The sequence below is a fragment of the Phyllostomus discolor genome, chromosome 6, assembly GCF_004126475.2.
Source record: "Phyllostomus discolor isolate MPI-MPIP mPhyDis1 chromosome 6, mPhyDis1.pri.v3, whole genome shotgun sequence".
Lineage (NCBI taxonomy): Eukaryota > Metazoa > Chordata > Mammalia > Chiroptera > Phyllostomidae > Phyllostomus > Phyllostomus discolor.
In genome coordinates this window covers 137,444,240-138,597,672 of record NC_040908.2, presented here as the reverse complement: position 1 = coordinate 138,597,672, position 1,153,433 = coordinate 137,444,240, and the positions used below count along the sequence as shown (strand labels likewise).

General features: G+C 41.4%; 3 protein-coding genes, 1 non-coding gene and 1 pseudogene across 7 annotated transcripts; 1 reads left to right on the top strand and 4 right to left on the bottom strand.

The window, feature by feature from the left end:
* Positions 1-208,260: 208,260 nt before the first annotated feature.
* Positions 208,261-937,946, bottom strand: NELL1 (neural EGFL like 1). Of its 2 annotated transcripts, XM_028515811.2 has the most exons (20): positions 937,311-937,946; positions 929,233-929,361; positions 866,904-867,054; positions 834,224-834,394; positions 799,890-799,986; positions 781,710-781,782; positions 780,710-780,792; positions 773,948-774,082; positions 772,376-772,478; positions 762,028-762,101; positions 755,473-755,572; positions 744,535-744,663; positions 592,553-592,678; positions 493,426-493,548; positions 388,934-389,029; positions 262,915-263,055; positions 239,186-239,379; positions 215,055-215,231; positions 212,647-212,871; positions 208,261-211,201 (listed from the first exon to the last, which is right to left on the bottom strand). In XM_028515811.2, the coding sequence occupies exons 1-20, from the start codon at positions 937,363-937,365 to the stop codon at positions 211,151-211,153; spliced, it is 2,433 nt and encodes an 810-aa protein (XP_028371612.1). In that variant the 5' UTR covers positions 937,366-937,946; the 3' UTR covers positions 208,261-211,150. The 2 variants fall into 2 exon arrangements, with proteins under 2 accessions (XP_028371612.1, XP_028371613.1); XM_028515812.2 differs by lacking the exon at positions 262,915-263,055 and having other exon boundaries at positions 937,311-937,942.
* On the top strand, positions 259,740-259,846 carry LOC114501080. Its single transcript, XR_003684854.1, has one exon. It is a non-coding gene; the product is annotated as a U6 spliceosomal RNA (small nuclear RNA).
* LOC114500974 lies at positions 450,229-451,541 on the bottom strand (annotated as a pseudogene).
* Positions 937,947-951,928: 13,982 nt separating the features above from the next.
* Positions 951,929-1,002,655, bottom strand: SLC6A5 (solute carrier family 6 member 5). Its single transcript, XM_036029999.1, has 19 exons — positions 1,002,592-1,002,655; positions 1,001,999-1,002,226; positions 1,001,062-1,001,233; positions 1,000,189-1,000,438; positions 997,816-998,349; positions 995,109-995,247; positions 992,354-992,485; positions 991,836-992,009; positions 984,625-984,766; positions 981,856-981,988; positions 976,357-976,491; positions 974,499-974,602; positions 971,196-971,320; positions 965,945-966,057; positions 965,075-965,206; positions 964,079-964,178; positions 961,839-961,939; positions 956,958-957,125; positions 951,929-954,669 (listed from the first exon to the last, which is right to left on the bottom strand). The coding sequence occupies exons 1-19, from the start codon at positions 1,002,653-1,002,655 to the stop codon at positions 954,514-954,516; spliced, it is 3,102 nt and encodes a 1,033-aa protein (XP_035885892.1). The 3' UTR covers positions 951,929-954,513.
* Positions 1,002,656-1,044,496: 41,841 nt separating this feature from the next.
* Positions 1,044,497-1,153,222, bottom strand: PRMT3 (protein arginine methyltransferase 3). 3 transcript variants are annotated; one of them, XM_028517211.2, is made up of 16 exons: positions 1,153,007-1,153,222; positions 1,152,596-1,152,731; positions 1,150,915-1,150,997; positions 1,149,275-1,149,324; positions 1,148,575-1,148,677; positions 1,147,451-1,147,610; positions 1,146,031-1,146,175; positions 1,141,675-1,141,740; positions 1,132,946-1,133,067; positions 1,120,586-1,120,685; positions 1,106,060-1,106,138; positions 1,089,793-1,089,980; positions 1,087,501-1,087,587; positions 1,063,429-1,063,479; positions 1,063,145-1,063,232; positions 1,044,497-1,049,180 (listed from the first exon to the last, which is right to left on the bottom strand). In XM_028517211.2, the coding sequence occupies exons 1-16, from the start codon at positions 1,153,032-1,153,034 to the stop codon at positions 1,049,071-1,049,073; spliced, it is 1,596 nt and encodes a 531-aa protein (XP_028373012.1). In that variant the 5' UTR covers positions 1,153,035-1,153,222; the 3' UTR covers positions 1,044,497-1,049,070. The 3 variants fall into 3 exon arrangements, with proteins under 3 accessions (XP_028373012.1, XP_035885036.1, XP_028373014.1); XM_036029143.1 differs by lacking the exon at positions 1,152,596-1,152,731 and having other exon boundaries at positions 1,048,601-1,049,180; positions 1,153,007-1,153,220; XM_028517213.2 differs by lacking the exons at positions 1,149,275-1,149,324; positions 1,152,596-1,152,731 and having other exon boundaries at positions 1,048,601-1,049,180.
* Positions 1,153,223-1,153,433: the final 211 nt, after the last annotated feature.

Sequence of the window (1,153,433 nt, the reverse complement as noted above, 5' to 3'; positions counted from 1 at the left end):
TCAAAGAAATAAATATAAGAAAAGAACAAAGAAAAGGAGGGAAGGAGAGGGGAAAAGAGGGAGAAAGAGAAGGAAGGAAGGAAGGAAGGAAGGAAGGAAGGAAGGAAGGAAGGAAGGAAGGAAGGAAGGAAGGGAGAAAGGAAGGAAGGGAGAAAGGAAGGGAGAAAGGGAGACAGGCTATTGCCTGATTAGGTTTTTGGGTGGCCAACCAAGAGACTGGCTGCATATATCCCTCTTTGTTCACGTAACAAGTCCCCATTTAAAATTCTACCCTGTTTTCCACTTTTATTTCTTTTTTTTATGGATCAACTTTTCAATATAGTCCTACAAAATTATTTCAAATACTCCATTCATCTGTATAGTTTCCTTCCTCTATACTTTTTTTTTTGCCCATGGTGAACCAAATAATTTTTTAAATAAATATTTAATTCAAATACCATGTGTTCTATGAAACCTAATCAGTCCTGAATCTAAAACTATCATAATATTTTATTTAAACCTTTCTTTACAATTTTTTTGAACCTTTCTTTTAAGAAATTACTTTCTGGTTAATGGATTAGAATCCTTCAGGCTTATATTTTATGTCTTCTATACTATGGGTTCCTAGGGCAGGAAAAATCTATAGCTAATTGTTTTTTTGTATTTTTTTAGGATACCTGATGTAGTACCTTAACCATAGTATGTTATCAATAACTTTTTTTTTACTTAATTCTCCATCCATGTGCTAACAAGGAAGTAAATGTTAAATAGCTCCCATTTTCAATGAATGTTTAGATTTTGGCTTTGAACAAGGTTTTTTATTTATTAGATGGAAAATTAACTGTTATTATTTTATAAGTGCCATCTTACACTGGTAACATAAAATATTACAGCAGGCAATTTCCATCCACTTATTTGCAGAGCATGGGATATACAGGTATTTAGTATTTACTCTGCACATAAACATTAAACATTAGGAAAATAAATTGCTGTTCTATTCTTACTTTTTTTCCTCCTCCTAAATGCCCATACTCTAACAATTCTGTCAAAACACAATGCTTAATTACGGCACCTCTGCATTGAGAGGTTATTAATGTAGGCAAAACTGTTGACACATTATAGCTAAGCTACAGCCAAGTGAAAAGTTTAATCAGCTGTAAAAATATCAATGAATTAGATTCTAACTATCATGGGCCATCACAGGAAAATGATTGTTGATGTAATTCTGAAAATAAAGTTTTGGGTGGGGAATCTTGCTGATTAAGAAAATGTGGGCTTTCCGCAGTCTGCCTAAAGGAGAAAGATTGGCTATAAAGAGAAGAGCTTAGTGCTCACTCTCTAATTGAAATCATTTGGTACCAGGCCATGAATGATAAGCTTGCAAAACACACAGTACAAACTAACATACGGTATTTCTTTGCCAGAAGTGGGTTCGTAGCTGGAACTTAGAGCTTGATGAATAATATCCCAAATTCATATATCCCTAGAGTGAGATCATTATCATCTTGGGCTTGTTCTTTATCACTTTGTAATAATACCAATAATGTGAGCTCAACACTTTTTCTTGCCTCCAGGTTTTTGCACTGTTGTTCCCTCCTTTTGGGCAACTATTTCTTTCGATTGTTGTATATATATGTATCCTTCTCATCCTTCAGGCCTCGGTTCAAATGTCACCTTCCTAGGAAGGGCTTCCATGATCACGGAGTCTTGTTGACCCTCCCCTCTCTAAATCACACTAGGACACATCGCCTTCTTTCTCTTGGTCAATATCTTTGTCAATATTTGAAATTGTTATTCTTCTGATTATGTGATTACCAGTTTTCTGTCCTACTAAAATATTAACTCAATACATATAGGATGCTTGTTTGTCTTATTCACTGTAATGCTTCCAGTGCTGAAATGCTATCTGGTGTAGAGTCGTAATTTCATCGATATTATAGAACCTCCCATATGGACCTCATCTGTTACATCAGCCTTCCCCAGCACTGGAGAACCAGTGTTCAGCCTATTAAGAGAGGTCAGTAACGCGCCAGCCATTTTCCTGCTGGGAAAATGATGTGGAAAGATTCTCTGTAAGTTGACGCACAATATTAACTGTGAAAATCTGCTGGACTTCTCATGTTTTATAAGGAAAAGGAAAACACTTAAGGAAGAAAGCAGAGGTCAAGAATTAATGCTTATTGAAGATCAACCATGTGCCAAATAATATGTTAGGTGCTTTTGGACATATTCCATACTTATTTACCATAATAATAATGGTAATAAAACTATTGAACACTTACTGTGTGCCCAGCACAACTCTGAAATCTTTCATTTTATTCCACTTTTTTTCATTAAATCCACACCATTAACTTATGGGGAAGGTCCTATGGTTATCTTCATTTATAGTGATGGAAATGACTTATTGGTGTGTATTATTTTCTCATTTAAGATTGGAAAACCAAGGACAGAAGTAATTTTTTAAGGCTACAAATATAGTAAATGACAGAATTTGGATTTGAAACTGGATGATCTATAATTTATGCTTTGCTCTTCTCATGACAAATTGATGTACATACAGATGTATATACACATGCATGTATGTAGTATATATGTATTTGTATGAGGTGTACCACATTCAAGCATTGCTATTCGTCCCTCAGAGGTGAGTGCTGAAAGATTCTTCAATTAGTAAAAAATCACTTTCTGAATGCCTACCTATGCTCTGAAATTGGATTTGTTTTTCTAAGAGTATACAAATAACATAAAGGACAGGATAAGTTGAGAAGTATTTATTATGAAATGCTAGGGTGTAATAAGAATGATTAAAGAAAAAGATTGACTTGATTATTAGGTAGGTATGTGAGCCCAGGACCAAAGTTAGGGAGGACATGCATGACACAGGTCATCAGAAGGGGCTCCATGGGTAGGTTGAGCTTGGGTTGCACCCTGAAGGATGGGCAAGGAGAAGGAGAACAGAGAACGCTGGAGAAGGGAGGGTGAAAAAGATAAATAATGTTAACAAAGGTACAGAGCGGAAAGCTGAGCATGCATCATGAAAGTATGAAGGAGTGGGAAGAGATTAACTAGACTGGAACTAAAGATGTGTGGCAAAAGTGGAAAGCAGCAGTTCACACAGGTGGGGCCAGACTGTGTTGCTAAATGTGCATCTTCTTTTCCCTCTCTCCTTTTGGGCTGGCATCTTCTTGGCATGGGTGCTGGAGGCAGTGTGTGTAAAGAAGCAGGGGTGAAGGGGAAGATGTCTCATCTTCCTAAGTTAATCTCCTAAGTGCAGGAGATTGACCACAGGAGTAGTAAGGAAATATATGCTAAGAGTATTCTGACAAAAATGAGAGCCTCCTAGAGATGCACATTACAGCAAAGGACGAAATGGGTTTCTACAGAGCACCAATTCATGATGTTTCTCACCAGTTTTCCACTTTTATGGTTAACTGCTCAAATACAGGCATCTGCTTTACTTATGAACCTAGAGACTTTTTATGTGGACAACGCGCTTTCATGGACTAAAGGATATAAAAAGTGTTATACCTCCTAAAATTAATTCTGGCAAGAAAAGTCAGTGTATCATGTAAGCTGTTTGGGAGGCATTCTATCAACAAGAAAATTTGCTGCTGCCAACGCTTTAGGAGTACAAAGATAAACTGATGTTTACAAGAAAATCATCTTGATACACAGAAATTCTGAAGTCCGAGCCTTTGCCAGGTACGCTTTATTTTGCACAGAATTTTAAAAAGGTAATTAGCCTATAATTTATTCAACTAATAGTCAATAATTAAATTTTTGAAGAACCACTATGTTTGCTGTACTTTCATATATATTATTTCATTTAAATGTAACACCTTTGTAATTTTACTAAAACAAAAGACAAACCAGAAAAACCTGTGAGTTGGCCTTTTGCCTAAGGTCACAGATAGTGAGTGGAAAAAAAATTGAAATTTAAGCCCATGGTCTCTTAGTCCTTGTCTCATGCTCTTTCCTCCTCTTCATAATATGTTTGTTTTCCAAAAGTATGCAATTTCCCTACTTTGTTGGATCATAATATCCCCAGCACCCTCCCTCCTTCCCTTCTTCTCACAGACGACTAATAAGATCTAAGTTCTTGGAATTAATCCAGGTATTGTCAAGACAAATAAAATAAGACATTGTCCCACACAGGAAGAGTTACTAATATACCAAGGGGGAACTAGATATTTAAATAATAAATGTAACGGAATGTTAATGATTGTGTGTTAAGTACTTGACACATTTTGCACAGGGAAGTCATAAAATGCTTCATAGCAGAAGTGATCATTGATCTGAGACTTAAAAATATAAGGTATTTTCAAGAACAACTAGACACTCAGGCCTGTGGCATCCTCAGCCCCAGGAATTCCATGTTAGGAGGCACAGAGGTTTAAGAGAAACCACTAGCAAAGGCCTCACCTCTGCAAGAGCATGTGAAGAGAATCTTTCCAGTCTTTCCTAAATCCTCTCTTGGGTAATTAGCTTTCTGGAATATTGCTAAGCAGCAGCAAATTTTTCTTTCTCAGCACACCAGGGAATAACTGAAATGCAGGACAAATATTCTTGCCTCCAAACAATGTGAACATGCTTCATTTTCACAAAACTCCATGTGACAACACCCATATTAAATGGCCATCATGTTGATTGTTTTCCATACCAGAATTTCAGGGCAATTTTATTCTGCATAATTTGTGAACCTCACCCCAAAATTTAATATTACACCCTATACTGAGAGAATACTCCAGGTTTAGGAATGCATTCACAGTGGTTTTTCTGAAGCATGGACGGAATAAAGAAATCCCCTTAATTCATTCTTCCTTAGTGCATCATAACACTACCTCTGCTTACGGTGGTGTTAATGCTCTTATTCTTCCTCGCTAGCATCTCAAGGAGAACCAGACCTTCTAGTTTTTATGTTTATTGTCTTGTCAATTATCTCCTAGGAGTAAGTCCAGATGTGGAAACAAGAGTTATAATGACCCAATACCATTGTGGGAGGAAGACCTTGGCCTTCAATTTGTTGGTCGTGACATTTTTCCCACTGACATTCTCTTCTTCAGCTAGTGTCACTGAATCATCCAGCATTCTCTGTTCTTCCCAATGTTACAACCTTTGTACAGACACTTTACGCACAAAACCTGCTGAGCTAGCACAGGTGTGTTCAGCAGGTGCCTTGGCCGTGCCACACCTGCTATCAGAAAGTCTTTTACAGACTAGCAGTGCAGCTTCAACACAGCGAGAAGCATGAGGGAAATCTTCTGCATGGGACTAGTCACTTCCAACTGCCTCATTAAGCTTGATGCCCACAGTGAAGAGATTCGCCTCAATTTAGACAGGATTAAGGCTTTTAAGCCATTTCTATTGAGCTTCTTTATTTGGCACCCTTTTTCAGAGTGCAATGTTACAGCAAAATTAGCTCCTCCCTTCTCAAAACATTATCCCTGGCTGAGATGGTTGGAACCAGCTTCGGAAGCCGCAGGCAACTGCAGGGGCTTGTGAGCTGGTCTGACTCTCCGTGAGTGGCTTGCCTGCCTGCTAAATCTGGCTGCAAATGAAAGAGCCATCACTCCTCACAAACCACAGTTCTAACTAAATACCAACATGCAGAGACAAGAATTTGAAAGATCATTTGAAAGATCAGAGTCTTGGGCGATGGAGGTTGATAGATCTAGATTCAAGTTCTTGTTCTAATCACTTACTAATTGGGACAAATTACAATTGGGAATATGGCAATGGAAGAATTGATGTCTGGCTTATTCAAATTGATTGCTTTACTTCATCCTAGGGAAAGAGGTAACTCTAGAAGGGAGGTGATAATTACATTTGAAAACCCGTTTCATGATCAGTATTTATTTAGTCATCACTAAATGACACAGCACTGAACTCTGTCCCAGGTGTTGGTCTACTTGCTTGGTATTTATTAAATCATTTAATTGTCATGGTGCACCTATGATGAAGACATTGTCATTATTCTTTTTTTATAGATGAGGAAAATGAGGCACAGGGAGATTAAGTGATAGAAGTTGTATTTGAGGCATAACAGAGCATTGTGCTCTCACCGGCTCCTCTCTCAGGTCCACCCCTGGGCGGCTGAAACTGTCTCCTGCCCTGCTCATTCCCGCTGACCAGAGAGGCTCTCGGAGTGCCTGGGCTCATGGGCCAGTGGACTTTGGAATGTGGAAGAGGAGACTGACTAGGGCCCGTGGCTTCCCCAAATTGCACTCTGGGCAGAGCCAGGCAGAGCTCAGTAAGGATATATTCTGAATATAATGAAAACTACTAAATATGGGATGTGTTTTTCAAGCCAGGAAACCAATAATTCAATTTTAAACCTCAGTATAGTGCAGTAAGATACATATTATGTTTCCATATTAAAGTTAAGAAAAAACTCTTATAAACACAAATAACAGTGTGGTGATTACCAGAGAGAAAAGGGGTGGGGGAGGTAGAAGAGGGTAAAGGGGAGGACAAATGGTGACGGAAGGAGACTTGACTTTCAGTACAAATATACAACACGATATGCAGATGATGCATTATAGAATTGTACACCTGAAACCTATATAATCTTATTAACAATGTCCCCTCGATGAATTCAATGAAACATTTTAAAAGTTCACAAAAATCATGTATGAATGATCTTATGGGAATGGACAGGTATATGCTCTCGGTACTTTGTAATGTGTATAAGAGGTTTTTGTCTCAGTTAAGGTTTTGGTTCTATTTATTGTGCCCTCAAAATCACATATGACGTCTCTGGTCTCTTATGGTCCATTCAAGGTGAATCTTAGCATGAGCACAAACACACACGTGCTCTTCAGTTTTTACAAATATGTACACACTTGACTGGAAAGTGATCGGTGTCCTGCCTAATTGGAAAGCTGTATTTAAGGAGCACTCAAAAGATTTGTTGTTGATTCCATGTTGTAAAGGTTAAAAATAAACAAACAAAAGCAAAAACCAGAAGGCAATAAAGACACAAGTGCTTTCCCAAATACATCATGATTTTTTTCTTCTCTCAACCATAAGTTAACTTTTCTAAGCTTGAATATCTCAAAGAACTTTGGATGGATTAGCTGTTTGTGTTTATTTATTTACTTATTTATTACTTATAATCCATTTATCAATCTGTGTTGGCAAAACATCACATCACATCACATCACAGACCCAGCATGCTGATGGTACAGAGCTACTTGGAAATAGCCTTTGAGCACACTGTACATGGGCTGGGGCCATCTGTCTATTTACAAAGAGTAACCCTTCACTCGGTGGGCAGAGACAATCATTGTCTAATGACTATGAAGGACAATCAATGTCTAATGATGACTTTCACTGGAGTTTCAGCTTGGTTCATGGCATCCATAAATTAGCAGATACTATAAAGGAGAGCTTGAGGCAGAGTAATAAAATGTTTGCTGACCACAAATTAAAAGCTGACTCTGGGAGGCCCGGGCCCTGCTCCATCTACTTCGCAGTCACACTGTCTCCATCTGTGCAGTGGTGACTGGGCACACCTGACTGTGTTGGGTCAAACATGACGTTGAGGTTTGGAGCTGAAATCAAACTATTTCTTCTTATTGCTGTCATTCCAGCCTGTCCCTTTATGTTGCCCAAGGGTCACCTCTCTCATGCTGTGTTTCTTCCCAACCACCACATTGAATGGTTATGGCTCTGTTTGTCTGATCTTTGTCACTGTTTACAACTTGTTCAGGCTGGTGACATTATATTTCATGCCAGGCTTAACTTGGTCAACCAAAGGGCCATAAAGTGAATGCCTAAAATCACAAAAAATCCAGAATAGTCCCATTGCTATAAAACTGCCAGCAGGTTTGAAGGCCCTATCCAAATAGTTTTCGCCTACTAATGCCAAGTAATACCTGAAAAACTTTGGCAAATAGATAAAATGTGTGATATATTAGAGCTGACCTGTTTAATAGCTTCTCTCTTAGTTACTAGAGCAGAAAGTGGGTTTTTATTTTCATGGTCAATATTTTTCTTCATCTGATTGATATGAACAGGATAGTAATCATTCTTTAGTTCATACAATTAAGTGCTAATTATATTTGTTTTATGCCATAATGCTGTATGACTGTATGAGAGGAGCGTGGGGAGGCAAGATAGAAATGGAAGTAGGGATTGTTTTGCATTTTACTCTTAAGATGCAGCCTTTTGGATTCTTTTTCAGTTCTTGCATTTAAGATTCTATCATTCTGTATTTTTGGTTTGGTGTCAGGGCCATGAATTAAGTTCCACAGAAGAGGCTGATGTTTCTTCAGTTCAGGAGAACAAGAAATTAAGGGTAGAGCTTTCAGACAAAGCAAAGAATACATGCAGATACTATAGGCCCAGAAAAGCAAGAGGATAAATCTAAAAAAAAAAAGAAAGGTCCTCAAACAAAAATAAATAAATAAATAAAATACAAAGAACCAAGGCTACTAAAATAAGGAACAGATACGGGACCTGGTAAAAGTTCTGAGTCATTAAAATTCAGAAACTAAACAGTTGCAATTTATGCATAGACTATTAACAGCCAAACCATTTATCTGTCATTCTCTTTGTTACTGCTAGAAGAACTCACCTGTCTTGTATCACGTTCCCAGAGACCTGATTCTATTTTCTAAGATGATAGCTGATTGGCCTAATTCTGTTTAGATGCTCCTAAAGAGATCAGTGGCTCTAGGCCCTGGGTGCACAGGACAATCACCTGGTAAGCTTTACAAACATCAAACTCAGTCCCTACCATGAGCCAATGAAATACAAATAACAAAGTGCTTGCTATGAAACCTGGGTCCCTAAGTTAGTAACGCCAGCATCACCTAGTAGTTGTGAGAAATGCAGACTCCCAGGTCCAACCCCAGATGCACTGAATAAGAATCTGCATCTTAAAAGACAGTCCCAGGTGATTTACATGCATACTGAAGTTTGAGAAATGCTGCTGTAGGGCCAGGGGTCAGAAAATATTTTTTTTGGAACACAGACAAATTTGGATCCCCCCTATAATTTATGAGACCAATTTACCAGTGAAGAAACTAAGGGTTAAGAGATTACATTTCTTACTTAAGAGAGAGTAGTAGAATGGGAACAGAATCCAGAGTCTGCCTTTATTCTTTCCATGATTATATTCTGCCTCTTTTTAACACATTATGTCCCTTGGGAATATGCATTACAACTGCACTTTAAAGAACGAAGAGCTAGTGCTGCATTAGCAATAATAGTTTCACTTATTTATTACCTACGATGCGCCAGAGCCTGGACTGAGCTTTCAACATATGTGAACTCACTTAATAATCTCCATGCCAGTGTTACATGAAGTTACTATCATTATCCCCATTTTGCATTTGAGGAATCTGAGGGTTTTGCCCAAGTGACATAACTAATAAGTGTTACAGCTAGGGCTGCTGAACTGCAAGGAAATGAACACCTAACACACTGCATTATCTTTACATTGTTGCGTAAGGAGCAAACATCCATGAGCACCATGCTTCTCAACCATGGGTGAATATCAAAATCACCTGTGGTGCTTTTTAAAATTTATTGATTGATTTTGGAGAAAGAGAGAAAAAGGAGGGTGAGAGAAAGAAACATCAATTTGTTGTTCCACTTACTTGTGCATTCATTTGTTGATTCCTGTGTGTATCCTGACCGGGGATGGAACACACAACCTTAGAATATTAGGATCACACTCTAACCAACAGAGCTACAAGGCCAGAGCATCTGTGGTGCTTCTAACAGACACAGACACTTGGGCACTACTTCTGGGGGGTTTGATTCAATAGGTCTGTATTAAGGCCTAGGCCTCTGTATTTTAATTGGACTTCATTGGTGCTTCTGGTGCCCAATAAAGTCTGACAAGCATTATATCAGCATGAGTCTTTGTTGTGTATTGGTTGAACATGATTTCAAACTCACTTGTTTATGACTGAGGTGAAGTTCTTTTAATCCACGTGTTTATGACAATGACAAAAAAGAGTTGCTTTCATATAAGTATGAAGTAAGTGGTTATGTCAGGATGTCATCATTCCAGATCCGTCATTGATGGATAAGCCTTTGAGTGGTCTAGCTGATGGTGTGCGCTGCTGGGGGCTTCTCAGTAACAACACTCAGAGGAGCAACTATGGCAAGGGGACATTTAGACCCTAAGTGTTGAGAGCTTCTATTTGAGAGTTTTGGTTTGGATGAGGTGACTTTTCACTAACTTAAAAACATTCCAAAGACCCTTGAGGCATTAACTCATATCTCGAAGAGGCAGCTCCTCAGACAGAGGTGAGAAACCTTGGAGAAACCCGGTGAAAAGGTCAGCCCCAACGTGCTCTAGCAACAACGGACTTCTGTTTTTGGCTCTGGCAGCTACATACGAGCTCTTGGTGGGTTGTGGTCTCGGGAGTGAAATTCTCGTATAAAAAGGTACACCTCTGTAATTTTGGACTTTATTCCTTCAACTCCCATTGCCTGTCATTTGTTTGGAGTATATCTCTTTATTTGACTTATTAGGAGATATTCTACTTTATGCTATTGACTTATGAATTTATTATCATTCCCTCAGTAAACCTGTGCTAACTAAATTGCTGGCAAAGACAGAATCAGCTTTTGGAGCATAATTTTGCTGCCTCCTCCAAACAAAGCAGACTTTGTCTTTATTTCAAGTGTTGAAAAAACAGAGTCTAAACCGGGGGCGTCAAACTCATTTTCACCAGGGGCCACATCAGCCTCGCAATTGCCTTCAAAGAGCTGAATGTAATTTTAGGACTGTACAAATGTAATTATTCTTTAACTAGGGGCAAGGAGCTCTGCACTGCCCCTGGGTAGAAACAAGGTGCCGGGCTGGATAAACCAAGGAGGAGGGCCGGATTCGTCCTATGGGCCTTGTGTTTGCCACCTGTGGTCTAAACTGTAATCCCAAAACACAAAGAGAAAGTCCCCCATGTTTCAAAACATTCGAAAGCATCTTTAAATTAATCTAGCTCTGCTGAAGCCTTGATACTCTGTCTAAACTTACCCCCTAGGAGGGATGGAAAGAAGGAACTAGATTCGGCTCCCCTGTCATCCACTGATGGGATACAGCCTTGCTATGGACAGGTTGTTTGCAACCATGAAGTTACCATCTGCTTGCCGAGGCCCCGGCATGTGCCTGGCTCATGGTGTGGCTCTGACCATGGCCCACCATCTGGACCATGGGGCACTGCACAGACTGGCCAGCTGCTCTCATAGCCTCTGAAGCGGGGTATTTTCTTCAGATCAAAAACCACAGAGTCCCATCTTCTATTCCTTTTCTAACAGCTCACAAACCTGACTTCTCTAAATAAACACTCTCTCTCACTACCAAGCAGTACCCTCATTTCTGTATTTCCAACAACTAGTCTGGTCTATTACAGCTTTGCAATCTAATTATTACTGCTCCAGCACCTTCCAAAGTTCTCTTCTGACCATTGGGAGTTATAGCAGCTAACTCTTCTGCAACCGGCTCTGAGCTAATGTTCTTGATTTCTCTTCATTATTGAATAGTCTTCTCTCAGATCTCTCACTGCCCTGAGGACATGAAGCTTCATTAAGCTTTACTCCCCTCCCCATGGCTTTTTCTTATTGCACGAAGCCTGCAAACCACTCGGCCTTCACTCCCCACTTACTGTTCCATAGTCCTGAACTGTGGGCTGGGAAATTTATAGAGCAGTTGGTTAAAAACTCTTCAATCAATCTGGCTGTTTAGAACTAGAGACTGCCTTTGGCAGCAGCATTCTTAAGCATCTTGCTTGGCTGGTACTTTTAATTAACACAGCTAAATGCCTTGTAGTATTATTAGTCCAGGCCAGCAGGACAAAATTAACAGAGAGACAAAAGCAGAGATGTTGACAGGGCTGAGAACCAACTTGAGAGAGCTAGGTCTTAATCTTATTGCAAAGTTATAATTAAGTTTCCTTAAATCCTTTAAAAGGAGTCTCCCTTTCAGCCCTTGAGATTGAAGTCACTCACCTTTGGCATCAGGGTTCACTAGAGTGGTCCAGGCTCTGAGGATTTTGAAAGTGAGGTACTAGAATTCATTCATGCCAGCCAAACACCTCACAATCTAAAATAAGCTATCTACATTCAACACCTACTCACTTAACTATAAATAATAGAACTTTAGCCTGGCAATGTATCATTCATGGGTAAACTTGTTTTACTCTCTAACCAAAACTGGAGATAAATATTATTACCCCCGTTTTTAGTTAGGGAAACTGAGACTCAAAAGCTTTCAGTGAACTCTTCAGGAGATCAAGATGTCAGAGTAAGTAAAGAGTAGGGTTTAACTCAGCCCTTCTAATTTCCAGTCACCTGTAATGACATCATGCTAACGTTGAATCCGATTTTTTTTAAAGATTTTATTTATTTATTTTTAGAGAGGGAAGGGAGGGAGAAAGAGAGAGAGAGAGAGAAACATCAGTGTGTGGTTGCTGGGGGTCATGGCCTGCAACCCAGGCATGCACCCTGACTGGGAATCGAACCTGCGACACTTTGGTTCGCAGCCCTTGCTCAATCCACTGAGCTATGCCAGCCTGGGCTGAATCCGATTTAGTGAAGATCCTAAGCAATGAGCAAATTGCCAGTTTGTATTTTGGGAAGTGCTTCCTATCTAACGGGAAGGAGACAACTCTCAGCATAGCCCACGTGATCAATTCACCCAAGACAGGACATGCAAGAGACATGTCATTGCCGGGGCCTAATTTCAGCTTACACTAACAGCGACATGGGAGCTGAAGCTCTTTTCACTCCTTCTGGGTGAGAATTAGCTTGGGCTGTGATTCAACTGGCCTAAGAGGGTGTGTTATTATTTTTCAAGTTACAAAATAGAAAAAGAAATAGAAAAAAAGAGACGAGGCTCCAGATTGGGGGTGGGAGAGTTCTCTGTAACTAGTGTTTGAGTTACAAATGCAGTACGCAGGCTGGTTCGCCTGTTTCTTCCCAGGCATGTAAGACATGCCTTACAGTCAGTGCTGATAAAGTGTTCTCATGTGATGTTATAATTAGAAAGTAGAACCTTAGTTAACTAGAGCTGAATTAACTAGATCATTTGTTTAGCTGATTATTATTTTATCTGAAGTATTCTCATCAAGAGAATGAGAGAAATCTCAAGATAACAAGCTGATAAGATAGTTAAAGACAAAAGAAAATGTTCCCAGTATCCGGCTTGTGTCCTGCAGTTGGCTCAGATGTAGCTCCACATCCTGCACCTGAGTCAACTGTGTGGTCATGGACACACACCCATTGACAGTGTGGAGTCCCCACTCCCATCTGGGGCTGGTCGAGGGAGGCAGCTGTGGGTGGGCCAGTGTCTAGGTACTGCCACCCAGATACTGTCACTCAGATACTGTCACGTAAACTCTTAGTGGTTCAGTTTGCTCATCTATAAAATGAGGATATAATCACTAATTTCAAAGGTGAATTTTATTTTTTAAAGATTTCATTTATTTATTTTTAGAGAGGGGAAAGGAAGGAGAGAAACATCAATGTGTGGTTGCCTCACATGCAGCCCATATGGCGGACCAGGCCTGCAACCCAGGCATGTGTCCTCACTGGCAACCAAACCGGTGACCTTTTGGTTCAAAGGCTGACACTCAGTCCACTGAGCTACACTAGTCAGGGCTCAAAGACTAGTTTTAAAGATTAATTATAATAACTTCAAAATTTTTGTAACCTTTGAAGTACTGTGCATTTAGTAATGATTGATATTGAGTACATACTATATACCAACCATACACATATTTAAGTATGCATATTTACATATTCTGAAATACATATTTATCTATATATAAATCACTTACACGTGTTAATTTTTGGCTATTAATTCATTTCATGTCCACAACAACAGCATGTAGTAGAGAAAATTATCCACTTTAAATATGAGGAAAAAAGCAAAGACTTTATATGCTCATAGGAATTATTATTATTATTCATTCAAAAATGTTTATTAAGCACATACTTTGAGTCAAGTATGTACTTCTCTCCTTTCATCTTTTTTTTAACTCTTCCTTTTCCTTCCCCCTCTTCCCACTACTCCTTCTTCTTCAGGCAATAGAGAGAGGATGCTAGATGCAGAGGCAAAAAATCTGTGCCAAATCCTGCTGTTATATAGTCTTGAGCAACCGACTTTGTCTCCCTCTGTCTCTTTTCTGCCAATTTCATAGGCTGGTTGAAACAATGAGAGATTACTTTGTAATTTAACAAGCTTATACAAAAGTAAGGCTAATGTCTTAGCCATTGCTACTACAACTAGTTCTAGACAACTTCTGAGATCCTCTCATTCCTGACTTCCTAGGAGTCCATGATTCTTTATCCTAAAATAGCACAGAACTGATGCATAGGTGATGGCTCAGGGGACCATCTCCAAAAATCAGGTCAGGTCAGCAGGTTGGAGTGCAGCCTTTAGGGAACCAGGAAATGAAAACTGCCAAGTCTTGCTTTCAACAATCTGGTACGTGTATGTTTTTATCCTGTATTGAATAAGTGCTAATCTGCCTGGGAACCTGACAGAGTAGGAAAGGGGGAATGTTACTGAAGTGAAAATGTATGTCAGAATTATGATAGCAATTTGTCACATCCTATCAACTGAATTATGTTATGTATACTCACCAGGAGAAGAAATTGAGACTGTCTGCTCTGAAAGGGCAGAGAATAAGTCCATTAAACTTGCCCTGTGAAGTATTCATCTGTTCATGTGGTTGCTGAGTAAATGCTTATTGATGATGAACATGAAGCAATTAGGAATTGGGAGATTAGTGATAAGCCTTGAAAACATTGGTCGGAAAATCTTTGGCCACAATTCTATCCAACTTAACAGATGTGAGGAAAGCTCTGGTGATTTTCATTTAATTTAGTCACTTAGTAACTTTTGATCTTGTGACAGGCACTGGGTTAAGCTCTGTTGCCATAGCAATGACTATGGTTCTCAAGAAGCTTTGTTATCTGCCATATGAGTTGCCCAGGTTGTAATTATATATGAGGGCTCTTATGGGAAAGATCAGAAATGCCCCAGCGATAGTGGGGATTTGGAAGTTCCTTGGCTGATAGAAGTTTACTGTGACAGAACAAGAAGAGAAGCCCAAAGTGAGTCTAGCAGACTTTCTGGGCTGGTGGTTCAGTGGAAGAATGCTCAGCAGAAGGGTTGTTAGCTGGCTACAGGTCTCTAACCATTTGAGCACTTGAGTCTTACCAGCTGGAGGAATGTGGGGAGCAGTCTTATTGACTCATGAAAATTCTCCATCTGTGTTTGTGTATATGAGGGTGGAGAGGGATTGAACTTTATTCCCAAACTAATATTCATTAAATACAATTATGAAGAATTTTTTTAAAGTTTTTTTTCTTTTTTTATTATATTTTAATCATTGTTCAAATACAGTTTTCTCCTTTTTAACCCCAATCCTTTCCCCCCTCCCACCCTCCCTACTTCCCTCCCATTACCACCCTCCCCTTAGTTTATGACCATGTGTCCTTTAAGTTTGTTCCTGTGAGCCCTTCCCACTGACCCCTTAAATTCCCTCTTCTCTCCCCTCCCGTCACTGTGAGCCTGTCCTCTATTTCAGTCTTTGGTTATATTTTGCTTGCTTCTTTGTTTTGTTATTTAGGTTCCTGTTAAAGGTGAGATCATATGGTATTTGTCTTTCACTGCCTGGCTTGTTTCGCTAAGCATAATGTTTTCCAGCTCCATCCACGCTGTTGCAAACGGTAGGAGCTCCTTCTTTCTTTCTGCTGCATAGAATTCCATTGTGTAAATGTACCATAGTTTTTTGATCCATTCATTTACTGATGGGCATCTTGGTTGCTTCCAGCATCTAGCTATTAAATTGTGCTGCTATGAACATTGGGATGCATAGGTTCTTTTGAATTGGTGTTTTAGTATTCTTAGGATAGAGTCCCAGCAGTGGAATTGCTGGTTCAAAAGGCAGATCTATTTTTATTTTCCTGAGGAAGTTCCATACTGCTTTCCATAGTGGTTGTACCAGTCTGCAGTCCCACCAGCAGTGCACTAGGGTCCCCTTTTCTCCACAACCTCTCCAACACTTGTTGTTTGTTGCTTTGTTTATGATGGCCATTCTGACTGGTGTGAAGTGGTATCTCATTGTGGTTTTAATTTGCATCTCTCTGATAGCTAGCGATATTGAACATCGTTTCATGTGTCTTTGGATTTTCTGTATGTCCTCCTTGGAGAAGTGTCTGTTCAAGTCCTTTGCCCACTTTTTAATTGGATTCCTTGTCTTCTTAGAATGCAGTCATGTAAGTTCTTTATATATTTTGGAGATTAAACCCTTGTCTGAGGTATCATTGGCAAATATGTTTTCCCATACAGTTGGTTCTCTTTTAATTTTGATGCTGTTTACTTTAGCTGTGCGGAAGCTTTTAATTTTGATGAGGTCCCATTTGTTTATTCTTTCCTTTATGTCCCTTGCTCTAGGGGACACGTCAGTAAAAAAGTTTCTTCGTGAAATATCTGAGATTTTCCTACCTACGTTCTCCTCTAGGACTTTAATGGTGTCACATTTTATATTTAAGTCTTTTATCCATCTTGAATTTATTTTTGTGTATGGTGTAAGTTGGTGCTCAAGTTTCATTTTTTTGCACGTGGCTGTCCAGTTCTCCTAACACCATTTGTTGAAGAGGCTATTTTTATCCCATTTAATGTTGCTGCCTCCTTTGTCAAATATTAATTGACCATAGAGACTTGGGGTTATTTCTGGGCTCTCTGTTCTGTTCCATTGGTCTATGTGCCTGTTTTTATGCCAGTACCAGGCTGTTTTGATTACAGTGGCCTTGTAGTATAGTTTAGTGTCGGGTATTGTGACCCCTCCTACTTTACTCTTCTTTCTCAAAATTTCAGCAGCTATTCGGGGTCATTTATAATTCCATATAAATTTTTGAAGTGTTTGTTCTATGTCTGTGAAATATGCCATTGGTACTTTAATAGGAATTGCATTGAATGTGTAAATTGCTTTGGGTAGTATGGACATTTTAATGATATTAATTCTTCCAATCCATGAACACGGTATATGTTTCCATTTGTTTGTGTCTTCCTTGATTTCTTTCTTCAGTGTTGTGAAGTTTTCTGAATACAGGTCTTTTACCTCTTTGGTTAGGTTTATTCCTAGATATTTTATTTTTCTTTTTGCTGTTTCGAATGGGATTTTTTCCTTGATCTCTGTTTCTGCTGTTTCATTGTTGGTGTACAGAAATGCCTTTGATTTCTGGATATTGACTTTGTACCCCGCTGTTTTGCCAAATTCATTTATTAGGTCAAGCAGTTTTTGGTAGAGTCTATAGGATTTTCTATGTATACTATCATGTCATCTGCAAACAGTGACAGTTTTGTTTCCTCCTTTCCGGTTTGAATGCCTTTTATTTCTTTTTCTTGTCTGATTGCTGTGGCTAAAACTTCCAGTACTATATTGAACAGAAGTGGTGAAAGTGGACAGCCTTGCCTTGTTCCTGATCTTAGTGAAAAGATTTTAATTTTTGCCCATTGAGTATGATGTTGGCTGTAGGTCTCTCATAAATGGCCTTCATTATGTTGAGAAATGCTCTCTCTATTCCCACTTTGCTGAGTGTTTTTATCATGAATGGGTGCTGTATCTTGTCAAATGCTTTTTCTGCATCAATTGATATGATCATGTGGTTTTTGTCTTTGCTTTTGTTTATGTGATGTATTACATTTACTGACTTGCGAATATTGAACCATCCTTGCATCCCTGGAATGAATCCCACTTGGTCATGGTGTATGATCTTTTTAATGTATTGTTGGATGCAGTTTGCCAGTATTTTGTTGAGGATTTTAGCGTCAATGTTCATCAGTGATATTGGCCTGAAGCTTTCTTTCTTTGTTGTGTCTTTATCTGGTTTTGGAATTAGGATGATGTTGGCCTCATAAAAAGAGTTTGGGAGACTCCCATCTTTTTGGATTTTTTGGAATAGTCTGTGAAGAATAGGGGTTAGCTCTTCCTTAAATGCTTTGTAGAATTCTCCTGTGAAACCATCTGGTCCCGGGCTTTTGTGTGTTGGGAGTTTTTTGATTACTGCTTCAATTTCTTTTGTTGTTATTGGTCTGTTCAGGCTTTCTGCTTCTTTTTCATTGAGTTTTGGAAGATTATATTTTTCTAGAAATTTGTCCATTTCATCTAGGTTTTCAAATTTCTTGGCATACAGTTCTTTGTAGTAATTTCTTACAATCCTTTGTATTTCTGTGGTATCTGTTGTAATCTCTCCTCTTTCATTTCTGATTGTGTTTATTTGGGTCTTCTCTCTTTTTTTCTTGATGAGTCTGCTTAAAGGCTTGTCAATTTTGTTTATCTTTTCAAAGAACCAGCTCTTGGATTCATTGATCCTTAGAATTGTGCTTTTAGTCTCTATGTCATTTAATTCTGCTCTGATCTTGGTTATTTCCTTCCTTCTGCTTGCTCTGGGCTGCCTTTGTTGTTGTTCCTCGAGTTCTTGTAGATGCAGGGTTAGGTTGTTTGTTTGGAATGTTTCTAACCTTTTTAGGTGGGCCTGTATCGCTATGAACTTCCCTCTCAGGACTGCCTTGGCTGTGTCCCATAAGTTTTGGGTTGTTGTGAGTTCGTTTTCATTTGTTTCCAGAAACCTTTTGATTTCTTCCCTAATATCATTCTTGACCCATTCATTGTTTAATAGCATGCTATTTAATCTCCATGATTTTGAGTGTTTTTGTTTTTTTTTCCTTGGGATTGGTTTCTAGCTTCAGTCCCTTGTGGTCTGAGAAAATGCTTGGTGTGATTTCAATTTTCTTGAAATTCTTGAGGCTTGTTTTGTGACCTATCATGTGGTCTATCTTTGAGAATGTTCCGTGTACATTTGAAAAGAATGTATATTTAGCTTCTTTTGGATGGAGGGCTCTGTATATATCAGTAAAGTCCATTTCATCAAGGGTATTGTTCAATGCCACAATATCTTTGTTGATATTCTGTTTAGAAGATCTGTCCATTTTTGATAGTGGGATATTAAAATCTCCCGCTATAATTGTGTTGCTGTCCATTTCTTTCTTGAAGTCCTCTAAGATTTTCTTTATGTATTTGGGTGCTCCTATGTTGGGTGCATATATATTTACAATATTTATGTCTTCTTGATGTATTCTTCCCTTGAGTATTATGAAGTGACCTTCTGGGTCTCTCTTTATGGACTTTTTTTGGAAATCTATTTTGTCTGATATGAGTATTGCTACCCCGGCTTTTTTTTCCTGTCCATTTGCTTGGAAGATTTGTTTCCAGCCCTTCACTTTCAGCCTGTGTAAGTCTTTTATCCTGAGGTGGGTCTCTTGTAGACAGCAGATATGTGGGTCATTTTTTCTTATCCAATCAGCTATTCTATGTCTTTTGATTGGCGCATTTAATCCATTTACGTTTATGGTTATTATTGATAGGTACTTATTCATTGTCTTTTATGTACGTGTGTTCCTCTCTCTCTCTCTCTCTCTCTCTCTTTCTCTCTCTCTCTTCCCTCCCTTCCTTAAAGCAGTCCTTTTAGAATCTCTTGCAGAGCTGGTTTGGTCGAGGTGTATTCTTTTAGACTTCTTTTGTCTGGGAAACTTCTTATTTGGCCTTCTATCTTGATCGAGAGCCTTGCTGGATATAGTAGCCTTGGTTGCAGCCCTCTGGTTCTCATTACCTGGAGTATTTCTTGCCATTCTCTTCTGGCTTGAAGTGTTTCCATTGAGAAGTCAGCTGTTAGCCTTATTGGGGCTCCCTTGTATGTTACTTCCTTTTTCTCCCTTGCTGCCTTTAAGATTCTCTCTTTGTCTTGCAATTTTGTCATTTTAATTATGATGTGCCTTGGGGTGGGTCTCTTTGGGTTCCTCTTGATTGGGACTCTCTGTGTTTCCTGGATTTGTATGACTTTTTCTCTCATCAAATTAGGGAAGTTCTCCTTCATTACTTGTTCAACTAGGTTTTCGATCCCTTGTTTTTCTTCTTCTCCTTCTGGTATCCCTATTATACGGATATTATTACATTTCATATTGTCTTGCATTTCTCTTAATCCCTCTTCAATCTTTCTGAGCCTCTTTTCCTTTTCTTGCTCTTTCTGGATGCTGTTTTCTACTTTGTCCTCCAGCTCGCTAATCCGATCTTCTGCTTCATCAAGCCTGCTTTTCACTCCTTCTACTGTGTTCTTCAATTCAGAAATTGTATTCTTCATTTCCTCTTGACCTTTGTTGAGAGTTTCTATTTCCTTTTTCATGTTTATATAGTTTCCAGTGAGACTGATGTAGTTTCCCTCTAATTTCTGAAAGCTCATTGTGAGTTCATTGAACTTCCTGGTAATCATTGTTTTGAACTCACTACCTGATAGTTGAGTTGCCTCTATTTCATTTAGCATTTTTCCTGAGGCTTCCTCCTTTCCCTTCAATTGGGGGTTGTTTCGTTGCTTCCTCATTGTTCGTGGGTTTCTTCTTTTTTCTTCTTGTTTGTTAATTTGATCTGTTCTAATTCCCTTTAATTATGGTGTGAACTTCTGTGGTAGAATATTTGTGAGATTCAGTGGTGCAATCTCCTTTGTGAATCCTGGTGCTCACAGCTTCCCCCTATTCTCTTCTGTGATCAGTTGGAGGAGTAAGGCAAAATGGTTTAAAACAGCAAGACAGTATACTATGATATTTACTTTAACAGCCAGTAGAGAAGAGATGGGTTATCCTATGGCTCCTTATAGTGTTAACCGTGTTCCTCCACCCCACTATCCACGTTTTAGAAAGGATGGAAAGAAGGTAAGACTCTTACTGGGGACGAGAGGATTGTTAGTTGGATCTAGAAAGCTGTGAGGCTGTGGGAGGTCAGATTCTACGGTAGGATTGGACTAAAGATTAGTACATATGAGTCGTGAGTAAAAGAATAGAGACAACCCCCACAATAGTATAGTTCAGAGAATTGCAAAGTGGGCTGAGATCAGGTAGGGGTATTGAGAAGCAATTACAATTGTATAGACTAGGTCTTACTAGTAGTAATAGTAAAGTGACAGTCTTGTGGCAGAATTGATGAGGTCTAGATAACAAGAATAAAGAGTATAGAACCTTGAGAGGTGTATTAAAGGAACACAGATGAAGGATAGTAACTTCTCAACACCATGTGACTGAGATACCAGGGGGAAACTATCAAATGACAGTATAACCAGCCAAGCAAAGAAGATTATATAGAAAGAAAAAGAATACCAAAATATTATTAAAATAAAAAATGTTGGAAGAGTGAGAAAAGGATAATACAAATTTACAGTAACTTGCCAGATTAAAAAAAAAGGAAAGAAAAGCAGGAGATGGAGTGCAGGATAGATAAATTTGGAGTGGAAAGAATAATATTAGGATGGATGGAGGAGAAACATAAGGGATTGCGAGATAAAAATAATAGAAATTGAAAAATAAAATGTCATGTAAAACACAAGATAAAATCAATCAACCAACACCAGCCAGAGAAACCTAACAAAGCCAAAAAAAAAAAAAAAAAAAAGAAAAAAAACAAACAAAAAAAAAAAAAAAAAAAAAAACAAAAAAAACTCTTGTTGGTTTCTAACTGGCCAGACCAGTTTTTCTGATCTTGCTGGCTTCAACTGGCTGAGGGACCTTTGAAATCCTTCTCTGTCTCCCAGCCAGACCTCAGCTGGTTTGTCAGGAAGCCTGGGCGCTGCTGCACACACCGGCTCTCTGGATCTCACTCCCACGTTCTTCCGGACTCCGAGGTCCTGCAGGTTTCCAGCTCTATGATCCCAGGAGGCACCCACAACGTTTTTGGATTCACTGCACCCTCCCTGGGGATCGTAAAAGGGCGCTCCCCTCCCCCAAACTTTTGAAATTGGGGTCTAGGATCGCCCTAAGCGCCTCGCCGCATCCCTTCTGGCATCAAAGTGCGCGAGAGTCAGTCATCCTGTTGGGTGCGCGCCAAGCCGTTTCCATCTCCGTGTTCCCCGCCGAACCGCACTGCGTCCGTCCGGGTGTGGGCACCTTTCCCTGCTCCCCGGTCGGGCTGGCTGGAAATCTCTGAGCCACCACTGTAGAAACGCACCAAGTGCCACGTCCCTCCCAGGATCGCAGCGCGAGATTCAGGCCTCCCTATGGGGCGCGAGTGGAGCGGAGAGCGGCCCGGAGCCCGGCGGGCTCTGTGCTCTCCACCAATTTGCACTTCCACCGGGCTAGGGTTACAGGCGCCCTTTCAGGCTGCCCCGGGTCCTGTCGGCTAGTGTCCCTCACTCCTCCCAGGCCTCTGGGCGGGTGTTCACCGTCCCTGGGCTCTTTTTTCCCAGCCCACTGTCCAATCTGTTCCTTTTAGCAACGTTCTCCCCTGGAGTTGCTCACCCCCAGTATTCCGGGGAGGGAGCAGTGACTTCTCTCTCCCGGGTGCCCTGGGGCAGACCCCGGAGCACCCTGGGCGGGCCTGGGGTCTGCACACCCCTAGACCCCGCGCTGATCCCTAGGCCCCCTCCATCCTGTAGTAGACTTCTTACCGTCTGGTTTTCCAGTGATTGCAATAATTTTTGATGTCCTGCTTTCAAAAGTGATTCGGTAACCAAGTCCACTTGCTCTGTTTCTCCACCAATCCGCGAGTTTCCCTCCTCTTCACAGAAGCCGAGAAAAACGCTGCCTATAGTAAAGCCTCCATCTTAGACCCCCTTTTTAAAAGTTTTTAAAAATTTTTGTTTAAATTGTTGTTGCAGTACAATTTTCTATCTTTTATTCCCATCCCAACCCACCCACCCAACCCTTCCCTCCTCCCTCCCATTTCCACCCGCCCCTAGTTTTTGTCCAAGTGTCCTTATACTTGTTCCTGTAAACCCTTCCCGTTTTCCCCTTCAATTCCCTCTCCTCTTCCCTCTGAACTCTGTCAGTCTGTTCTTTGTTTCAGTGTCTTTAGTTACATTTTGCTTCTTTGTTTTGTTGTTTAGGTTCCTGTCAAAGGTGAGATCATATGGTATTTGAAGAACGTTAATTAGTAAGTCAAACAGAAAGGTTTCAATGCGCAGATAATCTTGAAATATGTTGTCCAGGTATCACAGAGCTCCATGGAGACTGTAGTATGTCAGTGTGCCCTGCGAATCACTGATAATGATACAGGCCTGTTGCAATGGGTAGGGCCAGGGCTAGCTCAAGTAGATGCATGTTCCCACAATTCCCACAGGAAATATAAAGGCTGAGAGAATTCTGCAAGCATTTGAGGGAGTTATTTGCATATGTCTCTGTCATCTGGAAGACTGCAATAGATTGTCAACACTGCCTTAAGCCCTTCAAATTCCCAGACTAGGACTTTGTATCATAATTCCTCTTTTTGTATCATGAATTACACTTAGACAACTACACTCATAAAATTCCATTTAGTTGCCATGATGCGTTTGGTAGCCATCAGCAAGAGACTATTATGGGTTCAGTGTGCTCATACCTATGTGTGTATATTCTCTTTTCAGAAGACAGGTCAGTAGCACCGTTACCTGCTATTGTGTGAAAGGTAAATGCCACCTTGAAGTCACTTATAGTATCCCAAATTGTTGCTGACATCAGTAAATATGAAACTATGGCTACATGTGTTGTATCGGACAGACATATTCCTGCTATTAACTTTTGGGTAAGAGAAGCAGCTTATCTAATGAAAAATAATGACTTTAAAACAAAGAACTCCAAATAATTCAATTCCACAGAGAAGCCAATAACAGGAAATCAGGGCAGCCCCTCCAAGCTCCCACATTTCCTGCAGCACCTGTTCCGAAGACTTTGTTAGCTGCATCTCTGTCTCCGTAGCAGCATGAGGGACTTAACGATTAGTATGAATATCTCTTCCCCTGCACTCCTTAGGTCTCTGAGGACGCATTTGAAATGGCTGATTGTAGCATTCTATTGGATAAATTAACTTCCTAGTGTGTGATGCTTCAACTGAGAAATGTATCACAACATATGCAAATCTAATAAGCTAAAGAGGCTGAGGGTTTTTTTGTTTTGTTTTGTTTTTGTTTTTGCTTTTGGTGGAGAAGGAAGGATTTTTCCATTCTTCTCAGTTAGGAGATATAGGAAGCAATCACATTCTCAGCCCAACAGGAGGTTTTTTTTTTTATTTTGCATATTGCTATGCCACTTCTAAATGTGCAGTTGCAAAATGGCATCTTGGCTTATAAGGCATAGCAGTTTGATTGGGTGGGTTATAAAGTCCTTTATTTATGCACCCATTTGTACACAGTCTTCATCACTACAGCATCTGGGAGTCTGGCATTACTTAAAACACACAATTAAATTTGAATACCTCATACTGGAACCTTATTACAAACTTGTTATTTCCCTTTCCTTAATTTCATCCCATTACTCCTAATTATAGTTTTCTCTTTTTTTTAATATATTTTATTGATTATGCTATTACAGTTGTCCCATTTCCCCCCTTCTCTCCCCTCCACCCTGTACCCCCCTCCCACCCACATTTCCCCCTTTAGTTCATGTCCATGTGTCATACTTATGAGTTCTTTAGTTTCTACATTTCCCGTACTATTCTTGCCCTCCCCCTATCTATTTTCAACCTACATTCTATGCTACTTATTCTCTATACCTTTTCCCCCTCTCTCCTTCTCCCACCCCCCTGCTGCTAACCCTCCATGTGCCCTCCATTTCTGTGGTTCTGTTCCTGTTCTAATTGTTTACTTCATTTCTTTTGGTTTTGCTTTAGGTGTGGTTGTTGATATTTGTGAGTTTGCTGTCCTTTTACTATACATGTCTTTTCTTTATCTTCTTTCTTAGATAAGTCCCTTTAGCATTTCATAAAATAAGGGCTTGGTGATGATGAACGCCTTTAACTTGACCTTATCTGAGAAGCACTTTATCTGCCCTTCCATTCTAAATGAAAACTTTGCTGGATAGAGCAATCTGGGATGTAGGTCCTTGTCTTTCATGACTTGGAATATTTCTTTCCAGCCCCTTCTTGCCTGTAAGGTCTCTTTTGAGAAATCAGCTGACAGTCTGATGGGAACTCCTTTGTAGGTGACTGTCCCCTTACCTCTTGCTGCTTCTAGGATTCTCTCCTTCGTTTTTACCTTGGCTAATGTAATTATGATGTGCCTTGGTGTGTTTCTTCTTGGGTCCAACTTCTTTGGGGCTCTCTGAGCTTCTTGGATTTCTTGGAAGACTGTTCCCTTTGCCAGATTGGGGAAGTTCTCCTTTATTATTTGTTCAAATACGTGCTCAATCTGTTGCTTTTCCCCTTCCGGTTCTGGTACCCCTATAATTCGGATATTGGAACGTTTCAAGGTGTCTTGGATGCTCTTAATCTTTTCCTCAATTTTTTGAATTCTTATTTCATCATGCTTTCCTGCTTGGTTGATTCTATCTTCCTTCTGGTCCACTGTATTGTTTTGAGACTCATATTCCTTCCTTTCACTATTGGCTCTCCTCCGCGTATCTTCCTGCATCTGTTTTATGGTAATCTGCATTCTTTCATCTAAATTTCATCCAAAATCAACCAGTTCCGTAAGCTTTCTGATCACCAGTGTTTTGAACTGCGCATCTGATAGATTGGCTAATTCTTGGTCGCTCAAAAGGATGAGTCCTGGGGGACTGATCTGCTCTGTTGAAAACATGGGTTTTTTTTTCCCCCGTCTCTCCTTTTTTTTTTTTTTTTCGGTCTGGTTGCTCCTATTACGGTGGGGGGCGGAGCCTTAGGTGCTCACCGGGGCTGGGCACCCCGGTCACTAGATTGTGACGTTATATGTGGGGGCGGGGCGGGAGAAAACAATGGCAGTAGTTCCGTTCCCCTGGACTCGGACCCTTGTCTGGGCTTCCGGGCCGCGAGTTCTGCCCTGGTCCACAATCGCTGCCCCTCTGGGTCTGCCAGCCGCAGCTTGCGTACTCAGGGATCACCGCTGCCTTCTTATGCGCCCGATGGCTTTTGCGCCGATTTTGCGCCAAACCTTCCCCCGACCTCCGCGCGCCGCCGACCCGAGCCAGCCCCGCGCCCGCCCGGCTCGTCTTCTCCTACCAGTCCGGATGAACGCGTCTACTTCAACTTCTTGGCTGCCCGACTTCCATTCAGATAAATCCTCTGCCAGATCTGGGTGTTATTCTGATAGTAAATTATTGTTGTAAGTTATTGGTTTTCTACTCTTGGTTGTACGAGGAGGTACGGTGCGTCCACCTATTCCTCCATCTTGCCGGAAGTCATAGTTTTCTATCATAAGCACTTCTTCACTTATTTTTTCCCTTGGGGAATTTACAGCCAGAGATGAAACCTTTCTTTCTTCCTCCTACCCCTATTTTAGTCTCCTGAAGAGTGGCAGTGGGGGCCATGCAGCCCACACTTTTCATTTCTAGAACTTTCTGTGAGAAGGATTCCTCAAGAACAAGGGTCCTGCTCAGGTAAATGTAATTTGTCTGTAAGTAAATGCAGTATCAAAAACAAATGAGGCTGGCTGTCAGCTTGGCTTTTAATTCTTGCTAGGGTCCAAGGAACTTTGCTCATTTTCTTTAAGACTTTGTTTCCTTACTTGTAAAATACACATACAAATTTGTTCTACCTATTTCTCAGAAATATATTGAGCTAACAAACTCAGCAGAATGTTTTTAAACCATGGGGTCTTATTTAAATGTTAGGAAATAGTGCTACATAGCTAATGTTTACAGAGCTCTTCCAATGTGTCAAGCACTATGCCTAGGAGTTCATGTATATTCTTTTATTTTATCCTCCCAGCAACTCTTGAAATAACGTTTTTAAATTCTATTTACAGATGAGCAAAATGAAACACAGAGAGGAAAATAATCTACCAAAGGTAAAAATGAACAAGCAAACACTAGGAAGAGGCAGGATTGGAATTTAAATACGGGTGTTTCTGACTCCATAATCTGACTCACAGTAGCAGAATGGGGAAGCAGACTGAAGATATCCACCATCTGTATTTGTGAGACAGGGCATCCTGAGAGTCTCAATGGTGGTCAAGGTAGGAATATTATCCACACTTGGGTGAACAGAATTGTGATCTTAAACCCAAGCTTTAAGAGTGGTCTGGGTTTGGAGATATGGAATTGGTACTGTGATGGTTAATGTTCTGTATTAAGCTGAGTGGCCATGGTGCCATTGTTTAAAACATTGTTTCTGAGTATATCTGTGAGGGTGTCTCTGGACGAGATGAACATTTGAACTGGTAGACTCAGTAAATTGCCCCCTCCAGTGTGGTCGGGCATCACCTAATCTACAGAGAGTCTGGGTAGAACAAAAGTTTAGGAAAGGGTATTTTATCCCTTTTTTTCCCTGTCTCGCCAATTGCTTTGGGACAACCCCTCTTCTCCTGCCCTTCCACCAGAATTTATATCATAGGTGCCCCTGGTTCTCAGACCTTCAGATGCAGACTGAGTTTTATCACCAGTTTACCTGGGTCTCCAGCCTACAGATGGCAGATCATGGCACTTCTCAGCCTCCAAAATGGCATGAGCCAATTTCTCATTCTATCTATCTATTCTATTTATCTGTCTACCCATCCATCTATTCTATTGGCTCTGTTTCTCTGGAGAATCCTGACTAATACAAGTATAAATAAAATGAGCAAGGCCTCTACCATTGGGAGAAAGCAATGGCCTGTAAATGATTCAATTTTGCTAAAATGCAGGTTGTGCAAAGGGGTTTAATGGGGCAGTAAGGCAGGCTGGGCTTTATTACAGAGAACTATGAAAACAGGTTAGAGGTTCTGGATTTTGTTCACTAAAATATATCACAATCGATTTTGAATTAATTTTCTCAAAATTATATAAGAAAAAGAGGTGGTATAAAAGAGGAGTGGAAAGAAGAGGAAGAAGAAGAAAAGAAGACTAGGTGGAAGGTGAAGAAAAGGAAGGGGAAGAGGAAGGCGGTGGGGAGAAAGCAACAGCAACAAAAACAAAGCAAAACCCAGCACATACAAGGTCTGTTCTGATCGAGTTCCCATATTCTTCCACACCCACCCCTGCCCCCTACCTGGAACCTCACACTCTCACACACACAGATACAGGAAAACTCATGTCTATGCACCTAACCCTAAAGCCATGGCCTAGGTACCCAACTCCATGTTGCTGGTTGGTTTGTACTAAAGGTGGAGCCTCAGGTGAGATGGCACTTTAGATTGAGAGAAGTCATCACCTGGGCATGTTTATGAGGCAATGGCAGCTCCTGAACTTTTGTTTAGAAAAGTTAAATGGCCTTATCTAATGAAATACTAGGATGTTAAGTTTTCCTTCTCTGAACAAAGGAAACATAAGTCATGTTTTGAGGGTCACATCAGGCTTCAGCCACATGGTGAGAAGCAATGGCTTGTCACTACAGAGTGATAACAGGTTACTCAGTTTTAAGGTGTTTTCTGATTGCTTCCATAATTCTGCTTAGTTTCCCCACAGTCTTCCATTAAACCCTGTTTAAACGACTTATGTAACTAATATTGAGAAAATACAATCGGGGAGAAGGCAGTCTGCTTAAGTTTCAGAGCAAAGCAGACAAGAGAGAGTGTGGAGCAACTCTGATTCTGGCAGTTGGTCAGTCAGAGAGAAATCAGAACTGAGCTGCAAACTGGAACCAGCCTTGGGGCAGTAAACAAACTCCACCCTCCCCTACTCCTGACTTCTCAAAACACTTGGTGAGGCATTGAACTTCTCACATGTTATGAGACTGGGGGCTGGAGTTCTTTTATTTAGACTCTAAAGCAAGGTGGTTTCAAAATGGTGGAGGATTCAGGGATGCTTCAGCAATGCAAATAACACCTGTGAATATCTACAGTCTTTGCTGTATTACTTATTTACTTTTTAAAATATAATGGAGGGTTAATAGCTTCCTTTAGCATCATAGGTATCCTGACTGTTGACTCTTGACTATCAATGACCGCACTTTCTTTTTTCCAAATATCTCCAGCATCTCACTCTAAGCCAAAGAGGAGCTGAGGGTCTGGGTTACTGGCCAAAGGCAGGAGCCATTCCGTTTCTACTTACTATTGAAAAATGCTTTGACCTAAAACTATTTAATGTCTTTAATCTTTTGCTGATTTTCTTATGGTATTCAGGCAATTTTTATTGGAGATTTGGATAATCTATTGGATTATCCTTTGGATAATTCTATTACACTAATAATTGTGCCATTTTCATGAGCAGGAGACACATTTAGGATTCAGAAATATTACCAGGAAATCCTAGTTGGACAGCAGAGTGTGGGAGAAAACTTGTTCCTTTTCCCTGGCTTGTTTTCAGTAAAAAGCCCACATTAAAAGATGCCACACAGGAGATGCTTAGCGGAAACAGGACAATCTAATTACACACAAAATACAATATTTACTTGTTGATTTATTCCTTTTTAATGTCCTTTAGCTAGTCTTCACATCTTTGTAAAAAGCCTAATTATTTGGTAAGTGCAGGGCTTACATAGTCACTGAAATTCATAGCAATTAGAATTAATTTGCTTTTCAGGAGAGTTGTTTTCATCTTTATAGTTTTCTGAAGATTAATCATTTGCCCTTAGGCTCACAGCGAAGATAAGCCCAAGGGGAAGTGTGACTTGGAAATAGCAAATGCTGAGCCACGGGGGTTATTTGAGTTCAACACTGGAGACCTAAAAACACATTTATTAGGGGCTTGCTCAAAGTATTATAGTAGCAAACAGCTTTAGGAACCTTAAACTATTCACTCCCAGTGTTTGCACTATGACACTCTATCCCTGTGATAAGTCATTAGTGTCAACCAGGATGCCTGGGCAAAATGTGCCTAATTTTTCCTATATTAATGAAGATCAACAGCTGTCTCTCAAACCTCCCATGAAGGGGAAGGATTTTCTTTGCTTTGTCTTTCTCATATTAATCTACCACAGTAGTATTTTTGTGTTTTGAAGTTACTTTCTAGTACATCTTCTTTAAGTGGTCACTCAGTCTAGGAAGTAGTTTCCTAATCTCATTCTGCTATCCAGAGCTTTTTATAATGCAGTAAACTGGAAAGTCAAATGTTGTCTTTTATTTATAAAAATAGCAGCTTCCATTACATGGGAATTATTCAATACTAGACAATGTATATCTATTGTCTCATTTAACCCTATGAAATACATTAAGTCCTTACTTAATGTCATTACATTAATCAGTTCTATGATCTTAAGTGAAGTGACTAATAATGAAACCAATTTTACCAGAGGCTAATTGATATAAACAAGAGTTAAGTTTCTATGCGTCTCATTAATGTTACAATGAAACATATTGTTCAAGGACCTCCTGTAGGCAATATTGCTGTTGTCATCTTATAGATAATGTTGAAGTGCTAGAGAAGTTAAGTAACTGAACCAAGGTTACTTAGTAAGAATCAAGGGTACGATTAAAACTCAGGCTGTCAGATCAGTCCAAGGGCTTAACTTTTTTTTTTCTTCTGCAACTTGCTTTTATTTTTTTTGTAATTTTTTCATTCTTTTAATTTTTAATTTAATTTACTGGGCTGGCAGTGGTTAATAAAATGATATAGGTTTCAAGTGTACGATTCTATGATATGTCATCTGTATATTGCATTGTCGGCTGGCCACCCAAAGTCAAATCTTTTTCCATCATATGTTTGGTCCCCTTACCCTTTTGTACTCCCCATCCACTTTCCTTCTGCTAACCACTACACTGTTTTCTGTGTGTCTGTGAGTTGTTGTTAGTTTTTCTTGTTTGTTCACTTATTGCTTTCAGTTGTATATCTCACACGTGAGTGAAATCGTATGGTGCTTAACTTTTTCTGTCTGACTTATTTTGGTTAGCACAATATTCTCAAGATCCATCCATGTTGTTGGAAATGGCAGTATGTTATCTTTCCTATGGCCGAGTAGTGTTCCTTCTTGTCATTAGCCTGTCCCACCTCTTCAAATGGGTCAGGATCTGCACTTCCCTATCATATACTTTGTTTGTATCCACATTTAAGCCTCTGTTTGTTATCTACCACTCACCCAAATTGTCCCTATTGTCTATCCAAACCCTTCTCTCAAAGACTGTATTAGTTTCCTACTGCTGCTGTAATAAGTTACCACAAACTTCATGGCTTACATCAACACAAACTTACTAATTTATACTTCTAGAAGTTAGGAGTCTGATAATGTGTCTTAAAGGCTAAAATCCAGGTGTGAGCAGGATTGCACAGATTCTGGGAGCTTTGCGGGGAGGGGGAAATCTATTCTGTGCCTTTTCCACCTGCCTGCATTTCTTGGCCTCAGGCCTCTCGACCCTGTTTCCATCTTTACGCCTCCCCTGACTCTTACACTTGTGCCTCCCTCTCTCTCTTATGAGGACTCATGTTAATATATTGGGCCCACCCAGGTAATCCAGGATGATTTTCTTACTTCAAGATCCTGAATCACAATTGAAAAATCCATTTTGCCATGTGAGGTGATATAGTCACAGATCCCAGGGATTAAAGCATAGACACCTTTACCAGATCTTAAATCTGCCTGTCACAAAGACCAATTCCAATCTCATCTCCAGTCTCAAGGTTTCCCCAAAAGGTCCACTGGCAGGCAATTCCATGCTATATCTATTGCTCGTATCCTCTTAGCTTTGAAAAAATTGTCTTCCACTCAGTTGTATGATTTTGAAAATTAGGCTCTATTTGTTAGGAACTCCAGTGGTCTCAGCTGCAACCTTAGAGATTATCCAAGAGTAGCAAATAGGTTTCATCTCAAATATCACATCCACGCAGCTGGTACAAGAAGCTCAAGCTTGTCTGTTAGGAAGGATTTTGAGGCTCTTGTTTGAAAACAAAGAAGGCTGTGATCAATTAGAATGTTTACCATGAAGGCAGGAAGTGAAGATGCAGTTCAGAGGCTGCATCCTGACCACTTGTGTTCTCCTCCCTCATCTCTGCCATCTTCATCACAAGGAAAGGCTGTTGGAAAAGGCAACTGACTTTACGGAAGACCTACTATGTGTCTGGCACAGTTATGGTATGTTATCTAACTTAGCTTCTTTGACCCTCATAATGACCTTGTAAATACATGCTCAAAGTGGAAACTAGGGTTCCAAGAGTTTAAGAAACATGTTCAAATCTCAGGTGCAAGAATTTGGGACAAAAATCCCAGGTCTATCTAATTGCAAATCCAATTCTCTTCACTGTAAAAAACTCAAGATGTAAATGACTTACTCAAGGTCAAATGAAACTAGAAACAGAGTAGGGATTAAAATTATAGTAACTACATTTTGCCAAAAAACAAGGGCACAGAGATAAGCACAAGTCACAATGCTGAGACTTTTATAAGAAATCCAAGATGTATAGTTACTGTGACCCAGTATAGACACATAAGGCAGAGTTTTCTATGTTTGATGACATTCAGTGATCCCAGAATATTACTTATTTTCCCTGAATGAAAAATTGCCTGATTTTTTTGGCTTTAAGGACTGCCTTTCTTTGACTTACACCAGGGTATCTGCCTTTGGATTTCTTTAATATTTTCCTGTAAATCAGACCTTCCTATTTGTTACTTCTTTCCCTGCCTTTATTACCCTGAATTGATTGACGTGCTCTAGAAACTGGAGTTCTGATGCTGTCAGGAACCAGCTATACTCCAGGTCTCTACTCAAGGGCCCCTGTGCCGAAGAAGCCTTTCCCTTGAGCCAACAATTTCCAAGCAATGGGTCATGTCTTACTTAAATTCCTCCAATGCTCCCCATATCTTTCTAGGGAAAAGTCACATTCTTCTTGGCCACCAGGCCTTCATTGTCTTACAGGCTATTGCAGCACTAACCCCATCTCCCACTGCTCTCCCCTCCCTCAGCCCCGTCAGCCCCTTCAGCACCCCAGGCTCTCTCAGCCCTGCCTGCCAGCTTCTTGGCTGCTTTCTGTTTTCTTGTCTAGCACTCAGGTTTCTGTTATGTCCTAAATTCTACCCCCTAGGTTGGACCACCCTCCTGCCTTGCCCAACATAGCTGCTTCAGTGATTTTTGCAAGTGCAAATCTGATCATGTCATTTTCCTGCTCAAAATCCTTTAGTGGCTTCCTTTCAACCAAATCAGTGGTTTTAAGACCTGAGGATATCAAGGTTGTACAGATGTATCTCTGAGTCTCACCACCCATTTCATCCCTTAATCAAGGTTCTAATTCAGAAGGTGTGAGATGAGGCCAATAGTAATAATTTCCAAAGTTCAAGGTCATTCCAGTGATGAGCCAGGCCTACAGAATTAGCCCAAGTTCCTTATCAGCACACATGTGAGCCCGCTAGATTGGCCTCATTAGATTCACACTTCATCACAATCTACAGTAAACCTGATCCCCCACTGCTCCCCAGTCCCAACCCCAGTGTTAGATTTTGGCTACCCTGCCTTACTTGTGGTTCCTCGCACCTAACATGCTCTGTGCTATCTCCATGCTTTTAAACATGGCATCCTTTTCTCCCAATGAGGCCCAGGTTACCTCTGTGAGAGTGGTCTTCTAAATCTAGCTCAGATATTAAGTCCTTGATGGCTTCTCCATCCTCTCAGACTGAGTTGATCAACCCTCTTCCAAGTCACTTGATTACTGTACTTTATTTCATATGCAGTGCTTTACAAAGTAGACAACATGTTTGTTTTATGCATTAAAGAGTAGGCTTCTCATGTCACAGCAAAACTAGCATTGTGCTATAGATACAGCTCCTTTTTTATGTATATAACTGACAAAGTGTTTTTATTCTTACTGTACTATTGATGACCCTTATAACAGCTATATGAAGTGGATTGGTCAAATATCATCCTTTCTTTAGAGATCAGAGAAATGAGATTCACAGAAGCTGGCTTGCTCCATATCACAGAGAAAATGATGAGAATTCAGATTTCTCTTTCCAACAATATACAATGTGTGGAATATGGTACACTGTCTCACAATGTACAGATAACATCTCAAGGTATGCATATTATATGGTATGCCATATAACAGTTCAAATTACTAAAGTAGTCACATAAGTAAATCCAATATATAAGATATTAAATCTCTATTAGGCAATGTAATTAACTATACTGTAAGAAGGCATAATTATATTTTTATAAATAATTATATCCATTAAATAGAAAATACCAAACTAATCTGTTTTTAAAAACTAAAGAGAACAGGTTTTCAAATTTTCTAGTCTCCAACCATTGCCTCTTTTGCATTTTGATCCTGAGGATGACTGGAGTGTCCTAATTTGTATTTTGGTAAGTAGATTTTCAGCAGAGTTCCCCTGAGGCCAAGCAAATGCAGACAGGTATGAGAGAGGCTGTATCCAGGAGAGCATCAGACACCAAAGAACTGATCTAAATTCTCTTTTGCACAGCCATTCTTCAGTTTATTAAACAACTTTTTGGAGACATAATTTATTAATAAAATATCATGAATTTATTTTATTTCTTCTGACTGGTATTCAAAACCACAAACAAGTAGGATCAGGTATAATTCTTTGGGGTATACAATAAAGTTTACATTTTATAGCACTTCCTTAATTCAAATCTAAAGCTTCAGACTTTCATTTCAGAGGAATGCAGCTACTGATATCACAGGGAAAAGCTGCATGTGACCCCAGCACATAAAGCTATATTTTTTTAAATTGATATCACTTCATAAACAGAGAGAAAGAAACCCTACTCTTCCTACTAATGTTTTCCTATTAAAGCACCTTCAAGAAACCTTGGGCTTCATCAGGAAAGGATCCCTGGTAGGCAGAATAACTAACTGAAATCCTTAATATTATGTATTAATTAGGATTCTTCTATCCTCACCAAGAAAAATCCTCTTTCAAAATACACACACACACAAAAGAAAGACATGTATTGCCTCATATAATTGAAATACAGGAGATAGTGTGGACTCCAAAATGATGTTATCAGTGGATCAATAGAATCATTAAAACCCTAGGTTTTCCTATATTTTTATTCTCCCATCTTTGGGAGGTTTTCCCTCAATATGCACAGTACTTGTAGAGTTACATTCAGAGAGGATGACATCCAGGTGAAGGACTTGGGACAGTCTTTTTGTAGCTCTCTCTGGGAGACTTTCCCAGACTAACTCCCATTCCAGTGAGTTTTATTCATGCAGCTTCATTGGTCTCCAATGGATCAGATGTATATCCTCCTGCATGGCCAATTCCTGGCTAGGGTATAATGGGTGTTGGGGGTTAATCAAAAACGTATCCAATGCCACATTTCAGTTTCTTTCTCTACCAGAGTGGCACAATTTGTACTGAGAGCAAGATGGGGCAGTTAGAAAGGACCAAGTCTATCCTAGATCTGAAAGTAGCTAAGTAGGGTATCAGGGTACCTAGGGCCCTAAAAATCATGGTTAGAAACACAGTAATCTTGTGGTAGTCTCCAAAAGTAGGTCGAATCCAAATGGGTGAAACATAAATTCACCTTGTCGGTGGTCATTGGCTACCTGAAGAATGTGCCTTTGTTAGCAGCATAATGTAAGGCCATTTTGATATTCTAAAGTGTGAGAAGCTGTTAGTGCTTTACTTTCTTTGGGGTGAGGGATTCAGCACTTTCAAACCATTGAATCTTTGAAGAATAAGAAGCAGTATTAAAAGATCCTTTTGTTTGATTTCTCAACTCTTTGTTTTTTTGTATAAAGTCCTACTCATCTGGAGGAAACCCAGTATCCTTAGTTCAACTGTAGAACAAGATGGAGGGTCTTTAATCAGATTAATACAGACATAAACTCCATTCAGTACCAAGAGGAAGAGAAATTGAATAATTAGTCTCCCAAGACCACCTACCACAAATACACAATGAAAAAAACTGAAGCCACCCATGCTTTCTACTCAACTGATAGTGATGAATGGATACAGATGTGGAAAAAATATAATCAGGCAAAATGTTCAGGTTAAGAGGAGAGGCTGACACATAAACTAACTCTATGCATAATGCTGGCCACATAAATATAAAAAATAAATTCATGAGCCATGTGGATGCCTCATGAATTTACAAAATCACATCACAAAATCGTGTAAAACTAAATCATCTTATGACAAGTATTTTTTAATTCTTTGACAATTTACTTAGACCTACCCTGAAATTATCATCTCTAATCTGAATTTAACCTCAGGTTTGTCAAGCTGCATTGCTTTGAGGTAAACACTTCCTTTATTCTCAGTTTAAATACATCACATGATATGTAAGGGTCATTGTTATTTTAGGGCGTTTTTATCCTAAATGACATTTAAGAGAAATTTATTTAAGAAAAGTTAAGGTGAAAATATCTAGAAAATGAGATCATCTGTTTCAGAATGACAGACTGTGATGACTGTTGTGAATGTAATAGAATACACAAAATTCCACAATGTAGAATGTAATTCTACATTCTGATTGTTATTGCTATTAATATTTGACTATTAATATTTGACTAGAACAAGGCAGTAGCAAATTCTTCCCTCATATTATATTTCAGAATCTTCTCTTATATCTCCTCATTACTAAGCTCTTCTTTCCACTTACCAAGTACCTAGTTCAGTGGGAAAAGGTAATAAGGCAGAAATTCACCCTTGAATTGTTTAGCTTTATCATGATGAATAAAATTTGTACACAAATTCAGAATTACATGGGAATAAGGGCCCAATAATGTGGTGAAATCCATGTACATGACACTAAGGAGATGCTGATTACTTCTCAGATTCCAATAGATTTTCCTTTTTATACCAAAGCCTCATTTCGGGCCTTGGGACTTTGGTGAAAGTAGTCATACAGTTTTATTGCCTGAAAAGAATGATGTTGACTGTACAGCTCCAAAATATTCAGAACCCAAACAAATAACACTCACAGGGGTTTGCATCTAATAAAATATCACCAGGTATGCAAAGAAGAAGGAAATTATGGTCCATAATAAGAAGGAATATCTGTGGAAGTAGATCCAGAAATATTGCAGATGTTTCATTTAATAGACCGCAGTATTAAAACAAACAACTATATTGTATATGTACTGAAGTTAGAAAATACATGCCATGTTCAGAGACACAGAAGAGAAAATAAGAAAACAAACTTCTAGATATGAAAAGTATAATATCTGAGATTAAAGGTATATTAGATTGGATCAATGGCAAGTTAGATATTGTAGAAGAAAAGATTAGTGAATTTGAAGATTTGGCAACAAAAATTTTCCAAAAATAAAACCCACTGAGAAAGAACACTTAAAAAAATATATATGAATAAGTTGTGGGGCAACTTGAAGCAACCTAATATACCTTTAATTGAAGTCTCTGCAGGAGAAAAAGAGGGGACAGCATTAGAATACATATATTTGAAGGCAAAATGGCTGAAAATTCCCCAAATTTGAAGAAAGCCACAAACTATTAAGTCCAAAAAAGCTCAGTGAGTCCTGAACACAGGGGATAATGCAGATAACTATAACAGGGAATATTAGAATCCTATTTCTTAAAAATAAAGATAAAATCTTAAAAATAGCCACAGTTGGAAAAAGATGACATAAAAAGGAAAAAAAGATAAGGGACATAGCGTAATTTTTCATTGGAAACAAACAATGCAAGTGAAGGGATAGTTGACTAATTCATTTAAACCAAGGAACAAAAGGAGGAAGTCTGCTCTTACCATGTGCTAGAAGCTCTAGCCAGCATAGTCAGGTAAGAAAAAAAAATTTGAATAGGGAGAAAGATATAAAACTTTTTATTTGCAAACAACACAGTCATTTTCAGTGAAAGTTGTTTTAATCTGAGGAAAAAAACTTCTAGGGGAAGTAAATGAGTTTTAGCAAGGTTGTAGGACAACCCAATCATTATATAAATATATTTCTTTCTTTTTAAAACAATATTTTTTATTTATTTATTTTTAGAGAGAGGGGAAGGGAGGTAGAAAGAGAGAGGGAAAAACATTAATGTGTGGTTGTCCCCCACACCTCCTACTGGGGACCTGGCCTGCAACCCACAACTGTGCCCCGACTGGTAATCGAACCAGCAACCCTTTGGTTCACAGGCCAGCACTCAATCCATTCACCCACACCAATCAGGGCTAAAAATATTTATTTCTATATACTAGCAAAGAACATTTGGAAATTGAAATTTAAAAGTGTCATATAATATATATTTATATATTTGGTGCTAATAATTTATAATAGCACCAAAAATGTGAAACACTTAGGATAAATCTAACAAAAGATGTGCAGAACATGTACACTGGAAATTGCAAAATTTTGAAGGGAGAAATTAAATTACTTAAATAAAATAACATATTTATACATTGTTCTCAGATTCAATATTATTATAGATGCCAAATTTCCCCTAATCAATCTATAGATTCAATGTAATACCAATAAAAATCTGAGTAGATGCTTTTGTAGAAATTGATGAGCTGATTCTGAAGTTCAAATGAAAAATCAAACAATGCAAAACAGATGGCTTGGCAGGAGAAGAATAAAGTTAAAAAGCTTATTGTACTACCAGACTTCAAAGCTTTCTATAAAGTTATAGTAGAAAAGGTAGTATGATATTGGCATTAAGATCAATGAAAGAGAATGGAGTTCAGAAAAACACATATAAGGTCAGCTGTATTTTTTTTTAAGTTGCAAAGTTCATGCTGTGGGAAAAAAATAATGTTTCCAACAAATGGTACTAGAAAATTTGGATACCCATGTGCAAAAATTAACAAAAGACTAATAAAGAACCTAACACTAATACTTCTAGAAGGAAACACAGGAGAAAGTCTTTGTGATACTGGTCTAGGCAAAATTGTCTTATATGACACCAAGGGCATGATATATAACATACATTGTTTGTTACTAACTTTGTAATTTAGGCTCTAAAGCCTCTTTGAGGCTCTATCTAGGCTTATCTGTAAAGAGTGGAATGCTTGATTAGTGATACCTGTCAGGGAAACAGAAGGGACAATGGTAGCAACTATGTACCTATTTTTAGCACCAATATACCCTAACTCTCCCCTTATATAAATAAGAAAATGAACTTTCAGAGAAGTGAAGTGACCTGTTCCAGTGTGGCAGGATTAAACCAGAGCCCACACAGTTTTACTGTGTTTCTCATTATCTTCTCATCGAAGCCCAGCTGAAATCAGGGCTTCAGAAATCATTTGATCCTTGTCTTCCCAAATGGAATTCTTTTCTGCATTTTTTTATGGAAAAATAACCCTTAGGTCATATCCATATCATGACAGACATCTTAGGATCTTTTTCTAATACAAGGCAGTCTTCTTTGAAGGAAAGAGAAGTTACATGTGACATTGTCAGTGACTCCTAAACTTAAAATAATATTTCTCATAGAGATGTCTAAATGATTTTATTAAAAATTAACTTAGATTCAAGGATTTTAATCATGCTCTACCTTATAATGCATTAATTTTCACATCTTATCTCTATGTCTTTATAATCCCCACTCCTTTGCACTAACTGCTTTAATACACTGTAGTAGGATCTCACTAAATACAAAAGAATTCTTTAGTATTGTTCAGACTGTTATTTAAGAAGCAAAGGATTGACCTTTAATGTTAGAAAACTCATAGTAAAACATTTATAGGTACGGAACTTCTCAATGACACCAAACATGAAGTCACGCAGACAGCCACATCTTCCTGCCTTGGATCCCATTTTCAAGTGTATACTATGGGCCACAATTCTCACGACTCAATGGAAATTATATAATAATAATAATTATCACAAAATACCAATGATAAGTTATACATTTAAAGTTAAATTTAAAGTAAGGGAATCATACCTATTATAATAAGACTAGTTAAACTGTTTTTTACCATTGGCCCACATAATCAATTCTATTGATTTGTGAGGAAGAACCTTCTAATATAAACCAAAGGGTATGCAATCAGACATTCAAATTCCACATAGAGCCAACACTGAACATACAAAGGAGTGCACAAAAGAGACCCTAGTTTATCATGTAAATAGAAAGAATTCCCAAACCTGACCAAAGACCACATTTTGTTTGTAGGACAACAAATGCATGAGAAAATCCAATACCCGTTCAGACAAATGACAAAAGCATACTCCCACAGTACTCCTGAATAACAGTGGGAGATGAGCTGGTCTGTTGCAGGGTATCTATTCATTTGTTTTTCACCAAAGCTAAGAGCTACCTTTTGTCATTGCCTTCACAACACCCTCAGAGAAAATCTAGCTTAAGGGAGCCAGTGAAAGGAGTTATGGCATATAGATCATCACTTTATCAGTGTTTGCCACCTTCTTCCCTCTCCACTAAACTCCACTTGTGCAGTTTCACCACATAAAACACATGAAAATCAATTTTTCTGTAACTTAGTTTTGTAGAAGGAAGATTGGCTTTGTTAAGAACAAGCCTGGGGTCAATTCTTGGAACTCAGACATTTAAAATATATGACTCAGGCAAATTGCTTAACCTCTCTACTTTCCTGATTTGCCAAGTATGGATGATAATGTATGTTTTGTTTATATTATGAGATTTATAATAATACAGATCCCTAAAATTGGTGATTGTAAATAATAATAGTAGTGTATGTTTTTTGGCAACTAAAGAAATATTTTCATTTTTATTTTTTAATTTAATCTTTGTTGCATTGTTTTCCATTACCATTTACCCCCCCTTACACCCCCTACCCTGCAATCACCACACTGTTGTCCATGTCCATGAGTCCTTTTTCCTTTTTGCTCAATCCATGTGTACATGGGGACTAATGGAATGTTTTAAAAGATTACCTGGAGAATCAGTATTTCATTTTGATTGCTATTTTGCTCTCTTTTCCTAGCCCTGAAGTGGCATAGCATTTGCTGTTATTGGCCTTTGAATGGATGTGCAATATGTGGTGTTGACCTATTGCAATGTTGTGAGTTTTCAGTTGTAGAGTAAATTTACTCCTTTATAATGTAGGTGCCAATGCACAAGGTCAATGATCACATTACCGACTCCCCACGTGAAAGCTATTGAACTGTAATATCCATCACTAAGTACAGTTGGGAATGATTTGACCTTTTGTTGAATAGTATTTACTGGATCAAATCAGTTTTCAGCTTGAAAATAATTGAAGATCTCAGATGCCCATTTAAGCCACAGCCTTCTGAATTCATACCAGTGTTTCATGGTCCTGTTGCCACTGTAGGCAATCATCAGGAGCAGTGCATGAAATGTGCAAAAGCAGCATGCAGTAATGAAATGGCAGAAGGCTTTGGATTCAGATGACCTGAATTTAAACCCTGGTTACATTTGTGTGTTACTAATTGAATGGTGTCTGTCAAATTACTTCTTAATATCATAGCACCAATGTAAAGTTTAAATAAAATAGTATATTTTTAAGATACTGTTGTTCAGTTTTAGTTCCAATATGTAAATAATTTGCAAGTCATTACTTCAAGTCTTTGCAATAAGAAAAAGTTGAACAAACTGAACAAACTGAAAATTAATGACTTTTCTTGGATTCATCCAATAATCAAGGTTTCTAACAAACATTTACCACAAATTCTGGAGATAGAAGCACATCCAGAAAGACTCAGATGAGATCTGCTTGCCTGGAGCAGAATCCACTGGGACCATAAATGGGGCAGAAACACTAAAATGTTATTTTGATTGCTGGTGGTTGAGTATGGACTAGTTTGAGGGTGGGAATCTCCTGGTGGCTTCAGCCTTACAAAAGCCCCCATTTTCATTGGTTTTATCTCCATGAACCCATTAGGTTCACATAGGGAAGATCAAATATTTGAAGTAATAATGGATTAGAACTTTAGAAAATAATGATAGATACCAAACTACAGATTTAGGAAGTTCAGAGAACACCAACAAAGATAAATACCAACCCACATAACACAACACAACACAGACTTAGGCATATTTTATTCAAACTGCAGAACACCAAAGAAAATAAAAAAATTTAGAAAGAAATCAGGTGGGGAAAAATCTTACCTATAAAGAAAAAAATTATTTCTATCAGTCCAGAGCCAGTCATAATGATCTTAGGGTCATCAGTGTCAAATCCAAAAATTAGAGAAGAGCAAAATCTTAGAGGTGAGAATTATAGATCCATTTTGTAAGTGGGACTGAGGCAGGAAGGTAATAATTATTTTGACAACACTTTATATTATATGCTACAGTTGGTTTTATGTGGAACATCTGTTTAACATTGCATGCAAAATAAAACTTTCCCTCTGGAAAAAAGAAAAGAAAAGAAAAAAAGATAAAAATCACAGGAGACTTCTCATCAGAAACCATGAGAGCAAATAAAGGATGCAGTATAATATTTAAAGTATCTAAAGGAAAAAGAAATTCTACCCCAAACAGAATTCTATAGCCAGTGAAATTATCTTTCAAAAGTTAGAGTTTCACAGACAAAAACTAAGGAAATTCATTACAAACAGACCTGCCTTGTGAGACATTTAAAAGAATTTTTTGACCAATATTTCTCATGAACATGGATACAAAAATCCTCAACAAAATATTAGCAAATCAAATCCAATAAAGTATAAAATTAATTCTGCATTACAATTTAGTATACAATGCTGGCACCAAATTTGAAAGTCAATTAATGTCATTCATTAAATCAATAGGCTAAAAAAGAAAAATCATCTGATCATTACTGACCAAATCTGATCATCTGATTTTTGTCACCCATTAACAGATGACAAAAAAGCATTTGATAAACTTTGACATCCATTTGTGATTTAAAACTCAGCAAACCAGCCCTGGCTGGCATAGCTCAGTGGATTGAGCGCGGGCTGGGAACCAAAGTGTCCCAGGTTCGATTCCCAGCCAGGGTACATTCCTGGGTTGCAGGCAATAACCCCCAGCAACCGCACATTGATGTCTCCCTCCCTCCCTCCCTCTCTCTCTCTCTCTCTCTCTCTCTCTCTCTCTCTCTCTCTCTCTCTCTCTCTCTCTCTCCCCCTCCCTCATTTCCCTCTCTAAAAATAAATAAATAAAATCTTAAAAAAAAAAAAAAAACAACTCAGCAAACCAGAGAGGGGAACTTCTTCAACTTAAAAAAGAATCTCTACAAAAGTCCGCTAGCTCAGTGGTCCTGGACCTTTTGGGCACCAGGGATCAGTTCTGTGGAAAACAATTTTCCACAGATGGGGGTAGGAGTGTAGGGGGTGATGGGGATGATTTCAGGATGATTCAAGTGCACTACATTCAAGCTCACCTCCTGTTGTGTGGTTCAGTTCCTGACAATCCCCAACCAGTACCAGTCTATGGCCTAGAGATTGGGGACCTCTGCTCTAGCTAATATCATAGTTCATTAAGAGACACTTGAAGTTTGCCACCCCCTACCCCTGCCACCCATCTGCCCAGGGATCAGGAAAAAAACAAAGATGTTCTATCTCACCACTTCTATTCAACGTCATACTTGAAATTCTAATGCAATAATTCTAGGAAAGGAAATAAAAGGCGTACTAATTGGAAAGTATGAAATGTCTTTTTTTATTTTGGTTTTTTTTTTCAAGTGGCATGATTGTTTATGTATAAAATTCTAAAGAATCAACAAAAATTTCTGGAACTAATAAGTGATTATAACAAGATTGCAGGATACAGGGTTAATATATAAAATCTATTGTTTTCCTATATACCAGCAATGAATAATTAGATTTTTAAAATAAATTTTTATTTTTAATTGTATTTTTATTACCATTTTAAAAAACACATTATTCTTTACTTTGGCTCCCCCAATGAAAAATACTTAAATACAAATCTAACAAAATATGATCAAGGTATAAAGGGTCCAGCACAAATAACACCCCTTTTTATTACAAAATCTTTTATTACAAAATCATAAGCATGTAATTCTGTAACATAGCAATATCACACTCAACCATACCATATGGTATTTTGGGTGAAATGTTCAAATTAAAACTATAAATTATTACACTGATATTATTACCCTGCCAACCACACTCAAGCAGGCCTTACTTCTGCAGGACCTTCTATATGAGGAAAACTGAAAAACTCTGATTAAAAATTAAAGACGATCTAAATAAGTGGGAAGATATTCCATGTACATGGATAGAAAGACTCACTATTATTAAGATATCCATTCTCTGCAATTTCTTTTATAGATTCAATACAATCATGATCAAAATCCCATCAGGTCATCAGGTTATTTTGTGGACATTGACAAAATAATCTAAAGTAGCTGCATTCATAATTGCCTAGACTAAGAAGCAATCAAGCTGTTCTTCAACAGGTCAATGGATAAACTGTGGTATATGCATACAATAGAATATTATTCAGTGATGAAAAGAAATGGGCTGTAAACCAACCATTCAGAAAAAGCTACATACTGCATGAGTTCCTGTATATGATATTCTGGAAAAAGTAAAACTATAACAGACAATGAAGTGATCAGTGGTTACCAGGGGTTCCAAGGGAGTTAGGGAAGGAGGAAGAGGTGGAGCACAAGGAATTTTTAGGACAGTAAAACTATGTGTATAAGACTGTAAGAATGGGTGTATGACATTCTACATTTATCAGAATCCATAGAACTATACAACACGTGAACCCTAATGTGAACCATGGACTCTGTTTGTTAGTAATGTATAACTATCAGTTCATTAACTGTAACAAATGTCCTATGCTAGTATAAGAAGATAATAATAAGGGAAACTGGATATGAGATATATGGGAACTCTCTGTACTATAGTCACAAGTTTTCTGTAAATCCAAAACTATTCTAAATTACAATGTTTATTTAAAAGTACCCTGGTTTCACATATAATAGGCTTGCAAGAAGTATTAGTTCCCCTTTACCATCTAGGCTATATCACATAGCCTAAATTCAATTCAGTATTTATTCTGTTAGATGGGTTGATGTAAAAGGGAAGGAATTTCCTAATGAATTAAATATAAACCTTAATAAAGTATAATTACATAGTATAAAGAGATCAATTAAAGGTTTAATAATAGACAGTTGAATTTCTTTTGAACATAATTTAATGTTTCTGATGATTCAGATGGCACGTGGGAATTTTTGAAAGCTTCTAAGTCATCACTATCACATCAGTTATTTCTGTGACAAGCAGAATTTTACTAATAGAGACCTCTTATTGTGGAAATGCCAATTTTAATTGGTTTAGGAATATGGGTTTGTCAGGAGCATTCCTGATTTTAAAAATCATACACATGAAAAATCAATTAACATAAAAAAATAAAGGTCACCACTACACCAAGGTAGCTGTGTTAGCATTTCCCTATACTAGCTGCTTGAATTAAAAGAGCCAAACAAAGGATTTAAGAACTAGAGACAGTCAGAAATAAACAGGAAAGCCATTGTTGTCATGTTGCATAAACAAGGGCACATGGCTTGCAGATTTTACCGGAGTCTATGTTGAAACATGCTGAGTCAAGAAGATGTTCTTTGTATTGCAAAATGCATGCTGGATTACTCTGACGAGCTCAGTGGGTGGGGTGAGGAAGCTCTTTGAACTCTGTCTAGTTCCCCAGGGTGTCTTGCTACTACTGTGTGTGATAACCTGATGAGTGCTTATCCCTGCCGTACATATATTTTTTCTGGAAGAGGATTTTCTTTTCTTTTATTTACCCTATCTGAATCCTGCAGAGCACAAAAAAGACGATGAGACTCAAAATAAAGTGGACAAGGCAGAAGAATTAGTGCCATGTGAGAACAAAGATGAGTACTTGTGCTGCCATCTTGGAAGACCTTCAAAATCCAAAGAGGGTGTGTGTGTGTGGTTTGGAAGGACAATTTTAGTTGAGAGGAAAACTGTCATAGAATTCTGCAAGTCTGGGGGCAGCTAGATATTAATTCAAGAAAGGAAACTAATAATATCTGGGATTGTGCTGATTTAACACAATTATAAGAAACCTAATCCAGTTTACTGAACTCAGTGCGTTTGACCAAATACACTGATCCTATTGCCTGTATAAAATGATACTAGGCTTCTCTTATCTATACCAAAACAAAACAAAGAACTCCCCAGGATTCAATTAAATGAAAGTAGATTATCTCATATCTCCAAGTCAAATATTTTTAGTCCTTTCAGATGTCCACTTGAGTGTGAAGGGATTAGAGAAGGTAATGAGGGATTGAGTTTCTTTTAAAAACTCTAGTTATAGAAGGACAGCTGTATTTACTTCAGAAAAATAAAAACCCAGAAGATCATCTCTTCAACTAAGCAGAAAATCTAAAATAGTTAATATTCTGTTTTGCTCCAGACCACGCTTACCCTTATCCTTAGCCATCAGGAGCAAGAAAGTAACCTGCAGACATTCTGATGGGAGATCATTTCCTCATGAAATGTTATTTGGACACACAATTAAAAATGTAAAGTCTATTTAGCTCACAGGTAGATAAACCAGTAGCCATAAAACCAATGCTCTATGAACCCACAGACAAAAAAATAATTATATCCTGGTCACTATGCCAATATTTAAAACTAGTAATCGATCTTTCTTAGACTCCCTTGCCATTTTAGATAAGGTCTGTATCTTCATCCAATTAATGTTGCAAAAGCTAGTTAAATCAACAAATTACCAAGACCCTTTTTTTACGGCTCTTGTTAAGGGTTTCTCACTGTTTGTATTTTAAGCCTATTTGAATTAATGCAAAAAAAAAATCTTACCAGGCTTGTACAATCAGTTTTTGCTTATCTTTTTCCAGTTTTCTTGGATACCATCTTAAAAAGCTTCTGAAATTCAGCATTAGTAGGTATATTTGGCAGTCATTTTTTTTCCTGAATACTATATAAGAGGCCATATTATTTCAAGTTGTTTCAGGGCTTCTTCATTATGGAATAGCTATGCTAAAAGAATATGGTTTAGTGAAAAGATCAAATAATTTGGAATATGAGAAATTTGAGTTTTAATTCTAGCACCGTTACTCCTTATTTATAACACTTTGGAGAAGCATCTAACTAGAGTTTCCTCATCTATAAAATGATGCCAATACTCATTTCCTTAAGAGGGTAAATGCAAGGATAATCTGAGTTCATGTGTATATCACATCACAATAGCACAATGCCTGACATAGCATATGTACTCAGCACTTGGCATCCATTAACCCACTATTGGTCAGAATGATGTTCAAAACTTTCAATATCAATGACACAGGTACATCCAATCTGTACAAGTGCCAACCTTCAACAACTGAGACAGCTCTGCTAGGTTGTACTGGCTGAATAGCAGTCCCAAGTTTAGGAAACAGAAGGAAATAACATTGGAAAAGACCACTGGGAGAAATCTGATGAAGGAGTTATTGTTCTGGACCCTTTACCACAAGCCAAAGTGCACACACTGAATCCTGGAGAGCAGCCTCTGCCCCAATGCCACAAAGTTGGCAATTAGTTGTTTACAAGTTACCTCTCTGGATAGGAAGATGACCAATAAACATTCCTTGAGCAGAACCAAGTCTTCATGGCCTGAAGGGTTTTAGCACAATTTAAGAACTACCATGTAGCCCTAAAACCATTGCCAAGGGCAGTGCCTAGCACTGACTAGGAAATCTAGCTTACTAAGTCTTCACAAAAGTATTCTAGGAACATAGAGGTGTCAATAAAATGTTATGCTTTTAAACTAGATGTTCTTCTCTCAGGTACTCTTACAAAGCACTTACTGAGAACTAATGTAATTGTTAAGAAAACACAGCTCTTCCTCTGAATAACACAATTTTTGTGATACAGATCCTACAAAAAGTCAACCCCAGCTTTTGAAAGTAATGTGTATAATTTAAGCAATCAGTAGGACAGATAGTTCTCGAAAGTGGAGAATGGTATTGCTCATTACAATTCTAATAGCAATCCTGCCAAGTTTTGGCTTACAAAATGATCATTCCAATTATTGTGAATCTCACTCTTTTATGTTTAAACTAGATGTAGGAGACCATTCTGCGTAGCATGAGCCCAGCTCCCACTTGGAGATGCACAGGACTCACACCCATGAATAGGTTCTCCCATGGGCAATCAGGCCTGCAATGTGCCTAGGCCGCTTTAGGTCTTGCTCTTGCTAAAAATCTCCCTCACCCTGAATTGAGGACATTTACTGCAAAGTAACTTCCTTAAATCCATGCTCAACCTTCCAAGGATGAGTGTAACTGGTTCAACCACTTTGCCTTTCCATTTGCAAATATCCCTGTCCTGTGATGTAATTAGCAGCATTGGCTCCTTTGTTTCCTGTAAATGGTAACAACCTAAAGCCAGCCTGTGCATAGTAAATAAGGACCATCATGTAATGTGCCGAGAAACCCAATAAAGGCTGGTCATGGCAAGGGCCTAGGCTTTTGCTCCCCTTTAGAGAAAAGCCATGCTGTCCCTTTTCCTGCACCGGACTCAGAGGTGCGTGTGAACATCTCATTTCATCCATAATGACACAGACACTGCCAGCTGGTGTCTGCATCACTAGAAGTAGAGTTTTATATGACTATGACTCACAAGATACAGCCTTTCAAATGTTGGTAAGATTAATTTAGAAAATGAATAAATTAGGCAGCTGAATAATAACTTTCTTCTTTTCTCCTTTATCCTTCTTGCTTTTCTGTACAATATAAAATCTTGGGTATCCATATAACTTTTCTTACCCAGTCTACCTATTTGCCAGTTAAACTAAGTAGGAAATATGGGGTGGTTTTGTTTGTTTGATTTTTGTTGTGATGCTTATGGACACACAAAATGATAAGAATAAAACCAAAGGTGTGTTATGAAATCATCGAATGTCTAGGTTAACCCTGTCTCAATGTCAATTCATGAGGAAATGAATAAAAATAACTGTGGTGTAAAAGGTCATCCTAACATTAAATTTAGTACTGTTTTATTATTTTATATTTTGTGTCAGGATTTCACCAGATGCACATAGTAAATAGGAGGTACATATTAAATGATTTATTGCAAGACATTGGTTTGAGAAGTTATGGGGACAGTCTGAACTCTGCAGGGCAGGCTGTCAGGAAGTATAGGCTGGAACATTCTAGGATGAGCTGAAGTTGCTACCCAGAGGTGAAATCTCTTGGATCACTCAGGGCTACTCATCTTTGCTCTCAAGGCTTTTCCACTGATTGATTCAGGACCACCCAGATTATCTATGATAATCTCCCTTACTTAAAGTTAACTGATTATGGACCTTAATTTACCAAGTACCTTTATAGCAACACCTTAATTGAGTAACTTGGGACTATCACCTAGCCAAATGACACAAAGCCGACCATCACTTTATGTTACAACATCCTTTATTTTTCACAGTAAGTTTAATAGCAGAGTTATATACTTTCTTACTAAAATAAAAAATTGAAAATTATAAATTGGTATTCAAAACAATTTTCTGAAACTTTCACTGGTTCATAAAAGCCAAAAGTATAGAAGCCACTGCTAAAGCATATTATTCTTCCTCATATTCCCAATTTGCAGATAAGAGGATGCTTTTTAATAAATTATGGGTAATATATAGTCATTATATAATATATTGGCTCACCTTGTTACCTTTTAAATTAAACCAGATCATATTAGTTTTCTATTGCTGCAAAGTGAATTATTACAAAACTTATTAGTTTCTGTGGGTTGGAGTCTCAGGAAAGAATCTCAGCTTAAGATCTCATCAGACCAAAATCAAGATATTGCTTGGGGTTGTGATAGTACCTGGATTTGGGAATTCTCTTATAAATTCATTGTTGGCAGAATTTAGTTCCTGGTTGTTATGAGATTGAGGTCTTTGGCTTCTAGACCAGCCCACTACTTTCTGAAATCTTTACAACATGGAAGATTGCTTCTCCAAGGACAGCAGGAGTGTTTGGTGGTTGCAGTAGTTTTGACTTCTTCTATCTGTGACCTCTAAAACATCCTTTAAAGGCTTTACTAGATTAGTTGAGGGCAACCAAGTGAAACCTCTATTTGATTAATTTAATTTTGACAGTTTAGGGGCCTTCAATATCTACAAAATCACTTCACCATTGCCGCATAACCTAGCCTAGTCAGGTAGTAGTGTCCCATCATCCTGACAGGTCCTGCCTAGATTCAAGGAAAGGGGATTACCTATTGCCTGTGCATGGAAGGCAGGAATGTTGAGGGCCTTTAATAGAATTTTACCTACCAAAGAGAGTCAATTACTTTTTCAACACCATTTTATTCTTTATTTTAACTTGGGGCCAGGTGAAAATAAGACAAGAAATTTAATACATTTCATTCACTACATCTGGGAAGGCACTGAATAAAATAGGTTAAAATTAGGTTTCTAAAAGCGATAATAACCAAGCATTGTTATGTAATGGATTTTGTTCAACTAAATCAATATGTAATGGAATCTAGATAGGTTTAAACTGGAAAACATACAGAGAGTTTTACAAGCTCCAGAAATAATCATAAGCAAATGAGAAATAGATCATGGACTGACATTTCTGCATCATTTCAGACTATGAAAGCAGGTAGATACATTTGTTACAGGATATATTCTCCTCTCATTTAGCTTCCATTCAAATACACAATTGTTCATCATGAAGTTAAAAAAAAAAACAATGAGGCTGAATTGTGACAAGGGTAGACCAACACTCAGTTAGCCTCTGAGGGAACTGCACTGGTCTCCAGATTCAGAGGTCAGCAGTCCATGACTATTTCATATCTGCCCTGGCTTTCATTCTTCTCCCCAGCAATAGATTCACCACCAAGCTCAAGAAGCTTAAACATCAGGATCTCTCACTTGACTCTTCCAAGGCCCTAGAGGCCTCTGAGATATGTTTCCAAAGATCATTGATTTTCATAAAATTTTTAAAATAGGGCTCTCAGAGGGAAGCTGGTGACGGGGTAGGAGGGAGCAGATTCCACTTCTTCCTACACACAGGAGAAAAACCTAGCTGATCTTCAGAGGAACAGAGCAAACAGCCAACAGTACCCCAGCATATATGAAAATAAGAGACCAAAAATTTTAGCTGACACTGAAACACCAGACAGTAAGGAGAGTGCTTCAGGACATTAAGGTCCCAGGGACCAGCTTGGGAACCAGGGCGGCTGCAGCCCCCAGGCCCAGTGCACCCATCCCTGGGTCTGCCGCAGAGTCCTTGGGAGAGAACCGAGGCAACTGCTGCCTCCCTCCCTGGCCAATCAAGGTTTAAACAGCACTGGCAGAGACCTGGTTGCTTGAATTGGCAGAGAGGGGAGAAAGAACAAAGTAGCAAACACACAGGGGCCGTGATAACCCACAGAGTCTGTGAACACCGGCCTGGGAGAGTTGAGAGTCGTGCAGTGACGGGCACTGACCCCAATAATCACTGATCTGGTTGGAGAATTGGGCTGTATGGAGCGGCAGGCTTGAGTAGGAGGAATTTCTCAAAAAGAAAAACTGGGGAATACTCCAGCAACAGTCACTCGGCCTACTGCTCACCCAGCCAGACAGTGATCCCAAGGTGGCATGGAAGTTTGTGCAGAAGGCCCTGCACACACCCATAGCATTCAGAAGGGTGCACTCCCAAGCCCTCAGGACCGAGGCAGCCTGGCCAAGCAAGCGCGCTGCACACCAGCCCACAGTGGTAACCCCAGGGGAAGAAGCGCTGTCAAGAAGAACTGAATCCCACACCCAAGGCGCTGGGGAGAGGCGTCAGGCTAGCTCTGGAGAGAGTGGGTGCAAGACTGGCTGAGTGTAGATCGGGAAGGGAGAAAAGCCATACCAATCGCCCCTCAGCCTGCTGCAGCCAGCAAGACCAGAAAAAACAGTTTGGCCAGTTTGAAACCAACAAGAAGGTTTTTTTTCTTAAGTAATTTTTTACTTTTTAAATTTTTATTAATGTTTTATCTTTCAATACCTTTTCCCTCTCTTTCCTTCTTTCTTGTTTTATTCCTTCTTCCTTTCTTTCCAACTTTATCTCTTCTTCCTTCCTTCTTTGGCCCCTTTTTTTTTTAAATACCCACAAGTGACACAAGAAAAAAAAGCCTGACACTGTGAAAAGACCAGAGTTGGACAGAAAGAGGGGGCATCCCAACAGTTGAGACAGTGAGACAAAATTCACTTTGCTATTACAGAGAATCTGCAAGTTATTGCATATTTGTATTATTATTTTTTTCATTATTCTTACATCTTTTAAGAAAGCTTCTGTGATATATTTAGTGACCAAGATCCCAAATTATGGAAACTGAACAGTTTCTATCACTGAGCGACCATACTCTTTCCGTGATGGCAATGAGTGGGCACTCACAGCCTCATAATTAAAAAATGAGGGAAGAAAAAGGAAAGAATAAGGAGGAGACCCAGCAGAAACTAGATTCTAGTGAGGGTCAAGTAGAAAATCAGTATTCAGATCACCCTACCTGCTGCAGAGGGACTGTGTTCATCCTCAGGAAAGGCTCGGGCTGGGCCCAATGGAAGCACCATTTCTGTGAGTTATGCCAGGGTTAGGGAGGTTGCCACTAAATTGAAAGAAGATTCAAAACTAAGGGTTTTAAGGTGAATATGTGTTTGCACTGGCCTTTTACAGTGTGCACAGGAGAAGTGTGTAGTACATGCTAAATTGGCTTGAAGAGACATTGTGGTTCAGACAGCAACTAAGTATTTCTTTCAGGTTAATAGTTTGCTAAGATTTTTTTAAGTAACATAACTTTTTTGTTAAAATGATCAGAGGGAGAGTTCTAGGGGAGTAAAGTAACTGTGAGGTTCAAGATTTTGTAAACAAAGCTAAAAACATGGACTTTATTCTGTAGCTGCTAAGAATTTTAAGTGAAACAGCATAATTACGTCCTTGAATATTTTTTTTTGCTTGTGTGACATTTGAGAGAACAAAAGAATGGGTCTCTTGGCCTCTTCTAAAGGAAGGAAACTAGAATTTCAATTAAAAGGGAAAATGTCTCCTTGAAGCAGAGTTAGGTGTTTCATTGCACTAATTTTTTTTAATGAACGTGCAGAATGAGCTTAAAAATATGAGCTACATAACAAGTCCCGATGACATAATAATTGCCAGTAAAAGGCAAGTGAAGTGATGTCCCTAATGACAGTAACCAGAGAGGAGGGAAGAGAGGAGTAATGGGGGATAATAGAGAGGGCCATCAAGGCACATGTATGAAGGACACATGGACAAAGCCAAAGGGGGTAGGTTCAAGGGTGGGAGGTGGGGATGGGTGGGGTCGGGGGAGGATGGTGGGGTGAAAATGGAGACAATTGTACTTGAACAACAATAAAAATTAAAAAAGAAAAAGGAAAAGGATTTTCTGACTTAAAAGCAAGAAATGAGTGGGAGATTTTTTTTTCAAGGCTTGCCTATCCCAGTGTCCATGTCCAGTCAGTCAGGCCTTTTCTTCCAGGTTCACTGGCACGTCAAGTTCCAGCCCAAAGCTTGGGGTTTCTGATGGAAATGTAGACAAGGCCTGATTGGATACTCACCAACAGATTCTACAGTCTTCATAGCCTCAAATGGCAGCTATATTGTTTATAATGGAGAGGATCGTCCTCCCTGCCTGCCACTGCTCAAGAGAATCTCTAACCTTCCAGTGATTCCCCAATATTGACACACTGGACAGTCATCATCACATTAACTTTCAGTTATGCAATGTGTAATGAAAATGCAAATCAGTAAAATGTAATCGTGCTGGCTACAGTGACACTTTTAAAAACAGCTTAATGGCAGTTGAATGAAAAGAGCCATTTTCATCTTTACGTTTCATGCAATTGTGAGGGTTCTGTCCTAGAAAGACTATAACAATTTATACATTGAATTGAATTGTCTAATGAAAGGCTCATGCAATAATTACTTTTATGTAAAGGAAACTGAGTATGAAATAGTTCACAATGTTGAACTAACTTCTTCAGGAATTGTGGTGGCTTTTCATAGCAACCTGTGGCCTAAAAGTAGCTTAGGGCCTTTTCTAAGGCTGTTTCTTGAAGGGTCACTTGTTTTTTCTTCCCTGGACTATGGATTCCTGCATTTTTCAGGAGGTCAAGACTTCTGGAATTTATTAGATTAGCTACAACTGGCCTCTCTGCTTCTATTCTTGCTCCTCTTGTATTCTATTTGCTGTACTAGAACCAGAGTGATGTCATTGAAACATAAATGAGACCATGCTACTACCTTGCTTCAATATTCTCCATTGGCTTTCCATTGTATTTAGAATAACATTCCATGTACTTGAAAGAACCCATTCCAGTATGCTGGGGTTTTAAAAATTACAGGTGGGGTTGTGTTTGTCAAAAGATGTTTTAGCATCTGTGAACATTATGCAGTTTTTCTACTTAATTCTATTAATACAGTATATATCATATTAGTAAACTTCCCAATAGTGAACAAAAATTGCATTCTTATGATACATTTTACTTCGTCATAGGGTATTATTTTCTTCTTATGTTGGTGGGGTCTGTTAAAAATGTTTTTTCATATTTTTATGTAAGTCATATGGGCATGTAATTTTCTTTCTTTCCGAAGTCTTTATCAGGTTTAGGCATTCATGTTAAAAGGAATTTGGAAGCTTCCTTCATTTTAGTCACTGAAGAAATCTGTGTCCCCTGGGGTTTTCCAGTATTTGGAGATTTGGAGAAACCGTCCGTGTCTAATTGTTGTTCCCTCACGACATTGTGTTTCTTCAGGGGAAATTGCACCCGTGTTAGGATCTCAGTGATCTGCAGTCTCGTGATCTAAAACAATTTCTTCTGTTCTAATGGTTATGTTTCCCTAGTCATGTATTATTTTATATATTTGTACTTTCTTTTTCTCTCAACTAACAATTAATCTGTCTACCTTTATTAATCAAAAATGGGATTTTTATTGATTAAATTATATCTATTTTTCTATTAATTAAATCACTTGGTTTTTATGCTTTAAAATTTGTAGTTTTATTTATTCTAGGATTTTAGATGGGAACTTAATTTATTGTTTTCATTTTTTAGGATTCCTGAATTTGTTTATTTATTTATATTTGTTTTAATTTTCCTCTGATCATTTTTTAAATATGTCCCACTGATTCTGATATATTGTGTTTTCTTATTAAATGTTAGAAATTTTGTAATTTTGAATTTTATTTCCCCTTCTAGCCATAAGCTGTTTATTACATGTCTTTTCAATTTTTAAATTGAAGGGCCTTTTTTATATTGCTATTTCTAGTATTTTTATATTGTGATCAACATGCATTATCCCCACTTTAAAGAACTTACCAATGCTTTTCTGTGCCCTAATTGGACTAATTTTTGTTACTGTTTCAAGTGCTCTTGAGATAAAGTTGTGTTTTCTAATTGTCAAGATGTATAGTTCAATGTACAGCCATAAAATTATCCTTATGGACTATATTTTGTTTAGAACAGTATATTCTTATTTACTTTCTGGGCACTTGATCTGCATTTTACAGAGAATGGAGTCTAAAACTGTTCTATTATTAGTGTATTTTTCTCTCGGAAACCTTGTATCTCCTATAGTGTTTGCTTTATAAAGATAGTTGCTGTCATTTTTTGTGCAGATGTCTATAAGTATTACAAGTATTATATAATTATTCTGAATTATAACTTTTAACATTAATTAAGTGACCTAGATTGAATTTGATACTTTTAAATGTAAATTCTACTTGGAAATCATCAGAACAATGCCTATTTTTTTCTATTTGCCTAGTATGAATTTGTCCATCCTTTGGTTTCTTAGCCTTTCTGAATTAATTTTTAGGTTATTCTCTTGTATACAGATTAGAATTGGGTTTTTTATTTCCACCCAAATTGAAAATATCTTTTACTAGATGGCCTAAGCCCATTCACTTTATCTCTAAGACTGATATATTAACTCACATTACTTTAAAATCTTCAGGTTAGGAAACATGTTAATAATCATGTAGCTAACACACTTCCTAGAAGTTTTAGTCTGTTAAATTATTTCAGAGGCTGAATCAGACTTTCCTGTGGGCTACCCAAACCCTTAATTATAATAGTACTGTACTTTATACCTTGACCAGTAAGTAGTGTATGTGTGTATGATGTTTTCATGTCCATTTCTGAGCTGCTCTCCACTTCAATAATAGGAGCTACTTGAAAACAAGCATCGTTCTTGTACATTCTCGTCCCCACTATTCCTCATTCTGCTGCCACACTCATACAAACATCTCTAGAGGGTCAGGAACATGATAGGTAAATACTTGTTGATTTAATTAGGACATGAATAACTCAGAGGAAGGAGCCTCTAGGAAGTTAATTATATTTAAGGTATGTGAATTCATTGTACCATTTGTCTGTGGAGTAAAGTTTTAGACATATACAAGACATTTATCTTTCTGGTAGAGGTAGAAAATAGTCTAAATGGCTTAGTGCATCTTGTTTTCGTGCAATGGCTTCTGTCTGTAATAGTTGCCAAGGTCACGTTTGTTAAACTGCACTGCCTGTGCTTTTAACCTTATCACAAAAATCACATCTCGTTTGAAAAAACAATTGGAACTATTGCCCTGGATCCTCAACATATACATTCCCATCACACTTGGCACATGCTTCAGATCCCAGCCTCAACCTTATTATTTTGACTATCATAATTGCTCTTTTCAATGAACCCTGAGAATTTGAAATTATGTTGATTTATTGGCTACTTAAAAAGGTAACTCTGGCTTGATAGCGAGACCTCCCTGGCATGCTTTCTGCCAGCTTTTCCTGCTCTGATTTTGTTTCCAGAAAGAACTATGGAGATTTTAACTTTTATTTTGGATCATTAATTTCACTAAGTAATTTGAGCAGCAAGGTGCTTAAAGCTTCCTCAGCAATTTGAATGAAAGAAGATATTGAATGTGCCTCAGTTGAATGCCTCTTATTCTAAGCTGAAGAGTTTCATTAGGAATAGACTACACTGTCTGTGGAAGATTTATGAGTATGACTGAACCAGGAATGACAGATATGATAATATGTGAAGCTTTCACAGATCCATAGATAAAAAGACTATCATTTACAAAGTATCATGAGTGATAGTAAGAATTTAATTAAAATAAAAGCAAGCTATTGGAAGAATGTTTATAGTATTCAAATAGGGTGTTTCTACCAACCAGATGGAAGAATTAAAAGTTATAAGAAAACAAAGCAATGATTGACAATTACTTTACTAATCAGTTTTTTAAAACACAATTAAGATGGTTTTGCTATTAAAATGTGATTCACTGTTCAAATTACTTACAAAATACTAATTAGCAGAAGAGGAGAATAAAGTGAAGCTTCAACTGATGAGATTTTGGTATTACAACCTTGGAGAATTTTTTAATGAATATACACGCAGTGGTCCACACAGCTTGTTTTCCATGTGAGTTGCCACATCCCTATCTATACCAGGTTGGACATTCTCTATCTGATTGTCCAGCATTCATATACTCCTTCTGTATTTGAGAAATTCCTTATCTTTCAAGTCTTGAAACTTGGAACTTGGAAAAGCCAAACTTGCCTCTGATTGTTGGGCTAGAGGCACTTTGTCACTTTCCTAGACTCTCTGGCAGCAAGTTTGTAGGGAGGTAACTTAACCTCAGCTAGTCAGATGCACCCACTCAGCAGGGTTCATCTGCAGATACTGACAAGAGATCATTCCTTCTGGTGAAAACAGTGCAAGGAATAGTTCCAATTTCCACCCATTATCAGGGTGGCAAAGCAAACTAGGTCCAGTGTTGAGAACCTGTTTCATCAGGGGAGACAGCCATTCCCATGGGTGTGAAATGTTATCTCCTCATGGTACTGACTTGCATTTCCTAATGGCAAATGATGTTGGTTCTAATTCTTACTGGAATGACTAAGGTTGTCATGAACAACCTCCTTTTTTAGATCAATCTTTGAACACATTCTCTTTAAAATTAATTCCTAGGATTGAAATTGACAGGAGAAAACTTATGGATATTTTAACCCTTTTCATATGTATTTCTTTTTAAAATATTTTATTGATTGTGCTGCTACAGTTGTCTCAATTTTTCCCTCTTTCTGCTCCCCAAGACTCCCCTACTCCCCTCAGGCAATTCCTCCAAATTTGTTCATGTCCATGGGTCATGTGTATAAGTCCTTTGGGTACTCCAGTTCCTATACTGTACTTTACATCCCCACGGTTATTCTGTAACTACCTATTTGTATTTCTTAATCCCCTCACCTTTTTACCCATTACCCTAAGTCCCCCTCCCATCTCACAACCATCAAAATGCTCTCCATAGCCATGATTCTGATTCTGTTCTTCTTATTTGCTTGGTTTGTTTTCTAGATTCAGTTGTTGATAAGTATGTGTTTATTTCCATTCTATTATTCATAGTTTTGATCTTCTTTTTCTTAAATAAGTACCTTTAACATTTCATATAATAATGGTTTTGTGATGATGAACTTCTTTTTTCTTGTCTGGGAAGCTCTTTATCTGCTCTTCCATTCTAACTGATATCTTCACTAAGTAGAGCAATCTTGGCTATAGGTCCCTGCTTCTCATGACTTTGAATATTTCTCACCAATCCCTTCTAGCCTGAAATGTTTCTTTTGAGAAATCAGCTGACAGTCTTATGGGAATTCCCCTTGTAGGTAACTAGCTGCTTTTCTCTTGCTGCTTTTAAGACTCTCTCTTTATCTTTAATTTTCAGTACTTTAATTATGATGTGTCTTGGTATGAACCTGTTTGTGTCTGTCTTGTTTGGTACTCTCAGTGCTTCCTGGACTTATGTGTCTATTTCCTTCACCAAATCATAGAAATTTTCTTTCATTATTTTTTCAAATAGATTTCCAATTTCTTACTCTTACTCTTCTCCTTCTGGCACCCCCAAGATGTGAATGTTGGACCTCCTAAAATGTCTTAGAGGTTGTTTATACTATGCTCATTTTTTTTAATCTTTCTTCTTCTTGTTCTTCTGCTTGGTTGTTTTTTTCTTTCTTTATGTTCCATATCATTGATTTGATTCTCAGCTTCATCTACTCTACTGTTGATTCCCAGTAAATTGTTCATTTCCATTAGTATATCCTTCATTTCTGCCTGGCTCTTTTTATACTACTGAAGTACTCACTGAGTTCCTTGCACATGCTTGTAATCAGTGTTTTGAATTCTGCATCTGGTAGATTGCTCATCTCATTTTGTTTAGTTCTTTTTATGGAGTTTTGATCTGTTCTTTCACTTTGGCCATGTTTCTTTGTCTCCTCATTTTGGCAGCTTCTTTGTGTTTGTTTCTGTGTATTAAGTAGAACTCCTATGACTCCCTGTCTTGATAGCATGGCTTGTAGGGCTCAGTGGCACAGCCTTCTCTATCACCTATACTGGGTACTAGAGATGCACCCTCTGTGTGGGCTGAGTATACCCTCCCCTTGTAGTTGAGCCTTGATTGCTATTGGCAGGTCTATGGGAGGGATTTTCTCAGGCTAGTCAGCTTCAAGGACCAGCTGTGACCACTGACCACCGACCTCCACCCTACATGAAGGATCAGCTGTGCAGGGGCAGGGTAGTGGTTCTCTGACATGGCTTGACCTGTCCATTAGCTATGCAGGTGCTAGGGTTTCCTGGGTGGTGCAGATCAGGATCAGACATCCCCTATATTCTGTCTGAGGCTACCCAGCTTGAGCTACAAAGCAATCTGCAGATGACTGCTACTTGTGCTGGACTTGGAGGTTTCCAGGTGGAGCCAAATTGTGATCCAAAGCTGGCTGCTGCTAATGCCTGGCCTGGGGCCACTTAGAGGTAGTAGAGCTGGTCACAGGCCCATAAGTAGCATGGGGCAGAGCCTCAGGTAAACACCATGGCAGGGTAAACAGCATAAGCCAAGTTGATGAAGTCTCAGATATGGCTCCCGGCTGCCTGTTCTGTGGCTCTGTGGGAATAGGGCTCAGAAATGGCACATTGGCTTCTGTCAACCTTTCTGTCTATGAGACAGCTATCCACTAGTTCTCACCCTGATGCCAGATACTTCAGTTCCACCCTTCAAGCTGCTACCCTGGTGCTAGAGTGCAGAGGAAATGTGTTTGAATAAGTTCAGCACAGGCACTTTAAGAGGAACTGCCAGTGAGTCAAGTAGTTTTTTCACTGACTCAAATCCCCCTGGTTTTTACAGCCAGAAGTTATGTGGACTTCTCTTCCTGGTACTGGAACCCTGGGTTGGCAGGGGCTGGTATGGGGCTGGGACCCCTTGCTCCTGAGATATTCCTTCCAAATTTTTATCCATTACATATAGGTATGAGACCTACCTGTTCCATGTTTCTATGTCTCTGCATCTCCTATCTTCCTGGATTGATGTGTTTTTTTTTTACTTCCATACTTCTCAGCTTTCCATTCAACTCAATTTCTGATGGTTCTGGGTGATGGTTGGTCTGTAATTTTGATGTGGTTGTGCAAAGAGGTGAGCTGTGTTTACCTACGTGATTCTTATGTTTCTCTAAATGATCCTCTAGAATGGTTGCATCAGCTTTGTTGCCTACAACCTAGCTAACATGATAGATGAAAAATGATTTTTGTGTTTTTAGTCACATGCTGGTGCAAGCTGGCCATCACAATTAAACTTATTGACTTACATTCCTCTCCTGCTATGGATATGATGCATAAACTCCTTCAATTGTATGTCTTCACTTGCAACACTATTAAAAAGCTCAGCTTCAAGTGCAGAGGATCTCTTACTAATGGCAGCCAGCCACATCTATTCCAGGGCTCACCTGCTGTGGATGCATGCAGAGTAGAGTTTGGCCTCATCAGCTTTAGAATTTCCAGTGATACACTCCTTGAGGCAGCCATCTCTCTCAACCACACCACAGAATGCATGTGTTTGCAACTTGGCCAGACAGCCCTGGCTTTTGCCTGCTGCTGGAATACAAACATTTCTGCACCACCTCAGATCCTTCACTGTGACAAAAATCTTGTCAAATAACTGGTAGGCCAGATTGGGATATGGGCTACCTGCCTGAGTGATGTGTTCATATCAATGGGAAACGTTGGTAAGCCTCCAAAACTATTTTTTGGTCCAAAATGGAAAATCTTTTCCCTCATAATACTCATCTTGAAGAAGAATTTTAAGGAACCAAATTTAAAATCAATAGTTACTCATGTTTTGTAGTGACTTATAGTTTTTTCCTATGTGCAACTGCACACAAGATAAAACCTTTTTATGATATCACAACTTGCAGTTTCTGGACTTGAATATTTTTAGCTTGTGGGTTTTCCTTTTCAACATCTGAGTGTCTCAGATTATTGATGAGTTTTGAACAGAGAGACCTACTCTCCGTCTCCCATTTACTCATTTCTATTTCTTTTCCTTTCACTCTCACACTTCCAACAACTCTCTGGTGTTTGCAGGCTTTCCATCCCATGTACACTTGGAATCGCATAAATGATATTTTTTTGCAACTCAAAATGATAGATATATTTTATAATACATCAGTGGAATAGGCTGAACTGCAAAAAATACCAGGTAAAGATCCTTTGTCCTAAAACACAAAGAAAACATTCTGAACATCTGACATCTGACTTTACTTTTTGGAAGTAAAGCAGAGTATTTAAATTCCTATTGGTCAGGATTTAATGTAAAAAATTCCTATAAACATTCTGGATGAGAATTTCGAATTGTCTGTCTGTTCCATTTTCATTTCCAACCTGGTTTATAAATTGCTGGACGAAGCATGTTCATTTTGAAAGCTAAAGTGAAGTGAATTTCATTCTGTGTTTATTTGAGAGAACTTCATGGACTTTAATTAAATCGGCTGAAGAGGAGTAAAGACTTCAACACTTAACTATGTCAGTAGAGCATGGAGTTTGTGTGCACAGCCTCTCCCATCTGCCAAAAGCTACCCGCTATCTATCTTAAGTGCATTGCTTTATCTGTCTGAACCTCAGCTTCCTGATATCTCAAAAAAGAACTTGTTAATGCCAACCTTTTAATTATTATGAAGATTAACTGAGATAATCATTTAAAGATATTAAGTGCATTGTATCATCCCTGGCATATAGATGGTTCTTCAAAAAGGCCAGCTAACATCCTGGCACACAGTAGGTACTCAAAAAACACTTGCTAAATACCTTCCTTAAGAAACCCAATTTGAGGGTAAATTTTCAAATTTGCCTTTTCCTATTTTATAGAATGTGTGAGAAAAATATCTAGAGGACTTCTTTTTTTAAGAGAACTTCTTTCTCTCTCAGCATTCTTCCATTGCTGTAGTCTCATGCACTGAGCACGTACAAACCTCCAGGGAGCCCTTCAGTGACAGCATGGCTAACCTTCAGGGGTGTAGTGCTCACGGTAGATAGGACTCTGCAGTACCTTCTCTGAGATCAGCTGAGTCATGTAAAAACACGACTGCTGCCGCCTCGTGTTTTACTGGCTTTTATTTTCCATCTCTTCAAGGGAAATAGTATGAAACATTATTGAAATTTACAGTCATGTATTTTCTGTGAAATTTTCCAAGTAATTCAGTTGGCTTTGTCTCATGTAATCCTCATGATGGACTCGGAAAGTCTCCCATTCATGGGTGAACAAGCTGAGATGTCAAGAAGTTGAAACACACAGTTAAATGTCTACAGAGAATGGCAGAGCCTGTGCCTCCTAACTCCATTTTAGCACCCCCAAATCCTCACCCTTACCCCTAATGCAGAAATTACATCCATGGAGTGATTTCCTCGGGGTCTGCTTCTGCCCATATTTCAAATGTCCATTCAAAATTATTCCCTTTCATATAAAAGCTCCAATTAAAGGGAAGATCTCCCCGAGAGATTGTGAAGCGTCCTTGTGATGCTCCTGTGAAGGGTCTGAGAGCAGAGGTCCAGGTGTAACAAGCGCAGGAGCACTGGACAGCAGAGCTTGGGAGGCTCAGAAGTCAGCCCTTGCTTCCACCTCAGATGGGCCTAGATTTGTATTCCCCTATCCCCCTGCATATTTTCATAGCAGCCTCCTTAAGGAAAAAGGCAAAAAACAAGAACTGGTCTTTAATATTCGCCCATTTTGTGCCCAATTCTGTTTGTCTCTATTTTCCCTTTCATTTGATGTTCACATCACACTGCTAAAGTAGTATTAACTTTTTTTCAAAATTTGCAGAAGATAACTGAGGGACAGGGGTGTTACATAACTTGCCCAAAGTCACCTTTCTAGTATGCGTCTGAGTCAGGATATGAATCTAGATTGGTTGAAATGTGAAGTTCATAGTTAGTCTGATCTTAGATTGCTATGGTGTTCTTGATGAGTTTTCTCAGAATCAGAAAAAAATTATCAGTCACTATAAGAGCATTTTGTCATAAATCTGAGCAGTGTTGTTTGACAAATGTTAAGTCAAGCTGTGGCATGTCCCTTCCTTGGCTCCACGTTGACTAAATAATGCCCTTTGTCTGGTCCCTATAATACATGCAGAGACACCCACAGTCTCACTCTCCTGCTATCATTCTTTGCAGGTAATAATTTAACTCTTATTTTCCAATAAACGTTTACAGCATAAAGCTTGGTGCTCAAATGCAGATTTAAATAATCAGAGGAAATTGGAAGTAACAAAATTTTTCAGTTGGTGGTACATTATACTGTGTGACCACTTAAAAACTAAGATTTCCTAGCAAAAAAAATTGAAACAAACATTTCTCAAGGGTGAGGTATTTTATAATCTCGAAAGTCACCTCAATGCTGACAGGACAGAGTTCTGGTTCTTGGTTCTCTACTGTCACATAAATTCTCCTCCTTAGCTAATTTTTCATTCACTCCACTCCAAAATTTTTCTAAATATTTGTCCATTCTTTTTTTGTCGTTGTGTTTTTTTTCTTTCTTGCCTAAAATTTCTTCCATGTCAGGGACACTTTCTCTATAAAAATAAATCCTACTCACCTTTATGAGAACTAGGAGCACCTCTATCACATAGCTTAAGTATTAGGATAGAGAATGAAGAACACCTCTGTCAGTAAGATTCAACTCTTTATCTCAGGAAGGTTTTTAACCGATAAGTAACGTCACTGTTTGCTTCAAGACAGCCTTGCATATTATTTAATCTGAGCAAACAGTTTGTTCTTCTGGGGAAATAGTTCTCATGGGGCAATGGGTTGCTCAACTGGGCACATAGTTTTATGGTCCAACAGTTTACTTTTCAAGACTGGTTTTGAGCTGGTCATCATGCTGTGTCTACCAATCTTAAGCAATTATGTCATGTTTTCATCTTGATCTCAATTAGTTAAAACCTTAAAAAAACTTTATATAAACCCATTGGAGCTTATATCATAACCTTAGAAAGATCTTTGATCTCTCCTTGTCAGAGACTACTAAGGCTCCATCAAGGCGTTATCAATGGTTTTAAAAACAGTTTTGCTTATTTAAGGCTATTATGGGGGGTGTGTGTGTATATAACTCCATAATGTTATATTATGCAGAGTTTTTTTCAAAGACAGAAAATGGAACACTGCCTCAAATTCATTATTTTGGCTCCTATAACTGAAAGTCCAGAAGAAAATACCAGGATGTAATAGAGAGGGTGAAGCACTGTAACCAGAACTCAGCTCACGTCTCTCAGGTTTTACCCCCTGATGGCTTCTTCCCAGGTTAGCTTTCTCATGATTGGCTACATATCGTTTGCAGTTGGCTCCAGGCTCACATTCTAAGTTGTTTTCCCCTAAAAACAGACCTTAAGGAAAAGATTCAAGTTTAAGTGGTTTATCTGAGATGTGCAGGTTATGTCAGTAGGAAAGTGGGGGAAGCAGGGCAGGGAAGGTCAGGGGGTCAATAAGGGATGCATTATAAAATCAATTGCCACTTTGGGCTATGGGAACTTAAACCTGGTGGTAGACTTTGGGCAACAACGTCAAATATAGATCTCAAAGTTGTACCACCTAAATGGCCAGAAAGATGGGACACTTGTACACCAACTACTGTTGGTCATTGTTTAATGGGAGAATGTCCAAGCTGATGCGCCTGACATGGGAGCCAACTTAAATGGCTGTAGAGAAAGTCTTTCAGCTGCAATCATTTGCAAAAATCCACCACTAGAAGTTGGCAGGCATGCAGTGAAGTCAGAGGCCCTCCAGATATGGGCAGTGCACTCAAAATACCTTAGTTTTCCATGTATAATGCTCACTTTTTTCCCCATATTTTTGAGGGAAAAACAGGGATGCACAGTATACATGAGTAGTACTAATTCCGTACCTATAAAAATGTTTTTAATTCTTTCATTTATGCTTATGCACTGAAAGTGTAACTCTAGAAAGCAATAACAATACCCATATGCAAAATAATACCATGGAATATGATAATCAGTTTTGTTTCTAGATATAAATAAATAAATAATCGGTTTAGAAAATTAAAATGAAAGATTTTTTTCCCTAAAAATTTGGGCCAAAAACATGGGTGCACATTATACACAGCAAAATATGGTGATTACTACACTCAGACCCTAAACTCTCAGCATGTGCAAAAATGAAATTATTTGTCTCCAGGCAAGATTAAGTTACATACTTTGACAGAATCAGTCACTGCAAAACCTAAGGGGACAGTAATATCAGCTATAAATGGCAGAGTATAGACATCCAAAATCCTATCATGCATGAAGCTATGAGAACACTGGCAGAAATTGTGACAGTCAACTTTTTCAGGACTCTGGATATTAACTAAAACTTTTCAGCCACTTAGGGAGTGTTTATTCAAAAAAATCTCACTATTGGTAATAATAGTGAGAAGTACAGTATTTCAATGTGTACTCCCATTTTTCTCATCTGAGCTCCACGGCAAACTAGGAAACTAACACTCCACACTCATGTGGAAAACCAGCGGCCCAGAACCACTGGAGAGAAAGAATGAGATTGAAGCTCCTTTAAGAACTGTTCCCCTATGACACATAAACCCAGGGTTACTGTATGACCCAGTGATTTCACTCATAGCATATGATGAGGTCTGTCTGGAAAAAGTCCAGCCATTGTTAATGTAACAAGAATGGTTTATACTATATCAATGTAACCTGGCATACAAGAAGAGTGGACTGGAATGTGCATGTGTAAACAATGATTACTTCCCTGTACTAGTTCATGGGGGAGGGATGCGGTGTATGCTTTTGAGTGAGCATGTATACTGTGTGGCTGTCGCATTCAAAAAGACTGAGTGAGTAGAGCAATGAATCTGCATTAAATTTTGCATAGAGTTTGCACACTCCTCTGTGGAAACTATTTAGGTGATTCAGAAGGCTGCAGCTTTGGGCAACTGGTGACTGACAGCTCTATCAAGACAACATGCCCATTCATACATCATGTTTCATACAGAGTTGGTTTTTTTTTGAGAAAAATCAAATCATCCAGGTGAGTCAGCCCCTCAACAGCCCAGATTTGGCACCCTGAGCCTTCTGGCTTTTACCAAAACTAAAATCACCTTTGAAATGGAAGAAATTTCAGACCATTGATGAGATTCACAAAAATACAATGGGGCAGCTGATGGCGATTAGAAGAGCTGTGTGAAATCCCAAGGTACCTGCATTGAAGGGGACTGAAGTGTCATTGTCCTACATACAATGTTTCTTGCATCTTGTATCTTCTTCAGTAAATGTCTCTGTCTTTCACACTATGTGGGTGGATATGTTCCAGGCAGACTTCAAGGATCATTGAAGATCACTGATATCATTTAATCCCACAAAAATTTGTACACTACTGTTCATAGCAACATCAGTCCTAACAGCTAAACAGTAGAGTGTCCATGAACTGATAAACAGATGAACAAAATGTGGTCTAACCATACAATAGAATATTATTCAGGAATATTAATGGAATATTAATAATGATACAAATGTTATTATAAAAGGAATGAAATACTGATATATACTACATCATGAATAAACCTTGAAACATCATGCTGCATGAAAGACAAACATAAGTCTACATTCTGTATCTCATGTAGTTCCACTTATGTGAAATGTCCACACAGGAAAATCCAGAGACAGAAGGTATGTTAGTGGTTGCCAAGGGCTGATGGTGGATGGGAACGAGAAACAACTGCTGAAAGGTACAAGGATTTGGAGGGATGGCTAAATTGCCCTGAAATTAGATACTGGTGATGATTGAACGATTCAGTAAGTATGCTGGAGATCAATGAACTGGACACTTTCAAGGAGTGTCCTCCTTTGTCAGACCTGGGTTAAATCCCCACTCCTGCAGGACAAGGCAGCCTCCACATAGGCTGACCATGGGATGGTTATAGAGGACATTCAGGGTGCTATTTCTGGAAGAAGGCAGAATGGGTGCTGAGCTAGCAAAACAAAAACTATTGTTCTACTCTGGCTAGTTCATCAAAGGCTCACAAACCCCTTGATCAGAGCCATTTGTCAGTTCTGCCATAGTGTGCTTTAATTAAAATGACTGCTTTCCTGCTAAAAGCTGCCACCTGCTCTAATGTTTCTTTTCAGTCTTGCATCTATCAAAACCAGACTGCTTTCTTACTTCTCCCAGTTATCTGTACACGAAATCATCCTTTTTCCCTACAGTCCAAATAATGCAACACTGATAAAGAACCCAGAGTTCTTATCACTACAAATTTTCCAAACAACACAGGTTTCTCTTACAGTGTGTATGCAATCAATTAGTATTAATATTCTCTGGGTAAAGGGGAGAGTCACAGTAGACCCCAAGCCGATGTCCTTCTAAATGCTCAGCCGAGGCCACTCTGACTACAATAGCGCAGGTGAGAAAAGTAGTCACACCTCTTATTACGTATCTTTCAGTAGGAAGTCCTGTAACTAAGTATGTGACCATAGATGTTAAAAGAGAAAAAAATAGCTAGCCAAAAAATTAAACGTATTTCTTCACAATGTAAGCATAAAACGGACAGTCAGTGTATTAAGTCCATGGATTTCAGGACCCCCCCATCATTTCGTTCTCTTTCCTAGAAATAATTTTATTGCAAAACTCCCAGATTGTCAGAATTAAATTTCTTCCTGTTCTTCATTATGTTACTTATGCAAATATCATAAATATTTCAAAAACTAGCTTGAAAATCACTTCCAAAGAGATATCAACTACTGTTTTTGTTTTTGTGTTAGCTTGGAAAGGTGGTTTATCACAGGGTTATATAACCCAGTGTCTCCTTACTGGTGAGAAGGGTTGAGTAATCAGCATATGTTAGTTAAACTTGTGAGGGATTTTGCTTACTCCTGACTCCTCTGCAGCAGTAAGTTCTTAGGTTTTGGCTCTTCTTTTCTGACTGGCTCAGGTTAGCAAAGCTGAGGGACCATCCATGGATATACGAAGATTCTTTCTAAAAAATCTTCCCCAACACAGTGGGTTATATGAACTGAGACTTATCTCCATCCACTTTTTGCCAGAAATTCACAGAATTTGGAAAATGCCATTATCTTGTTCTGTCAACTTCTCTCTTCCACAAGTTGGAAAGTCTTCTCATTTAGCAAGGAAGGAATAGAGTTCCAGTTCAAGGATATTTCTGTTTAGTTTTTTTCTTTCTTTATCTCTTCCAAGACTGAATCATAAAACACATCTATTAAACTCTGCTTTTCAGGTCTCCTTTCGCCATATCAATTTCTTCTCTTATAATTATTTACCCAAGGAATTAAAGTTAGGAGTTACTTAAACTTTGAAAGAAAGCACCACAGCTCAACCTTCCTTTAACATTTTGGAAACAGGGCTTCATGAAAAATGAGTGAAAATCAGTGAAAGTTAAAAAAAGTTCTTAGAAGGAAATTGAAAGTTTTAGATCATTGGGACCACTGTGTCAAGCCTTAGATGCTGCCTCCGTTTCCCAGGGCTGGCCAGACTCCGAAGGAGCAAGAAGAGACTTATTTGAAGCTAGGTCAGGAGTTTTACTGTCAAAGTGGGATTAAGCGGGAAAATTTATGTTGGAATCTTCTGAAACAAGTTTAAATGTTGTTGGAAATGATGCAATTGATAAAAAACATAATACAGAAGCTAAAGCAATATCTTTGAGGAGAGAAAAGGGCAGAAATATTTAGAACAAGAGAGGAATTGGCCTTCGAGTGGGAAGTTAGGATACAGACACCGGGTGGCTTTCATAGGTATGGGCGAAGGTCGGCTGGTTCACAAGTGGTGGGAATACATGGAAATTGTCTTCTGACTGCCTCTATGTGTAAAGGAAATGTGTTGCAGTTATGCCAATTATGAGCAAAGAGAGGAAAGGAAGTGTTGAAGGTTTGAGGAGAAAATAACTCAGTGAAAAATTACTTATCTAGTGGAGTGAAGAGATGAATGGACTAGGGAAGCAAGGTTTCGAGAAGGAGAAAGAGTGAGATTGTTAGGTTGGGCAGCAGAATGAAAGCCGGATAAGAAAGGAAGTGAGAACATAAGGGTCCTGAGAGGGTGAAAAGGTGGAGGTTCAATGGATTGCATTTATATAGGGTTGAAAAATTGTTGTGTGTCTGGAGCAGAGGCAGTAGGCAAGAAAAATAGGCAGTGGTGGTGGAGGAGTGTGATGCTCGGAATTGCCTTTATGAAAGCAAAGAAGTCCGTGAATCAACTTCAGGGGATGGATTGCTGAGTAAAGTAGAGGATGAGAATATTGGGTAAGAGTAAGTTATTGAAACCATCAAGAAGTAAGATACTCATCTGTATGATGAAATCTTGAAGGAAGGAAAGATAGACAGGAGAACATGAGGTTATAAATGTGAAGCTCTTGAAGAAATTTTGTATCCAGTCATCAGAGGGTCAGGGTTATTCTGTTAGAGATTTCTGAACTCCACTGACAGGAAGAACCAAGAAGGCCCATTTGTAGTAGTGAGACAGATGAGCTATTAGCCTCCCTAACCTCCGTCATGTAACCTGGGGAAGGTCTCTCAACCTCTCTAATCCTCAGTTGTCTTACTATGAATTGGGTAGATTAGTGCCTATCTATAGGGTGGTGATAAGAATAAATTGAGACAACACATACAAAGCACTTACTACAATGCTTGACACCTAATAAGCATTCGAAAACACATTAGCCACTATCATTATGATTATCTCTCTGGCAAAATTGGACCCTCTTTGAGGAGAATCATCTTACTTCAATCACACTGCTATTTCCCTATGCAGCTAGCATAGTGCTAGGTATTACAAATGTTTGTTAAATTGAATCTGTATGTCTTACTCGTTTTATACTGCAATCAGTATTTTTGTTTTTGAAAATGGCAGTAAATGAGACATTTTTAAGATATACCTTAGCTCCTGTGACAGTCTTCAGTACCCAGCAGCAGGACATAAAATGCTTGGTTAGGTGCCTGAGAACACTAATCTCTGCCTATGCTTTAGAGTCTCTATAAAATGAGGATAACGATACAGTACATGTTTGCAAATGGCTTTTGAGACTGTAGATGAATGCAGTGCTGGAATTAAATTGTTGCCGATTTAAACTAGATTCTGTTTAATGCAAGATGCCTCATAAACTGTTGTTTTTCTACTTAAGCCCAAAGCAAACCTATAGTTTTAACCCTGGGATTGATATTTTAACCAAGGAATTTTATATTTGGGTTCAGAATTATGTCTTTTGCCATATAATTTTTGTCAGTGATTCACCATAATACATAATTTAAGGCTGTAAATGCAACTTGAAAAAAAATAACACTTTGCTTTCAACTGAATAAATTGCTTTGCTATATTTTACCAGTTTACTCACAACTTCTAATTTTCTTTTTGAAATATGAAGATTAATTTTGGCCAAAGTCTCAGTTTTCTGATGCTAAGATCAGACCTCTCTAAGTGATCACAAAGATGGATGGTACAGAGAAGAATGTGTCTATTTACACAATTTTTTAAACACAACTCTCACAGAAGCCCTAAGAGTGAGAGATGCCTTTATTGGTTTTATTATACAGATCAGAAAACTAAAGTAGAAGTTCTATCACCTGTGCAGAGTCACACAGCTAGTAAGTGGGCCAAGGTTCAAACCCAAGTAGTATGATCAGTGAGGCTACTTTTCAACCACAAGCTGAATGCTTTGTTTGACAGTAGCCACTACTGCCTCTTTGATGTAGAAATGACCTTCACCTTGGTTCTAGGTGACAATGGACCTATCTCTTAATATTTAGCATCTCTTATGTCTTTGTTTTAAGTGTAGTTGTGATGGGATTTCATTGAACATGGATAACACTTTGTCTTATGGAAATACATTGTGGTATCTGTTATGATATAAGTCATCTGAGAGGTGAAATGTGCACACTCAAAGTGAGCAGTTGTTCCAAGGAGACCCACAGCTTGAGATGACCTAATTCCAGGCTCACATGGGTCTCTATTTCAACAATTTCTTTGCATTTCAAAAATGTTTAAGGGGTGCGTATATCTTTGTGAATAAGTGTTTTTGAGTTTTTCAGGTAGATACCCAGAAGAAGGATTGCTGGGTCCTATGATAACTCTATTCTGAGTTTTATGAGGCAACACCATAGTGTTTTCAGCAGTGGCTGTGCCAGTTGACATTCCCACCATAGAAATGTGCACTTGAAACCTGTATGACCCTTTGACCAGTGTCACCCCCCACATTTTTTTTAAATGTTTAAAGAAAAATAAAAGTACTTGTTATAGAACTAGAAAAAACTACAGTTTCTGGATTCAATGAAATAAACACTGCATTGGAACCAACTTCAAATTTGTGCTTCGCTTTTAAGTAGCTGGTGTTCTTGGGGGAAAAAAATCTGTATCCTCTTCTAAAAAAAAGTGCTGATCTAGATGCTCCACGGTCCTTTCCAACACCTATTTTAGTATTTCTTTTTTCACTGATACTCAGTGTATAATAAGTGTATCTGTGGCTCTCCCTCTCTCTTTTTCATTTGAATCTCATGTCTGTGGACCTTTCCAAAGTAAATGAGAATTTCAGTTTCCAGATGGTTTCCTTTAATGGTTTCAAGGAACGTACATCTGGAAAGTAGGACTTAGCATTGGAAAGGAAGTGAACCGTGCACTAGTCAACCTTCCATATGCAGACCATCATTTGGCATAACTATTGAGTACATCATCCATGAGCTACCATACCTTTTATGCTGAAAACTTTATTGAGTTAATATTAAGTTATTGTTCTATGTCTAAATATGCACCTTTTAAAGAAGAAGAATTATGATATTTTTTAAAATAACTGCTTTTGGAACATATTTTATTATGGTATCATAAACCCATAAGCCATAACCAAACCTATTTAAACAAAAAAGTCTTGAAGGCTTCAAAAGATATTGTCAAAATTTATGTCCTGAACATTATTCTTCCAAATTATTTTTTCATAACTTTTTCTCATGATCAATCCAGGTTAGTTAGGATAACAGGACAACCACAGTAAATGCACGAGGCTTACAAGTATCCTGGTAACTTTTTTTCCAAGGTTCTTTCTGAAACGATCTAACTTCCCCACCCACAATTTGCTCCTAATAAAGTATCAGTGAAACTAAAATAGATATGAGGCTCATTTCTGAGCACTATGGCTGGCTGAACAATGTAAGTGGACCATTATTGATTAACTGTCTAAACTGACTGACATTAATTTTATTAAGCTGGAAACTTTCTCCCTAATTTCAGTCTGTTGTTCAAGAGTTCAAGACTTTATTCCTCCATTAGGTCTAATAGAATGACTTGCTGACTTTTTTAAAAGGCTTTTCATGGTCCGAGAAACAAATGCTTATGAAAGTCCAGAGGCTGAATTGTGATTTTATAAAGAAGATTTTGGTCTTTCAATGTCTGATTTTCTTTTTGACTGCTTTCCAGATAATTAAAATGTTCTACTTCCAAGCCTGGCATGTGAACTTAAAAACCTCTGAGTATTTTGCCTTATGTAATGTGGATCATTATTAGTTATGAGGTTGTGTTTACTGGTGTTGTGTAACAATAGCCAGCAAGTGAACAAATTACCTCAAAGCAAATGTAAAAGCTGTACTAGAAGATTGTAAGAATGTGGCTTGCACTTGTGATACCAGCTTGATGTGTATTTGCAAAATACATATGTTTAACAAATGCATATTTTAAAAGCCACACCTCTTCCTTATACACAACAATTTTTAAGTATATTTTATTGATTATGCTATTACAGTTGTCCCAAGAGGGATTTTTTCCTCTTGGCCCCCTTCCACCTGGTATCCTCTTCCCTCCAACAATCCTTTCCCTCTTAGTTCATGCCCATGGGTCATGGATAAAAGTTCTTTGGCTTCTTCATTTCCTATACTATTCTTAACATCCTCCTATTTTGTACCTACCAATTATGCTTCTTAATCCTTTCAAATTTCCCCCCATCTCTCCCCTTTCTCCTCCCAGCTGATAACCCTCCAAATAATCTCCAAATCTATGATTCTGTTCCTGTTCTGGTTGTTTGCCTAGTTTGTTGATAGTTATGAATTTGTTGTCATTTTAATGTTCATAGTTTTGTTCCTCTTTTTCTTAGATAAGTTCCTGTATCATTTCATGTAATAATGGTTTGGTGATGATGAACTTCTTTAGCTTTACCTTGTCTGGAAAGGGCTTTATCTGCCCTTCCACTGTAAATGATAGCTTTGCTGGATAAAGTAATCTTGGTTGTACATCCTTGCTTTTCATTACTTTGAATTTTTCTTGCCAATCCCTTCTTGTCTGCAAAGTTTCTTTTTTAGAAATCAGCTGATAGTCTGATGGGAACTCCTTTCTAGGGGACTCAGCTTTTCTCTTGCTGGTTTTAAAATTCTTTCTTTATCTTTAATCTTGGTATTTTAATGATGATGTGTCTTGGTGTGATCCTCTTTGGGTCCAACTTGTTTGGGGCTCTCTGTGCTTCCTGGACTTGTTTGTCTATTTCATTTGCCAAATTAAGGAAGTTTTATTTCATTATTTTTTCAAATAAGTTTTCAATTTCTTGCTCTTCCTCTTCTCCTTCTGGCATCCCTATGATTCAGATGCTGGCACTTTTGGAGATGTCCCAGAGTCTTCTTATACTATCCTCATTTTTTTTTTGAATTCTTGTTTCTTCTTTCTGTTCTGGTTGAATGTTTATTTTTTCCTTATGTTCCAAATCATTGGTTTGAATCCTGGCTACCTTTCCTGCACTGTTGGTTCCTGTGGATTTTTTTTTTTTAAATTTCACTTACTATAACCTTCATTTCTTCCATTATGTTGTTACTGTACTCAATGAGTTCTCTGAACATCCTGATCACCAATATTTTGAACTCTGCACCTGATAGGTTGGCTACCTCCATTTCATTTAGTTCTTTTTCTATGGTTTTGTTCTGTTCTTTCATTTGGGCCGTATTTATTTGTCTCCTCAATTTGTCAGCCTCCCTGTGTTTGTTTCTCCTTGTATATTAGGTAGATCTGCTTTTACTTCCTGTCTTAGTGCATCTGTTAAGTTGTATGGGGTTGGAGCCTTAAGTATTCACCAGGGCAGGGCAACCTGCTTCACTGCTTTATGGCTCTGTGTTGAGGGAAAGCTCAGAGAGGGGACAATGTCACTGTCTCGCTTCTGGTGGTTTACCCAGCACTCACCCCATTTCCAGTCACTTCACCCACTTCCTGTATGCAACTAGCACCCTTCCAGCTGTTGCCCTGGTGGTATATGCCAGAGTGGGTGGGTTTGAATGTGTTTTAAGTCTGTGTTGGCCCTATAAACAGACTCTCCTGAGAAATGGGGAGTGTCTTCCATTGCCCCAATCCCTACTTGTTTTTACAGCTAGAAATCCTGGGACTTTATCTGCCCTGTGCTGGAACTCCGGGCTGTGTAGTCTGGCCTGGGGCTGGGATCACTCACTCCCAAGGTATCCCTCCCGATTTTTACCCACCACACACAAATGTGGGATCTCCCATTCCATTGCTGCCACTGCCACCTCTCTACACCACACTGAGTCTCTTCTCCTCTCTACCCCGAGTCCAAGTCTCTGCCCCTCTACCTGTCTGGATGAATGTGGCTTCTTTAAATTCTTGGTTGCCAGACTTCCATATAGTTCAATTTTCTGGAAGTTCTGGTTATTATTTGATTTGAGGTTAATTGTAATTTTTCTTGTGATTGTATGAGGAGGCAAAGTGTATCTACCTACACCTCAATCTGGAGCAGAAGCACTCTATACACAATCATTTTTGAAAAGGTGTTTGTCAGCTAAAAAAGGGATGGTAAACGGGAAGTTCAAATAATAGACAGTGGTAAAAACAGTCAGTTTAATGACTATCTTACCACTGCCACCTCACCTTACTGCTTTAATCACTGGACCATGGACTAAAATTTGGATTGAGTGGTCTTATTGCATATTGTAGTATCAAAAATTAATATGCATTAGTTTGACTTTGAGGAAATAAATCTCTAAAGTGAAAGAATAAATAATTGGAAATGTGCCATGTTGGTTTCATCTCTATTCCTTCTGGGGATCCAGCATTTAAACTGAGATGATTACATTGCAATTTGTTCTCTTATAAACCCAACTAATTTGATTGTATTTTTTGCTTACTCCTGAAAGCATACCATGATTAGTAATGAGAATGTTCATTTTCATTTCATCTTTGCAAAAGAACATGTCTTTCCCTGTGCTTACACCTGCAACTGTGTTTTCTAATTTTTCATTTTTTTCTCTAATTACTCCTTGATTGTGGGTAAATTCTCCAAGCTGTAGAGGAAAGGAAATCATTGTCTTTTTATCACCTCCCTGGGGAATTCATTCAACTTGTTTACTGATGTGTATGGCTGGCTGAATAAAGTATCCCTAATTAGAATATATGAAATAATCATTGCTCTATCTGGAGTCATAATTAATGCATTAGGAAACATTTACTGAGTGTCAGAAGATAGGTATTAGTATAAATGAGCTTATTTCATCTGCTTTGAAACAGAGAGGATACCTTTTAGATACAGTGTATACTAAAACAGAGTAATAATAACATGGCAATTTACTAAAATCATTGGAGCACATCATTGGAAATATAGATTATTACATCTAAATTTTCTTTTATATAATGTACCATGGTGGGGCATGGGGTAGGCTGGTTTGATACCTTAGTAAATGTAACTTAGGGCTTAAAGAAAGAAAATTTTCATGTGTTTTCTTAGTGCTCCTTTAAAAAGTGCTTCTTGATAAAAGCTTTATTTAGCATTTTCTTGGGTTTGGGGTGCAGGACAAAAACCCTATTATGAGAATTTTATCTTTGCTTGGGAAGAAAATGAAATCTTTTGATTGCTTTAAGCATAGCTCTGAGTAGAAGATAGTAGAAGTTTGGAGCTAAGGACACAAAAGAGTCAAGGGCCTCAGGGAGAAATCTGGCTGGCTGCCAAGGGGTTCACAAGTTGTCCTTGGCTTGAAAAATTTACCACAGTCCACAGTCTGCCATTTAGCCTTGCCTGCTCAGATGTATAATTCTATTCGCATATTAAGAACCTATCTTTCTTTTTGAACTGAATTCCCACAAATCAAATTCAGGATGAGTGATGTAAAAGGCAATGGCTGTCATACTGCTTTGCCATGAAAAACATAACTGTCATACAGCTGAGTATCTTTGCATCAATGTGAATACTTCAGTTTCCCACAAAACATATCCTCACGGCAAGACAAATTGCCATTTGAGTCTGGTTGCTGAGCATGGAAATGGGTCAGGTCAGCAAGTGAGTTATATGGGTTCGTCTTAAGGAAACCATCTTCACAATGGAGATCATTTTGCCCCAAGGACTAAGATGTTGGTAGCTTGTGGACGGTGGAGGAGAGGTAGTGCTGATGCTTGCCTTCCCAGCTCTTCCTTTCCTCACTTCTTCAGGGGTGAGCTGTTTTCTGGTTGACTTCTTCAGGGGTGAGCTGTTTTCTGGTTAACCTCTATAAAGAAGTTAATCTCTTCAGTCAAGCCCTTTGAATCTGCTCATCTCTTTAGGATGCTTTTGCATGTTTGGATCACTGGCACTACACATAGATTCTATGTTTTAGCTCTCAGAGGTCATACTTTTTTTCAGTTCCTTGTAGGAGAATCTTACTACTGACCCCCTGTTAAATATCTTCATATAAAAATATATAAAGAAAAAGAAAGACAAATTCTCGTAAGACTCAGATTTTTAATTGTTGGAACTGAAAAATCTTAGATAACCTTACCAAGAAGCCATAGCCACAGCACGTACAGGCAGGCTCTGTTGGGGACTGTGTCATTGGTTTTCAATATACCCCCTACTCGGCTATTTCTGCATTCCTCTTTATGGCTCTTCTGCTGTTCTCTTTGACCCTCTTTCTCTGCCAACCCTTATCTCCACCCCAGCACTTATACACATACATACCACACCACAAATCTCAGGAGGAACGGGCTACACAGAGCGTCAGTGTGGTCTTGTGGAAAGCTCACTGCACGCGCTTCATGTTCTAACTGCCCCACCACCCAGCGATGCGCCCTTGTTCCAGGCACTTAACCTTCCCTGAACATCAGTCTCCTTATCTCTAGATGAGGGATTAGACTTGGTAAATTTTTATATGTAGTTCACACTTTAGTGTAAATTAATTCAGTAAGTTATTGAAAGTTAAAGAAGAGTCAGAATGAGCAATGAATTGTTGATGGATTTCAGGCCCTAGTTGAGTGCATTAGCGATTTCAAAGTTATATTCCTCTCTAATGATGGCTTTCTTTGAATGCTTATGGACATTGTATCTATTACAAAGTGATTGTATCTATTATATCTGTCTGCTCAGAGTTCCTTGTTTGTTCCTTCAGGACCATTCGTCCTGTGGAGAACCTAGTGCAGTATGTATTTCCTACACAGCTCATTTCTTTTTCCTATCTGAACTATGCATTCAAGTGTTATTTGGCTTCTTGTTACTTGTCCTTTACAATCAGCTTGCTTCCCAGCTTCATTTCCTACTCCTCTGCTATCCCCACCCTGGGGTTTCATCACATTGATTTTCTTGCTGTTCTCAACAGAACATTATGTCTTTTATTGTAAGACTGAATGTCCTCGGACATGCTGTTCCCTCTCTCTTCCTCCTCCACCTTTATAACTCTGACTCAGTTTCAAGAGTGTGCCCTCTGCATAGCCCTCCCTGACTTCCAACATACACAGGTAGAATTAGTCATTCCTTCCCTTTGCTCCCTTACTGCCCTATCCACTATCTAATATAACACATATCCTGCAGCAAAAGTATAATTACATTGTTAGTGTAATAAGCAAAGTGCCCATATGACCAAGCAAAATTTCATCTGGCTCCTTTCTCTTCTTCATTAGGTCTAAGCTTGTATCTAGACAGCTCCACATCAGAGGTCTATTTGAAATCTTGAGCCTTTAGGCTATCTAATTCTGCAATGTTTCACCTACCTGACAACTTTGATCTCCGGAAGTTATAATATACATATGTTAATAATGTAATTGTGTACTTACTATGCACAAGGCACTGTATAAAACAATTGTACACGTATTATCTCATTAATTTTTTCTCCATTTGAGAGGTAAGGAAACAGGCTTGGAGGATGCACCACTTCAAAAGGGACACACAGCTAGTGGCTCAGTGAAACTAGGATCCAAACCAAGGTGGATTAACACCAAAGCCTAGGCTTGTGACTACAGTACTGTCTCCTTCTTATCATTTATTTTCTTCTAAACTTCCATCCCAATATGCTTCTCTGTTTTTCCTCTTCTCTGGTTAATTTCCCACTCATCCTCTCCTTCCCATCCATTTCTACTATGCCCTCTGGAATCCTGTACAACAACGATCCCCAACCTTTTTGGCATCAAGGACAGGTTTTTCCTCTAATGGTGGGGAGGGAGGTGATCAGGAGGAGGAGCTCAACGGAGCTTCACCTGCTGCTCCCTGCTGCTCACCTTCTGCTGGAGACTTGGGGGTGATGGGGTGGAGGTAGGAGGCAGAGCTCAGGTGAGCTACCCTTCACTACTGGTTCCTAACAGGCCCAGGAGTTGAGGATCCCTGCTCTACAATGCAAGCAACACCGATGGTTCAATCTTTGATAGTAAGTCTGCTTTCCATTTTGATCTAACCAAAATCTGACTCCATCTCTGCAAGTCCTATTCCCCTTTACACCCATTTCAGAAGAAGCTGTTCATCTTCCCTCAGTTCACATACCTTCTGGTTCAGTCTGGCTTCCAGAGAAATACTCCTCTCTTTTGTAAAATTCTCTCTTCTTTTGAGCTGTACACTGCCATGCTCTCTATCCTTTACCCCTTCATATTGCTGTCTTCTGTTGATATATTTTGCTGCCTAAGAATTTTTCTACTGAGGTATGCCCATCTTTGGGGGAGAGGAGTAGCTTTAAAACTCTGTGTGGACAGCATGTGGATGCCCAGCTCACAGGTTCTTCTCTAGCACACCTCACTGAACATTGAAGGCTCCATCCTGATCCAACCAGATAAATCCTAAAATTTGTCATCCTTGGGCCATCTTCAACCTACAAAAGTCTTAAGAATTTATACTTGAAAATTTAACTATAACCCTCTGTCTTCCTAGGTCTCTCCAACTGAGGTATTCTTCCACTTTATATAGTCCTTTATTTTCTTTGTTCTTCTAATGGTTAATCATTCCATCTTTTCTCAGCTTGCTGCTTCCCACCTGGTCAGACTTTCCCCCCTCCGTGGCCTTGACTTCATAGTTGAGTGTTTGAGTCACTTTCTCACCAAAGCCATCAATTTCCACACTTTCATGTTCATGCTGCATCTTTCCAGTAAATGGCAGCATTAAATCATTGCTACATCTGTGCTTTCTGCTTCTGGGAGCATCAGGAGAATATTACACTAAAATTATTACAAATGCACATTCCAGGACCAGCCAGTGTCTTTCTGCTAAAATGCTCTGCATGTACTATCAGCATCTCTAAGGGATGAACAGCCTGCCCCAGGAAAGCCAATCCTCCCATATCCACATGTATATTTATTATCAAAAGCATTTAGAATTATATATAAAGAGGTGAGATAGAGTGGATCATTGGGAAAAATTCTAATGTTCTGCTATTAATTTTTATGTAGCTTTGAGAAAAATCTCTCCCTTCTCTGGGCCTTATACTAAAAGTTGAGATTAATTGGTGACTTCAAAATACATATTTCATGAGTTTCCATCCTACAAGTTCATGGGAACTCTGTTCCATGAAGCATTATACTTGAAGCAGAATATTATTCCATTAAGTTAATCTTTTTAAAAGATTTTATTTATTTATTTATTTTTAGAGTGAGGAGAAGGGAGGGAGAAAGAGAGGGAGAGAAACATTAACATATGGACGCCTCTCGTGTGCCCCTCACTGAGGACCTGGCCTGTGACCCAGACATGTGTCCTGACTGGGAATCAAACCAGTGACCCTTTGGTTCACAGGCCAGCACCCAATCCATTGAGCCAAACCAGCCAAAGCACATTAATCTTAAAATTGCCCCAATAATCTATTCAGGTGTATACCTCTAAAATGCGTGGGTTCATGTGTATTAGCATAGTGTTTTATGTTGATCTATCTGTATATATAGATATTACAGATATAATGGGAATCCTAAGGTTAATAAACTTTGCAAATCTTTAACTGCAGATTCTTGAACTGCAAGATAACTCAAGGCTTGCATTAAGCTGGAGTTCTAGTGGAAGGTATTTTCAAACTTTATTCAATAATGGAAACTTCTTTGTGAAAAATCAGTTCATAGGAATTTGTTTTCTGCAGAAAATACACTGGTAAATTTGATTGTAAGAAGTTTATTGCCTGGAGTGCATTATTAATCATCACTTTTGATCCAGTTAACAGAGAGACAAATTGACCTAGTTCTCAACCAATAGATAGACTGTTAGTTAATAAACATTAAGTGAATAAGTAATGTTATTCAAAGTAAACAAGAGACTAGGCAAACACATTGTGGTACATTCATACACTGGAATACCACCAAGCATTAAAAAGAAATAGACTTTTTGTTTTAATCCTCACCCTAGGACATCTTTTCATTGCTTTTAGAGAGAGAGAGAGACAGGGAGAGATCTGTGTAAGAGAGAAACATTGATTGGTTGCCTTCTCGTACACACCCTGACTGGGGATTGAACCTACAACCTGGGCATGTGCCCTGATTGGGAATCAACCCTGTCACCTTTCCATCTACAAGGCAACGCTCCAACCAACTGAGCCACACAGGCCAGCACAAGAAATAGACTTTTAAAACACAAAATCGTATTTGTGAATCTTCTAAATATTATTTTTTGAGAAAAAGAAACTAGAGTGAAACTTTTTAAAAGACTTTTCTTGTAATGTTGCTTAATGGTCTATCATACACACATTAAATCAAAAGAATGCACTTCAAGTGAGACATGGGAAAATTACTGCTCTAGCTCTGATCTCTCTTTCCCTTCTTTGTGACAATGAACATTTAATACACATTGTATCTACATACATTACAAAACCAAAATTATGTTATAATTATTATTTTACATAAATGTATATCTTTTAAAGAAGCTAAAGAAGAAAGGAGAACATGTATGTATTTACAAGTTGTTGTATTGATCTTCTCATTTACCATCTTGTTCTCTTCACTGTTGCTGTGGATTCCTGTGGCCATGTGGTGTCATTTCCATACTCCAGTACAGCTTGCCTCCATCTCTCTCTTTCTGTTTTATTGTCAAATACATTGCTTGTATATGTTATAGGTCCAACAATGTATATATTTTTTGGCAGTTGCTTTTTAAATAAGAGAAGAAAGAGGAGAAATAGCAATCATACTGTTTTGTATAATTACCCACAGAATTTCCTTTACCAGTGCTATTTGGATGCAAGTGAATGAGGTCACTTGCTTTCTAAAGAACTTCCTTACTGTTTCTCTAAGATGGGCCTGCTAGCAAAAAAATCTATCAGTTTTTGTTCACCTGGGAATGTCTTTAGAGTGTCTTTATTTTTGAAGGATAGTTTTGGTAAGATTAAGATTCTTGGTTACAAAGTCATTTTTTTTCTCCCAGAACTTTAAATATGTCCTCCCACTGTATTCTGGCCTATATTACTTCTGATGAAAGTTCTGAAATTTTTCTGATTGGAGTTTCCTTGAGCATGAAATACTAATTTCATTGCTGCTTCCAGGGTTTTTTGTCTTAGACTTTCAACACTTTTTACTGTGATGTCTCTGGGTGGTAATGTTATTGGATTTATACTACAGGAAGTTCATTGAGCTTCTTGAGTGTTGGTTAATATTTTTCATCAATTTTAGGAAGTATTCAGCCATTATTTTATAAAATATTATTTCTTCTCCTTTTTTATCCTTTCCTTTTTTTATGGCATTTCATTATGTGTGTGTGTGTGTGTGTGTGTGTGTGTATAGCATTCTGCTTAATGGTATCCTATATTGCTGAATGTGTTTATTTTCACGTATTTTTCTCTGATCTTCAGATTTCATAATCTCTATCAAATTTTCTTCAAGTATAGATGTATTATTTGGACTTGTTTTATGGCTAACATACAGTCTGCCCCTGAAAGTGTTCCATGCTCACTTGTGAAGAATAAATATCTTGCTGTTGTTGGATGGCTATGTAGTGTTTCCTTGTGCCATGTCAAGTTTACTGTGGAGCCCCTCTCATAATTTAAAAATCGTATTATTGTAATATCAACTCCAAACTTTTAATTGGTTCTTTTTTATAAATCTATCTCTTCATTGATATTCTCTATTTTGTAAGACCTTATCCTTGGAGCTTTCTTTACTTCCTTAAACATGGTTGCCTTTTGTACTTTGAACATCCTGGAAGAGGCCTTGTAGGCCTATCTCTGTGCAGTTGTGCTAGAGCCTCCCTGATAATATAGGCTGGGTGAAGGAAAGGAGTCTTTGACCTCTTGGCTGTAGGTGTCTGGAATTTATTTAACCTCATCACTAGGACACTGAGAAATACTGCTAGCCTCCCTTTCCTAAGGAAAAACTACAACTACATCTAACTCTGACCTGGGGTGCAAGAGAGCCTAGTGTTCTTGAGTCAGCCTGCCCAGAAGGGAGGTTCCATCATGCCAAACTGGGGGAGGGAGAGAGGAGGAAGTTGCTAGTGGCTCAAATAACATAGTCTCTCACTGTTTTTACCCTGGTTTGGTAGATACACTTGAATAAATCCTCCTTCATGTTCTGTCTGCTTTTAGGACTATTTCCAGAGATTTTTATTTTCAAAAAATATTTTTCACCAGTTGCTATCATTTTTCTGGGAAGCTCCTCACATCACCATTATGGAAGTCAACTCTAAGAGCAATTAATATTTGTTGGGAAATTGTTTCCAATCACTGAGATAAGTTTTTATCCATCTTTTATACTTACAATAATCCTAAAACATACATGATAATACAAGAGTATTTTCATCCATGCTGTCACAAAGGGTAGGAGCTCCTTCTTTCTTTCTCCTGTGTAGTATTCCATGTGTAAATGTACCATAGTTTTTTTGATTCACTCATTTACTGATGGGCACCTAGGTTGCTTCCAGCACTTGGCTATTGTAAATTGTACTGCTGTGAACATTGGGGTGCATAGGTTCTTTTGAATTGGTATTTCAGGATTCTTAGGGTATAATCCCAGCAGTAGAACTGTTGGGTAAAAAGACAGTTCCATTTTTGGTTTTCTGAAGAAATTACATATTGTCTTCCACAGTGGCTGCACCAGTCTGCATTCCCACCAACAATATAGTAGGGGTTCCCTTTTCTCCACAACCTTACCAGCATTTGTTATTTGTTGGTTTGTTTATGATGGCTCTTCTGATCCATGTGAGTGGTATTTCATTGTGGTTTTAATTTGCATATCTCTGATGGCTAGTGATGCTAAGCATCTTTTCATATGTCTCTGGGCCCTCTGTATGTCCTCCTTGGAGAAGTGTCTATTCAGGTCCTTTGACTATTTTTTAATTGGGTTGTTTGTCTTCCTGGAGTGGAGTCTTGTGAGTTCTTTATATATTTTGAAGATCAAACCTTTATCTGAGGTAACATTGGCAAATATGTTTTCCCATATAGCTGGTTCCCTCTTCATTTTGTTGATGTTTTCTTTAGCCATGCAGAAGCTTTTTATTTTGATGAAGTCCAATTTGTTTTCTCTTTCCATTATGTCCCTTGCTCTAGGGGACATATCAGTGAGAATATTCCTGCATGGAATATCTGAAATTTTTCTGCCTGTGTTCTCCTCTAGGACTTTTATGGTGTCACGACTTATATTTAAATCTTTTATCCATCTTGAGTTTATTTTTGTGTATGGTGTAAGTTGGTGGTTGAGTTTCATTTTTTGCATGGATGGAACTGGGGAGCATTATGCTAAGTGAAATAAGCCAGAGGGTGAAAGACAGATACCATATGATCTCACCTATAAGTAGAACCTACTCAATAAAACAAACAAGCAAGCAAAATATAATCAAAATATGTCCTTGAAATTAAGGACAAGCTGACAGTAACCAGAGGGGAAGGGTGAGGGAGATAATGGGGCAAAGTAGGGGAAGGATCATCAAGGAACATGTACAAAGCCAAAGAGGGGTAGGATTGAGGGAGGGAGGTGGGAGTGGGTGGGGTGGGGGAAAGTGGTGGTGAGAAAATAGGGACAACTGTACTTGAACAACAATTAAAAAAAAGAAGGTGTAGAACATTAAAAAAAAGAGCATTTTTCTAATTTTATAGAGGGTGAAGCTAGGCCCACAGATTTAAGTGCGCTCATTTGCCTGAGTTCTGTTAGGTGTCAGACCTCTGACTTCAACCTAGATTGGTAGACTCTAATACCGATGGCTTGGGCCACATCATCACTGCTGCCTCTCATGCTCTGATTAAGTATTAATCAACTGACATAAATTTTTAATGAATTAAGTGTATTAATACTCTGCAATGGGTTAATTCTGAAAGTAAGAAAGAAGGACAAAACTGATGAACATATTCAGTGCCAGAGATTTTCCATGAATGGGTTGTTCACAGTTAAGTCTGTGGACCTCACCTCTGCAGCAAGAATGAAACTGAGTGGCCGCTGGGGAAATTGAGCCAGCTGCTGGGCAACTGTGCTCTTGTTTAGAGAGTCAGGATCCTTTCTTATTCCTGCCAGCACTCTTTGGGATTTCTATATTCTGGTTTGATTCTGCACTCAATGAATAATTGCAATGCAGGATTGTAAATGCTATTTACAGTGTAATTCTAGAATAGTTTATACTCTTGCATAATTGAAATGGCTTGCTTCAAAGAGCTCTCCGCACCCACAGATGCCACTTAGCTGAGCAGGGGGATTTCCAAATCCATTCTATACAAAACATTACAGCAACTGTGTGAACTGCATCCTGCTGCTGGCCGAGTTTTTCTAAATTGTATTTATGTTAAAGTTTTTCACTTTAGGTGTCATTCCTTCCTATTCATTAGCGTCATAAATATAGGAGGGTCTATTTATGGTTTTATTAACAAAAACCATTCCTCAATGGAAAACAACTATGAAAATATGTCAAAAATTTAAACAACTTTCCATATACAAGGTTTTATTATCATTCCTCAAAGAAACACTAATAGTTGGTGTTATAAAATTAATTAGTTCTAATACAAAATTAATTCTATAATTTTTTTCAAAACACACCTTATAGAAATAAATGGTATAAATTTTCTGTAGTATTCTCTAGTTTTCTTTCTCTTCAGGATTAATTTCTATGATGTTTTAGCTTCTAAATTTTAATCAAATAAATATTTCTTGGTCACCTAAGATTTACATATCACCAAGCTAAACACTGGGAAAAATACTGAACAAGTATTTTGAAAATGTTTATGATGCTTAAATGGGAATATATGTAGAAGATAACACTATTTCAGACATACAGTAGAACTTACACATACTAGTGATGATGATGACAGTGAGTGTATATAACATGTATGTGTATTACAATCATCTTCCTTACTTTATATGCACCAAAAGGAAAAATGGATACATTTTCAATGACTATTTCATATTAAATGCCAATTTCAGTTTCTGAATATTTAGATACAGTTATGTATAAATACATTAATTAGAAGCTTAAATATTTTTAACTTAGCAAATAACTAAAACTGTTCACGAGTGAAAAGTCTGGTGGGTATAAATCAAAGCATCCAACTTCATTAAGTTAACCAGCTGCGAATCTGATTGCATTACTGAGTCTGAGGAATGCCTGTGGGAAAAGATGGAATAGATATCTCGACATTCAGTAAGGGGGAAATCATGGGAAAAGGTGGAGAATGGCACTAAAGCAAAAGTTTGGTTTCAGAGAGCCTCGGGCTTGAATTCAGACTCTAATTTCTAGCTGTGTGAATTACACAGATAATCAAAATTCTTTCTTCTTCGATTTCCTCTTCTTAAAAGAGGGTATAATTTACAAAATGCTTAATGCAGAACCTGGCAGAGAATAATTGCTTAAAATGTAATTATTGTTTTAGCTATTTTTTAATTTTTTAATTAAATTGAAATTTTTCTTGCATTTCTAACCATGAAGCATCAGTCAAAAGAAATTCCCAGGTCTAATGTTTTCAGGAGCTTACATCAGTGACAGACGAGTACAGAAAACTGGATTAGTTGCTAAAGAGAATGCTCTCATGACATAGACAGTGAAAGTGACACCATGCCAGGCTCCTGAGTCACAGAAACTGGGAGATAATTTTATGTGGTTTTAAGTCACTCAATTGATAGTAATTTTTATGTAACAATAGAAAATGAATACAAAGCTCAAGACAAAGAAAGGCAGATGCATGGCATATCTTGAACTTCATGTTTAAAGATCTAAATAGGTGTCAATGTACCATAACTGAGCATTTGTATGTGCATTGTACACTTTTAATTATAACATGATGGCTCTCTTATATAGCTAGTACGCCAAGTTCCCAAAAATGTGCATGCATGTGAAATAAGTTTGACTTCCACCCTCCAAGGAGCTAACAAGTTAGTGTGTGGGTGGGATAGACATGTCAATAAAATTAAAAACACAGCAGGTGAACAATAAAGGTGGGACCGAAAAAAGGTGCTGAATGTGTGCAAAAGATGGAGGATTCCACTTTCTCAGCTCCCAGGTGAGACATTGGCTCCATAGTATAGAAGAAACACTTTAAAATCTGCTCCAGAGATGTTGTAACCATTAGAGGTTCCTCTTCTGGCTTCACCCTGATTACAGCAGAAGCCACTTATACCACATTTCAAATTGTGATCAACAAAGCACCTCTTTGTTCCAATTTTTAAGATTTTATCCAATAATTTTATTATTAGCCTGAAATGTCAAGAGGAATAGATTGCTTCACAAACCCATCAAGAGCCCAAATGCAACAGAATGTGTTGTCACAGAAAAAATTATGTAAATAATGCTGAAAAAGCACTACCCATAGGAAAATAATATAAACAGCCATATGCAAAGGATGCTACTCTGATTTTTAAAATCCCCTTTTTATCTTCCTCATTTTCAGTAGAATCTAATTACGATGCCCTGAATAATAGGCACACTTGGAGAAGGGTAGAAAATGGCAATAAAAAGCCTCCACTGCACTAATGAATGCAATCTGTGTTTAACGCCCCCCACCAATGCCACCATTAATTTCCAAGTCCCAGAGTCACGGTAATTGATGGATTTTACTTTACAACTGAGCGCTGCCTCCTGTGCCTTAACACAGTGCCTGCTCCTTCTAACCTCACTCACCAGCATGAACACGATGAGAAGGCTAACCATCCGGCACCCGTGTCTGCATTTAATGAGGTTAAGTTGCCAATCTACTGGGGTTTCTACTTCGTGTAAAGACCTGAGGTTTTCATGTTAGGGACAAAAATTAGAACAAATTTCGTACTTTTAAATAGGTTATGATTTAGAAGAGGCAACAGTTAATTAACTTTTCAACTTCACAAAAGAAAAGGTCAAGTCAATTCTTTTATTCATTTGTGTGTCCATTCATTTATGCATACAACATCTGCTGGAGGCCAATTCTGCTGAATGTTGAGAATATAAAGATGGCTAAGATGTGTTTCCTCTCATAAGGAGCTCTCAGTTAAGAGGAGGGAATTAATATGCTCAAATCACATAAGACTACAGGGACATTACCTGTAAGGGACTTGAGGGCATAGGTGACATGTAGCTGCTTCAGGCTGGGAAGGGAGGGAGGGCTTCTTGAGCAAGAGAGTGCTTTTAGGAGAGCACTTCAAGAAACTCAAGTTGTGAGGAGAAAATAAGCAAATAATAGTCAAGTTGAAAACGTAGTTTCAGTCAGCCCTATCAGGGAAACCTGGAGCATGAACAGTACTTTCCTAGATATGAAGCTGGATCCAAAGAAGAGTGGATGAAAAACATATTGTGAGCTTCAGAGTGGAGCTAGCTAACGGTTAGCTAGTCTGGTGTACTGCTAATACATTTAGCATCACTCATCTTACGTCAGTTTTGGTAATTCACACTTTTCTATGAAATTACTACTGTGTCACAATTTTAATTTCATTGCAGTAAGTTGTACATATTATTCTTAGAAAGATGAAAAACTCCATTTCATGTGCAATTACATTTTCTTTTCATCCCTAATATTGTTAACTTCTACATTGACTCTTTATATGTTGATTGGTTTTGTCAATTTTATTACCATTTTTCTGAAGAACCAATATAATACTTGATTATATCATCTAAAATGTTTCTTTGATTTTTGTCTTGGTAAATTCTATTTTTTTATGTATTAGTTTCTTCCTTCTACATATTTGAGTTTAATGTTTTGGGTTTGTTTTTTTTTTTAATTTTCAAGCTTACTAGCATTCTTATTTTCTAATATATGAATTTAGGATTATATATTTTTCTTTTAAATATGGCTTTGATTACATCCCAGAGTTTTTCTATATAATGCATTCATTGTTTTAATTATCTAACACTTTTATAATTTTCATATGTTTTGAAGATTAAGAATTACTTAGAAGTGTATGTGATTTTTTTAACATGATGATTTTTTTATTCCTCTTTTTAAATTAATTTTACTTCAGTAGTATTTTTGTCATGGCGCCTGATCAATATGACATTGATTTTTTAGAATTCCTTCAGACTTCCTTATAGACTAACCATTAGGCTTTAATGTACGGTTTAAATTGTACAGATGTTTCATGTGTACTTGGAAAAATATCGGTGTGTGTGACAATGTTTATGAGAGTAGGGACTTTTGTTTGTTTTGTCCCCAGCGACAACATTGCCTCTCATGGAGGAGGCCCTTAAAACATACACGTCTAATAAATACTCACTATGTTATACTTACAGACTTCATTGATGTCTTTTTTCTCCTGCTCAGAAAATAGAAGCATCTGTGACTTTATTTTCAGTCTTCCATCTTTCACTTTATAGTTGCCTGGTATTTCAGTTTAATATTGTTTTTCCTTATATTTTTATTTACATGTATATTTAATCTCCCCTCCTACATTGAAGCTCAAGGCTGCAATTTTCATTTCATGCCTATTTGTTTCTCATCACGAAATTGTACACAAGCGCATACCAATGTATAACTGCAGGGTGAGATTTATTTTGTTTGCACTATATAGTTAGTGGGTTTATTTCATGAGTATATTAATAAATCAAGTTTATAAGGTGAATTTTATGGTCTTTTATTTTTATCTATTTTAAATCAACTGTTATTATTCTTAAAGTAATACATGCAGATGGCTTAAAAAGTTAAATAATACACAAAAGCTTATAACAAACATAGCTGTTCCCATCACTGCCCTACTCCTGCCTTGGGAATGCTCCTTCTCATTATTTCTTTGAACTGCCTCTTCTGCTGTTTACCTTTTCAAATGTAACCACATGCACAGAGACAGACACACACACACACTCACCCGTTAAATTATCACCTATATTGATTGGCACAGTATTATGGTATAAAAAGGTAAAACTATTTTACCTTATACTTTTCATTTCTTGTCTTCATCCACTCAATATAGTTGCATTATAATATTCAGTGTTTTCATCATTATAACTATTTTTCACTGATAAACCAATTTTCTTGAACATCTTTTGATTATTTCTTAGCTGATCATTTTTATTTTTATTATTATAGTCTTGACAAAAACCTTCATGCCTTCCAATAATTCTGTTAAAAACCTCCAAGGCAGTATTTGATGGAGTGAAATCTGTCAGATAATATCACCACTCATCCAGGGATAAACTCCTCATTTACTCCATCCCCTGATAGAAAAATGACTTTTTCTACCTTCATGCTTAATGGAGATTTGGTCTAGGTTTTTGGATTCTAGGTTGAAATTTTTTTCTCTCTACAAATTTTTAACATAGGGCTTTATTGTCTTTAGGTTCCTATCATTGCTGTTGAGTGAGCCTATAAAATGTTCTTCTGATAGAATAAATCTATTGCTTCTGAATCATAGTTGGGGTGAAGCTCATGAAGGGACTATAGAAAAGGTGGGCTGAGGCAGGAAGAGAAAAATTCCAAAAGATTTTAGAATTGACTAGAATATAAAATATAAGGTAAACAACACACGTAGAAAAATACATATCACCTTTATTGCTGATAACACTGAAGTAGGAGATTGTGACTCCAGTGTATGTGTGGCAAAAATTAGCTGCCTAACTTGAGACCTAGCAATTAAATATATTTACATACCCATTCGTGGGCTGTGCTGGAAAAACAATGTGCCCCCACACATCTCTGCTCTATGACTTAGACCATGGAAGAAGAGACCAAAAGACAGGGCTCCTGTGGCAGCTACTTTCCAAGGGAAAAGAGAAGAGGAAGAGAAGATGATGTGCATGCCTGGATAGTATTTTTAATATATGTTCACACTTTTATCTCTTCCCCAAGGAGTGAGAGAATGAGAAGGCAACAGAGAGAAGCCCACACAACAAATGATCACAAACCCGGTGGCCTGAAACAACAGAAATGTGTGCTCTCACAGTTCTGGAGACTGGAAGTCTTGCGTCAAGGTATTGGTAGAGCTGAACTTCTTCTGCGGGCTCTGTTGGGATAAAATCCCATTCCCTTAGTGAACAGGTGTAAGAACTCCTTGCAGAGAGAGGCCCATCTTTGTTAAGATGTTCTGTGTCTGCTTCCATGCGTGTAGAAGCTGAGACTCGCAGGTCTGCACGTGGACCTGTTGCTGCCTAGAGTTTAAAGAAGTCAGTCTCTGAGACTGGTGGCAGGATTTTTCTTAAGTCTAAGAGAGGGGAATAACCAGAAAAGCTTAGGTCTATGTGAAGAAGTAATGAGAGGAGAAAAGAGGTGGTGGTTGGGGTGCTGGAAAGAGACCTTGGAGCAGACAGAAATGACCAAGGAGATTTTGAAGGTGTTTCCTGTGGGGTTTGTGTTGTGAATTTGCTACCTCATATCTCTAAAAAAGTCTCGATAAAGTCTGCATTGACACTAATCTATCAGAGGATAAAAGTAATTCTACAAAACAGAAGGAGGTGGTAAGCCAGGATTTCAGATTGGCACAGGAAAGAATCAGACTATTCACTAGAAGTAGGAGCCAGGGGGCAGATAAATGTCAATTTGGGGGAACCAATAGCAACAAGATTGAAACTAAATTAACTGAAATATGTGAGATCATGGAAGTATCCTTGTAAAAAACAAAGTAGGAATTTTATGTAGTCTTTGAATCATCTACTTACCAACTGATAAAAAAAAGGTGAAAGATTAAGCAAAGAAAAAAACCCTCATAAACACAAACAACAGTATGGTGATTACCAGAGGGAAAAGGTGGGGGGAGGTAGAAGAGGGTAAAGGGGTAATGCACGGTGATAGAAGGAGACCTGACTCGGGGTAGTGAACACACAATACAATATACAGATGATGTGCTATGGAATTGTACAGCTGAAACCCATATAATTTGACAACCAATTTTACCCCAATAAATTCAATAAAAATTAAAAAGCTAAAAATAAAACTTATGCCTAATGAAAGGAAATGAAGATTTTCTATCACAGTTTTGAACAGCATAAAAAATTGTTATTAACCTTCTTACAATTTTGTACAGGGATTAAATAGCAATTGTTTGAATCACATTAGAGTCCAGAGCTCAGCTTTTTAGTAAGATTCTTGCCAGTAACTTAAAACCTCTCAAATTTCCATACAATTTTCCTCACCCCCCCATGAACCCAGCTGTGTTTAAACTGAGGTACCTGAGTGATGCTGGAAAAAAAAATTGTTTAATATCGCACCTATTAGCATTACATTACATTTTCATGATCACCAACAGCAAAAACTCCTTCAACATTCTCTGGCATTACCACTGAATTTTGCTGGTAAGTCTAGTTTTTTTTCTAATGACAATGACTTTTTCCAGTTCTCTCTTCTCAAGTTTCTGGCCTGCTTACCTTGTCACCCACCCTCTTCCCATATCTTTGCCTCCCCTGCTGGAAAATTAAAGGCATTAGATATGAGATCCTTCAGTTTCTTGCTATGACCAACTTAAATTTAACAACCCCCAAACCCATTATTTCCTAGGATTTTCCTATTGAAATAAGTTTATCTCTGCCTTCTCCTTTTCACCTTTATTGGGAGGCTGCTCCCTTCCACATTTTCTGGATATTTGCAGGATCAATTTTATCTAATTTCAGGATGCCCTGTTAATGTGTTACTTTCTGTTGGTATTTAAAAATGGTCACATCGATTATATCAAACAAACCTGTCCAACCCATTTCTTTTTTTCTCCCACTTTATTTCTCTCTTCTTCTTAAGAGACAAATGTCTGGAAAGTTATCTATGCTTGGTATCTCCAAAGTGTTCATTAAAATCATTTATGTCAACCCACTTAAAATGGTATCTGCTTTAATTATTAATTCCCAGGGAGGCTGTTCCCCAGACTCCTGATGAGCTGGAGTTTGTCAGCTGTCTCCTAATTTGTGCTCTTATTGCATCATGTAACTTTCATCCTGTTCATATCCCAGTTGCATATTATGTGCATATTTGATTTTTCTATTAAAGACTCTCTTCCCACACTAAACCTAAGTTTCATGTGAATGGGAACCTGTGGTGGCAATTGTAGGGGACCGATTTGTTTCAGTCTGGCAAATGTGACTCAGCTCTGTATGGGAAACCTACAGAAGCGAAGTGGTGGGCAGGAGCCAGACCTTCAAACCGAGTTTTCCCATGGGAATCAGGCCTAGAAAATGCACACAGACTGTTACAGCTTGCCGTTGCTAAAACTCCATCACCCTGGTCTAAAACAACAAATGTGTATTGGCAGTCATTAAGGTAATTTCCAAAGCCTGTGTGAATTTTCCCAAGGACAGAGCTAATCAGCTCACCACCATTCCCCTCTGCATGTTATTTTCATTTCCTGGATTGTACTTAAAATGTAGACAATAATATTCTATGTAATAGATGATAAATCTTTCTTTGATGTAAGGCCTGAGAAAAACAAAAGCCTGTCTAGGCAAAGATCAGGGCACTCTCCTCTTGAGAGAGTGGCTGTGCCGTTCCCTTTTTCTCCACAGGACTTCTGTCTCCTGTGCATTTATTCTCATCTTCAGTCACAACAGGCGGACTCTGCTGGCAGGAGTCCACCACAGGCGATTTGCTCACCATTATATCATCAATGACTAGACAGAGACTAACATAGAAAAACATGTTTAAAATTGTTCCTGTTGAGAAGTTATGACTAGTTGTAAGATCAACATTACCTTTATTTCTTGCCACAATTAAGAGGCATGATTTATTTAGTTTATAGTCTATTGACAATAGTGTCTGAGTGCCCAGCATGTACTGAAAGGAACTGGACTACAGGTATATAATGCAGGTTTCAAGGAAAACCTTACAACCTTACAACCTTTCCCTCATCCCATTCTTCAAATATTTTAATTGTATTGCTATCTCATTTTTATTCAGAACAATTCATTCATTCATTTGTATGAATATTATTTATTTAGCACTTAATAACTATAAAACACTTTGCCAGCCACTGAAATAAATTCACCCATGCTTTCCAGAGAGAATATCTCTGATCCTTTGCTTTTACAAAGAGATTCCACTGTCATCCTTGTTACACTGTTCATAGGGCCCGTCTTAAAATGTTACATTAAGTGCTCACTCCTGCTTGTCTCACAGAGGCCCAGATAAATGCTCAGAATGACAATGGTGTAATTAGCTTTGATTAGTGACTGAGTTTACTAATTAATTCTCCCTTTCCTTTATTTTATACAACAACAATGAAAGGAGAAGAAATAGTTATTGATTATTGGACGCTAATGTAGAGCATTCATAAATTTGTATAATTCCACTCATGAATATGCATAGTTATGCATATTGTTATTCTCAACAGCGCACTGAATAGAAGATACCTCAAGAAGTGTACACTTAGGATTAGAAAACAGGCAGGGATATTGGAAAGCAATTCTGGGGAAAATATTGGGCAGAAGCCAAGCACTATTGCTAGTGCTCCATGTGGAAGTGGTCCCCAGGCCTTTTGTCGTATAAAATGTGACTGCTGATTTAAGATCACAACAGAGGAGCTATAGTAAACTTTAGTGGTGGCTTGGCATAATGCTGATGGTAGGGCAAGGAAGCAATAATATTTAGAAGCAACATTAGTTCAGTGGAAAGGCTCTGGCTTCAGACAGCCCTGACTTCAAATTCTGCTTCTGTTGCTTTCTTAGCTGGGTTTCCTTAAGTAGATAATTAGCCTCTTTGAGTTTCAATATCCCCACTTAGAAAACTGTAGTGATCATGTCACCTCTCAGGATATTTATCCAAATAAAAAGAAAAAAATATATATAATGTTAAAATATTAGTACATAGACATTTAGGTAATGTTTTAGGGAAGGAAATCTCAACCAACCATATTGATGGCATTTTCTTTAAATCCATTTTATAAATTATTTAAAACATACATCATTTATTTAAATGTGCTTTGTTGAAACTATTGTATTCTCAGTCAACATAAGAACCAAACTGTGCTCTCTCACCTACTTTATCCTGCAAGCAATAGATTACTTCACATACATGTTAAGCTCACATCTCCCTTTCTGAGACTTTTCTACCACCCAATTAACTAGCTAAAATGCAGGCCCATCCTCTGTGCCATTTGCACCATCCCCATGTCTGCCACAGCTGATTAGACCAACAGAGAATACTTGAGACTTGGTTAAATTTGAATGTCAGATAAACAGTGTGTAATTTTTTAGTGTATGTCCCAAATGTTGCAGGGCACACACTTGTTTGATAAATCTGACAAGCCTAACCTGGCATGAAATGGGCCCAGTTTTCTTCCTTATGGATTTAGAATTGGGATATGAGTCTGGTTAGTCCACAATGTGTATTGGGACTATGCAATCCTGTAGACCCACCTTTGTACAATTAGAAATAAAGAAAGCTGGTATACAGAGACAAAAGGAAGAGTAGGCAGACTTCCAAAGTTCCAAGACAAGAAGCCACAGAAGAGGGATGGGAAGAGTTACTCCAGTTTGAGGCTTCCTGTTTCTTTGATCCTCTTCATTCTGAATCCAGACTATGTACTTTCTGTTCTTGCAGTTCTGGTTTCAGAAGCAGTTCTGAAACCACCCTGCCTGGTTTCAGAAGCTGTAATCCCCCATGGCTAAGGCTGAGTGGGTGACCTTCAGACCATAAGCCACTAAGGAGACAAAGCTTATCTCCCTGGCAGGGACACCGTTTCTGCTCCTTTTTCTTCACCCTACCTGGCCCCCAATGCTTGATCGGTTAGCCAATGATGGGTAAGATTCCCCATGGGGGGAACAATCCAAGACAGGCATGATCACGTGGAAGCCCTCGGGGAAGGACTTGGGGGGCTATGGAGAAAGGGGGTGAAAGGGGGTCAATCTGTCTGTGAAAAAATCTCCTAATCTCTTGGCTGCCTTACTTCCCTTGCCTGACTTAAGCCTGAAACAAGGGCAGAGGGCAGTGCAGCCCTGTGCTGAAAAGGGCAGGTTCCCTGGGTGATCAGGCCTACCTAAGAAAGAGTATGTAAAATCCTGTGAAACCCGCTTTGTTTAGAATGCTCTCAATTAAATGATAAGGGTCCAAGCAAGAAGTGAGTTTGTTCCTCAAAGTTTTACGGCTCTTTAACTATCTGACCCTGACTCAGAATAGGCCCTCAGAATTCTTTGTATGTTATCTACTATTTGATCCTTACTGCCTGACAATGATTTATGAGCTTTACCTGTATTCCTGTGCAAACGTACCCAATAAAAGCCCATTGAGGAAAAGGCTCTTGGCCCTTCTCCTTTGAGAGATCTGCCACCTTTCCTCCTCAAGGAGATCCATGTCTTGGTAGACTTATTCTCATCTGTGGCAGCCAGGGGGTCCTGCAGGTGGAGCCCCCCCAACATACCTTGTGTTATATTAAACTCTGGTTGTTTTCCCACCCCAAGATTTTGAGATTTCTAGTGGCCATATCAATATTAAAAATGTTTATAGTATAGAATGTTATATGTATATGTAATGTATTTTTATTTTGAATACAAGTAAAACCATTGGTTAAGTGCTGATAGACTGAATAATAATGAGGAAAGCTATAAAAGTAAATGTAAAATCAATGATATTATTTTTAAATTTTGTTCATTTGTTCACTTCATATACATCTTTGATTATCATTGTTTGCCAGGCAGCTACATTTTTATTAAATTTAAAAAAAAACAAGCAGAGAAAATAGCATTTTCAAATTCTTAGGGGCATTAGAGGATATAGAAGGGTTTGGAAACTAAAAACGGTTTAATATATCAGCAATATTCGTTGCTTTATTCATTCAACAATATATCTTAGGGGGAAAGTAGAGAAGGCTGGAGTGCTAAGCAACAAGACCACACATGCACTTTCTTTTTAACTTGTTCCTTCTATAGATGCCAGTCATTGTAAGACACCTCCTGTTCAAAACAAAAGCTGATATTAATGATTTGGGAGAAAGAATAATGAGTTTGTAAACCCCAAAGGCTATGAGAACCTCATGGACAACTCTTGGACATAACAATACAATCACCTTTCCTCCCGTTCCTCATGTTAAAAACCAGCATGTGCTCTGGCATAGGGCTGAGGAAAGGAGAGAGGAATACTGACTACCCACCAGGGCCTGCCCAGTTAGGACTTTATGGTCAGATCACCCCGTGAGGTTACTTTCTGTAACTCCGCCCCCCACCCCGTATTTATCCCCCCGCAGGAGGGAGGCATTGAAATTTAGGGCTTTGTGAATATAAGACTTCCCTTTTACCAGTATCTCTTGGGCCAGACCCTCCTTATTCATTTGAACTCTGAGGCTAGATCATGAGAGCAGTCAAAGGAATCACTGTGCCCAGCTGACATGAAACAACTTTTTTAAGGTAAATGTTCAAAATATTTAAAAGCTGCTAACTCTGGGTGAGTGGATAATAGAGACCTGAACTTAATTTTCCTTCCAGTCTCCCTGTCCAAGGCCCCAAGCTATTGTAGAAAAGGCCATATCACATTCAAAAGTGTCTTTCAACTACAAAGAAAAAAAAGTATCCTCGAGTACCTGTTCTTCTCGAAAACGTTTCTTCAGCCTATCTCTGGGGCTTTGTGAAATCAAACATAACTTTTGGCTAGTGCGTGCGCAAACAAGACTTTGAAATTCATACTCTCTTTTCCAGTGAGTTGGTTTTGGGGGAATTCATGGTTTTTCTCCTCTTGGGATAATCATAGCCCTGAAATGTTTCTATATTTTGGCGAAGAAGATAAGGAAACAAAAAGATAGTGAAAAGGATTGACATTTCATTAATGTCTTTATAGACAAAGCACTCTCGTGCTTTTACTCTTACATATATCATCTCATGAAATCTTTCTGCTCACACCCCCAGGTAGGTTGTACTAGCTGTAGTTTAAAATAGAGGAAGTTGAGTGTTCGAGAGATGAAGAGACTCATCCGAGGTCAATATTAGTGAGGGAACCAAAATTCAGAAGCAACTGTGAGTGTCTCTAAACACTCTGACTCCCTACATTCCTTTGCTGAATGGTTAATGAAACATTCCACCTGGACAAAACATATTTTCCAATATGTGTGTCTGTGAGATACAGAGCAAAGGCATTTGAAAAAATTACTGAAACTCTGAGGAAACCATGTGAAAAAAAATTCTTCAGATGTTTCTACTTAGTTGATGAGACAACATTTTTGCGGAAGATACGTGTTGGCAATGTAGCAAGGACTTGGTGGACTGCACAAAATACTGCTTTGTTATTTATCACCCACAGCTAATTTGCTTTAGGGGATTTGGAATGGTTTGGCATTAACTGCTTCAGCCCAGGAGCTTTATCTTTCTCTGTGTCCACCAACTAAACTTTTTCACTCCTGTGGGAAGCTAATAAATTTCACGAAGCTTCATAGTCACCGTGTGCTGGTAAAAGCTTATCAATGCACTCCATGGAGGAAAAAGAAAAAGAACTCTGCAATGCATAGCATTTACTGATTTCCATGGTCTCCATAGTCCCACCATGGCTAGTTGCAAGCTATCACCATAACATCGCTAAATATGAAGTTGGGAAGTGATGCTCCTTAGATCATCATTTCTTTGTAAATAATCAAAAGAATATAGGTAATGCATCCCTGACTGCTGTAGCTCAGTGGATTGAGCACAGGCCTGTGACCCAAAGCATCACCAGTTTGATTCCCAGTCAGAGCACATGCTTGGGTTGCAGGCCATATCCCCAGTATGGGGTATGCTAGAGGCAACCACACATTGATGTTTCACTCCCTCTCTTTCTCCCTCCCTTCCCCATCTCTCTAAAATAAATAAAATCTTTTTTTAAAAAAAAAGTACATAGGTAAGAGTAAAATTATTAGAAGGTGCTGAGCTCTGAGTACTTAACTTTGTTTTTAATGTGATTTATTTACATTATATACTTTAATTTTTAATCATGGCTTTGCTTCCAAACTGTCTTTTAAATCTCCTGAAAACTGAAGTTTGCTTCTATGAGCTGGCACGAGACAGCTCCAGTGCCCCACACTGATGCCTTCATTCTATGCCTGGTTTTTCTGGGCTCATCTCCCCACAGTCTATTCCAATCAGTGCTACACACTGTTGCCTGTGTATTCACTTTATCTCCCACAAAAACTGACCCACACTGTGTCCCACTTCTTTATTGCCTGGAGTGATAGCTATGTTTGAAAACTGTCTAATAGATTTATAGCCCCCCAAAGCATTTATAAATCTAACACAGATTTATTCATTTATTTTTTTATTTTTTTTATATATTTTATTTATTTATTTTTAGGGAGGGAAGGAAGGGAGTGGGGGGAGGGGGGAGAGAGAGAGAGAAGGGAGGGAGATAGAGAGACAGAGAGATATCAATGTGTGGTTGCTGGGGGTTATGGCCTGCAACCCAGGAATGTACCCTGGCTGGGGATCGAACCTGGGACACTTTGGTTCCCAGCCCGCGCTCAATCCACTGAAGATTTATTCATTTATTAAGAATAAATTTATTAATTGAAATGAATGGGCGACAAATGAATGATGAATGGTAGAAATTTCAGGGGTCATAACAGAACAGTGGGTGTTACAGGCTGGTGGAATTCTCAGTAAAATTATAAGCAACACCTAGTCATCTACAGTGCATAATGTAGTTCCTGAACCCAGACATCCAAATGTCTTTCACATGTAATAGCCCAGTCATCTAATTTTTCCTTTATTAACATAAATCTACATCAGGATTTATATGAAACCAAACTCAGTCATCCTGTTGATCTTTCTTGAATTTCTTGAGTAAAGTATCCTTTAAGTAGGTAGATTATTGCTCTGATTAAACTGGTATACTGCAAATGCCATCCAAGATTTAAACAAATAAAAGGCCTAGAACTACATAATCTTAGATTTAGGAGGAATGTTGTCAGGTGATTGAGGTGAGGTGAATTGAGACCTTTCTTTGAATCAGACGGCACTTTGTTCATCCCAGACATATGAGGGTATCATCCTTTAAAGCAGTCCAGAAGAAGATATTTAACAGCTACTCATATTCAAGTTCAGGGAGGAAACCTCTGCCTCTCCTATTGCACTTTAAATTTCATATTCTTCTCTCACTGACAAATTAAAAAGCAGTGGGCATTACTGTGTGTAGTCATAAAGCAAAGCCATTCCCTGAAGACTGTTATTCAGGCTGCTCGCCACTGTCCCCTTTCCATCTCTAAACAACCTCAAACTCTTTAACTTTTCCACAGGAATGTTATTTGAATGTTTTGTTTCCCTCTGTGCAAGCATTACAATCTCTCTGCAACTGACTGCATGGTGGGGCTTACCACCACCATCACTACCCTCTTTTCCGTATCCGTTCACTTTTCTAGCTGCCATAGCACTTGACTTTTGGAACTCCAAAAATGGCAGCAACCTGCAGCCACCAAGGAAACTGAGTCATCCCTAAACTGTCTCCTCTTTTCTGCCATGGCCAGCTGAAGAGGAAACCTGGATGACTGGTGCTAGGCTTCAGGAAGCCAATGACAAAGAGTTGACTGGCCATAACATTCAAAAGGATCTGCAGATCTCTACCAATAATACTGGCACCTGTAAAATGTTCCGATCCTGCAGTTATTATTAATAATGATGCTGTTTAATAAGGCAAGCACTGAACTGAGCTTAGTTACTTTTTAATGTGGTTAATGGAGTGAGCCTGTATTAGAGATCAGGAGATTTGGTTTAATCTTGGCTCTGTCTTGACTGATGACTTAAACAATTTAATTCCATAAACATTATTGCATCACTACATTATGTAGAGCACTAAGTGTAATGGTAAGAATAAAAAAGAAATATCTCTCCCTTTCAAAATAGTCATGTTGTAGTGGGTCCGATCAATTAATCTCATTTTCTAGATTGTAAAATAGGGGTTTGACATTAGATTAAATGATTCCTAACATCACTGTGAGCTTTACATTATCAGTATTCAAGTTGCATAATTTTGACTATTTCTTATAGTTTCTTCTCTTGTTTTAGAAATGCACAGTTTACTTTCACCAACAGTCTTGCAACTGATAAACCAGTGAGACCTTGAAAATTTGTTTAACACACTCAAGCCCCAAGCCTCTCAGCAGCAAATCAGAATACTAATAGCTACTTCTCAGTATGAAAGGAGCTAAGAAAATAATTTAGGCAAGCTCTGGCACATAGGAAGTACTTGATAAATTATAGCTACTATTATATTAGTTAATAGATTTTTAGAAGGATGAAATAAGATAATTTAGATAAATTACTTAGTACAGCATTGGGTACACAGAAAGCTGGCAAATACGGGAGCAAATATCATTGGATTATTACTGGGTTATTATTTTAAATCGTACTCATTACCTCATTTACATGCATTAATCTAATTACAAACTCATGAGGTGAATTTTTAGTTCATATTAAGAATTAGACTCATAAAAGATAAGCTACTTATTTAAGATCATATAGCTTCCCCCTAAAAATAAAACTAGAAGGAGAAAGAAAAACCTGAGTTTAGAAAAAACATGACATCCTAACAAGTATTCAAATGCGTGATTAGCTTGACTAATCAACCTCAGTCTCTGAAGAACCAGCGTTGTGTGTGTAGCCACAGGCGCTGAAGGCAGGGGAGCGTTCTTTCCTTCACTCCCTCAGCAGTTCCGGAACACTACCGAGGGCCAGTCACTCTGCTGGTGGTGAGGACACAGTGAGAACAAACATAGCCCCTGCTTCCAAGAAGCTGAGAGTCTAGCAAAGGAGAAGTTTAATAGCTAAATTATTACCCCCAAATTGCAACTGGGACCCCAAACAAGATGTATTTACAAGAGCAAGAGGGATTTGATCAACAGGTAAGGGATGTGATGACTGAAGAATTTGGGGCCTAAAGTGGGAGTTGTTTAAAGAAAGGGAGATGCTGAGTTGGGCACTCCAGTTCAACAGCAGCACGCAGTAGGAGGGAGCATTGTGCACCTCAGCAACAGGAAATCATGACTAGAGCAGGAAGGCAAAGGTCAGAGTGATGTGAAAAGAAAGGGAGAGAGCAAGGGTCTGGAGGAATAACAGTGTAAGATCTTGTGCCTTTCATTAAATATTTGCTGTTTACTATAAAAGCAATGAGAAACCACCAAAGGCTGAACTTTGGAATACAGTCAGATTTACACATTACCATCCCAAGTAGCTGTGATGTGTATAGTTGTGTAATTGTGCTGTTCAGGTGGATATCTTCAACTGTCCGTATATTTGACCAGGTAAGGGTAGGACTATAATACACAGATGACGACAATATCCATGTCAAAATTCCTCTCCCATTCTATGGCCTTTTAGGACACAATAATATAAAGAAAATAAAGACCATTATAGTCCACCAACCAACTCCTTTACTAACCAGATGCCTGGCAGGCCGTCCTCAGTGTGTTTCGCACGCCAGCACCACAGTGTCTGTGCCAGAGCCCTGTGCTTCCTTCCATCACCCTCATCTGTTCCTTCGTTCGCTTACCTATGTGCCAACATATGTGGAGAATCTATTATGTGCACAAGGCTCTAGGTATAAGAACTCATCAATAAATAAGAGACTACATATCTTCCTTCAGTGGGCTTACCTCTTCATGAGCATAAGGAAGTAGTAAACAACAAAAATAAAGTAAATTTCAGATTCTGTCTGTCATGCTGTGAAGAAACAGGGGAGCATGGAGAGGAGAGGGGCTGTAAGAGGAGGTGTCCCTGAAAAGATGATATTTAAGTAAAGGTCTGGAAGGGGATATCTTCAGGAGAGGGACTGCATTTGATAAGAAACAACATGTACAAAGTCTGTGGGTTGGGAAGGTGTTAAGGAAACATCAAAGAATCCAACGTTATAGGCAGATAATTAAGTGAGTGTACTGCCTTGACTCTAACTGAGAACTTGTGTCGAGAAGGAAGGCGTGATGGACTGTGTTAAAGTGATGGTCAGGGAAGATGAGGGCATAGAATTGGCCAACTGCATCCTGCAGAGAACAGCAGGAAGGAAGGCTTTGGAATCTGTACCTCAGAGGATGTTTCTTCTTGGAGTTTTGTGACTCCAGCCATTGCAGAATGGCCAGTACCCCTCACAAGAACAATGGTGCCCTCCTGTATATTCTCCCATCCCAACTACCAAACATCAGAAATGCTGGTGGTGGGACACAGGCATTATTATTTGTGTTTCTCTTTTTTATACCACTAATCCCAATGGCCTACAGCTGTCTTTAACAGAGATGGCAGACAGCCCAATCCTTGATTCTATCCTAGGGATGGATATAGTACACATGAACTTCCACAGAATGACCAGCAACTATGAGAAATATTATGTAGACAAATAGCCCGTGGCCTCCTCTGGCATCATTGGGAGATCTCTGGGAGGCTTGTCCTGGGCACAGTTGGCAGGCATGGTAAGAGAAGGAATTCACAGAGTGGCTGTTCCCATCATCCACACCACCGTCTCTTCTTAAAACCTCGAGACTGCCAAAATCAGTACTATTCGTGATTCTCGGCGTGTCTGGAGCCATTTAGTTCTCTATCATCTGTCTCAAGGAGTAGTGTCATGGATATCTTAATGCTTTTACTAGTCCAGTTCAGAAAAATTTCCTTACTAACCCGCAAGTCTTTCCAGTGAACTTTCCATACACTTTATTCTGGTTTCCAGCCCAAGGAACCCAGATCATATCCCACTAATCATAAAGATGATCAAATTATTAGCTATGTGGGTGGGCAAAAGGAGGTTTATAGTTGTGAGTACACAAAACAGTATATTATTATATTATTATTTATTAATTTTTGTGTTGTGTAATTGTATTGTCTTCTTGTTATTATTGTTATTATTTTGTATTCTTATTTATGACTTATTTTTTTAGGTAACGATGGTTGGTCATTTAACCTATGGTTGCCCACCCCTGAATAATCACTCAAATGAGCTCCTGCTTCTCATTTCATCCCCTGATGGCTGCAAGGACTGGCTGGAGGCTGACCTGAAACCACGAGAAACAATCAGTTGTGCTGCTAGAATCCTCGTCCTATCAACATAAAAATATATGCATTAGAAACATATGTGTGTGACCTAGTACATAGGCCTTCACATTAAAGATTTAGATAGATATAGATATAGAAAGAATTAAATAATGAGTTTTTTTAGGACTAGAGTAGATATAAAATAGAAACAGAAAGATAAGGAAAGAGAGCTAATACAGAATACCTATCACAGGCAAAATCAAAAGTCTGCAAGGCCTGTTATATATCATGTTCAATGCTCACAGTAATGCTGTGGAGTCAGAGGTCAAGAGCATGGTCACTGAAGCTGAACTGCTTAGGTTTGAATCCACCTCCAGTATTCACTAGTGCTAGGACTCAGATCCCATTCACTCACCTCATTGCATCTCAGTGATCTCCTCTGAAAAATGGGGATAACAATGCTACCTACCTCCTACTTCATAGATTATAGAATTCTTAGAGCACTGCCCAACTCATAATAAGCACTATGTGAGTATTAGCTATTGATTTTATTATACTGAACTTAGCCAGTGATTACACAGAAAGTGATGAGGAATCCTGATCTAATTCAAAAAAATAAAATCTATAATGAACATTACTCAAATTTAGTTAAAAATTCACGTCATTTTGTCTTACGTTATTCACTGACTATTCATCCAACAAGGATTAGTGAGCACCTACTATTTATCGTGTGTACCAGGCACTCAAAGTGCATCAGTGAACAAAAGGAGACAAACATCCCTGCCCTTTAAGGGGTAATGTCCTAGCTGGAGTGCTGGAAAAGGCAGGCAATAAACCTTAGTAATAATAAATAAGTGAAGTGACATCATATTGAAACAGAAATAATTTTTAGAGGGAAAAGAAGTAGAGCAAGGTGACAAAATCTGAGGGAGCAGATAAGGTGCAGGTAGAAATTTTTTTGTGTGGTTAAAATAAATAAACAGATGACACCATTTTTATTCAAGCTTTTGTGGGGCAAACACTAAATGCCCCCACTGGTAATTGTTAAGCTTAGCGAAACACTGAAGAAGCAAAGATATCTGCCTACCTGTTGCAGTACCTTGGAATTAAATAAGCCTGAAATTTGAATGCTGGCTTCAGAACTAAACTAGTATGTGGCCTTAGACAAAAAATGTTTTAACCTCAATTCTTTCATCTATAAAGGGAGATAAATGCTATCTCCCATGCAGGGTTGATAAGAGGGTTAAATAAGGTAAATCATGTGAAGTGACTTTTCCCAGCACTTGTTAAGTGCTTTCCAACTAGCCACAGTTAATGGCAGGCATGGTCCTTAGTATGCTCAAAACAGAGCATTCCTTTCAGGGACACTGGGTTCAATATTCAAAGCCCCAGAGTCTTGTGAGTGAGGATGTCATTTCTCCCTATACATTGGTGAAAAGAAATTATTTAGCAGTTTTGACTTCTGGGCAAAAGATCAGGGATTGGAAGCTAGGCGAATGCTCCTGCAGAAAGAGCACATTGTGACAAGTACCGTCAATCCGAAAGCCTGCAGCTCACAGCACAGACCCCAGGCTGGGAAGCCATGAGCTGAGCCCTGCTCGTAAGCCATGCCGTGGCCTGCCCTCTACATGTGTTTGCATTCCTGTATTTGAAAGCCTCGATTTCAAAACCACTCAGTTGGGGGATTTATCTGATCCTGGTTACCCTCTCCCCTAACCTGAGAGAAATGAATTTGCCCCAAATTTCCCTTTTGAAAATGTGCAACCCAATTTAGAGAAAAACAGAATAAATGAGTGTTGTTCCTATGAGATCTGAAATATATGCCCAGTGTGCTCATTTGATAGGGAGATCGGGCACTAATGGATTTTCTATTACAAATCCTCCAACAACAATATAAAGTCTCTCATCCACCTGGAGATGTAAACCACACTAATAAATGGAAATGGATTGGTTTGAGTGCTCTAGTCGGGATAAAGGAGAGGAGCACTTCAAATGGCTCTGCACTTGAATACTTCATTACTTACGCTGCATAGTAGATAACCCCCTATTGAAACTGAATATTTGTTGTATGGTGAGACATCCAGATGCTATTCCCTTGTTTCCATTTTGATTTAGATTATAATAGATTTCTTTAGGAGTGTCTATTTTACCATAGATATTTGAATCCAAGCACCCTTCTCTATTTATTTCTGACAGGTTTTCTGAGTCTCCTCACTACAAGACACAATTCTTGTAGATGGTCAAGAATAGCTAACATGATGTATCTGATAAACAGTGACTCTGGAAATCAAGCAGAATATAGCCATCATAAATCATATGTTAATCCTCAAGGCAAGAGAGGTGTTTATATTTTATATTGTCCTGTGTAATTAAAGGTCATGTATTGTAGGAGGGTGGTGGCTGGAGAAGGAGGCAAAATTGCTTTAAGCAGCCACTGTGTCCCAGGCATGCTGTTGGAACTTTATATATGTAAATCATTCAATCTTATGAAGTAATACTAGCCTAATGTCATCTTTGTAAGTGTCAATACCACATTAGAGAAGCTAACCATTTCTCAGAGCTCAAAATTGCTTATCCTGGGTTTTAACCTAGTTTCACCAGCTCCCAAACACTCTCCCTGCACTGCACCAGAATAAATCTGGTATTTTTAGATTTATGTATGTGTTCTTATTTTTAAAATCAAAATACTGAAATAAACGCAATGGATCCCACTTTTTCTCAGTTTGTGAAAGACATGAATGTGTGTAAGAGTTAGGTACATTACACAATAACCGTGTGCACACATACACGGGAGTGTGTTCTAGTGACCCAGGGGCACCGGCCTGCCCTCATGCCCTGTTAAGACAGACCCTTTGCTGTTTTAAATGCTCATAAATCATATGTCACACTACCAACACAATACACTTCTAAAATAATTTTTACTTCCTTTTTATTGTGGTAAAACATACATCATAAAATTTATTATCTTCACCACATATCATATACAATTCAGTGGCATTAAGTGCATGTCACAATATTATGCAACCATCACCACTATTTAGCTCCAGAACTTTTTTATTGCCTCAAAAGGAAACCTATTAAGCAGTCGCTTCCTCAGGCCCTGAAAACCTCTAATCTACTTTCTGTCTCTATGGATTAACCTATTCTGGATATTTCATATAAATGGAATTCTACAATATATGACCTTTTGTGACTAGCTTCTTTTACTCAGAACAATATTTTTAAAATTCACCTATATCGTAGCATGAAGCAACACTTCCTTCCTCATTGTGGCTAATACGCCACTGTGTGTATGTACCATTTATGTTTGCCCATTCATCAGTTGATGGACATTGAAAAGGGAGCAAAGCAGACACGATTCTATGTTAAGTGTATATATCCACTGAAAGATGCATCCACATCTTTAAAAGGTTAAAATATGGAAAAATGTACCTCTTAAAATTAAAGCATGATTATTTACTGAAAAGCAGTCTATTTTAGCTGTGTTCCTCTGTGTGTTATTTTAGAGGATAGAATCAGAGGCTGGATTTAGTAGCTGTTCTATGAGTTTTTATTGGTTAAACATCAGTGTTATTATGCAAACAAAAATTGGTGAAGAGCTAGCAAGTAAATGAGCCAGATTTCTGCTTATTTGTCACCTGTTACAGGGTTTCATAAATTCTAGGAAAGCTTTAAATGTTCGTTCCAGATGCCAGAAAATTGTTGATTTAGTTTGAGTTCCTGCTGTGCCATATAAAATGTGGGAAATTAAGCTGTACATCGTATTGTACATGAATGTTCAAAGCAGTATTATGTGTAATAGCCCAAAACCGGAAACAACACACACACTAACAGGTGGATGATTGAAAAAGTTGAGGTAAGTCAAAATAGTATACTACTCAGCAAAAAAAAAAAAAAGGCATCAAGCCATAGAGATGTGCAACAGCGCGGATGGGTGTGTCAAAGCAATTATGTGGAAAAAAGAAGTCTGATGACAAGTGCATATTGCATGATCTCATTTCAATGAAACGTTAGAAATTGCAAACCAACCTACAGTGACAAAAGGCAGGTCAGCAGGTGTTTGGTATGGGGAGGGGGAGAGGCAGGAGAGGGGTTGCGAAGGGGAAAAACTTTGGGGAATTATGATTGTTTATTCCCTTGACTGGGGTGATAGTTTCCCAGGAGTATCCTTATGTCAAAATTTATAAAATTGTAAACCTTAAATATGTGCATTTTATTATATCTCAGACCTCAATAAAGCTATTTAAAATATACAAGTGGCTACCTCTGGCTGGTGTGGCTCAGTGGATTGAGAACCCGCTTGTGAACCAAAGGGTTACTTGTTCAATTCCCAGTCAGGGCACATGCCTGGGTTGTGGTTCACGTCCCTACTTGGGGTTGTGCAAGAGGCAAACACATATTGATGTTTCTCTCTCTCTCTTTCTCCCTCCCTTCCCCTTTCTCTAAAAGTAAATAAAGAAAATATTTTTTTTAAATACAAGTAACTAAATAAATAAATAGATAGATAAATACAAGTCCCAAATTCATGGCTGCAAATGACCCTTTATCCAGAGAAAACATGAAACACATTATTACCATCTACAAACAAAGAGGGCTAGATGGCTAGTATTTCATATTTTTAATAGTAGGCACCTGGGCCCCTACTGTTGGCTATGCTGAAGGAACAGTTTCAGGTATACTCAGTTTGCTATTCGAGTCATCTTAGTGAGGAGGAGCCTACATTTAGGCCCTCATTTTTAAACTATAACCTTATCAAAAATATACATGTGCTTCATTCCCCTATGAGGATGTAAAAATAGAAAAAAGACAGAACAAATGAGTCAATGTTAATATAAGCAGTTCAAAGCTAGCAAGCACACCCTGGTGGGAAGCAGCCCTATTGTTATGTCACTCCTGAGCAGCCAAACATTTCACAGCCAGGGGTGAGTTCTGACGATTTAGTTAGTGCCAATTCTTGGTGGATGTCCTAAGTGGGTTGCAAATGCATAGTCCATTCATGTGCATAAGGACAGGGAAGTGTTCAATAAAACAAATTAATACTGCACATGAGCTAAAATGTTCTGGGTTTGTCCATTCTAATAGAGTCTCAAATATAATAGACAATGTATAGATTATATAGATAACTAGAGGGTTCCTCAGCATGGAACTTTGGGAAGTACCCAAAATCATTTATCGAGGGTGAAAACACTGTACTGAGAATTATGTTGATGGTATGGAGTCCTAGATAATAGCTGTAAGCCATATTCGATGTGTTTCTACTCGTATCTCCAGTTTCTCTTCACATAAAAAAGTGAAATAGGAAAAGATCACTTTAAAAACATGTTGCACCCACTTGCGTGGATACCCCATGACTGAGTTCCCCTTATTATGTCTATTCCATTAGGACCTCTAGTACGGTCATTGGTTCTTAGTCATTTCTTGTTAATCCCCAGAACGGTTGTGTGTCCTCACCTTAAGTATTTTAAACACATGCTGTCTTTGGCATCTAATTCTCTTTTATGATCATCATTAATTTCACATCCTGTGACCTGTCACCTCAGTCTCTTTCAACTCTCCTCTGTGCACAATATGTGCACACACACACACACACACGCACACCTTACTGGGAATATTTACTTTTTGCTTCAAGTCTTGCTGAAAATCCATTGCCTATCAGGCAGACACATGGCAACATCAATACCACAATACCTACTTGTGCAACTCCATTTACTGTTTTCCATGCAATAGGAGCTCAGGGAGTTACTGCTTAATCATATCATGCCTCACATTATGTGACTTTTGCAACCTGAATGGTAATCTCCATATGTAGTGGAGACCAGGATGCTGAGTGTGCCCACCTGCATCTCATACAGCATAATTTTCTCTCTGTGCTGCAGCCCAGTGTTCTAATTGTGTCTCGGTAATAAAAAAAATGTGCTTCATCCTTCAACATATTTCAAATGAAAATTTTAAAACCCACATCAGGCAAAAGGAATAAAAACAGAATATTATCTGGGATTTCTGATGCTGTTGCCTTTGATCTCCATTTGCTTTTGTAATTGGAAGGTAGAACAGATGGTGGCCATCTTATTGGGTATGGCATACCCATTAGAATGGCCCATTCTGCCAAGCAATTCTTTACAAGCAGAGGAGGCACTAGAAGGGACTGTGGCTTTCAAACACGGAAGATGATCTCTGCCGGATGGATAGTTATGCAGGGGGTAGAGCGGGTGGTTTATGGCCATAGACGTCGCTGCTTTGTGAAACTCATGACACCTGTTACAATCCGCAGGGACAGACAATGCAGACATAAAAGCAGGCAGCTGAATCAACTAATTATTAGCAGTACAACTCCATCAGAAAAACTTCCAGGCCGTTCCTCAATGAGGCTCACATCTCTTCAAACAGCCCCCTATTTCTTGTCATGCCTGAAGACCAAAAAAAAAAAAAAACCCAACTCCAAACTATGTATATTCCTCATCTTTGGAAAGGCCATAAGAAGCAAATTCAATCCCAAAAAGCATCGGTACAAAATATAAATGGAAGTGGCTTTGTTCTGATTCACTGGATCCTTTTTGGTTCTGCCTCACTGGATCACTTTCAAGATCAAGCAACAGGTAGGTGTTGAAATAATCTGGCATTCCACACCTACTTTCTCATTGCAAAAAATCCTCTCCAATCTTTGTAGCAAATGCAATAACAAAATGAAATTGCTATAATTCATAAAATGCCACAGGTGAATGTAAATCAAGCTGCTTGTACAAGAAATACTGTGTCCCTGTACATTGTCCCACTTGCTGGGAGCCTCATAGAACTTAATTAAACATTATTGGGTTTGACTTGGTAATATGACATTTGCTATCAATTTATAAGTTTGAATTTGCAGGACAAGCAAACAGAGGCTGGTTATTTCCTTCTGGGTGTTTTGCACATAATTAGAATGAGCAGAAAGAGAAGAGAGGTGCCGCTAGGTTCTGCTGGCATGTATAAAAGAAACAGTCCTTTCTCCTATGAAAGGAAATGATACCTACTATTAAAACAACAGCAAAATTTTCTCACCTCCTCATTAAATAACTGCTTAAAACGTATTGGTATTGCTTACACGTTCCCATTAAATGTAAGCTGTGGTTCTCAGCAGATTCTTCAGCCTGTTTTTTCTAAATGGAATCACATCTTTTTAGTTCTGTTATATACTCAAGCTTATCTAAAGTTTCCTTCTTAAATAGAAGCAAGCAGAGATTTAATATTTATTTATTTTTCTATTACAAAAATTGTAATTAAATAATTTTATGCTTACTAAATAAAATTAAGCCACCAAAAAAAGAAAACACAGGAAAATAAGAATTTACAGAAATCTGTGTTAACATTTTGATGTATTTTTCCAGTTTTTTTCTGTTCATAAGTTTTTCAAAAATATTTTTAAATCATTGTAGAAATACAATTCTGTATGCTTTACTTTGAATCTAATTAGAAAACTTTTTTTAAAAAGATTTTATTTATTTATTTTTAGAGAGGGAAGGGAGAGAGAAAGAGAGAGAGAGAAACATCAATGTGCGGTTGCTGGGGGCTGTGGCCAGCAATCCAGGCATGTGCCCTGACTGGGAATTGAACCTGCGACACTTCGGTTCGCAGCCCGCGCTCAATCCACTGAGCTACACCAGCCAGGGCAAGAAAACTTTTAAAAATTTAATTTTGATTAATATTTCATGGGTTAGATAATATCAATTATTTTTAAAACATTCATTGTATTTTTTGAACATTCAAGTTTTCTAAATGTTTTGATACTACAAATAATACTATGATAGAGAATTTTATGTATGACCTTTTATATTACAATTATTTATTTACCGAAAAACTTCATGTAGACTACATCTTCAAAAGTGGTGTCGTTGGCCCTGGCTGGCATAGCTCAGTGGATTGAGCACGGGCTGCAAACCAAAGCATCGCAGGTTTGATTCCCAGTCAGGGCACATGCCTGGGTTGCAGGCCACGGCCCGCAGCAACCACACATTGATGTTTCTCTCTCTCTCTCTTTCTCCTTCCCTTCCCTCTCTAAAAATAAATAAATAAAATATAAAAAAAATTAATTTAAAAAAAGTGGTGTCATTGTACATGCCAGTAGCAGTTAATGAAAGCTATAATGGATAGTACAAGGTTTTTAAAATATTCACTGGTTTGATAAACAAAAATGGCATCTCATTTTAATTTGCTTTTTTTTTATTACTAGTCAGGTGGAATATTTTTCCATTTGTTTTTCACCTAATTGTGTTTATTCCTTTATGAATTGTCCATGTCTTTTGCAGATTTATCTACCAGAGGCTGTCTACTCTCTGCCTTTGTGGGTGTCTCCAGAGTAGAAATGTGCTGCCACACTCGATGTATTTTTGTTTTCTAACTTGTTGCCTTCTTTTTAATTTTGGTTATTTCTTCAGGGAAAATTTTTAACTTACATGTACATGTCTGTTTTTCCTTTGTATTTATTCTGTGGCTTTTAGGCTTAAAATGTTCCCACTGACACCAGTATTCAAAAGCTCCATATTGAAGACAAAGATTATATGGCTTCTTTTAATGTATTTAATCCTTACTCTACCTAAAGTTTATATTCTTTATAAAATGTGGAAACCAAATGAATCAATTCTTCCTCAAGTGTTAATCAACATCCCCAATACCAATTACTGAATGATTTTTTTTCTCAGTTACTGACTGGTAATGCTTCCATAAAACACCACACACACACTACAATAAGAAAATTTATTGCTGTTCCTTTAACACACTGAGGTTTGCTCCAACATAAAGGATTACTGCCTTAAATTTAGATGTTACCAGAGCTGAGACTCTTATCAGAGCACTCTGTGCTGAGTCAGTCCTGCTCAGTGCCACCTACTGAATTATATCACAGTGTATCACTTCCCCAGAAACCCCATCCTTCGGAACTGGCAACTGCCCAGCCCCCTTGGATTAGCTCCCTAAAAACAGCCACCTGTCTCCTCTCAATTATCAATGGCGTTTGCCTCTGAAGTGGCAACATACTTTCCAAATGCTCCACCCTCCTCCACCAAACCAACACAAGCACTCAGCGACTTAGAAACACCCAGGACAGACTGCCTCCCAATTCTGGCCAAGAAGAAACACAAGACTAGTGATTCCACTCTTATCCCATCAACATTTGTGTCTATTTGCCATTCTCATAGGACAAGACTACACTCTCTAGTTGCTCAAGCAGCAGCAATCTACCATACAAAACTCCTGCAAGGCTGACACTAAATAATTTGTCAGAGGCTACCATGATACCTGACATACAAAGTCTGTCCCAAAAAAGTCCAGCCATTGTTCATACAATGAGAACAGTTTGATGTAACCTGGCAGCCAAGGAGAGTGGACTGGAATGCACATGTGTGAATAATGATGACTTCACTGTACTAGTCAGTGAGAGAGGGTAGATGCCATTGAGTGAGCATGTGTACTGTGTGGCTGTCATGTGCAAAATGACTGAGTGAGTAGAGCAACAAATCTATATCAAATTTTGCAGTAAGCTTGAACATTCCATGGAAACAATTTGGATCATTCAGAGGCCATAGCTGTGGGTGACTTCGTCACAATGCATCTGCTCATGCATCACATCTCATGCAGAGATTTTTGGTGAAACATCAAGTCAGCCACATGACTCAGCCTCCCCCCCCAAGCCTAGATGTGGTGCCCTGCAACATCTAGCTTTTCCCAAAACTAAAATCACCTTGGAAAGGGAAGAGATTTCAGACCACTGATGAAATTCAGGAAAATACAATGGGGCAGCTGATGACAATTGGGAAAACTGTATGAGGTCCCAAAGTGTCTACTTTGAAGGGGACTGAGGCATCACTGTCCTACACACAATATTTCTCCCATCTTCTTCAATAAATACCTCTATTTTTCATAGTACGTGGCTGGATACTTTCTGGACAGACCTTGTATTATCTCCTTATTGCTGCCATAATAAATTTCCATAAACTACAAACATAGTAACATAAAAAACAAAATAAATTTATTCTCTCACAGTTTTGGAAGTTAAAAATCTGAGCTGGGTTTTAATGGGTTAAGATGAAGGTGTCAAGAAAGACTGTTTTCCTTTTAGGCCCTAGGGAAGAATCCTTTTTCTTTCCTCTCCCAGGTCCCAGGAGCCACCTGCATTCCTTGGCTCATGGTCCCATACTCAGTTATAAAAGCCCACTGCCTGCTGTCTGCAAATCCCCCCCCCCCGATTGTCTTGCCTCCCTCTTTCATTTATAAGGATCTTTCTCATTACCTTGGTCCTAGCTTGATAATCTGGGATAATTTCCCCATCTCAGAATCCTCAGTAATATTACACAGTCCCTTTTGCCATGAAAAGTGACATATTTAGAGGTTACAGAGATTAGAAAATGGACATGTTTAGAGGTCATTATCCTGCCTATCACACTAAAGTTGAACTGAGTAAACATGATGTCATACAGGTAGCAATTTCAGGTCCAAAATAGGATCAGTATGTTAATAATTACATGTGTGTATATTGGGAGGGTATCTTTGCCCATTTTATGAACTTTTTGTTTGGTCTTTCAGGAGAAACAGAACAGAATAGTGCTTAACTGACTATTCACTGGGAACAGAATGTCCCATTTTAATCCTCTGCACTGACCTTACTGCCTGGCAGATTACTTAATAAACACTCTGTGCCTCGGTTTTCTCATCTACAAAATGGCAGAAATGGCCGTCTTTATCATAGAGTTGTTGTGTCCATTCAATAAATTCATTTTTATAGAGAGCTTAGAAGAATGCCTATTATACAATATACAGAAAATAATCAAAAAGGGTTAACTGTTGTCTTCCTCACCCTCATCTATTCATTTAATATTTTGAGGCTCAGGTACTAGGATTTGTACTAGGATTTAATGCATTTTCTTCCAAGGTGCTCAAAGCTGGGAGAAGGGATGGGCTCCTAAATAAATTACTGAGTGACAGATTGTACTTTGCTAAAGGTAAAACATTTATAGGAACACAGAACATTGAGCAACTGATTCTGAGGCTGTTGCGTGGTGTGTTTGTGTGCGGAGGGAGCGAGATACGGTAGGAGTAATAGGTAGGAGTGTAAAGGATGAAGAATTTAATGTGTGCTTAAGTCCTCTCCCTTAAGAACTAATCAGTGTGATACTACAGTGGCTTAAAGTGACTGTAGTTCCTGGCTGGGTGGCTTACATGATTGGAGCATTATCTGTAAACCATAATGTTGCAGGCTGGATCCCCAGTCAGCACTCATGCAGGAGGCAACTGTCTGATGTTTCTCTCTCTTCTTTCACTTTCCCTCAACCTCCCTCCCTTTCTCTCTCTTCTGCTCCAAAATTAGTTTTAAAAAATACCCTTGGGTGAGGATTTTTTAAAATCCCTATAATTTTTAGCCCCCATATTAATTTCTCAATGCAGCAGGAAAGAGGCAATATAAAATAGAATAGAGTTATTTTTACTAAGGACCAAAGGAGATGAAGTTTACATACCCAAAACAAAGGAGGCAGAGATGCCTGGATACTTTGGGACTAACGATAAGACTCAGAAAGCAGGAAGATGTAATTCTTGTACAATATTAAAAGAACCATAGTATACAGAGAAATCCTTTCATTCTGTGCATAAAGAGACTGAAATCTAGGTTTACCTAAAACCATAGCTATTAGATGGAAAACCAGAAAGCAAATCCTGGTCACATGACAGGATAAGGACCCCTCTGGGCAAAACAGCTGCCTCCAATTTGAGCTACAAACTTTAACAAGTTTTCTTCCACTCTCTCCACTTTTTAATGATATAATATACTCCCCTGCCACAGCCACACTGCTTTGGTGAAAAATAGTTATTTTTGTTATGATAAGATGGCATCTTTACCTTCAATAATTTTGTTTTATAATTTAGTAACTGGTAATAAATAAGATATTCAAGGCCTTTTTGCCTGTTGCTTTAAGGTGGGTGTGCAAGTTCAATGAACTCAAAATTTTCTTAATTCAGTTCTCACAAGAGACACTGTGTTCATGATTACCAGCATTTTATGTAAGAAAAATAGAGACTTAAAATGATTCAGCAATTTGCTCAAGTTTATGTAAGTAGTGAGTCGAAGAGCCAGGATCTAAACCTATTTCCACTTGTTGGAAGCACTTGTGACCTTACATCTTTAACGCAGTGGTTCGTGGGTTTATTTCCTAATTTAACATTCCTCAAAAGTGACTTGGTCACTGGAAATGAGAAAAACCACCAACTAAACTTTGCTGGTTCTCTGAAAAAGTGGCCACTTATGCCCTGTGGTGTCCTATGGAAGGACTCCAGGTAGACACAAATTAGGTCAAGTGAGAGACGGAGGAAACAGTGACTAATGTGCTCTCCATTGGCAGATGCAATCGGTATCCTCCTGTCACCGTGTTCCCTGGAGAGTGGAGAGATGCAGCGTGTTAGTTCCTGGCTGTCTAGTAAATGTCCACAGAAAATAAGGATCATTGTATCAGTATCACTTCCAATAGCTAATGTCTCAAAAGGACTCACCTTTCAGAATGAAGTAAAGTTTTACAAAAATAATCATGTAAATATCCTAACAGTTCTGAGACATAATTCTTGTTAAAGACATCAAATAGGATTTAAATCCACTTTCCTTGAAGACCTTTTCACTAGTACTTCCCGCAAAAGATCACAAACAGCAGTAATATTTCATATTATTATATTTTTTGTGTGTAGTTAATTCTGCTTTTCCCCAAGTCATTCTTTTTAATATTCTCTTATTGTTCTCAAAATTGTTGTTTAAGAATGGTGGTGAGCTCTGGATTTACCAGAACTTTTCTTCTTAGAGCAGAGGTATTATAGTATTACAGCTATGTGCAGTAGAATGTTGATTATTACAGTTAAGAAAAGAGAAGGAGGGTGTGGCGTGCCTTCTCACGTTTGAAGAGGAAATAGATATGCCATTCCTGGGACTTGTGCCAAATGGTGGAAAGAAAGAGCCTTGAGGGAAACTGGGCATCCAGAGCATGTTACAAGAAGGCAATTTGAGGTCAAAACAGGAAATACTTCCTATTCCACAGCAAAATAGACTTCTTTATGAGGTAATGAGCCTTTCATCTTGAGAAGCATGCAAGCAGAAAAGGAAAGATTGCCTATTGGAATAAAGGATTAAAACAAATGAGATTTAAGGCCTTTTCTAACTCTGACATTATAAATCTATGACATAAAATATGTTCAGTAAAAGATATCTATGTCTAAGATATGGGTAGCATACCCAAGATCTTTTAGTCAACAATTTTGTTGCCTATAGATGCTACATCAACTTGCTGAATTAAGGATTTTCTCATTAATAAATAATTGATTCATTAAATGATAGCTATATAAATATTCATTAAGTAATAGAATATAAAAGGGAACAATAATGTTGAGAAAGAAGACTTTATTTATTCTTCTTTTTGTAAAAAATACAGCAAGGCAATTTACTGAGGAACTTTTTTTAAAAATAATCTCTCTGTTCACTTTAATAAGCTCCCTTAGCAGAATAGTGAAAAGGAAGGAGACCAGACTGAGTAACAGCTACATTTTCCAATTTCTTTTTGTTGGTAACAGCAAGTTATTCCGACAAAAGCTTGAAAATTTGAGAGTTGTCCCCAGACCCCTCTCTCCCCACATTCCTAATACACAAGTTATTCTTCGATGCATAGCAAAACTTTGTGGCTTTGAACAGACTTTTGTTTAATTTACAACACAGTTTGAATTGGGTTTACCTAGGTGGTTCTTCGGCTAGTCTCCATCAGACTTCCTCTGCCAGTCAGCTGGATGTCTCTGCTTATGGAGGTTCGGTGTGAAGTTTTCATGGAGGTAAATGGGCCATGGTTTCCTCATTATTACCCAGCAGGCTAGTCCAAGTATGGTCACATGGTGGTGGTGGTGACAAGTTTCTAAAGCAGTAAGAGAGAAGCCCTGGCCAAGTAGTTCAGTTGGGTAGAGCATTATCCCAATATACCGAAGTTGTGGGTTTAATCCCCAGTCAGGACACAAACAAGAATCAACCAATGAATGCATCACTAAGTGAAACAACAAATTGATGTCTCTTTCTTTCCCCTCTCTCCCCTTCCCTCCCTATTCCCTACTCCCTTCCCTTTTTGCCTCCCTCCCTCTAAAAACCAAAATATTAAAAAATAAAATTTTTGAAAAAAGTAGTAACAGAGAGCAAACCCCAAAGAATAAGCACCTTTCATGAAAACTCTACTTCATCACGTTTGATACTAGTTCCTTGACAAAGCAAGTGTTATGGGTTTATCTGTAACCTCACAAAATCCATAGGTTGAGATCCTAAACCCGTACCTCAGAATGAGAACTTACTTGGGGTTGAGGTTTAAGCAGATATAATCAGTTAAGATGAGGTCATACTGAAGGACAGTGGATGCCTACTCGATGTGACCTTATAGATATGACCTAACCCAGTATTTCCCTATAAAAATGGAAAATTTTGAGACAGACACACACAGGAAAAATACCATGTGACATTTGGAATTGTATCACAAGCCAAGGAGCTACAAAAAGCTAAAAGAAAGGCTGGAACAGATCCTTTCCTAGTGTTTTCAAAAGGAATGTAGTCCTGCTGACATTTTGCTCTTCAACTTAAACCCCAGAATTGTGACACAGTGAGTGTCTGTTGTTTAGGCCACCCAGTTCATGGTGCTCTATCACAGCAGCCTGAGCAAGTGACTGAACAAGCTCAAGTCAGTATGGGAGTAGATAGCTAAGAGCATGGGTACAGGGAAGCATGAGCAAATTGGGGACTAATCTTGCAGTAATAGAGACTGTAAAAAGATAAATCACCAGGAGAGAATTCCTGGTATATTCAGCTAAGTATGTGCCTTCAAATTGCTGGGCTGTAACTATTTTCAGTAGTTTCTCGGCATTGCTATGCTATCAACGTGACCCACAGTTAGGTTCATTTGTTTGATTTTTCTTTCTTTTTTTTTAAAGATTTTATTTCTATTTATTTATTTTTAGAGAGAGAGGAAGAGAAGGAGAAAGAGACGAAGAGAAATATCAATGTGTGGTTGCCTCTCACGTGCTCCCTACTGGGGAACCGGCCCACAACCCAGGCATGTGCCCTGACTGGGAATCGAACCAGAGATCCTTTGGTTTGCAGGCTGTCATTCAATCCACTGAGCCACACCAGTCAGGATTGTTTCATTTTTCTTTTGACCTTAGGGATACATTTTAAAATTATTAATTTTGTGTCAAAATGATGTAAATTATTTACAGTGTCCCAGATGCAGATCTATAAGACAAGGTACATTCAAGGAATTTTAACTTTTACAGCTGCTCCTACCCTGGGGGCAGACCTGATCTGTAGATTGCATAGGAGAGTCCTTTTCTTCATACCTACCTTATTATCTCCCTTACCACATTGAATTTTAATTCTTGAACATTCTTATTTCTTTCCTAATCTTGTAAGCTCCTCGGTAACAGAAATCAAGTCTTCTTTTTCTGTCTGCGCTCAATTCCTAACTTAGTTATGTATTCACTTAATTATTTATAAGTTCAGAAAGTGTTTATTTAGGGCCCATTATATGCCACGACTTGGAGACATGATAACAAAGGAGACAGAGTTCCTGTATTTATAGAGCCTAAAGTCTAAAAAGCATAAGTATGATTAAGTGGGGTAAACATTACAGAAGAACTGCTCTAAAAATGCTTATTCAAATTAATGCTGTTTTGCTGCCAGAGCATTGCTTGGATAATTCTCATTATTTCCACCTCTATAAAGTTGAATGTGACTTGAAATAGGATTTGAACTTACTTGTCTAGCGGAATTTGTGGTGCACCATCTCCTGGTTTTTTTCCCCTATGAAACCGACAGTGACCAATCACGTAGCTGTCATGAGGAGCAAAGGTGGTTTTGGGGACACCACAGCTTTCCAACAACACTCTCTGCAGGGTCACTGCACAAGTCAATCACATAATGAGCCCCAGAAAGAGTGTCAGATTAGCTGGGGGAAAGGGCAAGAGTCATAAACATGGAAATTAACCAAAAACATTCAGCACCATTCAACAGATTAACTCTGTTTATTTTTAAAAGGAGAGCCCAGGCCCCTTCAGTCACAGAATTTAATGAGGAGCTGAAGCAAAGTAAGGCTCTTCAATTATTCACGGACACACCTCAGTAACAAGCAATTATTGCATTCGTTTTGGGGCTGCAGCTGGCATAGAACATGGACCAGATGTCTTTACAGGAGCCTGTACAACCTCCAGAAACAGATAACATCAACGTCTAAGAACCAGCCACTGCCTCTGATCTGCGTGTCTTGCCAATGTAATCCAACACTCCTCAATTCTAGCTGCACATTAAAATCGCCAAGGATACTAAGATAAAATTAAATAAATAAATACCTGTATCTAAATCTATCTATCTGTATCTCACAGACACCATCCTTCAAGGATTCTGATTAATTGGCCTGGAGTGGGGTGTGACCTGTTCTTTATAACCTCTCGATGAGATTTTCTAGCATACTGCCCATGTGAGGACAACTGGGGTGTCCATTTGAGATCATCTTCAGATAAAAACAATCAGGAGAATCCCATTAACATTTCTTTAACCTCTGCCATTTGCATTACAATGATAGTTAACAAAAATTCCCCCTGGGGGTCATAATCACGAATAAGGACATGACCTGTGTTGCTAACTCATTCACAATCTTGAGGAAGTCATTTTACCTCTGAGATACTCAGTTTTCTCATCTGTACACGGAGGCATGAGGCTGGCTCAGAGTTACCAGCACAAATGCCTGCAGCACGATGTAGAAGTCGAAAGTATGGACCCTGGAGTCAGGTGGCCTGGATTCAAGTACCTGTTATTAGTAACACTACCTGTATGAACTTGGCCAAGATGCTTAATGTCTTTCTGCCTAAGTTTCCATTTCTATAAAGTGCTAATAGTTATATTATCTAATAGTGTTGTGAACGTTAAATGAGTTAATATATGTTAATGATGAGTTAATGCATGTTAATTATATGTTAATATATGTTAATTGACATGAGTTAATATATGTTCTGTACTCACCAACAGTGTCCAACTAGTGCTGCTGCCATCATTTGCAAGGTAGTATAGTTCATAAGCGTGAGCTGTGGAAATAAACTTCTATTGCGCCTGAGCCAAGATAGATCTTTTATTTTTCCTGTTTGTTCCCTCAGCCTTAACTTACTCTGAGTAAAACACTCCTCACTGAGGGATGTGTGGGTTAAACAGCTAATGCAGGTAAAGCTCTTAGAACAGTGACAAGCAATTGAACTTAATAACACAACAAATGTCACCTATGATATTACCATTATGTGTAGGGCAAAGCAGATATTTGAAATGGCTGTAAGGTTCCCGTTCTGTTTAAAGGGAAAGCTAATACTAACCTGCAATTGATTTTTGCTCTGCCAGATGTTCTGATCTTTTCCAAAAAAAAAAAAATTTATCTGAACTACTTGAATTTATAATGCTGACAACTGAGTAATTGAAAATTAATTCCGTTAAACAAAGATGTCTGGTACCATCAGTTTACTGCTGGTCTAAGCTGTGCTGAAACCCTTTTAGCTGAAGGAACATTTAGCTGCAGTTCTTAAATTCTCCCCAAAGGCTATAGTTTCACAGTTGTTCTCAAAGTGCACCCGGGGGCCAAAAGTGCAGTCAGCATTTATTTGAGTTTGTTAGATATGCCAATTCTTGGGTCCCTCTCCAGACCTGCTGAATCGGAAACTCAGGGTAGATCCCATCAGTCTGTTTTAACAGGCTTGCCAAGAGATTTTCATGCTTGCTCCAACACTGAACCCTGGTTGAGTGGAAAGAGCAAGATCTTTGAAAAACATTCAAAGCCAGTTCCACAGTAGCTGTACAACCTTGTCACCCCTGGATGAGATCTCTGAAGCTGTGGTTAGGACAGCCAAGTGCATACTGCTCCTTTCAATTCGGGCCCTCCTTTCTGTTTCCACTAGAAAAGTTGCAATCTTTCTTCCTGTTCTTCCCTTACTTTTAGGATAATAATTCTGGCGATTAAAATGTTCAACTTTTGCATTCTAGGAGTCCAATACAACTATGGTCTGCAACCACATGGAAAAAAATCTCTCACAAAGAAAGAAACAAACAAACAAAAAACTGCCCTCTGATGTCTCCTAGAAAGCTCTCAAGACTCCAGGGCAAACAAAAGCCTCAAGCGCTGGCTTGTCTCATTTCAGGCTCTCATTTATGATGAAATTCCACCTGTGGCTATTAAACTCCTTATCTGTGGACTCACAAAGTACTTCCCCCCCTCCTCTAGTCTTACTTCTGGGACATGTCTGATGTTCTTTTATTTACTGCAAACACCAAAGTAGTAAAACAGTAAACTTATTTAGCTAGTAATTTAGAGCTTTATATTGGCTCATAAAGAAACATCGAAAGAAAGCACACTCTGTAATCTTAGGCCACATGGATGACACAAGAAAAATGGAAGAAATGACACTAATTTTTCCCTTCGGCCCCAGCCTCTCTCGGTCTCCTGCTTTGGAGAGGAGGCGCAGTGAGTAGAGGGCAGTGAGCGCCGGAACACAGGAGCTCAGGGCTGCAACACACTAGAGAGTCAGCTAGTCCTACCATTCCCTAGCATGCATAGACCATGAGAATTCATTGGAAAGAGGGCTAGTTTAAAAAACACAGATTCCTGAGGAGCACTCCAAATTTACTGAATCTTAGACTGTGTTAAGTGGCTGTTAACTTCTGGTGTAGGAAAAGGTTAGGAGTTGAATTTCCAGACTAGCTCCCAAGTCTTAAATTCTCACCTCAGGACAAGCACTGCTCTCGCCTCCAGGTGATCACTTTGCGGAAGGAAGTGACAGAGGAGAGGAGGAGGGGGGGCTGGGAACCACTGGTGCTGAGAGAGAAGATTAGGGGTGAGAGGGAAGAAAGGAGTGGCTGAGACAGAGTGAGGAGAGAGACAAGATAGTGACGGGGTGGAGAAAAGGGGGCAGAAGGGAGGATTTCATTCTGGAGAAATATTAGAAGGAAGACAAAGGGGAAGGGAAACGAGAGAGACAAATAGAGGGAGAGAGACTCAAATAGCATCCTATCCCTCACTGCTTGTATTAGGTTTAGACTGGTCAAATGAAGTTTTTAACTTCCCTTTATTCCCTACAAAGTTTGAAACCAATTGATGTCACTGAACAGGAAGCCGGGTCCTGCTGCCCGCCCCACCCTCCAGGCAAAATTCCAGAGACAAAGGTTTAGTGGATAAGGGAAAGGAGTCATTATTCAAAAGCTACACAATTGTGGAATAACAGCTTTCCATTCGTGTTAGCCACTTAAGCCTATCAATTAAGGCTAAATCTTTAACTCCTGAGTTCCCCTATGTTCCCCCCCCCCATTAGTTTTTAATTATCTTACTTCTAAGGATTAGTTTACAAACAAAAACAACATAAGATAAAAAAGCTACACCATTTAGGGAGAATGGCAGGCTTCTGCCTCAGCTTGGCCCCTCTAGAACACCGAAGAAGAATAGCCTGCTTCATTCAGTCAGGCCAGTCTGACCCTGGGCTGTGCCCTGAGATTGTTCTTCCATCCAAACTACTGTCCTTCGGGAAACATAGCTGCAGCACCACATCCAGGGATCCTCAAGGAAATGAGCCAGAGAGCCGTCTCTGCATCCTTTTCATTTTAAAATCTTCTGGCGGCATGATTCCATGTGGTCCAGAGGCATTCGGCTTCTCAGCCAGCCCCCTCCTAGGCTGTTTACCTAGGTTGTTTTAGGCAACCTTCTCTCTATGGCTCTCCCTGCTCCTCCCCAGTGATCTCATCATATCTCTCTAATCATTGAGAGAGTCACTGGAGACAGGCAGACAGAAATCAAAGTATCAACTTGATACTGGCTAAAGCTAAGTGACAAATCTGCATCCAACACAGTATTAAATTTTTCATCTGCCCGTGGGTGGTGTGGCTCAGTGGATTGAGTGCCATCCTGCAAACCAAAGGATCCCGGTTTGATTTCCAGTCAGGGTACATGCCTGAGTTGCGGGCCAGTCCCAGTAGGGGGTGCATGAGAGTCAACCACACATTGATGTTTCTCATCCCTCTCTCTCTATCCCCTTCCCCTCTGTTAAAAAGAAATCTAAAAATAATTTTTTTTCATCCCCCTGCAGGCAGGGCCAGATACTGTGGCAGCTGCCTACTTCTCTAACCCTGGGGCAGAACCTGTCTCTTGCTAAGCTACACAGTGCAGGGCTGCTCGCACACCTGTTCTCTAAAGCCTGGAAATTGAAGAGGGAAGCCCCAAAGACCTGCTCCTTTTCACAGACCTGCCAATCAGCCAAGCCACACTTGTTCCTCTGAGTGGAATGTCTGGAGCATGTACCTGATGACTCAGACAGGCCCATTTGGGTGAAATTTATGAGATCATCCTCTTAACAACTCTGTATTGAAATTGCCTGCTGTTTTATCTGTCTCCACACTTCAAGGACCCTAAAGTCCTGGGACTTTATTTGTTCATTTTAATCCCAAACATCTAACACCTGTTCTAGTACACAGGAAACAATAAATATGTCTTGGTTAAATGAATAACTGAACATACAATAGTGTGTATGTGGAGTTTTAATATTTATAGTCACGGAGGAAATTTATAAAATGCATTCATGGAGCTAGGGCTGAAGAGAGACTATTTGTCACCTAAAAGAATAACTGGTATAATAAAACATCTTACAGACAATCTCTAATTTGTCTCTGATAGTCAGTGAAAACAGCCAAGTTCACAGCCAAGGTCATTGCTTAAGCTGCAGGAAATATTTATCTTCTTACTGACAATATAGCGCACAACAAGATCTTCATAGATGCTGCTTGCCTCCTTTAGAAAAAGCTTTACTTTGACATCAGGACTGGAGTGCTGAGTCTCATTAAGTTAGTCAGGAATTATTCCTGGCAGTTCAGGACAACTGTGAGAATTGAAGCATCATGAGGATGGACCCCTGCTGAGCTCCCAGAAAGTGGAACCAACTCAGCTATTCCAAGAAAGACTACTGGAAAATGGGACGTGAAAGAGAACAGCAATCTGGCCTTTCAGAGTAAAAGTTCAAATAGGGTTGGAAGTCAAAGAAAGTCAAAGGAAGGATCTCATATAAAAATCTATACCCCTTGGGTGAAGCTTTTGTATCCATTCATCAGGCCCATACAACATTTATTAAACAGGTTCTTTCACCTCTAGCTATTTTTTAAAATACTGAATTAAAACTGCAGTAGGACAATAAAGGGTGGAATTAATTTAGGGCCCCTATTCTGGGAACAGTGTGTTGTGTAAAGTCAAGTGTTAATAAGAAAAGCGGGCCCCAAAAAGTCCTTCTTGTCACATGGGAGAGACTGTAGGGCACTTCAGGTTCAGAAAGCTCGTGTGCATGGAGATTATAGTCAGTAAATGATACAGCAGTCCATAACCCAGGGTGAGAAGGGGTCCTGAGTACAGATGAAGCTTCACATAATGATGAAATAGTGTCAATAAGCCTAAGTCTTGCTGCAGTGACAATTAGGGTCATTACTTTCAGGATAATTTTCCTGCCCATCTTGGATTAAGTAATGTGCTCTCGCTACGCACTGCCTTAGCAAACTGTAATTTTCCTATACCTCAGATGATTAATTTTAAAAAATTTCCCTCAGCTTCCTCTACTGGAAGGCATGGTATATTCTGATTACATATTCCTAGTGCTTAGCACAACTCTTTGCTGATAATAGTTACTCAGATAATTACTGAATAAAGAAAAAGCAGAAGGGAAGGGAGGAAGGGAGGAAGGAAGGGAGGAAGGATCCAGACTATATCTAGGTCTGAGTCAGCACTAGAAAGGTCCAGAAATCAGTGGGTTTTCAAGAGGCAAGAGGAGTAGTTGCATAGACAGAAAAGTAGCCAACAACATGGTTATTTGGGTACAAAAGCATAGCCATTGATTGAAACTAAGGAAGACTCTTTCCAGGGTCTGTCAAGAATAATGAGTGAGAGAGAGAGAGAGAGATTCACATCCTCAAGAAAGGAGAGAGTGGGTGAGTGGGCGAGATGATGCCCTGGTAGCTGACATCAGGAATAAGGTGGAAGGCCAACTATTTTAATAAGCACATGAAAACAGGACAAGAGTCAAGATAACTTAGGAGTTTTTACAATATTTTATTTCTTCATATTTTTAAATCAACTTTCCTCTTCTCTTTTGTTTATTAAGACACTAGTTACATACAATAAAGTCACTTATTAAGAACTTATACTCTTCAATGTATTCTCTTGAGAAAAATGATAAATTCGGCTAAGTCTAGGAGAAGGTATTTGAAAATCACTTATTTGATAAAAGACTGGTATTCAGAACACATAAAGAACCCCTGAAATTCAAGAATAAAAAATACCCCTATTTTGCCGTATATAATGTGCACTTTCGTTGCCAAATTTTTGAGAGAAAAATATGGATGTGCACTCTACATGAGTATGAGTACATACCAAGGGTGTAACATGGGTATAATAAGCCTGTGTATAATTGCACAAAAACGTGGATGCACATTATATGTGAGAGCCCAGTACACACAGCAAGATATGGTAAGTAACCCAACTAAAAATGGTCAAAATTTCATCAGACGTTTTTTTGAAGAAGATATATGGATAGCAAATAAGCACACAAAAAGGTGTTTAAAAAAAAAAAACAAAAAAAAAAACCCCACAAAACAATTGTTGACAAGGACGTGAGGTATTTGAACCCTTCTGCACTGTTAGTGGGAATGTAAAACTGTGCGATCACTCTGGGAAATAATTAAAATGATAAATTTAAACAAAATTTATAAATAGAATGAACAATAGGATTCAGCAATTCTACTTCTGGTTCTATACCCAAAAGAACTGAAAGCAGGATTTTGAAGAGATACTTGTCCACCTGTGTTCGTAACAGCATTGCTCCCAAGTGCTAAAATGTGAAAGCAACCCAAGTGTCCATTGATGGGTAAATGGATAAACAAAATGTGGTCTATACATACAATGGGATCTTATTCAGGTTTAAAAAAGAAATGACACACTGATATGTGTTACCACAAGATTAACCTTGAGGATATTGTGCTAAGAGACATAAGCCAGTCAAAAGGGACAAATACTGTATGATCCTATGTATATGAGGTACTTAGAGTATTACAGGCCAGAGAGACAGAGAGTCTAATGGTGGTCGTCAGTGGCTTGGGGGGGGTGGGGGCAGAGGAAATGGGAAGTTACTGTTTAATGTGTATAAAATTGCAGTTGTACAAGATGCAAAGAGTTCTGGAGAGGGACGATGATGATGGTAATACGTTGAAATGAGATAACACTACATACTTACTAGGTTGTATGATATGTTAAAAAGTGACTATACCAAGTATTAACAAGGATGTAAAGCAATTGGAATTCTCACACTGTGTTGATGGAAATATGGCATCTCATAAAAACTATGAAAACCTGGCCCTGGCCAGGTGGCCCATTTGGTTGGAGCATCATCCCATACACCAAAACATCGCAGATTCAATTTCCAGTTAGGGCACATACCTAGGTTGTGGGTTCTGTCCTTAGGGCATGTGTAAGAGGTAACCAATCGATGTCTCTCATTCTCTCCCCACCCCCGTTCTCCCTCTCCCTCCCTTTGTCTCCAAAATCAGTAAACATATCTTTGGGTGAAGATTTTTAAAAAATCTATGAAAAAATGGTAACTTTTAAAAGGTTAAACATGCACCTACCATGTGACACAGCCATTCCACTTGTAGATATTTACCTATAAGAAACAGAAGTATACATAAATATCCACAGCAGACTTATTGGTAATAGCCAAAAACTGATAAATACCCACTAACTGGTGAGTAAATAAATAAATTGTGACAAATTCATAAAATATAATATTACTCAGTGATAATAATCAATGACCTATTGATGTACATAACACAGATCTCAAAACAATTATGCTTAGTGACATGAGCTCAACAGAAAATAATACATACTGTGTTACTTCCTTTATGTAAAATCAGAAGATACAAAGTAATCTATAGTGACAGACAGAAGATCAGTGTTTGTTTGGGGACAGAGAAGGACAAAGAAAGGGTCAGAGGGTTGGGTTAAAAAGGGCATAAGGAAATTTTGGGTAGAGATGGACATGTTTGTTATCTTGACTGTGTTGGTGATTTTATAGGTATATGTATGTCAAAACATATGAAATTGTACACTTAAATTATGTGTAGTTTCTATTTTGTCAATTATACCTCAAAGAAGCTGTTACAAAATACATATAATAGGAAATAAATCAAAGAAAATGTGTATGTGAAGTAGCATGTATGATTTACCACTGCTTATTAGTGCTGTAACAGGGATTTCAGCTATTGCCTATGTGATATTCAAATCCTCCGCTTGCTCAACTAGCATGCTGTCTTATCAGGTACATAGTACCTCAGTGAATATTAGTGATTATTTCTATTGCTATTATAAACCTACAGCTGTTACAATTTCCTATTGACTGAAATGGGGGTGTTACACTTATTTTAAAGTTTTTACATTACTTGTAATCAGTTCATATTGATATCCCAGTGCAGATATGTTAAACTATCTTTGGTTATGGCCATACAGATGATTCTTTACAATGTGTTTGAGGAAAATGAAATCAGATTCATATATGGTAATAAGTATTGTGTTAATATCTTCTAGGTTGTAAAATATGTCCCAATTGACTTTCTTCTAATAGTGTATAACCTCATCTGTCTATAGTAATTAAGAGTAGTATAAAAGATTGTTCAGCTAATAACATTTAAACAGTAACTAATCAGAATCTTTAAAGAGTAGATGGCTGGCTGCTAATTCATTCTGATGAGTAGAAAATTTGTCAGAGTGACCAAATTTTGTAAGTAGGGAAATAGTAAAATAAAATTCCAATGGCAAGGATACTTTCATCCACACAAGGCTGTAAATCACAGCCCCGACTATCAAGGGCAGCACAGCTGGATCACTCTCCACTATCATGGTGCCCTCAGGAAGGTAGCAGCTCAGCTGCGGAGGAAGACGATTATTTTTTGCTGACTTCAGCATGTTCTCTTTTTTCTTCTTTTTAGCCCCATCCTAATGTCTATCCTATTGAGAAAAGTGCACATGTCTTTAATCCCATTCCTCCAAGGAAGAGAATAATGATGTTAAGAAAAACAAACAAAAAAGCTGTGGGAGCAGATGATCAGATCAGATGTACCACTGCCAGGCGTGAACTAGAGAGCACAGTGTGGGTCCACTGAATCTGTGGTGGTGAAGAATGCAGGCTTCAAAAGCACTGTCTAGATTTGAATCCTGATCCCAGCACATCTTAGCGGTGCAAGCTTAGGAAAGCTATTTCACTTTTTGAGCCTTAGTTTTCTCAGGCTCAAAAAGTGATTTTAATGATATGCCTATCTTATAGAGGTTTTATAAAATTAAATCATATCATCTATTACTTTATTTTAAAAATGTTCATAAAGTGCTGTCATGTACTAATGTTCTTTTTCCTCTACAAACGTGAACTCAATTAGTCACGATAGTGCATACAAAGAAGTTAGAATAGCATACAGCCCAATTTAGATGCTTGGTACACAGCATTATTCTTGTTTCCTGATTATGATTGCACAGATTTATTTAAGAAAAATTTAGAAAGTGCATTCAGTTATAAAGAAGGATAGAAAAAAACACATTGCTATAAATTCAGAAAAAAACACTTGAAATATTAAGGCATATTTCCCATATCTTTTCCCTTTATTATTAAAAATAAAGGTCATATATTTTATATGTTTTCTGCTTTGATACCCTTTGTGTCTTCTTTCATTTAAATTTTTAAAAATGATTTTATTTATTTATTTTCAGAGAGAGAGGAAGGGAGGAAGAAAGAGAGGGAGAAAAACATCAATCAGTTTGCCTTTCACACGCTCCCAACTGGGGGCCTGGTCTAAAGCCCAGGCATGTGCCCTGACCAGGAATAGAACCAACAATCTTTTGGTTTGCAGGCCAGTGCTCAATCCACTGAACCACACCAGCAAGGGCTTACTTCATTTAATTTTAATTAAACTTTTTGATATTAACTTAACTGTGGATTCACTTGCCCCTATAACATATAATGTATCTCACAATCACCCACATGGAAATATCTGACAAAACTGTAGTAAAACGTCACAACCAGGATAGTGACACTGATACAGTCAAGACGCAGAACAGCTACCCCCCACCCCCGACCAAGAGCCTCCCTTTACAGCTATAGCCCTGTCTTCCTGCCCACCACCCTCCACCTTCCCTCTTTATCCACTCTCCTCCCATCTGTAAGTCTTGGCCAGCACTAGTCTAGTCTTCATTTCTATAATGTTGCCATTTAACATGATATGTGGAATGATACAATATTTAACCTGTGGGGATTGGCTTCTTATACTCAGCATAATTTTTTGAAGATTCACCCAAGTTGTTGCTTGTGTAAATAGTTCATACCTTTTAAGGGCTGTAGTATCTGATGGTACAGACGGGCCAGAGTTCATTCACTTGTAAAGGATATTCGGATTGTTTCCAGTCTGAGGTTGTGATGAATAAGTCTTCTGTCAAATTCAAGTACGTACTTTGTGTAAACATAAGTTTACTTATCTCTGGAATAAATGCCCAGAAGTACAATCACTGGCTTCTATGATAGTTACATGCTTAGTTTTTAAAGAAATTGCTAGACTGTTTTTTCAAAGAGGTTATACTATGTTACATTCTGATAAAAATAAATCTATGAATCTATGAACCTGGAGAATTTTGAACATGAGAAATTTTTGGAGATTTTAAAAAATATTAATATAATTCCCTAAATAATTAAAGGTATAATTAGATAATTAGAAGTCTAATCCCTGTCTGAGAGACTAGACCAATACAATCGAACATTTATAGACAGTGAGAAGTAAAAGGCAAAGACAGGGAGAAAAAGACATTGGCCTTTCATGCAGAAGGAAATGTGTTCCTTCCATTTTCAGGACATTAGATATAAGTAGTATTATATTGCTTCTTATGCAATTATATTCTCTTTGTTTGCACATCATTATAGCATATGTATTTTTACATATTGATAAAGTTCTTTATGATGTACATATTGTAAAAATATATATTTATATATTGTAAAGTGCTTTACAATATAGCTTTAATAGGTATAGAATATTTTACTGAATAAATATATTAGTTTTATGCCCTCAATTAATGTACTTTGTTATACAATTTAAATATTATATATAGTCCTATAAAACATTTAATATAAATATATATGTTTTTCTCCAATTTTGGATTATTTGATGATAATTATCTTAAGTGGAATTAGTGGATCAAGAAATGTGAAACTAGTTGGGTTTTTCATAAATTTGCCAAACCACCTTTCATAAACTTTGTACCATTCTGTATTCTCTCAAATAGTATCTGAAAGCATGCTTGAAGTTGTACTATTTTTACCAAGAAGGAGTGTTAACTCATTTTTTAAAAATATTTTATTTATTTATTTTTAGAGAGAGGGGAAGGGAAGGAGAAAGAGGGAGAGAAACATCAATGTGTGGTTGCCTCTTGCACTCTCCCTATTGGGTACCTGGCCCTCAACCCAGGCATGTGCCCTGACTGGGAATCGAACTGGCAACTCTTTGATTCACAGGCCCACACTCAATCCACTGAGCTACACCAGCCAGGGCTTAACTCATTTTTTGTCACAAACTTTATGTCCTTTTGTGTTGTCTTCCAGTCCGTGGAGGAGGGGAACACCCTGCCAGTGCTCAGTCCTGTGAGAAGAGCCAGCACCTCTCATGCTGGCCTTAAACAATGGCATTTCTTTCAGATTTTCATCTACTGGTTGTTTTTTAAGCTGATTTCTTAATTAAAGGAAAAAACTGGATGATGGATGCTGTGGACATTTTTTGCATTCTAAAATAAAATCACTAAAAACTCAACAGAGCCTAGAAATACAGATTGTCAAGTTCAAATTGGTGCCCAATCAGGGCCATATAATTTATCTTCACTCTTGAGGGTTGAAAAGATTTTATTTATGTAGCAAAGAAATATTAATTTCTTAGACACATAGTTAGACTGACATAGTTCACAACAATGGCATATTGTAATAAAAAATCACCTTGCTACTTGACTAGTATTTCTAAGTGCTCCCCTAATTTAAACTCTAGTTGTAAAAATAAACTTTGGTATTTTTTTTCTAGTAATTAGTAAGTGCTTGTCCAGAACTAGAACAAGGATCCAATTTTCAGAACTGTATTTTCATTCAACATGGTTACCTGGAGAATATTTCTATTTTCAGGATAACTGAGGACCCCCCCCCAAAAAAAAGATTGCTCAAATTCTTTACTCAGAAACTGCTCACAAGGATTGTTGGGTAAGACTCACATTATTAGAGAACTTTAATCACAAATTTCCTAAAAATAAAAAAAGGAAAAACAAGCAATCTCTTCTCAGCTGTTTGGCATCCCTTAACTCCATATTAGATAAACTAGAATGATGAAAAGATCTTAGCCATCATGGAAGACAGAGCAGGCTTTTCAATCTGGGAAAATCTCTATTTTATGCTGTGAATGATGTTCAGAAAAAAATAGAAGAACTAGCCTTAAGTCAGAAGACTTAATTAAGTTTATAAGTATGCTATTTATGTACCTTGGAATAAGTTGCTTAAAATCTCTGAGTGTAGGTCTCTCATCTGATAAATGTGCAGAATAAGATTAGTTTTACTGAGACACTGGACCAAAAGCAATTGTGCTTGTGAAAGTACTACCTATCCTCCTGTATTTTTCTTCTCTCTGTGTACAGTTATTCCTACACTACTGGATCTTGAGAGGGAGGGAAAGGAAGAGGGAAGGAGGGAAAGTGAGAGAAGAGGAGAGGGGTGGTGCTGCCATTAATCTTTCTCTTGTCCCCCATTTATCACAGTCTAGTATCCATTACTAATTTGAATAGTCAATTTGATTGGACAGTAATTTAATCATCTGGTACACTAAGGCAGTTGGAACTTAAACTTGTAAAATTTTCAACTCTCTTCTGACTCTAATTTGCTATGATATTTTTAAATCCTCATCCAAGGACATGGTTATTGATTTTAGAGAGAGGGGAAGGGAGAGAAAAAGAGAGAGAGAGAAACATCAATGTGAGAAAGAAACATCAATTGATTGCCCTGAACAGGAACCAAGCCCACAACCTAGGCATGTGCTTGACCGGGAATCGAACCTATGAACTCTTGGTTTGGGGGACAACACTGAACCAACAGAGCCACACCAACCAGAGTGGTATGAGTTCTTGTATCCTGCACACTGTTCTAGGAAAAAAGCTTTTTGTCATACCATGTATCTTGAGTGTCACAACATACCAGTTTCAGCTGATAATTGCTTTTTGGTTTCTAGGCTGTTAGGAGTAAAACAATTTCACATATAGGTATTCCTTTTTCTGAAAAATAACAATAAGTATAATGATATCTAATATATGGGTATATTTCTGTATGTATACCTGTGTGTGTATATCCCATACATATACTCCATAAGTGTATGTGTATATACACACACACACCATAGTTTCCACATGGCAATTCATACAGCATTTTTACATATGTTTTAAAATTTTACTCATCATAACAACATACAATAGAGGTGCAGCGCAGTAAAGTGTATACCACCTTGCAGATAAACAAACTAAAGTTCAAAAAGGCCAGGTGATTTGCCCAAGACCTAGTACCATTAACATGACAGGGCTCTGTCTAGGATGGACGTCTTTTGTTTCCTCGCTTTGGAGTTCTTTCTATTCCACTAGAAGTATTTCTGTATATGTAACACTGCAGGACAGTAAACAAGACATGCCATGCCGGGTTCTACTGTACTCTCTATTGTCTTGCTGTGTTTCCTCAGAACTGAAAACTTAAAACCCAAGAAAACACCAAGTTTTGGGAGCTCAGCTTCTGTGTCACCAGCTAGAAGAAATTTAAGTCATGTGCTATCTGTGAGACCTTGATTTACTGGTCTTAGCCAGGGGTAAGTGTCCTTCAGTTTTCTCTGACAAATCAGGTATATGTATCTGACACATTATTCTTCTCTATCGGTTATTTCACAGCATGTGCTTCAGGAATCCAAATTGTTGCCATCCCTCCACAATGACTCAGCAGGACAAGCTTTGTTTTCAAGTCAGCAGCAATGTAGATGTTTTCAGAAAGGAGGGTAGGTGTGTTGTTACTGCTCAGAGGAAGAGACGACCCTTTGACCCATCTTCTATTATGCTAGCATTGAGTTCACACCTTTTTAAAGTGGTCTTGCATCCATTATCCCCATGCAGAAAAGGAGGAAACTGGGGCCTCAGAGTTAAATGCACAGTCAAAAGATCAGAAATGGTAGCGTCAGGACACATATTCATGTTTTCTGGAAGCTAATCAGATTGCAAACAGAACTGTGAATTGTCCATCCCACTTCAATCCTATGGTGAAGAGAATTTAGTTCTCTAACTTTGCTCTCTTCTGGGCTTAGAACAAAGACTTTCCAAGCAAAGACTTGGGGGACTCTACATCCAAAGGCAACCAAAAAAATGTGCCAAATCCAGAAACTTCAGGATTGGCTAGTGTTTCTGCATAAGCATAATTGACACTTTTATGCTTTCTTATCTTTCTTTTTTAAGCTTTTATTTGGGCAACCACTAAGTATTTGTACACAGGCTTCTTCTAAATGTTGACTGTTAAATACAATCAAGGAGAAGAAGGGTAGGTGTGAGTACAAAGGGGTGTATGAGGGAGACTTATGGTGATGAAACAGTTCTGTATCTTGACTGTGGTGAAGGTTACACAAACATGCACTCATGATGAAATTGTATAGAACAGCACTCACACTCACTCACAGGGCATTGTAAAACTGCTGAAACTGAACTAAGCTCTGTGAATTATAGCAATGTCCATTTTCTGCTTTGATATGGCACAATATTATACAAGGCAGTGCCACGGGGAGAAACTGGATGAAGAATACACAAGAATTCCTTGTATACTTTATACGACTTCCTGTGGATCTCTATTTATTCAAAACTTCAAAACTTTTAAAACACGGAGGATGAATTATAGCTTCAAGTGTAAAAGAAAAGGAAATAAGATTATCCTGTAAGACTGAATTTTGGCAGTGCATGCTGCTGAGAGTTAAACCATAGGATCTCAATGGTGTCTTCTTGTCATCAGGAGGATGGAGTTGACTAGGGGGGAGTGGAGTTTTCTGCTTGAAGCTTACCCCGAGCGTTTTTCAGGCTCTAATGGATGGTATAGAGGTGCAGAAACAAGCTGCCTGGGTTCAGATCCAGGCTCTGCTGCTTACTAGATATGCAACATCAGGGAATTTACTTTGCTTCTTTGCAGTTCAATTTCCCCATCCCTAAAATGGGGTTATGAATGTATCTTTCTAATAGAATTAATATATGGAGTAAATAAGTAATCATATTGCAATGTATAAGTGTGTCAAATCAACACAGTATACACCTTAAACTTACACTACAATTACTCACATATACGAAGTCACAGACATGGGAATGGCCATATATAAGAATATTCATAACAGACTGCAAAAGGATGGGAACAATCCAAGTTTCCATTAGCTGGCAAACAACTTGTGGCCTATTCATGTAATTGGATCATATAAAGTCATGAAGACAAATTATAGCTATAAGTATCAATATGTATAAATATAGCAAATATGCAGTAGAGGAAAATAAATAAATCAAAAATGTTCACACAGTATGATTTCATTTATACATGATTGAAAAACATTTAAAGAAAATAATACTTTGTTTAAACCTAGAATTGAGTACAGAACTGAATCTTGGAGGAACAGAGAGGAAATTTCAAAAGAAATTGATTATTTCCTTAAAATGGGCGGTAAAAATATGTTTCCTTTGTTGTTATTTCTTTTAACTTACATATATTTTAATAAATATTTTATATGCACTCAATAAATAGTAACAACTTTAAAAAATGTCTTTGCATTTTAATACCCTTGCATTTGAAAAGAAGCTTTTAAAGAATTCTATATTTATCTGCGGTGATAACAAAAAGAAAGCATTTGATTTTCTAATTGTTTCATATCTCCTTGGGCATCTTGAAACTGTGCCACTTGGCATTATAAACTACAAGTGACAGCCTTTTGAGAAAGGCAACAAATCAGAAATGCAAAATGCCACCACTGATTAATTTATGAAAAAGACGTTTTCCACCTCCAAGAACCAGGGGCAAAACAAAACCGTAACTCACCAGGGGCCCATGAGCCCTGAAATGTGGCGCTCGGCCATGTGTGACTATTTATCACTCCTGGTCTCAAGTCTGAACGCTATCAATCATGCTGTTCGCCCCGGCACCAGCTGAATGTAAATCGGCCTTCCTGGGCATCAATAGGCCTCGTTCTGCTAAATGATTTGATAGTTCTTTTATTTCAAAATGCTTAGGATGGATTATAGAACGAAAGCACACACTTTGGAGCCGTTTAAAAAAAAATCAATTCAAGCCACACTTAAGGACAAAGAAAAATCCTTCCGTTCTTTCTGGTGACATATTATACTCACTAGAATCATCCCACGGAGACGCATATACATGGACAAGGCCAATTTTGATGGCGATGTGGTTGTGAGCACATGCATCATGACAATGTTGGCACACTGAACCTCCACATTTATCCTGATGATGCTGCTAAGCACGCCCAAAAAGTTTTTGGAACTCCTTTTGGAAAACAGGTCCTCAAAACCTTGAATCAATGTTTCTAGTTTAGGGGTAGATTTCTTTGGTGTTTAGCAAGTGCCAGAAGTCTTTTGGAAACACAGTTGGGAGAATAAAGGGAGTTTTCAAGGGCAGGGTATTCTGGCTTGGCTCAATACACAAGAGGGAGCTTTCTGGGGACACGAGTCTTGTTTCTGCGAGTGGTTCATAAAGCGTCACTGAGGCCAACGCCCCATGACCGAGAAGGTGTGGCAGAAAGTTGAGATTCAGATTCAGGTCTCCTTAGGAACCCTGCCTGACACTTACGGGCTCTGGAGCAACTGGGGAGATACTGACCATGTCAAATTTCAGCTAAGTGCCATGAAATGAAGATAATCATGACTGTATTGAAGGGTTGTTATGACAATCTAAAAAACATAAACACGGCTTCTAACACACTCAATAAGTGCCAAATAAAAGCAAAACAGAAACAGAAGTAGTAAGTCTAATTCTAAGATTTTGAATGTGGACAATGTTGAATAGCAGTGAAGTACATGAGCTTTGGATCAGATTCACTGGAATTTAAATCACACATTCTCCATTTCCCAGGTAGGTAGTTTATATAATTTTAAGAAAATTATAACATCAGACAGACTCTGAAAATTAGGGTTGTAATAATAGTACCTGTTGATTTATCATAATAATTATATAGCTATTTAATATTAAAGTGGAATTGACAGTAATTCCAGTAAGGTAGAAATTGTAAACATTTAAGCCTTATCTCATGCATACTAAGATAAATGACTGAAAGCTGAATGATTTGGAAAGCCTGGGTGTAGAGATAGAGGCTTTCCTAAACCGTGCAGATTAGAAGTGCAAGTTTGAGCTCTGAATGTGGATGGTCTGGGATTGAATCTGGCTCCGCCAACTTTGCTAGCTACACAAATTTGGGCAGGATTTTTAAAGCTCTTTGTTTGGGTCTTCTCATACTCAAGGGTGCATCTCAGTGTTGGGGACTTAAGGCTTATACAATTTTGAAAGTGTCCTTTGTGAAAATAAATACAAAGTTACAAATACAAAATTATATGCTTGATTCTGAAATTTAAGCTACTAACTGTAGAGTAAATTTGCCCCTGAAATCTTACAGGGTTGTTGCGGGGTGGGGGACCAATGTGTTTGAATGTTTTCAAAAGTGCCTGGTGCATGATCTCTCCATGTGTTTGCTGTTATTTCTATCCCAATTCCACAAACATATCTCAGACCTGCCAGCCCATAGTAAAAAATCTTTTCAGTAGAAAAGAGAAATAAGTCTGTTTTTCCTTACCTATGTTGTACATTTCAGATTGTCACAGAGTACTAAAATGCCTAGCTATGCCCAGGACAGAACTGGTTATGGATGGAAGCTAAAGAGGTAAAGAAAAAAGAGCTCAAAGTAAGATGCCACCAAATGTGCCCGAGCAGCACTTCTCCACCTAGGGCATACCCTGGAAAGAAGGGGACAGAGGTTACTTCCCATCAGCCTACCTTAGCTTTTAGGAGCAGTTCTAGTGAATAAGCACAGAATCACCCTTCAATGGTGCATCCTGTGACAAATGACAACATTCCTCATTAATCTTCTCAAATTCTGCCTCAAAGCCACATCTAATGATGTAAGAGAAACAGAAATACAGGAAAATTTACAACTTGAGGGGCAACGTTCATCCAATGAGGTGGGAGTGGGAGAGCAGGGGCCAGAGAAGGGAATCTGAGAGTGTCTCCTTAAACTCTGCACCCTAAGCATCTTACTTACCCCTGCTCCCTTTCTTTCTCTGGGTCCTCATCTTTTCACACCTAGCAGCAATAAATGTGCTCCACTGTTACCAGTTTTAAGGTGTTACACTCTCTCATGTTTCTCTGACATTCTGCCCACACCCATGATTAAACTCTGTTGAGATTACTCAAATATATGCATACATAAAATAAAGATCTCACAAAGCTAAGATCTAAGAACTCTCCCCTCCACCCCATGCAAGAACCATTGATGAAGTTTTCCCCTTTTCCTACTGTGGTTATGGTGTTTGGTGGGAAGGCCAGGGAGAGTACTGTGCCTCACTCAGGCTTGCCTAGGCTAAACTCAGGAAAATGTTAGTTCACCTATTGCTTTCATCCACTTTCTCCCCTCATTTTCCAACTCATTCCCCACCTCCTTCTCCTCTTCCCCCACCATGGTTAACCTCCACACCTAAGGAGTAGATTCAACCAAATAAAGCTAGCTTGCTCCAGAAATGTTCTGAGTATCATTCATTTCATGTTCTCTTCTATTTGGTGTATTTTACCTACTGGAGACAGCAAGAGGTGATAATTAATACATAAAGAACTTACTGTGTATTTAACAGAACTATAGAAGAGAGCTAACTTCTGCCTGGAGGCTTGGCAAAGCCTGTAGAGTCATGTTTGATGACTTTTATTTGGCTACAGATATTTTTTATTGCCCTTGTCTGTTTATACATTTTGAAGCTATAAAGCAAGAACCATCCAATTTGCAACTATCAACTTTCAATTATAGCATATATAACTGAATGGATATATTCTTTTTAATGAAATTGTCCAGTTTTGTAAAAATATCTTATCTACTAAGAAATGACATTTTTTTACTAAACACAATTCCAAAGCATAGAACAGATACTGGACCAATTCCTGGAAGGTCTTTCTAAGCATCTTTTCCACATTAAAACTCAAGTCCATATTTCTGAATAGCAGGCTTGTCCTACCTAATTAAATACAGTTTGCTCTAAAATGTGACACTTAGGGCATGGGCATAATTATAAATTTAGTTTATCCAATCAGATATTGGTAAAAATAAAGACAGATTTTTTTTTTAGTTTATGCAAGTATACTCAGCTATATCAAGATTTAAAAATATGTCAAGATTAATGAAAATGGATTTTTCTTATTGCCCATTAAAAATATAATAATATAAAAATGCCAACAATATGTTAAAATGATATTGCAATTAGATTTTTTCATTAGTTTAATTCAGTTCTACAAAGTTGATGCTAATTTGAGAAGTTATACTAAAATAGTAAATTGATACCAAAACACCAGTGGAAGAAAAATAGTGTGCAGATGAGATGGGATAATTAGAGTTAAAGCGCTGTTAAATTTGTTTATTGTCTAAAAGTATAGAAAACACTGATAAATTTCATACTGTAAAATTGGGTACAGATAATAAAATTTCAAGGATAACTGCTTAAAAACCAGAGATAGAGAGTTAGAAGAGAAAGAAAAAACAGAAGCAAGGAACAGTATTATTAATCCAATAGAGAGCAGTAAAGAGGAGGGAAATGGTCTACAAAAGGCAAGGCAAAAAGATCAAAATAAAAACTATGAATTAGACATTAAAATGAGAAGGCTCAATGCAAATTCATTTGTAGTTAAGAGGAAAAAAATTAAAAATCCAGGTATTGCATAATGATAATACATATAATTGCCTGAAGTTTCTTTTACACTGCAGATTTGTAGAATAGTTCATGTCAGGAGATTTTACTGGACAGCTCTGTGTCTATTAAAAAATACGTGGCATTGTGTATTGAGGTGGACCTGAGAATGATCATAGCAAAACAGTCAAACATAAAAGCAAAAAACCTGAATATCCATCTACAAAAGAGGGGAACATACACTGTGGCTGATTCAAGCACTGTAGTATTAACCAAGAATAAAAATAAAATCAGCTACAACTATTAGCATGAGAGACTCTCATGATGATATGAAGTTTAAAGTACATTGCAAATAGTATATACAATATGGTACAATTTATGTAGAGCCAGGACACATACAAAACTATCCAGCACATTGTTCAGTCATGTACCAAGGGAATAAAAAAAGACAAAATTCAGGATACTTTTTATTCTTGGTAAGATCAAATGGGGATCTAAAAGGGAAATCAAGTCAGAGAGGAACCCACTTATATAATGTGATTTTTTATTGTTGTTCTTTTGCTGTATTGTGTGTACAAGTTACCTAACATGTATATTATGAATCATTTTCTATGTATAAAATGTTTTATTATAAATTAATGGTGCATGATTTGTCTTTTTTAGTGGCTAGGTCTTGAGTTTATCTCCTTCAACTTTGCTGTAATTATTTTCAGATAGATGTTATAATTAGAATATTTAGAGTAATTTTTATATTTCTGATTTATGTTAATCAGAATAAGAGTTGAAACTTATCAAATGATTTTTAATAATCACTTAGGATGTATATTTTTGACCTATTTACATGATTTAGGTTCCCAAATAATAAATCATACTTGCAATTCAGTGGTGAATCTTACTTTTTTGGGGGGTATACTATTCTCTTGATGCACTGTTGGGTTTGATTCACTAGCATTTTACTTTGAATAAATAAGATTCTTTGATCCACAGTTTCCTTTTATGTGCCATCTCTGTAGTGTTTTGAAATCAGCTATGCTTGCTTCATGAAGTAAATTGAGTGGCTTTACATCTTTTATGTTTGTGGAAAAATTTATTTTTATAGCATAGGAATTGGCTAACAGAGTTTGAAAGGCTCCACAATAAAAACATTTGACCTCAAAAGACTTTTAGAAATAATTCTTAAATAACATTTAAAATATTTGCATGTGTTCATATATAGTTTCAACATTATTTTTTTCATTAATTTATATGATTAGATTAACAGAGAAAACAACTTTGTTACACTTGTTCACATTTGTATGTTCACATTTGCATGTGCACACAATCTATAATTTTACATTACTTTTGCATGAATTATCCCCCCAGAAATTTCTTTGTATTTATGCTTTCTTACTTTTTTCTTTTTTAGCTTTGCCAGAATATATTTTAATATTTTTTCCAAAGATCTTTACTTTAAATATATTTAACAGTTGAGCTATTTTTGTGATCTGCTGTCTAATTTATTTTTTCCTCTTTTGTCTTTGTTTCCTTTCTCATGAATGTCAGCAATCTAGGCCAAAACAATGTAGATAAGGGGCCCAAGGAGACTTATGTCGAACTGGTTCCCAAGTACTGTGTCTTCTGTGTGTAATGGGTACATCAGCACTGACGTTTTATTTTCTACAACTGAATGAGTCTTCCTTGTGCTCAGCCTCCCCCGCCCCTCATAAGCATGCAGGGACTGCTGATTAGCAGTGAAAATATTTCAACTTTAAACTTACCTGTTATCTTTTTATCTTATAGATTAGTTCCTTTTTCAAAAATACCTTATTAATGAAAAAAGTCACCTCAAATGGACTCTCTCCCACATTTTCTCTTTTTGATCATCTTGACAGAAGTTCTTAGAAATTCTATTGCTTTTTGTTTTTCTAGCTTTTTAAAAAATTAAATATATTTATTTTAGAGAGAAAGCAGGGAAGAGAGAGAGAGAAAGAGAGAGAGAGAGAGAGAGAGAAAGAGAGAGAGAGAGAGAGAGAGAAACATGCATGTGAGAGAGAAACATCAATCATTTGCCCCCACATGCACCCTGACTGGGAATCGAACAGGCAACCATGAATGGGATGTTCATACTAACTGAGCCACACTAGCAAGGGCTCTTTTTCTACTTTTCCTGAAGGATAACTGACATATGTGATTGTATATATTTGAAGTTTATGACATGATGGTTAGCATACGTTTCGAAAAGTTTACCCAGACAGAGATAATTAATACATTCATCATTCATCACATCACCTCACCTACTTAACTCTTTTCTTTCTTTCTTTTGGTGGTGAGAATGCTTAGAGCACTTATGTTTCCCCCCCACAAAATGTTTTAATTTCTTTTAAAACCAGAAGGAAAAAAATTAACCTTTAAAATCAAAGATGGCATTTTTCTTTATACAAATGCAGTCATAAAATATAATTTCAACATGTTTTTACGGAAGATGGGGCCCACAAAGGCAAAAGCACCTGAAGGCCTACAAAAGTCATAATGTGGCCCTAAAACCATGTTACATTTTCTTTTCATAAACAGATGGCAGTGTGACCAAAAATAAATAAATAAAAATTCATTGTAAAAGGCACATGTGATTCTCACAATTCTCAAATGTAGCTTTGTTTCTTTCGTTTTGTTTTAGGTACCTTTAGTACCTCATTTTATAGATCACATCTTGGAAAGGGTCACATATCCAGTCAGCGGTGGAGCTAAAATTGGTTCCAGTTCCTGCCAACTCTAAAGTCCAAGTACATAAGCTTAGAGAAAATGGTCCTGTTCCTACTCTAAAAAGGTTCTGTCATGCCTGGGCTAAGCCTACTGACACTCAGGTGCATCCCTTTGAGCCTGGACATCCACACACAGCTGTGCCTGACCCTTGTCCAATGTCCCCATGGAAGACTTGAGTGAGTGGCTTTAGTGGTTCCTCCCACTGAATCTCCAGTCCCACCTCTTCCACTAATTTCTTCCTAACAGCTGCACTCTGTCTTTTAATGCTTCGAGTTCTGCTACCAGTTTGCTGTTCCTAATAAGTCATTCATCTCCACTATGTTATCAAATAATCTTTATTTGATCAACAGAATTATTTATTGTACTGTAGCAAAGAATTTTTTTCAAAATTTCCTAGGGCAAACAAAAAGACATTTTCAGTCCTTCAACTCATTCGTTGGAGAAAACCAAAGCTTAGAATGAAAAAAAAGTTTTTACAGTTAAGCAAACAAATGCACCTATTCCAAACTCTCTGTCATTTCTCATCTAAGCTTCCCATAGCTTTCCCTGCCAATACATTCACATCAAAAGCTTCTAAGGTTCAGGGTAACCCAAATTCAGAGAGACATGACAGATTTTATTAGCTTCTTTGCTTCCTCAGTTGAAGTCATGTAATGTGACAGACTAAACCAGTAACAAAGCAGTTTCCATAAGGATTTTTACAAGCATTAAAACTATAGTAAAAGTCCATATCAAATGTCTGCTGCTATATAGTCAGTGAACCAAAATTTAAAACTTAAAACAGTCAGTTCCACTAAGTATTTCTTGTGTGCCCAGGCTTTCATCTCACCTTGCTTATGCATCCGTGGCCAGGTGTGGGATGATGGGTGGGAGTTGGTTGGCCCAGAATATCCTCCGTCACACATCTGACAGTTGATTTCCTCCCTGCGATGTTGGGCGGGGGGGACTGGGACACATGTCACATGTCTCTCAACATCAAGCCACCTAACCTACGCTTGTCTGCATGGTGGCTTGGGGTGCTAGAGCAGCAAGAAAAGATAATATTACATGTGAAAACATTATGTCTCTGCTTGAATCATATTTGCTATTGTTCCCATTGGCCTAAGCAAGTCAGTATATTTGTAGATTCTTCAAGGGCATTGATACTAGCAGGCATAAACAAATTAGAGGTTGCTATAGTAATGGAGTATCATATATTCCAGACAATCTTGTCATTTTTCCTCCTGTCAACATAAGATAGTAACCATCCCTGGGACTAGACTAATGAGAACATTCTCAAAGGTGCCTAAATCTTCCCCTTTCATGTAACTGATAATTCTCCTTGGCTCCACACATAAAACCAGAAAAAATCTAAAATTCCAGAATCTAAAAATGGGAGATAAATATTCTTCATATTTTTTCACTCACCTTATTTCTGAGAACCTCTAATTGGGTTTTATTTTTGAACTCATGTTTGTTTTACAGAAATACTAAATCAGTGATGCCTAATGAGTATGTGCGAAGAATGCTTCAAGGTAAACACACTCTTCTCGGAATAAGTTTAGTGGTGGAAACTCACCATTGCATCTGGGGGCTGTGCACATGTGGCCCGTCTTGCTGACCTATCAGCCCCTTCCCTGGTGTGCGGAAGCCTGCAGCGCTAGCCCCTCTCAGCTCCCTATCAGGATGGACAGCCTAAGGCCAATGGGTCTCAAACTCTGGGTGTCTGGACCCTTTTCAACTCTTAAAAATGATTGAAAACTCTAAAAATATATTTAGGTGGATGCTATATGTCCATATTTACATACTAGCCATAATTAAAACATAAATTTATTAAAATATATCAATTCACTTAAAATAACAACCCCTTTCTTCATTGACATAAACAATATCATTTTTAAGTAAATATTGTGTTTTTCAAAAAAAAATCAGCAGAAGAAAAATCAATGGCATTGTTTTACATTTTTACAAATGCCTCTACTGTCTGACCTACTGGAAGACACCTGCATTCTCATATCTGCTTCTGCATCCAGTCTGTGGTGATATCGCATGTCAGGCAGCCTCTGGCAGATGCCACTGTGCGCTCGAGAGGATGACAGAAAGGTAAACAACATCTGGGTATAATTATTAAAATAATGGTGATGGTACACACCCCCTGAGTTTTAGGGTACCCAGAGATAGAAGACCACAATTTGGGACTGAGGCAGGTTTCCAAGGAGCTCTGCAGGATGCTAACTTCCATTCTGGTGGAAAGCCTACCTGGAATCAACTTTGGATAAGTTAATCCCACAACAAAAGAAAACATGAAAACAAGACAGAAAGGTAAAACAAGGAGAGCCATTATGCAGATGCACGGCTTTGGGGCTTTGCAGTGTGAATCACCCCGGGACAATACTGGTGGAGATGGAGATGAGGAAGATGTGGAAGATATGAAGGTTTTTAAAAAATGGTACATTTAAAAAACTACATAAATGATGATCTTCATATAGTTATTAAAATTATTCTTTGAAAGTAGAAACTTTCCCAGGATCCCATAGTCGGTCAGTGGCATAGCCCAAATGAGGACTGTGATTTTCCAGTTCACTAACCAGGCGCTCTTTTATTTATTTTAGTTTTACCTTCCTGTGAAGAGATTCAAGCCACAACAAACTCAGGAGTTTTGCAGGGGCCAGCCCTACTTATAAAAAATCAGGGTAACTGATACCCAAGCCGGCTATTCCTGGGTATAACACAGAGGAACACTTTGGAGACAGAATGGTACCGTTTATGAAATCTCCAGCAAGTCTCTCCACTGCTCTGAGTCTCAGCTTTCTCATAAGTACAATACAAATAATAACAGTAAGCACTTAAGACTGTTCAAGAAACTACTAAGCACAGTTGCATTCACTTGAACATGCTTGAGAAAGAAAAGAATTTCTCACAGATGGCCAGAGAAAGGAAGGACGGTACATGACCAGCCTACATGGTAGATGACACAGCATGAGTTCCCTACAATGCAGGCTTCCTACATGCCTGTGAGGTCTGAGGAATCCCCTCTGCTTGCTCTCCATTTTAACCTATGCTTATAGACCAGTATACTTTACACATTTTACTTATAATCATGTTATAATTCAGATGATTCAAATAGCTGGAAACGTTTGCTGGGGAAAAAAAGTTGAAGCAGGTGATAATAAAGAGAAGAAAACTAATGTTCTAGAACACCTACCTTCTGTTAGGCACTTAAAAATAAGAGCTATTCAACAAATTCCATTAAGAATTCTGCAAGGCAGACTTCATTGTTCTCATTTTACTGATGTGAAAGTAAAACTCAGAGATGTTAAAGTAATTTGCTCAAGGCCCGTGGCCTGTCTATCTCGATCAAATTCTTGTGCTTATTCCACCTCACCTCTTTGCTCCTGGGCGTGATAGATACTTGCAAATCAATGAAGAGTAGTCGTGATGAAAGGAGAACTTTGACTGATCTATTGGCCTTAAGGGATAAACACAGAAGCAGTTAGGTTTCAACTTATTGGAAATGCAAGTTCCGCTAAATATAAGAAGGAACTATTCTATGGAGCAGTCAAAAATAGCATGAGACTCTTTGGGAGGTGAACATGCACCACAAAATGGGCCACTGGTGACGGCACATGAATTTACATCTTCTGACAATGACTCAGAAGAGAATAAATGGGGAAAATGGTGCATTTTTTGAAATACTACCTAATCTGGAGAATTCATCTTTAAAAAGGGCTACTTTCTCCATAAAGCACTTGCTAATTCATCCCGCATGTAATGTCCTCTCTTTTGAGTTCTTTGAGCAAAAAACATAAATCACGCTTAATAAATGGAGATCGAGGTCTAGTTCCAGGCTGTGGGTCTGAGCACAAAAGGAGCTGAGGGATGAAGGAGTGGTATTATTTCTTAGAGACAATTGGTCTTAGAGGAGGGTAATACCAGCCAACAGTGATGAAACTCAGATGATTATTTGTCAAAGTGGTTAGACATACTATTTTCAAATAGCTCTATTGAGATATAATTCACATACCACACAATTTGCTCATCCAAAGGGTACAATGCAATGACTTTTCGTGTGTTCACGGAATTGTATATCCATCATTACAATCAATGTTACCATATTTTCATTGCCTCAGAAGAAAACTTGCAGCCCTCAGCCAACATCCACTAATCCCTTTATCCCCACAAGTCCTAAGCAACAACAGGTCTGCTTTCTCTAAAAATCTGCCAATTTTGAACACATCATAGAGATAGAATCATGAAATATGTAGTCTTTGTGGTTGGCTTCTTTCACTCACTAAATGTTTTCAAGGTGCATTCATGTCGTAGCATGGTTCGGCACTTCATTTCTTTTTTATTCCAGAATAACATTTCATGTCTCAGGATACTACATTTTATTTATTTATTCATCAGTTGACAGACATTTGGGTTATTTCTACTTTTGGGGTATTTTGAGTAATGCTGTCATAAATATCTATGCCCAAGTTTTTGGATAAACATGTACTTTCATTTATCTTGTGTGTACTTCTAAGAGTGAAATTGCTGACTCATATAGTAATTCTATGTTTAACCTCTTGAGGTGCTGTCAAAATGCGTTCCAAAGCAGGTACTCCATTTTGCTTTCTAATGTATGTGGGTTCCAATTTCTCCATAGCCTCGCCAACACTCATTACCTTCTTTTTAATCTATCTTTTATGTTACAGCCATCCTCGTGGGGGTGAAGCAGCATTTTGCTGTGGTTTGCATTACCCTCATGACTAATGATGCTGAGCATATTTTAATGCACATGTTAGGCATTTATATATTTTTTTCATAGAAATGTCCATTCAAACCCTTTGCTCATTTTAAACTGGTTTTATTTGTACTTTTATTATTGAGTTATAATTTTTTATATATTCTTGATATAAGTCATTTATGAGTTATATGATTTGAAATAATTTTTCCCATTTGTGGGTTGTATCTTTTCCCTTTGATGGTGTCCTTTGAAGCATAATAGTCTTTCATTGTAATGATGTACAGTTTATCTAATGCTTTTGTTGCTATTGTTTTTGTCATATCTAAGAAATCATTGTCTAAACCATACCTAGCTGGTGTAGTTCAGTTAGAGTATCATCCTGTGCATGCAAAGGTTGGGGTTTCCTGGTCAGGGCACATACCTAGGTTGTGGGTTTGATCTCCTGTCGGGATGCATGTGGGAGGCAACCAATCGATGTTTCTCTTTCACATTGATGTTTCTCTTTCTCTCTCTCTAAAAATAAACATTTTTTAATTAAAAAAAAGAAATATTGTCCAATCCAGAATCATTGCTATCACTGACTGAGTAACTTATAAACAACAGATACTTATTTCTCACAGTTCTGGAGTCTGGGAGTCTGAAATCAGGGTCCCAGCTGATTTCAGTTGGGTGAGGCCCCTCTTCTGTGTGGCAGATTTCTCATTGTATCCTCTTCACATGGCACAAAAGGCAAGAGAGCTCTCTCAGGCCTGCTTTCTAAGGGCATTGAGCTCATTCTTGCGGATGGAGTCTTCATGACCTAACTACTCCCAAAGGTTCTACTTCCTTATACCTCACATTGGTATTAGAATTTCAATATATGAATTTGGGGAGATGACAGACATTTAGACCACAAAAGATAGTTTTGCCAATTTCTTTCCAATATAGATGCCTTTTATTCCATTCTCTTGCCTAATTGGCCTGGCTACAACCTCCAGTATAGTGTTGAATGGAAATGTCAATGACAGACATCCTTGCCTTGCTCCTGATGTTAGTTCTGGTTTTATTTCGGATGCTTTTTACCAGGTTAAAGATATCTCCTTCTGTTCCCAGTTTGTTGAGCACTTTTATCATGAGTGAGTGCTGAGCTTTATCATGAAGTTTCCTATGTCTATGGAGAGGATCATGTGGTTTTGGTCCTGTATTCTATTAATGTGGTATGTTACATTAATTAATTTAGAAATATTAAACCAACCTGGCATTACTAAGATAAATCCACATGATCAGGGTATGTAATCCTTTTAAACTATATTGAGTTCAGTTTCCTAGTATTTCCTTGAGGGTTTTTGCATCTAGATTCATAAGAGTAGACTTACAATTAAACATTTTGTCACTGAAGAACATTCGAGGAAGGAAATCATGATGTTAATATCTTTGGCATGTGGTTTAAGATGATTCAGGTACAAATGGAATTCAAATTAGCACTTAAAGTAAATTTTTAAAAATGTTTCAGGAGGAGCTTTTCTCAAGGTGATGCTGTACAGAGCGCCCAGCTCCATCACCTGTGTTTTAGGTTTCATTAGAATGTGTAGTTACCTACAAAGAGCTATGGGCTCCAGTCATCTAGTGATGACAGAGGCCGAGAAGGATAATGACTAAGGGCAAAAACTCTCAAAATAAAACACTTAGATTTGAATCCTGGAGTTTATATCTGTTAGCTATATGCCACTGGGAATGTTTTTCAATCTTTAGTGTTCAGTGTCCTCACCTGTAATATAGGAGCAACAACAGAACTCAACTCATAATGGTGTTGAAAGGATTAAATAAAGTATTTAAATAGTGTTCTCCATACAGGGCCTGGCACAAATAATGCCCCCTTTTTATTACAAAATCATAAGCATGTAATTCTGTGACATAACAATATCACACTCAAGCACACCACATGATATTTTAGGTGAAATGTTCAAATTAAAACTGTAAATTATTATGCCCATATTATTACCCTACCAACCACACTCAAGCAGGCCTTTCTTCTGCATGACCCTGTATGCTGAGAACTTAATAAATATTAGTGCATATGATGACATAAGCCAGGGCACTTGGACCATTCGTGATCATTTTGAGTCCCAATGATCTTGTAAACATACACCACAGAAGAAAACATTGACCATATGGATAGCTAATTTAGTCCCATCATAGTAAACATGGGAAAACTGAAACTTACAAAGAGGAATGATATTCCTCAAATTTCCCAAATTTGTCATAGTGCTGGGATAAAAATTCACAAGTTATGACTTTGGGAATGCCCTGTTTATTAACATCTTTATGTTTGTGGACTCCAACCAGTTTTTTTTAGGTGAAACTAACCTACCCAATTTTAGTATACTCATTTACAAATTAAGACATCTCACAGTCACTCTGGCCATTATGGTTCCATTGGTTGGAGCGTCCGTCCCATAACCAAAGGGTTGCAAGTTTAATTCCCAATCAGGGCACATATGTAGGTTGTGGGTTCCATCCCCAGTCCTGGCACATATAGGAGGCAACCAACTGACGTTGCTCTCTTCCATTGATGTTTTTCTCTCTCTCTTCCTCTCTCTCTAAAAAGCAATGAAAAAATTTCCTTGGAGGAGAATTGAAGAAAAAAAAGGCATATTACAATCACCAAAATTGTGTTCACAGAAATCACTCAGGACTCTTCTGGTTTGACAAATTGTTTAAAATACTGAAGAACATGTGCTTTTGAATAAAATAAATCTGGGTAGAGAATCCCAGGTTTGCTATATAAGAGCTCATGACCTTTAGGCAATTTATTTAGCTTCTCTAATTTCTGATTTCCTCAACAATAAATTAGGCAATCCTAATACATGTGTGGCTCACTAACCTCCTCATTGAGTTATCATATTGCTAATATATGTAGTATTTAACATAATAACTGACATAAAAATTGCTTTTTATTTTTTAAATCTATTTCTGAATCTCTGTTTCTCTCTGTGTTTCATAGCTGTTTTGCAATCTCAACCTCACTTTTGCTTGCTATTGATATTCCCTCTCGACTTCCTTTAAAACTTTTGGGGCAATTTCAGCTCTTCTGCTGTCTTCATTCTGTTTCATCTTCCAAACTCCCTGAGACAATGCACTCCCTAAGATGAGCCATTCACTGTGCTTTGACTAAGCACTCCCAGCCACTTACATTAAAATGGCATCATGGAGAGAGTAAGTCACCACACACACAATCAAGCACTTTTTTCCTTATTAAGTTCATGAAAACAGAGATCATTGTCACACTGGGTGGTCTCTATTCATGTTATTAATAAAGTTCTTCTTCACAATGCTTCAGCTTCCATGGTCATCTTGTAAGATTAAATTAAATTTTACTCCTTTTCTCCAATCAGTGGTAGTGCAGATGGCCATTTAATGCCAATTACTTTTTTCCCCCCAGGGAGATACTTGGTTAGACCTCAGCTGTTTCCTGTATAATTAAAAGCACCTTTCCCTTTTTTTCATGCTTCCCTTCTGAATAACTGCCTGGATCATGATCAAGAATCACTCCTCCTAAGTGCATTTCTACCGGCACTGCATGAGATGAGATGGTGACGTGGTGTCATTTTCAGGTACGTAGACTTGATTGGTCAAGGCTTCCTTCTTAGCTGTGGTTGTTGGAGGTGGGGAGGGTGTGCTGGAAAATAAGCTTAATTTTTATATACCACTCAAAAATAAACTCAAGTAAAACAGTCTCTAATTCAGAACCAATGACTCTTATTCCTGAATAGATGAGGAGACTTCAAAGATCAGTTAGAATTTTAAAAATAAATAAAGAACTTCATTTTACCAGGTCAGTTTTCCCGCGAAATAACTCCCAGACATAAACTTGTGGAAGCAAAGAGAAACATTAATGAGCAAGCCTGAAGTCCATACGTCGCTTATTGGGGTGTTCCGTGTGGCAGGGGTTCCCTGCACTCCCACCCCACACATCCTGTTGGAAACTAGTCCACACAGCAGGAGGCGAGAGGCAGGCAAGCAAGCAAGTGAGGTTTCATCTGTATTTACAGCCGCTCCCCATTGCTCACATTACCACCTGAGCTCCGACTCCTCTCTGATCAGCGGTGGCATTAGATTATCATAGGGGCACAAACTCTACCGTGAACTGCGCATGTGAGGGCCCTAGGCTGTACGCTCCTTATGAGAATGTAATGCCTGATGATCTGAGGTGGAGCTGAGGCAGTGATGCCACTGGGGAGCGGCTACAAATACAGACTGTCATTAGCCAGAGAGGTTTGACTGCACAGAGACCATAATAAATCGATTGCTTGCAGACTCATATCAAAACCCCATCAGTGAGTGGCAAGTGACAATTAAGCTGCATGTGGTGGCAGGCTATAAAGCCATCCTCCATCCCCCGGCCCCAGTCATGGAAAAATTGTCTTCCACAAACTGGTCCCTGGTGTCAAAAAGGTTGGCGACTGCTGCCTTGTGATTTCAAACTTAACTGCACACACCTGTCTTGCTGCCAGATTCCACAAGCTTCCACAAATTAAATAAAGATGATGGTTTAGCTTAATCATAGATATTCAAGTAATTGAGGGAGGATCCTTGATGGTGTTGGAGGTAAAAATCACTGAGAAGCAGGAAAGGATTGAATAATAAGTGAATATTTTAAAAGAATCAAAACTTTAGGGAAATGTAAAGTTTGACTGAATACATGATTGACTTCTTTCACTAGAAAGAGAAAGAAATGTACCAACAAAGGGAGAATAAATGACAATTTCAAACATTAAGGCAAAATTAAGGATCTACCAACAAAAGAGAAGAAATGATCAACCATACATTAAAGCAAAGTTTAGGATATTTTATCATTGGGGATATTTTGTTTAAAGCAAGTATTTGGCTTAGAGTAAGCAGCAGTGCATGCTGGTATCATGTGACATACTAGAAAGCGAAAGAGCTTTGCTCTCTAGTTGTGTGGCTATAGACAAGTTGCTTGAAACCTCTGATACCAACTTGTCTTATCTTCTAACTTGGAATAAGCACTTCCCATTTCAAATGGTTATTCTGAAACCATGTACAAGTTAGATAGTAAGTCTTCAACACATGTCTGTTTTCTCCCTCTTCCCTCACCCACCTACTTCAAAAACAATCTTCCCCAAATGACATGTTTCTGTATAGCCACTTCTTCAAGTTAACTCAGTGTTCTCTCCTTCTTTCATGTCCAAAATATTAGTGGTTTGGCAAAAAAGTTTATTTTTTTTCTCTACGATGACTCTAACAGTGTGTAGTTGTCTTTAACTTCATTCTGAACAATTTTGTGACCATTGTCATATCAGTGTGCATTTAAGAAAAACTTATCAAAATTGGTGAATTTTTGTGTAGCCATTTTAATATTGAAGGTGGAAGAAAATACACAACATTTTTGGTGCATTATGCTTTCTTATTTCAAGAAAGGTAAAAACACAGCTGAAATGCAGAAAACAACTTGTGCAGTATATGGAGAAGGTGCTATGACTGATTGAATGTGTTCAAAGTGATTTGCAAAGTTTCTGGTACTATTGATATTTTGGCCAAATAATTCTTTTCTGTGTGGCTGTCTCATACATTGGAAGCTGTTTAGAAGCACCCCTGGCCTCTACCCACTAGAAGCCAATAGCAGGCAATAACTGACATACTCAAAATATCCAAATCAATACAGGTATTGGTGAAAATGAAAAATGTGTCTTTATTTGACAGAAAAATGAAATGGACTTTTTGGCCATCCCAATATTAAGGGTTTACTAAGAGCCAGGTGCTCAGTGCTAATGATTAAAATAGAGTATTCCATATTTTTAGAAACCCACATGATAATAGAAAGGCATATGACTGTACAGACAGGTTACCAAATTTTAGTTAATTTATTATTTATTTATTAAGTATTTATAGAGAACCTGCTAAGTATCAGCCACTTTTCTAAGCATTGAAAATAGAACCATGAGCAAGCAGCCCCAAAACTCATCTTCATGGAGTTTATATTCTGGTAAAGAGACAGAAAACCATATATCCTATACTGCAGGTGGAATGTGCTCGGGAGATAAATAAAGCAGGGAAGGAGAATACAGATGCAAGGATAGAAGGGTTGTAATTTTAAGTCACCATGGAAGTGTCCTTGATGTGCTGACATAAGAGAAAGCTTAAAGGAGGCAAAGGGCTATATTGTGTAGTGCTAATATCTGAGGAAAGGCATTCAGGAGGCAGAAGAATTGGCCGTTGCAAGGACCTTGAATAGAAATATGCCTGAAGTGCCTTAGGAACGGCAAGAGTCTAGTGTGGCTGGAACAGAACAAACAGGGCTGGAGGGGAGAAATAAGAGAAGCCACCAGGAGGTGAGCAGAAGCCAGATCATGTACAGCCAAAGATCGCTGCTGGGAGTTTGGCTCTTTCTCTAAATAAATGAGGAAACCACTGTTTTTAAGCAGAAAAGTGACTGACATAGATATTTACAGGTGTATTCTAGCCAGTAGGCAGCCAACAGGTAGTCAACGCCAGAATAAATGCAGGGGCATCAGTTAGGAGGCTGGCACAATAATTCAGGTGGTGGCTGAAAGAGTCACTGAGATGGTGAGGTGTTGTCAGATTCTGGATACTTTTTACAGGTCAACCAGGAGGACTTACAGATGGAATGAATATGGAGAAGAAGAGAGTAGTCAGGGAAAAATTGAAATGATAGGGTCTAAGCAACTTTAAACATGAGGTCATCGTTAAATGGGGAATACTGAAAGAAAATAGGTATAAAGGGGGGGCTCTCAGAAGTTCAGTTTTGGAAATGTTAACTAATTAATGTTAATAAAATTACAGTAGTACAGAATGTATGAGGGTCTGAAGCAGAAATGCTTTTTTCTTAGAAAAAGCAAACTTAAGCTGGTAATCATCTTAACATGCCATCCTAAACTAACTCGCCCTAAGTTTTTATAATCCATCAAACCCTCTTGTTTTTACTGTGCTGCAACCTAGCCTAGCTGACTTCCACATTTCTTGCAAGGCCTTTGCATAAAGCCACCCTCTATCATCTCTTTTTCTAACTTCTTACAGAACCACCCTTCACTAGGCCACTCTTAGAACACAATGCCAAACTCAATTCAAATCTTCTTTGCTGATATGAGTTTTCTTAGACCCCTCTCTGGTGGCTCCCTGTACCCTACGCTGGCTTCCGACCTAAGACTCCTTCAGAGCTGGAGCACATACCCAATGTTTTTTCTATCTTCCCAGGGCCTCCTTGCAGACTTCTTGCATTGTTTTTTGCTTTACATGAGGCATCTGGCATGTGTCACAAATGCAGAGTCAAAGAAAGACACAGCTTCCTCAGATTCTGTTGCTCTGACTCGTGCTTACCCCTCCCCTGCCTTGGCTGTCTCCTGGCCACTTCTGTGCGTCAGTAGTGGGGTTGCATACTGGCCCCTCTTCTAGTCAGTCACTAAAGGGAAACCAGCTGCAGATCAGTCTTCAGTTGCCCCTGCCATGGCCACACCACAGTATGTGGGACATGGCTGCTGTTTACCATCTAGCTCAGGGGTGTCAAATTCATTTTCACCGTGGACCACATCAGCCTTGCAGTCACCTTCAAAGGGCTGAATGTAATTTTAGGACTGTAGAAATGTAACTACTCCTTAACTAGGGGCAAGGAGCTCTACATTTGTAAAAATGAGTTTTACACCCCTGATCTAGCTGGATGATCCAGCCCTAAAATGCAGGCCAACGACTCCCTGAAAGGGGAATTTTAACCAGCGAGAGACAGGAGATGGGAAGAATCCAGAGAGATAAATTCTCTGTTCGTTCCTCCCTCTCACAGACTGTTTAGTTAGTTTTCTCAGCACAATGCTCCTGAAATCATTCCAACTAACCTGATGAATGTACTGGCCAAGAGACCAGCTGATTTTTTTTTAAGAATACTAAACTATAATATGTGTCAATACATTACAGGCTCTGAGGAGTTTGCCATTACAAAACCTATTTACCTCATATATCCTAGAAATCTCCACGTTTATAGGGCCACTGGACTGTGGAAAGCATTATTTGTCTCATGACATCCAATAAATATCATCCCGGAGCACACACTTCGGGAAATTGTGCTTTAAATTACAAGAGTCGGTCTAGCCATGTGAGAGGAGCAGCCTGGAGCTGCCATCACACTCCCAGGCTCCCAGCTGTGGCTCCCCTGGTTCCAGCCTCCCTGACTGCAGCTCTGCAGTCACACGAGAGGTGAGCAGCGGAAGCATGGGCTGTGAGTCTCCACTGAGCAAAGTCTCCACTGAAGCAAAGTGCTGTCAGGCAACATTGCCTGGAAGAACGAGAATGGATTCTGAGACCCAATTTACATGCTGCTGACAGATAGCTGCGGGGTTTACAGGTGCCATTCAGGGAGGAGTTATACAATTTCTGGGTAAAAATGAAAAAGATTCTGCCTGTTCATGGGAAGAGTTCAATACTTCTACTCCAACTGCTCTACACAGATAAAGGAGGAAGGATGTGGTGAAAAACAAAGAATTATGGTGCCTTTGACCTTTTTCTGTGCAACATACTATGTGGGTCATTTTTTACATCAATACCTACTCTGGTTGACAGAAGCATGAATATAGGAGAGCTTCTGCCACCAAGAACATAGGAACCCCCTTTCTACTGGCCCATGGACTAGTCCATGACAACTGGTGTCTTCCACAAGGGCCATGATTTGTGGAAGAGCCATTCAACTTAGAGAAAGCGTTTCTGAGTTACTCTAGGTCACCCACTTTTTCTCACCTTTATGCAATTTCTCCACTGAGCACTCGCTTCCTGACTGGGAGTAAATATGTACTTTTATGTACCTCTGGATATGAAAGCATTAAATTGTCTTCTCTAGTTCTCCATCAGGCAGGTATGCTAAACCATGAGTGGCTTTGAAGGACATTTTAAATCTGACCACAGCCTGAGAAAGTGTGTGTGCCTCGTAGCCTAGTACAGAGAGAATATTATAACAGGTTATACCAGGGACTGTTCTCAGGTAATTAAATAAGTAAAGCATTAACTGAGAACAACAGAAATGTTCTTAAGGTTCTGTATATGAGAAATAGAAATCTGTGGAAATCATCCTATATGCTTAGCTTATTTCATAACATTATTACAGTAGTAACAGCATCAGTGGTAATAATATGTACTTTGACCGTACTCTGTGCCAGGCACTGACTTAAAAGCTATACAAGTATTTTCCTATGTATTCTCTAAAGCAACAATAATTAATATTTATTTGGTACTTGCTTACTGGCACTGTCTGGAGTACTATACACAGGGGAACTCACGAGATGCCATAATTATCCCTATTTTCCAGAGTAGGAAGCTAAGCCACTGAGACATCAGTGTCATACCAGGAATTGGCAGAGTGAGGATTCAAACCCAAGTGGTGTGCCCTGGGTGTGTATCCTTACCCCCATGCCAGACAACCTCCTAGGTAGCTGCAAATGGCTTCTTACAACATAAAACACACTCAATATTCAACAACTCAGTCTTATGAGGTTGGGCATATGTACTATTTCCTCCATTTACCTAGGAAGATCCAAGTGTATTTAAATGACTAATTTCAAATTGCATAAGTATAGTAAGTGCCTAAAGCCAAACTCTGGTCTTCTTTTGTAAAATCTCATTCACTTCCTGGCATGTCATTCAGCCTCTTTTTTCCCTCTCACCTTTCAAGTTCTTAAATTCTTGTCAGATAGAGGGTGAAGGTTATCATGGACACAATACCCAGAAGCCTTTTCTTGGGCCACAGACATTCTTTAATGAACAGGCAGGAAAGATGACTAGAAGCCTGCCTCATCCTGGAGGAAGACATTGAAGGTAGATACCACCTCAACTATATCCTTGTATGAAATAAGAAATTTTAGTGCTAGTAGCAGCATTTACATACTAGTGAACTAAATGCTAGAAACATTTTCTAGGGAAAACAATATGCTACAGAATTTTTAAAAAGACAAGGTTCTTGTGAGCAGAGCCGACCAGGAATGAATTCACGTGGGAGGCAGAGACTGGTACGTCAAGTTCACACTGGATGACAAGAAAGGGTGGAAAGGAGAAGTGTTCCACCTGAGAGCTCACGTTTGCCATTCTAGAGGTGTCCAGGCTGAGGTAGCTGATCCAGGTATCCTCCCATAATTCTACTGGCCCATTCACTATGGTTCAAATGGCACTCAAACCCCCCAGTCCTTAGTAGCTGATAGGCCCCCTTTTCCCCTCGTCTTCCCCCATCCTCTTCTCCTCTAGCAACCACCACATTGTACCCATGACATATTATAGAATCGTACACCCAAAACCTGTGTATTGTTACTAACGGTATCCCAATGCATTTAACTAAAAGAAAAAAATAGTTGGTTGGCACAGCTCTGAACATAGCTAAAAATGTGACAACTGCAGACCAAACCAATACTGACACTCTGTGTGAGGCCAAGGCTGCCTGCCTGGGCCACAGGCCACAGCCTTCACGACGGCACAGTAATTAGCCTCTCGGCATTTCATTTATATAGTCCCTTCCCCTTTGCGTGTTAAGCATTATTCCATATTCTATTATCGGTGTCTGTTCACATCTGGTGCAGTTGTTTCATTATTAATGTGCAGGGACGATTCAGAATTTTATGATTAATTTTAATGCAGATCTTCCTTCTGTAAATAATTGATGAGATATATGATCACAGTCATACCAAAGCAGGAGTTGCTATCCTTTCCGTCAACTCTTATCTTGTCAGCTGCACGCCTTTTCAAGTCCCCGCTGAGAACCTTCACCTGGCTGCAGATGCCCTGTATGCTCTGACTTCTCATCACTTAGTCCTTTGGTGATATGCCTGCAAACCCCTCTGATCACTTCATGAGGAAAATAAAACACTATCTCCCCCCCGTTTCTCTCCAACTATTTATAGGAAGAAAACCTGAGGCAGCAGAAATAATGTTATTTCTATCCTCCTGGGGTGCTGACGCCAGCGGCAAATGAGTTAGGAGAAATCGGAGAACGGAAGAACAACTTACATCTCTATAGCCCATTACACAGTGCTTTCGAAATTAAAAACCGAGGTGCTGAGGCTCATAGCTCAGTAAATTGGAAGTTATTTCTTTCACTCTTCCTCTCTTCGCGGCCTGTTCCCCCTTCCCTGCTGAATCCCTGGCACGTGCTCTTTGCCTGTGATGCGGTCCAGGCGCTGCTGTGGGGAGAAAACAAGAACACACCACCCTCTCAGTGCTACTGGGTGCAGCATCCTTCACAAGTGTCTTATTTTCTGTTAAAGACAGAAATGGCTAAGAAGTCTGAAACTATCCTCCTTAGGAGCCAATGAGAGGAGTGACCTGAGAAGCACATAAAGGACAACTTCAGTACCCTCTTCTGGGCTGCCTGGTGCACCTGTTCGTCCCGTGTACCGTTGGAGCAGGTCTCGGCCTCCTTGGGGCTTCCTGGTTCTCACATTTGGATAGCAGCTCCACTTGGCTAGCTATCTCTCCCTGTCCCAATCACAGTGAAGCAGAAATGCAAAGAGAAAAATTAGATTTATGGAAATTATACATCGAAGTTGGTGCAGTACAGGGAAAATGAGTTCTAGAGCAGGACTGAGGCCTCTTTTGTCCCAGATCTGTATGCAATAATGATCTTTCTCCCTCCTCCACCCTCATCTCTTCATTCACCTGGGCCTACACATGTGATCTGTGAGGAGCCCAGCCTCAGGCCAAAACCCTGTGTGTGATCCCTCAGGCCTGACCACAGACGATTACAAGGCCTTGTCTGGCTGGCGTCATGGGGGCAGCTGCCTTCCTCATGCACTTGGTGCACAGCTTTTTGGAAGGAGTTACAGAGGATGACTCAGCCCTCCAACCCCCAGACTAGCATCATTCATATGAATTGAATATATGCCTTCCTAACTCAGACACCCCCATTAGGAGACTCTGTAGTGGAGGCCATGGCTGAGGCACTTTCCAGCTACCTCCACCAAGACCTCCTTATCAAGGGCCTTGACCTCTGACTCAGTACTTTCCCACTCCTAGACCTTTGCTCTACTAACTCCTGTCCCCCCCCCCCGCCCCCCGCTTCCTAAGAAGGCTGAGGCCTTGTGTGTGGTGTGCCTTAGCAGTGGGCCATGAGATGATCCCCATCCACCCTGCGTGATACCTGACCCTTGCTCAGTGCTGTTTTACGGAGAAAAATGCAACACTGAGGAGCATGGTCACGCTAATGGGGGAAATATTAGATTATTACTTGCAGCTGGCTCATTGTCCTCATTGACAAATCAGTGGAGGAAGGAGGGTGGTCAGTTGAGCACTGTGCAACTCTGGAAGGGAAAAAAGCTGGAGGGTTCCTTGGAGCACTTCACCAGTGGGTCTCGGAGAGTGCTGGTGGATTGTTTGCAAACAACTTTCAGGGCACCAGGGCACCACAGGTCCTCCTTTTTCATCCATAACAGCCTGGCTGAGTTCACCCAGTGGATTGAGTTAGAAATCCAACACAGGGCCTCTGAGAAAAGCGGGGAGCAGTGCCCTCACCCTCGCTCATGGTTCTCTGACAATAAGACCAGGAATCATCAGAGGTTCTGAGCTGCTGAGTGTCTGATAAACTGCAGATGGTTCTCTGGTGCTGATAATACCCGGTGGGAGAGAAAGTTGTTGAGACTCATGTGTCTCAGGATTATGTAGCTCAGTGGCCCAGCATATCATAGACATTTGGTTAGGTTGCCTATGTGATAAAGGAGGGAACCTGGTGAAACATCGTAAGGAAGTGTAGCACCTTACAAGTGGTGATGCTGCAGATCTCCCGCTTCAGACGATGCCAAGAGCAGCCAGCCCCCACTCAGATGGCTGAGCTCCAGCACCAGCAGCCAGAGCAGCAGCTCCATGTTGTCCAGCAGCTGTACAGGCTGATGCTGTGCCTGTTCAGGCTCTGTGGTGCCAGAGAGGAAGCTCTTCGCCAGCCTCCCAGAGCCTTTAGCTTCAAAGGTGGATCAGCAGGGAAAGGGCAGTGTAAGGATAGCAATTCGACTCCCCCCAACTGAAGCCATGCAGAGCGGTCATTGGCAGGGCATATGTGCCATCCTGCCATAGGCTTCTGAGTGCCACCATCCCCACCGTGGAAGCCAGGACAATGCCCAAACCTGCACCACCTGCCTGGCTGCCTGCCCTGAGCCTGCTGGTCCACCTGATTCTCAGCTCCCACCCTCCCCCAGGTAATTCATGGCCAGAAACCAGCCCATCCAGATAGCTGTTGAAAGCCTCTGTGATTGACACAAGTACTCTCCCCTCTGCTCCACCCAATGAGACTGGGGATGAGTCATGGAGGCCCTGCCAGCCTTTGCAGCACCCTCTTAGCCTTCTTAAATAAACAAGACGAGGGGCTAGGTTGAGGACCCTCTGTCTTGAGGGTGGTGCAAAGGCCCTATGCCAAGGTCAGAGTTCAATGGGGAGGGTGAGAAGAATTGTACTTCTTGGGTCTCAGGTGACAGTTATCCCCACATCCCTGGCACCAGAATGAGGGGGACAAAGATAATTCTCTCTAGTTTTAGATCTGGGGGAGTCACCACTGAAACCCTTGCCCAGGGCCAGCTCTGAGTGGGTTCCCTCAGGTCCTGACAGCCTCCATTGTTATGGCTCCTAGTACTGAATATCATATTGCTGTAGATATGTACACTCTTGCTCACCTTCATCCCTAAAGCCTGCTGGAAAAATGCTGCAGTTAGGGTCATTGTCGTGAAGCATGTGGAAGCACATGGTCCTACCTACTTTACTCTGTGCCCCATGGACTGGTCATTTGGTCAGGCTATACAAACAGTTATTGGCATATAAAACAAGCTCCAGGTGGGGGCAAGACATTTGGGTAAAAACCAGCTCAACTACTTGTAGGTTTTTTGTTATCCCTGTGATTGCCTATCAGAAAAGCCCCTACGCTGACCCAACAGGGTGCTCACATCAGCTAAACCTGGGGACTGATTTGTTTTCCAGGTCACAGCAAGCAGATGCACAGCCATCTGCCTCCTGGGTCCATGAGAGGAAGACCCCTGGAAATCAGGCACCATCGTGGACTGGGCTGCATTCATGGACCCCCACAGTCATCAGAATGTGCCAAAACAGATAAAAAAGCTGTCCCATGTGCCAGACCCTGGTCTAGGGTAAAAATCCTGTCCCAGAGACAGATCCTTTGAGCCAACAAACCAGTGCCCTCAGTGTTCAATGCATTGAGGTCTATGAGGAGGGTGGCCCGCTGTCTCACTTGAGCCTTCCCTGAAGTACCAAGCTGTGGAGTGGAGAGTCTGTCTTGAAGCCAGAATCCTAAGCATGGTCCTTTAGGCCTGGCCATAGGTTCCACAAGTCTTTAGCTAACGGACCTCCTGGAAGCAAACTGTCCTCCTCACACCAGACATTGCGTGTAGCCCAGTCATCACTGATCTCTGAAGGGACTTGTGGTCAAGGACACACGTACCCCAACCAGCTGTGCTCATGTGCTTGTCTGCATTCCCAGTCACCTCCATCAGAGACCCGCTCATCAGGGACCTTGGCTGAGGCACTTTTCTCCCACTCAGGTTCAGTATACTTTTCTACTCCTAGCTCTTCCCCTTCTTCCTTCTCCTAACCCCCAGTCCATAAAATGTCAGGGGACTTGTTAGAGGCTTTTCAGCAATAAGATATATGCCCCCATACTCTATCGCACCCCACCCACCAGCAGTGCTACATGCCATCTGCTTCTCCCTGGTGCTGTTCTGGGAGGGGGGGAATCAAACGCTGAGTATTCAGTGCTGTTTTCTTTTGCCTCTTGCCTGCACTGCTGCTGTGCCTGATCAAAAGTGTGATCGTTACTTTCCCTTGTCCTCATTAACCATCTCCACATCTGATTGCCTGACAGTTTGTTCCCGGCTACGGCCCCCGTGAGTCAAGATAAGATCAAAATTTAGTTGAAGGGATGAATATAATAATAAACTTTAAATCAACATGCATTTATTGAGCAACTGTTATGCTCCAGACACTGAAAAATACTGGGAGTTTATCAGGGACAAATTACCAGACTACTACAGAAAAGGAAAGAGAGCCAATTATAACCAGAAACAAGTATAATAGCATATAGCAAGAGAGATACAGGGGCCCTGCAATGGGATATATATGTGGGCTGGGAACTAAAAATGTTTTCAAGAAGGGAGTATCTGATGAGAGTGGCCCAGTGAGAAGGTGGGGGTCAGAAGGATGTTCTGGGCAGATAGAAAAGTGGGTGTGAAAAATGAGACATGGAAGAGAACGTGACATTTTATCAAACTAAAATATATCTGTCATATATTTGCTGATAGACACATGCTGCAAACTGTCAGGTTCTGTGTGTATGCTGTACCATGTGTACATGGCTGGAACATAGCTTGGAAGAGACAAAGTGGTGAGGGGAGAATATGAAGTGACAGGTGAGTCCACATCAGGAAACACTCTACTGTGACCATGTGTTCAGTGGGACATTTCAATCTGTACTGTCACAGGAAAAAAAACCTCAAAATTTTAAGTATTAAATGATTTAAAATATAGTATTACATTTGATCCTCACAACCTCCCTTAAGGACAATAGCAGAGGGAACAGGGTAACATTCTTACAGAGGAGGAAAAATGAAATATCCAAGGGAATGTGGGACTTGCAGGACACACCCACAGTCACACAGCTGGGGAACGTTAGGGCTGGGGAGCCAGCCCGAACCCCCTATCCCAAAGCCAGCGTTTATGTCTTGTCTCACTGCATTGCTTTCCCTGCGTCTGGTACTGGTGTGGAGAGATCCCTCTGACTTCCCCAGCAGAGAAAAGGGTAGTTTTTCTGTTTCCTTAGATGTCACTAATTCCCAGAAAGCAACTATGATAATTCTATTATTAAAGCTAGGGATTCTGTTCTGATGAGAATGGGGAAGACAGACGCAAACTCCAAGGCTCTGTCATCCCATCTCATTTCCATTACCACTTTAGGTTACATTCTCTGGGGGTCTCCTTTTATCCCAATAGTTCTCACTGGACTAGCAGAAATGAGGCCACACCAATTAACCCTGTTACCTGAGCACTGCTTCCGTCTCCTCCTCTCCAATAGTAATGAGTACTTACTATGGGCCAGGCACCATTCTAAGTGCCTTACACACACATTGATTCCTCTCCTTTTCTCTGTAATCTTATGGGGCAGTCACTATTATTAACTCTAATTTACAGTAAGGAACCTGAGGCATGCAGAGGCAAAGTAAGTTACACAAGGTCTCGCAGTTGGGGAATGGCAGATCCCGGACTGAAACTCAAGTCATTTGGCCAGAGGGTCTGTGCTCTCAGCCATTAAATGATGTTGCTACACACACACACACACACATCTACACACCACATGTGCTTTCTGGCACACTACTTATATTACTAAGTGCGATGCACTGGGATGTTTGCTAATTTTACATTTTCTAATGCAAGTGGAGATTAATCAAGTTAATTTCATAGCCCCCCAATTCTTCTGTGTGATGCACAGGAGTGGACAGTGCCCCTTGGAACTGCATAGTGTGGTGCAGGGACCCAGACACAAATGGGTTGGCACCTGAAACTTGTAAAACCCCAGCCCAGTGTGTAAGAGCTTTGGCTTTGGAATCAGACAGATCTTACCTACACTACCAATTAGACTATGTCTTAACTCTATGACCTTAAGAAAGCCAACTTCAGGGTGCAACTTTTGTGAGTATCTATCCCATCCGTTTATTAAGATAAGTAAATAAATAATGCAATTGGAAAACCTAGCAGAAAATCCCAGTTATATTCATTTTCAAAACTAGACTGGATGTTATTTTGTGTATCCTTGTTGACGTGGTCTTGATTTGATCACACTAACGGGGGACTCTGACACTAAACAAGGCTAAAGACCTAAGGGGCTGCCTGAGATCCTGCGCTGACAGGGGTTGAAGCCCAGACTTCAGCCACATGGCAAGGCCTCTTTGGTGGGAATTAAAGCATTAGATGAGGGTGGATTTAGACCAGAGACTCTGAGGTTACCAGCATGTCGGTGATGCGCTGTAACTAGCCTCATGTCCGCCTGATGTCCATCAGCATCCTCAGCCATTAGAGAGACTCAGTGCAAACCCTGCGGTCTCCTGATGTACAACACCTTGCCCCACCAAACATCAGACAGCTCCACTAGCGAGTGAATGAATGACCTTGACTCATGAGACATGCTAAGAGATGTGAGCTCTTCTTAGACTGGGTCTTGTGATATAAGTGCAAGCTCAGACACTATTTAGCTGGCAATCCTGAGAAACTCTCTTACCAAATCTTAGACTCAGTTTTCTCACCTGTGAAATAAGATATGTCTAAACTCACAGGGCTTCTGTGGAAAGTCACAAATAATAATTATTGCAATAAGGAAACTGAGATGGTAAGAGGTTAATTAGTTTTCTAAGCACAAAGGGTTAGGAAGACTGCAGTTCTGTGGTTTGGAAGTATTTACCTGTTATGTGTCAGGAACAGTATTTTTAAAGGATCTAGCATAATGCCTGCCAAACACTAGTTCCTTAATAAAGTTTCTTCTCTTTCCCTTCGTTGCCACAGCCCTCTCAGGTGCAGCAGGGAGGAGGTCTTTAAGTGCCCAATGGTTTAAGGGCCCGGTGTGATGGGTGGTGAGTACGGTAAGGGGCAGATTTCTCAACCTCGTGCTCCGGGCTGGAGAAGCTTTCTCCATAGTCATCATCCCATTCAGCACACAGGCGCGGGGGACACAATGTGAATTTCACAGAAAATAACCCTGCAGCACGTTCCTAAAACAGCCATCAGAATTGTTGTATCGAGGTAGAGGGCAAAATGTCCTAACTTAAGAAGCTCATTCTCAAGGTTATCTTTCCCCTTTTTAGAAACTATTTCTCTAAACAGAAGGATCAAGCTTATAAAGATTAAACCTTTTACAAAATTTTATGCAAAAAAATCCTCACCACATTAGCATTTATATAGAAAATGCTGGGATAACTAGAGATTAATTAAATAATTAGATGTGTTATTATGTTTACATTTAATATGGTACATTTTATATGGTTAATTGAGTAAGTACATAAATATTTGAGAACATAGAAAATATATTCTTTAGATCTGAATTTTTAAAGTAAAACGGAATTATCTGAAATTGGAATTTGTTGCTCTGGCTGAGTGGCTCAGTTGGTTGGGGTGTTGTCCCATACACCAAAATGTTGTGGGGTCAAACCTTGGTCAGGACATATGTGTAAGTTGTGGGTTTGATCCCCGGCATGCATGGGAGGCAGCCTATCAATGTTTCACTCTCAAATTGATGTCTCTCTCTTTCCTCTCCCTTCCTCTCTGTTAAAAACAATAGACGTGTTGTCTCTTTACTCATCTTGTGATGTAATTAGATGTACTTCTGGTCCTTTTCATAGAGTGAAATTTCAGACCCACCATGGGTCACTTTCTAAAATATGGCTACAAATCACTGTTTATGGCCCTGCTGTTCATTACTTCTTCTCAAACATTGCTGGAAAGACATTAGGCTCATCCAAGAAAAATTTGAAAAAATACCTTTTGTGGGATTCACCTATAGAGGTTATGCTTTAACTTATCTGGAATGACGTGTGCTCACAGCATATTTCTGGCATGTAGTCAGGGCAAGAAGCACTGATCTACATTACATGTTCTCTACTTCTGTTCTGAGCGAGGTCCTCAGGATCTCATCTGGTGCTGCATCATACCACTCAACCTCATATTCTCTCTGGAAAATGGAAAGTGGTTTAATGTGTTTATAATTAGAATGATGGCGACTAGCCCACACTGAGAGGCATTAGCTGAAACAGGTATATGAAACTTACTCTACACTTAGAATAAAGACTGTTCATTCTGTTACAGGGTATTGTTTCTTTAGAAATACATGGGAGGAAGTGTGTTCTTTTGATAATATGCAGAAGTCAATTTTCTAAAGTCACTGGTTCATTTTCCATCTTTTGGCCACTCTGAACCATGCAGACGGCAATGTTTCTCTGTACTGATTCACTGCTAGAAAGCTTAAAGGCAACTTTGCTCTCCACCCAATGCAAGCTGAGAAGCAACCACCACTGTATCAAACTGGGTTTTGTTCTCACCTTATTTCTTTACCCTCCATTTCCTTCTGTTTCAGTTTTCTTCTCTAGTTAAAAGTCCCTGAATCTACTAAGATGTATACATTGCTTTAACTATCTTAAATCTTTTTGAGAACAGGCTGGGCTATTTTCAAATCTACTGACAAAACCCACTAAGAAATAATCAAAACAAAAGGTTCTGTTGTTTGGGTCGTGAGCTAAAATATCTGATTTGACACTCTTCATATAAATAAGATGATTCGTCCTCCACTTTTGCAAAGAAGTTTGGGAGGCTTTCTTGTCTTTAATTCTACAGTCTCCAGTCACTTTGAAGACACTTGTACACCAGCTCCACAGACCGAAGAGAAAATGTGTGACTCAGAGATTATCTAGTAGAGACCACCAGCCTCTTTCTTATTCTCGTCTTTCCTCTGGCCTTTCTCGTGGAAGTTTTCTCCTTTGAAAATGCATTTTATATGTTGAATAGGACTGAATATTATAAGCAAGAAATAAGCTTAATAGAGACATAAATCTCCATTAGTTCATAAATGGTGTGTTTTCTATTTTTTTTGTGTGTGGGGCTGGGTTCTCTCAGGAGTAAATTTTTAAATCCAATCTTAATCTACTTCAGTCCAACTCTCTAGAAGGAAGGCCTTGGCCTACATCTGCTCCATCTGGGCACGGAGAAAGAACTGGCTTGTCAGCAGGTTTCCGAGCAAGGTGGACAGCATGGAGGACATCAAGTTCTTTTCAGATAACTTTATTATAAAGCAGGGCAAATGTGTATGTGCTTTGTGCAGGTGGTGGGAGTGGCTGGTGGATGGCCAGGCTGGCACTTTCGGCGCCTCGTTGTTTTACTACGTCATTGAAATGCCTGCACTCCCTGTGTAAACAAACAACACGGCAGTTAGGAAAGTTCCACATCTCTATTTCTGGAACATGTCTCTGAGGTCTGCTGAGCAGAATCTTAGGATTTGTAGGAAAAGCCCACCACAGCTTTCGTGCCCTACGAATCTCCTGGGATTGAGGAGAAACATATTTCTCGCCCTGAATTCTGTTCTGGCTTTTTGGCAGAGTAGGAGGCTGCCTGGCTGAGCAGCTGAGCTTAGTGACTGAACAGGGGATCTCTTTCCAAGGACCATCTAACTAACACCTGCCAAGAAATCCATGTTTTCCCCTTCTAATTACCAACCTTTCTTGTTTATTTCTGGTTTTAACACTCCCAGCTTTCCCCAGCCGTCTCAACTGCAGACTTTCCAGTTCTTTCAAGCACTGGGATATCACCTAGGTGTGTGATGAACATCTGCAAGGGCTGCCAGGGACCTCTGGGGGGCGCTGCGGGCTCCCAGAGGGCATCCGGAGCTGCAGGGACCAGGACACAAGGAGTCATCCTAACTCAAAGTTCCATAACCTCTCTTGTTAATTCTAATCCAATAGTGCCCAAGTTCCTTCTCATATTAATATTAAAGGGACATCCCCAAATTCATCTATTTTTCATATCTGTCCTGTTATAAAATGGGTAGCTAACTCTAAGTGCTTTTGGGTCACAATTTACCATTTTAAAGTCTCCTTTTAATTTGGCCTAATTTTTCCGTTCTGCCTTATGTGTTATTTATTGCTTCTAAATTTTCACCTTACTTTTGAAATTGCATGAATCTTATAGAAATTTAACCCATGCTAAGTCTATACATTTATATGTGCAACAAGCATTCCTATTGGTACAATTCCACTTTGGAAGAATGACCAGGGCAAAGTTTTATAGACATTTTAAGTTGATAAAGATCTAATGAGCATTGTTGAGTTCATAACTGCTATTTATGGGTCACCTGCTCCCCCAAAGTAGGCTTCTTGTTGTAAAGAAAGAGAAACACAAAGTAAAAGAACAGTTTTCTGAAAATAAGTAGCTGAGTTTCAATTATTTCAACAATGATATACAATTATATGTTCCCTTGACTGTAATCCATTTGAAATATGATTATTATTTTTACATTTTTCTCAGTTAATTTGAGTGATATGCAAGTATTGAGACTCTGGCTACCTTTCCAAGATAGGCACAGTAGCTGCCTGGTTAGGGTAGGACTTCCCGGTAAAGTGGTGTTAGAGCTAGATGCTGTATAATGAAGCCTGCCATGCAAAGGTCTAGGTCAAGTTCTTTCCAGCTGGAGGGAGCACTAGGCCCTAAGGTGGGGTCAAGTTTCCTCCCACAAGGATTGGGAGTAGGACTGGAGGTTTGTAAGCAAGGGGAAGATGTACAGAAGACCGTGTTGGAAAGGGAACAGCCAGTGACCAAAGTTTGGATTTTATCCTGAGAGCCAAGGTAGGTCATAGGCAGGTAAAATACTCTATTTAAGAGACCCAGAAGGTAGAGTATACTACTCAGGGCCCCCTCAGGAGGCAGGAATATTCAGTAGGCATGTCATCATGTGTAGTGTAGGTAATGGTCTGATTTACTGTGATTCCACTGCATGCCACACGTAACTAGCATCTCACCTCCCACCGGCAAGGGGCTCAGCTCCACATTCAAAAGCAAAGACATTTCCAAACCAACTCACAACTTTGTCTTGGATGGTCTATTTTTTGGTAACAATATCTTTAGATGTGAGAGGAGATAGAAATCACACCAGCAATTTTAATGGACAAATACTTACTATAATCAATGGTTAACAGTATATACAGCTCACTAGGTAAGTGAAGGGGGGAAATGAGAATCCTAGGGTAATGATTGCAAGAAGCAGCTAATCTGATAGGACTGGGGAACAAAGGCAAGCACTCAGACTAAAAAGCCTGAAGGGGGCGCTCCGTCTAGCTGAAATTCAGAACGCTGGAGGACAAGTACTGCTCGGCCTGTGTGGGATGCCAGACCTCTGAGGATGGAAGGCTAGGTCGCTGCAGTGGCTGTCTGTAAGAGTGCTCGATGAGGCTGCTTCTGTGAGTTGGGAAGACTGCAGACTGGATTCAGCTGTTCCTACGCGGTGACGGTGAAGAAACATTGATGAGGTGATCATCACAAGAACAGGAAACAGACAGAGAGGGGCAAGTCTATTCTTCTCACGCCTGCAAAAATGTGGTTCGCATGCTCAAAGTCTCCCCATCATAAAGCAGAGCGAAGAAGGTGCTGAAAGATAGAAATTTTTATTAACTCCCAAGGACTGTAATACAAGAAAAATCAATGTGAGAGGTAGTCAGCATGGTCCTTCACTCCCTAGGCTGAGCGCCTACACATCGCAGTAATCTTAATAGATTACTCTCCATGCGCCGGGGTGTCCAACCCACGGCCACAGGCCGCCCAGGATGGCTATGAATGCGGCCCAACACAAAATCATAAATTTACTTAAAACCTTATTTTTTTTGTTCCTTAGTGTTTGTTACTGTGTGTGTATTTAATGTGTGGTCCCAGACAACTCTTCTTCCACCAGCGTGGCCCAGAGACACTGAAAGGTTGGACACCCCTGATTTGAAGCTTCCCCCAAAGGCTTCAGAGTTCCCGATGGACCAGTGCCTACAGTACATGTGATTCTAAAAGGCAGGTGTGCCTGTGCTGACCGTTCTCCCTGTGCCTGGGAAGCCAGGGCATCCAGACAGAGGGCTTCAGTGGTGGCAGGCCTCAGGATGGCCCTAGGACCAACCAAGGAAGGGCCTTTCTCCCTCTCACAGATTTTCTTCTCCCTGATCAACAATTTAACAGATTAGACCTATAGCACTGATTGCTAATTAGAAAACACTTGACTGAGTCTCAGGTGGTCTTTTTAGGTAACTAATACCTGACTCCTCTTTATCTTTGGAAAGGGTTTGGTAATCTACTTCTTTCAGGAGGCCTGGAAGCTGCTGGAAATTTCAGCCCCGACCAAGCTAATTTTCATGCTCATGGGTGTATATATTGTAATTAGCACACCCTGCTCTGTCTTTGGTCTGCATTTAATATCACCACACATGGATATGACTCCAGGAGTCCTTGCTATTCGGAGCCTAATTTGACTTTATCTTGAGGGGTCCAGAGATTCAAGTACAAAAGCATCTTAAGAAGCTGCTCAGAAGTTCCTGGGGTGTTATAAAGCACAGGTCACTTATGAGTTCAGATGTAGACAGAGCTACTTCCCCTAGGAGGGAAGCAGGAAAAGGAGGAAGCAAAGAGAGATTCAGTCCTTACTCTTTATCAGAATATAAACCAATTTTTAAAAATGAAACTCTGAGGTAAGCAATGGTTTCTAAAAGAAAAGCAAAAGTTAGGTTATTCCTAAAATTATGCAGACAAGAAGTGTAGATCCAGAAATTCCAGTCTAACTGGCCAAAAACACTGGCATGCTTTCCACCACATCATGCCACCTTTTTGTTTTAAACAAAAAGCAAAAAAACAAAATATATTTTTTTTATTTGTCCTTCCCAGGACAAAAATCCTGGGAAGTAGTCAAAGAAGAGAGTATTATCGTCATTCAGAGATTTAAAGAAAGTAAAATGCACAGGTTATGAGCAGAACAGAGATTAACTGGCAAAACTAAACTTTTATCTAGAAACCCTGTTGCATGCTTTTTTCTTTATTAAGCTGCTAAAGGTGAAGAGCATTCATCACCATCAAAGATAGTGTTACATCAATAGTTACCATGTACCAAGAGCTCACAGGCAAAGTGTTATTAAATACACTTTCCCTTGAGCCTCATTCAATCTTCACTACCGCCCCATATAAGGTTGCTTGGTTACAAGGTACATAAACCCCTCAAGAAAACTGGTTGAATGTGACAGTGTAGAACTGGAACAGAAAGCCCTTGAAGTAGATCATGTTATCCTTGGAGTAGATAACCATATAAAATAGTAGTAAGGAGCAGAGTCTGGCGCAGATGCAGCTGAGTTTGGATTGCAGTTCGGGCACTTACTAAGTACATAACAACCCGGGGGCAAAATTGTTTCACCAGCCTGAACTTTCTTTTCCTTGTTTTTAAAGTGAGGACATTATAAAACATTAGAGCTTTGTGGCCCTGGCTGGCGTAGCTCGGTGGATTGAGCGCGGGCTGGGAACCAAAGTGTCCCAGGTTCGATTCCCAGCCAGGGTACATTCCTGGGTTGCAGGCCATAACCCCCAGCAACCGCACATTGATGTTCCTCTCTCTCTCTCTCTCTCTCTCTCTCTCTCTCTCTCTCTCCCCCTCCCTCCCTCCCTTCCCTCTCTAAAAATAAATAAATAAAAAATCTTTAAAAAAAAACATTAGAGCTTTGTTTTGATAGACACATGGCTAAAGCTAAGATTGTTTCCTGAGATCTTCTTCACTATATGGCTCCAGGTTAAAACTGCCAAAAGACGAACTTGCTTGGGATTAGGAAGGTGGAGGGAAACAGAAGCCAAACTTTTCAGAAGGTCACCACAATCAGACCTGGTGATGGGTGAGTGTGGAAATCCCTGGCAGTTTCAGCTCGCTCTCTCTGTCCTTCATTCCACATCCAACTGATTTTACTAGCTGCTAGCCCTGAAGACCGGCATGCGTATCTTTATAAAAAATTGCCCAGCTGATTACCAAAGATGTTGGATAATTTTATTTTATGCTCATGCTAATTACATATGAATGTTCCAGTTGTTCCCATCATTGCCAGTATCTGTCATTATTTGTCTTTAGCCATTCTGCTTGGTGCCTAATGGTATTTTATTTTGTTCTTAACTTTTGCTTCCCTGATGACTAATGATGAGCACATTTTTATTTTCTCAATGGCTTTTTATACATCTTCCTTTGTAAAATAATTGTTTAAGAATTCTGACCATTTTATTGTGTTGTTTGTCTTTATTACAGAATTATAGGAGTTTATATATTCTGAATACATGTAATTTGTTAGACATATGTATTGTGACTATTTTCTCCCAGTCAGTGGCTCATTTATTCATTTTGTTAATATATTTTAATGAGCATACAATTTTCTATTATGATAAAATGAATTTTATCAACTTTTTCTTTTATGAGGGGGTCCTGTTTATATACATATATTTGGGTCCTGTTTAAAAATCTTTGCTTATCGCCCTGGCTGGTGTAGCTCAGTGGGTTGAGTGTGGGCTGTGAACCAAAGTGTCGCAGGTTCGATTCCCAGTCCGGGTACATGCCTGGGTTGCAGGCCATGACCCCCAGAAACCGCACACTGATGTTTCTCTCTCTCTCTTTCTCCTTCCCTTCCCTCTCTAAAAATAAATAAATAAAATCTTTAAAAAAAATCTTTGTTTATCCCCAAAGTCACAAAAATTTTCTCCTATGTTTTCTGGGTATGAGGAGTTGAGTTTTCCTTCTTTGAAAACATAGCCAATTGTCCCAGCACCATTTTCTGGGGGGAAAAATACTTTACTTTCCCTCCTGGTGTACTTTGTGGCCTTGGTCAAAAAACGATGGTCTCCTTCTGGTCAGAGTTGTGGGACTACTTTGGGGCCCTCTGTTCTGCTGCAGTGCTCTGTCTGTATGCAACCACCATGCCGTCTTACGTAGCTATCTTAACTATTCTGTCTGGAAACAATATAAGTGCTTCAACTTTTGATCATTTTGTTTAAGATTATTTTGACTCTACTAGGATCTTTGCATTTTCACATACATTTTGGCATAAGTTTGTAAACTTTTACAATAAGTAAAACCTGCAGAGAATTTTATTGGAATTATGCTGAATCATAGATTAATTTGGGGTAATTTATGGTCACTTAAAAAAAGTTCAAAAATCCCTACAAAGTGTTTTTATTGTTGTTGTTATACGTTGCAAACCTTTTTAATTGTTTTTCTATTACAATTGTCCCCGTTTTCCCCCTTTGCCCTCCTCCATCCAGCCCGCTCCCTGCCCCCACGGTCCATCTCCACACCGTTGTCCATGTCCATGGGTCATTCATGCATGTTCTTTGACTAGTCCCTTCCCTTTCCTTCCACAAGTTTTAATCTCGGCCTCCACACTTATATTTTGCTTATTATTTCTAACGTATTTATTTTTTGTGCATGCCCATTAATGTACTGTTGTACCTAATTACACAGTCTTCCTGCTTTTGCCATTCCCCTTATGCACTGGCTTTCTGGTTGGTTGATGCACTGTTTTTACTAAGCGCTTTACTTTTAGCACATTTTTTCTTTCCTATATTTTTTAACTCATATTTTTATCTCTTCCACTTAAAAAAGTCCCTTTAACATTTCTTTTAATACTGATTTGGTGGTAACAAACACCCTTACCTTCTTGTCTGGGAAGTTCTTTGTCTCTTTGGTTCTAAATGATGGCATTGCTGGATAGGATACTAGTAATCTCGGTTTTAGGTCCTTGCTTTACATCACTTGGAATATTTCTTGCCAGTCCCTTCTGGCCTGCAAAGTTTCTGTGGAGAAATCAGCTGACAGTCTTATCTGAGCTCACTAGTATGTCACTATCTGCTTTTCTTTTGCCATTTTTAAAAATCTCTCTTTGTCTTTGAACTTTGGAATTTTAATTATGATGTGTCTTAGTGTGGGCCTCTTTGGGTTCATCTTGTTTGGGACTCTGCATTTTCTGGTCTAATACATCTATCTCCTTTGCCATTTAGGGAAGTTTTCAGTCATTATTTCTTCAAACAGGTCTTCAATCCCTTGCTCACTGTCTTCTTCTGCTACCCCTATGATGAGGATATTGGTGTGCTTGACGTTGTCCCTGAGGTCCCTTGCACTGTTCTTATTTACTAAAATGTTTTTTCAATTACGGTTGACATACAATATTATATTTGGTTTCAGGTGTACAATGGAGTGCTTAGACATTTGTATAACTTACAAAATAATCATCCCAATAAAATGAATACCTATTTTATAAATTCTTTTTTCTATTAATATTTGCTGTTCTAGTTGGGTGTTTTCCATTGCCTTTTCTTCCAGATTGTCAATTCAGTTCTCTGCTCCATATAATCTGCTGTTGACTTCCTCTAATGAATTATTCCATTTAACTACTGTATTCTCATTTCTAATTGTTATTTTTATGGTTTCTTTGTCTTTGTTGAGATTCTCATGGAGTTCGTCTATTCTTCCCTAAGTTAATTGAGCATCCTTCTAACCATTGTTTTGATTAGAACAATCAAAACTCCATCTCTGGTAGCTTGCTTATCTCCATTTCATTTAGTTCTTTTTTTCTGGAGTTTTGCTCTATTCTTTCATTTGGGCTATGCTTCTTTTTCTTCTCATTTTTGATTGACTCCCTGTGTTTGTGTCTATGCATTACATAGGTCTACACCTCCCAGTCTTGGCAGAGTGGCCTTGTGCAGTCGGTGTCCTGTGGGACCCAGTGGTACCATCTTCCTGTTCATCCAAGTCAGTTGCTCCAGGGGTGTCCCTTGTATAGGTTGTGTGTGCCCTCTTACAATAGTTTAGCCTTGAGTGCTGTTGGCATGTCAGTATGTAGGACTGACCCTTAGGGCTGACTGGCTGAGAGGGCTGGCAGTGACTACTGCAGACAAGCTATCATGCAGAGACTCACCCCATAGAGGAAGAGTCACTTTAGCAGGGCTCCAGTAACAACCTCTTCTGCCCTTCATGTATGGCATTGGAAGAGATGGTTGGGTGGTGCTCCAGTGTAATCTGAAGCCAGCCACTGGTTGTATTGGTTTTGAAGGCTCTTACCAGGGGTTCTGGTACAGGTCAAGGTTAGCCACTACTTGGGCACAGCTTGGGGTCACCTGATGGAAGATACAACATGATTACAATTGGCTGCTGCTTAGGCTGGACTTGGAGGTGCTTTGGAGAGGATATGCCATGAACCAAGGCTGGCTGCCACTGGTGACTGTTTTGGGACATTTTTGTGGGTATCACAGTGTGAGCTGAGGCCAGCCTCTCCTTGTGCTGGGCTTGTGGTCTTTCAGTTGAAGCATTGTTTCAAGCCAACACTGAGTTCACATATCCTTATGTCAGGTTTGGGGGTCACCTGATGGAAGATACAATGCGAGTTGAGACCAGTCTCCTCTTGTGCCAGGTTTGGCACCACTTAGCAAGAGGTACAGGGCATGCCAAAGCCAACCACTGCTTGTTTGGAGTTTTGAACTTTTGAGAGATGTTAGGAAAGTCTGAAGCATGAGCTGAGACAGGCCTCTTGTGTGGAAAAGACTCTGGAAGTGGCTTGGGCTGGGCACATGAATTGGGTGGGGAGGTGTCTGGGAATCACCATGGCAGGGTAACTGGTGTTAGCCACAGTAATGAAGAACAAAGAGTTAATCCCCAACTGTCCCTGCTGGCTGGGAGGGCAAAGGGCTCAAAAAAGGGAACAGTGGCAGCTGCCACAGCTTTGATCCCCAGAGAGAGCTGCACTGTATCCCTCACTCTGAAGCTAGTCAATTCAGTTCTATCCCGTATGTCCCTGATGCTTACTGAACTGCTGCCCCAGGGCTGGGGCCCAGAGCAAGTGAATCTGTGAGCGACGGAGTCCATGTGTAGGCCCCTCAAGAAGAACACCTGAGATTCCAGAAGCCCTCTGTCCCACTGAAACATAATCCCTGCTTGTTCTCACAGCCAGATATTATGGGGACTCCTCTTCCCATTACTGGTGCCCCTGGCTGGGGGGCCCAGTACAGGGCTGGGACCTTGCTCTTCAGCGGGACCCTCTGCATCCATGACATCCCCCTGATTCTTAATCACCACCATGGGTAGGGGCTTGCCTGTTCTACATCTCCATCCTGTCCTACCAGTCTCAACTTCATTTCCTCTTTATATCCTTAGCTGTAGAACTTCTGTTCAGTTAGTCTTCAGGTGGTTCTCAGTGGTGGCTATTCTATAATTTAGTTGTAATTTTCATGTAGTCATGGGAGAGTCAAGCACAGCATTTATCTACTCTGCCATCTTAACTGGAAGTCCTCTTAATTTTATTTTCAAAGTTTATTCTGCATTTGCAGAGATGACCGTATGCTTGTTTTCCCATTTTTCTTTTAAAATAGTAAATTCCACTGAGTGTTTTTCAAATGTGAAATTAATCTTGCATTCTTGGAATAAAACTACTTAGTCATGATGTATTTGCTTTTTTTAATATCCTGGGATTTCATATGTAATTTTTTTTAGAATTTTTGTGTCTGTTTTAACTTTTTGAGACGAATATATACTGATTTTTTATTTGTTCTTCTCTTCTAATATAGGCACTTAAAGCTTAAATTTCCCAGTAGGTTCTGTTTTATACTAAAATACCACATTTTCATTATTTTATAACTTTTTCTAAATACTGAATAATTTTCTCTTTTATTGCATTTTTCATTTTGGTAACTTAGAAGTATTTTTCTTTACATTTTAAACATTTAAACATTTTTCTTTTTACCTTACTATTATTGATTCCTAGTATAATTCCTCTGTGGTCAGGGCATATAGTCTATGATTTCATCCTTAAAATTTTTTGAGCCATCATTTGTCATAACATTCAGTCTACCTTTATAATTATTAGTGAATAAGATGATTAATACCTTAAGTTTGTAATGATAAATTTCAACAGTGATTTAGACCTCATTTCAGAATACTGTGCTATTTATTAGGTTATTTAGTAGAAGACCAGTAAAAATGTTTACAGCTATGGCTTACAAGATGAGTGTTCATATTATGAGCTGGAGCAGGTCTCTTAATCTCAAATAGCTCTTTGTGGTGGGTGGCTGTCCTATGCCTTTGGCAGTGTGCTTGGCTTCTGACCATTAGCTGCTGGTAGCCGTCCCTTTGTCTTCAGTATGACAGCCAGAAGTGTCTCCAACACTGCCCAATGTCCTCCAAGCAGAATCACCTCCAGTTAAGAACCACTGAGACAGACAAAGAGACATGCTTTTATAAAACCAATGCACCGGTGTCGATCTCTGTATCTGTTATTATAAAGTAGACTTGGTTTCATTGCAAAGGCGTGGCTGCATGTTCAACAATAGTTACTGTTTCTGACTGAGGACATGGGCAATAGTAATTGCCTAACAGGGAAAAGCAATACACAAATCAAAATAAATTCTAAATAAAAACATTTTTCTGTGATACAAAAGCCCTAGAATTCAAGATAATATAAGAATTCAAGGGGGACAGGCATTGACATTTAAATGAAAATAAATTATATAAAATGAATCCCCAGAGAAACAGAGAGTGGACATCAGGCAAAATGAACATTAGAATAAACCTAAACATGAAGTACTTTTCTTTACTTCAAATTTGCCTGAAGGATTTAGCATTCTCTAAACAAACCATTCATGGTGAGTTTATGAACACACAAAAAGCTTAATTGCACTCGCATACTTTAGTTACAAGGTCTGTAGCAAGATTATAATTATCCTTGGTACTATCCTTGGTACCAATTATCTTGGTACTATGTCCTAAGCCCTCCTTCTGAAGGTCTTGCATTAGAAAAGAGAAAATGTAATTTGTACTCCAAATGTTGATCAGATGATATACAGCATTTAAAAATGCTCCAACAGCTATGAAACTTCAGACAAATGCAGGGGATTCTTACATGTTATGGGTGGGAACCACAAGATGCATTCTATTCTATTTTCTATGCTCAGGCAGACATCACAATTCAGTGTGACCCTGCTTTGCCACTGAGCCTAATGTGTCCCCAGAATCCTTTTCAACAGAAGAACCCTGATGTTACCACTAATAGATAAGACTGAGAAACTCTTTGTCATATCTGCACCTCTACGTATGGTTTTTGTTTTTACATTATTATTATTATTGTTATTATTATTATATTTTAGAGAGGGGGGAATGGAGTGAGAAAGAAAGGCAGAGAAACATCAATGTGAGAGAGAAACACCAATAGGCTGCTTTCTGTATGTGCTCCTACTGGGTCCGAACCTGCAACCCAGCCATGTGCCCTGACCAGGAATTGAACCAGTGACCTTTAGGTTTGTGTGATGATGCTCAACCAACTGAGCCAGGCAGCTGGGGACCTGTGGTTTTTGGATTGTTGTCTACATATTCTACTTCCACTCATTTATTCAATGATATTCATGAGGAATAGGGGGTAGAGGGCTTCTATTTCCCTGATTGAAGCCTCGTGGACCACCAGGTTTGCACGACAGGGTTTAGGAACCCTGTTCTGAATAGTGATACAGCGACTGCAGCTGGGAAATCAGTTAGTTTCTGAATACAAACCCACTCTTTTAGTCAGAGGCTGATGTATTTTCCCACATTCAAAAATAATACTCCTATTAATGTGAGTTGAGAATATCCAATTGTGGAAACACCTGTCTGTCTTGGCACAAGTAGACTGTGTAGTCCAGTAACACTCAAAATCCTCCTGCTTGCACATAGAGTCAGTAGTGAAACGTATGCAGACTCAGAGCACCTCAAGCAGGCAGAGAGAAGGTGTTGGAGTGACTCAGAGGTGAGTGTATCTAGGTCACTTCCCCTGACGGAATGCCAAGTGTGTGAGAGGGAGGAGTGGGAGGAGAGCCATGATTAAAGAAGGGAGAGTAAGAACCCAAGGTTTGCTCCAGATCAGCACAAACTCTTTATTCAACAATTATTCAAAAACTGCATTCCTGTATCTTGATATACAGTTCTATGATTTTGCTATGGATACTTTCCTTTTCTCCGAGAAATGCAAGCCCAGAAAATAACTTGCATTTTGTCATGAAAATGACAAATTGATAAGAGCCCCAGAGTACTTCTTTAGGGTTGTGGGGTGAAAAGCAATTATATATTATTCCAAAATAACTCCAGCAGCTAAGAGTTGAGGAAGTAATACCTAAATGGCCATGGAAAATGAATGAGAAGAATTGTGAACTTTTTAATGGGGAGTTTTCAGCCTGAGCTCAAGTTATAAATATCAGCAAATGTTCCACGGTGCTTCATTGCATTTCTCCAGTGCAATTTGTTTAGTGCTTCAAGATACCAGACAGCCATATATTTTACTCTCACGGCTAGTAGCCAATTTGCAAGAAAGCAAGTAATATAAAAATGGCTATTTACTCTGTTACAAGTGGTACAGTCCATTATCACTCTCCACTGATGCTGTTACAAGGATAGCAAATCAATAATCAGTTTTCATTCCCTAACTCAGTAAACCATCTGTTTTCATTATTGTAAACCATGCTCAGTTTGGATGCAACCTTTACTGCTATGCTAGAAGCTGATTCATTTGCGAAGACCACAGACATTACCATGGGAAAATTATTTCTTAATTACCTTTCTCCAAAATTTAAACAGTTAAGGGCTAGAGAATTTCTTTGCAATAGGAGAAACCAAAATTACAAGACATTATAAATGTATCTGCCAAGAGAAGGGGTTTGTCTGATAGTCAGATTACATAGTCTGTCTTGCACAGCCTTTTCTGAGTTGAGATTGCTTAAGTAAATACTGCCTCTGCATGGGGAGCATCTCCTAGACTTTTCATCCCAGCCCATAGGGCGCTGCTTCCAGAGCAGCCATTGAGATCAAGAGTACATCATCCTGAAAACTGAGATGGAAATTGATGGGTACACTGCAGGTAAAAAACATAATGGTCCCAAGCCCAAGTGTAGGAAATAATTCATTTTATGTAACTCAGTTTAATTAATGATGTCAAGCCTCCATTCTGCCTGATCCAGAAAATGTCAACCAGTAACTGGCAAGCAGATTCACTAAAATTCTGTTTTCTTAGTCCATTCACAATTTAAGTCCTGTCATTCCTCTTCCCAAAGCCAATCTTCTCCATCCGTCCTCTTGCCAGAGTTCAATGCTAAATTCTGAAGAAGCTAACACAAATGTTAAGGGAGGGTCTCCACTCCAATCTTATCTATTCTCTTTATGCTAGCATCTTTTAGGGGTGCCACTTGCCCCATCTTGTCTCAGGTATGTATCCTGTCAGGCAGGCATGAACAAGGGTGGAGACACAGTGGCCCAGAGATGGGTCAACCATTGTGATTTCTTGTCAAGCTCCATGTTCTGTGTCCAGTTCTCCTCTGGTCTGCAGGCTCCCTCTGTCAGCTAACTTCAGTCCCCTTTCCTCAGGCAGGGGAAGAATCGGCTACTGTTTTGTGTCACTTTGGAACCAGAGCAGAGCGGACATTCATGCTGCCATTACCATCCATTGCAGCCATCTCTGTTCTAGTGTTTTCACATTGGTGTGGCACCCAGCGCATTGGTGAGGCTTCTGGATTCATGTTCCAGATAGGACTAGGGAGGCACAGGTCTTTGCACTGAGATTCACAAGGTTTCAGTACCTTGGAATATTTATTCTGTTACCGACACTAACAATCTTTATGCAATTATTAACCTCCTATTGGGTTGGACAAAAAGTCTATTTAGTTTCTTCCATAAAACAAAAGACACATTTTTGACTTTCACCAATAACTTTATTGATTTGGATATTTTGAGTATGTTGGCTATCTCCCACAATAGGTTTCTAGTGGGTAGAGTCCAGGGATGCTGCTAAACATCTTCCAATGCATAGACAGCCCCACAGCAAAGAATTACTTGGTCAAAATATCAACAGTACCAAGAAACTTCACAAACCACTTTTGATACATCCGACCAGTCACTTTCTCCATACACTGCACAAATCTTTTTTTTTGCACTTCAGTTGCTTTTTTACCTTTCTTAAAATAAGCAAGAATAACATATAAAAAATGTTGCATGTCTTCTTCCATCTTCAATATTAAAATGGCTGCATAGAAATTCACCAATTTTGATAAGCTTTTTAAAAAAATGCAGGCTGATATGACAGTTGTCACAATATGATCTAATACAATTGTTTCAGATGAAGTTAAAGACAACTAAGCACTATGAGAGCCATTGTGCAGAATAAACTAAATGAACTTTTTGGCCAACCCAATATTGATTTGCATGAAAGGGTAGGAGAGACACCTATTAAGTGTGAGAACAAGCTATTTAATACTTAGACTCCTGCCATGACAGAGTTCAGTTTTTTTTTTAATTTTATTTAAATTGTTGTTGCAGTACAATTTTCTATCTTTTACTCCTATCCCAATCCACCCACCAAACCCTCCCCTCTTCCCTCCCATTTCTACCCACTCCTAGTTTTTATCTATGTGTCCTTATACTCGTTCCTGTAAACCCTTCCCCTTTTCCCCTGAAATTCCCCTGAAATTCCCCTGAAATTCCCTCTCCTCTCCCCTCTGAACTCTGTCAGTCTGTTCTTTGTTTCAGTGTGTTTGGTTATATTTTGCTTGTTTCTTTGTTTTGTTGTTTAGGTTCCTGTCAAAGGTGAGACCATATGGTATTTGTCTTTCACTGCCTGGCTTATTTCGCTTAGCATAATGCTTTCCAGTTGCATCCACGCTGTTGCAAAGGGTAGGAGCTCCTTCTTTTTCTCTGCTGCATAGAATTCCATTGTGTAAATGTACCATAGTTTTTTGATCCATTCATTTACCGACGGGCATCTAGGTTGCTTCCAACACTTGGCTATTGTAAATTGTGCTGCTATGAACATTGGGGTGCATAGGTTCTTTTGGATTGGTGCTTTAGGGTTCTTAGAATATAATCCTAGTAGTGGAATTGCTGGGTCAAAAGGCAGATCCATTTTTAGTTTTCTGAGAAAATTCCATACTGTTTTCCATAGTGGTTGTACCAGTCTGCAATCCCACCAACAGTGTACTAGGGTCCCCTTTTCACCACAACCTCTCCAACACTTGTTGTTTGTTGCTTTGTTTATGATGGCCATTCTGACTGGTGTACAGTGGTATCTCATTGTGGTTTTAATTTGCATCTCTCTGATAGCTAGCGCTATTGAGCATCTTTTCATGTGTTTCTGGATCCTCTGTATGTCCTCCTTGGAGAAGTGTCTGTTCAAGTCCTTTGTCCATTTTTAAATTGGGTTGCTTGTCTTCTTAGAGTGCAGTCGTGTAAGTTCTTTATATATTTTGGAGATTAAACCCTTGTCTGAGGTATCATTGGCAAATATGTTTTCCCATAGAGTTGGTTGTCTTTTTATTTTGATACTATTTTCTTTAGCTGTGCAGAAGCTTTTTATTTTGTTGAGATCCCACTTGTTTATTCTTTCCTTTATGTCCCTTGCTCTGAGGGACATATCAGTAAAAATGTTGCTGCATGAAATATCTGTGATTTTCCTGCCTATGTTTTCCTCTAGGACTTTAATGGTGACATGGTTTATATTTAAGTCTTTTATCCACCTTGAATTTATTTTTGTGTATGGTGTAAGTTGGTGCTCAAGAGTTCAGTTTTAACTGGTCACTTCTATGTGACATCTCTGAACAAGGGGTAGTCCTGTCTTATAGCCTTTATTATACTCAACCAGCACCAAGTAATTGTTCTTTCAGCTTTGTCCCATATCAGATGGTAGCCATTTTAAAGGTAAGGCTGAATGTTTTTTCTTTTAAGATTTTATTTATTTATTTTTAGAAGGAGGGGAAGAGAGGGAGAGAAACCCTGATGTGAGAGAGAAGCATTGATTGGTTGCCTCTTGCACATGTCCTGATTGGGTACCAAACCTGCAACCCAGGCGTGTACCCTAACCTTTTGATCTGCAGAATGATGCCCAACCAATTTGAGCCATACCAGTCAGGGTGCAAGGCTGCGTCTTTTCCTTTATTTATTTTTCAGAGGGATGAGATGCAATTTTTATTTTAAAATAAAACTTATATGCTGAAAAAATCATATATAAATATATAGTTTAGTGAATGACTGTAGAATTAATACCTATAAAACCACTACCAGTGAAGGTTAGAATGAAGGAAGCACCATTTTACACACTGCATTCATTCATTTTTGTTGATGTATAGAGTTTCGCTGTATGCAAACATACCACGTTGTTTTTATCCACACTAGTGTTTGGTACACCATCAATGCACTTCTAGTTGGAGGGTGCTCTGAGCAATGTGCTATGTATATTCTTATATAGGCGTCCTGGTCCACATAAGCACAAGCTTTTCTAGGGTGCATGTCTAACACTGAAATTCCTGACTCATATATACTATACAGATCATTAACCCTAGAAGATAATGCCAAATAAAATTGTAAATGTTCAGACTTCCAACAATAGTGCACGATTTTCCCATAACCCTAAACATCTCTTTTCAAACCCTTGTCAGATTTTTAAATTTTTGTCAATCTGGTATAGTTGTAGTTATCAGTCTGTGTCTTTCACTTGCAATTTCCTGACAGCTAATGAGGCTGAGCTCCCTTTTGCATGCTCTTGGCCTGCCTTACCTTAGTCCTTGGTGAATCCCCATTCAAGTTAATTGCTCATTTTTCTTTTGGATTTCTGTCTTTTTCTAAATGGATTGTAAAATGTCTTCGTAAATTTTGAATATAGACTATTTTATGGATTACTCTTATTGCAAATATCTCCTATCTCACTTGCCTTGTCACAATGTTATAGTGTCTTATGATGAAGAAAAATTTCAATGTTAATATGGCCAAGTGTACTCATTTTCTTCTCTATGCTTAGTACATTTACAGCTTGTCCTCAAGATTATGAATATACTCTCATGTGCTCACATTTGGATCTTTGATCTATCTGGAATTTGTTTTTCTTTATGATGTAAAGTAGTGAATCAACTTTATGTTTTTCCATATGGACACCCAAGCCCTTCATCATTATTTATTGAACGGTCTGTCTCTTCCCTATTGTCAGCAATGCCACCTTGGTGAAAATTTGAATCCATCTATTTCTGGGCTTGCTATTTTCTCCTATTGGTTTGCTTATCAATATCACACTGTCTTAATTACCATTGCTTTATAATAAATAATGACATCTGGTAGAACTAGTCTTTTACCTTGTTATTTTTCTTCAGGTATGTCTGGACTATTATTGCTTATTAAGTAGCTATAAAAATGTTAGCATTATCTTGCCAATATACTTAAACCTTTGTTGGGGTTTTAATTGGGATAATACTGATTCTTTATACCAATCTGAGCATAACCTAAACATATTGACTCTATATTTCTGAACATAGTATGTCTCTTATTTTGTGTTTAATTTTTTTCAGTAAAATTTTATTATTTTCACTGATTTATGAATTTCACAACTTTTGTTAGACATAGTACTAGATATTTCATACATTTTGATGGTGTTGCCCCTTGCATTTGGTAATTTTTTTTACCTGTCTGTGGCTAGAAAGTAATGTTAAAATTTATTTTTTGCCCTGGCCATGTGGTTCATTTGGTTGGAGCATCTGCAAAAAGATTTCAGGTTCAAGTCCTGGTCGGGGCACATGTCTAGATGGTGGGTTCCATCTCCAGTCAGGGCATGACTGGGAGGCAAGCAATGAATGTTTCTCACATCAATGTATCTCTCTCTCTCTCTCCCCTCTCTCATCCCCTCCCCTCCCCTTGCCCTCCCCTTCCCTCTCCCTCCTTCTCTCTTTCTAAAAATCAATAAACATATCCTCTGGTGAGGATTTAAAAATGTATTTTTCTACCTTGATTTCAAAACCAACAACTTTGTAAAACTTTCTTATTTAATAATTTAAACTATTTTTAAGAATTTATCTGAATAACTTATAGTAATTTCTCTAATTTTTTGCTTCTTTTAACAATTCATCTATGGACTTTTTGAATTTTCCATGAATACAATTATACTGATTAAAATTATGATATTAATTTGATATATGTTCTTTTCCAACTTATTTTAAGTAACATTTTCTTCCTAGTTTAAGGCTAAGACCTCAAATATAAAGCTAAATAGAAGTGGTAACATTGTACCCTGGCTGGTATAGCTCAGTGCATTGAGTGCGGGCCTGCAAACCAAAGGGTTGCTTGTTCGGTTCCCAGTCAGGGCACATGCCTGGGTTGCAGACCAGGTCCCCAGTTCGGGGCACTTGAGAGGCAACCACACATTGATGTTTCTCTCCCTCTCTTTCTCCTTTCCTTCCCCTCTCTCTAAAATATAAATAAATAAAATCTCTTTAAAAAGTGGTAAGGTTGTGTATCATTGTCATGTTGCAGGTCCCAAAGGGAAAATTGTTAATGTTTCCCTGTTTAAAAGTACTTCATTTGTACAAATGCTTTGTCAGATCAATGAAATTCCCTTTTATTCTTCATTTGGTACTTTCTATTAATAAGAATGGATCTTGAATATTATCAAGAAATTTTCTGTCTCTATTGAGATGTCCTTTTTCTACTTTAATCTGTAAATATGATGAATTATGCCAAGTTTTTGCTGTATTTAAATCAGTTTTCATTCTTAAGATATCTTGGATAGCATGTATTATTGCTTTCTGGACTGGTATTCTCATATTGTGTTTAATATTTTTTTCAAAATGACAAAATATAAATCAGCTTTACAGTGAATAGTATTGCCTTTAGGGAGCTTCCTTTAGAAGTTATTAGGGGAAAATACATAAAGAAGTTAATTACACAATACATCACACTGTGGCATTGAGAGTGAGACCCAACTTCCTTAGGTCATCAAATTCCAACAAAGGTACCATTTCCTTATCTCTTTCTAACTTGCATCAAGGCCATATCTAGTGGGCTGCCATCCAAAGGAAAGGTGATTCTGTTTCTCTCCAGAATGCACATATCTTAGAAGACAGATGCTTGACTTGTACCATTTATGGACACGCAATATCTTTGGTGTGATTGACAAAATGGGCTCCTCAGGCAAAATGCCCTCCTGTCATTTACTGATTTGTCCTTGCATCCCTCTCCAGTCCTTCCCCTGTTCTATTACATTGTCCAGTCTTCCCCTTCCCTTTGACTTAAGATAGAAAGGAACAACCAGTAGAGGAACAGAAGGCAGGAGGAAGGGAGAAGCCAGGGTGTTTCTCTCATTCCTCTGCCCTGAGCAATGTCCTCCATCCACAGAGCCTGTGCCTTTCCCGTGTGTCCCACTGTCCCCAGGCAAGCTTGCTCCTTGTGGCCCCTACCCACCAGGGCAGCCCTCACCTTGCTTCTAGCTTTCCTGGTTAGGCCTGGTTTATGGCCACCAGGACCTTACTTGGAATGTCAATATTGAAACATTTTCCCCCATTTTTAACTTCCAAATTAGATTATCAAGTCATTTTCTTCCCTGCTCACTGTATATTTGTCCCGTACATTGACATATGAGACTCTCCAGAACTTGGCTCCTGCTTCCCTCTTCAAACGTCATTATCCTTTCATCCCACATCCCATTTCACAATCATATTCTTGCATGTGGAATGAACTACAGTTGCCACCATATCACTGTTTGCCAAAATAGTTTCTGGTGCTTGAGTGGACCAATCCCATCTTCAGAAGTAAATTGCTCTCAATGAATGGCAATTCATATAGAGGGTGGTGAGGCCCATCACCTGGATGGGATATTTTTACCTAGATCAGTAGGCCCGTCTAGTTGTTTACTGCTTTGGAGTGCACAGCTCTTCATAAGCACATGCCACTTGGCTTGTTCTGCTGCAGCCTAAGACTCTTCTTCTGTCTGTAGTTTTCTGAACAAACTCTCTGTTTGATTTGGAGGTGTCAGCCCCCTTCCTTTGTATTTTGGCCCATCCTCCGTTGGAGGGCAGTTCCAGTACATCTCAGGAAATTTTTCCAATGATCACTCCTCCATAAATTTTCTAATGTTATTCTCATCTCTTATAATACTATTCACTGCAGTCTTCCCCTGAATATTTCCAACTCAGTTCAGTTCTCTCGGGACCTGCTCTGACAACTTTTCCCCCAAAAGGATGGGTTCGATGTTCCTCTTTCAAATTCCTTAATGTCTTATGTTCACCTCAGTCAGAACCCTTAGCACAGTGCTTTTCAATTCATAGTCTCTAACCACTTATGTGTTTTAAGCTCCTCAAGGACCAGGGCCAGCATCATTTCATTCTCTTCCTTCCTGGGCTGACACACAGTGTGTAACAAACAGTGTTGGCTGAACACCAGGTCCAAACATGTGTTCCAAAGATTTTAGCCTCGGGGTTTCAATGTACAGTTTTTCCCTATAATCTAGATAACTTAAGCAATTGTTTTTTATTGTCTTTTCCTTAAATTCTCTAATTGTATCTGAAAAGAATAAGTGCAACATTTCATGCCTGCTTTTTGAATATTATGTGAGTTGCTTCCTTTCTTTAAAAACGTTATGAGAATGTCTACACTTTATCTAATTCCATTCCTGGAAGAAACAGTCATTTGCCAATTCTTTCTGTGTCTTATGACGAGGAGTATCCGAATCCGGGTGGGAGAGGGAATGGCTCACCTGGCTCAGTCATTCACTGGGAACTTGTTTATTTTCTAAGAAATTTTAAAAGATTTTATTTTATTTTTATTTTTATTTTTTTATTTTTAGAGAGAGGGGAATGGAGGGAGAAAGAGAGGGAGAGAAACATCAATGTGTGGTTGCCTCTCCCGCACCCCCTACTGGGGAGCTGGCCCACAACCCAGGCACCTTTCCATTTGCATGCTGGCACTCAATCCACTGAGCCACACCAGTCAGGGCTCATTGGGACCTCTTGTAAAAAGCAAGGCTTCATTCTGAACACCTGGGTTTTGTTTTTAACGATCCCCATGCACTACAGCTAGGTCTTGTGCACTCAGTAAATAGTGGCGGATCTGGCGTGATTGGGCAAGTCCAACAGAGAGTACTTCACAGCACTCACGATCGTGAACACATTGTAGAAACTGGGAGTGGATTTGCTGAAGCTGCCAAAATAGGGGGAATTTGAGTCAGTCTACTCAAAGTCTTCTCTGCAGTTTCAAAAGCTCTTTTTCCCCTTTTATTATTTGCAAAGTGTCGCCAAGTGTATTGTTTCTTCCAAAAAATTCCCTCCACTTCTTAACTCTGCAGAGGAATGGGGTACTCTGCATGTAGCTTTAAAGGTAAAATGTTTCTCCCCAGCAGGTTTTCCAAGGAAACAATACCCAGCTCTTTCAGCACCATAATATTCATCGGATCAAATAACTTCAAATTACCCCCCTGCTCTTTGCTGTGGGATTTTTGGTCCTCCGGCCAGTGGGTAATCATTTCCAATCATTACCTCCTTGCTTGCAACCACTTATCTATAATACTCTCCTTTATCATCATGCCACTTCCCACACAGCCTGACAGCAGAATTCAAGTGCTGAGCAGCGGCAGGATTTACCTGGCTTGTTAGCAGTTTGTCATCCTTGTAGAATAGTTTTCCCCCTGAAAGCAACTTGAGATGTCGAAGTTACTCATTCATATCCTCGGAGGGGAAGAAAACAAATTGGATACGCTGTGTATTTTTTGGTGGCTCATCAATATAGCTCAGATGTTTTGAACTCTGAAGAAGAGCATGACCCCATCCCTGACCAGTTATTTATACAGTAGCGTGAGAGAATGAGGCCAGGGGGCATCAGAAGGGGTCAGCATGAGAAAAAGCCTCAAAGACAAGTCCCCTAATAGTAACTATTACTCAGTGAAAATCTGTAAACTTTATGAACTTCATAAAGTATCTCTTAATCTAATAAAAAAAAACCCCTCAAGTTATGCAGTAGTAATGTCTTTTAGAAAGACAAACAAGGATGCTGCTGTTTAGGCAAAATAGTAACTTGTTCACAGTCAACTCAGTAGTGACCCTGGGATTCAAACCCAGGTCTGTCTGGCTCCAAGACATGTGCTCTTTCCAATTTATCATGTGTCCTCTAGGTACACTTTGTTTTCATTCTTCTTCTGCTGGCGACTTTGTTTTCCAATGTCTACGGTGCAGGTAGCTTCAGTCAAATGTCTCACTATGGTGTTGAAATCATGTTTTCTGACCTCATCTTCATGCTTACAATTAGACACCTCTAAATAAACTGAATAAGACATCTGGCCAAATGTCGAAAAATAGTCAGATCTCCAGTGCTGACACCCACCCCGCTACAAATGGGCCAACTGCCCTGTGCTTATGCTTCTGCATCTTCGGGAATGCTAGTCTGGTTCCAACCGTACTCTGACCCCCCAACCAGCCACAGCTCACTCCCTGCTTCTTAGAGCTCCTTCAAAATAGCTCACGTGCTTTTTGTTCGAAACCTTAGCAGATGAATGCCCAGCCCTCAGAGGCATTTTATGTGGAGTATTTTCTTTCTCCACATAACATTGTGTCATTGTATCCTTTTATCTATAAGTGACAGCACTTTTCTCTGAATGTCAGTAACCTTTTTTCTGTACCTTGCTGTATTCATTTCTGTTTTCCCAGATAATACTGGGCAAATTATATGTTCAATAAAGTAGGTATTCAACACCTAGCATAAATACAAGTTCATAAATGGTTGAAAGAATAAGCATAAACCACAGGCAGTTGGTTTCTTACAATGAAGAGAGCTCTTTGAACCAAGATGTGTGCCTGGGCTTGGGGGGTTGGGCATTCTCCAAACAGCCACCACAGTTCCCACTGTCTTTTTGTTTTGGGCTCCAAAGCTCAAGCCAAATGCAGGGACTTGCTATATTGGCTTTTTAAGCTGCCGCATACTACCTGTTAAACACACTTCTGCAATTGTGCATTTTGTGGGCTGTTCACAAAAAGGTCAGTTGAATCTTCTTTTCATGGTGTAAGAGTTCCTCAGCTTCGCTCTTAAATTTTGTCTTTCTGACAATATGTTTTTTGTGTGTGTTTTTTCAAACAGTGGGTATCTTTAGTAGTTTTGCCCATTGTGAAGTGAGAATGATTTCTGATATTTTTCTAAGATTGCTATGTAAATGACTAGAAAGATAAATCTCCTTACCAAAAAGCAGGGTGATTGAACCATCTGGATCCAGAGCAAAGAGGCAGGTGATGAAAAAGCGGCTGCCAGGACAGGACAGCAGGATGCATGTCACAGCTCACGGTGCCATCCTGCTCATAATAAGAACAAGTGAAGTCTTGGGTGCAGCAAAGCAGCAGTGGGGCAGGCGCAGACAGCTGAATGGAATACCCACCTCACCCAGAATGAGAAAGTGAACATTAACAGCTATTGACTCTCAACTTGCACATGCTAGGCACATACTCTTTTATTTATTTATTTATTTATTTATTTATATCAGATGCAGTGTAGCAAAGTCCTGCTGGGAATTACAGTAAAAATGGCTGTGCTGTAAGAAACAGAGTGCATCTCAGATCCTGTGAAACCCTGTCGAAACCACTCAGCCTGCCATAAAAGATGCGCTCTAATCTTTACTCCTGAGACCTTATCCTCAGTGCCCACTCTTCTCTGCCTATTTATTTCATTTCCCTGTCTTTATTCTGGGAACGGCGTCCTGTTCTAATCCTTTAAGACGACTACATGGTTTCCTCTTTAAATCTTTCTTGGTTACTCTACATTGTTGTTTTAGCTGTAGAATCACAGAACCTCTACTCACAGCTGTGTGTTATAAGTCAAAGTCATGACCTCATTTCCTCCTCAGCAAAATGTGGATTGTTATCCCCAGCTTTCAGGAGAAGTTTAGGTATAAAATGAGGCAACATTTGTATAATGCTTAGTATAGTCTTTGTCAGGTAGTAAACTAATTCTGTATTGGTCCTCTTGTCTCATCTCCAGATATATAAAACTTGGGTGAGTTGCCCATTAAACACTGATTTGACAATTAACTGAAGTAGATTTGTTAGCTCAGTGTACTTCCTGAGCACAAATGCCCACATTTCTTCAAAATGCCCAGTGATGGGTTCTTTCAAACTGGCTTTGAATGAAATGAAAAGAGGAATTTGTGATAAACTATTTTGATTGTAATAAACTTCATTGAATAATCAAGAGATATGATACAGTGCCATCAGGTGGTCTAGAGAGATTTCTTTTTGCCCTGATGGGCAACGGCAGATATTTGCAATACATACTCATACACAAGGCTTAAAGAGCAGTCGTCCCAAGCTTCATCTGGAATACTGTCAAGTATAAGGGGGTAAACTTAAAACTGACTTTCACAAGAGAATTAATGAAGCTATTAGTGTCCCTGAGGAGGCTGGGAGCCATCCACATGGTGCCTTAGTGAGACTCAACAATAAATGCTGGAAGGAGCAGGTCTTTATTTACAACATTCCAACCTGGAGAGCTTAGAGCACCTCAGCTCAGAGCCTGCTTTCCCACGAGACAGCACTTCCCATGCTCTCCACTGGACTATGAGTCAAACACATCTCCAAAGTTTCCCTTATCTGTGCAGGATCTGGAATATGTTGCCATCAGCCTCTGTGCGATAGTCTAGAAAAGAATGTGCCATGTTACCCTGGATCATGGTAAAATTCAGGAAAGGCATGGGTCTTAAAAGCCCAGGTAAAATCGAGGTGCAGCAGCACGGGATATTGTAAGGATGTCCTTTGCAGCTGCGGAGTCAGCCAGCGCTGGCATGATCACAGCAGCAGCATCTCCTTTCTTATTAGTCCAGGCCACACAGCCTCCTTCCATACTATGAACTACATAGCTGCTTGTTTACTTCTCCCGCCTCACTGCTTGCCCTCAAAGTGCACAGCAAGAATCTCTAATTACAGACAGCATGTCTCTTCCCTCACTACTACTCCCCTGCATGGCGAAGAGCAAGAGCGGCTGCCACTCCTGATTTAAATCCCTGTGCCTCCTCTGTAACCCCATTTCTAACTCCTCCCACAATGGGCTGCTTCTGCCTGCCCTCTGTATCCTGTATCTTCTGCCTTTCTCTGGCTGGCTGCCATTGTTAGCCTGGGCAGGCATGGCCCTGGGCAAGTGGGGAACTGCCTCTAAGCTCTCCCACAGGTGCAGCTAGAAAGTCACGCCCATCTCCCTCACCCTGGGCATGGCAGGCTCAGCTATTTAATCTAACGAAGAAGCTAGTCCGGTTGCCAAAGACGTGCAAAATCTCTCAATCCCTCAAGCCAAGGCGGTGGAGGCTTCTTTTCCTCCGTTGTTTTGGGGGCCTCTAGCTCAGCACCCCATTTCATTAGGATCAGCTTGAAATTCTGGATAAGTATCTAAGGGACTATTTTTGTCGTTGTATGGTCAGAAGTCTTATTTAAAAAGAAAAAAAAAAACATTTAGCTCAACTTTCTATATCTGAATTTTTGCCATGTTGGTGATGAACTGGGAACGGATACCAAGTACTGTTGACTAAAGTGTCTGATGTGAAAATGAAGCAGCAAGGACCTCATTACCTCCTTTTTAATTTTTATAATTGCCCCCGTACTCCACCCAGGGTTTTAACTCTTCAAGATACTAAATGTAAGATTCTCTAGAAAATAGTTCTGGAATATGGATGTTCTAGTCTGTGGGTCTTTTAAACAGTTTTGATGGAGGGCATCTTCTCTGTATTGGAGTGAGAATTACACAGGCATGTATCCACGTTAGTGCATAAAAAAAGAGGAATATTGCAATTCAATACATAAAGGGGTTAAATCAAGATTATTTTTAGCTTTCCTAAAAAAATCAGTGTGTAGTAAAGCAAATCACCATTTACTCTAATCAATACCCTAGAATAGTCCTGGAATCTGTGATTGTTATCTGATTTGGTAAAAGTGTCTTGGAGAGTGTGATTAAGTTAATGATCTTGCAATGAGGTTATCCTGAATTATTGGGTGAATGCTAAATCCTAAAACAATGACAAGTGTCCCCATAAGTGACACACAAAATGGAGACACACAAATAAAAGGCAAAGGCAATGTAACCACAGTGGCAGTGATTGGAGTGTTATGGCCACAAAACCGAAGACCAAGTAGAGCCATCAGAAGCTGGAGAGGCAAGGAAGACATCTCGCCTAGAGCCTGTGGAGGGAGGATGGCCCTGCATATGCAATACCTTGCATCAGACTTTTGGCCTCAAGAACCGCCAGGAAACAAATTGCTGTGATTTTAAGCTACCAGGTCTGTGATCATTTGTTATAGCAGCCACAGGAGACGAATGCATAAGGCTACTTTTACTTCTGATACTCTTCAATAAAATATGCAGCCCCTTTTTATTCCCTTCAATTACAAAAATTTTCAAGTCTGCTTTATTTTTATTTATCCTCTGCATTTTTCTTCTCTGCTGAATAACAAAGGAATAATAAGCATTCCTTTCTCAGATGCACTGCAGCTGCCAAGACCCTCTGCCATGTTAATGAGAAGATACTGTGTTTCCCGTTTATGCATCTCTGCAGCTGCCACTCCAAGCTCCTCCTAGCAGGTCTCCAGCTTTCTGTTGCCATATCTTACCTGGCCTTCGCTGGTCTGCTACATTTTATCTGGTTGTGAATCAGGGTGAGGTTGGAACAGAAGAGGTCCTGGGTCTGGCTTTCTCATTCTCCCACCAGTCTGCCACATCACATTTAATCATCATTAGTACACTCGTGTGACTTAATCCATATCTGTTGCCTGGGCAATGAGCAGTTTTGATAAAGAGTAAGACATTACTTTCTTAAGCCTTCTGAGTGAGTACTTCCTATGAACACATCATTTGTTTCAGAAATGGAAATATTTACAGTGACTGATGATACCTTCTAAAAGTTAGATAGGATGCTGATGTTTCTCTCACTCACCTACCAAGCAAGGGTTCCAATTCCAGAAGAATCAAACTAATCAGTAGGGGTATCAACATACACAAGTTGCAGAAACAGACACAGAATATCCTGAGGAAAGTCTGGGGTTTAGGCACCAATACATTTCATTAGATTAAAGTGAATGATAAAAGGCAGAAAGAGGTTAGGGTCTGAAGAAAAGTGACTGATTTACCAATCTGTAAACTTCCAGGGAGTATTAGGTAAGTCTACGAATTCCGGTGGCTCTAGACCAGAGGCCTGTGACAAACTGACTGTGAGGGCCAAGCCAGTTTACAGCCGTGTTTAGTACACCCTGAATGTATTTGTTTAAACTCGGAATCAGAGTGTAAGACTCATAGTATCACACATTAAAATCCAAATGTGAGCCCTGGCTGGTGTGGCTTTCAGTGGATCGCATGCCGGCCTGCAAGCTGAAAGGTTGCTGGTTCGCTTTCTGGTCAGGGCACATGCCTGGGTTGCAGTCCCAGGTTGGGAGCCTGTGAGAGGCGACAGATTGTTTCTCTCACACATCAATGGTTCTCTCCCTCTCTTTCTCCTTCCCTTTTCCAATTTCTAAAAATAAATAAATAAAATCTTTAAAACATTTAAAAATCCAAATTTGTGATTCTCCTGTGAAATGGAAAAGTCTGAGCATACCAGTCCACATTTTCAGCTGGCAGCAGCTGTAGGTCAGCAATCCACCAGGACATATGAGATGTGCACTGCTGACGTCACTGCATCCTCATGCCCCACCCCACCCCCGCCACTCTGTGGGCTGCTCTAACTGACATTGTCCTTTATGACACTTGATATTTTAAAATCTGTTTAAAACTTCTGTAAGTCTGCTTTCTAGTTTAATGACTCATTCCTTTAATGTCATTTTCAAATTTTGTATGTGAAATTATCTAAGAAAATTTCTTCTCTGCAGTGCTTGGTCCACCTCTGCTCTGTTCCACACCTGTGACTGAAGGCAATACTTCACTATTTTTAAACATCACAGCATGTAGTAAACCCCCAAATTTTCTGTTTTCTTTACAATGTCTTCAAGTTCCCCAAGTTAAGTTAGTGTTTGATATTTTTGATCAAAAGAATATATATTTCATTTTGCATTTAAAAGAAGCTTTCCTTCTTCCCACCTTTACCTGCATTTGGTTCTTTACATTTTTTGTGTTTTTTTAAATTAATGTATTTCTGGTATGCAATATTATATTAGCTTCAGGTAAATGGCATACTAATTCAACATTTACATAGCTTACCATGTGATCACCACACTAAGTCTAGTAACAATCTGCCACTGTGCAAAGTCATCCCACTATCATTGATTGGATTCCCCTGTACCTTTTTCATCCACTCCTCCACCCCCACCCCACTGGCAACCATCGGTTGGTTCTTTGTTTCTCTGAGTCTGTTTTTGTTTTGTTTGTTCTGACTTTTTAAAATTCTACATATAAGTAAAATCATGTGGCATTTGTCTTTGACTTATTGCGCTTAGTATAATATACTCTAGGTCCATCCATGCTGTTGCAAATGGCAGGATTTCCTTCTTTTTTGTATTGCTGAGTAATATTTAATTGTATGTGTAAGTATGCATGTATACACACATGCAATTAAATATACATATCACATTTTTTGTTTTAAAGTCTCTTTTGTCTGATATGAATATTGCTATCCCAGCACTCTTGTTCCAATTGCATGAAATATCTTTTTCCATCTCTTCCCTTTCAGACTCTGCATGTACATGCATGTCTTTCTATCTAAATCTCTGTAGGGAACGTTCGGATGGGTCTTTATTAAGCCACTTTGTGTCTTCTGATTGGAGCATTTAATCCATTTACATTTAAAAAATTATCTATAGGTATAAGCTTATTGCTATTTTGTTCATTGTTTTTTGGCTATTTTTGTAGTCTTCTTTTGTTCCTTTTCTTGTCTCTTGACCTTTGTCCTTTCGATTTGCTGGTGTTCTTAAGCTTTTGTTTGGGTTCTTTTGTCTTCATTTTCTGTGTATTTTTTGTTTGTTTCTTTGAATTCTTTATTAGGCAATTTACCTACTTCCATTTCATTGGAGTTTTTCTCCAGGGATTTTCTTGTTCCTTCACTTGGGATATCTTCTACTTCCCCATTTTGTTTGACTTTTTGTGTTTGTCCTTATGAGTTAGATGAAACAGCTGTCTCTCCCAATCTTAAAAATAATTGGTCTTGTTTACAAGTGGGCTCCGTGTAGATGGTGTCACGAGTGGTTTCAGCAGGCAGGCTGGAGTCAAGGCAGGCGTGTGTGGTGCCATGTGTGCTGCCTGCCAGGAGGACTGGGTGCTGGGCGGGGCTTCCTGGTGTGCGTGCGTGCGTGTGTAATAGCTCACTGCTGTTCTGGCTGTGCACAGTCAGAATGGGGTGGGGTGTGGGGACCTAATGTCTGGCGGCTTCCTTCCCTTCTGATCAGGTGGGGCAGCCCTATGTGCCTGCGCACTGCACTCTGGCGCCCCCTTCCTGTTCCTGCTGGAGCTAGTTCTGCAGATGCTACAGAAGCCCTGCAGGTTGGCCAGAGCACCTGGATAGAGCTCACACCCCTGTCCATGTGCAGGGGTAAAGTAAACAATCGCACTCAGTGGTCCCCTCGGTTCCTGAGTGCTTTCACTGTGCCCCAAACCTTCTCTGTGTGTTCTTTTTGTTTTGTTGTTGTTGTTGTTGTTGTTGTGCTCTAAATTAGGTGTGTATTTGATGTGTTCTTTGGAAGGAGCAACCTCAGCGTGCTCTGTCACGATCTTGGAACTGCCTCTGGCTCTTTGTTTTGTTGAACCAGTAGTGTTAAAATACTAAATTGTGTAAGCATCCCTTTTAGAATTGAAAAGTTTTGCCCTGGCCAGGTGGCTCAGATGATTGTCATCCCATACACCAAATGTTGTGGGTTCGATCCCATTAGAGTGCATGAGAAAAGCAATAGATCAACGTTTCCTTCTTACATCAATGTCTCTCTCTCTTTCCCCTCCTTTCCCTCTAAAAAAAAATCAATAAACATATCCTCGGTTGAGGTCTTAAAAAATAAAGTTGATAATTTTTTATCATGTGAGATTCACATACCAGCTGCCAACAATGGGTACAAGTGCTGCTACAACTCCAATAACTCTGCATTTCTGTCTTTAAATATTTCTTTTGGCTTCTCATTTACTGAAGTATTGACTTCTCTCCTCAATAATAAATTCTTTTTATTTTTTAAAATTTTAACAACTTCATATATGGAAAAGTTGCTGCAAATTAGGGTAACATCATTTTTGAGTAATCTAAATAATTTCTTCTCACATAGTTGCGTGACATAGTGGGCATCATCTTGGAGAGCTGACTGCATTTCTATTTTGTTGTTGTAATGGCACTGGCTGTTATGTTCTCAGGTTAATGAGATTCTCTGCTTCCTCAGTGTTCCCTTGTCCCTGATTGAAGCTATCACACAGGATGACATCACAGCTAAGAACCACAAACCTGATTATGATTCCAATGTACACAAAGCAAGAAATCAAATGAGGTCACAGTGCAGGGAGTCAACTGACTTAAAGACCCAATTTTTGATAAATGTTCCTGGAATCTATTTCTGGGCATGCCATGAATCTCCATTTTATTACTTTCTCATAACCTGACCTAAATCTGAAGCTTTTAATGGAAAAATAATGTTGTCATCTTTTATATCTTTCCTGGATACATAAAAGTATTTTATAATGTTTGTTAACTAGTAATTAAATGTGGATTAACTGATAACTACAAAATAACTGATTGCATAAATATGTGAGTGAATGAAGAAGTGGACAAGCACATCAAACTACCTAATCCCTAAATGACTTCCCATTGGTCTCAGAATGAAAATGTGACTCTGGCCTTCACATGACGGTGGCCTGCAGGTCTCACTCCAGCCTACCTGTCCAATCTCATCTCATCTCATTCTCCCCTTCACTTATTGACATCTGGCTCCACTTGTGACCTTTAATGCCCACACCTTTTTATGCCCTGAGGCCCTGTGCGCTGAACCCTTACTTTACTCCCGTCACTCTTTTCTGGAAAGATATTTCCTCAGCACTGTGCAAGTGAGGCTCCTCATTCTCCAGGCCTCAGCCTACATGCCACCCCCTTACAGAGGTCATCCTTGATCACCTCAGCCTGTCTAAAGTGAGCTTCCTCAGTGCCCCTTCAGTTTATCATTTCACATAATGTTCTTCTTGGCACTAAGATAGTCTGTAGTTATATTGCTGATTTAACTATCTTGCTGTTTATTGTTCACATTTTTCATAGGAGTCTACTAAGGCCATGAAAATAGAGACCAATGTTGTCTACTCATTTCAATGGAGCCCAACAAATTAATGTTGATTAAGTGAAAGATAAAAGAGCAAATAAATAATGATATTAGAAAATAGACTACATGCAGGATTGCCTTTCAATACCAGAGTTCACTGTAATCTGAGGGGTGTGTATTTTTTAACCTTAAGAAAGGGAATCATTGGATTTTTTATCATCCTGCAGTTATTTTCTATAAAGCATGAGATTGGGTGGTTGGGGAAATGGTTTGTTGCTGTTGTGGGTTTAGATATGCTGTCTGGGCTGTTAATCTGAACACTTCTCAGTTTCTTAATATCATAATTTTCATAAAGCAACATCACAATCAGGAGAGATATGTTCACAGAGATCAACAACAGACATTACAGCTATCCATGATTGTCTTTTACTGTCATTCATCAGTAAGAAGTACGAGAAGCTCACTTGAAATTCAAATGTGGAAAAATATTTGGAATCATTACAAGAATAGCAAAGGGGAAACCTGTGGATTAAGTGGCAGTTCTAGGTCTATGACTAACTAGTTATGAACTTTGGGCAAGTCACTTAATCTCTCTGAGTGTTGGTTTCATTTGTAGACGTGAAGGTGAGCCTTCAGGTCGATGACTTTCGGGCTGTGTTCTGTTATAAAGGAGCTCCAGTTCTCCCTCCTGTCCAAGGAGAGAGACGCCACTGTACTCTAATTTTTATATTAGAGCACTGAATAAATCTTGATTTTAAAACAGGTATTATTACTTTATTATTGAAAGCCACTAAAGTTTATTGTTTCCACTCTCCCATAACTCTTGATACTATAAAAGATAATGAATTCAATTTTTAAAAGAATTAATTGAAAACCCACTCTAGGCAAGGCACTATGCTGGATGCTAGAAGAATTAGGACATAGCCTAGCCTATAGCCTCTTGTAACCTTAACACAAGGAAAATGTATATTGCAAGTCCATAGCAGTGGCATAAGCACCGAACCAAAAAGCTCAGAGGAGGCTAATCTCTGGGGTATATTAACATGTATTAACATAATTTGTATGCATTATGGATTGTACAGGGGAGGGCAAAAGTAGATTTATTGTGCCACTGTGACATTCTTCTGAGTTAATAAACCTATTGTAATAATTATAACCTGCATGTTTTTTCATATGAACAACTGTAAGCCTATTTTTGCCCCTCCTGTATACATTATATATTGATATACCTAATAGCATATATTACACATAATATATGCATTTGTATATTTCTTATGTAACAAAGAAGGAAAGAGTAAGACAAGATTTTTATTTAATAGGTGTATCTAGTTAACATATAGGACTTCTATCTCTCCTCATATTCTACTCTCCTGAATCACAATGCTTTCAGACTATAGATAATTGGAAGAAGGTAGCTACATAATTGTTTATCTATTCATCATTGTTTCTTACCAATGCATATATTAGCATCTTTCTATGTGTGATGGTGCAGACAATGGTTATGATCTATAGGAGGCAGATTTGTCAAATACTGCTATGGTTCATTAAATTGACATCCATTTTTACACTGCAAATTATAGCGCAAGAGTTCAGCAGATTCCATCAGGAGATTTATCACATTATTTATAAAGTAACTTTATTTTCAACTTCTGGATAAGAAGGCATTTCAGGCATTGTAAATGTACTTTATTTCAATAAGACCTCCTAATAGATTCAAAGATTGTCACACCTACTAAAGGCCCACACAATGGTGATCTTAAAAGTAATATGATTTCACTCATATGTGGAATCTAATGAACAAACTGAACTAACAAGGAAAATGGGGACATGGGGACAGAGTCACAGATGGAGAGCAGGATGACAGCTCGGTGGGGGGTTAGGGGATGAAGGAAACGAGCAAAAAGGAAAAAGGACTCATGAACATGGACAACAGTGTGGTGACTGCTGAGGGGAGGGGGTGTAAGGGGACTAAATGGTAATGGGAAAAAATATGATGAGGATTAAATGAAAAGAAATAGTAAAGACTATGTTGTTCATCTTATTCCCCCAGCAGAGGTTAGTGAAGTACCTCATGCATAGAGTACTCAATAATTTTTAATAAGAAAATGTCATTGATTATTTTATAGGGAGTAAACCCCTTATTGGTAGTGGCAGGCAGTAACTTAAACTGTGCTGCCAAATATCAATTACGTTTTGCCATTAAGTTAGTACAGATTAAATTTATCCCATAAGGACTAATGAAAAGCAGGAAATACTGAAGCTTATGACTGTCAGTGTAAAATGCCAGCATGGCTCTGAGATAGCATGCAAACACGTACAGCGCAGGCCAAACAGAGCTTTACCATTGTGAGTACATGAAGCACATTGTTTATTCTTGTGTTATTACTGATTATGTATTATATTTTTTCCATACAAACAACTGTAAACTTCCTTTTGCCCTACTCTGGATATACAAATTCAAAGAAAACTGTAACATTTTGAGAGGTCCTTGGAAAAAATGCCCATTCTTACACAGGTAGTTTTCAGCATCATCTATACCAGAGGTTGGCAAATGTCTTCTGTTGAGGGCAAGATGGTAATATTTTTGGTTTTATGAGCTACATGGCCTGTTGGAACTGCACAGTTCTACAATTCTACTTCTTCTGCAGGACAGGGTATGCAAATAGATGGGCACCATGTTCCATGAAACAGGCAGAAGGCCCGGTTACATGAAAAGAACTATAGTTTGCCAACTGCTGACCTATATAATCACCAATTATACTGGTAAATATCTTTGTTTTTCCAATAAATATTGAAAGGCATTTTGTTTTTAGTGGAGGTATCATAAATATTTCTTCAGTTCTTAAATTTGTGTTTAGTGTGTTTAATGTGTAAAACTTTCAACAAGATTACATTTAAAGAATTAAAATAAAATGGAGATGTGTTCCAATTTTCCAAGTTAAACTGCTGTTATCAAATGTAATATTTAAGATGCTTTGATCATAATTTAACACAGGAAATGGATTTCATGTAGTGAACTCTGTCTTCACAAAAAATATTGAGTATTACCTTTATTGGCCAAATATCAATGAATAATGGTGATCTGAGTTTGTAATTTTGTATTAATAATTCTAATATTTGGGATTTAAAATATTACTTTTAGCATAACTGACAAGTAGTTCTTTCTTGATATTAGGAGAGAAAACAAAATTTCATGAACCAATTTGACTCAGAATAATGTCAAATTCAGGACTCTTAGGCATTCCAAACCACTAAGGTGTATTCACTTGAAACTACAACCTAAGTTTGAATTCTCAGCTCAGATAAAAAGTCATTTGCACATTTTATTCATTTTGTGTAACCCAATAACTGCCTATTTTAAAAATATGATAATGGCTCAACTTAAAACATTCATTGTTATAAAATAACTACTGAGCATGTAAGTAACTTTCTTTTTAAAATTAAATTTATTGGGGAAGCACTGGTTAATAACATAAATTTCAGGTGTACAGCCTTGTAATACAAAATCTGTGTGCTCCGTTGTGTCCTCGCCACCCACAGGGTAGACTCTTCCTGTCACCAGGTATTTGACCCCCTTTAACCTCTTTGTCCTCCCCACATCCCATTTCTATGGTAACTATCATTCTATTGTCTGCATCTGTAAATTTCTTTGCTCATTTGTTAACATTTTATATCCCACACAACTGAAATCATATGGTTTTTGTCCATTTACATCTAACTTATTTCACTTAATATAATACTCTCAAGATCCATCCATATTGTTGCAAATGACAGAATTTCATTTTTTTTATGGCTGAGTAGAATTTCATTGTATATATGTACCACTTTTGCTTTATTCATTGTTCTGTTAAAGGACACTTAGGTTGTTTCCATCTTGGCTATTGTGAATAATGCTGCAATTAGCATAGGGATTCATATGTCTTTACAAGTAAGAGTTTTCAAAATTTGGGGATAAACACCCAGAAGAGGGATTGTTGGGTCATATGGTAACTCTAGGCTTAATTTTTCGAGGAAACTCTGTACTGTTTTCCATAGTGGCTACACAAATTTACATTCCCATCAACAGTGTGCAAGGGTTCTTTTATCTCCACATCCTCTCCAACACTTATTATTTTTTGTCTTATTGATAATAGCCATTCTGACAGGTGAGAGGTAATATCTCATTGTGATTTTGATTTGCATTCACCTTATAACTAGTGATTTTGAGCATCTTTTCATATATATATTGGCATGTGTATGTCTTCTTGGGAGAAGTCTCTGTTCAGGTCTTCTGCCCATTTTTTAATCAGATTGCTTTTGTGGTTGAGTTGTATCAATTCTTTATATACAGGGTGTGGCAAAAGTAGATTTACAGCAGATTGTATGGAAAAAGAGTACAATAATTAATAAGTAATAAAAGAATAAACTCTCTGTTTTGTGTACGCACAAATATAAACCTACTTTTGCCCTATCCTGTATGTTGAATATTAGCCCCTTATTGAAAGTATTGTGTACAAATATCTTTCCCTATTTGGCTAGTTGCCTTGTTATTTTTGTCAATGGTTTCTTTTGCTGTGCAGAAACTTTTTAGTTTGATGGGGCCCCATTTATTAATTTTTAACCTTTTTCCCCTTGCCTTTGGGGGTCTAGTTCACAAAACAAAACAAAACAAAACAAAATAAAAAACCCTCTGAGACCACAGTCCATAAGTTTAGTGCCTGTTTTCTCCTATGTATTTTATTGTCCCAGGTTTTATATTCAAGTGTTCAATCCATTTTATGTTATTTTTGTGGATGGCTTTGAACGGCAGTCTACTTTCATTCTTTTGTATGTAGTGTTACAGTTTTCTAAATACCATTTATTAAATAGACTTTACTTTTTCCATGGTATATTTTTGGCTCCTTTGTCAAAAATTAGTTGCCCATATATGTGTGGGTTTATTTCTGGGCTCTCAGTTCCATTCTGTTGGCCTGTGTCTGGTTTTCTTCCAATGCTCTGTTTTGAATATTGCAGCTTTGTAATATAGTTTGAAATCAGGTGATATGACACCTCTGGCTTTGTTCTTTTTTCTCAGGATTGCTTAGTCTCTTCAAGATTTGTGGTTGCACACATTTTGAGGATTTTTTTATTTCTGTGAAAAATGCCATTAGGAATTTGATGGGGATTACGTTAAATCTGTATATTGCATTAGGTAATAGCCATTTTAATGTTAATTCTTCCAGTCCATGAACACAGACTACTTTTCCATTTCTTTGCATCTTCAATTTCTTTCAACTATGTCTTGTAGTTTTCATTGTGCAGGTCCATTATGTCCTTTGTTAATTTTATTCCTAGATATCTTATCCTTTTTTGTTGAAAATGGGGTTGTTTTCTTTGTTTACCTTTTGTTATTTTATATAATAACACAACAGACTTTTGTAAACTGATTTTGTATCCTGCAACTTCACTGTATTTGTCTAGGGCTTCTCATAGTTTTTTTGGTAGAGTCTTTAATAGTTTCTCTATACAGAATTACATAGCCTTAAAAAATGACAGTTTTACTTTTCCATTCCCATTTGGAATGCCATTTCTTTCTTTCTCTGGCCTGATTCCAGTACTCTCATAAATAACAGTGGCGAGAGTGAGCATCCTGTTCTAGCCAGGTGGTTCCGTTGGTTGGAGTGTCGTGTTTACACCACAGAGATTGTGGGTTTGACTCACAGTCAGGGCACACACAGGAGGCAACTGATTGATGTTTCTCTCTCTCCCTCCCCCTTCCTCTCTCTCTAAAATCAATAAACATATCCTCAGATGAGGATAAAAAAAGAGTGGGTATCCCTGTCTTGTTCCTGATCTAAGAGGAAAAGTTTTCCATTTTTCACCATTGAGTATGATAGTAGGTGAGGGTTTGTCATATATGGTCTTTACAGGTTGTAGTACTTGTCTTCTGTAACCATTTCATTGTTTTAATATAAATGGATGTTGTATCTCATCAAATACTTATTTTTGCATGTATTGATACGATCATAGAGTTTTTACTTTTATTTTGTTGATGTGATGTATCACATTGATTTGTGGATATTGAACTGTCCTTGCATCCCTGGAATGAACTTCAGTTGATCATGGTGCATGATCCATTTAACACATTGTTTATTTGATTTGTGAGTATTTTGTTCAGGGTTTTTGTATCTCTATTCATCAGAGATACTCACCTGTAATTAATTGTGTGTGTGTGTGTGTGTGTGTGTTGTCCTTGATGGCTTTGGTATTGACATAATGTTGGCCTCCTAAAATGAGTTCTGAAGTGTTCCCTGCACTTCAGTCATTTGGAAGAATTTGAGAAAGTATTACTGTTCCATGCAAGTTTGGTAAAATTTGCCAGTAAAGCCATCTGAGCCTGGACTTTTGTTTCAATTTCCTTATTAGTAACAGGTCTAGTTAGGTTTCCAGTTAACTCTTCATGGTTCAGTCTAGGAAGGTTATGTATTTCTAAGAATTTATTCATTTCTTCTAAGTTACTGTATTTGGCAGCATATAGGCTTTCAGAGTATTCTCGTATAATCCTTTGTATTTCTGGAGTGTTATTTTAACTTTTGTTTTTAGTTTTATTTTTTTCAGTTTTTTTCTTTTTTTTTCAGTAAGTCTGGCTAGAGTTTCGTCAATTTTATTTTTTCAAAGAAATAGTTCTCTGCTTCATTAACTTTCTATACCTTTTTGTACTCTATTTCATTTTTTTCCACTCTGATTTTATTTACTTCCTTCTACTGACTTTGGGCTTTATCTCTTCTTATTTGTTGTTGTTCTTTGTGGGGTAATGTTAGGTTGTTTGAGATTTTTCTTGTTTCTTGTAGTAGGCTTTTCTGTTTTTTTAAATGGGGTGAATTTAATTACTTGCACATGGTTGGATGATAGGAATTCTCCCAAGATGCTGGATAATTTTATGACTATTTTTTTGTAAAAAAGAAAAAAATGTTTTAATATATTTTATTGATTATGCCATTATAGTTTTCCCATTTCCCCCCTTCACTCCCCTCCTCCCTGCACAACCCCTCCCATCTATGGTTCCCCCCCCCCCTTTAGTTCATGTCCATGGGTTATACATATAAATTCTTTGGCTTTTACATTTCCCATACTATTCTTACCCTCCCCCTTTCTATTTTCTACCTACCATCTATGCTACTTATTCTCTGTACCTTTCCCCCTCTCCCCCCTCCCACTTCGCTGTTGATAACCCTCCATGTGATCTCCATTTCTGTGGTTCTGTTCCTGTTCTAGTTGTTTGCTTAGTTTGCTTTTGTTTTTGTTTTAGGTGTGGTTATTAATGATTATGAGTTTGCTGTCATTTTACTGTTCATATTTTTATTTTCTCTTTGTTAGACAAATCCCTTTAACATTTCATATAATAAGGGCTTGGTGATGATGAACTCCTTTAACTTGACCTTATCTGAGAAGTACTTTATCTATCCTTCCATTCTAAATGAAAGCTTTGCTAGATAGAGCAATCTGGGATGTGGGTCCTTGCCTTTCATGACTTGGAATACTTCTTTCCAGCCCCTTCTTGCCTGTAAGATCTCTTTTGAGAAATCAGCTGACAGTCTGATGGGAACTCCTTTGTAGGTAACTGTCTCCTTTTCTCTTGCTGCTTCTAGGATTCTCGCCTTCATTTTAATCTTGGCTAATGTAATTATGATGTGCCTTGGTGTGTTCCTCCTTGAGTCCAACTTCTTTGGGACTCTCTGAGCTTTCTGGGCTTCCTGGAAGTCTATTTCCTTTGCCAGATTGGGGAAGTTATTCTTTATTATTTGTTCAATAACTTTTCTGCTTGTTGCTCTTCCTCTTCTCCTTCTGATATCCCTATAATTTGGATGTTGGAACATTTAAAGATGTCCTGGAGGTTCCTAAGCCTTTCCTCATTTTTTGAATTTTTTTTTTTTAGTTTTTTTCTTTTTCTTTTTTAAAGATTTTATTTATTTATTTTTAGAGAGGGAAGGGAGCGAGATAGAAAGAGAGAGAGAACCATCAATGTGAGGTTGCTGGGGTTATGGCCCGCAACCCAGGAATGTACCCTGGCTGGCAATCGAACCTGCGACACTTTGGTTCGCAGCCCACCCTCAATCCACTGAGCTATGCCAGCCAGGATTTTTTTGAATTCTTGTTTCTTCATTCTGTTCTGGTTGAATATTTCTTTCTTCCCTCTGCTCCAAACTGTTGTTTTGAGTCCCAGTTTCCTTCCCATCACTATTGGTTTCCAGTACATTTTCCTTTATTTCACTTAGTATAGCCTTATTTTTTTCATCTAATTTGTGACCAAATTCAGCCAATTCTGTGAGCATCCTGATTACCATCTGATAGATTGTGAACTGTGCATCTGATAGATTGGCTATCTTTTCATTGCTTAGTTATATTTTTTTCTGGAGCTTTGATCTGTTCTTTCATTTGGGCCATTTTCTTTTTTGTCTTGATGCACCTGTTACGTAGTGAGAGGCAGAACCTTAGGTGTTCACCAGGCTGGGGCAACCCACGTCAGCTGGGTTGTGATGCTGTTTGTGGGGCAGGGGTCCAAGAGGGAACAGTGGCACTTGCTCCACTCTCTGCTGGATTTCAGTCACTTCCCCTGCTTCCTACAAGCAAATTGGGCCCTTCTGGTGCTGATTCCTGGGTGGGTGGGTTTGTGTATGTTCTAGGACCCTGTGGGTCTTTCCAACGAACTCCCTATGAGGCTGGGAGTTTCTTCCACTGCTGCCTCAACCTCCACAGGTGTTTTCAATTGGTGGTTTGAGGCTTTATTTCCCCTTGCTGGAGCTCTGAGCCATGCAGTCTGTCTTGCTCCCTAGTTGTTTCTCCTGGGTTATCTGTGCACAAATGTGGGACCACCAAGTCTGCAATCCACAGCCTCGCTGGGTCCACCAGTTGCCGCCTTGCCACGAGTCCTCTCTGCCTGGCTGCCTGACTCCACCCCTCCTACCGGTCTGGATGAATGTGTCTTCTTTAACTCCTTGGTTGTCAGACTTCCATACAGTTCGATTTTCTGTCAGTTCTGATTGTCTTTTGTTTTTAAATGGTTGTTGTCCTTCTTTTGGTTGCGCGAGGAAAAGCAGTGTGTCTACCTATGCCTCCATCTTGGCCAGAAGTCCTTGATTATTTTTTTAAGAGCAGCTTTAGGATCACAACAAAATTGAGAGGAAGGTATAGAGACTTCTCATATATCACCTTTCCCTACACATGCACAGCTTCCCCCGTTATCCACATTCCCCACCAGTATGCGAAATTTGTTATAATTGATGAACCTGAACTGACACATCATAATCATTCAAAGTCCATAGTTTTTATTACAATTCACTCTTGGCATTGTTTTTGCTATGAGTTTGGAGACATGTTTAATGACATGTACCCATCAGTATAATATCACATAAAGTATTTTTGAAGCCCCAAAATTATTCTGTTCTCCATCTGATTATGCCCATTGCCAACCTTTGATCTTTAAGAACTTTTTAAAATTATATATATTGGTATGACATTGGTTAATGACACTATATAATTTTTAAGTGTATACTTGATTGTCTGTATGTGGTATTGTGTGTTCACTATCCAAAGTCTAGTCTCTATCCATCTCCACATATTTGCCTCTTTTTCTGTCTTCACCCTCCTTCCACCCCTCTTCCCCTCTGGCGATCCCCCTTCTGTCGTCTGTGTCTATGAGTCTGTTTGTTTTGTTTGTTGCTTTCTGTTTTATATCCCACATATGAGTAAAACCATATGGTTCTTGTCCTTTCATTTGACTTATTTCACTTAGTACAATACTCTCAATCCATGTTGTTGCAAATGGCAGTATTTCAGTCTGTCTTATGGTTGAGTGGCATCCCATTGTATATATGGAGGTAGGCTTTTAATGCTGTACACTTCTTAGTAGCACCTTTGCAGCATCCCCAAAATATTGGTATGTCATATGTCCATTGTCATTTGTCTCTGTGTATTTTTAGATCTCTTCTATTTCTTCTTCAACCCAATGGTTGTTCAGTGGCATATCGTTTCATCTCCATGTTTGTGGTTTTCCCAGCATTATTCTTATAGCTAATTTTCAGTGTTATACAATTGTGATCAGAACATATACTTGGTATGACTTCAGTCTTCTTTAATTTATTAAGACTAGTTTTGTGTCCTTGCCAATGGTCTATCCTTGAGAATGTCCCATAAGCACTTAAAAGAATGTGTATTCTGTCATTTTGATGGAAATTCTAAAAATAGCAACTAAGTCCATTTCATCTATGATCTATCCATTGTTGTGAATGAGGTATTCAGGCCCCTACTGTTGTTTCATTTTTGTCAGTTTCTCTGTTTAGACCTGTTACCAATTGCTTTATATATTGACATGTTCCCAAGTTGGGTGCATATATATGATGTGTTACGTCTTCTTGATGATTTGTCCCCATTATCTCTATAAAATCTCCCATTTTGCACCATATTACCTTTCTTATCTTGAAATCTATTTTGTCTGCTGTAAGTACTGCTACACCTGCTTTTCTTTGCAGGCACTTATCTGAAGTATCATCTTCAAGCAAATGTTTGCCTTGGAGCTGAGATGAGTTTCCTCCAGGCAACACATAGCTGGGCCTTGTTTTTCAATCCACCCCGCTACTCTCTGCCTTTTGACTGGTGAGTTCAGTCCTCTTACATTTAGGATGATGATTGACATACAAGGACTTACTAAAGCCATTTTATCTTTTGTCTTGTGGTTGCTGTGTATCTCCACTGTTTTTCCTCCTTGTGATTCTGTCTGCTATTTTAGCTTGGCAGTTTTCTGCGATTTTTTTCTTCTTTTCTTCTCATCATATTTTTCATCTAAGCTCAGTTTTGTTTTGTTGTTAATATTAGATTTGAGTAAAATGTCTCACACATACTATAGTCATTTCCTTCTGATTGCCTCTTATCTTCATTCACATATACCTATTTGGCCTTTTCCACATCTTTTTTTTTTTTTTTGAAGTGATTTTTGTCACAGAATATCCTTTCTTATTTTGTGTATTCCTTAGCAAATTACAATAGTTATAGTTATTCATAATTCCCCCTTTCTCCCCTTCAAACTTTATAACAAAGTGTTTAATAACCTATGCTGAAGTAGCTGTGCAGTTTCCTGCTTCTGTCTTCTCTTAACTTACCCAAAGTTTTGTATAATTTTTTCTTTCTGTTTCTGGTAAAAGAGCTCCTTTCAACATTTCCTGTAATGGAAGTGTCACAGTAGCAAATTCTTTCTGCTTAGTTTGTCCAGGAAAGTATTTATTTCTCTTTCATATTCAAAGGATGACTTTGCTGGATACATATTATTCTTGGCTTATGGTTCCTCTCTGAATATTTTGTATATTTCATTCCATTCTTTCCTGTCTTGTAAACTTTCTCCTGGGAAAGCTAATGACAATCTAATGTAGTTTCTGTGGTAGGTTACAGTCTTTTTTTTCCCCAATTGCCACCCTGAGAATTTTTTGCCATTCATTTTTGAGTTTGAATAACATGTCAATAGAGGTCTTTTTGCATTGATATCATTAGGTGTTCTGTTAGATTCCTTTATTCTTGAGTTTGATGCTTCCCCTAGGCTTGGGAAGTTCTCATCAATTTTCCCTTGAGCATGCTCCCCATTCTCTTATCCCCGTCTTTTCCTTCTCATTTACCTACTATCTGTAGGTTGCTCTTTTTAATGTACTTCCTGTGGAGTCCTTTAACTTTTTTTTTTTAACTCTTAGTTCACTCTCCTTCTCCTCATGGTTCATTTCTAGGTTTCTATCTGAGTTCACTAATTCTCTTTTTCATCTGGACTGCTCCATTGCCAGTGCATTCCTCCTCTCATTTATTGAATTCTACAATGCCAGAGTCTGTTTCTTTTTTTATGTTTCAGTCTTTTGGATAATGCACTCCTTTTGTTCCTGAGCTCATTGACCTGGCTCTCTATGGTTCTTGTATATCACTGAGTTTCTTCATAACTGCAATCTTGAATGCTGCCACTGAAATCACGGTTTTCCATGACTTTCAATTTGGTTTCTCAAAACGTTTCATTTTCTTTCTGTACTCCCAAGTTATTTTGGTTGTTCCTGGTATTATTTGATGGATGTTTCTCTGTCAGCACATTTGAGGTAGTGCTCTCTTTTCTTGTTTAACTCTTACTCTCAATAATTCAGCAGGGTGATAGGTAAGGTATTTCCTTTTGTTTCCCAATAGGTGCTGTAACAGTACAAGTTTTTGTTTTCTCCTACCTGCATCACAGCAAATGCTGTACCCACTGGTGCAGCGTGTACTGCTACTGAGACCAGCCTGCCTCCTTTGTGGGTCACCATCACTGTGGTGGGACAATGTGGCGGGTGTTGGAGAACTAGTTTTGGGAGCTCTCAAAGCTCCTTTCTTTTCCTGCTGTTTTTGGGTGTACAGGTCTCTGCAAGGGCATTTGGGGGACTAGAAGGGAAATTTGTGATATCTTGGCTCCATCCCTTCCATTTATGGCTTTCAGCTCTTCCACTTTGTTTACAGCTTTCTAGCCACTGCTGCCATGGTGGAGATGTGAGAAGCCAGATACCTTTTCTGAGATAGAACCTGCTTTTCCCCCTCTGCCCTCCAGGTTGTAGTGTGAGGGCTGCAGCCCGACTCCTCTCCTGCACTCGCTGGAGCCACAGAGGCTGCTCCACAGCATCTGCAGCACCTTCTCTGTCCATCACTTTGTCCTGCCTCCCTAACTGTTCCAATATGCCTCCTGCCAATGTCTTCATGCAGAGATCTTCCAGGTGTGTTGTGTGTTAAGTAGGGGACCCTTATTGAATTATATTCCAACTTATAAATTTAAGAGGAAAAACAATAGTCTTCTCACTCTGTCATGATTCTTATGTCAGCTTCCTAAGTAGCTTTTCTTAAAAGTGTCATTTACCATCTACCACATAGAGGTTGTGTGATTTAGTGTAAAATAGCACTGGGTAGGCATTAGGCAACATGAGGTTACCAGTCCCAAGGTGCTAACAATCAACTAGATCTGAACAAATTGGCTGACCAGGACATATTAATTTACTCTTTTATAATGTAGGAATAGTACCATTCTCCTGAGCTATAATGATAACTTGTATTAATAGGTATGAAAGCCCCTTGGAATTTGTCAAATATTATATAAAACTCATGCAAAGATACTTTCTCTTTCAATGCCAGGAAAGATGTAAGCATTGCTGTTCTTAGATGGTGACTTAAGATTTTGTTTTACTTTGCCTGGTAGAGAGCATAGGAAATTCTTTTTAAAATAGTTATGTAATCACTTAATTATGGTTGTGGTGCTTCTCCTCTCTTTATCTAATTACTTTCAGCTGATTTTGGCTGAATGGGCATCTAAGTATGCTGAATAGTTTGTAATATTAGTATCATACACTTAGACTCCACATACCTATGTTCACCAATACCTTTCACAGGGGTTTCAATACTAAGTATGCAGTGGATGGGACAAGATCACAACAGGCAACTTTATTTGGTGAATTTGATCCAAAGATTAAGGAAAAATAAATAAATGGAGCTGAGTCTCTGTTATGTTAGTACACAAAATCAACCAAAAAAATACATCAACCTTTACCATGAGATCATTTAAATGTATTTGCAAATGATGTGATTAGGGAAACATGATTTACAACACGGGGAAACTGCTTTTAACAACCATAGACTCGAATGCACTGCACTGTAGGTCACCTAGACTAGTTAGCAAGAATGAGCAAAGTGGTAGGTCCAAAAGGCAACCCCCAAACCCCGTCCTTAGATGGAGACTTTGGTAATTGTCTGTGGTAAATAAAAAAAGAAAAAATAACTCCCATTCTTCATCACATTGGATGGTCATTTTGTCCATTCTTCTCCCACGATGATGAGTCCATTTTAAATACTTCAGTTATTATGAAGACACTCCAAGTCCACAGAACAGCAGATGCTTCCATTCTGTGCATCAAGACACAAGTGTTAGCCAATCAGGACATGGGTATAAATATGTTAGCAGTGTCTACTTTTATATTCAAAATGAGCATCTACCACTTGAGACAAACCCCATGAATGCCCTAGTAAAATTACTAAAGAAAGAGTAGGAGGGGAAAAGAGCATATGAGACCCTCCAGGGTCCCTCCTGCTGGGTTCTGCTGGCAGCACATTTCATACCCCTGTCTGAGCTCCAACTTTGGGACTTTTCCTTGGATTTCCGAGTTGTTCACGCCACTTAGCCACTACACTTATTCCAAAAGAGATTCTTTTAAATAATTTCCTGAAAGATAATTTGCCAGTAATAAAGCTAACCAAAAGTACCACAAGACCGTGAAGGATACTCCAAAATGGGTTCCAGAAAGGTTGACATGTTAGGAATAAATATAGTCTCTTCTGGTGACTATGAAGGGAACAGGACATATTAGGAGTATAAATGGTCAGAAATTCATGAAAATCAATTACATGTGTTAATGTAAATATACCATTACCCTCCCCCCAACAAAATCTCAAACCCTATTATGTAGAAATAATACATCTCCTGTCATTGTGTGTGCTGGGCTGCAGGTACACATGGAACCACGGCTCTTTTGCTATACGAAGTTTGATACCCTTTTTCTACTGGGGCTGCATCTTAAGATGATACTTTCCAGGAAAGAGAAAAAAAATCCACATTTATAAGAGCATAAAAAGACAAGTCAGGAACCTTCCACTGATGCCTGAAGCTGAGGCAGAATTTGATAAAACCAAATAGGCTAGCACCTTTAATATGCTTAATCTTGGGGATCTTAAACAGACGTTTTGGCTGAGACTAGGCACTGCCTCGCCCTTGCTTCATGTCAGCTACAGTGGTAACTCTTCATGAGCTTTGAAGGGAGGAAGGAATCACTGTTTAATTTTAAAGACATGAAGATGCCTCATGGGGATGCCTCCAAAAAGAGAGAAAGCCAATCACAATGAAATCCTGCAGCAAGAGTGTCAGGCCCTTGCATTGAGCGCCGTGACTACTAAACAAAGCAAATGGCTTCAGAGAGTACTTTTTCCTTGTGACAATTTCATAAAAGAGCTTGTAACACTTTCCAGGATGAAAAGTCTTTTTTCTTCCTGTCTTTCTAATGCATAGGACAAAATAGCTTAAATGAGCCATAATTGAGTCTTGTGTCAATTGTTAAAATTTTGTAATTGAAAGGCAAGAGAGAAGACTATTCTATTCCATGTTCTCTTGGAATTTGTCTTTAGACACAGTGCCGCTCTGAGCCACTCAGGCATACTACCTCTTGTGAGAAGTAAATGCCGCTTATTTCCACCATGGCCCCTGGCTCTTGTTCATTCAGAAACCTCAGGAGTCGGCCTCCTGCAAGTGTTCCCTGGCATCTGTTCAAGGCATGGCTATCCTCAGGACATTCAATTACCTTGCATTTGCAGGTTGTGCAGGGAGATCCAGCCATTGTCCACACTGAGCCGCTAAGCCTTGAGACACCATAGCTGTCCAGGCAGGTTTTCCTGATGTCGAAGGTGATGTTATCAGCCAGGCAGGGGTCACTGACACAGCGGGGACAACACTCCCCTTCCAAGAGGGCTGTGTACTCACAGCTCAAATTGGGGCATGTGAGGGGCCAGCAATCTACCTCTCCTTCCTGTAGAGAGAAAGTCAAATGCCTTGCCATTGTTCATATGCACAGTGCTGTTGCTAAAGGCCCAGAGGGAGAAAGCGGCACAATAATTCTCATCACTGCCCTCACTGAATGCTCCTACTTTGGCACCATTATGGGTATCACCTTCTCCAAGGTACTTTTGATGGCCATTTCTACTGTAGCCCCAGGAAGAGTTAGGTCCCGTAGCTGTGTCAATGGCAGCCTATAATTATCTTTTAATCATAATTAACATAATTATCCATACAATTACACATTAAGTTTTGAGCTTTCAGGCATGGGGCTTATTTCTTTCATTCCCTGATGCTTAGCATAGTTTCGGTCAATAAATGCTAATGAAATGATGGTAGGGTACTACCTAGAGTATAAAGAGAAATGCATTTTTTTCAGGGTCAAAGGGAAACCTGCAGCTCTGAAATATTTCAACAATGTCCTACATGGAGTTGCTAGCATCCAATTTAAAGTCAAGGTTGGGCAAATTCAGGAGAACCATTTCCTAATGATTTTGAATGTGCCATGTAGCTAGTGGACTTCCTATATTCCAGTTTGAATTGGGTGTCCACGTATCTCAGAATCTGGCCACTGTGTCTCCGTTGAGCTGCCCAGAAAAGAACTGCTTCTCTATGTAGCTGCTGCTTCTGTTATCATGACACTCATCACATAATTTATGTAAACGCATGTCTAATGAGTTGATCAGCTTCGTGGCAGACCATGTTTATTGTATTCACCACCATATCATCTGCCCAGAGTCTGGTACAGGCAAACTCTCAATGGAAATTTCTCAAATATGACCCATATTATTTTCCACTAATTATTTGTTCAATTGCTTTAATTTTCTGAAGAAAGAGTAGACTTACAGGCTGGGGATGGAAGAGGATACATTTTTGAAATTCTATAGAAAGTTCATGTCTAAAATTAATACGAATTCTTCTGAAGGCCTGGTGATTGGCTTCTTGAAAAGGAGATAAAATTTTCCAGACTGATTTAGATGCCAATTCTATAGTTGTGTTGGGTTTTCCTTGGATGGAAGTTTAAAATAATGGCTGTAGTTTGGATTATCTGAGTTATGTTCTTCCCTATTAGGAATGATCAAGAAGGATGCATTCTATTACCTGCATGTTCAATAGGAGATTTTAGAAAATCCAATAGAAGTTTAAAGTATAATTTCTCTGAACACTTGTTTTCATACAGTCTCCAGAGACTGCATTTAACTATAGAACACAGCCAATAGTTTCCACTACAAGTTGACTGAGTTATGGCTTGGCTCCAGTAGTTACATATGACTTTTCACAGGAGAAACATCATTATTTACTCTGATAATGTGTCCTAACAGTCTTTACAGCCTTAGAAATCTTTATTTGTGGTATAATTTAAAAGAGAAAGGTCTAGAAATTAAGCTTCCTTTTTCCTCTGGACTATCTCAAATCTGATTATACTATTATTATCTCTATGTTAAAATCTAAAATAACATTCTTTTTTTCTATATGAAGGTTTAGCATCTGAAACACATTTTCTTCAATCTAGGAAACATTAACAATAGTAAATATTGTCAGTAATACCTTATATGTACCAAGTATTACATTTGCTCTTCACATATATCTAATACTCATAACACCCTATAAAATAGGTACTGCTAATACATTTGTGTACATTGAAGTTTGAAAAAACTGATTGGTGAAATGCTAAAACGTGCTCAAGTGAATCACACAGAGCTAGCACATGGGACAACCAGGACTGGAGTCTAGGTTTTATGACTCAACCCTGACATTTCTATTATAGTATGTCACATTTTCTCCCACATTGCATCCTTTCATGCTTATGTCCCAAGAAATGAAAGAGTTGGCTCTATAACAACTACAAGTCCTGGTCAAGGTTTTGAAGCTTCCTGTCATGCAGGGATTTTCCTTGATATGGATTTGCTAAAAAAGTAGCAGTTGAAAGCTAACATAACTTGAGTCAAATATGTCCCATGAATATGTTCTTTTTGTCTTGCACAGTGGTTTAAATAGTAGAATCTGAGTGTCTTCAGACAGAGCATGTGCTCCTGAGTGAGGGGCAGAACCCCCTGCCTAGAATTACAAAGAGCAGGGAACTAAAATCCACAGGCAGCTGAGTTTGCAACCCCTGCAAAGGAAAAGGCCACCACCCTCTACAGGAAGTTGACTTACCAGACACCGGCACTGCTGGCAGCTGTGAGTCCAGTTGTCTCCACTTCGATAGAGCTTATGTCCATTTTGATCTAAACACTGACTTGTGACCCTGGTGTCACACTCTGGGCAACAGAAAAGGTCAGCACTCGGATTCTGGCAATCACAGGCTGTCCGTCGGCAGAATATCTTCCCATCCTGTGTGGAAATGAGGTTAAGGAGTTTTCATCATGAGGGAGACAATGAGAGAGCCACACCTCACACTAGATCCATGAGACCCACACCTCACACTAGAGAGCACGTAGGAAATATTTCGTAGATTCAGTGTGGCCCTGGCCACTTCCTGCCTTTTCCAAACAGATGCGCATGTGCTCTCTCCCATACACATAGCCTGTCTTTGTCTGGCCCTGCCTGCCAAGCATCCCAGGGAGAAATAGAGATATTTCTAAGTATAAAAAAGTCAATATATTCTTTGACACTTTTTTTTTCTAAATGTTCCTTAGAAATCCTATTTCTAAGTAAAGTTATAACTAAACTGAACAGATCAAAATGCATATATGATCAAGGACTCATCTTAGTGAAAAACCATGCTACTGTATGTACTTTTCCCAGTTCATAATGGTATGAACATCAAATGCATTCTCTGCCTCAGTGCTGGGGGGAAGTCTGACCATACCCTTCTACAGAAGAATCAGCCGAGGCCCAGAGAGGCTAAGTGACTTATTCAGTATCACAGAGGTAGCAATTCTCTAAGCAGCACCACCAGCTCTTTCTGATTTCAGAACTATTTTCTTCTACAAGACAGTCTTTAGGTTCGTTATGAGGGGCTATAATCAGGCGCCACCTTCCACCTTGAGACAGTTTCCCAGATTATAAGCACAGTAAAATTTCTGCAGTAGCATCTCTGAAATTATAAAGGTACTTTATAATAATACTTAGGAAGAGCTGAAGGTCAACAGCAGTCAAATATTAAGACTGAACATTTTGCAGCATATCTCACTTGTGTCTGCTGTTCACAGAAACTTTCCACCTCAGACAATGTAGAAGCTGAAAATGTAAGGAGAGACCTGTGGTCAGCATTTATACTGTAACTGCTTTGCTGGGTATATACAAAACCAAAGAATCCCTGGGTCAATAGTACCTTAAAGGCCACACAACCAAACCTCTTGAGCTACACTTTAATCCTCTCTAGAGCAACCATATCCAAACGTTACCGAGCCTGTACTTGAACCTGTCCACTCCTGAGGAACTCACTGTCGTGAAAGTCATTCAGAGCATACACCTCTGTGCATGTCTAAATGATAAAAATCAGACTTCTTGTTGCCTCTAACTATTGATCCTTGGGAGAACAAGGTTTGGCAACCTTAGGACTCCCAAACCCAGCTGTCACATTTCAACTCTTCTGTTCTTAGAAGGCATTCATGTCTTCACTGAATCATCTCCTCTCTGGATTAAATACCTCCAATGTTTTGACCAATCCCCATAGTTCTGAGTCCTGTTAGTTGCCTTCTTCTTCAACAGTTTTGAGTATTTCCAATACTAATAATCTACCATAATTTCAACACTTATTTTGTGCCATATGTTCTGTTATTTCTATGAATTATCATGCTTAATCCTAAGAATTATGTGGAGTAGAACTTTACATCTTTATTTCTCAAAAAAAGCAGTTCAGTTAGAGAACTAAATGTAATTCTTCAGTAATGGTGAGACCAACACAGAATGAAATGAGACTCACAGCCACCTTGTTTCAGTACAGTTCTTTCTTAGTGCAGCCTGATTTCAATATTTACTTTCTTATTTACTTCAGTTACATCATCGTGTTGACTTATTTGAGCTTAATGAAGATTAAAACTCCATTAAGCCCTAATCCATCTTGTGCAGTTTGTTGTTTGGGGGTAGAAAGTGTAAATCTTGGTATTTTACTTTGTTAGAGCCATTTCATCTCTCCTGCATGTCACAATGATCTCTAAATGCTATTTCTGTCATCCATCTACCTTATTTTGCCCTTCATAGCTTAGTGACATCTGCGAACTTGATGGACCTTCCCTTAGGGTTATCATCTACTTCAGGAATAACAATGTTGAATAAGACAGGACCTGCTAATATAAGCTTACTGTCAAGTAAAGAGGAAATTTTTAAATGCTTTACATTTTTTTGAAGAATGAAAAGGAAATATACTAGCTACATACACAGGGTCCAGCAGAAGTAATGCCTGCTTGAGTGTGGTTGGTAGGGTAAATGGGTGCAATAAAAGGTTTTAATTTGAACATTTCAACTAAAATGTCATATAGTGTGCTTGAGTGTGATATTGTTATGTTATAGAATTACATGCTTATTGTTTTATAATAAAAGAAGGGCATTATTTGTGCCAGACCCTGTATGTTGACAGGTGAAAAACACTTTCCCTCAGATTGTTTGCACTGGTTTTGTTACTATAAGAAATGAGAAGAAATAGGGATTGAGATCAGCATCATGGTAGAGTGAAAGAATCCATTTTTTCTCCCCTTAAATTTATAATTTGGACAACTTAACTGCACAAAGGATTCCCTGCTCAAATCACAAACACACTGGAAAGATTCATGCATCAGGGCATCTGAAGGTAGGTATATTAGAATGGGTGGGGGGAGGACAGGGACAGTGGCCACCACTGGGTGCCCACCAGAGTGCCAGTGAGTACAGTAGCAAGAATGGTATCAGGGCTGCATCCCTTACACTATGGCCTAGAGTGTAACAGAGGCAAAATCAGTTTCCATCCCAGAAAAGGCAACTCCCTTCCCCTTCCCACCATGACAGAACAGAGTAGAGGTGGCCAGGAAGCTTTAAACAGAAACGGTAGAGCCAAAAGCCAAAACTCAAATACAATAGAGCCACTAGATCATGAACCTTCTTCCCCAAAGGCCTTGGCAGAGCCTGGTAAAGCCAAAAACATAGCTGAACAAGGAGACAGCTCTGGGAGCTAGCAAAACCAGTTCTCCATCACCTGCCAATTCTCCATCCACAATGGTGGTGCTCCATAACCAAGGTGAGCTGGTCACATACAGCTCACCAACCATAAAGGTGAAGATGAAGCACGTTTCTGAATTAGAACAATGCAGCTACACTGAAATCCAAGAAGCACAAATAGTGCAGGTAAGAGAAAACAAAAATTTGTGCTATAATACCATCTACTGAAAAACAAATAAACCACCCTACGCACCAAACTGCTGAATCGTTGAGCAAACTAGTATCTACGCAAGAAAAGAGTACTGCCTCAGATGCACTGACAGTGAAACAAATACCATCCATCAAATACCATGAACAACCAAGATTATGTGAGAACACAGGAACAGAATTCAGAGTCATGTACTACTATGATTAAAATAACAGAACTCAAGATTGCAGACACAAAGAAATTCAGTTATATACAAGAAAACTTAGGAAGTTTACTAACTCAGGAATAAAATTAATGACCCAAAGGAGTACTTTTCCAAGGAGGAGTACTTTTCCAAGGAGATTATGATTATAAGAAACAAACAAATATTGGAGCTGAAGAACTCAATAAATGACATGGGAGATGCATTAGAAAGCATTATGAATAAGCAGATCAGATTTAAGAAAGAATTAGCGAACTTAAAGACAGAAAACTAGAAATGACCCAGGAGGAAAAAGAGAGTGAACTAAGAGTTTAAAAATATGAAAAAACTCTATGAGAACTGTGTGACTATATTACAAGAGCAATCTAAGGATAATAGGTATACCAGAGAGAAGAGATGGAGAAGGGAGCAGAGAGCCTACTCCAACAGATAATCTATGAGAAATTCCCAAGCCTAAGGAAATAGCTGGGCTACAGAATGGAGGAAGCCAACAGAACACCTGATTATATCACTTCAAAGAGACCTTCTCCAAGACACATGTTACCAAAATGATAAAAAATTAATTGCAAAGAATTCTTAAGGCAGCCAGTGAAAAAAGACTTTAATGTACAAAAGAAACCCCATTAATTACATTCATATTTCTCAATAGAAAAATTATAAGACAGGAGAGAGTGAAAGGAAATATTCAAAATATTGAAAGAGAAGAATCATCCACCAAGAATAATATATCTAGCAAAGTTATCCTTTAAATATGAAGGAGAAATAAGGGTTTCCCAGACAAACAAAAGGTGAAAGAACTTGTGACCACAAGGACTCCATTACAAGATGCTTTGAAAGCAGCTCTCTTACCAGGAACCAAAAGACAAAACTATAGAAAATATCCAGTAAGATGATTAACAAACACACAAAAGCAGAAAACTGCAAATCCACTTCAAAATAAATTATTAAACACTTAATGGTAACATAAAGGTTAAAGGGAAAAAAGTATTAAATATACCATAATATAGCAATTTGGTAATGAATACATAACATAAAAAGGGGTAATTTGTGACAAAATTATAAAAGGGACAGAAGGACTGAACCAGGACAGGTAAATACAGATAGTAATTAGAAGAGAAAAGACTATTGTATGTGTGAGACATTCTACACAAACATAATGGTAACCACAATGCAAAATCCAGAACTAAGACACAAAACATAAAAAGAAAATGGAGGAAAAAGATGAAATAAAAACCACCAAAGTGCCACAGAACACAGAATCACGTGAGAAAAAATGGAGATACAGGCCCACCAGAAAACAAAAGATAAAATGGCTGTAGTAATTCCTCATACATCAACAATCATCCTAACTGTAAATCAACTAAACTCATCAATCAAAAGACTCAGAGTAGTGAGATGGATTGAAAAACAAGACCCAACTACATGTTGCCGACAAGAAACTCATCTCAGTCCCAAAGACAAACATAGGTTCAACAAAGTAAAGGGGTAGAAGATGGTACTTCAAGCAAATGGCTTCCAGAGAAAAGTGGATGTAGCAGAACTTAGACAAAATAGATTTCAAAATATGAAAGTAACAGGAGACAAAAATGGACAGCTTATAATCATAAAGGTGACAATTTATCAAGAAGACATCCAACTTGGGAGCACAATATATAAAGGGAGAAAGTGACGAAAATGGTGTATTAGATGACCTGAATGTCACATTGACAGCAATGGATAAATCACCCAATAGATAGTCATTAAGGAAATATTGATCTTAAATGACACATTAGACCAAATTGACTTAATTGATACTTTTGGAACTTTCCAACCAAAACAAGAGAATACACACACATTCTTCTTAAGTACACCCTGAACGTTATTGAGGACACACCATATATATTGGTGCACAAAACTAATTTCAATAAATTTAAGATGGCTAAAATTATACAGAGCATATTTTCTGACCACAACAGTACGAAGCAGGAAATTAACTTCAAGAAGAGAGTGAGAAAACCCACAAATGTGTGGATACACTCTAAGGAAAGAGGAGAAAAGACTAAACAAAGAAAATCAGCCATCAAAGGGGGTAAGTTACAATGGACGCTACAGAAATACAAAGGATTACACAAGAATACCATGAAAGCTGAACAACACCAAGTTCAATAGCTTAGAAGAAATGGACAAATTTTTAGAAATATATAATCTCCCTAGTCTGAACCATTAGGTATTGGAAAACCTGAATAGACCAATCACTAGTAAGGAAATTGAAACAGTAATCAATCCCCCTCCCAAAAAACCCCCCCAAAAGTCCAGGGCCTGATGTCATTGGTGAATTCTGCCAAATATTTGAAGAACAATTAATAGCTATCTTTCTTAAATTCTTCTAAAACATGGAAGAGCAGGAAATACTTCCTAATTTATTGCATGAAGCCAACATTACCTTGGTACCAAAACCAGGCAGGGACCACATCAAAAAAGAAAATTATAGGCCAATATCTCTGATGAACAGAGATGCACAGATGCCCACTCTCACCACTGTTACTCAGGATAGCACAGGAAGTCCTGGCCACAGCAACTGGCATTCAAACTGGGAATCAAGATAGAAAACTGTCACTTTTTGCAGAATATATGATTCTATATATAAAACTCCAAAGACTACACACACAAAAAAACTATGAGAACCCATAAACACAGTAATGTTGCAGAATACAAATCAATCTACAAACATCTGTTGTGTTGTTGTATAAAAACATGAAATATCAGAAATAGAAATAAAAAAACCCAACCCATTTACAATTATAACAAAGTATAAAATACCTAGAAATAAACTTAACATAGGAGGTTATGAGCCTGTACACTGAAAACTACATGGCATTATTGAAAGAAATTGATGAAGACACAAAGTAATGGAAAGGTATTCTATATTCATAGATTGGAAGAAATAATATTGGTAAAATGGCCATGTCACATAAAGCAATACACCAGGGGTGTCAAAGTCATTTTCACTGGGGGCCACATCAGCCTCACGGTTGCCTTCAAAGGACCGAATGTAATTTTAGGACTGTATAAATGTAACTACTGCTCAACTAAGGGCAAGGAGCTCAGTGCTTCCGCTGGGTAGAAACAAGGTGCAGGGCTGGGTAAAACAAGGTGGAGGGCTGCATTTGGCCTGCGGGCCTTGTTTTTGCAACCGTGCAACACACAGATTCAATGCAATCCTCATCAAAACCCCAATGACAATTTTCACAGAAACAGAACAAAAAATCCTCTAATTTATGTGGAACCTCAAAGGACCCCAAAGAGCCAGAGCAATGCTGAGAAAAAAAGAACAAACCTGGAGGTATCACATTCCCTGACTGCAAGCCATACTATAAAGCTCTAAACAGATCCATGTAACAGAATGGAGAGCCTAGAAATAAAACCAACATATATGGACAAATACTTTTAGATGAAGGAGCCAAAAACATACAATGGAGTAAGTCTCTTCAATAAATGGTGTTTAAAAAACTGGAAAACCACATTTAAAAGAATGAAAATAGACTGCTGTCTGACACCATACACAAAAATTAACAAAATGGATTAAAGACCTGGACATAAGACCTGAAATGATAAAATATCAGCACATAGAAAAAAAGATAACACTCAATTTATAGACCCTGGTCTCAGAGGGGTTTTTGTTAACTAGACCCCAAAAGCAAAGGAAATAAAATAAAAAGTTAATGAATGAGACTCCATCAAACTAAAAAGCTTTTGCACAGCAAGAGAAACAATTGATAAAACAAAAAAAGCATCCAGCCAAATGAGAGACGACACTTGCACACAATAATTTGGGTAAATAGCTAATATGCAAAATAGATAAAGAACTCATACACCTCAACTACAGAATAAAACAATCCAGTTAAGTGGATTGTTTTAGTTTATTGTTGTACATGAGTTCTTTATGTATTTTTATTAACCAATGTCACCTCAATAAATTTAATTTAAAAAATAAAAAATGGACAGAGGTCCTGAATAGACAATTTTCCAAGGAGGACATACGGATAGCAACATATATATGAAAAGATGCTCAGCCTCACTAATTATAAGGTAAATGCAAGTCAAAAGCACACTGAAATGATAGCACCTCAGAAAAGCTATTACCAATAGAACAAGATATAACGTTTGGAGAGGATGTGGAGTACAGGGAGCCCTGGCACTGCTGGTGGGAATGTAAACTGGTGCAGCCACTGTGCAAAACAGTATAGCGGTTCCTCCCCAAACTAGGAAAACTGCTACCATGTGACCCAGCAGTCCCTCTTTTCAGTATCTACACAAAAGATTCAAAAACATTTATTTGTAGCCCTGGCTGGCGTAGCTCAGTGGATTGAGCGCGGGATGGGAACCAAAGTGTCCCAGGTTCGATTCCCAGCCAAGGTACATTCCTGGGTTGCAGGCCAGAACCCCCAGCAACCACACATTGATGTTTCTCTCTCTCTCTCTCTTTCTCTATCTCCCTCCCTTCCCTCCCTAAAAATGAATAAATAAAATCTTAAAAAACAACAACATTTATTTGTTGCCTATATACCCCTATGTTCAGTGACACATCAGTAACAGTGGCCATAATATGGGAACAACCTAAGTGTCCTTTGTCAGGTAAATGAATAAAAAACATGTGGTACATATACACAATGGAATCCTACTCGGCCATGAGGGAGATGAAATATTGCCATTTGCAACAACATGGAGGGATCGGAGTATCGTGCTAAGTGAAATAAGTCATATGGAAAAGAACAAGAACCATTTAATTCCAGTGATATATGGGATATAAAACAAAAAGAAACAAACCAACTTCATAGGCACAGACAACAGAATGGTGGTTATCAGAGGGGTGGGTGGGGAGAGGACACAGAGGGTAAGGGGGTGTAATACAGGGTGAGAGCAGGGGACTAGACTTCATTTGATGAGCATCTAATATTGCTTACAGACATCTTGTCATAAAGTTTTACATCTGAAATTTATGTAATGTTCTCAGTCAATGTCACTGCAATAAAGTTAATGAAAATATAATTAATGACAAGAAATCACAGTGTTCCAAAATATCCAGGGATGAAAGATTTGTGCACATGTGCAGAGAAGGCCATTCTGTGATGTGACTGCTGCCTGAGCAACACCAGCTCTGCCACCTAGATCGGGGGCAGAGTATAGATCCCTTCCCCTGGAGGCCCCAGAGACTGCCTCACTCCCCACCCCCACCTCCCGCACAGTGTGCTGCTCTTTGCTGGTGCCTGCTACAGCTTCTTGCCTCACCTTGGGCAAGCATGCAAGGTGTTTCCTCTTCATCTGGGGTGGGTCACGTCCCAGTACCCTATCCCTCCTACCCTGTACTATGTAACGCCTTCACACCTACTGTAGTGTGCTGATATCCTACGGTGTAGCCGATACCCATGTCATCTTGTCATCAAACAGAATGAACTTTGTATGTATGTGCCCTTAGTAAACTCATAATGTGATGCTAGAGTTGACAGTCTCATTTTTGGTCTCGGAAAACTTTACGTAACAACATATATACATATGCATAAAAACGCACATATGCATATATTCCTATATGTACATGTATGTGTACATGTGTTTGGGGATAGAGAGCAAAAGACTCTAGTTAAGCAATGAATCAGTCAGAATTCAGCTGGTCTGGACAAAGAAGTGCCTAGCTCCTAGGAATCTTCCAATAGGTCTTTGGCTCACAACTCATATACCATTATTTTTAACTCACTAGTACATTTTGCTCATGTACCCATTGCCTAAAATGACTCCCTAAAGGTTTACGTTAACCAACAGAAGCTAAGAAAAGTAATAATAACTATGGATGACTCCATTTGGTCAGCTCAGCTACAGCGGGCGCAGTTTTACTCCCCAGAGTACAGCAGGACCGGGCTTCAGGAACCCATGTGGCTAGGTCGATGAGCAAGATCGAATGCAGAAGTAGACTCTTCTAGATGTGGCTGCCGCACCACAAGCAATGCGACCCAATCAGAATGCCAGGCTTCTCCCAACGTGTGGATTAAAAGGATGAATAAGAATAAGGGAATAGCCTCCAGGTTAGTGTAAAATAAAGCAATATCGCATCTCATCAATTATGAGAAAATGCCAAATGGGCCCCTCGTCGTCTCTAACGTGTTCAGAGCAACGGCTCTGTTCACTTTGGCTTTGAATTACAGGGTAACTGTCAGGGAAATCATTTTTAATAATGAAAATGTCACAGGTGGCTTCATTAATTCAATGAGAATGCCATTATAAAACCTCAGCTCGTAGAGCACAACTGCACTAGAATCTAAATTGGGCAAGAAAATGGAGCCAACTGATGGTAAGTGATCCTTCTTGCCATCGATCTCTGGGTCATTCCCAGGACTTGACCTTTATCCCAGATGGAGTGGTCAGAACAATCCCCACTTAAATGCCAAAGATGTATTCTCCCACCCTTCCACCACAGAAGCGAAGTGCTTTTATGCAGTTTTATGATGAAAGTGCAGCTATAAACAACTAATAAGTATTGTAATATTTAAACTGCTCCTGAATTTTAAAGAGCAGGAATATACACTCTCCTAGCATATAAAAAGCTAATGTATTTTTCCTATGTCTTGGAAAATTATAGGTTTTATTATATAAATTATACATTGTATTACTGAATAGTCAATACATTGATACATTTACTCCAGATGGCATAATTTTACTATTTTTCTTTCTGCTACAGTTTCAGAACTTTTAAATCAAAAAGGTGGACTTAGGTAGAATTATTCATGTAACTTGAAAAATATTTTAAACCAGCATTTGGCAAACTGATATCCAGAGACCAAATTTGGATGTCACCCATTTCTGTGACTAAATTGTCCCTGGAATACGGTCTCTTTCATTCATTTACGTATTGTCTATAGCTGCCTTTGCACTACAATGTCGTGGTTGAGTATTTGATTCAGAGACTTTATAGTATGCAAAGCCTGTCAGACCCTTCACAGAAAAAATTTTCTGATCCATGACATAAAGGATAAAATTAGGAATGGTACTATAGACCCATCTGTTCTACCTCCTCATATACCAATTTATTGGGCTCTGATATCCAATTGCTTTACAAAATATTAATTATGCCTTCAGGTTACTCCCCACAAACCTAGTCTGTTAGCTTTCTTTAATTAGCTTGTAGGGTTGAAAACCTTTAGCGGTCACTTCCTTCAACCATCTTATTTTAATGAAGAGGAAACTGGGTCCAGAAAGAGGAAATGACTATTCCTTTTAGTAACAAAACAGAAACTAGATCCCAATCTGGAATTTTATAACAATGACTTAGAATCATGAGGAGGCTAGAGTAGGAAAAAAAAATGATCGCAGATGAACTGAGATTGGAAGGACTTTTGGGGCGATGGTTTTCAAAGTCCCATGACCAGCACTGCTGGAGTCTCCCAGGAACTAGTCAGCAATGCAAGTCATTGTGCCCCGCCCCCACCCAGACCTGCTGAGCCACAGAGCCTGAGGGTGAGCCAGTGACCAAAGGCTCACAAGCCCTCCAGATGACTCTGGAGCAAGGAAACGGTTGAGAACTGCTGCGGGAAAACAAAGCACCCAGTCCATTAGGGAACTAGCATGGCAGCCCCCTCAAGCTCCTGCAGTGAGCAGGCAGGGTCTGGAACAGCACAGTGGGAAGGTGAAGTGGGGGATATGGACATTAGGACGCTGTTTCTTCACGAGAGTTTTGAGGGCTGAACTAAACCACAGTATCTTCATCTCTCAAAGAAAAGGAAACATTATCTTAGCGCGTCTACCACCAGCTCCCGCCATCAAGAACACCCTGGGCAGGAAGGTATTGACAATGCTCCATGTTAGGTTTAGAAAACAAAGAAAAGCTTTTTTTCCTTTCTTTTTTTTTAAATGAGTAGATTGTACAATTCCTGAAAACTAACCTCTACCCTGGCCTTGGGCACAGTCTGTCTTATCCCTGTTTGTTGTGAGTGAGCGTGGAGAATGGCAGAGCTCTATGATCGCCAGTCAACTCCTAGCAGACAGGGTTATTCTCTCCTTGCCTGAAAGACATGAAGGAACCCTACCGTCACCATCTTCTTCTGTTTCCGGACAAAGACTTATATGAGGCCAGGTGGGATGGAGCATTCCCAGCAGCCTTGGGGCAGAGGGCTTCCTCACTTTGCCCCACTCCTCTGTTGCCATGGCAATTTGGCCCTGACTTTATCATGACAGGATGGGTGATTGGTTATTTATAGTGTGCATTTTCCTACCCATCCCTGCAATCCCAGAAAAACTCAAGACCTGGTATTGCCAAGTCTTCAGTGTGATATTTTGTTTTAGGATGAATGCCATTTACTTTTCTTTTTAATTAAACAAACACTGCATGAAGCAAGGATATGAAATCTGCCCTTCATATCTTGTTTTCTTTCTCTCACTGGATTTCCCAGTTACTGATGATAGTGGTGGGTAAAGATGCAGGCATGGGAGTAAATGTAGGTGTTGTAATAACTAACACTTATCGAGTGCACAGAAGCCTAAAGGGCAAACCCTGGCTCCATCTCTTGTCTGAGGCACCTGAACTCTTTCTACCCAGGGTAAGGGGCAGCTAAGTTTCAGATATCTCACTCTGATGCTTCTTTTTTACCCACAGAATGAAGGCACATATTGTGATAGAGGCTGAGTGTCTGATATCATCATTCACCAAGACCCATCACTTCATTTCTGTGTTATCTTCCATGTGGTCTTACTCTCTATCCATCTTTCAGGTTCCCTTCTTTACTCTCCTGAACCTTTGCTTCAGCCTAAGTGATATCTCCCTGTTTGGCTTTGATCTTCTCAGTCCCTCATGCTGTCAATCAGACTTTGATTGGGCCATGACAATTCTAAATGAAAAATCTCTCATGCTCTTCTCCTGCCCACAGGATAAAGTCTAAATTCCATGGCCTGACTCTGTCCCCAGCCTTTATCTCCAGGCTCATCACCAGCTATATCGTTCCCATACTTGACTTGCTCCTGATAGTCTAATCTCATCATTCACTTCATAGTTCCCTTAGCACAACATATATGGTTGTGCTATGTAACTTTCTTCTTGCTGTTTTCTCTGTTTGGGATTCACCTTCCTTACATGTCTACTTGGATGAATTTTTCATCCCTTAGGGTCTTACTCAAAGATCACCCACTCAGTGAAGTCATTCCCTATTCCTTTCTGCAATCTCCCAGAATACAGCATACTTCCCCTTCCTATGTTCCCATAACAAACTTCATGACTGCCATGGCACGACAGCTGGTTAATTGTTTGTGCATCCATTTCACTATTCATCTCTGTGATCTCCAATATAAAAATGCTGCACTTACTGGAATCTAATAAACGTGCAATCACTCCATCTCCCCATGTGAAAAATAAAGAAGTCTTCCCAAGGCCATGGACAAATTTATGAATGAAAGAGCCACAGATGGGTATCTATAAACAGAAGCTGGGCAGTAACTAAGATTTAGGGATCAAGCCCAGAGAAAGGACCATTTTTCACTCTGGGTTTCTGTGGTCTGGATAATGCTGGAGAAACATGGGTTCTAAACAGTTCAGCAATCCTCCTGTGACTAATCCATTATGTGGTCAAAAGGTGCACAAAATCATTGTCACTGCCAAGGAAGCCTGCAGCATCTAATAAAAGCCCAAATCTACCTGTGCTAGCCTAGCTTTATCTTTGAACTCCATTCAGCTGTGAACATATTTCTAGGCCTTTTTTTTCAATTGGCATGAAACACTAGTAATTAACCTGGTATATTGACTCTCAAGGGGAAAGTGACCTTTTGAAAGAATTTCAACCCTGCATCTTTTAAAAGTGAGCCTCAACCCTTTGTTGGTTTATGGGATTTGGTTTTATTATTTGAATCATCAAGAATATGATCAAAAAGCAGTACTTTATATCCCAACCTTGATTTGATTCTTAGCCTTCAAGATAATGTCATTGTAATAGTCAATTTAGATGATTAAGTACCAGGGATTTTTTTCTTATCAAATTACAACAGAAGAACTTCTATGACTCCTGGCAGAGTAGGTAACTGCTGTGCTTGCTGACTCCCACGACTATAGCCAAATTATAACTGCATTATAGAATAATCATCAATGAGCTCTACCTGAAGACTAGCTGAACAGAAGGCTTATAACTAAAAATACAAAGCAGAAGCCACAACAAGATGGGTAGGTACAAAGGGAACATGGAATGGGAAGGTCTCACAACCATGGTGAGGCAATTAAGAATTAGTAGGGACATCTCAACTGCAGAGGTCCCTTCTGAGGGAAGCAGGGGGCTCCCTATTGGGCTCCCCAGCCCAGAGCACCAGTGCCAGGAAGAGGTGTCCCCATAACATCTGACTATGAGGACCAGTAGGATTGCATTCAAGTGAGATGAAGGGCTGCTGAAGAATAATGTGTCCTATTGAGGGGCCTGTGCATGGACCCGCTCCCTCACAGGCTCATTTATTCTGGGCTCCAGGGCAGAGGCATGAGCTCAAAAAGAGCCAGGGCCATATGGAGAGGAACTAAATTACATAGTTTTAGGGCAAGAGCTGGAGAGGTGTGGGTCATGGCACCTCATTCCAGGGATGGAAGTGCTAGCAAGCACCAATGTTCTTTTGTTGAGCAGTCCTCCCACCCAGCCAGCTCAGTGAGTGTGAGCACCAAATCTGTCCTCTCCATTAACCTGGCTAACACCATCCTCCCTGACCTAGTGATTCCCAGAGACCCTGCCCCCTCAACTCATATGACATGCGAAGCTCCTTCCAGGGGCTATTTCACACAAGCAGCCTCCCTTGGCTTGCACTATAGACTTCCCTAAAATCTCTCAAAGGGCCACAAACCCCCAAACAAGCAGTGGCTGGCCTCAGTGTGCCCTGTTTCTCTTGCTAAGTACCCCAAGCCTGTCACAAGTAGTGGTTGGCCTCAGCTCACATGATGGTCCCAAGCCTGACACTAGTGGCTCCCTGCCTTGGTTCATAGCAACAGACTCTCCCAAGTGCCAGCAACATCAGTACAAGTGGCAAACAATTGCAGATCACTCTGTAGCTCCCACCAGGCTGTGCCAGGCTAGGCACAAGTGGTGACTGACCTTGGCCTACACAGGAGGCCCTTCCAAGAGGCCCCAGAACCAGACATGTGGTGGCTGGATTCAGACCACATCAGAGCACTACCTAACCAGCTCTACGAGTGACAAGCCTGAATGGTGAATTTGGCTGACATGAGTCCTGTTAAAGTGACTCCCACTACATGGGGTCAGCCCTGCAAATCAGCATCTGCTTTAGTCAAGGTAGGCTCTCATAGCCATTCAGAACTGAGGGTCAGTCCCACTCACTGATGTGCCAATAACAATTAAGGTTCAACTACAACAGGAAGGCATGCACAACCCCTACAAGAGACATGCCTGGAGCACCTGGCTCAGGTGAACAGGGAGACTGTGCCACTGGGCCCTACAGGACACCTACTACATAAGGCCACTTTACTAAGACTGGGAAATATAGGAGATATTGCTTCACACATAGAAGCAAACAGAGTAAGCAAATATGAGGAGACAAAAATATACCAAAGGATAGAATCTAAAAAACTTCAGAAAAGGAACTAGAGGAAATAGAGATAAGCAATCTACCAGGTACAGAGTTCAAAACACAGTTTATTAGGATGCTCAATAAACTTAGGGGAAGACTAGATGAGCCCAGTAAGAGTTGCAAAAAAGAGACAGAACCCATAAAAAAGAACCAGTCAGAAATGAAGAATGAAATAACTACAATGAAGAATACACTATGGGGCATCAATAGCAGACTAGATAAAGGAGTGCATCAAACCAGTAATCTGTAAGACATAGTAGTAAAAAAACACCCAAATGCAACAGCAAAAAGAGAAAAGAATTTTAAAAAATACGAATAGTTTAAGGGACCTCTGGAAAACTTCAAGCATATCAATATCTGCATCATCGGGACACCAGAAGAAGGAAAAGAATTAGAGCAAGAGATTGAAAACCTGTTTAAGAAATGATTGGAAACTTCCCTTACCTGGTGAAGAAAACAGACATAAAAGTTCAGGAACTACAGAGAGTCCCTAACAAGACAAGCCCAAAGAGGCTCACATCAACAAACATCATAATTAAAATGCTGAAGGTTGAAGACAAGGAGAGAATCTTAAAAGTAGAAAGAGAAAAGCAGCTAGTGAAGTACAGGGGAGCTCAGATAAAACTCACAGCTGACTTTTCAACAGAAATTTTGCAGGCCAGTAGGGAGTAGCCCAAGATATTCAAAATGATGAAAAGCAAGTAATTAACAGCCAAGATTACTCTACCCAGCAAGATTATCATTGAGAATCAGAAAAGCGATAGTTCCCCAGAGAAGAAAAAACTAAAGTTCATCACCACTAATCCAGTATTACAAGAAATATTAAAGAAGATTCTTTAGGTAGAAAAGAAAATATAAATATTAATAAGAAAACTGAGGTTAGAAAAAAATCTCATTGACAAAGGCAAATCAATGGTAAAACCAGTGGATCAACCAACTATAAAGCTAATACAGATGTTAAAAGGCAAAGGTAGGAAGATCATGTGTAATTAAAATAATAAATTAAGATATACACACACACAAAATAAAAAATATAGGCAAAAGCATAAACAGAAAGGGAATGATTTAAAAATGTACTGATTAAAGAATGTATTTTAAGTGACATCAACTTAAGATAGACTGCTATAAACATAGCTTGGTATACATGAATTACAAAACAAAAATCTAAAAGAGATTTATAAGAAATAAAGAGAAAGGAATCCAAACACAACACTTTAGAAAGTCAACAGCATCTAAGAGAAGAGAGCAAGAGAATAAAACAAGAACAGAGAAGGACTACAAAAATAATCAGAAAAACAGTAAATAAAATGGCTATAACTATATACCTATCAACAATCAATCTAAATGTCAAGTGAACTAAATGCCCTAATCAAAAGATATAGGTGGATGAATGGATAAAAACCGAAGACCTGTACTTATACTGCCTACAAGAGGTCCATTTAAGATCAAATGAAACACAGAAATTTAAAGTAAAAGGATGGAAAAGATGATCTATGCAAATGGAAATGGAAAAAAAAAAGCTGGGACAACAATATTTGTGAGACAAAATAGACTTTAAAAGAGGGCTGTAACACGAGACAAAGAAGGGCATGTCATCATGATAAAGGGGTCAATCCAAGAAGTAGATATAACTCTCATAAACATCTATACACTCACTGTAGGAGCTCCTAGATATATAAAGCAACTATTGACAGACATAAAGGGAGAGACAGGCGGTAATAAAAAGTCACAGTGGGAGACTTTAACACACCATTGATATTAATGGATAGATGATCCAGACAGAAAATCAGCAAGGAAACAAGGCCTTATTGACAAAGTAGAACAAATGCACATCATTGACATTTTTATGACACTTCACCCAAAAGCAATAGGATATACATTCTTTTCAAGTGCACAGAGAAGATTTTCCAGGTAAGACCACATATATTAGGCCATAAAACAAGCCTCAATAAATTTAAGACTGAAATCATATCAGGCATCAGACCATGATAGTAGGAAACTAGATATCAATCACAAGAAGAAAGCTGAGAAACACACAGACAAATGAGGCTAAATAACATGCTGCTAAACAATGAATGGGTGAACAATGAGAGCAAGGGAATCAAATAAAAATGAAAACACAATGACTCCAAATCTATGGGACACGTTGGAAGAAATCATTATTTTTTTTAATATATTTTATTGATTATGCTATTACAGTTGTCCCATTTCCCCCTTCACTCCCCTCCACCCTGTACCCCCTCTCCCACCCACGTTCCTCCCCTTTAGTTCATGTCCATGTGTCATACTTTTGAGTTCTTTAGCTTCTACATTTCCCGTACTATTCTTGCCCTCCCCCTATCTATTTTAACCTACATTCTATGCTACTTATTCTCTATACCTTTTCCCCCTCTCTCTTCCTCCCACCCCCCTACTGCTAGCCCTCCATGTGCCCTCCATTTCTGTGGTTCTGTTCCTGTTCTAGTTGTTTACTTAGTTTCTTTTGGTTTTGCTTTAGGTGTGGTTGTTAATAATTGTGGGTTTGCTGTCCTTTTACTATACATGTCTTTTCTTTATCTTCTTTTCTTAGATAAGTCCCTTTAGCATTTCATAAAATAAGGGCTTGGTGATGATGAACTCCTTTAATTTGACCTTATCTGAAAAGCACTTTATCTTCCCTTCCATTCTAAATGAGAGCTTTGCTGGATAGAGTAATCTGGGATGTAGGTCCTTGTCTTTCATGACTTGGAATATTTCTTTCCAGCTCCTTCTTGCCTGTAAGGTCTCTTTGGAGAAATCAGCTGACAGTCTGATGGGAACTCCTTTGCAGGTGACTGTCCCCTTATCCCTTGCTGCTTCTAGGATTCTCTCCTTCGTTTTTACCTTGGCTAATGTAATGATGATGTGCCTTGGTGTGTTTCTTCTTGGGTCCAACTTCTTTGGGGCTCTCTGAGCTTCTTGGATTTCTTGGAAGACTGTTCCCTTTGCCAGATTGGGGAAGTTCTCCTTTATTATTTGTTCAAATAAGTTTTCCACTTGTTGCTCCTCCCCTTCTGGTACCCCTATAATTCGGATGTTGGAACGTTTAAAGGTGTCCTCGATGGTCTTAAGCTTTTCCTCGATTTTTTGAATTCTTATTTCATCATGCTTTCTTGCTTGGTTGATTCTATCTTCCTTCTGGTCCACTGTATTGTTTTGAGACTCAGATTCCTTCCTTTCACTATTGGCTCTCCTCCGCGTATCTTCCTGCATCTGTTTTATGGTAATCTGCATCCTTTCATCTAAATTGCGCCCAAAGTCAACCAATTCCGTGAGCTTTCTGATCACCAGTGTTTTGAATTGCGCATCTGATAGATTGGCTATTTCTTGGTCGTTCAAAAGGATGAGTCCTGGGGGACTGATCTGTTCTTCTGGAAACATGTCTTATGTCTTTCCCTGTCTCTCCTATTATTGTTATTTTTTTTCTTTTCCAGTCTGGTCGCTCTTGTTACGGTGGGGGGGGGGGGGGGGGGCGGAGCCTTAGGTGTTCACCGGGGCCGGAAGAAATTATAAAAGAAGAATTTATAGCATTACAGGCCTATCTCAAGAAATAAGAGAAATCTCAAATATACACTTAAAGAACTACAAAAAAGAAGAATAAACAAAGCCCAAAGTGAGTAGGCAGAAGGAAATAATAAAGATCAGAAAAAATAAACAAAACAGAGTCTAAAAAAATAAGTAAAAATAATCAATGAAACCAAGAGCTGGCTCTTTGAAAAGGTAAACAAAATCGATAAATATTTAACCAGACTCATCAAAAAAGAAAAAGGACTCAAGTACATAAAATCATAAATGAATGAGAGGTATTGATGGGCACCACAGAAATATATAAAAATAATGCCCTGGCTGGTGTGGCTCAGTGGATTGAGTGTCGGCCTTTGAACCAAAGGGTCACTAGTTCATTCCAAGTCAGGGCATATGACTGGGTTGTGGGCCAGGTCCCCAGTTAGAGACACACAAGAGACAACCACATAATGATGGTTCTCTCTCTCTCTTTCTCCCTCCCTTCCCCTTACTCTAAAAATAAATAAATAAAATCTTTAAAAAAAAAAGAAGTACAAAAAATATGAGGAAAGGCTATAAACAATTGTATGCCAACAAGTTGGAAAACCTGGAAAATGGATTAATTTCTAGAAACATACCATCTTTTCAAGTTGAATCAGGACAAAAAAAATCTGAAGAGACTGATAACTCTTAACAAAATCAAATAAGTAATTAAAAAAGAAAACTCCCAACAAACAAAAGCCCTGGACCAAATGGCTTCACAGGTGAATTTTACCAAACATTCAAAGATAAATCAATACCTATTCTTCTCAAACTGTTCCAAAAAATTGAAGTAGTAGGTAGGCTCCCAAGCTTAATACAAGACTAGCATCACATGGATTGAAAGAGACAAAAACACTACAAAAAAATTTTATGCCAACATCCCTGATGAACATAGATGCACACATGCTCAACAAAATATTAGCAAATCAAACTTGGCAATACATAAAAAAAGTCACATACCATCATCAAATGAGATTTATTCCTGGAATGCAAGACTGAGTCAATACCCACAAATAAATTAACATGATACAGCAAACAAAATGAAGGACAAATGTCATATGATCACATCAACAGATGCAGAAAAACATTTGAGAAAATCTAACACCTATTTATGATGAAAAAAAGACACTTCTCAGCCTAGTTGGGATAGGCAGAATATGCCTCAATAAAATGGAGGTCATATATGGCAAACCCACAGCTAACATCCTACTCATCAGTGGAAAGCTAAAAGTGTTTCCTTTAAAATTAGGAACAAGAAGAGAATATCCTCTTTCACCACTTTTATTCAACAAGGTATTGGAAGACCTAGCCACAGCAATCAGATGAAAAAATAAATAAACAAAAGGCAGTTGAAATGGCAAAGAAAAAGTAAAACTGTCATTATTTGCAGATGACATGGTACTATATATAGAGAACCCTAAAGAATCCACCAAAAAACTATAATAAGTGAATAAGTTAAGTAGAAGAATACAAAGTTAATATTTGGAAATCAGTTGAATTTTTATATGCCAATAATAAACTATCACATGAAGAAATTAAGAAAACAATCCCACTTATAACGGCATCAAAAAGAATAAAATACCTATGAATAAATTTAACCAAGGAGGTGAAAGACCATATTTGGAAAACTATAAGATTGAAGAAGGAGACTGAAAAAGAATCATATAAGTGGAAGGCTTTAAAGTGCTCATGGATAGGAATAATTAACATCATTTAAATGTCTATACTACCCAAACAATATAGATTCAATGAAATCCCTGTCAAAATACCAATGGTATTTTTTATAGAACTAGAACAAATAATTCCTAAAAATTATATGGAACCAGAAAAGGCCCCAAATACCCAAGGCAATTTTGGGAGAAAAGAACAAAGTTGGAGGTGTCACACCACTGGGTATCAAACTACTGTATATCTACAGTAATCAAAACAACACAGTACTGGCATAAAAAGCAGGCCCAGAGATCCATGTAACAGAATAGAGAAACCACAAAGTAAATTCACACTTATATGGTCAACAAATGTATGAAAAAAGGAAGTAAAAATATATTAATACAATGGGGAAAATCAGTATCTTCAATAAAGGATGCTGGGAAAACTGAACACACACATGCAAGAGGATAAAACTGGATCACTCTTTAAAAAAATCGTTGTTCTATTACAGTTTGGACTAAAGATTTAAAATGTAAGACCCCAAGCCATAAAAATCCTAAAAGACAACACTGGCAGTAAACTCTGACATTGCTGTCAGCAATATTTTTGTGGATATGTCTCCTTGGGCAAGGGAAACAAAAGGAAAAATAAACAAATGGGACTACATGAAACTAAAAGGTTTTGTACAATAAAGGAAACCATCAACAAGACCAAGAAAACAACTTACTGAATGGAAGAAGATATTTGCCAACAATATATCTAGTAAGGGGTTTATATCTAAAATATATAAGGAACACATATAACTTAGTGTCAAAAAAAAAAAAAAGAAAAGCAACAACAAAAATCCAATTAAAAAATCAGCAGAGGACCTGAATAGACTTTTCCCAAAAGAGGCCACACAGATGGCCAAGAGAAATTAAAAAGATTCTCAGTGTTGCTAATCTTCAGGGAAATAAATGCAAATTAAAACCACAATGAGATACTACCTCAAACATGTCAGAATGGCTATCATCAATACATAAAGAAACAACAAGTGTTGGTGAGGATGTGGAGAAAAGGGAACCCTCATGCATTGCTGGTGGGAATGGAGACTGATGCAGCCACTGTGGAAAGCAGTATGGAGGTTCTTCAAATAATTAAAAATAGAACCACCATATGACCTAGCAATTCCACTTCTGAGTATTTGTCTGAAGAAATTCAAAACACTCATTCAAAAAGATATGTCCACCCCTATAGTCTTTGCAGTATTATTTATAATAGCCAAGATATGGAAGCAGCCCAAGTGCCCATCAATAGATGATTGGATAAAAAAAAAGATGTAGTACATACACACAATGGAATATTACTTGGCCATAAAAAAGAATGAGATCTTGCCATTTGTGAAAACATGGATAGACCTAGAGGTTATTACTCCAAGTGAAATAAATCAATCAGAGAAAGACAAAGCACATATAATTCTACTGGAATCTAAAAAAACAATGTAAACAAGAAAACAAAACAGATGGTTTCCAGATGGGAGAGTTGTTGGGAGATGAGTGAAAAAGGGGAAGGAATTAAGAAATATAAATTGCCAATTATGAAAATAATCACAGGGATTTAAAGTACAGCACAGGGAATACAGCCCATAATACTATAATAGCTATGTATAGTGTCAGATGTGTTCTAGACTTACCAGCATGACCAACTCATAAGTTATATAAATGTCTAAATAATAACTATGCTATACATTTGAATCTAATACAGTGTCATATGTCAACTATAATAAAAATATAATAAAAATTTTAAAAATCAGAATGCAATACTTTCAACTACAAATAATGGAATCAAACAAGGAGGGTCACATACATTCTTTCTGAGGGTTATTTACTGAATTTAATTCAGGGGTCTTTATTCAGCTCCTAAGATAAGACAGACCTTCTTCATCCTCTACCACCTCTTGGGAGATATGCTCTTAATGCCTAATAAATACAATTGGAAGAAAAGTATGTCTGTAAAGAAATCTGCTTAGTACTTTATTCATAAAGGGGTGCAGTGGTGGTGGAGGTGCATTACAGGAACCAACCAGGATGAAAAGTACCGTATACATCCTGTGGCAACTTCAGTCTAATTCTCTGAAGACTTCAAAGAAACTTAATGAGTGAGAACAGAGTGAGTCAACTTGGGCTGCTTGAATTGTTAGCATCATTAACTAATAAAGCTTTGGGACATTCTAATGATTGGAAAGTTCCATGCCTTATCATGGGCTTAAATACAACAAAACTGAAAAAAAAAAGAAATTTTGGTTTTACCTTAGTCAAGACTCAACTAAAATTTTTTCCTATTCCAGGGCCTGGGGATTCAGAAAGCCCAAAATCAATATGGGGTCACGTTGTGATCATCCTCCAAAGTTTAGAAAAAGAGTATTTTCAAGAAAAGAACTAGTGAAGAAAATTCTCCACATTTTGCTTGCTGAATGGAAGGAAACTTAACTGCGAACCTCTTCAATAAGTCCTTCCCAACTATTCTAACACTCAATGAGTTTTCCTTCTTTCACAAGCTTCTCCCCTTTGAGTTGGTGCCATGTGGCTAAATAACGTATGGAAGAACTGGAAGACTTCCTGGGGGAATGTCCCACACAGTCATTGACACGGTGCTGCTGCACTGAGAGTGTGAGCTCAGTCAAGTTGGATCGACTGATTGCTTAACTGGTTTCTCATAAACCAACTGCATCAACAGATGCCACCTGTAGGGTGTTAAGAATATATGGCAAGATGAGAAAACTATGAAATTTGGGGCAAGAAAGTAGAATTCAAGTCCCAGCTTAAATATTGGTATCTTAAGATCTTAGGACACATTACTTGCCCTAAAACTTAGAAAGTTGGTTTCTTCATTTTTCAAAGTTGAACTATATTAAATGTGATGCTGTTTTTAAATTACAGGGTGCTTGGAATGTGGGAGGAGCTCTGAAAATGGTAAGAGACAGAAGTTTGGATACATTGAACTAGGTTTATGTACTAGGAAAAAGATGGTCATCATGGGGTCATGACCTAAAGACTGGCTCCTTAAGAGAGCATGACCTTAAGTTCTCTTAATTGGTGCCCCCAGGTCTGTTGGAGGTGTAACAGACTAGAAGGCAGGTAAATGAATTGGAGCTTTTCAGGGTTCATTTGAACTGTTTCTAGGAGGCACTCCGAATTTCTCAGGAGACCAGCTCTCTAAGAGGCTACTAAACAAGTAATTTCTTATGCTTCCTAAGCCCATAAAGCCCAAGATTAAACAGTCTCATTGAAAAGACATAAGAATACAATGCAAGAGCTACAGCAAAGCACTATCAAAGGAAAATGAAGAGGCAAGATCAACAAAAGATGAAATAAAGCACAAGGGAATTAAACACTTTGATAGGCTCACTTTGCAAAGCATAAAGCAAAACCAGTCGAAGACAGAATTTTATTTCCATAAGCATTAAACTCACTTCTGAATATCTTAATGTGAGGAATAGCCTGGCACTGAAAACAACAAAGAAGAAATCATTTACCAGAAGGCCTCAGTATTATCATTACCATTTGTTCAGTATGGAGGTCGGCCTGTCTCTGACCACTGGAGGCAAGGCTCTGAGCCTTGCTTTTCTGATGGTGTTGCCACCAAAGTGAGTAAGTTTCTACAGGTGATCATTTCAGGCAAAGAGTAGTTTTAATTAGCAAGTTTGTATAAGTGTGGGATGAGGGATCATTAAAGCTTTCACCCAAACCCCCTTAAGGGCACTGCAGGCTCTTACTGGGAGGACTAACTCTGCCCTGCAACCCCTGTGCTCTGCAGTCACTTCCCAAACCCACACCTCACTTCTCACTAGGAGCAGGGATACCTGCCACTCAGAGCCATCATTAGCTGCAGCATGGATGAGAACAGGAGAAGCCTTTTCAGGAACTATAGGACATCCGTGAGTTAACAAGCTGGGGGGAAAAGGTGGCGAGGAAGAGAAAAGAGGGAGGAAGAGAAAGTATGGTTACCATTTCTGCAGCACTACATCAGTCTTACCTTGCAGGAACAGACAGAACACCTGTCTTCTTTCAGGGTCCACACCTGCCCATTGCGCTTCAGTCCTCCTTCATGGGGGCAGTCCCCAGAGCAGGAGGGCCCAGCGGGACAGAGGCAGTCAAAGCCCCCTGCCAAGTTGATACAGGCAGAATCGTTCCAGCAGGTATGTGTTCGTAAGGCACATTCATCGATGTCTGCAATAAAGAAAGCACAGAGCTTTTCAATCTAGCCAATGATTAGAAAGTAACATTTACAATAGCATTAATTAAATTATTGAGCATTTCCCTTGTGCCAGGTACAAGGCATTACCTAATTTACTCCACAAGGCAGCTCTGTGTTGGAGGATCTGTTCTTATCGCTAGTTTGCAACTGACAGAGCTGAGGCTCACAGAATTGTTTATAATCGTGCTCAGTCACACAGCTAGTAAGTGGCAGGTCTGAGATTCAGACTTCCACCTGTTGCATTGCAGTTGCTAAATTATCTAGTAGCAGCTCTAAATTAACTCTAGAATATTCTCAAGGACTTTACTATCCAGAGACAATAAACATTGCTAATCCATTAACAGTGTAGATATACCTGATGGAGATCTGGGTCTTTTAGACAAGGTAGGACTAGATTAGCCACTGAGTAGGAACAAGTGGGTAACTACAGCAACCTCGGGCCAGGTAAACTGCCTGAAGCTCCTGGGGCTAAGGATGAAAAAACAGGGAATTCTTGGGAAATGCTTTCCTAATCGAGTCTCACCCTCCTAGTGGCCAGCAGCACTTTTACCACATAAGAAAACATCTCAGAGCTACAGTAGGGTATGGCATGGATGTTGATGAAAGACAGAGATATTTTGTCGTTTTTCATTGATATCCAACTATGGGGGAAAAAAAACCCATAAATCAAAACAGCCCTCCTGGACATTCAAAGCTCAAGTGACCTTAAATAACAATCCAAACACAGCTGTGCAGTCCCAGAGGACAATCTATTACCTCACAAGGCAGCCAATTCCATCACTGGATTACTCTTTTAGAAATGTCTTCTTTGAATTGAAATGAAACATATTAACTGGTAGCTTCTACTTGGCACTAGTTCTAAGACCACTCAAGAGCGGTTTACTTGGTTTTTCTTATTTAAGACAATCTCATGCTATTTGAGGACATTGGTCATTTGTCTATCAGAGTTTTCTACCCCACTGATGAAGCTACTGTCATGCCCTTCAAATATCCTTCAGGTGACAACATTGATTCCGATCAATTTTTAACAGAAGCTCACTATGCACAACGTTCTTTGCACATTAGGTGCTCTAAATGTTCCATAACCTGTAAGACATTGTCCTTGTGAAGGCAATAAGGATACACAGTAATGCATGCATTTGACTACTGGTAAGTCAGAATAAGAACAGTGTAAATTAGTGTATTCTACATTCTGAATTCCATGTGAAATATGTATAAGGTTGCACACACTTGGTTAAGGATTATGGACTAAATTAGGGAGAATATAATTGTCATTGGCATTTCCCCCTAAAGTGCTCAAAGCACTAAAATGCTCAAAAGCATAATTTTACGGTTACTAGTTTATAGTTAGTTATTGTTTCAAAATTTTCCAAGGTTCTTTCTCATGAATTATGACATAGAATTGCAAGACAAAAATAATTATTCTCAATTTACAAAAGAAACTAATGTACAGAGACAGCTAAGTGGTCACACCGCTAGTACATATTAAAGCAAGAATTGGGCCCTGAGCCTCCTGACGGATGCGCCGGAGTCCTCCCAGTGTCCTGGGCCACCTCCAGGTCGAAAGGTCTGTGCCATCTTTCAGTATGTTCTATGGTTTTATCTATGTTCAACTATTCACCTTCTAGACACTGCAACACATTTTTAAGGATAAGATCTTATGTGAATCCTCTTTAGTACTTTTGGTTAAAATTTTGAGAATGGTATAATTAGTCAACGTTTGCTAGAACTTTGAAACTCCTGTGACTTAAAAATCTTGAGAGATAAATGACCCTTCCTTCCTGTCTGAATGCATGCACTGTACTGGTATAAAACTTAGCTTCACAGCAGTGGTACAAAGTAGAAGATGTTAAGGAATTCCAATAATATTTCTAGAAGCTAATTCATTCCAAGATTTTTTGTCTTTTTTCCACCAGTTGTAGCCTCAGTCAAGACACTTAGGTAACAGTGATTCCTCCTATGAAAACTGGAAATAATCCCAAATTAGGATGCTTACGTTCCAGGTCAACAATCGGGCCTCAATTACTTCCTCATTGTCCCTGGTCATGCCCATGTCATCCCCAACCCATTTTACCGTAAGATGCTCCTGTCTCAAACCTCTCTCATGCCCTCAGTCCTCTTCCTCTACACTCTGAATCTTCCTGACTGTATATAAGTAGCATTGAATGTGGGAGTCAGGGGGCCATATTAGAAAGTGAACCTGACCATGTAATCGAGTGCCTACTCTGCACAGGCCATGTTACCTATCACACTTTATGTCCTGGATCACAGCATTGAGCCTCTCTGACCCCTGTTTCTCTCCTGTGTAAAACCACACCCACTTAATCCGTGGCTGTTTAAAAATAAAAACGTAGATAACGTAATAAGGACTCAGTCGATGTTTGTTTCTTGATTTAATCAATGTAAATATTTAAGACCAAGTTCAAGCCTCACCTCCTCAGCTAAGTACCTCCCAGCAGGATGCCAATTCATCGCCACCATTCACCTCTTCTGAACTCCCACTGCAGCGGCAGTAGGGGGTGCCCGGAATTCTATTCAGGTGACAATACGGAAGTGACACTCTGCATTATTCTCACTCCCCAGTTTTCGCTGAAGTAACAATTACTATACTCAACCTTACACTTCTCTCATCACATTTATAACTGAGTTCCTGTCTAGGAGACAGAAAGAGTAAACTGATAGCTGGACCTGTAGTTCATCCTATTACATGCTCATACAAAATAAAATTCAGATTTCTTCGGATTCTGTGTTAGCTCAGATCTTCACACTTATCACCGGGACTACTGCATTAGCCTCCTTTCTCATCTCCCTGACTGTAGCCACTTCTCACTCTAATTCAGTGAATTCTAATTGTGGATCCAATAAAGAACATTGGGGGAACCATTACAAAGTACTGATGGCCAGGCCACCACCACTAGAGAATGACTTAATTGGTGAAAAGTAGGATCCAGACATCTGGGCTCCATTTGGCCAGCTGAGAATCATTACTCTAAATGCCTTCCACAGGGGAGTGCTGTTCCAAAAGCAAATCTGTGCATGTCACCCTGCGGCTCACCACCTCTCAGTGGTCCTCTGGTGCTTATAATAAAAGGTTCGAACTCCTAGCAGATCACATAAGCCCCAGTCTCACACTTCAATTGTTACTTTCTGTCTTTGCCCCTTTCCATTGAAAGGCAATAGGTGACACACAGAGCATGCTGTTTCCTGTCTGTGACATCGCCCATGCCTTTTCTTAGTATGTGAGTACTCTCCCCTACCTCTACTTCTTCTCAGCATATGTGAAATGGGCTAGGGTATAGGTTACTTCATTGAAAAGGTGATCAATTCCCTTCCTGTGCTATCTTTGCTCCCATGCATGCATCAAAATTGGGATCGAATGCCACCACCCCTCTGTCTGCAAGACAGCCACTACTAACATTTTGCTTTCTCTGTATCTCACACACACTGCCCTCCTTGCATCATCTCTTAGGAGTTACCTGGTTTTTTTAAAAAAAATTTAATCCTTACCCAAGTCTATGTTTATTAATTTTTTTTGAGAGGGAGAGAGGAAGAGAATGAGAGAGAAGCGGGGGGAGAGAGAGAGAGAGAGAGAGAGAGAGAGAGAGAGAGAGGTTGACGTGAAAGAGAAACATAGATCTGTTGCATCCCACACATGCCCTGACCAGGGAACCAACCTGCAACCTAGGCATGTGCCCTGACCAGGAATCGAACCTACAAACTTTTGGCATGATGCTCCAACCAACTGAGCCACTGGTGGCCAGGGCAGGAGTTACATGTATAATATTTCCATCTCCATAGATAACTAGTGAGCTTATTAAATGCAGAAACTAAATATTCTCATTTTTCTCTTCTCAGTGCCAACTACAGCACAGTAAATACACTGTGGACATTCAATGTAGTCAAACTACTTAAATTCAGAACATTTGCAGACTGATACTATTATAGAGCCTACTTTGCTAAAAATTATTATCTGTATTGTTCAATAATCTTAAGACATAAACACAATGCTCTCTTTCAGGGAGTACATTTAATTGTTAAGTTTTCATCTGGAAAAGTCCTTGGGTCTGATTCAAAGTGATAAATACAGCAAAACAGGCGCCACATTGAAATAGCAAGGCAGCCTCCCCCTCGCACTCCCCTCCCCAGTCTCTTGTCAAACATTTGAAGAAAAGGGCAGAGGAAGGCCTATTAACAAATCACCAAACAAATTGTCTGGAAGAGTAATTTCAACAGATCCATGGTGTCTACAAAAGAATAGTTAATTTATGGTCTCTAAAATGTCTAAACAGACAATTAATGCCCAAGTAGAATATGCTTTGTCAACATTTGGTTATTTGCACCACAAACTTGCAAACATACTGGCAGTGTTTCCCTCTTATAAATTAAGAAACCTGAGCATAAAGATGAACACACCTCGTGTGTGCACGAAAAACAAGGTGCAAACTCGAATTTGCTTTTGTCGCTCCAGAAGGAAAGGATTTCACACTTTAATCTAGGACCATATTGCCTACAGAGTTCCATGTAATTGCTTTACTTATGACACAGAAATCTAATTCTGCTTCCGTGCAATTTAACAGATTTATGGAAAGCCAGATGTTAGCAATTATGGAAACCGACATTATTCATATTCTTGGTAATACAGACCTGTTTGCTCTGCACAAAACCAACGTAATCTATTACACATATCCCAAGGCATCCAAATCCAAAGGGAGGCGGCACCCTATTTACATAGAGCAACTGTTGTTCTCTGCTGAGCAAACAAAGACATTCACCCAGGATACTTACCCACATCATCAGACCACCAACGACAGACAGGCAATGAAACAAAAACCAGGCAAAGTATTCCACACTTAGATCTATAATCATTAAAGTGTACTCATTTTTTTCTTCTTATTTTAAGTAATGTCTCTCTCTGATTTCCTTGTGTTACTCTTTGTAAATTCATTATTTAAATGCTTCATGCCCAGATGAAATTTTTTCCCAATAAAATTCCATGTCTAAGCTTACATTAGAACTCATTCTCTTGCATTGATATTTTCACAATTTCTGAAAGCTATTATCGTACTCAATTTTGCTTTAAAAAATGTCTGATTGTGCTTTAGTCAATCTGCTTTGTTCTTTAATTTGAGGTTCTTAAGTCACTTGAGTATGTAAGAAAATACAATTCAGGGATATTTGTATCAGCAACAAGCAAACCAATCCCAACCTAGCCCCAAACAATTTTCCTACTCTCCAAGAAAAATGGCTTTGCGGAAGTTTTAATAGCATAGCAGCTGTAATGGTATCTGCCTCGGGAGCTGGGACATCTTCTACAGGTTGATTTCAGAGATCAAGGGAAACATTTTTTCCCCAGTGGTTTGGTAGCAGTTAGGTTAAAGGAGAGAACTTTTTTTTACCCCCCTTTCCTTTTTCTTGAGTCATTTTTCACAACACATCTAATTTTACTTTCAAACTCAAAACAGGTGATGTGTCAGAAACAAAATTTAACCTGGGGTTTGACTCTCCAGCTGTGAGTGCTCTGACTGGGAAACCATTACCAGATATTAGTGGCTTGAAGATGAGAACAGAGCCTGGGGGTTTATTAATGATAAACAAGACCGAGCACAGATGCCTCTCCCATAGCAAAGCAGCATCACTTCCTTCACGGTGGCACAGAAAATTACAGACAGAAGTATACACATCAGCAAAGTAGGTGAAAGAAACAAGTAGAAACACCTGAGGCCTGAGGGGGCTTGCAAAATGCAAGGATAATGAAATTTCAAACTGCATGGTATGTTTCAGGTCAGAACAGAAGAGACAACAGCCACGCTCTGGCATGTGCTAACCATACCACACTTGGATATAGCACGTGCCATTTAGAGTATAGACTGTTGAGAGTGGGTTCACATACTTAGGATGCATCAGAGGAGATGTGTCAGCACAGCAAGGGATTCAATTCATCTTGCTCCGGTGACATATGATGGGTTCGTTCTGAAAAGGTACAGACTGAAAGATGGGTGAACTATGGCTTCATCTATTTGAGATGCTATCATGTATCTCTTAGGAAGAAGTTCCCAGGCCTGCCCCATGCTAACTCCTCAGTCCTGTTACTCCTCCAGTCCTTCTGGGGTCAGGAAGAAACCCTAGCCTATGGTGTCCCTCTTCGAGCTCAGTGTGCACTTTCGTTACTCTCCAGTGAGTCTTCCTCTTTTCTTTTAAATGCGAAGACTCTCTCTTGAGCAAAGGATAAAGAAAACACCTTGCTTAGGGTCACTCTTACCTTATCTACTTCCTGGATTCAGGTCTTACTTCCTAGTGTCTACAATGAGCAGCTACCTCATTTAATGGTTGTACCTCTCCTAAATGGTTGTAAGCTTCCACGTGACCCTCCGCAAAGCCAAAGTCCTGAAGGTTCACGTGACCATTAGTTTTCAAAATAAGCAATCTTCATTTAACAAATATTGTTATTATTTCAGCGTATGGCTCTTTGCTTGACCCTTCCAGGATATAATATTGCCCTGTTCATGCTCTTCTTTCTCCATTCATCAATTACTTGATTCACTAGTAACCATCCATCAGCCAATTCACTCCTTATACATATAGTTATTGAGCATCTACTCTGTCCTACACACAGTACTATGGACTGTGGATAAAATGGATGAAGAATACAGACATGATCTTTAAATATGGACCTTGTAGTCTTCTCCCATTTTTTAAGTTATTAACCTTTCCTGAGGTCTCCACTCTGCTTTTTGGTCCATCTCCCCTCAGTGGAAGCAGTATAACGTACCTATCAAAAGCATAAGGTTTGGAGCCCAGGAGTTATAGGTGCCAGTGAGTGTGGCCTGTAGTTCCAGTTCGCCTGGGACCAAGGGGTCCCTGAGATAGATGAGGTTCACAGTTGAAATCAGGAACATTCCAGGCAAAGGGGACAAATGAGTCAAAGTCATCACAGTCCTGTCCCTACAACTTATTGTTTGTATGACTCCAGAAAATTTGTTAAATGTCTCTGGATATTGGTCCTATCATTTGAAAAATGTTGATAAAAATATCCCCTGGGATATTTATGAGTAAGTATGTGCTTATCATGTAGTTCTTGTTCAAACATAATGAGCTGCTGCTGTTATTATTATTACTTCTGTTTGCATTGTCTGTATATTTCTTCTCTTGCAGAAATTAACTTGTCTCATGAATCCAACAGTCCTAACTCTTCAGGATGTATGACAATCTGCACCACTAGCCCTGAGTTCTAATTATACAGCCACTGGCCCCCCTGCCCACCCCATCTATTTACTAAGGATTTTCACTTGAATTCTGAATTCTCACACAGCTTTTCATGGATTTGATCAGTGCATTGGACAGCCAACCCCAGGAATGGTACCACTCCAAGCTCTCTCATGAGCCTTACTCAGTATACCTGGTGCTCATATTTAGTGACTAATATTGAAAGAATAGAGTTTGCTGGCACTCTATGAACGTGCCTTGATCATTGCCTACATTTTATTTATAGGCTGCACACATTTAGGTGTTTTACTGCAGGTAGATTAAACGGTTTCTTCTAGGTAGGGAAACAAGAATAAAATAAAAGCATAGCAGCCTTTGAAATTAACCAAGTTGGTTTATTTTCGGCTATAAACAAGTCATGCTTAAGTAGTGATAAAAAATTGTTTAAAATCAATTCAATTCTGACCAGTGGAGAGAATAAATTTAAAAAATCTATACATATTAAAATACTTGCTATCCAAGGAGAATTTTACTGCACAGAGGCTACAGTGTTGATGCCAATGACCTTAGATTTATACGTTTTTATATCTGCTTATAGGTCAGATGGTGACTTGTGTTATAGCTGCGTGGGCATCACAGAGAAGTAGAACAGATATGTTTTTACAAATTACTCAGTGCCTAAAGCTAGGCCATACACATTCTACTGTTATATTTGTTTTACTGTTTAATCTCTTTAACAAAATGCCGCCCTCAACTGAAAAGAATTACCCCTCCTGTGCTTCCATTTTGTTACTGTATCTCTTTATGTTGCCTTGTTTGCTTAGTTGTGAACCTTTCTATTTTTCTTATTCATTCAAAAGCAATGCTCTGGGTTTTCTTTGTGCCTCCCACTGCATTTTACGGTGTGTATCACCTACTAAGAAATGTAAAACCATGACTTAAAATTGAATCTGGTTGAGCTGTGATTTAAGAAAGAACCTTGTCCTTTGGGTCCTCATTTTTTCTTTGGTAAAATACAAGAGTCATATAAAATATTTTCTAAGATCTTATCCACTTTCAACTTTGTGTGAGTACCTTTCACCTTTCTAGGATGGAGCTGGCATACGAATGGCAGCAGATGAAGAACAGGATAGAGGTGAATGGAAGAACCCCACTTCAGGATAACTGAGAGATTTCTTAGAATTAAACGATCTCCTTGGACATTCCCTAGCTATTGAAACATCTCTAGTGTCTCTTACTGAGTATTTGCAAGCAGGTGCCCAAGAAAGAAGGTCGCACAGGGAGCAGTGTGGTTTCCTTAGTGACAGACGTGCATGAGGAATGTGGCCCTGGCGAAACCAAAACTAACTCTGTTTTGACAAATCATTCTCTCAAGCACGTTATCAGATGAGAAATAGTTTCTTCCCTCTCCCATGACAAGGAAAGGTTTGAGGCACAGAGAGGTCACACAGTAATTTCATGTACTCCCAGAAATACCCTGCAACCTACTAAGAAATCAAAGGCGGGAAAACACTGTCAAAGGTACAATTCTAAAATCGTGTCTCCACCTAAGTAACAAGAGGGTCAAATTACAACCCCCAAGAATTCAGAGACCTTCCACGACTATTATTTACTGTTTCCTTTCAGCACTGTGTGCATTTTGGTCTCTAACTTCCAAGAAGTGGTCAAACCTCCTCCAGAAATTGTCCCAGTACAAGGAGAGTCAGGGTGTTGATGAAGGACGAGAGTTTGGACCACCACTGCCAGGAAGGGCAGAATCTGCTGAGACCAACAAACTATAGCTGAATCCTACTGTGACCTCATGGTGTCTTTTGTAGATATTTTCTTCTCTAGGATTTTCTTCCTCTCTTCATATTTCTTCTCATAATCAACTGTTCAGTAAAAACTGATATTAGGCTGTCTCCAGTTTTGAAGGAATATTCTCTGGAAAGATCTAGAGAGCTTTTGGTGAAGCAAGGAGTAAGAGTCTTGAGCCCTCTTGGCTCTAGACCTTTGAACAATCTTTCACCCTAAAGGAGGTTAAAACTCTAAGGAGCAAAACTAAGTTGGTTTCCAAAGAGAAGCAAAGATTCTCTCTGTAAGCAAACTCTAGTCAAGCTCTGTGGAGCCTTCTCAACAAGGCCTCACCTTTGGCCCATCAGAGGTGCAGACTCTAAGTACAAACAATTTTGTCCACTCCCCTCCGTACGTTAAAAAGCCCCACCATGGTTTTATGAACAAACACTAGCATTGTTTCTGACAGCTCAAGGCTGCATCTCGAGGACCGCAGCCCTCTTAAGTTCCTGAGTGGGAAAGCCCAACACTGCCAAAGAAACTTCTGCCCATTCCAGCCAACACCTGAAGATGGGACCCGCCTCCCAGTCTCTGTGGAAGAACAGAAGCCTAACTCTGGGGAGGCCAGTTACCAAACTGAGACCGGAAGGATTCACATGGACCAAAGTCCCCTTCCTGCTTTTTTGTGAATTTCCACTTCCCTGACTTGACTCAGACCCCCCAACCCCTGCTTTCCTCCCCCCGTATTACTCATTCTCCTCTGAAAATGCCCAGTTACCTCTGCACAAATCAAAGTTGAGTTCATTTCACAGTGGATCCTCTTCCCTATTGCAATAGTTTATCACTGATTAAAATCGGTCCTTACTGCTTTAGTGCCCGGCTTTGTTTATATTTGACACCACCCAGGCTGCTGGAGCATAAACAATAGGAGTTCTTGATGCAGTTCATCTGCGGTCCAGCTCACCTCCTCAGAGTAAGAAGCATTTAGGGGCCAATGTTCTTATTAGTAATAGAAACAATTACTCTGAGTCCCTTTATTAATTCCACAAATATTTACTGAGCACGTATGATATGCCAGGCACCGGGGATACCACAGCAAATCACGAGGCAAAATTCCTGCTCCTGGGAAGGTTGGATTTTAACAGGATGATGCAAACAATAAGTAATTCCTTTCATGTATCCTCCTAAGGAACCTGCAGAGATGCCTTGCTATCCTGGCGATCCCCACGTACTTTCACTGAGTCTCCATGAACGCATCCTCAGGAAACAGAGATTTCTATCTTTTCATTATGTATAACAACAATAATTTACTACACTCTTTGTATGTTACATTCTTCAGATTTTTCAAAATCCTTTCAAATTCATGACCTACTTTATCCTTCCAGGAAATTTAGAATGTTGGCTTTATCATCATCTCCACTTAAAAGACACCCAAAATGAGGGACGAGTGGCCATTGCTTCTCAAGCGTTTCTGCCAAGTTTGTCTCCCCGGCAGGAAAGACTGAACTCATTTCTTGGAATCCAGGGCATATATAAAGGGGAAACCACGAGTCTGATATTTATCTGAGGTTTAATGTTTTCTATTTTAAAAATTATTTTTGCCTTCTAGTCTATAATTTAATCACGATTTTTGGATAGATCACTCTTTTTCCCCTCAAACCCCTGAGTATGATTTCTCTCCCAGGTGTGCGCACCTATGCGTGCAGAGGCCTGTTCCAGCGTACTTGCACCCCGGTATGGGAAGTACAGGAACAGGTGCTGCAGGGTTGAGGACCATGCCCAAGGCCACACAACTAGTGAGGTTCTGAGTCAGGATGAAGCACAGGCATCTTGCCTACATTGTGTCCCACCTCAGCACACAATGGCAGGCTCCTGATTCTACAGAAATGAAATATAGCAACATCTGGCAAAGACCAAATGGTCAATCTCCAAGACACCAGCCAATGTGCACGCTCTCTAAATATTAACCAATGCTCACTATATGTAAAAGGTAATAATAGAAAAATGAAGGCAAGGTCCCTCTCTAAAAACATTACAGTTAACTGAAGCAGACAGAATCCTTACCATCTGTCACATAACACAGCTTATTCCTTCCTGTCTGTTTCTGTGCTGGGACCATCACAACCGCATCTTCCTGTTTTCCCTGCCTAGGCCTCTTCGAAGACAAGCTAGACTAATGGTCTGATCCTGCTGTAATCTCATTATCTCAAAGATTTTTTCCAGGGAAATGACCCAGTTTGAGTTGCCATGACAAGATCATATATCTAGGAATTGGCAGGAACTTGTATTTGAATCCATATTTTACTTATATGTGTCCCCACTAATGGCTTCAGTAAGTCATTTCACAATTTCTGTGCTGAGAAATTCTTACCGTGTGGCAAAGAAAAATTCATAACAAACCTGAAAGGTTGTTATGACAAATGTAGGACAAAATGTTAGCATGCACCAGTTTCTTGATATTGATCATGCTCAACAGCTGGTTAATTCTAATGCCCTTACTTTCTTTCAGAGGAAAAGCATTCCAAGCAAAAGAAATAAGAGAACAAAACTGTACATGTTGCAGAAAATGGCATCGATGCAAATACAGGATTTGAAATTTTGGCAGAAATACTACTATATTTATATAGTTATTGGGTTGACCAAAAAGTCTGTGTAGTTTTTTTCCATAAAATGAAAGACATATATTTCATTTTCACCAATAACTTTATTGTTTTGGATATTTTGAGAATGTTGGCTATCTCCTGCTATTGGTTTCTAGTGGGTAGAGGCCAGGGGTGCTGCTTTTAATGCATAAGACAGCCCTGCGGCAAAGAATTATTTGGCTAAAATGTGAATAGTACCAAGAAACTTCACGGATCAATCAGAAACTTTGACACATTCGATCAGTCACAGCACCTTCTCCATACACTGCAAAATCTTTTTTTTTTTGCAATTCAGTTGTGTTTTTACCTTTCCTGAAATAATATAGCTTAATATGCTGAAAATGTTGCATATTTTCTTCCATCTTCAATATTAAAATGGCTGCACAAAAATTCACCAATTTTGTTAAGTTTTTTTAAAATGCACACTGATATGACAGCTGTCACAATACAATCTAATAAAACTGTTTTAAACGAAGTTGAAGACAACTGAGCACTACTAGAGCCATCGTACAGAAAAAAACTAAAACATTTTGGCCAATCCAATATATTTTATATTCAACTATAAATTATACATTTTATATTAGAATGGTTGCATCTTCGAAAGTATCGGAGTGTTTTCACGGCAAAATTAAGGTTACAACCACATTGAGAGGCACTGATACTAAGAAATAGGGCTGACAACTTCTAACTCCTTATCCTGGAACATAAGACTCCTCATACTCTGGTCCCCACGTCTACTCTCAGGGCTCCTTTTTTGTCACTCTTCATCTACAACAGACCTGTATCTGTATCTGTATCTGTATCTGTATCTATATCTATATCTACCATCTATATCTATCATCTCTCTCTCTCTCTCTCTCTCTCTCTCTCTCTCTCTCTCTCTCTCTATATATATATATATATATATATATATATATATATATATATATATAGTACTTCTTCCATACCAGACACCACCAGAAGTCTCTCGCCATCCCTGGGGCACATAGTGATTTTCTTCATGACTGCCTAATCAGAGTGATGTTCCAGCCTGAAATACTTACCTTCAACCCTGTTTTGCCTTCTCATCCTACAGATCCCATGAAAATATATTTTCTGTGACAGATTCCCACATACATTGCTATCCCCCCAGGCCCCAACCCCAAGAAGAGTTAGTCACTTTTTTTCTCAAGTCTCTGATTTTTATTTCTTTATGTATTTGGTTGCTCTATAACTCAAGCTCCCCTAATTCATGCCCACCTCCTCTCTTCCCATTCCAGACTGGAAGGGCATCCTCTCTGGGTGTGTAAGATTCCATCATGGACTAGCATAGACGAAAGGCCCTCAGTAAGTGCTTGCTGAACAAGTGAGTGGTGAGGTTATGCTCACAGTACTTTATTTGGTCAGAGTACAGCAGGTTAGATTTCCCTGCTCATAAACCCACAAGTAAATATTCCAGAGCAACATGAGTGACCTCGGACTGAAATGAACAACTCAATATTCACTACAAAGCACTGTAGATGCCGATCTCTGAGTCACCGCACAGGCAGGGTCTTTGGCCCTAAGACATTCAGGCCTGAAGCCTCTGGAATGAAGCATTTGCTGGCACTGTGCTTTAGGAGGCAGGAAGCTGATAAATACATGAAAGTCAATACCAAGGATGCTCAGAAACAGAAAAGGAAGGCAGGGGACCCTTCCCTGAGACGGAACTGTAGATCTCCAGGTGGAGAACACTGAGAAATTAGATGAGAGTGGTGACTGGGAACACCGAGTCTGGCTCCTGATACTTCAACAGTGCTTTCTACATTGTTGGGGTTAGGGTCGTTCTGAGACCCCAGGAAAACTGCTTCTGCTTCCTCCCAAAGACATGTGTGCACCCATCCACGCACACTTGCGTGTCATCTCAGGACATTCGCAGACACCTCCAAAGGCTTTCAAATACCCCCCAAGCAAGTGGTTTTCAAATCTGAGTGGACATTAGAATCAGCTCATGGGGGCTTGTGAAAAACCAGATCTCCAGGCCTTGATGCCCGGGTTTGCTGATTCAGCCAGTCTGCAGTGGGGTAGAGAATCTTCATTTCTAACAACTTCCCATGGGATGCTGATGCTGCAGGTCTGAGGATCTCACTTCTAGAATCACTGCCCTAAGCTCCATGGAACACTGAGCTCATAGGCACTAATGTTCAGGCACCTATTTTTAGGAATGCCCTACTCATTCTGTTGTCACTCGGTTAGAACTGCCAACTCTTCAGGAAGAAAGTGAAAAAAGAAAAGTGAAAACCTATAAAGAAGATTTTGCAGGGTAGAAGCTTCAGAATTCTGTGCAGGAAAAAAAAAAAAATCAAAGTGCCTCTACTGTTGCTTGATCTTGCCCCAAAAGCCAAGTTCATAGTGAAAAGGAGGCCTTAAAGAAAACCGTAACCACATCACGGAGCTCCTTTTAGGGAACACTGTCGGTCGTTTCCTGGGCACCAGCCAGCGTTATTCCTCCTGTACCAGTTAGTGTGCACTCCACGCTCCCCAGACGGCCTTCCGCACAGTGCCCGTCTCCACTTGCTTCCTTTTCTCAGAACTCCCACGGGGCCTGTTCACGCAATACAAAGTTGTCACAGAGCGCCTCTGGAGACCAGCCTGCCTCCTCTTTCCATCCTTTCCATGGCCAGAATCTAAATAAGCAACTGGCTTCTAATCACTGCTTTTGAGCTCTGTGGCCTGAGACTCACGTTACCAAATCTTCATTTACTCCAGTGAAAAGGAGAGCAATTGTCAAGATATTATTTAAACATTAGAGGGTAGGCTGACAAGATGAAAAGGAGACAAAATATCTATTCAAAGGAAAACTACCTCTGTCAGAAGCCTAAGGAGTGACACCATTTAGCTTAGAGACAAAACAGCTATTCATACCTAAAAAGCCTTTAGAAAACAATCACTCAATACAATATGGTAGTGTTGAGTGATTTTCATTTTATAACGATTACAACAAAAAAAGAAAGTAATAGACAAAAAGCCATACGTGAATGATTTCCTTACACCAAAATTAAATAATCGTATAAAAATTGCTGGTCTGTAAAGGACAAGCAGTGTGCTTAATACATTTTTGTTGCAGAACCGAAATGAAACCTCTTTTGAACAGCTCCATTATTCAATCATACTGAATAAAGAAAGTTTTCTAGACATTTTTGGAGTAGGCTATACTCATTCTTAAGTTTCTAAGTCAGTATATACTGTAGAGTCCCAAATCCGCAAGATGCCTGGGAGGAAAAAGGATTTGAAAGCCAGGTAGGTACATTTGGGGCACTAACGATGCATAGTAAAGGCTCTGAAAAGCCCTGCAGTTAATAAACCAGTGAAGTTCCAGTAATTTAGAATTTCCCAAATATATTTCCTAACAGGACCCATTGGTGAAAAACACCCCAGCATTAGTCTGGGGTGTCTGATAAATGCTCTGTTGGAGTCATCGTTCCAGTTGGGTTTTAAACATTGAGGCCAACTGTAGGGAAAAGGAAAGGATTCGATTGGTCAAAATCACTTTGTTGTTGCATTTCTTTATGCCAAGCGGAAAGCAGACTCCAGGCAAAACTACGTGGCCTGCAGAGCAGAGCCGTGCTTCTCAGTTCAGTGTGGCCGGGGACAGGGGACAGTCAGCCACTCGGGCCTCAGCTGTGAGCAGAGGCGAGCCGGCTTCCTCACCTGCTTGTCAGGTGTGCCTATCTTTTCCACTCACTGGCTTTTGATCCTCATGGTGTTGACTGGACATCATCACGTAGTAATAGTAGAAGTTCCCCCATCACTTGGAGGCCACCTTTCAGCATGGAGCATGGTGATGCACTCAGGGGACCTCCTAGACGGCCGCTGTCCTGGATGCCCACCTTCTGTTCAGTTACGGGTGGCCCCCAGAATACACTGGCATGGAGCAAAGCTTTAATTCCTCCATTCACACGTGGGAAGGACATTAAACTAAAAAAGCATGCATTGTATACCAGGGTGTATCTACAAGAACACGATGAGGTAGAAAATGAGGCAACTCGCTGAATAATCGTCACTATTCACACCTTAACTTAATCCTTGCATAAGTTATCTCCAATTAATAAACAAGTGACTGAAGCAATTGTGGGAACAGAAAAACACGGGCGCTTTCACACATCGCCGTGCGGCTTGATGTGCTTCCCCTCATTAGCTGCCTGTCTCACAAGGAGTTTTTGAAGGTTAAGTGGCACACAATTGGCATTTAATAAACAAAAATGTGGCTATTATATTAACACTTGTACAGCAAGTTCTTAGCAGGCAATAAGGAAGGCGATATTTTTGTCATTTAATATTTCAAAAATCTTAAACATGGATACAGTTCTTAGAAAGGAATGACATTTTCTGGAAGAAGAAACTGACTAGGCAATGACTGTATGACCACGCACAATATATTAAATGTCTTCATGCCTCAGCTTTTTTTTTCTTTTTTCTTTTGTCCATTAAGCAGGGATTATAACAATTTCCATCTGGTGGACTTGTTCTGAGGATAAAATGAGTTAAGAAGTGTAAAGCTCTTAGAAGAGTGCTTAGCATATGAAGTAATTTGTTAATCTTAGCTATTATTATTATTTATTTTTATACCTATAATATGCCTAAACCAGCCCATCCTTAGGTCTAATCACCCCCATGTAGTCTTGTACAATTACGGAATCTCTCTGATCACACTCTTCCCTAATCACCTACGTATTTTACAATGTTGACGGTTTCACAGTTAATTACAATGGATCAGAATGCTATTGGTTGGTTCACATATGTTGATTTTGTCCCCAATTTGGTGTTTTAAACTCTCTAAAGAATAAATTGTTTGCATACTCTGTACCATCTAGATTAGTGCTAAGACCATAGCAGATTTATTTTTACGGATAAAATACATATAACAACACCACGATACTTATGCAGAGTTTTGTTCTAACAGCACTCTAATTTTCCTCCTCCTCTCTGTCACCCATGCTCTCTTCACCTGGACTAGAACTGCAGTCCGCAGGCTCTGCGTACACTGAGCAGTGCTTCAATGTCCGAAGTTGTTTCCCGTGCTCCACAACTGATCACGCCTACCATCAGGAAGGTGTTGGAACAATAGGGAAATTGCCATTGAACATTTCCTAAACAAGGCCAAGGGTGGCTTACGGGATAGACTTTATAATTAGTTGGGCGTGCTGTTAGAATAATTCCCTAGAATGTCTGGTTTTAGTCCCACAGTCTGAGTGGAAGACAGCACATAGCCCTGTTCTGCGTCAGCCCAGAGAGCCTGAGGGCGAGCAAAGAGCCGTGAGTTCACACCTGAGTCTTATTCAATGAACTTGGTTCCAACAGCATTTTGTGAAGTGTCTATCACTGAACCCGAGGAGGAGCATTTACCTTCCCTTAGATGTCCCAGAACGTCCCCAGTCGTCCCACATGCTGATCACCTTCAGGCTTATGTACATAAGGCTGGACTTGAAGGGGAGCAGAAAGCTTCCCGTGGGTCTGAGGGGACTCAGTTCTTCCCTGATTTAACATCTGCAACTGCATGGTCATGACCACTGGCCTTTTTCTACTCTGGATTCTTATCACCAGAAGTGCAGAGAAGGTGATGACCAGTGAATAGGTGGGTGACACCACTGTCAAAGCTAAGGTGATATCAGATCAACTGTCGAGAACCTGCCACTTGGACATCCTGCCCCAGCCCCACAACACTGGCCCTGCAATCAGGGGGTAACATAAATCCCTGATGCTCTTGGTCCACACAAAACCCCACGGCACCTCTCCATGCAGGCCACACTCATCTTCTCTCATTCTCTCCTTGCCTTGCCTCGCTGACCTCAGCTGCTCCGTGGAGCACCTTCTCTCCCCACAGGCTCATCACTGACCTTACTGCCATCTGGAAAGCATCACGGTGTTAACATACTAAAAGCAGAAATTCTGAGGGCCAACACCCCTGGATTATGACCTCTGTGTGCCATTTATGGGCTGTGGAATTTGGGACAAGTTATCTTCATCTTTGGGACATTTCCTCATCTTCACAATGGTGATGGCAGGGGTTTCCGTCCTATGCAAGCTGTGGGAACTCAAGCAGACGTCGCATGGCATTCCCTGGCACAGTACCAGGCACGTGGCAAAGGTGCTCAGTTAGTGATGCTGGCTAACTCAGCTGAACACTCAGAACACAAGTGCTGAATCGGCTTTATCTATGTTATTTTATTTAACGCTCACAATTACTCCGTAGCGACTTAGGAGGCTGGTGCTTTTGTAAATTGCTTAGAGCAGCGCCTGGCACAAAGTAAACTCTCAATGTCAGCTCTTATTAGCATTACTGTTTCTGTCTTCATTTGACAGGTGAGGGATTTGAGGTGAAGGGAGGTTAAATATTGACTAGCAGGACCTACTACTTGCCAGGATACTTGCATAAAGAATACTTATATTAGGGAAAAAATCCACCAGCATGTATTATTTTAATCATTGTATGCTAAGGACACAAAGACTTAGAGAGGCTAAATATCTTGCCAAATGCTGCTCAGTTAGAAAGTGGCTGAGTTGGGATTTGTATCTAGGCCTATGTGGACTTAGCACCTGCCTTGCCACTACATCACAGTGTTACCTGCTCAGGCTTCCTCACCCCAACCCCCCAGGGAGGCTTTGCACAGGGAGTACCTCCAGAATCCAGCCATTTTCACTCCCACTCCTATGAGAACCAGGCATTAGGAAGGGACAGTAGAATCAAATCATTCTCAGGCCATTTCAATCAGCCCCAGTACATCGACCAGTTAAAACTGAAATCTTCTTCCCAAGAGACTCCAAAGCAACCTTTCCCAGTTGTCCTGTGTGGCTTTGCATGTTGATGGCAGTGGCAGCAGCATGCTCTGACAAGAAAATCTCCCCTGGGCCAGTTCCAGTGGCCAGAGAGCAGGCTCCAGAGTCTGGAAACCAAGTCCTGTGGAGGAGGCGGTGCTGGGAGGCCAAAAGGTGCCGCGTTCTCTGAGAATAGCTTTTGATCAATAAAACGGAGTTTATTGGGATTTGAAAATCTTGTTTGCTACAAAAAATGTATGAGCAATATAGTTTAATTCAATACAAATATATAAAGGATAGCAAAAGACCTCAACTGTCCCCTAGGCTGCAACAAACTGATGAAAAGGACAAGCCTGACCTGGTAAGTTCCATAAAAGTGGGACAAATGTATAACTGTGGGGACGTATAAGGGGGAGGCATATTTTATCATTAGAGAAAAATCTGTGACAGTGATTATGTTAGCTGAATACTCTTTCTAATCATTTGGAGACTTAAAAAAATGACCTCAATAAGTCCCACAATAGATCAACTGAATCCAAATCTCTGGGGTGTGATGTCTCCTTATTGGTGTTTTTGAAAAGCTACTCAGGTGCATCCACTGTAAAGCATATTTGAGAATCACTGGCTTAGGGAGAAGGGCCTCATCAGGATGTTGACAAGTGGAAGTGGGGATAGAGGGATGGTCAGGAAAAAGCATACTAGCAAAGGAGTGGAGAAAAGAGAGTACCGGGTTTGGAAAGAGGGAAAGAGGTATGTGAGTAGGCTTGGTGGTCCATGCAGAGTCTGAGAGGGAGCAGAGGAGAAACATTCACATGCACAAGCAAGTTGGATCATGGCGACAGACCGGCATCCGCATCCAAGGGAGTTCCAATCTTATTTTAAAATATGTAAAATCCTGCTTGTAATACATGCCACTGTTAATTACATATCAGTTTTCATTTCTGAATGACCCAGATAATTATGCCAAGATAAAAAAGCAATTGCTCACAACTTCTGTTAAAATCAGAATCACTGGGATTAAGAAGGCAAACAAATGAAAAACGTTCCTCACAGACACAGACAACAGAATGGGCATTACCAGTGGGAAATGGGGGTAGGGCAGGTAGATTGGGGTGCAGGGGAGATGCATGGTGACAGAGGGAGACTTGACTTGGGGTGGAGAACACACACCACAATATACAGATGATGTATCACAGAACTGCACACTTGAAATCTATATAATTTTATTAACCAATGTCACCCTAATAAATAAAAAATAAAAAAGGTATAAAAATAATAAGAATCATCGATTCCCACCACTCTATGCAAACATAGAGTGCACTGTAGCCTACGGGAAGAACAGATTGCTGTCATCCTCTTCTGCCATGCCACTTGGCTAATTTCTGTTTGATCCCCTTTCCTGGAATTATAAAGATACACTAAAAATTGAGAGAGAGAGAGACATGCACAGAGAGAGAGAGAGAGAGAGAGAGAGAGAGAGAGGTGTGTTCTGCTAAACTCCTCAAGAATGGTGTTCTGTCAGCTTCAATAATAGCTAAGACTAGTCATTTGTTCAATAATATGATCTTAACAGGCAAATCTTAAAAAATTTTGGTGATGAAGTGGTAGATCGTGCACAAGAGCTGTTCTTTAGGATGTCAGTAACACTGGAAGTTTACAATAACTGAAGCCAACACGGCAGGTGGGACTGTCTGCATCTGACAAAACACGACACAGAGCGTGCCGTGTGGCTGTTCTCCTGAACGCCTCCAGCGGCCACATTCCGGCTGCAAACACACGCCATCTCTACTATTACCTGGGGAAAACGCATAGCTGAGGACATGTGGCTAAAACACTTGAAAAATACTTTTGAAGATTGTCTTAGATGCTGTTTTTTTAATGTAAGCATTAGAGCTTATTCTGATGGGATAATTTTCAGTGTCATTAAGATGTGTTCTTATGTGCTTGCTTCAGCAGCGCATATACTAAAATTGGAATGATACAGAGAAGATCAGCATGGCCCCTGTGTGAGGATGACACACAAATTTGTGCAGTGTTCCATATTTTTAGCCAAAGGGGGTAGGTTTGAGGGTGGGAGGCGGGGATGGATGGGGCATGGGGGGTACAATGGGGTGAAAATGGAGACAATTGTACTTGAACAACAATAAAAAAGAAAAAAAAAGAAGTGTTCTTATGATGCAAACATTCCTGGTCATAAATCACTCAAGAATGGGCTCCTACCCCCTTCACACCCATATTGCCATAAGGCTTGATTAACACTGTGCTGATGTGAGGGTTATTCTCAATAAATAATCTTTCTGAATTAAGACTCACATGATTTTGTGATATTTAATACCTTGTGTATGCACCACACTCGACAGAGTGAGTTATGTCAAACTAAATAGAAAATGAACCTGGCCTCATATGGTTTTGATGGTCTATTCCTTCAATCATTTGCTCGTCAAGTGCCTACTATGTGCCTACATTGTTCCAGGGCTGGAGGTGGAGTGGTGAAAAACAGACACGGTCTGTGCTTCAGGGAGTTTGTGTGTTTATGGCAGAAGACATTTACACACATGTGAATGCATGGTGAACTTGAAAATAGCAAATGCTATAAAAGATGTAGAAGAGAGTGAGTGATGTGAATATAATGAAGTGACTGGGGAAGGACTACTTTAGACTGAATGGCCAGGGAGGATCTTCTTGAAAAAGTGGCTCTGCTGCTGAGAATTACATAAAAAAGAACAAAGTCATACAACATTAGACAGGAGTCAAGTGTTCCGCACATGGAGCACAGCAAAGGCCCTGAAACTGGGTGAGTTCACTGTCATGTTCAAGATATAAAAAAGTCAAAAAAGCTATATATATAGGGCATGAGTCCAAGAGTTAGCCTTGAAGTCCACGTGAAGAAGTTAGAAATTTGTCTTACATTCAATGGGAAGGCAATCCAAGGTTGAAACTGAAAAGTGACACAAGCTGATTTATACGTCTCTTTCACTGAGAAATAATTCCGAGCCAAGAGACTACCCCGAACTACCAGAGATTAAATGATGCTCATATGTCTGTTCTTATTGCGAACCACTTACAAAGATATTTCTACAAGTATGGGAATAAAAGGGAATTCAGATTAACAATTACCCAAGTTAAAAACTCTGTTCCCCCCCCAAGGAATCCAGTTTGCTGAGGTGTTCTTGTGCAGACGGCCATCAGTTCACTGATGGACAAAGTGCCTCCCCAGGAAGTGAAAGAGCTTAATCCGTACCCACCCCACCAGGCCCACCACTCAGCACAACACAGAGAAATCAGCCGGTGAGGGGACCATGACATCTCTCATCCTATCACAGACATTTATGAGAGTGACAGGGCACTAATTGATACAATTGATAATTATATCAGAATGACAGGTATAAACTGAGGCTGTCCCTGGGTGTATAGAGTGACCCTTGACCCAGACTTGAGTCTCCACTTGTAGGAAAACAGCTAGGTGGTCCGGTGTCATCTCTTCTGTGACTGTGTTGAACAGCAGCCACCAAAGGGTACCACTGGAGAGAAAGAGAATAAAGCCTATTTCGTGCTCACAGTCTAGTCAGAGAGCCCATCAACTGTATTGGCGGTACAGTAAGTAGAGCCACAGAAACATACACCAGAAAAAGCTCCCGACTTAGCAGACGACAGGAGTGATGACTCCCACGGAGACAACAAAGCCTGCTTCCCGGGGACCTGGTGACACAGGAGCTGTTTGATCTAGTCCTACTCACACAGCATCTATTTACACTGAGCTGCACACACACGGGAGTTCTGAACTGTATGTAAAGCAAGCATATCCTGAAGACCCAGGATAAATGCAACCTTCTCACTGAGGTTGCATTAATGATTAAAAACACGTGTATAAAGTAGGGGGCAGAGTGTTGAATATGCAGGAACACTTAATATCGTAATAACTGACATTTGTTGAACATTTAACAGATACACTTAATTCTCACAACACTCATACGAACTAGCTCTGAACATTTCCATCTTACAGATGAGATAACAGAGGTAAGACTAGATAATCCTTGGCCCAAGGTAACTTCAGAAATGGCAGAGCTGGAACTTGCCTGAAGGCAATCTGGCTCAAAGGCCCATGCCTTTAACAACTACACTGTGGGCTTCTCAACAGTAACGTCAGAACTGTGGTGGATAATTCATGCTGTTGCCCATGGGTCCCTCATTCATCTTTGCTTTAAGGTAATCTCAGGGGAGAAGTTAGAAAAACCACTAAATGGATCTCTGTAGCAACCTCTAAAAAAAGAGATGCAGTGAGCAAAGACAACGAATTCTCATGCAGCAGTCTGAGCTCTAGGGACCCGCGGTCAGAATGCATGCCCTCTGGGTCTGTCTAAGTCAGTGCTAAGAATTCAGCTGAGTCCACGTGACCTGAAATAACTTGACTGGCCAAGGTGCTCATAGGAACAATTACACTTTTGATCAGCTGTTTGGATTTCATGAAAGTTCTAAGGTCTCAAAGGTGAAGAACTCCATCTGTTAACTTCCATTCAGCATTTCATAGAAACACACGCAGATCAGTGATTAAAGGGGACCTTGCAAGGATGGCAGTGGTAAGAGCAACAATAATAAGGTCAATGCCACTCTACATTTGTGCATCATTTCAAAGCTTACCATCTTTTGCCACAGGTCATCCCATTTACTCTAACGATGCATGTGTATTATTATCCACATCTTTAGGTATTTACAAGTGAAGGCTCAGAGAGGTCCAGTGAGCTTTGTAGTACAAAGGCCGTGATTTAAACTAAACTTTCAAAGTCCAGCAACATTTCCTTCTCTCTCACAGCTGTGTCTCAAAAAGTTAAAGATTACACCAAGCCACCATGATGTCCTTTAAGGGAACTCAATGCCTTAGCATACAGACCCAGCTTTGTCCTCTGACTGCCCTATTCATGTATAAAAATTCTAAAACCCCACACTCCATAATCCCTGGCCTCATCCTTGAGTGGTGGAGGGAGGTAATTTGACAAGTGATGAGTTTAACCAGGGAGGGGTCATAGTTGAACACCAGGAGCTGAACAGAGTACCAAAGCCAGCTTCCCCTCCTGCAAGGAGCCTGATGGATGGAGGGCATGGCTGAAAGCTGCTTACCAATACAGGACTCCCCGGACAGTGAATAGGTCCCATCGTCATGGAAACCGCTTCTGCACTCACAGTGGTACCACCCTGGCAGGTTAACGCAGCGGGAGTGGTGGTGGCACTCAATGATTCCCTCTGTACATTCATCAATATCTGCCTCAGAGAAAAACACAAGCCCACCAGCACATTAATTTCTTTCGACACTAACCTTTCAGCAAACACCTAAAACATGCTCGTGTCAATATATCAATTAAAACTGGTTAGTCACCTCAAATGAAAGTTACAGGAAGAACCAAGTCCCATTTTTTGCAGAATCTAAATTGCAAGCTTTACTGTTGGATATGTCCCCATATATTGAACAGTGAATGAAAGCTGATGGTCTCGAAGACATTCCCAACTCCAAGTGTTATGTAGGCTCCTGAGTCACCAAAAACTAAATCGAGGATGTTTAGCACAGTTTCCTTATTGAGTGCATATGCCTTTTCTCTGGTTCAATAATTCCAAAATAGTCATTTCAGATATTATTTGATATTCTTTGGTCATATCCATGAACAAATAGGTTTGGGGAACTCTGGATTAAATAGTGTTAAAATGATTTTTTTGTAGTGCAGTCTCAGAGACTTATCACATTTATCTGCCCAGAAGAGCTCAGAGAGGAGACTAACAATATGCACTGTCGCCCACATATATTTGACTGGGGAGTACTGGTGTTCTGGGGAGCACAGCTTGAGGGTACTGTTCTAATTCTTCTAACCGCTGATTTACTCGAGGGCTTGATTTCCGGCCATCAGAGATCCTCATTCTTCAGCCACTCCTGATGAAAGACAGTGTCCTGGGCTTCGTTCGCTCTAGGATGTGGCCTTTTAGGATCAGCCAATCCCTGAATCATGCCTAGATTCTCCAGCCCAAAGGCCTGCCACTGAGCTGAAGCAGACGACACCTTTGCAGAAAAATGAGCTGTCAATCGTGACACCAAGGTCAGCTCATTCTCTCCATGTAATTATTTCTTGGAAGATGGCCATTGCTGGCTGGGAATCAGCCCCTCACTCTCCTGGAAACACTGAACCTTGGCAGTCTTATATAAATAGAAATCTAATTAATATAGGGATAGGACACATAATGATTAAAACCCTCTTTGGAGTCTTTTCCAACAGCTCCCTGATATAGGCATTTGCTCAGGGCAATCAGCTCCCATTGGTTCTATCACCTGGGCAAGTTGTGCATGGAGCTGCCCATGTAGTTTGAAACCTGTCACTCTCATCTCATGGCCTTCCAGACAAGTAGAGAGAGAAAAGGTGTCCCTTTACTCTGGGCAATTCCAGCTTTAGCTTTGCCTTTTTCTGCCAACTGCCATCTTCTTCCTTTATGGCTTATATGACTGGGTCCACATAGTCCTTGGACATACAGCCTCCTTTAGGTGTCTAAAAGCTGTCAGGACCCAGTGCTTCTATGGCACCTTCTGCTATTGCAATCGGGCTGTGTGTCCATTTATTGTAAATCCCCAGAAAATGAATTTACGACAACTACGTTGTCATTTTTTAAATTTTACAGCAGTGTGGTTCTGTGGGACATGCCTTGAACCACTAAAAATGTCAATCACTGGAATAGAGAAGTGACTGGAGGCTACGTTTCAGAGGGGGAGGGCTGACTCTGGGTGATGGGTCAGCTCCGTATGTTCTGAGTACGGGTTACCCAGGGGCACATGCATAACTAGAAGGCTGAGTTTCACAGGTAACTTCTCTACGTGCAGCTGAAAGAACTCTCTGCAGTGCAGCAGCAACAAATTGGTGCTCAGGCATTTATTTCCAGAGCTCCTAGAAAGACTGCCATGATCCCCACAGACCCTGCCACTTCTGGACTACCGATACTATCTAGGAACAGCCATCTAGCTACAGTGCTACAGTTAGTGTTGTGGGAAACCAGGAAATGCAAAAGCAAAAGCTTTTCACTAAATAAAATAATTGTATGTCCCAACTGGCTGGAGATGGGCTGGTTTACATCTGTTGCCCCTTTCATTCTCAAAACCACCCCTGTTTGGAGGATAAATTATTTGAACACGTTACAAATAATTCCTCCAGCCTTCAATTTCATGGGCAATTTCTAGGAAGAGGAGTGGTGGTGAATGAGGTGCAAATATTTTTTCAATTCACGATAGTTTTATTCCCAAAATGAGAGGATAAGAAAGAGCAGTAAAAGCTTCCGTGATCCAGCAGGCCCGAAGTTACCTGTGTAGGGCTCTCACGGGGAGTAAAGACAGTGGGACAGGTATCCATCTATGACTGCCCCAGGGACCAGGAACCCCTGGCTTGCATTGAAAAAGAGAAAAGCACTGGGGATATCGCATCTCTGGGAGCTGCATTACCAGGGGCTTGCTGGGAATAACCAGAGCTCATCATACACTGTTACCTGGTAACAAGGCTACACATTTCTGTTCTGGGTGCAGTAATTACACCTGAAGCCAAAAATGTCATTTTCTATGCAACCAGACTACTTGAGAGGTACTTCCAAAACTGGCTGCTTCTTCTGCACAGTCACGGCAGTGTTAAAAGCAACCACCATAGACCCAAATCCGGAACACACTTGGAGGCTCTTCGGTGACATTTTGGGGGCTTTAAACATTATAAATGGGCTGTGGCTGCCTTTGTCCACAGAGATCTGCTTCTCCCAGTCAGCACTTGCCACAGGCAAACAAATGAGACAGGTGCTCTGGAAATGGGGTCTTGGTCCGACCCCATCTCTGTCTCTTAAGGATTTCTGATAAATCACAGTGCGCCTGTCTGCATCACACAGGTTGTCAGCCATCCCAAAGGAAACGAACAAAAATCATCATTTTTCCCTTTACAATGACTCCTAGGATTGTGTTTAAATTTCAGTTTAATTGAGCACAGCCCTGAAAAGGGGGCAGAGGAAACAAGAGATGCTGGAGGGTCAAGAGTGGAGCCCATGGTATTCATCTCTGTGGCCTCCGTGCCAAGTGCTGGCGATGTAATAACTCACATCCCAGCCCAGGCCACACAGCTAACAAATGGTGACACCAGCTTCAGAGCTAGCTAGAATCCACATTTGTCACTAGTTTATCATGCCATCTTCTTGATAAATCAAGAACAGAAGTTTTTTATGCAACAATAATATTTATTCGGTACTTTAGATATGTGTTGAGCTGGAAATATGTGCCATGGATGAATTGTGTGCTGTGATGGCTGGAAAAACACAGGACTGCTGAAACCCAAGAGCTCATGTTCCAGGGGAGGACATACACACTCATCCTTCAGATCCCACCAGCGTCACTTTCTCCTGCTCCTCCAGCTGCACAGTCCCCCTCCCCTAGGGGCTCCCCCACAAACACACTTCCACTCAAGCACACATCTTATTCTATATCACAGCCATTTCCCTTTTGTGTCCATCACTCAAGAGCAAATTTCTCAAAAACAGAGACCTCTTAGGTTTACATTTCTTGTGACAGTATCAAGAAATACGAAGGTGCCCTCCAAATGCTTGTGGGAATGAATGAATGAAAAAATTAATGATAATGGACTAAATGAAAGGAACAATGAAAAAGAGCCAAATAGAGATCCAAAGGACCATCACATTTCCTGCTGTTTGTAAATCACAAGGATGCTGAGTCAACTCACAAAACTAAATGTAATGGGGTTAGTTTAATCTTTACATGTTATTTGCCTTTAAAAGACACCATGCAGTTTCTATTTAATACTTTGCCTCCATGTCTAATCTTTAGAGAGTTTTAAGGTGGCACAATAGACAACAAAAAGACACAGTTATAACGGCCTTCAGTGAAGGATCTTAGCTATATCTTGAGTTTTTTATCAACAATGAAAAACAGATGACAATCCAAGGTTTCCTTCCAAGGATGTGCCCTAAGCAACACATCTAATCCTATTTGGAATGTGCAGTGAATTTGCTACCGAAAGCCATTTGCACACAAATCCTTTGATTCTAGTAAAATTCTTAGTCTCTTGAATCGGATAAATGTCTTCCTTCATCTGATAACCTCCGTCTCAGATTTGCTGCTTGAAAATTTACAAAAGCAGTCAAGTTTTTCATAAAGCTTACTTCCAAGGAGATAGTTTTGTATTTCATATTAATTGGTTGACGTTCAGAGTCAAGTACAGGCTTAACTTGCACTTGGATTCCATCTTTTCTCAGCATTTGTATGGTGAATAGGATGAGTCATAAGAAACACTTTTGAGACTTTCATTCATTCAACAAAAGCTTAATAAAGTACACGTGTGATGCAGAGATGAAAAGGAAAGGTTCCTGTGCTTCACACACTTAGAGTCTATCATCACACTGAAATGTAAGAAAATAACTGTGGTTAAGAACGTGGGCTTTGGAGACAACCATGCTTCAGATTCCTGCTTGCCACCACACTAATATATTGTTCAGGTTTTTCCAAGTCTTTGTTTTCTCATCTGTAGATTGAAACGAATAAAAATGAACTTGACTGGACTGATGAACAGAAAAGACTCAAGAAAAATCTATGTTTCATCTGTCATATAGGATATTACCTTTGGACTCTATATTGCCACTTACAACCAGAAAAGAGGGGGAAAATCTAATATTAACTTGTAATCAGGAAACTGGTTGGGACTGCCGATGACTTCTGCATCTTTAAAGATACTCATTTGTATTTTGAGATAATTGTAATTTTGTAAAGCACTCAGGAATAGAATCTATGAATCTATAGTATATACCTCATTAAAATATGGATTCTCTCCTCCCACCAAAACTGCCTTATAAATTTAAGTGCAATCAGTAACTTACAGGCTCATGAACATAAACCTAATTATTGTATAATATTTGCAGAATGCCAGGACTGTATTCAACAGGGCATGCATGCATCAGAATGTTTGAAGGAAACTAAAAGGACCAGTAAATGAAGCAGAGACTCCGTGGTAGAAAGGCCAACATTCCCATCTCCTCTTCCCTGGTTCTCAGGGATGTGTCTACAGCACACACACACTTCCTTTGCAGACAGTTGAGGCCATCGGAATAAGCTAGAAATAAGGCAAGTCCAACATGGCTTTCAAAAACCTCTGGCATGAACCTCCATGGCATAGCCACCTGCCCATGGGGCAATGGGAGGGGTCTAGGGTACAAGGAAACCTTGGAAGCCCCCTGGTTTTGTCTTTGTCTGCCTGGCTTCCGGCATGAAGAGCAGAACTTTCCACAAGCCAGAAACTGTCATGGACTATTTATATGAACAAGAGAGCCATTTCTATCTCACTGAGCCATTGCCAGTGTGGAGTGCCTTCCAGCTACACCCAGCATTTTCTGTTTTGAGATACCCCTTTCCACAGCGAGGGAAAAGACTGTGCTCCAGTCAGAACTCATGCAGACACAATCTCTGCAAACAAAAACAAGCCAACAAGAATAAAGCCTCAGCACTGGCCACTGATTACATAGGCAGCTAAAGGAGTAGGAGTTCTCTGCTTCAAGTCGAGTCAAGATAACAACAACATGCAAACAAGACAAAGCTTTGTTGTCAGGTCTCTGTTACTTTCTAGCTGTGTGATTCTGAGCAAGTGATTTTATCTTTCTGTAGCTTCAGTTTCCTTGGCTCTTAAAAGAGGATGATAGTACCCAGCTCATAATGTTGTTTTAAGGATTGAATAAGATCAATGTAAAGCCATTCTACAAAGTTTGACAGGCAACCATTAGGCCTGCAAAGATGAACATTCTCTAGTTTTTAATTCCCACACAGCCACAGAGAAACTGTCCATGCCGAAACAGTGCACATGTCAAAATCTTAATTTTCCACACACGCACAATGAAAGGATCGTGCTGTAGCATCCTTCCGTCCTCTTCCAGCTTGAACACCCTAGGTGATGGGAGATCTGGGCTCTGGACTTATGCCTTCAGCTGCTACTAACCAGCTAAATGGCTGCTGTAAGGTTTAAGTGACCTCTTTGTACCTCATTTTCTTCTCTAGCCAACCGTAATTTTTAAACAAACGCATGTTCTGTCTGCCTCACAGACGAAACTCTGCCAAGGTATGAACAAGCACTGGAAGTTAATTAACTGCTACACAAAATATATGGTGGTATCATTATTACTGTTTCTTCCTTGTAAGTCCTGACTAGCCACTCACTGGGGTCCATTCAACTGAAAGGTGCCCATTAGGAATCATGGTGTCGGTGGCACTGGGTCTGTGGCTGTCTTCCTCGTGCGCATCTTCTTCTGTACTGACTCGGCACAAGAGAATCGGCCTCTTTCTGGTTTTACATTTTCTGATGTTATCTCCAAAGTTTTTCTTTTTGTCTGTCCATTCTCTAAGCGAATCATCCCCAAATCCTTCCGTAAAGAACCGATCTATTTGCACTTCAACCCTCCTCTCTAGTCTGGAGGCTCCCGATAAACATCTCTAAACTGACAGCTAAGACAAGTTCATGTACAAACTTTCACTACCTAAGGATTAGCTACTCTCAGAGGTATCTGCCTTTCAAACTCATTGTGTCCCAAGTATCACAGAACACACCAAGTTGGCAAAGGTTGATTTGCAGTTGTGAGTATGTGTATTATTAATTATTCTTGTATTATTAATTATTCCATTATTATCTATATGAACAATGGTAAACCTACTTTTGCCCCACCCTGTATTTATATCAGAAAAAATAGGTTTAAAACTAGCAAAGATAAAAAAGACATTTCATAAAGTATCAATTCATCAGGAAACTACAACTATCTTAAATAGTGAAAGTTTTTAATAAAGCTTCAAAATCCATAAAACAAAACTGAAGAACTCAAGGGAGAATACAGAAATCCAGCGACTCTAATATCCTCACCTCAGTAATTGACAGAGTAAGTAGACAGAAAAAAAAAACAGTAATATAGAAGACATGAACAACACTTAACATTACACCCAGTCGCTGCAGCATACATATTTTTGCAAGTGCACATGGTATTTTGAACAAGATATGACAAATAAAATCATCTAAAAATATTCAAGAGACTGAAACGTGACTGTGTTCTCTGACCACACAGAATTAAATTAGAAATAGGGTAACACTAAGATATCTAGAAAAGGTACAAATATCTGGAGAGTACATCATTTCCAAAAGCCTGTGTATTTAAACAAGATCACAAGAAAAATAGAAAATATCTTGGACTAAACGATAATAAAAATACAGGATGTAAAGTCAGTGGGTACCAACCAAAGTGATGCCTTGAAACAGATATGTGGTCATTATGCTCACATTTGAGTAAAGGAGTTTAAAACCAAAGGTCTAACTTTCCTCTGTAGGAAACTATTAAACGATAAACGATAGTCTGATAGACTTCTACAGAATATCTGGTCGTGCCCAAAAGGCTGGGGTAGATAAGGTAGGGTCAGTGACTACATGGGAACGTTTCAAAGACTCTATTAAACTAGAAGGGATACTTCTTATCATAACCTGAGACAGAATAGCCAAATGCAAGTTTTCAATACTAAGAATCAGAGGGAACACAAAAAATATGATCCTGCACATCAAAACCAAAGGAAGAGTCAAGAACAAAGGTTGGAGGGGTAATTGTGAAATACAGATCCGGGAGAATGGGGAGAAGGTAAGCGTGGCGAGAAGCCCAGAATGAGTTCCTGAATAAATAAGTGGGTGCTGATGCACCCTTGATGTTGGGCCATCGGTTGCAACTTACACTTGAACTTTGCTTCACAGCCCTCCCTCTCTAAACATAAACAGATTGGCTCACATAATTGAAAAGTCCAGGGACTCTGCAGTCTGGGACACAGGTAATCAAACAGTCTCATCAGGACTTGGGCGCCCCTGCCTCTCCACTCTGCTCTTCATCATAAGCAGAAGCCTCTCCATTTAGTGGCCCCCTGCTGTTCTAGGCCAGCTTCACTCCAAATCCATCAAAAAGAGAGATTCTTAACAAAAGTATTGATAAGAATATCTAAGATTTGAGCCTCACTGGTCTGAATTCTGGTCCCTTGCCGAGTCAGGAAGTAACGGCCATGGCCATGCCTGGATGACCAGTCCATTCCTGGAGCTGGAAGTAAAATCAGCTCCATTTGGGGAGTATAAGGGGACTCAAGGGTAACGAAAAAATATAATAAAGATTAAACTAAAAAATAAAGTATCTTGAGGTGAAAATGGAGAAGGGGTGGTTCCCTAAGAAAAGCTGGGAAGCCATGACTAGAACGGGTGGTGTATTTGGGGAGGTAAACCCGACAGATTCCCACTCGCCCTCTTTTTATGTTGCAGCGCACTGTGAGGGGGATACGCTGGCTCCCGGCACCATGCGCTTTGGGCTGCAGTAACGTTTCCTTCGGACGCTTCTCAGTCCTTCACATCTCTCTTCTCCTCTTAGCATCAGGCCAGAGTTCTTGATACATGCATCCCTTGTTGCCAAGAAGGTAAATAGAGATATCAACGTCAGTCTGCAAACTAAGTGTAAAAGATTCTTATTTGAGGCTTTGGGAAAGAATACAGAATAAACTTCACACTATTAAGGGTCACATGATGTGTTCTGGCACTCCTTTGGGGGGAGAATTCATTTCGCCATTGGTGTTGCCATCACCATCATCACCATTTACCATTTTTGGGACCTTGTTTTGTAATGGTGGTAATTACTCTAAATATGTGTTTAAACTCTCCTGTCAACTTACATATAACATAAATCTTACATATAAGATTTTAGCTACAGGTCATATATAACAAATATGTTTTTAAACTCTTCCGTCAACTTACATATAACATAAATCTTACATATAAGATTTTCCCAGCCCCCTGGTCTGTCCATCATCCATCTGTTTGATGCAGATGTAGTAGTACCTGCCTTTCCTCTGTTGAACCCTAAGAGGTGTATTTCTCAGACTCTTTTGCCAGCTGGCTTTCAGCCAGGTGTGGCAGGCTGGAGGCACTGGTGAGACTTAGGAGGAAGAGGAAGAGAAGCAGGACATTTCTTTCCACAGCCTCTCCCTTTGATGGCGCCTCTGACGGTGGCCAAGCCTCTGCAGCCCACGCAGTGGCAGTGGCTGTGGCTCCCTGCGGTGCTGACCTCCAGGGTGCTCCCGCTTCCCCCAGCTGCTCAGTAAACTCTCCTAGCACCTCTGCAAACAATTTTCCCTCTTAAATTATCCCCACTGAATTACTGTAGAGGCTTTTGTTTTCCTGTTAGATTATGACTGACGCATCACCTTCCATTCCTTTCTGGGAGAACTTGACTTGTTTTCATAAAGAGTAGTGATTCGTTAAAAAAAGAAGAAAAAAGTAGGAGCATATCCCAGCCCCAGGGGTTCAATCACTCTTCATTTAAGTCAGTCGTTCTCAAAGAGTGGTCACCTAACTAGCGGCATTAACACCAGCAGGAAATAAAATAGAAATGAAAATTATCAGCTTCTACCCTGACATATAGAATCAGAAATGCTGGAGGTGGGCCCCAGCAATTAGTACTTTAGCAAGCTTGTCAGAGTCATCCAGAGCTCCACACTTTGAGGACCACAGGCCTACAATAACCATGTCATCCCTGTCCTTTTTCCCAGCGACTCATCTAGACTTGGGTATGAGGTCCAAGTTCTGGCTAATGAGAAATAAGGGGGAGTTTGTGGGGAAAGAAAGTGGAAGTGGGCTTGATTTCAAGATGAAATGACAGAATTCCTGACACGGTCATTCTTTTAGCAAGCTGGATGGAGGAATTGATGGCTGAAAGAGCAACCTACTTGGTACCATGAAGGGGAAACCCAATAAAATCACAGACACACCAAACTGGCCTTCTGATATCACTGAGCTGCTGAACCAACCCTGTAGATACTATGGCCAGGATTTTTTTTTTTATCTTGAGATATAATTAAGGGTCTTATGATTAAGTCACAATTACTTGAGTCTTCTGTTACTTGCAAGCAGAAGCAATTCTAACCAGTAGTATATTCTTATTCCTATTTTTCAGATAAGAAAACCAAGCCCAAAAGACAACTACTAATTTCCATCAGGCAATATATCTAACTCATGATACAGTATAATTCAAACGTGTTTTTCTCTGATTCCAAAGGCTTCAGTAGGTTATTCTAGATTTCAATAGGTCACACCATCCCTCTCTACAAACTTGACCCCTATGACCTGATGTGCTCAGGATACTGATATGGCCATGTGTTACTTTTCCCCTTATGCCATTATATCAAATCCTGAGTATCTTTATGGACTTAAAAATCTTGATTAAGACAACAGAGGACCTGTCTCAAACAACACTGTATTTTCCTGCTCAAATGGAAGAATGCAAATTTCTTTTTAACTTATTCTTGCAAGATGTTAAACCTATCCCTTTAAGGACAGGTCCACTTTTTTTTTTTTACTTTGAGTGTTCCTATAGCCTGCATTATTCATAGTGGAGGTATTTATGCAGGCATGATAAATAAGATAGTTTACCTTCAAACAAAACAGAGAGGCTTCAGGCCCCAGTGAGAAGTGGAGAATTAAAGTAAGTCCTTTAGAAAGCTTTACCATATTTTTGTCACCATTTGATTACACCTAGAAAAAAATTATTTTGTATTGTGTAATGGCAGACATTATAATGGCAACCATCTGAATGAAAAAGGTATTTTGGGAAAAAATAAAAGCTTTTATTTGTCAAATTCACCAAGTTCTGTGATTTGTGTTTTTGAAAGGGAGAAAATTGCCTTTTATTTTCTCTCTTCTGTGAGTTGGGAAAAAAAATCAAAAGATAGAATTCAAGTGCACTCTCAGACAGAAGCATCTGGGTTTAAGAGTCCCCAGGAGCACTTAGGCTGGTTTGTCTGGTGGTAGCTCCACAGCATCTGGATGCATCAGGTTTGAAAATGTCCTTTGTAGGAGTGATGCTGCTCACAAGGGGTCCAGAGACAGAACTAGCTCCTGGAGTCAACCTCAGAATCTTGGAAACCTGGAAAGCTCACAGCCAGGGTCAAGTTACAAGAGGAAACAAAGAGTACAGATCATTTCTCTGAATAAACAACCACTCAATTTGAGAAACACTTAGGTATCTGGAGAAGATGGACTCCTGAGAGTTTAGGTTACATGGGATGAGAATCACTCAGAAATGAATTAGAGGATGATATTGTTGCCTAAGGTTATGTGCCCTATGTCCTTTTTCAGTGCCTTTCAGTTATGTGATTTAGCCATTATAATATCGGTGATAACTAAGAATGTCTGAATTCTACATGATTAGAAATCATTGAGCCCTGGCTGGTGTGGCTCTGTGGATTGAGTGCCAGCCTGCAAACCAAAGGGTCACTGGTTCAATTCCTAGTCAGTGCACATGCCTGAGTTGTAGGCCATCCCCAGCAGGGGGCATGCAAGAGGCAATCACATATTGATGTTTCTCTCCCTCTCTTTCTCCTTCCCTTCCTCCCTCTCTAAAAATAAATAAATAAAACATTTGAAAAAATAGAAATCATTGAATGATAGAGGGTCAGAGGAATGGAATTTTTATATGCTACCATATTCAAGGTCATGCACTCCAAGGATTAGAAGCTCCAAGCAGGCAATATAAGTGGATGCTATAGTCCAGGCCCAAGCAAACTGGATGGAGAACATGCCCTGTCCATGGGAGCTAGTACTTAGCACAGCAAATGTCCCCATGCCATGCCATGTAGGAATCCCAGCAAAGAACACTCCTTCATACAGTTCAATGTTCACTGGCTAAAGTGAACTGGCTAAGTCTGGCTATAAGGTCGATAGTATTATTATTACTATTATTATTACTATTATTATTATAAACACCAGTTAGGCCAACATTGGGCAGGACACACGAAACATGTTTTTACTAAACTTGAGCTCTCAGTTTGCAAACTTTGAATCCAATTACCATCCTTTTACACATGGGAAATTTGAGGCTCATTGCCAGAGGTGATTTACCTAAGGCCTCCTAGCTGGTTGGACAGATACCTAATAACTTACATCATGAATCAGTTCAATGACTATTAAGAGTAGTGATGCCAAGCAGCTAGACATCCTTGAAAGACACAAGCACAGAAATTTATCACCTAACATGTGCCCAGACAGAAATTTTTCTAGATAATGAAATATTTTTTTAAAAGAAGGAAAAGAAAAGAAAGAAAGAAAAAAAAGCCCTCACTGGTGTGGCTCATTGGACTGAGTATCAACCTGTGAACCAAAGGGTCACCAGGTTCAATTCCCAGTCAGGGCTCATGCCTGGGTTGCCAGCTAGGTCCCCAGTTGAGGGGGCGGGGGGTGTGAGAGGCAACCACACATTGATGTTTCTCTCCCTCTTTTTCTCCCTCCCTGTCCCTTGCTCTAAAAATAAATAAATAAATCTTTTTTTTTTTAAAGAAAAAGGAACATTAAGTGCCCAGGCACTAGGGTTTAGTCTCCATGGCAGCCCTGAGAAGTAGGGCTTACTATCCCCATTTTACAGGTAAGAACACCAAGAGGCTATGTCACGCTCCCAAGGCCACAGGATAGTACCTGATAGAGCTTGGATCTAAGTGCATGGCTACTAACGTCAAAGATTCTGTTTCTCCTACTATGCAATGTTGTCCCTCCGTGGCACCTTCTGAGAAATCAAGCAAGCATACACAGCCTCTTCCTTTGAGGACCTCCCAGTCTGTTGAGGGAGACAGACTCAGAAACCAACATCTCTCTTGGGGGAAGCTCTACCCTGAGAAGCTTCAGAATTTGGGGGGGACACACCCAGAGCCAGGTCTGCAGGAAGCTACTCCCTCAGCTCAGTAGAGCTTCACTTGCTCCTCTCTCTGCAACCTGCGGTGAACCCAAGTGGAGGTGCCAACCTATTCCCTGCAATCTCCAGAGAATGTTCTGGCTTCAAAATCAAACTCAGACCAGGCAGCTCCTAAGAAAGCCTTTTGGAGCCCTGGCTGGTGTAGCTCAGTGGACTGAGTACTGTCCCGTGAACCAAAGGGCCACTAGTTTGACTCCCAGTCACAGCACATGCCTAGGTTATGGGCCAGGTCCCCATTGGGGGGTGCAAGGGAGTCAACCACACAGTGATGTTTCTCTCCCTCTCTTTCTCCCTCCCTTCCCCCTCTGTCTAAAAATAAATAAATAAATAAAATCTTAAAAAAAAAAAAGGAAGTCTTTTTTATGTGAAATGCTGTGGACTTGGCAATGAGAAAGATCCCTTAGGCAGGCACAGCGTGGCTTCATGTGTAACGTGCTATCGTGTTGTACCTCATCTTGTTTGATCCTCACACTCCCACAGTGAGTCGGGCACTTCAGAGTTCACATTCCCCCTTCAAACATGACGAACTGAGGCTCAGAGAGAAACTGCTCAAGGTGGAGAACAGCCCTGCTGAGAAGTTCTGGCTCCTGGCTCAATGTTCTCTGCAGCCTTATATGCTAACTATTCAGGCATTTGGGGATAGAAAGGAAAGCATATTAGAGGCAGGCAACAAATGGGAAGATTCCCCCAGAGAGAATTAGTTAACATGTTGCCATGGAATTTGATTGCTGTTGGTGATATTTCTATAGTTTTCATCTTCATCTCCTGAGATTTCCCTTTTGCAGTGTTTTTCTGTTTCAGTAGATTTCCATAAACTGCTTGCATCTGTCCCCTCCCATCCTTTCCCCAGACTGCCCCAAAGACTGAGCTTTTCAGAAAGAAGTACAAACACAACAGCCATGGAAGAGCCCTGATTGTTTATATCAAGGACTACTGAATGTCAGTACTGTAAAAGCAATGCAAATGTCTAAAACCAAACAGGAAAGAACAAGTAAATAATTTAAGTATCCGCTCATGATTGCCAAAGAAAAGTCACCCTTCAGAGAATTTCCCTGTTTTTTATTGCTGTTGTTGAATTACCCTCAGTCCTACCCCATCTTCAAGCTACAGGAAAACTTTCTTCTAAGAAGGATTGTATCATCCGTCACCATCACCACGACCATCTGCATCACCTCATCTCCTAACTCCCGGCTTCTCAAGAATGCCATTGGCAAAGGAACAAACACATTAAAAATTGCTCCTGAGCAGAACGGGAAGCTGCACAAAGAGGAGTCCCTGGATTCCTAAGGTGGGGTGTTCGGCCACAGAGACCACAACTACACGGCCATCTATGCCGGATCTATTGTGCGGCCTTAGGACAGGCAACCCCAACAGCAGCCCTGGGAACAGAAGCAGCCCACACATATTGCATGGTTTTGCCTGGCACAGAGACAGTTTTAACAACTGACTCAGGTGCCAACAGTAAGAATTGGAAGTTGCACAGACAAATTTTGGATTCTTGACATCTCTGAAAAAAAAAAAAAGCTGATGTAGTGGCCCTGGACCCATGCGGCCACATGGCAGCAACTGGTAGATGAGCAGCGGCTGTGCCTTTAAAGGGGGCAGAGGCTCTCCACTGCGGAGCAGCCCACTCGGGGCTCACTTCACTCACGCTTGACAGGTGTGGACATCTGAATTGATGACACCTGCCAGAGAGGCTGCCCTCATGCTGACTATGGCAGCAAAATTTCTAAACTTTTTATATGGTGCACATCTGATATTATAAATATACTTAGTAGACAACCCTATGCAAGCATTTTGATATACCAAATATAAACAAATGTCAACTAATTTCATAAGGTGAATATTTTAATTAATGTAAATTAGCAATGTTAATTATCTATTACTTTCACAAAAATGCTTGCTCTTTCTAAAGTGTTATTTTTCACATGTGCAGAATAAGGAAATACGTGTAGCTGATTCTGAAGACCTTGCAGAGCAATCCTATACCTCTTTATATACTAACCATATAATGTTGCCTGGCCAATTATTTGCAATTAAATAATGTACAATTAAAAACTAGTAAAGTCTTATACCTTATTTTTGGTAAGATAATAACCAATGTAGAGAGAAATTTGAATGTTTTGATACTAACTGAGTGCCAGGCCCAGTCCTGGGACACACACCTGGCACCACGGGAGGGGTGCATGTCCCATCGCCACCCCTGCTCACCAGGGATGGTGAAACCAGGGCAGCTCACACTCGCACCCAGAAGCAAGCTCAGACTTGGGCTCTGCTCCTTACTGGTCACAGAGCCAGGTGTTATGTGCATTAGTCCGTGGGACTAAATGGCGGACATGACAACTGTTACTTATTGTGATATTTAAATGAGATCATGCCTGCAAAGTGGTTGCTGATCTCAGATTTCAGAGCCCATGTTCCATAGCCAGTAACTTTTACCTTTTAAAATCTTATTATTTCACTCTGTTTTAGCTTATTTAATGACATGATTATCTCTGACGGACTAGAGTCTTAGGCATCTCTTTATGAAAGTCTAACACTTGTTTTCCCTCCTTTTCATATCCTCCACAATCTGTTTAATATATATAGAAAAAGATGCCTTTCTATCAAAGGAATAATAAATAACTGAATCATCATAATCTTGCAACAGTATTTTCCCCAGATATCTAGCCAGCAATGCTCTGCAACCCCCACCCCGCAACACACACACACACACATTCACTAAGGAATGGCTTCTTTGCAAAAGCAAAAGATCAACCTCACATAATTTTTGGAAAAAAGATCATACCCTTTTAATTAATAAGTGCAAACCATCTGCATTTGGCTTCTCTTCCTGTTACTCAAGTATTATTTCACAGCCATCAGCTTTTCCTGTGGTGTTGGCTACAACTCACTGAGTAAACTGGTGATGGCAGGAAGAGAATGACAAGTCAGAATCTAACTGACCAGCAGGGATAGACTGAGTGGTGTCGGCAAATGCCCTTTCGGTGGCAGCTTCAGTGGGGTTGCCTGGGGTCCCAGACTGCAGCTGAGTGTGTCCTCACTGCTTGAGAATAAATGTGGTGTCCAGTCACCTTGAATGATTGCTTCAATTAGGCAAATAGATGCCACCCCACTTTCTTCCTCCAGCATGACCAGCTAGTTTTCATTTACAACCCACTAACCATCTACTGAGCATTAGTTCTGTACCAGCAATGTGCTCAGGAGTTCAAGTCAGTGGGTCTGGGGAGGTGGAATGTAAATGGGCTTTGCTGGTTTATTTCTGTTGCAAATATTTACTTTCATGGTCGCATGGCTTATATTTACAGATGGTTTGGGGTTGAATTCATACATCTCTCCTTTCCTCACTGTGTGGTTTTGGATTCTTTGTCTTCATCTTGAAAATAAAGATAATAATTCTTGCTTTGAGATTTTTGTGACTATTCACTGAGAGGTCACCATTTGTAGTAGGTGAGTAAACACATTGGTTTCCTTTCATCCTACCCCTTTGTTACCAGTGTTACAGAGTGGCATACAACCTGCTCCTGCCTTTCAGGAGTTCATATTCCTTGAAGGAGACAAGTACATATGTAATAAAAATATAAGACAATAATATCATATATTTATAAATCAAATGCAGTAAGGACCAAAGCTACAATGTCATTCTCTCTAGCAGTAATATCTTGAGAAGGCATACACCCTGATAACATGAATTCAAATATAATGGGATTTCTGAGTGGAAATTAGCTGTCTTTCTCTGCTTAGCCCTCATTCTCAAGTAGAGGTGAAATCAAGAGCTTATCTTTTGGGGAGATAGAAGGAAAAGAGAAAACAAGGCCAGCAGTAAACAGGAGGTGGCCCTGTTTCAGGAAGGAGAATGGGTCCCATGTGCCCAATATTCTTGTAGCTCCATCTTCTGGGATCATTTCAACCAAGTGGGTACCAGCTCACAGGACATTTCCAGAAGAGCTGTGAGTTCCAGCCTGGAGGAGGACTAGAAGCATCCTCAATGTCACACTGAAGTCTGAGGACAATCACCACCAGGGGGCACCGAATAGCAGCAAGGCTTGGATAAATGCAGATCCTGGAGCTGGCTCACCTGGACAGGCTCATTCCGGCCATTTCTTCAGCTTTGTTCATTAGTACCCTTGCATTTCACACAATAAAGTACTTTAGGCTCACTTCCTCTAATGAATGGATTTTCACTGTATTTGGATTTTAATAAGCTGCAAACTCTATTATAATTCCCTGTAAGATCTGGACCTTCCTTATCCCCTCACTCATCCCATACCACTCTTTCCTTAGCTCACAACACTCTGGGTGCTATGGTTTTTTCAAATTCATCATCTATCCCACAGTTTACACTAGCTGTTTCCTCCTCCTATGTTCTTAATACACACAACCAGCTCATCTATTATTAGGTCTCAGCTCAAAGGCCACCATCTCAAACAATCCTTCCCTGACCCCCATTCTGAAGTACCTTCACCTCTCTACTGGTTCCCTTGTCCATCATCCTGTTTCTGTTCTTCATGGCATCTGATGTGACCTGGTGTATACATTTGTATATTGTCTCCTTTCCTCCACCGGAATACAAGCCCATGAGTGGAGGAATGTTTCTATCTGGCTTACCACCATGTCCCCACAGCACTCCAGGCAGTTGCTGTGAGGATGCAAGCCCATGGAAGGCTTCTTTGGGTTCCTGTATGGGCCCTACAAGGGCAAACAGAGTAAGCCACATAGTAATTCTTGGCTTACTTAATTTAAATAGGGAAGCTGCAGGAAACTAGGCTGGGTTGGAGGAAGGAAGAGATCATTCCAGTGAGTACGTTTGCTGAAATGTATAGGAGATAACATCTTAATAATGACAGTAATAACAACAACTTGCCAATGCTGAGGGCTTACTCTGACACGTGCTCTTCTAAGTACTTCACAAGTACTAGCTCATTTAATCCTCTCAACAACCTGATGGTGTATGAGGCCTGTCCAGAAGGTATCTAGCCATGCAATATGAAAAATAGAGATGCTTATTGAAGAAGACACAAGAACATTGTACATAGGACAATGATGCCTCAGTCTCCTTCAAAGTAGGCACCTCGGGACCTCACATAGTTCTTCCAATCACAGTCAGCTGTCCCAATGTGTGTTCCTGAATCTCATCCACAGTCTGAAATCTCTTCCCTTTCAAAGGTAATTTTAGTTTTGGGAAAAGCCAGAGGCACAGGGTGCCAAATATTTGCTGTAGGGGGACTGAGTTGCCTGAGTGATTTGGTGTTTTGCCAAAAAACTATGCATGAGACGTGATGTATGAACAGGCACATTGTCGTGATGAAGCTGCCAATCACCAGTTGCCCACAGCTGTGGCCTTCTGAATCATCTGGTTTGTGCAGAAGAACATTCAAGCTTCACACTAAATTTGATGAAGATTTGTGCTCTACTCACTCAGTCGTTGTGAATGTGACAGCCACACACTACATATGCTCACTCAACAGCATCTACCACCCCCACTGACTAGTACAGTGAAGTTCTCATTGTTCACACATGCTCATTTCAGGCCAACCTCCTTGGCCACCAGATTATATTGATGTTGTGCAAACCATTCTTGTTATATTAACAATGGTTGGGCTTTTTCCAGACAAATCTCACAGATACTATTATTATCCCTACTTTACAGGTGAGGACACAGAAACTCAGAGAAGTTATGTCACTTGTCCAAGATCATAGAGAAAATGGAGATGTGATACATACCATGACAATCTATTTCCATTCTCTTCACTAAAACTACTATTTAAAAGCAAATCAGGAAAACAGCAAGCACCTATAAAAGTTCTTCTTACCAGAAAGGGAAAGAATAGCCAAGGAGGTCTTAGCTAGAAGTGATAGGAACAAGAGTCTAGTCCACACAGAAGCAGGTCACATAATAAAGAGAGAGACCACAGGCAGGTGGTCAAAGGACAGTAAATCAAGGGCAAGAGGGGCTGGGGGATGATTAAGAAACTCCTGAGGGGGCTCACAAGGTCAGTTTGGAAAAAAAAAAGAACTGTTCACACCCCACACCCCAGGTTTATCTTTTCAGGCGCCATCTTTTCAGTCATACCGTCATTCAGACACATTGTGCCAGGCTGGATTATGACATCTTGGCAGATTTGGGTAAGAACAAATGCCTTGCAATTTGTCCTCTCAAGTTATAGCTAGATTTAGCCCTCAGCATATGCCGTTATTTTATACTTTCTACATATACCAGCCAGAGAATGTGAAAAGGGAAAGACTGATACCAAGAAGAAAAAAAGACTAGATTGAACTTTCCTTCACGTTCCTACAACAATTCAATTACAGGGCAGAAATGGGAACTTACCCAGTTCTGCTTTAAGAAAATGCTTTACAAATTCCATAGAGCATATCTAAATTGCATTTGGCTTTTGTGTTCCACTCTGGCATGGTTATTTATGGTGTTTATTGAATACAGCCACTATTCTCTGCCTCTCTGCACATTTATAAATACAACTTCTAAAAGGCATCCATTAAGGCTTATGATCTATAATTGCAAACAAGATGTGATCAGTCATGCATTCCCCAACATTACAGAATCGTGTAAAGTCATCCTGGCCTGCTCCTGCAGGGCTGGAGAAGTCTTATCATTCAACACAAGCGCCCGAGATGTTAATTAGACCTCAGTCCCTGGACTTTTCAATGAGACTTCCAGTTTCTGGGTTATCACTACGTACATGCATCACTGACTCTCCTGATAGATCAAGGAACGAGGATTAACGATATCTCTGTAGTAGTAATCCTCAGCAGTTTTGGAATTAATTTTAATCACCATGAAGGCTTGGAGAATACTAATAGTCTCTATTGCTCACCTGTCATTTTTATGAAATGGGAAAGTAATTTTAAAAATTATAAAAGATAATACAATAAATGTATCAATATCCACCACTGAGTTAAAAAGATAAATTACTACTAATATAGTTGCTGGCTCCACTGTCTGACTGCCTGGTCACATTTTCCTAGATTTAACCAGCATTCCAATCAGTTTTATCATTCCCCCATGTTCGCCATGTGTGAATCCCTGCACAATGTAGGGCATTCTTCTGCAATTTAAAAATGACATAAATGGCATCAGGCCACACACATATTTTGGTAACTTGCTTTTTTCAATCGACATTTACTCACACTGACAGGCATAACCCTAATTTGTTCATGTTCCATGCTACGATCCTCTCCTTGATGAGAAGTTAGTTCTCAGGCTTTTGCATCATAGTCAGTGAAGCTACGAGCACTCCTGCTGGTGTGTTCTGGTGCACCTAAGCGAGCATCTTCCTGTAAGTGCGACTGTTAGGACGGAGAGTGCGTATAAAGTTATATAAATATATGCTCCAGCTAAAAGTGTGTCATTTTTCCTGTTGCTTCACTTCTTCCTCAACACCTGGGAGTATCAGAAGTTTTGTCACCACAGTGGCTGTGAAATAGTATCTCACTGTTCTGTTTAGATTCCCCTGATTACTAGTGAAGTACAACATCTTTTCATATGCGTATTGATTTTCCTTGCTTCTGTAAATTATTTGTTTATATTTTTGTCCACATTGTTTGCCTTGTTTGTATGGATTTTTCGAATTATTTAAATAATACCTCTGTTGGTTTGTATCTGCTGCAAATATAATACCTGGTCTCCGGGCACCTAGCTTATATTTTTACTTATTTGACATGGTGGTTTCTTTCAAAAACTGAAGTTAATTTCTGCTCATATGAAATGGTTTTCAATCTTTCACTCCATTGTGTTTTTTAAGGGGTAGTTTCTATTGATTCGCTGTTACATTAGAGGCTTGATACAGGTTTCAGTACAGAGCCCATATTTCACTTGCTAAGATTTTCTTTCTGTAGCACAGTGAATAAATTTTATTGAAAGCTTTTTCTATTTGAAATGATTCAATATACCTCTCTCCTTGTATCATTTAATGTAATGAATCATATCGGTACATTAGGTACTGTTAAACCGATCTGGAATTTGTAAGATAAAAGCAACCCGTTAATGATATTTTTAAAACACAATCTTTTTTAAGTTGTTTTCCTTACATTTGTTCTAAAAAGAATTTTTTACATGATATGGAACTGTGATTTTCCTTTATTAAGTTGATTAATACATGTGTACTATGTATATTACGTAAAATTGCAAAGTATTTCCCCCTTTTTGTGATCTGAAGTATTTTGTAAACATGAGTACTATAAGTTTCCTGAATGTTCAATCAGTTTTGCTGTATAACATCTGTGCTCCGGCTCTGATATCTATGGGAGTGGTGGAGTGAGTAGTGACACCTAGGTGCATGGTGGGGAGAGTAGAGATTTGTTACTAATTGAAACATTCTTATGTTTCTGCTTCACTCAGTTTTGGTAAATTACGTTATTCTAATAATATGTGTATTTTATCAAAGTTTCCAAATTTTACCATAAAACATCTTTATTTTAAGGAATAAGTTGTATCTGCACTTAAGTCTCCCCTTTCACTTCTAATAATAACTGTTTGTGCCTTGTCTCTTCTCCCTGATTAGTGCCCGAGGCTTTGTTAGTATAATGGATCTTTTCTAAGAAATAACTTTAGCTTTTCATTATCTTCCATTTTTCATTCCTTACTGTCCTTATTTTTGTTAGCTTTTTTTCCCTTTGATTTACTCTTTGTTTTAGCCTGTTTTTTTTTATTTTGATAACTTGTTGGGGACCACCCTGCCTGGTCTCAGGAAGCTGTAACCCCTCGTGACTTAAGCTGAGTGAAAGACCTCCCAACCAGAAGCCACTAAGGAGACAAAACTTATTTCCCTGGCATGAACACTGCCTGTTCTAATGCCTGGCTCCCCTTTTGCATGATTGGCAGTCAATGATGGGTAACAATTCTCTAAGAAAGAGAATGAATCTAAGACAGACTCGATCACGTGGGAATGCTCTAAGGGAAGAGATTCGGGGCTGTGGATATGAAGGGGTGATGGACATCAACTCCTGCCCCCTCAGCTTTGTCAAAGCCTGAGTCCTTGTGAGAAATCCAAGTCTCCTGGCTGCCTTTGTCTTCTCTGTTAACTCAGGCCTGCAGGGGCAGCCCAGACCAGAAACGGCGGATCCCCGGGGTAATCGGGCCTAGGACATAGAATATGCAAGATCCTGTGAGACCTGTTTGCTGGAGGATGTTATTAACTTGGAATTTAAAGGCACAGACAGGAAACCTTTGGAACCTGTAGTCCTTTCATATGTTAAAAACTCCAAACTTTGCCCGGAATCACAGCAGGAGTTCTGTCTGCACCTTTGTGAGTCACCTACTTCTTTTGATCTTTTCTGCCAGACTGTGAATCCACAAACTAAGTCTGTTTTCTCAATAAAAATCTGCTTGGGAATGGAGTTGAGGTGCTCTCCCCACTAGAGAGAGGGTGGCCATTCCGTTTTTACTTCCCCACAGAAACTGCCTGTCTCTGTGTATGTCTTTCTCATGTTTCGACGAGCCATCCACAGTGTTCAGCGCTCACTGCAGGCAGGTGAGCACGTGTCACTAACTTCATAAATTGTATACTTCCTCATTAATTTTAGCCTTTCTTCTATTCTCACAAAAGATCCGAAGTACCTTAAAAAACCATTTAAGCTGCATTCAACAAATTTAATCCTCTACTTTAATGCCTGAAATATCTATGGGGTTCCAACAGTTCTATTTTCTGAAACCCCTGAATATGTTATTCTGCTTATTATTTTTCTGACTCCCTTTCATATTATTTAGAGATATTGAATGGAAGATTGTGTTCAATGCAGCTATGTCTGTGGGAACCTTGTAAACCTGATTCGGGGTGAGTTCCTCCAGAAAGGATGAGCCTTAGGTTCTGCCAGATGTCCCAAGAAGATAAATATTAAAATAAAAAACTTTAATTTTTCAGATTCAGGTTCTCCTCACCCACAAAAGTAATATAAATCCAAACATTTTTCCTGGAATATATTTTTATATATGAAGAGAAGTTATTCGATGAAGAAGAACAAAACTTATGTTATAAAATGTTATAAAGATACATTTTGATCAGGATGTCCCAGGCATTGTGACTCAATGGGAAGAAATAGAGGTCCTGAGTCTGAATCCTGACTTTGCTTCTTCTGAAATATGACCTTGAACAAGTCTTTTAGACTTGTGAGAGTGTGGTTCTCATTCTTTGTGTCTAAAGTATGGGGAAAACGTTACATGAATACAGTGAAGATTACATACACATAGTAGAAGCCCACCTAGCAGAGTGCCTAGAAAATAATTCCCCTATTCTATTGTCTGCCTGGCCATAATCCTAAAACCACGGCATCTATTCAACAAATACTCATTGACTTCCTCCATGCTGGTTAGTGAAGGCTAGGGTCACATGGTAAGAAACATTAGAGAGGATAAAACATCTATCTCTAGAGCTTGGGATTTTAATGGACTCAGGTTGCTAGATATTTTGAGATAATCACTATTTTGCATGCTTTGAATATATTATCCTCTTTAATCCCTCTATCAACTGCATAAAGTGTTCGCCCCATTCCTGATGAAGAAGCAGAAGTCCCAAATCACACAGCGAGAACACATCCAAGCTGCAGTAAAGCCCAGACAATTTTACTCCAGATTCTACTTCAACAGTCTTAAATAGTGGCTCCTACTGAGAGTATAAGTCATTCTACGTATTATTTTCTTAAGTGGCTTAGGACCAATTCGGCCAGAAAATCCTAACCCTGTCATCCCAACCACGACTGAGCACCATGACCTGGGCCGAGTGTGGACCTGTGAATTGCTGGGGGCGCCGAGGCATTGCTTTGCTGAACAACAGCTGCACTGTGGCTCTGCAGTCCAGCATCGCTGGTATCCGGCTGCTTCCTGTTCCGAGAATGTCAGAATAAACTCGTCAATTAGCAGATGGCAGCCGAATGGGCAACTCTGTAAAGTATAATGATCCAACCCACGTTGGGTGCTGACCTTCCTTTAAAAAAATCATTATTTTAAGACAGCACATTGCATTTACAGAATGTGTTTTTAACACATGCATCAGCATAATTTTTTTAAAATTAGTTTTCAACCTGTCTTGTTATATTAGGCTATTTGTATTATGAGACTCCGGCATGCCAGTGGACCTGAACTAACCAGACAGTTTTGAGATTTTGACGTATGCGCCTGGGGGAAAACTCAGAATTCCAATCATCATTCAGTAGTCAATCACTTACTAAAATGAGAAAGAACAAAGCACAAATCAGTAAGAAGATACACAGAGGAGAGACCTGCCCCACACCTGAGATTTCATAGTCTAGTGGAGAAGAAATAGACAAATAATTATACATATTCTCAGTGTCAAAGTTGAAGGGATGATGCTAGTTGTTTTAAAAGAGAAGAAGGGGGGCTAGTGGTGGGGTTAGAGATAAGAATTAGAGAAAGTTCACAGATGAGATATCTAAGCAGGGCCTTAAAAGGCAGATAGAATTTCAACTGATAGAGATAAAAGAGCGTTACAAGGCCCAGGAAATACCATATATAAAAAAACCTGGATGCAGGATACCATGCAGAGTGTTTGGGAAACATTGAGGTGTTCCGGTGGCTGGACCCCAGGACTAATGGAGGAGTGAGGTGGGGAAGAGCTGCATTTATGAGGTGCAGTGGAATTCCTCTGTGAAAGGCCTTGACTTAAATCCTACTTGAACTTAGTCACCATCACATCGACAGGGGGAAATCAACCAAAGGATTTTCAGTAGGAACACGTCATGATCACACTTCTGTTTTGGAAAGCTCACTTTGGAGACATGGGTTAGCAAAGACTGGAGGAAGACTGGAAACAGGAAGATTCATAAACAGGAAAATCATTTAGGGGTCTCAGAACAGGGGCACTCCTACAAGGTGATGGTCCAAAGCCAGTATGTCAAGGAGGTTTACCTCACTCCTTAAGAAAACTTACGGATAATTTTAATAAAAACTCTTTATTATGAAAAATGTTCTTAACTCTGAAGCTCACCATATTGAAATAATCAAAGCAAGAGATACCAAGCACGAGAGCCACGGAGTCTGCAGAGAGAGCGAGAGAAAGGTGGAATCCGTGGTGCCCAGTGCCAGCCTGGGGATGAAACGAAAGTGAGAAGCTGAGATGACTCTGGAAGTTCTGCTATGAGCTCATGAGTGGGTAAGATTAAAATGGATAAAAACTCACTGAAATTAAAATTAGAGTAGTGTATATCCTCTCTAGAAGCCAAACGAAGAGCAGAAAACTTATCAAACTTGTAAGAATAGAAAAAAGATAGAAATAAAGAGAGTAAGAAATTTTGAAAATCAAGTTGCCCAAAGCCCAAGAGAGGTACATCATAAGCACCATGTTAATAAAGAATTTTAAAGGGCTCTGCAAGTTCATTCAATTATGCACAGAAACTGGAGTCAGAAGGTGGAAGAAGCTATGTAAGTAGAAGAAAGTACTAAACAGGCCTTGTGCTCAAAAGACATGAGCTCCAACTCCTGCCCCCCATTTATTCACCTCTCTGAGCTTCTGCCCCTCCATCCAAGAACACGATCTAATAATCCCAGCGTAGAGCTCAAGTGAGGGTCAAGTGAGAGAGTGGATGTGAATGCACTTGCAGACTACAAAGCCCTCGACAAACATGAGCTATTATTATGATGGTGTTATCACAAGGAATGTGAGAAGCACTTGGGAAAAAGCATCTTAGTTTTCCAGTTATTTTGTCAAAATATTTAGTGGACACGCATGTGCCAGTCTGCTGCTCTAAGCCCTGGAGGACGAACGTGGTGTCTGCTCTCAGAAAGCTCTCATGGAACCAGCATGCTCACAATAAGAGAAAAAAGTCAGAAGTTATTCACTAATTCAGTGTGGCTTTTGCAAGAAAAGGATTCAACTGAGTACCTCATGGACCCAACACTAGGCAGGGGACGCAAGCCATGTCTCTCAGTGATGTCACAGTGTTTGTTACATTAAAGTTGGGATCCAAGAAAAAACTGGAGGTGAGGAAGGTTCAAAGAGCGATTGCTGGTTGTTAGACAATAGGAAAAGAAGAGCCTAGTGTCACACACATAAAAGAAAATCCAAAACTTGGTAAGTGAAGAGTAAATGAAGACTCAGAGAAACTGAGGCATTTGACTTAGACATTATTTCCAGGGTCTACCTCGCTGAGAATAACTTTGACAGGGCCAGATTTACACTCAGCTACTCAAGTTGAGAAGCAATGTAAATGTTATCTGCCACCCAAGGGCCCCTAAGAAAGGAGCTGGGCACAGAAAGACACTAACGCCAGTCTCATCATGCATGCACCATGGTCTGTCTGGCCAGACCTCTCCTCAAACTCCCCCGACACCTGTGGAGCTGTCCTCGGGCTGCAAATGTCAACCTTGGTGCCGAGGCAGCTGGAACCCTGTGCTGTCCAGTAGAAATACAAAGAACATTAGCTGTGCATAAAATTCCCAATTTTCTAGAAGCCACATGAAAAAAGTACAATAAAATGAGTTCTAATAATTTCAACAATGTACTTTAACTCAAATATCTAAACTATTATCATCTTAACATGTACTCAATATAAAACATTTATTAATGAGATCCTGAGAAAGATGATAAGTCAACAGTCACACTACAAAACTGACAATATCTTAACATGATGCAATGGTTAATGTGAAGTATAGTCCTACTGCAACAAAGTTAAGCCAAAAAAGTATTTTTCTTTGCTTCAGTTTAAAAATTTTAATTAAAAATTGAATTAATTAAAATAAACAATTAGTAGTTCATTTGCACTAGCCATATATCAAATGGTCAACTAGTGGCTACCATTTTGGACAGCACAGATGGAGAGTTTAGAAAGAGTATTAAGCACTTCAAGGAAATTTAAAGATCATCAGATTGAGTCGCTCGTTTATGTATGTTTATGATGAGGGAAGAAGGAAACTGTCAAGTACTGTGTTCTGTACTGGCACATGTAACATATATCATTGTACTTAAAGTAACACTAGGGCCCCAGATGGTGTGGTTCAGTGGATTGAGTGCCAGCCTGCAAACCAAAGGGTCACCAGTTCGATTCCCAGTCAGGGCACATGCCTGTGTTGCTGGCCAGGTCCCCAGTAGGGGGTGTACAAGAGGCAACCACACATTGATATTTCTCTCCCTCTCTTTCCTCCTCCCTTTCCCTCTCTAAAAATAAATAAATAAAATCTTTTTAAAATACTAGGAAAATTATTACCATTTCACAGATGAGAAAATTCAGGCTAATATCAATAGGAGGGTTTACCCAAGACACATAGTAACAGTCTGACACAATAGGACTCAAATTCAGAATTCCTGATTCCTCCTGTTACTGAGAAACACACTTGTTTATTTGATTTTGGTCTTAATATTGGTATATTCAAGTCTCTTGATCCTACATCTATATCTTGACTGGTATGTGGTTTATATGGGGAGTTTCAATGTAATCTTTGAAAAAAAAAATGGTGTGAATCTGAGCCTCTATTCATACTCATTCCTGTTTCTTTCAATTCCCTACTTATCATTCAAGATATGCTGTACATTCTCTCTTCAAGAACAAAACACAGAGAATGAATTATTCTATACACATTATAAATAGCAGCCAGCTTTCCAAGGACCTGCTCGAGGAAGAAAACCATGAACATTTGCTATGTCTGTTTTATTCCTTCCTGTGTAGTCATAATGTGGGTGCATAAGCAGAAAGGGCCACTGTTATTTATCTGCCTGCCAAAAAATTACTAAAGCTCAAAACTATCTGAAAGGCAAGAAACCATAATGAAGACTGTGAAAAACAAGATACTAGCAGGCAGCAGATATGTATTTTGACATAGCTTCTTTTAAAATCACATTGAAAACGATTCTGATGAATCAGGCTGCAGAAACCCCAGGAGTGCGTAACTTCCCCAGGGCCATGTGGTAAATGTTGATGAAAACAGAGCTGCCTGAGTCAAGCAGAGAAAGTCCCAAACAATCAGGGTGGGGATAGGTTCAATAACCAGCTTTTAAAGAAAACCTGCACCTCCTGCGGTACTTTGCAATCATAAGATTATGGGTTTTGCAGCCAGAAGCTTTTACTTGAATCCTACCACTTCCTTGTCATGTCACATCTCTATTCCTCAGTTTTCCCATTTTATCCAGAGTTGGAAAGTCAATAGTAGTTCCTCACTAAAGACTTATTAGTTATTTATCCAGGGTCGCATCCTCCTACCTTATACTGATGATAATTGTTATTCACTTCTCCATGCTTTGTGAATTTTCATTTCACCATCCTCTATCTCTATGAATGATAATATTATCAATAAGAAATCAATTCTGTGACACCTGTAAGAAATTTGTCAATTGTAAATCACCACCTGCCTTTCAAGCCTTCAGCAAGTTCTTTCCTGGGAGAGAGTTGACAACATGCATCAGTAAGGACAGAATTTCAAAACTATGGTCTCCGTTTGTCAAAGACCAAAGGCAAGAGTGTTAATGGACTTTGTCCAGGGCTGGTGCTAGAACAGATTAAACTTTTGGGACTTGGGAGAAAAGCACAAAATATTGGAGAAGAGGGAAGTGCAGTAAGAAGTGCTATAAACAATGTAAACACATTGGCTCCCAAACACTCTTTGTATATGAAGCTTATTCTAGTTACCCCACTTTACCCCACCACAATAGACCATCAGTCATATGAATAGTGAGCTGAGGCCACGCAGAAGAGAACCTGACCTACTCTGTTACATCACTGGCTGGAAAAATAAGCTCTGAATAATGTTTTTGTCATTTACAACAGATTTGTAGTAGTCAGAGGATATGGAATAAATCAGTTTAAATCCCAGTAATGCACCCATTATTACCCATAAGTGATAACATATTCTTTTGTTCAGTTCTTTGTTAATGACTCAAATAATGGGTTTCCTGCTGCTTTGCATACAGCATACTCAGATGAGATATGCAGATGAGATTAAATAGCAGTTGTCACAATGTTCTCCATGTTAACAAATACTAAGAAACAGCAAGCCCTACAATGTGCCATTGCTAATGTGAGATTTTAAATACAGTATCCAAGAAGTGTAAGCCAAACTCTGGATAACATCTGGTAACATGTGAGACAACTGTCACAGCAATTTCCCAGTACAAAATCACACATCTTCAGTTGTGCCAACTGAATTAGAATAAAAATGATATAGAAACAGAACGAGTCTCTGTTGAATTACCAAACTCAGAGACACAAAATTTTTCTATTCCATGGAAGTTTGGGAGATACCTTTAGCAGTAAAAAATAATTACTAACAGAGATACACACGCATTTAAAGACTTGCAGTTCACATATGCTGTCAGTCATACTTTCTGAGACTACTGATATTAAATTATTATTCCATGATAACAGTCATAAACAGTAAACAGTATAAAATATGTCTTCTCCAACCATCAGGAGCATCAAGGGCAAAATTAACCCCCTACAAAATACTTATGGTTAAAATACTTAAAGGTGCTGGGTGTGAGAATATGACGCAGGGGCAAAGTTCTAAATAAAAGTCAGAACATATGTTTTAGTCCTGTTTATATCTAACAATTTTAAGTATGATATTAGACCTCAGTTTCCTCTTATAAATGGAGAAAATAATGCCTTCTTTGCACGATACTAATCAAGTACAAAAGAGATTACACACTGAAAAGCACATGGTCAGCAAACCTTGCATCGTTTGTAAACGTAACTAAGCCTGTCAACACCACTGGAAGAGGCAGAGGATTGTGTCACTGTTAATGAGAATAAACAGCAACAGGTATAACCGGGATGACCCACGGTAGGAACAGAGAAGTGGTTGTAGGTGCTGGAGATAAAAATGGATGCAGCTTTTTTATGACCTCCTTTTTTCCTAATAAAATTATATTAAAAAGTTTCAGCCATGTTGTTGGAAATCTCTGTCGTTCATTTCTTTGTAATAATGTATAATATTATGTTATGTGAATATACTACAATCTGTTCATCTGTTCTTCTGTTATTGAACATATAGATTCTTTCCAGATAATTGCCATTATAAAAAAAGGCTGATGATATACACCTTAGACACATCTTCTGTACACATATCCATGAATGTCTCCTTGGTGTATATCTAAGAGGGGATTATGAGGTTGTAGGATGTGGACACATTTATTTACCAAAATATATAGTATGATGCCATTTTTATAAAGCTCAAAAAACAGCAAAAATACACAAAATTTGTTTAAGTGTGTGTTGTGTGTGTTGAAACTAAATACATTAAAATGCAAGGGAATAATGAATATGTAATTCTAGAAAGGTTTGCCCTTAAGAATAAGGACAAAATGGACAAAACGTTGAACAACGGTAATATAAATTCAAATTATGAGTAATACTTCTTATTTTTAAATGATTTTATTCATGAGTTTTCCCTGTATATGCCTCCTAACATGTTTATGAATTACAAATGCTATTTTGTAAGAGTAATATTCTAAAACAATAGATGCTTAAGGCATCTGATAAGTTTTAGTAACTATTCCAAATAAAAACTCTATATAAACTAGAAATATTAGATGATTACTGAATTATCTAAAGTCTATCAAAAAGCAGCAGCACCAATCTTGATGGATAAACCCTAAATTTAAGAAAAAGGCAGACATGACCACTATATTATTATATTATTATTATTACTAGGATTTTTTTTTATTTTTAGCCTAAAACAAGACAAAATTAGAGGTTTTGCAAATATCAGAAAATATTATTAAACTTATGTCTTTGTTAATAGTATATGCAAATGATTCTAGTAAAAATCTATATCCTAACAAAAATATCTCCTTCAGAGATAAGAGCTTTGCTATTCAGAACCTATGTACAATGGTGATCACTGAGGCACTGCCAGCACGGAGGGTGACAAAGTAAATGCCTGTCAGTCAGGGGACAGCTGACTGAACTGGGGTTTCTCCACACTGTCGGACATCATTCAACAGTTTTTAAGCCAATGAGTCTATCAGCTTTAAATTGACATTGTGTATGTCAAAGGCAGTTGAATATTGGCTATTCGTATCATTATTATGACTTTACATATATTCATGCATGTCTATATATGTACAGATAAAATACATTTACATGTATACATGAACATATATAACTGCTACACACATGTATGCATGCATACACATGAATATGAACATATGCAAATGCAAACTTACATGTATAAATTCTTGAAGTATGTATTTGTAAATTTGTACATTAGATGGTTACTTAGAGAGTAAGTCAAAGTACAGGAAGAAGTGGAAGAAAGGAAAAGAGATATAAGGAGCAAAAGTCTAAATGAAAAAAGTTGCCTATCATAAATTATTATAAACGCCTTTTAAAAACTGTAAGAACGTCTCAACACATACTGCAGAATTGCTGTACCAGGAGTTCTACACACAGTAGTGAAACCACTAGGTCATTACTGCCTAAAGTAGAACCTCTGCCTCAGACACAACATTAAGTCATTGTATTTGTGAGATTCACACCTCCATTTAGGTGGGTAACCTTCAATAACCGCGTCAGATGATTCATTCAGCTTGTTGAAGACGCACTTTGCAGGAATCACACAGTGGGCATGCACTTCAAAGGAGACGTTTCTGTTTCCTTTCTTCAGGGTCCTGGGATGTATGCAGGAAGCACTGGCTTTCCTGGGTGCAGCTCTCCCAGCCACACTTACACTAAAGCGATTGGGCCTCTAAGTGATTAAACAAGTGGGTTCTTCAACATTAAAAAAGGACGATTTGATCTATTTTCAGGCACTTGAATCTGGCTTTCAGTTGGGCCATCAGTATGGAACAGCAATACCTACAGGTAACTGTTAGAATTACTGAGCACACTTAATATTAAAAAGGTAGTGCTGGATGTGCTTTTTCTATAAAGCTTACAGATGACTAGCAGTAATCCTAAGAGTCAATAACCCTTTATCAAATGGGGTCTATAAATCCAGAGGAATCCTCAAATCCTTTCCTACTATTTAGAAATTCTACAAGTTTGTTTTCATTTTAATGATAATTTTTTTAATGCCATGTTCCACAGGTAAAAAGATAGCACATTGTCTAAATTTCAGCTGAGCAGTATCTTTCCTGGAAGCCATGTTGATTCTTAAGTGGGAAACTTGGCCATATTCTAAGGAAATCAAAGAAGCAAGAGGGAGAGGAAAGAACAAACACCTTTCATTGATAATTTCCCTTTCACTGCCAGGATTCTGATAATTACTTTAAGAAAGGATGCTCTAAAGGTCACAGTTACATGCAGACTCCTCCTTCCCTTTTTATGTTATTCTAGCTAATTATTTTGAATATCCAATATGGGATCCTTTATTTGTCAAATGCTCACTCAACCTTTTAGATTCTCCAGATACTCATCACCCATACATATATCATCATGGCCTATAAACCTTTGTGGCCCAAGGAGAAATTCAGTTACTTCTGTGGCATGTAAATTTAGATAATGTGAAAACTTCTATATGAGATGCTGGCCCTGACTCTAGAAAAATAAAATGTTCACATTTTTTTTGTTGGGGTTGTTTGGTGTAAAAGTCACAAAGAATATGAAACTCTGCAAAAGATGGACATCAAAAGCCTTCCTTCCGTCTGCATATTTGAAAGAATCAGTTCCTATCATTCATACGAGGGACAAGTAAAAATATTAGGGAGTGTAAAACATTTAGACAACAGCTTGAATCTTGTGTCTGTTTTCCAAGGAGGTTCAGTGTTAAAAGGATAAAAAAATCCAATGTATTCTAAATAAATTATATTCTTATTCTTTTCAAGATGATTTGGGAAGTTTCAAGAACTCACAATTGTTGGGATAAGGATCACAATACATACTACCTACCTGCCCTCTTTCTCCTAGTTCCAGTCTTGCACTCAGCCAGGATACTGATTCGCAAACCTGACTGGCCTTATGTACGATGGCAGTGCCCAGGCACCATACCCAGACATTTGAATGCAAATAGTCTGGTTTGAGTCCCTGGTATCAGTGTTCTTTTCAAAGCTCCTTTGGAATTCTACTGTGCAGCCATCACTGAGAGCCATTAACATCAAACATTGTGAGTAAGCAATCCACCCCCAAAGAGTTCACAACCTAGTGGAAGACAGGTATCCAGAGGCTCCTGTACAATTTCTCTTATTACTGCACCACGACCACAGTTTTTATTATGAAAACTAGCATTTGTCATGTTAGGATATGTCACATGCATCAACCAAAGGGGTAGAATATTACCTCCGTTTTTCAAGATAAAGGTCCTTGAGCAGGCACTGTGGCAGAGGCACTAGGAGTCTGGTGCTCTGTGGAGCACTGTGGGTAAACCTCAGGTTAAGAGGCCAGACCGCCATCTGTTGGCAGGTCTCAGGAGACTGCCTGCAGTCCAGGAGGCAGAGCATTTTCAAAAATGTCCACAGCCCTCCAGATCCTGCCTCAGCCAAGTCCACAGTCAGGGGGTTTCTCCTCAATTCCAGCATCAGGGTCCACTGTTGTTAGCAATAGGAATCTACTCCATCTGCTTGTGCTCCTAGGAAATATCTAGCAGGTCTAGGGAGGATGATAAGGATGTGTTTCTACTTTAATGCAACCTTCCCATTACTCTTTCCGTTACTGACATCAATCATACTTGAAGACCATTATTAAGTCATGCTGCAATCTTCACCTGCCCAGATTAAAGAGCCCATCTCCTCTGACCTTTTCCTCAGAGGAGTGACCTCATGAACCTTTTAGTATATTCACTGCTCTTTTCTGAGCTCTGTTCAGTAGTCATTAAATCTTATCTAAATAGAAATCATGTGGGCTTGCTCCAAAGGCTCTGGGAATCTGGATAGACTTTACCTGTGGGGCATTCACATTAAAGACACATGATCTAATATTTCATGCTGTCTAATTCTGATTTAGACACCATTTATTGAGCCCATATGTACTAGGCATTATCCTAGGGGACTTCCCGTGTCATCTCACTGATATCTACAACGGCCTTTGAGGAAGGTACTATAAATTCCCATTTTATTGAGGAAGAAACTGAGGCTCCAAGAGGTTAAGTGACTGGTGATCTGTCCAAAATCGTATAACCAAGAGCCAGAACAGAAGCTGGGAAGAGGAGGTAAAAGGCAGCAGGCTACAATAGTTAAAGTCAGTTCAAGGGATGGACCCCCACCCATTCTGCCCAGGTGGTCTAGGAGGACCTAGGAGGGAAACCTTAAAGAAAAAAAATTAAAACAGTCTTTTGAGAGGAACAGAACACCATAACATTATAATTGGCTGAACTACTTCTCTCCCCTCCCGAGTGCTATTGGTTAGGCACATGTATATGCTAATGAGCACTTGGAGGAGGTGAGCAGAGCTGTCTCCTTCCCATTACACATACAGAGGAGCTTTAATCAGGTATTCATTGCAGAGCAGTCCAGATACTCTCCCAGTAGACAGAGGCCTGAAAGCTACTTTAACTCAAAGAAGGAATTACCGTGCAGGATTTCCTGTCAGAGAAGTGAGACAATTTAGCAGGCCTGTGCAGACCTTGTCAAGCCAAATGGACAGTCTAACAGCTTCACTTACAAAAGGGTCTGCCAGGTTGTGTGACAGCAGGTGCTTCCCAGACAGTGAACTGTCTGTCCTTCCCCCGTGTGTGACTGGGTCCTGCTGCCACACACAAGCTTACACCTGACTGATTTGCATTTCTTCTTGAATGGGAAGCCAAGCAGCCCCAATCCCTTCTTAGTAACTGAATGGTTAAACCAAACGTAGCCCCTGGGCTTAGGGTGGCTTAAAGATTTTGCTGATTCCAAAACCAATAGTAAAAGCTTCAGGAAAACTTCACTTTATACTTCAGAAAGGGAAGGGTTTTTGCAGTTAGACCAAAGAGAGTGAGTGGATCACTAGTCATTTGCTGTTTTCCATAGTCTCCTACTGTGTACTGATTAAATTTGGGAGACAGAAAAAAAATGGTGAATTTTACATAAGTAGTTTTCCAACATGAGTTCTACTCACTCCTGCACCACCATGAGGGGGCTTGACGAGCAGGAGTGCAGCCAGGGCAGGAAGATGAGGAAGAGGCACAGGAGTGAGAGCAAACAAGAAAACATTGATTGACTCAGAGATGTGTATGGGGGTGGTGGTGATTAAGACTGTGGGGAGATGTGATGGTAGAAAAGTGGAAGGATAGCTGGAATTTTATCAGCCTTTCAACAAACTCAATACCCATGGTAGCAATATATTATCATAAAAGAAGTTGTTTAAAAAATCCGCTCCTAAAAACTGTGCCTGGAGAGAAGCACTGCTCTCTTTGCTCCACCCAGTGTAACTTCCGCTATCTCCCTGAGGGTCCGCAAAAGGGCCGGGTGCGGGCTGAACTAACCTGAATCACCCTTTATTGATTTCTCCTTCTGTCTTCCTGGTAACAAGGAGGAGGGCTCAATCCTCTGAGACTTCCTAATACTTTTCGTTAATGAAGAGAGAGAAAGACCCGTAACTGTAGGAACAGAGCAGAGCTGGAATTTTTAAAATGTTTAGTTTCTATAGTATGTATTTTTATGATATGATCTTCTGTTTTAAGCAAGCAATTTAAACATTTCTAGCAATGATAACACAAATCCTTGTTAAGTCAATTTATTTAAGAGTTTAAATAAAGAGGAATTATATGTAATTAATTGTACAGGTGCAACTCGTATGATGTCATGGAGGTAGCGATATCTTTAAAATATTAGTTAAGTAAGATAAGTTCCTAAAATGCTGAAGTAGTTGACGAGATAGCTCCTTGCGAGTACAGATTTTCAAGCAGTGGCCTGATGGCTGGCTGTTAGGACATTCTAAAGTCTGATGTAGGACTCACTGACCTCTGATGTATCTTCAACCTTGAGATTTTATAATTCTTTCCTTTTCTTTCTTTGAACCTCTATTACTCAGCTTGTGCTATAGCTAACAAACAAACACAACATTTCTCAATGAGTTACAACAAAAACAATAAAACATTTGCTTCTTGCACGTATTACATAAGGCTGCAAGTCAGCTCAAGCTCTCTTCTGGGTCTACTAGGAATTTGCTCCACTGATTGTGGATATCGGAGTGAGAGAGCTGCCCCTTAGCACAACAAGCTTCTTCCTGTAGTAGGGAGCATCTGCTTGGAAGCACCCTAGAGCCTATTCACTCTCATGCTCATGGCCAAAGCAAGTCCAACGGCCAGTTTTGCCAAAGGTGCCTACAGGGAACTGGGTAAGTGATGTGACAATGGAGGCAGATGTATATTCCCCTTATATGGGTGGGAAGTAACAGATAGCTATGAATGACATCACAATTTAGCACAAAGCCATTCACCATTCAGGCGGGGGACGTGTGGATCATAATTAAAATTTTCCCAGCAGGGCGCAACTTCAGACATCAATATTTTCTATTAAAATGACACTGAGATATGGCCTGTCATGTCTCCACATAATTAAAAAAGCATAGATAAAATAAATAGAAGAGCTTTCAAGGAGGCTGGGTTATAACAAATGTTAACATGAGGCAAAGGAAACATTTAGGACATTAAGATAGATTTTACTTTTAGCTTTTTTTCCCCCTTTTGTTTTCCTCACATGCAGGTTGAGAGGCTGCTGGCCACATCAGAAAGAATGTGGGGACCACTAGCAGCGGTGTCCAACCTTCTGGCATCTCTGGGCCACACTGGAAAAAGAAGAGTTGTCTTGGGCCACACATTAAATACATTATGACATGTAATCACAAAAAAATCTCATAATGTTTTAAGTAAATTTATGATTTTGTACTGGGCTGCATTCACAGCCATCCTGGGCTGCATGTGGCCCGCGGGCCACAGGTTGGACGCCCCTGAGACTACAGGGACATACAATACATGACACGGAAAGAATCCCTTTCCACTCTGGTTCTCTAAGATGGCATCCAGCTCTAATATTCTTGAATTGAGATAAGAGATGTGAAATAAGGTTTGTCGAATAATAGGAGGGAGGGAGGTGGGGGACTTGGAGGAATGAATCATCTTTAGTATTAGTTGAATTAGCTAAAGTTAAAGTTAGTAATTAATACTTTGTGCATTAATTAATGATTACTATATGTAGTAGCTCCCCATAGTCATTCTACAGAAGATGATAACTCAGATTAGATTTTATTGAAATGGGAAGTAAAAAAAAAAACAAATACCCAATTATAACAGAGGGATTGTGGAAGGAAGGAAAGCACTTACGTCAAACTCCACAATACAAGGGAGGAATTCACTACAGCATGAACTTTCAAGTTATTCTGGAGTAAAGGGTTAGGAGTTTTACACTTTAACTCCCAGCTGCTGCATAACTATCCAACAATCTTGAGTAAATTTCCAATCTCTATTGACTACAATATGCTTCTATAAATTAGGGACAGCAAAACTTAATGCAAATTTAATGAATTTTGATTAAATGCCCATGATGTGCTGGGTATTGTCCTAGGTTTTGGAAATTGGGCAGTAAGCAATGCAGAAGTCCACATTCTCTTCACATTTGCACTGTAGAGAGGAGCACAGATGATAAATCTATTACTATATACCATAATGTTAGGTGGTATTAACTGGGGTGGAGACAGCTAACTGGATGTAAAGCAGCCCAGATCAGTGGTGGGAGAAGATCTATATTAAACCAGGAAGTCAGGGCAGGTCTGCCTGAGCAGAGACCAGAATGAAGAATGAGTGGGAACCACAGACCCTCTGGAGTGATGGCCACTCCAGGCAAAAGATACAGAAAGTGTAACACCTCAAAGAAGAAATGAAGTTATTAGAGTCAATGAAGAAGAGTCAACATGACTGAAAGCAATTTAATGGTGATAGTGACAGGAGACGAGAAGAAAGAGGTAATGGGAGGCCATTTCACAGGTCCAGGTTGAGATTATGATTTAATATGAGTGGGATGATATTCCAGGAGACAGTTTTGAAAAGGAGAAATACCTTAAAAACAGTACATGGTATACAACGTTATTTAGGAAATACTCTATTTCCCTTCCCTATCCCTCACACAGTAAAGCACAACATTCCACAGGCTTGAACCACAGGCTCTTGGAACAGAGATATGTGCAAATGTAAGGAATATTCTGTTCTTGTTAATACAGTTAGTAGAAAGAGTTGAACTCTAAGCCTGGTTTGACTGTGGTATACTACAGGGTGCCCACGTAAACCTCATAATTTCCCTCCAACTCATTTGTCTGCCCCCTCCCAAAAATAGAACTGGTTATGCGCAAATTATCTTGCCCACAAAATCTAGATCCTTCTCCATGTTTCCTTGTGCCCAATAACATTTGACAAAGAGAATGCCCAGTTAGCTAGGATGACAGTAATTTCTCAATCTGGAGAAAATTGAAAGTATTCCTTCCTGTCATAAAAAAAAAAAACAAAAAAATGAAAACCTGATAATCTAATACTGTATGAGTAGAATTAAGATCACCTCTCAGAAACCCCTTCTTCAAATATGAACAGATAACCTCAAATGAATAATATAGTAGACCAACGATATTTTCATGTGGACAAATCAATAGGTTAGCCAGTTGGTCACCTAGAAGACCCTGAATATCCATCGAATGCAAGCAAATGAATGTGATCAGGCAAAATAAAAGGAAAAGGGTCAGAAGACATTAAGGGCTCAAGGACTGCTGGCCTAGAGCCCCACAGACATGGGACAGGAACGAGGCAACTAATGGAAACATGAGATTTCTCATCTATTATTCTACATTCTTCCACCTGGAATGTTGTCCCCATCCCCACACTCATCTCTTTTTTGAAGAGGCCAGTTCAAAGGCTGCCACAGTCACAAAGATTCCCTGATTCCCCCATAGGAAGAATCTCCCATCTGAGCTTTTATAAGTGTACCCGTGCCTCCTGATGGCACTAAGTACTTTCTACACCTTGGATGTTAGTTTCCTTTTCTCCTACATGTTTTGCCTCCCCTAATATTGTATATTAAAAAAAAAAAAAAACCTTGAGGGTAAGACTAAATTTGATTAATCTTTGTATTTCCACTCTCTAAATCTGGGAGCTTTGCACAGTGCTTCATACAAAGTGAGAACTCAATAACTCACAATAACATAGATGGCTTAAATGGAAGGAGGGAAGGAAGGAAAGAAGAAAGGAAGGAAGGGAGGAAGGAAGGGAGGAAGGAAGGAAGGAAGGAAGGAAGGAAGGAAGGAAGGAAGAAAGGAAGGGGCATCTAGCAACATTTCCTATTTAATGGTTTCCTCTTGGACATTCCTGTCATCCCAACAGACATCAACAACACGGATTTTACAGATTGTCCAAGAAAAGCAGAGCTTTTTCATTATTTTTCTAGGTACCATCCCTAATTGTTCACCAACGCACCTGATTCGATTCAAATATTACACTGATCCTTCTCCTTCTCTCAGTATAATGAGATAACAAGATATGTAATAAGTTGTGGAAATTTTTATTTTCCAAGAGGCATTTCAGAATGATCCGAGTAACTAACAGCAAACCTGGCAGTGGCAAAAGGCCAGGAGGTGATTTATGACTCAATAATAATCAAAAGAGTTAACCTGCTTAGAGGCAGGAGTTAAAATAATGTTGCAATGTTCCAAATTTTTAAAGTTCAACAATTTGCAGTAAGGGAAAAACAGGTTACACTCGATAAGCAGTATCTCTAATATCCAGAAGCACAATCAAACTAATGATGAACTAAGCTGGAGACAGGAAGGGGGTTTGATAATTAGGGAAATTAGCGAATTACATTTTCCAGTGACTAGAGGTGTTAACTGAACAGCCAGCCCCAGCTGGGCGGAGAAGTTTCTATAAAAAAAAAAGAAAAAAAAAATACAGTGAACATTGTATATTCCTTCTGAGAACCTAGACAATTCAAAGGTTACCCGGAAAAAAAATCAGTCTTGCCCTATTGACTCTGAGGCTAAAGTCATTCCCAAAGTTGAATGACGTTGAATTCTGTGGTGTCCAGGAACAGGCCAAAATAAATATTTTTAAACTTGTTTCTTTTTTATTTGTTAACAAGAGTCAACATGGACTTTTAATGTGGAGCAAAAAAAAAATTATATTCCACTTGCAGCTTTATATACTCAGGAGTCTACATCTACTGCTTTCACACACATGTGAGTACATGCATAGGAACATGTGTGTGTGTGTGTGTGTGTGTTTGTTCAGTGAACTGATGAAGAGCATGAACTTGGCAGTCACATAGAATTGGTTGAGTGTCTCATTATTGATAGACCTAGGTAGGCCTAGGAGGAATGGAAAATCACCAGGTGGGAAAACTACACCATGGGAAAGTATAGCCAGGAAAATGCCTGCCTGGGAAACTGCCTGCCGACCCTATCCAGGACAAACAGATGCCCGGCTAAGACTGGGGTCTGGGGTCTGCCCATCTGGCATCACAGGATGCAGCTTTAAGTTGAGCCTGACAAGATGTATCAAGAACAATGGTCAGCAGAAATGGCACCCAGCAACCAGCTCTAGCCAATCAGACTCTGACACCGCAACCAGTTACCCTTTGTGGGGTTTGCACTTAAAAACCCTAAGAACAACCAAATGAGCCCAAACCTCCCTTGGTTGGTTCCACTTTCCCTCTTATTTTCTTCTAATAAATCCTGCTCCTTAGCTTGCTGCGTCCATCTGGTTTCTTGAGAAACTACAACCTAATAATTACAGCTTTTGATCTTGTACAAATCCTAAGATGTCCAAGCCTCAGTTCCTTTATTTCTATAATGACAGTAACGATGGCAACTTCCTCACTGACCTGTTGTGATTACTGGATGTAATGAGAAATGGAAAACGCTCATCACAGTAGGCAACCATGTATGGCCATTATTGTATTGTTATATCACATTCACATAATGTTTGAAATTACTTTCAGTTCTTTAACGTCTATATCATTTAAGGGGAATATCGTGCTTCTTCCATATATTTACCAACATTTCCAGCTCACCAGCTAGGAAACATGACTCTGTGGATCAGAAAGTCCTGAAAATAAATCAGAAAAAAAAACACAAACTGAAATAGTTTTATTAAAGTGTGTTCTAGGGGGCAAGATTGAAAAAGTGGCAGGCCTGATAATTTTATCTTGGGCTCAATTTTATTCATATTCCCCAGGCTACTCTCCCTTAACCTTCTGAATTCATTTCCAAGCATATAATCTTTTCTCAAACACAGAGAGAGAGACCATTGAAAAGAGGTAGAAAATGAGTGATAGACAACACGATCCGTGCACAGGGCCATTTTCCTGTCGTTTTCTGGCTATAAGGATTGACAAATGCTAGCAAACGGCAAGCAAGTGAACCTGGGAAAAATTTCTCTGAAGGTTTTGTAGCCTTAAATAGATGTGATTTGTCTTGGGGTTTGAGTACCATCTTTTGTAAATATAACAATGAGAATCGATGGCCGTGAACATTTGTGACAATTATGTGTGAAACGACTTGCTATGCATTTTACATTCATCATTAAGTTTAACTTTTACAACAACTATGGTGAAGATAGCTCTATTCTTATCATTTTATACGTGAGAAAGTTGAGGCTCAAAGAGTTTGTGAAATCGTTTGTCCAGGTGACACAGCAGTAATTGGGAAGGCAAGGTCTGAGCGCAGGAGTCGGAGCTGCAGACTGCTGCCCAGTACGGCCTCTGCTACAACCTCTGGATGAGGGCTGCTCAGCCAGCAAGCTCTGAGCATCCACTCTGCACTGCTGTGCCAGATGCTGGCAGTATCAGAATGAGGGAGGCATGACATCTGCCCTTGAGGAGTTTACCGACTGGTAGATGAATGTCAACGTACTGTGGTCATTTCTGGTTGGAAAGATGCACAGACTGCCAGGGACATACAGAGGACAGGCACCACTGGTTGCCTACAGCATGCAGGAAATGTCCTAGAAGGGGTGGCATTAGAGCTAAGTCTTCAAAGAGTAGGTAAATAAAAAGTATGAATCAGATCATTTTAAATGATGAAGACAAAAATAAGAGAAGAGGTCATTGGGAAGCCTATATATTTGGCTGAAATATACAATTAAAGGCAAGAGAAGGCAAGAGATGAAACTGGTGATGGGACCCGATCATAGAGAATCTAGGATATCACAAAGGGCACTGGATGTGACCCTCTTGATTCTAGGCACAGGGAGCCACCGAGGCTTTTAGTCGGGAGACTGATGTGATTATATTTGAATTTTAGATGCATGATCAATTTAGATGAATTTTAGGTTTCCCTGGTTTAGAGTAAACCCTCACTATTGGTTAAAGTGTTACTTACTTTTCATGGATGAGGGTTAGAAAGCCTTAACCAAGTTCTATTCTTCATTACACTCTTTAGGTGACGAGCCCAAAGGAGGGGTGATGAATGGCACAGGGGGTGACACCACATTCAGAGAGGCCTGTTGTGTATCCCAATCTATTTTCTAAAGGGGATAAGTCTGGAAGTCTGGAAATGCACAAAGATACACCTCAGCTTTTTCTAAGCAGCACAGTGGTGCTTATGCTTTTACAACGCCTTTGGACTCAAGCTGCTGCGAACCCACACCCTGCATTCCCATAGCACACCTTCCTTCTCTCAGACACGGTGCTGACTCCACGGCATCATCACGGGTTTCCTTTGTCCAGACCAGGAAAACACTGGACTTTGAGCAGCTTGAAATCAGGTTCTCTATCTTCGCAACCATAAACAAAATAAATAGACAAACCCTCAAAACCCTACCTATATGCATAATCTTGAAAAATTAACATAAACTATAAATTTAAGATAAAAAAGTATTCATAATAAAATAATACATACCCAATATGTAAAAGGCTGGGCATGGCTACCCTAGAAAACATAATAAGGCAGTTGGATGCTTACTTGAGACAAGTTAATACGTAAGTGAAGTAGGACAATAGTCAATGATTTATTTTTAACACTTTTTCTTACAGTTCATACTTTTAAGAAGACATAAATGTGCATACCCATACACATATCATAATCATCAGGAATACAGCTGGCTCTGCAGAACAGCATAGATGTAGTTGTATTAGAGCCACAGACAACCTCCATTGCATTGCCATAGTGATGCGATTTCCCAAGATAAAGTCACAGCACTTATTTTGTGCCAGGAATTGCTCTGAGTACATTACCTTATAGGCTATTTAATTCTCACTACATTTTGAGTAGACACTGTTACTCTCTCCAATTTATAGCTAATGAAATGGCCACAGAATGGTTAAGTACCTTGGCCAAAGTCACACCTACAGCTCATAAGTGTAGCATCCGAGATTACAAGCCAGGCAGGCTAGCTCCCAAATCCTTAACCTTAGTCATTCTGTTACATCTCTTGGTGAGCAACTCCCAGTGAGACGCCTAAGAAAACAAAGAAAGCACACTCTTCCCCCAAGTACTCTCTTTGTAGCATTTCTGGAAAGTACAGTGTATATTAAAGCTGTGTGATAAATACTACTTGCCATGTGTTAAGCAGTATTGGGTTCTAGGCTCAGATTGCTACAAATCATTTTTTCGCCTACATGAACCTCTGGGGAGATACATCAATCGTGGAGGATATAGGACCAGTCTTCAAGGTCAAGAACTGTCCTTCACACTGCAAGACCCCTGACATCCTTGGCTACTGCCCACTAAATAACAGTGGTACTCTCTCTGATCACTATGAGAACCAAGTGTACCACCAGCTATTTCCAAAGTTCCTTCTGGTGACAAAAGTCCCCCTTGATCATTAGCATCCAAACTCAGTTGCCGGGAGCTGAGAGGACAGACATCTTATTCTCTCCCCAAATTCAATCAGAGCAGCTCTGCTTTTACCCATTTTATGCACTGGAGTTCCAGGTAAGATTCTGTCTATAAATAAATAAATAAATAAATAAATAAATAAATAAATAAAAGCCTTAGGCTAAAGTCTTCAAACTACTGCCTCAGACTCATACTCATTACTCATCTCCTTTCACTGGGCATAACAGAAACACCTGTCTGTGGGCCCTACCATCTGTGCCCACCTTCTTTTTTTCCAGTGAGCACGTTGCTAATGCCCCAATCACCTGTCATAACAAAGAGTCGCAGTGACAGACTGCTGGCCCAGCTGGAGAACTCAGCCCCTGATGCTGCTAGCTATGTCTCTCTCCTCACTGATCTGCATGACCCTCCAGGCCTGTATGCCCCTCCTGACTTCAGCTAGCTGGGTGTCATATCTGGTTCACAGGAGAGCAGCGGTCTTCTGTGGTACTGGGAGTCTGAGCCAGCCCCCCAGGCTACAGCTGGAGGGCACTGCATTGGGCTGGAAACAAAAATAAACCTGCTGTTGTTAATAGCCCTGGACCAGGGATCAGGAGACCCAGTTCTCATCCACTAATTAGCTTTGTGGCCTTGAACAAATGACTCCCTCTCTCCAGGTTTCGGGCTCTCCGTGGGTAAAATAAGACTGGATTTCAAGATCCCAGAGCCCTTTTCATCTCTGACCCACTCCACTTTTCAGACACTCACAACTGACTGCAGGTAGGAAGGCAAGTAGCATGTACAGCTCCAAGTCAAGGTCAGCTGCACCGCCAGCTAAAAAACTTCTTTGGGACAATGGCTTGCGTTGTTTTACATGCATGCAAGCTACCAGGCTTGCTCTGACCTCTTTAAAGGATCAGTAGGAGATGTCAGCTCAAGGAAATGGATAGAATGGGATGAACAATAGTGGTGATAATAATGCTTAAAGGAAAATATGTTTTAAAATAAGCTTTTGCCTGAATTTTATTGCCTACTTGTTTGATGTAACCCCCTTGCTACTTTCTTCTTTATACCAGAAAATAATGTGTCTATAAGGCTGTCCAAGGAAGTAAAAAGTGAATGAATGAGGCTCAGAGGAGAAGAGGAAAAAGCTGGGGCAGGAGGGAAGTCTTTGAGGTGATTATAACAAACATCAAGTGTGGCTTCTCAGAAAGAAAATGAAAATGCTGCAAATGAGTTCTAGACGGATGTCAAACACGACTGTCGGGAGATGGACATAGAGCTTCCCCGCACCTGGCCTGGGAGGCCAAGTTCCCAGGGAATCACTAGCATGTTGCATGTTAGAAACAGGCCCAGCCTTGCAGTGGGAACCTTCCAGTTGGAGAGCGGGCTAAATCTCTAATTGGGTGACTTTGGGCAAATTACATAATTATTTGGGGTTTCAGTTTCCTCACTGATAAACATTAATATTGCCAAAATTTTCTATTATTAGCTGCTGATATTTGGTGTCAGTAAAACTCCTTTCAAAACTTAAATCTTAAGTAGAAGTCCTAATATTTGAACCAAACAAAAGAGGAGCTGCTCTTGGGGGCCCTGCTACTTCCTGCCCACTTATCCTGAAGGTGGCCCCAGATCACCTCTTCATGAACCTTGGGAATGTTTTTAAACCATCAGGTGACATGCTCCCAAAACTCTCTTCTACCCTAAAGCATTCTTTCGTGTGTTCACCAAACATTTACTGTGAGCCTCACCCACAACAGACAATGCTAGGCACTGAGTATATAAGATAATCATGACATCGCATCTGCCTTCCAGAGTTTGGGCCAATACTTATCAAATAGCTTTTTAATTTTTACTTGCTTTGTCATGCAGAATGCTTCCAGGGGAAGCTGGTGAAAGGAAGCACCCCTAGCTAGTACAGCTGTCCATATAAATTAGTAAACTGTTATCTCATTTAGACATGGTCTCCTGCAACTAGCTTCACGTGATTGCACCACTAAGAGCATATACTAACCAACACTGAATTTCAGATTTTGCAAGTTGGTGAAGAAGACAGAGCTTGGATCATAGTGAATCCACTAAGTTAAGGGATTAAGTGGATTCCCCTCTGCAAGATCCTATAGCAGCCAGACTCAACACCCATGTTTCATATTTCTCTTTTATGATGTGGCCCAGTGGTCCCAACATTTCATGGCGAACCTTTTCAGAGGCAGCAGCAAAGCCCCAGTTGAATCTGGAGACGGCTAAACACATCCCATGAAGCCCAGTGATCACAACAGATGACGAAGCTCGGGAATGTCCTTTGGCATCCAAACAGAAGAACGACTGTAAATGGATGATGCTGGTGTTCTCCTCAGCCTCCCAAACTGGCCCTGAGCTGTCACTTCGAGATATGTTTTGATCCATGGAAACATCCCCAGAATATGTGTCTAGGTCCTAAGCAAATTGTGCTAAAGAAGACGTATCTGTTTGCGATCTGTGGAAAAGGGACTCTCATTACTTTGTGTTGCTAGTGACCAAATGTGGCTGTTTTAAAACATAGCCAGACTTTCTTCGCTACTTTCCTATAAGAGGTGGGAGGGAGTGTGCCATTACCTACTCTTGACACTGGGCAGGTTATGACAACTTCCACTTTTGGAATATGAGCAGAAATGAGTATATGTGATACTGAAATCTAGGTCACAAAGACCATGCAGTTTCTTCCTCGTTTACTGAAACACATGAATTTGGATCCCTTCACATCATGGAAGAGATCTTACTACCCAGAAGCCACCATGCTGTGACAAAGCCCAGGTCCCATGAAGATGCCATGTGTAGTTGTCCTGGTAGCTAATCTCAACTGGGCCTCGCCTTTAAGTCTTCCCAGGCCAGGATCCAGAGATGTAGGTAATGAAACCTTCAGATGATTCCAGACCCAGCCATTCAAGTCACATCTGTCTTCAGAGTCTTTCCTGGTAAGGCCCTAAACACCATGGAATAGACAAGGCCCTTGACACCATGGAATAGACAAGCAACCCCTGCTTGGCTTCATCTGCAGTACTGATTCAAGGAGCCACAAGCTTAATTAAAGCGTTACTGTTTTATGCCACTAAGTGGTGGGGTGGTTTGTTATTCAGCGATGGATAACAAGAACAACAGAGGAGGTCTGAATTAGGTATCCTCTCAGTGGCAGATGTAGTTCTTACCCTTCAGCTTAGGAATGCAGGAGAGAAATCTTTCCTGGCCAGGTAGACTCTGCCAAACCAGAGAGAGATGACAGGTCTGTCCTGGAAATAAGAAACCTTCACAAAACTGCCCATGACTGAAGTACTCAGCCCTGAAGACTGAGAAGGATAACTTTTGGTTTAAATAAGGAGTCCAGGGCTATAAAAACATAGAAGAGGGGGTCCCACACTCATCCACACCATTCTGCGATCCTCACTAATGAGGCAGGCTGGTGTGAAACTCTAGTTCAACATAGTTAAACACTAGTTTACTACAAATCAATTCACTAAAAATCCAACCACCAAATGAGTAAGTCTCAGGACACCATCAAATACCTTATACTAGATCTTGGACAGCTTACTAGTCTCATTTCACTGCAGAGCAGGAAGTAGGAGGCAACCATCACCCAAATCATAGAAAAGGGTTTTCCTCTTTGGGCACATTCTTAATTCATTGTCTCTGCTGGACAGGGATCCACCGCCCATGCCTTGGAAAGGCAGGCAGAGGAGAGGTTCCTAAACCTGATCTCTAGTGCAACTGAGATCATTTTGGATAGGTTTTAGAGAATTACTTCTTAGTGAATTAGTTCAAGGAACCTATTTTGAATCTGTGATGTAGTCCTAGCCACGCTCTTTCTGCAGCAGTCCCTTTGCCTCATCCAGTCCATCCTAAAGGGTCTCCAAACAGTGCTTCCATTCAGGGACAGGTGCTTGGTTGCAACTTTGGAGAGTTTTTTTTTTCCTTTGGCAACTCCACAGAGTTTTTCTGTGTAGATAGGGAAGGAGGAGAAGCACCAATCTCTCAAAATTGTGTTGTGTTTGGGCCACAGGAAATATGTACAGTTTGCATTAGTTAGGCAGATGAAGACAGCTTCTTGGAGGGGTATGAGCACAAGGTGGGCCCTTAACTCTGAGAAGTCTCCACCTTTAACTGAGAACTCAGCTCATGACAGTGTGTGCAGGATGACCAAGGGGTCAAGAAGAAACCAGTTTAAAGCAAGCACACCAGCCCTGGAGTGGGATGGAGTAAGGGATTGATTCCACAGCAGCTTATCTTCCTGTCCAAATGTCCTTCTCCAAACCATATGACACCGTCTATGGTGAATCAAATAGACACCCCATTGTTTTACCCATTATATGGTTCCCATCTCCCAACAGGGGAGCCTTCTGAACCCCAGAGAGAATGCCAGGTCTTCAAAAACAAATCCATTTTAATCATTCTCCTGCAAATCACAAAGCCATAAGCCCTGCTAAAATAGGATATTGAACTTAGCTGTGTGGGCTAAACTAAGGAACAAGCCCTGCTTATCCATCACGATCAGTAAGCAGATTCCTTCACATGAAAGAATTTTTAGACTCCAAATGGAATGTAGCTATGTCTGCTGCCTTTCTAAATATATGTATTTGACCCAGTACGCTTCACTTCTATTTAATTCAAATTGCATGACTCTACACATTAAATAGAGTCTCATGGCCTGATTTAATGAAATTCTCCCATTTGAACCAACATGTCCATCCTATTACTGGCCTTTTAAACTCAGGAGGCTTACCCACACAAGACCATGAGTGACACGTAAAAGCAAGCCACAGATGGCATGCAGCAGTTGAGAAAAACACCCCACTCTTCTCTCCATTTATTCTCAGCTCACTGCTCCTGTTTCTGGCTCTGCTTCTCTGGCTTCCTAATGCTTTGCCCCAGCTCCGCATTTTCTTTGACCCTTAGGAACACGTCATTCCATGGGGCTCTCTTTTTAGTTTCTTGGTCTTCCATTTCCCCTTGGCATCCACTACACCATACTAGCGGATTGAATCCCAGACTAGCATTGCGGTGACAGAAACTGTCTCTCTGCAAATCACCTTCCACTGCTTCTCAGTTTTGCCACCTCAGATCTTTCTCTCTGTCTCATCAGTTAGAAGACGGTGGTGGTAACAGTACTGACCCCCAAAGGATACTATAAGAATTAAGAGAGTCTTTATAGTTAAAAACCCATAAGACAGAAGCTACCTTATAGTCATCCCTTAATAAATGTAAATTTGCTGCTGCCATTAATGACAACCCATGAACAGGTGGAGGGGGACTGAAACCTTACATCAGGGTTTAATAAAGTGTCCTAAAGAACTTTGATTCCTTAAGAGTTTAATAGGTTTTACAGGGAAGAAAGGTCTGGCCTTAAATATATTGGGAAATGCTAGGTTAAATACATTAAACTGATTTCTGAAATTCAGGACTATTCTGAGAAGCTTGATTAAAAAGTAGGTTGTCCTTGATCTTCAAAGCAGAAATGTAAGAGTTGAAAGAAAAGCTGAGTTATCATGAGAGCTGAACACTGAGTGGATATTGGGCACTGGTAAACGCTCAGGGCTGTTATGAATTACACACGTGAACCTTGAATGAATCACCAAGGACTTGCTTGGTGCCAGGCATTGTGCAGTATTCATTGAAATAAATCTTCTCATTTACATTTCACGCCAACCCTCTAAAGGTAAGAATTACTTTTTTCATATAGATGAGAAAACAAAGGCTTAGAGAAGATATTATAAACCATCTCCGTGCTAGTAAATGGTGCGTCTGAGTTCAAACCCAAGGCCTCTCCCTCCGACTCAGTCTTCATTCACTGGACGATGCAGTTTCCTGTGCCGCTGAGCCTTCCGATGATGTGGAGTGCTTTGTTCTCTGCAATAATCAGTGAGCGATGAGTTGTTTCTGTGTTTCAAAAGTGATTGTTATCAATTATGGAATTATTACAATGCCTCCCATCTGCCTCCAGTTTCCAGCTAAGAATGTTAATTAAAACACAAATCCATCCATGAAGTTGGGAAATTTATGACTAAAGATGTTTACCAATGATTCTTGTAAAAACGCCCAGCATGTGTTCAGTAAATAATACAGATATTGATTTCACAATTCACTAGATGTCGATAATTCTTCCTTTACCAAATTATAGTGCCTCAGGGATGCTGTGAGGGAGCAGTGGGTGTTCCTCTCTCCCCAAGTGGTTCATCTAGTTCACCAACTTGCCTCAGAACTAATACATATTATCATATTTTATATGCATCCTAGTGACATGTAAGCTACAGTAAAGAGGTTTTATTACCTCAGGGGCTCTCACCAAATTCTCAAACAGAGAAATGGGACCAGGCCAGTGACAGAACTTGAGGCTTTAGGCTTTAAGCAACCAGAAGTCTACATCTACACCCTTACCAAGGGCTAAGGCATTTACCAAAATCATCAGATTCATCCCCAGCCACATAGAAAGAGCTCTACCTAAGGGCAGGTTCATTCAAGCTGCTCTGTGATACCTAATTCTTGCCAGAAAAAAACCCACTGTTCCACAGCTACTTCAAGGCACAGCAATTCCTCTGGTAATGGAGAACTTCAAAGGCCAGCTACTCATTTGCAATTGGTAAGAGAATTATTTTTAAAAATCATCATAGAAGTTTGTCCATATCTTGCCAAGTAAATACTGAGCAAAGACTGCAGGCTTCTAACATTGTTGGCTTCTCAGACTACTCAGGCCCAGATGTGCCAATTTTAAGAACCTCAGCATCGTCAGTGAAAGGCACATCTTGCATGCCAGCTCTCTGTAGTCACAAGCCAGAACATCTTCTAACTAACAAACCTCCATATCAGGGGTCTCCAACCCCAGTCCTGGCCTGTTAGGAACTGGATGGGAGGGAAGCTCGCCTGAGCTTTGCCTCCTCTCTCTGCACCACCCCCCATTCTGCTCCATCCTGGTCCACAGCAGGAGCTGAGAGGCAGTGGGCAAGTAAGGCTTGTCTGAGCTCTGCCTCCTGACTCCTCGCCCCACTCCTACCCAGTTTGAGCTCGGCCTTCTGTCTCTGCCCTCCTTCCCCAGATTGCCTGAGATGCCAAAAAGGTTGGGGGCCACTGCTCTATATGACCTGCATCGGTCTATCATTCTGTGCATTCCCCCATCATGTTCTTTCATCCATTTCTAGTTTTCTTTTCAAGTCTTTCCATTATGATCTCTAGAACCCCTGTTCCAACCTAAACCACCCCCATCCTATGACATCCTCAACTCCTCCCAGGACCCCTCCATCTCCTGGTATAGACTCATTAATTTTATATTCATTCATTTGTCTATATAATGAGAATGAGTTAGCATTCAGCATTAATTGGCATTGACCAACATACTAAGCATGAGGCTAGAACCTTCTCCAACACAAAAATCCCCCTCCTTACACCACAATGCTATAAAGTCCAGGATCATTCTTGCACTGCCCTTTGCTGATCCTGGAGCTTTATTTTATTGATCCTCACGTACACCCCTTTCATCTTTTGAGGCTCATGTCACCCCACTTCCCTGTCTTTGCTGTACCTCACATTTCTATCATCAAGACTCTAGCGAGGTTCTGGTCATGCCATTTAATCTTCTAAGCATTTTGAAACATGTGTCAGTCATTACCTCCACCCCTGATTTCTACCATCACAGCGAAGATGCAATCACAGAAGTTGGGCAACTCATCTAACCTATCTAACTTCCAAGTGTTCAACTTTCTTGATGCCAAAAACTGTGTCGACTTTCTGCTTCAGCCCTTCTCACTTTACCCCTGACCCACCTCAAGTACTGTGGTCCCTCCCTCCCTCCCTCCTGTCATCCTTTCCCTCACCTCCTTATAAAGTCCCTGTAGATCCCATTCAGTTTCATTTATTGCTAACACATCTCTTTTCATCAAAAATTCCTACTCAACCATAATTTTCAATTAATCCAACTCTCTCTTTTTCCCTCTCCTACATCAAGGCATATAACTGCTTGTGGAGAAAATAAATATAATTTTGTCAACTGGTGACACAACACATAGGTGATCTCAAGAAGACCTTCAGACCATTCAGCCCTGTCTCTGTCTTGTTGTCTCTGGTCAGATCCCTTTGACTTCCCCACAGTGACGATTATGTGAGTTTAAGTTTCTCCTTATCAAGGTTGCCCCACTACCCCTCTCAGAAGGCTTTGAACTAGACTGTGGAGACTACAGAACTGGGTATGAATCTCGACTTCACCATTTCTTAGTGTACGTAACCTCTTATCCTTTCTATGCCTTGGTTTACTCACCTTAATAGTAGCTACTGTGAATATTGAAAATATATAATATTGTACAAAATATGATACGAAATCAGTCCTTTATAAGTTACTGATATTGTGGGGTTGTGATGATGAAGAAGAAGGATTTGCCTCTCATTTAATGGGAACAACTTTAGTTTTTTCCCCCACATCTACAAATATCCTCCTATTTTTCCCATTTAGGTAGAAGGGTCTCTCTACCTAAAGCTAACCCTTAGGTCACTGTTGTGATCCAACTGTAACTCTGTGCTGAACTAACTATGTTAGTTAGTTTAGTTAGTTAGTTTAACTATGCTAAACTAACACTCCTCAGTTTTCTAGTTTTTCCCATTCATTTTTCCATTTTAAATTCCATGTTTCCATTTTCAACATATGTGATTACACTCCAATCATCTTTTAAAATTTTGTTTTCCAGTTTTCATTCAACAGTGTATTGCAAGTGCATTCTCCCCCAATAATTTAAAAGTCCTTGAAAATAAAATTTCAATGTTGTATAATATTCTCAGAACACACTATAATTTATATAACTATGCCTGCTTTGTTAGGCACCAAGATTGTTTCCATTTTTCATTACTAAAATGATGATGTAATTATTACCCTTGCACACAAACCTTCCTCTGCATCTCTGATCCTGTCCACAGGGTAGAATTTCGAGTGGGCTTACATGGTCAAAAGCTATATTTGTAAGTCTCTTTACACACATTATCAAATTGCTTTTCAGAAAGATTATACCAATTTATACACCCACCAGCTGTGTATGAAAGAGATGGTCTCACCATACCCACTCTGTCTTTAAGAATATTTCCTGCTAAATTTTCAACCTCTCCCTCTCTAATGGTTCTTACAATAATGGCTAAACTATATTGAAGTGTTTTACCTTTTAAAAATAATAATTTTCCACCCAGTGCCACTCTTTGACACCGTGTTATTCTCCTTCCTTTCACAGCCAGGTTTCCGGGACGGCGATTAATCTTCAGCCTTAGTCTCCATCACCTGATCTTCCTGCTGTCATCTTAATTGGGCCGTCCCCTCTCCGCTAGCAAAGATTACCGCTGACCTCCTAACTGCTCAGTCCAGCAGTCTGTCCTCGCCATTTACATACATTAAATTTAAGCATACGACACAGCTAGCTTTTTTTCCCCCCTAGAAATTCTTGATTCCCTTCCCTTCACTTCTGGGACACAATTTTCTTTTGCTTTTCCTCATCTGTCCTTAACTGCTTTCCCCCACCAGGGCTAATTACTTTGTAGCTCAGCTTCTATTTCTCTTCACTTTTCCTCTAGACTAGTTCATCTATGCTAATGTCGTTGGCAACAACCTATTGCTGATAAATCCCAAACTTTACCTTTGTCCAACTTCTTCCATAAACTATAATAAGAACGTTTTGTTTAAAGGAGCGCTGGATTTCTTTAAGTATATATCCTTGGGAACTTAAAGCCTAAAGTCTGAAATTAAATTCATTTTCCCCAAGACTTCCTGCTCTTTTATTGACTACATTGGTAAAGGGAACCACTAGTCATGCTTATCTGTAAGAAGAGCACCTGGAAGTAATGATTTTCTCTCACTGTTCTTAACCAATAACAGTCAATACAATTTTACAAAATAATGTTCAACCCTACACAACTGACCATTTCAGTCTCTTCTCTAACAACACTCCCCTCCATCACATTCTGAGTTCTTGCACTTCAAATTCCTTCTAGATTATAGAGCACTGCAACAATCTGACTCCTGTCACTAAGACTTTTCCATTTTTCCCCGTAGCATTCCACCCACACAACACATTATGCCAACCTACACAGCAAAGAACTATTCAGTTTTTGAAATCAGCATCAGAAATAATTCCTTCATCGAGACTTCCTGCTTATTCAGCTAGACTTGGCCTTTTCTTCCCCTGTACTTGAAATTCAACACATATCTTTTCCTTCTCATTCCAGAACACTTCCTTAAATTTACTTATTTATACATTTTTCCTCTGCTAAGTTGCCAGCCCCTTAAGGCATGCACCCTTTCTGTTTGTATTGCTACTTTGGGGTATTTATCAAGGGATCACAGAAATGAACCTAGCATTCTGAAGTCAATGTATCAAGTTAAAGAAATTATATCTTAAAACCCACCTTCTTAGCCCTGGCTGGCGTAGCTCAGTGGATTGAGCGCGGGCTGGGAACCAAAGTGTCCCAGGTTCAATTCCCAGCCAGGGTACATTCCTGGGTTGCAGGCCATTACCCCCAGCAACCGCACATTGATGTTTCTCTCTCTCTCTCTTCTTCTCCCTCCCTCCCTCTCCCTCCCTCCCTCCCTCCCTTCCCTCTCTAAAAATAAATAAATAAAATCTTTTAAAAAATTGTTTAAAAAAAAAGCACCTTCTTTAAAAATATTTTCTGGTCTCAGTATCTCATATAAAAGAAGTGTGTACCTTCCTCTGCACCACATACATATTTCTGATGAGACCCCCACTATGATTCTTCCACAAACCCTGTCTCATTTTATAGCATTTTTGTTTATGTAGTTATCTTGCTCTTTAAGGGCAAATCCAGACTCTTATTCACCTTTTTGTTTCTATAGAGCCTCTGAATAGATTCCCAATAAATATCTGTTTATACAGGCGAATATCAAAAATGACAACATAAGATCAATATAAAGAAAATATCAAAATCTGTTGAGGGAATAATTTCACTCTGCCCCCCAAAGAAATACACTCCTGCATTAAAAAAAACTAGAAAACTAAAAAAATTACAAAATTAGTCTTTCAGAACTTAGCAAATACACAGTACAGGGCAGTGATTCCCTGGCACGCTGCCAGTATCTAGGCCCCTGTGCAGAAAGAGAGAGAGAGAGGACCCCAAATAACAGATTAGACTTTGCAGATGCTATCAGTAAAGCTGAAGACAACAGAATATATGCACAATGAGGCAAACAGAGAAAAAGTGAGCAGTGCAAATGACCTGTAGGAGCATCTCAGCCAGTCTAACACAAATAACTGGGGGGAGGAAATGGGCAAATGTGTATCCGAAAATAGCTTATTTTAAGAAGTAAGGGCTCCAACTGGAATAGCATAAAAATATTTTTTTAGAAAAAGGAGTTCTAAAAAGCTGTACAAAAATAAATAGAAAAAAAAAAAAGAAAGAAAGAAGGGCTAAACTTATGGCTATCATTTTTCCAAAGCTGATGAAAAACCATAACATTACATATCCAAAAAAAACACCTTAACAAAATCTAAGAGAAAAACATAAAGAAAACCTCACCAGGGCACATATTAATCAAATGGCTAAACACCAGGAATAACAGAATCTAAGAAAACAACCAGACTAAAAAATACGTTATATAAAAGGGATTAATGATAAGCATGATCACACATTTCTCTTCAAAAGACATTTAAACCAGAGAGAGAAGACAATTTTTTCAAGTATGGTAAGGAAAAACTGTCAACTTGTAATTCAACATCCAGTGAAAATATATTTAAATAATGAGCGTATAAAAAGGCATTTTTAGGCAAACAAAAGCTGCGAGAATCAATCACCAACCAACTTACAGTATACTGAATATTAGAAAATTCTTCACATGAAGGAAATTTAAATTAAAAAAAAAACACTAAAGAGCTCCAGAAATAGTAAGCATGTGGAAAAAACTAAAGTACAGTTTTTCTCATTTTTACATTTGAAAAGATAAGTTGGCTTTAAAACCTAATATTAAAACCTAATATTTATCTATTTTTGAGTTTATGTAGACATAAAATGTATGACTAAAATAGCACAAAGAATCAGAAGGAGGAAATAAATGTTATACAAAGTATAAAAGAGATGTAATAAGGTGTTTGCTCTACATGTGAAACAATTTAATATTATTTGAAGGTAGAGTATAATAAGTGAAATATATATATATTACTCTGGAGCAATATCTAAAAAAAAAAAAGAAAACAAAAAACAAGACAGAGTTATAGCTAACAAGCCAATAGTGAAGATAAAATGGAATAATAAAAAGCAATAAAAAATAAGGTAGGAAAAGAGAAGGGGAAGGGAAGGAAGAAAGATGGTATAAATAAAACACAAATAGCAATATGGTAGATTAAGAGCCAACCGTAAAAGATACAAATAGCTTGACTATTCCAATTAAAAGTCAGAGGTTGTGAGATTGGATTTAAAAAACACAAAATCCAATTACATGCTATCAAAGTAAGTCACTGAAATATAAAGACATAGACATTGAAAGATATATCATGTAAACAGCAATTAAAAGAAATCTAGAGTAACTAGATAGGAATATCAAAGTAAACTTCAGAACAAGTGGTAGGGAGAGATATTATATAATGGTCAAAAGGTCAATTAACCAGTAAGACAGAATGACCCTAAATGCATATGCACATACTAACAGAGATTCAAAGTACATGAAGAAATACTAATAGACTTAAAGGCAAAAATAGACAAATCTACAATTATGATTGGCTATATCAAGGCTAGTCTCTCAATAATTGATAGAACAATTAGATAACAAATTAGTAATGATGTAAAAGACATGAACAACACTATCATAAACTTGACCTAATTAACACTTGTCAAATCTTCACCAAAAATTCCTTTGAAGAGCACATGAGACCTCCTCCCAGCATCAAACTGGATTTACAACTAAATTATAGAACAATCAATCTGAATAACCAACTGAAGACTAGCTGAAGTCTTACAACCAAGAATTTAGAGGAGAAGCCACATTGACACTGGTAGGGAGGGCGGAGAGGCAAAACAGGGGAAGCTCCACTCCCACGAATGGCAACTGAGATTTTAGAGGGGTATTTCAGCTGTAGGAGTTCCCACTGAGAAGCATGGGGTCTCAAACCCAAGGTGGGATCTCAAGCCCTGAGCACCAAAGTAGGGAAGAGGCACCCACATAACATCTGGCTGTGAGAAATCAGCAGGGATTCTGTCCACCAGGAAAGGGCAGGAGTCTGCTACAGACACAGAAGACCTTTGAAAGGGCCAATGTACAAAATCTTGTTCACAGCTAGTCACAATGGGCTCTGGCAGAGCAAGGGCAGAGCAGACTAGAGTTGTGTGACAAGAAACTGGGGTTTGTGGCTCTGGGGAGATTGCTAAAGGGGCAGCTTACAAGAGCCCTGAGCTGAGTTCTCCCATATGGCAGATGTCATCTTTCTTAGGTGGAGCACTCCCCTCCTCACAGCATCAGCCTCAGTGAATGTAACAGCCCACCAAAGGACTCCCAGCCACTCCAAACAGTGGAACTTGTGTCCTGCTTGAGTTAGCTGTCTGGACTGGGATGGAGGGTCAGGGCAGACTTAGGAGGTGTCAGTGACTGAATTGTGTGGCTTTGGGGCAGGGGTAATTCTGCTCATTTTCCTTGGAACCTGACTCGTACCTGGGAGATCTGCTAGTCCCACTCTCTGGGCTCCCAGGATCCCAACCTTCCAACTCCTGGTGACTCTGCCCTGCTGATGGCTAGGCAGAATCTAGGACACTTAGTTGTGTGGTTCTGGAGTGGGACCCACTTCCCTCCATCTTTCCCCAAGACTGACTGGCACCATCCCCTCACAGGTTATCCATTAACCCCATCCTTCCAATTCCCAGTGGACCTGCACTGCTGAGATCATGATTTTGGCAGAATCTGAGACAAACTGAGTTGTGTGGCTCTAGAACAGGGAATATTTTCCTCTTACACACCTGACTGTTATAGAGCCCCCCTTCACATGGCCAAATCTTGGTCTGCTTGGGCCTAATAAATCCTGCTAGACTTACCAGGACAACTTCCTGAGACCCAGCCCCACCACAAAGGTGTATGAATACCCAGCAGGTGGTAGCTAGGCTTGGTATACCCTGGGACCTTTGCTGAGGGGCCTCAGACCATGATTGAACCTGTATCAACCCAGTGAACACCACTTGCCACTACCTGGTGACTCATTGAGAACCTACCTTATCTGCAACTTGAATACAGCCAAAGGCTCTTACAGTGACTGAGTCTAACACAGCTGGCAGGTGGAGGAAGGAGGAAATGGATATTGGGGTGCCTTGGAACTTTTGCTGAATTTCCCCCAGCTTGGTGCTAGTAAAATCCAGCCTCAATGCACAACTTGGTCCTTTCTGCACACAGCATATCCCAGCAGAGGCAGCCACAAACTGTGGATCACTTTGTAGTTCCAGAAAGGTTGCCCAAGACCAGTCACAGGTGGCGTGTGACACGGACCTGCATCAGAGTCCCTCCCAACATTCCCAGGGGACAGCTTCAGACAACATCAGAACAGGATACAATAAGCTTCACATGGGGCATATTCAAAGGGAGATCTTGGAAGGTACAGAACCTGCTGAGGTGACTTCTGCTTTGTGTGGTCACCACTTGCATGGCAGCTCATACACTGTGGTCAAGGCTGATCCTTACAGTCAGCCAGCCAGAGGATCGACTCCATGCAACCAATAGCAGTCAAGACTCAATTACAACAGAAGGGCCCACATAACATACAAAAGGGACATTCTCAGAGCACCCATCTCATATAATTAAGGAGAGTGTGCCACTGAGCTTTATAGGCCACCTACAAGAGCTTAATAAAATGGAGACAAGCAATTTATCAGATACAGAGTTCAAAAAATGGTTATAAGGGAGCTCAAGGAACTTCATGAGAACTACAAGGAACTTAGTGAGAACTACAATGGCATTAAAAAGGAAATAGAAACCATAAAAGAGAAGCAGACAGAAATGAAGGATACACTAAATGAAATGAGGGATACACTGGAAAGAATAAACAGTAGGCTGAATGAAGCACAGGATCAAATCAGCAATTTGAATGACAAGGTAAAAGAAAACACCCAATCAGAGCAGCAAAAATAAAAAATAATTTTCAAAAAAAGGATGTTTTAATGAACCTTTCAGAAAAGATGAAGCACAACAACATCCACATCATAAGGGTACCAGAAGAAGAGAGAGAGCAAGGAATTGAGAACCTACTTGAAAAAGTAATGAAAAATAAATTCCCTAACCTGGTGAAGGAAAAAGACACACAAGTCTAGGAAGCCCAGAGTCCCACACAAGATGAACCTAGAGAGGCTCCCTCCAAGACACATAACACATAAAATGGCAAAGGTTGAAGACAAAGAGAAAATCTTAAAAGCAGCAAGAGAAAGAGAGTTAGTTACCTACAAGGGAGCTCCCATAAGACTGTCAGCTGATTTCTCAACAGAAACATTTCAGGCCAGAAGGGATTGACATGAAATATTCAAAGTGATGGAAAGCAAGGAATGCCAATGAAGACTAGTTTACCCAGCAAGGCTATCATTTAAAATTGAAGGACAAATGAAGAGCTTCCCACACAAGGAAAATCTAAAGGAGTTTGTTACCACCAAAACAGCATCACAAGAAATGTTAAAGAGCCTGTTTTAAGAAGAAAAAAAATACAGAGAAATATGGTTAAAAGGATAAAATGCAAATAAATACATACCTGTCAATAATCGCTTTAAGGTAAATGGCTTAAATGCTCCAATCAAGAGATATAAGCTAGCTGAATGGATAAGAAAACAAGACCCATATATACACTATCTACAAAAGGCCCACCTCAAAGCAAACAATACACACAGACTGAAAGTAAAGAAATTGAAAAAGATATTTCATGCAAATAGAAAGGGAAAAAAAGCTTGGGTAGTAATACTTATATCTGATAAAATAGACTTAAAACAAGGGATATAGTAAGAGACACAGAAGGACACTACATAATGATAAGGGAACAATCCAATAAGAGAATATAACCCTAGTAAACAATTTTGCACCCAACATTGGGGCACATAAATATATAAAGGAAATCTTGATGAATATAAAGTGAGAGATCAACAGAAATATAGTCATAGTAGGGGATTTTAACACCCCATTGAATTCAATGGATAGATCTTCCAGACAGACAATGAGCAAGGAGGTGATGGCCTTAAACAAACACCCTGGATCACATTGATTTAATTGATATCATCAGAGTATTTCATCCCAAAGCAGCAGAATATACATTCTTTTCAAGTGTACATGGAATGTTTTCTAGAATAAACCACTTCTTAGGACACAAAACAAGTCTCAATAAATTTTTCCAAAAACTGAAATCATATCAAGCATCTTCTCAGACCATAATGCTATGAAACTAGAAATCATCACAAGAAGAAAACTAAAAAAAAAAACATACAAAGACATGTAAGCCAAATAACACATTAGTAAACAATGAATGGGTTAACAATGAAATCAAGAAAGAAATGAAAATATACCTTAAAACAAATGAAAATGAGAATACAACAATCCAAAAATCTGTGGGACACAGGGAAAGTAGTCCTAAAAGGGAAGTTCATAGCATTACAAGCCTATCTCAAAACAAAAAAAAGGTCAAATAAACAATCTAACTCTACACTTAATGAAACTTGAAAAAGGACAACAAACAAAGCCCAGTGAGTAGAAGAAAGGAAATAATAAAGATCAGAGCAGAAATAAATAGAATAGACTCTAAAAAACAACACAATATATCAATGAATCCAGACATTCATTGGATTATCAATGAACTTGGTTCATTGAAAAGATGAAGCAAGGATGGTTCCAAAGAACCTCTGGATGGTTCTTTGAAAAGATAAACAGGACTAACAAACCTTTAAGCAGACTCATTCAAGAAAAAAAAAAACACAGGACTCAAATAAATAGAATCAGAAATGAAAGAGGAGAAATAACAATGGACACCAGAAAAATACAAAGGACTGTAAGAAACTATTATGAACAACTATATGCCAACAAATTGGCCAATCTGGACAAAATGGATCAACTCCTAGAAATATACAATCTTCCAAAACGAAATCAAGAAGAATCAGAGAATCTGAAGAGATAGATTACAACCAGTAAAATTGAAACAGTAATCAAAAAACTTCCCAACAAACAAATGCCCTGGGCCAGATGGCTTCACAGGTGAATTTTACCAAACATACAGAGAATATCTAACATCTGTCCTCAAACAATTTAAACAACTTCAAGAGGGAGGAAGACTCCCGAACTTATTTTATGAGGCCAGCATTATCCTAATTCAAAAACCAGATAAAGGCACTATAAAGAAAGAAAATTATAGGCCAATATCCCTGATGAACACAAACACTAAACTCCTCAACAAAATATTAGCAAACCACATATAGCAATACATCGAACAAATCATACATCATGATCAAATGGAACTTATTCCAGGGATGCAAGTTTGGTACAATATCAGCAAATCAATAAATGTGATTCACCATATGAACAAAATGAAGGATAAAAACCACAAGATCATATCAATAGATGCATAAAAAGCATTTGATAAAGTCCAGCAAAACTGTCAAGAAAATGGGAATAGTGGACGCATACCTCAATATAGTAAAGGCCATTTATGACAAACCCACAGCCAACATCATATGCAATGGGCCAAGACTACAAGCCTTCCCGTTAGAATCAGGAACAAGACTGGAAACTGTCCACTTTCACCACTCTTACTCAACATAGTACTGGGAGTCCTAGCTGCAGTGATCAGACAAGAAGAAAAGTAAAAGACATTCAGATTGGGAAGGAAGAAGTAAAACTGTCTTATTTGTAGATGACATGGTACTGTATGCAGAGAACCCCAAAGATTTCACCAAGAAACTACTAGGACTGATACATGAATTCAGCAAAGTAGCAGTATGCAAAATTAATATCTAGAAATCAGTTGTATTTTTATACGCCAATAATGAACAGAAAGGGAAATTAAGAAAACAATCCCATTCACAATTGCTTCAAAAGGAATAAACTACCCAGGAATAAATCTAACCATAAATGTAAAAGACCTGTACCCAGAAAATTATAAGAGACAGAGGAAAGAAACTGAAGAAGATACAAATAAGTGGAAGTATATACCATGTTCATGGAAAAGAAGAATAAATAATATTAAGATTTCGATATTACCCCAAGCAATCTACAGATTCAGTGCAATTCCTGTCAAGATAACAATGGTGTATTTCACAGAACTAGGATAGATGTTTCAAAATTTATATGGAACAACAAAGGAACCCAAGGAACAGCAATCTTAAGGATTACAAAGTTGGAAGAATCATGCTACCTAATATCAAACTATACTACAAGGCCATAGTAATCAAAATAGCATGCACTGGCATTAAAACAGATATACAGATCAAGGAACAGAACAGAGAGCCATGAAGTAAACCCACACCTTCATAGTCAATTAATATTTGATATAGGAGCTAAATATTTGGCAATGTGCTAAAGATAGTTTATTCAATAAATGGTGCTAGGAAAATTGAACAGATAAATGCAAAATAATGAAACTAGACTATCTTCTTATACCACATACAAGAATAAACTCAAAATGGACTAAAGACTTTCGTGTTAGATCCAAAATCATAAAAAGCCTAGAAGAAAACATAGGCAGTAAAATCTCAGACATTTCTTTTAGCATTATTTATTTATTTATTTATTTATTTATTTATTTATTTATTTATCTTCTCGGCAAGGGAAACCAAAGAGAAAAAATAAGCAAATGGGACTATATCAAACTAAAATAAATTTGCAAAGCAAAGGAAATCATCAACAAAATGAAAAGATACCTGACAGAATGGGAGAACATTTTCACTGATACATCTGATGAAGACTTAAATCCAAAATTTATAAATAACTTTCAAAACTCAATACCAGAAATGCAAATAATCCCATCAAAAAATGGCCAAAAGACCTGAATATACACTCCTCCAAAGAGGACATATAGATAGCCAATAGGTATATGAAAAGATGCTCAACATCACTATTCATCAGAGAAATCCAAATTAAAACCATAATGAAACACATGTCACACCTGTCAGAATGCCTATCATCAACAAATCAACAAACAACAAGTGCTGGCAAGGATGTAGAGAGAAAGGAACCCTTGTGTACTGTTGGTAGGAATGCAGACTGGTTCAGCCACTGTGGAAAACAGGATGGACTTACCTCAAAAAATTAAAAATGGAACTGCCTTATGACCCAGTGATTCTACTTCTAGGAATTTAGGTGAAGAAACCCAAAACACTAATTTGAAAGAACATAAGCACCCCTATATTCATTGCAGCAGCATTTACAGCCACCAAGATACAGAAACAGCCCCAGCCCCCATTGGTAGATTACAGATGAGTGGCTGAAACAACTGTGAGACAGTTACAGAATGAAATACTCTTCAACTGTAATAAATGTGAAAATTTTACCATTTGCAACAGTATGGATGGACCTAGAGAACATTATGTTAACTGAAATAAGCCAGTCAGAGAAAGACAAATACCATATGATTTCACTCCTATGTGGAATCTACTGAACAAACTGGACTAACAAGCAAAATAGAGACAGACTCATAGATAGAGAGCAGACTGACAGCTCTGATGGGGGGATGAATAGGGAAAGTGAAAGGATTGTGCAAAAAAGAAAAAAAGGAAAACTCATGGACAAGGACAACAGTGTGGTGATTGTGTGGGAGGGTGTGAGTGGAGGTGGATATAGAGTTATATGGGGGGATACATGGTAATGGAAAAATACAATAAAAATAAAATCGAATAAAAGGACAAAACACACATCATATCCTTTTAGTCCACTAAGTACCATTTAATGTGAACTCCTGATCCTATTTTCCCAGAATATTTTACTTTTCTTTTCGGGGACTCTATACAGATGGAATTACCAACTCAGCAGTCTGAACACAGCCTCTGAAAAATAGCCTCTTTGTTATCTGGATCACAGTTATTTTATAATAGTCAATATATTTGGATAATTGTCTGAGGAAGAACGTAGTCTTTGAAATCATAAAATCCTGAGGCTAAATTCCAGTTTCTGACACTTAACTAGTTTTCTGAGTTCTTGAACAAATCTCAGCCTTAATTTCATAATCACTGAAATGACATATCAGCCTTATGTTGTTCAAAGAATTAAACTGGAAGTTACTAATGAAATATCTAGCGCAGTGTATGGCACAAAACCTCTCTTCTATTCATCCCCTACCTTTTGTTTCTAAATATATATTTGTAATTATGTAATAAAATACATGAATTTCAGTAACCAATCCATTCTAAATAAAACATCAGGGACTACCATGTAACAGGAATGCCAAGAAAGTGTTATTCAAAATATTTTATAAGCAATAATAGATGTAGAAGCGAGCCACACTGGGTACAATTCCACCCTCCCTTTCCTGTGTGTACAAGTTTTGCTTTCTTCCAGATAAGTGAGTCAACACACAGCCTTTTCTCCAAGCTCACCGTGGGGACTTGAAATGGACACGATGGTGTTTCAGGAGGGAATTTGGGTCTCCAGTGGCTTTGTATAAAAGTACATTTTCCAACTGTACTTTCCAAGTCGTTAGGATTTCTATAACATGACTCTCACTTACATGCAGATTATAGTTAGTATCACCATATGACATATCAATTACACCAGCCCATCCCTCAGTGTCATAAATCATACTTATTCTACAGCTATAAATATGAATGTTCAAACTGTGAAGTGTTTTTGAAGTCCAGCACCACAGACTGAGCCTGGAAGTCTTTTCCTTTTAAATTAACAGTGTTGTTTTATTGTTTGTTTTCCCCGTCTTTAAGGCTTTGCAGAACGTTCATTGGATATCCCTCGGATTTACCCCTCAGGGTGATAACAGTGAAATTATAAGAAAAAAGAGAAGGGCACAGATGGCACACTTTTTTTTTAGTTATACTATCGGATCAAAAGAGCCTTTATATTTTTTGAATGAGTGCCTTATTTTTTAAAAATCAAGTGAACAATAATAGAATGACAATAAATTTCTCCTTTTATCCGACCTTCCAGAAGTAAGCTACAGATGCATTGTAACAGTTCATTTTCATTGGTGTTAACAGGTCACCATCAAAGCAACGTGAAAATGTGTTTTGATAGCTTTAAATATGATGAAACAATTTTGAAAAGAAGAAAAAAGATGAAGGGTTAAATCTACCTTATTCCAGGACTTATTATCAAGCTACAGTGATAAATTCATGTGGTGCTGGTTTGAAGATAGACGAATAGATCAATGGAAAAGAATAGGATCTAGAAATAGACTCAAAGGCAATTCAGTGGAGAAAAGGTAAGTCCTTTCAACAAATGATGATGGAACAATAGATATCCATATGCAAAAGAAAAAGCTTTGATCCATACTTTTCCTCTTGAAAAAAAATTAACTCATAGTGTACCACAGACCCAAATACAAAACCCAAAACATCAACGTTTCTAGGGAAAATGTTGGAGAAAATCTTTGTGGCAATATTTGGGGTGGCCAGATATTTCTTAGATGCAACCAAGAGCACAATCCATAGAAGAACAGACAGGATTTCATCAAAATTACAAACTTTTCCTGTTAAAAGAAAGAGAATGTTAAGGGAATGAAAAGATTATCTTCACTGGGAGGAAGAATTTGCAAAATGTATGTCAGATGGAGGAATTTTATTCAACTATAGAAGGAGCTACCAAAACTCAATAAAAACAAAACAAACACCCCAAGTTTTAAGTGGGTGGAAAAGCTGAACAGAAATTTCACAGTAAGAGACATCTGAGTGGCAAAGAAACACGTGGAAGGGTGCCAGACATTACCGGTCAGTAGGGAGATGCAACTACAACCACACACACACACACACACACACACACGATACCACATCAAAGAATTATTCTGAGTGAAAAACATGAGACAAGGAGCACATACTGCATGGCTCCATCGATTAGAATATCTACAAAAAAGCAAATGAACATATAGTGAGTGAAAGCAGGCAAGTAGTTTTGGTTGCAGGGGAGGCAGAGAAGAGAGGAAAAACAAATTACAAAGACCAATGCGGAAACTTTAAGATTGATTAATATTTTCCCCACAGTGATTGTGATGATGATGGTTTTGTACCTATTTAAGGTATGTACCAGGCATGTACCTATATAAAAATGTGTCACACTCTAAACTTGAAATAGGTGTTATTTTCTATGTCAGACCTCAGTAAAGTGTTAAAAAGAATATATGCAAGTGTGCCTATGTGTGTGTAAACACAGGGCAGGACCAAAGTAGGTGTACAGTTGTACGTGAAACAGTTTGTTCTTGTATTACTTATTAATTATTCTATTATTCTCCATGCAAACAGCTGTAAACCTAATTTGCCCCACCCTGTATTCAAGTGAACTTTGTACATTATTTGGTCAATATTATGCAATACTCCAATAATTAAAAATAAGTTATAATGGCATGGGGCATTCCTAAGATATGATTTAAGAAAGATTACGAGGTTAAAAAGTTGGAAATATTGTATAGATTTACAGGATAGAATAAAATGTGAGCAAAATGCAAGAAAATATAAGGAACTGTAATCAACAGTAGTACCAAATTTTCCAAGATCAATAAGACAGATTATTTTATAATCAGAAAAAATATTTTAAATCTAATTTCAAATGTAACATTAGCACAGAATCAAAATAATGATAATATCCAATGCCGGTGGGGTAATACAATGGCATTCTCTTCCCCAGCTGGTGGGGGGGGGGGGGGTAGTAATGAGTAGGACTCCTATGGAAAACAATTTGTATAATAGGATCCTAAAGCTCGTGCAGACAAGGGAACAATTTCACTTCCAGAAATTTTATCTGAGGACTGATGGGCACAAGTGTGCAAAGATGAAGGACACAGATAGTCAGAGCTGTTCTTACTAGTGAATGACCAGATTTTCCATTGCTGTTCACATTAAGAAGCTGCTTAGGGTGATGCAAATGCAGGTCTGTTATCTAAAAATACATTCATGATATTTGGGAAAGGGAAAACTTATATTCTTTATAGCATGATCTCATTTTATGTTGTAAAATGGGCTGTCAGTTTATATGCATTGGGAAGGTGCTGTTGGGAGGAGTGTATATGTGTATATAGAGAGAGAATGTGTGTGCAATTATACATAAAATATTAATGTGGGCTATGGCTGGTCAGAGGAAAAACAGTGATTATTATGTTTTCCTTTTATGACTCATCTGCATGTTCTACAATGAAACTGCAGCATTTTTAAAATCAGGAAAAAAAATTCCATTTTAAATGAAATAAGAACAAAACCCCCTCTTTTATTTCCATTTTCAATGGAAAAAAAGGACAAATGATCCTTCAATTTCATGATTATTATGTTTTGCTTCTCACCAGGAGGTCTTTATCTAAACAACTGCACTCACTCAATAATGCGAACAGTGAAAATCATTCATTAAGCATTAGCCATCCCTCTAGTTCACAATAAATGCACAATAAGAAGGACAGAATGAAAACAAATGAACAAAAAAGCAGAAGACAAACACTTCTACTTACAAGGAACAGTGTGGCTAATGGTGGCCAGTTTCCCCTTCACAATGTGAATGAAAGAGGGGTCACATACTAAACCTGACAAATTGAGGGGAGGCTTGTATGGCAGGTCTTACAAACACAGGACCTAAAAGTAAGCACATAATATTGTCATAACGTAAAACTTCCTTGGTGAAAGCGAGTCATGATGGGCAGTCTCATCCTAGGCCTGCAGCTTCCTTGACAAAGGTGGATCTTTACCTTACCTGTCTATTGTCTTTTTGCATCTAAGATAACATACCCTTGCAATGTCAGAACAATCTCCCTTTCCAGACCCCTCCAGGCACAATCTACCACCAGAGCAGGACAGCCTGGAACCCTTCATTATTATTTTGTTCCCTAAAAACCATCTGTAAGTGCTATAAGGATGTTAATGAACTATCCTGTACCCACTAATGTAAAAGAAGTATTTGTCTCTCCATTGAACTCTTTACCCAGTCTCAGAGATTCCCCCCTCTTTTCCTCTAGCCTCCCCAATCTCTCTCAGTGAATTTCATGTAACTCTCCCTTACATCTCCTCCTTTGATTCTAATGTATAAAATAAGCTGCAAAACTGCAATTCTCTGCAGCATTTTCTCAATCCATTGAGATTTTGTTTCCTGGCAACTGTCATCAGCTTGGCTCAAATAAACTCATAAAAATTCTCTACAGATTTGGATGTTTTTTAAGACCCTTCAACAAGGGTCTTAAATTATTAGTGTCCTCATCCATTTTTTTTTTACATCGTTGGCCTTGCCTCTCACTTAGGTAAGCCTCTAAATATACATGGTGCTGAGGTGTCAATGTCAAGTAGTGACTCAGCTCCAGTGCTCTGTTAAAGACCAGCTTCTTTCAGTCTGGTGTGGAGTGCATATTTGTATTATGCAGTAAGGTCTGTCTGGAAAAAATCCAGCCATTGTTAATATAATTAGAGTGGTTTGTGTGACATTATTGTAACCTGGCAGCCAAGGAGAGTGAACTGGAATGTGCATGTGTGAACAATGATGACTTCACTGTACTAGCCAGTGGGGGTGGCAGATGCCATTTAGCAAGCATGTATAGGCTATCACATTCAAAATGACTGAGCAATGGGGTACATAGGTTCTTTTGAATTGGTGTTTCAGGGTTCTTAGGGTATAATCCTGGCAATGGAATCATTTGGTCAAAAGAAAGTTCCATGTTTAGTTTTCTGAGGAAATTCCATACTGCTTTCCACAGTGGCTGCACCAGTCCGCAATCCCACCAACAGTGCACTATGGTTCCCTTTTCTCTGCATCCTCTCCAAATGATCTCACTGATAAGTGGAACCAATCAACAAAACAAACAAGCAAGCAAAAAATAACCAGAGACACTGAAATTAAGAACAAACTAACAGTAACCACAGGGGAGTGGGGAGAGGGATAATGGGGGAAAAGGGGGGAGGGTTATCAGGAACATGTATAAAGGACACACAGACAAAGCCAAAGGGAGGTAGGATCAAGGGTGGGAAGTGGGGGTGTCTGGGGTGGGAAGAAAATGGAGACAACTGTACTTGAACAACAATAAAAAACCTACAAATGAAAAAAAATGACTGAGCAAGTAGAACAATGCATCTGCATCAAGTTTTTCATGAAGCTTGAACATTCCTCCACAGAAACTATTCAGGTGATTCAGAAGGCCACAGCTATGGGCAGCTAGTGATTGGCAGCTTCATCACGACAACACTTCTGCTTATGCACCACTTCTTATGCAGAGTTTTTGGCAAAACATCAAATCACCCAGGTGATTCAGCCCCCCTACAGCCCAAATTTGACACCCTGTGACTTTCAGCTTTTCCCAGAACTAAGGTCACCTTTGAAAGGGAAGAGATTCAAACTGTCAATGAGATTCAGGAAAATATGATGGGGTGGCTGATGGCAATTGGAAGAACTGTGTGAGGTCCCAAGGTGCCTGCTTTGAAGGGGACTGAGGCATTGTCCTATGTACAATGTGTTTTGTATCTGGTATCTTCTTCAGTAAATGTCTCTATTTTTCATAGTACATGGCTGGATACTTTCTGGACAGACCTCATATGTCTCTGAGGACAAGATATGACTCCACTGAATCTATTTGAGTTCTATGCACATCATACATAATCAATATATGTGAAATAACTCAATATGTTCAATATTGAGGGACTACATCTAAATGTCCCAGCCCATGTTTAATTGGAGTACTTGACACAAGTTGACCACCCTGAATAATTTAATTTCACATTCAATTAAAATTAATGTAGTCCAGTTTCCTTTCTGTTGCCCTATCATGCACTCTCTTCAACAACTGCTTACTGAGTGGTTCCCCCTGAGGGGGCTGCAGTGTGGTGATTATCATGATGGAGATGAACAGAAACCACGTGGTTGTGAGTCTCATTCTCCAGTGTTGGATACGACATATTGGGACGTATTGATCCAGGGCTAATACAGGGTTGATTTGTAGGATTCCAGAAGCAGGGCACTCAATCACAGCCCTAGGCAATCAGAAAAGGCTTCTTATCACATATTTAACTTAATTGATACTTGAAAAATAAGTAGGGACTAACCACATAAGCAGGGTGACTGGGTTAAACTGTAAATGGTTAAAAAAGTCAGTCTACTTTCTTTTCTATTTTAATAAGTAAAACAAAATCAATCTTTTCTGATAACTCAGGATCAGAATATTGAGCCTGAAGGTGAACTTACATTATAGGAACCTGAACATACTCTGTTAGTTGTTTTTAATTAAATCATTTCTGAGCATTATTAAAATAACTATCCAAGGGGTGATAAAAGTAGTGAAGTAAAGTTACTGTATTCCAGTAAGTCAGGCTCTTTTTAATCAAGTTTTCACTGTGTTACCAATGAAAAAAAAAACAAGGTCAAAATAAATTTAACACCAGGCCATCAGTTGAACCACGGCATTAATGTGACATCTTGTTTAAGGTGCACTTCCTCCTGGTGCCAGATCTTATCAGTCAAACAACTGACAGAGAAAGACAATCAACATTTATAAAGAAATTAAAATGTCAAACCCTTATCATACATTATTTAAATTTTCATAGCTGCTCTGTGAGGAAGGTATCTTTATCCCAATTTTAGAGCTGGAAAACTCTGGCCTGAGGGTTGTGATTTCAATCCAGATCTATCTAAAGCAAGAGCTACAACATCGTACAGACTTTACCGGTTGTGCGTATGATATTAGTACAGAATATTATGAAAACGCTGAGTACAAGGCATAATACTGACTCCAGAGAGTTATGCAATATAGCTGGGAGGATAAAATGTATCCAAACACAAATCAGAACGTGACAAAGTATGCCAGGTGACAAATGAGTGGTACACCCTCCCCCCACAAGAACGAGAGAGAATTTGGTGGTTCAGGGCTTTCCTGAAAATCATTATAAATAGGAGGGATTTCAAAGATAGGCAATTTTCTGAAAGGCAGAACAGGGAGAATGTTTGAGAAAGAAGAAACAATAGGAGCTAAAGTTTGGTTCGGGAGAACAATGTGTTCTGGAGAATAGAAGCTGTTCAATGTTGGTTTGGATATAACGCTAGTAGGCAAGATGTGGGCGGCAAGAAGAAAGAGCCTGAACAATAAAGGAGTTTCAAACATTTGCAAAAACACAGCAGGCACTGTAGAACTGTGAACTTAATATAGATAACTCCTATAATCCTGCTTCTCATGTTTTACAGAGTCCAACATTCACTCAGGTTCATGTGACTGCCAGAGGGAAAGCCTTCACCGTAATTCTGGCCTGCAAGTAACACACGAGAGTTGCAGACCTTGTAGGAAGGCAAATAGTCACGGGACCTCAATGCTCTGCCGAGACTGCTCTCTTCAGGGCACCAATGTCATTGATCTTCCCAAATCCCAGGACTGTTATTTTGTCTTAACCTCCTTTACTGTGCAGCTCTGGATGCTGCCTGTCAGCGCAGCTGCCAAGACACAATTCCTCAGCTTCAAAGATACTGCACCAGTGAATCAATAAACATTTTCACACCCACTATGTTCCAAGCACTAATAGTGTTTTTTCCTGCTCTCTAGTATCCTTTATTCTTGTCATGCCTCCCTTTGGAAAAATGAAAGCTCCTGAAAGGAAAACATATATCATTTTTTCTTTCCCAAGAATACCCAGTTTTGTGTTTTAAATATCACATTATTCACCAGGGTGCAAGGCAGCCAATCAGTGTGATATAAGAAGAGATTGAGCCCTGACTGGTGTGGCTCAGTGGGTTGGGCGTGATCCTGCAATGGAAAAGGTCACCAGTTTGATTTCTGGTCAAGACACATGCCTGGTTGCGGACCAGGTTCCCAATGAGAGTGTGTAAGTCAACCAACTGATGTTTCTCTCTCTGTCTCTCCCCCACCCCTTCCTCTTTCTATCAATAAAACATGAGGATTAAAAAAATAGGAGGATAAAGTATTTTCTACTTTCAGAAGGCTTTAATTTAAACATTTTCCTTTCATTTTTTTCTTTGTAAATAAATAAAAATACCGAGAATAGGGCAAAATCAATAAATTGGACTGCAAATGCAAATATGTACATATTTTTTTAGTTTAGTAAATATGTACCTTCTTAAGGCTCTAACTGGTGACCACAAGTGCAAAGTTCTCAAAGAAAACAATACACATTTTCACTTATTACTATTATTGAGGTTTATCTTTGCCTAATTTCTACAGATTGCTGGATAAAATTTATTAAGATAGCCCAATAATGCAATTATCCCTTCCTCATTAAAGTACTCAATCCAGACAGACCCTTCCTTCCTTAAAACCTTCCCAAATCAACTACTGCAAAACCACATCATAAAATAGCCACACTCCAGCACTTTCTTGTTGAGAAAACTGCTATTCCCATTAATATCCAATAGCCCCTGTTGCAGCAGGTAACAAACACAACTTGAAGGACACTGTCCTGATGTCCCTTAGCTGGTGGGCACTGACAGTCCTTAGGGTTTCTGCTGAGTGATGTAAGGTTTAGTTAGAGCAGAAAATCGGTAAGCAAATAGCTCTCAGAACCAGCAATAACAAGTATTTTCACCCTAGGTTCTTCAAAGAAATGTCACTAGACTAAGAATGAGTATCATTAGTATGTGAAATTCACTTTGTTCTGTATTTTCATAGGTACCTTTAGGGACAACATGAGAGCATCTTCCTACGCAGCAGTTAAAACCAACTAAACAGGGCACTGAAAGGTGAATGAATTATTCTGAAAATAGGCATAATGTTTGCTCTTACGTTCTATAAGGCACACAGAAAAATGTGTGAGGGAAAGATGGTCTTTACACTCAAGAAATTTATAGTACACTTAAACCAAAACTAAAGTAGACTTAATTTTATCCTTCAGTTTCAGTCTTGAGAGTTTACTGTATGCTAGACACTATTAGAGCAGCTACACAGAAGATCTTATTCATCCGTAACACTGCCCTATGAAGAAGATGCAGGGATTATCCCTATTTTGTAGATGAGAACATGGAGGCACAGAGCAGTATGGGAAACAGCCCAGAGTTGAACATCCAGTGAGTAAAGATGGATTCTAGGAAAAAACACAAGCAGTTTGAATGCAGTCACAAACCCTTAACTTCACTCATGTCGATAGAGAGATAGCAGCTCAAGACATAACATGGTTAAGTATGAAATAGTGTCAAATAGGTTGAGCCATGTGCAGAGGGAGAAGGGGCAGGACAACAGTGGTGGCCCTGAAAGCACGGGTGTCGCACTGGTGCTAACACGGAGGGAATCCCTCTCAACCAGGGCAGGCCTTCAGCAGATCAGAATTAGAATACTTGGATAAACTGCTTTTCTGGTCCTTAGACCTCTTACTTTTTCAACCTTATTACGAAAAAGCTATATAAAATGTCTACATCCCAATTTCTGCCTTAGGAACATGGTATAAAGATCAAAGCTGACTCCCAGTTTGTTGCTTAAATATCTTATATTCAGATCTTTAACAAGTAGTTAGTGAATTCCTACTGTGGCTAGACATCATTCGAGGCACTCGGGATATATCAGTGAACGAAACACATCGACAGATCCAGCCTAGTGGAACTTGCATACTCCCAGCCAGAGAAAGATGGTAAATGGTAATTACAATAAATAATTCAATGGTGTAAGATTTTGGAAAAAGAAAATAGAGAACAGGTAAAGGGCATTGGGAGTGCCAGGACTGAGGCAGGAGAACATGCTGCAGTATTAAATAGGTGGTGAGGACAGGGCTCTTTGAAAAGGTAAGGAAGGCACATAAATTTGAAGGAAGTAGAGGAAGTTAGCCAAGCAGATATTGGCAAAAAAGCAGGTATCTCAAACATGCTTCTGAATCACTAGATCATTAAATTATAATACAGTTTGGTCCATAAATTGAAAGAATTAGATTAAAGGTATTTTGAATTGGAAAATCACCCAAGTATGTTTTTAAATATATATATTATTCACCCCCTAATCATTTGCTTCTTGTTTTAAAATACATATTGAAGACCTACTATACTCCAGACCATAGTTATGAAGGATATACTGATGAACAGGACTTGATGACTACCTTTCAAGTGGCTGTCTGGTAGGGGAGAAATAATCATAATAGCACAGTGTGATAAGCAAGGAAATACAAATATCAAAAATGCTGTGGGAGACAGTGGAACAAACACACTCCTCCTGAAGTTGGGCAGCATTCCCGTTGGCCTATGCTACAGGCTGAAGTGTTTTCCATTTTGCCACTTCTTGTTAAATGAAGTTCATGGGGCCTGAATGCTGAGGCTGTCTCACCCCAGAAATCACACTGTGTCATCTAAGGATGCACTGCGCTGCGTTTCAGGAGCCCCAGGTTCTTTTTAAGGGGATCAAACACATATCTGAGGTAGTAACAGAGCACTTCATAAAAAAAAATTCCTCTAAAACCTGTTTTTTTTTAATGCTTAAACCAGTTTCAAAAATTAAAATTAAGCCCTGATTGGCGGGGCTTCGTTGGTTGAGCATCGTCCTACAAAGTGAAAGGTCGCTGGTTCTGTTCGCAGTGGGGTGCGTGCCTGAGCTGCGGGCCTGGTCCCCGGATCATGCACACGCGAGAGGCATGGATGTTTCTCTGCCCCTGCCACACATGTGGATGTTGCTTTCCCTCTCTTTTTCTCTCCCTTCCCCTCTCTCTAAAAATAAACAAAATCTTTAAAAACAGTAAAATTATACTAACAAATTACACTTAAGATTGCTTGTAGAGATTTTTAGACAAAATGGCTAAGACTTCTCAGTTTTCCAGTTTGCATAAAGTAGAAAAAGAGGTTCACCAGAGTTCAAAACATTTTCATTATTCATAAAATGCTACAGAGTTTATATATATTATTAAAATCAAGTAAGAAATATCTTTAGTCAAAACAAATACAATCCTTAAATATACCCCAAAATGTCAAACTACAGTGTTATAACCAAAGAAATGCAAGAATGGTTTAAAAAGCTGGATTTCAAGTAAGCTCTTACTTGGAAAGGTTGGTCAGAGAGAGTCAATAGGTTGTTTTAACAGGCAGCGTACCTGTGCAGGTGTTATGTTTAGTTGTGATACTAATAGCATAACATCTTTGTCTTACATGTGTTTCATGGATTTATGTTATCTGCCAGAAACCAGTAAGGAAGCCTAATACCTGTGGAAATGGATGGAAGAACATGTAACAAGTGTCTAAGATGTTCTAAGCACTGCATAGAATTTTGCCTATTTTATTTAATTTGCACCACAACTGTTTAAGGTAGACAGATGTAACTCTTATCATTTCACAAATCAACAAATCAAGGGGTCAAGGTAGGTAAGTCCTAGGATCCTTCCTGCTTCTAATGAGGTGGTACCTGAGGTTTCATGGTTCCTGGCCAAGACATTCTCTGAAATCTTTCGAACCCACATCCCAAGCTGACCAAGCTGGTCAGTTTATCTTACAGATACTGCCCCTTCTAACCGGTAAGTATGCAAAGGCTTTGTCATCAACCCATCTGACAAGGGAAAATGCATCATAATATGCTGTCCTCCTCAAAAGTGACTTCCAATTTATCTGACATTTGAATTTCAAAGACAGCGCAGCTCAGGATGTGTGGATTTGGAATAATAAACTTGCTTGGAATAGCAAGCCACACTTTGGCTGTGGACTGCATTAAAGTCAGGACGTTTAATAGTAAAGACAGGATCGAACCCCCTTGCGTGACCTGGCTTCCATGCCTACACGAAAGCAGCTTCTACATTCATATGCCAGTCTTAATAAAGTCAAAAATTCCCCCTTTATCACTTTAAAAACTAAAATAAGAAACCCAGATTCAAGCATCAGTTTGAAAATCAGTTAAGACATATGAATCATCTTTCATTCCTTCTAACTTGTCAATGTTACTTTAGTATTTAAGCCCATGAGCTTTATATAATTGCCTTAAAGATGTTTTAAAACATTTTTGACTTTTCAGTTTAATATTAAATGCTTTAAGAGCACTGTTTCAGTGAACAAAGCAATCAAATCATTAAAGCAATTTCTTTTTTGCATGAGCAAATTAAAAACACTACTTGTGAATGTAAAAGTGGAATTCACATCAGTGCTTTAAAAATTCAATGTCCTTAGAAATAGCAGGACCAGAGAATCAAAATGAACTGGTCTGGGGTCTAAAACCTCAAATATTGGCTATGAACCAGACACTGCAGTACGAAGGCTGATAATGAAAATGGCCATGAGGCTATTATTGCCCATATACAAAATGCCAGTAGCATTGCTAAGCAGGTCTAGAGATGTGATGTTGATCATCCATTGATTTTTTTTTATAGATTATCACAGCCCAGCAAGTCACTCGATGTTGCTACATTTCACGCCTGCCAGAACTCCTAGATCAAGGGCATGTGCTTTAACAACCTTTGGGTCGTATTTTGTCATTTGTGAAGTAGGCACATTTTTCTCCTCTTTCTTCCTTCCTTCCTCAGCACTTTCCCACAGAGATCACTAAGTCTTTCCCCAACACTGGCAGGTCAGCTAGGAAGGGTGGTCATTATAGTTCCTTTAACAAAGCAAATAGCTCCTAAGTCATAAATCTTGCAAAAATAAATGCATTGCTGAAGTTTTCCTTTCAGGTAAGGCAGGACAGTTATTGCTTTTCTGCCTGAAACATTCCATCAGTCAAAAATAATTAAGAAAGTTGGAGAGAAGTAAAAAAAAGATTAGTATTCCTAAAATGTTCATCAGTCAGTAACTGAATCCAAAATCCTTGGCTTAGATTAAGTATAACTTAATCAGAAATTCCCAAAATAAATTCATGAGTTCATAGGATTTAAATTGGCTAAGAATGGCACCAAAAACACTTCTGTTTCACTCCTTTGCCAGATAATCATTTGCATTAATGATTATTCTTCATAAAAGACCATAGCCCTGGCTTTACTAAGGACTCTTGGACAACGCAAGACAAAAGATGTTAGTCCTGCATTCTCCCTCTCAACCTCAGAATATAATACTGACCCTCTATTAACCCTTCCTTCTCTCTCAAGTAAGTTTAAACTAGAAAGTTTTTACAAAGCCAATTGCTTGAAGTTCACTATGTGTTCACTGAAAATCTATATCATTTTATCTTCAAGTCAAGAGTTTCTGCCTTTAATCATGGGTACCTGTATACCAGGCCTTTCTTCCTAGCTTCAGGACCAGCTTAAATGCCCAAACCAGGTCAGATTCATCAGCATAACCTCCCCACCCCCACCCGCTTCTTCTTCTGATTCCCCTCCACCCCTTTACCACACCTTAATTGACCAGCTCTTTCCACGTGGGTGTAAGATCGATTTGCTATGGTAAAACACTTATTGCCATAATACGTATAATAGCTCATTTATCTCATTAAATCCTGACTGATACAAACCCCCATTGATGTTGGACTTGACCACGTGCTTTGCCCAATAAAAGCTTAGAGACTGAATTAAACACAAGCAAAGGATTTAAATGTTCTTGCATAAACTGGCTTAGCTCCTGTGGTTCCACCAATCACCATGGGAAGAGCACGTCCAATAGCTGAAAGTTCAAAGAGAATGAACAGTCTCTGGAATATAACTAAACCCAATCACTGCCTGAAGTCAGTCCAGCCAGATCTTTGATGAACCCATCAGAGGCCTAGCCATCCTGGGAGTCAGAAAAATAAATGTTTGCTATTGTAAGCCACTGCATTTTGGAATTAGTACATGGGATTATTGCAACAATAATTGACAAATACACTCACAGACATTAATTAAGATTTATAAAGATGGGATTTGCATCTAGGTTTTCATATTCAAGTCCAGAATGCTTTTTCGTTCTGCCTCAGCAGCCAATGATTTGGTAATCCTAATTACTGGGGGAGGGGAGACATAGAAATTGTTTTAAAAGTATTATATAGCCCTGGCTGGTGTAGCTCAGTGGACTGAGCATGGGCTGTGAACCAAAAGGTCACTGGTTCGATTCCCAGTCAGGGCATATGCCTGGGTTGGGGGCCAGGTCCCCACTGGGGGCCACGTGAGAGGCAACCACACACTGATGTTTCTCTCTCTCTTTCTCCCTCCCTTCCCTTCTCTCTAAAAATAAGTAAAACCTTTAAAAATGAATAAACAAATAAATGTATTACATAATTCTCTAATAGACTGAAATAACTGTAATCATCATAGAGAGTTTCACATCACTGCCACTTGGCAATTGTTGTGAAGAATGTATCACAACTGAATACAGGAAATCAATTCCAGATGCTAGCGGTATGGTGCATTTTGTGTTCAGCGACTGAGGTGACCACAGTGATTCAGCTGTACAATCAACCTACTCAGAATAGTACTAAGGGACCTTGTTAAAGGTGCCCATAATTACATAATGAACATGAAAGTTCTGAAGGTGAACAATGTTTGCACCAGTATAGATACATGTGTGCACATCTCCTCAAGAACATTTCAAACACTTTTCATGAGAAATCTTTAAAAGTATCTTCTTTCTTATATTAATCTGTGATTTATGACGCTCACAAAATCATAATAATGATTATGCATTCATTTGTGTTCCAGGTAAAATTTCATTTATTCAACCTCTATGTAGTGTGTGTCAGGCATGTTCCTAGATCCTGGGATAAAATGATGAATGTGACTAGAACTCAGCCCAGGTAGATTATGTGCCACCTGCTGCCATGTGCTGGCTCTGTGACAGCAGAGTTCAGGGACTGGTGCAGGGAACAGGCCCATAAATAGACATTTGTCATGATGCTGTGAGATCTCCAGTGGAAAGCTCAATTTCAATGAAGAGTAGAATTACTAAAACAAAAAAAGAAGAAGAAGAAGAAATGGCCTCCATCAGTGAACAACAGTTTTCTATTTCCCTATCTCATCTCACTGTATTTTTTGTACGTATTTCAAGGCCTGTATAATATATAAACAGGGCTTAAAAGTGTCAAATCCTCCCTATGCTAATTTCCAGCCCAAAAGTCAAGCATATTCTTCTCTTTTATCTTCTCTATTATCTTCTATTTACCCCCACATTTATAGGCAGCTTGCTGCTAAAGCTCATTTCTTGATTTTTCTAATATTTAACTGTTTAAAATTGACTTTTCCGTTTGGAAGGTGAAGATACCCTTGTGCCCTCTGCTGTACACATGTCCCGACACAGTTGTCACAAATTTTGTTTGCCAGTGTTTAGTGCTTACATTGTTATGGCTTTATAAACATTGTTGATGTTGGCCCAAGTTGATTTTATAAGTATGTATATCACCCTTTCAAATTTCTCAACTGCCTGTGGATGTTGCCTTTGCCAAATTCCAGGTATTCATGGTGTCCAGCCTCATTTTGGAGAAGCCCATCTCCAGCAGCTTCCTAAGAGAGCAAGCACGGAAGTACTTTGGGAACTGTCTTCAAATGCTAGCATTGTCTTTATCTTCATGAGTGATTTAACAGGGAGCTGCAGAACTGTAGATTCTAAATAACTACCCTCAAATGTGTCTTTATCTTTCTGTAGTTTCCAGTCGCTTCTATAGCAAATTACCACACACTAAAACAATACAAGTTTATCTCCTTACAGTGTGGGAGATGAGAAATCTAAAGTATGTGAGGGACTGTGTTCCTGCCAGAAGCTCTAGGGGAGAATCCATTTCCTTGCCTTTTTCCGGCTTCTAAAGGCTGCCTGCATTCCTTGGTTCACTGCCTCCTTCTGGCAGAGATATCATTCAAGCCTTTTTTTCCTTCTCCTTATCTGATGCTGATCTCCTTATCTGATGCTGATCATTCTAAAGGGGATGGGGGTGGGGAATGGGCGACATTTCTAATATTGTCAACAATAAAATTTTTTAAAATGAGTGCTGTGATTATATTAGGCCCACCTTGATAATCCAAGACAATCTTATCTCAAGATCTTTAGTTTAGTAACATCTGTAAAATCCCTTTTGCTATGGAAGGTAGCCCATTTATAGGTTCAGGGAATTAGGACAGGGACATCTTTGGGGAACATTAGTGTGTCTACAGCAGTCTTCCTAACTTACTGATATTAAGTTAGGTATAAAATTATGAACTTGAACTCCCATAAGATTTTGAACACCTTCTTCTCTTGTGCTGAGTTCCCAATACTTGTGGTAGAAGTCCACGCCAATCAGGTTCTATATCCTTGATGTACAACCTGTTTTCCTTTCTCTTCTGGAAGCATTTATATCCCTGCCTTTCCCTCTGCTGTTTAAAATTTTATAATGATGTGATTTTTAGAAATTGTACCTAGATATTTAGTGAGTTCTTCATGTATGGCAATGCATGTCCTTGAGTTCTGGGAAATTATATTCATTAAATCTTTGATAATGGTTTTCTAATTTTTTTTTTTGCTTTCTTTCTGAAACTTCTATTGTCCAGAATTAACCTACTGAATGTGTTCTCTAATTTTCATATTTGTCTTCCTTTACTTTCTTTTTTGTCGGGAGGCATTTTTTTTCTCTTTTCTGCAGATATCCTCAACTTGACCTTCTAACTAGTCTAATAAACTTTTGTATTTCTGCCACACTTTTCTGACTTCCAAAACTTTTTTATTCTTTAAACGTTTCATTTTATAGCACCATGCTATTTTTTCATAAATGCAATGTCTGTTCCTCTTTCTGCAAATATTATAGACTTCCCTTGGCATTTTCTCCTCCTCATGTCTTCTCATTCTCTGTGGGTCTCTATTATTCAATTTGGTTGTTTTGTCTCTTTCATCTTTTAGGCTTTCCTGGGTACTCTGTTGTAAGACATTCAAGTTCTAGTATACCTAAGAGTCTTTTTTTCTAGTATAGTTCCATACACCAGAAGACTGAGGGTTTCATCCCTTGGGAGGGCACATACCAAGGTTGTGAGTTTGGTCCCCATTTGGAGCATGTATGGGAGGCAACTGATCTCTTTCTCTCTTTCTCCCCTACCCCTTCTCCTCTCTCTAAAATAAATAAACATATCCTTGGGTGAGGATTAAAATGAATAGATAGATGATAGATAGATGATAGATAGATAGATAGATAGATAGACAACAGCAAAGTAGATATGATTAACTCAACAAGTAAAGTAGGAGTATATCAAACCATTAAGAAGCAGCCAGAATTACTACTAATAGTCATAGCATGTGCAAGGTCAAAACAATGAGAAAGAGCTTCATATAAGCATTAGGAATAAAGGACATTTTTTTATTGTGATGTGATCTGTATGTGATGAAAGCAGAATTTCTCCTAGACTAAATGAATGATTTTCTGAAACTGTGTATTTGCTATCACCAATGTGTGCTCTTGCTTATATAGTTGAGGCTTTCTTTCATTAAGTGTCAACCTTGGTGTTTTTCCCCAAGGGACTGGCTTCATATTATAAATATGTACAACATATTAATTGCTTCACTGAAAACCATTCTTCCTTGGAACCAGCAACAGAGAATATTCAGAGAAGAGGATCAGTACATTGATGACAATGGTAGCTAAAATGACATAAGAAAAACTGAATTCATGACTGATCGGGACTCTATTTCTGTGACGCATCAAAGGCTCTTCTTCTGCAACATAGCAGCCTCTCTCTACCAACACCTAGATTAACATTTCATTGTCTCAGCATTATTTTAAAAAACAAAACCTGATGGTTTCCATAACAACAGATAGGAAAACTTGGCTGGTAAAATTTTTTATTTTATTTTATGTGACAATTTCAGGACTCTCAAAATTGCCTTTGCACGATTATAAAAGATCATTTTGGGCTTTGTCTTCATAAAGACCCCTTTGTCTCAATAGCTTTTACCTTCAGGATCTGCTGCCTCTATTTTATAAATTTGGGTAGTATGACCAGCTCTCCAAGTACAAGGGCCTTGGTCAAAGGTATTACATTAAGTGTGATGTAACCAAAGGAGCACAGCATCCAGCTCTGCCCCAATCCTCTTCTTCACTTATCCAGACTTTCTGTAACAGGCAAATGTGAGCAGGGATCATTAAGAGGAAGACTGGGTAGGGATATTCTCTCTCTGCTTTTGGGAACTCTATCAGTTATTTTAGCCTAGACATGCCACAGTAATAAACAACCCTAATACCTCTGCTTCTACAGCAGGGGTTTAATTCCCACTCACTTTACATGTTTGTGCAGGCAGGCAGCTCTTCACTCTGGAATCCAGACAGAATGAACATTGTGCATTTTAAACATGCCATCCTCATGGCAGAGACAAAAAAAGAGAGAGAGCTGAACCATCCAATGGCTTTTAAAGCTTCTGATCAGAAGGGACACAAGTTCCTTCCACTTATATTCCATTGGCCAAATCAAGTCATATGGCCAAGCTTGATGCCCTCAGGATGGGAAGTATACTTCTTCCAGGGACAGGAACCTTATAAGGAACAGTCTAGTAACCTAGAAGAAAAGGACCCAGAAAAAAAGAGAAGACAATAATTTGGAATAAATAATGTAATCTACTTCAGGGAAGAAACACTGTTTTTCAGGTCACAGCCCTGGGTCCTCAGTGATTTCCTGGCTCAGAAGAGTCCTTATTCTGATGCAAAGACTCTCCCTTTCCATCAACAAGGCAATGAGACTTGTGTCTCTGATCTCAGCTATAGGATTTAACAAATATAGTCTGAATGTTGCCGACTTAACCACTGGTGCCCTTGTCCCAGACTAAATTCCTTGTATCTATGGTATCAAACTCAATGCATGCTGCAAATCAATATTTAGTCCAATATTTATTGGACTAAACTGAATTGAACTGAATTACATGGCACTACCAGAGAAGTCATAAATTCTAGTACATCTTTATTCATTAAATTATTGATGTAAACATCATTTATTTAAAAACCACAGAATACCTACTATGTATAAATAAAAGAGACAGCATGTGCCTTTATGGACCATACAGGCTAGGAGAATCAAACTTATATTATTTTCTCTAAAACACATCAAAAATTTCATGGTGTTTGTGAACAGATATACTGCTCACCTTTATCAGGGAAAGATGGCCTTACGATAAGGGCCGACAGGTAAACTTCAATCGTTGTCTGAATTAAGTACAAAACACATATCAAGGCAACACTCTTTTATAAAGTAATAAAGGAAAGCTAGTTGTTTACACATTTATTTCCTCCTGTTAGACTAAGAGGTAAGGGTAGGGACTGGGTTTTCTTTTTTTTTTTAATAACTATTTTTTAAAGATTTTATTTATTTATTTTTAGGGAGGGAAGGGAGGGAGAGAGAGAGAGAGAGAGAGAAACATCAATGTGCAGTAGCTGGGGGTTATGGCCTGCAACCCAGGAATGTACCCTGGCTGGTAATCGAACCTGAGACACTTTGGTTCCCAGCCCGCGCTCAATCCACTGAGCTACGCCAGCCAGGGGGACTGGGTTTTCTTCATCTATGTGTCACCGGCACTGCACTGACAGATGTTCAACACAGGTGTGCAGTGGAACAACTGATACTCTGCCCCCCAATTCCATTCACACACTGAGTTCCAGTTTATTCTTTTCTATTAGTTCCTCAATTGTTGTAGAGAACACAGTGTAACACTAGCTGTAATTTAATAACTGGGCCAAAATCAGACATTTAGCACTACGATCTGAAACTGGCTACCTGGTTTGAAAGGCTGTTCTTCCATAGCTCCCTATAGTGTCCACCCACTTCACTGACCAAAGTGTTAATAACATTCATTTGCATGATCGTTTCATGTCCTTCACCACCTTCCCCAGGAGCAGAAACCCTGACTTCTTTGTTCACTGTTGCATATCTAGTATACCACCTGACAGAGCTGAACATAAGTAGATGCTCAATGTCTGTTGAATATATGAAAAGCCAACCAACTGATTAGAGCTAAGAAAGACATCAGTTAGCTCCTCATTGGTATGCAAATCATACTGCTGAATAGCTCATACAACTATTGTGAGGATTACCTGAGGCAATGCATGTGAGGAATGAGCACAGTGTTAGAGAGACGGCGGGCCTCTAAATGCACAGTGATTAGGAAGAAGAAAACTCCTAGGAGCAGGTGTGGTTGAACTGGGTAGGGTTTGGAGAGGACAGACATATGTTGTTTCTGAGAAAATGACACAGGTATTGGATGAGAGGAGGGACAAACAGGGAGTGGAGAGGGCATTTAGGAATTGGGTCTGACTCTGGTTTTGAATCAGGTGGAGGAATCCAGAAAAAAAAAAAGAAGAAAAAAGACTCATGGATATGGACAACAGTGTGGTGATTGCAGTGGGGAGAGATATAAGGGGCATGATGGTAATGGAAAAAATACAATAATTTTTTTTTAAAAAAAGGAATTGAATGGAAGAAGTAGCACAGGGTCAGAAGAAGTTGCACCTGATAATCATCTAATCCCGGAGAAAACCAATCAAGCTTTCCTAATCCATCAACTCCTTTGTTCCACTTTAAAAACTGGAACATAGGAACATCCTGTGGTAAAACCAGTCTGAATTATAACAACCCTAATAGGTGCATCATAGACAATTTATTACCTGTGAGTCATGTTTGGGAGATGAGCAAATTATTCTCTTTTTTTGTTTTGGAAGCTCCTTAAACAAGGATTCTGAGTTCTGTAAAAATCATGAATAATGTTGATGTAAAAATCACCAAATGCATAAGAAATATATGAAACTTTGAAAAATGAATGGGAACTTCTTAGTTATTTCTCAGTAAATGTCACAAAGAAGTTACTAAATGCAGCAACAATGGTATCTGGCATACAACATTGATAAAATAAATATAGTGATAATTATTATAAAGGGAAGAAGCAGACGGAGGAGAAGAAGAAAAAGGGTAAGGAGTAGGAGAAGGAGGAGGAAAAGGCGAGGGAGGAGAGGTGGAAGAGGAGGAGGAAGAGGAGGGGCAAGAATAAAAGACCAAGAACATGCAGAAACCACAAATATTCAAGCACACATACTACATTCTAGGGTCTGTTCTAAATCCTTTACACATAGTAACTCATTCAACCATAAGAGGCAGTATGTTATATGTTAAGGTACATGAACTTGGAGCTATGCTCTCTGGGTTTGTGTTCCCACTCTGCCACTTACCAGCTGTGGCTCTTTAGAAATTATATAACTTCATACTGCCTTATTCTCCTGATCCATAAAAAGGTATAAGTTCATAATTTTGTGGGGATTATATGGATTAAATAAACCACCAACATGAAGTATGAAATATATGTATGTACTTTATATAAGTATGTATATAAAGTATAAAAAATATACTTTAACTCAAATGCACTTTACACAATTATTTTCCCGAATCAACTAAACATTGAAAGAACCTTCAAAGAATTCTGCCCTTATTACGTAAAATTTTAAAAAGATATTTATAATCAAGAGTCCATTTCATTCCTTTTCTTTCTCATTTTCCTTTGCAAATGACCAATTAATGCAGGGAGTATAGGCAGAGAGGCTGAGGGACTTTTGAAGGGGAAATGAACACCCACAGAGGCCACCAGTTATGAAACCAGCCATCTCACTAATTACTAGGGAGGTGGCCCCGCCCCCAAGTTGAAAGCACTAAATTGTCCTACCAAGGCAGTACTCATTTTAGCATATTACCCTGCAATGAGTACCCATTTTTTAAGCTCTGACTTTTCTGAACTTACTTGCAGGCCTGAAAGAGATAGATCAACTGTAATCAAAGGATGGGCAGAAAATAGTCAATAATCTTTCTCCTCAGTAGAGAATCAGCATGCACTTGGAGACATCTTGCATGGAGTTTTATTTTCTCTCTGAAGGAAGATGTTTGCTTCCTAGAGTGTGGTAGCAGCAGGGGCTCTAGGAGACCAAAACATGCATAGCTCAGCTGTTGCAAGAGGCATCATTTCTTTGCAAGCACGAAGTATGAGAAGTTGGCTTACCAAAAAGCTTCCCTCCATCCATCCCTACCCCTCCTGACTTTGGAGAGCACGCTGAATTTTAAGGACTGTGGAAACATCAGTTCCTGTGAATGGAACCTGACTAATGACAACTAAAATGTCACCTGGTATGGGTCTCCAAGTCCCCAAAACATAGGTTCTAACTTTGTTTTCAAGAGTTTGTGCCAGAGAACAATAAAATAGAAACCCCTCCCTTCCAACTCCTGTCCTTAACTTTTTTTTTTTGTAAAGCAACTGAAAGAGAAAGACATCCTTGTTTTCGCAAAGTCCCAGCTCGGTGCTTGATGTCCCTCAAAAGGAGGGAAATCATAGTAACACAGTTCCTACCCTGGACCATTGCTATAAAATCTAGAAAAGATTTTTAAGGGAGAAATGAAAAACTAAAAGAAGGAACCAAAAAACAGGGATCAATAAATCTAGTATCATCATTACATTTTTAATCTGGATGTGCACAGATTCAACAAAAAAAGAGACTTGTCAATCAAGCTGCTAAAAAACAAAACAAAACCACCAAGATGGCCTGGTGGTATCAACTTCATACTGAGAAATCCAATCCTTTTTAAATCTGAGAAAGAGGCGCCTACCCCACCCTACCTAAATCGACAACTGGCTTCAAGGCAGCCACAGACCGTACACCTCCGAATACGGCTGGCCAAAGCAAAGGCACATTTACCCGTCTTTTTCTAATGGCTCTGGCCTTGCCTTCCATAAAATTGCTGACAGCAAGGGCAAGGGAAAGTGGGAGAAACAATACTCTAATTGTGCTTTCAGGGATAAGAGTTTTTCTTAGACAAGTTTGGCTTCCTCAGTCAACGCTCAAACTCAGTCTAGTGTGAGGGAGTTCTCACAGCCCTGAAGGAGTGAAAAGCATTTCCTAGCATGGTTAACTGAGTCATTCAGGGGGTGCTTTAAAGATTATTTTAGCCCTCTGGCTTTCTTGATTTCCTGCTGATGTCTTTCTCTTGGGCATTTATTCTTTAGTGCCTCATTCTCAGGTTGAACAAGGGGAAGGTGGAAATTGCTGCAAGAAACGTGGATGTCTGTGGAAAACTCAAGAGGGGAGGGGGCACCTTTGCATTGACACAGGTTGCCACTATTCCAGAATTATCTGTGAGTCCATTTACCCAAAGTATACCATATTAAGAGACTTGATAACCACAATTCCATTGCCAAATAGCCCCCATTCCTGTTCCATAAAATGCCCTTTAAAATCCAAGAGAGGTGGTGAAAAATGATTATATATAGGAAGAAAGGAGCAGTATGTTTTAAAAAGGTCTGGAGATTTCTCATTAAAGCAGAAGAGTGTGGGAGAAGAGAAAGGTTTATCAGACACAATATAAACTAACTCACTCCTAGGTTTGTCTTGTGCTGCACCAGTGATTCTTAAGCTGTGGTCCACAGATGCTATGAGCCAATGGATAGACTCCTAGCTGGTCACAGAAACCTTTTTCTCCTCCTCAAACACATTCAGGGAATATATGGAAATATTTCTAGAGAGATTCTGCATAGCTTCCACCAGCTTCCCAAAGCTGTGCACGTGCGTGTGCACACATGTGGGTTGAATCAAAATGTTTAAAAAAAAAACAAACCTAAACACCCTGCATACTCTATGATCACTGGTTCTTTCTTCCTTGACTGTTCACCCCTCCTTCATAAAAATATTCAAATTAACTTGGTTTCCAGAGACGCTTTACCAGGCCCAGTGGCACAGATTTCCCGTGCATCTTCCACCTGCTTCAAGCTCATTAAACACATTAATTAATCTCTCTGGATGATAACCACAGTTGCTCAAGTTCATGAATTTCTTTCTCTTTCATCTCTAATTCTGTGTAGGTTTGTGCTGTAAGGCTTCAGGAAAACCAGCCTGCCATTAAACGAAGGGCTGTAAAGACTTTACTGCCATCATGTGCAACACAGGCAGTGCTCGTGCCCTTACTGCCTCTACAGGAGGAATATAAACCAAAATGCCTTTTACATGCCCCCACCAAGGCCCCCTACCTCCTGACAGCTGATGAAATGTATCCTGCATTTTACTTCGAGAGGGATTGATTCAAATTTTGACAGCTCATAAGAGGAAATAAATGTTGACACCTTGCCATGACCTCCAAAAATAGTTTTCTACATCAAAGCAATTACTATTCCCCACAGATAACAAACAACTAAGATTTGAGGAAGATGGGTGACAAAATGGTTGAGATGCCTTGGAACAGGTAGGAGACCAACCTGAAGCCAGATGTCAGAAAACTCAGGTTTCGAATTTCAGTCAAGATGGAGGCCCAAGTAGACATGCTTCACCTCCTCACACAACCAGAAGCAGAATCACAACTAACCTCAAAACAAAAACCACCCAGAACTGCCAGAAAATCAAACTGCATGGAAGTCCCACAGCCAAGGACTTAAAGAAACCATATTCATTCAGTGGGGTAGGAGGGGTGGAAGCGACAGGGAGTCGGACTGGAGAGCATGCAGTGTGGTGTGGAGAGGTGGCAGCTGCGGCAGCAGAACGGATGGTCCCATGTTCATGTGTGGTGGGAAAAAGTTGGGAGGGATACCTTGGGCGACAGCGATCCCAGCCTGAGGTCCAACTGTGCAGCCCAGGGATCCCGTGCTGGGAAGATAAGGCCTCATAACTTATGGCTGTAAAAACCAGTGGGAGTTGTGGTGGTGGAAGAAACTGCTGGTTTCTCAGGAGAGTTCACTTAAAGGACCTGCACAGACTTAGAACATATGCAAACTCACCCACTTTGAGAATCACCACCAGGACAACATCTAGAAGGGTGTCAGTCACAGACGGGAAGTGGGGGAAGTGACTGGAAACGGGGTGAATACCAGGCAAGCCTCAAAAAGCCAGGCAGCAGCATTGTCCCATCTCTAACCACCCCCGACCAGAGCCACAATGTGGTGAAGAGGGTTGCCCTGCCCTGGCAATACCTAAGGCTCTACCCTGTATAGCTTAACAGATGCACTAAGACAGGGGGTCAAAGCAGCTCTACCTAATACACAGAAACAAACACAGGGAGGCTGCCAAATTCAGGAGACAAAGAAATAAGGCCTAAATGAAAGAACAGAGCGAAACCCCAGGAAAAGAGCTAAACAAAATAAAGACAGCCAACCTATCAGATGCAGAGTTCAAAACACTGGTGGTCAGGATGCTCAGAGAACTCACTGAGCAAGGCAACAATGTAAATGAAGAAATGAAGGGTACACTAAGTGAAATAAAGAAAAATCCACGGTGAACCAATAGTGAAGGGAAGGAAGCCAGGATTCAAATCAATGACTTGGAATATGAGGAAGACATAAACATTCAACCAGAACAGAATAAAGAAACAAGAATTCAAAATAAATAAATGAGGAGAGTGTAAGAAGATTCTGGGATATCTCCAAAAGTACCAACATCTGAATCATAGGGATGTCTGAAGGAGAACAGGAAGAGCAAGAAATTGAAAACTTGTTTGAAAAAATAATGAAAGAAACTTCCCTAATTTGGCAAAGGAAATAGACACACAATTCCCAGAAGCACAGAGAGTTCCAAACAGGTTGGACCCAAAGAGGTCCACACCAAGACACATCATAATTAAAATGCCAAAGGTTAAAGATAAAGAGAGAATCTTAAAAGCAGCAAGAGAAAAGGAGACAGTTACCTACAAAGGAGTTCCCATAAGACTGTCAACTGATTTCTCAAAAGAAACCTTACAGGCAAGAAGGTGTTGGGAACTTCCCTGCCTGGTATCAGAAGCTGTAACTCCCTCCAAGGCTAAGGCTGGGGGAGTGGCCTTGGACTGTAAGCCAGCAAGGAGACAAAAGCTTATCTCCCTAGCAGGAACGCTGCTTCTGCTGCTTCATTCATAACTGAACCCCAATGCTTGGTCAGTTAGCCAATAACGGGTAAGATTCCCCAAGGGGGGAATGACTTAAGACAGGCACGATCACGTGGGAGGCCCCCAAGAAAGGACTTTGGGGGCTACAGCAAAAGGGGGTGATGGACCCTCGTTCTTCGGTTTTGATATAGCCGACTCCTCATCGTCTGGGAGAAAATCTCCTTATCTCTTGGTTGCCTTAGTTCCCTTGCTCCACCTAAGCCTGAAACAATGACAGGGTGGTGCAGCTCTGTGCTGAAAAGGACCAGTTCCCCGGGTGATCAGGCCTAAGAAAGAATATGTAAGATCCTGTGAAACCTGCTTTGTTTAGAATGCTCTCAGTTGAATGATAAGGGCCCAAGGAAGAAGTAACTTTGTTCTTTAAAGTTTTACAGCTCTTTGATCCTGACTCAAAGTAGGCCCTCAGACTTCCTTACTATCTATTGTTTGATCCTTACTTCCCAGCAATGTTTAATGAGCTTTACCTGAATTCCTATGCAAATGAAACCAATAAAAAGCCTCTCTGCAGGGGGAATGGGGGCTCTCCCCACCAGAGAGAGGGTGGCCAAGGTGCTCCCCATATGAGGAGTGACCCTGCTGTTCCTATTCCCCCACAGGAGCTGGTTGTCTCAGTGTATGTTTTTAGCATGTTTCGATGAGTATCCGCAGCCAAGATGGATACTGCAGGCCAGTATCATCCACAAGAAGGGACTAGTAAGAGGTATTCAAAGTGATGAAAAGCAAGGACCTACATCCAAGATTACTCTATCTGGCAAAGCTATAATTTAGAATGGGAAGGCAGATAAAATGATTCTCAGACAAGGTAAAACTAAAGGAATTCATCATTGCCAAGGTATTAATTACATGAAATGTTAAAGGGACTTATTTAAGAAGGTCAAAGCTATGAACATTAAAATAACAACAAACTCACTACTATCAAGTGAACCTAAAAAACAAAAACAAAAACAAACTAAGCAATCAACTAGAACAGGAACAGAATCATAGGTATGGAGATTATTTGGAGGATTATCAGTGGGGAGGAGGGAGGGGGAGAATGGAAAAAAGGTACAGTGTTTAGAAGCATAATTGGTAGGTACAAAATAGACAGTTAAGAATAGTACAGGAAATGGAGAAGCCAAAGAACTCATATGTACAGCCAGTGGATATGAACTAAGGTGGGGGGAGGACTGCTGGAAGGAAGGGGGATTACTGGGCAGAGGGAGGCAAAGGGGGGAAAATTAGGACAAATGTAATAGCATAATCAATAAAATATACTTTAAAAAAAGAAGATTCAGGTTGCTATTTTAGCTTAGTTACTAACCCAGTGTGAGGCCCCAGGCAAGATGCCTAACCTCTCTGGGACTCAGATTTCATAAAAGTGAGTTGAGGAAATAGGGTTTGATTAAAGATTTCTTTAAGCTCGTCTTTCTAAGAAGTCAATTTTTTTCTTCAAATCTAATCTTAGATAGGAGCCTAATATGTGAAACCACACAAGTAAAGCATCCCTGACTGACCTTGAGATAGCTGCAGAAGGCCCATTTACTACACCCATCCAACCCCCAGCCAGCCTGAGTGTCACCGTGTGTCACGGTGTATCTCCGGTCCCATCTCTGGGAATTACAGATGACTCAGCAATCCTGAACGGCTGTCAAATCATGACTGATCCTTAAAACAGGGACAGGGAGCCACTGCAAGAGTCTCGAGTGCCCTCGGAATTGGAAATCAGAATTTTATTGCATCTCATAAAGTTTCTCATGTGTTTTGTTACTGCCCACTTCTTCACCAGCCAAAGTACTGGATTATCCAGAATACTACATACATATGGGAGAGGAATGAGAGGGAGTGTACCATGACCAGGAGCCAGGACCACTGCCCAGAATGTCTGCAGATCTACTTCCAACAGCCTGTAATACCTCCTGGTTGGCTAAGGGTTGCAAAGTGACCCAGGAGCAATAGCCAGGCTGTGCAGGTAGGGCAGGTGAGACTCGGAGAAGCCCTGAGGCAGAACCAGACCCACCTTAGCGTGAGGCCTCTGGTTTGGCCTGCCCTGGCCTTCCTCCCACCATATCCCACACCCTCTCATCAAGAGCCATGCCGAAGCAGGTCATATTCCATCCACTGCATTTCTATAGGAGGTTACTTTTGGAAGCTTTTCAAAAGGAGGTAAACATTTCTGAGGTTGATACCATTTTTCTTCCTGATACTTCATTTCCTGTGAATTCATTTGCCTCTAAACAAAAGCACAGATGCTCAAGACTCAACTTTTTCCTTATTTACTAGACATGAACATCAGAATTAGAAGGACCAGGGTTCAAATCCTACCCCTGTCACTAACTGACTGGGTCATCTTGAACTCACCTTCTCTGGACTTTGTTTTCTTGTATGTGACCTGTACATGACCTGTCTTGGAGAGCTTATCTGCATATTAAAGCAGATAAAGTAGAAAAGCACTTGGTTCATTGCTTGGTACAGTGTAGGCACTCAGAAACTATAGCTGCTATTATTTAATAATAAAAATTAATTTCTATTTATCTATACATTTACAGAATACAACCCATACAAAATTAATAAGTTTCTAATACCTAGACTAGGTTCAGAAGAGGAAAACTTCTCTCTCTCAAACACAATTTTTGGTAACTATAAACTCACAGAAAATAACTAAATGGAAAAGACACTATTCTATCACTTTTCCATCAAACTGTTTAAAAAATATAAACTAATATTTTCCTTGAGTCTGACAATGCCTAAACACTTGAAACTAAACCGCAGATTTGCCAAGACTGTACTTTAAAATTAGGCATCATCAATTTCCCTCTCCCATTATGGCCTCTGATTAAGGCTCCTCAAACGAGAAAATCTACAAGGCCGCATACTCCTATTAGTGACAAACAATGAGATGAAAAAGATCATCAGTGTGAGCCTCACATTATATTGATGGTCAGAGTCACCAGGTAAGGTTTGTCAAAGTATTTCTCCAAAATCTCCCAGCCGTGTGGGTCCACACGTCCAGTCCCGGCAAAACACTAACTAGCTCACGGCTTCCTTCTGTCACTGACCTTCATACCATCATTTTCCGACCCACCTCACTCACTGCACCTGAATCCCACCTCTGTTAGGTCCTCTCTTTATTGAAAACTTGGTATTTTGTTCGCAGTAGATTTTTATACTAATTTTGATTTTTTAAAAATACTGCATTAGAATATTATTTCCTTGATTACTGAGATTTTTTAAAAACTTTGTTTCTCAAGTGGAGTGCCTCCCTCACCTCACCCCAGTTTCGGCAATGCTATGGAATCCAAATAATTTTAAAAATTAAATATTTATTTGAGGGGGGAGGGCAGGAGAGGGGAGGGAAATGTTGATGTGAGACAGAAATAGTGATTGGTTGCCTCCCATACATGCTCTGACCAGAGATCGAACCCACAACCCAGTATTTTCCCTGACCAGGAATCGAACCCCCAAACTTTTGGTGTAGGGAATGATGCTCCAACTAACTGAGCCACCCGGCCAGGGGTGGAACCCAAATAATTTTTAACACAAACCTCCATTAGGTATTTTTACTCTCCTTTACCCCAACTAAGTTCCACTGTTATTTATTGTTATTGGTGGACACATCTTCATGTACAGGTGTGAACATTAAAGCCATTTCATGGAAATAAACATTTCTCAAAGTTGTGTGTGGACAAAAAAAAAAAAAGGAATTCCCGAGAACTGAACAACGAAGTCAAGCCCACAAACAGGTTTACAGAACCTCGGCGAAACCACGAAGTGCCTTTGTGTGCTTGTTACCTCTCCCCACCCCCACCCTCTCTCTCCATGGACAGCGGAATGCTAACGCTTTCTTCTTCCTGAATGCCTGCTCTGTGACAGACTTTATGCACCGGCATTTCACAAGGATAGCATTTAGTTCTCTCAACCTTGTCAATTAGATACTATTTTCTTTACTTCCAGAGGAACAAAATGGGAAGCAAACAGTTCTATACCTCCCTTGAGGTTATGACACTATTTCCTGAGGGAACCAGTGTTTGAACTTGGGAAATCTGACTCCCCAGTTGGTGCTATCTCTATCACACCTGGTATATTAAAAGAAAAACAAACCTGGCCAGGTTATAATCTCTTCAGAAAATATCACCATATATGCCATCTGTGGGGTTGGGGAGAGGTCAGGGGTGGGGGAAGATGATGTTCTGGGTTTCTATGGATTTCTATGAAACTGAATTGCAGTAGATCAGCCTCCAGCCATCACTTCTCTAATCCCACAGACACGGGTGCTCACCATACACTCCAGGGCAGGGCGCAGAGCGCGCCAGGCACGCTGCACCAAGGGGACTGTGAGGGAGGGCAGACTTGCATCAAATATTTTCTCCACTGATAGAGGGAAGAAGCAAATCACTTTTGTGATCAAACAGCATGAAGCTTTTAAATCGGTAGAGATTACATATTATATCTTACTGCTGAAAATCTCAATAAAGATACCATAAACAGAAATCCATACACATAACAAATCACACTTAACTGGGACTGGTATCTGATTTATGTCAGGTGACAAGTTATCGAATCATGTGAATATACCGCTGGAATGGAGCCCAGAACAGGAAATGTAAAAAAGAATGAGAAGAAGTGGAGGATAAAAAAACCTCTCTTCTCTCCTCTCCCTACCCCCCTACCTCTCTTAGTTTTAAAGCAAAACCCAGTGGGACCTGAAATTTACTCAGAATGTATTTCCCCAGTTGGCAATGCAATTTGCAAAATAACTAAGATTTCCCAGTTTACTGTAGAATAGAAATGAAATGAGTGATAGAGGCAGGTAATGCTTGCTGCACTGTAGACAATTAATCACCTTGTTCTTTCAAACGGGTTGTTTTTTTGCATCTACAGGGTGGAACAATGGAAAAAGAAAAAGCAATTGACATTTCCATTGTACCAGAAGAAAAAAAAAGTCCCACATAAGAAAGACGGGAGAAAACACTGCAATGTAGAAAGTAGTTAAGAACAGTGATCAAGGAAGCTCTTTTCTAAAAAAAAAAAGAAGAAAGAAAGAAATATTCATCTGAAATATATAATTATTCAAATTACTTTCAACACAAATGAAATAGCAATGAAATGATTATGTCTGAAATTAAAAAATTAAAAGCCCACCATCTATATCTGTATAAATGGAGCTACTGGGAAAGCTCCAGCCAAACAACTCGAAGCCTTGGAGCATGTGGCCACATTTCCTTGTCAGCCTAAAACAGTGTCCTGACTTAATAAAATGGGGAATAAGGAGACAAACAGTCCGCAGCAAAGGCTCTGGAACTCTGCAGCTGTGCTGACTTCAGTGTCTAGTACCAGGTAGAAAGAGTAGCAAGAGTTATTATAATCAGGATGCCAGTCAAGTCTCATTTTGCAGGACGACTCCAATCATTTGACAGTGGCCTCCTTGAGTGTTATATTAGAAAGGATTATGAGGTAAGTAGTACCCGGGATCCCAGAAGCGAGAGCCATAGTGACCTCGTGCTGCCCACCACGGGCACAGGAATCGTATGCATGCCAAGTACTCACCACCCCACATGTGCAATTAATAACTCTGTATCACAAGAAAAAGAAGGGAAGTTACCTTGGAAGCATATAAGAATCATATTCTGAGGGTTCAAGGACACAGAGATGATATCCAACTTGAAGGATCAGAAAATGCTTTGTGGAAGAGAGGGCATCTGGAAAGGACCATCGGAAGTTGATAGGATTTCAAAGGGTAAGGAAGAGGAAAGGTCTTTCAGGGTCAAGGGAACTAGAAACAAAGGCACTGAAGCAGTGACGTTTGAGTCTTTGGGGGAATGAGCACTGGTATTCAGTAGGAGGGCAAGACGAATGCATGAGAGGAATGAGACATGAGGTAGGAAAGTTAATTTGAGGAGAGGCTCGATGGGGTGCCAAATGCACATGGCAAGCAAGAGAGTCACGCAATTAAAGGCGGGCTTTGGAATGATGAGTTGCACACAACGCACAGAAAGAAACGAGACGGAGGCCCTCACAGAAGACAGAGACCTGCCGCGGCCACACTGCGAGCCGTGAGTGCTGAGGCCCAGGCTAGAGCTCTCTCAGTGCAAGAGAGAATTTGAAGAATTGATTTGATGTCAATGATGCAAAATAAGGAATTTTTTAAAAATATTCAACTTTATAGAATGAGTGATAAAAGTAGCCTTAACAGAAATACGGAAACACTTTAGTGAGATGGCTAATTCCCTAATTTTAAAGTCAGACATAATTTAGAGTGACCTTGGACAAGATACTTGATTTCTTTAAGCCTCATTCCCTCGTCTGTACAAGGAGTATAATCCTTATTATATAAGGGTGGTTTGAAATTGGGAAGTTAATTAAGGTTAAGTACTAAGTAATATCATAACTAGAAAAAAGTACTGCATTTTCTGGACCATAAGATGCACCTAGGTTTTAGAGGAGGAAAATAGGGGAAACATTTTTGAAGCAAAAAAGTGGTAAAATATTTAATAACATAAATAACATAATATTTCACCAATGTAAATGTAAACAGAACTCAACAGCAGCATTAACAACCATTATTCCTCCCAAATTTAGGGGTGGGGGTGTGTTTTATAATCCAAAAACTATGATAATCACTCAATAATTTTCTTGCAATAAGTATAATTATTAGAAAATTCAGGAAAATAAATGCCCCAATTGGGAATAATATGGTTGCCAGAGATTAAAACCTCACTTGAATTCAAGGTAAAATGTGATTATTTAAAAACATGTAGAGAACTTCTAACAAACCCAATGACAGCAAGTGGTGCTAATCTTGCCAGCAACTGGGTAATCATCAAAAGTTTACTTTTAGGTCACTCTCATTGGCTTCTCTCTTCTCCTGCTGAAGGCTGGCTTCCATTTCAAAGCTTTTATTTCTGAGGCAGGAGACAGCATCCGAAGAACTCTGAGCCTGCACTACTGTTACTGGCCAGCGTCTAGCATCCTGGTTGCCAGGAAACGTCTTTTATCACTTAGAATGAATAGCAAACCAAGTCAGGGAGGAGGAGGGAGACAAGTCTCACCCACTAACCCTGCAGTCCCGAGCTTGGTCTGATAATATTGCCAGGTGTTCCAACATCACAAGAAACACTATGTTAGCAAGGAAAAAGGGAAGTCCTTAAAACTCTATGTAGTGTTTCCACTATCTGGGAAAGAAAGCCTTGAAACTGTGCTTTCATCTGGAGCCTGGAATGTGGGAGAGGGTCCACAGTGCCCGAAGAAGCAGCCCCAAAATAACTTTGGGTAACTGCCCCAACTTTAATTAACTACCTCCTGATACATATCTTACAATGAGATAAACAAAGGGAATCTAGAACAAGATAAGGATTAGGGCTAACAGACACCACCAACTGCATAAGTCCTCAGAACAAAGGACTCATTCTGTTGGCTCTCTGGCCACCCAGCCTAAGGACACCTAGCCTCTGGCCACCTGGGGGCTTGCTACCCCAGCCTTTAGCCACTCTTACTTTTGCCACCCTGCTTTGTCCTGAACCTATGCTTTTCATCCCTGCCCCCCACCACCCTAGCTAAGTCCATTCTCTTCTGTCGAAATGGATCTCTAATAAATTCTGTTTGCATGCTAATAGGTTTGCCAATCTGTAATTCTTTACATGAGTCAGTTAGAAGAACCATATCTCCCCCATCAACATTACTGCTTCCTTATAAATTTATCTTCCTCGCACTGACTCTGCTCCTAACTGCATTCGCTCAGTCACTGCATCCTGTTTTGAAAGCCCTGGAAGACAGAATCCAGTTGGTTCAGCATGAGTTCTGGGTCCATTCTGGCCCAGGAAGCATCTTTCTAGGTGTCAGGACTTAATTTGGTTTTAGGTTCCTCATTCCTGGCCGTGGCTGGGGCAGACTCGCAACAAAGGTGGGCAGGGGGTGGGGGGTAGGGAGTAGGAAGGAAAGTAATGGAAATTTCCAGCAGAAAGAATCACTTGAGGACAAGAAAAGAAACTATGACCAGGTCAAGGGTTCATCACATTGAGAAATCAATTTCAAAGCAGCGTGTGGGTCTAGATCTGGAAAGGATTAGGCCCCGGCATACAGACTGGTGAGGCCTCTGCGTAGAGGGTGATAATGGATGCTGCAGAGGAGTGAATGAAACTCCTAAGCAAGTAAACAGTACATGGGGAGAACAGTTTGCTTTGGCCAACTGTCTTATGGCCCAGTGTCTACTTTCTTGTATTATCTTCACTGGAAACATTTCTACTGACCTCAATTACCTCAGGCCACAGGCCTTCGTGTTATGTTAGTTCAGAACACAATGACAGGTCTGAAAAGATACAGCACACACAAATTAGAGTCCCCTGTCTTTTAACAACAGTAAAAAATGAAACTAAAAAAGAAACCATACAACTAACCAAAGCCAAGATATTCTTATATTCATGGACACAGACAACAGTGTGGTGACTTGGGGGGTTGGGAGGGGGTACAAGGGGAGAAATGGCAATGGGGGAAAATACAATTAAAATAAAAACTAACCAAAGCCGAGATATTCTTATATTCTTTACAAAATGAGGTCAGGGCCATCGACTTTAGTTATTGTCAGGATACTAAACAAGTCATCGTGAAAATGAGGGATGGCATAGCCAAGAGTCAGCCAAGAGGCAGTGGGGCCAGGGCAACCAGGTGGTGTGTGTGATTGAGGAAGAGCCTGGCAGGCCCACAGGGTCTTGGGGTAGGTAGGACTGCACAGACAACAGAAGGCCTTAGAGACCCAGAGACTAGGCTCTCCCCTGATCTTTCTGCAATGCCTTTCTTCAAAGGCAAGCTCGCTTGCCATGCCCTTGTCTAAGAGATGAAAAGGCCCAGCCACTCTGGCTGCAGTGGGAGTGGAGGGCTTAGCGTGGGCTGTTTGGCTCCTAGCTCATCCCAAGTGAGTAGCAAGGTGACTGCTGAAACCCTGAAGCTCTGCCAAGAAGCAGAATTTGAAAAACACTGACAGAGACTAGAATCCTCCAGGCCACTGAGGAAAGTCCCCTGGACAGAGATTTAGGAGACCCAGACAGAGATCTGAGTGGTGATGCTCTTTTTAGATAATGAACTGTGGATTAAAAACAAAATTAAGTTTTTAATCCCAATTCTCAGGCATACCAGCTACATGTTGAGTGCCTAAGATTTCGAATCCTCATCATCATTATTTCCATTTCACAGGAGGCTACTGTGCTGATCCAGTGGTAAAAAGTGTCCTTCTCTCAGGCCAGTGCCTGGCCTCACAGCACACTCCAAGGAGAGGGCAGTTGTAAGTCTTCCAGCTTCTAGAACAAGTCACAGGAAGTTTTACTGTGAAATGATAGTCAGGACAAGAATTTCTAGGGGTCTGTGAATCAGAACAGAACAAGAAATTGTAACCTTTAAATGAGAAAATCTGATCTTACTTTAATTGTTCTAGCATAGGTCACATACTCCAACGTTCTTAGTAAAGCCTTTGAACTGCACTACTCTGCCCACTGAATTCTATATGGAAAAAAAAACTAATTGAAAAACAATGGGAATTAAGTCAATCAGCTAGTCCATTCTGAGTGTGTGACCCTACTTGGGATCAAGTAAAAGAAAACAGCATAAAGCAAAAGTAGTAGGAAAATGTATCGAGATATTATTTGCAGTCAGTCTCTTTCTCGTATTTTTTCCTTCAGTCCTTCCAGGAGTAGCCAGGCTCTTGCTATATTTCAGGCTTGAGAAACAAAGTTTCTTGCAGGTCACATGCCTTTTGTGAAAACTGAAGTTGGACAAAATGATAAAATGAGATAAAACAAACAGGTCTTTAGAGGGAGAAGCAGAGGTAGAGCAGGAGGGAGAGAGATCTTTTCTGCAACACAGAGAAAGGGATGGATGAAGGAGGGTGCATCCTGCAGGTGGTGGAAGCCTGTCTCCTCTTTCTGACCACCCCACAAAAAACCCAGAGCAAGGCCCAACAGAGATAGTGAATGGTATACCTAGAAAGACGGGAGCCTAAAACCTGCACTCCCCATTTTGAAGGACTCCCGTTTCCTGCCCCCAGGTAGACACTGGTTGGTTTTTCATATTCAACATCTATTCCCCATCCTTTCAATGAGATTCTTGACTTTCCATTAGGGGCTTCTCCCTCCCTCAGTCCCTGTGACTCATGCAGAACAATCTACCAGTACCACTTAATCCAAATAGTGCAATGAGTCCCAACAAAGGATGTGCCCGTTGAAAGAGCACATTTGTTTATCTGCGAGGATAACCAGCATGTGAGGATGGGTGCCTGGAATGGCCAACATTTCACCGTGGGGCAAGAGCCTGCTGATCATGAAACTGGCCCAGATGAAGACACAGATGAGAGACAGACTCACAACATTGTTTAAGCACCTTTATCTAGTTGTGCCCTGAGACCGGAATCTTCCCCTGGACTTTTCAATAATATGAAAAACATTCCCCATTTTTGGTTAAGGTAAGGTGGGTTGGATTTGTGTCACTTGTAAAGTCTCCAAACTTAAATTTTGGTCTACGAGCATCCTAGCACTGACTGGCGTTAGACCCTCTCATGTGCTCAAATGTTTTGTGCTTCCTGAGACCCTAGGATCTTCATAGGACCCTAGGAAGGAGTGCTCTTCAATATGATAAATACTGAATTCCCACCAGTCTAGGAAATGGGGGCTCAGAGAGGGGTTATAACTTAAGGTAATAAAAATACAGTGTGTGGCTTTTCCCATGCACCTGAATCTGTCTAGAACACTTGACACCCATTTTGGCAGCTAGAGTGTCAATGACTCCCCTGCAGATATTGACAACGGAGTCCCTGCTCCAGTCTTCAGACGTTAGCCAATACCAGCAGGGCCAGAGGACTCTCAGCTGCTCTCACCTCTGCATCATTATGCAATTAAAACGAAGAGTTGCAATGCTCAGCTCTATTTCAGGGTGACTTTAGAAGTAAATGCGAGGAGTTCAGAAACTTTAACGGGCTCAGCATGCTGCTGATGGGAGATGAAGGAACACCTTTCCTCAGATGCCCTCTTACACTATGGAATTAAACTGCCCCTCACATCATGGGAGATAAAGCTTATTTTTCCTCTTTAGTAGAGTGGTACCAACAACATACATCTTCTAGATTAAAAGATGAAAATTAGCAAAATAAGAACAATTTTAAAAAAGGAATGGAGATTTCTTTTTTTAAAATAGAGTTTATTTATTTATTTCTAGAGAGAGGAGAAAGGAGGGAGAGAGGGAGAAAAACTTTGATGTGAGAGAAAAACATGGATTGGTTGCCTCTAGTATGTGCCCCGACTGGGGACCAAGCCCACAACCCAGGCTTGTGCCCTGGCCACAGATTGAACCAGCGACCTTCCACGCTGTGGGACAATGTCTGAACAACTTGAGCCACGCCAGTCAGGGCAGGAACAGAGATTTCCAACAAGCAGTAGATTAGAGTACTCTGTAGTTCCGGTTTTTCTTCTCGGTTCCTCCTTTCTCCCCAGATGAGCACACTTGGCAGCCTGATGATGGAGCAAACAGGCTACATCATAGGCACACCACCAGGTCACAGCCGACACAGCATAAATTTGGGACATTGCCTGAGATTATACCACGGGAACACTGGCACTTCATGCAAAAATTGTAATCACTAGTCAAACGCAAATACTGTGGATGGATCTCTTGCCTAAAGTCTTCAGTACTTTCCTGCAGATGATAACAGAAGATCATTCTCTTGCCCAATTTGGAAAAGGATGAGGAAAGGAGGGTGCTGGAAGTGTGGGACGTGACCAGACAAGAACTGTTCTAGAGTGTAGTTGTCAAACTCATGTGCACAAAAATTTTAGCATGGTTGACACCAAGAAAGTTCAATGAGAAACCGAGCATAACAATGGCCAATTCTTGACAACCGGAAGGCAAACTGAGTAATATAAGCCTGCATCTCTTCTTTGAGACTCTAGGTATGAACACGTAAAGCTGATGGCAGATTTGAACATCTTTTCTAACATTTAAATGGCAACCTCTTACCCTGTTAAAAAGATTCAAATCAGAAAGGAGGAACAGAGACTATATTTAAAAATATGCTATGTCCAAGCGCCTACAGTGTTGGCACTTATTAATCACAACACATTTGTGAAGTAGAGGTTATTGTCCCATTTTACACTTTAAGTTCAAAGAGATCACATGGCTCGGCAAACACCACCAAGTTATTGGCAGGTAGAGACAGCTATACACCCAGGATGCCTAACTTGAAACTCATACTCCTTGTGTTCTGGTTTATGGCCTGCTGTAAGATCGAACACATTTCCTGTCCTTAAATCAGGAATGCTAAGGGGTCTGCCTTGCTTGCTCTGACCATTCAAAGCTGCTTCGACCCCTTTCCTTAGGTTGCAGCGATTGCATGTTTCCCTGCCAGCTTATATTCTAACAAATCCACGGGGCAATTCTGAGGTCATGGATGGAGTACGCCTACAGCAGGAACCCAGAGTAATTTTGCAGGTCCCTTTGCGCCGTACGGGTCACCTCACCACAGGGAACGTAATGTAACTTGCCTAAACTGCGGACTTGAGGAGGATGCAGGACAAATCCACAATGACTGAGTGTGACACTCCTTCACAGTCCTCACGTGGGCCCTAATTTGCGAGGTAAGCATTTTGCATTTCGGAGTTTAGGAAAAAAAGATGCTGTTTTTTTATTGGTGAAAGTAACAAAGTCTTCTCAAATGCCCCTCTTAATTACCTATTTCTTATTCTGTATCCTGGACAGCTGACAGTTTGCAGGTAATGTATGTGGCCTAAAATATATATATATTTTTCCCAAGCAGCTCTGGCTAAAGATTTATATCATTACTATGAAAGAAAATGTTTATGGTTTCACTGAAAAGATACTTTGTATATTCTATTAAGACTGCTTTACAGCAAGTGGTACATACTTAGCGTTAACAGCTGATGTTACAGAAAGGGTTGTACAATTTAAAGAAGAAAAAAAGGAAGAGACTGATTGTGGTGCTTTTCTTTGCCATATCCTGTCTATAGTTCTGTGACATTCAAAGACACACTGTGAAAGTTGTCATTGTGGCCATCACTGGTGTCTGAAACGTGTTATTTTCTGTTTAACTGACACAGGACCTTTGTAGTCAGCCCCCTCCCCTCCCCTCCCCTCCCCTCGCCTCCTCTTCTTGTCTCTATCTCTTTCTCATCTCTCATCTCTCTTCTTACGTTTCAGCCCTCCTATGACTTCTGTGCCTAGTGTTTTACTCTGATGGGGAGAAGTGGACAGGAATCATTAACTATGAAACAAGTGGACAGCCAATAGAGAAGAGCTGAAATCAGTACAATCATAAGGGAAGACAGCTGCTAAAAGACGACATGCTAAAACAACTGAAAGTCTAATTTTTTCCTTGGTTTATGGCACAGACAAATCATTAGTACATGATGATTTTGCTTTCTCATGTGGTTGATTCGGCAGAGCAGACATAAAAGTTTCCCGCAACTCAAGAAATGGAGAGAGACGCATAGGTTGTTGTGTGTTTACCAAGTTTAGAACACATGGCATGGCAGAATTATGACCCAAAAATGAACCTGGCAGCCTGGAGTTGTGGCCAAATCCAAAAGGGGAAGGTAATGAGAATAAACTACAGATTTGCTGCTGAGCTACTAGGAAGCTGTTACATGGAAGGAGTTAGTTTCCTAGTTAGTTCCAAGATGGAAAAGTAGGACCGACAGCTGACTTATATGAAGAAAGATTTTTATATGAAAATAGGAATGACTACAAAAATTTGATAAAATGTGCTGCCTCAGCCAGAGTGAGTTCCTGTTACAGAAAACAGCAAACGAAAACAGCCACACGAACAGATCAGAGGAGCAATCTTCAACCCTCTCCATCTCACTGCACACATAAACAAATTACCAAAATGCAGTGCCACACCAAAAAGCATTTTTTGCTCATCTGACAAAAATAGGTATAACTTTGAGTCATTCACACCAGATGGCTATTGCTGTGGTGGCTGCTGTCATTTTTCTATTTGACAGTCTAAGGGAAAAGAGGTCAGTGCCCCCTGACTAAACAGCCAGGTATAGCATGTTTTAAAAATGCTTCCGGCACACTGGCTGAAAATCACTGAACTAGACTGAGCTCATAAGAAAAAAAGCTTTGGATGGGGGTGGGGAAGGGGTAGGAATTGAACAAGAGGAAATCTGCCCTGGCTGGCGTAGCTCAGTGGATTGAGTGCAGGCTGCGGACCAAAGCATCGCAGGTTTGATTCCCAGTCAGGGTACATGCCTGGGCTGCAGGCCATGGACCCCAGCAACCACACACTGATGTTTCTCTCTCTCTTTCTCCCTCCCTTCCCTCTCTAAAAAAATAAATAAATAAATAAAATCTAAAAAAATAATAAAAGAGGAAATCTGATGCTCATCTTCAGTCTTGAGATACTGGTAAGAATTCTGTAACCCAAACTAGGGTTTTATTAAAGTTACAGAAGTGTGAGAATTGGGGGGGAAAGAGAAACATGGAGTTAGACATTATTTTAAAGTAGTATGCGATCATGAAGTAGTCTACCAGTAATATGTGCAGAAATAATCTCCTGTGTTTGCATAGATGTTCCATCCATGAAATTCGAAACCAGCTGGCAGCGCTCCACTGAAACAGCCAAGAGAAGGAAGCTGACTTGCCCAGCTGGAAAGTGCTGGTAATGTTCTTTCCTTGAGTTAACACCACCATCTCTGTCAGCCTCCAATGTCAGCATCACCGTTATCTTCCATCAGCAGCATCCCCGTCATTTCCCACCATCAACATCACGGTGTTCACAGAGGGGACATTACCGCACAGTAACAGACGCAGATTGCAGTGTCGATGAGCCAGGGAGATTCTCACATAGGTCCACATGGGGACAGTGACGGGGCTGTTATAGTAGCAATGGCCATAGTAAAAAGGAACTGTGGCTGTCTGGGTTTATGTCAGAGGGAAAATGTGCAAGAAAAACATGGTGGAAGTACACCTAGGATACTGTGCCACGCAGCCTCGCCAGTCCGAGTAAGAGGACTTTAACTAAGCATAGCCATCAATCTAAATTTCATGTCTAAATAAAGATGCTAATTGCTCTCCTGCCCTGAGTCCAGCAGGAGAGTCCTGTCGGTCCCTGCTCTCTCCCCTCCACCTTCTGACTGACAACTAACTGGAAGCAGAGCTGAAGCATAATTGTATCTGCCATTGTTATCCGTACAGCATTTGAAATGAACTGCTCTTGATTAGTAATAAAAGGGAAGTTTCCTAATCCCCTCTAAAAGCTACAACTATAAACTAAACTACTGTTTTACTTAGTAAATAAATATGCTAAGTTTTAGAAAGAGAAGTATCACAGTAAAATATATAGCCTTATATCATTTAAGTAAGCTGAAAATCAAAATGCAACCCCTCCCCCCAGAAATTCACATTTAAAGGAACACATAAGTAAAGAAACATATTAAGGAGTTGTCTGCGTGGTGGAATGAGGCATGAGAGCGGTGAGCAGTGAGCGAAGAGATTAAATAAACGAGAGACAGAGGGGACAATGACAGCACGACGGTGTAAAACCACTGAGAGATATCACTACCTCATCCTTCGGCATCTGAGCTAAATACCGAAGTATCACCCCAGACTCCCTTGCAAACCAGATGGCTTGGCGTTCCTGAGGTGTCTCTGCAGTTTCACACTGCCAGATTTTGTACACGCCTTTCTCTCTCACCTGGAATGCTGCTTCTCCTCTGAGTTGGAGGTATCTGAGTCACTGTTTAAGGTTCTATCCAAATGGCAATCATTCATGACAATTTTCTTGGTCCTTCCTCCTTTCTGCCCGAACAGAAGTAATATCGCTCCTCTAGAAACTTACCAAAGCTTTCTATGACTCTCCCACAGAGTTGATCATTTGAAAATCAGGTATTAGTAACTACTAGGTGTCTCTCATCTCCCCGAGTAGTACATGATTTGGACTTATTTTAAATCCCTTCTGTGCATAGCAGGCAGTTAGGTGGCAGCCAGTCGTGGGCTGAGTGAAAACGAATGAATCCTGCAATTCACCTGAGGTCCAGAGGCCCTAGATGCCAGGTCACCTCCTTTAGAAACCCTCCAGCTCACTGGGTTCAACTTTCCTTCTGCTCTGGCATCTAGCATTCTGACAACAATTTTTATTTTCTAGATAAATTACAGATTTTATAGTTTTTTATACATGAAGGAGTTAAGTAATTCTGTAAATGAAGTGATTTCCTTGGCAGACATTGGAAAATTGCTTTAGAAAACACTTGCACTCAACACTTCCCTCGGAAAGCTTAAGTTCCCTCTAGATTTTTCTCCCCAGGAAAACGATAACACTGCAGGTGATGAGCTGATTCACAGGGCATGGCCTACGCCATTACGGATGCTTTGATGACAAGCATTGGGGCAAAAAAAGTCATTTACGGGATGAAGGAAGTTTCATCACCAGGCATGTGCAAGTGAACCCTGCTTCTGCCAAAACTTGCCACTGCCTGCCCCCGGGATTGCAGAAGGCAGCAAACAGACAAGCGAAGCCCGTAGGAGTGGACCTGGTCGCTGCAGGTCGGCTGTCCTCTAAGCTAGTGTTCTCCCCTCTGCCCCCGAATCAATAAATTCTTATACTTGGTTGATTCTGAGGATGGATGTTTCTTTTTTTATTATTTTTTTCAGGCTGCTTCATTTTCTGAGACTTCAATCCAGGTGTTATTTTCAGAGAGGCCAATGTAATTTCTACAGATGTCAAAAGTAGAATTGTGCTCTTAATATTTCATGCTCTTCAAGGTTCTGCATGGTAACATGACCCGTGATACTTCCCATAGAGTGTTAAATGAAGGAGGAATTACCATTGCTGTAATAATTGAAGGGATTCCACTCTATCATGAAGACATTTTTCTGCAACCACCAATGACATTTTAGTGGGAAAAGTGAAACCCACAAACTGAGTCATTTGGGTAACAGTTAGGAAGAAATATATCTTAGGTCTCTTATCCCAGCAACCAAAAATGGGATTTTCCTCCCATATGATTTATTTGGCCACAGACAGATTTAAAAGTTACCAGTTCATGGAAATCATTTCATAATCTGCTTGATGTCTCCCAGAAGGGATACTTGACTTTCCTAAATGCGACTAACTTTCAATTCAGACCACCTCGCTTTTATTATAAATACAGAAACCCGAGGAATTCTGATTCGTTTCAAAGAGAGAGCAAATAGAGTATAAAGCTCTAGACATCTCTTCTCCCTGCTGATCTCTGGGATCTCCCCTTCTATCTTGCTCATGCTCCAGGAAAGCTGCCTATATCTTACCCTTCCATTTTCCCATTTCTTAGTGGTTTTCAGTACACTTTTCATGAGAAATTTTCCCATTCTAGTTGCTTCCAAACAAAATTATAAAGAGTATCTTAATTCTTTGCAATCTATTCAACTCCTCTTATGTTCCACAGGCACCCTCATCACCTCTAAACAAACCCACACCATCCAGGTACAGCCACTATGGAAAACAGAATGGGGGTTCCACAAAAAATTTAAAAATAGAGCTACCATATGCTCCAGCAATTTCACTTCTGGATATTTATCCAAAGAAAATGGAAACACTAGGAGATAATTTGAAAAGATACATGCACCCCATGTTCATTGCAACATTACTATGAATATCTAAGATATGGAAGCAACCTAGATGTCCATCAGCAGATCAACAGATAAATATGTGGTACACATATATACACAATGGAATATTATTTAGCAATAAATAAGAATGAAATCTCGCCATTTGCCAACAACATGGGTGGACACAGAGGGTATTATGCTAGGTGAAGTAAGTCAGACAGAGAGAAACACTGCATGATTTCCCTTATACATTAAATTTAAAAACACACAAAATGAATGAATAAACTAAACAAGGCAGAAATAGACCCACAGATACAGAAGATAAGCTGATGGTTGTCAAAGGGGAGAGGGTGGGGAGATGAGGATAAAAGGAATCACTAAATAATAATAGTAATACTAATAATATAATGAAAAAATAAAATAAAGTTGGTGTCCTATAAGCTACACACAACAAGTGGGTAATTCTTCCTTCTGTGCAGGGAAACTTGGTGCTGGGGAACCGACAGGCTTTTAGTGGATCTCCTTAACTACACTTGTAGACTCTTTGACTATTCCAACAAATACAAGCATTATCTCTTAAAAATATTAATACTTAAATGTTAAAACATGGGGACTCAGGAGTCTATACAGGTGGCAATAGTAGGGAATGGCATTGATTATGCAATTTCTGCTACATGTTAATTAGTTAATGTGTCTTCCCTCCCAAGGCACATAATCAATTAATGTAGACACAGAACATTCTTCCTTTAAAATGATTTTAGGTTGGAAATTACACAGAGCGAATTCTGCTCACACATTTCATATACAGGAACAGCTCTGTCAATGAGAGTCCCAGAATAAAGCACCTAAAACTCTGAAGACCGGAGAAGATATATACACACATGAGTTCTGCATATATTATTTATGTTAATATTCTATGAGAGATGGTGTAACACAGTTGAAAAGAGAACTATATATAGATCTTAGAAGCAGGAAGCCCTTGGTTTGAATTCCAATTTCCCTGTACTTATTAGTACTTAACCTTAGGTGATTTTCTTACAGTTTTCAGGCTTCAGGTTTCTTGATTGCAAAGTGGGAATGAGGATAATGTCTAAGTCTGTAGGACGAGTGTGAGAGTTAAAGGTGTTAATTTATGTAAAGTGCTTGGAACACTCTTGACACGGGTGAGGGACTCAGTAAATGGCTGACATCCTTTCCACACGTGTCTCCGCATAGAGATGATTTCCATCCTAACGGTTATCACTGCAGGTTAGCTCAGGTTGCTCTCCCATCCCCAGGTCTTGGTGGGATTCCATTCTGTTCACCTTGCCATTGAAATCAGACAAGCTATTCCAACGCCCAGGTCTGAGAGGACTCCCTACACCACGGATGGCACTACTGGGGCAGCATATAAAATTGCCCACCAGTCTTCTCAATGCCCCATCACATTAACACCAATCGTCCATATTTAAAAGTTAAAATCAGCTACTTCACGGTGAATCCATTCTCAGTGGTTCCTCCCACATCATACCATCCTCTCCATCATTTCCTGATCTTAACCTCATTAATCCATTTTGTATATTTAAGAGATTCTAATCCATCTACCTTACTAGAATATAAGTATATCTAAGGGCTAGAGTAATTGTTATTGTGTTTGCAAAGCCAGCCATCTCCTGGTAACTAAGTGCTTTGTGAATATTAGGCACACAATTATACTTAAAAGTGTATCGACTTTTTTAAATCAATGTATTTCTAGAGCCACAAAGCTCTGCTACTATTTAAGTAACTCGCCCGACATAAAATTTATTTAGCTTTACTGTTTTCTATTCAGCATTAAAGGTTTACTGTTTAACTTCCATTTTTTTTTTCATTGAGCAAAGTGTACTCAATTGTAATTATCCTTACCAAATTTAATTTTGCTCTTCTGTGCTCAGAGCTATCAAAGCTCTTGACCTCCAGGTCTTTCTATATTATTTCTCAGTTCTCACTGGTGTTTGTAACTTCCACTAAGGACCGTCTGTAGGCTTAATTAACTTGTTGAATCCTCCTTCTTTCAGATCATTAATGAAGGTGTTAAATAAGACTGAGCCCAGAGCTCGTGTCTGTGGCATCGAGATGGCCCTTCCACCCCCACTACGGACCACATTTCCCTCCGCCAGCTCTTCTTCCTTCTATTCCCTCGGTCATTTCCCAAGCCATGCAAAGACTCACTTTCAAATCATCTGAAGTAATATTTTAAATTAAATTTTGTGTAAAATTGCTCTTGATTTAAAAAAAAACCCCGACAACTATTCCCAGGAGAATGACAATTTATAGTCCCAGTTTCTCATAATATCCTGAGAATGTAAAGGAATAATTCAGACATTTAACATCTAAATAATGCTCTATTGGGCTTTGAAACTTGAAAGATACTCTACTTGCAAGGAATATATTTTTCAAAAAAAAATCTCCTCTAATAATTTTTATAAAGAGTAATTGTCATGGGAGAATAATAAAATAAAATTGTATCCCTACTCTGAATCTTCTTTCTTAAAAATAAATATATTTTACATACTCTGACTAATGTACAGTCACTTATATTACTATTATTGAATATGCATTTTCATGTTGTCCAGGGATCCTTGTAACTTTTTCACTTATGGGTCAGAAAAAAATTTTGAACCAAGGGGCTAACTTCCAATTAAAGACACTGGACTAAATACTCACATTTGCTTCCACTTCCTTCACTAAGTGCTAATAGAATATTGTTAAAGAAAATTATAAAGGTCTTAAACCCTCACAGAAAAAGCACATTAGAGAGGAGACAAGGGCAACATAATTTTGGAAACTTAAAATGAGATGGATGAGTGTTAACTCACTCAGAAGACATGAGAAAAAAATGACTCATTGCCAGTAGTGAAAAAGACAAGAAGCGATGTGATTTACACCACAGAACACAGTAACTGGTGGCTTCAGTTGTCACTGGAACTGTGGCAAGCAGTGAGGCTAAAGGAACAAAACTAATTGGAAATTAGATAAAGAGGCAGTTAAGATTCCTCAGAGCTACTGTCTCAGCCCAGAGAGCCATCTGCCCTCTCCTGCCTCTGCAAAGGCTTGAGGTTCACTCTCAGCAGAGGGAACCATTAAAAACCAAAAGACAGTTGAAGGTCTAGATACCATACTCAACGCAAGAAATTAGGTGAAATTTACATACTGAATTGTGAAACCTCTTGCCTTATCCTCCCCACCTAACTCTCAGAATGCTAGCAAACAAGTTTAATTCTTACATAGAAATTTAATTAATGCCTTCCATTAGACTCTTCTAAGATCCTTCCAAGAATTTTCTCTCCAAGAACTGAACAGCTCAAAAGAATAAACCTGAAATCACTTACATCAACATCCCACATTGGTAAACTAGATTTTTTATCAAACTTTGATGCCTTACTCATTAATGTGAACAGATAGCCAAAGCTACTGGCATGTTAGACAAAAGGCAAAAACAAAAACAAAGTAGCAGAAAACATCAACTTATACAAATCAAACTCTATTAAGCCATAAGACTACTTAAAAATGTTCTTGCTATTGTACATGCAGAAACATCAAAGAAGATATACCATCTACAAGAACTGCAAACCATAAAAACATAGCATTCAGAAAACAACAATAAAATGGAATATCAGAAATGAAGAACAAATCTTAGGAAGATAAAAGTTGATAAAATATCTCTTCTAAATACCTCCAAATAGAACAAAAAATAAAAAGATAAAAATTGAGGCAGATCTAATCAAACAATTAAGAGACCAATCTAAAAATCAGTCAACAAAATAATAAAAAATAAAGAACAAAAAATGCAGGGTAGTAAATTATCCAATGATTTTATTTAAACCCCAAAAATGAAACCAGGAATTTCCAAATTCAAAGGCTCTTCAATGTGCCCAGAACATTGGTTTAATACACAGACCCTCACAAAGGTACTTCATCAACAACTCTTATAACACAAAAATTTAAAAAGGAGACACAATTTTCCAGAAAGCATAAAGTAGGTATCTTACAAATGATCAAGAATAAAATGGAACTACATTTCTCAAAATTTACATTGAAAAAAATGACAATAGTTATTCCTACAATATTGTGATGAATAATCCTGCTTATTATACAATTTTATAACCATCCAAATTATCAAGTAAATACAAAAGGTGTGTAAAAATGTCTTCAGACATGCAATATTTGAACAATGGATCATCTACACACTCTTTCTGAAGAAACTAATTGAATATCTATGCTGTAAAAAGAAGGGTATAATCCAAAAAAGGAGAAATAAATAATATTCAGAAAACAGGGAGATTGAACAAAAAAATAAAATAAGCAACAATAACAAAATGAGAAAATTGTTAAATCCAGGGACAGCAAGTTTTGTGTAACAGAAGTAATAATAGCTAATCCCATAGCTCACTTAGAGAAGTTAAACATATATACTGGCTATGCTACAGAGACAAGTGGTAGGAAGAAAGGGGATAAAAAACAGGTATGCAACTAAATGTGACACATTGTATTGTATGAAAGAGAAAACCAGGGTGATATGGAACACAGGGGAGGGCACTTATCCTTATTAAAGAGTCTGAAAGTATTCCTGAGGAAAAACCTAAGATCCATGTGCGGAGACGAGGGAAGGCGGGGTAGCAGGGGTGATGTGCAAAGGAAAGTAGGTAACGGGAAGCCAAAGCGTTCCCTGCAGAGGGAATATCCCAGGCAGAGGCCAGGGCAGGACAACTGCCACTCTGAGAGAACCTGACCAAGTTCAGTGCGGGAGGAGCGCTGATTGCAACTGTAAAATGTTCATCATTTTGGGGGACAGGTCATCAATAACTGTTTCAGCTGGAGTTTATTCCAAGGGCACGGGAAACCATTAAGGTTTTTCAGCAAGAAAATAATTTGATTTTTAGGTATTATATTGGCTGCAATACAGGATGGACATTTTTTGTGAGGGAGAAACAGGACTTGCAGTCTGGAGACTCGCCTTCTGTTGCCATTCCAGACGAAAAACAATGGACAGCAGTGTAGACGAGGCAGCAGAATGCAGAAAATAGACAGACTGTGGGGATTGATTAGATGGGAAAGTGAGGGAGAAGGAAAAATCAAGGGTAACTGTGACTACATATGATCCAAAAATGCCAGAGATGAAGTGTGAGATTGACAGCAATAATCGACCGTGCTTCCCAAGACACATCATCATGACAGTATCGTGGCTTTGGAACTAACACAAAAACTAAAAGAGATTCCCATTAAGTCTATTTATTCAACTTCTGGGCACCCTCCCTCAACCCTGGAGCTGCAGTGGCAATAATAACACAAAGTCACCTTGCCCTCAGGGAGTTTACATTATGGGTAGGCAGTCAGACCACACACACACACACACACACACACACACACACAAGCATCATTGCCTTCAGAGAAGGGTAACTGCTCTGAAGACAATGCAGCAGTTTCAAGGAGGAGGAGGAGACATGTTTAGTTAAGGGTGAGGCTCTCTCTGAGGAGGTAACACTTGAACAGGAACGTAAAGGATAGGAGGGAGCTGACCTTGAAAATCCCAAGCAAACCCAGCAGTGAGTGAAACAAGGCTGGCGAGTTCTAGGAAAAACCATGGAGACGGGAAGGAATGTCTACAGGACAGGCAGCACAGGAATGCCTGTGTCAGAGAAGTAACGGGGAAGGGGGCCCAGAGAATGTAGAGTTTTGCAGGCCATTGCAATGGCTTTAACTTTTACTGAGTGACAATAGGGAGCACAGAGAATCTGAAGCAGAAGAGTAGCTGGGTCTGACTTCTTTTTGTAAACAATGTCCCTTTGATTACTGTGCTGAAAGAAACTTTAGTTATACAGCAGTGGGGGAGAGATGAGTCAGGAGGCTTTCACATCAATCTGGATCACAGATGAGGATGTCATGTGCAAGAGTGGTAGGGGTAGAGATCACACAAAGTGTGGATTCTAGGTATATATAAAATATATATTTTATTCTCACCCAAGGACATGCCTATTGATTTTAGAGAGAGGGAGAAAGGGAAAGAGGGAGAGAGAAAGAGAGAAAAACAGAGAGGGACAGAGAGACACAGAGACAGACAGACAGAGAGACAAGATATGAGAGAGAAACATCAATTGGTACCCACCCAGACTGGGCACTGAACCCATAACCCACGAATGTGCCCTGACTTGGAAATGAACCTGTGACCTTTCAGTTTATGGGATAACACTCCAACCAACTGAGCCACACCAGCCAAGGCTAGATATATTTTGAAGGCCCAGCAAGGATTTGGATGTACAGTGCAAAAGAAAGGAGAAGTCAAGGATGATTTCAAGACCCTGACCCAGAAAATGTGAAAGGCAGATTTTGTTGCCAACTGGAATGAGGAAGACCATAGGAGGAGCAATTTGAGAGAAAGAAGATCAAGAGCATTCTAGTTTATTGGAGACCTTCAATCACCAATCTCTTCTATTATTTTAAATACCACATATTTGTAACCACCATATAAGTCTGTTATGCATGTTTGAGGCAGAGAGAACATTACAAACGAAAACTCAGAGATTTGAAAAATTAAGGTGAATTACACTGAACAGAAGTAGTTTAGAATGGGTGGGAATTTTAGATGTGTGTGAAGGAAAAGTAGGAGATAAAGCTTGAGACGCAGGCAGAAACCAATCACAGGATTGGTCTCATATATATTGTTCTCCATGGGATTTGGACTTTATCTTATAAGCACTGCAAAAATACTGGAAGGTTTTCTTAGTGAAATATTTTTATTAAAATCATTTTCCAGAATTTCCCTTCATGGACCAAATCTACTAAGTTTAAATTCCAGTCACCCATAGATAACTTAAAGGTCCCCTTAAATTAGAGAATTTTCTAAAACCACAGTGGCCCACCAAGCCACGGCCAAAGTGAATGCACAGATCTTGGTGTTTGATTCATCATATTTTGGACCCAAGTGAGCGTTTTCAGGCCACTACCTTTTCTAATCAGTGAATCCTATTAGGAGAGAATGATGCAAATCCTAAGAGTTATAGTCCTTCTCCTTCAGTCTACCGGCTTCAATTAGTCTCTTTCCACATGGTTAACGGTGCAGTGCCTATTCTTGGATACAAAGAACTCATGGATACCAGTTACCAGGGAAAACTTTGTCATTTCTGGGCTCCAACTGTTTGTATTTTCACAGAAATGTGGATTTCCTTTCTGTTTAGCCATCATGCTTCCAATTAGAGTGATGTCTGCACTCCCCAGGGCATAAAATTAAAAATGAGTGTATGAACCAAACTCCTGATTTGCACAGTCCAATGGAATGAGCTTGCCTGATGGGAAGTGAGAACTTCTTGTCATCTAAATAGTGAGAAATTATTTTCTGCTTTACTAACTAGGCAAGGTAATCCCTAATAGCTTTCATTTGTTTGATGGGAATGCCAACGTATTATAAAGATTGGCTCCCTTTGCTTTGCTTCTAGAAAGGCCTACTGACAAACCCACTAAAAATACACAACATTTCTCTATTATTCTTATTAATGGCATTTTTTGCCTCTAGTCTCAATATGATATACTTTAACTTAGGTGCCTTTTAAATAAGATTTAAATTGGAGTTATTATAGCTTGTGATCTATACAATGAAAAGAGTAGACCATGTGAAATTCAAGGTCCCTATCTGTACTCATTCATTTATTCATTTATCATATATTTATTGATAATATCCTATTACCAAATGGAATAGGATATTAGAGGTGGACTGTCCCCATGTCCGAGTTCTGGTAGATAACAATATATTAAGGACTCCCATATTCCAAAGCCGGGTGCTAGACTACCTTTACAACACTCTATATTCAGTTGTGCTTACATGAACCACTAGCCATTAACCACCTTCCAGATCTGTAAATAAAGCCCTAGAAATTCAGTAAGAGACGTTGATGAAGCCAAAAGTGATGACTTCATTAAAGAAAGCTGTTTGGCATGCTGCCAACTCCAGGTCACGTTTTATTAGAAAAGAGAGGGAAGAATTTCCTCTGTAAACACAATCCAAGGTCATAAACATCAGGCACACCTAGAAATGTCCCCTGGACAGTGTGGGACACAGCAACTAGTATCTGACTCAGCCCTTTGCAGTGTGAAGGTCAGTGCATAGGTCCTGGGCTGCCTCAGTCACACAGCAGAGCAAAAATAAAAAGACCATATAAAGAGAAGCCTGTATTTGGGTGGATTGTGGTGGGGGGGGCGGGGTCCAATAAAAGAGCAGCTCCCTAATCATGTGTGAATCTTCCAGGACAAATGAGCCACAACAGAGAAGTAGACCTGCACAGGCTCAGAGCTACAGAAGGATAAAAGCTTTGTCCACGTCAAGACCTGGGGGGATCAAAGACCCTCAACAAAGCAACTCCCAAAGGAAGAGGCAGCAACGGGCACACCTTCCACCCAGAGGGCCTCCATGCTAGAAGGTCAGTCACATGGTACCTTATTCTCTTCCCATAAAAGCCTCTCATCCTGGGTAAGATCATGACACCTGTGAATTTTAAAATATGATACTGAAAGAAAAAACAAAGGAAAACTATCCACGAATCCTGCTTACTGTAGATGTTTCAGACTGTGGCAGGCTAATGAGTGGGGAGGCAAAAGTTTTTATGTACCGTATTTTGTGGTACATAATGCACACTTTTTTGCCATATTTTTGAGGGAAAAAATAAGGATGTGCATTATACATGAGTAGTACTAATTCTGTACCTATACAAACGCTTTCAATTCTGTTATTTATGAGTATGCGTTAAAAGTGTAACTCTAGGAAGCAATAATGATAGCCATATGTGAAATACCCTGTAATACGATAATCGGTTTTGTTTCTAAATATAAATAAATAAATAATTGAATTAAAAATTAAAACAAAAGCTTTTTTTCCTGAAAGTTTGGCCAAAAATAGTAGCTTTCATACAATATCGAATTAATAACTGAAATGATACTATATTTTGTCATGAAACGTCTCAAGCCACACTAGGACCTGGTAAGTCAGAGTGAGGGCAAAACCCTCCCAGTTCCCCTTCCTGTGCGCAGTGCGTGTGCGTCTGTGCGGGTAAGCTAGGATCATATCACATGTGCCGGTTCTACTCAGGGATGTGCAGTGCTTGTAGAGTACTCACCAGGCACCAGGAAATATTTAAAAATTTTCTAATGAGGCAGTATTGTTTTTGTTCTAATTTTGTTCTAATTTTTTATTTTTATTTATTTTGTTTATTTATTTAACCTTTATTGTCTTTTTTCTCCACTACTATTTAGTCCTCTTATACTTCCCTTCCCCCAGCAATCACCACACTGCTGTCCATGTCCATGAGTCCTTTTTCCTTTTTGCCCAATCCCTCCACCCCCTCACCTCCAACCCCCACTAGCTGTCATCCTGCTCTCCACCTGTAAGTCTGTCCCCATTTTCCTTGTTAGATCAGTCTGTTCATTAGATTCCACATAGGAGTAAAATCATAGGGTATTCGTCTTTCTCTGACTGGCTTATTTCACTTAATGTAATGTTCTCCTGGTCCATCCATACTGTCACAAATGGCAGAATTTTCTCCTTCTTTACGTCTGAGTAGTATTCCATTGTGTAAATGTCCCATAGTTGTTTTATCCACTCATCTACTGATGGACACTTGTGCTGCTTCCATATCATGGCAATTGTAAACAATGCTGCAATGAATATAGGGGTGCTTATGTTTTTTTGAATTTGTGTTTTATGTATCTTTGGATATATTCTTAGAAGTAGGACTGCTGGGTCAAAAAGCAAATACTTTTATAATTTTTTGAGTCACTGCTGTACTGCTTTCCACAGTAGCTGCACCACTCTGCATGCTCACCAACAGTGCAAAAGGGTTCCCCTTTCTCCACATCCTTGTCAGCATTTGTTTGTTGATTTATTGATAATAGCCATTCTGACAGGTGTGAGATGGTATCTCAGTGTGGTTTTAATGTTCATCTCTCTGATAATTAGTGATGTTGAGCATCTTTTCATATCCCTGTTGGCCATCCATGTGTCCTCCTTGGAGAAGTGTCTATTCAAGTCCTTTCTCCATTTTTTAATTGGGTTGTTTGGATTTTGGTGTTGAGTTTTGTTAAGTTCTTTATAAATTTTGGATACAAACCCCTTATGAGATGTATCAGCAAATACGTTCTCCCATTCTGTTGGTTGTTTTTTTATTTTGTTGCTGTTTTCCTTTGCTGTGCAAAAGCTTTTCAGTTTGATGTAGTCCCTTTTGTTTATGTTTTTCTTTTGTTCCCCTTCCTGGGGAGATATATCTGATAAAATTTTGCTATGAGCAATGTCCAAGATTTTGCTGCCTATGTTTTCTTCTACAATTTTTCTGGCTTCAGGCCTAACATTTAAGTCTTTGATCTATTTTGAATGTATTTTTGTGTGGTATAAGAAGGTGGTCTAGTTTCATGTTTCTGCACGTATCTGTCCAATTTTCCCAACACAATTTATTGTAAACGATCTTTAGCCCATTGCATGTACTTGCTCCCTCTGTTGAATATTAATGGACTGTAATAGTGTTGGTTTATTTCTGAGCTCTCTATTCTGTTCCTTTGATCTTTGTGTCTGTTTTTTTATGACAGTACCATGCTGTTTTGTTTACTATGGCCCAGAGAACATTATGCTAAGTGAACTAAGCCACTCAGAGAAAGACAAATACCACATGATTTCACTCCTATGTGGAATCTCATGAACAAACTGAACTAACAAGCAAAATAGAGACAGACTCATAGACAGAGAGCAAGCTGACAGCACTGCTCTCAGTGCTGGAGGGGAGGGGGCGCGGGGTTGAGCAAAAAGCAAAAAGGACTCATGAACATGATGGACAACAGGTGGGGATTGAGGAGGAGAGGGGAGCATAAGGGGACCAGCCGGTAATGAAAAAATACAATAAAAATATATTAAATAACAGTAAAAAAAACACCCCAGAATATCTGTGTTAAGTGAATTTGAGCAATCGACAAAGAGACAAGAAAACACCTGCAGAAGAACGAGCAGGGTGGCCTTGGCAGTGAGGCCTCAGGTCTGCCTGTGGACAAAGCTGCCTCTGCTCTCAGTAAGACAGAGAGAACTCGGTGTTAAATCTTCACTTTCAACTCTAAGAAACAGGAAATAAACAATAGCCAAAATAAAAATCCCTCCCAAGGGCGATACCTAAGTTATACATGCCACCATTACAGGTGCTGAATTAACTCACTTTCCCTAGAGCAAAAGTCTGGTGCATAAACAAAGATGGATTATTAGCTTGACAGGAAATTACATAAATGCTTACGGGAACAGAGAGAATATTAATTAGTAAAGAAGTCATGAATAAAAACAGTTGACATTGGAGCGGTGTAGTGAGAGGCCATAAGAGCTGGTAGAAAGAACAGAGAGGCTTCAGCAGTAGAAAAGGGATGCAGGGCATGGCTCCGCCGTTCACCTGAGGGGTGTCTTTGGGAACCACTGTTTGAGTCTCAATTTTATCACCCAGTAAATTGAGAATAGATTCAACAATAGAAGTCATGTCTAAACACCTAATGTTTGCTACGCACTCTACCAGGTGATTTAAGAAAAAAAAATTTTTTTAATTTATTAGTGGGGAAGAAAGAGGCAGATAGGGAGGGTGTATCATCAGTTTGTTGTTCCATTCATTTATACATCCATTGGTTTATTTCTGTATGTGCCCTGATGGGTGATCAAACCCACAACCTTGGGGTATCAGGACAATGCTCTGACTAACTGAGCTACTTGGTCAGGACTCTACCAAGTGATTTAAAGAGGCTATCATTTAATTTCACTACAATATTATGAGGTAGGTAATACTGATAGCCTCTTTTTAGTGGCTAACTGAAGCCTACAGCCATTACATATATCTGACCCACCATCATAGATTCTAGCAAATAGTGGAACCCCAACTTAGTCTGAGCTAGCATGGCTTCAGGGATTGTGCTCTTAGCCCCTACTCTTTTTTCTCTCTTCCTGCCTTAGGCACAATAAAGATGATGAGAGGAAGATGTAAAACAATGTACATAATCAAGTAGAAAATTATGGCTCATTACTCACAGGAAAGCATAATTTATTTGGCTTCCCACGTAATCCATTAGGTCTAATTTGCCCTGTACACAGATAATGTAATCAAGAGGCATGGGGTACTGGAAGGTGCATGAAATATGGATTCAGTCATACATGGGTTAGAACCCCAATCCCACTAATGACTGGCTAATAACACTTACACATGTCCTCATACGTTTGATGGTTGCCAGATGAAGGGGGGTTGGGGGGATAGGTGAAAAAGATAAAGGGATTAAAAAGTACAAATTGCCAGTTATAAAAATAGCCATGGGGAGGTAAAGAACAGCACAGAGAATTTAGATAATAATATTGTAAAAACTGAGTGGTGTCAGATGTGTACTCAACTACTGAGGTGATCACTTTCTAAGTTATATAAGTGCCTAATCACTATGTTGCACATCTGAAACTAATACAATATTGTATATCAACTGTAACTGAGACATTTAAAAATATTTTTTTAAAAAGAAACAGGGTTTTTAAGGAGTTCCAAGTAGCTCTGAGAGCCAAGTGGCAAATCCAATCCAGAGCCATAGGCAAGTGTATTGGATTTTCAGGTCAATTTCTCCATCACAGCTTAACGAAGAAAGTGGAGGGGGTAGAACTGAGGAGAGGAAGGGGTTCCTGAGCAAGGTACTCTAGGTTTGGCAGCTAAACTGAAGGTGAGCTCCTCTCATGCTCTAGTACAATGCCCCTCCGCTGCCATTCTGTACTTCTGCAAAGATCCAGTGTGGGAAGCAGCTCCTCAAACAAATCCACACTCCAATAACATTAATGAAAATGTAAAAGAGCATCTCTGTGCATCCCTTTTTGGTGGCTTCATATGGATGAACAACTCAGACCTCAAATCCTCATATTTTCCTTTGTAAATGATGCCACCAAAGCACTGCTCACTCTTTTCTGGGCATCTGTTAACTGCACCACAACAACACAATGTTAAAAATGGAAGCTGCCACCTCCATGTGCCAGACAACCAGAAAGTTCATGTCGAGAGAAGGTAAATAAATCTCCAGACTGCTAAGATGCCGAAGACACACATTTATACTCCTTCCCTTTCTAGATGCCTTCTCCTACAGTGCAGTGCTACAAGAGCTGGGGAGGAAACAGAAGAAATATTCGCTTTTCCAGTAACAGGATGGAGTTATTATCTACCTCCTTAAATGCTCTTAAAAATTTTTCCCGAAACAGGGATGGACAGAGCAACTGAAGTCAGATGAACACCAGTAGAAATCCCTCAAAATGAGGGCAAGATTTAAAATGTGGAAGAATATAGAAGTCTTTGTTTCTGACCATTCTTTGCACCTGGTGGATGCATAATAGGCTCAGGACAAACTACTACCTTCTGTCTACATATCTGCAAGTCCATGGAGGCACAAAGGAAAAAAAAACATAAAAAAATATTTAGCAAAATGTCATTTTCCTTTAAGAAAGGTTGTAAGATCCTCAGGAACTTGGAAAAAGGAAGTCCTTTTCATGACTTCTATGCTCTCTTAATTTTAAACTTTAAAAAATCGCTTTTTATTACAAACAATTTATTGTAGAAAGTTGAAAAAACTCACATCATCAAAATAGACAAAATAACTACTGGAGATTACATTGTAAATGAGTAATGCTGCTAAACTTTGTTGTTATTGATTTCCAGAATATTCTTGATCAGATATTTAATATACTTCAGAAAGGCTTGGAGACTCAAGTTTATTGAATGATATTTACAATAAATGAACCCATTTCAAATGTGGGAAATGAACCCATTTCAAATGTGGGAAAAGTCAAGGTCTGTTATTTTTATGATACCAGCTTGCACTTCACTAATTGTTTCACACTACACTATGGTCTAGCCAATAGCTCGACTAGTTTTGTCCAGCTCTCCCACTATCATCCACAAGGCACTGGTTATGGGTCCCTCATGTCTACACAACTGCCTTTACACAGTTTAAAATTCACGTACAAGTAGACAATGTAGTAAAATTTGCTGTCTTGTCTACACCCTCACAAACAGCCACCTTGATTATTTGCAGTGGACACTCCTACTAAAAGTGGCTAATTGAGAAGTCTTGTCATGAATAAAAGCAGTTTATTTATTTTTATTGTTGTTCAAATACAGTTGTCTCCATTTTCACCCCACCACAGCACCCCACACGACCCATCCCCACCTCCCACCCTCGAACCTATACCCCTTTGGCTTTGTCCATGTGTCTTGTATGCATGTTCCTTGATGGACCTTCCCCTATTTTCCCCCATTATTCCTCCCCATCCTCCCCTCTGGTTACTGTCACTTTGTCCTTTATTTCAATGTTTCTGGTTATATTTTGCCTGCTTGTTTGTTTGTTGATTAGGTTCCACTTATAGGTGACATCACATGATATCTGTCTTTTTGCCAATGATACCTTGGACAAGGGTTTGGTTTCTAAAATATATAAAGAACTCACATGATTCTAGTTCAGGAAGACAAACAATCCAATTAAAAAATGGTCAAAGGACCTGAACAGACACTTCTCCAAGGAAGACATACAGAAGGCCCAGAGACATATGAAAGGATGCTCAGCATCACTAGCCATCAGAGAGATGCAAATGAAAAGAAAAGCACTTTAGAGCAAATAAGATTATCATCTTACTACATACATTGAAAACTTTCCTCTAAAAAAAAGGACAAAGGATTTTTTCTTCCTTCAGGAGAATACAAGGGTTAGAGTCACATGGTCCTTGGGTAGGTTCAGAACATCCACAGGTTCACTACATGAACAGGAGACAGTAGACATAGAACAGGCCCAGCTTCATCAGCCTGGTCCCTGGGACCATAAGATGTGCCCTATATAGCATGTGATGGATAGCAGCCAGTTCCTAGCTCATGAATGGCCAAGAATTTTTTAAATACAACAATAACCCTAAGCACTTCTAAAAATGTCAGAGATGCATTGAAAATGCTTTTTGTCTACCAAAACTGGTTTGTCATCAAATAATACTGACAGTTACTGAACATATATATGTCTGTACACACACACATACACACACATTTTAAGACTTTAAAATGCTACATCTAGGCCTGGCATTGTCAATACAGTGATTTTGCCTCTCAGAAGGTATTTGACAATGTCAGGAGATAGTTTCGGTTGTCATGACTGGGGGTCAGAGTACTAATGGTATTTAGTGGGTACAGTCCAGTGATGCTGCTAAGCATCCCACAGTATATGGGACAGCTCTCCACAACAAAGAATTTTCTCTTCTGAAATGTCAAAAGTGTCAAGGTTCAGAAACCCCTAACTAGACATAGTTTAATACTTTGTATTTACTTTTAAATGACTTTATTTTAAAATATTTCATTTATCTATTTTTAGAGAGAGGGGAAGGGAAGGAGAAACAGATGGAAAGAAACATCAATATTCAGTTGCCTCTCGCACGCCCTCTACTGGGGATCTGACCTGCAACCCAGACATGTGCCCTGACTGGGAATCGAACCAGTGACCCTTTGGCTCGCAGGTCCATACTCAATCCACTGAGCCACACCAGCCAGCGTACTGGTGTGGCTTTATATTTAATCTTAACTTCTTGTCACTTGCAAATTTGCTTACTGCCAAGTGGAAAACAGTGTGACTTGCTTCTCAGAGGATGACGGTCTGCTGTTTTATGGTAGGTAACATATTTCTGGATGTAGCGTAGCTCCTTGATTTTACATTTGAAAAGTCTCTAGAAAGACTCGGAGTTACCCTTGGCTACATTATGTCAGCACAGCATAATATCCTTTCTGTTCCCTCAGGTTAAGAAGAATACATTTAGCAACAGCCTTTTTCTATCCTAAGAGTAGAAAAACTACCTTTCTTACTGATTTCTTACTCATCTCTCTCTTTATGCATCTTGATGTTAAATGTGAAACCATATATCAGAGCCAAGGGCACAGAGGAAGAACCAAGGGTAAGAAGAACCAACACAATATATTGTTCAGAAACCAAGAGTTAAAAAATGTTTGCTTATCTTGAGTGGGGTTATAAGAAGTTTACTAAAACTTATCAATATAAAATAAATGCAATGTAGTTCCAATCTTTGTGTTACATCCCAAACACAAGTGGGACTTCTAACTCCAGACAGGCTGCTTCTTTAACAAGTGATTTCAATAATTTAAGTAATGGCACTGGAAATCTGAAAGGCTAAGCGTCACAAGCAGTGGATAAAACCAGTAACCAGGAGGACCAAGGGAAACACTGGGAGGACTAAATATAAGCAGAATCTATGTAGCTCAAAGGGGACCATTTATTTAGCCCTGAAAGTAAAACAAAGCAAATCAGAGATTTAGTGTGATCACCACAGACAATTACAAGACAGTTGTGTTCTTCCTTTGCACCTTCATCCTCAAGGCATTGAGCATCACTATTCGATGGCAATTAAAATAACTTTGTGTTTGTTGCTAATTATCAACATGACAAAGTAATTCAGACAAGATGTGGACAAGCTTGTCAATATTTCTCCTACAATTCTTCTCGATCCTTTCACACAATGAACTGGAAAATGTGGACTTTATCCTATCCACAAAAAATTCCATAGGATTAGAATACTGGCCAATATTCAATGGAATGGTTTTGCTACTTATGGGAGATAGCATCATATACAAAGAAAACTTGTTGTCTTTTATTTAATTTTTACTGTATAACAACTGTGCAAGAATTCAAGAATATGCTATACTCAATCTTAACTTTAACTTTTATATAGGAACCCATGTCCTGCCTATCCCTATTTTAATTTTCCCTCTGGTCTTGATTTTTTCCTTCATCTCTACTTTTCTTGTTCCAGATTATGGACCAGAACGTAAGCACTAATTCAAACAAGCACTTGCTGAGAAGAGAAAAAGATGTAAGTCAAATCAACAAGCCATAAAAAACCATAATTAATTTTTCCTTGGCCTAGTTCTAAAGTCAATATTCTACTATAATTCTTTATAATGTAAAAGGAATAAGAACATTAGAGTAGAGGGTCTGGTTAAATATCACAATAATATAATAATAACCAGCGTATAGCAAGCCATCTGAGATGCTTGGTGAAAGTGTGGATTCATGGACCTTCCACCAAATATTCTGATTTACCAGGTCTGGGGTGATCTCCCAGGAATCTGGATTTCAACAGGAAGTCCATGCAGTACCTTGAGAAACTTGCAAGGCTTTACCATGCAGACTTTGTGGGTGTAACTTGAATTTTATTCTCAGTTCTAATGTTGACCATAGCACTGCAGAAGTTACTGAACTTAGCTAAGCTTTATTTTGCCATCTATAAAGTAGAAGTAATAGTATTTATCTTTTGAACATAGTCTCTTTTTTGTTTTGCTTTTTTTTAGTATTTTTTAATTTATTTACTTTTAGAGGGAGGGGATGGGGATAAGAAAGAGAGGGAGAAAAACAGCAATATGTGAGAGATACACTATCAGTTGCCTCTCGCACACCCCCAACTGGGGACCCGGCCTGCAATCCAGGCATGTGCCCTGACCTGGAGTCAAACTGAGGACCCTTCAGCTCTCAGGCCGGCATCCAATCCACTGAGCCACATCCGTCAGGGTTTTAATTTATTCTTAATATTAAAATGCGCATTTAAAAGACCTGACACATAATTAGTACATAATAAATGGTTTAACATGACTGGTAGTATCAGTTATCATCAACATTATTATCCTCACCATTCCGTCCCCATTAATTCCCGTATATTCATTTTAGGGAAGCATAGCAGGGCTAGAGGAAATAATAAGAAACCTTTAGGTGTATTTTTTTTTTTACTTTAGAAAACCTAATTAAAATCAAATGTACTGCAGTACTAAGTCACCATTAAGTTTGTTTGCTTTTGGCAAAAATCCTCCAGCTCCATGTGGCAACTCTCATGCTTCTCAGAGGCAGTACTTGGCTCTTTCACACGTCCTTTTTGAGGACAAACTGATTAATTTTATTTAATAAATGTAATTTGATTAATTAATGATATCACAAAATATGGAAACAGTGCACATGTTGCTTGTTGATTTCCTTGTTGAATAATTTACATAGTTAAATGCTGACATGTTTTTGAAAGGATTGGGTGCCTTATAAATAAATACCCAGGCAGTGCGATGTAATATGTAGAACAAATTGGGGTACAATAAATAGGACCATTTAAAAACACGTATTATCTAAATTCAGAAGCCTTTCAACATGAAGGAAACCAGAGTTTTGCTTAGATATTTGGCATTAAAGACTTCCTCTCCCTTTCTCACTAAATAATAGGAATAATGACTAAATCATCATGTATCCATAATTTTATGTTGTACTATGAGCAGTATCAAGTGTGATACCCCAGACTCAGAAAAACACAATGCATAATAATACTTAATTTTACACAGCAAAAACCCCTTGATTACTGGGATATATGTACACTTTGGCACACTGGCACTAAAGGCCAATTTAATTTGCACACAGGTAGAGGGCTCCCCCAATTAATAAAAGCACTGATTTCCCCAACTAGCACCAAGTGTAAACACTACATTTACTGCAAATAGAAAGATGCACATAATGGAATCTTACAAATACTAATTGACTTATATTATCTGGACCAGGAATGATAATGTTCTTAATAAACCGATATTAGAACAACTCCCAAGCACACCAATAAACCTGCTGCTGGAGTTATTTAATGCGCTTTTAAGCAAGGAGCATGTGGTTCTAATTTAGATTCTGTTGACACAGCAGATTGTTATAACTCTAATAGTCGTACACGATGCTACCCCCAATAGCTGATAATTGGGGAGGTCAGTTCGCCAAGCTTTATCTCCAATTAGCATTAAAAAGGCACATTTCAAACTATAGGGGAGAAAGGCACAAACTTGCTATATTAGAAGTGTTGACAAGAGGCCAAATGAAGCTCTGTTTTCAGAGGGAGAATGCCAATTATGCAGTAATCCAAAAATACCCACTCTGGGGAGCTACATCCCCCAGTGAAACGTAATGAAACAAGTCAGCCCACAATGCTAGATATCTTCCTAGAGCAGCAATTTTCAACCATTTTCATCTCATGGCACACAGAAGCTAATTGCTAAAATTCTGTGGCATGCCAAAATCTATTTCTTGATGTGACCCCCCCCCCCCAAAAAAGGGTACAATTTAGATTCACTCACATCAGAGGGCTCTTGTTGTGTTGGCACTTGTCATTTTTTTTAAACTTGACAATCTAAAGGAAAAGAGGGCAGTGCCCCTGACTAAATAGTCAGGTATTAGGCATGTTTTAAAAATTGCTGCGGCCCACCATTGGAAGTCTCTGTCCTAAAGAAGGAGCTTTGGTTCTCTCTGAAACTCTTTCTCCCCATCCCCACCCCCTCAAAAGGGCTAAGGTTACCTTTCTCGCAGTGGCTTCCTGTGAATCCCGAAGGACAGACACATTTGTTAGGCGCCACGCACGTTCCACCGTATCTGCAGCCCTCTTCACAGAACGCTGTTGCAAGAGAAGGAGAGACTGCTATTAGACAACATGGGAATAAGAAACTCACATTCAACAGCACTTGCATTGTGACAATTCTTTCTTTGTTGCACAGGGAATACCTAGCTGTGTTGACATATTTAAAAGTTTGGTACACAAAAAGAGATAAGTAATACTTCACATGAGATCAGTTGAAATAGTGGAGGTAATTAGCCCCGAGCTGAAATGTGCTGAACGGTAACTACTATGAACAACTATTACTGTTACTATTGTTATTTTTATTGACATATTTGAAATCAAATAGGATAAACTGAGTAACCACAAAGGATAGGATTGGGACAAGGCAAAGGCATTTTAAATGCTATTTTGTAACCACTTTTTTCTGTAAACATCTGTATTACAATAAAAACATTTTTACATTATTTTTTAAAGATTTGAGCGGATACAATGTTTGATAACAACACATTTAACTAACCACTAATTTTTGAATATTTAAGATGTTTCCAATATTTCTGTAATAAAATCAATGCCTTGTCAGTATAGCTACAATGTTTACACCCCAAATTATTCTTTTACGGAGAATGCTTCAGTGTGAAAATAGAGTTTTAGAGAGTGTGGAGCATGTTAAGTCTTTTTTTTTTAAGATTGTTTTGTTTATTTATTTATTTTTTTAGAGAGGGAAGGGAGGGAGAAAGAGAGAGAGAGAAACATCAATGTGCGGTTGCTGGGGATCATGGCCTGCAACCCAGGCATGTACCCTGACTGGGAATCGAACCTGTGACACTTTGGTTCACAGCCCACACTCAATCCACTGAGCTACGCCAGCCAGGGCTATGTTAAGTCTTTTGATAAGCATTGCAAAATTATCCCAACCCCACCCCAGTGCAGCCCTGCTAGCAGCCTTCCCAGATTGGGTTTGTTCCCCTCGTTACACTCCCATATAAGCTCTGCGCACCTCTTTTTTACAGTATTAAGTATAATTGTTTACGTATTTATAATTGCTTGTCATTTCCTGTCTCACCTGTTGGAATTACAAGGCTCGTAAAGACAAGTACCCTGTTTCTTTGAGCTCTGCATTGTACCACAGCCTTAATATCTGAGTGCAGAGTAGATGCTCAAAAAATATTCGCCGAATTATCTTACATTCTGCAGGTTGTTCTGACAGAAGAACTCTTCCTCTAACAATGCTGCCACACTTTCATTCAGAATGATTTACTACGCAACCTTGTTGGATAACCAATAATTCCGTGTACTAATGCTGCAACATTTCTCACTAATGAAGATGATTGCAATTTGTTAATCCAGAGTTCCTTTTATTCACAAGAGAGCTAAGTGAGAAAATTATTTTATTTGTAATTGCAGTTAGAAAATGTCAACCTGGAAAAATGGTATGATTGTATTTTGCCATTATCACATAAATAATATGGGTCTAACTTCAACAAGTCACCAAACATCTTTAGGTAGTTGAATGCTAGTTCAAGTGCACAGAAATTCTCACAATATTATCATTTTCCACATCACTGAATATCCACTGTATGATTTAACATCTTGCAGCTTAGCAATTAATTGTGAGTTCCTTTTGCTCCTGCCAGTGGTATTTGAATACCATTTTCTCTTTCCAACATTTAACTACCTTGAACATATATATATATACATATATACATATGTGTATATATATATGTTCAATACACACAGATATGCACATATATAAACACACACACGTGGTCAAGGTATGTTTAACATAAAAACCTAAATATATATATGAAATCTCTTATCCCCAAAATCACACCTTGTTGGCTCTGGTGATTGACATTTCAAAGTTAACAAGAAAACAGAAAACAGTAAAGTGTTTCTGCACATGAAAAATGACAGATGGAAAGCTTTAAGGAAAGTTTCAAGTGGCAACTGAAGAAGACAGGGTCTGGGAGCAGGAAGTCCAGCTTGGGCGTTTTAGTAGTCTAGTCAAAACACACTTGATCCAGACCTCTGTGTGCGCACACATGCACAACACACACAGCGGTCTGTAGACCTGGGAGGAGACTCAGACCTGTTTCCTAACACACATGTGCTCTCGAAGTACTCAGCCCTGGAACACAAATGATAGTACCAGGTTTCTGAAGAGAGCATGAGATGCTTGTGATATCCTAAGAAAAGAACGATGCCCATGATGTTTGTGATGCTCTAAGAATGTACCTACTAAATGGGGTGCTATAAAGATAAAAGGAGTTTGCAATTGTCAGGGACTTAAATAGTGTGGTGCAGTGTTATAGACGTATTATGTTCAATAAAACTGATTATAATGATAGCAATACCATTATGACTGTGCATCATGGACCAGAAACAAACTGTCAACCTGATACCCAGACAAAACCCATCCCATACGATGTCCAGTTTCACCAAGATGGGTTTGCTATGACCTTGTGATCGATTTATGCTGACTTAGTTTCCAGTAAGAGTAGTAATAGCCCTTGTCATGGAACTACCACACAGGTGCTATTGTTTCCATTACAAAAATGCTGAAACTGGGATTCAGAAATCGAGTGGCCAATTTAAGGTTACATGGGTAGTAAGTTACAGAGTCCAGATTCAAAGCCTTACTTAGTCTTTATACATTACCGTGCAGTTTTATCTGCAATGTGACATTCCCAGAGGCAGGTTTCTCCCATTTTTGAATAGTTCCTTAGGGCTATGGGAGCTGACTAGAAGTTTAAAGAAAAAAATGTCCAAATTGTGCAAATAGCATTAAAGAAGGCAGGTAGGGACCTATTCAAGCTCATGCACTTAAAATCTAATCTCCACAATTGTCTGAGTCTAGTCACATTTTACCCGATCTAAGCATATATTATTTCAAATGGAACTGATCTAGTATAAAGCAGAAATTCATTTCCTACATGAACCTTACATAAAATGACACAGTAACTTCAAAAAAAACACAAAAACAAAGAAGCAGTGTGTCATTCAAAACTTAAGCTACTATGGAGAAATCAAGTTGCCTTTAAATACCTCATGAAACATCAAAGTATATTGTTGTATCCTAGCCTAAAGATTGTAGATAGATTATGTATATCTGGATAGGCTCTTCTTGATCAACTATGAACCCAGCACTTCAAAAGAGGACTCTGGTACTCTGAGGACCTGTAATTTGCACAGCATTACTTGGCTGATGGCATAACCACACCAAGGCACCAAGTCTCTACTACATTTCTCTCTAGCTTATGAGAAGATGGGTGGTAGAAGCCACATGGTCCAAATCCTGTCTCTATATTTATTAGCTGTGTGACCTGCAGCAAATTATGTCACCCCTCCAGATCTAAGTTTTTTCAAGACCAAAACAGTAATGATAATAATTAAAACACTCAGGCTGGGCAGGTTAAATTCAATGACCAACATACCAGCACCGGGCACTGCCAGTGGAATGTGCCGCAAGACTACCCGTGATTGTCATTATTTATCACCAGGACTCTGCTTTTCAGAATAACAAAACTGCCGTGCACCGGTTTCTGTTTCTAGAGTCTGGAGGTGCAGCGGTGAATTCCACAGCCAAGAGCCCTGCGCTATGGAGTGCATTCTATAGTGGGGGCTCATTCTCACTCCTTCCTGGACTTGATGATCTCGGTAGTATCGATGAGGTTTGCAATGAAACTTGGCATCACAACACCTTTTCAGACTCAGAACAACTCAGGCGTCACCAGTATGTTGCTCCTTTGTCCACCACTTTGCTTTCCAGATTACAAAGAATGGCCTGAACAGATTACAGATATAAAATGACATCACCAGCCTGAATCTGTCTCTAGAGTGCCATATGGGTTGGGTCAACTCAAAATGGTACAATTTCTATTTTCGAAAGGGCTCTTTCCATTGTGTAAGAAAATAAAACTACAAAGCCCAAAATTTAGGGAGGGTTAATTCACAGAAATAATACTTTTTTTGAGTCAAAATGTCTCAGCATGTGAAACGAGGCTTGGAAGTGAAGGGGAACTAAATGAGAAGGTGGGTTGGCACATGCCCGGTGTGTGGATGCCCAGTATCACCATCATCTGTCCAACCTGACAAAAAGTACTTTTACACTAAAAAGAAGTAATAGCCCTTCAAGTTCTAAACACTTTGCAAGACCCTCTCGAAGTTTCACTGGCGTGCTTTCAGTTCCAAGAGACACCCTGTATCCCGATAAAATAAGGAAACACAAGTTTCAGCACGATGTGTTAGAAGGAAATCCTTTTCTTCCATACTATTTTCCTTGAGGACACATTTTCCTTAAGATCATTTCTGATCTTTCTTCCCTAGCTTTGTTCACTTTGCCCCTGGGGAGGTAGAAGAAATTTTTCTATTGATAACTTGGGAAAAATAGGCATCAGTTTGATGTGTCTTGGGGCAGTGTGGGGGAAGCAGGAGAATAGGCAGGAAAGAGCCATCTAATTAGAAATAGGTAATGGTAACATTTCCTGTTTGGATGCTGAGCTATCAGGCATAAACTACATTGTCAAAATAACTATGAAGGTATCTAAATAAATAAAAGCTCATCGTTGTGGATGGTTACAGGGTGTCACGAACCAAAAGTTATAATTCATTTAACTATGTGCACCGAAAATTCGAAAGGGGGAGAGAAAATTTAAAATTTGGTCATGGTTAGCGAAACGCCATGCTTACCTCATTTCTTTCTTGTGAGTGAGCTGCCTTCGGATGTATCCATTTTCCCTGTCTCCCTGGTGACACGTTCCTTCCTGGACCTGGTGCTTATTCTGTGTTCATTCTTAGCAGACTCCCTTGGCTTACAGATGTCAACTTACATTTTCCAACCCAGCTCTGTTGATAATAACAGTGACATCATCGCCTCCATGTTTGCTTTTTGTTTTATCCCTCACCTTGTTCAGAACATATTTACTGAAGGCTGTCTCAAATATCTCAGTTGTTACAAGAAGGCGTGTGGGGTCAGGGTGTTACTGGCATTTGGTGGCCAGAGCACAGGCACGTTGCTGGACATCCTACAATGCAGGGATGGCCCTGAATAACAAAGAATTATCTGGCTCAAATGTCAACAATGTCAAGGTTGAGACTTACACAATGAAGTCTACTGGATACATCCAGGAACAGAACAATGTTATTTTAATCCCTTTTTTCCATACCTACCTCTCTCAAGCTTTCCCCTCAAAAACGAGTTTAAAATATAGAGAAACAGGGGGAGAGTGAAAAGCATCCAGATGGTTAGTCTGGTATAGAAAACCTAACATCCAGATGTCTGCAACTGTCACTTTTCACGTCATTATTCTGGTCTTAAACTCCGAGTATACTACATAGTTTAATATTTAATCATTGGCCTCCAAATCACCTTCGACCCCTATCACTTACTATAACTGGAGGTATCCATGGCTCTGATAGCCACTTCTGCTCTCCTTTTAACAACAGCAATGATAACAAATAACAGTACAATGGTAATTCCGCTTATCAAAGACAATATTCCATCTCATCTTTACAGTAACTGGGCATTCATCATGTTGTCCCCATTGGCAGAAGAGAAAGCTGGCTTAGAGGAATTAAATAAGATATCTAAGGTCACTCCACTAAGTGGCATCCTGGGTTGCAAACTCAGAGCCTCGACCACATCACTAAGTCATCCCCATTTAGGGCTTGGCCACCTACTATGTGTAGATAACATGCTAGTTGCTCAGAAGTCTACAACTAGGCAAAAAATGGGCCCCATCCCTAAGAAGCTCACAGCTGAGTAGCAGAGGGTGGCATGTACAAAACCAAGCATAATAAAATGTGATCACTACTATTGTAGCAGTACGAACGAAGTGCCAAGAATACATGGAGGACATGATTAACTGTGTCTGGTGGGCAGAGGCAAAGCATTGCACCAATGCTGGCATTTGAGTTAGGCCTGGAAGAACAGATAGGATTTCAGAGAAGCACAGGAGAAGGGAGAGTTCAGGTCAAGGTTTTGTCCTGTGGAATGGCACTGGATACAGGAAGAAAATGACAGGTATTTAAAACTCACATCAAGGCTACGGACTGACTGTTTAGAAGAGAGTGCAGTGAACCTGAAGCAGGGAAGCAGAAGTCCAGAATCTGTCAACCACCATCTCTATCTTCCCATCTCCATCCACTTCCCGGACTTGTTTTTTACCTTAAGACACAATAGCGCAATGCCTAGATATCAGTGTATAGACTCTTCTTTTGTCCTGTCCATTATTCTAGTTAGTTGAAGACAGTGCTTTGCTGATCCTTTTTACTGCACTGAATAATAAGAAATAAGTTTTAAATCAGAAAACCCTCACACACACACATAGACATCCAGAAATATAATATTTACTCTCAGTATGTGTGATGCATTCCGATATTTTCCATTGTATTGACTTCTATTGTGTTGTACTGCATTCTACTGAATATCATTTGTAGAATGAAACTGTGATCCAATGACTTGCTTTCCCAGCCCACTAAATCTGCAGTTTAAACTGTGACCTTGTTTCACACATTCTTGGTAATTGCCATGTTCTTCTAGTCCATACCATTCCGTGATAGGATGGGGTCAGAGTCACTGCGAATGAGTCTTGACATTTTCAAACTGAAATGTTGTTATTAGCTCAAAAAGGCTGACAAGAAAAGCTCTGAAAGGGCCATTTTCTATGGGTGTAGTTGCAACAGAAATCATGCAGCTTGAATAGTTGGAATACTGACAATCTACATAGGCCTGTAGAGACAGTCTCCATTATGGAGAATGAACTCGATGGGAGTGGCACGGGCATTTTTGGCCTGGACATGGGCCAATCTCTGTGAGATTTTCAAGGACCAGGGTTAAGGTTTTTTTGCAAACTCTCCATTGCTCTACATCATCTTATATGGTGGTGGTATTAAACTCATATTTGTTGACAAAGTAAATTAATCATATGGAGAAAACAAAAAGCTTGATAAGACAGCCCTGTCTATAAAACTACATCACTAAATCTGAGAAAATATCTGACATGAAGTTATCAAGTTAGATCAATCAGCTTAAAAAATTTATTAAGCATCTACTATGTACTAGACATTACATACTCTAATAAGATACAATCCCTGCTCTCCTTGATCTGAGAGACTAAAAGTGTGGTTCTCCTTAAAGATGATTCTTCCTCAGGGAACACTGGGCAATGCCTGGGTCATTTGTAGTTGTCATGGCCATGAGAGTGCTGCTGCTGGTGGCTCTCCTGGTGAGTGGAGACCAAGGGCACTAATAAACATTCCACATGCATGGGACAGCCCCACAGCAGAGAACCGTCCAGACTGAAACTCCAACAATGCCAAAGCTGAGAAGACAGTCCTTCATGCAGTCATTCAGCAAACAGCTACTGAGCAGCCTCTGTAACCAGGATTACTGTGAGAGCCAGCACTCACGTAGAACAGCTAAAAATATTCTATGGGGAAGATATGAAATAACAAAATCGAGCTTTGTGATAAAGAATAGAGCAGAGCAGGATGACAGGGCCCGTGCCAGGGGGAAAGGTGGTAGTTAGACAGGGTGATCACGAACGGCCTCACAGGGAAGGTGGCATCTGAGTAAAGAGTGAATGAGAAGAATGAGCAAGTCACTCAGGCATCACAGCAAAGCCTGTTCCAGGCAGAGGTTACAGCGAGTGCCAACCCAGGCCCAGAGAAGTGGCATGTGCAGATCACTTACTACCTTTCAGATCCTAGCAATACTGCTGGTGCAAGGTCAAGAGAAGGTAGCGAGAAGGAAAGGACTGTTGCTGCCTGGAAGGTCAAGAACAGCTCCCCAGAAAGACCAAGACCTGAGCTGAATCAAAACATAATAACCAGGCAGGTTGGGGCCAAGGATGTTGGAGCCATGGGGCAGGAACCGCGTGTGTGACATGCAGAGGCATGGGGCACTCCCGGGTGGAGGGGAGGTGGCCTCGGCTCTCCGGAAGACAAGCTGGGAGGAGGGGGCTGCAGTCACGGTCACTGGTGCTTCATAAACCCAGGCCTTGGGCCATTTCACAGAAGAGCCATTCCACTCTGCCTTTCTCACCGCGCACCCGCTGGCCTTACGAAGGACTTAGGACTCCCAGTACTGTCTTATTTTTCCACGATTTCAGTATCATCCAGAATAGGAGTGGGGGCTTTTTCCGAGAAAGTCAGAGTTGAAATCTTCCCCATAGAATATTTTTAGCTGTTCTACATGAGTGCTGGCTCTCAGGGTAATCCTGGTTACAGAGGCTGCTCAATGTTTAACCTCAAATGTTTATGAGGTTAAAAGCTCTGTAGTTTATAAATGGAAGAATCATATAAAAGAAAGAGCAATTCAATAGGAAATTGCTAGCAGCTTGGAAGTGAGGAATATCCAGCCTTGACATTGTGTACCTAGGGGGTGATAAATCACCGATACATTATCCAAATAAACTAGCACCTAGATCATTCTTCTCCACAGCACTATGGGAAGCAGTTAAGAGCATGATTCTGATCATGGAGACCTAGGTTCCAGCCATGGTTTTAGCCCTTAGTAGCTGGATGATTTTTCCCAGCTTTATTCAGATAGAATTGACACATAATATTGTGTAAGCTTAAGGTGTACAGCATGTTGACTTACTACATTTATATATTGCCAAATGACTACCACAATGAGTAAACTTGGAAATTGGCTTCATCTCCTTGAGTACTAAATTCCCTGTCTGTGTAATCAGGTCAACAGGAGAATCTTTGCCATACAGGTATTAGCAAGATTAAATAGGATAGTACATGCAAAGTACTAGGCCTGATGCTCAGCCTAGTGTATTCCCAGTAAGGTTAGTTCTTCTTGAATCTGTCAGCCTCTTTCTCTCTAGCTTAATTCACAGAGTGCAGCATTTTCTTCTCAAATATCAAACTTCTTCGCAGTCTGCCTTCCCTAACTGGTGCACCAATCAATGGCAGAGTTTGAGAGCTTGTTGAGCACTGGGATCGATTGCAAAGAAAATGACGAGGGATTAAGACAAAAACCAAAGAAGAAGAACAGGCAGAGAGATGGTGCTCCAACTTCAAAAAGCAAAACTCAGGAATTCAGGTCAGGAGTCCCTATGACGTAGATGCTAAGGCAACGGTCAAATGATATCCTTGCCACAGAATCTCTGAAAGCAACTCAAACTGGTGTTCAGCAATTACAGGAGCATTAGGGAGGGAAGCCTGGAAGTGCTGTCTGTGCAGAGCAGTTGAGGAGAGAGCCCGGGGGCAGCCGGTCAGAGGTTCCCTGCTGCACTGCCACATTGGAACCGACATATACATTACCCGTGAAAGTCACAGTCTAGAGACTTTTAAGAAATAAATTTCAGCAAATCCCCCCAGGGAAAAGCATTCCACCATTTTATATAACCACATGGAATTAGATGCTAAATCTTGAGTGAGTTATGCCTGCAAGCCTCAGGGATGGTAGCTGGGTAACACTGAGTGGACCAGAGCTCTGGGGAGGGCTTCTCCGTGTCCCACCTCCGTCTTGAAATGTGAGCAATTTTTCAGACTGTAATGCATGTTGTGCTTTTGTTTAAAAAATGCTTCCCAAGAATATTTAAAGGTCATCTGTAATATACCTTCATTTTTTAATGAATAAGGGCACCGCAGGAGGGATGTTAGGTGACGTGCCCAAGAGAAAAGAAGTACATACAGAACAGAGACTGAAAATTCCAGGCTCTGAGATTCTGACATAGCATCAGGCACCCGATAAACAAGGTCAACTTTACCCAAGGGGAGAAAACTGGGAATTTTTAAAAAGTGAGAAAGAGAGGAGAGCAGGTAGAAATAAGGGGTGAGCAAGAGACGAAAGGAGAAAGAGAATAGAGGGAGAAAAGAATGACCTTACCAGCCAACACTGCCCCCCCCACCCCATTTCAATACCTGAAGCAGACCGACACCAGACTGCCAGATGACAGACCCTGGCACATGGGCAACCTGGGCGCAAACCTCAGACTTGCCTTTTTCTAACTGTGTAACCTGGAGCTGATCTGGAAACATCTGGAAACCTTACTTTTCCCATGACAGAATAGGAAGTAAAAACACCACCTTCTTTATATGGTTTTAATGAGAAATTCAGGTTACTGTAGGCTGAGCACCAGATCCAGGTGCGCTCAAAAGATATTAAGTATTATTGACACTATTTATTATTATTATTATTATTATTATTATTATTATTATTATTTGTTATATACTTACATTATCCACATGGTGGGGGAACCCATTTGGGGAAAAATACACTGATGTGCAGAACTAAAGGTAAAAAAACCCTCACTTATGGGATTATCAGGCTGTCATTTGTATTTTTGTGAAGATGTATTATTTTTTAATGCCATGCTTGAAGGTGTGAGCCAAGGAATTCAGAATTAGAATCATTAATTTTCATGTTGTAGAATACAAAGAATTCCAAAGAGCCCTGCTTGCTAGAGGAGTCAAAAACATATATTTGACCTTTCTTTGGCTGCCTTCAAAGTCAGAACTCAGGGTCCTCGTAAGCAAGCATGTCTGATTAAGGGCTGCTCTCACGCTGCCTATACCCACTGGGCCTTGATCCTTCACCACGGCCCAGTTACCCGTCCTTCCGAATATTTAGCTCTATCTCATCTATCACATGAGCTGCCCTCATTCTTGAGCTAATGTTATTTTTGAAATATCTAGGCTCGAGTCCCTCAAAACGTACTTCTAATGTACAGGCAGCATGGTAGAGGTAAAAGAGCACAGCCCCTGGCATCAGAGAAACCTGGATTAAATCACTGGCTGTGTGATGTTCAGAAGTTACTCACCTTTTCTGAGCCTCAGTTTGCCCACTGGTAAAGTAAAGACCTGAAGAGTTCTTCTTCAAGTTGCAATGGAGGTTAAATAATAGGACAAATATGAAAGCAAAAAGCACAGAGCCTGATATATTGCCTCCCTCCCCAGAACTATCCCTTGCCACTTTTCACCAGCAGCCTTATCCCATCAGGCACAGTTCTCCAAACATCTATTGGTTGCTCTTCTATCCATCCTTTTAGCCCACATGAAACTGGCCATGATGGGATTAAGCAAGATGGCCTGGCTGGCCACTTCCTGAGGGTGCTATTAAGGAGACTTCCTGATGTCCACCTTTCCTCCCAGCTGGGGAACTGTTCCCAACTCAGACTCTCGGCTGGCAGGGAATCTTCTCATGGAGAGAACTTTAAAATATGTTCCCCATATATACAGTATGCAGAGAATGCTGGATCTCATCAGAGGAGTATGGTTCAAACAAGAAAATAAAGCTTAAGAGTATCCAGGATAAAGGGACAGAAAGACATGGCATTTCACAGTCCCAGCCAGGGTTTTCAGAGTACATATGAGAGGAGCAAAGCCACCCATAGAGCCCTGTCTGGTGTGGCTCAGTGGATTGAGTGCCAGCCTGCGAACCAAAGGGTCGCTGGTTCGATTCCCAGTCAGGGCACATGCCTGGGTTATAGGCCAGGTCCCCAGTAGGGGGCACGTGAGAGGCAACCACACATTGATGTTTCTCTCCCTCTCTTTCTCCCTCCCTTCCCCTCTCTCTAAAAATAAGTAAAATCTTTTTTTAAAAAGCCTCCTGTAGAAATCATTTAATAACATTTGGCCTTAAGGACTCTATTCTTTCCTTGTATAAGAGTAAGAAGAAGAAAACTCAAGTAAAAAAAAAATACTTTGCAATAAAAACTATACTATGAGGAAGTAGAACATCACTGAACAGAATCCAAAATGGATCAAATCTACTATTAAAGACACATTGATTAAGGGCCATCTTCAATTTTTTGTTTGCTCATTTGTTTATTATTTTAGTGAGAAGCACTGTGGGGTTAATATCAAATCCACTACAAGCCTTAGAAGTCTAGGTTCTAAAATACTACACTGAAAATTTATTTAGTATTATAATAAAGCATGGGTGCAGCAATCCTCATCAAATGTTTTCATTTCTTTTATAAAGTTCTCAGTTAATAAAAATCTAAGAATTGCTCATCCATTGAACTATCAACTGAAATTCTAGTGTGTACCAAGTACTCTCCTAGGCAGTTAACATATCAAAAACTATCAAATGAAATTCTGCAATGCATCGTGTACTCTGCTAGGCAGTTAACATAGAACAATTATCAGAACATATCATGTCCTTGATCTTATGAAGCTTATCTTTTAGTGGATGGAAAACAAACAAAAAAGTACAGAAAATTCAGATAACAGTAAGTGCTGTGGGGAAAACTAAAGCAGGGTAAGGAGATAAGAAGGGTTTGAAGAGCAGTTACTACTTCCTTAGGGTAGTCCTTGGAAGGACTAAAAAACTGACATTTGAACAGAAACAAAAATCATGACAGACAGCAGACCAGACAGACAGTGGGGTGATGAGTGAGTGCTCTGGGCAAAGAGAACAGGGGACCATTCCTGGTGTATCCAGGAACTGCAAGGAGGTCAGGTGAGAAGCTGAGACATGGCCAATGGCAACAGAAAGCTTGTGGAGGCTCAGTTCTCCCAGCGTCTTGAGGACCTTTTGTTTCTTTCTCTGAAAGAAATTAAGAACCACTGGAATCTTTTGTGCCAAAGAGTGATATAAAATCCCTTAGCTTTTAACCAGACCTTTCTGGCTGCCAAGGGTAGCAGAAAATACAGCATGAGATGGGACAGGCAGTCATAAAAGCAGACCAGTTAGAAAGCTATTACAAGAATTCTTTTTTTTTTAAAGATTCTATTTTATTTATTTTTTTAGAGAGGGAAGGGGGGGAGAGAGAGAGAGAGAGAGAGAGAGAGAGAAAGGGAGAGGGAGAGAGAGAGAGACATCAATGTGTGGTTGCTGGGGGTTATGGCCTGCAACCCAGGAATGTACTGTGGCTGGTAATCGAACCTGGGACACTTTGGTTCCCAGTCTGCGCTCAATCCACTGAGCTACGCCAGCCAGGGCTGACAAGAATTCTAATGAGAACGACCCCTCAGCCAATGCTCTAGAAGTGGAGAGGGGACGCATGTCAAAGGCTCTATGGACCAGAAACACTGCAGGGCAGAGGTGAGATCTTTGGCAGGAGGAAACGTACTGGGTAAGCAGCATGTCACTTGCCTTCTGCAGAATTAGGAACTAAGGAGGCTTTTAAACTTCTGCTGGCAATAAGATGGGCTACATCTACAAGTGTGTTCTCCGCCTGTCATTCTTTTCCCCGTTGGTAAATTGGGTAACTTCTCCTAGGCCCCCAGACCTCAGCTGAAATGTCTCCTGAACTGGGAAGCCTTTTATGATGCATGACCCTGTCCCACCCCAGGCCTCAGGTCTACATTAAAGGCCTGTCTTGATTTCCGATGGCTGCCACAGCAAATTACCACAGATTTGGTGACTTAAAACAGACAAAACTATTCTCTCATGGTCTGAAATTGAGTTGTTGGCAGGGCTGGCTCCTCCCAGAGGCTCTGAGGGAGAAGCATTCCATGCCCCCCAGCCCCGCCCTGGGCTTCAGGTGGCCGCCCACAACACTTGTGCTTCTGAGGCCGGCAGCTCCCTAAATCCAGTCTCTGCTGTCACCCTTCTAATCACTTTCCCTGTGTGCCTCTGGGTCAAATCTCCCTGTCATTTCTTTCTTAATGACACCATTGGATTTAGGTCCCTTGGTAAATCCAGGTTGATATCACTGCAATATCCTTGACTAGGCCCTCTAAGACCCTACTCCAAATAAGGTCACATTCACAGGTACTGGGCATTAGGACTTGGATATATCTTGTAGGGGACCACTACAGTTCCTGTATTTTATTCCTCCTGTGGGTGCAAAAGGGGTAGCGTAAAAAATCATAAATTTCTAACTTGGAAGGTCCTAGTGGGGAATCACACCCCAGGCCTATAACTTTTTTAATGAAACATTTTAAAGCAAGCTTTGTCCATTGTTCTTGTGCTGTAGGTTAATACATGTTTGAATCCAGAAATAATGCATTTCGACGGCATAACTTCCCTCGAGAGCACCAAATCTTAATCATCCTGTAATCCAATCCCTGCCTTCATTTCTCTCGCCATCATTCCAAATGCATAAAAGAAACTGCAAAACTGTTATTCTTGAAAACATTTGAGATCTCAATTCCCAGCAACTGTCATCAGTTTTGGCTCAAAGAAATTGATAAAAATCCTCTGTGGGTGTTGACGTCTCTTGGGTCTACACTCCTTTGGCACATTTCAACCTAGTGCTTACGCCGCACTGTCCTCTAACTGCCTTCTTGCTGATCTGTTTGACCTAATGGATTCGAGCTTCTCAAGCACACAGGCCGCATCTTTCTGCAGTCTGCTCTCAGTTCCATACACAGCCCCCGGCACCTAGTTCACAATCAATAACTCCCTATTGAATAAATTAATTATAGACCATAAAGTACACTTGTTAAACCAGCAAAAGATTTAACTAACTCTCACCAGGTAGTTTAAGATTTCTTTTATCATGAGAAAAGACACTCAGGTGTTTGCATCAAACATTGGCCTTTTACAGATGCTTTAGTTTCTGTTTTGTTCTCCAACACAACAGAAAATAGAGTATAAGTGAAATTATATATGCATTGGGCAATGGGAAGAAGAATTCTTAACCATAACAACAGAGGCTTTTGTTCAACATTAGTGGTTTTAAGCTTTTACATAAAGTCTATTTCAATAGTCACATTATTTCCTTCTTTTTTCATTAGCTATTCATGGAGCTACCATTTCCTATTTGCGGTTTTCAAGAGTGGAATCAGGAACCTCTAACATCCAGAATGGTGCCGGCCCCAGTGATACCACAGCCAAGAACTCGCTGGTGCACAGGATCAGTGTCCAAGCCGTGAGCGCAGGAGGAAACACCTTGGTTGCCAGAATAAGGCAATGGAATTATTATCCAAAATGTGCTTTGACTGTGTTAGGAAATTAGGAATAAAGGGATTTGATGACCACTTGATACAAAAGCTGAGAACTCGAGAAGAGTAGACAGGAAAGAAGGGAAGTAAGAGGCAGAGGTCAACCTACAGCAGCAGAAGCCTGGGCAAAGGTCAGAAGCAGGGAGATGAGGATGAATGATAGTTCTTAGCATGAAGATGAGGAGAGCGCATGACGAGAGGGGAGAATGTAGGGTATGATCTCTCAGACTAGAGGACACCTGAGCTCAGAGTAGTGACCTCCTGGGCATGACTGCAGAACTGGACCCCCATCTACCAGATTCATAAAACCTGCTGGCTGTGACATGACAGCTGGGGAAAGGACTAAGTCTTTACTTATTTCCAGAGCTGCATAGTGAATGGTAATGATTATAACCCAGCAGAATGTGAAATATATAGTGAGAGGCTAAATCAATCCATGTTCATTTTCTTCATGTCACTGGGATTACTAATGGTCAGAACCATCCTGACAATACATTGACCAACTTAGGATCTCAAACTGATGTTCATTACAATAGAACATCATGTTAAACTAATGTAATAATACACTGAAACCTACACTGTTTCATTACACAAGTAGCAACCACAAAAAGGTACCTCTATCACCAAAGACAATCCTACATATACATTTTGAAACTTAAATGGTCAAAATCAATATGTACGTTTGGTTCACTGCTAAATAAAAAGAGTAACGTTTTACTAAGCAAATGCAATAGACTGAGTTCTGTGGGGGTCCCCCACCCCCAAGAAAGGTATTTCAGAGTAAGACAAGGCATTGAAGACATAAAAACAACCACAATGAAAAAATAAACAGAACACTCTGAAACTCTAAAACCACTTGCTGGGGTTTTAGTAAAATCTTTTCTTAATGCAGTGCATTTCCTAAACAGCTTTTCATGCTGATAAAACTAAGGTAGATGCTTCCTGCACTTGCCAAATAGACTCAGGCAGGTGCTGGTGAATTACATTTCCCAACAACTATACCTGCCATGAACAGGTTGACTATTCTCAGGCATGTTAATGCTGCCAGCTCCTATGAAATAGCATCACTGACGAGGGGTAAATTTCATCTCATAGAGTCATCTAAACCACCACATGTACACCTCCTGCTTTCAGAGCAAAAATAATTCATTGTGTTCTCTCAATATTCACCTAAGAGTTGTGCGTTTAATACAGAATCCTCCTCCATAATTCCACACTCACACACAATCACCAAAAGTCATTTTGTCCTCTCTTCTCCAACTCATTGCTACTTGTACAGGCACTTATCATTTCCAGACACCTTACTCCTTTGCCTGAAGTCCTGCAAAGGTGCTTCATTCCCATCTACAGAAGTCTTCCTTGGTATGCCACAAAAAGTCACAAAGACTTTCTATAAATTTCTCTCAATGTTTCTCAACATGGTTTACCTAATTCGACCATAAATATCTCCCCTAGAACACTTCATAGTATTTCACAAAATTCTCCACCCTGTAATGCTCTTCTTTACTTATCAATTTATCCTTCAAGACCTAGTTCAAATGCCATCCTTTCTATAGGGATTTTCCCAGGCCCAGGGAAAATAAGATATTTCTTCCTTATTACCACAAACCTTTGCTGTAATCACAGGCTTTAGAAAAATCACTGTATATTTACTATGTCCAGATAGTGCAGCAAGCAATGAACACCATTACTTTCTTTTAATCCTACCCCAAAATAGATTGATTCCATTATTCCATTGTAAGATAGGTTCCATTATTATTTCAACTTTATAAATAAGGATGCAGAGGCTTCAAGAGGACAAATACCTTCTTAAATTTACATAGCTCTCAAATGGTGGAGTGCCTGGTCACATGTTGTTGAAATTACTAGGTTACATATAATTTACTGCTAATCAAGCCTACAAATGAGCAAGAGCCCTGCAATCCTCATCTCCGTATTTCTCCCAGTACCCGGAACAGGGCCTGGTCCACGTTAGGCAAATGGATGGCATGTGTTTAATGACTGTATAGAAGGGATGCAAATAACAAAGAACATTTGTCGCTCCAACATGTTCTGTCCTATTTTGTAATTCACCTCATGTTCAACGTTTCATCGTAATGAAGAAATAGAGACAAGCTTTGGGAAATAGTTTGATCACGTTCCCCCGCCCCCCAATGTTGTCTAAATGATCCCATCTAAGAAAAAAGACCTAATTCTACACAGGAAAAAATACACATTCCAGAAGACGTCTCAACCCATGTCGCATAGCAATACTTTGCCCGCTTCTGCATTCCCAGTCCTACGGGGTCACTCTGACACTCCTTGCTCAGCCACATCGCTGTTGGCTCCACCTGGCTGGGCTAAAGACCTTTTCCTCCACTCTCAAGTTCTTAAGAGACAGTTATCTCAAGTCAAACAAGGGCACTCCTTCCAGACACGTCTTGTCCTAGACGTTCCTTGTGCCATGGTCAGGGTGAGCACCCAGTAAGTACTCTGGCTCCCAGAGCTCTGCCAGGAAAATCTGGGCTTGGCTCAGCTATAAACATTTGAGAAGGGAAATGAAGTGAATAGAATTTCTTGCTCATGACAATGACTCAGTGCTTAATGTTATGCGTGTCTATAATTCTGCTAAATGTTAAAATTGAGTATCTTCAGCAGAATGGCATCTGTGATTCACATCTTCTTATGACGCAATTTCTTAAACACACCAATTCTCTCCCACTTTAGGACTTTTCCATTTGTTGTTCCCTTTGCCTAGAATGTTCTTCTTCAAGTTGTTCATGTGGCTCACAGCATGCCATGGCTCACAGCATCCCTTCCTTTTGACCCCCACTCAGAAATCTCTTCCGCACCCGATGACTTCCCAAATGGCACTAGGGCTGCTCTCCACTCTCCGGGCCTCTGTCCTGCTTGGTGGTCCTTCACAGCACTTGTCTCTCCCAGATACTGTAGTGTCAGCAGCAGCAGCAGCAGCATGGGTGACATTCATGGAGCAATTCATTCTCTCCAAAGGCTGTGCTGAGCACTTGGCACAAATCGGGCGGATAACCTCCACAACTAGCTTAACGTTTGATCATTGCTATTCCATCCCATGCTGCTGAGAAGGAAAGGGACATACAGAGGTTAAGTTACTCCCAAATCATCCACATAAATGGCTGGTGAGTAGGGTTTCAGAGTATAAACAGGAGTTTTTCAAGTGAATAAAATGAAGCAAGGCATTTTGGAAGAGTAAATGTGGAAATAGGCATTTTAGTGTGTGTAGTGAATATTTCTGTTTTTGCCTGCTCCACATCCATTCCCCATTAACAGTTACACTAGTTAGTTTAGTTTAGTTAGTTAGTTAGTTAGTTAGTTAAAGGAATCCCTCTTGTTCCTGTCACTTCCTGTGGCTTGGGTTGAGTTCATTGTACATCCCAATTCTCTGAATGGACATATGCAACTAACAAAGGGAATGCTTTCTTGACACTATTGTGGGATTGGGGTGGTAGTAAGTCCTCTCGTTCCAATGGCATTTTTTGGCTAATCTAAGTCCAGCACTGCCAATTGTCATCTGCCTGAGAAAGAAATCTAACACAGAACATTCAGACTGAAGGAATGGGAAGACAGAGATGTTTTCCTCATAGTCATTAGGAAACCTTGAATATAGCAACAGGGTCTGTCCTCTATTGTTAGTTTCAGGAGCTGATAACTTCCCTCAAACTGCTTATACTGGTTTAAGTTGGATTAACAGAACTTCCAACTGAAATATTTTCTACTAATAGAGTAAAACACAGATTTCCGTGTATTAGGAGCCTCAACTAATTCAGCATCTACAGAGCCTGAAATGACAGAAGATGAGGCTGGAGGCAGAAGCCGACTGAGTACAAGAGGGTAAAACAGACATGCTTTGAAGGTGCCTGTGTTGCTGCTGCTAGGGCTACAGGCTTCAGAGAGAAGGGGTTAGGTGCTGCGGACAATTCTGAGTGTACCAGCAGCCACACTGACGAAAGGGCCCTGGAACATGAAGAACTCATTGGGAAAAGACATCTTTTGTAGGAAGATAATTAGAGCACTCAGCAAAGGCACACTGCCCCCAACGTCATGCAGCAGCGGTATTGGGTCTGTGGTGGGCAAGGCACAGTTTAGACATGAAACATGATGGTGTGGAATGGAACTGGGACCTGTGAGCAGAACATGTGTGTCCATGTCCCAGCCATCTCTCTACCACCTCTTCCCAACCATGCACCAACTGGGTGACCTTAGAAAAGTCACAACACTTTTGAAACAGAGGGACTGGCTCCCACACCCTATCAATGTCACAGGGTTTCAGAGACGTTCAAATAAGATAGACAAACAAAGGGTTTGGAAACTGTAAAACTCTATGCAAGTGTCCATCATTGCTAATGCCATCAGCAGATCAAGGGTTGCGTGTAAGCTTTGGCACTCATTTTTTGTGTAGTCATGAGCAAATCATTACACGTTTGGGCTCTTGTTTCCTTTTATTCAAAGAGATTGAACTCGATGGTGTTGAATGTTCCTTCCAACTATAACATTATTTCAGTAATTCTCCAAGTCTGCACTTTGCCTTGGTGGGAGAGAGGCCTAAGTTAAAGTTGCCAATTGGAATTCTCCAGAAAGCAAAAGCCAAGCTACTTAGGAAGCCAGAGCCCAATTACAGGTAAGTTCCGCAGCCAACAGCACCGACAACTACAATGCCGATAACTGACATGATTCCCATGTTAACTGAGCAACACATGGCTTAAATTTGCATCAGCCATTTGCTTAATAAAGCCGTTAGTTCACTGTGTGATCTTTGAGAAATGCTTTCTAAAAAATATTAAAATTAAACTTCTAGCACTTAACAAATTAAATTACAAGGGAAATTCACTTAGGGTTGACACATTATTCCCTGGAGAAGCAGAATAATTGAGGCATTCCAAATACAACAACTATTGTCACATGGCATTTACACAGCCAAAATGTTGCTTGAAATTCACTGAAAGCCCGCGATGAGGCGGTCAGGCACAATCCTCATTGTAAAGATAGAAAAGCTCATGGTCTCGGTGCAACCTCACTCACATCCCAAACACGGTAGGTGGAACAGGTGACATTTGAATTTTGGATCTTTTGACTTCCAAGTCTCCTTTAGGCTATCTTCTCTCCTGGAATCAACTGTCCCAGGATTACTAAGAACAGACTGTTACTGTTAAGATTTTGAATGGGGGAAAACAGAACACTGTTACGAGAGACCTAGAGCAGCTGTCACTCAGCAGATCTGAGGTGAGTTTGCCATCCGAGTTTACACAAGCAAATATACATCATGCAATAGTATTGCTTCTATGACAAATTTCAGGCCCAGTGCCCATGTGTGTGATTGATGGAACTCAATTAATACTTCTCTCTGCTGCGTGATTTGTTAGTGACACCCAGTTATCTCAGCAGGGTACCGCTGCCCTGGAATCTCTTCACTGGCTCCTGCTACAATTGGGTATTGATTGAAAAATTCTATTACTGTACTTAGTTACACAGCTTTCAATAAACAGGTCACAGACAGCGCCATGGCTGGTTTCAAGGAGAACGAAAAGACCTGAGGGCAATGGGATTCCTGGGAAAATTAGCAAGAAGCCTTAAAAGCTCAGGCAGAATGCATGGATCTCCTCATTAGAGTGTGACCTGACAAATTAGTAAGTACTGACTCACTTCTGGTTCTCAAATGAGGCACGCCTGCTGGATACAAAACTGAAAATGTTTAACAGCCACCTGATTGTACTTCGAATACAAATAAGAATCAGCACTTGCCATGTGCCTTTTTGGAAAGGCTAACATACTCCCAGTTCAATTAACATTTACTGAGCAACCCCTTTCTGTCCCAGGCCCCAAGCTAGGTGCTGGAGATACTAAGAAACATAAGACAGGGTTTTCATTATCAAGAGTTGACAAATTATAACCCACAGGCCAAGTCTGGCCAGGTGCCTATCTTTGAAAATGAAGTTTTATTGGAACATAGTCAAGTCCATTAATGTATGTGTTGTCTCTGGCTGCTTTTGTGCTCGGCAGGGTTGAATAAGTGACAGAGGCTATGTGACCCCTATTTACCACTTGGCTCTCCATAGAAAAAGTTTATTGACCTGCGGGCGAGACTACTGTACGGGGAGAGAGCAACATGTTCTAATGGATGGTTTAAATATGATATCCTAAATTCCTGATGATCAGTACACAGAGTGGTAAGGAACCACTAAGAAAAAGTATCTATGCTTTCCCTAGGCTGCCAGAAGGAAGTGAAGCATGAACTTTTTATGAAAGAATGAACAGAGTTGGCTAGATGAAGACAGATAAGGAAAAGAGAGAAGGTATAAAACAGAAGGACCCGCACAAGCAAAAGTACAGTCATAGAACCACAAGGTCATGACCACGCCCCTGTGTGGACATTTGACCTCCACAGCAGGAGCTGAACTTTACTGCTCTCAAGAGGAAGGTAGGGGTCTGGTCATGAGGAGTCTCGTATGTCATGCTGGGGTTCAAGGCTTTAGCTGTAGGAAATCCCAGGTGATTAAAGGGATTAAACAAGAGAATATATAGCCCAATTTGTATTTTAGAGAGATCTCTCTTGAAGAATAGAGGAGTATGAATTGCAAGAGACAAACTTAAAAGCTGTTAGACCTGGGAGGAAAAGTCTATAGTCCCAATGACAGGCATTAGGGCTCTCGGCTGTGGTGGTGAAATCTCCATTCCACAATGTTCAAAGGAGGAGACTGATGAAGAGGAAGATGGACCTCACTGAAGAACTGCCTTAAAAATAATGCTGACCAAAAACATAGCCAACATTTCTGGCAAGTGTTTATGCACCCAATCTAAATAGGGACAGAAAATCACAGCATGGCATTTCTGGTGGGTTATAAATATAATAGAAAGGTAAAATAGCTAGATAGAAGAAGAGAAAGATAACTAAAAAAGTCCTCTGCACCAGACAGTGCCAACTTCTTCATATACATACTATTATTTGATACTTTCTACTGCCTAAAATGAATGAACAAATGCTAGAATACCCATGTAAAAGTCCACAGTAAAGAGTCTGAGGCATGACAGGTGCTCAACAAAGTTTTGATGCCTTTCCTTATGAGATTGTCCTGAGAAATTATCCTTACTGAATCTTACCAGGAGTGAGGGTTTTCTCATTCAAGTGATTTTATATACCTCTTCTCACCCTAGCTTTCTGCAGGTACTCAGGATCCAATGAGACAGGTCAGACTTGGCCTTGGCATCAAAGAAGTTCTAGTCCACGGTATGTCTGTACACATCTCCCTTAAGGCAATGAAAAGTATAGTTTGGAAGCAGATATCAGAGAGTTGAGTCAATTCCACATTTTGATCATTTATATGCATAAACAAGCTCACATGGTCCCCTAACTAGGGAGCTATTTGGAAAATCTAAACAAGGAAAATGAGATTTCATCTCAAAAAAAGTTGTTATTAAATATGCAAGTTTCTTTATTTGAAGCTCTTAAGTCCATGTGAAGTTTGCTAGCTCTTTCCTCCACACCTGCACAGACTACACACGTCAGGTGTTACACTAAGTAAACAAGGAAGCCATCAGACCGAGGTGATTCTCATGCATCAGCAGCCTGCAGAAGCAAACAAAAACCTAAGACAGAGTCAATTCCTGTAAATGCCTCAAGGTCAAGAAATTGAAACTTAAGAACAAACACAAACAATCAACCAACTAGGCTTCCCCGAGTAAAGCAAGCGCCTGCGTTGTAGCCAATCAAATAACTTCCTTGCTTTGCTTCCAAGACTGCTCTGAAAACGCCTTTCCCCCAGCTCCTACTGTTAGAGTGGGACTGGACTCCAAGAGATGTTTGCCCAGGTAAATTCTTGTAAATTTTAATGTGCCTCAGTTTATCTTTTAACACGAGACGGCGGGTTCTAGGAGCTGGTTGGCTCTGCATTTAGCAGAATGTGATATGTGAATAAGCATTTCATAAATTACTATCTTTGAGGCTAATGGCTTGGTCTGGGGAATAGTTCCAGCTACTGGCCATGTGTACTTAGCTGGAGAAATTATCTTTCCTTACCCTCCAGTATCAATTCATGCCCGATTAATACAATTCATCACACACACCCCAGATTCCCACAGTCATAAACACTAATTACTTTCCCTGAATTGCCAACATGGGGCCTTGTTTACAAATGCCTGAGTCTCCCACTTGAAATAAGATTCCCCTATGCCCTCCACAAACCCATTTGTGAGAATTCAAAATTACGTACAGAATATACTAAATATGTATTTGTGCTATTTGGCAATGCTAAGTAACCACAGAAAAAAAGCTGGAGTTGCCCATAGTCAATAGTTTATTTTGTAATTCTAGAAGTTTACAGCATGACTCCCCTTTACTGAACTCTATCCCAATATATATGTATTAACATGCAACATTACTCCTCAGCTGATTCCTATGGTTATACAAAGTAGACTAGTCTTGCCAAAAATCATGAGTTTTTCCAAGAAAATGATATATATCTCTTCTCTATCAATCAGTACCCAACCCAGGGATAACCACACATGTATTTAAAATCAAAACAGGAGTAGAAGTTATATATTAGCTTAAGTTTATGGAAAAACACAGTCTGGGACAAGTTTGACTGTTTATGGGGGTGGTACGACTCAGTGAAAGCAAGATGAGAGAATTGCAAATGAGAGAAAATGAGAAGTGAGACAGAGACGCAGTTGTATTTGTTTGATGGCACTGTTCACAGTGGTTGCCACATACATTTTGTTTTTTCCAATTGTGATTGTCTTTTCATGCAAGAAGATTACATTCACTTCCTTAACACATGGTCAATCAAAGTGCTCTGATTGGCATTTAGCAAATGCTGCTGAGTACAGAAGAGAATTGAATCAAGTCCCACAGTGAATTACCTGTGGAAAGTGTGTGATACATGCATATTTTATTACTGCATTGTCTGTACATCACATCTCTCTCACAGGACTATAAGCAATGAGAGGTTGGAATCCTGTTTGATTCTTGCGTATTCATCAACTTAGAAGCCACGTGGCACAGAGTAGCTGGGCGGGGGCAAGACAAGCATCTATGGCACACAAATTAGATGTCACTCACTCTTAGGATCATGAAGTACCTTGTACAACAGATACACAATTTATTAAACAGTAGCAGAATAAAAGGGAATCAAGAAACAATAAAGGAAGATCAGCCCTGGAAGAAAGGGCAAGAAGAATGAAAAGTGAGAGGGGAAAGAGCAGGGTGGCAAAAGGAGGGAGGGAAAAAATCATAGATAACAGGTCAGAGACATCATTGACCAAATAACCATGTGCCCATCCACATTTCTCAGCCTCCCTCACAATTGCCAGGAGTCATGTGACTTGTTTCAGCCAAATGGCTGTGAGCAGAAATGACATGTGCCATGTCTGCATCTATCCTTTCTTTCTGTTGCTGCAGTGATCTTAAATGCATGTGGGATACATGGCATAATTGTGAGATGGAGTGGGGCAACCAGCACTCATCAGACTTACTGTGAGCAAAAAAACACGTGGTGTAAGCTGCTGAGATTGTGGGGGTTGCTGGTGTCATGACACAGTCCTTCCATCCTGATTAATACAATGACACATCAAATATGATGGAGGCACACAGATTTGTTGTTATTTTTATCATAGGGAAAAACAGAAAGAGGGAAACCTTGACTTTAGTATGACACAAAAGATATATATTGACAAGTACTTCCCAGCCCCTCCATTTCGGGTCTATTTTTAGGAAACGTTGTACTCAGGGTCCCAAGCCAAGGACCCTGAAAACTGCCATTTCACTGAGAAGACCCAAGCCACCTGCCTCGTCTCAGCTCACATGACGAACTTTTTGCATTAGAAGAAGTTGCAGGAGAATTCCTTCCCAGAACATCATCTATTCTTAACGATCACATACTGTTTAACTGAGCATAATATTTGCTGAGATGTCACATGCAAAATGGGCCTCAAATTGAAACCCAGTTATCTCTTTATGTAAGTGTTACCCTCTCTTCATCTCAATCAGTTCTTCAGAGGGAATACTTTTTGAAGTTTGGAATCTTGTTCTTCCTATAATCCTTGAATGCAACAACTTAAGTAATTAGAAGTTTTAAAGGGCCGTTTGAGTATAGCAATGAAAAACACATAATACAACTAAAATAGTTTAAGTGAAAAGAACTTTATTTTCACATTTGTTAATACATGTGCATGTTGTGTAAACATGCATGTATGAGACACGGCATGTATAGTGCCCAAAGCAAGATCAGAAGAAACAAGATCTGAACTCTAGGGCTGCCTCTGCTTGTTACTAACTTTGTGGTCCTGGGCAAATCGCTTAAACTATTTTTTTGTTGGGTTTGAAAAATTTTGAGAGAACTAAGCAAGACTGAAAAGCAAGGTGGAGCCCTGAGACGAGGCTGGTGTAGCTCAGTGGATTGAGCATGGGCCTGTGAAGCAAAGCATCACTGGTTCGATTCCCAGTCAGGGCACATGCCTGGGTTGCAGGCCAGGTCCCCTCTGGGGGGCATGTAGGAGGCAACCACACATTGATGCTAAAAAAAAAAAAAAAAAGCAAGGTGGAAAGAGCCTGAATTCTGAATAGAACAGTCCTGGCAATGAGACCTAGCCTTCCTATTGACTCAGGCTTGGGAAAGCCACTGGCTGCTATAAACCTCAAATGGCTCAGCTGTATGAAAGGGGATAAACTCACTCTATACAGTCACTGTGAGATTCAATAAGAAAACATGTAAATAGGCACAACATGGAGCCTGGCTTATATAAAACACCCAATAAATACATGAGTATGTGTGTATGTATATACACACACACACATATAGAGTATATATACAACACATAAAGATCTTCAGTCAATTATTGCTCTAACCTATTAAAATGCACTTTGCTTCATATAGAAAACATAACAGATCGACCATACTTTCGCTAACTGGATGTTATGTAGAAATGGACACAAGTTTTTAGGGAAGAAAGGACCCAGCAATGTCATCGGTCTCACTTGGCTGTCTTCAGGCAGGCAGCTTCCCAGCTGTGCTGACAGTAGGGACCCATCCGTTTCTGAAAGATCTCCTGGGAAGGAGACATTTTAATCTCCATTGGCAGATAACAAATAACTGGCGATGGAAATTTCATACCCAGATGAAGGACGATGCTTAATCCTGAGTGATTTATAGCTTGAGTCACATGGTTATTATTGACAATTCCTTGATTAGATCTTTGGCGTTCTCTCCAGTCATAGCTTTTTTCTCAGTTTAAATAAAATGTGATTAGGAAAAGTCAAGACACTGAGATGCTCAGAAGAATGTGAGAAGAGACCAAGAAGAAAAGAATAAAGAAAATATCTAATAAGGTCATATTGAATGCACTTGGACTTTTTCCTTTTCTATTTTTTGGTGTAACTGCAAAAAAAATATTTAGAGATATCTATAGGAATGTTTGAATTAAAACATTAGGATAGGCTTATAATAGAATAAATAAAATTCAGAATATTTTAAGTGTTTCAGGCATTTTAAGTATTTTTTTTAAAAAAAACTTTGCTTTTGTGTTCTGCAATATCATTGCTATTATAAGTTTTAAAAGGTGATAATATTTTTTTCTAATTGAATCTGATTCCTTTTTGGAGGGCTCTCCAAATAAATTGGTGTGTTCATTGAGGATATTATGCCTTTGATTCTATTGAGTACAAATAAATTTTTTTAACCTGTGAATCAATAGTCAAAATGAACATGTTTATTAATTCAACTCTGGGACAGCTCACTATTTTAGTTGTTTGAACTTCCTCTTTCCCTATCTGCTCCCTCAGTTCCCTGCCACAATCTCCCTCTGTAGCAGCCTCCCCACATACGGTGCACCACACTGATGGATTCACCAGCTGCTGTCACAGAACCCAGGCAACTGCAGTAACTTAGCACTATAGGGGCCAGCACAGTGCACGAAAATCAACTAAATGATGAAATCTGCTCTCGGAAAAGGCACAAAGGCAGCCAAATTAGAATATTACAAGAGTATTGGTAAGCAGGCATGCCATTTACATTTTAAGTCTACAAGGATATGATAAAAAAGATAGAAATTGTATTTTCACATCTACGAAGATATGATGAAAAAAGACGGAAAGAGATGGAGATAAATTGAGATAGGTGAAAACAGAGACAGGGAGCCATCACTCACGCAAATCCTTTGAAAGAACTATGAGCACGAACGCTGCCTGGAGAGAGCTGTCATACCCAGCAGACCGTATCATGTGTTGTACGGTAGGTGTCATTAGGGCAAAGCAGGCTACAGCTACCACCTGTATTTGTAAGGACCATGTGACCTAAGTGTGGTTTTTATTTCTAAATGTGAAATGTGAAAAAGATTACTGGCTTTTAAAAACAGTTGCTCCATTTGCACCCTGGCCCACCAAGCCCAAAATATTGACTGTCTGTCCTACTACGGAAAGCGCTTGCCAATCCCTGGCCTACACTGTTTACCACCCATGACACCCTGCAAGTCTCCTTTGTAGCACTCACCACCCATATTTGTTTAATCCTGTCCATCTCCCTAAACAACAAGTTCCTTGAGAGCAAGGACAAGAACAAGCTCTGTGTCCCCAGCACAGAACGTAGCAGCTAACACATAGAAATCACTCAGTAAGGATTTGGTTAAAAAGTAGTAAATGAATGAACTCTAACACACATGCAGGACTTTCTCTGGCCCTTTAGTGATAGGTCTTAACAGCAAAATAGCAACAAAAGAGTGGAAGGAACCTGCCCCAAATCACACAACTGAACAGTGGAGAAAAGGGGATTTCAATCCAGTAATCCTTACTCCTGTTACAGAGTATTTTTTCTGTGAGCCTCCTTCAAGCAAAAGAGGGAAGAGCCAGTTTTGTCTGGTCTGGTTTACACACGTATCTATGGAGAACAGACAAACTGGACCGAGTGCGGACTCCCTGCTATAAGGAAAGTGGTGCAGCCACTGCCAGCCTCTGTGTTCTCTCTGCCCATCATCCCTTCCCCCAGCCAATGCTTCAGTGCTCAATGAATCTGTACAAAAATCAGGAACTGAATGAGGTTTACAGTTGTAATACAGATGAGTCACACACTAGTTAATAAATAATGATATAATAATAAACTCCATTTTGCATACTCACAACTACTTTTACCCACCCCTGCATGGTAACTCAAACAACAAGCAGAAAGACATGGCTGTCAGGGCACCCCATCACAATGCTACCTACCAACACACACATGAAATTGAGCTCACACGCACATCATTCACACTACCCTACCAGCTTTACTATGGAGAAACCAAGGCCAGACCACACTCCCTCATCCTTGCCCACTCAGGCCACTCAAATTACATCACCGTTTATTTATCTTTCTGATCTTCATCACTTTAATTACAGTCATAACAGTGGTCATGGTGCTGATGTGGCAGGAACTCCTTTACCGACGCTGTCTGATTTCACCTTAACCATAACCCAGGAAGTGGAGTTCAAGTTCACAAAAGTAGTAAGTGATAGCTCTGGAATTAAAATGTAGATATTTGACTGCAAGTCTGGTCATTTTAACCAGTGTCTTAAATCAGAACCACCCACCTTGGCTGCCCCTCTGCCCCCTACTGCTTGTCCCGGTCTACATGTCCTCATTTCCATTTTTATTGATTTTAAGCATATTCTATCTTTTAAAAAATGCACAAAGTATGATTTGTGGTAATTTAACATTACCCAAGAATGACCTTAAATCCATGACACAAGATTAATGTGCATTAATTCTAAAAGAATTGATAACATCTAACAACTTTGCAGAGATATATATTTAATGTATTTATTTATACATTTTTCTACAAATCACTTGAAGAAAATTAGAATAAAAGATATAAAACCACCTTTAACAGGAACCTAAACAACAAAACAAAGAAACAAGCAAAATATAACCAAAGACACTGAAATAGAGGACAGGCTGACAGTGACCAGAGGGCAGAGAAGAGGGAATTTCAGGGGAGAATGGGAAGGGTTTACAGGAACAATTTTAAAGGACACATGGCAAAAACTTGGGGGGGGGTGGTGGTAATGGGAGGGAAGTGGGGATGGATAGGTGGGTGCACTGGAATGGGGGTGGAGGGCAGAAAACTGTACTTGAACAATGATTAAAATAAAATTTTTTAAAAAAGACATAAAACCATCTTATAACATACACCAAAACTAATCTCAGTAGAATCATAAATAAATAGAAAAAAAATGAAGCCTGCTCCAACCCCTGAAATCCATGAAACTTAGATAAATGTTTGCTCTTCAATGGGAAGGAATTTTTAAAAAATAATAATGGGTTTGGTTATGTAAGAATTAAAATGTAAAGACCAAAAAGCAGCAGAAAACAAAGACAAATGATATTTTTAAAATGACAGCTAATATAACAGACAAAGTTCAAATTGTTAGATTTTTTTTAAAGATTTTTATTTTATTTATTTTTAGAGAGGGAAGGGAGGGAGAAAGAGAGAGAGAAACATCAATGTAGGGTTGCTGGGGGTCATGGCCTGCAACCCAGGCATGTACCCTGACTGGAAATTGAACCTGTGACAGTTTGGTTCGCAGCCTGCGCTCAATCCATTGAGCTATGCCAGCCAGGGCAAATTGTTAGATTTTTGAGGTACTCAAATAAACAAGCCAAAAAAAAACACAAAGTTAAAATAAATGGGCAGGACTTGCACTTCTTGAGCTGACAGTCTCGATGACATAAGACGATTACTTCTAGACATACCTGTATAGCTATACCTGTAGAAAATATAGAAAACAACTGTTTTCAGACATCAGACAGTGGGAAGCACAGGAGATGATACCTCACAGAGGGAAAGCAAATAAGGCAATCCCTAGAATTGCTTCAGCTTTCTGCCCAGAGATACTTTTAAGACATTATGAGGGAACCCAGGCAGAGTACTGTTGCTGAGTTTAGAGAACAAAGATTAGAGTTGGAGGAGGCAGTGGTGACTGGAATTGGAGGGCAGAGAGGCAGAAAGAAAAGAGAGAAAGTTTGGAAAGTCTGCATAGGGTTCCCCTTGAATCTTTAAACAGAAAGCTGTGCATCCTAATTAATACTCAAAGAAGCAAGCCAAAGAACAACCAATGGGGCACTGTCACCTGAAGAACTTATTGGAACTTACCAGGGTTGGAAGACACTGACATTCTAACCACTGAGAGAGCTCACTGAATACCCAGGGCATTCACTACAAAAAGGCCAGAAAGGCCACATTGAGAAATAGGGTCAGTTGGCCCTAGGGTAGGAGGTCATGTTAGCATCAGTCAAACTAAACTTAAGAACAAGTCTCAGAATGCTCCAAGCTTTGCCCAAAGGACTAATTTTATTAAGAAAAAAATATGGAGAAGTTCAAGTTTTAGAGCACTCTCAAGAAAAAAAATTAGATTTTAATAACGAGCAATTAAGAGGCTGATACTGTTGAAGAATCAACAAGCCAACCCACAGGATGACAGTTTTACCAGAGAGAACCAAAGGAAGAGGCAGCTAAGAAGAGACCTCCTGTGGTCAGCACATACTTCAAAGATGGGCCTCAAAAAAATCTCCTGCAAAGGGCCTGAATTTAATTAGATCAGACAAAGTTTATGTTCATGGTATGGCCAAAACCAACAGAACAATCAACCAGAAATCAGTGGAGCCTAAGAGCTATTTGCGTTTCCAACAGAGGGAGGCGGCTCACTGGAGAGATCAGAGGCAGAGTCAGAGAGCCCAGGGAAACCACTGTCTCCAAGGTGACTGACTACAAGCAGACTGGAGGTCGCCCGCTGAGAAGTGACATCAGAGATGTCACACTCCAGGGAATGCTGGCTTCAAAGAAATTGTCCAATGGTGGCACGACACACATAAACAAACGAAAAAGCCTTGGAAGTAGGGATCAACATCCAGGGTTGTTACAATATGTTATCTATGTAATAAAATGTTTCCTTTTTCATACACAGAAAAATTATGAGACACTTTGAAAAATAGGAACAGCCCTGGCTGGCGTAGCTCAGTGGATTGAGTGAGGGCTGCGAACCAAAGTGCCGCAGGTTCAATTCCCAGTAAAGGCACATGCCTGGGTTGCAGGCCAGGGCCCCCAGCAACCGCACATTGATGTTTCTCTCTCTCTCTCTTTCCCCCTCCCTTCCCTCTCTAAAAATAAATAAACAAAATCTTTTTTAAAAAATAGGAAACTATGACCCATACACAGAAAGTTTTGAAAAGTGGACCACAGAAATTGCCTGTGAGAAGACCCATATATTGAACATAACAAAGATTTCACAGCAGCTACCATATACTTTCAAAGAACTAAAGGAAGCAATACATCAAGGAGTAAAGGAACGTATGATGCAATTAAATGCTTTCGGCCATACGATGGAATAAACTGTTGATATACCCAACCATGTGGGTGAACATGAGCTTTTTGCTTGTTACAAAAGGGTTACCCATTGTGTGGTTCCATTTTTACTCAGTTCTAGGAGAGGAAAAATTACTGTGAAACATCGGAACAGTGATTGCCTCTGGGTGGGAAGGGCACAAGGGAACTTTCTGGGTTGATGAGAATGATTATAGCTTGAAAGGGATGGAATTAAACCAGTATAGGCATTTGTCATAGCTTGTTGAAGAGTACACTTATGAACTCTGTATTTAATGATATGCAAATGATACCTCAATTTAAAAACCTTTTAAAATAGGCAAAAATGTTTAACTTAAGAAAACATGCAAAAGACCGACACACAAGTGGGGAAAAAATCAACCTTATTAGTAATCAAACGTACACTTTAAAACAATGGAATATTAATTTTTTTCTCCAAAATTGTCAACAAATTGGGAGCTAATACTCAGTGCTGGCAAAGGGTGACAAGACAAGCATTCTTATGCAATACTGGTGAGAAACTAAACTGGTTTATTAGCCTTTGTGGAAGGCCTTGATCTAATTATTCTACTTCCAAGAATCTATTCAGGGGATATAAATCAGAGATAAAGACAAAGATTAATGTAAAAAGATATCCTCTGAAGCATGATTTATAACTGGGTAACATTGGAAATGACCGAAATGCTTAATAAATTCTAAGAGGAACATGTCAGGAAACAGAACCATGTATTCATTATGACAAAACACGACAAAACAAAAAAAAGGTAGTCAGACTGGAAAGGAATTAACAATAGCATCTTCTCCGAATGATGAAATTATAGTTGTATTTGTACTTCTTTGTATTTTTCAAGTTTTCTCAAAGACTTTTATTTCTCTAACAGGGAAAAGAAACTTATTTAAAAAGATACACAGAAACACTAATAATGAGAAAGTGTCAATTGACAAAGATAAAACACAAACATGTTTAAAACAAAGAAAAGTAAATATGATTTGGAAATTTTTAACAGAGAAGGGAGTTGTAACACATTATTCTCTTTAACAAAGAGGAGAAAGAAAATGCATTTCTCAGTAGAGACTAAATGTTTCCCAGACCTTACTGCATGACAATATGTCTTCCTCCTCTCCCCTCCCAATCTCACCCCTGCTGTTTCGCGCTTGCTTACCAATGTTGCCCTTTTTGTTACTTATGCAATTTAGATGGAACAGCCATTGCCTTTTGAGTAACATGTTTGCTCTAGCACTTTGGCAAAGAGGTCCACCAACTGACAGATCACCCAGATCTTTTTAAAGGTTTTATTTATTTTCAGAGAGAGGGGAGGGGGGAAGAAAGAGAGGGACAGAAACATCTATGTGCTATCAGTTGCCTCTTGCATGCCCCCTACAGGGGACCTGGCCTGCAACCCAGGCAGGCGCCCTGACTGGGAATCAAACCAGTACCCTTCAGTTCACAGGCCAGTGCTCAATTCACTGAGCCACACCAGCCAGGGCCCAGATTTCTTAGAACATTCAATTAACCAAATATCTCCACCAGACCATACTTTGCTTCAGAGAAGACTCCATATTTGCTTAATCTTTTTTCATAAAATTCATACCACACTGTCTGGAGCCCATAGGCACTGTAAACATTAATGTTGACTGAAAAACTTCAATCTGTTTCAGGAAGTCGCTACTAGGATTTCCCTGGTAAGCAGGCACTTCCACCACTAGCACCACAGTTACCTGAAGAATATGCGGAAAAAACAGAAGAAGGAAATGTAAGACCCCTTGCAGGAATCAACAGAACTACCCTTGAGAATCAAGATTGAAGCTACGGTACTTGACTTTAAAATTTCATTCATTGATTTTGAAACACTTAAGATAACTCTCCATGCGGAGCCCAGAGGAATATAAGAATGAGAAAAGAAATAGAAGCCAATGCTCTTTTGTGTAAACACCAACTCCGCCATTTACCGGTTAAATGAATTGGACAGATCTCTCAAGCCAGAGCTGTCCAACTTTTTGGTGTCTCTGGGCCACACTGGAAGAAGAAGAGTTGTCTTGGGCCTCACATTAAATACACAAACATTAATGAAAACTGATGAGCAAAAAAGAAAGTTTTAAATAAATTTACAGTGTTGGGCCACACTCATAGCCATCCTGGGCCATGTTCAGCCTGCTGGCTTCGGGCTGGACTTCTTCATCTGCAAAGTGGGGCAATGATAACTATCTCATAGGGTTGTGGTGAGCTTTTGCATAGGGAGATAATAAATATTAACTTCCTAAATAAAAGGTTTCTCTTTGGAGCTTATCTAGCAGATGCGAACATGTGCATTAGGAATGACCAGCCAAGACAGAAAGCAGTACAAGAGCAGGTTCTTTGAGAACTAGAAAAAGCAGAGACTATTTTTAGTTTAGAGTTAGGGGGTGGACAGCAAACATCTAATATGATTCCCGATATTTTTACTGATTCTCCAATCTATTAGGCAATGTTCTGACTCTGGGTTACCACGGGGAACAGATACAATCCTTCCCTTCAGATAGTAAATAAAAATACAAATAAATAAAAATGCTGTAAAATAAGAGAGAGTCATAGGGCAGAGCGGCAGGGAGTTAGCCAACCAAAATGGTTGGAAATGTCTTTTTTGAGGTGGCACGTTAGCTGAGAGCTAGCTGAGGAAGAGTCTTCTTGGAACCATGTCAGAGGTGAACTGAGAGGCCCGAGCAGAAATAAATTCCTCTGGCTACAGCAGAATGCCCAGCACAGCTAAATGTCTCACTGACTTGAAAGGTGTTTTCTAGGTCACTAAGAATTGGGGTAAAAACAAAAAATGGCACCCATGGTGAACAGAAATGGGGGAGAAAGCCAGAAATTAAGTATTATTTTAGATTTGGTTAAATGACCACTTCCTTCCCCGCTAACCTTGGAATAGCTTCACCAGCCACAAAACAGAGGTCCCGTGCGCAAGGACTTCATGGTGAGAACAGCCAGTGAGCGTAAGCGTTGTTCTGTCTCACGATGCAACAGAGTCGCTGTCTGAGACCCCTAGCCTTTGGGCTCTCAGCCTCAGTTTACAAAACTGTTAAGGGCCACAACAATTTTTCCATCAGGCAAAAGGGAGAGCAACCTGCTAATAATAAAGCCCTTTCCCCAGCTGCAAGTGCTTTATTGCATTGTTGTATGCTGACAAAACATTGGTGATTATTTTTTCTCTCCAGTTAAGCTCCATGCATTGGAGAATTTTAAAGAGCTCTTTGGTGACTGAGTGAAGCAGTATCATTTCAAGCTGAATTGGCTGATCACTTCTTCACACAACAATGCCTTGCGCTTCTATCCTAAGGGGGCACTCTCAATTCACTTAAACGATAGCAGAGAGTCTAATGCATCATAAAGCCATACAGAAAATTGGGAGAGATTGCCTCAAAGAGGGAGGAATGACCATCCCAGGGGGCAATGCAGCAATTTCTCAGCAGTATGAAGTTACATATATATAATTTGTTTTTAATTTTCCAAAGTAAGCAGAAGGCAGACGTGGTTGACCTTGAAAAACCCTTCTTGGCGGTCTGATTTGAAACCAGGCACAGCTAGTGGATTATAAAATCAATATGAAATCCACTTATTAGATCATGGTCAACACTACAAAACGCTACAAAAATGAAACAATAAATGGACTAGAATATAACGAAATACAATGGATTATTGAAGAGTATATTATATAAGTAATGGTACTTTTATGAAGTTTTTTCTGGATAAGTGTGTCTCTGTATGTATGTTTGTATATTTAGCCATAATTTAAAATGTATTTCGTATTGTTGGTAATAGTCGAAAAATTTAAAAGCCACCACTGTATGGGGACATCCCATTCAGAACAGGGCATGTACCTACATATACCTACGACACTCACAGACTCAGAATCAGAGCATCTGAGCTAGGAGGAAGCAAGAATACCCTCCACACATGTGATTTTGCAAGCAGGGAAATAGCTAAAGAAGTGAAATTGTTTTCCCAAGATGACACATGGTTCAAGACAAGAACCAAGTTCTCTGCAGCGACGCTGACACGACACTACAGTGAAAGCCACAGGGTAACACTGAAGAGGAGTTGTTCTGAGAACCAGAGCTGTGCATGGATTGAACCTTGCTGGTACAAGAGGGCAGCTGACTTACACTCTAGCAGCACACGGTGTCCCCCAGAGAGTGAGCGCAGTCTGCCTCATCTGTCACACGTCTGTGTTTTCAGTCACTCTTACCTTCCCTCATCTCAAGGTGAGACCTCAGGGTTTGGGGTTTAAAAACAATATAGCATAAGAGTTTGAGCCCAAGTGCCATAGTCACAGGGTTCAAGGTCTGTGGAACATGAAGCCCCAGAGGGTGGAGTCATACCCTTCTTGTGTGCTGCTGCTGTAACTTCAGCACCTTGCAGCCCACATGGGATGGGGCTGCTGCCCAGGGAAGCCTTGTGAAAAGAAGCGAGAGAAAGGACCAGAGCTCTAGGTCTGCCACTTGGTGACGCAGACAAATGACTTCCTATCACTGAGCCTCAGCCTTTTCATCTATCAAACGAAAATACTGGTGATATTGCTTAGAGGATCGACTAACAGAATACGGATCCAGAACGTAACCTATTCCCCAACATACAGCGAACATCAGCAAGTGTCTGTTGTCATTACTGCCTCTCTGTGAGTCTTGACCAGTGTTTGACTTTTAACCAAGTAGAACTCCCTTTTTAAACAGAAAACCTATATATAAAAGATAAAATGCAAACCTAATCTCTAGTGCTGTTGGTAGGCCTCCTTCTCGCCCTCAGCAATGACCCCCAAATCACCTCTGAGGATCCCGGGGTTGATCAGAATTCTGCATGAAAATCACTCCCTTCCGGGTCATGACCTTTCCCTCCCTCTGGCGGGATCGCTGCAGAGGCTGACACGGATTGCTGAGGCCCGGTGGGAAATGAAGCCCTGCAAGGAGCACCTGTCAGAGCCACATAATCACAAATCGCCTGGGAGACGGCGTCCCAATGCTCATGCGCTGCACCTAGGATACATCCTCAGAGTCAGGGAATTTCTGAGTTGCAGAAAACACATGTCCTGGAAAGGAAGACTGCAGAGGAAAGGAGAGCTCGGAAATAAAACCTACAACCTGCAGAAAGCAGTGTCAGAGTCATGTGCAATGGCGCTGGATTTCTGGAGCTTATTGATTGCCTCCCATCTCGAACAGTTTCCTCCAGGCACACATTTGCATATGGAAATGTGCAATGCTTTTTATTCATTCTCATTTCTTTCTTAATGTTAAATTAACTGGGCCAATAAACCGCAGGAAGTATTACTTGAAATCTGACTTCCATCACTATTAATATAAAATATTTAAGTGTGTATGGAAAGCATATTTCAGGGGGCTTGGCCTGGAGAACAACAAGTAGAAAGGAAAATCAGAATTTCGGGGCATGTAGGGGAAGGCGTGAATGCTGCTCTCAGGCTGCACATGGGACCAACGGGGAGCAAACATGGGAGCCTCCCCCTTGGCTGCGAGTCAGAAACACTGAGAGTCACTGGAAAGCCTGGCTGTGCTGGGATGAACTGTGCAGCTTGAGCCTGTTGCTTTGGTGCAGCCTCTCCATCTGTCAAATGGGAACCATACCACCTACTTTTCAGGGACGCTGTGAGAACAAGATAATGAATAAGAAAGTGCACTGAGTTCCTTGCCAGTACAGCATCGTACTCACATCAAGCATTTTCAGTCTATAATCTGATACTTCGCCACACTCTCGGTTCATCTGCCAGTGCATCTCAGACTATCAGGGTGATGTAATTGCAAAATGCGAGGTTTTTAAGTGTGTTAATGAAGGGTGAGGCTTTGCCCCTCTCCCCATGCTCTCTGGAGCAGTTTGCAGAAGAGTTTTGCATTTGATTTTCAGAGGATAAATAAAATAATTAGGATAAGTAATCCAATGACAGAGGCTCATTTTCAAATATACTGTATTTTTCTGACTATAAGATGCATCCCCTCCCCCTTTGGGAGGAATAATGGTTGTTAATGCTGCTGTTGAGTTCTGTTTACATTTACATTGTTGAAATGTTATGTTATTTATGTTATGAAATATTTTACCACACTTTTTGTTTCAAATTTTTCCTATTTTCCTCCTCTAAAACCTAGGTGCATCTTATGGTCTGAAAAATATGGTATTTGCTTTAAATAGAAATCAAACCAGTGCTGTGGTCAGAAACAGGACTGTTGTGAGCAGTAGGCGAGGAAGAAGAGAATCCCACCCTGCTGAGGCTTGGAAGTGAGGCTCTGGCGGGAGCAGAGGGAGCTGCAATGGTTTAGGACAAATGACATACAGTGATTTGCTAGGCAGCAACTTCTAGGGAGACTTGCGGTGTATCCCAAGAGCCTTTGCCTCTCCCTCCCATTAGACCTCTTCTGGGTTTGACTCTCTCTGCTTCCTCTAAACCTCATAAACTAGCTCAAATAAGAACTAGTCCAAAGTGCCTTGGTGGTAAGGACTACCTACCACCAAGGTGGATTTACCTATCTGTCAGTCTTCAGCATAATCTTTGGCAAATGCCATTCAGGCAACCAGTATACGCCACACATTTTGTTAGTTGATAAGTATACAAGAGAAGTAAGACAATGAAAACAAACTCAGCTCTCCTGGGGTTTGCAGTCTAAAGCGGTTCATATGGCTGACAAGTGTAACAGTTACTAGTGCTTTGAAGTGCTGAACTTTCTAAATTTCTATGTCAATTATGTTTGGTAAATATTGCTGAGACCTCACTATTAGTCGAGAATTAAGATTCAAAGTTGAATGAGGGTCTACTTTAAAGAAACCTCAAAGTTAACAAATCATCTTAACATGCATACAGATAATGATGGTAAAAAGCAAGTAACACAACATTCTAAGTTCATTGCAAGTATTATCCCATTTAATCCAAACAACTGCCTTGTAAAGTAACCCCACTTTAGAGATGAATTAACTGAGACACAGAGAAATGTGTTCTCTTTGCCATGGTCAGTCACGCAGCTCTTAAGAGGTACAGTTAGGACTTGAACCCCGACATTCTGACTCTAGGGCAGGTGTTCTCCACTATTATGTTTCAATGCTATCAGAAACAGTATAGTAGGAACAATAAGAGAAGAATAATTCTTAGTGGGAAAATGACTCCACCACTTCTTGTATCCATTTAACAAACATTTATTGACTACCTACTACATTTTGGATGTTGGGAATAATGCAAAGATACACTGAATGCATTCTGCACTGGGATTTGCACACTGGTGAGAGAGAGGAACACGTAAAGAACAAGAAGATGGTATTAAAAGGAGAGTTATCACAGGATGACTTCCTCCTGCGAAGAGGGAGCACTTCCTTTGGAGGGCCCTCGCAGGGATAAGACATGCACGGTGTGCTGGGGCCACGGGGGCCTTGTCCCAGATACATTACAAAAGTAGTAACTTCTGGAAGATGGATGAGCCCCTGGAAAGTATTTCCAGGAAAAGAGGAGCCATTGTGTGCCTTTCAAATACAAACTTCTAGGGGAGCGGACTGTGACCACCGTCCTAGAGTACTGCCTCCTTGGCCCCAAAGAGCAGATGGTGCCTCCTGGATTAAGAACAGGGATTTCATACCACCCCGTCTCTGTGTGCCCACATCAGGCTCGACTTGACCTATGTTTTCCCCTAGTGTTATCAGCAACCCTCTGCAGTACAGGAGAAAAAACACACTGTGCTATGGAGTCCAGTCAAGGTCAGGGAAACAAATGAATACCCTCATAGGCTGTAGAGAGAACAAGAACTTTGGAGTTTTAGGTTGTTCACAATTGACCTATCTCCCCATGAATATTCCAGGATTATTAGTTACCTTCTGAAATAACAGCTTTCGTCTGAAAGCATATTAGGGCCTGTACCTCCTAACCCACCATAAATTCTTATTTTTAGAATTCAAGAAACATACTGAATTTGTTTTGAGATATGGAGAATTTTTATTTTATTTAACTTGCGTGATTACAGAACAAGTAATACTAAAATCTTCAGAAGCAGCCCTGACTTGTGGTATCATCCCACCAGTGGCAGGTTTAACTCCAGGTCAGGGCACAGGCCTGGGATGCTGGCCAGGTTCCTGCCTGGGGGCATGTGAGAGGCAGCTGATTGATGTTTCTTCCCCTGTCTTTATCCCTCCCCTCCCCACTCTCTAAAAATAAATAAACCATAAAAAAGTAAAATAACATTTTAAGAGGTTTATAGCCAAGTAGTCGAATCTCTTGTACCTTTAGCCTATTAAGGGAACACCCAGAGAGTTCATGTGACTTGCCCTGGGTCCAGTCCCCTTACCTGAGTCACCCAACCCACCAACATTTAGTCAAACTAAACCCGTGTTCAAAACAAAATTGGCTTTGCCTTTCAACATGTTTGTGCTAATGCTTCCTTTGCCTGCAGTTCATTCTCTCCCCTCAACATCTTACTTCCCATGGCCAAGATTACTTATAGAATACCAAATGCCCCAGGGAAAAGTCTCACTCCCTGGGGGAAATATCTCCCTGAAAGCCAACCCAGCACCTTCCGCCTGGTAGGCTTGCTGTAGGTGCTGCAAAGAGAGAGACAAAACAAAGCAGAAACTTCTACAAATTCTTTGACTGCAGCATGAATTCAATTACACCACTCTTGGGGGAGAAAAGGCATTTTGGCATGCAAAAGCCACAGGCTTGTTTATAAACTTTGAGTCAAAAATCCCACTCTGATGAATATATCTTAAAGAAAAAAAATCTAAAGCAATGAATAATAACAAAGCTATATGTAGCAAGATGATCACAACAGCATTATTTATAACTGGAAAAACATAAATGTAACGATAGTTCTTCAGTAAGAGAACAGTTAAGTAAATTTCAATTTATACAATGAATGCCATTTTCTGCAGCGACTACAGCTGGGCTCCCAGGGAGCTCTGACGAGAGCGTTCAGTGGCTCAGAGCACGAGTTCCGGGTCCAGGCTCAGCTCTCCTGTGCCCCGTAGTGTGGTGTTAGACAAGTTTCCAGAAACACTATCTAAGTGTAAATTATTATCATTATCATCATCAGTATCGTTATATATGCTAACCTGAGAAAATGAGATGTTTGTACGGCATGAAATAAATTAATAGGAGTAAAGCACTATATAGGCAAATAATGATATCTTATCATCACAATCAGAACCTCACAAAATAAGGAATCATCATATCAAGATAACGAATTGTGTCCCCACCCCAGCCTTTGCGCTTGTGAAGTATTTTCATTACAGCTGAGGGCTCAGCCCTTTCCTGGCCCCTCCCCCAGCTCTTTCTGCAGAAGGAAACCGCGCCATAACCAGAGACTCCGCAGTACAAGTGGACACTCAGGCATTTCTCTCTTTGCTGTCCAGTGACGACCAGCTGCCTGCACTCTTCCTGCACGTGGTCCATCAGGAATGCCACTCACCAGTAGCCTGAGACTTGCACCAGTTCATATCTTACTCACTTGTTATGGGAATAACTCCCCACTCCGTAACCTAGGACACTCTTTAGTGCTCAGGTTAGAGAACACCTGGGCACCTTGGCAGTACAACAGGAGTGGGGACCCCTGACCCTGGGGAGACCAGATGAAATCAGCTTGAGGTGTCTCACCAAGGCAGGACCTCGCCGAAGTGGATCATGCCACCCCTGTGACTGTCCCTCCACCATAGTTGTGACCCGAAAGATAGAATAACAGATTGGAAGGAAATGTATCAACACGTAAATGGTGGTATTCTCTGAACAGTAACATCATGCAACGAGTGATCGTTTTCTCCTTCCTTTCATTCACTCTCCAGCATTTTTCAATAACTGTTGAACTGACCACATTTTAATCTTTATAATGGGGAAAAATAAGCTCTTTAAATGTGTAAAAAAAACTGAGTCTTCCTCAAATGTTTGAAAGACATTTAGATGACATGATGTCAAATAAAAGTCATTAACTTGACATTTTTTTCATGGTAGAACTTTTCCAAAAGAAGTCTCCTGGGTACCAGCAGGTTTAAGTATCAGGGATTTAGTTGTGGGGGCAGAGAAGATCAGAGCTTGGAATGGCACACAGGGAAGAGGAAGCTAGCGTCCTGAGGATATTACTAAAACACAACATATTTTTGACAAACTCATATTCAGGAAGTATCTTAAATATGTACCAAGAAACACTAGACCCTTTAGAATAAGAACCAAACATATCTATATGGTAAAAGTATAGTAGTTGATAAATCATTGTATTTGTACCTTAATATTGCCTTTTAAACCTCTCCACAGGAAAATATAATATCCTCAAGAAATTCTTTTAACTGGCTCACTGGTGAAAATTTTTAAAGCTCTGCAATATGTTGAAAGGGGAAAAAATCTTACCACCAAATATTTGGGAGGAAAATGCTATTTATTGTATTCAACTTGAAGAGTGACTAATTGTGGAGAAACAATTATGGGGTTCTCAATATTCTCCCAAAACGTGGCAACCATGTAGAGGGCATGTCCCAAGACCTTTGCAAATCTCCAAGATTTAGAAATAGTTTTTAAAAAACATAATTAAGATCACCCAATGCAGTGACATCTGAGAAATTTCAGTGACTTCCACAGACCCTTGACGAGCGACTCAGTTGAGGTGCAGAGAGGAGAACCTGGCTTGTCTGGTACATCCAGTCCACCACCAAGTTCCATCCACCCCTCAGCAGAACCATGCCTCGGGTCCCTGCATGCTCTCCGTCATCAATGCCTCGGCCCTGGGCCAGCAACCTGGGTCTTGCCTGGATCGCTGCTCTGAGAAGCATCACGTGGATGAGAGTGTGGATTCCATCCTCAGCTTCACTACGTACTAGTTGTGTGACTTTGAGGAGCTTATATTTTAACAAACTATCAAATGTTTCTCTTATCCATTCCCGGCTTTTACACCTGGCAATGTTTACACAGCACGCACACAGGTTTACCACTGAGGCTATCACACGTGCAGGGCCCTCCTGCTGCACCGCTGTGCCCTTCTTCCAAAACCCTCCACCGCCAGCCAGTAAACTTTCCAAATGGAAACAGAAAATGCCACCTCTCTTTCTTAACCATTTTATGGCATTGCACTGCATTAAGGATTAAGATTAAATGTTACACTTACAAGCTTCCTATCCCTGTCTCCAGTTTCATCTACCACCACTTCCCTGCTTCTGTACTGCAATCACGCTGTCTTCTCGCAGCTCCTCAAACACTGGCTTCATGAGAGTGGAGGCCCCCTCTGGGCTTGCTCACCCTTCTGTGCCAGCACCCGGTGGAGCACCTGGAAGATGATGCTCTCAGCAACAACAGCTAACATTTATCAAGCCCTGACTGTGCCTCAGATACTGTGCTAAAATGCTTTATATTATCTCACCATAACTCTATGGCACCAATGCTGTTACAATCCATGTTTCACAGATCAGGAGAGAGGGCTGACAAAGCCAGGAGGCTTGCTCAATGTTGCTGAGTTAGTAAGTGACAATGGGGATGGGGATCCAGGAACAAGGGCTCTGGGGTGTGTGCTCTCGGTTACTACGTAAGATGCTCCATAAACCTTTGTTGAATAATTAATCGAGTAACTGTCTGTTTGCAGAGTGCCTAATGACTTGAAACTGAAATGTAAAAGATACAGATCAGTGTATTGGCAAAACTGAGAATTATCTCCTGTTAATGGCCTTTGGAGTTGCTTGGAAATATTCAAGAGGTTATAACCATGAAAACAAGACTCTTATTATAGTAGATCTAAGGTCATCTTCCTGAGAGAAGATTCAGCAGGTCGCATTTACTCTGGGTTCTTCTACCTCTTTCACTGAATTTGATGCTTCTTGGAAGAGACCACTCCCAGCTCACTGTCCTGAGTTCTGAGGGTCAGTGCATTGGGCTGGTTCAATGGTAAGTGCGCAGGGCAGGTAGACGGATTGTCAGGCTTTGCTACCATGGTGGATTTTGAGAAGCTGAACTTTAAAAAGGAAACTAAAGAAATCAGCAAGGTCTTTGGAGTCAGCTGACAAATAACCCAACAGGGAAAAAAATCTAATGGGTTCAGGGGCATGAATGACTTCACGAGGATCTATCATGTAGAAGGGGAGGCTGGGGAAGGAGACTTTTAACATGAAGGGCTACTTACAAGAAGGAAAGATACTGTGATCCTCATCTGCCCTGAAAGGTACGGAAGAGGAGGTGGCTTAATTAAATGCAGTGATATTTGGGTTTTAAAAAAAACTGCAGTGCCAGGCCTCATGTTTTGATATACTATAAAATATGCCTCTTCTCCATCCCTGGCTTTTAGACCTATCCGTATCTGCATTGCATGCAAACCATGTAGAGCTGAGATAATTTCGCCGACTAAGTTAAGAGCATAGATGTGCATATTGCTCAGACATATACTGCATTCTTATTCTTTCCATTAAATTTTTTTAATTACATTCATTGGGGTGACATTGGTTAATAAGATTATATAGGTTTCAAGGTACACTTCTATCACACATGATCTGTGTATTGCACTGTATGCCACCACCCACAGCCACAGCATCTTCCGTCCCCATGTATTTGGTCCCCTTTACAGTTTCCACCCCCTCCCCCCTCTCCCCTTTGGTAACCACTATACTGCTGTCTGTGACTGAGTTTCTGCTGTTCTGGCTTGTTCATTTGCTGCTTTCAATGTTATATCCCACAAAGGAGTGAGATCACAAGGTTCTGTCTGGCTTATTTCACTTAGCGTGATATTCTCAAGGTCCATCCCTGTTGTGACTACGTTTTTACTTTTGCCGCTCCAAGGACAGTCTACTTCAGTCCTTTAGGCCTCTGTGTCTAATCTTTGAGGAGGGAATACTTATACCATCCTCAGAGCATTGAGAATAAAATGAGAAAATGCAAAGCACCAAGCCGGGTGTCTGGTATATATCATGGTTTGATCAATAATAGCTGCCATCACTCCCACCATCAGTGCTATCATTCAATTACTTCCCTGGGGGAGTTAGTTTATTCGAGGAGCTATGTGTTAACATCAAGCTATACAGAGTAGTCATTCTAAAAAGAGAGACACAAAAACAACCCTTACCGTATGAAAAGAAACATCCTTTCTAAAAGAGCCCCCCTCCACCACGGGAATAGTTCACTATCAGACGCTAAGTACATGGAATCTCTAGTCAGACTGCCTGGGTTCATATCCAAACTCTAACTCTTGCTAGCTGTATACACAGAGCAAGTCACTTAAACTTTCCACACCTTACTTTATTTGTCTATATAATTATTATGGCAATGGCCTCTTAGTTTGTGAGGATTAAATGAGGCAATAGGTAGAGTGCCTAGCATATAGTAACTTCTCAGTAAATGCTAGCTGTTATTTCCTTAGGTATTAGAAGACATTATTCAACATCCTTTTAAGCAAAATCCTAAGATTATACATTATAGAGTATATGTTCAGAATGCCTTGTGGATAGCTCCAATTTTTGCATTGAATGTTAACCTAGGCACTTATGACTGTGATCTATTTTAGAGGTTCTTAAGACAGAATCCTAGGTACAGACAGACATGTTATTAATATTTGTGCAAAAAAGATAAACAGTATGTATTTGGAATATGTATATATTATGCCAATATATCAGCAAGTAGTACCTAAAATGCACACAGCTTCAAAGCCCTGATCAGACACCACGAGCAAAGCTCAAGGACAGCATGGGCAAAAGAACGCACATCTTTTCCCAAGCATGGAAAATACACACTTCTGTAAAACGGTAATCAAAGCCTGCCTATCAATACAAGCTAACAAAATTAACTTCTTGAAGAAATACATTCCCCATGGATTTATGCTGCCTCTTTTGCTCCAATATAATTTTATAACACTTAGCTTACAAAAATTGACTAAAGAGATATTTAGTGTATTGCTTTGCAATGCAACATTTAATTTTATAGCATGGATAATGCATTTCTTTTTACAAATGTATCGGTTTCCTGATAGCATCAATAAGCTTCTTCAGAGTCATTAAACTCTATGTGAGAAACCAGTAAAGCTACAGATTTTGTTACTGAAACACATGGATTAATTTTCAGCTCATAAAGCTACTGCATTGGTTACTTTCCCAGTGTCTTACAGCCCAAACACTGAAGTTCGGAAGGAAAGCTCAGTCAATTTGAATGAGAGATTGTATACGAGTTAGACCTTTCAAATGGATGCTACTCAGACACTGATGAAAATGATTAACATGCACCCAGGGCTCTGCAGGATCCAGCCCTGTTACCTCATCAGCCTCCCCCTCTTCCACTCCAACACACGAAGTCCTTCCTGCCTTTGAACCTGCACACTGGCTGTTAACACCATTCTCTGCCTGACTGCCATGCTTCCAAACCACCAACCTGTGTTGAATTACTATAGTCTGACATCAACCCTGTGCAATGATAAAAAGGAACAAGTTTGACACACAATGCCTAAGCAGTTCAAGGAGGAAATTAAAACATTTCCTGTGTGTATAATTAGAAGTAATTTCGGTGCTTTGTGATGCTATGACAAGGTAATGTCATAAAAATTTGATTCCCCACTTTGAGGTGGAGATAAACTTCAAAGTAAAATTGAAGAATTGGTAGCGAATTGGAGAAAAGAGAGAACACAGGAATAGAAGTTTAGAGGAATGTAAGAAAAAATATCTTGGTGGTCCCTTTAAAAACAGCTTTCTTCCTAGAAGACATAGTCATCTTGAAAATGGAACCCCAAACTCTAAGGTAAGCAAACAACACTCAATTATTCCTTATAGAGACAGTCTGTACTGTTCCCATCAAATTTCCATACCGACATACTCATTACACATGTTTCTTCCAACTCTAAAAAGGAAACGCTGGTCTTCCAGGCCGGTCTTCTAGGTCTTTGGTCTCCCCGAGGACCTGCTATCAGCCCAGCCCGCTCACAGGGAGGGTTTAGGGGAGGCTACACTTGCCCTCACTCTCAGCGGGTTGCTTTCTGGGTGTCTTTACTCAGAAATGAGATTTTCAAATCTGGTTGGCTTCCTTTAATGCAGGTGCTATATCCACTAATGTTATCTTTAATAACTCCCCACCATGATACACTCACTATACCCTCCTCTGCATGCAATATCTCCTTTAAGCTCTGCAACAACCTCGAGAGGTGTTTACTGTTGTGTCCCTATCCTATGGATGAAGATACCGAGACTCTGAACATTTGAGTAACTTGCTCAAAGTTGCTCGGTGGTAAGTGCCAAAGCCAAGGTTCCAGTCTAGAGCTGTCTGATCCTCCTCAGCTCAGGCTGTTTCTTACAGGTGCCTAATAATGCTTAGCTTCTGATTTCACAAGAACTTCTTGTTTAGCCTGGCTCTGATCGGTGACAAATAGCCCTCAATTCTCCCAAGGGGGAATAAGAATAGAGAACCATACTCCCTTAGTAATTTTTTTTAATTTATCCTGAATCAAGGTTTCCTTGTGTCATCATTTACCAAATGAAATTTTATCTTGGGCTCTTGACCTGCCTGGCTGTTGAACTGTGTTTCCATTTGCTCATTTAAAGCAGAGGTTCAGCTAGACCTCTCCTTTGAAAGAATATAAAAGGCTTTCAGTTTTTAGCTTTCATCTGAGAATTAACACTAGGGAGCTGGGTCAGCACACTCCACCATAGCATGGACACACAACTGCTGTTCCTGCCCTGGCCTGGACTTCTAGGGATGTGGCTAGACCTCTGCCCCATAGCTACAGCTGGACGTGCAAAACAGGGAACCAAGAAGGGACCGGTGCCTGGCTGAGTCAAAAACAATTATACATTTATCATTAGCCATTGCCCTTTTGGGGGAGATGTTTTCCTGTCTGTGTATCTGTAAATATGTGTGTGTGTGTCTGAGAATGGGTGTTAAATAACTTTTTAAAAGGAGAAAGAAATTGTCCATTTTCCTGTTATCTTCATTTACTTTCATGAAAAAGCACACACGTGTGTATACACACACACAGGGGTAAGCAAAAGCAGGCTTATAGTTGATACAAATAAAGATACAATAATTAATAAATAAAACTCTGTGTGTTGCATGTTTAAAACTACAGACCTACTTTTGCCCACCCCTGTATATATGTATTTGGGGCTAGCGGCAACTGGCTTAAATGACTGGAATACTTTCATCTATAACAAATCAGGTATAATCCTACTAATGCCACATGGATACTGGCATCTGTTAAATTTTAATTAGCCCAAGGGCTGTTGATGTTGGCAGCAAATGACACCTGCCAGCACAAAATAGTGTCCCCTGGTGCAGGACCACCAAGACTCATTCCGCCAAAACAATAATACAGCGATAATGCAGTTAGAGTGTCTATTTTTAGAGCACATATCCAAAGAAAAATGTACACAAATTGCATGCCTGAACAGATTCCCATTTGTGGCATGGGATAAGCGTCAATTCCCATTCGTGGCATGGGATAAGATTAAAAGCACTTGGACCATTTTTATGCCTGCTGACCATGGTTCCTACTGCCCCTAAATGCTATTACATCTCAGGAAGATTATCACTGCTTATAAAATTAAAATTAAAATAAAAAAAACTTCCACAGAGTAAGGTAGAAAAAAATTCCCTCTTTCACCTTGCACTCATAATTTCAAATAGATTCCCATCATCTCCTTATCTCTGGATGTGGCATGAATCCAAATGCAGAGTACAACCCATGATAAATGAGGGACGAGCCTCCTCATTTATTAAATGAAGTCGATGAGAATTTCATCTGGCGAAGGGTCACTGAAAGGAGAGAACTGAGACTGTTCATTTCCAGGGGACGATTACTCTCAACACGTCCGACTAGAAAGAAGATAAAAACACAGACATACTGCAGTTAGAGCAGAGGCTCCTAGTGTACACGGAGAAGCAGGTGTTTCCTGAATGTTTTTTGTCCTTACTGTGATACTTTGAGAAGAAACAGAAAGGGGTGTGTGTGAACTCATGAGCAAGACACGAACTCGACTGTGCAGCAGCTAATTTGATTTTCAGCCTCACTTTCTAACATGATTTATTGCATGCACCTTTACTCCAGCAGATGTTTCACTAAATTGATCCACTCATAGGGATGAAATGACCCATCACATCGGTAGATTGACCAACTGTTCCAATGCATTGATTAATTGTTTCAGTGTATTGACGATTTGGCCTGACTGCGAGACTTGGCCTCTGCATAGACAGAATTCTGCGGTGATATCCACATGAAAAACACGAGGCTCCTGTAGATAAAACGTCCAAGTGCACAAACAGGTATTTTAGAGAAGAGAACCAACCAGCTAATAAATAGAATCTCAATTGCACTAACAATAATAAAAGAAGCATTAACAAGTGCCAATTTCCACTCACCAAATTAGCAGACAGAATTAAGGCAAAAATAATTCAGATACATTGACCTAGTAATTCCACTGTGAGTATGGTCTCTTTAGAAAATAACCCTTAATACGGAAAAGAAGTGCGAGCAGATGTTCACTGCAATGTTAGTTATGATTTTGAAAACTTGGAAACTGAAATGTCCAAAGGTGTACAAAAGGCTAAGCAGATGGTCACAAATGCTCAACATCGAATAATATGCAGCTATTTTCTTAAAATGCTTGATGAAATGTGTACAGTAAATGTAATACACATTGTCAGTATCATGCAGTGTCTAGATCTGGGGACCTGCTGTTTGCCATGGGGCGTTGTGGCCTGAGTCTCTGCCCTGCTATTTATCAGAGTCTTTCATGTCTTTTGGAAACATCTTTTTGATAAACACATTGCTGCACTTTACTTGCTGGGATGGCAATTATGATTCATTTGGATGTGTTTATGCTTGTCACCCATCAGGGATCAGATGATATTCTAAGTGCCCCTAGAACCAAGGTGTTTCTCCAGTCTGTTACAGTGTAACGATCCTTTAAATAGCAGATTTTTCCTGCTAAATTCAATTTAAAATTCAATTACTGTAAATCAGGAATAACACATCTGCATCTGCACATTTTTTTCACTGAGCTCAGAGTAAAACATCATTTCTGATTTCCTCGATCACTCTTGTCATTTCCCAGGCAGGATGGGCCATACAATTGAGCAGAAAGTGAAATGTCACTTCCACATACAATTTAGTCTCAAGGGTTATTCCTAGAAACCACCATTGCCCCCCTAGGATTTTGCTATCCTAACGAGTTTGGTGATCAGACTGACTTTCGTCATCCAACCAATAAACTCTGGACTCTTGTGTGTGGCAATGAAGACGCTGTGCATCCTCCCTACAGTCTTGTCTTCATCCCTCATTGCTCCCCACACACCTCCTTATCCCTTCTCACACTGCATTCCTTGTCCTTAAATGCCCCTTCCTATCTTCCACCCCATGCCCCTTAAAAAAAGTACTCTAGGTATTTACTGGGGGCCTCCCTTGTGCTGGGAAGCACTCGACAAACAGACAGCAATCCCTGCCCTCCCTGGAGCTTGTATTCTAGAAAAGGCATGATGGAAAACAACCAAGAAACAATAACTAAGTAGGTGATACAGAATATTAGGTGATAAGTACTAAGAAAAAAAAAAAGAAAGAAAAGGAGAGCAGGGTAAGGGAGATTAGGAATGGGGCGGATACCACATAAACTGTGAAGGAAAGAAACGCAGGTTCTAATTTAGCACAGAAATAGGTGCCACAAATGACTCTGCTTCAGAAAACAGAGTTAATTTTTTTCAAGTGAGAGGAGTTGATTTGTCTAAGATCATAGAGCTCATTAGTTCAGCCCTTAGGACTAGAACTCAGGTTTCCCGAAGCCGTTCCAACATTCTCACTCTTGCTGCTTCTGTGTTACATAGAGATGAAGTGAATGGGCTTGTGAATCAAAAAAACCGGAGTTCAAGCCCTGGCTCTGTGTCTTGGGCAAGTTCATTCTTTGACCTAAAACTTTCTTATATAATAAATAGAGATAATTAAAGTATCTACATCACAGACATGTACAAAGGCAAAATGAAATAATAAACAGAAGGCATTTACACAGTGTCTGAAATATTTTAAGCATGTTAAATGGTATTGCAGCTTTTTGTTTGTTTTTAAATCTCATTAGAATATCAAACACCTGTATTATGACAATGAACAGCAGGCCCTAGCTCATTCAAATTAAATTAGCATCTATTTACATGTAAAATTCTATATTGCTCAGAGATCTGTTATACACAGGATGAGGAGATTGGAATTTTTCATGCCAGTGACTTTTGTGTGTGCGTGTGTGTGTGTGTGTGTGTGTGTGTTTTAACAGGAAGCTGACCCCAGGAAGGTTTCAATGAAAAAAACTCAATACTGCTTAGTGACCTAAACCAGAGATTCAACAAAGCTGGAGGTTGCAGTAGAATATAAAATTCTCCTTCTTCAAAGTTTATCTTTGAGAAAAATAGATTTTTTCACAGAGCCCTCTAATTTTCTGGAAAAACAAATGCTTCTATTTCTTTCATGATGTAGAAAATCATAGCCAACAGGAGAAAGGTATAAAATTTATAAGAAGAACATCTTTCTTAAATTTATCCAGCAATTTGTAATATATCTTAAGGCATGTATTCTATCCACTGAACTGTATTTGTATATTAGGTACTCATCTGGTAGCACAATATTTTCTTCTAGATGCTAAGCACCTCAGGGGAAGGACTCATATCTCATTCAGTTCTTCTTCACAAGTGCTTCACACAGAGTAGGAGCCCAATCAATGTCTGGTCAACACATGAATGAACACACATCTGGTGCGTTAGCTTATCCATAGTTGCTGAGAAGAGGCCTGATGTATAACAGAAGAGGAAACAGTTCCCATACATTTCTGCGTAATGGCAGAAGCTATGAGAACAACATCATACAAACTGGGAGATCCGGACGAAACCACCTCCCACATGGAGTCTCTTTCCCCTTTAATTTTGGACTTGGCTATAGGACTTGCTCTAAAGTAATGACATCATCAAGGGCAATGTTACTACAAACAGAGCTTGATAAGCCCTTGCGCTGTGGGGCTTGTCTTTCTGGAATGCTCCCTCTTGGAGCACATCCACCACATAGGAAGAAAGCCTGTCTAGCCTACTGATGGCTGAGATGTCACAGGCAGAACAGAGACACTCCAGCCAACTGGCACCAGCTGCCAGCCATGGGAGTGGGGTCATCTTGGCTATTCCAGGCCCTGATGAGCTCCCATCTGTTTACAGCCTCCTGCTACGATCACAGTCAACAACACAGAGAGCAAAGGACCAGTCACTGAGCCCAGCCAACCTCCACATTGTGAGAAATAATAAATCACGGCTGTTTCAAGCCATGCCATTTTGGCATGCAGTAACGGATAACTGAAATGTGAGAAAACCCCATGCTTAAGAGCCAGAGAGGCATAGGTCCTGGACTCCGCCTTCCACCTACCAGTTTGGAGACTGCTAGCCCATTGAAGCACCTGTTGTCATCTTAGTTTCTTTATCTATAAAGTAGATAAAGACACTTACAAAATTGCTGTGAGGACTGAATGAAGCAATATCACACCTAGTAAGTACCCCACAAAGAGCTGTCACTGTGAGCATTACTGAGGTTACATAATATGCACTTTAATTTCTTGGCAGTGTTATTGATGGAAATCTCATTTGGTAGTCTGACTGGAGCTGAATGTTATATCTCTACTTCTCACCTTCTCCTGAGCCCCTACCAGATGTACATGTTAAGAAACATGTTAGGAGAGTCATAGAGTGGCCTCTATTTTGGTTTAGTGCCCTGGCTGCCCTCCTGGCCTCCACTCTTCTTCCCCACCACAGTTCCTCATCCACACAGCAGCCAAAGTGATCTATCCGTAGGCCTGAACCATTTCCCATCACCTCCCAGCTTTAAACCTACCAACAGCCTAGCACTGAAACATGAATAAATCCCAAAGTCCTTCCTCTGGTCCAGAGTCCTACCTGGCCAATCACTGCATTCCTTTTTCACTGGGTGGCCCTCCCTCTTCCTTCCCTTCACAATGACCTCTCCAGCCAGACCCATCCCTCTTGCTTCTTCGAACACCAGAGCCTCCTGACTCAAGGATTTGCTTTTACTCTTCCTTCTACTTGGACCAGACATCCTCATGTCTCCCCAGCATCCTTTGGAGATCAACTCAGGTGCCACTTTGAAGAAGCCTTCCTGGATCACGTAAAACCTCCCTCATCCTTCTACCACCAGTTGCCCTTAGTCACCCTACCGATGTTTTACTCGATTTTTCTTTTTTCTTCTTTCTTCCTAGCCCTTAGAACTTGACACAACATTCATTATCTGTACGTTTTCATGCTCACTGCCCCTTTTCCCTCCTGGAAAATGAAGTCACATGAAATCAAAGCTTCTGTCTCATTCATTACTTCCTTCCCTTTGCAGAGAGTGAGGGTTCGTATATTATGGTCCACAGGCTTGTTTTTTGTAGGGCACACGAGCAAAGAATGGCTTTTCTATTTTTTTAATGGTTGAAAACAAACATGAGAAAACAGCATTACATGGCATGTGAAAATTATGTGAAATTTAAGTTATAGTGCCCATAAAGTTTTATTAGAACACAGCTACATTTATTGCGTATGGCTCCCATTGTTTTAAAATGGCAGAGCTGTATGGCTGCAACAGACTCCATATAGCCCACAACAGATAAAGTATTTACTCTCTGATTCTTATCTTCCCCCACGCAGGCAAATTGCTAACCTGGTCTGGAGCAGTGTCTGACTTAATACAGGTGGCCAATCTGTATGGGTCCAAGGAACTTTTTATTTATTTTTTATTTATTTTTTTAAAGATTGACAATTTCTCCTTTTTTAAAAAGATTTTATTTATTTATTTTTAGAGAGGGAAGGGAGGGAGAAAGAGAGAGAGAAACATCAATGTGTGGTTGCTGGGGGCTGTGGCCTGCAACCCAGGCACGTGCCCTGACTGGGAATCAAACCTGCAATGCTTTGGTTCCCAAGGAATTTTTTGAAAGGGAAAAAATATCCAACAGAGAAAATTTCCTCAGACTGAGGCACAGACAACATCTGACCAAGAATACACTTCTTCGCGAAGAGGCAGTTAAGTTCAAGTTCATGGAAAGGCCCTTGGAAGTCTTCCAGGTTCTCTGCTCTTCTTCAAATGCATCGTGCTTCTCTGAGGAGCACGAGGCACAGTCTGCACTCTCATTGAGGGTTCTAATTGAGCCACACACAGAGAAAAGCGAAATGAACAGGACTGGAGACGTCTGGAAAAATTAAACACGGGTTTCTTAATAAAGCTGAAAATAGCTTAATAAAGCTGAAAATAGGCTCCTGGCATTCCAAGGCGTGTTTATTTGTGTTTAAATAGATGGCTTCCCATAGACTGTTATCAGCTCGGTGGGGATCCCGTGAGGGAAGTACTTCCTCCTCCTGTGCATTTTAAGCTCTTTCCCCATGCAGTTCAGCCAGAGACTGCAACAAGCATCTGTCGGTCTAGATAAAAACAATAACCATGGTCAAGTAATGCTCATACCTTCAGCTGCCCATTTCTGGAGGGCTGTACACAGATCTCAAACAACCCTAGAGGAGAGGATCGAGAGAATGACCACCTTTTTTGTAGAAAGGCTGCTTCTTGGAAAAAGATGATGAATGTATCAGGTAGAAGTAAATAGGGCCATTCTCATTGGAACGTTGCCACTGAGGTCAGTTTATTTAGCTACATGCAGAGGTGGTGAATGTTTTGCCCATGGGGAAGTCTGGATGGCACACTCCCTGCCCCCAACACACAGAAGTGGTGACTAGAAGTATGACAGACCCAGGCAGAGACTGGCTGGCCTAGGGTCAGCTTCTCTGGACCATCAGGGAGCAGAATCAGGGAAGGCAGGGGAGGGGAATCCATAAGATTTCAGATGAACTCCAAGGCCTTTTCCAGGAGTAAGACATCAAAGTGGTATCAGGGCAGGGAGTTCACTCAGCAAGAAGGAAAGTGATCTCTGTCTGGAAATCTCTCTCTCCATCAAGAAGGAGTTTGAGAAGACACGGGGAAAACAAGAAGTGAGCTGGAGAGAACAAAACGAGGAACCTGCTTGCTGGTGGAAAGACTGACAGAGAGAAACGTGAAAGAGGATAGAAAGGCTTTGAAGAGGCAGCGACTAGGCTGTGGGCAGTAGCTTAAGAAAAACAATACGTCTCCTAATCACAAGAATCAGAGCCAACTATGAAGAGGTGTCTGATCGGGTTAATTAATCAAAACAGAGATCTCATCATTCCATCCCCCCCAAAAATCACTTCGTAGAAGATTCAGATGTTCACCTTAAATCCTGAAAATCTCATCTTACAGAGAAACATAATCAGGGCAAGATTCTATAGGTAAAATGGGCTCAGCAATAATTATAGGCAAGAAAAGAAATGATGGGGGAGCAGTAAAAACTTTGAATATCTGGTCACCGGCAGATGGTGGCTGGTGATGGCAGCTCCCCCCAGCTGTCAGTGTCTTCGCTCAGCCCTTCTCCCTCCTCCTCTTACTTCTCCTGCCCCACCTCACCCCCCTTCCATTCACTCCCTTCTACAGACACGACTTCTTTTGGGGAGCTTTCCAGTTCCCCCTCTTGTGGGCTCTCACAGCAACTGCTTACATGGCTGTTACAATACTTATCACACTGCACTATAATTACCCAATGACTGTTGATTCCCACAAGCCCAGGAGATCCTAGAGAGAAAGGGCACAGATTCCTAGAGCAGCAACCTCAGTGGCTTGCACGGCGTCAGCACCAGCACCAGGGCCGGCTAAAAGAAAGTACTCAATGGAAGAAGACAAGCAACATAGTGGAACATGTAAGTGAATGAAGGAGTAGATGAAGTTACTGTGTAAACAAGTATCTTGCCGCTGGCAAAAATAAAATTGGGATCAAAAAAACCTCATTCCGTCACAACATGAACACCTTGGAAAGGATCAATCCCAGAGACTTTTCTTACCCCGGAGAAAATAAGTTATTTATATATCAGGCCTCCCAACATCTTTTTTGATGGCCTGAAGTAAAGTTGATTTTTGACACCATATCTTTTCCCAGAAATAACATCTTTTATCAATTTGAAAGATAAAGTATCTTCGGTGTGCTGTAGCCACAGCCTTAAATAAACACAATTTCATTTGCATTTCTTTCCACAGTACTGCTTATATATCCAGATATCTCCACTTCTCCCTTTGCTATTATATGTTAATGCATAATAACTTCAAAATCTCTTTTCTTTTCCCACAAAATGTGCTATTTAGAATATAATGTAAATGCCTAAATAAGCAATCTCACAAATGTGGAGGATGATTTCCTATTTATTAATGACAAGGTCTAGAAAAAAGGAAGGAAAAAATATATTCTGGGCAAAATTGAATGACTTTGAGGGGCAATTAAATAGATAACTCTGGATAATGTTTGATTTATGGATTCATTTATTATGCACAAGTTATTAAGTACATTATTTAATAGATTATATTAAATAATGGATTAATTTAGAAATATTACTTTTCTTTTACCATGATATCATGGAATAATGTCATTTAATCTCTTCTCATGAATCTTGACTTCAAGGCCTTACCCAACCCAGAGCTATTTTTCAACTTCTCTAAAGTTTTCCAAACCTATCATCATCCCATCTGTCTAATTTGCTGAAATAAAGCAATTTTTAACTCTATGTTTGATATTTTCATTGAAAATGTCAAGTGAAGTTACAAGAATCCAGCTGCAAATATTAGGGCTTCTTGTTTCCCCATTTGTCTAAATGTGACCAAAACCTAAGCTGTCTCATTAAGTGATTTTTAAAAGGCATGTATATAGTGATATTTAATACTTGCAAGTCTGTGAACACTCTCCCAGGAGTGACTAATTCTTCATTAAGGGATTTTTAAAAATTTACTCTCCAGATAGTTTCTATTAAAAAAATCCCCAAATGGCATTGCTAATGTCATTTTCCCCCCTCCAAATAGTTTCTCCTCATTCAAAATCAAAGAATGAAAAGAACACCTGATACTATGGGAACATGTATAAGGACTTGAATCTAAGACAATTCCTTTTCTCTGAGGGATACAAAGGGAGGGGGATTCACCTTGTATTTGGATATATATTTTTTCTCTCTCTTTGTAGCGACATTCATTCATTTATATCTGTTTTACACAAACCAAATCTGGCATTCACTGTAGCAATGCTGATCAGAGCCAGAGTCTTCCTCAGTAGACACTGCTTTTACTCAGGCTGTTCATTTTTAATCATGTGCAAAATTGGTAGCAAGGCATTCCGATTTTTTTAATTGCTTTTGTGAAGTTGAGCCATTTTTTCCCTATTTAAAATATGTCTCCTTTCTCTTTTACTTGTGTTTCTTGGAGCAATCACAAATGTAATACATGTAGCTTTCCACGACAGCATAAGCAAATCCGTTTTGGTGTGAAGAACACTTTACTGTATAGAAGTCCCGTGTTGTGCAAGCTGTCGGGGAAACTCCAAGAACCAGTGCCTCCCTTCAAAAACTGTCTAGCTCTCTTATCAGCTTCCAGCAGGCATTTTGCATATTCCCAGCAGAGCCTTTATTCATACTATCGGTGTTCAGTGATCTCTGTAATGACCCAGAACCGGATCAATTTCTTCAGAAGTCTCCTTCTACTTTCAAAAGCCAGCATGGCTTTCTTTCCACTTCATACCATCATTTTAGTTATTCTCTTGCTTCAATAATACATCGTTTCTCTTCTAAGTCTTGTCTCTTTTTGTCTGCCATTACTACAAAAAAAATTTGACTATTTGATTTTCCATTTTTTGAAATGTCATCCCTCTCTAATCTCTGATGCTTGGTTGAGGCACCATATAGTCACATTTATCTGCATATTCTGCTTTTCTCATCCTGGACTATAGAAGTCGCCTAAAATTCTGAGAAGCAGCTATGTTGAAAGTGGGCTGGAATGAAGAAAAAGAATGTGAATGTGAAGAACCCAGTTTTTCCTTTTGTGTTTAACTTAAGTGGCTCATAGTAAAACAGAATATAAGAAAATGGAATTACTTAAACAACAATTAAAATTAAAAAATTAAAAAAAGAAAATGGAATAAACCAAAATAAATTAAAATTGAGTAATAATATAGAAAAAAAGGAGACAATTTCATAGAGGAAAAAATGTTCCAGGCTTTTATCTGCATTTCCTAGTAGCCAAGACAATGTGGGACATGATCGATGGATTATAGCCCTCCCGTTATCTAGTAGGAGTAGGGCATAAATTCATGGTGGAAAACAGGTTTCCAGGTCCTCAGTTCTGGCAGGGGTCATCCCCACTGGCCTTTGAAACAGATGCATGTTCTCCCCAAAACTGAGAGCTGCCCCCAACAGGAGTTTGCATCCCAGCCCTGGAGGAAAGCTGAAGATGGTGGTGAGTAGAGATATTCAAAAACTGATACTGTCTAGCTGTCCAACTTTGTATTGGTCTTTACTGACGTCAGCACTTGAGGTCAGTTAGATACCCCCTTTAACAGTCCTTGAGAAAGTACACTGCTCCAACGTGTGCCATCTGGCCTTGACAACAATTGCTTATTTTAAGCCACTAAGCTTTGAAGTGGTTTCTTATGCAGCCACAGACTACTAAAGCAACCTTATTTAATTTTCACAATTAAATTGAAGGTAAGTGCTTACCTTTATTTTACAGATGAACACACTTTATGCCATTTATAAAATGGTATAAAGAGAGGTTAACAATTTATCCATGTCACAGAGTTCCTACATAGAAGAGCTGGGACAAATTTCAGCCATGCAACCTAAGTGAGTGTGTGATGGTGAGGCTGTGAAATAAGACAGAGCCACAATGAGGAGGTAATTCAGAGAAAAATTAGGTGGTTTATAACATCAGGACTTTAACCAAAGCAGAGTAAACTGATAATGCCCAAAATAGAATTGTCTAATAAAGGTAGTACAGAAATCTTCTCAGGAGAGGGTGGGGGGATGCGGAGGAGGGTATAGGGGGACAAGTGGTGATGGAAGGAGATGTGACTTGGGGTGGTGAGTACACAATACAGTGTACAGATGATATGTTGTGTATGTGTACACTTGAAACCTATATAATTTCATTAACCAGTGTCATCCCAATAAATTCAATAAAAAGGAAAAAAAAGAAAAAATCTCAGGAAACAAAGGCAGCCTGCCAACTACCTGTTTTGCCGCCTTGAGGGCTTTAGAGTTGTTTAAGAGGAGCGAGCTTGTAAGGAAAGGTTCACTGCCTGAAGCCTGACAGGAGTGTGTTGCAGTAGATTAGTTCTTCCAGTTCCCCACTCCTAGCTGTGAACACAGGCCATTCTTCCTCCCTTGTCACCTTCCTCCCTATCTCCCTTCCATACATATTCAGAGTGAGCTTGAACTCAGAGCTCGTCCCTGTCCTAGGTGCTGACGCTTTAGGGCTGACTCAGTCACTCCTATGGCCCAGGAATGCCCTATGCTGTGAGGTTAAGAAGGAAAGCTTGTGACAGCCAGCGAGATAAACCCTAGGCAGGATATACAGAGGTCTCTGGGAAAACTGGGAGAGTGACTCCCCTTAATCCCAGCAGGGAACGGGAAGAGAGCTGGACAAGGAAGGCTTCCCAAAGCTGGGGATGATTAAGTTTAGCCCTCTAGGATGAGACCCTCTTCTGAAGGGGAGAGAAACTAAGGCTGTGTGCAAAGGCCTGAACTACAAAGAGTAGAGAACTCTTACCAATGAACTCAGCCCTCTCTGGAGCACCCCACTGGGCTGGTATTGGGGTGGGGAGAAGGGATAGAAATGGTGAACCTGGAGAAGGAAGCAGAGGTTAGAACACAGGATGCCTTTCATGCTGTGCTCAGCTGGCTTTCTCTCACAGCCAAAGGAATGCCACTGAATAAGAGGCTTTAAGTGAGGAAGCTACATGACCCTATTTTTCCTTTCAGAAAGTTCACACTGAATGCATTGTAGAAAAATAGACTTAAGGAGACTAAATTATAGGCAGAACACAAGTTAGAATAACAGAATTTTGGAAGTGACCCGTGATGAGAAAGGCAAATGAGAAAGGAGTTGTCTGTGAGGAAGGAGAGAGGTGGCTGGATTCAAGGAACCAAAAGGAGATAAAGGGACTTGATGAATCAGCAAATACGATTCGCGCCCCCCTAGTTAAGTCAGTTACAAACCCATGATATAATAGGAAAGGAAGCAACTAACTTATCCACTAACTTCCAAAGACAGTAGTGAATTTAATATAATTCAGAATTTGATTTTAGAATGACATACAATGGATAATAATTAACATAATAATTTCTAAAATGCACCATGCACTTAACTACGTGACAGGCATGGTGCTATCAGCTTCAGGTACATTTTTTCACTCAGTCGTCCCAAGGGCCTTATGAGGTAGGTAAACTTATTATCTCACTTTACATATACCAGTCATTATCTTAGGGGCTATAGTGGACTAGAAAAAGAATATGTGGTATTGGCCTTAGAGATGCTCATAGTTAAGTGAGAAAAATTTAACACTGATATGTAGAAAATTCCACTATGGTATAATAGGTTTCATCACAGCTGTCTGGTCCAAGCACTGTGGGGAGATTCTGGAGACAGCCATCTTTAACGGAGAGGGGAACTTCAGCTCAAATGCACCTACCTGCATAGCTCCCATTGTCAGGCAGAAGCCAGGAGCTGGGCTCTGTTTGCAGTTGGGCTGGCTGTGCCATGAATAAATTCTGCTAGCCATACATAAAAAAACAAAGGGTACAGAGTAGGTGCTGTAGATTAAGGTAGCATGGGTTCATGCAGCATTGGAGTGGGGGGACTTGAAGCCAAACCGCACCCCTTGCTCCCTTAATCAAACCAAGGCTCTGGTGCAGGTCTAGGTCTACCCAGAAGAAGGCTCTACAGGGGCCAGTAGCAGCTCTGGCAAAGGACGCCATGTGTAGTGTCCAATAAAGAGAACACAGTGATTAGTTTATAATGGACTAATCCCTGCTTGCCATTTTCTACAAGAAAGACTCTAGATAGGTTTGAAGTAGTCGTTTCCTCCTCAAAGTAAATCCTCAAGTATTAGCTTTCAGTTTTATAAACCTTGGCCCTGAGGATACATAATGAGGACAGGTGAGATCAAGGTAATAGGATAAGCCAGAGTCTTTTGGAAACCATGAGGAACTGTGGTCTAAGTTCAATGTCTAACTTGTGGGCCATGCACCATGGCAGCGTCCAAAGACCATAGCTGAGATACAGAGGTTTCCAAAATATTAAGGATTCAGTTTTTCTCAACCTCACTTTTGTCTGCAGGTCATTTCCTGCTGATAAAACTCCGGTAAGTTTTTATAATCCTTGTTTTTACTTCCTACTTGAGTAATAACAATTTCCAAGTGCTAATAATATATCATTTTTGTGTTTCTCAACTATGACCTTAAAAATACAGTAAATAAAATATAGTAAGATGACAGTAAACATGTAAATTAGCTCAGTGTGTTTCATTTTTCTTATGTACAGTCTTCCTCTGAAAGACAGAGGTTAGAACACAGATTTAAAAAAGAATAAACCATAAAATACTGTGAAGCATTAAGCAGGGAGTTTACAGTCCATGATTCTATTTGCACATCAAAAAATCATGGGCTCAGTAGCTGCTAACAAGGGATTTGACCTGTAGACTCTCAAGCCCACCTGGAAAAAAATTAAGAATCCACTTCCGGGACAGCTGCCCTACCCAGGGATTCCATTCGTGAGAAATTACACAAGCAAAAATACTTTCCTAACATAAACCAGACCATGGGACACAAAATGGGATCTCTAGGGGGTAGTGGAATCACTCTGCACTAGTTCAGCTCTGTAATACCTTATTTATTATTGAAGTTACCATGTATATTTTGTAGGCAAATTTTATTGCGCTAATTAGCTCATTAACAGCCTCTAGAGAGAAGCCAGACTTCACTGTAGGCTGGTTTCCTGAATTTTAATAACACAAATAAAGAGAAAATATATATGCTGAGTTTTGGGAAAGCCCCAAGATTCTCCAAACATCTCTGATTTATTTAAGGTATCAAATCATAGAAAAGTATGAATGGTGGATTAAAATAGAGAAGAATTTCTCAATAAATATGCAATGCAATAGGTTGGAAAATTTAAACAAGCAATGGCATTTATGGCATTTTAATTTAATAGAAAAAATCAGACTTATTCACTGAGATGAAGCAGAAGCTCGTTTGTTCCAGAGCCCATACTTGCCAAGCTGGCGGGGGTTTCTGATTGGGTAGAGTGAGGTAAAAGTGGATCAGAAAAGTCTTGGATAGCTCAGCCTCCAAGACGCTGTCCCTTTAAGTGACCTCCCTGATGTGGTTGATGATATGATTAATGACATACAGTGTGGTACCCTGGCCTCCAATGTCTGAAGTACAGACACCTTTGTTCTCCATAGGCGTCAGGATTGCAGAGCAAATGGGGGTGGCACAGGAGAGGAGCTGGAGGTAATCCAGCATGATACAGCCCACCAGCAGCACGGCAATAGGGCTGGACACATTCTCACTGGCTATGCTCTTGCCTGACTGTGACACAGCTCTTTCAAACACTGCATGTATGGTGCCATAGTTGGCACCAGGCACAAGGCCTGCACCCCCCAACCAACCCTGTGCAGATATTGTTGACAATGTTGCCATAAAGATTGGGCATCACCATGACCCAGCTAGGGTCATGACCCAGCTAGGGCTGGGATGCCAGCTGCATGGTGGTGTTATCCACAAGCATGGCTTTGGAGGTGATCTGAGGATAGTGGGATGCCAAGTCCCCACAGACTGGAAGTAGAGACCATCTCCCAGTTTCATGATGCTGGCCTTGTGCACAGTAGTCACTTTCTTGTGCCCCTTCTCCTAGGCCAGATGGAAGGCATATTTGGCAATGAGCGAAGACTTGGCCTCTGTAACAATCTTTAGGCCCTCTATCACTTCCTTCACACTCTTCTACTTCAGGTCACTATATTTGCCCTCCATGTTTTCCCAGACAACGAAGATGTCTACGTACTTGTACCGGGTCTCCACGCCTGGCAGACTCTTAAAATGGGTGACATTAGCATAGAGACTGAGGGTGGTGTGAAACATGTTGTTGCGGGACTTGTGACATGGTGGAGGCTGCGGTCAGTTTCAATGTTGCCCTTCAAGGCCACACAGTTTTGATGGGCTGCCAAGACAGCATTGTGAACATCCTCTTCACAGGAAGTGGAATGAATGGCCACCTCCTCCAAGTCCACAGGCACACATACCTGAACACAGTTGACATGCAGCATAAGTTCAGGCCCAATGCCATCCCCAGGGGTCATGGTCACAGTATGGTGCCCACCATACTTGCCTGATGGAGGAATATTATACTGAAATGAGAAGCTCTTCTGTGAGGTCTCATGGCCAAGTAAAATCTCCCAAGAATGGCCCAGAGCTGGATGTTGGAACATGGCCTGCATAAAGCACCTGGCAGCTGGCAGCATCTTCACTGCCATGATCATTAACCAGAGATTAATTTAATTTGTGCTCTTGCTCTTGTTTTGAATTGGCTTCTTTTGGTGAAATCCTAAATCCATTAATTCTTGCTTAGGTCACAATTGTGTCTCTTTCCTTGTGTTCTGTTTTGGAAAGACATTCTATTGCGGTGAGAGAGACAGAGAGCTAGTTAAGAGATGTGATGTGTTACACAGTAGAAGATATATTTTGGAATTGAAAAATAATTCATTAGGTACATTCAATGTGCTAAGCTCTGTATGATACACTTTTAAAAAGTGACTTTATGCTCATATTTTAGAGCAGTTTTAGGTCCACACCAAAATTGAATGGCGGGTACAGGGAGTTCCTATACAGCCCCTGTCCTGACAAAGGCACAGCCTCCTTCATTGTCAAAATTCCCCACCAGAGTGGCACAGTTGTTCCAACTGAAGAGCCTATATGGACATATCATTACCACTGAAAGTCCATAGTTTACATTGGGGTTCATTCTTGGCATTGAACGTTGAATTTGGACAAATTCTAATGACATGTATCTGTCATTATAGTATCGTACAGCATAGTTTAACAGACTAAAAATCCTCTTAGCTTTACCTATTCACCCCCCCTCTCTCTCCCATAACTCCTGGTAACTACTGATCATTTTAGTGTCCCCATAGTTTTGCATTTCCCAGAATTTCATATAATTGGAATCATATACTATTGTAGCCTTTTCAGATTGGCTTCTTTGATTTGGTAACAGGCAGTTTGGTTTCTTCCATGTCTTTTCAGGGTTTGATAGCTCATTTCTTTTTAGCATTGAATGTCTGGATATACCGCTGTTTCTCCACTCACCCAATAAAGGACATCTTGCTTGTTCCCAACTTTTACAATTATGAATAAAGCTGCTATCAACGCCCATGCGCAGGTTTTGCATGGACACACGTTTTCAACTCCTCTGGGTAAATGACAGATCAACTGCTGGGTCCTATGGCAAAGTAATGACTGAGTTTTATCGAAATTGCTACAATGTCTTCCCAAGTGGCTGTGCCATTTTGCATTCCCACCAGAAATGAATGACAGTTCCTGTTGTTGCACATCCCCTCTAGCTTTGGTGTTGTCAGTGTTCCAGAGTTGGGTCATTTACTAGGCATGTAGTGGTATCTAGCTGTTGTTTTAATTGACATTTCCCTGATGACAAATGATGTGAAGCGTCTTTGCATGTACTTGTCATCTGTATATTCTTTGATGAGGTATCTGTTAAGGTTTTTGGCCTCTTTTTAATCAGAATGCTTTCTTCTGGTTGAGTGTTAAGAGTCTTTGTACATTTTGGATAACAGTCCTTAATCAGATGTGTCTTTTACAAATAGTGTCTCTCAGCTCTGGCTTGCCTTCTCATTGTCACGCTACTGTATTCTTGCAAAGTTGTTTTTCATTGTAATGCAGTCTAGCCTCTTAATTATTTCTTTCATGGATCCTGCCTTTACGGTTGTACCTAAAAAGTCATTGCCATACCCAGAGTCTTCTAGATTTTCTTCTATGTTTTCTTCTAGAAGTTCGATGGTTCTGCATCTTACATGCTAAGTCTATAATCCATTTTGAGTTAATTTTTGTGGAAGATTTAAAGTCTGCAATTTTTTTTTACATGTGGATGTCCAGTTGTTCCAGCTCCATTTGTTGAAAAGTCTGTCTCTGCTCCATTGTGGTACCTTTGCCACAATGTGACTATTTATGTGGGTCTGTCTCTGGGCTCTCTTTCTTACATTGCTTTAGTCATCTGTTTTTCTGCCCATACCACTGTCCTGGTTACTATAGCTGTATAGTGAGTCTTGAGATCAAGCATGTCAGTCCCTCAGCTTTGTTCTTCTTCAATATTGTTTTGGCTATTCTAAATCTTTTGCCTTTCCATATGAACTCTGGAATCAGTTTGTCAATATCCACAAGGTAACTTTGCTGGGATTTTGATAAGTTTACATTGAACCTATAGATCAAATTAGGAAGAATTGCTAGCTTGACTATATGAAGTCTTCCTATCCATAAAGATGGAAGATCTCTCAACTTATTCAGTTCTTCCTTGAATTAGTTCATCAGAGTTTTGTACTTTTCCTTATGTAGATCTCATACATATTGTTTGATTTATACCTCAGTATTTCGCTTTGGGGGATGCTAATGTAACTGATAGTGTGCCTTTCATTTCAAATTCCATTTGTTCATTGCTGATATACAGGAAAGTCATTGACTTCTATATATTAACCTTGTACCCTGAAATTTTACTATAATCACTTATTAGTTCCAGGAGCTTTTTTTTTAATCAATTCTTTCAGATTTTCTACATAGACCATCTTATCATCTGCAAAGACATTTTATATCTTTCTCCTCAACCTGTATACCTTTTATTTCCTTCTCTTGTCTTATTGTATGAGTTTGAAATTCCAGTATAATAATGAAAGAAAGTGGTAAGAGGGGGCATCCTTAACCTGCACCTGATTTTAGCAGGAAAGCTCTGTGTTTCTCATTATGAATTACGATGTTAGCTGTAGGTCATGAGGGTATTTTTTAATCAATTCGATGAAGTTACCCTTTATTTTTTGGCAGAATTGTATGGTTCTATTAACACAAATACGATGTGTGCACAAGCTGTCTATTCATTGTCTTCACTGTGCAGCCTGGCATCGGGATTGGTGGCCAGCTGGGCTGCTCTGTCCACCATGGCTTTTTGGTTCTTTAAGGAGACATTGTGAGCAATCTCAGCACAGCAAGGTTTGTTGCACATCAGCAGCACATCAAACCCCTTGACTTTGTGGACCAGGAACTTCCGAAAGCCACCGGGCAGCATGTGCTTTGTTTCCTTGTTGCTCCCATAACCAATGTGGGCATCAAGGTCTGGCCCTTGAATCTCTGTGCACCCTGTTGTCAGTGCCTCTGGGTTTCTGCCAGTTCCGCTTAATCTTGACACATCAGTCTGACTGGTGCCAGATGAGCTTCTTGGTCTTCTTTTATTCTTTTTTTAATTATAAGTATTTTTAATTACCCCACATTTTTGCCTCATGTGATGTGATACCAGATGACATTATGACAGGTAGAGAAGTAGAAAGCTGGATTAGCATGAAGTATCCTCAGCCATCCTTAAAAAGTCATTATATAAATTTTTGTTAGTTTTTGTTTGTTTGCTTGTTTTCAGTCTCCAGGCTTCAGCCTAAGATCCTGGATATTTCTTTTTAGAAACAATTAGATATGTGACCACCTGGCTTGGTCCTCTTTCTGGCAATCGTGGCTTTCACGAGGGGTCTGAGGGCAGCCATGGTGCCGGGTAGGAGACGGTGCAAGTTACCATCTATTTCGGACAGCTTTTGTCATGAAGGGGTGTTGGGTTCTGTCAGATGCTTTCCTGCATTTATTTATACAATCAGGCAATCTTTCTTTTTCAGCCTGTTGAAGTGATGAATTACATGACTTGATTTTTTTACTTTTCAATTATAGTTTACATTCAATATTATTTTGTATAAATTTATTTTCAAATGTTGAACCAGCCTTGCATATCTGGGATAAATCTCACTTGACTATGATGTACAATTATTTTTATACATTGTTGGATTCAATTTGCTAATGTTTTGTTAGGGATTTTCACATCTGTGCTCATGAGAAATATTGGCCTATACTTTCCATTTCTTATAATATCTTCATCTGCTTTTGCTACCAGGGTAATGCTGGTCTCATAGCATGAGTTACAAAGTATTCCCTCTGCTTCTATCATCTGAAATATGTCATAGAGAACTCATATAGTTTTTAATTTTATTTATTAATTTTAGAGAGAGAGAGAAATATCAATTTGTTGTTCTACGTATTCATGCATTCGTCGGTTGCTTCTTACATGTGCCCTGACCAGAGATCTAAACCCCAACGTTGGCATATAGGACACTCTAGCTGAGCTACCTGGCCGGGGCATGGTGTAATGTTTTCCTTATATGTTTGGTAGAATTCACCAGTGAACCTACCTGGGCCTGGTAATTTGTTTTGAAAGGCTATTAAGTACTGATCCAAGTTTTAAAATATGGAGTGGGGCAAAAGTAGTTTTACAGTTGCAATTAATCAAAACACAGGGCTTATTCTTATTTACTAATTATTGTATCATTTTCCATACGAACAACTGTACCCCTACTTTCTCCACCCTATATGTGCAGGGTGGATATTGTGGGTTTGATTCCAGGCCACCACAGTGAAGCATGTGTCACAATGAGGTGAGTCACCACCAGGACCTTGGTTGAGGGTCCTGCCTTCAATTTGTAAAACTCACAACATCTATGAAATGCAATAAAGCAAAGCACAAGGAAACAAGGTAAGCTTGTATTGCCTATTCAGATGGCCTGTTTCTTCTTATGTGAGTTTTGGCAAATTGTGTCTTTTAAGGAATTGGTCCATTTTGTCTATGTGATCAAATTTGTGTGCATAAAATTGTTCACGGTCTTCCTTTATTGTCCTTTTAACATCCATAGGATCTATAGTGAGGTCCCCTCTTTCATTTCTGATATGAGTAATTCGTGTCCTTTTTCTATTTTTCTTAGTTAGCCTAACTAGAGCCTTATCAAAGACAGTGTTTGGTTTTGATTTTCTCTAATGATTTTCTCTTTTCATTAACTTCTTCTTGAATCCTTCATATCCCTTTTCTTTGGCTAATTTTGGATTTAACTTACTCTCCTTCTTCTAGTTTCCTGAGGTGGAAGCTTAGATTATTGATTTGAGATCTTTCCTCCCTTCCACTATATTCATTCATCACTATATATTTCCCTCTGAGCACTGCTTCCCACAAACTATGTGAAGTTGTATTTTCATTTTGTTCAAAAATTTTTAAATTTCTCATGAGATCTCTTGACTCATATGCTATGTAGAAGCATGTTGTTTAATCTCCACATTTATTTTGGGGCTTTTCAGCTATGTTTCTATTATTTATTCCTAGTTTAATTCTACTGTGGCCTGAGAACAGACATTGTATGATTTCAAGTCTTTTGAATACAGTAAGGTGCATTTTATGGCCCAGAAGGTGGTCTACCTTGGTAAATGTTCTCTGTGAGCTGGAGAAGAATGTATATTCTGCTGTTGATGGATGAAGTAATCTATAGATGTCGAATATATTCAGCTGATTGATGGTGTTGAGTTCCTATGTCCTTAGAGAGTTTCTACCTGCTGGAGTTTTTACCTTTTGATTATTGTTAACTTTTTTAAAAAACGCTATTTCAAGATGGCTGTGCCATTTTTTATCCCATCAACAATGTAAGAGAATTAAAGCTTTTCACGATCTCACCAACACTTGATATTGTTGTATTTTTATATTTAGCTACTTGAATGGATTGTGTTCATATTTTACTGTGTTTTTGATTTGCATTTTTTTCACTATGAGGTAGAGTGTCTTTTAAAATAATGCCACAAGCATTAATGTCTGATATTTCTAGAAATCAACTCATCAACCATGGAAAGAAGGCAAATTCTATGCTTCACAAAACCATCCTAGCTATGCCATTTTATTGAAAATGAAGCATATCTTTAATAACAAACCTGCCACAGTCCCACTCCCACTTAATTTTCTATCTCCAATGCCCTGATGCAGGTCAATGGCTGTTGGAGGAGGTAGGTGATTTATTTATGAAGACTTCCAAAGGGCTGTTAAAATCCAAATGATGAACACACAGGCTTAGTAAGGTCTACAGCGATGCACCACTCCCCCTGTCTAAGGTGCTATGCTGGGTATTTTACACACATCGTCATAATCCACCAAGGCAGGCATGACAGTCCCCACTTTACAGATGAAGCAACTGGCTTATCACAGAACGTACAAACTTATATTATTGTGAATGAACAGAGAATGGAATAGATAAGGAGAGTAATTCTCAGGGTTGCCAGAGGCCTAGTCCAGTGCTTCTGAAACCTGATCAACCTGGGTACCCACTGACATGCACATTCTCATTCAGACGTTCTCTTAAGGAAGGGGTGCAGAGGAGGAGCTGCCTAGTGTTACAGATTCTACTGGTTCCCTTACCATACTTGGAATATCAAGGGCCTGTCTTTACCCCCTCATGAGGTCCAGAGAGGTCAGACCCAGCATCGGATGTGCTTGCAGACAGCCTGCTGGGAGCCAACAAGGAAGCAGTACTCTTTGTCTTCCTAAAAATTGATATAAAATGGCTGTTGAGTAGGAGCCAGCTGGGTACCCGTTGGTCACTTAATATGTCAAATAAGATAGATAACAGCTGCCCACCATCAGTGCCAGAGGCTAGAGGAAATCGTAATCCCAGGAGAGCGTGCTGGCAGAAAAATGACCCAGTCTCAGCTACACAGTTTTGTTTCTGCCTATGGGCCACCCTTACATAAGCACACACTCCAGTCCTCTTCCTAGCACTGGAAAAGAGAAGACATCTTTTAACGAGAAGAGAAGACTTCTTTGAATAAAGAAGAAAGAAAGCCCTTTCTGTCAGGACGACGGTAGAGATTTTAATAGACAGAATGACCTACAAACATCCCTGAGTCATAGAAAAAGCCCTTAACCTCAATGGGACAAAAATAAGATACATGTTACGCAGGTCTGGAATGACGAAAGTGCCACGGCTTTACATATGTGAGCAGAAAAGTTCAACCACGCCTATCACCTGTGTGATGTTGAAATAGTAAAAAAGTTTAAGCAAGAGAGACATATAATCCAACTTGTATTTTCAAAATGATCCTTTGAGAGGACAATCTGGAGGAAAAACAGTAAGGTGGCTTGCCTGGGGGTAGGTGGGCCATTTAAGAGGCTGTCACTATGGTTCTCTGAAAGGGATCCCCAGAGCAGCAGCAAGATCCCTGGGAACTGGTTAAAAATGCCATTTCTTGGACCTCTCTTAGACTTACTGAATCAGAGAGTCTGGAGTTGAGTCTGGGGTTGGGACCTAACCATCTGCGTTTTAATGACTCGGATGCATGCTGGTATTTGAGAACCATGAAATGGGTCCGACAGAAAATGACAAACAGTTGTGCTAAGGTGAAGGCAGTGAGAATGAAGGGAAGTACTTTCAGAGACAACATTTAAGAGGCAAATAAACTTGGCTGCTCACCTGGGAGACATTGAACATTATTCTGATTTTTGTGAACAGACTGGGTGAATGATGATGCAATCAATAAAAACGTACAACACTGAAAGAACAGTTTGGCTGGGGGAATAGGTTAGAAGTGAGTTCAGTTTTGGCTACGATATGTTTTGGGAGCCTGTTTGAAGATCCACATAAAAATGCCCAGTGGGTAGCGGATGACTTAATATATGTCTGCAGGTCCAGAGAAAGAATTGTGGGTGATGATATAGAGTCAGAAGCCATCCACATATGGGAGAGAGTTAACCACACAGGAGTATATAAAATAGCCTCAAGCCGAGGTTTTCAACTTTTCTTCTGCTGTGACAGATGATGAATAGCTTTCATATGAGACACACTCCCTGGAGTATACTCAGATTGTAATGAAAACCAAACACACACATGCACACATGAACAAAAGTTGTTGGTCAAATGAAGCAGAGTTCCCACGCTGCTTTTATAGGTCATATTTATGAAAGTATTTTACTGACAAATGATGAGTAAAATCATTTATATAATAATTGTAAAATGTCATTTTTTGAGGATAAACAGATATGATTAATGTAATATAAAAATGGTGTAAATCAATATTTTAAAGATCAAATTCAGGCCTATATAGGTAATATAAACAAAGTAAGCATGTGCTAATACAGGTAAAAAACTCATATTTTATGGTTAAAAAGCATAGCACGTCATAGTTCCATGTAGTCATGATGTCAATAGAAATAATTTCATTGCACGTGTCATTTGGACGACCACATTGCCCTTGATTTGGAAACTGTAACTACAGCCTCATTCTCATTTCTAGGCCACGCACATGTAGATGCATACGCATATTTTCTTCATCTCTCTTCCTCAGTGAAAATGTATCCATGAAGCAATGTATCCAATTGTATCCAAAATGTATCCCATCAAAGAAGCAAACTCAACTTAAATCCACAGTTTACAAATTACAATACTTCAGACTTGCTGTAACTATCAACGACAGGTCAGTAACCATAGTTCATGGATATTTTCAGCCAGCATATAATAGGCTATGAATTGTGAGCAATTCACTTCCAGCTCACTCTAATTCCACCTTTTCTCACATGCAAGCACACACTATTAAAATGCAAATGAGTGACTGTGACATCCTTATAATGGTAATTTTCAGAAGAGTCTAATTATTTTAAAAAGTCAATCATTCACAAGTGCTTGTAACTTACTGTTTATGAGTGAGTGAGTGGTTTTGACATATGTTCATGACGACGGGAACACTGCAAGGTATTGTGCCTGTAAGGTCACAAAGTACTAAGCTGGTTAGATGGTCGTAGAGAAAGCACAGAAAAATGATGATAAAACTGGGATATCATCCATTATCAATACTAAAATTATTAAAGGAAGATGACTAGAAAAGAAACAATCTGGGTAGCAGGTGGGGAGTGGAGACAAAATGTCACAGAAGCCAAAAGAAGTGAAACACTCAAGCAGTGAGTAGTCTCAGTGTCCATATCTTGTTGAGAGGTTAAATAAAACTAGACAGGGCAATGACAGGGTCGCTGACCATCTCCATGGGGCTTCGTAGGTCAGTGATTGACAGCACAAGTGCCACAGCCAACCGTTCTACCATGAATGCCTTCTATGATGTTGGCAAATTTCACGACATCTTCTGGAACTTATATTCCAGTGGGAGTAGGCAGCAGAAAATACTAGATAGATAGAAAGATAGATAGATTGATAGATAGATAGATACATAGATAGATAGATAGATGATAGATAGATAGGCAGACAAGTAGCATATAAGTGAATCTACTAATTTCAGAAAGAGAAAATTCCATGAAACACACGTAAAACCTGCAGCCTTCAAGGAGCTTACATTCTTGGCGGAGTTAACCTAAACATATCTAGGTGGAATGTGAGTTGCCAGTGGCTGCTAAATGGATCCCCAGTGACTTAGCCGAGACGTGAGAAGTTCGGAGGATGCACTGACTGTGCACCTGGGCTACGATGATTGGGAAGGGGCTTCTGCCAAACCTTACAGAAGGGCCAGTGGCAGATCAGTGCAGAGGAAAGAAGATTTCTGAGATGGAGGCAAAATTGAAAGGCCTGCAGGGGACACTAAGCACTCCTGCTCAGCTGAAAGGAAGGGTTTAAGCAGGAAAACGGTGGCAGATAAATGGGAAAAGTAAATTGGGGTCAGAGGACAGACACACTGGAATGTCAAACTAAGAAAATTTATGATGCCCTGAAGGCAGGAGGGAAACATTTAAGGTTTTGAAAGAAAAATACAAGGTTTTGAAAGGCACTGCTTGAAAAAGGGAAACGTGCACTCTACAAAAGAGAAACAATAAATTTTCAGTGACTAAGACTACTTTCTACTAATGCCTTACCTTAATAAAAGCAAAATTTTAAAAACATTCTCCCTCTCAGAAAGTTCCTGAAATTCACTTCACATTCTACAGAATCAACTGATTATGAACACTATTTCATCAATGGCTTTCCTAAAACGATCGATGCAGAGAGACTTAATGTGCTGCAGTTCCTCTAGTGCCCAATTAACTACTTTCCCCATCATTCCATCACTGTGCACTACCCACAGAAGCGCGGACAGAGACACGCAGCTCTCCGAGGAAGCTGTGGAGAGCCAGACTTAAAGTAACCCACGAGTGTGCCCCTCGCTTTCCAAAAGACAAGACACATTGTCCAATACCAAATCCACTGAAAAGGGCCATGTTGGAGGAAGAGTTACACTTATTTCTACACTAAGCAGAGTTTTCTGGATATAGTTTACACTTAGGAAAGGAACACCACCCCTCCCCTACACACACTCCGGCTCAAAGGTTGTGAAGATGGGGTTGGCAGTTTCACATTATTCATGATTTATCTTATTTATTTATTCATTCATTCATTCATTCATTCATTCATTTAATTTTTGTCAGGAACAGTGGAGTTCATGGTCTAGTCACAAATCGATGCTTAAGCAGAAACATCAGCCTTTCCTGGAAAGAAGCCAGGTGAAGACTCAAGGTCACAGGTCAATTAAAGGCAGCTTACTTTTGATCTGTCCTTGCAGATATATTTTACAGCTACATGAATGACTCTATTAAGCACCATTTCTATTACTACCTAGGCCTTGCCTACGCCACCCTAGATTCTCTCTCCATGTCTAGGAGGGCTGTGATCTTCCAAGAACTATTCATTCACAAGTGTGATCATAATATCTTTCCTCACTTTTTACACTTTAGAGGCTTTCCTCTGACCAGGATATAGCCAGAGAATCTCTTCTTGCCATAATGACCGGATGCAGGAGTCAAGTCGTTTCTGCTAAGCCAATCTCAGTTTTCAGCTCAAAACATACACACACACACACACACACGCACGCACACACTCCCCACAACTGCTGACACGGGCTCAGGCAACCATACACTGTGGGTTTTCCCAAATGTTTCCATTTTCAATTTTCCCAAAATCATAGTCCCCAGAACACTCCATACTGGTTAAGCCAGTGTGAACCAATTTTTATAATAAGGTTATTGTAGTAACTACAGAATCTGGAAATTAGAGACAGCGTTCTGAAGCCAGCTATGTTTGGCAGCAGTCCTGGAATGGGTTCCCTGCAGCCTCCACAGCCCCGCCTGCCAGTGCTCACCCTCCCTTCGAGATGGAAGATGGGCTCTGCTGGGAGCACACCAAGGCTATGTTAGGTAACACCTTGCCTCCATTCCAAAAGGCAGCCATGAGGTAATTCTCACGGATTAGTAAATAAGGAAAGTGATATTCATAGTGGATTAATAGCTCCTGCTAAATTAGCAGAAGATTCAAACTCTGGCCTCTTCCCCCTAAGCTTGTGCTGTTTCTGTTTCTATCCTCACCGGAGGACATGCTTATTGATTTTAGAGAGAAGGGATTTTAGAGATGAGGACATGTTTATTGATTCTAAGGGAGAGAGAAGGGGAGGGAGAGAAACATTGATGTGAGAGAGAAACCTCAACCGATTCCCTCTTGTCTGCACCCTGACAGGGGACTGAACCCATAACCCAGGCATGTGCTTTGACCAGGTATCAAACTGGTGACCTTTCCATTTATGGGACAAACTTCAATCAACTGAGCCACACCAACCAGGGTCTAAGCTTGCGCTTCTTTCCTACACCCTGCTGTCTCTTCTTCTGTTCTTTTATATGTCTCCATGTGCTACCTCGGCTGCCACTCCTATCCTTGGGAACAAAAGGAAGGGTCTCACACAAAACCAAATAACCATGGTAGGCTATGAGGCATCGAACAGACAAACTGTAATTTTACAAAATTAAAGCTATCCACAAATTTCCAAGTAAAGATGCTTGGTTAAATGCATGCATTTGCATGTGCTCCTTCTTGAAATCCCATTAAATTAGACTTAAGTTTTTTGGATTTTTTTAAAGATTGTAAACCTATAAGAACAAGGAGAATGACACAGGAGACAATAAAAGTGGAGGCTAGGAAGCAGATGAGGGAGTGATGACTGAGTTTTGGGATTTGAAAAAGGTTAACCACGAAGAAAAGTTAAGACACGATGTGTTTTGCACAAAAAGGCTCAGGAATGAGCAAACCAGATACTTTCTGAGAGTGGCAGGTAAAGGTGGATTGAAGTTCTCTTAAGAAGTAACACCAAGGCCCTAGCCAGGTGGCTTAGTTGGTTGGAGCATTGTCCTATGCACCAAGAGTTTGCAGGTTCAATTCTGGGTCAGGGCACATGCCTAGGTTGTGAGTTTGACCCTCAGTCGGGATGCTTAGAAGGCAGCTGCTCAATGTGTCTCTCTCACATTGATAATTGTCTGCCTGTCTCTCTTTTCCCCTTTCCTCCCTCCCTCCCTTTCTCTCCCTCTCTCTAGAATCAACAAATGTATCCTCTGGTGAGAATTAAAAAACAAAAAGTAACACCAGATCCCCTGCTCAGTTATATGACTGCCCCTCCACCAACCGAGGGAAAACTGGGGCATGTGCAGGGTACACGAGGGAATACCATGAACGATTTAGTGAAAGTTCAACATTGAATTCAGGGGAAGTAAGTTTCCATAGAAAACACAATGTTGAAAAATGAGACCAGATTCCCTGGTGTTCAGAACTATATTTTCTAAGGAAACCAACAAACTAAAAATAAAATATTTACAGGTATTGATGATCAAGAATTCCCCAGAGAATTACCCAGATCACCCTACACTGGATTCCACTGTCAATCATCACACGCCCATTTGTACAGAACTTCTGCTGAGTGCTTTATAGTTCAGGTCTCACGTATGAGCAAAGAGCCAGGTTCAAACATTTAAGGGAAAATTCTAATATAAAATTCAGAAGCCCAAACAAATAAATAAATTAACAGACAGAAACAATAAGGAGGACACAGGGACCCCATTAAGAGAAGAGCATTTCAAATAAGCCATCATTAATATCCTAAGAGAAAAACTACATCATGTTTATGAAATACAAACACTATGCCATGAGAAAACACAGAAAAAAAGAAGTGATCTTAAAGTATAAAAGAAGATAGCAACAATGAAAATGATCAGTGACAAGGTTGGAAGTTAAAGTGGAAGAAATTCCCAGATATTACGTGAACATAATAAATACATGGCAGTAGAAAAAAATAAGAAAATTGAAAAACCAAATCCCATATTGCAAACCTAGAAGACAATGGAACAATGCCTCCCATGTTCTTTAAAAAATGATTTATAATATAACATAAGATACAATGCTTTTTTAAATTATCAAAGATGAAGGTAAAATTATTTACTAGGCACTTATCTTTTGCTTGCTATGTGCCAGATCATTTTCTAAGCAATTTTCAAAGAACTCCTTTAATAAAAGCAAGACAGACTTCAGAGAAGCAAGTTCCCAAACTTTGTTTCTCCTATCTATGCTTTGTCATGTAACCAATGCCAAGTGTGCTCCAGCCATCCAGAGCAGAAAGCCAAGAGAGAGTGTGCATGATGTACAGGATCAGTGGCTACCACCCCAGGGAGAGGCCAAGGGGGATCCCCAGATTCGTGCTGAAGAGAGGTTCCTAGGAAGTGGGCTATAGTGAGCCTAGAAATCAACCAACCTTCAGGGAAGATGTATTTTTTTAAGATTTTATTTATTTATTTTTAGAGAGAGGGGAAGGGAAGCAGAAAGAGAGGTAGAGAAACATCAGTGTGTGGCTGCTCTCACGTGCCCCCAACTGGACCAGGCTCACAACCCAGGCATGTGCCCTGACTGGGTATCGAACTGGCAACCCTTTGGTTTACAGGCCCGCACTCAATCCACTGAGCTACACCAGCCAGGGTCTTTGGGGGAAATTTATTAGAAAACATGAAAGGGTTAATGTCTTTGAGGGTATTTATACAACTGGTGAATGTTTGGGGATAAATGATGGTAGATCCATAGTGAGCAATAAGATGATGAACCAGATGGTTACTCATGACAGGGGACAAAGTGCTGTGCAGGAAAGGAAATCAAATGCACTCTACCGAGCTCACTCGAATGCATTCATTCATCGAGCACACACACAGAAATGGCAACACAAATACAGAGCACTGACCCGACAAAAGGATGTGTGGAGAAGCATGTGAGAGACGGCCAAATCCCCGTCTTTTGTGGTGGTTAAGTCAATAAAAAATACCAAAATTGGGAATATGAAGAAGTCGCAAAGAAACATGCTATTTAGATATGGCAAAAAAAATACCAAATGAATCTGTTAAAGGCATGGAAGTGGTGGCCTGTAGGGATAGGAAATGAGAAAATTTTCCCAGGGGATTAATCTTTTTTTAAGTACATTTTATTGATTATGCTATTGCAGTTTCCCCAATTTTCCCCTTTTTATTCCCCTCTTCCCTGCCCCCCACAACCCTCCAGCATCCCCACCCTCAGCTTAGTTCATGTCCATGGGTTGTACATGTAAGTTCTTTTGAGTCCTCTGTTTCCTATACTGGATTAATCTTCACAAAGCCTTCTTATTTACCTCTTTAAACCACATGCCTATATAAATTTGATCAAAATACAAATTAATTTTTTTAATGTTCAAAACTGATTTTTCCTTTGAGCAGCAAAATATGAGTTAACAGTCAGCAGACTGCTTGTGTTCTAATTCTGACTCTCTCATTTATAACTATTTGACTTTGGGGAAATTGCTTCAAATATCTCAGTTTCCTCTTGTGTAATAACATGAGGGTAATAATCTGCTTCAAAGAGTTTTATGAGCGCGATATGCATACCTGCCATTTGGAGAGTGCTAGATCGATGGATTTTTATGATCATCATTATTAGTGCAAATGCAATATTTGAGGGTATTTTATATCAGTCCAAGAATAATAAAGGAAATAAAACTAAAACAGTATGTCATTTCATTTTATCTCAACTCCAAATAAGATAGCTTGCCCTAAAATTATAATTAAAAATTTTTAAGAACCAACAGACTAACATTCTAAAAAGTAACAATTTATTAAGCAAACATTTGATAACTGCATAGAGTTGTTTCCTCTGATCACTTGAATGTCTATTCAATAAGATGCAGAATATTCTTTAATACCATATCCACTTAAAGAATATTTATAGTCCTTAATATTTTAACTTTCCTCTGCTTAACACTTTGAGAAATTAATGTAAAGTATTAATGTGTCTTCTAGGGAAAAATGGATTAACCTTCATTCATAATTATCTCCTTACCAAAAAGAAATTATTTCTAAATCTATCTTCATATTTCAAATGTGCCACCTGATTTTTTTAAATATTTTAGGAACAATATGAGTATGAGTTTAAATGCATCCATCTAGAATATGCTGAGTAAAGAGAGAAGCTCCTTCATAATCCTCAAGACAGAAGATCATTTTCCTTCATGTAGATGAGGACTTTATTTGATGCATATTCATTCGTCTGCTCAGTTACCAGCTAGAAGACAGACAGATGATTAGTCTGCTCACTTACCAGCTGGAAGACAGCAACTTAAAGCACTTTTCTTCACTGAGCTCCTCTTTGGAATGGAATGCTGAGGGATCAGAACGTGCATGCCTAAGTGGTCAACTGAAAATGAATGCTCTGTATGTCTTTCATCCCAAACTGCCAGGGACAGTGTTCAAAATGAAATACATCAGGAGGCACTAAGCTACTAATGAGCCATGTTGGAATATCCATGGTGCCAGCCACATCATCCTGGGTTCCTCCAGCTGTACAAAGAGACTTCTAATGAAGACATTCTCATGAAACTAACACAGCCTCTTGCACAGTAACTTCTGTTTCCTGAGGCATCCTGCAATGGTGCTTGTTAAATCTAATTACCAACAGAAGCACAGAAACCTATCACTTGTCTCGTACCTTGTTAACACATCCCCAATGAGCCAATATAAAACGAATGTGACAGTAGTGTAGTCCACTGGAAAAAAGCCGGAAAACATTGTGTGTGGCACTCTCAAGGTCTGGGTGTCAGAAAGAATATTATGTGATAAAGCTGAACAATAATTTTCTGATAAATAGATATGGTGCCAAGTTTGCTGAAATTAAATTCAGTCACAGGTGATAGTGTTCATGTTTTTCTGTATATGAGTGATCTACTTTACTTGGGTATTGCTTGATAAAATTGTTTTGGAAGGTTGTAGGTCTGTTCTGAATTTACATATAAAATGTATGGATGTAAGTGAAGTGTCAGTTTTTACATCTGAAAATTAAAAACAGCATTTTACTTTCATTTCATCTTTTCTGGAGCAATGACAGTGCCTCATTTGTAACATCTGACTCAACCATGGCAGTTAGTATAGGGTGTTAGGGGGAAAAGTTCAGCTCGCAGTGGAGTAATAGTTGTACATTTAATGTTCTGTGAGTAGCAAGGGGAGTGGATAAGGATCGAGGTGGGGGGAGGTAAGGGGAGAGGAGGGAAGGAGGTAGAGCAGGAGGGAGGAACAATTGGAAAAACATTGTAGTCTGTTGGTGATTCTTTCTGCCATTTCACCTCACTGCAATATGTGTTTGCTATAAAATGAGAGAGTATGGTATGGAGGATGGGAATCTGTGGTTATCTAAATCAATATCCATGATTCCTTCATGCCTCTAGTAGCATTGATGTTTTACTGAATGTAGTTTTAATGTTTAAAGACACAGTACTTATTTTTGGTTGCATTCAACATGGCTCTAGAATACAGCAATGCATTCATGTGGTGCCTGACTACAGGAACCTCGACATTTCCAACTTTGCGGGAAAAACTGGTTGTGTTGGACTCACCGAGATCATCAGCTGCTCTTCTTTCCATCTTGTCCTCCTCAATAAAAACCTTTTTTTTTTTTTTTTTTGGCTCTCACCAAAAGCCTTGGAATCATCAACCTTGATACCTTACTCTCTCTTACACTCACACCCAATCCATCAACAAATCCTTTGGTTCTAAATTTAAACTTCCGTCCAAATCCAACCACGTTCAAGTCCTCCAGTGCTACAACTGGCATCTGTCATCATCATTTCTCATGTGAATTACTGCTTCCATTGTTGCCTCCTTTTGATCTAACCTCCCCACAGCAGCCAGGGAATCCTTTAAAAAAGACAAATCTAATCATGTTACTATCCTCAGAAAACCTCTAATAACTTCCCTTGAGACACAGAATAAAATCTGAAGCATCTACCCGACCCAGACTTGCAAGACCCTGGTGATGTGTTCCTGGATCCTCTGAGGGTGGCTGCCACCATTCTTCTTGATCCCTTGCTCCAGCCACGTGGGTCTACTTGCAGCTCCTGCAGCATTTTCAGCCCCAGGGCTTTCACATTAGCTGTTCCCCCTGCCTGGAAAGTCTTCTCGAATGCAGCTTCCCTCCTCCCTCATTCAAGTCTCCCTCTCAGGTATCATCACCCCATCGGAAGGACTGTTTATACCAAAGAACAGCCTCCCTCTATCCTTCACTCTATCGTTTCTTACCTCCCTTTATTTTTCTTCTTGGTACATATCACTAATTGAAAATGTATGTATATACTTATTTGCTTATTTGTACAATTTAATTGCCCAGCTGCACAGACTTCATCTGTTCGGTTCCCTGTTATCCTCACTGTCTCTAGAACAAATCTTGGCACTCAATAAGTATCTGCTGTAAATGAACTGAGAAACTATGCTGAGCTGTAGTTTATAGGAAGAATAAAGGGTGTGATGGCAACTTTTAATTGTATATGAATTACATTTCAGAATTTATTGCCCACATATGATCCCACTCTAAGCATATGACAAGGACAACTCTTAAAATTTAGCTTAAATACAAATCTGCTAAGCAGAGTAAATGGCTTCATGGATATAGGCTGGGTTACCAACAGCTAGGCAAGCAAAATCCTGGAAATCAGAAAAACAATGGTCTTTTAACCACAGTGGTCTAGAGAAAGTCATCTAGTATTTTCCACCTTCTTTTCTCTATAAAATGCCAGTGTGATCATCTCACTCTTTGGTCCCATAGGGACTGAAGTCCAAACTCCTGAATAGATCATTCAAGACTTCCTGAATACTGGCCTGGCCAATCCCCTGGATACTTCCTGAAACTCTTTTCATCTTCTGGTTTTCACTAACCCAGTGACCCAGCACCATCACATTATACTCTGTTCCCCAGAAAGATCGTGAGCAATGGTACCTCCATCACTTTGCTCATGCTGTTCCTCTGCCCAAAATGTCTAGCCCTCCCATCCATTTAGCAAACTCCTACTTGTCCCTGGAAATTCAGATAAAATGTGTCCACTTTTGTAAAGCCTTCTCTGACCCCTGATTACAGCAAGTCCCGCCCACTCTCCTTTATAGTGATAACCACTTTAAAGTACAATAGAATTGTAATTGCTCATCATACATTATAACATCCTCTCGGGCAGGCATGACATCTTATTCATCTTATTCATCTTGAATCTATAAATAGTGGTGCAGTATTTGGTTTATACTAGATGCTCAATAAATATTTAATCGATCACTTTCTCCCTGTTTCCTACATATTTCTAATGATGGCTTTAAGGTAGTTGTGCCTTTCTGAGGCCAAAGTGAAGAGTTACATTGCCTTTGAAAGAAAAAAAAAATGCCAATATTAGTAGATACAACAGCAGATCTGCCTTCTAGATATTCATCATCACCACTAAGGGCAACTCAGTGGGGTTTCCCTTCTACGCAGCTTCAGATCATCAGTTCTTCACCTCTGACTGTTAGTTAACTGCAGGGCTTAGAAATAAATCCATTCCACATAGCACTATGTGTTCAAGTCCCACCAATCTGTACATCTATCTTAGGTTTTCAGCAAGAGATAATATATAATTATACAGAGATTATTCCATGGAGGTAAAAATTATACAACATATAGATATGAAGTGAAGGAACCTTGGAAAAATAAATGCCATAAACGTGAATGGGTTGTACTGAACATCCATTCATTGAGTGTTCTTTATGGACCAGACACTATGCTAAATTATGACGATAAGAAAGATATTAGTTCTACCTTTAAGGGAATCATGGCCTGACAGAGGAGAGTGCTACAAAGAAAGAAGATATAATAAACATGCTAAGTGTTGACAAGGAAGTAAGGATCACTTGCAGTGGGAGCAGAGAAGGAGTATGTTTGAATGCTGAGGAAACTGGGAAAGTCCTCGGTGAGAAGGTAAGGCTTGAGTTGATTCTTTAAAAAGGAGAGACATTTTCCCCAACAGTTAAAACCTAATGAAAATGCAAGCAGAAATATCAGCAAGCACAAAAGCATGGAAGCACAGAGCGCACAGGGCGATCCCCACTGGGAGGGTCAATGATGGATCTGTACAGACAGGCACAAGCAAGCAAGACTTTTAAAATGAACCTGAATATGTTCCAAACTTTATTTTGCTAGCTTTTTTTTGGCAAGCAAATATAAAAAAAAGAAAGGATATAATGTGCAATCAGGAAATGCAATAATCGAATTGTTTTAGAAAGCAGGAAGGGAGAGGAAATACAGATTGATTACTATATAACTGTATGAGAAGAAACTGCTATATAGCATGTCTTCATTTCTACTTTCCCAGATACTGAAGTGGTTTCCTCGCCGCACAACCTGCCTCTGATGTTTGCCTGCATGCCATCTTGTCGACTGTATTCTCATCCCCCCTCCAAATCTAGTTCATAAAAGCTGTTTTGCTACCAAAGTGCAGTTGTTAGCTCTGCAGTAGATGATCCAAGCAGAAAAGCCTATTTGCCTTGCAATATATCCTGAGGGTTTCATAAGGACAGCTCCTCTGTTTTCTAATCACTAAACAAGCACGGCAATTACTTTCCTGGGAAACAGAAAGTTTGAAGAGCACTGATGATCAACAAACGTAAGAAAGCTGAGGTGTCAGATTTAGAAGTTCAGCTACTGTGGCCAGGCAAGAAAAATGTAAAACCCTGCTAACTACGCTGGGGGAAACGCTGGCATGCCAACCAACCTTACAAGTCCCATCTGCCCACCGCCAGGGATATTCTGACTACGCTTTCTTAGAGGCCTCACAATAGTCCATCAGGCTCTTAGTCTCTTGGCTCTTAACTTATAGACAACATTTCCTCTGCAGATTAGCGCGTCCCTGTGCCGCCTGTCTGTCATTTCAGATTGTGACCATTCCCTCTGCTCCTCTCCATGTCAGAGAAAGGCGAAGGAATGTGCTTCTGGAAAGTAACTCAATGAGTGTGTCAAGGTTGCAGGGCTTGCTCAGCCTCTCAGATGTCCCAGAGCTGCAAGCAATCACTTGGAATCCCCCCTAGTGGCTATCTCAGCACAGCTGGGCTCTATCAGAAATGGCTGCGAAGTGTACTGTGAAAAGAATAGATGGTCAAATGCCACTTAACTGCAAAGAGGAAGCTCACCCAAGCAGACAGCACAGTTCGCTTTCTCGGTCTTCTTATCAATAGTCACCAGCGTGTCTGCCAACTCTATAACCATGCGGTTAGCGACAAAGACAGGCCTGGTCCGAGCCTGTGGAAAATGGCTGGTGAGCAAAGATGAATATCCAGGCAGTTCCCAGAGACTTCAGCTCCCTTGGACATGTGTATGTTCTCCTGCTGCCCAATTTTAAAGCTCCCCTTTCATCCACCTGCTTCCCTCATGCCAAGTCCTTCTCCTTTAAACTGAGCCAATGTAATGTTAATATTAACCTTACTCAAGATATGGAATGTATGCATTTGTTTGCCGGGCAGTGACTTTTTTTAAGCTGTCTATTATTCTGATGGTGGAATTTCCATAATGCAATTTCTTGGGTAGCAAGGAAATGGCTTTTCTTCCATCGTTACATTTTCTTCAGGTACCGTTAGGAGTGTTTCATTTAGTCTTGCAATTAATCTTGTATTTAACATATGCTGACTTCACAGAGACACATTTATTATTTTCATTGCCTAATGCTATGAAGAGAAATTCTTGGCATACACCAGTGGCCTGCAATTGACGGGCAATTTTGGTAGTTGGTAGAGGGGAAGCGGTGTCATATACTTCCTCTGCCCTTTCTTGCTCCTGGTCCACACGGCTCTTCTGACGTGGATGCTTTTCTCTTTTCCACCCACACTGCACTGCTGTGCAAACCTCTGATCCTGTGTGTCTCAGCAATGTCTACTCACCCTCCCCTGTCAGCTTGACCTCAGCTTGTTCAAACCTTCCCGCACCTCTCTCCCAAACGAAGACCAGGCTTTTGTTTTGAACAGAACATCCCTCATTTTACACATCTGATATGTGCTTGCTCGACTACATATTCTACCCAAGTTTGTCCAATATGGTCCTGTTTTATGCCCCTTGTAGCAATGACATCATTAATAGCTCACTCTTTCACTTTTGAGAATGTCACCAGCTGGATATTACAGTACCTGGCTGCCTTTATGACCAGTACCATGGAAGAAGAGTATATTCTGTACTCAAAAGAAACTGCATTGGACTCTGAGCACTAGTATGTCTTTGTTACATGGCCTTGAGCAAGTTTCTCCTCCTCTTTGAACTCAGTTTCATCATCTGTGGAGCAGGGTGGAAGATAATATCTCTATCAAGGATTATCTGGGAAATAACAGAGTGAAAATTACTTTGATAACAGGTAAATTGCTACGTAAATCATAGTTACTACTCTATCACTATAGCTGTAGGATATAATCTATAGTAGTAAATAGAAATAGCTTTGAAACAAACAACTCCAAGAGGATATCATGGATAATGAAAAGATTTCCAGGAATTAGAAACCTGGGTTCTCTATCTCATTTTGTCATTAAGAGGTTACAGCCATGTCCCTTTCCGAGTATCCTAACCTGTAAATAAGGGAAGTGACTCTTAAGGGAGCTTCTAGCTCTAAAATGCCTTGGTTGCCCACCAGTGCAGTGTCTCTTACTATTTCTAGATTAATCCTTATCCGCAGACATTTGACTTACCTAAAGCGATATAATTTTCATAAATAGGCTCAAATGTGATACTTTTGAATGATGCTTTACCTGTTATTAGTTGTATATTCCAAGGTCAGGAATAACTCATTGGTGAAATTATTGATTAAGAGGTAGGTTCTGAGAGGACATAGAATGAATAGAATTGATATCAGCTGCCCCATCTTATTATTATCCTGAATCTCAGAAAGTCTGAAATCTTTTCCCTTTCAAAAGTGATTTTAGTTTTGGGAAAAGCCAGAAGTCACAGGGCACCAAATCAGGGCTGTAGGGGGGATGCGTCATCTGGGTGATTTGATATTTCACCAAAAACTTCATGAGATATGATGCATAAGTGAACATGTTGTTGTGATGAAGCTGCCAATTACCAGCTGCCCACAGCTATGGCCTTCTGAATCATCCCAGTAGTTTTTACAGAAGAATGTTCAAGTTTAATGAAAAATCTGATGCATATTATTTGCTCTACCTGCTCAGTCATTTTGAATGTGATGGCCACACAGTACACATGCTCACTCAATGGCATCTACCCCTCCCACTGACTAGTACAGTGAAGTCATCATTGTTCACGAATATACTTTCAGTCTACTCTCCTTGGCTGCCAGGTTACATCGATGTCAGGCAAACCATTCTTGTTACAGTAACAATGGCTGGACTTTTTCCAGACAGACCTCATACACCTCGGCTCAATTTGAGGTTCAATCTACCACCCTAAAAATATAATACTCCATAAAATTTTCAGATGGAAATAGGTACCTTCAGTTGCATCAGATTTCAAAGAAACGTGGTGCGTGGTTAAAGGAGGTGTCAGGGACAACACAGTAGCAAGCCTCTGAGTGGCCCTTGGGTCCCAAATCTAGCTTCACCTTTCACTCCATGGATCAACCCTGATCTAAGCAGAAGGCACACATGTCCCCCAGACCAGCATTAGGACAGTAAAGCTAAATGGATTCCACAAATCATAGTAAGTGTTTCTTCCTTGGTCTCTGTCCCCATGGTTCTGATTACATAACCTCTCTTACTCACCACTGAAAAGAAAATGGACTTTTAAGTCAAAGACCTGGGTTCAAATCCTAGCTCTGCCATTTGCGAACAGTCTGATTACAGACTGTCATGAATGTTGTATGTCTCTGTTATAAATGCTGCATGTCTCTGGGGGACTTGATAAGGATTAAATGGAACAACATGTGTAAACATCTGGCACAGAGTGTTACACTTACATGTGCCATACATGGTCATTAATTTCTGTGTGTGTCTGTGTGCCTTCACTAACTACAGCCCCCTCATAAATCCTATTCTGGTCCTTGCTCCTCTGATAGAATGAAACTTTATCCTTGAATTTGTTCCCGAACTTCATCCCAATGTCTGGAGCCCAGACACCCAGAGACAGACCATCTTGACAGTTTGTTCATTAATTTTCACTTCAGTGTCCTCCTTGTGACCCATTCCATCACCACGAACCTTTCTGTCTTAGTACATTCACGCTGCTAAAACAAAATACTATAGACTGGGTGGTTTACACACAACAGAAATTTCTTTCTTATAGTTTCAGAGGCTGATAAGTACTAGATCAAGGCTCCAGCATGGTTGTACATTTACCTGGCTCATGGTCGGTGTGTCCTCACTCAGTGGAAGGAAACAGGGAACTCTCTGGAGCCTCTTTTGTAAAGGCACGTATCCCATTTATGACTGAAGCACCTCAACTTGTTTGTGTATGATGTTCTATGTAAACACATGCTGAGGATCTTGGGAGAAACTTCTTTTGTATTTGGGGAATAAATGACCTCAACTCTTCGTTTCAGTTCAGAAGTTCTTTAAATGTGCTCTTGGTACTTAACCCAAACCTTGGGTGGCACAATAGATTGGCATTTCTCTTTCTCTCCTTCTCTCTCTCTCTCTGAAGTCAATATTTTTAAAAATGCAGAACTGAGGACCAAAAAGGAAATAAGAATGCCCCAAGAATATAGTGGGGTTTAGTGACTGAATTAGGTCCCAAATCCAGAGCATGTGGTTTGCAAATCCAGTAGCTTCCCAATCAGAGCGCCAGGAATGGGGTAAAGTGTACCGAGCTACTGGCCCCCTCAGCCAAGCCAGAAGACCTTCAGCATGAGCAGCCTTATCTTCTTACTCCTTGTAAGGATAGTATCATGTCTATGCGTATCATGATGTAAAAGATGAAAAGATTGGGAGGTACGGTTTTCACTCCTTAGCCCCAGGATTTATAGTCTGCAATGTGCAAGAATAGAGTGTTTTGCTCAACATAATACAACTTATAGAAGGATATAAATGAGAGTTATTGGTTTAATCTTACCTAAAGGGAAACTCTTTTCAGTTTATTTTGTTCCAATTCCTATCAGCCAGAAGCAAAATAGGACAACTTTCCCCTACCAGTCTGGGTGATTAGGCTGTAGTCTTTCAAATCCAAGTGGCCACTGATAAGGAATCAAAACAGTACCATTCTAAAGAAGAGGAAAATTATATTTTAATTCCAACAGCCAAGAGCAAGGAAGCACCCTATAGGTTTTGAGGATTATAGGAATGGTGCAAAGTAGTGGTTGTTTTATTGAGCAAAACTGAAAAGCTCCAGAATAAAGCAGAGAGGAGTTAGGTGGATGCATTCATACAATAAGTAACTTCTTTAGTACCTAAAACCTTCATTCAAGAATATTGAAATTGGCAATAATTTGGCCATACCTGAGAGGTACAATGTACAAGTTTGCAGTCAACTCTGCTAATTATCCTTCCATTTAAACACTACCTTCCCTTTGGCTCATTAAGAACCATCTTGAACAACCTGATTCTTATATTTACTCCAAATATGTCTTACTCTCATAGAAATACAAAGATCTTTCCATTGCAATGGTAAACATTCTTACTGTTTTCCTTCATAAAGAAGCTGAGTTACCACACAAGTAGTTAGTGCCCTGTTAGAAAATGACAGAAAACCATCTAACCCAGATTAAGCAAAACTAGTGGTGGTCCAACGTCAGGCATGGCTGGATAAAGAAGCTTGAACAATATTAGCAGGATCTGGTCCACCTCCCTGTCTCCATGCTTGCTTCGCTCTCAGACAGCTTCTCCCTCAGGCAGCTTCTCCCTTTCGGTTCCCAAATGGCCACCAGTGCTCCTAGTCATATCTTTGCAAGTTCCTTCCCTTGCACAGTAAAGAAGTGAGACTCTAACATAACCAGGATAAAACAAGCAAACTGAATCTGCTGGAGTAGCATGTGAAACTCTGACTGATGTTTGTGGCCAGGGAAACGCACTGCTCGAGTCATCTTAGAGAAGGCTATGGGTCCCAGCGCTAGGGCCGCATGAACTGAGACTGAGCTGAGGTGACTCCTGGCGGGGAAACCCAGGAATGGTTCCCAGCAGGGCACAAGAATGCTGGGTGGCCAGAACAACGGGTATCTTTTTCTACTCTCACTGGCTTCATTTTCTCTCCTCAGTGGTCTGTAATCCAGTTTCTGCAGAGATCATTCCTCTGACTCTATCTCACAAACCACCTTAGGAATGTTACGATGAACTAACCAGGCCCTATACGCCTCCATTACCCCAAATGCAATCCTGCCCTGGATCCGTCTCAGTTCAAACTCAATATCAGATCAGCTGCTTCCTCTCTCCCTCCTGCTGCTCCTTTTTCTCCCAAAGATGGGGGCTATGACTTCTAAAACTTCACCTGATGGGAAATGAAATTTCCCCAAATCCTCATCTTCCTCAGAGAACATGTCTTGCACCACACAGCAATAATTAGGTTCTTGTTCATACCCCAAAAAATCTGCTTTCTCGTAACTCTCTCAAGAGAAGTGTTTTTATCCCCTCACGACCTATGTTCCATGGAAAATAGTTTTGGCATCCTTCAAGCGTGTATCCATATGACAATTTGGTATCCAAATACATTACAACTCCAATATTACGGAAACCCTTTCTCCTTATCTAACCTCATCCCTGGTCTATGCTACATGGCTAATTGACTCAATCATCCTTTCTAAGCCTCAGTTTTCTCATATATATAGTATTATATATATATATATATATATATATATATATATATATATAATGGGGACAATAATTCTGCCTTCTTCCTAGAGAACTGGTGTGACTTAAATGAGGTACTTGTAAAGCTCTTGGCACAGTGCCTAGCTTACAGTTTTCTATATGTTAGCTGTTACTTTCATCACAGGAGTGGGCTTCTGGGTAAAGGGCCACACTTTCTGTAGAGTTTTATATTCATGTCACTTCAACAATCTTTGAACAAGAAGGAAACACACATTGTATTAAATGGAACAACTGAAATCTGCTGCACCAAACCATCTCAGTCACTCCTCGGGTGAGCAAGTCCCATCCTGTGGAGAGACCAAATGCGGAATACTTGTGCTTTGAGCGCAAACTTTATTTACTGGCTGTGTTAAGCTTCTTAGTAATGTGCAAAGCCCTTCCCCACATGATATAGATACCTAAAAGTGAATCATAAAGGAAAATAAATATTTCCTGAGTTTCTACTATGTGCCAAAGAGTAGACCTGAGTTATATCACTTAACCCTCATGACTACATTATTACTTGTTTTCCTCAACAAACATTTATTAAACAACCCCTACGTGTTAAGCTTTAAGGACACGAAGGTGACTGGAACATGCTGTCTGCCTCCCCAGGCCAGTGAGGGGGATAGGTTAAGCAAATCTGCAATTAGAGCATGGTGTGGTAAATGCCAAGAAGGAGTGATATCAGAGAACACAGAACAGGGGAGAAGGGAGATTGCTTGAAAGAGGCAAAACTGGAACTGGACTTTGAAGAGTCTGCAAAAATCCAAAGAAAAAAATTGAGGGGGGAATACATTTCATTCAAAGGGAAGACATTGCAGCTGAAAACATAATAGATACAAGGACATTATTTAACCTTCAAGTCAGAGAAGTTTAAGAAACTTCCAAGGTCATGAAATTGCCAAGTGCTGGAGACCACTTTTGACTCCGGCAGACTGACACCAAAATCCACGCACTTCACCACTGAGCTAGGAAGACTTGGAACACAGTAAGTCGTTTGACTGAAGTGGGGAAAAGTGGCAGAAAATAAAGCTCGAGAGGTAGGTGGGAACTGTAGCCCAGAAGGCCAGTGTACCAGGCTAGGCACCGCCAATTCCATCCTGAAAGTCAGGAGGATGCATGGGAGGGCTTTCAGCGGAGAGTCACAGAGTAGACAGATACATAAAACCCACTCAGTGTGCCAGATAGCACCTTAAGCACCCTGTTTAACTGCCAAAACAACCTGTGGAGGTAGATACAATTATTTTTCCCAGTTGTAAAAGTGAGGCATGGATTGGTTGAGTGATGGCACAGTTAGCTAAGAAGAGCCAGGCTTCCAAGCAAGCAGTCTGGCTCACCCCGCCCCCCACCGCCCCCCGAAGCCACGCCATTCACCATTCTGTCATGCTGCCTGCAGGAATGCCACAGAGAATCTGTAATCCTGGGTGTGTGCTGAATGGATTGGAAACTAGAAAATTACAAACTAGAAAAGATGGGTGGTGATGCACATTATAAAGTTTGTGCTGTTTCCTTCCTAGACCTTAGGCAAGCAAGCTAACTTGGTGAAGTTAAGAGAATTTGCTCGAGATCACACAGTCTGTGTCAGAGATGAAATTTAATTTCAAGAGTATCAGATTCTGAAGCCCTTGTATTTACAGCGTTTGAGGCTGCCTCCTGCTATATTAATTTCAAAAAAAATATTACAAATTCCAAATTATCTGGATCTAAAATAATGAGGTTTTATTATTTGTAAATTCAGGCTTCAAATATGATTGCACTAAGTGTTTAAGCATATCAGATAATTATCCACAAATTGCCATGCTTCCCTATCTTTGGGAACGCATGGCTCTCCTTTGGCTAATTGCTACGACAAGAGACCGTAGGACATGTACCTACTGAAAGTTGATAAGCATCTTGCACTGAACAGGTTATTATGAAAAGCATTATTTCTGCTCTCTTATAAATTGTAATATGAAATTTATCTTGAAATGCAACCATAGTAAATGCTACGGACGATGTTTTTTTCTTTCTTTCTTTCCATTCTCTTTTATCTGAATATAATTTGGGTTTTGATGAACGCTCCTTACTTCTAACTCAATATCTGATTTTATGATGAAATCCCATCCCTGGACAGGAAATGTTATGCTGTAGAAGGAAATAGATATTCTCAGACCCAGCATGTGCATTCCAGCCATCTACTTAATGAAACCAACAGTTTTGCATTCAACTGAAAGCCAGACCAGGGCTGCCCAATAGAGCAAAGAAACTCAAGAAAAGCCCCAAGGTTCCTTGCTACCCCTCCAGGAATCTCCTCTGTGTGCTTAGGAGTGCAGGTGAAAGTGTGTGCCATACTTATTTCTTCTTAATGCAAACCTATCCTGAAGGATTTAGAGCTGCTGGGGCAGCTAGCCACTAGCCACAGGTGGCTGCTGAGCACTTGAAATGTCTGAACCCACAGGTGTTGAGCGTATTTCTTCTTATTTCTGCCAGGGCAGCTTCTTGAAGCTCTAAAATAATATATGTGCTTGACATTATATATCAACTGGACAATGCTATTCTAGAGCCTATACATCTTCTGATGTCAGGGCATATACAGGTGTATGTGCCTGTGTGCTTTGCTTTGTTAAACATAAAGCAAGTCCTCTTCTGAGAAATTTGCCATACTTTGCTTTTCCGCTACCTAATATAAACTTCAAAGTTTATATTAGCCATATAAGTGAGATACCATAAGTGAGTATACCAAGGCTCGACACCCTTACCCATGTAAGGGGTTCTGCAAAACAAAAGTGTGTTCCATCTAGATGCCAAAGATCGTTTCCTAGTTTTAAATCATCTTGGAGGCTGAATCAAAACCATTTTCCAATCTCATCTAGTCACACCTCTGAACACTATGTTTTAGAGGAATATGTAGAATTCCTCCCTCATCTATAAAGCTATTTATACAACAACATATCCAGTTTATGAAATTATAATATTCTACCTACAAAAAGTATCTTAAATTAGCTCATTATTCCTAAATAAAATTAAAAGTATAGCTAAACTAGATTTAAATAAATACTTGAATGTTTGCCTTATCCTTGCCCAATGTCTTTTAGAATGCCACAATTTAAAAAAAATGGTATGATGTCCAAATGTGTAAGGTGATACAAGAACACAGGGCAAGGGACCCAATATATGATTTCTCTGTTTCAAGTTTAAAAATGGAAAATTCAGCTCTGGCTGGTGCAGCTCTGTGGATTGAGCACTGGTCTGTGGACCAAAGCGTCGCTGGTTCAATTCCCAACCAGGGCACATGCCCGGGTTGCAGGCCAGGTCCCCAGTAGGGTGTGCGAGAGGCAACCACACATTGATGTTTCTCTCCCTCTCTTTCTCCCTCCCCTCCTCTCTCTCTAAAAACAAATAAATAAAATCTTTTACAAAATAACATAAAAATAAATATGGGAAATTTACCAACTAGGGAAGGAACCCGCAGTGACTACGGAAAGAGAATTGTCACATTAACAAGTAGGATTCCATTACTGAATAGAATTGTTAAAGGCCCAGGGCGCAGGTGGAGAGTTACTTTACCTGTCACTGGCAGTTCTCAAGGGGAAGTTAATGATTCTGAGTGGTTTGCACTACTTTGGAGTGACTCATAAAGCAGTTTCTCAATTTTTCTAAAAACCACCAGGATCCGCAGTTCAGATAAGCTCCTGAAGGAATGAATTCCCTCCATGTTTAAGCCCCAAATACTCCCAGGCTATGTTAGTTGGGAGGGCAAAAGTGATCTTCACAGTGAATCAGCTAGAATTCACTTCAGGACTGCACACAGAGGGCTATGTTCTACAAAGAACAACGCAACCACTTCATTCACTCAGAGTTTTATTCACAGCAGCAATATCACAGAGAGTAATAGAGCCCACACACAGCGGTGTCTTCGCCTCCTTCCCAAGCAGGCTGTTACACAGCCACTCTGCTCTATTTAAGGTGTAGCTCTGGACTGAGTTCTGCCCAAGGCCATGTGAGCCAAAGCATAGGTGCCACTTTTAGGTCTGGCCAACAACAGCCTCCCACCATGCATGACCTAACTTTCCTTCCCCATCTGCAGACAGAGTGGCAAGGATTCTGAGAACCAAGAAGAGGTCACAGCACAAGAAGAAAGGTGAGTGGGTTCCTGAATCACCATGTGGAGCTCAACCCCCACTCGTGATGTGAGTACTGCATAAGAATGTACTGTTTTGGACCCACTGAAAGTGGGGAGCGTCCCTGTTGCAGCACCTATTGGTGTTTCCTTACCTTACACGAGCAGCTTTCAGTGTCTTACCCATGTCACCCTACCATTTTCCCTTTTAGGAGCTGAGAGTGAGAAGAAATTTGAAAATGTCATTATGTCTATTAGCAGATGAGGAAAGGAGTAACAAGAAGAGGCCACTTGACTGGCCTCATTATCACAGGACAAGGTGTAACCCAGATGACATGGCAGATAAACACGTACTTATAAGCCCAGCCAAAGCAATGGAAACAGACACGAAATTACTTATGGTTGTGATAGCAGACAGCTGTATTTTATGAACTAAGCTTTGAGCAACTGTCGACAGAGCAGAGGCACTCTGCCATGAGCATATCTAACTTCATTCCATAAACAGAGGAACACGCGTGACGAAACACATCATGGTGTAGGGGACAGGATGGGGTGGGAAGGTGAAAGCAGGCAGGTGCTAACCACAGCACATTCTGCTAGTCACTGCTAACTAAGCGTTCCACCAATATCCCATAAAGGAAGGGTGGCAGTTAGCACTACTCCCAAATTATGTGGACATCTGAACGTTATTTGTAAATGTTCTTTTCTATGTATCCTTTGTTTCCTCAATAAAGATCAGAGTCAAGCAACACATCTAAGTATTAGGAAGTATCTGGGCCAGGCAGACCCAGCAGCAGTGCTTGACCCAGGCTCTTGACTTCTGGGCTCTCACAGCACTATAGTCATTAAGAGGAACCAGAGCTGGTGAAGCCACCAGCACCTTAAAATATGGCAGTCGACCAGTACTGTAGTTTTTGTTGTTGTTCTGCATAAGGTAAAAATATGCTTTGCGCATAGTCTGAGCTGCTGTGGGTATGTCCAGTAGAGCTGGCACCATTCTAGAATAGTTCTAGTGGTTAAGGACTTTAAATATTTTGTATTATTGCTCCCAAAACATATCAGAATCCAGCAGATAGCCTAGAAGTTCACTACGACATCTTTCAATAATGTTGCCTAAAGAAAGTCTCCTGGTCCATTGAGAATTGTTACTTAGGAAAGAAACACAGTCTTATATTGATTGCTCAACAGAAAGTCGATGTTCAGTAGCCTGTTTTCAAATAAAATTGACTGATATATATTTATGTGGCTCTGCTAATCTCATGAGTCATTTCAGATGTGACAATTATGGGTAACAAACATCTATGTAACTCGCCAAAATGCAACCCCAAAATGCACTCAAAACAAGCAGCACTTGTCAGATCTCCACACCCTCTGAGTCACAAACTGGTTTCACACATTTCCTTTAAGCCCCTAAGGATGTAGTTAGTGTCCACTGGGCTGCAAACTTTAAAAGGTAAACACTGACTTTGGTAAGTGATGGAAAGTGCTTTAAGTGCATCCAAGAGACTCTTTTCTTTCTCCCCAGTAGAAATCCACTTCAAGGGAAAGAGTATTAATGGCCGGTACAAGACTATATCAAGATCAGCCTTGTTAAGCCAAAATAACACAACCAACGTATTGTATCTTGTGTCATACAAGTCCCGTACCCTTGCCCCAGTCTTGTTAGGCACCATTGTCGATTTCAAGGCTGTAACAGAGCTTCTGTGTCTGCCTGAAGTTCTTTGGCAAGCTCATGAAAATAGTATCTCTTGATAACTCAGTCACATTTTTCAAAGAAAGCATCATTAAACTTTAAACATAATAATGGGCTTAGAGACTTCCTTCTCTTAAAATTAAATCATCATTATAAAGTGCTCCCCCAGCTTTTTAGGAGTATAACAAATACATCCATGTTTAAATTTAGGTACAGAATTGTTGGTAAGCATTTACATTACAGTGAGTTTGCAAGGTTTGAAGTTATGTAAATACTGCTGAACACTGGAATCAATACACAAATGTTCATGCTAACATTACCACCAAACTACATTTACTATTACTATTAAAAGTGCATCTAAAATAGGTAAGCATTGCCCTGGTAGGGTGGCTCAGTTAGTTGGAGCATTGTCCTATACACCGAAAGGTTGCAAGTTCGATCCCTGGTTGGGGCGCCTACAGGAAAGCAATGGATCAATGATTCTCTTCTCTCTCTCTTTCTCAAATCATTAAAAATATTATCAGGTGAAGATTAAAAATAAAAAATAAAATAAAAACCAATAAAACAGGCAAGCATTTCTGGAGCTGGAGTAGTAGGGGTATGAGAGTCTTTATCATGCTATCGTTTCCAGCCCTCAGGAGAATATGATAGTGGAATGACTGTTTTAGGTTTCTTTGTTTCTGTGCCCACATCATAGCTTTTCCCTTAAAGAGGAGGGCTGTCTGATCGGCAGATTGGGTGAAGATTGGCTCAAGTGTGTCAGAGACCATGGCTCCAGAGTGATACGAGCCATCTTTTCTCTCAGACCCCCTGCACTCACGCATAGTGAGGTCCCCAGATTTTCTTGTCTCTGTGCCAACACCGGACCAAAGATCTGACCAGATCTCTGCACCCATTCTTCCAGCTTCACCCCTGTGACTGAGAGGATGAGAGGCAAGCCCTAAAGTGGGGTCTGATGTTCCCAGAAAGACCACGATAAGGGCAATGCTGTGATTTCCACAGTGACCCACAACTATTTTCTCCTGATTCCAGCCTATGGGAGTGGAGAGGAAAACGGTAGCACTCCAAACCTCCCACAGGCAGTGGCGGGACAACGTTGCAATTTTGTGAAACAAAGAGATCCTGAATTTACCTATGGCTGAAAATTTAAGGACCAACAGAGAAATGGATTTCATGCTGTTTTGAGTCGCATAAAGGAACACTGAGCTGAGTCTCATAAATGCTTCCCACTGGTCACAGTGGAGCCAGGACACAGCATGGAAACCAGTGTCCCACTCAACGGCACATGCTGCAACGGGGTGGGGGGGGGGGGCGGTGTCTACGGAAGTCTCCAGAACATGGAAGGCAGACTTAGGTCTTTAGTAACATGTGTTTCTCTTGTTACTTGGACTAGCCAGCATGTTAAGTGCCTTCTAGTTCTAGACATAGCCTATGTTAAGATTGCTGAGTAACTAAATGAATAAGAATAAAAAAGGGCCAAAGATTTTGAAAGAAATGCAAATAGATGCAAAAAGGAAGCCACACTTGGGCTGCTTTATCTCTCAAATTAGGCTAAAGGATTTGATAAATTCTGATATAATTGTTTGATATCCATAGGATATTCAGTACCCATGGGGCACATTCAGAAATCTATAGAAATGAAACATAAAATAGAATTATACCTGATAAATTGTCTATGTACACTAGATAATGTCTTTGAACTTACACAGAAGGTCCATTGATGATTTTCTAAAACATTAAAGTAGATACCATACAAGCATCTACTTTGCAATTTTAATTTTTCTTTGACTTTGTGAGTGATGGTGAGATTCAGTAGTAATTTATACATCACAGCCATAACAGTAGAGTTGAGTTGTGTCAGATGAACTGGCCAATTCTCCTTTTGCATCAATATATATAACCAGGCACTCAGGAAGCACAAGGTCTTATGTCAGTGGAAAAAGCAAACAGCAAAGTTTAGCAAGGCATAATACACTGAATACCATAATCAGACCTAGAGGAGGAAATGTATCCTTACTGAGAAAATCAAGGGAAAATGGGATTTGAACTGGACTAAGAAGGATGAATAGGACTTCAATCAGAAGAAGAGCATGGAAAAGTTTGCTCCAGTATATTAAATGATCCCCCTAAAAGGGGAGGGGCTTGAGATGGTCCAGGCTGGCCCGTTAGGAGAATGGTTAGCTGACTCTCCAGTGTGACTGGTGAGTTAACGGGGGCAGATAATACTGTTAGAGAGGCGGCTGGAAATATTTGGATGGGGCTGAGTTGTTTCAGTGTCTTGAATGCTCAAGAGTTTAGACTTTATTCAGTAGGAAGCAGGGTTGTTTTTTTTTTAGTAGAAAATTGTACCTTTTTCTGTAGTCCCCTCCTTGGGTCCAAATATATTTAAGCATGGCATTACTGTTCTACATATACCTGAAAACCTATTTTTTACCAGCATATGTCAAAATTTGTATCCCTGTGTTAAGATCACTTTCCGACAACTGCTTGAACTTAACTAAATAGTATTTTGTCACCCACACCTACATGTCTTTGTTTATTTTTGTATGGTTAAATCATCTAATAGTCATGAAAGTTTTTTGAAAGTCACATTTCTTATAGTCATCTGACCTGGTCCAATTATTTCAATATGATCCTGGAAAAAAATCTTAAACACTACCAGAGGGACACCCTTCCACATCATCTTCTACAGGTGGGCAATTTTCAGTGGGTCTAATGGCTAGAAGTGTCATGCATATTTGGTGCAAAATTTTTCCTATTGACCGAGTCTAACGCTGGGCTACCTCTAATCTGTCAGCTTTCTAACTTTATAAATGAATTGGGTATAAGGTAGTATTTCAAATCCTTCCTCAAAGTGTTGTGAAATTGCTCTGTAACCAGAAGCGTACTCCTAGAAACGTACTCACAGTGCTTACCTATTTATCAATGTGAATGTGTTTTTACAAAGGACCTGACTCAAAATGGGTCAAGCCATCTTACAATGTCAGTCAACCTTGCCTCTCGCACTCCTCGCTAACATTTTGCTTGTATACCTAATGGCAGAATTGTAGATGGAACCTTCCTGAGTTCTTCCTCATTACATTAACCATGTTTGACATCTGTGTCTAGAGCACTGTAAGTACTTTTGCCCAAGGCTTTCCATATTCCCCTTACTATTTGCTTTAAAATCCTTAAATACCATCGTCATAGACTGATTCATAGCCCAGCAGTCTATCAAATTATTGTCAGCGCTATCTTACTAAAACAACTTACCTTTCTCTTCTCCCTCTCTTCCTCCCATATGGCCCTGGAGTCTCTGAAAGCATCTTTGTGCATGCGAGAGTTGTATATTACTGATTTAATTCAGGACTTCATTTACAACTTTAGCATAAGTTTGTCACATTAATCTTTCTGTTTATATCAAACCTCCTCTTGCCTCCTGTTCCTGACTTCCTGTATCTTTCTTGAACAATGTACCCAGCATCCCATCAAACAGAAACGAGGAAGCCACATGTCTGCATATGCATCTCAATGCCAACACGCTGGCAATGAATAACTTCAGAGCGCTGCAAGATTCTCAAGTGCCTCGGAATAAACATTCACTGTGTTCCAAGAAATTAGACAGTGAATTGAATTTTATTGTAATGATTTCCTTTGAGAGCCAGTAACCTATTAGCAATGCAGACTGTACATTAAAGTCAGTTTGCATATCTACCTTTGGGAGCCGTGGTTTCCACAGGCTTGGGAGGAGGCTTGATTGACCTAAGTACCTCTGTGTCCCGGGCAGAATTGCTTTGATGTAAAGTCTTCTAGACACACAGTGCGTGTTCTCTGAGAAAGGAATCTTGATATGTTCACTCATCAGAAAACTACTGAGCACTACAATGTCCTTCATTTTGTGCTAAATGTTGGTTAAAGAGACACACTTAGCCACAGCCTGCAGGAAACAGACAAGAAAACAGTCAGCTACAACTTGGGATTACAGGAACTGGAGTAGGGTTTGGAGGGTGTCCTTGAAGGGCTGCTTACCCAGTCTGAGATCAGGGAGGGCTCCCAGGAGTTGAAAGGGAAGGGAAAACGAAACTACACTAACATAAACTGTAAAATCATTAAAGACCCTTCTCGCAGGGTGTGAAACTACACATCGGGCAAGGGAAGATGAATTAATCTGCTTCTCGAGGACACAGAAGGACACTGAGGAGACACTAGGTGGGTGGTGTCACCTGTAAATGTCTCCTTCAATGCACACGCACGTTGAGCAAGGGCGTCGCCTAGCTTTACAGTGTCTCTGGGACGACTCTTCCCTCCGTGGGGGGTTGCAGCAGGCAAGATGCATGAGCCCAGAAACCCCTGGCGAACTGCTTGGCTCTGATTTCTCACTTAAATAATTCTGAATTTTTTTTTGAAAAGGGGACTTTCATTTAAGAAAATAAGATGAAACTATAGACACAAACATTTTGCCACTTCTAACCAGAAGTTGTTGGCAGAGTTGGGGTGGGGGGTGCTTCTTTTCCACTTATCTGATTTCCCTAAGGGCAATCTCGCCCCTTGGCCTCCTGGTCTACCTTCTCATTCTTCTCTGAGCATGAGCTGGGGAGAGGAACTGAGCACGTGCAGCCCAGTTCTTCCCTTACTTGTGTCCAAGGGACCAGGAGACCCATTCTGGGCCCTTCCCCCTGCTCTAAAGTGTACAGAGGAAGCCCTTTGTGGAGAGGCTCCTTCGGTTGCCTTGGACCACTCATGATTGGCTGCATGAGCCTAATTTGGCGGTTCAGTATCACAAATACCTACTGTCATGTACATAAGCAACATTCCCTGGCATTATCTTTATCAGCATTCACATTGACATTTTGGTCTCTGCTGGCTTGATTTCTTTATTTCTCTCTCTCCACTGGTTCTTAATGCAGGTAGGGAAAACAAGGGCATCATTTGGAAACACTCCTCAAAACATGATAGTTACCATAATAAATTAATACAGGGTCTGGCACAAATAACGCCCTGCTGGCAATCCACACCAAATCTTTTATTAGAAAATCATAAGCCTATAATTCTGTAACCTAACAATATCCCACCTAAGCACACCATGTGACATTTTAGGTGAAATGTTGAAATTGCTGTCCATCTTCTGTGAGACATTCACGTACCCTACCAACTACACTCAATGGCGTTACTTCTGCTGGATGCTGTTTATTGGTCCCTGAGAGGTTGATCGTCTCAGGTACCTGAATAAGGACAAGTTTCTGAAACTACAGAACAGAGGGTCTGATCTTTAAGCACACAGCTGAATAAGCATAAAGCCTGCCTGTAATAAGAGAGAAATACAAAGCCAACCCACAGAGAAGCAGAAAGGAGACTCCAGCTCCCGCAGCCATCTGTCCCTAAATCCCAGTCGCTTTTTGTATTTAGGTTCTGTGACATACCTGGAAAGCTTATCAACGCTAGTAGACACAGCCAACTTCACAAGCATGCAACCAGTGCCCAACATACAGGGACTAATGTACAGGGCGAAGCATATGGGGTTTTCTGTTCTGAGGTCACCATCTTGAAGTTCCCAGTAATTTTATCTTTCAGTTTGTGTTTTGCAAGTGAGGTCCCATGGGCCATTGGAGCATGAGGTGGCAGTTTGGAGCCTTAGCTCATGTGTAGCCCCACCTCCCAATGCCCCCCTGTCTCTCTAGGATTGGTTCTTGGCTCACCATTCCCCTGACCCCTGGGCCCCTCTGATTGCTCACAGCCCCTCCTCCCCACCCAGCAGGGTCCTGTGCACAGACACAGGGAGTCTGGGTTTGGGCATGCGTGCTCTGGGTGTTTCCAGGTGGAACATGGCTGTTTCATTCCTACCCCTCACTGGCAGCACTTGGGTGCATTCTGTGGGTGATGAGAGAACTGGTGGGGAGACTGCAGTCCCCCACCAGCTCCCCTTTGGGTTCCCTGGGGTGGAAGGAAGACGACCTGACTTACCTTCCCTGCCCTGGCCAGCTCAGAGCACAGTGGTCAGGGAAGAGAGGGCCCTGTAGCCCTAGGGCCATGTGCATGTGCCCACTGCGGGGACTGGCATGAAGCCCCCCACAGCCAGGGGAGACATTAAATAGCAAATAAAACATGACAGGTTGAGAAAGAGACCACAGAAGAATGGGGAAAGCATTATATTTTACTAGCTTTAAAGGGCAGAGTTTTCCTAGTTTTTGAACAAGGATCCCACTTTTGTTTCACCCCAGGCTCTGCAAATCACACAGCCACTCCTGCCAGTAGATTTCTCTTACTCAAAACCAAAGAGGTCCTAGCTGACACCTAATATGCCTTGCACGTGGCTCTACATGAGAACTAATTCTATATAATCCTCTTCCCATGAGATAATATCACTCTGTAATATGTTTTATTGGGTTGAAAGCATTTTTTCAAGCCCCCTTTTTCACACTAAATGGTGAAATTTCCAGCAGCCCTATTTTAGTTGCCTTTTGCTTTTTCAGTGACTAAAACTAGGCTCCAGACACAGAACTCACACTCAGGGTACGTTTATGAATAGATATCAATATTACCAGTCATTCAGACAAAAACATCCTCAAGGGTCATCACATCCAGCTCCAATGACAGGCAAGAGCGACGAGGGCTTAGTCTATCAGCTACTTATTGACAACGGACTAGGTAAAGCCCACCTCCAGTTCCATGTGATCACAGGACTGGGCCGGCAGGTGAACACCATTCCACAGACAGCCCCGACCCTCAGAGCAGGCTGTTCAAGTCCAATTTCAAAGAGTCTGCATGTGTCTTCCCCACCTAACCCCCAATGCCAAAATACTTAGCAACAGCTATTGCCTATTTTCAAAGGTACTTTAGTGTGTTTTACAAAACTCTCAGCAAAAAAACTGTTTAATTTTAGATCGTTATTGTACTATCTCTTCCCTTCACAGTCCCTAGTTAGAATATCAAAAAAAGAGAGAGTGTGTGTGCATGTTAAATGATGAACAAATGAATAGCCAGGGAAGAAGAAGGGAAAGCAGAAATGGAAAAGAAACGGGGTAGGAAACAGGAAAAAAAGATAAAAGAAAAGGAAAGGAGGGCGAGGAGGGAAGAAACCAAAAACAGTTGCACTAACTGGGTTAAATCAGATTTAACTATGTCTTATTCCAATTTTACTTGTGACATAGAATAATGCTGTCGACTTCCCAAGGCTATGGTGGGAACTAAATGAGATGCGGGAGTGCTCCCGGCAAGGTGTCTTGGCCATATGTACTTGTGACTGAAGTTGAAGCTGAACCAGTATTCCCATCCACATGAGAAAATCAAAAAAGTCCTACATGGGCATCAGCCACTAGGAAAGCCCATTTAAGAGAATTCACACCAATTAGTATTGTTGGAGAAACTGCTGTGTTGGAGTTTGCTTGTTAACAGAAATGTGAACAGTGTTTAATTCTATCAAGATGTAGTCAATTCAATTAACAAGACCGTGTCTAGAGAACCTCTTACACATGAAGGAGGAGGAGGAGGGGAATTAGCTCAAGCTGTCTGATGATCCTTGTCCACCACCCTCCGTAAATGTTTCAGTCATAGGTGGAAACAGCAACTATGAAATGCATGCCCTGAAACAGACACAAACTGGGGTACTGGCAAACCTCAGAGACAGTGCAGATTGGGTTCCAGACCATTGTAATAAAATGAGTATTGCCCCAAAGCAAGTATCTCAATGAAGTATCTCAATCATTTTTCAGGTGGAGGTTGTTTTTTTTTTTTTTTTTTCCAGTTTCTTAAAAATGCAACACCTATGAAGCTCGATAAGGTGCAGGGCAATAAAACCAGGTCTGACTGCACTTCAGTCAGAAAGCTGAGCCTCAAGCAAATCGTGAACTGCCTGCTCTTTCTTCATCCTTGTACCACTGACAAACCATCTTCACTTTTTATAGCATCTGATAGTTTAAAACACATCGGTACATATTCCTTTAATAATCCTTTCCAATAACAGTGTAGGATAGACACAGAAGGTGGTATTCAGCCAACTTCACTATGTAAAAATACCGAAGTGACAACTCACCAGTGATAAAATCAGGTCTGAACCTCGGCTCTCCGGCCTGTGCCTCCAGCTCTCCAACCACCTGGCACCACCTCCCCAAGCAGCACGTATAAAACATGGGATTCCCCCCGCCTTCCTGAGGTCAACGTAATTGACCATGAGAATCCCTGTAGGAAAATGATTTTCCCTAATTCCTAACTTCCCAGCAAAGATGTATTTTCAAAGTCAGTGGACACTGGGAATACGATGTGAACTCATATTTTTTCCACAGTTGGTCTTTCAAATTCCGCGAAGGCGAAGCGGCCACTTATCACACTGGCATGAGAGAGCGTAGCAAACACAAACTCCCTGAACTACTGCAATTAATATTATTTGACAAGGCAACATAATTCTGAGAAAAATGCATTAAAACCAAATCCCTGTGTTGCTCCTCAGATTTACAGCATGCAGGCACCAGCAATGGCTTTGGTCATCCAGGGAGCTCTATGGATGTGTGTGTTTTCTTTTGTTTTGCTTTGCCATCTTTTAAAAAAGCTAAGCACTCAGCCATCTTTTAAAAAAGCTAAGCACTAGTTACTTTATTTGTCTCATGAGACTTAAAAAACACACACATATTACATGTATAAATTCCCATTACAAGAGGGGCAAACAATGTTGATTTCATAGCAATAAGTGAACACTGTGTTACATACATACACACACACCCAAGAGGAATATGACAAATGCATTTCTGATTTCTATGCATCTACATAAATGTGTGCATAGACATTTCAAAATAATGAAATAGATATGTGAGGGTGCTATCTGTATTGTCCTGTGACTTGACTTTATTTATTTTTTTTCCTTTTTCTCAAACATCTGTCTTGGCGGCCCCCAACATGCATGTGTATGAATGCATGCCACGTGTGCACGTACACTTGGAGTTTCAAAGCACTCCTCTCTATTCCATGAAAGGACAGGCCAAATACATCAAATCACTCCATTAGTGATGAACATTCAAGCAGTTTCTGGTTTTTGACGAACGCAAACAATGCTGCAAAACCATCACTGTATGGGCACATCCCAGGATGCGCTTTTCCAGAGCACGTTTCAAGAGGTAAAATCTGCGGAATCAAGAGAATTCGACACAACTCTTCAGATTTATCAATGTGGGTTGATTTTGTCCAATTGCCATTAGGAAGTTTCACCAAATTACACTCAGTCATGTGGGAGGCTGTGTACCCCAAGATCACCAGTAGAATAAAATCAACCTTTTAAAATCATCCCTCAACCAAGAGCATAAATATGGCAACTTCCTTGTTGTACCTTATTTGTCCCTTGTCATCAGCATGTCGTCTCTGTAGAGCAGCAATCTTCGACCTTTTTTGTCTCATGTCACACATGAATTACTAAAATTCTGCAGCTCACCAAAAAAATATATCTCTTTTGCCAATCTCACAAAAATTAATTTTGATTCATTCATACTGGACACATTGTTATGTTGGCGGTTGTCATTTTTTTTTATTGGACAGTCTAAGGGAGAAGAGGTCAGTGCCCCTGACTAAATAGTCAGGTGCTGCATGTTGTAGAACTTTGATGGCAGCCCAGTGTGCCACAGCCCAACAGTTGAAAACCACTGGGACAGAGGACAATGTGCTGTATGTCCTTGGGCAAGGTATTCAACCTTCCCGTGTCTCAGTTTTGTCACCTCTAATATGATGGTGATAATAATACCAAACTCAAAGAGTTACTTTCTGGGATGTTTTGGTACATTTGCATCTTTTCCCATGTGATTGTGTCTCCTTCCTCTTTGGTTGATTCAGTCAGTTAACCCGTATTTCATGACGGCCCACAGTATGTCAGGCACCACTCTAGTTGCTGGGGACAGAGCATGGGGACAAGACCAAATGATAGCTCTCATGGGGCTTCCGCCTCAATGGGGAGGACACTATAGAAACACATAAATGTATGAAGTTCTATCAGGTTGTATTAGCAAAGAAAAACAAAGTAGGTCACAGAGCTAAGAGGTAATGGGGGTGTTATTTTAAACAGAACGGTCAAAGAAAGTTTCTGTATGACAGGACACTGAAAAAAATGAGTACTGAGGCCAAGGGGACAACAAGCACCAAGTCCTGAGACAGGAATGCAGTCCAAGGAATAATGCCAAATGTGATGGGAAAGGAGGGGGAGAGAAAAGAGAGAGGCCAGCTGAGAGGAGCCAGGGACCCAAAGATGAACTAAAAGGAAGAATCTGAATTTTATACTAAATGCTAAACTGCTACAAACACAGAGAATAGCTGAAACTCCAGGCTGCCTCCCCTGGCAGATCCCTCAGGTCTGACCGCGAGCAGGGCCCACTTGCCCTCGGAGCAAAGCCTCACCAGGATGGAGGCAATCAGTGCGGCCTTCACGAACTCAGGCCAAGAGTCCAAGCTGAACAGACTCATCGAGTTGTACAGCCATGGCCCTGACCCCCCACGTACACCTTCTTCATTTGACCCAAAAGCTACACTCAAAGCATTTTTCTTCTTCTCTGATGCACGGTGCTCTTGCTGATGGACAGACCAGGGACAGAAACCCTGACCATGCTCAACCACCAGAAGGGTGAGAGCAGCCTGCCACAGGAGAACACAGAGCCCAGGCAGGGTGGAAGCTCACGGCGCACCCGGGGGCAGCGAGCCTACCTCTGCAGATGGTCCCGTTCCCCACGTAGCCCGGTTTGCAGGTGCAGCTGTGCCCACGGACAGTGTTGGTGCAGATGGCATTCTCATCACAGTTGTGCTGCCCACCACCACACTCGTCGTGCTCTGTTTACAGGGTGAAAGAGAGAGACACCTTTTCTTAAGTTGGAATAATTGCTGTGGAAAAAACTGAGCTGGAACTCCCCAAATAGGAATGACCATGACCAGCGTGTATCAGGGCCTTATGGCAAGCCTGGCAGTTCCTACGCCTGATGGGTTGAAATCTCAACAGCTCTAAAGGATGGCTGTTATTATCCCCACTTTGCAGATAAAGTAAGTGCATGTCAGAGAAGTCAGGTGACCTATGCAAGTCACAGTTCTGATATGTGCTTCTCATTGGACATTACTTCTTCCACATTCTGCGAAGGTTTCTGCAGAGGCAGCGGTTCTCAACAGGGGGCAATTTGGGGTCCTCTCCGCCCCCTGAAACATTTGAGTGTCTGACAATACTTTTGATTATCGTGATTTGTGATAGAGGAGGCCACTAAAATCTAGTGGACAAAGCCCAGGGACACAGTTAAGCATCTTACAGTGCACAGGACAGCCCAGCACAAGAATTCATTAGCGCACAATGCCAATGGTGCTGAGGTTGGGAAATCCTTCCTTTAAGGTCAGAAAAAGCAAGAGACACACCTACATGAGAGATTCTATGGCTTCTTTTGGAAAAAGAGAGTGACACTGAAAAAGGAAGATAGTTACATAGCCTGGCAAAGGAGTACCGGCTGACAATCATTTCCAAAAAACTGGTACTGGGCACGGGGCAGGTCAGCCAGTGCAGGGCTGTGCTCTGAGCAGAGAAGTGGTTTATTCACATGACACTCTAAGGGCTTTCAGCAGTTTAACACTAATTTTCCTGAGATCCTGTTTACATAGGGCTCAGAATTTCAACTCTGGGTTGAATGTGTAGTAACGCCATTATATAGAGAGGGGGCAAAAGTAGGTTTAGAGTTGTTCCTATAGAAAATACAATAATTAATAAGGAACACTACAAGAATAAACTCTTTTGAATACTCATAACTGTAAACCTACTTTTGTCCCACCTCGTATATTCAAATAGTGGTGGCATCCTTGGTCCCCAAGGTGTGGAGGACAACAATCCAACACTACAAAAGGGACTGAAAGTTTCCAAGTTTCTCAAGATTTCACAGATAACTATGCTTTCCACTCATAATGAGGACGTTTAAAGTCATCTAAGTAAATAAACACTATGAGAAACTTTGTCCTTTAATCCCTTTAACATCTGCTAGTATAACTTTTCAGAAATTTTAAGAAGAAAAGTCAAGTGGGGTTATTCAATCATAAATTATAGAGCAAGAATTGAAACCCCAGCTAAAAAAACCCAAAGAAATAACACTAATTGAACGCAACCAACAATTCAATACAGTTTGTTAACAATTGTGTCCTATTAGACCAATGTAGCAACCAGTTGAAATACCATCTGTCTTCATTAATTTTTATTGTAAATTCCCTAAAGGAGGCCCAGAATGAGAAAAGTTAAATTCTACAAAGTAGAGCTGTTTTAGTCACCCACGTGCACACACAGGACTATTACAGATCTCTCCCATTTTCATCCCTTTACCAGCCCCTACCCAGCCCCCACCCCCACCTTCACCGTATTGTCTGTGCCCACAGGCTATGCATATATGCATGTATGTTCTTTGGCTAATCTCTTCCAGTCACCCCCACCCCCGCCCTCTGAGATCCGTCTGTCTGTTCCAAGTATCCATGCCTATGGTTCTCTTTTGTTCCCTAGCTGATTTTGTTCATTGGGTTCCACATATAAGTGAGACACACATGACTCTTGATTTAACACCTTGGATTTTTTTCACAGAAAATTCTTCTTTAGGCCTTAAGACCAACCCAGATTGTCAGTGAGAAATATGCACAGATTGGTTCGCAGTGAGCGGGGAGAGAAGATTCATTATGACACATGTCTAGTCTGTGCTACAGTCATCTCTAGCAAACTCAAAAAATAGTGTAACCCTGTGGGTGTCTCGTCAAATGTACACACCTATCAAGCACCTGGTGTGGGCAGTGTGATACCAATGATTTTAGGGATGAAAGAAATCTAAGAATATAGATTTTGACTCCAAAAGCTTTCCCACCTCCTTTTTAAAAGTCACTTAATATATACAAAAATAAGTAGGTAAGATCTCAGCTCAAATGAACATTTTAATAGGGGCCACCAGACGGCAATGTGTAACACAGGGAGGAGGGATAAGAATTATAAGTAGGTGACCTTATACTCTATCATACAAACAAAACACACTTTACAGTGAAAGGGGGTGTTCTGCTAATAATTATGCTGGGATGACAGGCATAACTCAGAGTGACCTACGTAAGCCTGCAAGTGTGGTTGTGCCAGATGAGAAGAACAAAGACCAACTAAGAGTTCATTGCAGGAAAGAAACTTCTGCTAATCAGGAGAGAAGCTTTCTTGTAAAACACACTCTTGAACTAGTCTTTAAAAAATGGTCATAATTTTTTAGCCAAAATTGTCAATGAAGTTAACAGTTCAGGAAACAGAAAAGAAAAAAACCAGTGTGAAGCAAGGTATTGTTTTATGCAACTTTCCAAAAGTTTAGGCCATCCTTACCTACCTGATCTTCTTTCTACAGCTTTGCTGAGGCATGATTGACAAATAAAATTCTAAGGTACTTAAAATGTACAGTGTGATAATTTGATATATGCATACCTTGTGAAAGGATTCTCCCTACTGAGTTAATTAACACATGCACTTGACCTTATCTCCTAATATTATTAAAGCAAACCCTCTTCTCCAGTGAGGGGGCCTCATCGCTGCCCGACAAATGCATGAGTTCATTCCTATTTTGTCCCGCTGTTTCCCCAACTCAAACCAGGCTCTCCCAATGCAGCTGGAATACCTGTGCCCCTGCCCAGCTTCACACGCCACTCCACACCCACTCTCTTACCGAGAGCTTTCTTCACCTGCCCTTCAAACCACACGAATTCCACCTATCTTGAAACTTATATTAAATGTAATGTCTTTACCTCTTTGTAGGCAATCACATCACAACATGTCATGATATTTATGAGTTTCATCATCAATGTCTTATTAACTAATTAATTTTGAAGAGAGGAATTATAGTGTACTTTTCTACAACCCTGATGTTGCCTAATGTTTTCTACAACCATCACTTCCTCCTGTAGTGGTACTGAGCCTAGAGAGTGCCAAGCATCACACTAAACTTTGTGCATATTTCACTTAATTATCCCAAGAGTCACATGAAGTTAACTTTGCTCATTTTAGAATGAAGTAACTAAGACCAAAAAAAAAAAAAAGGGCATTAAACAACCTGCATAGGATTACAAAGCTAGTAAGTGGAGGAGCTCGGATTTGTGACTCTCGACATTGGGGCGACCACAGCATCCCTTGGCAGTTGGAAGCAATTTGGCTGTGGCTGTAGCTAATTAAGCCAAGACACATGGGAGGAGTTCCATAGTGCCACAAATGAAGACTAGGTTTTTTCCTATACTGGCCACAGATTCCCATTTAAGAACTGACCTGTCCACAAAGGGAACTTGCTAGCTACGTGAACTTGAGTCACTCAGCCAGTCTATGTCTTAGTTTCTGAATAAGTACAGTATGGATAATAATAGAGTCTAGGGTGGTTGTGAGGATTAAATTAACTACTACAGGTCAAATATGTACCACAGCACATTGCAGCTAGTAAGTGCTCCATTAGTATAATCTGTTTATTGTCATCGTTACTATTGCTCCTACTACCACGAGTAGTACTACTTCTACTGCTACTAGTACTACTATTACCTTTACTACTGCAATTACTTGTGAGCACACACAATTGTTGGTTTGTGGTAAAAATGAATTTAGAAAACTTTCTCTTTCCATTATAGGCTGGTAGTTCAGGCAGGAAGACTATGAATAGAAAGACTTTTGAAGATGAATTAGAATACCTCTCTAAAGATCCAAAGGAAGTATTTGCTTAGATTCACTATGGATACCAAGAAAGAAGACTATGGGTTGGAAAGATGACAGATGTATGCTTAAGATTGCTGATGTATGATCTGAGTTTGATTATAGTACATTTGGAGTGTCAAACCTCTCAGGACAGAGGGTAATGATGATGGTAATTATCATCACGCTGGCTAATATTTATTGGGCACTCATGAGCACTGTCATTGTCACATAATGCCTTCTCCTTCCTCTTTTCTCTTTTACAGAATAGCTCTGAAGGACTCTAACTAATCTACCTCTGTAACACTGTAAGCAATTTTAATCAATAGCCATTGCCAGTGAACACATTGTTGTTCTTAGAAAACTAATCAGGACCCAAACAAGCTACTGAAACAGTCAATTCAGCTGTGGCTGCAAAGGCCTCGTGTTCAGGGTCTTGCTGGCTTGTGGCTTCACTCCATTCAGAGAAATCTCTTATATTTTACAAAATTGTTACAATAACCTCCCCGGGATGTGCCAAGCAGGTCTTATCAGTCATATTTTACAGGTGAAGAAATTGGGGTTTGGAGTGCATCAAAGAGGCTTTTCCTGTAAGTTCATAGATAGTAAGTTTTGCCTCTGGATCTCAAACTCCCACATCCTCATTCCTTCTCCTGCATTCTTTCCAAAACCCCACCTTATTTTGTGACAAAAAGATTTCCACAATGTTGACCACTGTGTAGGTAGTATTTACTTAAAAAAATAATTACCCACTTGAAGTTGCAAAAGCAGAAGAGTCCATGGTGCTCTTCCCACAGCTTCCCTCAATACCATGTCACATAGCTGCAGTCCAACATCAAAACCAGAAAACTGACATTGGTACATTACTGTGGACTGGTCCACAGACCGAATTCAGTGTACACCATTTTTTAAACTTCATTCACTGTGCGTGTGTGTATTTATATGTACAGTTGTAAGCGATGTTACAACATGCAAATGTATGTAACACCAACACGATCATGCTATACCTTTGTGTTTGCACCTCCTCACCATCCCCCTACACCCATCACCCCCAATCTCTGCCACTGTCAACTAAAAATATGCTCTGTATAATTTTGAAAATGTTACATAAGTGGAATTACACAGTAAGTGAATTTTGAGGCTATTTTCACTGAGCATAAGGTCCCCGATTCCATCCAGATTGCTGTATGTGTCCACAATTTATCCTTTTTCATGCTGAGTAGTATTCCATTACTCAGATGTATCACTTTGTTCAACCATTCACACATTGAAGGATACTGGGATTGCTTCCTGTATTTTGCTGTTATGAATAAAGTTGCTGCGAACATTTAGCTATGTACAGGTTTTTGCGTGAACATATATTTTCATTACTCTGGAAAGAATGTCCAAGCTGTGACTGTAAGGTCATCTGATAAGTATATGTTTTGTTTTGTAAGAAACTGCCAAAGGATTTTTCAGAATGGCCATACTACTTTTCATTCCCAGCAGTATTGTATGAGTTTCTCCACATCATTGCCAGCAATTGGTATCATCACTTTTTAAATTTTAGTCATGAGTGTTTGTGTGTCATGATACTGTCCTATGATCTTAATTTGCATTTTGCTAATAGCTAATAATGTTGACCATCTTTCCACATGTTCATTTGCTATCTATATCTTCTCTGTGGTGAGGTATCTGTTTATGTCTTTTGCTTATTTTATGATTTCTTTTTTCTGTTGAGTTTTAAGAACTCTCCATATACTCCAAATATAAGGCTTTGTTGGATATGCTGTTTGTACTTATTTTCTTACAACCTAAGTTTGTATTTTTATCCCCTTAGCTGTTTTTCATGAGCAAAATGTTTTACTTTTGATTAAATCCAATTTATCTACTTTTAATTTTATGGAAGGTGCTTTTAATGTCATATCTAAGAACTGAGTATAAATCTAGGTCTCAAAGATTTTTCTCCTATTTTCCCTAACACCTCTGTTGAAAAGGCAATTTTCCTCCATTGCATTGCTTTTGTATCTTTGTCAACAGCCAGTTGGTTATATTTGAGTTGCTCTGTTTCTGAATCCTCTCCTCTTCCACTGGTCTGTGTCTGTCCCTTTGTCAACAACACTGTCTCGATCACTTTAGGCATAGAGAAAGCCTTCATATCACATCATCTTCTTTTTAAAAATTGTTTTAGTTCTAGTTCCTCTGCATTTTTACATAAATTTTAGATTAAGCTTGTCCATTTCTATAAAAAGTCTTATAGGGATTTTAACAGGAATTGTGTTAAACATATAGATCAATTTGTGGAGAACTGGAATCTTCATTATAGTGAGTCTCCCAATCCATGAACACTATTTACTCATTCTTTGATTTTTTCATCAGTGTTTTACAATTTTCAGCATACAAATCCTGAACATATTTTATTAGATTTATAACTGGGCATTTCATTTTACTTTGGAGCAACTGTAGATTATGTTTTAAATTTTGGTTTCTATACATCATTTGCTAGTATATAATAACAAAATTGATTTTTGTGTGTTTATTTTATACCTTGAGACCTTGTTGTACTTATTCCGTATTGTTTTATAGATGCCTCAGAATGGTCTACATAGACAAACTATACCACCTGTAAAAAGGACTAGGTTTGTTTCTTCCTTTCCAATTTGTATGCTTTATTTCCTTCCATCGGCTTGCTGCACAGGGTAAGATATCCAGTGCTAGGTTGTATAAGAGTGCTGAGAGCTGATAAGATTGGTTGGTTATCAATCTTAGGATAAAGCATTCAGTCTTTCACCATTCAGTGCAATGTTAGCTCCATCTCATACTGCCTGCCAATGCTGGGTGGAGGTGGAGGTTCAGCTCCCTGCTGGGACCCACTGACTCTTGGGGGAGAGTGGAGTGCCAGTTAGCTTTGCATTGCACGGCCTGTTCCTTCTCCATGTGGCTGGGTGCAGTGGAGGCAGAGCTTCATGCTGGCCCCTCTGACGTTTGTACAGAGATGGAACCAGAGTACTGTCTGCCTCTGCCAAGCAGGTACTCCACTGACATACGGCTAAAGTAGGACAGGTCTTTCCAAAAAGGCTTTCTGCTGCCTTAGTCCCCCCTTTTCCTAGTTCTCCCCCTAGGAAGAGTGGAGCTGGAGTCTCCCGGAGATTTTTTTCTCCATGCCTGTTGATGGTTTTAGGCTGCAGACTTCCTAAGCTCCTCATGGAGATATATGAGAGATGAAAAGAAAAAGGGGGGGCGCATGCTTTCTTGTTCCTCAAGGCCAAAGTTCCTCAGTAGTTCGCCTTCTTCTTTTCACCTTTCAGAGTGTTCCTGGGTTATTTGTTGTGTTATATCTAAGAGATTTTTATCTGCAAGAGGAAAGGCCTGGGAGGAATGGAGCTAGTCCATCTTGACCAGACCCGAAAGTTGTTAGTGTCTTTAATTGTATTTTTTAAAAGATGTTATTTGTTACTTTTAGAGAGAAGGGAAGGGAGGCAGAAAGAAAGTGAGACAAACATCAGCATAAGAGAGAAACGTCAATCAGTTGCTTCCCACGTGCCCCTAACCGGGGACCAAACCCACAACCCAGGCACCTGCTCTGATCGGAAATCAAACCGGCGACCTTTTGGTTTGCAGAATAATGCCCAACCCACTAAGTCACACCAGTCAGAACTTCAGTGTATTTAATTTTAAAGCAACTAGTCACTTTCCTTCTCTACTTTTCTTAATAGCACTAATAATTAGGATTTTTTCATAAACATACATACTATGAACACATTTATTAATTTAGAACATCTATTGAGCAAATATTATGAGCTAGATGCTGTTGTAACTGTTTATATCATTTATATGGGTTAAATATTATTATCATTCATATTTTTAAGTGAGGAAATAGCCACAGAGTTTGTAAGTGACCCAATGTTATAGTGTGGTAGGTTTAAACCAAGGTAGTCAAACCATGCTGAAGAATTAGAGCCAAGTGGTTTTAGTCATTCTTGAAATTGCGTAATCTCTTACAATCCATCCATCACCAAGTCTTGTTGATTTTTCTTCCTCAGTATCTTTCAAATTCGTTCCTATGTCTCCATTTCCACCACCCATATCCAAGCCACCACCCTCATCCATGCTACCATCATCTCCCCCACATCTAAGCTACCATCACTCTGGTGGCTTCCATAGCTTCTCAGTGGATCCACTCATGCTCATTACTCCCCCTTCAATTTACTCTTCACACTGCCCTTAAAGTGATTTTTCAGGAATTCACATGTGGTCATCTTACCATTCTTTCTAAAACTCTTTAGTTATTTCCCATTGGTCTCAGAATGTGGATATACATTTTCAATATGACCTCCAGGGTCCATCACAGTCTAACCCCCACCTAACAACCATAGTCCACGTTCACTTTTGCTGGCTCTGTTCTCTCCACACCATCTCAATCTTCTTCAGTAACAGGACCTTGTTCTCTTGGCTCACAGGCACTTTTACATGTTCTCCCCTCTCGGCCCAATTAACAGCCCAGTTAACACTTGCTTATCTTTGGTAACTGGACGTATCTCCTCAGACAAAGAACGAATCTCCTTGACTGGGAAGCTTAGCCTGTGGTATACCCATGTAACACCCAGCACCTCTCCTTCAAAGGGCTAATTAGTTACAATTTTATGTTTATTAGTGTGTTTTATTAATGTTTGTCTGCTATACTGGAGCACAAATGAAGACAGAAAATACTATACCTTTCATTTCTTTATTCCTAGGCTCTAGCAAAGCTTATGGAACCTAGCAAGTGCCTAATGCAAATACCCGTTTTATAAAAGGAAGGAACGTAGGTAGGAAGGGAGGGAGGAGGGAAGAGAGCAACAGAAAAAGAGGGACAGCAGAACAAAGACAGTAAAAGAGAGTGTTACTGTCTTTGGCACTAAAAGCTGCAGAGAGGTCAAGGAGAATTAAGACCAAAAAATGGTAATTGAATCAGGCAGCTACAGGAAGCAGGAGAAAAGAGCTTATAAGTGAGACATAATTAAGTGATGCTAAATTGATATATTTATTTATCACAGTGACTTTGTAAGAGGAGGAGAACGGGATATGTCGGGGACCCACTTTGAGGCAGGCCATGTGTCTCACAAAGAATTGCCGGACACACTCCCTGGACTCGGAGAAAAAGACTTGCAAATCACATATCTTATTAGTGACTTGAATCCAGAATATATAAAGAACCTTTAAAACCCAGTCACAAAAAGATGACTCAATCAGAAAATAGAAGCAGCATTTACATAGACATTTCTCCAGAGAAGACACACACACGAGGCTAACACGCACACGAACAGGCGCCCAGCATCTTCAGGAACCAGGGGGCCCCAGCGAAACCACTTCCACCCACTGGAATGGCTATAACCAAAACGACAGGCTGTAAGTGTTTACGATAATGTGGCGGAACTGAATCCCTTGTGCATTGTTAGCGGGGATGTAAAATGTTTGGGAATTAATTTGGCAGGTCTGCAAACTATTAAACACAGGGTTACCGCATCTTTCAGCAATTCTACTCCTCGGTATATACCCAAGAGAAATGGAAACACATGTCCACACAAAGACTTGAATACAAATGTTCATATCAGCATTATTCACAACAGCCAAACTGTGGTAAAACCCAAATGTGAATCAGCTGGTGAATGCATCAAGAAAATGTGGTATTGCCATATAATATAATATTATTCAGTAAAAAAATCCAGAATGAAATACTGCTATGTACTACATATAACATGTATCATGGATTAACCTCAAAAACATTTTACTAAATGAATGAAGTTCATTTGTACTTTGTTGACCACAAAATACCACATGTTATATGATCCTGCTTACATAAAATGTCTAGAATAGGTAAATCTAAAGAGAGTGAGTACCTAGGGCTAAGCTGGGGGGAATGGGGTAGGATTGTTAATGGGTACCAGTTTTGTCCCTGGGGTGATGAAAATGTTCTAAAATTAGATTATCAAAATGGGTATACAACTCTGAAAATATATTTAAGACCACTAAATTATATATTTTAAGTAGGTGAACTTTATGCGACCTAAGTTATATCTCAATAATGCTCTTAAAATTATTAAGGAGAAAGTTCTCAAATAAGTCAAGACATTTATCTCTGTGCCCATGTTCTAAGACAGGCATGTTCAAGCTCATCAGAAGTCATTCTTGGATGAAATGATTTTCTGCAAATGCGGATTAGAAATGTTATTTTGCTAATATGCAAGAAATATGCCATACTTTGTTAATTAAAAAGCAGCATTTATTTAATAGTAATATTTTGGCAAAAGCAATTATGTATAAAATGTATGCATCAATTACAAAGTGATCCCCAATTTCTTAAATGGGAAATCTGAAAATCTATATCGTATACTCAACAAGAACATAAGCTATTTGTAACATAACACAGTGCTTGAATTAAAGAAACACCTTTCTAAGTCAAAATGAATACAACTCTAAGCCCCCTATTTGCCAGAAGGAACAGCCCAATCTCATGCCTTACTGGGCTCCTTTCCAGCCCACTCTGTCCTCTGCAGGAACCCACTACGGCCCTGCAGGTCTTAGACACAAGATTGTGAGAGACCTATTTGATTTTTACACTGATTACTGCCATTCTCCGTACAAATGAGCCTGAAGCCTTGTTAATTCCCTGCTAAACTCAGGTGCTACGATTTTTGCCAAGAACAGGCCCCCTAGTATCAGGGCCCTGAATTGTTGAGTGTACCACAAATCCACTCCCCCTACCCTGGAGGACACGACTTTAGGAACCTACAGATCTCCATCTTCCCTCTCCTGGGTCTAAACTACTTTACTTTAGGCCACTTTCACCTTCCCAAACACCAAACCAAAAACCCCAGCATCTCCTGGGCAACTGCTTCCCAATGAAAGTGGACTCACTCTTTCCATGGGCAAAGAGGCTTTGGGTCTCCAGCTCTGGAAGCTGTCCTTGACTCAGAGCCTGGAGGAGGAGAGTTTGGGGCAGAATGGGCATGGCAGTAGGGTTGCAGAGAAGATGGGGATGAGAAGAGCAAGGAAACTAGCTAGTTCCCCTCCCTCCTTTGTGTGCGTGTGATTTGCATAAAATAGTCCTTTATTTCTAGTATTGCATTTTGTATACATCTTTTCTAATTTCCCCACAGGACTAAGAAACAATACACAAAGTAGTTAGCCAATCAAGTGCTTTTCTATTTGGATATATAGTGTTATGTATTAACTATGACAGGTTATACATAATACATATTAATCACTTATATATGATGTTTGTACATAAATAGGAAGTCTACAAGACATATGTTAAACTATTAACAATGATTTGTAAAGGAGGGGAGTGAACAGAGGATAAATGGGAGGCACTTATGCTGTTTATTCACTGTGTACTTTTAAAGTTTTTACAATCAACATGATCATTTATTACTAAACAACAGAAAGTTTGGGGGGTTGTTTTGCTTACTTTTAGGTTTGTTTGGGGGTTTTTTAGAAGAAATAAAACGGTTTCCACATATACCCAGGTTTGCATGGAAGAGCAAAGCTGCAGCAGCTGACAGATTGGGAGACAAGTCCCGCGAGATGTGTCAAACTGCTGCACTCGCTCTGGCTTCCGTGTGTGTGAAATGTGGGCGAGAACGCTGTGGCTGCTGAGCAGAGAACTTGGTTTTGTCTCTACACCCTCAGATCTGTACAGATTCTATGACAGTGGAGATGTTCAAGAAGCATTTCTATAATGAATGTTTATGAAAAGAAATTTGTTAAGCACCTGTACCAATTGGGGCACATACTAGGTCCTCCGAAAAATGCAGAGGCCCTCACGACCACCACCACCACCACTACCATCATCACAGTGTGGTGTTGGCCTATGTCTTCCATGAACCCTTCCTCAACAACTCCAAGAAGATTTTTCCAGGAGCTTTGTCACCCTCCTTTATATCCCCAAGGCTCTGAGTCCAAATCCAGTGTTGTCACTTGCTTACTTTGTGATCTAAGCAAGAATACCTAATGTCTTTGAGCCCCAGGGTTGCCACCTGAAAATGGAAGCAGTGAGGCCCACCCCACAGAGCTGCTGGGAAGATAAACTGGGAATGCGGGACAAGTGTCGAGCAGCGTGCCAGCTAAGTAATGTGGATTCAGTGAGTGCTAGTTCTGCTCCACGGGGATAGTTAGAAATGCATCATCAAACTGCAAAATTAGGGAAAAGCTGAACTGTGGACAATGTTTCTGGATTTCTTTTAAAACACCCAGTCCAATAGGAATATCCAAAATGAGAATACAAGAAAGAAGTGAAATCGTTGTTTGACTTTGTTTTTCTGTAATGGTCACAAAAGCATCCCCCCAAAAAGTGACCCTTTTTCCGCAGTCCTTTATCTCACTACTGTGAAGAAGCTGGTTGGTGTTTCTTCTGGTTCCATGACTACCCAGAGGGACCTGGAAGAAAACTGCCTAATTATGAAACATGGCGAGAAGAATAGTACTGCACTGATAGTTTTCTTTGCCACAGAAGTTTGTCATCTCCATTAGGGTTTCCCGGTGTGAAGCAAGGTGGTGCTGCAGAAAAACAAAAGGAACCCGAAGAAAGACTGGCAAAGGGGAGAAGTGTCTTTTCCTCCTTCTCTTCATCGGTGACTGTAACTCTCTATGCAAGTGCACTGCGGGTCAGGGGGAAATGCAATGGAATGAAAGGGAAACACACCCTGGAAAATGCACTAGTCCTATGACCCTGCTTTCCAATATAAACAGCCTTCATTCCTGTGGAAGTCTTCCTCCATGCCCTATTGTAGTAGATTGAATAGTGCCCCCTGTCCCTCAAATTCATGTCCACCGGAACCTCAGAATGTGACCGTATCTGTAAACAGGACCTTGGCAGATGTAGCTAGTTAAGATGAGGCCCTACTGCATTAAGGCAGGTAAGGCATTATATCCAGTGATGGCTGCCTTCACGAGAAGATGAGGAGACGCACAGAGCTCCACCAAGGCAGAAGACCATGTGGAGACAGAGGCAGAGATGGAATTCAGCTGTCACTGTAAAGGCAAATCAGGAGCCACCAGAAGCTGGAAGAGGCAGGGGAGAATTCTCTCCCAGAGCCTCTGCAGGGAGCATGGCCCCGCTGACTCCTGGACTTTGGATTCTGACCTCCAAAATGTGAGAGGAAAGATTTCTGTTGTCTTAAGGCACCCTGTGGGTGGCAATTTGTTACAGCAATGCTAGAAAGCCAGCACACCAACCTTAGGTGTAATCTCACACCATAAAGTGCTGAGACAACAGTGGGAGACCGAGTCCTGTTGCCCTTCGGTTTCCCAAAAGGAGACTACGGAGGGTGGAGGGGAAGGCGGTGGGGATACAAGGCCGTAACGAAATCACCAACTGTGCTGTGGAGAAAGGGGAATAAGAAGGGTAATAGAGACAGACAGACAGACTGGGTTTGAACCACAGCCCCACAGGAAGCAGATCTAAAATATCAGTCAATCTGTTAACCCTTCTGGGACTCACATTCCCCATCTTTAAAGCACAGAGAATACTACTTATCTTGCTGCGGAGTTGTAAGTGCTAATGAAGGTATTTGAAAGTTTGGACAGTGCCTAATGTATAGTGTTAGTTTTCCTTTTTTTTTTTTTTAATTAGGTGGGCTTGGACTATGAACCCTAGAAAACTAGAAAAGAAATGCCAGGCCTGCTAATGAAAAAATTGCCAACCTAGAATTATTGAAGGACATACCTAATTGGGATTAAGAGAGGCTAAGCATCTGCCCCTGCTACCTCCTCTCACTGATGAAGGAAACCGCACAATTATCCTGGGGAACAGCATTCTAGGCAGAGAGAATGCCAAGAAGAAGGCTTGAAGGGGGAAAAAGAATCATCAGGAGGCCCGGATTGGGAATCTGTGTCAACAAGAAAATCTCGGGAGCACAGGAAGACCCTAAGCTTTCTCAGCCTCATGGCCTGGGGAGTACACTATCTTGTTTGACCACCCATCACAGGTTGTCTTCTTTCTTCTCTGTTGCTGGCTCGGTCCAGCCAGCACAGAGGGTGCAATGCCAGATTCGCTTCAGTGGGCATGAGGTAAGTATGTCGGGAGGTTTTGGTGACCGATTTCCTTCATGGATGAAGAAGAAGAAGGAAAGGGAGGAAGAAAGGGAGGACAAAAACAAACATCTTGAGAACTCTGTGGTCCTCTCTCTGCCTTCAGTTGCCTTTTCTCCTTCCACATCAGACATGTAAAAAGAATAGTTTACAAAAGCAACTTTCTTCAATAGGAGGTAATTATTCAGTCCCTATTAAGTGCTAGTAACTGCTAGGCACAGGGGATACAAGGACAAGAACAGATATTGGTCCTGCCCTCATAAAGCCTATTGTCTGGGGACAAAAAAAAAAAAAAAAAAACAACCCACACAAAAAAAGCAGGCCCTTCTAATCCAAGATGATAGCACACAGCAGGGGAACAGAGTACAGGCTAGGGGTCAGGAGGGACTTCCTGGAGGAAGTGACACATAATGACAAGACTGACTAGGAGTTACCCAGGCAAAATGAGAAGGGGGGTCAAATCTGAAAGTGACCAATTAGATAGAGATAGATACACAGTCAGATAAACTCAGTCTAAGCTCCAAAGCAACACCAGAACTCTGTACCCAGTGTGTCGTTACAGCAAGGTGACAGATCTATAAAAATTTCCCCAACGAGTACTGAGGTGGAAACACAAGACAGAGAAAATGACCCGGTTTTCACACATACTGTACACGCTGTGGGCCGGGATTGCTTTCCGACAGGAACCAAAGCGTCCTGGAATAAGTCTGATATGGCTGCCTCCCCACCGAGGCTGACTCCTGGTGTTCACAGGTAGTAACGAGTGTTTTGTTCTCTGTGGAGTGGGCAGCAGATTTTCTAAACATGGCCACAACAGTGCCCCATCTCAGTTGCTATTCCGCAGTGTGACTTTGCCCCTCCCCATCAAGCAGGCCAGTCTAATCACCCCCTACCCCCACCCCACCTTAGAATCTGGGCTGCCTTAGAAACGTGTTTGTAACCAAGGGAATGTGACAAAGTATGTTCCATGGCTTCCACGGCAAGGTCAGAAGACATCTGGCAGCTTCCAGAAAGCTCGTCCTCTAGTGCCCCATCTCAGGAGGTTACTTCTGCGAACCCAGCTGCCCGGCTGTGAAAAGCTGAGGACACACCACCAGGCACAAGCCCAGGCACAAGCCCACGCTCCAGTCAGAGGTCCCAGCTGAGCTCAGCCTTGCCAGATGATCATCCCAGGCACTGTTTGTCAGCTGTCTGAATCTCCCTAACCCTGAAATCTTCCTAGCCAAGGCCTAGATATCAAGGAGACACAAACCATCCTTACTGGACCCTGCCTGGATTATTCACCCACAGAAATGAGCAGAGCAGACTGGTGCTTGTTTTATACCACTAGTCTGAGGCCATTCCACAGCAATAGAAAACAGGACGGTATCCCTGGCTCAGAGCCCTGGGCCTGGTGTGAATTGAGAGCTCTTTGAGGCCTTGCAAAACCAGGCTGAAATGCAAGCAAAGACTCTTTTCCTCTGAGACAGCCTTCCATCTTCAAAGGGAGGCATATTAAAAGGTGACTCACTGTCAGTTGTTTCTGTCTTTACGATGCAAAGTCTTCAGTTATCACCTAACATGGGTGAACTCTGAAAGGAACCCAAAGAGGGGCAATTTGACAGCAATCAAAATATATTTTCCCCTGGCTGGCGTAGCTCTGGATTGAGTGTGGGCTGCAAACCAAAGTGTCGCAGGTTCGATTCCCCGTCAGGGTACATGCCTGGGTTGCAGGCCATGACCCCCAGCAACCGCACATTGATGTTTCTCTCTCTATCTCTCTATCTCCCTCCCTTCCCTCTCTAAAAATAAATAAATAAAATCTTTAAATATATATATATATATATTTTTCATTACCATCAATTAATGATTGCCCTGAGAACTTCAATGCACATGTCAATGGCACTATCAAAATCTGTCACCAAATTCTACATCCAGTCCCTCTGGTTGATGCTGTCTAACAATGTACTCACAGGGGAGGAAGTAGAAAATCAGACCAACAAAGCCAAAGGCTTTTCTAGAGAGTTTACACAGGGCCAGAAGCTCGGACAGAGGTCAGAGACAAGCTCTGTCCTGCCTAGAGGACGGGAGTGCAGTGAGGAAAAATCTGGGCTCTGGACACACCCAGGCTTAGGTTAAAGTCTCATGTCTGCTCCTAGGTGACTGTGTGCGCTTACACTTGTGATTGGTTATTCGTCGCACTGTTCCTCCTGGAGTAACAAGGGCTGGATAAAGATTGAGTCAGATAATATGCATGCACTGTTATTCTTTTTAAAAAAAGGTTTTATTTTTATTTCATTGTAGAGAAAGGAGAAGAAAGGGAGACAAACATTGATGTGCAAGAGAGGCACTGATTTGGCCCCAACCAAGTACCTGGCCCATAACCCAGGCTTGTGCCCTAATCAGGAATTGAACCCACGACCTTTCAGTTTGCAGAATGATGCCTAACCCATTGAGCCATACTCACTGGTCAGGGCTGTATGCAATGTTATTCAAATATTCATCATATACCTGCTGTGTGTTTGCACCATTCTAAGCTTGGAGGAAAAAATGATGAGCAAAGATAATTGCCTTGCCATATTGGAGATCACACTCTAGTGGAGGAAGACAACTAACAAATAAATATGTAACATAATTTGGGGTAGTGATAATTAATGTGGGGGGAAGGAAGAATGAGGGGTTGGGAGTGCTAAAGGCACTAAATTAGGTGGAGAAATCTGGGAAGTCTTCTCTGACAACATTTTAACACATACTTGCATGAAATGAAAAAGGAAACCACACAATTATCCTGGGGAACAGCATTATAGGCAGAGAGAACACCAAGAAGAAGGATTGAAGGGGGAAAAAGAATCATCAGGAGGCCCAGGTTGCAGAAGTCAAGGGGGGAAATGGGATGACGGCAGAACATCCAGTCTTCCGTGTGGCCAGGGGTCAAATCACGTGGGTCGTTGGAAGCAATCAGGATTGTCCTCCAAGTGTGGTGGGAAGCCCTTGGTGGGCTCCCATCACCATCTACATTAATTGCTGAGCATGGCACATGGCATGTTATATACAGCACAAGCTGGAGAAGCAGTTGGGTTGTCACCTTATTACGAACTAATGTCAAAGCAGGACAGCAGAAACACACTCCCCATCAGTAGCGCTATGTTAGCCCTGCATTCAAAGCAAGCTGAAAGAGTCAGAGAATAGAGGACCTGCAGGCTCCAAGTGGGGCTGCAGTTTCAGATACGTAAGAGATAGAAACAATAGCCCTGGCTGGCATAGCTCAGTGGATTGAGCGTGGGCTGCGAACCAAAGTGGCGCAGGTTTGATTCCCAGTCAGGGTACATGCCTGGGTTGCAGGCCATAACCCCCAGCAACCGCACACTGATGTTTCTCTCTCTCTCCCTTTCTCCCTCCCTTCCCTCTCTAAAAATAAATAAATAAAATCTTTAAAAAATATATATAAAAAAAGAGGTAGAAACAAAAAAATAAAAAACAAAGCCTAAAAAAAAAATGCCCGGCATGTTGTTCTCACACAGACTACATTACTCTGTTCTTCACGAAAATCCAAACTGGGAAGTGACAACTGTTTGTGCAAGAAAATAGGGTTATTTGCTTGTGACTAAGTCAGTAAATTCATGCTAAGCTTGTTGAGGATATGACTAGGCCTCGTTTCTGCCCTTGACTTAAAGACCTAATGCTTCACCGTCTAATGGGGAAGCGATTAGTCACATGTGGCTTTGAGCTCTTAAACTACAGCTGGTCTGGACTGAGGTGTCCTCTAAATGTAAAATACACACTGGGTTTCAGGACTTACTTGCACAAATAAGAATGTGGAACATCTCAGTAGTTTTTTATACTGATTACATATCGAAATAATATACTGAATAGACTGCACTAAATACATTTGTTAAATTTTACAATATTTAATTTGTTTCATTTAATCATCTTAATTTGGCTACCAGAACATTCTAAATTATGCACGTAGCTAGAATTATATATCTATTGGACACTGGTGTATCAGGTGCTTCTCAAATGTGGCAAAAAAATAAATAGAGAAACAGAATTTTTTTTCCATTCCTAAGCAGAGTGACAATTAGGTTTATCTTGAAAGCCAGGTCTGTCTGATTATAGCTTGCTGGGATGTTATAATAGAAAGCATACAAGGCCCTGTTCCTAGGAACATTGCTGGGGTTAATTTATAATATTTCCCATGGACACAAAAGGAATTTGAGACAGTCATACACAGTATAATGAGTGTTTTTATATGGGAACAATAATATCAATAATTTCTTGAGAACACATTTTGCAGTGGGCATGTGGTAGACATTTACTCATGCTAGATACATTCCATTTACGATCTTATTCTATTTTTCGTGACGACCTTGGAAAGGAGTGATTACTATCCCTATTTTAACTATGTGAAAAAACCAAAAGCACAGAGGTTAGTTTCCTAAGCTAATTAGAACCCAAGTTCAGGACTTGAACCTAGGGCAGCATCTCCCCAAAGCTCATACTCTAATCACGTCTCCCTGGACCGAATATGACCTCCTAACAGCAGCCCCCCTGGAATGCCAAAAGCTCTGTCCCAGACAGCATGGATCCCTGTGTTCTGCTCTCTCCCACAGGCGGTATCTTCCTTATCCCTTGGCTGGGATCTATGCTGACCCACCTTTTGGTATCATACAATGGTACCGGTGGCATGCACGCTCAAGCCTTTCCCCACTTTAGAAAGTCAGTGTAGATCAGACGTCCTCAAACTTTAGCCTCCTTAAGAACATGGAGAGCTTATTAAAACAGATTGCTGAGTCCTACCCCTAAAGAGAATCTGATGCAGTCGGTCCTGGATAGGGCCAGAGGACTTCAATTTCTAATATGATCCTAAGTGATGCTGATACTGCTGGTCTGGGAACCACATACCGAGAATCCTAAGTATGGATCCAACTCCCACACATTCTTGGCCACACATTAAATCATCCAGGGAATTTCTGACATGAAACAGTGTCCAGCCATAGATGAGATCAAGTGAATCAGAATAATCTCAGTGGTGGGGTATAGGCATTTTTAAAATCTCCCAGAATAGATGTGAGTGTTGAAAACTCCTGAGCCACCTGTTCCTTCTGTTTTATCCTCCTTTCTACCTGTTCCAGAAGATAAATCTATAAAACAAATAACCAAGCCCAATTCAATGAAGGGGCCCAGCCTTACATGTCTCACTGTGGACAAACACAACCTCAGGACCAAGCTCCTGCCTGAGTACAGATGGGTGGGTGCAGGGTGGAGGCTGGGGGCCACAGGACACTTACTGCCGCAGGAGACAGAGCCCCTACAAATGCCACTCAACAACTGACAGTAGTCTGCCCTATAGAGATAGTTTAATAGTAATTAAAGTTCAATATGTGTTCAGTCTCTGCCCTTTGCTTCATGGCTGGAGAAGTTTCCAATGCGAAGGACACTGGCATTATAACTATCAACTGGCTCCATAGGAATGGAATTTGATGGAATGGAAATGATCTGCATCGGCGAGGCCCCCCAAAGAGAAGACCCAGTGCAGCCAGCTCCTAATCCTGCAAAACCTACAAAGCTGAGAGTTTCAAGTATAAACATCATGAGATTTTTTTTTCTTCATAAAAGCAGACCAAATCCTAGGAATCTAAAAATCTGATATAGATGTCTCCCTTTGCAGTGTCAGAAGTGAAAGTAGCAGACAGTCTCTAAAGCCTTCCCTTTATCCCTGTCACTCCAAAAAAAAAAAAAAAGATCATCATATAAAATGACTTCTTATCTGTGAAATGTACCTGTGTTTAGTAACTTTAAAGAAGCATGACTTGAAACTAACCAGAATCTCCTAGGCATAAAGTCCTGAAACATTTCCATTTTGGATTTACTTACAGAAGGATATTTCTCTCTATATAAAGACATTTTCCCCTATTTTTACATGCTTCTTTGTTGCCCTGTGCTTATGCCAAAGATGCTGACCAAATATTTATTGATTCGATTTCTCAGGCTTCTGAAATGGAATGCCTTTTATTTACACAGTTCCTTCTACAGGGTTTGTGCATTCAGACCCCATACTTATCTAGTCCTTGAAAAATGATTCAATTCCCACCCATTTGCTACACAATACAAACAGACACGTCCCTTCTTTATTTCTGATTGACTTGAGATTATCAAATTTCAAATTTAAGTTTTCCTGTCCCCAACCTCTTTAAAAAGGCATCCTATTCTTGTGAAAGGCAACTCAACTATGTGCAACATTAAAAATTACTCCGTTAACTATCCAATCTTGACTTTTGAATCTTCACATATTAGTACTCAGATAACCAGATTTTCCTCCATGTACTTCATGTTAGAAAAGAGAAACAACAAGAAATAAACTGTCTGAGTATGCCTTAGGGTCATATTCCTTTTAATTGTTTAAATGTTACAAACAGCTATCACTCATTAGAGCTAATGGGTTTAAAAGCATTGATTGAAAAAGACTTGCAAAAACCTCAGTCATTAAAGACTATAAGATATTCAACTTGTTTTTCTTTGGACTGAAAATTGGGTGAGTACATTTTATGTTAAGTTTGCCCTAAGACGGAGTAGAAATAGCTCAAACGCTAGACCTGATGTAACTGCTACTGATTGGATTATTTATTTATCCAGAAAAGTGTGGCCACGCCCCCTTCTCTGGCATTCAGTTTTAAGTTTCTGATAGTCTTCTAGTATTACCATATTTTTCACTATAAGACGTACCCCCCTCCGCACCCCAAATTTGGGAGGAATAATGGTCGTTAATGCTGCTGTTGAGTTCTGTTTACAATTACATTGGTGAAATATTATGCTATTTATGTTATTAAATATTTTATAATCTTCGACTGAAGACTAAGAGCAGGCAGACACTCTATCTGCAGCAGCACGTACTGCCACATGCTTTTGAAAATGGAAACAGTGATACCCAGTTATAACAGCTTTGTGCTGACCTTTCATTACACACAGAATCATGCACCTGACATGCTACTGACCTCTATGAAGGAATACTTCAAAGAGCCAACAAGACAAACAAGTCTGGACTTTATCTGCCACATTTACTCTTCAATTGTATATTCAATCAAAATTCACCACAAATATTTGTGTAATGTCTAATCAGCAAACAGCACAGTGCGAACTGAGAACACTGCTTCCCATTCAGTGAAAATCAATACGCCTTCCTAAAACGTTCAAAGTTTGCATTAGGGGAGGTGTGCTCATTACATCCTAGACAACCACGTGGTTCTTCCAGTTTATCTGCGAATGAAGCAAACATCATTGTGCTTACATTTAGACACTAGAAGCAAAGGCTATTAAAAAAATACACATCTCTAAGATTTGGATTAAAAAAAAAACATAATTATGAGCCCATAATAAAAAAAGAAAATGCTATAAACAATAAAATGTCTAAAACAAAAAATGTAATTCAGTACCAGTCATTGGCATAAATACCAATGTATTTGGATCACTTTCCTGTAATCAAATTATTTGTATTGGATCACTTTCCTGTAATCAAATGGGAGGTTGTATGTAATATTTTGCCTTTTTTCATATATCTTTGCCAATCTAAAAAGTCCAGTGGAAATGTATAAGTTAAATGATAAAAAGTTACATCCGAATAATACTTCAATTAAAAAACAAAATTAAAATAGAATTCCATTTGCTTCTCACATCAGTTCTGGAGGAAAAGGAGCAGATTATCATTGTCCTCCTTTTGCCTGGGACCGTAACCAAGTACAAAGACTGATCTTACCCGGAATAAGCAGAGTGACCTGCACAAGCACCTACACCTTACAGCCAGCACACGGGGGACGTGCTATTATCACCATCATTTTACAAAATGAGGAACTAAAGCACAGAGAGGCAAAGGGCATTGTTCTAGTTTCCTACTGCTATGGTTGCAAATTATCAAAACAAAGTGTTTTAAAATAATACAAAGTTAACAGCGTTCAGTTCTGGAAGTCCAAAAACAGTCTAAATTCAAAGTGTTGGCAGGGCTGTGTTCTTTCTGGGAGGCACTAAAGTGGATTCTGTGTCCTCACCTTTTCCCACTCCTAGAGCTGCCTGCATTTTTGCTTCAAAGTCAGATTCATGCACTTTTAAAACCAGCCACGTCCAGCTAAGTCCTTCTCATGCTACCATCTACCTGGTTCTCTCTTCTCCTGCCCTTTTCCACTTACAGGGACCCTTGTGATTACACTGGGCCCACTCAAATAATCCAGGATAATGTAGCCATCTCAAAGTCAATTGATTAGCAACCTGAATTCCACCTACATTCTTAATTCTCCTTTGCTTTATAACCTAATATTGATAGCTACCAGGGATTAGAATGTGGATGCCTTCACGGGGACCATTCTGCAGCCTACCACAGTGACACAGAGCTAGGAAGTGGTACAGTCAGGACCTGAACGTGGATTTGCTTGACTTCAAAGCCCACCCATGCTCTCAAACCACCCTATTGTATGGCTCCCTTAGAATATACCCAACATGAAATGCAAAGTCTTCCCTGCCAGGGAGGCCGACAGTACCATCTCTCCACTGTGTTCTCTCCTCCACTGTCTGCCTGAAGTGCTGAGGCTGAGAAAACTCAGGGCAGCATAACAAATAAGAATTAATGACTAGGCTACAAGCTCTCCCTCCAGCCACTGGAAATGCTTGAGAAATGTTTGACCCCTGGTCTTTTTGCAATATTAGTTGAGGAAATATGTAATCTTTAGAGGTTAGTGAAGATGTGGTTCTGTTTGCCATGTACTGACTATTGATCCAAGGCTATCCCTAAGCATGCTGTATCTACTTGTCAGAACATGTAGTTATTTATGCCTGCAGTTGCCCTTCGGAATGGGAGCTGGGCATACGTCTCTCCATGTATTATACTAGGGGACTCGTGGGGTTTTAAGTTGAAGGACTATAGACCCTGCAGCTTCCCTCTTCCCATGTGACCCAGGCGAGGATCAGCTCTGGTACCTTGGAAGCTATGCCAACCCAATGGCATACGATGACTGGACACCAGCAGCTGTGTCAGGAGGCCGAGGCCTCTGTGGCACTGTGGGTTGTGCATGCAGCAGCACCCCTGTTCTGTGTTCTCTTCTTGAAGCTAAGTGAACTTGCTGTAGGGGAGCACTATTATGTGCCGTGAACTTGATGGATAACACAAACCGGAAATGAGACTTCTTGACTTGTTCAACGAGTGAGTGAACAGTTTCCCACATTTCACACAGGAGCCATGCTGGGGACTCCAGTGTCAGCACCGCTACCTACGACGAGCAAACATCTGTATTAAACTCAGGCAACACCAGAAAGCCTTCACTGTTTCTCTTGGGATAGTTATAACATTCTGTGCAGCTAAACAAGATAGCCAAAGAACCCTGACTATCCAAGGCAAACTTACCAAAAATTAAAATTGGTCTGTGTCGCAACTAGTCTTTAATTCATCTAGTGCCAGAAGCACTCCAAGTAAAAAGAAAATGAAAAATGATAGCATATCAAAAGATTTTTAAGGTAATTGGCTTCCACTAAACTTAAGAAAGATGGTACAAGTGAATTACTGGAGCCCAATGGACTGAGCAGACGTTCTTACGTGATAATAATCCTACGCACATATGGCTTGTCTACAATAGAGGATTCACCACCAACCAGGTTATCCTATCTTTCTGATTTTTATAGTTAGTGCAATACATAGCCAAAGCTGTATAGTAAATAAACAAACACAATAAACTTAGACTTCTTAATAATTAAGTTGCTGGAGCTACCAAGTAGTACTTATAAAACGAACCTAGAAATAGGCAAATGGAACTATAGTATTCCAATCTTTAGAAGCAATTTGACAATTTCCAGGCAAGTTAAAGATGTGCAAAATTGAATTAAACCAGTGTATTAATTCCTCTATTATTTGCCATTGTAAAAACTAATCAACAGTAAAAAGGGTAAGTAAATTATGGACTACTCACGCAATGGATTACTAGATAGCAATTAAAGTAAATAAACTAGAGCTGCATATGTGAACATGGATAAATCTCAAAAACATTATGTTGAGTGACAAAAGCAAATGGCAATTGAATCTATGCAGTATTATATTTTTATAAAGTTAAAAACATGTCAAACAGCACTACATATTATCTATAGATATATGGATAGACAGTAATAATATAAAATATGCATGGCAATTAAAGAGAGAAGAAGAGGAGTGAAGTCCAAAAGAAGTAAACGGACATAGTAAAGTTGGTTGTAACTTTTCTTAAAGAAGGGACAAGATATATGGCATGGTAGCAACATGTTAAAATTGGGTAGGATTCAATAGTAGGGAGATTGTCCGTTACATTATACGTTAAATGTTTCTATATATTTGTAGTAGTTTGTGAAAATGTTACTAAAAGAATATCCTTATGGTGTCACAAAAAATTTATGCTGTAATGGACCCTGGGGATATTCCAGGTCAGATGGCCAAGGCCACTCAGCCAGGGGGCTCAGAGCAGCGAAGTGGACACTCGAACCCTAAATCCAGTTTCTCTAATTTGCATATCTGTTCTCTACCCATTCTGCCTTATAGTCTGTTAGGCTTTGCTCCATTTCCGGTCTTCTTAGTTAAGATAACTTTTCAAAAAAAATGTAATTAGAGAAAAAAAATCCTGGTTCCATGGTTCCTCCAGTTTTGGATAATAGTCTTTGTAGCTTTACGGGCTATAAATTTCAAGACCATGATCATAAGCAAAGGTGAGGAAGAAAGGCCACAGGGCCATCTGAAAGTCCTCCCATGTCTGAGCTGGAAGAATCATTTCCCCAAAATTACCCGCACATACACTTTCTTGAGAGCTGGACGCATTTGCAGAGCAGAGAGTAAACGGCTGGGATGCAGTCACTCTTCAGGGAGATACCCGCCACCTGCCTCGCCCTCAAATGTCAGCCCGAATTTCTGCCAGAACCATGAGAATTGTCCCCTCCCCAGACACAGTGACTAAGGAAGACATGCTGTTCACCTCCTTCCCCAAAATGATACTCAGTCTGGAAAAAGAACTGAAGCAAAAAAGTGTTCATGTACCCTTTGATTCCCTCTGTGGCTTTACTCTTTCCCTTGGTGCCCCTCTCCTAAGGGATGACACACACTTTCTTTAAATTCCAGAACATGAATCAGTTCCAAAAGGACAGGGGAAGGGACTGACATCTACTGAGCTCTTCTGCTAGGGGTTCTCTTATTTCAGCCTTGCAGCCATCCTTGAGACAACTGTTGTCACCCCCACTATACAGAGGAAAAAACAGGTTCCAAAGATAGCATCCGAGTTCATCCATTTAGTACAATGGAAGAAATGGACCAAAAATCTATGGTGTTCCTATGACACAATGCTTCCCAAAGTCCAAAATCTTTGGCACTTCGCGTCCTCTTGCAGACCCTCAGTTTTCCCATCTGAGAATCGAGTGGAAAGGAGCAGCCTGTGGTAAGTACATGACTCAGAATCAAGCAACTCTGGGGCAGAGACAGAGTTACAGTTCACGTGGACAATTTGGAGAGAAGTCAGAGCAGAGCCTGTGACAGGCCACAGGGTCAGCACTCTCTGTCAGAGACACCACACGAGACTTAATGACAAATAGGCAGAAATTTGAAAGGAACGTATGCATTGCTTAATAGGCTAGTCAATCTCCCTTCTGAGATAAGCCACGTCTTCATGGAAGGAATTTATCACTCGAAGTGTTACTTTGATTTTATGCCTCCTGGGCACAGGCGCCTCCCAAATCAACCCTCGTCTCCTTAGCAGGCATCTCACATCCACCCTCTGTCCTTCCCTAACCGGCTCCTCTGATCTTCCTGACTGCCAGCTTCTGGATATGTTGATTCCTTCCGCTCATGTTCTCAAGCCTTCTTTTCATGAACTCATGTCGTTTCCTTCCCTCGAAGAGCGGATCCGAGTTCACCTCTTCTGTAAAGTCTCCCCTTGACGGACCCCAGTAGGATCCAATGATTTTAACTATTTCAGATTCTCTTGTATCTTCGATTCAAGGGGAAGAGAAAATGGGACTTTTGAATTCTATTTCAACTATATAAGCCTTAATGAACATAATCACATAAAATCACACTTTATCTTGTTAAGCTAGGTATTTAATATTCATATTTTACTGATGGTAAAACTGAAATTTGGCAACATTAAAGTGACTTATTTAAGGTCACAAATTTGGAAAATGAGAATTAACAACCACATCAACCTGGATCTAAACCCCAAACCAAAGGGCTTCTGCACTCACAGAACAGATGGGCTGTGTACAAATGTGGCTCTTTATTTTGTCCCTTCTCGCAAAGACTATCTAACACAATTGTTTGCCCATATTCCTCCATTTCTAAGATACTAGGTCTCCCAGAGCCAACAAGGTTTGCATTGCCAGATGCCAGGGTGATACAAAAATGAAACTTACTACCCTCCGACAAATAGCATTAATGCTGACCAAGGATGTTGGACATACAACCAAACACAGCATCCTCTCCATGCATACTACATGATCACATGAAACACTGGGCAGCTCTGGTTGCCACAGTCTTGTCTCCAACAAGACTTGGAGAAGGTCAAGGATGAGCAATTAAAGCATCCCAGGAGATGGAAAAGGCTTCTTAAGAGAACAAACTAAAATCAGTCATAACCCTAAGTTTACAAAATGAAAACTGAGAATTGATGGACTCAGAGTCTATAAAGAGATGTTGGAATGTATGCATATGCCCACTGTCGTTGACATTGGCTTTTTTTGGCATGCAACATCCATTTCCCCTTCCCACTGCTGTCTGGGGTTCCTATGGGGAGCTTCAAGTCCTTTGCCACTGGTATGCGCATTGTAGTAGAAGGGTGATTCCAGGAACTTCCCTCCTGCTACAGGATCTAAGAGAATGTGACCTTCCTTTTAACATGCCCCATAAAGCCAAGGAGAAGTCATGTGACCTAAGGTTAGCCAATCAGACTACCTTTTTCCTTCAACTTTGATTTTTCAGATCTAGATAAGAGGAAAGAAGTGGTTGTTAAGTTTATCAATTCATCCTTTCTTACTGTAAGACTATTCCTTACATCCTGAACCCGGGCCATTAAGGAACCTCCTTAATTCCAATCTCTCAGGTAAACATAAGGTTCTCCTCCAGACCCAGCAAGTCTATAAGCTCCCAAAGGCCTCACAATAAGTCTCTTTGTTTAAGTTAGAAACAGTTTCAGTTTCTTGTAAGAAACAGGTACACTCATCAGAGTCCAGATATGGTGCTCCAGGGCAACCCTTTCTTCATGAACAACAATAATTCAAGAAGCAAGTTCAAAACTAGAGGGGAAGGAATTGTTGCGTGCCAGACACTGCGGTCAGACCTTTATACCTACTGTTGCTTTTTTTTTTTTTTAAAGATTTTATTTATTTATTGTTAGAGAGGGAAGGGAAGGAGGGAGAGAGAGAGAGAGAGAGAGACATCAATGTGCGGTTGCTGGGGGTTATGGCCTGCAACCCAGGCATGTACCCTGGCTGGGAATCGAACCTGGGACACTTTGGTTCCCAGCCCGCGCTCAATCCACTGAGCTACACCAGCCAGGGCCCCTACTGTTGCTTTTAAGTCTCACCACAATCCAGGGAGGTGGGAAGTTGGATCTTAATTTCGTGGCCTGAAACTGAGGTTCGGGGAGGTTGAATACCTTGCCTGGGATAAGTAGTAAGAAATGAAAGAATCTGAAATCAAACAGAAGTATGTCCTTAGTCAAATTATAAAGAATGACAAATTGAAACAAGTGATATTTGAACTTCTTATAATTTTAAGGAGTGGTGACCTGTAAGCATGCTTTTACAACACCTCTGGGTGTTCTTGTCAGAAGCAAAAGCTCAGGCTGGATGTATTGCACAAACGAATGGAGACGATTCTTACGTGATTAGCTGTTAAAGCACAAATCACAATTGTGCTGATATGAAAATAATACAAAATGCTGGATCTGAGGTTTCCCTTTAGAAATGTCGCATATCTATTTCATATTGCATGTGGATTTTTTCAGTATTATATTTAGAAGAGTGAAGAAATTTACAAGTCCCTATACTCCTAAAGTGCTTCAAACTTTCCATCTCAACAATCAGAACCAAAGACAAAATCTACATCACTTAACACATGATTTCACTTTAATCAAAACCCACTTTTCAATATAACTGGTGACCTTCACTTTAGTAGAACAGATCATAAATTAAATCATTTTGTAGAAAAGTTGGTAGTCTTTGGGGAATGTTATGTCCTTTTTCTCAGAGACATTGATGTACATCTTGAAAAAGTGAGGGTCTCTTTGCAACTGACTTATCTGAAGCAACACATATTCGAGTGCTGCACGGAAAAGGAGACAAGGGAAGAGGCTGTGGGAATGGGATGCGGGGGAGGGAGAATGTGGGATGTGATGACGACCCACCTCCTCATTTTACAAAGAGAAAAATCAAGGCCATTGAAGCCAAGTAACTTATCCACATCCTGCACCCACCCCTGGCCTACTCGGGGCTCACACCCCAGCACCCCGGTTCAGGATGGCACTACTGCTTCGCTACCACATGGGGCCCACCCTCAACCTCAGAGACACACTGCAGGCTGACATGTAAGGAAACACAGAAAATGATCCTTTCCATCTAACTCTAGAGAAAGAAACTGAGTAATTGTAAGGCAGCTGTTTTAATTTATTCATTTCCAACTAATGGAGTTAATTCTTTTTATTGTCCCTCATACCTATTTTTTGTTTTTGTTCGGCGACGTCACTGAATTCCTAATCCTGCCGACTTGGCCCCACAAACCTGATTCCAATCACATTATTAAAATGAAACAGTAGCTATTGGGTCAGCGGTGCTCCCACTAGAGACATCCATTATCCTGTGACAGGTGGTGTGGGGGATCGGAGCGCTGCCATCCAGCTGGGCAACATCCTTGAAATACAAATGAACATCGCAAGCTGAGTTTTCAGAGGCTGTGGCTCGGCCGATGGAATGCCATCAAACAGATCGATGCCTCTATTTCCTTAATTAATGGTCATCTCACCAGGGGAGAGAGAGTGGATATTATTTCAATATTTGCAAACTGTTCCTCAAACACTGGAGCTCTCTCGGACATTCACAGGGAGGTAACAAGCCCTTATCCCAAGAATAATACACTCATTCTCAAGCTTTATTTGTCCAGTGGACCCTATGAACAGATATTCTAAAACCTATAGAAGTGATTTTTAAGAGAGAAATCTATATTCATGTCTTCCTGACATCACTTGAGCAATCTAGTTTGTTATACACCTACTATGTGCATTGTACCAGGCTGACCCTTGAATGGCACAATTTGTAATTTAAAGAAAAAGGCTCACCATATTCACAAAAAGTGTAAGATTTCACTGTCCTTAGATAGCCAAATAAAATGTGCCAATAGCACACTTCCCCCCCCCAAATCTTGAACAGCTTTCTCAATTTGAAAATTGTGCTTTGAGTCAAACCCCACTCTGCTTGTGGAGCTGGGACAGGGACTCTGAAAACCTCACCTCTATCCTGCCAGCTGCCCATAAGGGTGCTGGAAAAGAGCTGCAGGGTTTCAGAATGAAGAAGCGACTCCATCCCTCTCGTCTGCTGTCTTTGGCCTCCCTCCTGTCAGTGGGTATCCTAGCAATGATTCCTCAGTCCAACAGCAGCAATTTTCTGCCAGTGGCAGCTTGTGGTTCCAGTCTAAGCTTTTCCAACACATGAAGAGCTGCTGTTGTAGCATCCCCAGATACCAACACCAGCTGGCAGGCACCGCCTCCTTAGGTGCCAATGGGCCAGTCCTGTTGCAGAGACACAAGCACATGCTAAACAATGCCCCCTTTTCAGAAATCTGAGTTCCAGCTCCATGAAGCCCCTTCTTCAAGCTTCTGAATGCTACTAATTCCAACCTCATGCTTTTGTTCTTCCAGCTGAAGATGGTAGCTGCTGCCTGAAGCCGCTTCATCAGTGACTCCTTAATGTTCCCTTTTTGCACTTTTTAGTTCTTTAATATATAGTTACAACTCATTGTATTAAGTCTCCCTTAAAATAACTGGTATGGCGTCTGTCTTCTGTGTGGACCCTAACTGCAAATTTTCGTGGAGCCTCTTTCCTTGACTACCAGGTCTGAATCTATCTCCTTTGTTTCATAGTTGTATAAAGTTTTTTGAGAAGTTAGCTCACTTCTCTATATCTCTGTGTTCTCATGTGTTACCTTGGGATAATGGTATTACCTACGCCGTAAGATTATTATGACAATTAAATGACTCAATAAACATAAGATATTAGAATAATTCCTAATGCACAGAAGCAGTATTAAAAATGTAGCTACTATTCTCAGAGGGTGAACCATACACTCGGAAACCAGCCTCTCACCTTTGGTGCACGGGAAGGGAAGAAATAATGAGAATAATGTAAAGTGTTGCCTTTTCCCTCCTTTAAATAAAGAGATGAGGTTTCTGGAATTCTGTTGTCACCTAGTCAGAAAGTGAGAACACTTAGTTTGCTGCAATCAAGAAAAAACAAAGGAGCAAATGTCAATAAAACTAAGCAGAGACATTTTTTATCTCTAATATTATAAAAATTCAAACTTCTTACTAAGTGATAGTAAGCAGTTCAGAGATAGTAAAAGAATAGGTGTAATTCCCCAGCTGTGTCCTTAAATCAGAACAGACTGCTGATGCCACACTTATAGGAGACCATCTTGTGTGGTGTGGGCCCAGCTGCCACTAGGAGATGCACAGGATCCACGCCCACGGATAGGTTCTCCTGTGGGGAATCAGGCCTGCATTGTACCTAGACTGCTATGAAACTTGCTTTTGCTAAAACTCCCTCGCCCTGAATTGAGGCAGCAAATGTTTACTGCATTTCTTTAAAGTAACTTCCTAAAATGTATGCTAAACCTTCCAAGGATGAGTGCAACCAGTTCAACCACTTTTCCCTTTGCATTTGCAAATATCCTTCTTCTGTGATGTGATTAGTGGCATCCTCTCCTTTGTTTTCTGTAAAAAGTAACCACCTAAAGTGAACCTCTGTACAGTAAATGAGGACCATCATGTAATGTGCCCAGAAAAGTGATAAAAGTTTGTCAAGGCAAGGGCCGAGGATTTTTTTTTTTCATTTTGAGAGAGAAGCCATGCCATCCCTTTTCTTCCACAGGACTCGGTAGTCCATGTGAATTTGTCTCATATGTCATCCACAATGTTGTAGACCCCATGAGCCGTGGTCTGCATCAACACTGTGGTGCAGAGAAAGAGAATGAGCTTTGGAGTTGGAACTGGGTTCCATTTCCAGCTCTGCCATTTCCCACCTCTGAGAATGACAAGTTACTAACTCCCCAGCCTCAGATTCCTCAGAGCCACACAGCCCTAGCACTTAGGAGGCAATGAATCACAGCTACTTTTCTCCTTTCAATAAATATTCCCTGGATAAATTCACTTGCCTGGTTTCACCATGTACTATTTCTTCTGCTTTTCCCGTAAATATAATATGAAAGTCTTGCTCATTCCCATATATCAAATGAAAACCAGCGGAATCTCAGTGATGATTAATAAATTAGACTTAAAAGGTCTAACATTGGTCCAGCTTCTGCAATGTTATCTTGGAGAGAGTATTCAGCTCACCAAAGACTTGTGGGTAGAGAGTATTCAACTCACCAAAGACTTCTGGGTAGTGCAGGTGCCTGAGGTTCACCCTCACTGTCAGAGAAGCTTCTCTGCCATGCTGGCTGCTGACTTTGCCTGCTCCATCAATGGCCATCAAGAAGGATGCAATATACAGGTGATGTATTACAGAATTGTACCTTTGAAACCTATATAATTTTATTAACCACTGTCATCCCAATAAATGTAATAATTTTTTATAAAACTCCATTAAGGCATATGTATTTTACTAAAACTACATTATTTAAAAAAAAAGAATTAGATTGGATTCAGGATTTACCTACAGAGTGCAGTAGGTAAAATCTCTGCAGTTTTTCCAAATAAGGTATTCAACATTTACATGAAACCATAGATAAGGCTTTCTTTAAAAGAGCTAAATATTTAGACAAAGGATTTGTAGATGGAAAACAGGGGTTCTCTGGAAAAGGTAATCTGATGATAAATTCCTAGCTGGGCAGGTAGGTCACGGTGGGCAGTCACACTCCAGGCCTATAACTTCTTTATGGAAAGGTTTTAAGCAAGCTCTGCTTATTGTTTGGGGGCATCCAGGTTAGCACACCTTTGAAATGTCAGAAGTAATACCCTGGAAGATGTCAGCACCTGGTGAGCACATAATCGCATAACTACCATGTAATCTAATCCCCACCTTGCTTTCTCCCATCGTTGTGTAATCTTTTTTAAATTCCCTCCTCAGTACCAAATGCATAAAAGAAACTGCAAAACTGTTACTCTCAGGAGCATTTGAGATACTGCTTCCCAACAACTGGCTCAAATAAAATATTATAAAATTTCCTTACAGGTTTGGATGTTTTTACGATGACAGGTTTGCAATGGGCCTTCTGGATGACCTAAGCAAGGCAGGGATGCCTACGCTTTGGCCTGCTTCTGAGACCACATTTACAGAGGACTAGACTGATGTCTTGGCTGCTCAGCCAAAGGAGGAACAAAAATCTCCCTCTTAAACGAATCCTAAACAGCTCCCAGCTGTAAATAAATAGATATGGACAATTTTATCTCCACATTATTTGCCGACTCATTTCTCTTCCATGAAAAAATAAAATTGCCTGCTCTTGGTTTTTTTTTTAATTTTTTGCATTTATTTATTTGGTTTTTAGAGAGAAAAGGGGAGAGACAGAAAGCGGGAAGGAGAAAGAAGGAGAGGAAGAGACAGAGACAGAGACATTGATTTGTTGCCCCACTCATTCATTTATTCATTCATTGGTTGATTCTTGTATGTGCCCTAACCTGGGATGGGACTCGAACCTAGGTGGATGAGACAATGCTATAACCAACTGAGCTACCCAGTCAGGGCCTCTATCCTTGATCTTGAAGTATTTTCTGCTTGCTTAGAAATCATGTCAGGGGCCAAAAGAGATTCTCTACATAAATGTTTTGATAGGAAATAAAAGCAGCAGCCTGGCAAACAGAATCAGGCACAAATCAGTAGTGCCAAATCAGAACACACTGCAGTCATCTGAAACTTTGTTTTCCAAATAACATTCACTGATTTTCACAACAAAAAGCATCTACTATAAACTCAGTGTTGGAGACAACCACAGATTGTTTTTCTTCCAGACGGGCAAAATATGGCCCTCATGCTAAATCTGGCCCGTCCCACTAGTCAGCTACCTCTTTTTGTGAGTAAAGCTCTATGGGAACAAAGCTACAATGCCAAACTTGACTAGTCACTACCAAGACTGTATGGCCTACAATGTCTAAAATATTTACTACCAGGCACTTTGCAGAAAAAGCTTGCTCACTCCTGTCGTTAACTGTTGCACAAACACTTTCTTATATTTCAGCTGCAAAGGGAGATCAGATAAGACCGCTCCTAACCAAACTACATGTAAAATGTGGTTTCTGGAAGGAAATAAAGGCTACTCACTGAGTGATCCCTTTAAGTCAAGTATAGTGTAGTCACATCTGTCTACGAAATTAGAAAATGAAGACAATGAGAAACAAGTGTAGTCTTTAAATTTGTGCCCCTTTTTAAGGAGATGTTGGTCAAACAAATGGCTTGTTATTGATCTTTAGATCTAAGGAACGCTTAATAGTTATGTTTATCTTAAATTTTGACAGGTAAACAATTACCCAAATTGTTTTCTTGCATCCTTCTGCAAACAACAAACAGCAGGAAAATAACAATGCATTGATGAAAACTGAGCATCCTTTCAAGAAAAGTTACATTCTCCTCCATGAAATATGGACAGATAATATAAGGAAACTAGTCTATAAGATGCCCACAGAGTATAGATTTATTTAGAAAAATATGAATATTTATTAAATGTGTCAAAAAGAAAACCTTCACCAGAATATACACAAGATGTTGATGAAGATGAAGAGTATAATCTGAATTATCAAAAAGTCAAAATATAGCCCTGGCTGGCATAGCTCAGTGGATTGAGTGTGGGCTGGGAACCAAATTGTCGCAGGTTCGATTCCCAGTCAGGCCACATACCTGGGTTGCAGGCCATGGCCCCCAGCAACTGCACATTGATGTTTCTCTCTCTCTCTCTCTTTCTCCCTCCCTTCCCTCTCTAAAAATAAATAAATAAAATCGTTAAAAAAAGAAACTTTCAATTGCCATTTGATTCTATTTAAAAAAGTCAAAATATAAAGCTATCAAGAAAGTCTTGAAATCAGCTAGATTTGGGGCTCAAGCCCCAACAGGTCCATTCTGGTTCTATCTTTGCTTCTAACTGTTGATGGAGAAACATGAAAGGAGCAGAAAGTGCCTGGCTACAGGCTAGAGAGATGAGAATTCAGGAAATTTTCCTCAACAACTGAGCTGAAGGAAAAAGTAAGCCAGGGAAGAAAAAAAAAAAAGCAAAGTTGAAAATGATGAATGACAAAACAGAGCTGTAGGATATTATAAAAACATGCATTTATAGAGGATACATCCTGTACTTAGTGACAATACATTTGCAAATATGTGGGTACAGAAACTAATAAATAAATTTAAGAACTACAGGGGCTTAAGGATCCACGGTAGAACACAGCAGAATTAGCTGTATAGGAGGAGCTCAGAGAGTGTGAAGGGTAAGAATGAGGAGCTGGGATGTCGCAATAGAATTGAGCCATTCATGAGATGGGTTGGGCATCAAATTCGACCTTTGAAAATACTCTTTGCTTTCTTTGCTTTATACCACTCTCTGGTCAAGAAACTACATTGAAAACCACTGTTAATCTGTTAAATCTAAGATCACTGACTTCGAATTCTTTTGTTAGTATATATTCATGTACAATTATCAAATACCAGTTGGCTATAGAGTATTTACTATTTATTTATTGTTAGGCATAATAGATATTCACCATCATTCTAATTTTATATCCCATTACAACTACATGTTTAAGTCTACCATGGATTACATTGTTGGTCTCCATTTTTCATGACTCTTGGAATCCACACCTTTTGTCAGGTAACATTTTTGTTCTTCCTGCTAAAGAGAGAGTGCATTTCCTTGACCTTTTATTTTGTTCTCAGCCATGTGAATTGCTCTGGCCGGTGGATGTTAACAGATATAGTAAAAGCACAGGCTTAAAATGTGTGTGGAAGTACATTTGGCTTGTCTTCCACTTTCCTTTGCCATAAAACACATGATTCAGTTCATCTGCTGTCCCAGACAAAACACAAGTCCTTGAGAATAAATGATTTTTTAAGTCATGTTGACTTGTGAGATGTATTGTGATGTATCACTATTATGGCAATAGCCAGCTAGTATATAATCAAACAACTCTTTCTCATTGTGCTTCAGAACTCTCCATATACATTATTTACTCTAAGCCTACATTTCTGCTAGCCTCCTGCTTGAAATATTCTCTTTTTACCATTTTTATTTTCAAACTATTTTATATTTTCAGGACCTAGCTCCTGGCCAACTTTTCTAGAGATAAAATTTCAGCTGCTGCCCTGACCAGGTGGCTGAGTTGGTTGGAATGTCATCCTGTACACCAAAAGGTTGGGTGTTCAATTCCTGGTCAAGGCACATACAAGTTACCTAGGCTGTGGGTCCAATCCCCAGCCGGGGGGCATAGGGGTGGCAGCTGATCTCTCTCTCTCCTCCCCCTTTCCTCTTTCTCTCCCTCTCAAGTCAATAAGCATTTCCTTGAGTGAGGATTAAAAAATAATTCGAAGCCCTGGCTGGCGTAGCTCAGTGGATTGAGCGTGGGCTGTGAACCAAAGCATCGCAGGTTCGATTCCCAGCCAACCCAACATTCCTGGGTTGCTGGCCATAACCCCCAGCAACCACACATTGATGTCTCTCTCTCTCTCTCTATCTCCCTCCCTCCCTTCTCTCCCTAAAAATAAGTAAATAAAATCTTTAAAAAAATAATAATTCGGCTGTTGATTTGATAATAAGCCAGACTAGCACGGAACTCCTATGCTGCTTGAAGGCTGGAACCCGGACAATAATTAATTGCTCTGCAAATCAGTGATTCTCAATCTGGAAGATGCTGGGTAGTTTGAAAAATCTGCTCAGACACCTATGACATTTTGCGTTTTTCCTCCACCTTGTCCAGTCACAACACAACTCCGCAGCATCTCACAAGCCCCAACCATTCAGAATATCTTAGTCATTCTTTCCCATCTCCAAGAGCTATCAGAGGCCACCTTCCAATGTTGGCCTCACAACAATAAAAACCTCTACTATCATTTACTTAATATTTTCCTTTAAATTGATTTTTTAAACTTACCTAAATGTCCTAATAGGGAAATTTTGGAACTGAAAAAGACGTGAATTTCTCCTTATGTTATTCATGGTAATATATTACTTAATACCCTAGCAAAGCACCTTTCAAATGTTCTGGGGTACCCCTCTTCCTTCACAGTGGGGAGGAGGATGGGAAGTGCTCTGGGTGACCCCACAGTCATTTTCATCTGCTCAACCAGACAGCAATCCCCTTGACGATGAGGATCAAGTCTCGCCAAATACATGGAAACTGGTGGCCTCAGACAAGGCCAACAAAACAGAGAAACATCATAGGAAAAAAGGACCTACTCAAATCCTTATTTGAGAATTGGACCATAAAAAACTACCCTTACTAGTTCATTGACCAATTTTAGGCAACCCTTAGTAGTGTCTAGGAAATCAACTTCACCAGATAATGTCACTCTGTAACCTGGACTCCATTCATGCCCCTGGAGCCCATTAACAAGGCTTTAGGTGAATAAGGGTCAGGATGGAGGAAGAGAGCAATAAATACTGATATGTTATACATTATTTGTAATGGAAGGGCTGAATGGAGGATTTGGATCTGAATCCCAATTCTGTAATTCATTATTTGAGTGAAATTCAAGACCACTATGAATTTGTTTTTGGATCTGTCAAGCAGTACCTGTTTCATAGTTCTGTAGCAAACATTAAATGAATTAAACAAAACAGATACATAATTATAATACAGAGTCAGACCCACACTATAAATTCTATAGTGTGGGTCTATATAAATATCTATAGTCCCCCTCCACCTCTATTTTTTAAAAGGCATAGCATGAAGGGATTTGGGGGACACAGAAGTTCTCAGACAAGACGGAGGAGGTATCAGATGTCCTGTGGTTTGTAACAGTCAGTGAGAAATTTAAGGGGGTCAACAAGAGAGGCAGAAACTTTTGTGCTTCCCACATTGCTGGCATCAAAACTGCCACACAGTTCATTTTCAAAGTGCAGAAAATGTTATCAAGATACTTGGAGATCTTTAAAATGCAGATTCCTGGGTCTCATCCACTGTATACTAACTCTAAATCTCTGGGTAGGTGCTCCAGAATTAGCATTTGCCACAAGTTCTCCAGGTACGATTTTGCAAACTGAAGTCTGTGCATCACTGACACAGTGACCTATTAATATAACCCTCGAGAAGCCCGGGTTCTTTGGTGAAGCACATGGACTACAGGCAATGCTCTTGGTTTTGGGAAAAAGGCAATGTCAGGCCAGCCTGCCACCTCCAAGGGTCTCTTATTGTACTTGAAGTCACTAGTCCACCAGGGGAAAAACACACATTTACAAAATTGGGACCAGGAAAACTGAGCCTTGGTGCTATTGTTATACTAGTTTAATGGTATAACTTCACACAAATTACACTTTATTCTCACCTAGGAGCTCATTATGCCTGTACTTACTATTAGACTTCTCAGTCGGGGAATTCCTCATTCCTTCTACCAATCCTGTTGGTAACACAGGAGCTTGTTAACACAGACAGAAACACAAGAGACGCTCCAGTCAGGATTCACATCAGGAATTCACAAGTGCACTGCCAACAAAACTTTTGATTGATGGCAACCTAAGAGTAGAGAGGACCCGTGTTTGCTCTATATCTATTGGATGTGACACAAATGTAGGCAAACCACATGAGGACCTAGGCTCACCTCCTTCTCTTCTGTAAAGAATCCTTCATTGTTGCTCCATATAATGAGGTAATTTCAGTGGAATCAAATTTTAAGGCCTAAAAATGCTATAATGACGATACCAAGTTAACAGCAATTACTAACGGGTTTAAGCCTTGTAGGATGACACTTGGCAGGAAGCTGTCACCTGTTAACACTGTATGCTCAAAGCTTCAGGTGGACCAGGTCTGGCTCACAGGCAGCTTTTTATAGGCCCCCACTTCACCCCCGTGATTTACAAATGGAACCATTTACAGTATGGAATTTCCTCAAAAACCTAAAAATGAAACTGCCTTTGATCCAGCCATTCCACTGCTGGACTATACCCTAAGAATCTCGAAACATCAACTCAAAAGAATCTAGGCACCCCAATGTTCATAGCAGCACAATTTACAATAGCCAAGTGCTTGAAGCAACCTAAGTTCCCATCAGTAAATGAGTGGATCAAAAATATATGGTACATTTACTCGATGGAATAGTACACAGCAGAAAGAAAGAAAGAAGGGCTCCTGCCCTTCATGACAGCATGGATGGAAGTGGAGAGCATGATGCTAAGTGAAATAAGCCAGGAGGTGAAAGACAAATACCATATGATCTCACCTTTTAGTGGAACCTAATCAACAAAACAAACGAATGAGCAAAACAGAACCAGAGACATGGAAATAAAGAACAAGCTGACAGGGACCAGAGGGCAGGGAGGGTAGGGATAAAGGGGATAACTGGGGCAAAAGGGGGAAGGGCCAAGGAACACAAATAGAGGACTCACAGTCATGGGCAATGGCGGATGGGATTGACTGTGAGAGTTGGGGTGGATGGGGCAGGGATGAGTAATGGAGAAAAAGGTGGGACAACTGTAAGTGAACAACAATTTGAAAATATTTTTAAAAGATGGAACTGTTATCATTTTTCCAGCAGCCCAAAAAGGGACTTTTGAGACAAGCATCTCCTCAGTTACCACAACCCCACAACCTTGGGAACAAGCTCACCTCTCCTTGTGGGAGAAACAAATTTTACTTCAATGAAACAACCAAGGGAGAATTCCAGACAAAGCAAAGCTGCTAGAATTCCGAGTTGGATGGCACAGACTGTCCATATAGACACACACACACACACACACACACACACACAAATTCATGACATCTCTTCTTAAGTAGTACTTACGCTGTTCCAGGCACTACACAAAGCTTATTTAATCCTCACAGCAACCCATGATGAAGACAAAGAAACCTTCATCACCACCAACCATTCCCTTTCAAGGCAAATATGGAGGCCTAGACTTAGCAAGAAGAAGTAATAGGGTATTATAATAGTTGGGGTGGGGAGAGGGCGAACTTCAAGGCAAAGACTTCAGAAGCTGGAGTGAACAGGGCAGATGAGGGAAAGGTTATGGAATGGAACGGAATCCACACTCCAGGAAAACATGCGAGTTCAGGTTAGATAAGCACAGAGGTTTGGGCAACTGAAGTTCTTCAAGGTCAATGTTGTAAGTCAGACTCGGTCTGCACACAGCCTGAATTTCTCCACTGGCTGCAATAGCAGTCACCCCAAAACTCTGTTCCAATATTCAAATACGTCCAAAGGCAAAACACTCCTGTTTAAAAAAAAATAAGTGACAAGCCCATTGTTGCGATGATTGGAAGCATCTACTTCATGGGGGACCAACAAGTATTTAACCATTGTCTGTGGACAAGCTAAATGGAGAAAGGTTAAGCTCTAGCTTAGCATCCCATATTTTCACCTCAAAGAAATGCATACATTTTGAACCAGCACTGTCACACATTATTCCCATGGATTACTTCTGAATTCTAAATTGGACCAATTAAGGGCATTTTCCACCTGATTAAAATTCATCATGAATCTGAATAACGACAGAAAATATTTACAGTGATTAAGTATTCTCTGCCAAAAACCCTTTCTGTATCTCTTTGTATCAGGGTATAACATGTGTGCACTCACAATAAAATCGAGTTCTAACACGGACTCCTGAGTGAGAGGAGGAGAGGGAGAGAGAATAAACATGAAATTGAACATGGTGAGAAATAAAAATCCAGCCATGCAGAAAGGCCCAAAATCTGAACAAAGGAGATGTCATTTCCAGGTGCTAATGGGCTACCCAGAATCGATAGGCAACAGCTAAGTAAATCGGGTACTCCTTTTGGTCATGAGAGAGGGCAGTCATACTGCTTCCAGTTTTTAAATAGCAAGTCAGTAAATTCAAACTTCTTCAAGATATTTTATTTGTAGCCTGAAGCAGGATTTTCACAGATACTGCCAAGACACATTTTCTCTGGCATGGCCTATTTGGATAGAGATGAGGAGCAAGTGATTTGCAAGCACTCATCATTAAGGTACAGAAATGTGGAATGATTCACTTCTTGAATGTCGATAAGAATGGCTTCAAGTTGATCCTAATTACACGTTCCCTCTCATCCACTTGCACGGAGAGGCAGGGAAAGAAGTGGAGTCAGATTACAGGGATTAATTACATGCAACCTGCTGCCTTTCTCATCTGTTCTGCAACCCACACTGAGCAATCACAAGCGATGTGGCGTTATGACTAATCTGAGCACACCCAGGGACTTTACTCATCACAGAAACTGAAACACAAAACAGACTAAGAAGGGAAGGTCTAAGCAGTCTCCCAACTTGAAGGGATGGGATGAATGATCACTGCTCCTTCTCCTTCCCCCTTCCAAGCCCCCCCCCCCCCCCGCCACATGTTTTGCCATAATTCTAGCGCCTTTCCCCCTTCCCTCCATTCCCTTTGTCTGCCATTCACCTCTATTTTGAGATAGAGAATACATTTAACCAAATATCTCATAATTTGAGAAGGCAAACACTGGTCTGGGCCATCTGATTGCTTCTACATGGCAGCAAGGTCAGTAGCTGTCTTTCAGTGGTCCCCTGTACGCTCCACTCATCACTCACAGGGGCTGAGATGCTGTGGAGGATGGGGAAGAATGAATGAGAAATCAGTTTGTCTCAGAGAGTCCGTTTCTCTCTACCATCCTGCCTTAGTTATTTAATAGCACCCTCTTTCACACTCAAGAATGACTCAGTTTGAATGGAAAACTTACCCTATGAAGTAAAAAGGGTGCTATCTCTTGGACTCAAGTCTTAGCTACAGATCTCTTTAGCCAGATGACGCTGTACAAGCTTCTAGTCACTGTAAACATCAGTTTTTTTTATCTCTATAGTAGGGATAACAATAGTGCTTGCTTCATTGGAATCATTGTGTGTATCGAATAAACAAACATATGTAAAGCATTTAGAAGAGTACCTGGCATGTGGGAATAGATATAATTATTTTCATCATTTAAGACACAGATCATATAGCTCTGGCTGGGTGGCTCAGTTGGTTGGAAGGTCATCCCATACTCCAAAAAGCTGGGGGTTTGATCCCCTGCCAGGACAATTAAGGGAGGCAACCTCTCTCTCTCTCTCTCTCTCTCTCTCTCTCCACACACACACAAACACACTCCTTTCTCTAAAAATCAATAAGCATATCCTCAGGTGATGATTTAAAAAGCCACAACTTTAAAAGAAGAAACAGTTTATTACTATAAGAATCTTCCATGAATCTGCTCCCAACCCAAAATGCACTTCCAGACTTGGTCAGATTCTCTTCTACTGAATTGCTATGGACACATACACACACCCCCTCTAGATACCAAGGCACTAATCAAGTCAATAAACATGTATTGAATGTCTTCCACCGTATATCAGACACAGTACCAAGCACTATTTTTACACTTGCCTCTTCTTTAAGACAAAGAACGTGCCTTTTTCATCTTATTATCCATCTTGCCTACTACGTAATTTACCCTCAAATATCTGTTGAGATGAACGGAAAGGAAGAGAAGAGGGGGATACCCCTGTCTTCCCTTGGAGTAATGAAAACAAATTACACAAGGAAGTGAAAATTATGCCAGGTACTAAAATGTGGAAAGGTTTTCATAGTTAGGGGAGGAAGAAAGTATCTCCTCCATATGAGAAAGTACACAGCTGCTAAACTAGAAAAAAATGTAAAAGTGCTTTATAAATTTGTACACACCTAATGAGAAGCAAAACAGAGAACTCCAGGTTGGATTGGTATGTTGAGAAAAATCTGCCAGAGTATAATTTACCGTTCCCTATATTGATCCCTGCAGTGAAGTTGGAAATCCACCCAATTTGCCTCTTCCTGTCAAACAGCTCACTGAAACAAAGACACCTGAACAGTGTGTACCTCATACCCCAGACTTGTTCTGCCCATATCTTTCTGAGAAGTTGTGGGTAAATCCAATTTTTGCAGTTGAATCCAATCTGAAACTCATGGGGGGAGCTAGCTATTTAGAGATATCCCATAGTGACTTCTATTGTAAGGTAAATTTAATATACTAATAGACAGAATCATATCCTGTAATTCTTATTCTTTCTAAACCTCTACTTGTTTTCAGAAAGGGTGTTCTATGAAATCAAGGTAGAGGAGCATCACACACACGCACACCTGTCAAAGGGTCAAGCCTTACAAGCCCCATGAACTATCAACATTAAAAAAAAACACATTTTCCCCACCATTTTTACCCAGAAATATCTAGGTTAAGCTGAAAACTCCCTTTGAAAAGAAACTAAGTAAGAGTTACTATGTGTCTGAAAATGTGCATAAATAGCCTCAGCCTTAAACATGCGCACAGAGCATTCGGCACAGGGTGTGACATATGCCAAATATCCCAGAAAGTGTGGCCTCGGCAGTGCTGTCATTATTTAATAAAGAGAACAGAGAAAGGGGATTAACAAATAGACCCTGAGACTAATCCCTCAGGAAAGTAACTGTGCACACCCAGGAGGTGTGCAAACAAAAATATTGGGGGGACAATACCTGAAATCAAGGCTGTTTTCTCAAAGCCAGGAGAGGAGAAGAAAGAGTGTATTTGGACTTGGAATCAACCATAGAATCATGGAGAAGGAGCACGTGATTCACTAAAAAGAAGCAACAGAAAGTCAGCCTTCTGTCATTGTACCCTGGGCCTGGCTGGTTGAAATGTGCCTTTGTCCACACCAGTCCACATGTGACACAGGAAACCAGGAACCACAGAAAAACTACTGTGAACCAACAGGCTTAGGCAATCCCTTGGTCTATGCAGATCTGGAACTCTCTGGGGAATTGCTACTGGTTAAAATCTAATAACACAAAGTCCAGAATTTTAAGATTTGGAAGGAGCTGAGGAGAAAGATAGACTAGATGAGACATTAGTGAGCCTATAGGTAGGTCTAATAAATAGCCCTTGGGGAATACTTTCCAAAGGCCCTTGTTGGACTTTCATTCACAGTAGGGATGATTGAAAGCAAATTTGAAATTGTTGTTTGGGCCTTCGAAAACCAGATCATCATAAAATACATTTACCAGGTTCAAAGGAAGTTCAGACACATGCACATGTGATTTCAATTGCCAAAGTCATAAGAAAAATACTTTATTTTCATTGTAATAAAAATATCTTTCTATAAATAGATCAGTGCAAATGCAATAACAAAGCATTACGGGAGACTGATTTAATTTACAGAATAATTAGGAGAGGAGACTAAGGAAGGAACATCAAAAATCCAACTTCAGGCCCGCAGCCCCAGAAGAGCAGTGTAGTACTGAATTTAATATAGGGAACTTCCACTGTAGACCCCAAGAAGAACCTTGCAGTAATGAGGTAGGTTTCTTGAGGGAAAAGTCACAGCAGTATATATATCCTGATTCAGAAATGCAAAACCTCAGTGGCTTTAGGCTACAAGACAAGAGTTAAGAGTAAGAAAACTCTTTGTCTATATATTACAAGAAGCTTATGTAAATACCCCAAAACAGAGACAATCCATATGGCATTAACGATGCTAATAATGTAGGGAAGTACTCAATTTTGCTGAGTGAAAAAAGCAGTTCATTAAAGGTTCTATCATGGATTTTTTTAAAAAAAAGGTATGTTTACTTTGTGTATAGAAAGCAATAAAAGTATACATACCAAACAATTAAGTTATCTCTGGGATAAGTTAAAATTATCTCTGTATACATATAAATATACACACCGAAAGTGACTGCATAGGTAAGTACCATAAATAAATGTATACTACAAAGAACTTAACAGTTATCTCTGGGTAGGACTATAAATGAATTTTGCTTTCTTCTTTCTATATATACATCACACACAAATTCCACAGTAAGCATGTCCTTTTTAGGATCATAAATACACATCTAAAACAGGAGGACTACAAACAGTACCATTTTGTTAGGACCCCATACCAAAATGTAATGAGATCTGTTAGTAGATCCTATTAACAAAATAAGGAACTATAGAAAAGATGATGTTTCAGAATATCAGCAAAACTTTTAGAGAACAGCCAGAAGGTCAAGGCTGGATCTGTTTCTATTTGCTACTGAAAAAATGACCTAATCCGAATCCTGAACAGTGAATGGGCTGCTCCCACCTGCAGAGTGGCCTCTGAAAAACAAGTCTGTGCCCAGATCTGCTGTGTTTATCATTTTGGCCAATGATTACATGGACATCTCTGTTATGTTGACCAGATATACAGATGATGCAACATGTTCGTAAGGAGAAAAAGTATTAGAAAATAGAATTTAAATCCAAACTGATCATAGCAGACCAAGAAGACAGAGATGAGTGTCACAAAATGCACTTTCATATGAGTGTGATTTTTTATTTGTCTTTAAAAAACAATTGCATACATTTACACACACACATTCAACAATATATTTAAGAAAGCTTACAAAAATGCATATTGCAAATTAAAAAGATAATTTTATATATTAGGTAAATGTGACAAAACAAATTTATTTGTTTGGGGGAAAAATAGGAACATATTGATGCATGGAACTCTTACATGAGTGGATGGATCTGCCTAAAGTCCTACTGGATTTCAAATTATGTCTTCAAAGCGTTTGTTGTCTTATTTCCATCTCCACCACTCTATCTCATTTCCGTTTGCCTCTGTTTCTATATTTGCACATCAGCCCATTCTCTTATCAGATCATCACAGACAGGCAACATGGGAAAGGACCATGCAGAAGGAAATATGGCCACCAGTGGCTAGAAACCCACACCTTTGCAATTATGAAACAAAAGGAAAAGAGGTTTTCTCAACATCTCCTACTGAGACGACTTGGGCTTATTATAAATAACTGGCCTGTCTTGAATCAAATACCCAGCCATGTGTTCAAGAATTCAGACTAGTCACATGACCACCTCTACGCCAAAAAATGATCAAGGAATTATGATTGACTGCCCCATTAGACCAAGACAAAGTAAGGGCAGGCTTCCCTAAAGATAACAGAAAAGCAGAAATGCAAAGGGGTATGCACAGAATAAAATTTCAATTAGCATCACTCTTCACATAACAGCAAATTAAATGCCAGATCTTATACCTTAATGTTAGAAGAAATATGGGTACGAGAATAGTCACATCAACAGTAATACTAGCCACAGAACTGCATACCCTTTCGTCCCACATAGTTACCACATGTGAGCCAAATGCAGCTGTAAGTTCCTAGCAGCCACTTTAAAGGGAGGAACCTAGACAGTTAGCAGATACACTGTATCATAAATGGGAACAAGCCATTGTTTCAAGAGAGCTTCAGCTTTTCTTCATTTTGATACTGAAACAGAAAAAAATTCTCCTAGATCTCCATAGTAAAAAAGGAGAATGCTCTATGTGGCACTCCAAAAGACATCCATAACAACATCCCGACAACAGGAACAACAACAAATTTCACTTGGACGTTCCCTGTCACATTGCTTACAAACCCAAACACCGCGTGACAACAGCAGTTTTGCGGGGGCGGGGGGAGTAAGCGCCAAGGTCCCAACAGGCTTTGCTCCAATGATCTGGCAAGATTAAAAGTTGTAATTTAGAGCATTTGGAAAGATGGATAGACTGAATATCCTTCAGGCAATCCTGAGTTTTTGATAAGGATTTTCTAATAGTGGTGTCAAGGTTTTATCTTGCATGAGGATGCAGAGAGCAGCTATACTGCATCGCTGATGCAGAATTGAATCATATGCTCCGACAAATACCTGGAAGGAAGGTGGCAATAAAGTCCCCTGGCAGGACCCAGGAGTTTATGGAAATACCTGACCTCCTCATGAAACCTTCCAAAGAAAACTATTCTCCACCTGTTTCAACAAAAAGGAAAGACAAGTCATTAAAAACATGCACAATTTTATAAGCCGATGGCCAGGAGGTTTGACAGCAGCACGTAAGGAAAACTACTTAGACGCATTAACTGACCATAGGTTCCAGGAGCCTGAGCTCCAGTCAGGAGCTCAGAGATTTGGGGACAATTGAAGGGAACTTCCATATCTAAAACAAGGCAGGAAAACATCGTCTTGTCTCAATGGACGATTAATAATATTGTATCACTGAGCAGAGTTGAATGTACACAAACTGCAGCAGGATAATGGATGAGTTACTGCAATGCTAAGGAAAGTCAAAACTTGGTTAGATAAGAAATGAATGGAAACATTAGAGAAATCTAAATTTAAAGAAAACAAGACACAGAGAGGAAGGGGGATGTGACAGCTGTCTTCAGCGACTAAAAAGGATACCTCAGGCAAACTGGACACCCAGGAACAGAACCAGCGTCAGCATGTCTGGGTCACCATGAGATGCTGTTACTTAGTTCAATAGAAGGAGGAGGAACATTCTAGTGGTCAGAGATGTCCAAAGATGAAATGGAATGCCTGGAGAGATAGTAAATTCCATGTCACCAGGGTTCTTCAGGCAGAGATTGGATGGCCATTTGTCAGAGATGACCTTTAATTTCCTTCTAACACAGAGACTTTTACGTCTTTAGGAATCCATTCATTTATTACTTTATGAATACTTATTAAACACCAATTGTGTTCTCAGATATTTTTCTATACATTAAGCATCTGGTATGGAATAAGATTGATACAATTTTTTCTCCATAGATTTTAAAATATAATAAGGAAATAGATAATAAATATTAAGCAAGTGAGTTAGACTATTATAGATTCTGATGAATACTATAAAGGTAAGTAATAGGATAAAGTAACATAACATAACTAAGGTGGAATGAGCAGGTGGGTAGAAGGTACCTTTTGGTTTATTCTACGTAAGCAGTTAAAAGAAGGGTATTTTAAGCTGGTGATTTTAAATTGAAATCCAAAGAATGAGAAAGAACAGCCCATGCAAATTTCTGGGGGAAGAGACTCCTAGGCAGAGGGAATAGCTGGTGGAAATGCCCTAAGGCAAGAAAGAGTTCATGTCTGAGGAATAAAGAGATCAACACAACTGAGGAATGCTGAGTACGGGAGAAGAGTTGCACTCCAGAAGGTCAGAGGCAAGAAGGAACACATAGCATCTTCGAGGGCATCTGTAATGAGTATTTGTCAATTGCCTACCTCATAACTGAGCCTTCCCTCCTTTCTAACGATATCCTGAATTCTGCATTCTTGCTGTTTGGGACGAGTCTACTCTAGGAATAGCCTTGACTGACTTAAAACAACCACAATGCACCATCCCATTCGCTACAGTTATCATAGAAAAGCAACACAAATTTATGACAGCACTTTTGTTTGAATTGTTCCCAGAGTCTATTCTCTTTCTTCTTAGGGCTTAAAACTAAAAAGCATGTCACTGCTCACAGGCATTCTCAGACTACAAAGGGAGTTTTTGCCCGAGATTTCAGCAATATTGTATGATTAAAGCCAAGAAATAAAGAAAAAGAAAACTGGTCGTGATAACTTCATTGATTCACTGGATCAACCCCCTATCAAAAATCAGTCTTACACCTGTAAGCAATACTTCCTTTGTTGCTTAAGTCAGTTTGAGCTGTTTCCTATTACTCATTATATAAAGATTTCTAATTAATATGCAATGTAAGGTATTCCAATTTTATCCTATGAACAAAGGAAGCTGTTGAAAAATTTAATCTTGGGTCAGAAATGGTTTTATTAATATTTTGTGTTTTTTAAACTATTCTGAAAGCCTTTGTCTTTTAATAAGAGAATTCTATGTTTTTACATTCATTGGCCAACTGATACATTTCACTTCCTCCATCTGTATATTTATTATTTGTTTTCGATTGCCACATCCCTTTTCCTTTCATGCGATCAAAACTCTTAGCTCAAGCTCCTCAATGGATTATGGTGTTTCCATAGATACAGGAAAGACTGGAGAAGAAACAGGTTTGCAGAAAATTCACGAGGTTATTTACATACAAGATAAGTCTGAAATGCATATCTGATATTCAGGCAGACTGTCAATTTGGCTCTTGGACTTAGAAGATTAGATCCCAAGGGAGAGTTCAAGACTACAGATGTACATTTTGAAGTCATCAGCATATAAGAAGTATTTAAAGTTACTGGACTACCACCATCTTTTAGAGATCACCAGGACAAAAAAATTCCCAGTATTGATTTAAGAAATGGGCATCCGCCCTGGCTGGCGTAGCTCAGTGGATCGAGCGTCGGTTCGAACCAAAGCGTCGCAGGTTCGATTCCCAGTCAGGGCACATGCCTGGGTTGCAGGCCATGACCCCCAGCAACTACACATTGATGTTTCTCTCTCTCTCTCTCTTTCTCCCTCCCTTCCCTCTCTAAAAATAAATAAATAAAATATTAAAAAAAGAAAAAAGAAGTGGACATATCCCAGGCCATTGACCTCAGCGGTTTAGAATGAAAACAGAAAGCACAGGGGAAGGCTCTGCCTCTGGTAATGGCACCACGAGGCCATCAGCTGGAAAAGACTGTAATGTTTTCTAAAGCCAACCTTTGAAAATTAGCAACAACAGCACAAATAGTTAGACTTGCTTAATGATATGCTATGAGTTAAAAGAACTTTTATGGTAAATTACTTGAAACAGATAATCAAGCCTATATGAGAAGTCAGTGAGAAAATAATTGAATGGAAATAAGAAAATAAAAGAGCCCTGACCTGTGTGGCTCAGTTGGTGGGGCGTCGTCCTGCAAAGCAAAAGGTCTCTGATTTGAGGTCTGATACTCGGTCAGGGCACGTGCCTGGGTTGCAGGATCGGTCTCCAATTGGGGATCGATCGATGTTTTTCCCTCACATTGATGTTTGTCTCTATTTCTCCCTCCCTTCCCCCTCTCTAAAAACAAATAAATAAAAAGTTCCCAGCGAGTAATGCTTGCTAACAATTAAGTCATCCAGAGAAGCACCACATAATAAGATATAGGCAAAATTTCACATCTGTGAGTCCACTTGTATTCCAGGCTAAAATGCTTTACAATGAAGCACAAACTAGAGGATTTTTTCACCTTCCATCCTTTTGAGAAGAATGCAAATCAACAGCAAATTCTGAATGCTTGGCAGAAAAACTGAGCGGTCTTTGAACAATACTCTATTTTTAAAGGCCAAAATCATTAATGCATTTTTATAGCAGCATAGTTTCTTTTAGAAGTGGGGTCCACGGGGCACCTTGGATGAGACAAACAGTGTGATATCTAGTGTATGCAGAGTAACAGGTGCAAACCGGACTCGGCCAGTGCAGCGACCTGGGCTAATCAGGTTGATGATGAGACAAACACTTACACGGTGACCTACGTACCTGAGGTGGGCACACAAACTCTCTTTATAGCTTGTGGGGGCTGAGCAGAAATATCATGTGTAAAACTCTAAGACTCACGCGATTGTCCTAGTATTCAGTTAACTCTTATACTTTAGCCCTTTTAGCCGCTTAAATTCCACAAAGGATCCAAGCAACCTTGTTTCTCAGGCCTCTTATGAAGTATAGAGAAAATAATGAAAAAAAAAAACATAAATAAAAATTATTTAGAATTAACATCTGCTTAAAATTGGCCACTACACTAGTGTGCTAGGGATGCCAATAACAACATTCCACAGGTGGGTTGTTTAAATGATGAAAATTTATTTTCTCCAAGTTCAAGGTGCTTGCAGGTTTACTTTCTCAGGAAACTTCTCTCTGACTTGTGAATGGTCACCTTCCCTGTGTCCTCACATGGCCTTTTATCTGTGAGCATGCACTTCTGTGTGTCTTCCTTTTCTTATAAGGACAGTAGCCCTATCAGGCTAGGGCTCCACTCTTATTATGGCTTCATTTAGCCTTAATTACCTCCCTAAAGGCTCTGTCTCCCAATATGGTCTCATGGAGCATTAGGGCTTCGACTTAGGAATTTGAGGGGGGGGGAGGGGGGACGCAATTCAGTCCATAACAGTCACCAAGCTCTAAATGTCCTTTAAATAGCAGCTCACAAACCCTTCTTCACTGCCACTGACTTACTTCTGGCCATCATTGTCCTTTGTCCAGACTATCTCAAAGGATTCAAAATAATCTGCCTTCAGATAGTTTTCCCTCCTTCCATCCTCAAAAGACTGCTAAGGCATTGTGTTTTAAACTAAATTCCACAGGATGAGGTTTCAGCCTCTAGCAAGAGGGGTAAGGCCCTGTATGGCCTGAGGGCTCCCGCCTTCCCACCTTCTGGGCCAGCTGCTCCCTTCCCACCTGCATACTCCTCTCATACCAGCTTATGTGAGATTTCCCTCACATTTCTGCCCTGGCTCCTCTGCTTGGACTACCTTTCCCATGTATCAAGTACCTGGTCTTCTTGTCAAAAGTAGGCACTGGTAACATGAACTCAGTAAAGTCTTACTGTCCCCTAGACAGAGTTCATCCTTTCTGTCTAAGTACAATCTCATCAAATTAGACCCATTTCTATCAGTATATTTTAGCACTACTACAGGTCTCCTTGTTATACTGCTGAACAGCAGCTGCGATTTATATCTTTCTGTACATTCATCTCTTGATGAAATTGTTGAAAGAAGTATTTAAAACATGCAAGTTATAAAGACAGAAAGCACATAGCGCACAAATCCCTAAACGAGGGCCTGTTTTCCACAGCACTCAAAAGGCAGCAGACACAGAAACTGTCTTCGGCTCTGCTTAGTCTGCCTGAAATCGCCCCCTGGGCCCCAGCCACGCCTCTGCAATGTCTAAGAGGCTCAAGACCTTCAAGGTCAGATTCTACCAATTTTACTGAAAAGCAAATCCTAAGCCAAATGCATTCTTGGGGATATAGCTTTGACGCAGACCCTGGTTCGTGGGGTCCGCTACATTGTGGGTGAGACATGAGAAATTCACACGGACTACTGAGTTCTGTGGAGGAAAAGGGACAACACAGCTCCTCTCTCAAGAAGAGGAAAAGCCTCAGAGTGCCTCGGCCACCCTCTCAAGAGGAGAGCACCCCAACCCTTGCCTTTATAAGTTTTTATTGGGTTCAATTTGCTCATCAATCATTGTCAGGCAGAACTGATTAAACAATAGAGAACATTCAAAGAACCCTGAGGGCTTATTCTGAGTCAGGGTCAGATAGTTAAAGGGCCATGAAACTTTGGGGAAACAAACTTATTTCAGGCTTGGACCCTTATTATTTAAATTGAGGGTATTAGCAAAGTAGGTTTCACAGGATTTTATGCATCCTTTCTTAGGCCTGATCGCCCTGGGGAACCTGCCCTTTCCCGCACAGGGCTGCACTGCCCTCTGTCATTGTTTCAGATTTAAGTCAGGCAGGAAGGTAAGGCAGCTAAGAGATTAGGAGACTTCTTGCAGACAGAATGAGGACTCAGGCTATGTCAAAGCCGAGGGGAAAGGGTCCATCATCCCCTTTTGCTATAGACCCCCAAGTCCTTCCTTGGGGCCTCCACATGATCATGCCTGTCTTAGATCGTTCTCCCCTTGGGGAATCTTACATATCATTGGCTAACTGACCAAGCATTGGGGACCAGGCAGGGTGAAGTAAAAGCAGCAAACTTGGTGTTCCTGCCAAGGAGATAGATAAGCTTTGTCTCCTTAGTGGCTTATGGTCCCAAGGTCTCTCACTCAACCTTAGCCATGGGGGGTGGGGGTCATTTATAGCTCCTGAAACCAGGCAGAGCAGTTCCCAACATAGCTTCATACTTTTCTCATGGTATAGGAACTATCCAGAATCTTAAAACTTTGTTATATCTAGAAGAAATGTACCAACACTTTATACTCTCTATGTGACAAACCTGCCAACCAGGAAGATCTGTTTGGAAGGGCTATATCTTCAAGTGTATTCATCTAGTCATCCCCAGTGGACTCCCTGCCCCCTCATCACCCTCACTGGTACAGGTCTTCATCTCATTCCCACTCTCCCCAGCCCCTCCTTCCTTCTACTCAATTCACACTGAAGCAGAAACACAAAGCCAAGAGAGCAAAAATTCTGAGTTGGGTGTGAGGTAGAGACTCCCTCCTCAGAGGCAAGCGGAGAGAGGGAGATTTGACTTCTTGAAGCAGCACTGTCCAGCACATGGACCAATGGGACACTTCCAAACCGAGATGTGCTGCAAGTGTAAAACATGTACTGGAATCCAAAGATTTAGTACAAAACGGAAAATATCTTGGGAATCATTCGACATTACTTACATGTTGAAATTAAAATATGTTGAATATAGTAGATTGAGTAAAAAGCATTAAAATTATACTTTACTTTTAAAAATTTGACTAAGAAAAATTTGTAATTACATGTCACTCTCATTATGTTTGAGAAGTGCTATCCTGTGGACCCTGGGAGAGAGGAGAGGAGAGGTGGTGACAGTTATGAAGGTGAAAGGGAGGAAGACAAGGAGGAATGAATAATAACCCCGAGGGAGAGAAGCAGTCCCTCTTACAATGGATGTAACATCACAGACACTCCATTGCTTTAACATGGCCCTTTCTCCTTTCTGTCTGTCCATTCACTTCCTTAAGCATTGAGTCCTGAGGACATCAGATTCCAGTCAGCATCAAACTGTCTTAAGATCAAAGCCTCGGGTCTGTTGACCTCAGAAACAGAGTTTGAGTCAAGCTACAGCATCTAGACCTCAGTAGTGTTTCAGCCCCAGGCCCACAAAGCTGGCAGAACAGCGCCATGGTTGACATCAGGACCCACAATGTCCAACTACTCCCTGTCCTGGTCCCAACCAATCAGTAGCGCCCACCACCCCGACTCCTTTAGCCCCCATGATTGATAGTTTTTCCCTCGATATAACACATCCCCTGGAAACCATTGAGGAGCCAGGTCTTTGAGGCTTAACTCACCTGTGATTCCACGCTGGGTACTATTTCCTCAACTAATAAATAAACCCTTATTTCCTTGGCTGCAAACTCCTGTTTGCATTTATTTGACTGGGCTTTGATGTGTGCAGGCAAACAGGCCCTCTAAGTGTGGTAACGAGGGCCAGGCAGAGTGAAAGGGTGTCTAAGGTAACTTTTTCATACTATTATTCCTTAAACATTTTAGTTTATCTAAAATACATGCAAATAATTTTTAAATAAAAATGCTACTAATAAATATGTGTGTGAATGGTAGCAAAAGTCTAAAATCAGTTAAAATAGCAAATCCAGGAAGACTATGCATCTTTAAGTTGAATAAGTTATTGTGCAAGAATACACACAGGACAAAGATCACATTTCCATCTGCAGCAGAGCTAAAAGAGAACATGAATCGGGTAACAAATATTATAGAAATAGTAATGGATGTGTCCTTTGTTCCCATGAAAACACTGTATTAGTCTAGTTTCTCTTGCCTTGAAATAAAGTACCCATTGCTCAAAACTTGCTAAAATATTCATATATAAATTCCTTTCACTGAACGCTCCATTTGTTTCCTTTAAACAAAAGAATAAGGAGCTTTCAAATGTTAGGATTACACACAGACATAGAAGCACCAGTTGCAGACTGTCAGGAAAACATAAATTGCTAATGGAGTTCAGACTCTAGTGCTGCCAGGAGGGTCCTGTGCCCTCATTCCCATTCAGGAACAAAAGGGCACACGATAAAATTAAAACACTCCACGCACTGAAAAGTGATTTGAAATAAAAACTCCTTTGCATTCTAAATAATTAATTGAAAGAACATCATGTCAGATGATATTTACAAATAGCAGACATGCTGAACAATAGCCAGGCTTTGTGACAGGATCTAAACTAGAAATATTAGCTGTGAAAAATGCCCTCAAAGCAAGAAGAGAAAACGGTCCCCAGCTGAGGACTCTCAGTGTTTCCCAGGTGGTGCAATACAGCAATTTTTGCTACTTTAAATTATCCCCTGAAGTTTTCACCTGTCCTCATTTTGAAAAGGGAGAGGCAGGCTCACATGCACATTCTTTGTCTTCTTTGAAGTGATAAATTTGCTTGTACTTAAAAAAAATCCAAGTGCAATTTTCCTTGGGGTAAAAAAGACAGCATCTCATTGTTCTTTGAGTTACATGCATATTAGCTAGCAGGGCAAGAGATGCCTGGGGAAACTGCTAAGGCCTTTAGGAATACCTGGGTTCTGATTGTTAGGTCTTGAGACATCCTCCAGTCTTGAGAGATGTCCACAGTTGGATAGAGCAGATGAAAAGGGCCTGAGTCCTAAAACTAGACACAGTGTGTGGCTCAGGTAGAAGGGATAGGAATGCTCTTCCAGCCAATGAGAGAATGAATTGTTCGTGTTATGCTGAACTATCATGTTTAACTGTCCAGCAGCTAAGCATCTTTACATTTTGGCAATTATGTCAAGAATGGTCATAGGCAGAGCCCCACCTAGCACTACAAATACTAAAGGGCAGGTGTTTCCCCTGCCCTCACTCCCACTCAGGTGGGAGAGCCAGAGCATGGATGTATGCTCTGCAGAACCGACAGCATGCGCTCCCGGGAACTTTATCTCTTAGCAAGTGAGGCAAAGGCATTGGCCAGTTAGACTTACCCACTGCAGCTGAAATTTAGGTTGGGATTTCAGTGACATGATTTTGAGTGGCCAGGCTTGGCAAAACCAGATACTCAGTTGTAAATATTCAAGTACCATAGTACCATCCACGGCATCATCATCAGGCCATTCCTAAAACTAAATCTTGGATGTGCATTTACTCCCTTGATTCACATCTCCTGTCTACCTATTCCCATGTCCTTCCAATGCATGTCTTTGCTGCTTAAATTAAGCAGTCAGGTCTATTAAGTTAAGTCTGTTGGAGAACTGAGAAGGACATACACGTGGAGATCTAAGAAGGCAGCTTCAGCCCTGGCTGGTGTGGCTCAGTGGATTGAGCGCTGGCCTGAGAACAAAAGGGTCTCCAGTTCAGGGTCCATGCCTGGGTTGCAGGCCAGGTCCCCAGTTGAGGGCACAAGAGGCAACCACACATTGATGTTTCTCTCCTACTCTTTCTCCCTCCCTTCCCCTCTCTCTAAAAATAAATAAAAACTCTTTTAAAAAGGGCAGCTTCAGGGAAGTTGGTCACAGGCAAAAGAAATCAAAGCCTATGAACTTAGAGTAACTGGTAAGAATAAGGCAGAGGCTCAGCTCCAAAGGGTGCAGAGTAATAGGTAATTATCAAGGTGGAGACTCTGGCAGAGAAACCAGGACCCAGCTCCAAGAGCTCTGAGAGCCAGGGCTTTGGTCTCAAGAATAACAGAAGCATTAGGACCAAGGTATGAGATCAAAACCAAACCAGCAGGATTCTGCATAATAAGTACAAAAAAAAAAAAACAACCCATACTGATCATTATGTGACCCTGGACAAGTCAAGCAGCCTCCCAATTCTATTCCTCCATTTCTTTCTCAGTCTGTCAGTAATGTTACTACCACATGCCCTAATTCAGATAACAAAGGACATCATACACATGAAAACACACAGCTCCCTGAGAGAACAAAAGCACATCTTCACAGAAAGGTAAGGTTGTATTACTATTTAATTCATAAATATGAATTTAATAAAGGCATCTAAACCAAAAACCGCTCACCCAGTCAGCCCCATCATACAAACAGGAAGCTTAAAAGAAGTGTTAGATATGATATGATGATTGAAAAAATATTTTCTAAATACCAAAAAGAACTATGCCATGGTAGGATTTGTTCACTTACTGTGAAGATATGTTCATTTGCTAGGGACACTGTGAAACACCACATGAGGAAACTAAGAACCAAGCTAAAACTATGAAATGTCTAAGATGCAGAACACACCTAGCATCCGAGTGGTTATGCACTGACATAAAGTATAATTGGAAAATAATAATAGGTAATGCTTGTGTGGGATGGCCAGGTACTGTTTTTAGTACTAATTTAATTCTTATAACTCATTTACTCTTCACAAGTATACTATGTGGTGGAACTATTATTGCACCATTTTAAAAACATGAAAAATGAGTCACAGAGGTTAAACTAATTGTCCGAGGCCATAAAGCTAAAGAGGGGTCACGGGTAGAATTTGTATCGCAGCAATCTCTGGCTCCGAAGTTGATATTCTAAATTAGTACCGTGTATTGCTTCCCAAAGAACAAAAAAATGTTATTGAAGAGCAAGGATGTCAGAAACATGAATTCAGAATTCAACAACCAACATATATAATCAATTTAAGATTGCGGTTTTTATTTGAGGCAGAGACAATTTGCTTTCTCGTGTCTCAGCAAGAACTATTATGCTAAGAGGTATGAAGATAAGTGCGTGTACCCTGTCAGTCTCCAGTGTGTGATTCTTGAAAAGGCACCAAAGTTGATGATAAACATTTTAATCATTCAACAAATATCAAATACTTGCTTTCTTATACAATGCTTGCTATAATATGCTTGCATAATTTTTCATTACAAATAAATATATCTAACACTACATGTTCTATTTATGCGAGGATGAAATGAAATCCTGTAGAGATATTTAGATTGAATGAGTCAGCAAGGACAAGCATAATACCAAAGACAAATATTTAAAGAGAGGCTGGGAATTTTTATTTAATTCAGTGTATATCAATAACTACCACCAAAGATTTTTACCCCAACTTCTCAGCATTATCCTAAATGGTTTCAATGTCCCTGTGGATGACCCACTAACCATTGTAATTTCCAAGTTTCTGTTCTCTTCCGATCGACTCATCTTCACCCCCTTTCTGGGTCACTGTCTTCATATAATCACCTCCCGGGCACAGCCATGGCCTTGAAGTGATTCGTATCAGGAGTCTTAAACTCCAATGCCCTGGCTCCTGACCACAAACTCCCTCCTCCCAGATCCCCTACTTCCCCTCTCCTACTACACACACTCTCTTCAAACTGTGGACCCTGGTCCCTTCCCTTTTGTTGACCATTTAGCCTAGAAAAGCTCCACAGCCTGTCACTTAAACTCCTGTCTCTCCACAAGCCATACTTCCATGGCCCCGGGCAAGTCTTAGTCCTACATTCGGCCTTCCCTACCTTGACAAAAGCAACTGAACATTGGTGGAGAAAGATCACTTCCCAAGAAAAACTATCTTTGCTGGAAATTTACACTTTTCAATTCCATCAGGATCTCCAACCCTTCAAATTAAACTACTTTTTGATCATTCCTTCCGGGAAGCTCCCTTTCCCGTATCTTCAGCCACATTCTCACTCACCTCAAATCTTCACCCTCCTTTATTCTCAGCAGATGTCCTCAGTTCCAATGGGCCCCATTCATAAGCGGCCAGTAGCAGTGAGCTCCCGCAGTCTCCCGTCCTCTGTTCAACTACGAACTTCCATCTCTTTGACATACCCATAATTCCTCCCTCCATATTGATTCTCAGTGTAAAGAAGCCCCGTTTGACTGGAGACTGCATTTTCTATGTGGACTGATACATTGTTGTGCTATTCAAACCTGGCCTCCAGATTGTTACTGACACCTTGTCTTCAACTATGGCCTGCCCGAGTCTCTCCCTGTCTGCTCAGTCTCAGCCTCTCCCACCCTTCCTCTACACGGCTCTCTTGCTACCATTCATTCTCTTGTTTCCTTCCACTCAAGCTCTTTGAAAAATCCATTTACCTTTGTTGTCTTCACTTGCTAATCACCCATCCACCCTTTGACATATAGTCCTCTGACTACTGCCTCCTGCCCCAGCACTTCCCTCTCAAGGGTCACGATTCACACCCAAATGCTAACCCAAGGGACAGTTTACAACTAGGTTACCTGGCCTTCCAGTTCCCTGTTCCCTCCTCCTTGAAACACGAGTCTCCTTTAATTCAAGGACAACACTTCCCTGGTGTTTTCCCCGCCTCTCACCTACTTCTCAGTGTCTTTGGCTATATTCTCCTCCTCTGTAAATTCCTGAAGTGTTGACTGTCCTGGGTTCTGTTCTGTGTTCTTTACAAAGTTAAGTTTGTATATTTCCCCATTTTTAAATGTGGCTCTTATTTTGACAAAATCCAAACACTTCTCCATGCCCAGTGCTTTAGAGTTCCGGACACCACCATTTACCCAACCCCTAGTCACTTCCACAAGTTTCTAAAACTACCCTTACCCAACTTGTCCCAATTCAACAAAAGATCTCCATCAATCCCATTATCAAACATTCCTTTTTCTAGATACCTGTCTGAATTTGTAGCACCACCATCCACCCAGCACTGGGTCAGAACCAAATGTCACTCTCTGCTGACTTTTTGCTCATACGTTCCCAAATCCCAAGAATTTCTAGGAACTGCAACCTCTACCTTGGGAAAAATCCATACTATCTTTCCTCGTGGCCTTAATTCAGGCCACTGTCTTTTACCTGAAAGGCAAGAGCCTTTCCTGCACGTGTCGTGCCCCTAACCTCACCCACAAAACTCCAACAGCCCAGTTGCTTACAACCCAGTCCTGTAAGTACCACACCAAGCAACACAAGCTTATGACATGGCCCGTGTTAACTTTCATCAGCAATTCCCCTAACTTCCCTCTTTCACATTTTATGCACTAACAACAGAGAAGTCCACTCTCTCCGCATACCTATTTCTGAAAAGCCTCCATTTCAAATTCTGTCTCCGCTGCTTAGATTACTGTCCTACCTGTCCCAAGACTGCCTGGTCCATCTCATGTCATCCTACAGAACTCTCCCTCCGGGAAGGTTATATACTGTCCTCCCCTCAGGAAGCCTTTCCTCAGTCCCTTCTCTCTCCCTACATCAATCTCTCCTCTCTTCCTGACTACTTAAGAAACTTGCACATTTTTATGTGTTTTCCCTGACCACCCTGACAAAGAATCTACATTTTTACTCATATGCCTTACTCGCTGGACATGTGTTCCTTAAGGGAAGAAACTGTGGCTTATCCACCTCTGGCTCCTCAGACCTTAGCACAGCCTCGTAGGTAGTAATCACTCGATAAATGTTTGATGGGTTGCACGGAACTGGATTTCACAGTGCAGTTTTGCTTTTCCGAGACGGCTGCAATGATACATTTCTCTTGCTATTATCAGGTCCTGGACCAATCATCTTTCAACCCATGTTCAATGTCACCGTCCCCAGGGTGACAAAATATTCCCTCAGATGCATGCATTTGGTTTTGAACATCAAAGATTTCAGCAGATCTAGAAATAGCATCTTGAAAATCATCCATTTCCCATCTCCCCCAGTAAATAAGGGTAGAAGTTCATTAAACAATCTTTTAAAAAGATTAACATTTTACCCACAACGGGTCTCAGCTCCATGAAAACCTTTCAGTGGAGAGCCGTATGGTTTATTATTCGGGCAATCTAATCCCATTTTCACAGCCCTTTCCATCTTGTCCAGAAGACAAGAAAGATTTCTGTCTTCTGCTGGGAAGACAGAAAGCACCACGAGGGGTGTCACACATGAACTCTCACCTGCTGCCCGTAGCATGGTTCTCCATCCTAGCAAAAAGCCTTTATAAATCAGTGGCTGCTTCCAGGCATTGCAAGCAGGATTTCTACGGGGTAAGAACTCTTTCTCAGTTGCTAAAGAGACCTAGCACAGTGTGTAGGGAGAGTACAAGCTTTGGAGTCATATCCTTCTAGATCCGCCGCTTATTAGTGGTATCACCCTGGGAAACTGACAGTAATCGCTGAGCCCCAATTTGTCCCACTGGTAAAATGTAAGGTAAAATAATCTAAATTATCAGTTTGTAATATTTATATATAGCTAGGATAAAGTGGTACGGTATATTACATTGTCTAGCAGTACCAGGTACATGCTGGGCACCAAATAAGTGGTATTTCCTTTCTTTTCCCTCACTTCTATCCCCCAAAAGCCCTATTGACAAGGAACTACACAAGGGCAGACAGACAGTGCCTGCCTCATTCACTGCTGTACCCACTGCCTAGGAGAGTATTGGGTATGTAGCAAGTGCTCAGTAACTATTTATTTAATGAAATGGATTTTCCGACAAGTCTCTTCTACCCAGTTCCACCAAAGCACGTATCTTAGGTTATCCCCAGCCACACTGATGTGCACTCTCCCTTTCTGCCCCCCAATAACGTACACGTGTACCCACACATGTGCATGTGCACCCGTATTAACTCCTACATAAAACTCCAAACCCAGCTCCTGATTTGTGAGAGCCAGTCTGTTGACCTCAGATGGACTTAATAAATGGCCCATCTGGTGAAATCAAAAGCATCTATTTAACACACGATCAACTTCATGATTTATAAAACACCTGATAAAAACACAATTGTATTTTAAATGCCTGGACTAAAATCCATCTTCTCTAAGGAGGTGAAGGGGAACATAAAAATTCCCAACCATCTAGGTGCCATCTGCATCACCAGGAAAAAGGCAGCTCATGAATTTCAAACAAAAAATAATTTCGAAAGGTCAGCCCAGGTTGCCAAGTGGGGCCACCAATGGAGATTACAGAAAACACTTCTCAACGGAGGCCACACTTTTCCATGAGAAAGTCCATGTAAATGCAGAAAGGCGGGAAGGCGGTTGAGGCCAAACCACTGAAATCACTCAGGGTATAATTCAGTAAAAGCTCATGGGAATAGACAGCTTAAAAAAAAGAGTACAAAGATATAAATTACCTTGTGCCTGAAATATTTCATTCTCATGCACTCTCGAAAGGGAAAAAAATCTCTCTGATTTCTTCTTTGCATATTTGTGTTTAATTGTAAAGAAACTCATCTGAGAGAATTCTACTTTTAAGGCCCATCTTCACAATTGTCAAATGCACAGAGGAACGCTGAGTGGGAGACTCTGGGAGGTGACGCTGCTAATAACTTGACAGCTCAGAGTCTGAAGTGTCATCACGGCTCATCAAGGTCATGATTATTATTACTACAGGCCCCAGTTTCGTCCTTTCCTTCCTCCAACTCCCACCATGCTCAGGACCTTCCTGACAAGAAAACAAGTGCAGACAGAACTTTTCAAAATTGTGTTTTGAAACGATGTCTCTCGGCCCAAACCGCGGCCATCCTTGCTGGCTGCACATTTAGTACGCTCTTCATTTTGAGCAGTGGAGTCGGGACTTTAATCAATGTCAAGCAAAAACATACCACCTGTCAAATGGCTACACTGGGAAAAGCGGGCAGAGATGAGGGGAGGCGAGGGGCGAACTGGGATCAGGAAACAGATTAAAAGTATAAATTCTCTCAGTCACGCTGATGCTACCACTGCTGGACAACATGTGTTTTGGGCAGACAAAAAGCTACCACCCATGCCCACCCCTGCCTTCGTTTGCTGGAAAACATATAAAATTGTGACAAGAAACAATTGGTATTAGAAAAAGATTTGCCCAGGTCCTTCAGGAGTGGACTAAACACTCTGATATTCCAAGCCCAGGAAATCAAGCACCTCCCCTTCAGGGGGCATTGGTGTCCGCAGCCACTTCAACACTGTCAGCCACTGGGACAGGCAAGATCGGGGAGAGGCAATGGTCCTCTGTTTATCTGGAAGAAACAAGCCAGGCCTAGTGGATGGAGGAAGATGCTTCAAAAGGCTGACGCTAAGAGACATACAGGCCTCCCTTGTGTACTACTCTAACTTGGCATGGATATCTGAGGACACTAACTCGTTTGATTTTTGCCAAAACGCTGTTAGTATTAGCTGTTCCCATTTAATTGATACAGAAAGTAGGATTCACAAGGTTAAGTAAACTCATCAAGATTTTGTTACTATCATAAAACTTTTTTTGAGGGCTTACTCTGTGCCAGGCACTGTGCTAAAAAAATTTTTATGTACCACTTCATTTAATCCTTGAAGCAAGCATATGAGGCGGAGATATTATTGACATTTCAAATGTTAGAAGTGGAAATCAGGTTGAGAGAGGTATGGAAATATAACCAAGGTCATTAAACATGATGATGGCTGAAGTCCTCTGCAAGATCCACTTGAAATTCACACACCCGACGCACCATCAACACAACATGCACACAGAAACACACACGTCATTCACACCACACATACAAACCACACATGAGACACACGCCACATGCACCACAGAAGAACTCTGAATCCCACCCATACCAAATACATACACACATCTCCACACCATACAAGGGGGGACGCAGAAAACCCAGATTTATCTTCTGGAGGGCAGGCCACTTGTAGTACAGGCTTCCCCCACTAGGCGGGTGCTGTTCTAGGAACCCATCGGTATCAGTCAGTGTACCAGCTGGCTTTGTGAGAGGTTATGTTCAGCTTCAGTGAATTTTTTCTGAACACTCATTCAACGTGTTTGCCCATTTTATGATGGGTGATTAACAAGTACCTCTGCCCATGCCGTGCTGAGTGCTCAGCAGGTTTTGACCAAAAGAGGATGAGCTCTGTGTCCCACACTGCCTCTTCACCCGATCTCACCCCAAGTGACTTTTTCTTACTTCCCTGGATGGAAAAAACGTCCTCAAAGGGAAACAATTTGCTGATGTGGAAGAGGTGAAACAAAAAAAAAGGCAGAAGCACTAAAAGGCATCAAAATCGATGAGTTCAAAAACCACTTTGAGCAGTGGAAAAAAAGTCTCACTAGGTGTACTGCATCGAATGGAGAGCACTTTGAAGGTGAATGAAGTTTAAACATGTAAGAATAAATACACAATTTGTTCTAAATAAATTCTGGTTTTTTTCAGACCCCCGCCATGCATTCATTGCACACATTTTACACATATCAACACATATCACATATATACCAGGTACACCACGCACATCACATGATGGTACACATGCTCCATCAACACAAACCATACACACACCCTCCACAATGCACACACCCCTACATTCCACACAGAGCATACAAAATGCATCAGATGTACACATATGCGTATATCACATACATACTGCCACAGCACACATACCTTATATATGCACTACATGGGCATCCTCACAGTATACATACATATGCCATATACATGTGTATGCATGCACACATATCACACACACACACCATATACACACATCACATGCCTATTTGCGAGTTGCTACCAGAAGCCCCTGGGATGCTACCTCCACTCTACTCTCTGAGGAGCAGGTCTTTGTAACTTGCTGAAGGACCACAGTTCTCAAGTCCAAGACAGGGCAAACTATCTTAGAGAAAAGAAACAAAGTAACAATGTATGTCCCTTTAGATAGGTGGTACACAGCCTGGCTGCGTGGCCTGACCACCGGGGATCCCACCTGGGTGCTTTGGGAAAAATACCGAAGTCTAGGTCTCACTCTAGATTGATTAAATCTGACACCTTTGGGTGGGGGGGGGGGGGGTGGAGTCCTTGGTCTCATCTTAAAAAGCGCCCATCCTGATGCTTCAAATTTACAGCCAAGGTTGGGAACAAGGCTTCTGCTCTTTCAGGTCCATTTGGATCTGTGTCCCACTGTCCAGGCCAGAAGTGAGGCCCATCACCCATCTGTATGGCAAAGGCAACAGCCAGAGCTTACACACCCCTGCTGCCATCATGCCACTAGTCCCTCACACCCTCTGCTGGCTCCTCAGCAAGTGGAGATCACTGAGAATGCGTCCAGGGGATAGTCTGAGTGGCCACGTTCCAGCTCGCCCACAGCCCTAAAACTGAACCACACCAGGTTATGGTTGCAGTCACCAGGTCAGGGCCTGAGGTCCCTCTGCCGCTACCCCAGTCTAGGAAACCCTGCCTTGGCTGCATTTCTGATCAGTGATGCTTGACAACTGTGCAGCCATGGCCAGATATGAGCAAAGGCAAGGTCAGTTTCTAACAGTGGGTGGACCCACCTCTGCTGACACCGACTTTCCCGCTCTAGTTGAAAGGGGCTTCTAAAGCATCTGTCCAGCCTGAGCATCCACCCCGGGGTCTCACCATGCTCCAGTGAAAAGCACCCCACTGCCACAGAACCTTTGCAACTGCTCTTCTGTCTTCCTGAAATATTCTCCTCCCAGGTCTCTATATGGCTGCTTCCTTCTTCAGCTCAAAACCACCTCCTGAGAGAAGCCTTCCCTGCCCACCCAATCTCATACGGCCCTGCCCTCAAGCCTAGTCACTTGCTAGCTGTAGCCCATTTTGTTTTCTTCAGAGCATGTATCACGGGCTGGTATTTTTGAACTAGTCACCATCATTATTCCCACCCGAAACTGTCATTTGTGCAGGAAGTAAGGAAACCTGTTTACATGTCTCCTCTCCTGGAACACAAGCTACGCAGGAACAGGAATTCTGTGCATTGTGTCCACATCTGTGTGCCCACAGACAGCACCTGCCACATAGTAGGTACTCAATAAATATTTGACTAAATGGAAAAAAAAGAGTGAGTAAATGAAGAGCAGGGCTTTAGGTTTTAAACTTACATGCTATCACAGGAAGCAATGCCTCTAAAACTAAGCTGTCGACTTAAAATCGCTCATTAGCCAGGCCACAGACCACACAGAGTCAAACTCAGGCCAGTGCAACCACAAAGCCAGTGCTCTCAACCACTGTCACGTACAGTCCTCCTTCCTAAGGAGAACCTAAGTCACAGAGCAAAATTGCCACAAAAGTCTCATGATTTTCCCTGATGCTCTTTTCTGTATGCTGTGACCCCTGCTAGAAAGTGGGGGCGTGAAAAAGAACTAGCAAAACCCAACAGATAAACCCAATATCACTAAGTCTTCATTTCTCTACATGCTAGATTTATGTGTGAGGATAGCAATGTGGTCCCTCCGCTAATGTAATATAATGAGTTATGGCATCACAGGGTTTTATCGGACACACACATTTTAAAATGGAAAACTCTCTGTTCACATTCAGAGACTCACAAGGCTTCTCTTTTGGCCATTTCTCTGCAGAGAGAAAATACCTCCAGTGAAACTCACTCTGGTCCCCAGTCCAATTTGCTGGCTCCTTACAGATGAATCCGTGTGGAAGGTGTGCAGGGGGTTGTTTCCTCCAATTAACTTCCAGCAGGTGAAAAGTACCCTAACAGCCCACAGAGAGACCGTGAGCCCACACTGTTCATCAGCAACGTAAGGAACGGATTGAAGTAAGGCTCGTAAACCTTCTTAAGTGAAATCCATCAAGAGCACAGTCGGTCTGCCTTCTGAGGTAAAGCAGTCAGAGCCTGACCCCTTCCTTCCGAAAACCTATCACCTGAAGGAAAATGTGCTTTACCTGCTAAAACCCCGTGATTCCCATTTTTGCAGCTTCTCCTGCCTGAAATGTCATTCTCTCTCAATCTCTCTCTCTCTTTATTAAAATCTTACCTTCTGTGAGCCCCAGGTGAGGCTGTGCAACCTTTGAGAAGCTGTCTTTATCTACACCATGCACGACCACGAGCAATTATTGAATGGCCCTTGGTTCTACAGTGGGTTTTGATCAAGGGTGATGTGGAATGCTTTTCTGAGTGGTTTATGTGTTCATATCCCTTTATGACAATATTTTGAGTTCCCTGGTGATGGATGGTGGCAAGCCCATTCTGTATTTTCCAGTGTCATAAAAACTTAAGACACTTCTCCAATGGTACCAGGAATGTGGGCACAGCCGGCATGCCTGAGGAGGCCCCACCAGGGACAAACCGAATAAATCTTTGTCGGCACAGGCCTCAGCTTGAAGACCCCTACTCGTACAGCTTAACTCTCCCCTAGGATTCACCCTCTAATGTCAAACTCATGCAAGACAGCCATCTTTCTAAGGGATCAGAGACATAGGAAGGGTAGCTGACACAAAGGCATTTGCCACCAATGCTGATGCACGTGTGGCCACTGAGGGTTCTGACTCAGGAGGGCTGGGCCCCAGCTTGCCCCTGAGCAGCAGAGGTAAGGTGGTCTCAGATGTTCCCTACCCTGGAACTCCCAGACCAGAGTATGTTCCAAGGACCGTTATCCGTAAAATGCTCCAAGGAAACAGGTTTGGGGAATGCTACACAGCTCCCACAGAGAGATTCAACATGCCCCTTAGGTAGCGAAGGCTCCGAGAAATCTTTCAGTAAATAAGTCTATTTCATTTTATTCAACTCAGCATTTCCCACATTCATTTAAGCATGGAAAACATTTTTTTTCAAGGATCAGTTACTAAAGTCCCACAGAACTGCAGTGGCTCTAACTAAAAATATTCCAAGTGAATCCCTTTGGTACCACTTTTAGAAGCATTGGGAACTATAATGCTTCCATGAAGCAGGAAATGATGCTTTTCTAGATGATTACAAGAGTGCTGTATTTTCTTCCTTATCATCTTTCTTTACTATCTGGTGTGGGTACTAGAGAGTGTTTATTTCCACCCCCCCACCTGTGCACATCCTTCTCTGGCCTGTACCAGGTCACCCTGGATGTTCTCTGCTGGCTGGCTGTCAGCTGGAGAAAAGGAGAGGGAGACAGGGAAATTCTTCCCAGTTCCTCCCCTCACTGGTGCCACTTCCTCTGTCTGCATCCTCATGCCTGCCTCCCGGACAACAGCTCCTCAGGGGCAGCCCCAGCTCCACCATTCTGGCTGACTCCTCCTGCCTCTGGCACCATCGTTCCCTCCCCTCATCCCTCAGACCTAGGGACAGCAAGGGCTGCTCACACTGAGCATTTCACCTTGCTCTTTTATACCCTTAACCCCACCCATGCCTCCGTACAACCCCATTTGGGGAGGGCTTCCTTTGTTTCTTCTGTCAGCCCCTGACTGATAGAGCAGGGAAGGGAACTGACGTGTATTTAGTACCTTCTATGTATCAGACGCCACGCAAGAGAATTTAATCCATACTGGGTAATTTAATCCTTATGACCTTTGATGATAGGCATTATTACCCCACTTTACAAATGAGGAGGATGAAACTGAAAGGCAATGCAATAGTTTGTATTAGCTCCTGCAGCCCAAGAGTGGCAGAAGCAGACTGGGGCGGGGAGCACGCAGGCTGTCAATACTTTCTGGGAACTGACTTCTTTCCAGGCCCTGGGCTAATCCCCCAAGATGGAGCGGGGAGAGCACAAACAGAGTCCGACCCCAGATCTTGTAAAAGGAACTTTCCTTGGCCTTGGAATCAATGCTGGGAAATTAAAACTAACTCACATCAAACTCCTGGTATACCTGGCCCACCATCCTGACCCTGACATGGGTCGTATAGAACAGGTTGTAGAGGATCAGGTCCACCACCAAGGTCAAGGAGGGATGCTGAGAGCCATCTTTTTACTGGATCTGCCCTACTCAAACTTATCCAAATCACCTGGACAAGACCAAGTTTATTTGACTATTGAATAGTATCTCTTATATGTCAATAATTGGATAGTTAAGGGATAGAAGCACCATTAATCGGTGTACCCAAACATTAATTTTGACATTTCTCTTCTACATCTGACACCTGATTAGTATTGTTACCAACCCACACCCTTCTATCTCAGTTGTATGGATTAACTATTTCACGTTACCCCACACTCATTCCACTCATTTTTTTCTTTTATTTTTTGGAATCATTTTCTTTATAGTTGCGCAATTACAGCTGTCCCCATTTTCCCCACATTACTTTCTTCCACCCCGCCCAACTCAATCCTCCCCACCCCATTGTCTTTGGCCATGGGTCCTTTATACATGTCAAATGAGCACAGTAGCAACTACTATTTCCTGAGCCATTTGTATGTGTTAGGTATCTAACCACTTTATGTAGTTTAGCATTGGGACTCTAGATTTGGCTTGTCTGGGTTTAAAATCCAATTCCTCCAGTTACTACTTGAACAAATTATTTAAGTTCTTTAAGTCTTAGTTTCTCCATTTGCAAAATAGTGATAATAAAAATACCTATTCTTAGAAGTCTGAAAATTAAATTAGAAATTCCACACTGTCCTTTGTGCCTAGTACATAAAAAATAATAATCACATATAACTATATAGTATATCTATGTACCTGGCATTTTTCCAAGTGCTTTGCATGTATTAACTCATTTAACCATCAAAAACACCCTATGTGTAGGTGGTATTATTATTATTATTATCAAACTTTTGTGACTGAGGAGACAGAATGAAATGATTTGCCCAAAGCTGCATGCCTGTGTGTGGTGGGGCAGGCGTTCCTAGCGGGTCTGCCTGACCCCAGAGCTGGAGGTGAGGAGCCCTGAGGAGGAGCATTTTAAAGACATCTCTGCCATGGGAAGCCTGACCTCACCTCTGGGTTTCAGGGCCACCAGCCTATCTCTCCCTTGCTCTCTAACGACAGCAGGTTCTGCCACTGAAACCACAGTTCACACTCAGCATTCTGTTCAGGCCCATTCTTCAGTGACTCTGACTCTGACTCTCTCTCTCTCTCTCTCTCTCTCTCTCTCTCTCCCCCTCAGCCTTTGAATAAAGTTCAGTTCTCAAAATGGACATGAGGGCCTTCCACCTGCTGTGGCTGCTACCTTCACTTCCCATCACGCCCCTGAGCCGGTCACACTAAGAGCAGCAGACTTCTGGGGTGCAAATACCCACAACTCCTTGTGTCCAAGAGCCCTCCCCTGGGAATGAGGCCCCAGTGACAGAGTAGGAAGGAAAATCACAGCATAAGACATAGGACAGTCCTGCCAGCAATAAAACCTGTATTGATCCTATGTTAATTTTCTAGATAGACAGACAAATTCAAAAGCTAAAGCTTCACATGTGTTGTTTTGTCAGAGCTTATTCTCTCAGTTGTTTCTCTAATACAAAAACAGATACGGGGATGTGAGCATAAATGCCTATTTCATACATCACAGATCATTTGACTCGATCACAATGCAATGCTCTTTACCTCAAACATGCAAGAAAAACAGTGGTTTGCCTCTAATTTCCATGTCACAGAAGCTTGTCCAAGGTGTTTCCTTCATCTTCCAGAGCATCACTCCCTCAGCCCATCACCTGGCCCACCTGGGGTTTCCTGCCAGTACTGCTCTGCATGTCGCAGCACTTTGATTACAGACGCCCCCATTCCCTCCACTCACGCATGCTCCCCTGAGTGCTCCCACATGCCCCGCTGCCCTTCCCTTCCTCACCTGCTCTGAGAGGCCACTTTTGGATGTGATGTGTACTCTTCCTTTCAATGCAGACTTCACACTTTCCCTTCTCCTGATTTTTGGGTCTACTCCTTATTTACCTTCTTACTCCCATTGTCTGTTGTTGGTGGCCCCGCAGTCCAGCTCCTTGCTCTCTGTCCTTACACTGGTCTCAACACAAACTTCCTTCACCCAGTCACTACAGCATTTCTTTTACCTCTCCAAATTTCACCCTCTGCTCGATTGTCAAATACTGACAGATACTTAAGTCTCTTTGAGACTTTATAATAGAGGACCTGTCTACACACAGAGAGCTCCTTACAAAGAAAGCTAACCTAACTGTCAGCTTGAGATTCCCTTCCCTGCTATACGGCACAAAGGTACAAGTCCAAAACCCTATGTTAGATTTACATAAATTCCAACAAGTGTGGGCTGAGACACATCCTTTGAAAGCATTTATTAAGCCTATGAATAATTTCACTGTTTGAGGTATGCTGTTTTTGTGTCCCATGAAATAAATTTAGATATGAAACTCAGCCCTTCCCTTAATTTCTGAGAGAATAAAATAAAAAAGAAAAGGAAAACACCCTCTAACATGTTTTTTTTTATGAGTAGATTATTTACTTTTGAAGAGGAGGGCCTTACATCCCCTCTCTACAAACTTGACATAATGAACATACAATATCCTTGTTCTTAGAAGTCCTTGGGCCAGCTCCACTGTTGAGGACTTTTGCCCACTATTTCCCGAACCTCACATCATGTCCTCGGCTATTCTCTCCTCTCCCTTCTCCTCCTCCTCTATCAGCTTCCAATTCCTGTTTATTTCTGTGGCTGAGCATTCTAACTCTCCTTTCCATTCCCTCAACTGCAACCACTGAGTTTGTCAAATTATTTTCCTAAGCAAAGATTCCTAAGAGAAATTCTCTCATCAGCTATTAGGATAATAAAAATTTTGCTCTGCTACCCAAAGTTTATCCAAACTTGTCCTTGAATTCTACTGAAGTAGGGCAAAGGAACCTTTGATTCTTATGCTGAATGGCTGAACATAGACTCAAGAAGGCAACTGATAACGGCACCGGGAGGGAGTCTGGCCCGGAGATGCATGCACACAGCCATTCCAAAAATCCTGACACAGACCCCCATCTTCTCCCACTTAGGCTGCCCTTTTGAGAACATCCGTTCAGGGGTATATATTTCAGCCTCATTTCACTTACATGTAAGTCAGGACCCAGAAGGAGCCACGTTCAGCTCCCAGGTGCCCAGGAACAGTTTTTAGTTCATGATGTACTGCGCTGCTTTTTTCCACGGGGCCTTAGAATCAGGGTTAGCAACAGGAAAAGAGTGGCTTAACTATCAGGGGTTAATTACTGATGTTTATTTCTCTCTCCGAGAAAACAATCCAGAAGGCAGGCCGTCTAAGTATGATGTGTTGGCTCCACGGTCAGCAGGGTCCCAGACACTTCACCCTACACTACAGCAGGTGAGAAGGAGGAGGCAAGAAGGAAAGGCTGAGGAAACTGACTCCAGGCTGAACTTCCAGGAACAAGTCCTCAAACCACATCCCAGAGTTGAGAAGCCAAGGGGGACGCTGTCCCTGACACACTCAGGAGGCTGCCACCACTCCAGAACCACCCCAAGTCTGCCCTGATCAGGGACCTGTCAAATCAGAAAGGCTCCAGAAAAAGCAGGAGGCTGACTCTAAACCTCTGCTACGATTTACACCAGCAGAATGGAAGCCTCCACCACTCCCTTTCTTCCCACATACCTCAGTTCCTGATCCAAGCTGCCAGGAATCCATCTACTTGGCAGACCCTGCATCATAAGTGATCAAACCTGGGACCCAGAGAGCAAGGGGATTTGGAATGTAGATTCCAACATTCAGGCCTTCACGGAATCAGAAGGCATGCGTGCAGGGGTCGGGACGGGTGCTGAGTGAGACGATCCACTATTCCCCAACCCAGGACAATGTGCTGTATATTCCATTACCACTCGGTGCATTTTTCTTGAGAGAAAAAGAAAGGCTCATCCTAACAGGAGATCTGCTGACCTGCAGGTACACTTGGCTGACAGCATCTGGCAGGAATGGAAAAGAAAGACAAGCCTGGAATGTGGTTTCAGAGGATCTGACCTTTGAGTCATGGCTGTATTCGGGGGTGGCCGGAGAGACATAGAAAGGAGAAGGAGACAGAAGAAGGCAAGAAATGGTATGCCTGCCATTGCATTCTGCTTTGTTGGGTGCTTGGAGTTGCTCCCTGCTGAAGCTACTGTTCTGTTTCCTTAATCATTTCTCTTATCATTCCTCCATGGATTTTACAAGGCTGACACACGACTACCCATTTATCTTCAAAGATTTCTTATTCAAAATTCACTGAAGCATTATTTATCTTTATATATCTCTATGTGGTAGGGAGGGACTGGTTTTTATTATCCCAGACACAGAGAGGTTAACTGGCTCAGCCAAGGTCGCACAATGAGGCAGAAGGATTAAACACCTCTGGCAAAGTCAACTTGATGGCATGTCCTTCCCAAAGAAGCCCTCCAGCTCTAAATGCTTAAGGGAAACCACAGAGCTGGGACATGGGACGGGAGTCGGACGGGGACAGCTAGCTTCACATGATGTCCGGAAGGAACAGTTAACTAAATGTCAAGGATTAAAAGTTTTCCAATGAGATCCTTTAAAAAAATTTTTATTTCAGTTGAGCTTTGAGATATCAACTTCGATTCTCAAGATCAGTTAGTTTAATAAAGCAAGATTTTTCTCTGCAAATACATTTTGTGTGTATCCAGTGAGTACGTGGGGGGGCACAGGTGGAAAAACACTGAGTCCCCAATTTCTTAAAATGATAAAATCGACCATTTTTCCTCTTTGAAAACTACGTTTTCTAAAACACTTAGGTTCTTGCTCTCTTGGGTCACAGGAGCTACTCAGTGGGGCCTATAGAAATACCTGGTCATGTACTTTCTCCAAGGTCAACAACAAGGAACATTCTGACACAGAACCTAGAACCACCTCAACTAGAACCTAATGCTCTGCATTCCAACCACTTCTGTACGAATCACCTGTGTGACCTGGGAATGAACTAAATTCTTTGGGCCTCAGCTTTTCATTCATAAAATGGGGACGATAGCTTTACGGCCACTCACCTTCCTTGTCACGTAAGCATCTCCAGTTCACTACCTACAGAACTACAGGGAGCAGGTCTCACTGGAGAGGTGGCATGAATTATAAACGTGAATCTAAACAACTGAAATTCTCCTTTCTCTTTTTTTATAATATGATCTAAACAAGAAATAAATAAATGGTTAAAGTTTACCGTGCAAGGGCTTTATGAGCTAAAGCAAATGCCTCAGGGTTAACTAACCAGACTTTCAGTGGCTAAATGCCGGCCCGAGGCTGGCGATGGTGAGAAGCGGTGACCATCGTAACACCCTCCCAAGGTTTCTGTGCATTGACTTAACAATAGCAAAAGCCATTTTCACAGCGGTTATGACACTCCAATGTGCCCAAGAGTTCCTGTGTTTCACAAATGTGACCTCATTATACCCGCACATCCACGTTACCATTTCACAGCACAAAGCACATGAGCCCCATATTCCATACTTAACTCCTTCAGAAGACCTTAGGCTTTGTGAAACAAGTGATCCTGTCTGTTTTAGAGGGCTTTGCAGTTCTCTCTTCATGATCCATTTGTTTTCCTTTCTATAATTACCTTGACCTTCACCACCCCATGTAGATGAACACCCATGAAATTCTGGCACTTCGGGAGATGTCAAGTCCAACCCAGGCTCCTGAGATGGATGGAGCAGGTGACAAGCTGATCTCCACAATCACACAGGTCACGGTGTTTGGTTAGGGGGTGGTCATGTGAGCCAGGGGCTTTGGAGAAAGAAGCTTTCTAGCACTTATGACAGGGTTTCCCGGAGGCCATCCTCCCTGCACCCCCAGAAGGGAAAGAGAATGTTGCTCTTGGAACCCACTAGAGTCTCAGGGAGTCTTAGCATGAAGGTGAAACCATGGAAGTCAGAGCAGAGAGATGAGAAAGTGGGAAAAAAATCAAGTCCCAGTGACATCCCTGTGTTTCTGTGTCAAACCATTCCTCAAAACTGCTTAACAACTGAGTGTACGTGTGCGTGAGCCAATAATCCCCCTTATTGTTCGTCTACTTACAGTCGGATTTTGTTATTTCCAGCAATTGCACCTACCGTAGCACCTACTAGAGAGCACGCAGGACACAGAACACTTATTGATCACCTACAACGTGGACAAGTATTTGTTAAGTACCTGCTCTCCACATACGCTAGCCTATGGCACCGAAGGAAAATGACAAAAATCCCTGCCCTCCTGGGGGTTATATTCTAGAGGGGGAACCAGACCAAAAAGAAGGTAAATGGGTGAAATGTATGACATGGGCGATAGTGACACGTTCCAAGGAGGTAAAGTAAAACAGAGAAGGAGGAAAGGAAGTGTCAGCAGGGACTGGAATTTTAGAAAGGGGGCAGGGAAGCCTCACTGACATGGAGACTGACATGAGAGGCCTGACGTAAGCGGGGAGCAAGCCAGACACTGGTCAGGGAAGCGCATTCCAGGCAGAGGGAGCGGCCAGTGCAACGGCCCCCCAGGCAGGGTAGGCACGGGATTAGTGGTGCCATTTGTGGTCTCGCTGGTCATGACGGCTCCCCTAGGAAACAGCGACTGCGAGGATGTGTGAGAAAGGATCAGACTCTCGCTTTAGGAACAAGGCCCTGTCCCCTACTTTAAGACAGTATTTTAGGAATGGAGGCAGGAGGAACTTGTTTTGTTCTGATTCTATTTATGCCACCCTGCATTACCTAGAGCAGGGGTGTCAAACTCATTTTCCCCGGGGGCCACATCAGCCTTGAGGTTGCCTTCAAAGGGCCAAATGTAATTTTAGGACTGTATAAATGTAACCACTCCTCAATAGTTAAGCGAGAGCTCAGCGCTGCTGCTGGGTAGAAACAAGACGCCAGGCCAGATAAAACAAGGTGGAGGGCCGGATTCGGCCCACAGGCCTTGTGTTTGCCACCTGTGGCCTAGAGGATATCACTCACTGAGCTTCCATTAGAAGCACAAGCCCTGCCCTGCTCAGGTGGCTCAGTTTGCTGGAGCACTGTCCTGTACACCAAAAGGTTGTGGGTTCAATCCCTTGTCAGGGCACGTACAGGAGACAGCCCATCAGTGTCTGTCTGTCTCTCCCTTCCTCTCTCAAATCAACAAACATATCCTCAAGTAAGGATTACAAAAAAAGCTCTCAGTATTCCCTCTTCTGATATTCTTACAAAAGCACTGCAAGGAGGATATTGCATGACAAACTGCATCATTGTTAGCTGACTTAACAGAAATGGAGTCCAATATTTCCTTGACCGCAAGGAGCTGCATGCCAGAATCCCCAGTTATCCAAGTGCCCTGACACAAGGCCACACAAAGGGGAGCTCGCACAGGCGCCCTGCAAAGGAGGAGGGCCCCTCCATCCAACAGAACCTGTCACACCTCCCTAATTGCAATTCGTAACATTCTTGACTTTACTGCCCTTTCAACGTGAGTTTTAAAGTTGCTAGGCACTCTGATAAATCATGCCTAGTCACAACTGGATTTCAAGTTTCATGGTTTGACATCTCAAACCCAGCAAGTCCCAGGGAGCATTCGCGTCTCATTTTATTTTAAATAGTTTTCCAGGAAGGTAGGGAGCAGTTTTCAAGAGAAAATTTTACAACAGGCTGTACACCCAAAACAAGATTTAGGTCACAGCAAAACCGTGTATTTAATTTTCGTTTTTGCGCCGACGTGTCTCTGGGTGATAGATGGCCTCTGCATGTGCCCTAGCGGAGCAGGCAGCATCTCTTTGCAAATGCGCAGGCCATTGCCATGAAATGAGCGTGAGGTAATAAATACATCATTATGAATGCCATCATATCTAGTAGGTGGGTAATGACAGCACTTTGCATTTAGAATCTTTTCAGTGATTTATAAAACATTAACTGAGTGATGCCCCTAAGGCCCCAGGGAGGAGAAGGGTGGTTTTATACCAGTTTCACAGATGGGGAGACTGAGAAAGCAATTATGCGATTTCCCCAAGAGCACTGAAGGAATATGAATTAAATGTCATTCATGCAGAGCTTTCAGGCCCAGATTTAGTTGCCGAACAACACCATCAGGTCCTCTCCATCCTCAGATAGCGAAACACCTTCGCAAGACAGAGTGCTGAGAATGTGACAGAGCAGTTAAGTGTGGGCTGTATTTCAAAGGTCCCTCCAGGGGAGACCTAACATTTCGATTTACATAAAATGAACTGATGTTCATGGTTTGTGAAAGACAAAGGAAGGAAAACATGTTGCAGAACACAGTGAGTGAAGGGATGGAGTTAGTGCACTGCCTTGCCTCTATCCTCCAGCCCTTCCTTCCAGCCTTAGAATAAAAGGTTTCCATCCTCCTCCACAAGGCCAGCCCTTCCATCTGCACCCTGCCTGCGCACAACGATGCAATGCCTTCCTCTTAGGCATCTTCAACTCCTTTCTCCCATGTAGCTTGCAAATATTCTTTTTTCAACTGTGACTTTTAATATTTATTTTTTCCTTTTTATTGAACTTACTGGGGTGACACTGGTTAACAAAATTATACAAGTTTCCGGTGCACGGTTCTATAATACATCACCTGTATGCTGTAGTGTGTTCATAAGCCCAGGTCAAGTCTCCCTCCATCACCATTTATTCCCCCTCTACCCTCCTCCACCCCTCTCCACCCCTCTCCACCCACCCCCTCCGCCTGTAATCACCACACTGTTGTTTAACATGTTTGTTCATTTTTTCTCTGCCATTCCTTGTAGTGTTCCAAACATAATCATTTACTAAAGTTGGGACTGAAATGAGAAAAATATAATTTAGATGTTATTTCTAGACAAGACAGACTTTTAAAGTACGTTGTTTTCAGTGTTTTTATGGCACTTGTCTGATAGCAATATTAGTAATATCATGTTCATCTTCATTAAAATCCCCAGTTTCTTTCATTTCTCCAGTAGAAACACCCTATTGCTTTTTCGGTTCCTCTTCCTGATTATAGGAGTAGCAGACTCGTGAGTACAGCCTGATGCCAGTCTAATGACCTGTTTAATCACACAAATATCTAAAAATCAAATTTGTGATCAACATTTAAAAACCATGAGCTTTCAAATAAATTTTTAATTTTTGTTGATTCTTTTAAAAAATCAGAAGATCTGGCCATGCTGGGAATTTATCTGTTTTGTTTTTTGATGGGGAGGGAAGATTTTATTTTTATTGAATTTATTGGGGTGACATTGGTTGATAAAATTACCTAGATTTCAGGTGTACAATTTTACAACACATCATCTGTGTATTGTACTGTGTGGTCACCACCCAAAATCAAGTCTCCTTCCATCACCATTTATTCCTCCTTTACCTTGTTCTACCTCCCTCTACCACCCTTCCCTCTTAGAAGTCAGCCTGAGGTGGTCAAATATCTTTCATTTGACTTTGTTGTCCCTTTCAGGTTTCTCAACGATTATTTCTAAGCACTTGAATGCCAAAATCGTCCAAATTCTGACCATTGTGCAACTCTCTATCAAAACATGTCTTTTTAAATCCTTTATTGGAGAGCGCAATGATCCCATTCTTGAGATATTGCCATTGACTCTCTCCTGACTCATCCGGCTCTGGGAGCCTCATCTGACCTCTACGTTTCCTCATGACTTTGCAGGCATTCTTTATAAGCTGCTACAAACCACAGGGGCTCCTCCTTCTTTTACTACCATTTTTACTTAGATATAGTACTACAGTACACAGCATTGCCTCCAAATTATTCCCCATGTAACAGAGTTCTGTGCCCAGTTCTACATTAAGTTCCTTATAGACAGAGGCATTTCTGAGCTCGCCAACACCCACCAGCCCTGTGCCACCCCCAACACGGCTGGAAATACAGAATGTGCTACATAAATGTGTACTGACTGACCAACAGAGTATAACCACTGTTGTGCTCAAGAATGGCCATCCTACCATTGTTATCGATAGATAAACTTTTGATGGTTTCCCATAACATTTAGAATTAAATCTATCCCTGGCTGGAATGCTTGCCTAAAAACTGAAAGGTCTCCAGTTCGATTCCCAGGCTAGGCATATGCCTGGGTTTTGTGCAAGGTCCCCAGTTGGGGGTGCGTGAGAGTCAACCTATCAATGATGTATCTACCACGCATCGATATTTCCCTCCCTCTCTTTCTCCCTTCCTTCCTGTCTCTAAAAACAAATAAATAAACTCTTTTTTTAAAGAATGAAATCTAAAATCATTACTGTGGTCTATATGGCCCTGTCTGGCCTGATCTCTTTTTACTGTTCTAACCTTTACCACCTACCTCTCACACAGGGCAGGACAGTCTTCTCACTGTTCCTCAGACACTAAGCTCAACCCCCCTTTTTAGGAACTTAGTCCTCAGTGCTCCCCCTGACTAGAGTGTCCTCACAGAACTCCGTCACTTTTACTCTCCCCTTACTCAGATTTTGGCTCAAATAGCCCAGTACCTCCCTAAGGCTTTTCCCTGTCCCTTATGAAACAGCCCTCTTGGTCACACCAATCATTTCCTAATCCTTTGCCTGTTTTGTTTTGCTTCCAAGCACTTACACTGAAATAACAAGTTGTATTTTTTTTTAATCAACTGTCCCCCTGTCTGGAACATAAATACCATCACAGCAGGTGTCTGTTCTGCCTGGTGCCCTGCTGTACATCCCACACCGAGACAACAGATGCTTGAGTGTTTGTTGAACAAACCGTTGATATACAGATTAGAAAGATGTCTTGTGACACCTTAAATTCATCAAGCTGACAGCAATGCACCACTGTCTTTGTTTAAAGTCATGGGGTAAAAGCCCACTTCTGTTCTAGCCAGGGCAGTGGGAAGGGGCTCACCTTTTAGAACTTAAAAACAGTTTGCAAGGATTCAGGCATGACAATGAAACACCAAGTGCAGGGACCAGAAACTGAGAAATATTCTCAAAAGGTGAAAGTCAGTGTTTTACATATTTTACTTCCAACTTCCATAACTTTAATTTCCAATTAAAGCATATAAAGTAAATGAGGGGAAAGAGGAGTCTACTATTTACTGAGCGACTACTATGTTGCAGGTATTGTGAGATACATAGTTATCTGTTTTATTTGCTGAATATGTGTGTCCCACTTCCACTGCAGATTTTACACGTGTTAGCTCCCTCAAATATTATGGCAGAATAAAAAGTATTGCTATTGTTATCATTCCGATTTTGCAAGTAAGGCAACAGGTTCAGATGCGTTAAAGTCCTTGCTGCAGGTCACATGAGTTGTGGAGCTAAGATATAAATTCAGGTCTTTCTGGCTCCAAGGCCAGGGCTCAACTCGGCACCATACATCCTCTGCCCTCGTGGTACATCTGCTCATAGCAACAATGCTTCCTGAATTGTCTTCATCTGACTTCTGAGAATCTGGACTGACAATTATACACTCCTCTGGTTTCCTTCATGAGTTACCACTCATAGGACCTGTCTACACATTCCCAAGAAGTACAGGGTGCAGTTAAAGTAGGGTTTCAGTAGTTCAGATGGAAAATAACACAACCATTAATAAATAACAACACAAGGATAAACTGTGTGTTTCATGCACTCATAACTGTAACCTAGTTTTGCCCCACCCTGTACAATCACTATCATACCTGAGAAAAGATAAATAACTTTCTTTCCTTCATATCACTCAAGAAGTCTACAAAGAGATGCTGAAAAACACTACAAACAGATTGCTTATTTAATCTACATTTTCCCACCCAGCAAGGACTGGCTGTTGAATGAGTGATTATCAGAACTGTCAAAACCAGGGGTTCTTTGTCAAAAGCAAAGAACACCTTTGGCTAAGGATGCTCCCCCTTTCAAGAGCTCACATGGCCAGGGAGGGTCCCACACCAGCCATACCTTGACCCCTCCTAGGCCTTCCACTGGGGAAGTCCCTACTCACAGTACCAGTAATGAAAGCTAGAGTTCAAAGATATTTTCTATGGCCATCCCAGTCTGGAGTACCGCCTGCCCTCTGCCCTTCCTGGTCCCTCCCAACACTTAGAATCACAGATTTTCAGAGACATTGAAACAGAGGCCTCCACCCTCATTTTGCCAAAGTAGAAAGTGGACAGTTAGGTAAAGCATTTTGTCCGGAGTCATAAAACTAACAATAGTCAAAGCTGAGACCTGAATGCAGGCATTCTGATGTGCAGCTTCCACTCTTTTCATGACCCTCCATCACCTCTTCTCGCCTCCTCTGCCCACCCCGGCCCGGCCCACTCCCTGAGGAATGGCACCCATTTTCCTTACACCACAAGCAGTCGTGTTGCCACTTTGGCTCCGTGGGCACCAGCCTAGACAAAGAGCAGAGTGAATACCAGAGGGGTGACATTTGACAACAAGTGTTAGAAAGCATTGACAGAACTCGGCATGGAAGAGCTTCAAAGGGGAGACCAGCGGTCCATCCTGAGCCCGTGTCTCCAGCTCTCCTTCACAGAAATCTCCTGAGGTAGAAAGGAAGGATCTTTGATCACTTGTTCGATAATTCTAAGTCATAAGTCAATAGCGGTTAATAAAACATCATATGGCCTAAGTCCATATGCAGCAGTTGTATGAAATATTCAGTGAAACAAACACGAGCAAAGGAGTGTGTCGGTGTGACATCCACTCCTCTTAAAGCGTCTGCTAGAAAGCTTTAAATATAAAACTAAAAGGTGCCTTTAAAATAAAATTTTACAAATCAAACAAAATTGCATTTGCAATGTTACACGTGATTGCAGAGGTGCATGTAGGCAAAACAACAACAACAACAACAACAACAACAACAACAAAAACTGGTGCCTATCTTGGCAGATGCTGTGGCTAAAGAGAGAAAAGGCCATGATTCTTAGCTTCAGAGGGGTAGAAGTTTAATGGGCTCTCTAAAAGGCTGTTTATAACCTAGTATTCTCCTGTTACAGGTGATGAAACTGAGGCCCAAGAAAGTCAAATGACTTACCCAAGGGCGTGTAGTCTGTTAGTCTAGATTAAAATGTTTCTTTAGTAACACACATCAAATTCTTTCCTCTCAACTCAATTCCATTTGGCAAACTAATCACGAGCATTCATTGTGAATGTTGACCCAAATTATTTGCTTAATATGTGGACGGCATCATTGTTTCTCCACATGAATCATCCAAACGATTATACCCATAGAAGCCAGCTTCAGACTTTATTTCATATTAGAGATGACTTTCAGAAGTGAATGAACAGGTACCAGAGTTGGGTGAGCAGGCACATCCTAGCTGCAGGAGGAAAATTCCAACATGAGACCTCTTGACATCCCTGCTCCCCTGCAAGTGTGCACTGGTGCCCTGGTGCTCAGGGTGGTGCTATAGCCCATCTCTGCCTGGGTTTCCAGACCATCACTGATGTCAGCAGGTGTCCTCAAATAACCCTTTCTCTGAGCACCTGCAGAGTCCACCCATGCCCCCCAGTCTCCCTATTACCTGTTGCTGAGCAGGCTACTTAGGGACCATGACAATATGACAGCATTAGTTCTGTGCATTTTGTACACCTAGTCCTCACCTCTCTTCCAGCCACAGAATAAAGCCAGTGAATTACAAAGCCCCAAAGGACATGCTGCCAACCAAATGCAAAACACTGACCTTCTTGCAAAAAGCCCGTTGGTGTTTGGGGACCATTCACGTAATGCATTTGTCCTCTGCATTAAAAAGTCAGGGCTGTAACATTCTTTTCTTTTCTGAATTATTTATCAACAGCAGGAAAAATGGAAAACCACAGACATAAAAATAAAGAAAAAAGCAAGCCTCTTTTAGCTCCCTGGTTACTTAGAGATATTTTCTGGCCCTGACTCTACAGTTGCCACATTTACCCTGTAGAATGAAAGTAGAGGCCTTGTTAACCATACTGGGCCATGGGAACTTAATTCTCTACATGCTGTGTACACTGTACCCTTTCCTGAACTCTATTCTTCTTCTGAAAGGGGTGCTGTCCTAGTCAGAGCTGGGACCATTAAAGCTGTGCTTTCCATTTAGAGGAAAATATAATAACATACCAGTTATCCAATGGCTTGACTCCTATCATCTTGGACTCTTAGGGAGACAGCCATGACCCAGACTGTGGGGAAGAAGTCTCTGAGGCATATAATGGCCATGAAACCCATATATTTTATTCCACCAGAGAATACCAGAGATGTATGTAAGCCAGAGAAGGAATGACAGAAGTTCACTGATTTAGCAAGCTCTTTCTCTAATCCCGGGTCATTCATTAGATGGCTGGTCTGTCCATCTCCTTTTCCTACAGCCTGCAACCCTGTTTGTTATTCCAGAACTGGCACAGCTTGCTCCTTCACTTCACTCACATCTTTACTTATCTGCGCCTCATCAGTGAGACTCTTGCAGACCACCCCATATAAAATTTCAGCCCTGATGCCCCGGCATGCTCATCTCCCTCCCCTCCCCTTATTTCTCTCCATAGTCCTTATCTTCCCACACACTGTATTTTTACATTTTTACAGTTGACTCCCCTCAACTAAAACATATGCTCCACTGATAGCAAAGCTTGGTCTGTTTTATTCACTGATATATTCCTGACATCTGCAATAACACCTGGTGCTTAGCTTTCTCAGTCTATCTTTGTTTAACAGATGAAAAATAAACAATGAAGAAATAATCACTCCCGGAGCTATAGCATAAGTTGATGCCCAGTATGTGTTAGGAAGCAGCAAAAACTATGTAAATGTTATTTCTGAGGTTGACTTAGTAACAGGAAGAGATCTTTCCCTGATTTTTTTTCCATTTTTTTTTATTGTGGTAAAATACACATAACATAAAATATATCATCTTAACTGTTTTTCAGTTCAGTGCCATTCATATTAATGTGAAACCATCACCAGAACTCTTCTTCTTGTAAAACCGAAGCAATAACTGAAAAACTAACAATAACTCTGCTCTACACAGATGTGGCAACTACTGTTCTACTTTTTGCCTCTAACAGTTTGACTATTCCAGGTATCACACAGACGCAGATCCCACAGTATTTGTCTTTTTATGACTGGCTTTTGTCTCTTAGTATAATGTTCTCTGTGGTTCATCCATGTGGTGGCATTTGTCGGAATTTCCTTCCTTTTCAAGGCTGAATGATATTCTACTGTATGTATATGCCACATTTATCTGTCAAGGGACATTTCAATGCTTCCACATTTTAGCTATTATAAAATAATGCCATTATCAACATGGGTATACAAACACCTCTTCAAGACCCTGCTTTAAATTATTATGAACATACTAAGTCTGTCCAGAAAAAGTCCAGCCATTGTTAACATAACAAGAACAACTTGTGTGACATTGATGTAACCTGGCAGCCAAGGAGAGTGGACTGCAATGCATATGTGTCAACAATGACAACTTGGCTGTACTAGTCAGTGGGGGTGGTAGACACTGTTGAGTGAGTATGTGTACTATGTGGCCATTGCATTCAAAATGACTGAGCAAGTAGAGCAATGAATCTGCAACAAATTTTGCATTAAGCTTAAACATTCCTCTATGTAAGCTATTCAAATGATTCAGAAGGCCCCAGCTATGGTCAACTGGTGATTGGCAGCTTTATCACAACATTACGCCTACTCAGGTACCACATCTCATGCAGAGTCTTTTGGTGAAACATCAAATCACCCAGGTGACTCAGGCCCCCTACAGCTGAGGTTTTGTGTCCTGTGACTTCTGGCTTTTCCCAAAACTAAAATCAGCTTTGAAAGGGGAGAGATTTTAGACCGTCAATGAGATTCAGGAAAATGCAACGGGGGCTGATGGCAATTGGGAGAACTGTGTGAGATCCCCTTGCACCTACCTTGAAGGGGACTGAGGCATTATTTTCCTAGGTACAATGTTTCTTATATCTTGTATCTTCTTCAAGAAATATCTCTATTTTTCATATCACATGGCTGGATACCTTCTGGACAGACTGCATATATCCAGAAGTAAAATTGCTGGATCATATGACTTTTAACCTATTTTTAACTTTTTGAGGAAATGCCAAACTGTTTTGCACACCAGCTGCACCATTGTACATCCCCACCAACAGTTCCAAGGGTTCCAATTCCTCCACATCCCTGCTAACACCTGCTGTTTCCTGTTTTATGGCATTTTTGACCCTGAATCTCTCATTGAACTCATTACTTGTCAGTTTGGTCATCAGTAATAATGCACACACTTAATATAAAAGGTAGAGAAAATAAGATTCCAGGAGAAAAGCTAGATTAACAAACCCAACAGCAGAGTAAAGAGGAAATAAGAGATAGGAGAAGAGATGAAATAAAATAAACTGTGTTCAGATACTAGTGGAGTCAATTCAAAACTTCAGTAGCATTGAGAGATCAGCAAGACAATGTATTTGTGCTATTCTATGACGGGTCAGTTTCATAAAACCTAAAAATATACAGAGGGCACTGCTCTCTGGGTTCCCTCATGGGCTTGGTTTGAAAGCTGTGAACTACTCCAACCAGTCCTAAAATAAATGAATAAATACATAAATAAATAAATATTTTGCTTGAGGCCAAGAAAAGCATCACAGTGTATATATTCATCAGTGTATATGCTTCCCTCCCCTGCACTGTAAGCCACTAACCTGGGTTACTGTGACAGTACAGTCTTTTAGTGTTGCACACTCTGGCTGAGACAGGAACCGTCCCCTCACCACTCTTCCACACTGGTAGGCGGGGATGGTGTCTGCCTCCTCTGATCAATGCCACAATTTTAATGGGCCACTGGCTTGGGTTAAAGAAATATATATATGTATATTTGATATGCGTATGTACATATATATGTATACATGCATATGTATATATTATATATGCACATATAATATATACATATATTATGTGTATACATATATGTATTATATACATATATTATATGTGTATCTTTGTATGTAATATATTGTGTATATAATATGCATTATATTCAACATATACATACATAATGGCAATATATAAGTATATATATATATATATATATATATATATATATATATATATATATATAACACGTGTGTGTGTGTGTATCCTCTTAATGAGAAAACACCCTAAGGCTTTAGATAATCCACAGGCAAGATCTCTCTGGGCTCATTTCTTCAACAGTTCATCAAAATTCAGATCAAATGACCATTATTTCAAAGTGTTTTCTGATGCCTGATAGGTCTCTAGCATCCAAACTATTTGAAAATCCTGATACTGTAACTGCTTTCCCTACATTCAATCAATGAACCAGATTGGCAAAATGAAGGCCACGAGGCGGGGAAATGCTAGCTGATCTAGGTAATAGTCTTTGAATTTTAAAGGACAAAGAATTCAATAAGGAAATACAACTATGGGAAACACAGCCACAAGGCGATGGCCCAGTAAAGGGTATCTGTCTGGTAACAGAGTGTCATATAAAAAACTATGTGGGGTCCTTACACCACCAGGAGCTGTGTTAAGATGGCACAGTTCTTTAGTGTCCTACTTTTCCCTAAAATGCCCCCTAGTGAACAACACCTGACACACTGACTGCTCCCGACTCAGGAACCCCTAAGCATAGCATGCGTATCTCCCCCTTTGGGCTGGCCCAAGTTTGTTCTCTGACTCGCTCTTGATCCAAAGTGAGGCAAAATAATGATCACCATCGACCATAATAGAGGAAGAATAAAACACATGCATATAAGAAAGCCAGTGAAGACAGAGAGGCAACTAAATGCTAATACTTCTCCAATATGGGAAAAGCCATAATGATGCATCCAAAGAAGAGAATAATTTGCAGGCAAGAGCAGTTATTTTTTGAAGTAATGTAATGGGGTGCTAAGGCAAAAAGTCCTCAAAACCTCCATCCACATGCTTGGGGCTGGGGGAATGGAAGACTGCAATTGAGAGCTACTCTGCATATCTATGGCAACCTGGCTAGTTTAATAGTTATGGTAATAGCTGTGCTTGTGCCTGAGGCCAGGGAGCTGGGCAAGACTTTCTGAATGCATCTTGGGAGTTTACAGCACCTGCAAGAGAGGCAGGAAGGCAGTTTGCCCTGCTTCACCACCACCTGGCCTAGACTGCCTGAACTGATCACAACTGAGAGAACGTGAATTGTATGGAGAACTGGCAAATGTAATCCATTGTGGGAGGAGTCAGAAATGGGGTCATGCCAGAAACTCTGGTTTTAAACTAGGCGCAGCAGCCAGGAGGGGGATTGTGCCATGCAGTTTGAAAGGGTATAAGAGGGTCCCCACCAGCCAGCCATGAGGCTGGTGTGAAAGGAGGTGCCACACAGTTTTGGATTAAGAGCTGGAAAACATGGCGACACAGGTGATGGAATCTCGGGGAACCTGTGCAACCACGCAGGGATTAAAGCGAGATGCCTGAATGCTGAACTGTGACTAGGATTGCTAGCTGCATACTTCTGGTTTTTTCTAAGAGATGGTACCTCTGACTGCCATATTCTGAGACTGGCCTGGTTTGACAAAGGGAGGCCAGGCTGTGTGTTTGTGGGTGTTTTAAAGGGAGTGGGACTTAGCGGCAGAATCCTGCCACTATTCTACATCTGTGTGACTTTTAAATAAACAGCTCCTTCCCTTTTCACCAAACTCTGGCATTGGGAGTCACACTCCTTGGTGGTGGGCAACTGGACCCCCCAAGTATTTCAGAACAGCATGGGCTGAGTTTCTATAATAGTAACTCATGAAATAAGTAGAAAAAAATTAAAAATTAAAATATTAACTGGTAGAAGCAGTGTGATGTCCACAGTGCAGAATACAGATATAGGCATGGAAAACTGACTAGGAAGAAATACTCCAAAATGTTATTAGAAGTTGCTTTAATGGGGTTGAATTATAGAAGGTTTCTCTTTTCTTTTTATTCTTCTCTACTTCTCAATGTTACTGTAATATGCATGTATTACTATTATAATTAGAAAGAGTCTCTTATACAATTTTCTCAAACTGCTATTTTCTTTGCATGCCTCTCTGCTATAAACCTCTCCAAGGACATTTCCCAGCTGCCAAGGACCTCATCCTGGAGTCAGACCTATAGCAAGCTTCTGACATTCCATCCTTCTCCTGAAAGCAATTTGTCCTGTGGCTACTCCCAAAACCTAACCAGATGCCAGTCAGCAGAGCTGATAAATGCCAAAGGAGTTTGCAGGTGGATGGGTTTCCCTTCTCAGGAAAAAAACTTAAAAGATAAAAGGGAGCTTCTAGAACACATTCCAAAGCTCAGTACCCGTCAGGGCACACACCGACTGATGTTTCTCTCTCTCTCTTTCCCTCTCCCTTCCTCACTCTGTAAAATCAATAAAAATATCCTCAGGTGAGGACTTAAAAATAAAAAAGGAAGACTATGTTTCCTCCATTGTTAAAAAAAAGAAAAAAGAAACACATTCCTTGCTCGTCACAAACCACTGTGAAATCCATTTCTTACTCGTCTCCTTCTTAATCCATCAGTCCAAGGCACCTGACTGCAGGGCCCTGTTTCCAAAACACCTGAACACTCTCTACAGAAACTGAGGTGCCCAAAGCAAGTGGCCCTCAAATGTATTTCAAGGTGCCTTGGCATCCCCTGAAGCGCTTCAAACGCTACTCGGTGAGAAGGGGATGGTTGGGAGGGGGAATTTGGTAAAGAGATTTCAGGGTTTCAATACTGAGTGCCATCCTCAATTCAGTCACTGGGTTGGGCTCTTTCATGGGTTGAAACCTTTAACTCCAACCTTCTCTCATGGTGTTCTAAACTGAGGCATGGCACATTTCAGGAACCACAAGATTCCCAAAGCTTGTAAATGGAGCAGCTGTGGATTCAATAGGATTCTCTTGGCCAAAGTCTCAGTTTTTCTGTCATTCTAATAATGGCTATTGTTTACTGAGCATCTGCAGACAAGATGGCATTCGCATTAGAAAAGTGAACCTCTTGCACTGTTGGTGTGAATGCAGGTTGGTGCAGCCACTGTGCAAAACAGTATGGAGTTTCCTCAAAAAATTAAAAATGGAACTGAACTGCCTTATGATCCAGCAATTCCACTTCTGTGAATATATCCAAAGAAACCTGAAATAGCAATTGAAAAAATATAATGCACCCCTATGTTCACTGCAGCATTATTTACAACAGCCAAGATTTGGAAGCAGCCCAACAGCCCATCAGTAGTTGGGTAGGTAATACAGATGTGGTACATTTACACAATGAAATACTGCTGGACAGTAAAAGGAAGGGAATCTTACCTTTTGCAACAGCTTGGATGGACCTAGAGAGCATTATGCTAAGTGAAATAAAATGAACAAAATAAATTAACAAACATAATTGAAGTGGATTCATAGATACAGAGAACAGACCAACAACTGTCAGAGGGGAGAGGCATTGGGGGACTGGGTGAAATAGGTGAAAAGATCAAGCAAAACACCCCCCAAACCCTCCTAGACAGTGTGGTGACTACCAGGGGGACAGGGAGGTGGGGGCAGGCAGAAGGGAGTAAGAGAGTGAAGGGCGATAAACGGTGACTAAAGGAGCCTTAACTTTGGGAGGTGAACACGCAACACAATATACAAGATGTGTTATAAAGCTATACGCATGAAACATACATAAGTGTAGTAATCGATGTCAAGTCAACAAATTCAGTAATTTTTTAAATGATAAAGGCATCTTCAAAAGAGCCTGAGGTTGCACTGGAGTCTCTGGAGCTAGGCGGCTGCACTCCTGTTCCGCTGCACGCCTTTCCAGACTGCGGCTCTGGACAATTCCTTAACCTCCCTGCATCTCGCGTTAGATTCCTCGGCTATAAAATACAACAAAGGGCTAAGGTTTATTGAGGGTGTTCTCTGTGCTGAGTCCTCATCCAAGCATGTCATAAATACTTCCCCATGAACTTCTCCTAGATTCTGAAAGGTGTGTCCATTTCCCAGCACTTGATGCTACTAATAAAAGCCGGGAGGTGGGGCAGAAACGCAGGCTTGTCTGACCCAGAGCCTTCCGCTTTCCCCCACTCCCACACAGGTCCCCTCTGGGTCACGCTTCAGATCAACAAGAACACTGATCTATTTCTAAAGCACCAGTCACCCCATTACTTCTCAATTCTTCTACGCCGGGTCTCCCATTCGACATCAAAATTGAACTGCTTCAGAACCTCCTGTGGAAAACACTTGATCTCTTCCATACACTAATTAATGTCCTCCTTTCTCCCACAGCCGAGTTCTTTCCCACAGCACTTATTGCCCATACCTCACAGTCTGGCACTCAGTTATACATGCTATAAAATCACTCTTCTTAAATGTAAATTTTATGTCCCCCAAAGAGGCCATTTCCTCCTGGAGGTCAGGAACCGTATCTTACAGAATCAAGGAACTGGACAAGTTATTATATTCTTTTGCAAAGTTATTTTTTTAAAGAAGCTGTACTTCGTTCAAAAGACACCTTACCTGAAATCTCAGCTCCTCTGCCTGAGCCCAGAAGAGAGTGCTGATGAGCCGGTGGCCGAGGCAGAGCAAGGCTCTCCATTGCCTGAGTCTCACCTAGTGGTTGCTTTGCTATGGAAACCCCAGTCTTCTCTGCCTCCCCTCTGTGTCTCTCTCTGTCATGGCCATAGTCCAACAATAACTGGACCAAGTGCCTTGAACCTGGAAACCTTACCAGCAGGGCCTCTGAGAGATAGGGCAGGTAGGGCCTGGTTATCGAATCACCTTCCAGGATCCACAAAGAAGGAAAAAGGCCCAGTAAATTAAAGTGCCCTCAGCCGTCATGTTGGCCCATCAAATTCTGCAGGACTGTGGTGAAACAACGCCACCCCTCTTCATCACTTCGGCTCAGACCCACCGTCTCTTGCGTGTCAGTGAGGAGGAGAAGCATCAGTACTGCTGAGCCATAAACGTTAAAAAAATTTCAATCCAGTGGGATGACAGCAGGCTTTAGAGAAATACCTCCGTGTCATCTTTGTTTAGCATTTTCTGTTCTCTAATATTTCATAACAATTTTTGATAATAAAACATAATGCAGATTCATTATGTTGTATTTCGTTCCACAGAAAATCTGGGAAATATATATAATGTAAAGAAATAACATCATGTATAAACATCATGCACAGATTCTTTATTAATTATTTATTTGGGGGAATAGCCCTCCATGTGTTTCCGTGTCTGTGTATACATGTGTGTGTGACTGCATATATGTCCACACATCATTTTTGTTTTTATTATTGTAATTGGAAAGCAGTATACATACTGGTTCAAATCTCACCATGCTGTATGGTGAGAATTTTCCACTGACACTGAATAGACATTATTTTAAATCAAAACATCAAAACATTATTTTAATATTCATCATATTCTAACATATGGATGTATTATAATTTATTTACTCAAACTTCCATTAATGCTTACTTAGACTGCTTCTGGTTTTTGTTACAAGTTAACAAATGGAAAAAAATGGCCGCAATAAAAATCTTCCCACATAAGTAATTTTAACTAAGTGTTTCCTTGGAATAAGTGTCTATAAATAAATATTTCTAGGCCTTCTGATATATACTGTCAAAGCATCCTCAAGAAATTTTTTGTCAGTTTACATTCCTGTCAGCAACGTAGGAAGGTGCTTATTTCCTGAACCGTCTCCAGCAGTGGGTGATTGACACATATGTAAATATATATCTCTATAGCTACACACTGATAGTCAAATGCATCAATTTAGTATAATCAGTATCTAACTGCACTTATTCTAATTACTCCCGAGCTTGAAAGAATGTTTTCAACACTGGGAATATAATAGGTGCTGTTGATTACCTACACGATTGTGGATCTACACACACACACACACATGCACACACATACAACTTCTCTTGACTAGAACTCAAATTTTGTTTAGCTGTAAAGTCAGCAAAGTACTGTAAAGAAAGACGGGGACTACCCCAGCCACAGAGATAAATGTGGATTCAAGGTAATGCCACTTGCCTCTCAAGGTATATTTTATTAATAGGTATGTTAAACAATTTTGTCCAGTGAGATGTGAAAATAAATATGCTGGGATGGACTCCTGCTAAAGTTATCCTTGGTCTCAACAAAGGACTTTAGGAAGGAAATCTTTTTTTCCTCAGGCTCGGGGAAATGGTCAAGTCAAGCTGTCATGCTGGCAGTTGCTTCAGCCATGCTGAGCCCAAGAAGGGAGCTAGGTTGTTTCACACCACTGTGCCAAAAGTAACCAGGTAAAAAGCTGGAAACAGCCTGTGTTATGGTGTCAGGAAGCAGCTGAATGAACTAATTCTGGAAACGCTGTCTCTAGGCTTTTTTGTCATCAGGGGATACATTTATCATTTCAGCCAGTTGAGTCAAGTGGGTTTTTTTTCTTTCAGACAAAATCATCTGAACTGATGCACCTACATTGTCTGGCCTCGACTTTCATCAGCTCTGTGAGGATGTATAGAGGATAGCGCTGAAGAACCTAAATGGCTTCCAATTCACAACATAAATCAATGGCAGAGCCAAAGTCAATAGCATTTCCATACTAGATATTAACCAAGAATTTAGAGTTTTCATTCTGTCCCAAGAATAAGTCATGTACTTTCTCAATTATTTTGAGAAAAGAAACCAAATTCAAAGACACCTTTCTATACTTAGGAAAGTATCAAAACAGATAGGCATTTATGAAGTCTTTGAAATGGAAACGAGCCATGTAAGATGGCTCACTGGGTGACTGAGGAGAAATGTGCACGCAGTGTGTTGAGGGAGTGTGGGTGTCAGCGGGCCTGCAAGAAGGGCCGAACACGCTGCAAGTGCTGAAGCATCCAGATCAAACTCCTTCTTTATGTGAAAGCCTAATTGTGATTCTGAGCAAACAACTCCAACAACAGAGTATTCAGAACTATTAACAAGCGTTTTATGATGAATTGGGTCAAGGGCAACACAGTACTTAATAGGTTTGTGCACAAACACCCTGGAGGCAAGCTCCATCATTCATCCTAGTTGCTGCGCAGCAGCCAATTTGGTTTGGATCTTTTATAGTTAGATACAAGCCGGAATAAAAGTGAACTCCCACTGAAACCCAACAAAGACTCCGAACACTGGACCAATGCTTGAGACTCATTTTCATCCTGAAGTCTCCAGAGAAGTCCCTTTGATAGCCTCCCTAAGACATATTTGCTGGCTCTACTACAACTTAGTATTATTTTAATGCTGCTATTATCAGTTCAATAAATATTTGGTCTTCGGCTTTCCAGGCTACATACATACAGAAAAGAGAAATTGCCCTGGAAAACCAAACATCCCATGAATTTCTACCTCGCAATCTCCATTTAAAGCAGCCTCTTATTTTTTTCCTGTTTTCTCCTTTTGTTATCTTGCTTCTTTCACATCTGATGGGTAGAGGAGCCCAGTCACAAGGTATACACGCACGTAATGAAGTTTCTTTAATACCTTCACTTCAACTTAATAAATGCTGCTAAACACCTACTCTTTTCCAGCTAGTGGAAACGTAGCCTCTGTCATTTTGAGGGCTCCTTGCTTCCATCAGGATGTGTCTGTCACAGCTCTAGAGGATTCCAAATGACGGAGACATTGGCAGAGAGAGCCGTCTGGTTCTTGGCCCATGAAACACACAGGTCACCATGGAGATGTCCCAATTACCTTCAGGGCTCTGCGAGGCTTCACAGCAGTCACATCCCAGTGGAAGGTTCAGGCCCTCCCTGCGAGGCCGCATGGGCACAGGCATCACATAGGCTTTCTCTCTCCAGGGTCTCACACACCCCGGAGTCTGGACTGGGAGGCAGGGCCCTTCCTCCAGGCGCCATCCAGGTCTCTGCTCTCAGGACCTCCTGAGCCACATATGCCACCAACAGTGCCAGTGCATCCTTTTCTGGTCTGCAGTGTAGAGGGTGACGCGTCTTTCTCCTGACTGCCCTCTGATATTCTCTCCAGCCTCCAGCCCTCTCTGTTTTACTAAAGCCATGGCTCTCAGCTGTGAGAATCACCTGGACCTTTCAACAAAGACACTGAAGCCAGGTCACAACACCAGACCAAGTACAAGTCCAGATCTCGAGGCACAGGTCCCAGGTGTGCACTTTTTGGGGGTGGTGGTGTGTATTTGTGTCCTGAGTGAATGTAGCCTAAGTGGAAGGTTGAAAACCTCTGTCCTAAAGAATTAGGATTTTGGAATCCTGCTTGTGATGCTGTCACATCCCTCCTCTGCAGGGGAAGGAGGATAACGGAGTCAGCTCTTTAAAACAAGGAACAAAATGAAAGGATGTGCCGGCCAGCCAAAGAAATCAAAACAAAAGGCAAATGTCCCCTAGCCATTGTCAGAGTTTAGACTTGGGTTTTGAAATATCCAACAGTACATGTCTTATTTTGACTTTTCTAATTCAACAATCAATACATGTTGTCTGGTATCTTTAATAAAAAGTATTTTTGCATTCTAAAGCATCTGATACAGTCTTTTTCACTAAAGTAAAAGTAGTCTACATGCTGTATGCTTGGGAAAATGAGGATAATCAGTAGTTGATTCACCAATACACTCTACCAAGGTACAGAATGTTCTGTTTTAGCTCCCTCTGCTCAGTGAGAAAGCATCGGGTATCTCATATTTGAAAGAGGTCTGTATTTCATCAGCCTCAGGAGGAAAGCATTTTCCAGAGAACTCATCTGAAATTTCTAACAGCTAATTTTTACTCCTAAGTCTTTATGCTGTTGCCTAACCTCTTTTCATTACAACTATTTAATTTAAACCATTAAATTAATAGACAATTATATCTAACTCTTTAACTAAGCCTGCTTAGAGTACTTCAAACATATACTTCAAGCTTTTACCCATGTCAATATCAAGAAAATAAAAATCCTTTCAGCAAGGTAATAAAAATCACAGGGGATATTTGTTATCTCACTCGTTCCCTTTATTTCTTACCTTCATGGCAAGTTTTTGGCATAAAAATGAATGCTTACCCATTACTGTCAAGTACCTGTCTTACTACTGCATGCTTCCCTCGTAAATCACAAGCACCGTCCTTTAAAACTGCCTGAATATCTAACGATAACATCTTATCAGACAGCCTAAACAAGGGAATTTACAGGGAGATAAATGCAAGTCACAGACCACTAAATCAAGTAGCTTGACCATTCCAAAAATGAAAGGGTGCCGAGAAAAGAACCCCCCACCCCATCTCCATTTCAAGCACTCCTCGGTTTCAAAATTCACAGAAGAACAAGAGCAACTCAAGGATCCCTTATCGGAGAGAACACACACACCAACTCCAAGGCCACAGACTCGCCCAGAGTCAAAGGACTGTTTTGGATTTCACCCTTTCAAAGGCCAAGGAAAACTTCTCTATGAGAAACTATGAGTTTCCTCTATAACAAGTGGTTGTGACAAGGAATCCCCAGGTCCCAGGTGTCAAATAATTACCTTAGAGCACATTGTTTAAGTTCCAGATAATTATCGTCCATGTTGATCTCTCAGAAATTTATTATCCCTGAGATACAATTTTTTTCTACTTTTTAACTAGGAAAATGCTAAAGCTTCTTTTCTGTTTGATACATTGCCTTCCCCCACTAGGATGATACTCCACATTTACTGTCTCACATGTGGATTTTCTGAAAGGACCGCTGTCAGCGCATAGAATTGGAAAAGGCTGTTTTGGAATTTCTGGATTTTGTCAAGGACCCGCAAGTACAGGGAGTTAAACACCTAATAGTGGTCTCCTAAGACTTTGAAGTGAGGTTAATTTGGTGAACACCAGCCCATTTCTGATGGTGACCAAACATTTGAGTTTTCTCCCTTGAAGTTCTGTCACGAACACTGGATTCCCTGAATCTCGGTGGCATATTGCATTTATAATTGCATATTGGACACAAAAATAAAATGATGGATGAATAAATGAGTGAATGAGTGCATGAATCTGTTATTCAGTAAATCAATGTATCACCGAACCTGATGTACCTCTAGGCTCACTGATTTTTAAACAAACAGAATTTTCCAATATGACTACTGACTTTGAAAAAAAATGAGTGTCAGGCTAAATGGCATACCGAAAAACAGGGGTTGGGGATGACCTTGATGTACTTGGAAAATCAAATAAACAGCAGCAGCAGATGCTGCGATCACTGGGAGAAAGGAACGTCGATGATAAGAAATGCTGTGTCAGGGACTCGGGGCAGACAAAGGGTGCCTTTGGGCCTGTCAGTTTCTCCCAGGAAACCGTCTTCTGGAAATGAAATACTGAAAAGACGCAGCCGCAGACATCTATTATACACCTCATTTATTACTCTGGCAAATAACCACTTAGGGGAAGAAGTGTTCTTTGCCAATAAAGAAATGACAGCGATTAGAGGTGGGGAGTGACTCTATCATAGAAAATAAAGAGCACATTTGGCCAAACGAGTTTATTTTCAGGGCAGAGTTCTAGCCTCCCATGAAAGTGTCCAGTGGAGATCCTTGAATCTGGTCCAGAGGAGAAATTACCACCAGGGAAAATGCTTGTCTCTTTGGTCTCTGTATTCCCATCGGCACTTTCCACTATGAAATTCTAATGTCATTCGGGCAGTGCATGCTACCGTGCCTTGGTCAACTCCAATAGCTCCTCTTGGCTTGTAAAACACATTCCAAACACTCCATCTGGCAAAAGCACCTTTTTCTTATTGCATTTTGCTTGTACTGCCATCATAGCCCTTAATACAATGTGCCTAATACCATAATTATTTGTTGAGATTAACTTCCCCATCATGTTGTGAACTGATGTTTAAAAAAAAAAGGTTATTTTCATCAACAACTCCACATGTCAAAGGGAACAAAATTTGTTGAGAAAGTAGTGTCAGTCACTATAGTATTCATTAGCTCCATTCCCCAAATGTTTCTGGTTCTTTACCCTTCTAGGCACAAGGCAGGACTGCATTTACTTGCCCCCTTGTAGTTGGTAGGGCACCTGTGACTAGTCTAGCCAATGAGTTACGGGCAGAAGGCAAATCCAAGCGTATCATCCCCTGGTGAGAACATTAAGGCAGATGCAGCCCATCCAGGCCCTCGCCTCCCTGTCCTGGCGGCAGCATGTTCACAATAGTGAACATTTCATCACCTGTACCCCAAATTAATTCTGGCAAGTCTCAGCATCCCTCGTATTGACCACTGATAGGCACGAGCAAGAAATAAATTCTCGTTATTTTACATCAGTCATATTTTGGGTTATTGTCACTACAGAATACCCTATCCTGACTGATTTAAGCACCATGGTAAATATTTTCACACATATCATTTTGTTTTTACAAAACCCATAGATATAGTATATATAAACAGTATTTTAGAAATAAAATTTAGAGAGATAAATAATGAACCTGAGGTCAAATGGATTAATTCATTCCTTCATTTAACAAATATTTATTGATCACTGCCCTTTGCCTGGTTCCATCCTAAGTAGCCAAGATGGAGTAGTGAATAAAAGGGGAAAAAGTTTCTGTTCTCAGAGATGACATTCTCAAAGAAAGAAAAAAAATTAATGGATCACATTTAAAAATAATAAAACTTCAGACAGTGATAAGTAACATCCAGAGAATTGAAATCAGGTGATAAGACAGAAAAATGGGCAGCTAATTCATGTTAATCAGAAAAAGCCTCTCCAAGCAGATGATTTTTATGCTGATATCTGCATGGCAAGAAAGAGCCAGTCAGGCAGATATCGAGAGGAAAACAGTGCTAAGAAGGAGCAACAGTGCATGCAAAGGTCCTGGGGCAGGACAAGTTTGTTGCACGGAATAAAAAAAGTCAAAAGTCAGGACAGCTGCCCATAATGGCAAGGGTGGAAACATACAAGGTCAAGCAAGAGAGGCAGAAAGAAGAAATGCCTTGCAGGTTTTAATATCAAAAGAAGGAGAATGAGGTTGATTTTTCTGTGCCATGGAACACCACCTGAGAGTTTTAAGTGGATTTGTATAATTTCTGCTTTAAAAAGTTTGCTCTAGCTGCTATGACAGGAGAGAGTTCTAGTGGCAGAAAACTGGGGCAGAAAGTGCAGTGTGGGGGCCACTGTGGCAGCGGCCCAGCAGTGTGGTGGCACCGGGCGTGGGCAGAGGAGGACAGACTCAGGGCAGGGGATGGAGAAGAAAAGGAACCAAATATAACACCCAGATTTTTTGCTCAAAAAACTGGGTAGATGTTGCTTTTATTCGCTGAGATAGAGAAAACTGGGAGAGGAGGTTTGCAGAGATGGGAAAAACATCAAGAGTTTTGTCTTATACATGTTGAACATAAAATGCCCCTGAAATATCTATGCAGAGGGGTCAAGTTGACTGTATGTTTCAGAGGCTCAGCAAAAAGATTACAACTGGATAGATATGTAAGTGTTATTGACAAAAGTGCTGTTAAAAGTCCTAGGATGGAACAAACGCATCTAAAAAGACTTTGGAGGGGAACACGAGAATGGGGACAGGGCAGAGCTTTATGACCCTCTAACCTAAACTGCTAGGAGGATGGGCAGGTGTGGCCACTGAGATAGATGGGAAATCGAGAGAGATGATGTCTCAAAAGTCAAGAAAAGGACGTGTTTAAAAGGGGAAGACGTGGTCACCTCTGCTAAATGCTGCCAAGAGATCATGGAAGGTAAGGACATTCCACTTAGCAACGTGGCGCTCATGGCGACCGTGACAGGTACAGTCTCTGTGGCACAGTGAGCCCGGAAGCCTTGCGGGACAGAGTTGCAGAGGGTAGAAGGGGAGTAAGTGTCAAGGAGGACAATAACTCCATGCAAATTAAGAAGTTGTGCTGTGAATAGAAGCAGAAGAATGGGGCAGTAAGTAGGAAGTGATCTGGGATCAAAGGAAGATTTCTTTAAAGAAAAAGATCTGACTCCCAATTCTATGACCTATGAAGTTCAAAGCCCTCATCAAGATTTCTGAAATCCCTGGGAGGAGGCTGTGGTGAAAGTGATGCGTGTGGGTAGGAGTATATCCTGGGAGGTAGGGCAGAGAAAGGGACAGGAGCAGTTACTTTACGATGGTTACCTCCACCTCTGAGGCCTCAATATCCTGTTCACACATGTACCACTTCTGTTGTCCATCGTGTGAACCGATACTCCACTGCAGGGGAGACTACCTAGTGCTCAGGGCAGGTGACTTTGCTGGAGGTTTGAAAGTCACAAGGAAGACTAGCATTGCATACGGAGTAGCAAACACAAGGAACAGACCTCACATTAAATATTCCTACCCTTGCAAGTCCGTTCAGTTTTCCCTCCTCTGGGCCACCTTCACTGGCCCTCTGTCCTCCATAGCACCCAGGCTTCTGCTCTGACTGGTTCTTCCCTCCCTCCTCTTATTTTTCTCTCTTGTGTTCTAACTTTTCTGTTCCCTCTCAGGCAAAATATACACACATAAATAAAACAAAACGTGTGTGTGTGCCTATGTGTGTACAGGTATTTTCTTGCAGAGCTGCATGGTCTTTTTGGAGGAGGGGAAAGGAGCGCTTTGGTGCCCACTTCTATCCACAACCCTGCCTTGTACTCCAAGTAATGCAGTTTCCTTTCTAAAAGTAATTCTGGAGCTAGTTCTTAAAATAACTCATGTTGCATCTGGTCCAATACACACACCACCAGACAGAGCACCTGTCCTTATTCGTCAGGGGTTCAACGAGTACCAGCGCCTGCACGCCAGCCTGCCTTCCTCAGTGAAAAAGTAAACGTGGGGGTGGCATTCTGATATAATTTCAACCAGGCCTTTCCACACAGCAGGGCTTTAATTAAGGTTTATTGAGTTGCATGACGCCGTGCTGCTAATGTTGGGAGGGCATTCACTGGTTCCTTCCAGTCTTACGGTTAAAATAAGCCAAGACATTGATTTACTATTAAGAACAGAGAAATAGTCATCTATAACATCACAGACTTTTAGACTGTGCTTGTGTAGAGGTCCAAAAGATTTCTGTCCCCTTAAAATGTTGAGATCTCAGCATGCTATATTTATATAGTCTCTTTTTTTTCCTCCAGGAACTTTAGTTATATTGTATAAAAGACAGATAAATGAGATTTGGCCTCTGTGGCTATCAGAAACTGCCATCAATCTGAGATCACCAGCCCCTCAGTTACAGAACAGTAACTTATAAATATACAACAACCCATGGCAAAGGTATTGGACATGCAAACGTTGCTTCCCTAACTCTTGCAACTCTTTGCTCTTTTCAGAAGGTCACTCATAAAAAAATACATTAAGAAAAGAGTGGTGTTTTCTTCTGAGTGAAGAATTCAGCTCTTACATGCCAATGGTCTCAGGATAAAGAGAAAGATGCAGGAGTCAGGAAAAGGTACAACGTGACTAAAAGCTTAGAGGTTTCAGGTTGCTCATTTAAAGAGTCTGACCAAGAGAAGGAATACTCGGAATCTTCTGCCAGCCTTAACCAACCTACTGTTCATGACCCCACATATGTGATTGGAAGTAGAACGGAAGGTAAACCAAATGCCCCACAAAGCCAGCATTGCCCACACAAAGGCACCAACCACAGGCCCTGGAGTCCCGGTCTAGTACTGACAGCCCAGTGATACAGGGAGAAGAGGCAGCAAACTGACTGTTAGCATATCAATGAAATGTCTTGACTAGCTCCCATGTGTCCAATCCCTGCCCACCTAGTATTCCTGCTTCCCCTTTAAGTTTAATCCTTGTCTTTCTCAATGAGGGAACAAACTACACTTTCTTATATACAAAAAAACATTTCATTATGATGAAAGGAAATAGTTCGATACAATTTAGAACTGATGGCTCTAAGTCCCTCAATGTTACTACAGGCAGCTGGGACTTCAATTTCCAACCACACACCCATGCACACATGATCTCACACACAGGCCGAAATGCTGGGAGTGGAAGTAAATTATGCAGGTGAAATTTCTTTATTGCTTTTTTTCTCAAAGGGCGAGGGTAAAATAATGTAAGAGAAGGACTATTCTGGCCAAAACAGTACTTAGTGCCCTTGCAGGTCAGTGGAACAACACAGCTATGATGCAGAGAAGGGTTGAATCAGCCCCCTGACACTCACCTGTACAAGAGAAGTCATCCACACGAATGTGTCCTGGGACGCAGTCACAGCGATACGAGCCCGGCAGGTTGACACACACAGTGTTGGCATGGCAGTAATGCATCTTAGCTGCGCACTCATCGATATCTGGAAGGGGGGAAAAAGCAACATCATGGTTAGTCAGATGATGAAACCAGAGCGTAATCATCTTCCAATGACATTAGAGAATGTGAACGCCCATGGAAACCAAGGGAGAAAGCAAGATGCATCATACACAAAAGCTTAAGCGCAAGTTCGGCTGGTGCATTAGATCCAATCCTGAGCAAACAGTATTTCAAGAAAGACCCATGGTGTGATGCAACACTTAGGGGCCCACAGAACATAAAGGCTAAATGTATTATTACTAATCTCTCACCATGGAGGGAGCTTGATTTAATGTCCAAAATCAAACCATTCTATGGCCAGTGAGTTGACACTAATTAATATTTATTAGGTAGCCGTTGTACATGGTATAGCTGCTATCAGCAAGATCAAGGGAACCCATCCCCTCTCTGCTTGTGTGAGTTACTAGGCAGGCTTTAATCCATCTGTTACAAAATGATGGTGCAGCCAGTTTCTTCCACGTTGCACTGTGAATACAGACAGCGGCTGCTGTCTAATGCAAATGAGTGCCTTTCATCTCTTGACCTGGAGATCCATCCCATGTGATAGAATAGTGGGCTGATTCAACAGAAACATCCTTTGCTCTTTAGAAGGGAGGTCAGAACATCACCTGCCTTCTCATAAAAGGTCACGATAAAATGACTTCATGTTCAGTTTACTTGGACTGCTTTTGTGTGACAGCTAGAGAACGGGCAGGACAGAAACTCGGCATGGGAATCCAAGACACAAAATGTGAATTCCAGCTCTGGTTCTGCCACTCACTAGCCTGTGACTTGCAGTGAACCACTCTGAGTCCCAGAACCCTCATCAGCTTGTCATGAGGGTCAGTTAGGAACCTACTGCTTTGTATCTTTATAGGCATTATCTAATTTAATCCACACACAGTTCCATTAGTGAGATACAGCACTACCCTCGTTTTACAGCCTAGAAAACTGAGGCTTAGGGAAGTTAAACATTTGTTACTAAGTCATTCGGTTAGAACATGCTATAACCAACATTTGACCATTTGAACTCTGAAGTAAATCTTTTACTAGGACTTTGCTTCATGAAAGCACCTGTAAAATGAAAATCAGTCAAAGAGAGTGTTACTATTAATACTATCATTGAAACACTGATACCCTTACTCCATGTACAGAAACTGAGAAAACAGCTATCTTGAGTCACTAAAAGCCTCACTTATCGAATTATTTTAAGAGGATGAGTAGATATTCTTTTTAGTGCTAAAGATGTGTCAGCCTGTAAATAAAAGTTACTGTGGGGTAATCAAGTTCTTGGAGACCCAGCAAGACTTCCATAACTCACTCTCATTAGAAACCAAACAGCAGGAATTAGTGAAGTCACTCATGCAGTCAAAAAGGGTTCTCCCTGCACAACACCACACCCTTCCAAAAGTGATCCAAGACAATGCATAATAAAAAACAAATGCACCACAGGAATGGAAACACTGTATAAGATTACATCAAGAAAGAGTGTGGGTGGAACTCTCCTGGAAACTTGAGATGGGGCAGCAACTGCACAGGAGCACGAGATGGAACGCAGATCTTTCTGGCAGTCGCGGCATTAGAATTCTGTAACAAGTTGGCTCCCGGCACTCCTTAAACACTTCACTTTACAGAAAAGTGGATATGAAAGTCAAGACGAAAAGTGCTTCAGGGAAGGAGCAATGATCAATTTTGTTACCTGCTGCCGTGAAGTTGCAAAACATAAAGGCAGAGCTAACCACTGGATGTGGCAAGAAGTTCGCTGCTGTCCTTGACCTAGAAAGCACAGTTTTGGGAAAGGAAGGGGGAAAAGCTTGACTGGAGCCCATTAAAGGAAGAACAGAATATGAGGCGGTAGAGACAGAAAAAGCAAGGCAAACCTTTTGAGATATTTCCCCCTAATGAAAAATGGGTAGTAGCTGTAGGGAGGCTGGGTGATGAGAGAGACTTGTTCAAAGATGGAAAACATCACAGCAAGCCTGTATGCTGTTTGAAATGATTCAGTGCCAGTGAAGAAAAATGGTGATGGAGAAGAGAGAACAGATCGCTGAAGGAGCACAGTCCCGCATAACGCCAAGAGAGGTTGGTCTCCGGTGCACAAATGGAGCGAGAGGAAGCCAAGCAGTGAGGGGAGAAGTGGAGACAGGTGGGCATGTTTGGGGGTGCGAAGTGAAGTAGTGCTCCTTTGCTTGTTTTTATTTTCTCAGTGAAACGAGAAGGGAGGGTAACATCTAAGAAGTTGGAGAGGGAGGAGGCATTGGGCATTTAGAAGGGAGAAGGTATAAAAGAGTAACTCTGGGAAGAGGAAAGGAGAATGTCCCAGGGCGTGTAGCAGCAGCCCTTTGGGATCTGCAGTCATAAACGTCACAGAAGAGCAGGCAGCACGGTCATGTGTTTTTCTCCAGCCTCATTCAGATATTTGGGGCAAGTGCATGGTCATTGAAAAGTTATAACCAGAGATGAGTTTTAGGCAAATATAATAGGTAAAAAATGACACAAGGGAATTGAGTATGCAAGACAACAGGACATAAGGAAGTAGGCACCTGAAACGGACTAGACGTGAGGCTGGACACAGTGCTGCACTGCCCATGTATCTCTTCAGAACTAAAGAACTTAGTCTCCCAGCCAATGGGAGTTTTGCTGCTAATGACCTTCAGCTGTTAGCCTTCTAGAACACTCACGCTGGCTTAAAGTGTGTGGCCAAAAAAAGGGGCCACATACTAACCTGACAAGCTCAGGGGAAGGCTGCGTGGCAGCCTTACAAACTCAGAGACCTAAAGGAACCACACAGGATGGTCTGCAATGAAAACTTACTAACCAACAGCAGTTTATGGCAGATAGTCATGTCCTAGGACAGTATCTTCCCTGACATGAGTCAATGTGGAATTGTCTGTCTATTGTCTTTTAGCATCTATGTAATGTCAAAGTTAATCTCCTTTTGCTGGTCCCCTCCAAGCACAGATACTGCATCAGAGCACCGAAGCAGAGACCACAAATCCCCTCATTGCTATTGTTATCATGTTAACTGTTGAGTGTCAACTGTCCCTTGCCCAGCTGTGTAAAAGAAGTGTGTGTCTATCATTTTACCTTTTATCCAATCCCAAAGGTTTCCCCACTTTGCTTTCCCCCACCTCTCTGACCCATCACCAATGAGTTCATGTAAACCCCTCTCTTTTGATTGTAATGTATAAAGCAGGGCGCAGAACTGCAATTCTCTAGAACATTTTCTCAATCTGCTGAGGCTGTGCTTCCCAGCAGCAGCCATCAGTTTGGTTCAAATAAACTCACAAAACATCCTCTACAGCAGGGGCATCAGACTCATTTTCACCAGGGGCTACATCAACCCCGCAGTCACCTTCAAAAGGCCGAATGTAATTTTAAGGCTTTATAAGTGTAACTACTCCTTAACTAGGGGCAAGGAGCTCGGTGCTGCCACCAGGCAGAAACCAGGTGCCAGGCGGGATCAAACAAGGTGGGGGGCTGGATTCGGCCCGCCACCTGTGTTCTGCAGGTTTGAATGTTTCTTACGTGGACAAGAGAGATGGCTTACCCTCAGTCACCCTCCCTTCTGAGGGCAGCCTATAATGAAGACAGTTCTCCTTTATCTCACCTCAGGATACTTCTAAAGGACTTTCCCAGACTCAGAGTACTCAGTGGGATAGCGCTCACTCACCCCTTTACCCACCCTGTCTCCTCCCCTCCCCCCACAGGTGTCCATCCCTGTGGTGCCGTTGATAAACTTCTTTATACGTCTCCCTCCATCTCAGACGGTGCTTGCTGAGGAACCCAAATTTCAGCAGGAATCCTGATGGAGGGAGGCAAGGAATCATTACAGTGAAGGCACTAGAGCACATGAGCTGGAAAACTAGGAAGTGGAGCCAAAGACTGGTCTGCTCGATATCAAGATTTTGGAGGAGATTTCATTGCTGTTGATTACAAGGTTTTTCAAGGGACTGCAGGAGAGTGAAAGACCACGTCACTGTGGGGGCTGGGGAACACCGAGAGAAGCCAGGTATTGGAGGCAACTATTGGCATCAGTGTTATTTGTCAAACACCCGTTTTCCTCCTTCTGGGCGCATAATAAGACAGTGCCAGCCCCTCCTTTTCAAAGTGAAGCCTGGCTATAAGGGTGAGTGTCAACATTGACCAGCCCTCTACTGAGCCCCAAGGGAGAGGGATGAAGAAAATCCCATCAGGGACCTCACAGCCCGACAAACCATTGAGCAAGTCTAAGTTCATTGAACTCGCCAAGTTCTATCTGGAACGTAAGACCTTTCAACAGGCAGCGGGAAGCTACTCTTCTTAGAGGGTCAGAGGAGGGCTCTCTAGGAAAGTGAAACAGGCAGAGGGGAGAGGAACAACATACCAGACAGAGAAGACTGTTTGAGAAGAATTAGTTAGAGGAACAGAGTTCCGCCTGTTTAAAAAGAAATGAAAGAGAAGCTCGAGCCCGACCCTGCCGGGCCCAGGAGGCCCTGTGAAGGAGTCTGGACTCTCATCCAACTTCTGCCTCTAAAATACCCCTCGGCTGCAGTCGAGAGCGTGGATGGGAGCAGGGCGGGCTGCGGGCTGAATCGAGTTGGTATTTTACTCACAGCGATACAGCCACACTAACTCGGTCTCATTGTGCTGGGGTGCCCAGCCATTCTTTAAGATGAGAGACTAGGCAGGACTTGCTTTGAGTGGGGCTGTCCAACCTTTTGGCATCTCTGCACCACACTGGAAAAAGAACAGTTGTCTTGGGCCACACATTAAATACACTGCAACATGTAATCACAAAAAAAAAATCTCATAATGTTTCAAGTAAATTTATGATTTTGTGTTGGGCTGCATTCACAGCCATCCTGGGCTGCAAGCCGCCCGCTGGCCTCAGGTTGGACACCCCTGCCTTAGAGGCAATTCAGTCTCCAGTCCATGGGCCTCAGCTGCCAACTGCAATGAATGCTTCCCAGTCACGGACCCCTGTCCACTCCTCCCAGAAGGAAACCGTGGCTCAGTTCCCTGAGGCCACTAGATCACTGCTGAGAGGAGTCTGCCCCATCTAGATCCAAAGGATTCACTTGGCTATAACAAGCTTATTTTAATTTCAATAGCCTTTCCTCTTCAATTCTGAGAATTTCCTTGTTTCACAGGATTCTAAGGCTTTGAATAAAAATATTTTCAGAAACTGGACAAGAGGATGGTTAGAAAAACCCTGGTGAGAACTTCTCACATAGATTTATCCAATTCCTGCTCTCCACCGGTAACCCTGGCCATCCCCTCCCCTGCTGCCATCCCCCCCACACACCGCTGACCATACATCCCTGCTGCCCCGCTAATGGGTCTGTGAGTAGGTCTGTCTTCAGTTCACACCACTGATAATTGCAGCCCTTGCATATCTGATCATTTCCTGGTGGCAGTCAGAATAAGGAAGCACCAAAATAAAGCAGAGAAGTTGACAAATGTGCCAGAAAATTAAGCTGTCACAGTGTTATCTTTGTTGCTTTATTCTCCCATCATGCAACCACCAGATATCAAAACTCCTTCCTGGTATAAAGGAAGAAGAGAAGGAGAGAAAGAAAGTGTTTGGAGCCACGCAGCCAGCCCCTGGAGACGAGATGGTGGGAGAGAGGAAGAAATTGGCAACTTCCCAGCTCTGGGTGGGGTGGGCACGGAGCAGCAACATTTGCCAAAAGAAAGATCCATCCTCAAAAGGCACATCCCTGCAGACAGTTTCAACAGGACTCAAGAGTGCTTCGAAAGCAAAACTGATTACAGAGAGAATCAAAACACAATTAACATCTTCAGAGAGCTGGGATATCCTGAGAAAACAATCTTGAGAAATAGCAAGCAACTGAGATTTTAAAAAGGAGCCTAGGCCAAATGCTGCTTTTTGTTTACAGACAAGAGATTCTGAAAGGTAATGAATAATTACAAAACAAAAACAAAACATTAGAAGTCCCTAATGAAAGAATAAACCAATGTTCAGAGAGAAAGTGAGTTGGCCCAAAGCAATGAGGATTTTATAAGCACATTCCTCAGAAGCCACCTGACCTTTGTCCAGATGGTGATGGTACTCTGCCTGTGGGCGATCTCTCCCTTTCTCTCTCCCTCTCCCTCTCCCTCTCCCTCTCCCTCTCCCTCTCTCAGACAATGGTCTCTGCCAGTGTGATATTCACCCACAAGCCAGGAGGCAGGAAGAGACCAAGCCCATGGCTGAACATCAAGGTGGAAATAGAGCACACTCAAGTCCAGACTCAAGATAAAAGTCTGAATCAGTGGAGGAGGCTTTTCTAAGAAGAACTACAACTTATATGACATCTACTGGAAGGATGAATAGATTTTTAAAAACCCACATTGTTAGGCACAGAGTGATACCGAGATGAATAAGAGGCTAATAGTACATATCCTCACAGGGTACAACCAGGAAGAGCCCCTGGTACCTGGTTAATACTCAGTAAATAGCTGCAACTTCCATATACCAGGCACGATGGTAGGTGCTCTACAGGTAGTATCTCCTCCCTCCCTTTATTCTTCTTGACTACTGTAGCAGGTGGACACCCCCACGTCATGATGAGCAAACCAAGGCTCACAGATTATTCAGTCACTTGCCCAAGGTTTAAAGTCAGCAACCATAATAGCTGAGATTTGAATCAGCACCGCCTGTCCTTAAAGCTGGCATTGTTTTCACTGTGCCACTTCTGCCCTCCATAATGTTTCAATCCTAGGACCTTTTAAATACATCTGATGCTGCTACCAAGTGTATCTCCAAATTCTATGTCCCTGTGCAATGCTGTTCATGACATTTGTGCTGGTATAACACTCTCCCGTGCACCTCAGCTTCTCTGGCTCCTTTAAATCAGCCCTCATGCTTTCACACTTCTGGCTCCAGAGAGCAGCTTCCCCAAACAGGTAGCAGCCGTCTGCTCCCAGGTGGAACCCACAGCTTGATGCAGTCTCTACCACGGTTGCTTAATACTATCCAGCACCTAATGGAGGATTAGAAACCAGAGACGAAAAGGCCTGGGATTTTTTTTTTTAAATTAAATTGTGTTAGAGAAACTCCTATAAACCCCACTGCAGCGCATGTCAGCTCAAGCATAGTGGGGCTCAAACTGCAATCCATTCGTACAGATTGCTTGTCAGCTTTGAAATATTAGAGCTCATCTTCTGGTGGTCTTTTGAGGTAATAAAAATACAAGATTTATGTCCCTCCCCAGGATGGGGAAGAAGTTTGTTTTGTTTTAAAAAGGTGTATTTATGAACTTTAAAATGAAACTTGATGTGGCATAATGATTCTTCACATACAGCCAGCCTCCATCTGCATCTGAGAATTCATAGCATGCACAGACCTGAATTTGGCCTCATCGCCATTAAATTAGAGAGCAGGGTCTGGCTGCAAAGAGAGAAGTGAATGCAAAGAAGCCTCTTAATAAAATGGTGTTATTAACTTGAGCTTATTCATAAGAACTGCCTAGAAAAAGGTAACCCAGGGAGGATAGGACCAGGAAGGGATGTGGGGAGAAGGCGTGCACATTTCAAAAAGGACGAAGTAGGGAAAGAAAACCAACGTTTATTGAGACCGTGCTGTGTGCCGAGCACTGTGTGCATCTCCTCTCCTCATTCCCAACCATCCCGTGGCCCGGCACCGGAAACCACAAGCAGAGCACCTAGATCTCCAACCCCGGCCTATGTGACCCCAAGCACACCTGTTCCACTCTGGCTGTTGGAGTGGGGGCACCGGATGATGGTCAAGAAGCAAGTTTTATCCTGCTATTTCAATCAGCTGACTATAGCACTAAGCAATCACCTCTCGTCTCAAGACATCGGTTTTCCCATTTGTAAAACTAGGGAGTTAAACCAGATAGCATCTAAATAACCTCCAGGTTCTGAAGTTCCTGACACATTTAAGTTCTTCTGTCCACTCATCATAAAACCTGCCTCTGGCCCTGGCTGGCATAGCTCAGTGGATTGAGCGTGGGCTGCAAACCAAAGCATCACAGGTTCAATTCCCAGTCAGGGCACATGCCTGGGTTGCAGGCCATGGACCCCAGCAACCACACATTGATGATTCTCTCTATTTCTCTTTCTCCCTCCCTTCCCTCTTTAAAAATAAATAAATAAAATCTTAAAAAAAAAAAAAAAAACCTGCCTCTGAAGTGGTTTCTCTTCAATCACACCCTCTGCTTTTGTTTTAAGGAGCTTGAAGATAATCCAAATGTATTTCCCAAGACCCAAATCCTGGAAAATACTATCAAAATAATCTGCATCTTCACACTGTTTCTTGATACCTGTGTCAGTTGAGTTAGTATCTACCCTGAAAATGAAGAGCACCTATGACTAGCAAACAGACACTCACACAAAGCCAAGGGCAAGTTCTCCATGAAGTAGTAAGATAGCCAGAAGAGCAATTATATCAGACTTCAATCTCCTGACTGCAGAAATCAAGAATTAAAAAACGTGGTGGCTTGGACAGTAGTTTGTCACATTAGAACAATCAATATTTTCCATCTGTGCCATGTAGAAAAGTTTTTAATGTCAGGGTCCATATGACCTCTGATTTGCACTTACAAAAATCCAGTGAAACAGACGAGATGTAGATTACAATGCCTCTTTTAAGGTGAGAAAATAGAAGCCAGAGAAGATAGAAAAAGAGGCCCCAAAACCCCTGTGCACAGAAAACCCCTGAGCTAGTATCAGAATCACGGTCTTCTAGCTCTGGAATCCGTGCTTCATCCAATGTTGCATGTTTCTCTGCACCTATGGCCTCCTCCCTAGAGCAAGGAGACAAAAAACGGATGCCTAGAGAATCTAGAAATATAAACCAAGTGCCTACAGAAGCTAGGTACAAGACACTCATGCAAAATATGTGCCTTCCACAAATAGGGTGTTTCTATTTTTCTTAAAACATACCCCTCTCCCTCTTCCTCTCCCTTTCTCTCTCCCTAACCTCCCCCCCCCCAACTTCTAAAAACAAAGAAATGATTTTCTCTTATAAAGGAGAAAACCCAGTACAAGGCCAATGATACATTGAAAGTGACAAAAACCTCAGTGTCAGAAATAGAAGGAGTTTGGATTGTAGAAAACTAGAGCTCCAGTTTAACAATGACACAAAGGAGCAATAAGAGATTTCACTTACTATATAGCACTAGAGTAATTCATTTAACACTCATAAGAACTCTGTGAGGTTCATATGACTTAAAATCAACTGAAATTCACAGGTGAGAAACTAGAGACTTAAAAATGGACAGTAAATTGCCTAAGGCCACATAGTTGGCAGGTGCCCCTGCACTGCTAGGACGTGAATTCAGACAGCATGGCTCCAGACTCTGTCCGCCTCACCCTGGACTATTTCCTCCCAGGGATTGTGAGCTACCTCTTTGATCTTTCCAGAGATGTTGCATTGAAGCCAACTTTAAAAATATTGGCTCCATTTTTGTCACACATTTCAAATCAAGCAAAACCTATCTGCCTATCAGATTCAACCTGTGGATGTCTGTGCCTTAAAGCATGTCATCGCAACGAGCTTGACTGGGCAGAGAGAGAGAGAGAATGGGAAGGGGAGGGGAGGGAATGAAGGGGAAGGGCAGGAGAAAGGGAGGGGAAGGAAGGCAAGAGAATGGAAAGGATGGAAGGGAAGAGAATGAAAAGTGAAGTGAAGCAAAAAGATGACAACAAAATAAAAGAAAGGAGGGGAAATGATAATAAGACAACCTAGGGAGGAACCTACAAAGTTTCTATGGACTGAACTGTGTGCTTCTCACCCCAGATTCCTATAATAAAGCCCTAACCTCCAATGTGATGCTATTTGGAGATGGGTCCTTAGATGGCATCATGAGAGTGGTGCCCTCGTGATGTGACTTCTGCTCTTATGAGAAGAGACACCACGGAGCTTGCTCTTGCCTTTTCTCTGCCATGTAAGGATGCAAAGGAGAAGGCACCAATCTGTAGCCAGGTCTGGAGAGCTTTCTCCAGACCCCGACTACACTGGCAACCCCGGTCTCAGACTCCCAGTCTCCAGAATTGGGAATAAATAAAATTCCACTGTTCAAGCCAAGCAGTCTGTGATATTTTGTTATGGCATCCCAAGCTGACTAATACAGGGTGTGGCAAATATAGATGTACAGTTGCTGGTATGGAAAATAATACAATGATTAGTAAATAATAATACAGGAATAAACTGTGTGTTTCATGTACTGGCAACTGCTTTTGCCTCCACCTGGTATAATAACCCTTTAAATAATAAGTAATAAATAATACTATATGAATAAACTGTGTATTTAATGTACTAGCAACTACTTTGGCCCTCACCAGCTATAATAACCCTTTAAATTTCCCAGTTGCCTGGTAAAATGAATATTTACAGCATCTTCTAGGATTTGTGTCAAGCAAACATGTTGCCTGCCAGATCAAATATTTGTGGATTGAGAATTCAAATAACCTTTTGGCCATGCCATGCATAGTAAAGAAGTCTTTTAATACAAGGTTAAAGACACCATAAAGTCGAAGTTAGACCGTTGGATTTCTGACATTTTAAAAATATTTTCCATATATAACCAGGTCATATGTTTGGAAGTTCATGCTAAGATGTTTTTCCCCCGTGGGGCTCAGTTTCAGAGTCAAATAGTACTGTCATTAAGTCACACATCTCTTTGTGCCATTGAGAATCCGGCACACCAATTTCTACCTGACATTAAATAGGCACCATAAGATACCACCCCGCAACTTTCTTCCCAGCCAGGCCTTTCTGACCTTGGAGAGTGTCCACAACCTGATCCTGAGTGCCCACGAGGAAAGAAGTATGCTGAGTGAAAGGTGGTTAAAGCACCTTTGGCCTCACACTGTGCCCCCACCTCTCTGAATCTGCCAGTGTCTGAACCTGACTTCAGCCAATAGTACCAACAAAACCACTGAGTGCCCACGTAACAGTCCAAGTTTTCCTCATGAGTCGTCAGTCAGTCAGACTAATCAAAGACTAACCAACACACTGGAAGCGTAGAAGCCACCATGGTCTCTTGTCTTCCCTACAACCGTAAGAGGAGAATCAGAAACTATTGAGAGACTGCTGGGTTCCACAGGCAGCAAAGATTCCAAGGTTAGTGGGGCTGGTCCCCATCTCCAGACTTTCATGTAAGTGAAAAAAGCCAGACCATGCGGAACCTGTACTGATCCAGCAGAGACGCAATCACATGAACATGAAACTCGTTAGCACGGTTCAAGTTCTACTGAGATTTTAGCAGCTAATTTACACAAAGGGGATTAGAGAAAGATTCATGCAGAAGACTTAAGTTTTGAGTCTTGAAAAGGCAAGAAAGACACGCTCATAAAAAGTTCATGGCCTTTGCTTATTACTTTGACTGAAATGGAGAGCTATTCTTCCCCCTTGCAGATTTCTTAAGATATAATTGACATATAATACTGCATAGTTTAAAATGTACAGTTTGTTGGTTTTCATATAATTATACAAGGGGTCACCCAAAGCACAGAACTTATTTATAAAAAAGTATGTACTTATTCTTAAATGTTTAAATTTCAGCCACTTTCAAAGTACTGTCTATTTGATGCAATATACCTATCGAAACACTTTTTCCACTGCTCAAAACAGTTTTTTTACAGGGTTGTATTTATTTTTAGACAGAGGGCAAGGGAAGGAGAAAGAGAGGGAGAGAAACATCAATGTGTGGTTGCATTTTGCACGCCCCCTACTGGGGACCTGGCTCACAACCCGGGCATGTGCCCTGATTGGGAATCAAACCCACAACACTTTGATTCTCAGGCCTGCACTCAATCCACTGAGCCACACCAACCAGGGATCAAAACAGTTTTTACACTTGTCAATTTTGATGCTTTTTAGTGCTTCTGCCACTTTGTGTTTCACCTCTTTCATACTGGCAAAATTTCCCTTTAAGAACTTTTTTCACCCAGGGAAGCAAAAGAAAAGTTGCTTGGGGCAAAATCAGGTGAATAGTAAAGATGGGAGCGCAGTGCTTATGCCATTGTTGGTCAAAAACTGCTAAACACTCAGTGAGGTGTGAGCAGGTGCGCTTGTAATCATCCATCATGAAACAGGCAAACACGTTGAAAGAGTCTTCAAAAAAAATTCACTGAAACTGAACGCAGCCTCTTACAATGCCAGCTGGCACACCGATACAGATGGGTTCCTAGAACACTCACCTAGCGGGGAAAGACTACACTCCACAGGGCCTGCCCTCCAGAAGATAATTCCAGTTTTGGGGGGTGTCCCCCATCATATATTGTAAAATGATTTCCACAATATCCTTACCTAACACTTCTACCACATTATAGAACTACCATTCCTTTTTTGTGGTGATAAGATTTATTAGGTACTCTTTTAGCCACTTTCAAATATATAGTACAGTGGTATTAACTAGAATCACCATGCTGCACATCATCAGATCCCCAGAAATTATTCATCGGATAACTAAAAGTTGGTACTGTTTGACCATCAATCGATGAATGGAGAGATGTGGGGGTATGCATATGTGTGGTGTGTGTGTATATACAATGGAATATATTTCAACCCTAAGAAAGAAAGAACTCCCGACATTTGAGACAATATGATGGACCCAATGGCATTATGCAAAGTGAAATAAGCCAGGCGTGGAAAAACAAACACCACAGGATACCACTTACATGTGGAATCTAAAAAACAAACACACAGGTTGGTGGACCGGGGAGTGGGGGAAATGGGGAGATGCTGGGCATCTATTCTTTTGCTTTACAAAGATAAAGGAAAGCCAGCTGGGGGCGAATGAGACAGGAGAATGCAAGGCTCCCAACAAAGCCATCTACATTCTCTATCAGTTGCAAATATTAACCATAATCATAGGTAGCATTTACTGACCATGACTACGTGCCAAGTTTTAAGCACTTCGCCTGTATTAATTCATTATATCCTCATACAAGTAAGAATATATGAACATTTTAATTTAATGGATCCGCAAGAGGTTAACCAGCTGGAAGGTGACCTCAGGGAATATGAATGTGGTATCTGGTCTATTCTGTCTCTCTGCAAGGCCTCTTAGCTCCCCCTTCTCAATAAGATTATCCACATTCTTTGGTTAATTAAATAGCAATTTCCTGTAGTCGTGTGGTCAAATTATTCATTCACCACTTTCTCCACACAGTCAAAATAATGTGGATAGGCTTTAGTCTTTTAAAAATAAATGATTTATTGCTGGAAGCTTAGATCTGATTCACTACAGCATCAAATTAACCAGTAATTAAATACCGGACCCCAAAGTACACAAACAGGGGTCGGAGGCCCTCTGAGCAGGTTTTACCTGAACACACCCCAGGTTCAGTAAAACCCGGCCCTGCCGTCCAGCGCCTGTATGATGAATGATGATCAGCCACATGTACCCAGGAAATGAGCTCCTCTGTTGTGCCCCACCCCTGATTCTTTTTTAGATAAGACAATAATCTTGAATTGAGACTAACATTATTCCCAATTCCAGAATCTTATACATCTGACTGAATCCATGTACACTAATATCAAAACCAAAACCATAAAGTGTTCAAGTTGGTCCTTAAAATTCACCAAGTCCAGATTCCTATGCATTGTGATTGTTGAGAAAACACACCAAAAAAATGATGGATAGGGAGAAAAGTGGGGAAAAGAATAAACGCAGAATAATGAGTAACCCGTTTTCCTCTGAAAACACAGTCTAATGATGCAACGCGAGGCACCATTCAAAAGGTGAGAGATGGAGGAGAATCTGGTTCCAGACAACCCACTGGGTTTTTTAACTGTTTTTAAACAAAGAACCCTTTAAAACATAAGAATAGCTAACATTTGGGTGGCACTTACTAAAGACCAGGTACTGCCCTACATATATTGCCATTTAATCCTCAAAAAACACTTTGAAGTGGGTACTATTTTTTAGCACCATTGCAAGTCTCCAAATAAGGAAATCAGGGCATGGGGACTAAACACCTTGCCCCAGGTGTCTCTCATTCTCTCTCTCTTTCTCTCTCTCTCTCTCTCTCTCTCTCTCTCTCTCTCTCTCTCTCACACACACACACACACACACACACACACACGTACATGCGCACCGAGGGGTGGAGCTAGAACTCAACTCCAGGCAAACCCGCTGCAGAGTTTATGGTGTTAGAATTTCATGGGAGAGCAATAAGAGAAAAATGTCTGAAAGGTATCTGGGGGCAGGGGGTGGGGGTGGGTAATGAAACACTGCTCTATACTGAGCTGCCTGTGCTTGGAGTGGCATCTACCTTCGAAGCCCAGCACATATAACAGAATTACGCAGTGGCTATAGTAAAGCAGAGGTTTGGGTGTGTGGTTGAAAGAAAGTAGAAAAAGAACAATCCACATTTAGCTACTGTGAATAATGCTATAATGAACACTGGCAGATGTACAAGTACCTGTTCAAGCCCCCACTTTCAGTTTCTTTAGGTATATATCTAAGATTGGGATTGCAAGCCACCTGATAATTCTATGCTTAGATTCTTTTTTTCCTTAATCCTCACTTAAGCACATGCCTATTGATTTTTGAGAGTGGGGACGACAGGCAGAGAGAGAGGGAGAAAAACATCAATATGAGAAACATCACCTGGTTGCCTGTCACATGTGCCCCAGCTGAGGACCAAACTGCAACCTAGGCGTTGAAGAATTGAACCCGTAACCTTTTGGTGCATGGAACAACACTCCAACCAACTGAGCCACGCTGGCCAGGGCCATGCCTAGACTTTTGAGGAAACACTAAACTGTTTTCTAATGCTGCGGCACCACAGATTGGAGGTTCCCAGGGGCTGGGAAGAGGGAGGAATGGGCAGCTGACACCTCATGGTTGCAGGGTTTCTGTGGGGTGATGAAAGAGTTCTGGGAATAGTGATGATGGCCTCTCTACATCATGAATGTAATTAATGCCACTGAGTTGTATACTTACAAATAGCTACAATGGCAAATCTTACATTATAGATGTTCTACTAATAATTATAAAATAATGTAATATATCAAAAATCATTGATTTGTACACTTTAAATCAGTGAATTGTATGATACATGAATTATATCTCAATTCAAATGTTTTTAAAAAACAAAAACAAAAATGAGGGCAGGGAGAGATAATCCCAAGCTTGCATTCTCTTTTCTGAGGGGAAAAGAAACCAGGAAGCTGAGTGCCACATAACTAGGAAAAAAATGTGACAGATGTGAGCCCAAATCCCAGCTTTGTTACTGATTATGTTACTCTGGGGAAGTCACCTGATGCATCTGAACTTGAACTTGGGTTTCTATGTCTGAGGAACCAGGGTTGCGGGACTCTAAAATGTCAGTGTGCATCATACACGTGCACCTCGCAGTGTCTCAGGCCTCAATAAACACCTTGATAGGTTTCTTCTCACAGTTTTTGTTCAAAGGCAGCCATATTTTTAGGTTTATTTATTTATTTTTAGAGAGAGGGGAAGGGAGGGAGGTGAAGGAGAGAAACATCAATGTGTGGTTGTCTCTCACATGCCCCCTACTGGGACCTGGCCTGCAACCCAGGCATGTGCCCTGACTGGGAATTGAACCAGTAACCCTTTGGTTCACAGGCTAGCATTCAATCCACTGAGCCACGCCAGCCAGGGCCAAAGGCAGTCATTCTTAACAGACCTTACTCACCTCTCTACCTGGCCTTGAGAACCCCTGACTTGTTCCTTCACAAAATGAGAAGAGGAAGTTACTCTCTCCCTTCCTGCCCACTGTGGCAGCAGGGCTGCCATCACCTGCTCAGCACACAGGCTTCCTTCTCCACTGCCTGAGACCAGCTGTGATTCCTTGGCCTCTATGATGGCATGACAGCTGGGGAGTGGGGAGGGGATGCGTGTGTGTGTGTGTGTGTGTGTGTGTGTGTGTGTGTGTTCTGTAATATCTCTGTGCAAGGCATTGTAAAAGAAATCAAAACACCTAAATTTCACAACCCAGAATATATTCCTTTTGAGTGGAAGCCTTCTTTGAGGAGTGGCAAAATAAAAGAGTCTTGAATAAATAAGAAGCTAAAAACAAAGATGAAATGAACTGGTCTTCCTACTTTAGGTAAATGAAACTAATCTTGGAAATATAAATTTAAAATGCCCATGATATCATCATCATCATCATCATCATCATCATCATCATCATCATCACTACCACCACCACCACCACATTACCTACAGCACAGGTGGCAAACACAAGGCCGGCAGGCTGAATCCAGCCCTCCACCTTGTTTTATCCGGTCCGGCACCTTGTTTCTACCCAGTGGCAGCCCCAAACCCCTTGCCCCTAGTTAAGGAGCAGTTATATTTGTACAGTCCTAAAATTACATTTGGCTCTTTGAAGGCAACCGCGAGGCTGATGTGGCCCCTGGTGAACATGAGTTTGACACCCCTGACCTAGAGGTTGAAAAAATGCTAAAATCCTTTCTTTTAGATACACATTTAGGTCTAATTCAGAGACATAACTAGGAGGGGCAAACAAATTTTAAAAATTCTAAATATACATCCTCAGGGGAACAGGGTGCAGAGGATGCAGAGGGTAAAGGGGCTCGGATATATGGAGATGGAAGGAGACTTGACCTCGGGTGGTGAGAACAAAATGTGATATACTGATGATATATTATAGAATTATACACTTGACACTTAACCATTACCTCCAATAAATTTAATTTAAACATAAATAAAATAAAATACAACCCCTCCACAGAACAGAGAGAGAGAAACAGAGAAAAGGGAGGTGGAGATGGAATTGGGAGGTACTGTGTTTTGCTGTGTACAATGCACACCCACGTTGTTGGCCCAAACTTTCAGGAAAAAAATTTTATGTTTTAATTTTTAAATTCAATTATTTATTTATATTTAGATACTTGTTTTGTATTATAAAGGAATTTTAGCATTTACTTATGAACATGCTGAGGTACAAGAAATTTTATGTGACAAATAATTACAAAACACAAGAACAGATACAAGGTACAAGAAAATTGATGTACCGGTACTGAATTTATGATGTTTACACATCATAGAAGGCCAAGAACTCTTCGTCACTGTCATTGTCAGAAGAATCATCATCAATTTCTACATTACTGGTGTCCTCTAAAGGGTCACTTTCCTCATCTCAGTAAATTTCAGCATCCTCAGTTCCATTCATAGCGTTGCTGATGCCGCATTTTTTCAACTATTTCACGACCACTTCCTTCTTGACAGGGTTCTATGATCTTAGGATCCAATCACAAACCTGGGTGATGGATGCTGCCTTGATCCTGCCTGTAGGTGTTAAATCATTACCAGCTGACTGCATCCACAACATCCACTCTTTCTTCATCAGGGACTTAAAGTGCTTCTTTATTGACACATTGAGAGGTTGTTGCAGTTGGCTGCTTGGCCTACTGGGTACGACAGCAAACTGGGTTTCCAAGTCTGCTGTGACTGCTTTTACACTCTCTGTACATGGGCTGTGGAGTGATCAAAAACAAGCAAAGCTGGTTTAAGTAATTCCTCCAGGCCTTCATGACCAGACGTTGTTAAGCCAGATTTTCAGGCCTTCTTCTTTCATCCATGTGGGCAACAACTCCACTTGGAATCTTTTCTTTTAGAAATGTTTTTCTTTTGAAGATGATCATAGGTGGTAGCTTTGTCCCATCTGTACAACAAGCTAGAACAACAGTGAAATGTGTTTTCTCACAACCACTAGTTCTAACAGCCATGGTCTTTGGTCCTTCGACGCCCACAGTTCTGTTGGATGGCACATCAAATGTGAGTGGGACCTCGTCCATATTGACAATTTGGGACAGCTCAAAGTTGTCAGTCTTTCGAAGGTTAATAACATAAGAATGAAATTCCAAAACTTGATTCTCATAGGCTGCTGGAAGTTTTGGGGCAAGTTTCATTCATGTTCTTATGCTCAAACCTTCTCTCTTCATAAAGTTAAAGCACCATTTAGGTGTCTCTGAGAAATCATCAGTGTTTTTTTCTTGTGCAGTCCTTTTACCTCCTTCTTGTATCATCTTGGTCACAACAGAGATCCCAGTATGACACTGCTCCAGAATCCAGGTCCTCACCAGGTCCTGCTCCACCAACGGCCACTTTGGAGGTTTCCTTTGCACTGTCTTCTTCTGTCTTGGCATCCGAAAAAGCTTTTTGCCCTGTGTTGCCTCCACAGTCTGGTAGTACTCTCTGTGGGAGGAGGTCTGAAGCATCTTTCAGCACCGCTGTGGCCATGCTTTTTAGCATATTTAATAAATTTGGCTTAAAGTTTAGTGTCCAAAAACTGGACATTTTCAAGGGATTTTCCTATAATTTATCCCACCTAAAATGGACACAGAGAAATGTTGCACTATTTACCCTGCAGTGATCAAGTTGGCATCACCTATCAAGTGGCAACAATCAGCATCATCTATCTAACTCTGTGCATAGCTATACGTCATTCTTCATTTCATGTCATTAAATCACCTGCCAAAATTGCTTTTGTTGCAAGTTCGTCATAAATTCAACACAACTGATTATTGTATTTCAAGGTATTATTTTGCATACAGCTAGCGTTATTGCTTTCTAGAGTTATACTTTAACGTGGAAGCATAACTAAAAGAATTAAAAACATTTATATAGATATGGAATTAGTACTACCATGTATAATGTGCATCCTTATTTTTCCCTAAAAAATTTGGGCAAAAATTTACAGATGGAAAAATATGGTATTATCAAAGCTTATCTAAAAATTTACTAAGGAAAAAAGCTGAAGAAAAGCTGAAGAAGAGGGCTAGAGCTGAATCAATGACAGCCTCCTCCCCAGAGCCTTCAAATCAATGTCCCTGGAGCAGCTAATTCGAAGTAAAGATTCTTTTACCAAATGGTACCATCGGGGCTCTCTAAAAAGCCCCATTAGAAATTACCACCAGTTTTGGGGGGACTGCTCCACTGTTTGGGGAAAGGCAAGGACAGGGCCAGGTGGGTGTTTTCCCTGCGAGCTCTGTAGCGGAGAGAGCTTACCTGGCCGAGGCCTGGCCCCTGCAAGCTGAGTCCGCTCTCGGGAGCTCAGGTGGCCACGGACTTGCCAGGTGACTGGGTCGCGGAGATGAGGCCAGCTTGGTCATGACATCCACAGTGAATCAGAAGCCAGAGGCATAAACAAAGAGGGACATTGAAGGTGAAGGAAGGAACTATGCATGGAAGAGTCACGGGGGGTAATGAGCAATTGTGTCTAGCAAAGGGCATGATATGAGCTATCATAAGCGATGAGGAAATGTTCACAAAACATTGACTGAAGAGGGAGAAGGCACAGAATGGGAAGAAAGCGAGTCCCTGGGAAAAGAAAAGACCCAGGGCAGGAAGTAGACACATCTGTGGATGGGACTTCACATAGCTGAAAGATGGTGTGAGGAACCAGACAAAACTCAGGACGGCACCAGGAAGGTGAGCACTGGTCAGATCAAGCCAGCCCTGAATACCCAATAGGGAGCATGCACTTCATCTGTGAGGTCCACGAGCTCGCTGCTGAAAGATGCTACTGAGAAATGGGAGTTCATGGTTTTAGGGCATATACGCACTTCATGAAAATACAACCTGCTTGAAGATAGCAATCTGGGGGCAGGGGAAGAATTTTTAAATACTTTTATTTCATCCTTAAAACAGTGATGAAAAGTGTGTGCCTGTTGAGAGCCACAGCTTCTGACTACTTAGTTCATTGTTATAGATCTGTAAATGAGTAAATTCACATGGAATTATTTAAGTGTATTAAATCATGGCATGATCACAGATGTATTTTTAAAAGATCACTCTGGAAGCATGTGTCAGGTGGGTCTGACAGGAGAGCCCTGGCGACCACATTAAGAATAGCACGAGCAGAATGAGGGTAGGGGTCTGGCCGCAGTGGGTCGACCAGCGGAGTGAGAGTTCACAAGCTTGCAGCTAGGGGGTGCAACCTAGACATGGGAGTTTATGATGATAGGGGTGGAGCCCTTTAGTGATGGCAAGACAAGAGCATAAGGAAGTGATATGGGAGTGAAGGTGATTGGAGCCCCAAAGATATTAAAAATAAACAAAACAAAACCTTCACGATTGGACTTTTGCCCAGAATGACAGCACAGCTTAGAAAGGAGGAAGAGCCTGAGCTGCTAGGCATGGACGGATGCGGTGAGTGAGGGGGTCGGGGAGGGGGCTGGCCAGCAGATTTGTCACTGACAGCCACTAGAAAGGATAACAGGTGTTATGAGCAGATGGCTGGGACTTTTAAAAAAGCTTTTTTTTTTTTTTAATGAGGAAGGAAGAAATTACTCTAGGTGCAGCAAAGCTGCCTTTGGAGAAGCTGATGCTGTCTCTTGGGAAGAAAATGCAGCCTCCACTCAGAGAGCTTCAGGAGTGCTGTATTCCCAGAGGAATGCAAGGAGGCTATGAGAGGGGGGCATTCTGGGAAGAGTTTGTGGGTGAAGGGGCATTAGTTTATAAGGCAACACGGTTCTGAAGAACATAGTGCAGTGGGAGGGGAAAGAATAGGCAGGAAGACATCTGCTCAAAGACACAAAACAGGATTGGAAGCAGGGCCTATGAAAAGGCAGGTGGGAAGAAGTCTGGGCGGTTTGAGCAGTGTGACTCCAGCAAGTCCAGGGGATGGTGTTAGTCTGATCAAGGTGTTCTCTGACAAGCAGAGCCTCACTGAGGAACCAAACTGAAAGCTGGAGTGGTCTTTTTGGCCAAGAAAGAGGCCGAACTCCTGGTACCTAAATAAACCTCCAAGAGGACTCTGCCCAGGTGGTGAAAGGTAGAATCTGTGGGTTACGAGGATAAGCACTCCAGTTTGGCATCTGAAGTCTCAAGCTGGGACCCTAATCTTCAGTGGTATGCTGCAGCTGGCTTGAATGGGTTCATGAAAGTCCACTGTGCTCCTGTCTCCCCAAATCCACAGTCAATGACTTAACAGTGATCACTTGACGAGAGTTAATTAGACCAAGGAATTCAACAAACTTCACAAATCATGCCTCCTGCTCCCCTGGTCCTGAATCAGTATTAAACGCTTCTACTACACCTCTGCCTGCCTCGCCCTGTTCCTGTACCTCCTAGGAAGCAAGCTTTAGGCCTCAGATAGCCTTGCAGCCTGCCTCTTTAACGCTCTGATCCCACCAGACTCCTATGAGGAGCCCTGCCTTCCCACCCAGGCTGCACTGGGTCTGCTCTAGCTCCTCCTCCATTTGGGGGTACTCTCACCCTAGACCTACCCCTGGGACCCCCAGGTGCCCAACCCTCCCACTGCCTGCCCAGTGCCATGTTCTCCAGCCACTGGCTCTGTGCATGATAAGTATTCATATCTATTATGATGATTCTTCTTCTGTACCTTGCTATGTAAGTGACCTTGGGCATATTCGCTATCCATTTCCTCTGCTACAAAACCACTAGCTTGTAAAAATACCCTCACTGGATTATGTTTGAGAATTGACCAATTTTTGTCATTTTCCCTAGGAGGCAGATGATGGTAGTAGCATACAGTGCCAGACACTGTTCTGAGCACTTCATGAGCATGTACTCATTTAATTCTCACTGAAACCTTCTATGATAGCACCTTTATTCACACTATTCTGTAGATGAGGAGAACAAAGGCACAGAATAGTTCAGCAACTTGCCTAAGGTTGCATAGCTAATACTAACGCCAGGGTCCAAAGCCAGGCACTCAGCTTCAGAGAGCTCACGCTTAACCACTGATCTACCTCCCCAGGGGTTCCTACACCCTACTCTCCCCCCTCCAGCTCCAGATGAATCTCTAGTCTTCCTGACTTGCCAATTCAATCCAAGCCTCTACTGGCCAAAATCCTGAACTACTAAGTCCTAGTAACAGACCTGAACCAAGAAAATGCTAAAGTTATATTATGTTTAAATAAACAAAACCAGAGACAAATCATATTGCCTTGGAATACACAGCACCTGGGGAGCTTTATTCACTATTTACTTTTAGCAAATATATTCTCATCATTCAGAGCCCATTTTAAGTTTCAGTCCACAAAAAAGCCTTGCCTTCCCATCCTCCTTCCTTCCACTGGGTCTTCCATAGTCCCTAGTCACACTCCTGACGTAAGACCTACCCTGAAGAAGGAACACCGAACCTCTTCAACATCTATAAAGCCCACTTCTGTCAAGTTGACTTATGTCAGCATTGTGTGTACATCTCTCTACCCCCAGACTGGCCTGATTTTTCTCAAACACAGGGGCTGCCTTACGTTTCTGTGTCCTTATGAACCAGCATACATAGCAGCTAGTATCAAACATGGGCCAACAACATTTGAAAATAAGTCATTGAGGATAAATAGCTGGACAAATAGATAGCAGGATGGATAAATAATATACACCACAATAGATAAGACCCATGATGAATATCTTAGATATGAAAAATTAAATTCAGAATTAGAAGCACAGTCAGATAAGAACTGGTTCTGTAATGATCACTTTTGCTGCTGCTAGTTTCTTGGCTGAAAACTCATAAAGGTTTTAAAAAAGATACTTGCCTTCTAAAATTGCAGAAGAACTTGCATAAATTATCACCCAAGCTCCCGCACATTTACTATCAGCTTTAGAAATAACCTCACTTATTCATTAGGTCCTCATTCTCACATAACTGGATTATTTAAACCACAAATATATAAGGTCAGTTTCCAGTGAGCTGGAAATTCCTTTAGGTATATTTTATAATGTTAAGAAAATATTCTGAGATCTTTGTCTAAGCACTTTAAATAGCAAGGTAAAACCTATTGAGTAATAGGATATATTTTCCAGTTCCAGAAGAGGTCTTCAGAGGCGATGTTTATCAGTGAGAAGATATTTACCAACAAATGAACCACTGAGATACTATATAATCACATCAAAACAGCTACAGTTTATTAAATACCTATTATGTGGCAGCAAACGTACATGCATTAGCTTTAGTCTACATGATTCTACAAGGCATTCATTTTCCACTTTACAGAAAAAAAATTAAGGTTTGAAAAAGTTAAGTTTCCTAAGATCATGAGATTAGCAGAAAGCAAAGCCAGGGTTAAAATCTGACTCTGGTTTATTTTAAAGCTCCAGCTCTTTCAAAATATGTTTATAAAGAGATTGTACCTAATAATAGGTCAGTTGTTAGGAGAAAACCTAGTGTATCAGTGTTCTTTGCGCCAGACCCAATAGACCCTCTATCTGGGTGAAACTCTGCCATGCGTCTCCCAAAGACTTGGAGGTCTCCTCGCACACCAGAATCCTGACCAACAGAAGAGATCCCTCTTCGGACACACTCATAAAGATATTTACTAAGGCCCACGTGAAAACAAATCTTTTGCAAGTAAGCAGGCCAAGAAAGGCAAAGTTTCAGCAGAACTGTCTGCACTATAACACCGATCTCAGCTCTCCTGGTTTCTCCTGCTCAAGATACGAGGCCTTCCCAGGAGCTCAAGGTCACACAGCTAAAATGCAACAGGGCTGAGCCCAAATCTCAGACAACCTGACCCCAAGGTTCACTGCCGCCTGTCAGAACTATGCCTCCACACACACCATCAACCTACTTACCCATCTGACCTGGAGAGACAGACACTGAACAAGCAAACAGGGAAAACTCCAATGCCTTTTCCTGATATTTAGGATCCATAGCACCACCGAGGTTGCTTAGCCTTTGAGAGGGGGTGTTAACCACAGTTCCGTGGCTAACACCCATGCCTTCAACCAGGACAAACGATGCAGTCGAATACTAGGAGGATGAACTAGCCTTTATAAACCCAGCTGAGAACAAATGCTTCTGAACCATTGAATACCCATTCTTGGGCCATTGCTCTTCTTTGTGGACTCTCTTTTCTCTGTATCACTGTACATCTCAAACTACAGAAAGTGGCAGGATGGAACCTGAGCTCAAATAAGAGATAAAGACTGCTGTCTCAGGAATACTCCAGGTTCTATGAGAAGCCCTGCCTCCCTCCCCCACCACAGTCAGAGAAAAAGGAGCATCAAGAAACTCCCTGCTATGGCAGCACCCCACCATATCAAACAAGAACCATACGACAATCTGACACCCTAAAGCAACTCTTCAACCCACATTTGTTCCAGAAAATGGTCAACCACAGAATGTTTCTGTCCCTAACACTGAACATTCCTCCCTCATCTGAAATACCCTTCAACTGCTCTCTTCCTCCCCTACCAATCAATCTTCTGGAACAGCAATTAAAAAGCCCCTGCCACTTCCCAAAATCCTATCTTAATAGAATTCTTGCCAATCAGAGACCATGTTAGCCTTTCCTTTTTTTTACTCAGTAAAACTCACTGTCCTTGGAGATAGCTTCAACCCTGCAAAACTGTAGTAATAGCAATGGATTCCTTTGCCACAAGTTTATGAATAAACAGCTTTGTTAACTTTGTCTTGAGCTTGGCTTTGTTTCCAACAGAATTTATACAGTTAGTCATACCAACATGCATCCTAAATGAGGGGCCTGTCCACAGAAGAAGCCATTAAAAGAGGAATGACATGGTCCAAAGGTAAGAAGAGATTCATCCACAATTATTTTTCATTCTAATCTCAGTGACACTTTTATTTAATATTATTCAAAATTTTAGATGAATTTCAAGGGGTCACTACTTTGGTTATTTTTATACATGCCTTTCATCCACCTTAAAGATGAGAATAAGAAGTGAGATATTAACAAAATTAAACCGATTTCCATATGTGTTCAATACAAATCTTACCTTTGCAATCCATTAGACCTGATTCTGCCATTGGTCCAGGATGAAGACTGGATTATTGTACTCGAAAATGAATAATACTTGACTTAGCACTGCTTAACTCTGAACAGTTACATTAAAACAAGTGTCACTCTCAGCATTTTTACCTCCTCCCCATCCCCCATCCATTTGGCAGGGCTTCTTTCTCTCTCCTCTGTCTAACACTATTGCACTGGCTGAGTCCTGGCTCTGTGCTGTGATATCGACTAGCTTCCCTTTAACTTCACATAGATGCTATCTTCAAATGATAAATCGTAGCGGGCTGCCCATACGATTGATCTCGTATCCCCCGTGCCCCTAACAACTGTTCACTGTGGCATTTTGAAGGACTTTGCACCTCTTTGAAAAATTAAATTCTGATGAGAACTCAGAAGGGAGTATGTCCCTCTCTACCTAAAAAAAAAAAAAAAAAAAGTCGCAGATCTCCTCAGAAGTGTAACACTGACCTCTAGAACCACTTTGAAGATATACTTTTAAAAAATTAGACGTGAGCTATGAATAGCAGTCTACGGTAAGAGACCAATATTCCCTCACTTTACAGCTGGATAAGATTGCATTTACTTGACCTATGAAGTTAAGGAAAAACGACTTGTTGCTGTCAGTACAAATGTGTTGAATGTGCCTGGCTCGAGTCTATTACTTACCCAGGAAGAGGCAATGAGGAGGTGGTAGAAAGGACATATCCGGACTTTGGGGTCAAATTCAGGTTTCAGTCTGGACTGACTCACTAGATTTGTTGCTTTATGCAAATAACTTCTTTGAACCCATTTCCTTATATGATAACCTAACTCTACCTTGCAGGGTAATTGTTAAAATTAATGAGACAAAAAGGTACAACAGACATACAGAAGCACTCTGCTAATACCATTTAAATCCGTCAAGGTTATCATTTTGCTCAGACCACTGCTATGTATCTTTTGAAGCACATACTCTGAGTCACGTCCCCTGAGGCATGGCTACGGCCATCTATAAACCTACAGCAAGGAGTATAAAAATCTAGGACAGTACACTTTATTGGAGCTACAAAAATCATTCAGAAGAACACACATATAGTCACTGGGGCTCACAGAAAACAAGTTGTCAGCCTAGATGATTGAGGACAAGTTGCTTTTTGGCTTACATTGGATTAAGACTACATGTTAAAAGAAGTTTTAGGTTCATAGAAAGATTGAAGGGAAAGTGCAGAGATTTCCCATATCCTTCCTTCCTCCACACATGCAAGCGTCCCCCATTATCAGCAACCCCCTCCAGAGGGGTGCCTGTGTTGCAGCTGATGAACCTACACTGGCACACCATAATCACCCTGAGTCCATAGTTCATGTTATGGTTCGATCTTGGTGTTGTATGTTCTATGGGTTTGAACAAATGCATAATGGCATGTACCCATCATTGTGGTAGTATACAGCACCTTCTCCACTTCACCTAGTCATCACCGTCCCATCCCCAACCACTGGCACCCACTGATTTTTTTACTGTCCCCATAGTTCTGCCATTTCCAGAATGTCATATCGTTGCAGTCATACAGTAGGTAGCCTTCTCAGGTTGGCTTCTTTCACTTAGTAACAACATACCTTTAAGGTTCCTTCATATCTTTTCATGGCTTGATAGTTCATTTCTCTTTTACTGCTGGATAATATTCCACTGTCTGGATATACCACAGTTTCTTTATCCACTTATCTACTGAAGGACATCTTGGTTGCTTCCATGTTTCAGTAATTATGAATAAAGCTGTTACAAATACTCATGTACGGGTTTTTACACAGATACATTTCCCACTCATTTGGGTAAATATCAAGACTGCCAATTTGCTTTTGGAATTAAACTTGCATCTAAATCAGGGGTTGGTGAACTTTTTCCATAAAGGGCGAGATAGCACATAACCTTTGTGAGCCACATTTCTGTCACAAATACCCAACTCTGCCACTGCAGCATGAAAACAGTTATATACAACGTATAAACAAACAAGTGTGGCTGTGTTTAAATAAAACTTTATTTATAAAAACAAACAGTGGGCCAGATTTGGCACAAAGACCAAATTCTGCTGTCTCCTGATCCAAAGGAAAGCAGGGCATCTGAAGTCAGTATCTTTTGTATTCCTTCCTTCTGTGGTCCAGCTCAGCCTGGCATCTACAGCACTTTCACACACGATCTGTCTCATGGAACATCGAGTCTGGAACACTCATAAATAACACTAGAGAAAGACAGACTGTTCTTATTGGTTTTAACAGACTCATTTCTCACTCACATATAATGATAAGATTTTGCCGTATGAATTTCTCCTTCAATGAATTTTGGCAATCTGTTTTCATTTATAACACTAGTAACTAAAAGATTATTTTCATTCTTTACTTTTTCTTTCTTTTCAGATCCCATAGGTACTAAATACCTAGGGTTATTCAAACAGAAAAATATTTTTTAAGGAAAGGTCACAGGGTATGAACATAAAATTTTCTCACCCTTCTTTGTTCTGTACTTGAAGTTTAGTGAAAATTTTGATTTTAAGTATTTTACTCCTGACTACGAAATAAAACTGGCATTTTCCCTTCAGCTTCCAGTGTCAAAGGCAAGAGTTCTCTTTAGTTAAAAAACATTCAATTAAGGCTCAATAGTCTGGAATGAGCACATTCCTTTTCTTCTCCTATTCAAGACATTTTCTATCTACCTTTAAAAGTGGTACTTATTTTTTTAATTTAATCTTGATTATATTTTTTCTGTTACTACTTAGTCCTCTTATACCCCTTCCCCCCAGAAATCACCACACTGTTGTCCATGTCCATGAGTCCTTTTTTGCTCAATCCCTCCACCCCTTAATGACCCCCCACCACCACTAATTGTCAGCCTGCTCTCCATCTAGGAGTCTGTCCCCATTCTGCTTGTTAGTTTGGTTTGTTCATTAGCTTCCACATATGAATGAAATCATTTGGTATTTGTCTTTCTCTCATGGGCTTATTTCACTTAGCATAATGTTCTCCAGGTCCATCCATACTGTTGCAGGGGTAAGTTTTTTCATTTTTATGGCCCAGAAATATTCCATTGTGTAAATGTCCCATAGTTGTTTTATCTACTCTTCTGTTGATGGACACTTGGGCTGCTTCCATTTCTTGATGATTGTAAATAACACTGCAATGAACATAGAAGTGCTTACTTTATTTCAAATTAGTGTTTTGAGTTCCTTAGGATATAGTCCCAGACATGGGATTGCTGGGTCAAAGGGAGACTCATTTTTAATTTTTTGAGGTATCTCCATATTGCTCTCTACAGTGGCTGCACCAGTCTGCATTCCCACCAACAGAGCAAAAGGGTTCCCCTCTTTCCACATCCTCCTTGTCAGCACTTGTTGTCTGTTGATTTATTGATGATAGCATTCGGACAGTATTTAACTGGTTTTTAATTGCATTTCTCTGATGATTAGTGACATCAAGCTTCTTTTCACATGTTTACTGGCCATCTGTATATCATCTTTGGAGAAGGGTCTATTCAGGTCCTTTGCCTATTTTTCAATTGGGTTATTTGTTTTTCAGTGTTGAGTTTTGTAAGTGCTTTATAAATTTTTTATATTAACCCCTTATCAGATATATCAGCAAATATGTTCTCCCATCCTGTGAGTTGTCTTTTTATTTTCTTGATGATTTCCTTTGCCGTGCAAAAACTTTGTGGTTTGATGAAGTCCTATTTGTTTACTTTTTCTTTTGTTTCCCTTGCCTGGGGAGATATATCCGATAAAAAATTGCTATGAGCAATGCACGAGATTTTGCTACCGATATTTTCTTCTAGGACTTTTATGGCTTCAGGTCTAACATTTAAGTCTTTGATCTATTTTGAATTTGTTCTAGTGTATGGTATAAGAAGGCAGTCTAGTTTTCATTTTTCTGCACATATCTGTCCAATTTTTCCAACACCATTTACTAAATAAACTATCTTTTGCCCATTGTATGTCTTTGCTTCCTCTGTCGAGTATTAATTGACTATAAAGTTATGGGTTTATTTCTGGGCTCTCTATTCTGTTCCATTCATCTATGTGTCTGTTTTTATGCCAGTACTAGGCTGTTTTGATTATTATGGCCTTATAGCATAGTTTCATATTAGGTAGTGTGATTCCTTCAACTTTGTTCTTCTTTCTCAGGATCACTGTTGCTATGCATGGCCTTCTGTGGTTCTATACATTTTTGAAATATGTGTTCTGGTTCTATGAAATATGTCATTGGAATCTTGATAGGAATTGAATTGGATGTATAGATTGCTTTGGGTAGCATGGACATTTTTCACTTGAAAGACATGCTGAGTTTTATCTGGATTTAGAACCTATCTTAGGGTAAATGTTGGTAAAAGATTAATGCATTATTATGAAAGGGAATGAAAGCGTCTAGGATTGATGATGATGAAATAAGAATCTCCCAGCTGTAGTAAAGAACAACATGCCCTCAGTTTATCTAAATGACAGAAGTCAATGGGTAGTAGCTGTCTACTGTGAGTGAAAATTACATGCTCAGACTCAGCTCAAATTTCATCTGTTAGTTGCAGCAATAATAGCTCAAGAATTTTCTCAATTCCCCCTACTCCATAATTAAAACATTTAGTTAAATAAAAAGCTAGTGATTTTAGCAGACCTCAAAAATAAAACTCTTCTTATTCTAAAATAAGCCGTATGTCCAAATAGGAAGCATAACTTTTTAATGTTACAAATTTCACTGCTCAAAAATCTAGATGCTGAGGACAGGATAGAGAGCTCTCTTTCCCTTCTTTTTCAATCTGTTGCCATTCTTGCGACCTTGGGAATGACTAGTTATTCTATTTCCATTACTAAGTATACAACAACTGGGTTTGGTCAGAGGCTAGCATATGATACAACCCCTGCCTACGAGCCCGTGGGAGATGAGCTGCTTCCCATACATAGTACTTACAGAGGTTCCTGGTTCATTCTATTTATTCCTTCTTCCAACAAATGTTTAACTAGGTGGTGCATTTCAAACAGAGGACAGAAAGATGAAGCAACTGCCCTTCAGGAGCTCATGAGTATCAAAAAACCTACAACAGCTTCATGGTATTCCCACATCAACTTTTGTCCTTCAAAGTTCACTCTTCCTATGGCATCCTGAGCTTTCTTTTTTTAATATAACTCAAATCAAATCCCTCTCTTGATCAAAACTCTACTTTGCTTTCCCTTTAAATTTATAAAAAGTACAACTGTTTTCCTATGTCTTTGTGTGACCTGACTCCTGCCTACCTTTCTTACCATCTGCCCTGTTCCCAATTCTGCTCTAACAATGCCAAATTTCTGTCTTTGAACACAAACTCATTTCTGCATTGGGAAATTTCTTGTTCTTGCTGAATGAAATAATCCATCTAGAATAATCTTTGCCCAAAGCGAGTCCCTTTTCATCTTTCATGTCTTGACTAAAAAATCACCTCCTCAGACATGGCCTCTCTAGGGAGAGGAGACCTAGATAAACTAGCATCCCTCCCAGTCACTTGCCATCCTTTCTATTGCCCTGGAACATGGGGTTCATTTATTTGTTTTCTTGTTTTTTGTCTGTCTCCTCCAATAGCATGTACAGTCCACAAGAGTAGGGGTCTTGTCTGTCTCACTTACCACTGTGCCCCTCATAGTTAGAATAATATCTAACATATGACAGGCACTAAATAAATGTTTTCATGGACACCTGAATCTATAAACATGACTAAGAATAATAGCTAACATTAATTTTGTGTTAGACACTGTTATAAGCCTATTATATGAACAATCTCCTTTAACCTCCATACCATAGGAGATAAGTACTTCTTTTTTTTTAATCCTCACACAAGGATATGTTCATTGAGTTTTAGAAAGAGAGAAGGTGGGGGTAGAAATATCAATGTGAGAGAGAAACGTTGATCAGTTGCCTCCCATACACATACATGCCTCCACTGGGGATTGAACCCACAACCGAGGTATGTGTCCTGACTGGGAATAGAACCCACAACCTTTTGGTGTACAGGACAAAGCTCCAACTAATTGATCCACCTGGCCATTCTTACCTATTGTACAGATGAGGAAACTGAAGTACTGCATCATTAAGTTCCAGTCCAAGTTCACACAGCTAATAAAAGGCAAAGTGAGAACTCCGTATGAGATAGTCTAACTCTGGAGATTCTGCTCACAGGCACGCTGAGAAAGCAATCCTGGATGGTTTGTTGTTAAGCTGCCTGGGTCTATGCATATATAGCCATCAAGTCTCACAACTACCGTATTATGAGAAAAACTAGAGACGTGAGAAACAATCGCCTTGTGCTTATGCCATCAGGACAAAAGGGAACAAAATACAGCAGGATGATGGGCAATTTCTTGTATTTACAAACCAACAGATAACAGCAACCATCTGGAAATGACCATGGCACCTGTTCCCTCTTGACATTCCTGCAGAGCTGGGTCAGCAAGCTACCCTTCTACCATGGGCTACAGAAGATCCTAATATGGAAAGCCAGACCCTCCCTCATCCCTGGACGACTCAGTCCACAGTCAATTTCATTTATCAATAAATCAAGCAATCAATACAACAACTAAATCCATTCAGCCAAAGGCTATATTTAGAATGTATCCATTACCTTGTTTTATTTTCCCAACCATCATACACAGTAGGTACTATTCTAATCACTCCATCATTAAATTAAATTGTTGGTTGAATGGCACATTGGTCTGTTTTACACCAGTGAACAAGCCAGAAGGACTTGGAAATCGAGGTGATGGATAAACAGCCATGCTTGACTCTAACCTTGACAGTCACATACCAAGGACCAAAGAGCTCAAGAGAAGCTCAGGGCATAGTCCAGTTGCGAGATGCAACTGCAGCCTTGAACTCCAAAGGGAGACTAAGGCACCCATTCTCAAGACACTTCAATGCCCTTCCCTAGAAGTCACCTTAGTAACAATACAAATCTACAGTGACATGAGGAGAGCAGCACTCCCTGGCGTGGAGCAAAGTGCAGCCTGCACTGCCGTGAGTGATGTTCCTGTGCAGCCATTTTTATTTGTAGGGCTCCTTGTGTATTTTTTAAAACTAAAATTCCAAAACTGGATAATCGAAACTGTAACAATGTTTACCTAATACAAAACAACACCTTTCACATGTATTTTCATCATATGTTTGACAATTGTATTAAAAAAATTGATGTATACTACTCACAGTGAGGCCTGCTGGTAAGACCCCACCCAAGATGAAAGTGTTATGATAGAGGCATAATGCCCACACTGTCAGGACGTCCGTCCCTGCAGGTAAAACCTCGCAGCAGGAGAGGTCTACAGTCTACATCGGAGGTTCTGTAGGAAAGCACCGTTCACTCTGTGTGTGAGTGGCCCTGAATGATCTCACAATTTGTAAGGTAACTGCCAACAAAGGGTGTTCTGGGGGCCATGTATGCCCTGGTGAAACTAGCACCATGAGGAATACAAGTAGCAGTGTGACCTGAAGCGATATATTATTTTCTCCAAGCCACTTCTTCGAGAAGCTTCTTCTAAAGGAAATTGAGCAGCCAAGGCTGGGGAGAGTGATCCCCGCCTGGGTAAGTCCCTCCGTGTAGCTTCTGACCTGAGGCCATCTGCTGCCTCCCACAGTGACACTCCCCAAGCAATCTGCTTGCTGTCTGCTGCCATTTGTTCACTACACTCATAACCATTTTCTTCGGTCATGTCCGTGGTCCTCACCTCTGATACGTCTGACCTTCCAAATGGCCCCATAAAAAAAGGTACTGACTTAATTCTCATCTATAAATCTGCTCCCTTCTGTCTACTACACAGGAGCCAGATGCCACTCTTTCTGTCAGTTTGGTGATTCAGCAACCCCTCCCCACCTGAATATCTGCTCTCCAAACCTGAGGGTCTAGCTGCCCGAGACAGCCCGGTCCCTGCTCTCCATAATCCCATTAACCCAGTCTGTGGCAAGGACTCCTCAACTCTCCAGCCATGCCTTGCTCTCCACTTTTCTCCTACTAAAACCCATGCTATAAGGAAATCAAATAAAGAGTAGCAAATAGTGACACTAATTTAACATCTACCAAACACTATGCCATATGCTTTCACACCTTACAGGAAGATTTTTAAATGCAGCCAATGGGGAGTACAATGCATCTTAGATTAAAGAAGCTAAGAGAACAAAGAAACAGTAAGAAATTAGGACTTTGTGTAAGAAAAAGCAATTAGTTCATTGTTGACAGCATAACATCCATTAAATAAGAAAGGCAGAGATAAGTCTGTGGGAAAACAGCCCTGGAGCCAGATTCCAGAGGGTCTTTGGCAGCATAGGGAGGGTAGATTAGAGACAAAGAACTAAAGGTGCTTGTTTTCGAGCAAACATTCATGGGGAAATTGCCATATAAGGACAGCATGCTGTCTCTGCCTCTTTGATTACTATGATTAACTGATCCGAGACCAGTGGGTACTCGGCAGCTGCAGAGAATGTGTATGTAAATATGTTATTTCTACAGAATCACCTTGGTGCTTTCCTAAATGAATCTGTACTTTCAGAGGAAATAAAGTGCTTTTGCCACACTGAGTCCACATCAGCAGCCTCATGAAATACTGTGTGTAAAACTTCCATTCATCTGACCGGGGCCCTCTTGTTCAGGATAGAGCCCGGATAAGCTTGGCCCGATTCAGCTGTCTAAAACAAAACTCCCCTTTGACGCCGAGTGCCAGAAAAGTAAATGATCACCATTGTGAAGAATTCAGCTGTAATTTTCAAGTCCCCAGAGGTGATACAGGTGAAGTATTAAGCCACAAGAGTTCAAGTTGCTGTTAGGAGGAAGATGGTGCCTTTTTATGAAAGAGCACTGCCTGGTGACTCAGGCGTGGCTCTAGCATCAGCCACCCTGGGTTTCAATCTGTGTGACCTGGAGCAAGTTACTCAGCCTGTTGAAGAACAATAGCAGGACCTGCCTTACAAGACTATTTGAGAATAAACAAGACAATCCATGTAAATTACTTAAACATATAGTAGGTGCTCATATGATTTAATTTATATTTCACCAAGATCGCCTTGACTGCTAGGTATAGATAAGACGAGATGGATGAGATGAGGAGAAGAGGGAGAAGTCAAAGGCAGAAAGGGGGCTATTTTCCTCAAAAAGAGCATGGCAGCTTCCTCATGGGGAAAGGTAGATGGACTTGATTACGTTTTATGGGTAAACTGGGTAAAACTTACAGATGGACACTTATTTAATGAAATCAAGAATAGCTGTCATGCTCCTGACATCAGAATTGGATAGGCCATGGTATAATGAACATAGTAACACAGTAAAGACAGCCAGGGACATATTTCTAGTAGAAAGTAAGGAGTGCAACTGAGGACACATAAGTTAAAATAGTAGCTGAGCAATTGGATACAAACTCAGAGCTCAGATAAGATGTGGGCTTCAGATATTAATTTGGTATCACCTATTCCGAATTTATAGGGGTATCCAAAGAGGCCAGGTCTCTTGGAAAACATGAAAGGTTTGAGTTTGAAGAAGAGGAGTCCACAGAGATAACCAAGAAAAAGTGATCAGAGGGATTGGAGAAGGAAATAGGTGTTATAACAGAAGGACGGAGAAGAAAGTGTCCCAACAAGGTGTTTGGTGGCGAATCTGAGTCAGATGCTGCGGAGAGATCAAGTGAGGAGGTAACAGGAAGCTGTCCCCTGATCTGACAGCATGTAAATCAGAGCAGAGAGGTCGGGCTGCAAATGGGATGGAAGCAGGTTACAGAGTGGGAGTGAGAAAGGAATGGGAAACAACCTAGGGAGACAACTGTGAGAAAAAAAACCTTGAAAGGGCATATGGACAGGAGCAGGGTTGTTACGGGATGTGGACAAAGAAAGACGTTTGTAGGTTGAAATGTTATGATAGTATACTAAAGGAAATATGCTCAACAGAAAGGGTGAAATTGATGGTGCAGAACAGAGTGAGGCCCCTGGAAAGTGAAGGGGTGGATGCAGAGCTCAAAGAAGGACTGGCTTTTGATCGGTGGAGGAACATTTGTTACAGCAGGAAAGAGGGGCATCTGGGTGCTAACATGGGTGGATCAGGGCTGGATGATAAAATCTCTTCTCCACATGTCTGCTTTCCTCGGTGACGTATGAAGTAAGGTCACAGACTAAGACTGGGAATGACAGCAGAAGGAGGAGGAGAGGTCGAAAACTCCTAACCAGTAAAACATTAGACAACTGCTGAATAATGGTAAATTTCTAAGTGAAATTTTGCGATGCTAAATATGAAATGCAATCAGCTCACCTGGTTGCATCATTTCCTCTGGTGATGGTCAGCAACCTGCAAATGATGTGGACAAGCTGGACAATTGGGCTCATGTAAATACGACGTGGAAGAGAAGGACAAGGGCACTGGGGAACATTTTCAAGAAAGTGATTATAAAAATGGGACATGGAATTTAACCTGTACCAGCATGGAAAGCTGTGAAAGGACCTAAAAATCTTGAAAAGGTAGAAGCTATAGATTAAACATTTTAATGAGGTAAGATAAATTTTTTTGCTATGGGAGTCATAGGACAAGGAAGATGGAGAGAGAGAATCTTCTGCCTAAAGAATGGAATGATTTAAGATTTCAGAAGTGTTGCCCATTTTGACAGTTTTTTAGGAATGACCATGGAAACCATCGGCATAAAAATATCGTTGAGGCCATGAGGAGGGGCAGATGGATGGCTACAGTCAAATGAGATAAACTCACGAAACTGAGAAATCAACATGCTGCATAGGTTCATCCCAGTCGATGATGAGGCAGTAGCTCAGCTGTTCGAAGCATCATCCATCCCAATACACCAAGACTGCAGATTGGATCCCCGGTCACGGCACGTACAAGAATCATCCAATGAATGCATAAATAAGTGGAACAACAAATCAATGTTTCTCTCTCTTCTACCTCTCTCTCTAAAAATCAATAAATGTAAACAAAGAACAATGGCAGGAATTGGCATGAAGAAAAGACAGTGAATCAGAAGGTATGTGGGTAAGAGGAATTTGCATCAGAGAGAGCAGCAAGAGCAGGGAGAGGCTGGTGCAGTCAGAGCTGTGGATCCCTGGGATGAGAGAGATTTTTATTATAAACTCTTTAGAAGGCAAGTTGGCAATATCTAGCAATATTTGAAATGCACATACCTTTGATATAATCTGCCTGTAAGATTTTTTTCTACAGATGAACACAAGCATGTACCATATGCACAAGGAGATAAGTTCAAAGAGGTTCATTAAAACACTGTTTGTAAAAGCAAACCTGGAAACAGCTGAAAAATTCACCATGTGGTCTAGTTAAAGCACGCCAAAGCTGCACCGAGAAATATGATATAGCCCACAAGAGAATAAGATAATTCCGTATGTCTGCCAACGTGGGACTATCTCCAATGCATATAGGAAAGAGGAAAAGAGGCTCTGGACAATATGTGTAATATGCTTCCATTTGTATAAGTAAAAAGGGATATATGCAGAAATGTTTATATATTTTTTCCTAAATATGCATACCACATCACTGGAAGGATACCCAAGAGACAGGGAAAGTGGTTATTTCTAAGGAGGCCCTTTGAGATCTAAGAGAGGCAAGAGGGAGATGTACATTTCATTCAATATTTTCTTAGGATGAATTTTTAATGCGGTACCATATTGCTCTTTAAAAAAATAAAAGCATTAATTACATTTTATTTAAAAAAGAAAAAATAAGATCAAGACAATTACCCACTTATAGTTATGGGAGTATGATGAGGATCAATTGAGGTAATATTTGTAAATCACTTAGCACCAAGCTCCTAACAAAAATATTTTTGCTGCTATGATCTTGTTATATTGCAGTAATGAATCAAGGCCATTGTCGTCTGCTCCAGCCATCTCTTTCTCCACTCGTCCAGGAATCCCTTTCACAAGGATCCACGCTCCCCACTATTACAGAACTTGAACATCTCCCTTCTCTAACCAGCTCTTTAGCAACTGACAGCTGACCGCTCAATTTTCCTCATCCTCACCCACTATCGCACAGCTCTTGCTCTAATCAGTCCTATATGCTCTCTCTCCTAGAATAACAAAAGCATATATAACTATGACTTTACATCAAAATACAGGTTGCTCACACAGCATCAGTCTGGCATGCCGTGCTGGGTTTGTTTTCCATACTCTAGTAATGCTAAATAATCTGTTGCTTGTATCTTAATTCTTCTTTGAGAAAAGTTCTTTGAGATTATTTTTAATATACTTTCCTGAGTAGTTGACATTTTTAGGTTTTTGAAACTATCGTCATTCTTTCAGAGCTTTACTGTGCCAGATATCAAGAAGTATTGTAGCCTGACAAATTTCTGGCTTAGGGACTTTATCTGTGTTTTTCTATTATAATCAATGTTAATGTTCCGTGAATATTTGAAAAATACGTATCTTCTCCATAGGCTGCACATTTTTAGATAATATCTATTAATTTACCTTTATTAGTTGTTTAAACCTTATGCTCAATTTTTTGTTTCATTTACCTCAGACTGAGTCGTACATCAAAATCTGCCACTGTAATTATCTTTCTGTCAATTACTCCTTGCTTTGTCTGATAGATTTTGCTTTATGTGTTTTGATGTTTTATTTAGCAAACACAGATTCATGTCTACGATGTCTTTATTATGGATTTCACCCTTCATCAATATCAAGTGACTATTCTCATTTCTCTTAATGCTTTTTGCCTCACATTTTGATTAATATCAATATTACCTCCATTGATTCTTTCTGTTCAGATTTGCTTGATATATACCTTGGCCTAATTATAGAATTCTATTTTTTTAGTTATAGCTCTTATAACCTGAACATTGTTGGTTTTTGAGACACAAGTGCGGAATTTTTACCTTAACCATTTATATTTAACTTATACCACACACTTAATCTTTTGTTATCATACGTTTGACTTTCTCTTGCCATTTCTGTCTGTTTATTTATTCATTTTATTAAGATGATTATAGCTAGTTTGCTTGTACCTTCTGTGGCGGTTGGAAGACTGACCCTCTATGTTTAATTCCACTAGTACTTACCTCTACGATTTTCAAAACCAGAGTCATATCCTTCTCCCCCTCACATATGTGGATGTAGTGTATGTGGACAAAGGGGGTGGGAGGTGGGAGGGAGGGAGGAGGGAGATAGAAGGGAGGGGGAGGGAGGGGAGAATGGAGGATGGAAGGAGAAGGGGAGTGGAGGGGAAGGATGTACCTCTTTAGAGTCACATGTGAAATATGAAATTTAGTATGCTTTCACTTCCATTTTTATTGAACATTCTTCTCTTTAGGTTTATATCTTTTAACTATGCATTTCCTCAGCAATTATTATATATAAAAATGAACTGTTTTCTTCTAAGCACAATCAGCTTTGATATTGATTTCTGGTGGGGTTTTGTTTTTTTTTTAAATAACTGATTACTCCATCCTCAAGCTCTTTATTTTAAATCACTTCCTGGCTCTGTGGAGCACCCCTTGCAAGGCAGGAATTTTGAGCTTGGATGTTCTGTGTCATCTTATATAAAGGACAATTTGACTAGAGAGGTATTTCTTGAATCACGTAATTTTTTCCATCAAAACCCAACATAATTTTCTTTTATCTTTTGATAGCTAGTGTTGCAGAGGAGAAGTCTGGGGCCCATCAGATTTTTGTTTCTTTGAGGCTATACTTGTATTCTGGTTTTTATTTTGTCCTCTGTGAGATTTTATAGAATTTTAAAAGTCTTTGTCTTTCAGGGGAAAAATCATCAAAATATATTTAAGTGTATAAGTCTTTCTGTTATTGTTATCTGGAATCTTTTGTTCTATGAATGAATGTATGTTTTAGTTTTATAAATTTTATTCTATAATATAATTTACTAATCTATGCTGTTTTCAATTTTCCTTTTGAGATGCACAATTATGGGTACATCCTATTCTGATCCATTTTTTCTTTCTTTTTTCTTTCTTTTTTGTTCTTTCCCCCTGTTTCCTAAGGTAACTTCTCAAGCTTGAAATATCTGTCATTGCTATTTTCTACAGTATGTGAATTTTAATTCTGTTACAGTACAGGAATTTTAATTCTACTCTTAAGTTTTTGTATTCTTGCAGCGATCTGCCCTCTCAACTAATAGTTCTATCATTTAGGGTTGCACTTCAGCTTAGTGACTTTTTATAGCATCTGGCATCTCCTTGTGATTATACACTTTTATTTTCCACCTTAGAGAGATAGCATCTGAAATTGCCTTTTATTTTCTGTGGCACATCCTTCACAGGGATGTGCATTTCTTCTACATCTTTAGAATAATACTGGCTTATCCTCTGCTAGTAAATTTTTAAATAAGCTCTTTCCCTTTTCTACATCTTTAAGTGAACAGAGAACAAGTCGGAACTAGTGATTACTGGGTATAAATGCCCGTTTCCATCAATGCTTTTGTTCTTTGGGGTACTTGTTTTTTGTCATTCCATATATAAAATTGGAAGGCTGGTTGATATGGGCTCAATGTAGTCCAGCTTCTACTAACACTCACAAAAAGAGTTCTGCTAGCCCGAGACAGTGTCTTCTCTTATCACTCATGCCTGGCTCTGTAATCCTGAAAAAAAAAAATTATCCCAAGAAGATGGTTTGTTGTCTTTCTTTAACTAATTTAGCACAAAAAAACCATAATTCCTAGCACATTCACTATTTTCGGGTCATTTTCTGCACCAGCCCCCCTCCTGCTGCAGCATGTGTGAATAACCACAGATGCCAACAGTCTTTCATACCTTACTTACAGGGATTGTTAGCGTCTCCAGTGGAGCAAAGTGAGAAGCCAATAAGGAAGCTAAAGAAAAAACTCAGCTCTGCCCAGCTCGGAACACAATGTCCCACCACACGGGGTCAGCCCCTTTTCTGGTTAATGGAGACCCCACACCCATGCTTGACACTAGTGGTGAGGATGAGCTGAGGTTGCTTCCAACCTTCCTCCTGTTGGCTGTGCTGATCACATACAGAGAGTGAAGGCCTGTTTCCACAAACCAAACCCACGAGCATTAGGAGTGAATAAAATTTACTCTAGACCCTGGAAAACTGTTTAGTCATCTTTAGTTAACAGTTGAAGAGTTCAGTTGTTTATGTGTTCATAAAACTTCATCCACAATCAATAAGAACCCAAGAGGGAAATAATCTCGATTCTAATAGATTCTAACTTGTTCTAGGACCAGGCTTCTCTCAATAACCATGTTTCTTCTGAACTCTGTGACCATTACAGAAAATGAGGAAGATAAGGAGAACACTTCAGGGAGTTTAGATTGTTATGGGTTTAAAAGTGAAGTGAGCGGAAAACGCTGTAGAGCTGAGATCCTAGCAAAGACTCATCTGAGTAGGTACCTCTCATGGTTACTTCAAGAAACAAGCTCCCTCCTCTTGCTCACGACTTCATAATAAAAGCAGGCACGTGTAAATGAGCATTCACACTGGAACAACACAGGTGCTAGACATCTTAACTCACCTTTGGAAAAGTACAGGGAGGTACTTGGAAGGGTTTGTACAACAAACAATGGAGAGATCAAAAAGATTATCTTTAATTGCAGATTTAAAGGCACTGAGCTCACGTGCTCAGGAATTTCTTCACTAGGGCATGGCTGTTGTTGCTCTTGCTGAATGTAGTCATACTGCAGATCACCCATCAGGTCGGCTCCCTAATTTCTGTATGAAAAGTAACCCCATACAGAAAAGAGGTAAGGGAGTCACTACCAGCCTAGTCATCAAATAAAACTGACATAATCCTGGACACCTGAATTACTTCTTCACCTGGTGCAAAATTAATCATTAAATCCTGTTACTTCAGCCTCAGAGAATTCTCTGAATTCTTCCCTACACCATTGCCTCACATGCCCACATACACCTTCACTCACTGAGTCTGCCCAAATTCACATTCTCCCCGGTCTTCCATCTAGAAAATGTAATAGCCTCCAGCTAGCCTTCCTCCAGGGGTTCTCAAGCTTGGCTGAATACTAGAATCATCTGGGAACCTTTTTAAAATACTCATGTATTGATGAGCTTTGTGGTACGTGAATTATATCTGATTAAGGCTGTTCGAGAAATATTCATGTATAAACTTCAAGCCAGATCAATTAGTATCTCTGGGTCTGGCCCTAGCATTGAGACTTCTTCTTAAAATACCATAAGGGATTCTAGTGAACTGTTGTGGTTATGAATTATTGCTGTGGTCTCGCAACCATCAGCAGCATCCAAACATAGATTACGAGGATGTCTGAGGGAGTTTTTCAAAACGCAGAGACTGTACACCATCTCTACAACCTCCCTGCCCCACCCCCTGGCTTCCAACTTCTGATTCATCAGATCTGAGTTACTGCTTTAGAAAATATATATTACCCAGGTGATTCTGATCCTGATGATTGTCTGTTGGGTGCCAGCACATTGCAACAGGCTGCCCACCTGAGAATGCTGCTGCCTGGAACAGCAGTGCTTCTAAAATGTTGAAGCGCCAACAAGTGACGTAGGAGTCTTGTTAATCAGCAGTCTGATTCAGTAGTTCTGGGAGGGCCTAACTAAGTTTCTGCATTTCTAATAAAATCCCCGATGATGCTGATCCTACCGGTCCTGGACCATACTTTGAGTAGCAAGGTTCTAATCTCTGAGAAATGCCAAAACCCACACAAATTCATCCTCAGCTAATCAGGCTCAAGGGCTGGCTTTCCCAGCCTTGTTCTCATTCCCTAAGATAGGGTTCCAAAGATTTGCTATTGAAATCCCTGAGAGCTCTAAATCCAACAGCTATTGGAAGGAGGTAGTTCTGCACCCTCCCTCCTTTATTGTGTGTTGCCTAAAAGAAGCCTCCTTAAAATTACCTCCACTCTCTTTTTACATTTTTCAAAAAATAACAGAAAAGATTTACTTATTCTCTATTCAATAGCAGCTGGATTAGTTGGCTAAATCTAGCTAGAGAAATGGCTTTTTTAGAAATATATTACTAAAATGTGAAATAATAGAACTGAAACATTTTTACTGTTTTCACTTTACTTCCTTCAAATGTCAGGTTAAATGCTATCTCCTCCAGGAAGCCTTCCTTGACTGTGCTTACTCATAATAACTTTCCTTCTGTGTGCTGTTGTATTACCTTCAGCCCCCACCAAGTAGCCCTTGATAGTACACAGCTGTGATACCATGCCTCGAGGTCTCACCCCATGCACTAAAACTTGAGATCTGAAGGGTTGGCATCTTCTTTGGCTCAACACTGAACAATTACACGAGGACTCAACTTGAAAATCATCAGTTCCCTCATTAGATAAATTGTACTAACTGACATTCATGTATATCCAACCACAGATTCCCAACATTGTTGACACAATGGGCCAAAATTGGTTTGTATCTGCACTTTTCTCTCTTCCATTCAAGAAACAGACCCAAGCCATCCTGAAAATTATACCTTCTGATTCCCTCTTTAAAATTATCAGGCATTGAGACTCCAGATCAATTTTAAGTAACCTATTCAAAGATTCTCATGATTACCAAAAATTATGTGCAAAGTGCTAGAGCTGATTAAAGTTTGTTATGTGCCTCCAAGGTGATGAGACCAGACATGGATGTAACAGAACCTCCAGGTGCTGAGAAGCTCCCAGTCTACCAAATCAGCAATGAGCAGCCTACATGTCAACCATGGAGAAATAGAGAGGCAGATTGCCTCGGGGGAGAGGGTTCAGAAAGCTGGGGTGCAATAAATGATGTGGAAAAGGAGAAAGAGAGAGCAAGCCTGCTTCCATGGTCAGGGGCATATTTTGGGGTGTTGTGTATTTGAGCAGAAAGTAAAATACATATTAATGAAATGTGGGCTTCAGCCATATTGCTGACTAAAAATGTACACATATGGCTGATGGTTCATATTCTAAATAATCAACAGAAAAAGAAATGTTTTGCTTCTGAAACAACAAAATTGGGCTGTGATATTCCTTCCCGATGCTGCCTGAGGCAGCCAAGTCTCATTACAGCTTTGAAGCATACATTCTTCCTTCCTTCTCCAGTTCCTCTTTACTGATTTCTCTGGCGTAAACAGTAGTTCTGTTCCTCTGTATAAATCTTTGCCACGCTTTATGTGCTGGGTTTTGTTACAACTTAACCACCTGTCTTTAGTCTGTCATTTTTTATATCTCCCATCCATATAAAGAATTGTTACTGTGCTATATTCCTCATAGAAAACGTGAAGGATGTTCAGGCCAAAAAATGCTCTTATGCAATCAACTATTGATCTTTAAAAAGGAAATGGGATACAAATCCAAGTTCTGAAGCTTGGGGGGAAGGGCGCTATTTAGAGAAGAATTATAAATAAAATCCAGAGATTTTATACTGGACAATAACAGTGAGAGAACTGTGATGTATAAAGTTCAGTGTTTCAGCATTTAGTGTTCTTTCCTTCAAATAACAATGGAGTAATTTACAAGCATCCAGAGTTTCCCTTCCAGGCCATTACGCTTGTGTTTAATAATTCCCACATTTATTGACTCGATTATTGGATGCCATTTGGCTATTAGCTGCATCAGCTCTCCAGAAGTTCATCTGCCATGGCAGAAACTCTAATGGCTTCTGGTACAAAGCTAAACAGGTTAATAGACCAAGCCCTGATAAAGATACCTTGGTTGCCAGTTTAAATTCATTCTCTTCTGTATATATTGGTGACAAGGCAATCCTATTATCCTGATAACGAGGAGGCTATAACTTCCCATTTCCTTTGCTTCTCACGGGCTTCTGTGGTCCCATAGGGAAAGGCGATGAAGACGTGCTCACAGCAGTGAGACAGACTGAGCCGTCAGAGGTGCAAGGAGCCCTACACAGACATCGAAGGTGCAAGTGCCGAAAGAGGGCTGAAGAGTTTCATTCACACATACTCAAAGATAAGGAAGAAAACAGAAAAGCTTTCCAGAGTGATCATCTCATTAAGACACCTATTGAGCTAAAGGACTGGAACAGCTTTCCATCTTCTCCCCTCTTACGATCAACTTTGAATCCCAATGTCTGAGTTCATGAGCTACCTGCTGCTCCCGAGAGCCATTCTCCACAGTCTGGAAGCACAAAGCTAAAGAGATATTAGAAGTCAGGTACAGTAAAATGACAGCAAACTCACAATTATTAACAACCACGCCTAAAACAAAAACTAACTAAGCAAATGACTAGAACAGGAAGAGAACCACAGAAATGGAGATCACATGGAGGGTTAGCAACAGGGGAGTGGGAAGAGGAGGAGAGAGAGGGAAAAGGTACAGAGAATAAGTAGCATAGATGGTAGGTAGAAAATAGACAGGGGAGGGCAAGAATAGTATGGGAAATGTAGAAGCGAAAGAACTTATGACACATGGACATGGATTAAAGGGAGGAATGTGGGTGGAAGAGGGTGTGCAGGGCAGAGGGGAATAAAGGAGGGGGAAATGGGACAACTGTAATAGCATAATCAATTAAATATATATATTTTTTAAAAAGTCAGGTCATCCTCAAGCTCCTGCCTGATAAAATAACAGCTGGCCAGAGACCTATCCACAGCCACATCAATGACAGAAAAGGGCTCTGAATGACAGAAGGGTGCTTTGGGAGATGCCATTCTAAAGGTATGCAGTCCTCCTTGCAGCTATAAAATCACTGTAGTTTTATGTGGACATATGCAGTCATTTAATGCTAATAATACAACAACTATTATTACCACCACCTTTACCATTTATTAAAAGACAAACACAGGCCAGATACATTGCTAAATGCTTAACGTGTTATCCATTAATTCCCTTAAGTAATATTTATCGAGTATCTGCTATGGGCACTGAGATTATAGCAATGTTCAAAGCAAATGTGACCCTTTACCCAGAGGGATCACACATCCTGATTTATTAATTATTTATATTTTTGCAAATGATGAAACTGAGGCTCAAAACCTGCCCAGGACTGCACAGGATTGAATAAGCGACAGGACAGGGTTTAAAACCAAGGCGCTGTAATTCTGAAACCGTGCTCTGAGCCTTTTCACTATGTTGATGCTCCAAGATCTGAAGCAAACCTGGACTATATAACATGGGAGGGCTGAAAGCAAGGTTCGGTCTTCCAGCACTTGGTGTCTTTACGATGGGAGATGTGTGTGTCCGTTTTTAAGCAAGCAGAATAAACAGGGCTTCCGGCTGTCAGAGTGAGCAAGGGGAAAACTTTGCCTGATATTACCCGTCTAGCAAACGGGAGAGTTTACTTGGCTAAGAGTCTCTCTCACTTGCAGATGCTGCTCAAGGCATCTTCAGGCTCAGATGTTGGACAATGGTTCTCAAATTTCTTCAGATGCAAATCTTAATGTCATGGGGCTCCTAGCAACTCACCACAAACTACTGAGACATTGTACTTGAATCACACAGTGCTAAATACCAGGCTCTATGTGAGGTGAGAAGTAGCAAGTGCCAAAGTTAAGAAGAAGCATGGAGGTGGATCTTCCAAATAAGCACATACTGTGTATGAATGCACTTTTATGCAAATTAGGAAGAGATCAATATTGATCAGTTTCAGTAGCAGAACCCTTATGGGGCCCCTAGAGCAGCAATAATAGACTCACTGCTCATGGACCAGCCCCACCGCATGGCTTTCTAATTCTTCTGCTTCTGGCTGAAGCCTCTGAGAACCCAGTCTCATAACTCCATTTGGAGAGAGGAAAGAACTCTAGTTTAAAGTTCATGCGACATCCTCAAACACCAAGTCTACCAATTCTCAACCCTCCCTGTGTTTGCAAGGGCTTCTTAAACTCCTGAAATTTTGTATCTCTAAAAGCCCTGGAGGAAAGAACATTTGTATAAATATACATGTATAGCCAGCTTCCTTTCCATTTTGTTTTTTTTAATTTAATTTAGCACAATGGTGTACATTGGAAGAATAATTTGGCACCAGGCTACTTCAACAAAACAACCTGGAAGTAATCAGGTTACTTGGGGTGTGAGATGAACATGTCATTTGGGGCAGAAAAATAATTTTGTCCCTTCAGTTTAACTGACCACGTGGTCGCTGACAACACCAGCACCATCTCTAAGCACCCGCATGTCTGAGAAAACGGAAGATGATGATTCCGGAGCGAGCACCTGCTCCGTGTTAGGCATTGTGCCCGCACACTTCATCTTTTGAAAATGTACAATGACCTGAAAGAAGCTCAGAAAGGTTAAACCATTTCCCAAAGAGGGTCACATGGGCTGTAAGTAGCAAAGCTGAGATAAAAGCCTGATTTTCTGTCTCCAAAGTCCATATTGCCCAGTATATTCTCTGGCCCTTTATTGGTAATTCCAGCCTACAGTAGCACCATCATTTCAAGAAAGTGTCAAACATCGTCCAGATAATACTGCAAAATGAAAATCAATCTGATTTCAAAGCCTTCAGTAATAAATGTATGCCACACAGCCCTTTGTGCGAAAGAGCCAGCCTTAATTAAATGCAGTCAGGTTACATAACTTCATGAAAGGCTGGGACTTCCTAGACTAAATATACAGATTTTACTCCCTAGGTTGCTTCCCCTCCAGCCCCGCCCCTCCCCCCAGAGTAATGCCACTAAGTGATGTGCAGACAATAATGCTCCACAGGGTACACTTCCTGAGACCCTTAAATAGTGCTGCCAGCCTCTAGAAGCCCTCACCACAAATAAAGGTACAGTGGCTAATAACTTTCCATGCGACAAACCATTCAAAGGGCATAAAAAACAAACACATCTGTTTCCACGATCCAAGGCCTTCTGTTCTTGCCAAGTGGACAGAGATTTTCACTGTGTTCAACCCCAGACTGTTAGAGACGAATGGAGTGTTTCCACAGGAAAATAAATTCTAGATGAAAGGCAGTGTCTGGCTCCGTTCCACAGGATTTAGGCCCCTTAGGACTCCGAAGGAAAGCACACAAAATACCTGCATACACACGTTCACAACCAACCCGTTCCCTCTGCCACTGCTTTAGTTCAGCAGCTCACCGGGACTTGAAGCTTTATTTATTTAACACACACCAAGCACTTCAAGAGATGTGGAGATGTTCCCTCGGGCAAACACAAGGTCCCCCAAGGGCAGTCCTGTGCTTTTCATTCCCAAGACCCACTTGTTCATTCACCGCCAGCCAGGCTGCACAGCTGTGGCCGGCAGAAGGCTCCTGAATCTGTGGGTCGGTAGCAGATAGTCTGTAGTACCAGCAGGTGAGCCTCATCTTTTTCCTTCTTTCCACTCTTCAAAGCTGAGAGACTGATTGTACTCCCAGCAGATCCAGTCACTGGCTGTACCCATTTATCTTCAGCTGATGAGTAATCAAAACCAGAAAACACACGTGTTTGAATGAGAAGAAAATAAGAGTAAGCCCCATACAGATTTTCTACATTCATTTGAGGCCAATTAAGGTATTCTCATTCTAATAGAATTATCCACTGTTTATCTCACGAAGCGAAAAACAGTAGACTCTGGACTCAGACTGTCCTGCTTTAAATCTTGGCTCTACTTATTTATTCAATAGTCTTGTGAAAATTAGTTAACCTCTCTATGTCTATGTCTAAAACAGGGAACGTATTTATTGTGAGGATTAAATGAGGTAATAAATGTAAAAGGCACACAACAGAAAATACCAAATGGTTAGTTCTCCAGAAATGTTAGCCATTGTTCACACTATTACTCTGTTCTGCAGGGCCCTTCCTACACAGGAACTTGCATTCATCCTGGTGAAGGGTCTAGAATACACCCAAAGTCCACTAGACACCAGAAGGAACACAATACCCTCTAAGAAAAAGACATTCATAGACAAGAAAAGTGGCAGATCTGGGAGAAACAAAATATAGATAACAGAGTTTTAAAAATGTATCTTATTTAAAGCATATGAGGTCTGTCCAGAAAAAGTCCACCCATTGTTAATATAACAGTTTGCACGACATCAGTGTAACCTGGCAGTCAAGGAGAGTAGACAGGTATGCACATGTGTAAACTATGACGACTTCACTGTACTGGTCAGTGGGGGTGGCAGGCACCAGTGAGTGAGCATGTGTGCCGTGTGGCCGTCACATTCAAAATGAATGAGTGAGTAGAGCAATGGATCTGCATCAATTTTTGCATTAGACTTAAACATTCCTCCACACAAACATTTTGGATGATTCAGAAGGCCTCAGCTATGGGCAACTGGTGATTGGCGGCCTCATCAAAACTACATGCCAGCTCATGCATCATGCCTCCTGAAGAATATTTTGACAAAATATCAGATCACTCAGGTGACTCAACCCCCCTACAGCCCAGGTTTGGTGCCCTGTGACTTCTGGCTTTTCCCATAACTAAAATCACCTCTGAAAGGGAAGAGATTTCAGACCATTGATGAGAGTCAGGAAAATACGACGGGGCAGCTGATGGCATTTGGGAGAACTGTGTCAGGTCCTGAGGTGCCTACTTTGAAGGGGACTGAGGCATCATTGTCCTTTGTACAATGTTTCTGGTATCTTGTATCTTCTTCAAGAAATGTGTCTAGTTTTCATACTATGTGGCTGGATACTTTCTGGACAGACCAGATCAGTGAAGCGGTTTGCATTTGCCTCCAGTTCATTCCCAGACCCCTTGTGAATGCACTTTCCCTCCACGCAGAGCCTCCTCTCGGTACAACTTCTCTGTCACTTTTTCCCTTAGTCAATGACATACCTGAAGATGTCCCTCTGAGCAATGTGAACCGTCTTCCTCCTGATCTATGGAAGGTCTCCCCAGAGCAAGCCTTACTCCAATTAGAGACGGAGTGTTTCATCCCAGCCCGTGCCAGGGAGATTGAACGCTACTTCAAAACACGAGGCTTTCAGAAAACATCATGTCCGCAAATGCAGCAGGTTTCAACTCTCTCGCAAGCAGCCCGAATCTAGGACATCTGATTTAATGTGCTATCCAGAAATCTCCTTGATCATTTGCTCTCCTTGTACTTGTTATAAACTTTCATGTTTTAAAAAGCTATGACTTCACCACAAATGCCCCTTCGGGATTTGAAAACAAACCAACAAAAAAAGAAACAATGAAAGAATTAAAAACACACTTTCACTGGGCTAGTCCCTTTCTGCGAAGGGAGGGAAGGTCGAGGGAGCAGCGTTGCATTTAGGGACTGTTCTGTACCAGACAGCGTCCTGCCCTGTCTCCCTGAGGACAGTATAAGGGGGCCCCGAGACGGCAGGGGGTCTTTTATTCAGTATTATACGCCCAGTGCCTAGAACACTACCGGGCCCAGAGTTCTCAATAAATACACACTGAATGACTGAATAATGACAGCCTGTCACTTTCCACACTAGTAAGCCGATGAGCACAAAGAGGAACAAATTAACTTGCCCAAAGTACCCAGAGGGGGGAAAGGTGACAGACTGAAAATTCTAAACCCGCAGCCCATATTTTACCCACTATCCCTTGTTGTACATTTTTTATGGTGTATTAAGAACCAAAGCAAAAGCAAATGAAAACATCCTGTTACCAACTCCACTTACAGAGTAAGTGGAGAAAGTAAAACACTTGATATGGACAACTGCCAAAGCAAAATGTGCGATAATCAGACGATGAATGCAATTCCGGGGCTGATTATTAAGCTATAAAAGTGGTGCACCAGAAGAGCTGGGAGACATAATGTCTTTATGAAGAGGTTGGCAGCTGGAAGTAAAGTAAAGGAGAAAAAGGTGTCATCGTTTGTCATTCAGATATCCAGCCTGAAAAGCCTTTTGTTTCATTAAAAGCAACGACTCCAGAGCAAATGAGAACAAGAGAACAATCAAATTTGAAGAACTGTATTCATTTAAAAGTGGAAGTAGGGATCCCACTCAGGAAAAGGCTACAAATCAGATAAATTGAAATATTCAAAATTGTAAGTGAATTAAGGACACCTAGGGCAGGCATGGATGAGTTTCCCACAAAGGAATTAAGCGTTTATAAATGGTCCTAGCCAGAGAACCATAACAATAATGGGAAAATATTTGATCTTCAGAGATTGCTAGCTCGATTTTTTTAACTGATATTTTCTTTCTTCAGTCACACATCGAAAATCAGAACATTTCATCACAGAGGCATTTATTCAGATGAATGGGGAAAGGCATTTCTTCCCAGATTCATTGTTAAACCTTTTGCCCTGTTTTTACAATAACTGAAAGTGATTTCAAAGTTAAAATGAGCGGTGTCCCCTTAGAATCACTTACTCCCCAGTTAACACCTGGCCCCGTATAACACAGCTGGGACCAGAGATCTCTTTGAATTCAATACCTGCAATACAACTAACACCAGGTTACCAGGAAAATAAAAAGGGAATCCATTATCAGGGGTGGTAAAAATAAAATCAATGCCTTGTATCTTTTGAAAACTGTTAATAATTCTGTAGACACCCTCACTGAGTCCAGGTGGGAAACAGCTCCACAGTGTCATGAACCGACCCTATTATAGCAAATTGAGTCAAGGAGCAGACTCATCAACTCGTTCTAGCAAATCTAACATCAGTGTGTCCAAGAGACACAAGGTGACTTTTGTTTTTTAAAAAAAATATAGAAATTATATGACAAAATCTAGGACACTGTCTACACTTGGAGTTCCCTAAAATCCTGCTTTCATGAAGCCAGTGGGAACCAGATCCTTTTAAAAGGTCCCCCTTAGACGATACGGCTTTCCATTCATTACCCTGGCATCCAGGGTCATTTAATCCATTAGGTTTATGAGCCTGTAAACTTTTTAGGAGCCTATAAAAATCTTTAAGACCTATAAGGAAAAAAAAGTATGTGCTCAAAAATGCAAAAAGAGAACTATATAATCAATATTATGTGTTGATTTATCTATAAAAGGTACCATTATATCAATTTCATAAAGTATTAAAATGTACATCTGCAGAGGTAGTTTTGCATTCTTAGATTGCTCTCACCTGTCTTGAGTATGCATAATGATTGCTGAGAAATCAAAGTCATTGGTGAATTAAATGTGTAACCCCGGCCAAACTATTTCAAAAGTAAAAAATTAATAAAACTCCTTTAACAGTAAAAGTTGCTATTTAATAGAGCTGGTGGGGGTGTTCCAATTTGTTCAACGTAAAGTGGGTTGGGTCCCCCAAGGTAGCACTTAACAGCTACAAGGAGTTTAAATGGCAACCCCACCCTCAGCACCCTCCACTCTTTCCCCCTCCCCCTTCCTTCCTCCACAGGCCCTCCGGACTGATGTCTGCACAACACTAGAGCACCCTGGGAATGCCTCTGTTTACACTCTTGACTGGCTTCACACTGCACTCAGGATAAAATCCAGATTCCTTTCCACAGCCTAGAAGACATCCAGCACCCAGTCTCCACTCAACAACTCAGCCTCTCACTCTCCACGTTTTGAGAGAATCCTATTAATCCTACATTCAAAACATATCTAGAATCTGGCCACTGTTACCACCTCTTCTTCAGTCCAATACCCTGTTCCGAGTAACCATCATCTCCTGCCTGGATAATGACGATCACCTCAAAACAAGTCCCCTTTCTTCTGTCCTTGCTGCCTATGGTCAGTTTTTACCATACTGGCCTGAGTGAATCTATTTCAAAAGAAATCAGTTCATGTTACTCCTCTACTGAAAATTCTCCAGCGGAAGAGTTCACTGAGCATAAAATCCAGAGGCCACACAAGGTCTGCTAGACCCTACCTCCGTGATCTGGTTGGCTCCTGCTACCTCTACTTTTCTCCTCTCCTATATCTTGATTGTTCTTGCTACTCTGTTCACACTGGCCTTTTGGCTGTTCCCTGACCATCCCAGGAACACTTCTGCTTCCAGGCCTTTGCACTGGCTTGCTTGGTCAGGAACACTCTCCCTCAACACTTCTGCAGGGCTAACACCCCCACTTTCTTCATATCTTTGATTCAACGCCTCTCTCTTACAAGGCTGTCTCTGACCACCGTGCTACTATATATTACAATTTATCATGGCCACTGCCACCACACCAGCCTGGTAATCCCTGCTTTATTTTTGCTTTCTCCCATTGCACCACCTTCTAATATCTTCTCTATTTGACTTATTTATTAGAATGTTTGTTTGTTTATTGTTTGTCTTTGCCCTACTGGAATATAAGTTGCAAGAGAGCAAGGATGTTTGGTGTTCATAATATATTTCAAGTTTCTACAACAATTCCTGGAAGCTCGATAAATACAGGTTGAATGTTGAAGCAGTCTCTTTCCTCTTTGAACACTGGACTTTTCAGTCTGTTGTATAACAAACAACATGCCTGGTGTGTGAGCTGGGCTCCTGACACACAGCTTTTAAACTCTTAGAATTTCCAAGGCAGCTTTACTTATATAACAAAGGCATCTTTATTAACTCATACTCAAAGACATGAATAATAATGATGCTTTTGTTATTTATGAGCCCCTGCATCACAACTGAGTTTATGCTAATGAGGGTCCCTAGATAACTTCAGGGTGGGGCTTAGTCACAAGGTCAACCATGTGATTAGAGGGCTGGAGCTGTAAGCCAACCTGACCTGCAGGTAAAGGTGGGCTGGAGTTTGAGTTCACTCACATAGCCAGCGATTCAGTCATTCACAGCTACAGAATGGAATCCCAACAAAAACTCTGGCCACCAAAGTGCAGGGGGTTGGTGAACACACTGATGTGGCAGGAGGGTGACACGCCCTGACTCCACAAGAAGAGAACATGGAAGCTTTAGGTTTGGGACTCTCTCAAACGCCCCCCAAATACGCACACCATTGTGTCTTCCCTTGCCTGTTTGTGACTTGTATCCTTCATAATAAAACTGTATCTTAATGATAAAACTTTCCTGAGTTCTGTTACTTTTCCAGTGAATCATTAAACCTGAGGCAGGTCATAAAAACCCCCAGGTGTGTAGCCAGCTGGTCTGAAGTGAGGACATTGTGAACTGTGCCCTTGAACTTGTGGGGTCTGTGCTAATTCCAGGTGGTCGGTGCCAGAACTGAGTTGCAGTCCATCATCAAGTGATGGCAGTGCACAGTCCCTCAAACATACTGGAGAGAAGCAGCCTGGAGTTCACTCCTCCTACATTTTGAATTGTTTTAACCAGCCTAGAAAACAAAGAGGAGCATTACCCACAAGAAATCAAATTAATAAATTCATCAACAACTGGACTGAAGACTATGACTTTGAACTAGGGTAAATGGAATCCCCTAGTCTCCTCATACTTCAGAACCAGCACTCCAAAGGACCCATGGACAAAGCCGAAGGAGGGAAGGAGAGCGGGTGGGGCAGGAAAAGTGGTGGTGGGAAAACAGAGACAACTGTACTTGAACAGTAAAAAAAGAAATAAAAAAAGAAATGAAGCCTTGAATCTGAGCCACTGATGTAATATTCATTTTTTAGTAACCAGTGTTTAAAAAGTAAAGAAAGGGTGAAATAAATTTTAATTATGTATTTTACATCACTTATTATGTCTAAAATATCCTAAAATGTAATATAAAAATTATTAATGAGACATTTTCACACTACTTCATCAAAATCTGATGTGTATTTCATGTTTATGGTACATCTCAAAGTAGACTAATCATGTTTAAGTGCCATCAATAGCCGCATGAATAGCTTCCACATTGGACAGCTTAGTTCTAGACATCAGAAACTGCCTTGAGCTCTCGCCAGGTAGCTCAGTCGGTTAGAGCATCATCCCAATATACCAAGGTTGCGGCTTCAATCCCCAGTCAGGGCACATACAAGAATCAGCCAAGGAATGCATAAATAAGTGAAAAGACAACAAAAAAAGTGATCTCTCTCTCTCTCCACCCCCCAACTTCCAAACCTTTCTTCTGTCTCTAAAATCAATTAGTAAATTTTTTTAATATTAAAAACAAACGGACTTGAAAAGAATAAACCACCCAGTTACAAACAGAAAAACTGGACAATGGCTTGGCCTGAGGGGCATGTCCCGCTGGGCAGAAACAAGGTGACTTCCATCGAAGAAGAACCTGGGGCCCGAACTGGGGTGAAGGGGTGTTGGCAAATTTGAAAAAGCAAAGGCCATCCCTGAAGAACAGAGAGCAGATGTAGATGCTTCTAATGAAACATGGTCCAGCGAATGTCTGGAAATCCCACCAGTCAAATTGGAGGGTTGGGTGGAGAAGCACCATAAATCCCAAGACCTCAGTTTCTCCAGAGGGAGGTAAAAGGGAAGTTCGCTTCTCTATGGCCCACAGCAAAACCAAGAATGTGGAGGACTATCTCCCTTTCTCTCCCTGTAAAGCCTTTGCAAATGTTAATGACAGCTAATGTTTCTTGAGCAAGGCACCATATCTAGAATTGAAGAAATATATTTCACTTAATCTTTACAACAAATCTCTTTTTCAGATAAGTAGACTTAGGCATAGTGGGGTTAAATAACTTGCCCAAGGCCAGCTAGTAACAGGTGGATTTGGATTTCGATAACAAATCTTGAACTCCAAAGCCTAACTTCCTAACAGAAAGTCTACAGTGCAAGTGCTCTCCCTCTGTTTTCGCCCGGCCAACCCCGTGCACCCTTCAAATCACAGATGGAACATCAGTTCCTCCTTGAGCAGATCCTACTCCCACTCCAGCCCAATCGTTTCTCTCTCATGACTTGGGTTGATTTTGTTAGTGTCTTATCAAGGTTTTAACATGCATTGTATAACTTAATTTAATCCTCAAAAAACTCCTATGAAGTAAATAATACCATTTCCACTATACAGAAGGTGTATTAGTCAGGGTTCTCAAAAAAAAAAAAACAAAAACAAAAACAGAACCAGTAAAACAAATAGACATTTAGATAGGTATTTAGATTCATTATAGCAGGGTGTCAAGCTCATTTTCACCAGGGGCCACATCAGCCTCGAGGTTGCCTTCAAAGGGCAGAATGTAATTTTAGGACAGTATAAATGTAACTACTCCTTAACTAGGGCAAGGAGCTTGGCACTGCTGCTGGGCAGAAACAAAGTGCTGGGCCAGATAAAATAAGGTGGAAGCCTGGACTTGGCCCATGGGCCTTATGTTGGCCACCTGTGCATTATAGGAATTAGCCCACACCATTACAGCAGCTGAGAAGTCCCACAAACCTACTACTGATAAGCTAGAGAAAGAGGAAAGCCAGTGGTGTCATTGAGTCTGGGCCCTGAAGGCCAGCAACCTGAGGGTGGTGGGTGTTACGTCCTAGAGTCCAAAGGCCTGAGAACCAGCAGCTCCAACATCCCACAGCAGGACAAGACAGACTTGGCAGCTCAATAAGAGGCAGAGACTTCAGCCTTCCTCCACTTTTGTTCTGTTCCAAGCCTCCAGGACCAGTGATAACCGCCCCCCCCCCCACCCTGGTGAGGGGGGGCTATCATCTTTACTCAGTCTGCTGATTCAAACACCCTCACAGACACACCCAGAAATGTTTTACCTGCTCTCTGGGTACCCCTTAGCCCAGTCAGGTCATCACATAAATTAGCTAAAACAGAAGGGGAAACTGAGACTCAGACAGGTTAGTGGTGACTTGCTTAAGGCCTAAAGCTAGTAAGAAGCAGAATCAAGATTCAAATCGGAGGCTCTGGAGTCCAGAGACACAGTGGGGCTAAATGAGGCTGGAGCTCTGGGAAAGACACCAGGAACGGAATGGTGACCACATGGCTTCCACAGGAGAAACAGAATCAGAGAGGGCACTAAGGTCCTGTTCGCCTCGGTAATGTGCCTAAGCCCGTGCGGTTAGTTCATTCACATAAAACATTCTTTACTTCAGTTGGACCCTTGAAGATGTCATAAAGGAATGAATTTTTTACATTTAAGAATACAGATGCAACCTCTCATCCAGCAACAGCCTGGCCCACTTAGTTCACCTTAGGGCCTCCTTACGAGCCCCTCTCCGGCAGCCGTGGAAGGAGCTCTAGTAGAAAGCAGACCTACTGACTCATCCTCATGCCCTGTCATTCCCTGGGTCGCGTAGAGGACACCTATCCTTGAGATATGGAAAGCCAGATACATCACATTAACTATTCAGACCTCAGTGTATATCAGAAAGCAAGAAGCTCTTCATTTCTCTGAGTTGTTAACATATCAATTCTTTTTCCTCCTAAAATAAAACTTTCCATCCAAGTCATTAAAAATTGCTTCTTCTTCCTATGACATCTGGGGGATCACCTTGCTTTACTAGTACTGGATAAACACAAAGGTCACCACCGTTAGGGTGTCAGCAATTAGAGGCCTAAGTGTCACCTGGAGAGCAGGGTAAAACGCTGAGAAGTCTCTCTCCTGCCACCTCCAAAACAAACCCCAATGCACAGTGCAGTGAAACAAGAAATGACACGGAGAGTGCTTGCTAATAAAAGCAACATGAAACAACAATTTAATTTAAACAGGCTGATCCAAACACTGGTTTCACGTAAAGCTTGGAAAATGCCATTTCATTACAACATGTTTTCATTTCGGAAGATGACTGTCAGACCCAAACTGCTTTATTACAATAGAAGATAGGAACATGTAAAGATAATATACTTTTAGATTAAGTGAATCAAAATGTGAGTTGTTTTTAAAAAAATTTTATAAGGACTTCATGAGTTTCTAAGCCTAGACCAGAGACAGCCTTGTACAAATTTGCTTCATGTAACACCCCTGGACCTACACCCATACAACTGCCCAGGAGTCCTTCAATAACAGCTTATAGGAGCCACACCCACGGGTGATAAAACCTCCTCGGCCAGAGGACTTGACCTTGTACACAGTAATACTGCTTATACTCCGGGATCTTCTATATCCTAGATTTTCTAACTCAAACTCAATCTCTTTTGCTAGAAAATGGCAAAGTGACATAGAAGGTTTTAATCAACAATCTCTCTGCATGTAAGAGAAGGTACAAGGAAAAATAGTAACAGTTTCTTTAAACCATTTATATGTCCTTGGAAATAATTCAAGTAACCTTTTCCTGGTTATAAAAATAATATGTGGTAAAAAACATTAAGCTTTAGAGAATTATAGTACACAGAATGTATAATACAAAAAGTCATGTAAACTTATGGTCTTGAATATTTAGGGTTGAAGAATATATTATTAAATGGAAAAGTATTTTACCACATAGTAAGTACAATATACTACTTTTATAAAAATGAAAGTATTCACATTAAAGAGAGAAAGAATAAAATTGAAAAAGAAAGAAAAAAGAGGCAGAAACTAGAAAAGCCCATCTCAAAATGTTAAATGTGGTTTATCACTAGGTAACAGGATTATGGATGGTTTTATTTTGTCTTTTGAGATCTTTCTATATTTCAACTTCCCTGCAATGAAAGTGTACAATAGCCCTCTGTATCCTTGGGTTCCGCATCCATGGATTCAACCCATCACAGATCAAAAATATCTTTTTTAAAATGCTACCTGGTTGCTAACATGTACTATGTAGTTAGGCCTGGATGGCTGAGTCTGTACTAAACATGTAGAGACTTTTGTTTCTTATCATTCTGCCCTAGACAATGAAGTACAACTATTCACAAAGCAATTACATTATTTGGTTTTATAGATAACCTAGAGATGATTTAAATTAAACAGGGGTCTTTGTATAGGTTAAATGCAAATAGGATGGCATTTTGTATGAGGGACTTGAGCGTCTGTGTATTTGGGTGTGGCTGGAGGTTCTGGACCCCAGTCCCTTGTGGACACCAAGGACAATGTATATGTTGAAATCAGGGGGGAAAATCATATTCTGAAGGATACACAGGAAGAACCTACAAAATAGATCATGAAAAAAGCCACATCCAGATTGTTGTTACTGTTGGTATTCCCGTTGATTAGATGTCCTACAAGCACAAACTGACTTTGACCAAGAATTTGGTTTATTGGAGACACACATTTGCTCAAATAAGGCACCCTATAGCCTGCAGGAGATCTATTATGAACACAGACACTTCCACAAAGAAAAGCAATTTTACCAAACAACTGTGTTGTAGGGAAAGCTTCCAGGGACTGACAATTTCTCCAATGGCCACCGCGCCAATGGCCTCTAGTAAAATGCAACCACTGGATTTTATGGGGCACGGAGTCCAGAAGTGAAAGATGCTCCTCCTCGATCAAGACTCTTGTCACCAGGATCCACTTTCACTAACAGGACCTAGACCTCAGCAGCCGTGACAAGTTTGGAGAACAAGCAGGAAGGTGGAGAATTTTTAGGAGTTGTGCCCTGAATGCTAAGTCTACAGAGGCCTAGCCACTTGGCTGTCTAGACCTTAGGCTCACAGAATGTCAAAACCACATGGAATCTTTGCGTCCCAGAGTCCCACCCCCTCACTTAACAGATGAGAAAGTTGAGTCCCATTAAAGTTAACAGATGCTGAGGTCACCCTGATAGTTCCTAATCCCAATTATGGGAAAGGACAAACAGTAAAGCACAAAACTTTTAGAAAATCACTTATGTCAGAAAGGGGCTCTTGCTGACCCTGACCCACGCCTGGTAAGCTGGCCCCGGGTGCAGGTCTGCATGTGTATGTGTCACAGCAGATTTAGAAATGAGTCCTCTCGTCTGAACGAGACCACACCGCACAGTTTCATTCCAGCAGACTCTTCAGAGCCTGTTAATGCACGTGACACCTTGTTAAATCAACTTCTGGGGGGGAAAGGGCCAATTTAAAATAGACTGTCTCAAAAATTACATCTATATAATTTATGAGTTCTAAGTAATCTCCATTCAGATCGTCACTTCCAAGAGTCTAATTAAAATTCTTAGCTCACAGAAGAAAGACTGAAGCAAGCTGTAAAAGAATAAAAGAAAACTTTGCAGGTCTTTTGATTTTCCCCACCTACCCCTGATACTGAAAGGCTAAATAACACCACACATACCATCCTCTGATGGGAGGCGGTGGGGTAGGCCAAGTTAGTAACACTACAGACAAAGGCAGACGATGACACCTTATTTTTATTCATTGGCTTTGAAAATGTTTAAAATGCAGCACAGCCACTGCCAGTGACTGACATCTACATCCGTGTGTGTTTGTGGCATCAGTTGTCAAACTAACACTTTAATATAAAATGTGTATATTTATATTATTTTCCACTTAACTTTTAAAGTATTGCACGTGGGCCTGCAATGAAGAGCTGCTGTGAACCTCGGAGCCGTGTGAGCCTTTAAAAGATTTAGCTTTTAGGCAGCAGCACCAAGCTGAGATCTTTGCTGGGATGGATCTGCGTGTTCAGAGACCCACCACACTGTGGGGGAGCCTTAGAAGCCATGCCAGTGAGTGGATATCCAGCCTTAAACAGTTTCCCTCTACCGATGCCTTCGCAGGAAAACACTTAGGATGTGTTGTATTTATAGTTATGGCCTAAAAAATGCAGCTCAGAAAGCTTAAACACAGCTCCCCTCAGTGTGGAAAATGGGAATGTGAAACAAGGGGGCAGGAGGAAAACCGCAGCATAGATCTACCACATGGCCTGGCCTGCCCACACCACATAGCAGCAGACAGCGCTGTGCACACAGTACCCCAATGTCCCAGGTGAACAGGCTCTCCAGAGTTAGGCAAAGACCCTTCCCTTCCTCCCAGTCAACCTCCCATGCCCTTCCCCACTTTCTATCTACTCTCGGTATCAAGATACTGACATTTTAAAACGTGGGGAATGCACCCAAAGGGCAAGACCAAGGACATTGCTCTTTACTATAAAAAAAAAGAAAAGAAAAAGAAAAACAAGTACTGCTATCTATCAGTAATTTCCTTCATTCACTCATTCCCTTCATCCCATTATTAATTCCGCAGTCACTGACAGCTTACATGTGGCTACGCACTGGAGAATCAGAGAATCAAGTTGAGTCAGAGTTCTGCATCACCAAGAACCATATCTAATGTGCAGAATCACCTCAGACACCACAGAGGATGAGGATGGACTGCTAGGTTTCCTGTTGGCATAAGGAAAAAATAGGGAGGGGGCTCAGGGCCTTGCAAGTTGGCTCTGGAACACTGTGACTCCAGATTCTTGAACAAAGATGAGAGAGGGCTGTCCTGTCCTCTGAGGATGGTACCTGTGGTAGACTATTGACAGAAATGCCCCTAACAACTCTCCTCCATATAACCAGGCCTTTGGGTAGTCCCAAGCACATGAACTCTAACCCTGGCCATTCCACTTGCTTTGCCTAATAGGACCATAGCAACCATCACAAAAACAGAAACATAACAAGTGCCTGTGCATCAGGGCTTGCTTTTCTTGCTGGTCTTGGGAACTCAGAAAGCACTGCCATGTGACCAAGCCCAAGCTAAGGCACTGGGCAACCGCAGATATGCAGCTCATTCGCCCCACTGCCCCACCTGACTTTAAGCTGATTTCCAGTCTTGTGGGATATTCCTAGGCTATGCACTGGCCAACCTAATGAAACTAAGAAATTATACACATTTTTGCTATATGACAGTAAGTTTCTAGTGATTTGTTATTTAGCAAAAACTATTGAGTCAGCACTTGACTCTATAGCAGTAGACACTCCAAAGACAGATCCTAAAACAGTGGCCCTGGTTACCAAAGAATGTGTTTATGTGCAATCCTAGACATTTTCATCAAATGCTACCCAGTTCAGACCTTCAGGAAATTTACTTTATGTTTCTCAAATCAGAAACATCTCCAGTCACTATAGTTTTTGGCATCACCTAGAAGCCAAATCAATTCAAGTTAGTTGAAAGTGATGCAGTTTGAAGAGGGGAGGCTAAAATTTGAAAACACCTGCATCAGGGATGGTTGGTCAGGAGGTTTCAGTGTTGCCCTGACCCATGTGGCTCAGATGGTTGAGGGTCATCCCACAAAGCAAAAGGTCGCTAGTTCAATTCCTGGTCAGAGTACATGTCTGGGTTGTGGCCCAGTCCCCGGTTAGGGAGTGTGCAAGAGGCAGGGAGTGTGCAAAGAGTCGATGTTTCTCTAACACATGGATGTTTCTCTCCCTCTACTTCTCCTTCCCTTCCCCTCTCTCTAAATATAAATAAATAAAATCTTTTTTTAAAAAAGCAAGTGTTGTGCCCTGGCTGGCGTAGCTCAGTGGGTTGAGTGCAGGCTGCGAACCAAAGTGTCACAGGTTTGATTCCCAGCCAGGGCACATGCCTGGGTTGCAGGCCATGACCCCCAGCAACCGCACATTGATGTTTCTCTCTCTCTTTCTCCCTCCCTTCCCTCTCTAAAAATAAATGAATAAAACCTTAAAAAAAGCAAGTGTTGGAAAGGTGACAGTGGGGCTTCCTATAATGGCTATAGGAGCTATGCCATCCAACTCCCTTTCCAGGACTAAAGCACTTACTCCTCAGACTCTGGGAGTGTTAGCAGTTGACTCTCTCTCTAGGAACCTCTCTCAGCTAAGGAGAGCTCCCTTTCCCAAGGTCATGGCCCCTTCCTCACATTGCCCAAGGTCACATCCAATGACTATGCCCTACCGTCAGGTTGATATATTCCTTTTATTCCAATGCAGGACAATTCTGCTAAGGCATCCTATGGAATTGGCTGAGGCTTGTCTTGTCACTGCGTAGCAGTTAAACTTCTTCCTTTCCCCAGTCCCACTTCCTTCATTTCTTCACAGGTATTGATCCTGAGAGCACTCACCAATAAAGTTCCTGTATACTCATCTCCATGCTTTTGGGAGAACTAGATTAAAGACACTCCCAGGACCACTGACTTGCCAGACAGGAATAATAAAGGGCAGTGGTTAGAGAGGGAAGCCATCACCCAACAGGATAATGGCAACAGAGGTGAACGACAAGGAGCCATCAGAAGCCATGACGTTCCATGTGTTCATAAAAGGGGAGGAACCCCGAAAGAAGTAGTAGTTGGTCATCCCACGGTCTGAACAGCCCTGAGAAAGCAAAAATCACGTCTGTCCACAACACTGACAGGTCAACCCGAAGTCACAGAAGCTAGAAAATTAAAGGAGCCATGTAAGTGGAAAACTCTCTCCCAGAAGAGAGAGGATCAGAAGCAGGAAAATGCGGCCATGTTATCCGAGAGTGAAATGGAGAGAGAAGAGGTCAGCAAGCTGAAGGAGTTACAGAGCTTCACAGTTAGGAATGCGAATGACAATCTAAAGACCTGAAGGGATGGAAATTATCTGGGAATTCTCAGGTGCTCTCTATGTAAGTTTACTGGTGGAACTTTCTAACGTTTGAAAAAACGATAGCGGGAATCCTGTTTTTGTTTTTTTGTTGATAATTTTAATGGAAATTCTGTGTTACAAATATTCAAGAATATTTAGGATGTTTTGACTTTTTGTTAATGAATACAAAAATTGTAAAAAATGGGTCACTTTCTAAGAAACACATGATCACAGTGTAACTCAGAAATATAAAAACAACTAGGTAAAAAGGCGTATAAAAATGTAAAGAAATCCCATAATTATTTTCAGAAAAGCTTACAGACCTACTTTCACCAGAAAGTTGTCTCAGACTTCAAAGTTATCAGTAACCCCTATGCCATGTAATATTGCAAGTTGATAGTGGAGAAAATGAATGTTCCCTGATGAGCCCTAGGGCTTGTGGAAAGTGAGAAACAGAACACAGGAGGTCCTACGTATGACAGAGCAAGTCATCTATGGGAGACAGAAAACTAGAGAGGTGTTGGGGAGCTGTATCCATTCACCCACATCCTTGTTGTTGTGTGACCTTTAGACTGCGTGCTAAACGGTCTAGTAGGCAAACCGAGTAACAGCAACCTTGAACTGAGTGTGAGTGAGCACTCTTCGACCTAAATCAGCCCTAAGGAGTCTGGGGAAACTCTCTTCCTAAAGCTTTTTATGAGCAAACCTTGATTTGCTCATAAAATTACCAAAAAGTAATACAACAACCAGAAAAAACCGTTCTAAGATAAAAGCCAAATTTATTAAGGTATGAAGTTGTAAAATACTAGAAAAGAGTATTTTAGAAAGTTAGAAATTCTAGAAATTTTAAACTTGTAATGTTAAATAATATACCACTACTAAGATGGTATGCATTAATAATGCAAGGATGGCTTAATATTAGAGAATCTATTAATATGCTATATGACATCATGAATTCATCTATTAATAACCAAAAGGATTAACTAATCAATGTCTAAAATGAGTATGATATAATTTGACAATAGATTATTGTGAACACTAAGGGAATCCCCATTAAAATCAAACAAATTTAAAAAACAGAATGTCTACTATCATTTTTTTAAACATTAGTTACCATCAGAAAAGTACCATCTGCCAGTAAATTCACAAAGAGCAACTGAAAAGGAAAAGATAAAACTGGTAACATTTTGCATAAAATACACAGGGCGCTCTCTTTCGTTTTCCTATATTTCCCAAGAGCAAGGTTTCTCATACTTGGGCTCATGGAACCCTGGGGGTTCCGGGGTGCATCCTCAGGATACTCCAGTTCTCAACAGTGATGCCATGCTGATAGTTTTATCTCTGATCATCTGAAATACTAATATAAGCTTTTCAAAATATCTGCACTTGATGAATGGGCAAAGTTGGATTTGGCCTGCAGCATACAGATGATTATAGCCACATGATTTGGTCACAATTGTCCCCAAGTACGTCTGTTTTAATTTTTGAGTCCTGATATCAAAAAAGAAAGTCGGACGTAACATATGAGTTTTGCCTTTTTATCAAGTGATGACAGGAACTCAGGCTTTGCAATGATGGGAAAAATGAACCCCAGAGTTAGAGCAGAGCTCGCATGGAATGCATGGTATTCGGGCTGCCAAACCCCGGGAACCCAGGCTAACGCAGTCAGGACACTGCCATCTCTCAGGTGCTGCTCTGAAGTCAGCAAAATGGTATATTAGTATATTAGTATATTAGCCTACAATGAGTACAGTTCACTTGACATGTATTAGTTTGGGGGATTAAAATTAAGAGCTCCCAGAATAGTAAAGTTCAATGTTTACTTAAAAATTTTTATATTTTAGAACTGTTTATTCTAATTATGCTCCAAAATTATTTAAATCACCACAAGTTGTTTAAAATATTTTTTTTTCTTTAAAACATGGTTAACACCTGCACTCACTGGTGTGGCTCAGTGGGTTGGTTGGGTGTCATCCCACAGACCAAAAGGTCACTGGTTCAATTTCCAGTCAGGGTACGTGCCTGGGTTGCGGGGTTCGATCCCAGGTCAAGGCACGTAAGGGAGGCAATTAATGGATGTTTCTCTTGCACATCGATGTTTCTCTTCCTTTCTTCCTGCCTTTCCCTCTCTCTAAAAATAAATAAAATATTTGGAAATAAATAAATAAATAAAATTAAAACTGCCCCACACCTTACTGGAACTTAAGAAACTTAAGGCAAATTGATTGCCTTAGACAATCAATCAAAATGCCATGAATGCTAATAAAAAATTCAGTGATAAAGACAGATACAAAGTAAATATATAAAGATCAGTGGCATCCTTAAACACCAGCGATAAAAATGGTAGAAATATGATGGAAAAAGATCATCAAACTTTACCTGGAGAGTCAAGAATACCTGTATAAATGGAAAGGTGTTTGGGATAAAATTAAATAATACTTTTAAAAGGCAATTATTCTGAAATTTAATTATATGTTTAACCCAATTTCAATTAAAGTCCACAGGATTATTACTGAAGTGCAACTATGTAGGTGTAGAAGAATAAAATTGGAGAAGGGTCAAGGAAGTTTAGCAAAATGTAAGAAATAAGGATGTGGTCGGAAAATGACAGTTACAAAATAGAATTAGAATTCATTTAATCAAACAAATACCATTCTATCAGAAATATGATGTGTGTGGGGAAGAGGCATTATGGAAAGGCATAGAGTATTTACCAGGTGTATTTAAACAAAAAGCACCTCTCCAGGAAATAGTCCCTATATATCTCCTGTCCACCTCAGGACGTAGTTTGAGAAATGCTCAAAACACTGCAAATGAAAGAGTCTCAGGGACTCTCAGTTTCACAACCTCTTTGCCTCCAACACCTTTTCCTCAATCCTTTGGAGCCATTCACACCATTACTCACCCCTGGACCTCGTCATCACGGAAATTGCACTACCTCCAACAATCTCGTTTCAAGCCCCTTGCATTCAAACTGCTGTCCTTTTGCCTTCGGCTCACTAGCATTGCTTTACTTCTGCCATAACTCTTCCGCCTCGTGGGAGCTGCCAACCCATTAATCTACCATTCACTGTCTCACGGTTCATCAGCCTCTCCCCTCTCTTTACTTGCCCTGCGGAGTTTTGATTCTATGTCTTTCTTTTATTGTTAAATTAAATTTATTGGAGTGACATTGGTTGAATTATATAGGCTTCAAGTGTACAATTCTATGATACATCATCATCTATATATTGTCTTGTGTGTCCACCACCCAAAGTCTAATCTTCCTCTGTCACCATGCATTTGACCCCATTTACCCTTTAGTACCTCCCACCCCCTCCCTCTGGTAACCACCATATTGCTGTCTGTGTCTATGAGTTTTTGTTTGTTTTTCTGGTTTGTTCATTTGCTGCTTTCAGTTTTATAACTCACATATGAGTGAAATCATATGGTTCTTGACTCTTTCTGACTAATTTCAATTAGCATGATATTCTCAAGATCCAGCCACGTTGTCACAAATGGTAATATTTCATCTTTTCTTATGGCTGAGTAGTTTCAATGGAATACTACTCAACCATGTCTATCTTTTCAATCACTCCCTTAATCTCACCCCTGTTGTTCATCTGCTTCTGTGTATACTTGTCTAGACAAAGCCCTAAAACTTATAAAACCAACACTCCACTTTTCTTTGCTTTCATACAATCAACTGAAAGTTTAAAAAAAAATTTGAATTCCCACAACCAGTTTCATGGAGCATCAAATGGACACTCCCACACATTCCTTTTAACCTCTCTTCCTCGCCTCTGAGGAGACTAATCAAACCTCCTCTTCCACACTCAACTTACATATACTCAGCAGTTTGCATCTGATAATTCCAGCTCACCTTCCATAGACAAACTGCCTCCTGTAGAAACACTCTCATCTTTCCACCATCAAATCCACATTCCACCTCACGTCCATTTTTCTCTTCATGTTATGAAAAACATGAAGGTCTATCCCCTGCCAATGGGCAGGTTTTCTAATTGTCTTCAAGATACCATACCACTCGCCCCCTACATGATCCCATCTCTTGGACCTCACTAATCTCTCTGCTATTGGGTCCTTCCTGTCCACATTTGTACATACTCTTGATACCTCTCATCTCACCACAACCAAACAGCAATGAAAACAAACTTCACCTTGTCCCCTGACCTGTCCTCTGCCACTGGTCCATGTTTTTGTTACCCTTCAAAACTTCTCAGAAGAGTCCCCTTTACATGCTTCTCCACAATCTGACTTTTAATCCCTTCCTCAACCTGCTCCTCTCTGGCAGCCTGCTGCCCCAGACATTCCCGTGGAAACTGCTCTAGGACAAAATCCCCAACAGCCGACCTCCTGTCAAATCAAATAGGTATCTTTCTGATCTCCTAATGCTTCTCAGCAGTATTTGACAGAAATAAGTTCTCTTTCAAGCCCTTTCCGAGGACTCTGCCTCCTCATCAAAGGCACCATCAGTCCTCTCTGCTGGCTCCTCCATGCCCACCCAAACTCAAACCTTCACTAGTCCTCAGGGTCTGGCCAAAGCCCTTAGCATTCTCTCTTGATGATCATGACCATTTTTATTATTTCAAATATCACTTATATCTTGATGACTCTCACATTTATATCTCTGGTGAAGGCTTCTCCTTTGTAACTTTAGATTCATGTGTCCAACCTCCTACTACTCATCTTCACTTAAGTATGTCACAGGTATCTCAAGCAGAATTCTTGAATCCCCCCTCTCAAAGTGACACCACCATCTACACAAGTACTAAAGCCAGAAGCATTGTAGTCATCCTTGATTCCTCCTTCTCTGCTGCTCCACTGCATTCCATCTGTCTCTAAACACTATCTATTCAAATTCAGCTCACTCTTCTCCATTGTCACTGCCCCCAGCCAATCCCCATCTTCCCTGGAGAGGTTCTCTGGAGTGCTTGCCCCACTGCGGCCTCCTCTGATGCATTCTTCACAAAATTCTGCAGCCATTGGGTCATACAAAAATCTAAGTCACATGTTCTGCCTCTGCTTAGAATCCTTAGTAGTAAATCCTTATGCTTATTAGAAACTACTTAACATAGCCCATAGGCCCTTCAAAATATGGCCTCTGACAGCCTCCTCAGTGTCACCATGTGCCTCTTTCCCCCTATTTCTCTGAGCAAAAGCCACATTCCCATTTTATTTATTTATTTGCTCACTTAATATCCACCTGCCATACCAGAATGCAACTTCCACAAGTTCAGAGCCAGGCCACGTCAGTCTCTTTACTGTAGTATCCCCTGCAATGGGCAGAAATGCTTGGCTGTGGCAGGTTCATAGGAAATATTCTTTTTTATTTCATTGAGGTGGCATTCATTAATAAAATTATACAGGTTTCCAGTGTACAATTCTCTAATACATCATCTGTATATCGCATTGTGTGGTTATCACCCAAAGTCACATATTTTTAAGTTAGTGAATGAATATAAGTACTATTTTTGCCTACACTTTTTTCACCCCAAATAGTGCTACCAATTTTTTCTTGCAACCATCTTTAGCTCTTCAGAAAAGGTAAATTTTTTCATAGTCATGTCCCATTTCCACCTTGGTGAGCTATTAATGGCCCCATAAGCAACTCTCACTGTGCTTATGACCATTTCGAAAGCTGCTGTGATGTACTTGGTCCATAATTACTATTCATTCTGGGTCCTCAGTTTCCTAAAAGACATGTTCCTTCACTAAAATGGTGGCAGAAGGGCATTTTAATGAAATAAAATCTCACAAAGCTTGCTCTGTATCATACATGCTACTGCCAAGGTGAGAAGCCAAACACTGTAAAATTCATTTCCAACAGTGCTGGAACGCGTGGGTTGGAATGGGTTCAGAAACAGTGCCCTGCCCTCCCTCTCAGTCACCTCTCATCGGATGCTTTTGAGCATCACCACCTGCACATCCCCCGGGCCAGCCAGCAGCACTCTGGTGCTCACTGACAAGAGAGGAAAAGAAAGGCGGCTGCAGTGAGGAAGTACCTGGTACAGAGCCTTCTGACCTCTCTGTGTCCAGACTAAGCTTCCAGTTGGCATAGGTTTAAACTATATGGACTGAGACCACAGTTGATTCTCTCATGGATACTGCTCCACAGCATTACTAAGTTCAGCAATGCCTGTAAATATTTATTTTCCTGGTCCCGTCCCATTGCCTCCAAGACCCTGCCTTCCGTGTGAGCTGAAGAGCAGACCACTACAGCCCAGTCTCCTAAAAACGGGGCCATGGGGTATTAGGAATACGTACATGTGTTCAAGGATCCAAGACCTATACAATGCAATATGTTTTGACGATAATCCTACCATCCAAGTGTAAATATGTTTGGGATTATTTAGACGAATGCTTACTGAGTACTACCATTCAATGTTTGTGTCCACCACCACCCCTTTTTTTTTTACAATGGACCGTGCTATCTGTGAGGTTTCTTGGAAGGACTGCTAGCAAATGAGAAAAGAGGTGGACATCACTGATAAAGGATGGATGTTTTTAACCCAAATGAAGGCCAAATGATATTCAGAACATGCTTTTCAAAAGGCAACTTAACAATGGTTCAAATAGTGAAAGTGAAGACAAATGTGTCATCACACCACAGACAGTACGTACGAGAGCCCGGGCCTGAGAATTCACACGGCCGAAACACCGCCAGTGCTGATTTAATTCCACCCAAACGCCCTCCTTGGCCTCGTTGAATCAATGTCAGTAATTTGCGCTTTATTGGTCTGTGGTTTTGTTTTTACTTAACTAGTAAATTGGTTTGCCTTGGTAGTTGTTTAAGAGCTATAATTATCAGGAATACATGTCTGATTTTATGTTTGCCTATATTTAAAAACTATTAGCATAAACATATTTAAATTAAGGTCTATGGTTTTGTTTGCTTTTTTCCTATTAAAAACTTGTGAATGTTTATACAGTATTAAAAACAAGATCAAGCCCTGGCTGGTGTAGCTCAGTGGACTGAGCGTGGTCTGCAAACCAAAGTGTCGCAGCTTCGATTCCCAGTCAGGGTACATGCCTGGGTTGCAGGCCATGACCTCCAGCAACCGCACATTGGTGTTTCTCTCACTCTCTCTATCTCCCTCCCTTCCCTCTCTAAAAATAAATAAATAAAATCTTTAAAAAAAAAAAAAAAACAAGATCAAAGCTCAAATCTCAGCTTTGCCAGCAACTAATGATATGGTCTTATACAGCAACTTACACTTTCTCTTTGAACGGTAGTTTCTCCAGAGTGGCCACAGGCATTATGAAAGGTGGCATGTGCTAACCACCCAGCCTACAGATGGTGAGAACTGAAGTTCAATTTCCTATTACTTGACTCCCTGACTTTCTGCTTACTTAAAAATGTATTTATTGTTTTAAAGATTTTATTTACTTATATTTAGAGAGAGGGGAAGGAGAGAGAAAGAGAGGAACAGACACATGGATGTGAGAGAGAAACATTAATCAGCTATCTCTTATATGTGCCCCTACTGGGGACAGGGCCAGCAAACCCAGGCATGTGACCTGACCAGGGAGTGAACCAGCAACCTTTCACTTTGCCGAACGATGCCCAACCAAATGAGCTACACTGATCAGGGCTGCTTACTTATAAATTTAAATATCCATTGAGTGTTCTTCCCATTAACATTAGGATGTTATATCAGTTATAACCCTTAATTTTTTAATAACACTTAACTGTTAAGTGTTAACTCCTAACAACTATGAAAGATAAGTAATTAAGGAGTTATTGGCTTGATCTTGTTGATGTGGAAAATGAATTCTAAATCAGTGAAGGGACTTACTGATGGACATGTATTGCTACATGGTCAGTGGTACAGCTCCTTCAAGACTTAAAGTGCCGCCCCAGCTGATATAGCTCAGTGTATTGAGCGCAGGCCTGAGAACCAAAAGATCACTAGTTCAAATCTCAGTTTAGGCACATGCCTGGGTTGTGAGCCAGGCTCCCAGTGGGGGTACAAGAGGCAACCACACATTGATATTTCTTTCCCTCTCTTTCTCCCTCCCTTCCCCTCTGATTATAAAAATAAATAAAATCTTTTAAAAAAAAGGCTTAAAGTGACACTATTCTCTTCATTAGACTATGTCCAGATTACAGTCAAAGGAGTTCTTTTCTAAATTCTTCAATGGAACATACATTGTGGTTTGCCAATAGGCACAAGGGGGTCTGGCTATTTCATAAAGAATGCACATTAGCTACTATATTTTGCCATGTATAATGTGAACTTTTTTGCCCAAATTTTTGAGGGAAAAATTGGGAGGTGCATTAAACATGGGTATAATGATCACATGCCATAGGTATGATAATCCTGGGTATAATGTGCACAAAAACGTGCATGCGCATTATACACAGCAAAATATGGTATTTATAAAACAACAAACAGAAAGTCGAAAAGGAAAGCAGAACAGCCATGACAGGGAACGCTGATCTTAAAAGCAAGGACACTGGCCATCCCCCTCTTCCCCCTCTCCTTTAATTATGCTGCTCACAAGTGCATCCTTTTAGATTTTAAGGTCTATTACCAACTCACACTGCAAAGAGGTTGTATAATGGCTTTAGAAATTACATTAGGTCAGAGAAGAGCTTTTTTTTTTTCCTAATTACCCAAGATAATATAAGTGATGAGTACTTGAAGATTTCACCATGAAAATATAGGTGCAGTCGAATTTCCACTGAAATTACAGGAACCACTCACTCTTGTCCTTTTATTCAAGATTAGCTATGAAGGTCGAGGAAGTCAAAGACCCGCTACCACCACCGACAGAGAAATCCCCGTGTCCGAGCAGACACGGAAATGCCTTCATAAGAGAACACCAGATCCTTCTCTGCGCTCACATGGGAAAGGGTTCCAGCCAGCTCTACCAACAAATCCATCACTGCGAGAACACAAACATGACAGAAGCGAGAACACTGTGGCAGTATGAAGATTAGAGAGGTACAGGCTTTCACATATGATGCCACGTTTGCACACACTTAGTTAACATTATTCAGTTCCTTCCAAATGTATACCAAGATGAGTCAGGAGATGTTTACGTTTGAAAGAGAAAATAATCAAAGCAACATGTCCAAACAGTAATTATATAATTTATCCTTATGATAAGATATTGTGCAGTCATTAAATTGATGTTTACATAAAATTCTAAAGACATAGAGAAGTGCTTTTGACATATGCCCAGATTTACAAAAGGTATAAATATTCATAGTATGATCTCAACTGTGTTAAAAAAAAAAGAAAAAAAATGGATATCCAAGCACAGAAAAAAAGCTGAAAGGAAACTTTTGAAAATATTAGTGATAAGTTTAAGGTGATGAGATTAGGAGAAAAAAATCTTTTTAGTTCATATGTTATGTATATGTTCCAACATGTGTGAAATAATTGTGTTACTTAAGTATCAGTAAAAATATTAAAGATCGATTTCTACAAGGCTATTAATATTTCTTGAATCATTTGCAACAGGGAGGAGTTCCCCTCAAAAAAGACTTTGCAGCACTAAAAGACCAAAAGGAAAAAAAGAAAACACACAGGTGTGTGTCTGTAGACCAAAAACCCTGGAGATCTATGTGAGCCCAGAAATGACCTCAGACTTTGAGGATTCCTCGTCTCCAATTTCATGCATTTTAGAGAATGATTTTCCTCCCTGCTGGCCCCTGCATGGGTACTCAATAAAGCCAGACCTGCTATATCATTGCACCTTTTAGTTCTGCACATGAAAAACTGAACCAGCTGGCAACAATGATGATGGAGATTTTTAACATATATCTTCCCCCAAACACTGAATTTTTCCACATCCAGAAAATCTTTCAGCATTGGTAACTTTTCCTTTACAGATCTTATATAAAATTTTTCTCTAGAGGCAGAGTAAATGTGTGCTTTAAAAAGAAAAACTCCTGGGGGCTCTCTCCCCTAGAACTTCCCCCTTTCTCTTGCACATACCACCTCCCGTCACCTTTGACCTGCCGTCTACCTCCCACCTGGTCTTACTCCAACTCCTCCTCACCCTCTAACCCAGTGCTACTCAAAACAGTTACCTGAGTGTGTTTTGTTACAGGCAACAAGTTAAGGAGTTCATAGCAGAGCGTAAATCAGCACACTACTTCCTTCATATACAAAGTCTTGCTTCAAAAAAGAGATACAGAGAAAGCAACAAAAGTGTCATCTGAAATAGCAGCATACTTGCTGACTGCCTTGGTTTATGTGCCCTTTCTCGTCACGGATGATTGACAAACATTTTTGAAAGAACGTCAGCCCATACACTGCACCTGGAGCTGCGCTGCTCTCTGCCTGCCCACTCTTTCCGAAACTTGAACTTGGTGTGTTCAGACAGTGATGGGTACGTTAGATACATGAAACTAGGCAACAGACCAGAGAGAGGAATGAAGAGACTAGGACGGTCACAAAAGAATTCTGTTAGAAAGGGACATTTGAGTTAATAAAGAAAAAGCTAACCAAGCAAAGATCTGGAGAAAGAATTTCCAGGTATAGGAAACAGCCGATGCAAAGGTCCTGAGGTGGGATATAAAAGTTAAGTAAAAATATGATACAATTATTAGAGGCTAATAGATTTTAGAAATCACCTGGACTAGAGCAGAACACAAGCTTCACAGGATGTCAAATGATTATTTTACTTTAAAAATGTTCCCTGGTCAAGAGAGTTCATAAAAAGTTGAATTAATGAAGTTTAAAAATTTTTTAAAAATCAGTTGCTAATGTGCATTGGGAATCTCCAAGTGTTCCTTGAAGCCCAGGCCAAGATGCGCTGTCCAACACCTTAATTTTACCAATGAGGACACTAAGGTTCAACGATATTTGGTGACTTGACCCAACAGTGCACTGATACACATTAAATAAACGTTTCTCCACCAGACCCACCACCACCAAATGCACACATATTGTGATAGGCGTGCTCCAAAGTGACCCTCACGATCCCCATCTCTTAATGTTCACCCTGTATGTGTGCCTTCCCCCTAGAGTGTGGGTGCGGACACCTGTGAGTGCGCAGCGGATGGGATGTCACTTCCGTGATGCACACACATTGCATGAGAGTTCATCTTTGTAGTGGACTCTCACTAGAGGTTCTCGTTCTCCCAAACTGGCTTTTAAGAAGTGAGCTTTCGTGTGAGAGGCCTGGGAGGCAAGGAGCTGAGGGCAGCCTTCAGCTGACATCCAGAAAGAAGTTAAGGCCCTCAGTCGTAACACTGTAGTACAATGAATTCTGCCAAAAATCTGGGAGAGCTAGAGACAGACTCTTCCCAGGTAAGTCTCCAGACAACAACACGGCCCAGCTAACCCCTTCACTGCAGCCTTGGCAAACCCTGCGCAGAGCGCCCAGCTACTCTGTGCTAGACTCCCGACCCACAGAAACTGACAAATGATAAATGTATGCAGTTTTAAGCGAACGAGTTTGTAGAAATTAATTCTGTAACAAGCCCATCACTAACATACACACATATGTGCATACATTTAGTATCGCTTTACTGCTCTAAAGGATGTGTATTACAAATAATGAAATATGCAACTGTCTTTACTATAAATTCTATACAGCCAGTTGGTGCTCACAAAATGCCTTTGTTGATTTTTGCTGAATCATTGCATCCATGAAAACTATGGTTGCAACTGACAAAAAAGTGCAGTTTCAACATGAACATTGCTGGATATTTTTACTCACACTAATGAGCAGGATGAAAGTGAAACAGCAAACACATAGTTCAAACTTTCATTCACTCGCCAGTGCTGAGAGACCTCTTTGCTGAACTGCAAAACAGTTTTTGAATCCTCAAACACTGTTTCTTCAATTCTCGGTACTACTCACAGTATAATCACTACAGACAGGAAAAGCTTTTAAGTTCATTCCATATTACTAACACTTCCTCCATCACTGTGCTGAGAATGGGCCCGGCTGCAAGAAACATGTTCACTAAGAACCACACAGTAAATACTTTAGGTTTCGCAGACCATACACGCCCATGTCATATATTCTTTTGTGTGTGTGTTTTTTTCTTGTTTGTTTGCTGTTACAACCTTTAAAAAATATAAAAAGCATGCCTAACTCTCTGAATATACAAAAGTAGTCCTGGGCTGGATTTGTTTCATAGACCAAAATTTTTCAAACACTGGTCTAGACAATCAACAAAACAATAAATCAAAAAACGCTGATTTGTAATATCTTACTTCTGCGATGTAAATACTGCCACCATGGCCAATTTTCAAACTATTGACATGATGTCACTAAATGTGGAGTGCGGAAGAAATGCACGAAAGCACACCATTTGTCTTAGTCCGCTCTGGCTGCCGTAACAATACACCATGGACAGAGTGGCTTAAACAGCATGAATGTGTTTTCCCACAGTCTTGGAGGCTGAGAAGTCTAGGATTGAGGTGTTGGCTTCTTTGGTTTCTGGTGAAGGTTTTCCTTCTGGCTTGCAGACAGCCCCTTCCTTCTGTGACCTCACAGAGCAGAGGGTGGGGGGAAGGGAAGGAAGGGGGGCGGGGGGGGGTGGCGGCAGGGGGGTGGGGAGCCAACACCCACACCTGGGCAAGCAAGCCTGGCCTCTAATGTCTCTTTTTATAAGGGCAACTAATCTTACCGTATCGGGACCCCACCCTGATTATTTCATTTAACCTTGATTACCTCCCTAACTATCCCCAAATTCACATTAGGAATTAGGGTTTCAACATAGGGGAAAAGTCAGTCCATAGAACCATTATGCAACTTTTCCACCATACAGATAATAGAAACTAATAGCAAAAGTTAGAGAAATCATTAGGAAGTGATAAGTTTTCCGTACTTATTACCTTTGTTCTTAACATAATTTACCTATTTGTAAGTGTATATAATTTATTTTTAAATACGGACTGTGTTAAAGAACTAGCTCTCAATGTTCCTGAAAATCTCCTAAGTGCCCGGTGTGAGCCAGGGCCAGCGCAGCCTGCCAGGACAAGTTCGTACCAGAGCTGGCAGCAGAGCAGAGCCCTTGTTTTCAAAGGAAGTCTTCTTTCTTCTTGATCCGTTAGCAAACTGCCAAGGCAACACTGTTAGTCTGCTGCCTACTGTCAAAAGGAAATGCAACCAGACTCTAGCTTTTGTGACAACTGATTTCTTTTTCCCCAGCTTTTAAAAGGCATGAAGACTGAGCGAGTTTTATCCTATGGTCTAAATAGCTGGCTTGCTCATTAAATACATAATTCCTATACTCATTTACTATTTGCTTTCTTGCTAGTCCCGAATTTTCTCAGCTAAAGTCTGATGAAGTACCATGAAAGAAATGTTATAAAGCAGTGGTTTCCCAAACATCTATGCACTGGAATCAACAGAGGACACTCTATGCGACCGACACCACACAAACTCAGTCCTACATCCCGCTTTGGAAGGAACGGACCCCAGGAATCTCTGTTTTTAACAAGTGTTGATGGTGACTCCACCGTAACTAGGGCACCGTCTGCTGTCAGATAAACATTTGAGAAGTATTAGCACAAATGACAAAATTAGCCTAAAGAACGAGCCATTTAGCAAGCCCAGTAGGTCTTATTCTTTCATTCACCTGTCCTGGGGTCTTTTCAACCTTATCTGTACCTGTCTTTATGGTAACGCTTTGTTTCAGTCCTGCAGAAAATATGTCATTTCAGTAGCTCTCTTACAAAAGTTAATAAGGCAAAATTGTGAGCATATGATGTTTCTCTGAAATGTTTCCAACCTTTCTGTTTCCTTTTCATTTCCCTGAATTCTCTATCCTCTATCAAATTTGCTCTAAGGAATTAGACATGCTTAATCTCACTAACATGTAAGTGATTAATGTGGGATCATCCCCAATTTCACTCTTCCTCACTCTACACCACTCACCAACAAATGCTATCAGCTTCCTGCTGCATCTGCCCAGAAACCCACCACTTGCCACCGCCTTTCCCACTGGAACTCTCATAACAAGACCATCCTCTTGTGTGGTGTTATTAAAATAGCATCACAATGGAGTTTTCCTGTGTCTACCTTTGCCTCCCATCAATCTAGTCTGAATACACAGTCCGAATTATAACTTTAAGGTATCAATGAAATGTCATCCTTCTTCTGCCGGAAACTCTTCAATGACTTCCTATCTCAGAATGAAACCCCGTGTCCTTATTTACCATGACCTATAAAGAGCCTCATGGTCACCTCACCACGCACCTCCTGCCCCTGTCCGGTCTTTCATCACGCTCCGTCTCCACGGCCACGTCTTCCCTGATCACCGCACGTAAAACAGCACACACCCCCTGCAAGCCCCCATCATCATTTCTACCTACCCTCCTACATGTCCTTTTCAAGGCACTATTCTCACCACTTGGCATAGCATGTGTTATCGTCTGTCACCGCCCCCACCACTAAAAAGTTGGCTTCATAAAAACAGGGATTTGCTGGTTTTGTTCACTATAGTTTCCCAGTACCTGGCCCAGGGTCTGGCATGTGTAGCAGCCATTCAATTAATATTCATTGAATATTAATTATTGAATAAAAGGTAATTATTGTCACCTTCCCACAGTTACGTCTCTTTTCACAAATGACCTGCTTCTTTGCCATCTACTCTTGCTTGTGACCCTTAAGCATATTATATTCCTCTCATTCTGGACTGGCTGCCTAAGTTGTGAGACTCAGTGCAAAATGAAAACTTGGGCCCCTTGTTCAAAAATTAGTATTGAATTTTCAGATGGCCACAGCAGAGCACTAAACCAAGGGTGAGGCCTTTCTAAGTTCAGAGCTCTGTGCAACAGCACAGGTCGCTTGCCCAAGAAGCTGGCCTTGCTTCGGTTCTCTGAACACACCGCACTCGCCCTTGTGCTGACCCTACCACCTTCCACTTATCCCTTCCTACAGGTCCCAGCTCACCCTCAGTGAGGAATTTCCAAACTCCCTGGGCTAAATTGGATCATCTTGCATTCCCACTGTGTATTACCTCTTTCATAAAGCCATCAGACTTCTGATAACTGTTGATTCTGGCCTTGTCCGCTACACCATACTATAAAAAGTAATGCATTATGTAAGTGTATTCCCACCACCACACCTGGCACCTAGTTAGTACCCAGTAATTCTTTGTTAAATTAGCTAAAATGTGGAATAAACTATCAGTTGTGGAATTTTAGATATCAGAAAATAGAATGAAAAGATATTTGGATAGTCGGGGCACTCCCGGGCCATGTTCAAATTGGCTACTTTTTGGAGAGACTAGGACCTAAGCAGTCCATTGGGCATCTCTGCCCAGAGCGCGGGAGTGTGTGGACACAGGAGAGCTTCGGCAGTAAAAGCTGACAGCTCAGGAAGCCTTGGCAGTGAAGCCTGTGACAGGAGGAAGCATTCAATATGAAAGTCAGGAAAGAGCAAGCTTGAGAGGAGGGCAAATAAAACAGGCAGTAATCCCAATCACGTTGAACCTGCAACTGCCCTGTTGGCATCTCAATTTAATACATAAGTGGGAGCCATGACAACCAGCCAGGCAGCAGGCGTTGGCAGTGATGGTGTCGTGATTCAATGAATAGCAACCAGGGAAAAGACCCTTGTAAATCTAATCCAGATGTCCTAACCTCAGCCCAGCATTGCTGGGGTGCCAAGAAGGGTCTCAAGCAGCGTCAATAAATCAAGGCTGGACAGCAGCCATAGGAATTAGAGAAACCCTTTGGCATTTAGGGAATAACGAGTACACTCAGCAAATAGGTAGAAACTAGGGTCTCAGAGCCAGGCATTCCAGAAGCCGGAGGTTCAGATTAATTTCAGATCTCAGTCATAAACGGGTACAAACAGGCTTGGCTCTGGGGTCAGGGTGGGCTTGGGGCTGGGTCTGCACATGAAAGTCCTCAAGGCCTCCACCAATATAAGTATGAAAAAGGCAGACTTAGCCCTGGCTGGCGTAGCTCAGTGGATTGAGCACAGGCTGGGAACCAAAGTGTCCCAGGTTTGATTCCCAGCCAGGGTACATTCCTGGGTTGCAGGCCATAACCCCCAGCAACCGCACATTGATGTCTCTCTCTCTCTCTCTCTCTCTCTCTTTCTCTCTTTCTCTCTCTCTCTCTCTCTCTCTCTCTCTCTCTCTCTCTCTCTCTCTCTTTCCCTCCCTTCCCTCTCTAAAAATAAAGAAATAAAATCTTTAAAAAAAGAAAAGAAAAAGGCAGACTTGGCAGACTTGATTCAAGTAGGACTTCCTGGCCCCCACTATGTCACCTTCTCATCCAGGTGAGTCCCAGAAAATTCATCTCACCAAATACATTCCAATCTAAGTTTTCAGCACACCACTGTAGCAGAAAACTGTTATTCAACTATCTCAATACCCATTCCCAACTACTTCCTTGCCTACCTTCTACTATGGAGTCTGAGAAATGTGAGACACCCAATGTCCCCATATGCTTTGCAGCCAAGATGGCCATGTGACACAATACCATCCAGTGAGACAGAAAACTTTGTGCCTGTGGAAGCTTCACAAGAGACTGTTCTGTCCTGATTCAAGAGATAGATATAGCTGCCACTACTTTCCCCTTCTTCCTACCTTGAATAAGAATGTGCTGTCTGAAGTACAGAAGCCATCTTGGTTCTGAGAGGTGACATTGAGCATGAAAACAAACATGCTACAGAAGGGAGGAAGAAAAAGAAAAGAGCCTGCACCCTTGAACACATCACTGAACCTACATCCAGACATCTTGCTATGCAAGAGAAAGAAAAAACCTGATTATTGCAGAAAGCACACCTAAAATGTTTACTTCCACCATTGATTCTGTAACCACGCAAGTTAAAATGTGCAACACTAGAGAGCATTTCTCAAATGATGTTCAATAGTTATGAGTCAGCCATTAGACTCTGGGTTCAAATCCCAGCCTTATTGCTTACTGGCTATATGAACTTGAGCAAGTTTCTTAGTTTCTCTGTGCTTTTGTCCTCAACTGAAAATGGAAATGATAATGGAATCTACATTACAGAGTTGTTGGAGGGTTTAAAAAATAAGCTTTTAGAACAGTGACAGGAATGTGGTAAGTGTTCGGTGAATGCTGATGATTACTATGATGGTACTTATAGAACAAAAGGAAAAGCTTCAGAAAATGAGCCAGCACTGCTAGTCCTTTTATGTTTATTAGCCAAACTACGGTCCTGCACTTCTCTTTCCAGTACAAATTACCCCGGCCTTCTCTTTTCATATTATATAGTTGCTTTTCCTGTGTTACCCTCTAATTCATGTAGCCATTTTAAATGGAGAGGAGTAGAAAATATACTGCCTACTTATTATCACCAAAAGACTCATCAAACCAGTATCATCTCTGCAAAAAACAACCAAAGACAAATAAAACAAAAGCATTTACAAACTACTGCCTCTCTGACTGAACCTATTATCTCCCCATTCTCGTACAGTTGCTATAAGATAATTTGACCTTCATGGACTCATGCTCACATATAAATAACCCCATATGCCTCGGTGCAGCTGGGAGAACACGATGCTTGCAGCTTGCTCATAAACCAAGTATGTTAAATCCTGCCTATAAACAAGTAAACAGTATTCAGCTGACAATAGCAAGTATCATGTTTCATCTATTTTATTCATGAACTTAATAGACCATTAAAAAGACGTATTTACATTCCTATCCTATTATTTAACTACCAACTAATACTTCTCTTAATGCACAGCAAGAAAGGCTCCCAATATACCTGTCTTCTACAAAGAAAATTAGTTAGAAAAAAAAAAGAGACACTTTTATTTTCAGCAATAAGGTAGAATAAGTGGATTCATAAGTGCCTATTTTATAAGAATGAGTAATGTTTGATAAAAATATAACAAAGTCTTTAACTGACTGAGCTCACAAGCATGCAGGAGATATTTGCAGGTGCCAAAAAAGAAGAGGAAGCTAAAAAAAAAAAAAGAAGAAGAAGATGTAAGCGACTGCTGACCAAATGATGGCCAGGTTTCAATGTTTGGGAAAAGAGAAAAGGTCAGACCATCCCAAGACTGGAAACAAACCCCTTAAATAAAGCTGGGATTCCTAAAGAAGCATCCGTGCATTAGGGAAAGTGTGTGCTAAAACTCCATCCACTCACCGGGAAGGGGAGATGGGGAGGAATACGCCTCTCTTGTACATGTGATAATAACTTCCCAGTGAATCTGTACAGTTGCCAGCCAATACTGATGGTTTCAGGATCAAATCTATCTGAGTAGTGTGGGGTACCTGTGGCCAAAAAATTATCAAAAAGTGGCCCCAAATCAGTAGTTCCCAAGTGCACCTGGAAGAAGAAAAAATCAAATACTCTCTAGCCCCGTGCTGTCTGATGAATTGGTCATTAACCATATGAGACTCAATTAAATTTATGAGAGTTAAAATTAAATTTAATTTAAAATTCAGTTCCTCACATTCGCCACATTTCAAGCACCTTCCTAAAGCCATGCGACTAAGAAATAGCAGAACTTGTCGTCAGTCTAAAGCCTCTAACCTCTAATCCAGTCTCTTCCCAGAACACAGTGCTACCTTGAATGTGTCTACAAATTTAAAGTATAACTTATGGAACTGGCAAGCCCCACAGACATGGCATTCTACTGGAAAAACTGCTGCATATTAACATAAGAATGTTTTAATCATTAAAAACATTTAAATATTTTGTGAATTTTATTTTGAAATGTTTTGCTTATATTTTAATTTGATATTAATAAAGTGTTTAAATATTAAAACATTGATGTTCCCTCAAAGGGAATCATCAGGGATTTAAACAAGATTTATCCACAAGGATGTTCGCTGAAGCATTATTTATAAAACTGAAAGCTGAAAATGACCTCAATATCTAATCATTGGTAAGCACAGAGAATGTCTGTACAATGCGTGTCACACAGCCATCATAAATCATTTTCTAAATGACTACACCTCTAGGAAAATGCTAATGATATAGTACTGGGGGGAAACATGGCATTAGAAGTATGATATCCAGTTTATCCAAATATAGCCATTGCTGTAACACTTGATGGTGATGGGCACGAGCATACGGAAAGCCTGGAAGTAAATGGGTCAAAACATAAATAGTAATTACATCTGGGCTGGAGGGTTGAAATCACTGATGACATTATCTTCATTCTCTAAAATGAACACATATTGCTGCTGTAATCTGAACAAAACAAAATTCACAAATAAGTCTTAGAAGTCCTCTTTTGCAAAAGCACCAGCAACTTTAAATTTTAATCTTACTCCTCTGCTGAATTCAACAGGTGAAAGTTAACATGCTACAAGAAAATAAAATTCAAGGAAAATAAACCGAAGAGGGAGATAAAATGTCTCCGAGACTGAACTATGTGAGACTGTATCCTGGTTCCTATTATCACTGAGTCCTAACTGAGCAGGTTAACGACTCGGACATGTAACAGAAGGACCCTAATTCCCCAGGCTTTTCTGGTTTAACCAAAGCCTTAGCAGAGAGGCTAGAGGGCTGACCAGAACACGACCCCAGCCAAGACATTTCATCCATAACCGCTGTCTGTGCTACTGAAAGGTCAGACCATGCCTCAGCAAAGCGCAAACCATCCAACCACAGAGATGGGTCGTGTCTTCCCTTCAGGTGAAGGCCTTTGCCCGAACCCGAACAAATTAAGGACACTCCTAACCGCCCAACAGTTCCTAAGCCCAGACATGCAAGGGGAGTAACAGTTTTCTTACAGAACACACCCATTCCACCAAGGCTCCTCTGCTGACCCCTAAAGAAACATCTAATGCAATCGTAATGTTCAGTTCACAAGCTAACATCCAATACCACAGGCTGTCGCTTCCCCGAACTGGGGCATACCTATCACCGACCAATCAGGGTGAGCCTCCGATCGCTTCATTCAGTTCTGCATGGGCAATCTCTCAAGTACCTATTCAGCAGGTTACTAGAGATCTTGCTGAGGAGGAAGAAATTTTAAGAACTTCTATCTTGTTTTCAGGTATAATACACCTGCCTGCCATCAGAATAAAAGCAGTTAACGGTTTTTCCATTTCTTTTCCGCCAGAGAACTGGATGAATGCAGAGGGGACTGAAAGCTGGAAGCTAAGCCTCGAGGTGATTCTCCCCTTCATTTAAGTCAAATGTGCTTCTGTGCCCTCTATTCAACCCCTCTCCTGCCCCCTTCTGCCTCTCAAGCTTCCCCTGGGGACTGGGAGCCTGAATCCCAGACACAAGGCAGCAAGCAGAGCAGGACAAAGTAAGTTTGCAGCTCAGAAAATCCGATTAGTCTCGCTAATGTCATTAAAATGGAGCTTCCACTGACAACCCTGGTAAGTGAGGCTCCTGCACGGACACACTCAACCCGCAGTTAGGTTCTCCTAGTGCTTTTGGGGGTCACCGTGAGGATGGTGGTGGTGATGAGTGAGGACAGTGAGGACAGTGAGGGAGAGGAGGCAGATGTGGAGGAAGAGATGATCTAAGGTGGGAAACTTAGCAAGTACAAACCTACGGAACAAAACAAGTGTGTTCTACAAGCACCGCACTGACCAAAAAAAAAAACAGTAAGTGAAAAGGAGACAGTACAGACCTAATTATGATGGGAATTTTAAATTAAGCCTAACTTCACCATTTATTAAAAACAAAACCTACTTCTTCTGCCTTCAGCGAACGTCACTAAGGCCCAGCAGAACAAGTACACCCCCCATGTCCAAACAGGCGGTACACGGGGAAGCAAACAGTCCCGGAGCCCACTTAATCCCTTTGTTTCCAAAGACAAGTCAAAACCTGTGTCCTTCTCTGCTTGGTTTCTGAAACACTGAACAGTAGCAAACCCACAACTCAAACGACGAGAAAGCAGTAGTGGTAGCTGGCTCAGGTGCTTCTAATTTAATGTGTATTGCATTAACCTGGAAAAGAAATCTATTTCTACTAGATTCCAACATCTCATAAAAGGGGCTAAGCAGAGCTTGGGGGTGTGAACTTTTCAGGGCAACGTACAAATAAAAAATTTACAAGAGCTTTTTAAATTAAAAGAAATATAAACTGTCCAATGAATTGGCTTTCAGAATAAATCATTGGAGACATATGCAATTCCTCAATAAACACTGCAGATGAGACAAAATGTACCTCATCTTGTACTCTGGCCAAATACAGAGAAAAGAACAGTTGTAGGGAGATGGGAAAATATAAATCAAAGAAGAAAATGAAGAAAGAGAGAGACTGTGAACACAAAGAGAGAGAAGCGGGTGCAGAGAGGAGGAAAGATGACTGGAATAAAGTCAGGCTAGCAGACTGTTGATTCTCAGGGAAATACATTAATGAATTTAACTGGTTTTGTTAATTCCAGCTTTTCATTTCATCAGTTATCTCTGACCTTAAATATACAGATTTAGTCTTCAGCATAGCATCATTAATGTAAAGCCCTTGTGTTTCCTAAATGCTTTTTATCTACTTTTTATTTAAGCTCTCAATGGGTCATATTTTTTCTGGCCAAAGCATACCATTAAGTGCATAGGAGGAAATGATTCTCTTAGCACCAAGACCAGAGATGGCTTCACGCACCGGTTCTCAACCCTGGCTGCAAAGTAGAATCACAAGGAGAGTTTTAAATAAAATACCAATGGCCCTGACTGGGTGGCTCAGGTGGCTGGAGTGTTGTCCCGTACACCAAAAGGCTGCAGGTTTGATTCATGGTCAGGGTACCCAGCTAGGCTGTGGGATCTATCTCTGGTTGGGGCGTGTGTGGAAGGCAACAATCGATATTTCTCTCTCAGATTGATGTTTCTTTCTCTCTCTCTACCTTCCTCTCTCTCTAAAAATCAATAAAAACATACCCTTGGGTAAGGATTTTTTTTTAAAAAAGAAAGAGAAAATATTGATGTTCCAATAAAACACAGGTGCCCTACCCACCCTGGATGAGTTAAATCAGCATCGCCCCAGGACAGCCCCAAAGCAGAAAATCTGCACTGGGTGAAAAGTGTTTTTACAACCCTCAGAAATATGGAACATCTTCTCGGGTGCAGGTACATCAGATTTTTACATAGCTACATTTTGCTTTTTTGCCCATTTTCAGCTGGATTCTGCAGGGAAGAAATGAGTTTCTAAGAACCAAGTTTGGAGACATGTTCTCCCTGCAGACTTGAATAAGCCTGACTTTTTGTTATGTGTGCAAACAGGCCAGGCTGCTGGGACAGATAAGTGGCAGCAGGCATTCTGCCACAAAGGACAGCTTAGCCCACTCTCCCAGCTCTGCCACCAGACACGCCTCCCCGCAGTACAACTCCCTGCTCTGCAGCCTGTTAACTGCTCATTTTGTGTCCCCCAAAATGAGCTGGTCCAGAGAGAGCATTAAGGTTTCAGGGAAACTAAACTGCCTCTTGCTAAAAATGAAAACAACACAGAAAAAAAAATAAAAGGTATTCTAGGAATAGTAAGCAGTAAGAAAATTCTCTTTAAAACTGACCCTCTGCCCTCTGGTCCCATTTGAAAATCCCAGACCTGAGAGGTGGTTATTGCTGAGACAGCCCAAGTCGGGAGGACCAAAGCATTACTTGCACATCATCCCACAGACATCAAGGAGAGTTAACAGCACAGTGGTGGAAGAAACAGGCACAGATATCAGTATCAATTCAAGGCCTGGTGTGAAGATTCTCAAAGAGAATGTGTAGGAATGGACCTCATGCAGTCATGTTATTCCTTTACTCTGCAAGCCTGGAATTTAGTTTTGTTTATTTTTGTTGCTTCTGGTGCTTCACTTGCTCCTCATAGCAGACATGGTCCCTGCCCTGCAGGACTCTGAAAATGAGGCAGAAAAAGCAGAAATACAGATGACACAGCTAAGTTGGGCTTTCTCCTAAGTAACCAAGGAAGACACCAATGTGTCTCCAATGCCCTGTGGGACTAGCTGGCACTCTCAGATATGGTGGGTTATCGCCTCGCAAGAACTACATGTTTCCTACCAATGTCATTTAAAATAATCTTTCCCTAAACCTTCCCCACACCCATTCCCTTGTGCTCAGTGAAAGAAAAATAATCACTAGTGTTGACATCCCTCCTTTCCCTGAAAAGATGCTTGTTATCCTTCACAGGACAGTGAGTAGGGAATATCCCAAGAGGGCTAAAAATGGCATGAGTTTCTAGGAAATTGGGGGTCAGGGTCCAGGCTGGATGTCAAAACCCAGCAGAATGTAACTGTTTGAAGAAAGGGTTACACAGACCCTTGCCTCAAGTTAGCTGTGTGACCTTGAGCAAGATAATCTAATCTCGACTTCCGGGAAGATGGAGGTATAGGTGGATACACCATACCTCCACGCACAACCAAGATTAGAACAACAATTTAGAGCCAGAATAACACCCAGAACTGACAGAGAATTTATCTGAATGGAAGTCAGACAGCCAAGAAGTTGAAGTAGACCTGTTCATCCAGACCGGTAGGAGGAGCGGAGCCGGGCGGGCACAGGTCGGCAGCAGCTCGCAGTGATCGGGGAGAAGGTGGCACGAACTCGGCGCATAAGCCATCGGGGTGCGCAAGATCACAGCAGTGGACCCTGTATATGCCAGCAGCGGCTGGTGGACCCAGTGAAGCAGCGATTGTGGACCAGGGCAGAGCTCGCAACCCAGGATCCCAGAGAAGGGACTGTGATCCCAAGAGAACGGAGCTACCACCATTGTTCCCTCCCGTCCCTGCACCCGTCCCCCATACAACATCACAATCTAGCAACTGGGGTGCCCAGCCCAGGTAAACACCTAAGGCTCTGCCCCTCACCGTAACAAGAGCGACCAGACACGGCGGGGGGAGGGGGTAGAGACAGAGAGAGATATGTCTCCAACAGAAGAACAGATCAGTCCCCCAGGACTCATCCTTTTGAGCAACCAAGAAATAGCCAATCTATCAGATGCACATTTCAAAACACTGGTTATCAGGAAGCTCACAGAATTGATTGATTTTGGGTGCAAATTAGATGAAAAAATGCAGGTTACCATAAAAGAGATGAAGGAAGATGCATGGAGAGCCAATAGGGAAGGGAAGGAAACTGGGTCTCAAAACAATAGAGTGGACCAGAAGGAAGCAAAAAACAACCAAGCAGGAAAACATGAAGAAATAAGAATTCAAAAAAACGAGGAGAAGCTTAGGAGCCTCTAGGACATTTTTAAACATTCCAACATCCGAATTATAGGGGTACCAGAAGGGGAAGAGGAAAAGCAACAAGTGGAAAAGTTATTTGAGCAAATAATAAAGGAGAACTTCCCCAATCTTGCAAAGGGAATAGACTTCAAAGAAATCCAGGAAGCTCAGAGAGCCCCAAAGAAGTTGGACCCAAGAAGAAACACACCAAGGCACATCATAATTACATTAGCCAAGGTAAAAATGAAGGAGAGAATCCTAGAAGCAGCAGGAGATAAGGGGACAGTAACCTACAAAGGAGTTCCCATTAGACTGTCAGCTGATTTCTCAAAAGAGACCTTACAGGCAAGAAGGGGCTGGAAAGAAATATTTCAAGTCATGAAAGACAAGGACCTACATCCCAGATTACTCTATCCAGTAAAGCTTTCATTTAGAATGGAAGGGCAGATAAAGTGCTTCTCAGATAAGGTCAAGTTAAAGGAGTTCATCACCACCAAGCCCTTATTTTATGAAATGTTAAAGGGACTTATCTAAGAAAAGAAGATAAAGAAAAAACATGTATAGTAAAAGGACAGCAAACTCACAATTATGAACAACCACACCTAAAGCAAAACCAAAAGAAACTAAGCAAACAAGTAGAACAGGAACAGAACCACAGAAATGGAGATCACATGGAGGGTTAGCAACAGGGGATTGGGAGGAGGAGAGAGGGGTAAAAGGTACAGAGAATAAGTAGCATAGAATGTAGGTTGAAAATAGATAGGGAGAGGGTAAGAATAGTATGGAAAATGTAGAAGCTAAAGAACTCATAAGTATAACACATGGACATGAACTAAAGGGGGGAATATGGGTGGGAGAGGGTGTACAGGGTGGAGGGGAGTGAAGGGGGGAAAATGGGACAACTGTAATAGCATAATCAATAAAATATATTTTTTAAAAAAGGATAATCTAATCTCTCCAAACTCAAGTTTCTCATTTGCAGAGTATTTGCAATAAGACTGTTTCATTCAAAGGATCACGGTAAAGATATTTTACAGTTTAATAATGAAGGCAAACTGCACAGCACAGTGTTGGGCACAAGAAAAATGTACAATTTATTCATTCACTCAGGAACTATGTAATGCCTGAGTGAAACATGCCAGGCAATGTTCCAGGGCAGAGACTTTCAACCCTTTCACTTTGTGGCACACATAAACTAAATACTAAAATTCTGCAGCACACCAAAATATATATATATATTTAGTCAATATGACAAAAAATAGGTATAATTTTGATTCGTTCACACCAGACAACTATCGTGTTGGCTGTTGTTATTTTCTTTATTTGACAGTCTAAGGGAAAAGAGGTCAGTGCCCCCTGACTAAATAGTCAGGTATTGCATGTTTTAAAAATTCTTGTGGCACACCACAAGAATTTGGTGAAAATCACTATTCTAAGGGCTGGAACAACAGACACAATCGACAAAACCCCCTGCCTTATGCTGTTTACCATCTACTGTTGATGAAATTGCATGGAGTTTTAGAGGGTGGCGATTGCTACAGAGAATATCAGGGTGGGCAAAGTAGGTTTGCAGTTGCCCTGTGACGTCATTTCAAATTAACAAAGCTATTGCACTAATCATAACCTGCATGTCTTTTTCCATACCAGCAACTGTAAACCAACTTTTGCCAACCCCTGTACCAAAGTGGCTACGTGGACAAGGAACTGGGCTGATATGTAATTTTAAATAGACTTTTCTGATTTGGTAACTTGTGAGTGAAAAACTGAAAAGATGAGGGAATGGCCATGTGGAGGAAAGTCAGTGCAAAGGCCCAGAGGGAGAAGCTTGTGTGGTGTGTTTGCAGAGCAGCAAGGAGGGCAGTGTGGCAGGAAGAGGCAAAGCACGGGGAACATTAGGAGGAGATGAGATCTGGGAGGTAAGGGCACAGAAGACTACGTAGGGCTTTGACACTTGGCTTTTACGCTGGGTGAATTAGGAAGCTGCTGAAGAGGTCTGGGAAGATGGGTGGTATTATCCGATTGACACTTCACCTTGATCACATTAGCAGCAGTGCGCAGAAGGGATGGAGGGGTGTGCAGGAGCAGAAACAGAGAGAGGAGCTAAGAGACTAGTACAACGATAGAGGTGAGAGTCCATGGTGACGTAAACCAAATAACTGCAATAAAGATGGTGAGATGTGGTCAGACAGACTATGGATATATTTTGAAGACTGAGTTGACAGGAATTGCTGGTAAGTTAAATGTGCAATGTGAGCAGCTAGAATGAATGAAGGAGAAGTAGGCTGGGCAGGATAGGACATGGGGAATATAAGTTTACGAGCTTTCTGCACATCAAGTGAAGATAAAACGTACGAGGTCTGTCCAGAAGAAGTCCAGCATTCATTAATATAACAAGAACAGTTTGCATGGCATCGATGTAACCAGGCAGCCAAGGACAGTGGATGGAAATGCACATGTATGAATAATGACAACTTCACTCTCCTAGTCAGTGCGGGCAGTAGATGCCCCTGAGTGAGCATGGGTACTATGTGGCTGTCACATTCAAAATGACTGAGTGAGTAGAGCAACAAATATGCATCAAATTTTACATGAAACTTGAACAGTCCTCCATGGAATCTATTTCAAGGATTCAGAAGGCTGCACCTGTGGGCAACTGGTGATTGTCAGCTTCATCATCACAACATGCCCACTCATGCGTCATGTCTCATACAGAGATTTTTGGTGAAACATCAAATCACCCAGGTGACTCAGCCTCCCTACAGCCCAGATTTGGCATCCTGCAATGTCTGGCTTTTCCCAAAACTAAAATCAACTTTGCAAGGAAAGAGATTTCAGACCTTCGATGAGATTCAGGAAAATACAATGGGGCAGCGTATGGTGATTCAGGGAATTGTGTGAGGTCCCAAGGTGCCTACTTTGAAGGGGACTGAGGCATCATTGTCCTGTGTACAAAGTTTCTTGTATCTTGTATCTTCTCTAATAAATGTCTCTATTTTTTTATACTGTGTGGCTGGTTTCTTTCTGGACAGGACTCATAGGCAGTGAAATAGCTGAATCTAGGATAGAAAGGTCAGGTCTGGACTTACATGTAAACATGGGCAATCCCAAGTCCATCGAAGCTGTTTAAAACTATGGGACTAGATGATATCACCAAGGGAGAGAAAATAGAGAGAAAAGTCCATGAAGAAAGTCCTGGCCTACTTCAGGAGGTAGAACTCAGGAAGGTGGGGAGGAACCAGCAAAGGAGACAGAGAAGCAGCAGCCAATGAGAAAAATCAGGGGCTACAAACGTGACCTAGATTTCCTTTAGGTGAAATTCATTCATCTAACTATGCATGCACCCATGCATCTATCTATCCACATAATCTAGTAAAACAGTTCAGAACATGGACTTTAGAATCACATAAACCTGGGACATGTGGTCAATAAATCTAGTTCAAATCCAGATTCTACCACTAACCATGTCTGTGGCCCTGTGAAGCTATTTAACCTTGTGGAGTCTCTGCATCCTTGACTATAAAATGAGAATACCAGTGGTACAGGGTTGTAAGGGTCAAATGAGACTATATGTATAAAACACAGAGCTCAGTACACCAAGTACTCAATAAAGAATGGCTATAGGTTCTATAATTATTATTCATCAAGTACCTAAATGGATGTAAAAAACATGTCGGAGGCTGAGAATAAAATTAAATCCCACAGAGAATAAAAGATGATACAGAGAAATTTCAAACACACTACATAGCCCATAGCCCATGGTCCGCAAGACAAGCTCTTTGAGAGCAGTGACCTTTCCTGTCCAGTTCATATAGTGTCCTTAGCAAGTGACACAAGCATGGCACTTCAGAGTGTCGTGACTCAATGAATGAGAGACTGCCATGAAGAAAGACTGGGAATTTGTGGCGGAGAGAGATCACTGGGAGATGAAATAGGCAGAGAGCACGTCATTGGTGAGATGGGAAGAAAAGCTTTAGGTGAATTTTTTCCATTGAATGACCCACAATTTACATAAACAAGCAAGATAGAATGGGAAAAGTCTGAGTTATTAAAAAACGTTGACATTTGGGGTCATTGACTAAGCCCTGGAACCTAAGTGGGGATGGGGGGAGGGGGGTGAGAAGACTGTTGCCTTGATAAATCTTGTTTTAGGGAAGTCTGATTCCCATTTGTCACCCATAGAGTATCTTTCATGAGGGATAATAAAAATAAAAGTGAACAGTCAAGAAAATCGAATTTGTTCCAGGCACTCTTGTAAAAAATTTTATATGTAGTTACTTTTCAAAACAATCCTACAACATAGATCCTATTATTACTTCAGCACGACCCATGAGGAAGGGGGACGATGTAGTTTTAACTAATACCACTGAGAGCCAGAGCAGGAGCTTGCAGCTCTGACCCCAGAACTGCACCTGAACTATTACGGTGCATCCTGTAGAGGCCGTACGAGCCAGGGGGCAAAACACGGACAGTTCCCAAAGAACCTGTTAGGTAAAAAAGGCACAAAACAGAGAATTCAGTCAAATCAATGATAAATATGATCAATATCACTCCCCTGACATTTGACTTTACGTCAGCCCCGTTTTCTAAGTTGATGTCATCGTTCGAATATTGGTGAGTGATGAACAAGCATGTACATGCACCGACACATCCCTCGAGTTTCCGAGTCTGAGTAAGGCTGAGTATGTCTGCTCACACACTCCAGAACATCTCTGGGTCTTTCTTCTTCCCTCTAATGGATGGGAATTTGTATTTCTTTTAACTAAATAGCTACATTCATCTGTATGAAAGATTTCAAAAACATTTGTGCTTGTTTTGGTAAAACAGCTTCTATGCAATGCTGCATCACCTTAGAGAAATGCTTAGTGACTATATACACAAAATGAAAAAATGAAATGATGTGCACTAAAACCCACTGCAGCAACCGAGCCAAACACCATGCACATCTGTGATCCCCTCAAGGGATGCACCAGAGGAAAGACACCACTCCCCCCACCTGTGTGCATGACGCTAGCTGGGGACGCAAGTGGGCCAACGTCATGCATCGTTTTCATTAGCGTGGTCCATGGTCCGTTACCTCTACAATACAGTCCACGGACCCAGCAGGGTTGCACACCGCCTTCACTCTAAGTCTTAAGACTCATAGGAAGTTTTTTATTTTCTAGGTAGAAAGTATTTTCCCCACTAGCTTATTAAATTTGTAGATTTGTAGATTTTTAAAAATGAATTAGCAGAATTAAATGTTTTCTGATTTGAAAAGTAGTACATGTGTATGATAGAATATTTGGAAAACACAAATAAACACACACAAAAAAATTAAAGTCCCCTGTACTGCCACTGCATGGGAGTAGACCCTTATGTTCACAGAATTTTAAGATCAAAGTACACGCTGAATTGGTCCCAGTGAGTTGAGGGGATGACAGGGCTGTGGCTGAATCTACAGTTTTAGTGTTCTTTTAACATGGCTCTAACCTCATGTTGTGAGTCATTTTTTAATGGAAAGGAAGATATTACATCTTAGTCCCAATGCCTTTTACAGTGAGAAAACTAAGGCTCCAAGGAGGGGAATGTCTCGCAATCACACAGCTGCTTGTCTGCACAGAGCAAGTGGGCTGGGTTGCTGACACCAGGCTCAGCCCTCTCTATACTAAACCATTCAAGGTGAAACCGCATGATGCAAAACTTTGAGTGTTTATAGTGTATTGCTTTTCCAAATTTCTCTATAAATCTGAAATATCAAAAAAAGGTGGAGCTTAAGCTTTGGGTAACAAAATGTCTTTCCACAGATGCAGGCCCCTCAAGGGAGCCAGGGAGCTTGGCCAGAACCTTTCCTGGCAAGTAAGCCTTCAGCTCAGAACCCTGCTTGCTAATCACAGCCCTAGGATTCTGCCTGCTTTCCTTTATAACTCAATATCAATCAACATTTTACTGAGTGTTTCACACATGCCAGGTGTCATACTGTGCATACTTTACCTAATGTAATCCTTATGGTAACCTTGTGTTCAGGGCATTATCTCTATGTCATAGAGGCAGACACAGAGGAGACACTCCCAAGGCCACAGAAAAGTAAATGCTCAAACTCAGACTTGAAATCTAGGACTGTCTAGTTCTAAAGTGTCTTCTCCCTTCTGGATACTGAGAAGGATGAACTCTTCTCGCACCTTGCTATCACGGCTGCTCTTAAAACTCTTTTAATGCTAAGTGTCACTATAGCTCATTACAGGGAAACCAGAAAGAAAAACCAAAACCACCAATAGGACTTTAGATTGAATAGTCCCGATTTCAAGGTTTGGCAACCCAATTTAGTAGCTGAATATCATGACCTTTGGCAAATCACTTTAATTTCTGAGCCTAATTTCTTTTCCTACAATTGTGAAAATTTTAATTAGCTTCCTCAAAACTAGAATGTATATAAAAGTAATCATTTAAACCTGGACACTTTGAAAGGGAAAGGGGATGGTATTAATAAATATGGTGGGTCCAGAGGGATAAAACAGGACTTGTGGGGGGAAATCAGTAAATCATGGGCTCCTCTATAGATAACCTTGTCAAAGAACCTTATGCATTGCCCAGCATAATAATGGTGGTCAAGCCCTGGCTGGTGTAGCTCAGTGGATTGAGCCTGGGCTGCTAACAAGAGTCACCAGTTCAATTCCCAGTCAGGGCACATGCCTGGGTTGCAGGCCAGGCCTCCAGTGGGGTGGGTGCATGAGAGGCAACCACACATTGATATTTCTCTCCCTCACTTTCTCTTTCTCTGCCTCTCTCTCTAAAAATGAATAAATAAAATCTTTTTTAAAAATTGTGGTCATACTGTAATAGGTTCCTTTCTTTTCTGTATAAATGAAGCATGAAATTACAGTGGTTTTCCACCAGGGGGCATTTTACTTCCCAGGAAACATCTGGCAGTACCTGGAGACATTTTTGGTTGTTACAACTAGGGGAGCAGATGCTACTGGCATCTAGTGGGTAGAGGTCAGGTGTGCTGCTGGAAACACTACAATGCACAGATCAGGCCCCTATCTCCTCCTCACCCCTACAAAAACAACACCAATCATGCCAAGGCTGAGAAAGCCTGAAACTGCAGTCTTCATTAAGGCAGTAGAACAAAGGGTAGAGAAGGTCTGATGCTGAGGACAGAAAGTTCGCTTTGCTTCCAGCAGTTTAATCCTGGGTCAACCGAAACATGGTGCTAAATGCAATCAGTCCCCTTGGAATTCAAGTGAAATGGTGCATTCCTGTAATAGTTTAATTACTACAAACTGTAGTGATTAACTGTTAAACTGTAGTAATTAAACTGTTTGCACATGGGCCTGTCACCACTCTGAAGTCCCATCACACCTCTCAGAGGCAACCTCCTGAGCAAGAACACAAGTGGCCAGGTCCCACGTCCATAACACAGCCTGCATACACTCGAAGAACAGCAGCTGGTGTGCAACCAACTCCGGTGCTTCTCTGAAGGTACGAAATTACCATTAGCAATAACAGAGCCTTCGTCTGACTGGCCTTCCCTAGCACATGGTCTGATGATAAAAAGAAGTATAATTTGTAAGCCCCATGCCTAAGATGAAGCTACTATTTGCAGAGCCAAACTTCTTTGATAGGGAATGAGCACTCATCCACAACTGTATGGGCCATAATTAATGGATCATTCACTCACATTTCCCCATCTCATATAAGCATGAGATTGAACTTTTCAACGCTCTCTTCAGATCCACACCCCTCCCTCATCCCCGACTCCTCAAACCACGTTGAGTACTCACTGTTGCATTCAGCACCCGCAGTTTGGCTCAAGAGGCTGGCTGTAAGACTGGAAATGTAAATACACTTATCTCAACTCCTAAGGCAAATGTAGCTCATTAAAATACAGTTACAAGCAAAACATAATCCCTGTTTCTCTGTAGATAAGGCACTTTGTAGTTTGGGTACCCTTCTGAAGGTCTGAAAACTCCAGAGAGAGAGATTTCAACTTCTTTTTTCTGAAGTCCTAAGTTTCTCTCTACACTAGCCTATCCCTACCAGGCAGGGTTTTATCCTGATCGTGATGAGGGAGAACCAGTTCAAATGGCTCCCCAGACCACTGCTGTTTGCTTCTATGTCCAGCTATTGCGTGGGCTACCGAAATTAGTGGTCATTTGGGGCTTCCTACAGCAGTATCTATTCCAAGCAAGAAAAGAATGAAAAGAACATGATTCAGAGACTCTCCCACACAAAAATGTCTTTTCTGACACAAGCTTTTTATCCACACAGAAAAGTGGCAAGAGATGAGGAGTGAGGTCTTCCTGCTACTGCAGGTCAGGGAGATGAATTCAAAGTGAGAGCCAGTCGGGAAGACGGAGCAGCTTGGCCATGGAGAAGGACGAGTCAATGAGATAAGCCGTCCTGGGATTGGAAAATAAAAGTTTCTGCTCTTTGTTCAGAAAGCCCTTCCCCCATATGCTCTGTCATTTTTTAAAAACTAAACTTCCAAAAATATATATAAAAAAAACTTTCTTCCCACATGGCCTGGGGTAGAATTAACCACTCCCAATCTGGAGCTGCCACGGTAGGGCATACATAGTTCTATTATAATAATTGGACTGCACAGTAATAAGTGTACTTACATGCCTATGGGTTTGTTTAGGGCATTTTTTTTTATTGCCTGCTGCTCAACGCTGTGTCTGGCACAAAGTGAAACAGGAAATGAAGCTTGGACCAATTGAATTAAAGTGGCATGGGAACCACCTAGGGATGTTATACTGATGAATGTGTTCTGACTCTGAAGTATAGTCAGGTATATCGTGGTTAAAATCTGCTGAGCACTTGCTAAGTGCCAATCATCATTCTAGGTACTTATTAACTGGTATATAATATCATTATTTTCACAAATTAATTGGACTATAACTTTACAAAATGGATACTAATATTGCCATTTATAGTCAAGTAAGAAAAGGTACAGAGAGTTATCTGTGATTTCATGGCCAGGAGTCGAAGTGGGCATTCTATCTGTAAAGTCCACACTCTTAGCCATCGGGTTATGTTGATGCAAGCAACTACTCCAGGGTGAATAATGGACAGAGAAGAGTCTAATGCAATTCATGAAGCAAGCAAGTACTGGGCTCTTAAGCTAAAAACCTGGAGCAGAATTCAGGACTTGGGTCCAGGGATAAATCAAGTGGCCCTCAGTCAGGCCACTCAGAGCACTTATCATCTCCCCCCAGATCTTCTGCATTCTAATACTGCTCATCCTGATTGGTCCAGAAGTCCAGAATAGAACAAACCAGGATATATCAGTGCTTCTCACCCCCAGCACCACTGGCATTTGAGACCAGACAATCCTTTGTTGTGGAATACTCATCCTGTGTACTCTAGAATGTTTAGCACCATCCCTGGCCTCCACCCACTGAATACCAGTAACATCCCACCCTCCTCTCTCGTGGTGGTAACTGCCAAAAATGTCTTTAGATTTTGCCGAAGGTTCCCTGGGAGACAAAATCATCCCCAGTTAAGAACTAGTAAAATACAAGTAGCCCCTAGCCAGACAAGAAGGCCTTGCAGACTCTACTCTCCTTTCTGTCACCAGAGTGAATCAGACTGTTCCAGGAATGGAAGGAAAACCTTAACTCTCAACTCCCAGCTCAGGCCACACATAATCACCCTTTCTGCCCCCATTGGACACTGGTGGGATAGGAGGTGATGGAAAGGTTCAGCAGTGTCTTCTCCCTGCTTGAGAGTCCGTGTTCCTTGTGTAATGACACACTCATTTAGAGGAGAAGAAATACGAGTTCTTGTTTTGCCCAAGAACTAAAAAGCCTTTAATGAAACTAATACACCCTAGGAGATAAGAAGAGCAGTTGTAATCATTCCTACTTAAGAGAATATGAACATGAGACGTGGCTAAAGTCACAAAGCTAGTTTGTGGTAGAGCTAGGAATCAAGCCCAGGCTGTTCGTGTCAGACTGCATTTCTGCTCCCTGCCATCCCCCAGGGAGCAAAGCTTTCCAAAGACCAATTAAAGCAGAAAGAAAAGTGAAAACTCCGCAACTGCATTTGGATGACTAAATCACCTTGAGTAGAAAGTGGGGGCTGTCCAAACATTAGGAATACTTAAAATGAAGTAGAATACAAAAGCGGAATGGGAAGCAGCCCACGCAGATGAGAAAGAAATAAGGATTCTGCCACATCCCATCCATCTCTAACTCATACCATTTGGTAAATAATAGATCTAAGCATTCCTGCAGTAAACCCACTCGCTAACAATTTCTCACTGTAGCCTGGAAGTCATTGAAAATATACATCTTCCCTTGCACCAGCTTGTGGGGAAACAAAAGCACATTACACAGTGGCTTGAACTTGACATCAGCAGCTGAGTGTCTCTTCTGCTACTGGGCAGTCAGGATCTAATGTGCCTGCTATATTTCAACTCAGTGGCAATGGCCGGGCCAACAGAAAGGAAAACAATAACCCTGAAGAATTAGATATTCTCCTAATCAGGGAAATCAAACCCAAATATCTGACACTATTACAGCCACGGAAGTCACTACACGTGTTCCCACATGCTAACACTCTAACTGATCGGTCTTTGCAGCCACTGGCCAAAATAATCCCTGTTGTTCCATATACACGGGCACAGCTTTTACAGAATGACAGAATCTGGAACACCATGGCCTCTAATCCCCATGGCCAAGCCCACTCCTTTGGGTCTTTTAAGGCCCATGCTAGTATGGAAGTTCATTAATTCATTGAACATGTGTTACTGAAAACTATTCTAGTCCCTCCCTGGGCTAGAGATACTAACAGGAATAAGAAAGTTTCTTAACTCAAATATCTTATAGAGTTAAAAAAACAAACATACAAATAATTATATGAATACTTTGAGATAAGGCCAGTAAGTTCAAAGAGGAGTAAGGAAAAATAAATGACTAATTGTGCCTATGATTTCAAAAAGAATGATGCTTAAGCAAAGTATTAAAGACAGAAAAGTTAATCACGTGAAGAAAAGGAGGAGGAATCTCCCCAGCAGATGGAACAGCATATGCAAAGGCACAGATGTATGAAACGTTAAAGTCTGGGGATCCTCAGGAAGTTCAGTAGGGTTAGAGCATGCATAAGGGTCCATCGGGGCTGACTTCGCCTGCCACTCCGCGGACCTAGTTTCCACCTCATCTCATAGATACAAGGAGCTACTGGTGGTAAGGAGAAGAGAGGCATGATCAAATTTTCATTTAGAAATATCAACATGCTAGCAATGTAATGAGTGGATGTATATTATGCAAACAAGATGGAAAGCAAAGGAGGCTTCCAACAAGGAGTTCATATTCCATGGGGCAAAGAACAGGCACACAAAAAAATTAATATATAACATATTCAAGGAGCTTCAAGCATATTCTTTCATTTAACACTATGAGGCAGGTACTATGATTGTTTGCATTTAACTGATGAAAATACTGTAGCAGTCAGGGTTTGATTAGGAAAACAGGAACCACTTTATGTGTTCCAGGTATGGAAAGGGAGAGTTAATTAGAGGTGTCCATATTGTTGGGAAGGACAAAGGGCAGTAAAAGCTGCGAAGCAACCACCAATGATCTCAGACTGTAGCAATGAAATCAGCTATTTCAAGAGGTCCCCAGGAAGTCACCAGAAGTCTAAAGAATCTCTGGGAACCTTGTACCACTGCCTAGAGCTGTAACAGCCAACAGGTTGTTGTCAAGAGCTCACTGGGAAACTGATGTGGCTCTCACATCTGCCCAGGTGCCTGGATACAATTGCTCCTGGGGAAGACTGGCTTCTCTCCTGCCTCCCAACACTCGAAGAAGTACCTGCCACTGACTGCCTCTAACTAGAAATCAAACAGAAAAGGAGACTTTAGGGGAAGTTTCCCTGTTTCTTTGTAACAGCAAGAAGAGGGGGCCATCAGAAGGGGCGGTGGTGGTAGTGCCAGGTGGACAACACATATTGCAGCACAGAAACTGAGCGCAGAATGTTTAGCTGATTTTCCCAATATCACCTAGGCATTGAGACCAGACAAGTTAAGTCATCTACCCAGGGCCACACAGCTCGTAACAAGTAGAGCCAGGATTTTGGACCTATGCATTCCGAATACAAGGCTTACCACGTTAATCACCATGCTGATATGAGAAATTAGGGAAAGCCCAAAAAATCAACAATAATTTCAGCTTTCGGGTTGGCTAACCATTTTAGACGCTGCTAAATTAAGACTATTCTGATTTATTCTTTGCCCAAATTCTTTTGCTCGTGTGTAAAAGAAGAAAACAAAATGTTTAAAGCCTACAGCCTTCACTTTAATGGGACTCAAAAAAAACTTTTAGTTAACGGTATCTGGACCTTGACATTGCTCCACACACCCACAACCTCAGTGGCCTGGAGGGAGTGCCAAGTCCAACCAGTGCACAAGCTCCCCGAACTCTGCTCAGGAAGCACCCAGCAGAGAGAGGTGCTGAGGTCCGGTCCCGGAGGCTGCTCTTCCCAGTCCTGACAGAAGGCTGTCCTATTAGCCCCAGGATCAAATGGCTTTCCCTCCAGACCACCAGCAATACTCAATGGCATGGGCACTATTCCCGCCTTCCAGAATAAGGTGGCTTTTCCCTTTCATAATCCTTAACTCAGCTTTCACCTTGAGCAAACTACTAAGGAACGAGAATTTTAAATACCTCAAGGCTCAAGTTAAATTGGCTCAAATAGACTGTTCTAAAATGTGTAAAAAAGCCTATAACAATCTATCATAAATAAAGCCAATATTTATACTTGGCTGGTATCCTATAGAATGCTTGCTTCATTCATTCATACATGCATTCATCCTTTCATTCATTGCCTTCTCTGCACCAGGCCCTGCTGTAGGGGCCAAAGCTCTAAAGAGGACAAAGTCACATTCACAGAGACTAAGGGTAAGCCAACTTCATCTCTAATGGATCAGATAGGAAATATTTGGGGGTTCACATGTAGACCCCTAATACAACTACCCAACGATCTCATTGTGGTGTGAAAGGAGCCATAGACGAAGCAAACAGATGGACAGGCTCTTTCCAGTAAAACATATACAAAGTCAGGTAACTGGTCAAATTTGGCCTAGAGCTGTAATTTGCCAACACTGCTCTGGACCACTAGTTTTCAAAGTATGACCCACCCCCCACAATCAGAAACATCAGCATCACCTGGGAATCCATTAGAAATTCAAGTTTTCGTGCTCTACACTAGACCCACTGAATCAGAAAGTGTGACGATGGGCCCTAGAAGTTTGTGCTTTATTTAATAGCCCCCTAGTAATACCAACACATGCTACAGTTTCAAAACTATTAGTCTAGACCTGCAAAGTCCGATATGGTAGCAGTGGCCAATGATATAAATTAAATTAAAATTTCAATTCTTCAGTTGCACTAGGCACATTTCAAGTGTTTACCAGTCACATGTGGCTGTTGGCTACCATACTAATCAGGTTCCCTTCACTGCAGAAAGTTCTACTTGGTAACACCAGTCTAGACAGACCCATGGGCCAAAAACTGCCAGGTACCCTGACAGGTACAGCAATGTGCCAAGTATAAGTGTGGCAGGAAGTTAAAGATGGTCGATTCTACAGGCGAGGAAGGGGGTCACTGAAGGTTTAACAGTGGTGCGTCATGAGCAGGTGCATCTACCGGTGGTGCAGAGGGGAAGACTACTGTAGGGAAAGGAAACCGAGGGGAGGAGCACAGCAGTGCAAGGCACCAGCAGGTGAAGCACATGGTTTGTTAGAGGAACCGTGATTTCTTCACGGTGGCTAGAGAAAAGAGTGCCTGTGGGTGAGGATGGAGAAAGGAGACTAGAACGACAGAGGAACTAAATCATGGCATGTCTCTGTGCATTCTTTGGGGTCTGGGGACATACCAGCTGCTTAAAGTACGACTGGCTTGTGTTTGCAAAGATTACCCAACCAAATGTTTCCAGGGCCTTAGAGAGAGTAAGCAATATGTTTACTTATCTGGTATATCCCAAGGTTTCTTTAAATAATTTGTTTATTTTTAGCTATCAGAAGGGAGAAAGTGGGTGAATTAAGCCAAAACTGACTTGTCATTTAACTGGTTCGTCATTTAAAAGAAAGCAAGTAATTATACTCACCTTGCCCTGAACGGTCCTGCCTGTCCTAGCACACAATGGAAACAGAAAGGTTAGGCTTCTGATGTGTATTCATTATCTGGTGCCCATCCATTAGCGTTCAGCGATGCCAATAAGCACCACAATGGAAGAGCCTCTCTCCACTGCAGGATCTGCGGGACACAGTTATTTTCTGCCAATACTGGAAACACAAAAGGCAAATGCTACAGGATCCTGCAGCTCAGTGTTCAGACACAAAAGCTCTCTACATTGTTTCCACATAAAGCAGACCTAAATGGCCATTTATGTAGCAAAACAGTGACGGGAAAACCGGTGACCGTGCAGGGATAATTATAGGAGGTGTGTGGGAATGGAGAACATACTGTGTTTCCGACAGGATGTGCCCACTTAAAACGGAGCAATGTTGTGTGTTACTTAAGTGCAATGTTAACACCTAGAAAAAAGAATCAGTTAGAGGAAAACACAGATGCGGCCCTGGAATCGATTCCTAGAGGGAGGGAAAGGAGAAAAAGTCATAGAAGGGGGGAAAAAATCTTGAAAATGGGTCATACATTTCATTGCAAACCAAAGGCGCATCAGAAACTGCTGACCTTTTCATAACCACATTGATTTGGCCACGGGACAAAAAAGCCACAAAGCAAATAAAGTCACCTTAAGGTAACAGGTTAAAGCAAATTGTAAAAGGAAGAAAGAAGTTTGACCTTCAAAGGCTAATACTGTCACGCCAACACAGCATGGAGAGGCATTTATCACAAGGTCACTCCCAAGTTGCAACTGCGATCACCACAGGGAGTGGGTGCTGATTTGCAGAGCAAGTCCTGAGTCCACAATTTGCTCAGATCAAGTAACCACAGCAGGAATTTCAACTGCAAGAACGTATCTCTTCTCCTCCTCCCTCTTCTGAGACCTACATTGGCAGCCTTGCTTCATTCACTCTTGGGTCTCAAGAGACTTGTTCATCCTTTATATGGGCATCCAGCAATAAACAGAACAAATATATATGAATAAAACTCCTTGATGTTAGAGCTTCAAAAAAAAAAATTGAGCAGCACATTCCCAGCATAAGAAAAGGAAAAAGAAATGAAACTGATAAACAGAAAGAAAATTTGCCAACAGAGGGTAACCTTCAGAAAAACAGAGATGACTTAACAAGAAAAAGTGCAGAGATCTGGAAAAAAGATGGACCAAGTTCAAGTCATTGAACAAATATGTTCAATGACAAGTGAAAGCCAAGAGGAAAAACATCTGATAAATGCAATCGGAATGTTCAGCTAAGGAAATCGAAGAGCCAAAATCAAGGCTGTTTTTTCAAAAGTGCTTTAAGAGGTTGATAATAAAAAATGACAATGTGGGTGGGGGTGGGTATAACCTGTAATTATTCCTAAATGTCAATTTGAATATCTAAGTTGATTGTAAGATTTTTAAGTTCACCAAGTTAGGTAGAAAAATTATCTTTCCAGACCTGTAGCCACTCATTTATTCAACATTGTTAAACCTCTCACTCAGCACTATGCTAGACAATAAATTCACAAATGTGTTATAGTCACTGCCTTCTAGGAGTTCACAACGTCCTGGGCTTAGAGCAACCTGCAAGCAAATAACAATGGAAATGCAACTGCCCAAGCCAAGAGTTATGCACACTTTGAATGATGGGCTTATCAGCCTCATAAACGTAAAACTCACCTGAAAAATATGCCTGTCTAGTGCTAGGTTAGATAAAAGGCCAGACCACGAGGAAGACCAGTATCATGGGGCTCAGGAAATGGTACATTAAACTACATTTCTTCATTAACCTGTCCTAGACAGGATCGTTCCCAGTGTTCCAACAGACTTTAGAATGGAACAGGGAGAGAAGATAAGGAAACAGAATGAAGAAGCTTGACTCCACTCCAAGAATTTCCACTTTATGGGCTAGGTAGTCCTGTGGGGCTCATTCTGGCAACTGGAAGAATCCAGTCTCGGCGAAAGGCAGTACAAACACAGGTGACCCCTGCTCAGAACCTCAGCGGTCTGCTGCAGCAAACCCAGCTACGTCACTAGTCTGACCAAGGTGAATCGAACTTAAAATCCCTGTCATGAGAGCCAACAGAAGGAGCCCTCGTTGCCGAAGCTGGAACAACTGGAGCAACCAAATAGAGCAGCATTGGGTAATAACCCAGAGTATAAAAGAAAATAGCTATGAGTCTACCTTCCCGAAACCTTAACCCCAGTCTAATAATGAAAAAAACATCAGCCGAGTTCCATCACCTGGTCCAGGGCCATTCTACAAAATGCCTGACCAGCAATCTTCAAAGCTGTCAGGGTCATCAAAACAAGGCAACTGTGCAAGTCTAAGGAGATATGAGGACCAGACACAAGTGGTACTCTGGATGGGGTGCTGTGACAGATAAAGAATCATAGGCAACAACCACAGAAACATGGATAAAAGTATAAATTTGAATTAATCACAACCTAGTGATACTGGTTCACGAATTGTAACAAATGCACCGTGGGAACTTCAGGTGTTAATAAAGGAAATGGAGAACTGTGTGCTATCTTTGCAATTTTTTGTAAATCCAAAGAAGTTCTAAAATAAAGAGGAAAAAGGAGAGAGGAAAAACATCCTTGCCAGATCACGTAAGATCCATCAAAGCCTCACAGTAACCCAAGGAGAGAGCAACCATTCTGACATATCTCCTCAGGCAAGGGTAACAAAAGAACAAATAAGCAAATGGGACCGCCTCAAACCAAAAACTAAACCATCAACAAAACAAAAAAACAACCTGATAGGGGACTGAAGACTTGGAATATTTTAGCTTAAGGTAAATAGCCATAAATCTAGCAGGTAATGTGTATGTTAAGCTTTCGTTTCAGAAACTACAGATAAGGCCCATCGTGTCGCCTGGGAAAAGCAGCCGATCTCCTGGGGCACTGCCTAGAGATTACCGCCTGGAGACATCCGTATCAGGAAGAAGCAGGTGGCTACCCCTCCCCCTTGGCGACAGCTAACTGCCCAGGACAGGAATGTTCCAGCAGCTGGAAAAAAAAAAAAAAGCCCTCACGGCACATTGTTTGTCCTTCCCCACCCCCCTTATAAAAAGGTCTGGCCAGGAAAGAAAGGGGAAGATAGTTTGTTAGGGTATGAACCCGCCATCTTCTTGGATCTCGGGCCATCTGAATAAAGCGCCCATAAAAGATTCAATCACTGTCATTGCTTATTGGATTTGGTAGTGACAGGCAGCCCGAATGCCGGTGTCTTTTCCAGTTACAAACCTACTGAATGGGAGAAGATACTCGCCAATGGCACATCCAAATAAGGGTTAATATCCCAAATTTATAAAGAACGCATACAACTCAACACCTAAAAAAATTCCAATTAAGTGAGAAAACCCATTTCACAGGGGACCAAGCGAACACAGAGTCGGTGACTTGCTCCAGACCACAGATTCACAGGGCGGTGGAGTCAGGCTCAGACCCAACCAGTGTGACTTCAGAGACCATGTGTTCCGTCACCACACTGCACCTACCACGCACTCTGCTGCAAGCGCCTTCCGTCTGCAGGCACTGTGTCCACACACACCCCTCCAAACACAGCTCCTTCTGCTGCCCAGACCACTGCTGCTGGGCTCTCCCAGCACAGGCCCTGAGATTTCCTCCTGACAGGCTGCCTACCCGCTTCAACGCCACTTCCACAGCCTTGTCCTCCAGCCATTGATTTTCACCAATTGCCTCAAGATTAGAAACCAAACTAGCCCTTTCCTTGGCTCTTCCTGACCAGCTCCAGGTTTCTCTAATAACTGGGGAGTCAATACCCTCAGCACTGATCTCTATATCCTGGGGCCAGAAGCGGGGCCCAAGTCAAGTGAGTATCCACTTCAACAAGGGGCACTAGGTAGGCAGTCCCAGGCGATGGCCATAGCTGTGCTGCATAAGGGCACAAAGAGGCTTGACAGAGACACCAGCACCAAGGGTTTGGCCCTAACAGACACCAGCTAAGACTCCCATGCAGAATGAGGGGGCAAATGGGCTTCCAATGCCCCTCACTCCAAGACAGTGTCTAAATGGAGGAAAAGGAAAGGGCACCCCCAAGGTGGACTCGGTGGTCTTGAATGGAAGGCTGGTGGAGAGAGCAGCCCTGCACACAGCACACGGGCAATATCTGGAATGTGCGCTCAGGGTCTGAGCAATGAAAGAGCAAATCAGGGCTGATTAGCAGCCCCAGGATGCTTGCTGTAGGAAACCGCATTCTGGTTGTAGGAGAATGCCCTTCTTACTTCTGCCCAGCAGCAGCTGAACAGAAGAATGGCTATGGCAGTGCTCAGCCTAGGGGTGTCCTATGTCCTTTGGGTTTGAAACTCAATATAGAAGCCAGAGAACACAGAGGTCCTAATCCAGAGGTGCTCTCATCACGGTGCCTGGAAGCCCGGCCACCATGCAGTGATGGTGTACTCCACTGGAAAGCTGTACGGCCCAGCAGTCAGAGAATCACTCGACTTCTGAGCTGCCTCTCCTCCACGGTAAGGTGGGAACAATAGCGTGATCTCCCAAAGCGATTGTGAAGAAGGAATCAGTAAAGCTCTTAGCACAGTGGTTGGCATCAGAGGAGGGGGGGGGGCAGGACATACTCATTTTCTGCCCTTCAGATTACAGTGGCCAAAATAATCCCTGATGTTGAATGGGAAGAGAAACACTGGTTTTATGAGGATTTATCGCATGCCCATTATGTGCTAAGTACTGGAAATGGGCAAAAACTGGGCATAGGTGCTGGGCTTGGGGAGCTCACCATCTCATGGGGAAGGCGGACAGTCTGTGACTTAACCACACAAGGGCACTGGCCAAGAAACTGCTGTAAGTGCTCTGCACAGGTGACAGACACAAAGATGAACAATTTGGATCTCCCCGAAGGAAGGTCTTGCCCCCTTCCCTGACCCTTCCCCCTGCAGAGAGCATGATCAGTAGACAGCCTCTAGCTCCTCCAGGGTCCACCTTGGCTGCACAGAGATGCCTGGTCTGAGGACATGTCCTTCCCGGGGCAGCCTGCATGGGTGCAAATCCGAATGGAGGTAGAAAGCCCTGATCAGTGTGGTCTAACAAGGCACGACTATGACATACGGTATTTGCACCTGGTCTTTGTTGTGTCAGCTTCAGAACTTCTCCCTCTGCCCTGCCCCTCTGCCTCCCTTTCCTTGTCACAGGTGTTCATCTCTAATGCACATTTTACACCCTGCACTCCATCCCAGCAGCACCCGCTTCCAGAGAACCCAACTTGTACAATAACAGGGAGAAAGGGGGCTGGTTCACAACAACGAAAAGCAGATGAATCTTGACTTAAGTGGGAGGTTCGACAAGGTTTCACTAAAAGGGAAATTCTGAAGTTGATTCCTGCAGGATGATTAGATCTTAAGAAAGCAAAGAGAAGGGAAATACGGTTGCCACCTGGGAATTAAAGTAGTAAAACGCACAGACAATGGGCGAGATTAGGCGTCTGGGGAAATAAAGCTGGAGAGCGTCTATAAATGTGTGACGGAAGAATTCAGAAGCACCGCAAACCCCAATCAAGGTGATCTGGGAGTCGTCTGGAGAAGTGCGCACTGCAGCGCGACTGTAATTTGCCAAGCAGAAGGGAGCCTAATCAATGGCATTGTCCCCTGTCTGCAGAAACACTGAACAGGCGGGGGCGGGGCGGCAGCAGTGGCGAGGCGCTCCGGCGGGTGGCATGGCCAAGCGCCAGGCAAGTGAAGGACAGTTTGCTGAGATTTATTTAAAAAATGATCTGGGACAGGAGAGAAGGCTTTTTTTTTTACCTGCTTTACAAATTCACCAGTAAAAAAAAATGTTTCTTGTCAAGCTTTATGGCTCCTTGCTGCTCCTCTGTGTTTCCACCCTCGGTCCAGCTGACTTTGAAGGCGTGCACTTCCAGGCACTTTACATGCATTACAGTATAATGTCCGCCCACACCTCCTAGATGGCAAATATGGCCACTTTGACTCTGAGGAGGATGGAATGCAGGGTTCTACATTTGAAATGTCTTGTCTGCCACCTCAGCCGTCAGGTCAGAGCATGGGGTTTGAATCCGGGTCTGCTGCACCCTGGGCTTCGGGATGGCAACTGCACACCCAGCACAAGGCAGCCCTTTCAAAAGCCACCTGAGGTTCCTGCTAATCCCAGCCCTATGGGGGGTGAGGGGAAGAGGAGGAAGGGCAGGCAAGGTGGCATGGGGAGTAGGTAGCAAGCTGAATCCACATTGACTGTAAGAGAAGGACAACCGAGAATGAATAAACTTGTGTAAAAGATCACAATACAAGCACACCCTTATGAAAAAATGGAATAGGGGAAGAAACTGCAAAAGAAACTTCCTCAGCGAAGGAGTGAGAAGGGACAAGCAGTAGACGCCTGTTTTCATCATGAGCCACGTAACCCTATGGCACTCAAAAATACACAGATCGCCCTGGCTGGCGTAGCTCAGTGGTTTGAGTGCAGGCTGTGAACCAAAGCATCGCAGGTTCAATTCCCAGTCAGGGCACATGCCTGGGTTGCTGGCCACGGCCCCCAGTAACCACACATTGATGTTTCTCTCTCTCTCTTTCTCCCTCCCTTCCCTCTCTATAAATAAATAAATAAATAAATAAATAAAAAATAAATGAAGTACACAGATGCTTTATTTTGACAAAAATAAAGGTAGTATGAAATATGATGCTCTGAGAGAAAAAAAAATATATTTGTGGAGCACAGCCTGAAAGACGTGTCGTCAATCCATTCCTCTATTGACTTTACACCTCAGAACTGCAAACAACCACGTCCCCAGAGCACAAGGCACGGGGCAGCCGACAGGGCCTGTCCTGAGGGGAGAGGGGTCTGATGACCACTCAAGAGCAGCCTCCTCCTGACAGGCCATGTGCACTGTCCACGCGGACTGAGCCGCCTACCGGAACCTGCTACTAACAACACCTTCCTGTGAGCACGCACTCGCTAAGGAAGCCTCGAACCCTCTGGCCATGTTCCCTCCCTTCAAGGAGAGAATACACGAGTCTGCCTGAGAAAAACGTCTGATAAATGTCTGCCCTGCCTGACAGGTACTGTAAATTATTGAATTGACATTTGGAGATATCATACATAATCAAGTTCTATGAGCATGTCAAATGGAAGCCTGCCCTAAGGGACAGAGCTCTTCTCAGCAAACTGCCAAACTCAGATTCTCTGAGACAGCAGGATGCAGACCCTGGGCGGGAGCGATTAGCACCACAGGACGGGCCCCTCGTGCGTGATCTCTGGACAACCCATCACACATCTCTCTGCTTCTCTGTGAGCACGGGCTTGTCCAATGAGAGCCTATGAAGTCACATTAAGACCTGAGGTCTTATTTACCTCTTCTCACCAAACAGGGAACACTGTGGACACAGAAAAAGGCATCTTTTCATCTTGCTATCCTCAGTACTTTGCACATCACCTAGCAAACAGAAGACCATCAGTAAACGCCGGTGAATGAACGAGCGTCTGATTGAGTGACGCTAGATGCTGGGAGACTACTTGGAAGCCTATGTGAGACGGCTGTGAGGACCGATGCCGAGGAGAACGCTGGCCTGGGTGAACTGGTGTTCCGAGAACTTTGCTGGGGCAGCTACGAGTCAGAGATGACCATTACTGGAATCAATCACAAGCAGTTACAATCACCACAATAAACTGAAGTAAAATAATTTGGGATCACATTAAATAAACAGAGGCCCAAGGACATCCAAGTCTTTGCAAACATTTGCCTCCCACCAAGCGACGGCCCCATTTGCACTCTGTGCCATGGACCGTTTGGAGCCCGTGAGAGGCCACCGTCCTCAGCATTTGGAATTGCCACAGTTGAAGGGACCTCTCGAAAAACATGTTAGGAACTTCATCTTCCCCTCCATGTTAAATACCTCTTTCCCTCTCAAGTGCCCACGGTTAGTGAGTTAGTAGAAGAGACGCCATGACAAGACAACAGAGAGTCACCATGGGCCCGGGCCCCACAGCGAGACCTCTGAATCTGCCTGGACACAGGCCAGCCCAAGGACATGTGTCAGGACGACCACGGGTGTCCTGAGAGGCTGGCCTTTCCTTATAAACTTGTCGCTCTCCCCACACTCCTGCTCCGTAGCATTCTCCTTGTTAATTCTTAACCCACATTTTCCGTTCATTTACCCATTCATTGATTCATTCATTCACTCAACAAACATTTTTTCTGTGCCTACTATGTAATCAAAACATTACTGCAACGCAGCCTTTGTCCCGAGACACTTGCAATCTAGAGCCCACACACCAGGAAGAATTCTAAAACATTGAGATTTTTTAAATTTCCTAGTATCCTTTTATTTAGAATTATATCGATAAAATATCTGGATAGTTCAATCCCTCACTGAGTATTTTCTGGCTCTTTCCTCTAAATAATTAGCTTCGAGTGAGCCTTGACAGCAGAGAAGTTTGACGATGCAGCTCTTACCCTCAGCACGTTCTCAGGGAAGTCAGTCAGACAAGCCTTCACAGCTGAAACAACAAGCAGGCAAAGTGCGAAGTTCTGGAATGTGTGATCCAGCCTCTGATTGTTTGGGGATTCGGTGATTACTGTAGGAGCTGAGGGAAGGCGAGTGGGAGCAGCTTAGTGAGAGCTGGTGCGTTCAGCCTCTTCCAGGAAGAAGCTGGAGGCATGCTCGAGGCAAGTTATTTTGCTTCTCTGGGCATTTCTTTCCCTCCACCATAACACGAGAGAGCTGGCTTACGTGATTGACAAAGTCACTGCCAGCTCTGAACAACTTGGCATGTCTCTCATACAAGTCACAGAAGGCTTCATGCCATGGTACAAACTTCATCTGAGCCTTAGCACATAGACAAATATGGATATTTCTACTCACATTTATATCTTTAGCTATATATACAAAGTGTTAGAGAAATCATCTTAGCAAGTAGGCCACACCTTAATTTTAAAAATTGCTTGTTTTTGAATAGGCATCTAATCCCATTATCATTGTTCTTTAGTCTGAGAATTGGAGGATGCGATCGAATTACTCACTGTTGAATCACAATTACACAGCACCTACAATAGCAAATGAGTGTGGATGTGTGTGGGTCCCTCTCGCACAGACCCGGCATCGAGACACCAAGAGGATAGCGTCTGGCTGCCTTGTTTCTAACGGAGAAACCTGCCAGTGAGGCGAGAGAAAGCCAGCGAGGGAGGCTGGCAGGGTGTAAAATGTGCATGCAGAAAGACCCGACCCGCAGTTGCAGCAGTTCTACAGACAGCAGCCCCAGGCTAGCAATAACTTTCATCCCAATCATTTCTGCAGTTTCTCACCCCATGCCTGATATACACACACTGCTCGTGAATGCCCCAATCCTATCACGGTGTCACATATTATTATGTCTTCTGGGAAGACTATATCACAAAGAACTGACATTTGCAACAAGTTGAAAGGCTGGAGTAATTTCAAAATTGCCCATCCCCACCTCAGTTCTGGAAAACAAAACATAATCGGACAATAAGAGGATAAGGGAAAAACACTGTGTAAATTGACTGCTTTCTCTCGTTTCCTCGGTGATGGGCCAGGATAGAGGATTAAGTCTGGAACAGGAGAATGCTGCCTTGTTCAAGAGACGGGGCTGGGAGCTTCTGCTCTAGCTCCCAGAACACAGCAGGATCAGCCCGCCTTCTCCTAGCAGTGTGATATGTAAACCTGTCACCACTACTCCACCCACAGGAACACATCCACAAAAAGTTAACTCTAACCTTAATATTCTATGTTGTTTTCCCAGTGACTCATCATGTCAGAGGCTGCTAGCCATGATGTTTATTTCTGTCAAAGACCAGGGATTTACTTTGGCTCAGCCTCCCCACTTCCCTATGTAGTTGTCAGAGAGATGGTCGTGTAAGTGGCAGTGACAACTGAGAAGTAATGTACCAAAGCACCCAAATCTCCAGGGCAAACCTCTCAGATGAATGGGATATAGTCAAGGGGCTTCAGCCCTAAGAGAAGTCCTGGAATCTCATCCCTCTGTGGCCAACTGTGTGAGAGACCGTGTCACTGAGGACCTGTAGACACTGATGAAAGAGCACAAAGGAAAGAATGGAGGACCCGAGATGGCGGGAGCTGCTCAAGGGGCGAGGCCTGGCTCACGCAGCACATGGAGAGAAGACGAACGAGAGGAAGGCCATGCACAGGGACCCCGCTCACTAGAAGATGTGGGTCAATCACTGGAGTACGCTGTGACCCAGTCATACCAACGGTCCCACTTCTTGAGGAAGAGCAAGAAGGGATTTGAAGAGAGGGCTCAAGACCTCCACATCCTGTATCCCCTGCAAAGAGTGGAGACTGCCTCCAGAGACCAGCCTGAGGGAGCTGGAAGGCTTCTAGCTGTCTGCGCTTGCAGTCATTCTGAGCCTTAGCAATGCTGGGCCAAGCGTTTGATTAAAAGTTCTCTGAGTGCTGCCAGGAAAATAACATGCAGTACAGAGTACACCCCAGTACTTTCCTAGATAACGAGGTGGTTTTTTCTTATGTAAGCATCCCCTGAAATCTAAATTAGCACAATGACACTGATCTTATAGACAGAAAACCTGGCTCAAGGTTAAGCGAATTGCCTAAGGCCACTGGCAGCTAACACAGGTGGGCTTCACACCCAGATCAGTCCAAAGCCTGCTTTACTCCCACTTTGTTATACCGGTGTCACATAGTATGTCCCCAACATTATTAAAAGTTGTTAGCCAGGAATAAGCTCACCAAGCTGGCACCCGCCACTTCGGTATTTGTATCTCCAAAGCATCCACCACCATTACGTCTGCCTCTGCAAACTGATAATTTGAACTGTGATGATTCAAGCACGGGTGCATAGGAAACATTGAAAATGAAATGCCATGGTGAGTTAATGAGACATCAGAAAGCTTTTAACCTCAGGGCTGCAAAACTGTGCCATTAATGCGGGCACTCACAAACACCATCTTCATCAAGGGAAAAAAAGAGATTGGAAATACAGGATACTGATTCATAAAGACAAGGGCCAAGAGGCAGCAAAATGCCACTGATCAGGCAGCGGCACCCCTGTGCAATGAAGGGGGATCCAAATGTCACCAGTCTGATGACCCATCAGTGATCCTTTCTTAGCAAGATCCCTGCCAGAGTGCCATTCAATGGCCACACAGTGGACATGCAGCCTGGAACAAACAACGCTCATCTTCTGCTCCCAGTATGAGCCCCAAGGTCAAAAGGGGGGAGTCTGTGGTGTTATCTAATTTGTGAAAACAGAGAAAAAGGTCATCATCAAAAATGCTCTTGAAATATTAGAATACTAATTTAAGAGGAGGCTTACATGAGAAGTGGCAATCAAACTCGTTTTAAATCTAATTATGGAATATCATCAAATAGACATCATTCACTATGCCCAAGCATCAGTGAATAGAGTGATAATAAAACAAGCTCCTAAGAATACTGTGACTCCAGTGTCCAGGGCTGTCACTGAAGGAAATATGAGAAACTAGATTTGGGATATTCTAATTCCAGGACACGCCCTGGATGGTTTTGGGGTGGATGCCGTCTTAATTAAATTTCTGATATGAGCTTGTTTTTACATCATTCTCTTCCAAAAGGCAGGTGTGGAAAAAAATTAACTAGTTGAGGTATTCCACCAAGGTAGCAGAGGTTCCTAGGCTTTGCAGTTTATTGGACTGGTGATGTTCCAAAAACTCTTGAATAATGTATGCCTTACAAATTACTGCCAATATTGTTTTTGGACAGTACAGAGTTTTAAATATAGCATGTGTTGTCATTATCATTTTATTTTAAAGAGGACATCTGAAAACAAAAACCTACAGAATAATCCATTGTTTTTAATGGAGCATTATTAGAAACTCACTTAATACTCACATTTTTCTCATTTAATCATGAATACGTGAGAAGTGTCAAACTGGCATCCATCCATGCTTGGCACTTAAAAAGCTCCAAGGAGAGGTTATGGCATTGTGGTTCAGAGCCAGAATTCCTGGGCTGGAAGCTCAGGTTTCCCATTAAATAGCACTAAATAATAATGGCTTCTCTGCTCCTGCGCTTTCTGACAACAATGGTGGTGACACTGCCTTCTCGACAGGGTTGATCTTAGAATCAACTCAGGCAATAAACAAAAACACTTTGTAACCAAAAAAGTTACATTAATGTTTATTGGTATATATGTTATTATGTAAACTTCATGCTAATTAATTAGGTTTTATTATCTACTATTTCAATGACTGGATATTGAACATGCATTCAGTCCCAGTATCTGCGATAGGCTTTATAGCTGTAGTGATAAGTGTCCTGCTCCCTGACACTCAAACTCACAGCACAGCCGGGAAGAAAAACACAGACAGAGGGAGCAAAACGTCAGTGTCACAAGTGCTCTACTGGGCATGAAAAAAATGGAGTGGGAACACAGACGGAAAGACCATCAGTTCTGCAGGTAAGATCCTAGACCACTAGTGATGGATGAGTGAATAAAACGTCTCCTTGTGTAGAGAAGCTGAGGAAGGGATTCTAAGACAACAGAAATGCAAGAGAATATGCATGGGTCCCTCAGTTTTTCTTATATCCATCACTCCACAAATAACCAAGAAATTCATCTGTATTTTGTATTTAAACACTTCTCTACCTTAAAGTGTCAGCCTACCTTAAAATTTAGAGGCTACGAATGTAAAATTTATGTAGAATGCAAAAGGGAATTTGGCATTAATTCTCACAATTTGATTCTTGGAGTCAGATATACCGTTAGTGCTGAGGATCCTGGATCCAACTCATCCTACAGCTCACACAGTGGCAAAATCTCTTCCATGTTTCAACATCTATTGGTCACTGTGCCAACACAAGTTGGAACAAAGCAAAGGATGCAGAGGAGGAGTCATAATCCCAGCTCTCTCATTGATGGGATCCATGACGTTGAGCAAGTCACTTGCCCTCTCTGAGCTCTGGTCTCTGAGTCACAGAATAAAGAATCTGAGGTAGAGGGTCTTCAGTGTTCCTGCCAGCCTCAACCTCCAGGCTGTCCCATGCGCAAGATTAATGTGACTTAACAGAAAAGTGGCATTTATGTAACCATTGTACTGTTGTTGCTTTGGGCCTATTCTCTGCATAGCATATCTTAATTCAGGAGTCCAAATATGACCCACTCTACCAAAGAACCAGGGATAGATCAACAAAGTTAAAAGAAAACTATGGGTATATGTTTATGGGTATGACTTACAGAAAAAAAAAACATAAAGACTGTAAGCCTCCTGAAGTCAGGTACCAAGTCTAAATTACTTTATTCCCAAATTCATTCCAGCACAGAGCCTGCAACATAGGAGATGCTCCACAAATGCTTGTTCAATTACTTATCAATTAGTTAATAAATCAGAATAGAAGGCACATTTAAAAATACAAAAAAATTATCAGTTCTATTAGTAAATGAAATATTCATTTAATACCCATTCTATTAGTGGCTAAAAATTGCAGTCATGCTCTTAAAGAGTTGGTGCAACACCTCAGGGGCAGAGGAATTGAGGGGGGGGGCATTAAGAGAAATTCTTAGCATTCAACATTACTCCTAGAATAGCCAAAGGCTGCAGAAGGGAAGCCAGTGCAGGGGGAAGCGGCAGGAGGCAGCATGTGACAGCTGCAGAAGGGAACAGGTTGGCAGAAGAGGAAGGTGAAGGACAGTGTGCCTCACCAGGTGACTCAGCCAAGGAGGAAAGTTTTCCACTGGCTGAGAGCCACGAACTCTCAGTCAAGCATCCCCAGACAACTACACCACTGCCACGATGAGCGCCAGGCTCTTCCTATGCAGTAGGAGACAGGGTGGTGGGGGGAAATGTGGGAGGCCTGTCTGGTGCAGGTGCACAAAGACTTCTTCTGAAAGAAGTTCCAAACAAAGCGTAGATGCTCCCTGCTCCACAGCATCCTGTTAGTCTTGACTTGTTAAGATTAAAATTTCGAATGATAGAGAATGGGAAAAACTAACAAGCAGGAGGACTTTCCAGTCCACCTATCCCCCTACCCTCAGCATTTCCCATTCACATTCAGGATAGAACGCTGACCAAAAGCAGAATGATCAGAATGCCCAAAACCTCATTGTCTTCCCTTTTGTTCATTAATTAGTAAGTAATCGTTACAGAATATTCTTGATCAGCCTCCACATTCTTCCAGTCAAAAGAATCTAGATACCTAATAGGTGTCTAGATTCCCCACAGAAATATTAGCTCTGGGAATGGTGGAATGGTTGGGAAATGCATAAGGAAGCATTCACCCTTCCTGGCAGCCATGGAGATGTGCTTCGGGTCTCTCTTCAAGAAAGACCGCTGGTTCATTCATGAAAGGCACAGTTAGCCGATGGCCCTCCTCAGCGTCACTTTGCCGCTGCAGCATTGGAGCTGAGGCCACATTCTTCCCGGGCTGTCCCCAGCCAGTGACTGAGCACTGCAGAGGCACCAAGGCCAGGCCATTTGTGCTCGAGATGGGACTCCTCTAACAAACACTGTTTATTTAGGAGCTCGCCACTGGCTGTCCGAGACTTCACGTCACGCCTGCAGGTGGTCTGTGGCGTGCCCTGTCCAATGCTGCTTCTTCCCACTTCACTTATCACAGGCATTCCCCTCTTCCCCAATAAATCATTTGCTCTTCAAATTCTGTTCCAGCATCTCCTTCCCAGGGAACCTCAATGACATGCAAGGGATATGTGAAATATGACTCCAGTGGGGGTACAGGTCCTTTCGATTGGGCCCCTTACCCAGCTACCCAGGGCTACTTTGGCCAGCTCTCACTCTTCAGGTTTGCAAGGTGTGAGCCCGACACCAGTGCACAGTCTTCCCTGACCTCCTGGAAACACACAATTCTCCAAGGGTATCTCTGAAGGTCTTCTCACCAGGCTTTCCCATTCCCAATGGTGGGAAGAGTTTAACTGCTCCATCCAAAGAAATGTTCTCTCCACTCACCAACTCCTTTCTCCCTTCCTCAACCTTTTTATGGGATAAAGTGAGTGGTCAAGAATTCTCAAGTATCTCTTTGTAAGTCCTGCCTATCTGGTCCAGCATCTCCCTTGGGATGGAGTCGGTGCCCCTGTGGATTTTTTCTGTGTCTGTGAGCATCCCTCCCTGGGACAGAAAGATTTGTATTTTTACATCCTGCCACACAAAGGACATTTGAGTCCAGAAATAATGTCTAGCAAAAGCTTCACACCTTCTGCTGTAGCTTGTAGAAAAGCAATTTATCTGATTTATGTAAACCCTGATCAAATGCACTCCACTGGGATGAGTCCGGTGGCATTACATTATCTTCCCCTGTGGAGCCTCTTGACTTCAAAATAACATTTTGAAAGTTGCTAAGTGCTGGCTTTGTCTTTCCTAGGTTTTCTTTAGCTTTTCCTCTGAAGTATATAGGTCCATAACTGTGAGGAGACTGGGTATTAAGAATCTACTACCCTCAGAGGATTCTGGCTACAGATCAACAACAAGTAAAGATTCTGAGGTTCTAGCTCTGGGACCCTAAGTCATGATCTGGATGACGGGAAAGTTCAAAAAGTTGCTCTTAAGTAGAAGACAGGATGGTCACAGAATCAATGCACAGAAACAAAGCAGCAGGCTGCAGTACATTGTTTGTGTACAGCCTTGTACCGTTTGAGGGTTTCTTTCAGTCTTACAGCCATGATACCCCAACCCTGGCATCTGATGCCCATCAGTGACTTAGAGTAGGGACATGGCATGTGATGTAATATGTTGCAACCACCACATAGTCCAAACTTGGATGCCATGAGTCTTCTTGCAAACCTGAGTCTAGCCTAATGGGTAATAGGAGTCTTATTTAATTTCAACGGTCAAGTTACGTCTGTAGCTTGTCAAGTGATGTTGGGCATCATCCTTTATCTGGTTCCTATTGAAAATATATTTTTTCTTTGAAGAAAAGGTGAGTTTACAGAAAGTTCCAAAAAAGTAGCCTTTATAAGAAAGTAAGAAGAAGTACAATTTTCATCCTCCTTGCCAATATCCAGGTTGAACTTACCCCAATCACCTCTCATACAGAAGCATGCACAGATGGTGATTTCCAAGCAAACTCACTAGACTGCCTAGTTAATAATGCTGACGAGTGGGAAGATGAAGACAGTTGAAGTGCTCCTACTGGCCGACATTGTTGACCAAGCCAAAGCTGTTAAAGTAGCTGCTGCTTCCACTTAGTAACTCAAAAGATATCTTTTGTGTTGAGGTGCTCCACACGTGGGAAAGAAGTATAATTTGGTAGGAATGGGACCAGGAGTACCCAAAGAGAGTGTGGGAGCAATGTGGCAATGTGGGAGGTGCATAATGAAAACTGTCACCACCATCACTGGGGGGGAGGGAAGGAGAGGTTGTAAACTGAGAATGCAAAAACACGTCCTTACAAAAGAAAACTTCAGAAATAATAACCAAAAAATAAAAAGTAAAAATCAGCTGAGGCTAAGAGATCATTTGAAATAAAAGTATGTTATCCTAACTAAATCTACTAAGTGCCAGATGACTTGATCAGACTCTCAAAACTGTGAGGGAGGCATCTTTCTCATTTTTGTATATCTAAATGGCTATTTGTTGAAAATAGCATGTGTAAATAAAACAATGAAAAAAATTATATATCCAAAGTAATATAGGGCTTTTAATTGCTTCATACTCTTATAATTTTAAAAAATACTCTAAAACATTCAAAAACAGAGTATATTTAAAAATATATGAACAGGATTATAACAATGACTACAACAGTTTGCATTTTGCTTCTTGCCTTCTGGCTTTGTCCATAGGTATAAGTAATTTATTTTAAATAAACTTTCTATTGTGGAATAATTTTAAGTTCACAAAAAAGTTGTATAGATAACACAGATCCTGAATATCTCCAATCCAGTTTCCCCAATGTAAAATCTTATATTCTCATGATGCACTTGTTAAAACTAAGAAGCCAACATTGGCACATTATTATTAACTCAACTCCAGACTTGATTCTTTACTGGCTTTCTCATCTATGCCCTTTTTCTGTTCCAGGGTTTCGTTGAGGGTGACATGTTGCATTTAGCGTTGTCCTCTTTTTCAGGCTAGTTTGGGAAGATGGACCCCATATTTGATCCCAGTCCTCCAGGCTATAAAATACAGAGGAACCGAAACCCTGTGTCTTCCTTTAACTTTTGGATGATGCCCAACATCTAGTCTTGTCATATCCCACAAAAATGACTGACTTGGGATCCAAGAACTTGAAATCTTAAAATCCAAAGCAGTCATCAGATTTCACTATTTTATTGAATTATAAACCAGAAAAATATTGTTGGGCCCATATGGTCATATATTATATTTATTATTATATAAATGTTATAAAGTACTTCTTGATGTATCTTTCCTCTTGATTATCTAATTGTTTTCTGATGGTTTTCTTTCTCTATAGTTTTTCTCATTATTAAGGATAAGTGACTTTTGCCAAAGCAAAATGGAAGGTATACCACAGGTTGGGGAAAAGGAAATTTGGCATGCAGGAAGTTCCTACTGAATACAAAAAGGAAGTTGAAGCTTTTCCTGTGGGGTCAGCATGGAGACAGGGGAGATTAAGAGAGGATCTCTGAAGAATGAAGGTATTAAGGACCTAATACCCCCCAGATCTTTGGCTTTGTAGGGACTGAGTCATTGAGAAGATAAAATATCTAGAGAGGGCAGAGAAGGATGAAATAACAAAGAATCTGATGCTTAACTTGCCGTGTGGAATTCTGAAAGACCTTCTAACACTGTGTGCCCATGTCAACGGGGGAAGCTGCTATTGAACAGAAAGGGTGGCACATTTATGCAGAGAGGATTGGTGGGTCCTCAGATCCTGTACATGGGAGGAAAGAACCCAGAGGTCCCTGGGTCTCCACCATGACGTCACTAAGCATGCTAGCTGGTGAGGTTAGCAGGGAGGTGTCACAGGAGTGTCGTGTGTAATGATCCCAAGGCAGCCTTCCGAGGGAGGTGAGCAGGTAGGATCTTCAAAGAGGTCTCAGAGAACCAGCAGCCCCCAGGGACTGCAGAGATGGAGCATTAGTCGTCAAGAGAGAGCAGTTCCCTGGTGCATTCATGCATGGGAACCCTGTCTAGAATACAGCAAGACCAGCAGCCAAAGACTGGGTGATGAGTGACATCTCATCTAATGGGAGATAGAGCAAAACAGCTGGGGACAATAATGCTCAAAGTAGACACCCCAGGGCCCTGCCAGAACAACACATAAGCACCACCTTGAGAAGACGAGGGGAAAGGAGAAGTCTCCAAAAGCTGTCAGGGAGCCTTAAACTATGAATAGACTGAACACTTAGGCTTCCTGACGTGAGGCTGAATTCAGCCAAATAACAGTTTTAAACTAAGAAACCTAGTGCCCCTTACTGGCCACACCCACCCCTTTCTTTTACCAAGAACAAGGCAGGAGAATTAGATCAGCCCGAAGAAAATAAATTCTTGCACACTGAATTGTAGGTAGGGTATTGATTTCAACCCTGATACCAGAAGATAAGTATGTGAACTGAAAGTAAACCCTTGTAGAACAGGCATACAATGTTTCTTTTGTCCTGCCCTTCCATCCAAATCCTGTTCAGTGGTCAACTCTCACCTTCTTCAAGAAACCCCATTCATTCCTCCTCTGCTCAAATTCTACAGCATTCTAGTGAGCCTGACTTTGCTCCAAGGAGGTGATTTAAGGAAGACAGAAACCACATCTTACTCTTCCTTTGACGTCCCACAATGCCCAGCATGTAAATACATGCTAATCAACATATTCACTGACACACAGCAAAGCAGAGAGAGCTGGGTGAAGGAATAACCAAGGGAAGAACTGAGGTAAGAATGGAGCCCCTGTTCTTCTGGGATGTGAAGAGTGAAATATTTATGGAAGCTGATTTTTTTAATTTTTATTTTTTGTTCCCTCTGACACTAAGTTATTCACAGTTACTGAAATTAATAACTATTAATCACACAGAAAAGATGAGCCAAGTTAATTCCTCTGGACAATTCACACACTGTACCTAATACAATCAGTTTTCTTTCACAGCAATTAGGAGCGAGGGGAAAAGTACCATTAAGTCTATGGGACTCCTGCCCCCTTTACTGAACTTGTACTTCCAAAAGAAAATAACATTATGTAACTATAGAAAAAGAAGAAAGAAAAAGTTTTTCACCAGGGTATCTCTGCTGCTGTTATTTCAAGATTTCCAAGGACAGCGCAGTAGAGATACAGAAATAGCCAAAATCCACGTCTAACATGGGTTGTTAAAATAAGATCTGATTTCGCAAGGGTTGAATCTGTTAGAAACAATAACTACTTATGACACTTCACTACGACACCCTCCAAAGCACATGGTTACCTTATTAGAAATTAAAATTCACTTTCATATAAATCTCAGCAGGATATAACACCAAAATAACTAGGATAACTTCAGGGGACAACAAATAATTCTACTTTAGTTGCTCTTCTAAGGCCTGACATGTGTGGTATAAAAGTTAAACTAATTCACTTGTAAATACAATGGGATATCTGGGAAATGTGGACCATGTACCTCCTACAAACACAGGCCCAGATATTATTTGTTTACCATTTCAGGGACACCTAGAATTTACATTCCCCCCCTCCCCAAATTTCCACTGCTTGGCTTCACAGTTCTGAACACAACAAAAACTGTCTGTTCATCAGCAATGCATGTGCTGTCCTTTCTCACTTTTAATTGTGGATGTTTTGAAAGCATAGCTTTTAGCTGACTGGCTTTCTGCTCCTCCTACCAGCAAACAGTAATACATCGGATCACAGAAATGGGCATGCTGTCGTGAGCTTCAGCGATGCTGACGCACTCCAGATATCTCTAACTGTCCCCATCTCACCAATGTCACCACATTTCTCCTGCTGTCGTGTTTGACTGCTCAGGGAATCTTCAGGGGTTTTCATGACAGTGCTGGCGCTTGTTGTCAGAACTGGCCTACTGAGTTAGTATCCGGGCTGTTTAGGATCACGTGCTTATGTGGTGGAAATGGGTGCCTGTGTCTCCGAACCTAGCATCAAAACCCGAAACAACAGCGATGAAATGTGAGGCCCCAAACCTCTGCACACTGCCCAAGTGTTTCAGAGTAAGTTCAACTCCTTCGACGTCGTTTGAATTAACCAGGATGGTATTTGTAAGCCAGATAGGGATTACAGGATGATCATAGTTCATTTACCTGTACATTATTGTCTTTGAAAGTAGGAAAGAATGTAGGAACCATGTGTACTTTGTTCTCAGATCTCACTGAAGATGCAGAAAATGGTGATGCCAGCAACAAGAAAAACTCTAAAGGAAAACCCCTCTTGTTTCCTTTGCTCACAAAATCCTCCTGATGCAAACTGTGAGGATGTTTTCCCACACTGGCCAATGCACCCGACGCCTGCTGGGTGTCCTACAGTTCAGCTCAGTTCCGACACTCTGTGTGGAGTTGGCCTCACATCCTGCAAGTGAAGGACTCAGCCCCCAGATGCCAACCCAGTTCAGACGGCAGTCACAAACCCAGGCCACTTGTACTTCCGACTGTCTATAAATCTGGGTTCCCATGACCCCCTCCTCAATTTCCATTATTTGCTAATGCATTCAGCTCACGGAACTCAGAAGAGTACTTTATTTACTATAACCAATTGATTACAAAGGACATTTTAAAGGATGCAGATAAACAGCCAGATGAATGGATGCATAGGGTGAGGTCTAAAAGGGTCCCGTGTACAAGAGCTTCTGTCCCCATGGAGTCTGGGGCCTCGGCACACAGACATCTCCTTGTTCCCAACCCAGAAGCTCTTGCAATCCCTGTAGCTGGGAGTTTTATGGAGGGGTCAACCTCCAGGCCCTCTCCATTCCTCTAGAGGTCAGAGTAAGGCTTGCTCTCTAACCACATGGTTGGTTCTCCTGGCAACCAGCTCCCACCCAGAGACTGCTCAGGCATCCCCTCATTAGCACACAAAAATGCAGGTAGCACTTCAGAGAGCCCAAAAGATTTTAGGAGCTATGTGCCAAGGATGTCAGGAAAGGGGATGGGGGACAAAGACCAAATATCTGTTTCTTATTATATCACATGGGTGCACACAAAATTCTTTCTTTTTTTCAACAACAACAAAAAAATATTTAAATACATTCATTAAAATTCTGTTTGCTGGCCAAGCTAACGGACACTAACCAAAAGCAGTCCACCACCGCCACACCGATGCAACAGGTGACGGCAGGCTCCCTTGCTCACTGCAGCAAAAGTCTCACCAACATCTTGCCACAGCCCCACACTGCTGCGTATCCATTTGGCACCAACCCCAGGCTAGCAGGGGCCCTCAGACAACTCATGACGTCTTGGTTACTCCAGGGGAACTGCAATGAGTAGAATATATAAAACAGAAACTTGTCACAGAGAATATCAAAGTCTACCCAGGAGGGTCAAGGAAGGCTTCATGGAAGTAGCACCTAAATGCAGCCAGGAATATCATGTAAGAGTTCTGTGCCGGCACATAGGCAAGAGGACAGCATTCTCGGCAGACACAAAGCTGCTTCACGGAAGCATCCCACAGCAGTGACAAGCTAGGAAGTGGTCAAAGGGACACTCAGGGCTGGGGGAGTAGCCGTCATGCTGACCCAGGGAAGAGCCCCAGATGTGGGTCAAAAGACAGAGGTTCTGCTCCACATCGTGCCAATCACTGTTCACCTGCCCTTGACCTGCACCAGCTGGAGAGACCACGGACTTGTGAGTGACAGAAGCAACAATGAGAATCAGGTTCTTGACTGCTTTGGATCTCCCTCCCTCACATACAAACTGCAGGCTGAGCTAAATCATCTCTAAAGATCTCTGCCGCCTGAATGCCCAAAGGCAAACATTAAAAACACAACTGACAGCAACCAAAACGACCTGAGACCAGTCAACCGGCTGGCAGACCGCACACCCGAGCCTCCATCTTTGGACAGCAATGACATATGTAAAGAAAAGGCCAGAAATTAAAACCACGGACCAAGCAAGAAATCCCAACCCCCATCTGTTTGTTAGGTGTGAGAGCAGTCACTGAGAGCCGTTAAAGGGAGGCGGTCTCCTGCCCCACCCCCTGCTCTGCAAAGCTCTTTAGATGGTGCTGCCGCAGGAACTCTTCCTCCTTACATATTCAGCAGCCTGCACCTCTGAATGAATGACCTTGCGTGTAAATACCTTTGTCTTCATAAAAATGTTATTGAGTTAAATAAAAATATTTTCAGCATTTTTTTTTGCATCCAACGCAGACTTTGAAGGAACAAAGGAAGGAGTGAGGTTGCTGCGCCCTTTCTGCACAATACCTGTCACCTTGGGAATGTGATTCTCCTCCAACACAACACTTCTAGGGGACTGGAGAATAAGAGCCCAGTTTCATTTCCTTCTACCAAATTAGCTTCCTCTGCCGCTGCGAGGAATGTGCATAATGACAAGCCTGGAAAATAGGAAGCTGGTAGGGACCAGCAATTCCATTTCAAGAGCAGCCACTCCTCAGACCTGAACCAGATCATTCAGGTCCTCCCAGGAGGTCAGCAACAGGGCCCAGAGGTGGTTACTGAAATCCATGCCAGTTCCTGCAAATGACCACCCACAGGCAAGTGCCAGCATGCTGGCCTGCCCAGGGAAGCCTCGCCACTGTCTTCTCATGGCTATGTAAGGCAAAGAACTAAGGCTTTTGGAATCACACCTTTTTGATTTTTAATTCTAGCCCAGGCTATAGGCAGATTGGGCACTAGGTTTACTCAACACATTTCTCAGGCCCTCAACTTGCATCTCCTTAAAATGGGAACAGGGTCACTGACTACCCAATGTTGTTGGAAAAATTAAGTGAGAGCAGGTATATGAAGTTTAGAAGGTGCTCAGTAAAGGTAAATTAATGTGCCTTTCTCTCGTTGAAAAAATATCTTAGAAATCTCAGTGGCAGTTACACAGTGAATTTATAAATCAGCCCAGCTCACGGATGTGCAGAAACAAAGACCATGTGTTACAATGAAACCATTAGTTGCCAGAAATGTTAGTATCAGAGAGAAATAGTGAGACGGGGAAGACCTTCTGGGGCCTGTCATGTCCCTCAGTAGACAGGACTTCCCTCTGTGGCAGTGGCATATGGCTTCTCACCTGGCCATGGGGACCAACCGACCCTCTCTGGATAGTTCCTTAGGATATCCCCCTTCCTAGGACTTGGAACCCATCCATAAGAGCTGGATCCGCTGGGCCAATACGAGTCGGTTTTCAGAAACCGGGGCTGGGTCAAGAGAATAGTGAGCTGAGAAATCAGGAATGGAGAGCAGCAGCAGATAGCTACAGGGTGTGACCAAGGAGGCACCAGTGCTGTGGGATGTTGACCAGGCCCTCTCCTCACAGCCAGAACCAGCCACGCCCCTGAGGACAGAAAGGAGTTAAGTACCAAATTCTAAAGAAAGTTAAAAACATGGGGCCAGACACCGTCTGTCGGCCCTGCTATCTCAACCACTGCAGCTCCATTCCCCTCTCATCTATAGATGGGAGAAGCAAAAGATTGTGGAGCAGAGAGACAGGAGAATGTGTGGAGAGTCATTAGCTTGGGAGGAATGCCTGGGCACTGAAAGATGGTTGCAGCAGAGTGGGGGCGCCAGCAAGAAGAAACTGGGATGCTCTTCGGTTGGAATTCTGCTTAGGCAGTGAACTGTTGATCTTTGCTGTGTCTGAAGAAAGGGAGAAGAGTATTAGGAAGAAAGAGCAGGGAAGATGACAGGTTAACAGAGGAGTAGCCTGCATTCTGGGTGTGGTCATATCAAGAACGCATGCTCCCTGTGTGTCCACTGTGAAAGGGGGCCAGACTAACTAACTATTCTGCCAGGGCCACATCCAACAGACCAGCTGAATACAGAAACCCCAGCAGCAAGAGGTTGTACTGGAGGATACTGATAAATGAGGGAGAAAAGGGCAGGGGTGGTTATACATGAGAGGCCAGAGTAAATCTCCACGTTAGGGACATGTGCAATGGGAGGGTCCCAGGACCCGTCACAGACCTTACACGCTGATCCATGAAAGGACCTGTGTTCAGATCCCCGAGGGGAGGCAGAACTGCACGGAGTTTCTCACTCTGTTCCCATGACCAGCCCTCAGATCAAAGCACGGGCAGTGCTCAAAGGGAAGGGAAAAGAAGAGCACTGAACTGGATATGAGACTGAAGTCTCACACCAGACTGGACTCTATACACCGAAGTCACTAGAAGGCTCTGGAATCTGCCCAGGATGTAAAGGAAGCAACTGAGGGCAGTGAACGAGGAAAAGTCAGGCTGCTGTGCGCTTTATACCCCAACTGATTTCAGACTGTCCACCTGACCAGGGACATCGGATTCTGCTGTGCAACACTGAATGAGATCAAGGCCTGGAAAGGTCAAGGTCTAGCAGAGAAGGCAGGGGGAAAGAGAGGATAATATGAGCAAAGCAGGAAAACCAAACTAAGAAAGTTTCAATGCTAATGCTAGTTTGTACTGATTGTCCTCTTCCTAATGAACAGGTGGGCGGACTTGACTTTCCAGCACAGAGCTGGGAAGACATCCTTACTCAGGGAAGCGGCCCCCAGAGCTGACCTGCTGCAACCCACCCACTGGACTGGGAGCTCCTGCTCAGGGAGCCGCAGGCCTCACTTGCCCCACTAAGGTTCAGGACCAGAAGAATCACAAACCACCTCCCTCTTCAGAAACTGAAGAGAATGGTAAGAGAGAGGACTTGGTACCATGCAGACCTGGATTTATACTCAGCTCTGCCTCCTGTGGGTCACATACTTGTAGGCAAGCAGCTCACCAACACCATGATAGGGTACTACTCTTACACAGGGAGAAACTGAGGCACAGGCAAGCTTAGCACTTTGCCTGTGTCTAAATAGTCAGCTAGTGGGGGAGTCAAGTGGAGAACTCAGTTCCTTCTGACTCTAAAGCTTTCAGTGCCACCACACTTAGAAAAAGCTTTAGGAAAAATATGCAAGTATTATGAGCATAAGATGCTGCCATTATTATCTACAAGCAGATGATAGTAAGGCATGTGCGATTCAACTCACAGCCATTATTTACCCTCATAGGTCATTCGATTCTGACTCAGATGACTATGGTCTGCTCAGAAGAAGGGGTCCACTTCATATAGGGCTCAATATTTCATCCCTATGTGATAAAGCAGCAGGAAGTACAAGGGAAATTGATCAAATTATGGAGACAGTATTTCTTTAAACAATGGGAGATTCCAACTACCAAATAGCCGAGTGGAAATAATCACATTATATTTATGTCCTCTAATGGGAGCTGAATGCAGAAGGCTGAGCTGGGGATGGTTACTACTCTTGTAAACACAGACAAATCCCAATCTTTTTTGTGCCTTAGTTTTCAGTTTCATTAAGTGACAAACAATATATCACAGTTTTCAAAATCAAGAAGTCATTTCTACAAAATACTCAGTGTCCTGGAGACGGCAAGATTTCCATTATAATATTAAAACATGTTAAGTCACCCTGGCTGGTGTGGCTCAGTGGACTGAGTGCTGGCCTGTGAACCAAAGGGTGCCTGGTTCCATTCCCAGTCAGGGCGTGTGCCTGGGTTGTGGGCCATGTCCCCAGTAGGGGGTATGCGAGAGGCAACCACACATTGATGTTTTTCTCCCTCTCTTTCTCCTTCTCCTCCCCTCTCTCTAAAAATAAATAAACAAAATCTTTTAAAAATATATGTTAAGCATCGTTCCAAACCCTTTACCTGTATTAACTCATTCTATCCTTAGAGCAATGGTGTGATATAAATACTATTGTTATCCCTATTACTCAGACAAAAAATGAGGCACAAAAAGTAACTTGCCCAACACCATAGCTAACTAACTGGTAGAGGAGGGATTTTGCCCTGGGCCGCCTCTCTCCAGAACCCATGATGCATAGATTTTTATTAGACAAGAGTCAGTAAAACTGCAGTCAAACTAACTGAGGAGGGCTACAAAGGGAGAATAAATTAAGTAGGTTCTGTCTACAGCAAAATCCACCTGAGTTAAAATGGCATCAACCTTTTTTCACGAGAATTAGACAATATTTCAGCCCTGTGGGGTTTCTTTCTTATCTATTAAAAAAGCCATTTTGATTACTGCCTACCATATGCCAGAGATTGTACTAGGCAAATACTGCATGAAATGTTCTGCACTTTTCTTTTGGATTAATTCTCTAAAATACTTAACTCTTCAATCCACTTATATAATAATAAACATTTTTGTAATTTTTTTTGAAGTTTATTTACATAGAACAGTGTTTTTTTTTTACATAATGCTATGTAAGTAAAGGCTGTAAAATTAGGGGGAGGAGAGCCACTTGGCCAAGCCTGAATTCCCTGGTTCCCTTAGAGAGCTCGACTCCCCCGTCACTGTAGTATAAGGGCTTGTGTGATGTCCACAGACTTGTTTTATTGATGTGAGCTTAAGAAAGGTAAAAAGGTGCTCAAATGTCTAGAACTGTGATTTTTCCAAGCATGTTCATGCCATCAGGCATGAGGGAAGGATGCCACATCATCTGGAACCTTGTGAAAATTCCAAATGATCAAACCCCCCTTTCCCGAGAAATGAGGAATCAGAAAGTGGGGGTGGGGCAGAGCTATCGGACTCCTGGTGCTTTTGATATAATCTGCAGTTTGTGAGCCACTAACTTCTGGTAAAACCCAATCCAACAGGACAAGCACCTCCACATTAGGGGTAATGGTGACACTGGCCAGCTGACAAGTACCATCTTTCCTAACAATCTCCCCTCCCTTCCCATCTGAAATGTGGGCAGAAACTGCCATGGGAGAGAACTGGACCTTGGGCAGGCCTGTAAAATGGTAGAATGTGGAAGAAGGGTCCTGAGACCCTGGAAAGTCCCAATGAAGCATCTACTCCTTTGAGACTAGCGTGACATGTCACCTAACCTGCTTCCTGGGGGGCTCCCTGGCTTCCACAGAGGAGAGCCAGGAGTAAGAGAGACTAGAAAGGAAGGTGGTAAACCAGAAGCCTGCAAACTGTGCCAAGAGACATCAAATACAAGTCTTTCCAAAGTGCCCCATAAGCCCAAGAGAAGTGCCTGCAGACCAATTATGGCCCACAGGATACCAGCTGGTGACTCTGACTCCAACTCCCCATGACAAGGAAGGAAGCAGAGGTCAAGAAGGTGAAATCCCCTAGTGAAGCCACGTGGGACAGTGGCAGCAGTGGCCTGGCCCTGAATCTGAAAGGCTCCTTCTCCCAAGGAAATGCCAGGATTTTTTATCATGGACAATGTGGACTTTGTAACTGGTCAGAGTTCTTCTTTTGCTCAACAAAATATGTGCAGCTCAATTTTACCAATTACATAATGCTTAGGCCAACAAATTCAGGTACAAAATTTACTCCTGTCTTATTTTTCTAGCCTTGGTATAATTGCATTGCTTAGTGGGATTTTAGTTTAAAATTCATTTCTATTAGTCAATTGTTCTTTCATATTCTTGGAAGCCACCTCAAACACTTTATGGAATGAAGCAGGGCCTCTATTTAAAAATAACTTTACTTGATCTCATCATCTTCCTAATAGCACATCCATTTTTCTCATTCACAGGTATTCAAGATTACTAGTTGATTGTTCTGGTGAGTTGACCAGGTAAGTCAGGTCAAAACATTATTTTATTAATATTCTCCAGCAAACAGAGCTGACCCAATCAACTCAGAACCTTGAGGGACTCGGCACAACTGGGGGAAAACCACTCACTTGGTCAGTTCAACATGGATTCTTTTAATTCACTGAAACCGGGTTTGAAATCGAAGAGGGTCCAAGCAGGGATACTATTTGGGGACTCTGAAAAGAAATTTAATCATCGAGTCTTAGTGACTGAAACGAGTAAATGTACCTTCAAAGCTAAGAAAATTACTACCATCTCCCTGCAAATGGCCCATAATCATAAATGTTGGCCATTAAGGTGCCACGTGATTCTGCATGGTCCACTGAGAGGACACAGGATGGCGGTCACTCATCACTAAGAAAGTGAACAGCATCCAGTAAGAACCATGCAGACACACAGCCCAGACTAACAAAAGAGATAGCAGCAAAGGTCATAAAAATGTAGAGAAGAGCTTCCCACCATTTGTGAACACAATCCATCGTATTCTTGGGGAGTGTTGGAGGGGAGAAAGAAGGGAATGATGCTAGGCATCAGACCCATACTAGGTGCTTTACTACATTATCTCATTCAATACCAACTGACACAGTAGAACTACTAGCACATTTTACAGCAGAAAGAACTGAGAACCCAGAGAATTCGAGTAATTCACTCAAGTCAGGTAACAAGTAAGAAGCAAAGCTGGGATATAAATCCAGATCTATTGGCTTCAAAGATCATGGGTTTTCACAAAAATAAAAGATTCAAATACTTGTTAGTCATCTAATACACCTAACCCTTTATTGGGCACTAGGGATATAATGTTCAGGGGGGAAATGATGGGAATAATCAAGAAATTATGCAATTATAAAATTAGCATTCTGAGGTTACAACAAAGGAGATATGGCCCTAGCAGAGTGTATACTGAAAACCTGACCCCAGTGGAGAAGTCACCTGAGGAGGTGGTAACTGATCTGCAACAGGAAGAAAGGGTAGAAGATAACTAAGTGAAAGTTTTAACGGGGAAAGATTCTGCAGGAAGAGGGACTCGCAGATTGTTAGGGAGAGACATGTAGAATGAACAACGTGAATGAGGAAGCACGGTGAAAAGAAAGACTGGAAGGAAGGCCCTAAAAGGCCCTGCAGCTTGTAATGAAGATGCATCTTTTTCCTTAGAGCAATGGGAATTCACACACTAAGGCTAGGGGGATGGCATGATCGGTTTTGCATATTGAAAAGATTACTCTGTGCGCAACATGCAAAACCAGTGGTCACAGAAATGTAAATTACAGCATATGGAATACAGTTAATAATACTGTAATAACTATGTGTGAAGCCAGGTGTGGGTACTTGAAATATTGGGGGTGGGGACCGCTCTATAAAGTATGTGATTGTCTACTATACTGTACATCTGAAACTAATCCAGAATAGTATTGAATGTAAAAAAAAAATAAAATAAAATAAGGTGAGGTGTTGAAAAAACAATTAGAGCCAGAATAAAGGAAGCTAAGAGGTTCCTGGGGCAACTGAGATGAGAAACAAGAAGAGCTGGGGCTGACTGGAGTCAGGGAATGTGGAGGAAAGTGGATGGATTGAAAAGATACACAGTTGATAAAAGCAAGCAAACTGGGTGATGGATTGGCCACTGGGGTGAAGGAGAAGAAAGCATTCAGGATGTCTCATAAATCTGTGGCTGTGTAACAACAGGACAGTTGGTGCCATTGTCAGAGAGAAAGAGGGCACACTGGAAGAAGAATAAGTGTTCCCAGGAGGACATAATAGATCTCTTTGACCATGTTGCATTTGAGATGCCTTTGAGACATGCACACAGAGTCGTCAAATATGTAATTAGACATGCAGGCATGGAGTTTAGGTGAGAGGTCTCAGCTAGGGGTCCAGTTTAGAGGTGTTAATCATTCATCCATCAGAGCTAAGCAAAGCACTCGTCTAGATGAGGTAGGTGGGGCTCAGGGAATAAAGAGGGAGCAGAAACATCATCTGGGATCCAGCCTTGAGGAGCTCCATCATTTAATGACTGGGGCAAGGAACGTGAGCCAAGAGGGAGCAAGAATCCCACAGTGCAGCTTACAAAGGTGCGGGTGGGAGAGCAATTGAGTACTTTGAAATTACTGAGGGCAGTAATATAAAGTTACAAAGGATGAAGACCTGCAGGCTCCCACAGGTTCAGTAACTCACCCATAGTTGCAGAGCTTTACAAGAGCCAAACCAGAACTGGAGCCCAAGTCTCTCTGATCCCTAAGTTTGTTCTCTTCCCACTACATGGTGCGCACAACAATAAAAATTAATGTTTCATGTTAAAAATAATAATAAGCAGGTCTGACTTTACTGTAAGTAAAGTGGTTTCTGAAAAATATTTACCGAAACAAAGGTGTTTTTTCACTTGCCACAGAGATCCTAAATAATTAACCATAGACATCCTTTATTTAGAGAGCTCTGCTCTTTTTAAATTATTTGATTAATAAAAATTCCACACACAGACAACTCTTTTAAAAATAGCAAATCACACTGGCGTAATCCTTAATATCCCACAGAGCACTTTCATGAATGCTATTACAGTTCGGGCTTTAATGCCAGGAGACAGAGGTTCCACTTCGGTTCTGCCCTTAGTGACTCTAAGACCTTGGTCAACTCATTTAACCCTCTGCACCTGCAGAAAGAAGGGGCTGGGTAAACTTTAAAGATACCACATGGGTAATAATACCCTGTTCTCTCTCTGCCTGCACAGGAGCATCAATGGACAGTACCATTCTGTCCACTCAACATGTAAGGAATCGAGGTACCTGGGGACTGGATCCCATAGCCAGATAGTAGCAATGGGGGATTTCAACCCAGTTCCCTTAAGTGTCAATTCAGTGCCTTCTCCACGAAATCATTATCATCAGTTTTTATAGTTCTCAACATCTGAAAAATCTAAAGACGTCAACAGTAGAGGATAGCTACATTTTTTCCTGCTGAGAATCTGTCCTGCACTTCTGATGCAACACCTTGACTTTCCTCTGAGGACACATCTCCTTTACTCTCAGGCCACATGCACTGAGGGGAAGTCACCCCACTGTCACTTTCCAGGCATGGGGCTGTGCCCTAGGACTGGCTGATGCGTATTCCATAGCTTTTCTGGGCCATGAGTGGTTCGGGGTCAAATACTGGAACCAAATCAGACTAATAAAACTCAATTCCATGACTTACTAAAAGGACTGGGATTATGTAGTTAGGAAGACAAGCTCGAGCTGGTGGTAGAAATGGGAACACTATGACTGTGAAGAAAACCAACAAGCCAGAGATAGAGAGAGAGAAAGAGAATCCTGGTGACACTGTTTGAGCCCTGGACAGAGCCTTGCCTGAAAACTATACTGAAATTTCAGTTATTTGAGTCCATACATTTTCTCTTCCTGCACCATTTTGAGTTTGGATTTCTCCCATTTGCATATCAAAGAAACTTCATCTGCACATAGTATTGTTAACTTCAGTTGCCATGTTGTATGTTACATCCTAGTGAGTCATTTATTTTACAACTGGAAGTTTGTGTCCTTTGACCCCCTTTACCCATTTTGCCCACCCACTGCCTCTGGAAACCACCAATCTGTTCTCTGTATGTCTGAACTTATTTTTTCCTTCTTTTCTTCAGTTTCACATATAACTGGTGTCATAAATTACTTGTCTTTCTCTGATTCACATCACTTAACATAATGCCCTCAAGGTCCATCCATATTGTTGCAAATGGCAAGATTTCATTCTTTTTCCTGGCTAAATAATATTCCACTGTGTACAGAGATAGATAAATACGTAAAATTGTATTTTCCTCCCCCATTCATCTACCACTGGACACGTAGGCTGTTTCCATAGCCTGGCAACTGTAAATAATGCTGTTATGATTATAAGGGTGCAGATATTTCAAGCCAGTGTTTTCTGCTTAGGATATATTCCCAGAAGAATTGCTGGATCATATAGTAGTTCTGGTTTTAATTTTCTGAGGACGCTCCATACTGTTTTCCACAGTGCCTGCATTCCAGGCACTGTTAACAGCCACAGGGAAGAACTTACCTTGCCTCACCTCCCACCACTGCCCCACACATAATCCACACTGCAGTGTAATAAACTGCACAACTGTATTTCACCAGCACATCACGCCCTGCCCTCCAGCCCACTCTCTGTCACAGCCACACAGTCCTCTGATGGCCTCTGAGATACGCACAAATAAATTCAGGCTCACTACTGAAATTCTCACACTCTTTTAAAACTACTCTAAACTTTAAAAAGATAGAATTTCATAAATACAGGGGTTGAAATATGTATGCCTTTCCTTCTGACAACCTTTTTCCTCCCTGTCTGCTTGGCAAATACTTCTCAGTTTGCAAACCTCAGTTTCCAGTGCCTTGGGTGACACAGAGTGGCACTTCCCGCATATAGTCACCGTAGGTTTTGCTGGGATAGCAAACTGTGCTCATATATCAGTAGCTTGAAACAGTCAAGTCAACCCATTTCACATCACAGGTCCCCTGCAGGTCAGCAGGGGGGCCTAGATCTCTGTCATCCTCAGAAACCAAGGCTCAGAACACAGCCCTTATCCAGCATTGCTGGCTGCAGTTGTCAAAGGAAGTTTTGAGGTTCTTAGCCAGCAACTAAATACTCAGGCTTAAAACCAACAGCACATATTACTTCTGCTTTTAACTCCTTGGCCAAAAACACTACATGCCCTATGGTAAACATTTCATGCCTAGAACAGGGTACAACCCAAAACATTCGGTGAACTGCTCCACAGCTGTGCACCAGAATCCCCTGGGCTGAAAACTGCTGAGTCATCCAATAGTCAGACTATGGGGCAGGGCTTCAGGAAAGCAAAGAGGGGGGAGAGGGAGAGAGAGTTTTGAAGATGAATAAGAAAAACCCATATGTAATATTTTTAAAGTTCTAAAGTAGTTATCCTGAGAAGAGCTAAACAGTTTATAGGACCTCTTTATGCTTATTTTATAATTTTATTTTCAAAAATATCTAACTGTTTTCAGCTCTGACTGCTATGGCTCAGTGGGTCTGGCACAGTCCAGGGAACTGAAAGGTTTCTGGTCCAGTTTCCCAGTTGAGGCGCATGCCTGGGTTGTGGGCCAGGTCTCCAGCTGGGGGTGTGCAAAGAAACACATCAGTGCTTCTCTCCTTCTTTCTTCCTCACTTCTCCTCTCTCTAAAAAAGAAAATAAAAAATCTTTTTTTTTAAGTGTGTCCATCTGCCTTTGAATATTTTTTTTAAGATTTTATTTATTTTTAGAGAGGGAAGGGAGGGAGGGAGAAACAGAGAGAAAGAAACATCAATGTGCGGTTGCTGGGGGTTATGGCCTGCAACCCAGGAATGTACCCTGGCTGGGAATCGAACCTGGGACACTTTGGTTCCCAGCCTGTGCTCAATCCACTGAGCTTTGCCAGCCAGGGCAGAAAATAAAAAAATCTTTTAAAAAATATCTAATTATTTTCAGGAAGGACACATTACAAACTTCTAAGTTGGCAGGGCCTCTGAAACTTTTGTTCTGACACCAGTCTGGGAAAAAATCCAAGGAAACTGAACTTCCTAAGAGGTTCCTCAGCTCAGCAACATTCAGGAATCAGCCGGATAAATAAACAGGTATACATGAGCTGAGGTAAATGTCAGTCCTGGCCGTCTTCCTTCTGGAATTTATAGCCTTGTCTTTAACAATGAGGATTAAAAAAACTCTAGTGAATAGTGTATTATACCAATAGCCAAGATAATCTACGTATAAGCACCCAATACTACGTGTGATATGCAAGATGGAGCCAGGAAATGTTAATTTCCTCCGTTCTGGGTAGTCTTAGCACAGAGCAAAGTACCTGAGAGCTAGAAGTGCTCAGCAAACTCAGAGAAAAAAAGAAGGGAGGAAGAGAGGTCAGCTATTCAAACTACTTAAAACTTTAGTGATTCAAATAGGTCTATTTTAAATCACTGGATATTTAGAAAAACACTTTGTAGCCAACATGCCAGGAGCCACGCCGGGCGTTAGAGATGAAACAATGAATAAGACGCCCTCTCTGACATGAAAAGGATCCTATTCAGCCCTTGTTGTGTGCCACTTTGTGGACAACTGCCCAAATGATAAATAGGGCACAACAGTAACCCCCAAAGCTGTGTTAAATACATACAACTGGAGACAATAAGCCTCCAACCGGCCATCCGCACCCAGCATTACAAATGAGAGACAGAGAATCTATGACCAGGGTTAGCCCGGTGGCCCCCTACGTATCCTCAGCCCCCAGGCAGAAATTCAACAGTAAATTTCTCTCCACGGGCACTCTTAAGCCAGACAACAGATCCAGGGACTTAAAGAAGACTTTTCAACAGCAAACGGACACACAAGGGCTCCAAGATTTCTTCCTCAGAGAATCAAAAATCTCAATTAATTGGAATCAGCCTCTCTATAAGCACATCACTAATCGGTTTGACTGTGTTTTCTATACACCTAACTTTAAGGTGCCTGATTTAAAGCAGATGGTATTCCAAAACAATGATAATTTTATTCCTCTGGGAAACCTGGTGAGAAACACGTGCTTGTTACATAAATGATAACACGAGCAGGCCCAGGGGTATGATTTTATAAGTACACCCACGTCTTCTGGTCAGGAAGAGTCCATGCTCACAGTTTCTTTGTTTCAGTAGACCAGATTTCTTTTTATGGTTTGTTGTCCTTTTTTCTAAAAAAAAAAGCCACAGATTTATTATGTTCAACTGCAATCTAAATGAGCTGAAGGGAGATTTATAAAACAAATAAACAGAGAGATTTACGGTTCCTTTCTCAGAGCAGCTAAAAATTATGGAAAAACTCATTGACCTTTCAAGAGAAGAACTTGGTTCAGTGGCCCAGAAACTAAGTGCACCTAAGAGGTTTCTGATTAATCCTTTAATTTAAATCCTTTGTCCAGTAAATATGTGAGGGGCCTGCTGAATCTCTTCTTTCTTTTTGAAGTATAACTATTGACACCTGTGGTCATTACAAACAGCATGTCCCATCTCACTAAGCATCAGTAATGTTGGTAATAATTAGAAAGTGAGGGAACTGGCAGGATGAGGGGTACAAGGGAAACGGAGCAGACAGCTAAGCAGGAGTAGCTGATTTTGCAGGGTACCCCAGGGAGGAAGGAGAACCCAGGCAGAGGACCCCTGGGCTTGCAGGAGGAAGGGGATGAGAGTGGGAAGGTAATGAGGTCCAGGGACAGTTCTCCAGAGGAGGGACTGGAAAAGGGATCTAGGAAACAAGACTGAGTCTAAGAGGAGGGACTTATTCCTTAGCTGTGAGACCTAAGACAGCTAAAGACCATGAATAGAGTGTTCCCCAAACTATTCCCTATCTAAGGTATCCGAATTATGTTCCCAGGGCCAAAAAGAAGAGAAAGTCAAAAGAGACGAAAACATGAAAACAAAATTCATTAAAGTCATTCAGTTTCTTTGATACCTGCGCTTCATTTTTGTTCTGTTCTGCTTTTTCATGGGTCACATACAGCCTGGGCTGCAGGCATATGACTCATCAACAGTGTAATCTGATAAAGTTTGACTGGCCTTGGGCGAGTCATTTGTATTCTTCAAGCCTTAGTTTTACAGGAATAATAGCTGTGAGAATTAAATGAAGCAGTGCCTATAAAATGCTCAGCACACCCTCACTGAGTTGTGGCAGAATCATCACTGTTTGCTTACCACAGAGCTGAATTAGATCTGGAGAAGAGATGTGGTTTGGCACAGAAACCACTGGAATAGGTATAAACCAATATGGGTTTAATGATAACACCTGCACCCCAATTCCCTCTTGCAGAGCTGAGAGCTAGGACTGTAGAATCAAAGAGAACTAACTCCTATACTTAACTAGCTGGGTAACCTCGGGCAGCCACCTGCCTTTTTCTAGCTGCAGGTCCTCCTCTGTAAAATGAGAATAGTGATATTTTTATTAGGATATAATACAAAAAAATTTTTTTAAAAGAATATAATGTATTAAACATATAAATCTACAACATGTAGTAACAAATATTAGCAGCAACAAAGACTATGAGTCATTCATTCACTGACGTGTCTTGACCATTACTTATCCAGAAGCTGCTACATGCCAGCCAAGGCTTGATGTTGGAAACCAAAAATGAAAGAAGTATGTGAAAAACCACTAACCTCTTGGAGCCTAATCTCCCTGCTAAGAGTGCCCAGTGTGCTCCATAAACACCTTGAGTACCTTCTAAGGGAGGACAACATAGAAAGAGCTCTAAACCTGGATTAAGATTTAATTTAACTGAGTGACTTCAATACCTAGCTCTGAACCTTGAGCACCTCTGGACCTTTAGTTTCCCATCTATAAGCTATTGCAAGAATGAGATCCATACCTATGAGAATTCAGAGGAGATTAAGGAATAATATATTTTAATGCACTTTATAAGCTGCAATGCACCATACAAATATTTATTTATTTATTCTACTCATACACATACTTAATGGTCACTTTCAGCAACATCACACCCAAAGTTTATCAAGAAAGAGGAAATAACATGAAGAACTACTCTCTTCTTATTATACAAAAAAAAATAGATTTATAATGCAAAGGTTAGGCAATTTATGAAAGAGAAATAATAGATTTTATAGGCATTTGCATTAAATAGTTTCTTAAACTTTTACAACTCACTGTAGTCAAGGTAGAAAATCCTGACATTTGTAAAATGAAAACCCAGAGATTTCTAGAAATCCCCAGACTTGTAAATATTACTGGAGCCTATAATTATGTACTAAAACATTAAAGACCACTTTCCAAAATGTGTTCCACAGAACTAGAGTCCCATGGAATGAAAATGGTTTCGCATGTTAATTAAGATGATTCCATGTACAAACAAGTTAATCAGATGTTAAGTCAAACACAGTTTTTTGAGGGGTTTTCAAATCCTCGATATGCAGTTTTGATAGCTAGTAGAGACATAATGTAAACATACACTTTAACCAAGAGTCATTTTTCCCTCCCTTCTTAAGAGAAGTAGAATAAACTTTAAGAATGCTGCAATAAATACAGCTGTGACATTTATGTGATCCTTTTAGATTTTCAACAGGAAGAGCTCAACACTCAGTGCCCAGTGGATAACCAAAAGCTGGGTGGGAATGTAAGTACTGAATGGGCTGCTTTTCACTCAGCAGCCAATAAATCCCAGTGCGCTTTGGCCAATTACTTACTGCATGTTGTGGACATTCATTGCCTACATTAAAATGTATCACAACTTATGTTCAAAAGTGAAAAACCCAGCCTGAACATATACACACACACATACACAGTCTATATGGAAAAAGTCCAGCCATTGTTAATATAACAAGAATAGTTTGCATGATATCAATGTAACCTGGCAGCCAAGGAGAGTGGACTGGAATGCAACATGTGTGAATAATGATGACTTCACTGTACTGGTCAATGGGGGCAGTAGATGACGTTGAATGAGCATGTCCATTGTGTAGCTGTCACATTCAAAATGACTCAGCAACTACAGCAAAGAATCTGCATCAAATTTTGCATTAAGTTTGAACATTCCTCTACAGAAACTATTTGGGTGGTTCAGAAGGCCACAGTTACAGGCAGCTGGTGATTGGCATCGTCACCGCAACAACGCATCCACTCATACATCACATCCACTCATATATCACATCTCACGCAGAGTTTTTTGGAGAAACATCAAATCACCCAGGTGACTCACCACCCCTACAGCCCAGATTTGGCATCCTGGGGCTTCTGGCTTTTCCTTAAACTAAAATCACCTTTGAAAGGAAAGAGATTTCAAACTGTCAATGAGATTAAGGAAAATACCACAGGGCAGCTGATGGTGATTGAGAGAACTGTGTAAGGTCCCAAGGCGCCCACTTTGAAGGGGCTGAGGTGTCATTGTCCTATGTACAGTGTTTCTTGTATGTTGTATCTTCTTCAATAAATGTCTCTATTTTTCATATTATATGGCTAGACACCTTCTGTACAGACCATATTTATATATACTAACAACAACACTAACAACAAGAAAAGTCTATTTTTACAGTTATACTAGAACTAATCATAATAAGTGGCAGATTTCAATTGTGCCCTCAGGGAAGACCAAGCTCTTACCTTGGACTGGAGAAAAAGAATAATGATGCATTTAGGTATGTCCAAAAACACTAAATGGAATCTCCTGATTTTTGCCAACTACAGGAATAGCATTAGTGAATAATTATTCACTAAAAATGAATTAAAGTTCATCAAAGTGGATTTTGAGAAACAAATCCACTTTGCAGAAGTAGACTGCAATTCCAGGTACACAGAAACTCCTGAAACTTAAGCATTTCAAACTTCACGTGAAAACAGGTTTCCTTAGACTATCTACACCTCAGACCACCTGGAGGTACTGAAGCCTCGATGTGAGAGAAATCACCCATCTCCTCTGGACTCCTGGAAGAGAAGCCCAGGAAGGGAGACCTAACTGAAGATCCGAAGAATCCTGACAACTGCTATTTATCACAACTTGTCTGCAACTGAGAAAAATGATGCTCTGTTTACCCTGCCTACCATAAAGTGCTGAGCTGGTATGTCAGAAAGACAAATGTACATTCAGAGAAAACACTACTTCTGTGTAAGAAGTTTGTCCTAGACTGGAACTGGAGAAATTGTATGCCTAGCCAGATGTATCCTGGCAAATACAGAAAATGTAATGGGAATCAACTGGAGTTATTTTTTTTTCCTCTGGATCATTCCACAGGACTACATGAATCACTTTTTGTGTCAGGAGGACCTGAGGTGAAATCTTGGCTCTGTCCTTTACTATCTGTGTGATGTTTGGTTTCTTTATTGACCAAGTAGATAGAGAGAGTTAGGATTAGATAAGACAAGTGTGAACCCTGAGTAACACACTGAATGGCACTAGACAGAGTGCCAGGGACACAGCCCTGAGCAAAGCAAGCCAACAATCCCAGCCCTCAAGAACTGTGCATACTAGTGCTTGGAAACAGAACCCTAAACTAATAAACATATTACTTTGTCAAATCCAAAACAAAAATTTGCACGATGCTGGAAGCATCAACAGGTGAATTATCATCTATCTGACACACCAGGTTTATTTAGCTGAGCTCAGAAAAGCTGCCATTAGAATTTTGAGGAGCCAGATGTCAGCATCAAAAGGCAAAATTCAGCACTTGGCAGCAGCAAGAAGACTGATGAATATCTGAAATGAATGAGGAAAAGTCCACGAATCTTGACAGCAGCCCCTTAGAAGCTAGTAGTCGGCACTGGGCTTTCTGCACATCCTTTCAATACTCAAAGGAGGAGCAGAAGGTTCTTGTGAAGATGTGCAAGCCACAATTAGCACACACTTCAAGGTGGCTTTTTCCACTTTGAAACTGGAAACGAAATTGACAAGATTGCTCTATGAGATGATCGATGTCTTTGTGGGCAGGCACCATAGAGCACTAAAGTTTATTCATGCAATCACACCTTTGTTTATTCATTGGTTTGTTCAGAAAGTATTCCCCGTGTATCTACTACAATCCAGGCCCTAGACTGGGTCTTGGTGATACAAAGATGAATCAGACAGAGCCCTGGCCTTTGAAAAGCTCTTAACCCACAAAATATGTTTAAAAAGTAAGAGAACATTATGCTTGGCCCTGGATGGCATAGCTCAGTGGATTGAGTGCAGGCTGGGAACCAAAGTGTCCCAGGTTCGATTCCCAGCCAGGGTACATGCCTCGGTTGCAGGCCATAACCCCCAGCAACCACACATTGATGTTTCCCTCTCTCTCTCTCTCTCCCCCCCTCCCTTCCCTCTCTAAAAATAAATAAATAAAATCTTAAAAAAAAAAGAGAGAACGTTATGCTGAGTGAAATAAGCCAGTCAGAGAATGACAAATACCACATGATTTCACTCACATGTGGAATCTAATGAACTAACTTAACTAAAAAGGAACATGGGGAGAGACTCATAGATGGAAAGCAGGGTGACAGCTGAGGGGGTGGGAGGAGGTTAGGGGGTGAAGGGATTGAGCAAAAGGAAAAAGGACTCGTGGACATGGACAACTATGTGGTGATTGCTGGGGGGGTGGTTATAAGGGGACAAATGATAATGGAAAAATACAATAAAAAAAGAAAAAAGTAATTAAGATCCTGTGTAATGGGAACTCTAATAAAGCTTTGAACAAAATGCTATCGCAGCCCAGTGGAGAAAGCCACAAAGCAGCCATTAGAGTTCAATGGGCTGTAGATGAAAATAACTAGACAATTGGGTCTAAGATCTCCTTTCAGAGGCCATCCAGTCTCCAATCCATCAGGCAATCCTGTGGACGTCATCTGCTGCCCTTTTCCACCTCCATGTCCTCCACTGTGTCCTGCTGTGATTGCTACAACAGCCGAGACAATTAGAATTCCTGCCTTGCTTTGCATTCTGTCCTCCACTGCAGCCAGAATGACTTTCCAGAAGTACAAATCAGATCTTACTGCATCTTTTCTAGACCCTTCGACAATTTCCCACTGCCATTAGAGTAGAATCCAAACTTTGTCGAGCCAACAACCCCCTAATTCTGCCTCACTCTGCACTCACCCCTCTCCATCACCCACCCTGGGGTCTGAACAAACTACACGCTCCTTTGCTCTTTTGTACCTGTAGGTCTCCAGACATGTTGTCCCCAACTCTCACATTAATCTTTTCACCTTCCTCTGCTTTTGCTAGCTCTATCTCCCCCTAACAGGCTCAGCCTGAATCACCCATAGCACCCCAGACTTCCCCATCAACTATCTGTCATCCTCCACAGTCACTGTCGCCCAGTCTCAAGACCGCTCTCTTATACTCTTTGCTGCTTATTTCAATAACTAACCTTCTCCTTCCTTACTACTCACTGACACAGTCCTAAAATCTACTGGGTTGGCCAAAAAGTCCATTCAGTTTTTTCCATAAAATAAAAGACATATTTTTCATTTTCACCAATAACTTTATTGCTTTGGATATTCTGCGTATGTCTGCTATCTCCTGCTGTTGGCTTCTAGTGGGCAGATGCCAGGGGTGCTGCTCAACACCTTCCAATGCATAAGACAGACCCACAACAAAGAATTATTTGTCAAAATGTCAATAGTACCAACGAACTTCACAAACTACTTTTCACATACTCAATCAGTCACAGCACCTTCTCCATACACTGCACAAATCATTTTTTTTGCATTTCACTTGTTCACTGTCTTGAAATAATAAATCACAATATGCCAAAAATGTTACCTATCTTCTTTCATCTTCAGTATTAAAATGGCTGCACAAAAGTTCACCAATTTTATGTTTTTTTAAAAAAATGCAGACTGATATGACAGCTACCGCAATACAACCTAAGAAAATTGTTTTGAATGAAGTTAAAGACAACTAAGCACTACTAGAGCCATCATACAGAAACAAACTAAACAAACTTTTTGGTCAACCCAATATTATAGCACTTAATTATATCTAATTGAGCATTTATTATATTCACGCCAAACATTTATTAAAATCCTATTTTATGCCCTGGCTGCTGTGGCTCGGTGGATTGAGCACTGGCCTGTGAACCAAAGGGTCACTGGTTCAATTCCCAGTCAGGGCACATGCCTGGGTGCAGGCCAGGTCTCCAGTTGGGGGTGTGTGAGAGGCAACCACACATTTATGTTTCCCTCTCCTTCTTCCTCCCTTCCCCTCTGCCGGAAAATAAAAATCTTTTTTAAAAAATCCTATTTTATGCTAAATCCTGCCTTAGACCATTTTGCTCACATTCTCCAAGTTATTCTTAAAAGAGAGATTACTAAGGTGAGTATTGGCACACTGGCTTTACAAAGAGGAAATGCAGAACAATGAATATCCCTGATGAGGTTCACCAATAATGGCGGAGCCAGGATTGCTAACCCAGGTGCCCCAAGTCTCAGTCAAATCTTCCCCCGTTCCTCTGCTATTTTTCCCCACTTATTTTGAGAGCATAATTCTTGTTCACGCAGACAAGCTTCACCAAGAATCAAAAGACACAGCAGGCACCACGCCAGTCACAGTAGCAAGGACACAATAAAAACGTAATGAGCTCAAGTGTTCCTAGTTCTGTATAAATAATAGGCATCTTGGAAATAAGAGTTATTCTGTTTTTCTCTGGCCATGTGACTTAGTTGGTCATACTGTCATCCCAGACACCAAAGGGTTATAGGTTCAAACCTTGATCAGGTCAGGCACCCAGATTTCGGGTTCAGGTACCAGTCAGGTACTCAAGAGAGATCAATGTTTCTCTCTCCCCTCATTTTTCTGTCTGTAATATCAATTAAAAAAATATCCTCAGGTGAGGATTTTTAAAAGAGTTATTATGTTTTAAATAACCAAACAAGTTTAAATCTACTAAATTTCCATTTCCAGCCTTAAAACACTCTGAAAAATGAGCAGAGACATTTTTTCATTTCCTTTTCTTTTGTTACATAAAAATACTAAGTACTATACATAACATAATATGCGCATTATATCTTTCAGGGAGACAGCTTAAAGTCCTGACATACTGTACAGTGAGCCAGAAGATGTCTCAGTGTGACTTCTTAAGATGAGAATCCCTCACTAGAAAATCACCTAAGGCCATCCTCACAGGCTTGGCCTCTGGGTACCACCCAGCCTCTCTGACAGATTCACCTACATGCAGAGCAAAAAAGATTCACCTGGGAAAATGCCAGGTGTTGGAGTTCGCAACCCTCAGAGGGAAGTCATGGCCAAGAATCAAATGTAATGTGTCTGTGAGGATTTGGGGAAAGGCACTGAGCAAGGCCAGAGAAGCTTCTCTTCATGATTTCAGTGAGGACTTATCTCCTCAGGACCCACCATGGCCAAGCCGGAGAACCTATTAAGACACCAATTTTCAAGCAGTGTTGCCTAACTGGCTCCCTGCCTTCAGTGTCTCCCTAGCCAATGTTGTCTCCATGGGACCATGACCATGACCTTCCTTACATACCGATATGATAATGTCCTTCCCACTTCAGATGTTCCACAAGATACTCTGAAGCCTACAGCACCAATTTGGTTTGGATCATGCATTTGTGTTGATAATTTGGAGATATATACGGTACCTCCTACATAGAAATATTTATCTATTTAATAAAGCTTATACATGAACTTTTATACTAACATATCATATACACTATAAAACTTACACCAAAATGAAAATAAAAGGACGAGATATAGCTAAATAAGTAAAAGTTCTAATATTTCTTCCACATCCCACCGGACCCAATTTCCCAGCTGGTGTGATGCCTGCAGCTGGTAAGGGTCTGCACTCCAGGATGGAACCGAAACTCCTTAGCCTGTTCACAGTGCTCTTCGCTGCCCGACCATCAGCCATGTCTCCATTTTCATCTCCTACTAAAGTTTTTATGTTCCAGCCACATGAACCTTTTCAATGTGTACTTTCATGGATGCTGATCCCTCTACTGAGGATGGCTTTCCCTCACACCTCCTCCCCATCCTTAAGGACTCAGCTCAAACGTCACCCCCTCCCTGAGCAGTCCGTGCAGACACCCACTGGCAGAATGCACGGCTCGCACCAGTGTACTTCCAAGGCAACACTCAAATCCTAGGATGGGGCACATCCACTGCATTTTCATTATTTGATTACAAGGTCTCTGCTCCTTTAGACTGAACTTCTTCAGGATAGGAACTATGATTTAATCATCCCTGAAGTCTTGGAACCCAACACAGAACCCAGCCACAGCAGGTGCTCAGCTAATGTTTGCTGAAAGAATGAGACAAGACTCTAGGTCTGACTCTTCTTTCTGACCTTGGCAGGGCCGCTACGTACAACCTTGCAGACTTTAAACTGCTTACTTCCAGCAGGTGCCATTCGTCTAAATTGCCACACGTAGCATCACTTCCACAAAATACCATCATGCCGAAGCAGAGGATTCGACACATTAACAGTGGCTCAATATGTATGTCAGTAGATTGACTCGGGTCCTCCAGAGAAACAGAACCAACAGGATACGTAGAGACTGAGACCACAGGAGACTCATGAGCATTGCCTGACACCATGACGGACGCTGCACCATCCCACAGTGTGCCACCTACAAGCTGGAGAACCAGAAAAGCACATGCTACAGCTCAGTCCGATACCGAAGGCCCAAGAACCAAGAGACTGCTGGTTTAAGTCCCAGAGTCTGAGGCCACAGAACCAGAAAGTCCAATGTTCCAGGGCAGAAGAAGATAGACATCCCAAGTCAAAAAAGAAAAAATTCACTCTGCCTTTGCTTCTTTGTTCTATTGAGGCCCTCGGCAGGTTAGATGATACCCGCCCACACTGGTGAGGGTGGATCTCTTTGCTCAGTCTACTGAATCAAATGTTAATCTCTTGTAGAAATACACTCAAAAATAATGTTTTAACAGCTGCCTGGGCATCCCTTAGTAAGAGTCAAGTTGACACATAAGATTTCCCACCACAGATAAATATACATCCAGTGTATGTGTGTATCTCAGTCCTTCAAATAGCTCAAGACCAAGTTCTAGTCCAAGTCCAAGCACTACAAATGATGACAATCATGACAATACATATGGTTATTATAACAATGGATAATTACATAATGTACAATTATATCATTATAATTATCATCATAAATGATGTTACAGTACAAGGGTATGCAGCTTTAGCCTTTATAAAATGTTTTCACATTCAATATCTTACTTAACCTTTACAGCTAACTGGTGCTACTTAAGCCTTATTTAAAAGTCCTATCTGGACCATGAGAAAATCAAGACACAGAAGAATTGAGTGACTTTCCAAGGTCACCGGCTGGTAAGTGGTGGAGCCAGGATCAATCAGTATCTGCTCATCCTTAGTTCAGTGTTCTTGAACTACACCACTGCCTTGGGAGTTGTCAAGAACAAGGAAATGTGGTAGAGAAAATGCTAGAAAATAGGAATTTTGAGGATAGCTGACTACCAAGGGAATCTTCCCGGCAGGGACAATCTGTGTAGTCCCCCTGCCTAAGAGTTCTCTCTTCCACAGTCATGCTACTTTGATTTTTCATGTTCTGTCACTATCCTACTTCTAATTTGAGTTTGAGGATTTTCTTAATTAGCAAGCATCCTCTTTTAAGAATACATTTCTCTCTGGAATTTGTTATCAATCATTTACAAATATGTGTAAGCTTGTTCCATGAATTGCTTCCCTTCTAGCATAAGATTCAGAACTGTAGCAGATAAGAGGCTGTGGGTTTCGTCTGGAAGAAGAGACGGGGTCACCTAGGAACATGGGGTTACACTGGGGATAGAACAAATCTAGATGAGACGACATAGTGGGAGCCACAGGGAACCTTGGAGATAATGCGGAGAAGAAAGTAGGAACAAGGTAGTTTAGTGAATCCTCTCCAGTTCCCAAATGAACATGTTTTGATACAATCAACTGAAGCCAGAGGATCATTTGGTAAGACTCAGAAAATAAAAAGTAAAGATCATAAAATTCACATGGGGAGATTTTTTTCACTCATTAACTGTGTCAAGACTGAAAACTATTCCTCAAAACAGATTCTTTTTCCTCCTGGCACAGAGTAAGACAGCATTTACCAGGCTCTCTTGCAATTAGGTAAGGACAGAGGCAAAGTTCTGACTGGTGGAATGTGGCCAGCCCTGGCCCATGAAAACCTTCCCATACATCACCTTCTGTTCCCTTTCCATGGCAACCTTGGGAGCCACACATGGCACATGGCAGGGCAAAGAGAGGAAGAGCCTGCATCCCTGCATCACAGCTTTGAGGAAAGCCACCTGCCAAACAGGAACATCCATGTGAAGGGTCATATGAATGGGAGGGTGTGGGGAGAAGAAACAGTTTCTACTGTGTTAAGCCCCAGGGAATATCATTTTCTCTATTAAGCAACTGGCCAAAACAATTTTTAAAATTTTTTTTACTGAGATATAATCGAATTATAGCATTATAGTTTCAGGTTTGCAGCATGATTCAATATTTATATACACTGAGAAATGATCATCACAATAAGTACAGTTAACACCCATCACCATACATAGTGACACAATTTTTTTCTTGTCATGAGAACTTTAAGATCTACTCTCTTAGCAACTTCTAAATATGCAATACAGTGTTAGTAACTAAAGTCACAATGCTCCACATTATATCTCCATGACTTATTTGTTTTATAGCTGGAAGTTTAGACATTTTGACCCCCTTCACCCATTTTACCCACTCCCCACTCTCCCTCTGGCAACCACCAATCTGTTCTCCTTATCTTATGAGTTTGGTTTGCTTTGGCTGTTTAGATTCAACATATAAGCGAAATAATACTTATTGTTGCAAATGGCAAGGTTTCATTCTTTTTGTGGCTGAGTAGTATTCCATTATAGATCCTTATACCACATCTTCTTTATCCATCGTTTCCACATCTTGGCTATTGTACTCATAAATAATGTTGCAATGAATACAGGAATGAATATATGGAATATATGTTTTCTCTGTGTTTTCATTTTCTTTGGATAAATACCCAGAAGTAGAATTGCCAGGTCATATGGTAGTTCTGTTTTCAACTTTTTGAGAAACTTCTATACTGTTTTCTTTAATGGCTGCACCAATTTCTATCCCCACCAGGAATGTGTAAGTGTTCCCTTTGCTCCACATCCTTGCCAACATGTGTCCTTTTGAAGATAGCCAGACTGACAAGTGGGGGGTGATGCTTCATTGTGGTTTTGATTTGCATTTCCCTGATGATTCGTGATGTTGAGCATCTTTTCATGTGCCTTTTTCATGTCCTCTTCAGAAAAATGTATATTTACATCTTCTGGCCATGTTTTAATTGGATTGCTTGTTTTCTTGACATTGGGTGACCAAAGCAATTTTTAAAAATGATTCTCTTCTTGTCAAAAGTAAGAGAAAACTACAATTTCTCTCTCATCACTTAGTGAAGAAAGTTAATCTGTAGCAAATAACAGTGCAGTTTACATAGAATAATGTGAGCAGGCAGCATTTCAGCATTCCATGGACTGGCTACATGCTTTTGCAAAGTAGCCTTGGGGATAGAAAAGAGGCAGGGAAAAGCCAGGCCCAAGAAGAAAGCTCATCTGTGTCTGCTGCTGGGTGTGAGGTGGCATGTGGGTTATTAGAGGCAAAGCAAAGGCTAGAGATTCTGTCTTGGGAAGCTGGGGGACTGAGGGTGGGATGGAAGTTTGACAGATACCTGGGTACCAGAAGATCTCTCCAATAATCTTGCAGGCTAAATAAATATTTTTAATAAAGAATACCATAAGGTATTCTTCCCTTAAGCATTCTGAATCCCTGGAAACAAATGAGAGCAGAAGCTCATGGTTAAGGTTTTATATGATCATGAACAATCAAAACAGGCTTTCGGTCCCTGTGCTGTCCAAAGCAGGACTTCAGAGACTAACGCCCAGATCTGAGCATAAATCAGGCTACGTGGAGCATGAGTTTCATGCCATTTTGTAAAAATGCAACACAAATAGAATTACCTGATTAATCCTTGGATAATTAGAAGTGTAATTATGCATACTAGACATTTTCCCACACATTCTCTTAATCAGGAGTTTAGTCTGGTTTCTATGGAAGTACACGCATGCCAGCTTTGCATGCAATAAAATCTACCCCTGAGCTATTCTGAATCTGCTTTCTCTTTGAACTCTGACCTCTCTGCCACTTTCCCAGCCTCTTCACATGCAAAGTGTCAGGCCCTTTGTCATCACCTCCTGTCACACAAAAGAACTTATAAATCACCTGGCTAATCAGTTGCCTCAGACATTTCAGTAGCTTTGTTCCATAAAATTATTCAATTCATACCACTATGGGTGATTTTGTTCCACAACACAGTTCCTTCAATACAGCTTTACTCATGTTTTTCCCTGAGTACAGCTCCACACATGCTTTTTTCCAAGGGAGCAATGCCTTCATCCTTATCACCGCCAACAATACGCTCCTGGCAGCACTGATAAAACCTGGTCCTTCCATCGAAGAACAATTTCATCTGAGAACAATTCCTCCTGCTACCTGCCAGTTCTCCCAAATGGTGGAGATGTGGGAAACTCACTTTCTCACCGTGTGGGCTTCAAAGAGTACACACTCTTCCAATTCCAAGAAAGATCTCCATAAACATTAACAAGTTGGTGATCACATGATCCATCATAACTGTTCTGATCCACTATATGTTTAGTGAATATGATGCAGTGTGCTAGTTTTTGACAAGCTTTGTCTCATTATCATTAACTGGGAAATCCGATTTCCCATGTCGGGATTGGCCATGACAAAGTACTGATTTACAACTTGTGGTCTGCAAAAAATCTACTGCCTGGCAACAGGGCCACAACAGACTAGTAATGAGCCACACAAGCTGCAGTTTTTCTAGTAACTTTTCAATGCTTGCTCCATAAAAAAATGGCTTTCGGTCATGAGCACTGAGCTAAGGGTGTTTTTCTGAAACTACGAGAATTAACTAATTCAGGCAGGCATACCTGTAGGCAGAGGCTAAGTTGTACAAAGGTAACAAAGAGGCACTCTCCAAAATTTCAGTGGCTTACACAATTTTTCACTCAGGCCCCATGTCTATCACATGTCAACTGTCACACTGCTCCATGTCATCTTCATTCTGGGACCCCAGCCCTGCTCTTACCAGTGCCAGTTCTGTGTTAGAGGGAAAAGAGAATGAGGTGGAACCCTGTAATAGCTTTCGAGCTTCTGCTCTGAAATGGTACGTTTCACATCCACTCATATTTCATTGGATCAGGAGGAACAAGACATCGGAAGAGGGTAGGTGGGGAGGTAGGGCATAAAGTGCTAGAGTAGAAATGAGTTGCATATTATCTTTACTTCATTTCTCATCTTAGGGTCCACACTCATAGAATGGCAATGTTACCATTTTCATCACAGGCTTATTATAAGGCTCAAAGAGGACTCTGTGTATAAAAGGAGTTTAAAAGTTTAAAGTACTTTGTAAGTAGAAGGTATTTTAAAGCTCACTGTATACTTTCCATGCCTGGCAGATTGCATGATATATATGATATCACATTCTTTATTCTTCTAAATAACTTCAGAAAGAAACAGTTTGTGTGACTATATTTATGTAGACTCCACATTAAAAAAATAACAGCATGAGTAGACTCCAATGACTATAACCTGGCTCAGACTCTCCCTGTAATGTAAGCAAATGTATTTGAAACTAAGTCCAACCCATTGAAAATGCCATCAGAAAGGTAAAAAGCCCCACCATACCAGATTCATAAAACACCAAAATCCAACCAAAAGTTATCAAAATGGCAGATGTTCCTGATTGAATTGGACCAGTTAAAATGAAATGACCTCCTGTGAGTTGTAAGAGTTGACAAAGGGTCTTATTATCTTCTATTGATTGGCTGGGAGTTCTGATATCTTCTCTGTGGCAGTTTCCACAGCAATCTCTGCAGAGCAGGAGTCCTTGATGCACCAGACCTCTGCTACTACCCCAGGAAGAGTTTGAAAGCCTTTTGTGCTTCCTTTTCCACTGAGAACCTGAATAGGTTTTTCAGGAAGGCCTGGACAATTAGTATAATTTTTTTTTTATTTGCAAGCCAGTCTCGTTCATCATGGTTTGTACAATGTGGGTCATTTTTGCTCCATTTACTCAAAGTAAAAAAATAACTTGCCTAAAGCAGTTCTTAAGTATCTACTTCCCTCCAGGCTGTGGTGAAGCAATGAAGTCAGATCTCTGAGTCTCTGGTACCCAGATGACCTCCAATCATGTCTATCGGATCATCCCAGAGGTCAGCTCTGAGACCAGAGCTGGGGAAATGGCCATGAGCTAAATTTAGTCATAAAAGAATGGAGGAGACAGTAGCTTTTTGCCCACCCCAAACCCCTTCTATACACTTCCTGTTGTCACAACCTTAACTGGGTCAGATCAAGGACAAAGATCATTTGATCTCTGGGAAGGAGGAATCCTCTCCAGGCTCCAGGGGTTGAACACAATTAGCCCAACCCAGGGTCAGTCATCTCACTCAGCTTTCTCAAACATTGGTCTAGGGGTGGGGAGGATATAACCCAGGTCTGAAAAATAGGATGGGGTGGAAGCAAGGGTGATTGTGGGGGACCTTCTTTAAACATGAAAAGAGAGAACTTTATACAGAGAAGGTTTTAAACCCAACTCTTCCTTCCTCCCTTGCCTGCGACACTGGTACAAGAACAACATGCTTGGGGCTATGATAGCCATCGTCCAATATATAAAAATAAGCCCAAAGTCCAACATGCTGAGCATAGCAGAACAGAAAGAGAGAAGGTCATTTTCTCTAAATGCTGATATTCACTGGTAGAATTAGGATTGAATTTATTTTGAGACTCTCAGTACCTCCCATCCAGATGCCCAGTATCTGACCCCTGCTTTCCTCCCTGAGTTCCATGCTTATACCACAAATGAGCTCTAATGCTCAGTCATTCCTTCTTAGGCGTATACTTCTCTCCACGAGCAAGCCTTCTGGAACTTGTACAAAGTCTCCATGATAACAGAGAAATCACTGAAGCCCAAGCCCATCACCATGACCCAAGGTATCACCACAGAGCACAGTGGCCCAAGGCCAAGCACATACACCAACCTGAGAATAGGTATGTCCAAAGAAAACAGTAATTAAGACCTAAAATTACTCAATATAATGAATAAAATAAGGCCTCACACTCAAAGGGCAGGTTTAATATCACCAAAGGCTGCCAATGGAGTTTATGCTACATAATAAAGAAATGTAACAACAAGCATAGAATCAGAATCCCAAAAAGCACTTGTACCAGCAACTTTCTCCCAGATTCTGCCAGCTCTCAGTAGCTAGTGGGAGTCAGGAATGGTGGGTGTGCTCATTCCAAGGAGACAGCTGAGGGTTGACCAGTGGTAGAATTAGGATCCAATTTAGTTTGAGTTTCCTTCTATCATTTTTATCATTGCTCACAGTCTGTCCCCACATATAATAGAATGTAAGAAAGTAAATTTGTTCAACCATTACATAGCTCGTAGGATTTTTCACAGTGAATGGAGGAGAATGTTCACATTTTTTAATCTTTAAAAGAACATTAATTTTTCTGACAAAAATAGAAACTAGCATGAAAATATTACTGTGAAATGCTGAAATTAACAGTCCTCCAAAATTGACAATAAGAAATATGCTATTAAAGGGTAGATAAAAGGTTCATGACCAAAGGGGCAACTTCATCCTCCCAAGTACCATGTCTCCTTAATCAAATTGAAATCTATAAAGGTAAGGAAAATAAAGTGCAAAGGAGAGGGGAAAAAATTCATTAGTTAAACTACATTGTTAATGAGAAACAAAGCAGTAATGAAGAAAGTCTTTCAGAAGAATTGACAAGCAGAGGCCATCTACCCGATACTGAGCCCTCATGGTGATTAGACACATTTCCTATCAAATGAAGAGGTCTTTAGTCAAAGCCAAAAAGTTAAGCAGCGGTCAATCATACACAATGGCAGAACGGAAAGGGAATTCCATTATGGTCACCAGTTGTCTTTACCCCGAGACTGCCTGACCCACCAAACCATTTGAAAGACAGTGACCAAGATTTCGCAGCACTCATTCCATTCAAAACCACTACCTCCCTAATTAACAGATCACCAAGGTACAATATATTGTTCATGAAGATGACAGGAATGATTGGGGCCAACCGGGACAGAGAAACAACATAGCCATCATTTTTCCTCTTAGCCTTCATTATAACCTCTCTAAACAGATGGGAGGGAACCAGTGAGCACCGGAGAATGAATGGTCTCAAATATGAGGGCACTAAAAATGTAAACCAGGGTCACAGCCCACCGCTGCTCCGAGGGCATATTAAAGGAGAGGGCCTGGACAACGCTCTGCACTAGCAGAGCTGAATGAGGTCTGAGCTCAGAAACAGGGTTCACATAAGACACAGGAGTTCTGCTGTCTAGAGAGAAAATTGGGGTCACTGATGCCTGAGGCCACTGACCCTATAATGGCATTAGTCCATGTGCCAAAGGTATGAGTCCATCTATCATTATGACTTTTAGTAGAGTCTGGGAATTAGTAACCCACACTAATCAGTCACTAAGACCACAACTGAAGAAAAGATGCTGAGCTTGGAAAGCAAAGATGATGGCAGTTGGGTATAAACTAGTATAAAAGCATCATTTAAAAAAAGGATCTGATTAAAATAAAATAAATTTAAAAAAGGATCTAACCCCTACCATTTATTTGAACTTGGAGATGACAATGTACTCAAATAAGACAACAGAAAATCATGTGTGTGTGGTTTTGCCAGTGATTGTTAAATACAGTCATAGCAGAACATGGGATCTGATAAGGCCCAACTGCCTTCGTTGCTTTGCTGCATTTCATAACTACCTTCAAAGGCCTTGCTTTCACATGCTACTGAGCAGCGAGGACAAACCAGAAGAACAGACACCCTAGGTAACTGATAGAATTTATTACAGGATCAGACCAGAGCCAAGTGATAGCTTTCCATCTTCAACCACATCCACCAGCAATGTATTCCCCACAGGTGACTTCATTAAATAGCTTACTTACCTTCACAGTAGGCGGAGTCTCCCTGGACAGAGATGTAACCATTCTTGCACTCACAGGTAGCTTTTGTATTCCAGTTTTTGCACTCTGAGTTTTCACCACATTTGGGTCCTTCTGCACAAAAGTTATGACCTAGAAGAAGTGCATGTATTTTACATCATAAAAGAAAAGAATGCAAGACTGCCGAGTAATACAGAAAACATGAAACATTTCTATTATATTTCACCATGCATAAAAACATACCTTGCGATGGGAAAGGGTGAGCTGGCAAGGGGATGAGAGAGTAGGAATAGGAAACTGGAGACCATCCCGTGCTTGAGATTTGTTTTCCCCCTAATATTCAAACTCGGTAAAGTTGTTCCTTCCTAAAAGCTTTTATCCATACTGATCCTGAACTCTCTTCCTACCACCTTCTTACGTGACTAGTCTTTTTATAATTGTTTTATTGCTAAATTTATGATACATAGAAAATACATAAAATGAATATATAAATATATAAAATAAAATTAATATAACCAGAATATTATTAGCACCTCTTGACTACACCTCCCCAAGGAATCTCATCCCAGCCATCAGAGATAATTAACCTGAATTTTCTGTTAATCACTCCCTTACACATTTTTTATAGTTTCACCATGCGTATGTGCTTATTTCTAAATAGTGGATCATTTAGTTTGTCCATTTTGAACTTCACATGACTGAAATCATACTGTACATATCTTCTATAATGTATTTTTTCTATTCACCCATGTTAATGCCTGTAGCCATAATTCATTCATCAATGCAGTATAATATTCCACAGCATGGATTTTCCACAATTGATTTTACCCATTATACTACAAATGGACAGTGGAGTTACTTGCCTTGAGGCATGAGATTTAAACCTAAATTCAGGCCCTGAGCTTTCAAAAATACAGGTATTTCTTTTCTATACCCCCCATCTAGAGTTAACACTGACGGGAAAGTCTCCTTTTGCAGAATGAATTTTTCACACTTATCCACTGAGGATTCATCCTTCAAGGTTCTTGATTTATGCATCTCACAATAGCCCCAGGCTTTGTCTGCTGTCTACTACACAGTGTCCATTAGCAGCCAGATTCCACCAGCAGGGATTACAAACTGCCTTCAGGGCAAATGCCAACTCCAGTGTGTTGCTTAGCTCAATGGGATTGCTCCTTTTCAATATATCTGGTCTCTGATTTTCCCCCTTACTCTATTACCAGCTACACACATTCTAAAAACAAAAAAAAAAAAGTATGTATTATGCAGCATTCAGAGGTGAACTAGAAGGAATAGGTTATACCTACCACAAAAGCTGTGAAATTCAAATATGATAAAGTACATAAAACTGCTTTATCTTTAGACCAGTACATTTTAGTGAACAATAATTTTGCTGCTACGTTACACACAGGGTGAGCGAAAGTAGGTTTATAGCTGTGATTTCATGAAACAGAGTTCATTATTGTGTTATTTATTAATTATGGTATTATTTTCTATACAAACAACTGTAAACCTACTTTTGTCCCACCCTGTATTGTGGTCTCATAGAAAACAATAGATCTTGGAGTCAGGGGGTCTAATTTCTACTTCAGGGTCTGCAGCTAACAAACAATAAACCACCTTGCCTATAGAATATACTCGGGCTGGAAGGCATCTGTGGGTTTCAAAGAATTCCTCAGAATCTGGGGCACAGGTGAGCTGACAGGTAGGGCTCACGTCCCCATCCCCGATTCAAACAGAGTACCTCTGCTTTGATGTCTGACAGATCGATCATTTGAGCCACAGTTTCTGGCTTCCAAAAATACAAAAATCACTGAACTATACAAACGTCCAGTTTAATTCCTTTCAGTGATAACATTCTAGAATTTTTTTTCTTTGAAATAGAATTTTAAATCAACAATGTTTAGTTTGTACTTGTTCTAAAAGATGATAGAGTAAATGACTCTTAGTAAATTTCTCCAACTGCACAGTCATGACCACAATCCAGCACCAGAACTTTCAATTGCTGTAGCCAGTCACCCTCATTGTTACAATACCATCTCAGCATCCAAGTCAGCAGCCACAGCATAAATCCTCAGTCACTGCTGCACATTTGCAACCCTTCCAAAGGCTTTGTCTTCCTTATCTGAGGTGTCTGAATGGCAAGACGTGTCAAATGGAGATCCTCCCTTCCCGGGATATTTGTCTTCAATTGCTGCCCACAGTCTCTCTCTCAAGTCCTCTAGATAGACAGCTCTTGGTCGTTTTTTCTTCAGCTGGTTATCAACACAGTCTGAGGTATGAGACTCCTCACAGTCACCCTCTTCCTTAAATCAATGTTTTTTTTTTGTTTTTTCAGAGTTAGAAGCTGTGACCAGATTGTAGTGCACACCCAAATGCACGCACACACACACACACACACACACACACACAAATAAACTGCCCGATATTCAAGTGATCTTACTTGACTATTTTGAATATGAGACTCTACAATCTCTAGGATTATTCTCCTATAATTAGAAGCACACGGTCATGTCTTTTAACTAAGTAAGCACTGGCCCAAATGCACAGAACGCCTTAATTTTATAAAGCTATTTACTGACTTCTTCCAACATGCTAGGCTCAGTGCTACGCAGATGGCACACATTACCCCATGAAACCCCCATAAGAACCCAAAGATTACCATCATCCTCACTTAGGAAATTAGGAAAATGTGGCCGAGACTTGAAGTTACTTATTCAAAGTAACACAGCTGGGACATGGCAGGGTCATGATTTGACTCTAAAGTTCTTGTTAAAACCACAAAAAGAAAAATTCTTCAGTGGGAAGCTCTTGGTTGAGAGAAACAAATCAGACATAGACCCTGACTTAAAACAAGACCCTGGCATAAACAGCTACTACTGATTACTCTGTGATGATTTTTGTGGGTCTCAAGCCTTCTATATCCCATAAAATTGTTTAAGGAGGTCCATTTAAGACCCAACTGCAGGTTCTGGCAGTCTGTTCTTAGCAGAAATTGAGTCTAGGACAGCTCTTGCACCCAAAACTTTCTGGCCTGTAGGTCACAACATCCACCCATCTCTAGAAGGAATAATAAAGACTCATGGTCCTCTCTAAGAGCATGAGAAATAACATTGACTTCTAGCATGTCCCACTTTACATAGGTTTTATCATTATAGTCAACAGCCCACTCGACAACTCCAACTGGATGTCCTCACAGGCATCTCACAGCTCGCCTCACTTCCCAAACCCGCACTCCCAGAGCTCTCCACATCCACCTATGATACCTTCACCCGCCCAAACCAGAATGCGAGGACCCATCTTTGCCCTCACTCCTCAAATACCAGCACTTCAAAATTCTGTTCATTTTATTTCATATCTTTTTAATCTATGTCTTTCTTCTCTACTCCACAGCAATAAAAAAAAATCCTGCTCCAAATTATTATCATCTCTCAAATGGAAATCGCCTCACTTGCCTTCCTGTTCCCCATCTTGCCTATATCAAATCTGTTTTCCACACAAGGGGATCCCTTTAAACCAAAACTGGATCATGTCACTCTCCCTCTTAAAAACCTTTCAAGGGCTTCCCATTTTACTTAAGAAAAATACAAAATCCTTAACTTTGACTTGAGACAATGAACAAGGCTTCCTCTCTCCCATCATTATCCCAACCATTGTCGCACTTGCATTTAATTCCTCTAACTAGTCCATCCTCTTCCCTTATCTGGAGTCTTTGCAACCTTGTCCCTTCAGCTCAGAACATTATTACACATCCTGCCAAAATAACTTCAACTTAGTCTTCAAGTCCCAGCTTAAATATGACCCATTCAGAAAAGGCTTTTTCTCCCAAGTCTACATAAAGTCCACTATTCTTTCTCAATGGGAAATTATCACAATTTCCTATTGTGATGGCTGGCTACTAATTATGTGTTTATTTGTTGAATAAATAACAGAAGCTCACCTCTTCAAGGGAAAGGATCATGCAAATTTGTTTACCTTGTATCCTAGCACACTATAGGTACTTAATAAATGTTTGTTGAGTTAATGACTAAATCTGCACAGCCCTCTTACCTAAAAATCAGAAGTGTTTCAAAGACGAATAAACCAGCCCTGGCCAGTATGGTTCAGTTGGTCAGAGTATCACCTTGTAAACCAAAAGGTGGCAGATTGGATTCCTGGTCAGGGAGCAATCCCAAATTGCAGGCCAGTTGGGACTCATCTGGGAGGCAACCAATTGATGTTTCTGTCTCACAACGATGTTTCTCTCCCTCTCTCTCTCCCTCCCTTCCCTTCTCTAAAATCAATAAGCATGCCCTCAGGTGAGAATTAAGAAAAGATGAATAAACCAAGGCTCATAGATGTTAACAACCTTCCCTATGGATACACAGTAGGTGATGGGTGAAAGAGAAACATAAACCCAAATACAACTCCAATACTCAATCTCTCTCCATCACCCCACATGACTGCCCAGCCATGATTTTAATCACCAAGGACCACTCCAAGAATGCTGTCCCTGGCCTGAAGACACCAGTACTCCATCGGCCATTCTCATTTTCTAGTCTGTGATATGCCTTGACTTTTTCTAAAGGCACAAATCTTGTTTCTTTCTCCAGGACACACTCCATTATTACTTTCTACCTGAAAACTCAAAGTCAGAAGAAAAATATCTCATCACACAAGAGAACACCACACACAGACGAGATCCCCAGAGGGCTGAGACCCACTTGGCACTCACACCGGAGTGCTGACAGTGAGCAGATGCTCCAAAAAAGACACAGAATGTGTTGAAGGGAGGTTTCAGGTTTTACCTGAACCACCGCCTTAATTTTACTTCCCACCAGAGGCATCATTCATTCATCTGGCAAATATTTATTAAACACCTACCATGTACCTAAGGCATGGTTTTGGGCAATAGGCATATAACAAAAAAAAGTGCTGGGAACAGCGTAAGCACATCCTCATTCACCTTACACTCTAGCGCAGGTGGACTGATGGTGAATGTTAGCTAACAAGGAGATATTGTGATGGAAAGGGCCAAGGTGCTCCAGGAATGCATCATGGAGAAGGGTCCTCACACAAGGTATTCCAAAAAGGTTAAGGATGATGAGGCTGGCTGAACAAAGGGTAGGAGTTCCACACACATGGAGCAGCAAGGGTCCACATCATGCTCAGGAAGTTAATGAAGAAACATGAACATTGGGGTCACACTTCTCCTCTACCAGGAAGTCTACAATCTGAACTACCTCTCGTGGCCCTGTATCTACAGTTCTGTTGCTAGTGTCAGCAATAACACCTGTAAAGCAATATGTTGTCTTTAAGTCCATTGGCCTAATATGCATATATTAAACCCAGCCTGTTATAAGGAAGCTCTTCACACTGCCACTCTCCTAATTCCCCTCTGTACCCTTTATAATTATAGCAAAACCATCCACCCATTCTGGCCAATGCTGGACAAGTGTCATTATGATTTATTATTGCAACTTCTTCCAGAGCAAGGAATGAATGGGCCACTATCTCTGGGAAGTGCTTGGTTTCTTTAAGATAAAGTCTGATTCACACAGAGCGTCATTGCTTGCCCTCAATCTCCTGCCCCTCGTGTATCTCCCAGCAGGTCATACAGGCTACTTTTGAAATGATGTACCTGGGCAATCTGCAAATGTACTCCACAATCCCCTACCCTAACTCAAACCTTAGAAAGCCAATCCCTTTCACATCACTACTGCTTGCCCAGCCTTGAAAGTCAGGTAAGAAGCAAAGGTGCACTGAGTATAGTGTATTCTATGGTATGGAGACAGCTCCACCCATGAACTGGCTAGGGGGGATAGGGTCCAAAGAGCCTTTGTGTGAAATGGACATCCTTATGTACCCATAACCAACATTCACAGCACAGAAGCATGGGCCCTTGAGAAATGAGAACATTTAACTCCTATGGACAGAGCATTGGGCCATCGGGATGAGCCTGTTAGGGACTGAGCTCTGGACCCTCACAGGTTCTATCTTAGAAAGCAATTTTTCTTTCTGCAACAGTTAACACCCAAGAGCGTTCCAATCTCAGCAGTCTGGCCTTCGCATCAGGTCTCCTATCTGGGGCATGTGCCTCCTTCTGGAGGCTCCCTGGACCCTGGTCCACTGTGGCATTTTCAGGACCACAGGCCTCATGGACCCCCAGAGACTGAACTCTCTTGCAGAGGCCCTTTGTTTCCAGCTTTACCAGTTTAACGTGTAGCCCTGTCACTCCTGTGTCCATGCAGCCCAGGGCTGCAGGGCTTGGTCAGATTCCATTTGTCGATAGCAGGGGACCTGACCCAGCTACAAACGACCAGTTCCTCTATTTAGGCACTAAGTTGCATTCTCACTACTCGCCTCTTTTCCAGACTCTTTCACCTCAAATACCCTGATGTGTATTCTCCCTAAATCATCACAATTACAAATGCACCTAAAATGATGAGGAAGACTAGGAAAAAACTAATATGACTCCAAGACCCTTTGGGAGGATTCAATTGAAGGGCATAAAATCTTAAATAGTACAAATAATCTCCACTAATGTCAGTCCAGACCAGATGACAAGGCAAGTGGGCATGAATTAAAATTACAAATAAACTCATTGGGAACAGATGTTGGAAAGAACTTTCTTCCCAACACCGAAAGTTTTAAACATGCAGCAAAACCCTCCGAAGTCACTGGCGACATTGAAGATACAATTAGAGTCCATTATGAGGAAAATTACACCCCGAGGAGTGTTCAAGAATTCTGGAATGGGCCAAATGATTGGTGTGTTTTCCTGGAGCAATCCTGAACATACAGACTGAAAATTGTTGGCTTTTTTTTCTTCCCCTTTAGCTGTGCACACCAGCAATTCGTGAACAATCATTTTTACGGGAGTTCCATGCACGCTTTTATTACTTCTCCCCAGGCAGAAGCAGAGGTGCCACTCCAGTGCCCACTCCCCGCTGCTCTACCTCCTGGCCTCACGCTTAAGTAGACAGGCTCCTGCTATATATAGCCCTACCCCAGGGTGATGATGAGGCTACACAAGTCTCAGGGAGCTCAGGCACACACTGTCCTGAGGCAACCACAACAAAAAAATGCAGCCATGATTAGGGCTGCTCTGGGGATGCTGCCGGTGACTGAGGCCTCTGGTCGCACCAGTGGCAAAGTGGCCTCTCCCTGCCAGTGTCTGTCACCCTGCTTCTCTTTGCATGTCTTCCCTCCTAACTGGTCTGTAGTTAGTTCTTCCCCAGGAACATTCTGGCTGCACTAATCAGCCCTGAGGATGTAAACACCTATTTGGATGATTACATTAATTTTTCTCTAAAGGACAAGGGAATTAGTTAGTGTTTGGCATGACCCAAGGTGTCTGAGACCCTAGTAAGGATATCAGTTCTGTTCATATAGGGAACACCCTAAGTCAGTCATAACTATTCTTAACTCTGAGGTCCTAGGTTTATGTCAAAAAAAAAAAAAAAAAAAAAAAAAAAAAAACAGAAAAACACAGTGTAAAGCTATAGTCTTCACCTCTCTTTTTGATTATTTCATTGGGGGTGGTCACATGGGAAATCATATATGCAAATGGGTATGACTAAAAAAACAGCTTCACAATCAAGCCAACAAGTTACAACTTGAGGAAACGAGTCATATCTCGGCAACATGGGTTTTAATGTTATTTCACATAAGCAATACATAGAGCCTACCAGCTGGTACTAAAAATAATTTCACTCAAAGTCAGTGACATAAACATAATAGAAATATATGGTAGAAACACATCTTCATCTACCTTGTCTCCTACATTTAAAGAATCAATTCATAAAATGCCATCATTATAACAATCATTATTTTAAAAGTTGAAGAGCTTTCTGGATATCGTATGATCCACCAATGGAGATCAGAAAGCAAAAAGCACTCTGTACTTTCTCAAATTCCCAGTCCTAGCCCCCTCACACAAGGTGGCTCATCAGTCCAAATGAAAATAAGCCCTGGAAAACTTCAATTTCCTGAGCAGGAATGAGAAAGGTTTTGACTCAGACCTCTGAGGAATAATACTCTTGTGGGGTGATTTCCCTCAGAAGAATGCCCTGACATTCACAGCAAGACAGACAGAGATGATAAATATGCTAATTGCATGGCCTTCGGTGTGGATACCGAAGGAGGCTACAGCCACTTCATTTTCCGTAACCAATAACATCAGCGTGGCAGAACCCAGACAGGCAAAAACACACCACTGTGCTTGTCCCAGAACCACATATTTCAGGCCCTCCGAGTCCCTCTCTGCTGCCTGCCAGGCAGCACACAACCTCAACCTACAAAGCAAACTTTATGGCCTTCCACAAGCGGGATAAAAATTACTTTACATACAAATTGAGTGTTTCTTTCTCACCTTTTCATTACTTTCTGTTTTAGAAAGGGGAAAGGAGGAGGGGGAGAAGGACTGAATAATTCACCTTCGCAGAGGTGCACTGGGTGGCCTAGTTTCCTCAGAATAGCAATTGGCCAACCCCTTCCTCCTCTTGCAATACTCCACTCAGAAAACATGAACACGGAGGGAAAAGTAAAAGACAAACAGAAGTCAAAGGCGAAAAATATTTCCCACAATATTGTGAGTAACTAGTATGTTACTTCTAAAGATACTCTCGCTAAATAAATTGGAATTAGGAGATATTGAGTAAAATTCACCAAGAATATAGTTTGAGACAATAGATCATTGAACTCATTTGGATTGATTTTTTGTTCCCTGCCACATAAACTTTACATTTTCATGAAAAAAAAAAAAAAGAATACCCCACTGCCCAAACAAAGAAGCCTTTCATTTCGTGATTGGCAGATGTGCAGAGCAAACCCTGGCATGTGGACACGTGGGTGGGATGCTCTGGCCTCCTCTCTGTTATGGGTCAATGGGGAAGAAGGAGGTACTGACAGTAAGTGGTGCTGAAAAGGGCTTTGGTCAAAAATGATGCTTTCTTCATCCCAGTGTCTGAATTCTGGGATGGGAGCAGAACAGGAGAAACCCATATACCTTGATAGTTTAACTCCACCCTCTCCCCACCAGAAGTCCCTCCCACCACATGCTTTCTGAAGACTTGCTCTGGTTCCTGTCAAAATATACATAAATACCTGTAATACACATCCTTCCCCCCCAAAAAAAACCCCATCAGCTGCCTAATGAAAGAGTTGGCAGCTTCCTGGCTGAGGAGAAAGCAGGCAGGAGGAAGATAAAGAAAATCTTCACTGCCACAGACTGGTCCTGGCTATGATCTAATCTCTGACACCTTATTCCTGCCTCAAAGCTGAGACAGCGAAAGCCTTGAATGAGCCTTAGGTTTAATGAGATGTCACATCTCTCAGCATCTTCACTGGGAAAGAAGCACATGCATTCATAGAGGTGCTAGTAGAAGCAGTCACACCTGGTCTATTGTAAACTGGGGCATAGCAATGAAATGTCTCTTGAATTTCTGTGAGATAATCAATGATTCTGCTCTAACGAAACCATAAATCAGAAAGGATTTGCGTAGACTGAGTCCCGCTTGGCAGCTCAACAAATAGCAATTGATAGATTTTGCATTAAATTGCCAGACCTTCCTAACAACCCTATCAGTTCCCAATAAATGCATCCCTCTGAATATTCTAGTCAAGTGTTAGGTCCTTCTAAAGCATCCCAGTAGCAAATATGCTAGTAGCCACAAAAGCCAATAAAGAAAGGAAGATACTGTAATGGCATGGTATCGCATCGCTGATTCTAAGAGCCATTCATGGCTATCAACATACTAAAGTTTCCTAAGAATGTTACCAAAATATTGCCCTCTAATCACCAACCATGGAGAGAAATCTCAGGCTAAGCAGAAACACTCCATGATAATATACAACATTTTTATATATGAGAAGGTGCTAGCAGAGGGGCCAGCACATTATGGGCTGCCACCTGCATTTGTACGTAAAATTGTATTGGAACACAGCCGCACTCATTAATTTATTTATTTACCTGTTGTCTATGCTGCCTTTGCAATACAACAGCAGAGTTAAGCGGTTGGAAGAGAAGCCTTCTGGCCCTTAACAGAAAATGTGTGCCAACCTTCGCTCTGAAGAAAAGATTTTTAACAAGTAAAATACGGGGTTGCCTAAGCTACACTGTTACACTGCAGATCCTTAACTCTAGAAGCTTCCGAAGGAAGCCAAAGGGGATCTAACTCACTGACTATTTGAGAATGCAGAGGAGGATTTATGATGGGTATACTTTCAAAAAAAAATCTGTAAGTTTAACTGGATTTGTTTTTCAAGATTTCAAGTAAATGTAAAGACTCCTAATCTCCTAATTAGATGTCCTCATCTAATTCTGCCTGGGTGAAAAGTTTTAGGGAGGAAGTGATATTTGAGGGGTTTGAAGACATGAGGATAAATTTGGGAAAGAAGGGGATTTCAAGAAGAGAAAGCAAAACAATTTCTCCCCAAGTATTAAGTAGCAATTAGGTGTTACTTACCTGAGCTACTTTTCCTCACAGAAGTTTAAACGTGATATATGAATCTATGAAAAAGGATTTACTGTAAGTCATCCTCTGTCAGGTGTGGGAATTGGCCCATGGAAAGGGCTGAAAAAAAATGCTTCCCATCCCACTCGTGAGAAATATGTAATAACGGTGATAAAGGTCATTACTGCAGGAGCTGTCATTATCATTATTACAGGAATTACTGTGTACTGAACACTTATCACGTGCTAGGCATGATGCTAGGTGCTTATGCCTGATCACATTTAATAATCCTCACAACAGTCCTATGAAGGAGATGCTATTATTATCCTCATGTTCTAATTAAGGAGACTAGGGCTGAGAAAGGCAAATAGGGTGCCCAAGTTTCCAAGTAGCAGAACAGACTTGTAGAAGCCATGCTATTACCTCCACACAATTCATTAATCCCTCACGTCCCCAAGGCCACGATCCCCCAGCCCAAGCTTGGCCCCCCACCAAGCCCACTTACCTCTGCAGACCCTACAGCACTGATTCTCTGGGAGAATGTGGTCCTTTTCTGAGCAGTTCAAAGGGGGACACGCTTCCGTAATTTTTACTAAAACTCCACCCTGGAAGTCAAATAATAAGAAAAAGTGTTCATATTTTTAGTCAACAATACCAGGATCTAATGCTCTTGTGAACAGCCTGCAGTGATAACAACTTACAACAGTCAACAGTTCTCCCAAGAACTACACAATCATGACAAAGTGACAAATCAGTGAGCCTGCTGGAAGAGAAGGAACACTCCCGTTTCTATACCGAAAGAGCCTCAATTTCAGCAAACAGTTTCTGAGTCTGGTCTGTGTCATAGAGGGTCACTGCCAGTGCTCTGGGAAATTATCGCAATGATCAGCTGTTGGGTGGGGGAGTCCTACTTTGTCATGTTTGCTGATTTCTGTGGTGCAATTGCCCAGACAAAGACAGATTTTGAGCTACCAGCTTGATGTCACTGAACACAGATATGGGGAGTTACATCCATTGAGCTCTCGGAGCGCCTCCAAGCCCATTCCAGTGCTCCACGCATCACAAGCGCTGTGGGCCCCGAGATGAACAAGACATCTTCCTGGCCTGTGATGAACTCACGGTTTGGATGAAAAGAGAAATAAAAAACCTCTGAAGCTAGAAACTGTAATACAGTACAGGAAGCCCTTTAAAGAACGTGCTCTAATTAAGGCATGATAATGTGTCATGGGAAAATAACTAATTCTGCCCAGGTGTGAAGAAATTATGAGGATGCCACATTTGAGGAAACTTGAATAATGGAATAAAATAAGGAGGAAAAGACTTTCCTGGCAGAAGAAACAGACAATCAGCTAAGGTACACAGGTACGTATGAGCTAAAGGGGGTTGTTCCGATGAGCACTAGACGTTCCCTAGATGCAAATGAAATCACTTACAATAAAAATTTAAAGATTCAGCAGGTGATTCTTTATGACCTCATTTCACCAAAGATCCTCTTTGTTCATATTATGAGCATCTGTATTTGGTTTTGTTCTGAATTTTAAGAATCATCCCATTAATTATTATTCAAAATCAGGTAGAGAGTCCCAGATTTTATCTAAAATGTAAGGTTGTTCTCTTCCATTTTTAATAAGTATAGCATATTCTCACTTGCATTTCCTTTTGTTTATTTCTTTTGCATTTTTTTCAATTACAGTTCACATTCACTACTACTTTGTACTAGTTTCAGCTGTACAACATAGTGGTTAGCCAATCATATACTCTACTCTCTTCTATTCTTAAGGGGATGTTTAAGTGAACCAAGAGGCAAGCTCGAGAAACAGTCTCATTTGAAGCCAAAAGGTAATTTCCCACATGATGGGAGAACGGGACGGGGCTGGACAGCCAAGAGGAATGAGGACGGCGCTGACTTTTCACCTCCCAGAGATTCTGTCATGCCTGTGGCCCCAGAGTCCACTGACTTGGCAGGAATTCCCATCCTAGCAGACATATCCATTCTTAAATAAGAGCATAAACACAACTTTAAATGTCAAGTATAAATTTAACTCCAACTACTCATCATTTGGATGGTTTACACCACGGCTTCCTGGCCTTTCTCATAGTCTTCAACCCAGACAGTTCATCCCCCAGCATTCCTTGGAGTGTCGTTTTTTTTCCTTCCTCGTTCTTCTCTCTCTATCCTTGATCTGTCCAAAGACAGCCAGATCTCTTTCTTTTCTCATGATTCTATCTTAAAACGGGGCCTAGGATCTGAGGATTTATTCTGCTATTCATCCTCAGTTCACCATTTCAGCTGTATTCCATTCCCACCCCCAATCCTGACCACATAGGGTGGCATGTAGCCCCAGGGGTGAGTTAGCACCAGTCTGAAGGCCAGTGGGCCTGTCAGATGTACCTTCCTTTCTCCAACAGAGAATCAAGCCAATTACTACAAACCAACGGAAGTTAATAACCTTGCTTTTAGGAGCGTAAGCTAAATGCAAAGGAAAATGCAATGCTTAATTACTGAACCATTATTGCCTCTACTTCTATCCTTTAATATTAATATATTTTTCATTACCTCCTGCCTCCTTGTATAAATAAGAGTAGCAGACACTGTTGGACCTCTTTTATCAGTTTTGTGTGCTCATCCCCCAGCTTCTGAATGCTTTGCTGCTCATGGATCTTCCCTGCCCCATGCCCTCAGAGGGGTCACCCCGGAGCACTGGAGCCACTTTGCCCATGCAGAGAACCAGAGTTATCTACAAGTTCTACACATCCCACTCCCAAGGCCCAAAGACAGAGCCTAACAGGCATGGGACATTCTTCACCTGGAGGTGAGACAACAGCTGGAGTGTAATTTATACCCCAGAACCCCTGGAAGGTTTCCTGCCCCTCCCTCTCCTGCATTCCCCCCACACTTGTGGACTTCTCCTGGGACCTACCACAGTAAATCCCCTGTATGGAAACCCTTAGTGCAGGGTCTGCATCTGGGAGAACCCAAACGAGGACGATAACATAAATTTCACTTGTACTGTCAAAAATCTAACTACTAAGAGATTATCACTAGTAGCGAGATTCTGCAGTGATTTCCATTTTCTTCCTTATAAAACTGTTCCCTCTATGTTCCAAATTCCTTATCTTGGGTATTTGTATTTGCTCTTGTAAAAGAATTGTTCAAATGCTAGAGATTTTTTTTAAGTAATCACTATGACAGTTTCTTTTTAAATAATAAGGGCTCACTGTGGTTGATGATTAAATCAGTCAACAATTGTAATCAACCTTTAACATATGTGATGAGTAAGAGCATTTGAAATGTTTAAATAGAGACAAACCATTTTGCATGAATTTGAAAATAGTAAGTACCACAAATCCACTTAGGCCAGCCACATAATTAGGCACAGACCTTTTTTAATTGTATTTTCAACACTATATCTGGTAAGAAGTATCTAATGATTAACATTTTTCAATCCTCCTGATTATAATATGCTGTTTTATGACCCCTGGAACTCTGCATTGGTGGGAAAATACAACCCTTCCAGTATTTCTCATTTAGAGCAACCATTCCCATTTCATTGGTCAAATATAAACACTTTTAAGTTACTACTCACTGTGCTTCAACCTGAATTTCTAATAACATATAAAATTCACATCTTTACGTAAAACGAATTTGTTGCTGGCCTAAAGAAATATTGCAGGGCATCAATAATTGGACAAACTTGAGCGAGACAGCTAGAAGATATTATTCATCTTGATTTTTAATTTTTTTACTTATTAATTGATTTTATAGAGAGGAAGGAAAGGAGGGAAGAAAGGAAGGAAGGCAGTAAGAGAAAGTGAGAAAGACAGAGAGAGAAACGTTGATTTGTTGTTCCACTTAGTTATGCATTCATTGGTTGATTCTTGTATGTGCCCTGACCAGGGATCAAACCCACAACCTTGGCAAATTGGGACAATGCTCTAACCAACTGAACTACCTGGCCAGAGCTCATCTTGATGTTTAAAAAATAATTTATTAACTTCTGGGAAAATGTGGTGAAAACATTGGAAACGAGAGTTAGTTTCTTGTCTAATTGGTATTGCTGAAGCATTAAAATGATCCCGGGAAAATGGAAATGGGCGAATCTCCAGGCAGCCCTTTGTCAACTGGGGATCTGCATCTGAACCACAGACCACAGAAAATTACCTAATTATTTGCTCAATTCTCCCAAGGATAGTACTTACATAGTACCATTTTAAATGCCTAGGAGAGCAGCTAATTCATTACACAGAACAGGTACCATAGGACATTAGAGCTTCAATCTTGAGAAAGGCTGCCAACAAAAGACTGGAGGCCCTCTGATCCTACACCCATCACCCTCTCTCCCTGCTGACAACATCTATTAAATGTGGCCCAAGGCTCTTCCTATGGCCTTTTATAAAAAGCTATCCTTTATCAAGGAAATCAAAGAGCCATTGCCTGACCAATCTGGTCTTAGGTAGATTAAGAAGTAATAATTCAATCCTCCTGAACTTACTTTTCTAAAACTCAGAAATGAGAATTACTTCCAAATAGTCTAACAGTATGCAGAGTGGCAGTGGAGAAGCTAAGAGCCAGATGACACGAGCTCAGGTCCCAGCCAGCTCTCTGGCCAGCTCTGTGACTCTGGTCTTCAGTGCCTTAATTCCCTCCTCTGTAAAGTGGAGATAAAAAGAGGACCTACCTCATTGTCTTCTTGTGATGTTTGCATGCAGTAACATGTCTAAAATGTTTTAAACAGTGTCTAGAAAATACTAAGTGCTCAAGTAATGTTAAACATTATTGTCAATGGCCCCTCTCTTTCTACACCAAGTAAACGTTTAGTAAATAACTGTGGAAAAGCCATAGAGGAAGAAATTAATGACTTTTAAAAGGATGAAATTACTCACACATACACACACACCACTTGCCCAAATAGAGTAACCTATATGCCCCAACTTCTTTCTAAATTGCACAAATATAACAAACAGAAACAGTAAAAAATGAATCAAAGTTTATAGAACAGGGGTGTCAAACTCATTTTCACTGGGGGCCACATCAGCCTCACAGTTGCCTTCAAAGGGCCAAATGTAATTTGAACTCCTTAACAGTTAAGGAGTAGTTACATTTACAGTCCTAAAATTACATTTGGCCCTTTGAAGGCCACCACGAGGCTGATGTGGCCCCAGGTGAAAATGAGTTTGGAAATGAGTGTAGAACATGTACCATGCGCCAATAACGCTGGTAAGTGCCATTCTAACAATCTGGCATTTAAATCCATGCCCCTATTTTAGAGAGGTTTCGAATGGTGTCTCTCTTGATCCTCTCTGATAATAACAGAGATCAAGTCATCACTGCGACCCCACTGCGACCCCACTGCGACCCCATTGCTCCTCTGCCAGTTGTGAGGGACAGAGACATGGCAGATACTGGAGTCGTCAGCCCAGTGGGCAAAATTGCCTTTAGTCATCCCAGTTTTCCCAGGGGCAGAAGAAAAGAGTAGGGGCTTTAGAATCCAACTCATTTTCCCTCCCCTAGAACCAAAACAATTTACAGAGAGGGTGACACGTGTCTCACAGTCAGGGAGGACACGTATGGTCCTACTTACAGAATAAGAACAGCTCACGTTCACTGAGGACTGACTTTGTGCCAAGTTCTTTACATGCTTCATCTCACTTAATCTGCCCAGCATCCCTCAGTGGTAATGTGCCAGCCCCAGATTGGAGACCATCCACCAGCTCACCCACTCCCAGGCCTGGCAGCTTGCCTTGTTGATGGAGAGATCATAGAGCCCTTGCTAGCACACGATCCCCACTTCTGCCTCTGCCTCAGCCTAAGGAGCCCCTGAGCACAGCACCCTCTGACTTGGAGACCCACACCTGCACGCCCACCAGACTGTCTGGGCCAGGAATCTCTGGCATTCCCAGTGGCAGCCAAGAGGTAGCAAGTGGGAAATACATTAGGGAAGTTCAAGGGAGTGAACCCCTGGGGGTAGATTCTAACCAGTGAGAGACAGGAAACAGGAGAGAGCCTTCCCTCCCCAAAGTCCCCCATAAAGAATTGGACTCAAGCTTCCTGAGAGACTCTGCAGGTCTCTGCTGCATCAGTCTCCCGTATCTTTAACATGCAGTCCTTTATTTCCCCCAGAAAATGAGAGAATGTAGGTACAAACACCAGCAAAGATGGCCTATTCCGAGACACAGTGGTCGACATCTCTGTAGATGCCCCACAAAAGCAGCCAGGCTTTGTTGTGGGGCTGCATCTGCCCTAATGTGCCACCTTGTGTCAGCTCTCCGTCCTTCCCTTCCTGCCCATGGCCTCTCACTCTGGCGTTCCTGGGACGAGACCTCAACCAAGTAACTGCACAGCTAGCTCCCACACTTGATCCAGCACATTGCTCAAATGCTGCCTCCCCAGAGAGGCCTTCCCAGATTCCCGCCCCAAAGCTCCCGAGCCCTTCAGCCTGGTTTACACTGTTTATGGAATGTGGCACTCCACTGTACATTTATTTATGTTCTCACTGCCTGTCTCTCCCACCAGCCTGCAAGTGCCACAAAGACAGGGACTTTGTTTTGTTCGCTGTTGTGCAGTCCCGGTATGCATCAGTGGCTCAGTGCAAGGTTGCTGAATGATTATTGAATGAGGTCTGTGGTTCTACACCTCTTCTTTCAAGAAATACATGGGAGGAGGCAGGCAGGAGACAGAGGCACATTCTGATACTGTATCAGACACTGGGGTGTTAAAGTGACACTGTCCACAACTGGCATCACAGGCTGCTTCCAACACAACTCCAAACCCTTCCGCAGGGCCACCTGCCATGACTCACAGTAGATTCTACCTCCCTTCCCCTTTTCATGTCCTTTCCTTCACAGCTTTGCCCAAGGCTACCTGACCCACAGCTGACCACAAGCTAACCACTCAATGACAGTGTCTGGGACCTCCCGTCCTGCACTCCAGCACACCACAGAGTCCTCCTTCTCAGGGACCCACTCAGGCCACCATGCTCCACTCCAGAACCCTGTCGAAAGCCAACATATCTATCTGAAATTCCCTGCAAGGGACAGGGGTCACCAGATTGAAACTTACCCGGCATTCCCGACAGCTCTTGGTTAAAATCCTCTGGCCTTCCGCAAGGACTTTTCCTCCATAGATACATTTTGCTGTAATAAAATAGAAAAATGGGTCAGACAGTTAAGCTATGCAACCAAATAACTGCAGAGGTGCCATCAAACTCCAACTGATTCCACAGAACACAGATTCTCTGATTCTAAGCAGTACAAATCTCTGTGTCTAGAGAAAGACACAGGAACACTAGGGGGTGGGGGGGGCAGGACTGCTGCCTCCCCCAGTCAGACCACCATAACAATTATGTTTGTCCTGAGTCCTTCACACCAAGGACATGGAACTATCGCAATGACACAGCTGCAGAAGGAACTAGGGAGTGAACTGATGTGGTTAGAAGTTAAAACAAAGCAGCAGTTATCGTCTCCAAGGAGCACAGGAGCAGGGCTTTGATGCAGACGCCCCTGCTGTAGGATGAATGACTAGGTGCAAGGGAACTCCCCTGTGTTCCATCCATCAGAACTTCAGCCACAGGGCAGAAAGATGCCATTTCTCCCTTGTGATCATGAAAAGTGCGTGTCCTGAGTCTATCAGTTCCCAAGAAGCTCAGAGACAACTAAGAAATATGGCCTATGCCACTTAAGTGCTTTATCAATGCACTAGAGAGACTGCCTTTGGAAAGGTGAGCCTCACAGGCTAACGGGGACATGGAGTAGATAGGCCTTGTAGAGAACTTAAAAGAGAAGCATAAAATGGAGCTCCCACCACTCAATGTAGATTCCACTGGGACTCCGTCCTCACCTCAACTTGCTGACCTACTTTTAGGCAAGTGTGGAACGTGTTAATTTGATACAACCTTCATGTGTCTCCACCAAACTCACCAGCCACATCGACAGGACCAGGGAAACAAAAGCCTAATCACTCCCTCCCCAGCCCAGATGAGGATGTTTCTAGTCCTGGCCCTAGGAAGAAGCAGAAGTGAAGACATGCACGCTAAGAGATCCCTACCACCAATCACTGTTTGTTTTATAAAAATTACCTCACCTCCCAGAACCTCCTTTTTTATGTCTGTTCAAAACAGGTTGATTAAATGTGATAGTTTCCTAGTTCTATGTCGTTATGACTCTCATGGAATGTTCAAGTATGTAGGGACATTGGCAATGAACTTGTCCAACTCCTGTTGGCCTCAGGAAGGGGAAAGCCCAGAGGCACTGGTTTACTTAAACTCGCGATCCCACAAAGGAAGCTGTGGTGTGCTACCCAGATCCCTCTCCACGGCCAAAGGACACACTCCTGCAGCTGCTGGAACAGTGGACAACCAACAGCTCTCAGCTAAGATTTGATCTAAGACTTGTTCTTGGCTGAAGAAGAAGTCCAAGGTCAAGTCCCCTTCAGCCAAAGAGTGGGCGATGAAGGTAGGACAAAGTCCTGGCCCTCAGCCCCACTGTGGATAACTCTAACAGGTCCTCTCCACTCCGGAGCTCCCTGTAGGAAGGACTGAGGGAGCTGCCGTCACTGCGCCACAGCTCAGCTCTCCTCCTGCCCAGGTCTGCTTCCTCCTCTCTCTCATCCTCACTCCAGGAGACCCTGACAGAGCTTCCTCATAAAGCACAAGTCTCCATGTCAGAGTCTGTTTGCCCTCAGAATCTGACCCACTGCAACACACATCTCACTCAGATATGTTCACACTCACACCCACTATCAGTGAATGGTCGCCGTATCCACCCCAGCCCCGCACCCCACCACTGGGATCCTTCTCACCTGTGCGATCACTACCCACATCCTCGCCATGATCCCTCCTTAAGTTTCTCAAGTCAACCTGCTCTTCTCCATCCCCCACCACCTCCTCACAGACAGTCTTCATTCAGGCCACCTCATCCTTCCAGTTTAATGCACCTGAACTTCCTAACTTGTCTTCTGTGTTCTGGTTTCAATCTTCACCCAGTCCTTCCCCATACAAAAGTCAGATTTTTTTAAGCACAAAGACAAGGTCCTGCTTTAAAATCATTATGGATCTCTAGTGCCCTCAATATAGTTCAAATTTCTTAACTCAGAACTCAAGGCCATTCACGTGCCTCCTCTTTGTCTCTCAAGCTTCCTAGCTCAGCAGTACCTTTGCATTTGGTCATCCTCCCAAACATCCACACCGCAACAACTCTCTAGCCAGGCATTCTTTCCCACTCCAGGGATTTGCATAACTATTCTCTCCTCCAGGAAGATCCCGTCTCATCCACCTTCACTGGCAGCCTCCCCTCCTATATACCCATCAGTTCAGCTTCAACTTGGGTCTGACTTTGAACACTGATGCAATGCCTTGACCGTGTGCTTCTGTTGTACTTGGACCTAGCTCTAACACAGCACATTTCACATTTTATCTCAGTAGCCCAGTTAATTATACAGTTCCCCTGCTAACTGTAACTGCTGGGAAGGTAGGGACTGCGTCTATTCAGTTTTATCTCCAGCCCCAAGCTCAGTGACTCTCTGGGCCTATTGTTAGCAACAATAAATAATGTCAGAACTAACGAGCCTCAGGTTGGTAGTAAAAGCCAGTCAAATTTCCTGATTCCCAGATAAGAGTTCTTTCTGCTACTCAATGCAATTCTTTACATTTATTTTTATTTTTCAATTACAGTTTACATTCCATATTACTCTTTATGAGCTTCCCATGTACAGCAAAGTGGTTAGAAAATCACGTACTTTACCGAGTGGTCTCCCCACTGCTTCAAGCACCCACTGGCCCCACACACACTCATCCCGATGTTATTGGCTGTATTCCCTCTGCTGTAATCTACATCTCTGTGCTCTGTGACGTTAAAGGCAGACACCAAGGGCCTCGGAACAAAAACAGCAACAATGGCAATAAAAACGTAGAGAATCGATGTCATTTTCTAGGCAGACTCCTTATTGTCCTCATTAAATGTATATACTCATACATAGTCATGCCTTGGTACGTGTCAGCTTCAGAACTCATCAAACCTGGCACACATCGTATCTTGACAAGAAAAAATGCTTCATCAATCGGCGCTTGCTCACCACCCACTGAACTTGCTAGAACTTGTATGAGTCATGATGCCACCCGGCAAGAGAAAACGCTTCATCGTCGCTGGCTCGCCACTCGTCGGGATGAATTAATGACGAGTACCGAGGTACCACTCTGTGTGTGTGTGTGTGTGTGTGTGTGTGTGTCCCTAATCATCTTTTATGACTCCATTTTTGAGACAAATCATGACTCGCTGGCAGTAATGATGATGTGGGTTCCCCAGTTTCCTTGCAGCTTGCATGGGGAGCCCACAGCTCCCAAAGCCTGGAACCCCTGTCTAATGACCTCCCGGACTCCCCGGCACAGCGCCGCCAACCTGGCAAGGCGGTTCACTCCGGAGTGGCAGTTCTGCTTAATGCCCTGCTGTCAAATCTGCCGTCTGCTTCCTGCCCAAGCTGGGAAGCAAAGAAGTAGGCTTTCCTTCCCTATTTTGCCCCGTGGCCTGCACAATGGCACAAGCACACTTGCTACCCTGTCCAAAGATGCATGCCTGACTACTCTCTTCCCCTGGCTCATCCCAAACTCCTATCTGGAGATGAGAGTGTTTCATTGTTTACATTCACAGCACACATGGGGACTCATGCAGCCCTCAAATCCACCAGTCAGTGTAAAAATCAAATGTCCACTGAACTTTATGTCCTCCCATAGCAGTGTGCTTTGGGGGCCTCGAATAAAGTCAGCATGATCCTGCACACCCGCCAACCACAGCTTTGGCACTGGTGCGGGATGTGGCTATGATCACGATACCAAGTGTCTGTGAAATTACCTTAGGACAGCTTTCAGGACCCCCGCCCCCCACCCAGACTGTGTCCTCCTGTCTCACACCCACCCCTCTTCTCTGGCAGTGCCCCTCTTTGCCCGCCACCACCTTCCGTGTGCCTAACATCAGTCCTCATTACCCAGCCTTCAGATCTACAGCCGGAGGGCTTATTTTTGACGTCTGAGGAAAATCAAGCACAAGGTGAGTCAGGCTCCGGTGCCTTTGGCTGGGGCTTTGGGGACTCCAATCCGACAGCTTCCAGTGCCAGTAGAAATGTGCATGGCTACCTGAAGCCCTTCACATCACACTGGGGACATGCAAACAAGGACGTTTCACAGTGTCCGACCGTGAAATTGACACTCGGCACCAACACACCCTTCTGAATGGTGTCAGAAGAAAACGTCCCGAGGATTTAGAGAAATAGGTGTACAGTCGATGTTTCTGCACCCACAGACATCTGGCCCTTCAAACTTGAACCTGAGTTCTCTAGTGCAATGACTGGACACGTGTGCCATTTGGGTGAGTATTAAATAAACAATGGACAGGTACGACTCAGCACCCCTGTCAGACGTGGACATGGGGTTGCTCTGTCTTTGTTTAGGTATTGTGCCCTGCACATATTCCAGCCATCCCTTGGCACGCAGTAGCTTAGGATATCAAAGCCGGCAGTCTGCGTCCCGGTTTAAAGGAGAGTGGCAGTGAGACCCTTCCTCCCTCTGTGAGCTCACTCACACAGGTGGCTTTGGGTACCACCCATACAAGCCGTGTTCACTAGTTTCCCTGTCAGCATCTCTGCCACGTTTTCACCACAAACATTTTCACCACCTAGCTGGCTGTTGGCAATTTCACCACAGAAGATAAAATAATTTTTGAGAGTTAGATTTCATTTCTCCATTAACAAATCAACTGCCTGCTGCTGACATAATGTATTTAAGTTAGTTGTCAATTTCATTTCATTTCTCCATTGACAAAGTTCTCACAGTACTCCCATTTTTATGTTACAAGAATCTTAGCCAGAATGCATCCTATACAAGAAAATGACAACATATCAGTTGTCATTTTTGTTGACCACAACCATCCCCTCCCACCCAACAAAATCAAAAGTTTACCAACCTATGACAAGTAGAAAAAAGGCAACTAGCCCTGACTGGTGTCGCTCTGTAGCTTCAGCGCCAGCCTGCAAACCAAAGGGTCACCAGCTAGACTCCCAGTCAGGGTGTATGCCTGGGTTGTGGGGCAGGTCCCTAGTGGGGGGCACATGAGAGAAAACCACACATTGATGTTTCTCTCCCTTTCTTTCTCCCTTTATTCCCCCTCTCTAAAATTAATTAAATAAGTAAGATTTTAAAAAAGGAAAAAGGCAACTACTAATTCACAACAATCTTTGAGTGCATTCATCATCAATTCTTTAGTTGGAAAATGATATCTCTTATAATGAAGGAAGAAATTTCAGTGAAAAAAAAATCCTGCAACACTGAAAGCAGTAACAAATCAACAAGTCAAAAAAAAAAAAAATCCAAGCACAGCACACCATAAACAAAAGATTTCAAAGACAATGTATATTCATTTTTACAATGAAGTCTTTTTAATTTTGCTACTAATTTTTTCATGCTACATTATGTCCTCTTTAATGTTTCTTTTTAATTTTTTATCCTTTTATCTTTCATAGCGAAATTGCCTTTCAGCAATTACACAGTGAAAATGCTTGCAGCAAGCATGCTGGCAGCAAAGATGTTTACAGGAAAAAACCCTAGGACCCTCTGAGCAAGACGCCCACATCCACTGCTTGTTCCTCAGGCATCTCCAACTCAAACACACCGCACAGAATGCAGCACTCCCTGAACTAATTCTTCCACCTGCTTTCATTTCTGTTAATCACACGAAGAGTCTCTCCATCAGCACTTATTCCAAATCTGACAACTTGTCCCCTACAGTGTGTCCCTGATTCATTTGTCTCATCCAAAAAATGCTCATGAAGTACCTACTATGCACCAGACTTTTAGCGACCACTCATATCCACCCCTTCTTTCTCTTCTCCCCAGGCAGTGCTTACCTGCCAGCCTCACCACTTCCACCTGGAATATACCAGAATCCCACACCAAATCCACTCCAGATGCAGCACAGCAGCCCTTGTAAAAGCACTTCTTTGATCATGCCACAACCCTGCTTTAAAATCTTGCTTTTGAGTACCAAAACCAATGCTGTGTTTACTTCCATGATTGTGCATGTGCAATTCCCGGTGGCAGGTGTGTTGTTATCCACTTTGTCCACATAGCAAACTCCTATTCATTTGTCAACACCCTGCTCAGCTATTATGTCCCTTATGAAGTTTTCCTAACACACAAGTATACGTGCACACTTGCACACATGCACACTTGCACATGCACAAGTTTCTAACGGAGTTAATCTCTCCCTTCTCTGTACCGCCACTGCGTCTTACACAGGGGGTATGTTACCCAATACTCTATGGTGATGAGACAGTGCATGTATCACCCTGGACGGCAGGGGATAGAGGAGACAGGGTAAGAGTGTCAGAACAGGAGCCAGGCTACCTGGGTTTTACTTTGGCCCCACCAAGGCTGAGAGACATTGGACAAGTCTCTCCTCTCTGGGCTTCACTTCCTTATCTGTAAAACGGAGACAATAAAGGGGCCTGTGACTTTTGGGTGTTGAAAAAATTAATGAATTAATAAACATAAAAGGGTCTATTTTTATGAAAGGCCCACATAGGCCTGCTCTGAAAGTGCCTGACAAAACGAAAGACCCACGTGGGCCTGCTAGGGCACCCAGAGGTAAGGACAGTGTTTGGGAGAGCAACCTCCGTGAGGATGACTGAGCAAATCGAACGGATGTGATCATCAGCACCCACCCCCGACCCACCTTTGCAGCTTTATTGCCACTCAGCCGTGAGAACCCTCTGATATCAGACAGTCTCCCTTTCCCTCTGCCACCTCTATTCCTTCGTAAATTCTCTTTTGCACAGCTGAAGATTCCCACTCTGCCTTCCTCAAATCTCTTCCAGTTCACAAATCTGCTTCCCCCCACCCAAAAAAAAATACAGACTCTGGGACACCACTGCCTGGAGATTCCAATTTACTAGGTCCAAGTGGGGCCTTGGGACTCTGTAAATTAGAAGTTTACCCAGTGATTCTAATTTGGAGCTAGGTTTGTTCGATGCCTGGAATAGAGCAGATACCCAACAAACGCTTGAGGAATGAAACTCCCATACCACTCCCTGGACTACGTGCCCACAGCTAAGGAATCTAGACAGCTCTCAAGTTTTCCGTGATGCGTCCCAAACAGATAAAGGAAGATTCTAGTATCAGGACCTGACACCTCCACTATAAAAATCTCCTTGCTCTTGAAAAGGAGCTTTTGTGCAGAATAGAACAAAGTACTTTCTGTAGGCAATGAACTGAGACATGGACAGTTAGACAAAGTTCTCTCCTACTTCCAATCAGATGCCGTCTTTTTTGAAGTGCTGCATCTCCTGAGGCCATGACAAGGGCACGAACACTTAGTATGTCAGCAGATTTAACAATCTGCTTTTGTATACCGGCTCCTATCACCTGAGCTAGAACAATACCTTTCCTCAGAGTCCCTAGAATACTGCCCCCACCCAAACCCAGAGAGCAGCTTACAAAACATTATCCTAGGGGACAACAAAAGTAAATACTCTCCAATCTTTTTCTGACGTGAAGATATCTGAAAACTTCTAGAAATCCTACTGACTAATGTTAGAACTCTGCTTTATCATTCCTCATTCTCCTCTCCTCCACCCCACTGATCCACCTGCCACCGTCACCTCCTAGAGGGTTAGAAACGTTTAGCTTGGCTCCACTTCCTCGGGGGAGCACGCCAGGCCCTCCACCAGTGTCCTCTCCCACCACCCACAGGCTGTTCGTCTGCACCCAAAGTGCCCCATCTCACACCTCGTATGGTTGCATTTATAATTCTGGACACTGCCAATCATGTCTCTCACTTGAAAGCAAGCCCTCTGAAGCAAGCAGGAGCCTTCTATCACTATTGCTGGAACTAGCACTGAGTAACTGCCTCATGCATATTTATATTAAAAGCAAGTAAAAAATGAGAACCCTCTCAGCCAAAGGTTTTCAACGTTTTAATCACCAGAGGTGCCTTGTAGCATTTCTTTTTAACCTTTTTAAGTAGTGGTTTTAATAAGTTATCTGCATTACCATTTTATTAAATGATAAAGATATCAAACTACCAGTTGGAGCTACTGAGAAAATTAGTGCTACCTAGATAAATGGTATGAATTCGCCTGTGTATCAGCATCTAGGTAACACTGGGCAAATTACTAAGCAGTGTTTTAAAACTCCCCAAAACTAGAATAAATAAAAATGACTACCCCATACACTTCTGGTGCGAGAACAATTTGATATGTATTATTTGAAAATGTCAGGCTTTTAAAAAAGATTTTATTTATTTAATTTTAGAGAGAGGGGAAGGGAGGGAGAGAAATCAGTGTGCGGTTGCCTCTCACATGCTCCCTACTGGGGATCTGGCCTGCAACCCAGGGACATGCCCTGACTGGGAGTCAAACTGGTGACCCTTTGGTTTGTGGGCCAGTACCCAATCCACTGAGCCACACCAGCCAGGGAAAAATGTCAGACTTTTTGCCCAGTAATTCTACTCTGGAGAATTGTACCTTAAGGAAATATAATATACAACAATGTATTTTCTATACAAAACATGTTACTAAACAGAAACTTATCAGAGTGGAAAATAGGAAACAACCTAGATATCCAACAATTGAGGAATGATTAAATAAGTTAGGCAATAGCCAAACAATGGAACACTATGAAGTTCATTAAAATGAGCTTTATACAGACTTTTTAAAAATATGGGAATATACTTAAGTGATAATGGTGAGTCAACAAACTAGAATAAAATTTCTCTGTATAGTAATATCTCAACTGTACATAAAATAAAATTTTAAAAAATGAAATCCACTAAAATTTCAAGAGTGTTTGTTTCCAAGTAGTGGTACTATGGGAGATTTTCCCATCTTTATCTTTCCTCTGTGGACTCCAAGTGTTACAAAATAAACACATGGCTCTCACAATTAGAAAGTCAAAAGGTTAAAACACAAAACAGCTAAAAGACTCATCTACCCTCTATGTCCAAACAATAATTTCTACGAAAACGCATCCACAGATCTGTCCAGAGAACACATAATAATAGATTTGAAATATCTCATATTTTTAAATACAAATTCTCAATAGTTTTTCAACTTCCTCTGTTGATTATCACATAAAATATCAAAATCGGAAAAAATATATGCACCTACTAAAAGCTATCTTTCTATCATAGTAGCAAACTGTAACCTCAACACCTGGGCACTTGAGCTAAAGGTACTACCAGATGTGACTTCCAAAGCTCTTGGAACAGAAATGAGTAAGGTTCTCCTTTTAGATAATACCAAGTACACTCTCCTGAGTGATGAGTGTGGTCTGCCAACCATGAGAAAGGGAACATTCAAAAGCTTCCTCTGAGTTTAACAAAGTCTTGGGCAGGTGTGACCAGACCAGCTATCCCCACTTCCACAGCCATATTAGGTAACACACTATTCTTGGCAAAAAGCTGAACCACTGTCTTTTGAAATGTAATGATGTTGGTGCTTTTCAGCAGGGAAATGATCTTGAAAATTATCTGTAGGATGCCACATTTCTAACCTAAACACTCATTTTCTACAGAAGACCATACAGTTTCATGAGAGACTATGGTCTTTGCAGTCCAATAGAACTAGTTTTACATCTCACCTTTGCCACTCACTGGTCCTGTGACTTTGGTAAGTTAACTTCCTTAAGCCTAACATTCCTGTAAAACAGGGATAATAATAATCTCCACCAGAAGGATTGAGGCGAGGATTCAATACGCTAGGAGAAGTCAAGAATCTAGCAGGGTAACTGGCGCATAACAAGCTTTCTAAATTGCAGCTTTTACACATTGCTTGTCTTTATGTTCACTTCACTATTTCACTTGAAATAGTGTCCTTTGCAATATGGAGGGAAAAGGATTTTAAATCACTGTATAACTTGGACAAGCCAACTGTGAGGAAAATTGTTTTAGTATTATAGCTGAAGTTCATCCCAAAATTCCTAACAAAGACCTTTTAATAACAGGAAATCTGGCCAAGACCTCAGAATGCCAAAACACTGAATTTGGCCCTTAACTTGATCATTCAGGATGAGGAGGACCAAGCACATGGAGCTTTGGAGTTAGGATGTTAAAGATGGTCTCCACCCATTACCAGCTGTTTGATCCTGTACAAGTGACTAAATCCCTGGGAATACCAGTTCCTTCTGCATAGAATGGAAAGAAGGAAAGTAATTAGGGTTAATGTGAGGATTTTTTTTAAATAGCCTATGTAAAGTGCCTGCCGCATCACAAATGATTAAAATATAGCAGCTCTTCTTACCATACATTTAACATTACATCAACTACTGGTGCTTCATTTCATCAATGGTAATCAGTCAAGGCCTAACACAGAGGGGAGAAAGTAAATCTCAAAGTGCAGAGGGCCACCCTGACCCTCAGTCAGTACTTACGCCGGCAGACCTTACAGCACTGGCCAGCAATGTGCACAGGGAGGGAGTCTGGGGAGCAACTGAGAGGGGGACAGGATATCCTCCGGCATTCCACAGCTCCACTCTGAGGAAGGAAGGACAAGGAGAGGCATCTCAGCAGTGCCCTTGGCAGGTTCCCTCTGCGGAAAAAGCTCACGGCTCATCCCAGAAACCTCATCAGGGACTCAGAAGCCATGTGAGGAATTCCCAGTCCACTCCAGGACCACAAATAAAATATTTTCTCCAGCCTGAATGAACCCATGCCACCTCAATTACTTTTCTGATATATATCACTGGCTTCTTTCCACCTGCCCATGTGGGTTAAGTAGATTAGGCAGGAAACAAAAAGCCTATTTTTTCGAGAACATAAATAACACCTTTTGCAGACCCTTTCAATCATTGTTGGGGCTCCAACAATCTGTTTTGTATTTTCTCAGACAAACAATGGCATTCTTCGGATATGCATCAAATAATTCCAACTGGATGCAGTTTACATATCAATTTGGGGGGAGGGTTCCCATAATTCTCTGAAACAGAGGAAGGCGTACACACATGATGAATACCTCAAAGTCGAAGGGTCTTGATATTCTCTGAAACAAATGATGGCTACTTTGTAAAATAAAAAAACACATAGGAATGAATTAAATCCCCCTTTAAAATTTATTCTAGCAGAGAAAGGTTCATGAATGAAGCTAACCACTATGTTCTTTGAAAAATCAAAGGAGTTCTTCCTCTCTGATATTCTGACCTCCAAAGTCTAAACAGTACTATGCTTTGTATAATAATATTAGATCATATTAAGACCTTGTGTTGTTGAGAGAAAACAGATCTTAATTTCCAAGCACTTATGTATGAAATGATACTTTTCCAATTTCCCTTCATAACAGCACAGATTACCAAACAGGGGCTTAGTACAAAGGTAATACTTCTTAGAGTTAGTACTACATAGTGAAGAACCAGATTACATGGTAATCAGTGAAACTGCCCCGTTAAAAGTGTAATGAAGCCCTGGCTGGTATAGCTCAGTGGATTGAGCGCGGGCTGTGAACCAAAGTGTCACAGGTTCGATTCCCAGCCAGGGTACATGCCTGGGTTGCAGGCCATGACCCCCAGCAACCATACATTGATGTCTCTCTCTCTCTCTCTTTCTCCTTCCCTTCCCTTTCTAAAAAATAAATAAATAAAATCTTTAAAAAATAAAAAAAATTAAAAAGCACACATTTAAAAAAAAGATTTAAAAAAAAATGTGTAATGAACAAAATAAACTACTGACCAAAACAGACACAGAGGCATGGACACATGGAGCACACTGACAGCTGTCAGAGCAGGGGAAGGGCTGCCTGAAAGCAGGTGAAGGGACAAGCCAAAGAACATCCGAGTATCTGCCTACCTCAGACACAGACAACACTGTGGGGATAGCCAGAGGGGTGAAGGTTGGGAGGGGGGAGGTGAACAATGGGGGTAGAGGATGGGGACATCTGTAAGAGCACAAACAACAATATAAATAAAGTTAAAAGTAAGTGTTTTATTGTATTTGTTCACGGGGAGTCTTACTTTGCACGTGCAGTTCCTGCAGTGATCACCATCAACCCAGGAGTCTTGGTCTCTGTAAAGCAGTCCGCTCACTTGACAAGTCTTCTCGCAATGACAGTTTTCCAATTGACTAAGTCTTGTCTCGGCATAGTTTAGCTGCAAACAAGAGTTACCAGCTGTAATTTCTGTAGTTCAATTGCATTGTCCTAACAAAGCTACCAGCAACAAGAAAAAATAAATTCCAGTAGGAGCGAGGGAAATGCCCAGAGCGGCTCACTGATCCTTAGTCAGACATGTTTTTTTGTGTTAAATTTTCTTTCTTTTATGTGAGGTAGAATCATTCTAAATTAAAGACATATTGGCTCCCATGGTCTAATGAGCACCAAATGAGACTTTAAACTGTATCTCAGGGACCCCCTGGGTGTTCCAAAACATATGTGCGTTCAGCTCAAAGCCCCACACGGAAGCCCTCGTAATGAATGTGTTCTCAAGGATGCATTACAGTGTTTGCAGGAGCCCTGGTGAGGAACTCCAGTGTGACCCCATTTACCTCCCACCATCTTCTCTGTGTTCTTCATGGAGTGACCACAGCACCATGGTTTACAACCTGGGGAGTCATTGCTTTCTGTCTCAGGAAAAATTCTGGAGAACTGGGGCCAGGAAAAGGGAAAGCCATAGGATCTAGCTTCTCTCCAGCTCACAATCCCCCCAAACGGAATGTCCCAAGAAGCCACTTTGGTGTTCAGATGAAGGTCAGAAGAGGCAACCAAACCCCCAGTGAGAACAAGATTTGGTGAAAGAAACTTTTTCGTTTTTCTAAGTCACCTGTTACCGTTAATCACAGGGTCTAAGAATCTTTTATTTAAAAGGAATTATACTGCTTGAATGTCCTCATATGTAACCCAATCATGTGATTTTCCAGTCTTTGTGTTCATATCTCCATTGGTGGGATACATTATCTCTCAAGGAAATACTTTTTTTTTTTTTTGGTTAGCTCTGGATGTCTTAAACATCCTTCTTGGCTTGAGCCCTCCAATGTCTCCCTTTTTCTCAGTACATCCAGTTTTGCCCTTGGAACTATCCTAGCGAGTGCACCTCCCTTCGAACAGCTGAGGTTATCCTGTCCTCACGTGTGCTCCTGACACGGCCAGCCCCACCAGGGTCCCCACACAGCTCCTCCCAATATGGTTCGAATCCGCTCTCACAATCACCTTCCACACAGTCTGCTCCAGTTTGCCTTCCAAAATGCAGTGCCAAATCCTGAAGTACAATATCATCCTTCTATTGCCACATCTACACGGAGTAACTCAGTCCACTACCAGCATTTCCTTTCTTTCCCGTTCCTTACCTGGAGACTGCCTTGATTGAAAAACAAATGCAACTTCCTAAAAACTCATCAAATAGGCTTTCTTTTCCTCCTCAATCATACTTATACCTCCATGTGTTCAGTATCTTCCCCATACCGGAAGCTAAGTCAATCTCTGATCCAACTAAGACTATTTCAAGCCAGTGCTTTATAGATCTGGTGGTTGAACCTGGGTCACGATAGCTCCGACCATCCTTCTGCATTGACTCTGGTTCCAATCCACACAGCCTGCCTCCTCTCAGTTACTGAGAACAGCACCACTCTCTGGAAATGGAATCCATATGAAATTCCAACCTTGGCTTTTGTCACTTACTTCATCCTCTTCCTCCAAGTTTTAGGAATTTTTCAAGAAACCTCATGTCTGGCCCGCCTTTTGCAGGTGGTACCAATGGGCAGGGAAAAGACCAAATAGGATCCCAGATGAGCCACATGCGCCAATCAGCCCTGAAGAAACTGACAGTGAACTGCTCCTGAAATACCAGCTCCCTATGATTCTTCTAATATGCAGGTTACATTCCCAAAGTTCAGGTTACATTTAACTCTCCAGCCTGATTGTAGAGTTTCTAGAATTTGTGATAATTAAGTCCTTTCAGGAATCCTTTAGGAAACAAAGGGAAAATACACTTCCAAGACTTTGGTGAGGTCACATGATCAAAACCATGCATAGGTAAGAGATAAAAAAGGAAGTGACAACATCACCCATCTTTACTTCATTCCATAGCCCCAGTGGTTCCTATAAAAGGTAGTGACTGATGGCTGACCTGGGACTGAACAAGGAAAAATTGGCCTCCATCTGCATCCCTCCTAAAACCAACAGAGAGTGGGGTAGCTGTGAGAGGAAGTGTCCTGTCTCACTCAGAAAACCTGGAACAACTCTGGTATCTGTAGCACTCCAAGAAAACCTCTTAAAGACTAAATGACCCAAAAGGCAATTCTAAACCTGTCCCAGTTTCCGGAAAACCCAGGAGTTTGCCTAGGGGTAATCATGGCAATTTCCAGTAATGTCCAATAAGACTGAATTATGCTCAACTATAAAACTCAATTCCAAGGAAAGCCTCAGCTTTAATATAATAACAGCTGTTCTTGGGACTGTGTTTACCTCCTGAACTTTGTTTTTGTTTTTAATATATTTAGCCTTTTCTGATAACACTGAAAAGTCCCACTCTCTGTAACATCAGTGCATCAGATAGTAAAGCAAAAAACTAATTTTTCAAAGACATCAAATATGTATCTGGCCTTCCTGTTTCTCTCTGCTACATCCTGTTGCAATAATAAAAGAAAACAACTCTGAATCAACATTTGAATTATGTTTTCTGTCACTGATGTTAGCATGCTGAATTCACACAAATTCATTTTCAAAAGCTGTTTCTACACTACCTGCCATTTTCTCCAAAAATGCCTGCAGATCCAAGAGATACGGTATCAAGTCTACATCTCTATTGTTTTACTTTTGTTCATGCATTTATGTAAGCAACCAAGAACCAAATCATTTATTCTCAGCTCTTACACATTCAAAGATAGACAGCAGAAGCCTTTTTCACAGTAAGAGGTCAATAAATGGACCTGAGTACATTAGTCATGTAGTGGATTGCTTTTTTTTCTCTCTGAAATACTACTTATTTGGCATTTGCTAGATGGAAGGGAAAAAAGAACTGTTCTATTGTGTTAAATCTTTAAGCTTAATTGAAAAATCACTATTGAGCGGTACAAAACAATGAAAGTCTCAAAATTAAATATGTTACAAGCTGAAATGCCACTCCAAATGCTGCTTGATTTGCATAAATAGATTTGTCGAAGATTTAAATGGAAGGAATCAAGAAATTCCCAGTCTCCAGAACCTCTTCATCCAGAGCTTACAAAGCAGGGCAGAGCCTGACCCTATCACAATGCACCCAGCCCAGAAAATGGTGCCTTTCACAATGTCAAAACATACTGAGGAAACTTCCAGAGAAGACCAGAGGGCCACTGGTGTCTTATGGATCACTCAGTGGAAGCAGCTGGGGACAGCTTCCCAGCACCTTCTCTGCCTTGGAAAATGTATTGGATTTGCCAGAGTGCCAGGATTCTTGAAGAGGGCTCTTGTGTACCCAGACCACTACCACCGAAAGGGACATGCAATCCATGCCTAGGACCCGTCCTGTATTTAGCAAGGGCACAGTCACTCTCCAACCTCCCCACCTCAAAGAAGGAAAGGAACAGCAAGCCCTCCTAGGCAGACCCGACCCCTGGGCTTCTCCAGCATCTGCATGTGGTTTGACTTGACTTTGGCTACCATCTCCAGTTCAGCTTGTGCACTGAGCTTCTCTCTACTAGGACCCACTCTGACCCATGGGTGAGGACTTTCTGCTGCTTTCCAAGACCTCCTGGCACCTGACTCTACACCACACCGCTGACATCAACTCACTGCCCCTGCCAGGCTGTGTGATACCAGCTCCTGGGGAAGGTATACATTTTCTTAAGGACCATCTTTCCCTCATAGCTGCCTGTTTTTCCCCGAGCTTTACCAATGTAATTAACTACAGTTACGGCTCACTGAATGCTCATTGTGTGCCATGCACCAAACTGGATCTCCAGATCTCACCTGCCTATGTCATGGAATTGCTACGAAACCAGTAGTGAACCCCTGAGCTCCTGCCTTACTGGCTATACAGGGTGCAGGGGAGAGGAATTAGAGAACAGGGTGCTCTAAAGGAAGCTCCTACATGAAGATCGGGCCCCAAAGGGCTGTAATCTCAGTTTAAGACCCAACAAAGAGAAAATGAGGCTTTCACAAGGCACAGGAAGGAGATCTTGCTCTTCAGGTGTTGGCACACTGACTAGAAGAAAATGTATTCTTTGAGAATTTGCCAGGCCAACCCTATGTTTGTAATTTGATTCTGCACAGTCTCTGCAATCCGAAAACCCATAAGACAAGGACGTGATAGAAGGTGATCCCATGTGGTCCTGGCAGGACTCGGGTCCAGACTCAGAAAAATCCACTCATTTCCAAGGAAAATAAGTAGCGGCCACCAAAAAAGAATGGGTTAAGGGGCCTTTATTTTGCCCTAACTATCCTCCTTTATAAGATGCTATAAGCTCTGTGCTCACTTTTCACCCCCAACAGGTATCCTCTCTCTATTGCTCATTCCTCTTCTCACCGATCCCTTCAGTACCCCTGCTGCAGCCCCTCTCCATCTGTCACCCCTGCTTTACACCTCCTGTCACTCTTCCTAACCCTCTCTTCCCCAGCTATAGACTTTCTCAGTCATGATTCACCTTGGAGAATCTGAGTTTGTGCCCCAGCTCTGCCATCCACTAGCTTGGGAAAAGTTGTATAACTTTAAAAAAAAGTTACTTAACTTTCTTGGAATTGAGTCTTCTCATCTGGAAGGGAGGCTACTAAATCAGGCCCAGCTTACAGGATTGTTGTGAGGATTAAAGTGACAGAGATTATAAAAAGTTGAAGCACTGTAAATGCCACATAGTAGACACTCAGTAAATATTACCTAGTATGGGCTACCTTCCAGCTTTTGCCAGCTGAGGGGTTGACAAACGAAAGCCCGTGGACCAAATCTGGTCCGCAGCATACTTTCATAAGGCTCGTGAGCTACGAATAATTTTTACGTTTTTCAGTGGTTATATTTTGAATGGTTACATTTGAATGAGGTAAATATTTACATAATAGTCTCAATTTTGCCTCTTAGCCTGCAAAGCCTGCCATTCACTAGCTGGCCCTTTACAGGAAAAGATTGCCAACTCCTCTTCTAGATTATCACAGATTCCAAATTATGCAGTGAAAATGGAAGTACCCAAGTTTTCTAATTATAGTTCTATCCATTGTTTAAAAGAAACAGACTTATAAATCTTCTGAAGTGCAAGAGGCGGGGTCAGAAGGTGGATTAAATTATTTTCTGCTTGCCATTGCCCACAGTTAAATATCCTCTGCCTTGCAAAGGCTCATTTTACATAAGAATGTTTTGGGGACAGAGCTCAGTGTGAATCCTGGATATCCTAGGACCAAAAAGCAGAGAACTCCACTCTCTGTTAACAAGACAGGCTGAGAGAGCACAGGGCAGCCTCAGCACCAGGGAGGAGACAGCCTCAGTCACCAGAGGCTGGGTGATGTGCTTCTTGTTCCAGAAGTTTGGTAGCAAGCTACAATGTAATTAACAGTATTGAGAGGAAGCTGCTCCACACAATGTGAAATAAAAGCCTCTCTGTGCCACACGCTGGGAAGGCAAATCATTGCCTGCATTTCCCATTCCCACTGTGCTGCAAAGCTAATGCATCAGGCTCTCGAATCTCAGGTTCCATTTCTCTCTCAGAAAAGTGTTCTGTCTCTCCTTGCCTGACAAGAGGGGACGTGGCCAAAACCCTACTTTGAAACAGGCACGTTGGTTTTAGCAGCACTATCTATGGGTCTAAGACATGGCCCTACCACCAGAACACATACCCACCAATGTTCTTCCCGGAGCCATGGCTGGTGGCAGGGAGCAGCCACAGCCGCCGATGGAATAGGACTCCCGTATCATGTTCATGTTGCCAAAATTCTTCCTTTTGCAGAGTATAATGCCTCCTAGGCCCAACCTAATTCCATCTCCACCCCGGGCTGGAACTCACGTCCATGACTGATTAGTATCATAACAGCAGCATTAGCCATGTTTTCTGTTTCTTCGTGCCTTTCACCGCAAAGCTCAGGGCTTTTCATTATGAATCTAAACTTTATGAATATGTATGAAAGCTCCTATTTGTTTACATGTTTGGCTCTGCCTCTCAATAGGAGCACCTCAGGGGTGGAAATCATGTCTTGTTCACCAATGCCTCCTCTGTACCTGACATAGCACTCAGCACATAGCAGATCCTCAAAGGACTATTGTTACATGGGTCATGCGGAGAAGAAAAAGATACAGAATTATCAAACTGAAGGTGCTGAAACACAGTTTGTCTCCTTCACCATTTAACTCAGGACCCGTCCTGAGACGACTCGTATATTAGAAATGTGCCACAATGCCTTCCTGTGACAGTAATCTCTCCCTAACAATAGCTATTTTGCCCCTCTGATCACTGACAATTATTCTTACACCCAAAATGCATTCGCTTATTTGGCTCTGACCGTATATCAATCTTCTCACAGTGTTATGAGTTTAATAGCCAATGGGCAAATCCTTTTCCACTCCCAGGGAATCAAGAGTGACACATACAGCCTCTTTCTTCCAAACATTTTTCAAGTAAACATTTTAGCGCAGCCTAATAGTATTGAAGACAGAAATAGCTATGTTTACTATAGGTAGTGCTATTTCATGTAAGAATAAACCATTTTCATAGTAACATATTGCAGATGGCAAGGCTAAAAATGTTTCCATTAGAGCAATAACTCTAACTTGGAGCTAGCCGTGGAGAAAGAAATGAAACATCACAAGAGAAATTCAGATACCTACTTTTGCAGTCATCTTGGCCAAAAGCTCTTGTAAATCCATGATTCCTTGCACCAGGCTTAAGAAATCACTACAGGTTGGGCAAGCTCAATAAAGAAAAGATAAAAACAAATGTTGATACAATGCTAATATAAAAGAGACATTTTTTAAACTGCAGTTGTTTGGCTATGTAGAAAAGTTTTTTGCCTTTCTGTTCAAACATTGCTTTGGAACTGCCATAAAATCAGAGCAGTTCAGGTATAGATCGTTCCCTTTTATGAATAAACAAAAAGAAATGAACGGAGGAAAAGAGACTATTCACTGAAAAGAAAGGCAGTATCATATTTTTAAGTTAAAATTAAACCTCATATTTATGGAGAGGTAACTGGAAAGCTGCAAATCATCATAAAAGAAAAAGAAAACTCAAATCCAGGTCAAGCAGTTTAAAAAGTAGTTTTTAAATAAAGTAAAGCATAAGAAATACAGCCCAAAGCATTGCAATAACTGTGTTCAGCACCAGGCGGGGTACTGGCAACGTCAGGGGGACACTTGGTAAAGGGTATGTGGTCGTCTGACCTCGAGGCTGTGCACCTGAAACTGCTGCAAGATAGTAGTAAATGTAAACTATGATTTTAAGAAGTTTAAGTAAAAATGTAAAACAATAGCAATAGAACTGGAAACTAGCTAAAAAAATTAAAGAAATAGCAATTCAAAAAAGGTTTTTACATATATAATTATACTAAACCTACCTTACTGTACCAACCTACAGAACCCAAACTGCTAATGTAACTTTTCTTACCTTCAAACTTTAATTCTAATTAAAGCTAATAAAATAATCCACAAGCTTTTTAGAAATTCAAAGACACAGAGGTATATACTAGAGCTAAGTTCCTTCACTAACCTTACCACCTCATCAGTCAACACCATGAATAGTGTGTCATATCTTTCCTCCCCTAGTTCTCTGATATTACAAACAAGTTATATAATAGGTAAAAATTCACAAATGCTTTAAGTTGCTACTTACTGCGATTCAGGTTCGGACACTGTGTTATGTATCCATTCGGCATAAAGATGATTTTCCCATCTTGGATGATGCCCTTGGTAACAGAAAAGAAAGGTGGGGATCAAGATGGCAGCTGCGCATTCACATGGCCTTATCACACCCCCTCCAAAGCCGATGATTTTTATACAAGACCGATATCCTCACTCAAAAGGTGAGCCGGCCTTAGTCTACCCTGAACTACTTCAAACCATCCTCTCCTAGAAATGCTGAAATGCACATTCATCTGGAGAGAGCTACAGTTAGTAACCACTGCTAAGGATCCTTAGTGCTGTGGAGGCAGAAGTCTCCATAGCACTAAGGATCCACCAGAAAACATTCCTTAACCATGGGACCTAAAAGTCACTGATGTAGTAAAAATTCTCCTCAGTGCCCTAATCATCCTGGATCGTGAACTATTCCTAATTTATAGAATTGTTTCAGCAGGAGCAAAAAGATCACAGAAACATATTAAACTAAAATGTTCCTATTGACTCACTTAGTCAAGTAAATAAAATTAGACCCGGGGAAAATTTCCTAATAATCTTTGCTCTTGGCTAATTAACATGACTTGGGGCTGGGAAATCTTAAGCATGGCTCAACATCTCAGTGTGAGTAAAAGGTAGCCTTTTAATTCTGTAACTAATTCTGGAAGTACAACCCCAATTTAAGAAAGTCACTGGGACTCCCATCTCTCAATGAAAATAATGACTTGGCTGTGAAGTTTTCCAGCTGAATTTCAAGATTCTGTACCCAGGTGTTTTTTTTTAAACTGATTTGATGGAAGAGATATTACAGAACAGATGGAAAATGTGGAAGCCAGTTCAGAATATTGAACTTAATCTATAAATAAAATATTGGCTTAAGATAGTGTACAAGTCTGTCCAAGGAAGTAACATTTAACATTCATGCACTCATCTCCTAAACAGCAGATGCTGTTTTCTGCTTATTATTTCCAGATAAAATATTAATTGGAAATATTAATAGAAATCACAGGATTGCAGGCCCTCTTCCTCAGAGTTAGATACATTTGTTAACCTTTTCCTCTTCCAGGAGGATGCAGTGATTATGATTATGTGACAGCCTCACCAGGGGAGGAAGTCCCTGCCGCTGCTGCTGAATATGAATTCACATGAATTTGTAATTTCTTACAGAAGAATTCCAGGGTACAATTAATGGAGTGTAATCTAAGTGCATCAGCTTCTTCCTGTTGCAAAGTGGCTCCGTTTTTAGTGAATTAGCTCCTTTAAGAGGACAGGGTACCGATCAAGCACACTTGAAAACTTTGAGAAAAGCATGGGATGGGAAGTCAGGGAACCTGGGTTCCAGTTCTAGATCCATTTCCAGCTAACTGGGTGAACTTAGACAATAAAAACCACTCTCTCTAAGCTTCAGTTGCTCCATCTGCAAGGAGAAGCACTGCATTCTATGCAAAAGTTAAGGATCCTTCCAACACTCTAGGGCTGGGTCAGCAAAAGAGTTGTTCAAACTAAAACCGTCACAATTTAGATCTCTGTGCATGTGCTACTTTTCAAAGTAAAAGAAAAAAAGTGAATTAAGGAGAAAGCTGTATGTATCCACATCAAAGAACAGACCATTGTAGAGAACTGAACATCACATTAGAAAACATCTATCTAATCAGGTTGAATAAGGATGCATTTAGAGTGGCCAGACTATGTGGGTTTTCCTGGGAGAGTCCCATGCAAACCAGGATGTTCTGTCATCCAAGATGATGAAGTGGTGAAAGCATGTGGACCAGGAAAGATAAGGTACTACTATTACCTGTTTCCTGAAAAACCCTAAATCATTCTTATTTTTATCTGCCATGGAAAGACCACTCAGGAATCTGGAACACATTCATTGTAGTATTAATTACCTTTCCAATAGCAAATGGAAAATCCATTTCTGAGATTCACAATGGCAGAAGAGTAAGTGGAAGCTGCACAAGCCTCTTCCCAGGACCACACTGTAATTACAACTAAATTGTAGAGAAATCATCCTGAAACACCGACTGAACACTAGCTGAAGAGAAGCTTTATAACCAAGGATAGACAGAAGAAAGGCTGGAGGGAGTGCGGAGGAGGCACAAGAGAGCTGGCCGGGCTTCCACAGGCAGCAGCTGAAGTTCCAGAGGGATATTTCAGTGAGTGAGGAGTCCTCCCTGAGACGTGTGGGGACTAAACCCCAGGCTGGGCTCCTCAGCCTACAGCACCAGAGCCAGGAAAGGAAACCAGATAATATCCAGCTGTGAAAAGCTGTGGGGTTTCTGTCCACCAGAAAGAGATGGCTGGAGACACAGAGAGTCTCTTAAAAAGCTAAACATGAAATTCTATTTGTAGCCACTTACCCTGGCCTCTGGCAGAGGGAGGGCAGAGTGTACTAGAAATGCATGAGGAGAGTCTGGGGCTTGTGGCTCTGGGGAAAGAACTAAAGGAACAGCCATCAGGATCCCTGTGCTGAGTCATTCCGCATACTGCAGAGGCCATCTTTCTCAGGCAGAGAACTCCCCTTCAAGGGGCATCAGCCTAAAGTGAAGCAATAACCTTGACTGCAGGAATTACTCTGGCCCACTGTGTGGAGCTTAAGCTGAATACAGCTTGAGCTTATATCACTAATTAAGTTTAGCAACTAAGGCGGATCTCTGGGAGCTCTGAGACTGTAGCTGACCCTCCCCTAGGCCCACCTTGGTGTAAAAGCCAGCCTTCATGTACAGCATGGTTTTTTTTTTGCACACCAAAAGGCCTAGAAGAGGGAGCCACAAGCTATGGATAACTAATAGCTCCAAACAAGTAGCCCAGGGCCAGTCACAAGCAGCATCTGACATAGATCTGCACCAGACTCTTTGCAGATATACCTAATACATAGAAACAAACACAAACATGTTGGGAAGCACCCTGCCTGGTTTTAGAAGCTGTAACCTCCCATGGCTAAGGCTGAGTAAGAGACCTTGGGACCATAAGCCACTAAAGAGACAAAGCTTATCTCCCTGGCAGGTGCACCACCTCTGCCCTCTTTACTTCACCCTGCCTGGCCCCCAGTGGATGACCATCAGCCAATGATGGGTAAGATTCCTCAGAGGAGGGATAACCTAAGACAGACATGATCACAAAGTGGCCCCTCAGGGAAGGACTCGGGGGCTATAGAAAAAGGGGGTAATGGACCCTCGCCCCTCAGCTTTGACATAGCCTGAGTCCTCATTCTGTCTCCTAATCTCTTGGCTGTCTTACTTCCCTTGCCTGACTTAAGCTTGAAACAATGACAGAGGGTGGTGCAGCCCTGTGCTGGGAAGGGTGGGTTCCCTAGGGCCATCAGGCCTAAGAAAGAATGCATAAAATCCTGTGAAACCTGCTTTGCTAAAATTGTCCTCAATTTTCTGATAAAAGTCCAAGCATGAAATGAGTTTGTTTCCCAAAGCTATATAGCTCTTTAGCTAACTGTCCCTGACTCAGAATAAGCCCTCCTAGTTCTTTGAATGTTATCTATTGTTTGATCCTTACTGCCTGCCAATGACTGATGAGCTTTACCTGTATTCCTGTGCAAACGTACCCAATAAAAGCCAATTCAGTAAAAAGGCTCCTGGTCCTTCTCCTTTGAGAGGTCGGCCACCTTTCCCCCTCAAGCAGATCATGTCTTGGTAGACTTATTCTCATTCGTGGTGGCTGGGGGGGCAGGGCATGTGAGTGGAGCCCCCCCGCCATACAAAAACACAGCCAAAGTGGAAAGACAAAGAAACAGACCCCAAATAAAAGAACAAAAGAATTCTCCAGAAGAGCTAAGTGAAAGGGAAGCAAGTAATTTTTCAGATAGAGAATTTGAAGTAATGATTATAAGGATACTTAAGGGCAAAAAATAAATAAATAAATAAAAACAATTAAAAAAAGGACCAGTCAGAAATAAAGAATGCAATATCTTAAATAAATAGCACCCTGGAAGGAATAAACAGTAGGTTAGATGAAGCAGTGGATCAAATCAGTGATTTGGAAGACAAAGTAGGAAAAAACACCTAAGCAAAAATCAAAAAGGAATTTAAAAGAATGAGGAGAGTTTAAGAAAGATTTGGGACAACATGAAGTGTAACAACATCTGCATCATGGGAATACCAGAAGGAGAAGAGAGTGAGCAAGGGATCGTGAACCCATCTGAAGAAATTATGACCAAAAACTGCCCTAGTACAGTGAGAGAAAGACACACAAGTCCAGGAGGGGCAGAGAGTTCCAAACAAGATGGATGCAAAAGGGCCTATACTGAGACACGTCATAATTAAAATGACAAGGCTTAAAATCAATAAGAGATTCTAAAAGCCACAAGAGAAAAGCAGGTAGTTACCTACAAGGGAGTTCCAATTACAGTGTCATCTGATTTCTCAACAGAAACACTTCAGGCCAGAAGGGATTGTCATGAAATATTCAAGGTGATGAAAAGCAAGGCCCTACAAGCGAGGCTACTTCACCCAGCAAGGCTATCATTTAAAATTGAAGGAGAAATAAGGAAAGTCCATTTGTAAAGGATATCCCATTCATTTATCCTGTAGCAACATAATACAGTACACATCACTTTTGCTTTTTTAAAGTGTGACCCTTGATTTTGTTACATTACAAATTACAAATTGCCTCTCTTACATCTTTCTTTTACCTACTTCCCTCCTCACTTCTCTCCTTTACCACTACAAATCTCTGACGTGCACTTGTGTTTCACACTGGTCAGTGGGTAAGGTCAATGATGTTGACTTAAACGAAACAGAAATGAGAGCTGACAGCTTCTCAGTGCCCATTAATGCAAAAACTCAAACCACTTGTACTTATTTCTCAGGAAAGGTCATGAGGGTCAGCCCACAAAATGGCATGAAGATGTGTTCTTGCCAAATGAATCAAAGTAGAATGTTAATTTATTTGAATGGATGTAATTCCATGATGGATTAAAAGAAGGGTGGCAATATACTGTATAAATACCAAATATAACCCAGAGGAGTCTTGACTGTACGTGTGCACACATGTGAAGACATACATGTGTATATGTTCCAGAGCCTTCCCTAGAACAAGAACCAGAAGGTTTTGCACTGAATTGCCATATGTTCTATTTAGTGCAAGGACATTTGTCAATAAAAGAAGTATTTGTTAAGTGTGTAGTTATTTTTTATGAAACTACCAAAAAATGGAGTTTTATACAACAAAAAACTACAAAGTAGCCCTATCAGCTTTTTTTCTCCCAGAAAAATCATCTATGGAGATTTCTATACATAAAAATTTGCCTTCATGCACTGCAAAACTATGAAATAAGGGATCAAAAGGTAGAATTTCTATTATTTCTCCTCATTTAACTTTATGTGCATCTACACTTTACTATAAAATGCAGCTCTAGCTGGGCATAAGTTAGCTGACCCCACTGGGTCTCATTTATTCAGACCTATGCTTTATTTCAGATTGTTCATCAGAGCAGCGCTTCTCAAACTTCAAGTTTCTTAACAATCACCTTGACTATTTAATATTTTGATTATGGGTCAACCACCAGATTCTGTTTCAGTAGGGTTGGGGGTGCCAGGAATATTCATTTTTAAAAAAATTCTTTAAAATTACTGATATTTAGAGAGAGGGGAAGACTGATTTTGAGAGAGAGAGAGAAGAAGGGGGAGTAGGGGGAGAGAGAGAGAGACAGAGGGAGATATCAACATATTGTTCCACTTATTTATGCATTCATTGGTTGCTTCTTGTTTGCGCCATGACCAGGGACTGAACCACAACCTTGGCGTATTGGGATGACACTGTAAAAGATGAGCTACCCTGGTAGGGCAGGAACCTTCATTTCTCAAAGCTGTCCCAAATGACGCTGATGAAAAGTCACTTTGAAAAACTCTGCTCAGTTGTTTCTTTGGGAGCAAAAGGGTTTACTCATTAAAAGTTCAGAGTGGTGAAAATAGCATCCAAATTCAGTATATGAATAGAGTAAAATCTTCCTGATTTGAAGCTGAATGGCAGCCAACAGAATTACTAAATTATCAAAACCATGAAGGCAAAAATCATATATTTTCATCTCAGGATCCCCGGCAGTTCCTATTGTAGTATATTTCACATGGTAGGAACAAAAAGTACCTTAAAGGCATCAAACTCCTGAAAACCATGAACTGCACATTATTGAATAATAACATTTTCAGAGCTGTTAGTCTGTGAAGAACAGGTAGGACATGAGTTGTTAAACTAGGGGTGAATATCTGAATTTTAGAGGAGGTTGAGGGAGGACAGTCATGCAGATTTTGAAAAAGCTTCCGAGGTGATCTTGCTGTATGCCCAGTGAGGACGACAGAGGTAAGGCAGCTCACCTGGTCATTTGACCTACGAATGACCCAGGGCTTTAATATTTTAGGGAGCTTTCCTAAAGGACACCTGAATCCTAGGCCATAAACTCCAACACCAGTGTTGAGCCACTGCAACATGCATAAGTAATAACATACCATTTGAGACAGTTTGAGAGTTACAGGAGGTAACAAGATGTTGTTACAATGAGGTCCTGTCATCAAAATAAGGTCCTATCTTAATTGCCTTAGCTGAAAGATACTATGCAACTGTCCATAATGAATTATTTGCATTACATGCTAATACAATGCATACAATATATAATACGATGTATAATACAAAATGCAATGCCATAATACACAATACAATTATATATTTCCAGCCCAGTTTTGGGGGGCTGAAAAACAGCGACCCTTTTAGGTAGCCTAATATCTCCTCCTCCCCGCAATCTTATCTACACTATTAATTTGCTAAAGAACCGTCTTCTCATTGTTAGTACAATGCTAAACCTTAGCCAATCTGAGTAGCTAAATAAATCCCTAATGTGTAGAGCCCAAATTAATAAATGTTTGCTATTAGTACTAACGGAAGGAAGAAAAATGGAATTTCCCTCTTTGTCACACCCACCTGCTGCCACCCTCTACCTCCTGCACTCAGCTCACCAGGCACTAAAAATTAAATTTGCACCAGGCAGGTTGTACATCATGGGCGTTTTTCTGGGAGAACTAATGCCCAATTATTTCCATTGTTCAAGAACATTTCTCATTTCACAGTAAGAAATATAGGAAGATGCAATAAAAAAAGATTAGAAAAATCATGCCATTATTACACTCTTCTGTAAGGAATAACTAAGATTAGGCAAGTCCTTCTAAGACTCAGAGCTTTCTGATACAAATAAAAGCAGCTTTGCCACCCAAAAATGCTAATTCTTTTTTAACGCTCTTATTTCCCTGCAGATCTCTGTTTGCATTGAAGAAAATGGCTGTATTTTTTTTTGTATGCTAAAACACTGAAACAAATTGCTCTGAAAGGGAAAAGGAAAGGGGGTGGGGAGAGTTCCTGCAGGGCATGTAAATATATGGATGAAGATGTGTTCTGTTTATAAACTGGCAAGGACCCAAGCACTGGCAACAGGCTAACAAAAAGTCAGACTCAGGGAAACTCACAAGGAGGATTTTCAAAAGGCAACCAATTATGTATTTCTGCCCTGAAGACAGTTAATAAAATATTCCAGCTTCCATAAAAGCCATGGAAGACATTTGTCGACTTTCATTATGATCAATAAAAACTGTCAGCTCATTAGCATATCATTAGCTGCCCTGCTGTTTCCAAAGTCTTAATGCACAGAAATATTAATCTACACATGTATAAGATTTTCCAGCTCTGTGACTTAGACTTTCTGCATGAAAGGAAATATAGGGATTAGAGATGGGAGGAATCCAATATAGCTGCTTTTTCTATATGCCTATCAACATATGTTTACCATCTGTGGAATGATGGGAGCCAGCTGAGGTAAAAAAAACAACAGCTGTGGTATTACAAAAAAAAAATTGTAATTCATTTTACTTCCCAGTGATGGCTCAGTTGTTAAGGAGATGGTGATGTCCAGGTAAGGAAAAGGTCTCAGACCCTAATTCACTCAACAGATAGAAAAATAGAGGGAGACAGAAAGAGAGCCTGGGTCTCTGAAAGGCTTTTCAATGTGACTACTTTCCGAGATCTCAACCATTTACAAACTGCCCGAAGGCCCAAGCCACTGAAGCATCCTTAACTTGCTGCCTACGTTCGTTCTTCATTTCTTTACCCCCTGAAATAGTAACAGCATAATCAGCTTAGAATGCATCAAAGAGAAATTGAGTGGTAGTCAACCATCTTGATGAAGAAAACCCATGACAATCAGAAGATTCAGATAAGCCTATCACTACTAGCCAGCTATTTTCTCAAATGCGTGCAGTTTTGAAGTGAAAAAAATCCCCAGCTTCTGTTCTGTGCCTCTGATAGGAATTGCCTAACGCTAGAGGCTAACATGCCCGGCACCAGCCTCTTCTCTTCAGTCAGCAGCACTTTCACTGCATGATCCTTAAGGATCCACCAAGGCCCAGAACTTAAGGTTGACAAGGAAGGAGTTTTTGCTTTTACTTTGCCTATGAAGCAAAGTGTTAATATTTAAAACAGAGAATAATGCTATTTTAACCTGGAAACAGATAATAAGCATGTTTAGTTCTGGAGCAATAAAGCAGGCATGGTTCTTGGACCCAGGAGGCAGCTTTTACAAGATAAATATTAAGAGTCTGAAGATGTGCTGACTCACCTGAGAAGGGCTGCCTTTTTTTCACAGGGGCATTAAATTGATCGAGATAGTTTCTGTAATGAGACACTGACCTACTTCCCCTAGCCCAGCTGCCTCACTGCACCAAAGGAGGGCCGGAAGTGCTGCCAGACATACCAGGTTCAAAGGGGAAGATGAGTTTTGAAAGGTTCCTGCCTTAAGAGCTATTAGACTAGGCTATGCCTGCTGGGGAGCAAAGAGGTTCACCCTGCTCCCGAGGGAGATGGCCTGTGAGGAAATGCCATCCTTCTGATGCTCTCGCTGGGACAACCAATTCCTGGGGCTGGAGCCCTGGAAAAAGGCAACAGGGTCTGTCTCCACCATGAGACATGCTGTAGTTAAGTGAAACGTCACCACCATCTAACACAGTGACTAGCACATGGTAAGCAAGACCCTAAAAAATATTTATTGAATGAAAGTTTGGATGAATGAACGAAGACTCAAATTAAAAAGGCCTAAACTTAAATCCCCCTTCCATCACTTAGGCTGGCATGGTGCTTAATCCCTCTGAGTCCCGCTGACTGATGTATGCAATAGGGATAATCATAGCTACTTCATCAGGATTCTCCTAAGGGGTAATGCAATGAACTGAAGCAGTATGTGCAGGGCCACACAAGGTCTGGAACACAGAAAGCATTCAGTAATTGCTGGTGCTTTCTTCCACACGCCTACGACCCACCTCTACAGAAATGTGATGGATTTCCCCAGTCTAGGAACATGCCTTGTGCTTTCTGTCTTTATCAGGTACTCGGTATCTCCAGTACAAGTTTCCTTACATCTTCGGAGAACCATACATTCACCAAGCTGGAATATGTAACAGGACTAACTATCCTCCCTCTCTTAATTGCAAACTCCCTGCTCAAACAGAAGTCCCCAAAAGACAGAGCAGGTACCTATTGTTTCTATAGTATAGTGTTAAACATACAGGGAACATTAAATACCTAATAAAAAGGGACGGGAGATGCATATTGCAAACTTACTATGAGCTAGGTCCCTTTAATGTATTCTTAAATAATCTGCATTATCATTTTGAAAAATAGCTTTGCCACTTTACGAATAAGACAAATCCATAGCTGTTATATTCATTCATTTTAAGAGTATACTGTCTGCCAGCTATGTTCCTGGTAATATTCTAAGCACTTGCTGAAGAGATACAGTTCTGACCAAAGTAAAGCTTACAGTCTAGAGAGAACTGCCAATAATAAACAAGTAAACACCCACATAAGTATACTCAGGACCAGTAATATAACCTGTAGAGTTTCTTATTCTAAAATTATTGAAAACTTAAAGACAGTACCAGCTCAGGAGTAAACCAGTCACAGAGACTTCATACAATAAAGGCAGCACTCTGTGGAAAGGCACAGGTCAACTGCCAACGAAGCCCGCCCTGCCTAGCCTTTCAAACTGTAATTAGAGTGATGAAGGAAGGGGAAAAGTTCCCGTGAGAAAGTATGTGGTAGAATGAACGCAAACAGATTGCCCTTCATGTACCCACATGCCTTGAACTTGACTTCATTCACTTTTCTGTGCCTCAGGCTGGTTAATTTCAACTGTCTCATCTTCAATTTCAATGATTCTGTCTTCAGCCTGCCCAAGTTTGATAATAAATTATTCTAGTGAATTTTTTATGTAAGTTGTACTTCTCAGCTGCAGAATATCTGTTTGGCTCCTCTTTATAATTTCTCTCTTCATTGAAATTTATTTGTTCATACACAGTTTTTCTGACTTCCTTGAGTTGTTTTTTTTATGGTTTCCTTTAACTTCTGAAGTACTTTTAATTTTAAAAAATTTTTAAATTTTTTATTTTTGTTAATTACAGCTGTCCCCCTTTTCTCCCCATTAGTCTCCCCTACACTACCCATGACCACATCCCACATTCAATCCACCCCCACCCCATTATCCTTCTCCATGAGTCCTTTATACATGTTCCTTGATTTGACCCTTCCCCTTCTTTCCCCCATTACCCACCAACCCCCTCCCCTCTGGTCACTGTCAGTTTGTTCTTTATTTCTATATCTCCAATTCTATTTTGCTTGCTTGTTTGTTTTGTTGATTAGATTCCACTTATACGTGAGATTATATGGTATTTATCTTTCACTTCCTGGCTTACTTCACTTAGCATAATGCTCTCCAGTTTTATCCATACTCTTGCAAAGGGTAGAAGTTCCTTCTTTCTTTCTGCTGCTTAGTATTCCGTCATGTAAATGTACCACAGTTTTTTGATCCAATCATACTGATGAGCACTTAGGCTGTTTCCATCACTTAGCTATTGTAAATAATGCTGCTGTGAACATTGGGGTGCATAGGTTCTTTTGAATTGGTGTTTCAGGATTCTTAGGGTATAATCCCAGCAGTGGAATTGCGGGGTCAAAAGGCAGTTAGTTCCATTTTTAGTTTTCTGAGGAAATTCCATACTGTTTTCCACAGTGGCTGCACCAGTCTATATTCCCACTAACAGTGCACTAGGGATTCCTTTTCTCCACAACCTCACCAGCATTTGTTGCTTGTTGATTTGTTTATGATGGCCATTCTGACCTGTGTGAAGTGGTATCTTATTGTGGTTTTAATTTGCATCTTTCTGATGGCTAGTGATGCTGAGCATCTTTTCATATGCCAATGGACCCTCTGTATGGCCTCCTTGGAGAAGTGTCTGTTCAAGTCCTTTGCCCATTTTTGATTGGACTACTTGTCTTCCAGGAGTGGAGTCATGTGAGATCTTTATCTGTTTTGGAGATCAAACCCTTGTCCAAGTTATCACTAGCAAATATATGTTCCCATATAGGTGATTCCCTTTTCATTTTGCTGATGTTTTCTTTAGCCATGCAGAAGTTTTTTTTAATTTGATATAGCCCCATTTGTTTATTCTTTCCTTTATATTCCTTGTGCTAGGGGACATATTGGCAAAAATATTGCTGCATGGAATACCTAAAATTTTCCTGCCTATGTTTTCCTCTAGGACTTTTATGGTGTCACAATTTATATTTAAGTCTTTTATCCACCTTGAGTTTATTTTTGTGTATGGTGAAATTGTTCATCAAGCTTTCTGAGCACATTTAAGACAGTTGTTTTAAAGTCTTTGTCTAGTAAGTCCATTGTCTGGGCTTCTTCTGAGATGGTTTCTGTCCATTTATTTGGTTCCTTTGAATGGCAATACCTTCCTTTTTGTTTCTTTGTCTTGTGATTTTACTGGAATATGGTCATTGGAATACTGTAGTGACTCTGGAGATCAGATTGTCTCTGTTCCCCCAGGGTTTCCCAACTTTGTTTTTGTTTTACTGTTGAACTCTATAGTAGTCCATTTGTTTTATGACCTTCCCAATTATTTTTGCAGAGACTGTAATCCTTGTTATGTCAGGTCACTGGGATATCTGAAATTGTACTATGGTTTCTGCTATGACTTTTATGGTATCATGACTTATATTTAAGTCCTTTATCCATCTTGAGTCTATTTTGTTATATGGTGTAAGTTGGTGGTCTAGTTTAATTTTTTTTGTATATGCTAGTCCAGTTCTCCCAACATCATTTATTGAAGAAACTGTTTTCACTCCACTGTATGCTTGTGCCCCCTTTGTTGAATATTAATTGACCACAAGGACATGGATATATTTCTGGGCTCTCTATTCTGTTCCAATGAATCCAGGAGCTTGTTCTTTGAAAAGATAAACAAAATTGACAAACCTTAAACCCAACTCATCAAGATAAAAGGAAAAAGGACCCAAATAAATAAAATCAGGAACAAAAAAGAAGAAACAACCGATATCACAGAAATACAAAGGACTGCAAGAAATTACTATGAACAACTATATGCCAAGAAACTCAACAATATAGGCAAAATGGACAAATTTCTGGAAACATACAATCTCCCAAAACTAAATCAAGAAGAAGCAGAAAGCCTGAACACACTGGTAACCAGTGAAACTGAAGCAGTAATCGAAAATTCCCATCACTTGAAAGTCCTGGGCCAGATGGCTTCACAGGCAAATTTTACCAAACATTCAAGAACTAACACCTATCCTTCTCAAATTATTCCAAAAAAATTCAAGAAGAGGAAGACTCCTAAACTCTCTTTACAAGGCCAGTATTATCCTAACTCCAAAACCAGGTAAAGACACAACAAAAGAAGAAAATTACAAGCCAATATCTCTGATGAACATAGATGCTAAAGTCCTCAACAAAATATTGACAGTCCAAAACCAGAAATACATTAAACAGATCATACACCATGATCAAGTGGGATTCATCCCAGGGATGCAATGATGGTATAACATTTGCAAATCAATAAACATAATACATCACATAAACAAAATGAAAGACAAAATCACATGATCACATCAATAGATGCTGAAAAAGCATTTGACAAAATCCAGCACCCATTTATGATAAAAAAACACACTCAGCAAAGTGGTAATAGACTGAGCATACAACACAATAAAAGACATATATGAGAAACCTATTGTCAACATCATACTCAATGGCCAAAAACTAAAAGCATTTCACCTAAGATCAGGAACAAGACAAGTGTGCCTGCTTTCCACCACTCTTCTTCAGCATAGTACTGGAAGTTCTAGTCACAGTGATTACACAAGAAAAAGAAATAAAAGGCATCCAAATTGAAAAGGAGGAAGTAAAATTGTAATTATATGCAAATGATGTAATAGTGTACATAGAAAAAACCCTATAGTCTCCACCAAAAAACTACTGACCCTGATAAGATATTTCGGCAGGATACAAAGTCAATATTCAGAAATTGATGGCATTCTTGTATACCAACAATGAGGTATCAGAAAGAGAAACTAAGAAAAAAATCCCATTTACTATAGCAACAAGGGAAATGAGTACCTAGAAATAAATTTAACCAAGGATGTAGAAGACCTGTATTCAGAAAACTATAGAACACTGAAGAAAGACATTGAGGAAGATACAAATAAATGGAAAAATATACTGTGTTCATTGATTGGCAGAATTAACATCATTAAAATGTGCGTATTACCCAAAGCAATCTACAGATTCAATGCAATTCCTATCAAAATACCAGTGGCATATTTCACCAATCTAGAACAATATTCCAAAAATTTATATGAAACCAAAAAAGACCCTAAATAGCCTCAGCAATCCTGAGAAAGACAAACAAAGTTGGAGGGATCACAGTACCTGATGTTAAATTATACTACAAGGCCACTGTAATCAAGACAGTCTGGTACAGTCATAAAAATAGGTTTGTCTTTTCAAATGACCGTATTTTGGTTTTCTTGAGCTTCTCTATTGTATCTTACTTGTAGTGTATCATTATTTTATTAATTTCTGTTCTTATATGTTTATGTTTCCATACTTCTTCCTTTCTCTGGATTTATTCTGATATTCACCTTCTAACATCTTAAACCGGATACATTAGTCATTAAATTTCTATCTTTTCTGCCTTTGTAGGATATAACTACTTTGAATAGCTTCTCCTATTCTATGGCATGCCCATTTACTCTCTTAGTCATATATTTTGGAAAAAACTTCCAAATGTTATTATTCTATTATATCAAACATTCTTTATCATTATTATTTTTATGTCTTATTTGAGAAATATTTTTATGACATTGAGGTCATAAAGACTTATTTTAATGCTATCTTTTAAAGCTTTACTGGTTTGCCTTTCAGATTCATATCTATAATGCCCTGGAATTGATTTTGCATATAGTGTGAAAGGGAAGTCAAGGTTAGCTATTTGCCCTTACAGAGATCCAGTTAACCCAGCACCCTATACAGAGAAAGTGATCCTTCCCAGTGATGTGCAACACTGCAATGTACTGTATTTTTGGACCATAAGGCACACCTTCCCCCTGTCCTCTGCCAAATTTGGGAGGAATAATGGTTGTTAATGCTGCTGTTGAGTTCTGTTTACATTTACATTGGTGAAGTATTATGTTATTTATGATACTAAATATTTTACCACGTTTTTTGCTTCAAAATTTTTTTTCCTATTTTCCTCCTCTAAAACTTAGGTGCATCTTATGGTCTGAAAAATATGGTATATTTTCAGCTTATGTTTTAGGTTTATGCATCTGTAGTATTATTTATCATTATGGGATAAACTTTTTGGCTTTTGCCCAAGATTCCATAGTTTTCTCACATTTGGTTTAGTCTGTTTCTCTTTTTTATCCTCCTTTTTTCCACTTCAGTATCAACATTTATGAATCCTTACTTTTAATTGTTTCTATAAGCAATATATATATCAGAATTTGAGTTTTATGAATCCAATATAATACTCTGACTTTTAAGCACTGAGTAAATATTACTTAAATTTGAAAATAAATATTATGAAATGGAATTACATCTGTTGTATTACAGTAAAGATTTTTTTTTCTTCTTGACTTAATTGAGGTTGATAGTACTTTTTCAGAAATCCCTTCATTATCTCATACTTCAATTTGGAAGTTAAACACTATTATTATTTCAGTGTTGGTTTATATTTTTAACATGCAAACTTAGAGTCTAAGACTTATCAATTGCTATATTCATTTTCTGACCAATACGAGGCCTTAAAACACTTTATATCAGATCATCCTCTATTATCATTTTATTGTTATCTAATATTTATTTCTATTTTTTGAAAACTAGGCATTGTTATTATTATTATTTAGCCAAACAATGATTATTCGGTTTTGTGCATGCTCTCAACAATTTATTCGTCAATTCTCTTTGCACTGTATGTCTTTCTTCTCTAATGAAGATCTACTGGTCATAAGCTGAGAGTATTGTTTCTGTGTAAATTCTTTATTTTGCACTCATTGTCAAATGATAATTAACCTGGACATATGCACTACATTAGGTAGTTATTTTCTCTCAAAACTTTGAAAACATTTTTTTAAATATTTGGGCTTTTTTGCTTTTACCGTTTAAAAGCCAACTGTTCAATCTTTGTTGTTCTTTTGTGGAAAAATGCATTTTCTTACTGGCTACTTTTAAGATATTCTCTGTGTCTTTGGAATTCAGCTATCCCACTAATATATCTAGGCATGGTGTCTTTCTATTTACCTTGATTTGTGTTAATAGATTGTTAAAGTGGTCACAAATTCTTCTCCTCCTTCCATCCATATCCTTGCAATGCAATATTGCAAAGTAGCTCTTCTAGAGATGGAGTCTATTTCTTTACCCCTTGACTCTGCATTTGGTCATATGACCTCCTTTGGGTAGTAAATTATTAGCAAATGTGATCAAGCAAACAGCCTTGAAAAGCACTAGTTCATCCTCTCTGGTTATACTTAGAATCTCAAGATTGCCAGGTGGATGATCCCGAGCTAAACTGGCAGAGAATGAGAGACCAACTGGAAGAGAACTGAGGTAGACCAGACAACAGCCAGCATACCACCAGAGATGTAAGGAGGCTATCTTAGATCACCCTGCCACCTGCTGACCTGTCCACTGACTAAAGACACATGAGGCAGCCCAGCAGAGATCAGCATAGCCAAGCTAGGCCAATCAGTCAAACCCATCCAATCAACCAAAAGAACTGTGAACTAATTAAAATGGCTATTGTTTAAGAAGCCCTTATACCAAAACCAGGTAAGAACACTACAAGAAAACTACAGGGCAATAACCCTGATAAGTATAGATACAAAACTTCTGAACAAAAAATGAGCAAACTTAATTCAAAAATACTTTAAAGGATCACACACCACGATTGAGGCAGATTTATTTCTGATTCTCAAGGATAGTTCAACATATGTCAACCAATCAATGTGATACACAGCAATAGTACAAAAGATAAAAATCATATGATCATCTCAATAGATGCAGAAATAGCACCTGACAAAACCCAGCATGTTCTAATTGATAAAAATACTCAAAAAATTGGGCACACAAGCAACATACTTCAACATAATAAGGGCCACATATGACAAGCCCACAGCTAACATACTTAGTGGTAAAAACCTGGAAGCTTTCCTCTAAGATCAAGAAAAAGACAGGTGCCCACTCTGATACACCTATTCAACATAGTAGTAGAAGTCCTAGGCAATAAAAAGAAACAAAAGTCATTCAAATTGGAAAGAAGTAAAACTGTGTTGTTTGCAGATGATATATTATAGAAAATCCTAAAGATTCCATTTAAAAACTTTAGAACTGATCAATGAATTCAGTGCAAATTGCAAAACACAAAACCAAATACAAAAATCAATTTTGCTTCTCTACACTAAAAATAAAATATGTACAAAAGAAATAAAGAAAATAGACCCAACCACAATAGTATCAAAAACAATAAAATTCTTAGGAATACATTTAACCACAAAGGTAAATGGTGTGTATGCTGAAAACTACAAAACTTTGTGTTTCTCAAGTTTTTTATCAAACAAATGGAAAGATATCCCATGTTCATGGCACAAAATAATTAATATTGTTCTAGACTAAATATCTAGTCTACCATATTGCCAGAAATAAAATCCTGCCATTCTACTGAAGAAAAAGGCTATCTTTTTTGTTATTTTATTCATTCATTTATTTATTTATTTTTAGAGAGAAAGAAGGAGAGGGAGAAAGAGAGGAAGAGAAACATCAATGTGTGGTTGTCTTTCATGTGGCCCCTACTAAGGATCTGACCTGAAACCCAGGCATGTGCCCTGACAGGGAATTGAACTGGCAACACTTTAGTTTGCGGCCAATGCTCAATTCAATGAGCTACACCAGCCAGGGCTGCAGAACAAGACTATCTTAAAATTTCATGTTTTTGAGCCCTGGCTGGCATAGCTCAGTGGATTGAGCGCAGGCTGCGAACCAAAGTGTCGCAGGTTCAATTCCCAGTCAGGGTACATGCCTGGGTTGCAGGCCATGACCCCCAGCACCACACATTGATGTTTCTCTCTCTCTCTTTCTCCCTCCCTTCCCTCTCTAAAAATAAAAATAAAATCTTTTTTTAAAATTTCGTGTTTTTAACTTCTTCATTTTATCACTGTAGCCTCATGTTCCTATAAAATACCATAATGCAGTTATTGTACTGTCTTCCTTATAAACAAGAAAACCAAAGCTCCTAGACCCTGATATTTGTTTCCTATTGTATATCTAATCATACTCATGAAATGATATAATATATGTTCTGTGAATGAAAACCAATTTAAAAGTTACCTTAAGAATTAAGGTAATGAGAAACACCCTGGCTGGTGTGGTTCAGTGGATTGAGTGCCAGCCCACCAAACAAAGGGGCGCAGGTTCAATTCCCAGTCAGGGCACATGCCTGGGTTTCAGGCCAGGTCCCCAGTGGGGGGGTGCACAAGAGGCAACCACACATTAATGTTTCTCCTCCCTCTCTTCCCCTTTCTCTAAAAATAAATAGATAAAATCTTTAAAAATAAAACATTAAAAAAGCAGATTAATGTAATGAGAAACATTTTAAGGATCATCCACATTCTGTCACATTCGTACCTGTTGCCAGAGTGAATTGTGTGGCCTTGGGCAAGTCACTTTACTCTCAGCCTCGAAGAGAGTTTCAAAACACCCACTTCATTAAATTACGAAGATTTAAAGATTTAATTCATATCAAACACATAAAAAGTGGAAAGTAGTCCTTACTTTGAATAAGCCATGCTTTGGGTTGCGCTGACCAAGCCACAAATTGCTTCCTGGGGGAAGGTTGGTCTCAGGAAGGTCTATGATGCGTTCATAAATCCTGTAGGGGCAAGGAACACAGTTACTATTAGGGAGGCTCAAAGCAGAACCAAAACCTGCACATGCTGTTTGAAGTACTCAGGGCTATAGCTTCTGCTATAGAGACATGGAGCCAATACGTGGCCATTTTAAATGGCAGGCAGGTAACATGAATGTAGAAATCTGTGTCTTGACAACACTTGGTGTTGTTTCGCAACCTCAGGAATTCCCTGGGTGACATTCAAAACTGGCCCCCATACACAGAGGGCAAGGAGAGACTGAAGAAAGAGGCAGGCCACTCGGGATTGGTAAGTGGCAGTTTTCATTAGCAAGAGAACTTCCACAGGACACTTGTCTTGGGTGGCCACAAAAGGAGATGTTCGTACCCACCCACCAGAATCTTAAGTTCACACAGAGGCCTGAATGGGTTCTGACAGGTATACAGTCCATATGGTCTTAATAACACAGTACTCTCTCAAGGCTCCATCCTTAAGGGGCTCCTAGTGTGAGACTGGGGGATGGGATGCACATTCCCAGGATGGGGGATGGGGTGAGGAGCCTCCAGTTGCCCAAGGCCAGCTTGCAGGTCAGCCAGAGCTCAGGTCCTCTCAATGACCTCTTTCAACACTTGGATACATTATCTGGGCCCCTCATGGCTTTCTATCTTTATCCTTTGTCAGAGGAGGAAAGCAGAGGGTAACAGGAGTGCCTACTCTGAGCAGTGACCACTCCACAAACTCTGTGAGGAAAGTAGTTTTATCCATATGACAGGTGAGAAAGCTGAGGTTCAGGGGATATAAATCAGTCAATCAGAGAGCAGTAGAGCTGGACTGAGAACCTCCAGATGCCTGGTTCCAAAGCCCATGCACTCTGCCTCACACGACCTCTCCCTGGCTCAGTTTATTTAGCTGCTACTCATGTCTACAGTAACCTGCTCTAGCCCTCCAAGCATGAGCAGCTGCCCACGTGGCAATATGCTTAGTCTACAAAATCAAACTTCTAAAGTCATCATCTAATCAATAAATACTTATTGAGCACATTGTATGTTCTGAGCTCTACATGAATCAACAAGAGATATAGCAATTAAACATATAAAGTCCTGCCCTCATAAAACAAAGACAAAATTCTGCACATAAACAAAATCTTCATGTATCTTCACATATGATACAATATATGAAGACATATAACCAGAGGAGACAACAGCCCCAGGACCTTTGAAAGTACCTGCTGAACAGCTGAGTTATTTCAGCTGTCCTGACCCAACACGCCCCAGGTAGTCAGTCACAAATATTCAGATCTGTGCTCTCTCAAATCTAGTCCCTGCAACCACCAGCCAACCACAGGCCCTCACCCCACTGCTGGCATGTACACTGGAGTGCTGAGGAAAGGAAAGACGAGCTTGCCTACACAACAACTAAACTTGTCCTCAGATGCTCAGAAGATTCTGGGTAGAAAAGACAGAGTGATCGATCCCCTGCAATCAATTCAGTGCATCACAAGGGCCCTGTCCATTCCTTGCATTCTCCAGTTCCTGCTCAGAACAGCCACAGGACACGACATCTTCCAGTAGGTCCACAGGTCTCACCACTAATCAGTCCTCCTGGCTGAGCGGGAGCTGGCCAACCCTGCCAGGAGGTGACACATTCCTCCAGGCGCTCTCAGAAGGAAAGTGTGGAAGAACTGAAAGACTGCCCAGTTGTGCCAAGGCAAGTGAATGACTGCAGGACTCTTCCAATAGGAAGCTGTCACACCGCAGCCTTGCATCTGAGCCGCACCGTCCATCACTCCCCTACTCCCCACGGGAAACATGCTGTCTCCTAAATATCCATGCAAGGTATTCCACTGGCAAGGCTCTAAATGTATCAGGTGCTTCTTTATTAATTGTCTTTCCATTCATTATAAATGGAGGCTCAAGATATAAGCAAAGGAAAATAAGTTTCCTGTAAAAACACAGGCAGTGTTCTCTCCACAGGAATTCAACAAATATCTGTCTGTTAGAGTGAACCATTTCAAATTAAACAGTCTGTCAAAACCGCTTTAAAACCAGAATGTGCTATAAACTTTTTTTAAAAGTTTTTTCCTAAAATTAGGAAAAAGACAAATTTACAGCATAAGAGAAATGAATAAGTTCCAACAGATCAGCTTGATAAAATTTACTATAGTCATTAAGAGTAATAAATATGCAGGTTGTGAAATATGGTAGAGCATACTGAATAATTTTCACTGGAGGAAAGTAGAATGCAAAATTATTTATGGACTATGGAGATAACGATGGGAAAATTATGTCCCATGCCGGTGAATTTCAGAGGAGGCCAGAGACAGACAGAAATCCCTGTGCTCGAGTGAGGGGCAGAAGTCCTTGCACCAGGTGGTTTTACTACGGGATTGAAAATGTTGTCCACTATTCATCTTAACCTTCATTTTATAGTATTTGCATCTGTCAGTGTGAGGGGACCTTTCGATTCAGGCACTTTCTGGTTTTCCATCTCCGAGAGCATGAGCTCCACTGAGCAGAGAGGACCCTTCATCAGTGTTTCTCAAGTGCACGAATGAAAGAACCATCAAAAAGATCAACTTCCTGACCTGCCGTATGGTCCACGACCATAATAACCATTTGTGACTTGGAAACACTTGAGGATGCAAACGTCTGAGGCGCACCCACTATCAGCTAAGGCAGGAAAGGGGCCCACAGGCCCCGTGTTACAGGGGCGGGGTGATGGCCAGTGCTGCAGTTCCCATAAGGAGACCTTCCTAACTCTCCCCCACACCACCCCCCAAAAAAATTCCAGTGGCAGCTGCCTTCCTGGCAGTCCAGCCAGTTCGCTCCAAGTCTTCACCAGGGAAACACGTGCAGCAAGCACAATCAACAAACTAGACACAGACAGAGCAAAACAAGGAGTGCTTAAACACAGAGCACAAAAAATATATGTATAAAAGCCCACGCAGGAAATCTAATCACGAGGCAGTATCAGACAAACCCAATCTGAGGGACGTTTCACCAACTAGCTGCTGATGCTCTTTAAAATGTCAGTGTCATGAAAAATAAAGACAGACTGAGAAACAGTTGCAGATTAAGAGAGACCAAAGGGACATAAAAATTATAGATAAGACAGGTTCTTGGATTGAATCCTGGGGCAGGAAAAAACAATCCCACAAAGGGAATCAGTGAGAAAATCAGCGAGATTTGACCGAGGACAGTAGATGACATAACAGCACTGCACTGATGCTCAACTTCCTGATTCTGAGAAGTGGGTGGTGTGTGTTTAAGGAAAGGTCTTGTTCTTAGGACATGCACGCTACAGTACTTGGCATTGAGGGGTCGTCCTGTTTGCAGCTTACTCTCAAAGGACTCAAAATAACAATGGTGTATATGGAAGTACCTATATATGCAAACACGCACTGTCCTTTGGAAAGAGAGAGAAAAAGCAGAACCTGACAAAGAGTAGAGGGTTGGTTTTGTACCATTCCTAAAACACTTCTGAAAAATTAAAATGTTAAAGTAAAAAGTTTTAGGTATAAAGTAAAAAGCAAAAGGGTCTGTAAAGTAAATATACACACACGCAAAATGATTTCATATCAATTAGCCAAAGATGCAAATTTAAAGTCTTGTATAAAGTATATACTACTGTCTTCCTAAGGGAATGGGAATGGTGAAGGCTGTGGGGGGATGAGTGAGGGAAGGAGTGAAAGACACGAGAAAGGATAACTGCACAGAGTAATGCTGATAACATACCATAAACCAAGAAATAGGGTTATCACATTTCTACCTGTACCCCTGTACCAGCATGCCAGACGAATACCATCAGAATTCTTGGGAAAAGGCTTCTGAACCCTAGGGTATGGTTTAGGTGGACAGGCTCATGCAATAGGCAGATAGGGCTCAGCAGTCTGTCAGTGAAAGCTAGTGTCACCCAAGCCAAGTGAAACAACAGTCAAAGCTCCTATAGTGAACTCCTGGGTTTCCAGTGTGGGCAGGAAAGGGAACCTTGTGAGGGTATCAATGATCTGTCTACAATGTGCATGACACAGTGCTGCCTATAGAGATACACACAGGCCAAACCAATACGGCCAAGACCTTGCCCTCAGGTCAAGTGCCCGAGACAGACAACATGCATGCGTCCACACTATAGTTCAGTTCAGTAAGTGCTATGACCTATGGGGCAGAGGGGAAAGAAACCAGAATTCTGTCTGCCATAGTCAGAGGACACTTTCCAAAAAAGGGGATGCGACAGCTGAGTGTGGAATAAAGACTGAAGTGAGGCTGACACTCAGTCATAACAACAAGCACCTACACAGCAGTTAGTGTGTGCCCAGCACTGTCCTGCAGGCTTTCCATGTATCAATTCACCTCATCCTCACTCCACCACCCTCAGAGAGTGTTCTGGCCGTGGTTAAGCTGCTTGTGAATGGCAGAGCTGCAATTTGAACCCAGACCCCCAAATCTATGCTACTCACTAAGATCCGTTCAAGTGCCTTTATTCATCAGGAAGGAAAGGAGAAACAAGTCAATGTGCCCAAGTGCATGGCTGAGGCTGGTTAGCTCTCCCAGAGCCCGCTTTCTCTTCCTGCTGGGCTCATAGCTGGGCTACATCCCCAGACTCCCCCACAGCTAAGCACGGCCACAAAATGGAAGTCAAAGACGTGTGCACCACTCCTAGGCCTGCCCCTTCCCCCAAAACATCTCCCTCAAGCATCCTTCACATGCTCTCTCACTTCCCCTCTTCCAGTTGACTAGAGGAGACTGAGGGCAACGAGGTGGGCAAAGCCCCAGGCAGAGGGTCCCGAGCCCCTAAGTAATGATCGAAGGTCACCTGTCCGTTAGACATACCCCAAGAGACACTATGTAAGCAAGAAATAAAATTCTGTGCTGAGATAAGAGATTTTCTGTGCTTGTGACTAGTAGTAGGCACCCTAACAAATGTACCCCCTGAAAAATAGAAAAGTGACCTGTTGTATTTCCATGCCCCAAAAGCCAAGAGACATCAGAGATAGTGTGGTGCAGCAGAGACAACAAGAGCTGTGGTAAAACAGATCTGCGTTCATGTTCCAGTTCTGCGATACTAACCAAGTTATTCCTCTGCACCTCAGTTTCCTCATTTAAAAAATGGGGACATTACTGCTGACTGCATGGGTGGTGTTGAGGCTTAAATGAAATACATGTAACACCCTTGGAATAGAGTGGGTGCTGCCATTCTGTAACACTCACGGATGCCCGAGAACACAGGGCCACACAGGCCACGTGGCCCAGTCCAGGCCTCTGGCTGCAGCTCACTCCAAAGGAATCCACTGAGATGCTACAATCAGCAACTTGGATGCCTGCTTGTGCTTTGGGACACAGTTCAAAGGAATGATGTCACTGTCAAATGCAGTGTGTTTAAAAGTGTAAGACTTCAGTGTTAAAAATCCAAGAATGTGGTGTATATTTTGTTAAAAGCTTCTACCACTTGGACAATGTTTAAGCCCTAAGTTTCCTTTCATCTTCCACAAATTTAAAAGCTAGAACGAGTGAATATGCAAAGGAAATATACAGAATTAACAGCACTAATTTCTGTTACTGTTTAACCTGATTAGCTATGGAGCAAACTGACAATCTATTTAGATACTAAGCTTAGATTAAAAACAAAATTGGGGGAACAAAGCATATTTTACATGACATTATAAAATTCCAATATTTTTATTATTTTAGTTTAAAAATGTTATTCATTAGCTTCTTTTAATTCTTTCCAGCCCTAATTCTGTGTAAATTACTCAAAATACTTTTTTAAATTTATCTTATTTTTATTTTTTATGCCAATACAGCTGTTTCCACTTTTCCTCCCTCTCCCTACTCCCCCACCCACACCCACTCTCTCCCCTTCCCAAGCCAATTCCCATATTGTTGTCCATGTTCATGGGTTGTGCATAAATGTTCTTTGGTTAAAAATTCACCATCTTTCATCCGTTCCCTCTCATTTCCAGCAGCTGTCAGTCTGTTTAATGCATCAAAATTCTAAGCAAATGCACTATTTAATATCTGTTATATCCTTCCAAAATACATAATTCTTTGACATTTACAAAAGTTTGACTTTTGTTGAAAGTTCATCATAAACATGTAAGATTGGAGAAGGGCTCAGGAAAAAAGAAAAGGTAGCAAAAATAATGTATAATTTATTAGACTGTGGGCTTAGACACACAATCACCAAACCAACAACCAAAAATACACTTCTTTTATAAGAGTAAAATACAACAGGACAATGCACCTAACACTCTCTCCCAGTCCAGTACTAGGAGCTTTCCTGGTCCACTTGGGACCAGAAGTGGATTTAGCCAATCCACACACAAAGGTCCTGGGAAAACAGAACTGTCAGCAGTGAGCAGAGGCCCTCACTTGAAGTTCTCATTTCAGACTGTCCTTAATACATCTTTTACATAATATTTTTATATATCCTGACTGCCCTACATGCTGGTTCTTTGCAGCTCTCTGAGACCCTCCCCACGTGTATGACCCATTTAAATACACTCTCCAGAGCTTCACGTATATGGCCCTGAACCCTCACACTATCCACCGGAGTCTAACATTCTGGTCCTGGCTGGGCCTGCTTTCCCAGACTTCCCTGCCAGGGAAGGAGGAATTGGTCAGCATGTCCACTCTCCAGTTGTGCCTGCACTTCCTGACTGCTGCAGCCACTGAGTATCTTCAGAGTGTGGAGGAATAAGAACACTCAGAGCAACAATACCACACCTGCTCAAGTGTCTCCTGTGCTGAGACCTTCCTGGACCGTCCTAAAGTAGCTCCTAACCACTCATCACTTAGCTTGCTTTACCCTTAACAAAGCAAATGACTCTCCAGCATTATCTGAGCTCTATCCTAACTGTCTGCTCCTAGCGGACTATAATCATCTTGAAAGCAGGGCCCTTGCCTATCTTTTTCAGGTGAGTATCTCGAGTATCTAGAACGGTGCCTAGTCAAAGTAGGTGACTACTCCATAGATTAGCTGATTGATGGATGGATTGAATGATTGAAATTCCCTGATACTATCTTTTTCTGAGAGGGCTCTAGTCAGACAGTTTTACAAGCCCTAGAGTACGGTGGGAAAGAATTTATGACCAGTAGTTTGCAAAACCGAATAACACAGGCTGAGAAATCAGGTAGTCAAACTTAACACTTTATGCAGATGATCATGAGGAAAATGTAGCCAATGAAAATCAGTGAAATGCATGGTCCTTTTTAAGTGCCTTCTTCCATGGTCCTCCCCATTCATGAGGTTTACACAGAAAGCCCGAAAGAAGGAGCACAATGAACCCCGTGCACTGTTTTCCACCCAGGAAAAGAGAGGGGGCAGCAATTTGCCTCTGCCAGGCAGACCACTCACTAACAGGAAAGCCACGGATGTATTTCAGAAAGAGCAAGAAAACAGTCAGCGGCTTGAAAATTAATTAGATTAAGCACAGTCCTTTTGACAAGCACACAATTTACTGCTTAAGTTGATTGCATTCTAATCAACCTCAATTTATCACATTCCCATGGGTTATCTAATACAAATAGTGTGGTTATTCCACAGCCATCTAAAATCTACACTTTCTTTTGGCTAAAGAAAACCTAATTTCCACTTCATCACATTTCTAAGCCTTTTGCACTAAAAGGTGCTGCCTATTAAGGGGGATTAGGAGAATTATGGGAATTTTGCATGCCATTAGTATCTAGTGTTATTTTAAAGTGGAAGCATCTCATTTCTAATGCAATACCACGCAAAGTTAAACCTCCAGTCAAATATAAAAACTGCTTGAGAGGAACTAACAATGCAAAGAGTAGCTGGCATGCCCCTTGTAAAAGTCAGTCACTGAATCAGGGCTCACGTGAGGAATTTTCTTCCCAAGGTACAACCTCCCTTTATTCTCAACATTGGTGAAAAATGCCCTCCCTAGCAAGTGTCCTGTCTGCTTAAAAGCCAGTCAATAGTCTACAAAGAACTCGATTTTCTGTTAAGAGATAAAACCTTCGGAGTGCAACACAAAGCAAATGCAGTGATTCAACAACACTCCTTATGGAGGAATATTGGATTTTTATTTACCTGGATGAAGAAAGGCCTCTGAAGGGACGCCATGGTACCTTTCCCAATTACACAGAAGAATGAATTTCCAATGGGAACCATGTGAATCGACATGTCTTATGTTGCGGTTCAATAAGACAACATAAAGCCCAAACAAGATGCTAAATGAAGAGGTTTATCTTGGGCTTTTGCTAGAGCTGAAGAAAAATGTTCACATTCTCCCTGAAGAGGAAAGTTGTAGTGACCTCCCTTAGCTAGACACAGCCCCATCCTCTGCCTTTTAGCCAGCACTAGTGAAATCAAGGTGCTCCTTGGAGCACATTCTCTAAACAGAGCTCAAGGCAATGACCACACTGTTTCCCCTCACTCACATGTTGGTGGGTGATCTTGCACACAAGCCTTATTAAAAGGGGTATAAGGCAACCTTTCCCCTTTGGGCCTCATAGATGTGAGAATAACAAAGTTCCTGATCTCCGCTAGAAATACAGGAGACATGTATGGTGTCATTAGCATTATGCCTGGCCTCGACATGTATTGAGTATTCATTCCATGGAAATCTACAACATGGTTCCTCAAAGCTTACTTTACTCACTGTGACAGCAGCATTGGCAACTGTGTACAATGATGTACAACCTGTTGGATTTCCATATCAACTGCCTGGCTGTTGTTAGTTACATGCAAATGTAGAATACACATCACACAGGTCTTATACCACAAGGACATGAAAGGAATCCCCCCAAAGGGGAGCTCTGCGGTCCCCTCCCACCAGTCTGTTTAACTAAACCAGATGACACTCAGCAAAGGACCAGATTTAAAAATGCACCTCCGGCGCTGCACAGGAGAAAACAGACTAATTGGGCAGAAGGACTACAGGGATAAATGCAGTATGCCCCCAGCATGTAGGAACTGAATTCCAGCCTAAATCCAGGCAGAGGGAGGGCAATGACAGGGCTTATAAGGTTTCCAACATGTTCCTTAGCAGCAGGCTGCAGAGTCCATACAAATGCAAACAAAAAAAGAGAAGGTGAAGTTGAAATCTGTGGGAAGATTCCCTTATCGTGTTAACTGCAGCAGAGTTTGAATGGGATTAGCAAATACTGCTGTCAGGACAGGATGCGAACACCCTCCATAGAGAGAAGAGGTCTTCCCAGGGAAGATCAACGCCGGATGTGAGCTGCTTCTTCCCCTTAGAAAACACTTGTCAAACTCTGCTTTTCCTTGCCTAGCAATTTCTACTATGTCCTTTTTCTCTCATCTGGATCTGGATAACAAGTGCACTGCCCCTTCTTAGCCATATTTTATACCCCTAATGTCTCCCTTCCATTACCTCTTACCGTCTCTTACTCTCTGCCAAAAGTTTATGATTCAGGTGTCAACCCAAGGTGATGCTGATTTACTAGGGCCAAACAACAGGCTCATATCTGTCCTTTAGCATTGTTACCTATGAGCTGGCAGTATAATAGCAAATGTGCTTATTGAATCTGCAGGAAAATACAAAGTTGGTGTAACTGTTTCGGTAATAACAAATTTCAGATAATACCATCAGAATTAAGAGAGACATTAATAGACAGGAGTTAAAGCCAAATCAAATAAAGTAAACATGTCAAAAAGAAAGGCCCCATGCTTAGGAACGATGTTTGTCAAAGACAGAATGTGAGATCTAAGGCTGAACAGAAATACATATTGAAAAAAACACCTAGCTCTTTTTAAAAATATTTTATTTCTTTATTTTGAGAGAGAGGGGAAGGAAGGGAGAAAGAGAGGGAAAGAAGTATTGATGTGCTAGAGAAACATCAATCAACTGATGTTTCCTCTTACACTCCCATAACTGGGAACCTGGCACGCAACCCAGGGGTGTGCCCTGACCAAGAATCGAACCAGTGACCTTTCAGTTTGCAGGCAAGACAATGCCCGAACCACTTAGCCACTCCAGTCAGGGCAATACCTACCCGTTTTGATCAACACTGAGCTAAGATGAAGCTGTCAAAAAGGATGTTGTGATCTTAAGCTGCATCATGAGAAGATAATTATCTCATTCCGATCTGAGTCAGTCTGCCCAGACTAGTTGTAGGAACTTCTCAGGTGGCAAACAGACATTAGAAAGAACCAAAGAAGACTGTGAGGGCCTTGTGAGCCAAAACAAATGATGAATGGTTGAAAGAACAGAGAACATTGAGTTTGAAGAAGATTAAGAATGACATGATGAAGCCTTCAAATATTTGAAAAATTGTCAGATGGAAGAAGGATTGCACTGGTTCTATGTAGCTAAGGAGGGAAAATGTATACCAACAAAGTGAAAGCTACAAGGTGGAACTTTTGGCTCAAGACAAGAATGTTCAAGCAGTCATAAAACACAGAGAAAAAGAACAGCCTTGGGAGGCAGTGAACTTCCAGTCTCTGAAGGGTGTCCTGGCAGATGAGAGAGATCATTTGGCAAAGACAGTAAACCCTGAACTCAAGGAGACAGAGAGAGACTGACTGCCTTGAGTGAGTACCTACTATATGCCAGAAGTTTACATATTTTATAATCCTTGAAATAAAACTAAAATGCAGACCTTGTTGATAGATGTTCACAAAGGCTAAGTGACTTGCCTGATACCAGCGAGTAAACTGGTGAAGCCTAAGTTCAAGTCCACATGTAAATTCTGCCCTGCCATACTGCCTCTTAATCTTCTATTGACTCAACTCTTTAAAAGTCCAGTATTCAACCAGTGTGTTACACAAACAGCATGAAAGATACAGAAAGATCACTGAACTAACATCAGAAAACCTGTTTGTGTCTTACCTTTACTGCTTACACTTAGGGCACATTACTGAACCTCTCCAGGCCCTCGGTTTCTTCATTCATAAACATTCAATAATACCTACTGCACAGGTTTTTGATGAACATATAAAACAGATAATCTATATAAAGGTATACTGTGAATTCTAAAATGCTTTTTTGAAAGTGAAACATTATTAAAGTTATTAGGTAAGATCAATGTTCTTAACTTCACAGAACAATGTAAAAGTTACTTTAATTTGAAGTATTTTTGGAAAAAAAAATACCAGAAGACTCCTCTCAGACACTTGGCTCAAGGGATTAGAAAATAGTATCCATTGTCAGCTTTATCATTTCTATAAAACAGGTGCTTAGGGGCAGCAATCTGATAGGAAGGGGAGGAAGAGTGAGAGCCTAAGTCACTTCCCAGGTGTGACCACTGATGGCACATTGAAGCCACAGACATTGGTTCCATTTTTCCTAGGAGTTCACACAAAACACTCTTCTAACTAACGGCAACTGGCTGCCTCCAAAATATTTGCTGAAATTCGTGAGTGGGTGATAATTTAGTGTAAGTCATTTTATTTCTCATCTAGAGGGAGGCTTTTTTACTTACACATTATGGTAAGTCAAAAAGACTGCAGCTCACAGAAAGCACACACTTAAGATATTCAGGACTTTCAGGGTTGGAAAGGACATCGGAGATCTTCTGATCCAACCACCATCTGCTACTTGTTCTATTAATGTTAAACATCCAAAAGCCATCTGTCATGTGTAGAGCGTATGTGACATCTTCATGTAATGGTTTAAAGCTTCCCAGAGCAAATGGATGTCTCCCCAAAGACCCGCTGATTGCCATTTCCTAACAACCCATGTGAAATACGTCAGCGTCTAGCAGGTACGGTAAGGTACAAGGGGAATATTTTTCCCTCCCCATCCAGAGCTGATGCAACCACAGAGCAACCCCACACAAAACACTGGCATCTCCAAGGTTCATGGAGGCATTTGTATTCTGTGAACTTTTTACATTTTCAGAACCTTGGAAAGCACCAATAAGGAACATAGGCAGTTCCCTAGCCTGGTTGTATTACTGCCTAGTAAGCTTTTCAAAAATGCAGATTTCTAGGCCTCTCATCACATTGGATTACAGGTGCCAGCCTGGCCCCACTGCAGAAAAGATTCTCTCTGATGGAGTCCTTACTTGACACTGGAGGCCCTCAAGCTGCAAAGTCAGGCTTGACTGGGAGCCCCTGCCCCTGCCACTCCACTCCAGCCGAGCTAGCTGACTAGCTGATAGAGAAAGCAGGCACAGCTCAGCATCACCAAGGGAGAGAGGCCTAGGGAACACACTCTTTTCTGTGGGGCTGAGATTTCTAGAGATTATTCTTTTTAAATTAAAAAAAAAAAAACAGGAAATGAATATAAAGAAAACTCCTTAAGCATCCCAGATTTGGGGAGCATATAAAGAAGTACAAAGGTTCTCCTTACTATTCTGAATTAGTAGTTGTTTTATAGAGAAAGGAAAGGAGGAAGGGAGGGAAATGAGGAAAGAAAGGAGGGAAGAAGGAAATTTGGTTGGACAGTTGGATGGATGGATAAATGGACAGACAGATGGATAATACATACAGGCACTTATAAATTTATTTTTTTGAGAACAATATTATATTGCTGGCCTTCTCGAGCCTGAATTATAGTGTAGTTGAACCACAGCAAACAAGTAAACAAATAACTATAATTTCAAAGAGTGGCAAATGCTAAGAAGAAATACGAATTAGGTAAACTAGGTATCTCCATCTGCCCCTTCCAGATATACCCTTCGCCCCTCTTTGGCTTTGTGCCAAAGAAGACTGACAGGTTCCCTCTCTTTTAGGTTCCATTTGGTTGCCATCCAGCAAGAAATACCAGCAAAAGGGCACAAAGGGCCTGAGCCCGTTGGGGCAATTACTATGTAAAGGACTTAGCATGGTCCTGGGCGCACGGCACTCACTGAGTAACGGAACAGACCTGGGCTGCTCCTATTAAGAACAACAGTAATAAAGAAGGCCCTTGGCTACTAAGCTTTCATGTTTGTTTCTTCTTCTCTCTCTCAGCTGCTGTCTATAGTCCTTCCAACATAAATGTGTCAATACAAACTTGATTGTTTTTTAATCTTGTTTACAGAGAAGACAACTTGTGTGCCTGACTTCTGCTTTGTAGCAAGTGCACTGAATTATTCATTCAGTTTGGGGCTCTTTCTTTAAAAAAAAGTAATCACCACCGTCTTGAGAGAAATTTTTATTTTTTTCATGCTATCAGTCCTGTCAGACTTTAGAAGTTCACAATCACTGAAGAAGAGCGAAGCAATTTAGATAAAATTTCCTGCTCTGAGAGAAGACTTTTGTTATTAAATGGGAGCCATTCAATAGTAACTGCCAGCTGTTTAATCAAAAAGTTATTGTTCATCGTGGAGGAAAAATTGGAGTTTGGAAAACAATGAGGCTGCGATGCCAAGCTCAGAAAATGTCTGATGCTTTCAAATTCGCTTCAAACTCCGTCCGTCTGATCATTTAAAATAAAGTGGCCCATTTCTGATAAGGTATTTCACAGCTGATAATAAAATCACTGAGGTGACTGAGATCTCCTACTCATCTCTCTAATTAGCCCCTTTCACTGCGGCCCCTTCATGTTCAGATTAAAGACAGTTTGCAGAGTTGTCTCACATGAGCCCATTATTAAGGACACACAGGTGACTCCTTTAATTCCAAAACCAAAATGAATGATACAAACTAAGAAAGTGAGAGTATCACAAGTAGAGAAAAATCCTGCATATTAGTAAGAGAAGAAGTTTTTTTAATTGAATATTCTGTTGTCGATCTATTACAGTTGTCCAAGAGAAGAAGGTTTTGAGGAAAGCAAATGGGAAAAGAATAGATCCGAAAGGCAGAAGGCATGGGCTCTAAATTCCGAGTTTCACCACCACACTCGGATGTGGCCCTGAATCAATCATTTCATCTTCCTGGGGTGATGGCCTCCCCTTTGACATAAATAAAATGATGCCAGCCCCACTGAGCTATTTTGTTTTTGTCTCAGTGAGACACTGCACAGTAACTGCTTTGGAAACTGTTGCCCAGGGCAGATGTGAAAATGGCCCAAGTAAAGAGGTGTGGAGCCACCTGAGAGCTTGTTGCCTTTCCAGATTCTCCCAGTGACCCAGCTACACCCCTTCCCTTAGGCTCAGACCATGATATACTCTGATCGCCTTTTTAGAACCTTACCCTTTTGTATTAAATTACTCAATTTGGTTTCAGTTACTCACAACCTACATGTCTGAACAAACATGGAAATGTGTGAGGATACACACAGAGTCACACAAATTATACTCTCAGACGAGGCACTGCAGTAAGTCCTGGGACACCCACTCAGGGGAAGGTGCATGCGAAGGACCGAAGTTCTGATCTCCTCGCCTCACCTGGGCGCCTACCTCACCTACACCCTGTGAGGTAATCAGTGATTTATGGGTTCTTCTTTGCCATGGCATCCCCCGGACCTGGGCCAGGGCCAAACACAGAATACATGCTCCAGAACAATGGTTTTCATTTCACTTATGTTTGCGCTTGTGTCAGACCAACGAGTTCCGGGAAGCAGCCATCTCCCTCTGATTGTGTGACTATCCAGTGGGTGAACTGGCTTTGCTCCCCCTGCCTCCTCAGTGGATTAGTTGTCCACCTATACTTCCAACACTGGGCTGATGGAAAGGTTGAAATGCAAATTTTCACCCGAGAGGATGTTTGGAATAACCGAAGCATTACTCAAGTCAAGGCCATGCCATATTTCCATGCATAAATGACAATTTGTATGCACACTCCCCCAGTCTCCTTTAACCTGCCCCTCACCTTTTCATGTGAATCTCGTAACAATTCTGTCCGTAACACATAACTGACTGGGCGTTGCTGGCACTTAACAAAAACGCTCAGGAAATATCAATTAAGTGAATGAATATATAAATGAGTTACTTGGTGAACTCTAAGGCCTTAGTAGTCTCGCCACTTTACAGAGACTTCAGTTACAATGAACCAAAGAACTATTTGCAAGTCCTAGAAGTTCCATGCACGCTCCTATTTCTGTACATTCTGGCCCCTTGGTTTGAGACGCCTTCCTCGCACTTAGTTGGCTACATAACACACCAAGAGTCAACTCAGCTGGAAACCTTTTCTCATATTCTCTTTCATCCAGTTTTTTAAAAAATGCCACCTTTTCTTGGTTTCCATGTTGCTGAACAAATGCCTGATGCTAACCTAAATTTCCTTCCTAATGATTTAGTCTTTTTGCCTTGAAGTCATGAGAATATTTTTTTCTTTTATTTAAAAGTTGGGGGAATAGTCTGACAGTGGCCAGAGGGGAGAGAAGAGGGAATTTCAGGGGGGAATGGGTAGGGATTACAGGAACAAATTTGGAGGACACATGGACAAAAACTAGGGGTGGGGGGTAATGGGGGGAAGGGGGGAGGGTTGGGTGGGTGGGCTGGAATGGGAGTAGGGGGGAGAAAACTGTACTTGAACAATGATTAAAATAAAAATAAATAAATAAATAAATAAATGAAAAAAAAAAGAAAAGTTGATCATTTTACTGGGATATATCGTTGAGTTCACGTTACAGGTCAATTTTCTCACATTCATGATTAGCCCCGTCAATATGTAGGTCTGAATTTTGTTTTCTTGCATTATACTTTTTAATAGTGTTATTGAGATATAATTCACATACAATGCAATTTATCCATGTATATACTTCTATGGTTTTGGTATATTACACTATTTTTTATTGATTTATTGGGATGACATCAGTTCATAAAACCATACAGGTCTCAAGTGTACAACTCAATAAAACATCATCTACGCACTGCATCATGTGCCCATTGCCCCAAGCAGAGTCTCTTTCCAACCCCAGTTCCCCCTGCCTTTTGCCCACCTCCACCTACCCCCTTTCTCCCTGGCTACCACCACCCTATTGTCTGTGTCTATGTGTTATATGATATGTTTTTTGGTGGCTAATCTTTCATCAACTTTATTAAGGTGTGATAAAATATATAACATACTTCCAGATGTTTTATTGATTTTGAAGTATATAATTAAGTGGCATTAATTAATTCACAATGTTGTACAACCACCATCTAGTTCCAAAATGTTTCCATCACCCCAAACAGAAATTCTATAACCAGTAAACAGTAACTCTGCCTTTTTCCACCCCTCAGCCCCTGTCAACCTTTTGTCTTTCTGAGTCTATAAATTTGACTATTCTAGACATTTGATAAAAGTAGAATCATGTATTTGTCGTCTTGGGTCTGGCTTATTTTACCTAGAATAATATTTTCAAGGTTCATCCATGTTGCAGCATGTACTGCATTTCTTTTCATAGCTGAATAATACTCTACTGTATGTATATATCACATCTTGTTCAGCCATTCATCTGTTGATGGACACTTGAGTTGTTTCTGCCTTTTGGCTATTGTGAAAAACGCTGCAATAAACCTTGGTCTACAAATACCTGTTCAAGTGTGCTTCCAATTCCTTTGGGTATATACCTGCATGTTGAATTGCTGGGTCACAAGGTAATTTACATTTAGCTTCTTGAAGAACCCCCAAACTGTTTTTACATTCCCACCAGCAATGTGCAAGTATTCCAGTTTCTCTATATCCTGACCAACAGTTACATTCCTCTTTTTATTACAGCCGGCCTGTCATTTTTATTTTTATTTTCCTAATGATGAAAAGTGTTGAGCATCATTTCACATGCCTATTGGCTGTTTGTGTATCTTCTTTGGAGAAATATCTACTCAAATCCTTTGCCCATTTTTGAAGTGAGTTGTTTGTTGTTTGTTTAATTGAATTGTTTGTTAAAGGAGATCTTTAATGTAAAGTAATAATCTCTTATCAGATATATAATTTACAAATATTTTCTATGATTTTGTGGGCTGTCTTAACTCTTGGATAGTGTCACCCGATGCAGAAAAGTCTTTAATCTTGATGAAGTCCAACCTTCATCTTGATGAAATCTTTTTTTTTTTCTTTAACTGCCTGTGCTTTTGGTGTCATATCCAAGGAATCTCTGTCAAATCCAATGTCATGAAGACTTTTCCCCAAGCTTTCTTCTGAGAGTTTTATAGTTTCAGTTCTCACATGTAGGTCTTTGCATCCATTTGGAGCCAGTTTTTGTATGTAGTGACTGGTAAGGGTCCACATTTGTTGTTTGGCAACCAGTGTCGTATTGCCAAGAACACAACAAGACTGACTCTTGCTGATACTCTCCGAGAAGCAAGAAACAAAAGCTACCATCATCCTTTTCATCTACTTATCTCAGCACCATTTTGACAATTTCTTCTTTTCGGACCACATCCTTGTATTTAGCGAATGCCTTATTGGGGAGTCCATCTCAGCAGGGGCGAATATCATCTCTAAATAATGTGTTGCTAACTGGAGAGGATCTCATCTGTATTCCACATGAGTCGGACCTGTGGGCTGAGGTGAAGGGAAGAGGATTTCCTGCAGGTTTTTCTTTGAAGGATAATCTGCTGGGTCCTGTCCTCCTGTTGGATTTGCTCTTCATTAACTGTGCTGGGTAAGTGGGTGAGGATACACAGCCCTCCCTGGAGAACTGCAGGCTGCATCCTCAAAGCCTCTGCTTTCCCAGTTCCCACTTCAAGGTCCTGGTATACCACAGTGACATAACCACTCCCTGTGCATAGCACACTACAGTTCATGTGACACTTTTTTTAAAGACACATAATATTCTATTTTTTAAATTTGTATTTATTGGTTTTAGAGAGAGAGAAAAACATCAATTTGTTGATCCACTTATTGGTGCATTCACTGGTTATTTCTTGTATGTGCCCTGACTAAGGATCAAACCCATAACCTTGGTGTATCAGGATGATACTCTAACCAACTGAGCTACTGGGCCAGGGCTCACATGACATTCTTAGCATTCTTTGTTTCTTCCTGGTGAGGTAGACAGAAGCAAGGATTACTGCCACCCAGTTTTACTGATCAGAAACCCAAGACTCAAAGAAGTTAAGGATTTGCCTAAGTACACACACTTAGGAAATGGTGAAGCCTAGGACTGATTCAGGGTGTCTGACTTTGAACTTGCAGTAGTCTGGGACCTAGTGGAAAACAGCGATTCCAGGTACCCTCTGCTTTCTGAAAGTTTGTGACACACCACTGTCCTTTTAAAATAAAAGACCAGTATTAGTAGTAGGGTAACAACTCTTTTGTAAAAGCAAACACCCTCTTTGCATTTTTTTTGGTTAACAAAAAAATGTAGGACTTTTATAAAGGCAAAGTGCTATCATGTAAACTTTCAGAAAGCAGGGGCTACTACTTTTCACTTTTTGCCATTGTTGTTTATGAAAGTTTTGGTAAGAACTCTCTGTTCTCAGACAGCCGGGAAGACGTGTTTACTGAGGTGTGGGCATTTGAGAAGAGAATACAGTACTCCTCCCTTATACACAGTTTTGCTTTCCATGGTTTCAATTACCCACCATCACCTGTGGTAAAAATATTACAGCAAATTCCAGAAATAAATAATGTATAAGTTTTAAACCACACACTGTTCTGAGTAGCATGATGAAATCTCACACTGTCCCACTCTATCCCCCCAGGGATGTGAATCATCCGTCTGTCTAGCACATCTGTGCTGCATGTACACTGCCCGCCTAAATAGGTTCCTAACTAAATACAGTTGGTCATTTAGCAGCCATCTCAGGTCTCAGACTGACTGTCGAGATAGGGCAGTGCCTGTTGTGTTCAAGTCACCCTTATTTGATTCAATAAAGGCCCCAAAGTGCAAGAGTAGAGATGCTGGCAATTCTGACATGCCAAAGAGAAGCCACAAAGTGCTTCCTTCTCAACTTAAGGAACAAATACATATATAGCGAGGTTACTAAGATCTACATTAAGAACCAATCTCTGGCTCTAGCTGGTGTGGCTCAGTGGACTGAGTGCCAGCCTGTGAACCAAAGGGTCGCTGGTTTGTTTCCCGGTCAGCGCACATGCCTGGGTTGCAGCCCAGGTCCCCAGTGGGATGGGGTGGGGGGTGCATGGTGAGAGGCAACAGATCTATGTTTCTCTCACACATCGATGTTTCTTTATCTCCCTCTATCCCTCCCTTCCCCCTCTCTAAAAATAAATATATAAAACCTTTAAAACAAAAACAATCTCTGTCCATGAAATTGTAAAGGAAAAAGAAACTTGAGTTAGTTTTTCTGTTGCACCTCCAACTATAAAAGTTATGACTACAGTGTGTGATCAGTGCTTACTTATGACAGAAAAACGTTAAATCTGTAAGTGGAAGACTAACAGCAAATGTGTTCCAATTGACAGCAACACATTGAGCCAGAAAGCACTGAGCCTATATGAAGACTTCAGCAAGGAAATGAGGGCCCCAAGCCAATTACTGTAACAAGGGATGGTCACAATAAAATATTTTGAGTGACAGAAGGAAGACCACATTCATATAACTTTTATTACAGTATATTCTTATAAGTGTTTTACTATTGGTATTTTAATCTCTTACTGTATCTAATTTATACATTAAACTTTAACATAGATATGTATATATAGGAAAAAACATAGTTTATATAAAGTTTGATACTATTCACAGTTTCAGGCACCCACTTGGGGTCATGGAACGTAACCCCCATGGGTAGGGTAGAATTACTGTAGTATATTAAAGACATTATTTACAGAAGTATGGGCAGGGAGTAGATAAACCACAAGGAATGGTACACTGCTACAAAGTTTGTGTTTTTTTAAAAAAAAAGAATTAAAGAACCCTTTCCTTCCTGTGCTTGAAAAGGCAGGGAACCCAAAAAGAGCCACCTGTTAGGGCTTGTGGCTTTCCGTCAAGGGGAAGAACAAGGAGCCAGGGGAATAGAGACCCTCTCCTTCCTCCCTCCCTCCCTCCTCCTGCCTGTTCTTCCTGCTCATGAAATTCAGAAGGAATCTAGAAGGCAAAGGAGCCCCCAGAGCCTGAGCCCATGCAGGTCAGCATGCCAGGACGCAGAGCAGAGGGGAGCACAGGGGAGAGAATTCATCTGGAGAAGCAAGTGAAAGATACCCAGCTCAGTCTCCAGGGCTTTTCCATCAGCCACTGTCTCCCCCTGGGGCAAAGACTGGACCCCATACCTAAGCACACTCCCTTTTGAAGGAAGTGACATTTTGGTGACTCCCAGTGACTGCAATTATCAGGTCACCTTTCTCATGTGGCATGAAAAAGGTGGGCCCAGGGCAAGGCTCAGTCACATAATTTCCATGTTGAACATCTTCATGGACAGTGTAAAGGTTGTATTCATTTCCTTCTCTGCTGAAATTTGGACTCCAGACTTCAGCATTACTCCAAGTTAGATTCCCAGATGTCAAGCCCATTGCTGAATGGTTGTACTCCAGGGGAAGTAAGGAGCACCCCACCAAGTAGGTGGGGAGGCAAGCCTGGGCTAAAGCTGCCATCAGGCACTGGCTTAGCTGGGCCTCCACAGCATTTTGTGGGAAAGGCACCATGTTCACAGGGCCTGTGAGAGGGCTGCAGCCACAGGCAGACAGGCAGAGGTCGGTTTCCCAAAGTGAATGCCTAACAAGAGCTGCCACTGCCAATGGGGTTGACAGACGCCAGAGGAGGAGCTGGGCTGGCCTCTCCAACCCACTCATGTTCTTTTCCCTCTGTCTGATCATGGCCTTGAAGATTCCCTGATGGCAGGAACAACCATGTACATAAATGACTCCTGATTAACCAGACACTGGTATTATCTCCTTGGATTTGTCCTTCTATTCACTTTTGCTTCACAGAAGAATTGTCACTACCAAGCACAGTGGCAGCAGCACGGAGGAACACCAGGTATGGTGCTAAACTACTGATGTGCTGGTGACATGGTTCACAGCCTACCCAAGAGCCATTTCCTCTTCTTCTTTGCTCAGAGTGCCTCAGTTCTGTTGAGGGAGCAATGTGTCAGCTCCATGGAAGGAAGGATGCTTGGTCTATAACAACCACTGTGACCCCCTACCCCTTTGCCAGGGAAAAGTATGCCAAGCCGGACAGGGTAGAAGGGTATAAAGGAGGCCCCAGTCCCAGATGACATGTCTGAGCGCTAACTCATCTCAGGCATTGCCTCAGCTAAACTTCCTGTTTAAAATATACCCTTAGAGTTGAAGCCACTGCTGTGTGCAACGAGGAGTGTCCTCTCAAATCCATGTGCACTGTCACTTTTAATTCTAATTTCATGAGGGAGGCATCAATATTATCCCTATCTTACAACTGAGGCTTAGAAAAGGAAAGTAACTTGCCAAGGGTCACGAAGCTAGTGGCAGAGCCAGAGTGGAAAGCCAGGGCTACCCAACTCCAAAAGCGAGTGCACTTAGCCAGCAAACTACACATTCTCTCACTGTGTTCACCTGATGCCTGGCCCCGGACGGCACGGGCTCCACTTCGGTCTTACAAGGTCAGACTGGACATTATGCCCATGCTCAGAGCACCTGGCCCCCATCACACACCCACTTCGATCTTATCATTCCCATCTCAGCACAGGCTGACTGCCCCGGTTTCACCCAGCTACACAGCTGAGATAGCACGTGCTGATCCAAGGGCGGGGCCTCCCTGCCGGGTTTCTGTAGTCATCACGGCGTGGGACTGGCCACAGGCATGGATTCCAGCCCACAGCAGGAGGCCAGGGGCCTGCAGGGGAACACTGCCCCACACTCTGCCCAGGCACAGTGCTGCCCAGATCGCCCTACGAGAGGCAAAGCAGCCCATGTTCCTACTGGATAGATCCTGGCTGCACCTCACTGGTGTTTCAAGCTTTATTCTGTGAAATGAAAAAACAAATTGAAGAATAATACACACAGGGCTATCCCATTATTGAAAAAATGGGTTTGTATATGCAAAGAAAAAACTCTAGAAAGGAGAAATAAAATTACGAATGATCACTTCTATGGAAGGGAATGAAGGGCAGGGTGGTGGGTAGTGTACGGTTTTAAACAGCTCACACCTTTCATATTTTTATGTTCTTCAGTAGTTTTATTAAACGTTATGTTTACATAGGGAATGCGTTACAGTGTTATAGATATTCCATCATATACAGCAAACCTATACTGCAAAAATCTTCACCTCCACCTGCACATTATCCATTAGAATAGCTGTCCTTTTAACTTCCTGTACATATTTTCTTTTTTGTTAATTTTGTGAATCAGGCAAGCCCCGTTCACAATTTAAAAGCAAGGGGAAGTCAGCTTCTCTGCGGTGGCCCTCTGCAAGGCTGCCTAACGCCCTGTGGAAAGGGACTAAGTTCTCTCCCCCTCTTCCCTTCGCCATTAAAATACATCCCTACCAAGGCCATCTTCAAATGTTTCAGTGCTTGTAGAAAACAGCTGTTCCGCTTCGGCACTGTAGCTGTACTCCCCCCAGCCACACCCAGGTGCTAGCAGAGCTCAGCGGTTGATGGAGCAGTTTGGTGCAAGCTTCAGACGGCGAAGCCTTTCCCACACTGTGTGTCTCGTGCCTCAATATCTAATGCTTTAAATGGCTGCTTTGGTCTGTGTGTCTGTAAGGTAAGGCCTTGGATGTGGTATACATTGCGTGTCATTATAAGGAGTAAAATTTTTCTGCTGATAAGAAAAAACAATTTAAAAAATTAAAAATATGTATCTATCCATTGAGGTTCACAGTAAGGCTACATCGAAGCAGCATGGGACACTCATGAAACCCTGCCCAAAAGGCTTAATTGAACGGGCTTGCAGAGAGGCCCCCACTGTGGGCCTCAAATGCAGTTTTAAGAAGCATACCCACAGAATTTCACAATGGTGATATGTCTACCGTACAGGCAAAACACACGTCCCCGGCTGTGTTGGCTCTCCAGCAGAGGCGGCACGTGCCTTCAGTCCCCCCCATGACAGGTTTACGTTCCTATCCTCTCTGCAAATCACCTCCACTCCTTTGTGTATGCCGTGGCCCCTCCAACACAGGACATATGTGAATTCACCTCAAGAGCAAGGCATGGCTCACCTTGTGCTATGAATCAGACCAGGAAATCACCAAAAACCTTTCACAGATTAACTGCCTTACTCAAAAAAAAGAATAATCCTCAAAAGTACAAGGCAGAAATACTAGGATTACTTCACCGTTCCTTCAGCCTGGTACATACAAAGCACGTGGAGATTCACAACACACATGCCCATACAGGTTCTCACCTGACCTTCACAACAACGCTGCAGAAGTAGGCAGGATGGAGAGGATGCCCATTCTGTGCAGATGAGATTGAGGAAAAGGACAAGGAGACAGAATGAATGGAATCATCTAGAAGGCTAGCATAACAGGCCAAAAGCTACAAACACAGGCCCCTACATGAGAACTCTTCCACGTATTCATTCATTCAGGTAATCACAAACACGAATTGACCACCTATTATGTGGCAGCACTGTAATACATTTATGTGGGTCACACAATGGTGGGATCTCAGGTGCTCACTGCCCCTGGGAAAGGCAGACATCAATCAAAGGGTCCAAAACTACTCTGAATAAAAGGATCACTATTTTAGCATGAAAATATAAAACACAAGAGACTTCTTTTTTTCACCCAGAAAATGAAGGATAAGTGAAAGTGAACTTGATAGTATAGAACTGGCATGTACACAGATCCTATGGCTTACGTGAATATGATACACTTTGAAAACTAAGAGAACTTGAGATCAGAGGAATGGGAAATCTAATGCAATAAAGGAACGCAGACCAGACGGCGAAATTGTTGTAAGCTATATTAAGCACTGTGACTTTTAGCCTAAAACTGAGAAGAGAACATTAAATGAGCTTAAGTGTGGATGTTGGCGTGGGAAAGGATACGGTGCCCAGATTTGCAGTGTGAAGTCTTTATACAAGGACATCACCCTAATGTCCATGAAAAATTGTCACCTGCAAAAATTACTCAGAACTCAATGTGCTCACCTACTTCCTGTGCCTTACTCTCTTATTAGCTCCCGCAGGCTCCAGTGCATACCTAATTAGATACCAATAAAAGAAGCAGTAAGAACAAATGCCCACCTAAATGGTCCCCCACAGCCCAACCCTTTATTTCGTTGTCAGTAGTTTTCAGTGTGACCATGTGATTGCAAAGTCACCTTAAAGAACACAGAGAGTTTACCACCTTGAAACAGTGAGCACCAGAATTTACACTGGAGCAATGTAAAATCACCCATGTAACACTGGAGCCAAGTGTAATGTATCTACTTCACATTTGAAGAAATAGCCGAATGGCTCATTTGCAGTCAGTTGTGATTTAAGAGTAGGTCCTTGGCCATCGCACATCAGCACAGAGGCACGTGCAAGGCTTACAAATCATACGAGGATGATGGGCCATTCAAAAGCCTGACCCAATATTATCTCTGTGGTATTGAGGTCATGAACCTGTCTATCAACAGTCCAGATTCAAAGAAAAAAGGAAGAGTCTTTACATCTAAAAGTAATACTACATAAGCCTTCCAGAGTCTAAAGACCAACAGTGGTTAGAATTTGTAACGAGGTAAAATCTGATCCAACAGGGAAGTAGCCCTGTGAGTTGACTGGCACCCCCTACCTCACAAAGTGATAATCAAACTTGACCTTCATTTCAGTGTATAAATGGGATGCCTTAGGCCAGTGATCTCAACCAGTGTGCCATAAGAATTTTTAAAGCATGCACTACCTGACTATTTAGTCAGGGCACTGACCTCCTTTCCCTTAGATTGTCAAATCAAAAGATGACAAGAGCTATCCGGTGTGAATGAATCAAAATTATACCTATTTTTTGTCAAAGAAGCAAAACATACTTTTTTGGTGTGCTACAGAATTTTATCGGTCAGTTTGTGTGTGCTGGGACATAAAAAGAGGTTAAAAATCGCTACCTTAGACTTTTTCTGAGAAGTTAGAAGTGTTATCTTGTCACATAGGGGTGTTAAAAGGCAGGAAGAAGAGGAAGAGAAGGAAAAAAGAAGGTGGGGGCACTGGGGGAGAATAAACTCCCTGAAGAGGAAGAAGGAAGGACCCCTGGTCTCTAGCTACAGGCTGCCCCCCGCCTTGCTGCGGACCCCCGGGCAAGTCACTCTGCCGCAACTCCCTACCTGTCCGAGAGCCACCTCAGAGGGCCATGGTAAAGATTCACTGAATACAGACATCGTCTCTAACAAAATATGAGGCAGTAACTTCAACTCAGTCACAGCTGAGCAAAAACATCTGAGTTTCCCCTGCAGAGTACTAGGCCTCTGAGGTCAAAATGTCAAAGACTTCAAGATATTTCTACCACACTTGCCCTAGCTTCAACCATGCTTGGGCTTCAGAGACAGCTCAGACCTGGAGGGCAGGTACCAGCCCAAGTGCACTGAGCAACTGAGTGAACTGAGTGTCCTGCTGCAGACATACCAGAAGGTGTCACAGCCTGGAGCTGTTTACCTCCAGTGGAAAGAAAATGCCATTCCGAGTAATACAGGCTTTCTGAGTGTCCCTGAGAAGCCAGCTGATGGCCCCAGCTCCCAGCATGTTAAGTTCCTATGTGTGAAATTTGCTGTCAGGAAAGCGACACCCTCAGACTAATGGACAGTAATGACTAGAAACGCAGCCTGACATTACCGAGGAAGTCAGAGACAGCACCATACAGGCCCTTGGAGGAGAACAGAAATTATTTCCACTCTAATTGCCCAGGAAAACCCTCAGGTGCAGGCCCAGAACACATTAACCCACTGGTTTAGCGGCTCTGGGACTCCTGCTGGGAGAAGCACTCACAAGAAGTTAAGGATGAACTAAGGACAAAAGTCAACTGCATTTAGGGTCAGAGCAGGGAAAAGAATGCAGAGAAACCTTTTCCTCCCGTTTCTCACCTCACCCTCACTACACACCCCTTAAAGGAAGAGCAGCTGAACAGGGCAACTCTGTATCTGTTTGCTTGCTTGCATCCAACTGCTCTGGTTGTGATTATTTATAACATTAATTTAATTAAAGTTTCCAGAAAGATAAATAAATTTCTACATGGTAGTATGGAAAAATCAATTCTTTTCAATGACAACATAAGTACCCTTGGTCTAAGTAGAAAACTAATGCATATTTGGAATTCTTTTTCTTTTCTTCAATTAAAAAGTCCTCATGGCTCATGCATTTTTTATTCTTCAATGCTCTTTTCTAACAAGTGGGGCATAAAGGAACAGAGATGACTAACATATAAATGTACATTTTTTAAAAAACCAGAATTGCATAACATGTATTGTTCTGGTTTGACTTTTTATTTGCTCTCCTTGCTTTCCTTTTTAAAAGAAATAGCCACGCATATCCATCAAAAAGGACAGAGTAAAATTACAACAACAAAGATGCTAGCACTGATTTTTCTTCCTCCAGGAAAACATTTATTTCTCTTGTCACCTATTTCTCTTCCATTCACCCTGTGTAGGCCCACGTCCATACAATGCAATACAATTGAAAATGCATCTGAAGTCCTGTAGATGAAATCACTAGGAGTTGGAAATGAAGTCTTATTTCCCTCTCTATTCTAATTTATCTCGGGCTCCATGTATGCAATGAGGTGCCTTCTTGTTAATCTGCGCATGGACTCAGGTAGCCAACAAACTTCCATATACAGGGAAGATTATAGTGTATTTCTTTTTAACCCTTTCCATTTGCAACTTTGAAAGCCTGGGAGTATAGGCCGAGGGGAAGAGATGCAGGCCACTCTCTCATCATGCACTTCAGTGAATCCTATGACCTCCCACCTTTCCCTGCCATTGAGCCCACAGTTAGCCAAAGGTATATTTAAACCCACCAGGGGACAAGAAGAAAAGATAAAGGTTCTTGAAAAGACAAAGTTGAAAATAAGTCTTCTAGGGATGTCATTAGAAGACAGGGCAAAGTTAAACCTGAAACCCACCTAATGAGGTTGGAATAAATAACCCACAGGGTGCACAGCATGGGCAGAAGTAGAGGGAGCAGCATTCAGGAGAATTAAATAGCCAACACAGTAATGTCTAGGCTGCCTGAACAATTAAGCAGCCACTCTCTGCTTTGCCAAAGGATCTACATCTCTGAATGTATTACACTGGCCACCTAGACCTTTAGATTCCTTCTCTCTCATTATTTATGTCTCTGCAGTTTGACAGCAAATTCTTTTTCCCCTTTCAGAGAATGTGTTATGGTTTTCAATGGCACAACTATCCATCACCTGCTGGCTGCAGTACACTGCCCTAGCTTGTAGGTCACCAAACTACCAAAGCCCCCATGGCCAGGGCAGCCTGCACACCCCACCCCACCACACCCCTCCCAAAGGCTGTCTACCATCACATATCTGGGGCAGAGAACACTGGAAGAAATATAGAGCATAGGGTGGGAAGAACAAGACACCATCACTTAGCATCTAAAATGCGTATTTGGCTTGGCATCTACTCCAGCAAGGAGGTTGGCAATTGAGAAAAAAAAGAATGGCCATCTTGGATAAGTAGTCTTTACTCATCCCAGTAGCATGTTGTACTGTCTACTCACAGATCAATTCAAATGATTCAACCCCCCTTCTGGTCTACTACAAAAGTGGCCCTGTGAAGATGGAGAGCTGAGTTGCTGTCCGTGGTCCTGAAGGTAATAACAACGATGATAATAATACTAAAGCCCTATGTCCTCTATATAAACATCTCATTAAGCAAATCAGCAACAGATACTCAGATCAGAGGTGGAAGGAGACATAAAAATAACCTAGCCCAACCCGTTTATTGTATACCTACAGAGCTAAGGCCCACAGACAGTGAACAACTTTCCCAGGGGCATACAAATCTAACAATTTCTTTCAACTCAAGTTTTCTGCCTAGAACATTTTTGTGCTACAAGCCAGAATTTCAAAGTGGAGAAGCAAATCATATCTATTTTATTTAGGAGATTCAGGAAATGATAACAAATGACTTTCCTCACTCAGTAAAACTTCACCTGGCTTCACATCCCCTCATAAAAGCTGTGATAATTTTGGTTCATGAGTTCAGGAGGGAAAATTAAATTTATGAACCTCCTTTCCCAGAGAATAAGAAGGAGAAGAGGCCAGGCCATGTTTTCAAGGCCCTGACAGGATCACCAAAAGATCTTACCACATTGGAGGGGGTATTTTCTTCCTCACTCAGTTTTATATTTTTAAAGGACTCTGTTAGCAAAAACTGTACACTGTTGTGCTGTACTCCCCACCGTGGAACTAAAAGACAAACTATTAGAGAACCTAGCCTAGGATTCAGCAGTCAGAGTAAGTTCAGGGACATGACCAACCTCAAACCCTACAGTGCACCATGGATCCACATTGCATGCTAGGTCCTGATCCATGGAACATCAGCCCTGTTTTTATACAGGTGAAAATTGGACTCAGTTGAAGTCACTTTCAATATGATATTCTAACATCTTCCTATAATCCAGTATATGTCTGTAGCACTTCATGATGTTTATATTGGAGCTTGAAATTTTCTGAGGATTTTACTAACTCTTGCTACATTTGTACAACAATATGGTTTCAAAAGTTACTACCATTCTCATTTTACAAATGCAAGCACAGATCCTGGCATGAATGAGTGAATGAAAGAATGAATAATCTTCAATAAAAATTTAAGACCTAGATCCCCTGATTTCACACTCCTGCATCACTGCATGTGGATCCCATTATATAAATGGCAAAGGCAAGAGAAATGTCCAGTATTCACTTCAGTCCAGGCTAAAGCAGAGAGCACATGTGCCTGGTCACATGGAGAAGAGCTCTTCATTTCCTTTCCTCCCCTCTTTCACTTCTTCCTCCATCCCTCCCTGCAGGCTTCCCCTCACTGCCAACTTGATACCACTCACCCATTCACACTCTTCTCTCACTGACACCATGACTGGCTTTGTAATACTTACAAGATGAAACTCACTCCAAGCCTGATTCTCCTATGATTGGTACAGAATGAAATCACACAGCAGCAAGTCTGTAAAGCTGTAGCAATTGTCATGCATTCTCACCTGGGATGGCAAAAAAATTAAGAGGCTACTCCACATCCCCAGAAGTTCCTCTTCTGCAATCTCCCAGACTTCCTGGTCTCTACCAGGACTCCAGCAATCCATCCTGCATGTCCTTATGATCTCATACATTGCCTTGTACTGTTACTCAAATTCACACATGGGTATGTCTTATCTTCCTAACTCACTTGTCATCTCTTCCTGGACAGAGAATCTGGAACTGCTGGGTTAGTTGGATATGAGGCATATACTGGCTTCTCATTTTAATTTTAGCTCATTTTGATGATGAGTTCTGTGCATGTGTTCCTGTTTGTGAAGGGAATAATATATCAGTGGGGGTGGGGAAGGAGGGCAAGAGCCTTGGCTTGGCTCTCTTGGAAGCTATAACCTTTGACAGTCATTTCTTAATTTTCCTCTCCCGGCTATAAGTGAAAATGTTTGTGTAAAATCGGTAAAGTACATTATATACATATAGCTTAACTACTTTAAGGAATGAGATGTTTAATAAGATGATGTTTGTAAATACTTTAGGAGCTCTCTGGAAAGGAAGATGCAATATCACCATATTTATTATGAAAACCTAGAGCTAGAAACAGATGCTCACATCCTGGAGTTACTCTGAAGTACTAGACAGAAACCTCGAATTACTGACATGTTCAGTGATTTGCAATAAGTTTACTTTCCTGATTCTGCATTCTCTTCAAGATTAGTCATATACAAACGTGAATATGCTCTGCAGTGAATAAACAGCATGTGTTAAAAGTGAAATCTAAATATGTTTATTGTCTAGACTTACTCATTGAGTTAATCTCTTGTCACAGTGACTATCAAGCTACTAACACACATGTGTGTGCACTGCATGTGTGTGCTGTGCACACTGGCACAAAAGAGGCAAGAGTTTGGAGCTCTGTTGCAACATGACTGTGTAAGAGAATTTTTTCCAGCAGGGAGGCAAGAGGAGGTTGGCTCAGAACGAGGGCACCTGCACATTGCAGAATGTGCAAGACAAAGGCTAGATAAATATACCATTTGACTAGAAAATATTCTGAGCCCATTCCTTCTCTATTGAGATGCCCAGCTCCACTGTCACCTCAGGACCAAGATGCTGAGAGTGACTTTTGTAGGTCTTTCCACTGCTTAGTTGCTATTATGAGTTGTCAAATCAGCCTGCTCACAAGGCTCAGTCCATGCTTTCTCTGGATCCAGGGACCAGGGCCAACCATGGTGGCAGCCCTGGTGGCTTCAGAATTTACAATGACTAAATGAATAAGCCATGAGCTTTGTGGTGGCCAGAATTCTTTGTAATATCTATAGCTGGGCAGGGATAGTGTGTCCCATAACTTAATATGATGGGTGGATGAATAACTAAAAGTTACCAAATAAAAAGAAGGAAATTCCTTTGTGGAGAATGAGGAAGGACACAGGCACTGAATGCCACATGTCAGTGATCTCTGGGATTTGAGTAATGGGGACAGGCTGCAGGGTGAGCTAAGAATGGAGAGGTCAGGGGGATCTGAGGAAGGTGCATTCAAGTCTCATTCTAGGCTTTGCTGGCAAATATTGACATAAAGGCAACTGGAGAAAAAGCCAAGGCAGCCTGGTTGCCCAATCAAATGATCCCTTTCCTATTTCTAACATGAGATAAGCTATTACCCATACTTTGGGAGCTTCTGACTAAGCTCAGCTAATCAGTAGAAGCAAAAAGAAAGGTGTAAGTCTCAGAAGCAAGCAGAAAGTGTTAAACTGCCAATGAAAATAGCAGTCACTTGCCTTAGACAATTTGTATAACCAGGTCTGAAAAGGCTTTGCTTCTCAATTCTAACCTAAAAAAGGTGGGAAATCCTGCCACAATTAGAGTTCCTTGGGGCAATGGAATGGCCTGGGAAATCTTCTCTTCCTGCTGGTAAATATTTGTATAGCCTCTGCACCTTCTACAGCATCTCCCCCTGGGAAGACTCCCTGGCGTGGTTGTGACTCTGCTGGGAAGTGTACATGAACTACACAGGTGGTGTGGAGGGCTAGGAAGGCTAAGGTTTGGGAGTTAGATCCCTGTTCAAAGTTTTGCTTATTATATTATATGATTGGGACCAAGCTACTCATCTTTTCCGACATTTTCCAATTCCAAATCTCAGTCTAATAAAATTGTCCCCACATGGCTAGCCTAAGGAATATCAAGCCTAGCACATTACCTGGCCTGCAGTAGGTGCCCAATAAATGTAGGACCCTTCACAACCCCCAATGCCAATGCAATGGGTTCCATTAATAAGACTCAACATCTTACCAAACAATTCCAAAGATAGGCAATATGAAACATGTGGGAGGAAAATACTAAAAAGGAGCAAACTGCTCACACTGCACCAGGCTCTTACCTTCCCTCTCACTTCCAAGTCCAGGGCCAATGGTCCCTACTGTTGGGATGAATAGCCTCTTAGCTAGAGCAGGTACTCATGAGTCAGACTTCGGTTCAAGTCCTAGTACTGCCACCTATTAGCAGCAGGATTGCAGACATAGAATGCAACCTCAGTTCCACCATTTTAAAATGAGAAAAACAACAGCATTGAGTGTGGGATGAATGAATTATGTAAAATGCTTAATTAGCACTGTGCCTAGCACAATCGACACTCAATAAATGTTATCTATCACATCACCATTGATCACCTAACCAGTAGAACTCTTATGGGTGACAAGTTGAGAAAAATAAGACAATATAAAGCTAAAGGTAAAAGGAATCAAAAAGTAAGAATCTCATGATGGGATGGAATGCATAGCTTACAGAGTAAAAAGCCAGTTGTTGTGAAATACCTTCTCTTGGCAGGGTGGCCTGGATAGGAAGTGGTAGATCAGTACCTTGAAAAGCGAGCCTGAGCTTCCACCACTGAAAATCAGCTAGTGCTGGCCAGGAAGAAATTTGTGAAGAAGAAAAGTTTGTTTTGTGCACTACACACTACCTTCTCCTTAATCTTTTCCTCCTCCTCACCAGAGGTCTGTTTCAGGTACTTAGTCGTCCAGGGTCCCCCACTTATTACTTGCAGCTCAGCCTCTCATCCAACTTCTCCCCCTCCAGTCCATGCACCAAGTCTAGTCTGGCTGCATGAAAACTACATGGAGAGCTTGCTAAAAATGGACCTCCTCAGGTTCCAACCCTCAGGGTCTGATCCAGTAGGTCAGATGGGGCCTGGTTGCCCATGTATTTTCTTATAAGTTTCCCAGTAATTCTTATGCACAGGCAGGTTTGGGAACTATTTTTCTAGCCTTTTCCTACACCAAAGTCAAGATTTACCTCTCCTATAGCCCAGTCGTTCCAAGCCTTTCTTTCCCGACCTATCTAAAAAATGCATTTTGTGCTAGGGTCCATGAATCATCAACGGTCAGCAACTTTATTTTTCCCCTCCTAGATCTTACAAAAAAATGTTATGCCATGAACAAAAGTATGAAAAATTTCTAAAGAAGGGAAGGGCTATTCAGAATTTCCTCAGTCCATTCTTCATACATAGGGCTAACCCTAGAGAATATTGTGGCTTCTAGCTCTCCCATCCTCTCCCCCACCTTCCAGATAGAGAAGTTGACGTAGCCAAGAAGGACGTGCAGTGGATGCAAGTTTAGAGACAAAGAGGCAGCATTGATGCAGAATAAATAATCATAATAACAACCACCACCATGTAATAAACACCAAAGGCCAAGAATCACCCTATGCACTGTCATGAATTATATCATTTAACGTTCTCATCTATGAGTATATATTAGTATTATTATTCCCAGTTTACAAATTTAAAAAATGAGATGCAAAGAAATTAACTTTCCCAAATACACAAAGTAAACAAGTGGCTGAAGATGGGAGCTCTCATAGGGACCAGGGAACTGGTGAAGTCATAAAACCTTAGATTAGCAAAGCCATATCCTCTCTCCTCTTTTCCTCTTGTCCAGAGAAAAGAATATTGGGGGGAGGGAGATAAAACTTTTGGAAGGAAGAAGCAAAAAATTGCATAGCAAGAAAAGAGCTGTGTCTCCAGGACTCCTCCATTGGGAATTACTGATGCTACACTAGGGCTTCAAGGCCTCTTTCTGGCCTGCAGCACAAGAGTACATGCATGGCTCCCATTTGGACAGCCTATGGGTGGTGGCAGGGGGAGCAGGAGTGCCTTAAGTTCTAGGGAGCTGAAGGAGACGATCAGCTCTTGAAGATGGAAATAAACGAAGACAGCGGCTTGAGGCTGCCTGTATTGCAGCTGCCAAACCCAGGACTGCAGGGTAGAAAGCCAGTGGTTTCTATGGAAACTCTGTCCATGCACACATATTATATCTGGGCAATTCTTCAGAAATCCAGAAAGTACCTTAAATAGAGGACATCAAAATGGACCATGACTCACTTGAACATGGTGAAACCTCCCTTAACATTGACACTAGTTTCTGTTCTTTGTCCTCCCAGGTCCTCTTCCAAGAGAGACTACAGAGCCAGGGTGGCAAGCACATGAACTATCTCCTCATCAGAAATGTAGTCCAGAGCTGACTGACCTTGGCCTATCCCTCCTGCTGCTGGGTTCCAGAAGGGAGGCTGCCCCCTGCACGCCTGTTCTTTATTCTGGGCCCAAGGGAGCAAGTCCTGTGGCTGAACAGTCATTTTCACTTTGCCATTATCATTAATGAGAAAAAACAGTTCACGGGCAGTGCTTGCAATGTGAAAATGACTCCATAATAGGATGCAGATCACTATCACTCCACAAGGACTGTCATCGGGTTCTGGCGGGATCAAACAGCCCCTTGACCACCATTACCTAGCTGTCCAGCTGCAAATGATCCAGCTGAGACCCAGAGCCTCCTTTCTTCAGCTGGCAGCAAACTGGACTCCAACGACAGACCTGGGGGCCAGTGTCACCCTCATAACCCCAACCGTCCACCTCCTGTGAAACTCCCCCAGACCTCACAAATGGACCTGCCATCCTCCAACAAGCTGAAAGGCTCATTCCTCCAGAGGACGGATAGTATCAATTCCAAAAGATTCAAAATCAGCCTCTTAAAAACTCTCCATTTGAAGAAGATATTTAAGCCAAGCTGTGCCTGATGAAGTGAAATAGAATTAGCCGCTTCAGTAGCACAGGTTACTTGGACTCATGCGAAGGTAGGCTGACTAATTCGCTCCCGAGTGAAATGAACTCAACAACAATATATCATAGTTAACTGTGACCACAGCTCCATGGAATTTCAGACGGTGCCCGGAGTACACAGAGGGGCACTTAATATTCCCCAAACTGCAATCAACCTTTTGTACATTTGTTCCTAATCACAGGATACTGTTTCATCTTAATGAACTGTTTTCTCAGTGCATTACAGTGGGTCATTCCACCATGCCTAATGGCCCATTCGCCATGGTTAAATTACAATGAGGGTCCCTCAGATTTTGTTTCCCAGCAAGGGGCTTGATTTCCCCTGCTTCCCAATGGCTAGATTTCCAGGACAGATCACGAAAGATCAAAGGCAAAGACGTACCTGTTGCAGTCAACGTGGAGGAGGAGGTGAGAGGCGCTGACTGACAGTGCGACCTTGTGCCACCGCCCGTCTGCCATCCGGTAGGGAAGCGCCTCTGTCCTGGGCTTCCCGTCATGTATATAATGATACCGAATCTCGTCCCTCAGACCACTGCTCTCCAGTTCAAAATAGCTGTGTGGGAAGCAGCAAAAATTTGTTTTATTTTCTTTCTGCACATCACAGGTATCATCAGTCCTCTCTGCTTACTAGCTTACCACTAGGTTTCTCAGAAGCTAAAATTACTGAAATATGACACAAAGTGCTGCAACCCAAAATCAAATGTACCACATGGAACCCAATTCCCCCGAGGGCCCTCATGGTGACACCTTGAGCCTCTGAAATGGACATTAACTGATTCACTTCGGGGTGACTGGTCACAAACTAATTAGCAAAACGCTGTGCAGTGTCTCTTAAATACTTAAAAGCAGTCCAGAGCCTTCTTTCTATTGTCCAAAAAAAAAAGGCCATTCACACGGAGTAGGTTTATTGTTGTGTTTATTGCTGCCATTTTTACTTTTTCAAGAATTAAAGAAAAATAGAAGTCATGGTGGCTATCAGGGATTACACTGTCAGAGTGAAGACAGTAAAGAGAATGAATAGTAAGGTCTTTTTTTTTTTTTGACATCCCCTGCACAGAAAGCTGTAAGTGGACAACTATTCCTGGAAGACTAGGGGGGGAAACGTAGACCAGGATGTTTTAAATCATCACAGAATAAAACATGCAACTGAGTTCTTCCCTTCCGCAGATTGTTATCATGTTCCCAGATCCATCAAAAACTCTTAGCACCACCCTCATGGTCTGCACTTCAGTCACAAAATGCAGCCAGTGGCTTTGGGACACTCCTCAGACACGCACCAGGGCTGAGACTGTCACACGTGGCAGCCCCCCCAAGTCTCCTGTGCCTCTCCTGAAACCTGTCCTCTCCACGGGGCCTGATCTCACCGTCAGGAAATGTCAGGCAGTGCACTAGGCCTTTCACACAGTCTAATTCATCACCCTTCAAAACCTTCAAGACGGATATCATTTCCCCTTTTCCATGAGCAAAAAACTGAGATTCTGGAACTGATCCACATGCCCAAGTCAGGATTTAAACTCAGGTCTCCATTTGACAGCCTATGTCCTTTCTACCAGTTCTCTGCCCATCTCAGAGGCAGATGACCAAGGAGCAAAGATGGTCTCAACTGGCAACCACCTCCCAGCAACTCATTCATATCAACAACTCAAAAAGGACTCGCCTACACAGGGAACCAGGTTCCATCCCCAGACCTGGAAGAACCTACTGCTTCTCCTCTCATCCGCGGAGCTGGCCTGACCCCTCCAACCAGACCGTATTTAATCTGAAGCATGAAATGCATCTTCTATGAGAACCGAAATGAATATATCATGAAACTCAGCCTCTATTATTCATGACTCCCAAATCTCATGTCAGAGAAAAAGCCATATTTCTTGCTCCTCTTTCACAGGGATCTTCCCAAGAGAGCAGTGCCAGGGGAAGCGGAGTCAAGTCCAGCCTCTGACCCACCGCATCTGCACGAGGCGAAGAAGCAGGCCCCAGGTCACACCCTGAAGAGGTTGCTTACAGTTTTGGCGTGTGATTCTATGATTTTATTGCATAATGTATGATACAATTACATTTTTCCAACTGCAAATACTTACACTATTGCAGCGGGTTTCTGGGCCCACATACATACTTATTAGTAATAATAAATATAATACATATTTTATAAGACTGCAAAAAAAAGAAATCCCTTAACATAGAAGACATTCATTTTAAGAGAATCCTCCCGATTTCTTCTAAGCAGCTAGAACATTAGAAGAATCAAACAATCAGACTTTCAAAGGTCAAAAAGACTTTAGAGATTATCCGGTCATTCATTAATGCATTCAAGATGTTACTGAACACATAACAAAGGACTAAAAAAGGATTTAAACAGAAATGCTATTCTCAAGATGCTTTGGGACTAGTGGAAAAGGAAATATAACATTTGTCTCTCTCACAAAAAGCTAGAAACTGGCCTAAGAGAAAGGAATGGGGAGCATTCCATGACTGCCCCCTATGTGCCAGCAATGGGCCATGTGCTTTCATAAATATCATCTCATTCATTTTCTTCAAAGCAGGTATATTATCCCTGTGTTATAGCTGAATTCACATGTGATCAGAGATAGTAATACCTTGCCCAAGACAACACAGCTCCTCTAAAGAAAAACCAGCATAATTTTAAAATTTGAGACCTTAACAAGATTAACACATAATGAGAAATCTCTCAATTACTTTATTTTGACCAATGAGCTTCTACTGGGGGAAAAACATGACCTTGAAGGGACTTCAATAAGTGACAATGAAGAAAGCAAAACAAAAATAAAAATAAATGACAGTGAGAAATGCTCAGAGAGACCACCTGATGGAATCACTTAAAAAAAATAAGAAGAGGCAGGTATATCTCACCAGATTCAATTATTATTCCCAGGGTTATGTCCTCAGTGAACAAGCGCTTGATGTATTACAAACAGATCTTTTTTAAAATTTTTATTGAATTTATTGGGGTGACATTGGTTAAATAAAATTATATAGGTTTCAGGTGCACAATTATACAACACATCATCTATATATTATCCTACCACATGTTCACCACCGAAGTCAAGTCTCCTTCCATCACCGTTTACCCCCTTTACCCTCTTTCTACCTCCTCTCACACCCTTTGTAGTTGCTGTTGCAATAGTAAATGGGGCTGTTTCCTTAGTTTCTCCTTCTGACAGGTCATCATCGGTGTATAAAAATCAACTGATTTCTGGATATTTATTTTGTGCCGTGCCACTTTACTGAACTCATTTATGAATTCTAACAGATTTTTGGTGGAATCTTTAGGGTTCTCTATATAGAGTATCCTGTCATCTGCACAAACAGATCCTTTAAAGATCACCTCACAAAGCCTTAGGGCAAGTGATCACTTTGGGGTAATCACAAATACATAGCTATGAGAAAAGAAATCTCTACTGTTAGGCAGAGGGATACTTGTGTCTTCGAGTAAAGTTTCTGACAGCATCACACACATAGTCAAAAAGTTGTGTATGTTAAACAACTTATATGAAAATCAAGATGATGTGATGATTTTTGTTTGTTTGTTCATTTTTAATCCTCATTTGAGGACATGTTTATTGATTTTAGTGAGAGAGGAAGGAAGGGGGATGGGGGAGAAATGTCAATCAGTTGCCCCCTGTACCTGCCCTAATTGGGGATGGAACGCACAACCTAGGTATGTGCCGACTGGAAATTGAACCCACAACATTTTGGTGTATGGGACAATGCTCCAATCAACTGAGCCCACTGGCCAGGGCTAGATGATGTGTGTTTTTTTATTTTTAAAAAATGTAGATGATTGCTAAATTGGTCCTGGGAATGACAAAGGCATTAAGATGGCTGAGTTTTAGCTGAATAAAACTGACTCGAGAGTGTTAGAAGGGGAATAATGCAATATTTCCAAGCGGTAGGCCTCTGCTAATAGAGATGTGAGGCTGAGTCCTAAGAGCAACTTGGAGAGAGGTGGTCATTTGGCCTGATGGCTTTGGGTAGAGGCTGGAGGGAAGACTCAGGATTTGTAGCAGAACCTTATCATCCAAAGTGAAGTCCCTAGTTGAGCATCATCATCACCCATGGAAATTCAAATTCTGGGGCCCCCACCAAGACCCCAGATTCAACACTTGAATCAGAATCTGCATTTGAATAAGGCCCCTTGATGATTCCTGTGCACTTTAGAGTTTAAGGAGCACTGCAGTGGAGCACACCAGATGTTGCTTTACTTCCTGGCAGCCGCTCACCATGAGGGAGACAGAAGCAATGCTATGAGGAGGGAAGAGCCCTGTGGTGCTCCCAGGGAGTGGAAGAGCCCCAGAAGTGACCAAACACAAGCACCCAGTGAGCTCTCTGGCCTGACCAGTCCTCTCTCTTCAGGTCTCAAGTGCTTTGGGGTCTTCTCAGGATTGGGGGGAGAGTAGCTGGATAAGGAATAAAACCACCAACCAGACTGTGTGAGCAGCATTTGTCCCCTTAGCCCCGGACCTCAGCCATGTGTGATCTTCCAATAAAGTGCCTGGGTTCCCGGAAAAACCTGTTCATCCTACAAATACTTGAAATCAGCATTAATATTCATTACTAAGTTCTCTTTTTCAGACCAAAGACCCCCAGCTTTATACTTCTGTCCCCCACCTACACCATGAGGCCACCCTGGATGAGAATTCTGCTGTACTCCTCTTTTCAGATGCTTCCCCACATTGGTCCCCAAGCTCTAGGGCTGGTAAAAGGCACAATTTCCCCTTTAAATACAGCATCCAAGAATAAAGACACTTTCTCTGGGTCATGTGTAACTATGCATGCATCCTACCACTTACATCCTAACACTTACACTGACCTTTCTATCATCTAACACTACAAGTGCTTTCACACAAAATGCTTGCTGTGTTTACATACTTAAGCATTGGTAAACCTAAGCCCTTGCTTCAGTGCTAGAGGGACCCTATCCAGAATCAATGGGATTGCCCACTGCTGGGATAGTGAAGAGAAGGCACCAAGAACCCCGGGAGGATATACTGCGCCCTACCTCAGGTCGGCAGCCTCATGGACTATGCATACTGGAAAAGAAAAGCAACAACACAATTTTTAGGTAAATACACAGAGCACTAGCCCCAGTAAACAAAGACTTGATTTCAACCTTAAACCTGTTTACAGACATCCATGAAATCTTTGGCAAGTATGCCCCACCTCTCTGTGCCTCAGTTTCTCCTGTCTGTCAAAAAAAGTTTATAGATCTGACTCACAATGCCCTGGAACTCCTTGGAAGGACCTTAAAGTCTAAGACAGGAAAAAAGGCCAGGGCAGGAGAAGAGCTTCACTCTCACCTGTTCTATAAATTAGAGTTTCCCGTAAGATCTCATTTGAATAAAAGAGATCCGCTTACAGAAAATAGTCTGAAACAACAGAACTAAATAATATCCACAGTTCAGCTCCTGTCTAAATTCCTATATTACTTTGCAAACTGATAAACTTGAAAAGAAACTGAATAATTGGTTGGCCAGTTAGTTTCATTCCACCCTTGACTCTTCTGACAATGCTGAGGTTCCAGGCCCCTTCGCAGCCTGGTGGACAGAGGACAGCAGATGGCAGATGTAGTGGGTGTGGTGATTACTCACGCCCTCCCCTTCTCCCTGGGCAAGCATAAGACATGACTAGTTGTCACCAACAAAACATGAGCAGAGGTGATGTGCATGACCAAGGCTAGGTAGTTAGGAAAAGCTGTGCCTCATCCAGGCCAACTGGAAAGAGTCCAGTAGAGGACTTGGAGGACTCAGTGAGGGGAGGTGTCATTAAATGAAATAAACCTGGGTCCTTAAGTAACTGTATAAAGCAGACACCATTCTTCACACAAACCAACACTGTTGGGGACTAAAAAAATATATCTTTAATGATAATAACCCACAGCGATTTAAAGGTTCTTAGATTTATAGGTTATTCAGTAGACTCCCTTGACTCATTAAAGAGAGCTACAGGAACGTGAAACTCAAGAAAGGCAAAAACTGAGGAGTAACCATGGACACATAGAATCTAACTATTGCTAGACAATAAATAGAAAGACATGGCAGAAGGCATGAATACAGTCTCATCCTACCTTGTGTATGACAGATAACCTGCTTTGGATGGACTAATCCTCCATTTGGCAAATGGTATTTTCCAAAAATACCCACATCACTTCCCATCTCACACACCCTTCTGCAATGTAAGCTTGACATTCTTCCAACTGAAAGGTAGAATCTATGCCCCGCTAAATCTTGAATATAGGTGGTCTTGTCAATGCTTTTAAAACAAAAGTAATGCTTAGTTACTTCCCAGGCTGGGTCATAAAGTGGAATGCTGTTCCTATCCTGTTTGCCAGAATGCTTGAGCTTGTAGCCCTCAATCACTGTAAGAAGCCTAACTACCCTGAGACCACCAGGCTGTAAGGAAGCCTAACCCAGACTGGCCAGCCTGTGCAGTCTGGTTGACAGCCCCAACTGGTATCCCAGCCAAGCACCAGTGAAAACCAGACACAGGAGTAAATACACCTCCAGACAGTTCTCCCAGCTAAAACCACAGACACTGCATGTTTTCACCTTGAAAAATGTACACTATAACTCAGAAATGTCTCTACTAAATGCCTGAGGTCATTGGCTAAATGAGCAAACCTCCACGTGCCAATTTTCTACACACAGCCCCACAGACTTAGAAGTATGCATTTTCTTCTAATATCAGAAATGGAATTCTGCCCAAATAGTGCAACCTAAACAATGTCAATAAATCACATCTTTTAAAATGCACGGATTTCTGTAGCTATTTAAATGAATAAATACCAGCTCTGCCCAGGGGGCTCAGCTGGTTGGAGTGTCATCCAGTACACCAAAAGGCAGCCCGTTCAATCCCCACTCGGAGCCCGTGCAGGAGGCAAACAATCGATGTTTCTCGCATCAATATTTCTCTCTCTCTCTCTCTCTCTCTCTCTCTCTCTCTCTCTCCCTCACCCTCCCTCTCTGCCTCCTACCACTCTCTCTCCCTCTCTCCTTCCTTCTCTCTCAAATCACACCCTCAGGTGAGGAGTTTTTAAAAACAGAAATGAACACCGAAGGAATACACTGGTACTTTTTGCATGATCCATTGTGCTCCTTGTGTCAGGTCCCAACACCCTAGCCTTGGACTTCATGGCAGTGACCACCTCGGGGGTCCTTTTATAAATCAGATTATCTTATCTGGCTTTGGCCCCAAGTTCTCTTCCTGCCCTACAGAGTTATTTGACTAAATTAAAGGGATGCCCTAACTTACTTGAACAAACTTCCATTACTCCCAACATCTTTTTCCATCTTTCAGAGTAGGATGGTGTAGTAGAAAAAGAAGGAGCCAGAGAAACAAAATACAGCTGATAGACAAAGGGCTTCAGAGTCCATCTAACCCATGTGCAATCCCTGCCTCAGTCATTGAATCACTGTGAGGATGGAAACAAGACATATCATTTCCCAAAGCCTCCACTCTTCACAAGTTTCTTTTAGGGACGAAATGGCATAACATCTGTGATTATAACTAGTGATTATGATGACCCTACCTATTTCTTTCTGCATACATGGAAAGGAATTGTCTCACAAAGGTGTGATGCTGCCTTTTCTCAGGAAGAGGTGTTTCTCCACCTCCCCCTGTCCCTTGTTTGGACTTTACCTGGTGATTTCATTTCCAGCTGTAAACCTACATATTAGTTATGCACTCAGTCCTCTTTGAAAAGGTCTAGGTAGAGATCGATGGTGAGAGCAATAACAAACTGCCCCTGTTGTTGAAAATAAAACATTCCCTGTTAAATGAAATGTAAAAAGAAGGTTCTTTACACCTGTTCGAAACAGTTCCATTACGACCTTAAATAGCCTGTTGCAGCTGTGCTGTTCTTACTGAAGAGAAGGCTATGTCTAACTTCCCCAGATACTGAGAGCCCAGAGAAAAAGTGAGGAACTTTGGAAAGTTGAGATAGAAAACATTTTAATTGGGAGAAGAAATTTAGAATAAAAGCAAGCAACAATGAGCTAGTTGACTGGAACAAAAGACAGAATGGATCATTAGGTTTTGACTGTGAAGGCCTCCAAATACAGTGGAATATAAATATTTATTAAGCAAACCAGCAAGAGGGAATAGAGCATAGAATCATGAAACTACATCTTGCCTTAAGCCTCAGGTAGAGCTCCAGATGTCCAGGAACTCAAATTAAGATGCTCCTATATATCAAGACTTGAGAAGTAGGAACCAAAATAATAATAGGAGTTGTAGTTATCACCTGCACACATACAGCACTTTCTACACTTCTTCCTAAGCTTTACGAAAGACTTAAAAAGAAGGAATATTATTGTTCCCAAACAAGAAATATAAAGTCTTTGGTTTTCTTCACTTCATTAAAATTTTTCTATCAAAATCCAAAACTGAATTAATGTATCTTTAAAATATTCAGTGAAAATTTTTCTTCCCACCCTGTATTCCATCTTCCCAGAACCCAATGTCCCTAACAGGCAACCACTGTTACTAGTTTCACTGGTAATCCTTGCAATGTTTTGTTAATAAGCTTTTTGGAATAGTTTTAGCTTTTCAGAAAAACTGCAAAAGTAGTACTGAGAATTCTCACATACACCAGTCCTTTTGCCCTATTATTAACATCTCACATTCATGTGGTACAATTATCACAGTTAATGAACCAAACTGATACATTACTATTAACTAAGGCCAATACTTTAGTCAGATTACCTTAGTCTCCGTTTATGTTCTACAATCCCATCCAGAATACATTAGATTCAGTTATAAAATCTCATTAGACTCCTTGTAATTGTGACAGTTCGGATTTGACTTGTATTTTTTTATGACCTTGAGGATTTTGAGAAGTACAGACAAGGCATTTTGTAGAATTTCCCCAATTGGGATTTGTCTGTTTTTCTCATGCTTAGACTTGGGTTGTAGGTTTTGGGAAGGAAGGCCACCGAGGTAAAGAACAATTGCCATAACGTTACATCAAGGCTACATACTACCAACAACAGTGTTGACATTAATCTTGGTGTTGACCTGGCTGGCGGAGGTAGTGCTTGTCAGGTTTTCTACAGTGATGCCCCCCGCCCCTCCTTTCTTTCCACACAGCCCTCTTTAGAAGGAAAGCCTTATGTGTATTTAGGATTTATTCAGGTTTCCAAGTGGCCTGAAAGTTCACTCCTTTTTAAGTCGGAATAGTATGCCATTATACAAATGTACCACAGTTTATTTACCCATTGATCTGTTGAGGGATATTTTGGTCACTTCCTGCCTTGGGATGATTATGTATAAAGATGCTTAATAAAACATGCATACAGGTTTGTACAAAAAAGGTTTTTAAATAAGCTGGGTAAATTTCTAGTAGTTCAATCACTGGGTTGTATAGTAAGACTATGTTTAGCTTTGAAAAAAAAACTGTCAAACTTTCTTCCAAAGTGGCTGTACTACACTACATTCCCACCAGCAATAAACAGGATTTGCTGCGCAGCCTCACCAGCAATTGTTGTCTGTTTTATTTATTTTTTTTTTTTGGAGGGGGTATGGTTTAGCCATTCTAATCATTTAATCTAAGTATGGAATGATATCTCATTAAATTTGTATTTCCTTAATGAAAAATAATGAGCATCTTTTTATATGTTTGTCATTTATATATCTTCTTTGATGAAGTGTCTATTCAGATCCTTTACCCATTTTTAACTTGGGTGGTTCATTTACTTACTGTTAAGTTCCAAGAGTTTTTTTGTATATTTTGGATATAAATCCCTTACCAGATATGTGTTTTACAACTATTTCTCCAATTTCTGACTTGTTTTTTAATTCTCTTAATCATGTCTTTTGCAGAGCAGGTTTTCATTTTAGTAAAACCCAACTATCCATTTTTCTGTCATAAATCATATTCTTGGTGTTGTATATAAAAACTCATCACCAAACCCAAGGTCATATAGATTTTCTGTTTTTTCCTAGAAATTTTACAGTTTTGCAATTTACATTCAGGTTTATGGTCCATGTTGAGTAAATTTTCATGAAAGGTATATAGTCTTTGTCAAATTTCCTTTCTGGCATAAAGATGTCCAAGTGTTTCCACATAATTTGATAGATATCCTTTCTTCCAGAGGTTTTTATGCTATAAAAGTAATAGGCAAATATTCCTTTCCCTCACCTTTCTAACACAGATGGTAGCACAGCAGCCTCACTGTTCTATACTTTTTTCACTTAATATAACAGATCTTTCTTACACACAGTTTCCTCTTTATCCTTACAGTTTCCAGTATCATTTAACGTGTATTCTCTCACTCAAAACTAAAATCACTTACTTCTTTAGAGCCCAAATCCAGATTGCAACTAGTTAGAGGCCCATTTTCTCAAGGCTATGCCAGGCTTGCATACTGGGAAAGCAAGACTGAAAACCACATACAAGGAAAGGCACCAGCTGGTAAGCTACATAAGTAGGAAGCCCTGAGTAGTGAAAGACCTTTGCTATACAAGCCTTCCTTCAATGAATTTACATAACATTGTATCGCCTGCTGAGGTAAAGCAAAAATGACAGAAAAACAGACAACATTACAAGCGCAACCTTTAAAGAAAGGGGGAGAAAAGCCACTCTTGAATTGTGATCCAGGAAAGTTTCCAAAAGGAGGTAACTGTGGCAGAACTATTTAGATGAAGGGAGAGGGATGAGGAAGGTGCTTCAGGAGGGGGAAATGGAAGGAAGGACATGGTAGGGGACATGTGTCTGGCATTCTCAGGAAATGGAAAAGAAGAGCAGGTATGAACAGCACAATGAGAAGAGTGGAGGAGCTAGGGAATAGACACAAAGGGCTAAGGTAGAACCAATCTCTGACAGGCAGCCCTTTTCCTACAGCTTTGTTCTTTCTCAAACCACTTCCTGCTAAGATAAATAGTCACATTCGCAGACAGGAAACACTGGCATAGGTGTCAAAGTTATTGGTGCATTACCTCTAACTCTGGTCCTTTCTCCCTCCTCTCAGAAAGCACAGCAAGTCAGTGCTCTAATGCTCTCTGACTCCACTCTGTTGAGGTACTTTCTTCCATAAATGAATCACAAATTTATATCTCCAGTCTAGACCTGTCTCCTGAGCTGTATAATTGAATAGCCAACAATCTACTCAACAACTCCACTTGGATCCTTAATATTCAGTAAACTCAAAACATAACTGCAACCCTAGCTGGAGTGGTTCAGTTGGTTGGAACATTATCTTGTACACCAAAAGGCTAGGGGTTCAATCCCCAGTCAGGGCATGTGTGGGAGGTATCTCATTGACGTTTCTTTCCCATTGATCTCTTTCTCTTTCTCTCTCTAAAATCAATAAACATATTTTTAAGACATAACTCCTGATCTTTCCTCTAAAACCCAGTCCTTACCCATCATATTCTCTATTAAAATGAAGCTGGAACCCAGAGCATTGCCTCTGACACTTTTCTCTCCCCTGTGGCTGCTGTGCAGCCCATCAGCAAGCCCTGTTGCTTCTGTTCCTGGGCTATCTACTCTATCCATTCTCTCCTCACTTCCTCTACTGCTACCATCCTTCCCTAACCACCATCTTCTCTTACTAGCAATTGTATATCCGAACTGATCTACTTCAATCCACTCTGGTCCCCTCCAATACATTTTACAGTCAAAGTCAACTTTTTAAAACAAAAACCCAACCATGTCATCCATCCTTCCAGCTACCTCCCACCCTCAAGCTTACAATCCATCAGTGACTTCTCATTGCTATAGAGCTTAACACTAGAATTCTTAAACATGGCCATCAAGAACTTACATGCTCTGGCCCCTGTCCATCTTTCCAGCTTCACTTTGTGAACCCTCTCTCCACTTTGTTCTCTGCACATCAACCTTCTTCCAAATCTTCAAACACACCATGCTCCCTCCCACCACAACACACTTGCACATTCTGCCCCTGCTATCTAGAACACTTGGAACCCCATCTTTTACCTAGTGAACTTCTACTCATCCTTCACTCACCTCAAATGTCACCCCCTAGGAAGACTTCACTGATATGAGCACTCCTCCACCACCCAGGATTTTTCATAGGATGATGTTACTTTCCTTCCCAGTACTTATCTTTCTTCTATTTATATATTTTAGTCATTTCCTTAAGGTCTGTCTCTCCCACTGATTGCAAGCTCTTTGAATATACAAACCATGTATGGTTTTGTACATCATTGCATCTTTGGAGCCTAGAATATAGTATAGACTCAATTAGTATTTATGGAATAAATTAATACATTATTAAATCTCTGGTTTTTATTAATGGTAATAAAGTATATACAGCACATCTCACAGCTGACTGTGATACATCAAACTGATTTCACATTGAAGTTGAGAATCACTCTGGTAGAAAATGATAGTTCCTCATCAAGACAGTAATTTAGTAAAACCACCATTTAAATAATATGCTATTCATAAAAATTACTAACATTTATCAAGTTCTCACTATATGCCAGCTTCTTAAGTACTTCATGTACAATATTTCAGTGAACTCCTGGAACAATACCATGAATGGGAACTTCCATTATTTTCATTTAGTGAGTGAAGAAACCAAGTCAAATGGCTTGACTAAAGACAATGCCAGGACAACAATGTCTAAGCCAGACTCTTTCGTATGAAAGACCACAAGCAGCACTCAGATGCACCTGCCCATAACTGAAACTGCCACACAAACTTAGAGTCATTGGGAAGGCTGATAACATGGCAGAGGTGCATTGGGAAAGGACAGCCACCCTATGCTGGAAATACCCCAGTGACACACTGAACAGACCCAGACAGAGCCTGCCTCTGTCCTTGGTGCTGATAGTGCCACAGAACTGGAGGCTGAGAGTAAGTGCCTTAGGAAACACAGTCTAGTGATTCCTGACTGCTTCTGTTAGGAACAGTTGAGCTCTCACTAAAACATATAGTGAGCTATATTGTATGTAAAGTACATATCATAACTGGGTTGCTTTAAGAGCTTGATAAAGACCAACTATTATGATTATCATTATTTAAATGTTGCTTTGACGAGGAATTTTTATTTTGGACAATGATTCTCTACTTCAATGTCAAAGTAGTTTGATGTATAACCATAAGCTGTGAGATGTGCCATATATGATTTATTACTGTTAATAAAAAACAGCTTCATTAATGTACTCATTCATGTATTCCAAAAATAAATATTAAACCTCTACTGTAGGCCCTAAGCTAAGCTCTGAAGTTGCAATCATAAGCAAAAGCAGACATGGCCCATGTGTTCCTAGAGCTTGCACTCCATGCAGAGACAAACATCAGCAATATAATTACACTACTAAATGTAAAGTTGGAAACAGACAAGTGTTGTAAAGGAAATGAACGTGGTTCTGTGACAAATCCAAACCAGCTTAAGTCACCCTGAAACAAGACAACCTGGATGATAAGCATGGAGTAAACACAAGCATTATCAAACATCTCTTATGAATATTAGGGTTACTGAGAAGAACTGTACTTAGGAAAGAGGCTAAAACAATGGTCCAGGTGTGCCTAAGAGGTAACATTTGTTCATAGTAAGACACCCAACAGGTGATATTTGTTAACCCTTACAGCAGGCCATTAAGAAGACAAGTGTAGCAAGTCCCCAGCTAGTCACCTGCCATTACAAAGCCTCCTCATTTGCCAGGATCACTGCCAGTAGAAATGACTAAACATTTCCATGACAAGGTTATTGCCACCACCTATTCTGGATCCCCTGCCCCCTCCTCAAAAGCAGACACCTGGATCAGGTGAATTCATCTAAAATTAATTTACCTAGGACTAACATAAGTGAAAAATTTGCCTAGAGGAGCTTTATCTAAAACCAAATTTGACTAAAACTAATTTATCTTCCTATCACATGTAATTGTTATGAATTTCACAAACATGATTTTTATGTCAGTAGTATTATTAGGGGAAATCACCATTAAGTCAACTGACTGTTAGGTAAATTGATTTTAGAATAATTCGTTCTGGGCAAGCTTGGAGCATCTAAGCCTGATCTCCAACAAGGTACATGAAGTGGCTCCAGGCTTCAGGGCTGCCTCTCGCATTCAGTAAAACTTTAGGAAGCTGGTGTAGCCAGGATTCTTTCACCTTCCAGGAACACTAGTGGACTTCAAAATTCATCCATTTTTAGTGCACTGCAAGAATTCCTTTATGTTCCCCACCTCCATCATGCCTGCTAAGGGCTGAAGAAGCCTCCTGCCTATCATCATCCTGAAGCTGCTTTTACCTTAATCTCTGATCAGGTCAGACCACGCAGGCATCTGAGAGGATGAGCCACTGTGAAAGCAGTATTTTGTCAAAGTGCTTCACAGACTTCCAGGGGCACATGCATCACCTTGTTAACACGTAGGTTCCAATTCAGTAGACCTGGAGTGGGTTCTACCACATTGCATCTCTAATAAGCCCCAGGTGATGCTGGTGGTGGTCTGCAGGACACACTATTGGTATCTAGGTCTAACAAGATGAATATGGCTGTTGAGACATGTAGGTTGGACTGGAGGTGAAATTCACTGGATATCAAAAGGCATTCCAGAGGTATGCTTCTCTGCTCTTGGAGAAGAATGCCAAGAAGGAGATCAGAGACTTACTCTAAGTTCTTGGAGTCTGAAATCGTGACTAAAACTTTCTCTGCAACCAGAGGGAGTTTGCTAGGAAATTACTTTCAAATGCCAAGAAAACATCAAAAGTCAAATCACCTAAAAGATTATGAAATAATTGCTTCCCATACCAGAAATTTTATAATCACATAAACTATATCCCTGCCTACCTTGGAAATGCACTCTTAAGAAGAGTTCCTCCCTTTCCCATCATACCAGAAGACCTAGGAAAACTATTTTTCATGCTCAGAACATCCTCTAACAGACCTTACAATGAAATGTAAGAAGAAATTCTGCTGGCCTACTTAAACCATGAGGAAGTTAGATAAGTGGGGTGAAGACAAGGTTTGGGAGTGCAATCGGGTTAAGATAAGACTTCATGTTACTCCCTGTCCTATTCCTTCTTGCACAAGCAGATCAACAGGGACACACCTTGCCATTTCAAAGATTCAAAGGCAGCCTCATTTGAGGCTTGAAAAAGATTTCTATCAATTACTGCTTCCTTTAACAACAAAAAGAAAAATAACCCTGACTGGTGTGGTTCAGTGGATTGAGTGCCAACTAGTGAACCAAAGGGTCACTGGTTCCATTCCCAGGTGGGGCACAGCCTGGGTTGTGGGCCATGTCCATGGTGGGGGACGCATGAGAGGCAACCACACACTGATGTTTCTCTCCTCTCTCTCTCCTTCCCTTCTCCTCTATCTAAAAATAAATATTTTTTTAAAAGAAAAACATTTTTACAGTAAAGAAAACTGCCGGGTTCTACTTTACCCAAGTCATCAAAGTTAACACAACCCCAAAAATGCACGACTTAATCACAAAAAATGTCAGATACTCAAACTGAGGAACATTCTATAACATAACTGGTCAATATTCTTCAATAGTGTCAGTCACAAAAGACAAGACAAGTAGGAGGAACTGTCACATTTTTGGAGATTAAGGGGAAACAGTAACTAAATGCAATGTGTGGTCCTGGAAAGGATCTTACAACAGGAAAGAAAGGATATGAGTGGAGAAACTGGTGAAATTAAAATAAGATGTGTAATTTGATTCAGAGTCCTGCAGCAATGTTAATTTCCTGCTTTCTTAATGTCCCCATGGTGATGTGAGATGTTAACGTCAGAGGAAACTAGGTGAGGAACATACAAGAACTCTCTGTACCATTTTTGCAACTTCCCTCAAGTCTAAAATAAAACCAAGAGAAAAAGGTGTAAAATAAATTACTGTTTGCTCACCCAAAAGGCAGAGCCCAGGAGGCCATACCAGTGTTGATATCTTGATGGGAAAGTCTGTACCATTTTCTGTACTTGGGAAAAAGGAGAGACTGGATCCTCCAGACATTCCCTCTTGAATGTGTTTTTTCTCAGCAAGACCTTGGTCCGTGGCCTCTCCTCCTCTCCCCCAGGCACTGGATCATTCTTTCAATAAATCAAGGGAAGCGGTAAAGTCACCCTGATTCCAACTGTCAAACCCACCTTCCAGCTGCCACACAGTAGCAACAAAGTAAAACCTTAAGAAGAACTGTTAGAAAATGAGCCACTAAAACTGACTGGTAGAAACTTTCTGAGAAAACAAAATATGAGAAAGGTATAAAGACAGCAAGAGAAGGAAATTAAGCATTCTCCCATCCCGAGATGGAGTGGGTGTCTGAGAGCAGGAAAGGCCTGAGGGCATGCAGGGGGCGGGAACCAATTATTGGGGAAGAGGGACCCCAAAATAGTTCCATAAAGCCCTCACTTCAAGCATGACACAAGGAGGCACAAGGCCTCTATTCTAAGCCTTGCACGTAAGCTAGGCAAAGGGCTCACTAGTCACAAAGATAAGGACAAACATCATCATCATCATCATCATCATCATTACTACTATCGTTAGTTCTTTTCTGGGTCTCTAGTGTTTGCGAATTAAATGTGGAGACCAGATTTCAAACCTGATTTTAATAGATATTACAAGAACAGAACACACAAAGTAAAACAAGAAAGACTTTTTTATTGTTGTTCAATTAAAGTTGTCCCCATTTTTCCCCCATTACTCTCCCAGGCCCTACCCACCCCCCACCTCTCACACTCAATCCCTCCCCCCACCATTGTCTTTGCCCATGGGTCCTTTACTCATGTTCCTTGATTTGACCCTTCCCCCATCTTTCCCGTTATCTACCTCCCCACTCCCCTCTGGTCACTGCCAGAGACATGGAAATAAAGAACAAATTGACAAGAAAGACATTAACAAAAATTTAACCCATGCCCTTTGGGCTGACAACAGAAAGCACAGTGGCTAAATAATAATAACAATAACAGCAACCAACTATTGAGGGCCTACTATGGGCCAGACATTGTCTCAAATCCTCGGTGTTAGCCCATAGGGAAGATATTAGGTACCTCATTTATACATGAAGAAGCGGACGTTTGAAGATGTAAAGTGATCTGACCAAGATAACTAAGATCTGACTAAGCAATGGATCCAAACTTTATACCACATTAACAATCATCTTTCTGCCCCTTGACACTGCATCCAGGATGCTGTGAAGGACATCAAGTTGCTGGCACCAGCAAAGACACACTGAGACTGCTGGCACTGTGTGGCATGAAGACCTCACATGTTTTTAACGTATTGTGCTCATTGAAGCAGATTGAAGTCACTTAAGCCAAGTTTATCTTTCACAACCACACCACTCTCCCCAAAGGGAAGATGCTACAAAAGAAAGAAAGATAGACAATGCATCTAAACTCAGCATGAAAGAGACTGCTAGCTTATCACCAAAACTGCATACTTTCCTTGTTGGCCCAGGGCTAGACTCATTTCTTAGCCTCTCTCACTGTTAGGTATGGCCACATGCTGGAATTCCAGCAAATGGAATGGAAATAGAAGAACCAACTGATATAGTGGGTCCTTGTTCAATGTCATCTCATTATGTCAACTTTGATGAGATGCCATAGGAACTTAACTCTTGTTTATATCAATTAGCCTATGGTAAAAATTGGTTTCATTATAGGTCATTGCACTGGAAGTCACAGAATGACATTCAGAAAGGACTTATCATATGCCACTTCCAGAGTTGTCCCTAAGTCTCCTACATGCAATCCTTTTCTTTCTGGTTGCTGGAATGTAGACAGCGGTCCAAGCAACCTTGAGCACTGCATGTTGAAGAAGGCAGAGTGACCAAGTGAAGGAAGGTTGGGTCTCTAACTCCCTACTAAAGGAAGAGCTGCCCAGGGCAGATGAGTAACCAGATACCTGCATTGGCCTATTAGGTGAGCAACAAATAAATACAGTACATCCCTAGTTGAAACTGTCCATGAGAAAATAGTCCCCTAAAACAAGCCCCAGGAATCCCTCTAAGCCACAGGGAAAGCTTCCTGCCACTTCATTTGATAGCATAATGGCACTGGCATTGTCCATACTTTTAGAGCTGTCTCTCTGAATCACCCTATGGATGGAAACGGCCTCTCCAAACCGCAGGACAATATACGGGGTTTCATGAGATTAGAAGCTCTGCACTAATCTCAACAGGTACCATTAGAATTCCCATCCTAAGGATGAGAACACAAGACTAAACCAGCCCAGACATAACTCCTCTCTGTGCTCTCACCCTAACTCCGAGACTGGTCTTTGCGGTTTTAACCTAAGTACCTCAGGAGGAAAGAAAATAGTTAGGCCAACTGCCAGTAAGCAATAGACCCAGGTTTGAAGTTCAGGTCTTCTGAGTGGATAATGTACTAGCCTATACAGAAAGCAGCTAACACAAAAAAAGCATACCCTCAGCAAATGCTAGTTGCCTCTGCCTGCTCTCAGTCACACATAATCTGTCAAGAGATCCCCACTCGCTCCCTCTCTTCTATGCAAAGGTCAGTTTAACAAAGCACAAGAACATTTAATCTGCGCCAGTCAAATACTTAGATGGACTCCAGCCAAAGTACTTTCTTGCTTGAGGGGCTTTGTGGTGAAAACCTCCAGGGAAGTCAGCTTCCATGGCCAGTCTTTGGACAATTTTCCTGAAGGGGTGGGGATGTTACTCCCCCAACCAAGTCCTCACCCAGAATCTTGAAATAAAAATTAATTCTCCAGGAATTCGCACTCATGTGCCCAGAGAGGAGTCCGGGACTCTCTCAGCAAAGATCAGAAAGATTAATGGAGACAGAGGAAGCCAGCTGTCCCCAAGGTGCCCGCTGCCCTCCTTCCTTTAGTAATGGAATCTTAGTGGGACACAGGGCCACCCAGAATAAAGGCCACATTCCCCACCTTCCCTGCAGCTATGTGTTACCACGTGACCCAGTTCTGGCCAGTAGGGTGAGAGTGAAAATTGTGTTAGGAGCATGGTCTCCACTCTGTTCTTCTTGCTGACTTAGCGAACCATCTTGAATCATGGGGCAGAGGGCAACACCCTGGAGGTTGCAGGGCAACCACACAGAACAGCCTGGTCGCCCTAGTCCTGTGACCCTGTGAGGTTGTACACTGCACAACCGATTCAAACTGCTGCATGAGAGAGAGTGAAACTTTCCTCTTGTCTAAACCACTGTTCTGCTGTTGGTCTTTGTTTCAGCAGCCAAATCTGTATCTTATCAGTACAGATGCCCCATAGCAGGTGCTGGGAGACTTCTAAAGATTTTTTGTGAGCCATGGCTTACCTTCCAGCCCTAGATGGATGGCTCTTTCCTCTCTCTGGCCTTTTGAGAGAGAACATAAGACGCAGCTGGAAATTTCTAACAGCGATTCCCACGCACTTGTCCACAGAATGCCTACCTTAGAATCACCTGGAAATGTATTTAAAACTGAGGTTCTGGAGCAAGGATTCAGTTTCAGGAGATTTATAACAATTCCTAAAATCTGTATTTTAAAAGCTCCCTCCATAATTAAAATATTCAACCATGCACTATGGCCTGCAGCTCATGGGGATGTGGGTGTACGTGCGAAGAGCCCTCACCGCTTCCCTGAGACCCATCTGGCTTTCCCCGCTGCTGCTTCCCCTCAGACCTTGTTCTTCCCCCTTTGGTGCAGTATGTTCCTCCCCACTTCTATTATGGATTGCATCCCTGGGGCAAAGCTCTTTTCTCCAGCTTTCCAGGTCAAGCACCTTAGATGCACCTTAAGGGACCATCCTCCACACTGCAAACTAAATCTGCTTTAAGCCCCTTCGCCCCCACTGGCTACATGAAAATCCCATTGCCTACACAAAAAACTCATCATTCATTCATTCATTCAAGTACACATTCTTCAAGAAAGTCAAGCACACAGACTCCTTAAGACACTGCCAACCTTCCAAGCTTTCATCTGCAATCTTTACCTGCCCACCCAGCATTTGTAACCACTATTCTTCCACCCGTGGATACCTAGGAACGCACACCCATTCCTCAGCGCTCAGCTCCAGCATCCACAGAAGGACTGGGAGGGTGGTTACTGCCCTGAACTGGTTAACTGTCAAAGTCTGCTGGAAAAGCCAGCCTCACAATCCTCATTTTAAACAGATGACTCCACCGACACCTCTCTGGGGTGTTTTGCTGTCTACATCCGCGCCCTGGGCAGACCTGCCTTACAGGAGACTCCTGACCTAGAAAAAGACTTCCTATCTCAGGGAGAAAAGAAGTTTATTTTATTAATTCAATCAACATACATTAGGCATTTATGCTATGTTATGCCCTGCTATGGCCTGAAGATAGAAGATAAAATCAGCTTGTTGCTAATGGCTTACATCTACTATACTATTTGATTTCTTTCAAAGAGGGCTTGATGTCTATTACCCAAGCGCTCCCTGAGTTCTGATTAAGCCAGTTTACTGAGCCATTCTCTTCACCTTGACCTTTTCAACTTCTGCAATCCCTGGGAGTCTTTCTGCTAGGCTTCCAACCCATTACTCTGCCTATTCATCCAACTTGTATATGCTCCCTGACCCCCAGAATAGCCTCAGCTGCCAACTCATGACCTGTTCCCGTCCATTCCCAGCTTGACTTGGCTCTCTCAGTTCTGACCTGTGGCCACCCATGAGCCCGCTGTGGACCTGACTAAACACAGTGACCCGATTAAGCACTTTAATACCCTTGGTACGTAAGCCTCTTTGAAGAAAAGAACAGCACAGCACAGAGTCTAGAGTTAATGATGCTGCACTATATACTTAAAAGGCTGCTATACAGATCTTATGTTAAGTGTTCTTACCACACAAACACCAAATAAATTATTTAATAATAAAAATAATGATGTGGGAGGAAACTTGTGGAGGTGATGGCTACAAACTGTGCTGTTGGTTTCACAGATATACACTTATCTCCAAACTCATCGAGTTGCATGTTAAATATGTACAGCTTTTTATCTATCAATCCTACCTCAATACAATGGTTTTTTAAAGAACAGGAAAACACAAAAGATCTGGACCTATTATCACTGCCTACCCAGAGAGCTCTAGAGAGAGGCCCTCAGCTCATCTCTCTGAGGGTATTTAAGAGCTTTCTGATGGCTCAGCCTCATTTGCTAAGCATGTGTTCCCCAGTAACATGCAAACAATCGAGAGAGCCGCCCTGGTATTCAGATTAGCAACACGTGAATTGCTACACAATCCAGGCTAAGCCTGTTAGTATCTAAGTTATTGCTGCCCTTTTAAAATATTTAATCACAGTGTTTGAACATTATCTCATTTTAAAGATTAATTGCAAAGGCTCAATTAAAATTCCAAGTATCAAAGTGAGAAAAAGCCTCAAGTGGACATCGAACCTCATCCTGAGTTTTCAACACATGAAAATAGTCGGACATTTTACAATCATAACAAGTCCTTTTGGAGATGGGCATTATTACCCCACAGTCAATTCAAGATGTTCAACAGTCCCTCTGCTAGGCTGTGAAACCCCTGTATATTTCATATAAAAAGCTGTTTATAAGTTGTTAATACTCATTGCGTTAGAATAAATAGAGCCACCCCTTCCCCAACCTCATCATAATCACGCTTCAGCTCCATCAGGCACTTGACACATCTCACTGTAGCGTGGGAGCCGGAGGACAAGAGGCTCAGTGGTAAACTCTTCCAGAAATAATGCTAGCTCGTAATTTGTATGCTGGAGGCAGCCAGAGGAGGGAGGAGAGTAGAAGGAGGGAAGGATTAATGCCCCTTGCCTGGCTTTTGTTATCACGCCCAGAAATACTCTCAGTCCCTCCCTCCCTTCAACTGCCTTCCCCACACACTATCTACTAGGCAAACTCTTACTCATGCTTCAAGTTCTAGGTGAAATGCCACCTTTTCTACAAAGCCTTCCTTGACTTTGCCTGAAGAGTTAGTGGCTTCCTTCTCTGTGTTTCAGCAGTACTTATTTCCTCTCTTATTCATTCATTAAATAGTGAATGGTGCCCTGGCCAGTGTGGCTCAGTTGGTTGGAGCATCATCCCATAACCAAAAGGCCAAGGGTTCAATTCCTGGTCAGGGCACATACCTAGGATGTGGACTCAGTCCCCGGTCCAGGCACATACGGGAAGCAACCAATCGATGCTTCTCATTTGCATTGATGTTTCTCTCTTTCCCTTCCTTTCTCTCTAAAAAGCAATGGAAAAATGTCCTCAGGTCAGGATTAAAGATAATAATAAAAATAAATACTGAATGGTGCCAAGCACTGTTTAAGGTGCTGGGGATATAGCAACGAACAGAACAACCAGAGTTTCTGCTCCTGAGTTGCTTATATAATGGAGGAGGGGAAAATAATAAAATATATGTTGTATAAGATGATGATCAAGTTTAAAAACATAAAGCAGGCTGATGGGGCCAGCGCATGGCAGGAGAAGGGGAAGGGCTCTAATTTAGAGGGAGCTGTCAGGGAAGCTTTTCTAGTAAGATGTAAACACGTAAAAGGATCTCTGAACAAAGCAAAGAGTGAATCCTGCAGGAAAAGGGTGTCTTTAGGTGACAGACATGAGCACAAAAGACTTGGGACAGAGGCAAGAGGGAGCTGGACAAGTATGTGAAACAGCAGGGAGGCCACCATGGCCGAGCTGAGTGACAGTGAAGGAGGGGCAGGAGATGAGATCAGAGGGGCAGGCAGGGGCCGGATCACAGAGAGACTTATAGCCATGGTAAAGCATTGGGGTTTTGTACTGAATCCGTGGGGAAGTAATCAAAGGGTGCTGAGCAAACGGGCAACTGGATGTGACTCACCCCTTCTATAACTCTTTCCCCATGTGTTGTATTTGGTGACGGATCTTCTAACCAAAGGCTCATCTCCACCTCCCCACCAACTAACACAGCACTTGGTTTATGAAAGGTGTTTAGCAACTCTTCAGAGAAGGAAAGGAGAGCACACAACTGACAGAAGTCACTGAACCAGCCACAGTCACACCTGGGCACGCAGCACTGACAGCCTTCCGCCGATCTTTCTCAGGAAAGGACTGGCCTCCTAAGTTCTGTGTGTGCCCACAGCCACCTTACCTCAGGCTTTATTCACAAACAACACTGTCCTCCAAGCACAGACATCAACAATTAATCTGTTTAGTCTTCCAAACACAACCGAGCACCAAGAGTGATGACTGAAAAAGGCTGCTCAAAATTTCTGTAGCCAGAATTCCCGGGCCATCAAAATGGCATTGAATATACTGTCACAGGGTTCAAGTTCCATGGCCACTACAGTGTGAATTGAAAACCTCATCTCGCCCTCTAATAACACCCACCACAGACCCTCCTGCACAGTCGTCCCAGACAGAGCTCAGGGGACCCAGGGGACTATTCTCCTCGTGGCTGAGGCACCAGAGAGCCCTAGTCACTAACTCTGGGAGTCCCCCGGGGACTCTGAAAGATGAAAAGGGAAGTTATTTCAAACCCATGCAGTTGGTACACTGACCATATTTCATAGCTTTTGCAAAAAGAAGTGGGAAAAGATTCTTATAAATTTTCATGGCTTTCCTCAACTGTAAAGTATCTGAATTTTACCAGCCACTCGCCCATTTCTGGGATCCACTCTGGCTTAAGGGAATATGACAACAGCGAAGCCCGTGAGTTGTGTTTTTCATCAACGAGACAGCTCAGGAACGATTCATCTTACCTCCATCTGAAACTTTTCATCAATCTACGAAGTCTCATCTGACAATTCATAAGCAGATACCGCAGTTGCCCAGCACCAGCTCCCCACCTCTGAGCCCTGCCAGGTGGAGAGGACGGCAGGCACTGCCCCCAGTACACCACCAAAACCTGGCTGGGCGCTGGACCCCTTCAGAGCATTCAGACAACTGCCTTTTCAGCAGGCACTGCCCACCACTGAAAGGCAAAGTGTGAGCACCAGTTGCTAAGTAGACACTTGAACTTGGCTCACCCCATCAAGCCTCGCATGGCCTCTTACTGCCAGTTCCCTGGTGCCCTCACTCATTCCACCGTGTTCAAGGTTCCAAGATGCGCCAAACTACTTCTTTCTAGACAAACAGCCCAAGTAGCCTCGAATCAACGCTGTATGCACAGTTCCCACTGTTTGTTAGAATGCTAGTTCAAACAAATGATGTTGAATAATGCTCCCCAAAGCACAGCATGACAAATGTACGTTTGGGAAATGCTATGGTAAGCAAGTTTCACAATGTGTTGGCTAAGACAGTGTGCTGAGGAGCCCGCTGTCCATCATTTCACTAGTTGGCTCACCCCTGACAAAGCAACCAACACTCTATGCTTGTTTCTTCATTCATGAAATGGGAATAATAATTGAACCTACTTCATCATTTGTAAGGATTCGATGCAACAATGCTTCTGTAGCGCTTAACACAGTGCCTGGTACCTTATTACATGATTTTAAAGAGCCTTTAATATGCTAATATTAATTGTGATTCTCCAAGAAAGAGTGGCATCTTTCTCTAGTGTATTTCATCTCGTACCTCTTGTTCTACAAAACTGTTGTGCAGGCCCAGTGGTCCCTGGAACCTACTGGGGGTGCTCCCATGCCAGTCAGTAACGTGTGCCCTGAGTCAGACTAGAATTACATCAATCTCTACACATCCAACTCAGCGAAACTGCAATTGCTCACATGAACCTTACCAGTGGGCGAAAACGAGATGTAAAAATAAGGATTTGGGTCAAAACCCTTAAGCACCCTTCTGGGTCATATTTCAAATGCTTCAGACTTGGGCTTTGTACTGTGGCTCTGCCATTTCCTACCTGCATAACCTTGGATAAATTACTCACCCTCAACGGCAGCAGCATCCTGATCTCAAAGACAGAAAAACAACACCTGTCTAACCTTGGTTGTGATGGGGACAAAATAAGGTAATGATGTCAAGTATCTGGCACATTCTAGGTAGCAGTCAATTGTGCCTCCCCCTTCGAGTGTCAGGAGAAGGGCAAATTCAGCCTGAAAGCTGTCACCAAATAAGGGCAGCCAGACCAACGGCTCCCACGTCCAGCCCAATATTCTTCTGTGAACAGTGCTGAAGTCAAACAGGACCAAATGAATTCATTTGCTCTTTTAAAAAGTGCACAGTCATGTCCTGAATGCTGGAAACAGCAACAGAGCATTCCTACCACTTGCTGGTTTGAATCAAGACAAACTCAAGACATTGAACATACAACATCCAGAAAGAGATCATTTATTCCATGTTCCCAAGACATGCATTCTGCAGATTGCCACTAGCTCTTCTGACTGTCTCCCTATCGCTGTGAAGCCATGCATTGGTTGCTAGGGTTGTTATTGTCATTATTTTATTATTATTATTCAGTTAGGAGAAAAGTGAAATTTTTATACCCATGTAAAAGACAGGCTGGAAAGCTGATTTTAGGCCAGATTATCCTATTTAAATGTTGGCAACTAATTCATGATTTAAAATGTTTAGTTGAAAAATATCGTGGTGACCATTTCAATATGAGCCAAATAAAACTTCTACAAGCCAAGTGTAGGCCTGCAATTTCAACCTTTATCTGACAACACAAAGGCCATGCTCATTAACAAATCCTGCAAGGCCTCCTTCCATCAGCAGCCCACCAGCATCAACCCCCCAAATCTCTGCAGTTCTCGCCCTGCAGGCTGCACCCCACCCACAAGCCCCTGTCCACAGCAGCTCAGTCCCACTCCACATACTTCTCCACCTCTGTGTCATGCCTGTCTCCTTGGGGGTGAGGCCTTCCACCGCTCAAGGAAGGCTATTACTGGCTAGAAGACCCTGGTTCTGGTGTCTCCAGATGAAATGGTAATGCTTCACATGATGAACTGTCAAATCAGTCCCACCAGAGTATGATTACTGGCAACCAACTCCATTGATGAAAAGTGGAGATGCAAATCTAGGCAATTTAAAAAAAAACAATTGAGTTTATTTGTTCATTTATGTAATTGCTGTAGTTTCACAAATTAAGAAATTATTTTGATTTCCAAGGAACAATGCTGATGGATGGACGAGCTTCCTTACACATAGTTGGGGCTTGGTAGGTGATTTTGAACCTGAAAGGATAAAGCCTATGTAAATATCACATGCTGTCACTTAGGAAGCACTCTCTCACAAGGTAAAATTGTCAAGGCAGCGATAACCGTTGGCATCTCACCTTGAACCACTGCTCTCCAAGCCTTCAACTTGCAAAGCTCCATGCGTACCATCCCTCAATCTATCCCCTGAGCCCACCAGCCTGGGTCCTGCTTAGTTTCTCCTCTACCTGGACACCCGTCTTTCTGATGTCCTCATAGCTGGCTCTTTCTTAGACCCAGTTCAAGTGTCCCTCCCTCTCTGGCCTATCTTCTCCATTTGTCCCTGCTTTATTGCCCTGCATGACATTTATCATTTGGTTTAATTGTACCCATATGCATCCTTGATTCGCCCCACTAGAATGCTAGCTGCCTAAGGACGGGTCCCTTGCGTGTCCTCTTCACCCTGCACAATCCACCAATGTGCCTACCAAAAGGTTAATGTCCAATACCGATTAGTACCTTAAAATGAAGGAATTCCAATTTAACAAATAAGTAAACTGAGGAACAGGGAGGGGTGTGGCCATGGCTTCCTGGGTATTCACTGACAGAGCAGACACTGGAGCCCATGGCTGCTGACTCCAGCCCAGCATCCCAGCACTGTACCACCCTCACCCATGGACTGACAGTCCGGGGTGCCCTGCACCTAGTACCCAACAAGTCGGGGGGGTAAATCTAGCATTCATCAGTAACGAGGCTCATCTCTCCACATTTCTCTCTCCAGAACCAAACATTGCCCATGTATGCTGGTCTCTCACCACTACGAATTTCAAAGAAAGTCAAAGAAGACAGGGGGTTTTTTTTTTAATTCTCCAGAAGAATTCCACTGAACTTAAATGATTTTATGCATAAATAGTAATGAAATTGTGAAATATTAATGAGATTTTACTTTTTTACTAGAAAGTAAAGGCTAATGGCTACATTTGCTATCTTTCCATTTCTAAAACATTAGGCAATCCAATATCTTACATGCATGTACACAAGCACGAGCAATTTGCCCAAAACATTACACTCTACTGCCATGATACTTCTTGTCTTCAGTTAAGGTCAAAAGTCACCTGAATAGCCTCACTTCTGATGAAGATTTAAATGTTATTTAGTGTGTCCCTAAAAAAAAACACCTCATTTTCTTGACATGAGATCCTTCCATTTTTTTCCATTTCTGTCCAGAAATTACTTTCTTATGCACACTGCTATGTCTGTGCTCTCCTGGGCAGAAAGAGGAAAGTGAGGGAAACTCACATCCCAGGTGTCCTGTCTCCTAGCATTTGGAAGCATCTCTAGATGATGCACATTCTCAGCTTCTGCACACTTCCTTCTTCAGGAAAAAGCCTCCATCCAAAAGTAAGAGGTCCCATTCACTTGCAAGTATTTCCCATCCTTTACAACCCTTTTCAGTTGCTCTCTATTTTGGTTCATTTATTCAACTAGAACCTTGAACAAAGTAAATTCAAGGAACTGCACTTTGTGGCACGGACCACCCCACTCTGCTTTTGGGGAGCAGCACCACCCCGCAGCCTGTCCAGAATCCTGAGCATCACCCCGACTCCTCTCTCTCCACCCTCCAACATGCCAGACAGAACTACAATCAGCTCACTCCATCTCCTAATTATCTCTCAACCATCTGCTCCCCATCTGTACCATCACTATCTGGCCTAGTCCAGGACTCACCCTCTGAACTAGAGTCTAGGTTCCAGTCAGTGGCAGCAACCTCCCAATTAGTCCTCTGGCTCCAATGCTGTGCTCTCCACACCATTCTCCACTAAGCAGCCAGTGTGATCTTCTAAACCACAAATCTAATCAGGCCACACCTTCATTCACATCTTTCATGGTTCCCAATTGCCCTTGGAATAAAGGCTAACCCCCAGTGCATCGATGATAAAGCCATTCGTAATCTGGCCTCTTACCTGATCCTCCAGGTTCACTTCTTGCCAAACCTTGCCCCTCATTCTCTACCTAGGTACCCCCCTCCCTCCAACAACATGGCATTTTCCTTCAGTTCTTTCAGTGCACTATGATCTCCATCTCTCGTCGCCTCACTCACGATGCATGCATCCACAGCCCTCTCCCATTCATCTTCTCCTGGCCCACTTCTACTTACTCCCCTTTGCCTAATAAGCATACGTCTCAGTGGAAGGATTTTCAGTTTCTTTGGACAAGGCTAGGTCCCTGCTCTGTGCTCCCTGTATTCCTCCTAGCATGACACCAGCCATACATGGTGGTGTTTCTCTAGCACCTCTTGCTTTACAATTATCACCCAGCATCTACCACCACACATGACTTTGGGTAGGATTTCATGGCTGTTTCCTGAATATTGATAAGGCAGCTCCAGGCTAATCAGTGCATAGTTCTATATCTGAAGCCTCTCCATTTATGTTTAGAATGTGGGGACCATTTGTATACTTTGAAAGCAGCATGAATAGATCTGCATTAGGACAAGATTCCAATTTCAACTTTGCTCCCTTCCTTCCTAAATGTAAGCAATTTAACAACAGAAAACATCTACTTTTAAAACTATATAAGCTTATACTACATCTCCTCAAGAAAGAGATGAAACTTCAAAATGTTTGTAAGAGAGTCAATTTCTGGAAATGTACTGTCTTTTAAAATTAAATTGATTGGGGTGCCATTGGTTATACAATTATATAGGTTCCAAGTGTATAATTCTATGATACATCACCTGTATATTGCACTGTGTGTTTACCACCCAAAGTCAGTCTCCTTACTGTTAGTCACCCAAGAAAAAAGTTCTTTCTTGGGTTGGCTTTATCAAACCACATAGAACTCTTCTGGAATTCCTCCCTCACGTCACCACCTACCCATTATGATATTCTTCAATGCATTATCTGACAGTACCAAATTATTTATACATAAGTTTAAGCAATCCATAATTAGAAAGGTAAACCTGCACAGTTACCAAATGTATTTCATCACGACAACCCATTATGTTGGATTGTCTGTAACAACTTCTTGATGTGAAAAACCTAATTACCATTTCAACTGGGTCAGAAGGTCAGCAAATCTACTTTTTTCACTCCTGAGGATTTGGGGGAAGAAGTAAGAAATACCAAAATAAGCCACAAGAGGGGAAATGACGTTTGTTGAGCGTCTAGATTTCAGCTTCCTCTCTCATGCTTGGATTTAATTTTATCTGTCATGTAGGAATAAAATTGAAAATTCAAGGTTTTCCATTATATCTTATGAAGTTGCATATACTGGCAGAATGTTCAATTGGATATAATCTATGTTAATTAAGCTTTGCATTTTAACAAAGCCCTATATTAGCGCACTTGAATTACAAAAAATAAACATTAAATCTTCAATGTCATTAAGATAGTTCAGCAAGACAGATTCACCTTTGTTGCTTCTCCAATGTGCTCTACTGATACAGTAACAACAAGAATCCATCAAATTAGAAACATAGATGAGAATAGGAGTGCCCATTCCATTACATAAGAGCCTACTTTAATTACTACCTCTAGGTATGTTTTTCGATCATCTTTATACTTAAGTTTTTCATTTCATTCATCTATTTACTTAAGATATCCATGGAAACTCAGTCAGCTCAGTTCCTCAGTAGGAAGTGCACAGGTACTGAGGTGCTGAGAAGTGCACTCTGGTTTAAGGAAGCCCAGCCTCTCCGCTGACGCACCTCTGGCTGCTGGCCCCCCACCGAGCATGAGATGTCTGCCTTTGCCCAGAAGGGAACTTGCCACAGCCACTGAAGGGACTCTTGTGCCATTAATTCAACAATGGCCCTGTCTGAGAACAGCTGGAAGCCCAGCAGAAACTGGAAATAATGATTTCAGAAACTGTAAGTGCAGTTTTTCTGGATGGCAGCTTTGGGGAAGGCAGCTGTATGATCACTCTCCGTGGCGCACACGGCGGCTGGGATCCGGAGCACCGTCCCCACTGCGCTCATCAGCAAAGGGGAACTGTCGGGATTGAATGCCACTAGGAAATCTGGGTTATATACGAGGGGGGACCCAAAATAACCCTGGAATTTATTTATAAAATTGTGTATTTATTCTTACATGCTTAAACTTCAGTCACCTTCAAAGTACTCTCCATTTGATGCAATACACCTACCTATCAAGACATATTTTTCCACTACTCAAAACAGGTCTTGAGCTCATCAATTTTAATGCTTTGTAGTGCTCCTGCCATTTTTTGTTTCACCTCTTCCACATCAGTGAAACCACTCCCTTTGAGGACTTTTATCATCCAGGGAAATAAAAAAAAAGTCATTCTGAACAAGATCAGGTGAATAAGGAGGGTGGGGCACATGGGGTCATGCTGTTTTTGGTCAAAAACTGCTGAACACTCAGCCTGGTGTGGGCAGGTGTGTTCACAAATCACCCATCATGAAACAGGCAAATGCATTAGAGTCTTCAAAGAAAAACTTTCACTGAAGCCAAACACAGCCTCTCACAACACCAGCCAGTACACTGATACAGCTGGGTTCCTAGGACACTCAACTAGTGGGGGAATCCTGTACTACAAGAGGCCTGACCTCCAAAAGATAATTCTGGGTTTTTTCAGGTCCCCCCTCATACACCATTTCTCTTTAACCACTGAACTAGGGAAAGGGACTGCTGCCTATCTGGCCAGTCCTCAGCATCCTGTTTTCCCTCAGCCCCAAATGTCAACATCAAATGTCTGTGTCACCATCACTATCTAGGCCACCACCACGGCCACCACCATGGCTTTTTTTATTTCAATTTAAACTAAAATGGCTTCTTTTATTGTGTTCCCACTCTGTGCCAAGAATTACACTAGGTGTTTTGAAAATACTTTTAATCCTCACAAAAATCTCAAAGTATTATTTATTTCGGTCTCCAGATATCCACACCTTTGCCCTTTGCACTGGCCTGCGCAGCGTCCACTGTAGTGTTTCCAGGGCCACACCTGTGCCTGAGACAACCTATTCCACATGAACCTTTGAAAGTGGTCATGAATTTCTGAGCAGTCCTAACCAGAGATGGAGAAAAATGAATCACCTATACATTCGATATTTATTTATTGAGTACATACCATGGGTCCAAGAGTACTTACTTGGGAGAAAAAAAAGCCTTTGTGATCAAGTCTCTTATCCATGCTACTCTTATGTATTTGGGTACAGACTGAAAAGGAAATATCCCAAAACTGCCTAGCTCCTGCAATGTCCATGGTCCCTCATCCATCACCCACCACCAGGCCAGATTCCCTGTCCTGGGCAGTGAAAGGTGGTACAGCTAATGCATGACGTATCTGGGCTGGCCTGGCTCCTCCACATGCCCCAGGAGAATATGACAAGGTTCTTATCATGGTAGAAGCTATTAGTCTGCCTCTCTCAGAACACCATAATTCAAGTAGAGTACATATGCATAGGAGCCAACTGACATAACTGAAAAGTACTGCATGCAAAGTTGTATCTCTGTGTATCTACACACACGAACACCACCCAGTCCTGAGGTTAAACTATTGAGCATGTTACAGGACCACCATTTCAGCAAGAACTCTATTTCAAAATAAAATGTTCCGCAAACTCAAAAGTCTAGGAGGCTTACAAGCACATTTTGATGTCTATAAATAAAACCAGAAGTAATCCATTAAGTATTTTTAATTTAATCACCTTGAAATTTTTTTTAAATCCCCTAACTTGGATCAAAGGGATACCAAACTGAAATTTAAAATTATAAGAAAGTACAGAAAATGAAAACATAGCAATATTAATGGGCTGTATTCAAAGCAATACTCACAAGAAAATATAAAGCATTCAGTGAACAAAATAATACTGAAAACAAACATTTAAGAAGCTAGTAAAAATATCAATGAGATGATTGAAGAGGTAAAAAACAGAAATCAATAAATTTAAAATGAGAAACAGTAACCTTGATCAATAAAACTAAGAATTGTTTCATTAAAGGAAAAAAAAACAATAGATTATACAATCCCATGATGAGCCTAGCCAAGAAAAAAAGAAAATACATATATTTCACATTACAAGTTTAAAAAATATAACCACAAGTATAAAAATATTATTAAGTAAAACAGCATAATGTCTGACTCTTTGCCTCAAAAATGCAAACCTAATGAAATATATGACTTGGCAAAATATAAGTTGATCCAAAGAACAGTTCAAAATTAATTTAATAGAATAACAACATAAAAGAAACAGAAAAAATGAACACTTTCAATAATAAAAGATTTTCCAGCCTCCCCAAAATCAAATTAGCCCATAATATATTTATGCTAATTCTATCAGAAACATTTATAAAAGAGGCATTACCTTTATATTTAAACCAGTCCAGAGCATTAAGAAAATTTAAAAAGCCTCAAATTAATTCACATCCCCAAAAACACCTACAGTATTTCACTTACAATAGTTAAAATATTTAAGTGGTTAATGAGTTCAGTGGAAAATGTTACTTCAATGCCTGGCACTTATCAGCGCTCCAAACAGTGTTAGGTACCACTGTTCTTACCCACCTCCCTGTCTCTAGGATGCTGTTCTTCCACTCTTTCACTCCTTCCCACTCAGCCTGTCAAATATCTACTCACTTTTTCCCCTCATCCTTCCTGAAGCCTTTCATGGCTTCCCACAACCCTTACTAGGATTAACCGCTATCACCTTTATTTCTTAAACACAAATTATTAGCACTGCATCTATAATACTTTGCTATGTATCTGTCCATCTACCCTACTAGCTTCTGTGATCCTTAGAATAAAAATCCTGCATTATTCACTTTAATAATTCCAGTGTCAAGCACAATCTACATGATAAATCCTTAGTAAAATGAACTTGTCTGATAACCTAAATGTGATGGATAGAATGTGGCTTTATATGACCAGGCCTCCCAGCAGATGGAAGGTGGGTAAGGGAGACTCTCAGGAGTGGAGAGCAAACAGGAGAGCCGCCTGGCCCAAAGCACACTCCCACTGCAAAGTAAATGTATTGATGATATGTTTGACAGAAACGGGGCCTCAGCTGCTAAATGTTCTGTCAGAGCTACAACCTCTAAATTCCAAGACATTCTGTGTGGTCCATTCGTTCTAAGCAGATTTTCAAAAAGGGTAGAGTCTTCTCACCTGTGTTCCAGTTCGCGAATGGACAGTATCACTCCTGAAGTTGACGGCTTTTGCTGTACCGTGGCCAAAAACGTGAAGTCGCTCTTGTTCCGGAAGAGCTGGATTAATTTCTCACTCACGTGGGGGGCTGCATGGATCTCTCTCTCGGTATCTAGAGTCGAGAAGGAAGAGCAGGAGGAACAGGAGCGGGGAAGAAGGGAGGAGAAGGAGGAGGGAAGAAACAATACAAAAGGAAAGAAAGGACAGGGAACAGCAGGAGGAAAAGGAGAAAAGATGTACTGTTAAAAATACTGTATTCAAAGCGCCCAGGTTGTATTTTTTCATTTTTCCTTGTTGTCAATTCTTTTCATTTCCAGATGCCATCCACCCCTCCATACAGCCACATTCATTCAGTGAAGAACCCAGAAATGCCATCTCTGCCACGGTGCCCACTTGTCAGTGACAGGTTCACCACTGGCCGATGATCTTCTGACAGGATCCTGAGCAATCTGGCCTGCTGCAAACCGATTAAGTTGCTGTGAATAAGCTGAGGGCCAGTCAAATAAATGGGGTGCCAACTTCAGAGAATCAGGAGTCTAGGGGGATCCAAACATCACCCCGCAAATTCCAATTCCTCTTTTCCCGTGGACTCCTCTCACCACAATGCATCTTGGGAAATCTGCCCTTGCTTTGTACCCCACAGAGATTCACTAGCACTAATAATGCCAGACAACTCGGCTTTTGCTTAAAGAATAAATACATTTTTTGTGGTCCGTATACATGCCTGAAGTCACTCTATAAACATGCAGTGGGTGACTTTCCTCATGAAACATTTACTAAAGCCCAGGCCAGGTCAGCAGTGCTAGAAGTCTGGGAGTCAGGCCAGTCCTGCTCCTGGACCAGAACCTTTCTGCAACATCTGCAGAATGAGAGACATTCACCATGTCACACTCAGACTCACCTTCATCATAACAAACTGGACATTATCTCCTTCATGTTACACTACACTTGCTGGCATCAGAGAGTGGGCACCAAGGGAGATGAGTTCGAGAAAACTGTTCAAAGAATGACAAATGAACACCCCAGGTGGGTTTGGTGGGCCTTCTCTCATTCCCGGACCACATCAAACTGACCATAAAACTACTTGGTTATTTCTCCTGAGCAGCAGGGAGAGCCTTGGAAAACCACAGAACTTCAAAGGCTGCATTGTCCAAGCAGCACCACAGACCTACAGATGACCTTCAGGAACCTCATCCTGAAGAGGGTCTTTTAACCGAAAGAAACCCTTGAATTCTTGACCTTGGTTTGGGCTCAGTCTGTCCATCTACAAAATTAGGGTGTGGACTAGGTGATTAGTCAGGGCCTCCTGAGCTTGACCCTCCGTAATCCCCTGTGTAGCTGTTTCGAGTCGGCACCACAGTCTACCGTCTGCGGAAGTCTGGCTTTGAATGGCATGAGGGCTGGTCCTCCCCCATGGAGGCACCCACCCAGGCAGGACACTCGACCAGCATGAACCTGCCTGGAAAAGAAGACCTTCACTGCTGTACTGTAAGGGGCATGCTGTCTGCTTTGGTCAAGGGCTGAGATGACAGAGCCACTTAGAGAGTGTTTCTACACCTTCTACAAAATCCCAGCCAAAGACGGTCTGGGATGATTTTCAAAACATACTAAATGTATAAATAAACCACTTTGTTGTAAATAACGGCTCATCCACAAATGTTTGTTAGCATTGTTTTTATCATCACTGCTAGACAACGAGCCTCGTGATAAATTCCACCTAGAATTCAGTGCCAGAAAAAAAGCATTTGGCTCTTGAGGTTAACTTACATGTTTACTTTTTTGTTTTCCTCTTTACTATTTCCTTCTTTAGTCACCAGTTAGGAAGCCAATGATTGGTAGAGGCTGCCCAGGGAGCTCAGAGGATTCTGAGGCTTGGGCCCAGTGAAAACAAAGCCAAGATTCATAAGCAGTGCCCGCTGGGGAAAGGAGGTATAAACTCCGTACTGGTTATGGGTTTTCTCATCGCTCTTTCAATTCTCCTTAGGTGATATCATCCAGCTCCATAGCCAATGACCCCCAAATTTATGTCTGCAACCTCAACCTCTCCCTTAAGCCACAGTCTCATATATTTAATATCCTTTTTAGTATCTCCATGTGAATGTCTAATAAGCATGTTGAACTGCAAATGACCACAGCAGAGCTCTTGTTCTTCCCCTCAGCCCTCCAAAGGAGCTTCCCCCTCAAGTCTCTGGTCTTAGTAGATGGACCACCCAGTGTCTCAAGCCAAGAAAACAAAAAGGGTCCTTGATTCTTCCCTTTCGGCCACGCTCCCTATCCAATCCAACAGCAAGTCAGGAGGTGCCCTGTGTGTGGAATCTGTGTACTTCTTCCCAACTTCGCTCTTCAAACCCTTGCCCAACCTGCCATATCTCCCTAGGGTACCCCAATAGCTTCCTGTCTCCCTGCTTCCATAATACCTTCTCTTTCCCACTCTCCACACAGCAAAGAGCTCTTTTGAAAGCATAAGTCAGAATCACTTCAATTTCCTGCTTAAAACCTTTTAATTCCTTCCACGGCTCCCAGGATAACATCTTGGCTCTTTAGCGTGGCCAGCAGGGTAACACAAACTAACTTCTGCTTACCTCTCCCACCTGACATCATACTCTTCTTGGTTGAGAGAGGAGCTGCCCACAGTACTCTTTTCATTTGCCTGGCTCCTCCCGTTCCAGCCCCACCTCCAGGAAATGCAACCTCCTGGTCAGTTCCTCCAAAGCAGGCCATCTGCAAATGTCTAAGGTGCCACTCTGGTTATTCTCTCCATATCACTTATCATAATATATGTATTGGGATCAATTTATTATTTCCTTATATCATAATCTTATTTCATGTTTCTTACTTTATTTCCTTTCTTTCCCTACTAGGCTATAAACTCCCTGAAGACTGGCATCGTTTCTCTATTCACTGTGGTAACTACAGTTCTCAGTGCCTGGCAGAAAACAGGCATCCAATCAAGACTCACTGAGTTAATGTATTTCCATTTATTTCTGTCATTCTGACATTGTTCCCTCAAGTAACCACAAATATTAGTCAGAATATAGGGACATCATTGGGAAAACTAGGAGATAGATGGGTACTTCCAAAGTGCCAGCAGCTATGGAATTAAAGAAAATGATGCTCAGCACCAATGCAGCCCCCTCTTTGCAGGACACCCCACCTGAGGGCCTGGTGCAGTCCCACCACACTGCTGGTCCCCCACCCCTCCCGGCAGCAGAGCATTCCCTTGGCCGGCTTCTCTCATTTCTCTTCGTAAATGATTGGCACATTGAAGTAAAGACTCCATTAGCACTCACCAGAGCGAGATGTAAAAAAAAAACATCTATTTTGATACATTGAGTCTTTACGTGCATTCTCACTTTCAGAAAAGCTCTTTTGAGTAAATGTTGACAATAATTCAGCCACTAAAAGAGCACAAGAAAGTAATTCCACTTCTTACAGTACCGCGGCAAGAAAACCGGACCAGGTTTCAAAGGACTGAGGACCACTCTGCGTGGGGCGGAGACCACGCCATGGCCCCTGGCATGAGGTGCTTCCCCTCTCAGAGCCTCCCCTCCATATCCGAACACTGAGAGGGTTGACCCCCATGATCTCCACCTTCTTTCCTAGTCTCACCACTTTGCCCGTTAATCATGTTAACCCTGCACAGCAAAATAGGGTACTGAGGGTATTTTCCATCTACTAAATACCCAAATTTTACAATTTTTTCTCCTCTGATTTTCCAGGTCAACATAAATACACAGTCATCAATTATTGAAAATAGTAACATGTCACCTACTTTGCAGTAGCCTGCCTTTTTCCTGGAGTTAAAAGAGCAGCCACTGGGAACCTATAGTGAATGCTACACTTCCATATCCAAGCTCTGTGATGTATATTGGCTGTATTTTAGAATATTCAGTTCTGCGAGAGAGAACATGAAAAACAAGTGGGATGGATAAAGCTCACAGGACATGGTAAATGCAGATAGCAGGTTAGAAACCTGTGAAACGTGCTCAATAAAGATGGAACAAATGGCACATAAATGTGTTGAACACAGATAAAGAGGACTGAATAAGAGTGTTCCTTATAAATAGAAAGGAGTGGGAAGACCAAGTCACAATGCACAAATCATGCCACCTCCAGAATGACAGCTATGTCATCCCCAAATCCAACACCATTCCCCTCCCATGGTGGCCCCACATGCACTCTGAGGAATGCTAAATAAAACCCACCGCTAATCACCAAACTAACCGATGAACTACAGCTGTTGGCAGACGTACTCGCCCTAGTATCTCCAACAGAGAAAGCAAGTTGGCTCCAGGCACCGCCCATCCTCTGGATCCCCTCCCCTTTTTTTTTACTTCCTGCCCCACCCCATAGATCCCCCTCAAGCTGACCTGCCAGTTGCAACTCATGGACTAGTAATCAAAAATGCTTTTCTGGGATGTATTATGGTCTAAGGTGAATGGGAAGAGATTTTTTTAATTCAGGCAGTAAATTTCTATCTGTATTGTACCCCCTTTATTTAAACCTCAGCTCCAGTTCATGGAACCACAGCATCAGCAACAAAGCTGACAGAGCAGAGGGAGAGAAAGAAGGAACCCACGAACAACAGACAAGCCAGGAATCCAGCAGGGTCTCCATCCTCCCCCACGCCCACTTGTACCCTGCGCTAAGCGTGTCATTCTACTCCCTCTCTTTCCCTTGCTTCCTCTTGGATGTTTTGAAATGGATTTTATCAGCCACACGATGCAAGCATGTGAATTCAGTCTGTTTATGAGGATTTTTGCTCCGTAACCTCTGGGAGAGCACTCGAAGGCTCCTATTACATTGCAGTAACTTCCCACACAACCACTACTTACAGCAAACATTTCATATTTTTAAAAAGGGGGTGGGAAATAATGTAGTTCCAAATACTTATTTTTGCATAATCTTGTTAAGAAGTGCTCACTCAGCAGTGAGGGTTAAATGCCCTTTGTTTCCTGGGATGAACCAGCTATACCTAGTCATTTTTCAAGAGACACTAAAAATGCTAATGTGATGATTGAGCATCAGCAAGAAAGTGTTGGGTGAAGTAGGGAGGAGCCTGAAGAGTAGAGAAGGAAAGAAAACAAATGATGGCACTCACATGCTTCTCTAACATGCAAGCAGCTTCATTTCTCTTTTCCCTGACTTCTAGGGTGAGCAAGGTGGTGACTTTCATGGTCGACAAACACATATTTGTGTGCCAGGCACCGCACTGGGCTCCCGGGAAATGAAGGTAAAAATACAGTTTCTGACGTCAAGGGTAGCTCCAAAAGCAAGACAGTTAGTTGCCTGGAGACAATGGGTAGGGTAGGGCAATGCGCAAAGGAAAGAGAGGGCCTTGGAGGCTGGGAATGACATCGTGGAGGATGCATCATTGGGCTCAAGTCAGAAAAGATGAATGAGCGTTTACCAAGCAGGAGAGAGGGGGGAGGAGGGCATGCGTGGAGGGACTGGCTGTGCAGATGCGGACCCCCACGTGTTGCCATTATCCTTGCATTTTTCTTTCTCTGCAAGCGTCTCTCTCACTAGAAGTCCAGCAGGAAAGCATCTACTCAACCTATTATTGAAGGGAACTCTCCAGTGACTGGTGACTTGAACAAGCAAAAACAGCAGCAGCCAGAAACATGACAAAACAAACATACCAGGGCTGCCCGCCTCAGCCTTGACTAATGGGGAATCCAGGCAACCGCGGAGCAATAACAACAGTTTCCACCAGGAACCTCAACGCACAGCAGAAGCCGCATACAGGGCATGGCGCATGCTTCCAGCCTCAGCGCCACCTTCGCTCGTGGTAACAGGTAAAAGGTAAAGGTAAACGTTTGCTTTACCAAAAGGTAAAACAGCACGTGTAAATCTGAAATGCCTTTTGGCTTTGCATTTCTGAGTACTGAGGAAATTCGCCAAGTCAAGACAGCCAATTGTCCATGGGGCAAAGTCCTGCTGAATCAGGGGCGGGGAGCCGCGGACAGGGAGCAGGGAGCAATGTGTCAGCATGTTAGGTCTTGAAGCCTTTCTTTGAGAATGTCAGATATTACTGATCCAAGCAGCTTTCAGAGAAGCCGAAGTCACAATTAGAAAGTAGTGTGGATACCAGGAGACTCCCACTTAATGTGTCAGAATTTCTATCTCCACTAACAAGTTCACAATAACATCCCATTAAACCTCCATTAGCTCCAGAAGCCAGAATGACAAAAAAGCAAATGTGTAGAGCTTATTATGCTGCCAAATGCAAGGTTAACTGCTTTGCACATATCACTTCACTTACAATACTTTATTATTTTTCCTATTTTACAGACAATAAAAAGTGAAGGCGTACAGAATTTAAGTAATTTTCTGAAAGATGCTGCACTAGGAAGCCATGGTGCTGAGATTCCAAACGACGGGCTGGCCCCACACAGTCCACTCTCCACTGTGCCACCTCTGCTAGTCCCCAGTGTGTGTGACCTCGGGGCTTGAGGCACGAAAAGGGATGATTTGCCATCATGCACCTGGTGCCAGAGCAGTTACATTCACTTGGGAAACATTTATGAACAATCTATTTATAAAACACTTCTGAGACCTACATATCAACATCTCCCCATTTTCCAGGTGAAGAAACTGAGGCACAAAGAGGTTTCATGGCCTGCCCAGGGTCGCAGCAAGGGAATGGAAACAAAATTGACTCTGGCCAGACATTCCAAGGCATTCGCCTGGCACCCCGCCTACTTTTTCATCATGTCTTTCTGCTCGCCCAGCCCCCTCGTGCTCCCACACTCCCGCCACGCAAGCCACCTTTTCCTTCTTCCCAGGGCCCTGGGCCTCCCCACCTTGGTGCAGCCCCATCTGCAGTGACCCCTGTCTTCCTCCCTCTTCTGAGGGTGCCGGCTTCATGGCTAACTCCTTCAGGCCAGCTCGGGTTCCCTGAATTTTTTTGCTGCATTTTCGTAATCATCACTGTTTCATGCATGTAATCATCTCATGAATGGCTCTCATGCCCACTAGATGGAAATTCCATGAGAAATGGTTTACCAATATGTTCCCCACACATTGCACACTGCCAGGCCCATGGTAGAGCTTCTCCGAATGTCTATTACATTAATAATTAATCTAGACTAATAATTTACTCCAAAGTCTGGAACACAACATAGTCAAGGAGGTTTACCAAAGACACTCAACTACAACCCCAACTTGTTGAGAAAAAGCACATTAAAATGGGCTGTCTAAGAAATAATAAAGCCAGCTGAGTGAGTATGCCCTACTCCTCTATTAGGGGACTAAGCCTGAGGAATCCTGTGACATATGATATTAATCATTATTTTTGTAATTACTATGCGACTCAACCAAAAGAAATTCTAGCACCCCCATAATTTTACTAATTGGGCAGGCACAGTGGGGCAGCTGAGCTCTTCTTATAAACATTTAAAATGCCAGTAAGGAAAGCCGACACCTCCCCCGCATCACGAATACATCAGCAAACTGTAACCACCCCTCTTTAGGCGGCTTCCTCACACTTGCAACACAAACCCCCAGCAATCCTTGTCCCTCCACCCCTAGCTCAGCTGGATGCCTCTGAGTAAAGAGAGAGTCATAGCATGGATGGATGCAGCTTAATGTGAATCACAGGACAAAAGAGAAAAGAGTGGTAAAAAGATTTGATATGATGACGACTACACTGCAAATGGCATAAACTTCTAGTTCTGAGATAAGCATTAGGGATGCCATGGATATCGCGATGCCTAGAGTCAACAATGCTGCTCTGAGAGTGGATGCACCACCGCCTTGCGCCCCATCCATCTGTCTCAGCCCAGCCAGTGTCTGGAAGCCAGCTCTGCCATGCAAACTCTGGGAGACCTTGGATAACTCAGCTTCCTTCCTTCACCCTTGAGTTTGCCTCACCTGTAACATAGGAATAATACCACCCATCTCGTAGGATTCAGCAGAGTAATGAAAGAATATATGGAGCCCTGGCTGATGTGGCTCAGTTGGTTGGAGCCTCATCCCATAACCGAAGGGTTGAGGGTTTGATTCCCAATCAAGACACAACCCTGGGTTACGGGTTCAATCCCTGGTCCGTGCACATATGGGAGGCAACCAATCAACGCTTCTCTCATGCATCAATGTTTCTTTCCTTTCCTGTCTCTCTAAAAGCAATGGAAAAAAAATGTCTTTGGGTGAAGATAAAATAGATTTTCAAGAATATGTGAACATGACTAGTACACAGCTTGTGTACAATACTTCCCCTCCCCCATCCTCTTTACAACATTTCTGAAAAGCTTTGCAAAGGAGGCTCAGAAATCTACACCCAAAGTGTGAGCTTTAACATATGCCAAAATATTCTCATACATGATGGCATATCATATACATAATGAGATCAATAACTCATTGGGTAGGCATCAGCAGTCTCACTTTAAAGATAAGGAATCTCTGGCTTATGAAAGATCAGTGACTTGCCCAAGATCCCTCTTCTGACTCCAACCTTTGCAACTCCTTTTATATATTTCTCAATAATATGAGAAATGAGAAATAATTGATGAGAAATAATCATTAAATTCATTCACTCCATTCCACCCCAACACCAGTCCTCCCCTCCCTGAGGGACTTCCCTCCCCCAGGACCTTAAACTCTCCCACATATTGAAGTACAATCTCTTGCCTGCTTAAAAACTTTGGAGCAGTAGGCTGACCTAATTATAATTAGTTCCCTTTTATGCACAGTCCTAATTCTCAGGCATGAAAGAGACATTTGAAATGTTGTATTGGTCTTGACCTTGCCACATCGACTCAAATTCAATAGTAAACAGTAGGGTATCATGTTAACTGCCAAGGTCTAATTTATGATGATTCATTAAAAATCATTTTACATGTTGCTTCAAATGCTGTGTTTCAAGAATAAAAACCTGCCTGCATTGAAATGCAAGTGATTTTAATATGCAAACCTCCTACTGAGATGATGTCTCATTTTAATTATTGTTTCGGTTTAATAGGTTTTCATTAAATTAGAGGATGGAGCAATTATGAGGGTGAACAGCTAATGTTTCAAAGGTAAGCTCCCGTGGTTCATGGGCAAAGACAGCTGTGCCTCAGCGAATTGGAAGGCGACACTCTTCTGGATGAGCTTGTGTTCAGCCTGATAAGAAACAGTGCTAGCGACTCCTTTTCCAGCTTCAAAATAGAGCTGGCACCCCTCACAAAGGCAGGCCAACAGCATAAACCTGTGGCGAACTGGGGGAATCTTAATTATAAAACTTTTCTATCAGGAATCCAGGTTCCCCTGTCATCAGACTAGAAAATGCTCTTAAAAGGCCACAATCTGCAAAGCTCGATGTCAAACCACAGGAAAATACTCCTGATGAAATTGTCTTCTTTCTCACACGCCAGTAATTTAGTTGGTTTAGTGGATTAATGTCTGACTTTCCACCCCTGGGAAATTGGTTCAACTTCACCACAGGCCACAATGACCAAAATCATATTAATTAGCAAACTGTCAGCACCTCAATGAGAAATTACCTGGGTGGCTTCAGCAACATTTTACCCCAGAAACTGCATAGATTTGGCACTTAGGGACCAAGAGGGCAGAATTACATCTCAGGGAGAGGTGAAGGAATGAATGAGAAGTAGGGAATGAGGGGAAGGTGCATGGTAAAATCTGTTTTATTGGGGTCCCGGTGGTCAGAGGTGAGGGGCATGACTCAATACTGGGAGGGGTTGGGGGCTCTGCATTGCAGACATCTGCACCTGGGGAGGTGAAGGAGGCTTGGCAAGCTTTCAATGGGCAATTTCCTTCTCTCCAAATGAGCTGAAGGAGGAAAAGAGGGCAACTAGAGGAGACCCATCAGGAAATAACTAGCCTATTAGGTTAGGGCCAGCCTGGTCATTCTGTGTGCCAAGAAAGTAATGTGGGAACCTCCCACTGAGCTATGGGAAGGGAAAACAATCTTTTCCACATCGTTCCACATCAGAAAGAAATCACAAAGCAGCATTAGTCCCAGGTAAACCAGCAGGAGCTGAGCTGAATAAGAGCATGTCTCTGCTCACCACTATCCCAGCCTGATACCAACCACCTGCCAGGGCCCACGCTGGCCACGGCCTCTGGAAGAGGTTCTTTTCTCAATTATTCCAAGTACACTGAATATTTCTAACAGGAGTAATAACGTGGAACTCCTCGATGCAATGCTCTCTGTGTAGCTCCTTTACATCCACTGTCTTGAAAAGCACGCCATCAGCCCCTAGATCACGTGCATTAATCTAATTACATGCCTTGTTAGCTCCTTAGTTCCAGAGTCCCCACTGCGGAGGGCTCCCTAGCTGGTTTTCTATCTGTGTTGGCCACAGGGTGTCTGTGCTTTCAGCCTCCTGGGGAAACTGCAGTCATTGCCCTTGCAACCCTGCTGAGGAGGGACAGAAAAGCTTTCTGGACACCTGAAACTCCAGGCTTTGGGCGGCAGAAGCTGCAAGAAATGGGTATGTCTGCCCAAACAGGGGGCTATGAGTGTGGTTTCTTGCAGATTTGTGGTGCTTCTTTGAAAACTGACCTCTTCATTAGAGATTTCATTCCAATCATATTAAACATTAATGTCACCCTTAAAAGGAATCATTGGAATTGCTGCTTGCTCCTGAACTGAAAGCCGATTGCTTTCCAGCTGTTGGAGCTCTCTCTGCCAATTTCTCACTACCACCCTCCCAAACAAGATCTTACCACCAAGGGCAAAAATTACAATCCCCATTTACTGAAGCTCTTTTTAAAAAAAGAAATGAAAATGTCAATTTTGCAGAAAATTGGTCTTTGATCATTGCTGCAAAGGATTTGGCTCTCACGTGTCCCAGGCTAACAACACTGAGTCAGTCCTCAGTACATTAAATAGTGTCTTCATGATAATTCACCTCAAAGGGTGGCTGGTAGGTTCTCAAAGAGCCTATGTGGGGATGATCTCACTTAGCCAGCAGATATTCTTTTGGGGTCCCTGGACCACCCCTTCCAAGAGTGGCTATTAGTTCATTCATGAGCAAAGCTCAGGCCCCAGGGTGAGCGTGGAGTGCCGGGCACAGGTGAGCAGCTCCACGGGCATGTGATCACATCTCAACTCTTCTCCCACCTGGAGCTCTGGCCACCTCCTCCATGCCTATCCAAACCATCTCTCAAGGCCCTGCCCAATCTCTCCAACTCCACGAAGCTTCTGGAGCCCCAACTAAGGGTGATTTTCCTCTCCACTTCAAAATTCAACCATTCATCCATCCCAACGTGTTATGGCAGAGCATGTTCTCCATGGCAGGCTCTGGGCCACAGTGAATGAGACAGACTCGGTCCACAGAGAGACACCCAGCCAGTATGTCGTACCACCCATGCCGACACATCTCACTTCTGCTTCTTGCCAAATCCGACTGCCAGTTCTCAATCCTCAGCCCAAGTGACCTCTGGCAACCTCCCAAACAGAGGTGCTCTCTCTCCTTTCTGAAGCACTGCCTTTTTGGCACTGCTTTTTTCCGGTATTCCTCTAAGCTCCGCAACCATCTTGAAGCTCCTTCATGCCCTCCTCTGCCTGCTCTCTAATTCTCAGGGTGCCTCTGAGCACTTCCATTCATCAGCAAGCCCTGAGCACCACCGCCATCACCATCATGACCCTCAGCCCTCTGGAGTACACGAACAGCAGCAACTCCGCATCTCAGCTCACTTCCACTCTGGTCTTTCCTCCCCTCCCTCCCTCTCCCCTCTCTTTCTGCATTTCTTTCTCCCTCTAATCCATGTGTCAATCAGAGAATCAAGGAGACTTTTTTCAAACTCAAATCACATATCAATCACTTAAAACCCTTAAACAGCTGCTTGTATTTTTGGAGTGGCCAAAACGTCCACTACATTTTTCTTCTGCAAAGACACATTTTTCACTTTCACCAATAACCTTATTGACTTGGATATTGTGAGTACGTCGGCTCTCTCCCTCTATTGCCTTCTAGTGGGTAGAGGCCAGAGGTGCTGCTAAACATCTTCCAATGCATAAGACAGACCCACAGCAAAGAATTATTTGGCCAAAATGTCAATAGTACCAAGAAACTTCACAAACCACTTTTGATATATTCGATCAGTCACACACCTTCTCCATACACTGCACAAATCTATTTTTGTGTGTTTCAGTTGTATTTTACCTTTCTTGAAATAATAAAGCAATCCATCAAAAATGTTGCATATCTTCTTCCATCTTTGATATTAAAATGGCTGCACAAAAATTCACCCATTTAATAAGTTTTTTAAATGCATGCTGATATGACAGTTTTCACAATACAATCTAAGAAAATTGTTTTGAATGAAGTTAAAGACAACTAACTACTACTAGAGCCATCATACAAAAAAAAAAGCCAAAGGGACTTTCTGGCCAGCCCAACAGTTTTCTGATGCTGCAATAGGAAGCTGGTGGCTTTGAGCAACACAAATGAGCAAACTTACCGTTCTGGTGGTCAGAAGTCTCAAATGGGGCTCACTGGACCAAAACCCAAGTTTGCACAGGGCCACCCCCCCTTCAGAGGCTCCCAAGGAGAATTATTTCCTTGCCTTTCCAATCTTCCTTGGTTGTGTCCCCTTCCTACATTACCTCCACAGTCAGCAGCTAGCATCTTATAACCACCCTCTGCCTTTACCTTCTCTCTGTCTAACCTTTCCTGTGATCTTAATCACATGCACAAAGTCACTTTTATCATGTAAAATAATATAGTCACAGGTTCTGAGGATTAGGACATGAATATCTTTAGGGGGGCAAACACAAGGCCTGCGCCCCAATCCGGCCCTCCACCTTGTTTTATCCTGCCCGGCACCTTGTTTCTACTGGGCAGCAGTGCCAAGCTCCTTGCTCTCGTTAAGGAGTAGTTACATTTATACAGTCCTAAAATTACATTCAACCCTTTGAAGGCAACTGGGAGGCTGATGTGGCCCCTGGTGAAAATGAGGTTGGCACCCCTGCTTTAGGGGGAGGGAGTCATTTTTCAACCAACCACACTGCCTAGTGCAATTTAGATAAAACCCTAACTCCTAAGCATGGTTTGAAAGACCACTCACAACTTGGTGCCACAGCTGGGGCTGAAATGCAGACCCTGCTTTCTCACCCCCTCCAGTACTTCCACCCACACTGGGCATCTGTGAGCCCCTTAAACTTTTTTGATCCTAAGGACCTTTATACCAGGTGTTCCACGAATGTGGGCTCTGGAGTAAAACAGCCTGGATTCAATGCTTAGCTTCACCACTAACTGGACCTCAAACATTGACCAAGAGATTCAACCTCCCTGGGCCTCTGGTTTTTCTTTCTGCAAAATGGGACTCATAATACCCATCTCCCTTGTTGGATTAGTATGGAGTTTTATAAAGATTGAGTTAATGAACATAAAGAATTCAGAACAGTCCCCAGGGCATGAAAAGTGTCCATCATTAAAAACGTAAGTGATCAGCCCTGGCTGGAGTGGTTCAGTGGATTGAGTGCCGGCCTGCAAACCAAAGGGTTGCCAGTTCGACTCCCAGTCAGGGCACATTGCAGGCCAGGTCCCCAGTGGGGGACGCACAAGAAGCAACCACACATTAATGTTTCTCTCCCTCCCTTCCTCTCTCTCTAAAAAAATAAAATAAGTCTTTTTTGAAAATGTAAGTGATTGTTAATGTTACCTCTGCATGGCTGACTCCATCACTCAGGCATAAGCTCAAATATCATATTTGTGAGGAAACCTTCCCCCAAAATCCTGCCTAAAGTCAGTCTTCTCCTCTCTCTACAGTATTGTTATTTTACTTGCTTTAAGTATACATTACTATCTAAAGTTGCTAATTTATTACTAATGACTTGTTTCTGGTAATTGCCCACCTCTACTAGAACACACAGTTACGAAGACAGAGACTTTGCCTTTTTTCTGCTACATTTTGAACACCCAGAACAGTACCTGTCACAGAGATGTACAGTAAACTTGTTAAATGAATGAGTGTAATATATTGCTGGTCCCCTCCTCCCCACACATAGACCAAGGGCCCCCAAGGGCAGCGCAGCTGTCCAATTCTTCTTGTACAAGCAGGACCAGCATAGGGGCAGGCACACAGCAGCACAGCATAACTCTCCGTTAATACCTGCCAATTGATTGATAGGTAAATGAGCTGCAGGAGCACCTTTAAAGATAAAGGCTCAAAAAAATAATTTTTTCCAGCCTGTCATCCAAAGAGTGAGAAGAGATTCCAAAGTCCCATGTTTAAAAAAAGAGAGAGACTGAGCAGCAGCCCAGTGAGCTGCTCCCCCACCTTTCCCCTGGCCCGCCGCACTCGCTGAGGCCCACCCTAGTGGGGTGGGCAAGCCTCTATTATGGAGAGACCTTCTGTTTAAACAAAGCATCAAAAAAGAAGGCTGCCACTAGCTTATGCATGAACTAGGTAGCCAACAGCCAACTGCTGCAGAAGACTGTGCCACATCCCAAACACCAACCATGCTGGGTGTCCCTCCCCAGGGAAAACTAGGCAGGAGGCAGCCTTCTCCCTATAGGTGCCTCAGCCCCGGAGGCCAGGGGGACAGAGAGTCTGGGGTGAAGCCAGCATTAGGATTTATTTGTTTATCCCAGGTGATGTGACAAGCAGCCACAGTGGAAGCCTGGGTCCTGCTTGGCTTCCTGGCTCCAGGTCCCAGCGGCAAACTGGCAGGTCTTAGGCCTGTTGGTTTTGCCTGCAGACTTAGGTGCACCCTCCCAACCTGCACACCACCTTTCACCAAGTCCAAGAGGCCACAGATGATAAGATGCACCAATACTTTACACCCTCTAAAAAGAAAACAAAACGCTGCTAGCTATAACTTTGGGGCATTACTGATTGTAAGACCGTTTACTACAGAATTATGAAAATGAAACAGGTGTGTCCTAGAGTCAATGGAATACACTATAAAAATTGGTAGACTTCATGTAAAAATCCAGTAAAAAATTAGATGACCTGGCGACACAGAGCCCCCATTCCCACAGACAACAATGCAGTGAGTGCTGGCACTAAGCATGTGAGGCACACTACCTGATGTCACCAAGTGGTGGCATTCCCTTGCTAGGAGACACTGCTCAGCTGTCACCAGGCTGACCTTCTCTGCATCTGGGATTACGACCGCACCCTAGCACATGTCTAGCTGGTGCAAACACTACATGCCCTCTACGCTAGTACTCACACAAACCTGCTCCATTCCCTGACCTCTGGGGCCCTGGTAACCACAGGTATGAGGTGTGCATCCCCCCAGGCCTTGGTGTGACCAGGCAGAGCACTTCCAGGAAAAACAGCCCTCTTTCCCCCCAGTATAACACACAAAAAGCCATTTTCCTAGGGTGGCATGCTAGGAAAAGGTTTGGGAGACACTGCCTCGTGTCCAAGTGGAACTTGGGGGCAGAAGAGCTGGCGTCCACCAGCAGTTCTGACACTTGGCATCTGGGTCACAGGTCACGTACTCCCTCTGAAACTCAGTTTCCCCTCCATTAGACAGTAACAAATATAAACATGATACTTGTAACACAGTATCTACCTGACAATTAACATGCAATCAACTCATGAGCCATTCTGAAAAGGTTTGTCACCATCACTTTTCCCTTGCCTGACGCTGCCAGGGTCAGACGACACCAGGCAAGTCGGGCACATGCACTAACCACACTGGGAAGGCTTTCCCTCACCTGCCTTCTCAAGTAGCTTATAACCTGGCAGCGCACACAGGTGCGCAGGTGGCCAGAAGAACCCAGGATGATGAAAGTGAGTCCCGAGTGAATAAACATCTTACACTGAAACCACAATGCATAATGCTTTGGACCAGAGAGGGGGAGGCCACGAGCATTAGACGTCATGGGTTGACAGGTGTCTCCCAACAAATTAGTTAACAAATGAGGAGCCACCTAGCCTATGCCCATGGAGGAGGCCACTAGGACCACCGCTGGCCCTTTTTTTTTTTTAAGTGAAGTTGACACATCTTTTTTGAAAGTGCTTCAGCTTACTCTTCAAATTCATGATGTAAACCAACAGCTTCTTCCCTGAACCCTTTGCTGCCACCTAACAACTTTGACAGGGCATAGGTACACTTGTAAGTGGGCTTTTCCTGCCACGATTCCCCAAAATCTCCCACACCAAGTGTACCCTACAATGCAGACCCCACAACTCACGAAAAAAATAAAAACACAAAAACAAGAAGGCGATATTTCGGTCAACCGCCGAGGAATAGCGTAAGCATGATGGATGCAAAGCTGCCGTCAGCGTTGCTATGTCCATGCCCCTGCCTCGGAGGCCTCCCCTCAATCATGCGCTGACTCGCTGCCTGCGCGGAGGCTGTCAGCGTGGGTCCGCGTGCAGCCGCGCCCAGGACCCCCAGCCGGCACTGACACGAGCCACAAGCCCGGTCCTTCCAAGCAACTTTTTCAAAGGAATTATTGGAGAGATTGAAGAATTCTTTGAAAATGTCACAATAAGAACTATTTTATCTTTTTTATACCATAATTATGATGTGGAGCTTGGCTTCTCTTATTTCAGCCAGGCACACCACAACTCATGAATAAAATATGACAAGTTTGACAGCAGCCATTGGAGAGGTTCTCCATACCAGGAGACGTGCTCAGTGTACCAAGAGCTTTTGTATTCCAACAGCCTTTGTTTCTGGGATGGGCTTTGATCTCCAAGAAGGACCACATGCTGTTCTCCCTACTCCCAGCCACACGCCCTCCACCCCACGATTCCTGGCATCACCATGACACCTGAAACTGTGTTTACCTTGTCTTTGAAGGAGGACATTTCTTAACAATTAGGGAACAGATCAAAATCCCCAAAGGGCACTCTGTGAACTAGGCAAGTGGTTCGAAACTACACGTCAAACGACTGACTCAGAGAGACGCAGTCCGAACCACAAACCAGTGCCGGGAGTACGCAACCTGACATCTTAAAAATCTGTCCCGTGACTGCACCTGCTTGGCAAGATACTTAAAGCAGCCACAAGGCGCCCCTTCCAGAAGTTTCCTCCCCCCAGCAAAGGGCACCAGTCCCTTCAAAGGTCAGGCTCCAGCCTGCCTCGAAAGAGATAAATGAGAAAAGAAAGGAAAGTCACTTGTGGCTCCCCCAAGCCACCGCCATTCATCATGTGGCCCCAGGGACGTCAGACTTCAAGTTTCGAGGTTTCATTTTGAAAAGCGAATCTATAAGCATCTTGTCCTATCACACATAGAGCTGGCTTCTGGGTTTCATTCCAAATACAGTTTCTTTTCCCCTGGGTTTGTTTCAAAATATGGAAAAAGCAAAAAGACATCTTAAAGTCATCACTCGCCTAGAACCTGGGAGGGCTGAGATTTCCACCTCCTGGATAAGCAATCTGCCAGACTGCCAAAGCTGTGAGTTTGTCTGTGGCGCTTGACAAATCGAAGATTAAGCTGAGACTATAAAACATTCCTAGCACTCAAGAAAATAAACCCTGGTATCGGCGAGAAAATCAGCATGCGAAAGTTTAAGCATATGTTGATTTCCTGTCTTTCCTGTGCAAGGTGCACAGTGATAACTATTTTGGGAAATTGCAAGTCTGTGCTGTTCTTTTTTGTCCTCACCTGAGGATATGTTTATTGGTTTTAGAAAGAGGGGAATGGGGAAAGAGAGAGAGAGAAATAGTGATCGGTTGCCTCCCAAACATGCCCCAACCGGGGATCAAACACACAACCTTTTGGTGTGCAGGACAACACACCAACAAGCTGAGCCAGCGGGCCAGAGCCAGGTCTGCACTGTTTTTAACTTCACCCAATTACTCTGAAACACTAGGCAGTCCTGAACTGGGACGCCCTTCTAAGCAGCTAGAAGCAGAATGAAGCCCAGGTGAGTGGCTACTATCAGTGCCTTGAGGCTGTAGGTTCTGAGGGGGTCGATTGAGTCGTATTGTTTTTATCTCATGTTGCATTAAACCACACTTCACTACCACTGACACTTTTTGACATCAAGTAACCCAAAGGTGGTTAGGTGCTGGTGAAAAGTAAAATTCTTCTCCTACTACGGCTCCACACCCCACACTCGCACTCATCATAAGCCAGACATGTTGGCAGCTGGACAGCAAGATGAATCTGATCCTTGGCAGATAAAGGAGGCAGCAGCTTGAACGAACACTCATGAAAAACAGTTAATTTTTATTCCCCCAGGATAATACACAACAGCAGCATTTGGCACCCTGAGGAGCTGCCTCTTTGAAGGTGCTGGGCTGAGCTTTCCTTCCCTCAGAGGTGATATTTCACAGGCCAGATGCAGCCAGGGAATTTGGCAGCTGGCATTTAAATCTTTAACAAACACTGTCAAATGGGATTAGACACCAAATTTTACAGGGTGTAGCATAAAAACAAACAAACAAGGGTAAAGAGATTCCCAATTCAGTCCCAGGTATACTGATGTCAACAGTGCTTGAAATCCTGAGAAACCCTGTCTTTAAGTCAAAGCTTCTCAAGTGGTCAACCTCAGGGTCTCTCCCGATAGATCTGAAAGCACAATCGCTCTGAGTGGGTCGCTCCCTCTTGCCAGCCGTGGCTGGGCATTCCCTTCCCTCTCTCCTTCCATTTGCCTCCTCCCATCCAGCCCTTGGAGGGCAGAAAAAGTGCAACACTCTTCAGATCCACCTTTCCCCAGAAAAAGTAGGGGCACTCACAGTCCGGGATGTAAAGCTAGTCTGCATTTGTGCCAACAACAGTGCGCACCCAAATGTTTCTGGGGCTCTCCGATCACCCTGTAAATACGGCTAGCATCCCAGGCACTGCCTGAGCAGCAGGGAATTACACCAGTGGGACCAGGTAAGTCAACCAAAAAGGTAAGTCGAACACACTGGAGAACATTACGCTACATGCACTCCAGCCTGAACCTTTCTTTTTTACCGATGGTGCAGAAAAGGCTGTCATCTCTCAACCCAAGTGTTAAACCTCTCTCATTTGTGTAAGAGGCCTGGCGGTGGGCTAGGCAGAGGCACAGACCCTACAGGACAGGCAAGCTCTGTCCCCACCCCACACTACGCAGCACTGTATGCTGGGACTTCTGTTTGGCACCCAGAGAGGAAAACAGAAGGGTTTTGATGTTGTTAGGTTGGCAGCCTGAAGGTAGGGAATGAGGTCTGCTCCCTCCTCCCCAGGCCCTTGAGCTTCTGTGTCTACAGGGATAAGATTTCACAGGAGATGGGGTATTTTGTTCAGAGATTTGGTGGATTCTGCACAAAGCAAGGATTAGGGGCCGTGAGACAAAGTGTGGAGTAACTAGAATAGAGTCCTCCTCCTACTTAAATGTAGAAACACACTGCTCCCCCGAGGGGCAGGAACCACAGCAGAGGGATGGCTCCGGCTTCCACTGGATCAGGCACCTGCTAGATACCTATCCACTAGCACCTCTGCAGCCCAGCAAGGAAAGAACCCGGCCCTGTTGGCACCCTGACCTTGGACTTCCCAGCCTCAAGAACGGATGGGAGGAGTAAATTTCTGTCATTTAAGCTGTGATATTTTGTTATGGCATCCAGAAACTCACACAGACTGTTAAGAGAAAACAGAAGGAGTGTACCAATATTTCCGGAAAGTGGGGGAATGGCTCTCACACCAGGTTCTGGAGGCAGGAGATATGAGCACAGGCTCAGGTGGAACAACATTTAGAAATAAACAAGATCACATGACCCTCGGAGACCAAGCCTAAAGTTGAGAAGACAGGTGATAATAATAGGTGCAATCCTAGAGGGAAAGAACTGTTATATAAACTCACTGTGCAGTGATATAAAGGCAAGATTATAGATGGTGTAACAGGAGGAGGATGGGTGGGGCCAAATAAGAACGCTGGAGTGGTTTGGAAGGGCTGCTGGTGCATATGGGGCATGGAGGCATTTAGGTTATGCAGGCACTAAGGGGGAGCAATCAGAGCCCCGCTCAGACCTGCTGATAGGAACTGGAAGGGCTCTAAGCAGCCGAGTCTCAAGTCTTGCCATCCCAGCTGAGCATGGAGGGTGGGATTTATCCAAGGTCAGGGACACAGCAAGGCTCTGTGCCCAGTGATAGGGCAGAAAGATAAAACAGGGCAGATTCTGTTTGCAGTGATGAGCATTTTTGGAACCAGACAACGGAGGTGGCTGCACAACACTGTGAACATAACAATGCTGCTGAATGATACACCTAAAATGGTCAAAATGGCAAATTGTGTTATACATGTTTTATCACAGTAAAAAATAGTATTTAAAAAGTTGATGGGAAGGTAAATGAAGCCAGAGAAAGAAGAAAGGGGCAGAGGAGTGATAGGGACAAGTTACAAAGAAAAGTAAGTGTTGGTGTATGGGAATACATATTTGCAAATGATACCTCAGACAAGAGTTCGAACTCCAAAATATATAAAGAACTCACACAACTCCACTCCAGGAAGACTAACAACCCAGTTAAAAAATGGGCAAAGGACTTGAACAGACACTTCTCCAAGGAGTACATACAGAGGATCCAGAGACACATGAAAAGATGCTCAGTATTGCTAGCCATCTGAGAGAAGCAAATTAAAACCACCATGAGATACCACTTCACACCAGTCAAAATGGCCATCATAAACAAAGCTACAAACAACAAATGTTGGAGAGGGTGTGGAGAACAGGGAACCCTAGTGCACTGTTGGTGGGAATGCAGACTGGTACAACCACTGTGGAAAACAGCATGGAATTTCCTCAGAAAACTAACAATGGAACTGCCTTTTGACTCAGCAATTCCACTGCTGGGATTATACCCTAAGAATCCTGAAACACCAATCCAAAAGAATTTATGCACCCCAATGATCATAGCAGCACAATTTACAATAGCCAAGTGCTGGAAACAACCTAAGTGCCCATCAGTGCCCAAATGAGTGGATCAAAAAAACTATGGTACATTTACACAATCAAATACTATGCAGCAGAGAGAAGGACCTCCTACCCTTCATAGCAGCATGGATGGAACTGGAAAGCATTGTGCTACGTGAAGTAAGCCAGGTGGTAAAAGACAAATACCATATGATCTCACCTATAAAGGGAATATAATCAACAAAACAAACAAGCAAGGAAAATATAACCAGAGACACTGCAATCAAGAACAAACTGACAGCAATGAGAGAGGAGGGGAGAGAGGGATAATGGGGGAAAATAGGGGAAGGTCCATTAGGAACATGTATAAAGGACACATGGACAAAGCCAAAGGGGGTAGGTTCGAGGGTGGGAGACAGGGATGGGAGAGGTGGGGGGCATGTTGGGGTGAAAATGGAGACAACTGTACTTGAACAACAATAAAAAAATTTTTAATAAGTGTTGGAGGAGAAAAAGAGAAAGAAGGAGAAGAGAGGAGGGAAGGACTTAGGGATGGGTGGTCCTTCCTCAACACACACCATCCCCCAAGTCCTTTCTCTTCTAGTCTAAACATGCCCATCTAAATATCCTCCAACATTCCAATGACACAGCTTTCGTACACCTCACCCTGGCCCATCCCACTCCTCCGGACTTGGCAATCCAGAGTGACTTCTCCTCATACAATGGGGAGCCCAGAACTGGGTTCCCCTGCACAAGTGGCATATGCAGAATAGAGTCCACGGCAAATGGTTCTTAACAGGGGCACTTTTCCTCTCCCCCAGGGATAGTTGGCATTGTCTGGAGATAGTTTTTGTTTCTCCTGGGGGTGCTACTGGCATCCAGAGGGTTTAGGCCAGGGATGCTGCTAATGCAAAAACACAAGAAGCCCCACACCCCAAAAAATAATTATTGGCGCAGAATAACCCTGCTCTAGCACTGCTGTTATCTTTCTTGATCTGCACATTACATTTTTATCAAGGTGGCCTGAGACTAAAGGCACAGGTTCTTCTGGCTCAGACTGAACTCAAGTCAATTCAAAAGCACAGGCCTTTATCACACGGACTGCTCTCATGATAAACTTGCTCCTGTGTAGCTGAGCTAGGACCACTGGGAAGCACCTTATATGAATCCCTGCAAAATTCTATCTTGTCAGTTTCAGTGCCTGGTTCAAGCCTATGAGACACTGAGAACGCTGATGCTGACATCATGGAAGGAGCTGCTCCTCCCACTTCCCCTCCCACCCCCCCATCCCCCACCCCCGCCACCTCCAGCTTCAGCTCCTGACTGGGGACTGCAGATAGAATCTCGAATGGCTGGGAATGGGAAAAGGAGGGTAGGGTTATTTTTCCCAGTTTGCAACATCCTTCTCAGTTCCTTTCCTGCCTGCCTCACTCGAGATGATCAGGGCCTTGGCCTGAGCACCCCAGGTGGGAGCAGCCCTGTACGTGAGAGCACCTATACCACCGCACAAAACACCCCTCCTTCATCCATCATCATCCTTCCTGCACACCTCACCACGAGACACCATAGATTCCTCCCTGCTCTCTGGGGAAAACAGGCAGCAGGATGGCTGGGCGTGTCGGGCCAGACACAAGTGTGTGTGTGGCTTGGGCCTGGGGGATTTATTTCCCAGCTTCTCTTTGTAGAATGCAAAATATCTGAGTTGAGTGAAGCAGCATTAAGTGTTGTTCTTCTGTGTCTGTCAGCAGAGCTAGGTGAATCCGAACTTTTCACAAAGTCTAAAAAAGCAGTCAAGTCCAATGCTGACTGACATCAAAGCTCTAGGCTATGAGGCACTGTCAAATACAAATCTATAAAATGACAAATCTATGGAGAAACTTTCAGAAATTCGATTCACTGTCATTTTGAAAATTAAATTTTCATGCTGCAATTTGGGGGGCTACATCTATTACATCATTTTCTTTTCATGTCAGTATAAGGCAGTCAATTATTCTTTCTTGGAAAGGGTTGTTTTTTAACTCTTCAATGAGGACAATGAGATCATGTCCTTCCTCCTTTGTTAATATTAAAATATCTGAGTAAAATATTGGTGAAATGAACAGATAATAGTTAATATATTTACATCTTTACTTGGCAAAAATAAAAGCTGAAGGTCCTGCATCAGATCCTAAATCTTTTCTGCAAATTTACCAAATTGTGAAACCCAAAATTCCAGGAGCCGATGACTAAGGTTTGAAAAGTACACCTATGATGCCTTCAGCCAAGTGGCTGCTGGAAAATGCCAGCCCGGAAAGGATTATGTACAAACTCAGACAGCACGGCCCTGGGGACAGCCTTTCAAGTCAACATCAATTCATGAACCAACACTTCCAGGTCACGTCTGTTCAGACAACTATAAACCCACCTAACTATGTTATCAACAGGCTCACACTTAACCATCTTGCCCAAAGACCTTCCTGAGAGGCTGCTAAAGGCCCCAGGGAAGTCAGAACCTATTTGACTGTGAGACAATGGATGAGCTAATGAAGAACCCAGAGGTACTCGGATTATTTTCTTCCCGCTCATGATGCACATCACCTTTTTAAAGTAACTGCACCACGGTTTTCCTTTGGAGAATCACTTCTCACCCCCTTTCCATCTTAATGAGATCAATTCAGATGTGGACTCCACCCCGCAAGTCCGCAGGTAGATATGTGACCCAGGCCTGGCCAACAGCATCATCCCTTCACAGCACTTGGCTCAGGGATGGATATATGACCAGTGACAGTCTAATGAGACAGAAATCCCAAAATTTTTGTCTTACTTATTGACCAAAACAGAAGTATCTTTTGACTAAGGTTCTGGAGAGAATATGATACAAGCCTGGGGTCCCTTGCTCCCCAGGGGGAGCAGCCTACCTAAATATAACCAGCCCCAAACAGAGCTGAGCTGAGAAAATGGAGAAAAGTGAGATTAAGTCATGAAGACATCATTAAGAGACCTTAATCCAGAAGATCCCAAACCTATTCTAGCTCTAATTTTAGTGACATGCACCATATAAATCTCTCTCTTTTGCTTAAGCTGTTTTGAGTTGGCTATTGATCTACTGCAAATAAAAGAGTTCGGTGGTACACAGATTCTTTTAAAATGTGACTTTGACAAGTCCAATCATTTCTTTTATCACACAAACCACTTACTGTGCATTTCCACATTTCCAGACGCTGTGTGATACTCAGGAATACAACAGAGGATAAATTTGGCTCTGGCCTTTAAAGAGGCAGTTGTTTGAAGAACACAGACAGCTAAGAACACAAATTACAAGAACATATGCGGTCAGGGTGAGAGGCAAGTATAATTAATGTAGGTGCACACAGTCCAAACAAACTGCTTCTGCCTCTCCAGGCCCAAGGAGTCATCAGAGAGAGGTGACAGGTGAGTGAATTCCTGAACCAGATTCAGGAGAACCAACAATTTCTCTTCTAAAGTTTCCATCCATTACATTTAATGAGAAACTAGAACTGCCAAGAAGAGATGTGAAGATCACTAGTCCATGCTTTCTGGAATCCATAATTTCTCCATTAAAAAAATAATGATGATGTTATTTATCCAGCCTTTCAGCACCTCCCTCATCCTCCATGGTTTCCCTGAGACAGCAGGACAGAGGCTGAGGGATCAAAATGGAGTCTCTCCCATCTCTCCGGATGAGATCCCTCCATGTCTCAGGGCTAGAGTTTGTTCAAGAAGCTGTGAGGCTCCCTTTCCATTTTGTAAATAAATTGGGCTTTAGCTTTGCTCTTATTCCTGTCTGCTCCACATGGTCCCATATTAAGATCATCTTCCTAGAAGGAAAGATTGAACCAAATGAGAGACAGTGGCTCTGTGTCACTTGTTAATTGTATACCCTCTATTCCAAGCATGGTACCCATTCCTACCCTTTTCTTCTACTTCTCCCAGACTCAATTAATCATAAAATCTTAAAACCATAATAATTTTTGGTACCTCAGACATTTCTCTGAGACTTTCTGTTTAAAGGGCAATAACTTGGCTAAAGAATAATTTTATGGTCTCACCAGTGACAACTTAATTTAATAGAGAAAATTCTCAAAAATGAGTTTTTCTTCACCATTTGTACAAGAGATGTTCATAAATTTCCACCCTCCTACAGTTCCCACTATTGAAAAGGCTGCTCCCAAAGCTAATTAAAACTAGAAATGGCACCAGATTATCCCAATAGATGCAGAAAAAGCACCTGACAAAAACTGAACAACCATTTGTGATGCTAGGGAAAGAACATGCAATGAGTAGATCTTAAAGTTCTCATTATAAGAAAAAATTATTTTGTAACTGTGCATGATGAAAAATGTTAACTAGACTTGTGATAATAATTTTGCAACATATACAAATATTGGATCATTATGTTGTACACCTGAAATTAATATAATGTTACATGTCAATTATACCTAAATTTTAAAAAACTCCTAGCAAACTAGAAAGAGGTGACAACCTCCTTGTTTTGATTTAGGGCACCTATTAAAAAAATAACAACCTACAGGTAACACTAAATGCCTTCCCGCTAACATTGGGACAAAATGTTTAGAATCACTTCTCTTTAGCATTGTACCAGACATCCTAATCTGTTCAGTCAAAGACAAAAGACTGGAAAGGAAGTAGTCAAACAGCCATTAATGGATATCAATGCAAATAAAGAAAACCTTATAGAACATGTCAAATAAAAAACTACTAGAACAAATAAGTGGATCTAGCAAGGTCTCAAGAGAAGTGATCAATATATAAAAGTTCATTGCAATTCTAGAAACAGCAACAAACAGTTTAAACGAAAGTTAAATGGCATTACATATAAAATAGCCCTTAAAATGTAAACTTAAGGAGCCTCACAGCACCTTTCTAAGAAAAGGTATATAAGACCTGTACACTAAAAACTACAAAGTAATACTGACAATTAGTAAAGAAATCTAAACTTTAATAGTTTGGGATAGATAGAGGGATAGATAATATTCATGGATTGACTCATGGAAAACTCAATATTTTTGAGATGTATATTATCCTAAATTGATACACTAACTTACTACAGTACATGTCAAAACCCTAGTATAATTTTTTGAAGAAATTCAGAGCTTATGTTGACATATAAATTAAAATAGAAAGGATCAAGAATTATCAAGCAATTATGGAAAAAAAAGGACAAAGTTGCTATTATTATACTGATTGTCAAACTTACTCTAAAGCTATAGTAATCAAAAGAGTGCGATATTAGCACAAGAATTAGGCTACGTATCAGTGGACAGAGTGGAGCGTACAGAAATAGACCCACATAGATATAGTCAAATGATTTTTGACAAAGTCACCAAATCAATGAAATGGGGTTAGGGGGCAGTCTTTTTAACAAATGTGCCAGAACATCTAGATATCTGTATAAAAAACCCTCAACTTATATCTCACACCATACACAAAAATTAATTCAAGATGCATCATTAAATTAATTCAAGAAGCATTAAACCTAAACCTAACAGCTGGAAATATCAAGTTTTTAGAAGACAAAATTTCTTCATAACTTTAGAGTAGGCAAAGATTTCTTAGCAAACAGCAAAATAAATTAGTAATATATTGGACTGCATCAAAATTTAAAATTTCTGTTCATGGAAACATCAGCAAGAATATAAACAGATAAGCCAGTGACTATGAGAAAAATATCTGCAGTGCATAGACCTGACCAAGAGCTTGTATCCAGAATATATAAAGAACTTCTACAGATCAATCATTTTAAAAAATAGTAATGGGTAAAAGACTTTAACTGACCCTTTACAAAGATAGAGGAAAGGGAAACTCACACACATACAAATGATACTCAACCTCATTAATCATCAGAGAAATGCAAATTAAAACCAATATTAAATACTGGGAACTAAATCTTAAACTAAATTAAAATTTGTTCATTTTACTGTATATTAATTACATCTCAATTTATAAGAGAGAAAGATTAACAGGAAAGTTGGATGTTCTTCTTTTCCAAAAGATGTTAATAATTCCTTGCCCACCATAGTCCTTGACATTTACTACAGCATGTGAAACCTACCTTCTCCTGTCCCTGCTCCCCAAGCTAACTAAACCAAGAATTTTCACTCAACCAAGCTCAGACACCCCTGGAAGAGCTGATTCACATAGCAATCTTGGAATACTTATAATTATTTAATGTTGGTCTCTCCCATGACATTATACACTCCATAAGAGTAGGGACCTTGCTGGTTTGGTTCCCCATTCTAGCTCTATTGCCTATAATAATTCCTGGAGAATAACAGGCCCTCAGTAAATATAGATCAGATAAAAGATGGATGGAAAAATGGATGAGTGGATGAGAAAATTAGAATAGACTCAAGGACTATCTGGTCCAATTCTCTCCATGACTACATAAAGGAGAGAGACCCAGGGAAATTTAAACATTTGATCAAGGTCTCATAGCCCATGGCAGAGCTCATGCCCTCCCAGATGCTAACAGAAACACCCCAGAGGAGATGTGCTCCCTTCCGCTGCTGTATATTGTGTTGTTTACATGTGATGCCTGGAAATGTGACAACTATCTTGCATGCATGAGGAAAGCAAAACCAACATGCTGAGAATGGTGGCACAGAAAGAGGGGGAACAGTGATTTTTTATTTCACAGAGCTACTGAACTAACCAACCTAGAGTTTCCCTCCTGTAGGACTTCCTGTTATATGAAATAATAAGTCTTTTCATTATTTAAGGTAGCTGAATGTGAGCTATCTGTTATTTGAAGGCAAAATATCCAAAACTTACAGAGGGATGAGGCAGCATGAGGCATTCAAGAAACTGAAGCAGCAACATGGCTGGAATGGAAAGCCAAGGGGGTGGTCAGACCCTGCTGGGCACCTAGGCAGGGACCGTATCACACAGGCCACCAACAACTTATAGCTTTACCTCAAAGATGACAGAAAGTCGTTGAAGGGACACTGAGTTTTCTAGCTCCACTGTGGATGGGCATGCGGAAGAAAACTTTGGCTGTGGAATGCAGGTTTTGCATCTGGGCCAGCATGTTGTTACCTTGACTCTTGGCGCAAACTCATCCTTCTTTTGCTATGACAAGGGTAGGAAGAACAGTTGGTGCTTAGCAATCTAACCAATCAAGGAAGTCACCAAAAGTATAAACTCTACCATGTTGGACCAATCTTCCCTTCATGTAGTGATGCCAACGGACAGGACAGATAGGGGCATGTAGGTACTGTATGTGCAGGTTCTAACTACAGGAGGAGGAAAGAAACCACACATAGTTACCAGGGTCAGGAAGGGCTGAAGCTCACAATCTTGGGTTTTCCTCTAATATCCAGGTCACTTTTATCTCTAGATGATCACGGGATCTTAGGCATTGCCCTCTGCCAGGACACCTTCTTAAATCCATCTCAATTCCCTCTCTCTTTCAGATGAAAGGATGCCAAACTTCTCTTTATCATGCCTAAATTTCCCAGTATCTTGCTGACAGGCATATGTTCTTGTTGGATCAATGCCTATATGCTTACTTCAAAAGATTCAACACATTCTACTTCTACTAATAAAACATAGCATGTGAAATATTTTCAAGCATGAATGACCACATGATTGTAGCTTTTCATACACAGAACTTCAAAGCAAGTACATTTCTCACATAGACTACTAAATATTTTCTCGCTGTATTCATACATTCAGCTGTCCTCCCAATAAGCATTACCCATCATCCTGAGACAATATTCCATTGTTCCACAAAATTATTACCATCTATGCCAGGTGTTTTATAAGAAGGAAGTCAGGCGTGTAATTGTGAACAGGACACATCTCCAAGCCAAAGCTAACTCAAGAGTCCTCCCTGGAGATGAACCCTTCAGAGGGCAAAAGAAGGAGTGACTTTAACCAAGGTGTGAGCATAATGTTGACCTCAGTCACGGGCACAGGCCCAAGTCCCTCCAAAGTCCTTCTCAGCCCCCAGAGTAAATGATGCACAACCAGAGACAAGCCACCCTGGATTTCACATCCTGGACTTCCACTCTCCAGAAATAAATAGTATATTCTACTGAGAAATAAATAGTATAAAAATTAGTGAAAGAATCAAGAAAACAGATCTAAAAATGATCTAGAATACATCATATAAAAATTTCACCTCAGTATCCCTTATGTGAAAGTCCCATCTGGCAAACAACAGAATCAGAAAAAGACAGTGCTCAATACTACGTGAAACAGTAATCAGCACAATTTAGTGAGTGCCTGCTACGTGTCGCATGCTGCGATTCCCCACTACACACTTAAAGGGGAAAGGGCATCAATATCCCCGCTTCACAGGTAAGAAGTTCTTGGTCAGAGCAGGTAAGTTACTTGCCCCAGACCACTGACCTAGTAAGTGGACAGCAGGATTGAACCCAGATCTGGCTGACTCCAAGTCACATCTTTTCACTAGTCCATGCCACTTTAAAACTCTTGAAGGGCTTGGAGAGGTTTGTCTAATGATTCCCAAAATACTTGTCTATGGATCACTGTAAGGCAGTGGTCCCAAACCTTTCTGGCACCAGGGATCAGTTTTGTGGAAGACAATTTTCCAGGACTCGGGGTAGGGGGTAGGGTTTCAAGATGATTCAAGCACATTACATTCAAGCTCACCTCCTGCTGGGCAGCCCAGTTCCTAATAGCCCAGGCATAGACTGGTCCCAGTCCTTGGCCCAGAGGCTGGGGACCCCTGCTTTAAGGAGTAAGGTGAAAAGTCCAAGAGACCCTGTGCTTTTTCCTCTGGCAACCGGTGCTGCCAACAGGGTCCTTCTACCTGCGGCCACCGTCTCCATGACCAGACAAGTGTCCCCTAACTCAGGAGACATGGATTCCAGTGGAACTCTGCCAGACTGGCCCCTCCTGTCTCAGTTCCCTCACCTGTTAAATAGAACAGTAGCTGCCCTTGCCAGCCTCGTGGGCTCACTGTGAGTTACATAATTAAAGTACACAGGCTTCAGACAGGTAAGAAATTCTTCTTCCTCGTGAAGACATTTTCACTCTGCATAGAGAGCAGAAGGAACCCTGAGATCAGCGACAGATGAGAGGAATAAAAGTTTTTACTTCAGCCACTACTACCCATGTGTTCCTGGACAGCGTGTTCCCTACTCTGAGCCTCGGCATCCCCATCCAGACGACGGTGTCATTGCACCAGATCAGTAATTCTTCAAACATGGCCCCCTGCCAAGTGGCAGACCATCTGCACTCTCTTGGTGGGTCTCAAACTGAAAAATAAAGGGCTTTTGGTTAATTTCATGAGTAGATGGCCTCCCATTCCAGAGTTATTTTTACAGAGAGCTAAGAGTTACTCACTACTAACCTACTAAGTAGGTCATTGTAATTTGTGACCAATCAACTAATGTTTCTAGTTTATTAAGGACTCAAATACTTGGCAACTGATAAAGTTCCTCCTGTGTATGAACATGTGCAGATGGGTGAAAGGCCCATCATTTTTAAAAAGAATACATTGGTATCCACATATTAGTGCTATCTTCAGTATACCGTGCCTCTCAATTGCTACTATGACTGCATATAAGTTAATGTTAACTAAGCTCCATAATGGTCAATTTAGATTGTAATGGGTCATCTGATTAACCCCACCATGTGAGGTGATACATATTTGGATCTACAATGTTGAGACTAATACGTTCCTTTTTTAAATAAAGATTTTATTTATTTTTAGAGAGAGGGGAAGGGAGAGAGAAAGAGAAGGAGAGAAACATCAATGTGTGGTTGCCTCTCGCATGCTCCCTACTGGGGACCTGGCCTCCAACCCAGGCATGTGCCCTGACTGGGAATCAAACTGGCAACAGTTTGGTTTGCAGGCCAGCACTCAATCCACTGAGCCACACCAGCCAGGGCTGAGATTAATAATTTTCAATAGTTAGGCTTGAAGACAAGTAAGAATCGGATGACTGATCAAAGAAATATTTATTGAGCATTTACTATATGACAAGCTCTGTTCCGAGCACTGGAATACTTCTATGAACAAAACAAGATCCTATCCCCCAAAACTACACATTCCATCAAACAATTGCACAGACAATAAACACAGGAACCAAACAAGTAAATGAGGTGATGTCAGGTATCAATAAAGTGAGATGGAAAAGATAAAACAGGATAATGTGGTACAGGGTGAATGAGAAGTTGCTTTAGCCAAGACCAAGGGCCCTCAAAGGCCTCTGAGGAGGTAACTTATAAGTTAATAATAACTGAATAATAAGAGGCATGCTCTGGAAGACCTAGATGAACTGCATTCCAGCAAGAGAGAGCAGAAGTAGGAACAAGCTCAGAAGTAGGAACAAGCTGAAGTGTATCAAGGTGTAGACTGTCATTCAGCAAATGTATTCCTGTCCTCCATTCACTGTGGGTAGAATATGCCACCCTGCCCATTGATGTTGAGATTGGCCATATGATTCGCTTTGGCCAATGGAGTATAAGCAGGTGTGATATGAGCAATAAGCCTGGGCTCAGGCTTCTGCTTTGCCAAGAGCATCCTGAGCCATTGCTGGCCCTTCCTACTGGCTCTCCAATGATCACCCATGGAGCAGCCTTGAGCTCAGACATAGTGATGAAGAGCCAAGCCTAACTATATTTTCAGCTTGAAGCAGAATCTCCCAGCCAAGCTCAGACAAGATCAGCTGATTCAGTCTATTTTTACCCCTGTGAAAGTAAAAATAAATGCTTATAATTTTATCCTCCTCAGTTCTGGGGTAGTTTATTGCACAACAGTAGCTAGCTGATATAGAGTGGTCAGAGAGAAGACTGGCCTGTCCATCATGAGCAAGGAAGGTGGGGCCTGAAATGGATGTGATTAGGAAGGTGGCAGAAAAGGTAGAGCTTTACAAGAAAGGTGTTTAGTTTGGATTTTAAGTGTATCTGTAAGTCATTGAGAAGTTTTAAGCATAAGAGTAACAACCAACAACTGCTGTATGTAGGATGCAGTAGGTGCAAAAGTGGAGGACAGCACACCAGTTAGGCAGCTCTTTTGACATCCTAAGAAAGAAACAGTGGTAGCTTGGAGTAGGGATGTGGCTATGAAAGTGGTAAGAAGTGATCTAATTCAAGATATATGTTAGATGTAGAAAAGATGGCATTAGTTAATGGATTGCTTTAGGGATATAAAGATAAGAATGTTCAAAAATGATCCCTAAGTTTGGGGTCTGAGAAACCAAGTAGGTGATGGAGTTATTGACGTGGAGAAGTCTCAGGGTAAAAAGGTGTATCAACGATGTGTTCTCCTATTCAGTTGGCTGTCTTTTTGTTTTGTTGATGGTTTCCTCTGCTGTGCAAAAACATTTTAGTCTGATGTAGTCCCATTTGTTTTTTTTCTCTTGTTTTTCTTGCCTGGGGAGATATATCCAATAAAACACTAGTACAAGCAACGTCTGGGGTTTTACTGCCTATGTTTTCTTCTAGGATTTTTATGGTTTCAGGTCTAATATTTAAGTCATTCATCCATTTTTAATTTTTTCTGGTGTGTTGTGTAACAAGGTGGTCTAGTTCCATGTTTCTGCACATATCTGTCCAATTTTCCCAACACCATTTATTGAATAAACTCTCTTTAACCCACAGTATGTGCTTGCTTCCTCTGTCAAATATTAATTGGCTATGTAGGTGTGTGTTTATTTCTGGGCTCTCTAATCTGTTCCATTGATTTATGTGTCTATTTTTATGCCAGTACCAGTCTGCTTTGATAAGTATGGCCTTATAGCATTGTTTCATATTAGGTAGCATGATTCCTCCAACTTTGTCCTTTTTTCTCAGGATCACTGTTGGCTATGTTGGGCCTTTGGTGGTTCCATATAAATTTTTGAAATATTTGTTCTAGTTCTGTGAATACATCATTGGAATCTTGATAGGAATTGTATTGAATCTATAGATTGCTTTGGATAGCATGGACATTTTAATGATATTAATTATTCCTATCCATGAACACAGTATGTGCTTCCACTTACTTGTATCTTCTTCAGTTTCTTTCTTCAGTGTCTTACAAATTACCAAATACAGGTCTTTTGCATCCTTGATTACATTTATTCTGAGGAATTTTATTCTTTTTGAAGCCATTGTGAATGGGATTATTTCTTCATTTCTCTTTCTGACAGTTCATTATTCGCATATAAAAATGCAACCGATTTCTGGATATTAATTTTGTATCCTGCTACTTTCCTGAATTCATTTATCAGTTGTAGTAGTTTCTCAGTAGAATCTTTGGGGTTCTCTATGTATAGTATCATGTCATCTACAAATATAGTTTTACTTCTTCCTTTCCAGTTTGGATGCCTTTTTTTCTTCTTTCCGTCTGATTGCTATGGCTAGGACTTCCAGTACTCTATTCAATGAGAGGTGAAAGCGGACATCCCTGTCTTGTTCTTGGTCTTAGGGGGAATGCTTGTAGTTTTTCGCCCATTCATTATAATGCTGGCAGTGGGTTTGTCATAAAAGGCCTGTATTATGTTTAGGTATATTCCCTCTGTTCCTACTTTGCTGAGAGTTTTTATCATAAGTGGGTGCTGGATTTTATCAAATGTTTTTTCTGTATCTATTGATATGGTCATGTGGTTTTTATCCTTCCTTTTGTTTACATGGTAAATTGACTTATTTATTGATTTGTAAATATTGTACCAACCTTGCATTTCCAGAATAAATCCCACTTGATCTTGGTGTATGATTTTTTAATGTATTGCTAGATCTGGTTTGCTAATATTTTGTTGAGGATTTTAGCATCTATGTTCATCAGGGATATTGGCCTATAATTTCTTTTATTGTAGTGTCTTTACCTGGTTTTGGAATTAGGATAATGTTGGCCTCATACAATGAGCTTGTGAGCCTTCCCTCATCTTGAATTTTTTTGAAGTAATTTGAGAAGGAGAGGTATTAGTTCCCAGAATATTTAGTAAAATTCACCTGTGAAGCCATCAGGTTCAGGGTTTTTGTTTGTTGGGAGCCAATACCCAAAACTTATAAAGGATTTACATAACTCAATGCCAAAAATACAAACGATCCAATTTAAAAATGGGGAAAGGACCTGAATAGACACTTCTCCAAAGAGGACATACAGATGGCCAATAGACATATGAAAACATATATCAGAGAAATGCAAATTCAAACCACAATGAGATATCACCTCACACCTGCCAGAATGGTTATCATCAATAAATCAACAAACAACAAGTGCTTGTGAGGATGTGGAGAAAGGGGAAAACTTTTACACTGTTGGTGAAAATGTAGGCTGGTAGAGCCACTGTGGAAAACAGGATGTAGATACCTCAAGAAATTACAAATGAATCTGCCTTTTGACCCAGCAATCCCACTTCTGGGAATATATCCAAAGAAACCCAAAACACTAATGCAAAAGAACATAGGCATCCCTGTTTTCACTGCAGTGTTATTTATAATGGTCAAGATACAGGAGCATCCTAGGTGTCCATCCACAGATGAGCAGATAAAACAACTATGGGATATTTACAAAATGGAATACTACTCAGCCATAAAAAAGAAGAAAATGTTATGCTTTGCAACAGCATGGATGGACTTTGAGAACACTATGCTAAGTGAAATAAGCCAGTCAGAGAAAGACAAATACCATAAGATTTCACTCATCTGTGGAATCAAATGAACAAACTAAACTAACAAGCAAAACAGAGACAGACACATAGATGGAGAGCAGGATGACAGCTATTGGCGGGGAGGGATTAGGGAGTGGAGGGGTTGAGCAAAAAGGAAAAAGGACTTACGGACAACAGTGTGGTGACTGCAGGAGAGAGGGGTGTATAAGTGGACTAAATGGTAATGGGGAAAAATACAGTAAAAATTATTAAATGAAAATAAAAAGATGTACAAGAACTGAGAATGGGTAGCTTAGGAATCTTTCATTTGAGAGGCTAACCAAGCACTCAACTATGCCTTTCAGGAAAATGGTGCAGGCTAGAAATATACACTTGAGTGTCATCAGTGGGCAGATGGTATTGGAAGCCATGAGACCAGAGGAGATCACCTAAAGAGGTGGAGAACGAACATAGACACCCTGAGACAGAACCCAGTCCAACATTTGGAGCTATGGCAGCTAAGGACAAGTCAGCAAAGGGCACAGGGAAATATGAACCTGAGGGCAAGACAGAAAGCAGGCACAGGAGGCAGCAGGACACTTAGAGGAGGTCCTGGCTCACAGTTGATTTATATGTGGCTCTGAGTGGTTGCTAAGGAAGACATATATCTAACTACGAAAGAAAGGCCAAGAAAAATGTTAAAACAGGTATACCTCACAGTTATGATACCTCACTCCTACAAAGCCAGGATAAGTTTGGCAGGTGAGCCGTGGGTCTTGTGCCTTGTGGAAGTGGACTTCAATCAGAAAAGTTTCAGAGTCACTGGATGGTCCCCATAAGCCCTTTGAGCTCCATAGGGTCTTTGAGCAGAGGAGGTTGGGAAACTACATTAGCTCAGTGTGGATCTCCTGCTGTGTCTGTGTATGAGAGAGGCACACACAGAGCCATTCCAGGTAGAAAGAACAGAATATGGAGAAGGAATTCTTTTCCCCCACACCTCTTCTATCTCCAAACAGGAGCACTACAGAGAATGGAGCTTCCAGTGCACCATGAGGAGAGGTAAAAGTGAGGCCCACGGAGACTAGGATCCTTCAGTCTAGGGGAGAGGGCTTTGCTCCTGACTGGAAGGATTTCCAGTCATGGGTTTCCCTTCATGACCTCTCCAAACTCCCTGTCTTGCCTGTAGCCATGAAGGTAAAACATGGCTCAGAACCTCCTTCAGCTTTGGAGAATGTGTCCTCTAAAGCTCTCCAGCCCCAAGAGAACTAAATAAGGAACGTAATGGCACCTAGATAGAAACGGCAGTCTCCTCTTGGAAAAAGCAGCCCTTCCTGCTGCGAAGTCCACCCACTACAGGAACACACCAGAGTGTGGGGCTGAAGCCCCGGCGAATAAGGAACATACTCCTTCACTTGCTTTGTCCTCCAGCCTTTTGCTCCTTGTAGTGTGGCCCAGAGACCAGCAGAATCAGCACCTCCTGGGAACTTGTTAGAAATGCAGAGTCTCAAGTCCCACCCCAGCTGACTGAATTAGAATCTACATGTGAGGGAGGGTGAGGAAGGTCCCCCGATGTTCATATGCACGTTCAACTTGGAAAAGCAGGACACCAGCATATATGTGCCTTGGGACTTTGCAGGAAGGGGTGACTGGTGGTGGACCAGAAAATTACGTATTCAGCTACCTCACCAAATGCCCCATCCAATCTCTGTGAGCACAAGGTACCAGAACTCCAGGAGCTGCGTGAGGTTGATATAAATCTTGGATATATGACTAAATTAACTTTGGAGGGTTTGTCTGGCTTGTCTGTGTTCTCTCTGAATTACCCAATACCCCCAGGAGACACTGTCTAAGAAAGCCCTACTCTCTAGAAAGTTTGTAGGGATATTAACAGAGATGAAAGAAAGGATCTGATAATCTCAGTAGCTTAACGAGGAAAGATTCTAAGATTCCTCTGCCTCTTTTTACCTAATCGGGGATATTACATATCCGTCCTGGCTCTGCCCATGGACTTCAGAGACATAGGGCCCATTCAATCAATGGGAAGGTGACGTGACCTGTGAAAATCAGATAGAAATGGAAGGCCTTCTGCCAGGTGACGCAATGTGACACATGGTTGTGCTGAGACAAAAGAAAAGCCTGCTGGTGGTGGCATGAGACCGGATGCCAGGAGAGAAAGGGAAGAGGTATGTTCCTGGAATGCTGACTCTGGGAACCAAAAATGCTTCGAGACAAAAAGGAAGGCTCCATCAGGGTCCAAGGACTTTGGGATTAGTATGTGCCCAGGAAGCTGCTATTTGAACTTTGCCACAAGAACATCCAAAATCCAGGAAGGACCAGAATAGCTAAAATAATGGTCTTGGTTGAGAAAAAAGAAAGAAAGAGCAAAAAAAAAAAGAGGGGACTCAATAACAGTAAACAGTATTAGGCCTAAAAGTGGCAGAGAAGGAATGAAAAGAAGGCTGAAGCTATTTCAAAAAAAAAAAGTTAACCCTTCAGAAAGGTGGGAAGGAAATGCCAGAGTATATTGAAAGGAAAATATTAGAAAAAGGAGAGTCAGGCTCCTTTTCTGCAGGCAAAGAAGGGCTAGACAAAGAAAATTCCTGACATCACAGAAACAGAAGTTACTGAAGCCTGCAGAAATCAGAAGCTGAGGATAGAGCCCTGACTAGTGTGGCTCAGTGGGTTGGGCATCATCCTGCAAAGTGACTTTCTGGTCAGGGCACATGCCAGGACTGGGGGCCAGGATTCCCAATGGGGGCAAGCGAGAGGCAACCAATCAGTGTTTCTCTGCTTCTCTTTCTCTCTCCCTTCCCCCTTCTCTAAAAATAAAGAAATAAAATCTTTTTTAAAAATGCTGGAGAAAAATAGTATTGATTCATGCTGTTAAGGGGCTTGTCCATGAGGGACCAAGGAAGGAAGAAGTCCAAAATCTCAAGAGTTCCTGGGCCAGGGGCAGCTATGGAGGCTGCTGTGCCCTCACTGGCATCGAAAGGCTAAGAAATCTTCAGGATTCTTCAGGTCTGGGAAACAACTCAAAGAGGAGGGGAAAGAGCCTGGGCCCAGGGAAATGCAGAGCTACTGACAGAGCCACCTGTCGTAAAGATGGGGTTGCTGCTCCCTGGGGTGGCAGGGCCCGCTCAGCCTGTCTCCCTCCAGGAACACCCACCCTCCATGTCTGTGGAGCAGCAGCAGGCAGCAAAGCCTGGAGCAGGATGGATGGTGTGGACCGGAAGCCACACTGCCAGGACCAGCTCTGCCACTTCCATGTTCGATGACCTTGGATACATGACCTAACATCTGAAAACTGAGGATCATCATCATGGGCATCTTGTAGGGTGGTTAGGGGGACTGAGTAGACTAGAAAGATGTCTGAAATGCAGTTGGAACTCAGGAAGCATGGGCTCTGCTTCCCTCACCACAACAGAAGGTCCATGCGGACAGGGGTGCCCATGTGACTGCCGTAGCTTGGGCACCTCCACCAGTGAGCGGCGGATGGGAGCTGCTCAGTAAATACCTGCTGGGTGAATGAATTGTTCCCTCTCTGACCGTGTCTCCCAGTATGAGGGCAGTGTATTGGGGTGCCTGCTTCTTTGCCTTGTGGTCTACATCTAGGTGAGTTCTTTCAAACCGGCCCCTCCATTCTAGACCACTAGAGTCTTCTCAGGCATTCCATATCATTCTTTCTCATCCCACCCCCACTGCAAGGGGGCCTGCAGACAGGGAGGGGAGGTCACTTTTTCTCTCTGTGCCTGGGGAATGGATGGGGGCGGGGTAGGGGTGGAGGCACATCTATTAACACAACTGGCAATTACCCAGCTGAATCCCAACCAAATCCCACCACACATCCGCCAAGCAAAGGACCCCTGTCACTTTCCCTTTCCAAGGTTTCTGAGCAGGCACTGTCAGGAGAGTGACAGAAATGCAAAGGGGCTTTTCCCATGCTGCAGCTCCCAGACTCTGCACCTCCACAGAAAATGTAAATACAGGCAGACAAGTGGCTGGCTCATTGTCTGCTGTGAACGCCAAAGAGCTGCAAGGCACAGCGGGAGGCCGAGAGACAGTGTTCACTTCTGGCCAGCATCCGGCTCCCAGGAAGCAGCCTGACCACGTGGTGCGTGTCCCTCCCTTCCCCAAACACAGCATGGAGGCCAGAGAGGCACTGACCAGGCATGACTCAGTCCTACCCAAGGGCTGCCTTCCCCACAGACCTCACCGGGCTTGGTCAGCAGGCCCTGGAAGACACCAGCATCTTCTCTGTGCCTCTGCTGACTCCATGACCCCCCCTCACAGCTTCTTCCCAGGCAGCACAGCCCGCAGGGCTCTCCACCACAATGACTGCTGAGCTGTCGGAGACAATAGCCAACACGGCGTGACTACTGGGCACCTGAAATGTGGCCACCGCAACTGAGGAGCTGAATTTTTCATCTCATTTACTTTTCATTAATTTAAATTTAAATACCAGCAATGGCTTATGGCTACTGTATTGAACAGGACAGCTCTAAGGTGATAAAAGAGCCCTTCTGGAACCTCTGCCCCCCGGCTCTGACACCTGAATGAGTTGCTGTTTCAACAGAAACCACACTTTCAAGGAATGCATTAATTTAAGCAAAGTCTGGCTCCACTTCCTGGGGTTAAAGACCGAGTACGCGGCCAGCTCCAAGGGGTAAATAAATAAGGCCCAGCCCTCATGTTCCCCACAGCTCTTGCTAGTCTACAAAGTTCTCCCCCAGACATTACCTCACTGGCAATTCATAACACCCCAAAAATAAGTAGGACGTGGTCCAAGGTCGTGAAGTTAGTCACAGCCAAGCTGGCACTTGCATCCAAGGGCAGAGCTCGGGCTCTTATTTGATTTTACCAGAGAAGAGCAAGCAAGGGGTGGGGGACGGGGTCAGGAAGAAACAGGTTCTTTGAAATGAGCAAATTTTCTCAGAATATAAGACCCTGATTTTCATTCCACAGCAGCCCGGACCGTTCTCTCCCAGGACCCTGTGTCTACTAAACCAGCAGTGACTGACCATCAGCAGCTCTCCCCAGCCCAGTGAGCCCAGAGCCCTGACAGCCCCTCAGTGCCACTCCCTGTCATTCGCTCGATCTGCGGGCACCGAGCCCCTTGGAGCGCCAGCTCACTGCCAGGACGTCTCCGGTCTTCTTTGCAACCTGACGAGACCCCCCACCCCACAGGTGTGGAGCATCCTCTGCTGGGATGCTTTCCGAGAAATATACACACGTGCATGCACACCTCCAGCCCACAGCAGAAATATCTGCAATCCTGTTACAATTCTCTACATTCTCTTTTCTCACACTGCCTATACTTTGTATAAATACTTCTCTATGCTACTCAACTGAATGCCTTTCATTACTTCATTTATTTAACAAATACTATCCCAATTGCTAGGATACTGCAGTTAAACACCACAAAGAATCGAAACTCATGGACCTTATACTTAGCATGGAAGATCAACCTTAAACAAATGCCCATATGACTCTAAACTATAATTCTTGATGGTTCTGACTCAGAGTACTGCATGGTGCCCAGGTAACAGTAGCTCTCAATACACATTTGATGCTTTTCCCACTTTGAATTTTTACACTTGGACTATTTATTATAGACTCTTACAAAGTATTCCATGGAAATGTTAATAATAATTTTAATTATGACGGACACTTATTGAACGTTATATGCCAATAGCTTGCTCATCTCCCTGCAGGAATAATATTCCCTAATCTTCACAACAGCCCCCTGAGCTGGATACTATCGTGTCCGCATTTTAGAGATGGGAAAACTGAGATCTTTGATAGGGAAGTTAAAGAACGTGCTCAGGGCCATAGGTCATAATCCTTTTGAGAATTACCCCATATTCATGGATGTCTAATAAAAACGTATTTCAACTGATTGCAATAACTATTGGTTTTTATAAGTAGATTGGCTCACCCTGGCCAGTGGGAGCCCTTTCAGTTTGCTCCTCAGCCGTATTTTGCCCAAACCCAGATATATCTGAAAGCAGATCCCTGGGGCCCTCTTGATGCTCCCCATCCCCAAATTTTAGAATTAGCTGTGTCTACCGAGTTTCCCTCCATGGAGAATAATATTAGAGCCAAAGTAGCAAGCTAGAGAGCAGGACCCAAACCAGACCATCAGACTCCAGAGCCTGAGTATGCTCTGGAGTAAGGGGAAATAATGAAAATAATGGTAAAAATATAAGAAATTAATAGTAAGAGAGAAGGCTATGCAGAGATTGGGGGACGGAGACAGGGCAGGAAGGGAGAAAAGTTTCCAAAATTATTAACTTCTGCTGTGTGCATTTTAGGATCGTTTCCTTCATAGCAGTGAAAATAAAGTCACTTACAACTTTAAAAATAAATACAGAATGCTCTACAAAGTAAGTAAATTAATGTCCCATTTTAACAAGGGTCAGTGCAGGCCTGAGACACCCACGGACTGAGCAGCCTGCTGTCCTCTCTGGAGAGGGGAAAAATCAAGATGGTTCTAGAACTTCAAGACTGAAGACCATCCCAAACCACAGTGAGGAGGTTCAGTATCCAGCGTTCAGCCCCCTGAGCTGACTGTCCAACTTTTTCCTGACTGGGGACAGCTTGAGATCTGTGTCTCTGCCACACCTGTGTGCTGACAGGTGGCCCTCCTCAGCCAGTGGGCCCCTAGGTTCTGTGCAAGATCAGTGAGCCCTGTGAAGGAAGTTCTGACCCCCGAGCCCACCCACTCAGCTGCCCGCGCCAGGAGCGGGGGCACAGAAAGCATGTGAGGAGGCTCGCTCTAACCCATCACATCACCCCGTCTTCTCTTCTCCTGTCACACCTTCTGCTCTCACCTCAGACCTCTGCCACCTCTGCTTGCCCTCAATGGATGACCTCACTTCTTATTTCACTGAGAAAATAGAGAAAATGACCTCATCTTTGCAAAGGTCTACCAACCCCGTGGCCCTGTATTCATTGTCCTCTATGCTCACTGTTCCCTGTATTCACTGGCTTCTGCCTTCCCTCCTGAAGCCCAGCACCCACTCGCCCTGCCCCTGAGATCAGTGCCCCACTCAGGTAGGAGAGTCCAGCCCCTCCCACCTAACCAAGGACCTCCCTCCTGCTCTTAGCCCCCTGTCCACTGCCTCATTCCTAAGCGTCTCTCATACATTATTCCCACCCACTTTTAAATATAATAGTTCCTATCTTATCCTCACCCGAAAACATTTTTTTCATTGCTTTTAGAGAGAGAGGGAAGGAGAGAAAGATCGATGTGAGAGAGAAGCATCAGTCAGTGGTTCCCATGTGTGCCCGGGCAAGGATCGTACGCAGTGGACTGGGGACTGAACCCGTAACTTAGGTATGTGCCCTGACTAGGAATCGAACCCACAACCCTTCTGTTACAGGATCACTCTCTAAAAAACTAAGCCATACTATCCATGGCATAATATTTCCTATCTTAAAACAACAAAGCCCTGATCATTGGTTGGAGCTTCATCCCATAGATTAAAGGCTGTGGGTTCAATTACCAGTCAGGGAAAATATCCAGGTTGCAGGTTTGATCCCTGGTTGGGCGCATATGAGAAGGCAACCAATCAATGTTTCTCTCTCACATCGATGAGTCACCTCCTCCCTCTGCCAGTGACACAGGGAAAGAATTCAGATAACAATGGCTGGTGAGAAAAAGATGCAAAAAGGCAGTGCAAAAGCACGAACAATCCCAGCAGGAAATCAGGGTAAGTCCTAGAAAGGGCAGACTCAGTATCAAACACTTCTCTACCAAAAAGTTTTGGAGAGCACACCTGTGATCTCGCATCAGGGAAGCTCCTTAGTCCAGGAGAGTCTGCTAAGACCTCTGGGAACAAAACCAATGAGCGTGCACTCACATGCGCGCCCTTACCACATGTGTCTGCACACACCTACCCCATCACAAACGGCACTAACAGCCACCGTGGACTCAACACTCAGCAGTGCCGGGCATGGCTTCAGCATTTTTTATGCATGGTTTCTATTTTAACCCTTACAGTGACTCTGTGAGGTGGTTATTATTATTATTCTGATTTGACAGAGAAGAAAACTGACACACAGAGAGGAAAATTAACTAACCCACCCAGCAGGTCAATGGCGAGTCTGGAATTCACACCAGGTCTTAACGAGCACACAACACACAGCCCTATACCCAGGCACACGCCTACCCCGTGCCCACGTCCATATACCCAAAACCACAGACCTCACACACGCCACTTCGCACCCCTGGTGCATACACTGCAGGCGAGCCTTCTAACCTAACCTGGCTGCCGCTCTCCATTGTCTGAAGCTTATTTTGGCCAAAAATTCAGAGGCACCAGCTCTGTCCTCCTCTGTCACTCGGCCATGACCACCAGCCCAGTAAACCCAACACAATGAGCTGTCACTAAGTTTCAGTCTATGCATCTGGATCTCAACAGGTCATGTCCAAAGTGCTGTAAGCCTGCGAAACCCTCGCAGCTTGTCACTGTGTAAAGGGGCTCACAAAGCACCTGAAGCCCCCAGTGTCTCAGGGAGGCATAGACCTCCCCAGGTGAACGGCCAAGTAAAGGGTCGTGGGTATCAAACGCCCCTGCTGGGCAGCAGCTGAGGACACCAGAGAACCCAGGCCAGACACACCAGTGAACTCGCCACTGGCCTGCAGACATCAGGAGGCTATAGTGTATTTAAACCCACAGAGAAAAACTGTGACCACAGGAAACCTTCCAAGATCTAGGTATCCTTCCCCTGGTATCAGACAAAACTATGCCAGGCAGATCCAACCCTGGCTGCTCAGGGCATTTAACAACTCCTCTTCTCGGGAAGTTCATCCTTGGGTGTAAACGACACGCCTCATGAAGTCACACGCTGGCTCCTGCCTCTGTGGACACGGGGCAGCTGCCCACCATCCCCCCATCATGCTCGTTTGGGAACCCGACGGGAAGCACACTGTCCTCAGTCCGCTGCTCCCCACGCCAAAGCATCCCAGGGCTCTGGTTTGGGCCCAAAGTGCTGACGGTCTGTTCGCAGCAGCTTCCACACAGCAGTGCTGGACACAAATCAGTGCTGCGGTAGTGCACCACCCACCACTTCTCGGTTTCCCGCACAAATGCCGTGACAGCACAGGGCGGTGAGGCGGGTCAGCACAGGGTTTGAGGTCAGAGCGGTCTGGGCTCAAATACTGATTCTGCCACTTAATGTCTCTGGGTCTTAGCTTTCTAATCTGAAAACTATGGCTGTGACAAGGATGAAATGCAATAGGGTGCTTAAATTTGTGAGGGACTGCACACATTTGTGAGGAACTGCACACATTTGTGAGAATAGGATCAATCAACAGAGCCTTTTGCCAGGAATATGCATACACCCATGATCTGCGTGCAGTTTCAGGGGATCCACAGACTCAGTGAAGCTCATCCACGGGCTCCAAGTTGAGACTGCTGATATATAACAGGCGCCTCCTACCCAAGCTCAGTAACTATTAATGATACAGTATTTTTAATACTCTTTTACATGTCTGCTTATCTTCCAAATACACTTTTCATTTGCTAGAGGATAGGAAGCATAGCATGGACCTGTCTCTCATCCACAGTTCCTGCCCAGTGCCTTGTAGTTACTGAGCCACCAGGCCCCTGGATGGTCTGGCCCCATGGGGAGGCTATGCCTAAGGACCCACACAAGTCAGAGAAGCCCGGCATCCTCCTTGGAAATCCCTCTTCTCCCTACATCTCAGAGCTGTTGCCAATACATTAGAGCACAAGGCAGAGATGGAACAGCTGCTTTCCTTTTCCCTGGGCCTGGACAACCTTAGCCATTCCATCTACCAAGCATCCAGAGTGCATCCAATTTCCTCCCTCTTGGCTCAGCTCCACAGACAGCCTGCCTTCCCAACCACATCAGAAGAGGCAACCCACAGTTCCTCTCCTGGTGCCCCATTCTTTTGTGAGACCTGTCCAGCACAGCACCAGATATAAGGGAGGCTGTCAGTAAATACCAAGCACAGAGATGGTGGTTAGGTGGGTGAATGGATGAATGAATGGATGAGGGCATGGGTGGGTGAATGATGGATGGATGGATGGATGGATGGATGAACAGATGGATGTGTGGATGAATGGATGGATGGATGGATGGACGGATGAATGGATGAATATATGGGTGGGTGGGTGGATGGATGGATGGATGGACAGATGGGAGGGTGAATGGACAGATGGATGGGAGGATGGGTGGGTGGTTGGATGGATGGACAGACAGATGGGAGGGTGGGGGGGTGGGTGGATGGATGGATGGTAGATGGAATAACATGAGCTGACACTGAACTGGAGATCTGAAGATCAAGATACCTCAGAACTAACTCTTCATAAGACATGGATTCTAATTTTTATTCTACAACTAACAAGCTGTATAATCCTAAATAAATCATTCTTCACACTGGGCATCAGCTTCCTCACCTTTAAAACTCACCTTTAAAAGAAAAAATGAGGCTAAAAATGTGATTATATGTATAAGACACCGCAGATTCACACACTTCGAATCCCAGGCCAGAGAGGGCCCCGGGCGGCCATTCACACTGTTCTCGTGGTGATGCAGCGGCAGCCACAGCCACCACCAACACCCCTGCAGACTCACCGTCTGCCTGGTAGGCAGCCCAGTTACCCGGGTGGCTCACATGCATGCTGTAAAAGTCCCTCACCTCATGACATGCCGCCCACCATCGTCTCCTGCTCTGGGGCCCCCTGGATGCCACTGAGACAAGAGCTATCACAGGACTCACCTGGCATCCTCACACATGCAACCCAGAAGTATAGGAACAGATGCCTCCCAAAAGGAATCTGGACCCACGGGAGCTGGGTGTCAGCACCCCTAAGTACATGGACCATTTGGAGATGTGGTGACTGTAGAGGACCTCTATGCACACGTCCTGAGAGACTGAGCAACCACCTTGCCAGGAAGCTCTGCCCTGATTAGTAATGAACTCTCTCTCATTTTGCTCCCTCCTTTGCTGCTTCAGTCCCCATTTCCCAGCCTCTGGCTTCTTAAGCTTGTACTCCCCAGTAAATTGTTAGTGCAGAAAGGGATTCTCGTATTTATTTCGTGCTCACTATATGTCTGAGACTGTGTATCACCTAGGCTAACTACAACGACAATAAAAACAATTAACATTTGTTGAGCATTTTCTACAAGCCAGGCAACAGCTTAAGTATTTTACATCACTAAATCCTTTTTAAAAACCCTAGAAAATACACACTATTAGCCCCATTTTACAGATGAGGAATCTGAGACATCTATGTTACGTACCTTGTCAAAGGTTACACAGTTACCACATCGGGGAGAACGGAAATATTCAAAACATTCCTGTAAGGTGTACAGCTATCCTCTGTGACAGATGAGAAACAGACTCGGAGAGATCAAGTAACTTGACAGAAGTTACATAGCTACTAAGTGGCAGAGCTGCTACCTGAAGTTCTGGAGTACAAAGTTTCCTCTGTTTCCTGCAAGGATTCTTTTAACCCCAACATGTTAACCTGTTAGATCTCAGACAAACGAGGTTCTTCCAGTGCGAACTCCAGTTAGATCTCAGCACCAAGGGCAAGGTGCTTCTGCTCACCCCTTGCCCTAGCCTTCCCACCGGCCTATCCCAAGGTGCCAAATTGTGTCCACCATCTCTCTGAACTTCTCTTAAAATATCCAAAGTCTGTTGTGCTAGCTGTGACCAGGCTCACAGATTTCTCCTGCCTCCTCCTGCCCTCCCCCCATCTCCTTAAACTTAAAGCTTGGCTTTGGCCGGTGAAACCTGAGCAGGAGTGGACGCTGCGCCTTTTTTCTTCCCTTTGTCCCAGCAACGGCCAGCCCACTGACAGAGGCTGTGCTGTGTCTAGAGAGAAAAGTGTGAAGGAGGAGGCAGCCAGTCTATGATGGGCAAGAGGCATGAGCAAGAAATAAACTCTTGATACTGTAAATCACCAGGACTTGATGGTGCTGTATTGCCACAGCATCTGGCCTTCTTGTCAATACATACATTGCTGCAAGAATTGGGGTGCTACCATAATAATACAACAACAACAAATAAACTAAAAATATTTGGTACTGGCTGATGGCAGTGGGCAGAAGGACACTGAATTACTATAAGCTGGAAAGATGTTTACTCACATTACACAGTGATGAAATATTTGGTAAAGCTGTCATCTGAAATAAACTAAAAGAGAAAAATGTACCTGATGAACTTAAAAGACAGAAAGTTATATGAGCCTTGATGTGTTATGCATTGAATTGTGTCCCCCCCCAAATTCAAATGTCAAAGTACTAACCCCCAGTACCTCAAAATGTGACCATATTTGAAGTTGAAGATCTTTACAGAGCTAACAAGTTAATATGAAGTCTTTAGGGTAAACCTTAATCCAGTATGACTATGTCCTTATAAAAAGGGGAAATTTAGACATAGAAATGAACATAGAAAGAAAATAATGTAAAAAAAAAAAAAAAAAAAAAAAAAAACAAAAAACAACCATCCACAAATCAAGGCAAAGGGCATGGACAAGGTTCTTCTTTCACAGGCCTCGGAAGGAAATGACCCTGCCAACACCTTGACTTTGGACTTCTAGCCTCTAGAACTGTGTGGGACAACACATTTCTGTTGCTTTAGTGCCCCAGTCTGTGTTATTTTGTTATAGCAACTCTAGCAAACTGATACAAGCAAGAAAAAATTGGCCACCTTGTGGATGAAAATAAAAGGAACAGAATCCAGAAATTTCAGAACTTGAAAGGTTGAATGAGATAATTTTTTCCCATCTCCAAACAACAACAAAAAGATAAAATTGAGAAATACTTTGAGCAGGTCAATTAAAGCTCAGCCTCAAGGCAAGGATCCAAGCAACATTTTAGACCCTGTGCCCCTGTTAAAACATCGGAACAAATTCAGGTTGCGCCAGTGCACCCTCTCAGCTGGAACAAAAACGGCCCAGGCTCTGGCTGGTCCATGAAAACCGACAGGTTCCAGGTGATCAAAAGTAATCGTGAGGGTGGCTCTTGGACCATTAGTCTGACTGGAATTAAATCGATGAGGAAATGGCTCAATGGTGTCCTCATTTTATAGTCAGAGAGCCTCACAATCTCAGATAAAAGAATGTCCAGGAACCAAAACAGCCCCTGGGCCCCCCACCTTCCGTGGGGGAGAAGCGGGCCGGCAGAGCCTTTCAGCAGCCAGAGAGGATGAAGGAGGAGAAGGGACTCGGGGGAAGCACACTGAGAGCCGTGGAAAACAACAGACTGGAAATCTGCACCCAGGGAGCAGAAGAGCGTGCTCGTCCCTAAGGGCTCCTGGAATAGCGAGCCCATTAAGTCCCCAAATTGCTGTCATCGTGTATCTTCCATTCTCCCCCTTTTCAAGAATATTTAAGTCGTCCCAGCCCTGTTATAATGTACACTGGGTGCCCGAGGAGCAGATCATTCGGCTCTGTGGAGCACGGGCATCTGAAACAGGAGGGGGCACAGGAATGGCTGCTGTAAAGACCCAGCACGTGACCTTGGCCTTCCAGTCTACGGTGCGATAACTGGGTAGGGTTTTTATATGGTCTCCTGAGACACAGAGGCAGGGGCGCAAGACAGTTTTGTGAGCTAAAGGGAGACAGAACCAAATATTTGTGATGAGAAGGGTAGATTATAATAAACTGTATTAACATTCACAAATATTTGCTGCCTTTCCCTGGGGAAGGCCACGGCCTTGCTTGGTTGTGGAAGTTGCTTTGAGCCACAGTGACATGCGAAAGCTTTCAGGGTCGGCTTGTGCTTTGCACGCTGTCTTTTCCCTGTGTTTGAACAACCAGCATGCCCTGCAAAAAGGATGCTCAGTCCGCCTGTTGCAGAAGCCCCGGATGCCCCATGGTGAGCATACAGCCAGCAGCCAGCTCTCGTTGCGACTGACCAGTGAAATCCAGCCATGCTGAGTGGTACAACCAGAGCCTTCCTCCTCCTTGAAGGGGCCCAGCCAACATTCCTTCAACCTCATCAACATGTGGCTCCTCACTCTTCTCATCCCACTGAGGCTCAAGTTCTAGAACCTAGAACCTGGATAACCGACCAAGACTATAGATTAAAAAAAAAAAAAAAAAAAAAAAACCGAGCAGAGAAAACCAATTTGAAGACTCATAATACATTTTGCCAGGAAATAAAGTTCATAGCTTATCTTGATATGTTCCCAGGTCTGACACTAGCACACGACAAATAAGACCACGAAATTGATGTCCTGGCCCCTGCATTTCGGGCAGTCCTTCTTAGGAGGGGAGGGAGGACAGGGTACAGCAGCTCCCCAAGAGGTGGACTTGTGACTACACAGGAGACCTCCCTGCCTCAGGGGAGCTCCAAGCAGGACCCTCCCCAGCCGTTCACCCAGAGGGGCACTCACTCTCCACCCAGAAGGGCGCTCACCCTCCCCGAGACCAGACCCGAGCCCTGACTGTCCAGAGAGTCACTGCTGCAGTTTTTACAAGCCCATCAAAGTCTACTGAGGGCCGCACAGCAGGTGAAATTAATCCTAACCTCCTAGGGGCGGGCCCTCAGCATCACAGTTTTTTTTTAAGTTCCTAAGTGAGACTAACAGGAGCCCAGGGCTGGGACCACGATGCCAGGCAGGCAGTCCCCGGATAGCAGGACCCGGACTGCCATGGCCACAGCTGCATCTCTCGCCCCGAGCACTGCGCCTGGAACAAAGGTGATTCCCAGCGGAAAGCAGTAAAAGAAAAGCAATCCTTTAAATCTATAAAAAAAATCCATGCATCCTGACCCTGAACAGACCATGCTAGCCCCTTGTTTATATCCTCCTGTGGTTACAAATACAACTTCATCTTCTAAAATTACAGCACATTCTCTCTAGAACTGCACTGTCCAACAGAGTGGCCGTTAGTCACATGCAGCTACTTAAATTTAAATTTAAAATATTTAACATTAAATAAAACTCAAAATTCCCTGGCCGCTGTGGTTCAGTTGGTTGAGCATCGTCTCGTAGACCAAAAGTTCACAGTCAGGGTCCTGGTCAGGGCACATACCTGGGTGGCAGGTTCGGCCCAGGTCGGGGCATGTACAAGAGGCAACCGATCAATGTTTCTCCCTCACATCGGTGTTTCTTTCCCTCTCTCTCTCCCTCCCTTTCGCTCCCTCTAAAATCAATGAGCGTGTCCTCAGGTGAGGATTAAAAGAAATTCAGTTTCTCAGTTACACCAGCCATAAGTCAAGTGCTCAGCAGCCACACGCGGCTGGTGGCTGCAGCACTGGGCAGTGTCGATACGGAACCTCCTTCATCACAGAAAACGCTACCGGACAAGGCTATTCTGAAATAACCAATTTCATTTCAAAGAGCCGCAAGTGACCCTGGTGATTGTATCCAACCCTCTCCCTTTACAGATAGTACTGAAATTTAATGGTAATGAACATATGGACATAAATGTGGCTACACGAAAACAACTGCATAAGACATAGAAGGGAGAAGTCAGAGCTTAGCAGTAATAAGGGGAAAAAACATACAAATGAACCTCTGTGGGGTCTTGGTCCACAGTAAGTTTATTGTGAATTAATCCTGTGATGGGGCTGCAGCACTAGGAACGTATGAACTTGAACAAAGAGGGGTTGCTCTGCTGTGTCTGGATCAGATGACATTGGAAGCACTGTGGTCAGATAGCAAACACCGCTAGGGTGTGGGCAAACGACTAGGTATTTGCACAAGAGAAGATAATGTCAGAAATCGGAACCAAGCCGAGTTCCCATCAATAGGCAAGTGGATGGATACAGGGTGGTGTGATGCAGCAGTTCACACTAATGAACCAGATCTCTACGTCCTCAGAAGAATAATGGTAAGTGAAATGCTACGTTTCAGAAAGATCCATACTGTGTGATGCCATTTATACACATTGTTAAACCATGCAAAGCAATAGCTAGCGTGCACTGGATGTTTACTGTATTTCCAATAATACACTAGGAATACATCCTATGAATCAACTCACTTAATCCAGAGAACAATCCTATGGGACAGATAATTTATTACCTCCTCATCGCACACGGAATAAAGGAGAGGTTAAAGAACTTGCCCAAGGTTACACAGCCAGTAAGAGTCAGAGCTGGGATCTGAATGCAGGCAGTCTGGCCCCAAAAGCTGCTCATAGGACCACCACACATGTGCTCTCTCTCATATACATGTCTATACACACACATACAAACGCGTACATGTGGTAACATAAGCACGCACACACACACACATTCATGTGAACTGAATATGCACCGACCGTGTTGGTGATGGCCATTACGGAGGCTGACAGAGGAAAAGAACTGGGAGAGGAACACAGGAACTTCAACTTATTCTGTAGTTTTTTTTTAAGGTTCTAAGCAAATAAAACAGAATGTTAACATTTGCTGATTCTGGGGAACAGCTACAGCATTGATGCTTCCATAATCCTCTGTGCTTGTCTGCATTGGCATTTTGTTTTGCAAAGTATTCCTCATCCAGCTAAAAACAACAAAAAAAAAATCCCACAACTTTAAAGACCAAGGCCCAGAGAAGTTAAGTAATATACCCCAAAGTCAACAGCAAGAGCCAAGCTGGAATCCAAGTTCCCAGGCCCGCGGCTCCATGCCTGCCCTGCAGCTCTGCAGCCGAGCGTGTGGGTGCCGTACTGGTGAGCAGATCTTAGGTGTGCGGGCTGAGCCAGCCCAGCACATCGGCACATCCTGGCTCTACTTCATGCTTTGGCTGCATCCATGAAAAGTTCTATTTAATAAAATATTTGCGCACCAAATCATGTTGTCCCACTTACACTATAATTTTGGAGATGTGTTCCCACAGAAAAGAATTTACTCCCAATGTGTAAAAATAAACCCCAATCAAGAATCACAGCATTCCCCAAAGCGCGCTGCAGTCGACACAGATGCCGACGTCCCACAGCACTCTCTCCAGAAAGCCCGGTCAAACGGCCGCAGGGACTACATTCCAGATGGGCGGTATCAGAGTGGAGCCCTGTGTGTTAGCTCTGATTTTCTGGCATGCGCCCTTTTGGCAGCCAAACGGTTTACCAGGTACTCAGCCACAGGTAGTCAGCAGGCCCCTCCAAGTGCAAGAATCATAAAATTCTATTAAACGGAATTCACCAGCTGACAAGACACCATCTGTCCTGGTTGATTTAAAATACCTGCCAAAAGATAGTTTGCCAGATGTCCTTCAGTTTCTCCTAAGGGAAGCTACATCTTTATTGCATCGCCCGTGTTTACTCGCCCCCACTCTCCTGAACTGGGGGAAGACATCCGGGCAGGGCCGCGGGGCCAAGACAGACACTGCAGGTGTAGGCTCCCGAGTTCAGACCCTGTGTCTGTCCGTACAGACAACAGGAGCTACTGGAACTCCCTGGGTCTCAAATGCCCTCATCTGTGTAACGGATATAAAAATAGTGCATATAGAGCAGTGTCCGTAGAAGATTCAAAAGGCAAATACATTTTAGGAGTTGAGATAACCCTTCTTTTAAAACTAATCCAGTGCAGACAACAGGTAACCCTTCTCATTAAGCACAGCCAGTAACTGCAAGTACCTACTCCTTGAGAAAAAAAATGAAACAGAAATATTTTCCTGAGTTTATACACACAAATGGTTCAAAGTTACCTGAACCAACAGTACACGTATTCATTTGCTTATCATCTGTTTCCCCGTAAGAGCCAGACTTTGTCTGATTTGCTCACTGGCTGTGTTCCTTGTGCTTGCAACAGTGCCAAGCACATAGTGGGTGCCCACTCAATATCTGTTTAGTGAAAAACATATACCTTCAGAATACTCTTAATAATATTAACTAACATGTATATTCCTTTTTATTACTTACAATAAATGTATACAATCTAAATTAACCCTTAAAATAACTTGGATCATTGACATTACATTATTACCCAATGTCTGAAGAAGAAACAAATTCCAGGAGGTGATTTGCCCAGCATCCACTTGTTTGTATGGGATTGGCTCACACGCCTAATGGTTTCTGAAAGAATTCTTGTCTTGTTACATTCTCTGCTGTCTCTCTCCATCTCTGCTTTCCTCACTGTAGTATTTGATGGGGGAGGAACAGTGAGAAAACAGACTTACTGTAGATGTCAGAAGTGCTCAAATTTAGGAAGTACAGAGTTTATTTGCTCTGTGATACACACTTAAGTCGCATAACCATTTAATGATTTTCCAAAACTTGGCAGTGCAGGTGTTACTTTGCCCCAGAGAGGGGCTCGCAAGCCCACTCCACTCGAGCAGCTTGCTCCACTTTTATTTTGGCAAGAGCAAAACCACTTATATTTGGAAGACACTGGTATGTGAATTGGATTACTCCACTAATTGATTAAATGCGAAGTTATACTAAATCACTCCACTCAAAGTAAGGTTGACTTATAAATGCTCCCAGAGGTAATTAGCAATGAAGCGCATCCAATCAACAGAAAAAACAATTCAGACTTGGGCAATAGTGGGTGGCAGGAAATCTGGAAGATCAGCATTAACCTAACCCTTTAGGGAGATCCATCTTACTCAAATTTTCTAAGCATTAAGAGCTAGCTTAAGCTTCAAGCTTCAAGCACTGTTTTGTGAAAGCGATTACACATGGGCAGTGCTCCTATGTAACAGAAACCACATGTTATTTAATTCCTATTCATCTTTCAAGGCCTGGTTCCGGTGCCTCCTCCCCCAGGGAGCCTTCCCAGGTTATCTCGTGAGAAGAAAGTTCTTTCTTCAACATACTCAGGACTTTACCCATACCCCACTGCAAGCCAAAGCTATTCTCCTCTCCATTAGAGTACCTGAGGGCATGCAGTGTCAGCCATCTAGACTATAATGTCACAAAGGTCAAGGTCTTTGCCTGCTTCACCTGTGTCTTGCACAACATCTAGCATAAAAGCCTAGAATGCAAACAGGTGCTAAAAGTCCCAATCTTTTGAAAGTATCCCACTTTAGCCTTTGTTCTATCTTGTCATATAAAACAAGTTACTTGAAAGATACTATTTTTTTCCTTTAGAAAACTCCTAAGTAGAACTCCTGAAAGATAGCACTTTCCTGGAAGACAAAAAAAAGCAACACAAAAAATTTTCACTCATGCATATTCTAATTCACTTTCATAAACGAGACACTAATGGACAGACACATCCTCCCAACTACTTAACACCAAGGCACTGTCCGCCAGGAAAAAGTACAGTGCCAAACCCTCGGATCTTCTGAGTCCCATTCAAGGCAAAGCAGAGGTGTTCCAAAATGACTTTTCAAACTCTACTGCTGGTATGCAGAATGCGTTTCAGCATAGAGAAGATGGGTGCAGTCTTAAACACAGCCATTCACTCTCCCTGCCCCCAACCACCAATCCCCAATAAAATATAATCTGTTTCAGGCAAGAAGAGAATAAAAGCCATATGTAACTTTGTGTCCTATACACCAGACAGCACAAACAAAGACAACTTAAAAGCTGGCTAGCCCCAGAGTAAATTCTATTAGACTTTGGAGTTGGATTATAGGAGTGTTTCCAATTAAATGTGCTTTCTGCTTAAATTGTCAACATTATTAATAGACTTCCATTTAAATAAAGGGTTTTCATTCCCTTAATATACAGTAGCTCAAAGCTAGACATAACAATGGTAAAACATGAGAAGAAATAAAAATTAATGGAAGAAAGAATAATAAATTCATGTTTTACACTTTCCATTCTCAGAGTGCTTTCCCATTTGTTGTCATTTAATATTTGCAATCAGACCTAGCTGGGGTGGCTCAGTGGACTGAGCACTGGTCTGTGAACCAAAGGGTCGCCAGTTCAATTCCCAGTCAGGGCATATGTCTGGATTGTGGGCCAGGCCCCTGATGGCGGTGGGTGAGGGGGAGCATGTGAGACAATCACACATTGATGTTTCTCTCTCTCCCTTCCCCTCTGTCTAAAAATAAGCAAATAAAATCTTTAAAAAATATATTTGCCATCAGTCTTTGTATTCTTCCCATTTCCAGATCAGAAAACTGATACTTAAAAACATTTAGAGACATATCCACTGGCAACCCTAAGTACTCCCTCAAGGTATTTTCATTTTCCCATTGATAAAAAGGAACAATAATAGTATTTAACTTTATGACTGTAGTGAGGATGAAATAAATTAATACATCTAAAGGGCTGAGCCTTAATCTTCTGCCCACACTCTAAACCTCTGCTTTTCCCATTACTCCAACCTATCTTTGCAGGTTAAAACCTACATTACTGCCCTGGCTGGTAAGGCTCAGTTGGTGGGGCATCACCCCCCAAACCGAAAGGTAACAGCTGTGATTCCCAATCAGGTCACGTGCCTGGGCTGCGGGTTCAGTCCCCAGTCAGGATGCCTGCAAGAGGTAACAAATTGATGTTTTTCTCTCACATCAATGTTTCTCTCCCTATCTTTCTCTCTCTTTTCCCCTCTCTCTAAAATCAATAAAAAATGTTTTTAAAAAATCTGACATTACTAACACACAGGACAGTTGATACACACAGGAGACGAAGGTCAAAGTTAAACCCCAATACTTAAAAATGACTCACATTTAATGAATCAGGATTAGGGTTAGTAGTGCTGTAGCATTTTATACACATTAACTTATTTCATCCTCACTATAACCATGTACAGTAGGTACTATTATTACCCCACTTTATCAATAAGTAGATGGAGAAAAAGAGCTTAGGTAGCTTGCTAGTTGTTGTCATATATTAGCATTGAAAGATAGGACTTTGGAGCCTTCTAATTAACTGAACAGGAGTAAAACGGTAAAATCTGTAAGCTTGTCTAGGCTGGCACTGTCCAGTGTGGTGACCCCTAGCCACATATGTCAATGGGCACTTGAAATGTGACCAGTGTGACTGAGGAAATACATGTTCACTTGAATTCATTTGACTTGAAATTTAACATGAATATTCAGTGAAATAGCAGTTTCCAAGACCCTGAACATCTGTCAGTAAGGGGCAGTGATCTTTGAGAGACAACGAACAAAGGAGAGGAGCCCGACAAGCACCAAGGCCTCCCACTCAGATGGAGCTCCCAGGCTGCAGCACAGGGAGAAGGAACTCAGGCCGAGCCCCGCCGTCTCCCCGAGTGGACGTGAGGAAGCTGAGAATCTGGGGAAACCAAGGCACCAGGATGTCACAGGACAGTATTCAGGAGAGGAGACAACAGCACAGAGGAAAAAGTATGGATCTGTCTCCCACTCAGTACTCAGTGGAGTATGATCGGTGTGTGCATATGAGAAAACTCCCCAAGAACAAAGAACCCCCACCCAAAGATAACAGTGCCCAGCACATACTCAGGCCTGAGAACAGCACTGTTCCCACCAGTTAAAGTAGAAAATCTCAGGATTCATGGATGAAAAATAACTGGTTGTACTATAGCTATTAGTGCCAGCATTGCTCTAGGTCATCTAACAAATCCTAAGTGTAGGACCCAAAAAGATCAAATTGTTTCCCAGTAACTTGACTGTGTCCTAGAACAAAACTCAGTAACATTTAAAAAAATACAAACATACTCAGCACCAAACAAGGTAAAATTCACAATGTCTGGCATTCAATAAAAAATCATCAGGCATGCAAAGAAAAGCAGTATGGGGAGAAAATTAATCAGAATTGACCCAGCACTGCTGCAGATATTAGAATCAGTTGTCAGGGATATTAAAACAGTTACTGTAACTGAATTCTATCTATTCAAAGAATTAGATGGAAACATGGAAAAAAATTGTAAGGGTCAAAACTGAACTTACAAAGATAAAACTACAATAGAGAAGATTTTTTAAAAAATCACCGAGTGATACCAACAGCAGACAATACAGAAGGAAAGTTCAGTGATCTTGAAGACACAGCAATAAAAACTATCACAAGTGACATACAGAGAGAAAAGATCATTTTTTTAAATGAACCAAGCATCATTGAGCTGTGGAACAACTTTAAGCAGCCCAAGATATATGGAGTAGGAGTTCCTAAAGAAGAGGGGTGGGGACAGAAAAAATATTTGAAGATATAATGTCTAGCTTGATTTCTAAATTTGATGAAACTCAATAGACCGCCCCACACATGAGAAATACGAAGAAAACCACAGCAAGATACATTACAATCAAATTGCTCAAAGTCAGTGATAAAGAGAAAGTCTCAAAAGCAGGGGTAAAGCAGTTGCATTGCCTACAGTGGAACAAAGATTGGAAGACAACAGACTTCTCTTCAGGAACAATGCAAGTGAGAAGACAATGGATTAACCTCTTAAAAGTACTGGCAAAAAAAACTGCTAACTCAACTCTGCACCCAGCAAAAATGACTTTAAAAAAATAAAAACAAAATAGACTTCTTTTTAGATATACAGAATCTGAAAGGATTCATCACCAGCTGACCTGCACTCCAAGAAAGGTTAAAGGAAGTCCAGTGGGCAGGACGAAAATGGTGACAAATGAAAATGTGAATCCACCTGAGGGACTGAAGAACACAGACAATGGTAACTGCATGAGTAAATAGGTGGCTGATTTTCTTATTAGCTAGAACTGTTCAAATCATAATTGACTTATTAGAGAAAAACAACAACAATGCATGTAGTACAGGGTTCATAACAAAGTAAAATTATAATGTATGACCATAACAGAACAGTGGTCAGGAAGAGAGAAGTAAACTACTAAAACGTTCTTATACATAACGTTGTTAGGGGTAGACAGTGATGAGCCCTAAAGCAACCACTAAAATAATGAAACAAAAAATAATAGCCAATAAGTCAACAAAGGAGATCTATTGTAATCATAACAAAAAAAAAACCTTCCATTATCTAAAAGAAGCCAGAAAGCAGAAAAATGTAAGAAAAAATAGACAGTACAGGTAGAAACTAGGAGCAAAAATGTATATTTAAATAGAATCATGTCAATAATCACAATAATGTAAATGGTCTAAATATCTTGATGAAAATATAGAGGCCTTTTGGTTTTAAAAAAGAGAGAGAAATAAAAGTAAGACCAGCTGTTGCCCACAAGAAAAGCATTTTATATGCTCCACATGTATAAGCCTCAAAATAACTATAATTGGTAAAAGAATCCAGGCCAAAAAAAAGTACCCATCATATGACTTTGTTTATATAATATCCGAGAACATGCAAACCACTCTATAGTGACAGGAACCAGATCATTAGTTGCCTAAGGGTGGTGGCTGAAAGGCGCAGGAGGGAGAGATTATGAAAGAAGAAAAGGGGAGATTTTAGAGTGATGAATTTGTTCACAGTCTTGATCGTGGTGATAGCACAGGTATAGTTATACATCAGAATTACAGCATGGTACCCTTCAGATATGCACTGTATGTGAGTCAATTATACCTCAATCAAGCTATCTTTAAAATATGATAATTAAGCATGTATGGAATAACTTGGCAAACCAACTTTTTCAAGTTTAAATTTTATGAAATAGAAATACAGTTCAATTATTTCAGACAAAAGTTTTGCTTCCAAATTAACATATATGGTAAGTATAAAACATAAACTAGGTACTAAAGGCTTTGTAAAAAACCAGAAAATATCTATTAATTTTTTGTGATCATATGTTGAAATGATAATATGTTTTATATATTGGGTTAAATAAAATGTATAATTAAATTTAATTTTACCCATTTCTGTTTACTTATTTAATGCAGCTACTACAAATATTAAAATTGCCAGTTCCACTCATTGCATTTTGATCAGACAGCGCTGCACTCAAAGTAGGACTTGTCTGGAACACACTGGAAACAGCACAGTGCACACATTTCTGCCCAAGAGTGGGTAACCACCCTGTGCTAGACACCGTTATGCCCCCCACCAATAAAAAATGCCCACATCTTAGTCCTGAGAAGCTGTAATATGCTGCCTTACAGAAGTGACAGGCAGAGACTTTGCTGATGAGATGAAGTTGTCAATCTCAAAATGAGATCACCCTGGATTATCTGGGTGGGCCCAGTATAGACACAAACTTCTTTGTGAGGGAAGAAGAGGAGGCAGAAGAGTCGTTCCCAGAGAAGACAATTGAAGCTGAGCTTGGACGGCCCCAGCCAGGAGCCAAGCTGTATGGGGCCTCCAGAAGCTAGAAAAGGCAATGAACTGCCTACCCCATGGAGACCCCAGAAAGGACGCAGCTTGACCAAGAACTTGATTTAGCCCCCTAAAGCCCATTGGAGAATTCTGACCTTCAGAACAGTAAGATAATAAATATGTTTTGTTTGAATCCACTAATTTGTGGTCATTTGTAATAGCAACAATAGAAAACTAATACAGATTTTGGTACCTGGAAGTGGAGTGCAGCTATAACAAATAACTAAAAATGTAGAAGTGGCCTTGTGGAGTAATATGAAGGGGAGCCAAAAAAACAGAATTTACGTATATAAAAAATTGTGTATTTATTCTTACATGTGTAAACTTGTCACTTCAAAGTACTCTCCATTTAAGGAAATACACCTATCAAAACTTTTTTTCCACTGCTCAAAACAGTTTTGAACTAGTCGATTTTGATGCCTGTTATCACTTCTGCCTTTTTTTGTTTTGTTCTGTTTTTGTTTGTCTTTTTTTGTTTCACCTCTTCCCTATCAGCAAAACGTTTGTTTTGAGGACTTTTTTCATCCAGAAAAGCAAAAACAAAAAATCTCTCCAGGTGAGATCGGGTGGGCCATGGGGAGTCATGCTGCTTTTGGTCAAAAACTGCTGAACACTCAGCCTGGTGTGAGCAGGTGCACTCGTAAATCACCCATCATGAAATAGGCAAATGCATTGAGTCTCAGAAAAATTCACTGAAGCCAAACACAGCCTCTCACAACAATGCCAGCTGGTGCACTGACACAGATGGGTTCCTAGGACACTCACCTAGTAGGGGATGCCTGTACTACAAGGGGCCCAAACCTCCAAAAGATAATTCAGGGAGTTTTGGGTCCCCCCCCCATAAAATACTGAGAAATTTTTGAAGAACATGATAGGAAAAAGCCTAGGTTGCCTTTAACACACTGTAAATAAGTGAAGTCTCAGAATAATGTAAAGAAAATGGTTAAAAAAAACTTCTAGTATCCCAGAGAACATTTAAATCATTGTGGAAAGACTATTAGAAATATGAACATTAAAAATACTGCTGGTGCCCTGGCGGGTGTGGCTCAGTAGGTTGAGTGCCAGCCTGAGAACCAAAGGGTTGCTGGTTTGATTCCCAGTCAGGGCATGTGCCTGGGTTGCAGGCCAGGTCCTCAGCTGGGGGTAGGTGAGAGACAACTGATCAATGTATCTCTCACACATTGATGCTTCTATCCCTCTTTTTCTCCCTCCCTTCTCCTCTCTCTAAAAATAAATTTAAAAATATATATTTTTAATAATAAAAAAATTAAAATATGGCTGGTGAGGGCCAAAATATGAGGAATTTATTGCCGGGACTGCAAACGGGAAGACACAGGACCCTTGTTACACATTGAGGCAGAAAACTTAGTCAGACTGTATCCTGTACTCACATGGGAAGCAAACCTTGTAAAAGATGAATCAGGACATTCGGCTACAGAGACTTCCCAGCACATTGTTGAGTGCAGTCTGCTTTACCTGGCTGCTGTAGCGAGCTGAGACTTGTGGAGATATTGAGATACAACAGACATGAGTCTCAGGGAACCAGAGAGCAGACTTTACAATAAGCAAAAGAATGACTCCCCAAAAATGTCCATGTCCTTACTGCCAGAACCTGTGAATGTGTTTCCTTACCCGGAGAAAAAAAAAAAAAGGACTTTACCAATGTGATTAAATTACCTATCTTGAGCTGGAGAGATTACCCTGAATTACCCCAGGGGATACAATGGAATCACAAAGGTCCTTATAAGGGAAATCCCTCCTCAGTCAGACTCGCAGAATGAAGTTACACCTCCCACCAAAGAAGCCCAGACGCCCTGCCTGTGGTGGTGAGAGCCTGGTAGATGTCTCAGTAGCAGGTTCCAAAGCAGAGAACACAGGAACTGGAGAGCAGAGTGCTAGCCGGGGAAGCCCACACTTGTGGAATAAATGAATGAGTAAATGAATAGTGAGCAGAGCAGGCAAAATATCCTCTTACAGAGCACATTGGACAAAAGAAATCTGGTCTTCATTTCGTAGTTAATTGTATTATGGAAGGAAGAAATTTTAACTCAACTCAAAATGTTTATTCATCACAGCGATATGCCACGTGCCATACATGGCCTTGGAGGTGAGGAGGTAGCTAGACAGACATGACTTCTGCCTTCGTGGAGCTTACAGACAAGACCCGCTTCCACGGCAACCCTGCAGATGGGTTGGCAGCTTTGCCCAGGTCAAGAATCTCGGGGTTGCTCAGCAATAACTAAGCAAAGAGAAAAGTAACCCAGTCTGTATTCTCTTCGCCATGGCCGGCTTACACACTTCAACTCCTTAGCAAGATTAAGTGGAAATTAACATATCCATGGTCATATGATGTATCATTTTACAATAACTGTAGATTTGCTATCTATCATTAACAAGGCTTAAGTTACCTGCACCGTAAATATGTAAATCTCATCCCATAATGTCAGTCCAGTCACTCTGAAACAGTCCTTTTGTTATCTTCATAAGGGGCTGAGCAAAAAAAAAAAACAAAACTCCAACCTTGCCAGGCATCCTCACCAAGGACCGTCCAGGCTGCTGGACTAACACATCCAGTCAGGCCACTGGCCCACTTCAGCCTCCACGAAGGCCCCCAATGTTCTGAGAGTCAAGTACAAAACCACTCACCTGGTCACAAGGCTGGGTAATACTTGCAACAGTTAATTACAAGTCCATCACCTCCTGTCTATCAGAATGGCCACTGACCATAAACCATCAATACGCTCAAACCCGTGGATGTCAGCTAAATACCAGTTCTACCCACAGGGTCCAATGTACCCTAGCCTCTGCCTACCTCTCCCTGTGGCCATGCTACTCGTCTTTCTGTTGACTTCTGCCTTAAGACCTTCTTACGTACTATTTCCTCTCCCCCAAATGCTCTGACTCCACCCCTCCGTACACCAGGCTTGCTAATCAGTTTTCAAGTCCGGCAGACAGGGCCCTTTCTCAGGGTAGCCTTTCCCTGGTCACTATCACCTCCCCACCCCAGTTAAAGCAGATCTGACTGTAACTCTTATTCAACACTGCCTTCACTGTAAGTACAACGGGAATTCAATAATTCCCTGTGTAATGACTGTTTTCCTCACTATGTTTTAAAGCAGGGGCTGCACTTAGCTTATTTACTCTGACTGGTAACCCATCTATTAGCCCGTTGCCTGGTTCACAGAAGGAGTTCCGTAATAATAGCTACTTACTGAGAGTCTGTGTACCAGGTGCTATTTTAACCACTTTGCTGGATTAGCTCCTTGCAGCAGCCCCATGAGGTCGGTATCATTATTTTAGATGAGGACACAGAAAGAGTCGGGCCCAGTAACTGCCCAAAGTCTCCAAGCCAATAAGTGGCAGGGTAAGAAACTGACTCCGGCAGCCCGGCTCCGAAGCCCACACATTTAAGAAGCACGTGATCCTGCCGCTGAGTGCTTGTTGAGGGATTTAATGAACTGTGGTCAAACCCAGTGGGCAGAACCAACTAAGCTGCACCCCTCAGAGAACACAGCCGTAAAACACCCTCTGTGCTCGTGAGCCCATGAGATGAGAGAAGTAGGAAAAGGTCGAGTTGCAGATAAATATGCAGATAATAAAGCAATATCCTGTAAAAATACTACGGCTGACCGATGGCTTTCAAGGACTTCACAACTTCACTCCTCTTTACATCTCTGCCAAAATCCCCAGAGAAATATGTCACCGCAAGCCAAATATTTCACCACCATGTCCTCAGGTGTCCCACCTTGTACCATCAGAACACCCCCCAGAATATCTGAACACCCTCAGCATTCCTGACCGTTCCTTCTGACGACCACACAAGAGAAAGAGCAGAGATGATCTCCCAACAAATACACGCCCCACGACCACCCCCCAGGCGAACCTCTTCCCCAAGCTCTGCCCCACGCAGAGGAAGAAGCAGCTTTACCTTGAAATAGGAACGCTTTGCTGGCGTTGTGCAGTCCAGGCACCTGCGTGACGCCGAGGGTCGTGTTCATGAGGTCAAGCTCAGTGATGATATCCATCTGGAGGTCAGGGTCCATCCCAGAGCCCAGCACTGAAAAGGAACACAGAGCTGTCTTGGTTTCCAATGCACACTGCTGGCAGGCATACGGACCAGCAATCAGGAAGCCGGTGGTCAGTGCTTGGAGATGCTCTCTTGCTGGGACGTAAAAGGAAGGCAACTCTGCTCTGTGACCCCGCTGATGTTATAGTTCTTTTGTCTCTTTTCTCACCCCCACCCCTCATTCGTGACAGACGGATAATCACTTGCCCTACATCCACAGGGCCCAATATAATCACAAAGTTAGAAAGGTAACATGTAGCATTGTATCACCTCCAGCAAAATCTGAGTCAGTACCCCACAATCAAATACAGTATTTCTGGAGCAGCAAGTGTAACACGTTCCTCTAATTGGCTAAACAAACACTGTAAATAGAGTTGTAAGGGTTGAGCTCAGGGTAAGTGTTGCGGTCGGGAAAGATATGAAGAACTTCGGGTTTCCGAGCTTTTTCAAATCTGGGGACTGTGGACACAGAATAGCCCTGACAGTTGTGGCTTCAGAGACTGAAGCAGCAGCGAAATCGGACACCCCTCACCAGGGGAGGCCTCCGCAGAGCAAAGCGCTCCCCATTCATCGGCACAGCCACCTGTGGTACAGCGGAAGGCGTGGACAGAGGGACTGGCCAAAACAGGATCCCTGCAACACGGATGTTCATTTCCTTCCAAGGGGACAGACTCCTGTACGGAAAGTTAGAGGCTCTGCCTACTCTCGTTGGAGACCTTAGCACAGAGAAACATGGCCCTGCATTCCAGTGCCCCACTAAGAATCAGCAAATCTCTAAGGCTGCCTCAGAACCCTCTGGTGGGGGGCGGGGGTTCCTGCAGAATGATACCCTCGTAACTGCAGAGTGTCTCCCAGGCACATACATCCATAGGGCCAGAGCTCACTCTGAGGGACTGCTATTCATAAAGGCTGTGTCTAGCTACACTTAGCATCTCAATAGTGCAATTCTGCTGGCACAGTTGGGAATGTTTTAATCAGCAGCAGCTGTCAACTTTTGTCTAACTGTAATGCAGTCCCGGAGGCAAGACTGGGTGAGCTTGAGCCCAATTTGTCCCAGAGACACTGCGTGAATGCTCATCAGGACATCAAGAGCTAGTACAGCCCTCATCTGTCCTCCCTCCCTCAGCCCCTACCTGGCAGATTTAAGAAGGAAATCTACCCCACCCTGAGTCTTCCTGTGAGGAAGCAGAGACTGCCCAGCAATCTGAGCTTCTGTCAACAGAAGGTGGGTCAGCAAAGGGTCTTTGGAGCTGAAGCCTGTCCCTGCCAAGGCAGACCAAGGGTTAAATTAAAGGCACAGTGCACACAACTGCCTTCTCAGTTTGTGTCAGACTTCCCCTTGCCCCCTGCACCAAAGATTAAAGTTTTCCCCTTGCAAGTGCAGCAGTTATGAGACCAGTTTACCCAAAGACAACTCTTCCATCCATTCATTCATTCTGCATTCATTCATTTATTCAGTACTTTTTCACCAGGTATTGCTGAGGCTTACTATGTGACACATGCATTGCTAGGCACTGGAGAGTCCTCACTGAGCATGCAGTCCCAGGGTAGGGGTGAAGAGAGGGCAAAAAACTCAACAAACAAGATAATCTGACATAGCAGTGAATGCTATGCAGAAAATAGAGTAACGAAATAGAAAGCAACTTGCATGGAGCTTTAGAAAAGAAGGTCAGGGAAGGTTCTCCTGAGCTGAAACCTAAATGAGGAGAAGGGACCAGATTCGGGAAATCTGGAGGGAATGCTCTCTGGGTTTAGAGACAGCAAGTGCAAACCAGGAGCAAAGTTGGTATGTTCAGGAAACAGGGAAAGGGCTGGGGTGGCTGGAGCAGAGTGGGCTGGGGGAGGGGAGGGTGGCAGACATGAAGCCGAAGAGTAGAGCCTGCCTGCCTGCCTGTGAGCCACAGTGAGGAGGAGACACAGAGACAGGTGTTGCTCTAACTGCAGTGGGTGTCACCGAAGGCTTTCAGGTGTGTGTTTAAGGGGCAGAGGCGTGGATGTGCTCTGATCTGCATTATGATCCCACGAAGTTTCCGTCGCCCCTGCCTGAAGCGGCTCATCCCTCACACAGACTCGGTTCACAAAGACTGGCTGACAGAGTAGCCACTGTGGGCAAGGAAGCACTGAGCTGAAGGGCAGTCTACCCGCCAAGTCGCAGCAGCACGAGCCTCCTGTCGAGGCTGCTGCTGTTATTTCCCTCCTGAGCTCAGGGAGCAGCAGTTCTGTGGTGTCCTTGGAAAGGCCGGAAAGGAACTACTGTTTCAGTTTGATCTACAGCCCAGATTGGTGAGGCTCAGCAGATTGATCTACAGCGTTCTACACCTGTATGGCAGGAATTAAATCAAGGGGACCTCCCTCCTGGCCTTTCTCTGGGCAGGAATTTGGAAAGTGGTCTGGAGAATGGGCCCTTCCCTGGACATGAGAAAAAGGAAGCACCCCTGTAAACCCAGAGCCTTGAATCTAGGGCGCAGTTAAGTAACTGATAAGCTAATGCACAATCACTGCTTCAGGTGCAGTGACCTCAGAGAAACAGGCATATCTGGGGAAAGCATGAGAGGACTGGACGGCATTCTGGCCGAGGAAATGTTCTCAAAGGCCGGTGGGTGACTGAATTATTGACCTCCGATCTCTACCCCCCCCCCCCATAGCCACACCCTCTGCTGTGTGGCTTCTCAGTGCCCTCCACGAGAGTGGGAACCGCACCCAGCCAAACCCGGCCTAGATCAGCCAACACCAAACCCACCAACAGACATGTGTACCAAAATAAACGTTGTGTTGACCCCAACCAGGGTGGCTCAGCTGGTTGGGTATCATCACACAAACCAAAAGGTTGCCCGTTCAATTCCCAATCAGGGCACATGCCGCAGCTGCGGGCCAGGTGCCCAGCTGGGGGGGTGCCAGAGGCAACCGATGTTTCCTTCTTTGTCTCCCTCCCTCCTCTCTCTCTCTATAAATAAATAAATAAATAAATAAATAAATAACATTTAAAAAGCAAATGTCGCTTTAGGTCCCTGAGTTTTTGGTGGCTGGTTATGCACGTTTTTGTGGCAACAGCCAGCAGGCAGAGACCAAAGACCCGCTCTGACTGTCATCCGTAAGAGGCCCGGATTCCCAGACTAGGAGCCTTGCAGCTGAATGAGCCTGAGAGGCCCCCAAACAGATTCTGTGGACACGACAGAACACCCCAGTGGTGATGCCATGGATCCCGGCCCCCACCTGAGAACACCGCACCCTCAACCCAGAAAGTGCTGTGGGCACAAAACTATAAAGCTCCTCGTTTCAGCCCTGTCTCATCCTCCCACTAACTCTGTGCCCTCGGAAAAATCCCTTCACTGCCCCCAGCCTCGGTTCCCTCGCCCCTGGAAGGGGGGGTGATCACACCTGCCTCGCAGCCCAGTGAGGCTTGGGTGGCCACTGTGTGAACACTCCTAGTGCATGTGGGGTTTGCCGCATCCGCCTTTCACAAGACCACCTCTCTGGAGCATTCCAGCTCCCAGGCGCCACCTCCAGTGGAATCCTACAAAACGTACAGAGGGCCCCCTCCCTCCCAACCCCTCCACTTGCCTACCTGACCTGGAAAGGCTCTTACCCTGGCTTTGCTTTTTGACATCTGTAGTAATAAATCCATGTTCATTCCCCCTCTACAACCCCCAAGTGAAGGGGCTTCCCTGGCTTCAAGAGAACTGCATTGCTCTGGCTGTGAAAACACCCCATAAAAACAGAACAAGAGAAATCAGTGAAGCTTCCAGACACAGTTTTCTTCTCTTCCTCTATTCGGTCCCCTTCAGGATGAAAACACCTCGTGGCAGCGGCAGCGCATGTAAAAGACAGCAGCTTGCATGCTGCCTGAGGAACCAGAACACCTCTCAATAAGAGAGCATTTGCATGGTGTCTCCTGAACCTTACATGGTAGGACTGTTGGTTCCATTAAAAATAACCTTTTTTATTGGAATGTTTCTGCTTCTTATCCAAGCATGGAGCTGCTGCCCTTTCCAAGGAAACGCCATTCAAGTTTTCTACTTTGGCCATAACTGCTCTACAAATGGCTGAAGCTACAAACTGGAATGAAGCAGAATAAAAAAGCTTCTAGGGAAGAAATACTTTTTCAAACCTAGAAGGCAGAGCACCAGTGTCACAGAGGCGCCTGGGACCTGCCTCCAGGATTGGGAACCTCCACCCTAATCTCCCCAACACCTGTCACTGCTGGGGCTCCTGGCCAATTCTGAGCCCCGCCCCCAGGGGGGCCATGACCCACTCAGTCCACTCGCGGGCTCACAGGCCTAAGCTCCCCAGCAAACCCTCCTGGGTCTGGCTCACTTCGAATCTAATGTGGCTCCTTGTTCATCTGCCCCTGGTCCAGGCAGAGGAACATGATGCTGCACAGATGCTCCAGGACCTCACTTCGCAGCAGAATTTCACAGCCACCTGACAGAACTCGGGCCCCGGACTCCTACAGAAGTCCTTAATCCCCAAAAGCAATATCCTTGAAGAACATGCTCTTGGCCTGTTCCAATCAGCCAATATTTCACGTGATCACTAGAGGCTGGGGGTTCTGTTCACAGCTCCGTTCAGTTCATCGTTAATAAACCGCACAGGTGTTTCAGAAAAGAAACCTCCCCTTCCCAGCTGGTGGCAGCCAAAGGCACTCACCTGGCCCCTGGGGCTCCCTCCACCCCCTGACTAAATCACCTGGGCACCCAAAGGACAGTAATCAAGGAGTTTTATAGTATTCACACTCCCAAGCCACTGGAGACAACTCAGGGACATAATGTGGTATTACTGCGATGATTTCAGCCTCCTAAATTTTCACGATTAGTCATGTACCTGGAAATCCCAGAATCGCTTTTCACCCATTAAAGACACAGATGGAAAACGGCACCTCCCACCTCGACTCCACTGTCCCCTCTAAAGCAAGTTCCCTGGACAATGGGCGATCCAAGCAGCTTCCTGGGACACCTATCACTGGGTCTCCTCCGGTGTAACTGCCACCACGCCACAGCGCTGCTTTAATTACAACGTGCCTGATAGCATCTGTTCATTTCCATCGAGAGGCAGGGGTATCTGAGCTGCTCGCTGCGTGTCCCACGAGTTTATTTCATCTTGGACTGTTAACAGCCCTGACAACAATTGTCCCACTTGACAAATAAACTTTCCAAGCGGCTGTGTGGATCCTGATAAACTAATCACAGGCCAGCCTCTGCTGCGTAAGAAGTTGAATGTGTGAGGCAGAAAGGACGGCCTGGGCAAAATCAAAGGGGCTGCCCCCAGAAAGCGGCTCATCACACCCCCTCAAGCTACAATACATTCTAAGTGCAAGAGTCAAGAAATAATACCCCCCCCCCCTTCTCTCTGATTCTGCGGGGGATTTTTGCAGAAGACACGGGGTCTCTGGTGTTCCAGTGCTGCCACGTGGCCGAGGAAACCAGCCTCCCTGTGCAACGGCCACAGCCAGTGGGGCAGACCCGTCCAGGCTCCTTCCTCCGCCTCTGCGCACGCAGGCTGCGCGCTCTGCCTGGGAGGCTTCCGCCGCCGTGTGCACCTGGACAACTCCCCACACAGCCTTCAAGACCACTCTCGATTGTCGCCTCCTGATTAAACCCTCCCCTGACCACCAACCGCTCCCCCCACTCAGAATTCATTCCTACTATTCCACCTCTGTAGTTCCTCAAAACAAACTTATACTCCCATCTCTTTCTCAGCCCTCCCCCACCAAACTGCAGAATCAAAATTAAAACGCTTTGCAGGGTAAGGCGTGGGGGGAGGGGGGCGGTGGAAAGTGTCGAGGAGGTCAAATACATGGTGACGGAAGAAGACTGGACTTCGGGGTGTGAGTCCTCAGTGCCATATACAAATGATGTATTATAGGGTTACCTGACATCTATGTTTGCAAACAATGTGACCCCCAACATATTTATTTTTTTTTAAAGCTTTCCAGTTTCTATCTAGATTATCAGCTAAACTGTAAGTTCCTGGAAGTCAAGAACCAAGACGTCTCCTCTTTGCATAAGCACCCTGGAAGCCAGCAAGACACTCAACTGTTTGTGGAATGAATGAATAAATGCATGAGTGAACCCTCCCTACAACAGAATTTTTTACAACATGCAAAGGAGCTTGGTGTGGGAAAGGGGGAAAGACGGTGTTCTTAAAGCCAGTGTTCACAAGCAGTGCGCCTGGAGGTGCAGTCCATGGCCAGGGAGGGCACTTTTTTGCGGACTTTTCAAAGGAGTGATGAGAACAAAGGAGTTAGGTGAGGCGCACTTGAGATGTGCAATGACCAGTTGGAGGCCCCGCCCCCACCTAGTTTCTCTCTCTCCTTCTCTCTCTCTCTCTCTCTCTCTCTCTCTCGTTGCTCGGCCCACCCGTACTAGATTCTCAGCGCGCAGGGCTGGAGCTCACACTCCGCACTAGCCTCGCCTGTCCTGATTTTTCAGGGGCGCGTTACTCCCAGCTTGTTCTTGGTGTTAAAAGACAAACACAGCTGGACGGGCCTGAGCTCAAGAAGCATGTATTCTCGGCGACACTGAGCCTTGGCGTCTCCTAAGCTTTGGGAATCGGGCTGGAGACAGGGAAAGGAGGCAGATTCCTTTTGTCGATGTAGAAGTCCACGCCAGACGCCGTTCCGTTAAGCGAAAGGAAACCTGCTACGGGCTCCGTCCTGGGAAAATGGAAAGAGCCAGCAGGAGTCTCCGAGACGCCCAACTCCAGGACACTCTGGTGGGCTAACTGCCAAAGAGGGGCGCCTGGGGGCAAGCGGAGAGAACTTTTGAGCCAACCAAAACCAGGCCCTCCCCCGCTGCCCTGTCCAGACTAACTCGCTGCCTAGCCTGGGAAGGAGGCTCTGCCTCCACCGGAGGGAGATAAGAGCGGCAAAAGAGGAAAAGATAAAGGCACAGGGAATGACTACGCACCAGTGCTGGGGTGCAAAACGGCCGCGCGTACCAAGGCTGGCTGGTGTGGGGATGAAAGAGCACCCCACACCCACCATCATCGGAGAGCCCTAATTTTGCCAATTTCCTACCCCACCCCACCCCCCCCTTTCCACACCTCGTAGCCTCGTGGATTAGACAGCTGACAGCAGACCTCCAAACCCCAGGAGGCATGGGGTTGGGGAGGGGGGCCAGTGGAAGCTGAAGGAAGGAGGCGCGCTTAGAGTCCTCACAACTGCGTGTCTGGAGGCAGAACGAAGTGGGGACTTCGCCCTGTTACGCCAATTATCCCCCCCACACACATACACCCTAACCCGCAACCTGCAATTATAGCAAGGGAAAACTGGTGTGGAGCTTGAGAAAATTTCCCCGACTGTATCCACCGTTCCAAAAAACTGTGCGCCCAGCCCTTGGGCACAGAGCAATGGGAAGAGGGGGCAGGATAAAATACTCCTGGAGTTCCCCTGGGGAGAGTCAGGAAGGGAAGAGAGGAGAGCGAGGAAACCCGGGGTTCACCCGCAGCCCTCACCCCGTGCGGCGCCCTCCCGGGCTCCCGCAGCGCCCGCCGGCTGGAAGCGCTCCCTCTGCGGGTGCGACTCCCACGGCTGCCCCTTCTCCGCCCAGCCGGGCGCAGAGAGAGAGCTTTCCAGCGCACCTTTCAAGTTCTGGGGTGTGGAGCTCACTGCCCGCCCTGCGGTAGGTTTCCGCCCGGAAGCCGGTTACAAGCAGCAGGAGGATGCGCGCCCTCGGCCGCGCCCCTCACTCCTGCGTCCGAGGGGCCGCGTCCCCCTGGAAGGGGACACTCCTCGGGGGCATCTTCCAGGCTGGGAGTCCCACTTCTCACCCTTTCACCTGAAGCAGGGCAGGGAGATCTGAGGGACCTATCTACGCCGCACCGCCCTTCCCTGGACCAGCGGAGCTCGGCTCCAGGTCTCCCGAAGCTTGTGTGGGCTCTGGGCGCAGAGCAGGGGCTCCCCCCTTTCCTTGTATCCTTTCGACCGCCCCAGCCGTTCTTACCTGTCCTGGCGGTGCACACACAGAACCATACAACTAAAATCACCTCCATCGGCATCGCTCCCGAGGGTCCCGGCCAAACGGGGCTCGCGGAAGCCAGGAGGAAAGAAATGCGACTGGATCTGGAGGCGCGCAGGGTTCAGAGCCGCCAAACTTGCTAGCGGGCGGCAGGGGAGGTGGCTCGGCAGCGCCGGGTGCTGCGCTCAGGGATCGCGCCCAGGACGGCGCCCCAGCCGCCCCGCCCCCACCCCGCCCCCCACGGCGGGCGGCGACAGTGCGAGGCTCAGGCCCCAGCCCCAGCTGCGGGGGCGCTAGCCTTCGAGCTGGGGCGGAGCACCCGGCTCGGCCACTCCGTCAGGTTGCGCTCCGCTCTGGGATCGGGTTCTCCTTCTTTGCCGGTGAAACTGCAAGGTGCAGCAGCCGCAACTACCCGGAGCACCCAAGCTGGAGTCCCGGGACGGGGGCTAAAAGGGAGGAGCCGGGGGCTCTAGGCTCCCTAGCCGCTTCACGCGCTCCAACCTTGGCGAGCTGGCCTCGCAACTGTCACAGCCTCTGTCTCGGAGCTGCGGTGGGGGCTGCTGAAGTTGCCACAGTTCATCCCGGCCGAGACGTAGAACCGCAGAGCCCTCGTGGGTGGGCTCTTTTCCCCGGGAGAACCCTGACCGAGAGGGTGCCGAGGAGCGCGCCCAGTCCCTCCCGGGAAAACAATTAGTCGAGATTTGCTCAGGCAACTGGGTGGAGAGGAGCGCATAGGGACCTGCGGGGGACAATGGCTGAGTCCCGGCTCACCACCTGTACCTTCTCCCCCGAGGCCCATCTGACCCGATACACGTGCGGGGGGAGGGGGGGGGGGCAGGGAGAGGCAACGGGTGCATTTGAAAGGTCCCCGAGCCGAGCCGGAGCGAGCTAAGGTGGGTTCTGGGGAACCTATGTGCAAACCTTCCGGTTCTGCAGGGCAAATGCTGCCACATAGGGGAAATTCCTAACCATTTTTTTTCCCCTTGGTCGACTTTCTTGATGGTTTTGTCTGAAGCCCTATTCCGCTGACATAGTCACATTTTGGGCTCTCCCACTGTTCCTCTGGGACCCTCCCCCCCATACCCACTCCATTCCCTGGAGAGAAAAGCTGGGTCTTTGCCTTCCACCGTGGGCACCGAGAGAGGACCTCCTCCCTCTCTGTGATATTTTTCCAGACCCAGGCCTTCCCAATGAAGACCTCCCAGGTCGTCTCATTTCCATCCAGGAAGGCAACTTATAATTAGATGCAAAGTCATGAAATCAGGCAACAGAACCTCTGATTGATACCAAATGAGCCACACGTGATTTAAAGCCCCCCCCCCCTTGCTCTCACTGGGCCACTCTGAGAGCCCACAACACTCCTTTAATACTCTCACGGTGGGGGTCTCAGAGGTGGAGAGGGAAACTTCTCCGAACGGCCCTCCCTCATTTCCTGGGAACCAATTCCAAAGTTCCAGAATCCACTCCACTATTGAGGATCTGCCCTCGTCACCCCTTGCACCCCTCTCACCCCACACATTCCAGATCCCCACAGAACCGTGACCCCCAGGCGTCCCCATTGGAAGTCATCTCACTAGCAGCACTGCCTCTTAAATGACAGCATTTTATCCACACGCTCTTCTGATCTCTGCCCTGTTTTCTGGATGTTTCTGTGTGCACACCCCTGTCCCACTTGGCCCTTGACGCTGTGGTCCTTTGGCAGATGGGAAAGAAAGGGAACATGCAGGTAAATTCCAGCTCCTGACAGCTGAGGCGGGCGGAGCGGGCGGAGAGAGAGCAACAACGAGGCGAGGTGTGCTGCCCACTCCAGAAGTCGAGCTGAAAGAGGAAGAAGTTAACTGACATCAGGACTACAATGGTTCTCCATGTCTCCTGGGACTCAGCTCACGCCTGGAGGGGATCTGTCTGCCTTGACTGTGTTTTCATTACAGAGTGGGTGCTTTTTCCAGGCACTTTCCTGGGGAGTGTTACATTTAAAGCTAATGTTAAAACCACACACATCTTGAAGAAAAGGGAATTCCTCAAGTTTAGTTAGGCCTTCTGATGGGGACACCCACACACCATGCTGTGTTGTGAGAGGCAGGCCCTCTCCGCTGCAGTTTTAACTATGCCTCAGCAGGAGCCAGCTTCGGTCCCTTCAAACTGTTGCTCGAAGGCCTTTTTATTGACCTCAGAAATCCCAGAATCCCTAGAAGTCCCAGTGACCCCATTAGCGGGAAAGTGTGACCCGGGGATAGGCCTTCAGAGCTCTGTCTCCAAGTCTCTGTACAATGAGTTGGCCCTGTGGGATGGGGCTCCTAGCGTGTTCCATTAAAAAATAAACCGAGACATTTGTTCTGTCAAAGATTTGCAGCAGCACACCCATTAACAGTAGCAAGGGTTCGTCTCAACAAGGTCGTAAATCTTCCTAGATAATAAAATTCTTCAATCTCCTCCTATGAGAATGTTTCTCAGGTGGGGTTTTAAGTGTGTCAGCCTGCTAGGCTGAGGCCTCCTTCAGGGGACTGGCCCAGCAAATCTCTGCAGTGGCACTGAAGGGGCCGCGCGACTTGGTGCTCAGTGTGGGGTTAGTGTCCTGGGACCTGTGCTGGGGGTGGGGGGAGTAGGGGGGAGGGGGGAGCAGTGAGACTTGGTTTACTCAGAGCCGTATCCCATGTCCACCCTGGCCTCCAACCAGGGTTTTACCAGGAGCCTGGAGCTTCTTTTGATCATTCTTTTGTCCTTTTCCCCTAACTGCTCACTGTGGGAGAGCCTAGGGCTCAGCCTCCCCTTCTCTTCCAGCCGCACTCACTCCTGTGTGTTCTCAACCAGCCTCGTGGCTTCGACTACCAGCTAATGGATGATTCTCCAGGGTGTATCTCCAGCTCGGCCTCTCCTTTGAACCCCAGGCTTACGTGGGTTTTTTAGGTGTCTTAAGTGTAATATGGGCATATGATCAAAATTTAAAACATTTGTACTTCAGCCAGGGCCAGAGTGGCTCAGTTGGTGGGAGCGTCCTCTCAAACACCAGAAGATCACAGGTTCGATTCCCAGCCAGGGCACGTACCTAGGTTGCAGGTGCAGTCTCTGGTTGGAGCCTGTGTGGAAGGAAGCTGATTGATGTTTCTCCCTCTCACTCAAATCAATAAACATTTAAAAAAAAAAACATTTATACCAGAAAGGACAGCATTAGAAATGAAAAAATAACCACACAATAGAAAAAAGTGTGCAAGTCATATATTTAATTGAGGCTGGTATTTATTAAAAACTATTATAACTCAATAGTAAAAGACAAATAGCCCAATTTAAAAATGGGCAAAGGCTCTGAGTAGACATTTCTCTAAAAAAAAAAAAAGATGTACAAGCAGCCAATAAACACATGAAAAGATGCTCGCCATCATTAGCCTTCTGGGAAATGCAGGTCAAAACCACAGTGAGCTATCACTTCACACCCACTAGGGTGGCTAAAATGAAAAAGACATAATAAATGTTGACAAGGAGTGGAGAATTCAGAGCCCTCATGTACGGCTGGGGGGAATAGGAAATGGTTCCTCAAGCAACGTTACCACGTCACCCAGCGATTCTGCCCCTGGGTCCACACGCGAGAAAATGAAGACACAGGTCTACACACTAAGTCGAACACAGATGGTCAGAGCTGCACTGTTCGCAGCAGTCAGAAAACAGAAAGGGGAAAACAGAAAGGGGAAAACAGCCCGAGTATCCATCATCTGGTGAGTCCATAAATACAATGTGGTATATTTATACAATAGGCTGTTAATTCAGCAAAAAAGAGAAATGAAGTTATGATACATGCTACAGCATGGATGAACCTTGAAAACATCATGCTAAGTGACAGAAGCCGGTCACGAAGGACCACATGATATTGTATGATTGCATTTACATGGAGTGTCCAGACTAGGCAAACCTATTACAACAGAAAGTAGCTGCCCAGGGCTGGAAGGAATGAAGGTTCAGCAGGTGACTGCTAAGAAGTGCAGGGTTTGTTTGCGGAGTAATGAAAATGTTCTAAAATGGTTATGATGATGGATACAAAACTCCCTGATAGTCACAACATACTAACAGCCACTGAATCATATACTTTAAATAGATGTACTTTATGGAATGTGAATTGTATCTCAATGGAAGCTTTTTCAAAAACTTCTTCAATGATCATGAAAAAAATTATAATATGGCTAAATGAGTACTTCTGAATTTTCCCTCTTCCAAAACTGTCTTCTAAGGAGCCCCAGCTCATGTGGCTCAGTGGACTGAGTGCTGTCCTGTGCACCAAAGGGTCGCTGGTTCAATTCCCAGCCAGGGCACAAGCCTGGGCTTTGGGCCAGGTACCTCGTAGGGGGCGCACAAGAGGCAACCACACAATGTTTTTCTCCCTCTCTTTCTCCCTCCCTTCCCCTCTGTGTAAAAATTAATAACTTTTAAAAATAAAGGAAAATAACTCTCTCCCAAGGAGAGGATACTGGGCTTCAGTGGGTTCTCCAACCAAATAACCCAGGGTCATCCAGGGCTTGCTTTCCCGATACCACACGTCTAATCCAAAATCAATCACTTCTCGCCAGCCCTCACTGCTCCTGCCTTCCCCCAGCCCATCAATGCCTCTCGCCCGGACTGCGGTCCTAGACTCCCCTTGTTCTCTCTGCCTCTACTCTTGCCCTTGACAATTTATCACACACACCACCACCCTCCAGCAGTCACAGTCTCCATCTTAAAACATGTATCAGATCTCATTCCTTTGCTCAAAATTCCTTCTGCGAATTTCCACCATATGTGAAAAAAATCTAAACATCTTATGAGGCCTTTGCTCACCTTCCCACCTTTCACTCTCTCCCGTGCTCACCCCAGATTGGACTTCCTGTTAATCCTCAAGCATTCCAAGTTCATACTGTCCTCACGGTCTTTGCACTTGCTATTTCCTCCACCTGCAACATTCTTTCCATTATCTTTGTATGGCTCACTTTTCACATGACTCGGATCCTGCTCAAATGTCAGCTCCTCGGGGAAACCCTGCCTAAAGGAGCTCCTCACTTCATGCCTGTCATTCTCCGTCTGTCCCCTAACCCAGCTCCACTTTTTTATAGCTCTATGAGTATCTGAAATAATGATTTACTCGTTGACATTTATTCTGTCTTTCCCAATATAATGTCAGCTTCACAAGACTAGGATTTTTGTCATTTTTGCTCACCTCTGTGCCTCTCCACCAAGAACAGTACCTGGCACATTTTAGGAGCTCACTATGCATTTGTTGAATGAATGAAGGCATGCCCTCCCAGGAAGCAGCATGGAGAACAAACACTTCTCACTGGTCTTCACCTAGAGTCAGACTGCCCCGTCCCACTGGCCCCCAGAGCTGATCCACCGCCGGCCCTGCACAGGCCAGCAAGTCCCCCAGAGGAAAAGCAAGAAAAACTTGTAGGATCTAAATTACATTCAAACGTAAGGCCAAACAGGCTTTCAACTACTTTCACATTATGGACATGGAACAAATATCCTTGAAAAACTGTTGGGGGTGCGGGGGGGGGGGGGGGGGCGGGCGGTGGGAATGAGAGGATAGTGCTGTTATGGATCAGATTGTACCCCTCCCCCCCAAAAAATATATGTTGAAGCCTTAGCTCCAGTACCTTACCAGGAAATTGAGCCTTTGTAGATGTAACCAAGCTAAGGTAAGGTCATTAGTGGATCTTCATTTCAAAATGACTGGTGTCCTTTAAGAAGAGGAAAATGGCCTGTGAAGACAGACATACCAGGAGAACACCACGTGACCACAAAGGTAGACATTGAAGTGCTGCAGCTGCAAGCCAAGGAGTGCCTGGGCCGCCAGAATCTGCAAGAGGACCCCTCCCTAGAGGCTTCAGAGGGCGCGTGCCCTGCCAGCACCTGGGTTTCAGACACTCGATCTCCAGAACTGTGAGAGACAACTCTCTGCTGTGTGGAGCCTCCCACTTTGTAGTGCTTTGCTCCGGCAGCTCTGGGAAACTCATGAAAGTGCAGATGGGCTGGCAGAGCCCAGGAAAGCGCAGAAACGCCCAAGTTTCCTTCACAAACATAGCAGCCCCAGTGCTCTCGGAACCCTGCAAGCCTGACCTGGGTGGGAAATTTCATTTCCTGAAACAGACATGCAGTCATAAAGAGGGCTTGAATGAATGTATCTGAGCACGTCCCTCTGTTTTTATGTGAATGTATGGGTGCTATATAAAAAATGTATTCTCGACTGCAATTACTACAATCAACTTCAGTGACATCCAAATTAGAGGGATCCGTATTTTGCTAAGTAAACTATTGTGCTCCTGTCTTGTAGCTTCAAATGCTCTGTAGAACAAAGGTAGGTATAAATATGTAGGAAGATAAAGAGAAAAAATCTACAGATAGATGTATAGATAAGGGCCATCTCATAATCCTTTGGATGAAACCCCCCTAACCCATATCACCTAATCTTAGGTGAGTTTGGAGTCTCTGATGACAAGAACCGAGGTGTACACGCACCCAGGCTTTGGTAAGTATTATGTGAGCAGGTGTGGTCCGCTGCTGCAGACCAAGGAGAAGCAGACACACTGCCCTCAGATGGGCCCAGAGCAGGCTCAGCCCATCCTGGTCACAGTGACAACAGCCCCATTTATGACATGTAACTGAGTGTGGGTTCTACTGTAAGAGCTTTCCGTGGATTTGTTCCTCAAAACCACCCAACTAGGTAGGCAGGATTGTTATGCCTATTGTACAGACACAGAAACTGAACCATTTACCATATAGGTGACTGGACCAAGCTTCGAACCCAGGCACAGTCTATGCCCTGAACTGTTAAGCTCTGGTGCTTGTCCTGGGATGAAGCCTGTGCATCCAGTCTCCTTGCTGAGGTCTGTGGGAGCCCAGGATAGAGCAGCCCTGTCCCCTGCATGAGTTCTGACTGATCGAAAAATAAGAGTCAGCAGGAGGCCCAACCTCACCTTTACAAACACAGACACAGCATTGGAGGGGCATGGCCTAACGTGAAGCCAGAGGGGGCCACCTGTTCTCCTTCCAGGTGGGACCTCGGCACAGGCACCTGCTCCGCTGATCTGGATGAGGAGAGTCAACAGGAGAGCACTCACTGAGAAACAAGGACCAATGGCTGTCTCCCTCCTCTATAAGGAGTGAAGAGAGTAGGGAACGTGGTAATCGGCCAGGAGTGTTTAAGGAAAATCCCTCACCATGGAAACCAAAAGTGTGGGGAAGAGACCATCACCTTGGTCAACTCTGAAGCTTTCCTCCACAAAGACTCCTTCTATCGCCCAGTGGCCCTGGCAGCCCACAAAGTGCTCACCCAGTCTTTTTTTTCCCCAGGGCTTAAAATGATCCTTTATTTCCAGGAAAGTCCCACGTGCTCAGCACTATTATCATTATATTACAGGAAAATTAGGAGGAAGGCATCATGTCATGCTTACTCGCTCTGAGCTGGGAGAGATGGAGCATCCCTTCTCTAGGTATAGCTTCTCTGAGCAGGCAGGTATGAATACCTCCCCCCCGACCGACAAATCTCAGACCGGGGAGAGCCTGCTATAGTTACTTTAGGCAATACCCTGTCACTCCCACTCATGACACTGGCTCTGCCCATCTCCAGGAAACAGAAACAGGCATGTCTCATGCTTTTAGACCACTTTCCAGAGTCATGGACCACAAAAGTTTTTTCCTCACCAACAAAGTGACATTAAACTCTCCCACATTTTTCAGCGGTTCCCCGGGGCTCCTTCTAGTCATTCCAGTTCATTTTATTACTTGTGTGAGTAAGGATTCTATCTGGCTTTATACAACAGGAAAACCCCTAGACAACAACTTAAATAAGACATGTTTAATGCTGCCTCAGGTAAAAAGAATTCTAGACTTGGGTAGTCCAGGCTTAATTTGGTGACTCTATGAAGTCTTCAAGCAGCCAGGCTCCTTCCAGATCTCTGCTTCCTAGAATATAGTTCTTGTCCTCATGGTTCGATATGGCTGCTGGTATTCCAGCCATTATATCCACATTCCAGACAGCAAGCATGGAAGAGAGTGAAGAGGAGGAGGAGAACATGCCTAGGAGTCCCATGGACCATGTCCATTTTGAGCAGAACCTAGTTATGTGACCACTCCTTCCTTACATATCTGTTAGTTACTGATGCATTAAAAATACACCACAAAATCTCAGTGGCTCATACCTAAGCATTTATTCTCACCTAGCTGCAGCTTGGCTAGGATTCAGCTCACCCAGGCTGTCCTCGGCTGGGCACTTCTGCGTCAGGCTGAGTGGCTGAGCTGATTCCACTGCTCGCAGCAGGTCTGTGTGTCACTGGAGTGACTCTGTCACACTTGTGTTTCATCTTGCCCGGACCAGGGAGCTAGCCAGGAAAAGTGCTTCTCACGGCACAGAGAGGCACAGATGAGCTCGTGGAGACAGGCCAGGTCTCCTGAGATCTGAACTCAAAATCGTCACACTGTCAGTCAAGTCCAGGGGCCAGAAGTTCAGCCCGCCCACAGTGAGAACTAAGCCCGCGTGAGATTCGGGGTGAAGAAGTGGAGTCCACCTAGCATGGCTGGCGGCAAGGAACTGGGAAGTGTCTTGTTTGGGCTAGGTGACAAGCCTCACTAAAGTCAGAGATGTCACTAACGAAGGAAGGAACAGAAATTCAGAGAAATTCAGTCTGCAACACACTGTCTTTGCAAAACGCCAATACTGGCCTTGGGCAGGTCTGTGTAATTCTCCTCACTGCAAGACACAGGGTGTGCAGAACCATGGAGCACTCGCTGGAAGGCAAGAGAGGAGGGAGGATACACATCAAGAGTGCATGGCAGGGGCCTGCGCTGAGCAGCACTCTCTGCTTTTGAGCAGGAGGGACAGAATGATTTCCTTTTAATGAGGTCTCTCTCAAAGCTCTCAGCCAAGAAAGAGCAAATTCACGCCACTTTAAAGGTAGGGGGCAGACGTCTCGCTGCGCATGTCTCCCCAACACCAGCAGGGGATGCAGAGGCCAGGCAGCTGGGAAGCCAATTGTGCAGACTGGGTATCCCTCAGAGGGGACCACGGAATCCCTCGGCCTCCACTTTCTGAGAAGACGAGGGAGGAGGAACCAAGTGATGGGATGAAAGCATCCAGGCTGAGGCTACAGAGCCCACCCACCCCAGCGCCCCCTCTGGACACTGAGACTCTGCTGTGATGCAGAAACCAATACAACAGCCCCCGGCAGACCGCACTCCCACCTCACCGTGCGCCCTTTCATATCAGCTGGTGTCGCCCCTGGGCTGATTGCTTGAATTCTAAATACAATCCCTGGTGGCCCCAGTCCCATAAGTCAGAGCAGAGATTACCTGCTGACAGAGCCCTGTATTTCTAGATTTATGCCCCGGGGCCCTGGAGTTCACATCTAACATTTTGACAAGGCTGGTGTCTTGCTCAATCAAACCAGTGTCCTCACCTCAAGACTCTCTCCACCATTCCGTCCTGGACGCTGTGACCAGGTGAGTATCTCAAATGCGCAGATCTGGTGGTAAACACCCAACATTTGCAGCACGGTTACATTTTCACAGGCAAATTTCTGTTTGATCCTCATACCAACTCTGTGAAGTGGGTGTAACTGCTCTATCTTTATAAATGAGAAAACGGAGACGGTGTTAATAAGAAAAAGATCTGGGATCCCAACCCAGGACACAGCTTTGCCTCTGGTATGCTGGCTGCCTCCCCCAGGAGATCGCTCTCTCTCTGCTTTTCAGCGACCTGCCTGGGTTCCCTGTGGCCCGTCGGGCAGCGTCTAAACTGCTTCTGTTTATATTGAAGGCCTTTGACTGTCAAGTTCTAAACTACAGTGTCGGCCTGCATTCTCACATCCCCCAAACATGGACTCCACTTTCTAGTTGTGTCCATCACTCTCCCTGGAAAGATCTGTCTTACACCCATGCCAACACTTGCTTGCGTTCATCTTCCTGGAAAGCTTGTCCTGCAATCAAAATCCTCCCCACGTCCCTGTTTCAAGGAGTCCTGTCTAAACCTCTCAGTCAGATGCGGTGTCTCCCTGTGCACCCCTCAGTGTCCCACACTTAGGACAAGCACATTCCTGTCTTAGTTCTCCCGGGCCTTCGGTGGACTCCCCACTGTGCACAAGGGCACTGTGCATGCCTGTCTGAGAACCCCACTCACTCTGAGGAACCTGGAGGGAGAGGCCGAGGCTCACTCACATTTTTCTTCCACGTCGCAACACGTGCTCTGGTCGTCATACAGGGACGATACTCACTGTTGGCTCATTCGATTTAAAAAATGTATTTACTGAGTATCTACTATGTGTCACAAACTGTTAGGTACTAAGAAACAGGGGAATGATTGAAACGCTGAGTACAGCATAGAATGAATACAGGAGTGAGCGGATCGATACAGGACGACACGTGACTCTGTCTCGTGTGCGTCTGCACTGCATTCCCGTCTGTTTCCTCTCACCCCTGCACGGGTCCGAAGGGGTTTCCTGGAAGATGGGAGAGAACTGGGTTAAATCACTTGCAGCATCAAAATTCTCATAAACTTACAGACTGCACAAAAAGGCAAGAAAGGAGCGGCTTAAACCACACGCAGTCTCTGTTTTGCGGAGTAGAGGTTGTCAATGAGGAAAGTGAAGCCGATTTTTGTAAAGCGGAGCTGCTTTAAAGACACTGGAGGAGCTTCCTGTCACCAGGGTCCCCCAGGGGGACTTTTTTAGACAGCAATTACTCATCCCCCCCACACACACACATGTCTTTGTAAGTCCAGTTCCCACCACAGAGGATGTTGTAGGAGAATTTCTATATCAGAGATGCTGGAATGAATGACCTTGGATTTCTATGCAACTGCGAGACTCCGAATCTCGGGTTCTGGGGCAGGGGGGCTGTCTGGGAAGAAGGAGGGCGGAAGCCTGAACAAACACAGAGAAGAATCAAAGGCAGCAGGTGTCGGCTCAGGAAGAAAACAGCTGCTGAGTCCAGGGGAGGCATCACGACCCAACAAAGGAAAATAGGAGGAAAGAGTGGACAGCGGAAGCCAGTTGAACTGTCAGAGCAAACTCCGCAGCAGCCCCTTCCCGCCGACCCCTGCCCCCTGCTGTAGCTGCACGGAGTAGGGTGGCCCTGCTGTCGGTGTGTGAGCTCGAAGCTCCCCCCGTTGTGTCATCACCCCCAGTTAGGAGAGGACTGTGAAGAAGGGCCATGAAAACACAGCAGGGGATGTCAAGTGCAGCACAGGGAATGGGGCCGATCTTGTGTTGACAATGCACAGGGCCAGGTGGGCCCTGGACGTAGCCGGCGATCACTGCGTGTGTTATATGGATGCCTGGTCATTGCGCTGGGCACCTGAAACTAGTGTAATGTTGAATGTCCACTGTAACTGAAAAACTGAAAAAATAAAAAACATCAACGGATAAGAGATATGAACAGAAACACGCACACACACACACCAGAGCATTTCAAAGTGCAGCTCCATGATATCTGGGACCTGCTTGGATAGACGGCAAAGGAACAAAGTCTCGGTTCGGCACAGGGAGAGGGATGAATGGAAAAAAACACAGACATGCGTGAATAATTGTCGACAATGACTAATAGGGATGCAGGTGTTCATTAGTCTGTATGCTCCACTTGTATACATGCTTGAGAATTTTCCACATAATAAGTTAAAAGAAAATACAACTGAGCAAAGGGATCTCGGGAGGGAAACCAAAGATGATGAGCCGGCTCTGAACTCTGGGCCACGAAGGCCTTCTGCCTCTTGCAGTGGAAAGTCCTAGGCCCGGCTCCGTGCTTGATGCTCAGGCTGCCTGCTGCAGCGCAGTGCGATGGCCAAGCCTCAGCGTGTGTGGACGTCTCGTTTCCACAGGATGGGCACTTATGCTCTTGGCACGTCATGATCCCCAATTAGGAAAGGACTACTTATCCATCAGTCTGGGGGGGGGGGGCACTCCTCTTCCCACCAAAGGTGGCCCAGCTCATCCCACTGACACAAAAGCGGGAGACAGAGGAGGGGGCATGAGAGTCCTGTGTTCATTTGAAGAAAGCAGAGTCAAGCTTCGGGACTGACACGGGGAGATGGGAGTGCCCAGCTGCCAGTCTCTGTCCACACAGGACCCTGGAGCTCGGGGCCCACCTCCGGTGGGAAACCCAGGGCCCTGCCCACCCACAAGGGGAGATATGACACTTACCAGAATGTGTGTTTGCTTAATATGAGTAGTCTGGCTACTTGTCTCTGAGTCCCTTGAGATCTGGGACTGCTTTACTTGGAACTCAGTCCTGCCTGGGGTCTAACTCCGTGCGGGAGCTGCGCACATGTCCGCTGAAGTGCAGAGGAATCGAGGACTGACAACGGGATCATTAACACATACCCAGGCCAGTGCCTCGCCCAGTGCCTCTGCCCGGATTCACGCACATTCCCTCCCTCCCTCCCTGTCCTTCCCTGCAAGGGGCAATTAATAATTCAGCAAGCAATAGTGTACCCGGATGGTTAAGACCATAACAATTTAATTAATATCCGTCTCTCCAGCAGCGCAGGTCTCACAGACCCAGGAGGGCTCTCTGTTTCCGCCCCAGGTTTCTCCCAGTAAAAACAAGCAGCCTGAGAGGGACCCGACGCCCGTTTGTTAAGAAAGAAAGAACATGGGTAAAGGGCTTGTAATAGACACAGGCCTGTGATCGTCATGTTTTAAACACGGACATTTATTTAGGGTTTGTTTTGTGAACTCATACATTATCAGGATAAATTCTAATTTATATCAGTATATAATAAGCAAATATATAATACAATAAATTGCATTTGTATACATTAATACAAACTTTGAGGTAGGGCCTCAAGAATAATGACCTCTTAAATGAATAATACACAGTATCTAATATGTACTCTCTAAGATATATATCTATGATGCATCGTTGTAACATAATATATTTTCTCCATGTACAGTTAATGAAAAAATATAAGGACCTGGTTAGGGAACATACCTTTATCCATAGGCAACGGGCCACACGAGATGCCTACACTTAGGACATTCGCCAAGGACGCAATTTAAGAATAAACCTACCCCACGATAGGTCCATAATAAAGTGCAAAAAAAGACCAAAAGATGAGACACAGTAGTTCCTAGTCAATTACTAAGTGTCACCCTAACAGTAAAATACACCTATAAGGCAAGTGGTTACCTGAAGATGTATTTAATCCGGCAGGCAGATCAAACCGCTGCTCGCTCCTCCAAGGCGAGCGGCACCCCATCTGATCATGCTTTCTCTTTGGCTGCAGGCTGCTCCGGGCTGGCCGAGCAGAGACCACAGTTCAGAACGACTCAGTCTTTCTGTCCAGCTGAAGCAAAATTTGGGAAAGACAGGAAGCCTCACTTTTACAAAGTCTGGGGTCACTTTGGGGAGAAGTTAGGACCAGGATTAAATCACCTTACACTTTGCTCCCAGCCTGGAAGTTTTCTGCATGATACCCGGCGTAAAACAGGAGAAAGACTCTCATTCACTGACCCTGAACTTTTTTTTCCCCTGCGAGACAACCTGCCACACAGCATGCCCTCCTCACTCGAGTCATTTGCCTTAAAGCAGTGTGTCACAAACCCAGACCCAGGTGTGACCGCAGCGGTGTGATCTTGCCATCACGCACACGTTACGCAACAGTTCTTGTGCAAGTCTCTGGGGAGAGGATGGTGACCGGTGGCCAAGGGGATACACGGGAAAGACAAACTGTGATTCTAGGCATGGGAAAACCATGCTGACAGGAGAAGGTTGTCAGGGAGCACTCAGGCACATGTAGATCACAGAATAAGAACTTCAGGGAAAACTGCACCCCAAAGCGACATCAGCATAAAGACAACCCAGGTCTCACATCCATTTAACAGCCATGGTGTGAAATGTCTTTTTAAAGTGCTGCTCACCGAAACACAAGTTGATGACATTCCTTACATATTAAAAACACATTGGAAATTTCAAAGACGTTGAGGTCACTGATTTGCCTTGACCACAGATTTCATGCAATAAATAAATATAAAGGGAAAGAAAAGGAGACCAGATTAGACACATTGATACATGACAAACACAGAACCCTAAAGATTAAGTTACTAATACATCAAGACAAAGATTTGCATAAGAAGCCACAACACCAATAGTTAAGAAATATACATTGTTTTCTCCTTTAAGGATATTACAGGGTTACTGTTTTTAACATATGGCTTTTTTTTTTTTAACTCAGATGGGCTTCTGGCATTTGTTGGTGTTAGGAAACGATCTCACAAGTGGAAAATACCCCACGTTCTGCACGGTGGACCAATGAAAGTCTTTCCTCAGCGACTCAGGTTTTCTGCAGTTTTCAGGGGAACTCTCAGTGGCAGTTCATGACAATGCTGTTCATTTTCTTCGTATCCATTCATTCCACACAGCATGGAACATCCGTCTGGTCACATGCATCTCACAGCCCCTAGGGTCCCAGCCACACTAAATATCATTATAGAAATGGGCTAAACTTACAAGGTAACTGTTTCCAGATAGGTTCAGAACCTCTCACCTTTAAGGAAAATGTATATAAAACTTGAAAAGTGTAGGGGAAAGAAAAAATTGCAGCTGCTTGAAGACCAGTAGCTGGGCCTTACCTGGGCAAATTGCAATTCACACCAGTGCAGCTGTTCCCAGCTGCGAAACTCACTAGCTGCTGAGGAGATCCCTGTTCTCATCGTGAAGTTAACTTTCAGTTTGTACAAAACAAATCTGGCAACACCCATGGGATTTCCCCCCTTCTTTTAATCACAACAGCAATAATTAGCAGAAACCGGGTTGGCATCCAGCACCAGACTCAAGCTTTAGCCAGGAAGTGAGAGAGAAAATCCAAAAGCCATTTGTCCTGATACAAACATAGAGGTCCCGTGAAGAATGCCAATGCATTTCAGCTCTTGTCACCAGCCTTCAAGTTGCAAAGGCTGCAGGCAGTTTCCAAGCCTGACTTACTCCCCCTGCCTCTCCCACTGCCCCGGGTGTCCACGGCAGAGGCTCACTTTGGATGCCACTACACGAAATCGACCACATAATGCGGGCCTCTCAGCAATATGGCTTTCTCGTGGGAATGCGTGTTAATGGCAGACAGGTTACTGTGGGAGACGCAGGGGCAGGTGAGGCCACAGCTCAGCTTCCTACAGGTAAGTCTAGGGGACGCTCAGGGTTTAGCTCCTGTGGTGGATTCTAGTACGTTCTAGCTTTGGGAGCAAGACAGAAAAAGCGATCAAGGAGAGGGAAGAACCAACATGCACTGCGGGCAGAGGGGATGAAAACGGGAAGTTCACACCCATCTCCGTTTCCTTTTCTAAACGTGTTCACAGGCCGCTCTTGAAAACTGCAAGTTCACGTTGGTGTTGGCAAATGGCAATGATATTTGCCCTAGAAAAGGGAGAGTTCAGTAAAATGAGTGGAGACTTTTTTTTTAACAAATGAAGTCATTTTTAAGCAAATGTGACATTAAGGTCTGTTGTTGGGTTTCATTGCCGCTAAACGGGACGAAACTGTCACATCAATATACAAGATTTGAACTGGAAACTTTGCCTGAGACCCTTGTAATATGAAGACAAATAAGAAAATGATTGGAAAAAAAAGAGAAAGAAAATTATTCAAAGGGCCTCCCCTAAAGGCAACCATTTGAGGTTTAGATAGTATTCCCATAAGAAAACAGAAACCCAGACCACGTGACTCTAGCCTCGCCCTCTCTGCAGCCATTCATTAGATATTTATATGGACAGAAAACACCATCACGGCACACATGACCTGAACACAGGTCACATGTGAAGAATTTCATCTGTGCGTGTTCGGGATACCAGGAGGTAATACCGATCATGGCTTTGCCGACCTCTGCACACACGTGATTTGCTCTCGTTAGAGTGCAGTTCTGAGTGCTGGGAATTGGGAACCCTTAACACTGAATTAGCTAACTGTAGTCTTAAAAGCTATCATCTTAATTGGCTCACTCACTACTTACCTAAGCTGTATTTATGAGAAATTTCTGTAAATACCATGACCTAAAATGCACTATCAGCACAGTTTATATTATGGTTTTTTTCTACTAAACTCTCCATTTGCTTGACTTCTCTATGGCTGCAAGCGGCACTGACTATAAATGAAAAAGTGAAGAGTAAAAATTGAGAAGTTCTCTGTCTTTTCAGAGTGTGTGACTTACATATATAACACAGAGACAGAACCAGGGTAAGTCTCATTTTCCCAGAGGTTGGAAGGCAAGGTATCTACAGGCTATAGAAAGACATTTAGAAAAGATGAAATACGGGGTCGAGACATTGAACCACGGTGCTAACCATCATGTAGAAATTGGAATGGAGTCTGCGGCCACACCACCCAGGATGCACCCGGTGCCGTCTGATCTCAGAAGCTGAGCAGGGTTGGGCCTGGTTAGCACTTGGATGGGAGGCTGGAATGGAGCTCCATTGGGAATGCACAACAAACTAGGCACAAATTATGGGATGGCCTCTCATGGGGAGGTGGAGGAAATGACCCAAAGAACTCACAAATATGGTGATTTTTGCTTAGAGACGACTGAGGGAAGAGAACCGACCCTTCGCCGAGACCCACAGTGCTCAGGACCTAGTATCTGAGCGTCCTGGGCCCACCCGAGACAGCTGGTCCCAAGGAACGAAATGTTCCCAGGGGTGAGTCATCTCGGCAGTGCCCAAGCCTTACTCTGAAACATTTCCTGACCACCGCTGACCCTCCAAGTGGACCCTGCCCAGATCTTTCGGTGTCTGAACGTGAGCACTACGCTGTTCAGCTCAGCTCCACGACACCGCGGAGTCCAAATGAACAGTCCTGCGATTCTGCCCATCAGTACGTGCCTCGCGGGCACCGCCGGGGACAACACACAGGGGACGAGTCTGTTGAACCAAATCGCGCATGCGCACTGTGACGTCCCTGGAAAGCCCTCCCCTAGTTGATCCGCTCCCGTGGGGTAAAGCGCGTGCTCGGGGGGGACCAACCCTACTGGAAACGGACACCGTGGACGCAGGCAAAGAGCGCTCAGCGCTTCTGGTGGTCTGTCTAGCTCTTCACTACAGCATGCGACACTATGTCCTACGTTACCACTCTCATGCACAGATATGAACCCAGATGTGGGGAGAAAGAAGAAAAACGGGAAGAAAGCTGGGGAAAACATTAGGGCGAGGCAGGGCGGAGAAAGGGGCTCGAGTCTGGGCCGTCCCAGGCCCTCAGACTAGCACTGGGTGCCCAGTTCCAAATCCTTCACTGGCAGTTTGAGTCCCAGGGACGAGGTTCCCAGGGGGTCGATCATGTTCTTGTAACGCTCCCCACGGTGCTGAGCTAAGAATGGGCCCCAGTCCGGCTGCGGCGAACACACCAACTTGAGCCTCTGCAAAGAAGCCAAAGACACACAGGGTCACAGACGTAGTGTACCTGCTTCCCCAAGGCACCTCCGCCCCCGTCTCCAAACCGTGCGCAACCACAGCTGCCAGAGCGCCCTCTTGAGCGGAGAGGTCCCCCACCAGGAGAAGCAGCTAGGAAGATCAGCCATTAATTACCCAGGCCACGGATGCATTAAAGAGGAGACTCAGTTTGGTTCACTTGAAATTATTTACATCACCCTGCAAGCAATATGACAGCTGCTCGGGGTTTGCCTTGCACAAGATTAATAGAGGGTAAAGGACCCAGATTTTAATTACACACTTTGTCCCTCCAAATGAAGGGAACCCCTGCACATTCCTCTCCACTGCCAAACCCAATTTGCAAAGGACACGTGGGCTCCGTTACTTTTGTTCTCCAGTGTCAACACTGGGCTGCTGCATCAACATAATTGGATTTTGTTTAGCATATCTCCCAAAAGTATAAATATGGCCAGAGAAAAACATCCCAACCCCAAAGATATGTTGCCAAGAGTGAGAAAAGATTTTAATTATCTATTGACAAAAATACTTGCTTCTGACTAGGTTCAGCAGTGCTGGGTTCTCGCAGGCAAGCTAAAAATAATGGGGATGTCTCTAATCCTTCAGCTGAACCTCTTACGGAAACCATAATTTGACTGAAACGTATTTTAGAAAGAGGAAGGGACACATATTTCTGACTACATAAGAGAGGACAATTACATGTTTATCAGCTATTAAAGTGAAGCTGCTTCTTACAGCTGTTAGTGTAATCTCCCCTTAATAATCAGTTTGCAACCTTGGTGTCCCAAATGAACCGCAGTAAATTTATACAGCCCACTCATCAGTGTGGAGAATCTCAGCCTAACTCACAAAAAGTAGCGGAGGCTAAGCCAGCTCCTGTTCAGAGGGGAAGAGATTCCTGGGTCAGTCAGTGGGTGGGGAGGCTCCACTGGGGCCACACGCAAGCTCCCTGGGGTCAGGGAGCCCACAGTAACACACCTCAAGGGGACAATGGATAGAATTTCTCGAGGGTGAGAACCAGAATGCTGCCCCAGGGAGAAGGCTCCTACATCTCCCTCTGCCAAGTCTGTCTCCGTCTTTCTTTAGCCCAGTGAAAACAAAGGCTACCTCCCCCAGCACGTGGGCATCTGCTTATACATTCACTCACGGGCTTTATTCCCACCTGGGTTCTCCCCTCCTGAGCCTCCACCGTACATTCCAGAGACCTCTCTTCCTTTTCTCCTCCTGGCTGACCGAGAGTAGAGCCCCATCGCTGGTCCGCACTGCCCTCTACCAGCAGGTGATTCTGCACCGTGGTCATTAGACTGCAGTGCGCATGAGAATCACCTGGGAGCTACAGCCGCCCGGGTCCCACTGCCCCCAACCCAGGCTCCGTGGACCCCAGCTGGAGTCTGGTCTTTTGCACTTCCAATGGGCTCCCAGGGGTGCTGGTGCTGCTGGTCCTTGGGCCAGACCCTGAGTAGCACCAGTCTGGTCTGAAATGCCAGACCTCTGGGTCTTCGAGACGGAGACAGTGCAGGTCTATACTTAGCACGTCTGAGCACGTGACCTGTCGTAAATAACAGAGGCCTGACTGCACTTGACTGGCGGCAGTCCGTCCCCTTCCCATCCACTCTAGAGTGAGTGTGAGGGATTTTTTTTTTTCAGAGTGGGGGGCATTATAATTGAGAAATTGGTCCAGGAAGGGATTAACTGACAGAGAGAAAGACAAGTCTCATCTCTGCCGGCCATGCTCTGGGCCTTTCATTACGCTGTACAGCACAGGGACATGTTAACCAGCCTGGACCCCTCGACCACCCCCAACGCAGGCATGACAGAAGGGCAGTGATTTTTAATTTCATGGCTATAGATGTGTGGAGGGAGAGCCTTGAACAGAGAAGGCCATCAGGAAGGGGGGAAGCGTGATGCGAGGTCAAACACCAAACCCTGGGGCTGAAACTGTGGGTGGGGGCGGAGGAGCAGAAAGCTCCGGGGAAGAGGAGGCTTTGGCGCGTGGACCGCCCGGAGCTGTCGCCGCGCTGAGGAATAACGTAATAACAGCGCAGCCTGCGGATTGGCTCGGTGCCTCCATCAGAGGAATAATACATAATAAGAATGGGTTTCATAGAAACGGTGGCAACTGCAATCACTTAATCACCAAGTTTCCCTCCAGAATAAGTTTGCTGAACCTTTTTTTGTTTTGTTTTGTTTAATGCACAGGGCCTTCAGAGCAGCTCCCTTGGGAGGGGATGGAGGGGGAAGAAGCCGACAGACGTACCTCAATAAATCGGCCAGGAGCCAGATGCATTTTTATCACAAACATAATCGGGATCCAGATAACGGAGCAGGCGAGCATCAGCCATCCAAGCACCATGGACCAGGGAGGGTAACGGTAAGAGCCGTAGGTCATGGGCTCCCACTGGTAGAAGCTGAAGCAGAGGATGAACTGGGAAGAAAAGGGGAACACACGCATGAGGGGGGAGAAGCAGCCTCCATTGCACAGCCGTGCGCTGGGCCCCTGCTGCAGGTTTGATGCTCACGAATCTACCATCTCCTTGCACACCCATAACGGCCCTGAAAGGGAAGTATCAGCAACCCAGTCTCCAAATGACGACGCTGCCTCTCAAAGAGGTGCTGCCGACGCTCACACTCAGCTGCTGACCCTGTGTCCCAGAGGACCTGAGCAAAGCACCTGTGGGGGTGGACACACAGACAGGCTGGCAGGAAGAGTTTAGAGGACATACACCAAGGAGTAACTGATGGGGGGAGGTGGGAGCAGGGTGGTGGGTGTTTTAAGAAGCTGTCTGTACTTTCTATGATAGATCATTAGCTTTTTTATAAGAAATAAATCCCATTAAGTTTACGCAGTTTAATGTTTGAAAAGGGAATTGAATCTACTCCTTCCCCTTGAACGGAGAATGCCCGGCACCCAGGAGCCGACTGTACAGCTGCTGAGTGAGACCCGCAGTGGTCCCCACGCAGTGACTGAGTGGGAAGCGTGGTCCTGTCATGAGCAGTGGACAAAGAGAACAGAAGCACAGCCCCCTTTCGACACTCAAGGTGAAGGGGCCTCGTCTCCACACAGTGGGCGGACAGCCAGGAGGCCAAGAAGCTAATCTCTGCTCTGCTTCTAATGAACTGAGGGACCTTTATGTCTCTGCTAGAAAACAGATACAGTTCACACCCTGCAGATGACACAGCAGTTTTCTGGGAACAAGACTCTGGCATTCACTCCAGAGTCCCCCCTCCGTTTGAAGAGTGGTCACGGTTTTTTCCGCCCACTTGGGCCAGTGACAGCAGTGAGAACCCTTGGAAGACTTGGTTAGTGCAGCTGACACAGAACAAGGGCAGAGTGTGCTGGAAAAGAAGGCACCCAAAAGGACAGAACAGGGGTTCCTGCCGCTCTTGCCAAGTCTCTGGACATCCCATGCTGAGAAAATTGGGTACCTCCCTGGATCCATCCTGCCCCCGGCAGCATCAGCCTGGAACCGTGCACCTGAGGACGCTGACGCACGTGCTTTCTTCCTCCCCACCTTTCTGGTTCTGTCTTAAGCAGTAAAATAACTGCCCCAAAATGATTGCAGCAAATCAGTGTCAGGAAAGATAATCTACGGAGGTGTTTGGGGAAAGCACGAGGCACTGAACAAATGTAAGGCATCTGTGTGATTGCTGTGACGCCCAGGCTGCTGGGGTGAGTGAGCATTCCGGTGCAGTAATAATGCGATACATCAATTCGGAGCAACATGAGTCTGAAGACAACTGTTGAAAAAAAAACTGCTTTCCTGGAAAGCGATGCCTTACTCTAGGCCCCTTTTTAAACATCGGCCCCTAGCGTTATAAGCTTTATTAACCCGTCTGTTAGAAGTATGGCCTAATGTATTTATGGTAAGTTGCTCCATTTCATTTACTATATAAATAGCAATACATCTGCTTATGTGTGCGCATAATTCAGTAACGTGATCTGACTATGTACATAATAATTGCATGGAAAATATTTATAGCCCTATAAATCCATGAAGGAACATATAAAAATGATCAATTTTATTTCAGGGATTTTGAAGCAATTTAAACCCATAATCTTGGCTCATTCCAGCATACTACAAATAGCCATTTTATAGAAAAGGTCCAATGGCAATCAATCAATCAATCAATATGTGTTAGGCATGGCCCATCCACACCCATGTCCAGTGGGACCAATATCACATCAAACTTCTCCGTGCAAACTTGTTCTTGCAATAAATTCCCCTTGGCCATGTCAGCTTCGATAAAACCCTGCCCTCCCATGAGCCTGGCCACAAGAGATGAGCCACTGAGTCAGGCCCCCTTGACCTTTCGCTTACGGCAGCCCAAGGCCAGGACAGAGATTCCTCGGTTGATGATGATGACAGAACTGACCGCTGCTGCCTGGCCCTGGCTTCCAAGCACAGCAGGACGATCTGGTTCAGACTATTTTCTGGACCTCTCCCCGGGTCTCCGATGGGAGTGTTATTATGGGAGCCAAGTACAGCACAGCATAGCTGAGGCACTTCCTCCAAAAACCACAGCAAGTCCCCAGAATTCCTTTTCCCTGACATTCTACTCATAGAGATTATTTTAACCCCAAACTGGGATTAAAAAATTAAAGAGCACTGGGTTTTAGGAATGTATTGGAGTGTGGCCTAGACAAGCCTGAATTCAGCTCTTGGCTCTTCCTCCTGTAACCTTGTGGCCTTGGCCAAGCCCTGAGCCTCTCTGAGCCTCAGCGCACACAGCCGCAAAACAGGGGAAGCACCGGCCGCCGAGCAGAGTGGCCGCAGCTTTCAACACAGTGTCCGTGAAGTGCCTGCCTCTTACTAGACCTCCACAAACGGTACTGCTGGTTATTATCGCACGATCTCTCTACAGAAGGTCATCACGCTCTCCGAAGCTTACTCTCTTCCAGAACTGGAGGGCAAGACACGGAGAATCTAGAACAGAGAACAACTTTGACTTGACCCAAGAATAAGACACGTGCAGCAGTAACTGGAGGACACGGCGCAGCTCCACAGAGCCAGAGAACACGGGAGGTGGGAGGGTGTCGCCTTTCCTCCCCACCAATTAGGTGACCCCCAGTTCTTTGTACACATTTTGGCCCTGAATTCCAGAGAGTGGAAAATCTACCTCCCTTCCATTAGGCTCTCATGCCACATATCCAGTGGGACTTTTCAGACAAATGACAGCCTCTAAAATGTGAGTACCGCCATGGGCCTCAGAATGATGCCCGCGTCGGTGCCGGGGGAGACGGATGTCGAATGGCTTTTCTGTGTAAGCTTCTGTTTTCTTAGGAAGAAGTTGAGGTGTTTTGATTAAAACTCACTCTGTAGCAGTTGTTTTTTTTTTAAACGAAAACATATATTTTCTTTACAATTTTACTTCCATTCTGGCTTGTTCCTTTACAGAAGTGGGTACTGTGTAGGAAAACAAGGGTCTTAATCGGGTTTCTACTGCCACCTGCTGGATACAGATGGAATGACAGCTGGCTTCCTGCAGCCTTGGGAAATGACACCCACCCACCAGGGAGGAGGAGGGGGAAACGCAAGGTCTCCATGGATTACTGTGCTCGGAAAGGGCATGGAGGCAAAGCCTGCAGCCCATGGCACAAGAAGGGAGGTGACAGGATGAGCGTGTAAGTCCCCATGCAGATTTACTGATGCTTGAAAGGCTCTGCTCTCTAAGATGAATGTCAGCTGATCTCAAAATGTCATCACCTCACTTGAGTCTGGCTAAATAGTCCTCAGAGCAATAAAAATGAACAATCAAAGTCTAATATTATGCCATATTCATTGTAGAATGTCTGCATTGAGTAGCGGTTAGAAGCAAGGGTTCTGCAGCCAGACCCGCGTTCGAACCCAAGCTGTTGCTGTGCATTAGGTGTGCAATGCGAGGCAAGTCTTATAACCTCTGGGCTTGGGTTTCCTCATCTGCAAAATGGAGAGGACTATAATGCCCAGCCCACAGAGCTGCTGTCAGGAGAGCTGACATGATATACACAAAGCACTTTGAACACAGCCCAGACCACTGTTGGGGACTGCCCTGCCTGGTCTCAGAAAGCTGTAACCCCCCGTGACTTAGGCTAAGTGAGAGACCTCTGGACCAGGAGCCACTAATGAGACAAAACTTATTTCCCTGGCATGAACGCTGCCTGTTCTGTGCCTGACCTCCTAAGCTTGATCAAGTTAGCCAATGACGGGTAAGATTTCCCACGGAGGGAATCACCTAAGACAGGTATGATCACAAGGAGATCTCTGGGAAGAGACTCGGGGTTGTGGAAATGAAGGGGTGATGGACATCAACCCCTGCCCCCTTGGCTTTGTCAAAGCCTGAGTCCTTGTTCTTAGAAGTGAGAAATCCAAGTCTCCTGGCTGCCTTTGTCTCCTCTGTTAACTCAGGCCTGCAGAAATAGCAGGGGCGGTGTAGCCCAGACCAGAAACGGCGGACCCCCGGGGTAATCAGGCCTGGGACATAGAACATGCAAGATCCTGTGAGATCTGTTTGCTGGAGGATGTGATTAAATTAGAATATGAAGGCACAAGCAGGAAACGAAACTAGCCCTTTGAGCCATATGTTAAAACTCCAAGCTCTGCCCAGAGTCACAGCGGGGGTTCTGTCTGCACCTTTGTAAGTCACCTACTTCTTTAGATCTTTTCTGCCAGACTGTGAATCCACAAACTAAGTCTGTTTTCTCAATAAAAATCTGCTTGGGAGTGGATATGGGCACTCCCCACTAGAGAGAGTGGCTGTTCCCCTCCTACTTCCCCACAGGACCTGGTTGTCTCTGTGTATGTTTTTCTCATGTGTCAACAAGCCATCCACAGCATTCCATGCTCACTACGGGCCGGTGAGCACACATCAGACCATGGTTAGCAGGGGGACATAGGATTGCTATCTGCCACCAGTGCGTGAGACAGGCTGAGGTCATGGGAAATGCTCCGTAAGATGCTCCAATCTATGCCTGGGTCCTAGCTCTGCACCCAGCTGGCTAAGGCTCAGTAAGCACATTGCTTCACCTCTTTCCCACACCCAAAAGACAAGAACAACACCGGTCCTCCCAGCTCCCCAGGCTCTCACGTAGGTACAGTCCTCACGTGAGCCACCTACAGATGCAAGGTGCTCTCGGCACAATGAAGCATGCAGTCCTTACAGTTAAAATGGTCGGTGTGACAAATGCCCAGCAGACTTTCCAGAAGATGTTTGGCTGAAAGCCGATCATCATCTCTATGTCTTCACAGAACCGTTGCAAGCCTGCAAACAGACAAGGGGAGGTGAAGCATGAGGGGCAAGGGTGTGGGGGATGGGCAGCATGAGAGCCCCTCACTCAAGTGCATTGGCAAGGGGTGGCCCCAGCCTGGCATCCACATAACCCCGATGATGCAGGAAACTATCAGACATGACTCACTGCTGGGAAGGTCAGGGAAAATTGGACATGTAAAGAGATACCCTACATACTCTCCGCAGTGAGGTTCAAAAGTGTCACCCTACACACACACCCAGCGACATCTAAAAAGCTCAGGTCCAGCCCAGGAGTCTCAGCACTGCTACCGCTGGGCATATCCACCCGCTCGGCTGTTTTCAGAGGTGGCCTTATGTGCTCAGCAACGACTCCAGCAAAACCAACTAAGACTGTGCTCAGTAAGTACAGTGTATCATGAAAGCCTTGGGATTCAGAGTGAGGAGGGTCTCTGTGCATTGGTTTTTGTGCCCCCTCCCAAGGATAGTCCTCCGAGAATTGGTTTATCCTGGCTCTGTGTGATGACAGCGTCAGGCAAAACCCCACGTGAGTTCCGAGTGGAACATCGCCCATGTTGCTGGAGCTCGAGGGGCTGCTATCTTCTTGGTCACTGGTCAACTCAACTAAAGGAACATGCAGGAAAGATATTTGTTCTCATGGCCACATGGAGCCACCACCCCTTGGCTTACGAAGGTTTTAAAACCACTCCTTGAAAGAACTAGCCACGGAGACATGTTTTCAAATGGTGCAGTTTCCTGCCTTGTTCCCTGAGGTCTCTCAGAACCATGGGCTCGCTGAGCTGAGGGACCTGAGTGACTCAGGCTCCTTCACCACCAGCAAGGAGCTGACAAGGGAACCAGCGGTCTCAGCTTAATTCTCCTGGTTCCTTCATCCCCTAGGTCATTTCTGAGGAAAGACGAGGAGGCACCTCTGCCTCCCCACCCCCCGCCCCCACCTAGAGAATAACCCCCTGGGTACCCTCAGGCCTGCCTCCCTGAGACCTGGGCCACAGGCCCCTCCTGTGCCCGGGCTCCCCCAGCCCCCTGGATTCCTGGGTCCTGAGCCCCATGAGGAGCGGGGAGTTCCGTCTCTGGGGCTCCTCCTCCAGCCTTCACTCACCACCTCTCACCCTTTGCCATCACCTCCCTGTGCACCTGCTAGACCAGCTGCCTTCACCTGCCCACAGCCCCTACCCCCAGCCCCAGCCCAGACTTCTCCCTCCGGGTCCGTTGTCCCAACACCTGCCCTCTGCTACGTGCAAGTGGGGAAGAATGGAGTTGCATGAGAAGATAGTCTCTCGCTGGCGTAGAAAGCAGAGATATGGCATTTTGTGGGGGGGGAACAAAATGGTTCACCTCAGCCCATCATGTTATGAAAAGAGGTCCAAGGTCACCGCCACTGACAAAAGAGTGGATCCTGAGGCTGTGGCGGCACTCAGCTTCTGGCATTCACTTCTTCTACTCCATGCCCAGAATGTCACCGAGCCTCGTGGCCGGTGCCGAGAACACTACTGAGGACTCAGCGAAGGCAGCTTTCCCCACTCACTCCGGAAGTTCTCGGGGTACAGTGAGCTTCCCGCTCTCCTTCAAGACAGCCCTGATGGGGGTCAGCCACAAACGCTGTGCGGTGGGAAGAGCGCTTGACCAGCAGTTGGGATCCGAGACTGGAACTTGGCTCTGCCTCCACCCACTGCGTGCCCTGAGGGACAGCATGCCCTCCTTGGAGCCTTGGCTGGTTTACTGAGGGGACTGGGCCACAGGCGCTCTGAGGGCCTTTCTGGGGAGGCCAGTCCATGAGGGAGAGGGGTCCACAGGCGAGAAAGAAGTGTGTGCTTTGAGCAGCAGCCCTGCCCGTCTTTGGACGGCCACTTGTGTCTTTCCTTCAGTGCCATCCATGCCTTCACTGGATGGCCTCTGGACACCAGGCCCTCTGGCCCGGAGCGATGGGAGACAACCAAAGGAAGAGGCGTCAAAGCTGTTTCTCTACTAAATCTACATCTCAGTGGTCCTGTGGCAAGCTTGGCAATAAAGGAGCAGCTCCCTTAGGTTGCCTAAGTTGCAACAACTAAGGCCTTCCATCGTCTTATTAAACATGGAAAGCCCACTTACCCACACCAAATGCTGCCACAGCAGCAGGCACGGCTGCCCCCTTACCGTACACGTAGGAGATCCCCACAAGCTCAAAGATGGCAATGATGACGAGGGCATAGGAGGCAGCGTAGGTGTCCACCAGCTGAAACATGTAAATTCCGCCCTAGCGGGGAAGAGAAACAAGATCGGTGGGCCTAGCCTGGGCTCTCTCCCACCTCTGCCGCAGACGGGGGTCGGGTGCAGGCGGAAGGCAGAGGACCCCCCTCCCTAAAGCCAGCCCAGTACACCAGCCAGAGGCCTTGCCACGGTAGCAAAGTGGTCCCTCGAGAGACTCTGAGCCAATCAAAGAAGGAAGCACAGGAAACAATCTAGCATCTTACTCCTAAAAGGCGAAGATCAGCATCTGAAGGTGCGTACGTGAGAGCAGTCAGATTGCTGTGCTTTTGCTTCAAGCAATAGATGATCATTTCTACCCACATATCTGTGTCTGACTGACCTTCCTATAACCTTTAGGTGACTTTGGGCGTTCCTCCTGCATCCTGCCTGCATCTTTACCTCGCTCTGTAAGTCTCTCTAGGGTAGATGAGGCTGAAAGACTATCCCACCCCAAGCCATCATTTTACAGATAAAGACTCTAAGGCCCAAAGAGGTGACTTGCTCAAGGTCACACAGAGAACAAAAGTAATACATGTGCTGAGTGAGCTACCACTCAATTTACTAAGACACTCAGGACTAGAAGGAGCTCAGGCGGCTTCAGACTCTTGTTTATGATGCATAATCAACCGGAAACTTCTCTGGTCAGTAACTTTGGATTTTTGCCTTTTTTTAAAAGTGGGTCACACCTGTCTCTTTGGCTCAAGAAGGCTACATCTCAATTATGAAGATGCTGGAAGTACCACTCGTAGCTAAGGTGACATATTTCCCTCTGTGGTCAGAATCCCTAACAGATTGGTGCCACGTCTGAAGAAATGGCAGGGATTTGGAGATTGTTATGAGTCCGAGAGCTGAGTCTGGAAGGACAGACAGCCGCCAGGTCCCCACCTTCCTGCCCCAACTCACCTGAGTGATCATTGGGAAGCCCATGATGAAGAAACAAACGCAGCAGCCCAGAGTGAAGACCGGCTTGTGTGTGCGCAGGTACTTGGGGAACTCGTCCGAGATGGAGGTCACTATGGTTTCGATGGTGGCAAACTGGAAGGGTGCCGGGAGAAGGGTGTCAGAGAGAGACCACGCAGTCCCAAAGGCTCCCAAAGCCCTCTGTGCCTCCCCCCAGGGTGGGTGTGTCTGCATCAGGTGTGGTTTCTAGGACTGCACTCCCTTGTTGGGTCTCAAAGACCCCACAGGGGAATGCAAGCAGGACGTGAACTTTGGCAGCTGTGCTGCAGCCGCCCCCACCCCAGCCTGCACTCATACTCACCCATCAGGACACATGAAGCTTCACTTTGCATTCATGAGGTGTAAATTCCTCTCCTCCAGCTTACCTGTTTTGATCTTCTCCTTGAGGAAAAGCCCTCTTTGTACCCAACTACTGAACTCAGAGCGCCTGTCAGCATGATTGGTAGTCAGCAGTCTCAGGGCCCCAGCAATTTCCCTGAAATTGACTTCCTGTTATTCTCCTTCACTCAGCCCCACAGAATTTGCTTTGGCAAAAGGACACCAGCACAGGAAATACACAGGCTTAAACTTGCCCAGAAAATGGAGCAAAGAATAAAGGAGGAGAGGACCGCTCCTTGGCACCATCCCACTAGTCACCCCCAAATAAAAGGTTATCTGAGCCCTAGACAGGAACTTCACCATCTCGACATAGCTCGAGAGAAAAAAATTCAGGTACCGCCAAGCCTGCCCCCTGCTGCAGGCCGGACCCAGGACCCAGGAGAAGGGAGTGCTCAGAAGGAGCCTGGGGAAGGGGTGGGAGGAGAAGGGGCTCACCATAGTGTCAAGTCCAAGAGTGAGGAGCATCAGGAAAAAGATGATGGCCCAGAACGGAGAGAGGGGCAGCCTGGTTAAGGCTTCGGGGTAAACCACAAACGCAATGCCTGGCCCTGGAAAGAACGAGACAGTGATTGCAGATGGGCCCCAGCCCCAGGCCCCCTCTTCCTGGAAGCCCGCAGGGCCCTCTCTCCACGGAGATCCTGTATTATTACTGACTGTATGCTGCTCCCACTGGGTATTTTTTTTTATTCATTTTTACCCATCTCCCCAATTAGATCTCAAGCTCCTTGAAGGGAAGGACCAGGGGAATCACGCCCATATCTTGGGGAACTCAGAAGAAAAGCTCAAAAATTGTGCCAAGACACACACTCAGACTGCAGGGCCAAGCTGTGTGCCACGAAAGAACACGAAAACCCATCTTCACACGGACGAGTTGGAAAGACTGTAACTAGTACCCCCTGGAACAGTGGTTCTCAGCAAGGGGTGAGTTAGCCCCTGGAGACACCGGGCAATATCTGGGGACATTTTTTATTTTTATACCTGGGATGGCAGTGGACGATTACTGGCCTCTAGAGGGTGGAGGCCAGGGGTACTGCTGGGCACCCGTCACTGCAGGGGACAGTCCCCACAAGAAAGAATTATCTGACCCAAACGTCAACAGTGCTAAGATTGAGAACCTGCTCTGAAGGACAGACCATGCCCAGAGTGACGTCATTTTCCCCTTTATAACCACCCTTTCTCCTATGCATTCCTCCAGGAGAATCCATTTACATAAAATACAAATACATCTAACACATTCAGGGCCTTGCCCTACAAAGGCTTGCTAAAGATGGGGCTTGTTGTCTGTGGGGAATCAGCCTGGAGAGAGGGGGTTATGAAGCACAGTGTGAGGGTTAGGAAAGATTGGGTTCCAATGGTCAGACAGCTCTGAGCCCAAACTCATGCTCCACGACTCACCAGCGGCGCAACCCTAGACAAGTAATTTCACTCTAAGAGCCCCCCGCATACCCAGCCGCACAATGGGGACAGCAGTGGTACCTCCCAGGGTGGCTATGAGGAACAGATGGGAAAATGCAGGCAAAGCACTGGGACCAGTGCCTCCCTCATGACCAACACTTGCAGAATATTAGCTTCTACAAAGAGTGAACAATGAACTTGGATGTCGGCAGTTCTGATTCAGGTTTCCCCGAGAATACTGCATGGGATCTCGGTAGAGGAGGTTTGAGCTGCCCTTTTCCTTGCCATCATACAGCCCTGCCCACAGTTCCGACCTGCCTCACAGCCTCACTAGGAAGATGGCTGCCACCTGAGACGGCTAAAGACGGGCAGTTGTGAATTTTCTTGTCAGCAGAAAACTAAACAATAACGGGCAGAGACTGGCGCATGCCTGGGCCATACAGCCCACACACATGTAGACACTGGAAATCACAGCACCTGGAATTCTGCCAACTAAAATGTAACAGCACATTTTAAACTGGAATTTCTCAGGTTGTCTGTTCCTAATGTTGGCGAGGGCCTTGGGGTATTTAAAGCATAAAGCCCTGAGTGCCTCAGATACCCCTGCTTTATGCATTTACAGAGCACACAGTACAGCCAGCCTCAGAAGGCTCGCTGTGTGAGCCATAAAAGTCTGTATCCAACTACAGCTCAAAACGAGGTCTCGGATGCAGGACACGGAGAAAGGCAGGCAGTGCTCTGGCGACAGTCGGGCCCATAAAGTGGACTCGAGGTCTTGAAACGGCCACTAGTGGAGGACTTTGCCGTTTGCTTTAACAGGATTCAGCCCTTTTCCGGGAGGAAATGGTTTCAAAACCTGCAGCCTGCTTCTATCTCAGCCGCCTCCCTACCACAGTGCACCGGTGAAGGCATCCTTTCCAGCAAGTGCTGTTCCTCCAAAACGGCCGGGGACTGGTTTTTAAAAATACATTTTCATATTGTTTTGTAGAGTTCAGATTTTTTTTAAAGATTTTACTTATTTCTTTTTAGAGAGGGAAGGGAGGGAGATAGAGAGAGAGAAACATCAATGTAGGGTTCCCTGCAACCCAGGCATGTACCCTGACTGGGAATCGAACCTGTGACACTTTGGTTTGCAGCCCCCGCTCAATCCACTAAGCCACGCCAGCCAGGGCAAGTTCAGATTTTTTTTTTCTCCATATAAGGACTCTCTGAGAGCCACAGCAGAGTTCTGCCCAGGTGAGGCCCACAGGTCTGGCAGAGGCCCAGCCCTGTCTCTCCAGGCCGGGAAAGGCAATGCAGCCCCGCGGGGCAGCGGGCTCCCGGCCCCCTGCTCTGGGACACGGGCCCCGCCTCTCACTGACTGTGAGACCTCGGGGGAGCCTTGTTCACTCTGGCACAAAGCTCCGTTTCCTCCTCCACGCCATGGAGATGCCAGTACCCACCCTCATCAGGTTTCTGTGAGAGTTACATGGGTTGATACAAATAAAGGGCTCCGAACAATGCCTGGGCACGGGAGAACTCAGTGAGCACAAACCATCATACTCTCCCTGTGACAGGGAGTCACAGGGACTCTGCATGCCAGCAACTCCTACAGGCCCCAGAGACCTAAAGGGACAGCACCCTTCATCCTACAGAGACACTTGAGACACAGCCGAGGGCCCTGGTCAGTGCGACACGTCGAGACCCACAGCACCTGGGGAAGGACCGCTCTGCCGTGAAGCCTATTACAAACGGACGAGTCCCCAGAAGATGCACCTGAACCCTTGTGCCTCTGGGCAGAAGGGCTGGCACCCAGGTGGCAGGCAGATGGCTGAACGGTCAGGCCTGCTGGAGGCTGTTCACTTTGATTGGCACGGTCTCTGAAGCACTAGGGGCGAGGGGACCCGGCAGCGCTTCCTAGGGGCCTGGTTACCTGACAGTCACACTAGCTCTGGGGACTCTAAATACAGAATACACACTGGTGTCCATCTGCTCTGCTCTAACCCAGCCTTTCTGCTGTCGAATGAGCATCTTCGTAGGGCTTGGGGCTGGTGCTGACCCAGAGTCACCTCCCCACAGGAAGCCGTGGATGTAATGCTGGGAGGCTGGCTTTCCAGGGAGCGGCTTGTCCGGGGTCGATGCCTGAGAAGGACACACGCCCTTGCCTGTGCTCATGGGAAAAGGAGAGGACACCTTGGTCTCATCCCCAGTCCCACCCTCCGCGCCCAAAACTCCAGGATGGCTGCGATTTGGGGTAATGACTACGACAACAACTTCTCCCTTAGAAGGAGCCGTAAACAAAACACAGTGTTGTTAGGTCCCTAAAGAGAACCTGATTTTGACCAGAGACCAGCACGCAGGTACTGATGTTGGGTCAGCAAAAACACACTGCATGTCGACATGCCGATCTTGCCCAGCTGGGAGGGAGTGGGGCTGGCGTTTAATGCAGGCCTGACCCCAAATTCCTGTCCTGCATTCATCAGAACCTGCAGTATACATACCAGAGGGATCAGACAGGCCCCCAAATTGTTCTCATGCAGGCGAATGCGGATGAGCAGGGCCAGCTGCCCCACGGGGTCAGGAAGAAGACCTCATAGGCCACGCCCCCGCCCACCCCACCGTGGGGAATGAAGCCCACCGCCCCTGTGCTGGTGATGGTGAGAAACCACCCAGGATTACCACGCCAGGTGAGAACCTGTTAGAAGGGTTTTCTCCTCGTTAAAATCAGAGGAAGTAGAAACGATCTGGAAAGGGGAAGTTTGAGAGAGAAGCCTGGGCAATTAATTGTCTGGTGCTTTTGATAATACAAGAAAAACAGAATTCCATCTGGGTTTTAGGGACACATGCCCCCAAATCCCTTTCCTGCAGCAGAAAAGAGCTCAGGTGTGTTAACTCGTGTGGCTTGGCCACTGGTTCACAATGAGGACAGTAATGTCACAAAAATAACAAACCACCTCAGATCTGCTAGAAAATGGGGCAGCACCCTACCTGCTGCGGCTACTGTGCTTGCACAGAATGAGGACAGCTGGGGTGCACAGGTACCCCTGAAGGCAGAGCCTCCTCGCCCCTCTCTGTCCCACCCGGCCCTCCAGGGAGCTGAGGATTTTCCACCGGGGAGAGGCACAGGCTCAGCTCCCCTAAACCAGGGCACTGCTACAGAACCAGACACCCCAAAGTTTCCCAGGCTCCGCAGAGAGAGAGAGATAAGCACCCCTGGAACATGCTGGCTCTTTAACTCTGTGAGGCCCACAGCCCCGCTGAAGCACTAATTAGTTACCCTTGAGGAGCTAGGACAGACCCAGCAGCCCACCGAGGAGGTGACATTTCTGAGGCTTAGCTCTCTCACATGCTGGCATCTGAGCCATTATCTGAGAATTGCAGCGGGCTTCTTGAAGAAAGGTGAGTGCCCGGCGAAGCCGCCCCGGCCTGGTCCCTACACTAAAGCATCCTCCGAAGGTCTGGTTAGGGAATGATCATAATGACAGTCATAGCCACGACGAACTCCCTTAATCCCCAAAACCTGCCAAACACCCAAATTCTTTGGAGAACAAGGCTGGGTGGAAATCAAGAGTTAAATAAAAATATTAAACACTCGCTCTCTCTGCAAAATGCTGAGCTAGAGATACCGATGAAATGGGAGGAAAATGAAAGCTCTCTGTAAACTCGGAAGTGCCACACGAATGCTGGCCGTGAACACAGGGGTGACTGGGGAGAGAGTAACCATTTATTCTGCATCCCTTCCACTGACAGCATCCAACCCTTCCACCCACTGGGGAAAAAAAAAATCACAGTCTTGCTCCCTGAGCAGAGAGCCCTCGGAGCACATTTGACCTATGACTGGGAAAGTGCTTCATCAGGAAAGGGGGCTCTGAAGTCCATGCTCTCGTGAAGCAGAGGCACTAAGATTCTAGAGTCCCCTGCATGGAATGTACCCCACAGCAGCCTGTGTCCGCCTCAGCTCCGGGACACTGCTTTGCCTGCTGGAGGCTCTACCCACACCAACAGGTGTAAGGGACAGAGGCCTTACCTAGGCTGGAGCTGAGCTAAGAGGGGAAGAGAAAATGAAGCAGAGGAGGGGGATGCAGAACAGGGGCCTTTGTAGCGCCCCCCACCCCAGTGAGGGACCAGCCAGCCCTGACCCTGCATGAGCTTCTACTGAAGATATATCTCTGTCCCTCTGCAAAGGGCCGCCCAGGCTGTCCAACCCACCATCCGGTTCCAGAAGGCCAACTCCCCAGCAGAGCAGAAATGGGGACTCATGAAGCAAGCCAGGAACCTGCCCTGTGACAGCAGGGTGACAATGACACCATACCTTGGTCCGCCACGTTCTCGATGTTGACCTTGCGTTCGTTGGCCATGAAGCCAATAACTGAGAAGATGACAAAGCCGGCAAAGATGCTTGTGGCACTGTTGGTGCAGGTGACAATTAGAGTGTCCCTGGAGGAAGAGACCAGAGTTGGCCGTTAAGTGTGCATGGTGAGGAGGAAGGACGAGGGGAAGGACACAATGTTTGCACACATGTCTGTGTACACACCATTTCTCCACACGTACTCACTGCAGGCTGGCCTTGTTTTCTCTCATTCACAACCAGTCCTGACCACGGACTCCCTGGGGCTGAATTTATGTGCACCAAGAGGCGCGAACAGGTCTCCCCTAACTGCCCTGTGCCAGGGCCTCTGGCTCCACAGGCTGGGATCTGGGTTCCCTCATTATACTGACTGGGGTAAGTCTGTCCATCAGAGCCAAAATGGAGCGGATGGGGCCTTTCGGGGCCAGGAACCATGGAAGAGAGAAGAGAAGGCAGTGGGACCGTGAAATGCCACCAAGGTATGAGGACAGCCTGAAGCTGGGGCACTCAGGCTGAGAAGGGCAAAGGGGAGCAGAGGGGCGGACCTGTGCTCTGTGTTCAGCGCCCCCTGCTGGCAACAGGCTGCGGTTCCCCCGTCCGCCCTTCCCAGCCAGCCTAGACTCAACAGAGATCACAGCAAGGTGGAGCCTCAGAGCCGAATCAAAACCCCGATTCTCCTACATGTTCCCTGAAAGTCACTTCCTTCCCCTCTGATTTTAAATGGTGGCAACGACCCTCCCTGCCTCACAGCTGTTGTGAGGGCAGAACGAGATGGTTGCCAGCACAGACATGTGCTCGGCAAACAGCCCGCCTTGCCTGCCCCTAGCTTTCCCATGAGGAGACCGAAGCCCAGGGGAAGGTAATGGCTAATTAATGGAAGGTCAGCATTTTTATGCAGACTTCCTGCGTCTCAGCCCCATGCTCCTTCCGCCACACCACACAGCTCCACTTCTAACAAAGCACAGAGCAATGCTTCCCCGTGTGCAGACTGATTCTCCTGTCATAAGTCAGTAAGCAGCTGTGACCAAAGAAGTTCGCCCTGGCTGGCGTAGCTCAATGGATTGAGCGCGGGCTGCGAACCAAAGTGTCTCAGGTTCAATTCCCAGTCAGGGTACATGCCTGGGCTGCAGGCCATGACCCCCAGCAACCGCACATTGATGTTTCTCTCTATCTCCCTCCCTTCCCTCAATAAATAAAATCTTTAAAATATTTTTAAAAAAAGAAGTTCAAGAACCATAGTCTGGCATTCCCCTGTTATGTGCCAAATTGTATGCCCCGAAAATTCAGAGGTTGAATTCCTAACCCCCAGTTTCTTAGAATGTGACTGTATTTGGGGATAGCATCTTTAAACAGGTAATTAAGTTAAAAAGAAGTTATTAGGGTGCACTACTCCAATATGACTCCTGCCCTTATAAGAAGGGGTGATTAGGACACAGAACACATGCAGGGAAAGGCCATGTGAGGACACGGGGAGGAGATGGACATCTACAGCCCAGGGGAGAGGTCTTAAAAGAAATGAGCCCTACCAGCATCTTGTCCTGGACTCCTAGCCTTCAGAACTGTGAGGAAATTCTGCTGTTTAGGTCTTGCTCGCTGTGGTATTTGTTACAGCAGCCCTAGCAGACTGACACAGAGGAGCTCTCTAGCCGCCAGGCACACACCAGCCACTCCAGTCCCCGGCCCCACTCCCGCCCCATATGTCTGTCCCACTCACTCCCAGGCATTCCCAACTCCAGTGGTTTCTGCCTCCTGGAAACACTCCCTCCTCCCCTGCACCCCCTGAAATTTGGCCCAGTACAGATCCCACTCCTGCGGGGCCCTCCCAGCCACCCTAGGCCACAGCTGACCTACAATCTTGTCTTCTTGGTTCACAAAATATTCCAACCGTTAACAATAACACGAATGGCAACTGCCATTTGTTGAGCACCTACTATGTGCCAAATATTGCTCTGAAAACTTTGCATACATCATCTCTTACCCCTCAACCAAATATAATCTGAATTTTATAGATGATAAAAACAAAGGCTCAGAGAAGTGCCATATCTTGCCCACATCTTGGGGTTTTAGTAAATGGTAAAGTCAAAACCCAACTGTCTGACTCCAAGTCCACCCTCTCTCCTTCTCTTCTTTCCAACCTTCTTTCCTTCCTCCCTTCCTACTTTCCTTCCTTCCTTCAGTCCCTCCTTCTTTCCTCCCTCCCTCAATTCTGCCCTCCTTTCTTTCCTTCCATCCTTCCTTCCTTCTTTCCTTCCTCACTCCCTTCCTTTTTATCAGCTTCCTGAGACAATGGGCCTTATTTTACTAGTGCTTATCATAGACATATTTAACTTCCAGATAGAGTCTCTTGCAGGAAGTGATCAGGCTCTGGCAGGTCTGTGGGGTTCCAGAGCCCCTCCTAACATTACACATCCAGACGTCAGTGTCATCAGAATCCCCTGAGGACCTTGTCTGGACACGTAGGTTCCTGGGCCTGCCCCACCTCCAGGCTTCCGATTAATAGATCTGGGAGGGGGCTTCAAACTTTTGCATTTTTGCAGCTTTATTGAGTATAACTGACAAATAAAATTATGTTATATTTAAAGTGTACAATGTGATGTTTTATTTTTATTTTATTTTATTTGCTTATTTTAGAGAGAGGGGAAAGGAGGGAGAGAAACATTGATGTGCTAGAGAAACATTGATCACTTGCCTCTCATATGCGCACAGACCAGGGACTGAACCTGCAACCCAGGCATGTTCCCTGACTGAGAATCGAACCAGCGGCCTTTTGTTCTGCAGGGTGATGCTCCAACCAACTGAGCCACACCAGTGAGGGCCAATGTGATGACTCAATATATGTACACATTGTGACAAGATCCCTACCATCAAGTTAATTAACACATCCATTACCAAGGTGCTTTTTTATAGCGATCTCTAGAAAAATATTTGTTGAGTGACTAAATGACCTTACTTCAAACAGTGGCTACCATACGACTATGCCATGGACTAGACGGCTTACAAAATGACTACCCTAGGGCCCAGCCAGCTAGCTGCTCAGCACCACCAGGGACTCAGTTCCATCCCATGTGACAGATTCTGCAGTACAAATTGGGGTGCAGGCCACCAGAAGCCAGCAGCTAGTCCTTAGTGGGGGTCACCTGTGCCAGAGGCACCTCTCTGGCTCTACTTCAGGTAGAGTGTGAGCATGTGGCCTCAGTCCATTTCTCTGTCCCCAGGCTTTATTCCCACTCGCCAGCCGCCTCTGGGATTGGAACAGCCACCGCATACCTGTAGCAGTTGTTGTGGAACTTGTTGTAGGAAGAGAGAGTGATCAGGCCCCCCCACGCGGCAGATAAAGAGAAGAAAATCTGAGTGGCGGCATCTTTCCACACCTGGTAGGCAAAAGGGAAGAAGAGTCAAGGTCGCTGGAAGAGGCTGGCCACGCAAGGGGAGTCTGCCGTGACCAAGGCCACGTCATCTCCCCAGGCGAAGGCAGTCGGGGACTGGATGGTTTGGCACCAGCATAAATGTGAAACCTCATTTGTGCTGGGAGCCAAAGAGGCAGTGAATTACCTGGGAGATTTCGACTACATTCAAATCAGAGAAGAGGAACTCAATAAGCCACGTACATATTTCATCTTCTCTTTCCTACCATGGGGAGCTATACAGAGGGGAGATCCCTTTCTGTGGCTGCAAGCACTCTCAAAAACCAATTTGCAGCAGCAAGATACATTTGTGGGTACATTATATAAACCTTTTAAAATCAACATCCTATAGTTTACAACAACTGCTATTAAAATTCTGAAATTCTACAGCCCCCATTTGAGTAAAGCCACCTCTGTCCACAGCAGGGCGGGCTTTATGGAGCCACATGCCTCTTGAACTTGGCTGACATCGCCTCTCAGTTCCCTAGGTGATTTTTCTTAATTGTGCTCATAAAATTGCAGAAGGCCACTCAAGAGTTTGAGCCAGGGATTTATATCATTTGTGTGATAGACTTCCCATTGTTTTTATATATTAAATCTGGTTTTTAAATTGTGCTTAAAATACGCAGAGAAAGTTCAAGTGCATGCTGGCAAAGCCCAGGCCTACCCCAGCATCTGTACTCCTTTAGTCATTCATCTGGCTAAAGGACCCCCTCTCTGCATCAAGGGGTATGAAGTTAAGGGAGGATAATCATACTATTTAGTTTCTGGCCAATGATGTGAAAATGATGTATGATGTGGGACTTCTGAGATTTCTGCACTTTTAAAGCGAGTGAGGGTGCCTATCTCTACCCCTTTTCTCACCCCTTTGTGCTACCTGGAATACTGATATGATGGCTGGAGCTCTGGCAGCCATGTGGAAGCTATTCACACTGAGGATATTAGGGCAGAAAGACAGGAGCCTGGGTCTCTGATGACTCCCTGGAGCTACCCAGCCAGTGCCCGACTGTCTACCATGGGGCTGCTTTAGTGCACGCAAGTGAAACACACTTTTATCTTAAGTTGCCCTTATCTGGGCGTTTTCTGTTATGTGCACACTCAAGGCTAGCTATGTGTTCTTAACATATTCTGGAAAAGTATATATTTCTTTAAGGCGAGGAAACTCACTTCTTCTTCAACAAACTCACCCCCTCATTTGGATGGAGGTTTGGGGACTAGGGATTTCAGAGTAAGGCATACCCGTGCAGAGCACGCATGGAGAAAGTGCAAGCGTGTGCTGGCCCCGTGTCGGTGTGCCAGAAGTTCTCAGATGCATCTGAGCCCTTTAAACAGACACGCCTAGGGTCTGGCTAAGTGTGCTGTTATCTTCCAGCCAGCAACAGTCCACTCCCAACGCCCTATAATTAGTAACAGGAAAGCGGCGCGAGGTGGCCCAAGGCTATTAAGGGGATTTAATTCTTCATTCCGGCCTCTGCTGCTACCCAAGATGTAGGACAACTATTCCAGGAGTCCGAAAACCCCCAGTTGCCCACTTCTCATTACAGGGTTCCGGAGCGCGGACGGCTCCAGGACTGTCCGGGCCTTGTCACCGGGAACCGTGAGGTGCCCTGTGGGAGGGGCCTGACCCAGCCTGCCGCACAGCCAGCGGCCCAGCGCGGGAGGGTTCCCATGTGCGGGCCCCCCACCCCCTCAGCGAGTCATAAATGAAACCAGAAGCCCACCGTGGCATCCGTGAGCTTCTCCCACTTGGGCGTGATGAAGTACCAAATGCCAGCGCCGGCCCCGGGCAGGGTGACCCCGCGGATGAGGAGGATCACGAGCACGACGTACGGGAACGTGGCCGTGAAGTACACCACCTGGAAGGGCCAACCGACAGACTGAGCACACCTGCGGGCGGGTCCCAAGGGGCTTCCACGGAGGCCGAGCCGGCTCTGCCGCCTGGATGTGGGGGGCCCAGAGCCGAGGGCATCGGGGAGTTTTCTGCGAGCTCTGCGGGCGCTGGGGACTCCGGGAAGGCACTGGGACCAAAGGTGACTCAGAGGGAACTAAAATGAAGTCTGTAGGAGGACGCCTGAGGCTGCAGGGTGAGTCAGCCCACAGTGCGGATGGCTGGGGGAGATCTCCCCGCACTGGGATGCTGACTCCTCCCCCACCCTCTGCCAGGGGCCCCAAGTCCCGCCATTAGAGATCCATCCTTTTAGCTTAAGCAGTCCATCCGTGTTTAAATGGACACCCTAAGGGAGGCAGCCTGGTGAGGTGAGAAGACCCTGCCCTGAGAATCAGACACATTGAGGTTCAGTGAAACTGCATCTCTGGCACTGAGTAGCTGTGAGAACTGGGACAAGCTATTAAGCTTCCTGAATCTCCGTTTCTGCCTCTGTAAATGGGTAAGGGCACCTTTCTTAAAAATGTGCACCTGTGAGGATCAAAGGAACCCCCAGCGTACCGTCTGATTTGTAATAGACCATCACTAACTACAGCTAAGCTCGACAAGCATTGACCGAGGGCCTCCTATGAACTGGGCCCTGTGCCGGCCATTACCGCACACAGATGATGGGACTCGTGACCTGGACTGAGACGCAGAGGCGGTGTTCGAATCACGGGCTGAAGGACACACATGGGACACTGCGACGTCCAGGGGAGGGCCCTGGGTTCCACCTGGGAGTTGACTGAAAGAGTCTGGGAGATGACCTGTGAGCTGGCTCTGAGAGGCCGATGAGGCGAGGCACAGTGGGAGGGTGGAGGAAGACAGTGGGCAAGCAGGCAGGTGAGGGCAGAGCTCCGGTCACTATCAGGATGAATAAAGTTAAGGCTAAAAGCGATGGCGGTGAGGGCGGGGGGGGGGTGGTGGACACCAGGAACATGGGAGGAGACCACATCATAGGAGGCTGTGAGTGCCGGCCAGAGGAAGCTCCCGGACTCTGGACCAGAGGGAGGGACCACAATCAAGAAACATTTGGGAAGAAATATCAGCAGAACTGGGGGACTGTGATTGGCTGAGGATGGTGATGGATGAAAGGTGCTTTCCTTCCTTGTATCTCAGTCAGACCTGGGGATGAAGAAAGGACTTGGTAGACGGAGAGAAGAGCGGGCTGTGAGAGTTCAGGCTCTACAGTCCCCCAGGCCTAAGTTCAAACCCCAGCTCCCTCACTTCCGAGCTGGGCTGCGTTGAGAAATGACTTAACCTCCCTGAGTCTTAGTTCCCACACCTGCAAAGTGGTGATAACAACAGCATATTCCTCAATGGGGCTGTTGGAAGAATACAGTGGGACCATCCACTCAAAGTGTTCAGGCCTGGGGGCACCGGAAATAGAAGCGCTGCTCTGGTCTTGCCTAGGTCTCCCCAGTCTCAGTAACACCGACAACCTTCAGCTCACAGGCCAATGGCATCCGAAAGTGCATTAGAAAACACTGGGAAGGGTGAGGTTAAGCTCCCATCCCAGCCCATCAAGCCCTCTCTGATCCCTGCAGTGGGCTCCGACAGCCAGCTGCGTGAGCACTGTTGGCTCAGTCCACCCTTACCCCTTGCCGGCGTCCATCCTGGGACACCTGCCCCCTGGTGGGGAGACAGGCCTCACCACGCACTAGGGCTGCAACTCTAGGGCTCCAACTCCAGGGCCTGGCAAGGGGGCTCCAGTGACTGGCAGACACTGGGATTCAGGGCACAAGGGCCGATTTGGGGACTTGCAGGAAATGGGTTGGGAGTTGGTTAGAGTTGAGATTAAGATACAACTTTGGGATCATATCATGAAGCATGTGGGGTACGTCAGTAAACAGGACAAAGACCCCTGCCCTCAAATAGCTTACATTCTAGCTAGGGAGACAGGCAACCAGTAGCAACCACAATATCATTTGTGGCATATTAGAAGGTGCTGTGTGCCCTGGGGTGGGGGGGGGGGGGGGAGGAGAGCAGAGGAAAAAGGGGCAGGACCTGCAGGAAGGACTCTGGAAAGAGGGCGGTACTGAAATGGGGTGGGCAGGGAAGGCCTCATTGCAAAGCTAGCCAGGACTTGCAGGAAGTGAGAGTGAGCCAGCTGGAATTGGGGGGGACATCCAAGATGGAGGGAACAGCTGGAGTAGGGCCCTAAAAAGGGGCTGTGCCTGACCTCCAGGAACAGCAAGGAGCAGAGCACAGGCAGGAGGGGAGGTCGGAGAGGTGGGGGTGAGGGAGGCATGGGTGCCGTGGAGCCTCGTGGGGCCTCTACTCGGTGGGGAGTGGGAGCCGCCGCAGGCATGTGGGCAGAGTGACATGATCTAAAATTTTAACCTCCACCCAGTTGCTCTGCTGTGAAGCTACTGCAGGGTGCAAGGGCAGAAGCAGGGGCAGCTACTGGGGGGCATGCTGCCATCCAGGCAAGGAGGGTGTGGGTGTCAACCAGGGTGTCTCACAGGAGCTAGAAGAGATGGTCGGACACTGGATGTGTTTTGCAGAATTTCCTGATGGATTATGTGGAATGAAGGGCAAGGAGGGTGGAAGCAAGGATGACCCCACATTTTCTGGCCTCGGCAACCGAAAGGGTGCTATTGCCATTAGCTGAAATGGGGCAGGCTGCAGGCGAAGGTGAAATGAGGCGTTGTTTTTCCCTCTAAACCCAGTTACTGCTCAAAGTCCAATTCTTTCCTTCGGGCTACAGAACAGGGATGGGCGGGTGTCTGTTTTCCCTGCACTGCTACCTCCCATCTCTACTGACCGGGGGTCTCTTCCCAGCCCCTCCCCCACAGCAGTCTCCCCTCCCTCCTTGCCTCAAGCACTGGGATTGCTGGGCGCTGTCAGGGAGCCGCCTATTCCTGCCAAACCTGCTTCCCTCCTTCCTCTTCAGGAAGCCCTTCTACATAGACAGGAGGGAACTAAAGGCATCTGACATCTCAGGAGAGAACTGCCCACCCCAGGAAGGCCTGGGGTGTCCTCCCAGCTGCCAGATGGGGCTGGGGAAAGGCGATGGCTACGAGGGCGGGGCATGGCCCTGGCCAGTCTGACTGTCCCCACTGGGCCAAGGCAGCAGGGACAGGGTAACACTTGAGGAAAGTATTTTTACCTCCTGACCACCATCGGCTGGTAGGAAGTGAGGGTAGAAAGAGGGAACAGGACCCGGACAGCAGAGTAGCAGGAAGAAAACCGCAGACCGGCACCAGTCGAACTGGCTGAGACAACTCTTCCCATTTGACTATTGAAGCTGTTCAAGTATGACCATTTCTGGAGCCCCCCCTCTGGACCAGCTATTAGCAGTCACATTTTGTACAGGAGGAAAGCGAGTCTCAGGTTGTGTCTTGCAAGGGGTTTAATATCTCACTCAAGGTCTCCCAGCTGCAGCCAAGATCCACCCTTGTCGGATCCAAGGTTCCCGTTCCAGAAAGCCCTGCAATGGCCCTCAGTGAGCCATGTGATCAGAAATGTAGGAGGCAAGGCCAGGGTTTAGGAAAGGCAAGTGAGGCACATAGAGTTCAAAATTTAAGAAGGCACCCGTTCCCAGGGTCCAAGCAGCATGCACAAGAAGCTGAGAGTGAGTGCCACCTTAAATTTCACACCCTGCGCACTTGTGTGCCTCACCCAGGGGGGCCCTGGCGTGTGGGACGCTGCACTTACTTTGCAGATAGTGATCTTGCTGAAGGGAAAGGGCCCACGTTTGACTCATACATCCTGGAGATGCCTACAGGTGAGCCAGGTGTGCACGGAGGCTGTATGCCAGCTAGTCCCCCTGGGCCAGGGGAGCTTCCGGGTGCACCTGTTTCAGAATGTACTGTCAGAGGAATTAAACTTGAACAGTAATGAATTACACTTGGCAGGAGTGACCATGACTGGTTGATGGGAGCCTGCTGGCCTGACACTTGGCTGCATTTTCCTCACAGCGGGAGCCCTGAACAGGTGGTAAGGTAAGGCCCCACCAGCCTGCGCTAGCTAATTAGGTTAGCTTTGCGTTTTTGCCACAAGTCTCAGGCAGAGCAGCCCCTGGGTCCGATGGGCTGCATTTGACCTTCAGGCTGCCTGCTGCTCGCCCCTGCCTCTGGAATTCTGGCTGCTCAAAAGGAAGAGTGAGGCCTTGGCGGAAGCCAGGAGCCAATCTTGTCTCCTAGGGCCCCTGAGCAAGAGGAACGGAGCTTGTCTCACTGCAGGAGGAGCGGGAGGACATCCCTGCTGCTTAGAAATGAAGGTGTTCGTGGAATTTCAGTCACAAAGGAGCCATTATAATAAGAAGCTTCAGCCACGCATTCACCCAGGCTTCCCAGCAATGCCCCTTGATTAATGTCTGCACACTTCAGGGCTGTGTCATTATTTCTGCTGCTATTCTTCATTTAGAAAAGAATCGATCATCGATCCCTACTTGGCAACCTTTCCCAATGAAGCGGAGACAAGGTAGCAGATCGGAAAGAAACCCCTGCTCAGGGCTGCTCGGAAAGTCCCGTTCCAGAAAGCCCATACAATCTAGCACCAAGGGCTAAATTCTAAATCAAAGGAAAGAAGCGGCTGTGATGCCATCCTCAGCCTAAACCGGCACAGACTAATACAAACGATGGGAGCCCTGCGGCAGCACTCCTGTGTCCTGGGTTTCCTGGACTGCTGGCCGGCCGGCCTGCCTCGGAACTGAGCTTGGGGTGGGACTTCCCACATCTCCAAGCGCCAGCCCAGCCATTGCCCATCAACCCTCGCCAAGATCCCACTGGCAGGATGGCCACTCATCGGTGCCAGGGGCACAGGGTGGAGGAGAGTTGGGCTGGGGGTTGGAACAAGGGCACAAAAGGCTGAGAACGTGGTGGATGCTTGAGAGGAAGGGATCGCTTCACAATTTTGATCTTCTCCTGGCATCTTGGCAGCAGCCATAACTGACCCAGCAGCCAGACCAAGAGGCAAAAGGCCTGGAGCGCTAGTTCTAGAGTTCGGGGAGAGTGGCCGAATCATATCAGGGAGGTCCCATCTGCTGAATGAAGTGGCAGCCCCCGATAGGAAAGGAAGGAAACTAATGGCCGCACCCCACCGTACATCAGGAGCTCTGGGTACGTTTGCCTCATTCAGTCCTCACAACGGCCCTGAAAGGAAGGTGTCATTACCCCGTTTTCACTGGCAGGCAGACAGTCACTCGCCCGGGCCCACCGCGACTCAGCGCCAGAATCAGAATTGCGCCTGCATGTCCTGACGCCCTTTCCGGAGAGCTCTTCAACCTGCCCCGGGCACAGTCACCCCTGGGTGCCCCAGAGCTTTCTCTTAGGCAAATACAAATTCTTACTTTTCCTGAAGTCTTGATTCCTTTTGCCAGAGACGCATACACGATTACCCAGGCCAGGAAGAGACAGAAGGCTAGTGGCCACCTGATCTCCCCGGGATATTCGATCCCTGCAGAGATCTTCAGCACGAAGTACCTAAGAGTGGGAAGGAGAAAGGAGGGAGGAGGGCTTCAATCCCCTAGCAGAGCCAGCAGCCTTGGACACAGTCCAGCACCCCCCACCCTCCCCATCAGGGGCCTGATAAGATCAGGTTGTGAGTGATTCTCTGACACAGGCTCCTGCCCACAGCTGTCTGCAGAGAGGCCGGCTGGACTGTCCGTGCTCTTCAGCATCTGCTGGGAGGCCTCCCATGGCCCCAGACAGGCTCCACACAAGACTACGTCAGCTCCACCACCATCAGGAGATGCCCCAGGAGAAGTGCAATGAATCCCACAGCATCGGGGGATCCCAGTACAGCCCCCCGACAGGCATTACCAAGGCTGATGTCTTAAGGAAGGTCACATCACTGACAGAAACTCTAAACTGTGAAGGATGATTTGTGTGTGTTTTTTCTATTGTCCCACTCTTTTATGAGGATGTATCTCAATAGTATTTGCATAATTTTACATTTAAAAAATAAGTACAGGTTCGTTGTGCTAAATGACTAAAAATGTTGCTCTGCCTTTCAGTTCAGGTTGCATGGGGCATGTCCCAAGGCTGAGATCGGCTAAACATGACAGCAGGCTGGTTGGACCTTATTCAAGGACCGTATTCAAAGGCAGATATCAGCCCCAAACAGAGGGGGCTGCCGGGTATTGGTATCCGCAGCTGATGACCCATATGAAAGGGGAAGAAATCCTGACCTGCCTGGAGACCCCCACACCCCCGGCAGCACCTTGTGGCCTGGCCGGAAGGTGGGCGAGCAGCCTCACTCCGGGGGATAGGAGGCAGTGACAGGCACAGTGAGTTCTGATAGGACTGGACCATCCCATCCTGGATGAAAGGCCTGTGTCTGCTGGTTGGTGGTTTTCTGCGACCTGAGCAAAGGCCCGGCCAGAGCCCAGTCTCTGCCAGACTGCAGAAAGGACAGCCCGGAACTTTCTGACCCGCCGAGGAACCTGGAGGCAGCAGTGCCCCTGCCCCACCCCCCGCAGCCAGCTGGCGAGCGACAACCTGAGAGGCTGTCCTGCAGGCTGCAGCCGCATTCTTTGGAACAGGAATGGCCATGCTCTGCAGTGAGAGAGCCTGCTTTGGTCTCAACCCCAGAGGCAACCTGGGCTCAAGAGCTGAGTAGACTTGATCAAGAGTAGAAGGGAACTGGCTCCCAGACCTTCCCCGAACGTGAAGAGGACCTACCCCAGGTCTCCACCCCTCGGTGGGTAAACCATTTAACCAACAATCCCACAGCACCTCGGCCACCTCAAACACTCCACTCTTTTATCAGGGCTCTTGGACGGGCCCCAAGAAACTCCTAATAACACTTCCTCTTGGAAACCGAGACTGGTCCCCGAGGATTGGTGAAGACCACCAAAAGCTGATTCACAAACCTCACAAACTTCACAATATACCTAACCACGCGGGTTACGTGGTCAGACTTTGCATAACCACCACGTCGCACTCGGTTTCTCAGTGCTCAGGGTGAGTCCACGCACACCTCCCTGCTCCGACATCATCCCCGAAGGGGATCGGCTCCTCATTCAGCCTAAGCCCCCCATCTGTTCTGCAGGGGACAACCACGCACCCTCTCATCTGCACAGGGGAGAGATCTGGCATTGAAATCGATGGCGATTGGGCAACTGGTAAGGTTCTTAGTGACCACTTTTTATTATCTACGTAAGGGTCACAAACCAGGGCCCATGGATGTATGCATTTTATGTGCCAGTGTTTTGTTTGAATCGGTTTGCTAACATTTAAAGTGGGAGACACAGGAAATGTCAGATTCTATCTCTGACGTCCCTGCAACAGGGAGGCTCTGGCTGCACTGCCTGCACCCCACCCCCAGACAAGGGTGTGGGGCCGGGCGGTGGCAGCATCCCTGGCACGGGGACGATACCTCGCCCGTGTGCCCCAGTCCCTACCCCTCTCTATCACCCGGTGCACTTGTACTCCGCTCACTTGCCTGACAAGCAGGCACGCGTCCCTGCCAAATCCCTGAGCACACTGGCTTACAACAACCCCCAACTCAAGGCCTAACTAGAGAACATTATTTGCCTGCTGTGGAACTCTGCCTGCAATGACCTGCTTTAAGAAAAAGCTCCATAAACTTTACTAAATCGTCCTGTGGTGGCTGAGGACTTTCTAGCATCCCTGAGCGTCAGTCCTCAGTGTCTGGCAATGCAGACATAGAAAGTACAAAACCAAGGTGAGACTGTTTTTCTAAAAAGTGATTTAGTTCTTTCAATCCTTGACTATGACTTGATTTATGACTTTTTTTGCCTGTTTCCTTTTCAAATGCAGAAGGCACAAAAAAAAACTTAGTCAACTGAAGATCTGCTTAGATCACATCACAGGAAGGTTTTGCAATGATTTGGGCATCAACGTCAGGAACGAGAGCAGCAGCAATTCTGCCCCCACCAGCATTCAGCCACCGCCCACCTCCAGGCCCAGAGCACAGCCATCTGCTCTCAGAGCCAAACCAGGGAAAACACCTTCCTCACTGAGGCGTGAACTGGTAGGGAGGGTGCAGAGGGAAGCTACCCGCCCCGTGGGGCCACCCACACCTCAGGTCTGCAGGTGGAGCACTGATTAATTCACCGGATTTCTCCTAGAAAGTAATAAAAAGGCCATCGTACTTGAAATACTCCTCACTCCCACTGACAAACGTCTTGTTGGCCTGGCTGGTGAAGTTGACCAGTGTCAGGTTGGGGTAGGCGCTCATGCAGAAGGTCGAGTTCTTGATCTGTATTTTGGGATGATCGCTGATGACACAGGAATCTGTTTAGGGGAGGACAGAATGGAAACACAGTGACATCCACACAGAATATATACACGTGTGTCTTAGCAGCAACTTAAAAACAAAAGCCAAAAGGATTTGGGCCAAATACTGAAGAGTAACTTGGGGGAAGTTTGCACCGAGCCAGGCTAGGTGGAGATGAAGCACAGAATTGCGTTGTATCTGGCACACAGCTCCACGGCAGTGACTTGTCCTGGTGACAGTGGCTCTCACCCGCAGAGTGCTCTCTCTGCGGTAGGCACTGAGCTGAGCACTTGATACTTTGCACGCATTATCTCATGTAATGCTCAGGACAACCTAGGCGGGGTCCTTCTACCTCTGTTTTTAACATGAGGGACAAGGCTCTCCTGAAATCATACAGCTAATGAGGAAGAGAATCAGGATTCAAACCCAGCTCTGTGGACACCACTGAAAGGAAGAGATTCGTGAGACAAATGTAATCCGACATAAGCAAACCTCCTGAAGAGCTACTGCCATGGCAGGCTCTCTTGTGAGATCACCTTGAACTCTCCGCTGGCAGGAGGACTGACACATAGGAAACACCCTAAGATGTGGGTGACATGGTTTTCTATGCCCCCACGTGGGTCAGCAGAGGCAGCAACTGGGTGGTGCGCCTGTGAGCCTGCAGCAGGACCTAACCGGGGGGTCTCAACTGGGGATGAGTGTGTTCCCCAGGGAGGCTTGGCAATGTCTGGAGACATGTTTAGTTGTCACATCTGGAAGACAGGGAGCTACTGGCATCTGGTGGGTAAATGCCAGGGATGCTGCCTAATATCCTGCAATGCGCAAGACAGACCCCACAACAGGGAATTATCCAGTCCAAAACGTCAATAGAGAGTGTCTGACCCAGGCTGGGATGGGGAGAGGAGGCTGATCTCATGAGTCTCAGTGCATCAGGCAGCGTACTGGACACTTTAACAATCATTTTCTTGTGAAATCCTCATCAAACCAGAAAGATACATATTATTTACATGATTTTAAATAGGAAGAGGCCAAAGTCTTTCTGACCATATTAAAAGGCGTCTCTGACAACTTTATAAATACTGATCACTTGACAGCTATTTTAAGTAGATAGTCCCCCAGGACTAATCCCACAGGACACTATCTCAGAGAGGAGCAAAGAGTGACCATGACAATGACACTAACACTTACATGGCGCTCACCATGCACAGTTTTGAGTGCTTTATGTATGTGAGCGAACTGAAGCCTCCCATCAGCCCTGCAAGGTGGTGCTGTTATGTTGTCTCTGTGTTACACATAAGACACTCCTCTGGGCCAAGGTCATATAGAGAAACCAGGGTGCAGGCACTCTCCCTTTGGGGGCCATGCTCCTTAACATTCTGCTCTGGGGTAGAGGTCAGAGATCATGAACTTGACACCTTCAGATGCCAGCTGGTGACACAAAGGGGGAGGGCATGGAAAGCAGGGTAACAAGGAGAGCTGGCCCCCTGAAAACCAAGGGCACTCCAACCATCAGTGCCGTGCTTGTACAGGTGTCCTAGCCAAAAGTGCAGAAAACCCATTTTCAGAGGTTGGAAATGAGGTCAAGTTGCTCTTGGTACTGTGGACCACCAGAAAAGCACATGCAGCCCCAACGGGGTGCAGGGACTCCCAGTTTACACCCTCTGTGGAATGGCAAAGTGGACACGACTGTGGGTGCAGGGGTTCCACTGCAGCCAAGGTTTCAGAGGAGCTCCTCGACCCCTCCAAGCCCCCATGTTTGGACGATAGTTGTATCCGTGCAAGAGCCAAAGTGAGATCATGAGTGAAAAAGTTCCATGCGATACCCAGCACACAGTTGGACTCCATAAACTCTACCCAAAACTCAATCATCACTGTTACATCACTTCATGGGGTGAGCACCTCTAGTCCTCAACATCACCTCCCACAGTCCTACTTGCCAGTCATAAATTCCTTCTGCCTCCCACACCCCAGCCCAGAATGTCTCATAATATTGCATAAAAATTAAAACAACAATTAGAAGAATACCTTCCCTCTGATGAGTTCTTTAGGCTGGAGTTTTTCAACAGTGGCGATCCTGGCCTTTTGGTCGGGATGATGCTCTGCTGAGGGGGCCGCCCTGTGCATTGCAGGGTGTTTAGCAGCAGCCCTGGCCTCTGCCCTCTAGATGCCAGGGGCATCCGTCCCCAGCTGGGACCACCAGAAATGTCTACAAGCATTGCCAAGCGTCTCCTGCAAAATCTCCTGGGGTTGAGAAGCACCGCTTTCAGAATCCTCAAAACACCTTACTTGCTATGTTCTCCTTTGGTCTAACGAGGATTCTGAACTAGTAAGTATCAAATATTTCCTGAGGAAGCATCTGCTTCCCCCAACAGTCACCTGAATGAAAACACTTAAACACCATCCACATCCCGTTTCTGTCACTAAACACATTAGTTATTTCTTGCTCTCCTGCCTGAAAGTACATCCATCCCCTAAGACGAAGAGATGGCTAACACGTGGGCAAATGCAAAATCGCTTGCTTCCAAAATCGCCCCTGGGAAGCGCACAGACAGCTTCCCTAGACTGTGTCTCTGGATCCCTGCTGCGGCGGTAGTACAAGGTCACAGCGCTCCTGCGGCACTGCAGCAGGGCTCCTTGCTGCCTCCAGCCTCCTGCAATATCCCTTCCCACCACCGGGTGGCAGAAGCGTGCTTCCGCGCCTTCAGGTCGGCCTGAGGCCGAGTCATCAGAGAGCTCCGCGGCCCAGCAACCCTGAACAAAGAACAGCGATAATGATCATTCTAAATTGGAAGCTGTCTGAATGGGATTCTCTTTACTCGGGCAATTATTAATAAATGAAAGCACATGAAAGGCTAGGGAGACAAGGAGTCATTTAATTAAAGTTCTAATGAAAATTAAGCCATTCCAGAAATAGAAATGGTATTTATGTGGTTCCCATTTTAAATGATCCAGCTAGCTCCTAATTTCACAGAACAGTCGCTGGTCTCACTTGGCAGGGCATGGATTAGCCAGCCGTTCTCCATTACAGATACCTGGATGGTTGAGTCCCCCTAAGGAGGTTTTTCTTACAAAACACACTTCAGAGATGTGTGGCAGACTTAGCTTCTACCCATGGACCAGGTGGGGGGGGCGGGGTTGGGGGGAGTGGGGGGGACAGTGTGTTCTCTGGGGCTGGCATGGGTATCTGTCATCTGGACGGTGAGGTGGGGCCCCTGGGCTGTGTGTTCCTAGCAGTGCAAAGAGGGCCCTGGGGCCATCCGTCTCCATGCTACCACTGAAGGTCATAATGGCGGGCAATCTATTCCCTCTCCTGGAACTAGCTGCCTGCTATCTCAAGGGCAGGTTATACGGTTGTGAGGGAGAAGGCGACCTTATGAGGTTATTTGTGAAACCGTGCACTAGGGGAAGGAGTTGTCGCATTTTCTCTTTCAGAATGGCCATTGGGAGAGAGCCTGGGACGCCCATTATCTGGACCCGTGACTTGTCCATCAGAGCAGCGGGGCTAGAAAGCCGACGGTGTCTCTGCAAGCCAGACCACCACCACCTTTGCTAAGTCACCCAGGACCCCAAAGGACCAAAACTGCTTCCGTGAGGGAGAGCCTGGCCCCAGTGAGGGGACACTCTCCTGTGTAGGTAACATAGGGAAGAAGAGATTGGAGGCGGGACTGCACAGGAAGACTCACTTTTTAACAAACAAAAAAAAAATTTAAGCACTAATTAAGAAGGAGATAAGATCTGCCCAGTCTGTCCACACCTCCCAGGGAATCATCAGAGTGAAAACGCCCGTTGTCTCTCCCTGCTCAGAGCTTGCGCTAGATTTTCTGGTTTGCGCCAGTCCACTAGCAGCTGTGTCACATCTTCACTCCGCCTTTGACATTCCCTGGGCACTGTGAACCAGACCGGGAACTCGATAAACCCAGGGGCACCCCCACCCACAGCCCGGCCCAGTCTACCTGCTCAGCTTACTTAAAACAAAACCAAAAAAATATATATATATTACTATAAAATATTCCTTTTTATATGTCCTTGATAGATCATGTAGAAAAGAATGGCCCCAAATCTGCCAGTTAACATTTTGTGTAACATCTTCCTACACGTTTTCTATCCATGCACATATTGTTAAGAAAAGTAAACGTATGCTATAAATCTGTATCCTGTTTTTATGTTTAACATAATATGGCGAGGATTTCCCCATTTTATAAATATTCACTATTAATGACTGTAGAAAACTTTACCATATGGATGCACTAGGATTTATTGTGACAATGGAATCATTCGGCATTTACTGGGATTTTTGTCACGTGGTTAAGTGTTTCTACTGTTTCCCGGGATTGGAGATGTGGTGGAAATGAACAATCACATATAGCCCGTCGCCGTGTCTCTGGTTCCCCCCTTGAGGTCACTCCCCAGAGGTGGAGTTGCTAAGTCGAACTACTGTTCAGAGAAGCTTCCTTTCTACCCCACAGAACCTCCGCTACAAAGAGCGAGGGAGCACCTGCACTGACGTCACTCTGCCGGGACTGGCGGGGTAGGTCCTGCTGGACCAAGGACTCTTCAGGGTCCCTGGATGAGCAGAGAGTCAGGGCCATGAGACCCAAACCCCAGTGCTGGCTGTACCTTGTGACGTACAGCCTGGCACTCCCACACTCTGAGCCTTCGCGTCCACTTTGTCACCTGTGAAATAGTGACCATGTCATCTGCCCCTTGGAACTCACAGGGCTCTTACTAGGAATACCAGAGACATCGTTTATGAGGCTACTTTGTAGACCGGGGAGCAGTTAGCATGGCAGTTAGGACCAGAGCCTTGGGAGGCAGGCAAACTCGGGTTCGAATCCCAGGTCTCCCACCGAGCTATCTCTGTGAGCCTGAGCTCCAGTTTCCTTTCACCTGGAGAGCAGAGATAATGTTGAGAGCCACGTGTTGGCTTCTTGTCCATGTTAATATCGGTAACAAGAGTAAAAGGGTTTAACAGGGAGCTTGGCGTGTAGTAAGTGATGCTAGCTGTTATTCTTGTGTTAAGGTGCTGAACAAATATGAATGGGTGTTGTTAGCGGAGGAGAATGGTGCTTCTGAACTGCCATCCCTCCCGGAGGACATGCGAGGCACCGATCACTGTGGCCCACGCGGTCCCTGAGGGAAGCCCCCAGTGACACTCCTGTGACACTCCCATAGAGACTGAGTCAAGGCAACAGCCCCCCTGCAGCAGGCACTCCCCGGAAACGCAATGACCCTCCCAGGCACCAACTGGAAAGAACAAGATGGCTCCGGGATGGCCTTGGGATGTTTCTCCATCCCAGACCCCACGTCCTGGAAAACGCGCTGTGCCCTAACATGGCAACCATGATGAGGAGGAGGCCTTTCTGGCAGCTGATTCTGGGTTGTGAATCGGTGAACAGCTGCCGTGTGGGCTTCTCTCAGACAGCACATGGGCAGAGGTGACCTCTGGGATGCGGTCAAAGTGAAAGCTACTGCCCCCTCCCCTTGGCTGTACCCAGGGAGCTTCAATGATACAGATTCCCAGGCTCCGTGCCCAGGTCGTTCAAATTGATTGGTCTGGCATGGACACTAGTGACTGTTCCATTCATTAGTTCTCCAGGTGACTCTAAGGTGCAGCAGCTTGGGTTGAAACCCCTGCTCTAACTAAGAATATGTCCGCAGGGAGATGATAAAGTCATGCTGAGGCCCAGAGAGTCTAAGGGACACTTACTCCTGGTCATACTAAGTGAGCCACACACCAGGGAACCTCGCACATCACCCCCCCCCCATTCTTGAGCACTTCCAGATGCACAGGGTTTGGCTTTAATGGGCACGTGTCCCAAGGTTAGCTCTTCTTCAGTCGTATCCCAAGCCTCTTGAGGTGGAGCTCGGTCACGGTGTGTATGTATGTGACCGTGTGTGTAAAAATTCTCCAGTGTGAGTGACTGTCTTCAGGTAGGTGCAACTGTCTGGGGCTGTGGGAGGGAAGGGTACACCTTTCCCTCTTAGCACACTCCAAGGGTTAAATAGTGTCCTGTTCTGTGTGTGCAAAAGTGCTGACTTGGGGGCCAGCACTAAAAAGAGCCAGTCACATAGAGAGCCCAGGATTCTGACCTCAGCACAGATGCAGGTTAAGGGAAATGACAGTTCATGGAGTTGGAGGGGGGGGAGAAGCTGCTTATTTCTGGAGCCCGATAAAGTGACCAGAGCCTTCGGAGGTGACTGATATTATTGGGACCTTCTGTTTTTAGAGTTTTATATTTTTCCAGCTGTTTTCATATCCTCTCATTTCTTTTCTCCTCCTAGCAATCCCATGAGGTCAGTAGGATGAAGCATATTGTTATGGTTTCTGTTTTTCAGACGAGGAAATCTCAGGCTCAGAGCAGAGAGGTTACCTGACACAGGCCCATGCACCCCCAGGGGCTGAGTTGCTTTATGGACCAGAGAGCCTTGCTGGCAAGTCTGCCTGTGCCTCCTCACACTCGCTCTCTTGCTCCTGACCCAAGAAGCTGACAGCGTCCCCCCACCCCACCCCACCCCCATCCTCAAGTCACAGTGGATTTCAGGTCTGAAACAGCCCCAGGACACTCCCGGTCTCCCCAGGTGGACAGAGTCCACTATTCTACTCTTACTCAATGCACACTTCCATCGAGGTCTTTAGCTGAAGTGTCTGTTCCCACGTCTCCCTCATGCGCTGAGCGGCATTTTGTGAGGGGTGGCCCCAGGATCACTGGCATCTCTCTCCTAGACTCCAGGACCGTATTGCTTTTCGAACTGCACCATGCATGCCAGAGTCACCTGGGGACCTTGCCGAAATGCCAATTTTCTGCCCCTGCCCCCAAATCTAATAAATCAGACTCTCTGGTGGGCCTGCACATCTGTACTCTTAACAACCACTCCAACTATTCCTGCGCAAACAAAAATTGTATTAGCATTTTCTGGGCCATGAACTCCTTCAATATTAGAATTAAGTATATTCAGTATTTTTTAAAGAATCTCTAGCCCCAGCCCCTAGCATAGGGCCTGGCAGACATAATATGGGCTCAATTCATCTTTATGGCATGAATGAACGAATGAGTACTTCCATCAGGTAGGTAGGTCCAAACTTACCTAATAAAAGTTTGGTTTTATCTTTGCATTCTGGCGTGTTCCAAGGGTTGTTGCAGGAGCCCCAGGGCAGCACAGACACAAAGGAGGCAAACAGGTAGAAAAGTGTGTAGCAAATAATCACATTGTAGTATATGGCTATTAGGACGGAGATGATCAGCATCGCGATGCCGCAGCCTGTGGAAACAACATTTCGGGGGTTCATCTCATCCCTGGTCCCATGGAACTCTTACAGTCGGGCAAGTGGGGCCTAGGTCCTGGCTCTCTTTGCCAGATGGACACACCAGTGGGGGAGTGGCCTCTGCAATTACCAAGGACATCGAGGCCTTCTGCCAAGAATGAAACAATGCCAGAAGTGGTCTTGGGTCATTCTTCAGAGGGCCCCAGAGGTGGAGTTGATCAAGTAAAGAAGGAAGGAGTGAGTTCTTCTGATCACAAAAGCCAGGCCCCCTCCCTGGGGCCAGTTGGTGCCAAAGAGAGCAAGGTAGGGCTGAGGAGGCTGAGGCACAGGGCGGACTCACCTTGCAGGGCTGGGATGGCCTTCCACACAGACACTGGCCCCTGGCTGGCGAACTGGCCCAGTGACACCTCCAAGAAGAAGATGGGCAACCCAGCCAGAGCCAGCATCATCAGGTAGGGGATGAGGAAAGCACCTTGGAAAGAGAGAGTGGGAGGTGAGAGCCCTGGGAGGCCAAGGCCGGGCTTGGGCCCACTGGCACCCTCTGTGGGGGGCGTGGGCTCCCTCCCCTTTGCCAGGGAGCTTCTGATGGTCCAGCTCAACCGCAGGCACCCGGGGACACTTGAGAGCCCTTCTCTGAAAACATACAAGGGCCCCTGCAGACACTCTCCTTTTTTTAGTTCCCCACTGGGTGAGCCACTAGGGCTGTGTGTACTGGTTGGGTCTGAGTCCTTTCTGTTTCTCATGGCAGTACTTTGATGTCCCCAAATTAAGCCCTTCCAGCATTCCACAAATCCACACCTTTGACTCATCGCTGGAGTCAGATTTGGTGAAACCTCATCATCTCATCGGAACCCCCACCCTCCAAGGACTTAATATCTGCTAAGCTAGACTTTGAGGGCCCCCTTCCCATATAACCTGTGTTTACCTGCACACCTTCTGCCAGCTGGGGCTGGGCCTGCTCTGACAGGCAGGTGGCCAGGTACCTACTCCTCCCCCACCACCACAGCCATCACACACTTCTCAACGTCCCTCTCCACCCAAGAAGTCCCTTCCATCCTTCACGGTCAACTCAAATACCTCCTCCTCCAAGAAGTCTCCCTGGTCTCTCCTCCCAGGGTGACTTTCCCAGGCACTGAGCACTTGACAATATTTATGTGGGTATCTAATCTCGATTGCTGGTTTCTTTCCCTTAAAGAATTCTGCGAGGTGGTTTTGGAGGCTTGGGGAATAGCCATAACCTTTGAAAAGGTTTGGACCAGGAAGTGCTCTTGCAGGGGTCAGGTTGGTTCTGGGGCCAGAGATGACAGAGCCCAGAATACTGCGCCCAACAGGAGGAAAGCTGGTCTTCCCCAGCTTCCTGGCAGGAGGAAAGACCTTCTTGTCAGAGGGGGTTCCTGGAGGCTCTCCAGGCCAGGAAGGTTGGGCTGAAGCCCTGGGCTGCTGAGAAGAAACATTAGGGGGCCTTCTTTGTCCTCTCCTGACAGGGTTTTTGAGAAGGATGTGGTTTGCGCAGTCTGCCTCTTCTGCTCCTGGGAAGGAGGAGGAGAGCTCTCCACCCCGGGCACTGAGGGCCTGGGGGGCAGCAGGGGCCTCAGTGCAGAAGGGTCAGACTCTCCCTGCCAGGGCCTGGCTGGGCCCAGAGATCAGGAGATCCTGGAACCTTGGGGAGCATATGCTGCCCCCGAACTTTGCAGATTGGGGCTAGCAAAGCACCAGCACCATCACTCGCCAAAATCACTTGACTGGGGCTCCCTCCCCACCTGATCCTGGGTACCCATCCGGTTCCCACCACTGAAAGCTTTATTATAGCGCCTTCCACCCACTTCCTGCATCCGGGCCCAGGGACCCCCTGTGGGAAACCAGGCAGAAACCCAGCTGTGGCGCCTAGATTTGGGGGACCAGTGCACACCCTTCCGTTTCCAGGGCACCCTGATTGCAAGTGCTCTGGGATCCTCATAAGTGCTTGTCAGTTTGTCCAAATTTGCAAGTGGGAGGAAGGGACACTAACATTTTTTTCCCTTTTAATTGTCCTGTGGTGCAGTGCTTTTCCATCCTCCCTCTGTACCACATTCTGCCTGGAGCCCACCCAAGAGACAAACAAACAAACAAACAAACCCAGGACAAAACTTTAGCTGCCTGTCCTGATGGAATAAGGGGCACATTTCTGATCTCTTTGGTCCAGTTGAACAGCTGTGGTAGGGGTTCTAGGCAAAGATTCCTATTCCCAGAGGGTGACTTGTCAACCAACACGGGGGCAGCTGCTGACCCTGCAGCACCTCAACGTCCAGAGGGCAAGCAAAGAGGACTTGGTTGCGTCAAGTCCATCCTTCATGGGCACAGAAGCGGTGCAATAGACCCTAGAGGCCTGGCAGCTAGTGCTTGCTACCTGGTGTCCCGCACCATTTCAGAAATGGTTTTTCTTCAAAAAGCATTTCTTCCCCCCCAGTTAGGGCAAATGAAACAAAACCCACTTTTGCTAAATGATTTTGCTAGTCAAAATATACCCTGCTCACGCCCCAGAGGACACATGTGTGGGGACACTTCTGAGAGGCTTTTGAGAGCACAGCCCCCAGCCCCCCTCTGCTCACACCTCCTGGTTCCCCTGCAGCTAGCATTCAGCGCCACCCAGAGTGCCCATTCCCAGGTCTTCTGTGTAGGCTGGGATTTACAAGTTATAATCTTAACACATACTTAATTCAGTGTCCAGGACCGCACAAACTACTGGCTGCAAAGTCACTTAGGTGCATGAAGTACGCTGCTCCCTGAATACTTGTCAGATTAGAGTTTGACCTGCATCGATGCCCATGACTCAGGACCAGGGCCCCCCTCCCCATAGAGCCAGCGGGGGATCATGAGGGCCCTCCTGTTCCCTGGACTCCATGTCCAGGTAAAAGCCTTCTGGATCTAGTGCCAAACAGTTGCGGCAGCTCCTGCCCTCTGGCTTAGCACTGGTGCCCACAGGGGATGGGGTTGGAGAGGGAGGAGGCTGTCCTGAGTCACTCCTCCAGGCCCATCTAGAGGCTCTGGGTCCCTCCCCCCAACCTCCAAGGGCCCACCCTGCAGCACCACAGGCGGAAAGACTGGAAAAGCCATACCTCCCCCGTTCTGGAAGGCCAGGTAGGGAAACCTCCAGACATTGCCCAGCCCCACCGCATATCCCACCATGGACAGGATGAAGTCCAGTTTGCTGGACCAGTTCCCTCGGGCCTTATTCTCATCCCCTTGCTCGTCCTCCTGGGGGCGGAAAAGCACATTGTGGGATAACAGCCCCAGTTGGTCAGCAAGCAGGCCCCATTCCAACCCTCCTCCCTGCTGAGGGTCCTTCCCAGCAAGCAGGCCCCCATTTTTCAACCGAGGATGCATCCGCAGGCAGAACCCCAGTTCCAAGGAGAGAATGCATCTACAAGCAGGACCCTCACCCCTCCACTCTGCACTGAGAGTCTTTCAGCAAGCAGGCTCTCAACTCTGATCCAAGGTCCATCTTAAACAGACCCCTGCACCCCTCTTGCCTAAATTCTGCAGTCAGGGCACACCAGCAAGCAGCTTCCCCCAAACCTTGAACCAGTCAGTTAGTTGCAAGCAGGTTCCTCGATCCCCAAACCCAATCAACAGTTCATTAGGCAAGCAGGCCCCCAATATCATGCCTAGAGATCACAGCAAGCAGGTCCCTAACCAACCCCTCCCTCCCCAAGCCCCTCAACGCACCCCTTCCTCAGCACTTTCTCCCTCTGGAATCTGTGTGCTAAGGCCAGAAAGAGAGCCACAATGCCTGAAGCCAGCCAGAGCCCCTGCCTCGCCTGGGGGAGGGGCACTTTCAGCACTGGGGTAAGGGAGATGGGCAGGAGGGAGGTGTGAGGGTGGAACAAGAGGGATAATAGAGAAGGTAGACATGGTAAGAGACATGGCAGCTACTACCTTGAACTCTGCTTTAAATTTTACTATTAACCAGCTGGATAATCACCACAAACCACTTGCTCTCTTGGAGCCTCTGTGTCCCCCTCTGTAAAATGAGAGGCTTAGAATAACTGTCCCCTGAGGCACATTCCAGCTCCAGCAGTGTAGGGCCCTTTGGGGTTCACCTCTGCAAGCTTGCACTAAGATGCTCTCTTGGGGCAATATGGTTCTAGAATGCCTCAATACTAACCAGAAAAGGCTGGATGTGGAGCCACATCAAATAAAACTATGAAAATGCTCGGGACACCATCCATCCCACAGAGCTTCTAAGGACCCACAGAGCCCCTAGAGACCCGAGTCACTGCACAGCTTTCAGCTCCGCAGTCACCTTCAACCCCCCATTCTAGCAACCTGGTTCATTGCACACTGTTCCACAGCCCGTGGCGGATAGAAAAGCAGCTGTCAGGAGAGGAAGTCTTGGGGAGAAAGAAGGAAGGCCGAGGTACGTGTCAGAAAGGCAACAGAAAGATGGGCAAAGCTGAAAATAGCCAAAGAAAGGGCTTGATCTCTACCGAACATCTTCAGCATCCTCCTGCACTCCTCCCCACACACACTACCTCCAGCCCCACCCCCGCCCTCCAGTTCTTCCAGAGCTAGAAGGGTGGGCGTTCCAGCTGCTTTTGCCGCAGTGCAGTGCGGAGGTTAAACACGACATGTGAAACAAAACTCTGCCTCCACCTGGGGTCACACCGTTGGGCACTTGCTGTCAGAGGCAGTTAATAGACACAGACAAACACTCCAGAAGTGAACCCCCAAAACAAGGGCAAGTGGGAAAGCCAAGGTGTATGCTCATTTCTAGTTGTTCTAACAGCTGAGCTCCTGCTGCATAGGCCTTCGTGTGTGTGTGTGTGTGTGTGTGTGTGTGTGTGTGTCACTAGAGTGACTACAAACAGAAGGGCTGTTATAAACCTGAAATCTCGTATAGGTGGATGTTCTGGTTTAGGCACCCACCACTGCGTATTTGCCTAACCCTTGAACCCAGGAAGGAGAAGAGGAAAGGCAGGCAATAGGAAGGGAGGAGCTGAAGTAGGTGAAACAGGACAGAGGAAAGAAGAAATTAGAGGAGAGAGAGACTGGAGGACCCTGGAAGAAGACAGAAACCTGATGGGAGAGGGGCCTCCCATAATCGTTGCTTATCCCTAACCCAGGACTGGGATTTGCTCTGTGGGTTTTTCATGTCTCTGGTTGAGCATAAAAGATCAAATGCAGGGGTGGTTCCACGTTTGTGGAGCCTGAAGCCCATACAATTGAGAGAGGTCCTCTTGAAGGAGAAAAAAAGAAGTCCAGGACTGAGATGACAACATTAGGCTTTGGAGGGGCCCTGAGGCCAGAGCGTCAGGAGCAGGCTCATGCGAGCCCACCTCTCACCAAATGAGTTCTCACGAGGTAAATGGTAACTCACAGTCACCACTTAAAGCTATACAACTTAAAACTACTATTTCATCAGGGGTTTCCTCCGTATATTTCTTCATTTTTAGTTAAGAAAAATTAAAAATCCAGTGATTGGCAAGAGGGGCAGTCATGTCTGCATAAAGGGGTAGGAATCTATCTGCCTCAACTGCTTAATCAGTGTGCACCGGGATTTCCGCTACCACTGAGGCTGGGAAGGGCTGGGTAGTGGCAGCTCCTGAGGTCGCGATCCCTCTGGCAGGGTCACTACAGCGCTCCTGCCCCGAAATGGAGACCCCAGCGCAGTGCGAGCTTCCGAAGCCCCAAAGCTGCCTCCCGCATCCATTACCTGGCATTGCCAACCAGTCTCCCCATCAGCACACGTGCACCCGCCACGGCCTGCTCACCTCACACGCCTGTGGAGCAGGAGGCGGCGCGGGCCGAGAGCAGCCTGCTTACCTGGGCGGCAGCGGTGGCCACGCTGCCAGGTAGCACAGACGTGATTCCATCCGTGCCCAGCACCACGGCGCTCTGGCTCATATTCACCCAGCCCACGGCCTGGGTATTGTTCCGTTCCAGGGTGCCCTTGCCCACACTCACGTTCGCATCCTCCTCCGGGCCGCGCAGGGCCGGGATCTTACAATGCAGCGCGTTGCGGGGCCCGGCGCCCCCGGGAAGGGCAGCCTGAGAGCCACGAGTCTCGCTCAAATCCCGCAGAGCTGCCGAGGCCGTTGGCGGCCGCGGGCTACTGAGTTTGCAAGCCCCCAATCCCTGGCGCTCGGCCTCACAGACTCGCGCGTCAGAGGACTGGAAAGTTTGGGCGCCGGTGGAAGCGGACCTGGGCACGTGTGGCGGCAGCGCGGCGGAGGCCGCAGGGAGCTCCTGCTCCGGGCTCGTCCTGGGCGCGCACGAGCCATCGTGGTGGCCGGCCGCCACCGCTGCCTCCAGGCTGTTGGCTGGTTGTTTATTCATTTCCTTGGGAGCACCGCAATCCTGTAAATACAACGTGAAATTCGTGCGAAAAAAAAAAAAAATCAAGGCAGCTTTGAAATTACCTCTACCTACGTACAGAAGCCTTCACTACTCGGGTCCAGACACAATATCTAGGGAACAAATTGAAATCTGGAAATTTTTTCCTTTTCCAATAAAAACTGCATCAGTATTTTTCAATGTGCCAGTCTGGTCAATAACCACATGCCATAAGGAAGCTAATATTCTCCACTCTGATGGAGGCAAACTAAGACAAGGGGCAGAAATGTTGGGTTTTTGGTTGTTGTGTTTTTTTAGTGGTAAAGGGGAGGGTAGAAATAGCCCCACAGCCACGAGCTCCCCGCCCTCTTTGGATTTCACATCACGACTGTAGGGTACCCGTGTCCCCATCACCACTGTAGAAAGATTCTTTAATTTTCCGCCCCATTTCCTTTGTCATTCAACAATGCACATTGCTTTTTTTTTTTTCTTCCCAGAAGCGACAGACAAGCTGCGGCCACAAAGCGAATGCCCTGGCACCTGCGAGCATTTCAGGCCCAGTCGGTTGTGTGATCCCAGGCCCCCCAAATCCCTCCCGCCCGTCAGCCAGGTAGCAAAGGTGGGGATAAGGATCTCAGCCAAAATGACAACGACAGCCCACCGACAATAATAAAGCAGACTGGACGTGTCAGATAGTAACCAGGTTTGTTAACTTATACAACCTACATTCACTCCCAGATTCCCAGACACGTAAAAGAACGAGCAAAGTCCCACCCGCCTCCCAACCAGCCCAGAATAACTATTCTCAGACGACTAATGTCCTTCAGGGCCCTACACTTGCTTGGGGACCCAAAACTCACAGCTCATTTTCATTTGCTTTCTCCCATTTGAGATTCAAATTTAAAGAATTGCCAGCGGTGGTTTTCCCCTCTGCTTTCTCACCCCTGCTGTTATCTGTCAAGGATTCCTAAATATTAGCACCAATAATTACTATTTTACTGTGAGAAAAATCTTATTTTCGCCTCAACTGCACATTTTTTCACTGAGCCTTCTCTCACAAGTGCACATATCAGAACTCCCTAATCTGCACCAACACGAAGTACCTTGACTCCAGCCAGCATTCTTATCTCAATAGCTTCTAGGACCCAGAGCGACGAGCCTCGGCATAGGCACCTGATTTCAGCACCAAGGACAGTGCCCAGGATCCCGCCGGTAGGCGACTCTGCCAACTTCTCAGCTCCACAGCCTCGGACACCTCTTTCCAATCTCAGGGGGTGTTCATAAGTGCAAATACCACGGCGACTGTGAAAACTGACCCCCCTCCTTCCTCCAAAATGTATAGACCATTTCAAAAAGAAGTACCCCAAACGAATCCGCCCTTCCTAACCCCGAGCCCCCTCTCTTAAAAGAACAAAAGCGAACACTCACCATGTCTGACACGGGCAGAACGGGTAGAGAGTGAAACCGGCGATTGCCAAGACCGGTTTTGGCTCCAGCAAGAGAGGCGCTTTCTATATCTCCTTGGGAAAGGCCAGGTTTGCGTCAGTGCAAAGCAAGGTGCCCTTCGTTTGACATTTTCTTGATAATACAAGTTTGATAAATCATTACCCCCATGGATTCGAGTTTTAAAGGGACAACAGCCGAGAGTACGCTCGCCCGTTGTCCCTCCGGAGGGAGGGGGCTGCGTGTCCGGCGTGACTCATGTGGGTCTGATTACTAAACCGGAGCGGTGGGAGGAGATGACAGAAGTTTGCCTCTCCCTAATGAAGGGAGACATGGGAGGGACACGTCCCACTGCACCCAAGGCGAGCCGAACAGCCGATTGGGCTGCCGCGGTGGGCGCAGGGGAAGGAGTTAAATCACCTTCACGTCTCCGTCTTTCTCTCCCACTGGATCCCGGAGCCGCCTCTCCAAATCCGCAGGCAGCAGGCTCCACAGCGTCACCCCGAAGGGGACCCAGGGTCTGCCCGCACGTCCCACCGCGGCTCTGCAATGGCCGCTGCACACAGGTGCCGCTTTTCTCAGGCTGCGCCCACCTGCGTGTGTGCGGACTTCAGATCCTCGCAGCCCTGCCCTCCCAGGCAGCCCGTGCTTCAGGGGTCCTGGGTTTTCGCTTAAAAAACAAACAACAAACAGGTCTAGCATTTTCATTCCTATTTTATCCCTATTACCACAAGGGAAATTCCTGGATACAATTTTGAATGTCCTCATGGTATTTGTTAAGCTGCTCTGAAAATGTTTTAGAGAACTAAAAAGGAAATTCTCTACTACGCCTATCTATCTATCTACTATCTGGTTCTTAGGTCACGTTCAAAGTCAGAGGAGACTCATTTGTTTTCTTCTTAGCACTCTCAATAAAAACCCACCACAGCCAGGCCTGGCTTGGAAGGCGGGGTCTTAGGGACCCTGCAGGTCGAGACCCCCAGCAGTGCGGAGGCAGGGCGGGCCGTCCTGGAAGCCCGGGAGGACGCGCTGCGGTGCTTCCGCGGGGTGGGGGGTGTCAGTGGCGATAAAAAGATGGTCTTTACTTTTGGTACAAAGCAATGGCTGTATTCAAGACAAAGGGAAAACACCTTTATAAAGAAGGTGTAGTTTGGAGATTAGAATGGGGATGCGGAGGTACTCCGCTTCTCTTCCCTCTTCCTAGGGGGTCTGGTTCAAGTAGACCCTGGCCTCGGGAGTGGGGCGCTGCGGGAAGCACTTTGTCCCTTCCCTTCTGCCAGCCGCCCGACCCACCACCGCCTCAGGGTCGCCCGCCGCTGGGCCGTCTCCGACGCCTCTCCGGCCCGCAGGCAGAAGCTGCAGCCGTAGATTGCGGGGAGAGCCTGGGGCACAGAGAAGGCCCCTCCTGCCGCCTTCCAGTCGCTCCCGAGCGCTTGGATTCCCCCGTCTCGCCCGCCAGGCCCCTCTGAAGAGGGGAGAGGAGTGGACACCCGAGGCCCGCACTGTTACTGAAGGAGGACAGGTTCCCCAAAGAGACCTTCCCTGAGCGCTTCGGGTCGCGTTTAATTGTAGTTTTGATTTAACGTTTACTAAGCTCTCCGCTAAGCTCTCGTGCAACGGCTTTTTATGAATTATCACATTTAGCATTGACAACAACCTTTGAGAAACTCCCAGTTGTAAAGCAGGGGAAACTGAGGCTCATAAATTCTCCTTCGAACCTGGAAGATCTCCCAACCCGTCCCACAGGGCCCGGCCAGGCGGGGAGGGGGCACCTCATTCCCCCTGGAGGCCCGCTCAGAAGGAAACCAGGCACGTGAGGGAGAAAGGGGTGAGTGTGTGGTGGGCTCTGGCTGGAGGAGGGTCAGGAGAACAGGCGGGACAGAAGCCCCGAGGCGCGTGCTTTGGTTTTGGCGGGCGCTGGGAAACACCTGGGACTCTGAGAGCCTCGGGGAAAACCGAGTGGTGGGGGGCGGGGGCTGTCCGGAGCTCCATTCAAAACAGACCCCAGTTTCCACGGAGCCAAACCAGGAGGCGAGAACTTTAAGGGGCTGCCCAGCAGCCCCCGGCTTCGGCGCCACAAGGCGCACCCCTGGGTCTGTGGAGGCCTCCCTCCACGGGCCCTGGGCCAACTTTCACCAGGGAAAGTCACGACTACCAAAGGCTCTGGCCAGTTTCCTCAATTTGCATTTGAGCCACTCCTGCAAAGTGCGGGGTGAGAACGGTGGTTCACCCTGCGCGTCGATGTCTGGGGCGCGCAGACGTCCCGGCTGGCTCTGGGGTGGGGAGAACAGCCCCCGCGTGCGGCTCTGGGGAGAGTGACGCCAGTGCCCGCCCCGTCCCCAGGCCTGACGTTTAGCCCGCAGGCCCCCCCCAGCCAAGTGCGCACCGGAGCTCCTGCGAGGGGCCCGCCCAGCGTCAGGCGGGTCAGAGGGGGCTGACGCAGAAGCAATGCTGCCGCCTGCGGTGTGGGGGGCGGGCTTCAGCAGAGGCGCGACTTTGGCTCCCTACCTCTACGGACTTGCAGCCGCAAGATTCCAGAAAGGAGGGGCCGCGTGGAGAGTGGAGGGAGGAGGGTCTAGAGCCTGCAGGCCTGGAATGGTCTCTCAGACTCCAGTGCGGGGGGCACAGCGACGGGCCCAGGCGGAGGCAGGGCGGGGTGAGAGGGCGGCGGGGAGCGTGCGGGGGCAGGGGGCCACGGGCCGCCCGTCGGATGTGTGGAGCTGTGTGTCCGTGCTCGGCAGTGCCAAGGATAGAGTCTCGGTATTAAAGAAAAGCACTAGAATAAAAGGTGCAAGTCCTCCTGGTGCGGACTCCCGCCCCTGCCCTCCGCGGCCTCCTGTTTGGAGTGATAATCGCGCCGCCGAGAAGGCCGTAAATCCGCATCCATCACGGCGCAGCCATTCAGTCGGAATTAGCCAGTCACTGGGGCCTTAATTACTTTGTCAACGATGAAAAATAGTAATTGATTTTGCCCTCGAACATTTTTTACCTCCTCCCCTTTGCAAATAAGCAAATAAATAGCTCTATGTGAAAACCCACGTCTACCCCGCAGTATGGGAGGGGGAGGGGGAGTTTACTGAAAAACAGGCCGGCCCAGGTGCCAAGGCCTGGCGGAGACTGGAGAGGAGACCCGTCGCCGAGACCCGCGAGCAGGAGCGGGCCTGACCTCCTTCGCACTAAGGACCGAGACGCGGGGGAGAAGCAAACGCGTTTCCCCAGCGCCTGCTCCCCTCCTCAGGGCAGCCGGGGAGAAAGACCCGCCAGGCCAGGTGGACAGGCGAAGACACTTGCCTACGGGCGGCTGGCAGAGCCAGGACTTGGGCCCAGGCCTGCGTCCAGCGCACCCCACCCCCCACAGCAGCGGGAGTGGCGCACCTGCGTCGGTGCTCGGACAGTTTGGGGAGGGGCGCTGTAAACACCTAAACCCTCCACCGCTGACGGACGCACGGGCTCAGCGTGCGTCTCAGGTGACGCTGCCAAGAAGCCGTGCGCTATTTTTGTCCCACTTGCCTACCACTGGCCGGCTCCTCTGCAGTGTTTTCTACTGAGGAAGTGGGTTCTGCAGACTACACCACCTCCTAGCTCGGTGACCTTGGGGGAAATTCTGAATCTGTAAAATGAGGATAATAAGAATATTAACCTATCTCAAGGGTCGTTTGAGCATTAAATGGGAGTATGCCCATAAAGTGCCTAGACTCAGGCTGGATGCCTGGTATGCTTTCCGTAAGCGATGGTTATCACTTACGGAGAATAATCTGCTCGAAGCCCCTCAGATTTAGCAAATCAATCAGCTCTTCTCTCTGGTCCAGAAGGTGTAGTATGGGGAGACATACACAGACCAGAACGCCTCCTTAGAAAGTACACAGCCACTGTGCAACATTTCCTTCCTCCTTCAGTGGTTCGGCGGTGCAATAATCAGGTATGCGTTTTCATTCAAAGAAAATTGGGAGCATCCTGGAAAAACGCTCAAACCCAGAGGCTGCTATGAGTGTGTTCTCTTTTTCTTTAGATCAAGGTAAATCTCAACATGGACAACCGAAGCTCAGAGCTTTGTAATCAATCAGCTGCATCGTCCAGTTCTCATCTGGACTCTGGTGTCAGGGAGACAGGAACGGATCACGTCCAGCTTCCCTCACCATAGCATTGCAGGAGAGTTCAACTTGGAAATCAGCGGTTCAGCTCAGTAACTAGTCTGTGTGCAAAAAATATATATATATAGGTCCAAAACCCAGAGGCTGAGACAGGCAGGACTCGTGTTCCTGACTCAGCAGTAGTGATGACTCTCCCTTCACTGCAGTAAAACACGGGCAGTGGGTGCAGGCGCAGAGGCAGAGACGTTTGGAAGAAGCTACAAAGGACAGTCAAGGTCACCTCGAGTCCCACGGGCCAGCTTTAGGAGTGAGAAAGCAGAGGTCCCTGGAGGGAAAGTGAGTCTGCAGGTCACTTGCAGGTTAGAAACAATCTAGCAGCACTCTTACTTAAAAAGGAGGGAGAAAAAGGAATCGCACCATTCTTTGCTCCACACACCCCATTTTTAGGAATCTGTCCCAGAGACACAATAGCACAGCACAAGAATGTTTGTTATGGTATAGTTGGTAAATGAAAGTCTTGGGAAAAATATCCATATTAGGTCCATATTATATCTGAATCGCGGGGTGATTTACAGCTGTTAAAAAGAATAATTTAGAGCCACACAGTTGGCTTGGACAGATTTTCATGAAGTATTGAGTAAGAAAAGCCAGGTGTGCATAATATATTCCATTGAGAGAGAGAGAGAGAGTGTGTGTGTGTGTGTGTGTGTGTGTGTTGTGTGAGAGACAGATCTAGTAAAAAGTGAAAGCACATGTATGAGATAGTACCTAGGACTGCTGGTGGGCAGTGTGGGCATTGATGTGGGTGGAGAAGAGAGGAGAGGGAAGGGAAGAGGTGAATGAAAAAAAAAGAAAAGGAGAGGAAAAACTTGTACTTTAAAAAGTAGTTGGATTTGTCATATTTATACATTTACATAAAATATAAATGAAAAGAAAAAATTCAGCCCCAGAACCTAGTACTTTAATTAATGAGGATATTCACCAAACAGGGTAGTTTAATTAGGAAGTATTGCAACATACATCTATTTTGCTGTCTTTCTCTGAAGAGGAGAACTCAGAAAAAAAAATTAGTTAATTAAGGACCCAAGCTACCAATATTTGGCTAACCTTCCTTTCTGAAGTCCTGGTGTTTCTGTCTCCTAGCTCTGCTGGGATGGCACCCGGCCTAATCAAGACCTTTAAAGTCTTAAAAATATGATCATACTTTGCTCCCTCCACCTCCACCCTTGATATAAACATTAAACTATAGCCCTGGAATGGCTCAGTGGGTTGAGCACTGGCCTTCAAACCAAAGGGTCACTGGTTCAATTCCCAGTCAGGGCATATGCCTGGGTTGTGGGCCGGGTCCCCAACTGGGGGGTGTGTGAGAGGCAATCACACATTGATGTTTCTCTCCCTCTCTTTCTCTAAAAATAAATAAAATATTTTTAAAAGAACATTAAACTATAAAATAAGTGAAAATTATACTAAACTGAAAATGTCTGATTTCTAACTTTTCCATGATGACAACAGTGGGGCTTTTCTAGCAAACAACACATTCTCCTCTGCTTTCTTTTCTTACTGTTCTCTGGGTGGGCCTGCTTTGCTGGTTGCTCCCCTCTCCCTCTCCCTCTCCCCTTCCCTTCCCTCCCCTCCCCTCCTTTCCAGGAAAGTGGGGTCTCTTGCTGAGATTAAAGGAGATACAGCCTAGGAAAGCCTCCAGCATAGTGTTTGGCACAGAGTCAGCGCTCCTGCCACCCTGAGATAGTAGCGGGCGTGAGTGGGTTGGAAAGGTACTACTTCCCTGGAATAGCAACACTGTTACTACCACAGAAAGTGTGACACGGCTCCCAGAGGCTAACAAAATGACTCCTTCCTCTAGGTGTTAATGTTACTGGATTTGGTGGCCAAGCTTTAGTCTCTCCATCTTTTTTTGATAAGGGAGATGAGCTTTGCCTGGTGTCTTTTTATTTATTTATTTTTTTGTCTAAAAAATGCCAGCCCCAGCCATGACTCCACGCCTTTGCATTTGCAGTACCCTAACTAAACTTTAGACTTACTGCTCCAAATGCATCTCCTCTCAGAGGATTTTTTATGAATCAAGTTAATATCTCCATTCTCTGTGCTTCCTTAGCACCTGGAGAATTATTATTATTTCCACATATGTCTTTTTTTTAATAGAAGCACTAGCCACATGTGGCTACTTACACTTCAATTAATTAAAATTAAATGTAAAATTCTGTTCTTCAGTCGTACCAACTACATTCTTAGTGCCCAGTAGCTGCGTGCATTGGACAGTGCACGGAGCATTTCCATCACTGCAGGGAATGCTACTGGCTGGTGTTCTAAATCGTGAACCTTCAAAGGCAGAAGAGTTTTATTTTATTTTATTTTTTTAAAGATTTTATTTATTTATTTTCAGAGAGGAAATGGAGGGAGAAAGAGAGAGAGAGAGAGAAACATCAATGTGCGGTTGCTGGGGGTCATGGCCTGCAACCCAGGCATGTACCCTTACTGGGAATCGAACCTGCGACACTTTGGTTCGCAGCCTGTGCTCAATCCACTGAGCTAAGCCAGCCAGGGCTAGAAGAGTTTTATTTAAAAAAATAAGTCTCTATTTCTACCTGAACTGACATACAGTAGGCCCTCAGTGTTTTTGAAAGGGCGACCTAAAAATCATAGATTAGCTTCTTTATTTTTTATTTGTCACCTATTGCCTTTTCTAAACCATATTATTTTATGTTTTTATTAGTTTTCATTTTTATTTTTTTCTGATGATAAAGATAGTACATCTTCATTGTAGAAAGTTTGGAAAAGCCCAAAGGAGAACATAAAAATATGTTTCCATCACTCCAAAATACGTCTTCTTAACGTTTTAGTGTCAGACCCTTGGACTTCCAGGTGCATGGAGATATAGTTTCATCCTTACAAAAGTGAGAGTGTGATGTCCCGCCTTTTGTAATTTGCATTTTTCACTTACATTGTTGACACATTTCTTCCGCATTGCCCTGAAATCTACATTATCATTTTTAATTGCTGCACAGATTTTTATAGTATGAATACTCTACAATTTAACTAATAATTGTTCATTTTACATTTGGATTGTTTCAAATGTTTACTGTAAATAGTACTGCATTATATATCTATAGCAATCTATGTTCATCTTTGTTCACATCTCTAATCTGGATTCTTAGCATAGGTTCCTAAATACAAAATTAGTACTTAATGGAATTGCACATCTTTGAGACTTGGGTGCATCTTATCTGGACCAGTTTCTTTGATGTCTCCCTGGAGACACAAGTGTGCAGCTGTGTGTGAGGACGGACCCGAGCTCTGGGCAGAGGGTGACAGTGCTCTCTGCTTTGTTTCTGCTCCTCTTTCCACCGGTGCCCAGCAACCTGCGAGCACCTCTGGCTGTACAAAAGCCATGAGAATGAAAAGCCGTAATAGGTTGCCATATGGACTAAACCAGCTTTCTCTTTAGCCTAAAGGAATTTTTTAAATGGAAAGAATATTCCATGGTAAATATAAATATTTGTAAATGTCACTATGCACAATATCCAAATCTCTACAACTATTAGGACCAAACAAATAAGCCCATCTGTTTGCAGAGGATTTAACTAAGCAGTTGTGAGAAATAATGCAAACATCGTTGAAATGTGCCGGATTCGTGAGCGGTCCCTCTGCAGTAGAGATACCTGATTCAGGGCTCTCTCTGGTTTCTGCAGATTATATGGATGATGACATGTTTTTCCAAGTCATTAACTTGGGCACAGCTTTGGGGCCAAATGAGAAGCTCCGTTCGAACCACTCTAAGAGTCTGGGTGATTGGTGGAGCTGACAAAGGAGAGGCCCTCTGTCATTCACCACTGTGGGAGCACTCGGGGAGTGTGACCGTCTGTGACGACTCATGGTTCAGTGATCCCATTGTCTCACGAAGGCCTGGTCTCACTGATACAGGAGGAAAAGGCGGCCTGTCCCACACATTGTGACACTATCAAAGACATTTCCAATGGGTTTTTCCCCTTTAAAATATGATTTTGTCATATTTGGCATCAAAATATTTTCCTTTGTATTTCATTAGAGAAAAAAATACAAGCAAAAAGAAGAAAATAAACATCATTCCACTAGGACTCTTTCCACTGGAATGGACAGAAACCCAACTCACAACTAGCTGAAACTCAAGGTATCGGGTCATGGTTAGGTCAAGGTCAAAATGGAGCTAACCTCAAGTTGGGCTGAGGCCCAGGCTGCCCACAGAGTCAAGATCCGCCCTCTGAGTCTTGGACCCTGTTTGTCCATTTGTCGGGTGTGTTCAGATTCTCATGTCACAGAAGTCATGCCTCCCAGAGTTCTGGGTTTCCGTGCTCATAATTATCATCATAGGGGAAAGGGATACATCTCTACTTCAGTTTGGGAAGTTTAGGGAAAGGACTCTAACAAGCCAGAGGCTGAGACAAGGCCTTCGATTCAGATAGACTATTTGGGAAAGGGTCTCAACTGAGGCAGCAAGGAAAGTGAGACGGGGAGGAGGAGAGTCAATGAGGAGACTGTGGGCACCTGGAGTTCAGGCCCTCGGGGCTCCCTCTGAGGCACCGCGTGGAGCATGTGTCAGAGTTCTCCCACCTGGGGACAGGGAAGCTAGGAGGCAATTTGTCCACAGACTCTCTCGTCCCTTATTGTCTGAGGACTGTCCCTAAGGTGTTAGCTCCCAGGTGTGGTAGGGTACCTGCATTTGGGCTGAGCAAGTTTCCATAGTGCTGGAAAAAGGTCTCCAGAAGAGGAACAGAGAGATATGGGTGCTTGAGGTGGGAAACTGTCAGTGTGACAGGAATTGTGCAACACAACTGCAGGTAAACACAGAGATGAGACAAAGCAATGCGGGGTGGGGCACACAGCAGCTGCTATGCTTGACTTAGCTTGTTCCCTACTCCTTAGACCAATCACACAGCATCTCAGTTAGTCCAGCCTCAGCCATGTGTCCATCTTTTAAGCATGATGGGGCAGCATGCTGTGAATGGAAGCCCCATCAAAGCCCATGAGGTAATTATTCTTCCATATCATGTGTATTTATGCATTTTCCTTCTAAACTATGATCATACCATCTATATACTTCATTTTGTACTTAATGATATTTACTAAACACATCAGTATATAGTGAACACTTTATATGAATATACATCATAGAAGTATAAAAATGTATCAGTCAATATATTTTTAACTTTTTTGTACTAAATGGATCTTGATTAAAGTGGACTGGAAACATGAATATATGAAATCCCCAGTAGCTCCTCTGCCCAGAGAAAAATGTTTTAGAGACACAATGCCAGGTATCGGAGGAAGCTATCTTAAAGGGAACATCAACTTTGAAGTTTTGGGGTTCAGTGTTTGAATTCCAATTCTTATTACTGGGTATCTTATTACTCACTATGTGATTTGATCAATTTATTTAATCTCACAAAATCTCATAACTTACATGTAGGAAATGCTAGACAAAATGGCAGCTGTTATTATTATCATCCATAAAATGAGGTAAAACTGTCACTATTTGCAGGTGACATCATACTGTGTGTAGAAAACCCTAAAGACCACCAAAAACTGTTAGAACTAACAAATAAATTCAGTAAAGTTGCAGAATACCGAATCAATACACAAAAGTCTGTTGCATTCCTATAAACTAATAACAAACTATCAGAAAGAGAGATTAAGAAAATAATCCCATATACAATGACATCAAAGAGAGTAAAATATGTAGGAATAAATTTAACAAGAAGGTGAAAGGCCTTTGTGCTGAAAACTATAAGACACTGATGAAAGAAAATAAAGAAACAAGTAAATAGAAAGATACTCTGTACTCAAGGATTAGAAGAATTAATATTGTTAAAATATCAATGCTACCCAAAGCAATCTACAGATCAATTCAATCCCTATCAAAATTTCAATGGTGTTTTTCATAGAAATAGAACAAACAATCCTAAAATTTGTATGAAACCACAAGACTCAATAGCCAAAGCAATCTTGAGAAAGAAAAATAAAGCTGGAGGCATTATACTCCCAGGTTCCAAACTACATTACAAAGCTATAGTAATTAAAATAGTGTGGTATTGGCATTAAACAGATACATAGATCAATGGAACAAAATAGAGAGCCCAGAAATACACCCATGCATTAATGGTCGATTCATTTATGAAAAACAGCCAAGAATATACAGTGGGAAAATGACAGCCTCTTCAATAAATAGTGTTGGTAAAACCGGATGGCCACACACATACAATACAATATTATTCATTCATAAAAAGAATAAAATTTTACCTTCTTTGACACCATGGATAGACTTTGAAGGAATTATGCTAAGTGAAATAAGTCAGATAAAGAAAGACAAATACTGTATGATCCCACTTATGGGAAGAATCTAAAAAAACCCAAAACCCAAACCAAATCCATAGATACAGAGAACAGATTGATGGTTATGAGAGGTAGGAGATAGAAGAAATGGGTGAAGGGATGGATACAAAAGGTACCAACTTCACATTATAAAATAAAAAAGACATGGGCCCTGTCTGATGTAGCTCAGTGGATTGAGTGTGGGCCTGTGAACCAAAGGATTGCTGGTTTGGTTCCCAGTCAGGGGACATGCTTGGGTTGTGGGCCTGGTCACCGGTGGGGGTATACAAGGGGCAACCACACATTGATGTTTCTCTCCCTCTATTTCTCTCCCCCTTCCCCTCTCTCTAAAAAAAATAAATAAGTAAAATCTTTTAAAAAAATAAAGAAGACATGGAATATAATGTACAGCATGGTGGCTATAGTTAATAATACTGTGTTGCATGCTTGAAAGTTGCTAAGAGACTAGATCTTAAAAGTCCTCATCACAAGGAAAAAAATTACAACTGTGTACGATGATGGAGGTTAATTAGACTTATTATTTCATAGTAGTAGTGATTATTTCATAATACACACAAATATTGAATCATCACATTATACACTTGAACATGATGCTATATGTCAATTATACCTAAATGATAAAAAAATACAAGTAATAAAATTAAATGAGGACCATCAATCCTTCTCCCTATCAGCATTGTTACGAGACTTCAATTAGGTCATGCAGATAATGTGCTCAAGAGGAGAGAGCCTGAGGCATAGTAGGTGCTTAATTAATGACAGCCTCCTACTACAATCCCTAACCTTACTTTAAGACAGACTCTCCTACCAGGCAAGGATGCTGGGCAGCACAGCCATCTGAGAGGTGACTTACGCCAGAAGGTCCTCCCAAGCACCAAGATTGATACTTTGCCACTCACCACCCCCTCTGAAACTCCACCAATTCAAAATATAGTCAGTATTATAACCAAGTTTTATTAAAAAAAAAACAACTTAACATACTACTCAACTAACAAAATACACATTTATACTGTGGTAGAAACTTTATTAAATCACTCTCCTCCTTACACCCAGCCAACATGTTCAGAATCCGTAAGTGAAGAGCCTAGTTAGTGAAGAAAGAAAGGGAGAAACAGCTTCACACCACTGGCTGCTCTGGTGGAGGGTCCCAGCAGCAGAGGGGTGTGCACTGCCAGAAGAGAGCATGACGTTTCTGGATTTTGGGGAAGTCGGAAGAGAAAAACCGGCCAGAGATGCCTGGAAGGGTAGAGTTTCTCTCCTATTTTTCCACTATTGTCCATCACCACTTCCAGAGAATCACTAATAAGAATGAATAAATGCGTTCCCATTGAATTGAGGTTTAACTTCCAGTCTTTCCTCTGCATCTAAATGGCGGCAGCCCTAACTTAGGTATCAGATGCCCTGAGTCCAGCACCTATAGAGTTGTGTGACCTTGGACAAAGTACTAGCTTTTCTGAGACTTAGTTTCTGCAGGTGCAAATGGAGACAATAAAACTTGCTGTGCCTCACTCTCAAAGCTCAGGTGAACATCAAATAAGGTAAAGGAGTAGGGAGAGCTATGTAAATTGTAAAACACTATTCAGTGTCGAGGCCCACAAATGGGTCTGAATCATGCGGGTGTGTGTTTGTTGCAGGAGAAGGGTGTTACTTAAAGAGAAGCATAACCAAGAAGGTCACTTAAACTGGCTATAGGGAGCAGGAAGAAAAACTAACGCAACAGCAGCAAGAGTCTAAACAGAGGACTCAACCAAGGAGCAAGAGGCACACCCAGCACCTCCAGCGAGTCCAGCAGCCCCGTGTGGCCCAGCTGAGATCAACAATGGCAGGCCCAGCGAGCAACTGTTTTTCCTAAAAATGATTGGTGACCTGGGACAGACTGAAGACAAACTTGGAACAAGCTCAAAGTGAACCAAGTGCCTGCGTGTGTGCACCTGATAGGCAGACAACCCCACTCCCCAGGGAGGGCGACCTGGACAGTCCCACTATGAGAGAGCTGTGGTGGGGAAACTGAGGACTCATTTCCACACCAAGACTCAGGCTTTTTGGGAAAAAACCAAAGCAAGCCACATTCTTATACTATCCAGCTTTTAATGGTTAATGTAAAACTTGCCAGATGAACTGTGTGTTTTAGCATTTTTCTCTTCCCCTTCCCTTTGCTTCAGAGGCCTGATGGCATCCGACTGTTCCGAAGAAGTGGCCCCCTCTGAAAGTCCCCCTTCTAGGACACGTAGACACTCAGGAAATGTTCCTGTTTGAAGAAAATAGAGGGTGAAACAGAAGTCGTGAGTCCGTGGCACACTGTGCCACAGTTTGGAGGAATGAAACCCTGCAGATTTAAAATCATGAATTGAACATGTGAACTTCTAGTACAATGTAAAAATGGAACAAGCATCACTTTTGGCCTTGAGCACAGTGACTGGGAGACACTGCACATTTCCGTTTGGCCAACAAAACTGTGCACTGTGTGGTTGTTGTCCCAAAGGTGAATTTTGCCTTTAAAGGGTTTGATTACTGAGAAACAGCTTAATAGTGATGAGAAAATCAAATGACAGACATCAGTACAAGTAGTCCCTGTATTTAACCATTTAGTCTGGGGTTCTATATTATTGGCATGAGCCTTAAACCAATGTGGTTTGAAACAACGGTTTGTTCTCTGACTGGCTGGTTGCTGATGCTGTAGATAACCTCACTGAGGACTACAAACATGAAGCTGTGCTATTGGTCTTAAACTGTCTGAAGCATTGCCCTGGCTGGTGTGGTTCGGTGGATGGAATGCCAGCCTGCGAACCAAAGGGTCACCAGTTCAGTTCCTAGTCTAGGGCACATGCCTGGGTTACAGGCAACCTGTTAAAGCATCAACTCAAGCCTAAAATCTCATCTAAATAGCACCAGCTCAAAAGTCCCAATTTTCATCATTTAAATCACCTACATCAAGTAAAGATGAGACTCTTGTATGATCCATCCGAGGGCAGAACTCCTTTCCATCTGGGAATCTGTGAGATTCAAAAACAAGTTCTCTGCTTTCAAAATACCATGGTGGGACAGGCACTTATGGGCATTCGCATTCCAAAAGGGAGAGAATGAAAAGAAATTCAGAATTCTAACACCAACCATGACAAATTCCATTAGGTTTCTAGGCCTGGGGACCTTCTGTGGCTCCAGGCTTTGCCCTCTGGGCCTGTGATTTGAGGCAGGAGCTCTTATTATGCTCCCTTTACAGGTGAGAAAAAGGAGGCACAAAGAAGTGAAGCAACTTGTGCAAGATCATACAGCTAGTGAGAGGTGGTCGAGGGATGTCCCCAGAAAACTGACTGCAAGGCCCACCCCCACAGAGCATCTCTGGGTTTATGGAGGGTCCCAAAAAGTTATGGGGACTTTTGTTGTCATTGCAAATTAAAAATACCTGCCTAACTGTATCATCTTTAAAAATACTTCTGGTGCAAGAAGAGCACATGTGTCAGCTTCACTTGGCTCCTCCTGCCCACACTCTTTGTTCACAGTTCCCTCTTTGATCAAAACCAGGCTTCTCAAATCATGAACATGCATATGCAGGACCCCTGAGGAAACTGGAGGCATTGGTCACACATGCTATGTGGGCACCCATGTCCCTATGGCTGAGAGTGAGGGCTGTGGAATCAGACCTTAGCTCCTCCACCTTCTAGCTTCATGACCTCAAGCAAGTCATTTTTAACCTTTCTAAGGTTTACTTTCCTTTTTTGAAAATGAGATAATAACAGAGCCTACCTCAAGGATTTGTTGAGAATGAATGGAGTAATGACGCATAACGTGCTGAGCATGACCCTTGATAGATGTGAGGTGTTGCTGATGTTACTGTTGCCGCTGGTCATTTCTCTGCCATGCAGTGATCTCTGGAGTGGACGTCCTCCTGCTAAGGTGATTTAAGTCTGATTGATCCCAAGGCTGCAAACATTCTTTACAAATACTTCTATAGAGGAAAATTCCTCATGTGGCTCCAGCCCTGTGTTATCCAAAGGATTAAATTCCAGTGCCCTTCTTCAAATTCTTCCTAAAAAAAGTAATGTAGGAATATTAAATACATTCACTTTTCATCCTTCTGGATCTCACTAAAAATCCATACTTTCCCCTTTCCCTTCTCTTTCCGCAGCTACGTGTGATCTTGAAAGAAGAAAAAGTTGCCGTGTTTGTAAACTAGCTTTCCAGTTGCTGAGCTCTGCAAAGAAAGATGCCATAATTGCTTAAGGTGAAGGGAAAGGAAAGAGATAAGAAAGTACATTATTACAAGGGTCGATCGTAGAAGCTTTCTGAAGACCAGGGAGTTATTTTCCCCTGATTTACCTGTCAGCAGACATGAAGGAATAAAACCGCACACTCACCAGAAAATACTTGTACACAGTTACTCTTGCACTAGATTTTCTTTCCTACTTTATTCTCTCTCTCTCTCTCTCTCTCTCTCTCTCACACACACACATACACCTGCCCCCAAAGAACAGCTTTGTCATGACGTTCTGGCCTGAGTAAAGGATGCATTGACAGCCTGTAGAGAGGGAGTTGGCTTGCTGACGGTGTGAATGGTGAGAAAAAGCATGGTAAATCAACGTGAAACAAGAAAGGTACTGGGGAAGGGTTACCTGGAAATGGTTTCTTTGATTAATAGTTATTTCCCACATTCTATCTTTGATTACAGGCTCCATCTTTAGAGGCCAGATTTGGACAAGGCCAAGGGAACAGGCTTATGCACAATTGGCCCAACAATGGACTGTTGAACATTTTTTGGCCGATTAGCGATATTTTTGTCTTGACTGAGTGAAGCTCACTAGCCAGGGGCTTTGTGAGCACATGGGTATTTTGTCCTTTGAGCCAACAAAGGGAATTCTTCCTGCAGTAGCCTTCTGCAACTCATTAAGACACTGATTTTTAACTCCTTTCACTGACTTCATGTGAAAAAAAAAAGCTCTTCCAATTGGGTTAATGTTTAACTTGGTTTACATTTCATATACTGCTTACATTGTGTAATGTATGCTTGTGTATTCAATAAAGACTTCAGGGCAGTATATTTAGGCCAGGTATTCATAAGAATATTGCAACAGCCCTGGCCAGGTGGCTCAGTTGCTTGGAGCATTGTCCTGTACATCAGGTTGTGGGTCGGATTCTCAGCAGGGGCACATGTCCTTGGGTGAGGATTAAAAAAAGAAGGAATATAGAGCCCTGGCTGGCGTAGCTCAGTGGATTGAGTGCGGGCTGCGAACCAAAGCATCGCAGGTTTGATTCCCAGCCGGGGCACATGCCAGGGTTGCAGGCCACAGCCCCCAGCAACCGCACATTGATGTTTCTCTCTCTCTTTCTCCCTCCCTTCCCTCTCTAAAAATAAATAAATAAATCTTAAGAAAAAGAAGGAATATAGAGAGCAACGAGGGGTTGCAGGGGGAGTGGGGCAACTGTAATTGAACACCAAAAAATAAATATAAAAAATTAAAATTCCTTAGGAAACGGACAAAATTAGTCTTACAAAAGCCTTATTGTTCAGACTTCAGCTTTATAAATAAATTGCTTTCTTGGTTCTTCCCTATCTTAACAAGAAACATTCTTTGGGGAAATCCCATTGGTAAGCTGTGATCCTATAATTGATGCCCATGAATATATTTTTTAGCCTATGCTTAATGTGAAATGTTTATCAGTAACTTGTCTTTAACGTCTGTTCAGGAATTACAACTAAGCTTAACCTGTATAGAAGTTTTTCTAAAAACAAAACAACAGAGAGTTCCAGCCAAGACAGAGGCGTAGGTAGAAACCCTTCGCTTCCTTGCACAAACAAAGGAAGGATAACCACCAATCTAAAATCAATAAACAACCAGAAGTGCCAGAAAATCAAACTGCATGGAATTCCAACAACCAAGGAATTAAAGAAATAGTCAACCAGGTCAACCAGACCGGTAAGATGGGCAGACAGAGAGGACCCACCACAAGGCGGCAGACCCTGCAGGTGGGGCTGGCTGAATGGAAAACTGAGACTCAGAGCTGACTATGGACTATGGCAGTTGCTGCTGTAGGAGAAACTCCCAGTCTCACAAGAAAGTTTGCTGGAAAGTGGGTCTAGAGCCCAGCAGGCAAACTGCATTGCTCCCTCTCCGGCCCCTCCCCCACAGGCAGTGCAACAGCACAGCAAGGAGGGCTGCCCTGCCCTGGTGAATACCTAAGGCCCCGCCCCCTTACACCTCATCAGTGGCCCTGAGCAAAGAAACATGGCCCAAATGAAAGAACAGAGCAAAGCTTCAGAAAGAGAGCTAAGTGTTGAGGAGATAGCCAGCCTATCTGATGGAGAGTTTAAAACCCTGGTAATCAAAATGCTCACAGAACTGATTGAGCTTGGTTGAAAAATGAAGATACCCAAAGCGAAATAAAGCAAAATATTCAGGGAATGAACAGTAACAGGAAGGAAACTAGGACTCAAATCAATGATTTGGAACAAAAGGAAGAAACAAACACCCAACTGGAATAGAATGAAGAAACAAGAATTCAAAAACATGAAGGGAGGCTGAGGAATCTCTGGGACAACATTAAATGTTCCAATATCCAAATTATATTGGTGCCAGAAGGAGAAGAACAAGAGCAAGAAATTAAAAATTATTTGAATAAATAATGGAGGAAAACTTCCCCAATCTGGTGAAGGAAATAGACTTCCAGGAGGCCCAGAGAGTCCCAAAGAAGTTGGACCCAAAGGGGAACACACCAAGGCACATCATCATTAAGTTACCCAAGATTAAAAATAAGGAGATAATCTTAAAAGCAGCAAGAGGAAAGGAGAGAGTTACCTACAAATGAGTGCTCGTAAGACTGTCAGATGATTTCTCAGAAGAAACCTTGCAGGCAAGAAGGGGCTGGAAAGAAGTACAGTATTTAAAGTCGTGAAAGGCAAGAACCTACATCCAAGATTGCTCTATCCAGCAAAGCTGTTATTTAGAATGGAAGGGCAGATAAAGTGCTTCCCAGATAAGGTCAAGTTGAAGGAGTTCATCATCACCAAGTCCCTATTATATGAAATGTTAAAGGGACTTATCTAAGAAATTGAAGATCAAAAACTATGAAGAGTAAAATGACAACAAACTCACAGCTATCAACAAATAAACCTAAAAAAAAAAAAGAAAAACAACAAAAACAAAAACTAAGCAAACAACTAGAATAGGAACAGAATTGGAGAAATGGACATCACATGGAGGGCTTTCAGTGGGGAGGGGGAAAAGAGAAATGGGGGGAAGGTACAGGGAAGAAGCAGCATAATTAGTAGGCATAAAATAGATGGGGAGAGGTCAAAAATGGCTTAGGAAACAGAGAATTCAAATAACTTATATGTACAACCCATGGACATGAACTAAGGAGGGGGTAATGCTGGAGGGCTGGGGGGTGCAGGGCAGAGGAGGGATAAAGGGGGAAAACTGGTAAAACTGTAATAGCACAATCAATAAAATATACTTAAAAAAACAACAAAAATAATACAGCAATAAACTAGACAGATGCAGCCTCTGCCTTCATTATTTTTATGATCTATCTGGGAAGAGGACTATTAGGCTATTGTGACAGAGTATGATGAAGCTTGTTTTAATTAATAACAGCAAACATTAATTGAATGATTATTAAGAGCCAATTACAAAGTACATTACATGCATTTGTAATCCCTGTGACAATTGATAAGTTAGTAATAAACTATCTTCATTTACTAGATGAAGAAACTAAGTCACACAGAGCATAAATAACATGCCCAAGGTTACTAACTAGTGGTGGGTAGGCAATCTGGCTTTGGAGCTGGTGCTTTTAGCCATTATGTTGTAATTAAAGAAGTTATAGATACACAAGGTTGGGAATGGGGTTCTTTAACCTGATACAGGTGTCACAAATGGTGACTTTGCTGAGTCCTGAAGGACAAGCAGGATTTGGCCTGCGAAAGGTAGCTGTATCCAGCATAAACACTTTCAGCCTCAAGTAATTCCCAGTCAACAATTGGGTAAGCAAGAGGGGGTTATTTTTCTATGTACCCAAAATGCCTGGTGCTAGGAGTTTGTAGCACTGGTGCAGGGGCTCTAGGAAGTCTGGATTCTAGTTGGCATCTCTTTCCTTTCTCCCAGTGGTCTGCAGCAGGTCCAGGTCTCACATCTGATTCCTGGGAAAGAAAGCTAGGAGAGTGTGGGGTTGAGAGATTTTGCTTGCACACCTCCTACTATCAGGTAGCGAAAATCCTTCCAGATGTTTCACAGTGACTTCCTTGTGCAAATAATTAGTCAGAATTGGGTAACGCGCCCACCTCTTGACCAGGTCTGGGGCCTGCCTTCCCTGAGATCAAGGATTTCCAGGATTCTGTAGGCAAAATGAAAACAGTGGATTTTTAGTAGGTGACCAGCAGGGTCAGCCAGAGCAGAAAAGAGTATTCTAGGCAAGGGGAATTGCATGTGCAAAGACTTTGCAGAAAACCAGAGCGTGACAACAATGAGGCAGGGGAAGAAGCTCAGTGTAGCAGGAGACACGCTTGAATGACTGCAGGAGGTGAAGCCGGAAAATGATGGAGAGCCGCAAGTACAAGGGGCCACATGTGCCATCCGAAGGAGTCTATTCAGGGCCATTGCTGTTTATAAAGATTGTTGTGGCAGTGCTGTAAAGAATATTGGCGGAGGGAGGGGGGGAGGAGGACAGAAAGATCAGACACTGGGAAACCAGCTGGGAAGATGCTGCACTGGGCCGGAGAGAGATGCTGTTCTGAGCTCTCACAGAGGCGTGACGGTGGAGAGAGAGGTGGGCCACCCCACGTCAGAGGGAGAAGCAAAGAGAGAGATTGAATTGGGGATTGGTGACTGATAAAGATCATCTGCATTCCCACTAGTTAAAACACACTAAGTCAGGCCCTGACCAGCGCGGCTCACTTGGTTGAGTATCTTCCCACAAAGGGAAAGGACACTGGTTCAATTCCTGGTCAGGGCACAGGCCTGGGTCGTGGGCCTGGTTCCCAGTTGTTGTGTGTGTGAGAGACAGCGGATCGATGTTTCTCTCCCTCTCTTTCTCCTTCTTTTCCCCTATCTCTAAAAATAAATAAATAAAATCCTAAAAAAATTAACAGCACCGAGTCAGGACTGCGGGAGCCAATCTTTGGGATTCTAGTTTACTACAGTGAGTTGGCAATGACTACAGAAGGAAATCCATAAAGCCTATTCATTTTTACCATGCTCTATTACCATAGAGCTGTTTGCACTGAGTCAAGTTTCCTTCCTCACTGCACAGCCCCACAGAAAGAAATTTTTATTGAAGTTTTTGATAGCTTCTTTACCTTTTCTCCTCTATCTTCTGTCTGTCTGTCTGTCTGTCTGTCTCTCTCACTCACTCCTGTTAATTGTGAAGTCATCTGATTTTCTCAGTATTGTTCTCTCACTGTCAGGTGGGTATCCCCCATTTTCAGTGTGGTGCCCCAATTTCAGCAGTGCCTGGCACCCCAAGGTAAGAATCCTCCTGGCCGTGCCTCTCCACAGGGGGCACCGCAACTCTGGGGTTCAGAAGGGTACTCCCTGGACTGTGTCGGGCAGGAGCGGCGATGCAGATGGTCAAGACGGGGCCTCTATACAGACCTCCATCCCACTGCTTTGTTTTGAGCCTTCCCTGGGCTCTGGATCTCAGAGGCACTTGGTGCCTTTAACTTCTGAATCTCCAGGGAACTGGAGCACGAACCAGCCTCCTTTTCAGTGCCCCCACCTCAGGCTCTGGCTTCCATCCTCTCTGGTCCAGGAGTTGGTCTTGCTTGCCCACCTGCTTCCACCTCTTTTGATCTACTGTTGGCCCTGCCGGCACCGCTGGATAGCACTTCTCTCAACATGAGGCAGCAGGAGCATGGTGATATTAATTGGGAAAGATGGTAAATGTGCTTCGGAGGTTGTAGATGGTTGCAGTAATGTTCCCCAAGGAACCAGTGTAACTGTGACATTGAATCTGGGCTTGGCCACTAAGTCTGTGACTTGCCAATGTGAGGCAAGTGGAGGCTCATGCATTGGGTTTTGTTCTCTGGCTTCTAGAAATCTTGAGACCATAGGGTGAAGAAGCAAAGAGAAGCCTCCTAGATGGTGAGAAACCACATGGAGGGAGAAGCTGAACTGTCCCAGCAGAGCGCAGCCCTCAGTCCTACCCGCTACCCACTGAGTGCGAATGGGAGTGAGGTCGGTTAATACCCACAGAAGATCCGCCCACCTGGGCCCAGCCCCAGTCACTGACTCACAACTGTGAGCAACTACAGTGGTTTTTGTTTTAAGCAACTAAGTTTTGGGGTGGCTTGTTGTGCAAGTGATAACCTACACAGAGGTAGAACACTGAAGCTCTCTCTTTTGTTTCCTTTGCAAAGCACACCGAGCAAGGCCGTGCTGTTTGGGTTCTATGTGTCCTTGGAAGCTTACACTTATTTTTATCCCTTCATTACCATTTTAGTGTGGTTTGGGGAAGGAGTAAAAGTACATGTCAGTTCCATCCCATTTAACTGGAAGTTAAATTCACTTCTCCCTCTTCAGTCCAGCAGACATTTACAGAGCACCTAGTAGGCGGTGGCGGCCCCGGGCACTTGTAATGCAGCCCTTATTTAATCTTTACAATAACACTCTGCATTAGGCTCTGGTTTCCCCCTTTAACAGAGAAGCAGCCAAGACTCAGTGAGGTTGAGCAACTTGCTGGATGGAGATCACATGATTAGTAAGGAGCGTCTTTAGAATTTGTGCCCTTGGCTTAGAGTCGGCAAAGCCCCAGTAGTTCCAATATACTTTGTTGGGCTAGGAAATAGGCAGTAGAGATGCAAAGACTGGGGTGGATGTAAGACCCAGCACTGAATAGACTCAGCCTGTCAGCTGATGATACGAGAGATGAAGGAGAAATGACGTCTGAGAATGCTACCTCCTCTCGATGGGCCTTTGACCCGGTCTGCTGTCGGATAGCCCCTGAAGAAAAAGGGGCAACCGAGGTATGGACGTCTTAATCGGGGAAGATGGACAAATTTGCTTCCAGGGGCTATCCTGGAGATTTCTCTTTCCTCTCCTCTGCACCTTCAGATCCAGGCTCCGCTGAGCATGGTTGTCAGCATTGCTCACGGTCTGCTTTTATTGGGGAAGATTGGTTGGTGCTACTTACAGGACGTTTTCCCAGGGTAAATGGTGGTTCCTGATCTTGTTCCTCGGTGGTGGGTGGAGAGCTAAGCCCTGTGAGGCTCAATATGGTTAATGGCTGTCGAATGGTTACAACTCCAGGCATCGCTTGGGAAGTATTCCCAGAGGACTGGCAAAATGCTTTTTGTGCTCTGTGTAAGGGAAATTAAGTGACGAGAAAAGCATGTTCAATTTAGATCCATCTGGTCTGGGTTGCTTCTTTCCCTTGTTGTCCTCCAGGAAGGAGAATTATTCAGAGATACTTTGTGATCACTTTAACCTGCTGGGAAGCCAGGGCGTTTCGGGCCCAGTGTTTTGAAGAGCAGAGAGAAAAATGGCTCTGATTCTGACTGATAGTGTTTTAAGCTCAGAGCAGAGCTCATCATCTGGGATGCTGGCTACCCAGGACACAGAGCTTGTGGGGGAAGAAAGGGTATCTGGTTTGAGAACATCATGTCTAGCAAAAAATCATATACATGTTTTGTTTTTGCTAGAAAAACGGTCTTTTGGAGTACCTGCTAGCCAGCATGTGACTATCTGGAAGCTTTGATGAACAATGTCGCTGGGCTCCAAATAACACCCAACCCAAACCATACATTCTGCATTATCCACATGGCCCCCTTCTCAGTATGAAACGATGAGTTTGGAATAACTAACTGGTCAGCGAATCTCTAAACCACACGGGTATATAATAGGGTAAAGTGCATCTTTTAAAACTGTTGTATTGAGTTGTGATTGACATACGATAACATCCACTCATTTTTAAAGCATGACCAATTAAGTGTTTAATCACTTCACTGATTTTAGTAAATTTGACAAGTTGGGCAACTGTCCCCACTAGGCAGTTTCACAACATTTCCGTCACCCCACAGAGTTCCCTTGTGTCTGTTTGCAGTCAGTTCCTGTCCCAGCTCCCGCCCCAGGCAAGCACGGGTCTGTTCCTGTCTCCACAGATTTGTCTTGGGTACAGACTTCACACGAACAGAACCATACAGAATAAAGTCATCTGCATTTCCCTTCCTTTACTTCGCATCACCTTCTTTGAGGCTCACTGACATTGCGCCGTGGATCATTCATTTGTTTTTACTGTTGAACAGCCTTCCAGGGCAGCGTTCCCCGTGTCTCCCACTCCATCCCCAGTTCACGGACGGTGTGATGGCGCCCGTGTCTGACTATTGTGAATGATGCCACCACGAACACCCCTGTACGAGTCTCTGTGTGGACACGTGTTTCCATCTATCCTAGGCATATATGAACACTTACAAGTGGAATTTGCTGGGTTTCCTTTATTATTATTATTATTATTATTATGTAATCAAGAGTTGTTTAACTTCTTTGGGAACTCCTTTTAGAACATCGACACTGCACATGGTACCCAAGTCTCCAATATAACACTCTTGCATCCAGGTGCATTTGGAGTCACTGCAGCCACATACGTCAAATCATGCCCATGGTTGTGTGCGCAGGCGTCAGCCTCAGGCTTCTTCGTGACGTCTCTGGCTGGGTTGCACCCCAACATGTCCATACAGCAGTATATATTACTTCTAATACATCACTTTCTTTTAACTTCAATACAGTGTAACATAGTATATGATATGATTAATATAATTTATAATATAATATAATATAATATAATATAAGGGACCCAAAAAACCGGAATTATCTTTTGGAGGGTTGGGCCCCTTGTAGTACAGGCTTCCCCTGCTAGGTGTGTGTTCTAGGAACCCAGCTGTATCAGTGCACCAGCTGGCATTGTTGTGAGAGGCTGCATTCAGCTTCAGTGAATATTTTTTGAAGACTCTTTGTCTTCAAAAGTGACTGATAAGTGCACTGGCCCACACCTCACTGAGTGTTCAGCAGTTTTTGACCAAAAATGGCAGGACCCCCACACCCCTCCCTCCCTACATACTCAATCTTGCCCCAAGCAACTTCTTTTTGTTCCCTCAGGTGAAAAAAGTCCTCAAAGGGAAACATTTTGCCGCTGTGCAAGAGGTGAAACAAAAAACATCAGAAGCCCTAAAAGGCATCAAAATTGGCAAGTTCAAGATCTGTTTTGAATAGTGGGAAAAAGTCTTGATAGATGTATTACACCAAATGGAGAGTACTTTGAAGGTGACTCAAGTTTAAAAATATAAGAATATATACATACTTTTTATAATAAATTCCATTTTGGGGGTCCCCCTTATATAATATAATATGAATATTATAATAATGTAAAAAACTCACATATACAGGTAGCTTATATTATTGGGCTGGCCAAAAAGTTCATTTGGGTTTTTTTTATATGATAGCTCTAGTAGTGCTTAGCTGTCTTTAACTTCATTTGAAACAGTTTTGTTAGATTATATTGTGACAGCTGTCATATCTGTGCACTTAATAAATCTTATCAAAATTGGTAAATTTTGTGCAGCCATTTTAATGTTGAAGATGGAAGAAAATACACAAATTTTGGCATGTTATGCTTTATTATTTCAAGAAAGGTAAAAAGACAACTGAAATACAGAAAGATATTTGTGCAGTGTATGGAGAAGGTGCTATGACTGATTGAACATGTCAAAAGTGATTTGCAAAGTTTCTGGTACTATTGACATTTTGGCCAAATCATTCTTTGCTGTGGGGCTGTCTTATGCATTGGAAGATGTTTAGCAGCACCCCTGGCCTCTACCCACTAGAAGCCAATAGCAGGAGATAGCCAGTAGACTCAAAATACCCAGATCCATAAAGTTATTGGTGAAAATGAAAAATGTGTCTTTTATTTTATGGAAAAAATGTAATGGACTTTTTGGCCAACCCAATGTTGGTGAGTGTCATTTCAGGACAGGAAGGCTGTCTTGAGACAGATTGGGAAGGGCTGGTGGTTTTAATGGCCTTGATACCTGTGAGTTTTTAATCCTGAGAGGCTTAATTAGAAAGGTAACCGGTCATCCTGATGTGAAGCAAACAGCAAATGAAAGCAATTGTCTTGCACCAGTTGCTTTGATCCTCAGACTGTGGCCTAGTTCTTGCAGGCCAGACGCAGAGAGACCGGGAGGGATGAACGAACCCAGGAGACCCATCACGGAGAGGTACAGAGAGACTCTCAGGTTCCGTTACTCAGTAGCTTGGGCTTCAGAGTGAATCACAGCACAGACTCGCAGCTGACCCAGCAGGCTGGGCCCTGAGGGCCCCAAGCACAGCCCCGTATTCCACACATGCGGAAAGGAGGCCTAGAAAATGGGGTGGGAGGGAGGGGCGGACAAGCCACAGCACCGTCAGTCAGCTCTGGGGGAGCGATCCTAGGAGCCTGATAATTAAATGTGTCTTCAGTCAGACATCCTGCAGTAATTCAGGGAAGGGACTGAGCCCTGTGAGGGGAAAGGCTGAGACAGAGAACAGAACTCAGCCTCTCTCCTTTCTTGCCCAAGCAGCTCTGGCCCAGACTTTCCTCCCTGACCCCCAACAGCCCCTTCCCCCCACCAAATTATCTGACTGACCTTCCCACGTAAGAAGGCAGCACTTACCTGTTGTTACTCAGACAAAAGTGTTTGGGAGGTCTGGCCACCTCCACCCACTTCCAGTAGTTTATTAAAATATGTCTGTGTTACTTGACCTCCATGGAGTCCAGGAAAATAAAATGATCTCCATCCCAGTCAGTGCCCTTTTTGTCCCCTCCTTGCAGGGACCGGAGATAGCTGATTCGCCCCTTGATCTGGCTCTGCGCTGGCTCTGGGCTCCCACACCATTTAAAGAAGAGAAGAACAGTCATTAGAGCAGTAAATTTGACCCTGGGAGATGGGTCAGGCAGGCGGCCCATGCGTGGCCCTGGCACCCTCTCTCTGTCACCTGCAAGTTGGGTGTAGATGAGGAATCCCAAGGTCGGGGTCAATGCCACTGGGTGGTCCTCTCGGGAAGGGGGGCATGTGGAAGGGGCAGGGAAATCAGTATTGTTCTGTCACCCCAGGTGAAGCCATCATATAACTCTGAGTCTCAGGTTAAAAACATTTTTTTAAACAGAGATACAGACCTTGGCAATTCATTCATGCACACACCAGTTGTCTGGAAAGAAAGCATCTTTCCAAAGGAGCCTCTGGTCCTCCAACGGGGGTCTTGAGCCATGAAGACTGGGGAGCTCTCCTAGGACACAGCGACCCTGTGGCCTCCCCAGGGACACTGGCTTGGACCTGGGCAGGACTGAGATCTGGCCTTATCTGTTGGGCCGCCCACATGGTGGTGGCCCTGGTGCCATATGGAGCTTGGCAGTTCTTGCCCAGGGCTGGGCACCATACTTCCTTCCATCTTACATCCATGGCAAGCTCCAAAGCTGGCCTGAGGTCTCTCAGTTGTAAACACACAGAGGCAGACATTTGGGTCTTTCTGTGCAGTCTCTATGGGGTTTGGGCTGAGGCCTGAGCTGCCACTTGACAGCAGTAGCACAAGGCTGGGCCTCCAGGGTGGGCAGGAAGGGAGGGCTGTGGAGGGGTGAGCACCGTGTAGTGCAGGCTCTGATGTCAGGGCAGTGTGCTGTAAAGGCGGGGCCCGCACAAACCGGCATCTCCCACTGCTCGCTGCATTGCCACCGTCCACGTCTTGTGTTTACGACAGAGGAATCACTGGCTGTGGGACAATTACTGTGTTGCAGACAAAGCATTATGACTGGAGGGGAGAGGAAAACAAATAGCAGACACTTTGAAATCTGGCTTCTTCAATGCTTCTGCAGCAAACTTCCCAGGTGCAGAGCAATCGGAGCTCCAGGAACCCGCTGGGCAGCTGCTGGATTACAGACAGTTACAAAGGGAAAGGAAGAAAGAACAGTCATCCTGGTTTAGATAAGGCAGCCAGGAGTGTATGCCTTGCAAGCAAATCACAGTACCTGTCTGGGCACCAAAGAAAGCTGAATTCAGGGCTGTAAAAAAAGAGAGAAATGACCATGCCCCCTGATTTAAGAACCAGTGCAAGAAATGGTATAAAGCGTCATTTTTAACCCAGTTATTCGCTCATTGCTGATTTAAGCACACGTTTATTGCACACATGTTTATTGCACACAGGTAGATGTATAACATAGAGAATGCAACAGAGTATAGAGAAAGCCAGGCAGGACAGAAAGAGGTTATGGCCACAGGCCTTGATGTCAAGCTTTCTGCATTTGCATCTGACCCCTCAACTTTCTGTCTTTGAACTCTCTGATCCTCGATTTCTCATCTGAAGCCTCGTGAAGCTGTTATGAGGACTAAATGAAATCTATGGAAAGCGCTTAGAACAGGGCCAGGCATATGATAAGTATCCCATGGAATGTTAGTAGTTATTAGTGCTTGACCACCAGTTTTCACATACGGTAGCTAACTTGTGAATGAGCTACTTTTTGGAGGAGAGCAGTGGGATTTTGTTACTGCGTACAGACTAAGGTGCCCAGCTCCTCTCCCTTCACTGGGCGCTAATATGAACACATCCATCCTCCTCCTGTAGGGCCATGCTCCTTTCAAGATGTGCTTCTATTCCATAAAATGTTCAATTGGGCAAGATCAAATACATTATCATGTCCAGATGATTTAACTTTTGAAGTGTACAATTCTATTGTTTTTCCTATATTTACAGAGTTGACCAACCACCACAAGCTAATTTTAGATCATTGTCGTCATCCCCTGAAAAGGTGTACCCGTGAGCAGTCATTGCCTATTCTCCCCCCACCCCCGCCCAGACTTGGACTACTACAAATACACTTTCTGTCTCTCTGAACACTTTACAAAAATGGAATAATCCCCTCTGATGTGGTCTTTTGCGATTAGCTTCTCTCACTTAGCCTAATGGTTTCAAGGTTCATCATCAGTCAATGGACATTTGGGCTGTTCCCTCCTTTGGGCTATTATGAATAACGCTGCTATGGATACTCATGTACAGTTTTTCTGTGGACATATGTTTTCGTCTCTCTTGGGTACCAGGAGTGAAACTGCTGGGTCATATGGTTAACTCCATGCTTATCCTTTGAGGAACCTCCAGGGTGTTTTCCAAAAGTGAATGCACCATTGTATAGTTACACTAGCAGTGTACGAGGATTCCAATTTCTCCACATCTTCACCAACACGTGTTATTGTCTGTCTTTTTTATCACAGCCATTCTGGTGGGGATGAAGTGCTGTCTCATTATGGTGTTCATTTGCACTTTGCTGATGGCTAAGGATGTGGAGGACCTTTTCGCATGCATATTGACCTTTTCATGCATCTTCTTTGGAGAGATGTCTATTCAGATCTTTTGCCCAATTCTAAAATTGGGTTGTTTGTCTTTCTTTTGTTGAGTTGTAAGTGTTCTTGATGTATTCTGGATTCAAGTTTCTTACCTGACATATATGATTTGCAGATACTTTCTACCATTCTGTGAATTGTCTTTATTTGATGGTGCCCTTTGAAGCACAGAAGTTATAAATTTTGATAATAGTCCAGCTTGTTAATCATCTATTTTTGCATCTTATACATTTTTGTAATATCCAAGAAATCATTGCCTAATTCAATGTCATGAAAGTTTACTTCTCTGTTTTCTTTATGGGTCTCCTAGTTTTACCTCTGACTACTTCATTTAAACCAACAAGACAAATAAAATCCAGGGAAGATAGGATGTGCTCTAAATTAATTGCTAATAAGTGTCAGATAAGTAATTTTTTTAAAAAAAGCTTAATTTTGTATAAGCTGAAATCCATATAACTTCAAGAGACCAGAGGGCCTCAAGTCACGTTAAAACATCAGTGTCTGAAACCTAATTCATATTCATCCTGAAACGGAATGAACCTCATTCCTTGAGCTGGTAGTCTGGGTCAGACCTGTACAACGTGCATTCTCTTTCTAATTCTCAAGGCCACATCATAAATTGGTACTATTATTACATTTACTTTAAAGATGAGGAAAATGGTGTCCAGGAAGCTTTTTAAGTGATGCATCTAAAAATCACACAGTTAACAGTAAGATGCAGAGCTGAATTTTAAACCCAGGGCTCATGCTCTTCTCGCAGGGTGCCCCTGTTAGGAAGACGAATGATTATGGCTAAGACCCTAATCATGGGCCTCTGACATGATAGGAACCTGCTGATGACACGAACTGGACCACAACCGTCATGCTCATTCCTTGTCACATCTGTTGGTAATTTCTCTTGGTGGGGTTAGGTTAATTTGTGGTGGCGAGAACCCCGCCACCACAAAGCATCTGGGTTGCAATAAAGTCCTGATTCTTTGTCTTTAAATCCAATTTTCCACTTGGTTTGGCTAGGGCAGGAGGATGTCAGATTCTGTGGCAGAGGTCAGTCCTATGAGGTGTTTGTCTCTATTTACATAATGCATTGGAACATTCTGGGGGAGGGGGGGAATCCACTTTCACTGACATCAGCCTTGGGACTCTACCGGATGGGAGAGAAGCAATCCCAAGCTTAGATTTCAGTGTTAGCCACGTGCAGAGGTTGAAGTCTGCTATTTCGATCAGGCATATTTACTTACATGTAGGAATTCCCAGTGGGAAGCTGAAGAACACAACTTAGGAGTGGTCCCCAAGTGGGAAATTGAACAGTACACTGAGCTCCTTTTATTTCCATTTAATTCACCATCGGTATCATTACCATCATTTTGTTAATCATTTCACTACCAATGATGTAACTGGGGACTGAGGTAATTGCAGCCAAATGGGAAGACGCTTATCTACAGCGTTCAGTGAGCTTCCATTCACCTTCTAAGGGGTGGGTATTAGTTCTCTCCTTTATTCGTGGAGCACAGAGGCTCTCTCAAATGCTGAAGATATTAAGAGCTCCCTGGAGCTTCATGAACTCTACACTGGGTTGAAGCGGGCTTTCTGTAATTTTCAGCTGCACTCTGCCTGAAACTGTATTCCACCGCACAGGGAATAGGCTTCCTGAGATTCTAACAAGCTTAGAATCCAGTCGGCCCAGGTGAAACAGACCACACCTGACCCATAACTGAGTGACACAGCGTAAGTGATCAGAACTTTGCACCCAGGGAGACCTGACTCCACTGCTTGATGGCTGCGTGACTTTGGGCAAGTTACTTCCCGCTCTCTGCGCCTCCATTTTCTTACTCATTCTAAAGAAAGTCATACTTCGGACATAGGTCATTGGGCAGTAAATGAGGTAAGATGAGTAAAAGGCTCCGGGCATTCCTTGGCCCATAATAGGAGTCCAATAAATGCTGTTTCTTTCCTGAAGAAGTGCTGGTGTGAGGACCTTTCTTCTGAGCCTCGGGATGGTTTGGAAGCCAAGTGCAAGGAAAGAGCTGAGGGACTAGTGGCTGGGTGGGAGGTGCCTTTCAGTTGGCAAGAAGGAAGATGCTGGAGGGATTACAAAGGTGTTCATGGCGGGACTCCAGGTCTTGGTTGGACAGCCAGAGACCCGTGTGATCTAGCCCCTGCCTCCTCTGCACTCCACCCTGTGCGTCTCCCTTCACTCATTTATCCCAGTGCTCGCACAGACTTCTTCCACCCCCACCGATGTGCTGGCCGTCCCCTCCTCAGCATCTCTCCACAGGCCACTGCCTCTGCCTCGTCTGCTGTCTCCCCCAACCCCCTTCACTTGGCCAAAGATCCTGATCACCTGGGTCTTGGCTTCTTTGTCGTGTCCTTGCTGGACATGCTCCTAATAGGCTCTCGTGGATCACCTGATGTTTCTCCACACAGTATAGATTGGTTTTTAGCTAAATGGGCTTCTGTTTGTGTGGGCTTTTTAATTTAAAATATCTCCCAACACCAGAGAGTGTCTGAAGCCTGGGTCTGGGAGTACTCTGTTTACACCACTTCCCTGGGAGGTGTTCAGCAACACTTGTTGGAAGAGCCCCTGAAGAAAAAGAACAGGGAGGGGCTTTGATGCTGACTGCTGAACTCTCAGCCTTGAGTTAAGACTTAGGCAGGAAGATGAAAGTATTAATATTAGCTGCCACAGTATGCTTTCTATCAGCCAGGGGCTCTTTTACGTACTTCTGTGCATTAGCTTATTCAATATTCCCCATACCGTACTATTACCATCATTCCCATTGCAAAGATGAGGAAACTGAGGCATTAGGAAGCCATTCCCAGGCAGTAAGTGGCAGAGCCATGACTTGGACCTAGACAGTGGCTCCAGAATGAGTGCCCTTAGCCTCTACATCACACTTCTCACACACACTCACTCCTCTCCCCCAGAGTACACTTTCCTTCTCCAGGCTCCTCCTCCTCGCCACACACCCACTCAGGCCTGGGGTCTCGGGTTCTGGGTGAAACAGCACTTCCTCAGAAAGAGCTCCCCAGACTCCCACCCTAGCCCGAGTCATCCATGCACACAGCTTCCTGAATTCTGCATTCACAAATCCTGATTGGTCATTTCCTCCCCAGTGGCAGCTCATGTCTTACTCATCTCTGGACTCTGTGTAGCACCGGCACAAGGTTCAGCACAAAGCAGGTGCTCAAACAGTTGGTTATAAAGGAATGCTCCAGTGTCCTCAGAAGCTAGCCGTTAATAATACCCGTGCTTGGTGATATGTGGTTACGTGTAAGACACGCATGAGTTTGACCCAGCTATCCCACATCTAGGAATTTACCCTGAGGAGATAATCATGCAAGTATAAAATGATGCTGATGCAAGGATTGTTGATAACGGGAAAAAATTAAAGCCAATCTAAGATGGTGATCAGTGGGGGACTAGTTAAATCAATTATGTTCCCTTGACATAAAAATCCTGTGCAGCCATCACAAAGGATCATATAAGCAGATTTATAGATGATGACATAGAATTTTGTCCATGCTATATTGGCGAGTGTAAAAAAAAACAGATTAACAACTCACTTTACTGAGAGCTTACTGTCAGGCACCATGCTAAATCCATTTATATTCATTAGCTTACTGAGTCCTTGAAACAGTCCTATGGAAGAGGTTTGTTCTGTTATAATCCCCAAGTTACAGACAAGTAAACTAAAGAGTAGGTGGCTAAGTCAGATTTCAACCCATATTTATCTCCAGGTGTTATCATCTATATTATGCTATCTTTGTAATCCTTTATAATGTAAGATTGCATAAATACCAAGACAAAGAGTGCCAGATACTGCATACCCTTGAATATCTATTTCTCCCTTCTTTCAGGGTAACAGGATTTTTAGCGAGGCACATGGCTACATGTCTTAAACAAAGACTACATTTCCCAATGTCCCTTGCAGCTGGGTATGGCTGTGTAATTTAGTTCAGGCCAATGGGATATAAGCAGAAATATTATGAATTCCTTTGGCCTCTCCATCTTTTTCCTTTCTTTCTTTTTTTTTTTTTTTTTGTTCCTTCCTCTCTCTGTTTTCTAGAATGCAGATGCAGTCCTTTCGACCACGAGGCGGAGGCCATATGCAATACAGCATCAAATGGAATGAGCCTGCGTGATTGCCACCCTGGAGAACCTTGCCAATCCTGAGCCTCCTACCCGGCCTTCCATGTGAGAGACAAAGGAGATGCTGCTATGATGTTTACTTAGCAGTATTTTCCTTGTCTGTCTTTTGTAGCTGAACTAACCTAGTACATGAACACATGTGGGTCTGTATGCACATGCATAGAAACATTCCTGCAAGGATGTTCATCATTCATAACTGTAACAGCGGTTGCCTCAGGACAGCAGGATTTGCAACTGTTTTTTATGTTACTCTCATAATTCTCTGGGCATATGTGCCACTCTTACTAAAGCAATAAACCAGAACAAAAATATACCATAATACTCTCTACTTTCTGCCCTACAGTTTCAGTTCAGTGGCCGAGTCTTCACCTGCCCTCAGCCCATCCACAGCACTGACTCTGGATGACTGCTCGCCCTGGCTCCCTGGGGTGCACTTCTGGCGTGCCTGACACGGTAGCTAGCGCAAGCTTATTTCTGCCAGCACGCATCGGCAGCACGCTGCCATGCTGGGAGGGGGAAGCAAGAGTGGCTCCTTGCCCTCCTCCTCCCCAGGAGGGGAAGAAAGCCAGAAAATCAAGCCAGTTAAGGGGTCTGGAGAGAAGACAGATATATACCTGCAGATTGTTCATTTTTTCAGTAACTGTGGATGGAGGGCCCATGTGTTCCAAGTTCTTTTCTAGGTGTACAGCTAGGGGGTACAGCTGTGAACAAGGCATCTTTGTTGCGATGAAGCGCACGTCCCTGAGGAGGGGAAACAGAAATCAACAGGTATGCATTTAGGGGTTCCCGTATTTCCCTGCCTCGCTGGGCTGGTCTGAGCCTTAGCCCGTCTACCAGTGGCAGCTCTCCTTCCCTGACGACCTTATTCTTCACTGGACAAACATTTTCTGAGCACCTAGAAGTACCAGGCTGCACCCTGGGAATTCCAAGGCAAGCAACACAGTCTGTGTTCAACATTTGGCCAGACAGATGGGAGTGTCAGTACTAAGAACAACAAAATTATGCTTCTGCTATTACTAAATAAAAGCAAATGTTTTCTGGACCTGAATTATGTGCTAAGTCCTTATAGATAAAGCAGTTGTAATTTCATGTAACCTCACAATACCACTTTGCGGTATGTGTTATTATTGATCTCTGCCATGCAGATAAGGAAACTGAGGCAGCACAGCACTTCCTCAAGGTCACACGGCTTGTACACAGTGGAGCCATGCCGCCTCCCTGTGAGGGAGTGACAGGCACTGGCTGTGGGGAGAGGCATGTGTCTCCTCCAAACCTTTTGACCTTCTGGCCCCAGTGCCAACTGTAATCAACTTTTCTCTCAGTGAGATGCCTCCCCATATTAGCTTTTAAAAAGTCATGGTGGATGCAGCTAGGGAAGATTTGGAATCATCTTCCTTGGAATCTGAAAGCCTGGGCCCAAGGGCTGACCCTGTCACTCAGCAACAGGGTGGGGAAGCTGTGTTAGTATCACACGTCAGATGCCCTGCTGTGCCTCAGTTTCCTCCTCTGTAACATAACATGATTACACTATAGCATCTGTCAGATGACTTCTGGGCCTGCAACTTCTTGATACGAAAGATAATTCACATTAGTGGTTCCAAAATAGTTGAAGATAAAGATCAAGGCCCTCTTTAACAAGACACAGAAAGCAAAACCCTTTTTAAAAGGTGACAAATTTAACTATTTGCAAATTAAAAACAGTCCCATCCTAAAGAACACTATAAACAAAGTTAAAATAAAAACACCTGTGGGAAAGTATCTGTAAAACACACAGAGACAAAAGGATTCCTGTTTAGACTATATAAAGAATCCTTCAAACCAATGTGAAAAAGTTAACGCAGAAGAAAGATGGGCAGATCATAACTAGGCAATTCATAGCAAAGCAAATTAAGTGGAGCACAGAAATGTGAAAACATACTCCAATTCACTAGCAATGAAGGAAATGAAGATTAAAACACGAATGAAATACTGTTTTTCCACCCGCTGGACTGTAACACATAAATATTTAGCATTACCCATCAGTGGCTCACATACAAGGAAGCGGGGGCCCTGGTGGCGGGACTAGGAGGTGAATTTGGCCATATCTGCTAATGCGTAAAGCATTCAAATACTGGGACTCAGTGGTGCTCTTTCCCAGAAGCACCGGTGCTGCCTCCGGGAGGTCCCATGCAAGAATGTTCACTCCAGCACTGCTTGTCATCACTCCAAAACCAAACAAAACTAAGAGAAGAGGAAGCAGCTTACCTGCCTGTGTAAATGAACCTCATTCGTTCTATGTTATACAATAATACGCAAAACATTAAGAAGAATGTGGTGGAGTCATGTACTGACATGGGAAATCCATAGGATATACCAATGAGTGAAAAAAAGGTAAGTTGTGTAACAATACAGAGCACGATACCTTTGGAGGAAACAACAATCAATCGTTCCCATAGAAACTGCATAAAAGAGGGTCTGGGAACAAATACCAAAGTGACAACACAAATGAGTTCTTGGGAAGGGAAGAGAAGAATCAGTGTTGGGGAGGCCTTATCTATTTTGTTTAGGTATCTTTAGAAGGACAATGTATTCATGCAGTATTGTATAATCTTAGAGATTGTGGTTGATAGCTGGCAGGTTCTCCTTTTCCCAACTTCCAAGGATAAGAATTCTTATACCATAAATTATATGATCACCCCGAACCACCCTCGGCCCCTGCCCTTTCCCCCAGCACCTGCCCGTCGGGCTCTGCGCTTAAACAGCCCCGGCATCCGACAGCCCCAGAGGCCAGGCTCTCATCCCCTTTCAAAGGTTCCATTAGAGTTGTTCACTGTGCTTTGACATTTGTTCATGCGGAGCTAACTGCAGGGCGACTCTGCGATTACGGCGGTATTTTTTTTTTCTTTTTCAATAAAGGGAAAGGTTGAACATGTAATGTTAACATTCAACCTGGTGTAAAAACATTTCAAAAACTTTGGAAATTGATTTTTGTGGGGAGCAACCTGGAAAACATTTGTTAGAAGTTGCTCATGCTTAGCTCTCTTAGCTGGCAAGAGGCAGTGGCGCGGGGTTGATTCAGAGCAGCGGTTCTCACAGTGCGGCCCCAGACAAGCCGCAGCAGCACCTGAGGATTTGTTAGAATGCACGTTCTTGGGCCCCACCCAGCCTTGCCGAGTCGGAAACCCTGCAGGCGACGCCCCAGCAGTGCCCCCCAAATGACACAGGCACACTCTGCTGTCTGAGAACTTTGGTTTACATGGCTAAATATACACTGCCTCTGGGAAAGCATCTACAAGGTGACAACCTGAACCAAACCCCGTTTTAAGCTTCTACTCATCCTTCAGAGCTCAGTGGAATCACCACTTTCTCAGGGAACATTTTCAGGTTCCATGCTTCCACAACCCCATATACCTCCTCCTTTTGCATTTACCACAGGTGTATTTCACACTTTTTTGTGATGATTGGATCAAGAAGTGTTCGCCCCTGCCACCACACGCCCTATCTGCTTAAGTATACTACAGTGCCAGAAACGGAGTGGGCACTCCGTAAACGTTGGTGAATGAATAAACAATTCCTTCCTGGAGAGGTTTTTTTTTCCCTGACTTTTTGACATACTTCCTACAATTTAATAATAACGAAGCTTTCTTCATCAAAATCACCACTCTTCTTCCAGATTTGAAACCTTGGTCAGCCTTTAAATCTGTCACATTCATTCATCTCCAGGTACCAGCGGCTGCCAAGTCCCGTGGATCCTTCCAGGGGAGCGTCTCCCCCGCCCACCCGCCGGGCATTCCCACGGCCAGCCCTAGGCCCAGCCCTGCGCAGGGCACTCTCGCCTAAGGCGGGCGGTCTCTCAGGCCACTCCAATCTCCCCTCAGCCCCGCGGATCAGTTCCATTTAAATACAGTGTTCACTAAAATTGCAGGTTGCCAACTATTAGTATCTGATTGGCATTTTACAGTTTTTGAGATGCTTTTACTTGTATTAAAACAGCAAACATTTAATGGAAGCTTACATGCCAGGCACTGAACTGATTTCCATGACAATAATGGTGATATTTCTTATTTATTTAATGTTCTCATGGAAGGAGAAAGCCAGGGTGAGAGGAGCCGAAGTAACTGGTGCTTGACCACTCAGCTCCTAAGTGCGGATGTAGAATGTGACCTCCGATTCTGGGTGATTCGGTGACCTAGCCTCTGTGCTATAGTGTCCTCTTCCTATACAGTCCCTCAAGCTGTAAGAGCTCCAGTATGTGGATTCCATACCTGGCGCCTCCTGTCACTCGGCCACGTCACCCCTGCTGCAAGCCGCGCAGTGGGAACAAGCCTGTATGATGGGAGCAAGACTGGTCTGCAGACAGACCTGGGTTCACATCTGAGCTGTGTGGTCCACAGCCATTATTTGTCTTCTCTGAACCTCCGTTTCTCTCTCTGTAAAATAAGGAAAGGTAAAATATGACCTCATAGAGTTGCTAAGGGGACTAAGCAAGATAGTCCACTAACCAGCATGCTCGGAGTAAGCGTTAACCAATATTAACTATTATTATTTCTACCTCTAGTTCTTTATATATCAAATCCGTACTCTTTTCATCTGGGCTCTTTTCCTAACTGCCTTTCTCTTTGTTTTAAAAAGACGTCTTTCTTTCCTCTCAGTACACATCACGATCATTTCCATATTTCCAATTATAAAATGATGGAGGCACTTGTAAAAATGAAATCAAACAATACATAAAACTACAGAGCAAAGAAATTTCCTGATTCCACTCCCAGAAATAAACACTTCCTTATATCCGTGTGTAGATAATGTTCTGAAATCTAATTTCTTTCACCTAACAGTATTAAATAGACATCTTTCCACATCAGTGAATAGAGGCCATATCATTACTTATAACAGCTGTGTAGTATGGCATCACATAGAACATGTTTTCTTAATAATAACTTTTTTTAAAGATTTTATGTTTTTTTATTTTTTAGAGAGGGAAGGGAGGGAGAAAGAGAGAGAGTAACATCAATGTGCAGTTGCTGGGGGTCATGGCCTGCAACCCAGACAGGTACCCTGACTGGAAATCAAACCTGCGACACTTTGGTTCAAAGCCCGCACTCAATCCACTGAGCTACACCAGCCAGGAGAACATGTTTTCTTGATGGACTGTATTGGTTAACTACTGCTCCATAACAAATCCACCTCAAGCTCAGTGGCTTAAAATAGTTTTTATAACTAGTATATATCATATATGTTCTATGTAAATTATACATAGTCTATATTAACTCCTTATAGATCTAGAGATGGTTACAGATGTATCACATGTCTGCAGTTTGGCTGGAGTCTGGCTGACCTGCGCTAGCCTCGGCGGGCAGCACGGCCTCAGCATGCTCATGGCTGCTGTGTCTGCAGGCTGGCGAGGGCGGCTCTCCCCTGTGTGTCTCTCATCCTCTTCACGGGGCTAAGGAACCAACTGGGACAGGCTGTGGAGAACACAGAAGCACAAGAGGGAAAACAGAAACCCTTGAGGCCTCTTGAAGACTGGGCTTAATGTTACCTCTGCCCACAGACCATAGGCCAAAGCGCACCACACGGCCAAGAACAAAGTCAAGGAGTGGGGGCACCGACTTTGTTTACAATGAAGACAAGTGAGTGAAGTTGGGGTGAAGAGTTGAGACCAACAATTCAATCTACCACATAGATAATTAGTTTCCAATTTTTTTATTATTATGAGCCATTTTGAACCTCTTTAAATGTACACTTTTATTTACTTGTCCAATTTTTATCTTCCTGTGGTAAATTTCTAAAGACAAATTGCTGTGTCAAAGGGCAATGAATTTTAGATACTGATATATATTATCTAATAGTATTCCAAAAAGATTGTACACTCCTAATAAGTGTAAGAGAATGCTGGTTTCCTCATACTTTTGCTACAACTAGGCTTTGTCAATTAAAAATGCAATCTTTGTTCTGGTAGAAGAAACATCTTATTATTTTTATTATTAGTGAGGTTAGAAATATTTTGTCTGTTGGTCTTATATGTATACACACACACTATATATATGTGTGTGTGTGTATATATATATATATAAAAGATTTTATTCATTTTTATAGAGATGGTAAGGGAGAGAGAGAAACATTGATGTGCAAGAGATACATCAATTGGTTGGCTCTCCCATGTCCCCCAATGGGGATCCACCCCCCCCCCATTGGGTACCCACCCCCAAATCCAGGCATGTGCCATGTCTGGGAATTAAACTGGCAATCCTGTTTGCTGGCCGACACTCAATCCACTGAGCTACACCAGACAGGGCAAGCCTTTCACATACATTTTTGAATGACCTTTTCATGCTCTTTACCTAATGTCACTCTTGTAAAAATAAAATCAGATTTTCACAAAACTAGGATCAAGTTGCAGCTAGCTTCTCTTAACACAATCTTGTGGCATTCTGTGTGCTAACTCACCACTATCCCTTTCACTGAGGCAGAATGCAATCAGCTAAGTTGGCCAAAAGGCAAAGCATTGAAGGGGTTCATGCCCTTCACTGGACCGGCAGAAAGCCATGGATATGACATAGCTATGGAAGGTCAGAACCTGGAGCCCATCTTTTGTGAAGGGACACAATTTCTGCTCTTGAGGATGCTGAGTCAGAAGGAAAAGGCCTACTGCAAAACCATTTTTTTTCTTGAATGGCAAGAAAATATCTCTATAACCAATGCCATGGATATCTAAATGGTTTCTAGCTAAGGGCACTCATTTAAATACACACACATCTAAAATCACAGTCCCAGTTGGCAGGTACTGGACAGAATGGCAACTCCGATATCCTCCCAGTGTGGCCAGAAATGCCTTGGACTCAGGAAGGAATGCCAAGAGACCTGCCTTCCCATCCCTTTGCCTTCTTCCACGTCACTTGAGAGGAAGACTGGGAGCCAAGGACATTACAATGACTGGGCTGGAGGGCAAGTCGTACAGGGATAATAACAATGATAACAAGTTTATACTCAGGTAACAATTTCCAGGACCCTGGCATTGCTTTAAGCATTTGACATATGTCAACTCATTTAAGCCTTGCAACAGCTGTATGAAACAGGCATTATTATTATTATTCCTATTTCATGGCTGAGGAATTGAGACAGGAAGGTTATGTTTGCCCAAAGGCTAGTAAATGGTGGAGCCAGGATTCAAACTCAGGGAGTATGGCTCCAGAGTCAGTGTTTGAATCACTTTGCTAGGATTTCCCCAATGCACAGAGTTTCCCAAAGTGTTTTCCTGCAGGATGCTGAATGCTTTTACATGAAAAAGGAGACCTTGGACTGAGGTCAATAAGACCTCTACCTCAGCACTTCTTAGGATTTTAATATGCCAATTTAAATGGTAGATTTTAAAGAAGGAAGTTAACCACGCAGCATTTCCCAACCATATCTGAGCCTTTAACATTTTGTTTCAGGAAAAATTTTAAACAACTTGCATTCCACAGATCACATGCTGTTAAACACTATTATAGATGGCTTTTGAATCAGAGCTATGGCCCTACCAGAGCTGGCTTGCACCAGTTCATTGAGCTAAATTTTCAGAGGCTGCAAAAACCAGTTGTTAAACACAGTCACTATTAAAAATCGAATTATATAAACTACAATTAAATAGTTATAAGGTAATGAACTCAAAACTTATCATTTCTTAATTATTTTACTATACTGTGAAGGTTATTTATGTCTGTGTCTATTTATGTCAGTGTCTACATGGTGGGGATATTTGTGTGCTCTTGGGTGTCTCTTCCTTATTCTATGCTCAGTGATATCATTGTTGTAGCTTGAAGCCAGCCACAGTAAGAGTGCTCACACCACCAAAATTGGCAAAGGCTCCAAATCCAGGCTCTTTTGCGGGGAGGAGTCTGTGTTTGGACGACTGCATGTTCAACACTGAGCAGCATACCACTGCACACACATGTGCTTAAAACACTGATGTCACTGTAAGTGCAGTTGTGAAAAAATGACTGTGTTTTTAAACTTTGGTCTTCCGTATCTTAAGAGTGCTGCAAGGGTTACATAAAGCAGACTGGCTTAAAGCAGTGGTTCCTCTACCTGGCTGCACATCAGAATCACTACAGACTACTGAGTGCTTCTCAGGACCTATAGCAAGAGAGAATCTCCTTGGATGGTGCCCAGGGACCTGCACTTTAAGGCTCTCCAGGATAGGTGCATACAGTCCTGAATTTGGGAACCAGTGGTTAGAGCCACCAGCAGAAAAAATAAGTAGTAGATTTCTGGACTAACGAGCTGTGAAGTTATATTTTTCTTCCAGGTACAGCATAAGCAGCAAGAAAATCAAGACTTCTTTTTCCAAAGTGTGACTTGCTGTATACATGGATGAGGCAGAGAACGGGTCTCCCTCCCCCACCAGAGCTATTCTGTGTTTATACCCTCTATAGGTAACTTGGCCAAGGAGGACCATTTTTCTAAGCTATGCTTAGACAAGGCTGTGGAAATAACTCAGTTATGAGATCACACTTGGTAATGCTCTTTACTGTCACAGGCTTTTACCTGTCTTGCATCCAAATCTTGACAGCTAGGCCAAGACACCAGGACAGATGCGGGCTGTGCTAATCCTCTTGCTCATCATCCATACCTGTACAAGGCCAAGGGTGAAAGCTGGCATACTGTAACGGACCCCTGACCAGACATTACAGACCATGCTCCACCTCTCTATCCAGCTCCAACTTGACTATAACAGGGTCAGTAGTTTTGATTAAATTTAAAGTATTTTATTTGTATTACCTAATCTATATATAATATATAAGGTCTGTCCAAAAAGCACCCAACCATGTAATATGAAAAATATAGATATTTATTGAAGATACAAGATACATTATATTTAGGACAATGATGCCTCAGTCCCCTTCAGAGTAGGCACCTCAGGACCTCACACAATTCTCCTAATCACCATCAGCTGCTCCATTGTATTTTTCCTGAATCTCATGGATGGTCTGAAATCTCTTCCCTTTCAAAGGTGATTTTAGTTTTCAGAAAAGCCAGAAGTCACAGGGTGCCAAATCTGGTCTGTGGGAGGGCTGATTTGATATTCCACCAAAAAATTCTTCATGAGATGTAATGCATGAGCAGGCATGTTGTCATGATGAAGCTGCCAATCACCAGCTGCCCATAGCTGCAGCCTCCTAAATCATCTGATTAGTTTCCTTGGAGGAGTGTTCAGGCTTAATGCAAAACCTGATGTAGACTCCTTGCTCTACTTGCTCAGTCATTTTGAATGCAATGGCCACACAGTACACATGCTCACTCAACGGGGTCTACCACCCCCACTGACTAGTACGGTGAAGTCATTGTTCACGCCTGCGCATTCCAGTCCACTCTCCTTGGCTGCCGGCTTACATCGATGTAGAGCGAGCAAACCATTCTCGTTATATTAACAACGGTTGGACTTTGTCCAGACAGACCTCTTATAGCATAAATATATATAGATATAAAGTCAAAGAGTACAAGAGATCATAATAATAATAAGAACCCCTCACCCCAGTCCTCTTTACACTAACTCCTCTCCAAACCAACCTCTTTTAGAAAATTTGTTAAATGATTTGCTTTAAATCTCCTCATGGTCACTTTTACACCCCTAAATAGTTTATATACCTATTTCTTGATGCATTCATTTTAGACATTGCTCCCTTTGATAGAATTTTGCTTACTTATAGCACCCTAAACTTCCCAGCATCTATTACTCTCATTTCCATAACTGGTTACTGAAACAGTTTACCTATACTTGTATCACTTATTCTATCAACTCTAGATTGTTTCTCACTTCCTATGAAAAATTTTAGAGCTCCTACTTTGTGCTCTGCTTTTCTGCAGCAAACCCTTTCCCCCCCCCCCCAGCTAACATTTCCTGTCTTCCCACAGGACTTCTGTGCGAAGTGATCTGCCCAGCCAAGCCTGAGATTTTAAGTGGCTACTGTGACCTTCCCGGCCCAGCATATTCAGGACTGTCATCAAATGCTGGTCACATGAAATGGCAGGAAACAGAGAAGGCAATTTTGAATCCCCTCAGCTATCCTTTTGTCTATTTAAGGAAAAGACAGGCTCCTCCCAGCCACCATTACAGAATTATCTCATTAAGCCAAATGCACACGGAAGAACAGCGTGAGGACAGGGGCAGAGGAAGGTGCAAGGGGAAGAAATCCTATTAGGGCTCCCAGCAGGAGGGTCGTTGGAGACACGCGCACTAATGAATCAAAGCCCAGGGACTCCATCCATGTTCCTGTGGGCGTGGCTCCAGTTCCAAAGAGGGGGCGCAATGTGCTGCTTGCGTTCAGAAAACACTCCAAAGGCACTCAGACCACACAAAGGTTTGGTTCTTTCAAACACCTCGAGGGTGGTGCTGAGCATAAAAACACCGGCTTAAAAAACCCTTGCAGTTACTATTGTTAGCAAACTGTAATCTGTAAGGTTTTAAAGTTATCTGACCAAGATTTCTCATTAGCTAAAATATTTCTAATTACTGACATTATTAGTTTATGTAGTATGTTGAAGATTTTTGGAGTCACTCATAATTTTGTCCTTGCTTTCTTACCTTTTAATTCATAAAGAAAGGAAATATTTTTAAAGTTTTACAAATAATTTGGTATTTTTAAGGAAGCTCATCTGTGCAAGCAATTTTCACACACTTACCAGTATAGTAGAACTACCCTTTGCCAATTCTGAAATGTACCAAATGACCTACTTTATGAAAAGGATCAAATGCAAGTCAATTAGAAACTATTTAAATGTGTACATGCTGACTAAATAACCCACCAACACATTAACCTTGGGGTTTTCTGTGGGGTCAGAACCATTTGATGGCCTTAGGCTCTGAAATTTTAAAACATCACAGTGGCTGAAAAAAAAGAAACATTTAAACATGTATTAGCAATAGGTTATAGGCTTCCTAATTTAAATAGGCAAAGAAATTAATTCATAGATATTAAAATAAGAAATTAAAGAGGAGAAACTGCCATATCATTGGTTAATTAGAGCAAACCAGCAGTTCAAATTATTGGCCAGTATCTTTCTTTCAACAGATACTGACTGAACTCCTACTATGCGCCCATGCACAATATGGCAATTCATAAAAATGATCAAAAACACCTATCCTCCTGGAGCTCACGTCCTAGTGGAGAAATAAATTAATGATAAATTGGTAAAACACAGATAGTATACTCGAGAGCAGTAAGTGCTATGAGAAAAATAGAGGGAAGGAGTTTGGGGGTGTGGGGAGGTGAGTGTGGGTTTTACTTTAAATTAACCAGAGAAATTTCATTGAGAAACTGACTTCTAAACCCAGACCTAAAGGAGATGAGGGATTGGTTGTGTGGCCATTGGGGGTTGGGGGGAGAGCTTTTTAAGCAGAACGGACAGCCTCAGGAAGAGGGGTGCCTGTCGTTGCAGAAGGAGAGAAACGCCAGTGTGGCCAGAGGCGAGTCAGTGGGAGCAGGAAATGCTGAGTCACGATGGGGCCTGAGATCGTGCAGGGATTTGTAGGCAAATGGAGGGATGTTAGCATTTATTCTGAGATGAGAAGCTTCTGGGAGTGTTTGGGTAATGGAATAGCAATTTCATTTCTATCTTGAGGATTATTTTGGCTGACGTGTTGAGAACAGATGGGGGTAGGGTGAGTGGGTCATAAGCAGAGAGCAGTTAGAAGTTCGGTTAAGCAGTCAGTCATACGCAGTTAGAAGGAGAGTCTTCTAATAAACTAGGCCAGGGGTTCTCCAGCTACATTTGGTTTCAGGATGCCTTTACATTCTTAAAAAATATTAAAGACCTTAAAGAATTTATATGGCATCAATATTTACTCTATGGGAAATTAAAACTGAGAAACACAATATTTATTAACTCACCAAATAATAAACTCACATATTAACAGGAGTAACATTTTTTAATGAAAATGTTTTTTCAAAACAAAAATAGTAAGAAGAGTAGTGTTATTTAGCATTTTTACAAGTCTCTTTCATTACCTGTTTCAGTAGGAAGGACACAGCTGGATTCTCATAACTGCTTCTGCATTCAGTTTGTTGCATGTTGTTTTGGTCAAGATATATGAAGAAAATACGGCCTCATATAAATCTTCAATACTAAGCCCAAACTTGACAAGTAGTAGTTTCTTAAAGGTCAGTTGCAATGTAAAGCCTTAATCAATAAACTTTTTTTTTTTTTCATTAGAATCCAGGGGTTTATCTTGCCCTTTGAACAAATATTTGTAACATTATGTACTTTTGGGGGGGAGAGAGGAATATTAGTTCGCTGAATCATGAAGTTCTTTGAATTTTTTAAATTTTGTTAGCTCTTCCTGCGACCCGTAGCTTTTCAGTAAACAGGTGAACCCACAGTGTTCAACAGCTGCCATTAGAACAAACATATTTGATGTTTTCACGATTTCTTCCCCTTCAGGAAGGACTTGCTGATCTTCCCATGAAGCAGGTCATAAAACCCTTATGTGAGTGGTGCCCACCCTATACCAGGGGGGATGGAGTATCTCCAAAAATTAAGGGAGAGGAATCAGAATGAACAGGCCTTGCTACTTACCTTTGCCCTGTCATTCTTCCCACAATTTGACACTCTTTAGCAAACCTAGCATAAAAACAGGTCCTGCTGTTTCTTCAGGTCTTCATTTATTTCCCTAGGAAGGCTCCTGTGTCATGCAAAACTTATGTTAAATAAATTTGTATGCTTTTCTCTTGTTAATCTGTCTTTTGTTATAGAAGTTCCCAATGAGAACATAAAAGGAGAGAAAAAAAATTTCCCCCGCCCTTCCATCACTCACCTGTCTTTTTAACAACTGGCAAGCTCACGGTGATGGATACATGTTTTCCAAAATTCTCATTTGAATTTTATCATTAGCAAAAAATCCTATCAGTTGTTTTGTTTGAATAACCTCACTCTTTTCTTTTGTAGGACAATGTCTGCCACTGATTGTCAGTCATTCTTTCAAGTAAAAGTCTCTACCTTTGATAAATTCTGTTTGCACATTTCTCTGGTCTTTCTCAAATATATAAATACTGTACTTATAAAAAACATCAGGATGTCTTGGTCCGTCCTCTAAGTCTTCATAGAGTACCTCCAGTTGCTCAGCTCCCCATTTGTTTTCAAAGCATAGTTCTTGTAATCTGTGTTCTATTGTATGTAACTTCTCTGCTGTGGCCACTAATGAGTCACACAAGGAAATATTCTACCTACGGTATTAGCTATCTCTGCTCCAATACAGTTTTATTCACCAAAATTTGCAGGAAGTTGAATATGGCCCCAGGCTGTCGTCTGTCGACCCTGCAGTGGGTGATGCTTGACTTTGACTTTCACCACACACTGGAACTCCAAACTCTGGAGATACTCTGCTGCAGAGAAAGATCTGAATACTTGGATGTTTCAGGTATATGCTACCGTCCAGCAGCCGGAATGGTCATTTTTGGCACGGCCAGCAGGCACTACATGGCATATTCCCCCTTTTAATCTCCCCTGTTGAATGCTCTTAGCAGTGTCATTACTATAATTCCTGCACTCGATAGCATGACTGGTGAGACCAGCGTGAACTGGTCTCAAGTTGGTAACTTCACACATTTCATTACAACACTTTTTAAAAAAATGTTTATTGATTTTAGAGAGAGAGGAAGGGGGGAGAGAGAAATATCAATGTGAGAGGGAAACATCAACTGGTTGCCTCCCACACGTGCCCGGACCAGGGATTGAACCCACTACCCTGGTATGTGCCCTGATCAGCAGTCGAACCCCAACCCTTTGCAGTATGGGATGACGTTCCAACCAACTCAACCACACTGGCCAGGGCCGCACGACACAGTTTAGATACTCCATTTTAAGAAGTGAGAGAGGTAGAATGCTGAAAGACACAGGTGGACCATATCGGTTAATCTAGATTGTGATAAAAATTAAGTAACTCTAGGACCAGAATTACCCACCCTACACCTCAAACAGAGATTCTTTAAGGGTTAAATGACAGACAGCTCCCTGACTAATTTGTGTCCCCAGAAGCTGGGGATACTTAATGGGCCACTTTGTGCAACGCTGTACGCCTTCAAGAGCTCTGTTTTCTTGGATCCACTCCTAAAATGCTCTGTTCAGAAAATAGTTCTTTACTCAAGAGATGACCGTTATGCTTGGATGAACTCCACACATTACAACATAATCATGTGAGTTTCCACAAAAGAAAACAGAAGAAAAATGTTATCATCTTAATGGAAATAAAATTCTTGGATAGAATAACTTGCTAACCACAAATGCCCATCTACCACAGTATGAAAGGACATTATATTTTTCATCGTCAAGGGTGATGAAGTACTTATTTTTCACAGAAGTTTAATGGCAGATTCCAAACGAAGAGCTAACATTTGGACTCTTATATTCTTACAAAATATTTAGGTATACAAATTAGAATGTTCTAGCCCGGGATGGCTAACTGAAACAAACAGGATATGGTTGGGCTAGCTATGACTAGGAGGGAAAAAAAATCAAGAGCCACTGGGTAAAAATGCTATGAAAATCAAATGAGTTTTGAAAAGTAATCATTTTTGATAAATACTTTTTGAAGTAGCAGAAAGTGTTATGCACTTACAAGAAAGAAAAAATACCCTAAAATTACATGGTTTTTGGTTACTTTAAAAATCCATTGTGTCTTCTTATGGACTTCCTTACTTTTATCACCCCACTGTACTCAGATCTGTACGTGAAGCCATTCCAGACAAAATTTCAAGTACTCTGGGCTGTACCATCTGTACCACACATTCCCAGTGATGGTCTGAATTCAAACCCACAGTGGGAACAAGCTGGTTGGTTTAACCCAGTGAAAGGAGAAGTCTTCTCTCCTTCCTCAACTTCTCTTTCTTAGAGACTACGGTCTGAAACACCATCATTTGAAGGGGTTGATTTTCTCATCGGTAGAAGTCTAGTTCTCTTAGAAAGACCAAAAGACTATTTATTTCTTTTTGGTACAATACTTGCTATATTAAAATATTAATTTCTGTTGCAGTCTTCCCACCCATCCATGTATTAGGTAGTACTTAATGAGGCTGACAGTTCTCTGACTGCTCTAATGTAAATGCCATGTACTCTTTGGGAGGGGTCCTTGACTGTATGAGATGACGCTATTATACACCTAGCACTGACTGTCAACTACTGATCTAAGTAAGTACTTGAAACGTATTAGGTCATGAATTGGCACATTCACGGAGGAAGAGAGAGGTTAAGGAATGTGACTAAGATCACACAGCAAGTAAGAGCTCGAGCCAAGGCTTTGACCTAGGCACTGACTCCAGAGCGCATGCTTCTCATCACTATGCCATGTTGTCTTGTGCATGTGTTGTTTTGAAAAAAATAAAATAAAATTTAAAAAACAGTGGGTGAACTGAAAAGAAGCATGTGACCCACCTTTCTTTAAAGATCCCTGGCTTTCTCAAAAGCAACTTTTTTCTTAAGACTTGTTTATTAACATCAAAATGATCCAAATAATCCAATTTAAAAATGGGGAGAGGACCTGAATGAACATTTCTCCAAAGACATGCAAATGGCCAACAAAGGTATGAACCTGTGAAGAGATGCCCAACATCACTAATCATCAGGGAATGCAAATCAAAGCCACAATGAGGTACCACCTCACACCTACAAGAATGGCTAGTATAAAAAAATAAATAACAAGTGTTAGTGAGGATGTGGAGAAAAGTGAACCCTCTTGCCCTATTTTTCGAATTATAAACTGATGCAGCCAGTACGGAAAAGTGTGGAGAGTCCTCAAAAAATTAAAAACAGAACTATCATAAGACCCAGAAATTCCCTTCTGGGTATCCATCCAAAGAAAAGAAAAATACTAATTTGAAAAGATATTTGCAACCCCTATGTTCACTGCAGTATTATTTACAACAGCCAAGATATGGAAGCAACCTAGGTGGCCAAAAATAAATGAATGGACAAAGAAGAGGTGGTATATATACACAATGGAATATTACTCAGAAATTACAAACAAACAAACAAACATGAAACCTTACCATTTGTGGCAACATGGATGGACCTAGAAGGTACCACAGTAAATGAAACATGTAAGTCAGACAGGGAAAGATACACAGCATATGATTTATATGTGGAATTTAAAAAATAAAACAAAACAAAAACAGACTCATAGATACAGAGAACAGATGGTTGCCAGAGAGGAGAGGGAGGGGAGAATAATTAAAAATGGTAAAGGAGGATAAGAGGTACAAACTTCCGGTTATACAATGAATAAGCCACAGCAAGGCAGCACACAGCACAGGGAAGACAGTCAATCATACAACGGTGGCGTTTCATGGGGACAGACGGCTATCGGACTTACTGTGGGGATCACATTGTAAGGTATGTAATAAATGTTAAATCACTATGTTGTACACCTGAAACTAATATAATATTGTATGTTGATTACATTTTAATAAAACATTTTTAAAAAACTTGTTTTAAATGCCTCTGATTTTATAAAAGGCCTTAATATTTTGAACTGTCTTTTTATTTAATGCTAATGGTTATTGTACATGTTTTATAAATGGTTTCTATTCTGCATTTCAAACTGAGTCAACTATAAATGACACAATTATAAAGAGTAACATACAGTTACACATTTAACTTTGCACAAAAATCTAGTTTGAAGAAGTACTGTTAGTAAATAAGCATATATTTACCCCGATCTTTAAAAACTTTTATGAAACCTAGAACAGACATATTGAAATTAGATTTCCTGGGCAATCCTAGAAAAATAAATGGCTAAAGAATATTTGCAAAAAGGGAATAAGCTACAAAATGAGAACTACAGAATTATAATCAACTAAGCTGTCTTCAAATATGATTTATGTGATGTACTTTTCCATATTCTAGTCTTTACACTTGGTCTTTATTATATCCTGATAATCTAACAAATAATACTATTAAAAACTGCTCTTCCTTAGAGAGGAAATTGCAATAAAATGTGTAACACCTTGTGTACAGTTACTAGTTTAATAAAATATTACCCAAATAACTAAGTAATAACTAGTGTGTAAAATGTATAGCAGGAAACTTTTGAAAAACAAGAAAAGACTATCTCTGTTCCAAATTTAGGACAATTTAAATGATTTTCAATATAGCTCAACTTAACGTAAGGGTTACAGTTGGTTAGATCTCACTGACCAGACTTCCATAATGCGATTGCGTAGGTGGACCAGCAGAATCAGTGAGTTCCCTTCTTTAGCTGGATTACACTGGATTCCTACCACGAGCCTATTGAGGAGACTCATGAGGAAAGGACCCATCATCCACGTCCTCGCAGAAAACCCATCCCACCCCCACAAGAAAAACTGCAAGTGGCTTCGTCACTGGAGACCGTAAGTCTGCGTCGAATTATTCAGTGTGAGGGCCACAATCAGAGAACGTGGGTCTTTCTTATTCTTGTGGACTGTGATCTTTCCTTTCAAGGATTCACCTATAGAAGAAAGGCAAAAAAAATATGTGTAAGAATTCAAGGAAAACAGTCTAGAAGAAAAGTAATAATGTACACCTGTAGTTCTCTTTTTTTGTTATAAGATGTTTCACTAGTTTTTTAAAAAGATTTTATTTATTTATTTTTAGACAGAGGGGAAGGGAGGGAGAAGCAGAGGAAAAGAAACATCAATGTGTGGTTGCCTCCTGCATACCCCAGGCATGTGCCCTGACTGGGAATCAAACTGGTGACCCTTTGGTTTGCAGGCCAGTGCTCAACCCACTGAAACACACCAGCCAGGGCTGTTTCACTAGTTTTCAAAAATGTTTCAATTGTCAAATCCGTGTGAAAGAGCAACATTACAGTGGCCGTGCAGGGTTGGGGAGCAGTTTTACTGGACTCCTGAGTATGAGGTCCTATGGTGAGTCTGAGCACGTAGAAAAATACAAGATGTCATTCCTGCCCTCCAAGAGTTCACCTGAGGTCAAGGGTAAGAAATAGCTATATCAACAATTACAACAGGTTTATGTCTAAGTGTGTTGAAGTGAAAACTGGGGATGAACAAAAGGTAGTGAAAGGCAATGTTTCACAAGAATTAATGAGAGAATTATCTGAGGACTAAAGTCCTTGTTAACTTAAGGCAGGCACATGGAATGGCATTTAAGGGAGAAAAAACATTACAGAGAGCCCTCAGGGAAGGACATTCTCAGGAACTGAAAATTATAGTTGAGAAAATTTGAATTTGAATTTTGTAGAGCCACATGGCAAGGCTGTTAGCGTTGAAGCTACCAACATTGTAAACTGGAAAACAGAACTTACACAGGCCGAACAGTTAACATGAAACAATTATATATTTGTTCAAAGGTAAAAATGGACTCCCTAAAAACTTACACTGTATGCTCCAAACTTTATTTTACTCCAAAATGGAATTATATCATATATATCATATATGATACACATATGCTTTTTTTAGTACAAATACTTCTCATTTAAGATTTTTTTCCCATTTATTTACCAAGGGCCATTTAGAAATAATGAAAGAGATGGCTAAGTTGTAGCTGGTCCCATTACTTGCTTTAGCAGGAGTAAGATCACACCAAGTAGCATTGGGTAGAGCTTCGCTATCTGGAGGAACACAGTGAGACTCCATATAAAATGACTGGGAATTCTACTCAAAACTATCCTTCCAATCTATGGACAGGATGTTTGCTTCCATTTATTTGTATCTTCTTCAATTTCTTTCTTCAGCATTCTGTAGTTTTCCAAGTACAGGTCTTTTACATCTTTGCTTAAATTTACTACTAGGTACTTTATTTTTATTTTTTGCTCCTATAGTAAATAGGATTTTTTTTTCTTAGTTTCTCTTTCTGATAGTTCATTGTTGGTGTACAAAAATGCCATCGATTTCTGAGTACAGACGTTGTATCCAGTACTTTGCTGGATTCATTTAGGCCCAGCAGACTGGGGACTATTGGAGACTACATTATGGAGACTACAGGGTTTCCTATGCATACTACCATGTCATCTGCAAATAATGACAGTTTTACTTCCTCCTCTGCAACTTGGATGCCTTTTATTTCTGCGGCTAGGACCTCCAATACTATGCTGACTAAGAGTGGTGAAAGTGGACACCCTTGTCTCAGTCCTGGTCTTAAGGGAAACACTACATCAAATTAAAAAGCTTCTGCACGGCTAAAGAAACCATCATTAAAATGAAAAGGGAGCATATTGTATGGGGGAACATATTTGCCAATGACACATCAGACTAGGGTTTAATCTCTAAACTATATAAAGAATTCATACAACTCAACATCAGGAAGATAAACAATCCAATTAAAAAATGGGCCAAAGATTAAAGATAAAAAGAGAATCTTTAAAGCAACAAGAGAAAGGCAGAGAGGTATCTACAAAGGAGTTCCTATAAGACTATCAGCTGATTTCTCAAAAGAAACTTTACAGGCTAGAAGGGAGTGGCAAGAACTACACAAAGTGATGAAAAGCAAGGACCTACGACCAAGATTACTCTATCCAGCAAAGCTATCAATTAGAACTGAAGGACAGATAAAGTGCTTCCCAGACAAGGTAAAGCTAAAGGAGTTCATCATCACCAAGCCCTTATTGTATGAAATGTTAAAGGGACTTATTTAGGAAAAAGAAGATCAAAACTATCAACATTAAAATGATAACAAACTCACAACTCTCAACGGCTGAATCTAAAAAATAAAAACAAAAACAGTCTATAGCTATACCACTCTGAACACATCTGAAAAACAAAAACAAACTAAGCAACAACTAGAACAAGAATAGAATCACAGATATGGAGATCATTTGGAGGGTTATCAGCTAGGAGGGGAAGGGAGAGAATGGGGGAAAAGCTATAGAGATTTAGAAGCATAACTGGGTGGGTACAGAATAGACAGGGGGATGGTAAGAACAGTATAGGCAATGGAAAAGGCTAAGAACTTAATGAACAACCCATGGACTCGAAGTAAGGTGGGGGATTGTGGAGGGAAGGGGGGAACCAGGTAGAGGGGGGCACCAGGGGAGGGGGGCAAAGGGGGAAAAACTGGGATATCTGTAACAGCATAATCAATAAAATATACTTAAAAAAAAACAAAAACAAAACTATCTTCCTCCAGTCCATGGGGCCCCAGCACCTGGCACTAGCCTTGCCACTGTCCTCCTGTGCTGTGGCCCCCACTCGGGGGCCTCCCTCAGCAGGGAGATCCCATCAAAAAATACTACCTGTGTGTCTGTCTCCCACTCCAACAAAAGACTTTCTTTTATTCCGGAATAAATAAATGATCAAATGAATACATAAAAATAAAACAATAAAAACACCTTTGTTATTGAGATAAACAACTATCAGAATCTGATTGCTTTAATTTGCATTTCAGTGATGATCAGTGGTGATGGGTATCATTTTGTATGTTTAACCACCATCTTAAAAAAATTCGTTGGGCTTTCTTGTTTATGTGAGGTATTTTTACAAATACTTCCTTTTGGTGTGTGTGCCCTAATGGTTGCTCCTTTTTGATTTTAGTTGCCTTAGAAGTGTTAAAAAAATGTAAGTTGCCTTGTTTGTAAATGTTCTATTCGATCCTTAGCATAAGGATCAAAATAGGAATGTTCCATGGTCCTTATAAAGCAGGTTATCAAATTCTTCACTTCGGGTTGAAAGGATATGCCTACAGGAGCTCTATGCATTCCTCAGTGTATACATACAGCCCAAGTCAAGATGAATTAGTAATGGATACTTTTGCTAAATTATTACAAAAAAAGTTTTAAGCATCAATATTATACAAAGAAAACATCTGAATAATTTCAGATTATTCAGACATGACATTGTCTGAGTAACATTGCCTTATAAGCTCAGTATAATTTTCAGGTCTTAAAACAAAATACAAATAAAAGAGCTAGTTTTATAATAAACTTAAATTTCAAAATGAGGGTGCAAACAGCATCTATTTAAGTTAATTAAACAGCACAAAGGTCACAGTAATAAATACATATTTCACACTGCTGAACTCCCTTCAATTGTTAAGCCTGACTGAAGAGTCAAGGCAGTGGCTGCCACATCAGAATGGATCGGAGTAATTAATCAGTGTCAAATAGATATAAAATGACTGATGATGTTAAGTGTGTACACTGTGGTGAGAGCGACAAAGGACGTTCTCTGTGGAGCTGAGCTGTACTACCCTGTTTTAATCATCGGCAGATGTCTGTTAGTATACCACAAAGCAGCGTTACAGTTCAATCATGAAGAAAGTCAATTTCATGTGGTTTAAATTCAGTGGTTTTTAAAAACTGTTTCTTCCACAGCAATGAAATTTCATTTCCCCAAAAGAGGAAAAAATAAAAATTCATTATTTTCACTATAACAGCATAGAGTTAAAAAAAATAAAAGAAAAAAAGTAAATGGATTCTCCATTTTTAAAAAAAAGCTTCCTAGGTATATATAAAGAGCTTGATTTTAGTCATATTCCCAAAGCCAAATAATATGAAAATGTTGGGGTTTTTTAAAGTAAACACTACCATATAAGTTTGTACAGTAAAACTACATTATTTTTAAAGGTAAAAACACACACCCTGAATCTAGCCTTGAAGTAAGTGTCCTCTAGCCCCCTCGAGAGCACTCATTCTTCCTCCCGCAGCGCTGGAAGTGCTCGGATGCTTAAAGCACCTCTTTTGGAACTTTTTTTTTTAAATCTACATTGTGAATAAAATAACAAACAAAACATAAACTAGGCTCATTATTTTATAGTTCCATTTTGCTTTTGGCCAAATGTAGAATTCTTTGTCTAAGAAATTTCCTATTCACATTGTCTTTCCTACTTTCTAAATATCAAGTTTACTCACAAGGGCTAGTTTGATCATTATCCCCACACCCCCCTCAAAGATTTACTATTACTGACAATACAGATACACACAAAATCTAGGCAGAATAACTGTATAAATGTTTATAAAATTTTAATTATTAAAAAATCTTGTCATATTACTTTCTAGACACTAAGGGTCTATTTCTGGATTATTCTCTATTTGTTATATTAAGCTATATGTCTATCTATAGTGTATAGCAATACTATACTGTCTGGGTTAATGTAACTTTTTAGTAAGTTTAGAAATCACATAGTTAAAGGATTTCAATATGGTTCTTCCTCAAAATTGTTTGGCTACTCTAGGTCTTTTATATTTGCATGTAAATTTTAGAGTCAGCCTATTTCTACCTTGCTAAATAAATTCACTCACTAAATTCTGCAGTTTTTATGGTAGGTTCCTTAGAATTTCTATATACGCAATCGTGTTATCTGTAAATAATGATGGTTTTATTTCCTCCTTTCCAATGACTTTTAGTTCTTTCTGTCCCTCATTGTACTGTCTTACACTTCCAACATTAAGAGAGCAGGAGAGGTCAGAATGAGCCTCATCCCAGACATGGGGGAAAGCCTTCAGACTTTCTCCGTTCAGCATGATGTTCGCAGCAGACTTTGTGTGGGTGCCTTCACCAGGGTGTGAACGTTCTCTTCTATTTGCAGTTTGCCTGAGTGTTTATCATGAATGGACATTTAATGTTACCAAATTATTTTTCTGTATCCATTGATGTGATCATGTGGTTTTTCTTTAGATTGTTAACTGCATGGATCACATTAAATGACTTAAAAAATACTGAATAAGCCCTGCATCCCTGGATTAATTCCTCCATCTCAAATATGGTCATGGTGCTGTTCATTTTATAATATTGCTGGATTCGGTTCCCAGTATTTTCTTGAAGACTCATGCATCTATATTCATAAGGGATACTTGGTCTGTGGTTTAATTTTCCTATACTATGTTTGTCTAGTTTTTGGTATCAAGGTAATACTGCCCTCATAAAATTATGTAGCTCTATTTTTCTGGAAGAACCTGTGTAGAACTGGTGTTTTTCTTCTTGAAGTGGTTGGGAGAATTTGCAATAAAGCAATTTGGGCCTGGAAATTTGTCTTATGGAAACATTTTGAGGTTGGCAACCTGTTTTTGTAAATAAAATTGAATTGGAACACTGTCACACCTGCTCATTTACCTAGTGCCCCTCAGAGATGAAGGAGTCTGTGGGACCCCAATGCTGCCACTGCTGCTGCTGCTGCCATGGCAAAATGATCAGGGGAGGGCAGTATGAGAGAACAGAGAGAAGGAGAACGGGTATTTCCCCCACTCTGTGAGCAGCAGGAGATGTTTTTTTGATTCCTCAAGCTAGAATTAGAGGGCTCCTTCGGGAGCTCCGCCCGATGATACCCTTCTCCAGGTTTCACGCTGTTTAAAGTCCAAGTTGGGGAATACTGGAGGAAAATAAACCGTAATTTATCACTAGTTCAGTGATACTTCAAATTCTGGTCTTCCCTTCCAAATGATCTGCTATCGTTTCCTTTCCAGAGATCGCAAATCTGTTCTGCACATTCTGGTTTTAAAGCTGCACTGGGTGGGTGAGATACGGAATGTGCTGGTATCATCTCACCTGGAACTGAACTCACTGTGCCTTCATACTTAAATGTGTTTTCCGTAGACAGCATTTACTTTGCTCTTGCCTTTATTCAGTTTATTTCTGCATTTTAATTGGCATGCTTAGACCATTCATATTTATTAAAAATATTTTTTTAGAGTTTTAGGTTAACAGCAAATTGAGAGGAAGGTACAGAGGTATCCCATATCCTCTTGCCCCCCGACACACATAGCCTCCTGTTATCAGCATCACTCATTGGAATGGCACATTTTTTTTAACCAAGGATTAACCTCCATTGTAACCACACATCATAATAATCAAAAGCCTGTAATTTACCTTAGGGTATAATGACATGTATCTGTCATTATAATATCATGGGGAGTATTTCCACTGCCCAAAAAATCCTCTGTGCTCTGTGTATCTGTATTCTCTACTCCCAGCAACCACTGATCTTTTTACTACTTTCATATTTTTGCCTTTTCCAGAATGTTACATGGTTGAAAACACAGTATGTAGCCTTTATAGTGTAAGAACTATACAATATACCCTGGTTGGTGTGGCTCAGTAGATTAAATGCTAGCCTGCAAACCAAAAAGTCACTGATTTGATTCCCAGTTAGGGCACATGCCTGGGTTGCGAGCTAGGTTGCCAGTAGGAGGCGCACAAAACGCAACTGCACATTGATGTTTCTCTCCTTCTCTTTCTCCCTCCCTTCCCCTCTAAAAATAAGTAAATAAAATCTTTTAAAAAAAGAACTATATACTATATTACCAATTTCTCATTTTCTTTTTTTACCATTGCTAAATATTTTTTCTCCATATGTTCTGAAATCCACAATACATTCTTTTGCTTTAAATAGTCAATTATCTTTTAAGAAATTTTAAAAAAGACATAAAAAAAGCTTTTTTATATACTCATACATCTACCATTTCTGGTATTTTCCATTTTGTTTAGATCCAAGTTTCCACTTGATCTTTTCCCTTCATTTGAAGAACTTACTTTAATATATCTTCTATTGCTGGTCTGCTGGAGATGAGTGATTTCAGTATTTCTGGAATAATTGCTATATATATAGAAGTATTATATATAGAGAGAGATATTTATATATATAAACTTCTGGAACAGTTTATAGAATCTAGGTTGACAGGTTGGTTTTAGCACTTTGAAAATGTCATTTGATTATCATTTGGCTTACATAATTTCTGGTGAGTATTTTGAAGTTATTCTTTGTTCTTCTATGTTTCCTTTTTCTCTGAATAATTTTAAGATTAAAATAAATTATCTCCCTGGCCGGTGTGGCTCAGTGGATTGAGCGCCAGCCTGCAGACAGAAAGGTCGCCAGTTTGATTCCCAGTCAGGGCACATGACTGTGCTGCAGGCCAGGTCCCTGGCTGGGGGCTTACGAGAGGCAATGGATCAATGTTTCTCTCGCACATTGATGTTTCTCTCCCTCTTATTCTTCCCTCTCTCTAAAAATAAATAAATAAAACCTTAAAAAAATTAAAGACCCATATTATCACTGTTAATCAGCATTTTATTTATGATGTGTTTTGGTGTTAATTTTCTTTGCATTGATCCTACTTGGGGTTCACTGGGTTTCTTCCATCTGTGTGTTATAGTTTTCATCGAACATAAGAAAATCGGCCATTATTATTTCTTCACATGTATTTTCTGCCCCTACTTCTTCCACGAACTTCTACAATTACATTTGAATACTTCTGTGTTCCTACAGGTTACTGTGGATACATTCATTTTAAAAAATAGGTTTTTTTCCCTATTTCACTTTTTATACATTTATTGTTATATCTTCAAGTTCATTGATCTTTTCTTCTGCCATTAATTCCATCAAATGACATCTTCACAGATACTGTGATTTTCATCCCTAGAAGTTCTATTTAGATTTTACATACCTTTTCGTATTTTACTATGTTCCTATGAAAGCAGTTATATGTTTCAACATGCTTGAGTGTCAGTTCCATCACTTGTTTCTATTCAGTGTTTGACTGAATGCTGGCCATTATGAATTTTATGTTGCTGAGTGTCTGGCTTTTGGTTTTTTCCTTTGTCGCCATTAACATTACTTATGGCTCACTTTTTCCCTTTCAAGGCTTGCTGTAAAGCTCCATTAAGGAGCATGCAAAGTAGCCTTTACTCTAGGGATAGTATGTCCCCCTATGAAGCTATAGTCCTTCTGGAATCTCTGCTGTACAGGGTCCAGATGGACTCCTAACATAGCTGGTGGGAACTTAAATACCACAGCTCTGTGTAAACTCTGAGAAGTGGCTGGTTCACAGCTGATCCAGCTGCTTTGCCTGATCTCAGGCATTTCATCTACACAGCACATCCTAAGTGCTCATTTAAAACTCAACAAATCTACAGCCTGTGTAGATTTTCTGATTAGCACGTCCTCTTCAGCACTCTGCCCCACAACTTTTGGCTTCTATTCATTAGTATCACCATCAGGGGCTTAGCGGGGCTAAAAAAAAGGTGATATACCTGTGTACTTACACCATCCTTTCTTTATACTTCCATGGCTGAGAATAACCACATTTTCCTTAATTTGAACTCTTCCTTTCAAATCTTTCTTCAGGATGTGCTACTGTAGGGTATTCTATTTTGTAATGTATTGGCGTTACTATTTAATACGAGAACACACACAGTGGCAGTGAAGGAAACGGGATGCGGAGAGTGTCAGAGGGCCAACATTAGGATCGCACGCCCCCCTCAGAGTATTCTGAAAAAGTCGAATCGAGTACTAGTGACTAGGGAAGGAACAGCTAGGATTTCAAATTTCTACTAGACATCAAATAATATTTTGTTGTAATTAGGTAGGGGAATTTTCAAATGCCATCTTAAATCTTCCTCAAGATTAAACACAAATGAATTGACAATGCCTTTAAAATTCTAGCATTAGAACCACAGACTAGTTATGGTGAAGAAGAAAGCACATTTTCAAGTTCCTAAACATCAGTCCAAATACCAGAGCTACACAAAAACAAACAAAGAAGCGAGAATGTGAAAGGCTTCCATTTGTGTTTGCCTCATTTTAGATTTGCTGTGCTCAGCCTTTCTGGAGAAAAGCGACACCGTCTGGGTTCTCCTTCCGCAGCACCACAACTCCGAGTGAGAAATGACAACAAGGCTTCACTCCAACAGAGTTCACCTGCGTCTGCTGAATTCAACTTATGCATCAACAGTGAAGTCAAACTACAGAATTTTATGGAACATTTCATTCTTTTTTAAAAGTAGAATATTTTTAACTTTATTTTTAATGCAGACACTATTACAAATGTCCCTATTCTTTCCTCCCCTTTGCCCACCTCCAGCCAGCCCCTACTCCCCCCTCCCCTCTGGCCATCACCACACGGTTGTCTGTGCCTATGGGTTACGCATGTATGATTTTTGGCTAATTCCTTCACCTTTTTTCATCCAGTCCCCTCTACCCCCAACAATAGCTGTGTCTGTTCCATGTTCCATGCTTCTGTTTCTATTTTGTTCATCAAATTCTACATATGAGTGAGACCCTCTTGCATTTGTTTTTCTCTGACTGGCTTTATTTCCCTTAGCATAATAAGCTCTAGGTCCATCCATACAGTTGCAAAAGATATAAGTTCCTTCATTTTTTTTTAATGGCCACATAGTATTCCATTGTGTAAATATACCACAGCATTTTTTCCACTTATCTACTGATGGGCACTTGGGCTGTTTCCGAATCTTGGCTACTGTCAATAACACTGCTATGAACACAGGGGTGCATATATGCTTTGGAATTGGTGTTTCAGGGTTCTCAGGATATATTTCCAGAAATGGGATTGCTGGGTCAAAAGGCAGTTCCATTTTTAATTATTAGAGTAAACTCTGCACTATTCTCCACCGTGGCTGCACCAGTCTGCATCCCCACCAACAGCGCATAAGGGTTCCCTTTTCTCCACATCCTGGCCAGCATTTGTTTGATTTACTGACGGCAGTCATTCCAGCAGACGTGAGGTACTACCTCATTGTGGTTTTAATTTGCATCTCTCTGGTGATTAGTAACATTGAGCATTTTTTCATATGTCTACTGACCATCTGTATGTCCTCTTTGGAGAAGTGTCTACTCAGGCCCTTTGCTCTTTTTTAAATTAAAATGTTTGTCTTGCTGGTGTTAAGTTGTATAAGCTTTTCATATATTTTGGATATTAACCCCTTATCAAATGTATCATTGGCAAGTATGTTCTCCCATAAAGTGGGTTCCCTTTTCATTTTGTTGATTTCTTTTGTTATGCAGAAGCTTTTTAGTTTGATGTAGTCCCATTTATTTATTTTTTCCCATGTTATTTTTTTCCCTTGCCCTAGGAGATATATCAGTAAATATACTGCTACAAGAGATGTCTGACATTTTATTGCCTATGTTTTCTTCTAAGATTTTTATGGGTTCACTTACCATAAAAGTACATTTAAGTTTTTTAGCCATTTTGAGTTTATTTTTGTGTATGGTTTGAGATGGTGGTCTAATTACACTTGTTTGCATGTACTCGTCCAATTTCCCCAATGTCATTAATTGAAGAGACTGTTTTTACCATTAAGGCCAATTAATATTTGACAAAGGAGGCAAGAGCATGCAATAGAGTGGGTTTTTTTCTGGGCTCTATGTTCTGTTCCATTGATCAATATGCCTTTCTTATGCCAGTACCAGGTTGTTTGGATTATAATGGCCTCATAGTACAGTTTGATATTAGGTATTGTAATTCCTCTAATTTTGTTCTTCTTTCTCAAAATTGCTAAGGCTATGTGGGCCCTTTTTTGGTTCTATATTAATTCTTGGAATATTTGCTCTAGTTCTGTGAAATATATTATTGATATTTTAATATTGCATTGAATCTCTAGATTGCTTTGGGCAGTATGGACATTATAATAATGTTGATTCTTCTAATCTATGAACACAATATATGCTTCCACTTATTTGTATCTTCCTCAATTTCTTTCTTCAATGTCCTATAGTTACCCAAGTGCAGGTCTTTTGCCTCCTTGGTTAAATTTATTCCTAGGTCCCTTATTTTTTCGTTGTTGTTCCAATAGTAAATGGGATTGTTTTCTTAGTTTCTCCTTCTGATAGTTCATAATTGGTGCATTAAAATGCCACCAATTTCTAAATATTAATTTTGTACCCTGCTACTTTGCTGAATTCATTTATTAGATCTGGTAGTTTTTTTGTGGCGTCTTTAAGGTTTTCTATGTACAATATCACATCATCTACGAATAATGACAGTTTTATTTCTTCCTTTCCAATTTGAATGCCTTTTATTTCTTTTTCTTGTCTGATCACTATGGCTAGGACTTGAAGTACTATGTTGAACAAGAGTGGTGGAAGCTGATATCCCTGTCTTATTCCTCATCTTAGGAGCAATACTTTTAGTTCATGCCCATTGAGTATGATGTTGACTATAGGTCTTTCATATATGGCCTTTATTATATTGAGGTATGATCCCTTGATTCCCATTTTACTGAAAGTTATATTTATCATAAGTGGTGCTGGATTTTATTAAATGCCTTTTCTGCATCTACTGATATGCATGTGATCTTTATCTTTCATTTTGTTTATATCACATTTATTGATTTGCAAATGTTGTACCAACCTTGCATTTCCAGAATAAATCCCACTTGATTTTGGTGTATGATCTTTTTAATGTATTGCTAGATCTGGTCTGATAATATTTTGTTGAGGATTTTAGCATCTATGTTCATTAGGGATATTGGCCTATAATTTTCTTTTTTGTAGTTAGTGTCTTTATCTGGTTTTAGAATTGGGGTAATGCTGTCCTTGTAAAAAGACCTTGGAAGTCTTCTTTCCTCCTCTTGAAGTTTTTGAAATAGTTTGAGAAGGACAGGCATTAGTTCCTCATGAAATATTTTAAACATATAGGGGATAATATAATGATTACCTGGGACCCACTACTCAGCTTTGTCAAATATTAACATTCTCCCACAGTTCCTTCAATTAAAAAAAATAGTTCACCTATAGGGCACTGAGCCCCCTTCCTAGGCTTTCCTGATCTTATTTCTCTCCTTCTCCAAAGGTAAGCACTACACTGAATTCAGTGGTTACCATTCTTAAGTATTGCTTCTTGCTTTTACTATGTGTGTGTGTGTGTGTTTTTAAAAGTCATATAAATGGTATATATTGTAGGAATCATTCTGCAACATTTTTGTTCAATATTGCTTTTTAGGAACACATATTTGATTTATTTCATCTGCTATATTTTATTGTATGCAACTACCATATTTATCTATCTTCTGTTGATGGACATTAGAATTGCTTTTATTTTTCACTTCTACAAACCATACTGCTGTGAAAGTTCCGGTACACAGGTTGTGGGAGAGACTGTGAGAATATCTGCCTAAAAAAACCCTGTGGTTATAGGGATGGTACATCTGTATCTAACTTGATGGTATCAAACTGTTCTCCAAAGTTGTTGTACCAGTTAAGACCACCAGCAGAAAAGTATAAAAGTTACCTTTATCTACATTATTGCCAGCACTTGGCGCTGTTAAAGTTTATGTATTTTTTCCCATAGTGATAGATAAGAAACAATGTCTTACAGTTTTGATTATCTTTTCTCTGAGTTACTAGTGATGTTGAATAACTTTTCACTGAAGATTGTTGTACATTCTGCTTTGCTACAGTCAGGAAGCTTTCAGTAAAGGCGGGACAAAAACACTCATGTGTAATATGAGTCTTCAATTTTAGAAAAGGTTTCATAATCAAATTCTAACTTTTGGAGCTAAGTGTGTAGCACGTAAGGACTATGGGAACCATAGAAGTGCACAATCAATGAGGCATACAACAAAGGAATGCAGGAGTGACCAGTCCTTGAACACTGTAGGATCTGAGGAGGTGGAGACAGTGGGCTGCGTTCTGGACAAATGTACATTGAATAAGATAATGCTGAATAGCAGTCTCTTTAATTTTTACTTTAACTTTACTCAGTTGGGAAAATATTCCTTTTGGTTACATTTGCAACTTAGTAAGTACTAGTTATTACTTAAAGTTTTCTGAAATATTCTGTGGTACTCAAAGTAAGAGCTATATAATATGTAACATAAATTTTAACTGGCAGAAATTGGTTTTAAATAAAAGTTTTCTTTAAATTACTTTTCCCCCCTTTCACCCAAGAACATTTTTTCATTGCTTTTAGAAAGAGGAAAGGGGAGAGGGAGAGGGAGAAACACTGATATGAGAGAGAAACATTGATCGGTTGCCTCCACATGCTCCCTGACCAAGGGTCAAACCCCAATCTAGGTATGTGCCCTGACTGGGATACAAACCCACAACCTTCGAGTGTATAGAACAATGCTCCAATCAAGCCACACTGGCCAGGGCCTTTAAATTATTTCTTTAATGGAAATCTTACCTTTAGTGACAGCATGAATGGACCTGGAGAATATTATGCTAAGTGGAATAAGCCGGTCAGAGAAAGACACATATCATGTGATTTTACTTCTTTGTGGTATCTAATGAACAAAATAAACTAAAAGACTAAACTGAAATGGACTCATGGATACAGAGGACAGACTGACAGCTGTCAGAGGGGAGGAGTGCTGGGGGGCTGGGTGAAAAAGGTGAAGGGGTGAAGAAACAGACACAGACAACAGTGCGGTGACTGTCAGGAGAAGAGGCTGGGTAGATGGAAGAGGGTGAAGGAGGGACAAACGGAGACAGAAGGAGACTGACGCTGGGTGGTGAGCACATGATGCAATGTACGGAGGATGTGTTCCGGAGTTGTACACTTGAAGCCTGGGTAACTTTTTTAATTAAAAAATGTCACTCCAAAAAACTCAATAAAACTTTCTTTAAATTAATTACCTTTTTAATCAAGTGATATGCCATCTTATTTCAGCATGTTATAAAGGCTTCAAATAGAGTGGGCACATAAAAAGTGGTTGTAGAATGAATGAATACTGTATACTTCAAAATAAATAATATACCCCCCCATTTATTTTTCTTTCTCACCTGCTTTAACTGAAAATGGCTTTTCCAGTAGAAATATTGTTTGTTTCCAGTGTGTTTTGGTGCTCTGGGGGCCCGTAGAGAACATGACCTGCATTGGTAGAGTTCAAAAATATCTGATGAAGTACAAGATATTTAATATCATGGTACATTAATCTACTATATCACATACAAGCTCCAATTGCTTACAACAGCAAAATGTTTATGATCAAATACCTTGGGGCACAAAAATAAAATACAATGTATTTCACATAATTAATTCTTATGAGACAATTCAAAATACTTACCCTGTTGTGGCAATTCTTCTCAAAATATATATCAAAGTAGCCAGCAACTGCCTATTTAAAAAAAAAAAGGAAAATAAATGATTAAACTAATTACATGACATAATTTGTTATTCAGTCTTTTAAAACATGGCAAGTAAGAAACCACTTCAAAGACCAGACACCTCTTAAACTAGGGCAAATCACCATTTTTCCTGGAAAGGATGTTTTAAGTAAAAAGAAAGTAATATAATTTGGCTTTTCTGTCCCACAGAAACAACATAATAAGGGTAACAAGGCTAATCAAACAATCAATGTGTTTTATTAGAGAAATGAGACTACTAGAGAAGTAAGACTGCTGAACGGTGGGAGACTGTGAGAAGAGGGAGAGGCCCGCTCGGGCCCCAGCCAATCCAGGATCTCCTACCGACGCTGCCACATGAGGTAAGCCACCTCGGACCCTCCGGCTCCAGCCAGCCTTCCAAGCTGCTGCCACAGTGGAAGAGACCCCAGGGGACACCAGCAGAAAAACTGGTAGACAAGTGCAGTGCAGACTGCAGAATCAGAAACAGCTAAATCTAAATGATTGTAACTTCAAGGCATTAAGTTTTGGGGTGGTTCATTACATGGCAATAAGTAACTAAAACATACTTGTTTATACACAGACTGCTCATTGAATTTCCTCTGATACAGTGCATCTGATTTGAAAGCGAACTACTATAAATATTTTTGCAATAAGATCAATGGAATACTTAAATGTTATTTTTTTCTGAAAATGAGCAATAGTACTCAAATAAAATTTATGTTGAAGCAAATATTCAAAAGAGAAACTTCAAAGGAACTCTGAGGGCTGCTATGACAGCACAGAAAGGCCTCTAAAAGACATTAACATATTCAGATGAATCCATAGTTTTCATTTCTGTTTGTTTAAACTTTAAATGGTACCATTCCTTTTTCTTTCACTAGTGGGACTGGCTTGATTTAACCTACTTTTAAAACTGGCACTAAATAAAACTTAGAAAATAGTGTTAAAAACAGGACACTGCTGCTTTTGTTGAGAATGTGAAGTTTTATTGATCTGTAGGGTTAATATGGATTGAATCCAAACCAAATTCAATATTTAACCTTCAGGTTCATTATACTTTAGATACCAAGAGAAAATCAAAATACTATTTATAATTCTGTCAAACAGAATCATAAAGCTATGTAGTACTCAGCTACAATTCTAGAAAACCATGCAGCTAATGAGATAACTTCTAAAATATAACATTTTTTTCAGTTGGTTTTCTGAGACCTCTCCACTGAGTAATTCAATTGTTTTCTTAGATTTATTCCTGTAGATCTATCTTGTTCACCACTGTATCCTTAGTGCCCAGAGCAGTGCCTGGCCACAGGACACAATTAACGTCTACTGAGTGAATGTGCTACGATACAGAATTTTAATATAGTACTTATCATGCTAATATTTTAGTTAGTTAGCCTTATCAGACTATAATTTATTTTTAAGTAAAGCCTATGAGTAACTTATGTTTTTATGCCCTTTACACAGCACACGCCTATTAGACAGCAGGTTCTTCGTAAATTTTAGTTAAATTAATGTTTCTAGTCTTTAGTTTCTTAAATACCTTGTATAGCTAGCCTCATTGCATAGTCAGGCACTTTATGAAACAACTGGATAACTAAACTTAGATGGAACTGATCATTTTCACCTCTGAAAAAAGTAAGAGTATGTAGAACAAATACAGGGAAGAAGGAGATAGGGCAGGGGATGCCCTAATTCTATACAAAGCTGCACAAGTCTCGGCTGAACCCCTGAGCTACATGGCCCTGGAGAGACCAAAAAACAACATAACGAAGGTTGAGAGAACTGAACTAAAACCTGAATCACTGACACAAGCCCCAGAATTAATCCCTAAAAGAATTTGTGTGGGGAAAATCCAAACCAACAAGTAACAGCTTAAAGAAGTAAAATAAGATCTGAAAAACCTAAACAAGTCTCAGACTGATTTTGTAAGTATATATGTAGAGTAGAGGCCCAAAACAATGTAGCAAATGCTTAAAGAATGAAACTCAGATTTGAACCCCTGTCTGCCCTCTGTCTGCCCAGACGCTGTTGACAGAACTTACATTTTGACTTTACCTGGGCTGACTGCCTGCTAACACCAAACACGAATGCTCTCTAGACAATGATAACATTACTGACAATCCATGCGACACAACATAGCATGTATGACAGCTAGGACATAACCCAAAATTACTCAACATACAGAGAATCAGAAAAATGCAACCAACTCCCAAAGATAAAAGACAATCATGAGATGCCAACTCCGAGATGACCCAGAGGCTGTACTATCAAAGACTTTAAAGCCGAAATCATAACTATGAGGGTACACAGTAACAGAAAACACATGGAAATGAATCAGAAGATAGGAATTCTCAGGAGAAAACAAGAAACTATAAAAAAGAACCACATGAAATATTTAGAAAAATGGAAAATACAATAACTGTAACAAAAGAACTCCCTGGGCTGCACTGCAGAGTAGATGTCAAGAGAAAAAAAAAAACAATGAATTTCAAGATAGATCAATAAAAATTGTCTAGTTTAAAAATCCAAGGAGAAAAACTTAAATAAAATGCATAGCGCCTCAGGAACCTGTAAATCTAACACATATATAATTGGAGGTCATGATAGAAAAGAAAAATCTATTGGAGCAGGAAAAATACCTTTTAATTTTCTATATCCAGCAAAAACACCTTTCAGGAATAAAAGCAAAATAAAGACATTTTCAAGTGAAGAAACCAAAAATAACTCATTGCCAACAGACTTTTTAGAAGAAATTTTAAAGGACATTCTTCAGGCGCATGGGCCATAATAGAAGGAAACCGGAAACATCAAAAACAATGTGAGAACAACAGCGGCGATAAATAGTTGGGTCTTGTAAGAGACTGCCTTTTCCTTCCGAATTCCTTTACAACACCAATGGCTGTTTGAGGGGAAGCTGTAGCACTGTCCGGTGGGTTACAGATGAACACACACATCATCACAAAGACCAGCGCAGTGGGCAGAAGAGTCGGAAGGAGGAAGAGTAAAATTCACCAACATGTGTAAGTGTATATAAAAACTGGAACTGAAGAGGGCTTTTTAAATGCCACACACAGACAGACTTAATATACATAAAATCTAACATTTTAGTATCAAAATTAAAAGGCAGCAAATCTGAGAACACTTGTAATATATATATAAAACAAAGGGCCACTTGTTCTTTGTACATTAAACTTCTACATGTTAGTAAGGAAACAATGTATCAAAAGAAATGAAGACAAGAAATTTGAGAAAACTCAGATGATTCATAAACAGTAAAAAAGATGTTTGACTTGGAGAAAATAAGTAATTAAAACAACCAGATATAATTTTCCTTGATTATATTGGGGAAAACATTTTGTTAAATGATAATATCCACAGTTTAGTGAAAAATGTGGCATTCATAGTGGGAAAATAAACTGAAATAACCTTTCTAGAAAGAAATTAGCAACGTGTATCAAAAGAAAAAACATTTGTATTAGAAAGAAGTCAAACATGAAATAGTATACATGATATATTTCCATTTATATACAGACTTTTCAAAAACAGCAAAACTTATAGAGTTATAAGTCAGTATAGTAATTACCCTTGTGTGGGGTAGCAACTGAAAGGGGTTACATGGCAGGCTCCTGGTTTGCTAGTAGTAATTACTTTCTTAAGCTGAGTGATGGGAACATGGTGGGTATTCACTTTGGACAATTTTATCACACTACACTTAAGATTTCTGCACTTCTCCACTTTGTAAGTGTATGTTAGGTATTCAATTAAAATGCTTACATAACGTACATACTCAATGATCCAGGTATTCTAAAAAGTATTCTATGGAAATTATTATGTATGCTTGCAAAGATTTAGCCGTAAGTTATCAATTTTAGCTCAAATTTTCAACAACAGGTGACCAGTTAATAAATCATAATACTTCCACATAATGGAATACCACTTGGCCATCAAAAGATAAATATTTATTGACTTGGAAGAAGTCACAATGTACTATTAAATGAAAAGAATAATAATGTATATTATGGACACATTATATGTTATACAAATATTTATACACACACACACACACACACACACACACACACACACACAATTACTCAGCTACCAAAAGTAGATGGCAGATTTGGAAAAGTCATATTCTTTTTTTGTAATGTTTCTATTTTTTATGCTTATCTATAGTTTATATTTCTCATAAAAATTCACAACTTGTGATCTTACTTTTAATACAACTTGAATTAAATGACCTATCATATTGCACGAAGGCATTCAAGTCAACCATTACTTTGAATCAGTTCCTTTAGTTCCTTTGAATTAGTTCCCCCAAATCAGTCATCTCTGTAACCCCAGGGGCTAGGGCAGTGTCTAATATGTAGGAGAAACTAAATGAAAAAAAGTATGACACGTTTTCCCCAACTAGTATTTACACAATTTTTTTTCAATAAAGAGATTAACAAATACAAAAAGAAAAAAGTAGAAGCTAGAGGAGTAAAGACGTATATGGAATAGTCACATTAATTAGAAATTGCCCAAGTATATTAAAACATTAAGAAGACTTTTAAAGATGTAAATGGGTTTCATTCGAAGGGGTTTACTTTATAACTGTTCTTTAAGGTACACATATGTTTTCTGTACTCCTAATATTCTATGTTAACAACAACAACAACAACAACAAAAAGGTAGAAAAAAAATCCCAGTAAGCCAACAAAACTGTTTGTGAAAACAACAAATTCAGATTTAAAAGAAGCTCATATAACATCATCAGAAGATGTGACCTGAAATGTATAAGATATACCAAGTGAGACATCATATATTTAGCTCCGCTAAAAAACAGAATAGCAATATTAATATGGTAGAACTATTGTAGAATTTATAATAATAGACTATAGAATTTATAACTACAGGTTTTAATGACGAAGAGAGGCTGGTACATGAATTTACAACAAAATTAAAAAATAAAAAGATCTGAGAACACAAAGATATTTTAAAACCGTTTTCCAATCCCCAAATTCAACTATCTATGAAATTTAGTTAAAAAATCAAAGAAGAAACTAACCCTCCCCTCCCCCAGACCTCCAAAAATAGGTGGGAAAAAATGGATAATTTGGGGTAACCAAAAAGCAGTTTATAAGTCTCAGGACAAATAAATAAAATAGGAAAGGAAAAGAAAAGATGTAATTAATTTGGTAAAAAGAAGCTGGCAGGTATCTATGACAAAGAGAAATCTGAAATCACATCTGTTTTACAGTTCCCTTTGAAATGCACCGCAGTGTATCTTCAGCTCCTCATGCAGATGTACCCTCCTAATGACCTTTGGTTGAGGGTAATATTAAGATCAGTTCCACCGCACACATTAGGCAGAAGCATGAGGAATGCTAGGAAGAAATTCATGGGGGATTAAGAATTATGTGCAGATAATCTATTCATCAGTTAGCATTCACATAACTGAGCAAGCAGAAAACTCTTACTCTGAAAAACCAAAAAGAACTTCTGGTTTAAAAATGGGTAATTATTCTCAAACACAAGCAGAGCCTACAATGGCACTCAAATAAAAAGGATTTTATTTTTTCTGTATAAGTGATCCTTAGTAATTAAAATACAGATTAGAAGAAAAAGAAAAAAAAACCTTTTTGAATTTGAAACACAGTCACATAAACCAATTGACCTATGACTAGGGTTTTTGTTTCTGCAAAGCCATATAACCAAATATGTGTGCTGATTTGTGGATGAAACTATTTTGCTGAAGAATATAAATATGTCACTTTTTTCCAAATACAGTTCCACTACGTTGTTACCATCATGCCATCACTTTAACAGGGTATCTCTAGATCTTTTAAACATTAATTTCAATGAACTTACCCTTTCTTTATAAAAGCCATTCAAATGCAAGAAAAATCAAGCACTGGAAATTAAAAATGAAGACTAACAGACAATGGTAATAACTGACTGCAGCACAACTTGACATGTGCTTGAAAAAGATCAGATACATTAGAAAACCTGACCCCAGAATAAATTCCTCTTTATTTCCACAAATATATCTTGTCAGGGACAAAGGGAACAAATGCTCAGGAAAAGAGGAAGTATTAAAATCAAATATCTGTAGGAGTTGAGTTAATCTGCAAAGATCACAATTAAATAAAATTTCACTGGATTATACCACAGTCAGAAAAATTTTAGTTCCCTTAGGCTGAGAGAAGACAGAGTGAATGGAAATAAGAACACTGATGATGAGAGAAGAAAACAGAATGAAAGGAAAACACATGCATGCAGTAAATTTCTGGAATAGTTTGATCATGCTTATCATGTAGTGGCAATCCTCCACAATTACTCTGAAGTACACAGGAAAACAGTAGGGGCACGTAACTGTATTGTGCATCTTAAATATTCCTAAGTATGAGAATACAGTTTGAGAATGAACTGCTTGTCTCTAAATTTCACAAAAGAAAATAATCCACAGCATTTGTAAACTGAATCATTTAAAAATCTGTTTTACACCACAATCTGTTTGTTTATCCCACACATAAAAAGGTAGACGCAGTTCATTTTATACATGCTCATTTGAAGAACAATGACTTGAAATAAAAATGAATCACTTTCTCGTGTATTTCAGTGCAGCGAGTATTTCTTTAAAGAGGATGTATCATGTGTGCACGTAGCAGAATGGCAGCCAATGAAATAAGATCAGGCTAGACCTTATGAGGAAGAAAATTAAAAATTATCATTATCACTATCACCTGCAGGGAGTAATTTATCATTTCTGTTCCTCATTGGTATCATGTTCCAACAGCGTGTGGTTACAGCAGATACAATTAGGCAGCTGTCCACAGAAGTAGGAGGATAATGTGCTTTTGATGGAGTTTACCCAAGCATGGAGGCAGCGTGCTTGTAATCCATGCAGCAGGATCACTATAACAAAAATACAATTCGTTTTTTGTTGGAGTATTTCTTTCAAAATCTTAATATGGAATCCAAAAGCCAACTGCTGAGTTTAAAGCAAGTAAAAAAGAGTAAGAAGATAATACATAAGAAAGATTTATTATAGTTTACATCACTGTATAAAAACCAACCAGATGAAAAGACAAACAAAAGCTATACAAGCTGCTACAAAAAAAGCATGAGTTCTGCTATTAAAACTAAGAAAACATAACCAACACATAGGAAAATTATATACTATGACCTTCTCCCAATATTAACTATATCTGAAATAATGGATTCTTCCTTCTTCAATTAATTTTCTGTTTTATCCCAAGAGAAAATTTGCATCTTTTCTTTCTTCCATAATTCCTCTAGGGAACAATACACATTAAATGCCATACACTTCTCAAGAGACTTTGCCAAATTGAGCAGTTTAGAAATAGACCTAGAAATACGGAAGTAGCAAAACAGACAATAACTCTAAAATTTCTGAAAGGTTCTTTTATTGAAAAAACTCAATGTAGTCAATTTTTTATCTACTTGAAATATTCCCAGTTATGAATAGATTTTTTAAAAATGTATTGGGTTGCTCCCTTGTAATTTCAAAATTGCTAATTATAGTGATTTTAAGGGGCATAAGAAATCACCTCTTCAGAGTCCAAAACGCAAGTACTTTAATTCTAACATTCCATAAATTGATACCTTACATGCCCTAACTGTTCTATATTTCTTCCTAGTTATAAATACAAGATATTATTTTACACATTAAATATTCACTGAGACAGCAATATTTTCACTGTAAAAAAACCTTGTATAGTATAATGTACATGCAGAAATGTTATACGTAAGTACATATCATGACGAATTTTCAAAAAGAATGCAGCTGTGAAACCAACACTCAAATCAAGAACAGAGTATCTAGCCTGCTAGTAATCCCCCCTTACGCACTCAGCTAGTCTTAGGCACCTTCCCCCACAAGGGTATCTACTAGCCTGATTTGTTCTGTTTCCAGCTTCACTGAGATAGAACAGCCATATAACGTTGTGTAAATTTAAGGTGTTCAGTGTGTTGATGTGATATACTTATACGTTGCCAAATGATTATCATCACATTGTTAGATGACTCCACCATCTGAATCACATAATTATCAGTTCTTTTGTAATGAGAATGTTTAAGATCTATTCCTTTCAAGTAATGTAATACAGTATTATTAACTATAATTGCCATGATATACACTAAATCCTCATGACTTATTCAACTTACAAATTGAAGTTTGTCTTCCCATCCCCCAGCCACTGGCAACCACCATTTTTACCCTCAGTTTCTGAGCTTTTTTAGCTCTCACATATCAATACAGTATTTGTCTTTCTTTGTCTGACTCATTTTACTCAGCATAATGTCTTCAAGGTCCATCCTTGTTGTCACAACTGGCAGGATTTCTTTCTTTTTATGGCTGAATAATATTCCACTGCACATGTATGCCACATCTTTAGCCACGCATCTGGTGACAGCCACTTAGCTTCCATATCTTGGCTGTCATGCTACAATGAACATGGAGTGCAGAAGTCTTTTCAGATCTCGTTTTAATTTCCTTTGGATGTATATCCAGAGTGGGATTGCTGGATCATAAGGTAGTTCTATCTTTAATTTTTTGAGGAACCTCCATACTCTCTCCCACAGTGGCTGCACCAATTTACCATCCCACCAACAGTGCACAGGGGTTCTCTTTTCTCCACGTCCTCACCAGCATTGTTCTCTCACTACCACTGTGATCTCTAAGAGCACAGATTAATTTTCACCATTATATACTTCAAATGAACAGCTGTTTTCACTGTTTAGGTAGAAGGCTCAGGCATTTTGCTTAGACAGTGAAGATACGGAGGTGAAAAGAGATATGGTGAGACTGCCCTTAAGGGCCTATAGGAATCTACAAGTGAACAAAAGACACTGAAAAGCATCCCAAGTATGGTGAGTGCTATGACAGGGAATGCAGGAATATTTAATAAATATATTAGAATCTATGTGGTGGAATTAGGGAAGGCTGCCCAGAGGCAGCAACATTTAAACTGCGACATAACAAATGAAGGAATAGTTTAGAGAATGGGGAAGAATGTTATAGGCAGGGGACTGTAGGGAGGAAAAAACAGTGGAATAAAGACTCTGGATCCTGAAGTGGTGGGCTGGATAAAATATGTGACCCCTTTGCTGACGGCAACTATAAGAGCTAACAAAATATAAAATACTATATGTCTGAAGGTATCAGAGAGAGAAATTAAAGCATTACCAAGCCAAGACTGAGAAGGATCCAAAGTGTGAGACTGACACTTGGGCCTGCCTCTGCCCTAAAGGCATTTACCAGCTCAGAGGAAGCAGCTAAAGGACTACTGGTGCCACCCTTTTGTTGGCGTCACGTGGGGAGGAGTACAAAAATGGGGCTCTTGTAATTCTCAGTCCGGCCTGTTCTATATCCATGTGGTTGGATGCCGAATGAAAGAATGCAGATGAGAAGAGAAAACTCAGACTGAACACTATGGTGTAGCCTCTGGGGCAGCCAGGACATGCCAGTTGTTAAAGAAAAGGGCGTTCTGTAGTAGTCGCATCGTTTGCTTAGTGTCCTAGAAACTAAAAACGTGACTCTGCAAGACTGTAGGCAGAAAGTAAATGATTCTGCTTCGAGAAACAGCAGCTTTGCATAAATGCAGCATTTTGAAAGAAGGTCTCATTTCTCTACTACATTAGATATTCAGGTACACTAATAGGTCAGAGTTTTCATTGCATACTTTTGCCAATTAAAAAAAAAGGTCAGTTCAATCCTGATGGAATAAGTAAATCCATCAGTGAATTCACACCACCCTAAACCCCCGTAAGCAATGAATAAGTTAAAAATAAACTTAACCCTTTCTTTAAGGCAAGACAAGAAAGTGAATGGTAAATTAATTGGATCATTTTATGAGCATGTTCTGTGTGCCAGGAACAGTGGCAAATGCTTTTATGTATTATGTCAGCTAGCACTCAAAATAATACCCAGGTGGAAGGGACTGGTATCATATCTCCACTTTTCATATAAATAACTTGGAGTTTGGAGAAATCAAATATCTGTAAAGTCATACTTGTGAACTTGGCCCATTAAATCTAAAGCTTTCAATCATAGTGCTACATTATTACTGTTTAAACTTTCCTCTTTGATTTTAAGCATTTTCAGAAAACTCCCTTCTATTTCAAAACTGGTCCTTTTCTCATTCAGTCTTCTAGAAAAGAGAAAAACTGAACTAGGTTCGGTAAACATTAACTTATGAACCACGTGGTATACATAACAAAAATTATTTTTCCAGTTGTTGACTCATCTCTCTACAAGGCCTAATCCTCCCTATGAACACACAGACATATCAGACATCTGGAAACATTAGGCACCCCAGGGTTTTGAGAGATCTTAATGCAAACATGTACGATGGTTTCTGCCGGAGCATAAGTCAAAGGGAATCTGAACCGGGAAGATTACTTCCTTACAGGTCATTACACCAGGGAAAACTGCCTGAATCAAAGAGGAAAATACCTGGTCAAACTCATTTATTATCACAACCTAATAATTCTAATTGGCAGCCTCTGAGATAAGTCTAGGGAAACTCCCCTGACATCTCTAATCAAGAGTCTACTCCTATTGATTATTTGATAAAGAAACCATTTTTATGCTTATTGCTGTGTGTGAGATAAGTATTTCGGTCCTGCTTGAGTGTGATTATTTCTCTCATAAATATTCTGGCCCTTGGCATTGTTGATTTCAAGCATAACCCTATACCTACCTAGAATTACATTATGACTGTAATGTAGCTGAAGAATTTCAACATTCCACTTGAACTGCACTTTAGAACAATCTGATATTCAAGTCCTTTTATGACATAACTCAGTCGGATTCAGAGGGGCTTTATACAGCATAGCTTTCCAAAGAGAATCGAGTGATTTTTTTCAACTTCAAGGTTCCTCATTTAAACCTACTCTTGCATTTTCTCTGAGTGGGTTTAAATAATAGTTTAATAAACAGGTGATTCCTTCCACTATTCTGTTCAATGAACACACATCAAAGTTAACATGAGGTGGGAAACATACAGCTTTAAAAACTAAGATTTTATTAATGCTGTGTTTCCAAGGAGAGAGTGCAAAAGTAGATAGGATGGCAATTAAACATAGAAAATGAGTTGAAGAAATCTAGATTTTACAAAGGTTAGAATCCTCTGAAGTCCAGGTTAGAAGGCTAAACTCTCTGGTAGGGAGAAATGAAAGAGGGGATCAATTAGAAGTATCCAAAATTTTATAGGCAATACATCTAAATCAAATCTAAACAATATCAGAACTAGATGGAATCCCTCTGAATATGAAACAAAGCATCCTTTTATCATACAGTCGTATATTTTGTAGAAGATAAGTCACATAAACCTCAGATAATCCAAATTCCTCTGGAAAAAATTCCTTTAATAAGGTTTTGAATTGCAGGCTAACATCCCTCATTAAATTCAATACGACCAATTCTTTTGGCAATGACACAAATCACCGTTTCTTTGGCTGGGCTCCAGATGATGTAGATGGCATGTTGTATTATAAATACATCCTTCTAGAGACAAGAATCACACGTAGTCCAGCAAGATGCTCATACTCAAGAAACACTTAAAAGCTGATCAGAACTGAAAGGATGGCAGATAAATTTTCCACCCCCCCCCATTCGGGAGACCCCAAATGGGCATGTATTTGTTAAATAAAATGGAGGGTAGAATCATCTGCACTATTTAGACCACAATTCCTCTCACAGACTCTTTCTGTTTTTTTATTACATGAAGAGTTAATTTGGATTAAGTTATATTTGCAGATGATGCTGTTCCACTGGACATGCTTTTTAATAAAAAGCTTTTAGAACCCATTAACCTCAAGTAGCAGAGGTTAAAAAATACACCGCAGTTCAAGAGTGATTTATATAATTTTATGATTGCCTACAATGCTTTGTTAAACAGTGTTGGCTTATTTGGGGGGGTATTAAAAAATATCCTCCTACAAACATTCTTGATTCTCCTGCATATATCATACCTGGACCAAATATATCACAAGTCTGACTCGGTAAGACAGGCCACAGAGGAGGATTCCAAGTCTGTGCTGGCTGTCACTACTTGCATCATCCCAAAGGCATTTCAAATTCAACCTAATAATTGAGCTGCTTCTGATCCTCACCTCTAAACCTGTTCTCCTTCCAGTTTCCTTTGTCATACAAGATAGCACCTTCACATCAAACCATAAAATCAAGAAACCCTGCAGTTACCACTGTTAACTCTTCCTCACATCCCCATGACCTAATCTACTCTCAAGCCCCATCAGTTTTTACTTTCTGCGTAGGTCTTGAGTAGGTCCACTTTTTTCCACCGCCATTAAAACTACTTATGTGTAAGTCATCACTATTTCTCACCTGAGCTACCATCATAGCCTATTCACTGGCTCTGCACATCCACTCTGGTCTCACATTTGTTCTCCATATTGTAGCCATGATTTTTCCAAACTACCCTTCAGATCACATCACTCTCTGCTTAAAAAACTTCAACTTTTTCCCACTCATCTCAGAAAAAGAGCAAATAACATAAGGTACTAACTGATCTCTCTGGACAGCATTCCACATTCTTTAAACACTACAGTCTACTTGTTCCAGCCATGCTGGGCTTCTTTTAATTCCTTTACTCATCAAGCTTCTGACCACCAGATGTCCTTTATTTGGTTTTGATAAACCTTTTAACTGAAATATCACAAACATGCAAAAAATGCACAGATGTCTCTTTTAGCCAATGTGACGATCAATGTTTTATTGAAGTACACAAGTATAAAATTTACAACACACATCTATAAAAGTGAGCAAATTGCTGAGATACAGCTCAGTGAACTTTCACAAAATGAACACTCAACTACTACCCGATCAACATGGAGACCATTCTCAAGATCCCAGAGCCTTTATTGCCCCCTCCAGTAATTAAGTCCTCCTCAAAAATGAAACCACTATTCTGATATTTATCACCATTTAGTTTAGCTTGTTTTAAAAATTTAAATATAGAAACTTTTCTACATCTGGTTTTTTTTTTGCTTTTTAAATGAATATTCTGTTCAGGAAATTCATTTATGTTGTAGCATATAATGAAGAGCATTGTTTTTCACTGATGTACACTACTCCATAAATGTATCATTTATTTATCCATTCTACTATTGATAAATGTTTTTGTTTGTTTCCAGTTTTGGGGCTGCAACGGACATTCTTGTGCATGTCTTTTTGGTGAACATATGAACACATTTCTATTGTTTAAAGACTTAAGTGAGATGGTTAAGCCACAGGGTAAGCATGTGGTCAGCTGTGGCAGATCTAGTAGGTAGCTCAGTTGTATAGAAATAACTTATTTCAATGCAGTATCTTTGCCTCATCACTCTTACGCATTTCTTAGAATACTGTACTTTTACTAGTATGATTCTTTACAAAATTCAAATATGAAAAATTTCAAACATAGATGCAAGCATGAAACCTCTGGGTACCTATCACCTATATTCAATACTTAACCAGTATTTTCCACATTTACTTCATATACTCTCCCTCCTCCCCCACACTCTCAACCTCCCCTTTTGCTGAGCTATTTTGAAGCGATGCCTGACATGTAATTTCTCCTCTATAAACTTCGGTTTACAATTCTACAAAGTACAAGACATCTTCTTATATATATAGCTACAATGCTTCTATCACATGAAATCAAAGTCTCAATAACTCTTTGGTTTACCCAATATCCCTAAGGTGAATTTTTACATGGCTCTCCATTAATGCCTCATGAACAGAACTGTCTGGCTTGTTACTATATTCCCAAAGACTTGCAGCTCTTAGCACGAACTGCAACTCAAAAAAACAGTTCCTGGGAATAAATGAAGGGATTTAAGAATTCTACCACCATCTAAGCCTGACTACAAAGGATCAGGTTTCAGACAAAAGAAGAAAGTTCAGAATCATGCTGTAGATCATATGGTCGTTCTGTTATACAAGGAGAAAACGAAAACTGATTGTAGAGATGGAATCACATAATTAGAATGCTCTCCCCTCTCAAGACATAAAATTTACTTAATGAAGCCTATTAAAATATATACCAGATGTCCCACTAAAATCTATGATGCAAGTTCAAGACAAGTCTTACTATGTCTAAGTAGCACAGATGTGTTTTAATAATTAGTTTCTTTAGCTGATTAGCTTTGCAAGGTCAAAATTAGGTCAATTTACACCCCAAACTACTAAGAACTGAGTTAATACTCAAGAATAAGTTTGGAATTAGTAGGTCTCTACTGATAGAGATTTTCCAAAGGCCTTGAAAGAAAATTTAAAGAACACTATTGTAAAGAAATAGGCTCATCTTGATTTTTTCTTAAGCCATTAGAAAAATTTAAAGCTTAATTAAAAAGTAAAATGAAAGCAAAGAGTACTATGAGTAAGGAATCACTAAACTTTGAATTGTCAACACTTAAAAGTTTCTTTTAATAACATCTGCATTAGCCTTAGAAAACAGTAACTCAAAGACTTGTTTTGAACTCCACCAAAGACAAATTTATATTTCGAGCATTTATCAAGTACATATATCATTTGAAAAAACAAGAAAAAACTAAAATGAGAATTGGGAGGTAACATACAACTTATTACCATTTCACTGATAACTTTTATTTTTATTTTACTAACTTTTAAAAAGGCTATTTCTAGTTAGTATGTGGAGGTTTGCAAAAGACCACTGCTCTGATGCAACCAAAAAAAAAAACTGGATAAACTAAACAATCATGTTTTTCATTAAAACCACTGAAGAGCCTTGGAAGCAAAGAAATTTAAATAAACTATTTTCAGAGAGGGATGCCCCATTCTTTTTTTTTTTTTTTTTTTTTTTTTTTTTAATATTTTATTTATTTTTAGAGAGGGAAGGGAGAGAGGGAGGGGGGGGAGAGAGAGAGAGACAGACAGACAGACAGACAGACATCAATGTGCGGTTGCTGGGGGTTATGGCCTGCAACCCAGGAATGTACCCTGGCTGGGAATCGAACCTGGGACACTTTGGTTCCCAGTCCGCGCTCAATCCACTGAGCTACGCCAGCCAGGGCTCGGGATGCCCCATTCTTAATCGAGTAGACAGAAAGAGTGGCTTTCGTATCTGAGGGCATTTAGCCAATGCTGGGTCCATGGGTGGAAAAAAGGAAAAGTCAGAAGCACAGGGACATTGCTGGAACAAGGAGAACCCAGTCAATTTTGCATGGCCAGATCTGGGCTAGTAATGGTGCACGGGGATTTAGAGAAGCCTGAACAGTAGAGCTGGTCCTCTCTGCAAACTATGAATGCGGATGAAGTTGGTGGCTGTGCTCCAAAGCAGGAAGAGAGGTTTTTTTTCACTGCTTAGATCCCAAAGCCAAAATTACCTGCAACTACACAGTTTACCATCGTCATCATCACACTGCTATTCGACTCTGTTATTCCGGAAACTCTTGCCCAAGAAGATAAGACTCTTTGCTTCACGCACCTCAAGAAAATGTATTTATATGAACAAGAGACTTTTCAACCAATCCTGAGAGTAAATGCATCTTCTCAAGAACAGATGACTCAACTAGACTGTTTACTCTTCAAGTTTCACTCTGAAACCCAACCTTCACAATGTCCCCCAATTCTCAACTAGACAATGAACCATGCCAAATCCAGATCAGGACCTTTCCTCTCCCTCTAACCCCCTGGTCCACATTGAGAGACCCACTGAAAACCAGATCTCCCAAACCTCATACAATCTTCGCTTTGTCTTCCTCCCTAAATTCAGGTTTATTTTGATGGTGTTCCCAGGAAATTGGCAAGAGGAAGAGGACTGATCCAGAGCTCAAGACTCTGGAAACTAACAGTGGGCCAAAGACCAAACTCAGCTCCACATTAGATAAAAGAAGCAGCTCCTCATCCTAGCTACCTGGCAGGTAAGTGGAGGCTCTTGTAGGGGAAAATATAATCTACTATAACCTGTACTATTCTTTTATACAATGTCTACTATAAAGTATAAAATCACAAAATATGAGAAAAAATGTTACCCATAAGTAAAAGAAAAAAACAATAGAAGTATAGCCTCACAGATGGCTCAGGGAATTTGCAAACAGACCCTGAAAAAGGATTATAAATGTTAAGGAATTTAGATTTAAAAAAATGACCGAATTGGTTAAAAACGATTAACAAAATGAAAACATAAGTACTGTGTTAAGTTGGAGTCACTCAAGAAACCAGATGGACGCTGCGAGCTAAGGAGCAGGATTTATTAGCGGGGAATAAGAGGGAAAAGTGAAGCCAACCAAGGGAGGTTGGGGAGCCAACCAAGGGAGATTAGGACTCATTTGGTTGTTCTTAGGGTAGGGTTTTTAAGTGCAAAACCCCACAAAGGGTAACTTGTTTTGGTGTCAGAGTCTGATTGGCTAGAGCTGGTTGCTGGGTGCCATTTCTGCTGATCATTGCTCTTAATACATCTTGTCAGGTTCAAGTTAAAGCTGCATCCTGTGATGCAGGGTAGGCCGACCCCAGACCCTGGTCTTAGCCGGGCATCTGTTTGTCCTGGGTAGGGTCGGCAGTCAGTTTCTCAGGCTAAAGTTTCCCACAGTACAGTATTTCTACCTCGTAATTTCCATTCCTCCTAGGTCTACCTAGGTCTGTCATACTGGAACTTAAAAAATACAGTATTCAAAATAAAAATGTTTATTGTCTATGTTAACAGCAGAAAGAATACAGAAGAACAGAACAGTGAGTTGAAAATAGTTGAACTAAAATTATGCAAAAGTGAACTTATTAAACGGCTACCATACTTAGTTCTTTCCTTCAATCTTTTCATATGTGGAAACAGAGTCAGCTTCTTTGTTTAAAAACAAAATCTTTTTTTAAGGTATGAAAAACAAAGTTTTTTTTCCTTATGGAATAATGGCTGTAAAATTTAATGTCCAATTATAATTTTTCCTCCAGAAAATACTTATTTTCTGTGCTCCAGTCCCAGACCACCTTGTCCACATCTCTATTTCTATCTTTATATTCCTGTTCTTAGCACCTGTCTCCTTCAATTAAGTGTCTTTTCAAGACAGAAATAGGTTTTATGGGGGCTTTTATTAATTATTTACTTTTAGAGACAGGGGAAGGGAGGGAGAGAAGGAGAGAAGTATCAATGTGCCTCTTGCATGGCCCCAACTGGGGACCTGGCCCGCAACCCAGGCATGTGCCCTGACTGGGAATTGAACTGGCAACCTCTGGGTTCACAGGCTGGCGCTCAATCCTCCAGGGTGCTTTTGCATTTTTTGTTTGTTTTTTTTTAAATCCTCACCCAAGAACATTTTTTCATTGCTTTTAGAGAGAGAAAGGGAAAGAGAGAAATATCGATGGGAAAGAGAAACACTGATTGGTTGCCTCCATAGGCTCCCAACCAGGGATGTGTATGCATGGCTGCTCATAGGTGTCAGACAAGTCCTGGGCACACAGTCAGTGTTTAATATTTGTTTAGCAAACTGAGTTATTTGTTAATATAGACTTTATATTAATATAAATTTCAAAGTTACAATAAAAAATTAAACAACTCTGAAATACCACTGAACTCATATTTATGGATTTTGACAAAACCAAAGTAATAACAGTCTTTATTGTAAGAGGTTTTTAAATACAAATATAAAAAAGTGTGCTATTTGTACATTACATAAATGTCTAATCACTATGTTGTACACCTGAAACTAATATATGTTCTATGTCAACTGTAATTAAAATACTAACTTTAAAATGTTTTAGGGAGCCCTCGCTGGCGTAGCTCAGTGGATTGAGCGTGGGCTGCGAACCAAAGCATTGCAGGTTCAATTCCCAGTCAGGGCACATGCCTGGGTTGCAGGCCATGGCCCCCAGCAACTGCACACTGATGTTTCTCTCTCTCTCTCTCTCTTTCTCCCTCCCTTCCCTCTCTGAAAGTAAATAAATAAAATCTTTAAAAAAGTGTTTTAGGGAAAAAAATTTGAATTGGCTTTTTCATTTAATCCATTGGTTCATCTTTGAAACTGCAGTAAAAGAAAACTGCCTAGCTAAAATAACACTCTTTTGTTAAATAAGGTTTAAAAACAAATACATTTACGAAAGTTTACACAAACTGAACACTGCTGTACCAGTCATTATTCTAATGCATGCTAACAGGTAGAATGAAAGACAATATAATGCTGAAATTAAGATATAAAAATGATTGCTTTAAGAGATGATGTATCAAGTGGAAATCTTTACATGTCAGGTTATATGAGCATGTAACTTGATAAAAAACTATCTTAAATATTTTCATTTTTAAGGTGAACAACTGATTTGCTCTATAATAGGCAGTATGAAAACTCATTTAATATAAACCTAGGATTATAAAAAAGAGTGCTTGTTTATGTCTTTGTGGAGCTTAAAATGACAGATACTAATACAATGCTGCTGGAACATAAAGAGAACATTACACGATTACAAAAATACCAATAAAAATAAACGAGAACTCACAAGATAAAATGTATTAGTTCCAAACTGTTCAGCCTTAAATCATTTGCTTTTGAAAACCTATAAACTTTCCTTCCATTAAAATAATGGACTTTATTGTACATTTACTGCGAGGTTAGGCAGGCTGACAGAAGTCAATTGCTAATTAAGCCTTCATACCTCATCATAAAAGCAAAGATGGTTTTGACCTAAACTGTCAATAATATCATATAATATCAAAAATGCTCACAAAATTGCTATGTATGTATTACTAGTATTCACTGGAAAATTGTCCTTTAACAATTTAGGTTATAGACAACCATTATAGACAACCAAGTCATTATAGACAACCTAGCTAAAGTCATGTACATATAAATACCATACCATGTTAAAGTTTGTTAATGTACAACATTACATTAAAATGCTACCAAATTTCTGCTTTGGTGGGTGTTACGTGTGTGTGTCTGTGTTTGTGTTGGTGAGGGAGACTGCAAACAAAAGATGTTTTTCATTAAAGATCCTAACAAACTTGAGGAAGCCATCTAAAAACTCTATCAGTCTACAGCACACGTGCTACTGAAATTAAGTGCAAAAGCGATGTTCTTAGCATCTTGTTACTTTGAAAAATCCAATTTTCTCTAATATTTTAATTAAGCCACAAATTTAGAATCTCATTAAGAAGAAATAAATGGTTATGCATATATTTAAAATTGGCTTAACTATGCAGAAAAAATGTCCATCTTATTTTCAAGCTATTTGTTCAAATCTCAAGCACAAGAAAAAACCATTTCATATATGTATTTGTAGGTTTGTACTTAGCAATACAAAATTGGATATTTCTTCACTCCATCTAAAAAGGCCACGTCTCTTCCTCCCCAAAGTAACTTCCTCCATCTCTAACAAGTCATTGCTTTTTATTTTTAGTATTTTCACTAATACTTTTAACTTCATAAAGGAGAAACAAAGTTTCAATTAGGCACTCATCCTTTTTAATACATTTGATACGAGTTATTCCCAAGTAAGCAGGTGAATATCTATTTAAAAGTAGCCTTAGGGACCAGGTTTGTGTAATAATTAGCTAAAGACAGTTGGTAGGGGAAGAGTGTAAGGAGTTGGCAGCATCTCAAAGAACAAAATGGTTGGGGTGGATATGGGTGGATAGTTGGAATTCACAAATAGTGAAAACATGCTAAAAGCATTAGAAAACAAAATCTTATTCACGCCAGGCTCATGCTAGAGCAAGCATGCTGGGAAGGAAAGGAAAATTCTAAAAAATGTAGATGCTCAACCAAACAACTACAAGCTTACTCTAAAAGCATAAAGAAAACAAAACTTCAAAGATCTAGTTTCTCTGCTACAAAAAAGATATGTGACTTATTTTATTGTATTAATATGTCAGTCCTGTTGAGGAAGAAAAGCACATTTTGATCATACACATTCTCTTTCCCTCTCCCTCCCAACCACTGCTAGACTACTGGCCAACAATAAAATTTTTCAAATCTGTTTCAAATGTAATATGCAACCTCAGTTCTTCCACACCTAGAATATCTCTTTGATAACATTCCTCTGTGCTCCTTTGAAAGTTGGTACATCTACCAAGAAGGTTTTTTGGGTCAGAAAAGAGTAAGGATATTTCACAAGTAAAACTTTATAGTAATTAATTTTCTGATTCACCCATAAAATGAGGAGTAATATTGGTACCCACTTCAAATGGTTACTCTGAGGACTAAATGAAATAATGCTTTTAAAGTGATTAGCACATTGCCTGACATCAAGCGTTCAATGACTGTGAGATATTATCACCGTGGGAAGACAACTGATAATGACTAATTATTTGAATGGATAATCTCTGAGGAGTTAACATTGAATACTAAGCACTAAAATTTGTATCTTCAGTGCCTGGCATGCATCCAATGAATATGGTTTTAAACTATATATTCCTCTCAAGGTCAGTTACTGAACTGTGTTATTCAGCAGTAATCAGACACATACAAATCCACTCCCACGTCCTGCCACCTCCTCCCAAACCTTATGCCTGCCTTATTTCCAGAGTTTTATATTAAAACCATTCAGGCAAGTTGGAAATAAAAATGTGAAACTAAAAGGTTCTTTACAGGTGCAAGATAACAGTTTGCTTCTGATTTCTTGTCCTTATGGAACTCCGATTGTCCCTGTGCAATATGATACATTATTCTTCATACAAAAATTTTGATAATCTTTGAATTAAACACATTTCACCTGTTTTTCTCATTTTGTTTCTATTTTACTCTTTTAAATATGTACATTAAAACTAAGATCATGGAAGGATAAATCCAATTTTTAACATAAGACTTCTTCTATGCCATCCCAAATAATGGGAAATAAAAACTAATTCCATATGTGTGCTACGAAACTTTACTGCACAAACTATTGTAGCTAAAATTACTTTCTAAGACTTATTGATAACCAGGGTACAACACAAGTGGATGTGCCAAATAAGGGTAAGAAAAACTAGACAGCCTGAGAAGGTGGGGACATAGGAACAGGATGGTAGTAAAGGGTTTTATTCCTCTAGGGTTGTCAGTGGTGGCTAGCACTTACAGAGTGAGTCAGGGGTATTAGATTTTATAGAGGCAGCTTGGTAGCAGGCTAGTTGTAAGGTGTGGTTCTAAGAGTTGTCTCTAAAAATTTAAAATATAGTACCTTCCCTTAATTCTCCCAATGTGTCTGAAAATTATCTTATTCTCTTTAGTAAATCCCTTTCTGCTTAAACAAGCTGATTTGGACTCTGCTCTCTGAAACAAAGAACCCTGACCAATACCCAGAAAATAAGAACATTTCAATGAAACTCAGTAAGCTCATCTGTCTATATAAATTTTAAAAACACGCACAACTGAAAACAGTTTTTGAAGTCTTCACTACAGTTTTACATTTGTGAAGGTCACTGGAAGCAGATTTGGAATATTATTTAATAATACTGGTGATATGACAATTCATTTCTATGTAAGAATTCCTTACAGATTAGTCGTCTGCCATTAATCGGGAGGTCTTTTTTAACTCTTAAGAATTACTAATATCAAAACAGAGTAAGTTTAGGAGTTAAAGCTTTTACTCTGAAATTTCAGCTGACCATATCATTTCAGTTACTGAAAGCAGAAGTAGAAAATATTGGGAAAATTAAGAAGGACGATGAAATTTTGCTTTTCACCAATTAAATAAATAAATATAATGGGTGATCCAAAATTATAAGTCTGGGATCTAGATATTTAAGTTTTAAAAATTATAAAATCAATTTCAACTAAAAGAAGAACTTCTCAAAACATCATCAAAGCACAATGTTAAACTCATTTGGACATAAAATAATTACTGGATAAAAATGAACTGAAACAATTTTAAAGAAGCCGTAAAAAATTTTGTATGACAATCTGAACACAGTATTTAAAAGAATCAGTCTCCATGAGTTTGAGTGTTTTTGAGTTTTTTCCTTGAGGTTGGCTTCCAGTTTCAGTCCCTTGTGGTCAGAGAAAATGCTTGTTATGACTTCAATTTTCTTGAATTTGTTGAGGCTTGTTTAGTGCCCTATCATGTGGTCTATCTTTGAAAATGTTCCATGAGTACTTGAAAAGAATGTGTATTTTGCTTCTTTGGGATGAAAGGCTCTCTATATATGAGTTAAGTCCATTTCATCTACGGCATTGTTCAATGCCACAGTATCTTTGTTGATATTTTGCTTGGAAGATCTGTCCATTTTTGATAGGAGGACAAACAGAAGGTCCAGAGACATATGAAAGGATGCTCAGTATCACTTGCCATCAGAGAGATGCAAATTAAAACCACAATAAGATACCACTTCATACCAGCCAGAATGGCCATCATAAACAAAGCAACAAACAACAAATGTTAGAGAGGTTGTGGAGAAAAGGGAACCCTAGTGCACTGCTGGTGGGACTGCAGACTGGTACAACCACTATAGAAAGCTTCTCAGAAGTTTGGAATTTTCTCAGAAAACTAAAAACGGAAATGCCTTTTAACCCAGCAATTCCACTGCTAGGATTATACCCTAAGAATCCTGAAACACCAATCCAAAAGAACTTATGCACCCCAATGTTCATAGCAGCACAATTTACAATAGCCAAGTGCTGGAAGCAACCCAAGAGCCCATCAGTAAATGAATGGGTCAAAAAACTGTGGCATTCTACACAGAATAAGACAATGGAATTCTACGTAGCAGAAAGGAAGAAGGAGCTCCTACCCTTTGAGATAGCATGGATGGAACTGGAAAGCGTTATGCTAAGAGAAATAAGCCAGACAATGAAAGACAAATACCGTATGATCTCACCATTAACAGGAACCTAATAAAAAAAATAAACATGCAAGTGAAGTATAGCCAAATACATTGAAATTGAGAACAGGCTGACAGTGATCAGAGGGAGAGGAGAGGGGATAAAGGGGGAAATGGGTGAAGGGTTTACAGGAACAAGTATAAAGGACATATGGACAACAACAAGGGGGGGGCGGAAATGGGGGAGGAAGGAGGGGAGAGCTGGAATAGTAGGGAGGGGTGGGGGGAAAAGGCAAAAAACTGTAATTGAAAAACAATAAAAAAAAATTTTAAAAATAAAAGAAAAAATAAAAGAATCAAGTTGAAGAGTCAAAGTTAACACAACTATATGGTTTCCCACAGTTTCTGACAATATAGTTTTCAATAAAATTTTTAACTATTGAAGATATATTTCGTATTTTAAAGATTATATAATTAATTTTTAAAATAATATATTTGTATTAATACCACCTATATAAATTCATACTTTAAGTAAAGGCTCACATTTTATTTATATTCAGGGTCTCCTGGTAAAGGCAAGTATTATCTTAGTGTAATGTACATTTAGAAATTATTTAAGAAAAAATAATATATTTTAATAATCTAACATTTCTAGTTATACTATAGAAATATTTTTACTATAGAAATATACGATAGAAAATATATTTTCTCATTAATCTCTATAACTGTTCTTCAAGATAGAAAGACTACTACCATTTTTCTTAAAATAGTTGATTATTCTGTGGTACAGGTAACCCAGGGAACTTAAATAAAGTAACAAGCTAGTAAGTGACAGAACCAAATGTGAATTCAGATCTAACTTTTCTTAAGCCTGTGCTTTTTCTATTATATCAGGTTGTTTTTTCAAAAGATAAGTCATCAGTATTATTTTTCACACAGAAATATAAAATGTTGTACCTAATATCTTACTTCCATCTCAGTGGAGTGGTAACAGTTATTGGGAGGAGCAGGATGTAGGCTTTGGTCTATGAAGATAAAGCTGAGTGCTCTCAATTAATTACATAATAGGTAAAAATGAATAATCTATAAAGAAAAATAATTAGGTAAACATGGTTTTCTAATACTTTCTCTTTTGAACTAAACTAACTTTTTTGAAGTCTACTGACCCATTACAAGAGAGTTACTCAATAGCTTAACAAAGGCAAAGATAGACTGTCAAAGGCAATAATCCTTTTCATTTATCACAAGACAGCTAATTAATTCATTAACCTGACAATCAACTGCCAGTGAAATTTGTGAAAGGAGGATGAAATAGCTCACCGTGCACAAGGATGTCTTTGTGATTTTCAGGGTAAAATCTGAAGAAAACTCCAAATCTGAGACAGATGTTGTATGGCAATCTATATGCTACCCATTAAAAAAGAGTGGAGAAAATAATTTAGTAAAATTTGTAAAGACAAAACCAAAACAAACAGATAAATACTTGCTTTCATGCAAAAAGGATTACTATAAACAAATGTTTTGCAAATTTTAATCATTTACACTCTACTTTTGGGATGTTTCCAAATGTAGGGGCTACTGGCACTATCTTTAGTTATTCTTTAAATCAAATTAGTATTTTTTACTTGGACTTCTTCTAAGAATAGTATACATCAAATCATGGTTCTGATGTGCTAAAGTTTTTTCTAAGGCATGTTTGGAGAACTTTCAAACAAAAAATGTTTTTCTGTGTTACAACTAAAATTTTGCATACAACTGGTGGTACACATCTGCTATAAATTGTGTGATAAGAGTGGATATTTTTATAGGAAATGCCAACTTGAAAACATACTAATAAAAAGGACAAGGTGTTTTAGAATTCATTTTGTAATTGCATTTGAAGATAAGTTTGTTGGCAAAACCAACCATGAAGATTCAACTAAAACAAATGGCCAAACATCCTTATTTTCCCAATCTGTCCTGGTTCAAGTCCTTTCCCACTTTACTGTGGAGAGCAGACAGAACCAGCTATGGCAGTGTGACCAGAGTACCCTATAAAGGCTGTCAACAGCTGATTTGCTATGAGTAGATTATAACACAGTGAACACAATTCACAGGACTAAATACCTGAGGCATTACTCTATTTTGAAGAGTTTGAGAAAACTGAAAAGTCACAAAGTATTTGCCTTTTATTTGTAGGGGGATTAGGAACAGAGAACAAACTGTATTTACCTAAGCAAACAAACAAATAAATAACTCATTAATGTTTTAAAAAACAGAAAGGGTATATTTTTTTAAACACCTTCATTTTTCAGTTCCAAATTTTCTATTTCAACTGTTTACTCATAGGTTTTTTTGGCATTTAAGCAAAGAGATAACTAGAGAGAAAAATAAGCCTTCCCCTCCTCCATCACAACCCTCCTCTTTCTGCTCAGCCTTAGGGTTGAGTTGGCTGTAACTGTGCACTCCTACCCCTGAGCCAAAGAATCCAAATAAATCCCCTACTATCAGTACCAGAGCACTAAAACAGTCCTATAATCGTTATCCCGGCTGTATTTTTTTTCCTTAAAAGCTGAATGCAATTTTAATCAGCTTGCTCTTGCGGAAAAACTTTACATGTTTATTAGTCTATGCTAATTTTAAATATTTTATCCATTTAAGAAAATTAATGAACATTTACTGAATATCTTCTTTGTTCAGAGAACAATTATTGATGCTGTGAAAGTAACAGTGTGAGTGAAAAGAGACAATGTTTGAACAAAAAAACTAAACAAGCTACATTTATTTACCTATTTTTTTATATTAATTACTTATTTTAATCATTGTTTGGAGTACAGTTTTCCCCCTTTTACTCCCATTCCAGCCCACCCACCCACCCCTCCCCACTTCCCTCCCATTACCCCTGTCCCCTTAGTTTCTGTCCATGTGTCCTTTAAATTTACCTATTGAAACAGACAAATTAAGGAGTTTTTAAGAAAAGCAATATGTTATTATTCAATCTATGTAAATTTGATATAGAAAAATTCATAATAAAACTAGATATATACAAGGGGAAGAATAAGATATTAAAACGCTAAAGAAATTAACTAATACATCTGAACATAGCAGGACTTTAGTTTCATTAACAAATTCATAATTACTCTGAAAGAGCTAGAAGAAATTTGTGTAAGAGAAGCTAAATTGTGTGTAATATCGACTATGAATGAATTATCTGGCTATAAAAAAAGAAGCTAGAATAAAGCCAGCAGGTAGTGATGAAGCAGAAATTACTATATATATATATATAGTAATATATACACAGACACACATATACACACATGTATATATATTTATATACATATAGGTGTGTGTGTGTGTGTATGTGTGTGTGTATCAGGACTTTCACTAAGTCAACAACTCAACCACTGAGTCTAAGGAACTTCAATATATGAAAAGAAGTGATTTCAAAGGATGATATAGTCAAGCGGTAAATATTGTGACTTTAAGTTGTTTCAGACTGATTAAAATAATTACTGTTTGATTTTATAAGGGCCATATATAAAATCAACATTAATTCCAAATACTAAACTCATAAATGAAATCTAAGAAAGGTGGCAATAGTGTTAAAGAAAATAAAATTGGTAAAACACCTACCTTAATATTACAAGGGTCTGAAATAAGAGTCTTTGAATCTAAAACTTCCACAACGGCTTCTGGAATAACTGCTTTCTTCATGCAGGACATGTTGAAGCCATAAACATCATCCCAAAAAGCAATTCTATCAGCATGTTTATTCACATCACTTACTGCCACAAGGCTGATAGTGCAAATGTCGGGGTAGACTGTAAGAAATAAAATACCCAACAGTTTAGCATTATCTCTCTTTGTTACAAAATGGAACTTTTTAAGACTAAATATAAATACCAAATCTATTAGTATGGATTACTAGCAATGAGGGACTTATGAAGGTGTAAATCAAGGAAAGTAACCAAGTTCCATCTTTTAAACAATCTTTAAGAAAAAAAGATTTCCATTATTATGAATGTATGATTAAAATATGGATTTCACTAATGGGTTACTATTAAAATAATTAAAAGAGATAATTAATCCTGAAAGGAACATATTTATTAATATGAAACTTATAATATGCTAACTTTAAAAAGGTACTAGATCTTTATATATTCCTCTGAAACATGAAGAGACAAATCATTTAAAAAAGATTATGTGACATGTAAAAGAAATCATGTGATGGAATTTTATGGCTGTACAGAAGACCAGTTCATATAACCATCTCTTATTTATTATAAAAGAGAAGTAATAATGAGCATCAAATATGTGCCAGATAGCTTATTCTAATTTATAGATATATGTCCCTACTCTCAAGAAACTTGTACTTGGACATTTTTGACAAATAAATGGGCAATTATATGTAAGGCAATACACACTAAGGAAAGAGAAGTATAAAGTACTAAAGGAGCTCACAGCAACAGCTGACTCAGATTCGGCTACAGAGGAGTACAGGGGTATGATGTAAGACAAGAACCAAAGACCAAGTGAAGTCAGGAGTGGGTAGGGAAAGGGTGTTCTAGGTAGAGCGAGCAGGTGCCTATATAGCCACTACTAAAATACACTCCAATTTGAGAGAAACAGTGAGATACAAGGCTACAAAGTAAGTAGGAATCCAAGTAACAAGGCTAAGCAAATGACATTAGTACGCTGGATTGGATTCTAAGAATAATGATAAGCCAGTGAAAAAAATTACATAGGGTGGCAATTTAAACAGATTCTGGTTTTAGAAATGTCTTCTGGAGAGCAATGTGGAGAATGAAAGGGAATGTGTAAGACTAAGAGACAGATGTAATAACCCAGGTGATCTGAAGTAGAGCGATGGCTGTGGGAATGGAAAGGAGATACATTCACGGGCCATTTAGGAGGCAGACTCATAAGACTGCAAGACTGGCTGGTTGTGGAGGTTAAGAAGAGGGAAGAGTGTGTCAAGGATGATACTTCTTAGTTTTAGCAACTGGGCAGAGTGTGGTACTAACCATTACAATAGGGAGTAAATAAGGGCAGATTCAAGAGGCATGTGAGAATTTAATGCTTATGAGACAAACGGGTCTAAAATATCCAATAAATAGCTGAATATACAGGTCTGAAATTCAAAAGAGATGATCTGGGCTCAAGATATAAATTTAGCACAAGCATATAAATGGAAACGTAAGTGTTGGGTGCTCATGAGACTACCTAGGGAGAGTACATGATGAGTACCAGAATTTAAGAGATGTGTAGAAGAAAAGGATGTTAAGAAGAAATGGCTAAGAGGTTGGGGTCACAAAAGTAAGAAAACCAAGAGTGTTAAGAGTGGCAAGGGAAGAGAGTGATTCAGGTAGAAACTTTCCTCTAATAACAAGTATAAGTCTTTATAACAAAAATGTTAAAACAATACTGATATTTTACTAACAAAATTAATTTGTCCTTCAAATATATCCACATTTATCATAAATTAAAATATAAATCACATTTTCCTCTCCCAACAAATAGACAGTGAGTACATATGTACCAAAGAAATGCACAAAAGAAATAATTTCATGACTATTAACTAGCCTTCAAACTTAAATGGTAGGCAAATAACTCTCACTGTCCTCCAAACTTTGTTTCTATCCACACACAGCCTTAGGAATTTTATTATTCAATGACAGTAGTGCTAAATTATCTTCCAAATAAAGCCCATGATAAGATCTGCTGGCATCAAAGCAATTGCTTCTTCCACACCTGACATGTGAGATACCCAGAAAAAATACCTGGTGCTATGCCACTGATAAGAGGTGTCTCAAGCCCTCCCTACGGGGGCCTGTGAGGCAGACGCGAGAGCATAACCTGGGCTGGAGTCTACTGCCATGGAAGTTCAGACACTTCTCCTCTCCTCTTCCTCCTCAGACGTGGCAAACTTCTTGCCTGTACTTAAATTCTTGGTTCATACAAATTCTTCAAAGTAACTGCTTTGTTACTGAAAATGCTAGCCCAGCAAGAGTATCAGCTACAGAAAAGTATGTTCAGTTTTTTAAACCAGATCCTTAAGATGAGAAACACTGAAGAAACAGAATTCTGAGGCAACTTTATATATTTGGAAACTTCTTTACGCATCCTTCATGGGACTTAGTATGACAATCATAGAAGTGTTTCCACATTATGCCCTATAAGTTCATCTTTTAAAAGGATGATAATAGGGTATAGGTGAGGGGCTAGCAAACATTTTCTGTACAGTCATTATTTTAGGTTTTGCAGGCCATATGGTGTTTGTTGAAACTACTCGTCTCTGCTGCTAGAGTGTGAAAGCAGCCACAGACAATACATAAACAAATGAGCATGGCTATGTTCCAATAAAACATTATCTACAAGTACAGGCAGCAGACCAGATGCAGATACTCCTGATAAAGAGGAGAAAGAAATGGATCGGGGCAGTATTATCAGGGCCACCATATTGTGCTACGTCAGAGAGTGCCACTCCCACTGCAGTCTAGGGGAACTGACCATCCTCTGGGGTGCAGACACTCAACTTACTTAACATAGTTCACAGAGTCCTTCTATTTTAGACTATTATTAAAAATCTTAGTGAAATTTAAAAAATATCATCAGTCTCTATATCAGGATTTGGCAAACTACGGACCATGGGTCAAATTCAGCCCACTGCCTGTTTTTGTAAATGAAGTTCAATCGAAACAAGCGACACTCATTTACCTACCTCGGGTCTACGGCTGTTACCGTGGTAAGGTTGAATACTTGGGACGGAAACTGTACAGCCCACAAAGCTGAAAATATTTACTATCTGCTCTTTGGTAGAAAAAATATCCGAACTTCTGACTCTATCTATCAAGCACTAGTATTACTACTAAGAATTAAGGATGACTTTTTCATAGGGCAAAATGACATCTCACTAAAAGTAATTTTTTAAAGTTTTGAAAATATGGTGGTAACAAAAAGAAACAATATAAAGAGAAATATGATTTTTACTTTTTCTAGTGCTGAGGTATATTTTCAAGCTAGTCGTATTTTACAAAGGTACAGAAAGAAACACTGTTTTGTATTTGTTAGAATTTAGAAATGAAATTATTTTTCAGTTACTAAGTTCCATGAATATTCATAAAGGAATTTTAATCAGTGTTATAGGTCAATTTGGTTCCATATCCACCTCCTCACAGCTAGCTAAAGTGTTGGGCCACCTGCCAGAACCCTGACTAACCCTTTATCTTCACATTCTGACGCATTTGTCATCTGATTTTTGTCAGATAGAAGCAAAATTGAATAATTATTCCTTCACGTAGGTGAAATTAACAAACCTCTGATTGGACAAACAAACCCTCTTAACAGACCATTTATAAATTCACAGCTTTGACATCTGTGTCCTTCTCGATTCACTGCCCAGAACCCATTTGTCACTACAACAGCTCACATGGTGCACAGATAAAGATGGAAAATGCCTCACGAACTTTTGGACACTAAAGGATAAGACTGAGATGCATAAAGAAACAATCTCCTAGTAAACATGAGCATCACTGCTTGCATAGAACAAGAGAGTAAAATGTTTAGAAAAGGAGATAAAAGTAAAAATAAACTTCTTTCACAATATATGTGAAAATTACGGAGAAAGATTTGAATGAGTTTCAGTCAATGACAAAATGATCAATATGCATAAGAAAAAAATGTACTACTAAGTCACCAAGTCACTACATTTGGGAACTGAATAAGCTTAAAAAATTAACTTCCAGTTTATATAAGGGTATCTTAAAAAACACACTTATTTGGAAAATGAAAATATTTTTCCATCATCAATGTACAACAGTGAATAAGACCATCAAAGCTTAGCTAGTCTAAAATGTAGCTGCAATATGTACTGAAAAATTATGTACTATAAGAAAAAAGTAAAAGTCGACACTACTGCAGTATCACTGAAAGAAACCAAAATAGTAAATGTGAAAAGAACAGACCTGGCGATGAGGAAGTAGACAATGAATTATGGGAGTACTAAAGGAAACCCCTTACGCACTATGAATCACTGCCACTGGCTGACGGCACACTGAAATAAGCTATGTAAAAGTCAGGTGATATACCAAAGGCAGGTGTTAATATCATGATGCTTAAATTCATTTCCCACTTTTATAAGTTAAACACCCACACTAACCTCATGTTTACCAGCTATAACTCAGAAGGGAAATTAACATTTATTAACTATGTTATGTCAAGCCATTTAGACTTTTGACTGATTCTATAAAGCAAGATTATAATCCTCATTGTACAGAAAATGAAACTGAAGTTAAGACAGATAAACTAACTTACCCAAGTTACTGGTCTTAATGAGCTAACTAGTCAATTGCCAAAGCAGGGATTCAACGCCAGGTCTAACTGCAAAGTCTATATGCTTCCTATTATGCCATACTTTATGCTTTTCAAATGAAGAGGGAGAATGAGAAACACCATTTTCCTAAGTTAAATGGACACTTCTTGGAAGAGAAAAAGGAAGAAGAGGAAAGGGTTGAGAAAAACTGGAGATTAATAAAATTTCAGGGCTAAGTGAAGAAAATGGAAACGTTCAGCTCTGTTCTGAGTAAAGAAATGAGGTGACGGACAAAAGAACACTAAGCAGGAAAGCAGCTAAGCAGAAATTAGAACCTAGTGACTGCACTGCGCAGCTCAGTTTTCCACAGAGGGAAGTGACAAAAAAAAGCACATTTGCAAACCTGGAATTTATAACAGAGGCAATTTCTTATTAGTGTAGACCAGGCTTCCAATGTAAAATCTTTGAGAGACACAGATGCATCAGTCAATAAGTATATATCTGTGCTCTATTTTGCTGCCCCCTTCTGAATTGTGTACAAAATTCCCTGTAATGAGTCAGGGTCTGCTACTCTCTATAGAAGCTGAAAAATGACAAACTTGCTTTCTCTCCCCCCTCCCTCCCTTGCAGGTCAGTCCTGGGTACATAAGTTGGGCCTCACTAATGATAAGCACCTACAGCTCCATCTTCCTTTCAGAGGCAGCAGTGCCTACTATTGGTGAGATCAGCAATGCAAACTATGTCAGACAGTGCTCAGCATTAGAAGTGGTTATCACTTCTACACCAGTACTATGAGGTAATTTTAAGCATTGTTCCTGACTGTATAACCTTACAGTCTGGTGTTCTAGTTCTCACACTTTCAACCTACCCTATCCTTTTAATAAATTCCTTCTTTATGATATAGTCAGGGTAGATTTTTATTTCTTCCAACAAGAACCTCAATCTATGCAATGGGAAACATACATTGTAAATAAATTCTTTTTTTTTAAAGATTTTATTTATTTTTTAGAGAGGGGAAGGGAGAAAGAGAGAGACACATCAATCTGTGGTTGCCTCTCATGCACCCCCTACTGGGGACCTAGTCCACAACCCAGGCATGTGCCCTAGACTGGGAATTGAACCAGTGACCCTTTGATTTGCAGGCCAGCACTCAACCAATGAGCCACACTAGCCAGGGCATAACTAAATTCTTAAAGCAGGACTGCTCCACTGGTTTTTGGTTCAAAAGGCTCTGATGTGGGGCCGGAACATCTGTATTTTTAATAAAAGGCCCCAGTGATTATGATGGTCTGTCCAAATTAGGAAACAGTGAGTTAGGAAATGGCTTAGTAATTTTGTGTTGTATTGGACATACTCCTCAACTTTATAATCTCAATGGCTGGAACTCAAATAAGATGCATATTCTGAAGGACCCCATTTAAACTGTGTGTGTGTGTGTGAGTGTGTGTGTGTATCTGTGTGAGGGGGGAACCTTTCATGTCACTTGTAATGAAAGGCAGTAAAAATGACATTCTTTTCTAGTAATGTGGCAGGTGTGTCCTTTAATGGGCCCCTAAATTTTCTATGCAATAATTACAATTTCACACAACTACTACCAGTTTTAAGAATCAAAGAAATGAATTATTTCTATGTGCGCCTATCAGATCACAATTGCAATGTGTCCCATTCCTGAAGATGTGAACCCTGATTACATGACTTAAGTGGAGTCTGCTAGGCTTCTCCACTGATATTTACTCTCTTCCCTATTGTAATTAAAAGATAGTTTGTGGTGAGGTTCTTTGAAAGTAGGTAAATATCCCATCCTTAATATAACTTTCAGATTATCCATTTATTTATTTACATCTCAATTAATTTATTACTTCCTATTTTATTGAAAGAGTTATAGGCCAAAAATAAAGGTATAAAGTATGAAATGATAGAAGTAAACTGTCCTTATTTGCACATGATATAATGTTCACATAAAAAAGCCTAAGGAATTTATAAAACAACTATTAGAACTAATAAGCAAAGTTAGCAAGGTCATAGAATACAAAGTTAATAAACAAAAATCAACCGTATTGGGGTTGGCCAGAAAGTTTGTTTTTTTCCATAAGATGGCTCTAGTAGTGCTTAGTTGTCTTTAACTTCATTCCAAACAATTTTGTTAGGTTGTATTGTGATAGCTGTCATATCAGTCTGCATTTTTAAAAAAACTTATCAAAATTTGTGAATTTTTGTGTAGCCATTTTAATATTGAAGATGGAAGAAAATACACAACATTTTGGCATGTTATGCTTTATTATTTCAAGAAAGGTAAAAATTATACCTTTCTTGAATTATATGCAAAAATTATACACAACTGAAACACAAAAACATTTGTGCAGTGTATGGAGAAGATGCTGTGAGTGACTGAATATGTCAAAAGTCGTTTGCAAAGTTTCCCGCTGGAGAGTTCTCGCTGGACGCTGCTCCACAGTCAGGGAGACCAGTGGGAAGCTGACAGTGATCAAACCGAGACATTAACTGAGAACCACCAATGTTATGCCACTCAGGAGATGGCCAACATACTCAAAATACCCAAATCAATAAATTTAATGGTGAAAATGTGTCTTTTATTTTATGGAAAAAATGAAACAGACTTTTAGGCCAAAGCAGTATTTTTATACAAGGAGCAATTGTTACAGGGTGCAGCCAAGAGGGGGGCCCCAAATAGGCATTTGAAATGGGGTCCAGAACTTAAGGTGTCCAGGAGATTTTGGGATGTCTCCATCCCCACCCCAGGGTGTGGGTTGGGGGAAGGGACAAATGAAGCAGGGCCATTGAGAGCTGTTTAGCATGGCAACAGCCTTGCAGCTAAGCTCTGGCGTGGTCGTTTGGCATATCTATAACCTTTGACTGGTTGCACAGATATGTTAAGTAGCTGTGATCAGCTCTAGCCAGGGGAATGGAAGTAACTTCCCCACCCAGAAGTAACTTCCCCACCTAGATGTAACTGGGGGGGCAGGTCCCCTACGTTACAGGGCCTGCGTGGGAGCTCAGAGAGGATTGGCTCCAGGACATGGGGCCACGCCTGCCCAGACTCATGATGGCAGCCCAGTAAAGCTAGAAGGATACGAGTTCTGGCATGTGAAGCCGAGTGTGGGAGGAGTCGGAGATGAGGTTGCAGAGGAAGATTGGCCGCGGGGATTTAAAAACCCAGATTTGGCGGCCATTGAGGAGAGCCATGCACAGCCCTGAGAAGGAGAACCATGTGCAGCCCTGAGGAGGAGAACCATGATGCTTTAGGAGAAGCACGCGGACTTGACGGAGTGTAGACTCCTGCAGCCCTGAGAAGAGAACCACATGGCAGCCCTGAGGAGAGAACCACGCGGCCTGGCAGAGTGGGGACCCCCACAGCTTTAGAAGGGGGAACCACCACCTGGTTTTACCAGAGATCCCAGTGATTCAGCCGAGGGTGCCGGGAACCCAGGGAGGTCTCCCAGTCGAGAGGGAGTACTAACTGGGAAGAACCAGAGGACTGCCTGAGCCATGGACTTCTATTTCCTTTCCTGAGATACGGTACTCTGGACTGGGCAAAGGGGGAAGGAAGGAAGGACTGTGTGTTTGTGGGTGTTTTAAGGGACTTTGGGATTTTGGTAAAGACATTAGGTCACTACTTTAAGTTTGTATAGCATTAAATAAACATTTCCTTTCCTTTTCACAAATCTCTGGCATTGAGAGACGTCTTTCCTCTGGCAGCGGACATAACGGACCCGGGGCCTTCTTTCAATAATAGTATATCATCCCAGGCCCCCCTTGTTGTGTTCTGTAACACAATCAACTAACAAATGAATTTTAAAATGTCCAACTGAGACTTCTGGTCAAAGTGGCAGCATAGGTAAACACAGCTCACCTCTCTGCACAACCACATCAAAAGTACAACTAAATTATAGAACGACCAACACTCAGAACCACCAGAAATCTGGTTGAATGGAAGTCTGACAACTACGAAACTAAAGAAACCACATGCATCCAGACCGGTAGGAGAGGCGCAGAGGCTGAACAGGCTGGTCCCTCATTGACATATGGTACATAAAATTTCAGGACAGATGTCTCAGGAGCAAGAGTCCCAGCCCCACACCAGGCCTCCCAGCTCAGGGTTCCAATGACCAGAAGATATGTCCCCACAACTTCTAGCTGCAAAAACCAGTGAGGATTGATTGGTAGAAGAAACTTCTAGAGCCCAAGCAGTTCCTCTTAAGAACCTAAACACGAACTCACCTACTCAGACTCACTCCCTCCGAGCTCTAGCACCAGGATAGCAGCTTAAAAGGCACCAGCTGATATACAGGGAGAAATGGAAGCATCTGGCATCAAGGCCTTTTCTAAACCCTCCCCCAACAGAACCGGCAAGCTGGTGCCATATCTGAGATTCCATCAATCTGGCTAATACTGTTTGCCCTGCCTCGGAGATCCCCAGAGACTCTGCTCCACCCAACTTACAGGCCCACCCAAGCTGCTTTTCCATAAGAATGGCTGGTCTTGGCTCCCTTTACAACTTCTAGATCCTACCAAAGAAGCAACAGTTGGCCTCAGTGAGTCCCAGACCCAGCACTAGCAGCAGCAAGCCTAGATTCAGCTTGGCTTTGCCTGGGAATCTCCAAGCCCAGCACAAGTAGCAGCCATCTCAAATTGCTTTATAGCTCAGGCAGGGTGGCCCTGGGCAAAACACAGGTGGAGGCTACCTTGGCTGGCACACCCTGGGAACCCCAGGGCCAGTGTACCCAGTGGACAGCTACAGACCACGTCAGAGCACCACCATGCTGCCTCTGCACAGCTGATCCTCCACAGAGGGCAGCATTTGGTAGTCAGTGGTCACAGCCAATCCTTGTAGCTGGCTGGCCTAGGTAAATCCCTCCCATTCATCTGCCAACAGCAACCAAGGCTCAACTACTACAAGAGGAGGGTGTACTCAGCCCACACAAAGGGCACACCTTGAGTACCCACCTGGGGTGACAGGGGAGGCTGTGTCACTGGACCCTACAGGACACCTACTACATTAGGCCACACTACCAAGACACAGAGTCCAAGCATCTCTACATAATACACAGGAGCAAACACAGAGAGGCTGCCAAAACAAGGAAACAAAAATACATGGACCAAATGAAAGAACAGATCAAAACTCCAGAAAAAGGGCTAAATGAAATGGAGATAAGCAATCTATCAAATGCAGAGTCCAAAACACTGGTTATAAAGATACTCAAGGAACTTAGTGAGGACCTCAACAGCATAAAAAAAACCTAGACAAAAATCAAGGATACACTAATTGAAATAAAGAATAATTTCAGGGAAACAACAATAGAGTAGATGAAGCCAAGCATCAAATCAATGATATGGAACATAAGTAAACAAAAAAGAACCAATGAGAACAAGAAGAAAAAAGAATCCAAAAAAATGAGGATAATATAAGCAGCCTCTGGGACAACTTTAAGAGGACCAACATTTACATCACAGGGGTGCCAGGAAAAGAGAAAGAGCAAGAATTGGAAATCTATTTGAAAAAAAAATAATAATGAAAGAAACTCTCCCTAATTTGGTGAAGGAAATAGACATGCAAGATCAGGAAGCACAGAGAGTCCCAAACAAGATAGATGCAAAGAGGCCCACTCCCAAACACATCGTAATTAAAATGCCAAAGGGTAAAGATAAAGAGAGAATCTTAAAAGCAGCAAGAGAAAAGAAATTAGTTACCTACAGGGGAGTTCCCATAAGACTGTCAGCTGATTTCTCAAAAGAAACTTTGTAGACTAGAAGGGATTGGCAAGAAATATTCAAAGGCAATGAAAATCAGGCACCTACAGTCAAGATTACTCTACCCAGCAAAGCTATCATTTAGAATCATCAAGACAGATAAAGAGTTTCCCAGACAAGAAAAAACTAAGGGAGTTCATCATCACCAAACTGTTATTATATGAAATGTTAAGGGGACTTATTTAAGAAAAAGAAGATCAAAAGCATGAACATTAGAATGGCAAAAAATACAAAGCTATCAACAACTGAATCTAAAAAACAAACTAAGGAAAGAAGAACAGAGACAGAATCATGGATGGAGAGGGTTTTGATGGCTGCCAGATGGGAGAGGGTGTAGGGGAATGGGTAAAGAAGTGAGGGGATTAAGAAGTACAAATAGGTAGTTACAGAATAGCCATGGGGACATATAGGAAATGGAGTAACCAAAGAACTTACAAGAATGACCCATAGACAGGAGCCATGGTAGGGGGATTGCCTGAGGGAGTGGGGGGTGCTAGATGGAGGGGAGCAAAGGGGGAAAATCAGGACGACTGTAATAGCATAATCAGTAAAATATAATTTTTTACAAAATGTCCAATTATAAGAATAAAAAATTTAAATACTTAAGAATAAATTTAACAAAAGATGTGCAAGATCTCTACATTGAAAATTACAAAATAATGCCAAGGGAAAATAAAGAGAATTTTATAAAATGAAAAGAAAGATGAAGAACTCCCTTTACCTGATATCAATACTTATATGACATTACAGCAATTAAGAAAGTACAGTACTCGTGAAAAGGCAGACTTACAGACTGAACAAACTGAATACGGATACAGACCCACCTGTATATGGCCAACTGGTTGCCACCAAAAGGTGCTGAAAAACATTAACATCTACTCTTATCCCACATAATTCACAAAAAATTAACTTGAAATGAATCACAGACCTAAATGTAAAAGCTAAAACTCCACCAAGAAAACACAGGAAAATTCTGTGTAATCTTCAGTAAGGCAGAGATTTCTTAGACTGGAGATTTTTCTTAACACAGCAGAGACTAAGCACATGTTTAAATAAGAGCCATCTATTTCCTTTTCTGTGAGCTGCCATTCACTTCTTTGCCTAATTTTCTATTGGGTTTGTGATCTATTTATTTGTAGCATCTATTTCTATGTTAAGGTAATTAGCTTTTGGTTGGCGACAACTGAAATATTTTTTTTCAATCTGTAGCTTCTCTTGTGACTTTGTATATGGCATATCCTGCCATTTATAGTTTATTTAGATATAATCAAATTATCAACCTTTCTTCTAAGGTATATGAGTTCTAAGTGTCCTATACAGAAACCCCCCTTCACTCAAGTTTATAAAGAAATACACCTATGTTTCCTGCTAGTATTTTTACTGTTTTTTTTAGCTTTGACTCATTTAATAGTGTGGATTAAACTTAAATGTTACCATTTTTATTTTACACAGACGGCTACCCAACTGTCTCAACACAATGAGCTACAGTAAGTTATTTCCTTAATTAATGTATAAGATATATATTATTGGGTCTGTTCAACTCATCTGTCTATTCAAGAGCCAACAGTATATTATTTTTATTACTGGGGCTTCAAATGTGTTGTAATATTTGGTAGCACTATTCCTCTAGTTTGCCCATTCCCACTTGGCCACCCTTCCGCCTTACAGTTTTCCTTGCCATTCCTATCAAATGTTATTTTAATCCTAATTTTAAAAACACCTGTTGGTTGGAATTACATTGTAATTTTAGAAAACTTACCCTATAAAATTTTTCACGTACATACAAAAATAGGGAAGAACGTAATTAACTCTCATGTACTTATCTATCTTCAACAACTGTCAATATCTTTGGATTGTATCTCACTTGTAAATTAACTCTGGGAAAAATGACATCTTCACGGTGTTAACTCTCTGCCCAAGAACATGTTATGTTTTTTCATTTATTTAATCTTCTTTGTGGACCCTTCAGTAGTGAAGTTGTCTTCACCAAAGTCTTGCTTATTTTTAATTTTGTATTTCTATAATATACTAAATTTTTATTATTTATAATAATTTTCAGTTGATTCAATTGAAGTTTCATATGATACATTTCATAATATTCTGCCTCAAATTCCTCATTTGGTATTAATATCATGAGTACTGTTTTCATTTTTCTTTTTATTTGAATATTTTTTCAACCTTATCTTTTAACTTTTTTGAATAAGTTTGTTTTAGATGTGCCTCTTATAAAGTGCAGAGAACTGGATTTTCTTTTGTGGTCCCATCTGAAATTCTTGTTCTTTGAATAGGTGAATTTAGTTCATTTACATTTATTGATACAAGAAATAGTTTTTGTTTACAACTGTATAATTTTACGTTATTTTTTCTGTGTCTGTAGTTTTTGTTTTGTTTTTAAGTAGCTCACTACATGATCTTCCTGCTTTTTTCCTGAGTATTATTTATTCTAATAGGTAAATTTATAATTATAACTTTAGAGAATATCTTTAGTTCTCCATTTTCAACACTCTTTACTCCAATCATGAGTAATGATGAAATTAGACTATTTCCTTGTTTTACCCCTTCACTTCCCTCTTTTTAATCACCCATTGCTTTTAAATTAAAAAGAGAGATGCACTGATGATACTAACAACAAATACAGAAATGGGCATACAGTTACCACACAGTTCAATATCTTTTTCAGAAAAGTGAGAAATCAAATCATGTCATAATGTATTTGATCTGAAGGAGTGGGAAATGTCATTTTATTTTTTTTAAAGTCACTTTTATTGAGGGATCATTTACATGCAGTAAAACTCACTCTTTTTGCCCTTTTTGCTGTATAATTCTATGTGATCTGATAAACATATAGTCATGTTATTACCACAACACTCAGCATCTAGGTGAAATGTATTACCACAAGCCTCACCATTCAATTTCAATCAATAGTATAATTTTAATATTACCTTTGTGGTGCTAAATGTGCTTATCATTCTATAACTTCATTCATCAGTTTTAAATGATACTCTCCAAATTCCTGCTATTAAAAATGAAGCAATTGAAATATATACACTTCCTCTCATTTGCCCTCTGCATTTCCTTTCCAATTTTTCTGACATTATTTGACATTATTAGGGTATGAAATATTTGCATTCTATGTTGTCATCCTATGTTTCTGACTTAATTCTAGTTCTAAAAATACACACTGGTTACAACCAGACATTTTCTTAGTTTCCCTTCTCATCTCTTCCTTGGTTGAATGTAAAACACTGCAATTCCTGACATATAATTAGCATTAGTACATCTTAACTGAAATTAGTATAAGCAGTCTTAGTAAGCCCAATTTAACTTTACAAAATTATTTCTATTAGTAGTATTAATACTATATAAGTACCTTTAAAGTACTGTGGAATTTCTTGGTGATTACAGGAATAATCAAGTTACTGGATGACTGTGTTTTATAAAGGTTTAACTCCATGCCATTGTATGTATATAAAGAGACATAAATTGAACCCGAATGTAAAACTAAATTGTGGTCCCTTCATGCTTTTCCAGTCTTCAATATTTTCCCTCTCTCATAATTCAATTATTCTTTCTAAAATCTTTACACTGCTAATTGCTTAGTAAATCTTTCCTTCAGAAAAACATAAAACTTTACTTTGCAATAGAAAAACAAGCATCTAGGTGATTGGTGATATTTATCAAGGCATACTCAAATACACAAAATAGACTAAACTACTTCGTGTTACTCATATCTGACTTCCTTTTCTTTTGATTCTGTTAACAAATAACACTCAACAGCACTGCTCAGGCTGTTAAATGCTGACCTCTCTTCAACACACCTCCAGATTACTTTGGTGCTATATATTAGATACATAAAAATATGGAAAGAGCTAGACTTACAAGGCTCCACTTTAGCCCTCTGATGCTGGGAAATAGGTCTGACACTAATTCAACTATAACCTCATTATCTGCAAGCTCTAAATTCTTAATGAATTTCATCAAGAATTCAATTTAAATGTATTAAGTTGCTGTCATTCCTTCAGTAAGATCAATGAAGACCACCACCAAGGGAGGTGTAGAAACAGTTTTTAGAATCTTCGCTAGAACAATTTCAAGACAAAAACCAGACTCAACAAAATATACTTTTAGTAGGGAAATAGTAAGGAGTAGTGGGAAAAAAAAAAAAAAAAAAGATCCAGCAGTGCTGGCTGGTGTGGCTCAGTGGATTGAGCACCAGCCTGCAAACCAAAGGGTTGCTGGTTCAATGCCCAGTCAAGGCACACGCCTGGGTTGCAGGCTAGGTTCCCAGTAGGGGCATGTGAAAGGCAACCACAGATCGATGTTTCTTTCTTTGTCCCTTCTTACCCCTCTCTCTACAAATAAATAAATAAAATCTTTAAAAAAAAAGATCCAGCAGATCTGAGATTTAATAAAAAGGTCTGACCACTTAATATGTGTCATCCAGGCCACCCTTGTTTCCAAAATTTCAAAGGGCTGTTGTAAGGATGTAATAACATAAGTAAAGGTAGAGTATATTATTTGACAGCTTGTATAGACAGTCAACAAATGATAGATAATACTAATTTTTAATCATTAAATTGTAGTTCTCGTTCTTTAAAAAAAAAAAGCCAGTGCATTTATATAAAAAGCCAAGAGTTGCTGAGTAAAATATATCAAAAAATTTTAGCCATGTTCATGTCAGAGATTAGGAACATATCTTCAAATGTTTGCAGAAAATATAGTAAAAAAAATTAGAACACTTTGAAAAAGAAAGGCAATCCATTAAATGCTATTATAAAAAGAACCCTACTGTTCCAAATTTTCTGTTTCATGTTTTGTCTTTACTGATTTCTGTTATACCATAACTACCAAAGTAATTTCATAGACGACAGATTGGCAGAAGGCAGAACTATGGTCCAGTGCTTTATGTCACTAGTTCAAAATGTCTCCGTTTCATCCATTTTTATGTAACACTTTTCCCAATTGTACTCTGACAATGGACACCATTTACTAATTCAGAAGCTTTGTGAAAAGGAAAGTACATGGAGAGGTGAATGAAGAGAGACGGAGGCTATTCGATCCAGTTTTAATGATTCAATGCAATAAACATATATGATGCTCCATCTTTGTTGCAGGAGCAATGGAGCTCACTGAAGAAACAAAGGTGAGAAAAACATAGCCCCTGCCTTGAAAGAGAACATTTTGTTTGTATATAACTGTTCATATCAGAAGGCCTGTAAAAACACATTCTCACTGTGAGTATGGAGAGTTAACGTAATTAGAAGTTCACCAGGGACATAAAAAGAAAGTCTTCCAAATTTATTAGGATCCATTTAAAAATACTGATTGGGTATGTTGTGTTTTAACAACTTAGTAGAAACCACTCACTATTTAAAGTTCTCATTAAATCATACAGAAATCAGGTTTACATATTTAGTGAAGTCATGGAAAATTTGCCACTAAAATGAACAATCTCCATCCTAGCATGAAATAGCCTTTTGGAAAAAAGAAAACAAAATGTCATAAGAATTAAAAATAAAAATTTTTCTGTTACATTTTGATTTAAATATCAAAGGGCTTCCAAATTTAGTCTTTACTGTTTTTATAAAAAAAATGTTCCTGAGAATACCATTAACTTTGAATCCTGAATATCTTATACAATGTTCTACTACCAGCAGTGTATTAAATGGATGTCTTTAAGCTTCATCTAATGAAAACATCAAAACATCTTTCATCTCTATTGGGATCTTTCTCAGTCATGCATAGTTTATTTGAAACCCAAAGGTTCATTTGGTTCTGCCAGACGAAAATAGGTTCTTAAAACTAAAATTTTATACTCACCCGATCCTCCTTTTGCCAAGTATTTGTTCTTTGCATAAAGAACAGAATCTAACATAGACTCAAAAAGCAGAAAATAGCCCTGCAGAAAAGAGAAAAAAAAAGGGATTTTAGAAATGTGCAATATCCTCACAAGCAGATCAATTTAAATATCTGGCTGCTCTTTTATTAAAAAACATATTTTTGTCTCTGCCATAAAATATTCTGCAAAGTTTGAAATTATTTTTTGCAGTAAGTTCTGCACATGGTAATTATTAGAAAATCAGGCCAATGCATAAAGTGAACCCAGAAAATTTATTACTGTAGAATGTGCTGAACCTTCTTTACCTGTGCTTCCACTTCCTAGACTATTCTTCCTTCCTCAACAAAAATTTCAGATGGAAACTGTTAACAAAACCTGTAACTATCTGGGATATTACAAAATTAATCTAGAGGAGTGTTTCTCAAGTAGATTTTGCCCCATAGGGGACTTCTGGCAATGTCTGGAGATATTTTGATTGTATTACTCAGGGCTGGGTGGAGGGATACTACTGCCACCTAGTAGGGAGAGCCAAGGATGCTGACAAACATCCTATAATGCACAGAACAGCCCCTACAACAAAGCGTCTGGTCCCAAATGGCACAGGGCTAAAGTTGAGATATCCTGGTCAGGAACACCCTTTCCCAAACTACTTCCTGCCCAGTGACTTGCTCTTTGGTTAAAGAAAAAGGAGAGGGGATCTTTAATCAAAGAGGTTCAAGAAAGACCAGATGCTACATCCTCATCTTGGAGATTCATAACACACACTAGCACATTAATAGTTTTGAGAAGTGTTGTGGTAACAAGGACTGAACATATTTTAACCAAGCATTACCCACCCATGGACTAGAGACCTTTTTTTTTTCTATTCAACATCTATCAATGCCTTGCACCATAGTGTTGTTTGAAGTACAGTTCATGAAACACTACCCCAGTATACTCAATTTTGGAGAACAATAATGAATCGCCCACCAAGAAAAGATATTCACAGCACAAATGGAAAGATAATTTGTCATTAATGGTGTCACAAACACAGTGCATTCTAACAGTATGCTACACAGTTTATTAAATAAACAATGAAGTAATCATAAGTGAGAGATTAATGCCAGTTTCAGCCAGTTTTTCTCCTTCTAGGGGTCCATCCGCCAACAGCCCTGAGAAGCAGGGAAAGTTAAGTGCTCAGCGTAGTGCTTAGAGTATAATATATCTTATTACTGCTTAAGGTGAACTAATATGAATTTTACCCGAATGTTAACATTCTAAATCAAAACTTCTCTCACTCATTTGTTTTAGAACAAGTAACTCTTTGATAGGATAAGTACAATTATCTTTTTTTTAAGATTTTATTTATTTTTAGAGAGGGAAGGGAGGGAGAAAGAGAGAGAGAGAGAAACATCAGTGTGCAGTTACTGGGGGGTCATGGCCCGCAACCCAGGCACGTACCCTGGCTGGGAATCGAACGTGCGATGCTTTGGTTCACAGACCGTACTCAATCCACTGAGCTATGCCAGCCAGGGCTGGATAAGTACAATTATCTTTAACCACCACAACAAACAAAAATAAAATTTTTTAAAGTTTTTCTAGAACAAGGAAAACCTGCAAAACCAAAGGGATAATCTTCCCAAGAGATTAACAGCAAATTTAAATTACAGAAAATACAGCTCTCATGCTTGAATCACTTATGAAGGAAGCTAATTAAATTGCCACTAGCAATTCTACTTTGGCATTTACATCCAACACACAAATTCACTGATAAGAAAATAACTGACTACAAAAGAAAGATTTTGCAACAAAGCTCTTAATGTGTTTACTAAAGATTTGGTAGAAAGTCTTTTTGTGGATAGAGTACCTCAGTAACACGTCTAACTCTTAAGAGTTAGTTCCCTGCCATTACCATCTGTGTATTCAAAGATCAAGGGATTGCTGGAATTCAAATAAGAAATCTTTATCAATCGGACATAACTCAATCTATGCACACAAATGCTAACAAATAAGCATTCATCTGTTGATTAAAGTGAATTATAATTTATGTCAAGGAATTATTCAAAGAAGAGGCATCTATTTACCCTATGGAAAACCATCAGTTGGTAAAACATGTAAATAGGTTGAAGAAAAAATGGTCTCTATTTCCAAGAGTGTTGACTGTTAAAATATTAGACTAAAATAAATTCACATTTTGATACAAATTAAGTATTTGTTATATTCCAGGGTTTTTTTTGGAAGGGGGTATAAACACTGTTGCTGATTTGGCATTGTGTCAAAACTGTTTCTGGAATTATTGTTCTTTCAAAGCAGTTAGCTAAATCTAAGTATTTTGCTCCCATATACTCAAATGTCATGTTACTTTCATGCACTACAAACCAAAAACGTCTTTGATCAATAGGTGAAAGTCCTGCCTTCTAGCAACATGCTCCTTTATTGCAATCAAGTTATAACGATCAAGTTACTCTTAGCCACTCATCAGAGGTTAAATTATACTGTATTTTAAAGTGGTATTATGATCAATACCAATAGTATCGTAGTTGAGAGGGTGGACTCCTGGATTTAAATCCCAGATGAGTCCCCTTTTCCTTGTGGCCTTTGGTAACTTAACTTCATGGTGCTTTAGTTTCTTCACCTGTAAAGTGACAATAACAATCATATTCTATTTCATACAGTTGCTGTGAGGATTAAGTATGTTCATATACGTCAAAGGTTTGCAACGATAAATCTTAGTTTAGCAGAAAAAAATTAAGATCTATTTAAAAAGTATATTTGTAAAGGATAATCAGAATTTTAAAACTATGTCTAATAAATTAGAGAGTAAAGGCTTACCAGGCTGTCCAGAATCATGTAACATTTATTTAGTGAATATTCATATATTACAGTCCATGAATAAGAACTAAAATTCCTTTTTTCCCAGAAATCTATCAGGACACATTTTCTTGTGTCATTTCTTTTTTCACATTAGCCAAGACTATGTGTATGCATGCGCATACCAAAATGTATATTTAAAAACATACATGTATCTACATACACATTTGCTCAAAATTTCTTTAAAATCAATAAAATTTAAAAACCCAATCAAAATAATTTGGTCAAATTGGATAAATTAATGCCAATTCTAACTTTAAGATTCTTCTTAAAAAAGGTAACCACAGAGATTGCCCACCCCTAACCCCCCAAAAGTCAATTTTACTTAATACCCTGAACTTTCGTATTTATTCATAATACTTTCCCCTATGTCTGCTTTCATTTAAAATAATAAACCCCAATAAGCATTTTCCCACACACCCCTTAATGATGACCTTAGGTAAGGTTAGAATCTTGATAAGTAGGACAGTATTAGAAATACTTTCTAAGGTTCTAATTATTAAAACCTAATTTTCACATTAGATAAATCAGTGCTAAAGAGGTTAAGTGTCTTGTTTTATTTAATCATATTGCTGGAAAAGTAACACTGGACAATTTTTAGCAGGCCTTACAAAACAGTGGCCTTAAAATTCAATTCCCATTGTCGCTAAATTCAATAGTGAGATAGAGTGCAAACAAAGATATCATCATCATCATCCCTGGGAGCAAAAATACCTTCTCCTAAATGCCATGTCTTTGCTTCTCACTTTTTAGAGTAAGCCAACACAATTAGGCCAGGGAATTTCCAAAAGCAAGTGATCAAATGCTCTTGCCGATACCTGTAAAGGATTCAGCACAGTGACTGGCACAGAGTTAACACACACACATTAGATGACTCTTTAATTTGGCAGAAGTCATTACAAGTCTTTCCTCTTTTGCCTTTCCCATTTTTTACTTTTTTCACTCTTCACTGGTTTATAATTAAAAATAACATTCTTCTTTAGAAGGTTCTTTTGTCTCCTAAAATTTTAAAATAATAGTGGTGATAATTGTTAAAGTTCATTGTGTTAAGTGCCTTTATATTTGGTTATCTTATCTAATTCTTCCCTAACGCAAATTATTATTTCCATTTAACTGATAAGAAAATAAGGCTTAGGAATGTTAACTTAAGGGGACTTAACTTAAAATAAGGGGACTTAAAGAACAGGTCATGAGCTCTGGCTGGTGTAGCTCAGTGGATTGAGCATGGGCTGCCAACCAAAGTGTCGCAGGTTCGATTCCTAGTCAGGGTACATGCCTGGGTTGCAGGCCATGACCCCCAGCAACCGCACATTGGCGTTTCTCTCTCTCTATCTCCCCCCCTTCCCTCTCTAAAAATAAATAAAATCTTAAAAAAGAAAGCTCATAATCATGGAAACAGTTGAATGAGCCAAGATGTGAACCTTGATCTAACAACACAGGTCAAGTTCTGAATCATTACTTTATGTTGCTTCTTAAACTGACTTACTTAACGGAAAATAAGATTTGGCATTTGTACTATATTATACTACAGTTACAGTTAGGTACTCAAATTCTGAAATAAAAATTTCTCATACAGCATATTAAACAAGATTAGAATTTACAATAGGTATATGATTCATAATGTTTCAGAGCGATAGCTTAGTTGGCAACTAGTACCCACCATCTATTGTGAAAATTATCAGTTTAGAAAAAATCAACTATTGTACCAGAATATATGTAGAAACAATATACATTTTTGAGGTAAATTAATATACCTTGTTAAAAATATTAGCAGATGAAAAGATTTATATATGTATTGCTAATGGTTATTGTCCTTTCTCTCAACTTTCCACTTTGCTAAACTTCATTTTACTATAGGCTCCCTCCGTGACCGTATAGCCTTTAATTTCCTGGGAATTGTCCTTGGTTCTGAACCAAGTCATTCATTACTGATATCAGAAGGCTTTGCTCCAAATGCCCTGCTCATCTGCAGTGTAATTCAGACTGTAATTTCACAGGCTGCTGCTTCACCTGTAGGGGTGCCATCTGGAAGAGAATTACACCCAGTATTTTCTCCCATGATGCTCATGGGGCAATCTTTTTTCCAAACTGACATTTACTTTTTAAAATTAAAATTTGCATTTTACACTTCAAAAACTAATTATTAAAAAAGGAACATGTTGATTAAATCTGGAACTAGAACATTAACATTATTCATTGAAATAATAACCTTATTTGCCTGCTCATATCTTCTTGGAATAAATTAATGATAAATAAAACTTGTGATATCTTCAGAATAAGGTGCTTCTATTGTCTATGTTCTTTTTCAGTTCAAATAACTGAGTTACCCATACACCCTTAGGTAGAATTAACAATTTAAAAGAGTAAGGGAAGGGCCCTGGCCAGGTAGCTCAGTTGGCTAGAGCATCATCCTGATACGCCAGGGTCACAGGTTCAATCCCCAGTCAGAGCACATACAAGAAGCAACCAATGAATGCGTAGTGGAATGACAAACTGATGTTTCTCTCTCTCTCTCCCCCTTCTTCTCTCTCTCCCCCTTCTTCTCTCTCTCCAAAAAGCACTAATACGTAAATAAATATATATATATATATAAATATTTATATATATAAAGAGTGAGTCAAGGGAGAAGCACAGATAAGATGAACAGTTAATCTCTAGAAAGTCTAGTAACAAATAGTCAATAATCTGGATTTAAAGATAAAAATAAAAGTTTACTTCCAACAAATAAACAAGCCTACAAAATCCAATCCCTAATACTTATGTTTCTGAAGTATAATCAGTAACTGACAACAATTTTTCCAATGCTACTCTAAATTCTGTAAGATTTACTGTAGATAGAATTTTACTCAATGTATCCAGTGTTATTAGGATTACTAGTCATTTGTTAATGGAAAACAATATACTTTTAGTAAAAACATATAAATGTAAATTTGTTTACCAGTACTCTTTGAGAATGGATCCATTGACTGAAATCTTCACTAGCTTCTGCACATAAACCCCACTCAATGGATTGTAAGTAAAGCCCAGTTTGGGTTGTTTTAAAATAGGAAAAGATTTATTAGACTTTGTCACCACAATAAATTCAATAAAAATGGAAAAATTTAAATAAAAAATAGAAAAATTCTAAGGGCATTTGCCAATTAGAGAGTCCCTGATTTCTATAATTCTCACCCCCTCACTCCTAATATTTCATAATATGTCTGACTACTCAACATTTTCCTTACAAGCTTGCTCAACATTTATGTTAATATTAATTGATTTCACATAAATTAGCAGGCAAACAATGCAATATGCTCTTGGTAAACACATAACCCAACTAACAGGGACAGAATAGGAGCAACAATCAAGATAATTTATTAGTTTCAAATGTCCAGGTGGTCACAGGAATACAGCAGGCATTATACAAAACAAATGCAGAACATCAGCTTCTAAATTAAATGCAGATTGGTTGAGGAAGCTTCAACTGTATATCCATGTGACGAAATGTAGTCATGATGCCACTTTTTAAGAAAAATTTTCCTTGATGCCCAAGATTAGGTCAGGTGGCCTTTATAATACCACCTAAGTTGGAAGCTTGAGTTACTAGCAATGCATAGAAATGAGATCTCTAAAGCAGGGTTTCTCAATCCTGGCACTACTGACATTTTGGGCCATATAATACTTTATTGTGGGGCTGTTCTGTCCATTGTAAGATGCTTAGCAGCATCTCTAACTTCACCTACTGGAGGCCAGCAGCACTGTCCTCCTGTCCCCACTCTCTCCTTCCCCCACTGTAACCTCAAATGTTTGCAGACATTTCCTACTGACCAATAACCCCTGGGTGCAACAGTCAGCACCCTCGCTCCATGAGAGCCACCGCTCCAGAGACATCCACAATGTAATTCAGTAAGCACTTTCTCCCATTACAGTGTTATTTGCTGGGGTATTAAAATGTACAGAGCTTAAGATTTTACAGGATGTATCTGATCTTGTCTGATCTCAGAAGATTTTATAGGATGTAAAGTCACCTCTACATATTTCACCATTATATTTACAATAGCCTCAGATATTGAAATTGCAAAGTATTGATGCTGAATTGCAAAGTATTTTTAGAGATTTCCCCAGTCCATCACTTGACACTTTGATCTTCAAATGTGCTGATGCTAAGCACTTTTGAAGGAAGATTTATATGACTAGTTTTATAATATATAATAATATATTGTATTAATATAAAAAGTGATGTATTGTATTAAATATATTATATTAATATATATTAATATAATATATTAATATAATAATGTGTAAGCAACACACATTTATTTGTTTATAAATGCTTAGAACAGTACATAGTTCTAGTACTCAATTAATTTAAAAAAATGATAAAGCAGACCAAAGGGCCAAAAATACTATCTGGGGTAAAAAAAACAGTACTTTGGAATAATAAAGAGGTCAAACTTTATGAAGAATATATAACAAGCCCTGGCCGGCATAGCTCAGTGGATTGAGCGTGGGCTGCGAACCAAAGTGTCGTAGGTTCGATTCCCAGTCAAGGTACATGCCTGGATTGCAGGCCATGACCCCCAGCAACCACACATTGATGTTTCTCTCTCTCTCTCTCTTTCTCTCTCTCTCTCTCCCTCTATCTCTCTCTCTCTCTCTCTCTCCCTCTCTCTCTCTCTCTCTCTCTCTATCTCCCTCCCTTCCCTCTCTAAAAATAAATAAAATCTTAAAAAATAATAATGTAACTAAAAAAAAAGAATACATAACAATCCTAATATGCATGCACCTAAAAATCACATAAAAATACTTGAAGCAAAAACTAATAGAACTGGAAAGGGAAACAATTTCTGAACTATAGGTAGAAACTGCATTATTATTCTTTTAGTACTTAATAAAAAAACAGACTTAAAAAAATAAAGATTTAAAAGATTAAATGGTGCTACCAACTAACTTGACCCAATTGATAATTATATAATACTTCACCCAAGGATAGCAGAATACACATTCATTCTAAATGAATGTGGAACATTCAACTAGACACCATATGCTGAGCCATAAAATAAGTCTGAACAAATTTAATAGAATGATAATGTATACAGCATGGCCTCTGATATCAACCAAATCAAACTAGAAATCAGTAACAGAAAGATATCTAAAAAAATTCTGAACACTTAAAATCAAACAACATGCTTCTAAATAATTTATGCATTGAAGCAGAAATAACTAGGGTAATATTCTGAATTGAATTAAAAAATGTGGGATGCAGTTACAGCAGTAATAAAGGGAAACTGATAGGTTTAAAAGTGGAGAAAGCAAGCTGTAAAAAAATATGTAGAATATGTTTACCTACACTAAATACAAAGGCGGAGTTGTAATCTATTTTCTTGATGCTCTATCCTGCCTAGACCAGCACCTGGCACATAGAAGCCGCACAGTATTTGTTAAATGAATGATTGTGCCAAGAGGTGGGAAGACACATATGCGTACATGTTTATAACAGATTAAAATATTTCAGGAAGGATACACTAGAAACTGGTGACAGATTTTGTTGGTGGATTCAGGGTAAGTCCTAAGTGGTAGGGTAAAGACAAGGGAGGATAAGATCTGTAACTTCTACAAATTATTACTTAGTCAAAAAAGTAATAAATTTTATATGTATACCACAAACACTTGTCAGAGCAGCTCCTTTTTCATTATTATTTCACTTAATCACTATCTTCCATGCAAGAAGAATGAGAATAATGGTAATACCTATCAGATATTAGGCACCTATTACGTGCTTGCTGCTGTCCTGCATGACTACTTCCTTTTCCTCTTCTCACACCTTACAACATGCAGTTCTCACTTTTCAGTGGCATGGACTTATGGAGAACAAAGCTCAGAACAAGAGCTAATTTTCTAACAAGAAAAACTTTTATTACTTTAAAAGTCTTTCCTCCACTAGATGGCACTCTCACTTAATCAACTAAAGACTGACAGTCACACTGACCCTTTTCCCCAAACTGCAGCAAACTGTCCAATCAGCAGCAAGTCTATCAAAAAAAAAAGAAAAAAAGTGTATCATCTTAAGATCTTTCCAAATACACGTGGTCCTTATTCCAGACTCACAGAATCAGTTTCAAGGATGAGGGTAGACGATGAATATGTTTTTTTAAAACAATATGCCTAACCCCCACAGTGGATGAAAAAATCATTAATTATAACTGAATATTCTACTCCTAAAAATACAATTAAATTGCCCTGGCTGGGTGACTAAATTAGTTGGACCGTCATCCCAAACTAAAAGGCTGGGGAAACAACCCCTGGTTGGGGTGCATACTGAGGTTGTGGGCTCGATCCCTGGCTGGGGTGTGCATGGGAGGCAGCCCATCAATGTTTCTCTCTCTCTCCCTCCCTCCCTCCCTCCCTCCCTCCCTCTCTCTCTTTAAAGTCAATAAAAACATATCTTCAGGTGAGGATAAAAAGGAAGTATATTTATTATTCATGAAATGAAAAGAAGCTTCAAGATAGTAACAGCAAGCAAGTAAACAAAGTTTTAAAGAACTAAAGAGAATTCCTAAAAGTAAATTTTAAAAAATTGAAATAAAACCTCAAGGGATGAGTTTAACAAATTATTAGAAATAACTTTACAAAGAATTAGTGAATTGATGGACTGAACTGAAAAAATTATCCAGGGTGCAGCCCAGAAACCAAAACATTAAAAATTATGAAGGAGGTTAAAAGGCATGGAAGATGAAGGAGTCTAATAAATATATAATGGCAATTATTGAGTGATTTATTAAATAAGATACAAAAACTCAAACCATAATGGGAGTTTGATAAATTTGATACATTAAAAATTAAGCATGTCTACTCATCAAATCACACCAAAAAAAAATGAAATGACTAACATAAATGAACTAAGTATCTGTCAAGACAAGTTAGGTTATCCTGAGTCAACAACCCCCAAATTACCACTTCAAACAAACAAAAGACTTATTTCTGGTATTACAGGTTGAGAAGAGGCATTGCTTATTATAACCGCTCAAGGGTCAGACAAGCCATAGGGCCACATTGAACTTCCAAGAGAAGAGAGTTCAATTCTGTTATGTGCCCAGAAACAGAAGAGCAGAAGACATGAGAAGAGCCCTAATAACAGACTGGAAACTAGAGTAAGAAACTCTGTCAGAAAAATAAGAGAAATAAGGTAATTTGGTAACACATATTTTGCTCTCACTAATCATCAGTTCTTTCCATTAAGGGGAAAACTATTTCTGCCAAAAATATACTAATAAAAATAGGACTATAGAAATAGAAATAAAGACATGAAAACAATGCTAATCTTTGTTATCAAAAGAACTTTTTTACAATTAATTTTATATAACTTCCTATAATTTATTTCAATTTTAAATTTTGGTTATTTTTATTGCTTTTTTAAATACAAGAAATGCGACAGTGAAGACACATCTTTTTCTCTAATGGAACAACAGAGATGAGAAATGCAAGGAAAAAAATGGCAGGATGTAGAGTTGGGGAGCACAGTGTTTTGCTGTGCATAATGCACACCCATGTGTTTTATGTGGGTTGTACACAGGATTATTGTACCCATGTTATGTGGCCATTATACCCATGTGTAATGTGCACCCTTATTGTTCCCTCAAAAATTTGGGCAAAGAAGTGCGCATTATACATGGCAAGATGTGTTATGTCTTATATTTCTTTATCTTGAAACACTGGACATAAGCTCATTTCAGAAAATATTTTAAGTAAACAAAACAACACATACTAAATGAACAGTTTTTAATTGTTTTAAATCCTCATGCAAGGACATGCTTAATGATTTTAGAGAGAGGCGAAGGGAGGGACAGAGGGGAAGAAACATCGACGTGAGAAAGAAACACGATCAGTTGTCTCTCGTACGTGTCCTGACTAGGGACCAAGCCTGCCTCTTGGGCATGGGACCTGACCAAGAATCAAACCCGCAACCTTTCAGTTTATGAGACGATGATCCAAACAACTGAGTCACATGGCCAGGGCCATGTACAATTTTATATAGCTTAAAATTTTCAGAGTAATATACATAAAAGAGGAAAAATATACGTTTCAAAAAATCCTTAAATTCAGGTCACAAACATATTTTTGTCAAAGAGAGGAAATGCAAAAATATACCTGTACAAATGAAAATTTGTATTGTTAATTAATCTATACTTTTCCTGACTCTAAGATTACTTCAGTTTATCTAACTTACTAAACTACTTATATAATTATTATTCTATCATTTAAGATACAAAAACAGATCGGGGAAGGCCAACTATTGTCTAACAATTGGCTGAAATGCCTGGCTTCACTGCCAACCAAACTAAAAACAGCAAAAACATTTCAACATCCAACAGTTCAAAATATGACCTATGGCAGCTTCACAGTTAGTTTGTGGACTGTTGATATAGACCAAATCACAAGCCATGTTTTCTGAATGATACAGTCTATAAAATCCTACTTACCAATAGGAAGGAACATTAAATACGAACAAAGGATACCCCATCATTATGGTCATGGGTATGTGCATGCATACACATTGCACAAATACACCAGTGCAGGGGGAAATGGGATGGAAAAAGTTAATTCCTAAGTTTAATGACAAAACCAAGAATATTTGAGTAAAGAAAATTTTAGGTCACTTCTGAAGCAAACCTAGATAGAAAAATTACAAGAGACTTTAGGCAACTTGAATTTATATCATCAGTGACTATGAAACATAAAGTTCACTTAGTATGTGTAATTCTGCTGATGGTCCTAATAACAACAACAAAAAAAATAGGTGAAAAAAACAATCTTCCCTGGCCATTGGTATCATATAATTCCAGGATCACATCTATGTATTTCTAGGAGGTCAAGCTGAAAACATAGATGGAAAACAGCAATACCAAATGAGTCAATCTGGCTTAAATGAACAAGAATTAGGGATACCTACTTTTTTATTAGTCCACCAGAAATAAAAAGCCAAGAAGAACAGCTCCATTGGTAGAGTGAAATGTGAAAAATGGGAACAGATACTCACAGGTATAAATATTAACATCTTGTAGAGATTAAGCTGTTTCTATTTAACTGATCACAATTTTATCAAATGGAAATCCCATTCAATAAAAATGAAAATGTAAAATTAAAGGAAAGTCTAAATCTATAAGTGATAGTTTATTAAACAATAATAACATAAATTATTGGGTTTTAAAAATTACATACTTATCAAAGAACATCTTCCAAAAATAAAGGCCAAGTTCATGAACAACTGTACACAGAAAACATATCTACATTAAGCCATGGAACAGTTAGTGGGCCACAGTAGAAGAAAAGGTGTGTTTCTCTGCAATACCTGATGACTACATTGCTATGCTGGATACCAAGTACATTAAACGTCTGTGTCCAGTTCTACAGGGTATATTCTTCACGTGTCCTTCCCTGTTGAAAATACTTTCAAAAAGAGAAAAAAAATGTATGCTATAGCTTAGAATTGGGTTATTCCAGATTTTTGTATCATTACTGCTATATGTAAAAAAATTCTTTCAAAGATAGAGGATTCTATGCAATGTACTTTAATTTTAAAATGCTGAAATGTGAAACTGTGACTTTATAATAGTTATTTATCACTTGCCCATTATTTCAGGCAAAGTACAAATGTCTGAAAACCGCTGGATATATTTTATAAAGCAAACCTGATCCTTGTTTAATTATGCAATTTGAATTTTTCTGCTTTTCAGCTTCGAAATCCCAGTGGAAGTACCAAAGTTAGGAGGACACCTACATGACTTAGAAGATATTATAAATGATATTGCTGTACCTCAAAGATGACTCAAAACTTTTTAGCCCAAGCCTATTTAAAAGCTTAAATGCAAATTTCATTAGAGAAAAAAAAGGTCATCCAGAATCCCTTGTCTTAGAATAAATTACAGTGTCTAATGTTCTCCCTAATGCATTTAACACAACGGGCTAGACTTAATTCCACTGATGCTTAGAAGGTAGACAGCAAGATAAAGCAAACTCTTAAGTTATACCTTTGTAAAGAGCCTCAGCAATCTGGAGGAAGAGCAAAGTAGGAGGGTTCACAATACTGATATCAAACTATGCTACAAGGCTACTGTAATCAAAACAGTCTGGTACTGGCATAAAAACAGACACAAAGATCAATGGAACAGAACAGAGAGCCCAGAAACAAACCCACATCTCTATGGTCAATTATATTCGACAAAGGGGGCAGGAGCATACAATGGAGTGAAGATAGCCTCTTCAATAAATGGTGTTGGGAGAACTGGATCGGTACATGCAAAAAAATGAAACTAGACCACCAACTTACACCATACACCAGAATAAACACAAAATAATATAAAATATTTTCAACAGCTGCCGAGTAAATGTCTCAAATGTTCTTCCTCCAAAGAACCTTTCTGTAGTCCTAAAAGAGACGCTGGATTTTTAATTATATATAACTAAATTCATACTTTCTCATTCAATTCATAATGGAAATCACAGTGCTGACACAAATTCTTTGATGTGAGAATAATGACATTATGACTAAGAATTGTTAAAAGCCAACCCTAGCATTAAGAAAATCAACACACTGTTTCACATACGAATGAGTAGCAATGACGACTGTTTGTCACTGGCTCCTGACTGAAACTTAACACTACATGAAATCTGAACACTGCAGAAACTTCCTGAAATCCCAGCTATTTTGCTAGAATTGTTACTATGTTTATTCAAAATGTATAATTATAAAGCAAACTATTTTCAGTTTTTTGATAAATTCATTTAATGAAAATATGTATCAAATACAGTTGAAAAAACAAAGCTTAAAACTTTCCAAATGGTTAAAAATTTGTCTATCTAGAAATACTATCCACTTTGTCTTCATCAAATTGGCTTATCAGTAAGTCAAATCAGCTGTCAAATACCATTTGTTTTACTTTACATACATTTTAAAATAAATATGCTACTTATCGATTTCAAAAGTAAATTATAAAGTTACATAGTGTACCTTAATTTTATTATTTTAACAATGCCAATAAATTCTACTTTATGTGATAAAAGACACAACCTGACCTAAAAGATCAAAAAGGGAGGACATTCAGTATGATAGCAATAAAAGCAACATTATAATTTTTTTTTTTAGAGAGAGAGGGGAAGAAAGGGAGAAAGGGAGAGAAACATCAATCAATCCCTGCCTCTCACCCACCGCTAAACGGAGACCGGACCAACAACCCAGGCATGTCCCCTGACTGGCAATTAACCTGCAACCTTCAGGTTTGCAGTTTGCAGGACGACGCCCAATGCACTGAGATGCACCAGCCAGGGCAACATCATGTTAATTTTGACAAAACAGTCCTAATAAGTCCTTACTCGTCTTTGGAGGCTTTTAGGCAAACATAAAAGTTAAGTCTCTAAAATTTAGAAAATAAAAAATAACACAGTAATTCTTTCTTATGACTTTAAAAGTGAAAAAAGTTAATTTACCTTCTTTTTTAAAAGATTATGAATGAGCAGTAAATAAGTGCTATTTCAGAATCAAGTACCATAGAAAAACTATAGCTGTTTTTAAAATAATGTGTCATTCTGCCATTTATTAAATACAATTAAGTGCAGAAAAACTGCTATTGTATTGTTTTTTTCTTAAACCAATAAAAGTAGTTTTTTTAAGCAAAACTTACCATCCATTCTGATATAATAACATCCACTTTCTCTACAGGAAGACGAACTTCTTCAATCTTTCCTTTAATTAGTATGATAGTATCTTCAAGTTTATTTAGTCTGAAAATTATCACAATAAATTAAATTAGTATGTTAAACAGATTCTGAAAACTAGTCAAATTACATAATCTCTTGACAACTGTTCAAATTATTTTGTGGAACTCAAAGTATATTCAAAGTTTATTTATTTCCTGGGCATATAATTACCTTTGGTCACTTCATAAATGTCTAAATTTTGCCCATTTAAAAAATCAGGTCAGTTATAACATTACTGATATTTAAGAAGTCTTTACATGGTCTGGATAAAACCTTGTCAGATTTATGTTATAATGAATATTGTCTATCATACTGTGCCTTTTTCATTTTTTTAATGTTATGTTTTGAAGAGCTGAAGTTTTAAATTTTGATAAAGACCAATTAACACTTTTTTGTGTGTGTGTTCATGCTTTTGGTGACATATTTAAGAAATGCTTTCCTACATCAATATTTTCACCTATGTTTTCTTCTATTTTTTTTTTTTTAGTTTCCATTTGGAGTTAATTTTTCCAATAGAGTATCATGTACATTTTTTTCCTTATGGTGTTGAAAAATTTGTTTGGAAAACTTTTCACAAATTATAGTTTCAACTTTGTTGAAAAATTATCATTAACTTACAGAAGTACTTTGATATCAACTGACCATTTATGCATGGTTTTATTTCTGGACTTTCAATTCTGCCTCAACATTTAGATGTATATCCTACCAATAGAACACTTTCTTAATTGCTCTAACTTTAAATTAAGTCACAAAGTCTGACAGTATCAATCCTTCAACTTTATTCTTCTTTTAAAAAAATCTTGGGTGGAGGGATTGAGCAAAAAGGAAAAAGAACTCATGGACATGGATAACAGTGTGGTTACTGCTGGGGAGAACAGGCTTAAGGGAACCAAATGGTAAGGGCAAAAATACAATAACGATTAAATTGAAAAAACTAAAAATAAAAAGATTTTTAAAAATAAAAAATTCTTTCAACTATTCTAGGTCATTTGGTTCCATATGAGTTTTAAGGTTTGCTGTCACTAATTCTCTGCATAGTTCATGTCTTAGAGACATATTTTGTTAAATTTATCCCTCCCTGTTTGGCAATTCTGGTTGTATTGAAAATGCTGATTTCTAAAAGTTTCAATTTCTAGTTGTTCGTACCTACTAATAGAAATACAACTGATTTTCATATTTTGACCTGGAATCCCATACTATACTGATATCTCCTAAAATTTTGTCTATTTCCCCTGTAACTTCTGTCAGTTTTTGCTTCATGTAGTCTGAAGATTTTACTAATATAGGTATAGTATTATTATATATTCTTGATTATTTGATCTTTAATCATTATAAAATGCCCTTCTTTATTCCTGATAAGTCCTACAATGTTTCCTCTGTTTGATATTTATACAGCTACTTCAACTCTTTCAATGACTGTTGCTTACATAACATCTTTCTCTATTCTTTTACTTTTAACCTATATTATTGTACATTTAAACTGGATTTTTTAACTATATTATATAGTTAGGTCTTACTATATTATGAATATAAACAGCAAATAAACTATAAACAAATTATTACAATAATAAAAGTATGAAGGTGCTGAATACAAAACCAACATATAAAATCAATCATATTTCTATAAAGAACATGAAACAGTTTGACATTGAAAAATTAAAATATATCAAAGTGCATTGTTAATATTTCTATCTTCCTCACAGATAATGCAAGGACATCAAGTCATTTTCAATGGGAAGTTCACCCAGAAAATGAATGTCCCCCAGTAAAGGCTGTGCATAAATCATGGGTCTGCTATTTTAACTATTTTTTTTCCCAGTTTACCTTCTGACCTTGGTCAGTATTTCATTTTCTGTAATAATTTCTGCAGTGAATAAGCCTGTGAAAACCCTAATGACTACTAGGATTTGAACCATCCTCAACAAAGCTCATTAATAATTTCTTAGAAGAAACTTCATCTAATTCCTCTATTTCACACCTTTTTTTTTCAAAAGCCATCTAAACTACTCCCTGTTAGCTGATTTTTGTTTCCTCCCCCTGTCTGTCTTTTCTCTTGCTGATACCCTCTTTCTTTTATATATCAAAAACATCATGCAGTCCCATTTTTGGTAATTGAATAAGAGTCAGACACTGCCTCCTGATTATTCTCTTTGTTATGCAAAGTGTTCAAGAATGAAATGAATGGGTCAAAAAACTATGGTACATTGCATGATGGAATAATATGTAGTAGAAAGAAAGAAGGAGCTCCTACCCTTTGCGACAGCATAGATGGAACTAGAGAGCATTATGCTAGGTGAAATAAGCCAGGCAGTGGAAGACAAATACCGTATGATCTCACCTATAAGTGAAACCTAATCAACAAAACAAACAAGCAAGCAAAATATAACCAGAGACATTGAAATTAAAAACAACCTGACAGTAACCAGAGGGGAGGTGGGAGGGGATAATGGGGGTGGTGGGGAAGAAGGATTTTCAGGAACAACTATGAAGGACACATGGACAAACCAATGGAGGATGGAGTCGGGGGGAGGTGGGGATGGCTGGTGTTGGGAGGAGTGGTAAGGGGAAAATGCAGACAACTATACGTGAACAACAATAAAAAAAAAAGAGTAAGGAGTCCCTGATTTCCTCAACTATCATCATCTTTAACAATAGCATTAAATTACATTATTATAAAATCAATCTAAGGTCACCTGCACTCATAGCAGGTGTGCTGCTTCAGAGGACTATTCTATTTATGGGATGGGGAGAAGGAAGGACAATTACCCTTCTTGGGCTAGGTCTACTGTAGCCCAGCTTTTACTCACTGTAGAAGTTTAGTTGTTACACCATCTGCAAGCATCTAACCACAGCCACTTAGCGATCTATCATCAACGCAAGTAATCCTTTCTACTCAGTTGTGTGTAAAATAAGTGATGTATCCTCCTGATTATTTACCAATACTTATAATGATTCATCAGGTTTTCCTGGTTTCTTCCCATAAAATGTCCTGTCTCTTTCACAAAATACTCTCAGCATACAGGAATCCTGTGCCCTTGTCTTCCATCAATCTGTACTGTCTTTGGTGCAACCCCACAGCCTTAAGTTCATTGCTTTCTAAGTGAATACTTTATCTTCCCAGGCAGCCTTATCAGACTTCCAGTGAGAGGAAAAAAACTGTTTTGAAGTCTTTTCTCTTGCCACCCTCTCCTCTCTGAAAGGACTGGAATTTAGAAACACTAGTAACGGCCAGAGAATGGAATTTTTCATTGTCTTTCTCTCTATCCACTACTCCCTATTAAGCCAGCAGCCAACTTTTCTGAGTTTAAGTTTTGCCATTTAATACCAAAAATGTGTAAGCATCTAACCAAAGATTAGATCCTCCTCATATTCTTTACTGTATTTTTCCATTACCATTTATCCCCCTTATATCACCCTTCCCCCCAATCGCCACACTGTTATCCACGTCCACGAGTCCTTTATTCTTTTTGTGCAATCCCTCCATCCCCTACCCCCACCACCCCAAGCTGTCAGCCTGCTCTCATCTATGAACCTGTATTTTGTCTGTTAGTCCAGTTTGTTCATTAGATTCCACATATGAGTGAAATCGGATGGTATTAGTCTTTCTCTGGCTGATTTCACTTAGCATAATGTTCTCCAGGTCCACCCATGCTGTCACAAAGTTTACAGCCAAGTAGTCTTCCACTGTGTAAATGTTCCATAGTGTTTACCATGCATGTATTGATGACCACTTGGGCTGCTTCCATATCTTGGCAATTGTAAATAACACTGCAATGAACAAGGGGTGTTTATGTTCTTTCAAATTAGTGTTTTGGGTTTCTTTGGATGAATTCCCAGAAGTGGTCATAAGAAGTGGTCATAACGCAGTTTGATTTTTAATTTCTTCAGGTATCTCCATACTGCTTTCCACATTGGCTGCCATAATCTGCATTCCTACCAACAGTGCAAAAGGGTTCCCCATTCTCCCCATCCTCATCAGCACTTGTTGATTTACTCAAGATATCCATTCTGACAGGTGTGAGGTGGTATCTCATTGTGGTTTTAATTTGCATTCTCTGATGATTAGTATTGTTGAGCATCTTTTCATATATCTATTGACCATCTGTATGACTTCTTTGGGGAAGTGTCTATTCAGGTCCTTTGCCCATTTTTAAATTGGATTGTATAGTTTTTTGGTGTTGGGTTTTATAAGTTCTTTATAAATTTGGGATATTACCTGCTTATCGCATGTATCAGGAATATGTTCTCCCATTCATTGAGTTGTCCTATTTTTTGTCCCCTCCCCTTTCTGGCCAAAATGTGCCTTAGCTTTTGTGACTCACAGATCTGTACAGGAGTCCTCCAAATAGTACCATTCTGAGCTAACATACTTTCAAATCAGACTCCACACAAACCTGATTACCCAGAATTACCCACTATTAAGCTTCATTAATAATTTCAAAGACACAGGCAATTAAGAAAGCTGGAAGAAATAGAGATCAATCTGGTACACACAGAGGGGCTCCTTACCATGTGAGTTAATAACCCATGCACCTTTACTTACAGATCTTGTCTACTCCAGACCAGAAAGTGCATGTCTGATACAGGGAAGGGAAGACCAAAGCAGCGGCCTTTAATGTCCCAGACTTCTCCCGGATTTGTCTGCCCATGTATGCCCATATTTTAAAAATTATTTGTAAAACCTGACACTGGATACAATCTGTGTTTCGAGTGTCACAGATTTGACAATCTGGTCCTTTGTATCCACTCACCCACCTATTTATCCATTCTCTTTTATTCCTTCTGATTTCCTTGACCACCTATGGTCATTTTCCTTCTTCCTGAACTAATTTTTTAGCATTTCCTTTATTGTGCATTTATAGCTGTAGCCAAATGAAATAGTGTTTGTTAGTTCTAAAATATATTTTGACTTCATTCTTAGAGGTATCTGTCTTTGCATATGGAATTTTTGGTTGGCAGTGATACTGCTGTAGTATAGGAGTCACTAAACATTAGCCATGGACCAGCCACCTGATTTTGTAAATAAAAGCTGGGACACAGCAATGCCCTTTTGTTTACATGTTGCCTATTGCTGCTTTCATACAATAGTGATAGAATAGTTGTAACAAAAAAAAAAAAAGAATAGTTGTAACAGAAACAAAATAACTACCTTATTTTGCCATGTATAATGCACACTTTTTTGCCCAAATTTTTGAGGGAAAAATAAGGATATGCATTATACATGGGTAGTACCTGAAATACCTTGTGCCCCCATTCTTGTATTCTGTAATTATTTGATACATATTTCTTATACAATAATATGTTCAAAAATAAATGCTAAAATTCCTTTATAATAGAAAAAACAAGTACCCAACTATATATAAGTAAACAATTGAATTAAAAATTAAAACAAAGCCCTGGCTAGCATAGCTCAGTGGATTGAGTGTGGGCTGCGAACCAGGCATCACAGGTTTGATTCCCAGTCAGGGCACATGCCTGGGTTGCAGGCCATGGCCCCCAGCAACTGCACATTGATGTTTCTCTCTCTCTCTTTCTCCCCCCCTTCCCTCTCTTAACTAATACAAGGTTAGTTAACTATGTGAAAATCAAGGAGAAAAATCAATTGAGATCATCTCAATAGATTCAGAGAAGAAATTTGATAAAACTTTGTATCCATTCAATATATCTATGTGTTAAAATGAGAGCTAAAAAGTTATCCCAGCTTTGTATTCCTGGGACAAACCTTACCTTCCAATGCATTGCTCAATTAGTTTTCTGATATTTTATTATGGTTTTTGCATATATGTCCATAGGTGAGTGGCCAGTAATTTTCTATTCTATTGCCTCAGGAGAGTTTTGGTATAAAGGTTAATCTGGCCTCATACACGGATGCTCTGTTCTTCACAAAGATGACAATGCAAAGTATAGAGGAAAGAATGGTCACTACAATAAATGAGACTGGGATGACTAGATAATTTTAAAAGATTACAAAAAAAATAAAATAAAACCAGACCACTACTTCCTACCATTGACAAAGAACAATGCCCAGTAGATTACAGATCTAAATGTAAAACTATAAAGCATTTACAAGAAAATACAAATATCTCCATAAGGTTTCTTACTCAACTTACAAATAGCAGCAACCATAAACAAGAATGCTGCTATGTGAAAATTGAGAATTTCGTTATATCAAAGAACACTACAAAGACAGTGAAAAGGCAAGCAGGAGAGAAGACTTTTATATTACATAAAACCTATAAACAACTAAAATCTAAAAAATATAAAGACTGCCTACAAATAAATGAGAACCAACTGAATGGAAACCTGAGCAAAAGATGTAAACAGATATTTCACAGAAGTGGATTGAGTGTGGGCTGCGAACCAGGCATCACAGGTTCGATTCCCAGTCAGGGCACATGCCTAGGTTGCAGGCCATGGCCCCCAGCAACTGCACATTGATGTTTCTTCTCTCTCTCTCTTTCTCTTTCTCCCTCCCTTCCCTCTCTAAAAATAAATAAATAAAATCTTTTTAAAAAAAAAAAAGAAATACAAATGGCCAACAATTATATGACAAGATGCTCAGCTTCATTAACAATCACAAAAATCCATATTTAAATTGCAATGAGATACTGCTATACAACAACTGAAAATTAAAAAAAAACAACAACAAAAAACAATACCCACCAGAACTGTGACATACTATTGGTGGGAACGTAAATTGGTATACTCACTTTGGAAAATAATCTGGCAAATTGAACTAATAAGCAAAGTAGAGACAGACTCGTAGCTAGAGAGCAGGATGACAATTATGGGAGGGGAGAAGTTAGGGGGTGGAGGGATTGAACAAATGGAAAAAGGACTCATGGACATGGACAACAGTGTGGTAACTGTGGGGGGGGTATGAGAGAGGTATAATGGTGATGGGAAAAATATAATAAAAAATAAATAAATTCAAATGCCCCCCAAAAGAAAATATTTTGGCAATAACTAGGAAATGTGAAGGTAGGTACACCATAAGGCCTGCATATATCCCAATATACCACATATACCTGTGTGTGTATGTATGCATGGGGCATACATACAAAAAATTACTAACAAAATTAGGAACAATAGCCTTAAACTAGAGAACACAAAATGTCCATCAAAAATAGAAAATTGCAACATATTCATCAATGGCCTTGTATAGAACAATAAACGTGAATAAACTACGGCTATACACAACATGAACATGAAAAATAATGTTGAGCAAAGTAAGCTAGATGAAAGGGATGCATAATACATAATCTTATTTATTAAAATATCAAAACTGAGTAAACTAAATGATCTTAAATGGATGCCCATCTAAGGGGTTAAAATATAAAGCAAAGGAAGTAGGTGGTCACCATGAAAATCAGGATGCTAGCTAATTAGGCAGGGAGAGCATCCCACTGAGAAAGGGGAAAGGGGGGTGAGTGGGACTCTAAAGTACTGGAAATGTTCTATTTCTTGTTAGTTATGCATATTATAATATAATGTTTCATGTACTTTTTAATAAGTATACAATATTTTCCAACAAAAGTTAAAAAAGGAAAGGATGCTTATATCATATTTGAGTTTTTTCAAGGAGATATTTAATGCAATTCTTTCTGGTGAAATTGGTGTAACTGCTTACCACTGATTGAAATATTTACAAAGGCTTTAACAGTTACAAAAACCTCAAAGAAAATAAAAAGCAAGCTTTTTACAAAAGCAAAACATTCCCATTACCTAGAATTATCTTCAGAATGCTTATGCTGAAACAAGATGTGTTCTGTAAAAGGCCATCTGCTCAGGCTGTTTATTGTCTGCTACAAGTCATAATCCTATTTGCATCAGTAATTACTTTACTGGTTCAAATATAAATATAGCAGAAAAATCAAGATTTCAAATAATATACAGAAAAAAGTGACAAAGGCCGTAATTCCCAGTAATTCTGTATTAAAACAGCTCAACGCAGGTATCATTCACATAGATAACCTCTTTCATGGAACTGTTCACCTTAATCTCCACCTGATATCTCAGTCATGATAATACTATAGATTTTACTTACTGTTCTCAAGTGGCTACTCACTAAAACTTACTTTAGCATAAGAGCATTCTAAGTGAATTCTATCTCTGGAAACACCTGCTCAAAAACTACCACAGCTTTAATCTACAGAAGCAAGAGATTGCAATAAAAAAAGTATTTTAAGTAAACCTCTTAAATAATCCAACAGGCACTGAATTATCAAACCAACACTTTCCTATCTCATACCAAAATCATAGTTAACTTATAGTTCTTCCTTATCCTCTGTGTTCTTAACACAAAAATGTCTCCCCCTTCTTCTCTTTCTTTTTTTTTATTTAAAAGTGAGGAGAACTTGGTAGGGACATCAATTTGGCTGCATTAGAAATAATGAATGATAGAAAACTGTGGGAGGCAAAGACAAAGAACAAATAACTGAGCCAATTACATGCAGATGCATTAAGTTATGTGAGGAATGTTAAGAATGTGAATTAAAGCAGTCACATAGTTACTGGATAATGATGCTATTCTACAAACCCAAAGCTGTGGACCAAGATAACAAGGATGACAGCATATTTAAAGTAAACACAGATTCCTGACAAGCACCTGGTGTCTGAAATGGATTTGCACCACAACTGGCCACAAAGCAGATATGTACTACCTATGTGACCAGCTCTCAGAGAACTGTGATCTCTAAGACTCAAGCCAACTTCCTTGGGTAGAGTCATCTCACGTGTATCTCTGAGGTTCACAGGGGGGAGAAAAGTACATCTGCTGTGACTCTTTCAGAGAAAGAGGGATTCCTTGGGAGTCTGTGCATGACTTCTTTACCAGTGTGTGTCTTTTTCTTGCTCCTCCTGGACTGTATCCTTTGCTGTAATAAACATGAGCTGTGCATACAACTTTTACTGAGTCTTCTAGTGAACACTGAATTGGTAAGGTAGTCAAGAGAACCTTCAGACAGTGCCAGTGAATGAAAAGGAAATTAAGGAGCTGGCAGGGTGGGAGAAGAAATGAATTTAGTTTCCTTGTAAGGTGTCTTGATCACATTCATTAGAATTCTATGCCTTCTGAGTAGCAAAATATTTTTTTACCACTTTAGTTTCAACAGTGGTTCAAAATTCGCTGCAGCTTTAGCTCGCTCACTATTCTATGTAACTTCTATTAAATTTAGGAAAAAATATAAAGGAACACCTCTTACTTCAAGAATTTATCTCATGTATTTTGTGATCTTGTTCCAAATCTCATGTGTGTATGTAAATATATAAACACATATATGTGTGTTTTTATATATTACCACTACTATTTAAATCATTATGTTGTTACTTTATTCTTCTCAAAAAAACTTTACTCACCATCTAGCACATATATGAATTTGCAAGGTGTTAGGGATAAAAAAAAAATTAAGAAAATAAAGCTCCTGTCCTAGAAACTAGAGAAGGACACTTACATGAACATAACATCAAAATCTTCTCTAGGCATTTCTGAATGTTTCATTTCTAACAGTATTATAGACACGGGCTTTATGAAACATTGCATCTTTAATGTGACACTGAGATTGGAAATACTGCCTGCACGATGGCTATATGATGGATCAACCTTCTCATGAAAACTCCTCTGCAATAGCATTCCAAAGTCTGAGTAATGAGTTGTCTCACGACCGAGTCAGTGAGAAACAAAAGGCAACCAAGGTAGTAATAAAAATATTACCAGAAGCTACCTCTGCTTCCTGAGCATGAAAGCATAAAATTGTCTGGCAATTGAATAGCTTTGCTATCCTTAGGTAAGTTTACGTTTCTGAAATGATCACTCATTGCAGAGTTCGAAGTATGGCAGCAAGAATAAGAAACAATTTCTCATTTCTTCTCTGTATCACATTGAGTTCTATTTGGCCCTGTCAGGGGTGTCCAATATTTTGGCATCTCTAGGCCACAATGGAAGAAGAGTTGTCCTGGGCCCCACATTAAACACATTGTGACACATAATCACAAAAAAAATCTCAGAATGTTTTAAGTAAATTTATAATTTTATGTTGGGCTGCATTCACAGCCATCCTGGGCTACATGCAGCCCACGGGCCACAGGTGGACACCCCAAGAAAAGCAAACTATTGAATGCAACCAATGCATGCCCTCTAGGTATGTATTGTATCTAGTCAAGTGGTGATACAGCATAGTCAACTGACTGTAAGAACAGACTGTGGAGTCAGGCTGCCAGGATCTAATCCTGGCTCCACTACAAACGAGGAGAGTTACTTCTGTGAAACAAAATGAAACAAAATATAAAATAAAATGAGTGTTATCACTATTCTTTCCCTTTTCTTCCATAAAAGAATTAAAATGAGAGCACATCTAGTCTTGCCTTGCAGAAATCTAAAATGACAGATTAATACATAAATGGACATGGTCTTTCATGATATGAAAATTTCTAATAGAAATTCTTATCATAATCTTACTATCAGCATTAAATTTTTATAATCTTCTAACACATTCTTTTCTTTCGGATATGGTACTCCTATTTGTCTGGATGGCAATGCACAAGCAAGTGAGGATGCTCTTTATGGACCCACCAAATTATATTGTAATGATACTGAAAGAACTAGAAAAAAATTTTACTAGATTATGGAATTGCATACATATATATATATGCTACATATATACATATTCTCCAGTATGAAAATAATAACCACAAATCTGTATCTATGAAAAATCTAAGCAAGATTTTTCAAGATCAAAGTAATTTTTTTTCATTAGCATTAATTTGATACTGGTTAATTAACAGCAATAGTACCTAACTTTTTTTTCTTTTAATCCTCACCCGAGGACACATTTATTAATCTTAGGAAGAAAGAGAGAGAGAAAAACATCAATGTGAGAGAGAAATATTGACTGGTTGCCTCCTGTATGCACCCCAACCAGGTATCGAACCCACAACCTAGGTACTAGTCCTGACCAGGAAATGAATCCACAACCTTTCGGTGTATGGGATGACACTCCAGCCAATGGAGGCACAATAGCCAGAACTAGCTACTAACTTATGAATACCTACTACATGCCAGGAAGTATACCAAAAATTGGTATTTTATTTGTACCTTATTTACCTTGCTTACACCCAGAGGAAGTCGTCATTGTTATTTTCATTTTGACAGCGTAATGATTAAGGTTTCAAAAAGGTTAGCTATAATTTAATCAGAGTTCAAATAACTGGTAAGGGGTAGAATGAGGACTTGAACCCAAGCCTAATTCAAACCTTGTGCTCTTAACCCCAAATTTATACTTTTTATTATGCTCTAAAAATCTAAAAATTTAAACATTTTACATAATCATATTTAAATTTTATACTACCTAGAAAAGATAAATGTTAATCAATTTTAAGAACAACATAAGTATCAGTGGGAAGATCATTTAAATGTTATCACCACAAAAAAGAAATGGTACTTATGTGACACAATGGAGGTATTAGACAATGCTATGGTGGGAATCATTTTGCAAAATATAAATGTATCAAAGCAACACTACACTTCAAATTTACACAGTGCTGTGTGTCAATTCTCGATAAAGCTGAGAGGTATGGGGGGGAGAGTGGCTAAGATGCCTCCTATTATTATTTATTCTGGCCATTACTCCTAAGTTCCAAATGTAAGGTGCTTTTGTTATGTACACAGCTAGAGAAATTTGGTTCTATAAGCTGTAGTTCAAATAAAGGCCTTTTTCCCAGGATATACACCAACCATGAAATCAATCACCTAACTTACATCCGCAAAGAAAGGAGGTATTTTTAGAGAATAAAATTAAGTTTTAGGGGATAGACTAAATCCACTCTGCCTTATTTGCAGCCATTTTGGAATTTATTTATTTTAATTTGAAGGAGGCTAATATTGTCAAAAAAGAAAAAAGGAGGTAAACCTTTAGTCTTTGGTCTAATTGCTGTTTGCTAAAGGAAATATTATTGATATAAATATTTAGTTCTGTAGGGAGTCCTCTAACAATATTACCTTGTATGTCAATGATTTCTAATTTTATACAATTAGCATACTTATAATCATAATTAGAAAGACAGTGAAAATTATAGAAAAATAACTTTAGTCAACAAGAACTGTGAAAAGATTATTCATAGAGCAATTATGTCTAGCTCAATCCAACTTAAAATTTTATTATTTTGGAATACATTTTTCCGGAAAGACAAATCTCTTGAGTCAGCATTAGATAGCTATTAAAGACAAGAAAACCTGTTAATCGTTAAACTTAAAAATAATCTTAAATCAAGCCTTAAAGTGCATCTACCTTATGATATCCATCGCCTGGTAAAGGATTTCAGATTGATCAACTCCAAGAACCTTCTTCGCCCCAGCTTTAGCAGCAAACATAGAGAGAATTCCAGTTCCACAACCAACATCCAAAACTACCTGGTATAATTTAAAAATATATATGTTATTGAAAAGGTCTAATATTTTAAAACCTTTACCAAGTAGGTAATTACATCTATTTGGGGAAACTGCAGATATCATTACAATAGGTTGTTTTAAGTTCATAACAGTGTATTTGGCCATAACCTGTTGCAATAAGACACTACAACATAAATTTAAGAGATGTTTTATAAGAAATAAGCAACTTCCATAGACACTTAATAGGAAAGTAGTTTAATTTCCTTACTGTATGCATGTGCTAATTTAGGTTCAGTAATCCTAAATTCTAACAGAAATAAACAATCTCAAGTTTGAATGGCAGGAATTAACTTAAACAGAATAATCTGATTCAATACAATTTTAAAAAATGGTTATGAAGGAATCATGGATATAGAACACCATCACATTCCCTCCATTTCCAAAATTAAACATTTGCCCTGGCTAGTTTGGTTCAGTTAATTCAGCACTGGCCTGCGAACCAAAAGGTCGCCGGGTTTTATTCCCAGTCAGAGCACATGCCTGGGTTTGGGGCGCCAGCTCCTCAGTTAGGGGCGTGCATGCAAGAGGCAAATGATCGATGTATATCTCACACATTGACATTTCTCTCCCTCCCTTTATCCCTCCCTTCCTCTTTGAAAATAAATAAAATCTTTTTAAAAATACAAAATTAAACATTCAACTTGCTATAATAATATAGGTACAATAAAAACAAGTTGACTTCTAAAATTCAGTAACTTCACAATTTGAATTTTAAAAATGATACTCATTATCATTGGTGAAAGTAATAAAAAAAATGTTATACATATATTGGGTTAGCCAAAAAGTCTGTTTAGTTTTTTTCCATAAAATAAAAGACACATTTTTTCATTTTCACCAATAACTTTGTTGATCTGGGTATTTTCAGCATGTCGGCTACCTTGAGCATAACATTGCTATAACGTTGGTATAACGTTGATTGTTCTCAATTGATGTCACAATTTGATTGCTGTCAACTTTAACTGGTCTACCGGTCTGTGGAGCATCGTCTAGTGAGAAACCTTTATCACAAAACTTTGCAAACCACTTTTGACACATTCGATCAGTCCAGCACCTTTTCTATACACTGTGTGTCTTTTTTGTGTGTGTTTCAGTTGTGTTTTTACTTTTCTTGAAATAATAAAGCACAATATGCTGAAAATGCTGCATATCTTCTTGCTTTTTCAATATTAAAATGGCTACACAAAAATTCACCAGTTTTGATAAGTTTTTTAAAATGCACACTAATATGACAGCTGTCACAATACAATCTAACCAAATTGTTTCAAATGAAGTTAAAGACAACTAAATGCTACTAGAGCCATCTTATGGAAAAAACAAATGAACTTTTTGGCCAACCCAGTACAATGCAATATATGTTTTTCCTTTCCCTTTTCACAAATGAAAGCATATTTTACTCACTGTATTACACATTGCTTTTTTTATTTAAAAATAGAGATTTTCCGTATCAGTTCATAGATAGGATTGCATATCATGGCTGTACCATAATCTACCGGTCCAGTTCTCTATCAATGGGCATTTGAATAGTTTTTTAAATTTTACTATGACAATACTGTAAATAACCTCATATCTAACCCCATTCACACAGGAGTAAATCTACAGAATATATTCCTAAAGTGAAAACACTGTGAAAATATTCCGTCTGAAAGCATATACATATTTATAACCCTGCTAGACATAACCAAACTACCCCTCTGGGCCAATTCTACTCAGAAAGACTCCACCAGCAAAGTCTAAGTGCAGATTTCCTCATAGATGAGACTAGCCCATGGAGCAGATAAACTTTTGAATTTCTGCCAATCGGGCAAAAGCAAAATAATGATATATCAGTCTACTTTTAACACACATCCCTATTATCACAGGTTTAACATCATTCCATATGTTATAAAGGTGTCCTTAGTTCTTTTTTATGTGAACTAGCTATTTATATCCTTTTTCCTCGGACTAGTCCTTTCCTTATCAATTTTCTAATTAAATTTTTCTTATCAAATCTTACCAAATAAGAGTTCTCCATAAATCAGGGAGACTGTAACTCTATAATATGGCTTGCAATGTTTTTTTCTCAGCATATATTTGTCTTTTGTTTCTGCTTACATTGATTTTTGCTATGCAGAAATTTTTTCTTAACAGTCAAACTTATTAATCTTTTCTTTCATGGCGTCTGGATTTAATCATAATTAGAATGACCTTGACCATGTTCTCTCCTATTTCAGTCTTACACATTTCCCTCTAGTACATTTGGGGTTTCATTAATACAGTTTTCTTTCCTATCATGGCAGACACTAAGGGCGTGGTTCCAAATTTACTTCTGTTTAGATGGTTAACCAATTGTCCCAACACATTATTTAAAAGCCTGTGTTTCCCCCACTGACTTGATATAGGACTGCTCTGGTCATAATGTTTGTGTCTTCCCTCCCCTCAAAACTTTGTATGTTGACATCCTAACCCCCAAGGTGACAGTACTGGAAGCTGGGCCTTGAGGCCACATCCTGAGGACAGTGCCCTCACAAATGGGATTAGCACTAACACCATCCGGGCTATAACCTTTTCACCCAGGTAGTCCACTGCTAGAAACTTACCTTATTATTGTACTCTCCTGCATATAAAAATATTTTAATATTTTATATTTTATATGCAGCATTGTTTCTAATATAACAAATTAAAGTAACTTATGGACATTCTTATATTGGATATATGAGGCATTAAAGAATGTTAATAAAGAATTCTAAGAAAAATTACTGAGTAATGAAAGCTTAGTACAATGGATATGTGTCATAAACTGCAATTAGAGTACATATTCTTTTGCAAGACTATCATACAAACATATAATTTATATATATATATATATATATATATATAATTCTTATTTAATCCTCACCTTGCAAATGAGGAAAGTGAGCTTCAGAGAGGGAAAGTAACAGGTCCAGAATCATAGAGCTAGTAATTTGCAAAGCTAGCATTCAAACATAGGTCAACTGCTTCTAAAGCCTATTTTAAATTATATTTTTAGTTGTACCAATGATTTATTACATCTAGCTCAGAATTAGGTGAGGAAATAAACTAAAAGTGGATAGACTCAAGGGACTCAAGGAGGTACAAATCATAACAGAATAAACCAACACATAAAATCATAAAGAAACTGAATTTACTTTTTCTAAGAAAAAGAAAAAAGTGTATTTTAACTATAGTTAATAGTCAAAAGGCATAAAAAAGGCACCTTACTGTGAATTTCTTCAATGGACCACAAATGGAGATTAATTAAGAGTGGGTGATAACACAATTAAATGCCACTCAAAGTTAAATTTAATCTGAGAAACCATATGGCCTCCACAGGAGCTGTGCGAGTTGAAACAATATTGAGAAAGGAATGAAGGAAAGGGTGGCAGGGAAGGAGGGATGGACAGAGGGGGGAAGGAAAGGAGAAAGGAACACATTTTTACATATAGGCATCTTTGAGAAAAATAAATCTCTTCTTGCACTACATAGTATGATATAGAAGCTAGTGTTGATATAATAAAGTTTGTCTACCTAATGCAGACAAAAGCAAACAAAAACAATGGTAATAAAACTTAGGAAAGCATTATTTCATACATTTTAGAAAGAAATATATATTTAAATAATCTTGTCAATATAGTCTACAATTTTATGAACAGAAATTATATGACCTATATATAAATATAAAACAGTGTGACTTAAAATGTAGCTAATGGATTCCACCCTAATCACTCATTCTATTTCAGCATAATCGTGTTTAAAGTGAAATGGCACAGGGTTAAGGGCACTAGACTAGGAGGAAAACCCCCTAGGTCTGTTCATTTTTAATGGCCTGTTTTAGGGCAAGTCAATTACCCTATTGGTTTCAAGTTTCCTCATGTGTAAAATGGAAATAAACACTTGCCTATACCTAGTTACAGGAATACTGTATAGCAACAGTGAGACATGTTTGAAAGCAATCTATAGATTATCAAATACTATTTAAATATATGGTAGTATGTTTTCTAAATCTGTACCCATAGTGAAATAAACTATTCCAAATCATTTAAAAATATAAAAGCTCTAGATTACTTAATATTTTTAATTACAGAGAATTATATTTTGAATATGCTTTAAAGAGTTAGAAATTGAAACATGTCATATTTTATATTATACTATATTTTTGAGAAACCATAAATGCCAAGCAAAAAATGAAACAATATAGCCCCAACTTACTAATAAGCCCTTTACTGACTTTGGCAGATTTAACACCTTCAGTAAGAGCAGTAAAGAGAATGCAAAATAATTATAAAGATTCTATGTTTTTCACGGTCATGCATTTTGTCTGAAAATGTAAAATATAACATATACAACATTTCTATAATACTATTACAAAAAAAGAAAACAAGAAGCAGAAGCTGACTGTGTATAAAGTTTATGACCCCAGTAAGATGTGCTCCATATACCAAGAAATATTCTAATTACTTAATTTCTCAGTAATTAACATTACGATTACCCACACCTGTGCTGTTTCAGTATTTTTCAGATATTATAAGACAAAATCTACCCAGGAGCACAGTGGAAAAGAAACTTCTAACTTACTTTCACTTGAATTCTCATGTTATGCATATCAAAAAGCATAAAGAAAAGAGAACTCAAAGACAATGATAGTGTTTTTATAATAACAAAAATCATAAAATTTTGAAGTACCTAGGAATGCATTTAACCAAGGAGGTAAAAAAACCCTGTACTCAGAAAACTATAGAACACTGAAAAGGAAATTAAGGAAGATACAAATAAATGGAAGCATATACCATGTCCATGGATTGGAAGAAATAAACATCATTAAAATGTCCACGCTATCCAAAGCAATCTATAGATTCAATGCAATTCCTATTAAAATACCAATGGCATATTTTAGAGATCTAAAACAAACATTTCAAAAATTTGTATGGAACCAAAAAAGATGCCAAACAGCCTCAGCAATCTTGAGGGAGAAGAACAAAGCAGGAGGGATCACAATACCTGGTATCAGCTCTACTACAAGGCTACTGTAATCCAAACAGGTGGTACTGGCGTAAGAACAGACACATAGATCATTGGAACAGGACAGAGAGCCCAGAAATAAACCCAAATCTTATGGTCAATTAATATTTGACAAAAAGGGCATGAGCATGCAATGGAGTAAAATACCCTCTTTAACGAATGGTGTTGGGAGAACTGGATTGGTACATGCAGAAAAACAAAGCTAGACCACCACCTTACACCATACACCAGAATAAACTCAAAATGGATAAATGACTGAAACATAAGTTGTGACACTGTAAGTCCTAAAGGAAAACATAGGCAGGAAAATTTCGGATATCCCACAAAGCAATATATCCTAGGGCAAGGGAAATAAAGGAAAAAACAAACTAATGGGACTAATTTGATGGGACTACATCAAATTACAAAGTTTCTGCAAAGCTAAAGAAACGATCATCAAAATGAAAAGGGAACTGACCATAAGGGAGAACCTATATGCCAATGATACCTTGCAAAGGGGTTTGATCTTCAAAATATATAAAGAACTCATACAACTCAACACCAACTCCATATCTATTATTCTGTTCTTGTTCTGGTTGTTTGCTTAGTTTGTTATTTGAATTCAATTATTGACAGTTATGAATTTACTGCCATTTTAACATTCATCAATATGATCTTCTTTTTCTTATGCAATTCCCTTTAGCATTTCATAAAATAATGGCTTGATGATAGTGAACTCCATTAGCTTTACCTTGTCTGGGAAGCACTTTATCTGCCTTCAATTCTAAATGACAGCTTTGCTGGATACAGTAATCTAGGTTGCAGGTCCTTGCTTTTCATCACTCCGAATACTTCTTGTCAGCCCGTTCTAGCCTGCAAAGTTTCTTTTGAGAAATCAGCTGCTAGTCTTATGGACACTCTCCTGTAGGTAATTGTCTGCTTTTCTCTAGCTACTTTTAAGATTCTCTCTTTATTTTAACCTTTGGCATTTCAGTTATGTGTCTTGGTGTGTTCCTGTTTGGGTCCAACTTGTTTGGGATTCTCTGTGCCCCTGGACTTCGATGTGTATTTCCTTTACCGAATTAGGGAAGTTTTCTTCCATTATTTTTCCAAATAAGATTTCAATTTCTTGTTATTCCTCTTCTCCTTATGGCACCTCTATGATTCGAATGTTGGTATGTTTAAAGTTGTCCTAGAGGTTCCTAAGCCTATCCTCATTTTTTTCTTCCTGCTATTCTAATGCTTTTACCTTCCTTGTGTTCCAATTGTTGATTTGATTCTCAGCTTCACCTTCTCCACTGTTGCTTCCCTGTAGATGCGTCTTTATTTCACTTAATTCAACCTTCATTTCTGTCTCATTATGGCGTTGAAGTACCCAATGAGTTCCTGGAACATCCTGATAACCAGTGTTTTGAACTGTGCATCTGACAGATTGCTTATCTCCACTTCACTAACTTCTCTTTCTGGAGTTCTGTTCTGTTCTTTCATCTGAACCTTATTTGTCTGTCTCCTCATTCTGGCAGCCTCCTTGTGTTTGTTTCTGTGTATTAGCTAGAGCTGCTTTGATTCCCACTCTTTGGTGCACCTGTTAAGTTGTATGGGGTGGAGCTTTAGGTTATCTGGAAGGTGGGGCAACCCACATCACTGCTCTGTTGTTCTGTGTAGTGGAGGTCTTGCAGTGGGGACAACACCACTGCCTGGCCTCTGGAGTTTTGCTCAGAAGGAAGCTGTCTCTCCACTTGAACTTCACCTTCTCCCCATATACCCCTAGTGTCCTTCCAGCTCTTGCCCTGGCACTGAATCCCAGAATGGGCAGGTGTATGTGAGCCCTAAATCTGTTGCAGGTCTTTTAACAGGATGCCATTTCTTCTGCTGCTCCAACCCCTACTGGTCTTTACAGCCATAAGTCATAGGGATTTATCTTCCAGGTGCTAGGACCCTGGGCTGGGTGGTCTGAACTGGGGCCAGGATCCTTTGCTCCCAAGGTATCCTTCCCACTTTTTATCCACCACATGTGGATATGGGACTGCCTGTTCCCATCCTGCGCCTCTCTGTGCCACTTGTCATCTCCATACCTCTCCGCAACTCCACCCTTCCTACCTCTGGATGAATATGGCTTCTTTGAACACTTGGTTATCAGACTTCCACAAAGCTTGATTATCAAGTGTTCACAGCTTTGAACACTTGGTTATCAGAGTTCCACAGAGACTTCCACACATCCTGGGTGATGTTTGTTTTGTAGGGTAGCTGTATTTTTGGTTATAGTTGTGCATGGACATGAGGCATGTTTACCTATACCTCCATCTTGACTCAGAAGTCCTCCAAAGTGGTTTTTTTAAACATGCATATTAAATAAAATTTTTCTAACACTTGAGTATAAATATAAAAAGTATAAAAAATTCTTAGTGTCTGCTGCAGTAACATATAAAATGCATAAAAGATAGTGAAGTACAAAGAACTGATAAAATTAAGATTTAAAAAATGAAATCGCTGTTTGTCTATAATGGAAATCAGCAAAAACAGACACACACCATCATAAACCTTTCATGATAGTTACTGCTTTGGCCAAAAGAGATCAGAGCACCATATACATTTCAGCTAAGTCACAAGTGAAACACTGTTAGGAAACAGGTATAGAAAATTAAAAGCCAATCTATGTTATACTCCAAACAATTTAAAAACTAGGAAGAGAGTTTTTAAAATATAAAGGTGTTCAGTCACTGCTGTAATGTATGTAACGCCCATGAAATAACCTTAGACAGGTTATCTTTTTTAAACAGAGGTAAAAGGGGAATTATAAAAACATGATATATTGTCATATACATGTTCTTGAAGTAAAAAGTGTGGGAAAAAAATTCCCAAGCAAAGGTATGTAAGTAGCAGACGATAATGTTCTTGACTAAATCAGCGGACTAACTTCCAATAAGGAGGAACAGACAGAAAACTTGAACTTTGAGAGGTAAGCTTGAGATGGAGGGAAGGAAAGAAGAAAACAATGAAACAAATTACACAAATTTCCAAAACAGACATACACAGTATGACAGCTCATCTTTGAAATAACCTGATGCATTATGAAGATTAACTGTAAAATTTAAAGTGCCTAATAAAGGAATAAATAAATAAGGTCTTAAAAGCAAGCAGATAAAATAAATTCAACCTTACATTATTTGTCCCAACTGCTTAAAATTATTAATTTTTAACTAATTTACAAACTGGAATGCTAATTAAAAGTGTGGTCTGGTATGGGGCTTATCTGATACATTTAAAATTTACAGGAATCATAGTAAATAAAAAATATACTCCAACAGTATTACCTGGATTACCAAAGTTTAACTAAGGTATGTCACTGTAATTAATGATTCCAGTTTAAAGAAAATATATTGAAAGACAAGCAGTACTGATCAGCATTTCTGTTACCAGTATTGTGCACCACAGAACAGCATCATAAAAGTTTTCTATAAAATAAAGCCAGTAATACATTAATCAAATGCTATCACAATGATGACCCCAGAGAAGATTTCTACTGTCCAAGATCCACATGAAATGAACAATTAAATAGCCTATGTTGCTCACCTTGTCTTTGAAGATATGTGGATTTTGGTATATAAAATCTCGGTAACTTTCTGTTCGTATTTTGTCCTATGGTGGAGACAGAAGATGTTGTGTTTACAGAATAATCCACACTAATAAAAAATGTTTTAGAAAATTATTTGCTATTTTATCACACATTGCTAGTTTCCATAGGTATTTTTTGCCTGAAAAAACCAAGCTTAATTCTGTTTAATAGAAAACTGTAAGAACAGAAATAGCAACACCACACACAAAAAGTTTAAGAACATCACTGAAAGTCAAATAAAATCTGTTATTTAAAATGTACACATTTTCATCTTGACATGCATTATCGTACAACTTCAACTGATAAAGATGATATAAGATGAACAAGATACTTTGCCCCTTTAAATAGAGCCTGGAATCTAGCACCTGTCTCCCTGTATTAGAGTTACATTAAAATACTGGAGAAAAAAACAAAACAGGTAAATGTAAACTTACAGTTACATATGAAAAATGAAGCTTAAATTGTTTTTCTAAGAAAGTTCCTTGTCAGTACAAGATTTATAATCTTGTTTTGTTTCTAGAAATGTCTATAGAAGTAAATGATGCTCAAAAGCCTGTAAGTTTCAAAGTAAATCATCGGAGACCTGCCGCCCACATTGTGAGGCTTCCCCACTCTGGAGTCTCACATAACCTATGACCAAGGCAGGCAATGAATGCCAGCATTTATGCTGGTTCACGGACAGAGCTGATGCCGTTTTGCATCACTGTGGCTGAGACAGTTAAGTACAGCAAAGTAAGCAGCAAAGGGCTCTGTTGTCAAGTGAGTAAAATGAGTATAACAAAAATATCTCAGACTGGGAATTCTAGTTTAGGGTTTCACACTATATAAAAAAAAAGTTACACCAAATACTACAATATAAAATTTATACAATCCATATGCCGTCCCAAAAAACGTTTTTCTGCCTACATAGGGATTTTTAAAAATTTTTTAAAGGAAGCATCAAATTAAAAGACAAATTGTTCTACTTAATTGCTGGATTTAAACAGGGGAAATTTCATGCTTTCTGATGGAATTATTATTAATGGCTTTATAAACAAAATTTTAAATCAGGTTTACTAAATCTTTCCCTGAGCCCTGGCTGCTGTGGCTCAGTTGACTGCCAGCCTGCAAACCAAAGGGTTGCTGGTTCAATTCCCAGTCAGGGCACATGCCTGGGCTGTGGGCCAGGCCCTCATTTGGGGGTGTGGGAGAGGTAACCACACATTGATGTTTCTCTCTCTCCATTCCCATCCCTCTAAAAACAAATAAATAAAATCTTGAAAAAAATAAAGACAGATTTGAGAACCAATAAAATAACTTCTCAACCTTTAAAAAAAACAAAATCTTTCCCTGAAAGATTTTAAGAATTACTTTTTAAAAATGCAATGTTTACATTAAGTTTACACATATTAACTAATTTTAAAACTTAAAATACACAGCATTTCATACATTTTTACACTCTTCTTATACCATAACCAGTGATTTTTGCTGACACAATAAAACCTACACGGGGTGAACATCAGTCAGGAAAGCGGTCACTTGGAAAACTCTCACCAATCACACTGCTTCACCGCTGCTCCAACTCAATCATCAGCATCCCAAGTCCTGTCCCAAGTTCACGCACTGCTGCCCCACTCAACTACCACCCTTCATCCAGGCCCCCCTGTATGTCCCTGGGTCTTTGTTCACATGCTCACCCCAGTGCAGCGAAATCCAAAGTACACCTAACAGAGAGCCTTAGAGCGGTTTCAACTTAATAACTGAATTTTTGAAAGAAAACTCCACTAGATAAGAAAATGCAAGCAAATAAAAGACTAGCCCTCATAACCGCTTCTAAAAACTTATCCTAACAAAACTAACACTTCATACAAAATAAAGTAATAAGCAGAAATTTAAAAATTGTATTTTGCACCAGACTATTACACCATGAAAAACAAACAAAAAAAGAATAAAATTGGAGCTCCGATACTAAAAAGCAAGATAATCTTCTAAGACAGGTAAAGTATCATGAAATCATTCCTATGAATATAAAAAAATTTTAAGACTAAAGACAACAGGAAAATTATATACTATAAATTTTACATATAAAAATGACATTATGTTTTAAATATACAGGCTCATGAAAATGAACAGAATGCTTGAGGTCAGCTGCAATACAATGAGAAGAATGTAGTAAAGAAAAATTATTCAATGGTTCTATGATCCGTGATAAATGTTCACCAGAATGAACAATGTTCTTGGAAAAAAAGAAAAAAGAGAGTGATACATCTCAGATTTACAACATTAGTCAACAATGATGCTTCTTCAGAATGACAAAGTGGCAAAGGATTTTGAAAGTTCATGTTATCCATCCCTCTATTAACTGTACCTCTGGAATTCAAAAAAAAATCATCTGAACTCCAGTAAATAAGTTCATAAACTACCTTTATTTATAAATATAATCCTAACATGTCAAAATAACGCTATTGAAATATCTGAGACTAAGCAACAAGAAATACAAATAATCCCATAAAAGAAAGGTTAATTCTAAAAACAAAAATAAGTCCTATGTATAACGTTTCTCAATTTAAATTATTTATAAAGATCAGGTGAGATTCTGATAGTAGCAGAAACATGAACAGACTATGTGCTAAGAAATGTTTTTGATAAGAAACAGAAGAAATATGTAAAGCATATTTCATATTCATCTGTAGTATATAACTCAGCGAAATATAAAATGGACAAACAGCTCCTTTTGAATGGAATATATCCACATTTCCTATGAACACTTAAGTCATCTTCAAGGAAAGATAACCACATTATATAGCAGCTAAGGGAAACTAAGGCATGGAGAATTATATTAATAAGGATTCTTAGAATGATTCTCTAAAGAAGAAAGATTCAGGCTGGAACTTAAGTCTCTGTGTACTGGGCACATCAAAAGGACTTAAACATATATGATCCGGTGTGAGGATCTTTTACTTATTGCTACATGGCTACAAGTATCCAGGACAGAGTATTGCAAATAATACTCTGGACTTCCAGAGTATTATTTGCAATGTGGACTTCCCTGATGAGCGTGCTGAAGACATTCACATGTGTCTCAACCTTACATTTCTGAAAAATGCAACATGATTTCTATATCAAAGGCATTAAAGGTTCTTGGCATTAATATTGATGGGTGATTTAAAATGAAAAATGTGGGCTTAGATTAACTCCTTCAAAGAAAATATTCTAGACACAATAAAATTAATTCAATTTTGATGAAAAACCTAAGTAAGTCCATTTATTTTAAACAATTTCACTCTGGACTTAATGTATTACTTGTAACTGTTATTTGTAATGTTACGCCATCACCCAAGTGACAACACAAAGCACAATTGTGACGCGTCATTAGTGAAAAAATGGCATGGCACTGCTTTAAAAGGCCTTAGGTAATTTCAATTGCAATTAATCAGCAAACCTTCACTCTTTGGTTCTACAAAACTGAATAAACAAAACATAAACATGCAATTAATCCCCAGGCTATTTTCCATGCTTCTGTTTCAGGGGAACATAGTCCTACGGCTTCCATAAAATAAAACATCCTTTTGAGGAAGGATTTAGGAGGGAATTTTTTGTTTGCTGGTTTCAAGAAAAGGTAGTGGCATCTAAAATTCATGAATAAACATTTAAAATTTTTAATAATTTTTTAATTCTAATATGTTTTACTCTAGTTAAGAGAATTACAGGTTTAGAGAATTAAAGAATTGTATCTTGCTGTTTTACAATCTACACTGTAACACATGATAAAATGTGTAACTGCCAGATATAACTAGAAATCTACTTGTATTTTATATAGACATTACTATTACAATTAAAGCCAACCAAACTTAAATACCTCATTTAACCAATTCAGAAAATTCCTCCATATGTCAGTTTCAAATGTAAAAAAGTTGTCATAACAATTGAGAATTATTTATAGCAAAATTTTGTACCAAACTGAAGTCAGTATAGCTATTTAAAACACTAAGTTAATCACTTCCTTTGTACTTTTAAAGACAAATATATAATTTATTAGTTCCTATTTAACAGTTCTTGAGAAGACTAAAATTGTCAGCAATTTTTTCCTATGTTCTATTTAAAACAAAAGTGATGCCATAATAGTTTAATATTAATGATCTTAAACAGAATTTAAATAACTTTGATGCTTCTGTAATCTTTTCAACCCAAGATGAGCTATCAAGCACCAGAGATTTAAAAAGCAGTTATCAAAAAAAAAAAAAAAAAGCAGTTCTACAGCATATGTATTAAGAATCTGTTTAATTAAATTTTTCCTTTAGCATGGATTTGGTGCATTCACGCTCTTCTCTAACCTTTAGCATTTCTTCATGTATCCCATAATGCCCATATGAGCTGAAGTAAACACCATCCTCATCCTCCTGGAGGTCTGCAATGGCAGTAGAAGATGCCGATCCGGTTTTGACATCTGCGTTCATCACGAAATCCTGAGCAAACTGTCTGTAATCAATTTGAAATACACCCTTGAGACAGGTTTATTAGACCATGAAAAAAGGAAAGGCTAGAGGTTGAGGAAGAGGAAGGGGGCGGGTGTGGAGTGTGATGAGCCTTCTAAAGCACCTTCTATCTTACGCAACTGAAAGCTCCCCCTGCTGGATCTTAGGCGATGGCATACTCAAACCCAGTTGTAAGCATTCCTTCTGCAAATCGGGCAAGCACTGCCAACAGCAGATTATTGCTGTTTACATCTTTCAACTGGATAAGCACATTACCTTTATTCAACTTTATTATTCTTAATATTCCGAAACCTTATTTTAGTAGCTGAATCAATGCAATACTGTATTTCAGCTCTTTATTTTTTAAAAACTATTATCTCGTCAAAGGGTTATATGGGCAGAAAGTGGACCCAAACTGAGATTTACATATACGAACACCACCCACACCAGCTCTAAAACCTACTTCGCTCTTCGATCACAACATATTGAAATCGGTAAGATACACATGCAGAGAAGTACAAAGACACAGACAGTACAGTTGTGGGTGGTTACTGGGCTACCCAGCATATAATCTCAGAAACAGGTAAGGGGAGCTATAATCAACTATACTATCCTTTCTGCTGAAAACTCTGGCAAACTAATAAATGGGAACTCACAAACCCAACAGGTAAAGCTAGAGGACTACTTGGTAGAAATGCAGAATCTCAGGCCCTACTCCAGAACTCCTGAATGAGAATCTACAGTTTAACAAGGTCCCCAGGTGATTTACATACACATTGAACTCTGAGAAGTACTAAGCCAGTATAATGCTAAATCACTCACTGGAAAAAAACATCCTATGTATCTGGCTTCCTGATTAAATACTGTACCATAATTACATTTTGATTCTTTAAAAACAAAAATTTTAAGCCTGTATTTCACCCAAACCTAAACATCTTAATCCTACCAGTTAAAACCCTAGAAGAGGAAAAGTAAAATGGAGAAATCTGCTAGAAACAAGGTAATTCAAAGGCAGTATCAAAGAATGAAAACAGTAACTCCCCAGAACAATTAACATTAGTATAAAATTATAAAGTATATGAGAAGAGTTAAAACTACAGAATTTTATGCTAACCAATGTCCACAATGTATTAACAGTATTGTTGCATATCTTTAATGTACTAGAATATCTACCTTGTACTTTCAAGTATATGAAATGTTTTACCACATTCTGCCTTACTATTAGTTGCATTATTTTTTAGGTCTAAACAATTAATTTTCTGTAAGACTGACAAATTACTTCATTCTGTGCAGATCCTCACGTGCTCTAGCTAAAGCGGCTTCGGCAGACAGTGCCCTGGACTCCATGTGCTTCAGTTTCTCAACAACAGAGGTGTTTTCACTGAGTCCATTGGGGAATGAGAATGGGACTGACACTGGTTCGTAAAGATCTTCTACATCTGAAGAAATAAATGGACATTAGCAGACCATCTTATAACAATGAAGGACATAGAAATAAGCTGGAAATACAGGGTGTGGCAGAAGCAGGTTTACAGTTGTGAGAAGGCAAAACACAATGTATTCTTGTATTATTTTTCATACCAACAACTGTAAACCTAGTTTTTCCCCACCTTGCTTATACTAACTGACTATTAGGCAGCCAACTAAAAAAATGGTAAAAATACTTTAAATGAAGTAAATATATAACATTCAAATTACCTTAATTTGAATTTAAAGAGCATGCTGTTAATCTAAGTTTTTCATTACTTGGCTAAATTAAACACATATATAAGCATTAATTATACTGAACCAAACCCAGGAAGAAACAAAAAAGTGGAAGGAAAAAACCCTACTATTTACTGATCACCAGATATCTTTCAAATACATGCATTACATCTCAGGTCATCCTCAAAACAAACCTAAGATGTACATAATTATCCCTATGTTAAGGCATGGGGAAGATAAATCTCAGAAAAATTAAGCGATTAGCCCAAAGGTATACAGCTGAATAATGAAGAAACTAAGATTCAAACTCAGGCCTGCGTGGATCACTTGGTTGTAGCAGTGTTGGCCAGATTTCTCCACTGAAAAGTTAACATCTCTTTTGTAGTAAATACTTTCTTGGGAAGATACTTTGAACTATGCAAATCATGTTCCACCTTAAATCTCTGTCTACTAGTACCCCTTAAAACTGTCAAGGTCATGAAAAACAAGGAAAGCCAGGAAAACTGTCATAGCCAAGAAGGGCTTGAGGAGACAGGACAACTAAATGCATTACGGTATCCTAGAGGAGATCTTGGAACAGAAAGAGGAGAGTAGAAAAAAACTAATGAAATTTGAACAAATGAAATGAAGTTTACTTACTTTTTTAAAAGTATAGTATAATATCTGAAACATAATCCACAAAGGGTGTTATTCACTTACCAAATTGAAGTAAAAGATCATCTTCTAATACCGGCTTTAAATACTCTTCTTTTTCCCAAGGCACTGGGTTGTATATGGAATTCATATACTCAACTGTAGGATTCTGGATGTAAAATTAATCGCATGTTTTTTTCACAGCATATAATCACAAAATCTCCCTAGCAAAAACTAGGAAAATTAAACAGAAAGGAAATCATGTCTACATTACACAAAATCTCTATTTAAGAAGTTTATGTTCAACTATCATTTCATTAACTAGATTAGATGGTTTCAATGCACAATTTTGTATTGTTTGGATATGGAAGAAGTGACAATAAAAACATTTGAATAAAACAGAAAAAAGAATAAAATATTTGAACCATAGAAAAAAGAGAACTACCACAGTACTTGAAATCACACTAGAAATTGTTTTTGGTGCTACAGAAATACTATCAGTATTTCCTATCATTTGACTCTGAATTACTTTTTTTATCTAACACTGATTCATCTCTTAAATGCAGTTAAAAATGACGCATTAAGCATGGTGTATATGTACTTGGTAATATATATTGTGGCATGGCCTGATGTCCATGATTCCAATATGAGGACTGACAAATTTAAAGAGGTTCCATGTATCCTAGTTCCTTGTATTCTTTTAATCACCACTGGTTGTGGCACTTCTTTAGTTTCAAAAAAATTGTAAACTAAGGTATCAACTTACCTTAAGTCTAATAAAATTTATCAGTTTAATGTATCCATAAAATTCAAGCCCTGAGGGGGGAAAAAACAATTCATATATTTAAACATGAGCTTTCTTTAAATGACCTGCTCTATAGAGGCTTTTCTGAGACAATAAAATATTTGTCCTCTAAACTACAGCTTAAAATATTTTTAATTTCTTATTAAGAACTAGAAACAGTAACTTTGATACTTCTAATATTTTAACTGAGAAACAGCCAGCATAGATGACAATTTTCTAATTGTTTTTCTTGCATTTCTAAAATATGAGAAATTAATTTTTAGAATTCTCCTCATTTCTAAGAACAATACATCAGGAAAATTAGGTCATAGACTTTGCCAAGTATTGGGCAGTTAATATTAGACTTGAAAGTTTCTTCATCCCCAATTTTTATGGTTCCTACCAAATTATAATCTTGCCAGGAGACAGAGTATACAAAGTATACACTAGCTTTAATATAAAATTAAATGATGCAAATTGAAAGACAATGAGGCTTGTTATTTGGTTCTCATATCTTTCCAGAAATGAGTCGGCATTTAAATCAAGGGAAAACAGCATATCCAAACATTTATTATTTCTCCTGAGAAATGTTGTTATGAGGAACATAATGGCATACAAAACCTTTTATGTTCATAATAGCACACAAAAACCCGTTTTTGGTAAGAGAAAAAAATACAAAATTATATTCAAAGTATGATTCCAATTCAGTTTAAAAATGCACATTAAAAACATGGAAAAAGTCCATTGACACGAAGTCATCCATGCCTTATAAAAGAAGTTGTACCTGAATTTATTGTTTATTAACATATTATATCACATGCTTATGTAATCCCCTTTCCAGCTGTTAGGAGATACAGGGGCCTAAAAAACAATTCTATATTTAGTTAATGTTAGTAGAATAGTGCAGGTCTTCTATATCCACTTAAAGAAGTAGAAGGCTTTAGTTGTAAACTAGGTATGTTTAACTACAAATTTCAAAAGAATCGTTGTCTATTTTGCTTACTACCTTAATTTCATCAATCCTTTTTCTGTACTTTTTTACCAAACTCCTTATAAAATTCAACCCTGTATGCCTTGAAGTTCACGTTGTGTTTTCACCTGGTAAGTTGTCTTTTTTCCTAATGTCCCGCCTCCTTTTCCAAGTTCACCTTTATGCTTGTTCTCCTTAATTCAAATATGATAAAAATGCTATCCCATGCCAAGGTTTTTCCTTTTTAGTTGTCAATACAAGTTTAAATACAGTGAGTCTTATCTAGAAGAATGACATTTAATCTTTCCTCAAAGGCCACTGTCAAAGATCAGGTGTTGCTGTATGTTTCACTGTACTGGACTTGTTTAAAAACGCAAAGGCTGGAAAAATGTAAAGTTGAAACTTAGCCCTGGCTGGCGTAGCTCAGTGGATTGAGCTCGGGCTTCGAACCAAAGTGTCCCAGGTTCGATTCACAGTCAGGGTACATGCCTGGGTTGCAGGCCATGATCCCCAGCAACCGCACATTGATGTTTCTCTCTCTCTCTCTCCCTCCCTTACCTCTCTAAAAATAAATAAATAAAATCTTTAAAAAAAAAAGAAAAAGAAACTTAAATTTTACAACTAAAATTTTCCTATTCTAAAAAATACTCACCATGTTTATGGACCATGGTATCAATATTAAATTGATGCTCAGACTTACAGTGGGAAAAAGTTTCTTCAGCAGAGGTAAATAACCTGAAAAACCAAGGCACAGCTTCATGAGAAAGTCCCCAAGAAGTCTACATATTGAACCCTTATTAAATATGCATCTCCCCCACTCTGCTAGTTTCTAGTTTTATTTCCAATTAAGAGGAAACAAACATCTGCAGATGTCAAGGACTCAGAACTTCTAAATGGAATTTACTTCTGAGTTCCATCTTATTAAACCAACTACCGATTAAATGTCAAAGGTAATTTACTTGCCCATTAATAGCATGGAAATGTATCAAAACAATTTTAAGAGAACTCCCTTTGACAGATCCTGCTTCTCTCAAGATATGAAAATTCCCTGTGTAGGATTCTTTTCTCCTTTAGGTGTCAACTCTGCTTTTGGAGACTCCGAACTGGCAAAGCTCAAACTGCTTTCAGAAGTACAGCATCAAACCTAATTTTACAGCTGGCATAGTCCCACAGCGCCCTTATTTCAAAAGAGATCTTGTAGTGTTCCTACAGGACTTGCACGACAGACACCGTGAGGACCAAGCCTCTTCAGTGTGTGACCCACAAAACTGAAGGACACAAAGTAGGAATACACAGCAAAGAAGCTGCATGCCTCTTTTATATGCCCAGCACATATGCAGCAGTTAGCTTGCAACACACATTTACCAAGATAGGTCAGTTTTGCAGTACTGATGCAACCTATCACAATGACGTACATCCTGACGTTCAACAAATTTTACGATCGAGTATGAGTAGACATTCTACACCCACCCAAAGGAGGCTACATGTGAGGACAATGACGAATCAAGAGGAGCTAAAATACCACCAGCCAGCACTAGGGCCCAGATTTAAGAAAAACTGGAAAATGTTTATTAAAGGAACCCTAGCCCATGCCAACCAGGCCTCTTTCATGCCCATGTGCCAGGGCAGCAGCCAAAGTCAAACAACACTTGTTGAGGTGAAGAGGTAGAATTTTAAGTGGAAAGAACAGGGATTTGGATATGACAAATCACAGCTTTGTGGCCTTGAAAAGGTATTGGTATTGCAGTCTCTTTTAACCTAAGTGAAACAGCATCAATTCCTTCCTCTTTGATACATGGGGAGCCCTGCCCTCAGAAAGGTAATTCTTTAAATGGGTCAAATGAAGTATTACACCTGAGAAGCTCTCTACTTGACAGAGAATTACGGAGTGGCAAAGCTGAGAGGGTCCTGAGAGATTTTTTAGTTCAGTGACTTGGAAACTTGGTATTCATTACGATTGCCTGAGATAGTGCCTTTATAAACGATTCCTAGACCCCAATTGTGACTTAGAAGGACTGGGGTGCAGAGTTCAGCATTTGTATTTTATTTTTTAAGCGTCTCAGTTGACAAAGGTGCACAACCGGATTTAGGAACCACAGATCCGGTCCAGAACCTTACTATTTTACACACGGGGAAACTGAGGCCTGTCGAAGACAACCTGGGTGCAGCCCAAGGCTACTCCCCCTATACCACTCAGGGTCTTCAACAAGCCCCACTCCAGACCACTGGCTGGAGAATTCGAAGGCAGGCCACTCTGACTCCAGGCGAGCAGACCACACAGTCGCACGCGGCCCGGCCCCCTGGGCTGAAGCCTGGCGCAGAGCTGGACGAACCTGTCACAGAACAGGCAGGGAGTCTGCTGCTTGTCGTGGGGGAGCTCGGCATCGTCCTCATCCTCCCAGGCGGCCTCGTCCCCGCTGTCTGACAGATCTGGCAGGTCCTCCTCATCCACCAAAGCGCTTCGGCCGCCTAGCACACGCAAAGGATCAGATCCGCTCCGCACGCCAGTGCGAACCCACCGCTCGAGGAGGGTGGGGAAAAGGCTTTCCACTGCTGAAGGGCGCTGCCCGCGTCCCACTCCCCAGCGGCCCTCCCCAGCACCTCCCCCACCCTCCCTGCAGGGCCCTACCGCCCGGGTTCCGGGTCCCTGAGTGCGCACGGGGAGGAAGGGGTCTTTCACCGGCCCCGCGGCGGCGAGGCCTGGGGGCTGGGAGAGCCGGGTGCTGAGGGTCGGGGATACCCACCGGTAGCGCCCGACGCTAACGAGCACATGGCTGTGGTGCCCAGAGAGCCCGGCGTGCAGGGGGCGGGGACCTGGCTGCGAAGTGCGCGCGAACGCCGCGGAACTCTAGCGACCGGGACTCGGGAGCGAGCGCGAGCGAGCGCGCAGCAGGATAGGAGATTCGGGGAACTTCACGGGTACCAGAAACGCGAGAACGCGCGCGCTGGCTCGCGAGCGCTTCCGGTCCTCAGGCCCCGTGCTGGTCATGTGACCGGGTGGGCGGGGCGAAAAGCCCGACTGTGCTTCCTCCTCTTGCCGCAAGGTTGACGCAGTGCGAGTCAGCTAAGCAATGAGATGTCTGAGCGTCTGAGGCTAGGACACGTGTTTTGCTGTGTCTTCGGGCTTCCTAAGGTAGTGGGAGGTCCTGGCCTCCAGCCTGGCGCCCGGAG

Excerpts from the sequence above, each read along its gene's own strand:
- NELL1 (XM_028515811.2), bottom strand. The coding sequence starts at position 937,365 with ATGCCGATGGAGGTGATTTTAGTTGTATGGTTCTGTGTGTGCACCGCC. Across the intron at positions 929,362-937,310 it reads TGTGTGCACCGCCAGGACAG|TGCTGGGCTCTGGGATGGAC; the intron begins GTAAGAACGGCT and ends GTTCCTTTTCAG. Across the intron at positions 212,872-215,054 it reads GCCAGCAGTGCCGGTGTCTG|GAAGGAGAGGTAGATTGCTG; the intron begins GTAAGTCAACTT and ends TTCTCTCTACAG.
- SLC6A5 (XM_036029999.1), bottom strand. The coding sequence starts at position 1,002,655 with ATGGATGCGGATTTACGGCCTTCTCGGCGGCGCGATTATCACTCCAAA. Across the intron at positions 992,486-995,108 it reads GGCCTTCCAGAACGGGGGAG|GTGCTTTCCTCATCCCCTAC; the intron begins GTATGGCTTTTC and ends TCTCTTTCCAAG. Across the intron at positions 984,767-991,835 it reads TAAAACCAAACTTTTATTAG|ATTCCTGTGTCATCAGCGAT; the intron begins GTAAGTTTGGAC and ends TCCCCTAAACAG.
- PRMT3 (XM_028517211.2), bottom strand. The coding sequence starts at position 1,153,034 with ATGTGCTCGTTAGCGTCGGGCGCTACCG. Across the intron at positions 1,152,732-1,153,006 it reads GTTAGCGTCGGGCGCTACCG|GCGGCCGAAGCGCTTTGGTG; the intron begins GTGGGTATCCCC and ends TGCGTGTGCTAG. Across the intron at positions 1,133,068-1,141,674 it reads CACATATCTTCAAAGACAAG|GTAGTTTTGGATGTTGGTTG; the intron begins GTGAGCAACATA and ends AAATTATACCAG.